The 1,153,433-nt window shown below is 34.7% G+C and overlaps 2 protein-coding genes, 3 non-coding genes and 1 pseudogene across 7 annotated transcripts; 1 reads left to right on the top strand and 5 right to left on the bottom strand.

Annotated features, from left to right (window-relative positions):
- Positions 1 to 57,814: 57,814 nt before the first annotated feature.
- On the bottom strand, positions 57,815 to 749,422 carry FSTL5 (follistatin like 5). 3 transcript variants are annotated; one of them, XM_045879363.2, is made up of 15 exons: positions 749,297 to 749,422; positions 673,461 to 673,491; positions 547,597 to 547,845; positions 421,161 to 421,357; positions 410,797 to 410,917; positions 316,862 to 317,028; positions 255,081 to 255,201; positions 201,990 to 202,151; positions 197,419 to 197,553; positions 164,434 to 164,460; positions 154,573 to 154,691; positions 134,792 to 134,941; positions 117,706 to 117,813; positions 111,742 to 111,866; positions 57,815 to 58,663 (listed from the first exon to the last, which is right to left on the bottom strand). In XM_045879363.2, the coding sequence occupies exons 1-15, from the start codon at positions 749,420 to 749,422 to the stop codon at positions 57,961 to 57,963; spliced, it is 2,541 nt and encodes an 846-aa protein (XP_045735319.1). In that variant the 3' UTR covers positions 57,815 to 57,960. The 3 variants fall into 3 exon arrangements, with proteins under 3 accessions (XP_045735319.1, XP_045735318.1, XP_045735320.1); XM_045879362.2 differs by having other exon boundaries at positions 673,461 to 673,494; XM_045879364.2 differs by lacking the exon at positions 164,434 to 164,460.
- LOC123849048 (U4 spliceosomal RNA) lies at positions 135,981 to 136,090 on the bottom strand (annotated as a pseudogene).
- Positions 283,556 to 283,665, bottom strand: LOC123849110 (U6 spliceosomal RNA). Its single transcript, XR_006791949.1, has one exon. It is a non-coding gene; the product is annotated as a U6 spliceosomal RNA (small nuclear RNA).
- Positions 292,367 to 292,469, bottom strand: LOC123849121 (U6 spliceosomal RNA). The gene has a single exon (XR_006791959.1). It is a non-coding gene; the product is annotated as a U6 spliceosomal RNA (small nuclear RNA).
- Positions 749,423 to 1,021,104: 271,682 nt separating the features above from the next.
- On the bottom strand, positions 1,021,105 to 1,021,295 carry LOC123849186 (U2 spliceosomal RNA). Its single transcript, XR_006792012.1, has one exon. It is a non-coding gene; the product is annotated as a U2 spliceosomal RNA (small nuclear RNA).
- A 118,173-nt stretch (positions 1,021,296 to 1,139,468) lies between these two features.
- Positions 1,139,469 to 1,139,651, top strand: LOC123848823 (thymosin beta-10-like). The gene has a single exon (XM_045881720.2). The coding sequence runs from the start codon at positions 1,139,469 to 1,139,471 to the stop codon at positions 1,139,649 to 1,139,651; it is 183 nt and encodes a 60-aa protein (XP_045737676.1).
- Positions 1,139,652 to 1,153,433: the final 13,782 nt, after the last annotated feature.

The following is a 1,153,433-nucleotide window of genomic DNA, read 5'->3' on the forward strand; positions in this document are numbered from 1 at the left end:
CTACTTAAGGAAGCCACTACGCATTGTTCACAGTTGTATTTTCTAAAGAAGAAAGCGGACACTTAGTTTTGAGGTAAATAAATAAATTATAGCAAAGCAATAATAGCTTAAATCATAATTAACTGATAGAATAAAGTCAGTGAAAAGAAAATAGTTTTTTTTTTTTTTTTTTAAGATTTTTTTTATTTATTTGACAGAGAGAGGCACAACGAGAGAGGGAACACAAGCAGGGGGAGTGGCAGAGGGAGAAGCAGGCTCCCCACAGAGCAGGGAGCCCGATGCGGGGCTTAATCCCAGGACCCTGGGATCACGACCCGAGCCGAAGGCAGACGCTCAACGACTGAGCCACCCAGGCGCCCCGAAAAGAAAATAGTTTTTAAAGTACTCTTAAGCTAAACAAATTATTTGATTTGGAAAAACATGACTTAATGGGGAAGAGTTTTGAGGGACTCAAGGGACAGGATATTAAGTTGGAGCCTTAACATCTGGTGATCATCAATACTTATCTACCCTAGCCAATGAGAATCTGAAAGTATTAGAGGAATTAGAGGTTTCGTTTTGTTTTGTTTCACTTCCTAACACAAAGTCCAAACGAAAAAATGATAACAGGGAAGACAAGCAAAACTATGTCATTAATGTGTAAAATGTGTATAAGTCCTAGTCCTATGCATGTAAGAACACATGCACATGTAAGCATGCACATGTGCACAAACAATAGGAAGTTTAATGAATTAAATTTCAACTGACTCAAAGGCAGTTGGTTTTAGCGAAAATAAATACGGTTGGAGTCAGAACTTAATTTAAATTCTGGCTATACCATTTTTTCAGCTTTATTTAGGTAGACATACCAAAAAATGCACATATTTAATGTATATGTTTTGTTGATAATTCTACTGTGGCCTTAGTAAGATATTTAATTATCTTGAGCCCCCGTTTTCTCTTCTGTAAAATGGAAATGATAGTATCCCCTGGGCTATTTATGAGGATAAACTATAATAATATAAAAAAGTTCTAACACAGTGACTGAGTTAAAGAAGGAACTTCCTAAATATTAATTCTAGTGTCTGTTATCAAATTGATATTTCTTATGAGTTTCTGTAGATTCAATAATTCATTGCACCGAATTTGAAAGCAACAAAACTGAAAAGCTGGTGACAAATATGTGTGGAAAAATGTACACTGATGGACTTCTTGGATTAGGCAGAATGTGTAGATATTTGTGCCACATATAAATGATCATCAAAGTACATCCCCTGTGGAGGAGAGTCCCAGTAATCACAGACAAGATGACTTATATGACTTTGGTGCAGGGATGAGGCTTTCTCTGGGATTAATAACAAATTCTTCCCCTCACTGAGACTGTTTTGTCTGCCAGAGCTTTTGAATGAATGCATAATCTTCCAAGAGCAAATCCCAACACTGAGCTCTTAATATGGTGCCAGAGGGTTACCTGGTATCTGGTTCATTATAGTGAACCCCTCATCACCAAGGAGCGTCACTGTGCTCTCAGAGAGATAGACAAATATCCCAGATAAGAATATGCCTCTCCTTTCCACAGAGCTTCTGTCAGCACCGTGATCCCTTAACCTTTATTTTTTAAAATTATCTGACACAGTATTCTTTGGGTTCAGGAAGCACGTTGTGCAGCAAAAGAATATGGCAATTACACTGAACTCATGAACTGCATTGATTATAATACATGTTCCACCACCCAGAAGCAGCAACCTTGTTCTTATCAATCAAGTCTCCAATTTAATGTCATGTTACCTAATAGACCTTGATGAATATATATATATATAATTCTTGCTTCAAGAACTTCATAACTACTAAATATCAAATTATAAGCCCAAGTGAAGGATTCTAATTACGTATCTTAAGTCCTACTGTTTCCTAAAACTGCAGGGTGACATTTATAATACCTAGTAGACATTTAAGTAAATATACCTGAATGTTTTACCAGCAGCAGCCTACATTCAGTGTTTTCAAACCTGAAAGCCCAAGATATCAGAAACCATCAAGCCAAGAGAGAATCATCAGCACAAGTGTGGACTCTCCTACTCTTCTTATACCTGAATGTCCTATCCCATCTACCTCTCCTTTCCCTCCACTTGCAGCCTGAATTGAGTAAACCAATAGAATATGAATTGAATAGATACATCCCAGTCTTGTATTACAGGATATTTTGACTCAAAGGGTCTCTTCCATCTAAAGATGCTTTCCCATTTCTTCTAGTCAATTCAGCTGTTATTTTGGGAAACAACACTCCATGAATATTTCATATCTCCACATGGTTTGGTTCTCTGAGCAAAAGGCACTGAAAATCTTCCCTGAGGGGCGCCTGGGTGGCTCAGTCGGTTAAGCGGCTGCCTTCGGCTCAGGTCATGATCCCGGGGTCCTGGGATCGAGCCCCACGTCCAGCTCCCTGCTCAGCGGAGAGCCTGCTTCTCCCTCTCCCTCTGCCTACTTGTGCTCTCTCTCTCTGTCAAATAAATAAATAAAATCTTTAAAAGAAAAAAGAAAATCTTCCCTGGAAGCTAGAGATAGTGTCTCCATCTGGGTCAAAGGGTATTTGTTTCCTGACCAATATAATAAACATAGAGAACTTTATTATATACTTTTTTTCCAGGAATCATTCCAGGCAAGTAAAGTATCCTTTTCCTCTCCAGAAATTTATCTTCCAGAGTAAAGATAAGGCTTTTTTTTTTTTTTTCCCTCATTTAAGGGGAGAGTGGGTAGGTCACTAGCAGCCCTAGGTAAGATCATCATTTCTTAATTTCTGAGTTCCTCTCCTGTAATGTACCCCACTACATGTGCAGATAGAATCTGTCCACTGTGTCACCATATGGGGATTTAAGCTTAGGAAACTAATACAAGATATTGCTCTGGGTGCTGCTTTCATCATCCGTCGTAGCTAGTCTTTGTCTCTGACAGTAGGTTCTCATGTTTACTAGGTGTATGTATATAATACTGAGGCAGGCTCACTTGTTAACTTGCAAGTAAGGCAAAATCTCAGCCCCTTCACAATTTCTAACTTAATACCCACCTCTGAGAGGCCTTGCAGATCCTTCTAAATGTAATCTTTAAGCCCTCTAGGATTTTCTTATTTTTAAATCCCCTAATCTCTTTTTTTGTTACTATCCTTAGTATAGTCACAATGAACTTCTTTACCAGTAGTATGTTACCGGGAGGCAGAATTATACTGATGGTAGGTAATAACTCCTTTCTTTTGCTTTGCACACATTGTCTGGCCCTTAGGAAACATTCAATAAATATTGAGTTTTATTAATATAAACCGAACTAGACTTCAGAATATTCTTTAAAAGTCTGACATTTTCTCCTACGTGGAAATTTGCCTTATTTTCACTTTTCTTTGAGTTTTGAGCATTCCAGTGTCATATTTCTTCATGTGCAGTACTTTTCCCCATACATTAAAAATTGCAAGAGCAAGAAGTTTTGTATTTAGTAACACTTGTTCTAGTAGCATCACATCTGCCACAGCTGTTCTTGTTTTAAATCAGACTTAATGGTTTTTCATTCTAATCAATATTTTCTGATGTAGCTATAATATGAAGCTATTTTATCATGTTCCATTTATTATCTAAACAGGTTATATATTTTTTCTAATTTTTGTATTTTATGCACTGTTTATGTAGTTTTTAAGTATGCTAAAAATCAGAAATTCTCTTATAAACAAATATTTTTCTATGAAAGGGATTGAATGAGGTATCTGGAGGGATTAATACAATATCTATTGACTTTAAAGTTTTAGTGGTAACATTTCACCGGTACAATTTGCTTTAAATAAAAGATTATATCATCAAGCACATCATCATGCCCCTGTTCAGATACACATTATGTTGAAGAGCCTCTGAAAATATTAATATGTGTACTTAAAAGTATTATAATTCTCTCTCAAGATACTTTTTCTTCTGTTTCATTTTTTTTAAAGATTTTATTTATTTATTAGACAGAGAGAGACACAGCGAGAGAGGGAACACAAGCAGCGGGAGTGGGAGAGGGAGAAGCAGGCTTCCTGCGGAGCAGGGAGCCGGATGCGGGGCTCGATCCCAGGACTCCAGGATCATGACCTGAGCTGAAGGCAGACGCTCAACCGACTGAGCCACCCACACGCCCCTTCTGTTTCATTTTTAAAGGAACCATTCTTTGTGTGTTTGACCTCCTGCTGTTTTAAATAGGCTGCTTAATCAAAAATGTAAACCACTGTACACATATTGAAAACAAATCTATAATAAATCTTTGAACTTCATTCCATCTATGAAACTCCATTCATGCTGTAGCTTTTTCATACAAAAAGAATGTCAATATTCTATAAATAGATTTTCAGTAGTGATCCAGTTTTCCGTAAGTAACCTTGCAGTTTTGCTTTTCAGCAAACACACAACAAATACGCATGCGTAACCACAAATGCCTGTGCCTTTTCTTTGGGGTAAGACAAGATACTCAATGAAAAGGCACAAGCATTTGTGTTTATACTTGCATATTTGACTCTTAGTTATGTGTTTATGAGTATGAGTATGTTAGAGTGTATATGTGGATGTGAGTGTGGTGTGTGTGTGTGTGAATGTGTTCTATCTCTTTAACTAGCAAGGACTGAATTTCACCTAGAGTTTATTGTTGTTATCACAGACCTGTACCCCTGAAACAAATAATACCTTATATGTTATTTGGTTTATTTTTGAGAAATATATTTCACTTTAAGAACAAGTCAAACAAAATCTTCACATAATTTAAAAAGTACTTTTTATTGCTGGTTCAAGAAAAACGTCACATTGCCTAATGAAATTATAATAATAATGTTAACCCTTTATCTGGATGGTTGTGCCCCATGTCTTAATAAAAACATCTTCTTTTTTCTCAGAATTTTATGCTGCTGCTGTCCCAAGGGCCCTCTGTGTCTTCTAGCACAAGTACTTTCTTTACTGATTAAGTTCACCCAAGCTCAAATGTCTACTACTTCATTCCTAGAAAGAGAAATAACTTACTCTTAAAGTTCAAACTACAAGCATATCATTAACATGTCAGGAGTTTTAACTGATATAAAATAACAATCTGATATGAATTATTAAATTTGGGTAAGAACATAGTCATACTCTATTTAATGTGATTTAAATTACTTAATTACAATAATAATTTACTAAAGCGCTTTTGAAATGAAAAGTTATTATCTTATCTATCTGCTATCATTTATACTACTCTTCTTTGTTTTAATTTGATGATAGCATACAGATTTTAATCTTTTCTGAATTTATTGTTGCACTGGGCCTCCATGGTGTTGGATTCTTTTGTTCTGTCCCACTAGGGCATTAACCCCACCCCAGCATGCATTCTTTTTGCTCGGCAGACATTGTTGCACCTGACAGGCTCCCATGCCCTTAACCCAAGCCCATTCTGTCCCTGCTTAACCTTCTGGTTTCTATCAGTGACTATTCTCTCAATAATGTTCAAACATTTTCTAGGTTTGAAAGCTTAGGTCCTTAGATTGCATTTTCTGCAATCCTTAGGTACATTTTCCTTATTGAAACTTGTCTTTTACTAAGGGCAGTCCTTACTTTGCCTTCCTTTTGAGTGGACCTCTTTATTTGGTCACCAATTATTAAGAGCTGAAGCTTATAAGGGAAGCTGCTAGCATTCTGTTAGTCTTCTGGTCCCTGACCAGAGTGTAAGGGAAAACGCTTCTGTTTCTCCTTTACTCTCAATATGTCTCTTCTGAAACCAGACCTGTGAATTTTCCCATACAACAATTCTCTGACACCAGCTAGGGGTCCTGCAATTCAACTCAATTCTGACACCATCTAACTGGATTTATCATCAGATCCCACAGGTTAAGGGCTCAGTCCCTCAGCTGCCCCCACTTCAGATATTAATCTCACGTCCCAGTTGTCACCTGTGTTTATGACTGGCCAACTCTAATGGGAGTTCCCCCTGACTCCCTATTCTGGTTCATTAATTTGCTAGAGGAGCTCACAGAACTCAGGAAAACTGTTTACTTCCTAGCTTATCAGTTTATTATGTAAGGATATAATTCAAGAACAGTGAAATGGAAGAGATGCACAGAACAAAATATGTGGGAAAGGGCGTGAAGCTTCCATGCCTTCCCCGGGTGTGCCACCATCCCAGCTCCTCCACAGGTTTGTTTACCGATCGGATGTTCTTTAAACCCATCCTTTTAGGGTTTTACAGTGGCTTCGTTATATAGGCAAAATGGATGAAATCATCGGCCATTGGTCATTCCATAATGCACTGACAAGAATCTCAAATACATTGATAAATAGAAATGGTGAATGCAAACATCCTTTCTTTTTCCTGGTCTTAAGACAAAGTATATGGTCTTTCATTATTTAGCAGCATGATAGCTGTAGATTTTTACTGATGCCCTTTATCAGGTGGAGAGAGTTCACTTACATTGTAAATTGATTTTCCTTCAGCTTTTGACATGACCATAGAGTTTAACTATTCAAGCTTTTTCATTAACATGGTGAATTGTACTGATTGATTTTCAGATGTTAAACCAACTTTGTATTCTTTATTTTTTTTATTTTTTTTATTTTTTTATGTTATGTTAATCATGATACATTACTACATTAGTTTTTGATGTAGTGTTCCATGATTCATTGTTTGCGTGTAACACCCAGTGCTCCATTCAGTACGTGCCCTCTTTTTTTTTTTCTTTAGATTTTATTTATTTATTTGACAGAGAGAGAGACAGTGAGAGAGGGAACACAAGCAGGAGGAGTGGGAGAGGGAGAAGCAGGCTCTCCGCCAAGCAGGGAGCCCGATGCGGGGCTCTATTCCAGGACCCTGGGATCATGACCTGAGCCGAAGGCAGACGCTTAACAACTGAGCCACTCAGGCGCCCTGTACATGCCCTCTTTAATACCCATCACCAGGCTAACCTAACCCCCCAACCCCCTCCCCTCTAGAACCCTCAGTTTGTTTCTCAGAGTCCATAGTCTCTCATCGTTTGTCTCCCCCTCTGTTTTCTCCCTCTTCGTTTTTCCCTTCCTACTATCTTCTTTTTTTTTTTTAAACATATAATGCATTATTTGTTTCAGAGGTACACATCTGTGATTCAACAGTCTTACACAATTCACAGCGCTCACCATAGCTTATCAGTTTGGATAAGCTATCCTATTGGGGAAAAATGTGTATCACCCTCCCCAATGTGTATCACCCAGCCACCCCATCCCTCCCACCCCCACCACTCCAGCAACCCTCAGTTTGTTTCCTGAGATTAAGAATTCTTCATATCAGTGAGATTATATGATACGTATCTTTACAGACACATAGATCCATGGAACAGAATAAAGAGCCCAGAAATGGACCCTCAACTCTATGGTCAACTAATCTTCGACAAAGCAGGAAAGAATGTCCAATGGAAAGAAGACAGTCTCTTCAACAAATGGTGTTGGGAAAATTGGACAGCCACATGCAGAAGAATGAAACTGGACCATTTCCTTACACCACACACAAAAATAGACTCCAAATGGTTGAAAGACCTCAATGTGAGACAGGAGTCCATCAAAATCCTAAAGGAGAACACAGACAGCAACCTCTTTGACCTCAGCCAAAGCAACTTCTTCCTAGAAACATCGCCAAAGGCAAGGGAAGCAAGGACAAAAATGAACTATTGGGACTTCATCAAGATAAAAAGCTTTTTCACAGCAAAAGAAACAGTCAACAAAACCAAAAGGCAACCAACAGAATGGGAGAAGATATTTGCAAATGACATATCAGATAAAGGGCTAGTTTCCAAAATCTATAAAGAACTTATCAAACTCAACACCCAAAGAACAAATGATCTAATCAAGAAATGGGCAACTTTGTATTCTTTAGATAAGCTCCATTTGTACACTGATCTGTACTTTTGTTTCTGATATGTGTTTACTTAATTTTGAAATCAATGCAGTAAACTGAAATAATGAATTTAGAATTATTCATTCCTTTTCAGTTTTCTGCAAGGGTGTATATAGAATTTTATTTTATTTTTTCTTCCTATGTTTGCTAGAATTTATCAATGAAGCCATCAGGATGTAGCATTTCCTTTGTGGGTAGTTTTTAGTTATAATTTTACTTTCTTTAATGGATGCAAACTCTCATTTCTTCTGTGAACTTTGGTAGTTTATGTTTTTCAAAGAGTATGTCCATTAAGTTTTTAATATGTTGGTATAAATTTGTTCATAATAATTTCTTATTATCCTTTCAGTCTCTACACAATTTGCAAATTGATGTCTCCTCTCTAATTGTTTATATTGGTCATTTGTGTCTTCCCTCTTCTTTCTCCAATTAGTCAGACTTGAAGTTAATCAATTTAATTTTTCCCCCAATGGGATAGTTTTTGGCTTAATTGTATTTCTTCCATTTTTTTGTTGTCTAATTATTCCATTTACCTCTTATATTTATTAATTAATTTCTTTTGCTTTATTAGTTGCTCATCACTTCCTAGTTTCTTAGTTTGGAAACTGAGGCAACTGATCTGAGACTTCTTTTCTAATGTTTTTATTTCTAATGCAGTATTTTAGTAAATTTACTATATAATTATCCCTCTAAGTCCCACTTTAGCTGAATACTACACATTTAGATATACTATGTTTTTATTCAGTTTAAAATACTTTCTAATTATAGCATCGATGCCCTTTTTGACCCATAGATTACGTAGAAGCATGATATTTAGTTACCACCTACTTGAGGATTTTCTAGAGACTTTTTTGTTATAGATTGCTAATTTAAGTATGTTGTAGTCAGGGAGCATACTCTGCATAACTTTAACTCTTGTAAATACATGGATTTTTTTTAATGGCTTATAATGTAGTCTATTTTTAAATGTTTCCTGTGCAATTGAGAAGAATGTGTATGTTGTTTAGTGGAGTGTTCTATAAATGTCAAGTAGGTCTACTTGATTGATAGTGTTGTTCACATCTTCTATATCTTTATTATATCCCAATAATTACTATCAATTATTGAGAGCGGGATGCTAAATCTCTGACTATAACTGAGAATTTTACTATTTCTACCTTCAGTTTTATCAATTTTTGCTTAGTAGTGTATCTTAAAGCTCTCTTATTAAACATGTAGACATTTAGGATTGTTATGTCTTTTTAGTGAATTTTCACTTTTATTATGAAATTACTTTCCTCATACCTGATAATATTCTTTGTTCTAAACTCTAATTTTTCAGTTATTATTTTAATAGCCACCTTAGCTTTCTTTTGATTAATGTTATCATAATATAACTTCTTCCAGCCTTTTACTTTTAAACTATTTTTCTTTATATTTAAGTTGACTTCTTGTAGGGAACATATAGTTGCATCTTGTTTTATTATCAGACAGTGCTCATTTAATTTGGGTTTTAATATCACTTACAGTCTTATGATTATTGATATCACTAGGTATAAATTTATCATCTTTTTCTTTCTTTAATTTTCTATTTGTCACATCTGTTTTTGGTTCATTTCCCCCCTTTTATTCTGCCTTGCTTTGAATTATTTTTAGTGATTAGTGATTTTATCTCCTTTGTTGCCCTATTAGCTTAACTCTTATTGTGTTCATGTTTACTGTTCACTTTAGAATTTATGGAATTCATTTTAATCAGTCACTTGCTACCTTCAAGCTTTGTTCTGCCACAGTATAAGGATCTCATAACCACATGTTTCCATTTCTCCTCCCCTGTCCTTTTTGTTATGGTTGTCAATATGTTATCTTCCACATATGTTATAATCTCCACAAATATCTTTTTTTTGCCCTAAGTAGTCAATATTCACTTAATAAGATTTAAGTTTTAATAGAAATATATATATATATATATATATACTGTTTCAATCATTTGTATTTGAAATCTAGTTTTCATCTGATGTGATTTTTCTTTTGCCTTCAGGATTTCCTTTAACTTTTCCTGTAGTGCAGTCTGCTGTTGATGAATCAATTTAGTATGTCTAAAACATGTTATCTATATTAAAAGATATTTTTGCTGGATATAGAATACAAGATTAACAGTCTTGTTCTTTTTGTACAAAAGAACAAAGCAAAAAACAAAAGATGTTGCAGATGTTTCTCTGCAACTACTGTCTTTTTTTTTTTTTCTTGTGCTGCCTGTAAGGTTTTCTCTTTATGATTTTCCTTAAGCAATTAATGAGGATGTGCCTTGGTGCAGTTTTGTTCATGTCTCTTGTATTTGGGATTCTTTGATCTTCCTGGAACTTCTTGGAACTATGGTTTTGATCTTCTTGAAAGTATGGTTTTATTTTATCAAATTTGAAATGTTTCTATTATTTAGTCAAATGTTTTTGTGCCTTATGAAATTTTTGGTTTTCTACTATGGCTGATGAGGCTAGTATCTACCTCTAGTCCTATTTGAGGACAGGGGATACTACCCTCTGATCTGGGTGATTCCTTCTCCAGCCTTGACTTGATCTTATACACATGCACTGATCAGTACTCAGCTGAAGACTTCAGGAAGATCTTCTGCAGATCTCTGTCTGGATCTCTTTGTGCAGTTCTCCCTTCTCTGATCATCTCTCCTGTGAAAACTATCTACTTTTTCTTCTCAGATCTCTCAGTTTCATCTTCTCAATTGAGCGAGACCCTCAGGCTCCCTCTGGGGCCCTGAGCCCTGTGATGTGGACTGGAACTCTGCTCATAAACTGAGGATGTCAAGTCTTCCCTCAATTGTTTCCTATTTTTCATGGATTCATTGCCTGATGTCCATGTCTTGAAAAGTGTTTTATATACTTCATCTGTTTTGAGTTTTCAGTGGGGTTGTAATCTGGTCCCTACTACTAAACAATATTTTCAGTGTTTTTCTCTTTATTTCTTTTTCATCTTCATATTTTTTAACTTAGTAGAATACTGGGAGTAGATTAGGTACAAAATCTGTTTTTCCCCTTATATATATGCTATAAAAGTATGTGCTTATATGGGAAGGTTTTTTTTTTCCTCCCCTGGCTTTATGTTTTCAAAGGGAGAATGGTTACACTAGAATAAAATCTTGTTTGTCTCTCTTCTCCCTATCTCACTCTGTCTCACATGATAAAAAGTGAATTATCTGTTTCATAAAATTGGGAGCAAAAACTAATATGTGTGTCTCAACCATATCCCCCCTCATTTCTTTCAGGAAATAGCTATTTGAAGGTGTTTGGAGGAAACTCATATTCTACTCTGAATTACTATGTGTTAATTCCATTTTATATTGAGATTGAATTCACATATAATATTTACTAAGTTAAGGTGTACAATTTAGTGGTTTTATTATATTTACAAAGCTCTGCAACTAGTACCACTATCAAATTACAGAACATGTTCATTACTTCAAAGAAAAACCCCATATTTGTTAGCAGTCTTTCTTCTTTCTCCATCATTCCCACTGCCAGGCCCTAGCAACCACTAAAATACTTTTTTTTTTTTTTTTTCCAGAATTTGTGTGTTCTGGACATTTCATATATATGGAATCATGCAATTTGTGGTGTTTTGTGTCTGGCTCTTTTCTCTTCTCACAATGCTTTCAAGGTTCATTTATGTTGAAATACTAACCAGTACTTCATTCCTTTTTATGCTGAAGAATATTCCATTGTATGGATAGATCACATTTTGTTTCTCCATTAATTAGTAAATAGACATTTAAGTTATTCTCACTTTTTGACAATTATGGAGAGCACAGCTATGAACCTTCATGTAAAAGTTTTTGTGTAGACATGTTTTCAATTTTCTTGGGCATATACATAGTAGTGGATTGCTGGATCATATGTTAATTCTATGTTTACACCTTAAGGAACTGCCAAACTCTTTTCCAAAGTGGCTGTAACATTTTAAATTCTCACCACCAATATATGAGGGTTCCAATTTCTCCACATTCTCATCAACTCTTGATATCGACTATCTTTTACATTATAGCCATTCCATTGAGTGTGGAGTGGTATTTTAGTGTGGTTTTAACTTTTATTTCCCTAATTATTAATAATGTTGAACACTTTTTCATATACTTATTGGCTCTTTGGATATCTTATTTATAGGAATGTTTATTCAGTTGTTTTGCCCATTTGTAAATTGTACAATTTATCTTTGTTATTATTGAGTTGTAATAGTTCTTTATATATTGTAGATACTAGTCCCTTATCAAATATATGAATTGCAAATATTTTCTTCCAATCTATAGATAAACTTTCACTTTCTTGATTCTTTGAAGTGAAGTCTTTATTTATTTATTTATTTATTTATTTTTAAAAGATTTTATTTATTTATTTGACAGACAAAGACACAGCGAGAGAGGGAACACAAGCAGGGGGAGTGGAAGAGGGAGAAGCAGGCTTCCCGCTGAGCAGGGAGCCCCATGCAGGGCTCGATCCCAGGACCCCGGGATTATGACCTGAGCCGAAGGCAGACGCTTAACGACTGAGCCACCCAGGCGCCCCTGAAGTCTTTATTTTTGATGAGGTCTAATTTACCTATGTTGTTTTTGTTGTTGTTTGTTGTGCATTTGCTGTTATATATAAAAAGATTTTCTCTAAATCAAGCTCACAAAGACTTATTCTTATAATTTCTTCTAAGAGTTTAATAGCTTTAGTTATTATATTTATATTTCTGATCTATTTTGAGTTAATTTTTGTATATGGTATGACTTAGAGATCCAACTTCATTCTTTTGCATGTGGATATCTAGTTTCCCCAGAACTATTTGTTGACTTTTCTTTCCACATTGAATTGCTTTGACACCCTTATAAAAAATTAATTGGCTGCAAATGTGTGGTTTAATTTCTGGATTCCAAAGTATAGTTCATTGATCTGTATGTCTCTCCTTATGTCTTGGTTACATTGGCTTTGCAGTTTGTTTTGCAACTAGAAAGTGTGGATCTTCTAAACTTGTTCTTCTTTTTCAAGATTGCTTTGAATTTTCTGGATCAACTGTACTTCCACATAAATTTTAGAATCAGCTTGTCAAACTCTGTAGAAAGACAGCTGGAATTTTATAGGGATTAAGATAAATCTGTAGACCAATTTTTGTGTATTGTTGATATCTTAACAATATTATGTTTTCTATATCATGAGCATGAATGTTTGTCCATTTATTAGGTTTTTAATTTCCTTCAGCAAGATATTCTACCCTCAGTGTACAAGTTTTACATGTCTTTAGATAAATTTATTCATGAGTGTTTGATGCAATTGCAGATTGAATTATCTAAGTTTTGTTTTTATATTGTTCACTGTTACAGTTCAGAAATACAATTAATTTTTGTATGTGGATCTTGTATACAACTTTGCTGATTCATTAAGTAAAAGTTATTACTCAGATAGTTGTGTGTGTGTGTGTGTTCCTAAGTATTTTCTATGTATAAAAACACATCTTTGAAAAAAGATTGTTTTATTTCTTCCTTTCTAATTTTAAAGACTTTTATTTAATTCTCCTTACCTAATTGCCCAGGCTAAATCCTCTAGTACAAAGTTGAATAGAAGTGGACATCCTTGTCTTGTCCTTGCTCTTTTGAGGAAAGCTTTCAGTCTTTTAGCCTAAAATATGATGTTAGCTGTGGGCTTTTCATAGATGGCCTTTATCAGGTTGAGGAGGTTCTCTTCTATTCCTAGTTTGTCAACTGTTTTAAAATGTAAGGGTATTGTATTTGGTTAAATATTTCCTGTATCTTTTGAGATGATCTTTTTTTGTCCTTTATTATTAATATGGTGCATTACATTTATTGATTTTCATATTGCCATGGACTGAATGCTTGTTGCCACACACCCCCACCCCCAAATTCATATGTTGAAACCCTAATCTCAGTGTGATTATATTTGGAAGCAGGACCTCTGAGAAGCATTAGGTCATTGAGATTGAAACTAGAGCCCTCAGGAATGAGACTAGTACCCTTATAAAAAGAGACCAGAGAGCTGGCTAGTGTTTTTCTGTCATGGGTGGGCACAGCAAGAAGACAGATGTCTTCAATCCGAGAAGACTCTTATCAGAAATCAATCATAATGGCATCCGAATCTTGGACTAGCAGCCTCCAAAACTGGGAAACATAAATTTCTATTGTTTAAGCTACCTAGATTATGGTATTTTGTTATAGCAGCCAGAGCTAAAACAGATGTTGAACTAACCTTGCATTACCTGGATTAATCCCACTTGATCCCTGTGTATAATTGTTTTACATGTTGCTAAATTCTAGTATTTGCTAGTAATTTCTTGTGTCTTGTATTTTTGTGTCTATGTTCAGAAGGGATATTGGCCTGTAGTTTCTTGTGATATTTTTGTCTGGTTTTGGGTTCAGTGTAATAATGGCCTCATAAAATGATTAAGAAGTGTTCTCACCTCTTCTGTTTAAAAAAAAAATATATGAAAAAATTAGTGTTAATTCTTCAAACATTTGGTTGAATTTGTCAGTGAAATCATCTAACCTGGACTTTTCTTTGTGGGAATATTTTTGATTACTAAATTAATGTCCTCATTTGTATGTCTTTTCAGATTTTCTATTTCTTCTTGTACATGACAAATCACTTCTCTTTTCCTATTCTCTATTTGAGAATAGGAAATTGGTCTATCTTTGGTTTTCTGCAATTTGATTATGATATGCCTAGATGTGAATCTTTTTTTTTTTTTCTTTTTTTGCCAGTATTCTTACTGCTTTATGGAGAAGAAAATTTTTGAATGTCCTTACTTTGCTATTTTTGTTGACATTATTTTATAGCCTTAACTTTTACAGGGGCAGTCTCTACCCTTCCTGGTGGTCAGCAAGTATGTAACTAAGTGAATAAATATGTCTACTCTGGAGATTAGTACTATGAAGTCATTTTTTTTAACATTTCTATTGGTAATTAAACTGATATTGCTATGTCTTAACCTCTACCTCTCAATTGGTTCAGAACTTAAGCAAGGAACGTGGCTGTAATTTACTAGCCCTCTCATGTCTCAACAGTTTGTATGACAAACACTGTGAAATTATGTAGGACTAAAGGCAAGGATCCCTGATCATACCTCAACAGATTTCATTGTAGACAAATTAGCAAGAACTCAAGGAGAACTTTTCTCCTTAGTGTATGCCAAAATGCTATTCAGATTTTAAGTCAAATTTTTCTTCATACTCAGAATTCTTACTAAAATATTTTAGTAACAACTAATATCTAAGATAGTCTGACAATACAATATATCTTATCTACACTAATTAAGCTTTTTTTATGAAAAATTTTTTAAAGATTTTATTCATTTATTTGACAGAGACAGAGACTGCGAGAGAGGGAACACAAGCAGGGGGAGTGGGAGAAGGAGAAGCAGGCTTCCCGCTGAGCAGGGAGCACGATGCAGGGCTTGATCCCAGGACCCTGTGATCATGACCTGAGCCGAAGGCAGACGTTTAACGACTGAGCCACCTAGGCATCACTAAAATTTTTCTTATTTCTAATTATGTCATATGTTATATCTTCCCAAAAAGAGATGTGTCTTCCAAAGAAGGAATGAAGCTTAATTTTTTTTAGTCTTTTAGTGTGTTAATTCATAGAAAATTAATAAGCATTCAGTTAATATTTATTGATTAAGGATATGTAAAGTATAGTAAAATATGAACTAACAAACAACATGGTAAACTAGTAGAATTACTGACTTCAGTTATAAATACTTTTTTTTTTTAAAGATTTTATTTATTTATTTGACAGATAGAGACACAGCGAGAGAGGGGACACAAGCAGGGGGAGTGGGAGAGGGAGAAGCAGGCTTCCCGCTGAGCAGGGAGCCCGATGCGGGCTTCGATCCCAGGATCCTGGGATCATGACCTGAGCTGAAGGCAGGCGCTTAACGACTGAGCCACCCAGGCCCCCAGTTATAAATACTTTTTACTACTTAAAAATAATTATGTTGGGAAAGTTTCTCAAATTCTTTGCTCATCTATGAAATGGAATAATACTAATTAAATACAGTAATTTATATAAAGTATAAGGCTTAATAAATGTCAGTTTGTTCCCTGCTTGTTCCAGGGACTAAATAACTACTTGAAATAAATATGGCTTAATGTGTTTAATAAAACCATTTGACTAATCTGCTCATAAATTGTGGCTTATAGCCTACATGTTCACTCCAAATATATGTGATAGTACACAGATTATCCTGTTTTGTTTTGTAGTTCTCCACAATCTAGATCAATGATAATGTTAAGAAGTTACTGGGTTTTTTTTATTATGTTATGTTAATCACCATACATTACATCATTAGTTTTTGATGTACTGTTCCATGATTCATTGTTTGCGTATAACACCCAGGGCTCCATGCAGAAAGTGCCCTCTTTAATACCCATCACCAGGCTAACCCAGAAGTTATTGTTTTTTTAAATAAGAACCTTGGAGGGCACCTGGGTGGCTCAGTTGGTTAAGCGATTGCTGTCGGCTCAAGTCATGATCCTGGAGTCCTGGGATCGAGTCCCGCATGGGGCTCCTTGCTCGGCGCGGAGTCTGCTTCTCCCTCTGACCCTACCCCCTCTTGTGTTCTCTCTCTCTCTCTCTCTCAAATAAATAAAAATAAAATCTTTAAAGAGAGAGAGAATGAGAGAGAGAGAACACCTGAGAGGGGATAGGGTCAGAGGACGAAGCAGACTCCCCGCCGAGCAGGAAGCCCGATGCGGGACTCGATCCCGGGACTCCAGGATCATGACCTGAGCCGAAGGCAGTCGCTTAGCCAACTGAGCCACTCAGGCGCCCAAAATAAAATCTTTAAAAAAATAAATAAATAAGAACCTTGGAGACATATGAGAACACTGTTGAGATTAAGTATAAGATCTTTATCTATGCTATTTTTTTCTTCATATGTCAGTTCTCACATTCAAACTTCAATAAACAAGATTTTCAGAGAGGCACAATTCAGTGAGTTGTCACTTGACTAGGAATGTTATGTAAGCGCTCTTCCTTGAGTTTAACAGAATCTTCAGAAATTAGTAATATCTTAGATATCTTAGAAATATCTACTCAACAGATTTCATACATTTGATTTGTCTTCTGGCTTTGCTTACTACTTACACGCAAGGAAGATGGCTGATTACCACACTATAGGCATTTTCAGTTCAAGGTTCTTTGTGAGTTTGCTTAGAACTTTAATACTGATCTATTCATTCTCTACATTGTTCTTTTTTTTTTTTTAAGTTTTCCTCTTTCTTGTTTACCTCCCACACACTTTCATGTATTTTAGAGAACTCTATAAATAAAACTTATTTTAATAGTTAACATTTATTGAGCACTTACTACATACCATTATATATATATATATATATGCATTTTATATATATAATATATATGCATGTATCTATATTGATATCTATCTATCTATCTATCATCTATCTATGCTTACTTAGTCTTTATAACATCACCTTAAGGTGGATACTACTATATTCAGAAGCTCAGAAATGAGAAACCTGGATCGCGGACAGGTTAAAAATCTATTAGCGTATTTTCCTGGCTATTAAGGTATAGACCTCATTGCATCATGTCCACCTTGCTAATCTCTATGTTAAGATGCTGAGTTTGAAAATCAGCAAGCTGCCTTTTTGTTACATTCTGACAATAGGGAGCAGCACAATAAAGAAATTACAAGGTAAACAAAGGGAAGAATGTCTTCCTTCTTTCCTGTGCTTGCTCTTTATGTCGCCACCACCTCAGTCACAGGACTTCGCCTCAGGAGCAGCAATTGGTTCCAGCCTCCAGATCCTTTTTGCTCTCCTAACACCAGTATTATTGAAACCCCTCCCGGTACTGCATTTGTGTCCTGCGGGACTATTCTTCCTAGTCTGTATTATGATAATCCCAACCTTTCCTCTTTATTCCCCCAGATGTAAGGGTGATAGATTCTTCTTGTAGCTATTCCTAGCTTACCTCAGTGTTTTTTTTTTTTTTTTTTTTTTAAGATTTTATTTATTTATTTGTGAGAAACAGACACAGAGACAGAGAGCACAAGCAGGGCAGAGGGAAAGTGACAAGCAGACTCCCTGCCAAGGTATCATGACCCGAGCCAAAGGCAGACGCTTAACTGACTAAGCCACCCGGGCACCCCTCTGTTTTTGTTTTTTACTCATTCAGTTTATTCAGCACCAGCATAACCAATTCTCTGTTAAATTCCTTCATTTCAAATACTTAATTTGGTTTCTATTTTGTCTGCCAAGTCCCCTGATTCATAAACTCTCTTGGCTCATTTCTTTGCATTGTTAGATCTCTTAATGTAGGTCCCTTATGGGGTGAAAATAAAATTGTTCATTTTACAGCATTTTCAAATAATTATTGATATAAACAAATACAACTATTTCTTACATCCTGGACAAGTATAATGCTCAACTTTAAAGCTATCATATGTTCATGCCTGCTCTGAGAGCTGACAGTGCTAAAGCCACACCTTCTAGAATTGGGAGGTAGCATGCCTTTATGCTCATATCTGTGAGGTTCTTGCTCTCCCAGGTTCTGAACCAACACTATGTGTGCCCAAAACCTGCCAATATTTTTCAACTGTCCATCAATCAAAATCCAAATCTCATGCCAATATTTACATTTCCCTCATCAACAACTTTCCATTTCACTGTACCCCATTTTTAGAATCTGAATTCATACCCAAGATTCAAAAGAAAATTAGGCATTACCAAATATATTAACTCATACAAATAGGGTATATATATGAGTGTGTGTGTGTATGTGTGTGTGTATGTGTGTTGGAGAGGGAATGGCGATTCCACATGCCTAGTAATCCTTCTGTTTTAACCAGTCCAGCTGAACCATCTGAATTAACCACACTGAACAGAACTGATTTTGCCATTTACTAGTTCTGGGATTTGAATAAACTACTCAGAGTCCACACACCTGTTTCCTCACCTCTAAACTGGGGATTTTAAAATATCTGAATCAAGGATTATGTGAAGTTGAGTTAATAAATATAAAATGCTTAGCATGGCATCGTCACATGGCAATTGTTAAATGAATGTCACCTACTGTTATTGCCTTTATTCCTGTAACATCTTAGAATGGCATCGCCCGAACAAACATGTACTGGCGAAAAAATAATGTATTCTAAAACATGCAAGGGAAATTTCCATAAACTAGAAATAGTTTGATCAAAAATATGGAGAGTACAAATTTATCAATTTCTCCTGTAACAGAAATATCTGAAATGAAGTCAGGAATGTCCATGGAGGCAACAGGCCACTGGGGACTTTAGTCTTATGGATGGAGCATGAACTTTTGGACTGTGCCAACCATAAACTGCCATGTCCTGTTGCAGTTCTCAGAATGAGGCTTATTTCACTAAACTCCAACCTAGCAACTAGCACAGTAACTTGTATTAGCGTATAGACCAAAGTTAGTTACTTTTGCTTACACCAATCATAATCCTTTCAAAACAATTTATATAAGCTTGCAGTGTTTGCCTTTATAAACTCTGTGTCTTTCCCCTCACCCCTCAGAGCCCATTTCAGGTTCCTCCTGAATCTGTGTCTCCTGGATTTGAATTCCTAAAGACCCCAAATAAACTTTTGGTTTGCTTAGCAGCCTCAATTCTTTCTTGTTCGACATTCCCTTATACTTGGTTTATTAATTCTATGGAACTGTTTCACACTTCTGGAGAAGAGAGACTCTCTGGTAAAAGGAAGTGTGAAAGCACTTTCTTCACCTCCCTACCCTTCATTTCTCCCTTACCATATGTTCTTAGAAGCAATGTAAAAGCAGATGCCAACAGCATGTAAAATTTTGATACTACTTGTAGAAAACAACTGCAGATTAAGTAAGGTTGCTATATTGTTTGTTTCATTTAAACAAATTTTCTTAATCCTGTAAAGAACAATTTTCTAGTTCTTTGGCAGGAAATTGAGCACTCCCCCTCAACACCAGGTCCCACCCTGTATGTATGTATGTATGTATGTATGTATGTATGTATGTATGTATGTATCTATCTATCTATCTATCTATCTATCTATCTATCTATCTATCTATCATCTATCTATATCAGTACTAGCCAGATCTTTTCTTTCCTGTTTTGGGTTTCTCCGATTTCCATATAAACTGCTATTTATTTTTTGGACGTATTTTTTGTAATTTATTCAAATTGACCTTGGTTATCATTCTTCCTTATGAGTAATAGAGTTGAATCCTAGAAGCCAAATGCCTGAATATAGTGGTTGAGTCAATTCTAAACTAGATCTAAACTGACCCTTGGCCTGGCATCTTTTTTTTTTTTTTTAAAGATTTTATTTATTTATTTGACAGAGACACGGCGAGAGAGAGAACACAAGCAGGGGGGAGTGGGAGAGGGAGAAGCAGGCTTCTGGCAGCTCAGGGAGCCTGATGTGGGGCTCGATCCCAGAACCCTGAGATCATGACCTGAGCTGAAGGCAGACGCTTAACGACTGAGCCACCCAGGCGCCCCTGGCCTGGCATCTTTTGTTAATGTGTAGGTTAGAGGTACATGTTTGTCCTTTTCTAGGGCAAGGGTGCACAGCTTCTATTAGATTCACATATGGATATATGATGAAAAACTGGTAATAACCAGAATTTTAAATATTACAGGAAGCTGATTTTGGGATAGTGAAAAGCACTGGGTTCATTACTAATAGATGTGGTGAACACATTTCAGGTCTATGGTGCTAACCCTGTTTCCCTGTGGGTGGGAGGCACCCAAGTGATTCAGACTAAAGACAGTTTTCATTTCTCCTTATCTTCTGTGCTGACCCTGCCTAGCTGAGACAAAAAGACTAAACATTTAGTTCAGAATAAACATTTTTATAATTTTTCAATATAGTGGAGACAGAGGTTGGAGAAAATATATCACAAAACTTCAACTTTGCCAATTGGGTTCCAATCATAGGATATTGCAATTTTTTTGTTGTTGTTTTAATTAAAACATATATTCTACTAAAAATATGGGAAATAGTTATCTGAATGTGCTACATTTTCCTTGGAGCATAACATGTTGCAGAGAAATATAAAACATACCGCACTAGGTCCATATATATCCAGTCCTGGAGATTTTTGGATTCTATTTCTATTTCAGAAGAGAATTCCTTGGAGCAGGCAGCCAAGACAACATGGCAGACAGGATATAAAGAGAAAACATCCCACACTGAGTAACCTGACTCCTCATCCATTCTACAAAAAAAAAAAAAAAAAAAAGTGTAAAGAGGTATGGAATCTACTTACATGAACAGTCTCACAAAGAGATGCATTCATAACTGCAATACCTGCACTTTGTATCTGGTGTGAAATGTAATCATCTCTGAGGTTAATATACCTGTCCTTTTCCATTCTGAAAATCCATTAATGTGGTCCTAGAAATCTCTCTTTTTCTTTCCCTCTCTTTCTTTCATTCCCTCTCTTTCACTTATTCCCTCTTTCCTTTCTTTCTTTTTTTTTTTTTAAGATTTTATTTATTCATTTGAGAGAGAATGAGATAGAGAGAGCATGAGAGGGGGAGGGTCAGAGGGAGAAGCAGACTCCCTGCCGAGCAGGGAGCCCGATGCAAGACTCGATCCTGGGACTCCAGGATCATGACCTGAGCCGAAGGCAGTCGCTTAACCAACTGAACCACCCAGGCGCCCCTTTCCTTTCTTTCTTTACACATCTGAAGTTTCCTCCATAATTTAATGCATTTTGTTGCATAAAATTTAATATTTTAATTGACTGAGCAGCATGCTATCTCAAGTCATAAAATTTTTATATGCTTACTTATTCCTTAAGAACAGCAACCAACACCCTCAAAAGAAATACAAATAAACAAAAAACCCAGGGGGAAGAGAAAGTTACAGGGACACCACATTTCCTAAATGATACTGATGTTCTTGTTTGTTACTAATTCCTAAATTCGCCTCAATCCATCCCTGTTGAGTCCTCATTTCTAGCAACTTTACCATGAAAACTTCTGCTCCTCTAAAAGCTTGTTTGCATTAAAACCAAGGAAACTCTAAGAGTTAGGTTTATAAGAAACAGAAGAAATTGTCCTGCTTGATTCTGTTGCATTTTCTTGTATTTTTTAAACAAAACTCAATTTATCAATTTAAGAGAGGGTAGAACATAAAAGTAAAGGATGTTGCCATAAAAGTTGGAAATATATCCTCCATAGCAGCTTCTGGGGCCGATCTGCATAGCAAGCTCTTGGTTGTTTATTCAGTGTGAAAGCTAATAAATCTATTTGTGAGAACTCCTAAAAGGCAATCATTTTCAGAAAGAGCGAATTCTGGCAAAACCTATTGTTTCAGCAAATCCAAATGACAAGTGCTTTAATATGACAACATTTGCAGTTCCGGGAGCACAGTACATTTGGAATCATAAAAGTAGCAAACATTCTGTGTGGCAAAACATACTGTGTTTAAATCTGTCCTACTGAAACGTGCTGCTAATGGTTATGCACAATACATTAAGGAGAGGAAAGATGACAAATTATAAACCTACACAGATCTCATCATGTTGCAAGAAAATCTTTATTTTCTTTCTTTCTTTTTTCTTTTCGTCCATCTGTTTTAGTTATACACCCTCTCCAAATTCAGCTAGAAATCTGTCTCTCAAGAGCTTTCTCACACTGCATTCTACCTTTCTTTACAGGGTATGCATTAGATTTTCCAATAACAATATTTTTCTACTTTATTGATAACAGCAAATAAAATATATTTTTAGATTAATGAATTAAACAATGTTTTTGCTATGTGTAAAAAGTAATGATTTGTGTTGGGGCGCCTGGGTGGCTCAGTCGTTAAGCGTCTGCCTTTGGCTCAGGTCATGGTCCCAGGGTCCTGGGATCGAGCCCCACATCGGGCTCCCTGCTCCGTGGGAAGCCTGCCTCTCCCTCTCCCACTCCCCCTGCTTGTGTTCCCTCTCTCGCTATGTCTCTATCTGTCAAATAAATAAATAAAATCTTTAAAAAAAAAAAGTAATGATTTGTGATGCTTAGTAAGGTGAAATTCAGTTCTCATTTAACTTACTTCTTCAGGTTCTATTCTCAGTTTGTCACTGGGATACAGGACACCAAACATTGTGGAAAATGAAAAGTTGATAGTCTTTGCCCTGAAGCATACAGTCTGAGAATGAAAACTTGAGACAGGCAGAGTCAAAATAGGAAAGCTGTACCAAAGTGAAATAAACATTGTTAGAGGTGCGGCAGTAAGAAAACAATATACTGTGAACTTGGAAGTAGAGACAAGAAATTGTGTTTATTTAAGAATTGTCAATCTCTCCAACTTCATTCTGCAAGATGACCCCTGTTACAGTGAGCTTAGATTTTTTTCTTAAGGTTTCATGGAGGTACCTTCTTGTTTGGACTTTCTGATTTGTACTCCAAACCACAATGCAGAGAATTGCCCGGAAAGCACAGCAAGTTTTCAAAGGCATTCCTTCACACACTGTAATCTGACTCCATCTTTTTCTGTCGCATTTAATCTAAACCCGTTACCCAGTTTTTCAAAGCTCTCTATTATGTGAATCTGCCATTCCTAATGGGTCCACCCTTCCTAGTCAATAATCAGGCCAAATTTCCCGTGACCCACTTTCCTGATCTGAAGTGTTCAGTTTTCTCTGCTCTACCTATTCAAATCTTGTCATTTAAGTCCAGATGAACATACTTCTTCCACCATCCCGACACTATTCTTTTTTTACAGATCTCAATTACTATGTTATATGAAGGTGTGCCTTGTAGATTGTCAGCTCCTGTTTCTGCTGCTCCCTCAATTAGAAAATGTGCTGCTTGAGGAAATCTGTGATGTATTATGTGCCCACATAGTTCACAGAGCCCTGAATAGAATATGTCTTTGCGATGTTCTCAAAACCACATCTGCGTGATTAAATGACAACACATTTTGTTTCTTAGACAAATTCTTCATTAATAATTATATTATTGATGCTTATTATAGTAAGTATAATAACTGTAAGTTATGGGTTAATAAAAGTGTGATTTAATTCTATTTTGAATTTTCAATTTTTATTCTTAAAATTGTTTTTGAATACATTTGGCTCTAAGATACATTTTCATTGTAATGTCTTTTCATAATTTCCCTCCACTCAGTTCCATCCTAATTAAGGTGAAGAGGGCAACAGGGTTAGTCTCATAAGTTTCAATTGAAATAATACAAGTGAGGATAGTGTATATTCTCTTGAATACACACAGACATACACAAGCATACACACATTGAATTTGGCTAAAATATTTTAATTATTTATAAGCTCTGATTGTTTTATAACTACAACATCACTTTCTCAGGCTCATCAAACCTTTTTTTCTTCATAAATAACTCTCATGTGCCGGCAAATAAGTGTTTTTATTTTCTATGAACTTTCAGTATTTCTAGTAATATTTAAATTCATTTTGGTTTTAAAAATTCAGTAATATTACTTAGTAAATAATACAATAGAGATACAATAGAGATTAAACACTTCCTGAAGTAAGTATACTACATTAGTCAGCATGGTTTCAGATATTGATACTATTTTGCAATGTTGAAGGAAATAGTCACAATATTTCTAGTTATGTCTAGAGCAGAAAAGGTTGTAGAATGGGATAAGAGTTGAACCCTGATCTTTCTGCCTCTGATTCCCAACTTTTGACCACTTTGCACTCTACCTTTCAGATTTTATTTGCCCAAAGTGGTGAAGTGATGCAAAGAATGAAGATCTCTCTCCCCATCTCCCTCTGTGTGTGTGTGTTTGTGTGTGTGTGCATAAATATGTTCCTACCTGAAATATACTTCTACAGCAAGTCTCACATTTCATTTACAATAAAATCAAACTAATTAGCTGTCTTTCATCTAACTTTTCTACTGCCATCCTCACACTGCACTGAACCCAACTCATATTTCTCACAACTTTGAAAATAGGACCTGATCTTTCTCACCAGTCCATTACCTGTATTAGTCTCTCTACCTGGCATTCTTTCCATTTTCCTCTTAATTACTAATTTCAAAGCTCTTATCAAGAATCACATTCTCCTTGATGATGTCATGATGTACTCCTTTGCTCAGCCTAGTTTCTGTCTCCTTCTCCTGAAGTCCCTGAATATTCTCTGTCACCTCTACATAAAAACTGTGCTCCTTGAGATCACCAATACTATCCACATTTACCATCCACATTATCAGTTCTCAATAAAATATCTTACATAGCATATGAGTCAAATTTGATGTATTTAATACCATTGATTACCATCACATGGTTCAGAATACTATATTACATTATTTTTCAACTAACTCACTTTTCTGCCTTGTTCTATTTCTCTCAACACTGCTTAGTGTTCATTCTTGGTCCTATTTTTTTCTCTCTATTTATAAATAATCTCTTGATGATCTCATGGTTTTAAATAGGGCAAAAGCTAGCAACTTACAAATTTATTTTCATGATACCTTCATTCTCTCAGTTGCCTAGTTAGAAAAATCCTAAAGTTACTTTTTCTCTTGCCTACCACATCCATCAGAAAATCCTGATATCATTTAGATTTTAGCCATTTCTCTCAGTTTCTTCACCTCTTAATCTCTTAACTTTGATCTGAGCTGTTGTCATGTCAAGTTTCAATTGCTATAATAACCACTAGGTCTCAACTTTTTCTAGTGCTTTCTACAATCTGTTCTTAAAATAGATGCTTCAAAAGGAACCAATCAAAAAAAAAAAAAAAAAAAAAAACTAAAAGGCAACCCACGGAATGGGAGAAGATATTTGCAAATGACCTTACAGATAAAGGGCTGGTATCCAAGAGCTATAAAGAACTTCTCAAACCCAACACCCAAAAAACAAATAATCAAGTCAAAAAATGGGCAGAAGACATGAATAGACACTTCTCTGAAGATGACATACAAATGACCAACAAACACATGAAAAAAATGTTCAATATCATTAGCCATCAGGGAAATTCAACTCAAAACCACATGGAGATACCACCTTATACCAATTAGAATGGCAAAAATTAACAAGGCAGGAAACAAATGTTGGAGAGGATGTGGAGAGAAAGGGGAACCTTCTTACAATGTTGGTGGGAATGGAAGTTGGTACAGCCACTTTGGAAAACAGTATGGAGGTTCCTCAAAAAGTTAAAAACAGAGCTACCCTATGACCCAGCAATTGCACTACTGGGTATTTACCCAAAGATACAGATGTAGTAGAAAGGGCACACGCACCCCAATGTTCATAGCAACAATATCCACGATAGCCAAACTGTGGAAGGAGCTGAGATGCCCTTCAACAGATGAATGGATAAAGAAGATGTGGTCCATATATACAGTGGAATATTACTTAGCCATCAGAAAGGATGAATACCCACCATTTGCATTGACATGGATGGAACTGGAAGGGATTATGTTAAGTGAAATAAGTCAAGCAGAGAAAGACAATTATCATATGGTTTCACTCATATATGGAACATAAGGAATAGCACGGAGGACATTAAGGGAAGAAAGGGAAAACTGAAGGGGGTGAAATTAGAGGGGGTGATGAACCATGAGAGACCATGGACTCTGGTAAACAATCTGAGGGTTTCAGAGAGGAAGGGGGTAGGGGGATGGGGTAGTCCAGTGACGGGTATTAAGGAGGGCATGTGTTATAATGAGCACTGGGTGTTATATGAAAATAATGAATCATGGAACACTACATCAAAAACTAATGCTGTACTATATGGTGACTAACATAACATAAAAGCCAACTAACCAAACAACAACAAAAACAAAAAACAGATGCTGCAGTGGTCCTGTAAAATGTGACCTAATTCTTACTTCTTCTCTGGCCAAAACCAAACAAAATTCTCCATTTCACTCAAAGTAAAAGCCAAAGACCTTACCATGACCTAGAATGCCTTGTAAGATCTGACCTGGCTGTGCGTTGAATTGTATCTTCCCACAGTTTATATGTTGAATCCCTATACTACAGCGTGATGAAATGAGGCCTTTGAAAGATTGTTAGATTTAGATGACATCATGAGGGTGGGACTCTTATAATGGCATTAGTGCCCTTATAAGAAGAGATGCCAGAGAATTCATTCTTCGTTTTGCCATGTGAAGACACAGACAGAAGGTGGCCATTTGAAAGCCAGGAAGAAATCTCTCATTAGAACTCAACAGTGCTAGCACCCTGATATTGGACTTTCACCCTATGGAACTGTGAGAAAATAAATTTCTGTTGTTTAAGCCACCGAGTCAATGGTATTTTGTTATGACTGCCCAAACTAATACAGACCTCTGCTAGCTTTCTGAATTTTTATTCTATTATCTCCTTTATTCCAGTCAGAGCCTCCTTATTCTTTCTAAATCCACTAGGTGTAATCCTGTGTTAGAAACTAGTTCTACCTATACTGTTTGCTTGAGATAAACTTTTGGAAGACATTCATTTGTCAAAAGATTTCATCTCTTTCAAGTCGTTGCTCAAATCCCACTTTTTCTGCAAAGTCAGTCCTGCCTACCCAATAAGCGACCACTTCCACCCAACCCCTGAATTCACCACCGTCCTTACTCTGCTCTACTTTTTTTTTAAGTTTCCATTTAAATTCTAGTTAGTTAACATATAGTGTAATATTAATTTCAAGTGTACAATATAGTAATTCAGCATTTCCATACAACACCCGATGCTCATTACAAGTGCACTCCTTCATCCCCATCACCTATTTCACCCATCTGCCTACCCACCTCCCTTCTGGTGAACATCAGCTTGTTTTCTATAGTTAAGGGTCTGTTTCTTGGTTTGCCTCTCTTTCTTTTCATTCTTTTTTTTTTTTTTTTTTTTTTTTTGTAGCTGAGTAATATTCCATTGTATGTTTTGTGTGTGTGTGTACATATATACATATGTATCTTTATCTTTATCCATTCATCAGTTGATGGACATGGGCTGTTTTCATAATTTGGCTATTGTACGTAATAGATAATGCTGTTATAAACATCAGGGTGTTTGTATCCCCTCAAACCAGTATTTTTGTATTCTTTGGGTAAATTACCTAGTAGTGGAATTGCTGGATCATAGGGTGGCTCTATTTTAAACTTTTTGAGGAAACTCCATACTGTTTTCAAGAGTGGCTGCACCAGGTTGCATTCCCACCAACAGTGCAAGAAAGTTCTCCTTTCTCCACATCCGCACCAATCACGTGTTTTTTCTTGTGTTACTGATTTGAGCCATTCTGACAGGTGTGAGATGATGTCTCATTGTAGCTTTGATTTGCATATCCCTGATGATCCAGTGATGTTGAGCATCTTTCCATGTGTCTGTTGGCCACCTGAATGTCTTCTTTGGAGAAATGTCTGTTTATGTCTTCTGTTCATTTTTTAATTGGATTATTCATTTTTTGGGTGTTGAGTTTTCGGCTCTATTGAAATGATCATATATTTCTTATCTTTTCTTTGATTAACATGATGTATCACACTGATTGATTTGCAAATATTGAACCACCCTTCTAACCTAGGAATAAATCCCACTTGATTGTGGTAAAAGATTTTTTTTTAATTTTTTTTTTTTTAGATTTTATTTATTTGAGAGACAGAGACAGAGATAGTGAGAGAGAGAGCACAAGTGGGGAGGAGAGGGAGAAGCAGGCTCCCCACAGAGCAGGGAGCCTGATGCGGGACTCGATCCCAGGACCCTGGGATCATGACCTGAGCCGAAGGCAGACGCTTACCCGACTGAGCCAGCCAGGCGCCCCGTGGTAAAAGATTTTTTTAATGTATTATTGAATTCAGTTTGCTAGTATTGTATTGAGAATTTTTATATCTATGTTCATCAGGGATATTGGCCTGTAGTTCTCTTTTTTAGTGGTGTCTTTATCTGCTCCATTTTTCTTTAATAGAACATATCATTTTCTAACCATAAGATACCATTTAGTGATTATGTTTATTATTAAATGTCATTCTCTGCCTGTTAAACTGAGAGCCTCATAAGGACAGGGATTTTTTTCTTTGTTTTTTTCCTGATGAATCCCAAATATATAGAGAAAATATATGTTATTTTTCCTTAAAGATTAAACTTTAATGTATTTTGTACTATTAATGGTATTTCTTTCCTGAGAGCTCAGAACATTCATATAATAATTATTTATTATTATGCAAATTTCATAATTTCCCTTTCTCCAAAAACATTTGTAATAAACAATTTATATATTTTTAATTTTCACTATTAACATTAAAACCTTTGTATATAAATAGCTTCTTTTTATTTATTTATTTATTTTTAAAGATTTTATTTATTTATTTGACAGAGAGAGAGATAGCAAGAGCAGGAACACAAGCAGGGGGAGTAAGAGAGGGAGAAGCAGGCTTCCCGCCGATCAGGGAGCCTGATGTGGGACTCGATCCCAGGACCCTGGGATCATGACCTGAGCCGAAGGCAGATGCTTAACGACTGAGCCACCCAGGCGCCCAATTAGCTTCTTTTTATTGAAGTATAATTGACATACAATATATTAATTTCAGTGTACAACAAATGATTTTACATTTGTACGCATTGTGACATGATCATCTCCCTAAATCTAGGTACCATATGTCACCATACAAAGTTAATACAATGTTATTAATTATAGTCCTCCTACTGTACATAGCATCCCCAGGACTTATTTATTTCATAATTAGAAATTTGTACTTTTTGATCCCCTTCACCTATTTTGTACCCCAACCCCCATCCCACTAGCAACTACCAATCTGTTTTCTGTAGTTATGAGCCTGGGATTTGTTTTGTTTTGTTTTTTTTAGATTTCACATATAACTGAAATCATTCCATATTTGTCTTTCTTTTTTGACTTATCTCATATAACATAATACCCTGAAAGTCCATCCACATTGTTGTAAATGGCAACATTACATTCTTTTTTATGGCCGAGCAGTATTCCATTGTGTGTGTATATATAACACATCTTTTCTTTATCTGTCTATCCGTCATGAACATTTAGGCAGTTTCCATATCTTGGCTATTGTAAATGATGCTTCAATGAATATAGAAGTGCACATATCTTTTCAAATTAGTGTTTTCATTTTCTTTGGATAGATACCCAAAGGTAAAATTGTTGGATCTTATGGTAGTTCTATTTTTTTTTTTCATTTTTTGAGGAATTATAATACTGTTTTCCACAGTGGCTGCACCTATTTACATTCCCAAGAACAGTGTACTAGGGTTTCTTTTTCTCAACATTCTTGTCAAAAGTTGCTTTTTTTTTTTCTTATCTTTTGCATAATTGTTATTCTGACAGGGGTAAGGTGACATCTCATTGTAGTTTTGATTTGCATTTTCCTGACAATTAAGGATGTTGAACATCTTTTCATGTGCCTTTTGACCATCAATATGTCTTCTTTGGGAAAATGCCTAATCAGATCCTCTGCCCATTTTTTAATCAGTTTTTTTATTTTTATTCTTTTTTATTTTTGTTGTGATTGAGTTGTAAGAATTCTTTATATATTTTGAATATTTACCCCTTAGTGAATATATCATTTGAAAATATCTTCTCCCATTCAGTAGATTCCTTTTTTTTTTTTTTTTTTCCCTGTGTAGAAGCTTTTAATTTGATGTAGTCCCATTTGCTTACTTTGCTTTTGTTGCCCTTGCCTTTGGAGTCAAATCCAAAACATCAGTAAGGTTAATGGGAAGTTTACTGCATACCTTTTCTTTTAGAACTGTTATGATTTTAGGTCCTGGCTTTAATTTATTATAAGTTAATGTTTTTGTGTGTGATGTAAGACAGTGGTCCAGTTTCAGTCTTTTACAGGTGACTGTCCAGTTTTCCCAACACCATTTACTGAAGAGGCTGTACTTTCCTCATTATATATTCTTGCCTCTTTAGTCATAAATTAATTGAAACTATATGTGCAGGTTTATTTCTGGGCTCTGCATTCTGTTCCCTTGATCTATGTGTCTGGTTTTATGCCGATACCATACTCTTTTGATTGCTAGAGTTTGGGAGTATAGCTTGAAATCTGGGAATATCTTGGACTTTGTTCTTATTTTTCAAGATTGCTTTGGCTATTCAGGGTTTTTTGTGGTTCCATACAAATTTTAGGATACTTTGTTCTAGTTCTGAGAAAAACTGCCATTAAAATTTTGATAGGGATTGCACTGAATCTGTAGATTGCTTTGGATAGTATAGACATTTTAACAATATTAATTATTCCAATCCATGAGCACAGAATATCTTTCCATTGATTAGGATTATCTTCAATTTCTTTCTTCAATGTCTTATAGTTTTCAGTGTATAGGTCTTTTTCCTCATTGGTTAAATTTATTCCTAAGTATTTTATTCTTTTTGATGCAATTGTAATTGGGATTGTTTTCTCAGTTTTTCTTTTTGATAGCTCATTATTAGTGTATAGAAACAAAATAGATTTTTGTATATTAATTTTGTATCCTGCAGCTTTATTGAATTCATTTACTAGTTCTAGCTAGCAATTTTTTGGTAGAGTCTTTAGGGTTTTCTGTGTATTATTATGTCATCTGCAAACGGTGACAGTTTCGCCTTTTTCTTTATAATTTGCATGCCTTTTTATTGATTTTTCTTACCTGATTGCTGTGGCTAGCATTTTCAATACTATGTTGAATAAAAGTGGCAAGAATGGGCATCCTTGTCTTGTTCCTGATCTTAAAGAAAAAGCTTTCAGCTTTTTACCATTGAGCATGATATTAGCTGTAGGTTTGTCATATATGGCCTTTATTATGTTGAAGTACCTTCCCTCTACACCCTCTTTGTTGAGAGTTTTTATAAGTAGATATTGATTTTTGTCAAATGCTTTTTCTGCATCTTTTGAAATGATCATGTAATTTTAATCTTTCATTTTGTTAACATAGTGCATCACACTGATTGATTTGCAGATATTGAGCCATCCTTGCACCCATGAAATAAGTCCCGCTTGATCATGGTGTATGATTCTTTTACTCTTGCTGAATTTGATTTGCTAATATTTTGTTGAGGATTTTTGCATCTGTGTTCATCAAGGATATTGACCTGTGATTTTTTGCTTTTGTTTTTATACTGTTCTTGTCTTGTTTTGGTATTAGAGGAATGCTGTTCTCATAAAATGAGTTTGAAAGTGTTCCCATCTCTCCAATTTTTTGAAAGAGTTTGAGAAGGATAGATATTAAATCTTTTTTCAATGTTTGGAAGAATTCACCAGTGAAGCTGTTGGGTCCAGGACATTTGTTTGTTAGGAGGTTTGTGATTACTGATTCAACCTCCTTACTAGTATTCAATCTACTCAGACTTTATATTTTTTTCTTGTTTCAGTCTTGTGTCTTTTGATTAGAGAATTTAGTCCATTTACATTTAAAGTAATTATTGATAGGTATGTACTTATTGCCATTTTGTTCATTGTTTTCTGGCTGTTTTTGTAGTTACTCTGTTTCTTTTTTCTCTTTCTCTGTTTCTTTGTGGTATAATGTTTTTCTTTACTGTTATGTTTAGATCCCTTTTTGTATTTGCTAAAAGTCTTTGTTTTGTGGTTACTATGAGGTTCATGTATAACATCCTATATACATAGCAGTCTATTTTAGGTTGATAGCTACTTAAATTTAAATACATTGTAAAACCTTACATTTTTACTCATCCTCCCATTTTATTTTTAATGTAAAAACATTTTTTTTTTTTTTTTTTGAGAGAGAGAGAACACGAAGGTGGGGGATAGAGGGAGAGGAAGAAAGAATCTCAAGCAGGCTCCACACCCAGCACGGAGACTGTCACAGGGCTCAGTCTCACAACCCTTAGATCATGACCTGAGCCAAAATCAAGAGTCTTAACTGACTGAGCCACCCAGGCACCCCTCATTTTACTTATTTTTATTTTATGTATTCTTTAACTAATTATTGTGGTTTTAGTTAATTTTACTACTTTTTTATTAAAGTATAATTAACATATAAATGTTATACATTTACCTTTCCATGTGAGATTTTTACATTCATATGTTTTCTTGTTTTTAAATAGTGTCATTTCTTTTCAGCTTCAACAAATCCCTTTAACATTTCTTGTAAGGCCAGGTTAGTGATGATGATTGCTTTTGCTTATCTGGAAAGCTCTTTATCTCTCCTTCGATTGTGACCAGGGAGAGTATTCTTGGTGGGCATTTTTTTTTTTTCCTCTCAGCACTTTAAATATGTTATGCCACTCCCTTCTGGCCTGCAAAGTTATTGCTGAAAAATCTGCTGAAAGCCTTATGGAATTTTTTTGAACATGACAAGTTACTTTTATCTTGCTCCTTTTAAGATTCTCTCTTTATTTTTAAATTTTCATGTTTTAATTATAATGTATATTGGTGAGACTCTCTTTGAGTTCATTTTATTAGTGACTTTCCATGCATTCTGAACTTGGACACCTGTTCTTTCCCTACCTTAGTAAAGTTGTCAGGCATTATTTCTTCAAATAAATTTTCTGTACCTTTCTCTCTCTCTTCTCCTGGAACCCCTATAAATACGAAAGTTATTCTGCTTGATATTTTCTCAGGTCTCTTAAATTATCTTTATCTTTTTCTTTTCTTTTCTTTTTGGTGCTGTGGGTGAGTTCCAAAATCCTTTGTCTTCTAGCTCATTGATCCATTCTTCTGTTTCATCTAGTCTGCTGTTGAACCCCTCCAGTGTATTTTTCTGTTCAGTTTTTGTATTCTTTAGTGGTACTTTCTTATATTTTCTGACTCACTGTTGAAGTTTTCCTTAAATTCATCCATTCTTCTCCTCAGTTTGGTGAGCATATTTATGACCATGACTTTAAATTTTTTATCAGGTAGATTGCTTACCTCCATATTATTAAGGTCTTTTTCTGAGATTTTGTCTTATTCTCTCATTTGGGACATATTTTTCTCTTTCCTCATTTTGCTTGACTTTTTGTGTTTGTTTATATGTATTATGCAAAACAGCTACCTCCTTGAGTCTTGAAGGAGTGGCCTTATTTTGGTGATGAAACTTCTCGTTCACCCATGTCCTAGTTCACTGTTTTCTCTCAAACCTTTGTGTTTGTTTAAACAGCCTGATTTATTCTTGGTATGTCTTCATTGTTGAGGGTGTGCCAAGACTTGTCCCTGTTCCAAGGCAAAGAATCTCATTTTGTATCAAGTTTTAGGCTAATTGGAAGTCAGACCCTCAGGCAGTAACTTTTAAAGCATTCAAATATATACAATCCTATGAGGCCACAATAGTAAACCCTACTAGCCTCCAGATCTCTCAACCTGGAGATATGTCCTAGGCAAAAATCAGGTCTCCAGATAAGCCCTTTTCTGGGAGTTCTCATCGCGTTTTAGCAAGGCCAAGGGGGTGCACAAGAACGGTGTCTCCCTTACATTCCCTGGGAACGCTTCAATAGCCTATAGATGTGTGAGAAACTTGGAGCCTGTTTCTCAAGCTGAAGCTCCAGGATAAGTAAATAGGCCTTTTTCAGAGGAAAACTGGAGATAAGTTTCAGTCTCTGTGCAGGGCCCTGAAGGGTTCGATCTGCCAAAAACCGTCCTTCTGATTGTTACAGTACTTTGAAGCTCAGGAACACCAGCCCCTTTGGCTACCAAGACCAGGCAAACGTGGGGTGTCTGCTGTTGTTTTTGTATACCCACAGGCTTTAATAGGGCAGCTGGGAAGTGTGGTAGGTAGAACACAGCAGCTTCAGAAAGACGGCAAGAAAATGTCTTGACTGGGTGCACTCGTGGGCTTCAGTGACACTATGTGTAATTATCTTCTTTTTTTCTTGACACTTCTTTTGTGAATGAATAGAACATCATCGCATTAGGTTGTTCCATTTGGAACACTGAATTTGCCATTTCCTAATGCATCTTGCTTACAACACAGTATTGCTCGTAAAGATCTAGAGTTCTTATCACAACCCCCTTTGTAATATGCCTGAGGTGGTTGACATATTTCTGTGATCAAGATAAAAACATCCTTATCCTCCATCTTATAGTCTAAAGATCATACTTCATATATCCTACGGGTTCAAATCCAGCTGTTTGAGTTTCAAACATTATCATACTCTTTTGACCCTCTTTCACTTTAAAAGTTTCATTTCACAAGACTTGTAATACAACTTTTTCTCTAAGTCTCTGTTTAAACCATTCCAAAGCTCCCATAATATTTCCTCAAATTTATGAATTTTAATCTTTAATATCTATCCTTATGTTAAGATGTTTCTCTGAAAGTTCCATGTAATTTATTTAAAGCTTTTTCTTTTGATGGATTATAAATTCTTTTCTCTCAAATGAGTTGATATATGTAAAATAACTTTAAAAGTAAATGCAAGTTTTTAATATCCATTCCCTCTTTTTCACTTCAAAAATCATTTACCTTTACTGTTTCATCACCACTTTTAAAAACTCTAGACTACAATACAAATTGTAAATTGTTTGTTAATATAATTTACTCCTTTCTTTTCCATCATTATATTGTACATATTTCTTTTAGTTTGTTTTGGTTTTTTGTTTTTGTTTTTTTTGATTTTTTTTTTTTTTTTGGCTTTTACATATTGTCCCTCCATTAGTGAGAATGAATCTAAAAGGTTTTAGCCACCTGAGTAAGTTTGTTCTTCTGTGCACTCAAGTACCTGCCTGAGAGTGAATTAGGCATGTAGAGAGAACCATTAGCACCTGCAGTGCATGTATAATGCTCAAAACAGCACCCAAGTGGCTCAAAGAATTTATGTACCTGATACATAAAGATTCTTACAGAGCTTGACTTAGGTACTAGAAAGAAAGGAATAACAGGATCCTGGGAGATTATCTGATCTAGCTCCTTGCCTTCAGGCAGGCACGTGTTGAAGCTATTCAGAAAAGATTTTTTCTAACTATCATTCTGGATATCTCCTGTTCATTTTTTTTCTTCTCAAAACTACACAAAGCAGTTATCACAATGCCATGCACGCGGTGCTTTCTGACACTTCCTGGATTGAATGGTTGCCTCGCATCATTTTTGTTGTTATTTGTAGGTATCCTCCTAGCAAAGCTTACTATATTTTACTATTCATATTTTAAACTGAAATAAGACTAGTATTCTGTGGGTTTAAATTTAGATATCGAAGGTAAACTTAAATAGGTAATATAAAAGTAGAAACAAATCCTTTATCATGAGATTCCAGCTGGTTCCATTGGAGTCTCGATACTTTGGACACTTAATGTTGTCTTCCCTTGTTAAGTATTAAAAATAATATCTGCATTAACTACCTCATTGAGTTGTAAGGATTAAATAAATAAACTAGTGCATGTGACAGTGCCTTTAATCACTAGCCCTTCTCTATCCCTGGCAGAATTTGTTTACATAGCTATTATAGCACTCAGGGTATTTTTTCTTAGTATTAAGTGTGTCTCTTCTGTTTCTCAACACCAAGGTTGTCAATTACTAGAAAGCAGAGGCTCTAATTTATTGCTATGCTCCCTGAATGGAAACAAGTGCAGTGCTATGGATGTAAGAACCAATAAATAAATGTGGCATAAATGAGTAAATAAAACATGTAGGTTTCATTACTGATTATTTGCAAAACTAGTATTTTACTGTACTAAGCTGGAAACAGAAAACAAAGGCATAATGAAAATAGCTCAAGCTATGTATTGCTAGATTTCAATGGCAAAAAAAACATGTGATGTAATCTGTACAAGAAATATTGCCAACACAGATTTAAAAAAGAACGTCCATGCTTTAAAACTATTAGAAAGGGATAACTCATTCCAAAAACAAACAAAAAGTTTGTATTACCATTTGTTATTATGTCTACTTATCATACCAAAGTCCAGTGTACTTTACTCAAGAGTGATGGGCACCAGAGGTCAAATACTAGGTCAGTCATATTCTCGCTATGTGATCTTGGCAAACTGGGAATTTCATGATTCATCCAAGATAGGGATGCCTATTACTTAAACTTAAAGTATTACGAAGTTTTGCCCTGCTTTATGACCATCTCAATCCATTCTTTCGAAGTTTTACTCAAGCCTGCTCTAAACATTATTCGGAAAACTGGAAGTCTTTAATCTGATAGGTCCACATTCTTTCTGGGAGCTCTAAGGAACAACCTATTTCTTGTCTCTTCTGTCTTCTGGTGCTGCCCTAGCATTCCTGGGCTTATGGCCATATCCCTTCAATCTCTGTCTTTATCCTCACATCACCTCTTTTGTATCCTCTGTGTGAAACCTTCTTCTGCTACTATTTTATAAGAACATTATGATGATATTTAGGACCTACCCAGACAATCCAGAGCAATTTCCTCATCTCAATATTCTTAATTTAATTGCATCTTCAAGGACACTTTTCCAAGTCAGCTAACATTTATAAATTTTAAGGATTAGGATTTGAGATGTTTAGGTGACCAAATTCAACTTATTACATAAGGGCTTTAAAATGTTACTATTTTTAGAATTTGGGGGCTTTTGTATGCCCTTGTTTTATGACTAAGTTTAGCAGAGTCATTTGTCAAAATAGCAGGTCATTAAGCACTAGACTGAAGGAGAGGGAAAGATCTTGAGCAAAGTAGGGCAAGCTCAGGGCTACCAACAATTCTTGATGATGAAGGAAGAAAGGAAAACCATATTAAAAAAAAAGAAGAAGAAAGTAAAACTATAAAAAAATCTGTGCCAACAAACAATAAAACAAAAACACTAAATAGATTTATTGGAATCATGCTTCTCCTATCAACATATCAATGATTTAGTATATGTAGCTAAATTGTGAATCACAGTGAGATACATAGGATTTCTTTTCGTGAACATTTTACTGTATTTGGTAATGTGAGTAAAAACACTTGCTGATAATAAAATCAAATAGTTTTATGCAGTCGTCCAGTACCATTAAAGAATCGTATTGGTCTCACTGAAATGTGAAACCAAACTAAAATCTCATCTTGAGTTTCTACTTTCCTTAAGCCTTTTCTAATTCCCTTCCCATATAAGTCAGGGCCCTGACAGAAACATATAGTCTTGTTATAATTAGAGGAAAGTTTGCACATTAAAAAGTGTGGGAAGGGATTAGAAATAGCAAGAAAGGATGGTGCCCTACTCTAAATATAGTGCCATCAGGGAGACCCCACTGGAAATGAAGTAGCAAGGTGGGGGAGCAGTGACTGGAAACTGAAAGAGCTGAATGGAGCAGCCTTTCTGACTCAAGCCATGTCCTTTAACAATAATGCAACCATACCATGGTGATGTGGTAGCTAGGGAGCCAGGGAAATAAGTATCCTGGGTTTTTTTGTTTGTTTGTTTGTTGTTTATTTGTTTTGGCCTTGAATTCCTTATTCTTTTTTTATTATTTAAATTCAAGTTAGTTAACCTATACTGTATTATTTGTTTCATTTTTACATTTCCGGTCTTCTATATGGTATTCTGGTTCCCATGGTGAATACCAGAGGACTAGGGAGTCCAGTGATTGAGTCCATCTAAGTCATCCTCCCAGAAAACAGACATGAGGGAAGATAAAGGACGATGGCGGCCGAGAAGGTATCCCCCACACTTACTTGGAAACTTTGGATTCCTCCTGTGCTCTTTTATATTTTATTGCATGCACTTTTTCTATGTAAAAATCACCTTTTTGAGCGAGAGCCTTCTTGTTTACACAATTCTGATATCCCCCAGTACAGTATTGGGACCAATTTCCAGAGTTTGATATTCTTTAGTGATGGAACTAGTCTCAACCAGGGTCAAGCATCAACTAATAACTGTCTTTCAAAAAAAGGGAGTCAAGGATACCTTCTATAGGAAGCTACAGAGTAACTTCTGATATGTTTTTCCAGAAGCTCCAGTCTCTATGAGTCTTAGTAGCTGATACTTTGAATATCGCAGAGTGATTAGGAAGTTTTATTAACTTCTTCAGAGACATCCTTTATATGGTCTCACCAAAGTTCAAATAATTTCACGCCTTTGCACCTCAGGACAGACTTAGAAATAACTGTTTTTTAAGCTTTTTTTTTTTCTTTCTTTTGAGCTGCTCATCTTAATATGTCATCCAACTTCTCAGATTGAGAAATCATTTCTTTACTGATTTGTACATTATATCATCAGTGCAATTTATAAGGGTACAGGTGGTGGTTACCAAGATATGTTGTGACAGATTATATTTCTTCATGCAGCATTAATATCATTAAAGTAGAATTCACCTGTTGCTAGGATAACACATTAAGGGTGTGTTGAATTTTTTCCCAAGTAAATGTAAACTCTTCCTGTGTTTTATTTATTTATTTTTATTTATTTTATTTATTTTTTTTTTTAAGATTTTATTCATTTATTTGAGAGAGAGAGAATGAGAGACAGAGAGCATGAGAGGGAAGAGGGCAGAGGGAGAAGCAGACCCCCTGCTGAGCAGGGAGCCCGATGTGGGACTCGATCCCCGGACTCCAGGATCATGACCTGAGCTGAAGGCAGTCGCTTAACCAACTGAGCCACCCAGGCGCCCTCTTCCTGTGTTTTATAATAGAATGGGAAAAGCCAGCATGAACAAGATCAATAACAGCATACCATTGTCTTGCATCTAGCCAAACTCCCACTACTCCAGTAAGTAAAAGCATGGACTCTGGAGCCAAACATCCTGGATTCATAGTCTAGCTCCACCTCTTATTATCTGCATGACTTTGCCCAAGTGACTTCATCTTTCTGTGCTTTGTTTTCCTCAGGAAAGTGAGTTTTAATAGTGCCTACTTCATAGAGTTTTCATGAGCATTAAAACGGTTAAAATATTTAACGCATGTAATAGAGTGCCTATAAAGAGTTATGTAAGAGTTTGCTATTGGTCTTACACCCAAATATTTTACACATACCATTTCTTTAATTAGAAATCATATTCCCTAAGGTCTTTCTTAGAGCCAATATTGTTTCAAATTTCCCATTACTTTCAGCTTTAGTGAGATCAGAGGTTTCTACTAAGCATGTCCTCTTCAACCTGAGAGAAAAGCAGCACTCCATCCATCAGCAAGGTTTTATTTATTTATTTATTTATTTATTTATTTATTTATTAAAGATTTTATTTATTTATTTGACAGAGAAAGACACAGCGAGAGAGGGAACACAAGCAGGGGGAGTGGGGGAAGGAGAAGCAGGTCTCCCACGGAGCAGAGAGCCCAATGTGGGGCTCGATCCCAGGACCCTGGAATCATGACCTGAGCCGAAGGCAGACGCTCAATGACTGAGCCACCCAGACGCCCCATCAGCAAGGTTTTAGCATTTGGTTATGATTCCCACCCCACTGTGCTACGCTGTGTCCCTCAGAACAGTGACTGTACTAGACATTTTTAACCTCCTCTTTCATTTTGCCTTGTTCATCATTACAGCCCCACACCTGTCCCAGGTTACAGGCAGCCTCTAGTGTCCGTGTTTAAAACTAATGGCATAATCCAGCAGGGCCCAGGAGTCTCCTCCCTGGTATTTGTGCAAACTTCATTGCCTCAATCTTCTGTGGAGCAGTTAATGATAACTAGGGAAAAGCAATAATTTTTTTTCTTTTAAAAATTCTAATGTAATGTAATGAGGCAGACCTCTAAGAGATAAGTCTTCATACTCCACTGAGAATTCTCCCTGCCATCATATATCTTAATGTCTGAGTCACAGGAGATACATTCAATCAATCAAACATTATATGTTCTCCCTGAACTCCACTCCCTTTATCATCTTGGTACCTTTCCACAGAGACTTACCCTAATGGTCTATGGTTTCCATGACAAATCATCTAAACCATACTTAAGTAAGTCAGTGCATACCTAAGTAAGTCAGTGACAGAGAGAAGCACCATTTTTCATAAGTGATAGTGGTACAAAGTTCTTAAAACTTAAAAATCCTCCTCTGTTCCGGGAAATAATAATATGAGGGAGAGGCACATCCTATGAAAACTCAGCCTTCTACGTACAAGAGTAGAGAGTTACTGTAGTATATAGCAAGACCTGAAGCCCATTACATAGCTCATGAGTACCAGGGAGGTGCTCTATCCCATTTGGCTACAGAGTGAGGGAAGGCTTGAATGCACTCCTCATTTGTCATCTGTAGCTTCTGAAGCGAACAAAACCCTATCCAAGTGCGTTCTTGAACTCAGAGAGTTACAAGAGTCACATTGCACTCAAACGTCTCTGAGAGTCTGGCTAACAATCCATCAGGCAATCGCATGGCTTATGTGATTGCACTCAACATGTTTAAAAAAATTTGTTAAACATAAAAGTTTTGAATCTGTCATATCTGATCACATTATTTATAGTGACTCATTTGTGCTGTGATTTGTTAAAATTGAGTGTAGCGTGGAAAGTCATACTATTGTTTAATGATTTTCTTGAACCAGGGCAAGATATTTGCACTTGGAAGATTCCCAATGACTCTAAGTTGCATTGAGGGCAGCATGCCAGACTTGATAAAAAGGACGTTGGTAGCTATGGATTAAAGTTCCCAGGTTAGTTTTATGAAACTTCATGCTTCTTCTATGTTTTAACTGAGTCAGTATGTTTGTGTATAGGTGTGTTTCTGATTTATAGCTTTTCCCCAGGGACTCCTGTACGCTGATTGAGAGCTACAGTGATTAAAATGGAGAAATGATAGAATCATCTGGAAAGGGATAAATAATAATGCATAGAAAATAGAAATGGGATTTGAAGGCACCATGAATAGCAGAAGACATGGGGAAAGAACTCGAAGAGTTAGAAGAATTTTGTCCTCCTAGTTCCCGGCTTCACCCCCACTAGACAAGCCCCCTTCAGGAAGAGTCTTTGCCTTTTGGGGGTCACCTGGGTGTCTCAGTCAGTTAAGCCTCCAACTCTTGATTTTGGCTCTGCTCATGATCTTAAGGTTGTGGGATAGAGCCCCGTGTCAGGCTTCATGCTGGGCGTGGAGCCTGCTTAAGATTCTTTCTCTCCCTCTGCCCTTCTTCCCCAGCGATGCACGGGTGTGTGCTTTCTCTCTCTTTCTGAAAAGAAAGAAAGAAAGAAAAGAAAGAAAGAAGGAAAGAAAGAAAGAAAGAAAGAGAGAAAGAAAGAAAGAAAGGAGAAAGAAAGAAAAGAAAGAAAGAAAAAGAAGAAAGAAAGAAGAAAGAAAGAAAGAAAGAAAGAAAGAGAAAGAAAGAAAGAAGAAAGAAGAAAGAAAGAAAGAAAAGAAAGAAAGAAAGAAAGAAAGAAAGAAAGAAAGAAAAAGAAGAAAGAAAGAAGAAAGAAAGAAAGAAGAAAGAAAGAAAGAAAGAAAGAAAGAAAGAGAAAGAAAGAAGAGAAAGAAAGAAAAAGAAAGAAAAAAAGAAAGAAAGAAAGAAAGGAAAGAAAGAAAGAAAAAGAAAGAAAGAAAGAAAGAAAAAGAAAAAGAAGAAGAAAGAAAGAAGAAAGAAAGAAAGAAAGAGAAAGAAAGAAAGAAGAAAGAAAGAAAGAAAGAAAGAAAGAAAGGGAAAGAAAGAAGAGAAAGAAAGAAAAAGAAAGAAAAAAAGAAAGAAAGAAAGAAAGGAAAGAAAGAAAGAAAGAAAGAAAAAGAAGAAAGAAAGAAAGAAAGAGAAAGAAAGAAAGAAAGAAGAAAGAAAGAAAGAAAGAAAGAGAAAGAAAGAAGAGAAAGAAAGAAAAAGAAAAAAAGAAAGAAAGAAAGGAAAGAAAGAAAGAAAGAAAGAAAGAAAGAAAGAAAGAAAGAAAGAAGGAAGAAAAGAAAGAAAGAAAAAGAAAGAAAGAAAGAAAGAAAGAAAGAAAGAAAGAAAGAAAGAAAGGAAGGAAGAAAGAAAGAAAGAAAGAAGAAAGAAAGAGAGAAAGAAAGGGAGAAAGAAAGAAAGAAAGAAGGAGAAAGAAAGGAAGGAAGAAAAGTCTTTCCCTTTTTCGTTCCTGTATAACCAGCACGTAGAGCAGAGACTAGCAATAATTGGTGAGGGAAGGCAGCAGCACAGAAAAAGCAGCATTTGAAGATTAGAAGATTGATGTAGCTAAGGACACGGTGCACTCTTCTGCTAAAAGCCAGGCTGCTAATATAGACAACGTCCATTTGTTCCTAGAGTAAATATTTACCGTTTGGGGGAAGCTATGTTATTATATAGAACATAACCTCTTGCTCATAGAGCACCTTGTTCGCAAGTGTCCAAACTAGCAGTGCTGCAAAACGCAAATGCAAATGATCGCATTTTGATAAAGTTAAAAAGCTGCCAAATAACAGTCTCAAAATATTTGTTTTATTTCGTTGTTTATTCCTCTCTGCATTGAAAACTTCTATGGATGGTGATAGTATCTCATTTATCTTTGTTCCCTGGTAGTACACAGTATCTGATTCAGAGTCCGCATGCATTTATTAATTTAATTGAACTGAATCCCAAGGAACTTTCTCGGTAAGCAGACGTCCTGCCACATCAAATAAAGCCTGTCCTAATCTCTGCAAGCCAAGATTCCCAGTACTGCTACTTTGTTAAGTCTCCTGTAAAACAGCTAACTTTAGGCAATTCCTCCTCTAGCTTGAAAGAACCACAGCCTTGACACTAATTTGATTTTTTTAGTGTTTTCTTTTCTATAATCGTATCACTTGAGGTATGCACTGCAAATCTGTCTTGTCAGACAGCTTGTTGCCACCCACCGCCTGTCAGCCTCTCAGGAGATGGTGGCTCAGTGAGAGAAAGCACATTTACACCTCTGTGATTCAGCTGGTTTAGAAAAGCACCGCTTCTAACAGAGCTCGGCTTCCACACGATGAGAGAGCCTTGTTCTCTAGTCCCTTGGGCTATGATCTGATTTGTATTGAAAAGTGTTATTTATATGAGCCAACCGAGACTGGGGGAAGTGGTGTGCCGGGCAGTATTGCAGACATCAATACTTTACATAAAACAGAGACAGGGGGACGTGAGATGGATGTGGAGACAAGGGAACTTAAAGTGGTCTAATTCTTTCATTTCAAAGATAAATAAGCAACTCCAAAGAGATTATGGCCCAATAAGGATTACACAGATAAGTGGTAGGAAAAAACACTGTAAATTAGAAGTGATATATACTATGTGCTACATTAAAAGGATCGTTTCTACTACATTTTTCAAACTAGAGCTTTGAAGGCCTGGTTCTATCAAATACGGTAGGCACTTGCCACATGCAGTTGAAACTGAACTTTAAAATAATTAAATTAAATTGAATTAAATTAAATTGATTCAAACAAACAAATCTCAAACAAAATTAAAAATGTTGTTCCTCAGTTATACTATCCACCATAGATGGCTAGTGGTTACATATTGGACAGTGAATATATAGAATTTTTCCCTTAGTGCAGAATGTTCTTTAGGACGTCATAGTTCTAAAGATTGTTTGCTGATGGCTACAACTCATATCAAATTAAATATTTCTGCAAGTTCCTTCTACTTAACCTATTTGGCTTCCTACACAGAATTTCATTTAAAAATACGGTTTAAGGGCGCCTGGGTGGCTCAGTTGGTTAAACGACTGCCTTCGGCTCAGGTCATGATCCTGGAGTCCTGGGATCGAGTCCCACATCGGGCTCCCGGCTCAGCAGGAAGCCTGCTTCTCCCTCTCCCACTCCCCCTGCTTGTGTTCCTGCTCTCGCTGTCTCTGTCTCTGTCAAATAAATAAATAAAATCTTAAAAAAAAAAATAAAAATAAAAAAATAAAAAATAAATAAAAATACGGTTTAAAACATACAAATATCACAGCAACTTCCTGCCTTTGTTTCTGTTTCTTCAGGAACATAGTGATACTTCATAGTGAGACTTACTCCCAGGGATACATCACAAAATAAGAATCTGTAGGACTGGATTATAAACCAAAGTTTTTATAACCAGCAAATACATAGTTTATTTACTACACCCTTAAAGATTGACATTCATATAAACTTAGTACTGTATTTCAATAAAAATTCAACTGTTTTTTTTTTAAGATTTTATTTATTTATTTGACAGAGAGAGAGAAAGAGCACACAAGCAGGGGATGCAGCAGAGGGAGAGGGAGAAGCAGGCTCTCCGCTAAGCAAGGAGCTTGATACGGGGCTCGATCCCAGGACCCTGGGATCATGATCTGAGCCGAAGGCAGATGCTTAACCCACTGAGCCATCCAGGAGTCCCTAAAATCTCAACTTTTAAAAAAATACTTAACTTTGGAGTGCCTGGGTGCCTCAGTGGGTTAAGCATCTGCCTTCAGCTCAGGTCATGATCCCAGGGTCCTGGGATCGAGCCCCACATCGGGCTCCCTGCTCGGCGGGAAGCCTGCTTCTTCCTCTCCCACTCCCCCTGCTTGTGTTCCTGCTCTCGCTGTGTCTCTCTGTCAAATAAATAAATAAAATCTTAAAAAAAATACTTAACTTTGAAATAATTACAGATTCACGGGAAGTTTCAAAAACATATACACAGTAAGGTCCTGTGTACTCTCCACCCAGCCTCTACCAATTTTAACATCTTGCATACTATAGTAAAATATAAAAGCCAGGAAATTACCTTGATTCAAACTGCAGTTTGTTCAGATTTCAACAGTTACATATGCAATAGTGTGTATGTGTATGTGCATATGTGTGTAGCTCTATGTAATTTTATCCATGTGTAGCTTATGTAACCACCATCCATGAGGATACTTAACTATACCATCACATGACTCCCTTATGTTATAGCCAAGTCCATTTTATCTCACTCCCCACCATGACAATCAATATCCATCCCTATCCCTATAATTATGTCATTTAACAAATGTTTATATACAAATGAAATTATATTATATATGTTCTTTTATGATTGCCTTTTGCTACTCAGCATTATTTTCCTGAAGGTCATTCAAGTTCTAGTGTATATCAGTTGTTTGATTCTTTTTATTGCTAAGGAATACACCATGATATGGAAGTTCCACAGTTTGTTAAACTGTTCACCCACTGAAGAACATTAAAGAAGTTTCCTGTTTTGGGCGATTATCAATAAAGCTGCTGAGACCATTTATGTACAAGTTTCTGCATGTATCTCTGAAATAAAGACTCAACACTGCAATTCTTAGGTAATTTATTAAGATCATTTTTAGTTTTAAAAGAAACTGTCGAACTCTTGTCTCAGATTACTCTTCCATTTTACATTCAAACCAGCAGTGTATGAGTTTACCCATCATCGACACTTCCTCACCAGCATTGGGGGTTATTGCTGTTTTTTAATTTAGCCATTCCGATAGCTATGTAGTGATGTTGTGATTTTCATCTGTATTTTTGTAAAGGCTAATGATGTAGAAGATCTATCCATTTGCTTATTTATCATTTGTTTCTCCTCTTCTGTGAAATATCTGTTCACATCTTTTCCTCATTTTCTAATGGTATTGTTTGTTTTACTAACATTGAGTTTTAAGAATTCTTTACACATTATGCATATGAGACCTTTGTCAGATTTAGGATTTGCAAATATTTTTTCCTAGTGAGTAATTTATTTTTTCATCTTAGAGTTTTTAACAGAACAAAGTTGTAAATTTCAATGGTTTCAGTTTATCAATTTTTCCTTTTATGGATCATGATTTTGGTGTTAAGTGTAAGATGTTTTGCCTAGTCTTAGGCCCCAAACACTTGCTCCTATTTTTTTAAAGTTTTATAGTATTATATTTCATATGTAATCCATTATCCATTTTGAGTTAATTTTATATAAAGTGTCAGAGATTCATTTTTTTTACCAATAGTTGTCCAGATGCTCTAGCACCACTTGTTGAAAAGATTATCCTCCTAAATTAATTTTTTTTCCCTTTGTCAAAAATTAATTCTAGTTTCTGTATTCTGTTACATTTATCTCTGTCATTCCCTCCAACAGGACCACATTGTCTTGATTATTCTAAATATAGAATAAGCCTCCATACTAGAAAAAATGGTTCCTCTTACTTTATTTTTATTTTTTAAATTTTTTGTATGTCTTAAGGAATTTTTATAAAAAATTTAGGTTTGTCTATATCTACAAAAAATTACTGAGAGTTTGGTAACTTCATTAAATCTGTATATCAATTAAGGAGAATTGACGTCTTTACTATGTTGAATCTTCCAATCAATAAAAATAATGTGCCTCTTGTAGTATTTATAACTTCTTTGACTCTTTTCTTCAATATTTTATTTTCGTCATATAGATCCTATACATGTGTTGTTAGATTTATACCTAATATTTCATTTTCTCTGGAGCAGTACATGGTATTGCATCTTTAATTTCAGTCTCCAGTTGTTCACTGTAAATACATAAAATTGCAATTGATTTACGTGTATTGATCTTATATTCCATGACCATACTGATTTCATTTATCAATTCTAGAAAACTTTTTGTAGATTTCTTGGAATTTTCTCCTAAGAAATCTTGTTATATGAATATTTCTCCTTTTATCTCCATCATATTTTGATTTTTTTATGTAACAGCTTTAGTGAGATATAATTCAAATGCCATAAATTCAGTCATTTAAGTGTATAAATCAATAGTTTTAGTATATCATGGAGTTGTGCAATTACCATTATAACCGCAGAATGTTTTTATCACCCTAAAAGGAAGTCGATGCCCATTAGCAGTCACTCCTTCTAAGTCCCTCCCACTGTGCACCCCTGCCAACCACTAATGTGCTTTTCTATCTCCATAGATTTGCATTTTGGGGATTTCATATGAATGAAATCATTCAAGATATGGTCTTTTATGACCAACATCACTTAATTTGCATAATGTTTTCAAGATTCATCCATGTTGGAGCATGTAGCAATATTCATTCTTTTATGAATGATATTTAATTACTTGGGATATACCCTATGAAAATTTTCCATTCACTAGGTACTAGACATTTGAGTGTTTCCACTTTTTGGTTAGAATAATAATGCAATGGACAGTCATGTATATGATTTCGTGTGGACCTATGTTTTAGGTTATTTGGATATAAATCTAGAAGTGGGATCCTTGAGTCATTTGGTAATTCTGTGATCAATACTTCAATAAAATACTTTATTTTCAGCCTGTTTTCCAAACTGTAACATTTTCTATTTCCACCAGCAGTGTAAGTCAGTTTTAATTTCTTCACATCCACCCTGACAGATGTCCTTTTCTCTTTTTTAATATTCTAGTTGGTGTGAACTGGAATCTCACTGTGGTTTTTAATGACATTTCTCTGGTAGCTGATGAAGGTCAGTAGCTTTTCATAGGCTTACTGACCATATTTGTATCTTGTTTGTTTGTTTTTGCAACTTTATTGAGATATAATTGACATATTACATTGTGTAAGTTTAAGGTGTACAATGTAATGAGTTCATATACCTATACTTATAAAATATTTATCACAGTAAGATTAGGTAACACATCCCACACTTCATGTAATTACCATTTTTTGTTGTTGCTGTTATGGTAAGAACATTTAAGATTTACTCTCATAGAATGTTCAGGTATGCAGTACAGGATTTTTAACTATAGTCACCATGCTGTAATTAGATCCTTGGAATTTATTCCTTTCATAACTGGACGTTTGTACCCTTTGATCAACATCTCCTCATTTCCCCCATTCCCCCACCTCAAGGACCTGGCAATAACTATATCCTCTCTGCTTCTGTGAATTCAGCTTTGTTTGGATTCTACATATATGTGAAATCATATAGTGTTTTTCTCTGACTTATTTCACTTAGCATAATGATCCAGTCCATCCCTGTTGTGACAAATAACAGTATTTCCTCCTTTTTATGATCCAGTAATACCCCTATTATTCCATTGTGTGTGTGTGCGCATGCGTGTATCAGAGTTTCTTCATCCATTCATCCACTAATGGACACTTAAGATTTTTCCATACCTTGCTGGCTGTAAATAATGCTGCAGTGTACTATCTCTTTGAGATGGTGATTTCATTTTCTTTGATAAATACCCAGAAGTGGAATTGCTGGATCATATTGTAGTTTTGTTTTAATATTTTGAGGAAACTCTAATTTTTTCTCATAAATTAGTTGGCATACAATGTACCTTGTAAATTTTAAGTGGAGCTACCAACCTCCACTTAGTTATTTATAATCCAAATCTTTATTGTTTGTAAGAGAGGTCTTCAAGCTCAATTTCTTCACATTCTGTTTCAAATAACATCAGTTCTTTTGTGGACAATTTTGGAGCTATCTATTCTTATGGTCTGCTTCTCCTCCTGTGCAAAATATCTGGTTACTGCTCTGGAATTGGGAGTGAGAACAGTGACTCAATTTTCCCTGGGTGACACTAGGCTGGTATTGTAGTCTTTGGTCTTTTTGAATTCCCTCTTTTCCTGAAACTTCAAATTGCAAGTAAGTTCAGGCAAAGTCAAGCAAAGCCAGTGTTTTCAATTTGCCTAGACTGCGGTAGATTTTCTGCCCTATGAGTGGGGTGCTATGAACATCCAGTTTTTGGTTCAACATGTTAGGTAATATCCATTTCATAATGCATAATTTAAGTCATATAGTAACTTTGTCCAACGTGGTCAAGTATTTAGTCTCAGCCAGTGGTAAACAAGAAAATATTTTAATTTAAATATTTTTTTCTGGCAAAATATAACATGAATATACTCCAAAACCCAGCAGAATTTATTAGAGGTTCTACCAATACCACTGGGATTACAGGCTTAATACAAACAATGTGGCAGGACTCCTTATACTGTAACCTGGACCTTTTATGAGTAAAATTAATACCTTACACTATTACTAATAATGTTATTTTAAAAACTTTTGTAATATAGTATTATTAACTTCTGAACTTAGATTTGCTTACCTTAGGTCTATAGCTGAGTTTCCCTCATACCTTACTGAATATATGAATTCTATGCGCCTTTCATAATCCTCTGAATTATATGAATTTCTCCTAGACTTAGACTATTAAGCATATCTTGACTTGGTTTTACAAGTTAAAACAATATATAATAATAATGGGTCTTATAGAAAAAAAGTCTAAGATTTAAAAATGGTAAATATTTTAGATAAATATAATATTGGGATTACTGATTTAATTCCCTTATCCAAAATTCTCTTTAGTTTTGTCTGGAAATATTCTGAGAGAATTCAAAAATACAATTTATAAATAACATACTTTAGCATTTCAAATATAATATGTACATTTACTTATTTTTTAACTATAATTTTCTTTAATTAGTATGATCTCTCTGGATGGTAATACTCAGTTCAGATCATCATAACTAATAATATTAGCAAAAATAAACACTGAGCTAACAATGGAAGGAGGTATTCATTTTATGCACATGAGTAAGAGCAAATAGAGGCATGTTATATCAGGTTGGATGTTGCAGAAAGTATAAATTCATCAAACAATAAAGTTTAAATAAAATTATAGTTGCTTCCAACAAGGAGTGGTATACTTTTGATTTCATAAGTTAATCTTTTTTTAAGACTTTATTTATTTATTTGTGAGAGACAGAGAGAGGGAAAGCACAGAGGGAGAGGGAGAGAGAGAAGCAGACTCCCTTTTGAGCAGAGAGCCCGATGGGGGGCTCTATCCCAGGACCCTGAGATCATGACCTGAGCCGAAGGCAGACACTTAACCGACTGAGCCATCCAGGCACCCCATAAGTTAATCTTGAAACAGAAATATAATCATCATCTCCCAATATACTGATATTTCTTTAAGATACCATAGATGCAGAATCCTTTATTTATTTTGTGTAAGCATGCTTCTTGTGGCAAGGCTAATATATAAAGCACAATCTGCTTCTATAAATAACTAAAAGATGATATATATTAATTTAGAGTTTAATAATACATGAAAAGGATTAATCTTTAACATAAAAAACATCATGTTTACATAAGCAATTACATTTGAGATGGCAAATGTTTAAAAGACATCATCTATCCAAATGTTCATTATATGTCTATTAGCTCTAATACTTTAGAGAATTAAAGAATATTAAATAGAAAACACTTGCCTGAATGTTGCTACAAGTTAATTATCACAGTTTAATAACATTCAAGGCAAACATTTTTACCATAATGATTTGAGATTCTCAAAAAGTTAAACACATGTTCTATAGAGACCAAAATTATTTTGAGTCCAATTAAAATAACAATTCAATTGTCTCACATATGTTTATTGACTGCCTAATACAGACCTACCACATTCCAAGCCCTTTTCTGGATATGATATAAACAAGACAGACAAAAGTCCCTGCTTTCATTTGGTTGCATCATGTGTATGTGTTGCACGGGGTTATACAGATAATAAATAAATATGCAATAAATTATATGGCATGTTAGGTGCTGATACAATTATGGAAATGCATATCAGGAAGGGAGATGAGCATATTTTGGAACATGATTTCAAATTTTAAATAGAATAGTCAGGAAATCTCACTAGTAAACAATCATCTGAAGAAGGTAAAGAAACAATTCTCGAGAATATCTGGAGAATGTGTATCATAGATGGAAGAAACAACATGTGTAAAATGCCAAGTCAGGAGTAGTCTCTCTACGGACTCTGAGAAACAAACTGAGGGTTCTAGAGGTGAGGGGGTTGGGGGGATAGGTTAGCCTGGTGATGGGTATTAAAGAGGGCACGTACTGCATGGAGCACTGGGTGTTACACGCAAACAATGAATCATGGAACACTACATCAAAAACTAATGATGTAATGTATGGTAATTAACATAACATAATAAAATAAAATAATAATAATAAAAAAAGAAAGCTTTATGACTGCAGATGAATGACTGTAGGAGAAAGTTCTAGGGGGGTGATCAGGTGATCAGAGAGCTAATGGGATGTTACATCTTGATGTTCCATGTAGACAATTTTAAGAAAGTTCCAGGATCAGAGAAGTTTAGAGGAACAGAGGTTACCATCTCCCATCCATTGCCTTACTCATAAAGCTGGAGTGTCTCTCCAAGAATAGGGAGCAACTTTCTACTTTTATGGAGGCCACCTCTTTTTCCTGTGCCATGCCAAGAGCTAGGTAGTTCTTTGTTCTTCATTAGAAATTAGTTTACTTGGTGACCTTGAAACTCTAGATCTATGATATGTTTAGGTGAAATTATAATTTTGTTGATTTTTCCAGCTTTTTCTTTTTACTAGAGTGGCAGTGACTTTCTTTCCAGATTTCTACTTTCTAAGTAATGTCAGAATCTTCACATTCTTTTTGAACTATATTGTTTTCATTTTTATTATTATATAGAGAATCCAGATTGTGCATATCTCAATTTGATTTTTTAAGGTGTTTTTTTGTGAATACTTGTATGATGTTTATGCTTATTTATTTTTATACTTATAACCTCTTAAGTGATGGCAAAATGGTTATTTCTCTTTTTTTTTTTCAAATGGATTGAGGATGTTTTCTGTACTATTTTATTTTTTTAAAAGTTTTTATTTAAATTCCAGTTAGTTAACATACAGTGTTGTATTAGTTTCAGGTGTACAATGTAGTGACTCAACACTTCCATACAACACCGAGTGCTCATTACAAGTGCACTCCTTAATCCCCATCCATGATTTAACCCATCCCCCGACCTACTTCCCCTTTGGTAACCACATTTGTTCTCTATCATTAGGAGTCTGTTTCTTGGTTTCTCTCTCTCTCTTTCTCTCTTTTCTTTTTCCCTTTACTTATTTGTTTTGTTTCTTAAATTCAACCCATGAGTGAAATCATATGGTATTTGTCTCTGACTGACTTATTTCACTTAGTATAATAATCTCTAGCTTATCCAATTAAATAATTGGCAGAAGATATGAAGAGACATTTTCCAAAGAAAACATACAGATGGCTAACAGACACGTAAAAAGATGCTAAACATCACTGATTATCAGGGAAATGCAAATCAAAGCTACAATGAGATTATCACCTCATATCTTTTAGAATGGCTCAAATCAACAACACAAGAAATAACAGGTGTTGATGAGGATGTGAAGAAAGAGGAATCCTCTTGCACTGTTGGTGGGAATGCAAACTGGTGCAGCCATTCTGGAAAAGAGTATGGAGGTTCCTCAGAAAGTTAAAAATAGAACTACCCTATGATCCAGCACTATTATGTATTCACCCAAAGAATACAAAAATACTAATTCAAAAGGATACATGCACCCTGATGTTTGTAGCAGCATTATCTACAATAGCCAAATTATGGAAACAGCCCAAGTGTGCATCAGCTGATGAATGGATAAAGAAGAAGCGGTGTATACACACACACACACACACACACACACACACACACACACAGAGTGGAATATTACTCAGCCATAAAAAAGAATGAAATATATTATTTTCTTTATTAAATTTGTGTTTTTAATTGATTTTAAAACATACTAGTTTTGAAAAAAATATCAAGGAAGTGATGTGAATATGTGTATATAAATGTATATATATATGTGTGTGTGTGTATACACACACAGATATTCATATGTTAAATATTAATATTACATTAGTCAGATCCTATACATATATATTCTTAATTTACTTGATCTAATAGAGTCTCCAGAATCAAGTCCCGTTACTATTTTGTTTCTTTGATATTCCTTACTTCTATGTAGTTTATATGTTTAAATACTTTGACAATCAATCTTATCATTCTATATCTAACAGACATTCTGAAATGGGATATGTCTGGATATTAAAATTTAATTCTCCAATATTTCCAGATATGCTTCTATTTTTGCATATGCGCAATGAACACACACACGCAGACACACACAGTGAGGTGTCTAGTTGTTGCAATTTGTAAAACTGCACAGCACATGGCACAGATGCACCAAAATAGACAAAATGAAATCACATAATATTTCTGTCAACAATCAGATTTTTTAAGAGTCTCATGCTCTACCGACTGAGCTAGCCGGGCATCCCCAACAATCAGATTTTTTTAATTATGCAAAATTAATATGCTGTATGTTAATATTGTATCTTTAATCTGTACGTTTACTTTTGCTCAATTTATATTATTTCCCTCAAGAACACTTGATGTATCAAAAGGATGTTTATTGATCTAGAGAAAGTCATGAATTAGATTTTATTCACAAGCTCAAATGTTGAATGCTTTGCTATTCTTTGCTAATTATTCTGACCATAGTACAGCACTTGAATTAGGAGCAAAACTTGTTTGAAAGTAGGTGGGTAAGCTGAGGCACAGTAAAGTAATTCAGGGATGATTTATTTTTAATAGCTATATATTTTCATGTTTGTTGAGTCCCTATCTTGATTATCATGAGATTTTCACTTGGACTTTGTAACACTGGACAAGTATTTAGGTCCAGGTTTAAAAGAACATTGTAATTTTCTTTGGAAGTGCAAAAATAATTTATACACATGAATAACAGTCATTTTTAATTGAAGTAATAGTATATTCTTTTGACACTAAAACAATTTTGATTCTTTTAAAAGTGGTGAAATGTGGGTGCCTGGGTAGTTCAGTGGGTTAAGCATCTGCCTTTGGCTCAGGTCATGATCCCAGGGTCCTAGGATTGAGCCCCGTGTCAGGCTCCCTGCTCAGCGGGAAGCCTGCTTCTCCCTCTCCCACTCCCCCTGCTTGTCTTCCCTCTCTCGCTGTCTCTCTCTCTGTTGAAAAATAAAAAAAAAATCTTAAAAAAAAAAAAAAGTGGTGAAATGTGTATTTGCAGACAGTCTTTAAAACATTTATCAAGTACTAAAACAGAATATGTTTGGTAGTTTAGTATGTTCTTTCTCAAGTTCAGCCAAATTATACTACCTACAAAATTTAATCATGTATCTAAACACGAATCTCCAAACTTTGAGAATTTTATCACTACTAAACTCTAGTATAAAAGAACAATTAAAACTTTTCTAATTCACCAAGTGTACCTGTAAATCACTGTAAAATAGCTGTGGTGTACTCATTAAATACCACAGAGACAGGTACATTTTGCTGAAAAATTACTGAAAAGCAAAATGCTTTTCTAGTTACTAATAGGACTAGATAATTTATTAAATGCAAACAAACAGACAAACAAAAATATGCTCAGATGGTCTGGTTAAGACTTAGTCTTCTGGGAAGATGGGAAAAATTACCATGTCTTAAGACTGCAAACAAGAACTTCTATAGCATGACTTTCAGAATACATTTCTGTGTGTGAAATTTTCCAGGAGAGGTAAATGATATTAGAGGGTTTTTGGAAAGAAAGTGAATATGGGCTTTTGATAAGGTGCTGCTTTTGTTCTTTTTCCATTCATACAGGAACACATAAATGGTAGATATATGAACAAGTGACATTAGAAGTAGCCCTGATGGCTTTTTAAGGTTGTAACTTTGGGTTGTCCATTTTCATCTTGTATTTCCATGATAGCAGTATTCTTAAAATTTTTCTCACCTTAAAATTTACATAATATGATAAATGTCAGATATGATCAAACATATTGTTTCATCCTGTAACATCTTCACTAGTGAATGTAAAATCCAGTCAAATTAACTTATTTCTCAAAAGAAAACCCTGTGAAGAATTTTTGAGTGGGTGTCTGAAAGGTGATAAGTCTAAATTGTATTTTTTAAAAAGTATTTCAACTTTACGTAGATATAATTAAACAGAAGGTTGTTGGTTTGCCACACATGATGACACTTCTCTGGGAATGTATTCCATTGCCCAATATTTTCACTTAATTTGTCTTATATCTAAATTCTTATTATCTGACCCAAATTTGTTTCTCCTTCATGGTTTTCCTATGTCTATCAATGATGTCTTATATGAGACTGCTCATGTTTGTCTCTTTTTATTATGTCTCATATTTATTCAGTTGCATTTCATGTCTGGTTCCTTAATATGCCCTGTTTCATAATATATGCTTTTGATTTAATTGTCTTGTATTAAGACCTTTTCTCATTCCAACGCCCTGCCTCACTATTGCTTCACTTTTGTCCCTGCTTATAACAAATCTACTATTTGATGTTAGAGTTTTTGTGTTTGTTTGTTTTTGTTTTTGTGCAGTTACCTCATAATTTCATCCTGGTGTTTCTTTTCTTCTTCTCTCTCTTTTTTTTTTTTAAGATTTTATTTAAGACACAGAGAGAGAAAGAGTACAAGTGGGGGGAGGCAGAGGAAAGGGCAGAGGGAGAGAGAGAAGCAGAATCCCTGCTGAATATGGAGCCCTAGGCAGAGCTTGATCCCAGGACCCTGATATCATGACCTGAGCCAATCAGACCCTTACCAACTGAGCCACCCAGGTGCCCCATCCTGGTTTTTCTAAACTTTCAGTTTTTGCACATACCCACATTATTGATGAGATCATTATTTGCAATACAATTTATAGTTTATATAAAAAGACAAACAAAATGCCTTTCCTTGATTGATCTCACTTTACTTGTCCTCTACCCTGTCAGATCAACTTTCAAAATAATGCAGAACACCAGACTATGTTGGAAGCACTGGGAGGAAAGACAAAACAAAACATCAGTATGCACATTAAAACATTGACTGGACTCTCAAGGGTTAAAATTTAAGAGGTTTATTCTCCTTTTATCAAGCAGTGTCTACAGACAGAGCATCCACATGGTGTAAGCTACCAAAGAAGGATGTATGAGACGGACTTACATTAAATCATTAGACATTTTATATGGTTCATGTTCACAAGGGAGAAAATTGCTAAAAAGGAAAGCAGGTAAGTAGAAACAGAAGCTGATTTTTGTTGTTTATTAAATCTACCTCCCATAATGTTTCCTTAAGCTAAGAAGAAATCTACTGTATCACACGGCTCAGGATGCTATATATACATAAGATATTACACACTATAAAATTTCAGGTTTCTAAGCGGTTTTATACAATTTAAACTTGAGTAAAATTTATATTTAAAAAAGACCTTATTGGATCACCTTCAGTAAACGGAGGTCATTTCAACAGCCCATTAGCATTTTTAGCAACAATTAAAAAAAATAAGTAAAAAGATTCTCCAAACATGTAAGCTATTAGTTTAAGCTTAGATAATTATCTGCTTATTTCAATAAACCAACTCTCTGGTTTTAATCCAATTCTACTAGCCTTTTATTTGCCCTTTAAAAAAAAAGCAGCAGTAATTTTTACTTCTATACAGTGTCTCAAATAAGAGAATTAGTTAGGTTTCAAACCACAGCACAGTTAATGAGAGGGTCATTTAAAGATTATGCAGGAGTTAAGCAGAAGTCATTTAGGAAAGTTCTTAAGAAATGAAGTTCTTTGATGTGTTATATTTAAATTGCCACGGCAAGAATAAAGTATGTCTTTACTCACCACTGTGGAGTTATCCCTTATTCCCAGTTTCTGCTACTAATTCTCCTAAACCACTAATACTCATCAGTTCTCTAGCCAGTATTTTCTCTCTGGTGTCAATTTCCCTATATGCAGTTTACACTAAGTAGACACAAATGATATTTCTTTTTTAAAACTGAAAGTTCCTGCTGATTCAACACTGGACTACATGAAAAGAAAGAAATCCGTTCTGCTAGTAAACATTTGTAAGCAGTTGACATCCGAGACAAACTTGCATTAAAAATACAATGCACTCCAAAGACTAAAAGCAAAATGAGTAGAAAATACATTGCAAACATTTTTCCATAATTATTTTCCTCCCTTCCTCCCCATTTTCCATAGCATGCTGCAGACCATACAGTTAAGTATCAAATAGAGTTTGTCACCTGTATACAACCTAAGGCCAACTTATGCCTTCAAATGACATTTCGTTGAGGTTTAAACCAATGCTAAAGACAGGATTTGGTGCAAGACATGTTAAACTTTTCTAATGACAAAAGATTTAGAGTTATGAGGGTGCTCAATATGCAGCGTTTAGCATACCTTTTCCTCTTGTGACATTCCCTTCAAGGCACAAAAGATTATAAACAGTGGATGGGACAGAATATTTTGAAGTAAGAATTTTAAAGTTCCACCATACTTTTTTATTTCTAGTTTAAGCATACCAAAAGACAGAGGAAAATATAAGAGATAAGCCAACCCCAAAATGAAATGGTGCTTAAAGTCATCTGAAATTCCCTGCAGTTATTTTTTCTGTATTTAAATTTCTATTTTATTGGCTTAAAATGTAATTATAGATTAGATTCCTGTGATTGATGTAGTTTCTTAATTAATGTTGTGTTAAATATTTCTAATCAACCAATATTACTAATTGTGTACATCTTTGCAAAAAAAAAAAAATCTATTTTATTTGGGCCAACCAAATAACTTACGCTTGACTAGGGTATAATCTTGAAAAGTTAAGCTGTAAATTTAAACAATGGATTAAGTGCAATGTACTGGAAAACTCTTCATTCAATAATTATCTAATAGGGCTCCTAGGCGTCCCCAACCCAAATGACTGTATTTCCTTTCTCAACTTCAGTGATCTCACAGTTTAACTTATTAAGTCGTCCATCTAGTATAAAGAGAGAATCCTTGGAAGGTGTCATCAGGTATTGACCAAACAAGCCACTGTCCTGGATTTGCCTGTTCTTCTGGTTCCAAGGCCATTCTTCTGCCTTGAGTGGTTCCTTAAGACTCTTTATCATCTTAACCTTCCCAGAGGAGAGCTCCACAAAGAGCACATCAGTCTGTGTGCTTGAGCTACCATAGATGTTGTATTGGTGGGCTTCAGTAAAGGATGGCTGAAATGCCAGATCAGATATGTGCAGATTTGTGTGAATATCAAAAGCCTCCTGGATTTCTCCTCGGATGGTAATGTACTGGACCCTTACTAGGCCTTTCACATCATTAATGCTGACAAGATAGTGCCCATCTGGAGAGACATATGGAGTGCCTGTCACATCACTATTGAATCCAATGACCGAGTCGGTTACACCATCCACCATGAGCTGTGGTGGAATTGCCCCAGTGCCATCAGGTTTGCAGCCAATAAAGTAGTATCCTCCCAAGTGTGTATATGCCAATGACTGAGGAATGCACTTATAGTCCATCAAGTTAATCGTCTTGATGTATGACATGGTTTCAAGATCAATTTTTTGTAGCGCAGCTTCATCTTTATGAAGAATAAATCCAAACCTGAAAAGATGAAAACCAAAGTTAGACAGGAAACTACAGAGTGGTTCCCATACGAAAATGTATTGTGGGCAGGTGGGAAGGGCCGTCACTGATCTAGGCCCTAATTGTCAGGCTATGCTGTGATTTGTGTCACCATCATTTTGGATTAAACTTTAAATTGTGCTCCTCTCTCCTCCTTTCTCCTCCTTTCTCTAGGTCATTCTTACATTACAGCCAAACAATTGTAACTCATGGTATAGAAAACAAAATAATTAAAAGCAATACATCTAGTTAATTGGAACAACAGATTTTACTTTTACCATACATAAAAATGTAAACATTATTTTGTGTGTCTCGAATCCTTCTGATATTGAATAAGCTTGGTTTACTGCTCCTAAGGTCAACAACAACAACAAAAAAAGACTTGAAATATATATCTATTTTACTTGCTTCATTTACTTCTTATTTTGTCTTATGACCATCAGAAAAGTCTGACACTCATTGCTACTTAGACAATTAACCACATCTTTCTCATTTTGATCTGCCTTATAGGACTACCTTAATAAATGCAGTTGTTTCTTTCTTTTTGTTTGTTTGTTTGTTTTGGGTTTTTTTGGTATGGACTATTAAACTTCTATTTATTAGATTTTACGATTACCTTGATTAACTACTTTGTGACTTTAACACTTATTTTATTACAAGTTTGAAATACAGGTTACATTTTTCAACCTTGCTATGCTTATATCATCATTTTTAGTGCATTATATTGGTTATCTTCTATTGAACAATGATGAACCTTAAAGATTTATGATTTTTTCTGTTAAAGTTATTTTAAAAGTAAATATTTCTTATTTGTTTTGGTCGTCTCTTTAATTACTTCTGTGCTTTTCAAAGCATTTGTCCTGAATACTAGCTGCAAATTATTGTTAAGTCCCTGTGACAAGTATAAATATATTTAGAAACTATGACTTATAACACCAGTGGGCTCTTAGCAAATACAAGTAAGTTAGATAAGATAAAATGAAATGGAAACTAGTATACAAAATTATATCCAAAATGGATACTGGCCAATAAAATTTTGAAGGACTCTTACTTTTGTTTTTGTTAATAATATCGATTAAAACACATCCTAGTGTTTTCAAAGGCTCCATAAATATATATTAAAAAAACAGGGGTCTATTGTTATATTGAATGTGCTCATAAATGAAAAAAATAAAAATAAGATGACTTGTGGCACAGTAAAACAAACAAAAACTCTAAAGATAGCCAATTATGTTATTGTCACATTCACTTTCAATGTTAATTCTTACACAAAATTTTATTTATGTAAAAAATGACCATTTCCACACATAATATATAAATATAGTGCATTCAGGGTAACAGCTCCTTAAAAATAATATATGCTATAAGCATATAGGAAGCCCAAAAAATAAACTCATCTTTAATATTATAGAAAAGATAAGATGAATGTTCTCAAAAAATCAGCCTTTGTGTTGTAATTGTGGAAGGCAGCAGGTGCATCAGTACAAATATTTTACTGAAATAGATGTAAAGTTGTAACTTCTTCTGTGTTATTACATTACATATAGTTGGGAAACCGTGTTATAATTTTAGCTATCTTTGAACATTTGTGAAGAGACTATTTGTTGTATTTAGAGAGATTACATCTATACAAAAGAAAAACTACAATGTATACCTACTCTTTTTTTTTTTTTTTAAGATTTTATTTATTTATTCATGAGAGACAGAGAGAGAGAGAGAGGCAGAGGGAGAAGCAGGCTCCCAAGGAGCAGGGAGCCCGATGTGGGACTCGATCCCAGGACCCTGGGATCATGACCTGAGCCGAAGGCAGACGCTTAACCATCTGAGCCACCCAGGCGCCCTGTACACCTACTCTTTTAAAAAAAATTAAATATTGGGCACCTGGGTGGCTCAGTTGGTTAAGCGACTGCCTTCGGCTCAGGTCATGATCCTGGAGTCCCAGGATCGAGTCCCGCATCGGGCTTCCTGCTCGGCAGGGAGTCTGCTTCTCCCTCTGACCCTCCCCCTCCCATGCTCTCTCTCTCTCTCTCTCTCTCAAATAAATAAATAACATCTTTAAAAAATAAATAAATAAATAAATAAAATAAATAAATAAATTAAATATTTATTGAATAACTAATGAATACGAGGCACTGGGAATATATTGTAGATCAACATAACTCTCCCTACTTTCAATGAGTCTAGGCATTTTAGTAATAAAAATGGAAAACTTAGTGATTAATGCTTAATTATAGCATCCTGTTATACTATTACTTAATTTAGTAATTGTTGCTTTTTCTATTTACATGAGATGGAATAAAGTAATCATTTTGAAAATAATATTTCTGGTGTATTTCAGAATGACATTCTCCATTTCTGGCTTATTTCCTTGTTTTTTCTCTTTTCCTGGGTCCTTAATACCTGTGTTTGTGTCATTTCAGTAAACACAGCCCCCATCATACCTATTTAGGATAAAATTTTCATTTTGATTATAATAGTATGAAGAAGCATTCATACTATTACAAATCACTTCTAAGTGTTTCTATTAAAATATTAATGCCTAGCATAGGTTGTAAATACTATCTGAATATTAAATAATACAAAAAAAAAAAGCCCTCAAACCAAAAACTGAGTCCCATTATTTTTTGTCAACTTCAAAAATATCGTAAAATCCTACATATCACACTCCACTCTCATACTTGTCTTAATAAATAATTAACTCTAATTACTATAAAGGATATTTTTCCATTAATGGACAATCATTAAAGATATGTAAGTGTGTGTATGATTGTATCTGGTATTATTTATGAAATTTTGAATAATGATGGAAGATACTCTCTTTTTTATGTTATGCATTGTACATGTTCCCAGAGACAAAAGCAGAAATATGCACATTTAATAAAAGCAATAAGCCAATCAAGTTTTGGCATTTTGGCTCCTCTCTTAACCTTGAGTCTTCCAGTCCCTTTGGGCAATGTTTTTTGAATGCTAATGAAGAAGAATGTGACAAGCTCTAAATACTCATGAACTATTTTAACTCTAATATTAAAGAATGCACTCAAGTTTTCTGTGATACAATCCAGCCTCTTTTGAAGGTAATTAAAATTTTAAGAAAGGGTCTGGTTAAAAATGCAAAAGCTCCATGTGGGGTGATAAAATCACATCTATTTTGGCATCCATGCTACGTGCTTCTTTAGGACTAGAGATCTAGCTACATAAGCAGATGCACGAGAATGCCTTCAATATTTCACTACTGATTTATTGGGTAGGAAGTAGTGTCTCTAATTCAAAATTTCCCCCAGTACAGATTGATATTCAAAAATCTCCCACTGTTCATTAGTCTATGATTAAGATTTACGAGGCTCTCAACTTTCATGCCTGCTTAGTATAATAAAATCCTGCCCTGGACTAGGCCTAACATAGTTTGTCTAATATTTGTCAGAATATGTATAGGAAGTTGCAGACTATAAGAGATGAGAGTTAAAACTTACTCTTGGAATCACTTCTTTTACTAGGAAATTAATAAGCTAGGAAAGTGTGACCTCTCTGTATGGTATTGTGTGGATTTGTTGTTGGATTTGGTGAGGAGAATCAGAGCAATGTTTTTCATTCACAAATTATTTTATTTTTCTGAAGTGTAATCGATCTAGTTCATTATGGAAGTTTTTAAGACGTTCAACTTTAATTACTGCTTTTGTACTTTAAGCAGTACAAAATCAGGTCCTGAAGTGATTCACACAAGAGAACTTGTTTATGAAGTAAAGGTTTTCAACCCAGGCTGATTTAGTTTCAAGATCCCGTTTTTCGATATAATAGGTGACCTTATGCAAAGTCCTTGACTTCCATGAGTTTCAATTCCTTTGTTAGAAGGAAGAGGACAAAAGTACTACCTTGCTTGGAGGATAGAAGTTAAATGTGTGTTTGTTACCAGACAAACAGTAAATTCTCAATAAACAAAACTTGCTTATGCTTTATACCTGAAGGAACATCATTTTCCCATTATGAATCCAATATGATATTTCCTACGGGACAGCAGATTATTACAATTCGTAAATGGGAAGAACAAAAACAAATTATCAATTTTTCTGTGTAGCCACTATTCCCAGTTTTTTAAATAAGCACATCATGTTACTCAAATGTGGCAGGACTTTTCTCCTTGTGAATGCAGCAGATATCACACTTGTAATAGAAATTCACATTTTTATTTTGCTTTCACTTTTGCCATCGGGATCTATGGGGGGTACACCCCTTACCCAATCACCAAATCTCTCACATTGTTAGGAATGAAGGCAGTCTAGCTCACTCCATCTTCTTTAGAGGTGCTGCTTCAGTTCTCACTGAGGGCATGGGGCAGTGAGCCATGGTGTGCTGGGTGATTTGGACCTCTGCACAGATGATGGGATTTGAAATAGATACCTGTCTTACTCAAGAATTTTCACTAAAAGTAACAGAAAAATTTGAGGCAGACTTTAGGACATGGATATCTAAAGACATGGAGAATTGCAGTCAGAGTTATATCATGATGATTCAAGAGACTTGCAAAGGAAGTTATTTGGCAGAGAGGGGGAAAGAACAGGTATTTAGAGAGAAACGTGGTTGAAATACCATGAAGTCTAAAAAAGAGCTGTGCAAAGACCTCCATAACCCACAAGACAAGGCTACATTTCTTGCATCTGACTAATGATTGATTTCCCCATATCTCTTGCTCAGTTCCCAAATAGGTCTGGTCACAGAGATTCTTACAGAGCAATTCCCCAGTTATTTTCACCCCATAGCATCTGCCATGCTATTCCACCCAGATTCTGCTTTCTGAGATGCTACTGAAGGATTCCATAATGGCAATTAATAACCTGTATTAATTTGCCATGGTCAGTGCCAAGAGTGTTAATACTCCAAAGCTGGGAATGAAAGAACCTCATAACATTTGCAGAATAACAATTATTTTATTTCCTGAGTCTTAATATAGTACCACCCTTCCCCAGAGTCCTCATAGATTCTCACCTGAACAGCTCTCTTTACTGATGACTTTCAGTATTTAACCACTGAGATCAACCCCCAAACTACCAGCTGGGAAGTGTCCCTGATGCTCCTTCTCCATCCCTACATGATCTCTTTGCTCATACCCTATCTTCTACACCTCCCCAAATTTTAAAACAGGCATTTCGTGCATATCAGTGGATGCAAGTGGGAAGTAGTAAGTGCAGACTGGGTGTATTTGCCATCAGATGCTCTACCACTGAGCTACTCGCCCGCAGATTGGGTGTGTTTGAACATGGGATTAGTCAGACACTCTATCCTGTAATAAACACAACATTGCTGCAATTGGAGGGGGAGACGAACCATGAGAGACTATGGACTCTGAGAAACAAACTGAGTTCTAGAGGGGAGGGGGTGGGGGGATAGGTTAGCCTGGTGATGGGTATTAAGGAGGGCATGTACTGAATGGAGCACTGGGTGTTATGCGCAAACAATGAATCATGGAACACTACATCAAAAACTAATGATGTAATGTATGGTGATTAACATAACATAATAATAAATAAATAAATAAATAAATAAATAAATAAATAAATAAATGAATAAATAAAACGAAAGCATTTTCCAAAACTTTCGTGATGTCTCAATAATAGAAACTATATTTTTTGAAATAAAATTCCAGAACAGAATAACTTCAACAGCCCTAGGGATTAGTTGTATTGGGATTTTACTTGTGAATATCAACATCCAAAACTTATGATCAAGTACTTTGTGCTTCATAATAATAGTGGGCAAGATTATTAAGACCTTGTTTTTCTAACTGGATTATAAGTATTTTGTTTTTCCAATTGGAAGGTAAGAGATGCCTAACAGAAAAGAAACTTAAATTATAACCTCCTCGCCATATAATTAATATATAAACTCACACATAGAATGTGCTGTTGAAATGACATCTTGCATTGTGTTACGGCTGACAGAGGGTTTTCATGGACGCAAAGCATAAATCTGACACAAGCCATCATTTATTAGTTTATGAATTCCTTTATAGTTAGTTGTTCTCTATTATCCCAGACTGACCCTTGTAATAAAAGATTGAATGCTGTTCCTACACAAGTATCAGAGGATTTAGTTTTTATCTGAACTTCACATAAATAGCTCAGTAAAACATACCTGTTCATAAACAGTGGTCACATTCATATTCGGGGGATGGGAGGCACAGAGAAATAAAATTGACACATTTAGTAAAGATTTACAACCAGAGCAAGGACAGTTTCTGAATAGACCTAATGCTTAGATGTGTTTGAGAGATGATACTACTTTGAAGTTTTCTGTTTTCAAAACGTAGGTTGGAAAAGCTAAAATGAGCCACAGGATGCCTCCTACCTGTCTTTTATAAATATATTACAGAAATTCTATATTAAAGATTTTAACATTACTTCCCCTACTTTCAGTTTTAGAAATTTTTTCTTTAAAAGGTAGAATGTGTTTCTGAATACTAAATTTTCTGTTTTCCTCCTTCTCTGGTATCCTATTGTTCGGATCTGTAGGCTGTTTGATTCTTCTAGGCGAAATTGAAACATAAATGCATAATTTCATTATAGGATATTCGAGATATCTAATTGCTTGACAGAATTAATACAGTATTAAAGGTATACCACTTCTAGTGGCCAGGACATACAGAAAAAAAAAGTATTTATTAAGAATTCTGTGCACACCATATATACTGCAGACCATATTTCAAAAACCAAAGTCCTCCACCTCTTTTTGAAGAGCTTAAGAGCTTAGGAGAAAAAAACAAAAACAAAAACAAAAACCTGACAACTATGCTTTCAGATGGCATTTTAAAAGATTGGTTGCTCTTCTTAACTTGGTTTTGGAAAAACACATGAAAATCTGAAAATAGGGACCTCTTATATCTTACCCATTTTTTCTGATTTGGTTGTGTTTTATGCAGGAGTTGACAATGGAGCAGGGATGACATCGTGGAAATGGAGATAGTAATTAGAAGAATGGGAAATAATTTGTGAGCGCAGAGGTACAAAAGGAAGGTAAAACAAGGCAAGAACAAAATCTGTGAATCAAAAAATACACTACCAAAATGTCCATCGCATACCTGCAAGACAGAAATGATGGGTGAAAAAAAAAAAAAAATTCAATAAGGAACTAGGTCTGTCATGAGTTGGGTTCTAGACACCATGTGACCAGATTCAGTATTATTCACAAGCTGCTATGTTCAGTACACTTTGTACAACCTTATGAAGGAAATAGAGAGGAAATGCATGGCTCCTATCCTTAATGTAATTATAGTCAAGCAGTGGGGCGCTTATAATTGGATACCCTGACTTTCAAAAAGTGTTTAGGGAGCCTCCTCAAAGATGAGAGAGGGATGGGTGTAGCTAAGTCCCTGTTTCAGCTACTAATTTACATTTCAGTTATGCTAGGCTTTCATGTGAAGAGAGAGTTTATATTAGTCTGGATCCCAGAAGGAAAGGAATAAATTCCAATTAGAGTAAGTCAAGGAGGGTGCAATAAAGACTGTTTACAGTGAAACAGAAACTGGTCACAAGAGATAGTGCAGTAATATGGGGAGAGTATCAACAAGGCTGTTGTCACTGCTCTATCTGGGTAGGAGGGATTTATGTGGAGGGTGTGTCTTGTGATGTTCTGTCACCTATGATCTAAAGAAACATCTGGTCACCTACAAAACAGCAGACATAGGGGAGAGGGGGGAATTGAGGGTGGGAAGGTGGGGGGGATTATACACTCTGGTCTCATGCTCCTTCTTTGTGCAATCTCCCGTCAGGCTTTTCACCGGCCTAACCAACCAGAAGCCATATTAGCCAGCCTTCTGGGATAGAAAGCAGGGAGAGAAGGGTGGAGTGTATACCTGGGGCTAGAAATGCCAGACAGCATCCACAGATTTCCTTGGCCAAAGAGTCCTGAAAAACTGAATTCTAGTGAATATACAGAGCTACATGGAGTGAGGGTTGTGACATTTTTGTTAGTTCCTAATTGGGATCATTTGACAATTGATAAAGAAAAATTGTGTAACTTTCCAAGCTGGGAGAAGGCATTCTTGATTTTTTTCCCCCTGAAATAAATGCCTCTTTTGATAGCATTTTCTTACTTCTGGTAAAGTTTTAGAAACTGTCTCTTACCTTTACTTACTGATAAAATATTTTTAATAATTGCTATGTACTAAATGTTTGTACCCCCCCCCCCCACCAAATTCATGTGTTGAAGTTCTAATCCCCATTATGATGGTGTTTGGAGGTGGGGCCTTTGGGAAGAAATTAGGTTATGAAGGCGAGCCTTCATGGATTAGATTAGTGCCCTTAAAAGAAGAGACATAAGAGATATGATCTCTCTCTCTCTCTCTCTCTCTCTCTGCCATGTGAGGACAGAGCAAGATGATGTTAGTCGGCAAAATAGAAAGAGGGCTCTCTCTAGAACCTAAACATGTTGACCTCCTGATCTCTGACTTCCTAGCTTCCAGAAGTATAATAAATACATTTCTGTTGTTTAAGCCATCCTGTCTGTGATATTTTGTTAAAGCACCCCGAACTGACTAAAACATCATTGGTACTAGAGGTGAGGTGCTGCTACAACAAATTTCTAAAAGTGTGGATGAGGCTTTGGAACTGGGTAAGGCACAGAGGCTTGAGGCGTTTTGAGGTGCATGCTAGAAAAACCCATTATTGCTGGGTTAGGACCAATAAAGGCCATCCTGGTGAGAGCTCAGAAATGAAAGAGGAGAGCTGGAGAGGAAGCCTTTCTCTTCTTAGAGAATACATAAATAATCATGAACAGAATGTAGAAATATGGCTGGTAAAGGCCATTCTGATGAGGTCTCAGATAGCAATGGGGGATGTATTATTAGAAACTGGAGGAAAGTCATTTCCTTACTATAAAGCAACAGAGAATTTAGTTAAACTGTGTTAGTGTTCTAGTGTTTTGTGGAAAGTAGAACTTGAGAATGATGAAATTGGATATTCAGCTGAGAAGATTTATAAGGAAAGTGTTAAAGAAATGATTTGGTTCTTCCTGATCATTTATGGTAAAATGGAAGCAGAAAGAAATAGATTGAAGGAGGAATTGTTAAACAAAAGGACCCAGAACATAAAGATTTGGAAAAATCTTGGCCTGTCTATAATACAAAAGGAAAAAAAAAAAAAATGGGAACGCATGTTCAGAAAAGAGCATTAACGGTGTGGAAGACCAGCCGTGTGATAAGGATATTAGCATGTTGTGAACCACAGAACTAATCAGCTACCCAGGAGGGAGATTGCCAGTTTGAACTGAAGGAGATGGAGACAGGCTGAAATGAAGGAAGGTTGTTGGACTTCTTGAATTTTATAGGATAAGACTACCCAGCTCTTTATCTGTGAACGGCATTATTCTTCAAGATAAAGGAAAAATGACTCCAAAGGTGATTCAGGATCATTAGGGTGACTGTCTCAGTTTGAAAAGGGCTGGGACATCACCCAGAACCTTGGAAATGAAACCCTCACTGTGCACCACTTCAGTGGGGCCAGAAGTCAGAACTCTAAGTCAATGAGGATTATTCTCAAGCCTTAACGTCTCATGGAGTTTGCTTTGCTAGATCTTAGACTTGTTTGGGACTCATCACCACTTCCTCCTCTCTTATTTCTCCCTTTTGAAATAGAATGTGTATCCTCTGCCTGACCCACCATTTTATTTTGGAAGCACATAACATATTTGATTTCATAAGTTCACAGCTAGAGAGGAATTTTGCCTCAGTGTGAATCAAACCTGAGTCTTTCCCATATCTAATTTAGATGACATTTAGGTAAGACTTTGGACTTTAAACTTTAGAATTGATGCTGGAACAAGTTAAGACCTTTGGGACTACTGGGATAAAATGAATGCTTTTTTCATGTAAGAAAGATATGAATTTTGAGGGACCAGTGGTGGAATCCTATGACTGAATTGTGTCTCCCCCACACCTCAAATTCTTATGTTGAAGGCCTAATTCCCAATGTGATGTTATTTGGAGGTGGAAATTTGGGAAGGAAATTAGGTCATGAGGGTAGAGCCCTTCTGAATGGGAATGGTGCCCTTGAAAGAAGAGATGCGAAGATACGAACTCTCTCTCTCTTTCTCTCTCTCTCTGCCATGGGAGGACACAGCTTAAGGCAGCTATCAGGCGTAAACCAGGAAAAGGGCTCTCACCAGAACCCAAACATGTTGGTACCCTGTTCTCTGACTTCTCAACCTCTAGAATTGTGAGAAACCTCTGTTGTTTAAACCACCCAGTCCATGGTCTTTTGTTAATAAGACTGTTGAATCACAGACCTGTACCTCTGAAACAAATAATACATTATATGTTAAAAAAAAAGAAGAAGAAGAAGAAGAAGAAGAAGAAGAAGACAGTAGGAAGAGAGAAATGAAGGGGGGGAAATCAGAGGGGGAGACCAACCATGAGAGACTATGTACTCTGAGAAACAAACTGAGGGTTCTAGAGGGCAGGGGGGTAGGGGGATGGGTTAGCCTGGTGATGGGTATTAAAGAGGGCACGTACTGAATGGAGCACTGGGTGTTACACGCAAACAATGAATCATGAAACACTACATCAAAAACTAATGATGTAATGTATGGTGATTAACATAACATAATAAAAAAATTAGCAAAACTAAGTTAGAAATCATGTGGTAAAAGTTATGCACATGATTAATACCAGTGGTTATTTTATTATTTCCCCATTACTTTTACATTTTCTTCAGGTAAGAGCAAAGCTGCGTAATTGTTACTTAACAGACTAGGGGTTTGCAATATACCTTTAGAAATTTATCTGGATTTGGTAATTTTCTTTTACTTTTATTAATCTGTGTGTGTTCTCAGGTATGCAAGAGTAAGGGAAAGGGAAGGATTTTATTTTGTTTGCATTTTTCACTCATACAAATGACAATATGGTATATATCTCATATTGTGTCTTTTTTTCTTTCAACACTACATTTTAAAGATATTATTCATGTTGCTCTGTGCATATTTACTATACTGCTTTATAGCCATTCATTGGAAATCTATAGTATGATCTGCCATATTTTACTTAATCACCTCCTTAATATGTGTACTCATGTGGCTTCATTAAGCTGGTGGGTTTGCTGGTGGCTGAGTTCAGCAAGGAAGCCTGGGATGGGTGAGCCTTTCTCTCTCCATGTGGTTTTCTCTCCTCAAGGACGCTCACAAGACTTCCTTCAAAGGTGACTTCAATGTTCTAATAGGGAATGCTCTTGTCAAGTCTCTGCTTGACTCATGTTTGCTTATGTTCCATGGACATAAAGAAATCACATGCCTTTTACATCAAAACATTCAAAACTTCATAAACAATTAGGTGAATTAAGTTAAAACCAAAAAGAACATGATATCTGTTTTTACCACTCTCTTGGTAACAACAATAAAGTGTGTTTAAATCCAACACTGGTAAAGATGTGATCAAATTTGTTCTCTCACATACTATTGGTGGAAGCATAGTTATTTTAGGCTTTTTGGAGAGTAATTTGATATTACCTCTTAAAATATGACTCTACTTTAATAAAGCAATGACACCTCTCAGCATCTCCTCTTAATAAATGCTCATAAATGACCACAAAGTAGCATGCTCAAGGATATTCACTGCAGCACTAGTTGCAATAAGGAAATTCAGAAATAATTTAAATGTCAAACAGTAGAGGAATGCTTAAATACACTATGAAGTATCCACCAAATGAAATCTCATACTGCAGCTATAAAAATGATAGGTTATTAGTAATGACATAGTGGTATCTCCAAAACAGTTAATTTTTAAAGAAGTACATACCAGATTTAAAAGAATACTATATATTTTAATGCATTTATATGCAATTGCTAGAAGAAATGGACTGGAAGGTTATTCAACAATATGTCTAGTCTTCTAAAAAGAAAAGTGCTGGGTGCTTATAAAAGGAGACTTGTACTTACTACTATATTAAATTTCTTTATGGTTTCAATACAGCATATATGCATCAAAATATATACAGAAAACATGCAGCCCCATTATTTTTCAACTAAATAAAATTAGAGCAGTGAGACATCATGTTCATTTCACAAATTAGGAATATATAATGTTAAAGTGTTCAATGAAATTGCCACTAATATTGTTATTAACAGTGTAACTTGCATGTAGAAAATAATTAATAATTAGAATCAAGGATCTTTCACATATTTTTACAATTTTTAGCAATAATTCACTTTCCAATTGACTATCCTGAGAGAACAATAATAATGAATATATCTTTATGTATAAATATATTCACAATGTTATTATGCATAATAGGAAAGATATGTAAACAACCCAAAAGCCCGTACATAAGTGAATATGTAAATGGTGATGCAGACACTTAATGAAATAGAATACACATGTTCAAGATATAAAACACTAATTTAGGATTAATATCTATTCAGTAAAAGTTATATGAAAAGAGCACAATATTATATGAATGCTACTATTAAACCACTAAAATAAAATAAACAAAGCCCATGAATGCACTGACGATAACATGCCCAAGTTTAGAAACTGAATTAAACTCATTTTTTTTAAGTTTGCAATCTTTGTTCAATGAGCATAGTCTATTTTTGTAATAAGAAATATATTATATATTTCTATATATATATATTTTTTTTAAGATTTTATTTATTTATTTGAGAGAGAGAATGAGATAGAAAGAGAGAGCATGAGAGGGGGAAGATCAGAGAGAGAAACAGACTCCCTGCCGAGCAGGGAGCCCGATGTGGGACTCGATCCCGGGACTCCAGAATCATGACCTGAGCCGAAGGCAGTCGCTTAACCAACTGAGTCACCCATGCGCCCTATATTGCTATATATTAATAGAAATAAAACAATATGTATGAAGTCTGGATAAAAAGCTCAGGTAGTCCTCATGATAATTCTCATTATTTCATTCTTAAATATGCATTTACTAAGTTTCTAAACAAAGTACAGACCACAAACTCACCATTATATATAGTTAATTAATCCTCAACAAAAGAGGCAAGAATATCCAATGGGAAAAAGAGAGTTTCTTCAACAAATGGTGTTGGGAAGACTGGACAGCTACATGCAAAAGAATGAAACGGACCACTTTCTTACACCATACACAGAAATAAACACAAAATGCACTAAGGACCTAAATGTGAGCCCTGAAACTATAGAAATCCTAGAAGAGAGCACAGGCAGTAATTTCTCTGACATAGGCCATAGCAATATCTTTCTAGATATGTCTCTTGAGGCAAGAGAAACAAAAGCAAAAATAAACTTTTGTGACTGCATCAAATAGAAAGCTTCTGTACAGGAAAAGCAACAACCAACAAAACTAAAAGACAACCTACTGAATGGGACAAGATGTTTGCAAATGACATATCTGGTAAAAGATTAGTATCCAAAACATATAAAGAACTTATACAACTCAAGAGCAAAAAACCAAATAATCCAATTAAAAATGGGCAGAAGACATGAACAGACATCTCTCCAAAGAAGACATCCAGATAGCCAACAGACACATGAAAAGATGCTCAACATCACTTGTCATCATCAAGGAAATGCAAATCAAAACTACAATGAGATATCAACTCACACCTGTCAGAATGGCTAAAATCTCAAGAAACAACAAGTGTTGGTGAGGATATGGAGAAAAAGGAACCCTCTTACACTGTTGATAGGAATGCAAACTGGGGCAGTCACTGTGGAAGATAGTATGGAGGTTCCACACAAAGTTAAAAATAGAACTACACTACAGTTCAGTAATTGCCCTACCAGGAATTTACCCAAAGAATACATAAAACATGAATTTGAAGGGGATATATGCACTCCTGTGTTTATTGAAGTATTATGTACAATAACCAAACTATGGAAGCAACAAAAGTGTCCATCAATAGATGAGTGGATAAAGAAGATGTGGTATATATACAATGGAATATGATTCAGACATAAAAAAGAATGAAATCTTGCCATTTGCAACAACATGAATAGATCTAGAGAGTATAAGGCTATACAAAGTCAGTCAGAGAAAGACAAATACAGTTTCACTTATATGTGGAATTTAAGAAACAAAACAAATGAACAAAGAAAAAAAAGAGAGAGACAAACCAAAAAATGGACTCTTAACTACAGAGAACAAACAGATGGTTACCAGAGGGGATGTGGGTGGGGGATGGGTGAAATAGGTGATGAGGATTAAGAGTACACTAATCTTGGTGAGTGCTGAGTAATACATGGAACTGTTGGATTACTCTATTGTACACTTGAAACTGATATAACACTGTATGTCAACTACACTAGAATTAAAATAATAATAGACTGTGCTTCATGCTTCACTAAAAATTCATCTATGTCAAGACTTATCTGCAAAGAAATACAGACATACTGAAACAAATTCTGAAAATACCAGAGTATGTTTTGATGTTAAATTAAATGAAAAACATGTTCAAATGCAAAGAATACCTGTACTGAATCACACAAGGAGATAATGGAACAATAAATTCATAGTATAAATAATGACATAGTAGCTGAATATCAGAAGATCAATGGGAGATGTTATGATCTATAATAATAACAAAGAATTTGCATGGTAGAATGAAACTAAAAGTTTGTTTGAAGAAAATGCTTGTGGCTGTGATCTTAACAGAAGATAAAGCAGAAAACAACTGAATGGAAAAATTGGAAACAGGAAAGCATTCTTCTCTCAAGACATCATTCCACAATGTTAATCAGGGGTTATTTTTTATATTTCTCTAAACTATTCTGTCTTTGAAAATCTACTTTGAAATTCAACCTGGCATAGCTATATGTTTTTTACAACTTCTATATTCAAAATAGTACCTTTGATAATCATCTTTACTTACATTTCAATAATACCAAAAGGTTTTTCATTTTTAAATCTATTATATGTAATTTGGTGACCGAACATCAGAATTTTAAAACTGAATGTGATTTTATTGCAAATCTCTGAAAAGACATATTTATTTCAGAGATTGAACCAAGCATACATACTAGAGGAGTGAGGACAAACAGGTCTGAAGTAGTTGAATTTGTATAACTCCTTCATCAATTCTGCTTGAAAATTCAATCTTACTAACTTTAGCAGCCTTTCTCTGATGACTTCTTTTAATTGGCACAATGATGCTACAGAGAAACATGTAGTGAAGTTTTATGAGGAAGAAAGTAGAAATAGAAAAACCTCAGTGTGCCTGATACTTATGTTGTAAGTCTGCCCCAAAACTATAATTTTGTTGGTTTTATTTCCATGTGTACAATGGTGATTATGCTAGTTACTTCCCAGAATACTAAAAGAATAAATTAGTTGTAAGAATATCAGTGTTTTAAGTCATGAAATTCCTACGCAGGAGGCAATGTACATATAACTAGAATGTTGCTGCCTTTTAGAAAAATTAACTAATGCCAATTAATTTAGAGTTCAATAATGATGTATATTTTTTCTGATTTTACTACATTGTATTTCAATTTATTATAATTTTGATTTTCTCTTACTTTTCAATCAGTCATAGGATTTTCAAAAGTAACTTTTTCATATCTCTATATAACCATCAGTCAATTAAAAGTAGGTTAAAAGCACAAAGGAGCTATTCCTGAAAGGAGCTGGGTATAGCTAACATTTCTGATGACAGCCTGACAGAAAGGGAAGTGAAACACACACAACACAATATTTCAACAAAAACAAAAAATTTAGGACATTTTGGGCAAAATGATCAATGTATTTTAGAAGCATTTCAAATGAAAATTATTGTTTTAAACAATAGCCTGAATTATCACTAATAATCTGTATTACTGATAATATGATTATTTGGCTCTTAGACTGACTCCTCCCTTGAAGAATCTACATAACTGAGATTTACCTTATAGCACTTAAAATATCAGGAATTGAGCAATACATTTGGAGACAGTGTCACATTGTGTTTATTGTTTTCTGAATGTATTCCTAGTATCTATGGATTATTTAATTTCTTTTGTTTTGAGCGGTAGATTTAGTAAGATTTGTTTCTGTGAAGAAAAGATTGGGAGCTCTGTTTGGCTCTATTCCTATAATCTTTTTCTCCTTGTGTTGGGTTTGTGTATACTGCACACTCCCCCTTTTATGTTAGATTCTTGGACTGAGCCTAATGTGATATTTTCTTCTTAACAGTCAATATCTCCTTTAGAGACTTCTGATGATGTAGAATCAAATCCCCCTTATGCCATCCAATACACCATTTAGGTACAAAATCAAAATCATAATTTGTACTTCCCAGGAGTATTAATAATTAACAAATGTAAATGACAATCAAAATATTGAATCAATGTGACAACAGCTCTAAACGCTTCAACATCATAAAAAGTACTATTGTCAATTCTTTCTTTAGAATTTCCTGGTTTTTGAGCTTGATGAGAAGTAGGTTTTCTTGCTGTTTTCACAAAACTAACACAATTTATTTTTGTATGAAAAACAAGAAGAAATCTTGAGAAGTCAACAAATTTGAGGAAGTTTTTAAAAATTTAAAGACCTACTAATTATTGCAGAATATATGATCTAGTTTACTGACTCTGAAATGTATCAGAAGTGGATTATTTTCTTGCATTTTTTTACAGTATCTTATCTGAAATTTTTTATTTCAAAGAAAAATCTCAAAATGATAACCAAACATTGCACTTTAAGAACTAAAAAAGAAAGAGCAAACTAAATCTAAAACCAACAGAAGGAAATAGTAACAATGAGAGGTGGAGATATAGAGAATATGAAAACAACATTCTATTGTTCAATAAAATAATATTTAACAATAAAAAAGTTGATTCTTTGAAAAGTATAAAAAGTGACAAATATTTTAGTAAACTAACAAAAAGAAAAGAATCAGAATCTAAATCAGTAATGAAAGTGGGATGTTACTACTGACATTACAGGACTAAAAATGATTAAAAGAGAATACTATGAACAATTATAGGTCAACAAATTAGATAACATAGATAAAGTAGATAACATGGATAAATTCCCAAAAAAACACAAGCCTCCAAAACTCACCCGGGTACCCTGGTCAAATATGAAAGGAAGAAAGAGAAAAGAAAAAAGAAAGAAAGAAAGAAAGGAAGAAAGGAAGGAAGGAAGGAAGGAAGGAAGGAAGGAAGGAAGGAAGGAAGGAAGGAAGGGAGGAAGGAAGGAAGGAAGAAGAAAGAAAGGAAGGAAGCAAGGAAGGAAGGAAGGAAGGAAGGAAGGGAGAAAGAAAGAAAGGAAGAAAGAAAGAAAGAGAAAGAAAGGAAGAAAGAAAGAGGGAGGAAGGGAGGAAAGATGGAAGGGAGAAAGGGAAATGGAGGGAGGGAGGGGAGGGAGAAGAAGGGAAGGAGGGAGGGAGGGGAGGAAGAAAATTACAAACCAATATCTCTTTAAGTATAGATGGAAAAATCCTCGATGAAATACTACCACACCAAATCCAGAAGCATAGTAAAAGGACTATACCCCATGAGCAGGTGAGATTAATCTCAAGAATGAAAGTGTAGTTCATTATGAAAAACTCATTCAATATAATTATCTACATTAATGGAATAAAGGAGGTCATGGTCATCAAAATTGATACAGAAAAAAAAATTTCATAAAATCCAACACTCTTTCATGATAAAAACACTTAGAAAATTAGGAAGAGAAAGGAATCTTTTTAATTTGATAAAGGACATTTATGAAAAACCAGCAGCTAACATCATACTCATTGTCAACAAAAACCTTCTCTCTAAGATCAGGGACAAAACAAGGATGCCTACTATTTTTTTTAATTTTTTTTTTTAAGATTTTATTTATTTATTTGACAGAGAGAGACACAGTGAGAGAGGGAACACAAGCAGGGGGAAAGGGAGAGGGAGAAGCAGGCTTCCCACCTAGCAGGGAGCCCGATGTGGAGCTCGATCCCAGGACCCTGGGATCACGACCAGAGCCAAAGGCAGACGCTTAATGACTGAGCCACCCAGGTGCCCCGGATGTCTACTTTTTTTAAGATTTATTTTATTAGAAAGAGAGAGAGGGCTGGGAGGGGTAGAGGGAGAGAATCTTCAAGCAGACTCCCCACTGAACATAGAGCCCAATATGGGGTTCAATCTCACTACCCATGAGATCATGACCTGAGCCAAATCCAAGAGCCAGAGGCTTAACTAAAGAGCCACCCAGGGCCCCAAGGATGCCTACTTTTATCACTTCTATTCAACATTATACAGGAATTTCTAGCCAGAACAATTAGGCATCCTTTAAAAAAAATGAAAGGCATTCAGATTGAAAAAGAAGTAAAACTATCTTAATTCAAAGATGACTTGATATTATACATAAAAAAATCCTAAAGAATACACACATGTACACACACACACTATTAATACTAATAAAAAAAATTCAGCAAAGTTGCAGGATACAAGATCAAAATTCAAACCTCTGTTGTATTCTATATGCTAGCAATAAACAATCTGAAAATGGAATTATTTTTTTCATTTACAATTGTATAAAAATAATAAAATGCCTAAGAATAAGAGTTTCAACATTGAAAGATTTTCACATTGAAAACCACAAAGCATTACTCAAAGATATTAAAGAACGTTAAATAAATGGAAAGTCATTTTTTGTACAGAGCATGAAATACATCATATTGCTAAAATGGCAGTACTCCTCAAAGTGATCCAGAGATTCAATACAATCCCTAGCAAAATCCCAATAGCCTTTTTTTTTTTTTTTTTTTTTTTTTTTGCAGGAATGGAAGAGGCAAACCTAATATTCATGTGAGATTGCAAGGTTTCCAAAATAGGCGATCAACCTTGTAAAAGAACTAGTATGTCAGACTCACATTCCCTGATTTCAAAACTTACTAAAAATCTACTTTATATACTACTATGTGGTTTCATCATAAGGATAAAGTTATAAACCAATAGAAGGGTATTGTGAGTCAAGAACTAAGGCAATACATCTATGGCTAATTTATTTTTGTCAAGGATACTAAGATTATTCAATTGGTAGGATAGTCTCTTCAACAAATGGTGCTGTGACAAATTAATATCCACATGCAAAAGAATGAAGTTGGTTCCCTTTTTCATGTCATATATAAGAGGCAACTAAAAATGGAATAAAGATATAAGTAAGATATATAACCATAAAACTCTTAGAAGGGAACTTAGGTATAAATCTTCATGATCTCAGATTTGGTGATGGATTCTTGGATATGACCCCAAAAGTACAAATAACAAGGGGAAAAAAGATAATTTGGGCTTTATCAATATTAAAAATTTTGTGGGGACACCTGGGTGGCTCAGATGGTTAAGCATCTGCCTTTGGCTCAGGTCATGATCCCAGGGTCCTGGGATCGAGCCCTGCATCGGGCTCCCTGTTCAGCGGGGGGCCTGCTTCTCCCCTTCCCTCTGCTTCTCCCCCTCCTCATATTCTCTCTCTCTCTGTATCTCTGTATCTCGATTAATAAATAACAAAAAAAAACTTAAAAAAATAAAATAAATAAAAATTTTGTGTATCACACACCACCAAGATACCATTAAAAAGTGAAAAGACCTCCCACAGTATGAGAGAAAATTTTTGCAAATCATATATCTGATGTTGTCTAGTATCCAGAATAAATAAAATACTCTGAGAATTTAAGAGCAAGAAAGACAAACAACCCAATTAAAAAATGGACAAAAGATTTAAACAGAAATTTCTCCAACGAAGATATACAAATGACCAACAAGCACTGAAAAGATGTTCAACGCCATTAGTCATTAGGAATTGCAAATCAACCCACAATGAAATACCATTTAATACCCACTAGGATGGCTATCATCAAAGAGATGAATAATAGCAAATGTTAATGAGGATGTGGAAAAATTGGAACTCAGCCATTCCTGGTGGGAATGTAAGATGGTGCAACACTAAAGAAAACAGTTTGGCTGTTTCTCAAAAAGTTAAGCATGGAATTATCATAGGATCCAGGAGTTCTAGTTCTAGATATATATCCCTCCAAAACTGTAGACAGGTATTCCAACAAAAACCTGTACAAAAGTATTCATAGCAGCACAATTCTCAATAACCAAAATGTAGCAATAACTCGTGTCCATGACAAATAAATGGATAAACAAAAGTGGTATATTCATGTAATGGAATATTCAGCCAAAACATGAATGAAGTACTGATACCTGCTACATGTGAATGAACCTAGAAAACATCAAGCTATGCTAAATAAACAAGATACAAAATGTTCCATAGTATATGATATAATCAATATGAAATATATTCCATTTATAGGTAATATAAACAGGTAAATCCATACAAACAGAAAGCATATTAGTGGTTTTTAAGAGTTGAGGCAAGGGAAAATGGGAAGTGATCGCTTAGTAGTTACAGGTTCTCTTTTAGAGGTGATGAAAAATTTTTGGAATATTTTTAAACTAGAGGTGATGGTGGCACAACATTCTGAATATACTAATACTATGAAATGTACATTTTGAAATGTTTAATTTTGTGTTATGTGAATTTCACCTAAAATGTTAAAAAACAAACAAACAATCTAAATCCAAATGTTAATTGATGGCTGAACTAAAACTAACAGCAAAACAGGAGTGTTTTGTAGGAAGTGTTGCCTAAGTCTAACTCAGGACAACACTGATGATATGAAACAATGCTGTCCCTCCTTTGTGGCACATTTGAATCAAATAGCAGTTTTTTACATCCTTGGTCCCATTCTTATTTTCAGTTAATGGTTGGGGAAGAAGAAGCAAACAATAAAAACATAAATATCCTGTAGAAGACCATAATAGTCATTAAATATAGAAACAAAAGAAAACAATATCTATGTGATTTAGCTTATTCACCTGAAAGAAGTAAAAAAAAAAAATACATTTTTAACATTTGCATTTAGAGATTCTCTGAGTCCACCATGTTTCTAGAACCTTTGGTATAATTTTAGTATTTAGTTCAAAGGGGTCATTTACTTATCATGGGAATTTCAGTCAGGTACCTTGAATCTTTTCATCCCTTATATTTTATATAGGAAGAAAACCTAGATATTTGTCTAAGATTTATTAGTTAAACTCCTCAAAAAAGGAGAAAAACAATATGAAAGGGAGGGAAGCAACAAAAGCAAGAAAAAATTCAGAAAACTAATAAAATAGTACAAAAATAACACCACACCAAACAATCCCAGAAGAATATTAACTGAACATTTTTTCTGCATGTGGAAAAAATATGATTGAAAAATAATATTGAAAATAATATTGAAAAATAATTCAGACCTATTATTTCCTTCCTTTGAATACTGATACTTGTTCTAATGTGGAACAATATTCCAGTTCAAGTTCCTGATGATTATATAGTGAAAAGGTGTGTTTTGGAGTCATGTGAATTTGAGTACTGTTCTTGTGTAATTTTGAATAAGTTACTTTATTTCAGCTTTGGTTCACTTTGTTATATACTTTAACAATGCAAACCAGTGAATATTAGAGAAAATACATGTACAAAATCTGATATATTGCAGACGCTTAGTAATTACAGCTATTATCATTAATGATAATTGCAAAATATCGAGAACATATATTAAAACTACAAATAATGCAAAAAATAAGTCACCAGTTTCTTTTCAAGAATTTAGATCATTGCCCTGAACAGGGAAGATAAGTACATTAAAGAGCTCTGAATTTTTTCCCCTCAGCAGGTTTCCTTGTCTGCTCTCTTTGGAGGTTCACTTAGCTACTTTGGCTTTAAAATAATTTCTCACCTTTTACCTACTCAAAAAGATATGTGTTGCATTATGAGGGTTAACTATCTAGCATTTCAGAACAACAGCCCCTAATTTGCTTTGATGTTATTCTTTAATTTACAGCTACAATGAGTGGGTACGAGTGATGGGTGGCCTGCACATTTCTTTATCCAGAGAACTTGGTGCTCTGATACTAAAAACACCATATGGAGAAATATTTCTGTTTAGCACATTGAAGCATATGAGCTTATGCTTACATTAAGCCTGATTCTATATGTATTTTTTTTATTGATGAGCTTTTAAATGCCAATCCATCAACATTAAAATATGGAATAACAAATGATTTTCCCTAAAGTACAATGATCTAGTGTAACACATAATTGTATTATTATTCTTCCAAGAGAAAATGTAAAAGGTTCATCTGAGAGATGGGTCATTGAATCCTGCTCTTTTCTTCTAATGACTATGAAAGTTTAAGGATATTTTCCAGTTGTCATGTCTAATTAGAATAAACAATTTGGTTTAGAGAATTGACAGAGCCAGTGACCTTTCATTTAACTCTTTTAATTTATTGGTGTAACTAACAATGTTTAAATTGTTATAATATATTTCACACCAGCTTTTTCTCTTTGTTCCTACTAAGGATTTTATTCCCTCATTATTTGGTCATTTTGTTTTATTTATTTATTTATTTATTTATTATGTTATGTTAATCACCATACATTACATCATTAGTTTTTGATGTAGTATTCCACGATTCATTGTTTGTGTGTAACACCCAGGGCTCCATGCAGAACGTGTATTTTTTTTTATTTTTTTTAAGATTTTATTTATTTATTTGAGAGAGAAAGAGAGAACACTAGCAGGAGAAGGAGCAGCTGGAGAAGCAGAGTCCCCGCTGAGCAAGGAGCCCGATGTGGGGCTCCATCCCAAGACCCTGGGATCATGACTTGAGCTGAAGGCAGACGCTTAATGACTGAGCCACCCAGGAGCCCATGGTAACTTTATTTTAAATATGATTGAAATCATTTCTTGCTCTCTCACCATGTCATAGCTTTAGTTACACACAAAGTGTGGATTCATCAGCACATCTACATTAATTTCTGCAAGTTTTAAAAAATATCCTGCATGAAATCATACCCAACATTGGTATCCTTTCTGGTCTGTGTAAATTGCCCATTTCTCAGAGGAATCCCATGCTAATTTTCAATACTCAGTACATTATACTAAAATCTGTGCATTGGACAGCATCTCTTTATATGTGGTCTATTTCAACAAACAGAACTATTGCCATTTTAAATTCCAACAATAGCCTAATTTTGAAGCAGTGTATCTAGTAGATTTGTCGGTTTGTTTTAACTATAGCAAATTTTGTTCAAAAATCCACAACTCTTAATGGTCATTCAAAGTGAGCGCTTTTCTCTCTCTCTTATAATCAAAACCATTCAGAAAGTAATGTGTGCCTTATTTCCTACTAATTTTTAATAATGCCATCCTATACTCCAGCTAATTTATAGTTATTAATTTGTCTAATACATTTCATCATTTTTCAACTTTTTTTTTTTTTTCTTAAGTAGGCTCCACACCGGGTTTACGCAACACAGGGCTTGAACTCACGACCCTGAGATCAAGACCTGAGCTGAGATTAAGAGTTGGATGCCCAACCAACTGAGCCACCCAGGCATCCCCCCCCAACTTTCTGATCCCCTCTTCTCATGACGTCCCATTCAGAAAGTGACCTGGGTACTAGAAATACAACACAGAATGTGGAATAGTCACTGTTCCTGAGGAGTATATAGTCTAGGATTAATAATGTGGGCCTGGACACTAGGCTTTCTAGCTTCAAATCCCACCATCTCATCATGACTATGTAGCCCTTAGTGATCTAGTTTTTTTCACCTGTAAGATGAGACTAGCAATAACATCTATTTATAAGGGTTTTGTGAGGACTGAATTAATTTATGTAACACAAACAAAATGGTACCTTGCACATACTCCCATATATGTTTGTTCAGTGAATATTTAAACAGAGACACTAATGAATACAGAAATTAATACAATATAGTAAGTGTTATAATTAGACATTAAATTCCATTAGAAAATGAGAAATTTACACAAACTGATAGAGATTATGAATGCCTTACTAGAGGAAATAAAGTAAATGTTGAAAATGGTGGTCAAATGAAGGAGGGGGAAAACGCATTTCAAATACAGGGAACAAAATAAGCAACATAGTCTAAAACAGCAAGTAGTAAGCTGCCTTGCTTCACACAATTGAAATGTGTAAAGCAGAGGTATCTATTTCATTCTGTTTCTAAGCTCCCTGAGAGGGAAATCTTGCGCTACCATATGTGTGTACTCTTAGTCTCTAACCCAGAGCTTTACACAAAAGACACTCATCATCTCATGCATTATTCCTGTGATAGCTCCCTAAACTTCTCTCAAACATGTTCTCAATCACATTTCAATCTACTTCAGGTAGTGCTTCCAGGATAACCTACAGTATACACATAAGCCCTCAAAAGAAGAGTAGGCTGAAAAGCATTAGTTGCTGCTTATTACCAATGACATTAAAGACACATTCCTGTTCTAGCACTAGACATATTTTTCACACTTTATGGCCTCTTAGCTCTTTATTCAGCCTGCTCTGTTCTTCTGTCTCAATCATATATATTTACCTATACATATGAAGAAAAATAATTTTTAACCATAACATATCTATTTTTGTATAGCATACTTTAAATCTCGGAGTTTATTTTTTTTTAATTTTTTAAAGATTTTATTTATTTATTTAAGAGAGAGAAAAAGAGAGAGCACAAGCAGGGAGAGGGACAGAGGGAGAGGGAGAAGCAAACTCTCCATTGAGCAGGGAGCCCTACATGGGGCTCAATCCCAGGACTCTGGGATCATGACCTGAGCCAAAATCAAGAGTTAGATGCTTAACTGACTGAGCCACCCAGGCACCTCCAAATCTAGAAGTTTATAAAAATGAAGTGGGGAAAAGCAGGGAAAACAGCAGAAAACAAAAAACAAAATACTCTTAATGGAAAGAGATTTCCTGAATACCAATCAATTCTTGGGACCATGTCCTTGAGGATTCACTGTCCTGAAGGTCCTGGTCTTGGATTTGGACTTCTATATTAGCTACACACCTGTCTTCTTAGAACATAATCTCCACAACCACACACTTTCCCAGTGAAAATCAGATTCCAACTAATCTTCGGTCAAAACCTGTAATCACACTCAGAGTAATATGTTGTATATGTTGGAGGCTGTTTGCCTCCAAATTCATTTCCTACCTCTGGCACTGTAGAGGTCTCTACGCTGCTTCTCAAACATGCTGTAGGATTTCTGTTCAGGAACTTTGTACTCAGTTACCTCTACCTAAAATACTTGGCTTGATTGAGAGCACTTATTTATTTATTTTTTTCAGTATATAGTCTTTCCACAAACATACCCTGCTACAATTCTTATTGTCAATAAATTTACATTTTAATCTCTTCCTTGACCTTTTATGTATGTTAGTGGGGTAGAGTCAGTTGCTGAGATTCTGGTCATCCCTGGGTAGTTCTAAAAGTCTCTAGGCCTTGAAATTAGAGTCTAAACCCTGAATTCTGTGATCTAATCCAAGAACTACTTCATAAGGTTCTGTTCAGCAGGCAGCTTTTTGGTTGGCATTATATGATTCCACATGTCATTCTCTATTAATATCTACAAAGTCCTCGTTTGAAGGGTTATTGAGAACACTGTAAATGTTCTACATAAAATACCTAATAGACTGCCTGGCACAAAATAACGAAGAGGGTCTACTATTACTGCGATTGCTGTTCTAATAAGCTCAGTGCATGAGTTTCTGAACAGGAAAACTATTTTACCCCCTGAGCTAATGAGAATTTTATTAGGAGTCCAGAACCAATTTTCTTATTTAGATTGCCTGGGCTAATCCTGAAATTAGTTAGGTTTGGAATTATCCCACAGAAAGTAAAGCGAGGAATCCAAGGGGGTGAACATAAAAGTGTATAGGTACTCAAGTGTGGAGGTAGCAGCCCAGCTGAGGGAATCTGAGCATCTAGACTGCGCCTTAGGACCGCCTATACTCCCTTCCCTTGATTTCCCCTGGCTGACCATGTAACCAAAAAACAAAAAACAAAGAAGGGAAGTGATTTGAGCATTCCTTACAGGATGTCTAAATGCTACTCTTCAAAATGCCCTAGGGAATGTATTTTATTTTTCAAAAATAAATCAAACCGTAATGCAACACACTTCTTAGAAAAGGAGAGTGTGTTGGAAAGGACCTATGGTCTGAAAACACATTTACAGCAGATGACAATCCGATCACAGCTTCGCTTATCTATTTGGAAAGGCATTTATATTGCACTTATTACCTAGTCCCTGTTAAAGCTGTTTATGGAGGCCACAAGGAAGAAATAATTTTTATGCTCCTTTTAGTTTGCTATAAATTCAGAAACAATTTTGCTTGAACAGCTGATCTGTGAATTAATAATGAGGGACTATAACTTTTTTTCACTACAGTATGTCAAGTACTTCTTTGGGTTTAAAATTTGATGAGGCTCAAAACTCCATTTCTTTACATGAAACAGATTTCAAAGGTATATGGGGCAATCACCACTTCCCTCATATGGAAAGTTCTTTCCAAGATCATGTCTTGGCTAGTAAAAAATAAATAAATAAACAGAGTTAAGGTTTGAATTCAGTATGAAATAAAATATTGTGTTAAGTACTTCCTGAAAATATTCCCCTGAAAAATGATGTAAAGAATAATTTCTAGTAAAATATATCATGATTTATCTCAGAAATGCTGTGTACCATAAGAAACAATTAACTGAGTCTTTCCATAATGTGAATAATCCCCTTCATTGCTTTCATTGGCCTTATACGTTTGGATTTTTATATCTACTGTTTTTGAAGTAGCCATATTCTTTCTACTATATTTTTCATTCGCTATTAGCTTCAATTTCTTTTGAAGATTTATTTATTTTAGGGAGAGAGAAAGAGAGCAGGGGAAGTAGCAGAGGGAGAGGGAGAGAGAGAGAGAGACTCCTCAAGCAGACTCCCCACTAAGTGTGGAGCCCAACGCAGGGGTTGATCCCAGGACCCTGAGATCATGACCTGAACTGAAATCAAGAGTTGGACACTCAACTGACTGAGCAACCCAGATGCCCCACTATTAGCTTGAATTTACCAAGACTAAGATATCACTGAAATGGACTTCCTATCATTGGGATAATTGGACAAGGATAGGCCAAGATGAAAAGACACTCGTTTCCAAATATGATGCCTTAGTCCTGAGCACGGACACATCATCAGTTGAACCAAAGTCAACTTGAAGGTGACTTGAGGCAGTGGACAGGGCTTATCTTTTCTAGTATTTTATATGATTTATCATCAGATGGAGGGTGGAGAGGAGATAATGCTTATGGTGATGTTGAAAGATTGCCCAGATTATCCATGCAGTAAGAGTAATTCTTAAAGTAGTTTTAATATAATTATTTTGTTACTGGAAATATAGTGTTAATCAAAATATTTACTGATTTTTTACTGGGATATAAGGGATGGCAGTTAATGATACAATGTCCTGAAGGCAAATAGTTTATCCTGCATAAGTTTTTAATTTTTGAGGGGCGAGGAGAAAATTTCCTAAGTAGTATCTGTAGAAGTCTAACTTGCATTTTCATTTATTTAAAGAAAAGTTTATACCTCTTTCTTCTTCCTTATCTAAATTTTAAAAAAATATTGGTTTTCCTTTGTATTGTATTGTTTTCCCATTCTATCTCTTTTTTCATATATTATATATATGAAATCTTCTTTCTTGTTTCTGTCTCTAAGACTCAGTATGGTGATAAGATTTTGTAAATATCCAGTCTCTAAGTGTAGAGATTGGAATTTAAGTCAGAAAGTAGCAGAACATGACTTTGAATCTTTGCAGATACACACTCTGCAAATGAGCTTCAATTTTAAGAAATTTAAAAAGACAAAAAGATTGTATAATGTTGGAAGATTTTTTAGAAGCAGACAGTAAAGCTAGAGAGAAACTATAGCTAGGAAGGAAAACCATTTTTATATCATAAAATGTTGTTACCTTGTTCAAGTTTTCCATAATTATGTATTAACTACATTAAAGTATGTCAAATACCAATCCAAATAATCTGGGGTGTGTGGAATGTCACAGGAATAAGTTGAGCCTAGCTAGGATTTATTTGTGGTTAAGACTGTACTTGACAATATGGTGAGCTCTGCTGTGCTATAGATATCATTGATTTTTGAATAATGATGTATTGTATTTTAATAGGTATTAATTGCCCAGGAAGTTCCTATTCCAAAGAATGTTTGCCTCCTTTGAGAGAATGATTAATACTTTGTAATTCTTATATAATATCACAAGGCATTAGAGAGAAGAAGAGCAGAGAGCCAGATGTTCTGGTCTGAGGCAATCTTAAGACCTTGGAGTTGCTTTGGAACTGGAGGGACTTTAAGGATGATTTGGTTCAATCCTTTCATTTTACAGATGAAAATCTTGAAACCCAGTGAGATTAAAGGATATACCTGAAGTCACACAGCTCAGTTACTGAAGAGCTTGGATTAGATCCTATGTTCTTAAATTCTATTTTATTCCCCTCTCAGGAGTGAGATGGTCATGAGTAGAGTTTAAAAGATAAAAAAGTCTATAGATATAGATAGAGATGATATAGATATAGATAGATATATGTGCATATATATATATACATATATATATATACATATATATTTAAATTAATGCATAGAGAATAAGAAAGATTCATTATTTAGGAGTGATTGAAAATTCTAAACCAACAAAAAGTGACAGAAAAAATACTTAAGGGAAAAATCTACCATCTTCTAGGTAGTATCTCAATCTATACTATTTGCATAATATTGTCTTGTGTAACTTATAAACATTTTTGTATCTACATATTCTTTACTATATGTGGATATTAAATTTACCAAATTCGATTAACATACATATATAGTAATTCTACCCAAATAATACTTAACAACCATTGTCAGTTAGGTACTGCAGTAAGTGAAACATTTAACAAATTCTATTAAACTCCAGAAGTTTAATCTCTAAAATGCAAAGATAAATCCTCTGATATAAAATACAATATGGTAAATGCTACAGTAGCTGTAATCATAATGAGCTTTGAGAACACAGGAAATGGACAGAGTAATATAGACATAGCTACAGAATGGTACTGAAAACATCTGGGAAAAAAAATCCTTAAAACTAATAGACAGAATTTGATGTGAGTTTTAAACAAAAGACAGAAACTTGTAGGCAGGTATATGAAGGTAGGCATTTTTAGTACAGGAATTATTCCAAGTTTACTTCTACCACATGTCCCTTTCCCTTTCCAAGCTTGAGGGCACAAATCTTTCAATAGAAGAAGGTAATTTTTTATTTTACTTATCAAGAGGAGCAAAACAACCATACTTTCTCTGATCTCTAGCTATGAGTGACTTGAAAATAATTTTATATAAAATTTACCTAGTTACCTAATGGTCTCTAACCACACTTAAAATATTTGTCAACTGTCTCATTGAATTCTAATGGTTTTTGAAAGGATTTACATTCTCTAGCAAAGATCATGTTAAATATAAATTATGTCAAAGATTCAGACAATAGATTTAAAAGTCTACATCTATTGTTGATTAAAATACAAATAATGTATTATCTACAAGAGAAAACCAAGCATCACTAATACGAAGGCATTGTAAATACACAAAATAGAGATTAGTTGGAAATTAGGAAACTCCTCAATTGGTTACTAAATGTCCAATAGTAGAAGTTAACTTTAAAATTTTGCCCAGATTTCAATATGCTTCCTTAGAAAGATAGCCCCCTCATTTTTATTGTTACTTTTAATTTAACTTAATTCAACTAATTTTATTAAGCCCTTGCTGACTATTGATTTCTGTAGGATCCATGTCTCATGCTGTGTCAGCCATGAAAATAAGATCATCAGTTCTTCTCCTGTGGGGACCCTAACTGACTGAGGGTCTCAGCTGTTGTGCTTGGAAATCTATAGCTGTATTTGTGACCTGACCATGTTTTGTACAGGCTGCTCTGAGCCAATGCTTGAGGCCTGTACTGATAAGGAATCAGGCCCATTTCTACTAGTTGGGAGGCTTCTCTGAATGGGGATTTTGGCTGTAGGACTTCCAACAGCACTGTTCAATCTTCCGCAGACTCTGGCAGTCTAGGATGTTTCACCCAGACTCACTTCCTTTCTTTTCATCCTTCTTCCCTCAGGATCAGATAGGTACAATAAATTTCTGCTTGGTGTTTGCTTTACAATTTGCCCCAGAAGAAGACAAGCGCATGTAGATGATATGTAAAAATAATGTCTAATTACAATAAGCCATATCACGAATGTGACAAACTTTCAATAGAAGTAATAAATTATTATTAAACCAGAAGTTCAGTCCTCATAGTATACAGTCAAAACTAGACTGTTCCTTGGCAACTCTCAAAAAAGCTATTGAAACTGGTCAATGAATGCAACACTTTATGCTTCTACCATACAGAAACAATGGGACTTCCCCAGAGGAATTGAAACCGGTTTTTAAGTGTATTTTTTCTGATTATAAAAGTAAGCATGCTATTTTTAAATTTTTTTTAATTTACATGGTATTTCTTCTACCTGTAATAAATTTCCTCATGTGTTTCCCCTTGTTTAGTATGACAAGCTAGGCAACTTTTTGTAGCTGTCTCAGAGTAACAATGATTGATAGAAATTCTCCATCAGATGCAAGCAAAAAGACACTTATTTTTTAATGAAGTCAAAGATTTAAGAACATGTCTGGATTGGTCAGCACTTCATGCAGAAGATACAACAGAATGCTCTCAGTTGGAGGAATAATTTTATCAGACCACCAGTTCCCGTAAAAGGATGTAACCGTTGATAACTCTGAAGACAGAATAAAGGTCTAGACAAGTCCCTTCTGTTTATTCCTTTGATTCTCAAGTGATCTATAAACCCTCCTAGATTCTTCCAACTCTTTGGGGGGATTTTGGCTATTGCCACCCACTTGCCTGGTTTAATAACATTCCTAAAAACATTCCTAAATGTTTACGAAGGGGTGAGCTAATGTGCAAACTATGTGCTAGCATTTTCAGGTTCCAAGCTTTGCTTTCTTTATTTCCTTAAAACCAACTGTACATATCAGTACTATTGGCTCTTCTCTGACCTGTCTGAAATGATTGTGTCCTCACCTTCTATTAGAAAGGTCTTGACATTACCTCCATGACAGTACTTACCATAATGCATTAAGCTATGTTACATATTAAACTATTTTACTTGGTTATGAAGAACTTGATGAAAACATATGTGTTAATGATTTCTGTATCAAACTCCTCCATCTATGCCTAGGTTTATCTGCAAATGGTCAGAATAAACCCATCAAAAAATTGGGACATTTTCTTCACTAAGAATAGTAAGAATTATAGCTCTTTTTTTTTTTAAGATTTTTTTTTTATTATTTATTTGCGAGAGAGAGAATGAGAGACAGAGAGCATGAGAGGGAGGAGGGTCAGAGGGAGAAGCAGACTCCTGCTGAGCAGGGAGCCCGATGCGGGACTTGATCCCTGGACTCCAGGATCATGACCTGAGCCGAAGGCAGACGCTTAACCGACCGAGCCACCCGGGCGTCCTTGTCACAATCTAAGTTAACAATGGCTAACAGGTGTGCCCTAGCCTACCCTTCAGAGCTCCACTGACAAATTTTGCTCACTATATAAAACTTTGCCTTTGCTACTGCTGAGTGCCCATGGTGCTGTATTCGAGATGGTGTGATATGGTTAAAGTGGAATAAAACCTTTCTTTGTGAGAGGTAAGAGGAATTCCTTAACATCAGATCAGTATCAAAATATTATGTGTTTACTGGAATGGGCCAGAATTTTGCCTCATGAATATTTCTTTTTTTTTTTTTTAAGATTTTATTTATTTGCGAGAGAGAGAATGAGAGACAGAGCACATGAGAGGGGGGAGGGTCAGAGGGAGAAGCAGACTCCCTGCTCAGCAGGGAGCCTGATGCGGGACTCGATCCTGGGACTCCAGGATGATGACCTGAGCCGAAGGCAGTCGCTTAACCGACTGAGCCACCCAGGCGCCCAGAATTATAGCTCTTATTGAGATAGAGACAAGTAAAGTCTTTCCCCAAGGAGTTTCAAGATAGCAGAGGAAAATTTTTGAAGTCTGTACAAGTAGCTTCTACTACTTATATTCAATCCTTCCCTTACTGAGCATTCATGTGCCAGGCAATGAGCTATATGTTAGGGATAACGATACCCTCTTTATGATTCTGTTACTAGGGACCTTATTCTCATAGGGAAGACAAGTACGTAAACAAATCGTTTTTTTCAGGGGATGGAATAGTTTCCACAGACGAGATGAGGCGTAGAGACATCGCAGCATAAGAGAGCCTACCACAATAGAGGCACTGAGAGCAGTTTGTCTGAAGCCCAGTATAAATATTAGGAAGTAGCGGATGGTGAGGATGAAGAAAAATTGAAAAATCTAGGTCACAAATGTCTTTAATCCCATGGAAAATATTATGGTATTTCTTGTAAAGATAACAGGTACCATCGTCGTGTTTGAAGCAAGGACTTGCAATATGAGAATCAATAGCACTGGTTGATCTTATGAAAGCATGAAGTGAGATAGATGGGGGTGAGCAGTCCACACTGATGCAGAAGTCCCACGGCAGGACATGACAAGGAGAGGAAGTTACCCACTGAGGTATTTAATAAGAAATTGTTGCTAAGGGGTGGCTTAGGTGCTGTTGGTTAGCAACAAATAGAGGGTGAAAGTGATACAATTGAGATGAAGAATTATATATTTCTAAAGTGGACCATGTGTCTTTTTCTCATAGTGATGAAGGACTAATGATCTGTAGATGACCCTGTGGGCAAAAATGGCGGAGGCAAACAACTCAGGCTCTCAGCCCCACACACATCAAGGCTGTTTAGAGTAAGAATACTCAGGCATATGTGCAAAAATAGCCTCCAAGAAGGAGAATGGAGTTTCATTAAAGGCAAGGAGGGTGAAGAAAAATGCTTTTAACAGTCTGTGGATGTAAGGAAATTTAACTCAAATATTGTCTATAAAAATAAGATAATGTTGAGACATCTGAAGTGATTCTCTGCCTATGAGCCCCATCTGTCTGTTTGAGGTTTTTCACATTTATCTTTAAGTGGGCCAAAGTCTGTACTTAGTTGCTTTTTTTTTTTTTTTCTTTTATGTTCACAATGTACCGGGGAGAAAATAACAACTGCTACTTAGAAATAAGTGGGCAGCTTATTGTACTGGATGTATTAATGGTGAAAATAGAATATACCATTCAATAAAAGTATTTTATCTAAAATCTTTCCTATGTTGCTTTTTAATTACCCTTTTATCTCTTGCTGATGATTTAAAAAAAAAATAGGCTGCCCAATTATCATCTTATATGGCTACAAAACAGTATTTTTCCAATGTCCCATTAAAAAAAAATTATAAAAGTCTAAAGAACACCAGGAATTATTTTCCAGCTCTACAATTCATAAATCTAAATGAACAAAAGATAACTGAATTGAATTAAGGTATATCATTACTGGACAAGGGTTCAAAAGTAAATTAAACTGGGCGCCTGGGTGGCTCAGTTGGTTAAGTGACTGCCTTCGGCTCGGGTCATGATCCTGGAGTCCCTGGATCGAGTCCCGCATCGGGCTCCCTGCTCTGCAGGGAGCCTGCTTCTGCCTCTGGCCCTCCCCCCTCTCATGTGCTCTCTCTCTCTCATTCTCTGTCTCAAATAAATAAATATAATCTTTAAAAAAAAAAGTAAATTAAACTGATGACTCTAATGTTATGAACTATGATATTCCAGAAGCTTAAATATTTTTACAGAGTATTTCTCATATATGAAGCAATGTTTTGGAAGAGACAAACAATCTACCCTGATATAATAGATCAGAAATGAAAATCTATTTTATAGTAATTCCTGTCTCTCATTGAAAGTATATATTGTAGTATATATACTTGAAATTGAAGTATATATTGTATCCTTTCTAAAGCTTATCCCAGAACTATTTGGATAGTGAGTATAAAGACTATTTTTGGAGTATTTAACACACTGGCAGCTATGCAGGAAGTTCTTAGATGATGACTAAAATAAGGAATGAGCTTCCTTGTTTTCTACTGGAAGGAATTTTTAAGCATTGAAAACACCAGAACATAGCACTACCCAATTATTATAAAGCACACATTGTAATCAATATAATTTAATTGATTCAATGTCTTATAACATGGTATGCCATTGTTTGTGCATTAACCATGAACACTTCTCAAAAAGCGTCCCATAAAACAAATTTCAGAAATATATCTGACCGAACAATAGATTGTGCAAAATCTCTCCACAAAACAAACAAAAGGGGACATTTTAAATGGGGGTAAGTTGTGTGTGTATGTATGTTTGGGGAGTGGGTCAGTTGGGTGCTCTCAGGAGGAAAGTGTTTAAGAACACTCAAATGCAATGCTCTAACCTCCAGACTATGCAGGTTTGTCTCTTAGCTCCACTATGTAATAACTTACATGACATTGAGTAAGGCATTTAATTTCTCCGTGAGTCTGTTTCTTAATGCATAAAATGGGATTAGTATGGTTGTTCTGATTAATAATAGGCTAAAATATGCACAAGATAAAAAAAAACATTCACAGATTAAGCATTTGATAAACATCAGTTATTTCTGAAGTGATATTAAAAATATCTGACAACTGATAGGTCATGGGCACCAACAAATTGGAATGCATGACAACCTGGTATCCACCTGCATGTGTAAAATATATGTACATACAGAGTGATTTGGAACCAACTAACGTGTTTAAATTGGTATTAGTCAAAAATTAAGTTGTGCATGTGACAAGTTATCAAGATATTCAGTGCATCTAAAGATTATCAGAAAAGTTCTCCAAGTAATGGCCAAAATGAGCTGGCTCTGAGAGAAGCATTTATTGATGTTATGGTTTGGCATATTTTCTATAAGTGATTGAAGATGGATTATTGCCATTTTCAGAAGCTATAGGTCCTGACAGAAATAGATAATGTCAAATAATACAACATCTGCTAGTACAGTCATGGAGAAAATAAGATGACTTTGCAGTTCATCTCACAATAACAAGGCTACTTTTTATTTTATTTATTTTTCTTTTCTTATGCAGAAAAAAAGAATAGACATGATGTTCCTAAGGAGTACTGAAAATAAACATATCATCACTGAACATGTAAGGGATTCACTGACATACAGATCTTTGTTCCACTCTATCAATCATCTATCTGTCTTTCTAACTATTTATCTATCTATCTATCATCTATCTATCTATCTATCTATCTATCTATCTGTCTATCATCTATCTGTCATCTATTTATTGCAGCTAACACAGTGAGAGTATTCACATATCTGGACTTGTTGATGAAGTATTTTATATTCTTTCCTGCTGTACCTACAAAAAGTCTCTGACAACCTCATTTTCCAACAGAATGGGGTTTTATCTTGTTTTCCTCATGCTATTCTGAGTTTCCTAATCAACATCTATTATGTTGATGGTTTGTTCGTTCTGTTCATATAAACAGAACGTGGAGATAAAAAATCTCCATGATTTTTTATTTTAGAGATTCTTGTTTTTACCACATTTTCCTTTCACCTTTGTGAAAATGAAGGTCTCTATCATGGCTCTGACTTCAACCACTAATGATGTTTTACTTCAAAGGGTTTAATGAATTATACTATAAGATTGATGTTTATAGTGGCACATATTGGATACAATAGAAATAACTGTGAGTGATTCTTTATTAATTCATTTTGAGTATGTACTGATATTCCTAGTAAATGGAGTAATAAATTTGAGAGTGTTCAAACATTTATCTGCATGATACTCTTCAGGTAATAAGCATGAAGATTTATCATTTGATTACTCTGATATTGACACTTAAAAGAATTCTCCAGTATTCCATTTAACAAGTATTTATTCAGAATTCTTCCATGTCATCTTTATTACAGGATGTTTTTACTCGAAATATTTCCCACCACAGATAAGGTACTCAATACAGCTATGCACTGGAGTTATGTGAATCATTAGTCCTCATGATTGCCAAAAAAACAAAAGAAAAAAAAAAAAAAACTATCCTTGGTTTTGAACTTCTTCAATCTTGTTTGCAAAAGAGTATGAATTGCTTTCTCTATAGCACCAATATTAAAACTCCAAATTAAAAAGAACAAAAAAAAAACCAAAGCTTCCTGAGCTTTATAAGGTATTTAATAAATACACTGAACATCAACTGCAGATGATATTCTTCTTTGTAGTGTTTCAATTTGATAAATTCAATTTTAAAAAAGAATTACACTCTTTGGAGAAATAATAGCCATCAGATAGGTACGGTTCTAACTTACTTATAAACCTTACCAATTATTCAACATTGTTTAAATTAGGTTGAGACTAAATTAAAACTGAGACACCTACCGAAATATCCACTCCAATACACATTGCTTTGAACCAGAAAAAAAAACAAAAAGCACTGAGTAAACAACTCTAACATTTTCAGAATTTCATGAAAGACATCAATTTCAACAAACATTCTAGGAGATTTATAATGAAATCCATCTGGGAGAGGGGAAAAATAGATTCTCTAAACCTTAGGAAAATTGTAATATTCCCAGGGTTCAGGTTTTGTTCAATCACAAGTTTCAGTCAAATCCTAAATGAAATAACAAGCTTCCCTTTGAGGAAAGTCCTAGTGAATTTTCTCTTCTTAGCACTTAGAGAAAATGTGGATTTGTGCAAGCCATAGAGATAGATACCCAGACTGAGTAAACAAATGGTCCTGTCTATAACCTGTAATTTAAGGGACTCTGAGAAAACCTCTACAGATGAAACCCTATGGTTTCAGTGTTACTCTTGAGCTGCCTCAAGTTATCAAAATATCTTCAAACTGAGCCATCTTCTTACGGAGTTACACAAGTGGTTGATAAACGACAACTCCTTGTCTCCACAGCACTAAAGCCGTGGAGAAGTTGTCAGTAAGATACAAACTGGGACTTGTCTTGATTCATTGCCCCTTTTTCTTTTATGCAGAGTCACCATGCCAGACAGATAATCAGAGAAACATTACTAAGTGTGCTACCTTTTTTTAAAAGATTTGTTTATTTATTTTAGGGAGGAAGGGGCTGAGAAGAAGGGAGAAAGAGTCTCTAGCAGACTCTGCCCTGAGAGTGGAGCCCCACATGGGGCTCGATCCCATGACCCTCTAAGATCACAACCTGAGCTGAAGCCAAGAGTCAAATAAATGCTCAACCGACTGAGCCACCCAGGCTCCCCTAAGTGCACTACTTTTTAACAAATATTTACTGAGTGTTAATTAGTATAACTGCTATAGACAAGAAATTCATCAACCCAGGGAATGGGATAATAGCATTTATTAATCACCTATTGTGTGCCAGGAATTGCAGAAGATCCTGCAATCAACCCAAAATAGTGTGAAGTGGGTAATTTGCGTATTTTAGACATAAGGAAACCTAATCTTAGATTCTTTCATGTGTAAATAATAAGATAATGCAATCCAAACATTTTAAACCAAAAAGAATATGGGGATTCATACAGATGGAAATTCTAGAACCAGCTCAAGCATAGCTCAAATTTGGTCCACAGTAATGTAATATAGATCCTATTTTTTCTTAGTATATTAGCTCTCCAATCTTCTATCTTGATTTCAGGTCTAGGCTTCACATGGTGTGAAAGTAACTGCTGTAGCTCTAGATCTCCTAGATCAATCTACACAAAAAACAGTCTCTTTCCAGAAAGTTCCAGAATAAAAGTGTTCATTATAACATATGAGTTTGGAGTGGGTTACATACCATGTCTACATTAATTATTGTGACCAGAGAGAATTTGGAGACTTATTTGTCAATGCCTCTGTCAGGTGCTCTTCCTCTTCCGTTAGTAAGTGAAGCAACGCAGGCAAAAGACATGGACTTAATAAGAGGGCAGGGTGAACCCCTAGCAGACAATTAGAAAAAAAAATTGCCTTGATAGAGTTTATTTAAAAGATTTTTAAAAATTACATGTCATTGGAGTCTGCATAGAGAAGCAGGGAAGAAATGAAAGTGAAGGTGAGTGGGTCAGGATTTCTCCTCCCACCATCCCCACCCATCTCCGTTTAATTAACCTGGGTAGTATGGCATTTATTTCATTTACATAAAGACTTCAACAGAGGGTCCCACTGTTCTAAGGAAGAGAAAAAGAAAGAACACTAATATTTTGAAAGTAGGTGTCAATTGACCTGAGTATGGACATAAACTGTGTAAAGCTGTAGGTGAGGATTGGGGAGTTGGGGGAGGAATAAGCTAACAAAATTATTCCAGTGAATTAAAGATAAACAAATACTTGAAATAAGCAATGTTTCTGGATGAGACACATATCCCTAGCAATTTTTTTAAATGTCCTTTATAAAGTTTAATTTGCTTGAAATCACACTGTAGTAAGTGGTAACATCTGAATTTGAATCTATATTCTTACCATTCCAAAGTAAGTTCCTTTTAAAAATATATTTAGGGCATCTGGGTGTCTCAGTTGGTTAAGCGCCCAATTCTTGACTTTGATCATGATCTCAGGGTTGCAAGATCAAGCCCTGTGTCAGGCTCTGTGCTCAGCCTAGTGTCTGCTTGGGATTCTCCCTCCCTCTCCCTCTGCCTCTCCCCACACTTGTGCTCTCTCTCTCTCTCAAATAATAAATAAAATCTAATATATATATATATATATCTTTTAATTTTTATTAACTGTTGTGATGCTCATATTGCATTATAGGAAAGTAATACAGAATACAAAATCTGTATTCAAGTTCCTATTGGTATCTAGAATAGTGTCTGCCGTGTGAACAGTTCAGCTGTATTGAATGAATAAATGAAATAAACTAAAAATTGGTTGACGCCTTTAACAAGAAGTAAATTCTGAGGAGAGTGCTTTCATAAAAGACAGAGGAATTGAAAAAGTTGCATGAATCAGAGTGCATTTGAGTTTGGCCAGGAGATTGACATAAATTAAGAGGATCTAAATCAGAATCATAAAAAGCACTTTAGACGAAATGAATGGTTAAGTGGAAACAGGGGAGTATAGGAGCTACTCAAGTTCACACTGGCTGGACCCTAGTGTGTGTGCAGATCACACACTTAGGAATTGGGCTCCGTGTAGCTTGACTTCAACCTATATGCAGTAGGAAATATTTTAAAGGTGTTTTTCTTTCCAATGCAGAACTGTATCACCAGAGCTAGGAATTTAGAAGAGGAATGTAGTGGTTCTCTGTTTAGTGAGCTGAAGTATGGAGAAAACAAGAAATATGGAGAAAAAGTGAAGAGCTCATTACATTAGCAAGGTGGTCCGTATGGGAGCTCAGCTTAGGTCTGTGTCATGAGAGTGGAAAGGAGCAGATTAATAGACAGACATTATGAAGTTAGACATGAGCAGACAGCAAACAATTACTGTAGAGTCTGTAGGGACTGTAGACCCCACATCATATTTTTTCTCTATCCCTTCTGAAATCATTTACTTGTGAAAGAGGAAAATCAAACTGATCTAAGCACAATTAAATACTGTGCTAAAGGCCCCAAAGGATCTGAAGAGCTACTTTCCAACCTAGGTCTGCGTGAGTCTCAACACAAACGAGAAATAACAAAAATTCAGAATGCCAAGGGGATTCCAATTAGGGAAAATATAACAAATTTTATAAAAGGTGGCTTTGAGATAAGCCCTGAAGGGTTTGTTAGGCAGACAATGAAGAAACAGGGCATTCTGCAAATTAATGCAGATAGGTGAGAAAATATGGTGTAGGTTTGTTGGGAGGAGGCGAGTTTTGTTGTAGCAGAGGTAACAGAAAAGTGAGAGAGGGAATGTGTTAAAGGTAAGTGTGAAATAATTTGTAGAGGATATCAGTCATTAGGTTTTACCCTAAAAGTGAGAAAAGGACTTGAACACTAAAATGTATTAAGTGCTAAGAAACTGAATTTAGACAGAACTGAGTTTATAGCTGGTTCCAACGCTTATTAGTTAAGTGATTCACCATACGTAGAATAGGGATAAAAAAAAATTATGTAGCTGCTAGTTTTAAATGAGGCAGTGCATAAAAACTCTGAGCTCACTCTCTGGCATAGAGTAAGTACTCAATGTTTCCTCATTATTCTTAACATATTATATAATAACCATAGTAATAAGAACAAAAACTATAACCAAGCAATACAACTGGAGGGTATGTAAATGATACAGTAAACTCAGACTTAACTTCAGAAAATCAGGCTTTGCTTCTATATTAAAATAAAATTATAGGGAACTGCTTTAAATAAGTATTATACATAGGACCAGAGGAAAGCTGGAAATTACTCATGGAACTGTTAGACAATATGAATATGTGGTAGTCTTTTTCCTGTATTTCTAATAAATTTCTCATATATTGGTCCTCTTTTCCTTAACATTTTCCTTCCTTTATTTCCTGCTAAAATTCAAATTCGTGATTTATTCCTGTGCATGACTTTTAGGAAATTATTATGAGTTTATCATAATAAAAAAAGTGACTCTCTTTAAATTATTTACATTAACAACTTACATTTAAATGTAATATTATTGTATATATTTCACTTGTATAAATACAATAAAGAAAAATGTTTCCTTGATGAATTTGAAATTTTAATAATTACTTCATGAATTGGAAGCTTAAATATAATTTATCTGCTTTCTGTAAGCCCACATATTATGGTTGTCCAAAAGTGTTTTCATGTATTTAAAAATTTTTAAAGATGGTAAATGCATCAAGCTGAAATTAGGTGAGTGGTAAAAGTATCAAAAAGATTATTATATATCTTTGATGTTGGCAGGGCACAGATTGGATTAAGGAAAGGAAAAATGTAAGATAAGTTAATATGACCTCTCTTTTCATAAAGTCTCTAATAACGATGATAGCCATGAAGTATATCTCTTAATTCATAAAACATAAAATATTAAGTAATCAAAAAAATGTGTATCTCAGAAGACTGTTGCTAAATAATTTCTATTCCACTTTAATTCTATTTTTACAAAAGTCATCTGCTTCCAACAAAATCTCTGAATTAGATTCCATTATCTCCCAATGCGAATAATAATTTAGATGTAAGTAGGGGTTTTTGATGTCAGAAATTACCAAACATATAAGGAATTAGGAAAGCATGTTTAGTCAACATAAAGATATATGTACCTATGATCTATTAAAAGTATTTCTTAAATCATCTTTTTATATAAACTAATAATCTGTTTTCAAATTATTTTCATGTATTAATTAATTAAATGAGTTTTGTCACGCTTTTTAATAAAAATTCTTCAGATGTTCCAAATATTCTATTATTTTTCTATTTGTATAGCTAGGTTTTTAAGCAGAATTTAAACAATGTCTACTTTAATTAAAAACATAAAAAATGTTTTCTATCACTCAAAATTGATGAAGAATCTTGATTTCCATTATGAGGAGAAAATCTAGGTTATTTTAGGATTTTCTAGGCTTACATGAATCAGCCACTACTTTCACAGCACATGCAAACCCTGATTTCCTTTTGTTTCAAAGAACTAAAAACTATCTTTATGCATTCAAATTACATATGCATAAAAATAAGCTTCTACATTATGACCAAAAAATGAATTACTGTAATTTCATATTGTTTTCCTTGAAAATCATTTGTCAATATAGAAAAAAAATCTATAAATATTCATTATCCCTCCCCCCAAATAAAAGAAAAATGGGAAGGTAAAAAAGGAAAAGTTCCCATAGTATAGAAAAATTCAGCTAATCTCAGTCTAAACCAATACAGGGATTTTAACCATAACTAACCCAGCTGGCAGTTTTAAAAGTCACTTAAGGCAACTGTCATTTTTATTTCCCCTGAAGCTGTCTATTTCGATTCATTTTGTGAGGTTTATGTATCCTACAAGGCACTAGTGTATACACCAAAGGATAAAACCCTGGCAGTTTGATATGTGTCGCCTAATGTTCTTAATCTATTCATGTGGCTATGTTGAGTATTTCTACTCATGATTGATGACAGATGAGACCTAATAGGCAGTTTCTCCACATATCTACAAATTCGGTGGGTGTTTCTGTTTTAGTACATTTTAAAGGCTCTCTGACATCTTGTCATGTATTTCATTTTTGCTTGAACCAAATCTTTAAAACCAAAGAACTTTAAAACCTGAAATTTCACTGTAAGGTTTCTTTTGCACAAGGAGATGAGAGAGATAGAACACTGCTACAGAACAAGTGATTGTTAATCTAAATGAAAAAAAGGAATGCATTTGTGTAAATATATTTGTGTAAATATATTTGATTGACCAATTCCTTTTTCCTACATGGATAGCCATAGTGAGGCCACATCCACAGATTTACAACTAAATTAAAATGTTACAGGGGCACCTGGGTGGCTCAGTCAGTTACGCATCGACTCTTGATTTCGGCTCAGGTCATGATCTCAGGGTGATGAGATCGAGCCCCGGCTCAGGTTCCATGCTCAACATGGAGTCTGCTTGGGATTCTCTCCCTCTCTCTGCCCCTCTGCTCCTCCCCCCACTTGCTCGTGCAGGTGCGCGCTCTCTCTCTCTGCCTCTAAATAAATACATAAAATCTTTTAAAAAATGGTACAAAATATCAACTTGGGTGGATTCACAATGAATATTTTTTACAGTCTCAAATCATTGTAAACAGAGAGAATATCAGTGTCACCATGTTGCCCATCTAAAGATAACCCCCACTACTACCACTAATTTTACATTTAAATTGTTTTTATAATTAAACAAAAGTGAGAAGTGATGTATATATATATATAAAAGTATTTAGTCACATTCACAGAAAATTTCAAAAAATGTTCTATTAACTTACAGTTCTATTGACTTTACACAGTTCTCAAAGATAAAATTATTTATTTTCAACTGTATTGCTCTATTGAGCCACAGTAGGAGTTTTTCACTCAAAAAAGCTTTTGTTATGTTATGATATGTGTATGTAAAGTTTTAGCATTTTAATAAAACATTTCATCAAAAAAATAATGAACTCATAAAATAAGATATTACGGTAAAATATATCACCTTCTTTCAACAGAATAATAATATAGCCACTTCAGATAGAATTAGAAACCCCAATATACATTATTCTTTTGTATACACATTTTATGAGAACTAGTTAATGCCTTATATGCTTGATTCAAAATATTATAATCTATTAAATGTATGTATGAAATAGATCATGCAGTGTGCATATTAAATTCACATAAGAAATTACTTAGGTTCTCAGGATGAGCTCTACCCCTCTCTTGATGTATTGCATTGCATTTTAACTTTGGTATTTTTCTTTATTAACCTTAATTGTTACCTGAGTTTGTTTTTACTACCAAGCAAAGAAAGCGAAGTAATCTATGCAACCATACCATTTACTCATTTAAAGTAAAATAAGTTTGATTTACCATTTCCAGCAAAACTCAAAATCATCTGTGACAAAGGAAAAACAAAACAAAACATACAAATTTGCTGTGTATACCCCACAGTTGTCTCCTAAGAAGAATCCCAGGTCCTGTCAAGTGGATTGCCCTATGTTTTACTGAACACTTTGACGAGTTAGCATAAGGACCTCTGAGAGAAGCAAGAGCTGTTTTTCTTTGCATAATAAAACTCAAGAGGCAGATTTGCAATGTAGAGTGTTTCTAAATTACATGTTATTAGTGCTCCATTGATTTCATCAGTAAAAAATGCCGTAGAATGAATCTATTTAGGGGCTTTATTAAATTCTAGAGCTTGGAGTCTACTAATAACACCTGTATAAAACTTTGCCTTTTTAAACATAATGAGATCCTCATATTTTAAATACAGTTTGCTCTTTAAATCCAACCTCATTTCCCCATACAATAAAAAAAAAAAAAAAAAAAAAAAGATTACATAGCTAATACGGGCTACTGATCTGGCTAAGTGTATATTCTGCCAAAAGAGGTGCTGGCCTTCGTTCATCCACTTTGGACACTAGATTCTTTTTTTTTACAGGACTCAGATAGTGCAGAGACCTGTTAATATAAGGCAGAGACCAAGCAGGGCAGACAGTGTTCTCTAACTCAAGAAATAATGAAGATAACAAAATGATTACACATACATACAGGCGCACACACACACACACACACACACACCACACACCAGTTGGCTGCAAGCACTCAATCGTTCTCTGTCTAAGCATTTTATATTCAATGTGTTAGCTACACTAATATGCTAAAGAAGGTGGAAAGTAAAAAAGCGAATCCAGTAACCAAAATGAAAAAGAATAGCACTACAGATGCAAATTGAAGGGTATAGTGTGTTTACTTCTTTAAAAATAAGGTGAAAAAAATTATCAAGTGCTTATGTAGAAGTTGCGCACCCATATAAGAAGACTGGAAGGTTTGCCAACAATGATCTGTATATGTATACGCATACACACTCACAAACATATACACATGCACTGTGTTTAATGAGCAACTTATGAATGTCTTCTGTTTTTCAAATAGTGCACTAGGCTCTGGGAATGTAAGGATCCCAAGATATTGCGGGTCCTGACAATCTAGAGTTTGTGTTTGTGTGGAGAGGAGAGGGCAATGAAGAACCTCAGAGACACCAGGGGAAGAGAAGATCATAGTTTCAGAGTTCATAAATGTCTCAGATATTCACTATGTGTGAGAATACAGACAGAAAGAGCTCCCACTCCTGGTTTATTTAGAATCCTTATAGCTTGTTAGTTTATTTCTTTGTGGGAGGAATTAGCATTAAGGATGAATGGAGTAAAAAAAAATAAAAGAACCTCATTGAGCTGGGATTTTGTGAGATCTTTATCTATGAACCATTTTTTCGAAACAATTTTAGTTGTTGCTTATCATCCTGAGATTATATTTTTCCTAAAAAGGATTGAACAACTGATATTTTCAGTTTCTCATGTGCCAGGGCTTCAGTGTACCCAGACAATTTTACTGCCAAAATTGTATCTCCATATACCTGGCCTGTCCATGAATCAAGTCACAAGTGTAGAGTTGTCTTGATGAATGGCTAGCCATATATATACTTTTGCTTTAACGGATTTGATAAGATATGAGGAAGAATGATATACTTTAACTTTTGCTTTCGCAGAATGTTTATTTTTCCCTTGGAGAAGCTTCAAGGAAGCATAAATCAAACCCAACCCCTTCTTAATCATTTCCTTGCTGTAATTTATGACAGAAAAGGAGTGCTATAGACCTCTCTACAGACTCCCAGAATGGTGCCCGCTGCTTGTTATTTCAGTTTTCTTCATCTCTTACAGTAGAGCCACAGCCATTGGCTCTGTAGGAATTATGGCCCATCTGAAACAGGATAAGCCCTGAGCCCCTTATCCCACATTTGACTGCAACCCTCTTACATTACACTCTTCTCACTCATTCGACCTTCGAGGGTCTTAAAACAGTGCCTTTCCATCCCACCAAAACTGAAGAGTCACACGGAGGTCTACTTTCCATGGAATTCCTGAATTGCCCAATTTGAGATAATTATATGACACTGACATCATCTTGGGGTAAGTGGTAGGGAAGGGAGGAGTGTTACAAGGAAACTTTGGAATACTGTTCGTTTGTTTGTTTGTTTGTTTGTTTGTTTGTTTGTTTGTTTGTTTCGTTTAGTAGGTCAAGTCCAGAGGAGGAGAAAAATGTGGGAACTGGCATTCTCGGTTTTTATGCAAGTGCTTGTGGCTTTCAAGTTCTCTACTATATATACTCTATTCATCTTATTACTTATCATGTAATCATAGATTGAAATAAACACACACACACACACACACACACATCCTCCCAAGTTCATACGTTGATTTTTTAAGACACTACATAATCAACCAATCAACCCATAAAGAAAAATGCCAATAAGAAAGATGTCAAATTTCCCAACTGCTCTTCCATTTTCCTTTCAAGAAATAGGAGCACTTTAAAGGTAGATTTCTAGAGAAATATAACCCAAAGAAACAGGAGTCATTTGAAATTCCAGGCAATATTATCAAATGGTGGTGTTGGGGGTGATGTCAAGTGTAGACAAGCCTTTCGAAGCATCTCATATAGCATCATTGAAGGTGCTATCTTCCCTTTCTCTCATAGGACTACTCCTGAAGTAGCACATAAATCAGAAATAACTTCCTTCTCATATTTACTAAAAGTTTTCCTCTGTGCCAGGTGAACTAGATGGGATTAAACTTGTCTTTAGTTGCAGTCAACTTCAGAGGGGACAAGAGATGAGACACATGATCTGTAGATGTTACAAGGGTCAGCTATAAAACATATTTTTTCTTCATGTGGCATCTATTTTAAATTGTATCAAAGGTATTATTTTAATCAGTGAAAATTTAAAGAATTTCTTAGAGCCCTAAAGAACCTGAATATTAGCTGTGCCTTTGTAATGTAGGTGAAAATATCTAGCTGTTACCCCCTTCCTTATCTTTCAACTAATTTTATTCATGACAAGTCAAAAGCTCTCAGAAAGACTTCTGCTAATTTTTGCATTTGTCATAGCTTGTACTTTCTGGCCTGCTTGGTATCTTGCACTAAGCTTTATCAAGTTTCCTTGCTCTCAACCACATTGGCCCTTAAGTAGTTCTCCCTTTCATCACCCCACTACCAAAAATAAATCCTTTGGAAGAATTACTGAAGTATTTTCAAGGGAGGGGGAGGGTCCCATGGAAATGCTTTGTCATTCATTGCTTGAATGACTGCCATCTCATTAACTTCTCCTCTCATTTTCTCAATTCTCCTCACCCCTCTAATTTTTACAAGGAAATATTTTAAAAGTAAACACATGATAATGTGATAAATCACTGCCAAACCCGTGGTTTTCATTCTCTATGCTAATTATAGTAGCACTTGCACAGTAAGTTGTAATCTTTACTTATATCCCAACAAGAAATTGACATTTAGATTTTTTTCTCTCCAGAATAGTACGAAAAATGAAACACAATCAATTATGTATATGTCCATCCTTTATGAGATTTAGTTGCTTTGAAGATAATACAACCATTGCAATACAACAATTTTTCTGAAAAAAAAAAAAGAAATTGCTTTGAAACTACTTTTTAATCTCTAGCTAATTAAAGAAAACTGATACAAAAATCACTGAATCCCCCATGCATTAGCCATATCATAAAAAACTTAAGAGTAGTAGAACTATAATATCTTTCAAATATATGTATTTGCATGTAATGATATTATAATAACTTAGCACTTTGGATACAAGTTATGAGTACACTAATGAAACATTTTGTTTTACATTTGTAGAGCGCTTGTGCTTAAAAAAGAAAATGAATTATTTCAGTTTTTGTACATTAAATAGACATAATTGATTCTTCTGAGAATTATACATGCATTTTCATTTTTAATAGTCTCATTTTTTCCTCTCTGGATATATTTGTATATAGAAGATAGAAATCCAAATTGAAATTCCTCATATAAGAAATTTATATTTCTTATGTCATTACAAAACACATTCTTTTGCACTGCATAATCTCTTCAACTTTAGACTATGATTTATGATTAATTAATTACTGCTGGAGTTTAAGATTTTTAGAGAAAATTCTCTATTAACTGAAATTCTGAAAAATGAGTGTCTAGTTAACATATATTGCCAGTTCACCGAAATGTGCAAACAATTACTAATATGAAAAGTACATCACTTATTAAATATTCAGTGGAACTGTCTTTATGAAGATTAACGGAATATAAGGTATAATTTTTTATTCTTATTTTAAAAACAAAAAAAACCTATAATTATAGAGTGATTTAAATCAATGTATTTCAATAAGCATCAGAATATCATCTGTGTTATTAACTAACTATCAAGTAATTTAAGTTTTCCCTAAACAACTGGGGAAGTGGATATTAACCACCTCACACTCAATGTTAAAAATATATATTCTAGAATTTTAATAACCTTTTAGAAGCAAACTTTTAGTCAATAAGTATTTAGTCAATCCCTTTCAGAAGCTGAGTAAGTAGTTGGAACTTTGGGGAGACAGGGTTATAATACATCTTTTCTTATCTTCCAGGAAGTTTGGTTTCATTAAACCAAACTGAATTCACAGTTGAGGCTCAATATGCATATCTTAAAGAATGACTGCGTGCTGGTCTAGAGTTCCTTATTATCCCCTGGTAAGCACTCATATTCAAGAGAGTGTAAGGCAGGGACACAAGCTGAGTCCAGTAACCAGAACTCAACAGGTTAAAGACCATTTTGATTCAGATCAAAGGTCGTATGGCATCGGTGTATCTGGTGTATCCCCAACCTAGGGCTCAGGTACTCTTCTGATTCCTATGGAGAAGGAAGGAATACATAAAACCAAAAGGGGATTTTTTACTAACAAAGTCTCACTCCATAGGATAAAATGGGAATAACTGTACGTTGTGCTGGCTTAGGCAACACATATACTGAAAACAGGAATAACTGTACGTGGCCTGGGCTGTATCTCTGAAAGAGTGGGAAGGAATTCACTGAGGAACTGAATGAGTGCATAGAATCAGGCCTTCCTCCTCAGATATTTTTTTTTTAAAGATTTTATTTATTTATTCATAAGAGACAGAGAGAGAGAGGCAGAGGGAGAAACAGGCTCCCTGCCAAGCAGGGAGCCCGATGCGGGACTCGATCCCAGGACCCTGGGATCATGACCTGAGCCGAAGGCAGACGCTTAACCATCTGAGCCACCCAGGCGCCCTCCTCAGATATTTTTTAAATGGAAATGAGTTTTCTGAAATTAAAGTTCCTCAGGCCATTCAAAATGGATAAAGAAGATGTGAAGCACATGTACACACACACACATACACACACACACAATGGAATATTACTCAGCCATAAAAACAAATGAAGCCTTTTATGACAACTTGGATGGACCTAGAGGCTACTATGCTAAGTGAAATAAATAAGACAAGGACAAGGACAAACATCAAATGATACATGGACTCTAAAAAGCAAAAAAAAAAAAAATGAACAAACAAAAACAGAATCATAAATACAAAGAGCAAACATGGTTGTGGGGGGAGGGGATGAAGAAGGGGATGAGTGAAATAGGTGAAGGGGATTAAGAAGTCCAACAGGAAATACATCAGTAATGTTGTGGTATTTATGTATGGTGACAGATGGTAACTATACTTACCATGGCAAGCATGGCAAGTTGTATGTCAACTATAATTCAATTAAAACATAAATAAGGACCCCCAAATTTTTAAAATGCTGAGAACTTTAAGCTGTCCTATAAAGTGAACAACTTCCCAAATTTTGTGAAGATTGATTATTTATTTTATTTTATTTTTTTAAAGATTTCATTTATTTGACAGAGACAGCGAGAGAGGGAACACAAGCAGGGGGAGTGGGAGAGGGAGAAGCAGGCTTCCCGCTGAGCAGGGAGCCCCATGTGGGGCTCGATCCTAGGACCCTGGGATAGTGACCTGAGCCGAAGGCAGTTGCTTAACCAACTGAGCCACCCAGGCACCCCAAGATTGATTATTTTTTAAGCTACAAGTTTATTTTTTAATATAGATGCATAAAATAATTTTGGTTCTCTTAAATGCCTCAGTCTTGATTTACCTTACAGACTAGATTAAACAAGCCTGAGAATTAGAGGCATTGAAAAAGGAAAAAAAAATGTGGAAAAAAAAATGAGAAGAAGCCAAGCAGGGAAAAATAGGGGCTTTTAGCAAAATTGTCACTGTTCACAGGAGAGCCCCTGCAACAGTGTGGATTATGAGCAGTATGAACAACAACGATTATGGGCAACTTAATATTTATTTTTTTAAAGATTTTATTTGTTTATTTGACAGAGAAAGAGAGAGAGAGCACAAGCAGGGGAGGGGCAGAGGTACAGGGAGAAGCAGACTCCCCTCCCCGCTCAGCAGGGAGCCCGAGTTGGGTCTCGATCCCAGGACCCTGGGATCATGACCCGAGCCAAAGGCAGATGCTTAACCGACGGAGCCACCCAGGCACCCTGCAACTTAATATCTGAACATTATTTCATTCCAGTCCTTGGAAAGAAATGAAGTAAACTGGTTAAATTCACAATAACCAATGGCAAATGGTATTGCTGGGACCTTCAGGCTTAGATCAGTCTGACAGGAGATTAAGTACTTATTACTTGTATTTACTGCTTCCACATAATCCATGTGCACTTAATGCAGTACTTGTTGCATCTCTGATATCGTGTTACATGCTGAGAAATTCAGTACATAAGAAATACAGTTCCCTTAATGTTATGTAATCCCCTCAATCCTATTCCAATCCAATTCCTGGTTTAGGAAATAGTGTAACGCTTTCTTCTTTATTTCCATTCCCATAAGAAACATGAATTAAGAGACTACCAGTTTTTAGGCACTTAGGATATAAAATCCTGACACTTGTCCAGGAGCTTTGCAGACATTGGAGATATAAATTATTTGAAATGAGGCTGTAGCAATCTGAAAGAAAAGTTGATTAATGTGATAAAGGTTCAGAGGAAGGAAATTCATTAATTAAACAGTTATTATGTGTCAGACCTTCTGCCTGGCCTGGAAATATATACCAAGCACAGCAGTCAGAAAATAGTCTCAAATTCTGAAAAACACAAGTTACAAAAAGATCAATCTCTGCAACACATATTTAAACACATGCCAAATTTGGTTAGAAAAATATGTTACATGAAATTGGTAGGAGAAAAGACAATATCTATCCCTCAGATTTTCCTGATGTAGAAAAAAATTATCATTATGTTAAAAAAAGTTTACATTTAATGTTTTGATTTTGGAAATGCATGCTAATTTTTACTCTCACTCTTCCTTTAGTAATAGGAATAATTAATTTGAAGTACAGTAGAAAATATGACCATCATTCACATTCATGAAAATGGGACTCTATATGCAAACTATGCAAGTAGGATTGCTATAATTTAATTTAGGATGTTTTATAAGTATGGCAAAACAACCCTGCATTTCACTATCCATTCCTAAAAGGAAAAAGATGTTTAAAAATATCCTCAAGCATACTCTTCAGTGTTTTTCATAATATAGAGAAATAACTAAAATAAAATTTTGCCTTATATGTGTTCACATTATTTAGATATTCTTCTAATTACTAGCTCCAACTCTAGCTATGTAGTAATCATTTTGACCCTAAAGAGATATTATGTTCTGACTGTATGTATAGTAATTCTATAATCGTGCAATGTAATCTTGTATACCAATTATAAATACAAACCCAGAATTACACATAGCACTTGCTGCATTTAGACAAAGTTAAACTCTTGACCTGGTAGCTATTTTACCACAATGATATAATTTACTAGTTGCAGGGGAAAAGAAATAGCCCAAACCATACACTATTAACCCTATTAATATTATAGCCACAGGAAATTTGCCCCAAATAATCCCATCACTAGTGCATTTGAAAGAAAAAAAGCAAAGTTGATAATAGTGTATTAAATACAGTAATGCATAATAGGAGAATGGGGTAAATAAAAGCAAGTGTTACATAGTAAATTATTGATTAGTAATAATTTATCAACAACTTGAAAATAACAAAGGGATTAATTATTGTACTCATTTTCTATTAAATAAACTTGTATCCTTATTGAGTAAGTATAAAAACATACATTTTTTAGGTACCATCTCAACTGCTACCATTTTTGGTTCATAAGCTGATTTCTTTTCTGTCTGAACTATTATAGCACTTACAATCAGATGTAAAAATTATTACGTGGACACAAATACTTAAAAATATGCTGTATTTTCAGAAAGTTCTACTTATGGGGCGCCTGGGTGGCTCAGTTGGTTAAGCAACTGCCTTCGGCTCAGGTCATGATCCTGGAGTCCCGGAATCGAGTCCCGCATTGGGCTCCCTGCTCGGCGGGGAGTCTGCTTCTCCCTCTGACCCTCCTCCCTCTCATGCTCTCTGTCTCTCATTCTCTCTGTCTCAAATAAATAAATAAAATCTTTAAAAAAAAAAAAAAGAAAGTTCTACTTATTTTCCATAAAAACATGTAATAATTGTAATAGGACATAATGTTTTCCAATCACTTTATTGCTGAGCACATAAAAGACATTCTGAAAGTAACGGTCATTTGCTTGAAAAATATACTAACCTCTTTGAAAACATACTTGGCTGTGCAAATAACAGTTTCTATGAATTGTCTGACTATAAGCCACGATTCTGATTTATTAATCTCCCTTTTTTACTTTTGGAAGTTGAATTCCACTCTCTCAGAATTCTTACAACTCCAACTCTTAGATAATTTCCAATTTAACATAAGAGAAACAAATATACACAAGAATCAAATAATGACTCATATAACATAACTTCCCCCTCAACATAATTGACTTGAGAAACATAATAAAATATTAGTTTGGCTCAAATTCCCTAATGTTGCTAAGTAATACTTCCAGAGTTTTTCAGTAAATCATCAAAATATATAGTACTTGGAATTGTGGTATATTCAGTCTCCCTCTTTTAAGCATTTAAACCACTTCTTTGGAACTTCGGAGTGATGTCATTAGAAGTGATTACCTTTTCACCTCTTAAATACATCCAAGGATAGAACACATCAACGCGTTTCCTCAAAGTGTAGGCCTCAAACATTTCATTTCAACTTACTATATGCTTCCAACACAGTTTTATATTAATTTCTATGTGGGCAAAAATGATAAAAGAATGTCATTATAATATATTGAATGGATTTCTATGAGAGTGGTTCTTTCATCATGCTGAGTTCAAATGTCAGCATTTTCCAAAAGCCTAATGAGAAGACCCCAATGACAATTTGCAAAAATATTAACTATAAAAATTGATTTAAAAATGCAACCTATCTTTTATTTTTTTTTATTTTTTATTTTTTTAAAGATTTTATTTATTTATTTGACAGAGAGAGACAGCGAGAGAGGGAACACAAGCAGGGGGAGTGGGAGAGGGAGAAGCAGGCTTCCCGCGGAGCAGGGAGCCCAATGTGGGGCTCGATCCCAGGACCCTGGGACCATGACCTGAGCTGAAGGCAGACGCTTAACGACTGAGCCACCCAGGCGCCCCTGCAACCTATCTTTTAAAACTCACTTCTTTATGAGGCATAAAAATAAATACAAGATGGGAAATTCATTACTAATGTTGATAAATAAAAGTTTCATCAAGCAGATGAAACAAGGTAAATTACATGCAATTGTGTGTGTACCCATTGTATAACAGAAATGTGTTTTACTTTTTATGACTTCCCACGGCTTCCTATCAAAATCAGAGAGAAATCTAAAAGTTGATCACTCATTTAGCACTTACCTTATGTGGGTGATGATGAGTGTTGTAGTAGGAATAAAAAAATCATCCACTCGGTCAAACTGCTTTCCCACTGGCTGGGTGTGAATAGTGTGGTGTGGCACATTCCCACTGGCCAGGGTGATTACCTAAACAGAGCGTATAACTGTTAGACCTTGGCAGTGCATTTCCTGAATAGTACCAGCATTAGTTTTATTTAGAGATGAAACAAATCAGTAGCTGTTTAGTAGATTCTTTATTGCCATCCTCAAAATTAATATATCATTAAGCAAATTGGACTTTGGTAATTGTTTGCTTATTTTCAACATAGAAATTTGTTTTTATAAAGAAAAAATAGAGAAAGATTTGTCTTGAATTTCTACTTAAATAGTAAAATAGGTAGAAACAACTTCTGTATTATAAAAGCATTAGCCTCACTATAATGAAAAAAATTAAAGCAAGTGTACATATGAGCTATGCACCTCTATACAAACTAATGTGTAAATGAGATCATTAGCTTTCTTGCTCCTCTTTTCTTTTCTTTTCTTTCCTTTTCTTTTCTTTTTTCTTTTCTTTTCTTTTTTCTTTTCTTTTTTCTTTCTTTCTTTCTTTCTTTCTTTCTTTCTTTCTTTCTTTCTTTCTTTCTTTCTTTCTTTCTTTCTTTCTTCAGCTTTGTGGAGGTGTAACTGATAAAACAAAAAACTGCTAATATAGAACAGAGCGGGAAACAAAGCTGAAAACTCCAAAACAAATCATATGAAATATTCTTTCTTAGCAACTTTAGAATTGATGAAATTATATTTATTTTTTTCCTCCTATAAATTGAAAGTAACAGATTTAAGTAAGTTATTTTTATTAATTTTTTAGAGAGGAGAGAGTGAGAAGGGGTAGGGGGAGAGGGAGAGAGAGAGAGAGATTCCTGAGCAGGTTCCCCACTGAGCATGGAGCCCAACATGGGCTCCATCTCAGAGATCCTGACCTGAGCTGAAATCAAGAGCTGGATGCTTAACCAAACTGAGTCACCCAGGTGTCCCAGATTTAAGTAAGTTTTAATCAAAGACATTTCTTCTTATTATTCATCATCAATTAATTTTTAAAATCTTTATAGTCCACTAAAGAAAAGATCACTACATTTAAATTCTTTTACTCCTTGTATCCCATTATGCACCAATTCTATCAGTTCTTTCTTCAGATATTTCACAGCTCCCCATTTCTTCCTGTGGTCAACCCGCTGGTCAACCATTGTTCTGTGTTAGCCTTCTTAAGCACTTGCTGCCTTTATTTCTCCCCTTTTAAATCCTTTCTACATATGACAACCAAATTAAACTTCCTAAATAATTGACTGACTCTCTTAAGTTAAATAAATTTCCTTCCTCAACACAGAGCCTTTTCCTTTGGTTTTATGACAGAAGTAAGTAGCACTTTGTGTTTTTGTTTGTTTGTTTGTTTGTTTTCTGAATGGCTTATTTTTCTTCACTCATATGAGTATACTTTCACTGAGTTCCCCTGGAAATTGCCTTTCCAATGAAAATAGCTTATTGTTATTATAACAGGATAGACTCAGTTACGTTGTGGTTAGAAGAAAAAAAAGAAAAAAATATATTAAAGGCTTAGAGGCTTGGGAAATTAAGATTTCATTTCACACCCATGACTTTCCCAGAAGGTTTTGGTGGGGTATCTACTGTTTCACTTAGTATCCCATGCTGAACGAGCAGCCAACTACCTTGAATGTTTCCATTTACAACAGACCACATTTGCCAGAACTAATCATATGTCTCCACCTAACCAAAAGGAGCCTATCGTGTGCCCAGAGGAAGAGAGAACCAAAGTCTTTAATAAAAGCTCTAAAGATACCATACCTATTTTATTAATGAATGTCAGTGAGGAAGTTTTCAATGGATTTTAGTCATTTATAATAATGTCTACAAGATTTTAATAAAGGTTAACAGAAGTAATGGGAAAGGAACTCCTCGAATTTTCTTCCCCTTAGTTCGTATAGAGGTGCATAGCTCTGAAATGCATGTACATGTATTTGAAATTAATAATAATAGTGAGGGGCGCCTGGGTAGCTCAGTTGTTAAGGATCTGCCTTCGGCTCAGGTCATGATCTCAGGGTCCTGGGATCGAGCCCCGCATCAGGCTCCCTGCTCTGCAGGAAGCCTGCTTCTCCCTTTCCTGCTCCCCCTGCTTGTGTTCCCTCTCTCGCTGTCTCGCTCTCTGTCAAATAAATAAATAAAATATTTTTAAAAAATAATAATAATAATAATACTGAGACTGATGGCAGCAGGAATAATATTTACTGAGAGCCTGTTTTATGCCACTATGTGTTCTCAGTAGTTTACAGGCATCACGTAATTTAATATTCAAACAACACTATAATGTATCCCAACCTTACTGATGCAAAATTGTTTTATGCCAATGAAGGTATATTAACTGAGCATCTCATTTGTGTTTGGCATAGTCCTAGGTTGTAAAAAATACAATACCACTTCCTTAGTTCTTCCCAGTCCAGATTTTGTTCCCTGATGGTTCTAGATCCTTCTCACTGCTGCAGTTAAACAGGAAGTGGTGGATTGCCAGATTCAGGACTGAGCTGACTAACTGCAAGGACACACAGATTGATCTCTGATGCACCTTAATCAATAGGCCTGATCTTGCGACAATCCTTGGTTCATTCCTAATGGCATCGTGCTGCTGGTTCCTCCATGTGTGATGCCTTCCACAAACCCACAGTTGCCACCTCCCATTGTCACCCCTTCTGGCTGGGGCCTACTTCCTGGCCCACAGCAAGATGTAAAGACTTTATTCCAAGTTGTTTCTTGGGGACATTTCATCTCTAGTTATTGTGCGTTTGAAAAGACATTACATATGGATTGTAAAACTGTGCAGATGACAGTCTCATGACTTTTACAACAGCATTTCTTAAATTTTCATAAGGCATAGATGCCTTTTAAAAAGAAAAAAAATAACTATAATAAATCTTTGAGAATTCATCAGATAACACTAATTGGAAAATCACTGTCTTATATACCTAACATGACAGTTTATGGGTTTTTATTAATTAATTATAAATATCACAGAAAATAATATATTTTGCTTCCATAATTGATAAAGATGTATAGATTGGATTATAGTCAAAATAAAAACACAGAGTAGAAGTATACATAGGATTTTCAAATCCTTGATAAAATGCTTTTGCACCTTCAAGTTTTCAGTGGACACTATTATAAGATATACTGCATTAGGGCAAAAAGTCACTACCTAGCTAACCATCACAACCTAGCATCAATATCTCTAGTTCTAGTCTGATCTTTCAACATGGCACAGGGACACCCTAGCCAAAATGGGACCTTGCCCATGTTTTTGGTTTGGTGAATTCAATTTTGCCAAAAGAAAGTCTGTTCCACTTTTCAGACAAATCTTAAGTTCCATTTCCTTTGCAGATGTTTCCTGATAATCTTGTTGGGAGACAATTATCCATGACTATTCTGACATTTCTGCTGAGTCAGGTCTTTCTGAGCAAAGGGCTCCAGCAAAGTTGGGGAAAGGATGATGGCATAGCAAAAATGCCTGGAAGCTAAAGGGTGGGGTATTGCTCCTGAGAGAGGTAGAGATTTAATTCCTTTGCGCCTTACTGACATTCCAGGGTACCGACCTGATAAAATTTGCATTCCAGAGTAATAATTTCTGTCATGGAAGAGGGTGGACTGATGTGCCAACAGTCTAAAAAAAACCTCTGAAACACATGATTCCAGGGTCCTTCCCCTGTTAGTGCAACTGTGCTATACAAAGAGGTTACATTAGTCTCTCACCACATCACCCCTAGGATGGGGGCTGGGGTATAAACACTAGCATGCTTCTGAGTAAGAAATGGTCTGTTCTCTGATCCAGAGACCCTGCGTTTCCTGTCAGCCTGTCTATATACCTATCTATGTATTATCTAATCTGTCACATATATATGTGTATGTACATGTGCATAAATGTTACTTTATGCAAATAAATCTGCCTGTATGTACTATTTTAAAAGTACTTCTCAATTCTTATGTTTTATTTTACATTTTCAGGTGTGAGAATTACCTTTCCCTCCACTCAGCAAATATTTAAAAAATTCATTAAATCTTAAAAGCATATTTTTTTACTGGACATTCAGAGAAAAAGAACCCATTTTTAAATGGCTGAATAATGTGTAGGAATTAACTTAACACTTTTTCAAAGACTATTTTACCCTTTCTGTATGATATTAAAGGAGTGTGCCTAATTGTGCTTTATGGAAGGTTTGCAACACTGAGAAAGTTATTAATCTATAAAAGTAGCAAGTACCAAAAGGGAAGGGAAAGATTCAGTTCCAAAGAACACAATATATTGAAAATTCATACAACTTTAAAAGAAAAAAATATATATTTTTTAACTTTTATAAGCTGTTTTATTTTATTTAAAAGGTAATAGAATTAAAAATAATTCATAAGAGTGATTTAAAAAAAATCATACATATTGACCTGTTCTTATCTGGTCAAGATTTAAGTACAAAATATCAACTAACTAGACAATATTACCATATTGTGCCAGGTCAGTCAAACAACTGTCCACAATGAAGACTGTACTCTTTCCAGCAAAAGATGAGCTCTGTTATTTCACCCTCTTGAATCTAGGCAGGCAGTGTGACTTGCTTTGATCAAGAAGTTGTGGTGGGAGTGATTTAGTGTGAATTCTAGTGCCTAGATCTTAATTAGCCTCGCAACTCCCACCGTCTTATACCCTGGAACCACCATGCTGAGATGCCAGTCTAAAGGATGAGCAGGCACGTGCAGGAGACACAAGCCACCCAGCTATTCACCACTAATACATAACAGACGTGGGGGTGAGGCTCTTTTGAACCATCCAGCTACTGCAATCAGAGGAGTGCAGCCTTCTGAGTGTTCCCCCATCAGGCCCATAAACTGTCCAGATTGCCAAACCACAGAACTATGGGTAGTAAGTCATTCTTTAATTCTGTTTAACACATCAAATTTTGGGGTGATTTGATTTGCCACAATAGATAACTGGAATACTATTATATGGTAATGTTTCAAATGACACGTATTTCCAATGAAATATAAAAGGAAACGTCATTCTAATAGTTCCTTCAAAAGATTTCATTTCAATAGACCTGCCTTTTGTAAGTTAAATATTGCAAAACTAAAAATCCTTTAGAAATATTTTAAGTATTGACAGTGACAACTGATTAAAATTAAAAACATGGCACTCAATCGACTTACTGGAATCTGGCCAAGATTAATGATTTGTAAGGAGAGGAATGTTCATGGCAGTGTTATTATCATGAGGTAGTTTGAGACATAGATAAAACACATTTTTAGGGCCAAATATTCCTTCTCATTCCCTCTCAGTTTTCTGTTAAACTTTTAACTCCAACAATTGAAACTGTGCCAGAGAGTTATCGTCAAATATATTTTTTCCCTCTATCTGTCAAGATCTATATAAACAACTTTAAAACATAAGCAAATTCCACAAAGACTATACCACTTATTCCCCAGTTAGAAATGAGCCTGCGCTGAGATAAGAACATACTATCTGTTTTGGAGAAAAATGGAAATCTGCCTTGACACTGTCTAACTCTCTTGGTCTCTAGCTCACATGTCCCATTTTGAAAAGAGAGATTGAAACAAGAAAATTCTCATGAAAACTGACGGGAGGCAGGTAATTGTTGAAAGGTAAATTATGACTGTTTTTCCCTAATGGCATTGGTTTTGTCATCACTGATTTTTCATTTTGCATAAAAGTCTAACCTTTGATAAGTATAACCTGCATTATTTTCCATCCAAACAAGTACTTGAGTTTTAACTTGTTCCCCCTTTTCTGTGCAGATCTAGATGTGATTAAAGTATAGTCCTCAGATGGAAAACGATCACTCTTACATAGTTATAAATATCCAATGAGATATCTAAAGGTTTAAATATCACTGTTTTCTCAAATATACCGAAATGTGCTTACCTGCAGTGTTGGAGAAGTCTTTTCCGCGGTACCCCAGCTCAACACCCAGACCTGATCATGTGATTTGTCGTAGTGTAATTTAACTGGTACAGGGTCTGTGCTTACTGCCTGTAATAAATGGGAGTTGAAAAAAAATGTTTTCAGACTGAAATATTAGTTTAAAACTATGCCAGAAATTATGAGAGAACACAAGAGTTTAGATGTCAGATTAAAAATTTATGTTGCCAACTTTCTGATTTTTTCTAAACCTTTATTTGTTTAATTTGGGAATATGATACTTTACCCAAGTATGTTCTTGTACAATTTTATATAGTCTTATGTTCCTTCATTACCTATACAATTTGGGTGTCATGGAGAAGCTATTTAGAAACTTAAGATATATAAATGATTAATACGTGTATTTTATTCAATTGTTGAACACAGGTAAGAACTATGTTTATACTATTAGGTTTTTTTCATTCTAATGTTGGGCATGGGATTTGGCTGTCTATAATGCCAAAATGCCTACATATGATAGACCATGGTAACCTTAATGACAGATTACCTAATTTAGTTTCCTTAATGAGAAATCTAAAATCACCAAAAGAAGTAAAAGCATTTTTTAACCATCCTTGATATGGTAAATGTGTTTTTCTGCCAATATTTATAATATTTAGCATTTACTTAAAACTAAACTTCCAGAAAACAAATTGCTGCCCAGAAGTTATTTCACTCACCTTAATTTCAAGCTAATACCTTTTTCAAGAAATTTCCTGTAGTAGTTCCTTATGTATATTTTTCTAATTTTATAACATAAAACAAATTGTATTCAATAAAACAATCTTTATTCAATATTGAAAGCATTTCTTTCTAAAGCTCTGTTGAATATCCTTAGAGAATTTCCCAAGTCCTAGTTCATAATGCAATCTTCACGGTGGGTTAGTTAAAGGTATACTACAGTTGTGGTTGAACTTGTGAAGATTCATATTTTAGCTTACATGTTGGCAATTTAGTCTTACTAGTATATTTATTTTCTAAAACCTTGCCCTGAATTTTATCTATTTAAAATTCTCAATATTCTTGGATTACTGAATTAATTATTTGATTTCTGAAAAGGCCTACTTAAACATTTCTATATTAGTGTCCTCATGACTTTCTTATTTAAATTATTTACTTATTTTATTATTATTATGTTATGTTAATCACCATACATTACATCATTAGTTTTTGATGTGGTGTTCCATGATTCATTGTTTGCATATAACACCCAGAGTTCCATGCAGAATGTGCCCTCCTCAATACCCATCACCCAGGTTAACCCATCCCCCCACCCCCTCCCCTCTAGAACCCTCAGTTTGTTTTTCAGAGTCCATAGTCTCTCATGGTTTGTCTCCCTCTCCGATTTCTGCCCCCCTCATGACTTTCTTCCTGGCTCACATGGCCATTATGTTGATTTGGGATCAGGTGGCCAACAATGTTCTCAGGGAAAGTAGCCCACTTGGCGAGCATCAGAGATTTAAGCCTATCCCGCTTTCACAAATGCCAAGTTTCCCAGCCTCTCTAGAGGCTCCTGTGGTCACATGACCTAGTTTCATTTATACATGGTAAGGATTAATACGCTGAATGATTTTTGAGAATGATATTGCACCACACTTTGTTCCTGCTTGGAATGCTATCATATAAGAACATTAAGCCTTGGGGCGCCTGGGTGGCTTAGTCATTAAGTGTCTGCCTTCGGATCAGGTCATGATCCCAGGGTCCTGGGATCAAGCCCTGCATGGAGCTCCCTGCTCAGCAGGAAGCCTGCTTCTCCTTCTCCCACTCCCCCTGCTTGTGTTCCTGCTCTCGCTATCTCTCTCTCTCTGTCAAATAAATAAAATCTTAAAAAAAAAAAAAAAAAGAACATTAAGCCTTAATTTCCAAAGTCATTTTGAGGCCATGAAACAATAAGCTTAAGAAGGAAAAGCCACACAACACCTTGAAGGTTTGGCAGGAGAAAAATGAAAGAAGACTGAATTCTCCATAACAACCTTGAGTTGCTGCACAAACCTAGAGTAACTGTCTCTAGATGAGGTTATTTGGGATAATTAAATAGCTTTATTGCTTAAGAAATAGTCTGGTATTTTGTTAATTGCAATCCAGTGAATGCCAGATGTTTCATTTAAATTCTTCATGTACTCAACGATAATTTCAATATGTATATAGCAAAAATGCCATCATTAATCATTACACTAATAACAAAGCAATAAAATTCCTTTGATTTTTCATATTTTCCCCTTTATATGTAAAACTTGATCTGTGTGTGATTATAACAGTTACCCTATTTTGTATGCAGCTTAAAAGGAAATAATCTTTATGTCTTTAAGATGTTAAAGATAAAATAGTTCAATCCAAAAGCAATAGTAACAAAGACCTCATTGTTATTCGATTGTTAAGAGACAGTTACACAAAGAGCAAGGATCTTTAGATAACTTTAAATATTAAAGAACAATTTAAATGAAAACTTCCAGCTTGCCAGCTCTCATAAGGTTCTTTTCTTCCACTGATCCCTTTCCTAAGGGGCATACCACAGGCCATGGGTTAATATCTACATAAAACAGACAAGAAATGGAGACTCAGTCTTACCAGTAACCATCCAGCAGGTGATCAGCAGAGTTGGGATTTGATAGTCTATTTATCCCGAATGTACAGCCCCCCTGAACATGAACCATCATCCTTCCTAGCTGATAGTTTAATTTCTGACAATGTGTGGATATGTTGCCCTCCTATTGTTGCCTCATGTATAAGAAACATTCTTTGGGCTTTTTCTCTTTTGGAGGGTGTAAGGAAATCCACGGGCCCAAATATACGCAGTATCATCTGTATAAGCAGTACAGACCTAGCCAAGCATCAGTGAGAAGCAGTATAAACCATGCTTATGAGCAGGCATTCTGAAGCCGACTGCACATTTTAGTGTCCTCACTTAAGTGAAAAGAATAATAATAATACCTTGGGAAGTTACTAAGCTTTTCTGTGGTATGCCATGGAAATACTACTATTACTGTCAGAAAAGCTAATTGAACTAGAGGTATTTTCATGACAATTAGCATCATAGTGTTTTAAAGCTAGAGATAAAGTACCCAGTACCCTTATTTAGCAAATGAAGAATCTGAGACTTAGAACAGAAAGTAAATAAACACAGTCTTTGTCCTTAAAGAATTATAGGCGAGAGGGTGAAAGAACTTAAAATAACTAGATGCCTATCACAAAGTAAAAATAAGGACCAAATGCCCTGAAAGTGCAGAGGAAGAGGTACAAAGCACGTTAAAGGATAAGGGTGAGAGGTGATGCTTTTATTGAGGCTTTAAGTATGAATATTTTTATAAATGGGAAGATAGAGACTATTTTTTAAAGTTAATTTATGAGAAAATGTTCCAGGAGATGTCAAAAAGCAGTCCATGAATAACTGCTTTCAAATAATTAAGATATACGTATTTGAAAGAGAAAAATACCAATTTTCAAAAGAGCTTCGGATTTTGAAACATATCTGCTCAGTGGTCTCCAAAATATTTGAACATTTTTTGTCTCTCAGCATTTCAAAGGCTTAATATTAAATTCAATATATTTTGGTGTTTGGTTATAATAGCTCACCAGAACTGAAAAAGATATGCAGATCAAAATGAAGAAAAAAACATCTGACATACTTTATTTGGAAAATGTTTAACTCTTAGGGAAAAAAAAAATCTGTTTACAGCTTTTCAAGTGCAGATATAACACATTTTACAGAGGGGACATTTACATGGATTTCAGCAACAAGATCATCTAAAAAGACAGAAATATTTCCAAACAACCATCTTCAGGATAATCTTGCCATACCCAATTTTTAGCCAAAAAAAACCCAGATATTTTCCTACTTACATTGTCAACTTTTGAAAGGAATAAATTGTATGTTATTGGATTTCACAAAATACCTGCTAGTATACTGTGAAAATTACTTTAAATGATGAGTAAGTTTAGACCATTAGCTTTTGAAAAAGAGAAAGACACTATATTTGATACTTAAAATATTATTTTTCTTGCCACAATTAAACCTGTAAGCCTCTGTGTTACAAAATAGTTTAAATGTTTCTCCACATTTTATGAAAGGGATTGTAAAGATTCTCTTATCCTTGACTGCCCTCTTTCTCCCATGCCTCACATTCTCAGGAAACAGGATTCTATCCGACTTCTAAATACTGCCCTCGGCAGAACCTCCCCTGATACCCACCAAGAACAGAGCCTCTATCCTCTCGAATCCATCACATGGTTTCTAACTTCTACCTTTATATATACTCACCACCTTTCTCAACAGATTTGTTAGGATGATTTTTTTTTTTTTTTTTGTAAGCATTAGACAGATCATAATACTAATCTGCTCAAAGCACTACAGTGTTTTCTCATTTCCCTCACAGTAAAGCCAGAAGTCCTTTGAATGACTACCAGGCCCTAGCTGACCTGCCCTCTCCATCTTCTTTCTCTGACCCCTTCACCTACTACTCTGGTGGAGTGCTCTGGGCCTCCTGCTGTTCATCCAGCATGCCAGCCACACACCTTTTGGAGGGCTTTCGGAGGGCTTTTCCCCTGAATGGTCTTCCCCTAGAAAGTCCAGTGTCTGCTTCCTCAACACGTTCACTGCTCAGAACTCACCTTCTCAGTGAGGCCAGTCTGATCACCCTGCTTAATACAGTAACCAGCCTTCACTTGGTGCACATCCCCTCACCCTTAGCTTTCCCAATCCCACCTGGTCTTACACCACAATTTTACCTTTTCCAAAGCACTTACTACCTGACCACATATCACATAATTTGCATCTTTAGTATTCCTATTTTTCATTGTCCATCTTCATCCAATGGATTCTAGGTTCCAAGAAAGCAGCTTTTTTTCTGTTTGTTTAAGTCAATAATATAACCTATGCACTTAGAACAATCCCTTGTAAATAGCAACATTCAACATACAATTAATGGGACTCTAAATCTACATCATTAGGAAAAACAAATTGCAAAATTAAACAGTGTTCCAAAACTTATTATTATTAAAATCATCATTATTATTTTATTTAAGAAAGACAATTACACTCTGTATCATACTTATTATGAACAGAGGAGTTTTTTTAATGTTTTCCAAATACAAATTATTTTAATTTAATCTTCACAGCAACTTTTGTGTTGAGGTGTGCAGTATTGTTATCTCCTTTGTAAAGATAAAAGTGAACTAAAGTACCAATATTGATCCCTTCTTATTGTAAAACTGCCACTTTCGTCTAGGTGCCCTCCTGTCCACTGTGTACATTACATCACTATTCAATATACAGGTGACTATAAGCTTCCCACATTGGCCCATATATTAAATATTTATAAAATATAATATGATTTTTTAAAGATAAAAAGACATATAAATGACATCCTAGTATTTCCTTATGACAACTCAGCATCTTTCATTCCACTTTGGAGACCACCAGTGTCTATAGGTTTTTGTTTTGTTTTTTTCCTGCACCTACCAGCCATTTATCAAGAAGAAATGATATAAGTTGAATAATAACATTCAAGAATATGTGATTGTAAGAAAACATTCCATATAGATTCATCTCCCACCTCAGAATTAACCTATATAGATTGCTCATTTATTACTTTGCATAAATTTGTATTTAACTACTGATATTATTTTGCTAGGAAATTGTTTTCAGACTTTGCCTTGAGAAGCCTAAGGAAATGAGATTTATTTGTAGCAGGTGATTCAAATCCCGGCCATAACAGAACAAAGGGAATCAGTTTAGATCTATTGAATGATTCCGTAAAATTTTGTTTAAATTAAAGGTTCTGATACTATAGGTCGGAAATTTTTCTCCCATATCATAAACACTATGGTTTTCTGTACACAGTGGCATTTGCTTGGCCTGGTGATATTCAGATAATTAAGCCACAATCTTACTTTCAAAAATGAATTGATCTTTTAAATATTTTCAGAAATACCTTTCAAATTACAGTGTGTTGTTATTGTAAGTAATTAATAGTAGTGATCTACTTGGGACGCCTGGGTGGCTCAGTTGGTTAAGTGACTGCCTTCGGCTCAGGTCATGATCCTGGAGTCCCTGGATCGAGTTCCGCATCGGGCTTCCTGCTCGGCAGGGAGTCTGCTTCTCCCTCTGACCCTCCCCTCTCTCATGTGCTCTCTCTCATTCTCTCTCTCTCAAATAAATAAATAAAATCTTTAAAAAAAATAGTAGTGATCTACATATTCAGGTCTGAAAATCCATTTCTTAATTTCCCATGTAAGTACCATTTTCAGAGTGTTATATTATCATGTTGAATTAACTTGTTCTAGTCCTTCATTAAAATGTTGAAAATACACTATATAATGTAATAACAAAATGGTCTTATTTGTAGCTTTATAAAGATATCAGTAAAATATTTTTTCTTTAATATTTTAAAACATTGCTTAAGCATATAATTTACTTACATTATAAGGGTTTTTTTTTTTCCTCTTTGTCGATCTACAAACCTTAACTCCTTCATAATCCCAACATACTCAGTGTTCCACAAATTTATCAGTACTTGTTGAGGAGGTGAGACAAATATAAAAAATTTAAAGTATACGCTATCCTGATCATGGACCAGTTGCCTCAGCTTCTACAAAGATGGCCTATTTTATGGGGGGAAATACTGGTAATAGCAACAAAGATACACAAAACTTGGGGTTTGGTCTTGACATGAAGGAACAGTGAAGCACAGCTTGTTTATCAGCCTGACAAGGAGAGTACCAGCTGGCTAATTAAGTGAACCTAATTTAAACTAATGATGTCGATTCTCAAGGTAATGGGTTAATGGCTAGAGGAGACTGCTGATGACACTTAAGAATACTCCTGAGGTGTCACCAGCCACTTTGGCATCCAAGCAGAACCTGATTTTGCTCCACGGAAGACAAAATGAGGTCAGTTGTTTACTAGCCAGTCTTTAATACAGCCAAATATCACCTGCCTGCCACTCTGACAAAAATTCCACAGTAAGAAAGGCAATACACATTTGATGGTTAAGCAACACCAACCTTACCAGTTCCATTAAAAAACTGTGACCTTTTACTTTTTAAGCTGCAGATAAAAATGATACTGTTGCATCCACTGAAAACAAATATACTCTAATGGTAATATTTTATCATGAATTTTATAAAAGCTTGTGTTGTCAAGGAAATATTTGTCATTTTAATAATAAAATGTAATAAAGCTGTTCCAATTTTTTTTTTAATTTTTAATCTTAAAGATACATTTACTACCAATCCACACAATCTTTTGCATGTATTCTTCCGCATGTATTTGCATGCAAAAGAAAAAGTCAGAAATATGGTTTCTTAGATAAGGTCTGTATAAAACACTAGGGATCTACTTTAATTAGATTGAAAAAGAAAGCTTGAAAGATTAAAGTTGGGCGCCTGGGTGGCTCAGTTGGTTGAGCGACTGCCTTCGGCTCAGGTCATGATCATGGAGTCCTGGGATCGAGTCCCGCATTGGGCTCCCTGCTCGGCAGGGAGTCTGCTTCTCCCTCTGCCCTCTTCCCTCTCGTGCTCTCTGTCTCTCATTCTCTCTCAAATAAATAAATAAATAAAATCTTTAAAAAAAAAAAGAAAGATTAAAGTTAAATAAGAATAGTGTTCTTTTTTTTGTCTTTTTTCTTTTTTTCAAGATTGACTTTGGACTTCAATGTTCCATTCCTGTATCCACACCAGAGAAAATTCCATGGCATTTTCTATCATGTTTGGGAGAAGATTAACTAAATTTCTTTTTTTTTTTTTTTTAAGATTTTATTTATGTCACAGAGAGAGACACAGCAAGAGAGGGACCACAAGCAGACGGGGTGGGAGAGGGAGAAGCAGGCTTCCCGCCGAGCAGGGAGCCCGATGTGGGGCTCGATCCCAGGACCCTGGGATCATGACCTGAGCTGAAGGCAGAGGCTTAATGACTGAGCCACCCAGGCGCCCCAAGATTAACTATATTTCTGTTATAGTTAATATTCTTAGCTCTTTCTGTATAATAAACTCAGGTTTGAAAGAAATAAAACAACGCGGGGCACCTGGGTGGCTCAGATGGTTAAGCGTCTGCCTTCCGCTCAGGTCATGATCCCGGGGTCCTGGGATCGAGGCCCACATCGGACTCCCTGCTCCTTGGGAGCCTGCTTCTCCCTCTCCCTCTGCCTCTCTCCCTGCTCATGCTCTCTCTCTCTCTCTCTCTCTCTGTATCTCTGTGTCTCAAATGAATAAATAAAATTAAAAAAAAAATAAGGAAACATTAAAAAAAAAAAAAAGAAATAAAACAAACGCCTACAGCACACAATCAGGAAGTATAACTTCACTTGGATGCAAAAAAAAGACTGACTCCAAACCTAGCCTCAGTTAAGAAAAGTGGTCAAGTTGAGAAAGGATGCTTAATTTTTACGTAATTAACTTCGTACTTGGCAGTTGACTTTGAGTGTGCTCTGTCCTTGGAGATAAATACAGCTTTAAATCACAAAATTGTTGTTGTTGTTTCAATGTAGTCTTTTAAGTAGCTAGAAATGTTCTTTCTTTTTTTTTTTTTTTTTTTTTAAGATTTTATTTATTTGACAGAGAGAGACAGCGAGAGCAGGATCACAAGCAGGGGGAGAGGGAGAGGGAGAAACAGGCTTCCTGCCGAGCAGAGAGCCTGATGCGGGGCTCGATCCCAGGACCCTGGGATCATGACCTGAGCCGAAGGCAGACGCTTAACAACTGAGCCACCCAGGCGCCCAAAATGTTCTTTCTTTAATTTCAAAACTTGAACTCCTTGGATTATTAATTTGTAAAACAGAGGGTTCAATATCTAAGTCTGCAAAATCTATCATGCTGTTTTTAAATTGGGAAAACCTTGAGGGAATTTATAATTTTAAGAAATGAAGTATTTTCAAGTATGAAAATAGAACCACTAGGATATTTATAATTCACCTTTAAGCATGTACTTCTGAGGACTAAAATTTACATACCCTAATGTAATGTTAAGACAAATATATGGCAGTGTTCTTTCACCCTGCAGGTAGTAGACATATGGAATTTATTATCTAATGAGCTCACAGACTGAAATTATACATGGTTTTGAAAGTGAAAACAGACAAATTTAAACCTAGAAAATTTTAGTTTTTTAAAAAGACAATCTTTTGTGGTATAGATCTAAAATTTTAGGTTGATATTTACAGTCAACAGTAGGTTTCAAGAACTAGTATTCCTATCAGAAAGAGTATGAGACTGACTGTACCCAGTATGGAAATTTTCATTTTATAAACAATGGTGATCTCTGCTTTTCTATCCAACATCTTGTTGCAGAATGGGCCAAATCGTAGGAGCTGCTCTTTCACTTCCCTTCTTTCCAGCGAGGTATTCCCTAGCCCCTATAATTCAAAACCTTTTCTTTTCATTGACAGAAGGATAATCTTCAATGCCATCACACATCTCACCAGAGCTGCGTGAGCAGTCCCATGACATTCTACTGCCTCTGCCCTTTTGCGCCAAGGTTTAAGTTCTCACATTCTTCCTACAATAGGAATGTATCTGGTACATTATTCTTGGTCCCCACTGTTCTCCAAATAGAAGGGAGCTGTAGGAAGTGAGGCAATAAGGGTGATAAATGGTGATGTGGGGCAAGATGCATGGAGAGAAGCTTAAGATTTGTCTTTGGTAATAGAAAGTCTGAAAATATACAGGCGCTTACCCAGAGCAGGTAGAGTGAGTAAAGCAGGAAATCAACCACCAAGTTGGCTTTCCCCTCTAAACCCATCTAGGACAGGGTATTTTTTTTTTGTTGTTGATTTGTTTTAGACCTCTCAAATCAAGATTCCTTTTTTATTCTTATTTGGGTTACATGATATATACATATTTTCCCTTTAATTTGTTCTTTCCCATTTTGTTGTTAAAATCCACTACCATGACTTTTATCTTAATACTTTCTTAGTTTCTTTTACTCTCTGCCAGAAGTGTGGTTATATATTCTTTTACTCAACTCTAATAGTGTTAATCATGACTTTTGTCCTTGTTTTTTGCAAAAATTCCCAATTTCCTTTTGAGGAGTCTTTTTTGAATAACTTAAGTTTTACCTTTTATACATTAATTCCTTTGTGTCTTTATATACATATCTTTATGTTTTCCTTCAGATTCTGATTTTCTTCAGCTAAATTCTAAAATCATCTGGTTAAATTAACCTATTGCTGATTTTTTTTTAATTAAGGAGAAAAATTCCCTGAAAATACAGCCTTATTTGGATTCAACATATTTAATCATGATTGTCAGTATTACTTGATACTGATATTAATATTTTACATTTACATCAGTGCTATTAATAGCTTAACATTGTATCAGAGAATCTGTATGAAATAATTTTCATTACTATTTCTTGTGACTTAATTTATAGCCTATCATGTGTTCATTTTCACTAAATGAAGCATTTAGTGAAATGTTTCAAGTGCATGAAATGCTATGGTCTGAGTGTTTGTGTTCCCCACAGAACTCATATTCTGAAATCCTAACCCTCAAAGATGATATCAGGGAGTGTGGTCTTTGAGAAGTGATTAGGTTGTGAAGATGGAACTCTCATGCATGAATTTGTGCTTTTATAAAGAAAGATCCTTCTGAGATTCCTCACCCCTTCTACTGTCTGAGGACACAGTGAGATGGCACCAGCTATGAACCAGCAAGAGGACCCTCACTAGATCACAACATGCTGACACCTTGATCTTGGACTTTCCAGACTCAGAACTGTGAGAAATAAATTTCTGTTGTTTATAAGCTACACAGTCTGCTATTTGGTTATAGTGGCCCTAATGGACTAAGATAAGATATGATAAAATGGTAGTGAAGATATATATATATATTTTTTTTATCTCTTTTTAGATATAGATATAGATGATATAGATATAGTCATTGCTGAATGCAAAGGCTAACACACACATCTGTTAATTCAAGCATAGCAACAGTGTTGTTCAATTCACATATACTCTTAATTTTGTTGATTTATCATGTGTAGAGGCATCAAGTTCTTCTCACTTTGATCCTATGTCAATCTCTAGTAGTAGTTTGGCAATAATCACCTTGTAAAATTGTAAGCAATCATATATGTTTTTAGTCTTATATTTTCTTAACAAAGTAAACATTTTATCATTATCAAGTAACTTGCTTCAACTCAATGCTTTGTGCCTTAAAGTTAATTTTAAAATCTGATGTCAATATAGCTACATCAGCTTTATTGTTTTGTTGTTATTATAATTCCTGCATTATCTGTACTGTGCTTAAATGTCACTTTTTCTTTTATCTTTTTCAGGGGGTATATCTCATAATGTGCATATGGCTCGATTTCCATTATTCAGTCCAACAGTTTTCTTTTTGTCTTTCAGTTAATTACATTAGTCCATCCTCAGTTACTGTAATTGTGAACATACTTTGTTTTTTTAATTGCTATTTATTTTATTTTTTAATATTTAAATACAGCTGATACACAACGTTACATTAGTTTCAGGTGAACAAATTAGTGATCTGACAAGTTTATACATTATGCTATGTTCACTGTAAGTACAGTTACCATCTGCCCCATTACATTGCTATTACTGTATCACTGCCTATATTCCTTATGTTCTGCTTTTTAACCCTGTCACTTACTCATTTATAACTGGAGGCTTGTATCTCCTTCTTCCCCTTCACCCATTTTGCCCAACCCCCCACTTACCTCCCCTCTGGCTACTATCAGTTTGTTCTCTGTATTTATAGTTTGATTCTGCTTTTTGTTTGTTTATTCTTTTTTTCTGTTTTTAGATTCCACTTATGACTGGAATCATGTAGTACATTTGTCTTCCTCGGTCTGACTTATTTCACTTAGCATAATACCCTCTAGGTCCATCCATATTATCTCAAATGGCACGATATTATCCTTTTTTATGGCTGTGTAATATTAAATTATGTATCACATTTTCCTTATTCATTCATCTATCAATGGACACTTCGGTTGCAATGCTGCAATAAACATATTACCTTTTTCAGTTAGTGTTTCCCTTTTCCTGGGTAGATACCCACTAGTGGAATTATTGGATCATATGGTATTTCTATTTTTAATTTTTTGAGGAATCTCGATACTGTTTTCTGAGATATCACCTTAGAATGGCTAAAATCAGAAGACAAGAAACAACAAGTGTTGAAGAGGATGTGAAGAAAAAAGAACCTTATGTACTGTAGAAAACAGTATGCAGGTTCCTCAAAAAAAAATGGATGTATTTGGTTTTATTCTATCATTTTGTTTAAATTTGTTTCTATTTGTTTTGGGTTTTCCATTCTTATTATTTGTCTTTCTTATTTCTTCTTTCCCCACTGTATTTATTTGTAAGTTGTTCATTGAATTTTATTTTATCATAGCCAGACACAGTATTTCAAGACAGATTCTTTTTAACATTAATAAGCATACCTACCATATTTTTGAATAATCAATTATTCCCATTCCAAAATAGTACAAGAAATCTTAAAGTATTTCAAATAAATCATCCCTTTCTCTGTTTACATATTGTTGTACAAAACTTAAACACTTGTGTTACTATTTTTGTCTTGTGTTTTCACTCTTTTAAAGACATCAATCTTTTTTTAATAAAGGTTTTTATTTTTTTATTTTTTTAAAGATTTTATTTATTTATTTGACAGAGAGAGAGTGAGAGAGCACAAGCAGGGGGAGCAGGAGAGGGAGAGGGAGAAGCAAGCTTCCCAATGAGCAGGAAGCCTGATGCGGGGCTCAATCCCAGGACCCTGAAATCATGACCTGAGCCAAAGGCAGATGCTTAACGACTGAGCCACCCAGGAGTCCCTAAACATTTCAATCTTAAGCTAAGAGAATATCCTAATTATTACTGAGAGTTAATATTTTAATAGATCATATATTTACCAATTTACTTACTCACTATCACATCAAACTTATTGATCAGTTAGTTTTCCTTATTCCTGAAGCAGATAGTTTTCAGTTCGGTTTCAATTTATGTTGATGATAATATCTATGTTTTTGTGTATCTGACACAATAAGCAATGCTGTGGTTTCAAAATTATTTTTACACTGATCATATTATAACATTAGAATGTATTTTACTTCTACTAACCCATTTAGCAATGTTTCACTTTCATTTGGTGTCCATTATTGCTATTGAGAAAGTTGCTGTTGTTCTCATAGTAATTCATCTGCCATTTTATGATCATTCTAAGATATTTAATTTTTTTCCATTTAGGTTTCATTGTCCTTTCTAAATATGAAGGTTTACTACATTTTATTTTATAAATTATAGAGTAAATATAATATGCAATATTCTTTATTATACTATAGTACAGTCTCACTTCTTATCACTCATTTTGACCTAAATATTAACTTCACCCCCTTTCTTTTATATTATCTCCTTTCTGGAATTTATGTTTTCTACTGTGAATGGATAAATAATGTCTGTGTATTAAAACGCATTTGATTCTCATTATTAGTAGTAGTTGTTTCCATAAAGTAACCACTAACACTGAATTTCTGAATACTGACCCATTGCTCCTACGGGAAATACATACTTAGGTTCCTATGAGACTCTGGTCACAAGATTTTCATCAACTGATCAATAGATAACTTTGTTTCATATGTGTTTCTGTTCAAAGACACTTTATTTAATATATATTGTTCATTAATTAACATAGAACTCGTGGCCAAACAGCACCAGGACTCGTGGCTGAATGAAACTTACCATTAGGCACGTCACAGCCTCTTGAACAGGCATTTCAACACTGTGCTTTGGAACCATTTTAAGCAGCAAAATTGCCAGCAAAAACACAAAAATGCAAAACACATGGTACTAAATAGACCATGAAAAGAACACTTGTTTACAGTCTAAAAACTGACACAAGAAGGCAGAGTCTCTTCTTATTCAATCTTAGCTAGAAACGTATATGTAGGGGGACAAACTTTTAACCATTCTGTTCATGTCCTTGAATGACCACAAAAGCCCCATGAGTATTGATTTTATGGCCCTAAATAAATTTAAGTGAATTTTCAAATGCAGAATCAACAAATAATGATAATTAACTATAATCGATTTCTCTCCAGCAAAAGAAGAAAGACTAACACTACGGCTACATTTAAACAAAATGATCTTATGATTATAATGTAGAGCAAAGTAGCCAGATACAAATAGTGAATGCTATATATTTCCACTGATGTAATATTCAAAATTAGTCAATGTTTATTTATGGTGGCATAAATATACATAATGATTATCTTTGAACAGTTAACGACTAGAAGAGTAATAAAACATTATTATTATTTTAATAACAATATCATAAGGAGAACTCATTTGGATTGAGGCCCAATTTCCTAGCCCTTAAAAAAGTAAATGTTAGATTCTTGTCTAAGAAAACTCCATAATCATGATTACATCATATCCTAATATGATTTTTTAAATATTTTAGCATTATATATTATCTTTTACATTCTCCTGGTATTTCATAGCAATTATAGGCACTTTGAAAAATAATATAATTTATGTGACTTTTACCATTGATGAACATTTCATTATCAATATTTTCTATTAATTTTAAATTTTACATTGTTGTCTGAAGTTGGAAATGATATGAAGATAAGTGATGTTAGATTTTCTCACTTTTGAGTATCTACTCGGCAATACATAATGAGTCAGTGTAGATTTCTAGTTTGAAAACTAAATTTAAAGGCCAATTTGATTATTTCTGAAGCATACTTCTAATATTAACATGCTGGCTATAGAGTCTAAATAATGCCAAACTGAATGCCTATAATTTGATGGCCTATGTTACAGCTGAAATCAAGATAAAATTAACCTGGTCAACGTCCAGCAGTTTCAAAGAAATAAGAGGTGAAATATATAGAAAAACATATATCCTCACGGTAGATACTGAACCATCAGATTGGATATATATGAGAACCATGTAACCCTGGAGGCCTTAGATAAGTTTTCTAGTAGAACAATTATTGATCCTTTTCCTCATGATTATACCAGCCACTCTCTTATCAGAAATTGAACCATTAGACTAATTACTCACTATAAATTTGTAAAACTGAGATAACAGAGTTTTTCAGTAGAAACGCTTTTCATTCTTTTATTTGTAATAGCAAACATATCCATAGTAGGCAATCAACAAATGTACATAGAGTAGATGGATAGATAGATGGATGATTGGATGATATCATGTGAAGCTCTGAAGGACTCTTAAACTGAAAATTCTTAACTTTGAAGTTATTGCCACTTTTTGTGGTTCTAGTCAGGAATCATTAGAGGGGCTACTTCAGTATTTGATTTCAAACCAATATTGATGCAAAAAAAGTCTTGGTAAATATAAAGAATGGTTAGCTTCCAGTGTCTCTCAGAAAATTTGATAGTAAGTAAATATAAAGCACTTCTATATGCCAAGATCTGCTATAAATGTTGTATATGCATTAATTGAGTTAATTCTAAATACAACTTTGTGAGATATATACAATTATTAATCCCATTTAGTGGATTATGCATATCTAATAAAGCTGTTTTAAGTTTGTTTCCTCTGAGCTGAGAAGCAAGAGATCCTAATAAGAGTCAAGGGCCCAGTTACTATAGCCAGACAGCCTAGAAGCAAATCCTGTACCGCCCCTTTGTTGTTGTGCAATGGAGTACAAATAGATTGCCCAAATTAAACAACTTTGGAAAGAGCAGGGAATGAAATAACTGGGGACTCAAACCAGAATGTTTTTTTATAGCCATGACCATAACAATGTTTATTAGGATTTTTTTCTCTGCCATTGACCTATGTGCATATTACTTGTTTTACTACTACCGTAAAACCTACTAAATTACTATTACCTAACAAAGTCTACTATTATCTTGGCTTTTGTTAAGAATCAAGTAAGAGGGGCGCCTGGGTGGCTCAGTTGGTTAAGCGACTGCCTTCGGCTCAGGTCATGATCCCAGGGTCCTGGGATGGAGCTCCGCATCGGGCTCCTTGCTCAGCAGGGAATCTGCTTCTCCCTCCGACCCTCCCCCCTCTCATGCTCTCTCTCTCTCTCTCTCAAATAAACAAATAAAATCTTTAAAAAATAAAATAGGGGCTCCTGGGTGGCTCAGTCGTTAAGCGTCTGCCTTCGGCTCAGGTCATGATCCCAGGGTCCTGGGATCGAGCCCCGCATCAGGCTCCCTGCTCCACAGGAGCCTGCTTCTCCCTCTCCCACTCCCCCTGCTTATGTTCCCTCTCTCACTGTGGCTCTCTCTGTCAAAGAAATAAATAAAATCTTTAAAAAATAAATAAATAAATAAGAAGTACAGGGGTGCCTGGGTGGCTCAGTCTTTAAGCATCTGCCTTCGGTTCAGGTCATGACCCCAAGGTCCTGGGATCAAGTCCCGTATGGGGCTCCCTGCTCAGCGGGGAGTCTGCTTCTCCCTCTGCCTGCCCTTCCACTTGCTTGTACTCTAACAAATAAATAAATAAAATCTTCAAAAATAAATTAATAGGGCGCCTGGGTGGCTCAGTCGGTTAAGCGGCTGCCTTCGGCTCAGGTCATGATCCCAGGGTCCTGGGATCGAGTCCCACGTTGGGCTCCCTGCCTGGCTGGAAGCCTGCTTCTCCCTCTCCCACTCCCCCTGCTTGTGTTCCTGCTCTCACTGTCTCTGTCTCTGTCAAATAAATAAATAAAATCTTTAAAAAAAAAAAAGAATCAAGTAAGAAAGAGATAATACTGTTTCTGGAATAGTTACTAGGAATACCTTAATTAGCCTCTGACTGGAACTCTCCTGGCTCTAAACAGAATAAGCAAATCTGAGGTTGATTTTTGTGGAACTAGTCATGTTAGTATTATGATGTGTTTATGGAATCTAATTTTTGAAAATAACAAAAATTAAATCATTTTTTAACTCATTAAACTCAAGGAACAGAATGAGAGGAAAGTTTGCAGAAAATGCATACACTTTCTAGTTACCCGAGTAATGAAACAAGTTATCGATGACAATCCGATGGCAATGTACAAGTGACCTGGTAAAGAATTAAATAAAAGTAATTTTTTTTTTTTTCAAATCACCTAAAAAGCAGGGATTGTTCATACCTGAACAACTTTTTGGGACTGCACATCAACGATAAGGACTCTGTCCAGAGTTGGCTGTGCAGCATAAATGAACTTGTCTTTGACGTTAACAGCTGAGGCCCACACACACCTCTGAACCTCATCTCCTTCAGCTTGGGGACAGACTTCATCCTATAATTTAGAAAACAGGGGGAAATGTGAATATCTTAAATTATAATGTGGGTATGGCATATTAGGAACAAAATTAATGTTTGATGCTTAACTACTTTCAGCATCAAACGTTAAATATATACATACACAGAGAGTGTGTGTCCTAAATCAAATAATACATATTGCACATTTAAGCTCATTAAATGTACGTACAAATCAATGTAAATAACTCTTTGATATTAATTTCAGCAAGCTCTTACTTACTTCTAATAGGATATAGCCTGTCATATGTTACTACCTGTTCATAACTCAGTAACTTCAGACATAGATGATAAATACAACGTTTTCTCTCAAATCCTCCAATCTTAAGCTTCTTTACCAGACATTAAGTGTCACACTAAAGTATATTTAGAGTTTATCACGTCAGTGGCTACCCCCAAGGCATGTCCTTCATCTTTTCAAAAGCTGCTGGATAAATCCTCTGGAAATGATTGAAAGTTTTCTAATTTGTGGAGAATCAGAAGTTTAGAAAAATTATAAAACGGTAGCCATTCAGAATGCTTATTTTATTTTTCAGTTTGGTATCAAGGTGAAATTTTACAAACTCTTTTAATCTGCCCAAGCAGATTATTATTCTTCTCCTTCACCCTCAACTGTTTTCTGGTTGAATATTATATAGTTTGTGCTAGATGGCCATAAATGAGGCAAAAAAAAAAAAAAAAATATATATATATATATATACCTACTATTTCCTCCTTTCCTGAATTTTGTCAATAAATGAAGGTTGAAGGGATATATAGGCCCTTGTGATCCATGCTGGTAGACACATCACAAATGGAATAAACGTGATTTAGTTCATTATTTTTGTTTCAGGCATTTTTTTAATTCACTGGCCTTTTTGTTTTGTAACTTTCTCAAGTGACTTATAGTTAGGAAAACACTAAGAAGAGAGATTTGTTGAGCTGTACATAAAATACGCATGCAGTGATTCTAGCATTTCATTTGTTTTATTATTTAGGTATAATCACTGATTACTGATACCTAATTTATTGATTTGTGTACTCCAGTTAGTAACTCTTAAATTAGAATGCTCTCCTTCTCTAATTCAATTAGCAATAATCGCCCCTCGGATAAACCTCATTGGCTACGATACTGCCACGGCGCAAAGCTCTCCTTCTCTAATTCAAATAAAAACATTTTTTTAGCAGACATTCCACTCACCATTTGTATTTAATAATCATGAAACATAATTAACAAGGTTTTCATAACCAACTCCACTAAGCATTTCTTTTAAAGATAAGATTGACAGCAAATAAACCACATTTGACATATAGTAATTAAAATGGATATACCACAGTAACGCCTTTTGAGGGAGCACAAACATAGTAGGTGGTTTTTCTCTCTGCATAAAATTTAGAAAATAATGTAAAAACCAGAGCACTTTGGAAGCTCAGGGTGTGGTCGGTCTGCTGTTTTTGTTCTCCAAGTCTCAGATCTGATTCAGGGACAACCTGGAGTATCCACTGATTTTTAAGATTCAGTCCAGAAGTTGCCAGGTACAGTCAAAACACCAGGAACATAAAATGAGAGTGTTTTCCTTTAAACAGTACAGGTGGTTCCCAGGCTTGCAGAACATAACCGAACAAATTGAAAACTAAGCATTTAATGTATGGTTCTGGGAGTTCTGGAGGCATGAAATTAATTGTTACATAGAATGTACCATAATCATTCTAAAATGATTCCCAGTGGCGTCATCCTGAGTCATGTCCACAGCACCCTCAAGCAGGCAGCACAAACCCAAACTCTGTCCTCAGCACATGTGCACAACCGTTTCACTCATCGATTCACTGGAACATTATTTTCTATGCCAAACATATTTCTTCAGAAGCATATTAAATACCTTTGACAAGAACCTATTTTGTGAGAATCCAGCACTATATAAAATATGCACTTGAGAGGCATGAAGATGTGGGGGGAAAAAAGCAGGATCTAAGGTTGATGAAAGGCTCTGAACACAGGGAAATTGTGTATAAATTCTTTGCTGTTGTGTAAAAGCTACCAACAAAATCTGCCAAAATAATAGGAAGTGTGAGTGACCTGTCAGCGAACCAGGAGCAATTTCCACCCCTTTGTTTGCTACAAAACTATTCAACAGTAAAATAAACTGCTCTGCTGGGAATTATTTCCTATTTGTATGCTGTCTCTATAAGATGTCCCTGACCAGCCTCACAATCATTTTTACAAAGTCATTAAAAGTTTCCTGACAGCCATCCTGAGTTTTCTTTGCTTCACTTTATGCCATTATTTCTGATTATAGCCTATTAGGTCCCATTTTACAATGGCACTCTTATTTTTTCAGATCACATAGATTAATATTTATTTCTGTGGATGGGAATTTTAGAGGAATGTTTTTCACAGGCATTAGGCATTTAATGAGATAAAAGAAGAGCTCAAAAAAACCAAAGATGCAAAATAAAATTAATACATACTGATGAGGAAAATGGCCAGGAATTATATCAAGAAGTTTAATTAAATCACTTTTTATAGAAATGTATACCACCATTTAGAGTAAAAGGAATTAATAAGATATTAGAACAAATAAAGGTGAGAATCAATAAGAAAAAGGCAATTCTAGTTTGTAGTTATAAATTGTCTATTTCCCCTTAGGTAATTTCCATATTTAATTACATATATCCTGTGTATGCATTATCCCCTTCCAAAATTTTAAAGGCAGACAAGATCTGTTTTTAGTGATGATAGAAGTTTGGATTTAACAATTAAAATGATGATACCTGATTGCTGAAAATAAGTAGGCCAAATAGATGGATATACGCATTCATCTTCTACAGGACTTTGCCATTTTTACTTATTGTATTGACTGTCTATTAAAAACACATTTCCCAGGGCGCCTGCGTGGCTCAGTCGGTTAAGCCTCCAACTCTTGGTTTCAACTCAGGTCATGATCTCAGGGTCGTGGGACTGAGCTCCAAGTCAGGCTCAAGCTTAGTGCAAAGTCTCCTTGAGAAGATTCTCTCCCTCTGCCCTTCCCCTCAACTCGATCTCTCTCTCTCTCTCTCTCAAATAAAGAAATAAATGAAATCCTAAAAAAAAAAAAAAAAAAAAGCTTTTCCCTCAAATCTCCAAATTTCCATCTCTCTTTCCTCTTCTTCCTCATAGTACCCCTTTGAGCATATCTTCCATCATTCATGGCAAGGACAAATGTTATTTGTCACAAGCACCTCCATGTTCCTTGCATCCAACTTAGTAAGTTTCTGTCATTATCCCCTCCTCTCAACCTTCTCTCTAATCATAGATTTGTCCACTGTCCTTTGCCTTCAGAAAGATATGTCCTATATTTAATTTGTCATTGTAGTTATGTATCCAGGTATTCAAAGGCAAACACTCCCTTATAATTTCAGAAGTAAAGAATAAGAAAATATTACTTGGATTTTATCTTCTTTCCCTTCCAATCATCCATCTAATTCTCTTCAGACACTAAACAAGCTGTCTAGAAAGTTTCCATTTCCTGACCTTTCAGTGTAAATTGTTCATAATTCAAACTGGCTTTCATCAACCTCTCTCTTTCGATAGAGGAAAGATCACCAGTGGCCTTGACATTTCCAATCATTTGTCTTTATTTCTTCTTGGGAAGCACTTATTAAGTACTTACTATGTAAAAGTATGCAAAACTATACTTGGAAATAAAACCATGAATACACGAGAATGCCTGCTCTCAAGTTGCTTATAATTTCTGATGCATTTGTCAATTCAGACATTGATTCTTCCTAAAATAGTCTTTCATTCTTGTAAGGCAAGGATCAGCAAACAATGGCCCCAGGCCAAATTCATAGCATTTCCTATTCTGGTATGTGGCCCAACAACTGACAATGTTTTTTTCATTTTTTAATGGTTGAAAAACAAAACAAAACAAAACAAACTACTACTTTGTGACATGTAAACATTATATGGGATTCAAATTTACATAAAAGTTTATTGGAACAAAGCCAAATCCATTCATTTAAATATTGTCTACGACTGTTTTCATGCTATAATGGTAGACAAAGATCGTGTGGACTGCAAAGCCTAAGATATTTACTATCTGAACCTTTGCAGGATAAAATGTTGTTGATCCCATTCTTAGATATATCCCTATCATTTAAATCCTATTAGTGAAATTCTGTCATAGTGGCTTCATTATATTATGTTCCTTAATTATGTTTCAGGAAAGGTAAACCTCACACTTTGGTTTTCTACTCCATTTCTTTTACATTAAATTCCTCTGAGAGTGCATTCATTTTTATTTATTGATTTATTTTAGAGAGAGACAGAGGAGGGGAAGAGGGAGAGAGAATCTTAAGCAGGCCCCATGCCCAGCACAGAGCCTGAAGCAGGCCCCGAGCTCACGACCCAGAGATCATGACCTGAGCGGAAATCAAGTATCAGACGCTTAACTAACTGAGTCACCCAGACAAGCCAAGGGTGCATTCATTCTTATTGCCTTATTGTAATCATGGTCAGATGATACAAAGATATTAATCTGTGGCCTTGTCAATCACCAGGCCTTCCTTCCTCTATCAATCACTTTACAGAAAAAAATCTGTTACATGAACAATTTGAAATAGACATAATAGTAAAAAAAAAGTATACTCTATTAAAGGTGATTCAAAACTAAAGAGAAAATAAAAAAAAGTGAAATACACATACACATACATGAACACACATAAATAAATTATAGATAGATGATAGGTAGATATATGATAGAGAGGGAAAGATACACAACGAGAATAAAAATAAGTATTAGTATTAGTATTATTTAAAAAGGCATAGTATTAGTATTAGTATTATTTAAAAAGGCATAAATAAGTATGTATTATTTAATTAGTATTAGTATTAGTATTAGTATTATTTAAAAAGGCATAAATAAGTATTAGTATTATTTAAAAAGGCATAAATAAGTATGTAATATATAAAGTGATCTAACATGTATACAGCCAATTTGGGCATTGATTTTGGCAGCATTATGGATTCATCCAAGGGTGGTATATAGACACTCCTAGGTAGGTACTGAATTACTGGAAATGTATATTGAGTCAAAGACTAAGATAAAAGACAGTTTGATGTTTTGATCAGAATGTAGCATTTAAGTTTAAAAATTCATAGATATATTGTAGATATAGTTCCCTTACTGATCTGGTCACTAGTGATTGAAAATAAATTGATTTTAGTAGTTCTGCATTGTTTAATTTTTCCTGCTTCTCTACCAGTCATGTTCCTAAGACTGGCACGATAGTTCCCTCCTTTGGCAGTAATTGAGAGTTGGCGGGAGAAGAGAGCCTTTGCAAAAAAAAAAAAAAAAGAAAGAAATTTTAAAAATCTATTCAAAATGTATAACTGCGATCTTCATTGTACTCCAACAAATAGTCTGTTTTTCTAGCTAGAATATTCTCACCAATATTTCATAAAAATCAATGATTTTCCACAGCTACTAAAGAGCACACCACACATTTTATTAATCAAATTCTTTTCAATCTCCACTTGGCCATCATATTTCCAATACCTATGTGAATCATCCCTAACTACTATGGGTCTTGGTGATTCTCTTCTTGTCTGAACTTCCATAGCACTTATATTTTGTGCCACATAACTTGGCATATAACCCTGCACTATCATTCTCAGTTAAAATGTTAGCCTTTGCTCTTCCCATATTTTTACATTTTCTAAACACAATAGTGAAGGTACAATATTTCCTCACTAAATACTTGTTTAAATGTCACTTATCATAGCAAAAAAAAAAAAAAAAAAGTCAAAAGTGTCTATTTCTCAGTCAAGCCATGTCATCCAGAATGATTGAGAAACTGAATTTCCAAAAATGTTGTGTGTGAACAACTGCCACTTGGCATATCATTTGTTACCAAGCTGAGAATAGTATAGAAGTTGAAAATAAACATTTAGAACCTTATATAGCAATTTGACGTTGCCATAATAGCTATGTGCTCCTATGATCAGTAGACTTATCTCTGTGAACAGGATTTAGACCAGTCTGGGTGATGTCAAACTTGCCTGGAAGGTTTCTTGGGAGAAAAATACTTACTGGGTAAAAAAAAAAAAAAAAAAAAAGGATTGAGCAAAAACCAAAGTGATTCATCCTCCCCACCAAATAGTTTAAGAAGCACTGATTTTAAGCTTTCTTTTCTGTCCCTCTGTCTCTCTTTTTAAAATCCAAGCTGTCATAATCTGAGTCTACTGAGATATATAGAAAAGTAAATAATGAAACACTTTAAAAAGTAGTGTTCGCGGGCGCCTGGGTGGCTCAGTTGGTTGAGCGACTGCCTTCGGCTCAGGTCATGATCCTGGAGTCCCGGGATCGAGTCCCGCATCGGGCTCCCTGCTCAGCGGGGGGTCTGCTTCTCCCTCTGGCCTTCCTCCCTCTCACGCGCTCTGTCTCTCATTCTCTCTCTCGCAAATAAATAAAATCTTAAAAAAAAAAAAAAAAAAAGTAGTGTTCGCTTTATCAGTAGAATGCAAATAATTATTCTCAATGAGGTTTTGTTCGTTTTATCATGAATCAAGACAAACGAAACAAAGGTTCTTTTGTACTGGATTGGAACGTCTAGGCTGGGATTCCTAGGATATTTTTCATAGCCATGTGGAAATATAAGTAATCAAGGTTAAGCTTTTTTGAATACACCAAATTCAGTGTACTCTGCTGATCCTGCTTTGCAGTATTAAAAAAAAAATGAGATTTTACAATTATGCACAATTAATTTAGTATCAGTGGTTATCTCCCTGTTGAACCATTTTTTTTGAAAAAGAAAGACTATGAATTTGAAATACTTTCATCAATTTTAATTGAGATTACTGCTTATAACCTGAGCAATACAACTGATTTTTTCTGCAATTACATATATTCAATTTATCTAATTCTATTTGCCATTTCATTTATTAAAGTGTATAAACAGTCTAGCTCAGATTAGTCGAAACATAGGTAGTCATGGAAATGCAGGAAGTGATTTGCCTTAATTTGGCCTATCTTAGAAAACCATCATACAGCATGATTCTGATTCTAGGATATTAAAAGTACAAAGACCACATTACAGAAATTTTCATCCTTTCTTTTAACATTAGAAGAATGTTTTTATGTATTTTAGTGTTACAATAAAAATGGAGCTGATAACATTATACTGTCATAAATTGAGAACCAGTTTCTTTAGAGACAGGGTATTAAAGACGTTATGAAAACAGGCCTTGAGATCAACCAGACCTAGAGGTCATGTCCAGCTTTACACTCATATTAGCTGTGTAAATACTCCTTTTGACCCTCATTTACCTCGTGGCATAACAATATTATCTATTACATAGGATTATTATGCACATTAAATAAAATCATGTTTGAAAAGGTCAAGGGATCAATAATGTTACTTGTTATTTCCTTTTTTTTTAAGATTTTATGTATTTATTTATTTGAGAGAGACAGAGCATGAGCAGGGCAGAGGGGCAGAGGGACAGGGAGAAACAGACTCCCCACTGGGCAGGAAGCCCAATGCAGGGCTCAATCCCAGGATCCTGAGACCATGACCTGAGCTGAAGGCAGACACTTAACCGATTGAGCCATCCAGGTGCTCCATACCTGTTATTGTCATATAGAAAATTTTCTAGGGGCTATATTTCATGAAACTATAATAGTCTACATATTTTTACTACTTTTTTCAAATTTCCATAATGTTTTAGAGAGAAGTTCACCCTGAATATTTAAGAGTTTCAGAGAGTTACTTTAAGTATGGAATGATTGTTGCGAAAGAATTATTCAAGAGAATTTTTTTTACCCCCTCTATCATTTGGTAGTTCTGTGACATTGAGCAAATCACTTGACCTCTCTCATTTCAACTGGAAGTTGAGGGGACTGAATTAGGATTTTGTCAATTGTTTTCAAAAGAGAAAAAAAAATCCAAAGCTCTCTGAATTACTTCTACTCTGCTTAAATGGAAAATGTTTTATCCAATTTATAAAAATATTATGTTAGATAAGAATAGCAATTAAAAAATAAATTTTTAGAGGGTTAAGTTTCAAATATCTACAGAATATAAGAGAAGAAAACTGTAGACCTTTTGTAAACATAGGACTAGATGGTTTATGTCTTGGTTCTCTTGATTCTTTTTTTTTTTTTTTTAAGGTTTTATTTATTTGACAGAGAGAAAGACAGCCAGAGAGGGAACACAAGCAGGGGGAGTGGGAGAGGGAGAAGCAGGCCTCCCGTGGAGCAGGGAGCCTGATGCGGGGCTCAATTCCAGGACCCTGGGATCATGACCCGAGCCGAAGGCAGACGCTTAACGACTGAGCCACCCAGGCACCCTGGTTCTCTTGATTCTTGTAAAGGAGCTGAAATCCTGTCTCAGGCTTGGTCCAAGGGCCAGTAGGCACTGAGAATCCCTGGGGCAGGAACTTAATGTCTGTTGGGAAAGGCATAAATTTGAATAATGGGGAAACCAAATTAAATATCAAAACCAAACGTGTCAAGATAGGTTGAAAAACCAGTAGAGTTTGGCAAAAAAGGTGTTGGTATTAAAAGTTAATATCAGGCACTAAAAAAAGTAGACAACTATGGTGGATATCAGATAGTGTAAATTATATGGACCCATTTTGTTCATGGTAGATAACTTAATTAAATAGTAATGGAGATAGTTGAAACTACAGAATTAGTTGTGTTTAATTTTGTTCCCTAACATAATAAAGACCTGATTTGTATAGAAGCAATAAAAGTCTTTCCTGACTTTGTTTTACAAAGCACAATTAGTAAGTTGGTTAGCTAGAGGGAAAAAAATAAGATTAACAATTTTTTTCATTATCAGATGACACATGAAGTTAACTGAGCAGAAAGAAAAGAAAAGACAGAAAAAATGAATTGGAGCAACCAAGCTGAGCTATAGTATGTAAACTTTTCTTTAAAATAATGGAAAACTCATTATAATCATGACATCATTATGAATGCTAATGAATATCATGGGAGACAGGGCTTACTTCTTTCAAATATGTTCTATACTCTAGTTTCTTTAAGTAGCAGCAGAAAATACTTATTCAAATGGTCCCTTCCAACTATTGATTAGTAGACTCATCAATAAAAAGATCAATAAAACATTTGTTTAAATGCCAAATGTACACATCCCCCTGTACAATTTTTCTGACAGCTGGATACCTAGTCTTATTATTTTTTTTTAACTTCAAGAAGAGGGAGACTTCTTTGTAAGATAGACTTCTGAATTTTGACTAAAGAGCATAAATCTCTCCTTCATAGCTTTCCATCATTTGATTTGGTTCTTCTGTTTGAAGCAATACATCCTATCCTAAATTTTACATAAAACTCCTTCAAATGTTAAAGATAGTTTGTTAATGTGGCTTTAAATCATGGCTTCCAAAACTAAACTTAAGTTTTTTACCTTCAGTCCAACTTCAGAAATTCATTTTCTTTGCCATCCTAATTATCCACTTCATAGGTATTATTTATTTCAAAATCTATAATTGCTTTAAGTAATATGATCTGAGCACAGAGAAATGAGATCTGTCAAAATACAATTGCTTGCTTTTAGAAGACATTGTAAATGATTCTCTTTGGATTAATTTACCTTGATGCTTTGAAATTCTTATGTTAAAATGGTGTAAATTAAATCATTTCTCATCATTACAAGTCCATAGGATAAAGAGGGAACAAAGTTAAACTTTTAAGGAAAAGGATTGAACAGTTGTAATGAGATGGAATATCAAAAACAATATAATGCCTCTTTCCTTCTTAAAATGATCATCTGTCTCTTTTTTTAGTAGTGATACATGAGATTTGACAATGCGCATTTTACTAATATTTCTTTTTGCAGACATTCGTTGAAGAGCGACACAGGTTTTATTGATTACCTTTTCAGGTATGCATATGTAATCTCTTCCTGTGAATAGGTTACTTTGTCTTGTAACTATTTAAGAAATGTTGACAAAGCATAAATTGAGTTAATTTTACAGTTGTTGGAGTATCTACATTTGGTTAAATACTGTGTAATATTTAGGAATTTAATTTTTTTCTGTGTCACATGATCTCACAATGCAGATGGTGACATGTCATTTTGATCGAGTTCTTCCATCTTCCCATATTGTCCAGCACAGAAGTGCCTTATGTGGAAGACAGGCTTAATAGTTTTTGCAAGACTACTATTTACTGAAACAAGTTATTCTGAAGGGTGATAGATGTATCTTCAAAAATTATAAAGCTGTTTATAGGATAACTACATGCATTTCTATTTTTAAACCTTATTGTAACACACACATAAATTTGTTCCACATCAGAATGTCTTCACTGAATAACATTACACTTTACCTTTTAGGTCAATATACTTTTTTTTTTTTTAATGTTATGTTAATCACCATACATTACATCATTAGTTTTTGATATAGTGTTCCATGATTCATTGTTTGTGCATAATACCCAGTGCTCCATTCAATACATGCCCTCTTTAATACCCATCACCAGGCTAACCCATCCACCCACCCCCCTCCCCTCTACAACCCTCAGTTTGTTTCTCAATGTCCATAGTCTCTCATGGTTCGTCTCCCCCTCCGATTTCCCCCCCTTCATTTTTCCCTTCCTGCTATCAATATACTTTTAAAAATTATTTTAACATGATTTATATTATTTACTGTTTAATTATTATTGCAAATGACATTACAGTCTATTTCTTACAAGTATGTAGTGAAAAGATACTGACCAAATAATTTATACACCTATGTGTTTTGTTATGTTTGTAGCAGTTAAATAAAAACCATGAAAACAGGCCCATTTTTAAAGCATATTTTGCAAATGTTAGAAATAAATTTTATATTAAAAAATAACAATTTAGTTCTGTACCTACCTTCTTTATCGGTAGGAAGATACAAACCAAAGGTACATTTTCTTTGTTTTTTCTCTTTAAAACTAAAACTTTACTTATTATATTGCCCACAGAATTGTATTTTGTGTTGTCTCTTTCTTACTGATGAATTAGATAGGAATTCTGCCACACTCTCCGATTTGATAAATTCTTGAATAATTAAACATGAAAACCATATTGAAAATTCACCAAAACTGCCTCTGCAATTTAGTTCAATGCAAATCCCTTAAAATGTAGTAGAAAGATTATCTAATCAGATCTGCTATTATTTTATTTCACCTTTAAGTTTTCCAAATAATTTCCAAAGTGAGCTATCAGTAAGTAAAATAAATTTTTAGGAAACTCTATTAGTAGATAACTGTATGCTGAACATTACACATTAAAGAGTTACTTCTTTTTAATTGAAGTCCAGTTGACACACAGTGTTACACTAGCATCAGGTGTACAATGCGGTGACTTGAAATGTCCCTACATTATGCTGTGCTCACCACAGGCGTAGCTCCCATCTATCACCTACAACACTCTTCCAATACCATTGATTGTATCCCCTCTGCTGCACCTTTTATCCCTGTGACTTTCTCATTAAAAGTTACTATTTTTCAACAAAGATGATGCTAGTGTATAGATTTGTAAATTCGCTAAGCTCATTTTCTTCTGCCCTTATCATAGGGAGGACATTCTTCATCTAAAAATCAAGGTGAGGTAGGAGTGACTCTTGTGGTGTTTTGGGGCATGGAAGAAAGAACACTGAAGATGGAGTCAGTAAAAGGATCCAGTTCCTGAAACAAGAAACACTTTGGTGGTTATTTCGGGCAATTTAGACTGCTAGTAGTTGTGCCACTAGATTGTGGCTCGTGTTCCATTTTCTTTAGCACGGCACAGATGAGATTTCAAAAGAGAATGGAATGATTGCCGTGTTGTTTGGCAAGTCCTAGATGAACGTTAGGTTTTGCCTTTAATTTACTGAACAACCCATAATGTGTCCTCTAAAAATGCTTAAATAAAATTTTGAATACAAATTACCAAAATACAAAAAAAAAGGAGTTTTAATGGGTAATAAATTAGTAGCTTACATAGTTAAGAGATAAACAATAATTTTGAAGTTTAAGTTTTGTTTTCTTTTTAATTCTTATTACATAGTTGTATCTCCAGTTTTCACCTGAGAAACATATAAAATCATTACATAAGAAGTATATGGACAAATGCAAAGTTGTCATTTTAAATGCTTTCAGCAATATTTTTTTAATTTTTAGCAATTCAATATTTAGTAAAGTAAAATTGAGGGCATTAATTTGCTGTGTTGTTTTCTTTCTACACCATCTCTTAAGTTGTTCAAAACTGAGACTTATGACCTAGCTGAAATATGAAAATGATATTAAAGAAATAACTAGACTTTGGTGTTAAATTATAATTTTGACCACTATGTTTGAAATATAAAATATAAACAATAAGAAATCAAGGAATACCTTGGAAAATTAAAGTTACATAGAAATTTTAGGAAATTTCCAGAAAAATAAGGACTAAGATTTAAATAATCATTGAAATTAGAAATCTAATCTCCAAAAGCATTAAAATAATTACATAATTGTCAACATATTTAGAAAGAGGAAAAGTTAGGAACTGTGTAAACAAAATTATTATCGTCCATAAAGAAACACCAAGAGAAAATATTTAATTGATAATTCAAGAGCTATCGCTACTGGGCATTCTCTTTAAAGTGAGTAAATGTAATTGATTGCATACAGTGGGACTGGGAATAAGGAGATATGAAGAAAGAAACTAGTACTTTTTTGCATTATTTTTTTATCATGCAAATTACTTTGAAAAAAGGAATAGGTACTTTTGTTGTGAATAAAACTAAATCTCAGACCAGAACTGTAGTTTAAGATCTATACAAGATAGATTTATGTGATTTTATAAATCTCGAGTAAAAATTTTCATGTGTAAAGACATTTGTATGAATAATTTTTATGTTAAACTCTTCAACTTTATATCCTTAAGAAATTTCCACTGAAAAATCTAAATTACTATAAACACATTTCTTTCTGAAGTGTATAGAATGTACTTGTATGTGTATAGTGAGTCCTTATTTCTCATGTAAAAAAGTGTTTCAAAACGACAGCAAAAGGTTGCCTAAAACACATACATCATTCTGGTCATAATTATCTAAATAACTTGGCTGGTTCTCATTAATAATTCTTGAGGAAGACTTGATCTGCTTTCTTAGATAAAATCACCTACTATTCAAATCCACTAACCCGCTATTGCACATTTTACGTGTTTCCCACTGTTGTTTTCCCAACGTTAGGCTTACACACTAATAGAAGCACAATGTGAGAATTTTCAAACAGTGTGATTTTTAATCAACAATTAGAAGGGCTCTTTAAGTCTAGGGCTTCAAAGACCAATTTCATAAATTTATTTCTCTTGACACCTACAGACTAATCTAACAGATGTAGTTTGCATTACTTTCTTCAGGAAGCTTTTTGCAGGACATCACTGCAACTCAAAGGGACAAAAGCTTAAATCTTTATCATTCTAAACTTTTTTTAAGATAAGCCATGTTTGAATAGAGGCCCATTGAGAAAAGAGTAAGTGGGGAAACGTTCCTCTCTGAAATATAACATGGCATTGAATTCAAAAGCTTGCTCAATGGCTTCATGGGGAAATGAATGGTCTGTGCCATATAAAGGGGCTGGGGTTTTAATCAATATTTTTGTGGACAGAGTTTGGAGAAGTAGTAATTGGATTAGAAACAGAATGAAATGCTGAAAAGGGAAATGTGGAGGGATAAGTAAGGGAACGGATAAATGCACAGAAAGCTGCAGTGCTTAAGGTAAGGGAGACCACCAAAAGAGAAAGAAATGTGCACTCTTGTCTTTTCCTATTTCTAATTTCAGCTTCAATTTCTTGATATCTAAGTACTCAGAACACTGTACACAATCTGTTCCTAAGGACCAATTCCACTCTACTAGAGCACTAGCAGTATTTATTTATAAAAGTAAAGTAACTTTCATATGTGGGAATTCCAAACTGAGAAAACAGACATTTTAGAGGCGATTCACATCAGACTTCCACTAGAAAGTATGTTCCCCTGCAGTTCAGCACCATTTAAATTACCATTAAAACCAGTAATAAAACTTTCATGCCTCCAAATATAAGACCCATGCATGATAAGATACGTGTGATTTTCATTTAAGCTCTTCTAGTACCCATGAAAGAATAAATAGCACCATGGTGTGTGTGAAGAACAGCAGCTAAAGCTCTAATAAGCAAACACAGAAAGAATGGAATTAAAAAGTATTAAAAATTAGAAGAATGGTAGCTAAAGATGACAAAATAGGTGAAAACCAGAGGAGTGGAAAAGTTAGCCATCTTGAAAAAAGTCCATCATCCTTGAGCCTGCAATTTAAACATTTTTTTGTCAACCCATTTCAGTTTGCATTCTGAATTCATAAGTCTGGGAGAGAATTCTATTTCTCGAAGATCACACTGTAGGGGGCAAGATGAAATTGTGGGTACAACTAGGATAAATAAAGCAAGAGTGTTATCTACTATATACCAAAAAATAAAAGAAGAAGAAGATGAAAGTATAACTAAACCATATTGCATGAATCCTCACCAACTTACTCGCAAAAGCTGAAACCCGATGTAATCTGACATTGCACCAAAATTGAATTTTTATTTAAAGCAAGCAAATAGCATCTTCCAAGAGGTTTGATGTAAAATTCTATATCTAAGTATTTCAGTTTTTATCTAAATGTTACTAACTAATGAGTTATACTGGAAAATTGTATCGCCATTCTCTTAATACCAACAATAACTTTGAAAAATATTATATTTATGTTTAATCTTTTCATGGGAAAAAATAATTCCAAAAGACTCACTTCTACTACTCTCACTCGAGATTTATCTTCTAAAATCCCAAGGAAGTAGCTTTTCTTTTTCTGTTATAGAACTCCAAACTATCTTATACAGCATATTTGCACAGTACTTTTTGACTATGTGATCCTGAATTAATAGACCCATGAGGTTATATTTACCCTTAAAAAGTTCATTGATAAATTATTCTATGAAACATTTTTCACAAGCATATTAGAAGAGCACTGTTTTGTGGGAATTGTAAAGAACAATATTAAGGTGAGGAAGAAATTAGATATATACATGTTTAAACTTCAAGAATGCATAAAAGAATGAATAGCCCAAGGCTCTAAGCAATGGAGTTTTCATTAAATTCATTTAACAAATGTTGTTTGACTATCTGCCAAGTGTAAGGCACTGTACTCAACATGTCGGGAATACAAACATGAATTAAATAGGCCCTTGACTAAAAGAGATAGTAAGATGTGATGGTTAATTTTATGTTAACTGGGCTATAACTAGGCTATGGTGCCCAGTTGTTTAGGTGAGCACCAATCTAGATGTTGCAGTAAAGTTGTTTAGAGGTGATTAACACACTTGTTCTTCAAGCAAAACAGATCACCTTCCCTAATGTGAGTGGGTCTCATCCAATCGACTGGAGGGCTTAAGATAAGAGAGTTTTCCCAAAGAAGGAATTCTTCCTCAAGAGTTCCACACAGAAATCTGCTTGAGTTTCCAGTCTGCCTACAGATTGCTGACTCAAGGCTTCAATATCAGCTTGCGTCTGAGTTTCCAGTCTACTGGCCTCATCTCTGGATTTCAGACTCCAGACTACAACAACCACTCTTACATGAATTTCCTGCTGGCTGTCCTGCCCTAGGGGTTTCGGACTTGTCCCCCCACCCACCGTCTCACCTGAGACAATTTCTTGAAATAAAAGGATAGAGATAGAGACAGAGACAGAGATAGGTGGAGATGGGGATAAAGATAGTAATAGAGTCAGAGATAGAGAGATATAGATACAGATATTAGTTCTATTGGTTCTGTTTCTCTGGAGAAAAGTTTTCTCTTTACATAATGCTCAACAATTTCCTCAGGACATTATTTTATAATTAGAAATGTAAATCTAGAAATGTAACACCAGATAGCTTACACACTCTGAAATTGGCATCTTGTGTTTAAACAGAAAACAAAATAGCTTCACATAAGAAATAATTATTTAGGAATACAAAATAACAGAGCAATATGAAATAAAAGTTTATTTGCTGTATTCATACATATTTCATTTCTATTTCTTTATATCATATATATGGACTATGTTAATTACATAGGAAATATGCCTTTCTTTTTTTGTATTCATTGAATGTCTTTATATTCTGCATTTAACAGTTATAAGCAGGACATAGTTTTAGCTAAGGCACAATTTTCAATATTATCCCCAATGCTTTAAAACATACATTGGGGGCGCCTGGGTGGCTCAGTTGGTTAAGCGACTGCCTTCGGCTCAGGTCATGATCCTGGAGTCCCGGGATCGAGTCCCGCATCGGACTCCCTGCTTCTCCCTCTCCCGCTCCCCCCTCTTGTGCTCTCTCTCTCTCTCACTCTCTCTCTCAAATAAATAAATAAAATCTTTAAAAAAAAAAAAGATAAAACATACATTGGTCAGCTGAAATGTATTTGTGCTTTAATATCAACATCCAAAGCAAAATAAAGGCCATAAGTTTAAAAAAAAAAACATACATTTGGGGCACCCAGGGGGCTCAGTCAGTTAAGCAGCCCACTCTTGATTTCGGCTCAGGTCAGATTTCAGGGTGGTGAGATCCAGCCCTGTGTCAGGCTCTGCACCCAGTGGGGAGTGTGGTTGAAGATTCTCTCCCTCTCCCTCTGACCCTCCCACCATTCATACTCTCTCACTCTCTAAAATAAATAAATAAATCTTAAAAAAAATAAAAATAAAAAGTAAAAAAACACATTGATAGCTGCTCTCAAAAGTACAAATCTGACATTTCTTACTCTTTTTTGCTTACTCTTCCATTAGAGTATTAAAATATTCGTAAATTTTTGTTTTATATAATATAGAAAGCTAACTTATCCTTATATTTTCTTTCATTTTGCATTATGAATTCTTAGCATAAACTCATATATAGGATGAATATAAGATTTCTATAGGCTGTGATTTGGAAAATCTGATGCAATAAATTAGTTCTTCATAACTATCCTTGCTTTGACACTCACTGTTGATGTATGCTTGCTGATAAGCGTTCTCAGGTTGAAGGAAATGAGTGAAGGCTGTCATCATGGGGTTTGGTTTTCACCTCTTTAATTTCTAATTTTTATAGAAAATTATATATAATATATATACATATGTATGTAATTTCTCACTATATATAGCCAGATATAGAGAGAGAGATAGATATACATAATCCTATGTAGTTTCAACTTTAGTTGTTTTAGGAGAAGTCTATGTATTCAAAAGCTTTAAAGAGAGAGAAATTCAGGTAAGTAAACTCACATCCCTATTGTCCAGACATGTCACAAAAGTGTCACATCAAGTTTTTGCTTGCTTTTTCAGCTTTAGATTCTATATAGTTAAATTAACGCATCTGAAGCCATCAAGACATGTTCTGAAAAAGCACATTCTTTAAGATTTGCATTGAACCAAATTGCATTAAACCATTAACCGGTACTCTGGAATAGCCCACTTGTAATGTAGAAAGAAAATTCTTTGTCTTTACATTTGCAAATCAAATTCATGAGGTGACAGTTTTGTGATGAAAAGTATGGATTCCACTAGATTATCTTATTAGTGTTAGTAACCGAAGTTTCAAATTCTGTGATATAACCAACACATCTGTGTCAGCTACTAAACTGCTGGTCCTGTAGGACTCAGATATATACTCTCTACAAAATTATTTTGCTTTGATTTAAATCATTTTGATGCTACATTTCCTATATCTGTGTGTTAACCCAGATTTTTCATCCATAATGTTTTTATAAAAATATGAATGTGGTATAAAATTGCATGATTTGTTTTATCACAAGCAAATATTTATATTTTCATATATGCATTTATTTACACACTCATATGTACCTTATTCAAAATGGTCTTAGCTATATGATTATAAAACAAAACAAAATAGTATATGCAATTTAAAATGTTGTCTTACTTGTTAAACTATAGCTTAGCAAAGATGATAGTAATTCCATTTAGCAATTTAGCTTATAACTGAAATATTTTTGAATTAAAAATGGTTTCATTTGTTTTATTTTATTTTAAAGATTTATTTTTTTTTTTGAGAGAGAAAGAGCGCGATTGCATGCACATGCACACCAGTGTTGGGAGGGGCAGAGGGTGAGAACCTTCAAGCAGACTTCGTGCTAAGCATGGAGCCCAACAAGGGGCTCCATCTCAAGACCCATGAGATCATGACCTGACCAGAAAACAAGAGTTGGATGCTTAACTGACTGAGCCACCCAGGCACCCTAAAATGGTTTCATTTCTTTTAAACAATCATAGACATATTGAGTTAAATTATTTCCTTTATTTAAAGTAAGAGGTCTTTTCCTATAAAATATCTGGAAGGAGGCTGGACTATCTTATCTCACCCATATATTTTTTTTTTCTTATTATTTTAGGGCATAGCTTTAAAGTGTAAATTGTTGTCTCCATATATCAATATATGACAACAACACTGGCTAGGCTGAAAATAAGAATTCAAAGTAAAAAATCTAAACAATGACATTAAATATTTATTTTGCTCACATCTCATGGCCATGCTAACCTTAAAAATGAAACACTAAAAACAGTGAGTGTCAAAGCAAGGATAGTTATGAAGAACTAATTTACTGCATCAGATTTTCCAAATCACAGCCTATGGAAATCTTATATTCATCCTATATATGAGTTTATGCTAAGAATGCATAATGCAAAATGAAAGAAAATATAAGGATAAGTTAGCTTTCCTTATTATATAGAACAAAAATTTACAAAAAATTTAATACTCTAATGGCAGAGTAAGCAAAAAGAGTAAGAAATGTCAGATTTGTACTTTTGAGAGCAACTATCAATGTGTTTTTTACTTTTTATTTTTATTTTTACTTTATATATCAAGAGAGGTTCCATGATGAGGTCTACCAATATCTTATTTTATTTTGGGTGTTTGGTGCATGTCCAAAGTTGTGTGTGAACACATAAATAACATAATTACTTTAATATTACATATTTTGGATGTATACGTGTTTATGTGGAGAGATACATATAGCTATGGCAATATAAAATAATTATAATTTATTATCTTATTAAAATATAGCCTCTAATACATATAATCAATACCCATTTTGTTAGATATTATTTTACTTTCTGAATGCTGTACCAATATTTTACAGAAAAAAATCTTTCTGGGATGGGCAAGGTACACATAAATAAAGAATTAATATTTTTCTATATAAATCTAAAGTATTCATTCCATTGAGACCTCATAAAAATGAGATGAAAAATAAAAGAGAATCAATATTTATAAAGCAACTAATAGACCCCAATTTCCCATCAGATTATTTGTATGCTATTTTCTTTCATTTTGTTAAAGTAACCATTGCCTCAGAAAATGTGAGACATTCTAAATTAAGGAGCAAAGTTATTACTCTGTGTTCATTCTATGTATTTCACTTCTATTGCCTTTATTTTAATTAGAACAAGTAATTAGGAATCCACAACATACCATCTTTCCTCCTCACATATTAAACCGGTATAGAATAACAGCCAGTATCACAGTTTTAATATTCTCCTCCCCAAACATCTCATATATGCCTGAATTTCATTGTGTTTCTGAAATATAATTCTACTTAACAAAACTGCAGCATAAAACTGCAAAGGAAGTTTTTAAATACCTGAAATCCGAGGAGCTTTTCACTAGGCTTAATGTGCCTCTGAAATTCACATTCTATGGGTTGTATCACTTTGATTCCATCTTCATAAAAAACATAGAACATGTTCCCAATTCCAAGACCTTAGGAATAAAAACACATTCAAAATTTCAAAATAAAATTATCAGAAAACTTTACAACCCAAACTCAGTGCTCCTCATAATACCAGCAAGAGATCTATTTGTAAAGTTGTGTAATGTTAATAAAGCAAACCATATGAAGCCTTTACCATACACCAAAGCAACTTTCTGATATTATGCAGACCTTCTCCTTTATTCTCCCTACACTGCAATTCAATGATTTCTTTAATATAATTCAATAAATGTTTCAGGTAAAAAATGAATTTTATAAACTCTTTGATACATAGATTATATCTGAGACCATCCCCCATTTAATTTAGGTGTTGATTACGGAATAAAAATATTTTTGAAGGGCGCCTGGGTGGCTCAGTTGGTTAAGCGACTGCCTTCAGCTCAGGTCATGATCCCAGGGTCCTGGGATCGAGTCCCGCATCGGGTTCCCTGCTCTGCGGGGAGCCTGCTTCTCCCTCTCCCACTCCCCCTGCTTGTGTTCCCTTTCTCGCTGTGTCTCTCTCTGTCAAATAAATAAATAAAATCTTTTAAAAAAAATATTTTTGAAGAATTATATTTATTGTATATTTTTATTAGAGTTCCCTAGGGAAAATAGAATTTCATTCTTTGTAGAAATTTAGTTCACATAAAGACTGTTAAAAACAAAAAGACCAAGTCCTCCAGATTTTGGAGAATATATATTTTCCTAAAATACCTTTTGTAAATGTAACCCTTCGTAGAGGTCTTAAATTTCAGTTTTATACCAGCAAAGTTTGGGATCTATTTCTACACTTTAAAACTTGCATGAATTTACAGTCTTAGAAAAATCTGAGTGAATGATTTAAATCATACTTTTAATTTTGTTCACACTACAGATTTGGGTGTATGATATCTCAGAAATTCATCTCGCTTTCTTTATCAAGCCACACGTAATGGGCGCAGGACACTACGATTTGACACCCGGAATGCGGTTGGGGTTAACTGATGCCTGCACCTGGGGAGCATCCGTATATTCCATATATGCCTGTTCTCTGTGTCTCCTCTGCTTCTGCTTTGTTCCAACATGGCCAGACCTAAGCGCATACAGTCCTTTCCTTTTCTGGTCCTCACCCGATCCCTTGCCCAGCTGTACTGGTTTGTACAATGATATTTACTCAATCTAAATATAGCATACACCATTCAATGATAGCATGTGTTCTTTAAAAGATAAGTAATGATATTCAAATCTTGGTAGTTTGAAAAGCCAAACCATTGCCGTTTAAAAGGTTTACATTCTAAAAATATTGATAAAAAGAAAGATTTTATTTAAATACAAAAAATTCCCCAAGCATCATTTTCATTTTGATCGATAATATCTGCAAGGTTTATTAAGTCAAGCCTGAGGACCATGATAAAGGTGTACTGATTCATAAAAATATTTGTTTATTCAACTTAAACCATATTTACTCTTATTAAATATGTTCCTAGTTAATAAAAAATAAGTCTCCAACTTTGTCCATTGAGCCATATATCCATCTATTCTTATGATTTAGAGGAAAATGTATTCAATCATAATTATGACTTTATTTGTGTTTATACATAGTGGTTATAATTTTCTTTTAGCACATGAAATTATTTCTGTCTAATATGCTTATGCATTTTAAGTGACTCCAGATTGTTTTGACACATCTTACTGTTTTATAAATATTTGATAGCACTCGTATTTTAAAACATGCAATCTTTATCAGTTAATTATGTATTATAATTCCAGAGAGCACTACATTATAATGGAATATTCCTGAACAATAGAAAAAGTCGCAAAAACTAAATTCAAGTCATATTTTTCATAAAATAAATTTAGTAGTTGTCAGTTCTTATTTATAATTATAGTCTTGCATAAAGGAATGTAAGTTCTATGCCCAAGGGATAAAACCTTAAAAAGTCAGTTTTTACTCAAAAACAATTGATTCTTATCAGCAAGCTTCCATGTCAACACTAACATAGGACTGACATGCATGTCAGTGACTATCAATTTAACATTATTGGTTGTTGAAACTTGAGAACACGACCAGATTGCGATGTGGTACCTAGTTTTCAGCTGTGTCAGTTACACACTACGTTTGATGATTTTTTACAAAGCTCCTAAAATTTTTAATGAACATGACTCTCCCTTCCTTCAGCTGCTGCAAAATTCTGCTCCCCAAGCAGGAATCCAAATGTGTTTGAAGCTGACAAATACTGTAGGTCCAGACTACAAAATTTCCTGAAATATTTCTGCCCTTATTCAAATGGATACTTTCATTGCATTATTTACTATAATCTGTACAAAATACAGATTATCACCTCCTGCATTTCCATTACTACCTATGTTTTGACTAATATGAGCTGTATTTTCCTCTAAAACCCAGTTAATCCATCCAAATCACTTGTCCAAATCTCAAGTCTATTTTCTTACTTTTTATATGAGTTACACATTCAGCGTTTTTACAAAGCTTGAACTACTTTCCAGGTTACAGGTTATTGAAGAAATACAGATTTCATTATGAAAGGTTTATTTTGTTTTTGAACTTCAATGTTTTCAGTGGAATTATAGCTTTTCAGTGTTGATGAATAGTAATGACAACAAAATGCCATATATAAATATATTAGCTAAAATAATAATTATAAAATAAGTAACTATTTTTTAATCACTCTGCTATGAATTAAAATTTTATGTATACCCTTAGATTCATCTATGAATTCCTCATCTTGCTAACCACAAGAGGTATGTTTACCTTTTTTTTTTTTTTTGTGGCTAGGGAAATTTTTTTTTTTAATATTTTATTTATTCATTTGAGAGAGAGAGAGAAAGCTAACACGAACAGGGGGAAGGGAAAGGGCAGAGGAAGAAGCAGACTCCCTGCTGAGCAGGGAGCCCAGTGTGGGGGCTGGATGTCAGGACCCTGGGATCACACCCTGAGCTTAACTGACTGAGCCACCCAGGTGCCCCTTGGCTAGAGAGATTTTTTATATCAAGTTTTCTGTAGGATTTAGCAGCAGAATTCATTATCTGAATATATGATACAGATGTGTTTCTTTTTAAATTTACTGCTATAATATTATACCTATATACATTTATTATGATTACACTGGGCACAGAATAATATAAATTACCTGATAATGAAGATGTTAGAAATTAAAGACACAAGCAGATTTTCATTTGGAGCATCCATTAGCTTTATTTATAAATAAAATAATAATGTATTAGTGTATATTCACCATAGCTGTTAAATTTCCATGTCCGAACTTTTTTTTTTTTTTTTTTTGGATGGGAGAATGTAACAGAGAGATAAACTCCATTCTCTGGTTTCAAACAGCTCAGAGGCCAATCATGGCTCTATACCTCAGTGTTGTACCATGGGAAAGTTATTCAGTCTATGTCATAATTTCCCCATCTCAAATTTGGAGATAATAATTATACTTATGTCATACAGCTATTGTAAGAATCAAATTTGTTGGGGAAAGTAAAACATTTAGCAGAGTGACTGGCACATAGTAAAATTTCAAAAAATGGTACTGTCGCTATTTTTATGACAGACATTATCTCTTCTTTTTAAACATTAGTAAAAAAAAATGGTATATAACCAGATTTTGATTTCTGTTTCCATTTTTTCCTCAAATCTATACTGTGAGATATACTGCTACATTTCAGTTTTCTATGATATCAAATTCTATGAGTCTATGAGCCTGCTAAAAGATCAACTTCATTTCCTAGTAGGCAATTCTCATAGTTGATCCTTTCAGGGGGTCTGCAAAGTCAAAACTATTTTCATAATAATACTAAGGTGTCATTTGCATTTTTCTCCCTCATTCTCACAAATTAGATTCTTCCAAATGTAGAGTGTACTTTTTTGACAGGCTACATGACATATGATGTAATGAGTGATATCACAGCTATTCAGTGCAGAAGCAGATATAGGCATCCAGCATCTTCTATTCAGTCAGACATTAAAAAGATTTGCAAAATGAAAAACAATATGAGTCTCTTCATTTTTTAAAATATAGCCTTAAAACTGTGTTACTTATGGATACTTATAAATGAATTTATTATGGTTATTTTCAATAAATTAATTAAAAAAATCTTTAATGTTTCTCTGTTTTATTTCTAATATGGTAAATATTGGTGGATAGGAGTAACCCAGATAAACAAAAGCTTTTGAGTTCTCAATAATTTTGAAGAATGCCAAGTGGTTCTGAGTCCCAAAAAGTTTAATAACCATGTAGGTTTCAATTACAGCTCTCTCCTCATTCGTGCATTGTATTGCAGGATATTACAAAAGTCCCTGGCTTCAGTTAAAAGCTTCACCACTCTCGTCACAGTAAAGATCGGCAATACGTGCAGGCTCTAGTTTCTTTTTTCATCCCCCAGTGAAGACAGACACATGTACTTTGTCTTTTCGGGGTCGATTATTAATCTAATGGAGTATAGCGGCTCCAGAAAGTGATCCATAATTTGTTCCTTGTGAGTTTTCTTTTTGCTTTTTCTTTCTCTACAGAGAAAGGATGCAAGCAAGAATTACTTGCAGTCTTGTAAGAGGGAAGTATTTCCCAGAGGATTTTCTAATCAATACTGCACCTTTAAATACGTGAAATGGACTGAGAAAAAATGGATGCAATGCACATGTCTGTCTCAATCCTTTAGGATTGCTGCTCATGAATAACAGTGTATCATGATAATATAATGATATTATTTCTTATATATAGCATATATATTACATCATTTGTATCAATGATAAAATGTGGTTAATTTCTAATTACTGGATGGACAACAATAACAAAAGATAGTCAATAATGAACAATATTTTGTGGTGATATTTGTCTTCCTCTGATTTAAATTGCCATTGCTTTAGGATTTAAGTTTGGTCAAGAGCAAATTATAATCATACGATGCAGTGATTTGGTAACCAATGAAAGATAATTCAATAAGTTTTAGTGTTATAAAGTCCTTCATCAGTTGATTTTATTCTTTTCACTTTTGCTTTTCTCATCTTGAATAACTGAGCGGGGAAAGATTGTTGGGTCATGAATATTCCCATGTTTTGTATCTTGGTCTTTGGAGATAAAAACTTTTTTACACACAAAGTAGCATCATTTCACTGCACCTCAAAACGATCTTTATATTATGTTCAAGTAAAATAAAACTTACTATTTCATTCTTGCTAGAAAGTGAGTGTTTGTATCAAGCTCTTTATTAGCCACTATTAATCCAGCAACTGGGTACTATATGCCTGGTCTGAGTGATGTTATCTAAAATCAGTCCATTTGAGTCAGTATACCATTTCCTGAACTTCCAAAGATCTGCTGAAAAAGCTGAATGCAAATCTGCATGATTAATTTCACATTTAATGATTAACACAGCAAAGGTTATAACATAATAGAGTATTTGTGTTATATAATTAATGTTAGTTGGAATCATATATTTAATTATATATGTACCCATGTGTATAAATGTATGTATGTATACATCTAGCATATATATACATATTTATGTGTATGTATATATACATATATCTGCAAATGTGTATATCTCATCAGATCACAATTTTGATTTGAAAACCTTTTTAATGAAAAAATATAAAACACTAAAAAGTTTAGGTTGAGGTTAGTATTTAAAGCAACGATAGTGGACTGGCTAATGAAAATACCGAGAACTTGATCACGATTTAATTGGCATCATGTACTGATCGTTAGAAGGCATGGTCTCTACGTCTCCACAATGCTATGACTTTCTAAGCTTGATGCATTCAGAAGCCTTAACGCTCTGAAAATTATTTTTCATTTTAAATAATTCATCAATATTACTGTGAAGCAGTAATCTGGTCCTGAGAATCTCAGCATTTTTTTCTCTAAAAATAAATTTATGAGAAGCTTGTGGAACTTACAAAGTTGGTATATATTAGTCTGTATTTCCCAACCTCCCTTGCAAGTATAATAGTCTGGCCAATGCAATGTGAGTAATTTCAGGCTGAAGAACTTAAAAGCTGACCTGCTTGCCATATCCCCTTTCCCCCACTTTCGTGACATTATAGGTCACAAAGCTAATCAGATTACGGTGTAACATATAACCTTTCTTGTTAAGATTTCCCTGTAATTTCTATTTGCATTTTGTATTGGTAGGTGTCAATGAGCCTGACTAATATAGTGATTTACCTCAATTATTTCTATATTTTCATGTGAATAGATTCATAAATATTTACAAGGAATCGAAGGGACATTCAATTTTTATAAACATAGAAATTATTTGTTTGGCTTTCAAATCATTAGATGTCATATCCATTCAGTTGTTCCTAAAGTAATCTTTATTCAATATTGGTTAGATATTCATCAAAATTCCATGTTATTACAAATTTAGGAAATACTATACTATATAGTGAACCACCTTACATCTCTCCTTTGAGCTTCAATTCAGCATATTTAAAAGTTAAGATAATTCAGGCGCCTGGGTGGCTCAGTTGGTTAAGCGACTGCCTTCGGCTCAGGTCATGATCCTGGAGTCCCAGGATCGAGTCCCGCATCAGGCTCCCTGCTCGGGGGGAGCCTGCTTCTCCCTCTGACCCTCCCCCCTCTCATGTGCTCTCTGTCTCTCTCATTCTCTCTGTCTCAAATAAATAAATAAAATCTTAAAAATAAATAAATAAATAAATAATAAGTAAATAATAAAAAAAATAAAAGTTAAGATAATTCGGGCGCCTGGGTGGCTCAGTTGGTTAAGCGACTGCCTTCGGCTCAGGTCATGATACTGGAGTCCCTGGATCGAGTCCCGCATTGGGCTCCCTGCTCGGCAGGGAGTCTGCTTCTCCCTCTGACCCTCCCCTCTCTCATGTACTCGCTCTCTCTCATTCTCTCTCTCTCAAATAAATAAATAAAATCTTTAAAAAAAAAAGTTAAGATAATTCATCAGTGAGTAAAATGGCTTAAAGTTCTTTAAGTTAGTGTTTATCCAAATCAAAACATGTATTATTAAGCTAGACCATATAATGTATTCCTAAACTGTTGTAAACTAAATAAACTTTAAGATTACTTTATTACATTATATTTTATCACAAGATCATAAAAAAATATTGTAGAAGGAAACCAAACAGTGGATCTTTTAATGTGTATTTTCAAATCATATAGTAAAATTACTTATCAATAAGAATGATTAAGACTTTAACTTACTAGATCAAAATTTTCTTTAGGGACCATATTCCTATCTTTATATTTCAAGTATTTTCAAAGGGCTTTGCATTTAATAGGCTCTTTAAAATATTTGTCAATAAATGAGTGACATATTTCCTCTTTTAACAATGTCTTTCTGCACTCTTGCAAACCACGATGACTAGAAAAGAACTGGAAGAAGAACCCAGAGAAGTAGAGGACTCTGTGTTTCAAGCTTAAATATCCATGAGATTCCGAAGATAATACATATTAAATTAGTAAAATCGATTTAGATTACAAAGTCCTGGCTAAGCTAGATTCTGATGCTCATGTTTAAAAAATAATTCTTCAGTTAAACAAAATTTTATGGTTTTAATACTTGCTTATAAGTACAATGACATTATGAGAAGTTTATCATTTTTAACTATCTTTCCAATATTTATCTTAGAATGCCTGAAATTGGAATTCCCCAGTTGGTTCTCTCTGGGATAAATTTCTCTTGGCCATGGTAAAGAGGCAAGCATGCAAACAGAAAACATTACTACGGTGGAAATGAAAATAGATCTTGGAATTATGTAGTTCGTATTTGTTATTATTCTATCCTTTAAAAATGAAGGTAGAAAATTTTTGGAAGTTTTAGTTAGCTATTATTTTAATTACTTTTTATGAAATAATTGTATACACTGTTAGGATTTGGTGATTCCTTAAGCTGGTCTATTATTTCTGGCCACCATTACTATGATTACATGCAATCATTTCTAATTGTAATGCCTTGCCAATAACTGTGGCATTGTAAAAAATTAATTTAGAGATGCCTATGAACCTAAATCAGGCATATTGTTTTCTCAAGTATATTATGTTAAATCTTGTTTATTCTAAGAAACAACAAAGGACCCTGATGATAATTGCACATGAAATAAAAGATTTAAAAACTTTACCCAGAGACATTTATTATATATGTCTTAAAACTATCTGCAAAATATACTAAATAACTATTATTTCTAAAGGACATATTCTCTGTCAAAGTTATGAAGAGTAAACAAATCATTGATTGATGGAGAATAATTATTGAGAGGATACATGTTAAAAAACCTAACAGAAGAAAATTTTAAATAGATAAAAATGGTTTCATATAATGAATCTCAGGGTGATTTTAATTAATCTGGATGTCTCATATTTTTAAAAGTAGCCTGAAGAATATGATATTATTATTACATATTAAAATTATAATATGATAATGTTCATGGTTGCTATCAGTCAAATTATAAGAAAACATTGTTTTACATACTTTAAGGACATTTACATATCACAATTTTATAAGGAGAGTGCCAACTGTATTTCAAGCAATATGTTAGAAAAATCTGGCTCAGAGAGGTAAAATAACACATCCAGTTTTTACCAGCAATTAACCAGCAAAGCCAGAACTGTGCTACCTGATCTCTGACTACTTAGGTTTTGTTCTTTCTATTATGATGATAACATGAAATCAATTTTTAAAATGCCCAGAGATATATTTGTTTGATCTCAAGAGGGAAGAGATATAAAGAAAATGTCGTTTAATAGATATATTAATGCTAGCTTTAGTAATGACTAAATTTGTATGTTCAAATGTGAAATATCTAAGTGGAATAAAATGAGAAGGCATAGTCACACCAGAATCTCTTTAGTAAACCAGACCTTGAAGAAGCCTATACAAAAGATTTCAGAAGCAACAAATATCAAGGGGAAAAATGGTGGTGTGGCCTCATCATTGAGAACAAAACTGAGATGCTTCAATTCTCGAATTACGTGAAACTTATGAGACAAGGCCCTCACAGGTGGCAGTGACTCCAGTTCATATGGGAAACTATAATCAGGGAAGAGAAAGTTTGTCTAGAATGGATTAGGAGGCAATATTTTGGTCATTGCTTACCAGAACTATAATGATGACTTATTACATTTTGCTCCTAAAAATTTAACTAAAGCACGTTGAGTACCTGGTCAAACACATTCTCCCCAGTCTTTACAAATAAAAAAAAAAAATAGTAATAACAATAATAAATGGAAGTGGACACTGTTTATAGAGTGTAGCCTATATTTAAGGAACTGGTAGTAGCCCTACTGATTTTAAACAACTAAACTATCCTTATTTTTCAGATAAGAAAATTGGGACATAAGGAGGCCTTTGGTCATAGATCTGTGGAGACCAGATTTGAATCTAGATCCTTCAAGTTTATAACCCACTTTCTTAAATAATTTATTACATTCCCTTGTTAAGGCAATGGTTTTTATAATTTTTTTTTCTAATCTAAATCAGGGTTTATTATGGAAGTTATGTTTAAGTTTGCTTTTATTTCTTTGACTTAATTTTAAATTCTTAAAAGCATTTCAATATATTATAATGTACTTCACTGGTTATATATCAATAATAAATCAAACTGATAAAGAGTAATAAATATTTCTAATGGTATCAGGTTTACAAAAGAATATCTATTTATAATAAAACAAAAATATTTAGTCAACATAAACACGAATAAGGTAATTATTAAAACTGATAGTCAACAAATCCACTAAAAATTAAGCAAAATAATCACAATATAAAAATAATGGAATTTAGTACCTTCTTCTCTCCATAATATGTTAGCTACTGCAGCATGTTAAAGGAAAGAGGAGAGAAAGAAAAATGAGTAGAGAGCTTCAATTGCATAATAATATAAATAATTATTAAAGAGGTCACAATCTCTAGGATAGAACATGTACATAAAAGTGGTGATGGTGAATTCAACAAACTACTTTGAATTAACAAAACAGTAAAATGCTGTACTAGCTAATAATGCTCTTTTCATTTCTCGAAATTGCCAATTCTTCTTAGGAATAAAGATTTTGTTAATAAACAAAGAATATTTTATGCATCACTGGAAAGAAGGGGATATTTAGGTTATGTTATTAAAATACATCTTTAGAACAAACATTGGTAGTTAAAACTATTTATTTAAGATAGTATAGTTAAAAGTTCCTAACTGAAAAAATTATATTTTAAAAATTCTCAGTAATCACAATATGTAATATTCCTACAAAATATGCAATATCCTGAGTGAGAAGAGTTCTTTTAATAAAGGATTTTGAACACAGACGTAGTTTATTTTTAAGTAATATATGTTTTCACTTTTTAAACCAGACAGAATGAAATATATCCAAACATATCTTGGTTAGTTCAATGCACAACAATGATTCATAGTAAATTGTTTCTGGACAATAGGTATATTAAATACTATATAGAGATTAAATCAATAGAGTTAAAATATTGAGATAGAAATAAAGAAAAAAATACCAATTAGAAATATTCTCAGAGAAATGTCTGCCTCCATTACTAATTCAAAGTTGCCCAAATTCTATATGTTTTCACAGCAAAATAATATGTCAAAAGAAAGTGTAATTGGTGTAAAATCTTACACACATCTAAATATTCCCTGAATATTTTAACCATATTAAAGCATAATCACTTTTTTTAAGCTGAACCCCCCACCCATGAATGTAGCAAAGCCAAGACTATACTCCACCACTCCTAGCTGGAGGCTGAAGGCCCAAGTCATCCAGTTTCAAAACCTGCTAAACATTTTAAAAATAAATTTTTGTAAAGTAACATTCATCCCTTCAGGACATTTTGTGGTGCTGTTCTTGCTGTCTACAGTGTTCTTGAAATGAATGTGAAAATGATAGATCTATTTGCAAGGAGAGGACACAGACCTCAGTTATCAGCAGTTAACCTCGGTCTGGAAGTAGATGATCCTGCTCCTCAAGTTTCATCAGAATGTCAATAGTAGTCACAGTGTCTATGTCATTCACTTCATTTCATCACATAGGCATTTTATCATCTCACATCGTCACAAGAAGAAAGGTGAGTACGGTACAATGAGAGACCATATTCACATAACTTTTATTACAGTATATTATTAAATTATTATTATTACTATTGTCAATCTTCTACTGTACCTAATTTATAAATTAAATTTTATCATAGGTATGTGTGTATAAGAAAAAAAAAAAACAGCATATATGGAGTGTAGTACTATAAGCCGCTTCGGGCATCCACTGGGGGTCTTGGAACATATTCCCTGCATAAGGGGGAACTACTCTATTCAGAGAAATTTAAATGATTGAGTATATTTGAAGAACAAAACTGATAGAAGATGAGGCCAGAGAATTTTTCCATGAGTAGATCAAGAAAGTCTTTTGTACACAATGCAGAGGAGATTAAATTTTCTTCTGTAGGTTCAGGAAAGGCTGAGCCATGATTAGACTTATCTTTTTTTTTTTTTTTTCCTGGTTTATATAAAAAAAAAAATGTAACTAGATCTATGTTTCGTCACATCTCCATTCATTTGCTCAGTGAGTACTGACTGAGCACCGAACATGTGTCAGACATTGCATTCAGGGATACAATACACAGATTCCCCAGGCCCAATCTCTCTGTTAATAGAGTTTATAGTCTAGTTGAGGAAAAAATAAAAATAAAAACACTATTCACGAAATGACAGAGAAAGTTTTTTAAATTACACACTTAATGGGATATGAAAGAGAGGAACAGTACTGTGAGTTCTTTTAGCAGGTGGATTAAACATAAGGAAATACTGAAAGTGAAAGATGCAAGATGAGTAAGAGTGAAGCAAGTGAGGACTGTAAGGATAAGGTTTCTAGAGAAAAGAAGAAGCCTGCACAAACCCTAGTGGCATATCAAAGCAGTGCTAGTTTAAAGGAGTTAAGGACAGAGATATTTTCAAGACAGGCAATCATTTAGGAGAAAGTACCAAGAAATACATGGTTTGTGATATTAACATCAAACAAGATAAAATTCAAAGCACTGCATATTGAACTTAATATTATATAAACTAAAAACATAATATTAAAATATGAAGCAAAAGCTGTTAGGACTGGAAACAAAATTGATAAATACACACTTGTATTCTATTTCTTTAACTTATCACTCTCAGTATTTGAAAAATTAAGAGAAAAAAGACAAAGTTTCAATAATATGGTTATTAAGACTGAATAAGTATTTTCATAGTGAATGTTGTATTATACAAACAGAATGTTGAACTCTACAAATAAAAGTGTTTTGTTCAGATTTTCTGGAAAAATTTTCAAGAGTGCTCCCAAAGTAAACTAGAAAATGAAAAGTCTATATTGTAGGTATATTTCAATCAGCATAAATAGTTTAGACATTTTCAGACAAGGATAAAACAAATATGAAAATCCATGAGAAGTATTTAAACACACAAAATTCCTCCATAAATTAAATATTTAAAAAAAAAATCAAATATGGCAGCACCTGGGTGGTAGTGTCAGCTAATGTTTGACTCTTGGTTTTGGCTCTGATCTTGGGGTTGTAAGATGGAGCCCCATATCGGGCTCTGCACTCAGCACAGAGTCTCCTTGAGATTGTCTCCCTTGCCCTCTGCTCCTCCCCACTACCTCTCTCTCTCTAAATTAAATTTTAAAAACTTTAAAAATAAATAAATAAATAAATAATAAAATATGACTACAATTCATATGAGACAACAAAAAATAAGTATTCAATATGTGGACCCAAAGAGTTTTGGCTAAGAGGTAATACATAGACTTAACTGATGCATTATTAAGCAAAATAGAAGGAAAAAGACAATGAGAGAGAAAGCAGAAATGGAAGCAGAACCAGGAGGAAGAAAAAAGGGAAAGAAATGGGGAGACAATGAAGATAGAAGGAATGATTGTAGCTATGATTTTAAATTAATGTAGATTTTTTTTGTAGTTTCAAGTTTTTATTAAAATTACAGTTAGTTAACATATTGTGTAATATTAGTTTCAGGAGTAGAATTTAGTGATCCATCACTTTAATGTAGAATTTTTGCTAATAAATTTGATAATCTGGATTTCACTCAAAAAATCCAAGGAAATATAAATATCCAAACTGAAATAAAGAAAAAAGTGAATAAAAATAACCATGGTACTGATTGAAACTTTTATTTAAATTCAGTTAATTAACATATAGTGTATTATTAGTTTCAGAGGTAGAGTTCAGTGATTCATCAGTCTTATATAATACCCAATGCTCATTATATCACGTGCTCTCCTTAATATCCATCACCAGTTATCCTATCCCCCCACTAACCTCCCCTCCAGCAACCATCAGTTTGTTTCCTATGATTAAGAGTCTCTTATGGTTTGTCTCCCTCTCTGATTGTGTCTTGTTTTATTTCTTCCTCCCTTCCCCTATAATCCTGTTTTGTCTCTTAAATTCCAAATATGAGTGAGAGCATAATGATAACTGTCTTTCTCTGATTGACTTATTTCTCTAGCATAATACCCTCTAGTTCTATTCATGTCATTGCAAGTGGCAAGATTTCTTTTGTTGATGGCTAAGTAGTATTCTGTTGTATATATATAGCACATCTTCTTTATCCATGCATCTGTTGATGGACATCTTGGCTCTTTCCATGGTTTGGCTCTTGTGGACTTTGCTGCTGTATACATTGGAGTGCAGGGGCCCCTCTGGATCAGTACATTTGTATCTTTGGGGTAAATCCCTAGTAGTGCAATTGCTGGGTCATAGTAGCTCTATTTTTAACTTTTTGAGGAACCTCCATACTGTTTTCCAAAGTGGCTGCACCAGCTTGCATTCCCACCAACAGCATAAGAGGGTTCCCCTTTCTCTGCATCCTCGCCAACACTTGTTGTTTCCTGTCTTGTTAATTTTGGCCATTCTAACTGGTGTAAGATGGTATCTCATTGTAGTTTGGGTTTGTATTTCCCTGATGCCGAGTGATATTGAGCGTTTTCTCATGTGTCTGTTGGCCATTTGTATGTGTTCTTTGGAAAAATGTCTGTTCATGCCTTCTGCTCATTTCTTGATTGGATCATTTGTTCTTTGGGTGTTGAATTTGATCAATTCTTTATAGATTTTGGACACCAGCCCTTTATCTGATATGTCATTTGCAAATATCTTCTCCCATTCTGTCAGTTGTCTTTTGGTTTTGTTGACTGTTTCCTTTGCTGTGCAAATGCTTTTTATCTTGATGAAGTCCCAATAGTTCATTTTTGCCCTTGCTTCCCTTGCCTTTGGCAATGTGTCTAGGAAGAAGTTGCTGCAGTTGAGGTCAAAGAGGTTGCTGCCTGTGTTCTCCTCTAGGATTGTGATGGATTCCTGTCTCACATTTAGGTCTTTCATCCATTTTGAGTCTATTTTTGTCTACGGTGCAAGAAAATGGTCCAATTTCATTCTTCTGCATGTGGCAATCCAATTTTCCCAATGTCATTTGTTGCAGAGACTGTCTTTTTCCAATGGATATTCTTTCCTGCTTTGTTGAAGATTAGTTGACCATAGAGTTGAGGGTCCACATTGGGTCCTCTATTCTGTTCCATTGATCTATGTGTTTGTTTTTGTGCCAGTATCATACTGTCTTCATGATTACTTTGTAATAGAGCTTGAAGTCCAGGATTGTGATGCTACCAGCTCTGGTTTTCTTTTTCAACATTCCTTTAGCTATCCAGGGTTTTTTTCTGATTCCATACAAATTTTAGGATTATTTGTTCCAGCTCTATGAAAAAAAAAGTTGATGTAATTTTGATAGGGATTGCATTGAATGTATAGATTGCTCTAGGTAGCATGGACATTTTATCAATATTTGTTCTTCTAAGCCATGAGCTTGGAACATTTTTCCATTTCTCTGTGTCTTCCTCAATTTCTTTCATGAGCATTCTATAGTTTTCTGAGTACAGATCTTTTGCCTCTTTGGTTGTTTATTCCTAGATATCTTAGGGGTTTTGGTGCAACTATAAATGGGATTGAATCCTTAATTTCTCTTTCTTCTGTCTCATTGTCAGTTTATAGAAATGCAATGGATTTCTGTGCATTGATTTTATATCCTGCAACTTTGCTGAATTATTGAAGGAGTTCTAGCAATTTTGGGGTGGTGTCTCTTGGGTTTTCCACATAGAGTATCATGTTATCTGCAAAGAGTGAGAGTTTGACTTCTTCTTCGTTGATTCGGATGCCTTTTTGTTGTTGTTGTTGTCTGATTGCTGAGGCTAAGACTTCTAGTACTATGTTGGAAAACAGTGGTTAGTGTAGACATCCCTGTCCTTAGGAGAAAAGCTCTCAGTTTTTCCCTATTGAGAATGATATTTGCTGTGGGCTTTTCATAGATGGTTTTTATGATATTGAGGTATGTTCCCTCTATCCTTACACTGTGAAGAGTTTTAATCAAGAATGGATGATGTACTTTGTCAAATGCTTTTTGTGCATCTATTGAAAAGATTACATGGTTCTTATTCTTTCGTTTATTAATGTATCACATTGTATCACATTGATTGATTTGCAGATATTGAACTACCCTTGCAGCCCAGGAATAAATCCCCTTTGATCGTGGTGAATAATCTTTTTAACGTACTGTTGGATCCTACAGGGTAGTCTCTTGGCCGAGAATTTTTGCATCCAAGTTCATCAGGGATATTGGTCTGTACCTTTCCTTTTTGGTGGGGTCTTTGGTTTTGGGATCAAGGGAATGCTGGCCTCATACAAAAAGTTTGTAAGTTTTCCTTCCATTTATTTTTTTGAGACAGCTTCAGAAGAATAGGTATTAGTTCTTCTTTAAATGTTTGGTAGAATTCCCCTGGGAAGCCATCTGGCCTTGGACTCTTGTTTGTTGGGAGATTTTTGATTACTGCTTCAGTTTCCTTATTGATTATGGGTCTGTTCAAGTTTTCTATTTCTTCCTATTTCAATTTTGGTATTTTATAAGTTTCTGGGAATGCATCCATTTCTTCCAGATTGCCTAATTTGTTGTCATGTACTTGATCATAATATGTTCTTAAAATTGTTTGTATTTCCTTGGTGTTGGTTGAGGTCTCTCCTCTTTCATTCATGATTTTATTAATTTGGGTCTTTTTTTCTTTTTGATAAATCTGGCTAGGGGTTTATCGAGCTTATTAACTCTGTCAAAGAACCATCTTCTAGTTTCATTTATCTATTCTACTGTTCTTTTGGTTTCTGTTTCATTGATTGCTACTCTATCCTTTATTATTTCTCTTTTCCTGCTTGGTTTAGGCTTTGTTTGCTGTTCTTTCTCCAGCTCCTTTAGTTGTAAGGTTAGCTTGTGTATTTGAAACCTTTCTTGTTTCTTGAGAAATGCTTATATTGCTATGTACTTCCCTCTTAGGACTGCCTTTGATGCATACCAAAGATTTTGAATAGTTGTGTTTTCATTTTCATTTGTTTCCATGAATTTTTTTAATTCTTCTTTAACTTCCTGGTTGACCCATTCATTCTTTAGTAGGATGCTCTTTAACTCTTTAACCTCTAAGTATTTGAGTTCCTTCTAAATTTCCTCTTATGATTGAGTTCAAGTTTCAAAGCATTGTGGTCTGAAAGTATACAGGGAATAATCTCAGTCTTTTGATATCAGTTGAGACCTGATTTGTGACCCAGTATGTGATCTATTCTGGAGAAAGTTCCATGAGCACTCGGGAAGAATATGTATTCTGTTGCTTTGGGATGGAATGCTCTGTATATATCTGTGAAGTCCATCTAGTCCAGTGTGTCATTCAAAGCCCTTGTTTCCTTGTTGATTTTCTGCTTAGATGATCTGTCTATTGCAGTGAGTGGGGTGTTAAAGTTCCCTACTATTATTGCATTATTATCAATGTTTTTTTTTTTATTTTGTTATTAATTGGTTTATAAAATTCACTGCTCCCATGTTAGGGGCATGAATATTTACAATTGTTATATCTTCTTGTTGGATAGACCCTTTACTTATGATATAGTGTCCTTCCTCATCTCTTATTAGTCTTTGGCTTAAAATCTAATTTGTCTGATATAAGAATTGCCACCCAGCTTTCTTTTGATGTCCATTAACGTGATAAATTGTTTCCCACCCCCTCACTTTCAATCTGGAGGTGTCTTTGGGTCTAAAATGAGTCTCTTGCAGACAGCATATCCATGGGTCTTGCTTTTTTATCCATTCTCATAGATTGTGTCTTTTGATTGGGGCACTTAGTCCATTTACATACAGAGTAACTATTGAAAGATAGGCATTTAGTGACATTGTATTACCTGTAAAGTCACTGTTTCTGAATATTGTCTCCATTCCTTTCTAGTCTCTGTTCCTTTTGGGCTCTCTCTTTGCTTAAAGGATCACCTTTAATATTTCTTGCCATGCCGGTTTAATGATCACAAATTCTTTTAGTTTCTGTTTGTCCTGTAAGCTTTTCATCTCTCCTTCTATTTTGAATGACAGCCTTGCTGGATATAGTATTCTTGGCTGCATATTTTTCTCATTTAGCACCTTGAATATATCATGCCAGTCTTTCTGGCCTGCCAGGTCTTGTGGATAGGCCTGCTGCCAGTCTAATGTTTCTACCCTTGTAGGTTATGCACCTCTTGTCCCAAGCTGCTTTCGGGATTTTCTCTTTGTCTCTGAGATTTGCAAGCGTCACTATTATGTGTTGAAGTGTTGACCTATTTTTAGTGATTTTGAGGTAGGTCTCTGTGCCTCCTGGACTTGAATGTGTGCTTTCTTCCCCAAATTAGGGAAGCTTTCTGCTATAATTTGCTCCAATATCCTTCTGCCCGTCCTTCCTTTTTGGGATCCCAATTATTCTAATATTGTTTTGCTTTATGGTATCACTTATCTCTCAAATTCTTCCCTTGTGATCCAATAGTTGTTTATCTCTCTTTTTCTCAGATTCTTCATTCTCCATCATTTTGTCTTCTATATCACTAATCCTTTCTTCTGCCTCATTTATTCTAGCAGTCAGATCCTCCATTTTGATTGTATCTCATTAATAGCCTTTTTAATTTTGACTTGATTAGATTTTAGTTCTTTTATTTCTCCAGAAAGGGGTTCTTTAGTGTCTTCTATGCTTTTTTCAACCCCAGCTAGTATCTTTATAATCATGATTCTGAACTCTAGTTCTGACATCTTACTTATATCCATACTGATTAGGTCTCTGACAGTCAGTACTTTTTTGAGGTGAGTTTTTCCACCTTGTCATGCTTGCAGAAAGTGGTCGCTTTTCTATTTGTAGAGTTGCAGCAATTCTTTTCTTAAATCTCCAGTTGAGTTCACAGGTGTTCAGAATGATTTGATAGCTATCCAGCTGAATTCCTGGGACCAAACAAAACTAAAGTCTCCAATTCCTCTGTCATCTTGGAAAGCCCCTGATTGAAACATTTTTAAAAATAGTTTCTTCCCAACATACTCTCAGGGTTTGAGGTTTTATATTGAATATTTACTCACTTAAGAAGCATACAAGTCCAGTTGTGTTAAATATTTTTAGGCTATGGAAACATTTTTATTTATTTTATAAAGTCAGCAAAAGTGATGCCAATAACTAATCACAAGGAGCAAAACAAAGGGAATTATAGAACAATTTCACTAGTGACAAAAATTAAAAAATGAATGCAAGCAAAATTCATCAGGATATTAAAGGTTGATCATATACAGGAATCTCTTTGGAATGAAGATAGGAATATATTGATGATGAATAGGTTGATAGGAATTTAGTTAAGAAATTTAATTTAATGGAATATTTTAGTATATCAAGTGAGAATAATTGATGTAATTTAATTAAACAAATGTAATCTGATAAAGTGTGTCACCTATTACTAAATATAATCTAAATGCCCTTAGTGACTGAGCAAACTATAAGTAGGGGATATTTTGCTAAGTGAAATAAGTCAGACAGAGAAAGACGAATACCACATGATTTCACTTATATGTAGAATCTGAAAAACAAATGAACAAACAAAACCAAACAGAATTGTGAATACAGAGAACAAACTGGTGGTTGCCAGAAGGGAATGAGAGGGGGATGGGTGGAATAGACAAAGATGATTAAGTGATACAAACTTATAGTTATAAAATAAATAAGTCACGGAGATGAAAACTACAGCATAGGGAATATAGTCAATAATTTTCAATAGTGTTTTATGGTGACAGATGGTGACCACACTTATCGTGGTGAGGGAGCATTGATTAATGTATAGAATTGTGAAATCAATATGTTATACACTTGAAACTAATATAACATTGTACATTAATTATACTTCAATAAAATAAAAATAAAAAGGAGAATGTAAATACAATAGAACTAACTAAACTGATATTATCTATACTTAATAAAAAACGAGTATAGAAGCATATTTTATATTAATAAAAGTTTAACAAATACTTTATACTATACAAATACTAATAAATGGAGAGCCAAAATAGTGGACTGTAATTGTCATTAGAAATTAATTTTTTAATGAATTAGACAATTTGTTAAGGCAGAAAATAAATATAAATTATATAAATAGTCTAAATTAGAGAATAATCAAAATTTGAAGATAAAATTCGTCAAAAGATTACATTAAAAGTACACATAAAATTAGTTAAATAGACACAAGATAAATACCCCCAAATCTATTCTTATGTAAGATTTAGAAAATGCAATAGATTTAATTTACAATACCCCAAAGCAAAATATGTCAATGAAATACTAAATTCTATACCCGAAACTAATACTACACTGTTTGTTAATTAACTGGAATAAATAAAAAATTAATGATTTATTAAAATATAAAAAATATAGCAAATTGAATGTAACATTCACTAAAAATATGCTAGATGGAAAGTTATATATTCTTAAATCAAAAGAATGAATGTTATAAAGAGAATTTATTCTGCAATTACTTAATTTAAAAATTGCATGTATTGTTACTATGTATTTAGAACATATGCCATTTTATCATATAAAGTTGGAATGCACATTAAATGTAAAAAATACTTTGAATTCAATTACATAGGTATAATAACCAAGTCTCTTTTCCTTAGACGTCTTTTCATTATTTTTCTGATTTTTATATAAATATACATGTATATAAATATGCAACATATAAAAATAATTTTAACCTTGTATATTCATTTATCATATGTCTACTTTGGTTTTGAAATATACATTTTAAATCATTATACACTATTCCTTCATATGGCTTTCTTCCTTTAAAAAATATTGTTGTTCATGGGGCACCTGGGTGGCTCCGTTGGTTAAGCATATGCCTTCAGCTCAGGTCATGATCCCAGGGTCCTAGGATCGAGCCCCACATTGGGCTCCCTGCTCAGCGGGAAGGCTGTTCTCCCTCTACTTGTGTTCCCTCTCTCACTGTGTCTCTCTCTGTCAGAAAAATAAATAAAATCTTTAAAAAAAATAAAAATTAAAAAAAAATGTTATTGTTCATTATTCATTGATCCAAACTTATCACCTAGACCAGAGGCTAGTATAAGTTACAAGATTCAAAAATATCATTGACTTATCAGTCACATAGATGTATGGATATATACACTGACGTGCACATGTGTGTGTATGTGTGCATGGATGCATTTTAACTGTGATGACCATCCTTCTATGTAGTTATTGCCATTACTATACATTCCTACAAGAGGTATGGGGATGGTTAAAGCCATTGACACATGTTGCCAGGTTAACTGCCAAAAAGTTGTTATCAGCACCACAAGCAGTCTGTGCACTCAGGGTAGACTAAAACATGTGCACAAGCTTATCAAATATTAATATATAAATATTATAACATATATGATATGTATATATACATACATCATATATTATAAGTTATATTATTTTTGCAAATATTTAAAGAAAATTTTGTTTTTTATGCCTTTAACCCATTATTTCTATTGAGATGTTATTTTTCTATTTATATATATATATATATATATATATATTTTAAAGATTTTATTTATTTGAAAGAGAAAGAAAGAGAGAAAAGAGCATGAGCAGGGGTGGAGAGGCAGAGGGAGAAGCAAACTCTCCACTGAGCAGGGAGCCTGACACGGGGGCTTGATCCCAGAACCCTGGGATCATGACCTGAGCCAAAGGCAGATGCTTAACCAACTAAGCTTCCCAGGTCTATTTTTTATATTTTAAGAGCTACTTACATATTGGAATGGCTTTGTTTTACCATACTGATTTATCTTTCTTATAATAAAAACAGCTACCTATAGTAAATGCAGGCATAATCATGCCACTTATTTGCTTAAAAACACAATGCATATTGGGGCGCCTGGGTGGCTCAGACGTTAAGCGTCTGCCTTCGGCTCAGGTCATGATCCTAGGGTCCTGAGATCGAGCCCCACATTGGGCTCCCTGCTCCGTGGGAAGCCTGCTTCTCCCTCTCCCACTCCCCCTGCTTGTGTTCCCTCTCGCTGTGTCTCTCTCTGTCAAATAAATAAATAAAATCTTAAAAAAAAAATAATGAATATTTGTGTGTGTATATATACTCTCAAAAGTTCTTAGCATAGCACATACAGTCTTTTATGACATGCTTGTGTCATATTAAACTCATATTCCAAACATCAAGACATTTTCAATTTCTTCATCTTTATCCATATGTTAAATCTGACCTTACCAGAATTCTTCACTTAATTTCCCCCTAATTCTCCTTTAAACCAGCTTAATTTTTTTCTTTAATCCTGTAGAATCAAGAGTCTGGGCTAAATAAGTTGTTGTTTTTTGTTTTTATTTTTATTTTTTTTAAGATTTTATTTATTTGACAGAGAGAGACACAGCGAGAGAGGGAACACAAGCAGGCGGGAATAGGAGAAGGAGAAGCAGGCTTCCAGCCGAGCAGGGAGCCTGATGTGGGACTCGATCCCAGGACCCTGGGATCATGACCTGAGCTGAAGGCAGACGCTTAACGACTGAGCCACCCAGGCGCCCTTGTTTTTCTGTTTTTCTGTACCTATAGAATCCTATGAAACACAATGCAGCCCTTAATATAGCATAAATGAAATTTCTGTTCTGAAATCTTTTATTTATAATTGGACAACAAACCCCTCAAAATTATAGACACCAGTAATTTAATACTTTTTCATAACTTAATTGAAATGCAAAATTCTTTCTGAAGATAATGTATGCCTTATAATGAAAATGTAGACATTTCATTCATAAAGACACCATTAACAGAATCTTCTATGAATGCCTTTTTTAATAAAGTGCCTTATTTTATATATTAGGGTTTTGCAATTACACTCAAAGTGATGGATCTCACATTAAATATGCTATCTGTATGTGGAAATATATGTGGAGAGCTGAATGTTATATAAGTAACAGCAATAAGATGATTAACTACATAGCAGCATGCTATAGGACTGCACAGCTATTTTATTTGGTCACTAAACAGGTTGGCTTTGTAATTAAATAAGTTTCTGCTTGTCCTTGTCTTTGAAAGTGTAAGATTTTCACTAGTGGAAACCATTTTTTTATAAACTGCATTTATGTAAGGATAACATTTTAGTTAGATGTCTTATTGACTGCTTTTCCTTTTGGATTTAAGAAATTGACAGCTTCAGAAAGCAAATGGAAAAGGGCAATGTTAAAAGAAAATGTAGATAAAAATTTAATGTATCTAAAAAATGTATGGTTAGTATTATGGTAGCTGAAATTTCTTTGAATGTGCATATGGAGAATTAAATGAGACATTTAAAATACACTATTTTTAGGATGGAAAGCTATGTAAGATATGTCAAGTACATTGCCTGCCATGTGCCAAATTCAAAGCCACTTTCAAGTAAAACTGTCATTTGTTGGGAACTGATTGAAGATGATTCTCTTCTCTGATTCCCAACCTAGTGTCTAACATTAGCTGATTAGGCTAGGGTGCCCAGCTTACATTAGGGAATACGACTCAGAAATTGGCCAGGAATGTGTGGTCTTAATTTCTATAAACTGATGAAACGGGATAATCAGATTCTTTTCACAGGTAATTTGAGTCAAGAGGTCATGTTAAAAAATGGAGAGCACAGAGAACCAGAATTGTAAGAATGAGTAGCAAATGGCACCATGAAGTAGAGTCAGGGCCCCTGATGATTTGTGACAATGAAGAGAACTCAAAGTGTGAAAGGGACTCTTCCATGGAAAGGGAGAGGGTCAGAAGTTGTCTATGGAAGGTCAGTTTCTGGGTTCTGAATGTGGATACATCCCTGACTGCTTCACATTGCCAGTTTAACAATCACATCAACTTAAAAACAACCTATACTCAACCAAATAGAGAGAACCTACTTCTGGCAAACAAGTCTGAGTGAAGCCAAGGCAATGTAAGAACGTTCCCATGTCAAAAGATTAAAACCGCAATACAAAACAAATAAAAACCATATCCATCCTTCCAGGGCACCTGGCTGGCTCAGTCAGAAGAGCAAGTGACTCTTGATCTCAGGGTCATGAGTTCGAACCCGACACTGGGTGTAGTGATTACTTAAACAAATAAACTTAAAAAAAATAACATCCATCTTTCCTCCCAATGCCAAATCAAGTAAGCCTATATTTGCAGTAGTTATCGCCTGATGCATAAAATATTATCTCAGACTTAGCAGCTTAAAACAACAAAAAACATTTATGGTAATTGTGGTGGTGGCTTGGCAGGAGGGTTCTGATTTGGGGTATCTCATGAGTTTCTAGTCATCTGAGGGCTTAACATGGGCTGGAGGATTCACTTCCGAGGTGGTTCACTTAAATGACTGGCAATTTGGTGCTGGCCATTGGCAGAAAGCCCCAGTTCTTTATGTCTGGGACTCTCCCCAAGGCTGCTTACATGTTCTCACATACTGACAGTTGGCTTCCCCCAGAATGAGTGACCCATGACAGCAAGGCAGAAGTCATAATGCCCTTTTGACCTGGCTTCAGAAGTCATATACCTTCACCTCCACCCTACTCTATGTGTGAAAGAGAACTATTTCAATCTGGGAAAATAATACAAGGGTGTGTATCACAGAAAGAGGAGGATTATTAGGACCATCATGGACACCACAGAATGTTAATGTAACAGACTGCTTACTAAGCAAACATAACTTCAAGAAAAATTTTCTGGCTAACATCCTCCCAGTCAGACTGCCAACACCTGAGCTTTTCTTAATAGAAATTCTAAGCCCACCCACAGTCAGGAAGTGACTTGATTTTGAAAATTCTTCACACAAATGATTGATTGTCATTTTTACGTGATAAACAATCAACAATGACATTTTTAAACAATTGTAGTGATTAGCTGCAGATACACGGGAAAATCTTTGCCTTCTAACTCACTCATATACCCTACCATTTTAAGTAGATGGCAAACAGTTACTTCCTCTTTTGCTTTACCCTCCTCAGCTAGAAAATATACCAAATGGTTGATTAGAGAATTACAAAATAAAATGATTATTAAATATTTTAAATAGTATGTGGCACATACCTAATTGCTCAATGGATCTTGGCTATGTAGTTATATATACATATATGCTAAGTAAAACTCAAGATAATCATAGTTATAGAAATTAAATTAATGGAAATGTTGCCAAAACAAAACATTGCATAAAAGTATACCCTAACCTATCATTAGGGCTATCAGAGGATTCTCCTTATTATCATTTGAGAGAACAAAGTAATTAGAGAAATAGAAGACTACTTGGATATTAATTAGCATTATGTATAAAGAAACAATGAAAAATGGCAGACTTTAAAGCTGTTGCAGTGCCGCCTAATTTTTATAAAAGGGTATTATTTCTAATACTTTTAAAAGATTTGTTTGTTTTATAGAGAGGAAGAAAGAGGGAGAGAGAGCAAGGGCTAGAGTGGGGGGGGCAGAGGGAGAGAATCTTCAAGCAGAATCCCCACTGAGCACCCAGCTGGATCTCAAAACCAATGAGATTCTGACCTGAGTCAAAACCAAGAGTCGGATGCTTAGCCGACTGAGCCCCCCACACACCCATCTAATAATTTTTATACTTCTCGATAATTTTATATATACTTCTTTATAATTTTATTACTTCTCTCATTCTGAATTTCTCACTACTTAATATTTAAATACTTTAAATATTTAATATTTAAATATCTACTTAATATATTCATGTTACATATAATGTTACATATAATGTTATCATTATATATAATTATATAATTCTATCACAAATAGAATCATATTTAAATATAGAGTAAAATAAGAGATATGAAATCTTTGAAGGAAATTGACTACTTTAAAGCATCATTTAGTAAAAATAAATAAAGCATCATTCACTATGAAGATAAAGGTTGTTAGTTAAATATTTCATGAGGGAAATTACAAATTATAATTACAAACCCTAAGTACATTAACTATCTTGATAGTTAAGAATTCCAGATAAATGCATAGTTTATAATTCAGTGAAAATTGCTCATCTTTAAAGATATTATAAAAGAGATTAGTAGCAGTGTAATAAAAGGCATCAGACACCCAAACGAATAACCACTGCAGTCAGCTATAAACTTAGCAACTGAAATTTCTAGCGGTCTCAAAATAAAAAGAAAAAAAAAATTGGACTTTACACTGTCTGAGAAAGTGTTCATGTAGAAAATGACATAATGTCTCATAAAAGCTGATTATAAGTTAACAGAGGTTAACTTCTTCTTAGAACAGATTTCTAAAGAAATTGCATGAAATATACAGACAAATTAGATAGTATAAGGCTTTTATTAGAATTCCATGAGCTAAAAATTTTAAACTGCTTAGAATAGTGACTGGTGCATACTCAGACACACTCATGTATGCACACACACAACACATATGTTTGTGTGCATATGGACACACATATATTTTTGGAAAACAAAAACACATTTTTTCTTAAACATATCTTCAAAAGTAAGAACTTGATATTGTGACTCAAACATGAAGCAACTTGCAGCAATAATTAGCCAATATATCTTGTTTTTTAATTAAGAGAAATAAAAATGTTTGTGTGTACACAGTTTGGAGGAACACGTATTTAACATAGTCCTTGAAACAGTCTTTGTCAACTATAAAGTATTAAAAGCCTTAGCAGGCCAATGACAAGTTCTGAAATAAATTCAGATTTGTCTCTTATAATTGCTTAAACTATTTAGATCATGTTGATTAAAGTGAATTTCCTATTGCTTTTGATTTGCTTTTAGACACAATAAGCACCAGACTTGGCACTCTGTTACAAAAATGTAAAATGTGATATTCTCAATCTGCTACGTTCCCATTCTATAACAATAAGGTCACATGTAGGGGCTCCTGGGTGGCTCATTCGGCTAAGCATCTGCCTTTGGCTCCGTTCGTGATCCTGGGGTCATGGGATCAAGTCCCTCCTAGGGCTTCCTGCTCAGTGGGGTGCCTGCTTCTCCCTCTCTCTCTGCCCCTCCCCCCCTGCTCATGCTCTCTCTCTCTCTCCTCCCTCTCGCTCTTTCAAAAATAAATAAATAAAATCTTAAAAAAAAAATTCACATGTAGTGAGATTAAAGGGATGACTAATTCTACAACTGAATTCATTTTCCCCAAAGTATTTTAAATATATCTTAGTTCTTGTACAATTTCATGATAAAGAACCCAGATATCTGTGTTATGCACATAGTAAGAGTTTTGATGTAAAAATATTAATTGGAAAATTAGAAACTAATAATAAGTTTTATAAAAGAATTTCAGTTTAATCATGGAAGCCTTGTGATCTTAAGTTAGAAAGTATCCTGACGGTTCCAAGATGAGTTCACTGGACACTGCATATCCACTTTGTTGACTGAGTCATCCTGTCGAATAGGACTGGTTTGCACTGGCCAATTCAACTTTAGCCTGAGGTTTCTCTAAGTGTTTTTTTCTCCTGGAATATTTTTTTCTTCTCTTTGACTTAATTGTGAATGTAGTACCTGCTCAAAAAATTAACCTCTTTATTTTGCTTGCATTAATGGAAAAGGAATGGCAGTTTCTGCCTAAAATGACATCCTAAACTTTAGATTTTGTTCTTACTATTGTAAGGTATTGTCACTTACTAGTCTATGTTTTCCTAAAATTCTCAATAGATACGCTTCTAATTGTTGGAATTTACTTACGTGTTTTTAAAATCTAATTCACATGAACTAAGTGAAACATAGTGCTTTTAATATGATAAACTAAGAATCAGTTCAATAGTTTATTTAAAGAGGAAAATATATGGAAACCAGAAAAATGTCTCCAGCCATCCAGTTTTTGTTTTTTTTTCCCCTAAGTTAACTAACATGCTTCTTACGTTGTTCCATTAAAACATCTGCTTGTAATCTCACTTGATTTTAAATCTCTAATCTTCCAGAAGCCTAGTATCTTCTCCATGGAGATATTGTCATTACTGTTTTAAATGCCCGTAAAGAAGCTTGAGAACCAAAATTCTTTCTCATCATGCGAGAAGGGGAAATGAAAGCATGAAGACTGAGTAAATGAAGCAAAAATGTGCCCCACCACTACAAATAAGGATTAGGAATTTATAATCATCGCTCATATTATTCTAACACGTACTGTCTTCTCTATTTGAAACATCACTCCTACCTGGGGGAGCAGGATCACTGCTTAACAACTGTTACAATAGGGAAACAAATGCTGGAGAATCTTAGAAAGGAATCAAGTGGTCTGTTCTCCTCTAGTCCTGTCTTTCCTCCCTCTTCTTCTTTCCCCCCTCCACCCCTGTGCTATAAAGTCTGTACTAAAAAGAGAGAACAACTGCCCGTCTCCCTTCCATTGTCAACTCTGAAGACGGGCAGAACTAACAACAGACAGCAGTGATACTCCAGCAGCTGCAATTACTGGCACGGAGAAAAGGGAATGGGGTCAAAGATGCTCAGCAGAGAAGTGACAGGGAGAGAGAAAAAAAAACAAAAAACAAAAAACTAGGCCAAGTAGCAGCAGTGTAGCCATCCGTGGCTGTGGCTAAGAATGAACGCTGGCACTGAAACGTGAAAGCATTTTCAGCGGAAGCCTCCTGATCTCACAGTGACTCCACACGCGTGTAACCTTTAATTATTGCTCACTCTTGAAAATAAAATGTGGTGAGGCATGACTTGGAGAACACTATGTAAGAACACTTTCATATAGAGTTTTTAAATTATTTTTTTCCTAACATTCCCTATGAAACTTCTCTTTCTTCCCATACTCTCCAAGAAGAAGCAGCCAGGATAATTATCAGATTTGAATGAAACTCTGAGATCTTATGTTCTAGGGGCATTTTTTTCAAACTCGGGGATAAAAGGTTTGGATGGGAATCAAAAACGGAATTTAGCTGCACAGAAAAGTGGTAGAATATATAAGATACAAGAGCAAACAAATAGTTGCCACATCTGTTAATAAAAATGTAAGCAATTTCTAAATACATCTGAACTTCAAAATATCTTGCTACTAAATAGAAATCTAAGGTATCTAGCTTGAAACTCTTTCTTGAATGGGCCCAAATCTCGCTTATGGCACTATCATCTTTACCCATTTTTTTACCCATTTTCATAATTTTTATCCATTGTTCAGTGTATTTAAGAAAAATTTAAAGCTAATAATCGTTGACCCAAAATAATTACAATAATGATAATCAGAACAAATATTTATTGAGCCCTCGTTCTGTGCTGGACACTATGCAAAGTATTTTACATCATTGGATCCATTAAAATGTTATTTCTTTGAATGTCTCAATTGATTGAGTTAACTTCTTAATAGCTTAATCTAAAAAAGCAAAATAAAGCAAGCATGTGTTAAAAATATAAGAGGCTTTCATGGACTATGAACTCTGAGAAACAAACTGAGGGTTTTAAGGGGGGGGACTCGTTAACCTGGTGATGGGTATTAAGGAGGGCACGTATTGAATGGAGCACTGGGTGTTATACACAAACAATGAATCATGGAACACTACATCAAAAACTAATGATGTAATGCATGGTGATTAACATAACATAATAAAATAAAATATAAGAGGCTAATCACATAGTCTGGGTAAAATAATACTGTTCCAAAGATACATCGAGGAGCAGAACAACCACTCTTTTAAGTATCACATAAAATATTTTCATATTAGGCTCTGTAGCCAGAGTTGCTTATCTGGCCAACATCCTACGAACCTTATTTGTATCAGTATGAAGTACAGATTGTTCAGGGGGCCAGAAAAGCATTAAGTTGACTGTGGATTATCTTCTATCTATTACCATAATAGAATCTTTCCAGTGTCGGTTTTGCCGTAATTTAACGGTTACAAATTAGTAGGCATAAGCAGCCTAAGGTGTAATTTTAGTCCTTGACTATTTTAATATGATTATTTATTATGAAAAATAATACTTTATGAATGCACTGGGTTTCTTCTTAGAAGTTCAAATAGGCTGATGAACCATGTAACACTACTTTTGGGAAATGCTATTATGCCAAATATTCTTCAAAAGATGGATAAAGGGAGATAATTCAACCTCACATGGAATGCTCACGTTAATTGTGTTCCACCAGCATGCTGTAGTGAGTTTTCACAATACACGTTCTGTCTCGAGATTAAATACAAGCCTGTTTGTCTTATAAACTATGCTGGGAATTAGAATTTTGGTTAATTCTACCCAGCCAATAAAAAACATGGTCAAATGTCCACTATATGTTAACAATAAAACCTAGCAAAAAAATGCTTATTGTGATCTCTCTAAATAATGAATATGTAGAGAATTTTTATCTTTGCAGAAACATGGCATGTAAATCACTCTTAAGTTGACTTCTTCCATTCATGCCGTTCCAGGCCATCTTTAGTCTGGTTCTACCCAACAGTTTGTTCTCACTATGTATTGTATATTCCCAGCAGGCATTTTTATGATGATATATTACACAAAGTTCATGAAACCTACCATGTACTCGATGATGATTCCCTGAGTTTGACATACTTTTAAGTGTCTGGCTATGGAAGTATCGTGATAGCCACCAAATATCAACTCAAATGTCATGACCTCAATAAAGAAAGGCTACGCTATGCAGCTCAGTTGGAATTTATTTTTTCTGTGTCTGAGATCCTATTACACCTGGCTTATAATGTCTAGTGCAGCAATTATTTTATTTCCCCATGCTTCTTCTACTTGCACTAAACTATAGCCTTTCTGAAAGTAGAGAACTGTTGGGGCGCCTGGGTGGCTCGTTTGGTTAAGCGACTGCCTTCGGCTCAGGTCATGATCCTGGAGTCCTGGGATCGAGTCCCACATCGGGCTCCCTGCTCAGCAGGGAGTCTGCTCCTCCCTCTGACCCTCCCCCCCCCATGCTCTCTCTATCTCAGTCTCTCTCTCAAATAAATAAATAAAATCTTAAAAAAAAAAAAGTAGAGAACTGTTAAGTGCATGTTAGCAACACGTTTGCTTTTGTGTTTGTTTTTACTTCAGTAAATGTTTAATAAGTGAAAGCATGAATGAAAAAACCTATGGTTCCCTATAGATTTTTTGTTTTCCTTAAAATGAAACCTCTTATTCACTGTAAATTTTGTAAATGTCCGTTTTCTAATAGACAATTAAGAACGGAGTAGCTAAGTTTGAAGTAATGCTGACATTCGTGCACATGGGAAGGTAACCAGCTTCACACATATTTAAGTTATAGCTATTGTAAAAAGTATTTAAATTAAATTTAGTTCAGTTGCCATGGAAATATGGATGGAGTTAAAAGGCAGATAAAAAGGAAATTACAAATTGAAGCAAAATACTAAGTACATGGCAGGTTCTTCCTAAATAACTTCTGAACGGATGGCAGTTCAATGTTTCTTTAATACATGCAATTGCTGGCTCCCAAGCTATATACAAAATTAACTCTAATAGATAATGATGCCAAAGTGCTTTCCACAGGGTGGTAAAGCTGACGCTGGTACTAACAATGTCTAATGATGCCTATTTTTCCAAATCTCACCAAGTCCTGTTATTATGAAGCTTTTTAACTTTTGGTATTCTAGTGCATGCAAAATGACATTTCTCTCTGCTTATATGTTTCCTTGACACCTAATGAGGATTGGCATCTTTTCATAATATATACTGCTGCTTTGTTTTTTCTCATCTCTGAAAGTTCTTTTTAAAACCATACTATAGTTTTCTTTTGGGTTGTTTCATTAACATCTGTCTGTCTATCTGCCTATCTGCCTATCTGTCTACGATATTAAATTCTTATCAGTTATTTGTATTGACAATATCTTGAGGTAAATTTTTATGATTAGAACTTCTTAATTTTAACATAATCATACTGTTTCCTCCAATGTTTACTGTGCTTTTGAAATACACCCCTAAAATTACACTTTAATATTAACATTAGTATAATTGTAATTTGTACAATATTGGTTGTAATATATATAGATAGTATGTATGTATATGCATACATATATACATATATATACAGTCTTTAGTTAAATTTCATTACAGTAATTAAATTAAAAAAGAGATCATTTTTTGTTCATTCTATAGTACTCTTAGTCATCTGAGTCCAAACTGTCTCTAGAAACATATTTTGACGTCCTATTAAAAAACGTTTGAAGAAAATTAAGAAAAAATATGTTTGAGATAAAAACAGAAATATTTTATTCACTAATAATTTATTTTCTATTAAAATTTCATTATTGATAGTATGTTTCTAAAATTTTTATTATTGTTTACACCAGAGTTTAGTTTAAAGATATATATTAGATAGATAGACCAATTTAGGGCAAAGATATTTGTATTGATGCACAAGTTTACTGCATGAAATAGAAAATCGCTTTTTAAGAAATTTCATATTTAATAACATTTCATATGCAACACAAGTAAGGAAATGTGCACTAAGTTGAAAAGCAAAGCAAATAAAGAGGCAGAACAATAATAAAACAGACCCACTTTTTCTGGCATATTTATCTCATAATCAGAATTCAGATATCTGAACAAACAGAGGACAACAGGACACACAAATGTGTAATCTGGGCTCTGCAGACAGTTGATAAAAATGTGTGACATAAATTAGATTTTATAAAACTTTAAGAAGGTAACTCACTGCAGTCCCTCACCCCAGAGCCTGTGCATTTGATGGGCACATTTGTTTTAGTAATGCCTCACACATTTACACTGTTTTCCAACTGAATTCCTATATAAGAGAATTCTTTGTTTTTTTTTTTTTAAAGATTTTATTTATATATTTGAGAGAGAGAGAATGAGAGAGAGCACATGAGAGGGGTTAGGGTCAGAGGGAGAAGCAGACTCCCCGCTGAGCAGGGAGCCCAACGCGGGACTCGATCCAGGGACTCCAGGATCATGACCTGAGTTGAAGGCAGTCGCTCAACCAACTGAGCCACCCAGGCGCCCCTATAAGAGAATTCTAAGAAAATCACAAAGTGATGATAATTCTAACTTCTTTTTGAAACTAAGTGCACAATTATTTTTCAAAGGGTTCACCAAGTTTAAGGCCTCTGGAATTATAGATTTTTAAAGTAATTTCTAACATTCTTACCCGAGCACCACCAACAAAATATTAATATGTAGATTTTCTAAGAGTGTCATCGAGATTTTATACTCAGCACTGTCACTGTATAGAAGCTTACTTAGTCTGCATGCCTGAAGTAATATGAATAAGGTGTCATCATTGTGTGCCTAATTTATCATCAAATAAATTAGGCAAATTGGCATTGTGTAATATGAGATGAGAATATTCCAGTAAAGGTATATAATGCCTTGCAGACAAAATGCGTGCAATAAATCAAACTAAGAAAGCTTTGAGTCTTGTTTTGTAGGCAAAAGAGATGCCTGATTGCTTAGAATTGTTGTAAACCTGTCAATCTGATGACATTCAGATCACATAGCATCTTGTTAGATAACAAGTCTCTACTATTGTGCAAAAATGGCAATGTGTTAGACAGATCTATTTAATGACATTGAAAATGGTGTTATTTTAAAAATACAGCCTTCAGATATGGAAATCACGAGGCAGATAATTTCAGTGTATTCTGGGTCAACAGATGAAAAGATTTATGGAACAGTTACTCTACAGGATGTGACAATGTCATTGGCCAAATTGAGACCATGAATATTAGAATTTATGATAAATAATAAAAGCTCATAAAATAATAAATGCTTATCAAGCACAGTTAACCTTGACATGAGTCCGATTATCCTAAGTGCATTTTATTTCACACTAAGCTTACTGATATATAAAGGTCTGTGGCAATATATTTTTTTTTTAAGATTTTATTTATTTATTTGACAGAGAGAGAGACAGCGAGAGAGGGAACACAAGCAGGGGGAGTGGGAGAGGGAGAAGCAGGCTTCCTGCCAAGCAGGGAGCCCAATGTGGGGCTCGATCCCAGGACCCTGGGACCATGACCTGAGCCGAAGGCAGATGCTTAACGACTGAGCCACCCAGGCGCCCGGTCTGTGACAATATTAAATAAATAGGTTGGGAGACTTTTCAAAAGAAATATGAATTGCTCACTCTGCTTTAAATGTATTCAGTGTAGCTTCTGTATTGAATAATATTCAGTGAATGTTAAATTAAAAAATGACATTTTTTTCATTTATTGATTTATTTCATTTTCCTGAAATATTTGTTTTTATTTGATTCTTTTTAATTCAAGCACTTAGCTTATAACAATCAGGATTAAATTTCACCCTGGTTATCATATGCACACCTTATCTTTAACTATGGACTTTTCTTACTCCTAATTATTCTACCTATCTCATATTGGTTGAGTGTAGAAATTATAATTAATTGATGACCACTGCATTTGCCTTCACCTGTACCTTTTACAGACTAGGCTCATCTATTTATATTATCTTTCTAACCTCTATAAACATTAATAAGATTCTGCTTAAATGATCTCATTAAATCTATACAACTGCCCTGGGGTGCCTGGGTGGCTCAGTCAGTTAAGCCAACTCTTGATTTCGGTTTAGGTCATGATCTCAGGTTCCTGGGCACTAGTCCACATCGGCTCTGTGCTCAGCTGGGAGTCCGCTTGAGGATTCTCTCTCTCCCTCTCCTTTTGCCCCTCCCCCACTCACATGCACACTCTTTTTCTCAAATAAATAACTATTGTTTTGTTTTAAATAAACAAAACAAAACAAAATCTATACAACTGCCCTTTTGAAATAGGTATTTTCCGTTCTTTAAAAATAGGAAGTAAAGGGGCTCCCGGCTGGCTCAGTCAGTAGAGCATGGACTCTCAATCTCAGGGTCTTGAATTCAAGTCCTATGTTGGGTATGGAGTCCACTTAAAATTAAAAAATAATAATAATAATAAAGTAATAAAAATAGGAAGTAAATGAAGACTAGAGAGTTAATTAATTTTTCTATATTATCAGAATATGCTCTATTTTCAAAGTGTGCAATACCATACTCAAACTGTTTATATGTAAAAAGACCATGTTTTAATCTATTTTAAGATCCTTTCCTCTACTTGTTTTCAGTTTATCTTTTTTTTTAACAAGTTTTTATTTAAATTCTACATAATTAACGTACAGTGTACTCTTAGTTTCAGGTGTAGGCAATCTGTCTGTGACATCTGTTGTCCCATTGATCACCGGGGTTGATTCAGCTGATCTGACTGGCTAGGCACCTGGCCCTTTCCTCCCTCTCTGCTACATGCATGTCCTGCCTAAGCTGCACACTCAGTGGAAAAGGATGGCCTTATTAATAGAGGAGGACTATTCTTCAGTCAAGGGTATAGGAGTAGCTGCCCTCCCCTGCTAGAACCTCCGAACAAGTTCTCAAAGTCCCTTTCCTCTACTTCCAAAATAGGCAAGAGCTTCTTAAGCATTTACAGATCTTTTGAAATATTTGGGTACAAATGGCTACATTTTATCATATTTCTAACGTCCGTGTACTGTTAATTACAGTCATTGTATTTGTGTAATATTATTAACTTACATTAGCATTATATATTTATATAACTTGTTCATTCAAATAATCTTGTTATAGGCTTAACAATTTAAAATATTGTTTTAGAGAATCTTATAATTAGTTTCATAATTGTCAACCAATATTAATTTATTGAAGTTAATTCTAAAATAAGGATGGTTGTAATGGCCCAATATTCCCAAATATAATGCTGACAGTGACAATGATAAAAAATAAAGTTGTATATTCTATTATAATATATTCAGACATTCTATTCCAATATTTACAAGAAGCTAGATTAATCATATTCTTTACTAAAATCCCAGCAAGGTGTGCTATAATCTGTGCTCAGTGCTTAATGCAGCCAGTAGCTTAAAAGCTTTCAATAACAGCCTACATTCACACTGCTTTCCATTTACCTTAATCCTGAAGATGAATTATTATCATCTGGGAATTGAACTCCCCTTGGGAATGGAAATGTATTAAGTGCTTATGCACTTGCAAGCCGTTTTCAAATGAATAACATTTGCCTCTGCCTAAAACCCTCTCATATATTTCATATCATCTCCTACTCCCTGTTACAATCCCCAGTGGCCCATTTCCACTCTTCTTTACATTTAAATCCTCCCTGTATATCACCCCATTAAACCTTAGTTATCGGGGCGCCTGGGTGGCTCAGTCGTTAAGCGTCTGCCTTCAGCTCAGGTCATGATCCCAGGGTCCTGGGATCGAGCCCCGCATCGGGCTCCCTGCTCAGTGGGAAGCCTGCTTCTCCCTCTCCCACTTCCCTGCTTGTGTTCCCTCTCTCGCTGTGTCTCTCTCTGTCAAATAAATAAAAAAAATCTTAAAAAAAAAAACCTTAGTTATCAAACCCTATTCCTAATGTCCCTGTAGGTGAGATTACGTTGAAGCACTTTTTTGTAGTTCAATTTGTCACATGAGAAAACTTCCAGTGAGGTTTGTTGACAAAGTTGGGCACTGTAACTCAAGGTTTTCCAATTCAAAGATTAGGTTACAAGCAAAACATAAACTCCTTAGCCATATGAGGCTTTGCATGAATTGTTCACTCAACGGTATCATCCTGCTGGGAAATGTAGTATAAGGAAAAAAATGTGATTGATACTACTATGACTGCTCTATTATGTAGAAAATAACGGATGATTGCTCTGAAGCTGTAGCTAAACAAAGTAAGACTGTGTTGTGTCATTTAGTCCAAAAGTTGTCTTTCCCCATGTTTATTGTTGTCTATATGGAATTCAATACCTCTCTTCTCTGCACCTTTCAAAAAAGAAAACAGAAGAAGAGCACATTACAGAAGAATTTTAAAAAATGTAATAGGAATATAAATTGACTAATGTAAAGGGAAATAAAGTGTAGCTTTTGCTTTCATTCTGTGACAAAAGTGGACTCCGGTGACAAGATATTATTTAAAATATCTTGAGAGCTTGTTTGGAGGTTCTAGCAGGGGAGCGCAGCTACTCGTATACCCTTGACCGAAGAACGGTCCTCCTCTATCGGGGAAGGTCGTCCTCTTCGACCGAGCGCGCAGCTTTGGGAGGGACGCACATGGAGTGGTGAGGGAGGAAGGGACACCCGCCTAGCCAGCCAGATCAGCCCAATCAACCCTGGCGATCAATGGGGTGACAGATGTCGCAGCCAGATCGCCCTCACATCCTTATTTAAAATATCTTAATAGCTACATTAAAGGAAAAAAAATGTATCTCTAATCTCTTGGGTCAAGTTGTTTTAATGTAAAATGAAATAGTGATTTTTATATTTGTATATGTAATTATATAGATGCCCATTTATACTCATCTCTCTCTCTCTCCCTCTTATCTCTACATTTATCTCAATATCTGTATCGATCTCTGTTTGTCTCTATCATTCATTTTAGAAACTCTAATTTCTAACAATTACTAGATTCTCCAGAGTTTTAAAAAATAACTTTTGTCAATGTTTCTAGCAAGGAATAAATAATTATTTTCAGAAAATAAGCATAAATTAGAGGAAGAGCTACTTTACGTCTAGAACTATGGAGAGTGCTTTATAATATCTACACAGAAATCCCTTAGTGAGTTAATATTTATTCCAGATCATTACAGGTAAAGAAATTAAAGCTCAGAGAGGTTATGTAATAGCTCCAAATCATAGAACTATTATGTGGTAGAACAATGACTCTAACTCATGTCTAATGGCAAAGTTCATACTCTTCTACTACAGCAATCTGCTTTTTTGGATACATGTTGTATCCCATCACTACTGAAAGGAAAAATGACCTGTGAATTTATTTTTGGTGAATGCAGACAAGTCAGTAATTTTTTAATAGGTGCAAATAAGAAGAGTAAAGTCATTACTGATGGCTCCGTGACTGTTTCCTTTGACTATTTTTAAAAATATCTATCTATCCAAATGCACATTGTATAACCAATATTGGTCTTTGTCCATGGAATTACTAGAAGAGAACCCAGAGCAATCCTTAAGAGGTAGGCTACATAAGGCCATAGCTTTCTTTAATGTGATCTTGACTTGATTTTGATTTTGTTTCTGTTGTACAGGATTCTGACAGTTTATTAAGTACTAGGAAACCCACCAAGGAAAACTGTCTGCTACCGCATAGACATTCTTACATTTCAATTTCTTCTTTTCTGTAGCTCTTAATACTCTGCTAAGTTTACTCATTTAGTATTATTCAGATTTTAATTATGAGCATACAATTCTAAGAATGGATGTGTTCATATCAACAACTATATATATATATATATATATATATATATATATATACACACACATATACATATATACGATATGTTCTCAATAACCAGTGTAGCAAGTTTATGAAAACAGACTTAACAAAAATTAAAGGTGTTTATTGAAATGAGAGGTAAATTTGTTATGCCAAAGAATCTGGATTTGCATGCCTATAAAAGAGTAGAATATAAACATGAATTAGTAATGCTTGAGACTTTGGGGTTACAGCTAAAATCCATTAATTTCATTGCCAAGATCAATGTCATGAAACATTGCTGTTTGTTTTCATATAAGAGTTTTAGGGGCACCTGGGTGGCTCAGATGGTTAAGCGTCTGCCTTCGGCTCAGGTCATGATCCTGGAGTCCCGGGATGGAGTCCCGCATCGAGCTCCCTGCTCAGCGGGGAGCCTGCTTCTCCCTCTGCCTCTCTCTCTCTCTCTCTGTCTCTCATGAATAAATGGATAAAATAAAATCTTTAAAAAAAAAAGAGTTTTATATTTTCAGGCCTTATGTTTAAGTCTTTAATCCATATTGAGTTGATTTTTATGTATGGTGTAAGATCAGGGTCCAGTTTCATCCTTTTACATGTGGATATTCAGTTTCCCAGAACCATTTTTTGAAAAGACTGTCCTTTCTTCAATGTATATTCTGATGCTCTTGTTGAAGATCAGTTAACTGTACATTCATAGACTTATATCTGGGCTCTCTGTTCTATTCAATTTGTCTATCTATCTGTCTTTATACAAGTACCATATTGTTTTATTTACTATAGCTTTATATATATTATTTGAAATCAGGAAGTATGATGCTTTAAGATTTGTTCTTTCTCAAGACCACTTTGACTATTCTGGATATTTTATTGTTCTATATTAACTCTAGGTCTTTTTTACTATTTCCATAGAAATAGAAATTTCCAAAAAAATCCAAAAAAATTCTATTTCACTGTGTTTTTGATGGAAATAACATTGAATCATAGATTGCTTTGGATAGTATGAGCATTTTTAACAATATTTGTTCTTCTAAACCATGAGCATGAAATGTCTTTCCATTTATTTGTATCTTTAATTTCTTTCATTAATGTATAAGAGTTTTCAGTGTACAAGTCTTTCACCTCCTTGGTGAAGTTTATTCCCAAGTACTTTATTCTGTTTGATGCTATTCTAAGTGGGATTGCTTTCTTAATTGCCTTTCAGATATCTCATTCCAATTTATAGAAACACAACAGATTTTTGTATGTTGATTTTGTACACTGAAACTTTACTGAATATGTTTATTAGCTCTAACAGTTTGTTTGTGGAGACTTTGTAGGTCTTTTTATTTATACATTCATGTCATCTGCAAACAGACTATTTTACTTCTTCCTTTTCTGATTTGAATGCTTTTTTTTTTATTTTTACTTTTTCTTGCCTAATTGTTATGGCTAGGGCTTTCAGGGATATGTTGAATTGAAATGGTGAAACTGGGCATCTGTGTCTTGTTCCTGATCTGGGAAGAAAAGATTTCCATTTTTTACCATTGAGTATGATGGGCTTCTTATATATGACCTTTATTATGTTGAGGTACATTCTTTCCATGTGTAGTTTGTGGAGCATTTTTATCATGAAAGAGTGTGTCAAATATTTTTCTTCATCTATTGGATGATCAAGAGGTTTTTACTCTCATTCTTTTTTTTAATGTGCAAATCATATTTATTGATCTGCACAGTTTGAACCATTCTTGTATTCCAGGGATGAATCCCACATGATCATGGTGTATGATCTCGTTAGTGTGCTATGACAGTCAGTTTGTTAATATTTTGTTGAGGAGTTCTGTATCCATGTTCACCGGGGATATTGGCCTATAATTTTATCAAAAGCACAGGGAACAAAAGCAAAAATAGACAAGTTGGACTATATCAAACTAAAAAGTTTCTGCACAGGAAAAGGCACAATCAAGAGAGTGTAAAATCAACCTATGGAATGTGAGAAAATATTTTCAACTCATATGTCTGATAAGTGTTTAATTTCAAATATATACAAGGAACTTCAATAACTAAATTAAAAAAAGAACAACCTAATTAAAAAAAAAAAATGGGCAAAGGACTTGAATAGACATTTCCCCAAAAGAAGATATACAAATGGCCAGTAGGTATATGAAAAGTGTTCCTCATCACTAAGCATCAGAAATGCAAATCAAAGCTGCAAAGAGATATTATCTCACACCTGTCGGGATGGTTATTATTATAACAAAAGATAAAAGCATTGGCAGGATGTGGAATAATTGGAACTTTGTGCCCTGTTGGCATTGATGAAAAATGGTGCAGTCACTATGAAAAACATAGAGGCTCCTCAGAAAATAAAAATGGAACCATCATATGATCCAGTAACCCAATTTCTGGGAATATATCCAAAGAACTGAAATCATGATCACAGATATCTGCACTCAGACATTCACTGCAGCATCATTCACAATAGCCAACATATGGACATAATTCAAATATCTATTGACAAATGAATGGGTAAAGAAAACATTGTGTATACATACAGTGGAATATTATTTCACCTTAAAAGGAAGGAAATCCTACCATTTGTGACAACATAAACGGACCTGAAAGACATTATGCTAATTGAAGCAAGCCAGTCACAGAAACACAAAGACTATAAAGTTGCATTTATATGAGTTATCTAAAAGAGTCAAAATCATAGAAACAAAATACAAGGGTGGTTGTGAGGTTATGTGGAGGAGGGAAAAATGAAGAGTTGTTCAAAGGGTATAAAGTTACAGTTATACAAATGAATAAGTTCTGGAGATCTATTATACAACCTAGTGCCTATAGTTAACAATAAAATGTCATGCACTTAAAAGCTTAAGAGGGTAGGGGTGCCTGGGTGGCTCAGTCGTTAAGTGTCTGCCTTCGGCTCAGGTCATGATCCCAGGGTCCTGGGATCGAGCCCCGCATCGGGCTCCCTGCTCTGCGGGGAGCTGCTTCTCCCTCTCCCCCTCTCCCTGCTTGTGTTCCCTCTCTCGCTGTCTCTCTCTCTGTCAAATAAATAAATAAAATCTTTAAAAAAAAAAAAAAAAAAACTTAAGAGGGTAGAATTTATGCTGTGCTCTTACCAAAATAAATGAGTTAATTAAGTTAAAAAATGAAATCTGTTAGTTTCCTCTCTTTTTTTTTAAAGATTTTATTTATTTGAGAGAGAGAGAGAATGAGAAGGGGGAAAGAAGAGGGAGAAGGAGAAACAGACTCCCGCTGAGCAGGGAGCCCCAATGTGGGGCTCGATCCCAGGACCCTGGGATCATGACCTGAGCTGAAGGCAGATCCTTAATTGACTGAGCCACCCAGGCACCCCCTAGTTTTCTCCTTTTATCCTTGAAAATGTTACATAATTTAAATACATAAGGAACATCTATAAATAATTTATACCCAGACTTAGGAACAAAACACTCCAAATCTTTCACTTGTATTATTTCTTATAAGATGACTTTGAAAGTTCTATAAATATAGATGTAGGAAGGCCTGCTTTGCTAAAACTTATAAAAAAAATGTTATTTCTGATTTTAATAGCATGTTAACATAAATCTCAAAAATTATTAAAAATGTATTATTTTGACCTAAGTGCTTAAAGTAATAAGTAAAATAAAATAAAAACATGATCTCAGAAACTGTTTATAATTAAACAAACACGTTCAATGACTAAATTTATGAATAAAATTATATTAAATCTTCCTCTAAAATTGTCCTTAAATTTACATGCTGGTAAATAGTAAGTGATTCACTCATTAAAGGAACTCTGGCTAGATGTTTTAATGCTGTAACTGGGGAAATGAAAAGTACTTTACCAACATGAAAAGAAAATCAGAATAGAGAGTTGAAATTAAAATCTGTGCCACAAATGTCATCATAAAGGACAAAGAAAACCAAAGTATCCAATTACTTGTCACCTAAAATTATTTTTTAACAGAAAGTGAATTGCATATTGGTATTTAGCAGAAATATATAAAAGGAGTAGACAAATTATGGTGGACCTTATCCAGGTCATTAAATCCATCTTTCTTTTCTGTTTTTCTACCTTAAGAATTTTCTTTTTAAATATTTGCTTGTAATGATCATTGTCCTAGCCAGACCAAATATAGACAAAGATACACTGGTAGTCAGGACTTAGATAAGTCCTTCTTTCCCATTGGCTCCACTAATATCCACATGTACTCACTGATTTAAAGAGAAATAAGATTCCAAGACAATGCTTTAACGTTGTTCAAAAACTTGGTTCAGAGAAATAAGCATGCCAAACTAGAGAGCCCTCCAAATATCAGGGCCCTTCAACAAATTAGATTAATAAGACTTGTAAATGGATATAACAAATCAGACTGAAGAACAAGGACAATAGTCATTCCAAGTACATCCAGACCCAATCCTAAAACAACCATACTCTGGCATATACACACTGGGAGAAGAAAGTGACAGTGGGATTTCCCATAGAGAGCTCATTTGACACAGGCTATAAGAAGACTTTGAGTTCCAAGCAATTCAGCTGTAACTAAAAATCCATCTGTAGCATCCTTACCCTATCCATATCTCTTTCACTAAGTAATATTTTTTTAAAAAAAGAATGGTATATATTTTTTCTTATTACTTCATGATACAACCAGGTAACATGCACGTACAGCAATAGCAAAGGATTTCTAGCCCTGAATGGAGAAAACTGACCAGGGATTGATGTTGGAGCCAGGGCAGTGAGGGTCTTACAGTGGCAGTAACCAGTGCCTACTGCAGAGAAGCCCTGTGGTATGGCTCGTGGGCCACCGACTGCAAGGCAACTGACAGAAAAAGAAAGATACTAATTTATTACACCTATAGGATGCCTCTTTGCTGTATCTTGGGATCTTGAAATCCCCATGTCGTTTGGAAAAGGGATTTTGCAGGGAATTTAAATTCCTGTACGGGTGAATGGGAAGACAGGACCTGAAACATAGTAGGCACACTTGCAAAGGAAACAAAATCATTCTAGTGTTGTATTAAAAATTTCACAAGGTTGTTTAATTCTTAAATCTGATTTTAATACTTTAAGATTCTTAGCTTTCCTGTGCATGAAACTGTTTTGTTTTTTTTTTTTTAAACACATTGTTCATTTTGCAGAGTTTTCTGGTGCTTTTGCTTTTTGAAAAAAAGCCTAATTGTAAAGTCGAGTACAACGCGTGCACGTGTGTGCACTGTGCATGTAAATGTTCAATACATACGGGTCTTTCTAGCAGAATCTTCCACAAAAAGAGAAGAGATGTCTTCATCCACTCCTGCTTCATTCTTCGCCATACAAGTGTATGCCCCTGTATCTTCATAGCGCACATTGCTTATATGAACCTCACTGCCATTTGCTGAAAACAGAAGGCAAATGCAACTTGTAAACTACGATTTCAGTTTTGGTACAGTGCTTTCCGATTACACAGTCAAGCAGTTCTCTTAGCTTGTCCTAATTAAACTATTTTCCTTTCTACTTCCATGCTTTGGAGGCATGCCAGATTATTCCAAAAGCATTCAAGTGTTTCATAAACTGTGTTGTCATTCTATTACAGAGAGCCCAAAACTCTATCTCAAATGCACACGCTTCGTATTTTATCTTTATTTCCTATTTCCCACATTTCATTAAGTATTTCATATTGATAACTCTAATTCCATTTGTATATTTATTTTTCGTATTCAGAATCCACTTTGCCCTAAGCTTTACAGAATTTGAAAATAATAGCAATATGGTTTATATATAGGAGAATATGCTAAAAAGACTTTTCATAAAGAAATTCAGTGAGCTACATCACGCGAGTGTAGTATGATTGCCACTTATCAGGTACATTATTGAACCAGTATTATATCTGGAATTAGAAGGTAAGGAAATTATTAGGTAAGGAAAACAGAAAGATAATAACACATGATTTGTCTGCAAGATTTGTCTTTTGCCAGAAATTTACATAAATAATATTATAATATGGAAATTGATAAGTTAATGTATAATAACCAAAGGATTGAGGGAATAATTAGCTCAACTTTTAAATCTTGGTAAAATAATTTCTTAAGCTAAACCCTGAATAACTAGTTGCTTTCCCCAGTGTGGATACCAGGGTATAATTAACCACCAACTATATGTTGGCAATATACAGTGTGCTTTTATATGTATTATTTCTTAATTGTCCTAAATAATACATAATTATCAGAAGCAGAATCAGAGACTCATAAAATGATCTTATGGAAATCATCAATTCAAAAGATAAGGGCTGGACACCTGTCAGACTCTAAAATTCAGTGTTTGTTGCGCTCATTTGTTTAGGTTTCCTTTTTTTTCTCTTTTACTTCATTTTCATTCTTTCTTTAAGCGATTCTGTGTGTGTTTGTTCCATATTATCCAATCACAAGAACACTATGCGCCATGTGTGACAGAAAGTAATATGACTATTTAAGACAGATAAGGGACAAAATAATCCATACCCCTGTTTGGGGAAAGAAGATAGAAAACTAATGGGAAGAAGAGCGTGGGAATGCCAGTGGCTCTCCAGGGATGTGAATGGGATCTGGAAAAGCGGTGAGTGTTTGGGGAGGAATAACCAATTAGATAACCTGAACCTTTTTCTCACTTTACAGATGGTAATGCATATCTCCATTCCCCCCATCCATTGTTGAAAATCACTACTCCAAAACGGAGGTTGGCCATTTTCGGGGGGGGGGGGGGTTGTTTCGTTTTCCTGTTAAATGCTGGGTAAACATTTTATGCTTTGTGGGCCATACAGTATCTGTGACAGCTACTCACCTCTGTCATAGCAGCATGAAAGCAGCACGAGCAATATTCTAAAACGTGAGTGTGGCTGTGTTCTAAAAACAAAAACAAAGCCCCCCACATGGCTTTATTTATCAAATAGGCAGCTTCCCAGGTTTGGCCTGTGGGCCTTAGTTTGCAGACCCCTGCTCTAAAAGATAAGGAGTGAACGATGTATTTAAGCCGGCATCAGCTTCTTGTTTTGCATGAAACATGGCTCTCTCCAAAGAACATTCTTTCTCTCAAGACCCACACACTTAACAACCTAAATTCTCAGATTTTTTTGAAATATCAAAGTCAATTTATTCCTTCTTCAAATGTTCTCTTCTCAATATTGTTATATGTTCTCCTAACCTTTATGCTCTGCCTCCTTCTCTACATAATCTACCATTTCTAGATGTGTTCAACTCCATTGCCAGAACTAGCAATTCCCTCGTTCATTTATCATTCTGACACAAATGGCTTACTAACTGCCAAAACTAGAATAAGCTGACATATCTCTGCACTTAGTGTCTCTGCATCTAGTTTTTTGAGTACATTAAGAGATGACCGCATAAGCAAATTTACGAATTTTCAAATTCAGAGTTTTCAGTTTGCAGGATGTTCAGTGCTACTTGGTATTCACTTCACTTGATCTTTAAGATACATGCCTTTCATTTCCTGCTCCATTTTTAGTTCAAATCTTTACTCTGTTTGATGTTTCCCATCCTAACTTCTCACCCCAAGCAAGCGACCTTGTTTTTAAGTCATGAAGTGCATACATATAATTAGCAAATAAACCCAAATCATTTTGCAGTATATATGCTTATTAAATCATCACATTTTATACCTTAAACTTACACAATACTCTGTCAATTATATTTCAATCAAAGCTGGGAAAACAAGGAAAGCCAACTTCCTATATCCATCTACATCTTCACATTTATTTACTTCTCAAAGGAAACTCTCTGTTTCTTTCCAAGGAAAATCCCTTTTCTTTCTGATTTCTACAATTATTTGGTCATCCTTCTCCACCTCCATTATCTGCACATCTTTTTCTTTTCTAGTATTTCTTCAAATTGATGTATTGTCTAAGAAGAAAAAAATATCTTCATTAGTCCTAATCCTTTCCATCAACAGCAACTACCTTTTCTTTTGTCCTCCTTTCAAATCTGGAGAGATTTTTATACTTTCTTACCTCCTTCTCATTTCTAAAACCACTGAAGACTGATGGCTATAAATACTGTTTTTTCTAAATGTCAAAAGGCCAAACTAATCACCTGACCCATGAATACATTTCAGTGACTTTCCTTGACCTTTCTATGCATTTGGCATTGTTGAACTCTTTCCCATACTTCGTTTTCTTTTCTTCTGTAGGATCACCTTGTTCTCTTGTTTGTTGCTGATTTTTAGTCTCCTTGTGTTATTTACCTTGACTTGCCTTCCAATTAAACATTTTTGCTCTTCTAGGATTTTACTACCTCTCATTAACATATCATCCCATCCATTGATGTATTCAGTCTGTGCCTAGACTTGGACTGCACATGTAAATGCTAACTAAGCATTTGTTGAGTAAATGGATAATGAAACAACTATAGTATTTGGTAATATGTCATCACATGGAACTTAACACGCCTATGCACCCAGATTTATCTCTTAGGTCCTGCTTCCTACTCACTTTTCATTTGTCACATTCTCTCAAAACTGCAGCTTTTTTCTCACTTTTAAAAAATGATAATAGCTACCTTACAAAGGCCCCCACTCTTTCACTATTGAATCTGGAGTGTAACCAACCCCCCAAATGTGCCTTTCTGTATATTCCTATAAGCAAAGATATAATATGCTCATCTAATATGGTTTACTGCTATTAAATGGGTAAGAGATGGCAACATCAGAAACATCAGAATTAGAACTTTCTTCACTTTAATTTCTGTTAATCAGATCAATCCTTTTCTATGATTATAGGCACTAAAGATGTAATCAGTATATGTAAACATGTAAATTTGGGGGGTTTACTTCTATTAATACAGAGATTTGTAGGATCTAGATTGTAAATGTCACAATTACTTTCATATGACATTTTTTTACTTGCAAAAATAAGTTAGTAAATATGTCAAAAGATTTATTTAAAAACACATATTAGAACATTCACTGTTAAAGTGGAACAAGAAGTGAAGTCTATGCTTATACAAATAATGCAAAAATGGAAATGCATTCGCTTCTAGCATGAATTGAAGGAATTTAAAGCATACAATAAAGAATATAATGTCATGCAACAGATACTCCAGTAGAACAACTTGTCATGTTCTACTCTTGACAGTGGAAATAAGATTTATACATTTTTAAAATTACTAGTATAATCAACATATATGTAACTGCTTTTGCATTATTTAGATTATTTGACATTACAATTTTTTTTGTTTTCTACTTACCACATATTCATTATTATTATAATCTGTATAATAATTAATTATATTTACATATTAGACTGTTAAAACTTAGAATATTTTATATATTAAAATTCAATAATAACATTCATACCTTTTAAACAATGTAAGTGTGAAACATATTTAGTAACATCTTTTCTTCTCCCTTCATTTGCAAGCTATGCTACAAAATATTCACTAAGGAATTTCTATCCTATTGACACTCTCTATGAAGTATGATTTAAACATTTAAATGACCCCTTCAGAATGTATTCTATGAAGAAATCCACCTATTCTGTTCAGCAGATCTGTTATAATTCATAGGACAAGCATTTAAAAGATACATAATATAATATTTTACTTATTGCCAAAATAATGATATAATTAATTATGATAAGACTGTTATTTAAAAAACTAAAAATACTAATGGACTCTATTTCAAATATAATGTCTTAAGAACAATTATATTTTTTTCATATGCATGACATTTTGTTGCCATCAGCTAGTTTGTTTTTTTTTTTTTAATCATGTAAACTTTGTTACAAATATTAGTATAAAGTTTCTACATGGTCATTTAAGAGGAAAAAATGCAAATAAAATGCACCTTGAAGTGTGAGTTGTTTGGACAGCTTTGGTGTAATATCAATTCCATTCTTGAGCCAGCCAAGCTGAGGGTTTGGTATCCCCTCTGCATGGCACCTGAGACTTGCGGTTACCCCAGGTTCTCGAGCCTGACTCTCTGGATACACCCGGATTACTGGAGGGACTACAAGAAGAAATGGGGAAAAAATTGAATTAGTAAGCCATATTCTTTGATTTTCCAAAAATTGCAATATGAGAAAATTGCCAATTATATATTTTAATGATACATATTTCTATAGATCTTAGTTTCCAAATATCATCGTCTGCAAAAATGTGCCAGTTTTCCTTACATAAAAGTTATTCTGAGACTATGCCAGGAAAGATACAAGCTGAGTCTGGGATATCCCGTTTTGGTAATAAAAGAAGTTTTCTCTCTTTTTTTTTTTTAAAAGATTTTATTTATTTATTTGAGAGAGAGAATGAGAGACAGAGCACGAGAGGGAAGAGGGTCAGAGGGAGAAGCAGACCCCCCGCTGAGCAGGGAGCCCCATGCAGGACTCGATCCTGGGACTCCGGGATCATGACCTGAGCCGAAGGCAGTCGCTTAACCAACTGAGCCACCCAGGCGCCCTAAAAAAAGTTTTCAAAGGATGATAGAAACATCAAAAAAAAAAAAAAAAAAGCTAACTTAAAGGGACTCTTATTTGCCAAATATGAGAAAATTTGAGCATTAAAATAATTAGCAATTATAAAGAAAATAAGGAATTAAATAAGACTTAAAGAATTCAGTTATATAAATGAGTAAATGAATATAAAAATGAGAAAGAATGAAAATCTTTTCCTTACCACAGCATGTTTAAAAAATCAGGATAACAATTACATTTACAGAAGCATCCAAAAAATAAAATATTTAGAAATAAATTTCACCAAGGAGGTGCAAGATTTTTACACTGAACACTGCAAAATGACTTGAAAGAATTTAAAGAAAAACTAACTACATGAAAAGTCATGTGTTTATGAATTGAAATAATTAATTAGTAGGATAGTAAGAATTGGTAAGAATTATCAGTAAGATGACCATACTCCAAAAAAATTGATCTATAGATACAATGTAATCCCTATCAAAATTCCAACTGCATTTTTTTTTTCTTTTTGCAGAAATGGAAGAGCTAATCCTCGGATTTATCTAGAATCACAAGGGACCCCCAAATAGTTAAAACAAATTGAAAAAGAATAACACTGGAGGTCTCATACCTCTCAATTTTCAAATATACTACAAAGTATGTGTATGGTATATATACAAATATATATACATATATATACATATAGTATACACACACACACACATATATAGTAACCAAAACAATGTGATACTGGCATAAGAAAAAAATTTAAGCCTATGAAATAAAGTTGGCAATGCAGAAATAAAACTATTAATCTTTGGTTAATTGATTTTCAACATAGATGCCAAGAAATAGTCTTTTCAAGAACTGATGCTGAAACAACTGGATATCCATATGCAAACAAATGAACTTGAACCCCTACCTCACAAAATATATATAAAAATTAGCTCAAAATTAATAAAAGACCTAAATGTAGGAGCTAAAATAATAAAGCACTTAGAAGAAAACAGGGGTAAATCTTCTTGACCTTGTATTTTACCATGGTTTCTTAAATGTGACCCCAAAACACAAGCAACAAAAGAAAAATCAATAAATTGAACCTCATTAAAATTAAAATTTGAGGTGCATCAAAGGACACTACCAACAAAGTGTAAATACAACTCACAGAATAAAACAATATTTGCAAATTATATCTGATAACATACTAGTATCCAGAATATATAATGAGCTATTATAATCCAGCAACAAAAGGCAAACCACTCCTTTTGCATAGCAAAGGAAACTGTCAACATAATGAAAAGGAAACCTACAGAATGGGAGAAACTCTTTGTAAACCAAATTATCTGATAAATGGTTAATATCTAAAATATACAATGAACTCATACACTTTAATAGAAAAAAGCAATTAAAACATGGGCAAAGTACCTAAATATACATTTTCCAAGGAAACTGCAACCTCAGAAAATATCTAATACTGGGACCACCTGGCTAAGCTGTTCTCCAATTCTTTAGTTGTCTCATTTCTCTACTTACTATCTCATATCTCTATTGTCCTATTATTGTCTCATAAGGTAATAAATGTTTGTTGTTTTAAGCCACTAAGTTTTAGGATAATTTATTGTTTGCTAGTATATATAGTTAAGTTTCTTGGTAGAAGAGGTTTCGTCTTATTTGATCATTATATCCCTTTGCATGGTTGAGTGATAAAAGTATTGTAGAGCATGAAGCGTTCCTCAAAATGCGTATTACAGCCGTACTACGTATCTTTTATTCACGCTCACACTTTAGCATTTGTTATTTAGAATGACCATGAGAACATATGTACCCTGCATTTGCCTTAGTAAGGATATGACTTGGTAAATAAGGAGAAACACCCTGGCTCTCAGGGCAAGAATTTTCTGCTGGAGCTCTCTTAGCAAAAGACAATGGACAGAAATGTTCACCTGGACCATCTTGCTCTTTGGTTAACTAATATACTTTGAACTGCGTGATTTCTTTTATTTTCACCCAATGGAATGCCTGTCAAAGATGCAAGGTCAACAACCAGACTGAGACTCTCTTTAGGCTCTCAACTCTAGCCCAAAGTTCATTTCACCACTGTTCTTTCTAGCGACTAGAGTGGCCATTGTATATACAAATTAAATTGACTAACAAATAAACATCAGCCTTCTAGATTTACTGAAGTTATAAAAGTAATTCAAACCAAGAAGGCACAATCAGGACTACAGATACGCTTATCATCCTACTGGCCCTTTCATTTTGGCTATACAGTAGAGATCTTAAACTAGATTCATATCAGCTCTAACATGGAGACAAAGGGAAGGAAGGGGTACTCAGAAATGCCCAGCAATCCTTTCAAATCGAAGCTGGGTCTTGACTTTGTGAATTGCCTTTAATAGTTTCTGGAGGAGAAAAATAATAAACTTCCAAAGTTCTGGGCACCAGATTTTTGCTGCATCCTTTCATCCTCTCCTAAATATAATTCAAAACAAATGCGCTATACACAAACATCCACAACAATAATGGGAGTGGAACCACGCTCTGATTTCTTTTAGCCTTGATGACTATTTAAATGGTGCCTTTTGAAATGTCAAATATGTTTTCAAAAATAGTCCTCATAAAATTTCTGCGCATACTTTCTTGGTAACATAGAGCACATATTTAGGCTTTTGGTATATATCTAAAAGCACACAGTATTTTTTGTACCTTTTTATTATATTGGAGGTTCAAGTAAATAACTTTTTAAAGAGATACGATAATATACTTCCAGCAAAACCACATTACCATAAGATCTGGAGTAAAGACACTTTTTTCAAATACTCAGACCTAATCTCTAATCTCTTAACAACTCAGGAGTTAGGAGATGAGCTTCTTAAAAAGACTTACATAGAGTGCCAAAATGGAAAACTACTCTCTCAATAAACATTTAAGAAAAGAAAATGTATCTTGACACAAAACTTGTAGCCAAAGCAAGGACCAATGTTTCATGCAACATTCTTTGGAATAGCAAAAAATTGAGATGACCTAAATATATTGAAGATTAGTTTGAAATGAAGCACATCAATTAACTCAATGATAACAATAGATTCTACATCATTCATATTTAAAAATGTAGATATTATATAGGTCATCTATATTGTCGCTGATACTCCCCAAAGGACAACTTTTCAAATAAGATGTTCAATTTCTCCCTGTGTTCCTACTTGTTTCTACTTTATTGACACATTTGCATGTGAACTGAAAGGAAAACAATGAATAATAATGTTTGCCATATTGAACTTTTATACCCAACTAGATATATCGTAGTTTGAAAAAATAGCAATGCTTATATAATATGCTTAGTATATTGCTATCAAGTGATGGTCTGAAAAATATCTCTTAACTTACACATAATTGAAGGATAAGTGATTGGCTTAACAACTATTTAACCTCAGTGACAAGCTACACATTTAAAAGTAGGTTATTTTTCCCGAGATACATATTATGAAATATAAATGAGGATTGATGGCAGCTTGAATTAAAAAGTCAATAATCCTCCAGAGAACATTTCAAGCCATTTGTTACAGTCATTTTTAGTTAGAAAGTGCACTCTATGAACTTGTCTTTCCTTGCTGTTAGTGTTGCATGAATAAAGAAACTGATGAAGACCACCAAAGAGTTTTCACATTGGATTTAGAATCCAGTCTGTGTGTGCTATCATGAAAATCTTTAAATAAGGCTCCCAATATTTTAAGCCAAAGGTAATATTTAAAAGTAAGTGTATATACACTGAAAATTTCCTAATGATATTCAATGTCTCACCAAAATTACTCAGGAAGCAGTTTATTTGATATAATATTATCTAATAATGTCAAATGATATCTATATTAAATAGTATAATATTATGTGCTTATATGTATATAAACACATTAATAACGTAGTTGAGATTATTACATATTGTTCAATATCATTCTATAAAATATAATCAAATAAGTTTCTGTCACTTAAAAAAAGAGATATAAGAGGATGTAAATATGTGAAATTTATTCATGAATAAAATTTAAGAAACACATAAAACATGATCTGTTTATTTTAAATTTTAGGATAATATACAAATATTTATTGAGCAACTTCTGAGTGTAGCAAATTGTGGTAGATGACTTTCTCTCTCCATCTCTTATATGCTATGTTTTATACATTAACATGCTGAGTGAGTATTGAGTTCAGGTTTTGAAATTAGCCAAATGAACACTGGAAAAAATGCATTTTGTCTTATCTGGTAACAATTATAAAATAAATGTTCCCATACACATAACTACTGGAATTTGACTACTTGGAATCTAAATATAAAATCTGATTAGGTGTTTAGCAGTTATATATAAGGTATATTTGAGGTCCTTGAAAAATTATATTTTAAAATGTAAAGATCAAGTAATTATCAGTGCATTTATAGTAATTTGGAGAGGTATTAATAATTCACCTCAAATGGATGCAACTTCTCAAGGAAACTGAACTACTTCTTTCCGTAAGCCAGTTAAGATAACTATCATCTTGTGACTATATTGAACTAATACAATAAAATTGTATTTAATTTATCTAATGGTTCTTAGAGCATAAAGTATAAGTAATCGGATACTGTATATGGAGGACTAGTTGCTCTAAGAATACATACTTAAGGCTAATACTTTTTAACTAGTTATAGAAATTAAAATGGGAATGGGGTTCTGATACTAAACATTAAATTTAGAATCAAAAAGGTAGATAAGCTAAAGAAAATACAGTATAACTAGTATAAGTATATTTTACTGGATCTTTCTTCCTGGAAACTTTGGGGTCTGTATGGAATCAGTTGTGAAGATTTATCAGCTCAAAACCACAAAGTATTGAATAATATTAATACATATAAAACTAAGTAAAGATTGATGGATATATTTCTTAAAGGTCTATAATAACTTCCTTGTATTAAAATAAATCAGTGTTTTTCTCAATATTAGGAAGTATCTAATAGAATCTAATCATCTTTCTAATCTAGTATTAGAAACGATCTAATAAAAAAATAGATATCTATAAATACTAAGCCCTGCTTTTCTCATCCTTTAACTTTTATTCTGTGATCTTTCTTTAGAAATCGCTGCATTGTTACAGAAAGTATAAAAACAGTATAACCTGCGTACTTTGGAAGCCTGATTTTCAAGTCAGGAAGCAGAGATCACTGACCCAATACAGTGACTGCAATCCTACTGAAAACAGAAATGAATTTAAGGTGAGTTGTCAGGTCACTGGTATGTAAACAACTAAACATTGGATATTTTTTTTTTTCTTGATGCCATTTTCTTGTGTTCTTTTGAAGGAGTCTATCACTGCTCTTCCACAAATTATTCACACAGCTGCAACTGTTAGAAAAGTTCTAAGAAAGCTTGAGGGTAAGAATATAAATGGCTCTGAAGTAGTGCTGACTCACAGTGGCATCTGGATTGTTCTGTTTGTATTATGACTTCCCTTGTCATTAAAGCAACTTTCCTATGAAAAATTACAGACAGAGTTTAATAAATATTTTAAATGCTACTGAGATTGTTCAATGTCTTTTGTCTCTGACATTATTAAAGCCATCAATTTCTCTTTAACTTTGTCCCAAAGCAGTCTTTTTATATTCATGACTTTCACACTGCCTCTTGTCAATATTACAAAACTCTCTGATCACATTATTGCAGCCTTCATAAAAATGTAGAGAATGCAACGAATGTTGGAGGCGAAACATAAATTAACAAAAACAGACTTATGGTCATAAACTTTTGTGATTTTTCTATTGGGTCTTCCTATTTATCCTACAGTATTTTAACAAATCACAACTTTTTAAGATATTTTGAAAGGGACAGCAGTCTATCCTAGTTTATGAACTTACATCTATTCTACTGATCCTTAAAGTTAGTGGCCCTTTTAATCCCCAATTTAAAAAAAAAATGTCAAAAGCCATCATTTACAGAAATGCTCTCTGAAACAAAACCTAGCCAAAGCATTCAAGGTAATAATATAGAATGTTGTTTTTCTAAATCAATGAAGAAAGAATTAATGAAAAAGATAATTTAATGTCTGGCACATGATGGATACTGTTTTTTGTTGTTGTTGTTTTGTTTTCTTAGACATTATTTACCTTTGTTTAATATATATTTAATTTAAAGTTTCAGGAGATCTCAAATTATTTGAGGCATGGAGTGTGCAGTAGATACATTACAACAACCCCTCCACATACACACCTGAAAATCTGAATGTATTTTTAACACTCTATGCTCTAAGGGATAAAATATGTAATTTCTCTAAGTCTCAGTTTCCCCATTTATAAAGTTTGAAACCCTTCCTAGGATTAAATTGATTAAAAGAAACAATATATGGCAAGTTGAAATATTAGGTGTCTTAACTCGCACACTTTTTCCAGAAATCATATTTTTGCTATTACATGCAGAATGAGTGAAACTTAATAGGAGAAATGACAAATGTATGTAATTTCACTAGTCAATACCAATTGATTAGTAGAAATGGACTTTTTAGAGATCCAAACTGGAAGTGGCCTATACCCACGCATGGGTTCAATGGGATAGAAAAGTTATAATTGATCAGCCATATCTGCCAGGACTAGAGAATGGGAAATGGAAGCAAGACACATTTTGCAAACTTCTTTAATGTTTAAGATGTAAATATAAACCCTATGTAAATATAATATATAACTAGATTTATTCAAAGCTGCCTCTAAAATAATTCTAAACAGGTCGAGTGAATCTTCTAAGCTCTTCCACAGTCACATTTGTACCCCATTGGCCATATAACTAGTAAGTGCACACATGCCCTATAAAAAGGGTTTTTGTGACTGAAGAGTAAGAAAAACAATTGCATTAGTTAGAGCTTAAAAAGATAGAGAAAACATATGTCTTTCAATGTAATATTAAAATGTATGGCGGGGATGGAGCAAGATGGCGGAGGAGTAGGAGACCTTGATTTTGTCTGGTCTCAGGAATTCAGCTGGATAGGGATTGAACCATTCTGAACACCTACAAACTCAACAGGAGATCGAAGAAAAGAATAGCAACAACTCTCGGAACAGAAAAGCGACCACTTTCTGGAAGGTAGGACGTGCGAAGAAGGGAATCCAAGGCGATATTCGGGAGGATAGATGGTGGGGGAGGGGGCCTCTGTCAGCCACTTCTGGCAAGTGATAGAGCCTCGGAGCACAAAATCGGAACTTTTAGAAGTCGGTTCTGCTGAGGAACGTTGCTCCAGTGGCTAAGTGGGGGATGGAACCCTGTGGGACAGTGTGGTCTCAGGACCCTCAGGGTCACAAAAAGACTGGGGGTACCTGAGTGAGGCAGAGCTCCCAGGTATTGGAGCAGGGAAGCCGGCTGCAGAGACGGAGCCGAGGAGCGGGCTCTCAGCTCGGGGTTGCCATAAACCGTGATCCGCGGCACAGTTGGGCCACTGCTCCTCCAGCTGGGACCCAACAAGCAGCAGATCTGGGGAGACTCACCTTCCTTCCCCGGGAGGAGCGGCGCGGGAGTGCACCACAGGGATCTGCTGGGTTTGGAGGCTCCACACCGAATTGGGTGCCATAGATAGAAACGCTCGGTCACAGGCCTGGTGAGCACGGAGTGTGGCCGGAGATCGGGGAGATGGAGTGACTGACTGCTTTTCTCTGGGGGCGCACTGAGGAGTGGGGCCCCAAGTTCTCAGCTCCTCTGGGGCAGAGATTGGGAGGCCGCCATTTTCACTCTCGGCCCCAGAAAGCTTGCAGGGAACAAAAGCTCCCCAGAGCAAACCCGAGCAGATTACTTAGCCCGGACCAAGCAAGGGTGGGGCAATTCCACCTCCGGCAAAGACATTTGGGAACCACGGCAAAAGGCCCCTGCCCCAGAAGATCAGTGAGAACAGCCAGCCAAGACCAAGTTTACTGATCACTGAGAACAGCAGAACTCCAGCACTAGGGGAATAAGGCACATAGAATCTATGGCTTTTTTACCATGATTCTTTAATCTTTCAAAGTTAATTTTTTTTAACTGTCTTTTTTTTTTTTTTACTTTTTCTTTTTCCCTTTTTCAACCAACATCTTATCAATCCCTTTTTTAAAAAACATTTTTATTTTTCATTTTTAGAGTCATATTCTATCCCTTCATAGTAGTTACCCTTATTTTTGGCATATATATATAAATTGTTTTCTCTTTAAAATTTTGAGATAGTTTCTTCCAACAGATCAAAATATATGCTAAATCTCTAGTGTATGGTTTGTTCTACTCTCCTGCCTGATCACATTCTCTCCGTTTTTTTTTTTTCTTTTTTTTTAATCCTCTTTTATTTTTTCAAACAACTTCTTATCAATTCCTTTTATAAATTTTTTTATAATTTTCATCTTTACAGTCATATTCCATCCCTTCATCATATCAACCCTTATTTTTGTACATATATAAGTTTTTCTTTCTTTAAAATTTTGGGAGGCACTTTCTTCTAACAGACCAAAATACACCCAAAATCTTGTGTGTGGCACTGATCTATGCACCAGCCTGATCATATTTGATCATATTCTGTTTTTCTTTTTTGTTCTGTTTTTGTTAGTTTTTATCTTTTTCTTTTTCTTTTTTTTTTTTTTTTCCTTTTCCTTTTTTCTTTCTTTCCCTTTCTTTTCCCCCAGCTTCAGGTCTTTTCTGATTTGTTTAGAGTATATTTTCTGGGGACATTGTTACCTTGTTAGCATTTTTTTCTCTCATTAATCTGTTCTCTTCTGGACAAGATGACAAGATGGAAAAAATCACCTCAACAAAAAGAACAAAAGGTAGTACCGACTGCCAGGGACCTACTCAATATGGACATTAGTATGATGTCGGATCTAGAGTTCAGAAGCATCACTTTAAAGATACTAGCTGGGCTTGAAAAAAGCATGGAAGTTATTAGAGAAAAACTTTCTGGAGAAATAAAAGAACTAAAATCTAACCAAGTCATAATCAAAAAGACTATTAATGAGGTGCAATAAAAAATGGGGGCATTAACTGCTAGGATAAATGAGGCAGAAGAGAGAATCAGTGATATAGAAGACAAAATGATGGAAAATAAAGAAGCTGAGAAAAAGAGAGATAAACAACTACTGGATCACGAGGGCAGAATTCAAGAGATAAGTGATACCATAAGACAAAACAACATTAGAATAATTGGGATCCCAGAAGAAGAAGAAAGAGAGAGAGGGGCAGAAGGTATATTAGAGCAAATTATAGCAGAGAACTTCCCTAATTTGGGGAAGGAAACAGGCATCAAAATCCAGGAAGCACAGAGAACCCCTCTCAAAATCAATAAAAATAGGTCAACACCCTGACATCTAATAGTAAAACTTATGAGTCTCAGAGACAAAGAGAAAATCCTGAAAGCAGCTTGGGAGAAGAGATGTGTAACCTACAATGGTAGAAACATTAGATTGGCAACAGACCCATCCACAGAGACCTGGCAGGCCAGAAAGGACTGGCAGGATATATTCAGAGCACTAAATGAGAAAATTATGCAGCCAAGAATACTATATCCAGCTAGGCTGTCACTGAAAATAGAAGGAGAGATAAAAAGGGTCCAGGACAAACAAAAACTAAAGGAATTTGCAAACACAAAACCAGCCCTACAAGAAATACTGAAAGGGGTCCTCTAAGCAAAGAGAGAGCCTAAAAGGAACATAGACCAGAAAGGAACACAGACAATATACAGTAACAGTCACCTTATAGGCAGTACAATGGCACTAAATTCATATCTTTCAATAGTTACCCTGAATGTAAATGGGCTAAATGACCCAATCAAAAGACACAGGCTATCAAATTGGATTAAAAAACAAGACCCATTGATATGCTGTCTGCAAGAGACTCATTTTAGAACCAAAGACACACCCAGATTGAAAGTGAGGGGGTGGAAAACTATTTACCATGCTAATGGACACCAAAAGAAAGCTGGGGTGGCAATCCTTATATCAGACAAATTAGATTTTAAACCAAAGACTTTAATAAGAGATGAGGAAGGACACTATATCCTACTTAAAGGGTCTATCCAACAAGAAGATCTAACCATTATAAATATCTATGCCCCTAACATGGGAGCAGCCAATTATATAAGGCAATTAATAACAAAAGCAAAGAAGCACATCAACAACAACACAATAATAGTGGGGGACTTTAACACCCCCCTCAATGAAATGGACAGATCATCTAAGCAAAAGATCAACAAGGAAACAAAGACTTTAAATGACACACTGGACCAAATAGACTTCACAGACATATTCAGAGCATTCCATCCCAAAGCAATGGAATACACATTCTTCTCTAGTGCCCATGGAACATTCTCCAGAATCAATCACATCCTAGGTCACAAATCAGGTCTCAACTGGAACCAAAAGATTGGGATCATTCCCTGCCTATTTTCATACCATAATGCTTTGAAACTAGAACTCAATCACAAGAGGAAAGTTGGAAAGAACTCAAATACATGGAGGCTAAAGAGCATCCTACTAAAGAATGAATGGGTCAACCAGGAAATTAAAGAAGAATTAAAAAAATTCATGGAAACCATTGAAAATGAAAACACAACTGTTCAAAATCTTTGGGATGCAGCAAAGGCAGTCCTAAGAGGAAAGTATACAGCAATACAAGCCTTTCTCAAAAAACAAGAAAGGTCTCAAGTACACACCCTAACCCTACACCTAAAGGAGCTGGAGAAAGAACAGCAAATAAAGCCTAAACCCAGCAGGAGAAGAGAAATCATAAAGATCAGAGCAGAAATCAATGAAATAGAAACCAAAAGAACAGTAGAACAGGTCAACGAAACTAGGAGCTGGTTCTTTGAAAGAATTAACAAGATTGATAAACCCCTGGCCACACTTGCCAAAAAGAAAAGAGAAATGAACCAAATCAGCAAAATCATGAATGAAAGAGGAGAGATCACAACCAACACCAAAGAAATACAAACAATTATAAGAACATACTATGAGCAACTCTATGCCAGCAAATTAGATAACCTGGAAGAAATGAATGCATTCCTAGAGATGCACCAACTCCCAAAACTGAACCAGGAAGAAATAGAAAACCTGAACAGACCTATAACCACTAAGGAAATTGAAGCAGTCATCAAAAATCTCCCCCCCCCCCCAAAAAAAAGCCCAGGGCCAGATGGCTTCCCAGGGGAATTCTACCAAACATTTCAAGAAGAATTAATACCTATTCTTCTGAAACTGTTCCAAAAAATAGAAATGGAAGGAAAACTTCCGAACTCATTTTATGAGGCTAGCATTACCTTGATCCCAAAACCAGACAAAGACCCCATCAAAAAGGAGAATTACAGACCAAGATCCTTGATGAACATGGATGCAAAAATTCTCACCAAAATACTAGCCAATAGGATCCAAAAGTACATTAAAAGGATTATCCACCACGACCAAGTGGGATTTATCCCTGGGCTACAAGGTTGGTTCAACATCCGCAAATCAATCAACATTATACAATACATTAACAAAAGAAAGAACAAGAATCATATGATCCTCTCAATAGATGCAGAAAAAGCATTTGACAAAGTACAGCATCCTTTCTTGATCAAAACTCTTCAGAGTATAGGGATAGAGGGTACATACCTCAATATCATAAAAGCCATCTAGGAAAAACCCACAGTGAATATCATTCTCAATGGGGAAAAACTGAGAGCTTTCCCCCTAAGGTCAGGAACGTGGCAGGGATGTCCACTATCACCACTGCTATTCAACATAGTATTAGAAGTCCTAGCCACAGCAATCAGACAACAAAAAGAAATCAAAGGCATCCCAATCAGCAAAGAAGAAGTCAAACTCTCACTCTTTGCAGATGATATGATACTTTATGTGGATAACCCAAAAGACTCCACCCCCAAACTGGTAGGACGCATACAGGAATTCAGTAAAGTGGCAGGATAGAAAATCAATGCACAAAAATCAGTGGCATTCCTATACACCAACAAGACAGAAGAAAGAGAAATTAAGGAGTCGATCCCATTTACACTTGCACCCAAAACCATAAGATACCTAGGAATCAATCTAACCAAAGAGACAAAGAATCTGTACTCAGAAAACTATAAAATACTCATGAAAGAAATTGAGGAAGACACAAAGAAATGGAAAAACGTTCCATGCTCATGGATTGGAAGAACAAACATTGTGAAGATGTCAATGCTACCTAGAGCAATCTACACATTCAATGCAATTGTCATCAATATACCATCCACTTTTTTCAAAGAAATGGGACAAATAATCCTAAAATTTGTATGGAACCAGAAAAGACCCTGAATGGTCAGAGGAATGTTGAAAAAGAAAAGCAAAGCTGGTAGCATCACAATTCCGGACTTCCAGCTCTATTACAAAGCTGTAATCATCAAGACAGTATGGTATTGGCACAAAAACAGACACATAGATCAATGGAACAGAATAGAGAGCCCAGAAATGGACCCTCCACTTTATGGTCAACTAATCTTTGACAAAGCAGGGAAGAATGTCCAATGGAAAAAAGACAGTCTCTTCAACAAATGGTGTTGGGAAAATTGGACAGCCACATGCAGAAGAATGAAACTGGGCCATTTCCTTACACCACACACAAAAATAGACTCAAAATGGTTGAAAAATCTCAATGTGAGACAGGAGTCCATCAAAATCCTAGAGGAGTACACAGGCAGCAGCCTCTTCGACCTCAGCCGCAGCAACGTCTTCCTAGAAACATCGCCAAAGGCAAGGGAAGCAAGGGCAAAAATGAACTATTGGGACTTCATCAAGATAAAAAGCTTTTGCACAGCAAAGGGAACAGTCAACAAAACCAAAAGACAACCAACAGAATGGGATATTTACAATGACATATCAGATAAAGGGCTAGTATCCAAAATCTATAAAGAACTGATCAAACTCAACACCCAAAGAACAAATGATCCAATCAAGAAATGGGCAGAAGACATAAACAGCCATTTTTCCAAAGAAGACATCCAAATGGCCCACAGACACATGAAAAAGTGTTCAACATCGCTTGGCATCAGGGAAATACAAATCAAAACCTCAATGAGATACCACCTCACACCAGTCAGAATGACTAAAATTAACAAGTCAGGAAACGACAGATGTTGGCGGGGATGTGGAGAAAGGGAAAACTTCCTACACTGTTGGTGGGAATGCAAGCTGGTGCAACCACTCTGGAAAACAATATGGAGATTCCTCAAAAAGTTGGAAATAGAGCTACCATACGACCCAGCAATTGCACTACTGGGTATTTACCCCAAAGATACAAATGTAGTGATTCGAAGGCGTACGTGCACCCCGATGTTTATAGCAGCAATGTCCACAATAGCCAATCTGTGGAAAGAGCCAAGACGTCCATCTACAGATGAATTGATAAAGATGTGCTATATATGTACAATGGAATATTATGCAGCCATCAAAAGGAATGAAATCTTGCCATTTGCAACGACATGGATGGAACTGGAGTGTGTATGCTGAGCAAAATAAGTCAATCAGAGAAAGACATGTATCATATGACCTCACTGATATGAGGAATTCTTAATCTCAGGAAACAAATGGAGGGTAGCTGGAGTCGGGGGTTGGTGGGAGGGATGGAGGGGCTGGGTGAAAGACACTGGGGAGGGTATGTGCTATGGTGAGCGCTGTGAATTGTGCAAGACTGTTGAATCTCAGATCTGTACCTCTGAAACAAATAATGCAATATATGTTAAGAAAAAAAACAAGAAGATAGCAGGAGGGGAAGAATGAAGGGGGGGAATTGGAGGGGGAGACGAACCATGAGAGACGATGGACTCTGAGAAACAAACCGAGGGTTCTAGAAGGGAGGGGGGTGGGAGGATGGGTTGGCCTGGTGATGGGTATTGAGGAGGGCAAGTTCTGCATGGAGCACTGGGTGTTATGCACAAACAATGAATCATGGAACACTACATCAAAAACTAATGATGTAATGTATGGTGATTAACATAACAATAAAAAGGTAAAAAAAATGTGTGGCAAAAAATTATAACTTTCCTTTAAACTATTATTCTAGCTAGACTTATCTATTTTTCCACCATTTGTATAAGAAATGGAAGAACTTTCAAAACATGTAAGGCCATAACATATAAAACACTTTGTATCAGACAGGATTACTCAAGAGTCAGACCTTAGATCACAACTAGGAACTGAGTGATTTGGGCAGACTTACTCCAACTCTTTCAGCGCCTGTTTCTTCATTTGAAAAATAAATGTTATGATGAAACAGTGTGATGGGACTGTAAAATATAAGATGCCTAGCAGATAGAAATGAATTTTTGATAATATTGTTGATGCAAATTTGGTGAAAATCTTTTCAATAGGGTAGATGATGATAATTATAAATATTAAATAATTTTCCTCAAAGATTTTTTCTACTGCAAACTACTTTATATAAAAAGCAAAAAAAAAAGGGGGCGCCTGGGTGGCTCAGTCATTAAGTGTCTGCCTTCGGTTCAGGTCATAATCCCAGGGACCTGGGATTGAGCCCTGCATCGAACCCCGCATCGAGCTCCCTGTTCCACAGGAAGCCTGCTACTCCCTCTCACACTCCCCCTGCTTGTGTTCCCTTTCTCACTGTCTCTCTCTCTGTCAAATAAATAAAAAAAACTTTTTAAAAAGAAAAAAAAATCTGTAGGTTTAGAGGGTTAAATTCATCTACAGTTATACCACTGCTAACACACTGAGGATTATAAGTATAATTTCCTAATTTCAGAATGAGCTTTTTGGTAGGAATTATAAATGCAATCTACCTGTAATTAGAGATAGTCATGTAATTCTAAGCCATAATATTAATTTACTGAAAATGTACAGATAGTTCATCTGAAAAGGCACTCTTGAATAAAGCAGCAGTAAGCTTTGATTTTTTGTTGTTATTGTTTTTGTTTGTTAGTTTTTATTTAAATTCAAGATAGCATATAGAGTATTATTAATTTTGGGGTAGAATTTAGTGATTCATCAGTTGCATATAACACCCAGTGCTCATTCCAACAAGTGCCCTCCTTAATGCCCATCACCCAATTAACTCATCCCCCTCATCCTCCTCCCCTCCAGCAACCCTCAGTTTGTTTCCTATAGTTAAGAGTCTCTTATGGTTTGTCTCCTTCTCTGTTTCATGACATACATATAAACTTGCTAACTCTCAACAGAGGAGAACTATGCTATTTTAGACTTAATGCATATGATAATTTTTAGAATATTCCCTTACTTAATGGACAGTGACATGGGTTTTTTCTCTCTGGTCAAAACCTAGTAATTTCATCTTATACAGGATCTATTATCAGAATCTATCCCTGCTTCATCTGCTAAATCCATCAACTACATGAAGCCAGACTGATCAGTTTGAGGCCCATGGTCAGCATATAGAGCACCTGTAGTTAGAAACTTCTTAAGCTTTCTGAGTCTTATTTTTCTTTTCAGTCATAAAATTTTACCATATTAGTAATAATTACCTCAAGGATTTTTGAAAGAAAAAGAGATAATGTAGGTAGAAAAACCATTTAAATGTTGCAAAATAGAAATTACTCATTCATGTTGGCTCTAATTTGTTTCTCTTTAATTTCTTCTGTTATTGATATCTTAATATACTGTATATTTATTATTAAAAACACATTATACAGAGGAGGCAGCATATAAAATATGAATTGCTTTTCTCACCAGATTTTTGAAATGACCAGTTTTGATCTTTCAATGTACTTTAAGTTTCACCTCTATCCTTACACAGCTTATATGCACACATTTGCTTCTCAAGTATGAATTTATTCTCTATATATTACTTGGGATTTTTTTTCCATTTTAGATATCTTAGACATATTTGAGGACAATATATGTAAATGAGTTTATTGTTTTTAATAGAGTAATGATTTTTGCAGTAAGGGTATATGACAATTTATTCATCAATTTTAATGATGACTCAGATCACAGTTTCACACTATTATACACAATCGTGCATAAAAATCATTCTTGTACCTACACACTACTGTTGCTTTCAATTTTTCACATTAGCTGAATCAAAGAAGAATTGCTACATTGAAAAGGACATGCATTTAAAATTGAATGTTAGATTACTATGCTAGCATTTTGTAGAAATCCCTTCTCCCAAAACTAACCACTGTATGAGAGGGTCCATTCTCCACAAATTCACCCGAAATGGATGCTATTAATTGTTTAAATTTGGCAAATGGTTCCTCATATTAAATACATCAAATTTCAATGTTTGCTACTTGAATGTTTTCCTATACGCATTAGCCACATTGATTCCTTCCATGAATGGCCTGTTCATAGCTTTTACCCATTTTTTTCCTGTTAATATATAAGAATACTTATTCAACTAGAGAAATGTACAATAATCCTTTATCCCTTATTTTCGTTGTAAATGTTTTATCTAGTGTATTTTGAATAATTACATTACAGAATATTTTTATTTACAGTAGCCCATGAAACATCTCTTTTATTATTACTGGATTTCTTGTCTTGCTAAACAAAAATATATACACACTGCCATCCTCAGTTAAATATTTTCCTTAATAATGAACACCCTAAATTTATTAGCCTTTTTAACACAATTATATTTCTAATCAGATTACAACCTAGTTTATGATCCAATTTCTAGGTAAATTTTTAAAATTTTTTACATAATGTGTGAAGAAACATAATTTTCTTTCAGTGGTATTATTTTTTATACATCATTCAAGAATGAAACAATATATTCTCAGTAATTGGATATCCTTTCTTCATCACATTGTGTATAATAATTTTTCAATCAAAATACGTGTTTTCATCATACATTTTATGTGTTTATTTTTATTTTACATATCATATATGCACACATATATTTTCATAATTGAAATGATTTTACATATTTATTGACTGCATCTTTTTTTTTTGGTATTTTATCCATCTCATGAATCTGTACTATATTCTTTGGTTAGTGTAAATTTAAGTTTTACTATCCCTTACAACAAATTCATTCACACTAGTGTCCATTTTACCAGTTTTTTTCCCCCCACATTTATTCTTGTATTAGAAGTGTGGGGGGGGGGAGAAGTGGGGGGGAGCAGAAAGAAAAAAAAAGAGATGTAGGGAGGAAGGAAAGAAGAAAGAAAAGAAACAGAAAAGAAAGGAAAACAGATTCTTGGAATTCTGACTGAAATTGAATTGAACTTATAATTAAAGAAGCTGTGTAATTATTTTAATATAGGATATCTCCCAATATAAGAATATGGTATATTGTTCCATTTGTTTACATTATTTTTGAAGTCCTTTAGTTGGAATCTGAATATTTTTCTACTAACTTTTTTTAACATTTTCTGTTTATTGTTGTTAATGGAAAATGTCTTTATATATATTCATATATTCAGTGGTTAGTTTTGGGAGAAGGGATTTCTACAAAATGCTAGCATAGTAATCTAACATTCAATTTTAAATGCATGTAGTTAAGTGCCTATGAGCCCTAATTTTCTTTTAGTAAAAAAAGCTTTTAGATTTTGATCTCTTGGGTTTCGGAGGTAAGCCATCAGATCATTGGCAAATGTATACAAAATATTGTCTATCTGTAATATTTATATGTTTAAATTCCAAAACAATTTGAATGATAGTGGAGATGGATAATAGACGGTAGTCTTGAAAAAAAAGATGATAGCCCTGGCTTGATTAGATGTTAAAAGAAACATCCATTTTATTAGTGGGCATTTTAAAAATAAGCATTGTAAGGTATAGGCTGATTCTTTTGATATCTAATTTAGTATATTATGGTATATTAATTTTATCAGTTACATTTCAGCTCCTTTTCAGCATTATATATATATATGATATGAATATATATGAGAAAAAAATACATATATATATATGACAGCACGAATGCTACAGCCATCCAGCCAGCCATCTTTCTATCTATAATCTAAATACAACATATATATCTCAGACATACTCATTGAGTTACTATAATCTTCTTTACTTTTGCTTATATTTTATTCAGTTAATCTGTCAAATTCCTTTTTAACTATACATTAAAATCCTCACTATCATTTTACCTTTATCAAAGAATCCTTTGATTTTTGTATTTTGCCTGATGCAATTTTAATGTATATATTTGGCACAAAAGTTTTTAACTCCTATCTTCCTTTGTATTTTTATATGGGAAAATATTTTTCTTTATTCTAGCCAATGGGTTTAGCATAAATAAAACTTTAGCACATATAGGTACATTACCATTGATGTCATTTAATTTATTTTCTACACATGTATTGACCAATCACTTTATCTTCAATATGGTTTCATCATTTCTTTTTAGGTGTTTCTCGCAACTATCACATAGCTGATTTTTTTTACCCAAACATTCCGTTTGAAGCAGAAGTTCAAACCACATATATCAATTGTAATACACATATTTGTTTTAACTTTTCATTTAATTTTATTTGTATTATACATTGTTGCTGTTTCCTCTTTTTTCCTGACGTTTTCTTACCTATACTGCACGGATAAATTTCCTTCATAGTCCTTCTTCTTCAATTCTCTTGTGAAATTCCCATCTTTAACTGTCATATGAAAATCTCATTTGTCAAGTTAGATTTAAGAATTAAATAACAGCTACTCCTAACTCAGAATGTAATATCACCTCTATCTAAAATAGAGTTTTAGAATTTTTTTTAAACTTCTTTTTTTTTAAATTTTTTTTTTTTTAAGATTTTATTTATTTGTGAGAGAGACAATGAGAGACAGAGAGCATGAGAGGGAGGAGGGTCAGAGGGAGAAGCAGACCCCTTGCTGAGCAGAGAGCCCGATGCGGGACTCGATCCAGGGACTCCAGGATCATGACCTGAGCCGAAAGCAGTCGCCTAACCAACTGAGCCACCCAGGCACCCGAGTTTTAGAATTTTTTTTCTTTGCCCCTTTTTGCTCCTCACATCCACTCTCAAACCTGGAAAAAGTAAAACAGGACCAGCAAAAACCTTAACTCAAACACATGATGGAAAGAGGAATCCTTTTATTTTTCTGGCCTTTTTAAGGATTAGAATTTAGAGATCTACGAGTTGTCTGAGAAAGAAGCAGATATGTGACTGTAGCAGAGACGGTCCAACTTGTAATTACACAGACGGTGTAATCCCTCCCATTGCCTGCTACTTCTAACGCCATAGCCGTAGTTGAAGGTTTCTATTTTTTCTTTTGCTAATGTTAATGTATTATCCTTCTGTCATGGCGTTATCATTGACTCACATCTCACACCTTATACAAAAATTAACTAAAAATGTATTTTAAACTTCAGAATATAAAACTATAAAACTTTTAAGAAAATGCATAGGAAAAACTCTTCACCACCTAGGAATCAGCAAAGAATTCTTAGATTTGACACTAAAAGCACTATTCATTAAAAAAAAAAAAAAGATGAATAGACCTCACCAAAATTTAAAACTTTTGCTCTAGAAAAAAAAAAAAAAAAAAAAAAAAAAACATGAAATGGATTAAAAGACAAGCTACAGCTTGGGACAAAATATTTATAAACCAGAAATACAACAAAAAAATATCTAAAGAATTATCAAAACTCAACAGTAAAAAAACAAGTAATTCAATTAGAAAATGGTTAAAGGACATAAGAGGACATTTTATTGGAGATGATATACAGATGGCAAGTAATCACATGAAAAGGTGTTTGGTTTCATTAGCCATTGCATAAATGCAAATTAATATGACAATAAGATTTCACTACACATATCAGAATGACTAAATAAAAACAGTGATAATGTCAAATGTTGGCCAGGATGCAATGAACCTGAATCACTCATACATTGCTAGTGATAATGTACTCCGACAGTTTCTAAAAAAAAAAAAAAAAAAAATCTAAACATGAAACTACCATATGACTTAGTAATTAAATTCCTGAGCATTTATCCCAGAGGAATGAAAATTTGTGTTCATATAAAAACCTCTACATGAATATTTTTTGCCGAGTTATTTGTAATAGAAAACAACTGGAATCAGCCTAAATATCCTTCAATGGGTAAATTAATAAACAAATTCTAGTATATCCATACCATGGATTACTATTCCCAAAAAAAGGAACGAACTACTGATACACACAACAACATAGATGAATTTCCAGAAAATTGTGCTCAATGGGAAAAAAAAAAAAAGCCAATCCCAAAAGGACATATGCTGTATTATTCCATTTATATAACATTCTCAAAATAACTCATTATAGAAAGGGAGAACAGATTAGTGATTGCCAGTGGTTAATGAGGGGATGTGGACAGAAGAGAAGTGAGTGTGGTTAAAAAATGGCAACATTAGGGATCCTTGTGGTGATAGAATTGTGCTGTATCTTGACTATATCAATTTCAGTATCCTGGTTCTTATGCTCTACTATAGTTTTGCAAGATGTTACCAATGGGAGAACATGAAGAGAGGGATTAAAGGATGTTTTGCATCATTTCCTTAAAACTGCATAAAAATCTACAGTTATCTCAAAATAAAAAGTTTAATGAAAATGTTATTGACCTATTTTCAATAAAACATGATTTATTTCAGTAGTGAAGAAAAGTCCACCCTGAGTAGCTCAAAGAAAATTAGTCATCCCATTGCAACCATTATAATGCCATTCTAACTTTCCCAGGCAATCCTTTGTTCCTGGTTTCTCCATACTCTCTGCATCCTCCAAGCTCCTCACAGCTTTGGTTCCCTATTACTGAACTTTGAAATATCTCATTACTGATGTGTGCCTGACAGGTAGGAGTGTGTGTGTGTGTGTGTGTGTGTGTGTGTGTGTTTCCATTCTCTTAGTGGTGGCTCCTGCCATCAACAACTAATGGTGGTTATGTCTCAAGCTAATGTCATGTTCAACTCAGAAATGGCATGTTTCTTACAAATTTATTTGCAAATAATGTTGCCACCACATATCTAGCCAAATTAAAAATAATGGGAGTCATCTGTTACTTGTCCCTCTAATTTATTAGTAACCTTCCCAACCAATCCACTAATTATTTCCACAGCATATTTACTCCTAATTTTCTCTCAATTTCATTCCCTTTTCCTACCCTAAGTCTACTTAGCAGCTTCACTATTTCTAGCCTTTGTTAATGTAAAATCTATTAAGTGGTCTTATTTCCTACATTCCTCCACAGATTCATTCTCCACATCACAGCCAAAATTATGTTTAAATTGAAAGTAGGATGTTGCATCTAATCTACTCAAAATCCTTTATTACATCACCCCCTTTTTTTCAGAATAATATCCAAACTACATAACATAAAATGTCCTTCATTATCTGGTCTGCACTTGTCTTTCAAAATTTATATCTTGCCAATCTTTTCTGAAACACCTGTATTCATGTTTCCAAATTATCACATGCTCCGTTCTTTCTCTTCCCGCTCCTATTTTATTCCTCTTTCTATTTCTCTTCTTGTATCTGCTTTCTGCTTTCTCCTGCTTTCTCCTTCACCACTTTCTCCTCCTTTTCTCTCTTTCTCTTCTCTTTTAGATTCCACCTCCTTTTCCTTACTTTCCTTTTTCTTTTTTCAGTCTCCTCCCATTTTTTCTATTCATGCTTTAGTTGTAAACTTTTCATTCTTATTTTTTGAGAGGTTCGCCAAATGTTTGTTTATTCTTTTTAAGATTTTATTTATTTATTTGACAGAGAGAGACACAGCGGGAGAGGGAGCACAAACAGGGAGAGTGGGAGAGGGCGAAACAGGCTTCCCGCAGAGCAGGGATCCCAGGACCCTGGGATCATGACCTGAGTCCAAGACAGATGCTTAGCTTAACGAATGAGCCACCCAGGCGCCCCTCACCAAATGTTTATTGAATAGACACCACAGAAAAGACAGTCATGGGGCACTCTCCAAATGTGAGAAGCAGCCCTTGTGGGAAATAAAGAACATTCTCAGCTATATCTGTTTGAGTCAGTTAAAAGGCATGCCTGAGGCACACGTCTGGTGGCCACCTTTGTGTCAGAAGATGAGGGTGGGTGTGTTGCTCAGTGGAACCCTCCTTCCTCATTTTTATTAGGCTTCCGGGCCAGCATGCAGGCGAGGGCCCTGGGTGGGTCTCCCTGCCACTTCTTCCGGGGCCAGACTTCCACCTCATTATGTTTTTTTTTTTATTTAATTTTATTATGTTATGTTAATCACCATACATCATTATGTTTCAAATAGACAATACATTCACATGATTGAAAATTCAAAAGATACAAAGAATATACTGTGAAAAGTCCCCCTCCCATCTCTACCTTCCAATTATCTAGTTTTCCTCTCTCTGGAAGCAACTAACAGAAGCTACCAGTTTCTCATGCATTTTGATGAGATATTGCATTTATGTAATAATATGATAATATTATCGTATATAATAATATATATATTATATTGTATATAATAATATATATAATTTTATCGTATATACTGTCATATATACGATAGAAAATATATCATCCAACTATATTATCCAACTATACATACATAGCTACCTACATACATATAATTATATACATCTCTCTCTATCTGGATTTGTTCTGTTACAGGAGTTTGACCTTAGACAATTCAATTGTATGAGCTGAGTAAACAGTCTTTCTTAGGCTGTTGTCTTCCTGTCTGATTCTGGAGTCTGAATTCCACAAGGCAGACAGCGAAGGAGGGAAAATAGTTTTAAAGTACCATAATAGGCAAATCTATAGAAACAGAAAGTAGATTAGTGGTTGCCGGGGGCTAGGGCTGAGGGTGAATGCCATGGCCGTTAATTGGCAGGGTTACTTTTTGCGATGGTGAAAATGTTCTGGAATTAAGGGTGATGGTTGAATAACTCTGGGAATATACCAAAAAAACACTAAATTGTGCACTTTAAAAGGGTGAATTTTATGATATAAGAATTATAGCTTAGGGGGGCCTGGGTGGCTCAGTGGTTTAAGCATCTGCCTTCAGCTCAGGTTGTGATCCTGGGGTCCTGGGATTGAGCCCTGGGTTGAGCTCCCTGCTCAGCCAGAAGCCTTCTTCTCCCTCTCCCACTCCCCTTGTTTGTGCTCTCTCTCTGTGTCTCTCACTCTCTCAAATAAATAAATAAAATCTTTTTTAAAAAGTATAGCTTAAACAAAAGAAAAAATGAAAAGGAGAACAGGACGTACAGTACGTTATCATCTGTGTGAAGAAAAAAGAAAATAAAGAAAAGAATGAAATAAGTAAAATAAAATATTAGTAGCTTAAGTGTTTCAATGTAGCTAGGCTGAACTACTTATCCAAGAATTCCCTTTCTTGTATTTTTCTAGTTAGAGTAGGTGATAAGAGTTTGTTTTTTGGTTTTTGTTTTTGTTTGTTTGTTTGTTTAAGAGTGAGTTTAATTTTGCCTAAGGTTTGGTGGGCAGAAGTAAACCAAATGCCCTTCTGCATGTTGAGAAAGGGTCATTATATGATCTTGCAGCTCCCACACATGCTTGCTTCTCTGCGGCTCAGATGTTGGTGATGAAGGGCAGCCAGGCCTGCAACTGCTCCCCTTCCCTACAGCTTGGTAATTCTGGGCGTGCTGTGCATTTGGTTCTGTTCAAAAGTGATCAGAATCTCATACCAACCTCACTGAGGTTGGAAGCACTGGGAATTGACATGGATTGCAGGCCAATTTTGTGAATTCCAGTTCACGCTCAGAGTTTCGTATTTTTCCTTGCTCTCCCCCAATTTACATCCATTTTCCTTCCTTCAATTCCCCCCGTTCTGCTTCATTGACCTATATGTCTATCCTATATCAGTGTCACACCATCTTGGTTATTGTAGATTTGTGGTCCCATTCATATTTTGCTGATCATATATTTCCCTATTTATTATAATATGTCACCAATGGCAGTGAAGTTCTTAAGGTGAAGGCAGCTTGTATTCAATATATGAAGGGTTGAAATAGCATCGAGAATGACAGAAAGCTCCTCAAAGAATATTAACTATCACTAATTCACTATTGGGTCCTCAGCACCCAGCACAGTATATAATAGATCTAATCTACAGTTATAAAAATAGATAAATTACCTATGTGTGAGTAAATGAATGAACAAGAGCTCGATATCAGCTTTATGTTCTAATAGTCACCATAATAGCATGCTGAAGTTGGCCCTTGTTTCACCTCAGCCGCTATTTTAGTTCCCCCTATTAAGGCTGTGTTTGTTTTTATTGTTTTGGCTCTTGTCAATCCATTGCTTCCTCTGCTGCACCTGTCAGTGTTCTGGCACGAGTCACCTGCAGCATATAATCCGATCAAACCCTAGAGGTAGGGCGCCTGGGTGGCTCAGTTGGTTAAGCGACTGCCTTCGGCTCAGGTCATGATCCCAGGGTCCTGGGATCAAGCCCCACATCAGGCTCCCTGCTCTGCGGGAAGCATGCTTCTCCCTCTCCCACTCCCCCTGCTTGTGTTCCCTCTCTCACTGTGTCTCTCTCTGTCAAATAAATAAATAAAATCTTTAAAAAAAAAAAAACAAAAACCTAGAGGTCAATGGATATTACCACTGCTTTCTCCTCCATTCCTCTCCATAGTATTGTCCCATTATTAGTATATACTTTTAAAAATCTAACTCTCCTAAACTATTCCATATCACCCTCGATAATTTGGCCAGAAAGGACATAGATTGTTCTAGCCAGGTGTACGGTAGCAAACTGGAAAAACTGAAAGTATAATTGAGAATTATTGAGAATAGCTAATCTAAGAGTTTTTAAAATAGTAGTCTGTTATTATATATAATCAAACAAAAATTAAAAAGAAAAATATTAAAATAGTCATAGTAGGATGCTGAATGGTAAATATTCAAATTTTTTATGTGTTAAAGTATTTTTCTGCATATTAAAGTAGAATAAATAAAAAAGAAACAATGATTCATCACTCACCATATAGGTATTTATTGCTTAATTTTCAGCAGAAAAAAGTATATAATATTACAGTTAATTTTATTCAGTAATTATATTTATTATTATTCAATCGGATAACAGCCTAACTAAACTTAAATCAATAAACAATATTTATTATGGGAAGTATAACATTATTAATCATATATACATATAAACATATACATAAATACATACATATACACACATACGTATACACACACACTCACACAAATATTATTTTTAACACAAGTCTAGTACTTGATGTGATACAATAGTAATATAAAATAATCACAACAATAAGGAATCATTTTTTGGAAATACATTCCTGTAAATTAAGTCTTAGTTTTCCTTAAAAATAAACTGCAGTTTTCAGTTTTATCGATAGATGGCACTACGATTTACCACTTTTTTTTTTTTTTTTGCTACACTATACCTTAAAATATTTGCTAAATTATATCAGTTGGTTAAATAATACATTTTCTTTCTTCTAAAAGTGTACTTTCTGTAAACAATTATTATTTCCTTGACACAGTTGATGTGTTACTTTAAATATTCACTTTAAAAAGTAATACAGTTTTTAGGGGCACCTGGGTGGCTCAGTTGGTTAAGCGACTGCCTTTGGCTCAGGTCATGATCCTGGAGTCCCGGGATCGAGTCCTGCATCGGGCTCCCTGCTCAGCAGGGAGTCTGCTTCTCCCTCTGACCCTCCTCCCTCTCATGCTCTCTGTCTCTCATTCTGTCTGTCTCAAATAAATAAATAAAATCTTTAAAAAATAAAAAGTAATACAGTTTTTAAAACCATGATAATTACTTGTTACCATGCACAAAATTTCCCAGATACTTTCTAAGAAATCTTTTTTTTTTAATTTTTATTTTTAAGACATTCTGACTTAAGTTAGCATTTGTGAGAAAAGGGACTGCTGTAGTTGTTGGGAGTAGTACTATCATTGGATGTTTTGCTTGCTTATTACTTGCTTTTATTTTAAAATAATCAGTGGTCTTAAAAAGTGATTTCGAGGAAACTTAAAATTTGATGGTGTATATTATCTATTAATAGTGATAGAGCACTGCTGATAGTCACAAATGATCTATTTTCTATTGTTAATTGTTAATCCCTTATGCAACTATATGACAGACAAAATTATCTGTATTTTGTCATGAAACCTACTCCCAAGTCTCTATTCTAGATGCCATTGTATAGCAATCGGTCTTCTTAACCTCTGGCAAAGCTTCCTTCAACTAATTTGTGTTAGCTGGAAATGTGGAGCCAGAAGCAAAGGAGAACTTCTCAGGCTGCCGTATGAACCTATAATAATCAGAGCCTTCCAATTCGTACTGCCTTCTAATTTTCTTTTGGCTTATTTTGTCTTATTTTGTCATCATTATCATATTCAATCATAACTAGCAGTAACAACAACATCTTTTAGCACTTGATCAATATGGAGGCTTTATTAATGGCATTAAACTTCTAGAAGTATGCTTGCTTCACCATCTCAGCTAAATTGAAACCTCCTTGTGTTTAATATAATATCTATAAATACATTGCAATAAATACATATGTAGATTTCTGAGGGAAAAATTCTATCACATGACCATACCTTTCTCTTTGGCTCTCATCTAAAATTATTAATCTACATGAGTGGCAATCCTGCTATTAAGAAAAAATGTTCTCAAGCTAGGATGCATCCATGGTCCATTTTGGAAAAGTTCTTCTTTGCACCCTACACAAACTTGTTGGATTTGTCTGATGCCCAAATTTCAAAAAGGCTATATGGGTAGGAGCTATGTCCTAGCTTATACCAACACATAAATTAATGACCTTATCTACTGTGAGTTTAATCCAAGCATGGTTTCATCACTGTGAAACTACTGTGCAGCTAATCCTTGAACATCACAGGTTTGAATTGCATGGATCCCCTTATACGCAAAATTTTTCAGGTAAATACAGTACAGTACTGTAAATGTATTTTCTCTTATGGTTTTCTTTTTTTTTTTTTTTTATTATGTTATGTTAGTCACCATACAATACATCATTAGTTTTTGATGTAGTGCTCCACAGTTCATTGTTTTCTTATAACACCCAGTGCTCCATGCAGTACGTGCTCTCCTTAATACCCATCACCGAGCTAACCCATCCCCCCACCCCCTTCCCCTCTAAAACCCTCAGTTTGTTTCTCAGAGTCCATAGTCTCTCATGGCTCATCTCTCCCTCCGATTCCCCCCCCTTCATTTTTCCCGTCCTTCTCCTATTGTCCTCCATGCTATTCCTTATGTTCCACAAATAAATGAAACCATATGATAATTGATTTTCTCTGCTTGACTTATTTCACTTAGCATAATCTCCTCCAGTCCCATCCATGTTGATGTAAAAGTTGGGTGTTCATCCTTTCTGATGGCTGAGTAATATTCCATTGTATATATGGACCACATCTTCTTTATCCATTCATCTGTTGAAGGGCATCTCGGCTCTTTCCACAGTTTTGCTGTTGTGGACATTGCTGCTATGAACATTGGGGTGCATATGGCCCTTCTTTTCACTACATCTGTGTCTTCGGGGTAAATACCCAGGAGTGCAATTGCTGGGTCATAGAGTAGCTCTATTTTTAATTTTCTGAAGCACCTCCACACTGTTTTCCAAAGTGGCTGTACCAACTTGCATTCCCACCAACAGTGTAAGAGGGTTCCCCTTTCTCCACAACCTCTCCAACATTTGTTGTTTCTTTCCCTGTCCATTTTGCCATTCTAACTGGTGTACGGTGGTATCTCAGTGTGGTTTTGATTTGAATTTCCCTGATGGCTAATGATGATGAACATTTTTTCATGTGTCTGTTAGCTTTTTATATGTCTTCTCTGGAGAGTGTCTGTTCATGTCTTCTGCCCATTTTTTGACTTGATTATTTGTTTTTTGGGTGTTGAGTTTGAGAAGTTCTTTATAGATCTTGGATACCAGCCCTTTATCTGTAGTGTCATTTGCAAATATCTTTTCCCATTCTGTGGATTGCCTCTTTGTTTTGTTGACTGTTTCCTTTGCTGTACAGAAGCTTTTTATCTTGATGAAGTCCCAAAAGTTCATTTTTGTTTTTGTTTCACTAGGCTTTGGAGATGTATCTTAAAAGAAGTTGCTGTGGCCGATGTCAAAGAGGTTACTGCCTATGATCTCCTCTAGGATTTTGATGGATTCCTGTCTCACATTGAGGTCTTTCATCCACTTTGAGTTTATCTTTGTGAATGGTGTTAGAGAATGGTCGAGTTTCATTCTTCTGCATGTGGCTGTCCAATTTTCCCAGCACCATTTTTTGAAGAGACTGTCTTTTTTCCATTGCATATTTTTTCCTGCTTTGTCGAAGATTATTTAACCATGGAGTTGAGGGTCCATATCTGGGCTCTCTATTCTGTTCCATTGGTCTATATGTCTGTTTTTGTGCCAGTACCATGCTGTCTTGGTGATCACGGCTTTGTAATATAGCTTGAAATCAGGCAACGTGATGCCCCCAGCTTTGTTTTTCTTTTTCAACATTTCCTTGGTGATTCAGGGTCTTTTCTGATTCCATACAAATTTTAAGATTGTTTGTTCCAGCACTTTGAAAAATGTCATTGGAATTTTGATTGTGATGGCATGGAAGGTATAGATTGCTCTGGGTAGCACAGACATTTTAACAATGTTTATTCTTCTGATCCATGAGCATGGAATGTTTTTCCATCTTTTTGAGTCTTCTTCAATTTCTTTCATGAGTGTTCTATAGTTCCTAGAGTATAGATCCTTTACCTCTTTGGTTAGGTTTATTCCGAGGTATCTTATGGTTTTTGGTGCTATTTAAATGGAATAATTTCTCTAATTTCTTTTTCTACAGTAGCATTGTTAGTGTATAAGAAAGCAACTGATTTCTGTGCATTGATTTTGTATCCTGCCACATTACTGAATTGTTGTATGAGTTCTAGTAATTTGGGGGTGGAGTCTTTTGGGTTTTCCACATAAAGCATCATGTCATCTGCGAAAAGAGAGAGTTTGACTTCTTTGCCAATTTGAACACTTATTTTTGTTGTTGCTGTTGTTGCCTGATTGCTGTTGCTAGGGCTTCTAGTACTATGTTGAACAATAGTGGAGAGAGTGGCATCCTTGATGTGCTCCTAATCTTAAGGGAAGGCTCTCAGCTTTTCCCCATTGAGGATGATATTCGCTGTGGGTTTTTCATAGATGGATTTTATGAACTTGAGGAATGTTCCCTCTATCCCTATACTCTGGAGAGTTTTAATCAGGAAAGGATGTTGTATTTTGTCAAATGCTTTTTCTGCATCAATTGTGAGGACCATATGGTTCTTCTCCCTCCTCTCATTAATGTGTTCTATCACACTGATTGATTTGCGAATGTTGAACCACCGTTACATCCCCGGGATAAATCCCACTTGGTCGTGGTGGATGATTCTTTTAATGTATTGTTGGATCCTATTAGCTAGGATTTTGTTGAGGATTTTGGAATCCATATTCATCAGGGGTATCAGTCTGAAATTCTCCTTTTTGATGGGGTCTTTGCCTGGTTTGGGGATTAAGGTAATGCTGGCCTCATAGAATGAATCTGGAAGCTTTCCTTCTGTTTCTATTTTTTGAAACAGTTTCAGGAGAATAGGTATTATATCTTTTTTGAATGTTTGGTAGAATTACCCAGAGAATCCAGCAGGCCCTGGACTTTTGTTTTTTGGGAGTTTTTTAAACACTGCTTCAATCTCGTTTCTGGTTATTGGCCTATTCTGGTTGTCAATTTCTTCCTGTTTCAGTCTTGGGAGTTTATAGGTTTCCAGGAAGGCATCCATTTCATCCAGGTTGTTCAGTTTATTGGTATATAGTTGTTGATAATAATTTCTAATAATTGTTTATATTTCCTCAGTGTTAGTCATGATCTCTCCCCTTTCATTCATAATTTTATTAATTTGGGTCCTTTCTCTTTTCTTTTGGATAAGTCTGGCCAGTGGTTTATCGATCTTATTAATCCTTTCAAAGAACCAGCTTCTAGTTTCATTGATCTGATCTACTGTGTTTCTGGTTTCTAATTCACTGATCTCTGCTCTAATCTTAATTTCTCTTCTAATGCATGGCTTAGGCATTATTTGTTGCTTTTCCTCTAGTTCTTTAAGGTGTAGAGTTAGTTGGTGAATTTGGGATTTCTCTATTTTTTTGAGTGAGGCTTGGATGGCTATGTATTTCCCCCTTAGGACTGCCTTTGCAGTATCCCATAGGTTTTGGACCACTGTGTTTTCATTCTCATTGGTTTCCATGAATTGTTTAAGTTCTTCTTTGATTTCCTGATTGACCCAAACATTCTTGAGCAGAGTGGTCTTTAGCTTCCAAGTGTTTGAATTTCTTCCAAAATTTTTCTTGTGATTGAGTTCCAGTTTTAAAGCATTATGGTCTGAGAAAATGCAGGGAATAATCTCAGTCTTTTGGTATCAGTTGAGACCTGATTTGTGACCCAGTATGTGGTCTAGTCTAGAGAAAGTTCCACGTGTGCTCTAGAAGAATGAGTATTTTGTTGTTTTAGGGTAGAATATTTTGTATATATTTATATGGTCCATCTGGTCCAGTGTGTCATTCAAAGCTCTTGTTTCCTTGTTGATTTTCTGCTTCAATGATCTGTCTATTGCTGAGAGTGGAGTATTAGGTCTCCTACAGTTAATGTATTGTTATCAATATGACTCTTTATTTTGGTTAACAGTTGTCTTATGTAGATGGCTGCTCCCATGTTGGGGGCATGGCTATTTACAATGGTTAGATCTTCTTGTTGGATAGACCCTTTAAGAATAATATAGTGTCCTTCTGTGTCTCTAACTACAGTCTTTAGTTTAAAGTCTAATTTGTCTGATATAAGAATTGCTAACCCAGCTTTCTTTTGAGGTCCGCTGGCATGGAAGATGGATCTCCATCCCTTCACTTTCAGTCTGGATGTATCTTTAGGTTCAAAATGAGTCTCTTGTAGACAGCAAATGGATGGGTCCTGTCTTTTTATCCAATCGGCAACCCTATGCCTTTTTATGGGAGCATTTAGGCCATTCACGTTGAGAGTGATTATTAAAAGATATGAATTAATTGTCATCATGTTGCCTGTGAAGACCTTGTTTTTATAGATTGTCCCTGTAAATTTCTGTTGTTTATCACTCTTGGGGTCTTTCTCCTTTTATAGACCCCTTTAATATTTCTTGCAGAGCCGGCTTAGTGGTCACATATTCTTTCAGTTTCTGCGTGTCTTGGAAGCTCTGCTTCTCTCCATCCATTCTAAATGACAACCTTGCCAGATAAAGTATTCTTGGTTGCATGTTCTTCTCGTTTAGTACCCTATGTCTTCCCAGGCCTTTCTGGCTTGTAAGGTCTCTGTGGATAGGCCTGATGTTATTCTGATGTTCCTCCCTCTGTATGTAAGGAATCTCTTCCCCCTAACCTCCCTTAAGATGGTTTCCTTGGTTCTAAGATTTGCAAGTTTTACTATTACATGCCGGGGTGTTGGCCTGTTTTCCTTGATCTTGGGAGGGGTCCTCTCTGCCTCTAGGACACGAATGTTTGTTTCATTCCCCAGATTAGGGAAGTTCTCAGCTATGATTTGCTCAAATACATCTTCTAGTCCTCTCTCTCTCTCCAACCCTACAGGGATTCCAATAATTCTGACAATAGAACATTTCATGGTGTCACTTATTTCTCTGATTCTATTTTCACGGATTCTGAGTTGCTTTTCCCTGGCCTCCTCTTTTCCCTTTTTATCTATTAAATGATCTTCAAGGTCACTAATTCCTTCTTCTGCCTTGCTTACCCTAGCTGTTAGATTATCTAGATTAAATTGGATCTCATTGACAGTATTTTTAAGTTCTGCCAATTCAGCTTTCATTTCTGCCCTTAGAGACTCTATGTTGCCATTAATTGATTTCTACATTCTAGCTATCGTCTTCACAATTGCTAGCCTGACTTCCATCTCCAACATCTTGGTTATATCTGAATCCAATTGTGAATCTGTGGCATAAGTCATAGTCTCTGAGTCTTTCCAATTTTGGAGGTTCCTCTTCCTAGTCATTCTGTTGAGGGGTGGTTGATGGAATATATAGAGCCCAAATTATTGACCACAACCCAAGCAAGATGCACCTGTTTTATAGGGACCTTAGGGTTGCTGGCCTCTTGTTCTCTCAGCCTGTCTTCTGGGGGAGGGGCCTGCTGCACTGTTACTCAGGCAACCCTGTTTGGGCAGAGTTGCTGTGCCCCCTGTGGTGGGGGTGGTCTCAGTGGAAACTGGTTTTAGGGGCTTTTGTTCTCTGGCAGCTTTCCACATCTCTTCCAAGAGTCAGAGCAGAAAAGACCATTTCCAACCCTCTGCCTCAGAGCAGAGAGAGCACAGTCTGTTCTTCAGTGAGCTCTCCAGGCCACACTATCTCTGTTTCTGTCTGTGCTGCTAAACACTGCAGCATCCTGGGTTATGCACCCCTCCGCAGCGCTCCCAGTCCTTGCCTCCAGGTCGAGGCACGTCTCTGCCCTTTGTGATTCTAAAACTGCCAGCCTCCCCCAGTTCACAGGCGCGGCCCTGCTGCTCTGGGTTTCCATCTAGGGGGCTGCCCTAAAGTCCTTTCCCTGCTGGTACTGGTCTGCAAGTCTGTACCCTGTCCCCAGTGCACGAGGCTGTTGCTCACCAGCGGTGTAGGATCCCTATGGGCAGGCTCCCTCCTGCTGCCATTTATCCTCTGATATCTGCCCACAGATTCATGGCTCCCCACTTCAAACCTTGAAACCAACCGCCTGCGATATTCTGTTTGTAGATGTCCAGATCTATCTGCTTACATCTCAGGCTGATTTTGTGGGTGTTCAGAGTGGTCTGGTGGATACCCAGCTCAATTCCAGGGACCAGTTAGAATAGGGTCTCCTACTCCTCCACCATCTTTTTGGACATCTGGTTTCCGCTTATGGTTTTCCTCTTATGGTTTTCTTAATGAAATTTTCTTTTTTGTAGCCCACTTTATTGTAAGAATGAAGTATATAAACATATAACATTCAAAATATGTGTTAATTAATAGTTTATGTTATCAGTAAGGCTTCCAGTCAATGGTAGTCTATTGGTAGTTAAGTTTTAGGGGAGTCAAAAGTTATACATAGATTTTCAACTATGAGGGTGTTGGTGCCCCTAACCTCCATATTGTTCAAGGGTCAACTGTATATGGAGATACAAATACCATGGTTACATGTAGAGTGGCCAATTTTCATCAGCCCACAACCATTTAACTGATTATTTTTTAGTATATTAAAAATAGGTTTCCAGTTCAACAAACAAAATAGATCAGTATAGATCTGCTTACTGTGTGCTATCTGCAAAGTACAAAATTCAGCCTATAGAGAAAGCAAAGAATTTGTGAAATGTGACCCTCGTTCTTTAGGTATCTAATTGCAAAGCTCCATATACATCAAGACTCTAAAGAAAGATGCTATGAAAATAAACTTAATTACTTCTAATGAAAAACAAAACAAAACAAAACAAATAAACAAACAAAGAAAAACAATATGTAACAATGCAGAATGTCTAAGGTGGAAGAGATTGCTGTGAGCTGCAATGCTCTCGACTACCTGCACATAAACAAGGAATTGAGCCTTAGCAAACGGATCTGACTGAGGTCAGAGAAAAATGGGAGACTCACCCATGCCCACACTCAGGCCCTGATGACTTCAAGAAGTAATGTGCTATAAGAGTAAATTGCATTGTAAAAGAAATATGGACTGGGTAGCAAAAGTCATGTAAACAAATTACAACCATCACTCATAAGAAAAGCATGAAGAGGTATTAATCTGGAAAACTCATCAAAGCCTAAATACGGAATGTGAAAATGTAGTTCTATACTTTTCCAAGGCACCAGAAAACAGTCTACAATTAACTGGATCACCACTACAAATGATGTCCTGTTTCATTGTTAAATTAATATTTAAAATGTTCTTTGTATTTGGTTAAGTTTAAAAATGACACAGGTATCAAATAATGAAATCACGTTTACTGATATATTGTACAGTGTTCTAAATGACATACAAAGGAGTTAAATGGGTCCAGTCATGACTGGTCCTAACTACCTGTATTATACTAAGCTATTGTTTCATAATTTAAAACGTCTTACTATTTTGAATTGCACTGCAATGTAAGCATAACATGGAAGAAAAAATTATAACTAATACATATATCAAATGAAATATTCAGGGATACACCATCACCAATAACAGTAAAACAGCACAAGGGCAGAGATTAGACAAATTCATTAATTTAAATGAAGTAAAATTTATTTTTAGAACATATGGATTAACAAGTACACATGCGAATTGCAAAAGGTGCTTAAAATCTAATTAAGCTATCTTGAGAGTTCCTTCATGCTAAATCTTTAAGATCAAATAAGCCTCATTATCACATTAACCTTCTTTCGACTCTCTTGTTATACAAGTGTCATTACATTAATTAGTCATTATACTGTTCTTTAAGTGCTGGCCACCTCATGAGTATTTTGTAACATTACCTAGTACTCGTATACACAGAAATAATCTATGAAATATCACTTCTATGGACAGGTGTAAACCAGCTCAGTAAACTAGGTCATGCTAATCTAAATGTGCCTGTCGATATAATCATATTATAATTTTATGAGGAAAGATAATTTTGTAACATTTAAAAATAAGATTTAGTACATTCACTTACCCATAAAAGTCCATAAATACATTCATTTATACCCTAAAAGAATTCTGGCCGAATAAATGTAGGTCTGAGTCAATCGTGGGTGAATAAAAAACAATCGTATCTGAGAATGAGTCATCTACCTGAGAGATTTGCTCCTATTACAGCTCTGATTCATGTAGATGATTGTATCTCTCCCCAGACCTTCAGAAGTCCACGAGTGGGAGGAGGGATGCAGTGTCTGCCTGGTATACTTTAAGAAAGACTGAGCTTATTCAGTTCTTCCTTCTCATACTTTGGGACAGTCTGTAAAAAGGATGTGTGTTGTTCTGCTCTGGGGAAAATCAGGTGTCAGCTTCATTTCCAGGTGCTGAGGTCTATAGCAATGCTCATGAGTTACTGGGCACATTAAATTATGGAAATTAAAGAATTGTCATAGATCTCAAACACATTCTCTAAGCAGCTTTTCCACAATGATATTCTGTCCTTTATGTAACTCACTATCTTTCTCTCAATTGCTTCTGAAGATCAGATCAGGAGGGGAAGAAACTGGGATTATTTACCATCTCTTAAATGCTCAACATCTGATGCTTTAGGAAACTCTGACAAGTTTACAGAGTAAAGTTTGGTTGACATAATAACCCTAGGAGGAATCACAGCTTTTGAAATGGCTCTGGTGGGTAACTTAACTCAGATAGTACTTGCTTTGAGGGTGATTTTATATCTATATTTAGAGAGAGAGAGTAGGAAAGTAGGTTTCTATATGCTGCAGCCTTAGCAAGTGGCTTTAGGCCTTAAGCTTTAATAAATACGGGATAATTAGATTTGATCCCATTGGGTGGCTTTGTTCCCCATAAATGAATAGCTGTGTTTATGCAGGCAGAACTGTGTCTAACAAATACAGACCTTAAGAAGCAGGTCACCCTGTGTGTATAGGCTGTCATAATTCAGTTTTGAATTACACAGGTGCACTTTGGTCTGGTATTTTAATCAAGGTTAAAGTAAAGGTAAGTCCTTTTTTATGTATCATTAAGTGGCTTTTGCTGTGTTTCTCAACCATGTTTGTAGGAAGTGTTTCTGTGGGGTTTTTTTTCCCCCTAATGCACAGGCAGCTAATTTCCGTTAGTGTTACAAAGCACTAAGTACAGCTTACTCCTTTATATTATTAGTGGCATACCTAGGTAGGCAATACTAAACTGACTACCCAAATTCTATTAACTACCTTTTTGTTACAAAGGAGGAATCTTGCAGGGATAACTTCTGTAAAAGGAGCTTTTTCAAAGACTTAAGCACCAGCCCACTGCTAGTGGTAACAAGTACTCCGGTTTCCTTAATTATATAAACTCTGGTCATGGCTTTAGAGAGATCTACAATGCATCTTGACCCAAAGAAAGATTATATATATATATTTTAATAGACAAATGCAAAATCAAAAAGTATCTTATCTTTATTCTAGAGAAATAAATCTCAAGGGCTAGATAGAGAAACGACTGCCAGTGAAATTACTGCCAACTAAAAACCTGACCTGGCAATTAAACTTCCATACCCCCACTGTCTCTAGGAATTAGGTTTGCTCGGGATGTCAAGGAGGAACTGAAGTAATTTAAAAATATACTCTCATTTTCTATCAAGACATGAGTAGCAGAAAATGAAAACAAAAGTAAGGAAGAAAGACTGATTAAACTGGAAAAGAGAGATTTACTCAGAAGGACATCTTAGAGGACAGAGCAGCTTGATACAAAAGGAAAATTAGATCTTGAAGTCCAGTGCATTCCCGCACGCACACACGCACGCATGCATGCATATGTCATGAACAGGCAGCTCTTAAAAAGGGTATCGTTAAAAACCGAGGAAATGTTTTAGTTGTCTATTTAATAAAACTGTAGGTAGTCCCCCCACGATCTTACAGCTGAGGAGAATGGAAAAATCTCAGAGAGTGGACTAGAATGATTCCTCAAAAAGATCCAGAACCAGGAACCAAAGGGAAACGTTTATTTATCTGTTGATATGTATTTATCCAGCAAAATGCACCATTCGGGGTACCAAGAAGCAGAGAGACAGACAGACAGACAGAGAGCAGGAATCTCCTTGAGTGAAAGAAGACCAAAAATAAACTATGAACATATTAAATAAGTAATTTACCTTATTTAATTAAGTCTAAGATGCTATTACTTATATATCAATCACAAACAAAAAAATTGCTTCCAGTTTAGTAGATACATTGCTTCTTATAACCCTAGATTGTAGAATGTATTCCTATTTCAAGGATGTTAAAATATAAGGGAAAAAAAACAGCATAAATTCTATGTTAGGATGTATGAAGTTATTAGAAGATAATAGCATTATCGATAAATAAAGTTGAGAGTGACTTCAAGTGGGAGGGTGGGGACTAGTTATAATTTTAAATTGTGTAGTCTGCATAGGTTTCATTAAAAAAGGAACATTTAACCAAAGAGTTGAAGGAGGTTGGAACTGAGCCCGGTGGGGATCTGGAAAGCATCTTCAGGCAGAGGGAATAGCCAACTGCAAATGCTTGTTATATTTAAAGACAAAAAGAGCATTAAATGCAGCTAGAGTGGAGTTTGCAAGGGGAAGAGTAGCAGGATAGGAAGACGCCACAAAAATCAGAACATTTAGTGTTTCGAAGGGCATTCAAAAGATTGGCTTTAAATCTGAGTGGCATTAAGCACAGTAGGGACATGAGCTGACCTCACAAGGGTGAAGTTAGGGATACACAAAAATAGGAATGATCATATTAAGTTGGAAATACGCAAAAATGATGATAATATTTCACAGATGTCTATCAAGGGTTTACACCAATTTGGAGAAAATATTAAAAAGAAGGGCAGCATAAGATTCTCATAGCATCCCTGGATGTATTTCAAACTGACAGTTATTGCAGGAGACCATGGAGCTATCCTCAGCAACTAAGGGCACATGACCAGGAAATCTATAGAATGAAGACAATGAGAGAAGACAGAGCGAAGAGAAAACATGCTAAAAGAAATCTAGGCAAGATAATGATGGATCATGTCTGGACACAGGTTAGATATTGTTCTAATGGAAGAAGAACCTCTGGGTGGGATTACTCCAATCATGAAGGAGAAAGTGGAAAATATTTGTTTGGACTGTGCACGTTTTTGGCAGATCCAGATGCAATATTCTCAAATCTCTCACTGTGACAGATCCCACAGGACAACATAGAGAGAAATACATGAGAACAAAAATGTTTGGGCCCGAAAACAGAGAGCAATAAAAAAAGAAGGAAGACACTTATTTCTAGTATACTGCCCTGGCAAAAGAAAAAGGAAAGAGTCCAAATTAAGACGATAATGAAGTTGGTGAACCCTTCTGAAATAAATAATGGAACAACTAAGAGAAAGAGAGCAGTAGAGCAGGGAAAAATGTAATAGAAATAAATACTGCACAAGGTCTGCAATCCTTCTAAACTGAGGAAATGACACAGTACAGAGCTCATGGCAAAGTTAAGGTAAGCAGCCGTCCCCTGCAGGCATAGTTTTCAGAAACATTAATCTCAATTTTAGTTTCAGAATCAGCAAAAGGCTGTATCAGCTGAAGCGACGTGGGGCTTTGGTGAAATCTTGTGGACCTGGTTTCACAAATGCAAGTAATTCCATGTAGCACTGGTTCCAAAAATGCCTATTCCACAGACAATATGATTGTCATAAATGTTTTCTTCAAGAGGTGGCGCTCTACACCATCTGCTCTTTCTCCCAGAAAGCTTACGAGCATTGTGTTCTCATGGCAAAATCCGCCTAGATGCACACTAAAAGTATTCCTGTTTCTTTCTGAGCCCAGAGGCAGCTTCTCTTTCTCAAACTCCCTTACAACAGAACGTACTAATTGTGAATCCTAGTAAGTAGGCAAAAGTGCTATCTTCTACAAGGCCTACCCTATAAGGCCCCTATGCAATCCTTCAACTGTTGTCTCTTCTGTTATATGCTAAAAAAACAAACAAACAAACAAACACACAGGATCTAGTAGGGGACTCTGAGGCTTTAGGGAAGTGATTCTCAGACTATCTGTGATTGGGAGATCTTTTTTTTCCTTCAGCCTCTATAGTTATCAGATAATAGGATTCCTTTACATAGATGGTGTAGAAATATGCAATTACTGTAAAAAAAATTTTTGAGCTTACTAATAATTTCTACATTGTATTTCATGGATGGATAACAGTTCACAGTTCAGAAAAATAGTTCACAGACTGAAACAAGGCCATGGGAGTAGCATCCTCTTATATAATACTGTGGCCTCTAGATAGGAGGATCCCAGATCACTGAATGCATCAAATAGAGCCCCTCTACCAATCTGCAGTTGGACTGTAGGAGAAATGACCTGATAAGTAAAGATAAGATGCTGGTTGAACTGATGTAATAGAGCAATAATACAGTCGTGGCTTAAATAAGATATAACTTATGATACGTAGTCATGGTATGGTGGCTTGACAGTGTGGATGTGGTTAAGTTGTTACAACAAAGAGACCCAAATACAGTGACTTAAACCAAACGTAAGTCCATGTAGATGGTGAAAGTTTAGTTTGGTAACTTGATCTTGTTACAGAACCCAGTGTTGCGGAAACAATTACCACAGATTTAGTGGCTTAAAGTAACAAAAATTTACTCTCTTACATTTCTGGAGGCCAAAAGTCCAAAAACAATTTTAATGAACTAAAGTCAAGGTGTGGGCATGGTTGGTTCATTTTGGAGTCTTAGGGGGAAATCTGTCCCCTTGTTATTTCTGGCTTCTTTTTTTTTTTTTTTTTTTTTTTTTTTTTTTTAATACTGTGGTTTTGGTGGTTTATTATTTTTTTAAAAGATTTATTTATTTGAACGAGCAAGTGAGCATGTGCATGAGGGAGGGCCCGAGGGAGAAGGAGAGAATCCTTTAAGCAGACTCCCTGCTGAGTGTGGAGCCAAGGACTTGGGGCTCGATCCCAGGACCCCAAGATCATGACCTGAGCCGGAACCAAGAGTCGGATGCTTAACCAGCTTAGCCACCCAGGCACCCCACTGGTGCTTAATTTTTTTAAATTTATTTTTTATTATGTTATGTTAATCACCATACATTACATCATTAGTTTTTTTTTTTTTTTAAGATTTTATTTATTTATTTGAGAGAGAGAAAGAGAGCATATGAGAGGGGGGAGGGTCAGAGGGAGAAGCAGACTCCCTGCCGAGCAGGGAGCCTGATGTGGGACTCGATCCCGGGACTCCAGGATCATGACCTGAGCCGAAGGCAGTCGCTCAACCAACTGAGCCACCCAAGCGCCCTACATCATTAGTTTTTGATGTAGTGTTCCATTATTCATTGTTTGCGTATAACACCCAGGGCTCCATGCAGTACGTGCCCTCTTTAATACCCATCACCAGGCTAACCCATCCCCCCACCCCCCTCCCCTTTAGAACCCTCAGTTTGTTTGAGTCCATCGTCTCTCACGGTTCTTCTCCCTCTCCGATTTCCCCCCCTTCATTTTTCCCTTCCTCCTATCTTCTTCTTCTTTTTTTGAACACATAATGTATTACTTGTTTCAGAGGTACAGGTCTGTGACGCATCAGTCTTGCACAATTCCCTTATTTCTGGCTTCTTCAAACCACCTGCATTCTTTGGACTATGACCCCTTTATCAAATCACTCCAACCTCTTCTTTCTGTTATCATATGTTCTATTTCCTTCTTTGACTTCCTTGCCTCATTTGTGCGCAGACGGACACTTATATTTAGAACCCACCTGGATAATAATCTCCAACTCAAGCTCCTTAAATTAATCACACCTTAATCACATCTGTAAATCTCCTCAAAAGCCATATAAGGTAACATTCACAATCCAGGGATTAGGATGCGAATATCTTTTGTGAAGACATTATTAAGCCTTCCACACCCAGGAACATTCTATCTTTTTCTTATGTTAACTTTACTTTTTTTTAAAGCCTTTATTTATTTATTTGACAGAAAGAGACAGCCAGAGAGAGAACACAAGCAGGGGGAGTGGGAGAGAGAGAAGCAGGCTCCCCGCTGAGCAGGGAGCCCGATGCGGGGCTCCATCCCAGGACCCTGGGATCATGACCTGAGCCGAAGGCAGACGCTTAATGACTGAGCCACCCAGCCGCCCCACTTCTGCTAACTTTAAAACATAACTTCCTTTCTCTAAATTGAACATATCTCCTCAGCTACCACTATCAGATTCATATTCCAATAAGCAGAAACAGAGCAAAAGAGAAGGGAAAGTACATATCTTCCCTTTTATGTTAAAATCCAGACATTAGGGGCGCCTGAGTGGCTCAGTCGGTTAAGCGTCTGCCTTCGGTTTAGGTCATGATCCCAGGGTCTTGGGATCGAGTCCCACATCGGGCTCCTTGCTCAGCAGAGAGCCTGCTTCTCCCTCTGCCTGCCGCTCCCCCTGCTTGTGCTCTCTCTTTCTCAAATAAATAAAATCATAAATAAATAAATAGATAGATAAATAAATAAATAAATTCCAGACATTAAATACATTAGTTATTATCACACTCCATTGGCAAAAACCTTGTCATGGGACAATACTTAGCTTCAAAGAGATCTGGGAAGGGTAGTTTTAGGTGGGTAGCTGTGAAACTGGCATAAACTGAGCCTCTATCACTGAAGAAAACTGTAGAAAATTATTTGGTAGATAACAAATAGTCTCTTCTTCACACATAATCACAGAATTAACCTATTTTGGGGTAGTTATGGTCAATTAAGCATAATTTCTTTAGCCTTGAGAAATTTATATAGAAAGACTCATATTTCACCACAGCCAACACAAAACCTTTTGTTGTCGTTATCGTTGTTCATTCTCCTCCCTTCATATACTACTGAGTACCTGTTCTACTTTTGGCAGAATTAAGTATTGGACACTGAGAACAAAATAAGCATTACTCGAAATTTCTAAATTTATTTCATACAGTATTGATGATGTCAACATCAGCCATGTCTACTAACTTTCAGAAGCTTTACAAATAAGGGTCCTGAGAAAACTTGCCTTTAACTAATAAAACCTCTCAGTCTTTTGAAGAATGGTTCCTGTGAACCCTCTTACCCTGTTGTTAGGAATGCAAACTGCTGCAGCCACTCTGGAAAACAGTATGGAGGTTCCTCAAAAAGTTAAAAATAGAAATACCCTATGACCCAGCAATTGTACTACTAAGTATTTACCCAAAGGATACAAAAATACAGATTTGAAGGGGCACATGCACCCCAATGTTTATAGCAACATTATCAACAAGAACCATATTATGGAAAGAGCCCAAATGTCCATCGACTGATGATGGATGAAGAAGTGGTGTGTGTGTGTGTGTAGATATATATATGGAATATTACTCAGCCATCAAAAAGAATGAAATCTTGCCATTTGCAACGACATGGATGGAACTAGAGTATATTATGCTAAGCGAAATAAGTCAGTCAGAGAAAGACAAACACCATATGATTTCACTCATATGTGGAGTTTAAGAAACAAAACAAATGAACATAGGAGGAAAAAAGAGAGAGGCAAAGCATAAAATAGACTCTTAACAATAGAGAACAAACTGATGGTCACCAGAGGGGAGGTGGGGGGGATGGGTTAAATAGGTGATGGGGATTAAGGAGGGTACTTGTTGTGAGGAGCACCGGCTGTTGTATGTCAGTGAGGAATCACTGAATTCTATACCTGAAGCTAATATTACACTGTATGTTAACTAACTGCAATTTAAATAAAAATTTGGAGAAAGAAAAAAAAAGTGGTTCCTATGAGATATAAGGTCATGATAGAAAATGATAGCAGATAAGCCTCTGCCATAAATAAATAGAACCAATATGAAACAACCGTTATCAAATGTTGCAAAACCATTAGCAAAAGATCATGATCCCGAAAGAAAAGAAAAAAAAAAAAAAAAATGGATTGCGCTTATAATTGCCTCAGCTTTCTGCCTAGAGACATTTAGTTTACATTGATGCGAAGCAGAGGAATTGAAGGGTCTTGCTGAAATAAAAGAGATTAGAATTCAGGAAATCTTGAGACCCAGAAATTGTAGGGAGAGCACCAGAAAGGACAGAAATATGTAGAGATAGAGAGCTACAGGAATCTGAATAAGGTGTCTGTTGAGGCTTTGGCTCAAACTACAGGATGAAACTCCACAAAGTCAGGCAAAGTTCAATGACTATAGAAAAAACTACTACTAGGGAGCTATAAATTTAAAAGCTCCAAGAGCTCACTCAAGGATAGGTGACATATGAGTTAGATTAATCAGACTCCCAACTAGAGAGACCTAATAGAAAAAAAACAGACTGATGGAACGTCATTAAACACCTCATAGAGACCCTAGAAACACTTAGGAAAATAGTGAAGCAAACCCCAGTTTAAAGGTTACTCTAGAAATACTCAAATCAAGTTAAAAAGAAAGCCTCAAAAAAGGTTTAACAGATATGCAGGTAAGTTAATGCCAAAGCAACACTTCTAAAAGGAATCCCGCAAATCTCTCTCACCAATTTCCATCATCTAAAACAAAAACAAACAAGCAAACAACAACAACAACAGAAAACAGATGTGAGAAGAAGGAACACATGACTCATATGCAAGAAAAATATCGATCAATAGAGAAAGATATAAAATTTCAGAGACCATGAAATGAATCTTCAAAATACCTGGTATAGATAGGTTCAAATATTTAAGGGGAAACATGAACACAATTAAGAAGAAAATGGAGATTATAAAAAACAATTGAAACTTCTAAAATTGAAAAACAATATTTGAAATATATCTTTTAAAAATATTTTGGTTGAGCTTAATGGCAAATTACACATACAGAAAAACAGATTTGTGACTTTGAAGTCAGAGCAAAAGAAACTATCTAAATTGAAGTATAGTGAGAGCAAAGCATGAAGAAGAAAACAAATAAAACAGATTTTGGTGGCCTATGGAAAAATGTCAAGCAGTCATGTATATCTGTAATTGAATTCCTAATGGAGATAGAAAGCAGAAATCTACTTAAAAACAATGGCCTTTTTTTTTTTCCAAATTTGTTGAAAAACATATATCCCAAAGTCCAACAAGTTGAATAATCCCTACAAGATAAATACAAGTAAAGAAAACAGAACCAAAGCATATTAATAATTAAATTGCTGAAACCCAGTGAAAAATGAAAACCTTTTAAAAGCATCCAGAGGAAAATTAAAAAAAAAAAAAGAGAAGAAATATAACTGACTTCTCTTTTATAAACCATACAAGCCTACAAGCCAGAAGATAATACAACAACATCTGTAAAATGTTGAAAGAAAAACAGAAAACAGAGACTGCCTACCTAAATTTCAAGAAATTTAGAAATTTCTCAGCAGAAATATCCTTAAATATCCTTAAAGGGGAAAAAATACCGTTACACAAACAAAGGCTGAGAAAATTGTTAAAAGATGTTTATTAGGCTAAAGGAAAATTGCGAAATTTGGATATACATAAATGAATGAGGAGGATCAGAAATGATAAAAGTTTTGTCTGTTTTTTAAAAATAATATCTTTGAAGGATTTTTACTTATTTTTTTAAAGATTTATTTATTATTTTAGAGAGAGAAAGAGAGTGTGGGCACGTGAGTGGGGGGAGGGGAAGAAGAGAGGGAGAATCTCAAGCAGACTCCCGCGGAGCGCGGAGCCCCACCCAGGACTTGAACCTACAACCCTGAGATCATGACCTGAGCTGTAATCAAGAGTCAGACACTTAACCAACTGAGCCACCCAGGGGCCCAAGGATATTTACTTATTAAAAGTGGAAATAAAACAATGTATTGTAGAGTTTGTAACATACATAGAAATAAAATATTTGACAGTATTATCACAAAGGATGGAAAGGGAGAGATCTAAGATTTCTGTTTTAAGGTTCTTCTTTTAAATGTGAAGTGATAAAATATTATTTGAAGATGCATGGTAATAAGTTAAAGTTGCATATTGTAAATATAGCTTATAGCTACATTTAAAAAAAAATTAAACAAAGAGATATAGCTAACAAGCCAATCCTGAAAATAAAATAGAATTCTGAAAGTTATGCAATCCAACAGAAGGCAAAATAGAAGGAAATAATAAAGAATAGGTGTGACCATTTGAAAACAAATAGCAAGATGGTACACTTAAGTCTAATGAGAATTAGCCCAAGATAAAGATGTTGAAGTTATTATACCAAAGCCATAAACTTTTCAAGGACCTCTCTCACCAAAAGGGAACAAAATAAGAACTCGGGGAAGATTCTGATTCTTGAACTTTACTTGTAATTAAAACTTGGACTTTCTTTAGATTTTATGTTGCAAGGGCAGAATACTTTAATTTTGTATATTAATTACTTTGGACTAATTTCTTTGAAACTTTAATCTTTGAAGTTTTATTTCTCTGTGGGTATTTAATAATTAGATTATATATTAAAGTTTGAGCATCTATATGCTCTTGCTATTATTATGTAATTGTAGTGTCTTGATGTCAAGATTTAATATAATTGCAGAAGCTCTGAAGAGCTCTACTGAGCAATGTAACTGGACATAATTTAGCATGGGCAATAATAGAGACAAAATTTTCAGACTCTGGAGTTCATGAATTAATATAATGTTCAGTAATATTTCAGAGCCTTCTGGAAGCAAACATATGGTGCTTACCAGTAGCTTGCAGGGGGAGCTACCAAAGGGTAACAATTATTATTAAGGTAAGAACATTCCTAAATGTGAGTGTCCCCAAAAGCAGCTCTGAGAAAAGAACTTAAGTTCATGTTGCTGATTTGGGACGTGATCCCAGGAAGCACAAGTTAGAGACCAGGAAAGTAAGATGGAGGAAAGAAAAATAGGAACAAATGAAAGAAGAAAGAAAGAAAAAAGGAAGAAAGAAAGAAAGAAAGAAAGAAAGAAAGAAAGAAAGAAAGAAAGAAAGAAAGAAAGAAAGAAAGAAAGAAAGGGAAAGAAAAAGAAAGGGAGAGAGAGGAAGGAAGGAAGGAAGGAAGGAAGGAAGGAAGGAAGGAAGGAAGGAAGGAAGGAAGGAAGGAAGGAAGAAAAAGAAGAAAGAAAAGAAAGAAAGAAAGAAAGAAAGAAAGAAAGAAAGAAAGAAAGAAAGAAAAAAGAAAAGAAAGAAAGAAAAAAGAAAAGAAAAGAAAAGAAAGAAAAGAGTCATATAGAATGCACCTCAGAATCTTCCCTCTGAGTGAGTGGGAAACAGTGATTCTTACCTTTTGACTTGCATCCCTCACTGGTTAAGGACTGTCCCTGTGAGACATTAAATCCCTGGCACATCTAGGCTGCCTTGAGTCCAGCTGATAAACCTTCCTGTGTCAAATAAAATTCTTAGAAGGGTGGTTTGGGACAGGTTCCTGTAGCCTCAAGCCGTCAGGGGACATCCACCACAGTTGAGGAGGCCCAGGTGGGCTTTTGGGCAAGACATCAACACCAACACCATCTGCTGCCAGGCCTCATGAGAGGGATGACTGATTTGATGCATGGCTGATCCCATCCCCTAAGAGACAGCCACTTCCCAAAATCACTGTGAGCTTAGGTTCAAGTCAAAATTAAGAGAATAAAGTTGAAGTGTATGAGGAAGGACCACATACTCCCACTTCTCAGGTCTCTAGGGAATAACATTTCTAGAGCAGTGATTCCGAAACTTGGTCAGAATCATGAGGAGAGTTTGTTAAAACACGGATCACTCTACCTCATGCACAGAGCTTCTGATTCGGTAGTTGTGGGTGCACCCTGAGAATCTGCCTTAAAAACAAGTTGCTGATGCTGCTTGCCCAAGAACCACAGAGAATCTCTGAGCCAGAGTAACCTTCAAGGCTTTTATTTCTCTCATCTTTTCCCTACTCATCAGGAAAGGAGGAGTGAGAAGGGGGAGGTAGGCCTCCCACCACCTGCTTTCTGGATCTTACTGCTAGCGGCAAGGTTTTATTCCCATCTGCACTTTGGCTATACAGATAAAGCTTGGCAGGGAAGGCTGCCTGTGACTGGAGAAGGAAGTTCAAGTCTATGATGCAAGACAAAGCAGGCCATTGTTGCCCAGACTTAAGCCACTTTCTCTAAACAGCTTTGTCAGTAAAGAAGGTGATGCTTCCATACCTTTACATCTGGCTCTAGTGTCTTTTTTTCGATGTTTTCAAACTTTGAAGGAGAAAAAATGGAGGTGTTCTATATAGACATCCTATAAAACCAGCAATTTTGTGAACACATTTCTGACATGAGCAGGAAAAAAAAAAAATCCACTTGATATTATGTGTGAGGTCTTAAAACAATATGAACGAGAGGGTGCCTGGGTGGCTCAGTTGGTTAAGCGACTGCTTTCGGCTCAGGTCATGATCCTGGAGTCCCTGGATCGAGTCCCGCATCGGGCTCCCTGCTCGGCAGGGGGTCTGCTTCTCCCTCTGGCCCTCCCCCCTCTCATGGGCTCTCTCTCATTCTCTCTCTCTCAAATAAATAAATAAAATCTTTAAAAAAAAAAAAACAATATGAACGAGAGAGAAATTACAGCATATATTATGGGTCTGTTGTGAATATAGACAAGCTTTCTGCCCAGAGGGTAGTGTAAACACTGAATGACTTTTAAAATTTCAAACATTCTATATCATAAGCTGAAGATCTAAAGACGATTTGCTTTATGTAAAAAGAAAAGGAAAAGCAGGAAATGAATTCCACTGGCAGAGTCAAGCTCCTTTGATTTATACATGTTTCTTCTGACAAGGACACAGAAGCACTCTCATATTTCAATAATTTAATTTTGCATTGTTTGAAAGGAAACAGGGCTATTGATAGACTTATTTGGCTTGCACCCTAGGATATTTAAATAGACTTTGCACTTCAAAAACACTTTCACAAATTCCAATAACTTGTGGTATTTTCAGATATTTTTATGGTAATTGATGATATATTTTATTTTTATTACTAATTGAAAAATTGTTCAGATAAATATGTTAAGTTTTCTACAAAAACTTAATTTTCTAGAGCCCTTTTTAACCTTTTATGAAAAGTGGATCAAGAGTAGAAAATGAGTCAAACCAGTTTAGAGATTTATTCGGTCTATAAATGTGCCATTTGGCTAATCTGATTTGCATTTTCTTGTATTTTCATTGTATTTTTCCAGTGTCACAGCTCATTCCCAACTATTCTTCTGTTATTGGCCTATAACAATATTCTGAGTGATCTCAAGTTTATTCTACTTATTTATACACAAAATTACATTTAAAGTTATTATCCCAAATATAAAACACCATAAAGCCAAAGGAAAGGAAAACACCAAAAAAAGGAGAAATCACTTGTTTAGCAAATCACTTGTTCAGCTGCTGCTTTACAGCTAATCCTACCATTTCTAAGTATAAAGTGTCATTGTTCTACTACTGTTTTGCAAAATGTTTTGATACACCAGACATTTTTGTGACAAAGATGACCACTTACCTACCCAATATTTATTCCTCCTTGTAAATAAATGAACCCTTAATTGTTGTGGATGGCAAAATAACAAGGCCAAAGAAATATACTTTAATCTCTGCATTTAGAGAGGGTTAATGGACGTTACTGTCGGTACTTCCATTAAAGTTATTTCAAGAGGGCTCTCTCAGGTGACAGACATTATTTTTCCTTCCTCTTTCTTCTTTTTGTCGAAATAGGAACATGATGATTGGAATTTTCACTGCCATTTGGAAAACATGGGATGACACGGAGAATGGAAACCATGTTCTAACCACAGCAAGGGAAGCAAAGTATAATGATGACGTGATGGAGTTGCCTTCTGAAGCATCTCATCTGGGCTTCTTTTATGCATAAGAAAAACACAGCAGTATCTTCTTTAAGCCCCTGTTGTTTGGGGTCTCTGTTATAGTGCCCAAAGCTAATCTCTGACTGATACACATATAATACATTTTCTACTTAGCCTTCTGGATTTTTCAAATAGGTTTAAATATTAAAGATGATCCTGAAAATGCACTTATTATCTTCGCTCCTTGATAAAAATGCAGTAGAAAAAGGTTTTGATCTCCTGTGGTTGATGTTGATGAATTAATGTTATTCTTCACTTCATTTCTCCTTTTTAGCTAAGACTAGAACTGGAAAGTTAGATTTAGAACAGCAGTTTCCTGAACACCTATCAAACCTTAGTGGTTCATACATTCCTTTGTATAACTTGACCTAACTAAAAGTGTTTCTGATAAAGAGAAATTGTCAGACACCTTAAGAAAATGCTTTGAGTGAAGGTACTGCATTTCGCTCTCTCTAGTACCCCATTCTAGTAGTACTTGTTCAACTTGGAAACACCAGTCAGTATTTTACTTCATTTCATATTTCTCATGGTGTCACTGCTTTCCTTACCTACCCCTTTCCTTACCTTACCACTTCTTCTATGGTCCATCATTATAATCATTCTCTTATAAACTTGTTTATTTTCCTCATGCTTTATTTTCCTCATGCTTGTCTCTCTCCCACTTACTCACCTGACAAAATAAAATGCTGATTAAACCCAAATCTCTTCTTTCTATGATTGCAAATGCACAGCCAACCACAACTGAAGGAAAACATACTAATATATATCACCTCAAGGACACCCAGAGATCTGCCTGACATACCAACTACCGGCTGCTATTTCTATCACCCTCCTTCTCTGCAAGGTAATTATTTTATATCTCTTCCTCTGCTCAAACAAGCTCTTACAAACTCCTCACTTTCAATAGTTGGTATTCCTGACTACACTGAAGAAATCCAAGCAATGCAAAGAGGAGTATTTCCTCATGCTCCCACCCTGAGCATCTGTTCCCAAATAATCTGTCTTGCTCCCTGTTTCAACAGATTAACTATTCATCTTCCAAAGACCAATCCTCCCATGTGTGCACTAATTACATCAATTTTTAAAAAACTTGACTACTGCAATTTTCCCTTTTTTCTCTTAAATGATCTGCATTTCCTCTTTACCAGATTATTCACATCAGCATAAAAAAGTATCATATCTGCAATTTTTATAAATTCCCCCCCTTTAACTAAACATCACTCTCAAGCTACTACAGTTCCTCTCTATTCAATCTCAACCAATGTTCAGCAATAATATTATCATTTTCCCTCTTTGCAAACCCCATGCCTTCATAAGAACATTTAATGAAGGATTTTGAAGCAGATTAAACATAGTAGGAGGTGATAGAAAGAGAAGGGTTTTACTCCCAGGTTCAGGGATCTTTGTTTCTAGAAGAGGGAAAGCATTCGATCTCAGCAGTAGTCAGTGCTAATATTGGAGTCCTCTAAATTAATTCATAATGTTAAGACCGATGGTCATGGCTCTGTTGCTGACACCTCATGGTCCCTTTATTCCCACATTCCATCTTCAGAAAAACCTTGAGATCAGAGAGGAAGCAGTTCATTCACAAGGAGGGGATAAAACAGGGAAGCCACATTTCTCCAGTGCTGTTCAAGGCACATCTTGCAACACAAAAGCCTGTAGTTTGGTTCAAAGCCTTCTTACTGGGCTTCCCAGCCGAAGCATGCAAATGAGTAAGTTATGTAAGAAGACTGCTTCAGACATGAGTGGGGAGCAGAGACTCCTAAAGAACAGTTATTTGGAATGGTTCTCATGCTTTACCAAGCATCACAATTACCTAGGAAGTTTGCCAAAATGCAGATTTCAAATTAATTTCCAGAAAGTGCTGGTGGAGTCCAGAGTTCTACATTTTTTATAATTTTTTCATGTGATTCTGATTCTGCTAGAACATGAATCATGCACTGCTCTACAAACTACTAAGAACTCAAGTAGCTGGTCCTTAGACTGAGAGAAGTAGAACTGGGAGTGAATATAAAAGATAGAACTAATTGTAAGCCAAAACAAAAGTGGAGAATCTCTCAAAAAACAAACAAATAGCTCAGAGCATTAGTTTTGTCAAAGAGGCTATTAGTCTGTAAACAATCACAACAAAGAGGGAGGTGAGAACCAGATTTGCAACAACAACCATTTTCCAGGATGCCGCATCTAGGTAGAGAACATCCCTCCACACAGACTTGTTCTGTCCTCTCAAGATTGTGTATCCTCAGGTAAAATTGCTGTATCCAAAGTCCAAATCCAAACATCTGAGAACACTGGGAATAGCGTGCATCACCTCCTTTGTACCTTGTCTGCTCTCTTCACTGGCTTCCTTGAAAGTTCGCTTCCAAACCTTGACTCATGTCTAGTTACAACTGGTTACAATTCCCATGTGTGCACTAATTAGGCATTAGAAACCAAGGCCTAGATCTGCTTCTGTTGAGTGCCTCTAACAGTCAGACCATAAACTCTCCAATCTTTTCAAACTTTTTTCAACATTTTTTAATTGATTTTTCAAGACACACTTTCCATCACAAGGTGCTCATTCTAAGTCTTCTTTTCTCCACTTATTAACCTCAGCTCCAAGGCTCAATCCTCAATATGAATATTTATACTCATTCTTAAGGTGACCTCGTCAAGCTCAAACATATGACTTTAAAATAGTTTATGCACATTGATATTACCTAAATATACAACTTTAGACTGTTATTCTCCTTTGATCTCCAGACTTATACTAAATTGCATACTTGATTTCCATCTAGAACTTATATTGAAGTCAACTTGTCCAAAAAAATATATATATATATTAATCTCACTCAGTCTCCAAATACGCTTCTTCTATATTCAGTTAATGTCACAAGGATATATCTAAATGCTTCAAATTTGGGGGGTTTATTGTTAAAAAAATCTCTCTTATATTTGAATGCCATTCCTCAGCAATATCATCAGATCTACTTTCAATAAATATTCTAAATTTAACCACTCTTTACCTCTTCATCATTAACACTATATTTTAAGCCACGATTATCTCTTCCCTAGACTATTAAAATATTTTTTTAACAGATCTCAATGCTTCCAGTCATTTTAAAACAAATCAGAATATGCCATTTCATACACTAAATACTTTGATGGCTTCCCACATTACACTTAGAATGGGAATCCAAATATTTAATTAGGTCCCCAGGGATCCACGTGATCTGACCCTGGGCTACCTCACCAAGCTCATATCTGTCACTCCCCTCTTAATTCATACAAACTACGCTAGCCATCTTGCTGTTCCTATGGCAAGCCAAGTAAGTTTCTGCTTCTTTTTAGTAAATCATAAAGTAATATATATATATATATATATATATATATACATATATATATATCAATATGGAAGTGAATCAGTGTGAATTAATGTATCATACATACGATCCTGTATCATCAATTGAACTAAATAGCTAAAATTTGAATTAAATCAGAAAAAGGAAAAAGCCCTCTGATTAAAAGAGTAATATCAGGGATGCCTGGGTGGCTCAGTTGGTTATGCCTCTGCTTTTAGCTCAGGTCCCAGGTCCTGGGATTGAGCCCAAGTCCAGCTCCCTTCTCACCCAAGAGTCAGTTTCTCCCTCCCCCTCTGCCTCTCCCCCCCAACCACATGCTCTCTCTCTCTCTCAAATGAATAAATAAATAAAAATCTTAGGAAAAAAGAATATCAGCCTACATGGCCAATGTTCACAGCCATTAAATTAACGATTTAGAGCATAACATTTGCTGTAGATAAATAGCAGTTTTTTATATCATTAATAAGATCAACCAGATAATCTGATTAAAATTTCATGCTTAATTTTTTCAGTTTCTAAAATTTATATGGTTGTCTACTTGTTGATATTTAAATTTCAAAAAGTAATTTAAATTTCTTATGCTTTAAATTTCCAATTAGAATGAGTTACGTTGTACTATTTCACGATGAAAAAAGTGGTAAAATTTATAGCATTTATTCACTCAACCACCTGTTTTTTTAAATTGAAAAAGGTTTTACATTAACAATAAGTCTCAAAACAAAACAAAACAAAAACTGAGGCCTTGCCAAACTAAAAAAATTGAAGCCTTGCCTTCCTAATCGAGTGTGATATTCTTTGAATATATAGTGAAGCATAAAGCAATGATATCAACACATGTTTCTTACCATTTACTTGAAAGATGTGAGTCTGAAAGACTTGTTCATAGCCATATGCATAACAGGTGTAATTGCCCATGTGGGTTGTGGTAACCTTAGTAATGTACAAGGACCCATCATCTCCAAAGTCCTATAGAAATAAAATAAAATGAAATAAAATGAGATCTTTGTATTTAAAATGTATTTTAACAATTCACTTTTTTAAAAAAGTGTATTCAGGAGCAAAGTAAATAGACTAAAAAATTGTTTTTAAATTATCAGAATGATCATTGTTAGTCTTATCGAGTTGGAAGACCTATAATTACCGTAGTCTCAAGACATGTTTTATTTTAAGAAGTATAATTTCACTCATACATACAGCTTTTTTAGTATTTATTTGAATTATATGAGTTTATGTATAAAGTAACTCAATTCCCACATATTTGTTTTCTAATTTAGGTTATAGCAGTTTCCCCTTATCCATGGTTCTGTTTTCCCCAGTTTCAGTTAGCCATAGTCACCCGCAGTCTGGAAGTAGATGATTATCCTTCTGATGTATCATAAGGAGGTCAGTGGTAGCGTCACACTAAATCACGATGTCTACATCATTCACCTTGTTTCATCTCATCATGGAGGTATTTTATCATCTCACATCATTACAAGAAGTAGCATGATTACAGTACAATAAGATATCTTGAGAGAGACCACATTCACATAGCTTTTATTACAGTATATTGTTATAATTTTTCTATTTTATTATTATTGTTGTTAACCTCTTACTCTGCCTGATTTATAAATTAAACTCTATCATAGGTATGTATGTAGAGGAAAAAACATAGAATATATATAGGGTTTGATACTATACACAGTTTTAGGCATCCCCTGGGGGTCCTGGAACATAACTCCTCAGGATAAGAGGGGATGGCTATACCTCTTTAATTAATAAAGCTGTAAAATGACTTTTTTTCTTATTTGTAGCTAAAATAAATAGCTCTTAATTATATTCTTTACACTAATAATTGTCTATTAATTTTTATATCCTTTAATTATATATTTACCCAGAAAAAAATGATAAAAGCAGTATGGTGTCAGAGATAAAATTTATAGACAAACTGATAGAATATGATTTTTTAAACCCCAGAAACAATCAATATATTAAAACAAAACAACCATACTATGGAAATAAATGTGTGACCATTTTGGAAAAAAGAAAGAAAAAAATCTCACACTGTTTGTCAAAGTTAAACCAAGAAGCACCTCTGGAATAGCAAAGACTAGACAGAAAATCTTCTCTTCCATAAAGGCCATGAATACACTGCAGCAATTGTCAAAATCAACTTTTCAGAACAATGGAAATAGATAAAAAGCGCTTGCACCAATCTACAGAGCATTTACTCCAAAAAATAGTTGCATCTCAATATGAACAAAGAGATTTATGGCATCCCTCTCTCCACAGCTGCATGGACGCCTTGCGCCATCAGCTTTGTAATTCTGCCCGCTGTGAAAACCATCATCTTAGTACACACTAGACGGGGAAGAAAAGGCTTGGAGCTCCTCCAAGGTCCCATCCCCGGAGAACTGTCACCATTTGACTTATCTAGCAGCCCACTGAAAACTTCCATTTTTGTGATTTCTTTTTATTTGAGCAAGACTTTGAGCTCAGTCTGTGTAAACAGTCCTATCCCTAAGGCCTTTATTGAAAAGAAACAACAGTGATTGTTTAACATTACAGCTTCTTATGATGGAGATACTGACTGGAGATAACAATAGGGGCACCAAACCAAACCAATTTGTTTTTTGTTTTTTTTTTACATTTTAGAATTAGGAAAAGAATCCCCAATCTCTCATCTCTGATTGGCTTTGAGGCCCTGCACAGACAGAAAGTGAAGACTAAGGCAGACTTGTAACTGCCTATGGGAGCATTGAGTGCATAACACAAAACAGAAATAGAGCACCCTGGCCAAGTCTAAAAGACTTATTGATTCAACACATTTAATTAAGTATCTGTTCAATCATTAGCTCATCACTAAACCGAGCAAAGATTTCAGTAACTAAATATAGGAAACTAAAGAAAAATAGATAAATTCCACTTCAACAAAATTAAAAACCTGTGCTTCCCAAAGAATATTATCAAGAAAGTGAAAAGATTTCCAACAGAATGGGAGAAAATATTTACAAATCATTTACCTTATAAGGGCTTGTATCCAGATATATATATATATACGTACATACACACACATATATATAACTATTACATTTGAACAATAAAAGAACAAATAATCCAATTAAAACAATGAGCAAAGAACTTGAATAGATATCCATCAAAAAAGAATTACATATGGACAATAGGCACATATAAGGATAATCAGAATCATTAGTCATTAGGAAAAGGCAAATAAAAACCTACGAAATACCACTTCACACCTACTAGGATGGCTAAAATAAAAAAGACAGTAACAATTGTTGAAGAGGATGTGGGAAAATTGGAACCTTCAAACACTGCTGATGAGAATATTAAATGGAATACCTACTTGGAATAATAGTTTTGGCAGCTCCTCAAAAACTTAAACAGAGTTAAAAGTTCAACTTAAACTTCCTTAAACAGATTCCTAGGAACGTACTCAAAAGAAAAAAAAAAAAAAAATCCATACACAAACTGTACATAAATGTTCATAGTAGCTTTACCCATATTAACCAAAAAGTGAAAACAACTCAAATACCTATAAATTGATGAATGGATAAACACGAAGTGATATGTTTATATATAATAGAATATTATTCGGCAATACAAAGGAATAAAGTACTGATATATACTACAGAATGAATGGATGTTGAAAACATTATGCTAAATCAAAGAAACCAAATTCAAAAAGGCACAAATTGTATGAGTTTATTTATATGAAATGTCCAGAATGGCCAAATCCATAGAAATAGAAAGTAGATTAATGGTTACCAGGAGCTGAGGGGATGGGGTGATAGGAAATGAGTGCTAGTAAGTATGGAGCCTTTTTTGGAGTGAGGAAAATATTCTAAACTTTGATAGCTATTATGGCGGCACAATTTTCAGAAAATACTAAAAACCACTGAACTAGACATTTTTATTTTTTTATTTTTATTTTTATTTTTTTTAAAGGTTTTATTTATTTGACAGAGAGAGAGACAGCGAGAGAGGGAACACAAGCAGGGGGAGTGGGAGAGGGAGAAGCAGGCTTCCCACGGAGCAGGAAGCCCGATGCGGGGCTCGATCCCAGGACCCTGGGATCATGACCTGAGCCCAAGGCAGACGCTTAACGACTGAGCCACCCAGGCGCCCCTGAACTAGACATTTTTAAAGGGGTTAATTTTATGAAGATTACATTTCAATAAAGCTGTTACTAAAAATAAGTTATATACAGAATATTTATATATATATATATGTTAAAATAAAACTATATATCAGTTTGGTCAATAGAATCTTTATTTATTAGAAAAATTTAGAAATCAAGAAAGAAAGAATGACCAAAATATGCTTATGTAAACACTTACATAATAAACACTTCTGCATTACAAAACATTGTAAGCATTAAAAGAAAGAAAATTAACCACAGGTTATCTATGCAAAATATTAAAAAAATGCATTTTAATACTTATTTAAGTAGTAGTTATTATATGTCAGATACTGCTCCAAGTAATTCATAAATATTGACATATTTGATCCATATAACAAACCTACGAATCTACTAAAGAGAACCTACTAAATTCCTCTCAAGTTACAGCAGTGGATACTAAGATGTTAAGTAAACTCCTTAGTTTCTCTTGGCCCCTAATTAGTAGAACTAGGATTTGGAACCAGGTAGGCTTACCCCGGAGGCTGTGCTTTAAACCCCTACATTATGCTGACTTACTTGTCAATCACAGATTCAAGTAGGAATCTGTGGAAAAGAGAAACAAAGAAGAAAGTCAAGATAAGATGCCCAAAACAAAGGAAGTCGATTACACCGGTTAGTCTGAAGGAAAGAGGCTAGAAATATAGTGAAAGCACATATTGAAAAGAAAGAAGGAAAGCTGATAGATCTGAGGCTTAAGTCAAAAGACAACAGCATTTAAAATAAGTCAACAGCCGTGTCTCTTCCCTTTCTCAGCAGCAGAAAATGATGATGACTGGTAAGGGTGCTGTTGTACTCACTCTTCTCAAGACGAAATTGGCAAATTTTCAACACCCTTTACTACTAAATACTACTATAAGGTTTTTTTATATATATGGTAACTATTAGGATTTACCCTTTAAGAATTGTTTGGTGGGGCAGCTGGGTGGCTCAGTCAGTTAAGAGACCAACTCTTGATTTTGGCTCATGATCTCAGGGTCTTGAGATCAAACCCCACCTGATCAGCAGGGAGTCTGCTTGAGATTCTCTCTCTCCCTCACCCTCTGTCCCTCTTCCTGCTTGTGTGCTCTTTCTCTCTCTCTCTAAAATAAATAAATAATCTTAAAAAAAAACAATTCCTTGTTTATTGTTTCTTCCAACTTTTAACTTTGGAGTTTGCTATTTTTCATGTTCATTCCCCAAATTTTTAATGCATTCTTTAACTTTTGTGTAAAATAATTTGATTTGAAGATTGTTTCATTCCTTATATCAACTTTATGATTAGAAAGGCTTTTTTCATGCTGAGTTAATAGAAATATTCCCCAACATTTCTTTCTCATTTCCTTATGTTTATAAAATTACATTTTAATCCTTTAACATTTTTTTTAATATTTTAAAGAAGTGAACATTCATCTTTACTTTTTTCCTAAACTATAACTAATTGTATCGGCAGCATTTGGTCAGGAAACCCCCTTCCCCATTTGTAACTGTGATGTGCACTGGGTGTTATACACAACTAATGAATTGTTGAACACTACATAAAAAACTAATGATGTACTGTATGTTGGCTAACTGAACATAATATAAATAAATAAATAAATAAATAAATAAATAAATAAAACCAAAAAAAAGAAAAAAATTTATCTTTGTATCTTTAAAATATCATCGTACCTAGTGACTTACCAATATTCACATAGCAGTGCTCAAAAAATACACCGTGTATGTTTCTGACTTTACCTATATTCATACTACGTGCATTTCTTCTTTGTGTGTGTGCGCATTTCTTTTAAAAATAGCTTCCCTCTAACTGATACTCATACAGATTGATTGTAATCAAGAAAATTACTATGAAGCTATTGAACCAGGGTCCCAAAATAAGGAAAATGCTTTCTCAGTCAAGAGAGAAAGAGACAGAAGGAAGGAAACAGAGAGAGGGAGTGAGAGGAGGAGAGAAGAATAAGAATGAGAATAAGGAGGAGGGGGCAGGAAGGAGGAGAAAGGGGGAGGGTGAAGTGAAGGAGTGGCAGAAAAGAAGGAAGAAGCATACTGTATGTTGTGGCCATCAAATCATTTAGCTGAAGAACAATATTTCCTTAATAGCTGTCAAATAAAATAAAATTCCTTGACAGCATATAAGATTAATCATACCACATTTCTACAGCTGCCAGGGGGAGCTTTCACAAAGCTACAGGGAAAGCCTCGTGACCTGCACAATAGGAGAGGATTTAGAACTTGAACCCCCACAGGAGAGTCGCTATGTGATACGTATGTGTGGTAAAACTCCCTACATCACCGCAGGCCGCCATTAAAAACACTCCTTGCTCTTAGGGCAGCGCACTTTGGCTAGAGAATGGAAATGCCAAATACAAAGACTGAAGCTGTGATTCTGGTTAACACTGAAGCAGACAGTGGACATGCAACAGGATAAAATGTGGAAAAGCCAAACTTCTGTAGAAATCAACTAATAACGAGTAGAAATCAACTAATAATGATTAGAGTTACAAAATATTTTGCAAAAGATTATGACCCAAAAGTAATGACTGATAACCTAAGATATGGTATTAAGATAGCCCGTGTGCATAAGGTAGACAAGCAGGCAGGGGGGCAAGCGCATATAAGAAAGATTCATCGCAAGCAGAGCAAATCTTGGAGACCAAATCAGAACAAAAATGAATCCTTTCACTGGACAAGAATAACTGGAAGTAACTGTAAAAACCCAAAGAATATTTGCCATTTGCAATTATTTTTATATTCATGTATGCAAAACTATAAATAGGCCTTGTAAAGTATATTTTCAAAAAATACTTTTTAAATCTCCATCAAATCTGAAATAAACAGCTCTTCCATACGTTGTTCTACATAGCTACCTAGAAAGCATGACTCTTCCCTGTCTACTATAATCAAGATTCATGATGATATGAAAATTACCAGAGAATATAATCTTGAGAATGTTTATTTAAAGTATTTTATTGCTATGTGTTATTCTGCAACATGAAATTGCTTTAACTTAGAATATTTTCTAAATTAGCATATGTGTGACCCCCTTCTAGTTTTTATATCTTTGTTTATGTTTTTTTCCTCTTTCTTCTAAATGGATGCAAAATCTTTCAATTTCTTTCAATATACAACTTTATAATCACCTTTTCAGACAGCTTTTCTGTATAAACAAGACTTTAATATTCTCTCATCTCTTTGAGTAAGGCATGGATCTTCTCACTACACTAATATTAAACCCAATAAATACTTATTGACCACTTAAATATGTAAAGTGCTAAGCTAAATAATTTATAAAATTACCAAATTTCATCCTTTATACAATCTTTTTCGAATGCATTTCTGTTAGTCCCATTTTATATATAAGAAAAGTGAAATATGCTGATGTTAAGTTCGGGGTTACCAACTCCTATGGTCTGAATGTTTGTGTCCCCTTCTCAATTCATGTATTGAAATTCTAATATGCCCAATATGGTATAAGGAGATTGGGCCTTTGGGAGATGATTTAATCACAAGAGTGGAACCTTTGTGAATGGGATTAGTGCTCTTTTATTTATTTATTTATTAAGATTTTATTTATTTATTTGACAGAGACACAGCGAGAGAGGGAACACAAGCAGGGGGAATGGGAGAGGGGGAAGCAGGCTTCCCGCTAAGCAGGGAGCCCGATGTGGGGCTCAATCCCAGGACCCTGGGACAATGACCTGAGCTGAAGGCAGGCGCTTAACAACTGAGCCACCCAGGCACCCTGGGATTAGTGCTCTTTTAAAAGAGACCCAACATATATCCCTCACCCTTTCTACCATTTCAAGCCACAGGGAGAAGCCAGTGGATATGAACCAGAAAGATGGCTCTCACCAGTACATTAATATGGTAGTGCTTTGATCTTTGATTTCTCAGCTCCAGAACTGTGGGAAATAAGTTCCTGTCATTTATGCTATCCAGTCTGTACAATTTTGTTATGGCAGCCCAATGGACGAAGACACCACCGAAGTGAGGGGTCTAGTGCAGAATGGAACTGCTGCAGAATTGAACTACCTCCCTTTATGATGTAATTCTTAACATATCTTCCTTTTTCCAGATTCTCCATTATTTTAGCCAAACCTCAAAATTACCTTTGAGTTCTTTTTAATATAAATTTTGAGAATATATATAAGTATATATACTATATATAAAATACATATACAGATACATCAATCTTACTCTTTACCTCCATCCTGATTCAGCACTTCTAATCTTTAAATCTTTCATTTTCTTGGCATTTTTCTAATCATAAATAGATTAAATCAAACGTGCAATTTTGATACTCAGCCATGGTTAAGAATTATGGCCTTTAAAATAGACCGTCTTTGAATTCAGGGACAAAATCTTGCACTTATTCTGGGCCCCCATTACACCTTTATAATTGTGCTGCCAATAGACACTCCATAAATATTTCTTCAGTGATTAAATCTTTATGAGCCTTGGGCGCCTGGGTGGCTCAGTTGGTTAAGCGACTGCCTTCGGCTCAGGTCATGATCCTGGAGTCCTGGGATCGAGTCCCACATCGGGCTCCCTGCTCAGCAGGGAGTCTGCTTCTCCCCCTGACCCTCCCCACTCTCATGCTCTCTCTATCTCATTCTCTCTCTCAAATAAATAAATAAAATCTTTAAAAAAAAAATCTTTATGAGCCTCTACACAATTAAAAAGTTGCCTCAAGGCATTGATGTCTGCAAGGTCAATAGAAAAAAATGAAATCATTTATTTTGTTGAGTTGATTGTTTACATTCTTTTCAAAGCAGTAAAGAAGAGAACTGTGGTTAAAAAAAATCTGTAGCACATTTCTAAAATTTCAAAAAATTTTATGGCTACAATTGTCTATAATCAATTATGTAATAATAAAAATTAAAGGATTTAACAACCTATAAATGACAAGCATTGATCACTCTGAATATGCAGGGCAGCACACATCACGAATGATTATACCAGAACATAACAACTGAAATTCAGGCCTGTATTTAACCACGAGCATCTGTTCCAATCTGAAAGAAAATCCCATCCATTAAAAAATGGTAAATTTGAAATTTAAAACTTACTTTCCTATTTCATATAATGTTCTTCATAGCTCTAAATTGCATGGTACCAGTGTTACTATACTTTAAATGAGATTTTCTATGTAATATCCATTGCTTTGATATATACTCACATTACAGTAATTTGTAATGTTGATTACGCTAGTGTGCTTTTACTTTGTAATCTCGTGTAAGCTATTTTCCTCGCTTTTTATGTGTACAAAATATATTTTCATAAAATAGCAATAAAAGTAATTTAAGCAAACATCTACATATTGAAATTGACTAAGTACTATTATCTCATGATTTATGTGATTTTTCTAAAAAAAAGAAGTTTCTCACTAGCCTATTAGACATTAATCTATCATAAATAAATACAACAGTGAAATATAAAATTCAATAATATAAATTTAATTTGTTAAATACATTATTTTCAAGTCCTTTTTTTCCCTAAAGTAGGCCATTTCATGTGTTAATTTAAAAAAGATACACTAGAAAATAAGTAACCTAATGTGGACTGAAATTATTATTTCAAGTTGATAAGCAAACAAAAAGTCAAGCAACTGCATTCTTTGGTGAGAAAACCAAAACCAAAATTATGAAAACCATGTGTAACAGTATTATTTGATGTGTATGTGAATAATTAGATTAATCGTATTTTATTTCACTGAAGAAAATAATCCTGCCCTAATTTGAAAAGATATATCTACCCCTATGTTTATTGCAACATATTTACGATCGCTAAGATATGGAAGCAGCCTAAAAGTCCATTAATAGAGAAATGGATAAAGAAGATGCGGTATGCATATACAATGGAATATTACTGAGACATTAAAAAAGAATGAAATCTTGCCATTTGTAAAAACATGAATGAACCTAGCGGGCATTATGCTAAGTGAAATGAGTCAGAGTGAAATAGACAAACATCATATGACTTTACTTATATGTGGAATCTAAAAAAACAAATGAACAAATAAAGCAAAACAGAAACAGACTCAGATACTGAAAGCAAACTGATGGTTGCCAGAGGGAGGGAGATGGGAGACAAGTGAAAAAAGTGAAGAGGATTAAGTGGCACAAACTTCAGTTATAAAATAAATAAAGCAAGAGGACATAATTCACAACATAGGATATATGTCAATAATATTGTAACAACTTCATATGGCGCTAGCTGGTAGCTAGCCCTGTTGTGGTCATGCTTTTGTAATGTATATAAATATTGAATCACTATGTTGTACACCTGAAACTAATACAATATTGCATCTCAATCATTCTTCAATAAAAAAAGGAAAGAGACCTACAAAAATTTTCCATTAATGTAATATAATAGTAAGTAATAAGATAAATTAAAAACATCTATCATTTTTATAGAACTATTATTCAAAGGATTTTACGTATACATGGAGTCAGATTTGCCATGAAGCTGAGAAAGATTGTTTCAGAGCCCCTCATTCATTCAAGCCCTTACCAAGGATCTGAAAGCAGCCATACTATGTGTTTATATTGTTATGTGTTTCTGTAAAATTTACAAATATATTGAATTTTCTGTGATTTCTTATGGTAATAAACATCTAAGTTTGTATCTAATTGCTACTTATAATTTGTATTCAATTTCTTAAATACAACATCTTCAAAATGTAGGTGCTTTAAAACTTCAAGGCCATATAACATTGAACCACCCCTGATTATATTAATTCTTTATATTTTGGCAATACTATGTTTTACACACAAAGAAGCAGAAGTCAAAAAGATGAAGTAACATATCTATGAAGACTATTTAGTTAATGATTCAATATTCAAAACTAGGCCATCTGACTCTAGAGTCCAAGTTCTGAAAGTCCATGCTTTAAAGGGGCACCTACATGGCTCAGTAGGTTAAGCCTCTGCCAACTTGATTTTGGCGTAGGTCATGATCTCAGGATCTTGAGATCTAACCCCGCATTGAACACATGGTGCTCCAGCACAGAGTCTGCTTGTCCCTCTCTGTTCCCCCGCTTGCACTCTCTCTCAAATAAAAAAGGGGGGTGCCTGGGTGGCTCAGATGGTTAAGCGTCTGCCTTCAGCTCAGGTCATGATCCCAGGGTGCTGGGATCGAGTCCCGCATCGGGCTCCCTGCTCCTTGGGAGCCTGCTTCTCCCTCTGCTTCTCTCTCTCTCTCTGTCTCTCATGAATAAATAAATAAAATCTTAAAAAAAAAAAAATCTTAAAAAAAAAAAGGGGGAAAGTCCATGCTTTATGGGTACAGGCATAAATATGGATGAATCCCCAGACACAATGGCAAATATATATGTAAAATACAACATGACTCAATTTATATAAAATTCAAACATGCAAAAATAAATTATATTTTAGGCATATATATATTATATACATTTATGATAAAAAATTTAAAAAAACAGCAAAGAACGACTTAACATGTAACTCATGGTAAGAGTTATATCTACAGAAAAAGAAGGGGACTATAAGAGGGAGGAGCCTATTATAGGGAGGAGCCTATAATAGGGAGGGGCTTCAAATTTACTGTTAATGCTCTCTTTTCTAAATGGTTATTGAGTCTATAATTACCAGTGCATTATTTTACTTTAAGTTGTATACACCCTTGGGTATGTGTAATATTGAAATATAAAACAACCAGTTCTATAAAAAATTCTACTAAACCTTAGATCATGTACCTCAAAATATATAGCTTCCCCTAAATATATGTAGAAAGTTCCAAGTTTCTTATTTACTCTAAATAGACAGAATTTTACTTCTTAAAATTTTAATGAAAAAAATAAACATTTAGATGTTAAACTATATTCTGGCATGTTCTGAAAGAGAACTAATCTTTATTTTGGTTTCATCAAAAATATTAATAACATAATACCAAAGGTACCTGGAATCCTGGTGACTTTGATATAATTAGTGAATTAATAACGTGTATTATAAAGGTCTGGCTCCATCTTAGAGAAATGGAGAGTGTCACATCTATGCAAACAATAAGAAGCTGCGCAATCTATAAAATCATCCTGTGTTCTTGAACCCATCAGAGTGCTGACTTCAAACACAACTGACTAGGGTAAAATCTGATTAAGCTGGAGTGAGCCTCCAGAAAGAGACAAGGCACAGGCAATCACCCACCTAGACCCCAGCGCTGGAAGAAAACAAGGTTGCCATACAAATGAGTGTTAAAAAAAAAAAAAAAAAATCAACGAAGTGATTTTTAATGGGTTGTTAAAAGCTGAACATACACAGTTGTGAGTATAGACCCCTGGGAGCACAAACACTTTTTTTTTTTTTTTAAGATTTTATTTATTTATTCACAAGAGACAGAGACAGAGAGAGAGAAGCAGAGGGAGAAACAGGCTCCCAAGGAGCAGGGAGCCCGATGTAGGACTCGATCCCAGGACCCCGGGATCATGACCTGAGCCGAAGGCAGACGCTTAACCATCTGAGCCACCCAGGCGCCCAAGGGAGCACAAACACTTGCAGCCTCTTCTCTGTGGCCCTCACTATTTGCTCATGAAAAAGACTGGGAGGCAGTAGAGATCAGGGAAAGCATCCCTCAAAGTGTAGTTCTGATGTTGTGTGACATAATGTAGTTCTGCTGCTAAGGAAAAAAATCAACAATTCTTGCCTGGAGTCTTTTCCCCAGTGGGATAAAGTTTTAAACTGCTGAAGAACGCAGCAAATCCTGTCACTTCCAGTGTGTGAAAACTTACTGAGTTTGGGAAAGGGAGAAAGGCAAGAAATCCTCTTACTTCTAGAAAATTAAAGATCGTTTACTACTGGGGGCAGGGAGGATCACCAAGAAAACTCAGCTCAAAAGACTCAGAGACACATGAACAGCCTAAAGCTAAGGTTGAATGAGAAAAAAATACAGAATTCTTTCTTGGTCCTCACCACCTAGGCTACCAAGAATCAGGAAATAAGCAATAATGCAATAACTGAATACTACTAATGGAGGGACAAGAGCATGGAGAGACAGCTTCTCTGAGGCACAAGCTCACAGGAAAAATCCAGAACTGAGGGTGGACTGAACACAATCAAGAATTTTCTCAGAGGGGCGCCTGGGTGGCTCAGTTCGTTAAGCGACTGCCTTCAGCTCAGGTCATGATCCTGGAGTCCCGGGATCGAGTCCCGCATCGGGCTCCCTGCTCGGCGGGGAGCCTGCTTCTCCCTCTGACCCTCCCCCCTCTCCTGCTCTCTCTCTCTCATTCTCTCTGTCTCAAATAAATAAATAAAATCTTTAAAAAAAAAAAAAAGAATTTTCTCAGATAATCACTCTAGCTCCCACCCTAACCAAAAGGTACCCCTAGAGGGACTTGAAGTTGGTAGTGCATTGAGGGTAATCATAGCAACCAACAAAACTGAAACATGGCTCCTCGATGAAAGTCTAGCAGAGAAAGAGTCATGCCTATTTCCAGGCATAAATACTATTTACCCTGGTCTCTACTACCCCACACAGAACTATGTGGATTTCAACTAAAAATTATGAGGCAAACAAAATTGAAAGGAAAAATAATCTGCTGTTGAGGGACAAAACAATCAATAGAGCTAATCTCAAATATAAATCTATGTTAGGAAAATCAGATAGGGGATAAAATAACTATGATTAGTATTTCACAGGCTCTAGGGGAAAAACTTGAAGACATTTGTGACTAGATGGGTAATATCAGCAGAGAAATAGAAGCAATAAGAAAGTGTCAAAGGACATGCTGGAAGTAAATTTAAACACACACATAGTAACAGAGATGAAGAGTGCTTTTGACAGGCTCATCGGTATTCATGACACATCCAAAGACTCAGCGAACTTGAATATAGGTCAATAGACATCACTCAAATGGAAACACACACAGGAAATTAGTGAAATAAAAGGGAGGGAGAGAGAGAGAACTGAGCATCCAAGAGATCTAGGCCAATATCAGTTTAAAATATGTGTAATGGGAATCCTAGAAGGAAAAAAAAAAGAGAGAGAGAGGAAGAATGGAGAGAAAAATGCTTGCAAATGAAAAATAAGGAATTTTCCAAAAATAACAAATTTAAAAAATAACCTAGAAATATATGATACTGCTAAAGACCAGAGATAAAGAGAAATGTTAAAGGCTGTCAGGAAAAAAAAAAAAAAATGGATATAATCATCATTAAGAAATGGCAACTCTCCGAGATTTTTGAGAATCTCAAAAGTATCAACTATCTGGTGAAAAAAAAATATGTATAATGTAGAAGAATGAATGATCTACCAGAGAAGTTAAGAAAAATCAGAGAAGTGAGGTAGCAATATGGATTCTCCAACATAAAATGAGAGTTCTCTTTGCCTGACCAAGGAAAGTTGGACCACTCAGTCATCTATTGCAAATATCAATCAATTAATTGTATGAGCATATATAAATAAAAAACACATACAATCTTAACAGAAAATGATACTATTTAAATTATAAAACTAACCATCTCTTGGTATTTGTACCTAAATAATATTCATTTCCAATCATTTTCTTTTCAATAGTATTCACATCTTATTTTCAATGTAATTTTGATAATTATCTTCCCAATAACTCTTGGGTTGATTTTAATATTCAGTTAAATTCTGTTTAATATTCATTGATAGATATTTTAAATTTCTTGGATTAAATCAGAAAATAATGTTATGTGAAAATCCACTTAACATTATTTCCATGAATCATCAGTCTTGAGTCAGAAGAACTCTGGGAACCAGAAGAAAGCAAGCTTGTGATTCAAAAACCAAACAAGAAGCAGAAACCACACAATAATTTGAGCATGGAAATTTCAATTAGAAATTCCTAACTGTAACAGTGAATTAGAGTAATGGGTGATTATCTACTAAGAGTAAAGCATATTCTAAACAATATGGGAATAACAGATTAGGAGCAACTATTGCTCTAAGAGATGAGAGAGTAAGCCTAAGGAAGAGACTCCTCTCCTGCATTATTGACACCCAGACCTCTTTGTAGAGGGTGGGAATGTCTATGGACATTCATCTAATGTCATTAGAGAGTAGAAAAATTCACTGAGGCTGTAAAGCTTCTAGAGGAGAAAATGTTCACAGGAGGTACCCTGCTGGAACCCCCTACTGAAAAGCCACTTAACGGTGTTGCTGGAGAAATCTGCCCATGGGAACTACCATGAGCTGCTATAAATCACAAGTTTTCGAGCCAAGGGACTAAGGTAGGAGTTGCATGAAGCCTAGGCACTAAGAAATTTGCACATAGTGCAGGAGTCGCCAAGAAATACACACCAGAACTTGGAAGAGGAACCTTCCTACTCTAGTGTTCTTCTAGGCTTCTCTACTAACAAAGCATGCCATCTGCCACAGGAGAAATGTTTACACATATATTATTGCAGAATTGTCATTTAAGGGTGATTAGAGAGGAGAAATAATGCATCAATAACTAGTACATTAATTTTCTCAAGAAAAATGCCAAATTAGGAAAACAAATGGTCAGCTGTCTGGTCTACTGCAAGCCACCTGTTTTGCACTACACACACTCTCTATCCTAATCAGTCACCAATAAGGGGAAGAGAAGGAGATAAAATACAGAGAATAAATTCAAAAGTATCCCAGAGCTAGTGACATTGTTATTTTCAATTTGTGAAAATTCATCAAGCTCTAAATTTGTGGTTTATGAACTTGTCTGTAACGTTTTTTTATATCTTAACAAAAATATTTAAAATACAATATCCATGTTGCAAAGTTTACTTTCTGATTATTAGTGCCTGTACATAACACTCCATAGAATCCATGTATTTAGCCCTATTGACACATATTTCTCTCTTTTGTAAATGCCTATTTAATTGCTATGCTCTGAATAGAAAATAATTTTATTTCCAGACCCTAAATAAAGGTTTTTTGAAAAAAAAATTGACGAATGAGTTTATTTTGGAATTAAAGACTTGTCAGTCATTCAAAACAGGTTTTTCTATTACTTCTTGGATGTTACCCATTTTTCTTTTAAATGAAGATAACCCATTATATATCAAGAAGCTGCTCCCAACAATATTCATTATTTTATGGTAAAAACCAAATGACCCCCTTTTCATTCACTAAGTTCTTGCCCTTCAGTTACATTTACTAGTTGGAGACCCAACGCTTATTCAAAACTGAAAATTAAATTGTCTTTTTTCTTCAATGGAAAATCATTCCACGTCTTAGAAGGTAGGTCATTTTAACAGTGTTGTTAACATAAGAATCCCCTTCTGTGGTAGACTGATTTCATCGGCGGTCTCAATTGCTTTTAATGTCCTTTGCTCTATAACTTTCTCCTTTCTTTTTTTATTATGTTAATCACCCTACAGTCCATCATTAGTGTTTGATGTAGTGTTCCATGATTCATTGTTTGTGTATAACACCCAGTGCTCCATTCAGTATATGCCCTCTTAATACCCATCACCAGGCTAACCCATCCCCCCATCCCCCACCCCTCTAGAACTCTCTAGTCTCTTCTTTGCCTGAGTTTTTCTGTGTCAGTTCCTCTGGTTAAGTGATGCTAGCAAATGTGATGCAAGCAGAGGCAGTGAAGAAAGGAAAGTGCATTTCTGCTTGCCCTGTTCCATGCCCTGTCCTGCTCTCCCTTGGATCCTTGCCATCAACAAGAACAGAAACCGAGATTAGCCTGCTAGAAAGTGAGAGATCACATGGAGTAGAGCTAAATCATCCCAACTGAGGCCGTTCAAGACGAAGCAGTTCTTAGCTTACACACAAGTTTAAGTACATAGGAGTGAGAAAATTTAGCAAGGCTGGTGTAGTTCAATCCAGATCAGCAGGACCTCCAAGCCGACCCAAAACCTTGCAACGGATAATGAATGGTCAGGACTTTAAGTCATTAAATTTTGGAATTATGTAGCAATGTCTATTTAGTGTAACTTTTTACCTCTGGCTGAAGTTTTCTCTTGGTTCTTTTTTTAATTATTAGAATTTTGTTTTGTTCTCTTAAGAAATAATCTTCATAAAACTTCACTAGAGTTACTGCATAGGCAAACTGAATAATAACCAAGAGGCCACACTGATATTCTTATATGAAGTGGTCACTTGGATTTCTCAATAGCTAAAGAGCATTTTTCTTCATATCCACAATGAGATATTATGAATCTAAATCGCATTACAACGAAAATGTAGAATATTATATGCCATGAACTTTAAAATTACTTAGGATGAGTTCAGAGCTTAAATTTAAAATCTACAAATGTTAAGTCTGCTAAATAATATAATCGATGACAAATTAAATTAATTAAATATATAATAGTAATATTCTGATTTCATTAAGAAAGTTTGCAAGTTTTAAATTAAAAAAAAAAATGTTTTTTTAAAATCACTTGGAGCCTGGGTGGCTCAGTCCGTTAAGCATCTGCCTTCGAGTCAAGTCATGATCTCAGGGTTCTGGGATCGGGCCCCATATGGGACTCCCTGCTCAGTGGGGAGTCTGCTTCTTCCTCTGCTCCTCCCCCTGCTTGTGCTCTTTCTCCCTCTCTCTCTCTCAAATAAATACATTTTTTAAAAAAAGAGAAATTTAAAATCATTTGGAAATATTTTACAATATAAAGGTGATAATTCAATAAATGTAGACTTTCTGTTTCACTATGTGTAAACTAACCCCCAGGTTGTTATTAAGTAACATACTAAGTGTGATGACTATCAATGAAGAAGTAGTGATGAATAGCTGCACAAAACTGAGCAGTCCCATGTTCTGAATCATCCTGAAAACTTGGGGAAAGGACCTCGTGATTTTATAATTACTTCAGAAATATTGTGTATATGAGACATTTATTACTGAATCTTTCTTCTGTGTGCACTTAGATGATACCACCCTTATTGGTTCAGCTGCCTTTTGATAAGTTAGGAGAGAACGGGGAAGTATTGTTCGGCTAATTGCACACCCCACTGCTAAAATATAGATCTTATTCGAAAACAATGACTCCTTTTTATATTAATGCTGTCTGTCTGTTTCCGAGATAAGAATAAATAAGACTTTAAAAAATGAAGAGAATTAAATACCTTCTTTAAGACTATTTATTTTTTCCAGAAATGTTTATTGGGTAGCTCCTCTTTACATGCCACTTTGAATCTCAGGCAAAGACTGCCTAGCTGTCTTTTCAGATGTCCTATGGGAAGGGATAATTTCCTTTTATCACAAAGAAAAATATAGAATCGGTATTGAGGACCTGAATAAAGATGGTCCTTTATTCTACTCCTAATCTTAAAAAAAGTTTTCAACTCTCCAATTCAATGTATGCTTATGTAGAACAAAAATGTTTACAGAATTTATAGGATTTGATTATTTATCATCTTGAAATGTTTATTTTTCTTTCTACTTACTCCTTCTGCTTTCTTTAGCTGTGTTGGATGATATTATATATCCACACATGTATACTTTTCCCACCAAAACTGAGATTCTTAGAGAAGCCTTGTTGTTGCTTTTGTTAACAACACTTCAATTTGGGCACCTGGGTGGCTCAGTCGTTAAGCGTCTGCCTTCGGCTCAAGTCATGATCCTGGAGTCCCGGGATCGAGTCCCGCATCGGGCTCCCTGCTCGGCAGGGAGCCTGCTTCTGCCTCTGACCCTCCCCCCTCTCATGTGCTCTCTCTCTCATTCTCTCTGTCTCAAATAAATAAATAAAATCTTAAAAAAAAAAAAAAACACTTCAATTCTAATTATTTATTTAAGTCACCAACTTTTTGAAAAATCGAAACTCGGATTTGAAATCCAGCTTTGTCACAGGCTGGTTTTAAGAAAGTGGAGAAAGTTGTTTCTTCTCTCCAATCGTCTTTGTCCAAATATGCAGAATGGGAATGAAAACATTGGCTCACTTTATCTCACAAGCAGATATAAGGAGAAAATGAAAATGAAATGATGTTTTGGAAAGCACTTTGTAAATTACAATAAAATGTGAGACCATAATCCTCTTAATGATAAGGAATTAATAGTTTGTATATTGACACATCTAACTTTGCATGCATTGCAGGTTTCCAAATGGGAGGTAAACTTGTTAAAGTAACAAGGAATAAAACTTTATAATTATTTCTAACAGTTCATTCCAACATCAGCCATCAGTATATTTTTCACACAGTAGGTAAAATTAAGATGTTCTGAAGTTCTTTTATAAGTTAAGCTGTATATTTTTGCTTCTGTTCAGAGGGACTGCTTCTCTAATGGTTTCTTTTCTTTGGGCTACACAGGCTCAGATAGCTTCATTGCTCAGATGATAGTTTCACCTTTAGAGAAAAATAGGAAAGAAAAGTGTAACTGGAAATAAAGCTGTCTTTCCTCATTTGGAAACTTTCTACACATTTCTAAAATTATCAAAAACGAAAAAGGAAAAAGTCATTTGAGACTACGAATCTCAAATAATTAGTACATCTCTGCTAAAAACATTTTACATCTAGGAGCACCTGGGTGGCTCAGCTGGTTGAGTGTCAGACTCTTGGTTTGGGCTCAGCTCTTGGTCTCCTGGTGGTGGGATTGAGCCCCTTCTTGGGCTCCGTGCTCAGAGAGGAGTTGGCTTCAGAGTCTCTCTCCCTCTCCCGCCCTCCGCTTGTGTGCATGCGCACTCTCTCAAATAAATAATTTTTAAAAAATAAAATTAAATTAAAAAATAAAAACATTTCACACCTGTTAACATTTATGAGAGAAAAAAGACATGTGGTGCACTAATAGAAAATGTCATGTGAGAGTTTTAAATTTTATATCAAAAAAGAATATCTGATTGTTTCCCCAGTCTTGTCTCCTGCCATCAGGCTCTATCCACAGAGGCCTCTTTTGGTTTCTTTCCAGCAGTCCAGGATCCTTCCCACCCTGCAGTCCTCATATCTATTGATTGGCATACACCTTCCAGAATATCTCCTATATTTCCTTGAGATATTACATTAAATCTCTTGTTGGATAACATAAATTAGGTCCGTTTGTATAATCTGTCATATCACTCTATGCTTTTTATTCTTAATTTTTAGTATAATTGCTATTAGCTTTTAAATTTTGTGTGACTACTTATAATGATTGATCTCCATAGTCTTATCCGTGAAGGCAGAGAGTGCGTAGTTCACCACATGTCTCCAGCATGTAGCATAGTGCCTGGCATATAGGAAGTGTGCAATGGGCATTTTAATGTGTTAATAAAAAAAAAAAATAGTAATTTCTCTTTTTTTTAATTTCTCAGGCTTTTTTTTTTTAAGATTTTATTTATTTATTTGAGAGAGAGAGAATGAGAGACAGAGAGCATGAAAGGGAAGAGGGTCAGAGGGAGAAGCAGACCCCCAGCTGAGCAGGGAGCCCGATGTGGGACTCGATCCCGGGACTCCAGGATCATGGCCTGAGCCGAAGGCAGTTGCTTAACCAACTGAGCCACCCAGGTGCCCCAATTTCTCAGGCTTTTATTTGGAAAATCACTTATTATAAATAACATTTAAAAATATACCATGCTGAAAACAAGTTTATTTTACCTTTGACTAGATTTTTTATTAAGTGATAGATCATGAAGTGTTGCTATTTAGATTTATCAGATCGTGTTATGCTGTAGCATTCCAGTTTTACAACCAACAAATATTCTTAAACCTTAAATTATTGATTTCATTGGATTCCATGGCAAATATTTTATTTAAAGATGGTTATCAAAATTAAATTCAATCCTGATATATCATGTGGTTAGTTTGCTGGATTATATCAGTTCAAGCTGTCAAGAAAGAGCTTGAATGGCCCAATATTTTTTTTCCAAGCTAACACATAAGACTGCTCTAGTTTTGTGAATGCTGGCAGAAGATATGAGATTCAAATGAGAGACAAAGGTCCTTCTTATGGGTGGTGCAGCAAGCTGCATGAGCTTCACTCTTGCATCAGTTTCCCTTGCCCTCTCAGCCTTACGGGAGCAAGGCAGAACAGCTTAGGTCAATGCTGCAGACAGAAAGCAAACCCAAACTCTGGAGGGAGACTGTTTCTGTTTTCAAAGACTATATACTACATAAATACCCTTACAAATATAGCCCAGAACGAAAACCGTCAGTGCCTCTGTTCACAAGACATGCAAAAATATTAGAGACTCATGGAAAACTGTTTTCTAATGTACTCTTCTCATATTAATGTATATCTTGCAGTTTATACTTTGAAATAATCATTTTTGTTGATCTTATCAGAGCAGTACATGTATGTGTCAGAAAATTTTTATTTCATAGGTAAACTTGGGCTCACTAAGTATTACACCAATTAAAAAGTGTACTGGCTTGTTGAAACTCTTCTTGCTAATAACAAATAGATAACAATATGCAATCTTAAGAATGTTGAATGTCGGCTTTCCTTCTTTTGGATTATATTTCTAGAGTCAATCATGTTGCACATTTGTCAAGTGCTCTGTTGGATGCATAAGACTTACATATGCTCTAATCATAGAACTGCAATTTTATTATAGAATGCTTAAGCTGGTAGCAGTGATAAAGATGATTTAGAGGTGTACATCATGTATAACATCAAAAATCAGTTATATCTCTTTTCCTTTCCCAACATGTGCTATCGGCCTCAGAAGGAAGCTGATCCTATCCCTGTTTCAGCCCAACTTTGCTCTAAATTTGAGAAACTTGAGGTGATTGCATGATTGAAGTCAGTGAATGCAAGCCAGCTTTCCCAAATCTAGTACAGGACTGCTTTAAACAAGAGTGAGGAGGATCATTTCAGTGGGGACAGAACATTGCTCGTGCCGTAGAAACCTAAATTGGAAATCAAATGATAAGGGGTCGAAATTGAAGATGAAGACTCTGCCACAAATTTCATTCTTGAAATGATAAGGCAGCTTGCTTTCATATTTATATGGAATTACTAACTTAAATCAATTTCTTCTGTAATTTATTTCATTTATATTTTGGTTGTGGATGAACTTTTCTCTGTGGAGATTTTTATGTGCTGTAGTTTCTACACGGTAATTTCAGGTGCAGATACAATAAAAAATTGACTAGGCCTGTCTTCTATTTTCTATAGCCTCTTTTCTCTTCATAAGACCAAATAGCCATCATAATTAAATTTTAAGGTTATGAGAGAAATATGTAAAATTACTTGTAAGATAATTCAATTCAGCATATTTGTTCTATTAAGGAATAAATGGCCACAAAAGATCTGAATAATTTCCCCAAGGTGATAGAGTAGGTGAGATCAAGCAATAAAAAATATATAAATATAACTTCCTATATCAGTCAATTATTTAATTCATCACCTAAGGTTTTCTTTGTAATTTAATCTTTAATACTCTATCAAGAAAATTGAGAAGACTTTTTTTTTTTTAAGCTCTTGCCTAGTACAGAACATATGATAGCCATTATAACCAATCTTCTAAGTGAGGACCATGTGTTGGACTAGAAGGAAAATATAGGTCAATTGCATCATGTGTGGCATCAATGGCATAGTGAGAGCTGGGGGTTACTCAAAGTGTTGACTGAGAACAATGCTTTGGACCAGAGATGCCATGATGGTCAGGTATGGTAGACTTTTAGCCATTGATGAATAAACAGCAGAAACACCTCCAGGTCAAATTATGAGAGCAGAGGCTATAGAGGGGACAGAGAGAATGGAGGAGGGGTATCCAGAACCCTGGGGGATACCATGCTCATTCTAAGATGCCTGGAAAGCCAGGGTAGGGGAAGTGGCTTTTATTTTTTTAATTATTTATTTATTTATTTTTAAAGATTTTATTTATTTATTTGAGAGAGAGAGAATGAGAGACAGAGAGCATGAGAGGGAAGAGGGCAGAGGGAGAAGCAAACCCCCTGCCGAGCAGGGAGCCCGATGTGGGACTCAATCCCTGGACTCCAGGATCATGACCTGAGCCGAAGGCAGTCGCTTAACCAACTGAGCCACCCAGGCACCCGGGGAAGTGGCTTTTAAACACTAGAAGGTAAATGCCTTTTCCTAGATGTCTTTAAAATTCATGAGATGGGATGCCTGATGAAAATGGGACATAGGCACATAACCCAGGTGCAGGCAAGGCAGGTTTGAGTATAAATGGAGGGGACTACATGCCAGACAGTGGTGGGTGCCTGATGTGGATCACCTTTCACATCCTCACAAAATTTCTGGGTGGTGGCAAGATGATCCACATTTAAAAGATGAGAAAACTGAGGCTCAGAGAGGTGACTTCCCACTGCTAGGAAGCAGCAGGGCCCAGAGCTTGAGCCAACCTTGCCTGGTAGGCTTGATTCTTTTTCAGAAGGTATTACCTATAGGCAGGTGCCTGTCGTAGGAAGCCCCAGTGAATACAATAAATGATACAATAAAAGAAGCAAAATACAGAAGTGATATTGTGAGGGGGTTTGCCACGGCCCTGGCCTGATAGAGAATGAGGGAGTGGTTTCCTGAAGCAGCTGGACAAATGGGCACAGATATAAGATGTGGTGGGATGCTCCAGCTACTCAGCTGCAGTTGGGAGGAGCATCCGAGGGATTCTTAGATTCTCAGCTTGAGTGTGGATTTCCCAGCCATCAAGGAAGAAGGAAGGGAAGTGATCTTCCATTTCTTCTCCGCACTGATGAAGCATTCCTGGTTTAGTAGGTGGGGAGAGGGAGGAGTGGGGAGTGAGAAGAAGGCACTTTTTCTTCAGTGGCCAGAGAGGCAGGCAGCCACGCTCAGCACCACACCTCAGCGCTGAGGTGGCCTGATCCCCCACCTCCCTGAAAGCAACACAGCGTGTAGAGGACTGGCGAAGGCACTGACCAGTCCCTCACAGGCAACAACTCGCACGTGAGTCTGAGGACATTCGGACATGTCTCAATAGTTAATGTGTGGTATGGAGTGCCTTTCCATCAAGGTGTGGACTCTATGAGGGTAGCGAGTGTATCTTTTTTTTTTAAGGATTTATTTATTTTTTTGAGAGAGAGAGTATGCAAGTAGGGGGAGGGGCAGAGGGAGAGAATCTTCAAGCAGACTTCCTGCTGAGCACAGAGCCCAATGCAGAGCTCGATCTCACAACCCAGGAGATCATGACCTGAGCTGAAACCAAGAGTCAGATGCTCAACCAACTGAGTGTGGATTTCTCAGGCACCATCCAGGTGCCTCCAGGGATCGTATCTTCTTTAAAAGCGATGGTCTTAGATCAGATTTCCCCACGAGTACAATCTGAGGCTCCTTTGGGAATGTTCTCAGGAGCAATACCTGTGAGAATGTGAGGGAAACAGCACATGGGAGACGGAACAGATGAATGGTGACGTGATTAGAACAGAGGCCTCAGCTGACACAGGGGGAGCTTGGAGGGGGGTAGATACAGGCTCCCCACCAGGAGCAGGAGGTGTCGATTTCTATTTCTTTAAATTTCTTCTTTAATCTTGTATGTGTTTACCTAACAAATAGTTATTTATAACTTACTACATACACTGTTATAGTAACTCTAGCCTCTATTGCAAATTAGCTAAGAATTAGCAATATATTATATGTTTTTATTTATAAATGAATTTTTCTATCCATTTAAATATTTATGAAACACCCATTAGGGAATATACAGTATTCAAGGTCCTGTGTATATAAAAGTGAACCAAATAACCAAAAAATCGTCTGCTATCAGGAAGCATAATTACAGTTAGGAGAATCAAACAGTAAACACATGAAAGAGCTCATTTCTGAGTGTAAAATTATAGGGAAAAATTAGGCTGGAAAAGTTACTTTGGATGGAATGGTCATGCAAGGCCTCTCCAAGAGGGCATACCTTACTAACGTAACTATAAACTTGAAAAAGAACCAGCCATGGGAAGGGCCAAAAAATAAAAATAAAAAAGAGAACAGAGAGAGATGCTGAAACTCAAAGCCTCAAAGGCCAGAGACCCTGGAGTTAATTTTGTGAATGGCACAGCACTTACTTTAGGCTGGATAAGTTCATCTAGAGACAAGAGAAGGGGATTAAAGCTGGCACTGCCAAAATCTAGAGGTTGTTAGAGGAGGACGGGTTGGCAAACAGGAAGACTGAGGATCAGCCAGAAGTGCACATATAAAACCAACAAAGTGTGGGAAGCCAAGAGAGTAAAGAGATTCCTCACACTATGTGCCTTCAAATAACTAACAACTTCTAACGCAGAAATTTCACTTAGTTGGGAAACTTGAGAAGAAAATAAATACAAAATCAAAAAACAAAGTACAACTTTAATGTTACTTTAGAATAAAGGAAAAACAATAAAACGATATACATAAAAGTAATTTTAAGTTAATAAATTGAAATATTGTATCCATATTTTTAAAAGAAAAATTTTTATACCTACTGCTTTCAGGATAATAAATGATACGTAGTTCAGTGGCAAAGTAATAAAAGAATAAGGATTTATTTTATTTTATTTATTTATTTTTTTAAAGATTTTATTTATTTGAGAGAGAGAATGAGAGAGAGAGCACATGAGAGGGGGGAGGGTCAGAGGGAGAAGCAGACTCCCCGCTGAGCAGGGAGCCTGATGCGGGACTCGATCCCAGGACTCCAGGATCATGACCTGAGCCGAAGGCAGTCGCTTAACCAACTGAGCCACCCAGGCACCCCAGAATAAGGATTTATTTTAAAGTAAAATAAAATCAGTGGCATTTTATAGGGCTAAAAAAGTCAGATTTCTCTATCTTGCCCTTCACCAGAACTAAGCATATGGTCAGGGTGAATGAATTTGGTGCTTGAAATCCACCCTACTGAGTTCTACCATTGTGATATTCATTAGCGCGCCCACTGGCATATTAACATAAACTTGTGATATGGTTTTCTAAGTTCTTTTAACAAAGATAAAAGGTCATGTAGTTCACTTGCAGATTGGAAGTAGGGAAGACACAATATCTTTTTAGGGCATTACTTCAATGAGGGCATATAAGGCTATAAATCTTCAGAGGGAATTCCTGCTTCTGAACTGAGAAGGTGGTTGACAGTATTAAAGGATTGGGGGCCAAAAGGAAAAGTGTTGAAGCAGAATCTAAAATAAAAGCAAGAATTATGTGATGAAGGCAAATCACACACCTCTCCTTGTCTCAGAATTATCATCTACAAAATGGGAATATTAGTATAACTACCGTGTTACAAGACTGAATGATTCCATTTGTAAAATATACTTACAAGTATGTCTGCAACACTGCAACTGTAACATAAGTATTTATTATTGGTGTTTTGTTATTTTAATTTTAATGGCTTAACAATTGTACCTTAAGATTGAGTACTGAATTTCAAGCCAGCTTGGAGCTAATTAAGGTACTAACAAATCTTTTAACCAAGCCTGAGGGAAACTATATCTATTGAACTCAAAATATAATCACAGAATTTCTTGGAAACCAAAACTAATGCAGCATCTAATATAATGCGTCCAACACTTAACGTGGTGGCCTAATCATATAAGAAGTGTTCACTAGATGATGATGCTGATGATAAAAAAAGAAGACCCAGGGGTAGGGTGGGAAAATGGGGAGACCAGAAGACAAATTCCCCGACAACTTCTTTAAATAGTATCCAGTTTAAGAAAACATACAGGCAAATCCACATGCAAAAAGTTGTGGGTGTTGTGTTTTGTTGGGTTTTTTTTAAAGATTTTATTTATTTATTTGACAGAGAGAGAGAGCGAGCACAAGGCAGAGGGAGAAGCAGGCTCCCCGCTGAGCAGGGAGCCCAACTGGACTGGGACCTAGATCCCAGGCCCCTGGGATCATGACCTGAGCTGAAAGAAGATGCTTAACCCACAGAGCCACGCAGATGCCCCCATACGCAAAAAGTTTTATTTACATTTCAAAAATATTAATCTGAGCTCTCCTTTAAAGAACACATTCCCTCAGCATCTTTTAAATTATAAATTGCAAATTTTGTTTCACACGTAACTTTTCTGGGACATATCTGGTCAGTGAACTAACAATATAAGTATAGAGAATGCAGAAAATACAATTAAGTCTGAAGGTCATTTTAAAGTATTAATTTTCAGGGCGCCTGGGTGGCTCAGTTGGTTAAGCGACTGCCTTCGGCTCAGGTCATGATCCTGGAGTCCTGGCATCGAGTCCCACATCGGGCTCCCTGCTCAGCGGGGAGTCTGCTTCTCCCTCTGACCCTCCTCCCTCTCATGCTCTCTGTCTCTCATTGTCTCTCTCACAAATAAATAAAATCTTAAAAAAAAAAAAAAAATTTAAAGTATTAATTTTCTGTGAAGACTTTGAATAGAAACAAACAAAATATACAAAATATGAACTCAGTGTAGCTCAATTATATTTCATATATCATTGACTAATTAATTGAATCATTTTTATGTTGATTTTATTATTTAATCCTTATATATTACACTCCCAAATTCTTCTTATGTTTAAAGAAAGAAAATAGCTGAGTGCGTAAATTTAAAAAATGGTATGGGCTTATACTCATTAATTGCTATTTAAAATACTCTTGCTTGCAACTTATTAAACGCCTTAAAGTGGGAACTTCACAGTGTGGTTTTTATATTAGGTAAGCCTAATCTTTCCTGTGATATTTTGACATTCTTATTTAGCAATTATCTTGTCTTCGAATTATAAAAAAATCAGATTAATAAAATTACTATAAATATTAAAGCTTAATTATTCTGTATGGATTCTGATAAACTTCCCAGTCTTGTTTTAGTATGAACCAAATGATCTGATGTTTAATAATCACATGATCCTGAGAAAGTTGGGCTCCTTGAATCTCAGTTTCCTCACTTTTAAACTAGGGTTAGTAAAACTGAACTTATTTGATTAAATAAATTTTGGTCAGTACATCTTCTAGTATAGTATCCATCACAAAATAGGCATTCGTTACAGTAGAAGCAAAGAAGGAATTTGGCAGAGTGACAAGGGCAAGGAGTTTGAAATCAGAACCCTGGAAAAGACTTGGATTCCATTCTGTACCCTTGGGTTCCATTTCACAAGTTAACTGGCTTCACTGATTAGTAAGAATAAAAATGTTATGTGGTTGGGGCGCCTGGGTGGCTCAGTTGGTTAAGCGACTGCCTTCGGCTCAGGTCATGATCCTGGAGTCCCGGGATCGAGCCCCGCATCCGGCTCCCTGCTCAGCGGGGAATCTGCTTCTCCCTCTGACCCTCCCCCCTCTCATGTGCTCTCTGTCTCTCTCATTCTCTCTGTCTCAAATAAATAAATAAAATCTTAAAAAATAAATAAATAAATAAAAAATAAATAAAAAATAAAAGTTAAGATAATTCGGGCGCCTGGGTGGCTCAGTTGGTTAAGCGACTGCCTTCGGCTCAGGTCATGATCCTGGAGTCCCGGGATCGAGCCCCGCATCCGGCTCCCTGCTTGGCAGGGAGCCTGCTTCTCCCTCTCCCGCTCCCCCGTCTTGTTCTCTCTCTCTCTCTCAAATAAATAAATAAAATCTTTTTAAAAAAAAGAACAAAATGTTACTGGGGCACACGAGTGACTCAGTCAATTAGGCAACAGACTCTTGATTTCGGCTCAGGTCTTGATCTCATGATCATGAGATTGAGCTCCATGTCAGGCTCTGCGCTCGGCATGGAGTCTGCTTAAGATTTTCTCCTTCTCACTCTGCCCCTCCCTCGTTCTCTCTCTCTAAATAAATAAATAAATAAATAAAATCTTTAAAGTAAAGTAAAAACAACAACAAAAAATGCTACTGTACCAAAGCAATTTTTTCCTTTTTCACTTATTATTTTATAAATATTATAATTGTGGACTGATATTTCTGAATATTTCTATAATTTGCTTCTTTCTATTTTTTTTAAAAGATTTATTTATTTATTTGAGAGAGAGAGAATGAGAGACAGAGAGCACGAGAGGGAAGAGGGTCAGAGGGAGAAGCAGATCCCCTTCTGAGCAGGGAGCCCGATGCGGGACTCGATCCCGGGACTCCAGGATCATGACCTGAGCCGAAGGCAGTCGCTTAACCAACTGAGCCACCCAGGCGCCCCGAGAGTATTTTTTTTTTTAAGATTTTATTTATTTATTTATTTGAGAGAGAGAGACTGAGAGAGAGAACACATGAGAGGGGATAGGGTCAGAGGACGAAGCAGACTCCCCGCCGAGCTGGGAGCCCGATGCGGGACTCGATCCAGGGACTCCAGGATCATGACCTGAGCCGAAGGCAGTCGCCTAACCAACTGAGCCACCCAGGCGCCCTGCTTCTTTCTATTTTTTAATCTAATCTTCAGGGGATAAACCCCAAGGTTGTATTTGTGAAGTTCATGTTGAGATCTCTACATATTCATTACGTGATCCTTACGCAGGAGCCATGCTAATCTTCTCTGTATCTTTCCAATTTTAGTAAATGTGCTGCTGAAGGGAGCACTGTACATATTCATTACTGTTTAAAATTTATGTAGTTTGCAGGGCAAAGTATACATTAGGAATGCACGTAAACAAGTTTAAGTTTAAAAGTTAGAACCATCTTATTTATTTTTTATTTCTTTAAGATAGGTCACCTAATATTTAAGAATTCAAGTTTGCATTATTACAGTCCGACAATACTCTTAGACTAAATTATTTTGATTTTTGTTGTTGTGGACACTAGACTGTAGCATGTGGCCAGATAAACAGGGACCAGAATGATTTGAGTCACTACCTATGTAACCAAAGTTATATTCGTCTTGTGAATTTCCTAACACAGTGTACACAGCTTTTTTTTTTTTTTTTCTAATTTTTCTCAAGCTTCAAGCCTCACTCATGAAACTATCATAATAGGCATAGAAACTTTTTATCCACTTTACATAGAAAATGTATGTGCTCTTGTATCTTTTCTCCTCTCACTTAAAAAATACTCCTGTTTTGTTTGGGTTTTTTTTTTTAAGATTTTATTTATTTATTTGTCAGAAAGAGAGAGAGAGCACAAGCAGGGGGAGTGGCAGGCAGAGAGAGAAGGAGGCTTTCCGCTGAGCAAGGATCCCAATGCCTGACTCGAACCCAGGACCCTGAGATCATGACCTGAGCCCAAGGCAGCCATTTAATCAACTGAGCCACCCAGGCATCCCATACTCCTCTGTTTTGTTTTGTTTTGTTTTTTTAATGTAATCTGCATATCACTTATATCAGAATCTCAATGAGTGCTTCTTTAAAAATATAGATTACTTTTTCCAACCCAGCTATTCATTAGATCTTGAAAGGGGTAAAGCACTTCACAATTAAACTCTTCCAGAGATGATTTTTAACATATAATAAGTTTTAAGACCCACTCCATATACGTTTGCCTTTTTGCCTTTCTTAGTGGAAAACAAACAAAGACTCCCCTTCATTTCCACGAAGGAAATAGTTTTCTTATCCATACTATCTCATATTTCTTTTGTCATTCCTTTTATAAAATGTCCTCCTTTGGGGTGCCTGGATGGCTCAGTCAGTTACGTGTCTGCCCTCCGTTCAGGTCATGATCCCAGGTTCCTGGGATGGAGCCGCATATCCGCCTCCTTGCTCAGCGGGGAGCCTGCTTCTCCCTCTCCCTCTGCCCCCCCCCCCCACTCATGCTTGCTCTCTCTCTCTGGTGTTTTCTCTCTCTCAAATAAATAAATAAAATCTTTAAAAAAATAAAAATTACAAATTACAAAAATTAAAATGTCTCCTTTATCTCCAGCATGCTTAAAAGCCCTAATTTATTGGCTTATGCAATGTTCATGTCAAGCCCTTTTTTATCACGGCTTTACCCAATCTAGAAGCAAAAGTTAAAAATTAGCCAAAAGATTCAGTTATCCAAGTGAGATATTAGGAAGTTTGTTAGCACTTCCTCCTCCACTTTCTCTGTTTATCCGCCTAAAATGCCTACATGATATCAAAAGTGCAACAACCCTCACAAAGGAAGGCACAGAATGAGAAATGAAGACTGGTTCCTGAAGCCATAGTTGATCAATCGTTCCAACTCCCAGTCTGCTCAATCTTGCCTTCTGTTATGAAAGACAAACATCCTTATTTATTTAAGACATTGGTTTTTGAATTTTCCGCTATTTGTAGTCATATTCAACCCCTAGCTAAGACAATGTGTGGATCTAATCAGGGACAATTTCTGCTTTATTTTTTAACTCTTTTGACCAAAATGTTTTTCAGGCATTTTCATTGCATTATCCTTCCTCCATTTTCTCAGATATTCTGTTAATATCAAAGTTAACACCTGGGAATTCTAGCTTTGGATACAAATGGATCCTGGATATCAATGGATGTCATCAAGATCTGGCAGTTTGTTGTTTCTATACCCCTGTTCTGATTTTTAACATTATATTTTTATTTTCAGGCTGACTCTCTCCACATGATAGCTCCTATAAGAGAATTTCTGAAGATGTGACCCAGCAGTATATCTTTATAAATCTAAACAGAACGGAAAGAGCTCAACAGATTGATCAGTTCATCTAAAACCTGGGATTGATGTTGACTGCATGTTTTGATGAATAGACTGAGTTATGTGTGCTCCATCTGGAACTAAGAATGAGGTCAACTTCATCCAAATGCATGGACACAGAGTCATGGAGAGATGGCTATCTAAGAAGATAAAGAAATGCTGAGCAGGCAAAACTAAAAAACACAGCATAACACTTTCCACTTTACTATGACCTTAGTTTTGACTTTTTATATTTACTTGGAATGCTACAATATCTATTTTTTTTAAATGCCCTGTTTCCTATACTTAAGTTGCATTCTCAAGCCAATTGTTTCTTCCTGTGTCTAAGTCCCTTCAATAACTTCCGTTTTGAACTATGCTTATGTAGGGGAAACTGAGCAGAACTTTCCACTAGTGCCTAAGGCAACAGAGTTTGGAATTTGAGACTACTCATGTAATCTGCCTTTTAGAAAAAAAAAAAAAAAAAAACCTCTTCAGAGGAAGAAAAAAGAATCCAGAGTGTCCATAACATATTTTTCTTATTGTCCACTATCCAACGAAAAATTAACCAGATAGGCAAATAGAAAAAGATGACCAAACTCAGGAGAAAAAAAAATCTGTCAATAAAAACTGATATTTAGATGACCTAAATATTGCAGTAAGTAAATAAGGACTTTACATAGGCTATTATAAATAGGATCAAAGGCTCAAAGGAAAATAAGGAATGGCAAGAAAAATAATTTCAGCTGAAATCATATATATATATACATATACATACATACACATATATATACATATATGTAATAAAAACTCCAAATAAAAAAATTAAGAGCTGAAAGTCAACAAATAAAATTAAATAATTAACTATCACTGAATAGAATTAGCATCAGATTGGTAATGCCTAAGGAAGTATCAGTAACTTGAATGTATTTAAATAGAAATTATGCTTTCTGAAAAATAAAGAGAAAAAAGCATTAAAGAAAATTTAACAGGGTGCTGGAGACCTGTGGAAAAAATATCCATGTTAAAATATATGCAATTTTAATACCAACAGAGAGAAGAGAGGAAATATAAATTAGAAAAAAAATATTTATTGACCCCAAATTTGGAGGACAATATCAATTTATGAATCCAAGAAACTAAACAAAATGGAAACTTGATAAATGCAAAGCAAACAATAATGATACCCAGGCACATTATAGTCAAATTGTGAAATTAAAAGATAAAGAGGAAATGTTTAAAGCAGGCAGGAGGGGCAGGGGGAGTGACACACTACATACAGTAAACGATAATGGGATTGACCACTTCATTCTCTTTAGATAAAGCATGAAATAAGAAAAAGAGGCCAGAAAACAATAGAATGGCATCTTTATATTATGAAAGGAAATGCAAATAAAATTGTGAGCACAGAATTATATATCTGGTAAAAATAACCTTTATAGATGAAGAAGTAGAGACATATTCAGATAAACAAAATAGAGAATTAATTGCTAGCTTATTTACTATATAAAAAATGCTAAAAGAGGTTCCTCAGGATGAAAATAAACACATAAGTAATATATATCATATATAAGTTTATACAGTATATAAAATATTATATATAATATATAAATATAAATTTATATAATATAAATCATATATATTATATATAATGAGTATATTATATATTAGACCACAGAAAACACAAGGTAGAAAATATTTCAAGCTAAGTGATAATTAAAATATAAGATTTCAAAATGTTAGAGTTACAGCTAATATATGTGCATGTAGATTTAAATGGTGTATAATAGGAAAGTAAGAAAAATTTAACCTAAATTAGCTAAGATCTCACCTTAAGGAGATAGAATATATAAGCAAATTAAACCCATATTAAATAGATGGGAAAAATAAATAAAGAGCAGAAACCAATACAATAGAATAAAAACAGAAAAAATAACAAAGCAAAACAGTATTTGAAAAGATTAATAAAATTGATCAAAGACAATACCTATTATATCCAAATTAAATAGATGCTATTATTACAGATGCTAAAGACAAAGTTATAATAAAGTCATGTTTAAAAGATTTTATTGCTTTATTTGAGAGAGAGAGAGAAAGAAAGAGAGAGAGAGAGAGAGCAAGCATGAGGGGGAGGGGCAATGGAAGAGGGAGAGGCAGGCTCCCCACTGAGCCGGGAGCCTGCCTCCGGGCTTGATCCCAGCACCCCGGGATCATGACCTGAGCTGAAGACAGACGCTTAACCAACTGAGCCACCCAGGTGCCCCTATTATAAAGTCATGTTTTCCATAACACTCTTATGTCCATAAATTTAAAAGTAGGAATTTAGAATAACAGACAAATTGCTTAAAAATCGCTCAAGTTAAGTTAATCAACAGGAAGCGAAATAGAAAATCTGAATAGCTCTATATTTCTCAAAAATTGTATTTATTATCAAAATCTTCCCCCACAAAGAAAGTTCAGAATTTAGATGTTCTCACTAGTGAAACGAATGAACTAATATACCAATCTTACACAAACTCTTCCATAAGTAGAGGAAGAAAGCACACCTCAGCATATTTTACGAGCTCAGAAAAACCTTGGTATCACAACATGACAAAAACATTACTAGAATAGAAAATTATAGCCTTTCATAAATATAGACATAAAAATCTTTACTAAAATATTAGTACTTGAAAGCAGCAACATATGTAAATGATAAAACATAAAGGATAATACAGTATGACCAAGTAGAGTTATTCCAGGAATGAAAAGTTAGTTTAAACCTTAATGAACAACATAATCTATAAATTATCAGAATAACATTATCACCTTAATAAATGAAGCAAAAAGATGCTGGACAATTTTCAACTCTCATTAATGATAAAATTCTCTGAATAGTAGGAGCAGGAGATAACTACCTCAATCTGATAAAGGATATCTTGGTCATGACAATAAATCATGACAAATTTGCCTTATCCAGGAACCTAAGGTTGGTGGATATTATAAAAATCAACTTACATTGAAAGATTAAGAGAAAAAATTCATAAGACCATCCCAAAAACTGCTGAAAAAATAACACATTTGATAGAAAAGAATCACCAATGGTAACATTTTCGGAACATTCAGAATAAAATAAACATCCTTTATCTGCCAAAAGATATTCAAAATGCCTAGAGTAAACATCATGTTTAAGGGTCAAACACTTAAAGCTTCCTTTGAGACTTGTAAGAAGAGAAAAATTCCCATTATCATCACTTTCATTCAACACTGTACTGGAGTTTCTAAAAGGTGCAGTAAGTCAAGGAAAAGAAATAAAAGCAGAGATAGGAAAGAAAGAACCATGCCAGTATTCACTGATGTTAGGAACAAATTATGAAGTTTCAATAAAGTATCAAGTGAAAATACATGTAACTCAGACATTTATGTCTTCAGCATGAGAAATATTGTTTAGATCAACACTTAAAGATTTCTTTTTTAAACTTATGAATAGATTTTTGAGGCAGTAAGCCTCAGTTCCATTCCTAGCTTTATTTCTAGAGTTTCCTGATATGCTCACAGAAATATCAAGCATCACAAGGGGTGTTGGCAGTTAAAATTATATGTAAATACACACAAACACACACACACACACAGTTGTACCTTAGGTTACATCTGGAATATAACCTAGACCATAGGAATTTTCTCAACTTCTTGGCCCACGTTTTATTGTATAAGATATTGGATCCAATTAGAAATTATATTAATGAAGACCATTGTCCTCATTCTCAAGTGCACTAACAAAAATGACAAAAGCATGACTAGAAGGTGAATTTTAATTTTGTTTTTTTAATTTTTAAATTCTCACTATTTACAAACATACATTCATTCCAATTACTCCATTTTTTATTTTGACATTCTTATAGAATTAAGTTAAATAAATGACCACCAAATGATCATGTATTTAAAAAATTTAAATCTGAGATATTGCACCTGGACTCTCTATAAAATATGATGATTGTTCAAGATTATTTACAGTTTTTATATTGGTTAAGTGGAGTCCCTGTTTGTCAGAATATTATAGTAAAGTGTCATGTTATCAATAAAACCATTTCCTGTGTAATTTTTTTTTAAAGATTACTTATTTATTTTGAGAGAGTGAGAGAGAGAGGCATGAGCTGGGAGAGGGACAGAAGGAGAGAATCTGTCAAGCCAAATTCCCACTGAGGGAGGAGCCCCACAAGGACTCAATCCCACAACCCATGAGATCATGACCTGAACTGAAACCAAGAGTTGGACACTTAACCAACTAAGCCACCCAGGCACCCCGTGTAATTTTTGATAATAGTTTACTTTAAATTAGTTTTAGATTCAGTTTTTAGTAGTACATTTATTTGTGTGTGGTTGACATGGTTTACAAAAGAAGAAATAATCAAATAAAAAAAATGATAAAATCATGGTATTGTATTTCATATCCCAAAGGATTGATTTCTGGCATGATATGATATTTTAAGCCAATTATAAATATCTCTTTATTTCTGTTAAAGAAGGCTATTGCTTTTCTTCATTAAGTGGAACCTCTAAGAGCAGACTTGTGCAGAATATCTTGCACCCTTTGTTCGGAGAGCTTTAATTTAATGTATTTGAGATACTGGACATGGTAAAACTCCCAAGGACTTACTTATACGTCACAAATTTATTATTTCTCTTTAATTAAATTCACATATGCTCTTAGGCAATTAAATATGCAAGAGAAAATCTTTAAGTGATGAGAAAGATTACAGGGATGGATGTACAAAAGTGAAATTTTCCAATACTGGTTACATACTGTTTTACATAAGACAAAGACAGTGGAGCAGATAAATGCTTCCTCCTAAGAGATAAGATAGTTATTACTAATTAAGAAAATGCATTTGAAGCAATTACCAAAAGATAACAGCTGTAACTCTATTCATATTTTGAGTTTCCCCCTATCTGCCAAATTGAAGTGTGGACCTCTACTCCATAACTGACTGCACTAAATTTGATCCTCACCACTTTTTTGTATTAATAGAACTACATGCTAAGTTTTGAAAGCCTAAATGACTTCCAATCCTGAAATCCAGAGATAAGCACTTTTATTTTGATATTTTATTTTTTCTCTTCATGTATATATCCATAGCTATAATAATGTAATTCATTTTAAAGATTGAAATTCAGGGTATCTTCTGATATAATAATTTAGAGAATAATTAGAGAGCGTACAAAATTATGTGGCCCTCCAATTTGATGATTTTATAATGTATTTTTCATTCTCATATATAGATACTTATTAAAAGTTGCTTTACATTATGAATAGAGCTACAGATTTATAGTAATAAGTATCTATTGTTTTTTGTTGTTTTTTTCCCTTTTTCTTTACTTCTTTTTTTAAATACTTTTTATTTTTTATTTTTTCCACATTTTAATTTAAATTCCAGTTAGTTAACACAGTGTACTATTAGTTTCAGGTGCACAATATAGTGATTCAACACTTCCATACAACCCCCGGTGCTCATCACAAGTATGCTCCTTAAATCGTGTCACCTGTTTCACCCATCCCCTCTGGCAACCATGAGTTTGTTCTCTACAGTTAAGGTGTCTGTTGTTTTTTAACCACAGCACATTAGAAACTTTCATCCTTCAATGCAAGTTAATTACTTTCTGTGTGCTCATTATATTAAAGTGCTTATAGCAGAACTCCATTTCAGAATAGAAAACTTTGCACTGCTTGCGAAACAAAATGTCATCTGCTATTCTGCAATGAGTTAAGCATCTAGAACAAGAAAGACTGATGCTATTGTGAGATTAAAATAAATATTCTCACTTCTAATCTGTATCTGTTTCTGTCCTGTAGAGATTGTTGAGTTTGGACATATACAAAATTTAGTTGCAAACCTGGGCAGAAGCCTGATGCAGTCTAGATTGGAAACAACAGAGAAGCAGGTGGTGTGGAGAATAACATGTAAGTTGTGAGGGGTTTCTTTGGCCCATATCACAGCACCTGCAGTTGGAGCCGAGTGAGGAAACACCAGTCCCAACTCTACTATGACTGTCAGTAGCATGCAGTATTTTTCATTAATGGAATAGCAGAATAAGATATCCATCATATGGAAATGATAGCCTTAAAAAAGTTCTCTTTAATCATATGCAGATTATAGTCATAATAAGTTGACCATTTTTCCACATTTATCAGTTTTCAATAGCAGTATTTCACAATCATTTTAGGAAATGTGTTTTTATCAGGTATCTTTGTGCAAATATTGACCCTCAGAAACCTTAATGCTTAATTATACTAAATTAATTTTTCATAATTCACCATAATTTTATATTTATTACTACAGCACATAAGGAATAAATAGTGTATAATCAGATAATTTTCCACATGATAACTGGACATTATCAAATTTTTTTCTGGAGTATTAAAATGAGATTGACTAAAATACTAGCATTTCTATTCTAGAGATAATGAAACATATAATTTCACATATGAAATACGAATTATTATTATAAAAATTCTGAATTTATACTGAAACTATTATACAGATAATAGACTTTGGAATAGTTTTATGATGGCAACATATAACAAAATTACTCATTTTTGATTCAAATATAATACACAAGGAAGATTAGACATGGATAGAAACATTCGTATACAGACAAAATGATATGACTTTGGAGCCAATAAATCCGGCTTTTTTTCTTTTCTTTTCTTTTCTTTTTTTTAATGGAAACTTTCATGTATTTGTGTGTCATCCTTGCACTGGGGCCATGCTAATCTCTGTATCATTTCAATTTAGTTTTATGTACTGCCAAGCAAGCACCAAATCTGGCTTTTAATTCTGGCTTTACTTCTAGCGCCCTTTGCATGATTTTGGTTAAATCAGTGTTTTAGCCTTGGTTTCTAAGACATTAATTAGGGGGAGGGCAAGCACCTTTCCTTATTGAATTTGACTATCATGACTGAATATCATGATTGAATGAATCAATATAATATAACTCTTTAGCACTGTGTCTATCATGTGGTAGGCACTCAAAAAATGTTAATTCCCCTAACATGTTTTTATTTTAGTGATTAGATTTGAAAATCTATAATCTCTATGTTTTGAGTTATGGAGAATATTTTAGTTGTGGGAAATTGTTGCACAAAAACAACAAATTGAACTTAAAATATCAATGATCCCTGATGAGTCTAAAGGCTTTCTTAAGGTGGAAATGTTATACTCTAATTAGAAATATGACCACAATGATAAAAACTGTTTAAAGGAAACACACGAATGGCAGCTCCAGTTTTTAAATTATATCTAAAGAAAAATTACTATATAAAACATAATTTCAAAGTATAATCATTTTACTTCCTCAGATTAACCAAAGATGAATGACAGCCATATTACTTTTAATGTGCAAAGGGATGCCAAAAAGGACATTGAAAATCACTTTAGTCCATTAAGGGTAACATTAAATCCCAATGAAATTTAAGTCTTAATTTTATAATGCATCTCAATCTGAAACCTTCATTTCTAATTAGTAATTTATTCCTTTGAACTTCCTATCAGGTTGGCTGTGCCAATCTTAAGCCCTCGATTACAATTTGTCACTTACTCATTTCTGATGTCAAGATTCAGACTACTGATGGACAACCATGTTATTCCGCTATCTGGATGTACCCCCCCCAAAAAAATCACTGATCTCAAGGACCAATAAAGCTCTATATCTTATTGACTGCTTGGCATATTCAACTCAATAGTATTTATTGGGAACTTCCAATGAAGATATCACTTTGGTTATTATATGGTTTCAAAATGTGAATTAAGAAGCACTACCAATGAGCAAAGACCTTGGACTATAGTGAGGGAGCTAAGGGAACATATATATAGATATGTGTTAGACAAGTAGAAAGACATGATCTCAATGTGTCATTAGTAAAATCTAGGTTTGTTTTGTTTCTGGAGATCAGTAACATTTAGGGTACATGCAAGCAGCAGAACCTTATGGCTGTCTAACATATTTCTCACACAAGGAATTTCCTCCTCCTTCCATCATTTTTTCAAGTGGTTTATGGGACTACCATCTACATCTCTACTCCAGCTCTATTTTCCATCCCAAATTGCAACAAACGTTTCCAACATATATGTTATTAGTAAGGAATAGTAAAATTGCAAGAGATTATAGGAACATCAATATATAGGTAACTTACTGAAAATGTTTTTAATGAGGAGAGCAATCTTGAGTAGAAAAAAGTGGGACTTTTTTTTTTTTTTTCAAACCAAGGTATACATTTTGGTTTGAATCAGTTTATGCCAAAATTATTGAGGGGCCTGGTCAAAAATCTATGTGTGATCTTTCAGGTCTGACCACAGGCAGTAGCAAAGGTTTTGCCTGGCAGACCTTGCAAAAGAAAGCTGCACTTCCTACACCGGACTTAGAGCACAACCCGTGCACTGCCATCTCTATAGAAAGTTACAGTCAAGAACTCAGGATCCCTTGGCCAGCCATGCTCTTATCTATATTACTAACCCCAAGCACCTCCATTAGGTACCTCCATCAGGAAGCTGTGTCAGAAGCACCTCTGACAGGCACCTCTGCTGAGACCTCTTTATGGGGAGAAGGGCAGGGGGAGGGACTCGAACACACTTTTTTCTACTCTGGACTCAGTATTTAGTACTTTGCCACTCCTAGCCCTTACCCATCCCTCCCCTCCTCCACCTGAGTCCATAAAACTGCAGGATCCTTTTGTTCAGCTTCTCTTGGGAGTGAGGCAATTCCTTTATCCTGGCTAGCGATTCCCCATGTCTGTGCTGATCCATCTGACCCTTGACTTGTGCCATTTCACGGAGAAAAATGGAACAGTGGGAGAGTTGGTACTTTCTCTAATTTAGCTTCTTGCTTATATTTTTACACTAAGTGACTAAAGGCTTGTATGTTACTTTCATTTTGGCTTGTTCCATCAATCAGTCACTATGACACCCAGCAGCTGACCAAGCTCCAGCTCAAATCAACCCTTGAAGATGTGTACCTTCTTTGAGCCTTTCTTGTCTGTAGAACTGGGATATTGATACCTTTTCATCATAAGTACAAGAGATGATATAATTAGATTTCTTAAGATAAAACTGAAACTTAATTACAGCAGTCTCAAAACCATGATTATAACTGGAAATGTGAAGGATCTCCAAAACAGTAAATAACAGTGATTGAGCATATGAATCATTTTACATTTGGTTACATTTTTATAAATATGAACAATAAATCTCACATCTTCAAAATACACATATTTTCTACAGGATGTCCTGTAGAACATCCTCTACAGGATGACTTCAAAGTCAACATATTTATATATAAACCATATTTTAATTCCAACAAAGAAGTCAACTTCACAAGATTCTTCCATTTTTACCAATAGTACTAGGTACTATATAGTATTAATAGTACTACACACCAGTCACTAGGACCCAAGCTTTTTTTTTTTTTTTTTAAGATTTTTATTTATTTATTTATTAGAGAGCGAGTGAGAGAGAAACAGCATGAGAGGGGAGAGGGTCAGAGGGAGAAGCAGGCTCCCTGCTGAGCCAGGAGCCCGATGCAGGACTCGATTCCAGGACTCTGGGGTCATGACCCGAGCCGAAGGCAGTCGCTTAACCAACTGAGCCACCCAGGCACCCAGGACCCAAGCTTTTGAGCCCTATTTTGTTTCTGCTTTTTCCCTGATTTGTTGACAGAACATTGCTTCATGTGCATTTGTGAAAGAGACAGACACTCACTTGCTATCTACACTGTTATATTAATAGGAATCTGACACAAAATGTCATCTTGTCTTTCCCCAACATTTCTGTAACATATTTGCAAAATAAAAGAGCAAATAAGCAAAACTTAAGCAGATGAATTCCTTACAGGCCAAATTAATATTATCAGAGGCACGTAGGCATTTTTCGGTATTGATTTAGAGACAAGAAAATTTCATTCCCCACTGTTGTCTTATACTAAGAGCCACTATGGCAATGGGGTTGATTGATTCTATGCTTCCTGAATATTATTTGTCCATTTCTGCCTTGCAGAATTGAAATTTCTGCGTATTGTTTAGAATTATTCTGTCCCTCCTAATTCTTCAAGGCCAAAGTGTGAAGTTCTCCATCAATATTTTGGTCCACTAATTCATGACCTTTTCTTCTATCAATAATTCATGTGACCCTCAACACTAATTTGGTAGTTGATGCTTTGTTATTTCATTTATTTAACAATATAAGTATTATTCAAAGTGTCTCACAGCCTTCTTAGGAATACACAATTACCACAGTGTTTTGACTAGACAACTTCAATAATAAAAAAAATATATTAATTATTTAAGTAGTATAGTTTCAAATTTGAACTGCTACCTGAATAAACTTGGTAATTAAAGCAAATTGTACAAGAAATTTCAGCATACTATTTAAGTGGGAAATTAGGCATTTCCTTTAAGTCCTGATTTATTCTTGATTTATTGTATCCTAATTTCTTTCATTTAAAGTTGCCTCCAATTTAGAAATATACTGAAGTTTTAGTTGGCTCATATAAGATTTATTTTAGTGCGTGACAAGGTCAACTCCAACTGCAACGAAAACAACACTTTTTAACTGCTATTCCACTCACTGCACAAGGGTAACTTCTCTTTTTTTGTTGTTTTTTCAGAGGAAAGTAGATTCAAGGAAACATGGTTGCAATGGTATATTTAGATATCTGTGTGTACTGTTTCAAAGTCTTGAAAATTGATATCATTTAAAGGCTAATAAGACTTTTTTTTCTAAGTACATTACATGAACAAATATATCTTTCTGTTAATGTAATCGTATTCTTTTGGGTATTCTTCATCAGATTGTAATTTGTATATTCTATTCTATTAATTTGTGTCATGGAAAACATATTTCATGTAATATTAAGAGTCTGAAATAAAAAGAACATTTTCTTGACAATTAATTTTGTGGTTTTTATTTAGAAGGTGAATATTACATTTTCTTATGAAATATTCATTGGCGTTATATATACTTCTAATTTATTTAAAAGTTGATTTTTCAGTTCTTTGTTTAATATTCAGATATAATAGGGCAAAATCTTATTAGCAAATGAAAAAAGGAATTTTAGTGAGGACAGAAGGAATGGAGTAAATGTTCCTGTGAGGGAAGGAGAACTAAATCTTACTAAATTTTTACTATTTATCTTGTGTTAGTTTAAAGATGTATGCTTCATTTTTTTTAAAGATTTTATTTACTTATTTGACAGAGAGAGACATGAGAGAGGGAACACAAGCAGTGGGAGTGGGAGAGGGAGAAGCAGGTTTCCCGTGGAGCAGGGAGCCCGATGCGGGGTTCGATCCCAGGACCCTAGGATCATGACCTGAGCCGAAGGCAGCCGCTTAACAACTGAGCCACCCAGGCGCCCGATGTATGCTTCATTTAATATAATTTTTCACAAATCTGTAAGGTAAGTTGCTGGAAGGTCTTTTATTTTCTTTACAAATAAAAAGGTTGTGACTTAGAGAGATTTCATGCCTTGCCAACATTCTATTACCAAGGAACTGACAGAGCAGTAACCTCAGTGTTTCATGGGTGCATCTCTCTCTTGGGCCAGGGATTATGAAGTCTCTAAGTGTCTTAATACAGCAGAGGCAATTAAATTCCTTCCACTCACCCCACAAAAAAAGCTGTTTCTAACGCAGAATTTTATCACTAAATAGTATAAATAATAGCTCCCTCTTTTATTCAGGTAAATTGCTGGAAATGAATAGCACATTTTACCAAAATATCCTGCTGGAATGTATAGGAAGTGTAGATGTATGGAGCTTAAAACACTGTTGAAGTGTAATTTTAAAAGAGTTAAAACACAATTCCAATAAAAATATAAAATTAACAGGGACAAAGATTTATTTATCTCATTCATGGGGGAATCAGCAAGATGGTAAAGCTAGCTTAAATTCCATTTGAAGAGCAGATATTTATATAATTTGGGAAAGGCATGCTGATGTAAGTTTGTGAAGTTTAACACAAAAGTAGTTGATAATTATCTTGAAGTTATCTTTTCCACAGAACAGAAATCATTTGCCTTCACATGCATATTCACAGAGTTTGTGCCCTAATAAGTAGTTAATGGACAAATTACATCACAGAGAATTGAATAATCTTTAGGTGGGAGTCTTAGTCCATACTTCAATCTGATCTTGAAAAATATGCCATTATTACATATCCTTGTAACATACATTGTCCCAAGCAATTGACTCTAGACCATCAAGCAGAAGATGGCCCCCTAGTTGGTTACCCTAACTCAAAATATGAAACAACATCATAACATATTGTAACCATGGTTTGCCCAGTTTGTTTCTCTCTAAAAATTATATTGTCCTTGTTCACCTCATACATTGAAGATTGTCTTTATTTTTGATGCCAATTTTTCTTGCCAAAAATTAAAGTAACTCTTATACCTATAAACTCTAGAATCATAGACCATATAATATGTATGAGTGAATATGCTACTAACTCATACATATTTGTTGACTCTGTAAACATTCATTGATAAGTTGTCAAAGGATCACATTCAAGCTAAATCATTAGACTTGCATATGCCATAGAGGAATAGAAATGAATAAAATAAGGGAGGAATTAATATCTGCCTTTGGGACAATAGCTAGTTAATTATTTTTAGACAAAAATTATAAAATCACAATGCATTTCACCCATTGAAAGAAGGTTTTATAAATCACAATAATGTCAGCATAAATATATTTGAACATTGGTTATATAAATTTAAGAATGTTTGCTAGAGTTATCTATCATAAATATAATTCATTTTCAGTAGGAAAAACGGTAATTTATAAGCAATTACCAATTAACATGCTTCATTAATATAACTGATTTCACATACCTCTGCATCAAGTTCCTTGAGTGAACAAAATTTTTTTTTAAAAAAGTGTTCTTTATTAGTAGTGTTTTTGTCTTATTTTAATAGTGTATACTGTTAGGAAGAAAATATATGATAAATTCCCAGTCTCTGCCAAAATCCTGCTAATTGAACAGAAATGAAATAACAAATCCTTGAAGGAACAAGAAAATTTGATTTTACAACTTCTTTTCTTTTTGGTTATCACTTCTAATATGCTTCTTAAATTTCCCTCTCTAAAACATTGAGTACTCAGAAGGATAACGTTAATAGCATATTTGAATACTGTTACAAAACAGAGATATCTATGACACTATTTCTTTATTTTAGATTAAACTGTAACTTTTGCTTCTTGCACAAAAGGAGAAAGATAAAGTAAGAATCAACAACTACTGTTAAAGTGAATGGGCTGTCTTTCTATATTAAACGATCTTGACCTATTATGCCTTAAATTATATAACAAGATTTTGATTTTGAACCCTATGATTGTTGATGGCTGTGAAGCAATTATACCAAGAATTGCCCCTCAGTTTTTTAAAAATAAATTGTGTAGTCATATATAGCTCTTACAAGATGGGCATTATTTAAAAGGTTAGGAATAAGTTAACTATAATTAGAGGGCAATGAAAAGTCTACTGTGAAATGAATGGTATGGACTTTAGGAGGTCTGTAAGATCAATTGGTATTAGTTAGACATCCTTTAAATGGTGCTTGCTATTCTCCTTTGATATGAAACAGAAAAGTTGCTTAAAATTTTATAGATGTATTATTTGTTTAAATTATAGTTCTATCTGCAAATATGGACCAAGGTGACTAGAGAAAGATAAACTGTAAAGAGAACCAAAATTATTATTGAAATTTTGCAGTTAAAAATCAACTTAAACATCATCTTGTGTATAAGTATAAATATGTTGGTTTCTCTTGTGTTGCAAAGTAAGTAAATATATTTTTTAAATGATACATTTCAATGTTTGGCAAATATTAAGTATCCATCCATCATCATCATTGTGTTATATGTTATAAATGTAAATGTACACCTCTATAATCAAATAAAAGAACCTGGTTTTATTTAATGTATTCAAGCCCTTGATCAATATATTAATAATTTGAAGCCCTTTATTAACCTATTATCTTTGCTAACTCTTATACATAACTCCATTAAATATACCATGCTACCTCAAGCCTGATATACTCTTTCCTAGCAATACCTGTCTGCCACTCCTTCATCTAGCTCTAGTCTCCACCATAAGACTAGTGTATTTTTAGAAGTCTTCTGTGACTCTGCAACTTAAATTTGACTTCCCTTTTCTATTATTTATATATTTGCATATATGTAAACAAATATGTATAGATGGCCTCCAACTTACGATTTTTCAACTTTATCATGGTGTGAAAGCAATACACATTTTGTAGACACCATACTTCAAATTTTAATTTTGATATATTCCTGGGTTGGCCCAGCGTGGTACTAATACTCTCTGGTGATGCTGAGCAGCAGTGAGCCATAGCTCCAAGTCAGGAAGATCTGTATTTATGAAACTTTCATACTGCATTATTAAATATAATGTAGTTGTATTCTTTTTTGATTCCTTTAATCTGTGAGATTTTTCAAGACTGGAATGGTGTCTCTTATAGGTATATCCTCAGCATTTAACTGAGTGCCTGGAAAAGCGTACCAGTTAAATCAATATTTGTTGAATACATGAAGATTAAATAATGACCAAATATGTGTTGCCCCTCATCTTTTTCTCCCCCCCTTATTGCATATGATAGGAGATTAAATTGAAACTATAGTAAAAAATCAATATGCTTAATGAGAAATGTTATTAAAGAAATGGAATCCAGAAATTGTTGAGGCATGTTAGGCTTAAATGATTGACTGCCAATAAACATCAGTTGATTGATAACCCTGCATGTAGCTACAGGAAGTAAATAAAGTCTCTAGCAATATATTGAATATAAAAAGTATACAAATAAACTCAATAATGCATAATTATGAATATTAGGAATATCACTATGTCATTTGTTATTTGCACATTTGAATTTTATTATCTCCTAGGTGTCAGTACAAGGCTAACATCATAATCCAAAGTTGAATATGTAAAGGTCCTTGAGCTCAGAGTTTCTAGTCTAGAGAAGAAAGGCAAGAATGTTAATAGTTCTATTATATGCAACAAGTATGGTAATTGCTAGACAAAGAACTTGAAAAAAAAAAGTCAAATTTAGGCATAAGAAGCATTTATCTATTTGTAAAGAATTCATTGGATTTAGGTAAATTAAAAAGACAAGGGAAGGTTTTCCAGTAGAGAGAAGAATGTGTTTGAGAATGGTAATAACAACACAACCTAATAGTCAGAAAGCAGCTAGTGTTTTGGAGGGGTTGTAGGAAAGAATGAATATGTATGAATAGTATGAAGAATTAATAAAGAAATAGACTTTCCAGAATAAGCTAAATAATTTGAATCTTTTTCTTTTTTTCATGAAAGCTACAAACAGCCATTAAAGGGTTTTAAAGAGGAATGCAAAATGGCCAAATGTAAATTTTATGAGGAGCTGTCTGCCTGTAATATGAAGTGCAGGTTTAAATGGAGGGGCAGTCTCAGTAGGAAAGGATCAAGTTTGAAGGTGAGAAATTATAAACTTAAACTAAGGCAGCCATAGTGGAAATGAGATGACAGAAGAGATTTAAGATAAATTTAAAAAGTTAAATTCACAAGGTTTTGTAACAGATCAGATTTGAGGGACAAATTGAGAGAGAACTTGAGCAGGACTCAGTTTTCTGGCTACATTGACATGGAATAGGAAACACTGCAAATGTTGCAGGTTTGAGGATAAAGATAATTGGTCTGGATTTTGATGTGGGAAACAGAGGCAAAAGAAGAATTAAATTTCCTTACTATTTAGAGCCCACTGACAAGTCCTTGAAACAGGCAGAGTGACATTCCTCTTAGAGCTCAGCTGCTGTTAATACTTCATTAAGGGCAGAGGCAATCCTAGCACAACCCACAGAATCCTGTAAGTCTAACATATAAAAATTCCTTTGGAGACTTCCTTTATCTCTACCCCTCAAAATACATGATGGCAATCAGCCCCCAAGCATATGGCCCACCGATATACATCTGAAGGGTCTCATGACTATGGTTTTACTAGACAGTAATAAATGACCTTTTCCCAACAATAGCTAGCCCCTTCAAGGTCCTGGAAACCTTGCTTCCAAAATTCCTTAGAGACTTACGCTATCCCTAACCCCCTCCCAACTTGAAAGTATTTACTCAGCCACTCCTCCATGACCCCAGTGCAGTCTTTCTGCCCACGGGTCCTGTCCCTGTCCTTTAATAAAACCACCTTTTTGCTCCAAAGATGTTTCAAGAATCCTTTCTTGGACATCAGCTCTGAACCCCAACATCTTTCTTTCATCAGATTTCACACATTCAAACAAAAAACAAAAAACAAAAAACAAAAAAAAAGAAAGAGAGAAAGAGGAGAGAAATTTTCAATAGAATTATAACTTAGAATGTAGCTTAAATATAGTAGTTGAAACCATGGGTTCAGACATATGATGAAAAAAAATAGCTTCATCAATTTAAGAATGAATCTATATCGATATTTAGCAAAAGTTTTTATTGAGAAAAAAAGAATGTCATAGTAGTCATGTTTCTGTGTTAATATTATTCATAAACTTATTAAAATAACATGATGTCACAACTTTGAAAACTGAACCTGAAATTTTAAAAATAAAAAAAATACATAACCTACCACATACAAACTAGTATGTGAATATTTCATTCACCAATCCACACATGAGCATTTCATTTTTATATATTGCTATTTGCAAGAGTAAGTTCCAAAAAAATATGGCCAAAGATATTTTAAAATATTTTTTAAATTACTGATTTTAATACTTTCTTAAGAAGTGAATTGTAATATTCAGTGTTCCATTATATAATCAGAACAAAGTAATTTAGGAATAATATTCATTTTAAAGCAGCATGCTCTTAGGCAATGTTTATGATCACATGTAATTTCACCCATTTAACAATTATATAGGTGGAAAATGAATGCATGCTGCATATTTGGTATTTGTGGAAGAAATCCAACATCTTTAGCTTTGCCAATGCTCCTTGCTTTCTTTGGCTTAGAAGATTTCGAATTGTAAATATTCTCCAATTCCCCTGGATTTTAAGAGCCACAGTGGCCTCAGGCTTATATTAAAAATAAATTAGTGATAAAAATTACATGGTGAATGATGTATTATATTACAAACATTAAATGTCTACATTTTTCGTTAAGGGGATAAAAGAAATGGATTGTTTATAGTCTAGCAAAGAGAAAAGTCAATAACTTCCTTTTTAATAACTAGTTTTGATGTTATACTCCAATAGGTTCCAGATTAAAATAGAACACTATAGGTTTCTAAAAAGTTAAAATGAAATCTTGCTAACAAAATTGTTCTTATTGGTGAACATAATTTGGGTTATCAAAGAATAGCCTAAAGGTTAAAAATGTCCCTTTTGTATATATGAGAACTTTAAAATTCATAGATTTAAGGGAAAAAGCTGTATCTTTACACTGCCGTAAGTATTAAAACTGAGTAATGGAGTCAGAATTCTCTACTGCTAAAATCACTTCTTTCAGTCTTTGGGAACTAAGCATGACTTGGGGATTTGACTTCTAAATTTGAAGTTCAGTACATATTCTGAATCATTTTTTTTTAATCAGAATAAGGTATAGTATTCTATATTAAGCATTCAATGGCTTTAAAAATGCAGACATGTTAAAATAAAAATACAATAAAATAAAACTATTTTATTAAAGTTTTTAATTTTGATTAATTTTTTATTATGCTGTGATATGTTATCTCCCAGTGTTCATCTTGCCAGCTACATACTTATGAGGAGATCTAGCATTAAAAACAAACAAAAACTGGGGGGGCGGAGCAAGATGGCGGAGGAGTAGGAGACCTGGATTTCGTCTCCTCTCAGGAATTCAGCTGGATAGGGATCAAACCATTCTGAACACCTACAAACCCAACAGGAGATCAAAGAAAAGAAGAGCAACAACTTTCTGAACAGAAAAGCGACCACTTTCTGGAAGGTAGGACGTGCGGAGAAGTGAATCCGAGGCGATATTCGGGAGGATAGACGGCGGGGGAGGGGCCTCCGTCGGCCGCTTCTGGCAAGTGATAGAGCCGCGGAGCACAAAATCGGAACTTTTAGAAGTCGGCTCCGCCCAGGGACGTCACTCTGGTGGCTAAGCGGGGGGTGGAACCCTCCGGGACAGTGTGGTCTCAGGACCCTCGGGGTCACAGAAGGACCGGGGGTGCCTGAGGGCGGCAGAGCTCCCAGGTATCGGAGCAGGGAAGCCGGCTGCAGAGGCGGAGCCCAGGTGCGGGCTCTCAGCTCGGGGTGGCCATAACCCGTGATCCGTGGCACAGCCGGGCCACTGCTCCTCCAGCAGGGACCCAACAAGCGGCAGATCCGGGGAGACTCACCTTCCTCCCCCGGGAGGAGCCGCGCGGGAGCGCACCGCAGGGATCTGCTGGGTTTGGAGACTCCACCCGGGGTCGGGTGCCAGAGATAGAAACGCGCGGTCACAGGCCGGTTGAGCATGGAGTGCAGCCGGAGACCGGGGAGACGGGAGTGACTGACGGCTTTTCTCTGGGGGCTCAATGAGGAGCGGGGCCCCGAGTTCTCGGCTCCTCCGAGGCGGAGATTGGGAGGCCGCCATTTTCACGCTCCGCCTCCAAAGCTGTACGGAAAGCTCGCAGGGAACAAAAGCCCCGGAGAGCAAACCCGAGCAGATGACTTAGCCGGGAGGGGGCAAGGGCGGGGCAATTCCGCCTCCGGCAGAGACATTTGGAAACCACGGCAACAGGCCCCTCCCCAGAAGATCAGCGAGAACAGCCAGCCAAGACCAAGTTTACCGATCAATGAGAACGGCAGAACTCCAGCGCTAGGGGAATAATGCACATAGAATTCACGGCTTTTTTACCATGATTCCTTAGTCTTTTAAAGTTAATTTTTTTTTTAACTGTCTTTTTGTCTTTTTATTTCTTTTTGAATTTTTCTTTTTCCCTTTTTCAAACAACATCTTATCAATCCCTTTTTTTAAAAAAAAAAATTTTTATTTTTCATTTTTAGAGTCATATTCTATCCCTTCATAGTAGTTACCCATATTTTTGGCTTATATATATAAGTTGTTCTCTCTTTAAAATTTTGAGATAGTTTCTTCTAACAGATTAAAATATACCCTAAATCTCTAGTATATGGTGTTTTCTATTCCCCTGCCTGATCACATCCTCTCCCTTTTTTTTTCTTTTTCTTTTTTCTTTTTTTAAATCTTCTTCTTTCTTTTTCAAACAACTTCTTATCAATTCCTTTTATAAAATTTTTTATAATTTCCATTTTTACAGTCATTTTCTATCCCTTCATCATATCAACCCTTATTTTTGTACATATATCTTTTTCTTTCTTTAAAATTTTGGGAGACACTTTCTTCTAAAAGACCAAAACACACCCCAAATCTAGTGTGTGGCACTGATCTATATACCATATAGATCATATTTGATCACATTCTGGTTTTTCTTTTGTTGTTGTTGTTTTGTTTTGTTTGTTTTTGTTTTTATCTTTATCTTTTTCTTTTTTTTTTCTTTTTCTTTTTTCTCTCTTTCCCCTTCTTATCCCACTGCTTCAGGTCTTTTCTGATTTGTTTAGAGTATATTTTCTGGGGACGTGGTTACTCTGCTAGCATTTTGTTCTCTCATTAATCTATTCTCCTCTGCACAAAATGACGAGACGGAAAAAATCACCTCAACAAAAAGAACAAGAGGCAGTACCGACTGCCAGGGACCTACTCAATACGGACATTAGTACGATGTCAGATCTAGAGTTCAGAATCATCACTTTAAAGATACTAGCTGGGCTTGAAAAAAATATGGAAGTTATTAGAGAAACTCTTTCTGGAGAAGTAAAAGAGCTAAAATCCAACCAAGTAGAAATCAAAAAGGCTATTAATGAGGTGCAATCAAAATTGGGGGCGCTAACTGCTAGAATAAATGAGGCAGAAGAGAGAATCAGTAATATAGAAGATGAAATGCTGGAAAATAAAGAAGCTGAGAAAAAGAGAGATAAACAACTACTGGATCATGAGGGCAGAATTCGAGAGATAAGCGATACCATAAGACGAAACAACATTAGAATAATTGGGATCCCAGAAGAAGAAGAAAGAGAGAGAGGGGCAGAAGGTATAATGGAGCAAATTATAGCAGAGAACTTCCTTAATTTGGGGAAAGAAACAGGCATGAAAATCCAGGAAGCACAGAGAACCCCTCTCAAAATCAATAAAAATAGGTCAACTCCCCGACATCTAATAGTAAAACTTACGAGTCTCAGAGACAAAGAGAAAATCCTGAAAGCAGCTCGGGAGAAGAGATATGTAACCTACAATGGTAGAAACATTAGATTGGCAACAGACCTATCCACAGAGACCTGGCAGGCCAGAAAGGACTGGCAGGATATATTCAGAGCACTAAATGAGAAAAATATGCAGCCAAGAACACTCTATCCAGCTAGGCTGTCATTGAAAATTGAAGGAGAGATAAAAAGCTTCCAGGACAAACAAAAACTAAAGGAATTTGCAAACACAAAACCAGCCCTACAGGAAATCTTGAAAGGGGTCCTCTAAGCAAAGAGAGACCCTAAAAGCAACATAGACCAGAAAGGAACACAGACAATATACGGTAACAGTCACCTTACAGGCAATACAATGGCACTAAATTCCTATCTTTCAATAGTTACCTTGAATGTAAATGGGCTAAATGCCCCAATCAAAAGACACAGGCTAACAGACTGGATTAAAAAACAAGATCCATCGATATGCTGTCTGCAAGAGACTCATTTTAGACCCAAAGACACCCCCAGATTGAAAGTGAGGGGGTGGAAAACCATTTACCATGCTAATGGACACCAAAAGAAAGCTGGGGTGGCAATCCTTATATCAGACAAATTAGATTTTAAACCAAAGACTGTAATAAGAGATGAGGAAGGACACTATATCATACTTAAAGGATCTATCCAACAAGAAGATCTAACAATTGTAAATATCTATGCCCCTAACATGGGAGCAGCCAATTATATAAGGCAATTAATAACAAAAGCAAAGAAACACATCAACAACAATACAATAATAGTGGGGGACTTTAACATCCCCCTCACTGAAATGGACAGATCATCTAAGCAAAAGATCAACAAGGAAATAAAGACTTTAAATGACACACTGGACCAAATGGACTTCACAGACATATTCAGAACATTCCACCCCAAAGCAACGGAATACACATTCTTCTCTAGTGCCCATGGAACATTCTCCAGAATCGATCACATCCTAGGTCATAAATCAGGTCTCAACCGGTACCAAAAGATTGGGATCATTCCCTGCCTATTTTCAGACCACAATGCTTTGAAACTAGAACTCAATCCCAAGAGGAAAGTCGGAAAGAACTCAAATACATGGAGGCTAAAGAGCATCCTACTGAAGAATGAATGGGTCAACCAGGAAATTAAAGAAGAATTAAAAAAATACATGGAAACCAATGAAAATGAAAACACAACTGTTCAAAATCTTTGGGATGCAGCAAAGGCAGTCCTAAGAGGAAAGTATATAGCAATACAAGCCTTTCTCAAGAAACAAGAAAGGTCTCAAGTACACAACCTAACCCTACACCTAAAGGAGCTGGAGAAAGAACAGCAAATAAAGCCTAAACCCAGCAGGAGAAGAGAAATCATAAAGATCAGAGCAGAAATCAATGAAATAGAAACTAAAAGAACAGTAGAACAGATCAACGAAACTAGGAGCTGGTTCTTTGAAAGAATTAACAAGATTGATAAACCCCTGGCCAGACTTATCAAAAAGAGAAGAGAAATGACCCAAATCAACAAAATCATGAATGAAAGAGGAGAGATCACAACCAACACCAAAGAAATACAAACAATTATAAGAACATATTATGAGCAACTCTATGCCAGCAAATTAGATAACCTGGAAGAGATGGATGCATTCCTAGAGATGTATCAACTACCAAAACTGAACCAGGATGAAATAGAAAACCTGAACAGACCTATAACCACTAAGGAAATTGAAGCAGTCATCAAAAATCTCCCAAAAAACAAAAGCCCAGGGCCAGATGGCTTCCCTGGGGAATTCTACCAAACATTTCAAGAAGAATTAATACCTATTCTTCTGAAACTGTTCCAAAAAATAGAAATGGAAGGAAAACTTCCAAACTCGTTTTATGAAGCCAGCATTACCTTGATCCCAAAACCAGACAAAGACCCCATCAAAAAGGAGAATTACAGACCAATATCCCTGATGAACATGGATGCAAAAATTCTCACCAAAATACTAGCCAATAGGATCCAACAGTACATTAAAAGGATTATTCACCATGACCAAGTGGGATTTATCCCTGGGCTGCAAGGTTGGTTCAACATCCGCAAATCAATCAATGTGATACAGTACATTAACAAAGGAAAGAACAAGAATCATATGATCCTCTCAATAGATGCAGAAAAAGCTTTTGACAAAGTACAGCATCCTTTCTTGATCAAAACTCTTCAGAGTATAGGGATAGAGGGTACATACCTCAATATCATAAAAGCCATCTATGAAAAACCTACAGCAAATATTATTCTCAATGGGGAAAAACTGAGAGCTTTCCCCCTAAGGTCAGGAACGCGGCAGGGATGTCCACTATCACCACTGCTATTCAACATAGTATTGGAAGTCCTAGCCACAGCAATCAGACAACAAAAAGAAATCAAAGGCATCCAAATTGGCAAAGAAGAAGTCAAACTCTCACTCTTTGCAGATGATATGATACTTTATGTGGAAAACCCAAAAGACTCCACCCCAAAACTGCTAGAACTCATACAGGAATTCAGTAACGTGGCAGGATATAAAATCAATGCACAGAAGTCAGTGGCATTCCTATACACCAACAACAAGACAGAAGAAAGAGAAATTAAGGAGTCGATCCCATTTACAATTGCACCCAAAACCATAAGATACCTAGGAATAAATCTAACCAAAGAGACAAAGGATCTTTACTCAGAAAACTATAAAATACTCATGAAAGAAATTGAGGAAGACACAAAGAAATGGAAAAACGTTCCATGCTCATGGATTGGAAGAACAAATATTGTGAAGATGTCAATGCTACCTAGAGCAATCTACACATTCAATGCAATCCCCATCAAAATACCATCCATTTTTTTCAAAGAAATGGAACAAAGAATCCTAAAATTTGTATGGAACCAGAAAAGACCCTGCATAGCCAGAGGAATATTGAAAAAGAAAAGCAAAGCCGGTGGCATCACAATTCCGGACTTCAAGCTCTATTACAAAGCTGTCATCATCAAGACAGCATGGTACTGGCACAAAAACAGACACATAGATCAATGGAACAGAATAGAGAGCCCAGAAATGGACCCTCAACTCTATGGTCAACTAATCTTCGACAAAGCAGGAAAGAATGTCCAATGGAACAAAGACAGTCTCTTCAACAAATGGTGTTGGGAAAATTGGATAGACACATGCAGAAGAATGAAACTGGACCACTTCCTTACACCACACACAAAAATAGACTCCAAATGGCTGAAAGACCTCAATGTGAGACAGGAGTCCATCAAAATCCTAAAGGAGAACACAGGCAACAACCTCTTTGACCTCAGCCGAAGCAACTTCTTCCTAGAAACATCGCCAAAGGCAAGGGAAGCAAGGGCAAAAATGAACTATTGGGACTTCATCAAGATAAAAAGCTTTTGCAAAGCAAAGGAAACAGTTAAGAAAACCAAAAGACAACCGACAGAATGGGAGAAGATATTTGCAAATGACATATCAGATAAAGGGCTAGTATCCAAAATCTATAAAGAACTCATCAAACTCAACACCCAAAGAACAAAGAATCCAATTAAGAAATGGGCAGAAGACATGAACAGACATTTTTCCAAAGAAGACATCCAAATGGCCAACAGACACATGAAAAAGTGCTCAATATCGCTCGGCATCAGGGAAATCCAAATCAAAACCTCAATGAGGTATCACCTCACACCAGTCAGAATGGCTAAAATTAACAAGTCAGGAAACGACAGATGTTGGCGGGGATGCGGAGAAAGGGGAACCCTCCTACACTGTTGGTGGGAATGCAAACTGGTGCAGCCACTCTGGAAAACTGTATGGAGGTTCCTCAAAAAGTTGAAAATAGAGCTACCATATGATCCAGCAATTGCACTACTGGGTATTTACCCCAAAGATACAAAAGTAGGGATCCGAAGGGGTACGTGCACCCCGATGTTTATAGCAGCAATGTCCACAATAGCCAAACTGTGGAAAGAGCCAAGATGTCCATCGACAGATGAATGGATAAAGAAGATGTGGTATATATATACAATGGAATATTATGCAGCCATCAAAAGGAATGAGATATTGCCATTTGCAACAACGTGGATGGAACTGGAGGGTATTATGTTGAGTGAAATAAGTCAAACAGAGAAAGACATGTATCATATGATCTCACTGATATGAGGAATTCTTAATCGCAGGAAACAAACTGAGTGTTGTTGGAGTGGGGGGTGGGGTGGGAGGGATGGGGTGACTGGGTGATAGACACTGGGGAGTGTATGTGCTCTGGTAAGCGCTGTGAATTGTGCAAGACTGTTGAATCTCAGATCTGTACCTCTGAAACAAATAATGCAATATATGTTAAGAAAAAAAAAAAAGAAGAAGAAGAAGAAGAAGGTAGCAGGAGGGGAAGAATGAAGCGGGGGAAATCGGAGGGGTAGACGAACCATGAGAGACGATGGACTCTGAAAAACAGACAGGGTTCTAGAGGGGAGGGGGGTGGGAGGATGGGTTAGCCTGGTGGTGGGTATTTAGGAGGGCACATTCTGCATGGAGCACTGGGTGTTGTGCACAAACAATGAATCATGGAACACTTCATCTAAAACTAATGTTGTAATGTAAGGGGATTAACATAAGAATAAAAAAATTAAAAAAAAAAAAAAAAAAAAAAAAACTAATATGCACACTGCCACACCTGCAATTGGATTTTGATTTGAATTAAAGTGATTATTTCAACTGGTTTATTGTCTATGTTTATTTATCATTTTTTAAGAGAATGCTTTGCTTTAAGTGGATATTAACTGTACATGGTGAGAATTGCTTCAGATAAGCCAGAGGGATAGAACTATCTTTTTTCTTTTTTCTTTTTTCTTTTTTTTATGATTTTATTTATTTATTTGTCAGAGAGAGAGAGAAAGCACAAGCAGGGAGCCCGTGAGGGGCTTGATCTTAGGACACTGGGATCATGACCTGAGATGAAGGCAGACACCTAACCAGCTGAGCCACCCAGGCATCCCAGGATAGAACTATCTTAAGAATGATCAGAGAAACTGCTGAATCACTGAACTCTTATCTCTGAAACTAATAATACACTATATATTAATTAATTGAATTTAAATAAATTAAAAAAAAGAATGATCAGAAAAAAATCATTAGATTGAATGAAAAATAAGTAAATAAATAAAACCTAGTAGAATATTTAATGAGAGGCCTATAAATGCAAAATTCACAATCAAAGAAATAAGATGAGGACTGATAAAACTACCAAAGGAATAGAGGTGGTGTGCAGAGGTGCTCAGATTTGAATTCAGATGGATAATCATATTTAATCAATGCTGAAAAACAAAACAAAATAAAAGTATAAAGAAAAAAGTAGAACGTCTTCTATCCTCTTAGATGGCCATGGATAGAGAAGTAGAGATTGCTCTCCTGCTCCTCCTTTGTAACAGAAGGCTGAGCAGTATGCCTAGCTAAACAGTGGTATTTAGTCTCCCTAGTACAGTTATTGCAGTTATTGCTCATCGGTGACCCATAAAAGGTTGCGGGACTTCCAGGAATAAGTTCCTTTATCTTTTACCTGCTTTGTACTGCTGTGGCTCTGGACTGTAGAATGATGGAATATAGATTGGTGGCTGGAGCTCCAACAGCCCTCTTGATCCCTGAGATGACCTTAACGATAAAAGCCAAGCTCTTGGAATGCCAGAAAAGAAGATAGAAGATTGAGGTCCAGATGCTTCATGGAGCAATCATGCCAGCTATGGAAGGTATATTTTATGAAAGAATAAACTCCTGTGAATTTAATCCATGTTTTTCCTAGTCTCTTCTAAATGCAAGGCACAATTACTAACAGGTTAGACAGATGTAAAAGAAACAAAAATCACAGAATGAATGTTAAGATGGGAAAAAAATAAGGAATCTACAAAGCCAATGTATTAAATTCACATGAACTTTTAACAGTTCCAACTTTTAATCTCAGTGATGTAAGCCACAGTATCATTTGTAAGAAAACGGTTTCATGCAGTATTTAAGCCAACTTGACTTTCATGTTAGGAGAATGCCAGACACAGTAAATAAAATGCAGCACCTAACTAAAGTTAAATTTCAGACAGACAAGAATGATTCTTATATGAAGTATATCCCATGCAATATTTGGTACATACCTATAGTGAAAAAAATATTTATTGTATATCTGAAATCCAAATGTATCTGTGAGTTCTGCATTTTATCTAGCAAGTCTACCTTTAAAGTTGTTGAAAGTCATAATAATATAAATTACATCAGGTTATTTCAAAATAATATTTTCATAGGGCTTTACATTTGTTATTAAGCATGATCAACATGCCATATTGAATCAAACTACTGATAGTCATAAAATAAATAACTTATATTTTATGTTCAATCTGGTATGCACCATTGAATCTTATGACAATCCCTCCTTTTACAGATGAAGAGACTGTAACTTAAATTGCTTCAATCAATTCATTGTGATTGCATAGCTAATAAGTGGCAAAACTAGGATTGGAATCTAAGAACCAGCTCGAGAGAAGCAAGGTCAACAGGAGAGTCATGTTCTAAACCTCAAAGCTCCTCATCTGCATTCCCTGGTCATAGCTCATCGGACCAGGATTAGGACTCAGGCTCAATCATAATAATGCCAGAATTGTAGTTTGTGTGCCAAGTTGCACCCAAAGCAGAAAGATCAAAGTAAAGCAATTATCTATTGCAGGAACTTAGGCAGAAAAAGGACTGAAGACACATATACGATGGAAAATATATGAATGTATAGTAGCCAAGTGGATTTAATGGCATATTTTCAGAGCAGAGATTAATACAAGATTGCTAATAGGAAGTTAAGTCAGTATAATTCCTAAAGCTGCATTGAATAGAAAAAAAAAAAAAAAAAAACCTTCCAGTTTCAGTGACTACAACTGGAACAAATTTGGTGGGGGCATTTCCTGTTAGTTCCCAAACTCTCTTACTACCATATGTGTCCTAACATTGAATTCCTGTTGTTTTAGGCAGGTTGAGTATTTCTGGGCTGTTGAAACCTATATTAGGAAGAAGAGAAGAAAAAGGAAGAGGAGGAGGACAAGAGAGAAGAAAAAGCAAAGAACATTTACCCTGTGACATAGAGTATTACCAGTTTAAAAATACTTTATCTCATTAGTTCTCATGCAAAAATGAGTTCATTCTACTGTTATCTTCAATTTACAGATAAGGAAGCTGGGCATAGGGCAGTTAAATACCTTGAGGACATATCACTCCCAAGAGACTGAATATTAATTGGAATCCAGACAGTCTGAATCCCCAGCCCATTTTGCAAACCACTGTGTCACTGCTTCCAGTAGTTCAGTGGTGTTCTTTTATTCATTGGGTCCAAAACAGAAGATAGGCCAAATGAAAGGCTTCTAACATCAAGTGAATATCAATCAGCCCTACACATAATAGCACAGACTATAAAACCTATTAGTAATGGATAGGGGCCAGAATTATTTGGGATACATTTTGCAAAGGGTAGCAGAAAATGACAGACCATCTCACTTCCATGCAGCGGTGAAGCTCAAGAACTGAAGTCAGTCATGCCATATAAACATTCCAGCACTACCACGTATTCCTTCAACAACCTTGGATGAACAATGCTCTTAGCATAAATCCCCACATATGCAAATGAGGGTAAGATTCATTGCTTAAAAAAAGCTTCCCTGCTTCATGGAGTTGTCTTTAGGGCTAATAAGGTAATGAAGTAGTGACATAATGAGAATTAATATGAATCTATCCTACTAAATAAATAAAATTGTATTTGCAATGCATGGAGGGAGATTAAAAACGTACTCACAGGATTTCTTCTGCACTTAAGAATGGGAATAAGTGGATATAAAAAAAGGAGGGGTAATTATGCTTTTAAAAAATGTTTATATTATTTTAATCTTTTGCAATCAGAAAGCATTTATGTGTTGCCTAGGTAAATATATGTTAAATCCTACCTAATATATATTAAAGAATCAGAAAGAATATTGAAAATTGTCATCAATTTCTTTGACATGAAAAACACTTATAATTTTAACCTTACATAATTTAATGGGAATTAAACCCACTCTTGTGGGAACAAATATATACTTTGGTATAATTTACACCCAATATACTTGGGTATAAAACTGACTCATATCTGGAAGTTTTGAAAGTCCTCTTTGCTTATAAACAAAGAATGTATTTTACAATATAGTAAGGTCATCTTGATCTTTCAACACATCCAAAATCTATATCTAATGATAAACATACATTTTAAGAAGATATAACTACGGATGTTTCTCAACTTATTAAACCCATAAAATTATTTAGACGACATTCTTAGAGGCAAACAATAGAACCCATTCTAGCTAGTTTTGAGCAAGAATGCCATTTAATGAAGATATTAGGGAGGTCATAGGATATCCAGCACTGAGTGTCATCCTTAGGGAATGAGAAGCCAGGAAAAAAGCACAAGCCCCATATTGAGATTGACCCATGAAGATCCAATTGAAGCTGAATACTGACCAATTCCAGAACTTTCATCACTGTTGTCCTTGCAAGTAAGATCTGCTGCCACAGCACTCACCAGGAAGGACAGATGGGGAGAGTGAATTCCGTAAAGCACCTGCGATTCCCTGCTCTTGCTTACACAATGAAGTCTTGGGTCAGCAGTGTCTTTGCCTTATTCATATATCTGCTCCCTAACTGCAAAGAAGGCTAATTAAGTCAGACTGTGGTTTCTAGTTTGGGAAAGCAAAGAACCAAAGCACTGCCAAAATATTTGAAGGGTTGTTCAAAAGATGTTGAATAATCAGATGACATATCAGATGTCCACTAGAGACAGTACTGACTTTCTCTTTCTCTCTCTCTCTCTCTCTCTCTCTCTCTATATATATATATTCACACATACATGTAATAAACTATATAATATAATATATATGTATTATAATACTATATGGCTGACTATACAATAGCTTATTATATTTAATGCAGTTATACATATATATAAAAACTATATAGTTAGCTTATTAACTATAATAAAGTCTACATACAGATGGATAAATAGATATAGATAAATAATTTATTTCCATGGTGAAGTCCTTATTTTATAGCAGACTTTAAACAGGTTAAGTATAAAACAAAACACAAGTAATATTTTATAACTTTTACTTCACACCTTAGTTATTGGTAAATGCATGTAAATGAAAACACCAGTGGTATACTGGAAAATTAAATAAATATCCCTTTCAAAGATATCCCTGCAGTTTCATTTGGAATGTTGAAAGTTATACGTATACTATAGGTTATGAATGCTTGTCCAATTTATTTAAATATGACTTGTAATGAAATCAAAACTTTTTAAATCTTAAAAATGTTTTTGAAATTCTCAAAATTTCAAAATGAAATTTATGAAATGTAACCAAAATAACTTTATCCAATAAAAATCAATTTATTGATGTCAGAATTTATCTCATGCTTACATATATTTTGGACACCTAACTTATCTATAATCATTTTCTTAGAAATTTCAAGTTTCTAGAAGAGAGTCAGAAGTTAGGAAGTAAACAAAATAACACAAGATCCAGGCAAAAGAATGTGCCCATTTTTACAATTTTTCCACAGATTACTCATAGCATACCCTTCCTTACTGAAACAATTCAAATGAGCTTATTTTGAGGTATTCAAACCACAGCACCATAGAATACATGGGCCATGTATTCAAACCACAGCACCATAGAATACATGGGCCTCTGGACATAACATGGAAAACTTGATAGTAGGAATGAAGGTAGAAAATAAAAGATAAAATGTAGACATAACAACATATAAGCAAACCCATGTCTCTCAAAGACTGTTGAATACTGCTAAAATTATAGCTATTCTAATGCACAGTGTTCTTGATATCTTAAGAATTAAGTATTATTCTCCATATACTCTCTGAAGAACTTTCACATATATAAACAAATTTAGGAAAAAAATTATTAAATAAAAAAATTAAAATTGGAAAGCTTCTGTTTTGAATCATTTGAGGACATTAAACAAGAATATTAGTAAGATGTAATACATAAGAGTGACTCTCTTGGACCTGTGTTTTAGAGTTCTTTATGCTGCTTTCTTTGGAGATTTCTTTATGAAACAACAAAGAATGAATGAACAGGTGATGGCTTTCTTGAGCAATAATAAAAAAGTAACTGAAATTTATGTGCATGGAGATCATAAAATCCCAAAATCACTAAGACAAAGGATTGCCCTACGTCATTTCCAGGGCATCCCATAACACACAATTTTTACGTCTTTTCATCATCTAGGATGATGTATACTTTTTAACCCTCACTTGGAACACATAACATGAAAGGTACAGATGAATACCCTGTTTCTGTTTCATTTTCAAAGCTGTACCCTTTCAAATTAAGTTTAAGATTCTGGGTCTCTAGGAGTGAACCTGATTGGAGAAATTTATTCCAATTTCATTCTAGAAAAATAAACCATTTATTGCTTGATTAATGTTTATTATTTCTAATACACTATGAAGTATTTGAAGCAAAAACTGTCTTTACCCAATCTAACACCTCACAAGCTTTAGGCTGTTGCTCAACCATAATAGCAAATACATAAAGATTAATTGTTGATAATTGTAGAAATCCTGACAATCAGACAGAATTGGTTTAAGTTCATATGATCCCACCAATACAGGGCTACATAACCTGATTACTACATCTACACAAGTGATTTGGATAATTTCAAACGATCTATAGTGCATCTACCAGTCACTAGTGTGGATATGACAATGTTCCAATAATCTTCTTCTACTCTACATCCGATATTCATTAAGCTGCTCAGACTTCACAAAGTCTAGAGTATATCACATGAAACACACAAATTATAAAGCAACATCTATTTATGTACTCACATTGATGTCTTCCAAATCTAAATTATTTAGAATAATATTGTTCCTTTGCCAGATGATGGGGGGTCTCGGTGCCCCCCGAATGGCACAGCTCAGAACAGCACTTTGCCCCACAGTTGCCGTTGTAATGCTTAGTTTCTGATCCTCAGGCAGACTCAACTGGATAACCTCTGGAAAGATAAAGGGTCAGTAATGTTGATGAGCATGTAGTTTTATAAGGTTAATTAGTATAAAGTCTCTGAATAGTAGTAATTAAGGCTTTTAGTTTGAATAAAATGGAAAAAAGCTTGTGATGAAATGGAAAAAAAGAATAAATTGTTTCCAATAAAAGGTCAGAATGACATTTCAATTTGACTGATTGACAAGCATCCTCGTGAGGAAAAGAACTATGAAACATGAAATGAATATCAGAAGTAGAGTTATAATAAGCCTGGCAGATTGCACCCAAAAGAGAGATAAATTATTTAACTGCCAAATCGACATGTAGTGTGTCATCGGCATTGAAATAAAAATGATGTTGTTTATTCACTGATAGATTTATATTGTAGGTGAGGTGAGATCATTGCTGGCTGGCTTCAGAGAACGCTAGCGTAGCTGAATGGGTAAAATGCATCATTCTGCTGGGAAACATAAATTGACTCTAAAGGGATAAGATTTATTTGGGAAGTTGACAGAGGGAAAACTGAAGTTCACCAACCAAACAGCAATTAAGTGAAATGCTGTCAGCTGCCTTTATCAGCCAGACAATGTTGGGACAGTACAGTTGCTTCCTGATCCTTAAATTTTAAAGTTAAATATAATATTTTAACTATTTAACATATTTCTCCTAATAATTATGCCAAACCAGAAAATATAATTTGTAATCTGGATCTGGCTTTCCTTTTGTGTTTTCAGGCAATCTTTACCAGTTATGGGAATTAATAAGTCTGTCATTGTGGATTGTCATGAGAGATGACTAGATAATCCTACTGGTTTTCATCCATGCGAAAGTTTCCCGTTAGTCTTCATCAGTTCACATTCACAGACACTAACTTTTCTACACTGACTACATTTTGACTTTGCTCAGTCTTAGCCAGGTTAGAATATCACAAATCAATATTCTGAAATGAAATTTCCATGGGTGGGGGGGGGCAATGATGGTCTTTTGTTTCTTCGTTGTGATTGATGATATTTTTCATGGGGGCATTGAGTATAGAAAAGCTGTGGCTTTTAATTTGCAATAAATATGTATCAGGTGCAATCTTTGCTGTCTCCTCTGCAAACCCCTCTCCTTTCCTTTCACCATTCTACCTTCTTTTTCTCTCTTTCTGAATCCCATGTCATCTTGAGAAGAAAGAGAAATGCCAATCAAATATATTTTATAGAATGCAACTATTCGGTAAACAGTTACTTTATTTTTTGGTAGCATCACAAATTGTCATGCCAAAAATGGCATAAATTTTTGTATTGAAAGACCAGGATTGAACATACAATCTCCCACATGCAATGTTAAATGATCTCTGTTGTCAGGAACCCTGCCTGCCGCACCATTAGCTGATGAATATAAATGAAATAAACTGACTCTTACTTGTTGTATAAGATCTGGTGTTTAAATCTAAAAACCTTAATGACTGAAGGCAGCAGTGTTTTGCATTGTCAAAGAAGGAGGTAGGCATGCCTTTGAAATTGAAAAACCCTATGAGAGAGACTGGGCCCAATTTATTATTTTTGTCATAACATCACTTATAGAAATGATACAAATTGTTAACAAGGACCTTGCTCAGTCGTTAGTATTGACAGCCTAATGTTCCTTAATGACATTTATCCCTATTCACATTTTATTTCAATGATTCTTGAGCAATAGAACATGGGTAATATGCTTAATCTTTTCTTTAATACTCATACTTTTTCTTTCTTTCTTTCTTTCTTCTTTCTTTCTTTCTTCTTTCTTTCTTTATTTCTATAAAATCACTAAAATATATTTGGCCAATTAGGCATAGAAAACATTTGAAATTTGCAGACACAGTGTTTCTTTAGGTCTTTTTTTAAAAAGATTTTATTTATTCATTTGAGAGAGAGAGAGAGAGCGAGGGGGGTAGGGGCAGAGAGGAAGAGAGAGAATCTCAAGCAGACTCCTCACTGAGGACAGAGCCTAATGTGGAGCTCAATCTCACAACCCTAGATCATGACCTGAGCTGAAGTCAAGAGTTGGACACTTAACCAACTGAGCCACCCAGGCGTCCCTAGGTCTTTTTTTTAAATATTACAAACTTATAGAAAAAGGGAGAATTATAAAAGTAATAACATCATGTAGAGTATTATAAGGATTATTAATAAGTTTTCATTAACATTTCTGAATTCCAGCTTCTGGTTTCTCATAAAATCATGTAAGAAATAATGGGACATCTGGTTCTAAAATCAGCATGTTAGCATTGGCTACTCTGACATTTAGAAATATAATTGCTACTAAGTCACCTTGGAATCTTTTCACTAACCTCCTACATCTGGTATTAGGTCTCAGGCCATTCAAATTAGATGTGCTTTTAGTAGTTATACATTAACAATGCTAATTAGATAATATGAACATGTTAGAGTAAATGCTGAGATTTGGCATAACAATGTGGGATATCTTTCTAAAATGTAACTTTTTTGAGAGGATGCATAATGAGAAATAAGAACTACTATTCACCCAGGGCATATTAACTTGCACAGTAAAAAAGTTTTTCTCTAATTTGGAGATTACATTTTAAAATTATTTTTAAAACTATCTCAGTAATATGTATTATTAAATAATGATATGTATTTTGAAAACTCTTTATAATTTTTTCCTGCATATTTCATGCTACATATACATTTCTCCTCTTCCCTAATATATCATATATATCTACATACACAAAGCCAATTATGTTCACTTACTACTTCTCAAAATCAAGTGCTTTTTTTCCTTAAATAAATATAACAGCAAAATGTCTTTTTTTTTAAGATTTTATTTATTTATTTGAGAGAGAGAATGACATAGAGAGAGCACATGAGAGGGGGAGGGTCAGAGGGAGAAGTAGACTCCCCGCCGAGCAGGGAGCCTGATGTGGGACTCGATCCTGGGACTCCAGGATCATGACCTGAGCCGAAGGCAGTCGCTTAACCGACTGAGCCACCTAGGCGCCCCCCAGCAAAATGTCTTTTATCTACAAAATTGTCATCCTTATCTTTACTAGTCTTTCTGATAGCTATTAACAAAGATTTAATCTCACACTTTTATTCTTATATTCTAAATTTCACGAAACATGTTTTAATGGTGAAGAAAGTACACATAAAGCATACCGGATTTATGTTTTATAAAGAAACGGTGATTATTTCTAGAAATGCATTAACAACCTAAAACAATAACTATAGATCAATTTGTAAGCCAATTTAAGATTTATTTTAAGAGCTATTAGTACAGGTTTGTCGTCTCTGAGTGCTTGTGTATATTTAGTGTTCATAGTTGTCTCTTTAGAACGGAGTTCCCAGGGAAAATATTGAAAATTTAATTTCTTATTAATTAGTGTTAATCTACATTTTCATAGATATACATTAATGATAGCATAGTTCATTCTTTGGCATTCTATCCACATCTTATGCTAGTGATGTAGAGACAATTGCTTTGCAGAAAGTAAGATCTATCATTTTCGTACCCTCCTCTATCCAATGATAATGCACATACGAAAAGTCTTCTTTAAGTAAGGTCATGTATCACATGATATCAAGAGTCAGTTGAGGTCTTGAACAAAGATAAAAACATAAAAACACATAGGCTAGGTATAGCAGATGGTATTAAGTTTCTTTAAAACTTCAGTACTTCTTTTGACCTCCTTCTTTGCCTCCTACCGCAGGACTTTTCAGTATCCAAGGAAAGAAATCAGAGCTCTAGCTGTGGTGTTTCTTCTAATCTCATGTTATGAAGACTACTAATGCCATTTCTAGATCAGTTTTTTCTTTTGATTACTTGGGAAAGGGAAGAGGCAAGTAAAATAATATCTCCCTGTGGAACCCTTTCTGCACTTTCTCATTTTCACAACTTGCCTTAGAGGAATATTAAGAGCTTGTTTTCAACGTAATGAAAAATTGTTAAGTCTCTTCTAGCAGAATTCAAAGCCAGAGAGACAAGTACAGTTGAGCACAACTTCAACCACAGCAGGTAAGTATTTATGAAGCATTTATTCCAACAGCAACTAGGTGATAGAAATAGTAATAGGAACATGGGAAAAAATAGTATGTGTTCTAAAAATAGTACAAAAAAGGAATAAAATTATATGAATATTTGTGAAACACCAATTAAAAAGAAGATGACTTTAGTAACTATGATTAAACATCAATTCTCTTAAAATCATCAGAAAAATGTAATTTATCATAAATAGGATTCTGTTCTTTTGAAGTTCCTAAGTACAGACTTATGTTGAATATTTGAATACTCATTTAATAATCTTATTGCCCTAATTATTCTTATAAATACTATTATAGGAATAAAACATAGAAGAAATTTTATCATAACATTTTCAAATTACATGTGTTTTTCCTTTCTCTACTCCATTAAAAGTATTACTAATTAAAAACAGATAAAATAAAATACTTAAGTCAGAAATGCATCACAAAAAGGACACTTAGAAATCCTAAATGGAATAATTAACTATTCTCATAATAAAACCACACTTATTCAATGACATACTCCTTAACTAACTAGAAAATTCTGATGGTATCTTTTGTCAAAAAATAGGTGATTTCTCAAAATAAATATTAATTCTTACCTAATTTAGACATGTTAAGATATACACTAATTTACTATGATAAAATGCCTAGAATTTTTATACTAATTGCTTATCTGTACACTATTGTATGATTGATTATTTCAGAATGTGCATTGCAAATAAAAAAATAAATTTAAAAAGAGATCTAGAAACATTTCTTTGGTAGCAATGGATTGGATAATTTGGACCAACTCTTCCACTGAAGAAGTAGCATAGCAACAAACAAACAACAAACAAACCTGGAATAAGTACAAATAATATTTTTAAAAGATTATATGAAAGACGTTTTCTTTTCCATTCTTACCTCATGAAATAGGTAACAAGACAGTGAAGAACTGCCCAATCTATATCTTGAAGAGAACTGTAACTTAGAGACATAAGATTGCACCTTGACTCACACAGTGCTTTGGGAATTTTTCCAATTTGAAAAGATGACTGAGGCTTAAATGCCCTTTGGTGGCTTTTTGTTCCTCCAGGCATACGGGGATAGGTGCAATAATGGACTACCACCCTCTCTGTGCTAAGACTTTAAGATGCCTCACTCTGCAAGTGAATAGTATGGACTGCAGCTCATTTTATCTAGTGTCTCTTAAAATATAAAATCTTCCCTTCTATAGTAAGATAATATCATCCTAGTCATCTAATCATTATTATAAACAAGTCTTAAAATAAAATGCCCAGCAAACAGTCAAGGATAACATGATATACACAGATAGAAGACAGCGTGATGAGAATAAACAGAAAGAGCATACAATAATAATAAACCCACTAGGATTATAAAATTTACTGTTTATGAAAATAAAATCAGTTTAGAAAATTTGACAAAGACCTTAAATTAAACATTATAAATTCATGAAAGAGCCAATAGAAATTACATAAGTAGAAAATGTAATAACTGAAATTAAGAATTAAACTGATATGCTGAAGAACAGATGAGACACAACAGAAAAGATAATTACTAAAACTAAGGAAGAGATTAAAAGAAACAATACAGAATGAAATGTAGAAAGATGAAGATTTGAAAATACAGGTGAGGGTAATAAAAATAGGTTTATGTGGAACCCCCAGAAGGAGAAAACAAAGAAACTGAAACAGAAGTAATATTTGAAGAAATAGTAGCTGAGAATTTTCCGTAAATGTTGAAAGACGCCAATCAATAGATTAAAGATCATCAAATGTCTAGCAAAGCAAAAGAAAAACTATAGTAATCTACACCTAGACGCTTAGTAGTGAAATTCAAAAAAAAAATTAAAAAGAAAGAAAATTCTTAAAATTTTGCAAATAAGAAAATATAGATTGCCTTCACAGCAAGTGGACCCAGAAAAGTAACTGATTTCACTAGCAAAAATAGGAACAAGAAGCTAGTGGGATGATATCTTCTAAGTGATGAAATAAAATAAAATCAATCTTAGAATTTTATAAATACAAATAAAAATGAAAATAAATATATTTTTAAAAAGAGTAAGAAAGTTTATCTCTAGTAAACTTGTCTTAAGGTAAACTCTGAGGGATATTCTTCTGGCAGAAGGAAAAAGCTTCTAGATGAGAGCTCAAAGACGCATGAAGGAAAGGAGAGCAAAGAAGGTGTTTAAATGTAAGTGTTAAAGTTTAACATTAAATTTCGTTACTTCAAGAATGCCTGATAATATAGAAGAGTATATTCATAGTCCTGGGGCAGAGAAAGATTTTTTAAAGCACAAAACAAACAACAACAAACTTATCACAATGGAAATGATTTATAAGTTTAACCACATCATAATTTATATCACCTATTCCTCAAAATGTACTTTTAAGAGACCAAAAATGCAACCCACCAAGCAGGAAAAGATACTTGCCATCCACAAAACTAACAAAGATCTCATATAGACAATTAATAAATATCTCCTAAAAATTAATAAGTAAAAGACAATTCCAAAGAACCACCAACCGAAGACTTGAACAAATATTCTATGAATTAGTTAATCCATATGGCTAAGGAAAATCTGAAAAGGTATTTAACAATATGTGTAATCAGGGAGATAGATGCAAATTTAAGCAAAACTTTCAGACTGGCATAAATTATAAATTCTAGTGATGTGTCGGAAGAATATGAAGCAACAGAAATTCTTATATTCCTTTAAAAAGAATGTAAATTCACATATATACTTTCATTCTCCATTAGTAAATAAAGCCTCATCTACACAAACTTGCCCTGCCAATTCATGCTTCCAAATCAGCCATGTGCCTTGCAAAAGCCTAGAGTATAAGAGTGTTTAGGTGTTATTAAAAAAAAAAAAAAAAAAACAGAGGTAGCATTGCATGTATTATCAAGATACCTTTAATACACTGGACAGAGGTGAGGAAGAAAAAAAAAAAGGAGAGTTCTAAATTGGGAGAGAAGAATCTGATAAGAAATAGAATAGAATAGAATAAAAAATTCCTAAGTTTATCCTGAAGAAAAAGAGCTGCTAGACAGGAAAATTCTAAGAATACAAGTGAGAATAGAATTATTTCTGCCATAAGTTCTGAAAGAAACCAGAAGGACTTAAAATCAAAAGCATAAATAAAGTATTTAGCAGTTAGTTAAAACAAAAACATCATATCTTCCTATGCCATTGGAGGGATTTAAAAGTTATGGGAAGATATTTTAAAAAAAGACTTCAATAAGATTTTCTGGGGACGCCTGGGTGGCTCAGTCGTTAAGCATCTGCCTTCAGCTTAGGTCATGGTCCTAGGGTCCTGGGATCAAGCCCCGCATCGGGTCCCTGCTCAGCAGAAAGCCTGCCTCTCCCTCTCCCAGTCCCCCTGCTTGTGTTCCCTCTCTCGCTGTGTCTCTCTGTCAAATAAATAAATAAAATCTTAAAAAAAAAAAAAAGATTTTCTGTACAACAATGAAGCAAAAGTTCTTGTGCAAAATTGGAATTTCATTTCTTAATCTCTTTATAGCTCTGTAATAAAGACAACACAGCATTATAGACAGGACTGTATTTTGATAATACTTCAAGACATTTTACATGTTAACAATTGTAAGTCACATTTTTTTTAATTCATGATTTTGATTTTCCTTCTGTGATCTTATAAATGTAGTGCAATTACCATTCAACTTTTTTGTTTAATTTTCTTTAATTTCTTTCTTTCAAATAAATTATATACAGTTGAATTTTAAACTGAAATATGTGAAGAATAAGCCTATTCACTCAGTGATATGTATAACACTAGCAACTTGGAAAATAATTCTTTCTAATGAATAACAGTTTCCCTTTGAAATTTGACCTAACAAAAATTGTATCCAGCAGAGAGAACTGGGTGGTCACCCAAAGTAATCAAGTTAATTTTAACATAATTTGGAAAACTTCAAGGGTAGAGACAATATCATCAAGACTCACATTTGAGACACCACTGGGATGCTTACCTCAGTTTGATTTCTAAATGCAAACTCTTTAGAAGACATTTGACAAGTTATTTAAACTCTGTGAGTCTCAATTTTTCCATCTTTACAATAAAGATGGTATATAACTCTTAAGAATACTGTGAAGATAAGATACGATATTTCAAAATACTTATCACTGTGCCTGGTCTTTAGTAAATTCTGGATATGCCGCACCTGTTACTACTAGTGGAAAGCTATTGAAGTATTTGTAGCTTAAGATAAGTCCCATTTTACCATGTTTAGGAATTATGATCACTTTGAAAAAGGCACTGCTTATATAAATTGTATTGGTTTAATTTTCATAGATATTACTTAGGCATGAGAAGAAAAACTCAGGCTCATGACCTACAAGGCAACTTAGGCTCTATATTAGTTCTACTCTTACATACAAACTAAGCGTCCTTTATGTTGTACTTAATATGCATGCTTAAGAAAAAGGCTATTGAACATAATGATAATCACTCTCCTACCTTTAAAAATCATGAAAAGTATAATTAAATATTGAGGTAATCAAATATATTTTCCTGTACAATTTGTGATATAAACACCATGTGTGATTTGAGAAAATTTGATATTATTCTCTAAATGCCTAAATTACTGAATACATGAAATACTGAATAAATTTACTATCTCCAATAAGCTTTAAAACTTTCAGTGTGATCACTTACAAATGGAATTCAATGCAGTAAATTTGGAGGAGAAATTGCCTAGACATACGAAGGAAAGAATCTAACATGAAGAGTTTGCTATGAATCCTCACTTGTCAGTCAGGGCAAAGCAATCAGCTAATCACTGCCTATTTCCTGTATGTTAACAGTGTGTTCAGTGGTGTGTTAAAAAGCTATTATGGATATAAGGAAAGAATGTTAACCCGTGTTCATTCCTTCAACTTATCTCAAGGAAACCCCAGGATGTTAATGTTAGAGTCAATCAAATGGCACATTATTTGCTCTGTCTTTAATAAATTGAATTTTTTTCACTATTTTTCAGATTACACTCAGTCAGACAGAGCTAAATGAATTAACTATTCCCTCCATGCAGTATAAGATAGATTTTTGAGTATTTCAGACTGAAAAAGATTTTAGTATTTTTTGCCCAATTAAAACAATTCAGGTAAAGGAGATTGCTGTTTGCCATAACACAGTGCTATTAACTGATAAATCTGAAACTGGGATCCAGAGCATTAGCCTACACTATGAAGTTTTATAGAGTTAGAGTCTCCCTATTATGTTGCAGAAAATAGATGTGAAAGATGGGGAATTGAACGTTGGCTGTTCATTTTGGCAGCTCTTCATAGCTTCAGAAGACTGGGTCTCAGCTATGCAAATTCAGAAACAAATTTAACAATTCATCCAGAATTAATTAAGCTATTGGGGATTAACTGAGCTACTCAAAATCACAGGATACCTTTGTTTATACTGGAATACCAATTTATTCATTTACAATTGGAAAAGCATCAGGTTTAGTAAGTGGTGTCAGCCGTGAGCCTGGGAATCTCCCTTCTAATGCACAGGTCAAAAGCTTCTCAAGATTGATGAACAGAAAATCACAAAAAAGGGAGTCGGCTATTCTCAAGCCAGTCAAGCTCTAATCAGCTAATGAATTGCCCTTTTCAACTCTAAAGACATTTCTGTCTAGAGAGCCTTTCTTTTTCTTGTCACTTTCAAGTTTACCGACAAATTCTTAGCCCTTAGCCTCCTGTTTTTTTACACCATGCAAATCACCATATGTTTGCAACTAGAGCATTAACTCAGGTAGGTTATAAAAGAGTTGAGTATATAAGAGCCTTCTTCACTTCAGTAAATGCTCCCATAGTCCTGGGCTTGGCAAATGATGCCCATGCACCAAATCAGACCCACCAGTTGTTTTTGTAAGTAAAGTTGTACTGAAACACAGCTATGTTCATTTATTACCAAATTATCTTTGGCTGATTTCAGTTATATAGGCAGATGAGTAGTTGTTACAGAAATCTTATGGTATCATAAGCCTAAAATATTTATTCTCTGGCCCTTTATAAAAAGTTGCCTAGTCATTGAAATACTACTTTGAAGGTTTTATATCCCTTTAACACGCTTTAGTTATTTAAATGTGATCTATTGGATTCTGCTCATTTTTCAGGTTCAGAACACTAAACAAAATAATTAATATAGAAGACATGTATCATATAATCTCACTGATACAAGGAATTCTTAGGAAACAAACTGAGGGTTGCTGGAGTGATGGGGGATGGGAGGGATGGGGTGGCTGGGGGATAGACACTGGGGAGGGTATGTGCTATGGTGAGTGCTGTGAAGTGTGCAAGAATGTTGAATCACAGACCTGTACCTCTGAAACAAATAATACATTATATGTTTAAAAAAAGAAGAAGATAGTAGGAAGGGAAAAATGAAGAGACAGGGATCGGAGGGGGAGAGGAACCATGAGAGACTATGGACTCTGAGAAACAAACTGCGGGTTCTAGAGGGGAGGAGGGTGGGAGGATGGGTTAGCCTGGTGATGGGTATTAAAGAGGGCATGTTCTGCATGGAGCACTGGGTGTTACATGCAAACAATGAATCATGGAACACTACATCAAAAACTAATGATGTGGGCGCCTGGGTGGCTCAGTTGGTTAAGTGACTGCCTTCGGCTCAGGTCATGGTCCTGGAGTCCCGGGATCGAGTCCCGCATCGGGCTCCCTGCTCAGCGGGGAGCCTGCTTCTCCCTCTGACCTTCCCCCCTCTCATGTGCTCTCTCTCTCTCATTCTCTCTCTCAAATAAATAAATAAATCTTTAAAAAAAAAAAACAAACAAGTAATGATGTAATGTATGGTGATTCACATAACATGATAAAATAAAATTTAAAAAAGAAAAAAAATAAAATACATGAAAATTGTTCCCATTTACATATGGGTGAATTTGTAAGCTACCACTGTATTTTTAAACTTGATTGAAGCTTTCGTAAATAACAAAAGGATGGATTTCTCTAATAACTATGACAATTGCTACTCTTAAAGTATAAAACAAAATGTAAAAGTGAGTCAAGTTTGTCCTGCCCAAATGTAAATTCCTAGATCCGGATAGTAGCATCCTACTGGGTCTATCTTGTCCAAGTTTATCATGTAGAACAATGATCATTTCTTTCTCTCTTTTTAACATCCAATCAAAATACTAATTTTCAGGACACATCTCTCAGCCAGAAGGAAAGCAATCTGATTATCCCATGTAAGTCATTCACAGTACTAATCTGTGAACAAGCCTGATTTCCAAGAGAGAATTTACATTTTAATAGGGAACATTTTAATTCAAATGTGTCTTTAACCACCAAAATGCTTAGCAGAAATGCTTACAAGAAGGGAAACCTTCTAAGGAACCCTTGTCAACTCTGCTACCACTTTCTTGCTAAGAAATCAGAGGGACCTACATCAGACAGAGACAGCCTGAGTTTAACTAAACTTGAGACAAAACCTGCCGGGATTATAGGGCTCTGACCTTTCTCTTCTTAGAGCATTTCCTTTGAAGATTTGCTATTGTAAATTCCTTCTCTGGCCCCTTTGAGATGTAAATCTCCTCCAGGCCTCTAGTCGGTTATACCACCCAGGAACGCCTTTCTCAAGGCCATCCCCTTGAAATGTAATCATCGAGGAATATAGTGTTCTTATCACAGTCTCTTTGAGAGGGTGTGAGTCTAAATCCAGTTAGCACCGCGGAGCTGACACACTTGGCCTCCTCAAGTTGACCACCATCTTCTTCACCCTATTGCCCTTCAGTGCCTTTCAGTTTGCTCATTGTGGTGCTTCGTAACTCGTAACTCTGCCTTTCGGTTCAGCAGGGAGGAGTTCAGTCTTTCCCCCTATTGCAATAGTCTTCCTTGCCTTTTTAACTTGTGGGGTGCAGTGTTTCATTGAAAAACAGAAATCTCTTTTCCTTTTCTGAAAAAAACCCACAGTATTTGCTTGCCTTTACTTCCTACTTCCCAATCATGCTTAAGAGAAAGGGAGTTTACAAAGTATTAACTGAGAGGATGAATGACATTTACTTACAGTCTATCATTCTGGAGAGGTCTAGAATTTAAGAAAAACAGATTGTCCTCATTTATTTTCACCTATCCCCCCAAAAGCCATAAATTTAAGGATTTTTACAGGCTTATGATAGTTGCCATACAATGATGGTTTTGTATCACTTACAAAGCTAGGAATCCATCTTCTCTGCATATGAATGTAGTTTAAACTACTTTAAATATGTCTCTTTAAAGTCTCTTAGGGACTTTTGGCATAATTTTAAACAATATCACTACCTGGAAACTACAGGTCCTTACAAATCCTATGTAAATACAGTACAATTAGAAGCTCTCCAGCAAATCAAACACTGTCTTAATGCCTAAGAACTCAGATTTAGGGTCATTTATCTTTATCATCAAAACAAAGAAGAGAAGTGAACAATGATGCACTTTACCCAGTAAGTTTGAATAGATACTCTATACATTGACTGCTAAAATTGATGTACTAGACTTAAATTACACAAACTGAAATGTGTTTATGTAAATTAGAACTTGCATGGCTTTAATTGAAATTCTATATGTATAAATCTCATAATTGCTAAGGCACATTATTTGAGAAAAGGGATTCAGGATAATGTCAAAATCTACATTTTGTGGCTTTTTTCATGCAAAAATCTCAGTCTTTTATGTCAATTTGATATTTTCAGTAAGTTTCTCAATTTTTTTGGAGATTTTACTAAGGTACTATATTTTCATCCTGCTCATTTGAGCAAATTTTGTAAACAGTACTGACTAAAAAAGTTAAATATATTTCTTTTTGAAAGAAGCTACTCAAGTAAATCCAAAAAGATTTTTAGTGATTCTTAAATAGTAAAACTACTTATTATAGCATCACATGACAAGCAAGTAAAACATGTATTTTTTTGGTTAAGTAGATAAAAGAGTGGGTCAAACTCACAATACTGATGAATTCCAGTCTCTGACACTATTTATTTCTTTGTAACAAGCAAATGTTAATTGTCAAATGTCACTATTTTTATATTTAAGTCTGAGTTTTCTATTACAAATTTGTGATAGAAAATACATAATTTATCTTATCAGATAACATCTCTTTATATTTTAAGTAATTATTTTTGAGACTATATTTCTCTATTAAAAGTAAAATATAAATATAATATATAAATATAAATATATAAAATATAAAATATAACTGACCCAGCCACCCAAGTGCCCCTTTAATCTTTATAATCTAATTTATTTAGAATTGAAGCTATATTTCAATGTTATATTTCATATAGCATTGTCAACAAGAATGATTTTGTTTTGGCTGCATAATATTTAGCAAACAATTAAAAGAAACTAAAGGAATAATGCAAAAAAACTCTATAGGTTTTTACTATTAATAGAAATTTTTTAATGCAAATATATATTTGTCAAGATACTAAACTAACATTTTACAGCATTAATGCTGCAACTGAAGGAATTTCTTTGGGAAGAAAGCATGGATGGAAAGAATAGCAATGAGGAAAGAAAATAATGCAAAGATCTGGTACAGCTGACTCATCATATTACTTACTGGCTTCTTTTCTTCATTGCTACCCTAGCTTTTGATGTAAATAATACAAATGATCTCTTTTATATTTGCATATGCCTCAGAAAAAATAAATTGCTCCAACACACAACAACCAGAGCTGCCTGGTGCAGCAGCATATTTGGATTTTCTCAAGCCACACTTGAGGGCCTGGCACTGCTGTCATATAGTATGTCACCATACCAAGGGGCTCCCTGATAGGCTTGTTTGATTGAGGGGTCATATATTAAAGAGATAACTAGGGGCGCCTGGGTGGCTCAGTCGTTAAGCATCTGCCTTGGACTCAGGTCATGATCCCAGGGTCCTGGGATCGAGCCCCGCATCTGGCTCCCCGCATCCGGCTCCCCGCTCGGCGGGAAACCTGCTTCTCCCTCTCCCACTCCCCCTGCTTGCATTCCCTCTCTTACTGTCTCTCTCTCTCTCTGTCAAATAAATAAAATAAATAAAATCCTAAAAAAAAATAAAGAGATAACTAGTGACCAAGTTAGAAGCACAAGTCGGTGACTTAAAAGTTTATAAGGAAAAATGTAACAAAGGTGAAACCATGCCCCATAGATTTAATGAGGTTGAAACTACCAGAAAGTTTAAAACTTCTTTTTCAGAGAACCGTTTTCCCCTAATTAGCCATTGTGTCTTTTCAGACCCCACTAATAAACTTACCAGCTGTATCTACAGAAGCCTGAACTCAAGGTCAACTAATATGGTTCCAGCCTATGAATAAGCAAGGCTCTGCATTCTTTACCCAAGATGATAAGTCCAAGACCCAGACAGTTTATACCAGTTCTCAGAGCCTGCCCATAGCTCCTTCTCCTTGTCCTGAGATAACCGCCTGATGTCAGGGGCTGAATCTTGCCTCGTTTGGTGTTGTTGCCACCCCAAATGAACGTGGGATGTATCTTGCATATATGTTTGCTCAGTGTGCTTGCTCCATTTTTCCTCATGAAGAGTCTTAAATTTCATCACTATGTATCTCAACCCTATGATTATAAAAAACCTTGTTCTCTCCCCACTCGGGGAGGCAGATTTTGAGCTTTGTGTTCCCTCTCCTGGCTGCCTCTCAGATAAACTCTTTCCTTGCTGCATCCCTGATGTCTCAGTGATTGGCTGTGCTCTCCATCAGGCAGACAGACTTGGATTAGGTTACAAGGGCAATCAGTACACAGAAGGCACAAAGGGGGACGATTAACTTGGATAAAGAAACATTTCAGTCAAGACATGTACCGGTCCATTTAACAGAGGGATGCATATAAATCTTATCCTTGGGAGAACTCTTCTGGACTTGAGCACCCAGGGCAGTTGCTGTCCTTCTGGGACTCCACAAGAGACAGAGCCCTTCCTTCCCATACAGAAGTTTTGTGTCACAGAATCTGAGATCAGCTTTGTAACCTCTAGTTTACTCAGCTGAGATATCTGTTACAAAACTAATATACAAATAGAAATAAAGGCATAAACACAAGACTGTAGATAGAGCAGGATACTTCATAAACATTTCACTTCACCATATAGATATAACTCTAAATAGATATGCTTCTAATCACTTCAATAAAAAAGTTAAAAATATAACAATTGATAAACAATTACTTAATTGCTCAATATTAATAAAATAATAAAATAATATCATTTAAAATTATGTGGAAAAATTTCATTAGTGTTATTCCCTCCATGAAAATTTGATAAACCGATATAGGTATTATTTAGTTTTGAACTTGGTCTATAAAAAGTGTCACATCATAGTAGCTAAATACATATTTACTAGAATTTCATTTATTCTGGAAATTGGAATACAAATGAACAACAGAGCACATTATCTCCCCAGTACTGCTTACTTATCAATTTATGTTCGATAATCCAGATGTTTAGCTCACCATTTTGTTAAAATAGCAACACCCAGGAACACACTGAGATTCTTAGCTAATTCCTCTTATTCTCATAAAGACAAAGCTCTGTAATTAGCACAGTTAAAGGAAGTGTTTTTATATAATCCATTTTTTTATTTATCAAAATTCTAATTCGGTGGTTTTAAGAAACAAGGATTTACTGTGTTATCATGAAAACATAAACTTGCATGTAGTAATTTTCTTAAGAGTACAATATTATAATTCTAATGAGATAAGAAAAAAATATATTCTTTTCCCTGAAGGCATGTTGTATAATCATATTTTAATACATTGCTACAAAATACTTATATACATGTGCTTTTAAAGAAAAATTTAAAAACAAAACAAAACCTAGAATCGTGATGTAATTTATGCTAATATGATGCTGTCTGATAGAAAATCTTTAGAAGTTGTTGATATATATTTTATATGAATGATAAAATTCATATTTTCTCAGTGGAGGAAGTATTGCAAAAATATTAGACTTAACAGCATGTGGTATATTATTACATATGAAATATTACTTTGCTATGTGGCATATAGCCAATATAAACTAATTTGTATGATATGATTGTAAGGAACAAATAACATTGGGAAAGTGTAAACTCGCTCCCGGTGTGATTCCAAATTTGAATTCTGACTCTAGAATTTTCTTGTTACAGGACCTTGGATAGAAATCACAAACTACCCTCATAGAAATCAATAAAATTAATTAAAGGTCAGCATATTGGCAGGGGGGTGAAGGGAATAATTATAAATATGCTGTCTTGGTTTTCCCTCATCAAGAAAGATAGAATATTCACAACAATCTTTGGTACCAATTTTTAGACATTCGGGCTTAGAGAAATGTAACAAAGGAACGGTAAACCAATCTTTGTAGTTTCAAGGGCCCACTTTCTTTCAGGTCCTGTTTTCATCATTATTGCTACTACTACTGATAATATAAATTACACAAATAAATCATTGAGAATATAGAAAGAGAATGTAATAATTAAACGAGTCAAGTTGAATTCAGAGAGGACTCTATCATTGCATTTGATCAACAAAAGAAGAGTATGCATTTATCAAAGCTACAGATATATTTTCAAAATAAACTGTAAACCCAGTGGAAGGTGGAGAAAAGTTTCAGAGTGATGAAAAGTGAGAAATGGGAAAACAGCAATACAGGATGAGATTTAATTTAGATAAATGTAAGGTAATACTCAGAAGGGATGCCAAGAGAAAGAAACAAATTGAAGAGTATTGGTTAGAGAACACCGTTTGGAGATTAAGTATGGATTATTATGGGAGGGAATTTTTGCTACATGATAGTGAAGTAAAAACTAAATGAAATATATCTTGTAGTAGATGAAGAGGATTATTAACTTTTTATCCATAAACCCTGAGTTTATTTTTAGCAAACAATAATTTTTTTTTTAAAGATTTTATTTATTTATATGACAGAGAGACACAGCGAGAGAGGGAACGCAAACAGGGGGAGCGGGAGAGGGAGAAGCAGGCTTCCCATGGAGCAGGGAGCCCGATGCGGGGCTCGATCCCAGGACCCTGGGACCATGACCTGAGCCGAAGGCAGACGTGTAACGACTGAGCCACCCAGGCGCCCCAGCAAACAATAATTTTTAAAACAACGATAATTTTAATAGCCAGAAGTTATTGAACACACACTAGATATTGTATTAAGTTATCTAGTATTGAACCCTCAAGTAAATTTGAAGTACCATTACTATCTTCATTTTACTGATGGGGTATTAAATTTAGAGATGTTAAGTAATTTTTCAGGGATACACGGTTATAAAAGTAGTGGAGCAAAGATGATATAAAATTTGAAAACTTACAGCATAAAACTTAAATAAGAGAAAATAAAAAGAAGCATACAAAAGCATTGGATATTAATATGTAGGAATAAAAGGTTTTAGTAAATTATGATTATCACAAGTGATATTTTAACATACATTGAGCATTAACTATGTGCTACATACTGTTTTCCATACTTTACTAGATTTTATTTATTTAATCCTCAAAAATCATGTGTTAGAATTATTATTCCATTTTGAAAGTTAGGGACATTGAAGCAGGGAACAATTGTGTAACTAGTCTTGGTCATAAGCTCATAAGTGGTAGAGCTGAGATTTGAACCTAGCAATCCCACTCCTTGCTCCAGGTACAGTGCTAGTTACCACTGTGTTAAATTGATTCTAGTATTGGGAAAAGGGGGCAAAGATAGAGTAGAATACAATTAAGTGCAAGAAAATAGGAGTTATTGAAAAAGAACTGTGCCTGGTACATAGTGTAATTATTAATAAATATTTATTAAGTACATAGAAAATAACCTAAATGAGTTAGGTAAAGTTTGGAATCAACATGCACTCATTGAGAAAATAAAAATAATAAACCAGTATGTTATCTTTCTTCCTTTACTGGCAATAGTTATCGGGCACATACTATATGCTGGATACTCTTCTGGTGTGAGAGCTACATTTTTAAAACAAACAGAAATGATCCTTTTGTCACAGACCTTATATCCTAGAAAATATGAAATAATATTTCACCAAGGCTCAGATATTTACATCTTTATTCCTGATTATATTCTTCTGGTTAGTTTTGAATCAAAACATAATTACATGATATAAAGTTAAATCCCCTATATGTCAAGAATAATTAAAAGATGAATTTTAACTTAAAAACTTTTCTTTTATAAATATTGGTTTATGGAAAAAATAATAATATCTTAAAAAATGAATATAATCCATACTTCATTTTAGGTACCCAGAGCTTTGAGATGCAAATTAAACAGATCTGAACATGATATTGGATGCAATGCCATACATTTTGCTGGTCACATCATGTTCTGAGCTTTGAGTCTACTTAATTGGACCAATGTTTGGACCACGCAGCCATCTGTGTGCATATTGTCCCAATTCCAAGCTATTCTTTGTTGCTTCCAGAACACATTTACTCACTTCTTCAACCCTTCCATGCCCTATTCAGCTTTAGGGCCACCAAGGTTTACACTAAGATTCATTATTGAATCTGCTTAATGAAAAGCTACCCTAAATCAGTTGAGGTGAAGCAGTGGTAGCTTTAACTTTTCTGCTTTTGTTTCTTTGTTTCGTTTTCATCTTTCTCTCTCTGCCATCTTCATTTGTGAGGACAAGGATTTGGTATAGACATACATTACCCAGGAGATATAAATTACAACACTTTTTTTTGAAATTAGAGTTTGTTTTTTTAAATGTTTTATATTTCTATTAAGTGAGAAAAAAAATGGGAGGAAGAATTATAATAAAATGCATAATTTCATACATATTTCTAAATTTTGAAATATCCCTGGGAGAAGACCTCCAGAAAAGCAAGTATTTTGCCAGAAAAGAAATTTGCAAATGAGAAAGTAAAAAATTTAGAGCACACACTAACAGTGGCCTGATGGAGGCTTGAAAAATATGAGGCCCTGAAAGACTGAAAATAGCAAGATTCAAAGGAATTCCTTGTTTTCTACTCTCCCCTGTTTGTAAGTCCCTCTCTGCCACTAAAGAAAAACACATTAAATCATTCAGTTCAGTGAAGTGTAACACTGCAAATGGTAATAACGTGTAGATGCAGTCCAAAAATCAAACTGAATTATAGTCAAAGCAAAAGTTTCATTACATGAAAAAGTAACTATGGAAATCAATTAATGGAGCAGCTAAATCCAGCCCTGGGTCATGTGAATCAAATAAAATAACCTCTGGGTGTGTGGAGGTGTGTGAGTGCGCCCGTGTGCATGTGCTCATAAATTAAAAATGATCTCCAGGGGTACCCGGTGGCTCAGTCATTAAGCGTCTGCCTTCAGCTCAGGTCATGGTCCCAGGGTCCTGGGATCGAGCCCCACATCGGGCTCCCTGCTCCGCGGGAAGCCTGCTTCTCCCTCTCCCACTCCCCCTGCTTGTGTTCCCTCTCTCACTGTGTCTCTCTCTGTCATACAAATAAATAAAATCTTAAAAAAAAAAAAAAAAAATAGCGGGATTGCAAACAAATACTTTAGGACACTATTTTGCTGTTTTATAAAAGGAAAAGTCACAAGAACAAAAAACTATATCACAGATTTTGAGAAATATAAAATCTAATTAGGAAACAGACTAGTACACATCAGAAGCATTTTGATACATTTCTTTTGAGCTATTTTGCAATGAATGGATGAATGTTTGTGGGTTTCAAAAATCTTTGTTTATTTTTCATGCTTTAATCAGGAGTATACTAAACAAATTTCATCACCAGTATTATATTGGTACTGATCAACTAATCATGCCAGTTGAATATTCTGGTAACAATCAGAATTTCCACAAATGCTGAAATTGTATTCATAATCAGCATTTTATTTTTTGAAGATTTATTTATTTATTTGAGAGAGTGTGTGTGTGTGTGTGTGTGTGTGCGGGCAGTGGGAGGGGCAGAAGGAGAGGGGATGGAGAATCCTCAAGCCGACTCCCCACAGCCTGGAGCCAGATACAGGGCTCTATCCCAGGACCCTGAGATCATGACCTGAGCCAAAACCGAGCTGGATGCTCAACCTACTGAGCCACCCAGGTTACCCCATAGTGAGCATTTTATTTTATTTTATTTTATTTTATTTTATTTTATTTTATTTTATTTGTTTTAAAGATTTTATTTATTTATTTGACAGAGAGAGACACAGCGAGAGAGGGAACACAAGCAGGGGGAGTGAGAATGCGGGGCTTGATCCAAGGATCCCAGGATCATGACCTGAGCTGAAGGCAGATGCTTAACGACTGAGCCACCCAGGCGCCCCGATAGACAGCATTTTAAAATGACTAGATCATACTGTGTAGAGTACATATAACTTATTTTATTACTCTTTTTAGTGTAATAAATATCATATAGTAATGTGCAAATTCATCACTACAGATTTTCACTTATTTTATATTTCCTTACCCCTCCAAAAAGAAATTAAAAGTTCAAAATTAATAATAATGTTTAACACTCCTGATTCATATGGTCAAATTACTTTTATAAAAGAAAACTAAATTATACAAAGATCATGTATCTATCTATCTATCTATCTATCATCTATCTATCCTGTTACTATTTCACATTTTAATACTTTTATAATTTTATATATGAAACATATTCAGTCCATAATTTTTATAATACTTGGGGAAAAAACAGAAAAAAACTGTATATAAGAAAAATTACCCATTATTTACCTGGAGAAACAAAAACACTAATTTGAAAAGAGACGATATAGTCAATAATATTATAATAAGTTTTTATAGTGACAGGAGCTACATTTATCTTGGTGAGAAATCTGTAATGTATATAATTTTCAAATTACTGTGTTGGGTGCTTGAAACTAATATAAAATTGAATGTCAAATACATTTCAATTAAAAATTTTTTAAAATTAAGTTTACCCATAATCCCATACTGAAATATTTTATACACATATCAAATAATTGTATTATGAGATCTAAATTATGCTAAATATGTGAGTATGAATCTCTACGTGTGTATGTATATATAGACATATTTAAGCATATGCATATTTAGTAGCATAAAACATACAAGGAAAATGTTTATCTGCAGGCTTCTAAACTTCTCAACAATAAGGTATTAGTCATAACTTTATGTCATTATCCATATTTCTTTTTTTTTTAAAGATTTTATTTATTTATTTGAGAGAGAGAATGAGATAGAGAGAGCATGAGACGGGGGAGGGTCAGAGGGAGAAGCAGACTCCCCGCTGAGCAGGGAGCCCGATGCGGGACTCGATCCCGGGACTCCAGGATCATGACCTGAGCCGAAGGCAGTCGCCTAACCAACTGAGCCACCCAGGCGCCCCCATTATCCATATTTCTTTATGCTCTTTTTAATAATTGTACTGTGTTATATTCTGTAGATATAAAATACTTATAATTTATACAATCAACCTCACAGTTTTGGTATCTTTGTCATTTTCATCTGTATTATAATTTATTCTAAATAAATCATAAGTTGTGTACAAGAGACAAGTTGATATGTAACAAATTGATTATTTTTAGAAAAAATACCTAGAAGTAGAATATGTCAATGTTTGTAACAGATTAAAAGTTTTTATTCATATTTGAAATTTGACCCGTCAAAATGAATACCGATTTTCAATTTAATAAATTGGACCAAAAAATGTGTGTTGCCCTGGCCCTGTTGACAGTATGTATTATCATTAAACACACATACACACCTTGACAATTAAAGAAGTGAAAAAGTGTCCCTCATGGTTTAGTTTGCATTTCATCATTATTTACATTACAGTATAATATTATAATTATGTGCATTTTCTTAATTATTTATAATAATTGAATATTTGAAGCAAACAAGATGTGTATATATATATTATATATAATATATCATATTTGGATTGGTATTGTAAGACATTAAATTAATTAATTAGACCCTTCCTTATAATAACTGTTTCAACTAATTGTTTTTACATAAGGAATTACCTTAAAACTTAGTGGCTTAAAGAGATAAACATTGTATTAAATCATCATTCTGTAGGTCAGTATTGCCGGCTCAACTCAACGATGAAATTACTCTTTTCCATGACATTCACTTTTTACCATTCTGCTAGTAAATTCACTAGACTGAAAGGTGCAAGAAATGTTCATTTACATGTCAATGTACACATGTGCAACACCTCAGTACTTTTCTACAAGTCATTCTCTCTCCACATTGGCCTTGGACTTCTCACAGCATAGTGATCTCTGAGTATTTTCACTTCTTACACATTACTTTGCTTGCCATTTTAATTTCACCGCATCTTTCAAAAATGTTATGGTTTCTCTCTCACAAAAATATTTTAATAATACTTGCAATTCTACAGGATTTTTCCTCTTATAGTTACTATAATTTTATGGATAAGTGAATAGGAAATATTTAATTATACTGTTGATACAGTGAATGGTAGCTTTCTTTCATTGTATTTTCTAAATGTTTATTGCATTACAATCAAGAATAGTACTGTTTGTGTATTCTTTTTGAACTCAAAAGCCTTCTCAATTAAACACTTTTTAGTTGAGATCTTTAGGTTTTCTAGATATACAATTACATCATTTGCAAATAATAATTGACTTTTTCTATCATTGTTTCTTACTGATTTTATTAGCCTTATTATGGTTAATTAATTTCCAAATAAATTACAGAAATCATGAACTACTTCATTTCATATAGCACTAGGTTTTGTTGGGAAGCATTTATGTCACTAGACATAACTATACATATTCTGTTCAGACTGCATCCTTTTTAATATATAATAAGTTAAGTGTATGGAAACAGGGGGCAACTAATATGAGTAGAAAAAAAGGTAGTTTGCTTGAGAATGTTTCCTTCACTTTCCTGGAATAGAAGGACAGATTTTGCTTTTTCCATGTATTATAAAGTCTATTATGGAATAAATTCTATAGGAATAAACTATTTTTTTTCTTCCTAAGGTGAGTTTTTTTTCATTCCATGGAAAGGTGTGTAGAAAAAGCATCTGAGCAAATTCAATATACTTTCATGATAAAAACACTCACCAAACCAGGAATGGGTGGGGACTTCCTTTACATGACAAAAGGCATTTATTAGGTATGTTGTGTTTTAGTTTTTACCCATATCAAAGTATTTTCAAATTTTATTAGTGGTTTCTTCTAACCTATTGGTTGTTTAAGAGTGTATTGTTTAATTTCCATGTGTTTGTGAATTTACAGTTTTCCTTCTTTTATTGATTTTAACTTCATCCCATTGAGGTATGACGTCTTCAACTAATATATAGCCTCCAATTGTATTACTGTATCATCTCCAACAGTACTACAGACATATATTTTAAAACTGCTTCTTTCTTCAATTCTGTCAATGTTTGTTTCATGTATGTTGGGATTCTATTGTTTGTTGTATAGATGTTTATAATTGTTATATCATTTTGATTATAATTGTTATATCATTTTGATGAATTGACACTTTCATCAGTATATAACACCATTCCTTATCTCCTATAACACATTTTGACATAAAGTCTATATTGTCTAACGTTGGTAGAGCCATCCCAGCTCTCTCTTGGTTACTATTTACATGGAACATTTTTTCCATCCTTTCACTTTCAACCTATTTGTGTTTTTTAATCTACAGTGAGTCTCTTATAAGCAATATAGAGCTGACCATGGTTTTTAAATTCATTTTACCAATCTTTGCCTTTGACTTGAAAGTTTAGTCTGTTTTCTTTTAAAATAATTACAGATAAGGAAGGACTTCTGCTATTTTGCTGTTTGGTTTCTGTATAAATTATACCCTTTTTGTCTTTCATTTCCTCCACTACTGTTTTCTTTTGTGTTCAGTGCATTTTTTGTGCACTTGTGAATTTGTGCATTGTGAATTATATTGATTCCCTTCTCATTCCCATATGTTGATTATAATGGTGATTACAGTTAATGTTCTAAATTTCTACAATAAAGTTTGAATCAATACCAAAGTAGTTTCAATATCATATATTAACTGTACCTCTATCGGCTCTTTCCTCCACTGCTTTATGCTGTTATTGTCACAAATACATACTTATACATTGTATAGCTGTTAACATAGATTTATATTTATTGTTTCATAAATTTGTCCTTTAAAGAATTTAAGAAACAAAAAAAAGAGTTACAAACCAAAAATATAATAATTGTACCTTTTATATTTATCTTCATAGTTATCTTTACCAGTGATTTTCGTTTCTTTGCATGGCTACAAGTTACTATCTAGGGTCCCTTTGTTCAGCCTGAAGGACTCCCTTTATCATTTATATAGGGCAGGTGTACTATTACCAATGTACTACAGCTTTTGTTTAATCTGTGTCTTAGTTTCCTCTTCATTTTTGAATAGTTTTGCCTCATAGAATTCTTATTTTATTTTTAAAGATTTATTTATTTATTTTAGAGAGACACAGACAGAGCAGGCACATGTGTGGGAGGGGCAGAGGGAGAGACTCTTCAAGCAGACTTCCCATGGAGCACAAAGTCCGTCCTGGGGCTTGATCCCGTGACCCACGACCTGAGCTGAAACCAAGAGTCAGATGCTTAACGGACTGAACCACCCAGGTGCCCCATATGGAATTCTTATTTTACAGGCATTTTAATGTATATCACCTGAGCACTTTAAATATGCCACCCCACTACCTCCACACTCTGATGAGAAATCAGCTGATGAAAATCCCTATACATAATGAGTCACTTCTTTCTTGCTTTTTCCAAGATTTTTTCTCTTTGTCTTTTGACAATTGGATTACAATGCATCTTGGTGTAGATCTCTCTTAGAATAACTTGCTTGCAGGTCATTCAGATTCTTGGATATGTACATTCATGATTTCAACAAATGTGGGAAGTTTTTGACCATTAATTCTCTACACATATTTTCTGCCCCTTTGTCCCTCTCTCTTCTCTTTCGGCAATGCTCATAATGCCTATTTTGGTGTGTCTGGTGGTGGCTTAAACCGTGACCATTTTTCTTCATTCTTTCTTATTTTTTCTTCCAAGTCTAGGAGATTTCAATTGCCCTATCTTCAAATTTGCTATTCCTTTTTTATTCCTGTGAAAATCGTCTATTGAACTTCTCTGGTGATTCAAGACAAGATTGTGGAAATTTTTCCTTTCAGCTATTTTACTTTTCGACTACAGAAGTTCTATTTGTTTTCTTTCTACAAATTCTATCTCTTACTGATATTCCTTACTTTTTCATACATCATTCTCCTGATTTCCTTCTGTTTCTTTCTTCATGGTTTCCTTCAGCTCTTTGAGCATATTTCAAGTAGTTACTTTAAAGTCTTCATCTAGTAAATCTAATGTCTGGACTTCTTCAGAGATTTCTGACATTTTGTTCTTCCTATGAATGGGATATATTTTCACGTTTCTTTTGCTATTTTTTTAATTTTCTGTTTAGAACAGGATATTTTTTATATTGTAATATGGTAAGTCTGTAAATCACATTTTCCTCTCTTCCCTGAGATTACTGTTACTTATTGAGGGCTGCAGGGGTCCATTTGTTTAGCAACTTTTTCAAGCTTCCCCCCCCCCAAGACTGTATTTTTTATCATGTGTGATCACTGAAATCTTTGTTCTCTTATCCATACAGTCAGAAAAAAGCAAGATGTTTTCTATTTCTTTAAATTATTTTTATAAATGCTATCTAGGAAGCCACTTGAGCCAACTATGCACCAATCCCCCAGCGAACCAACAGGCAAATTAACATGCTACTTCTGCTGTCTATAGAATAACGTGCATATTGTCAATACTCAGCAGCAAGCCACACCAGGAATGTGTGGTGCCATTCACGCAGTAGCTACCCACCCTGGACCTTGGTGATAGGAATGGCAGCTACTATGTGAAATGACAAAATTCCTTACACTTTATCAGCCTTTTTATTCATCAAGCATTCTCTTGGACACTACAATTGTTTGATTGGAATCCAGAGGACTGAAATAGTTGATTTTGACAATTTCTTGTCAAAATCTTCAATAGTTGTTTTAGTGGCAGGACCATTTCTGGGAGCTTCCTGTTCCACCATCTTCTGTGATACTCCAGAGGGTAATTTTGAAATGAATAATGAAAAACAATCAAGTCTAAAAACCTGAAATTCATAACAGTAATGAAAGTTTAGAGGAAATTGGGGAATGAACTGAAGAGAAGAAGTAATTTGATGAAACAGTCTAAAACTCCAAAGAGCAGTAAAAGAACTGTGAAAAGAATGAAGAATAGAAAATGATCAGGAAACAGCTTCAAGTTTGGGGACTGTCCTTAAGTAGCTGAGTGATTCTGACATGCCAATTTATATTTGAAGACTTTGTTTCTTTATTTTTAGAATAAAGGCATTATGATTTCTGTAATTCTTTTCACCTCTAAAATTTTGAAATTTAAATACATAAAAATAAAAAGTATTAAATTTTTCAAAGTTTTCATTTTGAATCATGCCTTACTGCAACCTATAATGCATACATAAAAAGATGATATTCTATGTAAATAAGTTATGGAAATATTTTTACTATTAATCAGACACTATTCAACATTTGTTGAACATTTAATATGTACTACTTAGTGCTAGTCCCATGAAATGATTAATCTTTTCAGCTCAAAGACAAAAGTGGTCTGCATTTTCCTCTCCCAATTTTCACCCCTTGTTTTTTATGGAAAGAGAGCACTGTTTTTCCCAAGCAACAGCCTGTGTTGTGATAACTTGGAATCTGCTGTATAAGTTGCAGGATATTCTCAGGCAGAGATTTTCATTATTTAACAAGGATGATCTGCAAGAAACACATTAATAAATTCACAATTAAGGTATGCAAGGGGCGCCTAGGTGGCTCAGTCCTTAAGTGTCTGCCTTCATCTCAGGTCACGATACCGGGGTCCTGGGATTGAGCTCTGCATTGGGCTCCCTGCTCAGTGGAAAAGCCTGCTTCTCCCTCTCCCACTCCCCCTGCTTGTGTTCTTGCTCTCGCTCTCTCTCTCTCTGTCAAATAAATAAATAAAATCTTAAAAAAATATATGCAAAATGAATGTAATTTTGGCCAATCCTTTTGTAGTGCATAAAATACTGAATTTCTATAGAATACAATTATAAAAATTTATGTTAATTTATACATTTGTAAGCCTGTATTTTTATAATGCATATAACATGTTACTAATTACAAAATAAGAGATTTCTACTTAAAATGCATGTTTTAATTACATATTCAATTATATATTCTATTAACAATGATGTGATTTGGAACTTATTTCTTTTTCAAGTTTTACTTCATTGTTTCCTCAAAAATAATGCTAAAATTCTAAACCAATAAACTGTAATGAGGCATATTCTTTATATCTGATATTAAGACTGAATTAAGCTTGCATTCATTTGGTTTGCCTCTTTAGAATGTAATTTAAAAGCAACCACCTCTTTTTCTTTTTTTTAAGATTTTATTTATTTATTTGAGAGAAAGAGAGCACAGGCAGGGGCAGAGAAAAAGGGAGAAGCAGATTCCCCACTGAGCAGGGAGCCTGATGTGAGGCTCGATCCCAGAACCCTGGGATCATGATCTGAGCTGAAGGCAGACACTTAACCGACTGATCTACCCAGGCACCCCCCAAAAAAGCAACCACCTTTTAAAACTACAAAAAGTACTTTTATTCTACAGGCTTTGTTTCAAGTTTAAGGAATATTTGATCATATGCCTATGTATGATTTGATGCATTTTGATGCTTCAAAGCATCAATAAAGGAAAAAAAATATGTACTTCAATGGGTTATTTGTTATTAATAGTTTTAATTTCTCTTCATATGGACGACAAAGATACTTGGAATTCACTGGAATTAGCATTTTGCATTTTCTTAAATGTGATTAGCACTCAGAAAAAATCTTAACTATATATCAAAACATCTTCCTGACAAATCTTCACAAGTAAAACTAAAGCAATTGCTTTCTTTAAAAGAAAAGAAAATTATTTTAATATCTGATTATAAGAATTGAGAAGAAACTTGTAAATTATAGTTTTATCATCTAGTATAAAATCAGAACAAGTTTTAAGTAAAACAAGGTGTGACTTTACAAACAATACAGGTTTCCCTATTATCCAAAAAGTACAGCACACCTGTAAAACCTTTCATGAACCAAAGTGGCAAAAAGCCAGAGCATCCCCCACTTTCTGAAGTGTTAGGTCACTTCACTTTCACAAAAGACCTACCTTAGTACAGTAATGGCTCTTTTCATAAAAGTGAAAATCTTTTTTGGGTTTCTTTCAATCAGCAAAAGCAAGTACTAAAGCAGGTCTTTTGTAAAAGTGAAGCGGCCCAACGCAAACTTTCGGAAAGGAGGAAATACCTATCACTCTATATTTGCATAGTGACCATTTATTCTTACAAATGGCAATGCTCTAAGCAAATTCTCCATATTGTCTTTCTTATTCAAGTTACAGATTTTATCATATGAGCAGGTGGTTAGAGGACTATGATTTGACTTAGATAGTTGTGAAGTGATTCATTTTGATACGATATTCACACTATGTTTGAATACTCTGGGTATGGAATAACCAACTGTTATGCCACAGTTCAAAAATGGTTTTATGTGTCAATGCTTGGTATAAGAAATAGTTGTAATGGTGATTGGATTGAGATATACACGCATTACCTACATACAAATATGTTAATATGCTTACTTACAATGATGTATTTTATAAGATATTGTGTGAGTTATTCATACCATAGTATATTATATACTTCCTTAGTACATATTTTTTTTTTAAAGATTTTATTTATTTGACAGAGAGAGATACAGTGAGAGAGGGAACACAAGCAGGGGGAGTGGGAGAGGGAGAAGCAGGCTTCCCGCTGAGCCGGGAGCCCGATGTGGGACTCGATCCCAGGACCCTGGGATCATGACCTGAGCCGAAGGCAGTCGCTTAACCGACTGAGCCACCCAGGCACCCCCCTTAGTACATATTTAAATATGTTTCAAAGTAGGCAGAAATATATTCTGAAATTGGAGGCACTAGGAGTACTGGGAGTCTTGAAAAGTTGACCATACATGCTCCTACTTAAAACTATTAATGGTTTCCCTTGATTTACAAAATAAAATATAAGCTGCTTTATACCATTGGAATTAATTGGTGCATGACACTCAGGATGCAAATAAAATCACTTTGAAATTTAAAAATCTCTTTGAGTCAAATGAAAGTTTAAGTCGGCCTGCAGTTGATGAGGCCAATAGGAACGTTAATTACATAGTGATAATCACTTATATTTTATTATTAGGTCAATCTAGCTCATTTGAAGTCTATTTAAAGTTGCCTCTTCCAGCATTTCGAATTCCTCAGCCCCGTGCTTAGTCGTGGAGTCTTTTAGGGGGCTCCCAAGGACGTAACAATTTATTAGTGGCCATTTATCTATGGGCAGCCACACAGTCATCCCCCAAAAAGGAATGCCACCCCGGAGTGTCATTATAGAGTAAACTCAGGATCTTCTACACTCTGCATTTTATTTTTGGTGACATCCTAGAATGAGAGAATGAAATCAGTCCTGCTGATTACCGGACTGTGTTAACGACCATAGATATGACTGGCTCCATAGGTAACCGACATCTTTTCCCCAGGCCCTCCCCACTGTAGAGAGCTGAACAGCCACCTTCTATGGAGTGGTTTCCTCTATCATACCACTGATGTCTTCAGATCCACCTTGCTGTTCTGACTTCCATTAAAAAGATACAAAGCTGAACTCCACTTCCTCCAGTCCTTCCTCAGAAAAACAACCGATACATAGTTGCTATGGATTGAATTGTGTCCTCAATTTATATGTTGAAGTCCTAACCTCTAGTCCTTCGGAATGTAAGTATATTTGGAGATAGGCATCTGAAAAGGATAAATACATTGAAATGAGGCCATTAGGAAGAGGCCCTAATCCAGTATGACCTGTGTCCTTACCAACAGAGAGATGCCAGGGATGTGCATACACAGTGTTGACGACTATGTGAGGCCACAGGGAGAGGGGGCCATCTAGAAACAGGGAGAAAGAACTCAAGAGGAACCAAACCTGCTGACACCTTGTCTTGGAATTCTAGCCTCTAGAACTGTGAGAAAATACATTCCCGTCGTTTAAGCCACGCAGGCTGTGCTCTTTTGTTATGGTAGCCTTAACTGACGATGTTCTTCCTTGTTGCAGCAGGTTGATAAACCGAGATTTGTTTGACTACAGGTTTGTTCCTGGTGGAGTTTACCTGTTGGACTTTATCATCCTGTTCCTGAGGTTCAAAAGCATCATTAAGGCCAGGTAACACCTCTTGAAACAAAAACCCCATATCTCTCTCTCTCTCCCTTCAGTTGAAACAGTTTTTTTACCTCCACATGTGTGGACCTTTATAACAATAACCTTTTTTTTTTTTTTTAAAGATTTTATTTATTTGACAGAGAGAGACAGCAAGAGAGGGAACACAAGCAGGGGAAGTGGGGGAGGAAGAAGCAGGCTTCCAGCTGAGCAAGGAGCCTGATGTGGGGCTCCATCCCAGGACCCTGGGATCATGACCTGAGCCGAAGGCAGACGCTTAACGACTGAGCCACCCAGGCGCCCCAATAACCTTTTTTTTTGATGAGTTGCCTTGAGGGACACTGACTCTCATTGGCATTACTCTACTTTCCGGGCAGAAAATAGGTTCTGAAAATCTCAGGCTCCATGTTGCTGAACCACTTATAGAGGTTACATACACTTTTTAACATGTAACATTAAATGTATTAAATGAATGATGAATCCATAGGACAGACCTTCATAAAATGTAAGTTAATTTTTCAATTACCTGCCATAATATTAAGATTTATAATATAGACAACAATCCAGCTCTACCTTCATTTCAGTCATAGATCTTCCTCTTCTTTGAACTTGAAAATGTATTTTTCCCTTTATATATTAAAAGCACAAATAAATAAATAAATAAAAGCACAAAAAGGTTTTCCTAGCAAATAACTCCCTATATTTTTATCCAACCCACAATTTTCTAAGCACATTCAACCATAAAAAACAATCTGAATATAGTGTTAAAACCCTATGAAAATGCACTATGGGAATTTAAAAATCAATCTTGGAAGAACTGATTGCTAGTTCTTGTCAAAGTTTTGTTTTGGGGGGGCGGTTTTAAAAGATTTTATTTATTTATTTATCAGAGAGAGAGAGAGGGAGAGCACGTGGAAGGCAGAGGGAGAAGCAGATTCCCTGCTGAGCAAGGAGCCCAATGCGGGGCTCAATCTCAGAACCCTGGGATCATGACCTGGGCCGAAGGCAGCCGCTTAACCGACTGAGCCACCCAGGTGTCCCTTGTCAAAGTTTTATTACAACCTTGAGACAAGGGACCAATATCTGAGGAAGACAATTCAAGATTTATTTTCTGATAAATAATTTTTATAGGAAGACCAGTTGATTAAAAACAGTAGTAAACTAGGTACCAAGAAAAAAAAGAAGAGAATCTTGGCTCATTACAGACTGATGTTTACTTGGTCAGTTTAAAGACAAATTCTGTCAGAATCAATTGTTTAACTCGAAGTTCAGTAATGTTACCTAGTGTTAATCATATGACACAACAAACTCCCCACAAGCACACGCACATTATCTCTCTCAGGTTTGAGACCATCTTCTTTCTCACCGTGACCCAACAGAGGTTTGTTTTTCTGTGCTTTTGCTCGTGCTGTTGTGTCTGGCACTTCTTTATCTAACTTTTTTTTTTTTCAGACATTACTTATTCTTCAAACAGTGATCTATCCCTTGTACGAGACTTTCTTGAACTTCAGATATATTTAAATATTGTATTATATTTCAAAATTATATTATTTGCAATAATCTTTCCCAATAAGTGACACATTCCTCATATGCTGGTATAACATCTTATGTATATTTGCAACTCTATATTCCTATTTATAAATGAACTTATATATTTATATTTCTAACTCTACATCAAGCATAAAGTAGACAGATAGTAAATGAATGTTGAACTAAACCTATTTGTGACAAACAATTAGAGAAGATGAAAATATTTTTATGAAGTATGGGAAATTATTTTCCTACAAAAATATATTTATATGTATTATTAGCAAAACAAAAAAAAACTAACAGAAGATGTATTAATTTTGAAAGAAAAGAGTGGTCTTGAAATAAGAAAGCTGAAAGGACTCCATTTTAGAAAGGCTCTATCTCTGTTGTTTCTGCTAGGCCCCATTTACTCACATTCCACATTTTGCATGTGAATAAGCCAAAGAAGCTATGTTCCCACTTCAAGGGGGAAGCAAGAAAGTTAGTTATTCTCTGAGATTTGCTCTAGGCCCCAAACACCTGATAATACCTAAGAAGAGCCAGATCCCAAACATGTTCCAGAACATTAGCATCAGACAAACCTGGGCTCTACCCCTACCTTCCATAATTTATGGAAAAATACTTACTGTTCACCTGATATTCACCTTTGATTGGACCCTATCATGGATTCCTGAAGAAACACATACACTAGATCCTTTTCCAGTATAAACCTCTAGCCCCAAGCAACAACAAGACTTATTCTCCTTTCCTTTCCAAGTCTCCCAGGCCCTCCATCTGCTATTCTCCATCTGTCACCCACCCTAGTCAATAAGCTCTGTTTCACTTTTTCTGGCTTGCATTTGATTTCCAACCTGCATGAAGCCAAGGACCCTCCTGGCAGGTCCTGTGGGACCCTCCTCTGGGTCCTCGGGTCCAGCCTGCCTGCATCAGCCTCATTAGGAAATCATAGGGAAAAAATGTACAATATTAACAGAAATATCTATGCTTTAAATTGACCTAAGCCTCAGTTGGAAAGGACAATAAGCACAATATTAGGAAATCATGAAGGTAATTCATTTTTTGACCTAAAGTCAAAAGGCCTTGATCTGAATTCCAAGTCTATGCCTGGACTGCTTTGTGCTCTGTGATTTGGTCAAATCCCATCTTTTGAATTTCACTTTACTCACTTACAAAATAACGAAAGAACACCTGCCTTGCCAACCTTCTTTACAGGGTTACTGTGAACCCCAAAAGTTAAAAGGTCTGTAAAATACTTAATCATTACAAAATATTTTTGTAAATTTTGGTTTAACGATGATTATAATAGTAATTATATTTTAATAGAGGTGAAAGGGTTCCACTTTTTACTCTCCTTTTTTTTTTTTTTTTGATAATAGGTTTATGGAGCTATTCATCCTGACTCATTGACTTTATATCAATGAGCAGGGTTTAATTTAGAATCAAACAAGGATGGACCAAAAAAATAATTATTTCACTGGCACCTGTTGAGGCTTAACCAACATCTATAAAAGCACTAGGTAATAACAGTAGTTTAAGAATGAACATGTATAAGGAGGTGCCTAGGTGGCGCAGTAGGTTAAGCATCCCACTCTTGGTTTTGGCTCAGGTGGTGATCTCAGGGTGCTAAGATGGGGCCCTACATTGGGCTCCCTGTTCAGTATGGAGTCTATTTGAGAGAGTCTCCCTCTCCCTCTACCCCTCTGTTCTCTTTCTCTTTCTAAAATAAATAAATAGAGGATGCCTGGGTGGCTCAGATGGTTAAGCATCTGCCTTAGGCTCGGGTCATGATATCCAGGTCCTGGGATCAAGCCCCATGTCGGGCTCCCTGCTCAGCAGGGAGTCTGCTTCTCCCCCTTTCTCTACCTCTCCCCACTGCTCCTGCTCTTTCTCTCTATCTCTCTGTCTCAAATGAATAAATAAAAAAATTTCTAAAAAAAATAAATAAATAAATCTTAAAGAAAAACAAAAGAAGTATAAGGAACTCAAAATAAGTAGCTGTCTGGAAGGCAATAATTATTTCATTTTATAGGTAGAAAAGATTTTATCTTTAGTATTTATTATTTAATAAAATTATTTAATTTTAAAAGCAGAAATAATTTATCATTATTTAAAAAATATATTGAGAAAGTTATCTTAAAATGTTACTGACTTATCTAAGCTTGAAGAAATAATTAGTGCTAGAAAAAATTTGTAAACTAAATATCTGATTGCCAAACTAATGCTTTTTTCATTAGAATAACTCTTGTTATGAATGAGAGGGGAAAATTAGTAGGAGATATTACTGGATATTTGCTAAAATTGAGGTGTTTCTTCTGCTTTCATTCTTTTTCTAAATGTATGTATCATTTAAAATAATATTTTTGTAGATTAAATATGTTATACAAATATTTTTACATTTTTAATAAAAGTGATTTTTAAAGTTAAAACCAGAAAATGTGCATTTAATGAATTCTTTGGAAATCTTAGTTATCACTACCTAAAAAAGAAAAATCTGAATTAATTAGCTTGTTTAAATTAATAAACTAATATCATCATCCAGGATAATCCAAATCCTGGATTCTGAACAAGGTCCTCAAAATTAGTCTTTGCAGACTGAAATCATTTCATTAGCAATATCAAACAGCTAGTAGAGCCATATTTCACTAAAAGGAGACATGAAATAATAGTAAAACATCTACACACACAATTACTGGTCCTTCAATTTTTAATTTAATACTTTTATAGATTGTAGTTCATTCTATAATATTACTTATTTTACTATATACCTATTCTAATGTATTTATTAACCAAAAAATCATCTCCACAAAAAATTAATTTGTTTCTTTCTATAAATTAATTTGTTCAGAGAGAAATACCTTTCTAGAAATACAAATTGAGTATAATTACCAATAGTTACATGATACTTTTCACTTCTCAAGCAAGAAATTTAATTTTCACACATCAAAAGAACATAGTATTGAAATGAATTTTAAACCTAATTTCTTGGCCAAATTCCTATTACAGAAGCAAGACATCTATTATTGAAAAAAAACTGTTTATGCAGTTAATGACTTGGTTATTTTACTAACAAATTTGTAAATTATGACAATACATTTATTAGAAGATACATGACTTGAAAAGGAGAAAATACTATAAAACTCTGAAAATATATTTCATTCAGGGCGCCTGGGGGGCTCAGTCCATCAAGCATCTGACTCTCAGTTTCCCCTCAGGTCATGATCTCAGGGTAGTGAGATCAAGCCCTGCATTGGGCTCTGCGCTCATTGCGAAGTCGGCTTGGGATTTTTTCTCTCCCTTTTCCCCTCCCAAGGCCCTTGCACGTGCTCTCTCTCTCTCTCTCTCTCTCAAAAATAAATAAATAAATATTAAAAAAAAGAAAATGTATTTCCCTCATTATAAATGCCTCAATGGCATAAATTTTTAAAGTGTAAAAGTTGAAGTATGTACTACATACAATACTTCTATATATATTAACCTAGCTTATTAATGAAAATGAAACAATTTAATGTTTATTCCAAGATCTTACTTCAATGTTTCCTCATAAAACCTCACTATTTTAATGTCGTTATACCAAATTTAGTGATTTATGAAAATATTTAATTTGCTAACATATTGTGTTCTTCAGATTTTGTAAATTTAATTTTATCACAATGGAGGACAAGCATAACTAATGTTTTAATGATGATTAAAATAAGAATATATTCCATTGTACAAATGGAAAAGATAAAAACATTTCTGACAATATTTGGCCTTTAGATAGTGCCTTTGTTTCATTGATACTTGGGGTTTAAACTTGATAACAGTGAAATAGACAAAAAAGACAAAAAAGAGAAAGAAAACAGTAGAAAGTAATAGATACTCATTTCCCCCACAAAACCACATTTAGAGTTTTGTAAAGGTATACTTAATCAATTACAGAACTTCAATGCCAGCCTGCAAAATTCCAGATTGTAGAAAGCTGAAGTGAGCACATATTATTACAATGTGGAATTTTATAGCTGGAAGAGAAGTTAGACATTCCCTATCTTCTTTAACTCTTCAACACAGAAGGCAGGGTCCGTGTCCCAAATTCAGAGGCAAAGAAAAGATTGTAATTTCTGTTTCCCTTACAATATGTCTAGATCTCTTCTCTATTACATCTTTTTACCCTTGTCTACTTGAGAAATCTATAAGGCCTCTCAAAATTTAAGCTCATATAAAATAATTAATCCTTTGCATTGTATCATTTCTTTACTTAGAATTCACTTAAAATAAGAGGTATTTGTTTTACAGTTTATATTTGCATTCAATCTCTCCTAAATAACACTCCTCTTTAAGAATATTTCCATACTTAACACATCGTTAGTTGTACTCCAATACATTAAAGATATTAACAACAAAAAAAATAAATAAAAAAAAAGAAATCCACAAAAAACTTGAACAAGTGTAAGCCCCGAGTTAGAGGGAAGTGATTCTACTGTTGAATGTCCCCTTTAAAGCTGTTTCATGCTTTATGCATCATTTATTGACTGTATTTCTTACTTACACCTTATAAGGTCATTTACAAACATTTTTTAAGTTTTCAAAAAAACCCTCATCATTTTATGTTTGCTTTCTTTGTGTGGCTACGACTTTGTTTCTAACATTTTCCCCATTTCTAATGATTATGTTTTTTTTTTTTTTTTTTGGTAACTGGGGAAAGGGAGATGAATTGTATTATAGAATGAAAGAAATAGCTTTATGTTATTATTTGCCTACCAGGCACAAACATGATGCCAATTCTAGATCTATGGAAATATATATTAGGAGTATTTCTTCTAAATAGATTTTTTCATATGTTAAATTTACACAAAACTATGTACAATATTACACAGAATATTTGTGAAATGTCAAATGCAAAATAATGCTAATAACTTGCTAATTCGCTTTTTCTTAGTGCATTTATGACAACTGCTATAATATCATTTAAATATATGAAAAATCCGGTATGCATTTAACATTTATAATCTATAGTGGCACAAAAATTTGCCACTGTTTTACCTCTAACACATCTGTTGCTATTTTTCATAACATAGTTTAAACAATTTCAGTTGGCATGAGGTAACTTTTATTTTATAAATACAAATTTATTCTACTTTTATTATTTTACATGTGCTAATTTAATTTTTAACGTATTTCATAGGAATTTTTTTAAAATCCATTTTGATACACAAAGACCTAGATCAATGAAATATAAATTTGGAGAAATTAATCCTACTTTTAATAATAATCTAAGTGTGTCATCAAAAGAATTATTTATTTATTTATGAAATTAATTATTTAAATTATATTAGCTTCCTTGTTTTTAAAGGGCTTTTATTTTTTTTAAAGATTTTATTTATTTATTTGTTTGTCAGAGAGAAAGAGAGAGCACACAAGCAGGGGGATCAGCAGGCAGAGGGAGAAGCGGGGTCCCCGCTGAGCAAGGAGCCTGAGGCGGGACTTGACCCCAGGACCCTGGGATCATGACCTGAGCTGAAGGCAGACATTTAACCAACTGAGCCACCCAGGTGCCCTTGTTTAAATGGCTTTTCATGGAATACATGCTAAGAAAAAATAAGAAATCGACAAGAGATATAATAAATTCTCAGACACATATGACATAAACGTGATATTGAATTAGAAAAGTAAAAATTTGATTATATTTCATTGATTTATTTTTGAACCTCTAGAGTAGAACAGGAAGCAGAAAACAATATTACCATTTTAGTGAGAATGGTAGTGGCAGTAGCAGTGAAGACTATTTCAATATTGTCTGTTTCAAAACCTTTCAACATTCGAGTCATACACTTTTTAGGATATAATGAATACGTGATAATTATTTGCTTACCAGCATATCAGTTATGGTTAACTAGCAAACCTAGCTCAAAATAGCTTGAACAAAAGGTGGGAATAAGTGTTGTATTTTATTTTATTCATTTGTCAGTTAACAGATATGTTTATTCTCATGCTAAGCAATACAAGGGCCTTATTCTTCTTATTCTTCCCAAGCAAATGTGTTATTGTCCTCCAATATTTAAGTTGTATCTTGAATGGTTTTTATATTTTAACCTCAAATTAAATGTTATTATTGTTTTTCAGAGAGTGTTTGGATATGCCCAAATGTTTGCTGCTTCCTTGCATCATAGATCTTATTACTGCAATTATTTTTTTTCCATAAGTACATCCTCTATGAATTTATTTTATGAGAATATATTCATAATCTATTCATTGTTTATGAATATAAATATGTCTTAATTTCAGCTTGGAATAAGTGCTTTATACAAGGCAGTTCAGGGCTAGATCTGGTCTAGCTCTGGATGTTACTTGTTCAAAGGTCCCAAACTATTATATCAAACTAGGTTTATTTCATCTTATGGCTCTCCCTTTTGCTATATTATCTGCAATATCAGGCAGTGTCAGCAGCTCCAGACTAATATTAGTGTTAAAGGATCCAACAGAAAAAGAACACTTGTTTTACCAAGAAAACGAAAGCACTAATTCAAAAAGATATATGCACCCTTGTATTCACTGTAACATTACTTACAATAGCCAAGATATGGAAACAACCTAAGTGTCCATCAACAGATGAATAGATAAAGAAGTTATACACAATGGAATATTATTCAGCCATAAAAAAGAGATCTTGTCTTTGTGACAACATGGATGGATCTGGAGGGTATTATGCTACATGAAATAAGTCAGACAGAGAACGACAAATACCATATGATTTCACTTACATGTGGAATCTAAAAAAATTAAAACAAATGAACAAACACAAAGCAGAAACAGATCCATAAAAATGGAGAACAAAATAGTGGTTGCCAAAGGGGAGTGGGTCAGCTGGGGGAAGGCAAAATAAATGAAGGGGATTAAGAGATACAAACCAAAATAAATAAATCATGGGATTGAAAAGCATAGGAATATAGTTAATAATATTCTAATAATGTTGTATGGTGACACGGTGACTACACTTATGGTGGTGAGCACTGTGTGATGCATAGAATTATCAAACAACTGTTGTGTACCTATAATTAAAACAAATAAGGTATTGTATATCAGCCATACTTAAATAATAATACATACATAAATAAATAAAACTGTAGACACTTAAAAAAAAAAAAACAACTTGCCTTTCTCCAAATGATGCAAGAAAAAATATCTTGTGTCAATGGTCCTTATTGAGTCATGCTCCCATCACTGTGGAGGAAAAATGTGATCCTCACACGGGCCACACCTGGGTTACTATCTGCCTCAGAAACTAAGAGTGAGAGAAAAGGCAGTTCCATGGAAGAGTCCTTCTCAAAGCTTGTCTTAGAAATGAAAAATCCCAGCCATACCTCACACCTATTCAATCAGGAACTCTTGTAGTGAGACTCAGCAATTTGGTTTTTAATGCATTATCCAGGTGGTTCTAATAGCTGCTGGAGTTTGAGAACCAATGTGCTAATGTAAAATATGGGTCTTAGAACTAGAAAAATACAGAGATTATGGATGATAAAAATAACAGGCAGCCATAATAATTTCTTCAATAAACTATTTGTGATGTGTAAATATGCGTGTGAGTGTGTGTGGCTTTATTATTAAACAAATAGTTTGTTGAGTTATCTGACAGATAATTGAATTCTGTATTCATTTATATCAGTTTTTTGCATAGAATATTGAACCTTATTTCTATATTATTATAACTTTATTTCTTTAAGATAAATTAAACTCATACATATTACAGATATGTAAAAATTATGAGACAATACTTACCTTCCTCCTTTCTGTGTTTTCCTAATTATTATTTTTTTAAATGCTGCAAGGAAAACACCTCAGGAATGGCAGTATGAGAGACCCATGGATTCCTACCCCACAAGATAACCATAACTGGTTAAAAAAAAAAAATCATTTAAAAAAAAATGAATGTTTTCGAATGGTCGTAAAAGCATACAGCAAATGGAGATACACTTATTCTAGGAGATCTACATATCAGGAAAAACAGAGACAGTCTGTGGCATTTGAGCCAAGACCTCTTCCCTCTTTCCTGAACTCATCAAGATGGAAGCTCTACACTGGATATATGCAGCAAAGAAATGGCCCTGCCCCCCTCCCCAACTAGAAGTCTAGAGCTAGTTTCTTCTGGGGAGAGGAAGGTTGCCATCATTTCTCCTTTAGTGGAGAGGCTCTTTTCCAGACAAGCATGGGTGGGAAATCTGAGTTCCCTTCTTTTCCCAGTCCCCACTTGTAGGATGCAAGAATGCTGGGTTCAATTGCATTCATCCCTACTCACTCATCAGGTGAAAACCCCACCTTAGAAGACACAAGGCGAGATGATCAAGGCAACAACCCCCAACCAATAAACCTCTTATAGAACAGGAGTGGTCACTCAGAGAGAAATAGGCTGCTATTCTCACCACCAGGACCAGTGCAGAAGCATAGAAATTCTGCTCAAGGGGAGAAGCAAGCCACAAGGAAAAAAGATCTCCACAGCAGTCTCTAAGGTGACTAACATTCTTTAAAACAGAGTATGAGTAGGTTCAAGCCTAAGGGGGCTGCTGAAACAGTGAAAATTTTAGTGGTGAACAATTGAGATGGGCTGGTAACTTGATGATAACAACACATGAAATTATAAGCAAGCAAGACACTTAACAGAAAATAGGGAAAGAAAGAGCGAAATGGAGCCCTCCTAGGATTGAAGCAAACCTCAAAGAATGCATCAAAATTACTCTTGCAAAATGACCCAAATTTAATTGTACCTAACTATGGAACACTGATTGCTCTAGGATGTTATCAAACAATAGAACAATTAGCTAACAATTAGTGGAAAATAACACATGGAAGTGGTATCAAAAAAGCAGTTCGACTGAGCTGAACAGAAATTAGGGAGAGAGGCAAAGAGAGCCCTATTTCAACCACTGATATGCTTGGGATGGGAGTGCCGGGGGAATGCGTGCATGCCCAAGAATAAGTCCTTTGAGTTGCAATAACAAAGGCTGAGCTTTCTTCTGCAGAGAAAAGGGACTTACTGAAATATTATGGCCAAATTACTGAACACATTAAGCAAAAAACAAAGAACAAGAAACTCTAGAGTGGGGGATCAGTATTTAGAGTTGCTACTATATATCATCCAAAATGACCAGTTTTCTTTCCAACTCATTCTACAGAGTCAATATTATCCTAATACCATAATTAGACAATGCGAGAAAATGATATAACAGTACCTCTTATGATTATGGGTGCAAAAAATTGTAAACAACAAAAAAAGAACACCTAATCCAGCAATATATAAAGTGAACTATACAATATGACCAAGTGGGATTTATCCTATGCATCTTAGATCTGTTCAATATCTGAAAATCAATTAATGTAATATACCATAGCAATAGAATAAAAAACTAAAATGCATGCTAATTTGAATACTTTTTTGATTCCACTTCCATGTGTTATTTTCCACTAATTGTTAGCTAATTGTTCTATTGTTTGATAACATCCTAGAGCAATGCAGAAAAAGTACTTGACATAATCCAAAAACTTTTGTGATAGAAACACTCAACAACTAGAAGTAAAGGGGAACTTCCTAAATCTGATTGATAAAGGATATCTATGAAAAACCCACAGCTAATATCATGCTTAATTTGAAAGACTGAATGGTTTCCTCCTGAGATCGGGAACAAGAAACAATGTTTTTTTAATACTTCTTTTCAATAGTATACAGAGAGTTGGGGTGGATGTGGGTTGATTAACAATAGGTAAGGGATTTCTTTTTGGAATTGTAGAAATGTTCTAAAATTGATCGTGGTGATGGTTGCATGCCTCTGTGAATATACTTAAAAACACACTGAATTGTACACTTGAAATGGGTGAACTGGATTGTATTACGGTCTATGAATTATATCTCAATAAAGGTGCTTTTAAAAAGTAATACATATAGAGCCAAGATCTGCTATAATGTGGAAAAAATAAATGCTGGTAAGCATTCTTCAATTCAGCTAGTTAAATCATTTGACCATTAGGTTAACCCTCCTAGTAGGAGGGTTATAGATTCCACACAGACAATGAAGGTCCTCTCACAGAATTAATTCAAGATTGATAGTGTTTGAAAACCAAAATCAGAGAATCGATGCCAGTGGTTGCCTGATACAAAAATAGAACATGTGTTTGTTTTCAAATCCTAGACGATGCCCATGTCCAAATGCAGTAAGTGTTTAGTAGTATAATGTAGAGTTAATTAATCTAGAGAATAAGTCTGAACACCCCCTAAGCAAACTTGTGATTTAAAGGAGTACCTCATTTTTGGTTAACATTCTCTAAATAAGAAATAATTATATAGTAAATTATGGATAATAATAGTTAATAATGTGAGGGAAGACCCAAACACCAAAACACATTTTACTCATATGCATGTTATTATAGTTCTGCCTGGGGATGTGCGAGGTGACCCTGAATAAATGGTTGGGGTGTAGAAGTTTCAAAGGGCATTTCTCAGATCATCTTCAATGGAAGGAGTTATGTCAAAGGGCATTTCCTGGTTAAGTAGCTAAAGAAATGTTGAGTAATTCAAGGTCACATGGGTTTCTCTGTTTTGTGATATTACTTTGAAAAGGTAATATTCACTAAAATGCTCAAAAATTTTTTTTCACAGAACACCTTTACATTATTTGAGTGAAAAAATATCACATGCTTCAAGAAAGGAGGAAAACGTGAATAGAACCTGAACTCTCACAAAAACAATGAGAAAAACCTTGATTATCCATTTAAAATAATGCATACATACACACACACACACACACACATCCTTCCTTAAATACATTTCCACAGATGTTTAAAGTTTTCCATTAATTATTCTCTATATGGTGTTTCATAATTTACTTTTTCTGCTAACATTACAAAATAGGCATATTTTCATGTTTTTTTTTTTTCATTTGGGTAGCTTTTGTTTTTTTTCCTGTAACATATTTTATTTCATTGGTCTACTCTCAATGGGGTTTGGAATGTTTTATATTTTCTCTACTTGGAATTGTTAATTAAAGAATATGGATAATAACTTTTTGACTTTTAATGGTAGATTGCTCCTCAGAAATATACTCTTTTCCACTCCTGGGGAATGAATACCTTTCACCCATAACTTTGTGGAAATTGTGCTGCCACTTATTTTAACCTATCATATTTATAAATATTTAAAACAATCTCATCATTTTTTATCTTCTTTATTTACTGGTGAGCTAAAGAGCATTTCCTATTTGTTGGTCACTTGCATTCCTACTTTAAAAACATTTCCTCCTTTCCCAAAGCATTCTTTGGGAAAAGCTTTTTCAGGAACTTCTCATCCAAAAGGAAGACTCAGAGGACATGCAGACACTCATTAAAGTGTGCAAAATGGACTGAGGTCACTTCATGCCACACTTTCTCATACAAAAAGAATGTAAATCAAAGCCCCAAATTCTCCTTCAATTTACTCAGAACCAGAATGCACGTAAGAACATTGTATTCTGAGTCCTGTGTTGTGATTGTTGTTGTTGTTTTCAGTGTACTCCATCTTCCTTAATTCTACATTCATGTTCTACTTAATGTTCAGAAATAAAACATTTCATAATCAACTTACACAATGAAGGCTATTGTGAGGAATAAAAAAGGAAAAGAAAAAAAAAATGGCATTCAAATCTCCTAATCCTTTAACAAATCTTCTAATCCACTAGGCTCTTTCCTGTAATGAATGCTCACAGTGCGAGCAGGATTTGCTATGCTGCTGACTGGATCCTTGCTCCTTGCTTTCAATCTAACACTGTCAGCTGCTGAGTTTTGTGGTTATCCCAATGTCACCTTTACATACTAACCAGTCTCTTCTAGAAAGAAGAAAAACAGGAAAAAAAAAAAAAAATACCAGCTCTAATTAAAAATGTTTGTTTTTAGACACAAGCCATAATTTCTGCACTGGGAGAAATAAAGTTTGCTTTGTGCTTTGTTAATTATAGAGGCAAACAGGTGCAGCTTGATTTTAGTAGATAAATTGGGATTTTTTTTTTTTTTCAAAAAAAGCCTGAAGGTTATTTCCTCTATCCAACATGCACTAGGTATTAAGACTAGCAATTTTAATGTCAATCTAAATATACCTTTTTCTTTCCAAGTTTGATTCCTATTTAATAGAGAGCAAATTTTAAGATTTTACTAATTTTAAAGCAACACTATTTTTTAGAAATAAGAGGAGATAGAACGTTAGAACAACCAACCAATGATTTTTCATTATTTAAAATAAATAATATAGCTATACTATAAACACAATCAGGATTGCTACAACAAGAAACAGGTGTTTTAAGGAGGAGGGTGGGATGAGAAAAGGGAGAAAAATGCCCTGAGAACTTACTTGTTAGGCTTGTAACATAAATGTAGGTTTTTCCTCCCATTTGAAAATGGAAGCCAAAGTGCGGAAAGGGCATTGGGATGACCCATGAAAATCTGATTATGTACAACCATTATTTCACTTACAAAAAAGGGCAATTTCAAGTAGTTCAGAAAGCAAAACAATTCTAACGTCCAAGTATTTGATAACAATTGAGTCGTCTCTGTTTAGTGAAATACTCTCTTCATTTGGCTTCCTACAGACATATTCTGCAATTTTGTTTGTTTCCAATTTCACTGGCTATTGTTCTCATATTTTTACTGGATGTTTTTCATCTTCTTGACTTTTACGCAGTAGAGTACAAAAACACTCACAACTCAGAATATTCATGTAAGCTTCTCACTCTCTGCTAAATTCTGCTCCATGACTTAAAATACCACCCAAAAATTTCATTGTTTCATTTTATACTTCCAATGTCAACCTCTCTTCTAAATGCCAACTCAACATCTCCACTTGGATGTTTATAGGTACCTAAATATAATATGTACCAAATATTATCCTTCTCCAGTCTTTACCCATTTAGGGGAACAACAGCTCCATTTGTCCAAACATTCAGAGCAAAGTTCTAAAAGTTATCCTTGATTTTCCTTTCTCACCTATTCTATATCCAATCAAAAGATGTGTTCTAACTGTGATATAGGTATCTGAATAAGCTCTAGCCTGGACTAATACCAAAGCTACCTTTCCAATCTCTCACTTCCGTTTCCTGCTCTACCCTTATTCCACAGACTATTCTCTACAGAGCTGGCAGAGAAACTCCATTAAAAAGTAAATAATTAGTTTCTTATCACTCTCAGAATCAAATCCAAAATTCTTAACAAGGTTCTGCACAACAGAATGACTGTTAATGCTTGACTACCTCTCTACCTTGGGTACTTTCTCTACCCATCTTCTCAGTGCACTGATCTCCATGCTGATCCTTGACCGCAGGGAGCAAGCTCCTGCCTTAGGGATTTTCTACTTCCTGTATTCCCTTTATCTGGTAACACTGTTTCCTGCCCACCACATCACAGATGTGCACACGACTTGTCCTTTACTGCATTCAGATCTCTCTTATTTGTCACCACACCCAACAGGTCTTCCTCAACTATCCTATAAACAATGGCATTTTATCAGTCTCTTACTTTCCTTTCCTTCATATAATCCCCACATGATATCTTTTCCTATTTTCTCCTCCTGGTCCCCTCTCTCTCACCTAATCCAATAGAATGGAAGCTCTTTAAGACTTTAGGTATTTCATTCACTCCTTTACCTCAGCAGCAAGCACAAACCTGGGAAGTGATTGGTATATGGTACTTGTTAAATAAATTAATAAATGACATTTATTACTAAAGTCTAAAAAAGAGATTATTCTGATTTTATTCAACTCAAGGCACTGAGGATAGAGAAGTGATTAAATAAAAACATCTAAGTAGTAATTTCAATATAGACTTCAAAAAGTTTTGAACATTTTTTTTTCTTTATGGATAGAATGGAGAAGAACTACTAGGCTAAAACTCCAAATATTTTTATTTTTCTCTGAGATTAAATTCACTTTTTTGAAAGACATTCAAATGTCTTTGTTTGAACAAGTTTCTTCAGTGACCCTTTGATTCTTGGTTAAGACATGATGGTAGTGACATGACCTAAATGCCCATAATTCAAACTAAGAAGTTAAATGATCTTTTTATTAATGGAAATTGGCAGATCTATGTGTATGAGATTATATTTTCTTTAGAGATTTCATTTCCTAAGCAAATATTTAGACTGTGCCGAGTACTTAGACTGTGGGGCTCCTACAGCTGAGTATATCAATAGGAAAGGCAACTTCTTCCTCTCCACTATTAGAAATTATTACTGGTTTCATGCCTGTGTTAATGAAAACCTTAAAGTCTTAGCAGCCCTTCCACACTCTGGCTTATGTCCCCGGAGATAGAACCTCGAGGTAGATGGACATAGTATCAAAAATTGTACCTTCTGTTGGGGCACCTGGGTGGCTCAGTTGTTAAGCGTCTGCTTTCAGCTCAGGTCATGATCCCAGGGTCCTGGGATCGAGCCCTCCATCGGGCTCCCTGCTCCTCGGGCTCCCTGCTCCTCCCTCTCCCACTCCCCCCTTCTTGTGTTCCCTCTCTCACTGTGTCTCTCTCTGTCAAATAAATAAATAAAATCTTTAAAAAGAAAAAATTGTACCTTCTGTGTAAATGATTAAATGAATACATTCTCTCATCTCTATCCCAAAACTGCAGTAGGGTCAAGTAAACAGGGTTAACTTCTTCAGAGACTTGGGTCCTTTAGAATTGTGCAAAGGGAAAGTATGCAATTTTTGTGATCAGCTATATGTGGTTGAACATAATTTTTATGTTAAAAATGTCCTTTTTTGATCTCAATTTAATATGAAGTTTAAAATGCTTTTATTATATACCAACATATATTTATTCTATTTAGCATTTTATTAATCATTTAATTTTTTGACAGTATAAGGAAAATAAGTTTATTACATCTCTAATCAGGTAACTGAAGTTTTTTTTTACCAATTATATAATTACATATATAAAGACATACCTGTTTTCCCATTTAATAGGTTATATAGTTACTTAAATCATTTTAGTTTAGTTTACTTAAATCATTTTAAACTAACATATTTGACTAATGTAATACATCAATTTGTATTGTATCAATTTGACCTGGAAAATATTCATTCTAAAATGTTATAGACGTTTATTATGTGTTATAGCATCTAACAGAAAAAAAAACCGGCATTTATTGCCTGATATTTGAAATGACTGCATTTTTTGCCTTTAAAAATCAACTGGCATACTTTTATAGCAGTTGTTGTATCTTGTTTATAACAATATGAATTTTTGGAAATTCTGGCTGTTATTTTAAAAGACTTTAAATACAGTGGATTTGACTGATCTTTAATTCTATAACTGAAAAGAGAAATTGGAAATGATCTTTACCATATTTTTAGCTTATTATCAATGATACTTGAAGTCTTAGAGATAACTTTATGTACAATGTAAGGAATTCATTCAGCTTAATGTCTCTTACTGATCTATGAATAGCATCTTGGGGCAATTTGACAGAATTATTATCATTTTTATGTTCCCCATTAAACTGTTTTATCTCAAAATTAGTATTTACTATATTCTGATCTCTAAATTATGGTACACTAAGGTATAAGTTATACAATATGTATCTACAAATACAAACATGTTAAAGCATTAACACCATAGCAGCTACACTCTATCAAGTACATATTTGAAGTGGAGGTCTGTATCACTATACATGCTTATTTTATTTCCACTAACACAAACACTTACTTAATATTTAAATTAGGTACTAATTTTTTCCTTTAAAAAGAAAGAATAATTTAGTGAAGACTGAAATTCCTATGGAAGCCACTAGAAATCCAATGTTTGTATTTTGAAAATATTGATATACCAACAATCCTTCTCCAAACTTTCATTAATACTGGCATCAAAAACAAACAAACAAACAAAACTCTGAAACTTTAAATGGGTAAATGCTGAGCTGCTTATGTTGCGTCAGGAAGAAGCGGTCCAAGTCCCACCTGAGAGGTGTTTTCTCACTCCCAATGGACAACTTCTGAGCTTTTCCTTGCAATGCAAGGTCTCCTGGAACTATATTTTGAGGAGCATGACCTCATGGACTAGGGTGTAAGACATACTGTACCAGAAAAAAAAAAAAGTGAAAAACATAAAAACCACCATGCCATGTAGACAAGCTTTTCTTTGGAATAAAGCTACTTAACTTGGCAGAAAATTTTCACTCTTCTTTTAGCATAGATTATAAAAAGATAAAAAAAATAGTGAGGGGATTTTAAAATAGTTTGCAAAGGGATAGTCTAAAAGAACTTAATCAGGTATCATTATACTGGTGAGCCAGGGGTCAAAGTAATTGAATTTGTAAAAAGACACAAAGGATATCTGGTGAATTAAATTATAATTAGAGAGTGATATCATCTTATACATGATATGGATGCAAATATAAATGAAAAAAAAAAGACTTTTAAGATGTCTTTTTCTTTCATTTCTCTCTGGAATAACTTGTCTAGCTTCTACTTCCTTGCCTTAAGGATTATGTGGGTGTCTGGGATTAGTTCCCAGAAATGTTAATATTGCTTTATTTTCATCCTCTCACTGATGTGAAAACACAGCTGGGAAATTACATGCAAATGCAAACATTTTCCTTAGCAAATTTCTTTCTACTCCTATAAAAATTTCTTGTCTCTATTTGTTTTAATGATTAATCCTATTCAACATTTGTCATTAAGTTTTAATTAATTCACAACATGAAATTGATTCAAAATGATTAGTTGGGTCATCTAAGTCTTTTTTAGAATATAGCTTTCCAGACGATTCTTGCCTATAAAATTACTGAATTTCAAATAATTTTCTCTCCTACACTACAGATGAATCTCATTTGATGTTCAGCTCACATTTTATGTATCTCCTTTTAGTTCACTTTAGGTGATTTTCCCTACCAGTGTTTCCAGTACCTTTAAACATTCTGATGTATGTAAATTGCAATGATGTATTTCCTTATAATGGTACTGCTGATCTATCCATATGCAGAACTAACCCTGTGTCACTTGACTAGCTCCTTCCTCAATCTAGACAATTTCCATTTTAATCATTTTCACAGTTTTTATTCACTTAAATATATTGAATTATATTCTTAACCAAACTATTTTTTAAATGGCATATCTCATAAGCCATGATTGATTAGCTTTTCAAGCTAAATATACCAAATGTCACTAGGAGAAAATCATGGAGGCATGTTAATCCTGTTGGGTCACTAGAATGCCACTAAGGTTTCTGGGCCCTGAACAGCTATTGTTAAAAGTGTCTTTATTAAAAATACTTAGTAGGAGCTATAGGTGACTTTTTATAAGTGTCAGCCTTACATGTATAGGAAGTCAGCTACATTGCTTTCTAGAGAATACATAATTTTATAAGAATAGAAATCTGTAAGGCCAAGTCATCCAAGGGGCCAGCCAGAGAGTACATTTCTGAAATAAGAAGGTATCTTTATAATTTATTTGCACATATAAGATGTATTTTTCTTGATGAAATGTTATTTGTAAAGAAATTTGGAAATGTATAAAGTTTTTTAGCTAAAAATCAGGTTTATAAATGCATGATTAGCAGCTCCTTCCATGAACTAAAATATGTGATGATAAAACTAAACCAAACCAAAGCTTAGATTGATAAGAGATCTATTGGCAGAGTATTGAGAGATTATCCACTAACTACAAAACTGATTGAGATGGATGGGAAAAACTGTCAGTGGACAACTTATGCTTTTTATAAAATAGGCAATTGGCCCTTCTCCCTCTCTCTGTCTTTTAAGTAGGTGACCAAGGATTTGTATCAGACAAAATATTAGGCAGGCTATAACATCCTTAAGGGTGTTCAAATCAAAACACAATGAAGACCATCTTTGAAAATTTCCTGAGCAGACAAAACCAGTTTAGCCACACAAACAAAGCTTAATTTATCTTATTTTGCAAGACTAACTTGACCTGGGTCATTTATTGCTTATACTTCTGGAAATCATGAGCAACCCTTTAGACTGTTTCCCAAGTTTGATATGAAGTAACCACAGACCAATTCCCTATAATTTAAGAAAATTCTAATATTATACCCAATTACTGTGAAGAATAAACAGTCACTGCTCTTTCACTATAATAAGCTTCTTTATACTTCTGAGCCTCATTCCACATTTTGGGTTGAGTGTTCCCAGTTTGCAAACTGTCTTTTTGGTGTGTGCACAATAAACTGTTACTAATTACTACTTTGATGATTTATTGGTTTTATTTATGTTATTTCTGAACCTTTGACAAAGGCATCCTAAATATTTTTTGAAGACTTATTTATTTTAGAGAGGGCGGGGAGGGGTAGAGAGGGAGAGTCTTAAACAGACTTTGCACTGAGTGCAGAGCCTGAGGCGGGGCTCAATCTCCTGACCTTGAGATCATGATCTGAACCAAAACTAAGAGTCGGAGACTTAGCCCACTGAGGCACCCAGGCGCCCCTGTACATTTTATGATGTCTTTTGAGATTTTATATTCCAGAGAAAGTCTTTAAAATAATCATGTTTTTATTCCTTCATATACACTTATTATGTATTCACACACATATGTATATGTGTGAATGTTTTGTCTATTATGGATGTCTTTTCATTAACTTATCCCATTTATTTTGTCTGGAATATAATAAATTTTCTTGATCTATACACATTGGTATTTCTTCAGTTCCAAAAAGAAAGTATTTTTTTCCTATTAAAAATTGCATTATTGGGCGCCTGGGTGGCTCAGTTGGTTAAGCGACTGCCTTCGGCTCAGGTCATGATCCTGGAATCCCAGGATCGAGTCTCGCATCAGGCTCCCTGCTCGGCGGGGAGTCTGCTTCTCCCTGTGACCTTCCCCCCTCTCATGTGCTCTCTCTCTCTCACTCTCTCAAATAAATGAATAAATAAAATCTTAAAAAAAAATTGCATTATTTATTGACAACACTTCATTGTTCTGGCATCTACTCAGGAACATGAATAATATTTAGGTGTGGCCTGCTGGCTGTCCTCCTTATCTGTTATCTCTTTTCATTTGCATTTTATTTTATTTTTTCTAAGTACTTAGGAAAACTTTCTCAAGTTTTTTCTTAACATCGTTTAATTTTTTCATTATCTGCTCTTACTGCCTTGAATAGTTTTTAATTCTGCTAATGCTATTTTGCTTTCTTTGTGGTTTTTTTTCTAAGAGCTTATCACTGGATCTCATTAAGTTTTACTCTTATTTCACCTTTCTATCCTTTCAAAAAGACTATTCTTCTTATGGCCTTCAGTTCTCTTTCATGAATTTAATATAATTTTGAATTTCCACTGAGCATCCAAAGAGTAACCTATTTTTTTCTGTAAAATTATTTTCAAATTATATTCTTCTTTCAGAATATTTTCAGATTATTTTCTTCTTGGTCATCTTTTCCCTCTAATTAAGTATCATTTTCAAAATCCTGAGCTGGTTTGTTTTGTTGTTGATTTTCCTTTCAATATACCCTTCATAACCCAGGCATCTGTCTAGATATTAGTCCTGTGCAGTGGGCACTGGGTTATGGTTAAATTTCTACTTTAAGAGAAGTAGTTGTGTATATTGATGTTCACATATCTAAACCTAAAGCTCAGTTTGCCAGGGATTGTTCTAGCTTTTTAAAGCTGTTCCATCTTTGAGGATTCGATGCACATTTAATATCTGCCTTCTGAAATTCCTAGTTGTTTCTTTTAAATGATCATTTCATGAATGAGTATAGAAAGATGAGTAGAGAGCAAAGGGAAGACAAGTCTTACTATTTAGGATGTCCAAAGCACCTCAGTGGTGCAGTCAGTGAAGTGTCCAACTCTTGGTTTTGGCTCAGGTTCTGATCTCAGGGTTGTGAGATGGAGCCCAGCATCAGGCTTCACGTTGGGCATGGAGTCTGCTTAAGATTCTCTCTCTTCTTCTCCCTCTCCCTCTGCTCCCCTCCTCCACAAAAAAGACACTGTATGATGTATAGATGCCTGTGATGCAAGCTTTCATATCTATTTGCGTGTTTTACTTCTAATATGAAAGCAATAAAGAGATAATTGCACATATACAGTTACTCAGAAAAGATACTAACCAAAGTTCTATCTGTAAAACTTTCTTGAAGTTATACCCAGGTAAATGAAATGAATCAAAATTAAATGCTCAGGCATTTGGGAAACGGATATTAAGCATTAAAAAAATGAGGCAGAAACATTTAATGTGAAACCTCTCCACAATACAGTTAATAGAAAAAACAAGATCAAGACCCAAGAACATTTTATGCTAACAACTCATAATCTCTTGTGCATGTTAATAATGACACTGGAAATTCACTTAAGTGACTTGTGAAATTGATGCCTCCAGGGAGGTGAATTATTTGGGATAAAAAAGGAAAAAGCAAAACTCTTGTGTGCCATTGAGCCTATAAATTCTTCAATATTATTTATTTTGTACCATGTGCATATAGTTACTCATATAGCTGTTACTTTTTAAAAATTTTTTAAAGATTTTATTTATTTATTTGACAGAGAGAGAGGGAACACAAGCAAGGGGAGTCAGGGAGGGAGAAGCAGGCTTCCCACGGAGCAGAGAGCCTGATGCGGGGCTCGATCCCAGGAACCTGGGATCATGACCTGAGCCGAAGGCAGACGCTTAACGACTGAGCCACCCAGGGACCCCATATAATTATTACTTTTTAAAAAATCATTAAAAAGAAGGAAAATTCAAATTTGCAGGTATCGTAAGAGCTTGACTATATTTGAACACTATAAAAATTAAACAAATAGCTAAATCTAAATCTAGAATTGAAAATAGTTATTATATAAAAAAGTTACTTGAAAAGTTAAATGGAATATATAAGCAACATATATGAAAATATCACATAATACATAATATATAAACATATTTTTACAAAAATATGCCATTTTTATAAGATTTATTGACAGCAAGTGTTTTTTGGTAATGTATTAGTGCATTTGTGAAAAGACAAACTTAATAACATTAAAAAGTCAATACTTCAATCCTTGGAGTCCTCTGGATATTCAAGGAGAAAGAGGAATAATTGATAGGAGTTACTGCATATACTGGGGAATGTTCTAAGCACTTTATATATATGTAAATATATATAATCTCATTTAATTCCCATTACATGCCTGTGAGATAAATAGTATTATAATCCCTGTTTCACAGCTAGGAATGAGGGGCACGAATTGGTTAAGTAATCTGCCCGAGGTGAAAAAGCTAGCTGGTGAACAGCAGAGTCAGGATGTAGACACAGGCTATCTGGCTCCACATACACTCAGCTATTCTGCTTCTCGAATGGATTCAAACTAAAAAGACTATTTAATGACATGGAAAATGTTGATGTGATAATAATTGAAAAAAAAATGAATTCAACTTTGCTAAACAATCTGAACCTAATCCTGGAAAAAAATAACTAAATAAATACGATACACATGAAAATAAGCTGGAAGAAAATATTAATAGCAATTTTAACTCTATAGGCATTACCTACAATTACTATTTTTAATACCATATTTAATAAAGACTAAAAGGTTTGGTCATTTCTTTCATTATCATAAATGTTAAAAGTACATTATTTGAACATAAATAGGTAATTAACTTGCTATAGATAAACAGTTCATCTGGGAGCTGATATCCTCAAAGGAAGTTATTATCAATCAAGAAATCCTACACTACCAAGAGTTAATCAATGCTCTGGCAAGAAATCAACACACCGGAAAAAAAAACATTTTCATGTAATTATTGTGTCTGTGTCTGGATGAAGAAAAGCATTAAAGGACAATGAAAGTATGATTGTTTTTGCATTGTATATACAAGTTTTAGCTTAAAAATTCAGGAAAAGTGAGCTATTTTGAGGAGATAATCTGATCATCAGAGGTATTGCCTGCCGTTCATGATGTTGCTGTAGGAGGTAAATATAATACTTCGGTACTTAATCAAAGGTGAAGGTTGCAGTGGCTGAAGATTTACCCAGGTGAGGGATCCTGCTGTTGCCTGACCTTATAAAGAGTTTTTGACAACAGATCTTCTTTATTTACATCGTAAGACTCTATATTTTGAAATAACAGCTGCATTTAGTTATTCCTTGTATCAATATAGTTTGAAATGATTTGAATTGCTATTAGTCCTTCCCAAGTAGGGCACCAAAATTAGAGAAAGAGAGATTATGTGTCAACACACCTACTCCTAATTTAGATTCAACCAGGATCAGAAACAGTTCTAGCTGCAGGTAGCCCACATGTGATTCTGCTTCAGTAGTTTCAGAAGGGAGGTAAATTATTGAATACAGCAAGCCTGACCAATTTGCTGAATACCTCAGTCATTTTACTGAATGACTAACCTGCCAGATTGCCGAAGAGTTTTCGCAGTTTTCATTTGTTCCCTGACGGCTTTTTTCTCTGCCCCGACCCCGGGTCTTTACATGAAAATAGATACAAGTTTTTTCTAATTTGATATATTGTCCACTGTGGGTTGAAAACATACACCTTTAGTACGTATGCCGTTTCCACTGCCCACCTCAGCATTAGCCTCTGCTTGTTGTTAAAATAGCAGCACAGAAGTAGCACAAATAAAAATTTTAAATATAAGAGAAGGCTTTCTGAAAAAGGTAACTTCTTAGTTTTGCAAAACTTGAATGAGACACAGGAGAGGAAAATGTGTTCAAGGAAGAGAGTAGCTTTTTGAAAACCATGGTTGAAAACAAAGCGTGGCAAGTTCCAAATGTGTTGAGTCAAAATCTGTGAGGATGAAAAGTGTTACAAGTAGGAAAAAAGAGCAAAGCAAATAAAACGATGCTCAAAAGTTTACAGAGAAGAGAGCATAAGCCTCAGCTTGATACCCAAAGTCACTGAGAGCCATTGAGGGATTTATAGCAAGATAGTAACAGCTTTGAAATTTAGAAATATCACCCTGTTGGCAGCTTAAAGATCAGAGCTTGAAAATAATTAGGATACTTTGCAATAATCCAGGCAATAAATGCCAAATGATTAACCAATTAGTAAAAATGTAGATAGAAAGGGGGCATTTTTGAGAGAGATTTTAGTGAAGTAAAATTTTGCTGTTGGTAACTGATTGTGGAGGCCAGGAAAACAATACTTTCAGGGCTGTGCAAAGATCTGGGCCTGGAAAACTCTGCTTACTGCATAGAAGAAATAAGGGAGGAACAGTGGCTTGGAAGTGATGATGAGAATGTTGGTTTATTTTGGATTTAAGATGCCATTCAAGGGAACACGTATAGCAATTTATCAAAATCTGTGTGTGTGTGCATATATGGATTTGAATTTAGAAGGGAGGGATGGATAAAGATGGGGGTATAATTGAAGTCATATATCACACAGGACAAATGAATCAGTCACAGAAAAAGTAATAGGCATTGGAAGAAAAAGGAAGAGAAAGGAAGGTACTTGATGGAGCCAGGGAAGAGGTCACATAAGTCTTTGTTCTTGTTTCCCTTCTGTTTCAAAGACTTGAATGGGAATGTTGTAACTGCCCAATATGGCCCACATGGCACTTGTAACTGTCCAACTGTCCAATAATATATGTACATACATACACACACACATGATATTCTCTCTCTCTCCCTCTCTTTCTCCCCTCCCAAGTTAATAATTATGTAGAGAGAAGATTTGGCCAGAACTCCCAGGTATTGAAAACTTGCCCCCACTAGAAAAGTCATTTCATTTGCTCTCTTATTGCAGGTATCTTTGCTGGCATTCTATGATTTAGCTGCACTACTGCTTAGATTTCCACCACTACCTAGCTCATATCAATCTCTATAGCGTGCCACCCAGGAATGAGAAAGGGCACACAGTTGTAACAATGCCTAGGGAGGTATTAAAAACAAACAAACAAACAAAAACAAACAACAGCAAAAACTAGTAGACTAGTAAGTCAGAGTTACCAGATGCTGCTCTGCCTACATGAACATATAGATAACTGATTACGGAGGAGAATGGGTAAATTGGCATAGGAAGTAAGAAGAGAGCTAAGAAAGCAAGCAGCATGTTAGACACTCTCATTTGAAGGTCAAGGTTATTATAACCTCTAAAGGACTTGAATGCCACTACGGTATGCTGTCACCAAAGGGTCCAAGAGAGAAAGTCACCACAAGTGGATGTGTGTTCTGCCCTGATGACATACATTCAACAAAGCCAGGAGATTTAAGGGAAAAAAAAAGGGGGGCGCCTGGGTGGCTCAGTCAGTTAAGCATCTGCCTTCGGCTCAGGTCATGATCCCAGGGTCCTGGGATCGAGCCCCACATTGGCTCCCTGCTCTGCGGCAAGCCTGCTTCTCCCTCTCCCACTCTGCCTGCTTGTGTTCCCTGTCTTGCTGTGTCTCTCTCTCTCTGTCAAAAAATAAATAAAAATCTTAAAAAAAAAAAATCTGCTTCTGCTACCATGGTTATCTAACTGGAAGCTCCTCTGGATATTGGCACACTACCTTCGGGGGGAAAATCTAGATGAACTAATAAGCTTTATCCAGCACTAACTTTGGAGTCTTAAGCACAAAACATCACTGCAGCAGATGGGCCAGGCATGATTAGCTACAACGAAGACACCTGTCTGTATCTATAGCTCAAGCTGGTGAAGGGGGACCTACTGCTCACAGAGTAGGTGTGCAGAATACATCTCGGGATTTGGATTAAAATGCTATGCCATGCTGGAGTAGGCAGAATAATTACCCTCCAAAGATGCTATGCCCTTATCCCCAGAACCTGGTGAATATATTATGTGGCAAAGGGGACTTTGCAGTGGTAATTAATGTGCTGCCTGTAAAACAAGGAACTTATCCTGGATCCAGGAGGGCCCAACGTATTCACATAATTCCTTAAAAGCAGAGAACATCCTTCATCTGGAGTCAGAGATATGCAGCAGAAAGGGATGTCAGAGAGGGATTCAACTGCCCGTGGCTGGTGGCGAGGCTACATGGAAAACATGAAAATGAATGTGGGTAGATCTAGGAGCAAAAACTGACACCAGACTGACAGTCAGGAAGGAAATGGAGACCTCAATCCTACAACTGCAAAAAACGAATAAAGCCAACAATCTGAATGAGCTAGGAAGGAGATAATCCCCACGGCCTCCAGAAAGGACCACAGCCTTACCTACACCTTGATTTCAACCTTGTGACTGACACAGAGGACCCAACCGAACAGCACTGTACCAAGACTTCTGACCTACAGAACTGTGGGATAATAAATGGGTTGTTTTCAGCTGCTAAATTTAATGCGTTATGGCAGCAGTAGAAAACTAGTATGTATGTACTAACTTGGGATATTCCTAAGAATTTAGATAACACTAATAAAATTATGATGTCAAGATAATAGGAAATTCTTAAGCACTCAAGAAAGATAATCTAAGATATATTCTTTTTCACCTTGAGTATTCCACTGACTTGACCAAAACAATGAATACTGAATACAATTTCAGATGACAAAGACAACCTTAAACCACCTTATAGACACGATTCCATAATATACACCAGGTAAGCTATTTCCTATGAAAACTGTACAATAAAACACAAATTTTAAGCGTAATTAAGATGTGAAAAATGATAAAGGCTTGGAGAACTACTACAGAAGTGGGAAGTATATGGAAAAAAAGTGGGTAGCATATGATTCTACTGATAGCAGCAGACGTCCTTTCAGATTCCCTAATAACACTTTTTTTTTTTTAAGATTTTATTTATTTATTTGAGACAGAGAGCATGAGAGACAGAGAGCATGAGAGGGGTGAAGGTCAGAGGGAGAAGCAGGCTCCCTGCCGAGCAGGGAGCCCGATGTGGGACTCGATCCCGGGACTCCAGGATCATGACCTGAGCCGAAGGCAGTCGCTTAACCAACTGAGCCACCCAGGCGCCCCAACACTTTAAACTAATAGAGATTATTTTAGAAGTCTTCCCTGACATGATGAGATTATGCTGCTACTTTCAGTTAACATGACTGCAGCTTCACCCCATTCATAGTGGCCTTGGGCCCCTGCCTCACCACCAATCTGAGAATGGCCTCTAAAGTCCCAGCAGTTTGCCACAAAAGCACATCGAACCTACCATCACGACACAATTCAACTTATTAGACGCCTGGCTCTACATCTCCCTTCTCAGTGCCACGAACTGCATATAGTTTCCAAAGGTGCCATCTTGTTGTTTACTTTAAATAAGATGGAGCCCCTGCTGCCTCCCTCCAAGTTGAGATATCCTCTCAGGGAGTGTGGCCAGAATACCGAAGCGTTCTCATAAAATTCAGGTTTAAGAAAGTTTTAGTGCCTACTCGAGCACCTCCTCCGCTTTTACAACCCCCAAATAACTCCCGTAAAATGAATGTTTTACTGTCCTCTACCCATCAGTTTCCTGTAAGTGAAAGTTTAGAGGTGTGCAGGGCCAAAAGGTGTATAGGCAGTTGAGAATATTTTATGATGCTGAGCATGTCAGATTTGAAGCTTCATGGGTTTTAAGCACACACTTCTGAATAACTCTGCCCTCATACCTGATCTTTCTAGCCCAGCGGTCTTAAAAAGGATGGCAATTACCACTTCATCATGTTCAGTGATATATGATTTGTCTCCTTTTTTTCGTGATTTAAAGATTTGAAAGGAAGAACAAAAATAGATATTTTAAGCAAAGGCAATTCTGAATTATGAAAATCAGTTACAAAACCTATGGAAGAAACAAATTCCTTCACATCTGAAATGAAAGCAAACCAAAACTTACTCTTCTGTGTACAACTATTCATTTTTTTCTACAGGCGTTTCTGATGAAGTTGGGTGGTGGCAGGTGGTCCATGATTAAAACTGAATTCCAAGTAATTTCAGGCCTACAAAGATGACAGTGTTGGAGGGGCATCATACGTTCTGCTGCACTACACAGAAGATTCAGAGATAAATGGGGGATGAACTTCTAGAGTAAGACAGGAAACATCATCTTTACCTCTATCTATGTGTAGATGTAAAGCTATACTATTTCTTTTCTGTATATGTTTATTTTTCGTGAAAATTTAGGAGTAATTTCAGCCTAGAATATTCTAAATCAGCATTCGTTGGGATTGCATGTCTGTGGTGTATGTTTGTGTGTTCAAGATGAATGCTTTTACTATTTTATGTCAGTCTTACTCATGTCTGTGAATAAGATTTGTGGCCATCTTATTCAGTTTCTGTGTTTTCTGGCTTCATTTATTTTTTTGTGTTGCCCTTACTGAGTCATGTGACAGAAGAGCTTTGTAGAAACTCATATTCCTTAGAGAATTATAAAGGATCCATATTATATTGGAAAATTTGGTGATAGAATACAGTTTCCAAGGAATTATAAATATGAAATGTTTTGAAATTCTTTTTAGGTATGTAGTACTCTTCTGAACTCATTTGCAACAAATGTGAAACACATAGTATTGTTAAGTATCTTAATCTAAATTAAGTTCTTCTGGGAGGAAATATTTTCCATTTTATTTTTATTTTGTCTATTTTATTTATTTAAAATGAATTTTAATTTCATTTAAAGTGTATTTAAAATAACTTGCCATAAAGAATGGATTGTGCAAATCAATACCTAAGGATTCTAAGATGGTTTCCTTAATAAATGGCCTCTCCCTTTCTATGAAAAGTGAGTAGTGAAAGTTAGTGGCTGTCAGAATCCATCTTCAGCTGTCGACCTCTGACTTCTCCATCAGCGGGATTTTCACAGATCTAACCCTTTCTGTGAAAGGATGCATTACCTCATTAGCCAGAATATGGGTCTACTCTTCACAAATTTTGACTCATCATTAATTTACATTTTCTTGCTTTCACCTGAACTTGGAAGGATTTCAGATTTGCTGGGAATCTTATGTTAGATAAATGAAAATTGTTAATGGAAACTCTAACATTTTCATATCAAAATAGAAGAAACTGAGAATTTTGGGGGGGATGTGTCTCTCCCAAACAAATTTTAGCTATTCTAGTGGGAGTGTAGCTGTATCTCATTGTGCTTTTAATTTTTATCTCCTTAATAATTAAGGGTGTTGAAAATTTTTCACATTAGGGCATCTGGGTGGCTCAGATGGTTAAGCATTTGACTTTGTCTCAGTCATGATCGCGCGGTCCCAGGATTGAGCCCAAGGATGGGCTTCTAGCTCAGTGGGGAGTCTTCTTGTTCCTCTGCCCCTCACCCCACTTATGTGTGCACACATTCTCTCTCTCTCTCAAAAAATAAAATATTTTTTAAAAAAAGAAAAATTTTCACGTTAATTTGTCATTTATATATCTTCTTTAGTGAAAGGTTTGTTATTTCTTTTTATTTACCCATTTTTAAAATTAAGTTTTTGTCTTCCTATTACTAGATTGGAAGAATTCTTCATAGTTTCTAGATAATGACCTTGTTAGATATATGGTTTGCAAAATGTGTTTCATTCTGTAGTTGCCTTTTCATATTTTAATGTTATTTTTTGATAAATGAAAGTTTTGATTTTGAAGAACACGAATTTAATTTTTTTTTTTATTTTGTGATTGGTGTTTTTATGTATATTAAAGAAGACTTCACCAGCCCAAGGTAAGTAAAACTTTATTCTATGTTTTCTCTTAGAATTTGTATAATTTCAGCTCTTAAATTTAGGTCAAGGATTGGTTTCAAGTTAATTTTAGCCTGTGGTGTGTCATAAGTCTGGAAATTTAATTATTTATTTTGCTTATGTATATCTATTTGTTCCAATACCATTTGTTGAAAAGACTGTTCTTTTTTCATGGTACAGCTTTAACATCTTTGTCAAAAATCAATTGATTTTATAATATGCTATTCCTTAACTGTTTTTTTCCATTCCATTTTTCTGTATATCTATTTTTATACACATACCACACTGTTGCTGTTATTACTATAGCTTTATAAAACATTTTAAAATTAGATGTAAATTCCCCAGCTTTGTTCTTCTTTTTAAAAAAAAATAGTTTGGGCTACTCTAAATACTCTTTATTTTCATATAAATTGATAAACAGACTCTTGATTTTTGCTAATATGCCTCCTAGGATTTTGCTTTAGTTTGTATTTATCCATAGACCAATTTGATAACATTAACATCTTTTATTTCCTGAACATGATCAACTTCTCTATTCATTTGTCTTCAAGACAGGTCTCTCACTAAAAGTATCATTTTCAGTGTACAGATTTTGTGCATCTCTTATCAGATTTATCTCTAACATATTTCACATTTTTTGTTGTTATTCTAAATATTTTTGTTGCTATTGTGGACATATTTTTAAAAATTTTAACTTCCAATTGTTTGTAGCCAGTTTATTGAAATCAAGTGAGTTTTGTATAATTGGTATAATATCTTGTGTCCTTATAAAACTAACTTAGTAGATTTAGTAGCTTTTTTTTTCTTCTTTTGGGTAGATTTGTTAGGATGATAAGGCTGTTTTCAAATAAAGAGTGTTTTACTTCATTTCTAATCTATATGTCTTACAAGTCTCTTTCTTGCCTTACTGTACTTGATGGATTGCTAAAGGGATTTTAGCAAGTGCTGATGTCCTCTCCTATATCCAAGTTGCTGAGATTTTATCACCACTGTATATGAGAATACCATAATTATTTTTAAATTTCTTATTTTAGTAAAATTACCGTATTTCGCTAATGCTTTTACTTCATTTTGTAATTAAAATTTATTTAAACATCTGATTATATTTTCTTGTATATATAGAAAGTTGGTACTTCTTTTAGAAATGTAAGAAACGCTAGGAATTATCTAGTCTAAACTGTACATTTAAAGATTAGTATTATTATTTCCAGTTTGTTTAAATGACTGTCTCAAGGTCACTCAGCAATGAAAAGTAAATACATAGATTCCCTTCTCTTTTCATTTTCTCTTTTCTTTAAAGTAAATGAATAATATTTTTGAATTTCATTTTCAATCTACATTTCAATCTACGAATCTACATTATACATTCAATGGGAAAATATGAACAGGTCTTTGAGAATTAAAGAATGCTAATATAAATTCATTTTAATGGGTAAAAAGTAATTTTTCTTTTAAACATTATACTGCATATGAGCACTTTCATAATATGTATTTTATAAATATTAATGTGATTTTCAGTCAACAAAAGAAGAAGTAAAATTTAGTTGCCAGTAATATAACCAAAATTATTTAAAGCTCCTTTTGCAATGGCAATACAACATTTTTAAAGCAGTTCCATTTCGTGTAATTTACAGTAGATACGTAAAAGAAGTGCTACCTTGAAAAAACATTTTAGTATCCAAGGGAAGCATTAACTTAGCATCCAGACAGCTGCAACCAAGTTTCAGTGGGTGATACCAATGACCTCTGAAAAATTGGACAACTTATCTCTATGTCAGGGCCTCATTTTCTTTACTGTTTAAAAATATAGGTGTTAAATGATTTATGGTTCAAATTTTTGTGATCTCTGATTAGGTTGACAGTTTAAGAATATATATTAATGAATTTTTTGAAATGTGCCTTACTGAAAATTAAAATGGTTAACTATGTGTATCTCAAATCAATGTGATTGTCTTAAGATCCATTAGCTAAATTCCCTTCGATTTTATGTGAAAATGAAATATTTTTTTGCTTACCAACTAGTCAGTCTTTCAAATTAAATCTAGATGAATTAAGTTAAATACATAATTTTAAAAACTAGGTGATTTTCCTGTTGGTTATTATCATCTTCTAAGAAGATCATTTAGCTAAAGTCTCATTGAATCAGTTAATGCCATATACTTTTTGTTTAAGAAAATGTTATATTTTATTCAGAATTTATAGTTTGTATAGTATAAATAATACTTTTACTTGTTAATGTAAGAATGATCTCAGCAACAATGATCAGGAAGACAATTATTATTTTTTTTAAGATTTTATTTATTCATTTGACAGAGACATGGCGAGAGAGGGAACACAAGCAGGGGGAGTGGGAGAGGGAGCCCGAGGAGCAGGGAGCCCGATGTGGGGCTCCATCCCAGGACCCTGGGACCATGACCTGAGCTGAAGGCAGACGCTTAATGACTGAGCCACCCAGGAGCCCAGGAAGACAATTTAAAACTACTGGTCCCTGAGAATTTTTGTATGCATGTAACTAAATGTACAAATCCCCCAGTGTAAAAACAAAAACAAAAGCAAAAAAAAAAAAAAAAAAAAACCTCATGTCACAATTTCCTCATAGTACTTTTGATTACAACATGTTATTTGCTTACAATTACCAAAATAAACATGTTTGATGCTGTGGGAATCTTTACAAAATAGTTGTGTCATCTAGCTCATTCTTTACTACCATTTTGTATTGGTAAAATCTCACATTATTACAAATGTTCTTGCTTAAGAAAAAGCAGTATTATTACATAAATTTACTATGTAGATGAAATGAAGCTCCACTAAAAGTTTCCTATTTAATTGATGAATCTACCACTTAACAACCAGCTTTGGCTTTATTAATACTCCCTAATATTTTTTTGTAGTACATAAAATATATCTATTTTATCCCCTCCCTAGATCTTATAGATAACAATTTGCTATGGGACAATCAAACGTAATTGAAAAAGTAGACCCCATATAGCCCTCTTAGGAGACAAGTAAAGAAAATAATACTGATTATGTAAAATAATTTTCAGTTTTCCCTAGTGTGCAGCTAAGGAACAGTCATTATGAGAGTTCTTTTCTTATTTCTACAGAGCCAGTGGAAGGGGTACATAATCTGAATTATGAGAGAATCTGTCCTGCAAATTAGAGGTAGTTAGGAATATATTCCTCTGTATGGGTTTATAGTGGGCTTGGCAGGAATGTCTGTGGCTATCGGAGCTTACTAGTACCTGGGGTGTGTGTGTGTGTGTGTTAGATTAAGTTGCTGGTTTGGGAAAATCTAATTTATAAAAAGTCACATCTGCACCTCAAGTTAATGGTGAACAGTAATCTAAGAAACCTAGATTTACAGTGTCCATTACTGCTGTGGATGATCCAGTGGAATTTAGATTGCCAAAAGGTGAGTATGGATAACAAAATGGTTGTCAGAAAAAAGGGAAAATTTCCTAGAGAAGCACTAATTAGGGAATAGGAAGAGCAAAGAGGGTTAGTGACCAGACAAATCCATTAAGGAATCCTTGTTAACTCTGTGTAGACTTCACCTTTGGTTTATGGAAAATGTCGGATTTAAAATTCAGGTTTTAACTTTTTTCTATTTCAATTTATAATTATCTTTAGTGAACCTAACCCTTTATGAATACCTAGCATGTCCACAAAGCACTGTGTGTTAGCTTTGTGGAAAATCTAGGAAAGGGTAAGGAAAGGGAAACAAAGTGATCATCAGTCAATCTTCGTGGTTTCATACTTCGAGGTAGATACATGCAATCATAATGATGACTTGAAAAAGAATTTGATCCTAAAGTAGGGCAGGAATAGCAGGAAAGATCACAGAATGTAGGACAACTGTTCTTATAAAACAACTGCTCTACCTTATAAATTCACTCCACAATAATAATATGAAAAGAACATTCATATTCTATCTTTCAGGGTCTTCTTATCACCAGTTAGGCACAAGCAGGAAGTAGCTCTCAAACATTATTTTTGGCATATTTTATGTTATATTAAAAGAATCAAAGGAAGATCAGGAGTCAAAGACAGCCAAACTTCCAATTAAACAAAATTTATATATTTGTTTGTAAACTAGAAAACATTGTTAAATTTATTTTTTTATATTTGATAACACCAATGCAGACCTCTATCCACTGAATAGTTTTGAAAATTATAGAAAAAATAAGGGCAATTTCCATACTTAATAATATGCTTTATAACTTTAAGTATAAAAATAGCCAAATATGATGCATTTAAATATAATCATTATGAGTAATCTTAAAGATCAAAAATTTAAGACCGACACTTTTTAGACTTTCTTATTTATTTATTTATTTATTTATTTATTTATTTATTTATTTGAGACAGAGAGAATGAGAGAGAGAGAGAGCGCATGAGAGGGGGAAAGGTCAGAGGGAGAAGCAGGCTCCTTGCTGAGCAGGGAGCCCGATGCGGGACTCAATCCAGGGACTCCAGGATCATGACCTGAGCCGAAGGCAGTCGCTTAACCAACTGAGCCACCCAGGCACCCTACTTTTTAGACTTTCAGTGATACTCTTTTTTTGAGCATATGATGAGCAGGTGAACATATAGATTCAGACTGTGAATAGAAAATAAGAAAACTAGTTTTTTGTTGGTTTTCTGAATAATCATGAATATAATATTTTAAAGAGGAAGGCCATTATTTATCTGATAAAAATTATGTTACAGATTTTTTCTTGTTGTACCAAATACATGACTTATAAACTATGCTTTCTGGACACTTAGTTTTCTCCTGAATATCAATTTTATTCAAGAAAATAAGAGAGAGACGGTCCATTAAACAAAGTTCTTGTGTTCAGAAGTAGCCATTAACCTCTAAATAATTCCAACAATGCATCAACTTAGGTTGCTGGCTTTTGAAAACCTAAAAGTTTTTATAATGCATGTGATTTGGATCAATAATTGTGAAATAATAGCTCATAATATACTTAGTATTAACTTCTTTCAATGACAAAATAAGAAGGGTCAAAAATGGGCATGGGGAGAGGATGTTCATTCACTATTCCAGATATCACATTGGAAAAAAATATTATATGAATAAGGGTAAAATAAAAATTTAAAAAGCTGACATTGGAACTGATCCAGGGACAAAGATAATTAATATAATAATATGTGATCAAAGTATAACTTGTATTATGCCAAAATATATCAAAATGAATAAAAATAAAATGGGAACACTTAACTGCAAGATAACCAAATTAATTGGTACTGATCAAATTCAAATAATAATGCTTTAACTATTTGGAAAATTATATGTAAAATCAAAACTGTTTGGCTTAACAAAATATTAAACTACAAAATAAGCCTTTGATTATTTGCATGTTTTTGATAATATTTAAAACACTTCACTTGTTTTTTTCTGACTATTCTTGTTTATTTGCATATTTTGGTTAAATCATTTGCATAATTTCCTTAAAGGTATAAGTTGCAATCAGGTTCTTTTATAAGTGCTCTATTATTTTTTAAATTTACAGAGAATAGTATTCCTCTCCAAATTTCATTCAAAGCACTATTGTATAAGAAAATTCCAACAACTATATTCATCTTATTTATGTATGCATAATTTATGCTTCAGTTATTTAAAATGTGCTTGATATGACTACTTGTATTATGGATTGAAATGTATCCCCGTCAAATTCATATGTTGAAACCAACCCCCAGTACCTGAAAATGTTACCTTATTTGAAAACAGGATTATTGCAGATTCAGTTAGTTGCTAAGAGGTCATTAGAGTGGGCCCTAATCCCTTATTACTGATGTCCTTATAAAAGGGAGGCATTTGGACACAGACACATGTATATAGGGAAAATCCCATTTAAATATGAAGATGGCCGTCTGTAAGCCAAGGAGAGAGACCTGCAAGAGATCCTCCATTCAGCCCTCAGAAGGGACCAACCTTACTAAAACTTGTATTATAGACTTCCAGTATCCAGAACTGTGTGACAATAAGTTTCTGTTGTTGAAGTCATCAAGTTTGTGGTATTGTTATGGTAACTCTGGCAAACCAATACAACTTGTTTATATCACCTGATGCTTAAAATGTTCACTACTGATTTAACTGCCAAATTTTCTACACACTGAGTCCAACCATTTTTACAAAGCTGACTTAAATGGGGAATGATTATAAATAGAGAAGGTCAAGAACAGGAATCACCTCAGAGCTCAGGGCAACTAATGGCACATACTAAGACAAGGACCCAGAGTCAAAGACTGATGTCCTAGATCTGGGCAAAAATAAGGTGTTCAAGTGTACAGCGAAGGGAGGATAGCATGCGGATAGTTTTATTTTATTTATTTTTAAGGATTTTATTTATTTATTTGAGAAAACGGGGAGAGGAGATGGGTAGAGGGAGAGGGAGAAACAGACTCCCTGCCGAGCAGGAAGCACAAAGCAGGGCTCGATGCCAGGACCCTGAGATCATGACCTGAGCTGAAGGCAGCTTAGCCAACTGAGCCACACAGGCACCCCAGAATAGGGGTAGTTTTAAACAAGTGAAAAATATCTCTGTCCCCTGTGTAATCTTTAAGCATTTATTTAAAAAATATTATCCAAACTAGTATACTTACAAAAAAAAAAAAAAAAAAGGAAAGAAAGAAACTAGATATATTTGGGCTCCATAGAAGCAAGAAAATTGTTTTCTTGTGTTTTTTTGTAGACTTCCCTAAAACTTAAAGAATTCCAAAATTTAAGTTCCAAAGATGAATCAAAGGCAAATAATCCCAGATAGAAATTAAGATATCTAAAATAAGATAACATCCCTTTTAGACTTTGATTGACATTATTCTAAATGTGTATAAAGATTTAAGAAGAGTTTTAAACTGTACTAATTTGATTTTGTACTTTTATTGGATAAGTATGTCAAGCCCTATTTCAATCTCCATGTTTCAAGTAGAAAACAAAGCAAAACAACACACACACACACGTAAACCCGATTCTTAGAAAGATAAATTAACTTTTCTCAAATCAAGAATAATAAGAAGCAGGGCTGACAGATAATTCCAGTCTTTTGTTTTTAATTTCCATGTTATTTACACTATACCACTGACCCACACAGTAGTGCTATGTCTGTGCAGTGATTTTCATAAATACTGCATTAACATTAATTTTATACCCAAATTATCATATTGAATTTGATACCTTTTGAAACTCATTCACTGACTGGTTGATTCATAAAATACGTATTCAGAACATATTACCTACTTAGATTGTGTGGTGTCAGATTTTCGACCTATCATACTCAAAGATAATCACGTTGGGTTGTTTCAAGCCTGTACATTTATGGTAATTTATTATGGAAGAAATAGAAAGCAAATACAGATAATATTCCTGACCAAATGGATCTTACAACCAAACAGAATTCAGAAAAATAAATAGAATTATGAAAGACTGTGATAAGCATAGGGATTAGTATGAGTTAATACAGGAATATTTATGCAAATCCACTAAACACAGCCTAGGGACTGGGATTGAAGCGGGACATGAAGGCAGAATGAGTTTTAATTAAAATAAGTGTGGGTCAGTGTTATGACTTAAGTTGACTAAACATTAGGTTTAAAAAAAAAAAGAAAGAATGTGGCATATCTGGATAGTAATTTGGTAAGTTTATAGGTTGTGAGAAAAAAAAAAGAAACAACAACAACAAACAAGCAAACTAAAAACTCTGACTACTATTAGACGAATGAGGACTAGTTATTTTAGAGATAAACTTGTTAAGGAGGGTATACTTAATAACTTGAGAGGATTGGGAGGCCATTAGAAATGATTTCAGGATGAGCTTTGCATTTTAGGAAGCATATTCTGATAAAGGGAATAGATTAGGAGGGGGCAACAATGGGTACAGGAAGATCATATAGAAAAGTGCTGTATTATCCATTTAGAAATGATGGCGGCCTGAACTCAGAGACTTGTAGAGAGGATAGAGAGAAGGGACTAGATTTTAAATTTTTTAGGGGTGAGATTCAACATGGATTTTTTTATTCTTTGAGGAACAAGGGCTAGGGGGAGAATATATTTTTAACACTTCAGCAACTTGGTATATAGCCATGTCATGCTCTGAGAGAGATACACAGAGAGGAGTGGCCTTTCAAAGGACACAAACAGTGAATTTAGGTTTGGACAAATGGTATTGAAGTGCAAGAAGAGAATCCAAGTGACAGTGTCCAGTGGGCCAAGGATGGCTGTAATTCTGATAATTCTAGTCTGGAGGTATGTATTACACCATGACAACATATAGATCATAATCCCTAATGGAGGGTGGGTTATATGAGAAGAAAAAAGTCATAGGGAAGAACTATGAGGAACCTCCACTTTCATACGATGACTAAAGGAACTCAATAAATGGAAGTGAGGAATGACCAGAAATTGGTAGATTTCCAGGAAATATGGTGACTGAAAAAACAAGGAGAGCAAGAATTTAAGTTGGAGGGAATAGTAAGGCAATCTCACATACCGAGGAGACATCAGGTAAAATAGGGCTAACAACATTTCATTAGGTCTAGCAACAAGCAAGTTAATGTTCCCATTGGCAAGAGCAGCTTCCCTGAAGGGGTGACATAGGAAGAAGGTTTTGAGGTAAGCAAAGGAACCATGAGTATAAGCAACTGTAAAAGTCTGGATAAGAACATACAAATAGGATGGCAGTTGGAAGAAAACATGCTGTGTAATGGAGAAGAAACTTAAAGTCCTTAAAATTATTAATGCAAGGTAGCCTTCATACTGTGAGAAATCAGAGGTACACTACAGAGAAGGAATCATTTTTAGACTCAGGTCTTACAGGATGTAAGAAAAAAAATGGGCACAGAGAACAGGTGTAAGAAACATTACAAGGGATTAAAGGTGGATGTGTTTCGTTATAACGAGATAATGAAGAAAAGATGAGTGCGAATGCAAGTAAAAAGATGGACTTGTCTAGAATGTATAACCTGTCACTATTCCATGGGGAGTTCTAGCAATGCATTAATTGATGTCAATCAACTAAAATAAACAAAATTGACTCATACTGGATAGCTAATTGCTTCTTGGGCACCTAGGGTAATAGTAGCAAACTCTCCAGTCTACTCAGTAAATAAAAGTATTGATAATAAAAATCAGTGTATCCTTTGATTAGCTGCATACACTTTACAAAGTATTCGCAGATATATTGATTTTTATTATCTTTTGAAATTGTTACTAAATATACATAATGTAAAATTTACCATTTTAATCATTATTAAATCTACACTTCTGTGGTAGTGAATACATTCACACTGTTGTGAGACTTTCATCATTATCCATCCCATCATTACACACCAACTACCAATTTTCCCCTGTCCTTGTGTCTGAAAACTGCCATTCTTTGTCTCTATGAATTTGACTGGGTATTTCATGTAAGTATAATCAAACAATATTTGTTCCTTGGTGACTGGCTTAGTTCACTTAATATTTAATACCTTCAAGGTTCACCCACTTGAAGGATGTGTCAGTGTGTCCTTGCTTTTTGAGGTTGAATAATATCCCATTGTACATATATACCAAATTTTGTTCATCCAGTCATCCATCGATGGACACTTGGGTTGCTTCCACCTCTCCTATTTTGAATAATGCTATTATTATGAACATGGATATACAAATATCTCTGTAATCTCAGCTTTCAACTTTTTTGAATATAAGCCCAGAAGTGGGATTGCTGGATTATATGGTAATTTTATGTTTATTTTCTGAGGAACTACCTACCATTTTCCATAGCAGCTGTACCATTTAGATTCCCACCAGCAAATTTCTCATTTTCCCACATACTTGTTGACATCTATTTCTTGTTTTGTTTTGTTTTGTTTAATATAATAATCATCCTAATGGGTGTGAAAGAGTACTTCATTGTGGATTTGATTGGCATTTCCTGAAAGATTAGTCATAATGAGCATCTTTTTATATGCCTACTTGCCATATGTATATCTTCTTTAGAGAAATATCTATTCGAGTACTTTACCCATTTTTTTAGTTAACTGGGTCATTGTTTTTTTGTTGTTGTTGAATAGTAGGAGTTCCTTATATATTCTGGATATTAACTTCTTACCAGAGAAATGATTTACAATTATTTTCTACCATTCCCTGGATTGCCTTTTTCACTTTATTCAGTGTTCTTTGATGAAGTCAAATTTACTATTTTTTTTTCCTTTGCTCTATTATATCCAAGAAATCATTGCCCGATCCAATGTCATATGCTTTCCCCTGTTTTCTTCAAATGTTTTTATAGTTTTAATTCTTACTTTTAAGTCATTGATCCATTTTCGTTAATTTTATTTTTTTTAGTATGCTCTAAGTTAAAGATTTTTTTTTTTTTCTGTATGTGGATACTCAGTTTTCTGAACACAATTTGTTCAAAAGACTATCCTTTACCCATTGAATGGCTTTGGTGTACTTGTTGAAAATCATTTCACCATGTATGTGAGAGCTTGTTTCTGGGCTCTCTATTCTATTCCACATGTCTTTCCTTATGTCAGTGTCATGCTGTTTTGACTATGAGACTTTATATTAAGCTTTAAAATCAGGAAGCATGAGAATGCCAATTTTCTCCTTTATCAAGAGTATTTTGGCTATTCCGGGTCCCTTCTATATGAATTTTTGCATGGATTTTTCTATTTCTGCAAAAAGCAAACAAAACAAAACAAAACAAAACAACAACAAAAACAAAAGCAACAACCCACTATCAGGATGTTAATAGGAACTGCTTTGCATCTGTAGATCACTTTGGATGGTATTGACATCTTAATTGTATTAAGTCTTCTAATCCATGAATATGGAATGTCTTGCAGATATATTTTAAATCTACCACATTTGCAACTTCTTTCTCTATAATCTCAGAAATGTTTATAGATAAAAATTAATATAAATATGATTTGCTTTTTAAAACTGTAAATTCACAGGTTGCTTTTTAAACGGATAGATGAGTATAATAAGATTCACAAGTTTTTCAAGATGAAGAATTATGCTGTTGCATCTGAGATAATGTTTTAACTGGAACCTAGTTTTCAAAAAGGTAGCATACTTTTTGGAGTCAAACATGCTTCTTTTCTCTCTTCTAGTAGAATCCAATGTGTAAATTTACTTGCTAGCTTGCTGACAAATTCAGAACCAGTTAATCTGTTATGCTCAACCAGGTGCAAATTCTATCACTATTACAAAAATATGACAATAACAAGGTTTTTTTAAAAAAAATATTCTGTTCGTTCCCTAATAGATGTTTTGTTTACATTGCAGTCTAGAGAAGTAAAAGCATATGGTCGGGAGTCCATAAGGAATGAGCACATCATTGTGTAGACTCTCTTGGACTGTAACACTCTCTAAGAATCCTATCTAACTAATTTAAGAAATGAAAATTTGCCCCACAAATTTATAACTGTGATTTAACTATACATTCAACTCCTATAGATATATTTCTTGGTCCAATGAATTGATACAGTCAAAGCTGACACACTGTGTACCTTTCTTTAATTATTATATTTTGGGTTAAGTTTTCTATAACATTAGAACATGGAGGGTGCCTGGGTGGCTCAGTCAGTTAAGCGTCTGCCTTCAGCTCAGGTCATGATCCTGGGGTCCTGGGATCGAGCCCCACATCCGGCTCCCTGCTCAGTAGGGAGCCCTCAGCCTTCCACTCCCCCTGCTTGTGCTCTCTTTCTCTGTCAAATAAATAAATAAAATCTTTAAAAAAATTGTAGCATGGATTAGTAACAATAATGATCTAACACCATTCCTAATTATATCTTTTTCTACTTAGGAAAGTGTGATAAAAGATGAAAGGAAATCTCACACCAAATTCCACCATACATACCAACATTCATATAATACCACCTGGCAGCAAAGGAAGCACTTTCAATCTGTGAGATGATATTAGACATTCATCCATCTCTAACTATCTGAGGTCTCTGATAGTCTCTACAAGAAACCTAATAGTTCTTCATGATCAGATTGGCACAGGTCAGTTCTCAACACTGATATAACGTCTCACAGCTAAAATTAAAAGAAAATCCTAATAAAATTGTTCATAAAACTCTTTCAGTTTAAATATACTAACACTCTTACAGCTATATTTCTTCTAAATGTAAGTGTACTCTTTGGACTGATAAACTGTGTCTGTGGTGATAGTTACATACTATTAGAAAGAAAGTCTCATAATTTTTGGTATCAGTATTTTTCGAATAGCTGTCCATGCATCAAAAAAATACTAAAAGGCCAAGTAACACAAATTATAAAATGAGTTATAAAATTCGAGATGGGAAATATCAGATGCAAATATTCTGCCTTATTGGATCTAGCAGCTGTAAGACCGAGTAGTTTCTGGATAAAAAAATGTAATTCTCTGCTAAAATGGCACAAAAAGTGACCAGCAAGGCTGGATTTTGAGGAAGAATTTAGATTAAAATTGATAAATCCTACTATTCCCATGAGCTACAATAATGTCTCAAATATACTAATATTTCATTAAGTAATAACTTGATGAGTCAAGTTTGAAATCAAAATATGAAAAAGTTCATAAGTCCCAAAAGACAGAAAAAACACAAGACTAAAGAAGCAGTGTAATCCCACATGAAAATCTTTTACTGTCACTGTTTATTTTGTACATCTATAGCTATATGAAAATGTGTTACTTTTTAAGTTATAAAGTCTAGGAATTCAGTGCTAATATAAAATCTTTTTCAAACATGGTATTAATATGAAGCTGTACAGTTACAATATGAGGTGATAATAACAAATGGATATATAGAGGAATGGTGTATATAGCACTTTCATTTGTTGTTTAAACATAGTTAAAAGGTGTTAAATATTTAATTATAGATTTTTAGTTGAGTGTCAAAATATCTACAAAGGGCAGGAAAATAATCTGCACTTTTAATGAGACTTCACAAAAATAATATCCTTTATATAAGAAATGTGTCAACTCAAGTAAAAAAATCTCACTCAATGCAGCAGTAAGATAAACTCCTGATATCAAAAGAAAATGTTACTACTTCATATAGCAAAGATGCAATCATTAAAATAAATGTTAAGCTTTGACTTATGTAGTTTTCGGGATGTTCTTATAAAAGAACATCTTATTTGTTCTTATAAAATATGGAAAGGAAATTCTTATAAAAGATGATTCTAATAAAATGAATTGTGTCAATGTAATGAATTATATATACCATTAAACACAATCACTGGTTCAGATCTTTAGTTTGCTAAACTAATTTAGTTTGGTATCATTTCAATGTCCATTTTTCATCAGTAAGAAAAAAGTTAATATATTTTTTTACTTGAGTAGTTCAAAAATTTTGTAACAAATTGCTCACGACTTCTTTCCATTATCAAAAATCTATTACATCACTATATAAATTATTTCTACTCTAATAAATTGTCATGTTAAGATTTCTAGAGATAATGAGAATATTTTTGAATGTGAAGTTGAACAAAACAAGAATTGTCACCAATTTATTTATTTAGATGTCTTTTGTAAATCATGGCAACCTTGTTGATACGATTATTACTAATACCAATTTTGGATTGCAAAATGTATATATTCTAAGATTCTTTTCTAGAAATTGTCAGCCTTATCCTTTACCAAGTGTTTTGGGTCTGTTCTTTTAAGTATTTTTTTTTTTAATCTACACCCTTAATTACCCAATTACCCTTGTGCAATCCCTCAAATTTATCACTAGAAGATTGCAGCCTTTAGTTAGCAGTGTTCTGGCAAATATTTAAGAAAAACAGATCTCTGAGTGGGAGTGAGGTGGGATCAGAGCATAGGACTGTGATTATGGTGTAAAGGTTCCCACCATGGGCCAATTTCCAGTTTCAATGTGATATCAACATGATAGCAAAATTTCTGAAAATTTAATCACTGACTTCCACACACCACTGATTGCACTAATCTACCAATCTTGTTTCTTAACCACATTTTGCTTTCAGCTTTATAAGTGATCCTTCCAAATTTAGACCTGATGATTCCATCTTGCTGCCAGTGTCTTGCCTGTCATATATAGACTATCTCGGTTTCTCAATAGTATTCATGGGATTTCAAACTCTAGCCCCTACCTCCATCCTAAGCCTCATTTTTCACTAATTCCTCCTTTGCACTTTCAACTCCCTCAACTCCCACATTGCTTGCAATTTCCTACACCTCAATCTTTGCTGATATGTTCTGCCCAGCAGAAAAGCACCTGATTTTTCCAACTTTCTCTTCCACAACTCCTATACAGAGGGTATGCTTAATTCAGACGTTATCTCTGCCTAGAATCCATTCCTGAGAGTGGTCTCTTTTTCTTTGTATTTTATACAAGTCACTTTTACTCCATGCCATAATATTTTGTAATTGCTCTTTTTCCGTTTAATTTCTTAAAGTTGAGAAGAGAAACTTTCTTATCTATCTTTATATTTGTAGCGACTAGCCTTGATAATGTCACATGAGCATAACAAATGTTGGTTGTTGTGTATAAAGTTAATAATTGTAACTTGAAATATTAATCTTAATATGTAAATAAGTGTCAGTGGATTATTGCACAGCTAAGCTTTAAACTACAAAATACGTATATAAAATAAACCACACTTAACTCTTCTTTGCCTGGCTTTCTTCTTTCTCTCTTCAGTCTCTCTTCTTTGTCTTCTTTCTTTTGTCTCTGTCTCTCTGTCTGCCTCTCTGTCTCACTTTCGCCTCCTTCCACCCTACCTTGTCTTTTTAATTTTTATTTTTAGGTGAAATTGTTTACCCTTTGGGAATAGACCAAGTACAATATATCATCCACTAAAATGTTTAATTCCCTTATTTATTTAATAATATATTACTATCATTAATGACCCATTAAACCAACACTCAGAAGAAAGAGTAGTCCATCGATGTCCTCCAGGCAGTTGCAACAAATGTACATTATCTCTCAAGATGATTTGCAATATGTAACTTCTGTAATGCTTGAAACATCATTTTTTTTTTTTCATCCCATCTGGTCACCACCAACGAGGGTCTTTTTACGTTACTTAAATGATCAGTAACAAGTTTAAGGAAATTTCCTTCCTTTTTATAGGAACAATTTCCATTGGGATGAACACATTTCCCAGTGAGTACATTGCAGATGATATACAGTATTCCATGCCTCACAAAATCCTCAATCAGGCAGCTAAACAGCACTTAGTGTAAAGTCTCCTTTCTCTTCTTGTTAAGAAATTTTTTTTAATTTCAATCTATTTTAAAATTTTCACCTAAATATAAAACAAATGCTCATTAAAATTTCAAGATAAATATACTTTTTATAAGGAATTGTCATTCCAAAATTTACTAATGATGATAGTAGTAGATTATGCTAAATATTCATTCATCGAATAGCACTGCAGAGGGAGAGGTCTATTATAAAGTAAGGGAGAGAGCCCTAATAGAATTTCTTCAAGAAATGAAAGTCTGTTATCAATTAAAATAGAGTACAACATTCAAAAGATTGAGCATTACTAAACAGAGTGTCAGATATATATAATTTATATAGATAATATTCATCAAATTAATTACTTGTATAAAAGTGTAAAGATGGATGTGTATTAATTTATTCTGTCAATTCTTAAAATGTTTGTTAAAAACTAATTGCTACTCCTTTGGAATATCTATAAAAGGAACTGCCATACAAAGCATCAGCACTGAATTACTATAAGGCATGTTAATAAGATATTTTGAACATATCTCATTAACATAAATACTTACATATGTACATGCATTTATTTATTGTGATGACCCTGCATTACAAAATATTTCAGTAACTCCTAAGCATTAAAGGATATTAGGTTATATTCAGTGTAACACATTAAATCCCCTAGGGTTCTCAAAGGTAAAAATACTCTGGAGCTGTTTTTAATACTTAAAAAAAATGAATATAAACATAAATCCTTGTGGTGTATAAGTTTTTACAGGCTTCCTGAAAGTGTTTCACTGTTTAGTGTTGGACTAAAATGACTCAGACTAGTAATACCTTTAATTCTCAGACTGAACAGCTTCTCACTGGAAGACATACATGATTGGTGCACTTATTTTAAATCGGGGGAGGGGAATAGTCCTTAAGAATGAGATTATTACAGGGCGCCTGGGTGGCTCAGTTGGTTAAATGACTGCCTTCGGCTCAGGTCATGATCCTGGAGTCCCTGGATCGAGTCCCGCATCAGGCTCCCTGCTTGGCGGGGAGTCTGCTTCTCCCACTGACCCTCCCCCCTCTCATGTGCTCTCTCTCATTCTCTCTCTCTCAAATAAATAAATAAAATCTTTTAAAAAAATTTAAAAAAATAAAAGAATGAGATTATTACAAATTCAGAAACTATAAAGGTGCTATCTGTGGGCAGGGGATATATGATTTAAATGATCCATTGATAACACAACATTTGGGAGGCACTGGTTTAAGATGGGTGGCATTAAATATATTTTATTGAATCCTGTTTTTATTTTCTTTTATTTTTTAAAGATTTTATTTATTTATTGAGAAAGAGAAAGAGACAGTGTGAGCATTAGCAGGGAAAGGGGCAATGGGAGAGGGATAGAGAAAATCCCAAGCAGACTCCACCCTGAGGGTGGAGCCTGAGGCAGGGCTTGATCCCACAATCCTGAGATCTTGACCTGAGCTAAAATCAAGAGTTGGTCGCTCAACCAACCAAACCACCCAGGCGCCCCTTGAATTCTATTTTTCTCTTTTTTTCTTTTAAGATTTGATTTATTTATTTGAGAAAGAGAGAGAAGGCACAAGTGGGGTGAAGGGGAGAGGGAGATGCAGACTCCCCACTGAGCAGGGAGCCTGATGAGGGACTCGATCCCAGAACTCTGGGATAATGACCCAAGCCGAAGGCTTAACCAACTGAGCCACCCAGGTGCCTGTTGAATTCTGTTTTTAAAATAAACATCTTACTTATTTTGAGGATATAATTTTATTGCTTAGAAGACTACATTTATCCTACGAGTGTGCATTTTTCTGGTTTCCTGAAAAAAACATATGAAATTCACACTATGTTGTTTATTTACAACTGGAATATGTGCTTAACCTCATATTTAAAATAATAAATTGTCAAATCAATATGTTGTACACTTAAAATTAATATAACATTGTATGGCAATTGTACCTCCATAATAAAAAATAAATAAATAGAATGTGTAGATTTCCTACATAGATGACAGTGTTGTCCCTGAATAAATACAATTTTATTTATAAAAAAACTGGAATAGAATTTTAGATGGATTTTTTTAACACTCTAATATTTTACTGTCCAAGATGGTAGTCAATGACTACCAAATATTTGGAATACAGCTAGTCCAAAATGAGAAATGAGATATGCTGTAATGCTAGATTTTGAAAGTTGATAGGAAGAAAATGTAAAGTAATTCCTTTATTTTCATATTGACCATATGTTGTGATTATAATATTTTTGGATATATTGGGATATACAAAACGTTAATAAAATCAATTTCACTCGTATTTTTTTTAATGTGACTGTTAGAAAATTAAAAGTTATTAGAATGACTAACATTTTTTGCTTGTATTATATGTTAAATGAACAGTGTTGATCTTTAAAGACAAATAATAGCTGGGAATAGTAATAAATGGAGTGTTATGATTATAATTCTTATAATTATGGTAACTTCATACAATGTTAGCCATTAAAAATATGTTAAGCTCCATGTGTTAATACTGAGATATGTTCCCCTATTAATTAAGGTATAATTAAAATAAATCAGGAAGATATAATATTAATGTAGTCACATTTTCATAAAATACGTGCATGTGTGTATATCAAAGTGATTATAAATGAATGATGGAATTAAAATTAATTCCTATTTTCTCTTTTGTGCCTTTCTGTTTTCTTTAACTATTACAAAAACAAAAGTAGTAACTGTTAAAAAGGATATGGAATTAGGGTAGTTAATGAAAGCAAAGTCTGTTGGCCAACGTTTTAATATGTGATTTGGCTTAAAATTTATTAAAACTAGGAGGAGCAAGATGGCAGAGGAGTAGGAGACCTAAATTTCATCTGGTCCCAGGAATTCAGGTAGATAGGGATCCAACCATTCTGAACACCTAAAGACTCAACAGGAGATCAAAGAAGAGAATAGCAGCAACTCTCTGAACAGAAAAGTGACCACTTTCTGGAAGGTAGGATGTGCGGAGAAGTGACTCTGAGGCGATATTTGGGAGGATAGATGGCGGGGGAGGGGGCCTCCGGCAGCCACTACCGGCAAATGATAGAGCCACGGAGCACAAAATGAGAACTTTTAGAAGTCCTCTCTGCTGAGGGACGTTCCAGTGGCTAAGCGGGGGGTGGGACCCTCGCTGGGACAGTGTGGTCTCAGGACCCTCAGGGTCACAGAAAGACCAGGGGTGCCTGAGTATGGCAGAGCTCCCAGGTATTGGAGTGGGGAAGCCAGCTGCAGAGACAGAGCCGAGGAGTGGGTTCTCAGCTCAGGGTTGCCATAAACTGATCCACAGCACAGTCGGGCCATTGCTCTTCCAGCAGGGACCCAAAAAGGGGCAGATCCAGGGAGACTCCCCTTCCTTCCCTGGGAGGAGGAGCACAGGAGCTCACCACAGGAATCTGCTGGGTTTGGAGACTCCACACCGAGTCAAGTGCCAGAGATAGAAACGCTTGGTCACAGGCTGGGTGAGCACAGGGTGCAGCCAGAGACCAGGGAGACGGGAGTGATTGACAGCTTTTCTCCGGGGGCTCACTGAGGAGTGGGGCCTCGAGTTCTCAGCTCCTCTGGGGAGGACATTGGGAGGCTGCCATTTTCACTTGCAGGGAACAAAACCTCCCCAGACCAAACCTGAGCTGATTATTTAGCCTGGCCTCGGCAAGGGTGGGACAATTCTGCCACTGGCAAAGACATTTAAGAACCACTGCGATGGGCCCCTCCCCCAGAAGATCAGCAAGAACAGCCAGCCAAAACCAAGTTTACCAATCAATGAGAATGGCAGAACTCCAGCACTAGGGGAATACAGTACATAGAATTCATGGCTTTTTTTCCCATGATTCTTTAGTCTTTCAAAGTTAATTTTTTTTTTAATTTTTCTTTTCTTTTTTTATTTGAATTTTTCTTTTCCCCTTTTTCCCTTTTTCAACCAACATCTTATCAATCCCTTTTTTAAAAAATCTTTTTTATTTTTCATTTTTAGAGTCATATTCTATCCCTTCACAGTAGTTAGCCTTATTTTTGTTATATATATATAAGTTGTTCTCTCTTTAAAATTTTGGGATACAGTTTCTTCTAACAGACCAAAATATACCCTAAATCTCTAGTGTATGGTTTTGTTCTACTCTACTGCCTGATCACATTCTCTACTTTTTTTTTTTTAAATCTTCTTCTTTCTTTTTTCAACCTTCTTATCTTATCAATTCCTTTCATAAAATCTTTTATAGTTTTCATCTTTACAGTCATATTCCAACCCTTCATCGTATTAACCCTTATTTTTGTACATATATAAGTTTTTCTTTCTTTAAAATTTTGAGAGACACTTTTTACTAAAGGACCAAAATAGGCCCAAAATCTAGTGTGTGGCACTGGATATACACCAGCCTGATCATATGTGGTCATATTCTGTGTTTTTTTTGTTGTTGTTGATTGTTTGTTTTTATCTCTTCCTTTTCTTTTTTTTTTTTCTTTTTTCTTTCTTTCCCTTTATTTTCCCCCAGTTTCAGGTCTTTTCTGATTTGTTTAGTGTATATATTTCTGGAGTTGTTGTTACCCTGTTAACATTTTGTTCTCTCATTCATCTATTCTCCTCTGGACAAAATGACAAGACAGAAAAAATCACCTAAAAAAAAGAACAAGAGGCACTACTGACTGCCAGGGACCTAATCAATATGGATATTAGTAAGAGTTGGAACTAGAGTTCATAATGACGATTTTAAAGAAAGGATGGAAGAGAATAGAGAAACCCTCTCCAGAGAAATAAAAGAACTAAAATCTAACCAAGTTGAAATCAAAAACGCTATTAATGAGGTGAAATCAAAAATGGAGGTTCTAACTGCTAGGATAAATGAGGCAAAAGAGAGAATTAGTGATATAGAAGACCAAATGATGGAGAATAAAGAAGCTGAGAAAAAGAGAGATAAACAACTACTGGAACACGAGGGCAGAATTCGAGAGATGAGTGATACCGTAAGATGAAACAACATTAGAATAATTGGGATCCCAGAAGAAGAAGGGGGGGGCAGAAGGTATATTGGAGCAAATGATAGCAGAGAACTTCCCTAATTTGAGGAAGGAAATAGGCATCAAAACCCAGGAGGCACAGAGAACCCCCCTCAAAATCAATAAAAATAGGTCAACACCCCAACACCTAATAGTAAAACTTATGAGAAAATCCTGAAAGCAGCTCGGGAGAAGAGATATGTAATCTAAAATGGTAGAAACATTTGACTGGCAACAGATCTATCCACAAGATCTGGCAGGCCAGAAAGGACTGGCATGATATATACAGAGCACTAAACGAGAAAAATATGCAGCCAAGAATACTATAGCCAGCTAGGCTATCATTGAAAATAGAAGGAGAGATAAAAAGCTTCCAGGACAAACAAAAACTAAAGGAATTTGCAAAAATGAAACCAGCCCTACAAGAAATATTGAAAGGGGTCCTCTAAACAAAGAGAGAGCCTAAAAGTAACACAGACCAGAAAGGAACACAGACAATATACAGTAACAGTCACCTGACAGGCAATACAATGGCACTAAATTCATATCTTTCAATAGTTACCCTGAATGTAAATGGGCTAAATGACCCAATCAAAAGCCACAGGCTATCAGATTGGATAAAAAACAAAACCCATCGATATGCTGTCTGCAAGTGACTCATTTTAGACCCAAAGACACCCCCAGATTGAAAGTGAGGGGGTGGAAAACCATTTACCATGCTAATGGACATCAAAAGAAAGTTAGGGTGGCTATCCTTATATCAGACAAATTAGATTTTAAACCAAAGACTATAATAAGAGATGAGGAAGGGCACTATATCCTACTTAAAGGGTCTATCCAACATGAAGAACTAACAATTGTAAATATCTATGCCCCTAACATGGGATCAGCCACTTATATAAGGCAATTAATAACAAAAGCAAAGAAACACATTGACAATACAATAGTGCGGGACTTTAACAACCCCCTCACTGAAATGGACAGATCATCCAAGCAAAAGATCAATAAGGAAATAAACACTTTAAATGACACACTGGACCAAGTGGACTTCACAGACATACTCAGAACACTCCATCCCAAAGCAACAGAATACACATTCTCCTCTAGTGCCCATGGAACATTCTCCAGGATAGATCACATCCTAGGTCATAAATCAGGTCTCAACCAGTACCAAAAGATTGGGATCATTCCCTGCATATTTTCAGACCACAATGCTTTGAAACTAGAACTCAATCACAAGAGGAAAGTCAGAAAGAACTCAAACACATGGAGGCTAAAGAGCATCCTACTAAAGAATGAATGGGTCAACCAAGAAATTAAGAAGAATTAAAAAAAACATGGAAACCATTGAAAATGAAAACACAACTATTCAAAATCTTTGGGATACAGCAAAGGCAGTCCTAAGAGGAAAGTATATAGCAATACAAGCCTTTCTCAAGAAACAAGAAAGGTCTCAAACACACAATCTAACCCTCCACCTAAAGGACTAGAGAAAAAACAGCAAATAAAGCCTAAATCCAGCAGGAGAAGAGAAATAATAAAGATCAGAGCAGAAATCAATGAAATAGAAACCAAAAGAACAGTAGAACAGATCAACGAAACTAGGAGCTGGTTCTTTGAAAGAATTAACAAGATTGATAAACCCCTGGCCAGACTTATCAAAAAGAAAAGAGAAAGGACCCAAATAAATAAAATCATGGATGAAAGAGGAGAGATCACAACCAACACCAAAGAAATACAAACAATTATAAGAACATATTATGAGCAACTACATGCCAGCAAATTAGATAATCTGGAAGAAATGGATGCATTCCTAGAGATGTATCAACTACCAAAACTGAACCAGGAAGAAATAGAAAACCTGAACAGACCTATAACCACTAGGAAATTGAAGCAGTCATCAAAAATCTCCCACAAACAAGAACCCAGGGCCAGATGACTTCCCAGGGGAATTCTACCAAACATTTCAAGAAGAATTAATACCTATTCTTCTGAAACTGTTCCAAAAAATAGAAATGGAAGGAAAACTTCCAAACTCGTTTTATGAAGCCAGCATTACCTTGATCCCAAAACCAGACAAAGACCCCATCAAAAAGGAGAATTACAGACCAAGATCCTTGATGAACATGGATGCAAAAATTCTCACCAAAATACTAGCCAATAGGATCCAACAGTACATTAAAAGGATTATCCACCACGACCAAGTGGGATTTATCCCTGGACACAAGTTTGATTCAACATCCACAAATCAATCAATGTGATACAATACATTAATAAAAGAAAGAATAAGAACCATATGGTCCTCTCAATAGATGCAGAACAAGCATTTGACAAAGTACAGCATCCTTTCTTGATCAAAACTCTTCAGAGTATAGGCATAGAGGGTACATACCTCAATATCATAAAAGCCATTTTTGAAAAACCCACAGTGAATATCATTCTCAATGGGAAAAAACTGAGAGCTTTCCCCTTAAGGTCAGGAACACGGCAGGGATGTCCACTATCACCACTGCTATTCAACATAGTATTAGAAGTCCTAGCCACAGCACTCGAACAACAAAAAGAAATAAAAAGAAATAAAAAGCATCCAAATCAGCAAAGAAGAAGTCAAATTCTCACTGTTTGCAGATGATATGATACTTTATGTGGAAAACCCAAAAGACCCCACCCCAAAACTGCTAGAACTCATACTGGAATTCAGTAAAGTGGCAGGATATAAAATCAATGCACAGAAATCAGTGGCATTCCTATACACCAACAACAAGACAGAAGAAAGAGAAATTAAGGAGTCAATCCCATTTACAACTGCACCCAAAACCATAAGATACCTAGGAATAAATCTAACCAAACAGGCAAAGAATCTGTACTCAGAAAACTATAAAATACTCAGAAAGAAATTGAGGAAGACACAAAGAAATGGAAAAAGGTTCCATGCTCATGGATTGGAAGAACAAATATTGTGAACATGTCAATGCTACCTAGAGCAATCTACACATTCAAAGCAATCCCTATCAAAATACCATCCACTTTTTTCAAAGAAATGGAAAAATAATCCTAATATTTGTATGGAACCAGAAAAGACCCTGAAGAGCCAGAGGAATGTTCAAAAAGAAAAGCAAAGCTGGCAGCATCATAATTCCAGACTTCAAGCTCTATACAAAGCTGTAATCATCAAGACAGTATGGTACTGGCACAAAAACAGGCATAGATCAATGGAACAGAATAGAGAGCCCAGAAATGGACCCGCAACTCTACAGTGAACTAATCTTTGACAAAGCAGGAAAGAATGTCCAATGGAAAAAAAACAGTCTCTTCAATAAATGGTGTTGGGAAAATTGGACAGCCACATGCAGAAGAATGAAACTGGGCCATTTCCTTACACAACACACAAAAATAGACTCCAAATGGTTGAAAGACCTCAATGTGAGACAGGAATCCATCAGAATCCTAGAGAAGAACACAGGCAGCAACCTCTTCGACCTCAGCCACAGCAACTTCTTCCTAGAACATCGCCAAAGGCAAGGGAAGCAAGGGCAAAAATGAACTATTGGGACTTCATCAAGATAAAATGCTTTTGCACAGCAGAAGAAACAGTCAACAAAACCAAAAGACAACCGACAGAATGGGAGAAGATTTTTGCAAATGACATATCAGATAAAGGGATAGTATCCAAAATCTATAAAGAACTTCTTAAACTCAACACCCAAAGAACAAATGATCCAATCAAGAAATGGGCAGAAGACATGAACAGACATTTTTCCAAAGAAGACATCCAAATGGCCAACAGACACATGAAAAAGTGCTCAACATGACTCGGCATCAGGGAAATCCAAATCAAAACCTCAATGAGATACCACCTCACACCTGTCAGAATGGCTAAAATTAAGAAGTCAGGAAACGACAGATGTTGGTGGTGGTGCGGAGAAAGGGGAACCCTCCTACAGTGCTGGTGGGAATGCAAGCTGGTGCAGCCACTCCTGAAAACAGTATGGAGGTTCCTCAAAGAGTTGAAAATAGAGCTACCATACGACCCAACAATTGCACTACTGGGTATTTACCCCAAAGATACAAATGTAGGGATCCGAAGGGGTACGTGCACCCCAATGTTTATAACAGCAATGTCCACAATAGCCGAACTGTGGAAAGAGCCAAGATGTCCATCAACAGATGAATGGATAAAGAAGAAGTGGCATTTATATACAATGGGATATTATGCAGCCATTGAAAGGAATGAAATCTTGTCATTTGCAAGGATATGGATGGAACTGTAGCATATTATGCTGAGAGAAATAAGTCAATCAGAAAAACACATGTATCATATGACCTCATTGATGTGAGGAATTCTTAATCTCAGGAAACAAACTGAGGTTTGCTGGAGTGTTGGGGGGTGGGAGGGATGGGGTGGCTGGGTGATAGACACTGGGGAGGGTATGTGCTATGGTGAGTGCCGTGAATTGTGTAAGACCATTGAATCACAGATCTGTGCCTCTGAAACAAATAATACATTATATGTTAAAAAAAAAAAAAAGGAAGAAGAAGAAGAAGAAAAGAAGGGAAGAATGAAGGGGAGCAAATCAGAGGGAGAGATGAACCATGAAAGACTATGGACTCTGAGAAACAAACTGAGGGTTCTAGAGGGGAGGGGGTGGGGGGATGAGTTAGCCTGGTGATGGGTATTAAGGAGAGCACATACTGAATGGAGTACTGGGTGTTACACGCAAACAGTGAATCATGGAACACTACATCAAAACTAATGATGTAATGTATGGTGATTAACATAACATTAAATAAAATAAATAAGGGGCGCCTGGGTGGCTCAGTCATTAAGCGTCTGCCTTCAGCTCAGGTCATGGTCCCAGGGTCCTGGGATCGAGCCCCACATCGGGCTCCCTGCACAGTGGGAAGCCTGCTTCTCCCTCTCCCACTCCCCTTGCTTGTGTTCCCTCTCTCGCTGTGTCTCTCTCTGTCAAATAAATAAAATCTTAAAAAATAAAATAAAATAATAAAATAAATAAATAAAAATTATCAAAACTAAAAAATCCATTTATCTTGTTTTGATTCATTTCTTCTTTTTTTTTTTTTTTAACAAGACAGGTTAGATTCAAACTATTATTAGAGAGTGGACTTAAATCTTATAATTTCTATATATTAGTGATAAGGCCTACTAAAACTTCTTTGTTTATCTGGTTACACCCATGTAACTACTCCATGAAAGTGGCAGAACTCTCTTAAATAAGAGGGTAGGCCTCTGGCTGGTTTAAAAAAATGTGAGGGTAATAATAATTATATATTAAAATACACTTGGCAAAAATGTATTTTCTAAGTACTAGCTTCCAATTCTTGAATTAAAAAAAAAATAGTTTTAAAAGTTTAATTGCCTAAACATGCATGAGTATCTTATATATTTAAAAAACATTTGATTTTATATATCATGGCCTTCACTTTGTAGGTAAATGCCTCCATAATGGATCATTTGACAGGGAAGAATCCCATAAAGAAACTTTCAAGTACACCTGGGTGGCTCAGTCATTGAGCATCTGCCTTCGGCTTGGGTCCTGGTCCTGGGGTCCTGGGATCAAGCCCCACATCGGGCTCCTTGCTCAGCGGAGAGCCTGCTTCTCCCTCTCCCTCTGCCTGCCTCTCTGCCTACTTATACTCTCTCTCTCTCTCTGTCAAATAAATAAATGAAATCTTTAAAAAAAAAAAAAAAAGAAACTTTTAACTGGGGCGCCTATGTGGCTCAGTCGGTTAAGCGTCTGCCTTCGGCTCAGGTCATGATCCCAGGGTCCTGGGCAGATCCCCAAATCAGGGAGCCTGTTTCTCCCTCTGCTTGTGCTTTCTCTCTCAAATAAATAAAATCTTAAAAAAAAAGAAACTCTCAACTGAAAAATGTAAATGAAATGCATTTTCTCAGACTAACCTTGAGTAGGGATTTCAGAAAACAGCTAGTAATTAAAACATGATACATTACATTCACATTGTTTTAAACTGTTGAACAATAGTTAGCCAGTTAAAAATTAAATCCCATTAGTAGAAACTCAGTTTGGAAATCTGAGATACTTTGTTTGTTTGTTTGTTTATTTAAATAGGTTCCACACCCAACATGGGGCTTGACCTCTTGGCCCTGAGATGAAGAGTCACATGTTCTACTGCCTGACCCTGCCAGGTGCCCCTGAGATACTCTTACGTTGAAGCTAAGGCTTTGGTGCCAAGCTGCTGCAACTCTGTAATGCCCAAATAGATCAGATCTGGGGCAGTAATGTAGCTGGTGATCTCCAAAGGAAAGCCATTATGAAGAAGATGCCATGCAGATAGGGTTTCAGAACCACACAAGCACAATGCAAGGCTCAATTCCAAGGAGTTTCTGAGAAATTGGTGTAAAGAACAGGGTTAACAAAGCCAAAGCACCAATGACTTACAGAAATGATTTTGAAAGTCCAAAACAGCCTTGGGCTAGCTCTGTTGCTGAATACCGTGCTGAAGTCAGGGGAAAGTAATTTAAGTCAGGCCCGCTAAGTTATGTTTGACGAGATATGGTGCAGTGTGGAAAAATAAGAATGAATAATCAATTTCCATTTTATTGTTTATTTCAATTTTATTTTGCACCAGAAAAGGCCTTGCTCTCAATATCTATGTGACAAAAAGAGTCAATACTTTAAGAAATAAATACAACTGTTTCACTTGAAATAAAAGAGAAGCTAAAATATCTAATTGTCTGCTTTTAGGAGTTCCAAATAGGTCAGCAAGCAAAATTACTAGTGAGAAATCGTGAAAGAGGCTATAGGTAAAAGAAGAAACATAAAGGTGCACCAGCTACCAAAGATTAAGGTAATGTTAACAATTGGGAGGACAGGGTCATAAAATGGAAAAAAAAAAATAATACTTTCTTTTTAAAATTATAGTCTAAATTGGTATTGCCTTACCTGTTGTCTTTATCTTCACAGTTTATATGTAAAAATAATTTATTTTGTTTAGGACCAAAATTTGTCCTTTTGGAATACATGTCTATAGATTGGGTCTCAACAATGTTGTTAGACAGTCCTTTCCCTATAAGGTCTAAAGAACTTGATAGAGTAACAGTAATATAAAGTGGAAATTACCTGTAGGTGAATGGTGCTGAGTTTTATTTATCAAAACTGTCAAGGCATATCTATAAACTTCAACATAGAAAATTATAATTATACAAACAAGTAAATTATTTTTTTAATCAAAGTATGTTGTAGAGGAGTTATTTTTCCAATGTACCAGGCAATTAAAGTTGCTACAAGGTTTCATACTACAATGATCCGTGTGTGAGGCTATTCTACAGTAGCTATATCAATGTCTAAATTTGCCTTTCCCAAACCAGTGTGGGATTTTTTTGTAAGGCTAAAAGTAGAATGCTATGAGCATTCTAAAAGTCCCCTTCTCACCTTATGTTCCCACCCCATCACCTACCAATTCCTCCAAAGGCAACCATCATGTGAACTACTAAAACCATAGATGAGTTTTACCTATTTTGGATTTTATCTAAATATATACTCAATGTATGCTTGCATGCTCTGCTTCTTTGCTCGGCACTTTTTTTATTTTTCTTTATTTCACTTTTCTTTCTTTTTTTTTTTTTTTACATTTAACCTCTCAACCACCAGCACTTTTGCTTCTATCTCTACATCTCTGCCGAAAATGCTGTGCCCAAAGTCACCAACGACCTCCTTACTGACAAATCCAGTGGCCATTTATTTACCTGTCATATACTCTCTTGTTTTGAACTCAGGCAAGGAAATTTCTTATTAAAATTTTATGATGGTGTAGTCCTTTGGTTTCCTTCCTACCTCTCTATTTTTTTGTTCACTTGTTTTGTTTTTAAATTAATTAATTAATTTTAAGTTTTAGTTCCCTATTGCTCTTTTGCTCATCTCTCTGTCTTTACATACTCACCTTGGATACTCCATTCCTTGCCATATTATCAAATTTTAACTATATGCCCCATATCTCTATTTGTTGTCCTGAACTCCCACGTGAGCTCTAGACCACAATATTCTCCAACCAAGGGTTTCTATGTGAATATGCCAATATGTTGAAAATTTAACTCAGTATATGTCCCCAAACGTGCTTCTCTTCCTGTGTGCCCTACTTTAATGAATAGCATCATTGTTCACTTTGGTATGCAAGCTAGAGACCTAGACATTATCCTTGACCCTATCCTTTCCATCCCATGCATATGTAATCATTCATCAAGTTGAGAGGATTCTGCTTGTGAGTTATTGTCCAAATATGACCAGTTCTCTGTATTATTACTATTGTTCCTTTAGTCCTGGCACTATCACCTTTAACCCATATTACTGTTAAGAGTCTTAATTCTCACTAAACTCTGCTATTTTTCTCAAAAAATGTCTTTCATATACTAATGATCTAATATCTATGAATATTAACATAATATTCATATTTCATTGCTCTGATTATTAGATGGTTCCAATAAGTAATATTTTTATTATAGCAATTGTGATTTCCTAGAAAATGATTTTTCCTTATAATGTCATTATTAAAACTATATCCTATTAAGAAGGGTTTCATATAAAAAGAGATGACATTTTGAGTATAATCATGAATAGTTAGGCAATTTAAAATAAGTGTTCCATGTTTTTTTTTAATATTTTAAAATTTTAGACTCCTAATTACCTACTCTTTTTAAGAAAGGAGAGAGAACTATTATACAATTAGTTTCAATATAAATGCTCACAGTTGATGCATTATACTTGTAAAAAACTAATTATTTCATGCCTAGTAGAAACACATCTTTTTTTGGATCCTTCCACACATAAAGATCATTTTGAATTCATAGAGATTTATTTAAGTGTGACATTAGAACTTGAACTACTAGAATACATATATATCTTGAAATACATGTATATAGTTTTGGGAACTGCAACTCATAAGGGTTTAATGGAATTTGAAGAATCTATCAGAATTGCAAACTCCTCATTTCATACAATTTTAGACTTGGAACTAGAGTCAAAACAATTTATAATTTAACTCTCAATTTATAATTTAACTTATAATTTAAGAAAATAAAGTACATAGCATTCTCCAAACAAATATTATTTTCTGGATAGCCAATTGCACCATTTTTGCTAGCTAGAAATAAAAACAATTAATTCCTAAAATCAATAATCCTATCATGGCACTTTATCATCTTAATTGAGTTTGACTACAAAAATAAGTAAACATAAACATTTATCTGAATATCACTTTTGAAACTGAATGCCTTAATTTAGTGTATGGTCATGTTTGATGGCAAATCATTTAGATTTACCTACAGATTTAAAATGAAAATGTAGTGTTCCATGTAAATCAAACAATCAAACATTTTAACTTAATTTTGAATGGGAAGAAAATAAAGTGCTGGTTCCTTGTATGTTAATTCAAGTCCTTGTGATTAATGATGGCATTGTTGACTCATTTTTAATTGTGTAAGAAACCTTTGCACTGAAAAATCTACATGCTTTACGGAAAATATTCAAGACAACAAAATGCCTGGGTGAAAGGTGTTCACCATCTGACCAGAGGATTTAGTATTTCCTCTAAGTATTCAAAACCATGTCACTGACTTCACTTAAAATTTATTTGATCCCATTAAATAGATTTCCAAATTTGTTAATCAAACGAGGCATAATTTAGAATATTTGATACTAACACTGAGGATTTATTTTAAATACCTTTTTAATAATGCCAAAAATTCTGGAGAAAAAAATTAATACCATCCAATGCCTATTGTAAAATATTAAAATAATTCATCTTTTCCAAAAAGGAGGGGGGGAAAGGCTATTTTACAGAAAGCCTTATACAGTTGATGATGTGCTATTTTTTACCTTTAACCTTTTCTTGTTTGCACATTACCTTTTACTTTACTTTCTTCCATTTTATTACCCATGGCAGAAAGAATGATAAACTGGAACTCCAAAACTCTGTATCTATCAGGAAATAATTAATGGATCAAGAGAAGGTTGGTTGTTTTTTGTTTTTTGTTTTTTTTTTTTTACTTCTCTAGACAGTTTATTCCTCTGTACATTCATTTAGGGACTTTTTTCATTTTCTGGGTTTTGTTTAGGAACTACCTGGAGGAATCATTCTGGATGTAAAAAAAAAATTATTTTTATCCATACTAGATCTGTCATTTTTGTCATTGTCTGTCTGAGATTACATATTCCTAAGGGAAAGAAAAACAATCTTTTTAAGTTGTTTTAACTATCACAGCATTCTATACACATGGGTATTTAATACATGATTTTTGAATAGATTGCTTTTCTCACTATTGTTACACATTTTTATTCATGAAACTACCGTAGTATTTTATAATACAGTGACTTTTTGAAATCATGCCATTATAAAAAACCTGTCACTAAACTTCACAAGACCAAAGTGGGTTTAGTTGTAAAGTATTATAATAGATGGGAAGAAAGAAATAGATATATATTTCCTATTGAAGACGTATAAATACCTCTTGTTAATGCAGACACAATCCATACAAATTAATTCTGCTATCTCTGAGGGATCGTTGTATAGTTTGATGACCTGTTTGAATAAGTGCAACACTGAAAATGTAATACTTTCCAGAAAATTGCTTGGTGAGACCAGAAAGAATATTAAAATATTCCATATAATTCCAGCATTACTTAGAAAAACATTATCTCCTCTAAATGATTATGTGAACATCATTTTACCATTGTTAAGGGTTAGTTTTGCAATTATACAAAAAGAAAAAAAAAGATCATAATATGATTGCTGATTGCCAAGTGCTTTCGTTACCTACTATCTCTTTATGACTTAGAATATTAAAAATGTAGGCCTTTTGTGTTATACATAATTTTGACCTAATGGCAGATATATTACAATATTCATTAAGTTCATTGCATTTGCCAAAAATAATTTCCATAAAATTGTTACCATATTACCTTCTAATAGTTAACCCAAATCATATAGATTTTTTCCCTTTCAGCTTCAACAGTTCCTAGTATAATGTAGCTCCTTCATAGATAAAACTTTACTGTTTTCTCTACTGAATGTTTTTATTGATGATACAGATTCCTGAATTGCAGAATTTTCTTTATCAGAACAATAAACTGATCCACCTTGCCTTCCTTAGCAACATCAAATCATATCTCAAAACGCAGTATCATTTTTTCCCTGGAATAGGTACAAGCAGCAATATTCTGGACAAGATTCTTATTTACTGATATTGCCAGGAATCATTATTCAGTTTTTGCTGTGCTGTCATAAAAATAACATATTATTTATACACTACTTTTATTGTTTTAGTTTCTAGCTCCACCATTTCATTACCAACAATAACCTTATTTTGAATAAAAATTCTACACAGACATCCACTTAATTATCTTATTGATGCTTGATCAATTGCATACCATTAAAAATATTTTCTGCTCTTGCTACAAGTTTCAATTACTTTTATTTAGTCAAATCCATGTATCTGCATAGTGTAAGGGTGAGGGATTGGAGTTGGTAGATTAGACTGCTTGTTTAATAAAACAAGTTAGTAAAATAGCAATAATAATTGAATATTTTCATAGAATTTCAGACCTGGAACAGATCTTGCAGTTGAATTAGTTTCTGTAAATACCTGAAATGCCACACACTTGAGTTTTTATGTATGCTATTCTTTTTGTCCAATTTCCCATCTCCTGTTCCCCAAAGCCCATATCCATTCATCCTGGAGACTAATTCAATAGCTACCATCTTCAAAAATTCTGTTTGATTTCTCAAACTGGAGAGTATTTTCTCAATTCACTTAATATTTCATGTAGGTCTTTTTATGATGTTGATCCCTTCTATCTGGCACATAGCATTTATATAATAATGTATTAGGATGGTATGAATATAATATAAATATAAAACAATATAAACAAAATTTCTTCCTGATAAACCATAATATCTTCTCCTTGCCACCGTGAGCATACAAACTAATGCCTATTACGGAGTAGAGTTTAGTGGAAAACACATAGACATCATAGTCTGACAGAGGTTTAATTATAAACTCAGCCACTTAGTTCTTAACTTCTCTGTGCTTCAGTTTCTTCAAACAAACACAGAATAATAATAATACTGCTTTCTTGTTGTTATCTTTGAAATATAGTTTCACCTTGTGACATACTTTTAAGGGATTAACTGTTTATAGAGTCATCCTGCCTTGTTATCCTGCCTTTTAATTTAAAATGGAAATGCAATTTAATTAAATCTGAAGAGCATACTGATATCTTGCCTTAAAGCTTTGTAACCTGCAACTATTTCACATATATTATTTTGCTTGTACCAAATATTACATAACATATAATTCAATGTTTAATATAAAATTATCATATAACAAGAAAATTTCTATCCTTGTTTATATGAATTTTCAGAAATTTAAGTAATTTCCCTAATATCAGACCACTAATAGAGGGCAGAGGCATAATACAAAAGAGATCTTTTCACACTAAGTACATATACTATTTCCTGCCTTTCTGGAAAGCAATATATACATATATATATATATATATACATATAACATATTAAAGATATATGATAGATAGATAGATGATAGAAGATAGAATAAAAATACTGGTTTCAGTGCTAAATTAAATCCTGTTGAACTTTGATTCTTTGGTGATTTTCAAAACACCAACCAGTTAATTTAATTTTTGTGCACATCTCCTAAATCTTTCCTTTCTGGTTTTTGTCCCCTAGTCTTTCCTCTTTGAATTATTTTTAAAAAAATAACCTGGTAGACAACTTTTTTAAGCCAGAGAGATCATCTTTATAATTCTCTTTTATAAAGCCCATATAGTCAATTGTAAGAAGTCTTTAAGCAACTGAGACATATATAAATTATTCCAAAGTACCTTAACATAAATACAATTATCCTTTCCTATGCTTGTTAACATAATACAAACTCTATCTAGTAATCTACTTTAGTTTCCCAATAGTGTAGAAAAAAAAAAAGTCACTGCATAAATAATTAAATTGTTTTTGATATATGGTGAAAACCAGTCAAGCGCTGCTCCTACTCCAAACCTTAGAAAAAACATTGTGGAATTAATGTTTTCAAATAAAATCAGGAAGAACTGATTTCTAGGGTTATCAAGTATTCCCAGTTTTTCATTTTGGAATTATTAAACCCCTTAGCTTTTACATATGTTTCAACACAGTTAAGTACTTCAATTATAGTACTTATATCACTTCTCTTAAAAAAAACAGCTTGTACTTTGAGATCAAGCAAACACACAGTATTGTGTAAAGAAACAGGAAAAAGAGCAAAGAAGAATTAGAGAATGCATATTATACTCACGGAATGTTCTATAAAGTTCTTCAAGAGCCAGGTGCTTGTCAGAGTCAAAATCATCGTATTTCAGTAGGTCATACAAAGTACAATCAGAAAGATCCTTGCCAAGTTCTTCCTGTTTTATCACCTGACAAGAAAATTAAGCCATATGATTATAATCATCTAAACATTTCTATAGCACAATTAATTATACATAATAATCATTTAATAAATCATTTTGAGTCTGCAGTAGGGCAAAGAACAGAACCTATGAAAAATACAGATTTTCGGTCACTGGACAATTATTTTTAACTGTTCCAAAGATATAAAGTTAAAAAGTTCAGATAGGTACTTAGAATTTAGTCCAAACTTTCTAACACAAAATTTTCACAGTAGGACCCAGAAAAATCTGAAATTTACAAGGACATTTTGTATTTCACTCATTTTCTTTGCTCCATTTATACTGACTCAAGGAAATATCTCCACATGAAAATTGCCTCCTACGTCTCAGTGACCTCTGTCAAAATAAAACAGGGCTCTTTCTCAACAAAAATAGTGAGATCGTTTGTTCTAAGTTTCATCTTCAAAATATTTGTGAAAAATGAAGTTAGATTTTTTTTTCCTTCTCTGCCTAAACTCCTCCTCAGCTGGAAGTTAAGCCGTTTGGGATTGTGCATTAACTCTCCCCGTCACAAAAGAGCTATTAAGCAAATGACTGTTTCCAGGAGCCAGAGAGGATTAATGCACCGATTGATGGTGAAAATCTATCCAAGTGTGGGTGAGAAAAATCATCAAACTGCTTTTCTACTCTGTGCTCTGTCCTATGGACTGAGGCTGTAGCTTTTTTATACTCTACTGCTTTGACTATTGCCTCTTAAATAAAAGAGCTCCCCAAGATTTTTCAAACATTTCTATCCATCCGGGGGGCTGCAGAGCTGCGTCCATAGCTTTTCCTATTCTCCCGCATATAAAGGCAGTCCAGCTGCGCATCAGAGTATGTGTTTTTTTAAAAGGCGGTGCCATGTAATGAGAAAATGCAGGCTCTTGAAGTCAGCCAGCTCTGGGTTCCGTTTCTGCCAATGCCACTTACCAGTTCTATAATTTCTGGCAAATCATTTAACCTTTCCTCAATTAGAAATTGAAGATAGTAACATTTATCTCAAATGGCTGTCGTGAAGATTATACACACGCACACACGCAGGCGCATATACACACATAAACAGGCACACATATACTCACATAGAGTTAGATGCAAGGCAACATATAATGTGCACTCAAAAGTAATCATTTAAAGTCAAAAATAACGATTTTTTAAAAAATGTGATGTGCTTCTTATTCAAACAATTCACTGCTGATTTCCACACCAGCTTGCACAAGCACTGCTGTGTATTCACGGTGTATCACTATTTTTGATAAAGCAGTATGCTTCAGACTTTCTTTGTTAGATCAACGGCGGATTAGTGATACTAACTTCTAAATATTCTCAGATGCTATCAAACTAGTTTTTTTTAGAATCCTTTGGGGAACACTTCCATATTAAAAGTTCAGTTACACCTGAGTGTGGATGAGCTGTAGAGGCAGCTCTGAGGATGGAGTTTAGCACAAAGGTCACTAGAGCCCCAGCCTGCTCCAGCCTCCAGCCACCTGAGCACTGCCAAGCAGAACTGCCACACGATATTGGGTTATCTACTCTTGCGTAATGTATTCGCATTTCATTGTTTAAGCTGATATTCGCTGCCTTAGGGGGGGAAACGAGGCAAAACATTTATCTGCTTTAATTGATCCATATAAATAGATATTGTTGAGAGGGAGTATTAAGCCCTACGCTCTTGCACAGTCCAGCTGGAAGGATTAACGAAACTACCTAATGGCTGAAGCCATCTCTCCTATAAGCCTAATGAGAAAACTAATACTGCTTTTCTATTTAGAAAGCAACAGAGCTCTCAGTCATTCTCCATCTGTTATTTGTTAGACATGGAAAATTACTTTTTCCCGGGGGTTAGGGGGACAGTGTATTTCATCTTACCTCACTATGCTCTTCTTAAAGATCTACAATGCAAGCATTGTAGTAATTTTAAGGATGCAGTGACACCAGGGTTTGGTCAAGTATTTTAATAATATTTTTTAGTGGTGTTTATTCTCATACATGTTCATAAAGAAAAGGAGATGGAAAAACCTGGAGAAAATCTTCATCATTTTCTGTCTCATATTTTCTATTTTAATAGTTTACTCAAATTAAGTCATGTATTAGACAAAGAGAATGAACTTCTACTTTTTTTTTTCTGAATGTTGGCATAAGACCAGCTTGATCTTGATTTGATCTTGATCTTGATTTGATCATGATTATACAACTTAAGCTGGACGTGCTGTTTTAATGAGTATGCATGAGAGAAGCAAATGGTCCTGGCTAAATGCTTTCTAAAACAAAAAACAAAAAACAAAAAAAAACAACTCTGTTCACCTATATTGGATCATGTCCATGTACGGGAGAGAGGTAACTTTTCTCATATCATCAATATTTCAAATACATGTTTTCTCCATTTTTTGGTCAAAAGCAGCCTACTTAAAACATATTTCCTAGTAACTTCTCTCTTTTAGGTTTCCTGATGGATCTGTGTATAGTCCAGGGTATTCCAAATGAGGGCGATACTTTCCTATGACCTTTCAACCAGCATGGAGAAATTGCTTTAGATATCTACGGTTTTGATAACCTTAAAGTAATGAGTGTCTGATTGTCTGCAAGAAAGTATGATAGAAAATAAGCAGATTTCCTTCCCAAGTGCACAGTAATACATTAAGCATTCTCTGACACAGAGGATGCAAACTTGTAGGGCTTTCATAGTTGCCAGCATGTCTTTTATTTATGTCTGGCACTGGTTCCAAAAACTTCCCAGTCTAGGCTCCTCAAAACACATGTTATTTCTGGACTAGTGGTCATGACAGAGCCAGACTCAGTGAATATATTGTTATCTAAGTATCCTACAATGAAGCTTTAGTCAAGGAGACCACTCATAATTTTTTTTTTTGTTATCTACTGTAAAATATTGAGTATGTTTCCCAAATTTATCAGTGTTTGGTGAACTCTCTAAGGCTAAAAGACAATTAAAGAGTCTCACTTTCTTTAATGATCAAAAATCAGGTTACATGAATCTTGGGCTCCACAGAGATTAGTGTCAGTGTGACAAAATAGAAGTATTAGTAGAATGTCTGTCATCCAGGGAGCTCAGGTATATACAGCATCCCAGAGGGGATACATATTTAATTTCAAAGTAATAGAACTGTCAAGGTTGTACGAGGAATTGTAATAACTCAGGGATGATTCAGTGTTTTGATATTATATTCTTTTTTGTCCCGAAACAAAAAAACAAAAATAAAACCAAAAAAAAAAAAAAACCCTGTCCCTCCCAAAGTAAACTATTCTCCATTATTCTCCTTCATTTGTTTATTTAGATATCTATTCAACAAATCATTTTTGACTATCTACTATGTGTCAGACTCCTAGACTCTGAAAACAAGACAGACAAAAATCCCTCCCATGTGTAACTTATATGCTAGTAAAGGGGGGAAAATAAATATATAATATATAGCATGTCAGACAATAAGTTATTTGAGGATAAATAAAACTGGAAAGAAAAAAAGAAAATGCCAGAGGTGGGTGAAGAGGATTGTCTCCCTGCTGTGGAGATGTGTGAATATTAGTTTTCTGGTCATATATCATGACTTAGAAATCAAAGACTATTATACTGACTCTCATAAAAGAGGTATAATACATAGGATCAATTTTGATTGTCTCAAGTCAGGTCATGGTGATGAGGGTGAGCGAGGACAATGGAGTAGAATCTTCCAGTTCTGTGTCTTTTTCTTTATTCTCCTTGGTGGAGACAGAAAAACAGCAACTGTAAACTCCTAGAAAACACACCAATCATTTGTTCAAGAGCACATCAGAGGATGAGCTCTTCCTCACCCTTTGCCAGCTATTCTTCCTCAAACTAATCATGACCATGTCACAATAACAGTGATCTCAGTAGATCAGAGCTCAGTGGTCCTCTGTTTTAAAGAAAGTACATCACATTTGTGAAGTTGAGGAGAAGAAGATATATTCACTCTTTACTTGACAAATGTGTAGACTGTATCAAAGCTTAAGGGGTCAGGAAATAAATATACTTTGTTAGAAATACATATTCTTCCGGCGTTATCTTTAAGCCTCTCCTACATACTTGATACAGATGGGTTGGCTTCTCTACTAGTTGGTTCTCTGAACATCTCCTTGTACACTAGCTTTCTGCTTCTCCCCTCTCCCTTCCTCCCTCCTTTTGTCTTTCCCTTTTTAACAACCAACATGTGCCAAGAACTGTGCTAGGGGTTGGAGATACGGTAGTAAATAAGAATGACATAATCTTTGTCCTCATGGAGTTAATTTTCTAAAGAGGACAAGTGAGAACAGGTAATCAAATAATTAAATAAACAAGATAATTACAGATTGTCAACAGTGTTCTAAAAAATAAACAAGGTGAAAGGGCAGAGAGTAAATAATTAACATTACAAATTATAATTGTTAATCATATATAACCGATGTTATCCTGAAATAGCTGTATTAGAAGAAAAGGATTACATAAAAATTAATTACATCTTTTAATCTTTTAAGTTCTTTTTTAGTTTTATAACATTTAAAAAATCAATAGGGCCAACATTAATTCTCTTGAAAGACCTGTTGAAGAGATAACATTAATAAGAAGAAAAATGTTTTATTTTTAAAGCATTCTATATGGCTCACACGGATTTTCTGAATACGAATGCCCAAGTTTTAAATGTACTTTAACATTCCAAAGGAAAGATGCTATAAATGATATGTTTAAATGTTTTAAAAACAAAATTTTAATTTTCCAATTGTCTTGTGCATATTATGAATAGCATAAAAAAAAGAATATTTGAAACTCATTACTAATATTTCCAGATAGAATTGAAAGTACTGTTTCTTAATTGTAGCCTCAAGCTGCAACTAAACCTTACAGACCTTACCCTTCTCTGGTAAGTGCTCACTGTTGCTGTTATTACCCCCCTGAAATCTTTAGCACTTGAAAGGTAATTGCCAGCGCTGGGAAGATCTACCTACTGGCATTGCCACTGCCCTTCTAAGTCAAACACATGGTTTTCTGCTGCCATATTTCATCTACCAGAAGGTTTATGGGGCTTTAAAATGTTAAATAGGATTAATTACCATGGAATTTCCTGGAAGTTCTCACTTATCTCCCTTCTCTATCCAGACAAGTGCTTGTTTATTTGTATTTAGTTTGTTCTCACTAAAATACTTTGTATCTATTAGACAAAACAATTCTTACCAATCTTATAGTAAATAAATATGTTGACTAGACACCAGAACCTTTTAAAAAAATCTTTAAAATTGTAATAGGCTTTATCAACTCAAAATAAAGATTAATTGTCCATTCCTTATGTAACAGCTGTAATCATTTTTAAAGGTTGCAAAAACATCATTGTCATGCCCATCCTGATAGCTTAAAAATATCTGGTCTTATTTATTCTTGCTTTTTATTTAATTTTGTAAATGTATTCACATATGGTAGTCATTGAGCAAATAGCTTTTTAAGTCAAATATGTATAACATAATCTAAATCCTGTGAACAAGTAGCTCTTTTTATTATTTTAATAAAGAGTTGGCATGTGTGCACATTAGGGAAATATTTCATTCTAATATGCATGCCTAATGTGAATCAGCTTATTAAGATGACAGAATCTAAATGAAGAAAGAGCTAAATCAATATACTCAATACAGCTGCTTATTTAAACTGCGAATCACAAGGGAATGATTTTGCTTACTTAAATTCTACGGGTGGTTATTTTATGAAATAGGGAGAGGCCGAAGGAGTAGATTTTCTAAGCTGTTAGCACTATTTCACTTTAAGAACCCTATGTTTACTGCTATTAAGTTAAACAAGGAAGCCATTAGACTCAGTTGGTTCTAATGCCCTCGTGCCTATGTAAACAACCCAGAGTCTAAGCCTGTAAATGCCTCAACTTTTCAAAACTGACAACCAATCACAAATAGCCAAGTATGCTTTAAGCTATAGCCAATCAACCATTTCCTTACTTTGCTTTCTCCTTTTCTCTATAAAAGTTTTCCCCTAGCTCCCCTCAGTGGAATGCTTCTTAACCACTTCTGGTTTGGCACAGCCCAATTCAAATTGATTTTTGCTCAAATAAATTCTTAAAATTTTAATATGCTTCAGCTTATCTTTTAACACTGCTAACAAATTCAAGGGTGCCATTCCACCAGGTGAAGTCTGCCTATGTGTCCCCTCATCTTACCCTAAAGATCCAACATTTCAGACCACAGTGCAAGACACAGTTGTCCATTCCCTTCTAAGGGACAATCTGGACAAATTCCTTTGTGTTTCATATCCTGGTTTACCTCTGTGACCCTAAGAAATCCAAGTTTCCCCATATTGCTGTGTACATTTCCTTCTCTGACTCAATCTCCATTCCTTTCCAACTCAAACCCAACATAGTGACCTGCTCTCTGATCAGAAAACTCTCCTTTACCTTCCACTTCTTATAAAAACATGTTCTTTACCACATTAACTTTAAGAAATTCTGGCTGCCTCTTAGGAAAACCATTTGTCTAATAATTTTAACAACTGGAGGCCAATTTTTCTCTCATATCCATTCTACCTCAGCAAGGGAGATGGTCAATAACTAAAGGGCTCCCTACTGGCACTTCTGTACTATTTCTGTTTCCCAAACCAGTCTTCATTAGATAGATAAAAAGATAACAGATGGATGGATGAATGGATGGATGGAAAGAGAGACAGAGACAGAGACAGAGACAGAGACAGATAGAAAAGACCTACTTCTTTGAATCTCAGGCCATTCAGCTACATAATTCTCTCCCATTCACTCCCCATAATTCACAAATAAATTTAGCTGGTGATTCACAATCTTTCTGCTTACCTTAACTCTTAATATTCCCAGCGACTTCAAAATACATATGAATAAACCACCCAGAGCATTTCTGAGCTCCTTTTTTTTTTTTTTTTTTTTTACAACAAATGATCATTAATGGTCACACTTCTAGTGACCTTTTCCTACCTCCCAGACTGGCCAGGAAGAACATACTCATACCTTAGGTCACTTCATCCTGAAATCTTTCCTTCAGGCATCACACATTCAGGTCTGTTTTAGGAAAAATATATGTTCTTAAAACCACAAATGTGTTACTATGTAGCTGAGTGCCTGACTACACTAGTCATATATGTAACACTTGGGGGAGACATCCGGTTTGTGATCATGCTATGAAAAAGTATTTTTTTTATGTTTGTTGAGGCTTTTGCAGTGAGCTATTATTTTATGAATTATACATTGGAATATGATAACCCAGTTTGGAGCATATTGCTATTAGCTTTGAAAATATAATCACAGCTAACACTGTACTTACTATGTGCTAATCATGTTCCTAGGAAGCATACATATTGTAAATAATATAAATATTATATCAAATTTATGTAATAAGTACTATTATTATTGCCAATATATAGGAAGGAAAACTGAGTCACGGAAAATTTCAGTAACTTGCCAAAGGTTCACAAGTAGTTAGTAAGGATATGATTTGAACCCAGGTTCTATAATCAAAGTTCTTATCCACTACACTTGGATCATCGAAAAGATTATTTTGAAAAAAATATTATAGGACTTCATCAATTTAGAACCACTCACTCCTTTCCATCTGAAACAGTCTCTTTTGATCATGCATATGCCATCTTAATCTTTGTTGATTTCCTTTCTTCTGTTATAACCTGTTTTAACTCTTCCAGATCCTCCATTGCCAATGGCAAATCTACCAGTGTGCTACCATCAATTTTATCAACTTCATAAAACATAATTCTTTTGAAAGTCCAAAATTTCACTTTGCTATAAATTTATATCTTATAATTGGGTATTTTTAACATACAAAAACGAGCCTCAGACTGAAAGACTAAATGTGCAGTTACAGATGTTTATGGTAAGCTAGAGTGGTGAAGAGATGGATTGAACAAGATTTATTTCTATAACTGGTCAGTTCATTTTAGCAAATATTTTCTTGCTGTGACAAATTGTTAGCTGTGAAACTAAAGATCCTACTCATTTTATCTATTACATTTTTTATGCATTTTCACTCTCAACTAGAAAGGCCTTTAGGTTCTAATTTACTTGAAAATCTGCAAGAAAAACTCTAGAATATATATTCATTATGTGGAATAAAAATAGAATATGTGCAGCCAGCTTTCATGCTGCAATTGTAGAAACTTAAAGCCAAATTATATTCTTTAATTTTTACTTGTCACTGGCAGTATCTTGGAGTTACATCACATTTCTGCTAATAATAGCTTGTAAATTATTAAGAGACACCACTAAGATCCTTTCCCCTTTTACCCTCCTAAGTTATTTTAAAATTCCATATTAAATTATGATATTATATGTTTCTAAGTTTTTTAATAAAATCATATGTATTATTGGTTATAATATTTGGCAAAAAGTTCTTGAAGAGTACCTGTAACCTAAAAATACACAAGGCAAAAACAATATTTGTGCTATACATATCTAGGTATTTATTCTATCTTTTAGAGTGTTTGTTATAACCTCCTGTTGTTATTTTCCTTCTTTTTTTTTTTTTCATAGTTGATTACTGACAGATGTGGTACTGACATTTTCACCACACACTGCTGAAGGTGGAAATGACTTATGTGGTATGGGATGTATTCAGAAGGAAGTCAGTAAACGTCCCAGAACTTTCCTTGCATGTACCTCATGGATAGCCAAGATATAAATGGGTTTCTGAAGATAACTTTCAAATGAATTGGAAGGGTACTTTTCAGACATACGCAAGTCCAAATCAAGGGAAACAGAGAAAACAACACTAAATTTTGTAGCAGATGAACTTTATTATGGGTTGAGTTGTATCTTCTTAAAAGATATTTTGAAGTCTTAATCCCGAGTGCCTCAGAATGTTACTTTTTTTTTTGAAACAGGGATGTTGAAGATGTAATTAGATAACTTAAAATGAGGTCATACTGGAGTAGCGTGGCTCCTTAATCCAATATGACTGGTGTCCTTTTAAGAAAAGGCAAGGTGTTGCAAAGACAGGCACCCAGAGGATGCTATGTCACTACAAAGGCAGAATGATGTTATCTACAAGCCAAGGAATGCCAAGGATGTCTAGCACTACCAGAAACTGAAAGAGACAAGCAGAGATCCTCCTCCAGATATTTCAGAGAGAGCATGGCTTAGCCAACTCCTTAATTTTAGACGTTGAGCCTCCGGAAGGGAGAGTGAGGTTGATTTAGAAACCCACCTTGCGTTATTTTGTTATGGCTGTCCTAGGAAATGGATACAAACTTGACGTGGCAGAAACTTCAAACAGGTATAGTTAAAGTGCTGTCACTGCCATTTTCTAATGAGGAACAGTTTTTCCATTTGGATTTAGATGGAGCTACTATGATAATAACTGGATTCGGTCAGATCTTGTTTTGTACCCAACCAATGGTTACAATGGTGTAGATATGTTAATAAAAACTAATATATGTAGAAAATCAAACATTACAAAAGCACCACAGTATATCTGAAGATACCTTATAAATTTTGTAAGATAAAGAACTGGTGTTTCCTTTGGGTATTTAAGGTATAGAAACCTATCAAAAGTAGTTATTGCTTTTTAAACTACAAAATATCATATCAATGTTACTTGAAATTAATATTGCTGATAGAATAGTGTTAAAAGAAAAACAACACCAAAAACCGAAAACCAAAAACCAAACAAAAAAAAATAGTCCTAAAATGGCATCACTTAGGCCACATCCCCAAACTGGGGCTTAATACATAATCTAATTGTAGTTCAACCTCCCCCAGAAATGTAGTCTTGATAGGTCAGTCAGGAATTTTTCACTCACCACCAATGAGTCTGCCACTTGAGCCCTTTAGATCCCCCAAAAGAAGATGAGGTAATCTACATGATAATAGCCCATGCCTTTCCACTTAAGGGAAAGTGGCCTTGCCTGGAAGAATCTTTCTCTTTTGCTATTAATTTTCTTGCCCCACTCTCCCTCTACAAAAACTTTCCATTTTGTACAACTGTCCAAGCACCCCTCTATTTGCCAGATGGGATGCTGCCCAATTCAAGTATTGTTGAATAAAGTCAATTAAATCTTTAAAATTTACTCAGCTGAATCTTTGTTATTTAACAGTAATCAAATTTTACCCCTAAAAATATGTTTTGTCCACATTCTCAAATAATAATACAGATTAGATATATATTTTATTAATACAGAATAAATTCACACAGATGTAAAGATATTGTACATGCTATATTTAAACAAACTTGTTAATTTAATCATGAATCATACCTGAGTTAGTTCATTAATATCTACAAGTCCGTTACTGTCGGCATCAAAATATTTAAACATTTGATCCACCAACAACTTCTTCCAAGATATGTCATCACCGTTAGGGTTTTCATTTTCTTGTGTAATATATTTTTGATTTTGTAAGTCTAAAAGCATACTTTTCATCTTGCTGTATTCAGTGGCCTTGCAGTTATTTCCTGTAACAAAAGAACTAAGTTATTTTCAAAGCAATATTATTGAAAAGGAATCACCTATTGTATTAATGTTAAGAAGCTGATACCTCTTATAGATAACATATTTGGTACATAATTTTTATGTTCCTACTTGCATACTTTACAATTCATACAAAGTTAAAATAATGGGCTATTTTCATGATAGGATAGAAAATTTTCATTTGTATCAAATCTAACAACAAGATATTTAATGTGTGTTTTCTCTATGCCAAAGTAATTGATTCTATGAAGAGCATAGAAAAACATGACCGCTCCAATTGTTTAAATACATTATCTTAGGTCGCCTGGGTGGCTCAGTCGGTTAAGCGACTGCCTTCGGCTCAGGTCATGATCCTGGAGTCCCGGGATCGAGTCCTGCATCAGGCTCCCTGCTCCGCGGGGAGTCTGCTTCTCCCTCTGGCCCTCCTCCCTCTTGTGCTCTCTCTCTCTCATTCTCTCTCTTGCAAATAAAAATCTTAATTAATAAATAAATAAATAAATAAATAAATAAATAAATAAATAAATACATTATCTTAGTTTTAATCCTCACTATACATTCCTATATAGAGAGTTCACAGGTTTTGAGGCACAGGGAGATGAAATGACTTGCCCAAGGCAAAGGGTTAGATTATGTTGGATTTTGCATTTGAACTCATATATCTGGTTTCAAAATAGGATAGCATATTTTTAACTGGAAGTATGCTTTTTACATTTGAATTTGTTTTGAAGACGTTTCTATTTGTGTGTGTGTGTGTTTGCATTTTAAAAAATTCTATTCTTAATAATACTAAGTTCATATTTGTATTCTTACAAAAGTCTTTATTTTTCTGATATTCATTTATCTCTCCTTTTAGAGCACTCAGTGTATAACACGATATATGTTTGCATTTTGTATCTTGAAGTTTTAACTTTGCAAATTTTATCTCCAAAATGAAGTATAAGCTCATTGAACTAACAATGCATCACAGATTTTTCAGTATTCCCATAAAATAACCAGGAAAATACTGACAACATCAGAGTTAGTGAAAATAATTGCTTAGCTTAATGTCTTCAAAAATAACTACAATTGCTCTAAAATCTTCACATAATTATCTTACAAAGGATTTTTCTTATACTGGCCCCCATGATAATGTCTTTAAATGGTACATTGAAAAGTAGTACATACCACTGATAGCAAATGTGATATAAAATACAGTATAGAAAATACAGTGCCTAATGTAATCTGTAAATGAAAAAGTATTATATTAGCCAAGAATTTTTAGAACATATTTTTAGAGAAAATACTAACTTTATAATTGTCAATTTTGACAATTAGATTTTAACAGAATCTACAATTTAAAAAGAATTCTAAAGATTATTAAATATATGTCTGAGAAGCATGGAGTTGAAAAACAGTATTTGAAGTCTCATGCTTTTTCAAGACAAGATGGAAAACAGTCTCTTCTAGAGAGATGAGAGACTGTCTTATTTTTCAAAGACCGTGAAATAACTACTGTTGTTCAGCAATTTTAGTGTTTAGCAATTCTGTCAAGAAATTCTTTTTTTACAACAAAACGTAAACTTTGTGATGCAGATTAAGTCAATTTTGCATTATTCCGTTCTCAGTAAAAAAAATAATACTGAGAACGTTTTCATAATAGCAAGGAAATCACTGACAAAAGAGAGAAGTAATCAAATCTATAGGAAGAGGTAGCAATTTGGGTGTCCATGAAAATGGCACAAAAAGAAACCTTCAAGCGTGTGTGTGCCTGTGATTGTGGGTGTATTTGTATGCGCACATGTGTATGCATCAGAAAGCGAGAGGAATGTGCGATAAAAGAATGGGAAAAAGCGTCACAGACTATTCCAATAGCCCCACCTGGGGATTTCTGTATTTGACTTTGGGTCTTTATCTCCTCTCATCTGACTAGTAGTGGGTAGGGTGGAGTTTGGCGATGCTGACCTGGGGCCACAAGCAAAGTGGAGATCAGAATGCTTGTGAGAGGCAATGGGAACTGAGGTTTAAATGCTGAGAACTTGTTTACTAATACTTAAAATTTGAGGGAAGATGATATAGTTTGAGTTGTTACACTCTAATTTTGATCTAATTGAGTAATGTGATCATCATAATGATCTCTATTAATACTTTCATTTCCCAACTTGTAAATTTCCTTGAAAGTTCAAGTGGTTGCCGGCAATCCAAAGAAAATAAAAATAAAAGCTTTGCAGTTAAGGCATTTACAGTCTATGGAAATGTACAAGAAGTAGTTATACAATTACGTAAAACCTTGTGGAATTTAAAGATTTAATAAAATTTCTGTCACGGATTTTTAGTAATAAATAGGAACATCTGCTATTAACAATAAATCACATGTAATGCAGGTATCCTATGTGTCAGGAACTTTATACGTATTAAATCAGTTAACCCTCACAACATTCCCAAAAGAAAAACAATGCAATTATCACCATTTTATAGATGAGGAATTAAGGCACTGAGAAATTAAATAACTTGTTCAAAGTTACAGAGCTAGAAAGGAGCAGAATGATTTTTATATACAAACAATATCCGTTTTGTCCTTTATTCTCTACTTCTCTCATCTTCAGAACTGAGTTTTAAATCAACTTATATATGGGATTCAGTAAATTTGTTGAGGATTATTTGTAAAAATGAAAGATAAACATAACAATAAACTCTAGGCAAATAGAGAAAAAAGAACTCATAAAGGAAAAAGAGAAAGGACTATCTGAGAAGTTGCAGGAGAATAAGAAAGTACTGAAGAGGAAGCTAAAGGGAGAAGAACTTTTCAAGGAAGAGGGTATGATGAAATGTCAAATGTTTCAGAATGAAAGTAAGATAAACAATAAAACATGTGCACTGAATTCCTTAAACTGTAGGTAATCGGTGACCTTAAAGAAAAATTTTAGCAAATAAATGGAGTAAAATTCTTTTTTTAAATCTAAAATCTCCTTTTCTTAAGATTTATTTATTTATTTTAGAGAGAGAGAAGGGGGGGCAGAGGTAGAGAGAGAGAATCCCAAGCACACTCCCCACTGAGCCACCCAGGCACCCCTAGAATCTCCTTTTTAATATATCTTTCCCTTTAGAATTGATATTTTTTTATATTTTGTTTTATTTTATTTTAATTACATTATAGGTAACATACAATATTAATTTCAAGTTTACAATACAGTGATTCAATACTTCCATCCAGTGCCCATCAGGAAAAGTGCACTCCTTAATCTCCATCACCTATCCCTCCATCCCCCCACCCACTTCCCCTCTGGTAACCATCAGTTTGTTCTCTATAGTTAAGAGTCTGTTTCTCAGTTTCTCTCTTTTTCCTTTGCTCACTTGTTTTGTTTCTTAAATTCCACATATGAATGAAATCACATGGTATTTGTCTTTCTCTGACTTATTTCTCTTAGCATTATACTCTCTAGCTATATCCATGCTCAAACTCACAACCCTGAGATCAAGACCTGATCCTAAATCTAGAGTCGGTCGCCCAACTAACTGAACCACTGAGGCACCCAAACAACTTAGTACATTTTAAGGGCCATGATTTTCTCCTAGAGGCAGGGAATTTTATTTTTAAGTTTCTATTTAAATTCCAGTTAGTTAACATACAGTGTAATATTAATTTCAGGTGTACAACATAGTGATTCAATACTTCCATGCAATGCCCGGTGCTCATCCCAAGTGCCCTCCTGAACACCCATCACCTATTTTACCAAGAATTAAAGAATTTGACCAAATCATTTAAAATTAACCAGACTACAAAAAAGTAAATCTATCCCTGCACCAAATATAATCAAAACTAAGACTCATGTAACTCCATTGAGAATAGGTCTCTTAGTACTTTTGAAATCTAAATAATCTTTCCCCACAGTTTTATCACATCACTCAAATATGTGGTTGTCAACGAAAATTTTATTGTTTGTATTGATGTTATAAAAGATATGCTATTCATATCTGTGAAGCCATAGTCATATAATGATTTCAAATCCAATATTTACACAGCAATTGTGTGCTGGCACTGTTCTAAGAATTTAAAGATAACTCATTTAATCTTATAATGACCCTATGAAGTAAGAACAATTACTATACCATATCATTGAAAGCATAATAAGCCCAATAATAGGCTTGACATTTGACATTACATGAAAGGTTGAGGATTTCTAACCCTAGGATTGTAAACCCATCACTCAGAAATTAACTCAGAAGTTTCCTGTGAGGTATACAGAACTCACAAGTTTGTATATATTTGTCTATTGAGAAGATAGAGAAGCTTTTTCTTTTTTTTTTTTTTTTATTTGACACAGAGAGAGAGAGCACAAGCAGGGGGAACAGCAGAGGGAGAGGGAGAAGCAGGCTTCCAACTGAGCAGGGACCCCGATGTGAGACTTAATCCCAGGACCCTGGGATTAACTAACTGAGCCACCCAGGAGCTCCGAGAAGATAGAGAAGCTTTAATTGTTTTTCTTCTGTTATTGTACAAATGTGTGTGAAATTCTGTCAAGAACTTAATCTTCTGAGGGCTGCCTGCATGCATGAAATCTGATATGCATACACAATAATAAATCATTTTTTTGTCTTCTATATTGGGACAGAGAGGTCTTTTGGTTGGTAGGATTTTTATTTTCCACAACAATCATTAGGGGCACCACCTAATAATGACATGAATGACTTACCAAGCCTATCTAAACATCATGATTTTGTATGCTCACAACTTCAAAAAATGTAAATCAAATTGTGATACAATTACCAGGCAAGCTTGATAAACCACAGAGAAAAACTGTAATATTTCCACATGGGAAATGTAGATCAAACGGACATTGAGCATAGTACTTTGGTCTGGAACAAATCCAGAAAAGTACTCTTATAGGACTATAGTACTTTTTCTTAAGCATTAAGTTTAATGCTAAATTTATCTATAGTAGAAGTTTGAGGTTGAGTTAATTTCTTCCTGAGGTTTATCCATGAGCCCTGGGTCCTTTGGACAGTTTGGTTATCTGGAAGATTATAAATTTTAACTGCTCAATTCCTCCATGTTATATATTATCATAGAAATATGACAGTATTTGACATTTTCTTTTAATTCACATATACTTAGTCGCACAAGATAAGAAACAAGTATCTATTTAGTCGTGCATTTTCTTATGGATATAGATCATGTTTTTTTTAAGATTTATTTATTTATTTGCGAGAGAGAGAGAGAGATAGGATGGGGGAGGGGCAGAGGGAGAGAAAGTCTTAAGCAGACTCCGCACTGAGTGTAGAGCCCAACGCTTCATGCATGACCTTGAGATCATGACCTGAGATGAAACCAAGAGTTGGATGTTTAATCGACGGCACCACCCAGGTGCCCCATGGATATACCTCATGTTTTAACAATAGCTAATCATGACCTTGACCAAAGATACTTAGGTAATAGAAAAGACAGAGGGCAAACTATATAAGCATTGTAAATTGGAGGACTGGAAGGTTTCTACATTAAGTGTAGACTGTGTATGCCATCCGTAGAAATTGGGCCTATGAGACAATGAGCAAATAAATATAGAGGAAATGATAAATTAATTTTTTTAATTATTTATTTATTTGACAGAGAGAGAGCGAGAGCAGGAACACAAGCAGGGGGAGTGGGAGAGGGAGAAACAGGCTTCCCACGGAGCAGGGACCCGATGCGGGGCTCGATCCCAGGACCCCGGGATCATGACCTGAGCCAAAGGCAGATGCTTAACAACTGAGCCACTCAGGTGCCCTGATAAATTAATTTTTAAATCAGATGAGTTTGAGGTAATTTTGGGATATCCTGGTAGAGGTCTCAATGAGCGAAAAGGAAACATAGTTATAGTTCAGAAGCTTTATATTTCAGAAGGAAAAAAACGGTTTGATAAATTGGACTAATGAGTCACTGACAAATGCATGGCGGTTGAAGTATGGCTGATAAAGGAGGGCACTTGTGATGAGCACAGGTGTTATATGTAAGTGATGAATCACTAAATTCTCCTCTTGAAACCAGTTTTATACTATATGTTAACTAACTAGAATTTAAGTAAAAACTTGAAACAAACAAAAAATAAAGAAGGGCACTTGTAAAGTGTGAAGTGAAGGTGACAATGGTCAAACCATGATCACATGTATTTTCAAGGAGTATTAAGACACAGACTTCTTCGGGGGAAATCGGAGGGGTGGACGAACCATGAGAGACGATGGACTCTGAAAAACAAACTGAGGGTTCTGGAGGGGAGGAGGGTGGGAGGATGGGTTAGCCTGGTGATGGGTATTAAAGAGGGCACATTCTGCATGGAGCACTGGGTGTTATGCACAAACAATGAATCATGGAACACGTCATCTAAAACTAATGATGTAATGTATGGGGATTAACATAAGAATAAAAAAATTTAAAAAAAAAGATTAAAAAAAAGACACAGACTTCTTAAAAAGAGACTGCTAAAGCACTCAGTAGTTTGGTGGAGAAGAAATGAAGACAATTTTATCATACAACTTTATGCACTATAGTCTATTTCTTGAAAACGGAGAAACTGACTGCTGCAAATTACATGGAAGAATATAAGGAAAAGAGATGTTGCCTTTCTCTGAACTGCAAAGTTTACTGTGAAATTCAGCTAACATTTTTATTTTCACCATATGCAAGCATATGTGTATGTAAATGCATAAAACAAAATCTGCGGTTATATTAATATGAGTAATAACAATGCTTGTAGAGATACATTCCTTTGATAGTGTATTGGCTGCTGTTTAGAAAAAGCCTATGGGCTACTTTATCAAAGGTAAGTTCAAGATAACTTTATACAGTAAAAAGTTGCTTTTTCATTAAATTGAATCTTCTCATGTTAATTTTGCTACAACAAAAAACATATGAGCTATGAATAAGTTACATATGAAAAAAATTTTTAAATATGTGAAATTTCTAAAGTCAATAGAGATGTAAAATTCCTAATTTTCACATTATGAATAAATAGTAAAAGAGGATTACTTAAGTGGTTGTCCTCATGTATGTTTTCAGATGCAAATGAATTACAAACTCCTTATTTTTAAAGACAATCATTTTACAAATGAGTTGCAGAATTATTTAATAAATACATTTTAAAACAATGCCTGGCTTTCTAGTTTCTAAGGAAAAAGAAAAACCATAATGTTCGCTTTTACATTAACTCTAAAATTCTTATTTAATTTCTTGATTTAGTTACCTATTATAAGCAGTGAAAACAGAAACACCTTTCTTTGAAGATAACATGCATTAATATTCATACACCTATATTTATATATGTCCATGTAGATACTAATGCAAAAATATATAATGGTTTAGTAATATTTTCTTTTCTTCAATTAATTTGGTTTCTTCTTGGCTCCATAATTAAAATAATAACAGTAGCTTATATAGTTTATGTCTAAAGATTTTCCTTTTGTATGACTTCAATGTTGTTCAGGCCACATACTGATTTCTAGTACTACAATTCAGTAAATAAGTTTGGAATGAGCAAAGAAATCATTAGGTGTCTCTAATGGAAAATTACTCATTATTTATAACATGACTTTCAGGGTTATCTAACTTCAGCCTTTCACTGCCTTTGAAATATTTTACTGCTCTGTAAATTGTAGATAACTGATACCAATGAGAAGTAATTCTTGTCTATGGACTTGCAAATGAATTCTGACTGGAAGAGATGCAACTGATTTCTCTCCCCTCTTTTGTGGAAAAAGCCAGATTCATGTATACCTGTAAGTACATCTCTACAATTGTTTACTCCATATAAGTATGTGGCTCTTTGGCTTCCTTGAACTGATTGTAACATCTGCCTAGGTCCCTCCTAAATAATGAGTTAGTTAAATATTTAACATGTTAAAATATGCCAGCATTTTGACTGGTACCAAATACTTGATTCAGGACCAGGTCCCTTGGACAGACCCATCTTTTTGGAATTCTGCCAGGTTTAAAGACTAAATAGGAAGCTATGTGAGGCATGATCTGAAGTTTAATTTTATTTTAATGACTCTTTAAATCATCCTTAAATGATCTTTTCCAGACTTGGTAAAAGATCTCAAGGGAAGCAAAGAAAATTCAGCACTTGATTTCTGGAAAGATGGCAGTCATTTTAAAAGTCCAAGGAAGTATAGCTTTTTAAATAGTCCAAGAAAGATAGGAAATTGTATCATAGAAGGGGGTAAAAAGCAAAAAACACAACACAATAAAACAAACAGGAAAAGGGAAAAGAGGATGGGTGATGGAGAGAAAAAAAGAAAGTGAAATATCATTTCACACTGAGGAATGGACTTGTTTCACAAATAACCCATTTTCCTTCTTTTGTTTATTATGAGGATTGTCAAAGACCAGTCTGAGGGAATTAGTTATCTCAGGTTATCTTAAGTAGTAGATTTTTAAAAAAATCTATAGCAGGTTTGGACAAACTTCTGTAAAGGGCTAGAGAGTAAATATTTTAGGCTTTCTGGCCCATACCATTTCTGTTACCACCACTCTGCTTTGTTATTGTAGGGCAAAAGCAGATGTAGACAGTATGTGAACAAATGGTTATGGGTGTGTTCCAATAAAACTTTATGTACAAAAGCAGGAGGTGGGCCATAGTTTGCTAACCCTTGGTGTATAGAATAATAGCATAGCATAGCATAGATAGATATCAATATGTTTTTTGGCTCTTTTCTTGAAATCTAAATGTAGAGTTTTTGGGAAACAGAAAAAAAAACACATAGATACAGATATATTCAATGCTAATTCAAAAGCAGCATTTTTTAATCTTAATTTTAAAATCTCCTTAATATTTTATTTAAATTTAAGGGATAGTGTCAGAATGAAGGAGGGCTACTATAACACATATATCCCAGGAAAGTCATCGATTTTTCTCTATTATCCTAAAAAAGTAGACTAGACCTTTTACTTTTATTGAAGTAACCCCTTGGTCAACAGGGGTTGTTTTAGGCGAAAGCATTTTGTTAAATGTAGTCAGGGTAAATTCGGTATTATATTAACTTGTGAACATAAGAAAGACCTGCCATTTGCCTAGTGGGGGTGGTCAGGAAAGCTAGACTAACAGGTAATTCAGACCCCAAAGAGTATTTTTGACATGGCTGGAAGTGGCTTTTAAGGTGTACTAAATGAGAAAAGAGGACTCTCCGAAGCAGCAGTTTTTATGTATATAGCCACCTGAGGAGCATTAAAACAAGTGATACCTGGACCTCTTTCTCAGAGTCTGATTTAACTGATCTGTGGTGGGGCTGGGGCATCAATATTTTTAAAAAGCGCTTCAGGTGATTCATACATACATCCAGTGTGGTGAACCACTGTTTCAGAGTTTAAATAAAGTAGCTTATAACCATATACCTATAAGAGGAAAAGCAGACTTGACATTTGTTCAGGTGCTAAATCTAGGCCACGATCTCCTAGTTGCTTCTTCACGCACATGGGCCTACTAGCTTATGCAACAGAAAAGTGCCTTGAGCATTCAGGGCTTTTTATGATTTCTGTGTATTGCAATAATGGTAAATCTGAGTTAAATTTGTAAAGCTGAAAAAAAATGTGCTTTTGTCAATGAATTGCATTCTAAGACTCATCCAGCTTAGGGGCAACCTACGCAATGTCCCCAGTCCCTAGGGCTCAGAAACATAGAGGCCCTACCTGGGACCTAAGTTTGTTTCTCCCTTTAAACTTCTATAGTCTTTTGTATGAATCACATTTATTCTAATTCTCTCTCTCTCTTGCTGACTCTCCCTCTCATTTTACCTTTTATTTTTTAATTTTTTAAAGATTTTATTTATTTGAGAAAGAGAGAGCGAGAGCACGAGCAGAAGGAGGGGCACAGGGACAAGCAGGCTCCCCCGCTGAGCATGGAGCCCACTGTGGGGCTTGATCCTAGGACCCAGAAATCATGACTTGAGCCAAAGTCAGATGCTTAAATGACTGAGCCACCCAGGCGCCCTTACCTTTTATTTTTGGAAACATGACATGTTTCCCCCGCTTTTGAACTATGATATGCTGATGGTAAGGATCATTTATGATTCATTTTGTATCATTCACAAGTTCTTGAACTAGGCGTTATACAAAATAACATTTCAATACATTGTCATAAATTAAATGCCAATATGTTGTTACACTTTTTCCCCCATTCTTCCACTGTATACATTGTCTATATTTTATTAGTTTATCAGGTAAACTTAGACCAGCTTATTGAAGAAACTATAGCTACAACTATATCTATCTTTCTACACACACACACACACACAAATACAGAATTTGTATTTTGTATACAAATATATATTTGTATTTTCACTGCCTTCCTCAGTGCTAACACCTGTTTGCTTACTAAATATTTGTTGAATATCTTGCCATATACTTTGAAAAGAGGAAGAATAGAAATGACTAAAAGTGTGCACTAGATGAGGGGTGCCTGGATGGCTCAGTAGGCTGAGCATCCAACCCTTGATTTTGGCTCAGGTCATGATCCCAAGGTTGTGAGACTGAGCCCTACATTTGGCTCTATGCTTAGCACAGAGTTTGCGGTTGTCTCTCTTCCTCTTCCTCTGCCCCTTCCCCAGCTCAAGCACATGCTCTCTCTAAATAAATAAATAAATAAAATCTTTAAAAAAAAAAAAGAGTACAGTAAATGAGCATTTCAGCTATTACTAGAGTTGCCAGATTTAGGACATAAAAATCTAGAACAGCCAGTTAATTCAGAATTTCAGATAAATAATGAACAATTTTTTTGGCATGCATATTCCCAAATACTGCATTATATTTTACCTGACAGCCTTAGTTACTAACTCTGTCCTAAATTACCCAATTACCTTTAAGGCAGTATTATATTCATCCTAATCTCATATCAATGGATTTTAAAAATATGACATTCTCTTTCTTTTAATTGGTAAGTTTAGACCATTTATATTTATTATTGTTATGGTCTGAATGTTTGCATCCCCTCTAAATTCCTATGTTGAAATTCTACTTCTTAATGTAATGGTATTAGGAGATAGGACCTTTGGGAGATGCTTAGGTCATGAGAGTGGAACCCTCATGAATGGAATTAGTGCCATTATAAAAGAGACCTCACAGAGCTCCCTAACCTTTTCTGTCCTATGAGGACATAGTGAAAAAACAACTGTGAACCAGGAAGCCCTCACCAAACACTGAATCTGTTGGTGCCATGATCTTGAACTTTCCAGCCTCCAGAACTGTGAGGAAAAAAACCAAAAAATTGTTGTTTATAAACCACTCAGTCTGTGGTATTTTGTTATAGCAGTCTGAATGGACTAAGACAATTATGATGATCAGTGTCTTTAAATTTGTTTTTGTAACTCTTATTGTGCTCACTACTGTTTTGCTTTTGTATGTTTTCTTTTTGAATAAATTTTGTTTGTTTTGTTTTTATTTTACCATTTTCTTGTTACTGATTTGGAATTTATATACTCTTTTTCTTTTTCTTTTAGTGCTTGTCCTCAGTATTTTATCATATATGTTTATTGTAGAAATATCTTGTATTCTTTTCTGTGTTTTTGAGAAATTAATTTAAGATTTCTTTCATTAATGGTCCAACTTTTTTATGGGATTATTATTTTACTCTCATTTTACTGGAGTCTTAAGGAGGTGAGGAGATAAATGTTTAATCTCATTAGCTTTTTTTTACCCTTACTTCTTAATTTCTATTATATTTCTCCAACCATACTAGTAGGTAAGTTAACTCAGGACTCTATCATTCATCTGATTCTAGCATTAATTTCTTTTCTTTTTAAAGACTTATTTATTTGGGATGCCTGGGTGGCTCAGTCGGTTAAGCGGCTGCCTTCGGCCCGGGTCATGATCCCAGGCTCCTGGGATCAAGTCCCACATTGGGCTCCTTGCTCAGCAGGGAGCCTGCTTCTCCCTCTCTCTCCCTCTGCTTGTGCTCTCTCTGTCAAATAAATAAAATCTTTTAAAAAAAATTTTAAAAATAAAGATTTATTTATTTGAGAGAGAGAGAGAGATAACACAAGCAAGGAGGAGGGGCAGAGAAAGAAGGAGAAGCAGACTCCCCGCCGAGCAGGGAGCCAAATGCAGGGCTCAATCCCAGCATACTGGGATCATGACTTGAGCTGAAGGCAGACCGACTGAGTCACCCAGGCGCCCCTGATTCTAGCATTAATTTATTTACTGCCTAACTTGCAACCCTCCATACTTTCCATCTCTCCAACTTCTACCTAATTACTGTTAGTCTACAAATTAACATTTTTCAGGTGTCTTTTCTGCTTAAAACTTGTAAATGCCATACCTTTCTATATTAAGTCCAAACAGAAAAATGTGATGCAGCCCTGACTTTCATCAACTCACAGACTTCACTTCTAGTGTAGTTCAGATACTTTGAAATTTCTGAGAGCTATCTGCTTATTGGCTACTCTATTTCTTTTAGCAAAGATTTCATATTGTCTATTCAGCAGGGTCATGGTACAAAAAGGCATATTGAAGATGCAGAGTAAGCATTATGTTTCACTCAAATTGTTTAAATGTCCATACACATAATAAAATTATTATAAATGGGGCACTATAACATTCTGGGAATTGCCTAATGATATTCAGCATAACATTTAACTTTCCTAGAATAGTTTGTTTATGTTAATTTGGTTTTAATCAGGTAAAACGCTACTCTTTACCACACTAGCACTATTAGCTATTCTTGCATAAAAATGATAAGTCTTCTACAAAATTAGAAATAAATATTTGGCCAAACAATCGATCCATTCTGATGATTATATTTTAATTATAAAGTACATAGAACACTATTAGAAAAAAAAATGGGTTTAAAACAAAAGGTGGATTCTATATGCTGTTTTTTTTTTTGTTTTTTTTTTTTTTTAGATGAAGTGTTCCATGATTCATTGTTTGTGCATAACACCCAGTGCTCCATGCAGAATGTGCCCTCCTCAATACCCACCACCAGGCTAACCCATCCTCCCACCCCCCTCCCCTCCAGAACCCTGTTTGTTTTTCAGAGTCCATCGTCTCTCATGGTTTGTCTACCCCTCCGATTTCCCCCGCTTCATTCTTCCCCTCCCGCTACCTTCTTCTTCTTTTTTTTTTTTTCTTAACATATATTGCATTATTTGTTTCAGAGGTACAGATCTGAGATTCAACAGTCTTGCACAATTCACAGCGCTTACCAGAGCACATACCCTCCCCAGTGTCTATCACCCAGTCACCCCACCCCTCCCACCCCACCCCCCACTCCAGCAACCCTCAGTTTGTTTCCTACAATTAAGAATTCCTCATATCAGTGAGATCATATGATACATATCTTTCTCTGTTTGACTTATTTCACTCAACATAATACCCTCCAGTTCCATCCACGTCGTTGCAAATGGCAAGATCTATAAGTACTGTGTTTATTAAAGAATTTGAAATGTTTTTTTAATGAATGCAATACTCTCAAGAATAAGAAATTAATTTTCTCATAAGTAGCAAAGCCTATTTGTTGCTTTATTAATATGGTATTTTTGAAGGCTTTTGTATTGGAAATATTTCAATCATAACATTTCCAGGAATATTATGGTTGAATTAAAAATATAGAAGTAATGCAAAACATGTTAAGCTGAGATTTGAATTCCATTTGATCCTTGATGGTTATGTCTATCATACCTTATCAGTTAATAAACTCTCCAAGCAAAATATTTGACATTATGTAAAGCATAATACCACCATTAAAGAAAAGTTAAAACCCCTATATCCCTCACTGTAAATATTTCTAAATTCCTTTCATATATTAATCTATATGATACTAAAACTACCAAATAGGATAGATGCTACTATTTTTTCCCTTTTTTAGATTAGGAAACTGTAGCACACAGAGGTTAAATAATTTAATCAGGGTGACAGATTTCAGAAATGGTAGACCTGGAATTTGACTTCTAGGTAGTTTGGCTAAGAGTCTGTGCTACTTTAGAGCCTGCCAAACAGTAGTGATTGATGTTAGACATTTGTAACTAACAAACTCGACTATAGCTTCCTGTTCCACTAATGCTTCCTTTAGTCTGTAAAATATAGAAACACCCCCAAAAATGGAGAAGGGAAAAAACAATAGTCATAGAATCAAAATTTTATCAATCCCTAACTAATATAGATAGTTAGAATTTTGTCAAAGGTTAAAAATAATGTTCATAATAATTTTTAAAAAGTACTCAACATTCATGGGAACAAAGCGACGGAAAGCATTTTCAAAATATACTATATTAGTCTTTACCAGTGGTCACTTACACTGTAGCCCAGATGCAAATTCTCAGCACCAGTTAATACATACCAGATCAGAACTCTTGGTGTATGGCCAAACAGTCTGTGTTTTAACAAGTTCTTCAGGTGATTCAGATTAACACTCAAGTTTGAGGAACACCCGATTTTACTCACAACAATATGGTCCAGTTAAGAGGCCCATTTGGAAATATAAAAAACATGAAGTTTAAGTACATTAGAGAAGAGCCCAAGCCTAATCTTTTTTTTTTTTAAGATTTTATTTATTTATTTATTTGACAGAGAGAGACAGTGAGAGAGGGAACACAAGCAGGCAGAGTAGGAGAGGGAGAAGCAGGCTCCCAAGGAGCAGAGAGCCCGATGCGGGGCTCGATCTCAGGACTCTGGGATCATGACCTGAGCCGAAGGCAGACGCTTAACGACTGAGCCACCCAGGCGCCCCGCCCAAGCCTAATCTTTAGTGTAGCCTAGCATGCCAAATGCAAAAGTGTTTTGTTGTAATAATCTGAGTTAATAAAGAAAACACACTGAAGAAATTTGAAATTCTAAACAGTGTGAAAAGGAAAGAAAAATGGAAATTGCACAGCTGGGGGTGGGGTGGGATTTAGACCAGACACCTGAGGGAAATTATGATGGTCTATAAAGTCATTACAGTAAAACTCAAATGAAAGCTCAAAAGGTGAACCCTAGATTCAGTTGGATATTGAGGCCATATATTTTTAAATGAGTGTTCTCAATTACTAAGAGACAAGGTGCCTGGGTTATGAACCGAACTCCAATATATGCTAGCTGTGGACATGTGAGTTAGTCATTGGCTCTTTCTGTATCTTAGTGTTCTTTAGTTTATACAGTAATATCAAAACCTAACGCATGCGTTTTTGAAATGATTAAATTATATGTAAAGAGCTCACCACAGTTTATGACATATAACAGACTCCCTCCCCCACAAAGTTAGATTTTGATTCTCCTTTTAATGTAAACAGAGTATATCACCATAGTGATGAGTGAGCTATGAGAGATTAAGAAAATAATTGATACTCTATTTACAAATATTTTGGATAGAGACTAATGATATTAATTCAGTTCGAAGATATTATTTTATGATGTTCTGATGTTTGCAAAGGTTAAACCATGGAATAAAAAAGAAATTTTTTACCTGAGCTATTTTGATAGTAGAATCAAAGAGATGCTTGACTCAAATGGCTTTACTTTCTATCCCTATACTCTACTTTTCATCTGCTCACATAATCGATATTTTAGTGCAATGTACTTTGCCTGACTCCAAAAAGGAAATGTGGAAGGAAGATCTAATGTATACATGAATAACAACAAACAATTATAATTGAATGTTCATCATGTTACAGGATCTCAAACTGAATATTAACACATTTAATCCCTGCAAATATATTATGAGATGAATATTACTTCTCTTTCATGGATGGGCAAACCGTCGCGATAGGGTGTCGAGCAAGTCTCCAGAAGAGATACAGTCAGTGAATACTGGAGTTGGGTTATAAAATCAGGCAATTAAACTCCAGAGGCTGTGTATTTAACCACTGTGCCATGATTCAAGCCTCTTAAAATAAGGATGTTTACAAAGTAATATTGATTCATAGCCATAATAGCAATTCAAATATTGACATAACATTCAGGACATCTGTTCAAATTTAGATTACCATATCACACAGATGTAGTACAGAATGCCATAGACAGGCTAAGATTAGACTTGGCTAACTGATTATTGAATAGTGATGTCTCATCTTAGAGCACTAATTATACATTTTATTTTTAGCCCTGAGATAAAAATCCCTTTCCTATCTTCATCTTGTTTGTTCCTAAGCTTAACTTCTAGATGTAATCTCTGAGGATCTGAAAAAAAATTTACCTGTTATTTTTAAGCAAATGGTTCAGGAGAAAAAGCTTATGTCATAAATCTTGCCTCTAATTATTAATCTCATTTAATGGGATAAATATAGTAAATAATACACAAAACCAGCCTCAGCCAGAGAGAAGCACCTCTTCAAGATGAGACTAAGAGGAACATTTCCAAATGCCACCTGTTTCTTCCTTTACAGTGGAGGAACTAGAACGTCACTGTCAGCAGCTGTCCCCACGTGGCCTGGCCAATTTTCACCTTTCAGTGCTTAAAATGTCAAAGGACATTTTAAAGCCTTTATGGAAACTACATTTAAGTTTTAAAAGAATCTTTTAAAAAAGAAAATCTTCAAGCTGGCAGATGGAAATGAATATACAAAGACCATCTTTTTTCCTCAGTTGAGACAAAATTGCCCTGATTTCTTTACCTCTTAAGTAATGTTAACCTTTAATTTAGATACATGTTGGGATAAAACTTTGGTAAATTAGCACTTCTAAGTGACTCAAATAGTAATTAGAAATTTAAGAAGTTCACTTCTCTTAAGCTTCAGTTGTATTTAATTCAGAAAATGCCACAGAAAATAATTTTTAAAACGTAAGCATAAATTGCATAAGCACGACTATCATCATTGGTTGTTCTTCAGGTAGTATAAACATCTTTAATATAAACAAATATTTCATTTAATTTTCAGAAGAGCCCAACAATCCCTGATAAAATAACAGAATCAGTGACTACGGTGAACTATATTTTGGTCATATTTTTAAGTAGTTGATAAAGGTTATCATAGTCTATGTGAATATATTAATTTTAGTTTCGTTGGATAGGAATTTGGAAATACCGAGAACTGTTAGAAAATAATGATAAATGGCAGTGGATATGTTTCATTAAGCAGCTGCAGGGATTGGTATTAGGTGATGAAAAGCACTACACTTGTCACATTATGGAGATGAAAAATAAATAGAGCAGCATTTCTGCAGTCCCAGTTAAAAACAGAAAAACTTTTGTAAATGTCTTAGTGTTTAGATTTTTGTTACTCATGCATTTCTTGCAGGGGGGCGGAGTGTTTCTGGGAGGACAAGATTGATGAACAAACTATACATTTCCTATATGAACTATATTATCTCTTTTAGTCTTTTCACAGCTGGTATTCAGCATAATTGGCAAACAGTAGGGATACCATTTGGGTTTATGTAGTCACTCAATGCACAATTATTTTGTGGAGAAATGAATGGAGCCTGACAGTCTTTCTCAGATTTATGCTTTCCTGGGGTCTGGAATTTTCTTTAAAGGAAAACCTCCTCAGAGAAATATGAGAAAGAATCATTTCTGCAGTATCAAGAGATCCTCCTTCTGTTTTATCACTCTGTGTTCCTAATGGAAAAGCAAAATCCTCTCCTCTTTGTAGACATTCGAGGTCTCAGATTTAAAATCTCTTATCCAGCACAGCATTCAGTTTTAAACATACTATAATCAGAATTTTCAGTATGAATGACACATTTTTGTGAAACTGTAGTTGAATATATCATTTATTACTATGTTATACATAAATATTTATAAGTATCTTACCTAGGCTAATATGGTATGTATACTGCTAATAAAAAAAAAGCCTTTGGAGAAAAATGTCTCTATATGGCAGGCATTCCATCAAGTTTCTTGAACACCTGATGAGCTGTGATTGAAATGTATGAAAGACAGACTAAAAAGAGATTCCTGTTGTGCCTCTTCCCTCTCCCCAGCAAACAAACTGCAAGATATGGCATCCTTTAAAGATGTCTTTCTCCTGGTTTGCACCGTATTCAAGGATTGAATGTTACTTTATGATGGTACTCAGTCTATGACAGCAGAATACAATCATACAGTCATCAGAAAGTTTCATGTCTGTGCATACTTTTGAAATTATTTAGGTGGTGTGCTATTCTTTACATTGAAAGAAGGCTGTCTTGGTTAACCTTTAGTATTTTCTTTATTAGGAAAATAATCGATTCTTTGGATTCTCCCTTCACATGAGCTTAAAGATGCAGTCACATCATATCTATGTTACTTCTGTTATGTGATTGAACGAGTCATCTGTAGGTCATGAAATGAAGAAAGCTAACTGCCCTCCACAACGGTTAGCTCTAGGACATTGATTATAGCCACTGTAGTATAAGCATTTCTAAAACCAGTCAGTTTAATGGTACTCGTGTGTGTGTGTGTGTGTGTGTGTTGATAATATTTTTCTGAATCTAACATAGTGAGCCCATTTACAATTTTCCAAACCAGAGGACCCTAACAAATGATAAGATAGGCAATGCACTCAGGGGAAATGATATGGAACTATCACTTTGCTCTACTCTGATAACCATTCGTTGAGTTAGGTAAAAAGAGATAATAAACTTTACTAGATGAGCAGCTTTGCTAAGCCTGTATGTTCCATCCTTCCAAATCTCATGGTATTAATTATCTTTATTATCAGATCAATACCTAAGATGCTGTGCTCTATTGTAAGTAAAAAATTAAAGTCTCACGAGCGTTATGTGTCAGAGAGTGTCTTTAATTCATGTATTGCTGCTGCTAGAACATAGGAGACAAAGAATACAAATGCTGTTATTGAAGAATAACTCCATTCATATGTGAATGGGAAGATTAAAAAAAAAATCATTCTGTTCCATCACTAATGATGTCCATGGCATTATTCAGTAGAAGGATGCTTTGTGAGATTCACACTTGAAGATAGCAGCATTGAATATATTTTGTAGCAATAGCTTGAAAATAATTTTTGAAACTTAATAATTCACTATCTGAGCAAAGTTATTTTTCTTCTATTATTATGGTAAGAATCTACAGAGAATTAAGGCAGAAGACATGTATATTGATCTCTGAGCCTTCCTGGTATCCTAGTACCTGGTATGCTTTATACTTGTTGGTTTACAAATTCAGAACTGAATTAATTTGCTGCTGTGTTGAAAAGAATACCTGATTTCTGCATAAGGCATCCTGAAAATGCCTTAAACCTTTATTCTATTTCTGTGAATGGTAGTGCTCAGTGTTTATCACTGACTTTGTGATTGATTAACTGGGTAAAATTAATCTTCTAGCATAATAAGCTTCAGAGTTATGCTTCAAATCCATTTAAAAGGACCCATATAAATAAAACATTGGAATTTAATAGGTTGTAACTTCTTGAAGAGAGATAATATACAATCTGCACAGTCTTTTAGTATCTGTGAGTCTGTAAAACACTGATGATCAAATATTCTGTTACTGACTTCATAATAGCCAAATTTCAGTTTCAAAATTTGAAAATATTCAAAAATATTTATGATGGTGAAGGTCATTTTTATCATACAAGTAACTTTGTATGAACGGATACTTTCCTATATGCAAAAATACTGATTAATAAGTTATATAACAATTACAGTAATAAGATGTTTGTTAATTTCCAATTGCTGTCCTAACAAATTATTACTAACAACAGTTTAAAACAACTCAAATTTTATTATTTCACAGTTTCTCTAGGTCAAACATCTGGGTACGCTATAATTCAGCTAGGTCCTCTGCTTTGAGTTTTCAAGGCTTAAAATCAAGGTGTCAGTTGCATTTCTTTCTAGAGGCTCTATGATAGATCCATTTCAAAGCTCATACAGACGTTGGCCAAATTTAGTCCTTGAAATTGTAGGACTGAAGTTTTCTTGATGTCACCCTTAGCTCCAAAGGCCCCCTCTATGGTATGTGCATGGGGTCCCCTACATCTTAGAACCATCAATAGTATGTCCAATCTTTATTATCCTTCAAATCTCTCTGATGTTCCTTTCTGTGGCTTCTTCTTGGCTTCACCAAACTAAGCTCTCTGCTTTTAAGGGCTCTTGTGATTAGCTAACTCCATCAAGATAATGTAGGAGACTCTATCTTTAGGTCCCTAACCATAACTATATCAGTAATGTTCATTTTCCCATATAACATATTAACACATTCTGAGAATTGGGATGTGGATATCTTTTTTTTAAGATTTATTTATTTATTTTAGAGAGCTGGGGGGAGGCCAGAAGGAGAAAGAAAGAGAGAGAATCCCAAGCAGACTCCCTGCTGAGCACAGAGCCCAACACAGGGCTCAATCCCATGACCCCGAGATCATGAACTGAGCTGAAATCAAGAGTAAGACACTCAACCGACTGAGCCACCCAGGCGTCCCTGGGATGTGAGTATCTTTAAAAGTGGAGGAGAGTTTTCATCCATCACAGATATGTTATTAGTTATTTTACATATCCTATTTTCACTATTAAATTGTTTCAATTACACTTTATTTTCAAACTCTAATTACTCATTGCTGTTCATTAAAAATATCACGTACCAAAATATATATTGAACAGTTCCTAATATGACTAAATACTTTCTGTACAATTATCATTTTTCTTCAAATTGAAAAACAACAATCATACTTTTCCTATTTATGAGATAATTATTACATTTATGGGTTGATTTTTATCACCTTTTACATAAAAGTTAACAAATATTTAATAAGGTTTGTTGATTGGAGCAGATGGCTAGAGGGTTTCAAAGAATTAAATTCAGTTTCTTAATAGAAAAAAAATGAGGCTAATTGTTTAGTTGGTTAAGTACCAGGTGAGACTGGACAGGAAAGTATAGTCAACTATGAAAACTATGAAGGGACTTTTAAGACATTTAAGTTTTTTTGACATTATCCAAATATGAAAATCTTTTTTTTTAAGATTTCATTTATTTATTTGAGAGAGAGAGAGGGAGCAAGAGAGAGAGAGAGCATAAGCAGGGTCAGAGGAAGAAGGAGAAACAGGGACTCGATCTCAGGACCCTGATATCATGACCTGAGCCAAAGGCAGATGCTTAACCAACTGAGCCACCCAGGTGTCCCCCCAAATATGAAAATCTTAAGATCCATTGACCCTGGGGCGCCTGGGTGGCTCAGTCGTTAAGCGTCTGCCTTCGGCTCAGGTCATGATCCCAGGGTCCTGGGATCGAGCCCCGCATCAGGCTGCCTGCTCAGCAGGGAGTCTGCTTCTCCCTCTCCCATTCCCCCTGCTTGTATTTCCTCTCTCGCTGTGTCTCTCTCTGTCAAATAAATAAATAAAATCTTAAAAAAAAAAAAAAAAGATCCATTGACCCTGAGGTGTTAAATGAAGGCTTTGGAGGTCATTCCTAACCCTTACAGTACATAGATATAACTATGTGTACAGCACTACTGAAGTACTTACACATATTAACTTATTTAATCCTTAAAAAAATTGGTACAATTATTAAAATACACTTTATAGATGAGAAACAAAGCCAATAGAAGAGATTTTCTCAAGTTATACAATAAGTAATGGTAGCATTTGGATGAACACTCTTTTTTTTTTTTTAAGATTTTATTTATTTGACAGAGAGAGGCACAGCGAGAGAGGGAACACAAGCAGGGGGAGCGGGAGAGGGAGAAGCAGGCTTCCCGCAGAGCAGGGAGCCCGATGTGGGGCTCGATCCCAGGACTCTGGGATCATGACCTGAGCCGAAGGCAGACGCTTAATGACTGAGCCACCCAGGCGCCCCTGGATGAACACTCTTAACATTAAGTTATATAAAATTTTTCTGTGGAGTATTTTCTTGTTTGTGCCCATTTCTCCCATAGCCGTACCACCATAAGTAATATAGTCTATCAGGGACTCAGAGAAGTATCAAAAGTAGTTGGAGGAAAATGGAATGCGTCAATTCAAGTGAGGAGTGCTTGAAAAAATATTCAACAGTGAAGGGTGGATATTGAATATCAGGAGGAAAAAGATGGAAAATGGCTGTTGGACATAGCAAGAAGCAAATGGCAGATGACATAAAAATGCCTTGGAAGAGTGGGAGTAACCCCATATTATAGTTAGCACCTGAGTTGATTAGAGGCAGTAGAAATAGTCAAGAGTGACTATTAAAGGGATAAAGAGAGTTTGGTAGTCAAGGGAGAGGTGGGTTCAAAGGCGGTCTCATACATATCTTATATACTGTACTAGATAGATAGATAGATGATAGATGATGATAGATAGAAATATAGATAAAAGATAATCATATCTATGTTTTTTTTTAAGATTTTTATTTATTTATTTGACAGAGAGAAACACAGCGAGAGAGGGAACACAAGCAGGGGGAGTGGGAGAGGGGGAAGCCTGCAGGGAGCCTGATGCGGGGCTGGATCCCAGGACCCTGGGATCATGACCCGAGCCAAAGGCAGATGCTTAATGACTAAGCCACCCAGGCGCCCCAATCATATCTATGTTTCATTATTAATGGGAAGAAGAGTTGAAGAAATTAAGGTTAAGAAGGAACAGATTAATGAGTAAAGTAAATGAAAAACCAGAAGGGAGTATGAGCTTGACATAGGTTGAGAAACCTTGCTTGGGTTAGAGGAGTAGTTCCTATTATAAAAGGAAGTAATAAGAAGCAATGAGTCTGGATATAGGTTGATCAGTTGGTTTAAAGGCATAAAATTAATGGCAATAATTTTCACTTTGAATGATGAATCAAGTTCATTTACTAAGAATGTCTGAAGAAAAAGGGGGACCATTTGAAATAGTTATTGTGGACTATGCAGATAGAGATAACTCAAAAAACATGCAGAAACATTGCTGGGCAAAATTGGTATTCAAGTCGTGGCTGAATTTGCGATGGTATTATTTTGAGAAATTTGTGATATCGTACAGGCAGTGATCAGCAAACATGTTCTATAAAGGTCTGATAGTAAATATTTCAGGATTTGTGAGTCATAGGTCTTTGTAGCAACTACTCAGTTTTTGTTTTAACATGAAAGCAGCCATAGAAAATACATAAATAAATGGGCATGGCTGTGTTCCAATAAAACCCTCTTTGCAAAAATAATCTGTAAGCTAAATTTAGCCCACAGGCCATGGGTTAAAGACCCTTGTTCTGCAGGAATGTAGATCCATTTGGCTGTAGACAAGGAAGAAGAAACTCTTATTGGCCTTCAGTAAAGTTTGCCAATCAGTGAACAAGATGGGCAATAAAGAATGGGTGTCAAGAATGTAGGCAAAAGAGTATTTACATGTGGTGATGAGCACTGGGTGTTATACGCAACTAATGAATTGTTGAACACTACATTAAAAACTAAAAAACATGTTGGCTAATTGAACATAATAAAAATAAATAAATAAAATGATGACCATGATGGATGGACCAGACTAGAAATGATAACTAGTTAAATCAGGAAGCAAATAGACAGTGAGTAATTGAAAGGATCAAAAGGCAAAGAGGACAGATAACATGTACATTGGGGTTACTGGATAGAAGAAAGGGAAACAAAAGGACTAGATAAAATAAAATATAGTAAAATCAGGCTATAGCAATTTTCTATGTGTGTAAATAATGAAATGAATTATGTTTTTTGGCAGTGTAAACAAGAAAATAATCTAAGTGATATAACCTTCAGAGAAAGGATAAAAATTTAAAATAATGTGGGCCTAAAAATATAGTGATAGATGGTAGATAGATGATAGAAAAATAGAAGTGTATGATAACAAAGTAAAAGAATTGTATAGAAATCCTCCAAAAATTAAATATAGAATTACCATATGATCCAGCAATTCCACTTCTGGGCATATTCTCAAAAGAAATGAAAGCAGGGACTCCTTCATGTTCATAGCAGCGTTATTTACAATAGCCAAAAAAAGGAAACAACTGAAGTGCCCACTAACAGATAAATGGATAAACAAAAAGTTGTACTTTTATACCATATAAAAATTAACTCTAAATGGATCAAAGGCATAAATATAAGACCTAAAACTAAAAAACTCAGAAGAAGCATGGGGAAAAGCTTCATGATACTGGATTTGGCAATGATTTCTTGCATATGACAACAAAAGCACAAAAAGTAAAAATAGATAAAATGGACTGTATCAAAATTAAGCTTGTGCATTGAAAGAAAAAATCAACAGAAGGAAAAGAAAACCTGCAGAATGAGAGAAAAAATTGCAAATAATATATCTGATAAGGCATTAATATCCAGGATTTCCAAAGAACTCCTATAACTTAACAACAACAAAAATAACCTCACTTTAAAAAAAAAAAAAAAGGTTAAAGGACTTCAATAGACATTTCCTCAGGGAAACAGAAATGGCTAACAAGAAATGAAAAGATGCTCAAAAAAATTATATTTAGGGAACTGAAAATCAAAATCACAATATTACCTTATATGCATTAGGATGGCTGCAATAAAAACACACATACACATACAATAACAGAAGTTGTGGCTAGGATGTGGTGAACTTAGATCTCTTGTGCACTGTTGGTGGGGATGCAAAATGATTCAGCCCTCTATGGAAGACAGTATGGATGTTCTTCACATAATTACTAATAGAACTACCATTTGATCTAACAATTCATATCTGAAAGAACTGAAAACAGAATCTCAGATCAAAAGGAAATCTGCAGCATTATTTAGAATAGCCAAGAGGTGGAAGCAGCTCAAGTGTCCTAATCCATCAGTGAATAACCAAAATGTGGTATAGACATACAATGGAATATCATTCAGCTTTAAAAAGGCAAAAAAAAAAAAAAATCTGATACATGCTACAGCATGGAAGAACTTTGAAGACGTCATTATAGTAAGTGAAATAAGCCAGTTACAAAAGGACAAATATTACATGATTCAGCTTACATGCAGTGCTTAGAGTAATCACATTAATAGGAATAAAAAGTAGAAGGTGGTTGCCAGGGCTGAGGGAAGAGGGAGATGGGGGATTAATGTTTAATGGGCATAGAGTTGCAGTTGGGAAATATGAGAAAACTCTGAATATGGATGGTAATGGTGGTCGCACAATAATGCGGATGTACTTACATCATTCTCTTAAAAACAAATTCTATAGAGTCAAATATTTTGATCATTAATTGATTGGCTCTGGAATTAGGGTGTGTAAGTTTGACTCAAAATCTCATTGCTTACAAATTGATGAATCTGGACAAGTCAATTAACCTTTCTAAGACTCAGTTAAACATCTGTAAATGAGCATGATATGAAAACTTAAACCATGATGGTGTTGCAGGATAGAATGAGATAATACTTATGAAGTACCTAACACAACACGTGGCACATAGAAAAAATCAACACAAATTATTTAATTATTATTACCTCAAGCTTCTAAAACTAAAATGTGTACAATGATAATGAAACTAATAAAATAGAGAATGCAAGAGGAGAAAAATGAATGTTATACAAGAAGATAGCCCCAGTGTTGAGTGCATTTGCTTGAGCAGCCAAGAAAGAAAGCTATAGAAATGTCAACAGGAAATTGAAAATTCAGGACCAGGGTATGAGAGAATGATTTTGACCAGAGACATTAAACTGGTGGTTGTGTTATGGTAAAATGTTTTAATTTCCGGGGCGCCTGGGTGGCTCAGTCATTAAGTGTCTGCCTTTGGCTTAGGTCATGGTCCCAGGGTCCTGGGATCAAGGCCCGCATTGGGCTCTGTGCTCCACGGGAAGCCTGCTTCTCCTTCTCCCACTCCCCCTGTTTGTGTTTCTGCTCTCGCTGTCTCTTGCTCTGTCAAATAAATAAAATCTTAAAAAAATGTTTTAATTTCCTACACAATTAAAATGTATAGCTAGACATAAATAGATTATGATTTCAAATTCTACTACCAGTGTAACCACTGGTATATTGCTTAGGTCTCAGTGAGAAAGACCATATTTACTTCCTATCTTTGTTCTAAACTTACTCACTTAATTATAAGAGGATTAATCGATATAATTTATATAATGTAATAATAACAGTAATTTATATAAACTCCTTAGTATAGAGAAGGTGGTTAGAACTACCCATAACAAAAACAATTATAACTTTTGAGATTAAGTGACTTAAGCACTTGATAAGTGTCCAATAATAATAATAAAGTAACAACAGCAACAAAACAATGCACCACAACAAGAGTAGCTACCATCTGAAGGCATGAACACTCACTATGTAACTATGTCAACCCTGTTCTAGACATTTCACTTGAATTTGCTCCTCTAATCGTCAAAAACCTTTGCGACCTATTTTTACTCTCCTCCACCATTTTTATGAATCGGTAATACAAAGTGACTATATAGAGAGGGGATGAGACATATGGGCAGTATCTTGAAGAATACTTTTTAGTTGCTAAAAAGGAGCAATAAGAGAAGCGGGAGGACCCAAAGACAGAACAGCACAGTGCCAAAAATGATTGAACAATATAATTTCACTGAAGTCAAAACAAGAGAGAGTTAAAAATTATAAACCATATGACTTTTCTTGCAGGATAATCAAATCATAACATTATTTTATAATGAGATTTTTAAAATGCTTTCCTTTCACATAGATGCCAAGCACTTGAATTATTGAGTGACTTGTACATTGTGACAGCATTTTAATGGACTGTCTACATACACTACAATTGAATCTAAATTTCCTTCACTCAGCTTTTGCTGAAACAAGCTACGGAGTTAATCTTAAAATGACTCTACTGAGAAGAGAGTGAATTTTGCATAGAGTACAATAAGTCTGAAAACATGGAGATGAAATCACAAATGAAACATTGACCCCAAATCCTACTTGATGTTAAAATCAAGACAGGCATTAATATGTCATTAATCATGGTTAATATATGAAACCACTGCAAACAAATACTATACTGAGATGCCATTATTCTGTTGTAAAGCAGCAAATTTCACACACAATTCACCTGAAATTTAATGTTATATACAATACTCCTTCCAATCAAATATTTAAGAATTAAATATAAACATATAATTTATCTAAAATAAATAAATATCATTAATTGGCTCATGGGTCTGCCTCACTGATTATAAGTTAAATGTTTTGAGGATCACTATTCCTAAAACCACTTCTACTACCACCCTATAGGTATTTCTAACTAGTGGGTTTTATGTTGAAGTAACACTTGACAATGATCCCTGGGGATGTTTGGATATAATATAAATATTAATAAGAAATATTTATCTTTCAGAATCCTAGAACCTCTGTTTTTATGTTAAACTACATAAATCACAATGTAGCTGAAAATTCAATAGATATTATAGAGATTTGTTCCCAAATTGTATTTTAGGAAACATTAGTTCTATAAAATATTAATATATGCTTCATTAAAAAAGTTTGTGGGACAAATATATTTGGGGAATACTGAAGTAAATATCTGACTTTTGGGGCCTTTTAAAAGGGCACTGTGAATTTTCAAGGGAGGATCACATAGACATATCTTTTTCCATTTTCTTTCTCTGATCATAGAGCCAGGTATAATACTTGTACAGTACTATGAAGGGGTGGCTAAGAGCTGAGCTCTGGGACCACACTGGGGACAAAACCCAGCTCCGCCATTTTTCAGTGTGTGACTTTGTGTGAATTGCTTAACTGCTTTGTGTCTCAATTTTCCCATCTAAAGGTAAGAAAAAAATACATAAAAAGAAAACAAAATGATCTCCTGTGGTTCTCATGAAGACTAGAAATTAATATTTTGAGGATTTTAAGTACTATTTGGCTCACCGCAGGCTCTCATTAATAGTTGGCTATTGTTACAATGTGTTATGAATTGGATGTTTGTAATCTTCCTCCCCTAAAATCATATGTGGAAACCCTAATCCAATGTCATTGGTTTATGGAGGTGAGGCCTTTGAGAGGTAATTAGGTCATGAGAGTGGAGCCCTCATGAATGAGATTAGTCCCCTTATAAAAAGATCCCACTCACCTCCCCTCCCCTCCTATATAAGGCTACAGCAAGAAGGTGGTTATCTGTAAAGGAAGAGGGGCCCTCACCAGATATTGAATCTGCTGACATTTTGATCTTTAACTTCCCACCCTCAAAACTGTGAGAAATATACGTTTGTTATTTAAGCCACCCAGTCTTGTTATTTTTGTTATAGCAGCCCAAACTAAGACACTGTGAGTCCTCAGAACATCACTGAGGAGCAGTGTACCAAAGAGAAATTCTGTTTTAGCATATTTCACTACTATCTTATTCTACTTTTTCAATAAGATGAGCCCAACCTTTGTTATTCCTCATGCTGCTCATGATGCATACTCGAGTAGGTATTTTATTGAGTAAGCATAGATGTGAATGTTTAGGTATAAGGGAATAATTTCATCTAAACAGGATACCGAATCTCACCAAAAATGATTCTGTTTAAGAAGTAGTAAGAATCAGTAGAAAAGTTTTTCTCAGGTCAGTGATGCTGTTTAGATGAGTCATGGACTCTATCAAGTCTTTTGACAAGATTAAGGGAATGGGGATATAGGATTATGGAAGATTCTTGACAATCACATAAGATCACTCTAAGGCCATATTTAGTAAATATGCTAAAGTGTGAACAATTAAGAGATTTGTACTTAATAAAATGTTACTTGAGGTGGCATGTTCTAGTGGAGAGAGAATATGGACCTCAGAATCAGCAACTTATGCAGTGATCATGAGAAAGTTGTTTAATTTCTTTGAATCGTAACTTTCATTTTGAGGTTGTTATGAGAATGGCTAGTTGGTGTTTATCTCCAATAGACCCTCAATATTTTGTGGGGTATATACTGGTACATTGTAGACCACCATCTTACTTTTCAAAAATAGAGCACCTCTAGAACTGGAATTTTTAGCTTTTGTATTTCATAAATATGACCTCCTTAAAAATCACTGCTGGCAGAGTATAGAGGAGATAATGTATTCTAATTATACCTAATAAGATCATGATTATTTTATTCTTCTATATCAGGAATTGGGAATTAAAGAAAAAGTTTTTGGCAAGATCTCTGACCCTTACAATACTAAAAAGGAAAGAAAGTTCAAGTTCAAGGTATTTCTTATTTTAGTTTTTCCTCTCTTTTTATATGTTAGTTAAATAGAAAACACAAGTTTTGATTAAAGAACCTAGTCAATAAAGAAATTTCTCTGTGTAATGAAGAGTTAATGAAGGAGTGCAAAGAAAAAAGCAGATCAGCAAGTGATTGAGTAAAGAAGAAAGAGGAATAGAGAAAGAGCAAATGGCAGTGAAAGACAAAAGGAAGAGAAGGAAAGAAAGTAAAAGTTTGGGTAAGTGAAAGATGGTTGAATACATAAATACGCACAAAGATGAGTAGAAGGAAGAAAGGGAAGAGAGAGGAGGTAGAGAAGGATAACAATCATGAAATTAGAGAGAAAATTAGCATATACAACAGAATTTCCCTTTGGTACACCACTCCTATGTGATGCTCTGAGGAATCATAGTATCTTAGTTTGGACTGTTGACAATATCATGTGAGAAATACAAATAATTTCAGCTGATACTTATTTGCATATGCCTGGAAAATAGTATGTTGCCTCTTTTCATTGATGGTATATCAACCTGGAGATAAAGATAATATTCAATTATATAAATATTTATACCCTAGGCATAAAAATAGTCATCTCATTATGTATCATTCTCTACATAGCAAAATATTTGTCTAGAATTTTAACTCCATAAATACAAACAACCATTTATTGTACTATTTTATTTTGTTACTCTGGTAATTTAATTGTCCTAAAACAAAATCTACTTGTCACTTATATTCATCTTAATACAAATGCCTATTTATTCTGATGCCCAAAAAATTAAGTCAATTTGTTTATCCAATTAGGATTATTAAAAATGCTTTTCTAAATAAGAGTTATTTTATACTACATTAATACCTCAAATATGAATGGTTTCAACATTGTTGAAAGATTAATACATGTAGCACCTAATTTAGTATATTTCTTAGTAACCCATTTTCTATATATAGTTTTAGAAGATTGCTGAATTTCATTGTTATTGGTTTTGCTATAATTGCTTCACATACTTATTGAATAGTAGTTTTGTTAAATGTATTTTTAAAACACCATTTCCAAGTTTTATAGAAATTTAAATGGTGCTGACCACAGAACATACCTGAAAATTAAATGTGAAGGACTTGTGTGTGTGTGTGTATGTATGTGTGTGTTTACTTTCAGATGAAAGGGTCTTGGATCAGAATTATTTTTAAATTCTCAAATATTCTGATCTAAGTTTGCATTACGAATCTTAGAATAATGCATTATTTACTAGTCAAGGAATTATCCCTCTTTCTTTGAAGACCTTCTAAAATTTCATTGTATTTTGAGCTAATGAGAACTACTCCAAAACTGAAGAACCTCTGCCCAGTAATTACAACAAAAACCTTTGTTATATGATTTTTATATCTACTGATAGGTGTCTTTTTATCTACCTATTATTTTTGCTGGATATATTTGGTTTTCCAAGAAAACTATAACTTCCATATGTGCTAGATTTTTTTTTTTTGAGGAGGGACCACCTTGAGTAATTACTGTATTCCTCAACACTTGAGGCTTCATAAAAGTTTTATTTAATGATAAAAGGCAAAAAAATGCATATACTGAAGTAAAGAAAAATGTATAGTATAATTTAACCATTCTAAATAGCAATGCCTATGGTACATATGAATTCATTTGCCTATTGCAATAAAATATATTATTAACCTTACTTCTCTATATTTTAAAATATGAAGCAATGTGTTTATCTAATAATAATTACCAACTTGATAATGTTTTGGGTAAAAAACATTTCTTTGTGTTTCATTATAAGAACTGAAAGGCTAGATTTTTTCAGTATTCATGGAGAGTTAAAATGTTTCCTGGAAATAAGCAATAGCTTTCTTTGTCAAATAACTTACTCAGCAAACAACAGGTAATTCATTCTCTGAGTTGATTCCTTTTATTTCATGCAATGATAGTCAAGATACTTCCCTGAAATTTTATTTTGTATAACTAACATAAAGAGGGCTTAAAGTTTCTTGAAATAATCTTTAGCTTCCAATTTTTATCATCTATCTGTCTCTCTGTGAATTTCAAGCATTCCAAAATGAATGTGACCTTTTTAGCAAAAGTACATCAATCAGATACACTAATTTACTTTCAAGTCATTGCACCAGATGGAAGGAAATTTTGGACTAGAAAAGGAAATAAAAAATCAGTTTTGATCATTTTAAAATACATTTTAACTGTGGCAATCTCTTTTCAAATTTAAGTATAAATATCATATTCTAATAAAGTCGACATGAGAAATCCATGATTTAATAATAGTTTTTGATAATAGTAACTTAGAGGAAAATTTAGTTCACATCTTCTGAGTCAATTATTTTTTCAAAATGTTACATCTATATCAAAAACTGATAGTATTTGGGGGGTTTTTTTTGGTCATAATGCAAAAAAGTAGAGTCAATTGAGTACTTTTTAAAACTTATAGAGCATTTTCCTCTAAAGGGCACTGAAGTAAAGTGCTGGAGTCTTTAATTTTTTATTCTATTATGGGGCGTTTCTAAAGTGGAAAATATTTATCTCCTGATGCTTGCCAAAAGTTGTTCTCATTAACACAGAGGAGCAAACTATCTACAAAAATTTACCAGAATTTTCCTCTTACATTGCCTACTGTTTTGAGTAGTATCAACTGATATATTTTACAACTTAGAAATAAGATTACAGAGTTGGAAGATAAAGATTACAGGAAATGATTTATTACATATCCCTCCCCGCCATGTTTAAAGAAGAAGAAGAATAAAAACAATCAAAGGAAGGGAAAAAAAAGGAAATTCAGAATCACCATTAAGAACTTCTTGTGATTCTCGGGGCGCCTGGGTGGCTCAGATGGTTAAGCGTCTGCCTTCAGCTCAGGTCATGATCCCAGGGTCCTGGGATCGAGTCCCGCATCGGGCTCCCTGCTCCTTGGGAGCCTGCTTCTCCCTCTGCCTCTCTCTCTCTCTGTCTCTCATGAATAAATAAATAAAATATTTTTTTTAAAAAAAGAACTTCTTGTGATTCTCACTATTCAAATAGGTATATTTTAAGAATTAATTCCAATATTTATGCAGTTTAATACTATTTACACACATACACACACACACACATTTCAGTTGAAAAATAGGTCTTTGAGAAACAACAAATAGCTGTTTATTTGTTTAAATTTATTCATTTAAATTTATTTGTTTAAAATCTTTTAAGTTTTTATTTAAACTCAAGTTAACATACAGTGTAGTATTAGTTTCATATGTATGATATAGTGATTCATCATACAACATCCAGTACTCATCACAAGTGCCTTCTTTGATCCCCATTACCTATTCCTCCATCCCCCCACCCACCTCCCCTCTGATAACCATCAATTTGTTCTCTGTACTTAAGAGTCTGTTTCTTGGTTTGCCTCTCTTTCTTTTTTTGTTCCTTTGCTCATTTGTTTTGTTTCTTAAATGCCACATCTGAGTGAAATCATATGGTATTTGTATTTCTTTGACTGATTTATTCACTTAGCTTTAAAGTGTCTAGAACCATCCATGTTGTTGCAAATGGCAAGACTTCATTCTTTTTTATGGCTGAGTAATATCCCTGTGTGTGTGGAGGGGGAGGGCTTCTTCTTTATCCATTCATCACTGATGGACACTAGGGCTGTTCCCATAATTTGGCTATTATAGATAATGCTGCTATAAACATTGTGTACATGTATCCCTTTGAATCAGTATTTGTGTATTCTTTGGGTAAATACCTAGTAGTGTAATTGGAGGATCTATTTTTAACTTTCTGAGGAACCTCCCTACTATTTTCCACACTGGTTGTACCAGTTTGCATTCCCACCAACAGTACAAGAGGGTTCCTCTTTCTTCACATTCTTGCCAACTCCTGTTGTTTCTTGTGTTGTTGATTTTAGCTATTTTGATAGGTGTGGGTTATATCTCATTGTAGTTTCAATTTGTATTTCCCTGATTATCAGTGACATTGAACATCTTTTCATGTGTCTGTTGTTCATCTAGATGTCTTCTTTGGAGAAATGTCTATTCATGTCTTCTATTTTTTTTTTTTTTAAGAATTTTCTTTTTTTTTTTTAAGATTTTATTTATTTATTTGACAGAGAGAGACACAGCGAGAGAGGGAACACAAGCAGGGGGAGTGGGAGAGGGAGAAGCAGGCCCCCCGCCAAGCAGGGAGCCTGATGTAGGGCTCGATCCCAGGACCCTGGGATCATGACCTGAGCCGAAGGCAGATGCTTATTGACTGAGGCACCCAGGTGCCCCCTTTGTCTTCTATTTTTTAATTGGATTTTTTTGGGGTGTTGAGTTTTATAAGTTCTTTATATATTTTGGATACTAACCCTTTATTAGATATGTCATTTGTAAATATCTTCTCCCATTTCATAGGTTGCCTTTTGATTTTGTCGATTGAAACTTTTTATTTTGATAAAGTCCCAATAGTTTATTTTTGCTTTTGTTTCCCTTGCTTCAAGAGGCATATCTAGAAAGAAGTCCCTATGGCCAATATCAAAGAGGTTACTGCCTGTGTTCATTACCATACCCATTTCTTTTTCTTCCTGGATTCATGGGGGTGTGCATTTTTCAGTGTTTCTGTAGTGCAGTGTGGTTGAATGACAGAGATCTAGACAATGGAAAATGAGCAGAAGTGATATGTGGTGATTCTAGGGCCCTGGACCTGTAAGTGATCCCTGTTGTTCATTTCCTTTGAAGACATATGTTGAAGATGTAGCCATAAGATAGAAGAATCCCAAGTCTCTGAATTACCCCTTGGAGAACTAGTTGTCCTTTAGAAACATGTTTTGGTTTTTATATCATATTTGAGCCATCACAATATTTTTATTTTTTATAGCACCCTAGCATTCAGTAATTAATATCATGATATTTCAAAGATTCTTAATTATTAGAATTCAAAGGTTGATTTACAAAAAAAAAAACTTTACAAATAGAAAATGTATATATTTGTAAACTTTTTTGAGTAATGGTATTTGATTAAAACAGGTTTAATTAAAAAGCAATGAAGATTTGATAGGTTCTCTTGTGTCATATTAAGATTCTTATTTTTTTTTAATGTTTTATTTGGGAGGAGTTTTTTTGGGGGGGGGAGGAGTTTTTTTTTTTAACTACAAAAAAGGCATTTAGAAAAGTTATCTGACAATTTTAGAATCTGTGATTTCTTCCATTAGACTAAATATTTTCTGAGTGTGGGGTCATATATCATTAATTTTTCTAGGCCAGAGTTTACTTATATTTAGCAAATGATAGATGTTCAATACATTTTTATTGAATGATTAAATAAATCTATGCATTTTTGTATCTAATTTTATGTTAGCCATTTTATTTATCATATATCATTACTATAACACATGTTTGTTAGTTTTTACAACCTCTTACAAATGCGATACACATGCAGACAGGCAGGGAAAATCAACAGAGAGTAGAGAATAATATTTTGATTTGGCCTGACTATGGATAAGCCCAATTCCAGTACAAAGTTACGTCAAAGACTCTGATTGTAAAAGCAAAATATGAAGCCCTGTCCTTCAACAAGCCTCAGGTGAAGAGTGAAGTACTGAGAGGAATGAACTTTTAGAACATGCACTTTGTAGGTGTCAATGGTGGTAAATTTAGACTACTTGAGAAATAAATTAGCTAATTAAGAAAATAGAACAAAAAGTTAAAAGAGCTTTAGTTACATGAGACGAGAAGGAAGGCAAGTGGACGATACCTCTAGGAGCAGAGTCTTTCTGTATTTTAGAATAATTATTTCTTTGATGATAAGACTTCTGGGTAGTACATTAATGAAAAAAAATCCTTGTAACATATGTATGTATTATATATATAATGTTTTAATATATTATACAAATATTACTTAGGACTATATATTTATATGTATTCTGTTATTTAAGAGCAGAAGCTCCTTAAAATATTAATTTTAATTAGATAGTAAACACAGGGAAATATTAAAATATTCCATTTAGTAGGTGAGAGCTGAAGGAAAAAAGAATCAAGTAATCATTTTCAGGATTGTCAGTGATTAGAAAGAATTCTGCCTAAACAATAGCAAATCAAAAGACAAACCAAGAGAGAATGAGATTTTTAAGCTGAAAATCAACACAAATCACATTATGATGAATGTATACAATTAACTATGATAGTATGCAATTCAAATTTACACCAATTTTTCTTCAAAATTATCTTGTTTTAAGCATTTCTTATGAATGAAAAATGATTTCCAGTTTTCTTTTGAGCCATCAAATAACAAACACCTTGTAAATGAGAAGGAAACAAGAATCCATTTGGCTACTGTGCCAGGAGGGACCCTAACAGCAGGTGATTACAATAAAAACCACCTTGTTGTTATATAGTTAACATCTGTGCTTTCTAAATGGTAAAGTAAATGAACATAATGGATATAGTTTTGGATTCACATTTTGCCACCTGCCTTTACATAAGCGTATGCAGATTGTCTTCAAACCACAGAGCCAAAATCTCAGATAAATCCTGCCAATTTTCCTTAAATGATTGTATGCAACAATGACAAGGAACAAACACATTTTGCAATTTTGTTCACAAGAAAAGAGCAATAATTAAGTTTATAACAGTGAAAGTCTAGAATCAGAAGCATTTTTTGAGATGAATAAAGACTACAAAGCAAAGATCCAGTAGAATTCCAGAATTATCCTCTTGCTTTGAATGGTTTTAAAAATATATATGATATAGGGCGCCTGGGTGGCTCAGTTGGTTAAGCGACTGCCTTCGGCTCAGGTCATGATCCCGGAGTCCCAGGATCGGGTCCCACATCTGGCTCCCGGCTCAGCAGGGAGCCTGCTTCTCCCTCTGACCCTATACACTTTTTTTTTTTTTGCCCTTTTGGAACACCTAGCAAACTCAAAGATGTGCACTTTGAAAATAAATGAACATGCTGTCAATTAATTCCAGATGTTTTGCTGTCTGTTATGATATACTTTCCTAGTTCTTAAGAGGATAGTAAGAATTAAAAGTAAAGATATCTATAATTGAATTTTTTAAAAACTGAATGTCTATTGTTTTTGTTGAAAACATTTAACTTGACCATACTTGCTTTACCTTGTTTAAACTAAAAATTTTGATAAACATGAAATTGTGTTTGCAGGCATAGTTTTGTAGTGGGTAAAACATTTGATTATGAGTGAAGAGAATCCTAGCCTCTCTGTTTCCATGTTTTGTAGTCTAGAGAAGGTCTTAAAGTCTTTGGTCTGGAGATTCTTTGTCTATAAGGTGAAAGCATTAGTATCAGTAGTGTTAAACTGAAGATGCTCCTGTATGTTTCAAAAACATAAAATTAAATGAAAAGTGTCTCTTTGACAATGTTTGGGAAACAGTCATTTTATAGTCTCTCAACAGAGACACAATGATGCCAGAATATTAAAGACTTCAAAAAATCTTGAAGAGAAACTTAAATGAATAAACGAATGAGTGAATGAATGAATCAATAAACAAATCAATCTTCATTTCCTTAAATTATTTAGCCAGAGTTATGTCCAAAATTTGGAACGGGGGTAATAAGGTTAGAAAACATATTAAAATATCTCTGGCCCCTAGGATGTGGCATTGTTATTTTGAGGGGGAAAGTGGTATCAGATAACAAATGGGTCCCTTTTGGTAATAAATTACTATGATGCTAAGCATATTTGAAAATAACAATTTTTACATGTTGCCCAAAAGTTGAAATGTGACTTGCATGACTTAGTATTAAGAAACATTTTGGCTTTTAGTCATTCTCAAATACCTAATCAGTGGACATACTGCAAATTCTTATTTGGACATTTAAATGCGATTTTCGCCTTTGGAACTTACCTCATATTTTGCATCTGATAAGACAAGCAAGCACCATCTGCTTGGTTTTTAAATTGACATTTTCATCACCTGAGTGTATTCTTTTATGTCATTTTCAGGAGGAAATAATACAAAATTTGAAAATAAAATTGAAAGGCTTAAATTTCTAGGATTATTCTCTCTACTATTAAGAAGTACATAGGAATCATAGAAAAACATTAAAATATGTTATGATTCCAAAAAGTTATACTATCCTTGAGATCAAAAGATAGAGTTCAATTTCTTATATATTCAAATTCAATATAGTATTTTATCTAACGTGCATTTTCACATGATTTTCATTTTGAAAAACAACAGCTGTTTAGGAATATCTCTTTAAGTAATGTCATTCATTAAGTAACTTCTATCGTGTTTGTAACACATATATTTATGAATAGCATATTAATAGATATATAATGCCATTCTAAAAAATCAAAAAAATATTCTTAGGGTTTTAGAGACAATTTGTTAAAAAATGTATTTTAAAAAACTAGTAATGACTTGTGACTTTACTGACCTATTAAGTGATTGGATAATAGTAAGACACATTGCCATATTAAGATTCATTCAACAGATTCTTAATGCCTCCTTCTTAGTATGTGCTGAGAACAGGTAATATAGAGAGGAAAGATGCCTGATAGTAAGGCTAGTGGAAATTCCCACATATAAACAAACCAATACAAACACCAACATAGTATTATAACAATTTAAGCATGGTATACATTTGTAAGGCTTGATGACTCTTCAGGTGAGGGGATGACTAACCATCTCAGGGCAAAGACAAGGGAAGAATTTATAGATGATATGAAAACTGAACTAAAAGAACGAACTATAACATAGGACAGTCTGGTGGTGCATTTTGTGAGGAAAGATTGTCATATCAGAGAGCCAGAATATAAGTAGAAATGCGTGAAGTTGACAATGAGTAAGATGTATTCCTATACCTGTATATAGTGCATTATCCTTCAGGCAGAAGCTGCTGATGGAGTCTGGTGGATAATGAGAGTTCATGGAGAGTCTTAATATGCTCTTCTAAGAAGTTTTGAGGCAATTTTAAAATGGCATTGCATTGCAGATGGCATTGTAAGGCTCTTATATAAGCAAATTTGGACATTAAAAAGTACTCCAGAAGCAGTGTTGAAAATATTCAGGAGAATATTTGAGATATTGTAAAATTTTGTTTTTTTAGAAACATTTTCAGGTACTAAAATAAAAGGTGAGACTGGACATGTCAAAAAAGAATATATAATGATGATATGTTTAAGGATCATACACATTTGGAATATTTTCTTATTTCCTGATTTGAATAATTGAATAGATATTGATTCCAGTTTTTGAAATACAAAAAAAAAAAAGAGTAGGGATAGTTTTTGAGAAATGGTATTGAGTCAGTTCTGGATTTACTAAGTTTGAGACACATCTGTGTGACGTCCAACTGCAGGTGCTAAATATGTAGCTGGACCTATGAACCTGGAAGCTCAGGATAAATTTTCAATAAGAGTTAATTACAATGTAAATATTCGTTGAAGTCACAGAGAAAATTATTTATTTGAAGATAAGGCATAAAATGAATAGAAAATTCTTTGGAACTCAGAAAAAATTGTGGAAAGGAAGAGCACTAAGTAAGGTTTCTGAGAAAGACCCTTTCTTTCTTTTTTTTTTTTTAAGATTTATTTATTTGACAGAGAGAGTCATAGTGAGAGAGGGAACACAAGCAGGGGGAGTGGGAGAGGGAGAAGCAGGGTCCCCGCTGAGCAGGGAGCCCAATGCGGGGCTTGATCCCAGGACCCTGGGATCATGACCTGAGCCGAAGGCAAACGCTTGACTGAGCCATCCAGGCGCCCCAAGACCCTTTCTTAAGACCAAAGGAAAAGAAATTGGAGCCCATGAATAAGATGTTGTGAAAGAAACATCGAAGGAAATATGAAAAATAATACCATTGAGAATTTCTAGAAATATAGAGTGCTTAAGAATTTCAAATGCTATGAAAAGTTATATCAATCCAGTTCTGAAAAATGCCTGGTTTATATCGTAACTAAGTAGGATGACTTTGAAATTAGGGAAAGATGTTTCAGTGGATGTTGGGAGCAGATGGCATTGCAATAGTTTTAGGTGAAGAGACAGCCAGGAACTGAAATAATGAAATTAGACAAGATATTTTAAACTAGACAAAGCCTTTTCATATCATTAGTCAAAAAGATGACACTATTTAATCCATGAAGTCCTATCTTTGTACATCTATGATTCATGAGGAGTCCAATTATACAAGAAACCCTAATATTTGAAATACCATAAAGAAAAACAAAAATATTTTATAAAAGTTAACTTTTACTGTAAGCTATGAATATGATTAAAAAGGCATTCTATGGCCAATGAAATGGATGCATTTTCTCCGTTATGCATTTAATACCCTTTTATCTACACATAGAAACAATACTGGCCCACCTGAAATTATTAATGCTTCTTCATCTAAAAATGCGAATATTATTAACTTCAGGATCAATAAAATAAATACTGGGCGCCTGGGTGGCTCAGTTGGTTAAGCGACTGCCTTCGGCTCAGGTCATAATCCTGGAGTCCCAAGATCGAGTCCCACATTGGGCTCCCTGCTCAGCAGGGAGTCTGCTTCTCCCTCTGACCCTCCACCCTCTCATGTGCTCTCTCTCATTCTCTCTCTCAAATAAATAAGTAAAATCTTTAAAATAAATAAATAAATAAATAAATAAATAAATAAATAAACAAATAAATACTAATATATCATTATGGAAGTCACAAAATGTTAACTATTTTACTTGACGACTTGATCTGCTTAAAAGAGTTCCTCCCCTTTATTATGTGATTTTAATATTGTATGTGTTATTTTTTTTATTTTAGAAAGCAGGGGTGGATTGAATAAAATATATCCAGGATTCACACATATACACACACACGTAACAATAATAAATAACTCAGGAAAAAATACAAACTAAAAGTTAAGCAAAATAAGCAAGTAAACAAACAAAAAGCCAAAATAATACTACCTTCTGGGTATTACCAAATAATGACAAACTGCATATATTTATGTGTCTATAAATCCATGTATAAAAAGTGTAATTTTTATTGAATATTTTTTTATTTCTAAATTTCATCCATCTGAGAGAATATTATTAAGAGATGAAATTGGTGAATGTTATCATCTTTCCTCAGACCTGGTTACTTATATCAAATAATGGTATAACTAAGTGCCTAGAAATGAATGTAAATATGAAATATAAAGTATAATATTCTTTCTAAAATAAATTGCAGACTACTTAGAGTAATTAAACATCTGTCCATGAAAATTTAACTAGAAATACAGATAACAAATTTAAAATGTCAGAAAAGTAGAATAGAGTTTGAGTGATGCAGAGATGCCACGTAAATACTGTAAAAACTGGGAAGCATTATGGACTTAATAAGAGTTGTAATTTAGATCTGGATTGGAATGAATGTGAACAATGTAATAAAGACAGCATTGTCTCAGAATACAATACAACTAATCATTACTGGTCACTCAGAAAATGATGTTATTTCTTCGGGGATGTCATCATGTGGTCCTGTGTTACATGTGATTGTAATCCATATGCTTTTCTAATAACTACTACCCTGTGTGGTCAGGGGTTCAGTGGAGACCCTAGATACCAAAAGACTTGGTCCTGGCACACTTGAAGAAGTGGAGGAAAACATGTGACTTTCCACCTCTCTCTCCCTCTCTATGTATACATTATAGAGTCACAATGGCCTTCAACTGGTTTTATTTGCTCATTCTTTTACAATTGTGCACATTTCAAACTCCCAAAGAAAAATTAAAGAAATTAAATAAAATAAATGCTCATGTTAGGAAATGTACTACTCTACATAAAAGTTACACCTCGAAGCATAGTGTCATGTTATTACTGATTACATCAATAAAATACATATATCATATATTTTATGATTTTACTTTATTACATTGCTTGTAATTTAAAATATATTTATATAGTCATTTTAGTTAATATTTTATTAAACATAGTTATTAAATATTCTGTCAAACAATTAGGTATTTACTATACATATTTATTATTAAATTATTATTAATAATGTTTGTAAATATGTTAAACATATTTGTTATTAAATATTAGAATATTAATATTTGTTATTTTTATATTTTACTTTATAATTACAATTTACTCATCTTTTTTTTTTTTAAAGATTTTATTTATTTGACAGAGAAAGACACAGCGAGAGAGGGAACACAAGCAGGGGGAGTGGGAGAGGGAGAAGCAGGCTTCCTGCAGAGCAGGGAGCCCGATGCGGGGCTCGATCCCAGGACCCTGGGATCATGACTGAGCCAAAGGCAGACGCTTAACGACTGAGCCACCCAGGCGCCCCTACAATTTACTCATCTTAAAGTATATACTTTATTAGTAATGCAATTATCTACCTCGAGGTTTCAATTTTGGATTACCTCATATTTTTAGAGAAAGCCTAATTTATTTTATAATAAAACACTTTCTCACAATATATTAAGTTGTTTCGCATTTTGTGCTATTAAAATATTCAAGAGCCTTAACAAAATTATGTACAAATTTATAACTGGTTATTTTCATTCTTCTGTTAACACAAACAGTAAAGATGGTAAGACTGGTGCTAGCTCTTTGGGGAGTCTGGGAGAAGGCGGGATATTATACACATTGATCAACTCTTTCCTCCCCAGAGGGAAGATGAGAGCTGGGATTTATTTATTTATTTATTTATTTATTTATTTATTTATTTATTTATTTATTTATTTATTTATTTTTTGTCTGTTCACTCTGTGCTCAGGGCAGGGATGGGGGTGGGTGGCTGGGCTCTTGTTGGGGGAGGTGAGGATGAATCTATAGTCTCTCCCAGCCCATGCTACTGTTAGGGCTAGATTGTGCTGGGACTTTCAGAGCTCCAAGATTGGCAAGATAAGTGACAGGGTCAATTCTTTCCCTCCCCAGGGAGAAACTGAGAACTAGGATTTTTCATCTGCTTGCTCTGTGCTGAACAGAACAGAGTATGCATGGCTTCTACTACCCCAAGACACTGTCTTCATTCTCTCCCAAGGGACTAGACTATGTGGGTTCCATCAGAACTACAAGAGGGTAAGATAGAAGGCAGTCCTCTGAGGAGCCCATAAAGAAAGTTTGTGGTGCCAAGCAAGTGAATCGATCTCCTTCCTCCCCTGGGAGGATCTGGGAGCTAGGGGTTCTCTTCCTGATTATATGTTGTTGCACAAGGACAAGGACCCTGGAAAGAGAATGTTCTGAATCTCCCTACCTTTTTTGGTTAGTCTAATTTCACATTTACCCAGGGTGCTGTAGCCATTCAATTTCAATTCTGGATTTCTCACAAAGAAAATTTATCTATGAATTGTTGTTGAATCAGTGTTTTAATGGGGGAAAGGGACCCCAGAGCTTTTCTACTCTGTGTTGAATAACTTTATTTTCATTGATAATTATAGTTGACTTGAGTTGAATAAATACAAAAAATGTTTAGAATAATAGGTTAGCATTTATGTTGGAAGATATAAGGCTTATGTGGAAGACAAATGCATTTTTTTTTACTTAGTTTTTTTTTTTTTTTTCGCTTGTACCTTTGCAACAAACACTTTTTTCAGTAGCAATGAAGGCAGAGGAAGAAAATAAAAAGAGATCTGGAGTAAATAAAGGGAGAAGAAAAGAGAGAGAGAAAAATTGAGCAAAGGAGTAAAACTTCTCCCAGAGAATAGGAGTGAAAGTTAATATTAAAAGAGCAGATAGAAAGAGAAAATAAAAATGAATTATAGCACTTCATCATTTTCAGAAAATAAAATGAAGTCAGAAGAATAAAAATATAACTAATAGGAAGAAATTTGTATTTCCTAAAAATATAGAGAGAGATATTACTATTCTTATGTTTAAAAGAAGGGTGCTTCTTGGCGCTTCAGCTTCTACTGTGCAAAAATCTTGATTTTTATCCATAACTTTTTTTGTTTGTTTTTTTTCTTACACCAGGTTATATATAAAGCTATAGATATAAGGAAAAATCAGTCATTCTCAACTGGCTCTAAAAGAAGGCAGTATTCCTTTACCAAAGTGACCTTGGGGGGCGCCTGGGTGGCTCAGTCGTTAAGCATCTGCCTTCGGTTCAAGTCTTGGTCCCAGGGTCCTGGGATTAAGTCCCACATCGGGCTCCCTGCTTAGTGAGAAGCCTGCTTCTCCCTCTCCTATTCCCCCTGCTTGTGTTCCCTCTCTCGCTGTGTCTCTCTCTGTCAAATAAATAAAATCTTAAAAAGAAAAAAGTGAACTTGGAAGTTTTTCTGAGTAATGGTAAAGAATCTTCCTACACCCATTTAAAAATACGTAACCATCATAAAAAAGGGGTCATATGGGAAGGATTCATCTTCTTTCAGACTCAAGTTCAATAAAAAGGAAATTGTAACCAAAAGTTTCTTTGCTTTGCAAACACATGGGGACATCATTGAACCAGATCCTCAGTTTTGTACAACCTCTTCACCATACTGCTGAAAGTACCTTGTTTCTACTTCTACTACTCATTCTTTCTTGCTTGAGCCAGCTCCTACCAGATCAGAAGAGTCAACTATTCACATTTCTTCCCACAAGTTCAGTAACAACAACCCACTGGTAGCTTAAAATTGGCCATGGTGGGAATATTTACACAACTGAAATCAGCAAAGGTTACAAATCAAGGTTTTCTCAGCAAAGGTTACACATCAGGACTTTCTTTTTCTCTTTTGCTTTCTGTCAAGCGAAGGATGTTTGGCGTTTACTCACACGGCATCACTTGCCCTTCACCAGTCATAGCACTCTGAAATTTAAACCTCCTTCCAAATTATATTCCACCTTGGACCAGCATGTAGTCCGTGGCTTGGATCACCACTGCCATTATTGCAGCAACCAACATGAAAATTACCCTGAATAATAGAAAGGGAAAGAGAAATCCTCTAACTCAAATCATTCAGAAATTAAATTTCTCAAAACTCTCTTCCTTACTTTGAATTTTTTTCCATATCCAACACCTTCCACCTCTACCACCCTCATACTGATGATAGATGTGTAATAACCAGTTCTCTACATTTATAAATTGTTGATGAAGAGCAACTTTATGGGACAATTAGTGATCACAGAGCCATGCAATCTTTATTTTTAATTGAAATTGATTTTTGAGATAATTGTAATTCACATGCACTTGTAATAAAAAAAAAATAAAGAGATCCCTGGTATACTTTGTCCGATTTCCCCTACTGATGACATTTTGTAAAATTATGGTATAACGCCACAACTAGTATATTGACATTGTTACAGTCCACCAATCTTATTCAGATTTTACTTGTTTTTACCAGTTTTACTTGCACTTACATATAATTATGTGGTTGTGTGTGTGTGTAAGTACTATGCAATATTATCACTTGCGCAGGTTATGGATGCACTACCACAGTCCAGACAAGGAACAGATCCAATATTACAAGGATCCCATGTGATGCAGTTTTATCACCACGCCCAACACCCTTCACCTGCCCCCCTGCACAAACCTATCCTCTGGCAAACAAAAACTGTCTTCATTTCTAAAATTGCATCATTTAAACCTGTTATATAAATAAAAATATTGCAGTATGTAAGGTTTAAGTTCTTTGTGTTGTTGTGTTGTTGTTGCTGCTGTTGGTTATCCTGGAGATGTATCCAAGTTTCTGTCTTCATTTTTATTGCTGAATAGTATTCCATGGTATATACGGACCACGGTTTATTCCACCATTCACCAATTGAAGGATATCTGGGTTGATGCCAGGCATTGGTTATTACAAATAAAGCTGAAATATTTGTGTACAGATTTTGTGTGAGCATAAGCTTCATTTCTCTACACTAAATGACCAACAGTGTAATTGCTGGGTTATATGGTATATTGGTTGGCTAAGGCTATGGGAACAAATACCACAGACCAGGTGGCTTAAACAACAGAAATTTATTTTCTCACATTTCTCGAGACTGAAAGGCCACGATCAAGGTGCTCGCAGGATTGTTGTCTGATGAGAGCTCTGCGCTTCTGTTGCACATGGCTATCTTCTCATTGTGTGCTCCTATGTATATGTGTACAAGGAGAGAGATGGCATGCTCTCTGATGTCTCTTCATCCAAAAACACTAATCTTATTGGGTCAGAGTTCCATTCTTATGACCTCATTTAACATTATTCAAGTCTTTAGAGAACTCATCTCCAAATGTAGTCATACTGGAGGTTAGGGTTTCTACATAAGAATGTGGGAAGGATAGGCCCCTGGGTGGCTCAGTCAGTTAAGCGTCTGCCTGTGGCTCAGGTCATGATCCCGGGACCCTAGGATCGAGCCCCGCATCGGGCTCCCTGCTCGGCGGGAAGCCTGCTTCTCCCTCTCCCACTCCCCCTGCTTGTGTTCCTTCTCTTGCTTTGTCTCTCTCTGTCAAATAAATAAATAAAATCTTTAAAAAAAAAGAATTTGGGAAGGATAAAAACATTCAGTCCATAATATATGGTTATTAGGCATTTTGTTTTATAAGAAAATGTCAAACTATTTTTTAGAGTGGCTGGGCCATTTTACATTCCATCCAACAATGTGTAAGTGATCCAAGTTTCTTGCATCTTCACCAGAATTGGTGGTGTCACTATTTTTTTTTTATTTTAGCCATTCTGATATGTCTGTTGTGATATCTCTTTGCAGTTTTAATTTTCATATCCCTGATGACTAATGGTGCTGAACATCTTTTCATGTGTTTATTTGTATATATATATATATATATATATATATATATATATATATATATTGTGAAATGTCTGTTCATGTCTTTTGCTATCTTAAAATTTCATCAGATTGTTTATTTTTATTGTTGAATTTTGAGCATTCTTTGTGTTTCTAAATGCTAGTCCTTTGTTGGATATGTAATTTGGAAATATATTCTGCCACTCTGTAACTTGTATTTTTTTATCCTGGTCTCATGAACTTCCTTAGAGTAGACATTTTTTTTTTAAATCTTTATAAAGTTACATTTATCACTTTTTTCTTTCATGAGTCATGATTTTGGTTTGAGTATAAGAAATTTTTATCAAATTCTAAGTCCTGAAGATTTTCACCTATTTTTTTCCTAAAACTTTTGTAGTTTTACATCTTAAATTTAGTTGTGAGGTTTAAGTTGAACTTGGGGGGGGGGGCGTTCTCTATTCTGTATTAGTGTATGTGTCTGTCACTTTGCCATTGCCACCTAGTCTTAATATAAGGTAAGATCATTTCCCCAACTTATTTGTTTTATAAAGATTGTTTTTGCTATTATAAGTTCTGTTGCTTAGGAATCTTAGTGTTCCTGGTTATAGGAAAAAAGTAGATATTTAAATGTTTATATAAGGAAAAAGAAGAAGTTTAAATTCAATGATATAATTCCATCTTAAGAAGCTAGAAAAAAAGAAAAAATAACCTAAAGGATATAGAAAAAATAAATAATAATAAAACTAAACATCAAAAAAAAATAGAAATCATGTAATAGAATTTAAAAGCCAAAAGTTATTTATTTTGAAACATTATTGGAATGATTAAATCTCTGACAGAAATGACCAAAGAGAGAGAGCAGAGACAGAGAGAGAAAAAGAGGGAGGGAAGGAGAGAGGAAAAGAGAGAAAAAGGGAGTTAGTGTGTGCGTGTGAGAGAGAGAGAGAGAGAACTAATAACCAATATTTAAGAATGAACAAGATCACTGGCTGAGAAAGGAGGCTTAACTAGAAAGAAGAATGAAAGAGTTTTCTGGAGTAATGAGCATATTCTCTATCTTGACTGGACTGCTGATTACATAATATACACATTTGTCAAGGAACTAACCACTTAGGTTAGTATATGTCATTGCATTTAAATTTTACGTCAATAATACAATTTTAAAAAGAAAACCTAAGGGCCAATGACATACAGACTTACTTCAGGAGAGAACGCAGAGAGAAAAGCATTGAATAAAGGCTGGAATTTTGAATAACACATAGAATACTAGGAACTTTTGAGTTTGGAATGTAATTCGAACAAAACTATGGTATTACAAACCTAAAGTTTAATAGGGTTTTAATATTTCTGATGATGTTGATATTTTTTATTGTTCAATCATGTTATTGATAGAATTCCCTTTTGTTAATGACTTAAAAGCATCCATTGTATTTAGCAGGTATTGGCTGAACTAAGGGATAGTGAGTCCCCCACAAGGCAAACAACATTGAGATGTGACAAGGAAATGAAGAATAAGGATAATAAGCAAGTATTCATATTTTCAATATGCTTGATTAACTTGGAGAGAAAAGTGAAAAACAAAAAACAAAACTCAGGCTTTAAAAAAATACAGAAAAGACTGTGTTGGATTTATATCTACATATCCAGTGTAACTGCTATATTTCTCCTCAGAATTTGTGTGTCAATTGCTCAATGTGTAATAAAGTTTTCTTTTATTTGGATAAAAAAATAGAACACCATAAATAGCAAGATCTCCATTCTCAAGAGTAAGCCTCAGTCGTCTAAAAAACTTTGTTAGAGAAGACAAAGATATTTTTTAAAGATTGTTTTGGACATAGTGCATTGTTAAGGGAATATACAACTGTTTAGTGACATTAATTAGGTGTAAGGTTGAAGTTAGACTTAAAACATGATAGACTTCAAATAAATATATGGTAATTATTAAGTATAATAATTATTAAGCAATAATTATTGTATATAATTATTAATATAATAACTATTAAGTAAGAATTATTAAGTAGTACATAATTCTTATGTAGCCCATTCATCAAATATAAAGAGAGATACATATTTTATTTTATTTTAGATGAGGATATTTGGGTTTTATTTTGTTTTATAAGGACAATTATACTAGTGTTCATTTGTAGAAGATCACTTTTGAACACATAGTTGGTTCTCCATGACTGTATAAATGAATGTATAAAAGAACAGATGTTTGAAATTATATAAGCAAGTATGGAAGCTGACTTGGTGAAGTCACAGATATGGTTTGGAATGAGCCTACAGTGTTTATAATGCAAATAGCCATCCTGATTACACACAGGAAGATTCACAGACTGTACCTTCAAAATACAATAATCACCATCACATTTCAGTTCACATTTAGCCACCTGTTTTTGATTACTTGGTACCAGCTGTCAATTTGCAGCTATTTATATTGATGTCACAAGGTGTCCTCTTTCTGCTGGAGTCCTACAGTTGACACCATGCAAAAGCCCCTTCGTGTTTTCCCTGAAGCTCACTGTGAAGACAGCCTCACTCCCTTCAGTACCAACATACACTCAAATTTGAATAGACATGCAGCCCAGCTGGGAGAGATCCTCAGGCCCATTGAGTGAATGCCAATGCCGTATCAGCATCAAAAACAGCTATTGAAGAGCCAAGTGGAAGAATAAACACTAAAATATTAAATGCGCTCTTATCCACTCTGCTCCTACTGCACTGGTCACTTTTCTATTCTTAAAACAACTCTTTTAAAGAATTAGGAAGAGCAGTTAACATTACCTATGATTGACTGACTGATTGATTGATTGATTGCCTATATCGTTTCATCTAAATAGAAGCTCTGTGAGAATGGTAATCTCACCTCTTCTGTTTAACAATACTTCCATCTCCTAAGCTATTCTTTATAAATCTCAATTTTTTTTAAGATTTTATTTATTTATTTGAGAGGGAGAGTGAGAGAGAGCAAGAGCAAAAGCAAGAGCAAGGAGGGGAAGAGGGAGAGGGAGAAGCAGACTCCTCGCTGAGCAGGGAGCCACATTGTGGGGCTCAATCCCAGGACCCTGGGATTACCACCTAAGCCAAAGGCAGATGCTTCACCAGCTAAGTCACCCAGGCGTCCCTATAAACAACTATTGACTAAAAAAAAAAAAAATCATTTCATCTGTTCATCTATGGGATTTTGGTCTCAAATATTGTACATGAATGCTTTAGAACATATTTTATACATACAAAATGGAACTGATCTTAAAGAATAATTTTAACATCAGGTGAAGATATATACATTCTACTTTATTTCTGTTTTAATTAGGTGATTATCTGCTAAATGAGACTTAAAAGATTTTCATTCACAAAAGACTGGAAGACATAATTTTTCCTGCCTTCACAATTTGCTTATGGCTAGTCTTGGATCTGTTTGTGCCCACTTCAAATACGTGGGCTACTTTGGCCCCCTAAATATATTAATATATCAATACAAAAAATGTCAATACATTTTGTACAATACTTTTTTTTTAGGAAGGAATGACTAAGAAACTGTAACAATAGTGCTGTCATTTTTCTTTTTCCTTTCATATATATTTTTATCAATAAAAGAGATGAAACAATTAAAATCCTAGTAGGGATCAAATGGTACTTGCACTTAAGGCAATTTGAAGATAGTTTAATTGAGAGACTATTTATAGGAATATGGAAGAACTTAGTAATAGCAAATTCCTTTTCCCAATTTTAGGTTTAAGCAGGAAAAAAAAAAAAAAAAAAAAGACAGCTGTTAACCAGAAAGGAGGTGTGTGAAGGCTGCCCTCTGACAAGAGCTGTGATGTTAGGTCAAAGGATGCAACTGACCTAGTGCCCCTACAAGTGGTGGTGAGGAGGTATATCTATATCTGTAAATCTATCTACATCTATCTAATCTTCTCTATCCATCTATCTACCTTCCTACCTACCTACAGCATTATCTATCATCTATCATCATCATCTATCAAACTGTCTAATTTATTTATCTCCAGTCTCACCCTCCCTCCTCCTTCCCCATGCTCTTCATTTTCTAAACCCTAACAGACACCAAAAATCAAGACACCTTGAAGTTATCTATACAACCCAACAGAAGATCTGGAGAGGGAAAGAGAGAACAAGCACAGGAAAGATGATCCAATTTGGGGGCTAAGGCATCCATTGCCCAGTTTATTCTGCACAATCATTTTAGCAATGTTTTTGGGGTAATTTACAAAATTTGGTTTGCCATATAATACAGATTAGGTTGGAGTGAGATTAGTTTAACAGAAATATCTGGGAGGAGAAAGAATGAAATTAAATTTAACAGTTTACCCAAAGATTTCTCATTCTTACTCTGTTGACTTCTGCTGATATCATTTCTTTTTCACTAAGCAATTGCAAGTAGTCACTTTATTAATCTTCTAATAATTTCTCCTCTTCTGAAGTTGAAATATAACTGTCATAAGACATAGATACAAGTCATAAAACATAATCTTTTGAGATCTTTGTCACTTCAATGCACCATGAATTCTTCAACAGAATGGCTAGTGCTCTCATAATTCTTTATCTAGTGCCCTAAGGAAATCAGAATGATTTGAGTACTGATTTGCCAACTTAATTGTGTTTGCTATCCTATATTTTTAAACATTTTTCATTATTTCATGTAATTTAATACTTCTTTCTTAAATTATTATGGTATTGCAATAAAACTGATTTCTTTTTTCCAGCTTTGAGATACTATTTCCAGATATGTAACTTTAAAGTGTACAGTGTGATGATTTATATATGTATATATTAAGAAATGATTACCACAATAAAGTTAGTTAACGCCTCCATCCCCTCACTTAAGTACCATTTTTGTGGTGATAACATTTGATTTCCACTCTCTTAACAAATGTAAGGTATATAATACAATATTGTTAATCATAGTCACCATGATGCATATTAGGTCCTCAGAACTTATTCACCTTAAAGCTGGAAGTTTGTACATTTTGACCAACATCTTTCCATTTCCTCCATATCCCAGACTCTGGCAACCATCATTTTCCTCTCTATTTCTACGATTTTTTTTTTTGGTTATACATATAAGTAAGAACATAAATTATTTGTTTTTCTCTGTATGACTTATTTCACTTAGCAAAATGCCCTTGAGTTCCAGCCATGCTGTCCAAAAGGAATGTTTTCCTTCTTTGCTATGGCTGAATAACAGTCCATTGAATTGTCAGGTATAACACATTTTCTTTATCCATTCATCCATCAACTGAGGCTTAGGTTATTCCCAGGTCTTGGCCAATGTGAATAATGATGCAATGAATATGGGGGTGACAGATATACCTTCAAAACAATGATTTCATTTCCTTCAGATACATACTCAGATATAGGTTTGCTAGATCACATGGTAGTTCTAGTTTTCATTTTTTTGAGAAACCTCCATAGTGGTTCCCATTGTGACTGCACCACTTTACATTCCCACCAACAGTGCACAAGGGTTCCCATTTCATCATATCCTCGCCAGCATTTGTCGTCTCCTATCTTTTTAATAATAACATTCTAACAGGTATAAGGTCATATTTCATTGTGGCTTTGATTTGTATTTCCCTGATGATTTGTGATGTTGAGTGTCTTTTCATGTACCTGTAGGCCATTTGTAAAGTTTCTTTTTTTTTTTAAGATTTTATTTATTTATTTGACAGAGAGATTGACAGTGAGAGAGGGAACACAAGCAGGAGGGAGTGGGAGAGGGAGAAGCAGGCTTCCCGCTCAGCGGGGAGCCCGATGCGGGGCTCGATCCCAGGACCCTGGGACCATGACCTGAGCCGAAGGCAGATGCTTAATGACTGAGCCACCCAGGCGCCCTGGCCATTTGTAAAGTTTCTTTGGAGAAATGTCTGTTCCGGTCCTTTGCCCATTTTTTAAAAAGCAGATTGCTTGTTTGTTAGCTGCTGTTGAGTTGTATGAATTCTTTATAAATTTTGGATATTACCCCTATATTAAATAGGTGGTTTGCAAATATTTCCTGCATTCCATAGATTGCCTTTTCATTTTGATTACTTTCTTTGTTTTATTGCAAAAGGTTTTTGTGCGTGTGTGTTTGTGTTTGTTTGTTGTAGTCTCACTTGTTTATTTTTGTTTTTGTTGCTTGTGCTTTGGGTTTCATGGTCAAAAAATTGTGCCAAGATCAATGTCACAGAGTTCCTCCTCTGTTTTCTTCCAGTAGCTTTACACTTTTTGGTTTTATATTTAGTCTTTAATCTGTTTGAGTTAATTTTTGTAGACAGAGGTCAGATTCTACTCTTTGGCTTGTGTATATCCAGTTTTCCTAACACCATTTATTAAGGAGACTGTCCTTTCACTGATGAGTATTCTTGGCTTTCTTGTCAAATTGACTGTGTATGGTTGGATTTATTTCTGGGCTCTCAATTCTGTTTCATTGATCTATGTGTCTGTTTTTACCATAGTACCATATGGTTTTGATTAGTATAGCTTTGTAATAAAGTCTGAAATCAAGAAGTGTAATGCCTCCTGCTTTGTTCTTCTTTCTCAGGATTGATAAGCCCAACTATTATTATTATTATTATTTATTACTTATTTTTCCAGAAACGTCCTTTACACACTTTGTGGTTATCCACTTAAAGGGTTAAATAACTATCTTATTATTTAGTTAAACTCTGTTGTGCAACTTATTCTCCTTGTCTTAGGTTATTAAAAATTAGGTAGTAATAATTTACCTAGAAAGCTGTTCCTTGATTTTGTATTAAAAGTATAATAAAACACACACACATACACACACACACAGAAACAGAACATAAAACAAGAAACACTGTTCTAAGGAATTTAACCATGCTTTTCTTTCCTGAGTTTAATGCCCAGATCTTCAAATTCCATGCTTGAGAAACTAATGTACTTTACTACCTCTAGCTATGAGATTAATGTAATCTTTTTAATTATAATAATTGATTCTTAAATATCTTTAAAGCCCAGTGAAAGCGTTTTTTTTTTTTCCTTTTGAGTTTTATTTTAACTAAGGACTTTGCTTCTTTCTATTCCTGCTGTCTTTTCCTGCTGTGAGGAGGTAATGTGCTCTTAAAACAAGCATGAATAGTGTGTGTCTTTTCAGGCTTCAGAGTACTTAGAAGATGTCTTCCGGACCAGCTTACCAGCCACACTGGAAAATCAATCTCATTCTTTGATAGAGTCTTGCATTTGTGACTGTAAATGATATTATCAAGGTTGACCACTCATCTTATTCACATGAAATAAGGCATGAAAGTTCTACTTTAAAGAAAACATATTTGCCACCATTGAATATATTGGAAACTTTTACTTTAGGATTCAAGTGCAATTACAAAAGATAGATTCAGACATGCTTTCAGAAACGTCAACATCTTCAGATTTTCATTTGATATTTGAGGTATATTAGTTTATAATATGGTCCACTGTTTAATTACTTCCCGGATTTATAATGTTATTCTTTACAAACATCTTTAAGTATTTTATGTGATGTTAAGAACAGTGAATGTGTAAGTGTGTGTGTGAGTGTGCACCGAGACAAAGGACATGTAATTTCTAGTTTACAGTGTTATTATTATTGGAATAATCTTTAAGTTATTTTCTGTAATTAAACAAAATAAAAATAAATGTATTTTAAATCAGTCTGTATTTCAAGTGCCCTCTTTGTTCAAAATTGTGTCATTTTACATTCTTTTCAAGTGCACATGGAACATTCTCCAGAATAGATCACATACCAGGTCACAAATCAGCCCTCAATAAGTACAAAAAGATTGAGATCATACCATGTATATTTTCAGACCACAACACTATGAAACTTGAAGTCAACCACAAGAAAAAAATTGGAAAGAACACAAATACATGGGGGTTAAAGAACGTCCTACTAAAGAATGAATGGGTTAACCAGCAAATTAAATAAGAGATAAGAAAATACATGGAAGCAAATGGACATGAAAACACAACAGTCCAAAACCTTTGGGATGCAGCAAAGGCGGTCATAAGAGGAAAGTATATAGCAATACAGGCTACCTGAAGAAGCAAGAAAAGTCTCAAATACATGACCTAAACTTGCACCTAAAGGAGCTAGAAAAGGAACAACAAATAAAACCTAAAGCCAGCAAAATAATGGAAATAATAAAGATTAGAGCAGAAATAAATGATATAGAAACAAACAAAAAAAATCCAGCAGAATGGACAAATATGGAGAGAGCCCAAATGTTCATTGACTGAAGAATGGATACAGAAAATGTGAATATTATTCAGCCTTCAAAAAGAATGAAATCTTGACATTTGCAAGAGCTAGAGTGTATTATGCTAAGTGAAATAAGTCAGTCAGAGAAAGACAAATACCATATGATCTCACTCATGTGAAATTTAAGAAAGAAAAGAGATGAACAAATGGAAAGGAGCAAAAGAAAACAAGGAGAGAGGGAAACAAGCCATAAATGACTCTTAATGATAGAACAAACCTAGGGTTGATGGAGGGAGGTGGGTGGGGGATGGGCTAGATGGGTGATGGTTATTAAAGAGGGTACTTGTGATGAGCACTGGGTGTTTTATATAAGTGATGAATCACTGAATTCTACTCCAGAAACCAATATTTTCTTAAAAGATCTTATTTATTTATTTGAAAGAGAGAAAGAGCATAAGCAGGGGCAGAGGCAGAGGGAAAGGGAGAAGCAGACTCTCCATTGAGCAGGGAGCCTGATGTAGGGCTCTATCCCAGGACCCCAGGATCATGATCTGAGCTGAAGGCAGACACTTAACCAACTGAGCCACCCAGGTGATCCTCCAGAAACCAATATTGCACTGTATGTTAACTAACAAAATTTATTAAATACAACGGAAAAGAAAAACAAACAAACCCCAAAAGTGTGCATTTTACTATATACATATATATAATTTGCCACATATTAAAATCTATAAACATGTAAGTAGCAATTCAGTATTTAAGTTTGTGGTACAAATTTTGTCATTGCATCATAAACAAGGTACACATAAATTCATAACTCTTGAATATAAAGTTAGGTTACTAATTAAGGTATAAGGCATTTGTAAGTTTTCATTAGTACTAAAACACTAATAATAATGACTTCAAGTGCTATATATTTACGCTAGAAAACACTATACAGATACTAACTTTTACTCCACAAATATCTATGAAGAGGATTTACAATAGTTAACAAACCATGATTCATTCTGCAAAGACTTTCATTTTCATTGTTTCATTTTGTTCTTAAAAATGTTGAATCACAGATCTGTACCTCCGAAGCAAATATTACATTATATGTTAAAAAAAAGAAGAAGAAGAAGATAGCAGGAGAGGAAGAATGAAGGGGGGGAAATCGGAGGGGGAGATGAACCATGAGAGATGATGGACTCTGAAAAACAAACTGAGGGTTCTAGAGGGGACGGGGGGTTGGGGGGATGGGTTAGCCTGGTGATGGGTATTAAAGAGGGCACGTTCTGCATGGAGCACTGGGTGTTATACGAAAACAATGAATCATGGAATGCTACATCAAAAACTAATGATGTCATGTATGGTGATTAACATAACATAATAATTTTTTTAAAAGTGCTTGGATTCCTTACCAAAAAAAAAAAAAAAAAATACTATACCAAGGGGGCACCTGGGTGGTTCAGTTGGTTAAGTGTCTGCCTTCAGCTCAGGTCATGATCCCGGGGTCCTGGGATCGAGTCCCACATCGGGGTCCTTGCTTGGCGGGGAGCCTGCTTCTCCCTCTGCCTGCAGCTCCCCCTGCTTGTGCTCTCTCTCTCTCTCTGACAAATAAATAAATAAAATCTTAAAAGAAATACTATATACTAAATCAAGTAGATTTTATATTCTTGACATGATAAGATGATGAAACTGAAGCATTGATAGTTTGAGTATTTATCTAGGTCAACAGGCTTGCCAAAGTTGAATGGAGGATTAGAACCTAAGCATTTTCTTTTCTGCTACCAATACCACTTCTCTGCTTAATCATGAAGCCAAGTGGGTGCCTGGGTGGCTCAGATGGTTAACCGTCTGCCTTCAGCTCAGGTCATGATCCCATAATCATTAAAAAAATAAAGGTAATCACTTGTCTTTTGCTTTTTCTTGGGTATATGCCAACATTTGTTAGTTTTTTTTACACTTTGAATAGTTTGATATTATTGACATGATCAAGGGGGCAAAGCTAGTTCATGGGTGAGTATTTACTCCTCTTCACCCTGGTCAGAAAACAATACAGTAAAACCAATTTCAAATTATCTTATGCATTTGAATATAGTTGATTCAGGTTCTGACAGAAAACAGACAGGGGTACATTAGGATTCCAGGGTTAGATAAGATTATCTAGGTTCTACAACTCACTGTCTCTGTAACATTAACTTACAGTGTTGAGACTTTCCTCACCAATACAATGAAAATGATAATCTTTATTTTATAGGCTTAGGATGAGGTGTGAATAAAATAATCCACATTAGGGGCACCCGTGTGGCTCATTCAGTTAAGTGTCTACCTTCAGCTCAGGTCATGATCCCAGGGTCCTGGGATCAAGCCAGTGTGGGGCTCCCCACTCAGAGGGGAGTCTGCTTGCCCCCCTCCCTCTCCCCTCTCCCCCTCCTCATGTTCTCTCTCAAATAAATAAATAAAATATATTTTTTAAAAAATCCACATTACAAGACAGTAAATAAGAAAACTACCCTCAGAAAACATATTTATATTATCAGCACTGGGTGTTATATGCAACTAATGAATAGCTGAACACTACATCAAAAACTAATGATGTACTATATGTTGGCTAACTGAACATAATAAAAAATAAAAAATAAAGTAATTCCTACATATTGAAAAAAAAGATTTAAAGAAAAAGAAAAAAAAAGAGAAGACATATTTATAAATGTAGATCAGAACCTGTATACATTTCTTTGTAGTGACAACTTTAGAGTTAAACACAAACTTACTCTGGAACTCAGAGTTGGGTGAGGGTCGGCTGTCTGGGAGGTAAGGACAAAAACTCTTACTGGAATCCTAGGAAGGGCTGCTATTGATGAGAGTAACTCAGGATGACTTGGACAGTTATATTTTCATTAAGGAGATGGAAAAGATGACTAACATTCACTTCTGAATTGAGAAGAACCATTGCTCAAATGAGTACATTCAGTCCTACCTAGGCAGAAACTTTTGGTGTGGAATGAGTCTTCCAGTAGACAGTCTCAGCACCCAGCATAGAGGCTGCGTGCACAGCAAAGAGCAGTATTAGTTCTCTGGATGAGTGCCATGGACTGCTGGGGAGTCCCTACACAATAATTCCTCTTGACAGGGGTTTTGATTATAAGCATTCACATTCACTGGGAATGATTACATGCCTCTTCAGTGGCCTAAGAGAACAAAAGATATTTGATTTCATATCAAATCAAATGGCGTGACAGGAGGTTTTAATTCTCCATGGGGATTACAAATGTTACTCTAACAAAAACAGCAATTTTATAGACAAGCATGGACTACTTGAGTCAGAGAGTGTGACTCAAATGAGAAATACTAAGAATGAATGAGTTAGGAAAAGCTACTGTGTAAAATAGTAGCTGGTTTTCATGAGAATATAGGGGTTATGAGAAATAATTTACAAAATTGTAAGACATAATGAACCATATAAACTATAATATATAAAATCCAGTATGTGTTATATATGTCTATTTAAAGAAATAGGCATATAGTTACCATATAGATGTAATCTCAAACATATTACTAAAACTCAGAAGGTGATTTTGAAAATATTCAAACCAAACTAACAGAAAAGCCAAATCATCTTTCTAAATCTAAACCTGATTATAATTAATAATCAACATGGAAAAAAAATAGTATAGCTAAACCAATCTTTACCTTTTTTTTCCCTCCCCTGAGGAATACAGTTGTGGTTTTGTTTTGTCTTTTTCCTTCTAGTCTTGTTACAACTAAATTCTACAGCTTGCAGGAAAAGATTGAGAATGTTCTAAGAAATCTGACTCAAGGCGATAATATTAAAGAGACGAGAGTCTGATTAAGCCTTAATTGTGCTATTTGGGGTAAATTAATTATATTGCAATAAATATAAAGATTAAGATTAGCAAAGTTTTATGCCCTGGGCTATGTAAACACAGGGTAACATTGCTATAAGGTATCTTTGGAGAGCTTTCTAACAGGGTTATTCAGAGTTACTCTGTATTCCCTTGAAATTTCACAATAGAAGAAAATTATATGTTCAGGCCCATAAGGAATACATGGAAACAAAACAAACCTCTCCTTTGAGTATAAGAAGACTCATTTATTTCAATATAATGTCAGCGCGCTTGTTTGCAATAGGAGTGCTGAGTCACATTTGTTATAGAATTTATATTTTGGAAATTCATAGAAACGCATAGAAATCTGCTCCTAATTATTCATTACATCAATGCCAAAAAAAACCAGGAAGTCCAGGAAAAGATAAAGAGGCACAGTACTTGGTTCCAGGACTATATTTGAAATTTATGGAGGGGCACCTAGGGGGCTCAGTCGTTAAGAGTCTGCCTTCGGCTCAGGTCATGGTCCCAGGGTCCTGGGATTGAGCCCCACATCGGGCTCCCTTCTCTGTGGGAAGCCTGCTTCTCCCTCTCCAACTCCCCCTGCTTGTGTTCCCTCCCTCGCTGCGTCTCTCTCTATCAAATAAATAAAATCTTTTAAAAAAATGTTTAAAAAAAATAAAAAAGAAATTTATGGAAAAGGTAAAACATCTACTAACTCCATATACTGTCCAATACTTTGTTTACTGTTCATACAGCAACTGCATCATTGTGTTATTAGAGACACTAATCATATTACACTGAAATTAATTTAATAACATATTTAATTTTTTCACTTCAATTAGCAAAATAGACACTTCAAAATTGAATGAAATCTCAGGTCAATGGATTTTTTTGGTACATATTTATACATATAAAACCATGTATAATTTTGGCTGTATTAGGAAGGGTTGATTCAACAGAGGGCAGACAAAGGCACTAAAGAACCAACATCTAGGTTTGAACAAGAAACTAAGGCTCAACAGGAAGATAAAAAGTAAGATACTTAAAATCTTGGTGTTTTTTATTCGTTTGCTTGTTTTGTTTTTAAATGTTTATCTGCATCATGCCTTCAAGAGGCTTACAGTCTTATAGGAACACAATATAAGCCACAGTAAGTAATCTATCTATAGTAAAGAACACCAATTATTAGTGAAAGCATAGGCAAAATATTTTAATGCTAAAGGAATAGTGAGTTACTTTCATTTGGAGGATGAGAAAATTCTCATGCATCACAAGGAAGAAGAATTTTCCTTATGAGATAATTGAGGCCTAATGTTTTGGTATGGAAAGTAGGGGGAACAGCATAGAGAAAGGTATGGTGGTGGGCAAATGTATGTGCTTAAGAGAATGGAGAATATCACAACCAAAAAACACATAGTTTTCAAAGATATATTTTAAATATATTGATATTTGGAAATAATAATATACTTAATTATAAAATTAAGAAAATAATGACTTTAAGAAGGTCTACATCAAAGTAGTCATTTTTAAAAAGCCATTTTGAAATACCCTTTGGTTTAAACTTATGCATTCATCAACCATTTATTAAGCACATACTGGACTAGATACAGTTCTTGACCTGGAGATACAAGTGTGAATAAAGCAGCCAAATACTTGTGTCTCTTAATAGAGTGTATATTCTAATGTGGAAGAAAGACTGTTTTTCTTTCTATCTGTGCATCTATTATTTATTTGCATGCTCCTGTATCTACAAATGTGTGTATGCATATCCACAGGTAAATAAGTAATGTAAATTCAAATATTAACAAGTATCATAGAGAATAAAACCCAGAAGGAGGATTGAAACTTTGGTTGGGAAGTAAAGACAGAAGGCATAAAACAGTCCAGAAACCTGACTGACACGAAAAAGGAGGCTCGCAAAGAACTGAGGAAAGAGGGTAGAGGCAGAGTACTCAAGGCCCTGAGGCCCGAATGAGTTTCGCATGTTAAAGAATGGAAACAATCCGAGGGACTAAACCTGGTAAAGTTGGGGAGGGAATGATGAGATGAAGACCGACTGAGGTAGAAGCCAGATATCTCATCTTTGTAGATCATCACCTGGAATTTAGAATTTACTCTCAGAGCAGTTGGGAAGTTATTGATTGGGATGCTCAGAAGTGGCAGCGGTATGGTCTGACTTGCCTTTGTACAAGATCCCCTGATTGCAAAGCTGGAAGCAGACGAGCAGTATTTGAAAACCTACTGTTATAGTAAGGGGAGAGATGAAAGTGATTTGGACTAGGTGGCAGTGGAAGACATGGTATGAATTGATCAGATTCTCAAATTGGATATGTATTTGGAAGATGTTTCCATTAGGAACCGATGATGGATTGAAGGTGAGATAGGAGGGGAAGAATGGAGTAACGATATTTTCTGTATTTTGGTCTGAGCATCTCAGTGAAAATATATTTCAATCCATCAAGAATTTTTTCCTTGAATATCTCCAAAAGACAATTTGAGGGGAGTAATTATTTGTAACATTCTTAACTGCTGCATTATACTTATCTGCCTGGAATGGTACTCCTCCCAGGCCATCTCCATCCCTCTCATAAATCTAACTGCTACTTGATCTTCATTACTCAGTATAAATATATCTTTGTACGGATTATTTCTCTGCAAGCCTACATAAGTATCTTTTAACACATCTGTCTCTGTCTTAATTACTTAAGTTTTAATTTAATAAGTTAATGTAATAATGTAAGGTTTGCATCCCCACTACAAATGCTCCAGAAGGGCAGGAACTATGTCTGTTATATTTACAAATTATTCTTAATACAAGGACCTTGCAGATAGTGGAAAGTTAATAAATATTTATTGAGTAAGTAAGTAAGTCTCTCCTTCTTGTATCTTCTATTTTTTCCCACTATTTTATATGGGAGTTCCTGCCATCTGTTTCTATCAGCTATTCTATTGCCTCTTCCTATTTATGTCAACTACCAATCAGTTAAGTGCTTGTGACAAAGGGGCTTTTAATCTAACTTTTAGGCAACTACCAAATTTAAAGTCTTCTGGGCAGCTATTCATACACTAAAGTCCTTGACTTATTTGCATCATTCACTTTCACAAAAGGCTTATTTAGGGAGACTTTGCTATTTCAAAGCACTCTGAGAGGCTTCGAGGATAGCATAGCAGCACAAGCAGACATGATCTTTGTCATTATGCAAATCAGGTTCCATCATAGTAAACAGATACTAAGCAAAAAATCCCATAAAATACTCTGACCTCCATTCCAGTCCACTTCGGCTACCTTCTTCCATAGACACTGCCTTGAACTACTTCACCTCTCTAACTGCAATACTAATTCTCATTCCCAGATGACAAAATTGACCCCTTCACCATTTTCATCCTACTGGTTCTGCTCTGTGAATACATGGAGATGCCTAGTTCATGGCTATGTCTTCCACTCTTAGAGGAGTGCTTTGCTCCTGACTTTTCTCTCTATTGTCTTTTTCCTTGAGATCCCTTGGGGCTTCCTTCTCTCTTGCTTAGAGTTTTATTTTCTTCAATTCTGCTTTGAGCCACAAATTCTTGTTAAACCCCAATCTATAATAGTTACGTATCTTTCATTCTTCATGTCTATGGGAACAGTTGAACACTGAGGGATAAAATTTTATAAAATTTTTAATTAGTGGCTTTGCAAATTTGTAGTTTCCCATCTCCATTTAGACAAATGTCGTTAGTAGACTTTTAATGCCTTCCTTGTCAGATCCTCCTCTCATTTCTACTCCCTCCAGGAAGCTTTCTTAATACCGTTTCCTAGTCTCTTAGAAGATGATATTGCCTTCATTATTTGGAACATTTGGCCTATCAAAGTGAAACACTTAACTTATTACTCTGGTACTTACATACAATCCTATAGTCACAATGTTCCCCACTGCCATCATTTCTATCCTAGAGGAGTGGATGGGTACTTCTTCCCTCTCTCACATTCCATCGCCATTCTTAAGGCTTACACAAATGTTAATTTACAAACCTCATACGTGCTCTCTCAGCTCTTGAACTTATCTTTTTTATTAACCATACATTTCACCACCAGACAAACCTTAGTAAAAGGTATTTCATTGGGTTACATCCATGTACAAAAACTTCCAACATTTTCTTTAAACCCTTAGTACATTTCCCAATCTCCTCATCTGGTTACCTAAACCTCTAGGTAACCTTACTTAGTGATAACTACCTAAAGCTGTTTTCTACAATCTTACTCTAACATATGAACTCCCAATTCATAGATCCTTTGTTTTTTCCTTAACATTTTGTATTTTTTGTTATTTTAACAGCTACACTTGTTCAATTTCAAAACTTTAGGAAATGAATTCAAATCAAGATGTCCAAATGAAAAGAGCCCAAATGTCTATTGGCTGCTGAATAGATAAAGAGATATATGTATTTGTACACACACACACACACACACACACACACACACACACACACACCACTGGAATGTTACTCAACCATCAAAAATAATGGAATCTTGGCATTTATGACATGGATAGAGCTAGAGGGTATTATGCTAAGTGAAATAAGTCAGGTAAAGACAAATACCATATGATTTCACTCATATGTGGAATTTAAGAAACAAAACAAATGAACATAAGGTGGAAAAAGAGAGGAAAACCAAGAAACAGACTCAACTATGGAGAACAATCTGTTGGTTACCAGAGGAGAGGTGGGTGGAGGGATGAGTTAAATAGGTGATGGGGATTAAGGAAGGCACTCGTGATGAGCACCAGGTATTGTATGTAAATGATGAATCACTGAATTCTATACCTGAAACTAATATTACAAAGTATGTTAACTAACTGGAATTTAAATAAAAACTTGCGAGGGGGGAAGTCAGCTATGTAAAAGGCATAATACTAACTGCTAAGGATAAAATAATGAATGAGGCAGGCCTGTTACTTACCGTTGCTAGGCTTACAGAAGCAGATGGTTACATTCCAACAATTAAATACTACGATATGCAGGTGCAGAGGGCTATGGAACATGCTGGCAGGAAATGGAACCCAGAATGAAAGGTTAAGGTGGGGTGTCAAGGAAGGCTTTGAAAATTAAATGCCAATTAAATTAAGGGCTACATTATGAGAAGAATGTGTTAAATGAAAGAGAGATGGCAGTGAGGAAACACGAGTGCTTTCCAAGATGTTTAAGAGAGCATGGGAATTAAAACCAAGTTTGGCGGGCGCCTGGGTGGCTCAGTTGGTTAAGCGACTGCTTTCGGCTCAGGTCATGATCCTGGAGTCCCTGGATCAAGTCCTGCATCGGGCTCCCTGCTCGGCCGGGAGCCTGCTTCTCCCTCTGACCCTCCCCCCTCTCATGTGCTCTCTCTCTCTTATTCTCTCTGTCTCAAATAAATAAATAAAAAATCTAAAAAAAAAAAAAAAACAAGTTTGGCTGAAATGCAAAGCTAAAGGTGAGAGATGAAGTTGAACAAATAATAATGTTATTGCATGCCATGTTAAGGAGTTTGGATGTTAAAACAAAAGCATAGAGAGGCTTTGAAGAGTTAAGAAATAATAGGGTCAGATTTGCCTTTTTATATTAGTCAATTTTGGTTCAAGGTAGAGAAAGTTTCCAGGGGTTTAGAAATGGGGGCAAGAAGCTGAATTAAGAGGAATTCATATTAAAGATAATAGTAGCATAAATCAGGGTAGTGACAATGGGGCTCTAAAATACTCTACTTTGGGGATATATAAAATTCAATTTAACCATTCCTCTTGTTTGTGCATTTATATTCTGTCTAGTGGATCTCTAAGAAGGGTATAAAGTATATAACATTTCTTAAATGCCTTTGCCTTCTTTGTTTTTCACAGAACACCTCATAATACTCTATATTTACAGGGCCCACACTACAGGAAATGCTGACAGAGTGTTGTTTAGCAATGGGTAAATACTCAGGTATATACCTGCAACAGCTCAAGTATTTGCTTTATAGCCCAAGAAATCTTGGATGGATATTATGCATTTATTACTATCCTCCCCTCCACAAACACAGCATAATATATTTCTCAAAAATACAACATTGAAGGCAATATTACAACCAAGTATTCTTAAATATCATTTCTTTGTTCAGTGATTTGTGTGTTACATTTGTAAATATTTGTGCTGATATCATTTCTTTACTAGTTCCACTGGAGAGTAATTTGCTTTTCTTGTCAGAAATTCTAAATGATAGTTTGATAACATCATTCAAATTAAAAAAATAATCATTCTGATATTAATATTTATATTATATTAATAATATTATTAATATTAATGATTAATATTAATCATTCAAATATGATACCAAAACTTCAGCAGGCCAGTTTTTGGGGAAAAAATCAGATAGTATCATATAATATCGTATTTTTCATGCATAGAGGTTGACTCTTCCTTCTGGATTCTTGTTAGAGAAGCAGCTGGAGGATTTAGTGGACAAACTTCAACTCATTTCAAAGCAGTCTTTGGGAGTGGCTTTCTCCCTTTAATTCTCTGATGATAAATGTGGTATAATAATAGTTGACAGAAAGAGGAAGGAAAATATATAAATACATAGAATAAACTACTCACAATCTGATCAATGCATGTGTCTATGGCTAAGAAATCATTTCTCCCTTGATGCAAATTTAGTTCATTCTGTCCCACTGAAAAGTAATCTGACATCATTAGTCTTTCTTTACCTGGTAAAACTGATATAGCATACGCAGGAGAATTCAATTTCCTACTTTAGAAGGAACTGTAAAACAGAGATCAAACTAACTGTCAATGGGAATGAATTCTTTATGTAAATACTTCCCATTTGATAAATATTATAGAAACAAATTAAATAATTCATCTAATTATATATAGATAAAATATACTTTTGAAACCTTATGAAATATATTCCTTTTTTAACAAGTAGTGGTATTTCATTTTTGCTTTTAATAGAATACAACAAAGAAAAAAAATAATTATTACACTTAGACGTGAATCTATAATTGTTGGGCAATTAATAGCTTGGGTACAGTAAAAGAAGTTCAGCACTTTGTTAGAAATGTCAATTTTAAAGAAGTAATAACATCATTACCAAAATCAAGCATGTAATATCAATATTTAATGTATGTAGATACCATGTTCAATGTGTGCAGGAATGATCTACAAGAAGTCAGTATAAGAGGATTTGAAATTGCAAAGAACTTGGAAAATCTAAGTTGTTGTCTCTTCTCTTTTTTTCTGAAAGTAAGTAGAGAACTGACAAAAGCACTTTTATTGTAATTCAAACTCTGAAAAATAAAAGTGATAAAGCTACGAATGAGTGAAGAAAGTGTGTGTCATAAATTCTCCATTCACTACAAAATACTCTCTGTACCAAATGTGATAATGCCACAATTTGACTTGATTAAATTGGCTCTCATATGTAATAATCCCTAAATACACATAAAGCTCATTTTACAGAAATCCCTACTCCTCATCTATATGCAACAAAGCAGCCTGCCATTTTTCTATCAGTTATGACATTTAAGTATTCATATTTCAGGGGTGCCTGGATGGCTCAGTCGTTAAGCATCTGCCTTCCGCTCGGGTTGTGATCCCAGGGTCCTGGGATCCAGCCCCACATCGGGTTTCCTGCTCCGCGGGGGGTCTGCTCCTCCCTCCCCCAGTCCTCCTGCTTGTGTTCCCTCTCTTGCTGTGTCTTTCTCCGTCAAATAAATAAAATCTTTAAAAAAAGTATTCATATTTCAATATAAATATAAATTCTCTATGTTGTTGTATTGTTACAGGTATATAGGAAAAACAATCAAAGGGCACAGTCTTAGGAAATGAATGGCTGTGCTTAGGGATAAAGAAATGATCTTGTTCAAGCTAAACACTGAATAATGATAATAGAATAGGTAGGTTGATGTCAGAGGATAGAAAACCTTGGATTGCAGACTGATTTTTGTTACATATGATGACAGATCAGGTTTGTTTGTTTGTTTGATCAAGGGGTTTCAGCATCAACACTGTATAGGAGGATGAATATTTGTATTCAGCTCATGGAGAAAGCCAACACAGAATAAGAAAGGGGAAAAGCAGAAGAATCAGTTAGAAGTTGTTGCAATAGTTACAACAACAGAAATAGAGTACACTGAGAGGCTGAATGAGATGTGCGAGGCATGCTGGCAGTGGAATTGACAGATTGGATATGATGCGAGCAAACAAAAAGAATGGTGTGGGAGAAATTCAGCCTGGGGAAGAGGGATAAGAGTGTTTGCTTTTTCTAGTTCTTGATTTCCACGAGAAGCGATTTACCTCACACTCTCATTCCTACCTGCTCTGCTCTTGAGAAGTAGAGTTCTTTATCTTGTTTGTAAATTTACGAAGCATAATTTGGCAAACTTGTCGCAGCGCCACTCAATTTTCCCCTGGGACCTGCGCATCTGCCAGCAGCAAGCCTACTCGGCTCCTCCAGCAGGAGCTTGCATTCTGCAGGAGAAAGATGTCGGTACCCCGGGGATGCGGCTGGCCAATTCTGTGGTCAAGATTTTCAGGACCATTAGGCTCACACATTGCAAGCTTTGTCTCTCTTTCTTTTTTTTTTCTTTTTTTTTTTTTAATATTTTATTTATTTATTTGACAGAGAGAGAGGCAGCGAGAGAGGGAACACAAGCAGGGGAAGTGGGAGAGGGAGAAGCAGGCTTCCCGCGGCGCAGGGAGCCTGATGTGGGACTCGATCCCGGGACCCTGGGACCATGACCTGAGTCCAAGGTAGACGCTTAAGGACCAAGCCACCCAGGCGCCCCTGCAAGCCTTGTCTTTCAACCATAATTTTACCAGTGGAAAAAAGAAAAGCCGGGGCGCCTGGGTGGCTCAGTTGGTTAAGCGACTGCCTTCGGCTCAGGTCATGATCCTGGAGTCCCGGGATCGAGTCCCGCATCGGGCTCCCGGCTCAGCAGGAAGCCTGCTTCTCCCTCTCCCACTCCCCCTGCTTGTGTTCCTGCTTTCGCTGTCTCTGTCAAATAAATAAATAAAATCTTAAAAAAAAAAAAAAAGAAAAGCCTTGTTTATTGTTTTTTGTTTGTTTTTTTGTTTTGTTTTGTTAAAATTTGTTATAACTCCAATGAAGAATAGAAATCCTATTTAGATGGACCTCCTCTACCTCCTGAAGAGTCCAAGAACAGTGTCAACTTTTATTTTCCTGTAGGCTAGTTCGCTATTGAACAAAGTATTTCCTACTTATCTTTTAGAAACAGACTACTTCAAGCTAGATCCTGAAATGCCTTTTCATCCAATGAATGGCATAGAATTCTGAGGGCACTATGGGAGTCATGGAAGGATGTTATGAAGGGAAATAACATATTTATTTCAGCTTCATTCTGACAGTAATATCTAGTTGGCAGCCAAGGTTCAGTTATTCACTAGCTTTGGAGTCATGTGGACCAGACCTCAAATCCCATCCCTGACTCTGACTGGCTGTGTGGCTCTAGAAAGGCCATCTAAGACATATGACGCTCAGTTTATCCATCCATATAATGGAGGTATCATGACATCTCACAAATTGTGAGGATTAAATGACATAAGTGTAGCACTTAGTCCGGAGCTAGGTATATAGATTAAATTAAAGACAGTTATTAATAATGAATGGAACAAGCCATGCTGAATGTAGAGGGAAAGGTAGGAAGCTAGTGCAATAAATCAGAGTGAAATTGTTTTAAAAATATTAGCAAGGGTGAATAATGAGTTCAATTTTGGTTCTACTATGTTTGTAATACTGGTGAAATATCTCAGACTAGATGTTGGGCAATAAAACATAGGATAAAGGGTAGTAGAATGTTACAGGAACCATAGATACATACAGATGCATAGTAATAAGGGTAAAACCTTTGGATTTATGGGAGAGGACCAAGGAAATGAGAATAACATGAGATGAGAATCAAAATATTTCCCTAGAAAAAACTGGAAAGTAAGAAAGAGAAACCAACAAAAAAACGGGTCTCCATATTTTGGCACTTAGCATATATTACCTAAACAGTGAATGCATTTTTCAATGTAGCCTTAACATTGGTTGCAATGTAATGAAATTATATTTTATGCTGACAAAATGTAGTGATCAAATTAAAATATAAAACATATTTAGTTACATATACATTTTCCTTCCTAAATGTTAAATTTCTTTCAACAACTTTCTAATATCAAGTTGTTAATTTCCACTGTATAGGACTAATACAAGATCAACCCATTTTGCAATATATTGCAGTTGGGCAAATAAAGGAAGATAAAAAGACTAGAAAAATGGTGATTTTCACTTTTATTAATTTGTGTTATGCAATTAAATGGCAATTTTTTTTCACTCTGTCTTAAGCTCTAAAGAAAGAAGAAAGGAGAAGACCGTGAAAGCAACCATCGAGTATGATTTATACTTAGTTAATAAAATGTCTTTTTTCCCTCTTTTATTTGCCTCTGGGAATACTGAAGTTTATTGTTAATTCAGGAGGAGAGAGACAGAAATAGTATGAAGTATTCGAGGCTTTAGTTAAAATCTCAACCCCTTGCTTTATTATTTGAGGGCACTTATTAAGTGTTCTCAGTTTCATACATACACGTTTTATATTTATATAGTGAATTTTACAATATTATTTTATTTTCCTGCTTAACTGTTATCTTGAAATTATCTTTTATTTATTATCTATTTCTCTAAATAGATAATATACTCTTTTAAAATTAATGCCCTAAGTAACACATGGTATTAATATATTTAATTCACCAGTGTCTCAAATCATTAATTACTAATTAACTTAATGAACACTTTCTATGTGACAGACACATGGATATTTGAACAAAAACATGGGCAGGCAATTTAAAAATAAAGAAATACAGATATTTTGAATATATGTGGAAATTATGTTTTACTTTAGAACTAATCAAATATGTTAAAAATTTTATATATATATTTTTTGCATGTAAATATTTGGCTATTATTTAAACAATGAAAAATAATTGTGTTAATGTTTGACATGGAGAAAAGTATATGGGATACTTAAATATTATTTGTGTGAAAATAATTTAATGAAGTCCTTTATGAAAGAAAGGAAGGGATACAGAGTAGGAACAATATGTATCCATAAACTTTGGTTCTATAAACCAACTAAGACCTTATCTTTAGGAAAGAGTTCTAATACAGAAAAAAAATCATACTCTAAGATATTTACTTCAGGATTTTATAGTGCAAAACTTAGAGAAAATGAAATATTGACTATAGGGATTTGCATATAATATAATGCAAAGTGAGAGAGGCACAATATAAATTTCTGCCAATAGTATGCTGTCAACTACATTCATAAACAAAAACTGCATCAAAAAAGGATAAAGGAGGGCGCCTGGGTGGCTCAGTCATTAAGCGTCTGCCTTCGGCTCAGGTCATGATCCCAGGGTCCTGGGATCGAGTCCCACATCAGGCTCCCTGCTCAGCGGGAAGCCTGCTTCTCCCTCTCCCACTCCCCCTGCTTGTATTCCTGCTCTCGCTGTCTCTCTCTGTCAAATAAATAAATAAAATCTTAAAAAAAAAAAAGGATAAAGGTAATCAACCCAAACTCTAATCAAATATATATATGTGATTATATGTATAATATATATGTATATATATATATATATATATATATATATATATATATATACACATTTCTACATATATATGCAGAAATAGCATAATTTTAACTGTAATGCCCTTTTTTAAATTAGGGAGATAGTTAAATGAACATAGTGTTTGAAACGAGACAAGAATACATTGTGAGGTAATTCTCCATTCCTCCTTCTATTCATCGTCTACAACCATGTGCCTTCTAAACCCCCTCTCCTTCCCTGCCACTATCTTTTTTCCCCCCTGATATCCCATTATCAGTGTATTGTACCAACTAGATGGCCAAGCCAAAAATCTAGGTGTTACCTTTTCTTTCTTTTACTATTTAAAATTATTTAACATCTATTATAGATCTTCTTTTCTCAGTCTGCATAGCACTTGGCTTTTTCTTCAAATCCACTAATGTCATTTTAGTTTAGGTGCTTATCATCTTTCACCCAATCCTGTCTGAACCTCCTTATTCTTCTCTCTGTCAAATAATCCCCACCTCCTTCACAAATCTAATTTCCACAATATTGTCAAAGTGATTTACTAACAACTTGATACTATTATTATTTTTTTTATCATATTCTTTCAATGACTCTTTATCACCAACTGGATAGTATCCAAACCATGATGTAAGTGGTTGTACATTCTGCCTCTTCCAAGCACCTTATCCTCTGTACTACCTATCTGAAATAAATCTTTGTAATTCCTTAATGCAACTCCCTCTCACAACTGTGTCTATTTGTAAATGCTAGACCTAGACCCTCTTCTTTGTGTGGTCTCTTTGGATATGTCCCAGGCCATACTTAGTCCTCTAGTTTCACAAACTAACCTCTCCTTTAGCAACGTTCTTTGGTCTCCTGGGCAGATTTTGATAGTGCTACCCTTGTGTTCTCAGTCTTCTGATGCAGTAATAATCTGACTCTGAAAAGATAATGAATGATGCTTATTTCACTGGGCAGCTGTGAGGAAGAATGTAGTAATTATGTGAAAATGTTTTAGAACATAAAAGATACTCAGAGAGTGATAACTATTAAGGAGGGAAAATATATTAAAGTTATTAGAACATTGGCTTCATATTTAGGCAGATCTCAGATTACTAGTTGTGCAACCATAACAAGCTTCTTATTTAAGTCTCAGTTTCTTTATCAGCAAAAAAGAAATAATACCGCTGTTGTTGACATGCTGACTTTCACCACCCATCCTATCTGTCCAGCTCTAAGCCCTGATTATTCTAACAGCAGTGATTCACAACCAAGCGTGAGTTTGCTCTCTAGAGAATTTTTAGCCATGTCTGAAGACCTTTCTGGTAGTCACAAACTTGGGAGTGTTACTGACATCTAATAAGTAGAGATCAAGGATGCTAATAAACATCCTACAATACAGAGGAGAGCCCTCCATAAAAAAGAATGTTCTAACTCAAAATATCATTAGTGCAAAGATTGAGAAACCATAGTCTAATAATCAATCATGGATAGCCCAGGACTGTGTCAGTTTTAAAATATCAGCATTTGGAATTCTCCTAGGTAGGTATTTGTCCAGATTATATGTAGCTTAAGTTGATATAACTGGACTTACATGCAGAAATTATATTTGAGAGTAAAGTCTCCGTCTCATCCTCTCCACCTCCTCCATTCACCTCCAATCTTTTTCTCCCTCCCTCCTCCTCCCATCTCCCTTTTTCCACTTTCTACCCTCTTACTGAAGGTGAACAAGAGGTCTTGTAGCTCTGATAAATATCAACACTCACTTTAAGGCTGCAAGGCAAATCTCTTATAGCAGAAACAACAGAGAAAAGTGATCAGGAGAGTGTAGGGTTTCTGATGATCTCACTGACTTCATGAGCTACCTCCCTTTCTAGACTAAATGCTGTAAGAGAGGTCATGTATTTGTTCACCACTCAGTGCATAGTACAATATCTGGCACATATTAGGTGATATATAAATAGTAATTGTTTGTCTTTATGTCTTCTTTTCACAAAAGAGTAAGTTACTTAGGAGTTTTCCTTTTTCCATCACAAAGATAAAATATCATTTGTTCAATCATATATATATATATTGTATATATCAACACTTTATATGTATCTCCTTGCACAATACAAATTTCATTAAAAAATCACAGAAACCATGTGTGTGTGTGTGTGTGCGCATATATATCGGAATACTTGACTTCTAGGGGCGCCTGGGTGGCTCAGTCCTTTAAGCATCTGACTTCGGCTCAGGTCATATTCTCGGGGTTCTGGGATTGAGTCCCTCATTGGGTTCCCTGCTCAGCAAGGAGTCTGCTTGTCCCTCCCCTCTGCCCCTCCCCCTGCCCATGCTGTCTGTCTGTCTCTCTCTCAAGTAAATACATAAATCTTAAAAAAAAAAAAATTTACCTAGCTTCTAATCTTGACCTTGACTATTTTCTATCACATCATAGTGTTCATGCATGCAGGACATTTTTCTGCTTTTTCTGTTAGGCAATGTATTCCAAATGTCTGGAAGAAGATATGTCTGGCATATACTTGGCCCTCAATAAATTCTTAATGGATTAATAAATATCACTTAACCTTTCCGAGCCACGATTGTTTCTGTAAAGTAAGGCTAACAATACTTACCTACAGGTTTTATTAGGATTCCTTCGATTAATTAAAGTAAGCTAAGCGTTAGACACATTATAGGTGCTCAATACATATTAATTCCTTCTCTGTCTTTATTTTTGCAAACTTTCTACTTGATAAACATCTCAGACAGCTGGATGCTAATCAAGTGTACTAAATGGGTCAAATTTTTCACATAATGAAAACAAGCCCAAAAGGAATGGCAGATTCAAGAGAGAGTAAAACTTGTTGATGCATAAATATGTTTTAATAATATGTAGATATGTTTTAAATCAAAAGTTTTATTTAAAAATAAATTATAATTAATTTATATTAGAAATATATGTCTAGGGTGCCTGGGTGGCTCAGTTGGTTAAGCAACTGCCTTCAGCTCACGTCATGATCCTGGAGTGTCTGGATGGAGTCCCACATCAGGTTCCCTGCTCGGCAGGGAGTCTGCTTCTCCCTATGACCCTCCCCCCTCTCATGTGCTCTCTCTCTCATTCTCTCTCTCTCAAATAAATAAATAAAATCTTAAAAAAATAAAAATATATGTCTAGACTTAGAAGAGAAACATTATCTTCACATTACTTTTTCCAAGTCAGAACAATCAACTACTATACAAATATCTATTCACTCTTTCAAACAAGTTATGTACAACTATCCAATTCATAAAAGCAAATACCTTTATGAATGAATTATAGTTGTTTGGTATTATAAAGAATTTTTATAATGAGATTGATTAGCACATCCTGTATATATTAATATAGTTTTACCCCACATAATGAATGTAGAGCATAACAGATGCTAGCTAAAGTCTGTACATCTTTGCATTCTCAGTAATGAAAATTCTCCACAGACTTATTTAACTACTTTCAAATTTCAAAATCAAGAATAATTTCTGAGTTTGTTTTATAGACAAATGAATTCTTAATTTGTGGAAAATTTAGTATTGTGACTTTAAAAAAATTATTAGAAGAATCACTGCAATCAAGATGGCAAATTTGCCTAAACATTTCCAAAACAGCACAGTAACGACAATGGACAGTTACCTAACATCATATTATGTGTAACATAATCCTACATATATTTCCACACATGATAATCATGACATTGCCCAATATATTATGTGGTACCCAGGAATTAATAATCTCTATTTTCAGGGAAAAGACTCAGCTATGGAGTGTTTAACAAATGTTTGTTAAAGGTTTATTTGACCACCTGCAGGCAGATGATCCATTTTCCAAATTGATTTATTTTTTAATATAATGAATATGTAAGTTGCATTTATGACTAAGAAACAGGTTTGAATCATGGTTCTTGCTTCTATTATCTATGTGATTTGGGGCAGGTTACAAATACACCTTACTTCTCTCATTTGTGAAACAGATTAATATTGTGTCTGTCTTATAAAGTATTTCCATGAAACCAGTCATTTCATTCTTTTTTTTTTTTTAAGATTTTATTTATTTATTTGAGACAGAGAGAATGAGAGACAGAGAGCATGAGAGGGAGGAGGGTCAGAGGGAGAAGCAGACTCCCTGCTGAGCAGGGAGCCCGATGCGGGACTCGATCCCGGGACTCCAGGATCATGACCTGAGCCGAAGGCAGTCGCTTAACCAACTGAGCCACTCAGGCGCCCACCAGTCATTTCATTCTTGGAAAGCACACAGAAAAGTGTCTGGCAGTCATAAATGCATAGTCTGAAAGCTAGTATTACAATTATTATTTCAATAATGTAATAAAATTAACTTTTAACCACAAAACTATTACTGTTTGTCCATTTGACTACACTTTTTTTTTTAAAGATTTTATTCATTTACTTTAGAATGAGAACATAATAAAAAAGAGCAACACTTAAAAAAACAAAGAACTAGAGAAAAAGAGAGTGCAAGTGGGGAGAGGAGCAGAGGGAGAAGAACAAGCAGACTCTGCACTGAGTGCAGAGCCCAACACAGGGCTTGGGTCTCACGACCCTGAGATCATGACCTGAGTGGAAACCAAGAGTCAGATGCTTAACCAACTGAGCCACCCAGGTGCCCCTTGACAACTGCACATTTTTTTTCACACCAAAATATGTTGCTTTGTAGAAAAACAAAATTTATTGAATCCAGAAGGAAGTTTCATAAGTCTAATGTGGTGGCTTTAAGAATGCTTAAGAATCCACCCAAGACCTTTATAAAATTTCATGTTCTGCTCGCTTTTCTGAAAGGATTTTATTGAGAAAGTACTGTGCAAGGCTTTATCTATACTATTCAACTTCCTGGTTGGATAGGATACATACCATTCAACCGGGGGGAGGGGGAATATATATATATATATATATATACACATACATATATATATGTATAGATTCTATAATTTCTACTTAATTTTAAAAAACTGCTTGTTCATTTTATAGGCTCTAGTTCTTCTTTTATTATGTTTAATAATTTTTTCTTTATATATATATATTAAAAGTAGTTATTTGATTTTGTGTATCTGCAGATGATTACCCCATCTCTTATTCTCTTGGTTCTCACTCAAGTTCTCTTATTACATTATGTGAACAATAGTTTTTTTCAAATTGGAGTTATATTTGATATTTTTTTTCTCTGTGGAACTGCATAGAGGCTAAGGTAAATGTTTGTAAAGAAAAACATTGTACTGTTTGCCTTTTCCTGAGACTACCATCCCAAATCCCGTTTAAAATGACATCACTGATGTTTTTCATAGTGTGGCTATTGTGTGAATTAAAACCAGAGTCTCAATGGAGAGATAGTTTGTAATGATTATTTTTAAGAGTATTTTCTTCTTCCCTACCTATTTCCAAGATTAATATAGAGAGATTACTTATGGCTTCCTCTGAAAACTAGATATGTTTTTATTTCATTTTGTGACGGCTTTTGAAAGTCAACATTAGGTAAGGGTGTTCTATCAGACTCTCCTTTTTTGCATGGACTTTTGGCCTAAAGTAACTGAAAATATGAAAGTTCAATATCACCAGATGTAGCCAATGCTTATTGATCAACTGGTGACCTCAGAGATTGTTCACAATTTTGGATTCCCACTATTAATTTGCTTTTGACATATGAAAATTGCCTTTTTTTTTTTATTTAACTAATTGATTTACAAAAGTGTTTGGGTTTTATGTGACATTTGTGGCATTATGTTCGGTTTGGATGGTTGTTCATGTTATTTATTGCATCACACGGCCACAACTGGAAGTCATTCATTCATATCTTCTCATTTCTGGTATAACACTACTCATAAAACTATAAACATATGAAAATATGAAAATTGTTATAAATTTGTTGCACATTAAATCTTTTAATTAAAACCACAAAATTTTAGACATAAATCCAAGCAAAAATAACTCTGCTATTCTATATAAAAGGTGAAAAGCAAGAATTAAGAATTATTAAATAAATCATCAGAAATATTCTTAAAGATATTTCTGTAGGCAAACCTATGGCTCTATTTGAATGTTTTACAGAATGTGTATACAGCATTCAAATAATTTTTGAAGCCATTTTCTAAATTATCATCAGGAGGAAATATTAAAGTACACTTGACCAATGAAAAAACATTAAATAAAGAAAAAAGTTTCAAGAGATGATTAGGGTAGCACTGTAAGGCTTTGTATAACTCTTATGTCAGTTGCACCAATAATTATCTCTATTTGAATTGCATTCTAAGGCAGCTAAAATATTCATGTCTTAAAATAAATCTTACACTAAAAACAACAACAACAAAATGTCTGTGCTACAGTGCAATGTTTAAATGTGCTGTTGTTTAAAATGGTTAGTAATCAAAACATTCATTTTTTAGTAATTTCAATATTTTTGAAAATTACAGTACTTAGGTTATTTAAATTTCTTATATAAAACCATCATCACTTTCTCCTATATATTGCTGCACAAAATACATAACACTATTATAAATAAGAAACACATGGAACAAAGTGTGTCTATTTCTATTTACATATAATTACATTATTAATGTAAATTGATATGTAATATAAAATTATATAATATAAAATATAATATAAAATTAATATATAATATAAAAATATATTTTTACCCAGTAAGTGGAAAAATAATTCTACCTTAAATAAACATTTAAATTTTCCATACTTCACTTAAAAAATTGTTTAATAATAATCTTGTCTTGAATAACTTACTAAAAATTTAATACAATGCTCAGTTTTGTTAAGTGCATTTCTATTTGTATTTAAACATCTCTCTATATTTATACAGATTTATGAATATATTTATAATTCTATCATGAAGAGTAATATGATCTTTTTCCCCATTCCCTTTCCTAGTTTGGTTATTAATTATGAAAATAATGTGTATCCACATGCACTATACTTTGATGAACTGAGAAGCTCAAATACAAGAAGCAATCATGATTTTGTAAATATTATTGGGTATTATTTTTATTCTAGCCATCTATGTAATTTCCTCAATTCTTCATATGAAGAACTGTTCATGCAAAGATTACCACAGAGGAGGTGATTGTATGATCTCTTGATTTTTGATCAACTGGTATAACCTAAACTGTGTAAAGGGAATCATCTTTTTGATTTATTTACATTTTGCATCCTCCTAAAGCAAACTAGGAAAACTAACAATAACAACAACAAAACACATATGTTTTAAAACCAAAAAGAAAAAAAGAAAGATAAAACATGATTTGTGAAATTTAAGATTAAAAAAAAAGAAAGGTAATAGAGTTCTGGTTATAAAATGTAAAATAAAATATCTTAATAGCATCAAAGGTGGAACATCAAGCTTATTGATGTAGTATTCCTAAAAAGATCACATTTTACTCAATTTATTATTTTTTTAAAGATTTTATTTATTTGAGAGAGAGAGAGCACAGTGGGGGTGAGCAAAGGGAGAGGGAGCAGCAGACTCCCTGCTGAGCAGGGAGCCCCATATGGGGCTCAATCCCAGGACCCTGAGATCATGACCTGAGTCTGAGCTGAAACCATAAGTCCAATGCTTAACACTTAACCAATTGAGCCACCCAGGTGCCCCTACATTTTCTTCAATGTAAATGTCCATTCCTATGGATATAAATTTAAATGAAATTAATAAGAATGATAGCAAATTCTAAAAACTTCCTCTCTCTATAATATCTCAAATAATTTTTCCATTGATTATTTAACATGGATATTATCCACCCTAAGCTTACAGATGATGCCACTGGGCTCAGAAATTTATATTTTCTGGAGATTTTCAATTTTTTCTGCAATGATTCCCTAATATTCCCTAAATATTAGATTTGCATTTTGAATTGCCCATTCAAAACATCCATTTGAATATGTAATATTAACTCTAAAAGGCAAACTGTGGCTTTCTCTCTCTCCTGAACTTGTTCTTTTACTGTCTTTCCTCGGTCAAGAAATAGCTAGCTGATTTCTGACATCTGAAACACTGATGTTATCTTTGTTTCATCCCACACTCACCTCATATTAGACTAGCAGCAGCAAATCTCATTGGATTTACTTGCAAATTACATTCAGAATCCAAGAAATTCTTCTCACCCCACTGCTATCACAGTGCTTTAAGTCAGCATCATTTCTCACCTAGTGAATAGACTTTTAATAGCCTCCAACCTGGACCGCTTCCTTTCACTCTCCTCAACCTGCAAATTAACTATCATAATAACACAGATTTGAACTGCGCAGGTCCACTTCTATGTGGATTTTTTACAGTACAGCACTGTAAATGTATCTTCTCTTCCTCATGATTTTCTTAAACATTTTCTTTTCTCCAACTGACTTTATTGTAAAATATAAGATATAATACATATAACAACAAAATAAGTGTTCATTGACTATGTTACTGGTAAGGTTTCTGGGTCAATAGTAAACTATTCAGTAAAGTTTAGGGAGAGTCAAAAGTTACACAAGGATTTTCCTATTTGCTGTGGGTTGGAGACCCTAACTTCCGGGTTGTTCAAGAGTCAACTGTGTAAATCTGTTCATTGTACTTCCCCAGGCAACACATTCCAGTGACTTTCTCTCACATAAAGGGATAAATCCATACTGTTAGCAAAGTGAGAGCTCATCTCAGGCAGACCTCTAACATCATCTCTGTTCAGCCTCCTCTTCACTCTTCTCCAGTCATACAGACCGTGGAGTAATGTCCTGACACGTACCGTATGCTTTTGCCTCAGAACATTTTCAATACCTTTACATTTTGTGGTAAACTTACTTTTCTTGTATTGTCACATGACTAGCACACCTCACTTCATTCAATTCTCTGCTCATATGTCATTTTATGTGACGGACCATCCAAAAACTTCTAACCTAGGACACTTCCCTATCAGTTATTCTTGCTTACACTTAGCACAATTATATTTAATATTTATTTATTTATTTCTAGACTACTCTCTCTCACTAAAATGTTAGTTCTACAGAAAGAATAGAATGTTTCTCCTGCCTGATTCTAAAGATAGTAATTTCCTAAATGTTAATTTTCATTAACACTTAATGGTTATTCGTTTACCATGTCCACAGGCATCCTTCTCAAGATCCTTAATCACATTGGCAAAGACCTTTTCCATATATGGTGATATTTATTCTTTCCATAGATTAGGTCCTGAATATCTTTTGGAGGGCCATTATTCTGTCTACTACATTGATCAAACACAAGACATAACTATTAAATATAATAGAACCTTGACTCATCTATCTAATATTAGTCTTTTTAAAAAATATATTAAGCTAACACTCATATATTGCTAAATTGTAAAATCATACAGACACTCTGGAAAACAATTAGGCCTTTTTTTAGTAAGTTAAACCTACACTTACCATCTGACCTAGCAAATCCATTACTAGATATTTACTTTGGAGAAATAAAAACTTATGTCCACGCAAAAGCCTGTACACAAATGTTTATAGCTGCGTTATTCTTATTCACCAAAAACTCAAAACAGCCTAACTGTCCTTTGGCAGGTAAATGGATAAATAGACTGCAATACCCATATGATGGAATACTACTCAACAATAAAAAGAAACAAACCATTGAGATACAAAACAGCATAAATGAATCTCAAAGGCATTATGCTGGTAAAAGATGCCATTTTCAAATTGTCCCATACCTTACAATTCCATTCATATGACATTCTGAGAAAGGCAAAACTATAGGGAAAGAGATGAGATCAGTGGTTGCCCTCAGGTAGGGGTATGGAGAGTGTGTCACTACAAAGAGCAAAGGGAATTTGGGGTGGATAAAGGAACTCCACTGTATCCTCATAATGAAGGTGGTTACACAAATCTATAAATGTGTTAAAACCATAGGACTATGCAGCAAAAAAATAAAAAGTAAATTTGACTCTGTAAAATTTAAAAATATTAACTTTACAATGTTCCATGATATAGTAATCTGTGATATTGCTGAGGAATGGAACTTAATTTTAACAACTCTATTGGTAAAAGCCAAATAATTTAGCTATTTAGTATATCCAGCCAATAGTATGATAATTCTATTTCAACTCAACATTCTGTTGTTTACTCACTATGCACACGCACCACACATACACACACACAGGGTAAGAGTAATTACGAATTGAGTTGCATCAGTAAACTTCAGGACTTGGGGATTCAAGAGTATTTGGTAAATACTTTTTATATTTTTAAGAACACACTATACTAATTACCTGGAACACCATATAAGACAGTAACACAAAAAACAAAAGGTATACAAACACCTATCTTTCTCATTCCTTCTCATTCACTTTTTTTTTATTCTTATGTTAATCCCCATACATTACATCATTAGTTGTAGATGAAGTGTTCCATGATTCATTGTTTGTGCATAACACCCAGTGCTCCATGCAGAATGTGCCCTCCTCCATACCCACCACCAGGCTAACCCATCCTCCCACCCCCCTCCCCTCCCGAACCCTGTTTGATTTTCAGAGTCCATCGTCTCTCATGGTTCGTCTACCCCTCCGATTTCCCCCCCTTCATTCTTCCCCTCCCGCTACCTTCTTCTTCTTTTTTTCACTTTTAACTTTTAGAAATCACTGTTTAAATTAGTGCTGATTTTTCCGATCTTGACATTTGAACCCCATTTCTTGCTATTTTTTTTTCTTCTGACAGCACACTGTCTTGTTCTAAATACCTCCAGTGAAGAAATACACAAGTCCTGACATTCTGCTAATAGCAGGAAAAGACTCAGGTCACTGTCCTTTTTGTTTTGTTTTGTTTCCTTTTATGAAAGAAAACTCCTTTCTCTTTCACATGCTTATCTCAGGCCATCTGGCTTGATTACAGTCACAATAGGGGTTACATATGCAACATAGTATTCTGTGTTATAGTCAGGGTCAGAAAATACTTTTTTCTGTATTTGGTTTCTCGTGCATGATTCCTTGATTCTGAATAGAGCAATTTCTTAAATGTTAATTTGCGTTAACCCTCAAAGTTTACTTATTAACAGTGTCTGCAGGCATCCAGAGGATTTTATAAAATGGCCTCAAACTAATATTTGATGTTAGTTCTTAAGTGGGTCAGACCCTTTTCTTTTTGATCACTTAAAATTCCTATTTGATCAGGAAGTTTTGTTTTTTTTTAAGATTTTATTTATTTATTTATTTGAGAGAGAGCATAAGAGGGGGGAGGGTCAGAGGGAGAAGCAGGCTCCCCGCTAAGCAGGGAGCCCGACGCGGGACTCGATCCCGGGACTCCAGGATCATGACCTGAGCCGAAGGCAGTCGCTTAACCAACTGAGCCACCCAGGCGCCCCGATCAGGCAGTTTTAAGACAGAAACATACAGCTGCTTTACAAACAGAATACTGTTTTAGTATTTATTATATTTGATTACATAGCATTCAATCACTATAAAAGTCCTTTTCCAGGGGCGCCTGGGGGCTTGGTCGTTAAGCGTCTGCCTTCGGCTCAGGTCATGATCCCAGGGTCCTGGGATGGAGCCCCACATCAGGCTCCTTGCTCAGCTGGAAGCCTGCTTCTTCCTGCTCCACTTCCCCTGCTTGTGTTCCCTCTCTTGCTGTCTCTGTCAAATAAATAAATAAAATCTTAAAAAAAAAAAAAAAGTCCTTTTCCAGCTACCCTTTACCCTTATCCTCTGGTCAACTTTATCCAGACTCTGAGAACACCAGTAAAAAGTGTATATATTTTCATCTTGTAAGACCTAAGCCAACAGTAATGGACTTTAAGCTGATAACTTGTCTTATCTTAAATTGTTCCTCTCTAATTCAAGATTTTCTCAAATCACTAGTGACCTGCTACTTGCAAACCATAAATCCTCAACTAATTCTTGACATTAGATTATTTGGAAACTTCATCTGTTGTACCAAAGCAAAACTGTAATACTTGGAAAACTGAAAACATTCATACAGCTTTTGGCATCTCTCTTAACTAAGAATTTTCTTATCTTTTTGCTATTTTATACTTGTTTATCCCAACAGTATTATGTTAAAAATCCAGAATAAATATTTCAACTCAACAATATTACCTATAAATCCAAAGTAACCATGGCAAGTTCTTTATTAAGGAAACATAAAAACTTTAAATAATGATGAACAATATTACCATATCTAGGATATTTCCTATTCAAATAGATCAAAAAAAACTAATTAAAAATAAAAATGATTTTAAACATGTTTTATCTTTATTTCTTCTACACATTTCTATTTCCATTTATACTGGAATCATCATTTTACAGAACTCGACTTATATTTCCAGTTGAGGAAAAAGCCACACTCTACATAATGGAGTGTGGCATTATTATCAGTAGAATTCTCTGATTAACCATGTATGAGGGTTATTGCTTAATGGTTCACTGAAATGTATAAACAGTTTGGTTTCATTTTGGCTCCAAAATATACCACTCCAACATGCCCCATGGATTATCCCATTTAGGTCAATAGTGAATTATGGATTTTCAGTGACAACATGGCTGACTGATCTATTTGTGGGTAAAGTCTATTAAAAATAAGTTTTGGATGTTTGGAAAGCACACAGTATTAAGGAGAGTGTGATTATTTTCTTCCTGCTTAGAATACAATATTGCAATTGAAAACAAGAGGTGAAAGATAAATTTTAAACCAGAATATATGGACTTCTAGTTTCTAGTTCCTCTTGTAAGGAGCTTGAAAATCATCACTGTGTCCTAACAACAAGTCAAAAGTTGAACAGATCGAAAAATCCACAACTCTTCTTGGATCTGTTAGAGAAGGCAGGATACCCAACGAATTGCTGCCTCCAGATTGGGAAGACAAACAGGCAAGTATAGGGAGTCACAGTTTTCCAGAGCAGAGACCAGCAGAAGCTACCAAAGGAGTGCCAGGAAAAAAAAAAAAAAAAAAAATTAAACTGTAACAAATAAGTTGCTGAGGCTGAGTGTGGATAAGTCAGACAGTTAAGAAACTTCAGGGGTACCCACAAATAAGGGACCCAAACCTTTTTTATGAGTTTTACCTGTAGGAGCTTAACCAGAATCTCACAGTAAATACTGAAAAAAAAAAAAATCCTCTCATGTTTGGGGGGGTGTTGGGGGGAAGCAACCACTTTGAAATATGAAAAAGCACTCTGTTCTTCTTAATAAGGTTTGCTCTCACAGTGAACAGTTTAGGGATAGCCTAATCTGCTAGGGTTTTATCAGACCCCAAATAACCTGTAGAAGAGAAATACTCAACTTCAGCTCACTCTAACCATCCTCTCCAACCTAAGGGGAAAAACTGAGAGGCATATGTGAAGTGGATAATCCAGAGGCAAAAGCTCTCTAGAAGACTGAGACCTTCTCATAGGAGTATAGAAGGTTTTCTTCCTTCTAGATCATACCACCACATTACTAAAGGCGTAATTACAGTAGTTCTTTTTACCCCATACATTATACATCGCATTTATCAAGAAAAAGTTACATGACAAAAAAGCACTAAATAAAAATAAAATAAAAACTTTTATTTTTTTTATTCTTAAGTTATCTAACAGATAATAAGTTATCTGAAATAATACCAAAAAAGTATTTGATTAGGTATGTATGCTTATACCTAAGGAAATGAATGACAGCAATGATACAGAGGATGAAAGGGAGGAAATAGGTTTATTTTGTTTTTGTAACTTATTCACACTACTTGAGAAGTGGTATATAAAAGTGCACTTGGGTTGGCTGTAAATGTATATTGTTAACTCTAGGGTAAATGCTAAAAAAAAAAAAAGAGAGAGAGAGAGAAAGAAGTATAACCTATATGCTAAGAAAAGAGAAAAAGTAGAATTATATAAAATGCTCAACTAAAATCAAGGCAGCAAAAGAGTGGGAGAAAAAATAGAAACAGAGAACAAAGGCAATATATAGATGACAGTAACAAATATGGTAAATGTGAAATCTAAATATATCAAAATCACTTTGAATGTCAGGAGTCTAAATCTACCAATTGAAAGATAGTAATTTTCAGAGAAGACCAAAAAACAAGACCCAATTATATGTTGTGTACAAGAAAACCATTTTAAAATATAAAAACATACATAGATTAAAAGTAAATGGATCAAAATTAAAAGCTTCTGCACAGCAAAGAAACAATCAACAAAACTAAAAGACAACCTACTAAATGGGAGAAAATATTTGCGAATGACATTTCTGATAAAGGGTTAGTATTCAAAATATATAAAGACCTTATACAACTGAACACCCAAAAGACAAAAATAATCCAATTTAAAAATGGACAGAAGACATGAATGGACATTTCTCCAAAGAAGACATCCAGATGGCCAACAGACACATGAAAGGATGCTCAACATCATTAATTATCAGGGAAATGCAAATCAAAACCACAATGAGATACCACCTCACACCTGTCAGAATGGCTAAAATGAAAAACACAAGGACAACAAGTGTTGGTGAGGATGTGGAGGAAAAGGAACCCTTATGCACTATTGGTGAGAATGCAAACTGGTGTGGCCACTGTGGAAAACAGTATGGAGGTTCCTCAAAAAATTAAAAATAGAAATACCACATGTCCAATAATTGCAATATTGGATATTTACCCAAAGAATAAAAAAACACCAATTCAAAAAGGTATCTCAAAACTACAATGAGCTATCACCTAACACCTGTCAGAGTGGTTAAAATGAACAATACAGGAAACAATAGATGTTGGAGGGGATGTGGAGAAAGGGGAACCTTCTCAAACTGTTGGGAATGCAAACTGGTGCAACCGCTCTGGAAAACAGTATGAAGATTCCTCAAAAAATTATAAATAGAGCTACCCTACAACCCAGCAATTGCACTACTGGGTATTTACCCAAAGGATATAAAAATACTAATTCAAAGGGATACATGTACCCCAATAGCATTATAGCAGCATTATCAACAACGGCCAAATGATGGAAAGAGCCCAAATGTCCATCAACTTATGATAAAGAAGAAGTGGTATACATACAAAATGAAATACTACTCAGCTATAAAAAAGATGGAATCTTGTCATTTACAACAACGTGGATGGAGTTAGAGAGTATTATGCTGAATGAAAAGATGAAATCTTGCCATTTGCAATAACATGGATGGAGCTAGAGAGTATTATGCTAAATGAAATAACTCAGTCAGAGAAAGAGAAATACCATAAGATTTCACTCATATATGGAATTTAAGAAACAAGACAGATAAACATGGTGGGGGGAAAAGAGAGGGACAAACCATAAAATGGACTTTAGAGAACAGACTGAGGGTTGCTGGGCGGTGGGCAGGGTGATGAGTTAAAAGGGTGATGGGTATTAAAGAGGGCACTTGTGATGAGCACTGGGTATTGTATGTAAGTGAGGAATCACTAAATTCTACACCTGAAACTAATATTATATGTTAACTAACTGGAATTTAAATAAAAACTTGAAACTAGGGGCTCCTAGTTAAGCGTCTGCCTTCAGCTCAGGTCATGATCCCAGGGTCCTGGGATCGAGCCCCGCATCAGGCTCTCTGCTCAGCGAGAAGCCTGCTTCTCCCTCTCCCACTCCCCCTGCTTGTGTTCCCTCTCTTGCTGTGTCTCTCTCTGTCAAATAAATAAATAAAATCTTAAAAAAAAAAACACTTGAAACTATAAAGAAAAGATATATGCACCCCTATGTTTATTGTGACATTATTTACAATAGCCAAATTATGAAAGCAACCCAAGTGTCCATCAATAGGTGAATGGATAAAGAAGATATGGTATACACACACGCACGCACACACACACACACACAATGGAATACTATTCAGCATTAAAAAAGAATGAAATCTTGCCATTTGCAACAACATGACTGGATCTAGAGGGTATACTGCTAAGTCATTAAGAGAAGGACAAATACTATATGATTTCACTTATATGTGGAATTTAAGAAACAAATGAAAGAAGAAATAAAGAGACAAACCAAAACAAACAAACAAACAAACAAACAAACAAAAACCAGACTCTTAACTATAGAGAACAAACTGGTGGTTATCTCAGGGGAGGTGAGTGAGTAGGGAGATGAGTAAAATCGATGAAGGTGATTAAGAGTATATTTATTGTGATGAGCACTGAATAATGTATAGAATTGTTGAATCACTGTATTGCAAACCTGAAATTAATACAATGCTATATGTTAACTATACTGGAATTAAAATTAAAAAAATAAAAATTAGCACCAAAAAAAATTTTTTTATCAATGTAATATTTAAATAGCACCCAATAGCATCTCATGAAAAATAGCAATTTCCTGTCCAACCCATCCTCTCAACTACCTGAGGCAATATCAATGATATTAAGTAATATTATTATTGCTTTTCCTCGATTTATTACATTCAGACAAGTTTCATTTAATAAAAGTAAATAGATGGGGAAAAATATACAATGTTAACAGTAATCAAAAGAAAGTAGGGATAACTATATTAATTTTAAACAGGAGAGACTTCAAATCAAGGAAAGTTATCAGGAATAAAGAAGGCCATGACATGATGAAGGAATCAGTTCTCCAAGAAGACATAATAATCCTTAACATGAATGCACCTAACAACAGAGCGTAGTATTTTTACTTTATAATAAATCTGCTATATTTTATAGCAAATATTTTTTGACTATATATGCATAGGTGCATTTTGGGGCTTTCGGGTTTTTTTTTCTGATTTTTATTCTCCATTCTATGAATATGGTATATCAAGTTTATTGATATGCATATGTTGACCCATCCTCGGATCTCAGGGATAAATCCTACTTGATCATGTTGTATGATCTTTTAATGTGCTGCTGATTTTGGTTTGCTAGTATTTTGTTTGGAATTTTTGCATATATATATATGTATATATATATATTCATTAGAGATATTAGCCTATAGTTTTCTTATTTTGCATTTATTTGTCTTTGGTTTCTGGGTAATATTCCCCATAAAATGAGATGGAGAGTATTCTAGGGGGATAGTCATACCATTGGATGCATATATTAGTGAAGAAGAAATATCTAAAATCAATAACCTAAGTTTCTACCTCAGGAAACTAGTTCCTCAGAACTTACTCATCATATAAATGGAAGTTTGCACCATTTGACAAAAAGAACAAATTAAATCTAAATTAAGCAGAAGAAAATAATAAAAAATCAAGCAGCAATCAAAGAAACTGAAAACAGGAGGGGCATCTGGGTGGCTCAGTTGGTTAAGCATCCTACTCTTGATTTTGGCTCGGGCCATGATCTCAAGGTCATGAGATTGAGCCTCATGTTGGCTCTGTGCTGACTGCTGAGTGTGGAGCCTGGTTAGGGTTCTCTCTCTCTCCTTCTTTCTCTGCACTTTCTCTCAAATAAATAAATAAATAAATCTTTAAAAAAATGAAAAGAGGAAACCAATAGGGAAAATCAATGAAACTAAAAGCTGGTTCTTTGAAAAGATGAATAAAATCAATAAGCCCCCACCCAGGCTTAGGGAAAAGAGAAAGAGAGAAACAAAGAGAGAGAAATTGAGAGAAAGAGAGAAAAGAAGAAAGGACACAAATTAAAACCATTAGAAATGAAAGAGAAGAGATGTCTGCAAATCCCATGGATATTAAAATGGTAATAAAATAATACTATGAACAACAATTGGTCCACCAATTTGAAAGTTACAATCTGCCAAGATTCACTCAAGAACAAATAGGCAATATGAATAGGTATAGATCTAAAAAATTGAATCAATAATTTTAAATGTTTCAAAACAGAAAGCACAAGGCCCAGATAGGTTCACTGCTGAATTATACCAAACTTTTAAGGGAGGAACTATACCAATTTTATACAGTCTTTCAGAGCTTATAAGCAGAACTCTTTAACTGTGAGGCCAGCATTACCCTAATACCAAAATCAGACAAAGACATTATAAGAAAAGGAAGCAACAAATCAGCATCTTTCATGAATAGATGTAAAAATCTTCAACAAAATCTTTGCAAATCAAATCCAACAATGTATAAACAGAGTTATACATGATAAACAAGTAGGGTTTATTCCAGGTATGCAAGACTGGTACAATAATTGAAAATCAGTTAATGTTATCTATCACACCAATGGGCTGAAGAAGAAAAATCACATGATCATATCAATAAATGAGGAAAAAGTTCTTGACAAAATCCAACTCCCATTCATAATTAAAAAAAAAAAAACCCTCAGCAAACTAGTAAAAGAGAAGAACTTCCTCAACTTAGAATTATCTACAAAAAAATCTACTGCTAATGTCATACTTAATGGTGGGAAACTTGAAGCTTTCCCACTAAGGTCAGGAACAAGGCAAGATGACCTTACCACTACTTTTAAATGTCATACTGGAATTCCTAATAATGCAATAACACAGGAAAGGAAATAAAAGATACGGATTGTGTAGAAAAAAAAATAAACTGACTTTGTCAAAAATGACATGATCATCTATATAGAAAATCTGAAAGAATCTACAGAAAATGTGGAACTAATAAACCATTTTATCAAAGTTGCAGGATATGTGGATTATAAAAACCAATCACTTTTCTACATAACAGCAATGAACAAACGGAGTTTGAAGTTAAACCGCAATATAATTTACATAAGCACCCCAAAAATGAAATACTTAGGAAAGCTATAAAACTCCAATAAACATATCAAAGAAGAACTAAAAAAAGTGAAGAGATATTCTGTTCATGGATAGGAGGACTTAATATTATTAATATGTCTGTTCTTCCCAATGTGATCCATTGTTTCAATGTAATACCAATTAAAATTCCAGCAAGTTATTTTGTAAATATTGACAAAATGATTCAAAGTTTATATGAAGAGGCAAAAGACCCAGAGTAGACAACACAATATTGAAGAAGATCAGGACTGACAACATGATGCCAAGACTTATTATAAAGCTTAAGTAATTAAGATAGTGTGGTATTGGTAAAGGAAAGACAAGTAGATCAATGGAAGAGACTAGAATGCTCAGGAAGAGACCCACCTAAATATACTCAGATGATCTTTGATAAAGGATCAAAGAAAATACAATGGAAAAAAAGATGTTTTTTTCAACAAACGGTGCTGGAATAACTGAACACCCACATGAAAAAAAATATGAATCTCGACACAGGCCTTCCACCCTTCACAAAAATTACTAAAAAAATGGATTATGGATTATAAATGTAAATGTAAGATGTAAAACTATGAAACTCTTGAAGATAACATAGGAGAAAACCCAGATGACCTTGGGTATGGCAATGGACTTTTGTTACAACCCCAAAGCCATGATCCATGAAAGAAATAAAGAAGCTGGATTTCACTAAAATTAAAAGCTTCAGTTCTGCAAAAAGACAATATCAAGGGAATGAGAAGGCAAGTCATAGACTGGGATAAAAATATTTGCAAGAAACATATCTCAAAAAGAACTGTTATCTAAAATATACAAAGAACCCTTAAAACTTAGCAATAAGAGAATAAACAACCTGATTAAAAAATGGGCCAAATATTTTAACAGCCACCTAACCAAAGAAGATATACCTATGGCAAATAAGCATATGAAAAAATCATAAATATCATATGTCATCAGAGAAATGCAAAATAAAACAACAACAGGATACCACTACACTCCTATTTGGGAGGCCAAAATCCAGAACCCTGACAACAACAAATGTTTACAGGGATGTGGAGCAACAGAAACTCTCATTCACTATTGGAAGGAATGCTAAATGGTGCAGCCACTTTGGAAATCAGTTTGGCATTTTCTTACAGATTTAAACATACTCTTACCCTCTAGTCCAGCAACTGTGCTCACTGGCATCTACCCAAATGAGCTGAAAACTTATGTCCACAAAAACCCTGTGCACAAATGTTTATAACACCTTTATTTACAATTGTCAAAACTTGAAAGCAGCAAAGAACTTTCTGTAGGTGAATGGATAAATTACCCTGTGGTACATCCAGACAACAGAACATTATTTGGTACTCTAAAGAAATGAGCTATCGAGTCATAAAAAAGAAAAGAAGAAATCTTAAATGCATAATATTAAGTAAAAGAAGCAAATCTGAAAAAAAATTGCATACTGTATGAATCCACCTACCTGACATTCTGGAAAAACTATGGAGACAGAAAAAAAGATTAGTGGTTGCCAGGGATTGGGAGGGGAAAGAATAGGCAGAGCACAGAGGATTTTTACAACAATAAAACTATTATATATGACACTACAGTGGTGGACACAGGTTATTATGCATTTGTCAAAATCTATGAAGTGTAGAACACCAAGGGTGAATTCTAAGGTAAATCATGGATTCTGGATGATAATGATATGTCAGTGTAGGTCCATGGATTGTAACAAATGTGCTACTCTGGTGCAGGATATTGATAGTAGGGGAGGCTGCCCAGCTGCGGTGCCAGGAGGAACATGGGCACTCTGTACTATCAGCTCAATTTTACTGTGAACCTAAAATTGCTCTAAAAATAGTCTTAAGAAAATAACAACATAAGTGTATAAACCTATTGTACTTTAATCTCTAATCCATAAATTCTTCAACCCCCCCCATTGATACTGTCAATAAGGATTTATTTTGAACTGACTAGGTTAAACAAGACACAATCACTTAACAAGAATCAGTGACAAAGCATTCTTTAAGTTCCTAAATTATCAGTAATTTATTTTGTTGTATTAAGTGTATATAAATTATGTCCTTTATCGATTTCATTTCTCAATGTCACACTAAGTCTCTCATCATTATGAGTCCTATATTGGTCTCATGCAGCTGTTGGCTAACTAATTTAAAATCTAAATAAAAATAAAAATTTCCCTTGATATTTACTGTAATGAGTAGAGGAAATAAAGATACCTCTGGGATAATGAAATGTTTCAGTATGACTAATATCAGATTTAATAATCATGGACTGTGTTAACATATAATTGAAATTAAATTTTAGCAAGAACCTATTACTAAAAATTGAAGTAAACTGAGATAAAAGTTCATTTATGGGTCAAAAACAGGTGCTGGTAAACTAAGGGAGATATTAAGCTCCCTGAGGTCAGAGATGAGAACTTTGTATGTCCAAGATTGTCCCTGATGTTAACTAATGGTGTTGCCAGCAGAGCAGGAGATTCCTGAAGGTGGACAAGAGTTTTTTCACATTGGAGGATGCATCATTCTCTGTTCTGTATCATAAATGTTTCCTCACTTCTTTGAACATTTTCTCTGAGATTTGTCTGGTATTTATAAGAGAAAATTTTACATATTTCAGAATGTCCTCAATATTTTTTTTCTGCGAAATTATGCTTAGGGCTCAGAATTTTTGAAATTCTTTTGAATTTCTGATTGTTTACATATATTTAAGTAGTTTTCGTCAGGAATAATTCTGTCTCCATTAGAAATAGTATGGTATAGGGGCGCCTGGGTGGCTCAGTCGGTTAAGCGGCTGCCTTCGGCTCAGGTCATGATCCCAGGGTCCTGGGATCGAGCCCGGCATTGGCCTCCCTGCTCAGCAGGAAGCCTGCTTCTCCCTCTCCCACTCCCCCTGCTTGTGTTCCCTCTCTATCTCTCTCTCTCTGTCAGATAAATAAATAAAATCTTTAAAAAAAAAAAAAGAAATAGTATGGTATAAACTACAATGAAAAGATGGGAGAGAATGCTGAATTCCAGTCTTACAGGCAAGAATTGTAGTTCAAACTCGATTCTTTTTTTTTATTTTTTATTATTATGTTAATCACCATACATTACACCATTAGTTTTTGATGCAGTGTTCCATGATTCATTGTCAAACTTGATTCTTATTAGATGAGGAACTTAAGACAAGCTTTGACCTCCATGATTCTCAGTCTGCATCTATCCCATCTGCACTGGTAGAAATATTTTGGGGATTAGATGAAGTAGCAGATGTGAAAGACTGAGACAACAGATCCATACTATGCGTCCACTCTCAGTTTTGGAAGCAAGTCTCCCTTCCTTCTCTTCCTCCATTCTATGTTTCTTAAGAAATGTCTATGCACGATGGAGTAAAATGCAATAAAAAAGGGAGTTCCCCTTCTATGGAAGGTAAAAAAGCTTAGAAATAATTTTAAACAATAGAATTCATGTATTTGTTTTACTTAAACATATAAAATGCTATTTTAATTGGGCTTTCTTTAATAGGAGACATCTTTTATGTAAAATGTAATGTTTCAGGAATGAGATATATCTATAAATAAAATTCATTTTAAATAAAAGTATAATTTTTAAGGTATTTAGATAACACTGCATTTCCCAAACCTATTTTTTTCCACTTAAATTAAAAATCTCTAGAGAGTTCATTACGCCACCACTGCCTTAGGTCCTTATCATCTTCACCTCCTGTACTAAACAAATGTAGGAAATTGTTTATATTGTTTATATCAATGTTTTATATATATGTGTGTGCATTATATCTATGACAAGAACATTCTGAAAGTATTAAAATGTTAATAAAAGTCTTCCTATCTCTCTTCAGCTTTCACTTTTTTTAATTGAAAGAGAAATAAGTATATTCTGAAAACTACATAGCAAATAACCACTCTGCAAAACAATAGTGAGAAGATACATACTCTGACTTTCTTTCTTTTCTTTTTAAGATTTTATTTATTTATTTGAGAGAGAGAGAGAGCACAAATAGGCAGAATGGTAGGCAGAGGGAGAGGGAGAGGGAGAGGGAGAAGCAGTCTCCCTGCTGAGCAAGGAGCCCCATGCAGGACTCCATCCCAGGACCCTGGGATCACAACCTGAGCCGAAGGCAGACACTTAACCGTCTGATCCACCCAGGCACCCCCACACTCTGACTTTCTGTATCTAGTTAGTTAAAAGTTGCAGGTAGAAATTGAAACCGAAACTTGGATTATATTCCCTTTTGATTTTAAGTTACCTTTATCCTTAAGAGATGCTATGATAAATGGAAACTATGGAATTTTAATTTACAACTAATAGTTGAATTTAAGATTGTGGATAGTCATAGTTTTCAGACACAGTAATAAGACAGAAATGGCTTTATCTCAGTTAAATGAGTGTTCCCATCACCTATTTTTTAAAATCTTCAACTGATCTTTGTCATATTTTGAGATCTTAACAATGTAGCCCAAATTCAAATTCTGCAATTGAAAACTAAGAAAATTCAGGAGAAAGTTTTAGGTGAATTATTCTGGTGATAGTCTTTGCAGCTCATCTCAATTTTAAATATTTGAATAATTTCTATGACTGAAGTAGAGTGATCAGTGCAAATGATATAAATAACCATTAGGGGGACAAATTTGATTGACAGCTATTCCCCAAAATGTTCAAAGTAAAAGGCAGTTATTATCAACAAAATTATTGAATATAATAACTTGAAGGGTGTAGTGTAGTCTAAAATCAATGCATTTCGACACACACAAGAATGATTTTTATAAAACTTGTCATTTAAATTGTCATAAACTGGATATAAAAAATAAATGGGGTTAAAATCATATTTGATTTATATTTATATAAATTGGATGATGAGTAAAAGTAAACAAGGGAAGACACTTGAGCTGTTTTTTTTCCTCAATACATTTTTTATGGTATAACTGAGTTTTGGGAATCTAACTGTTTTGTACTCTGCAAACAAATTAAACCTCAAAGAAGAGTATATACAAAGAAAAAACAAAGAAAGAATGTAACAAATAAAAAATCACTGCATTTCTAATATTTTTGTTTCTTTCCTTGTTTTGCTCTGTGCGTGTGTACGTGTGTACGTGTGTGAGTGTGCATGTGTGTGTGTTTTCCTTTTGGCAAGAATTTAGTTTAGTTAGTTAACCACAACTACGTCACAGGATTCTACTGTTACAACAACATGAAAGGTATCAGAGGAATGATACCGAGAGTTATTGAAGGACCTTAGAATAACATAAATGATTAGCCAGAAGACCTAACCAGTTCCTCTTTTATTTCCATTAACAAATAGTTATTTCTAAAACACATATTACATACCGGCTCTTGGACTGGACACTGTTTAAGCAACTGAGGATACTATAAAAATCCGGCTTTGAGGAAATGACTATGTAGTTTTAGGAAAGAAACAATTAAATACAATTTTATAATTCATATTGGTGGATAGCTGATCAAACTAACTTTACATTAGAAGAATTTTTGTTTTAATAAACAAGAGGCATTAAGATAAATATCCTCCATATTCTTTAATCATATTTAGATAAAACAAGGCCAGTACTTTAAAAGATATGAATAGACTGTAAAGTAGACAACAAATGACTACATCTCTATACACCTTTATCTGAATCTGAAGGTCATCACTAATAATAATTAATTTATCATAAAGCTCAGTATATTCTGAAAGGCCCACCACCTTTGTAGTATATTCTAGTGTTACATGCTTCATACAGAAGAAAAAGAACATGCTGTTTTAGGATATAAACACACTAAACCTCATAAGAACACGCATCACGAACATTTGTATAGTAATTCAAGAATCCCTGGGTTGTCAATACAACAATCCTAATGTAAGTTATCCTCTACAAAATGACTGTAGCAGTGATTGGAACTTCAGTGTTTAGATATATTTTCAAGCACGGTCAACTTAACCTTTAAAATAGGTAAATTCATGACGGTTAACATTTTATTGGTTTGGTAATTTACAAATAATGCAATATTTACTAGTTCTGAAGAAAGTCTGTAGCAAATTTTCAAATCCCAAATCCCATAACAGCATTAGCAGATAAGGCTGCGAGTCATTTAGCCTAAATTAATGTTGCTTGTTTTTAAGGGTATCAGACAGTTATTAAAGTGCAGTTAAATTACATTAAACGTTTAGACCTCTGACCAAGAAAGAAAAAAATAAATGCAGCAGAAAGAAAAACAACAAAAAACCAACGCTACTTTACCCATAATTGACAGCCTTGTCTTACCAAAATGTAGGAACATTTTTTGATCAATTATTATTTGTTCCATGAATCGGTATTCTATTTCTGAGCCTCTCTGTTATATCTATCTATCTATCTATCTATCTATCTATCTATCTATCTATCTATCTATCTATCATCTATCTATCATCTATCTATCAATCCATCCTATTTATACTATTAGGTCTCCTTACGTTCTACTTTTAAATGCTTCTCAGGCTTTTCCATTTTTTGCTATAATATTCTTAATAATACCTATAGCATCTTTGAAAAGTTTTTTTTTTATATTCATCTCTCCTAATATTTTCTAGGGTTTACTCCAGTATTTTTTTACTTTAATACATACATGAGTAAAACTGATGAGCAATCTCACTTACTAACCAATATATACTCATATTCAACTGTCAATCTCCGATTTAATTCACTTTCTCCTTAAGACTAGTTTTCATAAGACTGATTAACTACAGTTAGTCTTCCACAGAAAAATGTTTAGTAGGGACCAAGCATAGTATAGTTAATTCATTTTACAGGTGAGGACATCTAAGTCCAGAAAGGATAATGCCTTGTCAAAGTATCAAGACTCACTCAGTCCCCGGGTACCAATATCTGTTTAAGTTTATTTTTTCTTTGCCTTTCCTCCCCCATAATCCACTGATTTCACCGAAGTCCAACTGGAGGTTGTCCCACTTCTACTCTAGTAGAACAAATAAGGTCATGAGGTTGTTAAAGATTAATTAATGTTCCTCAAACCCGTTTTTCTTCCTTCTATGCATATACCAAGCTTTATTTCCCAGCCTCCCTTTAAGTGAGGTACAGCCAAGTGATTGAGTCTGGTCAATGTGATGTGGTAGAGTATGGTGTGCCACTTTCAGTTTGGCTCCTTAGAATCTCCCAGCAGTGATCCTCATTCTTTCTCCATTCACTGACTGAATGGAGAGAACTTATAGCAGCTGATATAGATCAGGGGTATAAGATGGAAGAAGCCTGGGTCTCTGAAATACAACATGAAGCAGAGCCCATCTAAACTTGGAAAACCCATACTGGACTATAATAGGTACAAGAAATAACATTTTATTGTGTTACATCACAACTGATTTGGGAATTTTTTGTTATAGAAAGTAGCATACTTGAGCAATAAATCTGTATTGATAACACACATTGGGTACCTTGGATTTTTGCCCTGGGTGATTTTTAGGAGAGTGTTTTGACAGAACTTTCACTGAAGTATACATTAATGAAAATGCTGTCTTTATTCAAAAATAGTGAATATTCTAACGGATAATGGGTGACATGAATGTGAAATTGTATTTAACACATACTCGAATTTTTGTAATTAATTTTTATGCTTTAGGCAGAGAAATTAGTGACAAATTCTGTCACTGCTTTATTGTATGACTACAGCCAAACAATAACGCACAGATATTTAGTATATGTGCTGCCGAAGCAAGCACATTAACGCACAGATATTTAGTTAGTACCATTAAATCCTTTTGGCTTGACATGTTCAGTAGCTTTGTTATCTCTTTGTTTTGTCTATACAAAAAGAATGATTCAAATAGAGTACTAAATATATACATATTTTTCTATAGATCTTATGTTTAGTTTTCTGTATACTTCAACTACTATTTCCTTTATTGGAAAAAAACACAATAGGAAGAAAGAATTTTGTAAGATATAAATACTGGGAAATGATTATTAACTTTATAATTTCAAATGAATTCATTGATGATTCAAATTTCCCTTATAAAATAATTAACTCAGGATTTCTTTATGAGTCATCTATGTATACAGCATATTCTTTTTTAATCTTTTCGCAAAACACATCATGAAGAGAATTGTTCCTGTGCCACAACGGATATTGTTATTTGAATTTCTGATATTGGTTGTAGTAGCAATTAAGAATTTATTTATAGGGGCGCCTGGGTGGCTCAGTCATTAAGCGTCTGCCTTCGGCTCAGGTCATGATCCCAGGGTCCTGGGATTGAGCCCCGCATCGGGCTCCCTGCTCAGCAGGAAGCCTGCTTCTCCCTCTCCCACTCCCCCTGCCTGTGTTCCCTCTCTCGCTGGGTCTTCCTCTGTCAAATAAATAAATAAAATCTTTAAAAAAAGAATTTATTTAGGGCACCTGGGTGGCTCAGTTGGTTAAGCGACTGCCTTCGGCTCAGGTCATGATCCTGGAGTCCCGGGATCGAGTCCCGCATCAGGCTCCCTGCTCAGCAGGGAGTCTGCTTCTCCCTCTGACCCTCCCCCCTCTCATGCTCTCTCTATCTCATTCTCTCTCTCAAATAAATAAATAAAATCTTTAAAAAAAAAGAATTTATTTATAGATGTTAAAAGGAATTTATTTATGGATGTGATTACAAAATATATGTGACTTTTTTGTTTATAAATAAGAAGGAAAAATATTTAATTTGTTTTTCATTCACAATTAGATAGCAGTCAAACTATCTTAGATTTAGCAAAGCTTTGAAAAGCAATTTATGATCATTCATCACAAGGACGAGGTCTGAATGCTCTTCTTTAAATAATATTTGGTTTTGTTGAAAGACAAAATGTTCTATCTTATAGTAATACAATGGAATCATTTGGATATCATTTGGTTGAAGAAATCCAGGGTAATGATAATTCATGTTTGTCCTTGAACATCCTGGGGAAGCATGAAATAAATATGTTTTAAGAGGATGATAACCTTATTGGAAATGTAAGTAAATTCACTTACATGTAAGTAAGTTGTTTCTGCTCCTGTTTCTGATGTACATGGTTGTAGTCCAGCTAGTTGAAAAATATGATAGAGACTTGGAAGTTAAATGGCCTAAGAGTACTTGCCATCTTGAATCACTAAATTCTACACCTGAAACTAGTATTATACTATATGTAAGCTAACTGGAATTTAAACAAAAATTTGAAAATAAAAAAAAATACCTACCATCTTTGCCTACCTTCGAATAGAGGTTTTCTCTACTAGACTTTCCATGAATAATATTGCCTCTCTCCTATAACCATGAGATTTTTTTTATAAAAGGAAATAAAAAACTTTAGTTGTTTATTTTTATTATAACAAAAATCTGTGGTTTTATAACCTGATCTCATAATTTTAAAATATATCAGAAGGTAAGAAAGTTAGTGTCAGTAACACACACATTGAAGGGGAGATTCTAGTCGATATGGCTCTGAATTATGTAAGATTTACAAAGTAAAACATCTCCATTTTTATCCCTCTTTGCTCTCTATCAGCAAATGGAAATGAATCCATCTATATAACAGATCAATGTTCACAATCAGTTCCAATGAACTCTGTTAAGGTATAAAACAAAGGAAGCTCAGGGGCGTCTGCGTGGCCCCGTCGATTAGGTATCTGACATTTGATTTTGGCTCAGGTCATGATTACAGGGTCCTGAGATCAAGCCCTGCACTGGGCTCTGCACTGAGCATGGAGCCTGCTTAGGACTCTCTCTCTCCCTTTCCCTCTGCCCCTCCCCTCGCACACACACTCTCTTGTTCTCTCTCTAAAAAATAAAAGAATAAATAAACCAAGGAAGTTCACATGCCACTATTTGCCTGATTGGCACTTAATGGCACTTATTTCCAGTCCACATTAGCTATCCATGTTCATGAATGCATCTTGGATTTTGTTTTTCTGATGTATGCTTGTTCTCCAATATCTTACACTCCAGTATCCTGTGATTATAAATTGTTGTGCTTTTATTTCAATCACATTATTATTTGAACAACTACCAGCTTAGACTTTAATATGACCACCAATAACCTTCTCATTTTCTACTAACTTTTCACCTTAAATCTACTCTCAATAGCAATGACAGCTCTACTGAAGCTGGATGTTCATTCTGTTATGTGGGAATAAAAATCACTGGTCACATTATTTTAGTTATTAAAATAATTCAAGATGCATTAATTTTGCCATTACATTTTATTTCTATTAGCCCAGTTAAAAAATAGGGGGGGCGACAAAAGCTTGTAAGTTTATTTAACATTTTGTAATTCTTCTTTAGTTCATACTTATTACTATAGAACACCACCCAGTCAAAATCCTAGAGGTGAACACAGGCAACAATCTCTGTGACCTTGGCCACAGCAACTACTTGCTAGACACATTTCAAAAGGCAAGGGAAACAAAGGCAAAAATGAACTATTGGGACTTCATCAAGATAAAATCTTCTGCACAGCAAAGGAAACAGTTGACAAAACTAAAAGACAATGGACAGAATGGGAGAAGATATTTGTAAACATTTTATCAAGTAAGGGATTAATATCAAAAAATCTATACAGAAATTATGAAATTCAATACCCAAAGAACAAATAATCCAATCAATAAATGGGCAGAAGATATGAACAGACATTTCTCCAAAGAAGATATACAAATGGCCAACAGACATGAAAAAATGGTCCACATCACTCAGCATCAGGGAAATACAAATCAAAACCACAATGAGATACCACCTCACACCAGTCAGAATGGCTAAAATTAACAAGCCAGGAAACGACAGATGGGGGTGAGGATGCGGAGAAAGGGGAACCCTCCTACACTGTTGGTGGGAATGCAAGCTGGTGCAACCACTCAGGAAAACAGTATGGAGGTTTCTCAAAAAGTTGAAAGTAGAGCTTCCCCACAACCCAGCAATTGCACTACTGGGTATTTACCCCAAAGATAAAAATGTGTTGATCTGAAGGGGCATCTGCACCCCAATGTTTATAGCATCAATGTCTACAATAGCTAAACTATGGAATGAGCCCAGATGTCCATCAAAGATGAATGGATAAAGAAGATGGGATACTACACAGCCATCAAAAAAAAAAAAAAAAATGAAATCTTGGGGCGCCTGGGTGGCTCAGTCGTTAAGTGTCTGCCTGCTTCTCCCTTTCCCACTCCCCCTGCTTGTGTTCCCTCTCTCGCTGTGTCTCTCTCTGTCAAATAAATAAATAAAATCTTTAAAAAAAATGAAATCTTGCCATTTGTAACAACGTGGATGGAACTAGAGGGTATTATGCTAATCAATATAAGTCAATCAGAAAAAGACAATTACATGATCTCACTGATATGTGGAACTTAAGGAACAAAACAGAGGATCATAGGGGAAGAGAGGAAAAAATAAAACAAGATGAAATCAGAGAGGGAGACAAACCATAAGAGACTCAATCATAGGAAACAAACTGAGAGTTGCTGGAGGGGGTATGGGGGGATGCGGTAACTGGGTGATGGACATTAAGGAGGGCACGTGATATAATGAGCACTGGATATTATATAAGACTGATGAATCACTGACCTCTACCTCTGAAACCAATAATACATAACTGAATTTAAATTTAAAAAAATGATTTAAAAAAAGAACACCACCAAAGTTGCTTCTTTGCCACAGAGATTTCAATCCTAGCTGTCTCTAAATATATAAACCATGTAGAAGTCTATAGGTTTAAATACATATTGAATATATCTATGCACATATTCTCCATAGCTTTTCAAATTTGAATAATTAACCCCAAATCAACTGTAAGTATTTAATATAAACTCTTAATAATTCTCATATCACACTATAAGTTTATTTGCTTTTACAAACGTGAAATGTCATTATTTATAGGTAGAAAATTAAAATGCTTTGGATATCATGATTTCTAGGTCCATCATTCTCATAATTTAAATTAACAGTTAAAGAAGAATATAGCAAGTAGAAATGCTTCAGGTTTCCTTTTGAAAATAACATGCCAGGCATTGCATAATATTTTATACCAATATTTTATGGTTTACTTATATTCTAACTAAAAGTATTATTCATATATTAAAGTATGTATTATAAAAACATTTGCCACAATGTTGTACTCTTATGCTGTAAATATTTATATCTGCTTCTTGCAGTAAATAAAGAAAAACTATTTTTTTTGTATGATACAAGTCTGTATTTCCCCACCATAGCTAAAATTTCTGTTTTAACACTTAGTCATACAGTAAAAAAGATGGATGGAATCCCTGTACAGCCATTTACCATCTGGTTAAACAAATACACTTAAAGATACTTTTGCAATTGTGATCAAGTGACAGCAGATCTAAGAGCAGACAGAGCTTGGACTCCAAAACGATGATTGTACAGCTGTAGTTGGCATCATTAGAGACCAATAAAATCTTTATGTTCCGTTTGGATGGCAAGGACCTTTATCAAAGAGAAGCGCAAATGGCTAAATAACAAAGAAATGATCCATTTAGCAGTTGTTTTAAATTTAAGACAGATAATGAAACTTCTAAGTCACAATTAGCTTTTAACACTGGAAAGATTGTTTTCAAGTTCTATATTCCATTCTGATATTTTAAACTTGCCATCTTACCATAATTCTTTGATTATGGTTTTGCTTCATTTTTCTAATGTCGTCAATGTAAGCTAAAGCCATCACATCATCGTTAACAACCAAACCACTGAAATTATCAGAATGCTTTCATACTATTTCCAATTAAATAGCACAATAGAGAAAGAAAACACCAAATGTCTTTTGCCTAGTAAAAAATAAGCAGATATACACTTTTGTTTTCTTATCAGGTAATTCAAAAATATTTCTGAACATTGGATATTTATTGGGTTCTCTGTTAACAGGATAATTCCTGAGAAGCTATATAAGGTCCATTAAAACAGAACAAATGAGCACATCATACTGCTGACTGATTTACAATATGAGCAGCAATCCCTTAGAAATCACACTTAAGAATTTCCAGTGCTCTAAATTGACATCAGCAATTTTTATTAATTGGTAGCTTTTTCTTTCTCTAAAGATTCAATAATCCTGGTGCCTAAATATTTTAATGATGTTCCAGACTGGAGGGTAAAACCAACTTTTTACTCCTGCTAACTTAATAGTAGTCAGACTTTCCTAGGGAATGCCTGCAGAGCCTAAATTCTATCCACTGTAGAAAAACAGGTGTGTTTTCTGTATAGGCTGTACTATAAACTTAATGAAGTCAGAGGCTAGTATATAGTTCTTGGTTTTAGAATTTTACATGAAGAAGATAGTACCATTCATCTAAGCCAACGTTATGTCCACGGATGTGGAAATTTATGTCTGAGGTGAGTGTTTGGATAAAATTACACTGTAAGAGGTAGAGCATAGATTAATGTCAGGCCTCCCCGACTCCAGAGTTCCAGTTCCTCTCCATTACACTATAAAAGCATTAGTTCTGACTTTAGAAAAGTCAGAATTCTTCTTAGTTCATGCTCACCTCATTACTGGACCACTACAAGTGTCCATTTTGGTGTAGTATTTGGGCAATTCACACACACACACGCACACAAAACATCCTTTCTTGGTCATTTCTATGTGTCTGCCTGTGGGCAAAGATACATATGCTTTTTCAAAATATACTTATGAGACACACAGGCACACACACATTAATTTATGTGGTGCATATTTATACTATATCCCATGTTGTACAGGAAGCTTCTCTAAGACAGGAAATTATTTTCTTCAAGAATGTGCACACTATTTAGTCAAGCTCTCTTGGCTATATCAGTACTTGCCAATCTGTACTTGTGATCTGTAAGCTCCACTCTTATAGGGTGTTCAGCCAGCACAACTACTGTGTGGGGTAGCGATTGTTATTATGTCCATTTTGCAGACAAGCAAATTCAGGCTTGAATGTTGGCAGACTTGCCCAAGATCTCGCAACAAAGAAGTAGCAGGAGCATGACAACCAGGTATGATCTGATTCCAGTGTCCTTCCTTCGATCCACTTAGCTACAATGAATTCCATTAGAACATTCCAATATTGTATATTAGAAACATTCTTTCTGGGGTGCCTGGGTGGCGCAGTCAGGTGAGTGTCCAACTCTTGTTTTTTGTCTCAGGTCATGATCTCAGGGTGGTGAGATCGAGCTCCCCATGGAGCTCTGTGCTCAGCATGCAGCTGGCTTGAGATTCTCTCACTCCCTCTCTCTGTCCCTCCTCCTGCTCTCTCTTTCTCTCTCAAACAAACAAATCTAAAATAAATAAATAAATAAATGCCCTTTTTCTGCATGAATATGGAAAAAAATCTATTGTTCAGTTCTTTCTACCTTTCAAAGAAGCATTAATTAAAAAAAAACTATTATGTGTCATGTTCTCTTATTTGGAAACAGCTTTTAAGTGAGATGTATGATTCACATTTAATTGAGGAGCTCAATTAAGTTGCAAGACTTTCCACACTGTTAGTAAGTAGCAAGGAGAGAAACTGAACCCAATCTTTTGAGTTTAAGTCCAGAGCTATCTTAAATAGAGAAATATGAAGTTGAATTCATACAGAGTTTTTGGAGTTGCCTGAGACTCCATCCAAAGCAGTTGTAACTGTGATGCTATCTATGATATATCAGAGCAGAAATACGGCAAAGAGCAAAAAAGAAAATAATAAAGTTAATTTTAACTTACTTTAGAGTGTGCTTAACTTTGTGCCAACTACCATAATAAAGGTGTTTACACATTATTATGTTTAATCTTCACTTACAGACCATTAGAATTATTTTTACATGGCACAATATTTTTTTGCTTGTCTTCATTATTGACCAGAGGACCACTGGCTTCAAAATGGCAGTGATGGGATTCAGAATGAGTATTCTGGAATCCAGAGCTTGCATTTTTCTGGTGAGCAACAAGCAAAAATACAGAGGAGCGTATCTGCTGCTTTCCTTCCTATATGCCTTTCCTTCGGATATCTGACAATATTGTGCTTTATCACAAACACAGAACAGCCACCTGAATCACAAAAGAGTCCTGTTTTCCTCCTCCACCTGTATGGTCATGGAAATATACAGTTGATTCATAGGATCAATACATGTCTAGATAATTAATCATTAAGTATCAGTTTAGACTTAATATTTTTGATATTTTGTCATGGCCTCTGAATTCCATAATAATGTTAAACTCTCAGAAATACTGCTAAGAATAATATAGGCATCTTTTGACATCTTCTTCATTGGTTTGTTACTTGAACTATTTCATTCTTTAACCAATGGTAAAAATGATACAAGTTAGACTGAAACATACCAAATTGTTTTGTAGGTGAAAATGGTAAATATTAGCAATTGCTTAGGCTTTGAACTGAAAACATTATTTCCTAAAACGTTCATGCTAACCTTGATTATCAGGTAGTACTTTCCTAATTCACCTCCACTAATGTATTAATGCTTTATGAAAATTTTAATTTAAATACTGGAGAGATGTTTCCCACCCAACTGCATATGCACCCAAATTGGTATTAAAGCAGCTTAATGCAACTGAGAAAAGTTCAATCTTTGATTTTATTTTATATCATATTAAGAATTTGTTTTTATTTCTCAATAAATATTAGTAATTATAATATATACAATGGAGTTTGCATCTAATAATGCTGCAGCTGCACAAGGTGATAAAACATGAAAATTTTAATATCTTAAACCTGAAAAATATTACGTTTTTTTTTCTATTTAGATAATCAGGCATCTACGTAATTCCATAAGAAGAATGTTTATGAAAATATTTTAAAAGATCCTGCTTTTATTCCCTGAACCTTTTGATTTATAGAGATTTTATTGTGTTATATTTACATTCCACATTTTTAATTCCAGTGTGAAAACATCAATCAATTATATACCCTGAATGTATTAATTGTTTTTCCTTAGGTGTTAAGGATTCCATCAGCATATAGAATCTGATATACATATGATATACAAATATTTTCAAAATAATAAATATATGTTAATATTATATATCTTTAAAATAAGGAAAACATCAAACATTAGAATTCAACTAGATCATACTGTTTGTGAAATAATATTATTGGAGGAATAATATATGAAATTATATATTTCATTCATTTTATTTATAATAGGTAACTGGGGGAATACTAAATAATATATGTTCTAATGGCCTATATATTTTTTAAAGTAATTCATTCTTTTTTTTTTTTTTGTATGTATCCACTGTGTAACTAAAGTTCCTAAGTTCGGGCGCCTGGGTGGCTCAGTTGGTTAAGCGACTGCCTTCGGCTCAGGTCATGATCCTGGGGTCCCAGGATTGAGTCCTGCATTGGGCTCCCTGCTCAGCAGGAAGTCTGCTTCTCCCTCTGACCCTCCTCCCTCTCATGCTCTCTCTCTATCATTCTCTCTCTCTCTCAATAAATAAATAAAAATCTTAAAAAATAATAAAAATAAAGTTCCTAAGTTCTTTGTGGCAAGATTCCTATAACTTACAGTGAAAAGCTGTTGTTGTTTTTGTTGTTGTTTTAATTAATAGGCTGATATTTAGAAAAGTTGATGTCTACAGAGAAATTGCGTAGTACAGAGAGGTCCTTCTACCCACCAACTCCTACATTTTCCTCTATTATTAACATCTCGCCTTACTTTGGTGTATCTGTTACAATTAATGAACTGATAATGATACTTTATTATTAACTAAAGTCTATAGTTTACATTAAGCTTCACTCTTTGTGTTGTACAGTTTTATGGGTTTTGGTAAAAGCATAACGTAATCATCATTACAGTATCGTACAGAATAGTTTCAAGGGCTCTAAAAATCACCTAGGTTTCACCCATTCATTCCTCCTTTCATTTCTAAGTACTTGACAAACACTAATCTTTTTACTGTCTCAATAGTTTTGCCTTTTCCAGCATGTCATATAGTTGGAATCATGTCATGTGTAGCCTTTTTTTTTTTTAAGATTTTATTTATTTGACAGAGAGCAACACAGTGAGAGAGGGAACAAAAGCAGGGGGTAGTGGGAAAGGGAGAAGCAGGGAGCCTGATGCGGGGCTCGAACCAGGACCTGGGATCATGACCTGAGCCAAAGGCAGACGCTTAATGACTGAGCCACCCAGGCGACCCCCGTGTGTATCCTTTTAACTTAACAGTATGCATTTAACGTTCTGTTAAGTCCTTTTGTGGCTTGATACCTCATTTCTTTTTATTTTTATGGATATATAAATATACATATTTATATGCTTATATAGTTATATGTTTATTGTATTTTATCAATATTATGAAATTCACATTAAAAATAAATATAACATGTAAATATATTTTATTTATGTTAGACATACATTTGTATATTTGAAATATATGAAATAAATATAAATGTATTTTAAAATTTTAATCTATATCTTATATTCCTATTTATATTATATATGCATATATGTATTTATCATATGGATATGGTACTCTATCCATTCATCCATTAAAATACATCTTGATTACTTCCAGTTTGAGGCAACTATGAATAAAGCTTCTATAAATATTAGTGTACAGAGTTTGTTGTTTTTTGTGGATGTAAGTTTTCAACTCAAGTGGACAAATACCTAGGTCATATGGTAAGAGCATGTTTGGTTTTGTAAGAAACTGTCAAACTTTCAAATATTTGGGGTCAGAGAGTTTGAAATTTTGAAGCATTGGATATTATAACAGTAGGGTACACTTCTGACTAGTCTACATTTATGTTTTAAAACCTGCATCTATCAACCCAACATATGCTTTCTTATTTTTTTTTAAGATATTATTTATTTATTTGACAGAGAGACACACAGCGAGAGAGGGAACACAAGCAGCGGGAGTGGGAGAGGGAGAAGCAGGCTTCCTGCTGAGCAGGGAGCCCGATGCGGGACTCAACCCCAGGACCCTGGGATCATGACCTGAGCCAAAGGCAGATGCTTAATGACTGAGCCACACAGGTGCCCCTCTTATTTTTTAAATCAGATATTAGTTATCAGGAGACTTTCAACAATTATTAAGATGTGTTTACATTTTGAATATTCGGAGTGCTAATCTACGATTGAATACAATTAGCAGCAATAAATCAGGTCTATGGTACCTGCACAGATAACACAAAGTAAATAATTCAATCTTCTTATATTCAGATTGCAAGAAAGTGTAATTCAGTCTTGAGATTTTAATTAGTACAAGCTCTCAAGTGTAAAGTGTAATTCTTATATTTTTTAAACAACCAGAATGCAAAAGTCAATAAGTGGCAGCAAATTGAAGGGTTCCATTTTATGTCAAATTTAAGTTTGTGTCAAGTCCTTTAGAAACAAACTACCATTCGTTATTGTCAGTTTAGGGGTGTATTTACTTATTTATTTAGCCATTCTAATAGGCATGTATTAGTATCCAATTGTTATATATATTTGCAATTTCTAAATGAAAAATGATGTGGAGCATCTTACACTATTTGCTACCTGTTTATCTCCTTTACTGAGGTGTGCATCCCTGCTCAATCTCCAACCACTTTCTTCAGCTACCTATACTTCCGTTTTCTTTTAGGAAGATACTTTCCTCCATTCTATATCCTCTTGGAAGGAGTAATTCCATATTTAATATTTGAAGCATGCCTGGCATAGGGAGTGAGGCAGTAGGCAAAGAATCAGGGATATATAACCCAACTGTGTCAACTAACATTCTCATTGGAATTTGTGTGAAAGAGAAGCTATCTTTCCATTGGACAGGAAACTAGGAAAAACGAAGTCACAGGGTTCTGCAGACACTTGAGAAAATGTCTGCTGAGATGTCTATTCCTGCTTCTCAGGTAGAGCTGATGCAGAGAACAGAGGAAGGACATGGATAGAGGACACACTAGGATGTTATTAGAACCTCTGTATCCAGCTGTATTCTACTCTTGCAATTTTAATTGTATATACCACTAAATTTTCTACTATTTGCTCAAACCAATTCATTGGCTTTTTCTGTCAAGTCCGAAAGCTGTTGTTAACAGATACATTCAAACATAGGTGTCATTAAAAGGTCTAAAATTCTTCTACCAGTCACAGTAGAACTTCCAGGAAGCTTCTCTCTTCCTATTCATCTAGTTGTTTTAGCTAATGCTCATTTATTGAACATCTGCCATGTGTCAGATACTGTTCTAGGGTTTGAGGATATACTGATGAAAAATCAAAAAAAAAAAAGTCTCTGACTTCATGGAATGTCATTTTAGTGAGGAAAAATAAAAACAGAAAAACAGACAATATATGTCAACAAGTAAATAAACCAGAGACAAGTAAACCCTTTCTTCAGTGTAGCCAGACTTTTGTGAAAACAAAAACACAAAACAAAACAAACAAAAAAACACCAAAGCAACTTGCCCATGAGATTCCACATTTTAAAAAACATGTTAACAGCATTATCACCGAAGTTCTCAATCTAGGAACGCAAAAGTGAGGCTGTAGATTGAGTTTAGAAAACCTCCGCTTTAAACAGTAGTTGAACAAGCATGTCATGTTGTCCACAGAAGACACATTTGGAGAGTCACAGAACAAAACCACATAATAAATGAAGCCCGGGGAGTGGCAGGAACAACCAAAAGAGCGATTAATAATGAATTCTCAGAAAGAACAGAAAACCCTTAATAAGGATAGCAATGGGTAGACACTGAACCTTGCCGAAGCTGTCTGTGTATACCTTGAAACATAAGAAGCTGCAAATACACTCATAACAGTAGAACTGTGGTATTTGGCTAGTTCTATGTGGTTAGTTAGCACAATTCTCAATTGTAAAGAGATTATGGGAATTATTAAATATGTTCGATATTATCTGTGCTATTTAACTCTTTAGAAGTCAGTTAATTTATTCATAGTCTGTCACTGTTTTCTTACACCACTTTTATTGTTATTATTAAAGGCATCTGAAGGGATATTTTTTAATATGTGTTCATTCATTCCTTCCTTCATTCATTCGTCACATATTAACTGAGGGACTCCCTCAGTTCTAGACTTGGCACAGATGATCTACAAGAAAAATGTCCCAGCCCTCACTGAGATTATATTTTAGTAGTAAAGCCTGCCAAAAAAAAAAAAAAAAAAAAAGACATAAATTGATAGTCACATTTCTGGCAATGTTTCAAATGTATACTTAAAATGTTTTGTATTTTGAAAATTAAGTAGAGAATACTTAATGTATTTTGAAGATAATATCAAAAGGTATTTTATAAAGGGTATCCTGTGAGGAGGTGGTATATGAGAGCTGAATGAAGTAAGGGAAGGAGCCATGCACAGATCCGAGGAATAACATTACCAGTAGCTCAAAAACAGGAAATGTAAAGGTCCTGAGGTAGGAACAAGCTTGCTGTGTTTTAGTGTCAATGAAAATAGATCTGAAGGCTGAAATGAGTAAGCAGTTAGAGAGACTTATAAAAGAGGATGGACATTGATACGGATATTGATCAGATCGCATGAAACCTTCTACATTGTGGCTAAAACAATGCGTTTTGTTTGGGGGATCAAAATGCGTTTGGGGTGTTTTGGGAGACAGAGTAACATAATTTTGTATTTTATAAATTTCATTCTGATCTTTGAAATGGATATGTGGTTAGGAAAAAAAAAACCTAGGGTAAGACTAGGTTTACATAAATTAAACCCCACTAAAGATGAGTATATATGTGGAATATTTCCAATCTTTAGTTTCTTTATCTATATATACTCTGTTACATGTATTCTGGTAAACTTAATTGTTCTCAGTCCTTTAAAATACCTACCAACTTAATATTATTACCAATTATAAATTATACAAACAGTATTTTGCCTAGATTTTATTAAGTTTAATGACTATTGTACCTACCTAAAAGACACTCTGTAAAATCATATGACATCTAATCTGATAAATAATTATTCAAGTCCACTAAGAGAAGATGGAGAATCCCACAGACATGTTTCATGTGTTAATAAGCCTTAGCCAAAATATTTTTCTGTTTCCTATAGTAGTCGAGTTTTTTTTTTTAAATACATAATATTTAAACGGTCAGATAAGGGAACATATGCATATTTAAATAATAAAGGCAATAAGGTTAAATTTGAATGTAACAGTGATTCTCTTTTTCTTCATCTTCAATGAATTTGTCTTATTAAATTGAGGATAAAAGGATTAATGTATAAAGCTTTTCTTTTTTAAATAATTTCCAAAAGAATACATTTTGTGAATATATTTAATCCTTGCTACTCTCATATCTGCTTTCTTACATTTTGCTAGCTTGTCCACCAATATTAAGATTTTGATAACTGTTTTGAGATGTGGGAATGGTGAGGTCTAATTAATCAGCAAAGTCAGGCTACTCACGCTAGTGAGAGTTGACAGTACACTATTTTAAACACCTTTTCAGGATTTTTATTGTGATGGTTTTAATAGGTGTTATTCCTCCGGGATATCAAATCCCAGCTCTAACATTTTTTTTTTCCATGTAGTTCATTCATTTTTTTCTTTTGATGAGGTTATTAAGTCTTCTATAACTTTCCCTCCTCATTTTATGTGCCAGCACTTTTAACACATTTTAAAAGACACTATTGATGTGACTGGTCCCAAGTGTTCTATTCAACCATAATTTTCATTTCCTTCTGGCATAAAGAGAATTTTTAAAAACCTTCTTTTTCTAGACCCCTCAAAAGCCATTACACCTTTGTCCCATAAAAATAAGAAAAATGAGAAACCCTTTTTTTATTCATATCCTCAAGTATTATTACATGAAACCACCCTTTCATTTATTTTTTCTTTACTCCTACTCCATTTTAGGTATAATGGATTAAAACACCCTTGTTGTAACTATAATAAACCTTTAGTAGAATATGTTTTTTTTTTTTTTAACAACTACAGTCACACATCATGAATCTTAGGTATAATACCTCAATATTTTTTTTTAAATTCTTATCAAAAGCCGGAAAGCTCAATTATTGATGTCACACTGGATTTCCCCCCAAATTAGACATCAGTGTTTTACTGAGGGCATGAGGCGTGTGTGTGTGTGTGTGCATGTATATCTATAGGCAATAAGTCTCTCTTGGGGAAATAGTATGCACATTTTCTCAAAGTATACTTAGCTTTTTTTCTCCAAAAGCATAAGGTGCATAGATCAATCACTAATTAGCTGAAATTCAGACACTGCATATCCTTGGCCACCCAAACCCTTAAAGTGTTACTCTGGGGGGTGCCTGGGTGGCTCAGTTGGTTAAGCGACTGCCTTCGGCTCAGGTCATGATCCTGGAATCCGGGATCGAGTCCTGCATCGGGCTCCCTGCTCGGCGGGGGGTCTGCTTCTCCCTCTGACCCTCCCCCCTCTCATGTGCTCTCTCTCTCCTCTCATCCTCTCTCTCAAATAAATAAATAAAATCTTAAAAAAAAAAAAAGTGTTACTCTGGTCCCTTCATATATCTTCCAAGTCTTCAGTCCTTGCTTCAATCATGTAAAGATAGCAGGAGGTAAAAGGCAACTTTATGACAGTGATAGAAACAGTATTGCTAGACAAACTCAAGAGCCAAATTTTGGAGGAAAGAAGTCAAGAAAAAGAAACATCTCCTTGAATATCCTAACATGCATTAGAAAAGTCCCATATGAAAAAAAAGAGTGCTCACTTTTGTCAATAGTCTCAAATTCTAAAACTTCAAGAAATAAGTTTTCTCAACTTTCATTACAATTTCCAGACCTGTTAATTTAGATTCACAAGCAGACAAAATTCTGATGAATTCTGTCACTTTTATTTTTCAGAGATTTTATTTATTTTTTCATTCATTCATTGGTGTGAGTACGTGAATGGGGGGAGGTGCGGAGAGAGAAGGAGAGAGAGAATCTCAAGCAGTCTCTGCGAGTGTGGGGCCTGATGTCTCATGACCCTGAATCATGACGCGAGCCAAAATCAAAAATCAGACGCTCAACCGACTGAGCCACCCAGGGGCCCCAATTCTGTCACTTTTAAACTCACAGGCCTTGGCAGTTAAGTATCAATCTTAGCATGAAATTACAGGTGTACAACATGAATGTGACGATTTTTCCTTAACACAGTGAAGGATTCAAGAGGTTCATTCTTAAATTGGTTCACAATTTAATTTATTCAAGTGCCTTAGGATTTGATAATTAAAAATAGGAAGTTTGTTTTCTCAAAATTCAACCCATTATTGATTAGTGCTGAGAGTTAATTACTTAAAATATCTCAGTCTTCTTTTCTCAGAATAAGAAAATTTATTGTTGAAACTTTATTTTAAATAATTTATGCAAAGCAATACTAGTAGTGTTCAATGTATATAAAATTATTTTTAATTATTTATTTTTTAATCTTTTTTTAAGATGTCCTTTTTTAAGATTTTTATTTACTTATTTATTTGTCAGAGAGAGAGAGAGAGAACACAAGAGGGGGAGCGTCAGAGGCAGAGGGAGAAGAGGGCTCCCTGCTGGACAGGGAGCCTGATGTGGGGCTCGATCCCAGGACCCCAAGATCATGACCTGAGCCGAAAAGGCAAACGCTTAACCGGCTGAGCCACCCAGGCACCCCTGAAGTTCTTTTTATTTTAAAGGGGTGGGGCCAGGTTTGGCATTCAGCAGAAACTCAGACCAACAAAGGATGCCTATATGTTATTCTTAGAAAACCAAAGACCACAAAAAAACCCCATGAAATACACACACATTTTCACTTCATAAAAAAAATAAATAAAATAAAAATAAATATACCTGCTCATTTAATTTGATATTGCATGCTAAAAATCACTGGATCCTCAACAGGTCAAGTACTGAGGCATATATGTATACACGAATGGCAGTCTTTGAAAAAGTGATTGTTCTATTGTTATAATATGTGGGACAATAAAGATTAACAATATTACTGTACATTTTATAGTTTCATATAAATGTGTATATATGTACTTATATCTTTTATTTTTCAATTTATACTCAAATTACTTAATTCTTGTCTCCTATTATGAATTTATTATATGTCTATCACAATAATAGGCAGTTGGGTGATATTGTACTTTAAAAAACATGATATATAAAAAATTCACTTTATAATAAATAAGAAAAAATGATCATTTTGCCAAGTAATTTTCATTTTATAGGAGATGTTATTTCACATGTAGCTCCTTTAAAGTTAAAAAAATTGTTAACCTTATATGTAATTATCATAGACAATTTTGGTGGACTATAAAATCTATCTGCTATGAAACTTCATGTGTAATAGGTACTTGGTCAGAAATAACTGAAATTTGTGTGTTTACCTAGAGATGCTGCTACCACATCACAGAGGTTCTGTGATCAGGAAAGAGACCCTTGAATGGCCTTTTTAAAATGTGAATATAAAGCACACAAACCACATTTATTTTGAAAGAAGATTATCATCAAAATTAGTGAATACGTGAAGCAAAAAAAGAAGAACAAAACCCCCACAAAACACTGTTTTCTCTGTTGATATGGAGACACTGGGGATGCACAGGTAGGTAAGAATGAAAGGTATATCCTTTGCCACTGATATTCAAAACGAGTAAAACCTGAAGGAGTGGACTAGTAGAGTCCTGGTTGAGATTTATTGACTGTAGAGGACACGGAACATTCAAAACACAGCCAAGCAGAAGAGAAGGAGGAATGGATAGGTTTGTGAGAGAGGCTTTTTTTTTTAGACCTAGAGTGTGGCTGAGACTGAAAGCTTCCAGGAACCTGCCTTTGGACAATGTTTTAACCTATGATGTTGACATACGAACTCTGAAATTAGAGCCCAACACGTGCAAACCTGAGATAAGTTCAAAGAGTCAAAATTCCAAGCTCCTGAGAGAGTATAAAAGATTTACAGATTCTGTGATAGAAAAGTGGGAAAAAAGACTTGAGTGTCCTAAGGAAAACACATACTTAAGTGCCCCAAGAAAATGACAAGAAACCAGCCAAGTCACATCTTATGAATGCTCATTGATACCATTAATGATGACCATCTTTTCCTTCTTCATTCTTAGTTGTCATTGATAAGATGTAGTAATGAGACTGTGCCGATATCCAGGAGTAGGAAAAATGACAGCAGTAGAATGACAAAAACAAAGGAATTCAGGTTAAGCACTTTGGTGAAAAGAAGATACATTTTTGAAATAGCTAAAGGCTCTAGCTCAAATTGATTCATTCACTTTAATTTGATTGGAAATAAGGTTGGAATAGAGGCTGCTTTTTATGAATTTAACAGTTCGGTCCTTCTGAGCTTTTCTTAAGAAGAGGGTCAGGAGATTGAGTTATAAATGGGGTTGATGCCTTGGCCTCTTCCAAAAGTCACAGTGTAATAACTTTTATTTTTTTTCCTTGTTAGGGCCACTGGTTTCAAGTCTCAGAGAACAGTGAATCCTTTGGTCCCGGAGGCGAGGAGGCCTGGGGAGGGGTAGGGTGTCAAGAGGCTTTGAGTAACAAACCACTTTCTACACCTGCAATAAATTTTCTAAATATTGGGTGCCTGGGTGGCTCAGTCGTTAAGCATCTGTCTTCGGCTCAGGTCATGGTCCCAGGGTCCTGGGATCGAGCCCCACATCCAGCTTCTTGCTCAGCGGGAGTCTCCTTCTCCCTCTCCCACCCCTCTCTCGAGGGAATTTGACTTTCTGTCAAATAAATAAAATCTTAATTTTTTTTTTCTAAATATTTAGGATAACCTGGGGTCAAATATACTAACCTTCTGCTCCCTATTGCTTGCTGTATAATGTCTGGATGTCTAAATAAGATATTTATTTATTTATTTATTTATTTATTTATTTATTTATTTATTATTTATTTATCGTGGTATTCTGATGTTGAAATAATTAGAATTACATAGAAAGGGCATGGCATAATCTTTCTTTCACATATTTATTGATATGTGGAGCGGAAACTCACTTCCATGCCTGCTACTTCCTGTGGATGTAGACGCAGCACTGACAAATTTATACCGGAGTCGGTGTGCATGTTTACTATGGAATTAATGAACAAAGCTGTCGCTATGTTGTATACTAGCTGTTTCTGAGCTATGGAGTTGTGCCAATGTGTCATGTAAATGTTTCCACTTGTTAAAATTTTTAAAGGCCAAACATGTGCTGTATTTTTCAAGCATATTTTTCCCCAGGATTTGAAAGTAATTTTGACATAAATTTAATTAAACCCCCAAATCCTACTCTTATGTGTTAGAGAGTGTCATCACAGCTAAATGCCATAGTTACTATTCTGAACACTGGAAAACACATCCCATACCAACCTACAGGTTCCTTTACATTTCACTAAAAGTGCAGTTGATGTGAGCCTATTAGCATTTTTCAAGTGAAAATTAAACAATAATCATTTTGTCTTATATAATTAATTTACATACATTTGTCTGTTTTGAAAATAAGTAAAAGTGGGAATACACAAAAGAAATGGGTTTTGATAAGGCATAAAATCTCCACCTGAAAGCTAGAGTTCTAATGTTAATATTCTATGCTTGTTTGGGGCAGATAAAGGTCTAATGACCTGATAGATATAATGTCAACAAGTAGTCCCAAATGTCTTTCTCCTCCTTGGAATATTTACGGAGTCAAAATATGCCATGCACTACATATGTGGCATTAGGTTCTCTGGGTTCTTTTTTTTTCTTTTTTAAGATTTTATTTATTTATTTGACAGAGACAGACACAGCGAGAGAGGGGACACAAGCAGGGGGAGTGGGAGAGGGAGAAGCAGGCTTCCCGTGGAGCAGGGAGCCCGATGCAGGGCTCGATCCCAGGACCCCGGGATCATGACCTGAGCCGAAGGCAGACGCTTAACGACTGAGCCACTCAGGCGCCCCACAGGGATCCCTCTTTTAATTTGGACCTCATACTCAATAAACCTCCAAGAAAAAAACCTAAATGTCCGTAGACAACAACTGGATGTAATGTGGCACATACACCCTATGAGGAAAAAAACAATGTTTCACTTAAACAAAGGGCAAATATGTTTGTTTTGACACAGAACAATTTCACGTACTTGAATATTAGGTGCAGATGCTAACCTAACCTCAGATCATGAGTCCAGAAATGGTGGAAATCATCATTGGTCATTAATTGATTTGTCTAGCCACTCATTTCCACCCAGTTAGCAAAAATAAGAACTGTTGTCATTTCCATTTTTGGACACAGCATTAAGAGTGGGTCTGTCTGCCACAGAATTAGGTGTCAATAAATAATCACTGTGAATAGTTAGTTTGCCCATACATACCTATCCATAGTGTACATATGGATATATTTTATTTCTACAGGTATTTTACAATAATTATTACCTGAAGTCTTTTGACAAGCATGTAACATTTTGAGCATTTATAAAATTAATCAAGCATATGTAATATTGTTAATTACACTAATGATCAATTAAATGCATGAAATGCTCATGCATCTTTCTGAATCTTTAATAGCACTTTCTTCTTTTGGGGAAAAAAAAATGTTTCAAAAATGAATTAAATGCCAACAACCCCAGAAATATCCACATTAAATTAGTCTATATTCCAACGTTATTGGCAGCCAGATCGATTAAAGCATATAGAAAAACAGAATATGGGGCGCCTGGGTGGCTCAGTCGGTTGAGCGACTGCCTTCGGCTCAGGTCATGATCCTGGAGTCCCGGGATCGAGTCCCGCATCAGGCTCCCTGCTCGGTGGGGAGCCTGCTTCTCCCTCTGACCCTCCCCCCTCTCATGTGCTCTCTCTCTCTCATTCTCTCTGTCTCAAATAAATAAATAAAATCTTAAAAAAAAAAAAGAAAAACAGAATATGTTCAAATGTAGAAACATTAGAAAATTTTGAGCTGCTTCACATTTTCAAATAATTTGCTTAGCTAAACAAAGCAATTTCTACTGTCAAGAACATTGACTTATAGAATTAATAATAAAGTGATATTATGTTAGATATGTTTTAAGGTCATTTCTCATCCACACTCTGTTTTGGAGAATTATTTGCCAATTGTCCCTCTTTTTTTTCCAAAATATCTATCTATATAGATAGAGTTAGAGATAGAGATAGAGACAGAGATAGAAAGATAGATGATATATATGATATAGATATGCATATAGATCTTGTCCCCATGCTCATCACAGTCACTGCTAATTGATCAGAGAGGTAGAGAGCCATTGAAATAAAACAGCTATTATAGACCTATATGCTTTCCAAAGATCTTGGAAAGGTATGACCTGGCTAACTAGTATAAACAGATTTAATTACTGGAAATTTTAACTAAGAGGCACAGATGTAAACTGAATGTTAGCATAAAGAAGTTAAGCCAAAATATGTGATACAATTTCCAGAATGTAGAGATGTTTGAGGAATTCATTCTTGCCTATATGCAAGCTGAGGCAAAAGATCTCTGGATAGCAGAGGAGGTATACACAAAAAAGCAGAGATAAGATAATCATACTGCCCCTGAAAGATATGGAAAATACAGCTTTGGACTCTTTTCTCATCTATTTCTTGGTGGGGGGAAGTCCTGGTTAAACCTAATTTTTCATCTTTATGATGCCTTAATTTAAGCAGCTGACTAAAATATACAAACACAAAAGACTACTCTCACTTTAATTTTTTTTATTTTTTTAAAGATTTTATTTATTTATTTATTTATTTATTTATTTGAGAGAGAGAATGAGATAGAGAGAGCATGAGAGGGGGGAGGGTCAGAGGGAGAAGCAGACTCCCTGCTGAGCAGGGAGCCCGATGCGGGACTTGATCCAGGGACTCCAGGATCATGACCTGAGCCGAAGGCAGTCGCTCAACCAACTGAGCCACCCAGGAGCCCTCTCACTTTAAATTTATGAGCAGAGATATATAGTTCTTCAAAACTGCTGGAAATCCTACCATATTTCCTTAGTCTTTTCTCCCTTTGTTTTTATTTTTTCACAAACTCTTTTTTTTTAATTTTTTAAATTTTTTTTTATTTTTTAAAGATTTTATTTATTTATTTGACAGAGAGAGACACAGCGAGAGAGGGAACACAAGCAGGGGAAGTGGGAGAGGGAGAAGCAGGCTCCCCGCAGAGCAGGGAGCCTGACGTGGGACTTGATCCCAGGACCCTGGGATCATGACCTGAGCCGAAGGCAGTCGCTCAACCAACTGAGCCACCCAGGTGCCCTTCACAAACTCTTTTGTTTGTTTTTCTCAAATCTCCAAAACCTTTTCCTCTGTCACTTTCAACTGATGCTTCATTTCTTACTTCTTATAAGAAACATATGAAATATATAAGAAGTAATGTGTTCTTATCTGGTTGCATCTCTACATTTGAATGTATATGCATATATACATATGTAACCAGATAAGAACAACACACTTTTACATCATAAAATAGGTCCATATACCTGCACCCCAAAGTGCTTAGTTTTCTAATCCTTTTCTATTTAATGGATGAAGAATCCATGCCCTCATCTAAAGTCAAATCTAACTCTTGTCCATGGGATCCCATTCCCTCTGACTTATCCAATGGTTCTGCTCTGACAACTATCTCCACTTTCTTTTGTCCTATAAATTTTCCTCTCTCTGTTCTCTTATTCCCATCCACATGTCTCTCTCTCCTGATCACTATGTATATCTGCACTACATATCCACACATATATCTGCTTCTCTTTACAGAAACACTTTTCCAATGAGCTTTCTGGAAAGTGCTTGCTATCTTACTTCCTCAGCTCCTATTTTCTCTCACAAACTCTCTTACCCAAGTTAACCAAATCAAAGGTCACTTCCTAACCTCCTTCATACTTGGTTTCAGCAACATTTAGTTCAGCTCATTACTCTGTCCTCCATGAAAACTTCCTTAATTAGCTTCTACATAGCTATACTCTCTTGGTTTTCCTCCCCTATCACTGAAGACTACGTATATGTCTGCTTTACTTGTCCTTCTCCATCTCCTGATCTCTGAAGGTTGAAGTGCAATAGACTTCTATCCCCAGCACTCTTTGCTTCCCAACATGCACTCCTTCTCTTGCTCATCTCAACTATGGAGTCCTTTGCCTTGTCTCTCTATTAATATACTTATAAATCCTATATGTACATACTTTCCTCCAAATTTTTCTTTGATTTCCTGACACATATCCAACTGAATAAATGGCATTTTCCCTTGCTTGTCTAAAAGAGATTTAAATTTAACTAATCTTAAATGCGTATGGATATGTATATATTTTCTCCTCACATCCACTTTCAAAAGTGTGAGTCCCCAGTGTTTCACATTTCCGTAAATGACTCCTCAAGGTTTTTTTTAGGTTAGCTTATATTTTTTTAATTCCCACAAACTCCATGTCCCCGCCACAGGGAAGTGTGTCAGATAGTCAGACAACTTTGTACTGCCAGTGGCACTTCTGTCACCTTGATTCAAACCACCATCATCTCTCTTTTCGGCAACTACAATTAGATACAAATTGACCTCTTGACTTACACCTTGCTTTTCTGTACTAATGAATTCTTATTCAACATCTCTTTAGATGTCATCAAGAGGAAAAAAATACTGACAAAATGTAATCACAACTCATGCCTAGATTTTGGGGGGAGACTTTTAGAGAGACATTATACAAATCACTGGAAATTCACATATTGATGAAAGAAACATGTAGAAACAAATCTTTAAAGTGATTATCACATAGGGGAACACATGAAATGCTTCACATTTGTCTGAGTACACACCACCTTCTATCGTAACTATGAGTTTGGTAAGTAATTTATAGCTAGATGATGTGGTGTCTTGAACTAAAAACAAACTGCATATTATTGTATCAAATTAATTTGAATTTTTATTAATTGAAGTTCCTTATATTTTGCTTAACCAAAAGAGCAGCACTGTTAATTACCTTAGCCTTATATTGTGCTGGAAAATGCCAAATCTCCTTTCTTCAATTGATTACCTACAAATATTTTTTCCACATAATTATCTGGATGATAACCACAAAGTTTCCCACTTTTCCCATTTGGTTCTAAATTTTTATTATTAATAGGTTTTCAAATGTCTTCTAAAGTATCTATTGACACACTTCAGAAAGGATTTCTTTTATTTATTTATTTATTTATTTATTTATTTATTTATTTATTTATTTATTATTTATTTATTTATTTGAGAGAGAAAGAGAGCAAGAGATCAGGGGAGGGACAGAGGGAGAGGGAGAGAGAGAATCTTAACCAGACTCCACACCCAGCGTGAAGCCCAACACAGGGCTCGATTTTATGACCCTGAGATCATGACCTGAGTGGAAATCAGGAGTTAGACACTTAACCGACTGAGCCACACAGGCACAACCCCCTCCCAAAGGATTTTTTTTTTTTAAGATTTATTTATTTATTCATTTGAGAGAGAGACAGATAGTGACTGACATAGCAAGAGAGAGCACAAGCGGAGAGGAGAGGGAGAAGCAGGCTCCTGCTGAGCAGGGAGCCTTGTGTGGGGCTTGATCCCAGGACCCGGGATCATGACCTGAGCCAAAGGCAGATGCTTAACCGACTGAGCCACCCAGGCACCCCCAGAAAGGATTTTAAAAGTGAAATATAAATCAGACTAATAGAGAAAAATTTTCAATTGCATTTTCTAGAACATTTTAGTCCCAATTATATATGCTGAGTATAATCAATGGAAAGATTTTCATTATCCTATTTTTGCAAAGAAATATTAAAGAAATTTTAACTACATTAAAAAACAATGGTTCCATAAAATGTTCTTCACTTTGTAAGTTACAGAATGTCACATTTTGCATTTGAAAATAGCATACTGAGAAAATAAACATGATAAGTGAAGGTGTCCGTGAGAGGTAATGACTGATATAATATTTAAAGTCTCAAGAGAGAAGAAAAATTATTTGAAGTAATAAAATGTATAAAGTGTTCTCATTTTTCTGTCACTATTGAATATAGTGCTTATAACTGTTAATGGAATATTCATACACCCATAGAAAACATGAAATAAAATGTTAAACTAAAATATTTATTCTATAACTTGAAACTGAAGAAAAATGATATCACATGAAAATATATAAAAACAAAGTAAGACTATCCATGTATTTGAATGTTAAATTTAGTTCTTATAAGAGGGGAAAGAAATGGGAACATTTGACAAAAGTTAAATGCTTCAAGAAATGCACTTATTCTCTAAAGTTTTAGGGGTTTTGCAGGGGTGTAGGGAAGTAAAGTAATATTGTCATATATCTAATAGATATTCTATTTACAGCCTAAGATAAGAAAAATCAGCTTAAAATAAATCTGTGAGGAAGGTGACTATAAGATAGCTTCTCAAATGTCAACCAAGAAACTAATAATAAATATATTTCTAAACTCAAGTTAGTTATTTTTTAAGTAGTCTTATCGACAATCAGAAAATTTACTACCATAAATTAGCCTATTATAACCTGGAAAATTCAGTTATATAATAATTTAACCAGAGTCTTTTGACTAAAAAGAAAATATGTGTGGCTTTACAGATTCAAATTTGAGAATTTATTGCAAATCAAATGTTCACAGTTATTATATAAAAGTTACAGTCTTTTTTTTTTTTAAGATTTTATTTATTTATTTGACAGAGAGAGACACAGCGAGAGAGGGAACACAAGCAGGGGGAGTGGGAGAGGGAGAAGCAGGTTTCCCGCCGAGCAGGGGGCCAGATGCGGGCCTCGATCCCAGGACCCTGGGATCATGACCCAAGCCGAAGGCAGACGCTTAACGACTGAGCCACCCAGGCGCCCAAAAAGTTACAGTCTTAAATAATTATTATCTGTTACTATGTTCTTCAGTTGGCTAAGAACTGTATCAAATGCATGATTTAAAATACCGCAGTGAGCAAGAATGTTTCTAAATAATGTCACATATTCGTGGAAATCACTATTGAAAGTAAAGTTTTAAAAATCATAAGCAAGCAAGATATCATGGTATTACATATTTCAGCAGAATATTTGGAACATACGTGCACTATAGGAGAAGACAGAATCTCTTGGTTCTTATCCCAGTAGCATTAACTTGCTATGCAAGTGTTGGCAGGCCATTTTTAAAATCTTAGTCTTGTTGCCTTCTCTATAGTACATTGGCTTGTTATTATAATGAAACAATAATATAATACTTATGAAAGTGTTTTGAAATAAATAATATTCAATGTATTATTATTATAACCAGTACTTTCCGGTAATATCTTTTAATGCATTTGTTAAGTAGTCAGTATCTAAATCTCTTTCTTTTGGATCATTTTTCATATTCTATGTAAAATCTATCATTTATCTACTATCTATCTATAAGTGGAAAGTAAGTCCATGTAATATGTAATGTTTACAGAATCCGTTACAGAGTTTTCAAAAATCAGAGGAGAAATAAACATTTGGTATGATTTTAATAACAAATGGTAACTTTCTGAGTGCACACATTACAATGATTTCTATAGATGTAATGAGCAATACATAGAATTCTATATTTCATATTTTGATTAGAGTGGCAACAAAACTATATTGTTAACTTTGATTAAACGTTAAATGTGAGATAAACCTTAAAAGTGAAACACAATCAATTTTATATCACCAAATTCAGGAAGTTTTACTGTAAATCCACCCAAACTTTGGGGATTAATCAAATTGGTTTTAATGTTGGGTGTACTGAGGGCATTCAAGAGACCTAGAGTTTCTGTGTCTGCATTATGGTCTTAAATAGTTAATGCATATTTGTAGTTGACCAATTTATTAATTTCACTACCATCCTGCACTTGGCTAATACTGACCAAAAACCAAACCAAAACAAATAGCTGTTCGTTATTTTCCAAAGTTTAAATATTTATCAAGATTACTATTTTTCATGAAATGGCATAAAAGACTAGACATAAAACAGAGGCTTTACAAAGCCTCCCTTCAAAAATAAATAAAAAGGTAATCTAAAATCCCACATGTATTAACACAGAAATTACTATTATATTTTAAAATATCATTGTGTCATTGGCAGCTTAGTTTTCTAGCCCAAGTTCTATGAGTCCCATCTTTAAAAAGAAATCAGGTAAAAGAACCAATTAAAAAATGGAATATGAAAGTCTCTCCAGATTATACCAAAGAAAAAGAACACAATGTCAGATCTCATTCAAATAGTGCACACATAGCCATAAAAACCATATTTCCCAAGTTGTTATTGTTTGTGATGAACAATTAAGTGCACAGAACATTTGCTTTTATGGCAGTTTTATTCTCAGCACAATAAATGGCAAAAGGTTTCTGTTCAATTGACTTTCTCATAAAAGGTTTAATTCCTTATTCATTTTGGCATAGGTTGTATCTTGAGTTTCTTACTCTAGCTTCTATTTATTCTCTGAGTGAATTCTGCTGTGTAAGATAGACTGACCTGGAGTCAGGGTGAGAGAAAATTATACTTGTTATTAGTGATGTGAATTGCAGAAGTTAGAAGTCCTTTGGGGGTGGAGTGAGGATGGGAGATGACTTTAAGCCAAAACTGCCATCACAAGAAATAGCTAGACACTACACAAAAATAGAATGTCTTATGCTATGTGATGGGGTTCAGTACAGTTCACCTCAGAATGTGCTGCTTTGGCATGAGGATTATTTCCAGACAATTTTATTTGAAGACATTAAAGGCCCTACAGACTCAAGAAGAGCTTTTTGGTACCCCCACCCCATAGTTGTCTAAAAGAATTTAGATAGGGGGCCTATACCTAGAAGAGAGTTATTACTTAAGATAACTTTTTTTTTTTTTAACATAAGGAAAACTTCTCAGCAAGACATGGCAAACATTTGCTTACCAAACCTTAGTTCTTCCATCTCCCTGTGAATTTTCTTCTCCAGTTTGAAGTCCCAGACCCTTACCCTCTTCTTACTTCAGGACGCATATAGACCTCAATTCCCTGTCAATGAGTTTCATATACTTATGGGGCCCTATTTGTATGTAATTAAATTTATTTTTCCCTTCTTACCTGTCTTATGTCAATTTGAGTATGAGGCCAGCCATAAGAATTTAGAAAAGTAGAGAAAACTTCTTTCCTCCCCAACGTATATCAAGTATCATCTTAAAGTATTTGATGCCAATAAACAAATACTACAATATTCTATATCCTATTTTAGCCAGTTTCTTTGTAATCACATAAATGTGAATAGAAATAAATTTAAAGATGCTATACTCCTAGATCTATTATATGTTTCATTTATAGTTCCACAAATCATAAATCATTAAAGAAAATTCTTAGTGAATCCATGTCTCTATTTAAGAGTTAGTAATAGTAAATGCTAAGCATACTATAGAGGCATTTAAATATTTAACACATATAATAGAAGGGAGCTATATAGATATGGTTATAAGCATAAATATATGCATAGATATAAAGATGTAAATGTAAATATAGATATAAATCTCTTTAACTTGTACTCTAATCTTAATTTTAATACAATCAATAAACATGATTGTACAGATATAATTCATTTTATTAAGTTTAAATATAAATGGCAAACATAAACCTGATAAATTTGATATATGAAATAAGACTTAGCTTAAAGTTGAAATAATTAATGAATAATGCAAACCATACTTTCTTTAAAATTATCTTAAGTATTTGCTAATATTTTTCCAGTAGTTATTCTGCATTACTCTTTTTATTTTGAGATAACTGTAGAGTCATATGGGGTTAAAAGAAATAATAGAGATTCCATGTACCCTTCACCCAGTTTCTACCAATAGTAAGATTTTGAAAAACTATAGTACAATATCATAACCAGGATATCATTTTTAACACTATCCACTGATCTTACTCAGATTTCCTGTTTTACATGTATCAATTTGTTTATGGGTATGTGTTTATTTTTATTCAAATGGAACACATGAGTAGGTCCCTATATTTACCACCATAGCCAAGAAGATATAGAAAAGATCTTTCAATATTTTTAAAAATTAATTTTAAGGCACTGGTAATCTTTTAAAGCAGAGGTTAACAAACTTTTTATGGGAAGACTAGACGAAATGTTTTCTATGCTTTGCAGGCCACACTATCTCTGTTATAAATACTCAACTCTCCTTTTGTTTTGCAAAACGCCCAAAGGAAATTCCTAAATAAATGGATGTGGCTCTGTTCCAATAACACATTGCTTAAAAAAAAAAGTGGACTGCAACCTGGGTTTGGTCTCTAGGTTCTTGTTTGTTGACTTTTATTCTAAGGTTTGCATAATTACCTTTTTTTAAAAGATTTTTATGTATTTGAGAGAGAAAGACAGAGGCAGCGAGAGAGAGCACACGAGTGGGGAGGAGAGGGAGAGGCGGGCTCCCCAGTGAGCAAGGAGCCTGACCTGGGGCTCAATCCAGGACTCTGGGATCATGACCTGAGCAGAAGGCAGAGGTTTAACCGACTGAGCCACCCAGGCACCCCGCATAATTACCTTTTATTAGATCTAAAACACGAAATGTTTTTTTGTGGAGGAAAACTCATTCCTATTATCTAGTTTGATTTTTTTCTATTAAAAAATCTAATTAAACATAGGTTTTTAGCAGTTCTTGAACTTAATATTTTGATTTGCTTTTTCCATTGGACCATTATTGGAAACAATATAATTGCAGACATTCTACGGAAAATAAAGTTCACAATCACAAGGATTAATTTTGGCCATCACAACCATGTCAGTCCTTTAGCTATAATGAATCTTGTTGTACACCTAAAACTTGGCCAAGTGCACACCCATAAGACAAGCCACTTATTGTTTTGTTGTATATCACTTAGTTCCTTTCTGCTGAAGTGAAGTTCTTTTGTGAGGTAGATATGTGTTAGGCAAAATCCCAAAATAAATAAGCAGAAGACACAAATTCTGAGACCTGAGAAATGTGTAAACTCTTGGTAACTAACCCAGATAATATAAATGAAATTTTAATGCTACGTATAATGAGATAAGAAAGTATTTTGACTTATATATGATGAGAAAGTATTTTGAAACAATCATAGATTTGATAAATATACTCAGTATAAGTCTGAAACACAAAAGTTTTTCAAACCATTGTTTTATGAACTCACAGGAAGACAAAATTCCTAGCTATATCCAGTTCATCTATGTCCATACTGACATACATATTGAGTGGCATTATGCCTAAGCATCCAGCAATAAAGTTGAACATTAAAATACACCAAGTGTTTTTTTCTCACATGCTATTTAATATCATATGTTTCCACATAATCGATTGCTGGGTGTCAGTTGGACAAAACTTCATTTTGAGAATGTTTCTAAATTACCTTAATAGAATATTATTTATATAGCGGTATTGCCAATATAGCATCTCATGTCAAAATGACAGAATAAATACTCACACACACACACATACACACACAATACACTTTCATGAGTTTTAAAGCACATGCTAATAGAATTAATTTTAGTTATTTGTAAAATAGATTTGATAGAAGGGAATAAATTGAACTGAAACAAAAGCAACTGCTATTCTTTCTGTACAAGAAGAGAACCTGATATAAAATACTCTGTGCATGAATTCAAGTTGCACATAGTTCACTGTGGTAAAGAAACTATTATCATTTTACTTCAATTATATCAATGGGCTTCTAGTAGCCACACTGACTACAGAGTATTGCACCTTATAACATTTGAAAAACTCTGTGTATCATTTTATTATCACCTTGGAAATAATATTTTATTTATTCTACCATGTTTGAAAAAGGAAAGTTTTTAGTCATTTTACTGGAATATCAGATAAGTCTTAAATGTAAATAAGCTTGAGGAAAATTATGAAAACATGGGATAGGAATCAATTGAAGACTAGAAATCAGGTTGATCACTAACCTATTTGAATGAGGGAAGTTCTGTATTTCAGTCTGGGTTATGACTATGAATAAGCAAATATTTTCTCCAGTAGAAACAAATAAAGACAAAATAAGTTTATGAATAAATGACATTAGAAATGTTCAATGATTTATTTACTTATATAGCATGTTAAAATAATTTCTCAAATTACTAATTCAGCAGTACTTTTTCATAAACAGTAACCAATTGTTTTGAGTACCATGAAAGTGAATACCAATATTTTTTAGGTTTTTAAATTACTGTAATCCCAGATTTACTAATTAAATTTAGCAGAGTTTTTCAGAGTTATTTCAGTGGGCATTTACAGGTTCCATATAATCTGAATTATGTGGTGCAAACTGAAACCCATCGTTTTTAATCAGGAAGAAATGCAATGTTATCACAGCATGGCTTGGCATTCACTATTCACTCAATTCCATTCCAGGTGCTTTTTACTGGGTGGATTTGGCCTGTTGACTGAATTGGTCTCCCTGTGTCCTAAGATAACTGCCATGATTGGGAAGCCATATGGTGCAATGCTGTAAGCTATATTAAATTTGAGTCATATTTTGGCCAACTTTGTACTCATAATTGAGATTCAGAATTGTATCTGTGTACATTTCTATACACTTACTGTTTATTGATGTAATTAAACTCAGATTTTTCCTGTCCCTTTTTAAATACTTGCTGATATAAAATCATGCTAGAATTTAAACTTAAAGGCAGTAGTTGAGAAAAGGAAAGAAATAGAGGGTGACACTTTAGGTTCACCCTGTATTTACCTTTAAAGAAGCAGTCTTCATTGTGAACAATGGTAATCTTTTGCTTTTTCAGGCAAGCAGCTCTATGTACTTCACAGTGGTTTTCATAAAATTCTCCATCCGATCCACACACAGGTTTGTAGTGTCGCTTGCAAAGGTCCATACAGGCACATTCTGCTTGCCCTGTCTCTCTGCTGATGACACAGTGCCTTCCCAAACCACAGTATTTATTTTCACAAGACCCCAAAGGGCCATCCTGAATTAGGAGTCCTGAAGATAAAGAAGAGGAAAATCATTTGTAGTCATATGTCTAAATAATATGTGCATGTCAAAGTATAAAATAAAAAGAAGTCTAAGAGAAATATAGTATAATCAAGGTTCAGTTGTTCTCCGTGCAAAAGAGACTTGTATCAGACAAGTAGATGACCTTTTGAAAACACTCTCAACATTCTCCCCCTCCTAATCCCCTGTGATGTAGCTCTCTCCTCCCTCTCCAATGAGTAGTGTGGTCCTTAAGAAAATGATCCACAAAATTAAACTGCCTGAGTTCAAATCCTGGTTCTACCATTTATTAGCTCTATGTCTTTGGAGAAATTACTTCTTTGTGCCAAGTTGTCTCATCTGTTAAATGATGGTAATACTACAGACCACCTCCTAAAGTTGTACAAAGTACTACCTGTAATAATCTGCAGGAATCACTTCCTTGTCATATAGTAAGTGTTAAATAAATGTCAACTTTTACATTAAGAGAATTCTGGATAGGAGAAATGACATGTATGTATATACAGCAGGAAATAGGAATGGAAAATAATTGTGTCTTGAAAACTTCTTGGTGGGTTCTGACAGCTGATCTTTTCTTATTTTGACCTTTGCCACTGGACAATCACTAATACATTTCTCAACTAAATGAATAAATCATGAATAATTCAATTTTCTTGCTACTTATTCAGTTTAACAATCTCCATTGGCATCAGAAAAGAGTAGGTGTGTCCAGCAGTCTTGTACTAAAACCAAACTAATCAACTTGAATCCCTACACTTTTATAGACAGATTTGGCTTTTCTCCTTTGAGAATTTAACTGGAAAGTAAAAAAATGTCAATAAACTAACACACATATGAGACACACACACAGATATATATATATATATATATATATATATATATATATACACACACACATAAGCATGTGTGTATATATGTGTGTGTGTGTGTGTGTGTATAACCATCAGTGACACCTATATTTTGTAAAAAAGAAAGAAAACATTTATGAGGTAATAAATGACAGTAATTTTATTAGGTATTTAGTGTATATTTTGGGCTTGTTGATTTAAAACCATCTCTCCACATGATGACATCGTATCATTAAGAACATAGATTCTGATCCAGAGTTTAAACCATAACCCAACCAGTTACAATCTTCAGGACCTTGGGCAAGTACCTAAACATCTGTAACTCAGTTTCCTCATCTGTAAAATGGGGATAATACCATATTCTCATAGGGTTATCAAAATTAAAGGGCTTGGAAATCAAAACCTCAATGAGATACCACCTCACACCCGTCAGAATGGCTAAAATTAACAAATCAGGAAACGACAGATGTTGGCGGGGATGCCGAGAAAGGGGGACCCTTCTACACTGTTGGTGGAAATGCAAGCTGGTGCAGCCACTCTGGAAAACAGTACGGAGGTTCCTCAAATGTTGAAAATAGAGCTACCATACGATCCAGCAATTGCACTACTGGGTATTTACCCCAAAGATACAAATGTAGGGATCCGAAGGGGTACGTGCACCCCCATGTTTATAGCAGCAATGTTCACAATAGCCAAACTCTGGAAAGAGCCAAGATGTCCATCGACAGATGAATGGATAAAGAAGAAGTGGTATATATATACAAAATGGAATATTATGCAGCCATCAAAAGGAATGAGATCTTGCCATTTGCAACGACATGGATGGAACTGGAGGGTGTTATGCTGAGCGAAATAAGTCAATCAGAGAAAGACATGTATCATATGACCTCACTGATATGAGGAATTCTTAATCTTAGGAAACAAACTGAGGGTTGCTGGAGTGGGGGGTGGGGTGGGAGGGATGGGGTGGCTGGGTGATAGACATTGGGGAGGGTATGTGTTATGGTGAGTGCTGTGAATTGTGCAAGACTGTTGAATCACAGATCTGTACCTCTGAAACAAATAATGCAATACATGTTAAGAAAAAAAAAAAAGAAGATAGCAGGAGGGGAAGAATGAAGAGGGGGAAATCGGAGGGGGAGATGAATCATGAGAGACGATGGACTCTGAAAAACAAACTGAGGGTTCTTGAGGGGAGGGGGTGGGGGGATGGGTTAGCCTGGTGATGGGTATTAAAGAGGGCACATTCTGCATAGAGCACTGGGTATTATGCACAATGAATCATGGAACACTACATCAAAAACTAATGATGTAATGTATGGTAATTAACATAAGAATAAAAATTTTTAAAAAATTAAAGGGCTTGGCACATATAAAACTTCTTTTAATTGTTAGTTGTTGTTATTATTATTATAACTACCTTTTTAGAGACTAATTTTCATAAGGACAGATATATACAAATGACAAGTATTTAAAAAATAAACTTTATTTGTTTTTAAATGAAACCTACACAGTACTTTTACTTTAATACATACATGTATTTCCAAATGGAGTGTAGCAAATTTAATATTACAAAAAGAAAAGACCAATACTATCAACTGTGTTTTTTTTAAAGTACATCTTTTGATAGCAGTATGAATTAGAATAAATCTTCTTGAAAACAATTTTTAAATACTTGTTTTTTTTAAGTTATTATTTATTTATTTAACAGAGAGAGAGACAAAGTGAGAGAAGGAACACAAGCAGGGGGAGTGGGAGAGGGAGAAGCAGGCTTCCCGCCAAGCAGGGAGCCTGATGCAGGGCTTGATCCCAGGACCCTGGGACCACGACCTGAGCCAAAGGTAGACGCTTAATGACTGAGCCACCCAGGCGCCCCAATTTTTAAATATTTGAACTCTTTGATACCACATTCCAATTGTTGAGAACACAATCTATAAAATTAAAAAAAGAAGAAAAAGAAATAAAAAGATACATAATTTACTGAACAAATCTTCCCCATGCAGTGTTATTTTATATGATAACTCACTGAAATATTTTAGTAAATTTTATAAAATATATTTAGTGTGGTAGTTCTGAAGTTTGGCATGCATGAAAATGACCTAGAGAAGTTGTTAGAACATTGATTCTGCCTTCAATCCACCTCAGAGTTTTTGATTCAGTAGATCTGGACTATATGTAGCCCAAAATTTATATTTCCAAGTTCTCATGTGATGATGGGATCATACTTTAGGGTCTTTGATTTATTGAAATTCTATTTTATATTTAAAATAAATATAACACAAAGAAAAAGCCTAGGTAAACCATTAGGCAATGTTCTTAAGTGGAAAAGATGAGAAGTTTATGCTATGATTAAAAACATAAAATAATGCAAGTATTTAGAAGCAACTAAGAAAAGATAAAGAAAAACAATTAGCTAGGTGAATATAATACTGGGTAAATTTTTCTGTTGGCATTATTGCTTTTTAATGTTCAATGCAATACATTAAAAAAAGTCCAAAGTTACGTCAATTGTGACCATAAAATAATGACTGATTTCAATTTGGAAAATCTTTTTCCTCAACCTTATGCCAGTATTTATGCCAATTGTTGATCTAATGTTTATAGAGTCCAAGATGTGACTCTCAGGAATCTGACTCACATACTTGTATTTTGTATAATTTCATACGTTATATTTTCTTTGTGTTCTTACTATCTAATTCTAAATTGTGTGTGTGTTGTTTTTTTTTTTGCTATCAAATAGTTTAAGATTTATCAAGAGAATAATTTTTTACTATCAAAGAATGAGTTTAATGTTTATTGAGAGTCTGATCATTTTACATTTTAGTCACAAGTGAGTTGACTAACTGAATCAGTAGTTATCTTTTTGGGGAGGAATGTTGTGCTAAAAATGAAGTCATTTCTCATATATCTAGGTTGGTGAATTACTTTCTTAGAATCTCTCCTCTTAATTTTTTCCTCTCAAAGCCTGTAGTCCAGTTCAGAGATTTGTATTAGGATATTGGTCATTTTCTAGAAGTTAATGAACTAGCTAGAAGCTGCATATTGAATGTAGTTGCTACAATTAAAGGAAATTTAATTAATTCATATGCAATCCAAAAGAAAGCTCATATTATGTAAATGAATAGCTAGAACATACCCTTTCTGACAGTAATTATCCATGACTAACGCTGAACTTAAGTTTCAGCTGAGATTAAATCAATTTTATACTGATCAACATGTCAAAGATTTTTTTTAAGTACATTCAGTCAGATGACAGACTAAATGAATTTTAATCAACAACTTATATCATACTCTCTCATAACTTGATAAAATAGCATTTGTTCCCAAAAAAAGTGCTGTATATTTAACACACACATCATTTTATAATTTCTATGCCTTCAGAGCATTATAAAAACTCTTCAAACAGATTTAAAACAAAGATGAAACCTTAAAAGATGAAAGACACCAATTCATAAAGCAAAATAATTCTATAGATGGTCTTTTCAGATTCCCAATCATGATGCATTCCTCTTCAAGTCATTTATATATATAATACGCAATTTATCAAATAATACTTAATATAGAATTGATGTAAATTGAAATAAACTTTAATAAACTATACTTATTTTTATTTGCAAGGTTCTATGTTACTTGCTATAGGACAGATGAAAACAATAGTCATTGACACTTTTTTTTAGTGGCTTACAAAGGGCATAGGGCAGGATTTGAGTGTGCCCAAATAGTGGGGCAAAGATTTATGGGCATATTTAGGGGCACAAAGAAGAGTGAGATGGATAACAACAGGTAAAACTCACAAGCAATGTATCATGTCCTGTTGAGGTTATGTCTTACAAATGGGTTAGGAGTTCAGAAGGCTGCTCTAGGGATAGACAGGGTATGAAATAGATTGATACTGAATTGAAAATAGGAACAGCAGAGGAAGGAAAAAACCAGATTTTGATGAGCTAACTACCTCTAATGATTCCAATGGAATATAAACATAATTAATTTAGAGTGCCGAGTTATTTGAGGTGTTAATTGTCTCATAAAAATGTATAATGCTAAAGTACAAAATATAAGTATTATGTTAACTTTGATTTGTTAAAGAAAACAAAAGATTTTTGGTCAGAGAACAGGGTTACAGTCTTTGCTTTTCCATTACCTATTTGTCTGACCTCATCCAGGCTGTAATGTCTTTAGGCCTGATATTCAAATGGTAAGCTAAGAGGGAACTAATAAATTATCTTTAGTTACTCTCGTCCAATCCCTTCATTTAAGAATGCTTGGGAAGGGGCGCTTGGGTGGCTCAGTCGTTAAGCGTTTGCCTTTGGCTCAGGTCATGATCCCAGGGTCGTGGGATCGAGCCCCGCATCGAGCCCCGCATCGAGCCCCGCATCGGGCTCCCTGTTCTGCAGGAAGCCTGCTTCTCCCTCTCCCACTCCCCCTGCTTGTGTTCCCTCTCTTCGCTGGGTCTCTCTCTGTCAAAGAAATAAAATCCTTAAAAAAAAATGAAAATAAAAAAAAAATAAAATCAAAATCATGTTTTGCCAAGCATGCTTTTTTTTTTTTTAAAGATTTTATTTCTTTTTTGAGAGAGAGACACAGCCAGAGAGGGAACACAAGCAAGGAGAGTGGGAGAGGGAGAAGCAGGCTTCCCGCCGAGCAGGGAGCCCAATGCGGGGCTCGATCCCAGGACCCTGGGACCGTGACCTGAGCTGAAGGCAGACGCCACCCAGGCGCCCCACATGATTTTGATTTTAATAAAAGCTATTATCTGAGAAATATGTTAATAAGCTTTCTCCAGAATGCTTCATATTGAAACTCAACTACATTAAACAATCATATACTTATAATTCTCTAGTTTAAATATTCTCATATTCTAAAAACAGCCTCAGCCATATAAAATGTAAAATTATTATTCACATACATTTTGTATTTCTCTTTCCTAAGATTTTGTCATTATATATTCACTTTTGTATCATGTTAATAATTACAACAATGGATCATAAAATCAGAGTCCTTTAATTTGTATTCCAACTGTCACTACAAATGTAATTTTTAGGCAATTAGTTAAAATTGGTGAGCCTCAGTTTCCCTAACTATAACATAAAAGAACCTCGGTAAGTATTATTTAATGAATAAATAAAATGAGGATAATAATAATGGCCATAGTATTATATGATTGATCCTACAAGAGGACTCTGTAAGATAATGCACTGCACGTGCTTGGCTTAGAGTATGTGTTTAATAAATGTAGTTATAATTATTAAGAATTATCTTTACTATAGACTTGACATGTACAATATATTGACTTAAAATTACTGGAATGAATAAAGAACAACTTTTGACAACTCTAGCTTTTAATATGTCCATTAGAAATGTATTTATGGGAGTGTGGAAATATGTTTTTCCCAAATAACATATCTAAAATTTTCAAGAGTATCCACTACATATGAATTTCCCTCATCTGCAAAAACAATACAAAACAAAACAAAAAAACTCTCAAATTTATATGATTACATATTTATATGATTTACATATTTTATAAATAAGTATAATACTTCGGGGACATTTTGTTACCCACATATAGAAAAATTTCAAAACTTTCTAGTAAATACAATTTACTTTCAGTAAATACAATTTCTTGTTGCACACTGCAAACTCTAACAAAACACATTTAGTCCTCACAAACTTCATGGCAAGTAACAGTTCAAGTAAATATCCCAAAGCCTGAAGAAGACTGAGCATAGTATGACCTTTCATGGCCTTTAATGATTGAGATATATATGTCCTCCTGCTACTTTGTGAAGTTGGTCAAAATAAGCCTGCCTGAATGATAGTTTGCCCAGTGTACCACTATTGAAATACAGTTTGAAGGGTCACATGTCTGTACTTCAGTGAATTTGGAAACTTCTTCCCCATCTTATTTTAGACAGCCCATTGGACTTCAGTAAACATCTTCATGTAATTCTGCAATCAGATGTATTTTAAAAGAAGTACATACAAAAAAAGATAAGAAAAAATAAATAAACAGGAATTCAGATAAGTTCTAACCATCCAAATTATAGTTTCTGTTTAAATCAAAGAAATTTTTGCCAGCACAGATGATTTTTGATGTGTCATTTTAAGAAGTTATCACTAGCTAATATGCTAACAGTTATTACTTCTTATTTGATGTTCTCAACTGCAGTATAATTCCAACAGCAGAACACTGAAAGAGCTTAAGATGCACTCTCAAAACTCTTTCCAACCCCAACTAGTGACCTTGATAACAAAACACACAGAAGTGTTTCCCCATCATTAATTTTATCCTTTCCAAATCCCATCTAGGAGCCAGGATTTCTCTATTTACTTAATATTTCTATCCTGTTGAGAGCTTAGAGTAGTACTTGTGGTTATACACTTTACCAGATAAAAATATTCACATCATCTGTGTGATTTATTTAGATCAAGGAAATGGGTTGGAAGCTAAAGAAATCTCACTTGAAAATACTTTCCTTTAGTAGCTAGAAATGCATTGGCATTATGAATAGGTCAGTAGATGGATAACTTAAGAAACAGATGGATAGATCAGAGGTGAATATATGGCATTTAAGACCTTTTTTTTTTTTTAGATAAGAGTGATTATTAAAAACAAAATATTTACTTTTACATATTTTAGTTCTGTAAAGATTTTGAGTGATATTAAAAGAAAGAAGTATTTCTTTTGCTTAATAGCCGCTACTGTCCTCTATAAATGATATTGATTGATACAACAAATAAGAAAATAAATCAATTAGCAGACATAAAATAAAAGCTTTATTTTATAGAAGTATATGCAATGAGAGTAAAAACATATGCTAAATCATCTGTGATACTTAAAATACTTCAAGCTTTGGAATAAACCCAGAACTTTAAAAAAATACCTTATTTCTTATTTATTTAAAAATTTAAAACAGTAGTTGGATTATTTGCAAATATGTAGATATTTTCACACTTGATAAAGAATATTAAACAACAATGGGACTCCTGGGTGGCTCCATTGGTTAAGCATCTGCCTTCTGGCTCAGGTCATGTCCCAGGGTCCTGGGATCCAGCCCCACATCAGGCTCCTTGCTTTGCAGGGAGCCTGCTTCTCCCTCTCCCTCTGCCTCTCCCCTTTGCTTGTGCTTTCTCTCTCTCTCTCAAATAAATAAATCTAAAAAAAAAGGAATATTAAATAACAAAATAAAATATTTAAGTGAAGATCAAACATTGTAATAGAAGGGTAGATTTGAGTAGGTAATCTTCGGATTCATTATAATGCTGATTGTTGGAGTCAGATCAACCACATGGCTGATAGGGAATTGAGGGAGAAAAGACAACAATTTCTGTTAGAACTGTAAGAATGACTGCTAGAAGAATATTGCTTTTAGAACTTAAAGTTTCAATTTTAAAATCCACTTCAAAAAATATTTTTAATATGCTTCATTTCCTTTGAAAAATTATTTTTCTTGGGGCATCTGAGTAGTTCAGCCGGTTGGGTTGGGATTCTGCTTCTCACTCTCCCTCTGCTCCTCCTACCCATTTGTGCTGTCTGTCTCTATCTCTCTCTCAAATAAATAAAATCTTTAAAAAAAAGAAAAATTATTTTTCTTTATAAAAAGTGTTTTTAATACCTTGATTTTATGTTTTTAATTAATAGACTTTAACTTTTTTGAGCATTTTTAGGTTCATAGCAAAGTTGTGTGGGAAGTACAGAGAGTTCCATAATCCAATCACAAAAAGGCAAATATGATATGATTCCAATTATGAGCTCCCTAGGGAGTGAAAATCATACAGACATAAAGTAGGATGGTAGTTTGACAAGGTCTGGGAGAGGGGAATGGGGAGTTATTGCTTAATGGGTACAGAGTTTCAGTTTTACAAGATGAAAAGAGATCTGGAGAACTCTGAAGAGTGGTGTTGATGGTTGCACAATATCACTGTACTTAGTACCACTGAGTTGTACACTTAACAATGGTTAAAAAATGTAGTTTTATATGTGTTTTACCACAATAAAAATTTGGAAAAAAAATTAAAGTACAAAGAGTTCCTATCCCCCTGTATGCCCTCCCTCCAAAGCACACAACCTTCTCCACCATCAACAAAACTTGATCATCTGCTATTTGCAAAAAAAAGACCCTTTGGTTCCTAAGAATCAACTTATTACCACATCCAGGACACTATACTTCCATGATTAAGTTATAAAACTTCAATCTCTGTCAGTTTTGAGGTTCTTTTTTTCCTCTTTGATGGTATAAGTCAGTGTAAGGGAGGGCTTTCTGAAACAGCAAGGCATGAGAAATCAAATACATCTGATGTCAGTTTCAGAATACACAGTTCATTACTTTACAACTCTAGCTCCTATTCCCATGGTCTCTCAAATTCTTTGCACATTAAAACAAACAAACAATCGAAACATAAAGCACTGTCTCTCATCAACTCATTTCTTTCAACCAACCACCTACCTCTCCCCTCCACCAACTGTGGCTTAAATCTACTTCATATACAATTTCTCCATAAATTTATCTTCTAAATTCTGTCAATTCCCCTGGCTTAAGTGTTTGGAATAAAATCAGATGTTTTTGGATTTTCATGCACTTAACTTCTTAGGGGTAACAGACATAGGTTCAATCTACAGCTTGAATTGGACAAAGTTCAAGGAGGAAATAAAAGAACACTGCCTCAAAAATATTGTGTCACCACCTTATAATATAAGGACACATAACCCAGCCCAGTAGGGTTCTAGAAGGGATTCTAGAGGAGAAAAGGTCCACACTATATGGGAATTAGTCATGTAAAGAAGATAATCTAAAAAGGAGATTTTGAACAAAGGTATGAATATATGCACACGATGATTCCATGTTACCAGAATACAGAGATTATGGTTGAGATTGTTAGCAGATGTGGTTAGCAAATTAGGGAAAGAATTATAATGAACAGCCCTGAAGACTATGTTGAGGATGTGCTACTATGGCAGTGGAAGCTGGTATTTGATAGTTTTAAGAAGGATTCTATGTGGTGGATAGAAAAGAAAGACCAGTCAGGAAGCTACCAGCCTGGCCTTCGTGGAAATAATGTGAGTCAGAACAAGGATAGCTATAAGAAAATCTATTTATGGAGCAGTATAGTTTCAGTCATAAAGAGAGGAAGCAAAAAGAGTAGCTTTGAACATAAGGAAAGAGTTGAAGAGTAGTTATAAATAAAGATAACTTTGTGAATAGCATTGTAAGCAGCTGAAGAAATTCTTAACAGTCTCAATAGTCTTGAATAATAATAACAGTAAGCACAATAAATAATTGGCTGTGGATTAAAATGATACAGTTGAGGGTGGAATTCAAATGCCTTTAGTTGCATCAATTTACATCATTGTGTTATTTTTCATTAACACTCAGGCATCTCATATACAAGAGTGGGGAAATAAGACTATGGCATTATTCAGAGTAATAGTTCTACTTGTCAAGTGTGGTGGAAGGATTTGACAGGCAGGGATACTCACCATGATACTGATGAGGAGGACGTGGTGGAAGGATTTGAATGAGTGTAAAGCAGAAGCAACTCAAAAGAAAGTACTGCAAACAGGGTACAGATAGGGGAAAAAGCAGTTTTCTGAGTTCTTGCCTGGTAAATTGTTTTAGTAATTTAATATCACTTATAATCAAGGAATTAAGTCCAACATATTCTTTTCAGCTGAAATGACAATCTATTATGATGTTTCTTTAATACATATGGAAAATAAAAAATTCTCCTTCCATCCACCCAAATAACAGGAGACTTTTTTATATGTAAAATTGCCAGAGTCTTGAGTCTTCTATTTAAGTTATTGTTTATTATCTCCTTTATATTAAGAAGCTCTAATACATATGTGCCTTTTTCATGTGTCTGAAAATTAAGCTGTATCTAGCAGAAATATAATTTACATAGCTTAAAATTAATTATTCTAACAATAAAATTTGTCATATTAGAATTTTTAGTATATTTGTTTTTAAAATCTTACTTAAAATTTTTTAAGTTCTTATTTAAATTCCAATTAAGGAACATACAGTGTAATATTAGTTTCAGGTATAAAATATAGTGATTCAGTACTTCCATACAACACCCAGTGCTCATCCTAACAAGTTCACTCCTTAATCCCTAACACCTATTTAACCCATTCCCCCACCCACCTACCCCTCTGGTAACCATCAGTGTGTTCTCTATAGTTAAGAGTCTGTTTCTTGGTTTGCCTCCCTCTCTGTTTTTTTGTTTTGTTTTGTTTTTTCCATTGCCTGTTTGTTTTGTTTCTTAATTCCACATATTGTCTCTTTCTCTGACTGACTTATTTCACTTAGCATAGTACTCTCTAGCTCTATCTGTATCATTGCAAATGACAAGATTTCATTCTTTTTCATGGCTGAGAAATATTCCAGTTTGTGTGTGTGTGTGTATGTATGTGTGTGTGTGTGTGTATATATACACATACATATAAACTACCAAAACTGAAGTTATATATATAATATATGTATCACTTCTTTATCCACTTATCAGTAGATGGACACTTGGGCTGTTTCCATAATTTGGCTATTATAAATAATGTTGCTATAAACACCGGGGTATATAGATCACTTGAATTAATATTTTTGTATCCTTTTGGTAGATATCTAGTATTGCTGAATTGTAGGGTAGTTCTATTTTTAACCTTTTTTTTTTTAAAGATTTTATTTATTTGACAGAGAGACACAGCGAGAGAGGGAACACAAGCAGGGGGAGTGGGAGAGGAAGAAGCAGGCTTCCCATGGAGCAGGGAGCCCAGTGCAGGGATCGATCCCAGGATCCTGGGATCATGACTTGAGCCGAAGGCAGAGGCTTAAGGACTGAGCCACCCAGGCGCCCCTATTTTTAACTTTTTGAGGAACCTCCATACTGTTTTCCAGATTGGCTGCACCAGGTTGCATTCCCATGGATAGTGCAACAAGGTTCCTTCCCCTAATTCCACATCCTTACCCAACACCTGTTGTTTCTTGTGTTGTTGTTTATTTTAGCCATTCTGACAGGTGTGAGGGGATATTTCCTTGTATATAGCAATTTAGGCCCACCTCAAGAAGTAAGAAAAAATTCAATAAGCAACCTAACCTTACACCTAAAGGAACTAGAAAAAGAACAATAAGCAGAGTCTAAAGCCAGCAGAAAAGAAGAAATAATAAAAATTAGAGCAGAAATAAATGATACAGAAACAAAAAAAAGAAAAGAAAAAAAAATCAATAGAACAGATTGATGAAACCAGGAGCTAGTTCTTGAAAAAAAAAAAAAAACTGATAAACTTCTAGCCAGACTTATCAAAAAGAAAAGAGAAAGGACCCAAATAAATTCAATCACAAATGAGAGAGGAGAAATAACAACCACCACCATAGAAATATCAACAATTATTATAGAATATTCTGAAAAACTATGCTAGTGAATTGGATAACCTGGAAGAAATGAGTAAGTTCCTAGAAACATATAAACTACCAAAACTGAAACAAGAAGAAATAGAAAACTTGAACCTACCAATAACCAGCAAAGAAATTGAATCAGTAATCAAAAAAACAAAAGTTCAAGGCCAGATGGTTTCACAGGGGCATGCTACCAAACATTTAAAGAAGAGTTAATACCTATTCTCAAACTATTCCAAAAAATAGAAAAGGAAGGAAAACTTCCAAATTCATTCTATGAGGTTAACATTACCTTAAAATATTTCTATTTAAAATCTTACTTAGTTTATATTTCATTATGATTTCTAGGTCTTTGGTCTTACTGATTTACCTCTATTCTCTATTCTCTAGCTTTACATATTTTGTTTTTTGTTTTTTGTTTATTATTGTTGTTTTGCTTCATATCACCGTTTATTATTTCCCACTTTCTAAAAAAACAATTTGGCTTTTCAACTTATTCCATGTTTATCGCATCTGCATATTTGCAATCTCATTTTTCCACAAAATAAAATAAATATTTTTAATTCATTGTGTAACCAATACAAAAGCTTTTTCAGTTATTTTTAAAGATTATTAATTTTATTAAATAATTGCGCTGTTTTCTTAGCATTCCAAATATTTTGATTGTGGTGTTCTCCCAATCACTGGATGTTGGTTACTTTCAAACCACTGATAAACTGTAAGTTATATAACAAAACACAATATTATGCTACAATATATAAAGAAATATTTTATCTTTTTATAAATGATTCAATTTCTATATGCACATGATAATCTCTACACACACCTTCATATCATGTACAATTTGCTTAGATAATTTTCCATTTTACAGTACTGGCAGACAGATATGGCAGATTTGGTGTAAATTTAGAAGTTATTTCATGATCTGGCACCTCACTTTCCCTACCCTGCCAACATATCTGGCACTGCTACTCTTTTCCAGGGGTTTCTCTCTCATTATGCCTTTTAGGCTCCCAGGCCACATGATCCCACTGGACTGATATTATATGGTGTTTATAACTTGGTGACTATCCTTGTTTCTTTCCTCTACCCATCTTCTCTTTCTTGGATGTAGAGGTTGTGTTATAGAACTCTCTACAAGAAGGTGACCAGCCAAGTCCTAGAAAGTATACTAACATACGTGTCATTTGTACTTAGGTTCCAAAGGACCTTACGTTTTAGTAGGGATATAGGATAATTAAAACATAAATGTTTTATAAGGTAAAAAAAAAAAACTTGTCACATGGGAGATACAAAGCAATACGAAATGTTAGTGTAGGAGATTCATTTCGAGGGAAAGTAATAACAAAAGCTTCTTAATAGAAATTATATTGGATCAGAGATTTTAAAAAATTGGCTAGGATTTTGAAAGGTGGAAATTGGTTGGAAAGGAGCATGGAACACAGAAAAGCAGTATTTTGTGTCCCATAAAACTTGGCTCTTTATTCATTTTTATATGAACCCTACAAGTAGTTTCAGAATGATAATTTCCAAGGTTGGTAAGCCAATCTTTATCATTGTCCCAATGAAGGAAAGCTAACAGAACTTAGCATATCTTTTCTTAAATGATTTATTTTTAGGTAATTACTTAACATATATTTAAAACATTACATAAAAAGTAGCAATATAGTTTTTTCTATGTTGTTCTTTGAGTGATAGCTCTGAAATAGAGAAACACCTCCAAACCAAATTTCCTTTCTAATAACAACTATCATTTATGAATACGAACTAAAGCATTTTCCTAAGTATTTTCCCTTTCTTAATCTTTGCAACCTATGAACTAATTTGATTTGTTTTCTGTTTTACAAAAAAAAAAGAAAGAAAGAAAGAAAGAAAGAAAGTAGCTCTAAATGGTTACTTATCATGTCCTAGGTCATGCAATTGGTAAGCGATTGCACCAGGCTTCAAAGTCATATCATTTGAAATATTGACCATTACATTATTTTGCCTGGATTTTGTTCCTATTGATTTTTATAATTCTGTTGTTATATATAGGAAATATGATTATAGGCAACTGGAAAGGTAAAAGTTGAGCTTAGTAGAAAGTCTAAGAATCTGAATTTGACAGCCATCTATATAAAATGATAGGTGATAACCTAAATGAATGCTTTGTAAAAAAAAAAAAGAAGTATATATGGAAGAATGAGTTGGAAGTATAGCAACTTGGACTTTGGAAAGTTTTTCACAAGACTGAGAATACCTTCACCTTTAGTCATAAAAAAACTTATAATTAGAAAAAAGAAAGGAGGGGGGTATTTGTTCACTAGTGGTTAGGAGATTGGACCAGGAGTTCCACTGCCTGGGTTTAAAACCAGGCTCCATCAGTAACTGTATAATCTTGAAAATTTTCTTGGTTTCTTTTTACTTTAGTTTTCTCATCTGCAAAATGGAGATGGTAATAAAACTGATTTCATAGACTTATTATAAATTAGTGCACATAAAGCCCTTAAAATACTATCTATTAATAAGTACAATATTACTGTTAGTTATTATTAACATCAATATTATTGCTGCTGTTGTTATTGTTGTTATTTTATTTCATTTTAATGGATAACCAAAAAAGGAGGCGACTTTCAAAAGAGTAACGATCCAAAGCTTATGTGCTATTTAATACTCATTGGAACAATATTTAACAAGATAAGCTCTCAGGTTATCCTACAAACTCTACTTAAGCCTTGATGATTCACTACTATGGTACCATATTGATGATATTACAGAAAATGTTCTCCAGCAAAACTGTGGCCAGCAGTTTAACTTTGCATCTTATGACCATATTTCTTCTTTTGTAGAAGATTTCCTGCCCACACTGTCAGCTTATCATGTAACGGAAGTAAGAACACCTCCAGTTTCTACTTAATGATTTTATTGATACAAGAGCTCTAGTTTGGCAGGGCATTTGTAAGGGGTTGGTAAAAAGAAAAATGAGAACATCAAGATAGTAGGGACAGAAAACTTTGGAGATGAGTCATTACTGTTAATTTTGATTCCCAGAGAACCTTTATTTCCAATTTATTCTCTGTTCTAGGGTACATAGCATCAATGGTGCGAAACTCCCTGCCTTTCCTCAATAAGGGGTGCCCAAACATCCCATGATGTCTTTCTGAAAAAGGCAATCTTTTGGTGCTTTCTATCCATCTGCTGACCAATGTCTGCCTCATTGACATAAGGAAGTTGGTGGTCACTGAATGCATCTCTTGATGAAACTTCTGATTGATATCTAGGGTTACTTGGTCAGAGTTATCTCTTTAATTACCAGTAAGAAGTAATTAAAAGTTGGGCATCTTTACAGGACTGTTCACTGAACTCTTCTAGAGAATACAAGGACTGTTTCCTAATTGTTGGATGTCACATTCTGCCTCCTCCTTTGCACATGTCTCTGTAGCTTCTGATTCTCAGTCATTTTTGCTCTGTATCAGTTTCCTTATATTCAATTTTTATCCATTCAGGCCCAAAAAGCAGACTTTTTTCTTAGGTTGCTCAATGGTCCTTATGGCAACCAACAGGATAAACCCATATATCCTTCACAAATAATCTTATGAGAAATACATAGACTTAAAGACCCTCCTCTGAACATTTTATTAAACAAACAACAGGAACTATGTTCACCTAGTACAGATCTTCCCTTAATGAAATACAGATTAAAGTTTCTTAATAGTTGTTGCCTTGGCGAATTGCAGAAATTAAGAAAACAACAAAGTTTTTTTTACATATATTTCACACATACGTACTGCATACATAATCTAAGTATGTTCATGTGTATGTACATATACACTACCACACATATATTTTCCTCTTTAGTGCACTTCTCATTTACTATGACATATTGAACATATGAACATCATTTTGTTCTCAGCTTAAGCCCTTCAAAAGCACTAAGAGGAAATTATATTAAAAGATAGGGTGCCTGGGTGGCTCAGTTGGTTAAGCATCTGCCTTCAGCCCAGTCATGATCCCAGGGTCCTGGAATCGAGTCCCGCGTCAGGCTCCCTGCTCAGCAGGGAGGATCCTTCTCCCTCTCCCTCTGCCCCTCCCCCCTGCTTGTGCTCTCTCTTTCTCTCACTCGTGCTCTCTCTCTCTCTCTCTCTCAAATAAATAAATAAAATTTAAAAAAAAGGATATGTACAAGGATGAGGAGAACTGGAAAAAAAGCAACAAAATATTAGAAGTTTGAAAGCATATAAATAAGTGGGAGCTGACTTAGTGGCTCTAAGGAAACTGAATCTGAACCCTATGCTGGTAAAGTTGAAAACCTTATTTACTGCACAAATTCCTCAGAAAACTATATAAACTAACAAGACCAAGTATATCTCAAAAAATATAGAAGCCTGCTGAAAATTATTGGAGAATAGACTAATTTGAATTTAAGTAAAATCTAAAAAAAAAAAAAAAAAAAGAAGAAAGTTATTGGATAAGTTGTTCAATTACTAGATTCTCTCCACTGAACAACCCTGGTAGAAGTCTCAAGGTTAATTCACTCAAGACACATACTATATGGAATCTGAAGAATACTGGATGTTGAATGCAGTGAAGAGAAGTTCTCTCCCCACAGTGCATTCAATCCTAGCATCATGCAAGAATATCGGCAGTCATAAGCATTAGCCCTCAAGCAGGTGATTCAAAAACTATTCTCTGAGGGATTTAGAACCTAGTATTGGGAGTTCCTTAAAATTTATCTACCCAGGTCACTCACAGAGAAGTTTACAGTTGAAAATCCTTACCCGGTACTCAGAAATTCCAAGTCAGCTTTTTGTTATCTCTCTCATGATCCAAAGCAGAAAGCCAACATTAACTGGACATCTGAGTAAACTGTCTAACATGGAAAATAAGGCCAAAATAAACACATAGACAAATCCAGTGTGAAATGAGAATGTGCAGGGAGAAAAATACTACATAAATCAAACCAACCAAACCTGTAATTTATATTCTGATAGAAATAAAAGATAATATTTAATCCTTGAAATAAGAGCAATAAGAAATTTTTTAAAAACCAAAACAGTTATTGGGATTAAAACCCTGATAGTTAAATAAAAATTTCAAAAGGAAGTCTGGATAACAAAGTCAAGACACACTTACAGAAAATAAATAGAAAAAATGATAACACATAGGAATAAAAAAATAAAACTTTAAAGCAAAATGGATATCACTTCTAGAATTCCAAAGTCCAAATAATAGAAGGTTCAGATGGAGAGGGAAGAAAAACAGATGGTAGGAAATAATAAAATTATTAAAATATTTCCCAGAACTAAAAGGCATTAATCGCCAAATTGACAGTGTTCATCCAGTACCCAGTAAAATGAATTAGAATAGACTCATACAATGACATTGTGAAATTTAAACATATTGAAAATAAAGAGAATTTTCTACAAGCTTCCAAAAGGAAAATAAATAAATGTTCAGTCACACAAAATGGATTAGGAAACAGAGTAGCTTCTGATTTCCCAGCAGTAGCAGCCCTGCCAACTGCCTTACTGCAAACTTCCAGGTCTTTAAGACATTCTATTACGGTGATCCCTTTGAAATCACCTCACCTCCTTACCAACACACCAACATTCTTTGTCTAACTCCCACTCATCACACAGGTCTCACATTACATGGCTTCTCATCAGAGACCTTCATTCACAGCCTTCCTTTATATCTGTCTTTACGCTACTTAACTACTAAAGTAACTACACCACTGGTCATCAGTGTCAATGTACTTTTGTAGAACTCCATATCTTTTCTCCCTACCACCTAAAACAAAACTGTGATTATAAGGCTACTTGCTTGAATATTTGTTTAATGTCCGCGTCTTAGTAAATCTGGGTTCCAACAGAGCAAAGATGCTGCCTATTTGTTCAACAACTGTATCCTCATCCCCTAGCAGAGTCCCTGTTGAATCTTAATAAAGTGAATAAATGAATGCTTGATACACTAGTTGATACTGTATCCAAAAAGATCAAAATGAATCAACAAATTGAATTACATAGTGAAATATTTATATATACATATCTATTTTATTTTATGTATACACGCACATTATCTTTTAAAGTGACAGATACATAGATATTCAGTTAAAATTATTATTTTAAAACCCCATAAATTTGGCACAAATTTTATCTATGAGAAACATTACATGAGAAGATTTGTGATATGAAACACTGGTGCACATCATTTTCTGTATATCATGGTTGGTTAAAATGGTAATACCAGTGTTAAGTCAGAGTAGTAAAATGTGCGATGTTAAAAAATAATAAATTGAATAAATAAAATAGTTTACAAAAATGTGACATAACTAAAGAAATACTGCAATGTGCATACATATGAAAATAATTGTCCCCAATCCCCATTTTCTCTGAGCACTTTGGTTATAAGATGCTTTTAATAATTTAATAGAAGCATTCTTATGAATAAGTATTATACTTATTTAAAGCTCTTTGCTATAGGGAATAAATTATTCTTAAACTTAAATTTTCTTTTATTGGTGATATAAGCCATAGAAAAGGTTTTCCAGTGGTTAATTTTCACTAACTTATTAATCAGTAATTTAAAAATGTACATTTGTTGCTTCAGTCCTCAGCAGAGAGCAGTTAGTAATATGGAAATATATTTAAAGGATGTAGTGATAAAAAAAGAGAATGACACTGAGCATAATACATAACTTTCCTAGTTATAATGGATATTATTAATTATATCATCTAAAGATGAAAAAATTGACACAAGTTAACTATTGTAGTGCTATCACTTTCTATAATGGCACAGAAAATTGTTGAAATATTTAATAATAAAAGAGGATGAATTTGGAAGTTATAATTTTCTTAGAATAGATGTAAGGAAATTATGTTTTTGTGTATTAAAATTATAACAGAGCAAAAATTACAGTGAATTCCTAAAATACATATTCCTTATTGTTGGAGCACCTATAACTTGAAACTATATTGAAAATATTTGTAATATGAGAAGCTTTCTTTTCACTGTATATATATATGTTTAGGATATTTTCTCTTTATTTAAATCCCAAATAATCAAGATAAGACTTAATTCTATTTTAGGTTTATTCAGCCAATGGTTTCAGTAAGTTTTCTTCTTTATAATCTTTGGCTGATTCTAGATAGTTAGTACTCAGGCTCATTAAGCTGGCTAACACACTTAGGCATAAAAATGACCATGTAATGAAAAGGACTATACAGGAGGACTTGATTTTTGTTATTTATGTGTAGCAATTCTTACTGCCAGTTTGGAGTTTGGCTAGATTTGACAGGAAATAAGGTATCATTCTGAATTACTGAACAAGTGGTAACATGAATAAAATAGTGAATCCGAAAAGTTACTTTTAAAGTTATGTGCAAGATGATGTCAGTGATAGTGAGCTAGGTAGCTCCAAGGGCCTGTTCCTTCAGAAAAAAAATAAAAAAAATATTTGAGCATAAACTCTCAGAATAAGCTTTATCTGAACTCCAGGAAATAGTCAAGAATTTATAGAAACCGGGGCGCCTGGGTGGCTCAGTTGGTTAAGCGACTGCTTTCTGCTCAGGTCATGATCCTGGAGTCCCTGGATCGAGTCCCACATTGGGCTCCCTGCTCAGCGGGGAGCCTGCTTCTCCCTCTGGCCCTCCCCCCTCTCATATGCTCTCTCTCATTCTCTCTCTCTCAAATAAATAAATAAAATCTTTAAAAAAAAAAAAAAAAAGGGCACCTGGGTGGCTCAGTTGGTGAAGTGACTGCCTTCGGCTCAGGTCATGATCCTGGAGTCCCTGGATCAAGTCCCTCATCGGGCTCCCTGCTCGGCAGGGGGTCTGCTTCTCCCTCTGACCCTCCCCCCTCTCATGCTCTCTCTCTCTCATTCTCTCTGTCTCAAATAAATAAATAAAATCTTTTAAAAAAAAAAGAATTTATAGAAACCAAAAGAGTGCTGAATCCATGAAACGTCACCTTAAAAATAGTAGAAAGTCGTTGTGACATTTTCATTCACTCTTGCCTATCTCTCTTTCCCAGCTCAGTGGTAATGTTAAAGATACCAGCCCATTTTTTCCAACCATTCTGGCTCTAATCATTATAACTAAAATGAAAAATTCACTAGGGGCTTTCAATAGCAGATTTTAGTAAGCAGAGGAAAGAACCAGAAAACTCAAAGATAAGTCAATTGAAATTATCCAGTTTAAAGAATAAAAATAAAAAGGAATAAAAATTAAAAAATGAATAAAGCTTAAGAGACCCATAGGACACCATCAAACATACAAAATGAGTAGTATAAAAAGTAGGGATCCGAAGGGGTACATGCACCCCGATGTTTATAGCAGCAATGTCCACAATAGCCAAACTGTGGAAAGAGCCAAGATGTCCATCGACAGATGAATGGATAAAGAAGAGGTGGTATATATATATACAATGGAATATTATGCAGCCATCAAAAGGAATGAGATCTTGCCATTTGCAACGACGTGGATGGAACTGGAGGGTATTATGTTGAGTGAAATAAGTCAAAAAGAGAAAGACATGTATCATATGATCTCACTGATATGAGGAATTCTTAATCGCAGGAAACAAACTGAGTGTTGTTGGAGTGGGGGGTGGGGTGGGAGGGATGGGGGAACTGGGTGATAGACACTGGGGAGGGTATGTGCTCTGGTAAGCGCTGTGAATTGTGCAAGACTGTTGAATCTCAGATCTGTACCTCTGAAACAAATAATGCAATATATGTTAAGAAAAAAAAAAAGAAGAAGAAGAAGGTAGCGGGAGGGGAAGAATGAAGCGGGGGAAATCGGAGGGGTAGATGAACCATGAGAGACCATGGACTCTGAAAAACAAACAGGGTTCTAGAGGGGAGGGGGGTGGGAGGATGGGTTAGCCTGGTGGTGGGTATTGAGGAGGGCACATTCTGCATGGAGCACTGGGTGTTGTGCACAAACAATGAATCATGGAACACTTCATCTAAAACTAATGTTGTAATGTATGGGGATTAACATAAGAATAAAAAAAAAAAAAAAAGAAAATGAGTAGTATAATGGTAGTCCAAGAAGGAGATGACAGGGAAAAATATTTGCAGAAATGATAACCAAATTCTTCCCAGATTTAATTTAAAAAAAAACAAACATAAATTTTCACATCCAATTGAGTCCAAGAAAGAGAAATGCACAAATATTCACACTGAGATACACATTAATTGAACTTTTGAAAGACAAAGAATCTTGAAAGCAGCAAGATATAAGGGACTTCTATAAACTAAATCATCAGTAAAAATAACAGCTGATTTCTAAGCAGAAACCATGGAGGACAAAAAGTCGTGGGAGGATAACTATAATCTGTTGAAATAGAAATACTGACAAACAAGAATTCCATATTAGGTAAAACTATCCTTCAAAAAAAAAAAAGAAGAAGAAGAAGATAGCAGGAAGGGAAGAATGAAGGGTGGGGAAATCGGAGGGGGAGACGAACCATGAGAGATGATGGACTCTGAGAAACAAACTGAGGGTTCTCGAGGGGAGGGGGGTGGGGGGATGGGTTAGCCTGGTGATGAGTATTAAAGAGGGCACGTTCTGCATGGAGCACTGGGTGTTATACACAAACAATGAATCATGGAACACTACATCAAAAACTAATGATGTAATGTATGGTGATTAATATAACAATAAAATAAAATTTTTAAAAAACGGGGAAATTAAGACATTCTCAGATAACATAAGCCTATGAGAAGCTGGTAGTTGTACACTTGACTTCCAAGAAGTAGCAAAGGGACTCTTTTGATGGAAAAAGAGGATACTAGATAATAACTAAATGCTATATAAAGAAACTGAAGGCATTGATAAAGGTAACTACATAGGGAAATGCAAAAGTCAGTATTACTGCATTTTGGAGTGGTAACTCCTCTTTTCTTTAACTGTATGATTTAAGAAAAAGCAAAAAACCAATCATTTTAAATCTATATTAGTGTACGTATAATGGATAGAGATTAATTTGTGAAAACAACAATAAAAGGGTGAGGAATGGAGCTGTATGGAATAGTGGTTTTATGTACTGTTAAGGCTAAGGTGATATTTATTCAAAATAAATACTATAAGTTTAAGAGGTTAATTACAATTCCCAGGGATCAACCAAGAATATATCTAAAAGTATATATAAAAAAGAAATGAGAAAAGAATCAAAATGGGACACTACAAAAAAAAAAAAAAAACAGCTGGACACAAAATGAGGCAATAATAGAAGAAACTGGGGAACAGAAAAGATAATAAGACATATGGAAAAAGTAGGAAAACAGAGAAGTCCTTCCTTATCATTAATTCCTTTAAATTTAAATGGATTAAATTCTTCAATCAAAAAGCAGAGGCTGGATGAATGGGTAAAAAAAGGTGATTCAACTATATACTGTCTATCAGAAATGCACTTTCATGATACAAATTGAAAGTCAAAGGATGGAAAATAACATTCCGTGCAAATAGTAATCAAAAGAGAGATGGGTACCTCTGACACAAATAATACATTATATGTTAAAAAAAAAAAAAAAAGAAGATAGTAGGAAGGGAAAAATGAAGCGGGGGAAATCGGAGGGGGAGACAAACCATGAAAGACTATGGACTCTGAGAAACAAACTGAGGGTTCTAGAGGGGAGGGGGGTGGGGGGATGGGTTAGCCTGGTTATGGGTATTAAAGAGGGCACGTTCTGCATGGAGCACTGGGTGTCATAGGAAAACAATGAATCATGGAACACTATATCAAAAACTAATGATGTAATATATGGTGATTAACATAACATAATAATTTTTTTTAAAAAAGAGAGGTGGGATGATTATAACATTATCAGACAAAATAAAAAGTAAGTCTAAAATTGTTAGAAGAGACAAAGAATGACATTACACATTGGTAAAAGGATCATTTCATCAAGAAGATATAATAATGACAAAAATACATGCAATAAACATCAGACCTCCAAAATACATGAAGCAAATCCTAATAGAATTGAAAAGAAAAATTTACAGTTGATAATGATAATTGCAGACTTCAACACCCACTTTTAATAATGGGAAAATAAAAAAAAAAAAAACCTAGAGAGAAGATCAATAATGAAATTAAAAAAACATATAACACTGTAAACCAACTACACATAATAGACATATTCAGAAAACTTCACCCCATATAGCAGAATACACACTTTTTCTTTCAAGTGCATGTAAAATAGTCCCCAGGAAAACTATATGTTAAACCACATGAGAAGTCTCAATACATTAAAAAAAAATGAAGTGCTCCAAAGTATCTTCTCCAACTACAAGGGAATAAAACTAGAAATCAATAACACAATGAACTATTCACAAATATGTAGAAATTAAACAATATATATTTAAATAGCCAAAGGGTCAAGGAGATATCAAAATAGAAATTAAAAAAATACTTTCAGATTAATGAAAGTGAAAACATAATAAACCAAATTTATAGGATTCAAAGAGAGAATAGCTAAGAGGAAAGTCATAGTTACAAATGTCTACATTAAAAAAATCTTAGGGCGCCTGGGTGGCTCAGTTGGTTAAGCGACTGCCTTCGGCTCAGGTCATGATCCTGGGGTCCCTGGATCGAGTCCCGCATCGGGCTCCCTGCTCGGCAGGGAGCCTGCTTCTGCCTCTGACCCTCCCCCCTCTCATGTGCTCTCTCTCTCTCATTCTCTCTGTCTCAAATAAATAAATAAAAAAAAAAAATCTTTAAAAAAAATCTTAAATCAGTAAGCTAACTGTACACTTCAAAGAACTGGAATAAGAAGAGAAAAATAAACTCAAAGCCAGCAGATAAAGATGATTGCAGAGATAAATTAGAGAATAGAAAACCAATGGAGATTAATTAAACCAAAGTTTATTCTTTGAAAAAATCAACACAATTTACAAACATTTATCTTGATTCACTGATAAAAAATAAGGTGTGGGGAGAGAAGAGTCAAATTCTTAAATTAAAGCGGGGTCATGACTACCACCTCACTGAAATATAAAGGATAACTAAAAAAATAAGTAAAGAGATTGATTCAGTGATCAAAAACCTACCAACAAAAAAGCCCAGGACTAGGAGACTTTACTGATTTCATCTATCAATCATTTAAGGAAAATTACCCAGTCATTCTTTTCCATTCATTTCCAAAAATAGAAGAAGAGAGAATACAATATAATTCACCATATTAATAGAATAAAAGAGGGGAACAGATGATTATATAAGTTAGTGCAAAAAAAAAGCATTTGATAAAATCCAACTTGTTTTTTTAATTATAAAAACACTTAATAAACTCGGGATGGAAGGGAATTTCCTCAACTTGATAAAGGTCATTTAGGAGACAACTCACTGCTAACTAATGCAGAATGACTGAAAGTCTCCCCACTACGATCAAGAACAAGACATAAACTACCAGTTTCACCAGTCTATTCAACATTTTACTGGAAGTTCTAGAAAGAGCAATTTGGGCTGGGGTTGGGGGGGGGGGATGAATAAAAGACACAAATTAGAAAGAAAGAAATAAAAGTATCTTAATTTACATATGGCATCATCTTATAAAGAGAAATGCTAAAGAAGCCTTGGAAAACAGAGTTAATAAACAAATTCAACACAGTTGCAGGACACAATATAAACACAGAAAATCAGTTTTTATAAACTATCAATGAACAATCCAAAATGGTAACAGATATTAAGAAAACCATTCCTTTACAATATGGCATGTAAAATAATAAAATATCTAGGGATAAAATTAACCAGTGAAAATCTTACACATTAGAAACTAAACACAATGGGGCGCCTGGGTGGCTCAGTTGGTTAAGCGACTGCCTTCGGCTCAGGTCATGATCCTGGAGTCCCGGGATCGAGTCCCGCATCAGGCTCCCTGCTCAGCAGGGGGTCTGCTTCTCCCTCTGACCCTCTTCCCTCTCGTGCTCTCTGTCTCTCATTCTCTCTCTCTCAAATAAATAAATAAAATCTTAAAAAAAAAAAAGAAACTAAACACATTGCTAAAATTTAAAATGACCTATTTGAAGGTCGATTACAAAGATATTCTATGTTGATGGATTTGAAGACTAACTATTGTTAAGATCGCAATACTACTCAAAGTTTCCATTGTGGCTACCTATTATTATTATTTTACTTTATTTTGACCTTAAAAAATATATTATTTATTTATTTATTTGAAAGAGAGAAAGAGGGAGCAAAGGGAAGGGACAGAAGGAGAGGGAGAGAATCAGAAGCAGATTCCCAGCCGAGTGCAGAGTCCAGCCAGGGCTCAATATCAAAACTCTGAGATCATATCCTGAGCTGAAATCAAGAGTCGGATGCTTAATCCACTGAGCCACCCTGGTGCCCCTATTTTAACCTTTGTTTTTTTTTTTTTTAATGCTGATGAGAAACATGCTTATAGTATAGATGTCATTATTTCTAAGGTGTTCTGGTTATTTTTGTAGTTTTAATGTGATATGGTTGAATAGGAATTTGTTTTCATTTATTTTGCTCAGTGTTTTCTTTTACGATCATTTAGATGATTGGCACATTTTAAAAAAATCTGGAAAATTACTGACTAACATCTCTTGGGGCTATTACTTCAATCACATTCCCAGAAGTCCTAAAGTTTTCTGTTGGTTATTTCCCACCATAACCTCTATATCTTTAACCACTCTATACTAATCTTTTTAAAAATTTTCCTTTCCATCAACTTCTCATAAAAAGAACTGATTTTCTTTTTCCACTGTCTTAAGTTGAGGATTGGAGTTTCAGAGTTTTTCTGGGTCTCTTTACCAGGCAGAGGATCAATTTAAGGCTTCAGTCTTTCTTCAGGGTTACAACCTCTAAGTTTCCAGTCTTCTGAGGTATAAATTAACTGTTCCTTTCTCTGAAATGCCAATCTCAGCTTCTAAGTTCTGTCTTGATATGAAACTCTTGAGTTCACTACATGCGCTTGTATTTCATTCTGAAATTTAATGTATTTATAGCTAAAATGTGCTTCTGGATAACAACATAGTCTACCATTTTGCAAAAAGATTCCAGGATGTAATCATGGTTATCATTACACATGTACATCCTAATATCAACTGCCAGTAATCATCTGTGTTAGCCTCAGAATTCACGCTGAAATATTTTTGCCAGTTTAAAAATGTCTATTTTACATGTATAATTAAAAATTGAATGGAAATTTCAAAAATGAACCCTCTGTCTTATATTGTTTCATAAAGTGAGATATATTTGACATCATGAAATAATACAATGGGGAAGTAATTGATTAGTTGTTCTTGGCTAATTAGAAATGTATGGAAGCAGACATAAAGAATTCAGTATGTATTTTAGTCAGACAAGCCCACATGGTGTCACAGCCTGCTATAGTAGTAAGCATCATATAGTTGTATAAATAGAGAAACTGAGTAGAAAAATTGCTTTATAAAAAGTGAACATACATATTTTATACTCAGAGCTATCATCATGGTATCATGTATCATATATACATTGAAAATAATGATTTTATTTTAGCAAAATAATGTCTGTTAAATTAAAATAATGATATAAATTTGATATTACTGATTTTATAGTTTGGTTAGTAGATACAAGGCTAGAAGTAGGGAATTTTTTTAGAAAATTCCCAAACCTTCAATGAGCAGGGATGGGGAAACTAGCACAATTCTGCTTACCTCAGGTGACACTTTTATTTGTATCTAAGAGAAATTTATTCTCTAATAATACACACACAAAAAAATTGTTGTTGCTATTAATAATCCAGCGAAGGCTGAAGGCTTCTGATTAGTCAAAGAATGGGCAACTATTATATTGTTTTCCAAAGCCAAATGCTATATTATATGTAGATCTGGAATCTTTTCCTCCCAGAATTTACCCATGGTCAAACAACAAAATTGCTAATTTTTAGATTTCCTTTATATGAGGGAGAATCCCATCTACATCTCTTTTCCCCTTCCCAATTCCACAAACTACAGATAAGGAATGAAGAAAAGAATGTTACAACATTCTTTGAGTCAAGTCAGAGAAACCTAAGAACAAACAACAACAACAAAAAAAGTAGAATTCTGAGAGAGGACCTCAAAGTGGAAAGGGAGAGAGAGAGAGGAAAGGAGCTAACGACATTTTTTAGAATATTTCTGAACATCGTCATATTATAATTATATATATATATAATTATAATTTTACTTTACAATTGCTAATTGTAAATCTTGCTTTATCTTTTTCTGTTCTAATCAATACTACTAATATTAAAATTTGTATGGATAAAATAATTTTTGGTATACACTTACACAAAAAGGATGCAACCCAAGCTTGTCAAAGGTTTCTTTAAAAACTCATCATATATTTCTCCCTGTATACTATAATCCATATTTCAAATTCCTTCGTCAAACTGGTTATAGTCCAGTCTGATGTGTTCATTCATTAACTTATTTTTCAAATGACATATCTAAATTTTATGGTCTCCAGTTCTATCTGGTAACTTTTGAACTTTGAGTCATAAATGATTAATTTTGTATTCACTAATTGCTATCCTTCTCTCACCTCCTTCTCTTGATATGGCTTCAGAAGATACAAAGGTTTTACAGAGTTTTTAAATAATGTAGAACTCTCGTGAGCAAATTTACATCATAGATGTTAAATAAATTAAGCATGGAGGCCATTAGACCGAGGTAGCTCTAATGCTGTGGCAGCTGACATAAGCAAAGCAAAAGTCTAAGCCTGTAAATGCCTCAAAGTTCCAAAATCAAAACACAGGATAACCAATCATAATCACAGACAGCCAACTAGGCTTTGAACTACAGATAATCAAACAATGTCCTTTCTTTGTTTCCATATTTTCCCTGTATAAGTCTTTCTTGGCACCCAGTGGTGGAATGTTGCTAAACACTTCCAGTTTGGTACTGCCTAATTCAAACTGAATTCTGCCCCAACAAACTTAAAATTTTTAATATTCCTCAGTTTACCTTTTCTCAATGTTTTCCATTTGTTTCTGCAGAAACCTACTGTGAGTCCCAGAGTTGGTGTGAAGATTATTTTATTTTATTTTATTTTTTTAGCTAGCCCAACAAAACATTTTCTTTTTGACGTAGTGTTCCAGGATTCATTGTTTGCATATAACACCCAGTGCCCCATTCAGTACGTGCCATCTTTAATACCCATCACCAGGCTAACTCATCCCCCCAACCCCCTCCCCTCTAGAACCCTCAGTTTATTTCTCAGAGTCCATAGTCTCTCATGGTTCGTCTCCCCCACCGATTCCCCCCCCTTCATTTCTCCCTTCTTTCTATCTTCTTTTTCATTTTTAAACTGAAGACATTTGAAATTCAACACATGCAGAAGGAAGCCTACTCTGAGCTTCCCTGATTTGACTAAAATCAGCAACTTCCTGGAAATGAGGCTGTAATAAATTCCCTCTTCAAGGTGGGTCTACTCCAGGAGGAGGAATAAAAATAAGCCTACATAAAGCACTGAAGGAGAGACTGCTCATATCTGTATAGACAAATATATACTTTATCTCCCCTTTGTTCTCCTAAAAACCCACTTATCTTTCTTAAATAAACCTTTTTTATTCTTCCTATAAAAACCTTTTATCCCCCTTCCTTTTCCCTACTACATTAGGTCTATAAGCTTGTAACTTTAATCATTTAAGGAAACAGTTACTTCTTTTGTTGGCTCCATGCATAGAATACATACATATAAACCTTTTTCTCCTGTTAGTCCTTTTTGTCAGCTTAATTCTTAGGCACCCAGGTACCTGGGGAAATAAGAGGAAAGAGGAAAAGCTGCTTTCCTCTCATACTCTTAAAAGCACTACTATGATGTTATGTTACTCTCTTAAAAGTTGCTGTGCTTTTTAAAACTGAGTTACCTAATGCAAAATATTTATTGAATTTCTGATACTTTGATGAAATCAGATTGTGAGTTTAAATTAGTTTGTCTTTTTGAAGTATTGTAATTGTAACTTGTAATAATTTCAAAACTTTGAAGACCACCCAAGAGGATTGCGGATCCATTCTTTAAGATCTAAATCAGTTTTCATTCTACATTTAAAATACTATGGATTGCAAGTCTACAAAGAGTAAAAATGTCTCGCAGCTATTAATCATGTTAGCATACCTTCTGTGGAATCTCTAAGTATAACATAATGAGTCATTCCATTTGCTTGCTTTAGTAAGCACGTCTGGAAAGGGGAGGTGTTTGGACTCTACTGTTCTATATAGAGTTGTAACTTAGCTTCAAATTTTGAACTCTACATTTGATAGAATGCTTAGAGAGGAACCAACATTCAGAACCTAGCAAAAAGAGGAAATAGGTTTATTTGGGTGTTGTGGATTTGTTTTTAATACAACATGATCTGGTTTACAGAATGTAATTTAAGAACAGTGGGTATGAGATGTCTTACAAAGGGCTCAAATAAGAATGTGCACACCTGGACTATAGCTAATTTAATGAAGGGAGAGGACTAATCCCAAATCTGTTCGTTAGATTTTGCTTTCTCTCAAATTTGGAGTTGGAACTGAGAGACTACTAGATGGTGTCTGCATCTGGTTGAGGAAGTCTAACGTGCAAATTGGAGGATGTGGGCTCGTCGGTGCTTCTATACAGAGCATGGACAGCTTTCTGCTGAGGGAATTGACAATGGCAAAAAAAAAAAAAAATACTATCTGGATATCTAATGACTCCATGTATCCTTGTTCAAGTCCCTACTTGTGGATCAAGTACAGTTCTACATCGTGCTTTTGGCTGGTTTCATAAGACAAGCTTAATTCAAAATTCTCTTGTTCTTGCTATCACTTAAAGCAACTTGAGTTAATTTCTGTTCTTGCAAATACAATTATAAATTTTTAAAAATTATATTAATGTAACTATCGAGAAAATAATTCTCAATGTTATACTTTAGTTATGTGTAACATTCCTTGAGTTCAGCACACCTACAGGAATATGGAATATAAAAGAACTGTCCCATGCCCTACTCCTTAATATACATAATGGATGCAGAATTACAGAGCACACACAAAAATGTTCAGAGACTAATAGATTACCTTTTAGCCTTCCTTGTCTAAGAAATGTTGCTCCAAAAACATCACAAAGCCACACATGTTAATTTCTGTTAATACATCTATATGGCTGCTTAGCTCTGCGTTATATTGTTTTAAAAATTTACCTGCAAAAGTTTATAAAAAGTAATTTAGGATCTACTGAAAAAGTAAAATGCAAGTGTACTTAGCTGAGAAAAGCTAACTTTATCTTTAAATAATATATAGATGACAAATATGTTAATATATCTTAGCCATGGATGCCATTTATTTATACCCATATGAATGTGCATAATTATATAAATAAACATAAATGATTGTTCATACGGTATTTTTGCATTTATTTTATTTAAAATTAAAATTTAATATACAATGTGTGTTTTATTTCAACACTGAATTTATTATAAATAGCTAATGATAATTATGGCTGTAAACAAGATTATATTTCTAACAATTCTTGCAGGAAAAGAGAAAGAAAAATTATTAGTGTAGAAATGTTTATAGCCTTCCTTTCATTCTATATGAAAGAGAATCTCTGGCCCTTGTAACTCAAAGCCCAGGGTTGTTTCTAATATTAGACATGCTCTTTTCAGATAGTCTTCAATGTCATCTTGAATCTTTTTTTTTTTTCTCTGAAACTATTTTCCTTACTGTTGGCCTCATTTTCTGCAGTACTCCTTCCAAGCAGCAGCAATGATGATTACAAGTTAACTCCAGACTTAACATGGTCTTACCACCATTTATCTAAGTAGAAGAGATAACCATCATTTGGGATATCAACCTCTTCAAAATGTTTCTAATCTTCTAATCCGATTTGGATCAGATGTCCATGCCTGATTAATCAATTTGTCTAGAAAAAAGGGGTAATCTGATAGGTTAGGTCGAGTGACATACACTCCTCTTCTTTATAATAAAGCATGGGCAGGTTGCTACATAGGCTTATCAGATGGACAGGGCAATTTCTAAAAATAAATATTATAGGGCAAAAAAAAAAGAGTATCACATTTTCTGTCTTGAGAAAGAGAAGTAAGGAAAATTCCTTTTAAATTACTAATTATTGTTTAGCTCTGCTAACTTACAGAGATTAAGCCATTGGTTTCTCACTCTGAAATGATTATGTCATATACATAAAGACAACATTAAGCTGGACCAAAAGCATGGACTTTGCGAGGCTTTAACATTTCTTGGGATATCTGGGATAAGAAGCACAGAGCCATGAGAATAAAGGGATAAAATGGTCTTTCAGGAAGGCAAGAATTAATTTCTAATCTCACCCGTTATTTTAATTTTCTTTAGACATATTTGGGCATATGATAAATTTGAATTTGGGTATTTTGATTTATATATTTAGCTTGTATTGAGATAGAATTTATATATTAGCAAATGCATAGATCTCAAGTAATGCAGTGTTGACAATCTTACACACTATCAACACTACCTTTATATATAATATTTCCATCCACATCAAGCTCACTTCTGATCTTTCCTGTCAATTCCAAGCTCAACTCCCAACCTCAGAGAGAAGCACCATTCAAAACATACTACCTGGTGCTCTCAGTACTCTTTGGTGCCCATGGAAATGTTTTATTTTAAATCAGGAAAGAAAAAATAAGTTTTAGGTCAAAGGAAATGTTATATAATATTACTATTTTTGTCATTACACTAGAAGAGTCATAAAGTACATATACTATTTATTTATTTATTTATTTATTTATTTAATTTTTATTTTTTTGCAAGTGAGGGAAAGAACCCATCAAGGTAAATGTGCTTAGGACCCCAAAAGTCATAATGCAGCCCTTGATTTCTTTCACCATAGAAAATTTTTGTCTGCTTTGGACTTCATGAAATTAATCATGCCGTATGTTCTCTTTTGTGTTTGACATCTTTCATTCAACACTTTTTTTTTGCTGAGAATTATCCATGTTACCATATCTGTTCTTCCATTTGTAATGATGACTGGTATTCCATTATATGAATATGTTAATATCTACTTATCTACTCTCCTGTGGATAATTACTTGAATTGTTTTCCTGTTTGGGGCTGTTATGAACAAGGCTGTGAGGGACATTTATGGACAAATATTTTTGGAAATATGTTTTCATTTATTAAGTAAATATTTAGTGGTGGAATTTCTTTGTCATAAGGTAGATGTATATTTAATTTTATAAAATATTACCAAGCTATTATTCAAGGTAGCTTCTTATTTTACACTCACACATGTGATACATCTTCGTTAAATCATGTTCTTATCACCCTTCTGAATTTTAGCTTTTCTAGTAGGTATGCAATGGTATCTCATATTTACATTTATTTTAATTTTCCTGATGAATGATGATGATGAACATCTTTTAATGTAGCTATTGGACATTCATATGTTCATTTTTCAAAGTTTCTATTCAATAGCCTTTGTCCATATTTATTAGGTCTTATATAATTTTATAGTGATTTTTATAAGTTCTGCATATACTCTTTTGGCAGATATATGTGTATGTGTGTATCTTATTCTGGGGCTTGTTTATGCCTATGAATTTCTTTAATGGAGTCTTTTAATGAACATAAATTTATTTTCTATGAAATTCTGTTAATTTTTTTGTCTTTTTTTTTATTTTCCCTACAACAAAATTGTGAAGTAGAGTGAAGGCTATGGCATTTTCTTTTCTTTATTTCATATTTTCTCTCAAAATAGTTTTCTCCATTTCAAATTTGTTGTATTTCCATATATATTTTTTAGAATCATACTGAAATGAAAGAAAAAAACAAACCAACAAACATCTTCTAGGATTTCAAGCTTTATTTAAATCTATAGATTGATTTGGAAGAATAAACATCATAATAATATTGTTTCCCAATCCATGAATGTGGTATGCTTCTCCATTATTTAAGTTTTCTATAGAGAGGTTTTTCACTGCTTTGTTAAATTTATGTTTATTTACTTGATATTAAAGCAATTTTAAATGCTGTTTTATTTTATTTTCTAAATAAGAAAGAAAAAGAGAGATTGATTCATTCTTTCTGATATTCTTCATTATTTTGTTTCTGAAAATTTAAGTTTTGATGTAATACAATTACCCTTCAACCTGTAAAACTTCTGTTGCTATAGTTTGTTATTTTAATAATTCTTAGTGTAATAATAGTGTAGGTCTGTAGGAAAGAAAGTTGTTGGTTTTTTTATTTCTTTTTCATTTTTTATCCTTCTGAAAGTGTCTTGTTTTGTTTTTCACCTTCAATTTTTAGTAATATTTTTACTAAAAATTGAATTCTGGATAGACTGTTTAATTAGTTTTTGAATTTTAATTTATTATTTTTTTTAATTTAGCCTTTTAAAGATGTTCTTCCATCATATTCTTAATTGCATTCTTTATGATGAAAATTTTGCCATTTTTCTTTTCTTATCGTTTTTCAGTATGATCTGTGGGTTTCTCCTTTGGTAGCTTATATTACTATCTTATTGATGCTGTGACAAATTACCACAAATTAGATAGCTTAAATAACCCAAATTAACTCTCTTAAGATTCTGGAAATGAAAAGTTCAAAACTATTGAGTTAAAATTTAGCCATTGGCAGTATTGTGTTTCTTCTGGAGGGTGTAGGGGAGTATCTGCCTTTTGCAGCCTCCAGGGGCTGCCTGTATTTCCTTGGTTGTGGTCCCTTCCTTTGTGTTTAAAACCATCAACACAGCAATATCTCTTTTATCTGTCCTCAGCTTTCATCGTCTTCTCAGACCCTCAGTCTTTTGTCCCACATTTTCCCTTGTAAGGAGGATCTTTGTAATTATATTGAGCCCACCAAATAATCCATGATAATCTCCCCATATCCATATCCTTCTCTTAATGTCATCTTCAAAGTTCCTTAGCCACATAAAATAAGGTATTCACAGGTTTTGGAGATTGGCATATGGAGGTCTTTGGGGAGCTACTATTGTGTCTACACATAGTTTTGTTTCTTTGTTTTGGTTTGTTTTTGTTGTTGTTTTCCTGTTTTTTGCTTTTTACAAATGTTCTCTTTATACTTGATTTGCTTCAATTTGACTTCGATATAACTGTATGGTTTCATTTTTTTCCTCCTCCATAATGTCTGCTGAGATTCTTGATTCTACAAGTACTTTTCCAAATTTTGAAAATCTTAGCAATTGTATCTTCAATTTTTTTTCTATTCCAATCTTTTTTTCTTCTTGAATTTCAGTTTACATATATAGAATATATCTTATTGTACAAAAGATTTCAAATGTTCTGTCTATAGTTATATTTTGTATTATCTGTGTGCTTCAGTTTAGATCATCTTTTTTTTTTTTTTTTAAGATTTTATTTATTTGACAGAGAGAGACACAGCAAGAAAGGGAACACAGCAGGGGGAGTGGGAGAGGGAGAAGCAGGCTTCCCACGGAGCAGGGAGCCCGATGCGGGGCTCGATCCCAGAACCCTGGGATCATGACCAGAGCAGAAGGCAGACGCCTAACGACTGAGCCATGCAGGCGCCCCTGTTTAGATCATCTTTACATTCACTATTCAAATTCACTGGTTCTTTCCTTTCCTGCATCCATTTTTCTGATATCCAAACTGAAATGTGTCTTTCCTAACATCTCTATTTGGATTTTTAAAAATAGTTGGCATTCTCTGCTTCAATTCTTCCTCTGTTCACTCAAGTTCTTTTCTTTTCTGCTATATATTTAAACATATTTAGTACAGATTTTTAAAATCCTCTGTTTGATCATTCTAATATTTAGGCCATCTCTACATTGGCTTCAATTAATGGTTTCATCCCTTGATGATGTTATATTTTATGGCTCCTTTTCATAAGTTTAAAAAAAAAAAACAGGAAGAGAATGAAATAAATAATATTACCTTCAGAAAAGGGTTCATCCTTTCTCTTTCTGAACAATAATGTGAGTCTCTTAGACAATAAATGTATTGTTGAGAAATTCTAGGCTAGGTGAATGCTTAGATTGAGTTCAGTACTGCTGAGGTTCATTTACTTCAGTAGGGCATGGGATCTTACTACCAAAGACACTGTAAAAATCTCTTTGTTGATTTACACACAGAACCAACACTCTAAACCACAGGAGATTTGGTTCTCAGCTATTTGGGTTATGAAAAATTCTATTTGCTATCTACTCCTACTTCTGTCCTTAAGATATTCAGGTGTTCTCTCTTGCTTGCTCTCCTCTACCCTGCTGCCGTGAGCCTATCCTTTGAAGGGCTATGGTCTCGCATTCAGTGAAAGCCTTGGAAAATTTTTTTCTCAACTTTCCTATCTTGTCACATTCTTAGGATACAGTGCTTCAGCCTCTGAGAAGACACAATGTGCCTCAGAGGCATTGTTTCAGTTCATGGGCTACGCAGTCTGTAGCAGCCCTGCCTGATATTTCCCAGAATGTTTACTTCCATGGAATTTATCTTAATTGTTTCTCCCTCCCCACAATGTTCAACAGCCACAGTCTCTTAGTTACTGAAGGCCCAGAAAGCCTCATTTTGGTTTCTCTCAGTTGTCCTGACCTGCCCTTCATCTTCAGTGGATTCCAAATCCTTCAGGAAATTTCTCCCTATCAACTCTTCTGCTGTCTTTGGCCTTTTGGCTCCAACTCCAGCTCTCACTGAAGAATTTGGAGAGTTGGCAGGTAGATGAAGACTTGCTTGGAGGGTGGAGCACCTCAGGATTTTAAACCATCATACCAGACACCACTTGGCCACCATTACTGCTGCTGCTGGTGCTGCTACTACTACGATTACTACTGCTACTAGTTTATTTTACATTTTGGCTTGTTTCTCCTTACCCCATTCTCTGGTGAATTCCTCCTCCACCATCTACTCCATGAGGCATGAAAGCAGACTTGGGTCTCTTTTTCCCCTGGGAGGGTCTTGTTGCTTCAAAGGTTTTAGTTCATTAAGGTTTCATTGCATCCTCATTTCTCTTATGGGTTGTTTAAACTACGATTTTCTTGGTTATCTGTTTTGTTTTGTTTGTTTTTTCATTATTAAAGTAAAAGTGATATTCTCTTGAAACATTCTCTGTCTTAGAAGCAGAAGTCTGCAATGTTCGATATTAAGTGTGTACTAATTCTGACCTAAAGGCCTATCTTCAAAATTAACTTAGCTATTAATATTTAAATTATTTTCTCTATTAAATTAAAAACAATAGTGTAAATAAAGTTTAAAAGTCAAATAACATAATGTATTAAGATCTAGAGCTTTTGACTAAAGAATTTCATAACATATTTTCCTGAAAAATTATTGAAATGTATTTTGAGATTTTAAATTTATCTATTTTGTACATGGGAATTTTCATAGAGCATTGTCTTTACATGGGAATGCAGTTTTATTTTTAAAAGAGAATTACATTTTTTTTTAGAATAATAGCACTGAGAAAATAATGACTTTTCATAGAAATGTCTTTATTAACATAATTCTCAACTCAGTTATATCGATAGATAGGCTTCCCATTTTATAAGAAAGATTTAGATGTATGTAGGGCCAAATTGACAGATTCCTTATTTGGTTGTAATATAGCCTTCAAGGTATTATATGTTTACTCATGGAAGGTAATGAAAATATAAGCTCCTTGATAGACTGTTAAATTAAAAATAATCTCTGAAAAAAGAAAGCTTTACAGAAATATAACAACAAATAACTAAGAGCTTAAGAGTTATACATGGGGAAATAATGGATCTTCCTTTCTAAAATTTAACACCATCCATCTCACTAGCTTTGATTAGACTTTCAGGTATTGTTCTCTTCTCTTTCTTTTTAACAGAAAATACTTTTGACACTTGTCAGACACAATCAATAGTTCTATTTTTGACCGTACTGAAAAATATGTCTCAGGAGAACTAGAGATGGAAAGTGAGAGAGAAAATAAAAATCTGGACAAGGGAAAGAAGGGAGGATATGATGTAGTATTTTTCAAGTGATCATTACAGACTGATCTGAGGTCATTGGAAAATAGTTTAACTCATCATATAATAATTAGAAAAAAATATATATATACTGTCTAGTGCTTTTAGCCAAAGCCTTGAAAAATATCTGAAGCTTCTAGTTAAGCTTTATTTCATGTATCAGATAGTAACTTATAAAGTTTAAGAAATTATATCATTTTTTTAATGTAAAAATTCCTATGCAGTGAAAAATGCTACATGACTTTGTAAATAAATATGGTTAAGGTCTTAGGTTAATTTTAAAAAATCAATGCATTAATTGAATTCATTCATTCATTTAACAAATATGTAAGGAATGACTAGACACAGTAAAGGAATAAAATGATCACAGTGTTAAATGATACCGTTTAATTTTGATCAGGTCAGGTAAATGGAATATCCCTATTAACTGCTTCTGAAAAGATCTTTATGTAAATCAAACTTAGACATTACAGTCATAACTTCAAGAACTATCATTTTATTAAAAAAATAACCATGTACAAAAATACAATGGGTTTATAGAGAGCTAAGCATACATTAAATTATATGACCATTTACTGTTGGCTCAAGGCAAGGTTCCTTATCTTCATGAATACAAGACACAGCTCTTAGGAAGGATGTAGACATTTATCTGCCTGAAGGCCCTGAAGATAGATGGCTTATCACAGGTTTATTTTACTTCCTTTTATCCCCTTAAGAATGTATTATCACAGGCAATCTAAGTAGGTCCTTTACACCATACCTTAAAAATATGGCTGTTTGGGCGCCTGGGTGGCTCAGCCAGTTAAGTGTCTGCCTTCGGCTCAGGTCATGATCCCAGGGTGCTGGGATCGAGTCCCATGTCCGGCTCCCTGCTCCGCGGGGAGTCTGCTTCTCCCTCTCCCTCTCCTTCTGTGTGTGCTCTCTCTCTCTAGCTCTCACTCCTCTCAAATAAATAAATAAAATCTTTGAAAAAAATTGTTTAAAAAATATGGTTATTTGCTTTCTAGATTTAGAAGATTTGCACTCTAATCTGTAATATGTGTGAGTCTGTGGATTCGATTCAAGTACACAACTCTAATAATAATGCCACAAGTCTTTCTGTTAACTTTAAAATGAACTCATGTAAATTTTAGTAAGATTAGATAACTAAAAAATACAAATATTATGCAGCTTTTTTATTTATAACTTTAAAATTTAATTCTATATTCCATTAATTTGTGACAAGTTATGCTTATGTTATTTGAAATATTATGAAATATAGGAAAGTTTACTTTTAGGACATTTATTTTATGTATATAGACAGTGTATAATGGACACTGCTAGCTTATAAGCTGTATGGGTCCATGTGAATTCAATTCACAAATTAGTCACATACTTAACAGAACTGACATACTTCTTTAAGTAGGTAATTTTGCCTTGATAGAGTCAAATAACAATCATTTTATGTTATTTTAATAAAATTGCACAATTTTAGCTCACTTCAGAATTACCAAACACATCTTTTCAAAAACTGGGTAAAAATAATTTAAATTCAGAGGCAACAAAAACAAAATTGTTTCATTTTGTGTATTTCAAACCCCATAATTATCCCACATTTTTTTTTTCCTAATGATTTTCAACTGTTTTCTATATAAGGTATAAAACTTGGTGTATCTGGGAACACTTTTAAAAAGTGCATTTAAATTTGAGCTTTATTTTGCCAAAGAGAAAGTAATTTATATTCATTATTTAAAACACTAACAACTGGGCGCCTGGGTGGCTCAGTTGGTTAAGCAACTGCCTTCGGCTCAGGTCATGATCCTGGAGTCCCTGGATCGAGTCCCGCATCGGGCTCCCTGCTTAGCAGGGAGTCTGCTTCTCCCTCTGGCCCTCCCCCCTCTCATGTGCTCTCTCTCATTCTCTCTCTCAAATAAATAAATAAAATCTTAAAAAAAAAAAAACACTAACAACTAAAATAGTTCTGTAATCAACTGTGCAATATAAGCTACTGAAATATTATATACTAGATGGTCCACTGAATATTAATGTTCATTATTCAGTTAAGTGCTATGTATCAGAGAATAATGTAAAATGACCATATTACAAGATTCAGCTATATTACAGAAAAATAGAATTATAATAATAATAATAGAATATTTATTTAAAACATAAAAAATGAGCATATACCAAATGAAAATATATTGTGGAATGACTACCACAACAAAGTTAGTTAACACATTTATCACCTCACATAGTTACTGTTTATATGCATGTGGCAGGGGCGGGGAGATAACATTTGAGATTTATACTCTCAGCAAATTTCAAGTATACAACACAATATTGTTAATGGCAGTCACCATGCTGCACATTATATTCCCCAGAACATACCATCTTATAAATGAAAATCTGTGCCCTCTGACAAACATCTTCCCATTTTTCCCACCCCTCAGGTTCTGGCAACCACCATGCTACCCTCTGTTTCTGTGAATTTGACTTTTCTAGATTACCCATATAAGTGAAATCATACAGTACAGTCTTGTTTGTCTTTGTCTGGCTTATTTCACTTAGCATAATTCCCTCAAGGTCCATTCATCTCACAAATTGCAAGACTTCCTTCCTTTTCTATGGCCAAAGAGTATTCCTTTGCATATATACATATATATTACACCATGTATACCTATCACATTTTCATTATTCATTCGGCTGTCAACGGATACTCAGGTTGTTCCCTACATCTTGGCTATTGTGAATAATGCTGCAATGAACATGGGAGTGGATTGCAGATAATTTTTGAGAATAATTTCCTTTCTTCACATACATAACCAGAAATGGGATTGCTGGATCATAGAGTAGTTTTATTTTTAATTTTTGAGGAGCCTCCATACTGTTTTCCATAATGGCTGCTGCACCAATTAACATCCTCACCAACACTGCACAAGGGTTCCCTTTTCTCCACATCCTTGCCAGCACTTATCTCATCTTTTGGTAATAGTCATTCTAACAGTGTGAGGTGGTATCTCATTGTGGCTTTGATTTGCATTTCCCTGATAATTAGTGATGCTGAACATCTTCTCAATTTCCTGGTGGCCATTTGTAGGTTTTCTATTTGTGTATTTTCTTTAGAAAAATGTCTATCCAGATCACTTGCTCATTTGTAAGTGGATTATTTGCTTATTTTTATTATTGTATTATAGGAGTTCCTTATATAGTTTGCATATTAGTCTCTTATCAAATATATCGCTTACAAATATTTTCTCCCATTCTGTAAATTACCTTTTCATTGTGTTGGTTATTTCTTTTTCTTTTCTTTTTTTTTTTTTTTTTTTTTTGCTCTGCAGAAGCTTTTTAATTTGATATAGTCCCCACTTGTAGATTTTTGCTTTGTTCTTGTGTTTTGTTGTCATATCCAAAAAAATCTTTGCCAATACTTTGAGCTTTTTCCTTATGTTTTCTTCCAGAAATTTTATGGTGTCAGGTCTTATATTAATGTTTTAAACCATTTCAAGTTAATTTTTGTGAGTACTGTAAGATAGGGGTTCAATTTAATTCTTTTGCATATGAATATCCAATTTTCCCCATATCTTTTATTGAAGAGACTACCTTTTCCCCACTGAGTATTTTTGATTCCCTTATCAAATACTAGTTTACCATATACTTGTGGGTTTATTTCTGGGCTATTGATTCTGTTCTATTGGTATATGTGTCTGTTTTTATCCTAGTACCATGTTGTTTTGATTGCTATAACTTTGTAGGTTGAAATCAAGACACAAATAAAAATATAACCCATGTTCATGGATTAGAATAATTAACACTGCTAAAATTTCTATACTACTCAAAGTAATCTATAAATTCAATATTCTCCTTATCAAAATTCCAATGATATTTTTCACAGAAATGAATTATTCCTAATGTAATTTTAGTAAATGGATCTTTTCAATAAGATGAAGTCAGTTGTATATTAAGAACTAGAATACATATAAATTATTAAAGTATTTTAAGAGGTTATTTCAAAATCCCAAAATAGTCATAAACCAAATGCTTCCAGTTTCTTGCCATGTATAATTAGCACAGATACTTTTATAAACTACTTGGAAATTAGTGCCTATAAATTCAGCTATCATTCTATTGATCTCTTCAAGCCATATATTATATATTGGATTCTACATGTAAAGTGTCCATGTTTGTGTGTGTCTTTGTGTGTGTGAAATGTATCTGTGCATCCATCTCTATCTATCATCTACCTATCTATCTATCTATCTATCATCTATCTATCTATCTATCTATCTATCTATCATCTATCATCATGCTAAGCCTGGGTTTTATATTCCTGTGAGGTAACTCTATCCTTCCTTTCTTAATTCTTTTTTCACTGTTTTTATTCATCTATGCCAAACACATCACATATTCTCCTGGAAATGAAATCAATAAATTATCATTTAAATATGTCTACCATTTAAAATATGTCTAGGGCACCTGACTGGCTCAGTTGGTAGATCATGTGACTCTTGATCTCAAGGTTGTGAGTTCAAGCCTCACGTTGTGTGTGGAGTCTGCTTAAAAAAAAAAAAAAAAAAATATATATATATATATATATACACACACACATATATACATATATATACACACATATAAGATATATACATATACACACATATATAATGTACATATATATATGCATATATATATGTCTATTATTCCACCACTTAAAATATGTCCCAATAAATGTCATAGGCAAATTAAAAATTAAAAAGTGTATAAAAAATAAGACATGAAAGGACTAAAGTTAGATAATGTGGAATTTAGGGCCAGATAGCAAATGGAAAAAGAGGAAATATTTCATGATGATAAAAGTTTTAATTATGCAATGAAAACATAATACATATTAAAACACTGAAAAAATAATAAAATACATGAGGAAAATTTACTGAGAACTGCAAACATTCAAGAACAAAAGACATAAAATAAAAAAAGGCATACTCCCACATTTTAACCTTCTCTTCTGGAAATTTTATGCCACATTGATATTAAAGTATTTTGAGTAATATAGTTTTAATTTATGAGTCAAATTATAAAATATTGGATGTCGGGCTGACTCAGTTGGTAAAGTATGTGACTCTTAGTCTCGGGGTTGAGTTTGAGCCCCATGTTGGGTGTATAGATTACTTAAAAAATATTTTAAAAAATTATAAATGTATAATTTTCTACAGGCAATATTTATTTCTGGGAGAGAGAAACAGAGAGAAAGAGAGAAAGATACTATGTTCCATACAGAAAAGGGAAGTTCTCTTATGTGTAAGGAACAGTTAAAAACATTATGTACCTAAACATACACACACACACACACACACACACCCCGTAATTAATTACAGAAGGCTGAATTCCTTCATATCACATTATTGGACCTCAAGACAAGTAAGGTAAATAAATAATAATAATAAAAAGCATGTTCAAGTAAATAATTTAAATAAAACCAAAAAATCCATTCTAAATAAATCTTGCATTAAATAAAAACTAAAATTAGAACTTTTGAGAAATCAATGCAAAGCAGTAACATTGTATAGCAATACTCAGAGGATGTAGAAACCCCACACAAAGGGAAATGTTCACCCTTATGTCCTTTAATATTCAGTGAAAATCTTGAAATAAATTAACCTAAGTAAATCATTTATATGATTATAATTTCATATATAAATATGAAAGTATTTATTGCATACTTACATGCAAATAAATATTGAATAACAAAATACATTAAAAGAGAATCCCCAGAAAATATACAACTAGCAAAGGACACATGACTAGCAGCCTAGCTAAGAAGGATTGACCTGTTCTTCTGCAAACAGAACCAGCATTTGGAGTGTGTGAGTCCAGCTTAGGATATTCAGCATCTGGAACCCTTGCAGCTGGGGTGGTCATGTGACATGGTTTTGATTAATAATAAGAGAGAGAGAAGAGGATTAAATAAATAAATAAAATATATGCTTGTTCTTTACCCTTCTTCATTATTGGAACACAGAAAGATGCCAAGAAGGGCAGAAGCCTTGAAACTGGAAGAATGAGAATAACATTAACAGAAAGAGAAAGGGCATGGGACACTGATGTCATAGTGAAGCTGTTGTCCCAGCTACCTACTGTGTTATTACCAGGAAACACAAATGAAACCTCTTATTCATTTAAGTCTGTATAAAGATTTAAGTTACAAATGGCCAACTGAACAAAGTCGAACTGAGGAAGGAATGGATAGTAAAATAGAAATAAATGAATTTCTAAAGTAAATAGAACTCATACCAAAAAGTCTAGCTCTTTAAAAATGTAAATACATAGGTTACTTATTAAAAAATAAGAATAAAATTAAAATAGAGACAAAATATGTGAAAATTGATAAATGACACACGAAATGACTTTATATCTACTATAATACAAAAAATACTATTTAGGAATGCATGAAAGCCCTATACAAATCTCCAAGATTAAAAAGGGGGACATTGACAGATTTTATCAAATAAAATTTGGATATTTCTAAATTTCAAAAAATACAAGAAGAGAAAAATATTTACAACACATAAAATATAAAGGATTAGTATCTACAATATGTAAATCATTGTTACAAACAAGTGGTAACACATAATTTAGTGAAAAGTTATGAAAATGATACTGCCAAATAATGCATAGAAGAGGAAACATTAAGTCAATGTGAAAAAAGCTGAAACTTTCTAATAAAGGTATGCAAAATAATGCAAACTGATGTTTTACCCATCAGACTAGTTAAAATTATAAAAGGTTTTAACACTAAATTTTGAAGAAAATGTATTTAAACTGGCATTTCTCAAATAATGACACATTTAAGTTGGTACTATTTATTAGAGTTTATTAGAGTACTACTTAGCAAAATTTTAAATACATAAAGTCTATAAGCAATTTTTTCTTTTAATCTATTGACAGAAAAAAAATAGTTCAGCTTTATCAGTATAAGGCTTAGGGAATTTGTCACAATATTGTTTTTAATAGTGAAAAATATCCATGGGAAAAGGGCTGGTTATATAAAGTATCAAAATTAACAAAATTAAATTAGATTTTTATGGACTGCTTTGACAAAGATAGAAAGACATTCCTGGCCTATTAAAACAACAAGAGTTATTAAAAAAAAAAAACTCTGAAAATATATAGTGGGATTGAATGGGTTGATGGAGTGGTTTTTTGGGTTTTTTTTTTTCAGTTTTTAATTCTGTGAATGAACATAATTTATAAACTGTGTATATAAAATACATAAAATATATAAAATATATAAACTGTGTACATATCATATAGCACTAAACTTTTGAATTAATGTAAATTAAATAGCAGGCATTTGCATAAACATATCATTCTTCCATTTTATATTGTGGTTGTAGTACTTAAACTCTCATATCAGTCCTCAAAACAAGTGGGTGATATGGGTTTTGTTCCTCTTATTCATGTGACTTTCTTTAGCTAATAGAATTTTTAGAATAGCAACTGAAGGGATGAGAGAGACATGTGGGGAGAGTAAAAGTCATCCTACAGCAGCCCAAATATAGTAAGTCCTACTACATGAAATAACATTTTTTTTATTTTTTTATTCTTATGTTAATCCCCATACATTACGTCATTAGTTTTAGATGAAGTGTTCCATGATTCATTGTTTGTGCATAACACCCAGTGCTCCATGCAGAATGTGCCCTCCTCAATACCCACCACCAGGCTAACCCATCCTCCCACCCCCCTCCCCTCTAGAACCCTGTTTGTTTTTCAGAGTCCATGGTCTCTCATGGTTCATCTACCCCTCCGATTTCCCCCGCTTCATTCTTCCCCTCCCGCTACCTTCTTCTTCTTCTTTTTTTTTTTTCTTAATATATATTGCATTATTTGTTTCAGAGGTACAGATCTGAGATTCAACAGTCTTGAAATAACATATTTAAGATAACCATTATATGGAATCCTCCTAAGTTTGTTTGTTTGTTTGTTTTTAACAGCTTTGAGGTATAACTGATATATATTTAACTACATACGTTTAAAATATACACTTTTAATTTTTCTGTAAAATTTTATGAATTGAAAAATTACAGCTTAATGTATAAGCTTTAAAAATTAAACTGTAACTTAACTGACACTTATTTTTATTTTTCCAGGCTTTAGGAATTGTTGAGCTTCATGGGTATGTTAGTTTACAATTTTTTCAAATTTGAAAAATAATTTTCTGGGCTCCAATTACACATAGCGTTTCCAGGACTCCCATTTATACATATATTAGGCTGCTTGAAGTTGCCTCACAGCACAGTGGTGTTCTTAATATTTTTTTAAATCCAATTTGTCTCTTTGTTATATTTTGGATAATTTTTATTAATATATATTCACTGTTAGCCATCTTTTCCTCTGCAGTCTGATTTGCTGTCAATCCCTCCATTGGATTTTTCATATCAGGCATTGGGGTTCTCAACTTTAGAAGTTCAATTTCGGTCCTAGTTAAATCTTCCATATTTCTAGTTAACCCATTAAATCTTTTCTCTAGTTTCTTGAACTTTCACTGGGCCATGATCTGGAAACTTCCCAGCCCAAGACCTGGGGCAAGCATAGTTCTCACACTGTTGATTACTGGTAGCTCAGGGATCATTGTCCTTAGTGATCTGATGACCAAGTTCTTTAAAAAAAAAAAATCACATATTTTGTCCTGATTTTCTAGTCATTACAGGTAGGAAGCTGAACCCTTTTTATCATCTTGGCCGGAAGCACAAGTTTTGTCATAGAGTTTAAACTTTTACTCTTATATAACCATTATTTTACTTAAGGTGACAATTTTTATTATGCTGTGGTCAAGAAAGGCTTACATAACTCTCAAAGACGTACACCCATTTACTTGATTCTAAGGTGCACATTTTCCCACATTTTAATATAGACATAATGATTTAATTTACAGATTTTATTTTTTGTTTTTGTTGTACCCAAATAAAGTCTTACAACCAATAGTATTCTACATTCTGGTATATTACTTCAGATAGTTATAAAATGCTTTAGGTAAATAGGTTTTAACTATTTAGTGCATGATAACTACATTTTCATGTTAAAAATACATAGACCTGTGTACAATAGAAGTTCTAATAATGATTGAAAAAGGGTAACAATGGCAAGGAGTTCAGTCAAACTTTTAAATTAATCTATTTTAATAATTTCAACAATTTCCAATTACATTAACAAAAAGTAGCATATATGTGTGAGAAATATCATCTATTTAGATTAGAGGTGTTTCTTGGTGTATAAATGGTTTTGGATATTTTTTTCAATCATGTTTCACCCTTCAGAGTTCTGTGCCTCACAATTTATTGGGTGAGAATTGGCTGTCTGAGAAAGCTAATTCAGAAGTGTGTTATTGAATTGGTTTTTAACACAAACAGTAATTCACTAAGTGGTGTCTTGGTTTCCTAGAAGAATGAACCATGTTTTAAATTTACATCCAGGGAGCAGTTTACACAGAAGACCAATTCTGGCTTCTTGTATCCTCAGCATGACAAACCTAGCATTTCAAAGTATTCCCAAGCCCCAAACTAAGATCACATTGAAATACCAAATCAAGCAAAAGAGAGCAGATATACATTTATTATCTACAATGTAGTTAAATAAAAATAAGTTTGGGCACTGGAATGCTCAGTTAGTTTATTTGCTTTTCTAATACTTAGTTCTATGCTAAAACAGAAATAGATGGTGATATACAGAATTTTATTTTATTTTTTAAAAGATTTTATTTATTTATTTGAGATAGAGAGCAAGAGAGAGAGCATGAGCGGGGGACAGAGGAGAGGTAGAAGCAGGCTCAGCAGAAAACCCGCCGTAGGCCTTGATCCCAGAACCCTGAGATCATGACCTGAGCCGAAGGCAGACGCTTAACTAAGCAACTGAGCCACCCAGGCGCCCTTAGAATTTTAATATACTTTAACTAATGAAATTTCTCTATATAAAGTGTATATATTTATATATATTAAATTATTTATACCTATTATTATTATTAAATCATTTTTATTAAACTATTATCAAATAATTTTATTTAATAATACTATTTATTATTGAATAATTTGTTTTAAAATAATATTTTATTAAATAATATTAAATAATTAAATATTTATCATTAAATAATTAAATATTTATTACTAAATAATAATTTATACTTTAAGTATACTATTATATATATATATATATATATATATATATATATATACACTAAATATAAACATATATGTATTTCAGGGCAGAAATGAACTGCTGCTGAAGTATCTATTTTCCAACAAATACAAGCCTGATATAGCACTAAATGAGTAAGAAACTTTGAGAAGAAAGTTTAAAGCAAAAATCATTTTAGTACGTTCAGATATGAATGGGAAAACTAAGCTAACAACTCAAAATTGTGAAGATTTGTCAACCATGATGAAAACAGATCAGGAAATGCTGTGAATTCATTTGTAAATGAATATAAAACTTTTTTTTTTTTAAGATTTTATTTTTAAGTAATCTCTACACCCAATGTGGGGCTCCAACTCACAATGATGAGATCAGGAGTCTCATGCTCCACTAAGTCAGCCAGGAACCCTGAATAAGAAAACTTCTAAATTTTAATTATTACCCTACATGTATATCTAATTTAAATATAACTACTTTGTGTTTTTTTTTTTTTTTAAGATTTTATTTATTTATTTGGCAGAGAAAGACACAACGAGAGAGGGAACACAAATGGGGAGTGGGAGAGGGAGAAGCAGACCCCCCGCTGAGCAGGGAGCCCGATGTGGGACTTGATCCAGGGACTCCAGGATCATGACCTGAGCCGAAGGCAGTCGCTTAACCAACTGAGCCACCCAGGCGCCCTAAATATAACTACTTTGTGAAGCTTTCTTATATATAATCTTTTGATTATATGCCTTATATGTTTTTAATTTGTTCTATTTTGCTCTTTGTTTTCAAAGGGAAAGCAAAGTTGAAGAGATAACTTTGGTTATAATAGATCTTAAAATTTTAAATGATATCATTGCATAGTTACTACCTTACTGGGTATATTTGGCCCAAAAGAGATAATAAGCAAATAAATAATGGTATAGTCATCATTTTACCCTGGAAAGAAATACATGTGAATATTTTATATATATAAAGATTGAATTCTGAAGCATCTCTTCTCTTTTTTGAATAGCCATAATTTTTTACTAAATTAAAATTATCTTAACTTTGCAAACTTTCAATCCCCAAAACTGTTAGCAAAGATTTCTCCAAAGAACAGAACATCAGTGTCTCCAAAGTTGATAATTTGGTGATATTAACTTTATTTATATATTGTAAAACTCAATTAGTACTTAAATAACTAATAAAAAAAATTCTTCCTACCAACTTCAGTTAACAATTGTATCATGGTCCTTATTTTTATTACATGGCCTAATTCCACCAAAATAATTTTTAAAATTCATAAAACATACACTGTAATTTAAAATTTATTTAATTACCCTAATTGGGTGAGTTTATGGAATTTTAAATAAATTAATTCTCTACCAACTAGTCTGACATTTATTTTACTTATGCTATATATAGCAATATATGTTGATATACATTAATACACACAATATTGATATTTATTGCAAAAGAATCCTTTTGTTTTATGAAAATTGAGCCCCAAACATTCACAGAAAAAGTCAAATATGAGTAAAATCTAATAAATTATTTAAGTATTTGTGTACTCTCAAATTAAAAAAAAATTACCATATTAAAATATTAAGAAAGTTACACAATAAAATTTGACTATTTCTATAAACATTCCTAAATAGATTGTAAGCTCCCTAAGAATGGAGTCCCACTTGCTCTTTTAAATATTTTGTCTAAGAACCTAACATTGTTCTCAGCGTGTAATTATTTTGATATGAATTAGAAAATCTTTTCTGCTTGCTACTCTAGCCAAGACTGTTCCTTTTTTGAGAGCTAATAAATCTCTTTCCCTCTTTGTAACCCTCCAACACTCTAATTTGTACCTTTCTATGAACTCAGAGGAATAATTGTCCATACTGCTCATTTGAAAATGGATTAAAGGCATTGTATGATAGCATCTTTTATTATTACCTTTACTGTTGATTATCCGTCTTTTAGTTTTCATAAGTTGATGCCCTGTCTTTTAAGTTCCTTTAGGGCAGGGCCTATGAATTAAATTTAATTTTGTCACTGAGACAGCTTATTAGCTGAGCCCTTAATACTCTTTAAACCGCTATTTAGATAATCACTAACTGCAATTTCAGCCATGTCCACAGAACTAAAGAACTTTCATTTCTCAAGGCACTTGAAGGACTATCATTTAAACACATTCATTTTCCAATTGAGGGAAATTGACGTAAAAATTTTATATTCTAGGCATGAGATTTGGAGATCAGAATCCATTTTTCCGTTCTCTCAACTAGCCCCCTACTATTATAATTATAGATAAAGGTGGCCATTCTTCTAAAAGCTGAATCTTACAACAAGAGTGATATGTATTTTCATAGGTATATGTATGTAATTAACAAGCATTGTTTGGTTATTATATATAATTATTTGAAATGCTGTTTATATATATGTAAATTTTGCTATAAAAAAAGTTTAGAACCCAATTAAGGAATATTTTAATTTACAAAGATATTTCAGGAGAGGAAATAAAGGTGTGTATGTGTGTGTTGTATACTGTACTTTGAGAGGTAGGTCTTATTATGAAAGAGGAAGCATAAGTTTTGGGATTTAACTAAGTTTGAATTCCAGCTATGCCACTTGCTAGCTGCATTCTGTTTAGCCCAATTTACTACTAATAGAGAGAAAATACAGTAACTCACTTAAATTAAAATTAAATTAAATTGAAATGTTTATGGTAAATTAAAATGAAATGTTTAAGTAAATTGTTATGCAGAGCATCTAAATATAGTAGATGATAGTTACTGTTTTTTTTCTTGCACTTGCTTATAAATGAATTCAAAATAACTGTGAAATAGGAAGTCTCCCTTTGTTCTTCAAGACACCAAAAATGTTCTTTGATAAAATGATATTGTTTTTCTGAAATCTTGCGTATATTGTATATACTTACAAGAGGGGTATTTTTAAAAAGTTGATTTTGAATTTTTAAAAATATAAATCAAAACAGAGCATTCACAACTAGTTTCCTCATTTGCAGGGTTATTTATTACACATAATGCTTGCTGCAACTAAAATACTACAGTAACCTTGGCTCTTCCTTAGAAAATTTAATTATCCTCTAAGACGTTTCCAAATTTAAAAGAAAAACATTATATCGCAGAAACTTGAATTAGGGTTTATAGTTGGACACTCATATAAAGAAAATCATAACATAAAATATGGGATTCTTTAAACTATATGCTTCTACGAACTCTCCATTTCTAATGTCTGACTTCTGCAAGAAATTGATGCAATTCAATAGAAAGAGTTCCTAAAATATATTTTTTTTCACAAAAGTTTGCCTATTGTTTTCAACACAAAGTGCAAACTTATTATTACCAATTAATGGCCTTGCCTAAGTATTATTATAATACTATGCTATGTTGAACAAATTTAAGGCATTTTTCCCCACTTATGCTTGACACATGGCTAACTGTAAAATATACTGATAAGTGATTTAAATAATTTCTGAACTTACTAAGACACTTTGGAAATTGGTTGCAATAGTGATCTTATGAGAGCACTTTCATATATATATATATATATATATATACATATATATATATAAACTGTATCTCCATGAATTCTCAATTACATACAGTTTTTTTTATTATTGGGAGAAAAGATTTCAGGAAAGATAACTTTTAGGTAGTATCCTTTTTTTCTCTAGCCTTATTTAAATTTTATGAATGTTCAATACTATTTACACTTGCAATGATTTTAGTCCCTATTGAATTCTAATGTGACCCTGAAATATGATGGATATCAAATAAATACACTGCACTGTAGGTGGCTTTTATTATAATTTGAAGAATATCTCTGAGAGTATATTCTGGATCGGCAATCATTCGACTGAGGTGGAAAATTTCAAGTCAGATTTCACCTCTAGCAGAAAATGACATCTTCACACTTCAGCTCACTGATATTGGTTGTTAATTATTTAATTAACAATCAATTTATCAAATTCTTTATTAGACTCTACAGAGCTTTGCAGCAGCTCCTTACAAATGGTTTACAAGTTACATGTAGATTTTGAGAGGAAAACCACATAGCACAATGAAGTTACATTATGTTGAATTAAAGAATACAAAGTTTTAGCTGAAATTCTAGGGATTAGCTATTTATTATTTACCTCAAGAAATCTCAGGCTCTTGTATGTAGTAAAAGTGAGAGATTTAATAATATGGAAGGTTAAATGTCTTTTTAAAGACCCCCTGTGGTTTTTGCTTTTCTGTTACCATAGGAAATCGTCTGCCAGACTTTTGGTCAGGTTACTGTGCTCTTCTATGAAAACAGATAATATTTAATTTATAATATTTCCTTCATTCTTAGTCTATAAATATTAATACCTTCCTTTGTTTGCCTTCTAGGACACAACAGGATAATAATAGAAATTTGTGAAACATGAATTTTCGCTTCTAGTTATAACAATTACATTTGGAATAAAACATTTCCTAATTTTATAACACATGTGGTCACTATTTCTCAGAATTTTTTTTCCTGAGCTCCTAGAAAAGCATAATAATTTCTCTGTAATAAGTAAGATCATCCTTAATTGTTTGTTCATCATTACATTGCTGTATTTTATTCTAGAGTAGCATAATGCTTATCTAATTACAAGAAAACATCCAAAGTCAATGTAAAACTATTAAGATATCCCCTAAAGCATTATTACATCTAAAGGAGAACTGATTATTAGCAAGCATACATTAATTGTTTTGAATATTTTTTAAAACACATGTTTATTCATGGGAATGTTGAATTTTTTATTATACCTTAATCCTTCAGATCTCTAATGGGCCCATTATCTTTGTTCCTTGACCTTAACTTCCATTCAATATTCATGGTTCTTTTAAAATTATATTCAGAATCTCAAGCATATGGCCACCCTCTAAACAATTTTTCAAGTGTCCTAAATTTATAGGACTGGAGAATAGGTCTACCCTTATATATTTTAAGGAGTTACATCTTCTAGCAATCTCATTTGAGCCCAAGAGAAACTCAAAGACTTTTGGTAACTTCACCTTGGAATGGCAAATGGAATTTTTGTCCCAACTAGAGAGAGAATTAATATTCGTCGGTATATTTCACTTTTTACTTTTTAAGTAATTAATTGTTCATTTAATTTGTGGGGAGGGTGGGGAGAGGGAGAGAGAGAAAGAGAGAGAGAGAGCAAACTAAGTGGTAACTCAGAGTCTATGTAAGACCAGATAGGATTTGTCTTGAGATATGCATTTGCTATGCCCAGTAGAAATAAATTTGGAAAAAAATAGGACCTATATATCTACTGAGGAGGCCATAATTTTTTATTCCTTTTTTGAAAAATCAACATGACTAGAGTCATTTTAAAATAGAGCATGAGTGGCCACTGCAGAGAAAATGCATTTTATTTGTTTTGTTTTGAACTGGGCCCAAACCTTTGGACGGGGCAAAACTGCAATTGTTACAAGCAATTGCTTGAAAAGTCAATGGGAGAGGGGTGTCTGGGTGGCTCAGTTGGTTAGGTGACTGCCTTCGGCTCGGGTCATGATCCCGGAGACCTGGGATTGAGTCCCACATCAGGCTCCCGGCTCAGCAGGGAGCCTGCTTCTCCCTCTGACCCTCTCCCCTCTCATGCTGTTTCTCTCTCTCTCTTTCCTCTCTCTCTCTCTCTCAAATAAATAAATAAATAAAATCTTAAAAAAAAAAGTCAATAGGAGAATGGACATTCTGATCACAATACCGATGGTTGGGGACTTTCTGAAGTTGGAATCAGTGGTCAATTTATAACCCACAGTAGTTCAGCCAGTTAACACCCATAGCAAACTTTGTTTTGTTTTCTTTGACTTACTTAATTATATTCTCCCTTCCTTTTCCTCATAAAAACCCCCTTGCTTTCATCCTGCAAGTGGGACACTATTTGGGTTTCTACTAGAATCTCAGCTTCCTAAACTGCAATTCTTTGATCCCTAATGAATGTTTGTTTGCCTATCATAGTGGCTCTTTATTTTTATGTTAACACTTTGTTTCCTAATCCCCTTAGAAAAGATATTTAAACAAATCAGGGAGCAATCATTCACACTTTGCTTAATACTGAATATAGCATTCTCTAAGTACTTGTTTTGCAGCACTGGATGGAGGCATTTAAGGCATGAAAAATTATGAGGACTGGCATTTTCTAAGTTAGACAGATATCTAACTTTTCACCAATTATCAGTAGACTATGGGTAGTCTGTCATTGTTTATAAAGTTCCCACATATTTAGTTTATTAATTTAAGAACTATTGAATAGCTGGATTATGTAGATGTTATGCAAAATTCCTGGGACTTAGTAAATTTTAGTGCACGGATGTGTACATGAAAATTTATTATTTTGTGTGTGAGTACTTGTGTGTGAGTGTCCGTTTTGTGTGTGTGTGTGTGTGTGTGTGTGTGATTTTCTTATCATCACAAAGATAGCCCATTCGCAATAAAATCTGTGGTAGGAAATATTGAGGCTATCACAAGAAAACAATGTATTTTATTTGACTGATACTAAGCAGATAAATGAGATTATGGAAACAAGTTTTAGTTCACACTAAAATTTGGCACACAGCCCTACAATTTGAGATCATCCATCTTGATTTTGTTGATCCCTAGCATCCCATTCTAGGTTTCACTAAATCCTTTACTTTGCACTGCTATATATAAAACACTAAATAAATTACTCAGGAAATCTTTAAGGACACTTTTATAAGCACTTAAGGAAATATCTAAAGGGCCACTAATGAAGTGAATTGTGTCCCTCACTAAAATTAGTATGTCCTAATTTTGTCCTAACCCCCTAATGTGGCTTATTTGAAGGTAGGGTCCTTCCAAAGTTGATTAAGTCAAAATGAGTTTATTAGGTGGACCCTAATCCAATATGACTAAAGCTCTTATAAGAAAAAAAAAAAAAAAAAGTTGGACACAATGGTAGACAAAGCGGAAACAATGTGAAGATACAAGGAGATGGCCATTTATAAGTCAAAGAAAAATCCCTAAATGGATCCTTCCCTCATAGTACTCAGAAGGAACCAACTCTGCCAAAACCTTGATCTCAAATTTCTGGCCTCCAGAACTGTGAAAAAATAAATTTCTGTTGTTCAAGCCACCCTGTTTGGGGTACTTTGTTATGGCAGCCTGAGGAAACTAATATAGAACATCTTCCTTGCCATCATGATTTTACTTGGGTACATCCATTCCATCCTTATAAAATAATAGTTAATTCAATTTAATGGCCTACTCATTGCTTGACATGCAAGAAAATCTAGATTTTTCAGTGGAAATATTTTACACGGATGGACTTAGTCACAACTAACTTAGCCATAACAAACCTGTTAACCCTCTCCACATAAAACAATATAAGGTTAACTGACTTGTTTTCTATTTCCCCTCAAGCCTTTTATTCTGTACATAGAATCAGTTACCAGCCTAGCCTCATGAGTTCAAAATGTCATTGATAAAAAACTAGAAAATGCTCTCTGAAATCAAGAATTACATCACTAAAATACAACAAAACAGAGTACATTCTAGTACTCCCTCTTTTGATTTATATTTGAATGATCTGATAACAATTTTTGAATAATTAACTCATTATAAGAATAATAATATATTTTATGTATAAACATTTTCATATTTCATTTCAAGTTTCTAAACAGATTATTGACTGTGCTAAAGGGGACTGTTGCTTTAGGCAATCCTCTCTATTTAATTTTTACAAATAAGAGATTCATACAAAGTAGACTAATTTAATAATTTGAGATTTATATCTCAAACACAAAAAAAATGTCTCATACCACATTATAGCATCAACTAAAAATAGGAATTTGAAGAAAACTTCTGGTTTTAGTTTAGTTTAGCTGAGATAGTCATCTAGTTACATCCGTCTTATATGCCTTCATATAAAGTCAACAAAATCAATACTTTCCTCAACAAAAAAACAAACAACAAAAAATACCTTCCCCCCCAAAAAAAGAGAGAGAGGAAGGAAGGAAGGAGGAAGGGAGGGAGGGAGGAAGGAAGGAAGGGAGGAAGGAAGGAAGGAAGGAAGGAAGGAAGGAAGGAAGGAAGGAAGGAAGGAAGGAAGGGGAAGGAAGGAAGGAAGGGAGGAAGGAAGGGAAAGAAAAGGGGGAGAGAGGGAAGGAAAGGAAAGAAATAAAAGAAGAAAAGAGGGAAAAACTCTTAAGAAAAAGAAAGTATTTTTTTTTTTAAGATTTTACTTATTTATTTGCCAGAGAGAGAGAGTGTGTTTACAAGCACGAGGAGCAGCAGGCAGAGGGAGAAGCAGGCTCAGGGAGCCTGATGCAGGACTCTATTCTGCGACCCTGGGATCATGACCTGAGTAGAAGGCAGACACTTAACCAACTGAGCCACCGAGGCATCCCAAGAAGAAAGTTAAAAACAGGATGGTCCTAGATCTAAGGAATGGAGAAAAAATATTCAATTATATAAAATAAATTTGTAAGTTGTTGATTTGTTAAATGATATAAAGGAACTAAAGATAAGATAATATAACCTTTTGTATTAAATTGAAAAGTGTTTTAAATTAAAAGCAGACAAAAAACATCCTCAAACTATTATTTTGGAGTCATAGTTTATGTAGAATAAATTAACTTTTCTTTTTTAAAATCGTTAATCACTGGAAGCAGTTGGTTTAAAGAGGCTCCAGATTTAAATTTTTCTTCTGAAAATAAAAAGTTTTTTCCTATATTTTAAAGCTAATAGAAATTATTGAAAATGATAATTAGGGAATCTCAAGCCTTCGTATTTAAAGAAATATCTTCTTCTAGACAATCTTAGTAAAGAGAATATTTTGTGTTGAAAATAAACTAGAGAATTTTTCCAAGAAAGAGTTTGCCTTTAACAACTTTTGTGCTTGTGGATGTCTCAAAAAGAAAATAAATGCTTCTTCGTTGTTGTTATTTGTTTGTTTAAAACATAATGTAATTGTTGGGTGCCTGTGTGGCTCAGTTGGTTAAGCATCTGCCTTCGGCTCAGGTCATGATCCCAGGGTCCTGGGATCCGGTCCCACGTCGGGCTCCCTGCTCAGTGGGGAGTATGCTTCTCTGCTCCTCCCCTGGGTCCTTTCCTCTCTCTGTCTCTCTCTCTCTCACTCACACACACACACACAATCTCTCTCTCAAATAAGTAATAAAATCTTTAAGAAATAAAAAATAAAACATAATGTAATTGTTAAGAACAAGGGTTTGGTGTACTTCTGATTTTTAAAAAAATACCCTCTCCTATTAATTGAGGGACTATGAGTATTTAGTTTATTAATATGTACATGTCTCTTTATCTGTAAAATGTGTTCTTAAACCCACATGATATGACATGATATGATATTATATGATACAAGGGAAGTTCAGTGTCTGGCAAAAATGTTGGAAAAACTTGGTTAAGGAAGAAATATACCTTCATTATTAAGTACATGGGTAATATTAAATGCAAGAGTAAAATATAAATGCAGTCTTCTTGAAAAAATGTCATTCTTACCATTGAAATAAATGATAAAAAGAGGTAAAAACAAGTGTACTTGAAAAACAGTGCATTCATAAATCAAATAAATACATTATTTCATACATGTAGTATTATATATTACCCACAGAAATATAAACTATCTGATTTTTCTCATAGCAGAAATTTAGGGAAGAAATTTCCTACTTAATATTTAAACTGGCCATTTGGGAAGAGAATATTTTTTTTAAATAGGTAATCTGAGGTTTAGAAGGGACCTCAAAGACATTCTAAAACAAGCCATTCATTTGATATTTTAATCTTCCCCAAAACTTTCAGCCAAGCAATTATTCCATATATGTTTGAACACCTGTTCTAACAAGCAATAACACATCACCTGCAAAGTTTGTCTCTAGCATCCCGATTATTTAAAGCTAATATTTATATAGAGCCGAATATATTCACTTTAGCCTCTGCTTATTAATCCTGTTGGGTATTCCTCTCTCTCTCTCTCATAAAAATAAATAAAATCTTTTAAAAAAATAATCCTGTTGGATATTAAAAGAGAGGAGCAATCTGTCTTGTCATAACAGACTTTAAATAAGCAAAGACAACAATTATGTTTCCCCTAACACCCATAACACACACACACACACACACACACACACACACACACACTACTTTGTCTTCAAAAGAAATGTCTAAGGACCAGGAATTTGTGTGTTGGCTGTAAAACTTTTATCCACGTTGACTGGCATTATCTATACAAGTTCCAGGGGCGGGGAAGGGAGGCTCTGTGTTTTGGGGACTGTAGGTTCAGAAGGACCTACATATGAAAAAAGTACTTTATATTTAGTGTTGGTAGAAAGTGGAGTTTTCAGTTCACCTATTCTGTCATATGACCTATTAAGTATGTACAAATAAGTCTAATTCATACTTTCTTCTGCTACTTCACTGTTTCCTTTCTCTACATTTCTCAAGTTGTTCTGTCCACCAAGTGTTGGAAGTAACATATTTTATCTGGTTATACTAAAACTACTTTGCTAAGATGTTGACATGCTTAAAGCTACAAAATATTTACCTAGTTTATTTTCTAACAGAATTTCAAGATGTACACAAATTTGACAAGCATTCTGTAATCTAAAAATGCGAAATAACACCAAGTCACACATGTCCAAATATACTTCATTTTGAAAGAAATGCATTTAAAAGAAAGGAAATATTTAAAGTATTTGGGCCTTATGCATCATTGGGAGAGATTAGCTAAAATCACAGATACAGAGATATTTAATTTAATATCACCATTAGTTCTTTAAGAACCTCATCCTGTAATAGATGAAAGAATAACATATGCACAGAGGACATATTCAATATAGCATCAACAGAATGGTTGAAGACATAAAGAGGAACAAGATGGCATATGGGCTCTGTTGTTACAGATGTTGGTAAAGTGAAACAAGCAGTCACAATTTGAGAAAATGATCAATACATCATATGAATATCCTGTCTCTCATAACAAAAGCCTACCTTAAAGCATTAGTGAGTCAATCATTTGGAATAAAGAATAAAATGATAATAATTAAGGTTATGTTTATAGCCTGTAGGGTAGTGTGTTCAAAAGGGCAGAGGATAGGACCAAAGCAATAGATTCCTGTCCCCAAAGAAAGAAACACACACACAATAAAAATAACAACCGACACTATTTGATTGTGATTTTCAGCATTTGTTGGGGGGGGATAAAAATGAAAGTTGAATGTTAAGACTATATTAATGAGGGCAGCAACATGTCTACGGGATCATGTAAAAGATTTAGTTTATAGAAGGACTAACAGGGGCGCTTGGGTGGCTCAGTCAGTTAAGTGTTCGACTTGATTTCGGCTCAGGTCAAGCCCTGTGTTGTGCTCTGCACTCAGCGGGGAGTCTGCTTGAGGACAAACAGCAGACTTTGTTAGGGAGCACATAAAGATCAAAATATTAATTTAGGTATTTTGCTTTGGAAGACATCAAGTTGCTATACTTTCGATCAAGTACACAGTTAGGCTTGACAGAAGGAAAATACAATGACCAAATATTTCTCAAAATAATACTATGTCTTCCCCTATTTCACTGAATCTAAAATACAACCAATTCTATGATACACCTTTATTTCCAGCAGAATGGAGAAAGATAACACCTGCTAATATAGATGTATTATAGGATGCTGTAGGGAGAGAGAAGAGGAAGAACTTGGTCTCCGCAGAAGTAAAGACTTTCTTTGGAGGGATTGATTCATTAGCCCAATCAAAGGAGGAAGAAGAGGAGGAGAGGAAAAAATGAATAAGGGAGGTGGTGATGATGACTAGTAATATATACAGAGGAAATGAGGGAGGACTAGAGGAAAAAAGGGTATGGTTTGAAAAAATGTAATTAGTTTATTATTCCTATAGTGTAAGTATCAGTGCAAAGAAGGAGAGTCCATGAGCTGAAGAGGCTGGTGAGGACCAGACTCTTATGTGTGGGGCCAAGAAATTTGGACTGCTGTTGATGGAAATTCAGGAAGATTATGTTATTTTAAAAAAAAATTAGGAATATTTGTAAAATGTAGAAAATGTTTTTGAGGGGGAAAGAGTGAAATATGACTGGTTTATTAAAATAGTCCAGATGGAGATAATGAGGACCTGAAGCGAGATCATGGTAGTAGGAACAAAAAGGTTTAAGAACAGATTTTAAAATACTAAAAATTTAAAATCCCAGAACATATTCTATATTTAGCAAGTTTATGTTGACTATATCAATAATAATATTTTTCAAGATTGTAATGGAAACTTTGCAGCATAGAAGCACCTTAATTGATTCTGAATATCAGTAAGTTGAGTTTGGATTTAGGAAGAAAAGAGCAATAAGAAGAATACAGACTTATGAACTAAATGTTTTGAAATGCAATATTGTGGTGACAACTAAAGTTTCATTAGGGCACATTATATTTCCTTCAAGACATAATTTTTTTTAAAAAGGTTTAATTCACCTAAGATTATATTATTTAAATTTTTAGGAATCTGGTGTCCAGATTGAACTAAGAGAAAAAAAGCAAAACGTTGCCTTATGAAGAAGGCATCTGTGCAATGATAAACAGATTTTCCATCCTGTACAAAAACTCTCTCAGGCTGGAATACTGAGGAGAAAGTTTTCTAAAAGGCACAAATTTAATCCTGGTTTAAGGAAAAGACCATTAAAGACAGAATCTTAGAAACAAAATCCCTATGGTAATGCATTCATATATTCATAATACAACCTCTGAAATGCAAAAAGAATAATATTTCAATAAATGGTTGAAAATTAATTTATATTCTAAGCAACTCTGAGTGTATCAGTTATATTTGAACAATGAAATTCAAGCAAATCATGTAGAAATTAGAGTTAATACCTGGTATGGATTCTATTTCATTTGTGTACTTTCTGTAAGCGACGTAATTACATAAAAAGAGAGCTGGTTCATCATTAAGAAATGACTTTTCCACTTGGGCCTATGAATTATTTTACTAGGAAACAATAATAGCTTCCTACTAATGCATATATCAATTACTGCCATAATATAATAATAGCAATGGTAAATATGAAATACTTATATATATATTTTTTTTGCTCATATAAAATGACTCAGAATGGAGTTTCATGAGATAGAGTGGAGTTCTCAAATCAGATAACAAATTGTCAATGATGCTTGCAGTGTAATGTCATATTGAACTATATAAAAATACTCTTTTTAATAGGTCACAAGTGGAAATACCAGAAATATCATATAGTTCTAGTTTAATATACCAGAAATTAATTTTACAAATCCTATATTAAAGTATTTCTAAGCTATTTTTAAGGATTCTAGCATATTTTATTTAATCTTGGATGATTTAAGATAGCTATTAATTATATTCACAAATCTCCCTAAGGAGCCCAGAGAACCACCTTCATACATGAATACAATATTATGAGGTGATTAGGATAATGCAATAAGAATTTTGATAGCTTCGGGCGCCTGGGTGGCTCAGTTGGTTAAGCGACTGCCTTCGGCTCAGGTCATGATCCTGGAATCCCGGGATCGAGTCCCACATCGGGCTCTCTGCTCAGCAGGGGGTCTGCTTCTCCCTCTGCCCTCTTCCCTCTCGTGCTCTCTGTCTCTCATTCTCTCCCTCTCAAATAGATAAATAAAATCTTAAAAAAAAAAAAAAAGAATTTTGATAGCTTCAACATATCCTGACTTGGATAGCCACTGGTCCAGGAGAATGAGAAACACATGAGGGAGAAATAAATGTTCTTTGTATATGTTACAACATAAGACTGCATTAAACTGCGATGTAGCAAATGCTGATGATCTTTACTTCATTTAGTAATTACTTTGGGGCTTGAAAAATGATTCTCTAAATTTGCTTTCCCTCTCTATATTAACTTGCCGAATAGTTACCTTTACGGTTACCTCTTAGTTACCTCTACCCCCCCTTGTTGTTTTTTTTGTTTTGTTTTTTGTTTTTTTACCAGTCATTATGAACCAAGATTTTCTATTCAATATGTTATTATATTCATTTCCATCATTATTCTTTTTGAAATTTAAATTACGTCAAATTGAACAAGTGGATACCCTTAACATATAAATTACTAGGTTTTGTTTTTTTTTTTGACATGGCCCTCTTGTCTCTGAGCAATTCTTTGCTTTCTGTACTAATAGCATATTCACTGCTGCCCAGACCTGGAATCACACATTTCTCAAGGATCTCTGATCCATGATAGTGGGAAATGGTACTTAAAAATCAAGATATGGGCTCTATGTATTTTCAGTCTTACTGCAATTGATTGTTCCATTCCTATTGGAAGACAGAGGTAAGGAATGTATATTTTTTAAAAAATGCATGATTTCATATAAATGCCTCCAGTGCAAATCCAACATTATGCATTTTTTAAATCTAAAGCCAAAACATTTTCTAGAGAAATATAGTTGAATCATTTTCCATCAAAAAAGAAAGAAGAAAGAAGAAAGTTTAAGGAACTGAATAAATCACCCAGAGACAAGTGGATTTAAAAAGAAACATTGGGAAAGAAGCAGCTGCTTCAGACCAAAAAACAAATGACAAGTTGTGTCCATGGCACCTCTGCTTTTGTTTCTCTTATTCCTAAACATGGCTGTTTTTCTTCCCCTCTCCCACTTGTTTCTTTCTTTGCTCATTGTAATTCCTTCCCTACATTTTCATCTTCTCTTTCTTCTTTTCATTCACTTATAATTTTCTGTTTAATCTCTTGTTTCTCATTCATCATCTGTATCATATGGAAATTACAGGGAAAGTGGGTGGTATTTTTATACTCTAGCTTGTTCCATAAATTCATTTATTCAAGACACCTAAACCTTCTATAAATATTAATTATTACTATAATTATTATATAATTTATAATAGTAATTATTATTTAAGGAAAGAAACTAACACCAAATCATTTAATAAGTGTAATATGATTGTACTTGATTCAAGTAATTTTTGCAAAACGTAGCATGTATAGAATTCTTGCTCTTTTTTTTCTACCAAAAGCAAAAGGACACTTTATAGTTCTAAGGTACATATTTTCTAAAATGTCAGTATAGGAAAAGATCTGATGAGACAACTAACTAAAACACGTACATTACCTCCTTACTAAAATACAAATATAAAATTCTAGCTTCCTCAATTGAAACTCACTATCATGAACAGAGCACATTCTAAACCAGAAGTTAGATCCATTAAAAGACAATAAAAATGTTTTACTGTTATAATGATGATCTTGCACTTTATAGTAACTTTCCAATAAGAAATCAGAGTAGTGAAAAGACTTCCATAGATTATCTAGCAAAACTCTGCCTTTTGATATGCTACACCAAAAATGTGAAACTTTCATATTCTCAGGACATTGTTTAATTCAGGATTATTTATGTAATTCCGAGGTGTAGGTAACTGTTATAAAATATCACTTATACTTTTAAACTTTTATATATATGTATATATATATGCCATATGTATATATATATTAAATACATATATATTAAATATGTAAATATAAATATATATGCCAGATTTCTCCCATATTTTCTTCTTTTACCCTAGTTATATGCCATTACTTCCTTTTCTTTCCATAATGATACATAATTATAGTCTCACCTCAGAGCACATGACTAGTTCATCCTGATGATATTTTGTAACAAATGTTTGGATCTTGTCTCTGAGGTCCTTGGAATTGGTCTTCAACTTTATATTTTAGTGTTTCTATATAATGAGCTCTTAAAAATTAATATATCCTTTATACATTTATATTACACATTTATATAATAATGGCAAACAAAATTGATTTATATAAAATTCTATCGGTACCTTTAAGTTGGTCCTGATCTTCTTCAGTTAGAAATAGATACATTTTGAAATAAGTTATATTTAACTTTATAAAATCTTCAACAAATCAAGTTCATTAATTCTGATTTATTTCTCCCTGATTATTGGAATTTTAGAGCCTGCCTTATGATGCTTACGCCTCTAGTGGGTACTCAAAATCAAACTTGAGCTACAGCAATTTTGTTGAAGTTTAGGCTGTGATTTTCAAATATTACACATGACTTCATAAATAACAACAAAGCCACAACAGATTGAGACTTGGTCTGGGTAAAGAAAAGAAGCTGGGTGAGGAGGTCACCTTGTGAGAATGAATTACACAAAAGGGATCTGCCCAATTGTTTGTTTATTTGGAATTAAGGCTCGTTTTTGAGAACAGTTGCAGGCCCTCCCCTACCAACAGTCGCCACAGGAAGTTGAGATCACTATCATAAAAGTGTCTGTTGCAGGATAAAAAGGCACTTCACGTTAGAAAACAGCATGGTTCTGTATGTATAATTGTCGTTTTTCTGCAACACAGATACTGACAAGGGAAACAAAGTTGCACTTAGGAAAATAAATGCTTGGGATGCCTGGGTGGTTCAGTGAGTTGAGCTTCGGGCTCTTGATTTCAACTCAGGTCATGATCTTGGGGTCCTGGGTTCGAGGTCCGCGTTGGCCTCTGCACTTAGAAGGCAGTCTGCTTAAGGATTCTCTCTCCCTCTCCCTCTCCCTCTGCCCGTCCTCCGGCTCATGCATGTTCACTCTCGCTCACCCTTTCTCTCCCTCCTTGAAATAAATAAATAAATCTTCAGAAAGAAAAATGAATGGTCTCCTACTCCTGCCTTTTTGCTGAATTCTACTAACTTTTGTACATCCATGTCTATATTTTATTATATATTCTTTTGCTCAGGAAAAACTATTATATACTTGTAAAAGACTATCTTAATATTAATAATATTTGAATAATACTTGAGTTGTGTTCCATATGTAACATGAAAAAATATATTACTCATTTATACGCACAATAATTATGGCCTTTTATATCCTATTACTGTCCACTTCGATAATAAATTAAGAAAAGTTACAAAATAAACTGCCAGTTTCTTCAGTCTTTAATTCATTAAAAAATAATTATGGGCTACTTGTTAGGTCTGTGTAGTATTTTTTTTAACTTCTTGGAAATTTTATATTGCTAACAACACATTATATTATAGCACTGTTTAAGATACTATATTACAAAAAAAAAATACTATATTTGTACTCAATACCATCAAAATATACAGTGCATTCCCTAGGTTTTGGAAGCTTCTACAAGTTACGTTATTCAAACCTAACTCAAATACTAAGTTTTTGTATTTTAATCTTTTTTTAAAGGAGGATATTATTAGAGCAAGTAATAAGTTAACAAAAGGATTCAGAAACATATCAGTTTTTGCATGAATTGCACTGAAAAATTAAGATAAAACAGGAGAAAAACAATTTCAAGTAGGTTTTTACAGTATGGGAAAGAATGGGCTCTTATGGAAACCATGCATCATTCATATCAATTATAAGTGCATTTTTTAATACTTATGTCTGTGGTTTGAGATTCATACTCACTATTTTAGCACTAATGTAAATTATGTGTCTTCTCTTAGAGAGTTTTAAATATCTATACATTTCATGGAAAGGGCAGAAGGATGATTAAAATTAGGACCAACGACACTCATTTATACAACAAGAAAATGTGAGATATATCTTATTAATTTATTTGTTTTCCAGTATTATGCCTTTCACCAAGACAACCCTGGGGCATACAAAGCAAACTTCTTAAAACCTCAGGACAAAAAATTATATTGTTTGGATTAAAGTATACTCTCATTGTTTACTTCTTGTATTTGACAAGTATCTACAGAAAATCTTCTCACAAAATGAGTCCATAGTCAACCCTCATATAACACCATTCTCTTTTATTAACTTTTACACTTCAATACAATATCCAAGGCCTAAATCTTTTTACTTCTTATCTGATAAATACATTTCTTTAAAGCTTCCATAATGAAACACAAATTTGTGTTTCTCCATATATTTTTTTTTATTTTTAGAGTCAAAATTACCAAGACGTTTTTTCTAATCAAGTAATATGTAAAGTGAAATCAATTAGCAATTAATCAGTATTAATTTGTATATAATACAAATTATGTAATGAAAGTATATAATACTTTCAAACTTATCTACTATATATCTTTCTTTTTCTTTTGCTGTAAGTTTTTCTGCTACAGGTTTCCCTTCACTTTTTTTTGACATATACTTAATTTTATTTATATTACAGATACTATGCCAATAATCAGTACCTACAATATGAATGTTATACATTTACTATTTATTCTGCCAATTATTTTCAGATAAAACTTGATAAGGAGGAATAAAAAGAGAACACTAGAAATAATCTCATTCAGTTTAGAATCAAGTTTCTATAATGCTATTCACTATTTTTAATTGACTTTAATATCCACATCCTCAGTCATTTCCAAATGATTAAAATAATATGAACACTAGTCACCATGTACTTCTTTTAATATACCAGAATAAGGTGAAGATATTTGTAGTGTGTTTATTATTTATAGCAGTGGTTCTGCAAATTTCACTATACATCAAAAAGATCAGGACAGTTTTTAAAAATTCAGATTCCCTGGCTTCATTCAGAACTACAAAATCAAAATCTTTAGTAACAGAGCTAAAGAGTTTTCTTCTCTCTCTCTCAAACATGTTTTCTGAGTGATTTTTATGTTGCTGACATAAGTGAATGTATGTTTTTGAATAAAATAACTTTCTTAAAAATATAATTGACTCAAAGCCTCACTGAAATAAAGACTAGCTAAACATCTTGGTTATATAGGTAAATTTAATTTTGAATATCACTATACTTTTAAATATCTATATACCATTCTGTAAGCACTTAATAATAGGTTTTGATGGCATATTATGCTTTCTGAGGTTGAATGGCATTAAAATTATTGAGGAAAGGGTAATTTAATAACATTTACATGTAAAATATTATTATTCACATATCTGCATTCCATGTATATTTAATAATTTGAACATGTATTTTTTAAATAAAACAAACATTATTTTAATATTCATTCCCTTGAGACATGTCTCCCATGAAACTACTTTCCTCCACCACCTAGTCTTACCATGTGTATCTATCATAATTTGTCACCTCTTTATAAAGCTTTTAATTTTTTTGTCTGTTTGTTTGTTTGTTTTTAGATTGGGGAGGGGCAGAGAGAGAGACTGGGAGAAAGAATCCTAAGCAGGCTCCACGCTCGGCACAGAGCCCATGACCCTGAGATCATGACCATAGCCAAAATCAAGAGTAGGACACTTAACTGACTTAGCCTCCCAGGTGCCCCAAGCTTTTCATGTTTTTAACTGACAAATGTGACTATGCTCCTCCAAGCTCCTAGATTTTTGTACCTAAAGTAATTACATCACACTGCTATTTTTATACACCTTTGCTGTTAAATATAAAGTCTTTGGAGGTAGGGAATGGGATCCATGATAATTGTAATCTTAGTGTTTACCAAAGATCATGGTATGTAGTAAATATCAAATAAATATTTATTTAAAGAATGAATGATTAAAGAAATTAGAAGAATGAATTTACAGATTAAATGAGTTCCGAAAATTAATAATTGGGAAATTTCACAACTGCTTCAAATATAGGGACATTTTTGTTGAAACTTAGTTTGAACTAAGATGACTGAATGGAGAGTGGAGGTAAAAGTTTTCACCTCAAAAGGTTTCTGAAAAGTAGAAGGCATGACATGATGTGACCAAGACTCTAGACGGCTGGGTACAAAGCACCACAGTTGACATTTATGGCTCTGGGCTGTATTTAGCTCTTCTTGCTCAAATAACTGCTGGAGACAAGCATGAGATTTATGAAAAAATAAACCACAGGCCCCAAACAGTCACCTGTGATAAGACCATGTCACCAAACCAGGGTTTAATACTTATCCTAGTTGCAGTTTCAACCTTCCCCAGGAATGGTGAGATAATCCACGTAATAAGATCCATTGTCCCCCCAAAGGAAGAGACCTTGGCCAAAATAATCCTTTTGTTGTTGTTGTTTATGACTTCCTTGTTCTGCCTTTAAACACCTTTCCCTTTCTGTAGCCCTTTGATGATCCTTTCTATTTGCTAGATGATATGCTGCCTGGTTCATGACTTGTTCATTAAAGCCAATTAGATCTTTAAAACTTACTCAGTTGAATTTTTGTTATTTGACAGATCTAATTAACACTTGAAGTCTGGGGAAACTTGCCACAGACTGAGCATAAGCCTTGGAATTTCAATCCTAAAAATATGATATTTGAAAATTGAAAGTTGTGAAACTGACATTGATGGAAGGAGCCTAGAAGCAGTAATACCAGGGAAGTGCACACTCCCTGAATCTCCTACTCATGTCCCAATTTATCTCCTGCCCTACACCTAGTTTGATGTATCAAAGCTAATCCATTAAACTTCATGTACAGAAAACCTGTTTTAAAAAAAATAAGCCAGTTTCTTTTTTTATTACTTTTATCTTTCTGTGCAATAGCTCACAGATGATGATGGTGGTGGTGATGATTGTTTTTATTTGCTCATCTTCACTAAAGCACTTCTGTAAGCCCAATAAACATAGCTCCTCTAGTGGGTTTTCAGAAACAGTTAAGGAAGCTGTGAGGAAGATATTTTGGAACAGTAAGGGCAGGAGAAGAAACTTCCTAAATATAAGAGTAAGTTTATAATTCTTTTTTTATTTTTTTTATTTTTTTATTTTATTTTTTTATTTTATTATGTTATGTTAATCACCATACATTACATCATTCGTTTTTGATGTAGTGTTCCATGATTCATTGTTTGAGTATAACACCCAGTGCTCCATGCAGTACGTGCCCTCTTTAATACACATCACCAGGCTAACCCATCCCCCCATCCTTAAGTAACAACTTAAATACTACATAAAAAGAGAATCCAGGCCACTTAGGAAGGCTAACAGAGGAAGTCAGAATCTGGAGAAATATTCCTACTCAATGGCTTCAACAAATTCTAATTTGCAAAGCTTTGAATTCTCAGTGAAAAACTCCATACCTGAGCATGCCTTCAATGAAAATGTCCTCTAAGCAAGAGATTTGCCACCTTTAACTTGACTCTGAGAGATAATAAAACCCAGACTACCATGCCATAATAAAAATTAGTATTTACCAAGTCCAACTTCATCATTTTACAAACTTAGAAAGTGAGTCTCAGAGAACTAAAGAACCTATTTCTCAGTTATTTAATGTTTGAAATTTCAAACTGAAGATACAAAGGGCTCTACAAATTTTATAGTGAGCAAATAAGTGACTACTAAAAGAAACTACTAAAAGAAAAACAGATAACTTAGGAGAGTTGAAATATGCTTCCCATTTCAGATAAAGGTTAGTATTTTCTTTGATTTCACAAAATTGGAAAGGCAAATAGGATCTAGAGGAAGTAGAAAATTTTGGTGTTATGAGGTAATTACAAGATTTCTTTGTTTTTATAGATTACAAACCACAAAATATGAAGCTTAGAATGGGGAAGTCAAAGATAGCCAAGCAAGCAAACCTATTCCCACTGTTTAAACTAACAGAATCACTGACAACAGAAAATGAATTATTTGTCCCGATATAGGATAAAACAACAATGACAACAAAAATCCAGAATATATGTAAATGAATTAGAGTGAGAGTTAATAATTCTCAAAGAGACGCTAAAATCTCTAAAAAGAAGAAAATTCTATAGAAAATAAAGCATGGAAAATTGTTTATCAATAAAAAACTGCCATGTTATAATTTTAGTAGAAGTTAATTGGATTTATTAAAATATGAAACCCCGCCCCAGGGAAAATGAACTTCAATGCATAAATTTGAGATTTAAAAAATCAGAAATATGAAAAATTTGAAAAGTTCTTTCCATATATACATCCAACATTTTATGAATAAAGAAGTTATTTTTTAGTTATTTAAATTTTTCCCTTTCCTCATGATTTATTTTAAATTAAGCAATATAAAATGCTAAGTCGGTTTCACTTAAAGTTGCAGCAGAACTAATTCTAATAATGAAATAACCCCTTACAGCAAGTCTTTGAATGATTAGAGGATTTTCAGATAATTTCTTGTGAATGCAAACAAGATAATCATAGAAGTGCATATATCAAGTAGCCCTTTCTTCAAACACTAGTGGTTATGCATATTCAACAGAATGCAAATATTGACTTTTCTGATAGCGAGTGGATCAGATTGAAAAGTGTCTGATGGGAAACTATAATCATTTTGTGGAATGCAGCAATGACCTTCATACCCCCTATGCCAAGTGTATCCCACTGGAATCTGTGATTCTGCTAACCTTTAAACAATTTCCACAACTTGAGAAATAAAACAGACATCTGGAAAAGGGCAGTCTCTCCCAGTACAACAAAGGCTTGGAAGAAATAAACAGGCCTCATGTCTCATAATGTTTCTCAGGAGATCCAAAGCAAGAAAGCCTAAGGTTGCAATTGACTTCTCAAATAGACAAACCAGCACATGAAAAGCTTCCTCCCTCTGAGTAAATTGGGAAGAGAATAGAAAATGTCAGCCAATTGTAAACCAAGGAATCAATATGCTCTGGAAATACAATACTCAAGTAGATTTAAGTATTTAATGTTTCAATGAGAAAAATATCCTAGTACATTTCAATCAAGATATTGTTAAAAATATTATAGCGTGTTTTGCACTTCATGAACATAGACTTACCATGCTTCAAATAGCAGCCAAAGCATAGCTATGGAACCAAAGCTTAAAGAAATATGGCTGACTGTAAACAGACATAGATATGTACTCTGAAAAATAAAAAACAAATGCTATTTTATTGAAATATTAAATGCATTAGATAGTAAAGATGTCAGTACAATCTCAAAAGGTTATATATTGCACGATTCCTTCCATATGTTACCCTGGAAAAGATAAGAGATTGTGGGGATGATCTGACTATGAAGGATAGGCATTAAAGATTATTACTGGGTAATGGATCTGTTCAGTATCTTGATTTTGGTGGTGATTAGAGGGTGTTAAACAGCTCTGTGAATGAAAATAAGTAACAATAATAAATTTCAGGGGCGCCTGGTTGGCTCAGTCGGTTAAGTGTCTGCCTTCGGCTCAGGCCATGATCCCAGGGCTCTGGGATCAAGCCCCACGTCAGGCTCCCTGCTTAGCGGGGAGCCTGTTTCTCCCTCTCCTCCCCATTCATGTTCTCTGTCACTATTTCTGTCTCTCTCAAATAAATAATTAAACTTTAATTTCTTACATATATGTAAGGGTAGATAGAAATATAGAGATAGATATAGAAAGAAGAGAGGGGTGAATAGGCAAAACACAAAGAAATTTAGGGCAGTGAAATTACTCTGTATGAGATAATAATGCTGTATACATGTCATTAAAAAAGAATATATATATATTATATATATATAACACCCATAACTTAATTATACCTCAAAGTTGTTGCTAAATCATACTGAATAGACTTAGATATATAGAAAATACTTTAGGGAATCTATCCCCATCATTTTAAATTAAAGTAAAATTTAAATACTCAAAACAAAACAAGATGAAATTTACATGTTACACAGTCTAATGGCTTCTATTCAAACTAGTAATGCTGAGTGCTTATTTAGTCAACTCCGTTTCAGAAAATTAGACTATTTAAACAATCTTAAAGCAGTTTCCATGTGACCCTCATATTGTAATAAAACTATAAAATAAGTAACATTTTTGGCAAAAGAGATATATTAGACTATATATAAAATACCTTCTTTATCTAAACACTCTTACAACAAAGCAACTCAGCTTCATTTATTTTTTAGGTTCTTTTGATGCACCTTCAAAAAATGGTGTTATAAAATCATGATCAATAAAGTTAATTAAATTTTGAACACTTTTAAGTGTGAATGAATTATTAAATAATACTACCTTTTAAAAAACATATATATAAAATAAAAAATGCAAAAAATAAATACAAGTCAAGCCTCCATATTATTAACTATTTAAAAAATATTCATCAAAGATCCAATATATTATTAATATTCTAAAGACAAGGTGTACAACAGTGACCCAAGTGGATGGAATCCCTACCCTCAGGTAGCTCACATTTTAGTGAGGAGGCAAACAAGAAACAGGCTAAACAAACAAAATAGATAGTTTTTTAGAAGGTGATAAGACCATGAAGGAAGAGAAAAGCAGGGGTAGAAGACAGGAAGTGTGGGCAGAATAGGAAGTTTCAGTTTTTTCAACCCCCCCAACCAAGGGGGTTGGTGTGGCAGGAGCAACATGAATGTAAAGAGTACGGTTGAGGTCAGAGAGAAGAGGCAGGGGCACGTCCTGCAGGACCTTGGGAGTAGATCTGGCCTTCTTGCAGGGCGAAGTGGAGAGCCATGGGAGTGGGCTGAGCTTTAAGATAAAGCCACTCCACTGCTGGATTGAGAAGAGTTTGAAGGGAGGAAAGGTCAGGCATAAGAAGAGTAATTGGGGTAAGCTTAGGAGAGAGAATTGTGGCTTGGACAAAAGCAGCTGCGACAAATTGGTGAGACAACTCAGAGCTTTGAATATGTCTTTGTTGTTGTTGTTGTTTTTAAGATTTTATTAATTCAACTGAGATAGAGACAGAGAGAGAGAGTGCGCATGCACACACAAAGGGGGGAAGGGCAGAGGGAGAGGGAGAAGCAGACCCCCCGCTGAGCAGTGAGCCCAATGCAGGGCTCAATCCCAGGACCCTGAAATCATGAGCTGAAGGCAGACACTTAATGGATTGAGCCACCCAGGTGCCCCGACAATCTGTTTTGAATATAAGACTAAAATTCCCAAGAAAGTGACTGAGTAAAAGAGAAGAATCTAAGTTGATTGCAAGATTTGACTGAGCACATGAAAGGAAGGAGTAGCCATTAATTGAGAAGGGAAAGACAGACAGCAAGAGAAGATGTATTCTACTTTGGATAGGATAAATTTGAGAAGCCTTTAGATATTCATGTACAGATATTTTTCAGTATGTCTTGCAAATGGTGTTTGTGTTGTGTATGTTTTGTTTTCTACCTTTGATATCAAGTGGTCATCCATGGCTTGGATGTCAGATGTAAATGAATATTTTTTAAAATTTGTCATAATTATTTTTTTCAATAGTTTAGTGATATGGTCCGTGCACAAATTAAAAAAAAATCATAATACCATTATATAACTGAACTCATTTCCACAGGCCCTTAGTAGATTATGCTTCAAAAAAAAGAAAGAAAGACTTATGACTTAACTTTATTACTAAATAACAAGTCAACTTAAAAAAAAGGAAAAAATACTTGAAAGTACATAATCTTTGAAAAAATAGAATATGATTTAAAACTGGAAATCCATGTCTTTCTCAATAGTACACAATAAATTTTACCTTTGCATGAGTTTTAATCTTAATATAAACTACTCAAAATTAAATGAAACAATAACCCATTCGCTTTCAGTGTGTATGGTAATTAAAAACTTCAAAGCTGTATGATTATAGGACTTTGTCACACTTTATTACAGGCTCACCAGAGAAAGACTTTTTAAATAAACTTGGCTTTTGAAATGAAGAATATCTTTAGTGGAATGTTTTTTTGTGTAGATTGAGGTAAGGCTGGAGTGGTGGTGAATAAAATTAACACTAAATTTACTTTGACCTGATTTTCAGCTTTTGTGAATGTGTGTGTGTGTGTGCACTTGTGGGGGGGTAAGATAGTTGTTTTATTTGGAATTTATAATTGACTCAAAATGTTAGCGATTTGTGCATTAAGATTACAGGTTATTAAAAGAGGGCTACTCTGATGGGATGCAAGTTTAGGGAGGGAAATCAAATTCTCACTCTAGTTAAAAAGTGATGATGACAAAATAATAATGATACTTTATACATCACACACCAAGGAAACTGCATAAGATTGCACACACTTTTACATGCACAGCATGGGTTACTGATAACCAATCTATAGATAAATTTGGAATTATGTGGTTTTACCAATAAAAAAAGTGAGAAAGAAAGTGACTTGCCCAATTTCACATAGTGGTGAAGCAATGGAATCAGGATTCCAAACCGGACCGCCTAACACTAAATCCTGTACTTGACTTGCTATTAACGTGTCATGACTTTATGTATCACCTCTCTCCTTTTGGTGACCGACCTTCTCTGAACAAACGCTCCCTTAGTACATAAAGGGAAGATTAGTCTTATCAGCCTTGAACAGATGGACCAGAGTTACTAATTTGTCAGCACTTAAGAATACAATAATGAGCAATCAGTTCTTTTGTGGAGAAAATACTGTATCACATCAAAAATATAAGTTAAGATACCTACCACTAAGTTGTCAATGAATTATTAATTTGCATTCTTTAAATATTTCCCTCAATATATTGACAGTTCCCTAAGTATCTGTTAACATGTAGTGAGCTTTTTGGCATTTGGATTTATGTTCCCTTTGATGTCTAATGAAAACACACTACTTCTCTCAGTTGGCCAAAAGAACTCTCTGGAGACCCACACCACACTTCAGATCACCTATCAGAATCTTAAGATCTGTTATTCTCCTAAAAAGACCACCTGGTACTCTTAAACATCAGTCACCTTACATGGATATAAAACCCCTTTATATTAGCGAGATAGAAGTACACAACAGTTAATCCAGTAACAATTATTTGCTAACCAAGGCTCCAAAATTCCAAAGAGGTAAAGGCTGGTGCCTAGGAAAAGGTAACTTTCGCTAACAAATTCAATCCTGAGAACAACTGTATGAATTAGTGATTACAATCTCCATTATACAGGAAGGGAACTAAGACTCAAATATATTACATAAGTTGCCCAAGGTAATACTTCCTGCATATGGCCAAGCCATATTTTAGCCATGAATTATCTGACGTCTGTGGGTGGCCTATAGGCTCCTTAAACTAAGGTTGATCATCAGTGAAATAATTTTTCTCTCCAGAACGTGCTCTTCTTCTAAGATTCACCTTCACAATGTACAGTGAATATCCAGGCACTTTTGTCATCTGCAGCATCTCTTCCTGTCCTCTCCCATCCAAATGTTCACCCTTGACTGTAACTCCCACTCTGGTCAAACTTCACTGCTATTGTCATAACTTAGGAATTCCTATTTCTCACAAGCCTCACCTGCCTTGTCTGTTTCCTTTGTTTCATCCATGTTCCACATAGCTGCTGATGTATTCCTTTGGATATATAAAAATGATTATATTTAAAACCATTCAATAGCCTTTGCCTTACAGGATCTTCTTTTTTTTTTTTTTTTTTTCTGGCATGGAAATTCATCCTTTCGTGTACCACCTGGTGTGCACTCTCCCCCACTGTGGAAACACTGGCTCAAATTATTGTTTGATAAATCTGCCAACTTTATTTGCTTTCTACAATTATTGCACTAAATGGCTAAACTTTTGCATGTCTTGAACATTTGATTATAAATAAGGAATCCAACTGTACTTCAAGAAGAATATCTATTGCTAATTAGAAAATATTTTTAACCTTGCAAAAATCATTCTCTTGGAATAGATGTTATGACAGGGGAATCTTATTTTTATAGTTAAAAATATGTACCACATTTTAGTAGGCAATTATATTTAAAGTGTGAAATCACCACTCCAATAAAATTTATATATATATATATATGCCTATATTTTATATATATATACATCTATATATATGTATATATGTTCTTTGCAATGGATATTTCAATTGAAAGCAAGTCAGATATACCCTACTGCAAATGATAAAGTTTTTTAAGTCTCTACATTTAACACATGTGTGCATTTGTATGTGTGTGCACATACATGTATGTGTGTGAAATGTTAGTATTTTTGTATTCTTTGGGTAAATACCTAGTAGTATAATTGCTGGATAATAGTGTAGTTCTATTTTTAACTTTTTGAGGAAACTCCATACTGTTTTCTAGAGTGTTGCACCAGTTTGCATTCCCACCAACAGTTTAAGAGGGTTCCCCTTTCTCTGTCTCCTCCCCAACACCTGTTGTTTCTTGTGTTTTTTATTTTAGTCATTCTGACAGGTTTGAGTTGACATATCATTGCAGTTTTGATTTGTATTTCCCTGATGATGAGTGATGTTGAGCATCTTTTCATGTGTCTGTTGGCCATCTGTATGTCCTCTTTAGAAAAACATCAAGTCATGTCTTCTGTCCGTTTTTAAATTGGATTATTTGTTTTTTGGGTGTTGAGTTTTATAAGTTCTTCATATATTTTAGATACTAACCCTTTATCAGATATGTCATTTGCAAATATCTCCTCCCATTCAGTAGGTTGCCTTTTAGTTTTGTTGATTGTTTCCTTTGCTGTGCAGAAGTTTTTATTTTGATAAAGTCCCAATAGTTTATTTTTGCTTTTGTTTCCCGTGCCTCAGGAGACATATCCAGTACAATGTCAAAGAGGTTAATGCTTATGTTCTCTAGGATTTTAATAGTTTCCTGTCTCACATTTAGGTCTTTAATCCATTTTGAATTTATTTTTGTGTATTGTAAGAAAGTGGTCCAGAAATGTCTTTCTTAAGGACCTGGGAGCTCTTTGAAATGTAATTATCAAGAACGTTAGTGCCCTTAGCTCCTACTCTTTGGGGGAAGGTAGGAGCCTAACTTTGATAAGCAGCAATTAACAAAGGCAGATGACCTAATCCCATCGACCAACTTCCCTATGAAGGGAGATCCTCAGGTACTTCTCCATTACCTCACTCCACCCTTTACAACCCTCCTACCTTTTGCTTTAGGGGCGTTGAGTTCAATGTCTCTCCCCTATTGCAAAGGTCTTAACCCCTATTGCAATGTCTTAAATAAGTTTTGCCATTTTTAACAAGTATCTGCTGCAATTTACTTTACAGTAACTGTTTAATATAAGTAGCTAAAAGAGTATTTGATTGAATTGTTTTTGGATGAATAACCAGTCAATTCAGTCAATTGATTCGTTCATGCAAACAGGGCCTTAATAGTTAGGTCGTGGTTTCTCCTACTATACAACATGAATTGCATAAAGAAATATGTACTGTTGTATTTCCTTATTAAACAGAAAATATTTTTTCAGAGGAATATAAAGATGTAAAAAATGATTTGTCAATTGTTCAAGTGATTAACCCTGAACCAATGTGCTATTGAATAATATTATTCCAAAAAAGTGGCATGTTAGAAAATAAGTTTGCAAATTCAAATTTTACCAGTACAAGTGAAATAAACAATTTTTAGTATGTTATTAAATAAATTATAAGTCTAATTTATTAAGATGAAATATCTATAATAAAATATTAAATTCTAAATTTATTCTTATATTGCTTCTGCTTTGTAGTTCCATTTCAATATAAATGTTATGTTACTTTATTTTGTAGAAAATTTACTTTTTAGCATACAACTCTAAAAATATTCCCAATTATTTGGATAAGGTAGTGGGTAATCTATGGCTTTTTGAATTCTAATTCTGGCTTTACTCATAATTGTGGGTTTTTTTCCCTAGGTAAATTATCTCCAATTCTTTGTGAATTATACTGTTTTTTAAGTACAATGTTCTGTGAGTCACAGGATTTTGTGACCTCTACTCTGGTGTATAAGTTTATTACCACAATGTCATACAACTAGATGAAACTTCCAAAAGGTTATATAATCCAAAATAGGCATTAAAAAAAATCACCTACATGTAAAAGCTATTTTAAAATATTCTACTCCTTTGGGCTATCTTAATTTTAGGGAAAAAATTAAAAACATTGAAAACATAGGAATGAGAATAAAATATCACCTGACAGCTTAGATGCAAAGCCAAATGTGAAATGCTTGAGAAAAAGCTTTACAGAGCAACACAAGAAAATAAATGAGGCTATAATTAGATCGAAAATATTGGCAAGAACTCATGACTTTGAAATTTTCCTGCTCAGTCTCTGAAATAACCTAAGTTACCTGGGGTACAGCCCTGCCAGTAACCAGTAACCAATTGGGATGATACACCTGTGATGATTATGTTACCATATACTACCTTCATTAAAAGAATCAGGCCTCCTCTCAAGACTAAATTATTCAAGATCTGGAAGGAAACAAACAACATGGGCTGAAAATGTTGCTTAAATTAAAACAATGATGTTTTCAGAAATGTCTGGGATAATGTCAGAGATGGCAGAGGCTAGATCTTTGGATTCATTATGGTGCTAAAAAAATAAGAATATGAAATATCCTAATAAGAAAGAGTATATGTGATTTTTCTATAGTCTACAAAAATAATATTGACCAAAATAACAATGAGAGTTCTATTAAAAGCATGTCCAATACCTAAAATATCAATAACAAATTATTGTTACATTTCAAGTCCTTAGATATGTTCACATTTTAATAAAGGTTATTTATAAAGACATTAATTCATTTTATTTCCACTCTGAAAGTAACATGAAGTTAGCTATTTAATATAAAAAATATGCTTTAATAAAAAATATATTATCTAGGGCGCCTGGGTGGCTCAGTCGTTAAGCGTCTGCCTTCGGCTCAGGTCATGATCCCAGGGTCCTGGGATCGAGTCCCACATCGGGCTCCCTGCTCTGCAGGAAGCCTGCTTCTCACTCTCCCACTCCCCCTACTTGTGTTCCTGCTCTCGCTCTCTCTCTCTCTGTCAAATAAATAAATAAAATCTTTAAATATATATATATATATTATCTATATAGATAAATGTGCCACAAAGACCAAAAGTTACAAAATACCTGGATATTTAAAATACCAATAAAAAAATAAACAACAAGCAATCCCCTGAAAGTAAAGTTAAACATTGAAAATAGAATATTAACTTTAGTCTGGTCATATAAATTGATATTGATGAGAAAACAAATTCACTTTGAAATTATCTCCTTTTGTGTATAGTAAATCTCTTTCTAATTAACTATGTATAGTAAACACTTCATGGTGCCACTAAGATATTTGCACTCATCAGCAAATAGATTGTCTAAAAAAGTCTAATAAGAAGAGAATTACACTCCTCTGGGAAAATTACGATGCATTATGTATGCACAAATGATCATTTGGATAAAACACTTTAATGTGGCTGAATTAATACCATGATAGCCAACAAATTTCATTTATGCCTCAATTACATGTTAATTTTAGAAATGAAAAATTCAAGTATAATCCATAAATTTTATATATTTAATAGCCTACATGAAATAATGATGTAAAAAGCACATTTCTCATCATTCTTGCCTAAACAATTCATGTGAAAACCATTATAGTCACCTCTAGTTTAGTCAAAATTAGCAAAGGTTTCAGAAGTCAAATTCAGCTCTGATTTCCCAGATAAAATGGGTTGGATTTTTCAATGCAAGTAACAGTTTTTGCTGGATATCTCAGGCATCATAAAGGTCAGCCTACACTAAATGATTGAAGACTGAAATTGATTCTGATAAGCTGATCTGATATATTGGATCTGAAGTTCTTTTGCTTAGGGGCTATCAGGAGAACAGATGTCAAGAGGTTTGACTTCTGGCAGCATCAGCCAAAATCTATGTGCTTACGCTGATGCCCACCGGGCACACAGATACAAGTATCCTTAGGTTCAGTAGTTCATGCTTTAAAATTGAAGACTGAATATTTTCCTTTTTTTTTTTTATTGTACCACTTACAATCTTAAAAACACTAAAAATGCCATATTAACTACATTTTTTAAATGTAAACTTCTGCAAAATAAAATATGAAAGCTAGGGTAGTGTTCTTGGATTATTGTGCAAAAACACCTTTGTAAAATGACCTTTCTAGTCCTATCAGGATTGAGAAGTTGTTACTAAAATACATGCTATTATTTTCTATAAGAAGGTCATAATTATAAACTGTCTTACAGGGGTTGTGGAAGTAGATGTATAATAGAAATTACAGCCCTTTGTACAAAATAGGGGAACACTTAATAGAGACACAGAAAAAAAGAGAGGTGGGGGGGGAGAATGCCTGGAAATGCTTCCCAAGGTATCAAAATTGTAAGTGTTGGAAAGAGGTTAGTACAAGTAGCATACAATTGCATATAGACAATTTAATTTGATATCCCACTGATTCAGATCTATTAGAAACTATGTATCTTAAACTAAGTGTATCAACATAGAAACTATGTATCTTAAACTAAGTGGATCAACAATTTGATTCCAAAAAAATGTCAAACAATAATGATAACAGACCTGAGATTTTATAATTTTGATTTAGTTTCACAATAACAAACAAATAAGAATTAGCAGCTACTAGTTACTATCTACCTACTAGGCCAGGAACTGAATACTGTATATTATATCTTTATCACACTCATTTTTTAAAGAGGGAAACTCCTCAGCAAGTTTGCTCTCTCTTTCTATGTGTGTGTGTTTGTTAAACATTTTTTCTTTTTTTATTTTATTATGTTATATTAGCCACCACACAGTACATCATTAGTTTTAGATTTTATTTATTTATTTGACAGAGAGAGACACAGCGAGAGAGGGAACACAAGCAGGGGGAGTGGGAGGAGAAGCAGGCTTCCCGCTGAGCAGGAAGCCCAATGTGGGGCTTGATCCCAGGACCCTGGGATCATGACCTGAGCTGAAGGCAGACGCTTAATGACTGAGCCACCCAGGCGCCTTCCTCAGCAAGTTCTTAAGTGTATTGGATACAATGCAAGATTGCAATCCAGTTAAAATATTATAGATGTTGTATTCTTTTTAGGGAGAAAAATCCCCAGTATTTCATAAGTGTGTGTCAGCTTATCACCTTTATTTTTAGCAACATGCTTGGAAAGGCAATTGGTGTTATTCCCTCTTGTATAGATGAAGAACATCATAGATACAGACTAGAACTGAGAACACAGTAAGTACTAAGGACTGTGAAAATGAGGCATTGCTGAATAGCAGTTAAGAGCCACATACTCATGAATTTGAATCACAACTCAGTCATTCGGTGGCCATTAGATCTTAGACACACTGCATAGTTTCTATGATTTTTCATTTTCCTCATTGTACGTGAAGTGTATGATAGTGAGAATATTTATCTGTGTGAGCTGTCAACTGCATAATACACTGAAGTCTCCTTCAGTCTCTTAAGAAATGGGAAACTAAGGCATATTGACCAAAGCCATTCAGAATTTGCACTCAGATGATTGGGTTTGAAATTTAGATTCTCAATAATTATGTTATGTTGTCTTAGCAAATTTGGTACTAAGTAAATGAAGGCTAAATAAATAATAGAAGAGAAGACAGGAAGAAAAAGGAAGGGAAAAGATAGTAAGAAAGGATGGGAAGAAAGAAAGAAGACAGCAAGGCAGTCAAGCAGACAGGAAAGTAGGGAGGAAAGAATAGTATTTAACTTACAATGAATTAAATTATGAAGGCAGAATAAATAATATGATTATTATTCCTAGGAATGATATACTTAATATCATTATCTACATATAGCATATATTATAAATGTAAAATCTTTACAAAAATAATAAAAGTGTTATTTAATTACATGATATATATGCAAATTATATATTTTATTTTTAACACTTTATATAAGGTGCTTTTTTACATATTGCTCCATTTTTTTACTGCACTCCCCCCATAAATCCTATTGATATAGGTAGTACATGTATTATTGTGACCATTTGGCAAATGACAATATTCTTGAATAGATGAAGATGAAGTAAGTCTTCTGAAAACACCTAGGCAGCAAAATCAAGAAGAGTAGCATTAGACCTAATTGTTTTTTATCCTTTCTCTGCCACTTAATAGATGCATCATTTGGCAAATTAAGTAACTACTCCACATTTTGTGTTCTTCATCTTATAGGATGAATCTTACTATTTTTCCCATAAGCTCTAGACCAATGTATCAAATTTCCCTACTCTATATGTTTATTCACCTGGATAGCATATAACAGAACTTCACAAAAACCGAAATTGAGCTTATGTTCTTCTCTTTGAACCTGCATCTCTTTCTATGTTGCCCACCATAGAAATGACTACTTAAATTCTCTAGTCAGAAATCTAAAAATTATTCATCATTTATTTTCTCCCGTCCATCACAATAGTTCATTACTAAGTCCTACTGACTCTGCTTCCACAATTCTCTCAAATCAGGCCACTGAAAACTACGGTACTAACTCAAGCTTAATCTTCTTGGACCTCATACCAACCTCCACTTCATTCACAATGATCTAATTACATGTGTCTTATTTTGTTTTTGAACATGCTAAATGTATTCCTACATCAGAGTTTTTACTTTCACCTTTCCATATAGCATGAACTTCTTCTAAGTATTTATCAATTAAGTCTACCCAAATATTATCATGTCAGGTAGGCATTGCCAGAACGCTTTTCTTAACACATCACACATCTCCTTTTTCTTTCCCTTTTTTAATTAAATCACATTATGTTAATTATTTTTATGGGCTATATCACTATTTGAAATAAACTTCTTGTGATGGTTAATTTTATGTGTCAATGTGACTAGTCATGGGGTGCCAGATTACATATTATTTTTCAGAATGTCTGTGAAGGTGTTTCCAGACCAGAGGTTAGCATTTGAATTTGTGGACTTAGTAAAGTAGACTGCCCTTTTCGATGGGAGTGGGCAGCAAAATATCTACACATTTTACAGGATACTCCTAATCAACTACTTATAAAAAAAAGGGTGGGGCTAGGATATTCAGTGTATGATACTTTCTAACTTTTTTTTTTTTTTTTTTTTTGGAAAACTGATGAATATAGTGACATTGGTTGGTTGCTCCTAATGTCACTGGACAAAGTGGTGAAAGAAAAGGATGAGTTCTGGGATTTGAATTTCCAACTCAAGCACTACATAAATGACCTAAGAATTTTATTGGTCATTCAAGCTATGAATGGGGAAGGGATTAACCCTACATTTATAAGAGCCTCCTATAAGACAATCCTAATACTTCCCAGTATTCACGCCCACCACCCCTTTTTTGCTTCTAGACCTTAACTATACTCATGTCCCAGCAAGCCCCTAAACGTGAGGCACAAAGTGTGACCCACAAGGAGGTGTGTTACACTCCAAAAGAACAACTTGAGTTTTCTAGTGTATACAGACAGGTATCTGCAACACATGTGTGGACATGGACAGTAAGGGTGTGAGATAATGGTGATAGAACATAAAGTTGAATCAGGCTGAATTTATTGACTTGGGATCACTAAGAAGAGATTAGGCATTTAATGTTGCCATTTTAACTGTTAGAGTTAGACAGGGCTCTAAAAGTTTGTTTAGTTGGTTGACTGAAACATGGACCAAAAAGTGGCCCCCCCCATGAATGAATCAGAAATGCCAGACATGCCTTGGTTTAATGCAGAAGAAGGGATTCAAATGGAGATTGAAATGTTACAGTGGAAAGGGTCTAGAAGACATATCTTTTACTGATGTTGGGAGGAATAGATTTGTGAGGGAAGTCCTGATATCCTTGAAGAGCTCTGTGATAACACCTCTATAAAACAGACCTCATACCATAGTTTCTGAATTGGGAAACCTAAATATGATAGGAGTAATTGAATCCTGGGGTGGCAGGGGCCTCTTGGCAGCACTCAACTGCCAAAGGCAAGGTGAATATGGTTACCATAATGGACAGCAGAGTCAAAGCTGCAATCAGAATAACCCAATGTATGCAGACTGTGACATTAGTGAATTGGTCATGGTGTTCCTACAAGTGAGATAGGAAGCTTACTAAATCCTTACTTGATCTATATAAGCAAAAAAAGTTCTAGTTCAAGTGAACAAAAGTCCAACCTGAATCATAAAAACAGAGAGTCATGGGACCTCAATTAATTCCTAGATTTGAGACAATTTACAGTGCCATAAGTCCTTGAATGATGGAGAAGCCAGGTCACCTTGAGGAAGGACACTATTGAAAATTTTTACTGTTAATCTTTCCCCTACCCTTTCCCAAAGAGACCTACAGCTCAGATAACTTTACATTAGGGAAAAGGAAATAATCGGACTTTTCAGGGAGGACTGGACACTAGGTCTGCACAGACAATAATTTCATAAGGCTCAAAAGGTCACTATGGCCCACAGTCAGAGTAGAAGCTTTTGGAGGTCAGGTAATCTATGGAGCTGATCCACCACTTGGACTATATAATCCAGTAGATTCAATGGCACTTGAAGTGTTAGTGGCAGATAGCAATGCTGTTTGGAGCTTTTGGAAGGCCCCTTATAAGTGACTCACAGTGCAGGCCTTTAGGACTTTGAAGCAAGGCCCTGCCATCATCCACAAAGGACTACTCTCCTTTTAAGAAACAACTCTTGACTGCTACTTGGCTTTACTAAAGACTAACACTTAACCATGGGTCACCAAGATACCCTGTGACCTGAGATACCCATCATAAACTGTGTGTTATCTGACCCACCACATCATAAAGTTAGGCATACACAGAAACATTACATCATTAAATGGAAGTGGTATATACTTGAATGGGCCCAAGTAAGCCCTGAAGGTACAGGTTATATGGGGAAGTGGCTCAAGTACCCATGGTTCTCAGTCCTACTACATTATCTTCTCTTTCCCAGCCTGCACCTATAGCCTCATGGGGAGTTTCCTATCATAAGTTGACATGGGAAGAGAAGATTAGGGCTGGTTTATAGATGGTTCAGTAGAATATGCAGGCACCACCCAAAAATAGACAGCTATAGTAATACAGCCCCTTTCTGGGACATTCCTGAGGGAAAGTGCTTAGGTGAAATTTTCCCAGTGGAAAAAAACTTTGAGAAATGCACTTGGCTGTATACTTTTTTTGGAACAAGAAATGATCAGATGTGATTATAGACTGATTTGTAGACTATGGCTAATGGTTTAACTAAACGATCAGAGACTTGGGAGGATCATTATTAAAAAATTGGTGACAAAAAAGATTAGGTCAGAGTTACATAGATGGACTTCTGCAAATAGGCAAAAAATATGAAGATATTTGTATCTCATTTGAACACTCATTAAAGGGTGACCTCCGTAGAAGAGGATTTTAATAATCAGGAAGGTAAAATGACTGTAGATACTCTGGATTTAGATTAAACTTAGTTAACCTCTTTCCCAGCCACCTCTATCATTGCCCAATTAGCTCATGAACAAAATGACCACAGTGGTAGGGATGGAGATGTTCGTGGGCTCAGCAACATGGACTCCCACTCACCAAGTTGGGAGGCTATGGCCACAGCTGAATGTCCAATCTGCCATCAATAGAAACCAACACTGAGCCTCACTCTCAACTGGCACTATTTTCTGTGGTGATCAGTCAGCTATCTGGTGGCAGACTGATTACATCGGACTGCCTCCAACATGGAAGGGGCCACATTTTGTTTTTACCAGAATAGCTACTTACTCTAGATAAGGGTTTGCCTTCTCTACATGTAATGCTTCTTCCAAAACTATCATCAGTGGACTTACAGAATGCCTTATCCACCGTCATGCCTTCCACATATTATTGCTTCTGATCCAACCCTTTTCACAGCAAAAGAAGTGTGACAGTGGGTCCATGTTCATGGAATTCACTGGTCTTACCATGTTCCCCATCATCATGAAGCAGTTGGCTTGAAAGAATGGTGGGAGGGCCTTTTGAGTACTCAGATACAATATCTAGGTGTTAATATCTTGCAGGACTGAGGCAAGGTTCTCCAGAAGACTGCATATGCTCTGAAACATCATCCGATATACAGTGCTATTTCTTCTAAAGCCATAATTTATAGGTCTAGGAATTAAGAGGTGAAAACGGGTGTGGCACCACTCACTATTACCCCTAATGATGCACTAGCAAAATCTTTGCTTCCAGTTGCCATTACCTTGTGCTCTTCAGGTCCAAAGGTCTTAGTCCAGAGGGAGAAATGCTTCCACTAGGAGACACAATAATGATTCCATTGAACTGGAAGTTAAAAACACCAAATGGCCCTTTGGGCTTCTCATGCCACTGAATCAACAGGGCAAGAAGGAAGGTACAATATGGGCTGGGGTGATTGATCTTGACAATGAAGGAGAAATTGGACTACTATTCCACAACTGAAGGAAGAGTATGTCTGGAATACAAGAGATGCCTTAATTCATCACTTAATATCATCATGCCCTGTCAATGGAAAAAACAAACAAACAAACAAACAAACAAAAATACAGCCCAATCCAGGCAGTACTATCAATGGCCCAGATACTTTGGGAATGAAAGTCTGGGCCACCCCACTGAGGGAGGAAAAGGGAACACAGAATGAATAATGGAAGAAGGTAGTTACAAATACTAGCTGTGATCATCTGACCAATTACAGAAACAAGTATTGTAATTATCATGAGTATTTCCTGCCCATTTTGCTATGAATATGTTTATGTGTCTATCTAACTATCATCTATCTATCTATCTATCTATCTATCTATCTATCTATCTATCTATCATCTATCTATCTTTGCTTTCTTTATTCTCTTATCCCCTTACCAAATAACATAAAATGTATTAATTTTATTTCATAGAATGTAACAGGATATCAAAGAGAAGAGCAAACACCACTCAATGATTTTTAACTTCTCTCCTGCGGAAGGAATTAGTGCTTTTCAGTTGTATGCAGGATAGTTGTCCTGGTGGGTGGAATTACAACTTTGTTACTGTCTTTATTTAGAAATTAAGTATGGGTTAAAATGCATACGGGCATAAGCAAGTTGGCAAAGGGCAAACCGGACATGATAACTTTACGTGCCAATTTGACAGGCCATGAGATGCCCAGATTAAATATTATTTCTGGGTGTTTTTGTCAGGGTGTTTCCAGAAGAGATTAACATCGAATGAGATGCTTTTGTAAAGAGGATTGTTACTTTAATTTCTCTTTCTGATAGTTTGTTGTTAGTATATAAAAATGTAACTGATGTCTGTGTATGGTTTTAGTATCCAGCAGTTTTACTGGACTCATTTATTAGTTCTAATAGCTTTTTGGTGGGGTCTTTAGGGCTTTCTATATATAATATCATGTTATCTGTGAACAAGGACAGTTTTACTTCTTCCTTTCTGATTTCAATGTCTTTTATTTCTTTTCTTTGCCTAATCGTTCTGGCTAGGACTTCCCGTACTATATTAAATAGAAATGGCAAGAGTGGGTATCCTTGTCTTGTCCCTGATCTTAGAAGAAAAGCTTTCCAATTTTTACTGTTAAGTATGATGTTATTTGTGGGCTTGTCATATATGGCTTTTATTACATTAAAGTACATTCCGGCTATATCCTTTATACAACTTTAAATATAAATTCCACACAGAAGCATTCCATTCTCTGATTAGGTTACATCCTTATGTTTATGTTAAATGTTTCTATAAAACCCTCTGCTTATGTGTTTATTTTCTGTCTTTATTACTAAACCATAACTTAAGACTTTCTGTCTTTATTACTAAACCATAACTTAAATGAGTCATGTCCTATGTATTACTGTATTCTTGGTAGTTGCCTGTCTGTATTACTGCATTATTTAGTGCATTATAGAATAGATGAGTGGTAGATAAAATCATGTGATTGAATAAGATTTCCTGAGTGAGAGTTAAATGAGGAGAGTACTGAGATGGATGTGGGAGCCCAAGAAACTTCAGTTTGAGAGGTCTGTAACACCAGTGAAAGAGATGGGGGAGAAATACAGAAAACAAAGGATTTGGGGGTGAGAATACTAAAAACATTAGTTCTTTCCTCTTGCAATTCCTTCACCTCACCTGTTTTGGTAAGTTAAGAAACATTGATATTGGTAATAAGTGTCAGGTACAATTCTAAATCCTTGTAATGCATTTTATCACATTTAACCCTCCATATGACACTGTGGGATAGGTACTATTTATACCTCCACAAGGCAGAGAGAGTCTCCTAAAGAAAGACTTTTAGTAAGTGGCTAAGGTAGGATTTAAACCCAGAAACCCAATCTCTTATTTCCTTGTATACTGCTTCTTCTGCTACTATTTACAAAATTTTAATTCTACAAGTTGTGCTGTTTTCATGTTTTAGTCTCACATTGTGTGTATGCACACACACATTCCTCCTCCCAAGCACACACATTCAATTAACTGGTAGCAGCTAAATATAAACATTAAGCATTACCAGTTTTCATTGTATATATCAAATTTAACATAAGCTTTTATTCTTGAATAATACAAAAAAAAAAACTGTGATAGTGATTTGCTATAGTGTCCTAATATAAAGCTATAATTATAATTGCATATGATTTATATTTTGGGGGGTAGATTCCTGTAGTTATTATGACACATTTAATTTTACCATTGGTAACATTTATATCCTGAATAAATATTTTAAAAAGTTTTCTTCTAGGGCGCCTGGGTGGCTCAGTCGTTAAGCATCTGCCTTCGGCTCAGGTCATGATCCCAGGGTCCTGGGATCGAGTCCCACATCGGGCTCCCGGCTCAGCAGGAAGCCTGCTTCTCCCTCTCCCACTCCCCCTGCTTGTGTTCCTGTTATCGCTGTCTCTCTCTGTCATATAAATAAATAAAATCTTTAAAAAAAAAAAGTTTTCTTCTAATCATAATTAATGTTTATTCTAAACATAATTTGTAACCTAGAATTCCCATAAATTCAGGGGAAAATGGAAGAAATTAGAATAATAGCATAATTTTAAAAATAATTTTCTGACCTTCATTTGGAAAGTTAAGCTGGTAAATACCCAGGCATTGTGGTGCTTAAAAAATGAGAACCAGATAAATGAATAACTTATATCAAATATCCAATCATATCAAATATATTAGATTATACACGTCTTCTGGGTTTCTTATAAAGAAATGTTATATGTTATCATTTTACAAGTAAAAAAATATGATTAAAGTCAATTTTCTTATGGTTCTACAGCAGAATGACTACTTAAGAATTAGAAGTCATATTCTTTTGGTAACAAGAAAGAAATCATATTTCCTAAGTCCCAGTGTTATTCACTGCCCTGAGTGGCTTAATAATAAGCCAACACAATTTCTTTTATTTTGCCATGCTCGTGTTGTTTTTCAAGTAGGATTTCCTACTCTGAAAATTATTCCATTCCTATGGAGCCTATTTGCAATATTGCAATTTCATATTTTTGTTGTAGATTTTTTTTCAAATAATGCACAGTGGCAAAAACAATAAAATAGTCTCATAGTTCTGGAAGGGGATTGCCAAAATCTTTAAATTATTGGATCAGTATTTTTTTTTAATTAACAATACAGATGCATATATTATCTGCTAGTTACCATGTCAGTCCTTGGAATATTTTGACTTTCTCATAGCTAATCAGAATCTTATTTTCAGATGGTTAGGTACCAAGAGATTTAAGGAGATATCCCCATTTATCTGTAACTTGTTGTCAGACCCACAAGGAATCAACGAATCTCATCAGTGGTTGATAACATATTAGTTATTACAAAGAAGAAAATGAAAGAGATAATTCTTCCACTCAACATTCTGAAGTTCTTAACATGCAGGGGTTATAAAGAGTCATAGTATATATAAGCATTATACATACCAAGATATTTTAAAGTCAAGAAAGTGTGTTTTTCAAATAAAATTACAATATGGGGGCTTTTGGGTGGCTCAGTCAGTTAAGCATCTGCCTTTGCCTCAGGTCGTGATCCCAGGGTCCTGGGATCTAGCCCCACCTTGGGCTCCCTGCTCCTCCCTCTCCGCCACCCCCCGTTAGTGCTCCTGCTCTCTCTCTCTCTCTCTCTCTCTCTCTCTCTCATAAATAAATAAAATCTTTTTAAAAATTACAATATAGAAAAGTGTACAATAAACATCTATAAGAACACTAGTTTTTGGAATGTTTAGGTTTGGGGGAAAAATATTAGCACTAAAACATTTTATGTGGTTTGGTACGTTTTGTAGTACAGCTATGTATCTCTCCTTATGTTAACTCTGCAATGCCCATAACACAATATTTTAAAATATTCAACATATTTTTAAAAATAAAAGTGTAGAAGAAATAGTGCAGGTTCAAAAGGCAGACAAAATTGGGTTTGAATCCCTGCTCTGTATTAGCCAAATACTGGTCATCAGCACAGTGGGTTAAGTACATCGTGGTACGTTCATACAGTGTAATACTAGGTAGCAACAAAAATGAACAAAACACAGCTTTGGGCAACAAGTGTTATTAATGTGTTAGAATGTGGAGCACAAAATAATTAGATTATTTCACTTAGATACGGTTAAAACAGGTATAATTCAACTCAATTTTAGAACTTATAGTCATGATTAACTTTTAAACTTGCTAGTGACTGGACAGAGGAGGGCACAGGAGGAACTTAGGGGGCTTTGGTAATATTCTATTTAGTGATGTGGTATACATCAAATTGTAAACTTGAAATTTATTTACTTATATAAAATATCCTATAATAAAGTATTCATTTAAAATATATTTTGAAAATGATATATAATTAGAAATTTGTTTTAAGTGTATTGTTGAACATCCTGAAGTTTAAACTCAGAGTGTCTTGATTAACATAATGACCATGAATGGGATAACAACTCTTGCCAACTGTCTTCATCTTGATTTTTACAAAATTAAAAAGAAATTGGTATAACATAAAGCAAATACAAGTGTTCTACATAGTAACAGCAATGGTTAAATGATCAAAGAACCATAGCGCCATGACAAGACTTGGACACAGTGAAAGAAGTTAAAAATCTGACTTTAAGATCCATTGCTCGTTTTCCAACAGTATCTTTTCATGTTTCGAATATTTAGGTTCAACTCGTTTTGGTAAGAAAGAGTGCTATTTGGTAAAAGATGGTTATATGATTAAAGACGATTCGATAGGAAAGTCATCTTTAATTTTGTTTTAATATAGAGATGGCTTATAACTCATGCACTCTTCTCCTGACAGGAACATAAAAATCTTATCTGAATTTCCTGTTCTGTAGAAACAATGACAAAATCACTATGATGCTTGCACATATTATATAGGAATAAATAATGAGGTTTTGTTTTGTTTTGTTTTTGACAGAGAGAGACACAGTGAGAGAGGGAACACAAGCAGGGGGAGTGGGAGAGGGAGAAGCTTCCTGCTCCGCAGACGCTTAACGACTGAGCCACCCAGGCACCCCAAATAATGAGTTTTTAAATACAATTTCCATCAATGTTCCAACAGGTAGATATCTTTACCCAAAAGACAATGAACTAGGTAAAAACAAAGTGTTGGGGTGCCTGGGTGGCTCAGTCCATTAAGCGTCTGCTTTTGGCTCAGGTCATGATCCCAGCGTCCTGGGATGGAGCCGGCATTGGGCTCCATGCTCAGCAGGGAGCCTGCTTCTCCCTCTCCCTCTGCCTGCCTGTCTGCCTACTTGTAATCTCTCTCTCTCTCTGTCAAATAAATAAATAAAATCTTAAAAAAAAAAAAAGTGTTGGGTTCTAATTTCTTGCAGCTTGAATGACTTTAGGTCATTCTTTTTTCTTTTCTTTTCTTTTCTTTTTTTTTTTTTAACATTTAATATGGAGGATAAATTGCCTAAACTTGGGCTTGATTTACACAATCCTCCTCTAGGATACTAATTTGCATTGTAGTATTTTAAATTAAATGGGCTCAGTTATTCAGGAAGCTATTGAAATAAAAGACTTTTTCTCTTCCATTTATTTAGCTTACATAAAGGGATTTAATTGTGTAGAGAAATTAGATGGAAAAGAAAAAACTAAATAAAAGGAGGAAAATAAAAATGACCTTTGATTGACAGAACCTTCTAACATTCTACAAAAACTGTCCAATAATTATATACATTTAAACTACTAGTTAGCAATAGATGTGTTCTCTTTTAGCAAAGCCTTCTTAGAATGCCATTCCTGTGACAATAATCAGAACCGACAACCTGGTCCACCTTTTATGATAATGTGGCATGCAGCCTTGTTAATGTGACCCATTGAAATAAATGAAAAATGTGCTGGTGCCCCAATATAATTGTTGGCAGCAGTATTTTAGCAGGCTTTAATTTGCACTTCACTGTAATATCTCCTCTCAAGTCGGATGTAAACGCTAACCCGAGCGGGCACTATTAATAGCATGCTAGGATCTGGAGTAGGGGCAAAAGAATATAGTTGGAATGAACCAGAATATGACTTTAACTGTTAATGAAATGCAGCAGTTGTATGAAAAGGCAAGAGCACAAAATGACTACAATAATTGTTTCAGTAGGAACTTGCATAATGCAGAAGGCTACAGTTATAAAATATACCACCCCAAAAAGCACTCCTTAGATTCATATTTCAAAGTTATATGTGAGCTCTGATTGCCCTTTAAATTGCCAGTAGATGATATAAGAGAAAATAATTCATCTTAATATATAATTAATAATATTTAAAAGCATTAACTCATATACTTGAAGCTAATAGGGGGCATAAAAATAATAAAACTGCTATGCACAGAAAACAAGAATTATTTTTTTATTCCTACATTATTCTGTGGCTATATAAAGATTTCAATATCGTTTAGTATTTTGTTTCTTCCTATGGACACCATAGAAATAATCATTCAACTTAATGCATTTCTTGACCAGTTTTCTACAAATTCGGTGTGTAAAGATGAAAAGTAGCATGCTTTGTTGGATTTGTTGGATTTGGGTTTTTGACGTGCAATTTTAAGCAAATTTTCTTGGTATTTGTTTTGTTTTGTTTTGTTTTGTTTTAAGAAATAGAACCTGTTACACGTTTTGACAACTTTCCTATATCTTTACTAGTACAGAATATAAACATAAGTGGTGATTCTGAACAATTTCTTGATGCTTTGTTCCTACTTGTAGGTTAATTCACTTTTTATAAAGTTCAACACACCAAACTTAGGAGTTTAGCAGACAACACTATTTCAAAATAACAAAGTTGTATCTTGCAGTGTATCTCACACCTGTTTCCCCATTTTCTAAGGCATTTATATGCCTATAAAATTATAAATATGTCAAAGCACCCTAAGATGGTGATGCATTAATGCTAAAGATCATAGAGAAGTTAAATAAGAAGTATAGTCCTGTATAATAATGATTATCATGCTAAAGAGAAAAAATGATGGAGGAGCATATGAGAAATAATTCACACAGAATACAGCTCACCCATCTGAAGTACACAATTCAATGTCTTTTAATATATTCACAGGGTTGTACAGCCATCCCTACAATCTAGAACATTTTCATCACCTTGAAAAGAAACCCCAAACCCATCAGCAGTCAATCTACATCTTTTCCCTTCCTTCTCCCTAGTCAACTGTTAATACCCTTTTGTCTTTATACATTTTCCAACTCTGGACATTCCATATACATGCAATCAGACGAAGTATGGCCTTTTATGTCTGGCTTTTTTCATATCATACACCGTTTTCAAGGTTCATGCATCCATGTTGTAGCATATATCAGTACTTCTTTCCTTTTTTATTACAGAATAATATTCCATTGCATGATACCAATTTGTTTATCTGTTTATCAGTTGGTGAGCAACTGGATTGTTTCAAATTTTTTGCTATTAATAATAAAGCTGCTAGGAACATTTGTGTACAAGTTTTGTCTGGATGTGTGTTTTTATTTCTCTTGGATATATACCTAGGAGTTGTATTGCTGGGCCATATGGTATAGTTCCATTTAAATTTATCAGATTTGGGGCACCTGGGTGGCTCAGTTGGTTAAGCGACTGCCTTTGGCTCAGGTCATGATCCTGGAGTCCCGGGATGGAGTCCCGCATCGTGCTCCCTGCTCAGCGGGGAGTCTGCTTCTCCCTCTGACCCTCCCCCCTCTCATGTGCTCGCTCTTTCTCATTCTCTCTCTCTCAAATAAATAAATAAAATCTTTAAAAAAATAAAAAATAAATAAATTTATCAGATTTTGAGGAATGTAATATAGAACAATAAAAGCCAAAACACCAGACCAGATTATAGTTGCTCCCAAGAAGGAAGAAAACATCTGTTTCACTGCCTTTTTACCAGGCTATAGTGTTACAGGAAGTATGCATGGCCGTGAAAAGTAGGATACAATGATGCCTGGAATTTCGGGGTTCAGAGTTAGGGGAACTCTCAAAGCAGATATTCAGTGCCACTTTTGTGCTGAGCTGTTGTTCTTTTTATCATCAAATCATTAAGATTTTCATCCCCAGGGTTACATTAGGTTATATACTGAAAGATCTGACTTGAATTTGTGGAATAAGCTCCCCACAAGCTTCTAAAGGACAGGTAAAATATTTCATGAGTTTGTGACTTTGGCATGCTTCAGTGAGTACTTTGCACTTAGGTTGATGTTCAATAAGTATATAGATTCTAAATCCCTATGTGACGCACTGTGTTCAAAGGGTAATAGCCAGAAAAGCACTATCCAACACACATCAAATATTGATATACAACGTACATCAACCCTCCATGGGGCTATCTCTGGAAGGCAGCAGACTGAAGTGAGACATAAACTTCAATATCACCTTTCAGTTTAGGGCAAAGGAAAAATGTGATTTATCCTGAGGAACATGCTACCCACAGAAATCTTGATGATATTCCAGAAGTATAAGTACTGAATTTTAATAGCATTAGTTCAACTCTTCAAATTATCAACCCTTGATTCCCTTACTTTAATGTGATCTCAGATATCCTTCTCAGGATATAAAAATTCTTCAAGTGAACATAGATTATTAGTGAAAACAGAAAATCAGAGTTAAAATGAAATACTGTGACCCAAATTCCATTTAAATCATAGTTCAAAACATTCCAATTATTTCTTCAATTAAGAAAATTTGTAGCATAATATTTCCTAAAAGGAAACAATCCTAAGCATATGAATTTTAATTCAACTTTTCTGAGTTTTGATAGGAAAACCCCGATTTAACAAAGCTTGAAAATCTCATAGAAAGGTTTATCTTATCTTTTAGTTAAATTATATGGGAAGAAACTTAGATAGACCAAATGCATTTCAAGTGAATATCAAATATCTGAGCACTTAATAATATTAAATTGGAAGCTTATAGACCTTTTCCCAGAATGGGAGGGGAATCATGTTTTTCACCACCTTCCTCCATATGGTATTATATGTTATTAGAGTTTTTGAATATTATAGTATTACGAATTTTATTCAGTAAAACATAACCTCTCAGAATAGCTTCACAAGTGTCTATCATATGTCAAACATTCAGTGACCATTTCAATAGTGAATTTGTTCCCCTGAGATTTGGAGAATGACAGTGTTGTGACAGTGAGATTTGGACAGTGACCAGGGAGTGGAGAAGAAGTGGAAGAATCTTCTTCCTCTCCTGAAGTTTCCCTTCCATATAGAGCAACTCCATTACTATAACACACACGGCTCCTGGTTTCTTTCTGTTCTCTTACATTCATCCTTAAGAGAAGGCAGGAATGATGTGAGAGTTGAATTTAGGAAGAAAAAACTGGGCTTGTTCTGTTTACTTCTTTTTTGTGTTTGTTTTTATTTGTTGTTTTTTCTGTTGTTGTTTTATTATTATTATTATTATTATTATTATTATTATTATTATTATTATTCTCCACTCTCCATGGTTTTGGTTTTACAACTTGGGATCATCGCACATGGTTTTACCTCACACATGGTTTTACTTCACACATTAGTAAACAAGAGGTATTTTTGTTTTTGTAGAGGCTTAGGTTAGGTTATGTAAATGAATTTTAGGTTGCCAATGGCCTTAAATCAAGCACTTGTGATTATTTTTCTACCTTGGCTGGACATTGCAGCTTATGAAGGACTTGTCCACAGGCAATTTCTAAAAGAGATATAAAGACATGCCTGCAAACACCAGGTCTTAAGCAAAGGTGCACTGACCTTGACAAGGTACTGGGCATCCTGGAATTAATCAAAATAGAAGCCACATGCATCTCTGAAACCAAAATGCATTCTATGCAGGCAGAAAATTCCAGAGCACACTCAAAAGCCTCATAGGCTCAGTAAAGGGGCAGTCTTGATGAATCCTGGCCCTGAGTGCAGTTTGTGACTTGCAGCCCCTCAGTGCATGTGTGAAGACAGGGGTGTCTGAGTAGATGCCACCAGGGGGCTGCAAAGGTCTGAGTCATCAGACTTAACTCAAGGAAAAGTTTAGTTGTATGGAAAAGGGTATCTTGCCATATACCTACCTTTAGACTTTAAAGAGCAGAACAAGTTATTTGTCATTTGTATTGTGCTTTTCAGCCTTGTGTACAGGGAATGACTTAGACTGGAAGGCAGCTGTATTCCAAGCATGCTGCATAATACTAAAGAGGTTCTGATTTTAAATTATTATTGTCAGACTTAGGTTTGATGCTTGAAATTTCATTTTGCATTCAAGGCTAAAGAGGAAATGGTAGAAGAACCAAGCCTGAATTCATGAAATTAATTTTAGGTAATAAAATAATTTTAGGTAATGAGGTTACATTTAGTTGGCTATCCAGGAATTTCCTCTGCCTTGCAAGGAGAACATGTATGATCAACCTGTAGACTTGAGATCCTAAAAGAAAGCATAACAAAAATGAAGCATATGACAGGAAGGCAAATGAGCTGATGATAGAGTCAGTCCATGCTATGGTTAGATGACAATATTTCCTGGGCAGGACTATCCAACCCAAGGAAGTGAAAGTACACAAGATTTGCTTGAACAATGGATGCATTTGGCAGACTCAGAATATACTGAGTTTAAAATCTTAAAACAAAATCTGGAATAGAAGCATGATGGTAAAGGAGCAAGGCATTTAGAGCCAGGAAACAGCTATTTTTTTTTTTTTTTACATGGTAGAAAAGGAAAAAGATCAACTTTATAAACAGGTTACCAATGGCTTTTCTAAAAGGAGAAGAGAAAGAGTAGGAAAAGAAAACAATAGAAGTTATCTTTCATCATTGAATTAAAAAATCAGCTAGAAATGACACTCAAGATCTAAAACACTCAAAATATGAGGGATGAGAGAGACCTGAAGAACTCATGGCTGATCTATGGTCCGCGCTGTGTACTTAGTGCAAACTCTGAAGCGTTAGCAGTAGGTTAAAGTTGGGAATCTTCTGAGAGTGATGTTGGAACATAAATAGGAGTAAAACGTTCCCTCGGGAGTAGTTTCATGGGTCTGAACAATTTTACAGTAACTAGGCGGTATAACGAGCCTCCTGTGGCCAGGTTCTGTAAATGTTAGTCCACAAGAAACGCCGGAGGCTTTGTCACTAAAAATACTACACATTCATCGCAACACTGGTGGGCTGGACACAGAAGGCTCCAAGGAAACGGAAAGGTACCGGATTCGGTTCTATTCCTTACTCCAGATATGCCTACTTGATTTGGTTTCTGACTGGATGACTCAAACAGCAACCTAGCTGTTTCCTGGTCGTGGGCCAAGTTGCCGCTGCCGTGGGCACAGCCACCGGTTAGTGCTCTTTTTCTCTGATGTTCATGCACCTGCATCAATAATATGTCACGCTACACGATACACTACACACCGAGGCACCAGATTCAGCTCCGCATACACACCGAGACAGCCTGGAAGAGTGGGGCAGTTAGTGTCTCTTGATGAGTTCTGACTAATGGAGGTCGATGGATAAGTTCAGATAACTTCTCCCTTCTTTCCCATGGATGGATGATTTGCAGATAGAGTACCTTCATACGGTTTCCCTAAAGATGTCCTGTGAGACCAGATAACTAGCTTGTTATGAAGTGTGATGACCGGCTTGCTAGAACACTGCATCTATGGCTCTCCAGCGTTCTCCTTCTCTCCACCTTATTCTTTACTTCTCAGTCCCTGGGGATGTCCTCACCACTAAATGTTAGCACACAAGCCTTTCCATTGGCTCTGATTTTAAGGGAACTTCGGTTAACAGAAAATTAAAAGATGTTTCATATGCTGGATGAGAAAGAAAACTATGCAGATTAATACTTGCTCAAGCCATTTTACTGTATATTTCCAAACTTCAAGAGAAGGTGATCATGTCTCCCCAGTCCTTAACCGAGAAAGGAGGGAGTGTTCATCAGAGTTTACTTTTCTCCCAGATATGGTAAGTACTGTGCCATACATACTTAACCTCTTGATCACAGTCTTCTTCTGGTTAAAATTATTTTCGAAGGTCAAAGGTATGGGCAACTGGCATTAATTAACTGGCATCTTAGGGCAGATGAAACAAGGCTTATTTTTATGCTCTGTCTTCATTTCTTCAGATAACATTGAGTTTCTGTTTTGGTCTTTGCCAAACCTGAGTCCTAGGATCTACAAATATGATTCTGAGTGGAATAATAACTTTGTCTGCATTCTAGAAATAAGCTTCTTTACAAAATGTATTAGCTAGGAATACAGACCACGATAATCTTCGGACTCTCTAAAAGAGAGGCACATCAGACCTGGTATTGATCTAATTGAGATTCTGAAATCGTGAGAGAACCACACCAGCCCTGGGGAAAACAGATGCCCAGACTGTGCTGAAAGCATTACAGCCAGGCTCTGGCATTCCCTGTGGCTCATGCTGAGCAGGATGAAAAATAGGGAACATTCTATTTTCTTTGGATTTAAAGGGGTTCAATAATTGATTTTTTTGAGTTCTAATTCCTTTGGACTTTAGTGTCTTTGGATTTTAACTTACACGGGAATTTAGTTTTCCAATTAAATTTCTCTAATGGCTTCCCCAGGCTTCAAATAAGAATGAGATTTATAATTGTATTTGAGTATCTCTATGGTGTTCGCATTCTTTGGAGTATCTCTATAATGTTACATAATCTTAATATAGAATTTTGGATGAAACATAGCTCACAACATGGCTGGGCATAGTTTGGGAAGTGTGAGAGAACTGGAATGAATTTTCAGTTTGGAGGGAATAGTCTTAAAGTTATTTTTTTTTTTTCTGACTCATTTCAGCATCTTCTGGGGACAGAATCTACACTCACCACCAATACATCAGTAGCCCTGGTTGATCGTGGGGTTTGTGATTTCATGAAGTCCTGTAACTGTCCTGATAAATTTCAAGGAGGATGCTCACACTGCATATTGAACATAGGTTTAATAATTTAGTTAAATGGTTTAAAAGTAATGCTAAAAGCAATCTAGATGGAGAGTGTGGACGTTTTCTCTCTTCTTCTATTCTCTAGTAAATTTCCCTTCGAGTCAGTCTTTGCAGGTGCCCATGTAGTTACCCTGTGTAGGATGCTCCTGCTGTGACTGAGATCATAGGGCCTGTGGTGTGCAGACCACACGCCAGATGGGCTCTATGCTGGGCTCTATGCTGTTATCCTGTAGATTATCTGCCTGCCTGTTCTTTCCAGAATGACCAGACAGTAGCCAAACTCTTTGCAACATCTACCTGACCTTGTTTTGTTTTGTTTTGTTTTGTTTTCAGATAAATTCACTGAAGACTCAGAGCCCTACAGCAAAAGTGAAAGCATTTTTCTCTGATGAAGTGTCCCCTAACATTTTTGAATTCTGTCACATCACACTAAAATTGCTATAAAAGATATGTTACCTGAGAGATGACCGTGTAAAGAGGAAGCTGTGTCAGATACGCAATGAAGGCACTGTGACCCTACGTATAGTTTCCACGGCCCTTTTCAAGAGCGTTTTAAAGCGGGCTCATCTTAGAACACCAATGCCATCAGGCACATGATTTTGTGCACTTTTTTTTTTAAAGATTTTATTTATTTATTTAACACAGAGAAAGAGAGCACAAATAAGGAAAGTGGCAGAGGGCGAGGGAGAAGCAGGCTTCCTGCTGAGGAGGAAGTCCGATGCAGGACTCGAACCCGGGACCTGAGCCAAAGGCACATCCTTAACTGACTGAGCCACCCAGGCACCCCAATTTTGTGCACTTTTTAATTAATTTACTGATTCTCATACTTCCAGCAGACCACTTACTAAGTCAGCATAAAAATCAACACAGAGGGGCGGAGCAAGATGGCGGAGGAGTAGGAGACCTGGATTTCGTCTCCTCTCAGGAATTCAGCTGGATAGGGATCAAACCATTCTGAACACCTACAAACTCAACAGGAGATCGAAGAAAGGAATAGCAACAACTCTCTGAACAGAAAAGCGACCACTTTCTGGAGGGTAGGACGTGCAGAGAAGTGAATCCGAGGCGATATTCAGGAGGGTAGACGGTGGGGGAGGGGGCCTCCGTGGGCCGCTTCTGGCAAGTGATAGAACCACGGAGCACAAAATCGGAACTTTTAAAAGTCTGCTCCGCCGAGGGACGTCACTCTGGTGGCTAAGCGGGGGGTGGAACCCTCCGGGACAGTGTGGTCTCAGGACCCTCGGGGTCACAGCACACAGCACACCCACACAGACGGGGGTGCCTGAGGGTGGCAGAGCTCCCAGGTAATGGAGCGGGGAAGCCGGCTGCAGAGGCGGAGGCCAGGCGCCGGCTCTCAGCTCGGGGTTGCCATTGACCGTGATCCGCGGCACAGTCGGGCCCCTGCTCCTCCAGCAGGGACCCAACAAGCGGCAGATCCGGGGAGACTCACCTTCCTCCCCCGGGAGGAGCCGCGCGGGAGTGCACTGCAGGGATCTGCTGGGTTTGCAGACTCCACCCGGGGTCGGGTGCCAGAGAGAGAAACGCGCGGTCGCAGGCCGGGGGAGCACGGAGTGCGGCCGGAGACCGGGGAGACGGGAGTGACTGGCGGCTTTTCTCTGGGGGCTCACTGAGGAGCGGGGCCCCGAGTCCTCGGCTCCTCCGGGGCGGAGATTGGGAGGCCGCCATTTTCACTCTCCGCCTCCAAAGCTGTACGGAAAGCTCGCAGGGAACAACAGCCCCGGAGAGCAAACCCGAGCAGATTACTCAGCCGGGAGGGGGCAAGGGCGGGGCAATTCCGCCTCCGGCAGAGACATTTGGAAACCACGGCAACAGGCCCCTCCCCAGAAGGTCAGCGAGAACAGCCGGCCAAGACCAAGTTTACCAATCAATGAGAACGGCAGAACTCCAGCGCCAGGGGACTACTGCACATAGAATTCACGGCTTTTTTACCATGATTCTTTAGTCTTTCAAAGCTAATTTTTTTTTAACTGTCTTTTTTTCTTTTTTTTTCTTTTTGAATTTTTCTTTTTCCCTTTTTCAACCAACATCTTATCAATCCCCTTTTTTAAAAAAAAACATTTTTTATTTTTCATTTTAGAGTCATATTCTATCCCTTCATAGTAGTTACCCGTATTTTTGGCTTATATATATAAGTTGTTCTCTCTTTAAAATTTTGAGATAGTTTCTTCTAACAGATTAAAATATACCCTAAATCTCTAGTATAGAGTGTTTTCTATTCCCCTGCCTGATCACATCCTCTCCCTTTTTTTTTTCTTTTTTCTTTTTTTAAATCCTCTTCTTTCTTTTTTCAAACAACTTCTTATCAATTCCTTTTATAAAATTTTTTATAATTTCCATCTTTACAGTCATATTCCATCCCTTCATCATATCAACCCTTATTTTTGTACATATATAAGTTTTTCTTTCTTTAAAATTTTGGGAGGCACTTTCTTCTACAAGACCAAAATACACCCCAAAACTAGTGTGTGGCACTGATCTATATACCAGCCTGATCATATTTGATCACATTCTGTTTTTTTGTTGTTGTTGTTGTTTTGTTTTGTTTGTTTTTGTTTTTATCTTTTTCTTTTCCTTTTTTTTTTCTTTCTCTTTTTTCTCTCTTTCCCTTTCTTTTCCCACTGCTTCAGGTCTTTTCTGATTTGTTTAGAGTATATTTTCTGGGGACGTTGTTACTCTGCTAGCATTTTGTTCTCTCATTAATCTATTCTCCTCTGCACAAAATGACAAGACGGAAAAAATCACCTCAACAAAAAGAACAAGAGGTAGTACCGACTGCCAGGGACCTACTCAATACGAACATTAGTAGGATATCAGATCTAGAGTTCAGAATCATCACTTTAAAGATATTAGCTGGACTTGAAAAAAGCATGGAAGTTATTAGAGAAAACCTTTCTGGAGAAGTAAAAGAACTAAAATCCAACCAAGTAGAAATCAAAAAGGCCATTAATGAGGTGCAATCAAAAATGGGGGCGCTAACTGCTAGAATAAATGAGGCAGAACAGAGAATCAGTAACATAGAAGATGAAATGATGGAAAATAAAGAAGCTGAGAAAAAGAGAGATAAACAACTACTGGATCACGAGGGCAGAATTTGAGAGATAAGCGATACCATAAGATGAAACAACATTAGAATAATTGGGATCCCAGAAGAAGAAGAAAGAGAGAGAGGGGCAGAAGGTATAATGGAGCAAATTATAGCAGAGAACTTCCCTAATTTGGGGAAGGAAACAGGCATGAAAATCCAGGAAGCACAGAGAACCCCTCTCAAAATCAATAAAAATAGGTCAACACCCCGACATCTAATAGTAAAACTTACGAGTCTCATAGACAAAGAGAAAATCCTGAAAGCAGCTCGGGAGAAGAGATATGTAACCTACAAGGGTAGAAACATTAGATTGGCAACAGACCTATCCACAGAGACCTGGCAGGCCAGAAAGGACTGGCAGGATATATTCAGAGCACTAAATGAGAAAAATATGCAGTCAAGAATACTATATCCAGCTAGGCTGTCATTGAAAATTGAAGGAGAGATAAAAAGCTTCCAGGACAAACAAAAACTAAAGGAATTTGCAAACACAAAACCAGCCCTACAGGAAATCTTGAAAGGGGTCCTCTAAGCAAAGAGAGACCCTAAAAGCAACATAGACCAGAAGGAACACAGACAATATACGGTAACAGTCACCTTACAGGCAATACAATGGCACTAAATTCCTATCTTTCAATAGTTACCCTGAATGCAAATGGGCTAAATGCCCCAATCAAAAGACACAGGCTATCAGACTGGATTAAAAAACAAGACCCATCGATATGCTGTCTGCAAGAGATTCATTTTAGAACTAAAGACACCCCCAGATTGAAAGTGAGGGGGTGGAAAACCATTTACTATGCTAATGGACACCAAAAGAAAGCTGGGGTGGCAATCCTTATATCAGACAAATTAGATTTTAAACCAAAGACTGTAATAAGAAATGAGGAAGGACATTATATCCTACTTAAAGGATCTATCCAACAAGAAGATCTAACCATTGTAAATATCTATGCTCCTAACATGGGAGCAGCCAATTATGTAAGGCAATTAATAACAAAAGCAAAGAAACACATCGACAACAATACAATAATAGTGGGGGACTTTAACACCCCCCTCTCTGAAATGGACAGATCGTCTAAGCAAAAGATCAACAAGGAAATAAAGACTTTAAATGACACACTGGACCAAATGGACTTCACAGACATATTCAGAACATTCCACCCAAAAGAAACGGAATACACATTCTTCTCTAGTGCCCATGGAACATTCTCCAGAATAGATCACATCCTAGGTCATAAATCAGGTCTCAACTGGTACCAAAAGATTGGGATCATTCCCTGCCTATTTTCAGACCAATATGCTTTGAAACTAGAACTCAATCACAAGAGGAAAGTTGGAAAGAACTCAAATACATGGACGCTAAAGAGCATCCTACTAAAAAATGAATGGGTCAACCAGGAAATTAAAGAAGAATTAAAAAAATACATGGAAACCAATGAAAATGAAAACACAACTATTCAAAATCTTTGGGATGCAGCAAAGGCAGTCCTAAGAGGAAAGTATATAGCAATACAAGGCTTTCTCAAGAAACAAGAAAGGTCTCAAGTACACAACCTAACCCTACACCTAAAGGAGCTGGAGAAAGAACAGCAAATAAAGCCTAAACCCAGCAGGAGAAGAGAAATCATAAAGATCAGAGCAGAAATCAATGAAATAGAAACTAAAAGAATAGTAGAACAGATCAACGAAACTAGGAGCTGGTTCTTTGAAAGAATTAACAAGATTGATAAACCCCTGGCCAGACTTATCAAAAAGAGAAGAGAAATGACCCAAATCAACAAAATCATGAATGAAAGAGGAGAGATCACAACCAACACCAAAGAAAAACAAACAATTATAAGAACATATTATGAGCAACTCTATGCCAGCAAATTAGATAACCTGGAAGAGATGGATGCATTCCTAGAGATGTATCAACTCCCAAAACTGAACCAGGATGAAATAGAAAACCTGAACAGACCTATAACCACTAAGGAAATTGAAGCAGTCATCAAAAATCTCCCAACAAACAAAAGCCCAGGGCCAGATGGCTTCCCAGGGGAATTCTACCAAACATTTAAAGAAGAATTAATACCTATTCTTCTGAAACTGTTCCAAAAAATAGAAATGGAAGGAAAACTTCCAAACTCATTTTATGAGGCCAGCATTACCTTGATCCCAAAACCAGACAAAGAACCCATCAAAAAGGAGAATTACAGACCAATATCCCTGATGAACATGGATGCAAAAATTCTCACCAAAATACTAGCCAATAGGATCCAACAGTACATTAAAAGGATTATTCACCATGACCAAGTGGGATTTATCCCTGGGCTGCAAGGTTGGTTCAACATCCGCAAATCAATCAATGTGATAGAATACATTAACAAAAGAAAGAACAAGAATCATATGATCCTCTCAATAGATGCAGAAAAAGCATTTGACAAAGTACAGCATCCTTTCTTGATCAAAACTCTTCAGAGTATAGGGATCGAAGGTACATACCTCAATATCATAAAAGCCATCTATGAAAAACCTACCGCAAATATCATTCTCAATGGGGAAAAACTGAGAGCTTTCCCCCTAAGGTCAGGAACGCGGCAGGGATGTCCACTATCACCACTGCTATTCAACATAGTATTGGAAGTCCTAGCCACAGCAATCAGACAACAAAAAGAAATCAAAGGCATCCAAATCGGCAAAGAAGAAGTCAAACTCTCACTCTTTGCAGATGATATGATACTTTATGTGGAAAACCCCAAAGACTCCACCCCAAAACTGCTAGAACTCATACAGGAATTCAGTAAAGTGGCAGGATACAAAATCAATGCGCAGAAGTCAGTGGCATTCCTGTACACCAACAAGACAGGAGAAAGAGAAATTAAGGAGTCGATCCCATTTACAATTGCACCCAAAACCATAAGATACCTAGGAATAAATCTAACCAAAGAGACAAAGGATCTGTACTCAGAAAACTATAAAATACTCATGAAAGAAATTGAGGAAGACACAAAGAAATGGAAAAACGTTCCATGCTCATGGATTGGAAGAACAAATATTGTGAAGATGTCAATGCTACCTAGAGCAATCCCCATCAAAATACCATCCACTTTTTTCAAAGAAATGGAACAAATAATCCTAAAATTTGTATGGAACCAGAAAAGACCCCGCATAGCCAGAGGAATGTTGAAAAAGAAAAGCAAAGCTGGCGGCATCACAATTCCGGACTTCAAGCTCTATTACAAAGCTGTCATCATCAAGACAGCATGGTACTGGCACAAAAACAGACACATAGATCAATGGAACAGAATAGAGAGCCCAGAAATGGACCCTCAACTCTATGGTCAACTCATCTTTGACAAAGCAGGAAAGAATGTCCAATGGAACAAAGACAGTCTCTTCAACAAATGGTGTTGGGAAAATTGGATAGCCACATGCAGAAGAATGAAACTGGACCATTTCCTTACACCACACACAAAAATAGACTCCAAATGGTTGAAAGACCTTAATGTGAGACAGGAGTCCATCAACATCCTAAAGGAGAACACAGGCAGCAACCTCTTTGACCTCAGCCGAAGCAACGTCTTCCTAGAAACATCGCCAAAGGCAAGGGAAGCAAGGGCAAAAATGAACTATTGGGACTTCATCAAGATAAAAAGCTTTTGCAAAGCAAAGGAAACAGTCAACAAAACCAAAAGACAACCGACAGAATGGGAGAAGATATTTGCAAATGACATATCAGATAAAGGGCTAGAATCCAAAATCTATAAAGAACTCATCAAACTCAACACCCAAAGAACAAAGAATCCAATCAAGAAATGGGCAGAAGACATGAACAGACATTTTTCCAAAGAAGACATCCAAATGGCCAACAGACACATGAAAAAGTGCTCAACATTGGTCGGCATCAGGGAAATCCAAATCAAAACCTCAATGAGATACCACCTCACACCAGTCAGAATGGCTAAAATTAACAAGTCAGGAAACGACAGATGTTGGCGGGGATGTGGAGAAAGGGGAACCCTCCTACACTGTTGGTGGGAATGCAAGCTGGTGCAGCCACTCTGGAAAACTGTATGGAGGTTCCTCAAAAAGTTGAAAATAGAGCTACCCTATGACCCAGCAATTGCACTACTGGGTATTTATCCCAAAGATACAAAAGTAGGGATCCGAAGGGGTATGTGCACCCCGATGTTTATAGCAGCAATGTCCACAATAGCCAAACTGTGGAAAGAGCCAAGATGTCCATCGACAGATGAATGGATAAAGAAGAAGTGGTATATATATACAATGGAATATTATGCAGCCATCAAAAGGAATGAGATCTTGCCATTTGCAACGACGTGGATGGAACTGGAGGGTATCATGTTGAGTGAAATAAGTCAAACAGAGAAAGATATGTATCATATGATCTCACTGATATGAGGAATTCTTAATTGCAGGAAACAAACTGAGGGTTGCTGGAGTGGGGGGTGGGGTGGGAGGGATGGGGTGACTGGGTGATAGACACTGGGGAGGGTATGTGCTCTGGTAAGCGCTGTGAATTGTGCAAGACTGTTGAATCTCAGATCTGTACCTCTGAAACAAATAATGCAATATATGTTAAGAAAAAAAAAAAAGAAGAAGAAGAAGAAGGTAGCGGGAGGGGAAGAATGAAGCGGGGGAAATCGGAGGGGTAGACGAACCATGAGAGACGATGGACTCTGAAAAACAAACAGGGTTCTAGAGGGGAGGGGGTGGGAGAATGGGTTAGCCTGGTGGTGGGTATTGAGGAGGGCACATTCTGCATGGAGCACTGGGTGTTATGCACAAACAATGAATCATGGAACACTTCCTCTAAAACTAATGATGTAATGTATGGGGATTAACATAAGAAAAAAAAAATCAACACAGAATGGGGTCAGCAAGAACTGTAAAATATTTTAGAGAATGAGACAATTGTGGATAGCACTTTCTCCTAACATAGAAACATTTAATAACTAGGTCATCAAACTCCCAAGTTTTTTAAAATATGGTTTTATCCCATGTAAACCATTGTTCTTTTAAATGTAGTCCCCTTTCCTAAGCTTCCCCTAATGCACATTTCCCTACTCACTGTACCCTTTCTAAGTGGCATTTTCCAGTTCATTACACCTTCTAAAGCAGTACTGACTGGGAGTAGGCAGTGGGTTCCTGTCTTGAGCCCCTTGCTTTAGAGAACCCCTCTGGCCCTGCTTAGGCAAGCAGTTCTTGGGACTATGTCCAAGTCTGTACCTTGTTCTCTTCCAGTCCTTACTTGGGGTGATTGGTCCCCAGAATTCCCTAACAATTTCTCTGAGCCTACTTCCTGGACCTGCACAGATCACTTTTCAGGGCATATATATATATATATATTTTTTTTTTTTTTCTCTCTCTCTCTCTCTCTCTTTTCTTTCTTCTTCTTTTTTTTTTTTTTACTATGTTCAGTTAGCAGCATATAGTACATCATTAGCTTTTGATGTAGTGTTCAGCGATTCATTAGTTGTGTCTAACACCCAGTGCTCATCCCAACACGTGCCCTCCTTAATACCCATCACCAGGTTTCCCCATCCTCCCGCCCCCATCCCTTCCACAACCCTCAGTTTGGTTCCCGGAGTCCAGAGGCTCTCATGGTTTATCTCCCTCTATGATTTCTTCCCATTCAGTTTTCCCTCCCTTCCACTGTGGTGTTCCCTGCTATTCCTTATGTTCCCATGTAAGTGAAACCAAATGACAATTGTCTTTCTCTGCTTGACTTCTCAGGGCATATTTTTGTTTTTAAAATTTCTCCAAGAAGTGGAAGGATAAAAAAAAAAGGGCATGCGATTACGTATAAGAGAAGAAGAGAGCAAACCAAGTTGTCGGGGTAGGTGGCTGGAATGCTTTATTTGTACTCTTGGTACAAGCCCCACTAATTTTAGAGCGGGGCCTGTTTAAAACATGTTTTAAGCAAGACTATGCAAATGAGTACAGGTTGAGCCAAACTTTGTAGGTTTTCATTGTTAGAATATTGTTTTCCATTAATTTCCAAAAATCCTATTGGTACCTAACATTGTATTAATTGGTGACAGTAATTTGATAATCGTTTTATTTGTGGATAATTATTTTCTTATTTTGCAGCATACAGGGTAAAAATAATTCTTAAATAATTGTAAAATGTTCTTGCTGATATATTTTAGTACATACTAGAAAACATAAATGCAATCTAGATCATTCCTCACTTCACTATTGTTGATACTAAAGTCAGATTACCATATTTTTTGTTGCCCATCTGCCTAATACTTCTGTTTTGTGTCCAGTAGTTTTACATTTCCTTAAATAAAAAAAAAAATATATATATATACATATATATATATATATATCAATGCCATCTGCTAACTCAGTGTTCCTTCTTACGTTCCAGAAAACTTGAGAAAACATTCTAAATAAGTTCAGACCCAGTTCCTGTTCTTCAGGGTCTCCAGTGTTAATATTTCATGTTGAGGGAGGAACATATTTTCCTTTTTTTCATTTCAGTGTAGAGAGAGCTGCCATGTTCACTATCTCCATCAATTCCATACTGAATAATATCTTCAATAATGAAACATGAAAATAAGTAAATAATCTATTAAAAGTCTAAATTGTTTACATGTTATTTTTGCATCGTCACAGTAATTAATCCACTGATATGTAAAAAACTTTATCCTAATCAAACACTTAAACAACTTCCTATTGTTGGTTCTATAGCCCTTTAATGTTATCGCAAATTGGTTTTGGCCTGCAAATTGGACTTTGTGAGTCAGCCACAAAGAAAGCTCTTTCTCTCTGCATCTGAAATTTGGAATCTTTTAATGATAAGGCACATATTTTCTTTCAACTGGGGAAAATTAAATTTTGGTAATGCACATATCATCCTTAAATCTTCTTATGAAATAAAAAGTTTCCACAGGTCACAGTTTGTATGTTACTCATTAAAAATTTAGCTAAACATATGACATGCATACCCATTCATTTTTTTAATTCATGATGAAAATGTGTGCTTCCACATTTGCAAACCTCAACTCTTGAAATTAAATGAAAACTATATATGACAATAAATATAAAAAGCTAATAATAAACTATGCCATGTTGCTTGTCTAGATTATACACTGAAAAAATAACTGAGAAGGTAATATATTTGCTGCTGTTTAACAAAGAACACTGGTGAAAGTAATTAATTTTAAGAAAAAATAATGTATCATATTCCTAATTAAAAATACTCTAAATAATTCATCATGGGTTGCATGAAGTGCTCTCATATAAAATTATACTGACATTTTGTAACTGAATATGGCTTCTAGTTCATTCATCATTCATTCACAAATATTTTCTGAATAACCTTTATGAAGGATGCACCTCTAGTATTTTAACAGAGATACAAAAACCATCTAAGTCCTGATTTTAACCATAAAGAAACTGGTTGTGTTTGTGTGTGAGTGTGTGTGTTATAATATATGGTAGCTTCTCCAAAGGTAGAAAGTAATTTAATTTTATACCTCTTCATATATAAGTATATATGTATAAAAATACACAAATTTATTTTAAATATATTTCATCTTATATGAGCTTATTGAAATATTGTGAATTATATATATTTAATACTATATAATATGAAATCTATATTTTTACATATACAGATATCTATATATATTCATAAACTGCAATTTGATTTAGACTTAACATTAATTGAATACCTATGAGATTCCAAGTAATGTGCTAAGTACTTTTCATATACTATTACATTCATTATCCTGTTTGATCCTCAAAGAAAAACTTGTAAAAAAATCCCCAAATTATAAATGAGAAAACTTATAGAGAAATTGAAAAAATAAATGATTTATACTTTTTTTTTCAATTTGAATAAATAATACTGAACATTCATCTCCTGATTAATAAGGGCCATGGAACACAAATCTTACGGATAAACTCACAGTATAGATAATACTAATGACTTATGTTGTTGAAAAAAATGTTTCATCAAAATTAAATCCAATAGTTAGAAAAACAGATGATTAAGTTTACTGCTGTGAATGATATGAATGTTGAAAGGAATCGTTTTCCTTATTACAGATATTTCTACTCCTATCCAAGGTAATTCATAATATAGGTATTGAACAATTCCCCAAATCTTACTTCATAAGTCAAATCACTCAGTAATGTATAATAGTATTTAAGCTAACAGTTATAAGGTATTAACTATGTACTGAAACTCTTCCAAATACTTCCATATGTAATCATAGTTATGCCTCACCTCAGTGCAATTAGATGAGTGCTCTTGATTGTCCCTCATTTAAGGAAGAGAAAAATAAGGTTCAAACTAATGAGCAAATTTGCCTGCAGTTACATGGCTAGTGAATGTCAAAGTCAGGTTTCCACCTGGGTAGTGTGATTTAATCACCGGCATTATGATTTGACTCTATTTTAACTGGGCAGAAGAGAAGAGAATGAAGGTACTTTCCATTCAACAACAATAACAACAACAAACTACACAAAGAAAAAACAAACAAAAAAACATTTCAAGTAAAAATTATGCTTTTTCAGCACACATTTATCATGCGCCATTTGCTGATTGAACCAAGTGATTATTGCCTTATCAGGCTCCCCATAAGAAGTAATTTATTTTTATTTTATTTTATTTTTTTATTTTTTTATTTAAAGATTTTTATTTATTTGACAGAGAGAAAGAGATGGCTAGAGAAGGAACACAAGCATGGGTAGTGGGAGAGGGAGAAGCAGACTTCCCGCCAAACAGGGAGCTTGAAGTGGGGCTCAATCCCAGGACCCCGGGATCATGACCTGAGCCAAAGGCAGACGTTTAACAACTGAGCCACCCAGGCGCCCCATAAAAAGTAATTTAATGTTTTGTTTTATTTTATAATTAATATTGAAGTAAATAAAATTAATCTTCCATTTGTTTAAATCATAGAACAATTAAATTTTTATTTTGGGGCAAAGGTTTAAGTTTGTCTCCCATTTAACTTGTTCAACCCGTGCACTTTTTTTATTGGCTATAAAACATGATTTTTTCATTTGGACTCTGACATTTAAATAATTAACCTATTTATTCAGTTTTTGAGGGGACAGGACTTACCATCTTGCAACAATGTAGTTTATATTGTTTACAATGCATTTGCAAACAGTGACCATATTCTCATATATAGATTTATCCAACATGCAACAGGATGCATAGGGATAATGTGAGAATGACAATCCCAAGTAAAAGCAGTAAGTTTCTTTTAAATTAAGCATTTATTAGCTGTATAATATTCAGTGAGTTACTTAACCTTCAAGATTCATTTTCCATACATATAAAATGATGCCTACTTCTCAGAGCATTCTTATAGAGACAATGAGCTAAAGAAATAAAATAAATAGATGTGTGATACATGGTAAGAGATTGATATAGATCAGCTCTCCTTTCAAGCCTGTACACAAATACAACAACAACAAAAAATACACAAACATAAATAAATCACATCTATGATCACCTAATATTATGATTGCATTAATACTATTATTTACACAATACATTATGCATCATGATATATCATATAAATCATATTATTTATAATGTATATTATTTATTAGCATTTTATATTAACATTATATATTATTTATATATTATATATTTATATGATTATATATATAGTATCCCCCATAATCAAGATTTTTCAAGGAGAAATTTAAAACACTATTTATTAAAAATTATAGTGGGGTAATGATGTTCAACCATGCCTGTGAGAGGCTAATAAAGCAGAAGGATTACCACATAGAAACCAAGACAAGTAATGATGCCTCTGTAGGTAAACCATAAGCCCAACAGTTGTGTGCTCTAAGCCATCCTATGAAAGCATTGCTACTTTATTTCCCTGAGAGAAAAAAAAGGTTGATGAAGACCAAATAGAGCCAAAAAATAACATGCCGTTCTTTCCCCTTAAGGATTCATGAGAATTACATAACAAAAATTACCACTTAATCCACATGATTTTGAATTACTGGGATGAGATTTGGGGGCAAGATTTAAAAACACACATTTTTGCTGAATCAGGAATTATTTCCTCCTAAGGTCTGAAGGTCTGGGGGGTATGTCAGATGTAGCAGCAGTTAAACTTCTCAGAGAGGGAGTTTATCCTTCACCAAGTTGATTCTAATTTATCAGTTTCTGTTTACCCTCCTGCCTCCATCCCCTGTGGTACTGGTATCTGATTCTAAATCTTAGAGAGGTGCTGAGGTAAAGAGAAAGGAGATGGCAAGAAGACAAGCAGAGAAGAAAAGCTGTCTGTGCTTTTCATGAGATTTGAGCTGTTCTTTGAAAATAGCGACCATCCTGTGATAAGGGCAGATTGCCTAGGAACTGCAATCTAAGATCCAGGAAGGCAGAATATTTCTCCTGTTTTGCCCACTACTGTATCTCCAGTTCCCAGAACTGTGTCTGACACACAGTTGATGCTCAACACAAAAGTTTGAATAGTTTAAATAAGCAACCATTTGAACCATAATGACATCTGACTTAAGAATTCCCTACTGTTATGCTTGCAAGCTAGATAGGACCACCTGGTTTTAACACATGTCTGAACAATGCGTGTTTGCTCTGCAATTTGAGCATAACAATGTACACCTCCTGGCTGTCATTGCCGGCCTCAGCCTTGCAGATAGGTTTGCTTCCTTGGTTACTTACTTCGTTCATACCAGGTCCCTAGTTGTTGGAGTCCTAGAACAGACCAATGCATTGATCAAGACTTTTTGTTATGGACAAAAGACTCTGCCCTATTTAAGTAAAAGAGATAGATTAAAGGATATAGAAAATAGCTCACAGGATTGAAGGAAAGGGCTGTGTGTTGAGTTCTTAGAAACAACTTCTAGGGGCGCCTGGGTGGCTCAGTTGGTTAAGCGACTGCCTTCGGCTCAGGTCATGATCCTGGAGTCCCGGGATCGAGTCCCGCATCAGGCTCCCTGCTAGGCGGGGAGTCTGCTTCTCCCTCTGACCCTCCCCACTCTCATGTGCTATCTCTCATTCTCTCTCTGTCGAATAAATAAATAAAATCTTTAAAAAAAAAAAAAAAGAAACAACTTCTAAAACCCCACCACAGACCTATAATATCAGAAGGCTCACTACCTCTGCGATTATCAGGACTAATACATAAGTAAGCTACCACCCTAGTTGCTGAGTTCAGAACTACACTGTTTTCGCCATTGTCTGTGAAAGGAAAAGTTCTTTCCCCAAAACTGTGCTTGTTTTATAATAAGAATTTCATAAAAGGCCATGCTTGTATGAATCAGATGGTAAAAACCTAAAACACATCCAGAAGGCGAACTGCAAGGAAATCTGGAAAATGTAGCTTTTAATTTACTAGATTCTGTAAAAAGTCTATAAAAAGAAATCATGCTAATTGGTGTTTGAAATGGTTGTTGAGTGAACCAATTCATAGTATCCATCACAAAGCATTTGCAAACTTTTCAGAAACAAGGTTATCCATTAACACTTCCAAACGAATACTAAGTTGTTTGTGGGGTTTTTTTTTTGGTTGTTTATTTTTTTAATGAAATATATGCATATGTAAAAAATGTTTGAATTCACATATACCAAAATGGTAATGATGGTCGTTTTTAGATAGATGGATTGACAGCAAAATTTATTCTCTTGTAAGTATATAAAATTCTTCTGAGGGTTATATAAAATAATATGTGGAAAGCATTTAGCAGAAGACCTGACAATAAAGAAGTACTCATAAATGTTAAATATATAAAGTCAAGATAAGGCAAGTGAAGCGCCTTACATGGGGCCTGGCACTTATCATTATTATTATTTTAAATTTAAATTTAATTAATTAACCTATAGTGTATTATCCTTCAAAAAAACCTGATATCTTACCATTTGCAATGATATGGCTGGCACTTATGTTTACACAATTGTGAATTACTGTAATTATTTTTAACTCTCGGAATGTGTTTGACTTTTAAAATGACCATGCATTAACATTGTAAAGAGAAAAAATACTGGTTTTCCTCTGTGCATCTATCTGCTACACACTTATGCAGGTCTTTTACCCCAGAAGCAAGTTCAGAAACATGTACCCTTCCATGAAACATCAGTTGAGAGGCTGTAAACAAGAGAACCCTGCACTTGCTATGTTTTACATTCACTTGTGCCCCAGAGGAGAACCAAGGGGCAAAAAAAAAAAAAAAAAAACACTCTCTGGATGATGATGATGGTGGTGGCAGTGGTGGTGGCAATTATAAATGTTTATTGAGTAGGTTTTAAGAGCCCCTACTATTCTAACTGCTCCAAGAGACAATTTTCCCTGTATCTCTTGCATTTCTGCATGTCTTGAAAAAAGAGACACTGGGTTTTGTTTTGTTTTGTTTTGTTTTGTTTTGTTGTTGTTGTTGTTGTTGTTATTCCAGAGTTTCTTTTCAGGGATTTTGTAAATAACTGATCCTAACTATGCTGAGTCTAAACCCTGTGATAGATCTTTAAAGAAAAAAAAAAAAGTGTTACACAAATTAGTGGTTTTCAGAATGTGGTTCTTGTAATTTTAGTGCTCAGAATCAAAATAACTGTTTCTTGAAAAGTCTGTGATGGGGAAAAAGAGATCCTTGATCAAATACAATGAAAATGCTTAATGATGCAAAGATAAGCATCACTAAAGGATTATGTAAAAATTTTGCAGCATATTTGACCAAAGCTTTCCCTCATTTTCCAGTGTTTAATGGATAAGGAGTCCATGCACCAAGAATTTAAGAAACATGATATTACTTTTAGTAGGATAGCATCCATTTTCCAATAAAAACAGTTATATCTAAAAAAAACAAAAACAAAAACAAAAACATATCTAATTAAGTAATCAAAAAAGAATGTTACCGATATAACAAATTAAAACTACAAAATGCATCTTATAATTATTTAAAAGGGAAATTATTCGGCCTTTAACATAATAGGTAAAACTCCAAATTAATCTATTATAGTTAGACAAAGAAATGTATGTCTATTTCAGGTCATAGAAGTCACTGAGTATAACATCACAAAGTAACAACTCATTTTATACAGAATTTCTAACTTTATAATTAAAAAATCAAATAATTACAAGATACTTAAATATTATTACATTAAATTGGAAGAAAGAAGAAATATATATTTTAAAAACCCAAGTAAATATAGTCTTCTTTAATAAAGTCAAATTTCATGTTTAAAGAACTTGAGGAGACAAAGTAAAAAAGGAAAACTGAGAGTTTTTCATTGGTAGATAAAACAGGGACTTTGGCCAAAAAACATGTAATCTTCATAACAATTTCAACAACTACTCTTTCACTAAGGCTAACCATTGCAACTAAGTGAAGTGATTTCATTAAGCTAAATAAATGAAGCCATCAACACATTTTGGTTAATGTTACATCATTTTTCTTGAAACATGGCATTCAACCGTTTCAGACTGTGAAATTTTTTTTAAAAACTTCAGAAATATTTAGCTCTGCGAAGTCTAGATAATAAAGATTTTTTGTGTTGGTGATTGAAAAAATCAATGTTGAGATATTAGTGTACAGGTATGTAAAATATTGAGTTACGTAAATAAAAGCCTGAACAATATTAATTGATATTACATGCAGCATTGAATTATCATTTTCTAATTATTATTTTATTAAAAAGAATTAGATCCAAGTGTTCTGGGTTGTTTTCACAGTATCAACCAAGGGATTATGCCTCCATTTCTTTTAGTTAGTACTGCCTCCTGGTGGGCAAAGTGAGTGGCAAAATTAATCACCCTGAAACCAAAATAAATGATCTATTGGACAAGATGATTTATTAGTATCCTTTGGAAAACTAGGGAATGTATGCAAAATGGGGCGGGGAGAATTGATGTGTTTGGCACAATACAAAATGAGCTCTTCATTGCATAAATGAGAAATAGAATCAGATACTTTATGAAACCTCTTCTGGTTGATGATAATAGCATCGTTAGGTAGTGAAGGTGGTTTGTCTTCCTGTTTGCTGTGGCAGGAGGACATACACCAAGATCATTTAAAATTGTACCAAGCTGGTTACATGGCGTTTAAGGAATAGATAATGAATATTATCTTAATTCCCTGAGAAAAGTTATTACTTATATTGAAATCTATACTACTTGGAAGTTATTTAGTAAGGTATTGGGAGCATCATTTAGATTATTTATAGTGAATTTATATCTATTAATTTTTTTTCCTATGGAGTTATGCATTAGAACTGAAATTGTTATGTTTTTGAAAGTTTGTCAAAGTAAGGAATACTATCATGATGATAGTAATTTGGCTTCTAGAATTTGCATCTATGTATTACTATTTTTATTTCAAAACTCACATTATCACAAAAGCACTACTCAGATAAAGAATTATGACCAGTTTTTGTATAAGAAAAAATCATACATGTAACACACATCACCTAATGAAAACATTAAAGTATGGCAATGTGTTCATGGTAACTTAATTTATCTGTTTTCAACAATCGTTTCATACTCCTATTGTTAAGTTAGGTATAAAGTGAAATGGACTGAAATATGTGATATGCTCATATTAGTAATTAAAGAGTTGCTAGTCAATCATACACTATGAAGTGGTACATATGACATTGATATTTTGCAACAAGGTAACCGATAATCATTCATGAGAATATATTACCCCCAATTAATTTTAAAAGTGCATTTTTAATAAAATAAATAGAGTGAAAATATAACTTTTTTATGTAATTCAATTGCCGTGTTATAACATGGCAGGCATACCTCAGAGATATTGTGGGTTAGGTTCTAAACAACCCACAATAAAGCAAATAAAAACTACAATAAAGTGAGTCAAATTAATTTTTTAATTCCCCAGTGCATACAATATTTAGGTTTGCACTATATTGTAGTCTATTAACTGTGCAATAGCGTGCCTGAAAAAGCAATGTACATATCTTAATTAAAAAATAGTTTGTTGCTAAAAAAATACTAAATCATCTGAGCTTTCGGTGAGTTGTGATCACTGATTGCAGATCACCATAACAAATATGATAATCATGAAAAAATTTGACATATTGCAAGAATTACCAAAATGTGACACAAAGTGAACAAATGCTGTTGGAAAAATGGTGCCAATAGACTTGCTCAACACAAGGTTGCTATAAACCTTTAATTTGTAAGGAAAAAAAAGCACAAAAAACCAAAATATCTGTGAAGCACAAAATGAAGTGTAATAAAACAAGGTATGTCTTATTATAAAAAAAAAAATTATCACTCCCTCACATGCTTTTACAACATTTAATTATTTCTCAATAATTATTATCACAAGACTGCGGTAAGTCCACTTGCCTGGGGTTTATCCAGCATTACAGTTTGCCAAAAACAAACAAATAAATAAACAAAACAATCTTTGGGTTGACATTTTCTAGACATGAGTTTTCTTGTCTTTTAGATACTTAAACTTCCTAAGGATTATAGCCATTGAATATGATAGACAAAAACCACAGTTTTTGTAAATCCTACAATTATTTGCCTCAGAAATAGCTTTCTAAACTGAATACCAAAAAACCTAACATTCATTAGTATTCATTAAAAATATAGTGACTCTGAGTTTCATATAATGGTAACAGTCTCCATTTCAGGCATTATTATTGTACTGGCATATTTTATTTCCTAAACAGAAAGATACCCAACAATTAGACAAAGAGTCTCATAAAAGTCTCAGATATATGAATTACCATCTTTCAGTTTTATACGACAGTTTCATTTATTAATGTAATGTGTCCAGTGGCTTTCAGGAATACAAATTTGAAGGTCCATTCCTATCCAATAAGTATTCCTGACTAGTTACCTAACCTGGAAGAAGTGAGCTAACATCAGGAACTCTATAAGATTATTCTAGTGAAGAGACTCTGAATACTCAAACAACCCAGGTTAGGAGTTTATTAGCATTCCAATTCCAATTTAATATCATATTTATATACGGTTATGTTATATAGAGACATATTATATATTTTATATAATATATATATAGCATGGATATATAGAGATAATATATATAATGGGTGTGTGTGTATATATATATATATAGTCTCTATGTATATCTATATATATAGAGAGAGAGAGATAGATAGATATAGATATAGATATATCCCTGTATGTATCAGATCATTTTCAGTGTTCTCAATTGGCAATTTTGTGATGTAAGAAATAAAAGAGAATCTGAATTAAAAAAATACATGGAAACCAATGAAAATGAAAACACAACTGTTCAAAATCTTTGGGATGCAGCAAAGGCAGTCCTAAGAGGAAAGTATATAGCAATACAAGGCTTTCTCAAGAAACAAGAAAGGTCTCAAGTACACAACCTAACCCTACACCTAAAGGAGCTGGAGAAAGAACAGCAAATAAAGCCTAAACCCAGCAGGAGAAGAGAAATCATAAAGATCAGAGCAGAAATCAATGAAATAGAAACTAAAAGAACAGTAGAACAGATCAACGAAACTAGGAGCTGGTTCTTTGAAAGAATTAACAAGATTGATAAACCCCTGGCCAGACTTATCAAAAAGAGAAGAGAAATGACCCAAATCAACAAAATCATGAATGAAAGAGGAGAGATCACAACCAACACCAAAGAAATACAAACAATTATAAGAACATATTATGAGCAACTCTATGCCAGCAAATTAGATAACCTGGAAGAGATGGATGCATTCCTAGAGATGTATCAACTCCCAAAACTGAACCAGGATGAAATAGAAAACCTGAACAGACCTATAACCACTAAGGAAATTGAAGCAGTCATCAAAAATCTCCCAAAAAACAAAAGCCCAGGGCCAGATGGCTTCCCAGGGGAATTCTACCAAACATTTCAAGAAGAATTAATACCTATTCTTCTGAAACTGTTCCAAAAAATCGAAATGGAAGGAAAACTTCCAAACTCATTTTATGAGGCCAGCATTACCTTGATCCCCAAACCAGACAAAGACCCCATCAAAAAGGAGAATTACAGACCAATATCCCTGATGAACATGGATGCAAAAATTCTCACCAAAATACTAGCCAATAGGATCCAACAGTACATTAAAAGGATTATTCACCATGACCAAGTGGGATTTATCCCTGGGCTGCAAGGTTGGTTCAACATCCGCAAATCAATCAATGTGATACAGTACATTAACAAAGGAAAGAACAAGAATCATATGATCCTCTCAATAGATGCAGAAAAAGCTTTTGACAAAGTACAGCATCCTTTCTTGATCAAAACTCTTCAGAGTATAGGGATAGAGGGTACATACCTCAATATCATAAAAGCCATCTATGAAAAACCTACAGCAAATATTATTCTCAATGGGGAAAAACTGAGAGCTTTCCCCCTAAGGTCAGGAACGTGGCAGGGATGTCCACTATCACCACTGCTATTCAACATAGTATTGGAAGTCCTAGCCACAGCAATCAGACAACAAAAAGAAATCAAAGGCATCCAAATTGGCAAAGAAGAAGTCAAACTCTCACTCTTTGCAGATGATATGATACTTTATGTGGAAAACCCAAAAGACTCCACCCCAAAACTGCTAGAACTCATACAGGAATTCAGTAAAGTGGCAGGATATAAAATCAATGCACAGAAGTCAGTGGCATTCCTATACACCAACAACAAGACAGAAGAAAGAGAAATTAAGGAGTCGATCCCATTTACAATTGCACCCAAAACCATAAGATACCTAGGAATAAATCTAACCAAAGAGACAAAGGATCTGTACTCAGAAAACTATAAAATACTCATGAAAGAAATTGAGGAAGACACAAAGAAATGGAAAAACGTTCCATGCTCATGGATTGGAAGAACAAATATTGTGAAGATGTCAATGCTACCTAGAGCAATCTACACATTCAATGCAATCCCCATCAAAATACCATCCACTTTTTTCAAAGAAATGGAACAAATAATCCTAAAATTTGTATGGAACCAGAAAAGACCCCGCATAGCCAGAGGAATATTGAAAAAGAAAAGCAAAGCCGGTGGCATCACAATTCCGGACTTCAAGCTCTATTACAAAGCTGTCATCATCAAGACAGCATGGTACTGGCACAAAAACAGACACATAGATCAATGGAACAGAATAGAGAGCCCAGAAATGGACCCTCAACTCTATGGTCAACTCATCTTCGACAAAGCAGGAAAGAATGTCCAATGGAACAAAGACAGTCTCTTCAACAAATGGTGTTGGGAAAATTGGATAGACACATGCAGAAGAATGAAACTGGACCACTTCCTTACACCACACACAAAAATAGACTCCAAATGGTTGAAAGACCTCAATGTGAGACAGGAGTCCATCAAAATCCTAAAGGAGAACACAGGCAACAACCTCTTTGACCTCAGCCGAAGCAACGTCTTCCTAGAAACATCGCCAAAGGCAAGGGAAGCAAGGGCAAAAATGAACTATTGGGACTTCATCAAGATAAAAAGCTTTTGCAAAGCAAAGGAAACAGTCAACAAAACCAAAAGACAACCGACAGAATGGGAGAAGATATTTGCAAATGACATATCAGATAAAGGGCTAGTATCCAAAATCTATAAAGAACTCATCAAACTCAACACCCAAAGAACAAAGAATCCAATTAAGAAATGGGCAGAAGACATGAACAGACATTTTTCCAAAGAAGACATCCAAATGGCCAACAGACACATGAAAAAGTGCTCAATATCGCTCGGCATCAGGGAAATCCAAATCAAAACCTCAATGAGATATCACCTCACACCAGTCAGAATGGCTAAAATTAACAAGTCAGGAAACGACAGATGTTGGCGGGGATGCGGAGAAAGGGGAACCCTCCTACACTGTTGGTGGGAATGCAAACTGGTGCAGCCACTCTGGAAAACTGTATGGAGGTTCCTCAAAAAGTTGAAAATAGAGCTACCATATGATCCAGCAATTGCACTACTGGGTATTTACCCCAAAGATACAAAAGTAGGGATCCGAAGGGGTACGTGCACCCCGATGTTTATAGCAGCAATGTCCACAATAGCCAAACTGTGGAAAGAGCCAAGATGTCCATCGACAGATGAATGGATAAAGAAGAAGTGGTATATATATACAATGGAATATTATGCAGCCATCAAAAGGAATGAGATCTTGCCATTTGCAACGACGTGGATGGAACTGGAGGGTATTATGTTGAGTGAAATAAGTCAAACAGAGAAAGACATGTATCATATGATCTCACTGATATGAGGAATTCTTAATCGCAGGAAACAAACTGAGTGTTGTTGGAGTGGGGGGTGGGATGGGAGGGATGGGGGGACTGGGTGATAGACAATGGGGAGTGTATGTGCTCTGGTAAGCGCTGTGAATTGTGCAAGACTGTTGAATCTCAGATCTGTACCTCTGAAACAAATAATGCAATATATGTTAAGAAAAAAAAAAAAGAAGAAGAAGAAGAAGGTAGCGGGAGGGGAAGAATGAAGTGGGGGAAATCGGAGGGGTAGACGAACCATGAGAGATGATGGACTCTGAAAAACAAACAGGGTTCTAGAGGGGAGGGGGGTGGGAGGATGGGTTAGCCTGGTGGTGGGTATTTAGGAGGGCACATTCTGCATGGAGCACTGGGTGTTGTGCACAAACAATGAATCATGGAACACTTCATCTAAAACTAATGTTGTAATGTAAGGGGATTAACATAAGAATAAAAAAAATTAAAAAAAAAAAAAGAGAATCTGAATGTATGGTTGTATAAAAGTAAATAGCATCTATGTGTATTTGTGTGTCTGTGTGTGTGTTTACATGTAAAGACTACAGGCTCCATAGTACTTTAATATCATTTATTGTTCCAAACACACACCTTTAATTTGATCTTAACATAATATTGTCCTTCATTGTTCACTATATACAAGAATGTATGTATGTACCACAGGGAGAACAATTGTGCAGCTTACCTTTCCCTTAACATAAATGTATAAGACATAATATTTGCCATGTAGAACCTATTGAGAATTAAGAGTTTTGAAGGATAAGTGTTTGTAATAATAGCATTGTCCAATGCCTTTATAGAAGTATAAGCTTTAGAATTTCATATATGTAAAAGGACTTTTGATATCATGGGGTATGTTATGTTAATATAAACTATAAAAGAGAAATTACTTCTGAAGGATTAAGTCACTTGTCAAAGATCACAAGCATTTATTGAACAAGCTGGCACAATTTTCACACCTGTCCCCTAGAACATTCCTGTATCACATCTATTATTATCAAAATTTTCTTAAAGTTACAAAGCCCTGAGCAGTATTTATATAAACTGGCAGTAGGGGAAATATTTGTAACGCCATACTATTAAAGAAAAATAATGCATAAATAATAAAATTCATATATATCAAATCCATGAAAATGTCAAAAGCATTGCTAATAACAGCATGTTAAATGTACCTAATGTATAATTGGTAAGTTGGTTAAATAAAATATGACCCATTTAAAAATAGAACAAGATGAGGGCGCCTGGGTGGCTCAGATGGTTAAGCGTCTGCCTTCGGCTCAGGTCATGATCCCAGGGTCCTGGGATCGAGTCCCGCATCGGGCTCTCTGCTCCTTGGGAGCCTGCTTCTCCCTCTGCCTCTCTCTCTCTGTCTCTCATGAATAAATAAATAAAAATCTTTATAAAAAAATAAATTAAATAAATAAAAATAGAACAAGATAATAATATTGGTCTGAATTATTTATTTTAGATGTGATTTCTCAATATACTGGCATGTTTGAATGCTAAATCTTACCTTATAATGTGTGTTTGAGGATTAAAACGAGGTAATATATGTAGAAAAACTCAGCCCAGTGTCTGACATCTAGTAGATATTTAACAAAAGATAGATGTTAATAATATACCATATAAGTGACTATTAGGGAACCAACTTTAGTCCTCTGTGTCTCCCAACACATAAACAGCTATGAAAGGGGAATATATTTTATTTTTATCACTTCTGAATGAGAAGAGCCAAAAGTTTCCACTTGAAAATAGAGGAAGGGAAAATTGCATTATAAAAGAACTGAATCCTTTTGGTGAAGGAACAAACATTCTTTTAATGACAGAGCTAGAGTAAAGCAGATACTCAGGAGCACGCTAGAGCATAATCATACACAAACTTTCCACAGTGATATTATCCTTCTGATTGTCGTATTTTAAATTATTTTTGGAAAATTAAAAACTTGAATAAGCTGACAGAATTTTTAAGCTCTTTGTAAAACAAGAATCATTTAAGTTTTGTCAAAAACTGTTACTGTTTTATCACTCAGAACTCTAGAGAAATGTCCTTAAATATAAATGAATAAACAAATCACAAATTAAAATACTCCCCTGAGATATATTGGTAAAGGGTAACTGACTTTTGCTCCTTATATTAGAACCATTCTTCAAAGGAAATTATTTCCTAATAATATTTATCAAATTCTTAATGGATTTTAAACACATAATATACTCTATCTTAACATATTTGTAATGTCACTGAAAAGCAGTGTGAAATACGGCTTTCTGAATAGTTGATCATTCTTTTAAACTTGTCAGGACCGTCTTTATTTTCCTGCTAAAATCGTCAATGTAATTTTAATAAAGGATATCTTAAATAACTGTAAACCTCAAAATTGTGTACTAATTACAGGTTGGGCTCTAATTCATATAACAATAGGCAATCTAAATGTGAAAATCAATTGAGAAGTCGATGGTATACCAACTATTGAACCAAAATTCATTTTGTCAGTTGAATTTCATATATATATAATTTTAGAATATATAAGAATTGGATTCTATGGCATTTCAAAATAAGATTAGAATAAGAGCATGTGGGGCGCCTGGGTGGCTCAGTCATTAAGTGTCTGCCTTCGGCTCAGGTCATGGTCCCAGAGTCCTGGGATCGAGCCCCACATCAGGCTCCCTGCTCCACAGGAAGCCTGCTTCTCCCTCTCCCACTCCCCCTGCTTATGTTCCTTCTCTCGCTTTGTCTCTCTCTGTCAATTAAATAAATAAAATCTTTAAAAAAAATTTAAAAAAAAAAGAATAAGAGCATGTGTGCATGTCAAATAATTAATCAGAGATAGAATTGCAAATTTCCAAACATTTCAATATATATCTCCTGTATACAGAGGAAAGACTGGTCGATTGTCATTGGACTGCTTTGTGCATTAATGTGATTTCAGGTCACTGGTATAATGTGGGTGGGATTATTGTCATAAGCAGGAATGAGTACAGAATGCAGAAAATCATATGTTTAAAGACTTCCTCCGCATACATTCCTGACTATGTAATAAACATGTTCTGACAAATAAGATTACCAGTTCTTCAGGAAGTCCAGGGAATTATTAGCTGAGAATTGATTACTAACATCAAGTGAGGACATAACTCACATTTCAATAATTAGTTACCAAAATATGTACAATATTTGATTTTTAGAATATTTCTCATCTACCAATGGGTAAGCTATTGCTTTTATTCAATTCTTTTTTTCTTAATATTGACATTTAAGACTTTTTTAAAGATTTTATTTATTTATTTGAGAGAGACAGCACGAGAGAAAGAGCATAAGCAGGAGGTAAGGCAGAGGGAGAAGCAGACTCCCCACTAAGCAGGGAGCCCAATATGGGGCTCGATTCCAGGACCCTGAGACCATGACCTGAGCTGAAGGAAGACACTTACTGCCTGGGCCACTCAAGTGCCCCTAGAGACATTTTTAGTGGCCATTTATAATTTCCAGTAAAACGACATTTCAAGATGATTCCCATAAACAGTCAAGAAAAATACTCAGTTCTAAACAGAGTTAGGGAACAGATCCTGACAAAACAGTATGTCTCTGATTTACTTACAACTCAGTAGCCTAGAAGCCATAATGTGAGAGTTCTGAAACATGTGTCAGCCAATAACGGTGAAAGAAGTGGCAAGCATCATCTCAAAATTTTATTACATTATAAAAGAAAACATGTTCCTAGGCAGTAGTTGAAAAAACATAATTTCCACTACTTCAGATGATAGGATTTATATATCCCAAGATAATAAAACATCAAGAAGAAAGCTATACTAAACTTATTTCAAGTATAACAGAATTATAAATATGATTTAAGATTAACCTGAAACACCGGGACCCTTCTTGAGAAGGAAGATGCATACTCAGTATGCTTAAAATGTATATATCATTTAAATGCACATCATACAGGACACCTTGGAATAGAAATTCCCTTTTGCAACACAAAGGTATGAAACTTTGAGTTGATATGAGTGCTTTGAGGATAAATAAGTGTAATAATTTCACATATAAAATAACAAGACATACTTCATTTTGCTGAGAAAGAACACAAACAGTTTGGGAATCCCTGGAAGGGCAGTCTTACATAATTCATTTGAATAAAATATACCTAGCAAAATAAAAAAGTATGTCTTTTCATATTCTTCAGTAATACAGACACACACAGATAACCAAACATGGAAAACAAATTGTGTAATTTAGTTGGTTGCAGAGAAATGTGCAGAGATTATATTCGGATTTGTTATTAGTAAGCAAGACTGATGTCGTCAATTTAGAGACCCTCAGAAGAATAACTGCCCTTTCATCTTTTCAGAAGTGTAAGTGTAAACTTGGTAACTTCTCCACATTTTTTTTAAATTTTGGTTTGTTTTGGTTTTGTAGAACTCTAAAAAAAGTACAGTAAAAATAAACCTATCTTTCTATGCGAAACAGGATGGAAGGACATAGAGAAATTGTCCTTCATTCCATAGTCGGGCTCATGACTAAATACTACCGGAAAGGGATAGGTGGGTGAGGATGTCCAACTTGTACAATAAGAAGGGCCAGCACCTGAAGGGAGAGGCCAGAAGGATTAACCCAGGAAAAACTTGTTAAATTTCATGATTATGATCAGCAGGAGCACAAATTAATGGAAACCTTTTGCTGTAGGATTATAATCTACCTAGAGCAATTTATTATTTCAACAATAAACATCAAAACATAAGAATGTCATTGTGGGGAAAAGAGTTTCCTTATGTCTGACTAGAGTGTACTATGCCATTAAGCTACCACCAAATTTTAACATATAAATATTGTCTTGCTTTTTCATAGAAAGTAAAATGAGATAGCAGTGCTTGGTTTTCCATGAGACATATTTTTTAAAGTTCATCTGCTAAATCATAGATATAACAGAACACCAACTCTTATGGACAATGACCGATGGAGGAATTCCATGAGAACAATTCAGAGAGTCAACAGAAAATTATGTGGAAGTTTCCAACAGCACTCTATGAAGAAAGGAAATCTCAGTAGAGGATCCCCAGTGACCTTGAAGAATTCCCAAAGGGCTCACAATGGCTTTAAAACCACATTGAAGATTTTAAGTTCTTAATGTTTTCTCATTTTTAGTTATATTTTCAAAGCTCAGTCAATTTTTTTCTTCTTCTATACTTACATGAATTGATGAAACTATGATCTTAAAACAGTCATCTCTTACCTTTGATTCTTGAACTGTCTTGACTCTTTTCCTGCTGGAATTAAAACAGAAATAAGTCAAAATCTATGAGTATGTGATCAACAGCCTGATATAACAGATCATGGTAACTAAAGACTTGTCAAGATATTTTGTTGTACATGTACCCTGGAGTCACCGTAACACAAATCTCACCTTAAAAAACAGTTAGGTCCAATCTTTTATCAAAGTAGTAATCATTCTTCCAAGACACATATTTCTTTGAGAAACTAATACATTATATTAATATGGATTCCTAAATAAATAAATGGTAATGAATAGGAAATAATCATGCCTCTCAAATGCCTTAGGCCATTTCATTTAATTTCAACAGATATTGAATCATGTCTTCATGATTTTTCTTTCAATGTCTCTGCATTAATCACAAATTGTTGGTGAGGAAAAAAGTTTAAGGGCAAATAGTGGACAATTCACTAAAAAACTATAAAACGTTTCAACTGTCTTTCCTTCAATTTAATTTAGAATTGGTCCCTGCCTCACTACTCGAAGGCTAAAGTTGACAACAGTTCTATTATTTATTCAAAGGCTGCTTTAGTCAGACCTGTCTTTCAATTTGACATACTCCTTATTAGTTACCAGGCAACCCCAAAAGAATTAGCTTGCTTTCAAGTTCTTAAGTAGAAATTGTGCCCTCTATACCTTCTCAATTAATATTCAAGCATAGTTTACTCTGTGTAAGTTTCAGGGCCTCACACTAAAAATAAGTTTGAAATGTATTTCTAATAAAAAATGACATATATAAATAGAACTTCAGAAATGTATAAATGCCGAAAAATTTTGATAAAATTTATGAAAACCGTGAAAAATAAGAAGAACGTACTTTGCTGCAGGCATTAATCCATTAAGAGTCAGATTTGAGAATAAAAATGCATATTGACAAATGTATATTTATGGAACATGTTTATCCATGTATGATTCTATTAAACTTTAATACTTTGTGTGCTACTTCTCTTGTCCTAATTTGTCCAGCCTTTGTTTTTGTTTTTGTTTTTGTTTTGTTTTTTTAAAAGATTTTATTTATTTATTTGACAGAGAGAGACATAGCGAGAGAGGGAACACAAGCAGGGGGAGTGGGAGAGGGAGAAGCAGGCTTCCCGCTGAGCAGGGAGCCTGATGTGAGGCTCGATCCCAGGATCCTGGGATCATGACCTGAGCGGAAGGCAGAGGCTTAGCGACTGAGCCACCCAGGTGCCCTTAGCCTTTGTTTTTGGATCCTGTACTGTCCTTTGTTAATTAATTTATTTTTTCCAGTCCTGATTTATTTTTAATTTAGAGTATCTGTTGTTCATTAAAACTAAAATTTAAATATAAATTACTTGATTTAAAAATATATTATCCTTTCATCATATAAGATAAGCAAGCTTGAGCTTTCCAAAGAGATATTTGCTAATGAAAAACAAAAATCTGTCTCTCTGTCCTCTCTCCTTTTCTTTTGCCATTCATTCATTCATTCATTTGGTCATTTATTCTTTGAGTAAATATGTATAGATTGCTTTTATGTGCCAGAAACTGCTCCAGATGTTAAGGCTACAAAGGATGAATAAAACAGAAATGAAATAAAACAAAACAAACAAAACAAAAAAAAAATGTGTCCTTAAAGTAACATACTGCATAAATGTTAGTAAATTCTATTTAGAAAAAAGATATACCATAAAAGGTAGTTTTAGAGTAAGTGACTGCAATTTTTACATGGGTCTACAATGACAAAATGACTTTTTATTGTTTCAAGTTTTTATTCAAATTTTAGTTAGTTAACATATAGTGTAATATTAGGTTCAGGAGTTGAATTTAGTGATTCATCACTTACATATAACACCCAGTGCCCATCACAAGTGCCCTCCTTAATACCCTTCACCCATTTAGCCTATTCCCCTGCCCACCTCCCCTCCAGCCACCCTCAGTTTGTTCTCTACAGATGAGAGTCTCTACCTGTCTCTTGCCTACCTGTCTCTTTTTTTTCTTTCTTTCCCCTATTTCATCTGTTATTTCTATTTCTTGAATTCCTACACAATTGAAATCAAATGGTATTTGTCTTTCTCTGATTTATTTCGCTGAGCATTATACACTCTAGCTCCAGCCATTTCATTGTAAATGGCAAGAGCCACTCTGGAAATAGTATGGAGTTTCCTCAAAAAGTTAAAAATAGAACTACCTTATAACCCAGCATTGCACTACTATGTATTTACTCAAAGGGTACAAAAATACAGATTCAAAGGAGTACATGCACCCCACTTTTTATAGCAGCATTATCAACAATAGCCAAATTATGGAAAGACCCCAAATGTCTAACAACTGATAAAATGAATTTTGAATAAAATTTTAAATGAGATGAGAGGATATTCCGAGGATTGATCTGGGGGAAATATATTCTAGGAGAGAAAAACAATCACACGCTTCCTTAGGTACAAAAGTTCTTGGCATTGTCAAAACTACCAAGGAGGCCAGTGTGACTAGACTAGACTAAGTAAGGGGAGTTTGGTAGGAAATGCAATATGGGAGCCAATAAGTGTTAGATAGACCAGCGCCTGGGGCATTTGTTAGATCTTTGGCTCTTACACTGAGACAGCTGAGAAAACATTGTAAGTTTCTTCTCAGAGGAGTAACATTATCTGAACTGCATTTAGATAGAATCATTCTGGCTATTAAGACTAGCAGTAATTCAGGTGGGAGGTGATAATGGCACAGAACAGTGTGATAGCAGTGCAGTTGGAATATCAGAACTGCCAATAGAATAAATTTGGGGTATGAGATACAGGATAGATGAGGGTGATTTCAAGGATCTGAGTCACTAGAAGGATGAAGTTGCCTCTAAGATGAGAAAGGTATCCAAAAAAAAAAAACACTTTTATACTTCATCACTTGATTTCTAATACTGTCTCACTCTGTGAATTTTTCTCTTGTTGTCTGACCACCCTTTCCCCAACTGCTTTACTGATTGCTCCTCATCTCAATTTCTAAACACTGGTTTCCTAAACATTGAGCCCTTCCCTTTCTTCCATATATACTTCATTCCTTTGGTGATCTTATTTAGTCTTCTGGCCTTAACCACCATCCTTTTCCTAAGGACTCTCAAATTTATATCTCTGGCCAATTCTCACCATTGAACTTCAGCCTCGTGTATTTAACTGTATTTTTGACATCTCTACTTGGATATCTAGTAACAGCTTACTTATCACATCCAGAATTGAACTTCTGATCTTCCCTTACTTCTTTCACCACCTTTCTCATCTTCTTCATCTTCCTCATCTCTCCCTCAGTTACTCAGACACTTAAAGTAATCCTTATCTACTCTGTCTTTTAAGAGTAAAGAGCCTGAATTTTTCATGGGTTTTATGTTTGAATATTCTGACTTTGATTTTACTTTAAATATCACTCTGAGGATGCAAAGTAGGCAGATGGTTAAAATGTTTGGAACTCATGGGAGATATTTCAGCAAGACATATAAATTTAGAAATCACCACCATGTGTATAAATCATCAGCACTGCATCTGGAGAACATATAGTAGAGTTGAATGATCTAGAACTAAGGATTGGAAACAATATAAGAAAAATATAAAGTGAATTAGTCAACAGAAGAGAATAGAAGGATAGACAAATTATAGGAGGAAAAAAAAGGGGGCATGGAATCATGGAATCCCAGGGAATATATTATGTAGGGGGAGATTTTCAATAGCATAGAATTCTTCTGACAGATCAAGTACGATTATATCCAAGGCAATGCCCATTAGAAAAAGTGGTAGAGGGTCTCCTGGGTTAAGGGCCCACAGCCGGTTAAGCGTTTGACTCTTGATTCCAGCTCAGGTCATGATCTCAGGGTCCTGAGCTGGAGCCTCACCTCAGGCCTGCTTAAGATTCTTTCTATCCTTCTCCCTTTGTCCCTCCTCCCCCACCCCCACTCACTCGCGTGCTCTCTCTCTCTCTTAAAAAAAAAAAAAGTGGCATAGATGGAATCATTGACTTCAAAAAAACACGTTTTTGTGGTGTTATGTGTTTGGAAGTAAAACTGAAGTTACTCAAGGAAGGAGAGGGAAATTGAGAAATGTATGACATAGTAAAAATGTAATGGGAGAAAAATGCATAGGAAGGAAAGGCCTGGGGTGGTGTGTGACTGGTGATTAAGTGAAATTCATATAGGTATCGTGTTTGGTTTTTGTTCATCTCTTTGTTTCATCTTTAGTTTTATATTATTTAAATCAGTGAGAATTGAGAATGTATAAATGATGGGAGATACATAGTAGAAATGGAGAGGATTATGATAACAGGGAGAGATGATATGATGGATTTCATAAAGTTATTGAATGTGACATTGAATATAAGTGGAGACATTTAGATAGGAGGAGAACCAGTTCCTCCAATATAACAGGTAGGCACAGAAAGTGGGGTCATAGATGCAAGAAATTGATAGGTTTGATCTGATTAATTTTAAATATTTAGTCTGTGAGGATTTGTTTTCTTTATCTATTAGAAGGAGTCAGATGAGTGGTGAAGTAGGATGATTTCTCAGAAATTTGAGGAGATAGAGATGATTTTAAATGTACTGCTTTTTATGAGAGTAGGTGAATAGGACAGCTTGTTATTGTCAAAATCCTAATTGGGATTTGCCATAATAAGTTTGTATGACACTGATATTAGCTTTATTTTAATTATAGGCAAATAGGCTTAATACTCACTGATATTATATCTTATTATATTTTTTGTTAAAACCTAATTCTCTATTTATACAATTGTATATAATCATAAATTACCAATGAAAATAGCCTTAAATATTCTATAAACTGGAAATGTTCAAGAAGCATGTATTTAAAGAAAAAAACAAATTAATTTAATGGACTGAGAAGAATAACAAACCTGCAAAGTAAGAAAAAAAATAAACTTCTTCATTCACTGCAAAACTTGTATTAGAACATGTCAGTAGATATTTAATAAGCATTATTTAGGATTTTCAAAGTAATAACTATTCCAACTTGCTTCTATGACTAAAATGTTGCATTATTCACCTGGCAATATACTTTCCACAATTTTATTTTATAAACTATTACTTCATGTTTTAAATGTTAATTTTTTAATGGGGAAATGTTAAGGAGAAAATTGTGATTATATAATTATGTGAGAACTCCTAAGAGGTCAGAAAGATTTGTTACCCTGCCCTCATGATACATTTGAAAAACATTCTTACATTAAGAAAATGTAGACCTTGTCTGCAAAGGTAGAATGCCAATCCCTTGGTATAACTCAATTTTAATATTCTTTCAAAAGATTTTCTGATCAGTTGATCCTGTCTTAAAGTAAAAAATGTATCTTGGCTACATATCAAAATTAAATAATAGCAAACCACTTGTGTTCTACTTTGTACTACACGATTTCTTGGAAGAATCCCAAAGTGCTATAGTAATTACACAAATAGACTCCATGAAATCCAGCTCAATGATAGAAATGAGTAAATAGATCATTGCAGACAGTATGATAGAGATTGGCAAAGACAATCTGGGCAGTAGTGTGGATTCAGAAGGAACGCATGATTGTATAACATAATGTCTTAAATATTAAAAAAAATACAACATAATAAATGGAATTTAGCTAAGCCAGTATAAAATTAAGTCATGTTGGGGTACACAGTAATTTCTAAAATGAGATGCAGTGGTCCTAAAGCATCTAGGCAAACAAGACTATAGCAAATAACACTAATGCATAGGTTGTTAGTACCATTTAAGGGCAGAATGCTATCACTCTAGAAGATATTATTAAGAATGTTTCTTATCTAGTGTTTGCATTTTAGCATGGCATTTACTAACATCTCATGATGCCTCTAACATAAAAATTGATCTCTCTTTATCAAGCACTAAAATTAAATGTCTGGCCACAGTATCTTCAAACACAGTTTACTTGGTTCCTTCCTTCTTACTAAGAAGTACAAGGTCTCTAGAAAGAGAAGAAACCATCTAAATACTAAGTGAATCATTTCCATCATAACAGCATTGAGTTATAAACATTAGACAGTGAACTGTCCTCTTATTCCATACTATAAAGCTTAAATCACTTGAAAAAAAAGACATAAACCTCATACAAGTAATACCCATGGATACTGTTATTTTAAATTTGCCTATGCATGTCCCCAGATTAATGAGGCTAATTATGTGCCTTTTGGTCATCCCATAGGCTTCCCTTCACATAGAAGGATATAAGAATGAAGCAAGTGCAAGTACAGTGGAATTAGTCCCTTAGAGGTAAAACAATTCTCCCTCTACTTTGGGAGAATGTACTTAGTCTTTCTTTAAATGTACATAAAAATAACGTCTATACTACATGAAGGACGTGGGGAACATCTGTAAAATGCAGCATCTTTCCCCCTCCAATATGGGAGTGATAAGAAAAGATTTCTAGGTTATTGTTTTCCCTCAGCCCCATGTGACTTGGTTTGCATTTGGCCATTAATTAAAAGGCATATGGTAAGGCCATGCTACCTACATAAGTAACATAATATTAAAAAGTTATTTTCTACTTAAGGACTCACCCTTAAACATATCAATGCCTTAGTTGAATGGGTGGCACATTCTGAGGGACTATAGATTTTCTTTAAAGTCATGGGGGGAGAAAAGTACTTTTATTTATTTATTTTTCATTGCCTAAAATGTATAAAAAAGCACACTCAAACTGTGTTTAGGTTGATCATGTGCTGAGAAAACAAAACAAACCGTCAGTCTGGGGATTTAAGAAAAGTCAAATGAACAGAATAGTTTTACTGGCATATTTAATCAAGTCCATAATGAATCTTAAAATTTAAATGTTAACAAAAGAGACAAATAAGTCTGTAGTATCCAAAAGTGATGTGTCCTGGCTAAAGTAATCTTGCTCACAATCCATATGATCCATACTTGTTGCTGAAGTAGATGTCATCATTCACCAAAGCTGAATCATTATATATATTAATAGTCTAACACGCAGCACACATAAAATGTGATTAGAAATATTTTCTGCAAGTTCTTTTGTATTTGTATTTATTTGTATTGTATTTACATATATATTTTTATATAATGCATATATATACAGTAATGCTATAGAAGTTAAGGTAAATGTATATAATTTTAAAGTCAAGAATAAAGACAAATAGATCCTAACAGTGAAAATAATCAATGAATGGAAAGAAAGGATATACAAAAATAAATTTTGGTGGTAAACAAACATGAAGGTGAAGATTATTAATTTAGAAGACTGCCTAGTTTAAATTTCTTCTCAGGATTCTTCCCTTCTCTCTGATGCAATTATTGTTTACCAGACAAATACCACCAAACAAAAGTTGTGAAATGTTGATTTGCAGCACCATGCTCATGTTCAATGTATATACCTATATATCTATAGATATATATATCTTTGTTTATTTCCATGTGCTAGGTGGTTAAAATGTAAAATATTAAAGTTTTTTTTTCAAATTTCCAAACATCCCAGAAAAGTCATATTTTTTTTATAGTTTAAAGTATCCAAATCAGACCAACACTTGCAATTGATATGTCCTTGATGTCCCTTTTAATCCATAGGATCCCCTTTCATCTTGTTTTCCTCTCAATTTATTTTTGAGAAATCACGTCACTTGTCTCCAGAGTTTCCTACAATCTGGATTTTCCCGATTTCATCCTGATGGTGTCCTCTGTCTTCTGTATCTTGTGAACTAATAGTTGGATCTACGGGTTTAATTAGACTCAGGCTTATTTTTTTTATTTTTTATTTTTTATTTTTTTTGTTACTGTAGCTTTTGTTTTTTTGCTTGTTTGCATGTTTGCTTGCTTGTTTATTTGTCTGTTTGTTTGTTTTGGCAAGACCACTTTGTAGGAGGTGGTGTGTTCTCCTCTCTGGAGTCACCTAATGTCTGATTATCTCTCTTTTTGTGATATTAGCAGCTTTTGATGATTAATGTCTAAACCTACTATAAAATGTTGATATTTTAATTCTATCATTCTTTCTTCATGTATTGGTTGGAATACTTTTATAAAGAGAAACTTCTTCTATTATTACGTTCCACAATGGATACAGATAATAAAGGAAAAGTAAATACTTGATTCTTCTCTTTAGTTTGCTAGTGTTCAAAATAATGAATTGATTCACTAACATCCTCCAGTGGTGGCCACTAAGGGATCTTTTATATTAGGGCTATTAAGTAATATTTATACTTAATATTAAGTAATAGTAAATTCATGGAAGCTGAGAATAGGAGAGTTTCAGCAGAACTACTCCACCAAATCTTGTAGCAAATCTCTTCTATTCTGAAGCATGCATACCCATGAACACATGAGCTCCCTCCCTGAGGCCCTCAATGCACACATGTGTGCACATACACACACACACATATGCACACACTTTCTCAAAAACATATTTCACTGGTGGCAATTTAATTATAAAAAGCCTGGAAAATAAGAAATAGTTGCAATTAAAATGCAGTATATCAAGCCTCCTAAATCTTGGAGATACAGACATGTTTTTGGTAAACTCTAATGGTGAATTTTCCATCTTACTTAGTTTAATCAATCTTCTGATCTTTTATTTAAAATACTTCCCTTAGAATTTAATCATGTTCTTGATACAATATCACCTTCTCAATAAGCCTCAACCTTCACCATTCTACTTTTTTTTATTTAAATTCAATTAGCCAACTTACAGTACATCTTTAGTTTCGGATGTAGTGTTCAATAATTTATCAGTTGTGTATAACACCCAGTAACCTTCACCCTTCTAAAACAGCACGCCCATTATTAGTTGCTTTTCTTATCTTTTTATTCATTTCACATGGAGGTTGCTACTTCCTGGAATAATATGTACTTATTTGTTCATTTTATGTTCCCTTTACTGGAATGTGTATGGAATTATGTATAAAATCTAGAGAGCAGTTAAAGGAACAACGCAGTCTTTCTTAGGTGGAAGAAAGCTTTGAGAATGTAGAAAACTGGGAAATATACGGGAGAGCAGATTAGATAGTAAGAATCAGTAGTTGATCTCTACAGCAAAAGGAAGGAGAGGATCCTATCAAAAGACATAGCTTGAACAAAGTTAGGCATCTATGAGTGTATGGAAGACAAGAAATAGTGTGTCATGCTAAGTGCACAATGGGATGATAAAATTACTATATTTGGTCAACTAGTAGGTTTCATCCTTTCATGAAGAAGTAAGAAATTTTCTTACATTTTAAAGAAATATTACATATATTAGTTATATATGGCATATGTACAATTTGCTCTAAGTTATGTATTATACAGATTGATATGGATAGATATGGATATAGATATATAGATATTCAAACCATGACCTGTAAAAGTTATAGATTGTCAATCTAGAGCTACTTCTCATTTGGCTTAATATGTTGGTGTGAGGTCATTAATTCCAATGTCAAAATCATAGTTGCTTCTTATTATAGATTTATATTACATTTGATATATTTATGTGATTTTAAGGAAGAAAAGATGAAAAGAAATTGTTATTGGATTGATGGATATCCTCAGTATTACTTTGAATTCTAAAGTCCATAAGGAAGGTAACAAGACACATGCACTAGACTTAAAAAAAAAAGCAAACCAGAACTGAATTTACTTATAAATCATATCCATATTTAATTATATTTGTATTATGTTTTTGTTACAAATATTATAATTTTAATATTAAATTTAGAAGTTTTATGATGGAAGTTTATTTGTATTTACATTTAAAATAAAATCAATTATTATGGAAAATATAGAATTACATTCATGGTTTAAATCTAATGTAAACATCAGAAATATTTTTTGTCTGATTTTTTAAATATGTATTTAAGTTAAATGAGTGAGACGTATGCATAAACTATCACCAGATATTATGTCAAATACAATCAATAAGAATTTTCACAATGTGTCACAAAAGACATCTTTGGTTCATATATTCATGAAAGACACAAACAAACTGGATCTTAAAAGATGAGCAGGATTTAACTACGTGAAGGAATTATGGGCATTTAGGGCAGAAAAATCAGCCTGCAGAAATTGAGGAATTAGGTAGTGAAACATGTTAGATAGAAAATAATGCAGACTCATAAGATAAATAATCAAAGGAGAAAGCACTCACTAAAATCTCCATACATGATGCACACATATATGAGTACCCCTTTCCATATAAAGTATAAAATTACTTATTTATTTTACAATGTGTAAGATTTGAGTATTTAAAAATCACTAGGAAAAAAATGTTCTTTTATCTAACCTACAATCTTAAAATAAAAGTGATAATTCTGTAGTCCCTTCTTACAACATCATTGTTTTACACTATTAGACTTTGAGTTGAAATATGGGGAAAATCTAAAATTAACATATGTTGATGGGCCACTTTTTTCGAAGCTATAATTTTGAAATGGAAAGAACATATATTAAAAAAAAGTTTTTGACAATTTTAATTATGTATTATAGACAATATTTCATTGTGAAGGATATCCAGCATAAATATGGAAACATCTAAAAGATACACCTATTTAATTTTTGAAATATTGATTTTTTTCTAAAAAAATGAAGTTAATTACATTTTTTAAATTGATAATATACATTCTAACTGGCTTTATCCATTTATCTCATTAATATGTGAAGAAATTCAAAGTATAATTAGAACATATTAATCTTATGATCACATTAAGGTATCAACATATATCAACATATATTCACTCCCTGAATATAGGTTTGTTTGGAATATACATGGCCAGCACTATGGTATAAGATAGGAATGAAGTATAGATAACGTAAATTCCTTTTTTTTAATGATTTTATTTATTTATTTGAGAGAGAGACAGAGAGAGAGAAAACAAGTGGGGGTAGGAGCAGAGGGACAAGCAGACTCCCTGCTGAGCAGGGAGCCTGTTGCGGGACTCCATCCCAGGACCCTGAGATCATGACCTGAGCAGAAGGCAGACGCTTAACCTACTAATTCACCCAGGCACCCCTAGATAACATAAATTTCTGATCTCAGAAGTTCATGTTCTATCTGGAGAGACTAATAGCTATTAATTATAAAACAATGATAAAAAAACTTATAGGATGACCTGGAAACAAGAATGGGAGGAGCAATTGTCTATGCTGAGGCATAGGGAGCAAAGGGAGAACTCACCGTGAAAATTGTTGCTTGAGCTAAGAAAGAGTACTAAACTAATTTGCTGTGGAAAAGAGTATTAAGCTGTGCAAAAGCACAGAATTGTAAAATATTTAATCCTTTGGGAGAAATAGTGAATAGGTAAGCATAGCTCAACTACATACTTCTTTAAACATGAGGATTATATAAAAACATATTCAAGAAACTTCTCTCCCATTTCCAGAAGAAAATTTATGCCTACTCAAGTGTTATAGCTAAAGCTATCTGGTAAAGAGCCATATAAATTAAATAAACATGCCAATTATTATAACAGTTTTCACAGTGTGTTTTTGGAGTGTGAAAAATAATGATGGTTTTCCTAACACAAATCACTAATTAAAGGATTTGGAATAAATAGAAATACAAATCACTAATTAATTAATGATGCTGACATGGAAATTAGTTAAGTTGTATTATTTAAAATGCACACATTTGCATTAGAATTCTTTCCACTTTATGTTTATCCCTCAATATATTTAAATTTATAACTTATTAAGTCTCTAAATGGATCCTAACTTATTTTTGTTATAAGAATCTAATGATTTGATTTTTAAATTTCCAATGGGGTATAGTATGCTTTTTCTAGTAATATAAATTTTACTGAGACTACCAATAGCTAACATTTTTATTGAAAATATACTTTGTACAAAAAAAAAGTTACATCCTGCAATGTAGAAAATATGAAGACTTATAGCCAAATATCCCAAAGTATAAGATACTCTGGGCACAGGCAACCAAGGGAGGGACTTGATAGGGAAGATAAGCACAACGGAGGTCAATAGATGGTCTCTAAGCATAAATGCAACCATTGCTTGGATAAGCATGGGTGGAGAGATTCGTTGCAAGTGTCTATGAAAAGAAGACTAAGGCTTAAGAATAAAAATAGAGAAAGGGGGAGGGGATGCTAGAGGGAAGAGTGGAGCCTGAGGGGAAGGGGGAGAGGGGAAGATTAAAACACATATTAGTCTTACTACATGGCAAGAAATGTTTAAGTGCTTTACATATATTATCTCATTGAGGTGACCAAAAGTCATGGTCTAGCTTCCCCTACTTACATCCTCTACCTACAGTTTTATGGAGGTCTCTAGGGGATGATAACCATAGTATACACAGCAACATTCTCAATCAAATGTGATTACATGAGATCAGAGCCAAAACCATGGGTTAAATTGCCATTTTAAAAAGATGAACTCCCCAAGTGAGATATCCCTAAAATAAGGAGAAGTATATTTGATAGGATTTTCATTCCTGCTTGGGCACGTGGGTGATAGCAACTATTATAGTATCAGCCTAATTTTAACTGAAAGGTGAGTGAGGCCTAGGGCATTATGTTTACAATTGTTTACTTTTTTCAACGTTATTGAAGAATAGTTGACAAATATAATTGTATATATTTAATATGTATAATGTGATGATACATATATATAATATATATAAGATATATATATAATATATATATAGACATACATATATATAAACAAATACACGCACACACACACAAATACATATATCATGGAATGATTACCAAGATCAAAATCTGTATAAATCTGTATAGTTATTTTTTATGATTTTTTATTGAACTTATCATTTTGTTTATGCATTATTTTCCTGACATCACCAGATTGTGTATCTGTGGTCCACTGAATCTCACTGAGCTTCCTTAAAATAATTATTTTGTATTCCTTTTCAAGTATTTCATAAATCTCCATTTCCTTGGGATTAATTACTGGAAAATCATTGTGTGCCTTGGGTAGTGTCATTTTTTAAATCTGTTTTGTTTGTTTGTTTGTTTGCCTTTTAATGTTTCTTTTGACTTGGCATTGGTTTCTGCATATTTGAGGGAACAGTCAAACTCGTCCTGCCTGTTCAGATTGGCTTTGGTGAGGAAAGACCCTCACCTGAAGGTGGTTATGAGGCTGCTGGCTGAGTGAAGTGCACCATCTTTGGTTCCTGGGAGGGCGAAGCAGTGTAGCCTCCATGAAACTCCATCAGCTTAAGACAGTGTTGATGACAACTGTGGAAGGTCTTCTTTGACCAAGACTTTGGATGTGCTGTGGGTGACAGTGGCAAGTAGGGTATGGTAGTTCTCAGGGGTGATGGCATCAGGAGTCTTCCTGTTCTCCTGTCTTGCCTATAGGAGGATGTTCTAGCCAAGGACATTCCTCTTGGAACCGGGTCTGGCACACTGAACAGCAGTAGAGTCAGGGTCCTGGGACCAGGCACATGCAGAGCTACCTCAGTGTCCGGAACCTACAGCACAGCTGCACTTGCTGCAGTGGGGGCGCTAGTGTCTGAAGTACAGGAGTGTGCAGGAGTCTTGGTCTCTGGTACTCATGGTGGTGACACAGATCACAGGGTGTTGAAAGGGGACGCAGCAGTGGCACAGACCCTGGGTTAACAGAGTGCAGTGGCAGCTTGGGTCTGGGGAGCGGGGGGTAGGGTACAGCAGCAGCATGCTCTGAGGATGCTGGGTCAACATTCTGACCTAGCCCGAGCAGGGCAGTTGCCGAACAGCAGCAGCTTGCCCCAGTGGTGACAAGTCAAAGTTAGAACTCCAGAGACAGAGCACAGAGCTGCATCAACACAGCCTGGCGATGGTGAGTAGTCACAGTCACAACACAGGGCCCGGGATGGTCAAAGAACAGTAGCATCTCCAGCCACAGTTATGGTGGGACAAAGTTATAGTTTAGAGCTGTGGTGGTGAGTCACAGAGCGGCAGCAGTGCAGTCAGGGTGATGGGGGGTCAAAGACCCAGCTTGGGATCCAGAAGGTAGAATGCAGAGGAGGAGGAGTACAGCCCCAGTCATAGTGAATCAAAGCCTTGACTGAGAATCTAGGGTGGGGTTCAGAGCAGAGCAGTTCTGCTCCCCTAGATAGTAAGGCACTGTGTTATTCTAGTCCCGAAGAGCAGGGCACAACAATGAGTGGGGCCCCTGGGAAGAGGTCTCACTGCAGAGACAGTTCCAGCACCAGAGAGGAAATGCAAAGTCAGGGACTCTGGGCAGCTCCGTCAGTTGGGTTCAGTTTTCATAAAGACTGTGGGGGTCTTCTGTAGCAAAGGCTGTAAACAACCATGTCATGGAGATTTTCTGGGGTTGTCCAGCTCTGCTTTTCCACATGGGGTAAATCCTTCGAAAGGGTCTCTCAATGTTGAGCTGCTCTGGACTTGAGAATGCAGTGATGGAAGTAAAATGCTTCCTATACTTTTCTTTGTGGCCATTCTCAGTGTTTGATCTCCAGAAGGTTTCTGCTGTTTCTTCATGACAGTCCAGAGCTTTTCCAGAGCTATTTTCATCAGTTTGTGGTTGTTTATTTACTATTTTTATTGCACTGGGACCTCCTAGCCCTCCATCTTGCCGACATCACCTTCTATTTACAGTTGTTGATGTCAAAATCTCTTTCCTCAAAAAACTTACAATCTACTCTAAGGACCAAAACATATCTAACATACAGAAAAAATAAAATCTCAGAATAGTTTATATGGGTAGCATATAGCATGTTGTAGACAAAGATACATTTTGGGTGGTGCATAATTCATCTGATTCCCCCACTGTTGTCAGTATTATTTTCTCCCCTTTTAGGAAAATGCATACTTCATAAGTACATTTTTAATTACACACATACAAACACATGCATGCGCGCGCGCACACACACACACGCACACACATTCCAATCTAACAATTAAAACTTTTTTGAATTGATAAGCATATAATTTTCTTCCCACAGCTTTTATGGATTTCAAGTCACCAAAGGGTTAAAGTCACCAAGAAAATGAAAACAATGTAAATAAGGAAAAAATAATAATGAGTAATGAAAAAGTATTGGGGCTACTGAGTTATGCTAATATTATAAATTAAACGTTCTGAAAAAGCCAGCCTCTGAGTTACAGGGTCCAAAAATGTGATAAACTATCAGGAAGATCAGACATTGTCATCACTGGCGTAGATGGCTTATAAGAAGTGGCCGGAGATCAAATTAAGAGAAACTTTTGGAGATCTGCTCTCACCTCTACATCCACCCAACCCCAAATGACTATAAATTCCCTTTTCAAAACCAAATGTAATAGTAATAATAATAATTATAAATGGTCTAAATTTGCTTTTTAAAACTCTGATGGATCAAAAATAAGGCCTAGCAATATGTCATCTTCAAGAAGTACTTAAAAGGACAAAAACATGCATGTATAAATATATTTATATACATGTAATTCCAAATATACATATTTGTATATAAATATGCACATATATAAATAAACCAAAAGGTATTAAGTCATAAAGGAAGCTTCATAAAAACCAATGGGACAGAAGGAAGGGTTCAAGACGGCAGCCTAGAAAGATCCCGAACTCACCTCCTTCCACTGACACAAAAAACTTATTGTTACATATGGAGTAATTTTCCTCTGAAAACAGCCTGAGAACTAGAGTAATAGCACTTCCACAACAAAAGACAAAAGAGACAAATCAAGAAGGGTAGGAGAAGCAAAGACATAGCCTCTTCCAGTACCCCATCCCAGATGTGGTGACCCCACAATCAAGAGGGATCCAAAAAAATATGGACCCCTTCCTTGAGAAGGAAAGAAATTATGCCCCACATCAGACACCCTGATCCTGAGGGACAGTGCCAGAAAGACAAACCCCAAAAATGTCTGGCTTTCAAAATCAACAGAGATTAAGACCAGGAGAATCATAGAACTATAGAGAATAAGGATTCCACTCTTCAAGGGCTTATATGCAAGTCCACTCACCCTGATATCCAGCACAAGAGAAACAGATTGACAGGTGCCTAGACTATAAGCAAAGGGACCAGCTTATTAATTTTAAGGTGGCTGCTGGAGAGGCAGGAAACTTTTCTGGGAATGGAAACATTGGTAGACACCACTTTTGCAATTTCATGCTAACTGGCTATTGTTGGAATCACACATATCATTTTTGGTGACCTCCCTCCAGCCTGCTAGTATATGGAAGGTATGCACTGTCCACCCCATTTCACACCCATCCTGTGCAGCACATAAACCATAACAGAGCTGGGTGAGTGCCTGAATACTGCTCAACCTGCACAGAAACTGAGACACAACTAGGATGAATGAGTGTCCTGAGCCCTGTCTTCTTGGCTCAGCAGTTGAGACCTAAACAGGTGAGGCAAGCACCCTGAGTCCCACCCTAACTGATAAAGAGTTCGAAGTAATGGTCATAAAGATGTTCACTGATCTCAGGAAAAAAAATGAAAGGACACAGAGAATATTTCAAAAAAGAGACAGAAAATAGTAAGTACCAAATAAATTATGAGTGAACTGAAAAATGCACTTAAGTAGTTCAACAATAGAATGGATGAAATAGAAGACAGAGCAATGGAAAATACCCAGACAGAGCAGCAAAATTAAAAAAAAAAAAAAAAGAATTGAAAGAAATGAGGAAATCTTTAGGGACCCCTGGGACAATATCAGGCAGAGTAACATTTATATTATAGGGTCCCAGAAGAGAAAGACAAAAAGTAAAAAAAAAAAAAAAAAAAAAAAGAAGAAGAAGAAGAAGTAATGGCTGAAAACTCCTCTAATTTAGGGAAGGAAATTGCCAAACCCAGGAAGACAAGAGAGTTCTAAATAAGATGAAAATAAAGAGAAACAAATCAAGAGACATTATATTTTAAATGGTAAAATTTAAGAATAAAAATAAAGAATCTTAAAAGCAGTAAGAAAAAAGCAATATATTATGTACAAAAGACCCCCATAAGGCTATCAGCAGATTTTTGAGCAGAAATTTTGTAAGTCAAAAGGGAGTGGCATGATGTATTCAAAGTGCTGAAATGGGAAAAATAAATGCCACCAAAAAGTCTCTACTCAGCAAGGTTATCATTCAGAATTGAAAGAGAGGTTAAGAATGCTCCAGATAAGCAAAATATAAAGGAATTCATCACCACTAAACTGGCTTTACAAGAAATATTAAAAGGACTTCTCTAAGCTAAGAAGAAAAAACACTAGTTAATTAAGAAAACATATGAAAGTAAAAAGTTCTCATCAGAAAAGGTAAATAAATAAGAAAGGCAGTAGGTCAACCACTTATAGAGCAAGTATAAAGAGTAAAAGACAAAAGTTGTAAAATTAATTAAAAATGCAGTAATTAGTTAAGGGAGGGGTGCCTGGGTCACTCAGTTAAGAGTCTGCCTTTGGCTCAGGTCATGATCTCAGGGTCCTGAGATTGAGCCCCAAGTTGGGCTCTCTACTCAGCGAGAATTCTGCTTCTCCCTCTCCCTCTGCCCTTCATACCCACTCATACTCTCTCTCACTCTCTCCTTCTCTCAAATAAATAAATAAAACCTTTTAAAAATGCAGTAATTAGTTAAGGGATATATAAAATAAAAAGATGTAACACATATCATCAAAAATATAAAATGGGGGGGCGCCTGGGTAGCTCAGTCTTTAAGTGTCTGCCTTCAGCTCAGGTCATGATCTCAGGGTCCCGGGATCGAGCCCCACATTGGGCTCCCTGCTCCGTGGGAAGTCTGCGTCTCCCTGTCCCACTCCCCCTGCTTGTGTTCCCTCTCTCCCTGTGTCTCTCTCTGTCAAAGAAATAAATAAAATATTTTAAAATATATATATATATATATATATATGTAAAATTGGGGTCAAAAATATGAAGCTTTGAAATGGGTTCAAAATTAACTCACTATCAACTTAAAAGAGACTGTTATAAACATATAGATGTTATATATGTACCTCACATTAACCACACACACACAGACACACACAAACTTTCATAAATACACAAAAGTAAAAGAGAAAGGATTCTAAACATTTTACTAAAGAAAACAATCAAACTACAAGAGAAGAGAGAAAGAAAAGAGAAGAACTACAAAAATAGCCAGGAAACAATGACCAAAATGGCAATAAGCACATACCTATAATAATTACTTTAAATGGAAATGGACTAAATTCTCCAATCAAAAGACATATAGAGTAGCAAACAAAAAACAAAAAACCAAGACTCATCTATATACTCCCTACAAGAGACTCACTTCAAAAGTTAAGACACACACAGACTGAAAGTGATGGGATAGAAAACTTATTCCACACACATGGAAACAAAAAGAAAGCTGGTGTAGTTTTACTCATATAAAACAAAATAGATTTTAAAACAAAGCTGTAATAAAAGAAAAAGAAGGGAATTACCTAATGATGAAGGGGTTAACCCAGCAAGAAGGGGTAAATTTACAGCAATACAATAATAATGGGGGACTTTAACCTCCAATTTACATCAATGGATAGATTGACAGAAAATCAGTAAGGAAACATTAGCCTAAAATGACACATTAGACCAGATGGACTTAACAGATATACACAGAACATTCCAACCAAAATAGAAGAATATATATCTTCTTCAAAAGCACAAGGAACAGTCTCTAGGAGAAATCACATGCTAGGCCATAAAACAAATCTCAATAAACTTAAAAAGACTGAAATCATATCAAACACCTTTTCCAACCACAATAGTATGAAACTAGAAATCAATTAAAGAAGAAAACTGAAAAAAAAAACAAACCACAAATATGTGGAGACTAAACAGCATGCTATTAAACAATGGGTCAATAAATGAATCAAAGAGAAAATTAAAAGATACATTAAATAAATCCAATTGGAAATAAAAATATTTATTTATTTATTTATTTATTTATTTATTTATCAGCAGGGATCCCAATGGGGACTCGATCCCAGGACCCTGAGATCATGACCTGAGCCAAAGGCAGGTGCTTAACTAACTGAGCCACCCAGGTACCCCAAGGAAATAGAACATTCTAAAATCTTTGGGACACAGCAAAAGCAGTTCTAAGAGGGAGTTCATTGCAATACAAGCCTACCTCAAGAAACAAGAAAATCTCAAATAAACACACTAACTTTACACTTAAAGGAATTACTAAAAGGAGAAAAAATGAAGCCCAAGGTAGGAGAAAAAGGAAAACAATATAGATCAGGGTGGATAAAGATGAAATAGAGACTAAAAATACAATAGAAAAGATCAATGAAACTAAAAACTGGTTCTTTGAAAAGAGAAACAAAATCAACAGACTTATAGACAGATTCATCAAGGAAAAAAAAAAAAAGAAATCCCAAATGAATAAAGTCAGAAATGAAAGAAAAGAAATTACAACCAATACCAGAGAAATACAAAGAATTAGAAAAGAATAGTATAACAATTATATGCCAACAAATAGACAATCTAGAATAACTGGATAAATTCTTAGAAACATATAATCTTCCAAGACTGAATCATGAAGTAGAAAATCTGAATATACTAATTCTTTGTAATGAAGAATCAGAAAAAAAAAAAAAGAAAAAACAAACTTTCAACAAACATCCAGGTACAGATTACTTCACAGGTGAGTTCTGCCAAACACTTAATAGTTAATACCTATCCTCTTTAAATTATTCCAGAAAAATAAAAATTGAAGAAGGAACACTTCCAACTCACTTTATGAAGCCAGAATTATCCTGATATGAAAACAAAAGATACTATAAAAAAAAAAAGAAGATTATGGGGTCAACATCTCTGATGAAGATACATGCAAAAATCCTCAACAAAAATAAAAATAATCCATCAACCATATGAAAAGGCAACCTAAGAGGGGGTTGATATCCAAAGTATATAAAGAACTCATACAACTCAATAAAAACAACAACAAAAACAACAACAACAAAACAACCTGATTAAAAAATGGACCATGGTTCTAAATAGTCATTTTTCCAAAGAATACATACAGATGTCCAACAGACACATGAAGAAATACTCAACACCACTAATCATCAGAGATATGAAAATCAAACTATAATGAGATAGCACATCACACTCATCAGAAACGCTGTTAAATGTTTGTTTGTTTGTTTGTTTTGTTTCTTATCAAAAAGATAAGAAATAACAAGCATTGGTGAGGATGTGGAGAAAAGGGAACCCTGTTGTTCTGTTGATGGGAATATTAAATTGTTGCAGCCACTACAAAAAACAGTATGGAAATTCCTCAAAAAATTAAAAATAGAACTACCATATAATTCAGTAATTCCACTTCTGGGTATTTATCCAAAGAAAGCAAAGACATTAATTCAAAAAGATATGTGCACCCAAATGTTCATTGCAGCATTATTTATAATAGCCAAGATATGGAAGCAACCTAAGCATCTGTCAAAAGATGAGTGGATAAAGATGTGATATATGCATACACAATGGAATATTACTCAGCCATAAAAAAGAATGAAATCTTGCCATTTGCAGCAACATGGACCTAGAGGATCTTATGCTAAGTGAAATAAGTTAGACAGAGAAATAGACAAATAACATATGATTTCATGTAAGTGAATCTTATGTGGAATCTAAAAACAAAAAAAAAATTCTGCTGATCTAAAAAGAAAACAACAAACAAAACAAAAAGAAAGAGATTCATAGACAGAGAACACACTGGTTGCCAGAGGGGAGGGGAGGATGGGCAAAATAGGTAAAGTGATTAAAAGGTAGAAACTTCCAGTTATAAAAGAAATGTCATAAGAGAGCATTTTACAGCATAAGAATTCACTCAATAATGTTATTATAACTTTGTATAGTGACAGAGAGTAACCAGAACTATCAAGTTGATCATTTCAGAATATATAAAAATATTAAATCTCTATGTTGTACACCTGAAACTAATATAATATTGTATGTTAATAATAATTCAATAACAAAGATAATAAAAATACTATAAAATACTAAAATTATACATACAATATATCAGATAATATTAGAATAATATCACAAGGATGCTGAAATTAGTACCTTATAGATAGAATATAAATATTAGATTACTAAGTAATCTTTTGATTAACAAGAAAATCATACAGTAATTCTGAAATATTTAGATGGAAGCAAAAGAAAGCACTGCATGAAAAAAGTCATGGAACTCTGGAAACACAATATTTGCGGGAAATTTATAGCTTTAATTATCAGGAAACAGGAAAGGTTATAAAACATAAACTAAGAATTCAACTTCAGAGGTTAAAAGATAGTAACAGCATAAACAGAAAGAAACAAAAAGAATAGACATCAAGGAAATAGGGAGCAAAAATATATGAAGAATAGAAATACAATTTCAATTAAGATTTTCTTTTTGTTAAGATTAATAAGATCTCCTAGACAAACGTTTCTCAAGACTGAATTAAAAAATAAAATGTAGAATATTAGAGTAAGCAAAATGTGATATGTAAAAAATTGGAAATACAGACAACAGTAATTTAATGTAAAAAGCAAATGTTATATTCTAATAAATCTCATCTAATAATCTTAGATGTAAATGACACAATTCTGAAAAAAAAAAACAAAAATGCCAAAATGGCACAAGAAGAATAAGAAAACTTGCACAGCTAAGTAAGATGTAAAAACAATAACACAAAAACAAAAGAAAAAATGCGTGAAATGGCCATGAAAAATCTCTTTCCAAATTCCTAGACCCCAAAACCTTTGTAAATAAATTCTACTAGACATTCAGGAAGTAAATGTTTTGTATATCAGGAAATTTTTCAAAAAAATTATAAAAGATTCACTGCTGTTGGTATAAGACTAGAACAATCAAATAGCAATAATCCACTGCAAACCATATATTATAAAAGCATAGAAATTCTCTTAAGTTCCATAAGGAGTAAGGGGGGAGGATGACCATTATAGCATTGTTTGTGGTAAAAGGTACTTGTGGCAATTGAAGTGGTCATCACTAGAAAAATTGGTTTGTAAATATCAGGGACTCAACAATTAGAAGCAATAATCAAATAACAAGGAAAAATCTTAAAAACAAAATATTGAGTAAAATTAATGGCATGAGCATGAAAGCAATGGTATTTATGTGAATTCAAAATACAAAAGCACAAGAAAATACATTTTTATAGGAATATAGATACAAAAAAGATCAGTCATCAAACAAATAAAATGGTTGACAATAAGGGCAAGAGTTAAGTAGAGAATGAGGATGAAGAAGAACAGAGAGACAGATGGAATGTTAGATGATGATACATACATACATCTATATGTAGATATAAATAAAAATAAAATAGATAATTCATTTCACCAGAAGATGATATCAGGCACTTAAAGGATATGCCTTAACTGTCTTGTCTGGAGTTCAAACAGGAATGTTACGTACATATAAATTTTTGTTTAAGTAGCTTCCTTGGCATACAAGAAGAAGGGCAACTTCCAAATTCATTCTATGAGACAAGTATCACCCTGATATCAAAACTAGATAAAACACCACCAAAAAAGAGAACTGCAGTCCAATATCTCTCATGAATATAGACACAAAAATCCTCAACAAAATACCAGCAAACCAAATGCAACAATGTATTTTTAAAAATCATATACCATGATCAAGTGGGATTTATTCCTGGGATGCAAGGGTGGTTCAATACTCTCAAAACAATCATTGTGATACATCGCATCAATAAGAGAAAGGATAAAAGCCATATGATCATTTCAATAGATGCGGAAAAAGCACTTGACAAAGTACAATATCTATTCATGATAAAAACCCTTTGCAAAGTAAGTTTAGAGGGAATATACTTCAACATAATAAAGGCCTTATATGAAAAACCCACAGCCAACATGGTACTCAATGGTGAAAAACCGAGAGTTTTTCCCCTAAGGTCAGGAACAAGACAAGGATGTCCACTCCCACCACTTTTATTCAACATAGTACTGGAGGTCCCAGCCACAGCACTTAGAAAACATAAAGAAATAAAATGCATCCAAACTGGCAAGTAAGAAGTAAAGCTGTCATTAGTGGCAGATAACATGATACTATATATAGAAAACCCTACAGAGTCCACTTAGGAACTTCTAGAACTGAAAAACGAATTCAGTAAAGTCATAGTATACAAAATCGAAGTACAGAGATCTGTTGCATACACTTTTAATAATGAAGCAGCAGAATGTGAAATTAAGAAAACAGTCCCACTTACAGTCGCATCAAAACAACAAAATATCTAGGAATAAACTTAATGAAAAGGTGGAAGACCCATATTCTGAAAACTATAAAACACTGGTGAAAGAAATTCAAGATGATGCAAAGAAATAGAAAGATATTCCACACTCATGGGTTGGAAGAACAAATATTCTTAAAATGTCTATACTACCCAAAGCAATCTATACATTTAATGCAATCCCTATCAAAATACTAACAGCATTTTTCACAGAGCTAGAACAAACAATCCTAAAATTTGTATGGAACCACAAAAGATCCCAAATAACCAAAGCAACCTTGAAAAAAGGAAAACAAAACTGGATGTATCACAATTCCAGATTTCAAGTTACACTGCAAAGTGGGAGTAATTAAAACAGTATGGTACTGGCATAAAAATAAACATATAGATCAATGGAATAGAATATAAAACTCAGAAATAAACCCACAGTTATATGGTCAATTAATCTTCCACAAAGGAGGAATGAATATACAATGGGAAGAAGACAGTCTCTTTAGCAAATGGTGTTGGGAAAACTGAACAGCAACATGCAAAGGAAGGAAACTGGATCACTTTCTTTACCTACACAAAAATAAACTCAAAATGGATAAAGACCTAAATATGAGACCTGAAACCATAAAAATCCTTGAAGAGAGCACAGGCATGTGACATGGGCCATAGCAAGTTTTTCGAGGCATGTCTCCTGAGGCAAGGGAAATAAAAGCAAAAATAAACTATTGGGACTACATCAAAATAAAAAGCTTCAGCATAGTGAAGGAAACAATCAACAAAATTAAAAGGCAACCTACTGAATGGAGAAGATATTTGCTAATGACATATCTGATAAAGGCTTAGTATCCAAAATATATAAAGAGCTGATACAACTCAATACCCAAAGAACAAATAATCCAATTTAAAAAATGAGCAGAAGACATTTCTCTAAAAAAGACATACAGATGACCAACAGACACATAACAGATGGTCAACACCACTGATCATCAGGAAAATGCAAATCAAAACTACAATGAGCTATCACCTCATACTTGTCAGAATGGCTAAAATCAAAAACAAAAGAAATAACAACTGTTGGTGAGGATGTGGATAAAAAGGAACCCTTATACGCTGCTGGTGGAAATGCAAACTGGGGCAGCCATTATGGAAAACAGTATGGAGGTTCCTCAAAAAGTTAAAAATAGAACTATGATCTAGTAATGGCACTACTGGGTATTTACCCTAAGAATATAAAAACAATAATTCAAAGGGTTGCATGCACCCCTATGGTTTGTAGTGGCATTATTTACAATAGCCAAATTATGGAAGCAGCCCAAGTGTCCATCCATAGATGAAGAGATAAAGAAGATATATATACATACACAGGATGGAATATTATTCAGCCACAAAAAAGAATGAAATCTTGCCATTTGCAACAACGTGGGTGGAACTAAAAAGTATAATGCTAATTGAAAGAAGTCAGTCGGAGAAACACAAATACCGTATCTCACTCATATGTGGAATTTAATAAAGAAAACAAGCATAGGAAAAAGAAGAAAGAGAGAGACAAACCAAGAAACAGACTCTTAACAATGGAGAACAAACTCATGGTTAGTGGGGGGGGGGGGTAGGGGATGGGAAGTACACTTACTTTGCTGAAAAAAATAAAATGATATAACCAAACATATAAATAAAATAACTTTTGGGGCAAAAGGAGGCAATACAAGAATGTTTGGTTTCTAGCCTGAACTCTAGTGGGGGAAATATATTTTCCTTAATATTTGTAACCATTGGCATGCCCTCAAAAGGATTTGGAGTGCAAATTTATATTACTTTTATAACCAAAAAAACCCAAGAAACAAAATGTTTCTACTTTGGTAGTGCCTTAACATCTTTTACAGGAGAGAAGTTTTCATCTCTGGAAATTTGTGCCTTTGGCTGATGCTTCATGAGGTTCCCGAAGACAGAAATAAACAGAACAAAATAACAGAACCAAACTTATAAAATACACGTGGGGGTACCTGGGTAGCTCAGTCAGTTGGGCAACTGACTCTTGGTTTTGGCTCAGGGGGGGCAAGTAAATCATTGAGATTCTCTCCCTCTCTCTACTCTGCCCCTTCCCCCACTCATGCACACACTCTCTCTCTCTCAAGTAAATAAATAAATCTTTAAAAATAAATACATGTGAGCTGTGAATTGTGTAAGACTGATGAATCACAGACCTGTACGTCTGAAACAAATAATATATTATATGTTAAAAAAAAGAAGAAGATAGTAGGAAGGGAAAAATGAAGTGGGGGAACAGGAGGGGGAGATGAACCATGAGAGACTACAGACTCTGAGAAACAAACTGAGGGTTCTAGAGGGGAGGGGGGGTGGAGGGATGGGTTAGCCTGGTGGTGGGTATTGAGGAGGGTACGTACTGAATGGGGCACTGGGTGTTATACACAAACAATGAATCATGGAACACTACATCAAAAACTAATGATGTAATATATGGTGATTAATGTAACATAATAAAATAAAATTTAAAAAAATAATAAATAAATAAATAAATACATGTGAATGTCAGTGGAAGGAGCAATAGAATAACTATGCTGCCCCAAATTTCAAACACTGGGATCACTGGATATAGAATGTAAATTGAGGGGATTAAAAATATTTAGGGAGTTGTAGAGGATTATGAATACATAAGAAAGGCAAGGGACCTTTTTAAATACTTTTTTAAATGAGTAGGTTAGTTCAGTGTAACCTAACCAGTTAACAAGTTGAATAGCACCAAGCTGAAAAGAATCGGAGAATGAGGAGACAAATCAAAAGAGGTCCATCAAAAACACTGGAACCAATGCAGATGATTTCAACTAGATGATCAGAAATATTGTCATTTCAGAATATTGGTGACACATTTCTAGAGTCATTTGTGAATATCAGCTACACTTGAATATGCAGATATCCTATGAAATAATAAACCCACTTTTGATAATGTATCCTAGAATAATTTCTGCATATTTGCACTTGTAAAAATGTCTAAAGATGCTCCTAGCAGCACTGTTTGAATAACAAAAATGTGAAACAAACTATCCTTCATATGGTGAATATGACATATTGATAAGTGAAGCATTAATTATAGAGGAAATAAATAAATTGAAGCTATAGGAATAATCACTATGAATAAATAAAATGTTAGAATTACATAAAGTTTTATAGCATGCAAACTCACTATTATTTATTATCAAAATATCCATATATATTTAACCTAAGAAGCATACTATAGGAGTGCATAACACAAAATCAAGAAAACATTTTCTTTTGAAGAGGTAGTCAGGTAAAGAATATGATTGGGGAGAGGTATGGAGGAGCTAAACGATATTTTTAATATCTTATTTCTTATTTTGGTGTTGGATTCATAGGGTTGTATTAAATTTTTTTATACATTATTGTACATCAGAAATATTTTCTACTAAATTAAAGGGAAAGAAAATTTGTCTAAATGACAAATTCCAATAAACTAATAGAAATATGATTTACTTAAACATCTGTTGTTCTCTATGAATTTCATTATCATAGAGAAAAATATGTTGATACGTGCAGACACCTGATATTGCATGACTGCACAGGCACATGATTTAAACTGATGCTTTAAAAAGACCTGTGTACAGCAGGTTGCAAATAGGTCCTGAGGGGATGGAACAACCCAGCTGGAGTGTGTGGCCCACCTGCCTGATTAGCACTGTGGCTGAAAGGAGCTGACAAGCAGCTTCTATTTTTATCTAATCTTTAAATTCCAGGAAACTCATTTCACTAAATCATAGCTTTCGAGTAGGATTGTAAAAGCTTTTCCTCTGCTTATTCCTTTCTAATCTAGATTTCTCTGAAGAGCTTTACTCATAGACAGCCGCCATCCTGATAAACTCCTCATATCCTCTGCCACTAGGTCACTGGGAAAAAGAAACAAAAAACAAACACAAGAAAACAAAACAAAAACCTGAGCTAAAATTAAAGCAAAAGAGTAAGAATAATTTGACAATAACTCATACTGGTAAAAACTAATTTTAAGATTTAAAAATTTATAATTTTCTATTATTGTTAATGTTTTTGCATTACACATAATGTAGACCACTATGCAAAATTAAATATATTTATGATTACTTGGACTATTTTGCTTAAAGAGACAATAAAAATGCACACACGAGTTTATCAAATCATCCTACAATTGGTCTTTTAGAGTTAGCTTTAATTTCACTTTATATTTAATATTTTTTACTTAAAAGATAGAATGCTGGTGTATTGACAATAACAAGGTAGTATACCACAAACACACTCTTTTTAAAAAAAAAAATAAAGATTTTATTTATTTACTTATTTATTTGACACAGAGAGAGAGGGAGAAAGCAAGCACAAGCAGGGGGAGTGGCAGGTAGGGGAGAAGCAGGCTCCCCACTGAGCAAGGGGCCCTATGTGGGACCCTATGTGGGGCTCGATGTGGGGCTCGATCCCAGGACCTTGTGATCATGACCTGAGCCAAAGCAGCCCCTTAACCGACTGAGCTGCCCCACAAACACATTCTTAAACAGTATGATGTGTTATAAGAAAATTTTAGTATTTTACCAACTGCACATGTGTGTGCATTTCTAATTGATTTCATTCACGGTTATAGATTAGATTAGGTGTATATACACAATGATTGTGAATATGGGTGTATGTAGTGAAATATATGACAGTGAAGGTATTGATAGATGAAGAACCCATATGATTTGCTCTTTGATTTGACATCAGTGATGGGGAACCAAACTCTTTTCCAAGAGTTAAGGACCAAGCTGGATTGGGAATATGGAAATTTCATATGAATTATTGGCTTTAAAAGTAAGCAAGGACATCAAATGACAGGAAAGAAAATCAGATCTTTATTCCAGTTTTCCAAAAGTGAGAACAAATCTGATCAACTTTAGATTTTCAACTCATTATCTATTCAATCAGAATTTTTTTATGTTGACATACAATTTAGAGTTGACATCCCACATTTAGAGTTAGATTTCTAAACTGATACAAGGAGGATATGCTACTTGTTTTGTGTCAAAGAGTAAAGTCAAAAGAATGTGTGGAATATTCACACTATGCACTCAGTTAAGAGGGGAAAAAAAACAAATCAGTGAGCCTACAGGCTTTCAGTGATATAATTTATTATTATATCCAAGAGCAATGGCATAATTGTATTGGAAAGCAAGTTCACTAATTATTAGTACTTTGAAAAGGTGTGATTCAATCCATTTTAATTTTAAGGAAATAAATAACATTTCAAAATAATTGAAATCCTTTTAAAATAACATAGAAATCTCATAACATTTAAACTTATAAAATAGAGGGTTACATGTATATCTTTTAAGTAATAGCCAAATTTTTAAAAGTCTGAGAAAGTATCAGAAGTTTGAGACAATCTAAAACTATTTGATATTTAAATCCCAACAAATTTTGAGTGGCTAATATTGTGATACAACAGGAGTGAACGAGAAAAAGGAAAAACCCAGGAGTCACAGGTTTTTTTTAAATTTTATACTTATTAATAGTCAAAAATTTTCTGATTGTGAAACTGAAATATTTGTTATAGAACATCATGTACAGAAGTCATACATTCCTACATGTTAGTGCTGTGGTTGTGTTAAAACATTCAAATTTTCGATTTATTAGATTTATCAATTAAGTTGCAATAAACTAAATCATATTAGGTTCAAAGTTCTAAATTATAGCCTCATATTGGAAATTGAGAAGAAAATTGAAATAAAATAATATTAATTATTATTTATCAGGTCTATTAAATATCATCAGCATTTTCACGTACCATGTGAAAACCACATTCTGTTTCAAGTCACTGTATATCATATTAATCTGCCATGTCAGTGTACAAACAATCACAAAGCTCAAGAAAAGTCAAGAGTCACAGTGGAATGAGAATGCTAATAATAGTCTATAAATAGCATAATCTGTAACTTAGACAAATAAACAATTATGTCTATAAACATGAGGAAGAGAAAGCAGGATCAAGCTCAAAATTTACGTGGACTGTGGGGAAAGATGGGCTGCAAAAAAGATCAAGGTTAAGAGATCAGAAACACACACAGATGCCTGACACCTGGGTAAAGGTCACAGTTCTAGAAAAAGTTTCAAATTTCTCAAATTTTAGTGTGCATAAGAATCACTGGGGAACTTGTTAAACCGCAGACTTCCTTGGATTCCACTTTAAGAAAAATGAATTGATTTAGTATACTTTGTCTAAAATATCTTTAAAATAAATTCCTCATAGGAGCCATTTCTTATAGTTTCTTTCAAAATTATATTGGAAATATAGAGTAAAAACACCACAGTTGAAGGTTGCAATCAGTTGGCTTGTTTATTTGGGATCAAGTTAATTCCTTATTTACAGTTCTGCTACTTTTTTTTGTCCCGTAATGTCTTTCATCCCATCACTTTCTTAAAAATTTAGCTGAAATTTTTGGTTGTAAATTTTTAGAAATAATAGTGGACTCATGATAGATTTATACTCAAATCTGTAGATAAATTGGTAAAACTATACATGTCACAGTATAGGAGAGGGTCTATAATTTCACAGTATCGTCTTTGAGTTTTGGAATAATGATTGGATTTCCCAAATATAATTAAGGAGTATTCTGATTAGTTTCTGATAAGATTAAAGCTAACTTTGACAGCAAAGGAAACAGTCAACAAAACCAAAAGACAACCAACAGAATGGGAGAAGGTATTTGCAAATGACATACCAGATAAAGGGCTAGTATCCAAAATCTATAAAGAACTTATCAAACTCAACACCCAAAGAACAAATGATCCAATCAAGAAATGGGCAGAAGACATGAACAGACATTTTTCCAAAGAAGACATCCAAATGGCCAACAGACACATGAAAAAGTGCTCAACATCACTCAGCATCAGGGAAATCCAAATCAAAACCTCAATGAGATACCACCTCACACCAGTCAGAATGGCTAAAATTAACAAGTCAGGAAATGACAGATGTTGGCGGGGATGTGGAGAAAGGGGAACCCTCCTACACTGTTGGTGGGAATGCAAGCTGGTGCAGCCACTCTGGAAAACTGTATGGAAGTTCCTCAAAAAGTTGAAAATAGAGCTACCCTATGACCCAGCAATTGCACTACTGGGTATTTATCCCAAAGATACAAATGTAGTGATCCGAAGGGGTACATGCACCCCAGTGTTTATAGCAGCAATGTCCATAATAGCCAAACTATGGAAAGAGCCTAGATGTCCATCAACAGATGAATGGGTAAAGAAGAGGTGGTGTATATATATACAATGGAATATCATGCAGCCATCAAAAGGAATGAAATCTTGCCATTTGCAATGACATGGATGGAACTAGAGGGTGTTATGCTGAGCGAAATAAGTCAATCAGAGAAAGACATGTATCATATGATCTCACTGATATGAGGAATTCTTAATCTCAGGAAACAAACTGAGGGTTGCTGGAGTGGGGGGTGGGGTGGGAGGGATGGGGTGGCTGGGTGATAGACATTGGGGAGGGTGTGTGCTCTGGTGAGTGCTGTAAATTGTGTAAGACTGATGAATCACAGACCTGTACGTCTGAAACAAATAATACATTATATGTTAAAAAAAAAAAGAAGAAGAAGAAGAAGATAGTAGGAAGGAAAAACTGAAGTGGGGGAATCGGAGGGGGAGATGAACCATGAAAGACTATGAACTCTGAGAAACAAACTGAGGGTTCTAGAGGGGAGGGGGGTGGGGGGATAAGTTAGCGTGGTGATGGGTATTAAAGAGGGCATATACTGAATGGAGCACTGGGTGTTACACGCAAACAATGAATCATGGAACACTACATCAAAAAAATAAATAAATAGAAAATAAACGAATAAAGCTAACTTTGTTATGTACAAATCTATACAAACTTCTAAATACATTTTTAAAATTTTACTTATGCAGTTACTTATTTATCAGATAACACCCATTTACTTCTGTTTTCTGATACTGGTCATTTTTAGAACTTAGTTATATCTGAAATTATGTCATGTTTCAATAAGCATTGTTCTTATCAGCTATCCTCCCATCTATAAAGACAGAATAGTACAGGCTATTTAGACTATTATGGCATCCTAAGTCAGCAAATGACTATAAAGCAAAACATTCCATGGCTATAATGTGGAGTCTTCAACCATAAAACAGTTTCCAACTGTCTGAGATCCCATGTTTAGCCACATCAAAACACTCTAAAAATCCCCACAATGCAATGAAAATATCCCCTCTGGCCACTTTTTCTAAAATATGTAGGACTGAAATTCTCCGTTTACAGTATCAATCTTGAAAAATGTGATAGTTACCATTTTTCTTCCTGTTTGATGTGAAATTACTTCATTTTTAACTCATAGCTACAAAGGAATTATTTTAAGCCATTGACTTTCAATGTGCCTAAAATAAAATAAAATAAAGTTTGTGGCCATAGACCATATAAATTTGCAACTCTACGCTATTCCATCTTGACTGATTTTGCTTTTGAAAAGAATTTCTCCCTAATCTTGGGAGTTTTTCAGTTGGCTCTGATTGCAATAGCCTTCTTTTATTTCTTAAATCAGTTTCTGCCCTAGACTCTCTTCTCAGAATATAAGAACTCTAGGTACTGCTTTTGTTCTTGTTTGGTTTATAAGCCTTCTCCATATTACATTTTTTAATTTCTCTGGATTGATATTTGATTTTTATTAATTTTGGTTTTTTGCTTATTTGTTTTGCCATATTTCTTGGGGTGCCTGGGTGGCTGTCAGTTAAGCATCTGACTCTGGGTTTCAGCTTAGGTCATGATCTCATGGGTCGTGGGATCAAGCCCCCGTGTCAGGCTCTGTGCTTGGCAGGTCTGCTTGAATATTCTCTCCTTCTGCCCCTCTCACCCACCTGCATGCTCACACTCTATTTCTCTAAAATAAATAAATAAATCTTTTTTAAAAAAAGATATTTCTTCAAGAGATATATTATGTATCTTATTTAAAATCTTTACATATTTTTGAAAAAAAATTAAGGGCATTTTCCAACATATCTGACCATGCTTTAACATCATAAAAGTGTTCTTTTATTGATAAGATGATCTAAATGTAGTAAAATTTCTTTTTTTTTTTTTAAGATTTTATTTTATTTATTTATTTGACAGAGAGAGACACAGCGAGAGAGGGAACACAAGCAGGGGGAGTGGAAGAGGGAGAAGCAGGCTTCCTGTGGAGCAGGGAGCCAGATGCGGGACTCGATCCCAGGACCCTGGGATCATGACCTGAGCCGAAGGCAGTCGCTTAACCAACTGAGCCACCCAGGCGCCCTAAATGTGGTAAAATTGCTGAAAGAGATATTTTTGCCTCAATATAGTCATATCCAATTTCTCAGAATCCAAATTATGAATTGGATACTAGAAATGATAAAATGTTTCACTTCATATTTGTGAACCTATGGTTTTTCTATTAGTGATTTCTTTTAAAATAGGGGTAGTCCACATCATAATAAGGTATTAAAGTCTTTTCCATTATATCCCTTGTGTTCCTTTCCGTCTTTTCTATTTATGTTGACATGTATTATAGATTGAATTGTATCCCTCAAAAAGGGAGATGTTGAAGTTCTAAACCCTAGTACCTCACGATGTGACTTAATTGGAGATAGAGTCTTTACAGAGATAATGAAGTTAAAATGGAGTCATTGGGGTAGGCCTAATCCAATATTACCGGTGTCCTGGAAAATTTGGAGAGGGAGAGATATGTACAGAAGGAATATGATTTGAAGATACAGAAAGAAGACCATTTACAAGGAATGCCAAAGATTGCCAGCAAACCTCCAGAAAAAGGACTGAACAGATTTGCCTTCAAGGTCTCAGACCCTTAGCCTCCAGAATGGCTGGACAATACATTCTGTTGTTCTCAGCCACCCAGTTTGTGATATTTTGTTATAGGAGTCCTAGCAAATGAATACAGCATATGATCCTTTTTATTAAGTGGAACATGGGTTTACTTGATGACCTCTGTTGCTTGGTACCAATAAATTGTCATATAAAAAACTAACACTGTTTCTGAAATATTACGGAGAATTAACATACTCCCCTTTTAAGTACTCTTTAACTATTGGTTTATGTTTATCCAAGAAACACTTAAAATTCCATGTATGCTTCTGTAACAAAGTTAACTTTTCCGTGACTACATTGGGTCTTGAGTATTTTTGAAGATTGGAGCAATGTCCTTCCACTTCTAAACCTCTATTACACATGAGTTTCGATGCTCTGATGGTTCTGAGTTGTTATTTTTCTCCCTTGTTTTTTTTGTTTTGTTTTGTTTTGTTTTTTTCCCGGAAGTAAAATGAAGGGTTCTGGTTCAAGATAAAAGGCAAGAAGATGCCACGATAAAAAAGGAGGAAATAAAAAATAAAAGTAACACACAAAAGGGACAAAGAAAAGATAAGGAAGAGGAGTATGAGAACTAATGAAAGGCAAAAGAGCAGCCACCAAGGTAAGGGAGGAATTAGGACCGAGGCCACATCACTGCCCAGCCTCCCCGAGAGCAACAGAGGGAATGATAAATCCAAAGGCACTGCTTTGCTGAGCGATTTTCTGACACTCTGCTTTGGTTTACAGGTGGCATATGCAAGGAGTCATTCTCTCCCCTCCAGGTCAAAAGTCAAGAAGCCTCAGGCACCCCAGAGGGTGGAAAACTGATGTCGGGAACAGCAAGCAACAACATCCTTCCTACCGCCATCTGTGCTCGCATAGAAAGGCGAAAGCCACAGAGACAGCGCCCAGGAGGCACTGTCTCCCTAGGACTCCCTCAAATAAAGGGACGAAGTATCTGTGGCCTGGAGACAGGATCAGCTGTGGTAATCTGCAGGGCTCAGTGTAACATGAAAACGCAAGGCCCCTTGCTCAGAAATTATTAAGAATTTCAAAATAGTGACAGCACAGTATAAACCCAAACATGTGGCCCAGCCTAGCATGGGGTTTCAAGCAATTGTATCGGTCACATGCCCGTAAAGCTGGCCCTACCTGGACATGATTCACACACAAGGAGATAAGGGCTAGGAACTGATGTGATGTAGTAGTATAACAAAATGAAGTTATCATTAAATATGCAGTCAATTCCCTAGAATTCCTCTATTTAGTAAGTATGAGAGCTATTTGAAAGCATAAAGTTTTAAAACTATTTTGCTTTTTAACTGCCTTAAAAAATTAAAATGGTGAATCTACTTAGAGTATCCCTCTCAATAATATGTTATAAAGCATTAAACAAATGACTCACTATTTTGAGATTTTATCTTCTAGTTTTTTATTAAAATGACTACTTAATCAAGAAGTGCTTTCTAAACTCTACCGGAATTATATGCATGAAGTCAAAACATCTTCTTAATTGATATATAGCACATATTATTTCCAATTAGCAACATTTATACAAAGTTGGCGTTTCCATAATAGATGAAGCAAACAGAAACCAATTGTTTATCTTATCATGAATTTACTGCTGTCTCTGGTACGAATTCTAAGTAGTAGTTGAGTCATCTTATTTCAAGTGTGGAGATACAGTAGGTAGACAAGCCATATAGGCAGAAATAGGAATTTTTAACACTTCCTTGAGATTCAGGATACTTGTTTTTTGCTTAGTTCAATTTCTATTAGAATTTCCCAAAAGAAACAAAATCTTCTTTCCTATCCAACATTGCTTGCTTCATCTGCCTTAGTAAATGCCTGCAATAAAAACTTTACATTTTTTCCTCTTTTACATTTCTTCTAACAATTTACATTCACACAATCTGACATTTCCATCCTTGCTTCATATTCATTGTCATATATCTTCTAAATAAGAAATCAACTTAGAATTATTATTATAATTAAATATTAAATAATATTTGTGTTGTCTTCCTCATAACCGCCCTTTGTAATTAAAGAGTAGGATAAAATAAAGCTTATTTGAAGAAGGTTTACAAAATGTATTTTCATTCATACTATTTAGTTGGATGACTGAGGTTTTATGCCCATACTAAGCAATGTTTTCAAATTCCTTCATGTTTTCTAATAAAAGTAATGACAACTCATGTGATTCTCTTTTCATAAGTGTTGCAAATGGTCCTCGAATCAAGTTTCTCTATAAAACAAAATGTTGTCATATCTGAATTCTATCCAGTTTCTTATTAATGATACTGATATGATAGTGTCTTGACTTAACTTCATAAAATTCACCTTTTTATTACTTGTATTATATGCTACTATTGTGTGTGTGAGAGAGAGAAAGAGAGCAGGAGTGGCTGGGGTGAGGGGTGGGTGGGAGCAGAGGGGGAGGGAGAGAAAGAATCTCAGGCAGTCTCCATGTCCAGTGTAGGGCCCAACTCAGGGCTCTACCTCACGATCCTGAGATCGTGACCTGAGCCAAAATCAAGAGTCCAATGCTTAACCGACTGGAGCCATCAGGTGCCCCTATATGCTACTATTTTAAATTGGGCCTTTTCCCTTTGCTCATCGAGATATATTCTGAATACTCTCTTATTATCCTACTGATTTCTCCAATTCCATTGTTACATCTTAACATCATTTAATCACCCGTGTCCTTAACTTTTCTGGGATTACTCTTTTAACTACTGCATGGTTATTACTGTTTGTGTTTATTGTCTTGTTCCATTATTTTCTCTCTGTTCTCTCATTTATCTCATCTGTAAAATTATGAACAAGTTTTGGAAATACTTGTTTTCCATCTATTTTCAAACTTAAAAGCACATAGTTTTGAATAGCAAAACCTCTTTCAATGAAGTTTTTATAAGCTTCTTTTATATAAGAGAATTTTCTCATTCTTGTTTTCCACATATAAACCAATGATTGCATTTTAATTTCCAAAGCCCTACTTTAATGGCTTTCTGAGTTTTACTGATAGCCTGTATTGATCAATGTGTCTGTCGTATCATCTAAAATTCTTTGTACTGAAATGAAAAAAACACAGTAAAACCATCCTTTCAAATCTTATGACACATAGTAAAAGTTCGAAATTTAGTGCTAATTTCCAAGATAAACAACTTATATCATCATAATAGGATACTTAGTTATCTTAAATTTGGCATAGACAGTTAAATCATTGAATTTCTTTTTTTTCTAAAATCTTGCTGATTTGTTATCTGATCAAAAGTAATTGTGGTCTCTTTAAAAAATGAATTTTTCTACTCCTCTAAAACAGTGAATGCTTTACTTTGAGAGATTTATATTTGGACAGATATGTTCCTTTAATTTATCTCTGGAATTAAACAAGGTTCCTATTTCATGAGACTTTTCTAGGAAGCAATTCTCATTACTTATGAAGTGAATTCTTAAAATTGAACTCTCCTTGAAGGTGGTTTTTGTTTTGATTTGTTTTGTTTCTATCCTGTGTTCTTCCTCTCAGAGACTTGTGTAAGCTTTCCAAATCTATGTTTCATCATGCAGATTAATAAAAAAAATAGACCAGGAAATTGAAAAATACACATTCTTTCCTTCCCCCTGCCCAGTATTTACCTTAATTACATTTTTCTATATTTTTTTTCTTTCTTCATTATTCAGCTATTTTCCCATTGGTATTTTCATTTTCCTTCTCTTGGCCACCCTGTCTAAATTTCTTTAACAGCTTTTACTATGCTCATATGCCTTTCTGCTCATCCTCAGACCAGTTGTTCTTAAAATAGGAATGTTATTTACTGATGAAAAATTCTTGATTAAAAGTAACCTTTGTGGGGCGCCTGGGTGGTTCAGTCAGTTAAGCACCGAACTCTTGATTGCAGCTCAGGTCATGATCTCAGGGTTGTGGGATAGTGGTCAGCCTACTTAAGATTCTCTCTCTTCTCCTCTTGTTCTGCCCCTCCCCCCCATATAAAGTAACCTTTGAGTACCTGTAAGGTATTTTACTGACTGCATCTGGGGCTTGTTAGTAGAAGGAGTGAACATTTATCGGCCGATGGCACACGTGATGGTTAATGTTATGTGTTAACTTGACTGGGCCACAGGGTGCCCAGACATTTGTTCAAACATTATTCCGGGTGAAGGTGTTTCTAGATGAGATTAACATTTGAATCAGTAAACAGAATAAAGCAGACTCTTCTCCCTAATATGGCTGACCTCATGCAATCAGTTGAAGAACAAAATAGAACAAAAAGGCTGGAGTAAGAGGGAAATCCTCCTGTCTGACCACTTGACCCAGGATGGGTCTTTACCAGCCTTTAGACTGGAACTGAAACACTGGCTCTTCTTGAGTCTCAAGTGTCCCCTGGTTATCCAGCTTGCCAACTTCAGATCTTAGGACTTAGCTTTCATAATGTTGTGAGCCAATTCCTAATAATAAGTATCTTCCTTTCTCTCCTCCTCTCTTTTTGCTTTATATACTTGGAAGCTTCATTTGTAGACACTTGAATGTTTGGGATTGTTCTTACTTCTTGATGGATTGACCCCTTTATCATTATGAAATGACTTTCTCTATCCACAGTCATATGCTTCACCCTGAAATCAGCTCTGTCTCATTGTAACTGAACTAGCTTGAATTTGCTCCTTGGTGAGTTACAGGTAGACACACTACACCAGGTAGAGTAGTCACACAAAGGAAACTATTTGCAGCAAATGAGGAGCTCATGGGAACCAACTACCGAAGCCAACCCGTGACTCCCTGAGGGATGAGTGGGTTCCTTTTATTTAGGGTTAGAATGAATATTCAGAAAGGAAGTTTTGTCATTGTACGTAAAGGCAAGCTTAACGTTGCCCAGCCATACTTAGAAAACATGCTTATTCAGGTTTCCTGTTATATTAATGAAGCTTGTGCTCCTTCTTGAGCAGAGATTTTAACATTATCATAAAGCAGAGGAAACTGTCAGACAAGGGGAAGGGGCTATGGGCACGTTCTGAGAGCTGGTATAAATTGGATGGGGTCTGGGTTCACCATTGTCTTGCTTAGCTTTGAAACAGCACTAGGTGTTTCACCACTGATTTATTGTCTCTGATATAGTTAGGCTATTTCCTGTCCTGGTAGGGACTGTTAGCTTTTTCATTCCCTCTGTCCCTTTCAAATCCTTAACAACTGGGGTTTTGCATTTCTTTGTAATTCTGACACCTTCTTGGAAGTTCTGCAAGGAGTGTACTTAGGCAAGTACAGCCCTGTAGGGCATAGAAGGGTGGAGGCGGGAAATAGCTGGGGGCCTAAAATGACTTTTCATATGTCAAAGTTTTATCTCTCTTTGTCCGGAGATCTCTAACTCTGCTTACAATATTGTTAGTCTAGCTTTTTTCTTTAATTAATGTTACCATGGGATATATTTTTCTATCATTTAACTTTTAATCTATTTGGGTATTTATATTTAAATTGCATTTTATAGGAAGCATATAATTATTCGTTACTTTTTAATCCAATGATGACAATGTCTACCTTGAACTGTAATATTTTGACAATTTATATTTAATGTGGTCACTAATGTATTTAGATTTGAATCTATTATCTCACTATTTTTTTGCATTTATCCTTTCTGTTGTTTGATTACTTTTTTATCTTTTTTCCTCCTTTTGGATTAATTGAACATCTTTTCATATGCTGATTGGTCATCTGTTTATCTTCTTTGGTGTGGTGTCTTTTCAGATATTTTGTCCATTTTTAATTGGGTTGTTTTCTAATTGTTGACTTTCAAGAGTTCTTTGAATATTTGGATATAAGTACTTTATCAGATAAGTCTTTTGCAAGTATCTCTCCCAGTCTGTGGCTCGTTTTCTCATTCTCTTGACAGAGTCTTTTGAAGAGCACAGATTTTAATTTTAATGAAGTCCAGTTTATCAATTATTTATTTCATGGAATGCGCCTTTGGTGTTGTAACTAAAAAGTCATCACCATATCCAAGGTCTTCTAGGTATTCTCCTATGTTTTCTCCTATGAGTTTTATAGTTTTATGTTTCTCATTTAGGTCTATATTCCATTTTGAGTTAAATCCATTCTTAGCTTATTAGCTACAACTCTTTCGCCTTTTAAAATTTTTATTGGTTATTTAGGGGATTATGCACAGCTTGAACATATCCACCATCAAATCATATTACCTATGTCTTCTATAATAAGAGAACCTTAAAATAATATACACCTATTTTCCCCATTTTAGCCTTTATGCTGAAATGACTCATTCACTAAAAGAAATGTTAAGTGAGTCTTCTAAGCAGGAGGAAAACAATACCAGTTGGAAATATGGATCTACATAAAAGAACAAAAAGCAATGGGAATGATGTGCACATCGGTACATATATATCCGTTTTAAATATAGTGTTTTCATTTCTTAAAAATGAAACTTCTTTTTTCCCCCAGAGTTGCACTGTATAATGGGAATGCAAGGGAAATAGAGGGGTAGAATGTACGGAAGGCTCACTCTTTCTCTATTCTTCCCCCATAACTATATCTGCCCCTATATTTATCCCATAAGAGTCCTCTTGGTCTCATTCTTTCTGAGACTGGCTTATTACAGATTTTCTTGACATACTTAAGAAACACATGTTTGAGAGTTCTCAACACAATCATAATTCATTCCAAGTAAGTGTACACTTAATTTATTAAAATGATTTATGTCCTGCGACCTCTCACTTTTTGGTTTCTAAAATCTATAATTTGTGAGTATACCAGCTATTTGGTTTGGTGTAACCCTGGGAACAGAAGTACCAGTAAATAAAAGATTAGACACTGAGAGGAAGCACAATTTTCTCAGTTCGAACTTGGTTAAATGCAAAGTGAAACTGGAAATGCATATTCCACGTATGAAAATAAGGTTGAATGATACATGACTTGGTACATATGACATTGGTTTATAAGAAACCAGAAGCTTAGAAAGACATAGGGCTCATATGTGACTTCTCTGCTCCTGGTTTCACTTTTCCTTTTATTTATAATATGCATATAGCATACCTAAACTGAACCAGAACAATGAAATAATCATCTTTTGATATTATATTTTAACAGAAAAATTAGGTGAGGATTGCCATCAGTTATGATGAAATGGATGGTTGCTTAGATACTATATATGCCACTGGGATATCATAACATAAATATTTACAGCAAGTGACCATGGAGAGATACCAAGGAGTCTTACTAGATGGAAGATATAGTCAGGAGTCTTAAATCAAATAGCCTGTCTTTGTAATTATTTTTTTTCACTAATGGAGGTCAGTTTAATTGACATTGGTTCAACAGACTAAATAATGCATAGTTAATACAGGACATCTAATCAAAGCTCACAATATTACTTCACATCTAAGCAGCCACAGTTTAAGTGCTTATTTATTAAAGTATATCTTTCTTTTTCCACCACTAACACACATAGGACAAAATCAAGATGAAACCTTACCATGGGAATTTCAGCTACGGTTATTCTTCTAAAACGAAGAGATAAAATTTTTAAAATCAAATTTTCCTGTCTAATTTTTCTGTGTAATTTCTGAAACTGAATCCAGCATTTGCATAGATGTGATTAAGTTTCTAAGGTAGTATAGGCAAATACTTTGGCCCTTAACTGTTGAAATACTTAAAAACTTGGCTTAATATTAAACTAATGAAATAAATGAATTACTCTTTTTTTTTAAAGATTTTATTTTTATTTATTTGACAGAGACAGAGAGGGAGAGGGAACACAAGTAGGAGGAGTGGGAGAGGGAGAAGCAGGCTCCCCGCCAAGCAGGGAGCCCGATGCGGGGCTAGATCCCAGGACCCTGGGATCATGACCTGAGCCGAAGACAGACGCTTAATGACTGAGCCACCCAGGCACCCCTGAATTACTCTTTAAACATAAAAAGGTAATATATAATAAATTATAGACAAATAAAAATAATGTTGCTCTGAAATCTATTAGGAATACTGTAAGAGAAAAACTCGTAAGTTAACAAATGATTCATTTATTCACTACTAATTATTCATTTATTTACTACTAATTTAAGGAATAAATATATGCAACATGATTTTGTTTCTAAGTATGGAATCAGTTCTTTGAACAGAGACAAGTTTTATAGTTATATGACAAATACAGACACCCTTCAATGAAGACAATTTTAACAATATAATTTCATTCTGCTACAACAGCAAATACTTGCTGTGTATAATATAATAGTGTTGAAACCCAAGATACAATCAATTAAAACCTAGTTGACATACTTGGTCAAACATTATCCTGGGGTGTTTCTGTAAAAGTGTTTTTGATTGGATAAACATTTAGATAGGTGGAATGAATAAACAGACTGCCCTCCTTAAGGTGCGTGGGCCTTATACAATCAGTTGAAGGCCTACATAGAACAAAAGGGCCCACCCTCCCCAAAGAAAAGAGAATTTCTCCTGCATGATTCCCTTACATCTGGGACATTGGCTTTCTTGCCTTCAGACTGGAACTGAAACATTGGTTCTTCCTGGTTCTCGAGGCTGCTAACTAACATTTGCACTGGAATTATACTCTCAGTTCTTTGGGTTCTTGAGCCTTCAGACTCTAAACTACACCACCAGCTCTGCTAAGTCTCTAACTCACTGACTCATCCTGCAGATCTTAAGACTTATCAGCCTCCAAATCATGTGAGCCAATCCCTTGTAATAAATCTCTTTCAAAATATACAGCCTAGTGATTCTATTTCCCTGGAGAACCCTCATACTAAATGTAAAAATGCATGTTATTAATAAATTGTTGTTCATTATTATACTATCGTGTGTGTGTGTTTTATGGTATAAATTAAATATAATAATGTTACACTGATTTAAAAAAGAATAACTTCTTTAACATTGACCAGTTTAGGAAACTCATTTTTCTTGTTTCTTTGTTTCTTTTCGTAAACTGATTGATTAAGTTGCAAACATCACAGTAAAGCTATTTATATAAAGGCAAACTGTGATATATTTGTGATATATCTTTACTCTTTGCAAAAATAGAAAAATTTTACATCAAGAAATATCCCAAGAAGCAGCAAAGCATAGGACCTAAGTGGCTGTACTTCGAAAATATGTTTATGATTAAAAAGTATATAGAAAATATTTGACATAATAGCAAGTACAAAAAATAAATATTTGTTGTATTATAGTTTACTTTGGTGAATTAATATTTGTCATGGTAATATGCAAGGGGGTAAATTTGTAGGGAAATTAACGGTTCTACATAAAATACTCTACTTATTCTGGTATCCCTTATGTAAAATTGAATATTCTTGCTGTACTCCTCCCCTTCAGAAATAAGATAGGATAGATCAGGCAATGTTTGTAGTGTTTTCCAGTTTTGGCAAAGCAATACAGCTATCTCTAGGGAATTCTGAGATTCTTGAGCCAATACATTTAAAAAATAAACATGATGCATTTTATAAATTTCAGCTTGTCAGTGAGAAGTCTTATCTGCTGAAATCTACCTTTTTTACTTGTATTTCTAAGTCTTTCAGTTGCCCCTTGCTTATGAAAACTCTTATTCTATTATAAAAGGAAATTAAATTAGTTCGGCACAATTAGCCGTTCACAAAGTCAGCTGGGTTACACACAGCTACTTTCCAATTTTAGGTGATTCTAAATTATGCCTTTAGTGACTTCAAGTAATTCCCCAAACACAAGTATTTTGCTCACCATTTAGTAATTTATAGATTTATCGTTCTTCCTTTCCTAAGGAGATTTTAAAATCACTTTTCTGTCAGTTATATTTATTATTTTTCATAATCATGGTTGTGCAGTTTCCTTTGACTATTTATCATTTAAATGATGGCATTCTTAGCAAAGCTTACTATGTTTTATTTATTTTTAATTTGAATTTTTTGTTCCTTTCTAATTTTATCCATATGGATTTTATAACTATAACAAAAGGATTTTTTCAGTAAAGAGTATAAATTTCATATGAAATACCAGTGGTACCATGTACCAAGGGTTAATGAATATCTTTTGAATTAACATTAATATATAGATATTACCTTAATTATTAATATATTAAATTCCATAAAATATGACTGAATTGTTCCTCCTACTGTGCACCAACTATATAATTATTGGAGTCAGAATCTTACCATTATATAAACTTTCTATAAGCAAATCCCCTATATTTTCTTCCTTCATCTTTTTAATTATGGCAAAATAACCAGCATCAGAGATCAACAAAAACTATTAATAATAAAAGGAAGCCATTATTTTCATCTTTAGGTAGATGGGAAATTATTTCAGCAGAACATTTCCAAGGAATTCATGTTCCAAGTAAGATGTTTTAGAGCTTGCATCACTGCCTTCCCTAGATTTGCCCCATATGTATGAGAAAAATGGTCCAAAGCTGATCAAGAAAGTTGTTTGTTACTGGAAATTGATATCAAGTAATCTAGTAATAAAATTAAAAAAAACATTTTTCTTAATTTCCCATCAGACAAAAATGGAATCTCTCTCTCTCTCTCTCTCTCTCTCTATATATATATATATATACACACACATATAATGAAAGAAATTTACCAGGCAATGCTAAGTGGGATAAAATGATTACAATAAAGGTAATTTGGCTCCTAGCTTCAGTCATCTGTTACAAACACACGCATACACACATACTCCCTCCGAGAACACCTAGACGTTCTGGAAAAAAACACAACAAATCTTATTTAAATGCCTATCTGAGCTTTCAAGAAAGAAGGAGAAACAAAATGTACTAGAAACAAATAGGAAAATGAAAATCAATTTGCAGAAGTCAAAATGAATATTGCACATTCCATAAGCTGCTGGTAGAGCAATTTTGGGGCTTGAAATATATTGCCCATATGAAGCAGGAGATAAAGTTTTGGGCTTCCAAATACTGGTTCATATTTGTGATGATTGCGAAAATCTACACCTTCAGTGGGCTCTATCATTAATGAAAATCTGAACTAGGAAAAAAAAAAAATATATATATATACATCTCCATTGGATTATGAAGAAACCAAGGCAACTGTCTCTGATTTCTAGGGGATTGAGGAAATCTCTGAAAACACATAATAACAACTATAAACCCACCAGGGTAGGTTTTAAATATGCAATATCTGTGCCAGAGAAACACCCAGGGTAAGATATTAACATAAAATTTGGCCCTGGCTGGATATTGCTAAGGTGCCAGGTGGAATAAAAAGCAAAAGATTTCCAGAGGGATATTTCCCACAGGTTGTATCACAGCCTCTTGATCTTTCAACCTCCTATCCATACTGTTGGTTAGATAGATGGGAAATGTCATATTTATAGTTCCCAAACTTGCTTTCCCATGAAGGTTCCAATGTGAATTGGGTTCTTCCAATCAGATGCACTTGCATGAGGTCTGGAACACAACCGCTGTGGTAGAGGCCACCTTCCTGATGCTCCGGCAGCCAGAAAGCAATGGGGTGACACTGAGCGATAAGTACAGTCGAGGTGACCAGAATTAGCATTTCACCATCCAGCTGTCATTGCCATGAGGATCTAAGGCATGCCTCTTATACAAGAGTTAAATGTGACGATTGGGTGGAAGTAGGTCTCTGAAATTTAGAATGGACCCAAATGGATAGTTTCAGATATACACTATAGTACGTCCATTGCCAGCAAAATCAACTCTAGCTATATGTCAAATCAAACTACTCCAGAGACGCTTAAAGTCATTATAGTAACCTCACTTGTAATAGTTATCTCACAATGACAAACCAATACTTTTCTACCACCTTCCTCTCTCTGAGGGTCAGATCCATATGCCCCAGAGGGAAAAATAACAAAATCTGACTAAGGAGGAAGTAACTAACACATAAAAATAATTGTAAGGTGTGGATAACATACCAGCAAAAACCTGGATGGCACATGTGGAGATGAATTCTAAGAATGATGGCCTACATAGGAAAGAAAATAACTAGGTTAGGCCATATTTATCAATGTGGATATAATTATGAATGTTTCGGATTTATTAGACTAGTTTCAGACTGTGACCGTTGATTCTCTTGCTTGATTTATTGACCAAAACTAGAATACTCAACAGTGCCCTATATTAAATAATGTTGAAAGTCCTAAGTTTTTTTGATATAGTCCAAAACACTAAATAAAACACTCAAAGTGTAGTAAAGTTAGAATAGACTTAAAGTACATAATCAGGCTCTGTAATGATGTCCCCTTAAGACCAGAGTGTGAAATCTTTATAAAGGCACTGAGCTGATCACTAGCGCCCTTGAAATGTACTGTTGTTATGCCAAAGCAGAAATTGACTTTTAAGTCTCTAATATGTCATCTGTATCTAGATGAACCAGCTAATTACCTGGGGTAGGTTGATTACATTGGTCAGATTTCATCATGAAGTTTGTAGATATTTTCCACACTGGAATAGACAGTAATCTGGATATAGATTTAACTTTCCTGTCAGCAATAGTTCTGAAGTTGTCACCTTCTTTAGATTCACCAAATGCCTTATTTACTGCTCTATATCCTACATAATATTACTTTTGGACCAAATAACTAATTTTCATGTAAGAGAAGTGATTACCGTAACTACGAAATTCACTGACCTTACCATGAATCCTAATATGCAGAAGCACCTGGCTTTATAGATTAGTTCAATGGTTTATTTTATTCAGTACTTAGTTATGTTACCAGCCAGGAGGAAACAATTGATTGTGAATTAATAGTTCAAGATGAAATGGATATTATCAACTGATAACCAATATATGATGCTGTTCTCTCATATACCAGAATACCAGGGAACAAAGGAATAAAAATGGGAGAAGCATTTCTTACTATTATACTTAATAATGTATTCTCAAATTTTTGTTCACTCCTTTTCTAACTTTGAGTTGTGTTATTTTAGTATTCAAAGGAGAAATGTTCTCACTAAGGCACAAAAAATTCTTCCATTGAATTGGATGTTTAAATTGCTACTTGACAACTGTATATCTTCATGCAACTGAAACAAGAAGAAAATAGGGAGATTGATTATGATTATCAAGGGAACAGGGTTGCAGGCACAAAACACCTGTCTGAAACTCAAAAGGGCCTTTGGACTAACTCATAATATTTTCACATGCATTGCCAAATATTGAAAGAAGGCTATACCAACCTAATATAGAAAAAAATCACTTAAGACTCGGGATCTTCAGAAAAGAAGCTAGAGCCTAGCTTACTGGAGAAAACAATAACAACATGACTCTAATGGCTGAAGTATCATCGAGGGATCCAGAAAACATGAAATAGTTAACAAAGGAAGGTTATTATAAACACCAACCATGATTGTGATCAGCTGAAAATTATAGACTGTAGAAACTACCTGTATTTTCTGCCTTACTCTATTCTGTGCCTCTTGTAAATATCAACCAACTTTTTTCATATTAATCTACCTTTCTTCTATGATTTTACATAAGGCATGTAGGTGGTGGTTAACTTTTTTTTTATTGTTATGTTAATCAGCATACATTACATCATTAGTTTTTGATGTAGCGTTCCATGATTCATTGTTTGCGTACAACACCCAGTGCTCCATGCAGAACGTGCCCTCTTTAATACCCGTCACCAGGCTAACCCATCACCCCCGCCACCCTCCCCTCTAGAACCCTCAGTTTGTTTTTCAGAGTCCATCGTCTCTCATGGTTCGTCTCCCCCTCCGATTTACCCCCTTCCTTCTTCCCCTCCTGCTATCTTCTTCTTCTTCTTTTTTTTTAACATATATTGTAGACATTGGGGAGGGTATGAGCTATGGTGAGCGCTGTGAATTGTGCATAACTTTTTAATTCAGATTTAAGGCGAGAGCATACCAAGTTGAGAGAATGACTGAATTAGTGCAATGAATATCATCTCAAGATGCCTTCCATGACTAAAATACTCAGTGTGTCTCCTTCTGGGTATATGGATTTGTGTTGTAACAATTAGTTACATTACACTATAAGGAAAAGAACTTCTGGAGAAGAAGAAGAGAGGGAAGGGGAATGGAGAGAGGGTATATATGGTATATATGGGGTTTTTTTTTCCTAGTTTTTTATAAACAGAAATATGAAAGCAACCTGGAAAAACGTTAATGTCTTTTTATATGGTTATGAGCATGTGAGTTTCTATTACATATTTCTCTGTACTTGCACTATGTGTGCAAGTTTTTTTAAAAAAAATTCAATGAAAATATAATAAGGATGTATTCATGTTTATTTGCCCCTAAACTTGCATGTATAAATATTTGGATATGGTGAAATTACCTTTAAAAAAATATTTATTTATTTATTTGAGAGAAAGAGAGAGAGTAAGCAGAGAGGGGTAGAAGGAAATGGAGAAAGAATCTGAAGCAGACTCCGCACAGAGTGCTAAGCCTGACTTGGGGCTCGATTCCATGACCCGGAGGTCATGACCTGAGGGAAACCAAGGGTCCAATGCTTAACTGATGGAGCCACCCAGGTGCCCCACCCTTTAATCAGTGAATTCTTCAGGACAAGAGCAGGGCAACTTCAAAGCACTTAAATTTCCAGAGAGAAAAATTATATAAATGAAAATTGGAGCAGGATTTAGGTGGTTTAAATCCATTTAAGAAAAATGAAAGAATAGAAGAAAAAAATTACCTAATAAGAATATGAAGTACAATAAAATTGGGAAGAAATTTTAAGATAATGAAGTGTATTTTGGATTTGATGTAATGCTACTATGTGGTTAGAGGAACAAGAAATTGTCAGCTTTAGGAATACATTACACTAGTTGAAGAGATAAGTGTATCAGGAAAACAACAATTAAGGGATTATAGCAGACAAGAGATGATATTCGTTGATGGAAAAGGCAATGTGTATATTCTTAAAGGTGTCAGAACTTATTCCAAACGTAAAATGATACAAATTGCAGTCAGGAAAAAAATGTACCCTTCTTCCTGGAATCCTAGAATCTTTTTTTTTTTTTTTGCTTCTCCACATGGACCTCCATAATCTGTTTTATTTCTCACTAACTGAGCAACAATCTCTTCAAACAACATAGTATTGAGATTATCTATGTGTGTCAGGTTCCCCGTGCCCCTTCAAATATGATTTATTTCAATCCCTTTTAAGGATAATTTTACTTATATTTTTCATTATACTTTTCTATGGCAAATTGTATAAGGATTTATTCTGATTTAATATATTTAATGTGTGTCCTAAAACCGACAAGAATAATTAAATCTCATGCTGCAGGGCATAAGGGGATTGCTGGAGGGTTTTATTTTTTTATTTTTATTTTTTCCCGGGATTGCTAGAGGGTTTTAAAGAGATATTTTCCCTCTGTGCACAAAACTGTGTATTGACAAATTAAAAGAGGGGTATCTGAGGGAGAATCTGCTGTTCATTACTCTGTAGGTGCTGAAGTATAAGCACCAATCTGGAAAATTCTACAGGAGAGGTTCATTCTAGACATTTTATGAAGTGTTATAAAGCTACTCTTTATAAATGTATCATAGATTGGCATTTTCCTTTAACTTAATTATAAAACAATCAATTTCTCAAAGTTTTACTACTTTCTTGTGTTATATGGTTCATTTTATTATCTTGTTTCTATATTATTACTTTTTGGTTTAATTTGAGTATCAATAATTTGAAATTGAATCTGAACAAAATCCCCTATGCTTTCAAATTCGCTAACGTGTTCTGTTATTTAAGTTTTTAATGTGAATTTAACAAACTTTGTGCAGTGGATTAAATATAGGGACGTCTAGAGCACAGTTTTTTTACCTGGCGATTCCTAAAAAAATTGACTGAAAGAACCCTAGGGTGTTTACATTGCCAAAATTTAAAAGCATCGTTATCAACTAAGCATATATAATCCTTGTTGCTTTAGACAATATTAGTCTGTACAAATTATGTCCACGGGACTTATTTTTTTTCCAAAATAAGAACTGAAATTCCAAGATTGAAATATAACATTAGATTAAGCTGGAAAGTTAATTTAGTGAGTATCTTTATGCCTGCCCTCTAAGTAATCTTCACTGTAGGAAGCATTCTAATTTCTTAAAGATGAATATTTAATCACTTCTCATGCAAGCCAGCATCTCAAGGACTAACAATGTTGGAGTATATACCAAACCAGTTTTCCTGGGTCAGTGGCACCCAAATGTTCTTGACAAGTAAAATGTCCACTAGGGTAGATCACAACTCACATAATATAATGGATCACAGTGACTAGGAGTTCAAAGGGCCACTGGGGAGGGCTCTCTGCTATTGAAGCAGATCAGAGGCAGGTATCCAGTCAGAACGATTCAGTTTTCATTTATTTCCGGCCTGGCATTTGGTTAGTAAAAGGCCAATTTGTAAAGTGATTCTCTTTATCAGTGAACACAGCCCAGGTAAATCAAATGACATATAGAAAGTGAAAGCAGTCAATCTTTTCTCTTTGCTCTCCCAAAAGCAAAATACATGTAGGTGGCAAACAAAGCTCACACTTTTCTCAGGGGGTCAGGCTATAGAGAAGTTGTTAGACTCTTCTTTATTTCTAAGGAGACCACTTCCATATATTATTTAACAACACTGTAGAGTCAACATAATAATTTGGAACTAGGGCCCATTTATAGCATGTCATCTTGTTGCCCATAGATACCGTAAACTAAAAAAAAAGTCTATAATATGAAAATAGAACCAGGAAAAAAAAATCACTTAAGCCTCCCTCTCCTTTCTCCCTCCATTCCTCTCCCTGTCTCTCTCTCTCTACACACACACCCACAAACACACACACGTACACACTTTTCGTAGGCAAATTGACAAGAATATATACTTCAAAGATTCATAAACAGAGTTTCAGTAACCAATAAACAGCCCTAAGCCCCAATGACATAACATTTCAAGTAAGTAATCAATAAATTCAACAAAATTACTTTGAGCCCAGAATATTTTATAAAACTTGAATTAATTTCAACATTTAAACGATGGAGGTATTTTACACCAGGGTGAAAAACTGAATTATTTTAATACCACTGGCATTACCTGGTTTTTAAAACTTAGTAGTTAATGAAGTTAGATAGATAGATGGTTCAGCTGTGGAGCCATCTGATTCTGGTCCCTTTATCAATGTTGATCTCTAATTTTCTTTCCAATCTCCTTTATAGCAGTTGGAGAATAAGTTTTCCACCTTTGTTTGAGTTGATTTTGAAAATTTGCCTTTTTCTAAGAAAGCACCAATTTTTTCCTAATTTTCAAATTTCTGCAACTGAATTGCTGTAAGAATTGCTTACGACCTCTGAATCAAATAATACATTATATGTTAAAAAAAAAAGAAGAAGAAAATAGCAGGAAGGAAAATATGAAGGGGGGGAAATCGGAGGGGGAGACGAACCATGAGAGACTATGGACTCTGAGAAACAAACTGAGGGTTCTAGAGGGGAGGGGAGTGGGGGGATAGGTTAGCCTGGTGATGGGTATTAAAGAGGACACGTACTGAATGGAGCCCTGGGTGTTATACGCAAACAATGAATCATGAAACAGTACATCAAAAGCTAATGATGTAATGAATGGTGATTAACATAACATAATAAAATAAATTTAAAAAAAGAATTGCTTATGATTCTTTCCATCTCTCCTGATATTTCCTACTATTGCTCACTTATTCACTGGTCAGGTTTAAAAGGGGATTACATATATTATTAGTAAGTTAAAGAAAGAGCTTTGGATATGTTTACCTATTCCATTGACTTTTATTGTCTTGCATATCAATTTCTGCTTTTACTTTATAAATTCCTTATTCCTAATTTTATTTGATTTATTCTTTGTCCAATTTTAGGATAAACAAGATCACTATTTTTTTTCAAAATCTGCCATAAAGAAGGTATTTAAGACTATATTTTTCTTTAAGTATTCTAGTTTCTTACAATACTCACCAAGCCCAATTTGTTCATTTATGTCACTTACTTAGTTTCCAGAATCATTTGAATTTGCAAGTCCTGAACACTGACACATCAATTTATGGGAACTCATGGCTCTCAGCATATTAAATATATAAGTCTTTTGATGTTACTATCATATTAAATTTAATCCATACCTACCCAGGCCTAGGACACATAAAATATACATATTTTTTTCTTTTATTTGAGACAAAGCAAAATATTCTTTCAACCTCATGTGGCATCCAAACACACTCAGAAACTAACCACTGAGAAAATGCTTCAGTACATACTACAAAGTAAGTCAGTATCAAATAGAATGCCGAATGAAAATTCTGAAGGCACCACATAGTGAGATTTGTATAAGCCTGCTAAATGGGTGATATCAGGAAAAGCTGGTGCCAGTATTTACTGTTTACTCAATGGCAAGTGTTTTGTGATACATTTGTTTGGAAAAGAGCTTATAATAAAGATATTCATGTCAGAGATAATATACTATTTTATTCCTTTTTACATTTTGAACAAAATAGGTGGACACTATCTTTTACAATATTGAATTAAGGTAGTTCTATTGGAAATATGCAGAAAACATATGCGTACTAACATTTATTTGATGATTGTCTTGTATTTCATGGCTAAATAAGTGTAATGAAAGTCTTCAAAATGGAGAATTCATAAAAACCAATGAACAATAATTACCACATGACATGCTCTAATGCTCTAAGGAATGATGTTATGTAAATCACTTCATTCAAAGCAGGAAGAAACTGAGATAATTTAGCTTTAGGATATAAAATATTGCCATTCTTTAGGAGCAGTGTTTGGAATCAGATAAACATGTTTTCATTCAAATAGCTGTTCAAGACAACAGAACTTCGTTGAAAGGAATTAATGAGTTAATGCAGAAAAATCCCATCTGATAGGAAGAGATTTTCTCCCTAGAAAGATTTTCAACGAAAAATGTACGGAACCAGTAGGAGAACCCAAGAACAAAATTAACTGCAAAAATATAGATCCTTGTACACTTGCAAGGAATAATTTAAAGAAATATAATTTTAATGTTCAAAATATTACCAAAACAGACCAATTTCCAATAGAAGAAAATATAAAACTCTTAGGAATCAACAAAATATGCAGCACCAATATCAGGAGAACTGTGAAACATTGCTAAGAGATATAAAAGGAGGTTAATTGAGAGATATTTCATTTCTTCTTGGAAAAACTTAAATTAATTATAAGATGATAATTCTTCTCAAAGTAAAACTGACTGACATGGCTGTCAACAAATGTTTGATGTAAGAACAAGCTAATTAATTTTAATACAATATATCAATAAATCATTCTGTAACTTAAGTCAATTATTCCAAAGTGTTCATAGAAGGAAGTGTCGATAGGTAGAGAGAATTCTGAAAATGAATTATAAAGGGGGATGTGTGTCCTTTGGGGTATTAAAGTATATCATAAAGCTATACTAAATAAAGCTATTGTACCCATGCCAGAGTAAACAAACACATTGATGGTATAAATTATAAATTTTAGACACAGCTTTCCAAGGTTGACTCTTAGCAGATAAATCCATACAACAGTCCCACTGATTGGTAAATGCTCATACCATGCTTATTTTTGAACATTTAGAATATTATCTCCTGCAATCATGTTTATCTGGCAATACAATTTATAACTTAAATAGCATTCAAAGAGGTTGGAAAATATGAATCACTTATAAATAAAATTTGAAAAGGTGGTTAATAATTTGGATAAAAGAGGGACGCCTGGGTGGCTCAGTAGTTTGGTGTCTGCCTTCTGCTTGGGTCATGATCCCAGGGTCCTGGGATCGAGCCCCGCACAGGCTCCCTGCTCGGCGGGAGGCCTGCTTCTCCCTCTGCCACTCCCCCTGCTTGTGTTCCCTCTCTCGCTGTGTCTCTCTCTGTCAAACAAATAAATTAAAAAAATCTTTAAAAAAAATAAAAATAAACTGCATCAAAACTTTAAAAAAACATAATTTGGATAAAAGAAATAGATTTCTGACCCAAAAATCAACATAAAAATAACAAAACCTATTCCAAACTTTTCAGAATGTATATTTACACTTTCAAATGTAAGTGCAAATTATAAAATCATATTAATTCTAGGATAAATATTCTCGAATAATGTTTGACTCTAGCACAGTGCCAGCATAGGAAAAAAAAAAAAAAACCTCTTAACAAATAACAGTTGTCATAAGGACTAAAATATTGGGAATCATTCCTATGTAAATAGGACAGAATATATTTAAAACATAAAGGAATTTAGTGTGAACAATAAATATTTTGAACTTTCATCACTAAAAATACTATTCACTAAAAGCCTTTGAAGCTATTTAACAGATTGGAAAAATTTCTGTAAGAAATAGGGCCAGGGGTGCCTGGGTGGCTCAGTCGTTAAGTGTCTGCCTTCGGCTCAGGTCATGATCCCAGAGTCCTGGGATCGAGCCCCGCATCCGGCTCTCTGCTCAGCGGGAGGCCTGCTTCTCCCTCTTCCACTCCCCCTGCTTGTGTTCCCTCTCTCGCTGTGTCTCTCTCTGTCAAATAAATAAATAAAATCTTTAAAAAAAAAAAATAGGGCCAAAGGATTAATGTCTTTAATATAGCAATAATTCCTATACACTAATAAAAGTTAAAATGCCTATAGTGAAAAGTAGCGAAGAAAATTCAAATATCCAATTAATATTTAAAAATTGCTGTCACTTAAAATAAATAAAAATAGATTATTTTCAAGTTAAATATAAGGAAATTTTAGAAAAATATACTGGTCTTAATAATTTCTGAACAAAAATCAACCACATTTTTCTTATTTTCTTATAATTATATTAGCCAGAGTAATATATAATCCGCATATGTGTGTGTATATATATATATATATATATATATATATATACGGATTATATATATATATATATATACACATACATACATATTCAATGTAAGCATTTATTATCATTAGCCAGAATTCCTGCCTGCTCCTGGTGGCCCTGCCACTGAATGATCACTGGGTGATGGTTTATTCTACTTCTAAGGATTCAGTCTCCTGGACACTAAAATACAAGACTTTGGATGGGATACCTTTGAGATATCCAATTCATATGCAATATGATCTTGTTCTACAAAATTTCACAATTTATTTTACATCACAAACTATCATATTTCCACTAAATAGGAGCTCCTGAAGCAAAGTAACAAAAAGTGTAAATGTAATCCGTGTTTTGAAAAAAAATTTACAGCATGTTAAGCAGGTTGTCTCTGAAATTGAATCTGTTATTAGCTTCAGGACAATGTCAATGTAAGCATGCAATATTTAATATCTTTTCCCTCTTTCCCTTAATATTTAATAAATTTAATATGTTCTTTACTCAATCAATATCAAAATATGTGTTTCATGTATCTAATTCTCAAGGCACCAGGCTAACTCTAAAACTACCATAACATAGATTAGGGGAAACATACTCCAAATTTTTTTCTCCTTTACATCATTCCACCTCCTATATCGTTGCCTTTGCTTTTATAGTCTCTCTCTCTCCTTCTCCGCTCTCCTTCTTAAATATCCCCAAATTTATTTTGCTATTCTTTCTCCAGCTTCAATTTTGATAATGGATGTTGTTTATTCAATTATGTCCTGACCTAATATTCCACTGGCAACACTAACAATATATAGAATATTTGTAAAACTTTCAGTTCTGACAAACTGACTATGTGGGATGCTATTATATATTTATTTTTTAAGCATTAGAGCTTATATCTCTGTGGGATGCTTTTGAAAATTGACACTATCTAAAATGTAATTCCTTTTTTATTACTTTTTAAATGCTAAATTTGTGGCAATTTTTGTGGTTTATTCCAAATGTCTTTTGTCTGGGGGATTTATTTTTCCCCTTTTGGTTTCTCTATGTCTTTCAAAATGTTTATTGATCTGAGAGCTATAGATTTTTATCTTTTCTCAAAGACCTCAAACTTCATTCCTATGTATTCAACAAACACTTCCATTTAAGAAAATAATAACATAATTTAAGATTCTAAAAGATTAAGTTAATATTTCAGCAATGTTTTATAATTTAAGAAAATGGAATAAAGTATATCTGAATATTTGGTTAAATATAAATATGTAAATAATACTTTAGCATTACAGATTATTCTGTGAATTATTAAGATAACTATTCTTTGGATATTTTAACATAACTTGTTTCTGATAGAAAATTTCTTTCATTTGTATCTATAAAGACTTAATTTACTAATGCTCTAAATCTGAGTAAATCTGTGAAGAAATGTACTAGTGTGAGTATATAAAATTCAGCATTCTGGGATGCCAAGGTGGCTCAGCTGGTTGAGCATCTGCCTTCAATTCGGGTCATCATCCCAGAGTCCTGGGATTGAGTCCCACATCGAGCTCCCTGCTCAGCGGGAAGTCTGCTTCTCCCTCTCCCACTCCCCCTGCTTGTGTTCCCTCTCTCGTTTTCTCTCTCTGTCTGTCAAATAAATAAAAAAATCTTAAAAAAATAAAGTGCAGCATTCAGAGGTTTTAGAACGTTCTACAGATTCTCATATTCTTCACCATCATGACTACCTTACTTGCGGTCGGAGGAAATAAACCAAAACTTTATTCTCTTTGAATAAGAGTATTTTAAAAGCAATTCAAATTCTGCCCAATTGAAACACTTAAGTGATAATTTCTTATAGTGGCTTATTTAAGATTACTCCAATTAATCAAAGTTAAGTTGAGAAAGTCCATTTGCTATTTATTGGCTTATAATTTGACTTGTATTTGGGGAAAACCAAGCAAATAACAGGTCTGTTGTTTTGTCATGATCACCAAGCGGAAAGAAAGCACCTTCAATTTGCTTTTGCTTCATTTTGTGTTCAATCAAGAGAATGAAGTCTTAGAAAAATATTCATAAAAGATAAAAGCCCAGGAATAGTAAAGGGATTATAAAAACTAAACATTCCTATTTCAGACACGTTCAAACTTCATGGTCTAAATGAATCCCATCCTTTCCATTCCCTACCCTCTAAAAACAAAACAAAACAAAACAAAACACAGATTTATCAAATCACAGAAAGAAAAGTTTAAATTTAGTTTCAAACAATTTTTTAAAAGCAATTATTGAATGACACTTTGGACACCTAGAAGCTGAGAGTCTATAGAAAGCAAAATGAGTTAAGTAAAGTCACCATATACTAATTTTTTTTTGGTTTCCCTTTATTTCCCCTTCTCACAAGAGGATATAGAATAGACCTTCATTTCGGTAAAATAATGAACACATTTTATAATTTCATTATGGAATGCTGAATTACATAGGTTGATTCTAGAACAGCTCAGTACCTTGCATTTACTTGAATAATTATTCACATTTTCAACATCAACAGCTGAATCAACATTTTCTAAATTGTAGTAATTGTCTTAGGTACATACAAAATGCTATACTGATTTGAGAATAAAATGAATGAAAATAGGAAAATGTATAAAATAAGATTTTTGGTCTTTAACAAAAATAAAGGCAAGGTACTGGTTTAATTCTCAATATAAAGAGTCTACCAAATTCATAATAAAACAGGCTGACTTAAAATCGTAGAAAAAACATCTCCCCCTTAAACAAAAACTACAGAAAAACAAAAACACAAATTAGATGTTGGATTGTTGATTCTGGAGTACCTAATTTGGATGGCCTTTAATAAGATAAAAAAAAAAAAAGGAAAAGAAACAACTAATTCATTATTAATAGCTCTGTACTTTGATACAGATGTCATATCCAGAACTAAGTTTGAGTTTAGTTGGCAGAACATAACACCTAGAGAACTGAGTTTTATTCCAGGCTCCACATTTCCCGGGGAAGGGATAAAATGAACTCCAATCAGCAGAGTTAAGAACACAGAGGAACTTGAAGCCAAAGTCATACGAAAAATGGTTAACGGAACAAGAGATTTTTAGCTTGCGGAATAGAGCATTTCAGGGGATATGACAGCCATGTTCAAATATCTCAAGGGCTTCTCTGTGGAGAGGATATTAGAGACTTTATGAAAAATCTGCAGAGCTGAATTAGCACCACTGAATTGAAAGCTACAAAGAGATATTTTAGTTCAAAATAGCGTATTTTCAAAGTTGCAATGAGGAGTTTCACCCACATATAGGTGGTTGCAAGTTACTGAAAGTAGCAGTACAAGCAGAACGACTATTTAACTGGCATGTTCGAGAGTATTCAGTCTAGAAAAGGATAATCATCTGGTAAACTGGATGATTTTTAACATATCGAACTATAGAAATGATCCCTGAAAGTATAGTCTTGATTTTTAACATATCCAAAAGACATAATATAATGTAAGTCAACTACCTTATGTTAAGAGAAAGAACAATTATGATTTAATTTCTTACTTATTAGAAATTGTTATTTATTATGTTGGGGAAAGGGAATTACCTTGTTATGTTAAAATCCTCATGTGAAGAAAACGGCAACATTTTGACTTGTGCTTTTCCCTTTAGGCAATAGTTCTCAAATTTTATGAGTCAGAATTGCCAGGAAGGCTGATTTAGCAGATCTGGGTGGGATCTGAGAATTCATATTTCTAACAAGTTCCCAAGGGATGTTGACTGGATTGATTCTGAACTTTTTTAACGAAGCGGATTTGTAACATTACTGCCAAGTGTCAAGCAGGTTAAACTTCTATCTACACAACTGCTGTTTGGGTCCCAGATTATTGTGCAGAATGGCTAGCCTTTCCAAAGTATGATTCACTGAAGCATGATAAAAAATTAGGTTCTCCGGTCGCCTGGGTGGCTCAGTTGGTTAAGCGAATGCCTTCGGCTCAGGTCATGATCCTGGAGTCCCGGGATCGAGTCCCGCATCGGGCTCCCGGCTCAGCGGGGAGTCTGCTTCTCCCTCTGTTCCTCCCCCTCTCATGCTCTCTCTCTCTCTCTCTCATTCTCTCAAAATAAATAAATAAAATCTAAAAAAAAAAAAAGGTTCTTTATAAAATTATGTTACCCTAAAAATTAGCAAAATATTTTTAACCTGTAAGGTATATAAAATTACTAACTTTATGTCATTCTTTCTTAAAGCTTTTCCATTGGCTCCTTGTCAATCCTATAATAAAATTAAAAAGTTTTACTACTGCTTATATAGTATCGTCCTCCACCTCTCTGCTCCTCACCTTTTTTAACTGAGTCATTTCCCTATGTCAAATACCTTAATTTTTGAAAACACTGAACTCACTCTCAGAGTTTTTGAATAGATATACCTTTCCTCTTGCTTAGAACACTTTCATCCCTTCTTTTTATAAAGTAACACCAACACTTTTTCTTTCAAGTGTGAGCTACGTTGTTTCTTCACTTATGCCACCCTTCAAAACCAGGTTGAATGACCAACCCATGAACTTCCATTGCACCCTGAAGTTACCTCAAGATCTTGGGGTGATACATTATCTGCTTGAAGGTGTAAATACTATATACTGTTCAGATCTCTGCACTAATACATACTTAAATAACAGTATATTAATATTGGAAGATTTTAAATATCTAAGCCTTAGATAGGCATGTGTTTCATAATATTCGAGTGCTATCAGTTGTGGATTAAACCAGATCTATTTTCGTAATTACAAACAGAACCAACCTATCCTAAACAAGGGGGTTAGCTCCTTCTGGGATTTCTTTCACCATAAGTTGCCATTAAAAGTCTCTAAGCATTTTTCCCCAGCCAGCCTTGCAATTAAATGGATGTTAATTAAAGGGATGATCCAAACATTCCCTCTGGAAGTTCTGTTATTATTTGTTTAGGGTTCATTCTCCCAGGCCTTGTTTATGACTTGACAGATTATAGATTTGGTTTTCCTCTGCTAATATCATAGACATATTATAGTCAACTTCCCACTTCACGCACCACACATGAATATTCTATCTGCTTAATGTTGTTCCATTATTTTCTTTGGTCCTCCAACAACTGCAGCACTAAGAAAATTCACAAGCAGTACAAAATTTTCGCCAAAGTGGGTTTCCTTTTATATAAAAGCATTTTTCTTTAGTGGTTATATTCAAATATGCATATTTAGTATAGATACGCATTATTTATGTGAATATAATGTATATTTTTTAAATTTAGAAATACTGAAAATTCGGGGCGCCTGGGTGGCTCAGTCATTGAGCGTCTGCCTTCAGCTCAGGTCGTGATCCCGGAATCCTGGGATCGAGTCCCACATTGGGCTACCTGCTCGGCGGGAAGCCTGCTTCTCCCTCTCCTGCTCCCCCTGCTTGTGTTCCCTCTCTCGCTGTGTCTCTCTCTGTCAAATAAATAAATAAAATCTTTAAAAAAAAATACTGAAAATTCTATATGTACTATACAATTCTATATCCTTTTTCCATATATTCTTTTCTTCTCATATATTCTTATTGTATAAGAATTCTATATTCTCTCTTCATATATTCTTATAAGACATATATCTTTTTTTTTAAGATTTTATTTATTTATTTGACAGAGAGAGACACAGCGAGAGCAGGAACATAAGCAGGGAGAGCAGGAGAGGGAGAAGCAGGCTTCCCGCCGAGCAGGGAGCCCGATGTGGGGCTCGATCCCAGGACCCTGGGATCACGACCTGAGCCGAAGGCAGACGCTCAACGACTGAGCCACCCAGGCGCCCAAGACATATATCTTATACATGTCATGTAATCTATATTTTATATGATATATAATAAGAATATATGGAGAAAGAACATAAAATCTTATAATACATATAGAATTTTCAATATTTCTAAGATTTAAAAATACTTAATATTACTTTTTAAACACAAATTAATATTCTTATGGCTTTTTGACATTTAACACTTTGATACAAAATTCTAGCCATTAGCAGTGATTGTCTACCCTGACTGCACTTTAGAATCATCCAGGAAACTTTATAAACATCCATGTCTGGGACCTAATCCCAGAAGCTCTGATTTAATTTCCTAAGGGAATGGACCAGACATCTGCATGTTTATATGCTCCTAGGTGATTCTAATATGCAGTCGAGATTGATAACCACTGTTTTAAAGACCCTTAGAATCAGTCTATACTTATAATTGCTTTCTTGAAATATTCTTAGATTGTTAAAAAGAAACAAATTTGACAGAAATACGCAATCTTATTCTCAGGTTTGTGTAATGTTTCATCCTAAGAATACTAAATACAAGTTTTTTGTTAAGAGTCAGTAGAATCTATTATCATTTTAAACTGGTAACAGGTAAAATTCACAACAGATGATCTTCTGTTGCCAGATTTTCATTTCACATGGTTTACGCTCCTGATAACAGCAAGAACACAACAATGGCACTAATTTTCAGATCATTGCTAGGGACTGATATCTGTGTCCCTCCCCCCAAATCCATATGTTGATGCCTAATTCCCGATTTAATGGTATTTGGAGGTGCAGGATATGGGTGGTAATTAGGTCATGAAGATGGAGCCCTCAAAATGGGATTGGCTCTCTTATTAGAAGAAATATGAGAGACTTTGCTTCCTCGATCTCTCTCTTGGCCATGGGGTGATATAATAAGAAGACTGTTGTCGATGAACAAGTAAGACACCAGACACCAGATCTACTGGCACTTTGATGTTTGACTTTCCAGCCTTCAGAATTGTGATAAATAAATGTCACTGAAGCAACTCAGTCTATGGTATTTTCATTGTATCAGCCTGAATTGAAAATCATTTTCCTAAATTTTGACAAGTTAAAAAGAAATAAGCTACATTGTCTTCATTTAGAAACTAACTAGTTCTACCGGCTGGCACATAATTCAAAAGATAACTGAGCCTATGTCTCCCAGCAGTATAGGGCTTATATGTTATAAGCTTAGGTAATTTCAATAAACTAGGTCCAGTGAGTCTCATAATTAATAGCAATAAGATTATGAGAAAATAAGATGTCAGGAAATAAATATCAAGGGGCATTCAATGTTGAATCAAACTAAAAGTGCAGGTGGGAAACCCTGCCAGGAACAAGCCTTTGGTGCTCCAGTCACACAAATGGAAACCTCCAAAGTATGGCAGTGTTTTGTTTTGTTTTGTTTTGTTTTTCCCACTTTTTTATTTGTTGATTTTGTAATGCTTTACTATTCTCAGATTCTTAGCTAATTCTCATTTCAGGAAAATTTAGACTAGCCAAAGGACTAGTAGGTAACAGGTCAAATGGATGTTGAAAAATTCCAAACTTTTCACATATAAAGTATTATGCTTTCCAGTGGTAAATATTCTTTTCAGAGATATAAAGTTTTCTATAAGAAAATCCTGTTTTAACTCTGAAAAACAAACAGGGTTCTAGAGGGGAGGGGGGTGGGAGGATGGGTTAGCCTGGTGGTGGGTATTGAGGAGGGCACATTCTGCATGGAGCACTGGGTGTTATGCACAAACAATGAATCATGGAACACTTCATCTAAAACTGATGATGTAATGTATGGGGATTAACATAAGAATAAAAAAAAGAGTAAAAAAAAAAGAAAATCCTGTTTTACTAATTATCAGCAAGCACTACAAAAATAAAATGTTGAAGTCAGTCCTACTAGGGATTGAGGAGAGATGGAAACTGCTTGAAGTGCCTTATTTTAAAGAGTAAAAATATAAAATGCCATGCCTGAGAGATTATTTTATATTAAATAAATAGATAATAGGAACTTTGGTGTTTATATTATGTACAAAAGCTGTAAGAAACTTAAATTGACAATCATTAAGTTTCCTCACATTTCAAGAAGGGGAAATAACTTTAAGAAGAATTTAAACTTATAGTTCTGTGATTTGTTTATAATTAGGGTAAATTCGCAATGGAAGAATGAGTCTTTTTCTGAGTCAGACATTGCATACTAATTCACATTGTATTAAACTTTCAAAAAGGGACTTAATAAGAAATTTTGGAGCCTCAATTTTAGTATTTTTTTCTTGAAAGCTGAATATTCAGTCACTTAATCATACTGTAATTGTTTTTGCTCAACCATTAGTCAGCAGCAACAATGATATAACATCTGCTCACATCTCATTTTTTCCATCTAGGTAGACAAAAGAAAGATCTAGGATTAAAATAATTACTATGTCATTCTGAAATGTTTTACAAAACAAATATGTTGGCACAAACACTTTGGAAAACTCTTTGGCATTATTTATTAAAGCTAAATATATGCCAACCCCATGATCTTACAATTCCAGTTCAAGAGGAATAAATGCATATGTCTAACAAAAGGTATATGTAAGAATGTCATATTAGTCCCAAGCTAGGACAGCTCAAATATCCATCAATAATAGAATGCATAACAAATTGTGAATTTTGTGTAACAGGGCACTATGGAGTACTAAAAACAATAGGCTTCTGTTACATTCATCAACATGGATAAATATCACATGGTGTTTAGCAAAATAAACAAACAAAAAGTCATACGTGAAAGAATACCTGAGGCAGGATCCCATTTATATGTAGAGTTCAAAAGCAAAACTAATTTATGGCAAAAGTCTGGAATAGTGGTTAACTTCGGGAGATGGCTTTGATTAGACTTGACAAAGGAACCTCCTGGATTGCAAGAAATATATTGTATCATAATCTCAGTGGAGGCACTGCAAATGTCTACATATGTAAAAATGTATTTAAATGTACAGTGATGATCTACTTGCTTCACTGTACCTCAGTTACCTCAATTAAAATTATAAAAATTGGTGTATTTCAATATTTTATTTGAGAATACAACCTAATTACTGATAGCAAGATTTTGAAGAATAGTGATTAATACATAGAATGTGAATTAAAGAAAACAAAAACACTAATTTGAGAAGATATATGTATCATAATTCTTAAACTATGATGTCAATATTCTCTTTCTAGAAAAATATACCCTGAAATAGAGACTGATAAAAAAGAGCAAAAATGGATTTATTTTATTGTTATAGCCATAAAATGATAGTAAGTCAGATCCTTAATATTGTTAGTTTCAAGAGAAGCCAAAATTGGCTGCTATGTATAGTAGCAGTTAATTCTAAAGCCACTGGAGTATATTTCCCCAAATTGTGTTTCGTAGAATACCAGAAGGTGCTCAAAATTTTCTATAGTCCATTTAGTTGGGAAATTCTAGGTTAAGTAAAGTTTAGAGTATTTCTCAGACTTTAATATGCTCTTGTGCATTGTGGATTTCCACAGAAGCATACTATGCAGTTTTCTCCAAATGACTTGGTCATTAGAATCCATTTTCAGCAGAACATTTCACAGAAATAATGTTGTCAGGGGCAATGAATAGAGACTTCTGAGAAGTGAATAAGGGACTTTATTATATGAATCAAAAGTAAAAATGATAAGATCTTAAGGAACAGTTTTCCAAAAAGAGGGACACTAGACACAACAGGGTTTGAACTATAGCACAAAACCAATTCTACTTATGTTTTAAGGAGGCTGCTTTTTATTATAATGATGGACTTAAACAATGGCTGAGATTCCACAGGGAGAACTAAAAGGTATTGTCGGTTTTTTTGTTTGTTTGTTTTTTGGGGGTTTTGTTTGTTTGTTTGTTTTGTTTTTTGAGAACACATGGTTATTTGGCACATCAAGCTTTGAAGAGAAAGTTTTAGGAGCTGAAGATATAGTAGAATTGGTAAAAAATATGCTTGTCCTAAATATATTTGGACATATAATACACATAGGTGCTGCATGTGCATAATTATGATGATAGTGTTTAAAACAAATACATCAGAAAAGATGTCCCTAATAAGTGGAGTTCCTATTGTTAGGAGATGAGAGTGTTATTCCCAAATCTATCACTACTAGATTTTAGCAATTTGGGCACAATAACGGTTAAGACCTAAATTATTCACTAGCCAAATGAAGATATTAGACTTGTAGACAAATAAGATAACATTTCAACTTTCAGTTTCAGTGATGCCTTTGTAATGGGTATATAGATAAATGCAAATATGTTTTACAAAATATTTAATTTTCTCTCCTGAAAAAAAACTTTTAAAGTTGCCTTCAATTTTTATTTTTATTTTTTTAAAGATTTTATTTATTTATTTGACAGAGAGAGAGAACAAGCAGAGGGGAGTGGCAGGGAGAGGTAGAAGCAGGCTCCCCTCCGAGGAGAGAGTCCAACACAGGGCTCGATCCCAGGGTTGGGATCATGACCTGAGCCAAAGGCAGACTCTTAATTGACTGAGTGACCCAGGTGCCCCAGTTGTCTTCAATTTAAAAATATATATTTTGGTTTCAGGGGCACCTGGGTGGTTCAGTTGCTTAAGCATCCAACTCCTGATTTCAGCTCAGGTCTTGATCTCAGGATCGGGAGATTGAACTCTGCCTCAGGCTCTGTGCTCAGTGCAGAGACTGGTTAAATTTCTCTCTCTCTCTCTCTCTCTCTTAATCGGGGCACCTGGGTGGCTCAAGTCTGCCTTTGGCTTAGGTCATGATCTCAGGGTCCTGGGATCGAGCCCCCCCATCTGGCTCCCTGCTAAGCGGGGAGTCTTCTTCTCCCTCTCCCTTTGCCCCTCCCTGCTGCTCATGCTCTCTCTCTCTTGCTCTTGCACTCTCTCTCAAATAAATAAAAAAAATCTTAAGGAAAAAAAAAAGATTTTCTCTCTCCCTCTCCCTGCCCCCGCTTGCACATTCTCTCTCTCACTAAAAGTAATTAGTTAATTAATTAAGATATATTTGGTTTTAGCTCATCTTCATCCTTTGGGGATAAATTTGAGTTCTGGGAGGCACCTGGGAGGCTCAATCAGTTAAGCATCTGACTCTTGATTTCAGCTCAGGTCATGATCTCAGGGTCGTGGGATCGAGCCCCGCATCAGGCTCTGTGCTCAGCAGGGAGTCTGCTTGAGATTCTCTCTCTCTCCCCCCCCCGCCCCTCCTCTCTGCTCTCACTCTCTCTCTCTCAAATAAATAAATAAATCTTTAAAAATAATTGAGTTCTGGAACTAGCTAAACCCCTTAAAACAATAATTCACAAAATCACTAGATAATTAAGACCATCCATTTCAATATTTAATTTTTATTATGCAACAAGCATATTTTATCCAAATGAAACTTTTTGTGACTCAAAATATATAAAAATAAATCAGAAATGTCCTAGGTGAAGAGGGAGTAGAATAAGGAGGGCTTTCTGCTCAACCTTCTGCTTGCCTTCCATTTTCATGTATTATTTCTTGGTCACAACCATGTAACCGTAAGCTAAGCATAAAATGGAATGGAAACTGGTACCGTCACTCATAGATGTCTACACACTCTTTTCCTTAGTATCTCTAATACCTGATTAATACATGTTCTCCATTCAAAGTTCTGTGGACAAGCTATATAGTCTTAAATATTTTTCAATATAATATTGCTTAAATAGAAACATATACTTATGTACACACACACACACACACAAACACACAGTGGAATATTACTCAGCCATGAAAAAGAATGAAATCTTGCCATTTGCAAAGATGTGGATGGAGCTAGAGTATTATGCTAAGCAAAGTAAGTCAGTTATAGAAAGACAAATACCATATGATTTCACTCATATGTGGAATATAAGAAACAAAAGAAATGAATGGGGGAGGGAAAGAGTAGAATACCAAGAAACAGACTCTTAATTATAGAGAATAAACTGAGGGTTGCTGGAGGGGAGGTTTGGGGGGGATGGGTTAAACAGGTGATGCGAATTAAGGAGGGCACTTGTGATGAGCACCAGGTGTTATATAGAATTGTTGAATCACTACATTGTACACTGTATGTTAACTAACTGGAATTTAAATAAAAAGTTAAAAAATAAGAGTTATAAAATTTATTCATACATGTTTCTTAAATATCTATAAACCCAAAATAAACTTAAAGAATAAACACAAAAATTTAAAAAGTCAACAATATTCACTTGATGAAACAGAATTGATACAATTAGTGATACATTATTGAAGCTATATTAACACTTGCTACCTATGGTACTGACAGGAATGTAGAACCCAGTAGGATTAAATATCTTTTGCTTTCTTATTCTTCAAAGATGAAATAGCATTTCATTTTTAAGACTTGTTAAAACTCTAATATAATGTGATAAAGCAAGAGACATTTTCTCATTACAGTAGTTACATGTCCTTTTATTCTTTCTTTTCCTAACTGGAGTTTTAATTCCTTCTTGTCAATGTTAATTCTACCATTTCTGGTTTGCATATTGTTAATCTCACAGAAGTGAGTTCTAGACATAATATACTAGGGAAATATTGTTTTAGATTTTAAACTGGGTGTGACAGATTAACTTAAGTGGCTCATAAACTAACTGCAGTCGATGAATTCCTAAATTTGTTAACAATGAAACATGAGTGAAATAAATGTGATATTTTAAATTATATATATTAATATATAATTATATAATACATATAATCCTAAATATGCATACACATATAAATATACATAGATATAAAAACATATCTGTGTATATCTTTAGGTGCATTGTATTAAAATATAGCATTATTTTAGCCACATCTAATTTGTGTTGACTTATAACTTTTGATTATTATTATTATTATTATTATTATTATTATTATTATTTGTTTAGTTAAACATTTATAACTCTGTCCAAAGGTAGACTCCTTTTATTGTCTTCATATTGTTTTCAATGAAACCACACTAAAGACTCCAACAGTAGTGGGTGCCTGGGTGGCTCAGATGGTTAAGTGTCTGCCTTCGGCTCAGGTCATGATCCCAGGATCCTGGGATCGAGTCCCGCATCAGGCTTCCTGCTCAATGCAGAGCCTGCTTCTCCCTCTCCCTCTGCCATTCCCTCTGCTTGTGCTCCTCTGTCTATCTCTCTGTCAAATAAATAAATAAAATCTTAAAAAAAAAAAACTCCAACAGTAGCTATATGTATTTAAAATTCTACAGTGATAAATATTTCCATAAAATAATTATATATTCTTTCAATCACTGAGGAAATGTAAAGCACTTCAATGATGGTAAAATGAAAAGAAAAACAATGTTACAAAAAATAGGCAAAAAATTTTGGACACTTCACAAACAAAATTTATGAATAGTCAGTACTATGAATAGTCAGAATGAAAAAATTCTCAATGTGACCACCAGTCATCAAAAAAATTCATGTTAAAACTACAATAAATACCACTCTTCAGAATGGCTAAAACAGAGAACAGCAAAAGTTGCATAAATGTAAAGTAGCTGGAAATTTTGTAAAATTGTACATCTTCTTTAGAAGAAGTTCTGGTGGTTTCCTTTTTTTTTTTTCCTTTTTTTAAGATTTATTTATTTATTTGAGAGAGAGAGAGAGAACGTGCAGAGGGAGGTGCAGAGGGAGAAAGAATCCTGAAGCAGACTCCCTGTTGAGTGCAGAGCCCAAGGTGGGCCAATCCCTGAGATCATGACCTGAGCCAAAATCAAGAGCTGGACCCACTAAGCCACCCAGGTGCCCCATGGTGGTTTCTTTTTAAAGTAAAAATACCTAACTTACAAACCAGGAATCCACTAATAACTATTAACTATTAACCCGAGGAAAATGAGAATATATAACCAAAAATATTTGTACAAGAATGTTCATAGACACTTCATAGATTCTGTGATACATTCATATGATAAAATGTTACTCAGCAATAAAAGAGAATGCACTACTGAGAAACAATAACATAAATGAATATCAATGACATTATTTTGAGTGAAACAAATGTTACATAAATCTGCATATATGGTATGATCCATTTACATGAAATTTTAGAACAGATAAAACTATACTGTGGTGAATAATATCAGAATTGTTGGCTCAGAGTGAATGAGGGGGTCAGAGATTGACAGCGAAGAGGCATGAGGCAACTTTCAGGGGGGGTGGTGATGACTTTCAATATCTCGATACAATTGTATTTTGATGTTTATTGAAGAAGTGTACACATTTTTCAAAATTCAAAGAATAAAAGTGTAAGATTGGGCCTTTCCATTGTGTATAAAATGTATCTCAAAAGAAAAAAAACTCTAAATAAATATTTAACTCTAATGATATGTACCAAAGTATTCAAGAAAGAAGAGCTTAATGTCTATAATATAATTTGAAATCAATAAAAAATAGGATAGATAAATAAATGAAAAGAGGGATGGTGATACACACAAACAAACACATATATATGTGAGAACCAAGCATAATAAAATATTTATCTAGGTCTTGGTTACATGGGTATTCACTGTAAAGTTGATTCAAATTTGCTGTACACTTAAAATTTCATTCCAAAATTTGGGAAAAAAGAAACATAAGGGATACATAATTCCCTTCAAAAATTTTCTAAACCTTTACACAATAAAGAGAAATGTCTAAATTATTTCAAATAATAGATTTTAAAACTTTATGTTGTTGTATTTATTTAATAATTTGTTTCAGTATTGTCAGAACACTGGTTTTTGTGCGGTCTTTATAAAAGATTATAAAGCTAATTGGCAAAATATCCTGCAGAATGATGATAGTGTGGTGCCAGTCCAGGTGTGGTGCCAAGAGGAATATGGGCCCTCGGAACTCTCTCTTGTTAACCTAAAACTGCTCTAAAAATAGTGGTGAGGGGCGCCTGGGTGGCTCAGTTGGTTAAGCGACTGCCTTCAGCTCAGGTCATGATTCTGGAGTCCCGGGATCGAGTCCCGCATCGGGCTCCCTGCTCGGCGGGGAGTCTACTTCTCCTTCTGACCCTCCTCCCTCTCATGCTCTCTCTCTCATTCTCTCTCATTCTCTCTCTCAAATAAATAAATGAAATCTTAAAGAAAAAATAGTGGTGAGCATAGCATAACATACAAAGTTGTTGAATCACTATGCTGTACACCTGAAACTAATATAATATCATGTGTCAACCACAGCCGAATACAAAATACAAAATTAAATAAAAAAGGAATTATTTTGGGGAAAAAAGCCTATTAAAAAAAATTGAAAAGGCGTAAAAGAGGCCCCTACCTCAGGAGAAAACCACATAGCCAGCATTTCTTATAGCATATATAAGCAAACTTCTGACCGAATGTTCAAAATAGACATATTTTTTGTTCGTTATTTCTACCAATTGTTAGTATAATGATTGACAGCCCCATCTCTGAATGGGCTGTTTGTTTAACCCACGCAACTGATAAATTCGCACTTTCAGACAGCCTGGTGACTAGTTCAACATCTTAACCGAGCATGTTTTTTCTAGTGCCTCGTTCAGCGAATACTCATAGTTACCCCATTTATTTCCCTGTAGACTAGTCTCTATGAAGCAAATTCTCTGGCTGTCCCTGAAGGCTGGTCCTCTTACTGGGTATTAAATAAGGTTTTTTATTGTATTTTCAATCAGTTCATTTGAGATGTTTACTTCATCAATAATCACAGGCAAACCAACATGTGTATTTAAGAACTTAATTTGAATCATTTTGTTCAGTCTCTTGTGTGTAGCAGCTACTTAAGAAATACTTGTTGTAATAATGAGTAAATGCATTTTTGGCTGATTAAAAACTGGACTCGAAGAAACATGTTAATTTGGGGGGGGGCAGTGTGTTAAAGGAAAACAGAACTGTTCTGGAAGATGAGAAACCCAGATTCTAATCTTAGCTGAGCAACACCCACCTGTGTGATCTTCAATGAAGAACTTTGCCTCCCCGGCCCTCAGCTTTCCTATCTGTATTTTTATATATACATATATATACAACACATTTAATATATATTAAATATATAAATAAATATATGAAATATATATAAAATGAATATATGATATATATAAATAAATATATATATATTTTAAATAGATTGAATATTTCCTCCTATCATATGGCTCTAAAAACCTAACTCTCAGCTCATATACAGGGAACTGATGCCCGAAATAAGCAGCAAGTAATATTAGTTAAAAATACTACCACACTTTTCAATTGTGGTTCATATACCATAGGGTGTTTATCGTTTAAACATGCTGAGTGTCAAGCTTATATCAGGATGTTATCTTTCATTTATAATGCAGAGCTTTGCTAATTGAATTCACAGTAGAGTTTTAATAATGAAAGATGTACAAAACAACTTATAATTAATTTACACATTGAGGTAATGAATGCAAATGCTAGGCCTCATGAACAGAGACACTGACTGCCATTTGCTCTGGACTATCTGTTCAAGGATGTTTGTTTAAAAAACTGCCTTCAAACATAGAGATAATGTCTCTCTCTAGAGCAAAGAGCAAGTGTGTTTCCAGCCTTAGAAGACAGAGACTGATTCTCCATTCACAGCGAGGAGCAGGAAAGCTTACTGTCCAGTATAATGAAGATAATGTCTGCCTTGGGTGCAAAGAACAGGCAGGCTTATGGCCCATACAGTAAAGCTGGTGTCCTTTAACTCACAGATCTTCTCATGTAACATTCCTGTGGTATGTGCTGGTTGAACCTGGTCCTATTTATACTGCCCTATGGAAATTGGGTCCCAGGAACTAGCTCAGTTAATACTGGAATCTCATTTCTCAGAAATAAAATTTCAAAAATGTTCTGATTTTTCAAACATAAGTTCTTTGATTAGAAGAAAAAATCTGAGATTCATTAATAATATTCAGCCATTATGATGTATATGGAATAAATCTATCAACATGTATATTAATTAGCATGGTCTTAATATTTAATTATTTGACCAGTAGTCCTTCACTCCCTTCATCGCCACCATTTTTGCTCTTAGATAATGTGCCAAATTGCTTCCTTACCTCCACAAAATATATTAACATTTTAAGGGCCTTCCCGTGAACATGCTGCAAGCAGTCAGAGATTTCAGATAGAAGGGCACAATTTTTCCTCAGTCAGGAAATAATGCTCCTGGGTTTGCCTGAAGGTTTCCAGACTCTAAGCGGTCATGGTTTTGATGTGTTGTTTAATGTTTGTCTCCTTCCCTAGAGTTCTCTTCTGCCACTCTTCACCAACCCACAGCTATCACTTTTTTATACCAAAAGTCAAAAATAATCTCCCACAAATGATGTCTTTGAATTATACTGTACTACAGGGCATAGCAACACTCTCTGGATTTATTAAATTATGCCAACTCTTTGCTCATTTGCACAGTAACTACTCACATAGACAAACATTTTGATTTAGAAAGTAAAGGCATCATAAATGCACTTTAGGTTTGCAGGTGTAGCTTTGTACCATAAAGCTGGACATAGCATTCTCTGGTCACATAAAGACCTAAGAATTTTAAGGTCTCTAAGTGGTCCCACTAGGTATACTCAAAGAACTTTCCTATTGTCCTCCTAAGATCTTCCTTCAGGCCTGACTTTGATTATCAGCAGCAGCAAACAATGCAGCAGTGTGATGAGTGCTGTAGGTAAGAAAAGGGAGGTAAGATATAATATTGTTCCTAACAGGATTCATAGCCAACCAATGAGAGTATAGGACAATATGCTAGAATATTAGGACATGTATATTATAGGGCTATAAATACAACAGGAAGTTCTATCGTGATGGAAATTATGACCCAGCAAGTAGTAGAGACAAGAAAGAAGTAGAGTAACTCTGAGAGTAAGAAAAATCCAAAGAGTGGAGATGAAACAAGAAGCCAAGATGGCACAGAAAAGGAGCCCAGGATTTCTGATGAGGTGATATGAGTGCAAGTACTAGTTCTGTCTTCATTGGTGAGGATAGGCTACGGTCATGCAGAGGTAACAAATAACTCCCAAATCTCAGTGGTTTAAAACAGAAGTGTTTTGTTTTGATTTTTTCTCTCTCTCATTTCACATTTCAAGACAATCACTAATTGCCTGGGTGTTATACCCATCCTGGCTATTTAGAAACTTGGGATGATTAAGCAACCACTACCTTGAACAGATGTTGTTTGTAATGCTAGAGGAAAAAGAGAATTCAGGAACATTTTATAATTGTAATCAAATATTCAGCCCAGATGCATTCTGTGGCACTTCTCTTAACTCATTGGCCAGAACTAGACACTTAGTCCCATCCAACCACAAAGGGACATAAAATCCTACCTTTCTACCATGTGATCAGAATGTGGGGAGAATAGGAAATATATGGCACACAGGTCAAATTACTACGAAAATTTCTCGTTGTGTATTCTGCATTAAGTTATTTAGTCTCTTGTATTAAGTCCCAAATCCTTTCTCTTAATTTTCTAGGTATGTGACATTAAAAATTACTATACATTTGTGAACTCCAGTTTCCTCATCTATGGAATAACAATAAAACCACTTACTACATAGGAATATTCAATAGTTAAATGACCTAATATATAGAATAAGCGACTAAATTACTACATTTGATGTTCCATAAATGCCTGTTGGATAAACACACAGTTGAAACACATGATCAGCTCCTTCAGACATACTGTGGACTATAATTACAATTTCTAAAATTGGCATGATGGATTTATATGCTATTCACATTTACGACACAAACAAATGTGTTTTCAATCACATTTATGTGTACATATAGTTGTAAATGATATAAATATGTACATATATATTTATATTTATATCTACAACATTTCTATCTAATCTGACAAATAAATCATTTTCACTTTTTGCTCCCCAGAGACGATTCATTTTACAGTTGACACGCAGATATTCGGTAAACATGAGTTCTAAACATATATTTGTTCAAACTCAAAGTACTGACACTTCTCTGGGAAAATGTGGAAAATAGCTAATATATATCAAGATCTATCATATGTATGATTTATTTTATTGCTTACTAGTCAATAAATATATTCAATACAGTGGAGCCTAATCCAAATAAAAAATCTTCTTATCCATTCCCTAAGTCTTACAGAAATATAGATATTTATATTCTTTGCAATTTAAATGAAACTTAAGTTTAAAAAATAACAAATAATAGGAAATTAATCTATGTAATAATATTAAAATAATTTATTTTAAACATTTTATTAAGGATTGCTCTGCTGATTTTACTCTCACAAACAGAACAAATTATACCTAATTAATTATTAATTACAATAAACTATATAATATATTATGTATCAGATATATATATGATTTCAGCCTTATTCTAGTCAGCAGATGGAATCATTCATTCCATATACATTTATTAAGTGTTGACTATGTGCCAAACACAATTCTAGGTGCTATGGTACAGCAAGATGAATAGTAGTTCACATCATAATGGAAGGGAACATCCAATAAACTAATAAATAGGACATGGTGAACTATGACCATGACAAATGGTGAAAATATATTTTAAAAGGGGAGAAAAGAAATGCCTGTGACTGTTCCATTTTTAATTATGGTCTGGGGAGGCTTCACCAATAAGGTTGCATATGAGCCTAACTGGAATGGGAATCAGTGGAAAAAGGATGACAGGGCATTTCTGGGATCCAAATAATGATCGATTCAAATAGAAATAAAGGCCATAATGAGATGAATCTTCGAGGTCTTGGGGAAATAAAGGTACTTCCCTGCGGTTGGGTGGGGATGTTTTAGTGAGCAGAAAGTACTTGGTGAGGTTTTGGCAGGGACTTGTACAACTCAGGGTACTTCTTTACATGCTTCCATGCACACACTCACGAATGACTTTTATAGCTTAATCTTACCTCTGTCCTAAGTCGTTTGAAAGTTAGGCATTACATTTTGCCTCTCTGCTTTTAAATACCAGTAATCATATATTACCTCTAACTATTTAGAGGTAAGAGCCACAGAGATAGAAAAGATTGGGAGGTAACTTTGATCATTTTGGGTGATTATTAGTGTTTCTCAAATAGGCTTAACTCATAGTGTTGTTTCTTTTCTTTAAAGGTTTACTAAATCTCACAGAAATGCATAATTTATCTTCAACGTCCAAATTTAATTCAAAATAGTGTGCTTATAAATGTACACTGACCCATAAAAACCTGTGGTATTATATTTAGCAGGAGAACAATGAAAACAGCATAGCCATGCATTCTGCTGGTCATTTTTCTGCCACGGAGTCAATTAAACCATATCTATTATGATCACGGCACCAGGAAAGAAAGGATTAGAAAGGCATAGTCTCTGACCTCAAGACACATGACTCAGGGTAGACAAACAGCACAGAGTACATATTCACTGCTATGTAACAAAATGAGCCAATATCTTGTATTAATAATATCTTTTGAGAGTGTTCATAAGGGGGTTATTATTTCTATGCTTTGGACTAGGATAAAACTGATTGTTCGTCTATGAGGTAGAGGACACAAATGATAACTGAAAGATAGTGGAACAAGGTCAATTCTCCAGCTGCATTTATCCAGAAACTTACTTTTACATGTGACTAAATTTCAACAATGATTTTTGACACTGAAGTATATTTTCATATTTTACTTATTTTATATTTTCTGGCTATTAAACCTATATTGCATGTTACCCTAGTCAATTAATACATTTAATAAATGTAGGCATTCATAAAATCCCTTAACATTTCTAAAAATCTTTATTTTTCATATATCAAATGAAAAAGGTATATCTTTATAAGATTGTTTTGGAGATTAAATAAAATATTACATTTAAGAGATTACCCTATGGTCTGGCACATAAAACTTCCAGTCAAGTTTAGCAATTTGATGAAAACATTATAAAAGTATGGAAGAATTTCAACAAAAACATGTACGCAATGCATATGGATGCAATGTAAATATATGCATATATATATGCATGTATGTATACAACACAGGTCTGAACTGAATAGGTCCAGTTATACACAATTTTTTAAATTAATACAGTACTGTACTGTCAATGTATTTTTTCTTCCTTATAATTTTTAATAACTTTTTAATACTTTATTGTGAGAACATAGTATATAACACATATACAAAATATGTGTTCATTGACTGTTTATATTATCAGTAAAGCTTCAGTCAACAGTAGGCTATTAATATTTAAGATTTAAGGGTCAAAAGTTATGTGTGGGGCACCTGGGTGGCTCAGTCAGTTAAGCATCTGCCTTCGGATCAGGTCATGATCCCAGGGTTCTGGGACTGAGCCCCACCTTGGCTCTCTGCTCAGCGGGAAGCCTGCTTCTCCCTCTGCCTGATACTCCCCCTGCTTGTGTTTCTCTCTCTCTCTCTCTGTCAAATAAATAAATAAAATCCTTTAAAAAAAAGTTATGTGTGGATTTTCAACTATGCAGGGGCCAGCATCCCTAACACCAATGCTGTTCACGGGTCAACTGTACTTATATTTATTTCAAGGTGGTTTTTTTTGTTTTTTTAAGACAAGTAACATAAGAAATTTTAAAATATATATTTTCCCCATAATTAGCATGTCAGCTTTTGTCTTATTTTCTACTATGAAAATCAAAATGTATTATAAACTTTTAATTTGATTGAATAAAAAGTTACTTTAGTATTAAAAAGTTGCTCTATTATTAAAATAAAGCTTCATTAATGTAAGTACATAATCTATAGTATGCCTAAATGTCAATTTATTTTATACTTGAAAATATTTATCATAAGGAAGTATTTCCCCAATATTAAAGAACTTAAAATTATGATTTTTTATGAAATTAAAATGTCTAATGATTTCTATAAATACTAATTCTTTGCCAACCTATATATCTCCAGATGGAATAGACATCTTTCTTTGTTTGCTTTATTGCAAATTAAAGAAACATAACACTTAATGTTTTAGTCTAAAAAGTTCTGAACTTAATACAGGAATAAAGAAACTATCTAGTCTACCTAGTTGATTAGGTCTTAACATATTTACTTATTTTTGTGTCTATCTATGACTTAATGTAAATTATAATGATTTTTTTCAATGAGCCACCTCTATACTTTGTCAAGAAATATTTAACTCCCCAAATTATAAATTTCCAAATTACTACCATTTCATATTTTAAAATGTGCACTTTTATATGAAAATTATATTCTGGAGGCATATACTGAAATAAGTGCCCCTAAGTGAATAATAAAGCAGACACCTAGTAGTTCAGTTCATAATTGCTAGGCACTGTGAGCAAATTCAGAATGCTGACTGTACCTTGTGTCGCAATCTTCTCAGAGGTTGGTAGGACTGAAGGCCATATCCTTCTTCTTTGGTTGGCCTTCCTTCTGACTCCAGAAAAATGAATCCGAGAACCAAAACAGCTGACCAGTACTTAAACATTCTTATTGCTTTTCACCTGTGAAAATTAGCATTGCAAGTAATCAGAAAATCCATTATATATTGAAAAAAAATCATCAAGAAATATTCATTAGTGCATGGAAATCTCCACAGATCTAATCAAAACTTGTGGGCAATTGCCAACTGAATCCATAATAGGTACACATCTCCAAAAAAAGATTATGATCCCTTTGATTATAACAAACACTGTTTTTTTCACTCATACAGCCTTACACATTAAATACACAGAGATATAAATGCCAATCAAAATGTACTGAGGAGAATTAATTAAAATAAAGTTGAAAGAAAATGAAAAAAAAAAACCAAACTTTAAACCATGGCTAATTTTCTAAGCACACATAGAGAGTACAATTATCAACATACTTATAAATCTTGAACTCCTCTTTGAGTACATTTGATGAATAACACCTAATAAAACTATAGCTATTATAATTCACTGGTGAGAGTTTGATAAGGTAGTCTTCTATGGTAGGCACTTAATAAACTGAGGTACCAAAAAATTATGCAGAGGGTTATACCGAGTTATGAATGCATTTTCCCAATACTATCTAAAAGAATATTTTCTAGAAAATTTCTAAACAAGTGCTTTAAACTAAAAGCCATATGAGTCTGTCCACTGCTCTGTGTCTTTGAATATGCCAGAGAAGTTGTAAAATGGCATAAATTTATTATCATATAAAATCTCAACCCTCTTGCAAAAAAAGAAATCTATGCTTGGATTAAACTATATCTCACTTTATCATTTTCACCAGCATATCTTTGCCCCTATTGTAACAATAGAGGAGATCTTTCTCCCCCCGTCTACTCTGTTCTATACATCTGACTTCTTGAGAAACTTAACCAATTAATTAACCCTGCTAGTTATTGTTGTCTGAACTTCCCCACTCAGTTATTAACTTCCATCTTTAAAGATGCTCAAATCACCCAGGTTTAAGATAATTTCTCTCCTCCACTTCCTGAATTTTCTGAAAGAGTTGTGTATCTCATTCTAGCTAATTTCTGAGCCTAGTTCACAAAACCATGTTTCTACTTCTACCACTCTATCAAAGTAACATTTCTTTGTTTCAAGAAGTTTAGTTGGTGTTTAAGACACCCCTCTCTTCCATTTCTCTAGAATTTATGAAAACGTCTCAGTCCTTTTGTGGGTTCATCCCACTCCTTTGCTTTACCATTAAATATTATAGTTTATAAAATCTCATTCTTAGCCACTTACCTACTCTCTCCATCCAGCCAGACATTCAACGTCATCTATGGTTTTAATTACAGCTACCTCCTGATTTTCCCCAAAAGTTCACATTAAACCACTTTGCTTTTACGGAACACCTACACTAGTACCTCTTTTCACCATCCCAAAGAAATCTGAAAAGGATTTTTGGTTTCACAAAAAGGTGAGAAGAGAAAACAGAGTTCTGCATTTGTTTTGCCATCAGCCCAGAAGCAGCATGCCTCAGAGGCATGGAGTAGAGAGTGTGGCCCTGCCAAGCTCCTTCCCAGGGAACTACACTCAGCATCTCAGCACCAAGGCACCAGGGCTTTGAACTGTGTCTGTAAGCATCTGTGCTTTATCTCGATTTATTTTTGTGCAACTGTTAGCAAGACGTGTCCTAAGGTATCAGAAAAGCCTAAGAGGAGTTATTTTGGGGGTCTGAGGACACTCAACAATTTTTCCGTATAAATTAATGGTAATCGCTTCTTCGTTTTATGCTCTTCTTGGCTTATGAAAGGTTTCATAGGAATGCTGTATTTTTGGATAGCAGGGGGAACCTTTATATCATTGCTTCGCATCTGATCTCCAGATTAGCTTAGTTAACAGCTCCACATGTATATTTCAAAAACAACTCATGGTATACAAACCCCACATAAAGTCACACTTTCCCAAATTTTCATTCACCCATTTAGTCAAGCCAGAAATGGAGACATCTTTGTCTCCCTTACCTTTCATATTAAACCTATCCCTGAGTTCTGTTAGTTCTACTTTCAAAATGTGTATCTCCTAAAATCGGTTTCTTTCCAGTCTCCAGTCACAACCCTAGTTCAAGCTATCAGCATCACATCTCCCCTAAACTGCCCCAAGCATATCCTTACTGGCCATCCCCATTCATGCACATGCCCCTTGAATCATTCCCTGTGCAATAGCCTGTGTGATCATGTGAAATGCAAAAATCATGATGTCATTGCCCTTGTTAATAACTTTAGGATATACTCATTTACCCTTAAGATAAAAGCCAAAATCCCTGACCTATCCTGCAAGTGCCCACAGAGTCTGGGCTCTGCATGTTTTTTCTCTTCCTCTAAAGAACTGCTCTCCAGCCACACTGACCTTCATTTGGTTTTCTGAACTTGGTCCATTCCCACTATGAGACTTTTGTACACTATTTCCTCCACTTGAAATGTACCTTTCCCCATCGCCATTTATTGCCCAAAGACCTTCACGCATCAAACATATCCCTTAAGAATCTTTCCCCATAACACCAAGCCTGAGTTACATTTCTTAGTTACTCATGCTCCTAGATCTGTTTTCCTTAAATTCAGAGCAACCATTTGTAATTCTACATCATTAATATGATTATTTGAATAATGTTGACCTTCCTCACTACATTATATATCTCTCTTCTCTTTCAAACTTCATGAATACAAGGATCTGGTTTTGTGGGGGTATTTTTTCAGCATTGTATCATCTGAGCCTAGAAAATTGTCTGGTACCTTTTAGACATTCAATAAATGAATGCATACATGAATGTCATCCTGCATTCAAGAGTAAAAAAAAAAAAAAGATTGTGTTTTCTTGCATTCTGATAATATTGAATGCAATTCCTATTTCACTACCACTATAAAACATCTGAAAACTAAACCAGAAAACTAAATAATTTCATTTGCAATCCATCCCTTTGCTGTCATTTTGATGTATAGTCTAATACTTCTCTCAGAGGTAAATATTTGTTTATAAGACAACTGGATGGAATATTTTAAATTTGAGAGAGCCCAAGAATAAAGCAAACAGGACCAACCCAGCTGAAGGGATATTTTCTAAGGGTTCTGAATACTATGTTCCTTCAGTTGTCAAACAGGAGAAAAAAGAAAGAGGCATGGCAAAAACCTTGTCTCATTATGACAGGGTAAATGTTGGGTCATAAATTTCTTAAACTACCCATTTAAGGGTTTTTCTTTTTCTCCCTCTCCCTCTCTCTTTTTCTCTCACACACACACTCACACTCACACACACATATATTCCACACAGCTACAGATATTTCATACAGATTAAATGAACAATTAATTTTAATAGGTGACCAAAATCTCACAAATCTTGGGTGAGAAAACTTCCACACATCGATAATTATTTTTTTTAATTTTTTAAAGGTTTTATTTATTTATTTGACAGAGAGAGACACAGCGAGAGAGAGAACACAAGCAGAGGAATGGGAGAGGGAGAAGTAGGCTTCCCGTGGAGCAGGGAGCCGGATGCGGGACTCCATCCCAGGACCCCGGGATTATGACCTGACCCGAAGGCAGACGCTTAATGACTGAGCCACCAAGGTGCCTCCACACATTGATAATTAGATCAATAATCTCCTGAAATATTTTCTCTGTCAAAGGCAACAGGCTACTGTTGAATCTCAGATCTGTACCTCTGAAACAAATAATGCAATATATGTTAAGAAAAAAAAAAAGAAGAAGATAGCAGGAGGGGAAGAATGAAGGGGGGGAATCAGAGGGGTAGACGAACCATGAGAGACGATGGACTCTGAAAAACAAACTGAGGGTTCTAGAGGGGAGGGTGGTGGAGGGGATGGATTAGCCTGGTGATGGGTATTGAGGAGGGCATGTTCTGCATGGAGCACTGGGTGTTATGCACAAACAATGAATCATGGAACACTACATCAGAAACTAATGATGTAATGTATGGGGATTAACATAACAATAAAAAAATTTTTAAAAAAGGCAATAGGCTAGGAATGTCTGCTTTAAGAAATTTCACTAAGAGTTGGTAACAACAAATGTTGGTAACAAGAAACAAACAACAAACATCAACATGCAAAGCTTCAATGCATTATATACAACTTATTTATACAATTTTAATCTACTTCTCATATTATTAACCATGTTTTTTATTGATAGTTCTATAATTTTCAAGTCTAAAATTTCTTATTAATACAAAGTTATACAAAAATTTAAAATATAAAAATAAAAATATAAACGTCTTATCTCAGCAAAAGCTATCAGACAACTGGAGTGATTTATTTGGTGTCACAGATAAAATGAAACAACTGATATTAAACGTCGGAAGGGCGCTGGGTGGCTCAGTCGTTAAGCGTCTGCCTTCTGCTCAGGTCATGATCCCAGGGTCCTGGGATCGAGCCCCGCATCGGGCTTTCTGCTCTGCGGGGAGCCTGCTTCTCCCTCTCCCACTCTCCCTGCTTATGTTCCCTCTCTCGCTGTCTCTCTCTGTCAAATAAATAAACAAAATCTTTAAAAAAAATAAAATAAAAGTCGGATATCGGGGCACCTGAGTGGCTTGGTTGGTTGAGCGTCCAATTCTTGGTTTCAGCTCAGGTCATGATCTCAGGGTGATGAGACTGAGCCCTGAGTCAGGCTCTGCGCTAGGTGCAGACTCTGCTTGAGATTCTCTGTTTCTCCCTCTCCCTCTGCCCCTCCCCCTACTCTCCCTCTCAAATAAATAAATAAATAAAATACTTTTTTAAAAAGGTCAGATACTTTTTTTTTCCCCCTTTGGGGAACTCTGATTTCTTTCTTTCTTTTTTTTTTTTTTTAAGATTTTTTATTTATTTGAGAGAGAGGGAATGAGAGACAGAGAACATGAGAGCGAGGAGGGTCAGAGTGAGAAGCAGACTCCCCACTGAGCAATAGGGGAGGGAGCCCGATGCGGGACTCGATGCGGGACTCGATCCCAGGACTCCAGGATCATGACCTGAGCCGAAGGCAGTCGCTTAACCAACTGAGCCACCCAGGTGCCCCGGAACTCTGATTTCTATTGCAGATAGGCATTGAGCTCAGCAGTAAGTGTTAGGACAAAAGACAAAGACCAGTTTCTGCATTTATCTTCTGTGAATGGCTACTTTGCAAGATTTTCTCCATTAAGATATTACTAAGAAAAATAATTGAATCCAATTATACAGCTATCAATTAGCAACCTAAATAAAAAGATACACTTCTTGATGGATGCTCAGAAAATAATTATCATTCTTATTTCTCTTCACCTACAGGATCCAAAGATGTCATTATGTCATTATTATGTCTTTAGAAGTTCACTCATCTACAAAAGGTGCTCTGGAAATTGTAAATCAGTAGTAATTGATCCCATGATATACTGACTCATGATCTCACTTTCTCAGTACTGTAACCTCTGACAACCTGTTAGGTTTTCATAATTAATTGGCAGTTGGTTGATAGCTCAGTAAGAACACTGAAAAGCATGTGACTAAAACAAACCAGCTGGAACAGATGGTGCAATAATGATCCTATGACTTTTCCTTGCAACCTCAACACTTACATGGAAGCAACAGAAAACAACCTCATTATTAACTTAGAGAAAACAAAATGTTTACAAATCTAAAAAGTATCTGCTTAACATTAGATTTAACAAAGTTAAACTTGAAAGTGGTAAGGGGGATGGAGAGCGGTTTCTCTTGTTCAAAAAATAATATTTTTCTTTGAATCAAGCTATTTTATTCACCATATGGCGTAACATGCTGTGCTGCTCATGGTGGTAGGATTTAGAGTAGTTACATGATTTAGTAGATTCAAATTTCAGGGATTTTGATTTGTTTACACATTCTCTAGAATCTCACCTCACCTGGGAAAACAAACTAAGAGTGCTAAAGTATTGCCTTAGGAACAAAATATAGCATTTGAGATGGGGAAGGAAACTGTGGTATCGTGCTTATGAATGAAAAGAATGTCAAGGTGAGGCAAATCCCCAACATCATCAAATGTTGCAGAGAAGTCGAATATCTGAGGGTTTCACCTGGAGTACCCTCACTGCCTCTCGCTCTAGCCTAGAAAACTACTCTAGGTCTTCCGAGATAGCTCCAGTCCCTTCCTTTGTGAAATCTTCCCTGTCAATTTCACATGGACTTGGCTGCTCTCTGCTGCAATTTTTACATATCTCCCTTAAATGTCTTTTCACCTTGCACTGTTGATTACTGATTTAAGAAGGGTAACATCCTTATGTACATATAGAAGAAGGTACATTAATAGATAGGACCAGTTCTATCACAATCTCAGAGTTTCTTAACTTCCACAGACCTTTGTTCTCTTCTGTAATAGGGAAGTGGCCTAAATGATTACTAGTGCCTTTTTCCTTTTTGGTATTCTATAATTCTATGAGACAGAGAAACTGATGTCTAACCTACCCTATGTCATACTGTATAACCTAAGCAAAATCAATTGCATTACTTGGGCCTCATCTGTAAGAAGGGATTTATGACCCTATATAGTCTAGCATCTGTACCAGATTATTCGTTCTGAGTAGATTTATTGATCTGGATAAGGATATGGGGAAGAACAGGTTTGAGGGAGAAAACTATTGTGTTTTTTTTGTTTGTTTGTTTGTTTTTGAGAAACCTTTTGGTAGTCCTACTGGAGATGTTAAATAGGCATTGGATATAAGAACCTGAAGTTCAACAAAGAGGTATGGGCTAGATAGCATTTATAGGTCATCTAATTTAGGTATGAGATGGGAAGAGGTTTGGGAGGAGAAGAGGTCCAAAAACTAAGCCCTCAGGCAGGGTTAGTCAGAGGTTTGGGACACCTGGGTGGTTCAGTGGGTTAAGTGTCTGCCTTCAGCCCAGGTCATGATCCCAGGGTCCTGAATCAAGCCTGCTTTTCCCTCCCCCTCTGCCTGTAGCTCTCCCTGCTTGAGCTCTCTCTGTCAAATAAATAAATAATTAAAAAAAAAAAAAAAGAGGATTAAATGCTGCTAGGAGGTAGAGAAAATGAAAATAGTGAGGTTTTAATTTTGGTGAAAAAGATGCATGGAAATTTTCAATGAAATGGAATGACTGGAAACCAATAGCTCTTATCATCTGGCATGCTATATTTTTACTGGTTTGTTTATTCTCCATTTCCAACCAGAATGTTAGCTCTATAAAGAGAGTACTTTGTTAATTACCTGTGTGAATTAGAGCAGTACCTGGCATACAGCATGAGCTCAATAAATATTTTTAGATAGATAAATGAATGAATAAATTAATGGTGATAAGTAATTAATTTAAAATAGTAGGTATACATTAAGGGATTCTTAATATTCTTCATGTAATTAAAAATATTCATTAAAACTGACTATGAAATCAACCTAGAATTCAAGTTGCTGTTATTACAAAAAGCTTTTCTTTTACACCTGATCAAAACCAAGTTTCCAGTGGGAAGTTCCTGTGGAAAAACCTCCCTTGTCAAGGACTTACAGTCTTTTCATTCCCTTAGCTCAACCGAAATTGGAAAGACCTGAGAGACTAAAAGAAGTAAAAGAACTTCAGGCAAATCTGTCACAGTAACTGTTTTTATCTTTTGACCCGCTTTAGCTTCATACCTACTACTTTGAACTCTGTGCTTGAGTTCTAATTTAATATTTCTCTTAGGAAAAATTTTTCCAAAGAATCTACTTTCATTATGGGCAATGGATTCTCCCTATCACAGAAGTAGATTCTTTCCATCTATCAGTTGATTATCCTTATTAGAGCAATGGATTCTCCTAGTCATTATCCCATCTTCCAATGTTCTCATAAGCATAATTAAAAACAATACGAAAACAGCTAAGAGTCACTGCCTTCATGTTGTAGGACTATTACTGGAGAGCGGCAAAGGAAAAACAGATCATGCATATCCTACTAAACATATTAGGACGGTATCTTATAGTACTTAATTATCCAAAAATATTTTTCTGATAGGTATTATTGCTTATATTGAACTAAATATAAAGAAAGAGAAACTTATCAGGATAAAGTGTCCAAGTTCAGAAAGCTGGTCGTTGTCAAAACTCATGTCTGAATCCAAGGCTGACTCCACTCAAATCTGACCCTTGGTTCTGTCATATAATTCTACTTTTAATACACACATAATGACGCAGATATAGAAAAAAAGCCTGCACAAGTAGTAGCCATTCACAGCAAACAACTACTTACTCAGACTGAATACTACTGGAAGAGAGAATCTTTCGCTTACGTTCACTTGGGATCCATGTAAATGCAGATACAGCAGACAAAGGCAGTGATCATGAGAGAGCAATAGCTATGTGACTTTTATGTCCATATTGCGTGGGTGAGTGTCTTTCAATTCTATATGGACACACACATAAACATGGAAACTTCTTTAGTTCTTAATCCTGTCTTATCGGTTCATATTGTGAAAGAGGCCAAAACTCTTAAATGTAATACTTTGTTGAAAAGATTATAGCATGTGCAGTTTTTTTTTGTTAACATTTGAGATAAGAATAGAATTATAATTGTTAAATAATAAGGATTATGGCCATTAAATTAATTTAACTTTCAAAGGAGGAGGAACTTTTATGTCAATGACATCTGAGTCATTAATTTGGATGAACAAAACTGTCCAGATTCTAACCAATTATACCTTTCAATAGCCAGCTTAATTTGAAAAAGAAAGAAGCTAAATATAGGTAAAATATATTCATTGGCATTTTGGAAGGACTGCAGTGTAAAATGTATAATAATTTAAGCTTGCATTAGGAGAAAGTATTCATGCTGAATTCCACTTAATTAAAAAAAAAAAAAAGATGTGTGTACTCTGCTTTAAACAAATGAAAATCCCCCATCATGAAAAGCATGTTGGGTGGTAAATATTTGTTTTCCAAAACCATCTTTGCTTTACAAAACTATTTATGCTACAGTTCTATTAACTCCTCTGGTGTACTAAAAACATTTTTAAAGTAAAAATTTTAACTACCACATAGAATACAAGATAATAGAACTGAAAATCATATTAGAGACCTAGTGTAACCCCTTCTTTTTATATGGGAAGAATATGATAAGCAGCAATAAGAACAGGTGTGTCCATGATGAAGGTAGTCATGGGCCTGGAATGTCACTGTCATGATTCCAAATATAGTATTTTTCTTTTAAATGCTACATCTGATTAGAATCCATTCACTATAGAAAGGACACACGTGTAGAAATACTTTCAGCATCTAAGGCACTGTTTAGAAGCCACATCTCTTTGAACCCCAACAACTTTGTATTTACTACTCCCTAGAGTTTCCAAAAGCCAACAGAAAGGACATCAGCATCACCATCTCTATTGAATCATACTGCTTAAATAGAATTTTCAGAATTGTTTTTGTTTTGTACATTTGTTTTTTCACAACGATCTTCGCTGGGAAGATAGTAATATATAACTATGGTTAAAGTTATATATAGATGGTTACAGCAGTGCTTACATAATTATAGTTATACAGTAGTTTTATATATATTTATTATATATAAATATGTACTTTTATATAAATAAATAATTTTATGAGTATATATAAAATTTGTGAGACATATAGTTATATAACTTTATAGATGTTTATAGTTTTATATGAATGATTATATACCATACAGGATATGTACTTATTTATTTATTTTTATTTATTTATTTTTTTAAGATTTTATTTGACAGAGAGACACAGTGAGAGAGGGAACACAAGCAGGGGGAGTGGGAGAGGGAGAAGCAGGCTCTCCGCTGAGCAGAAAGCCCGATGCAGGGCTCAATCCCAGGACCCCAGCCACCCAGGCGCCCCAGGATATGTATTTTTTAAAGCGTGTTTGACAACTGTGGAACAGAATGAAACTTTGGGTCTAGCTGACTTAACCAAGGAATTTTATTAAATTATAGAACCTTACAAGAGCCTGGACTTCAAATTGTAAGTACTGGCGCCTCAAACGGAGGCAGAAAAACAAGACGACATACAGTGACCCATGACTCATATTCAATCTCCCAAAAAAAGGTCCCCAGACTTGACTTTATAATACTTTCATGATTTGATAGTAAAAAAGTATATTATGTATAGGCTGAAATTAAATTAATTCCATATGTCTGTTTTTCTGATCACCTTCAATAGACACTTTTAAAAAATAAATTCTGCAATTATTTGTATAGTTTATCAGATCATCTGCTGTCAGTTTCTTCTTCAAAATGAATAGATTGAAGTTATCTTAAAATGAATTTGATACTAATATTCTGGATTATATATGTTGGTATGTACTTGTAAAAGGGCAGCAATCCCCCACCTTGCTGAAAGCTGCAGTCTGTAACTTAGTGCAGGATGATTGGTTAAAAGCATGTAGTAATATGACCAACATAGTGTGATATATCTTAGTATGCTGCACTTAGCTTTTCTGGACCGTAAGCCCACCTGGTTTATGTGTGAAAAGGTCAAAAAAGAAGCAACTGCAACATTGTTCCTATATCTTTGTATGCAATTTATTTGACATGTTGAATTTCTGAGTTTTAGCCCATTTTCACAGAAATCTGACATCAAACAGGCACTTTGCTTCTGGTGGTTGGTAACCTGAAAACATTCATTTCTAAAAACTGTACCAAAAGTATTTTTAATGCTAAGCGGCAGCATGCTATAGCAGAAAGAACAATAGCTAAAGTCAAAAGAAATGGAATCTACCTGTGGCTGTGTTCCTAAGCTGATTTTCTTAACACTTGCACTCCAAGTCTCAACCCACTGTAATTCAGCTTCTACCAAACGGATCCACTGAAACTGCTCTCACCAAAGTGACCACGTTACTTGACCTCTCCTCCCTCTAGCTTCACTCACACAAAATTCTCATGATTGCCCTTCACTTGCCTAGCCATCCTCCTGAAGTCTCTTTCCCCACTCTCCTCCACTCATCTGCTCTCTCTTACCTGATATCCCACAGGTTTCGTATGTTAAATTTAAAAAAGAAAAAAAAAAACATTAATCACAATGATAAAGCTCATTTTTTCTTTGTCCTTTAATTTGTATTCTCAAGAAAAATTTAAGGAACAACATCTGCATGTTGTGGCAATATAAACAGAGAGTTATAAATAATTCCCTCATTCTTTTCAAAGTAGGTACCAACTGGAAGTAATCATGGAAACTAAAACTAACCAATCACATTGATCATTCTTCGTTTTGTTTTGTTTTTTCTCCTAAACACTCTGGATGTATGTAACTTTATTGCACATTGCAAAATGTGATCTGACAATTAGCAATTTCATGTTACATTTAGTGTGAAAGTCCTATTATCTTAGTTTGTATCTAAGTTGTAGTAAGTTTGCCTGACATAATATGAAAAACAATGTTTTAAAGTTTAAAAATAATAATATCTTATATGACCTTGAGGATATTGCCCTAGTTCAAGAGAAGAGAAAATCATTATAGGCTCTGTCTTCTGAATTCATTGCCTTCCACCTTGATGAGCACTTAAAATGTAAATTAAGGAAGAATGCAGCTCTTAGGATTGACTCTGTCTAAAATCCCAAAGGTACTATGTTACAGATTTTATTTGCTATTTAAAAAAATCATTGCAATTTTGTCAATGTCAGATTTTAAATTCAACCTATTCCATACGAAGGTTTCTGGCAGCCTGTGTTCTTTAAATCGGGGACTACATTTATTGTATAGGAAAAAAAATCTGTCACAGTTTAACAATGAAGTACTGCACAGGGAACAACTTAATTTCTTCTGTATTTAAAACTGAAATGCCATGGGGAAACTTGCCCATTCATTCAGGTCAGCTGAGTCTCAGAGGTATTCTACTTCATATTCAGAAAAGTATGGGAAAAGTCCAAGGATGGAGTCCACAGTTAGCAGAAGTCATGGGGACCCAGAATATTTTCCAGAACAACCTAATGCCTCCCCAGAAGGAGAGATCTGGGCCACCATGGTGTGGAAGGGAAAGAGGGAAAATAGGTTAATGTGACCTAGTTCTGCCATGAGGATTTTCACAAAGTTTCTCAAAATCAAAACCTATATACTTTCATGAAAAATAGAGAAAGCAGTGAGTAAACCAAGCATAAAGGTTAATTTCAGCTAAGTCAACTGAAGATGAGCACATCACCAGTGATTGGAACTGAAGCAGAGAAGAGTAGTTGAAACTTTCCAAGAAATTCCTAACAGGAATTAACAGAAGCTGTACTAGCTAGTTATGTGGCCAATGGTGGCTGGGGATTAAAACCCAAGTCATGAGCAAACACGCAGCAAAAGTTAAGTTAGTTCTAAGTGACATAAGAGGACCTGCATTTTATTTTATACCACTGTTTCAAATTTGAAAAATAAACTACAGGTAAATGGTTAGATTTAAGAAAAAAACTTAATAGGTTTGGAAATAAAACTGAAGAAAGATGAAAAACAAAGAGCAGTAACATAATGTTTTATGATTAATAGTAAAAAGTGCTTATTGGATATTTATGGTGCTCCAGGCCAAGTATACTATGTGCTTTTACGTTCTTGGTAACAATCTATCAAGACAAAATCCATTAATTTAGGTAGACTGGACATGTGAATCCAGGCAATATATCCTTATCAACATTTTGAAGCAAATGTTTTGAGAAGAAAATAAAGGCAAGGCACAGGTACAAGTTTGATTTCTGAGAATTTCACATATGAGATTTTTGGGGATGTCTCCTTCTAATTAGATTTAGGGGCAAATACATGGAATTTACCTATATAGAATTGGAGCTAACTTGCAACGCCATCTGGACACTATCTCTAGTCTAAAAGCAGGTAACAACATTTAGTAGCAACGTCCAAACCTCAGAAGGCCTGCTTCAGGACACTTGTAATTCCGCAAAAATCCTGTAACCCTGACAACCATTTTTTTTTTTTTTTTTTTTTTTTTTTAGCAACTTTGGTTCTCCCAATTTTTCTTTTCTGGGCAATGAATATAAAACTCCCAACAGAACTGGCTGGGCTCAAGATTGCCAGTAAAATTTATCTCCTTTCCTCTGTTCTCATGGAATTAGAACCAGAAATGACCATAATGATGCCTTGCTGCTGGAGGCTGAGAAAAAATGCCTCTCAAGCTTCTTTAATATTGCAAAATGGCTCCTTGAACACCCGGGGAGCAGCCAAGAAAATACTGAGTGGTAGCTGGAAAATCTATCAAAACTTCCCTCAAGCACACTTAAATGCTTCTTTTATTTCATTACTTTTCTTGAAAGAGCAAGCTACAAGCTTGACTCAGCCCACTTACTGTCCTATAGTAAACACAAAAATAGCTGAGGCCAACCCCTAGGGGGCGTAATTGCCTATAAAACTGAACGGGAAACTAACGGGACATCGCTCCCCCTCAACTTTGACTTCTGAACAATTTCTTATTGTTTTAAATAAATTTTCAATTATATTTTCTATTTTTACTTTTACTTTTAATTATTAAATATATAATTTCTAATTTTAATGTATGATTTATTGTTTAATGGTTTATAATAAAACTAATATTTAAGAAGAAAACCTCCCTTTCATAAAAATATTCTCATACATATATTTTCATGTGAAGTTTTTCACTCAGTTTTTTCATTGATCTGGAATTAATTTGGGGCCTATGGGGACTAGATTTTATTTTATTTTTCTTGTATTTTCTTGTACTTTATTTTTTTTAATTTTTTTGTATTTTAATTTTATTTTTATCTTTACTTGTATTCTACTCAACTAAAGTTTTTTTGTTTTGTTTTGTTTTTAAGATTTTATTTATTTATTTGACAGAGCACAAGCAGGGGAAGTGGCAGGCTCACCGCAGAGCAGGGGGAGCCTGATGTGGGCCTCGATCCCAGGACCCCGGGATCATGACCTGAGCCAAAGGCAGTCGCTTAACCAACTGAGCCACCCAGGTGCCCTCAACTAAAGTTTTTTTAAGAAGTTTATCTGGTTTATAACTCTGTCTTGGTTAAAGGTTGGGTTTCCCTGTATTGTGGTTATGTTTTTAAATTCTCCATTTGATTCCATTAACCGATCTATTCCTATGCAGATAGCACAGACTTTAATTACTAGAGTCTGATAACAGTTCTTGATATACAGTAAGGAAAACCCTTGGTTCTTTTCCATATCCATTTTTAAATGAGCATATACATTTCTTCATCAGAGCTCGTTGTGATTCATATTTAAATGTGCATTTACCTCTAGCCTGTCCGTGCGATTCACTTTAGGTATTTACTTTCTAAGCAGCACATGACCTTTTTGTTAACCATTATGAAAATCTGTCCTTAGTAGGTGAATATAATAGTTTTATATTTATTAAGATTGTTGATAAATTTTAACATTTCTACAATTAGGTTTTTATTTCATTATGTGTGTGTTGTTATTTTTTAACCATTGTATATCTTTGATTACTTTTTTTTTCATACTTTCTATTGGACTGAGTGTATTTTCAATACACCCCCTTCTTTCTCACTTTATTTAGAAGCTGAAGATGGATTTTTCCTGTCTAAAATATTCAATATAACTTTTATCGGAACAGCAAAAAATCTTAAGCTTTCAACATGTTTCCAAAATACAAGACGTTATATGAAATTAGTGATAATAATAGCTTCACCTTTAAGACAATCAGATACTAGATTATGCTTAACGTCAACAGTTAAGCTTCTGCATTTGCCATTTTTTCCTTGCACACCATACATTTCTACGGGTTTACTTGTATGTTGAGGTAAGCCTTTCTAACATATTTCAGTGTGTGTCAATAAGAGGCAAACTGTCTTGTTCTTTGTGTCTTAAAATATTGTCTTGCTCTTAATATTAAATCATATTTGAGATATTTTAGATTTCAGGCTTATATTAATTTAATGTGAAGGCTTCTGTTAATCTAATTGCCATTCCTTTGTAGGGAATGTGTTCTTTTTTTCCTTGGTAGCTTTTAACACCTTCCTTTCCTTGGTAGCTTTTAACACCAATAAATTAAAATTTATTGTTAAATTTATTTATTTTTAGCACTTTATTCTTGATAAATTTCTCAGTAGTATTCTACAATTCATCATTTTTTGTTCTTCTGTATAACCTTGTGTGTAACCTCTCCATTTAACTTTTATTTCAATACCTATAGGTATGTTTGCCAAGATTTCAAATTATTTTGTCTTACGTGTTGGGATTAGCACTGGTTGTTATACACAACTAATGAATCGTTGAACACTACAACAAAAACTTATTATGTACTATATGCTGGCTAAATGAACATAATATAAATAAATAAATAAATAATATATATATATATAAATAAATTGTTATTTTGATTTAATTAACTCTGATTTCATTTTATAATGTCTTATTATTTTGGGATATTATGCTTTCTTTTATCTATTTGATGTTCCTAAATATATGTATTTAAAATTTTTTCCATCCTTTTTCTTAAATCGCTATCTTCTGGAACATAATCACCTTCGTTATGTATTTACTTATTTATTTGTCATGTTGTTGGATGTGTGTGCATGTGTGTGCCTAAGATGAAGTGGATGTTTGGCTGTGTCTCATCCTACCTCCCCAGTCTAGTATTGGCTGCTTTGGGCTTCTTCCATATTACTATGCTGAGAGCAGTGCAGTCAGTCATCAAGCTTGTGGTTAGCTTGCCTGATCAAGAGGGTTTCTTTTTTTTAAAAGCAGCCACCTCCCTCAATGCAAAACTTTAATTTGCAGCACTGACCAGCCTTTTTTCCTCCATCTCAAATCAAAACTAACTCAATCCCTGAATTCAAACAATTTGGTCCCAGCACCTCCCAAGAATGTGCATGGAAAGTTTTTTCCCATTAACCCAAAGAACTAATTCCCCAGGGGACTTTACCAGTTCCCCTATATATCTCTGGCTTTGCCACCAACTCCTTCTGCTCACCCCCAAAGTTATGCCTCTTCAATATCCCCCTTTTTGTTTGAACTACTATTATTATATGCTTTATGCTGAGGAATACCCTCACAAGATAAATAAGGAAATGGGTTTTTGTTTGTTTGTTTGTTTGTTTTTGAGTGTGCCTGAGGCATGCTAAAATGTAATCTATCTGTGGCTACTGGACTTGCAAGGATGGAACCAATATTAACTAATTATTCAGTAAATTAAAAAAAAAATTGAGTTGTTAAGAATTCAAAAAAACAAATGGATCTCACAGAAATACCATTTGCAAGTCATTTAATGAGTACATATATCTTGAAACCATTTGTTTTCTAACTTACTTAGATAAATTTAGTAGCATTTTCATTAACTTTTTCATGATAAAATTTAAGTGGAATTTTTTTGCACTATTAAGCTTTTAAAAATACAAATGTAAATCAAAATGCTGATGTATACATACTATAAGGCTACATAACCAGGCCTTCACTGTGAAAATTTGAGAGAGAAAAGAAATGCCAATCTCAATGGAGTCTTATAAATATTAGACAAGAATTGATAGATTATTATTCAATTCATACACTAACAAAAATGCTTGGGTGGAAAAAACTGATGAGAACATTTGAAAATCATGACTCTATTTGATCTACAACCCTGGAAATAATTCAAATGATGCAATAAGGAGATTCTTACAAATTTCTTTTTTCAACATAACCCTCTATTTGTATTAATTTTCAAAAACTACAGAGCAAGTAATTAATATGCTAAATTTAATCTAATACCAACATAAATCTAGTCTCATGAAACATGAAATACTAGAATTTTATATTTGAAAGATACATTAGAATTATGTAGTCCAAAGTCATTTCTCACAGATGAGGGAAAAGAGTCAGTATAATGAGCTGGATTCCGATGGTAATTAACTAATTACTTAGTAATATGTCCAGAATATTTCTAGATACACTTATAGGAATATATCTAGACGTAAAATTTCCTACTACCTAGAGTTCTTTATAAGATTTATTGAAGATTCTAATCAAATAACTCCATATGATTGCCCTATATTTTAGAATATGCAAAAAAGAAAGATATCTAGATTAAGAAAACAGAATAATGTTACTGGAATTTACTTTGTTCTGATCTAACAAAGTATTTGGTTATTTATATGCATACTTCTGTAATGGTGTTTGTAAGTTACATATTTTTCTCATTGTAAAAATGATTTTATATACAAGAGATTGGTCACATTTTGGCAGTATGTTACCTCCAAGTTAAATTTAACTGTAATACCTCATTGCTCAAGACTTTATCTATTTTTATGTTTAATTAAATCATTTATTTTGTTCAAATCCACATCTCACATGAAATATAATCCTTTGAATATTATAGTGGTAACTTATTATCATTTGTATTGAAGTTTTAAGAAAATGTCTCCCAGAGAATTCTGTTGGAATTTAATATTTCCAAGTAAATCTCTGCAAGTTTTCATATTCTTTGCAAAAATAATAAAAAAAAATTTTTGATGATACCCTTGATGTTGCATAGCAAATTCTTAATTAAAGCATAGTGATCAACAAACACATAATAATCAAAAATATAAAAAGAATATTATTTACAGTCTGTCACCGAGAAGAGTCTTAAACCAATGCTGTGTGATTGTGAAATTTTTCAAAATTGGCCTCAAACTGTATCACGGCAGGGTTAATAAGAAAGGGCATTTCTCAGCTCCGTGTAAAAAAAACAAAATAAAATGAATACAAAAAGGAAAAAAAAAAAAAACAGTTACCTTGAATTAAATAATTTAATGTAACTTAAATAATACATTTTTGTATAAATATCTCATGCAAGTGCTAAATTTAATTAAATAATAATTTTCCAAATTTTATAGCCTCAGAGATAGTGCTCAATAACATGTCTGTTATGAAGGGCAGAGCTGAAGAGCTTAATCAACCAAAACTATCAATTCCTTTTAGATCTACTCATCACAAGATTTAAAATGTGCTTTTTTTAAGAGGCAACATGCTAGCACTGTAAATATATTTTATGAAGACAATACAGTGAGATTACAAACATGAAGCAATAGAATCCTAAGAACCTAGAGGGACAAGGTCCACACAGGTATTGAACATTTTTTATTTTCTAAAATCACCTTACCATTTGAAACAACAAACTGAAGGTGTTGTAAAATGATTGTATTCTGCTATCCCTGAGCCATTTGACAAAGAGTTTAGGAAAAATCATCAGTGTCCGGTCTTTGAGAAACTTTAACTGTGTATTCGGTTTTCAGGGTCTGTATGGGTTCATTCTTCAAAAGGAAGAATATACCATATCTGTAAGTGTAGCTTTACCTGTACAAAATGTTTCATCATAACTATAAATTCACCCTTCATCAAGTGGATAATAAATAGGTTTGTGGGTATGAAAATTACAGTCTTTTAAAACAAGCTCAATCAAGCCTGAACATTGTAAGCATTTCCTATGCAACTGATTAGGAAAATGCATAAACTAAATTTCCATGATATATGTAAACCAAAGCTAATTATCTTTACAATTGGATTTTTTCAAATGACTGATAGTCTACATTAAATAAGAAAAGCTCCAAGGGAATCTGTTTTTGTTTCCTTCCTAGTTTTCTGTGTTTAAATAAGCTGTGTCAGCTCAAGAAGAACTATAGAAAAAGCCCTCCCAGATACGTCAAGGCCTACATAGTTAAAAAAATATTTTAATAACAATAGCAAACATTTGTTAATTACTTATTGCAGGCTTTATGTTAAGTAGGTTATATATGAACAATTCAATTTTATGTTATAGGAAAACAAAACAAAACAACTTAGAATGATGTGTAGTGATTTGTCCAAGATGACTACACTAATGAAAGATCTATATCCTTGTTACTCATGATAACCAAAAATCAAGCGATTCTAATTATCAATTCACTATGGAACAGGCACTGGCCATATACTTTTAAATCCACCTTACCAATATTTCCATAATATAAATATGGCATGAAGCATTAAATATAGGTAAATAATTGTTCATTGAACATATTTCCCTGCTTATTTATATGTTTTATTCCCTTAGACATACATATTACTCTGTGTTAATATATGCATGTCAATCCTACCATTGTGGTAACTTTAAGCCATGTTTCTCATTACATATATGAATCACATTAAATGGAAAAGGAAACTACTTTTTTTTTTTTTAAAGATTTTATTTATTTATTTGACAGAGAGAGAGATAACGAGAGCAGGAACACAAGCAGGGGGAGTGGGAGAGGGAGAAGCAGGCTTCCCGCCAAGCAGCGAGCCCAATGCAGGGCTCGATCCCAGGACCCTGGGATCATGAACTGAGCCGAAGGCAGACGCTTAATGACTGAGCCACCCAGGCGCCCAGGAAACTACTTTTAAATATCATTATTATATCACAGAGCCACATTTTCTAGTGCAAAGACTTATCTCCTATGTAAATATATCATTTGAATTAGAATACAACTTGGCATTATGCTCACTGCAAATGTGGTGATCCAATGGGTTTACATACCATTGTCTGCCATGTTAACCATAATATAATCCCACTAGAAGATTTAAGAATGTACCTAAACAAGCAGGAACACATTACTGCACAGTCACTCCTTAAATAGAATTAGAATCTCAGATATCATCTGGGTAATTTAAGTAATCATGGGACATGATTTCTCACTGGAGAGATAGAGTAGGATGTTCTGTTATTTGTGGGCTAGTAGAGCTCTATGAATATTTTATAGCAAATGAATGAATCCACTACAATACTTGTTTGCACTCAGTGAAAAAAATATAGATTCTGGTTATAACAAGGTCACATTGTTTAATGTCAAAAACAACTAAATTTTAGAATGTGGGACTCTTTGGCCACTGAAGGACAGTTCATTTGATCTTCTCTAAAGCTGGCCATCTGGTGGCATCATTTCAAATTGAAGTCATGTTCCAAAAGATGGACTGTGATTCTCTGAGGATGTGGCTAAGTCATTCAACTCTACTTACAGAGATTATAGTAATCAAAAGTCCCAATGATATAAAATTATTCCATGGAATTGGAGAGTACCTACTACAGCAGGAGCCTCTCACTGAGAGAAGATTCCTTGGGCTGGAAGGATGCAAGCAGCATGAGAATGAAAGTCTAAAATGGCAGGCATAATGAGAAGGCCCAGGGATGTCAGTACTGAGATTGTTCTGTGCCAGTTTCCAGCTCACTGACTTTCCTAGCTTTGGCTTCCCTTTCTCTGCACTCCTAAAATAGCAGACCTTACACTATGCCTACAGCTATCAGATTTTGGTGAGCAAGAGAATTTTAGGCCCAACCAGAGAGGTTCTGATTCCAAAGGTCTTAGAGTAAATCCAAGAATCTGCATTCTAAACAGGCATCACAGGGGATCCCAAAACTGGCATAGCAAACCCCATACCTGTGAAACACTGCTTTATACTCTCTGCTATACCTGAGTAGGAAACAGATTAACCTCAAAGCACATCAATTATATTTGCATTCCAAGGTTTAGCAGAGTATTTATTTATGTACTTTTGTTTCATTGATGAAAATGAGTGTGGTATTTCAGTGCCTGAATATTGGTTTTGTTCTTGATCTAAGCAGGGGTAGGCAGAATTGTATTTATGTCGGTACTCTCATTTACAGGGCTAGGGGCCGGGGGGGAAATGTTGAGACTACAGAGGCAAAATATTGCACACATTAGAATTTTTAAAATCGGGCGCCTGGGTGGCTCAGATGGTTAAGCATCTGCCTTCAGCTCAGGTCATGATCCCAGGGTCCTGGGATCGAGTCCCGCATCGGGCTCCCTGCTCCTTGGGAGCCTGCTTCTCCCTCTGCCTCTCTCTCTCTCTCTCTCTCTCTGTCTCTCATGAATAAATAAATAAAATCTTTAAAAAAAAAAGAATTTTTAAAATCAAATCTTTCATTTGCCAGAGGGGTGGAAGGTAGAGGGATGGGCAAAATGGGTGAATGGGAGTGGGAGAAACAGGCTTCCAGTTACAGAATGAAGAAAGAAACCATGGGACAAATGCTATGGCCTAGGGAATAGAGTCAATGGTATTAGGATAGTGTGGTATGAGGACACACAGTAGCTATGCTTGTGACAAACATAGTATAACATATATTCTTGTGGAATCACTATGTTGTACATGTGCGACTAATGTAACATTGTGTGTTAACTATACTTCAATAATAATTTTAAACAATCTAATTTTTCTAACCTGAGATGAAATCGTTAGTAGCATTAAAAATACCTGCCCCGAAAACTGTTCTTGAGCTTAGCGATAGGGCATCTTTGCTATAGGTGAGATAAGAAATCACCTTCAGAAGCATGAAGGAGAAGTTGCAATCAAGAAAATTGCAGGTATTTATATTTCTCTTTGGGGTTTTGCCATCTGCTCTGCAGGAGGAGCTAATTCCCTCTTATCTTCTAGAGGAGAAAGTCGTTTGGTCCCCCAAGATTCTGTCAACCTGTGAACTCTTAGATGCTATTAAGAGAATGTAACCATTTTTTTTAATCTGACTTTTGCTTCATTATTAGAAATTAATCAAAATCATTTCAAGATGTAGCAGAGATGTGGTGGTAAACATAATTCTAATAGTTGTTCAAAAGCTTAGGGTTGAACTCAATATATTTTTACATGCATTTGAGCTTTTAACAGTATTTGTGGTTCTCAAAAACACTGCAAGTAAGGGAGTAATGGAAATCTGGTTTGCAGAGTTTCCGACTGAGCAACTGAGGACAAGCAGATAAGTACCATCACAGAGAGTATAAAAGGTCACCCTGAATCTCAGCTCTGTGGTTCCTTACTCATCTCTTCTACAGCATATGAAGAAGAGATTGACATGTACCCTTGTTTATGGATAGCTTTTTTTTCCTCCAACTCCCTGTGCTTCCTCTCCCCCTTCCTTCTTCTCACTCTTTTCTTTTTGAAGGCATGTAACATCTTATTTTCATATAAATACTGATAACATTCACTTTAAAATGTAGCCCTTTCTCAGACTAGGTCAGTGTTTCAGCTGGTGCAAGGCATCTGGTAGACTTGATAAATATATGAAAAGTGAAAAAAATAAAGCTTTGTCAAAGTAGTTCCCTTGGAATTATGAATCTTCCTATATTTGTGATAACTGATGCCATAAAGAGATGCTTCATTTCTTGTTTCTGCTTGTAAGGAACCTTAAGTAAGCGGCTCTAAAAGGCAAAGGGCAGAGATCACAATGCACGTTGACCCCCTTCTCCTGTGGCAGGACTGACTCTCACCAGGGGCCAGGGGCCCCTGGCAGGCCTCCCAGGCTCTCTGACTTCTCTGCCTCTCTCTAAAGGAGCGGAATCACTGTGCTTACGTTGGAATTGCAAAGAATCCCGGCAGCTGGAAGAACTGAGTGATGTTGCCCCAGCTTTGTGTCATGTTGGGGAAATCAGGGAAATTGTTTTGATGTGTTTTGGTCAGTCGTGGGGTGTGCAATCAATGATCTTCGGGGTTTCTTTAAGCTCAAAATTCTGATTTCTAATCCATAGTTTCCACTCTCTTCCCTCTTCCCTATGTACAGTTGATTTTCTTGCAAGTCTACCTCTGGGCCACTGAATTGTAATATTGAGAAATAAGAATAATCCTGGGAATTTTAAGCACAGTGGTATCTCAGGCCACGGAAGCCTGGTGGAAGTGTGTTGGGGGAGAATAAATTAAAGTCAGGGGACTTAGAGGTGTAGTCAGTAATGCCAAATAATCAATTTGAAAATATGTGATTATACTGCCTCTGAAGTTTCACATCTCGCAAGGTATATTTTAATCCGTAAGTGGTTGATGGGCTTCAGGCTAGCAATTACACGTTCTTTTCTATTAAATGACATGGGAAACCAGCTGAGAATATTTCAAAAATGCTTTCATTTGTTTGTGAAAGGTGTCTGAAAGAAAACAAAAAAGAACTTAATAGTTCATTGGTTTCCAAGGCGTATTTTTTTCTAACAATACAATGACATTGGAAGAAATTAACAAGTTAACCCCTTCTCATTTAGTTCCTGGAAATTTTAATTCCATAGTCCCTTTCCCATGCTGAAGGAAAGGGAGAATAACAAAGGTATTATCCTACACAGGCCTCAGAGGAGTTTTAACAGAATGGAATCATGGCTGCTGATCTCATTTTCCCATAAATGTTCACAGCTCAATCTCATGGAATGGCTGTGTTTACCACCATTGATGTTTATAATCAGTGTTAACACAGGAAACTTAGACAGCCAGCCAGGCAGTCCTTTTCTTCTCTTGTTAACTGGGCTTGTTATTACTGTTTCTTCAATTTCCTAGAGGATTCATGTACATAATCATGTCAGCTGCTAAACTGGTGGGAATTGAAGCTATTCTACATTTTGAAAGCATTAGCATGTGCCAACTTAGTAGCTACATAAATTAATGCTTTGCTTTCCACTTTTTAAAAACTTCTAGCAGCTCAAGCAGATCTAGGTTTTGGTGGATATGTGTTGTCAGCATAGAACAACTCGAGTTTTGGCAATTACCAACTTAATTAGATCATTATGGAGCCAATCAGAATAATGAAGTCCTCAAAGTAAGTTTACTAAGGTTTTGTTACTGTCAGTATTTGAATCATTTTATTTAATTTTTTTTATATTTATCATATTATTATTCAGGTAAATGGTATACCTCCATTTCATTTATATTTAAAATTTAATTAACAATAATCATTAGAACACAGTTCATTTTTTAAATATTTTTTCTTGTTATAAAACAGACGTATCTTGATTGTAGACATTTATAAAATGCATGAGGAAAAAACAAAATAAAAATTACATGTAATTCCACAGTCCAGAGTCAAGATGTTAAATATTTTGGTGTATTTCAATCTTTTCCTGATTCATATAATCTAAAATAAATGCCCTACAGTTCAACCCATTTAAATATGACTTATTCCCCTACTACTCCACAAAAACTTATCTCACTGAGTTTCTTACATCCTCATTGTTGGTAATTTTCATGAAAACCTCTACATACTTTCTTATCTACCTTCACTTTCCCTAAATAATTGGGTGTCATTATATATTTCAAGTTCTGTGAGGTCAGGGATCATCTGGTTTTATTTACCTTTGTAATCTAGTGCTAGTAGAGTGCCTGGCACATAAGTATGGCTCCCTGGATTGTTTGTTGAATAAGCAATCATATCCCTCATCTTCAAACCATTTCATTTTACGTCAATAACCCTTGTGGATTTTCCACCACTTATCTAAAAAGGTGTTCAAAATCTCTTTCATTTTTCTCTTGTTCCTCTCTACTTTCAAAGCTAGTGACTTTCTGTTCAACATCTTCATCTTTCCACTCTCCCTGGCTCTCCATGCACTCTTGTGATTTCAATTGTCATCTAGATGGTTATCTTTCCTAAATCAATGCCCATCATAGATAGTCCCTTCTCAGATTCACAAATGTGACTGCCTATTGTAGTTTTAAACTTTGATACATACGCATCTCAGAAACATGTTCTAAGCCAAAAAAATTACCCTCTCACCTCCCCAAAATTAACTACGTCTCTCTGTGAGGTCTTCAAGAAATAGTCATAACTGAAATGGGGTTGGCTTTGAGGGACGCCAAGATCCCAGTCAAAAGTGAAAAAAAAAAAAAAAGAGGAATTGAAGACAGTCAGGAGGACATGTCCATGATAATTACTTTTGAGGTAAATACAGCAGCAAACCAAATTATTCACTAAGAGTCTGTCAAGTTTAGGTTTTACATCTCTAGAGTTGGGGAAGTTGGGGATAGAAAAATTCCTGTGAAATGGGTTAGCACTGAAAGAGGGACTTGGTTAGATTATTAACCCAAAAAACTAAACAGAACTCTACAGCAGTAGACTGGATTAATAAGCCAAACAACCTACAAAAAGCTGTAACTCTACATCAGAAAATCTAGCCTGTGAATATAGCCATTTATATACCAAAAAGAAGTAATCTAACTTAAAGTATTAGTGAAAAATTATACATTTCTTACCTAAAACAATGTTTTCCAAAATGCATTCTGCAAAATACTAGGGATATATTAGCTGGATTTATCTAAGAAGGAAAGACTTAGAAGGTCAAATAAAATTTAGGGAAGCTGGTATAAAAACTAATTTTATAGAAGATTTCTCAGGGACTTCAGTATGCTAATGTGTATTGGAAACTCCAAGAGGAAGCTGTCGTATGCAGGGTGTCTTAAATATACTTAACAATTCTTACTTTTTTAAAAGAAGAATATATTAAGGGATAAATAGACTTGTGATTAAACTTCGAAATAGAGTGCTATAAATAAATGCATGCAACGTAGTTGCATATACTGAGTACTAAGCAAAATAAGATCTTAAAAAATGCAGTACACCAAACAATAAAGAAAACATGTTTAAAATATAATTTAACCTTTTCTCAGCTATTTTTCTATGCTGGCTATAAGTCAATAGCTATCACCATAATTCTCCCATCAAAAAATAAATAAAAGCTGGTGGGCATTTTCCACATAATGAATAATTATAAAATGTGCCCCCAATTTTAACACACATTACAAAAAATCCATGTATATGGGCGCCTGGGTGGCTTGGTTGGTTAAGTGACCAATTCTTGATTTCATCTGAGGTCATAACTTTAGGGTGGTGAGATCAAGCCCCATGTCCAGCTCTGTGCTCAGGGCAGAGTCTGCTTGAGACTGTCTCTCTCTCTCTCTCTCTCTCCCTTCTTATCTCTCTCTCTCTATAAATAATAATAAAAAAATTAAAAAATCCAAGTATAAGTGGAGCCATTCAAATCAAACTCGTATTGTTCAAGGGTCAATTCTACACACATACACATAGTAGATATAAATATAAATAAATATAACATAAGCCTTCTTTCTCTTAAATGTACTAAGTAATATATGCAGTTCAACAATCTAGCTCTAATCTAAATATGAAGCAGTTTTTTGATAAATCGTGGTGTGATGTAAAGAACACTCCAGAGTTACAGAAACTTCAATTAAGTAATTAACTGAATTAATTAATTTGATTAATATGTATTATAACAGCACATTTACAGATTAAAGACCATTGATATTAATACTGAAGCTTATCTTAGTACACGCAGATATAATTCTCTTGATTAAATTTAAGATAATGCATGATAAAAACTCTTAGCAAACTAAGAATAGATGGAAACTACTTAACCTAAAAAAGGACATCCAATTTTAAAAAAATATTAAGAATATCACACTTATTGAAATAATCCTTAATAAGATCAGCAACAAAAAAGATGCTTGCTATTATCAATTATATTAAGGATTGTAGTGGAGTCCTAGTCAATGCAGTTAAAAAGTAAAAATAAAATAAAATCTATAATCAGAAAGTTAAGACAAAACTCTACTTTTAATTATGTGACTGTCTCTATAGAAATTGCCAAATGCATTTTTGTTCTTAGGATAAATAAAAGCATTGCTGAACCAAAAGAAAAAGTCCACATGCAACATACAATTGCAACTATTTAGGCCACAACATTCAGTTAGAAAATGTATTTTTTTTAATTAACTTTTAGAGTATCAATAAAAAATACAGAGAAGTCCATTATAGAATAAATTTAAATATTTTACTGAAAACATTAAACAAAGTAAATAGATAGCAACATTGACTATATTTTGGAAAGGAGAACTCTGTATCATTAATATACCAATATTCCTCAAACTGAGCTATAGAATCAGTGCAACTCCAGTGAAAATCCACATGGGGTTTTTTATAGAACTTGATAAGCTGATTTTAAATTTCATATGGAAATAAAAAGAGGCAAGACATCTACAAATCCCTGAAAGGGGACTAGGTGTGGATATTAGCAAGTGAAGAAAAAGTTTGAAGGGTGAAATGACAGACAATAACAAACCATGTAATAGTTCAAGCATACTGAAGACTAAAAACTGAGCAAAGTATTTAGTAATATGCAGGATTTTGCTCACCTTAACTAGAATGATTTCAGAGACCAGTAAAGTAGATTCAAGAGAGGACATATTTAAAGAGAGAAATTTGATAGAGTGGTAGAAATTTACAAGGAATTTTGCCACAAAACGAAGGAGAGAAATGGAATGAAGGATAATCATGGTCAAAGGTGTTTTTGCTTGTTTGTTGATTTTAAAGTTGGGAAAAATTACATCATTCTTTTATGCTGATAAAAAATAATCCAGTAAAGCAGAACTAACTGATGAGGCTGAAAGAGTGAGGAAAATCCTTGGAACAATGTCTTTGAGTAGCTCAGAGAAGATGTGATACAGTAATTGATATGTTCCAAGGTTTTTTTTAAGTAGAAAATGAAAGAATAAGTATTATCATTCATAGGCATTCAGACCTGCATGAACTTTATTTTGACTTGTGTCAATTATTAATAATGTAACTAGTCAAATTATTTAAACCTCTCTCTACTTTAGCCTTCGGCTGTGCAATCATACCATCTTATGGGGCTGTTGTATGAATTAAATAAGATAATGTGTGCATAACACCTAACAATTTGTTTTGACACACATTACGCTCTCAAATAATGACAACTTTAGTAATCTGGTTTTTAATGAGAAAATCAAATATTTCATCCTTGAACTATTTCTGTGATTGTTACAATCAGTTAAAGTCTCAAATGCAATGTCTATACCTGTTCAGCAGTTTCTTAAAACAGGCTATGTTCTGCTAAAACAAAACAAAACAAAATACACACACTGATATCCAGTGATAGATAACATTAGATATATTAACTCAAGCAACACCTACACTTTTCATAAGTAACCATCGCAATTTATATTTAATTGGGCCATTTTGTTGCTAGTATAAGATATTAAGTTACAATGATCCAAAAAAATCCACTTTTAAAAGTTATTGACTACAGCTTGATTTGTAGTAAGGAATTTGTACCTGCTTTACAAATGTAAATCAAATTAAATTTTATTTAATTCAATTTTTTATTTTAAAATTTTAATTATGAGCTCACATTATTATCTGCCGTGCTCCTTATAGAATTTAAATCTGAGAGCAGATGATTCTTCTTCAAGATCAGAATTTGTACCAAAGACAATCTTATATATGTTTAGTGGTCAAAAAGCCATTAATGTTCCTTCTTAATTGCATATAATTGGCATTACTGATTTAAATTCCCAAAGCATATTATTTTCTTTCCATTTTTCTTTTCTTACTCCAAGTGTTCTTTCATGGTTATTTTAAGTTGTATATTTTTTGAGTACTTGAATCTTTAAACCATCATACACACTTTAAAAGACTAAGATGTAGAATCTGAAATCCCAACAGCTAAGATGACATTATACCTGACTTCTAAAACACACACACACACACACGGAGGAGCTTGCTTTTACAATTTCTAAGCAGAATTTTTCTAAAGCGTCTTGTTTTCTCTCATGATTACACAGTTGGTGTGTGAACATTACTGTTCTCACAATATCTGCATATTTTAAAGTCAAATTTATTTACTGAGAAAATTCAAGACATTGAAACTACCAGGGTGATGACCCAGTTTTGGAGGTTCCATAATTATGTCTAAAACAGAACCTGCTGACAGAGTTCAAAGATTTAGTTATTGGATTTTGAATGCAATGGAATGCAGCGAAGGCCTCAGTGGGGGGAAAGGACTTGCCTAGTGACTGGTCTGCAGGAGATAAACAAAACATATTCTAACGTGATCCAAAGTTAATGAACTTTCAAGCATGCACGAAAGGAACAAAATTCAGATGCACACATCAGTGATTTATATAGCTATAACTTAATTATTTGGGAGGAATTTCCATTTGTGTTATATGTTCTATTATCGATGTAACTCAATTGGATTGCCTTCTTATATTTGCATTTTAATGCACTAAGAGGATTTAATTTGAACTTTTCTCCCACAAGACTATTCCAAATGGAAATTTATTTCTACATTACTATTTGAGCTGTATTCCATTCATTACAATCAAACACGTCAGAGTATACTATGTTGCATACAATCACTCAGACTGTGTGATTAGTATGGAATCCAACTCAACTTAATTCTTTAATAACTTTGTCAGCTCTGGAAAATGATACCAATTCAAAGTTGTGCTTCATCATGATGAGGTTCTAAACATCAAGAACATCATGGTTATTTTGAAAATTTGATTAGACAAATATAATGATCAATAGGAAAAAAGTGAATACATATTTCATCAAAGAGCCAATACAGAAAAGCAAAAAGAACTAAGTAAAATCTGATATACTGTACACGTATTATTGTAATCTTGTTTGCTAACTTGTTATTTTTATAAATCTATTTTTTTTTGTTTTGGAGTTTTCTTATAACAATGCTTATAAAAGTATATGTTTTAGAATGTGAAGTTAATTCTAAAGAGCAGATGTCTACTCAGAATTATTGTTACAGCTTGTAAATTAAGAAGTGAGAATCCTCAAAAATTCCTTAAAAAACATAAATTTCTATATAATACAGTAACATTTTGAATAAACACTCATCTAGTACCAGTACACACACACTCACACAAACACACAAGTACAAATCCATACAAACATGCATATTTACATTTATAGATAATTATACACACAAAATATTGGAATTTATTTTTTAACAAATAATGAAATGGAAGTATTGTAATTACCTCAACTTCTTCATGGGTTTTAAGAAGTGCAAATCAAAATACATATTTAGAAACATTTAGGGCAAAATGCTTATAGAATTTTGCTAGTAAGGATGACAGAAATAAAACTTTATTTTCAAAATCTCTCTAAAAATTCAAGTTTATAGAGGTTTTTATATAGTATTTAGAGTCTAGATTGCCTACGTTGCACAACAAACAATTCCAAATCCCAGAAGCCTATTTGTTTTTCAAAGTGAATGTTTGCCTGCACCATATATCCATTGACAGCTGTCAGAAAAAGTCTTTTTGTGGAATTACTAAAAAAGAAATGACCTGATGAAAAGCACCCCATCTTATGACACCCTCGTCTCAACCTGAGCATCGGGATATGCCCTTGCAAGGGAAGAATCAGGCACCAGCTCTTACACTCTGCCAGATAGGAGTCTCCCTGCTAGGTCTACTCCCTTTTCACTGGCCAAACAAGTCACATGACCACACCTAACTTCAAGAGGATAAGACAGTGTAATCTGTCTATATGCTCAAATAGTAAAGAGAATTAAAAAAACTGGTGAGAAATAATAATTTCTACCATACTTCAAGATCTTTTTCTTTTTTAACAAAACTGAACCCCTAATGTGGAACTTGAACTCATGACCCCACGATCAAGTGTTGCATGCTCTACCAGTTGAGCCAGGCTGGTGCCCCTTAGGCCTGTTTACATTGTAAAGTTTATAACATCCTAATGGGTATTATGATTCTTAAAGGCTGGTAATGAGACTATATTGAATTTCCTAAACTTTCTGAAAAAGTGATTTTTTAAAAGATTCATTTATTTATTTGAGAGAGAGACAAGAGAGCAAGCATGGAGGGGAGGAGGAGAGGGAAAGGGAAACTCAAGCAGAGAGCCAGAAGTGGGGCTCGATCTCAGGATCCTGAGATCATGATCTGATCCAAAACCAAGATCTGGCTTAACTGACTGTGTCACCCAGGCACTCTTGAAAAAGTGATTTTTTTTTATGTGGGATATTTTTGCACTAAATTTCTATGAACATACACCGAAATAGTAGTTTATGCTGTATTTTAACTTAGAGATAAATAAACTAAAAATAGGGGCACCTGGGTGGCTCAGTCGTTAAGCGTCTGCCGTCAGCTCAGGTCATGATCCCAGGGTCCTGGAATGGAGCCCCTCATCGGGCTCCCTGCTCAGCGGTGAGTCTGCTTCTCTCTCTCTCTCCCTCTGCCTGCCTCTCTGCCTATTTGTGCTCTCTATCAAAAAAATAAATAAAATCTTTAGAAAAAAATAAACTAAAAATATGTCACAATTGCACTACAGTAATTAAAATTTTGATTCTTTTGTTACTGAAATACATCAAATTATAATAATTCCTTATTCACATAGCATGATAGTGAAGGAAATAATAATGATTTTCTGGAACTCAGACCTTAACCCATTAAGCACCCAATGTTATTTTCTTTTTTATACTCAAATGGGGATATCTATATATCTGTATCATCCCTATCTTTCTCTCTCTGTCTCTGTATCTCTATCTATCTATCATCTATTATCTAACATCTACCTATCTATCATCAATGTATCTAAAGAATAGTTCCTCTTTAATGTAAGTAACTGTAAAGTTTTGGGGTGAATCTACTTTATTGGAAAAATCAAATATAGAATTTCCTTTCTAGAGTAAATTCCTTAATAATGATAATCTGTCATAATTTCTATGCTCCTTACAAAGAGGAGTAAAAAAATATGTTCGAATCAGTGATTTTCTATACACCATAAAATTACTAACTACCCATAAAATAAATCACTATATCTATAGATAAAATAGCCTTCTTTTCACATTATCTTAATGTCTAGCTCTTTTATAAGTTTTAGGTTTACAGAAGGTTGCAAAGATAGTACATATCCCATGCTAGATAGTAAACCATGTACCCAGCCAACACTTGATCCCCTATTGTAAACATCTTATGTTAGTATGATACATTTGTCACAATTAATAAACCAATACAAATACATTACTGTTAACTAAAGTTAATAAAGTCTATACTTTATTCTGACTTCTTTACTTTCACCTAATGTCTTTTTCCTTTTCTAAGATCTCATTGAGTACATCACATTACATTTAGTTATTATGTTTCTGTAGACCCTTCTTAACTGTGATCTCACTAATTTTCTAATTTTCACTTTTTCAAAACTTTGGAAATATTCTTACCTGGCAATTAGTTTCTCAACTTATCTTTTTAGGTCACTCCCCTCTCACTAACTTGAAATGTTGTTTTTCAAATATTACCAATCAAGTTCAACATCAAGAAGCATTTCACATGAAGCTGTTTTCACAACAAGCAAAAACTGGATTTTAAAACTATGGTAGTTCTTTGATGCTTAGTTTTTCCAAGTGTGTCCTATAATAAAAGCTGTAAGATTTCTTTGTAGTACAGAATTATAAATTCACTCTACTGTTGTGAGAAAATACAAAATAGAGTGATAAATACAAATTGGATTCACATTTTTATGCATCATTTAAGTTAAAATTCTACTTGATATCAATTCATTATCCTTTCTCTGAAAAGGTTTTCTAGAAGAATTTTTTATTGTTTGTATTGTTTCCTTAGTTTGTCTATTTCTTATTCATTTGTATTCACAAATTTAATCTTCTAACTATATAGACCACTTAGGTTAAGTGACAGGTATTGGTACCTGTATGACTGACCCTCCCTCATTACCTAAATCACAATCTGACTTACCTAGAATATGGCAGATTACTGGTCAATACTTAGCTAAATTTGATATCTAAAACTGATACATATATACCTAAAAATTGAGACTATCAGAACTTTACCATATTAGATGAGTTTGTGAAAGATTATTCCATGCTAGTTAACCAATCCTTCCCTCTAATAAACACAAGTCTCCCATTAAAAAATTCTCAGACACAATTCAAAATAAAGTGAGATAAAATGCACTATTAATATTTTTTAGTGTGACAGTTATGTGTCATACTAAATTTCTCTTATTTTATGTCTCAAATTTGGAACTCTAGTGCATTTTCAACTATATTTAGTTGATATCATTTTCAATTATATTTAGTATATGCATGATTCTAGTGGCTCATCAACTTTTAATACATCAACATAACACTCCATTGAAAATGTACTTATTGACATATTAGTAAGTATAAAAATTCCAAAGTATTTGAGGGTTTTAGAGGATATATTACATATAAATATATATGTAATATAATATAAAAATAGAATATTACTTATTTCAAGGTAAACATGATTAGAGTATTCACTATCCATAATAAATCATTATGTATATAGTTCACACTCCAAATCCCCATAGAGATAATCATTTTTATCTTTTTTTTTAAAGATTTTATTTATTTATTTATTGGAGAGCGAGCGAGAGAGAAACAGCATGAGAGAGGAGAGGGTCAGAGGGAGAAGCAGGCTCCCCGCCGAGCCGGGAACCCGATGTGGGACTCGATCCCAGGACCCTGGGATCATGACCTGAGCCGAAGGCAGTCGCTTAACCAACTGAGCTACCCAGGCGCCCCTCATTTTTATCTTAAACATGTAAAAATATTCCACAAGGTAACAAAAAAAGTGATATGAAATTTCTTGAAATCCATGTGATTTAGTACCACACTTTGGCTTTCTGAGTCAGGCATTATTAACTTGCATGTCTAAAGGAATGACTACAAACCACTGTGCAAATGAATACAACTTATATAATTTGAAATTCTAAGTGCTATAAGGATTACAAGGGGTAAATTCTTAAGAAGTACCACATGTATTACCAGGCCTGAAAAGTATATACATTAAAAAAAATGTTTGACAATACCAAAGTTTGTGTCAGGAAAAATACTGCAAATTCAAAACCAAAACCTTCTGTTTGTACCATTCACCATGTAACTACAGGTATGAGGCTCATAAATAGAGTTCTAGCATTTACAAGTTATTACAATAACAACTCTCCCCCAAAAATGAAATGTCTGAAAGTATCTTGTTCAGGATTATACACCAAAATCTGGAAGTGTGCAGTGACTGGAATGAAACCCATACACAGTTGAGTCTTAATCTCAATTAAAGTGAAATGGCTTAATCTTTGTTTTCTCATTATTAAATTAGATGAAAATAAAGATTCTTCCCACTGAAAAGTCAATGTAGATTCAGTTAATTTTTCTATATGTTTTGTATACATTGGTATAGATACACATATATTTAATATCTATTAGAAAAATAAGAATTTTAAAAAATATTTTTGTTCCTATAAAAACACCACTTTATGATTTTACTTAATTTGTAAGTCAGTTTCAGTATTATGTTTAGTCTGACATATTTCTAAGATAAAATATTTGAAATTTACCAGGAAGAGAAGTTCTGATATTCCATCATTTAGTGATAAGACTTGAATGAAAAACACAGATAAAAATGCATTAATAAAATTAGTTTTATTTTCCTCTAAATTAGGGAAAGTTTTAATTCACAGTGCTTTTGTTTTTGCAAAACTGTATAATTTCTTAATTAAAAAATAATGAATAATCGGGATTACATTGAATACTATGTCTTGGTTTGGAATCTTAAATATTCATGACATGAGTCACTTTGAAGAAATCTTATGTACTTGAGAAACCCAAGTGCTTTCGAAAAATATGGTGGGCCCAATGTGTTTTTATTTATGACTTTAAATATTGAAAAAAATCAGCTTGCATGAAAAATATGACACTAAAATTATAGAATTCTTAATATATAGTCATAGAGCACATAACATTTTCACTGTTAAATTAACAAAATCATAAGATGTAACACTATGACCAAATATCTCAAACATTACTAGCCTAAATCTATAGTAATCATTATAGAAAATAATGTAGCAATAGCCATTTCTAAACTTAAGTCTGATCAGGTGATTTTACCAAGTAACTCAACTTCTGGGGAAATTTTAAAATAACAATAAAAACTTTGAATGGATTTCAAATATACCTTTCAAAAGTTTGTAGATCACTCAACATTCATATAAAAATTGCATGCCAAACAATAATAACATATATATATTACTAAAATGCAAATTTAATATGATCTAAATAAATCACATATGTTACTATTAAATTTAAATGTCCTACGGAAAATGGCAATTAATTAAAAAAAATGTCATTATGAAAGGAAAGAATCTATTAACTTACCATTAGTCAGGACTGAATAATATTATCACACTGAAATTATGTTAAGAAGTTACTAGTAATAAAATTTGCCTTCCTTTTCAAGAATGCTGCTATGTAATAGCTCATTCTTACAGCATAGTAGGTTTTCAGTTGAGCCTTTGGGATATATTTCATACTTTCTGATGTAGAGAAAAAAATTAAAATTTTATCTTGAAAAAGTATTTTAAAATAGCAAGTTTTATATTTTCAGCAAATCTCTGGAAAATCATGGAGCAAGTCCCAATCAAAAACAACCTGAGAGTTGCTACTTTTAAATTGATGAAATATATAGGGGCCCCTGGGTGGCTCAGTCGGTTAAGCGTCTGCCTTCGGCTCAGGTCATGATCCCAGGGTCCTGGGATCGAGTCCCACATCGGGCTCCCTGCTCGGCTGGAAGCCTGCTTCTCCCTCTCCCACTCCCCCTGCTTGTGTTCCCTCTCTCGCTGTCTCTCTCTGTCAGATAAATAAAAATTTAAAAATCTTAAAAAAAAAAGAAAAAAAATTGATGAAATATATAAATATGGGACCTGGTTTTCAGTATGAAGTTGCTAAATGAAAATATCAGGTCGCCTTAGGAGTTTCTGAGGATGGATGTCCTCTAAATTTGTGCCAGTTTTTGAAAGTTTAGAAGGATGCTACCACAGGTTCTGGAGAGAACACAAACCTATGTTTAAGTCCAGTGTATTTAAGCTAACCAGTAACAGTTTAGTCTTATTCTTAAGACTATCACAGATTTAATTTAAGCCAACTAATGCTTTATAGAAGTCCCTTGAATACCAGGCATCTAGTTTTCATGTTCTCTTTTCTGGATCAAGAACCCTGTGCTAAGATCCAAAAACTGGGGCAGGAAAGCCTTGCTATCACAGAGTGGGGTCTTCATAGTGTTCCAACAACTTATAAATCAAATCTGTTTACCTTCTGTAACAAATAGGACCAAAAAACAAAACAAAAAAACCCCCACAAAAAACAAATAGGGAGAAATGGTGAAGCTTCTTTAAATATTTAAATAGGGCGCCTGGGTGGCTCAGTTGGTTAAGCGACTGCCTTCGGCTCAGGTCATGATCCTGGAGTCCCGGAATCAAGTCCCACATCGGGCTCCCTGCTCGGCGGGGAGCCTGCTTCTGCCTCTGACCCTCCCCCCTCTCATGTGCTCTCTGTCTCAAATAAATAAATAAATAAATCTTTAAAAAAAATAAAAAAATAAATGTTTAAATAACCACAAATCTCATAATTTCAAAAAGACTATGTTGCAAGTAAAAATATCTTTATTTCCTATATATGAAAAAGACAATTTTTGAGGGAAAGCATAGTGACATAAGAAAGCTAGTATCAAAATACCCTTAATGCCTTCTTGAGTTCCCTCTACTGATTTTTAGATAGTTGTTAACCTGATCGAGATGTTTAGCAAAACATACATAATTATCAAGATGTCCAGTCCAGTACTAGCATCAAGAGCTGTTTTCACAGCTGGGCACAGAATTCTACTCCAGACATTATCAGCTAAATCACACTACTTGTGCACAGACAGGAAAACAGACTCCATCAAAGACTTTCCCCATCCTCAGGCCTCAGGAAATGAGAACTAGGACACTTGCCCAAAGAAAATAAACAGTCATAGAGAGCATTTATTTGAAATATTTGTTGTCATTAATTGCAAATATGTAGACTGAAAAGGCGTAACATTTCTAGAAATTTTTCTCTTCATTTTTTAAAATTTTTTAGCTTAATTAATTATGACATCATAAGAAATCATGCCAAAGGAAGTAATTCAGGCAAAGCGTTGCCACAATTTGTGCAAGTTCTTTCAAGTTTTACTTTTTTTGTAAATGCACTAACTTTTGAGATTCTGCCAAAGGATTGAGATGTTGTGCATCTAATTGTTGCATTTATTTCATAAAGTTGTGGATGTACTTATTTATTTATTTATTTATTTATTTATTTATTTATTTATTTATTAAAAAGATTTTATTTATTTATTTGACAGAGAGATAGCGAGAGCAGGAACACAAGCAAGGGGGAGTGGGAGAAGGAGAAGCCGGCTTCCCGCCGAGCAGGGACCCCGATGTGGGGCTCAATCCCAGGACCCTGGGATCATGACCTGAGCCGAAGGCAGACGCTTAACGACTGAGCCACCCAGGTGCCCCATAGATGTATTTTATCACATTTATTTTCTTTTGCTTTTTCCTTACATGGTCCCATGATGTCACACTTTTTAATAAACGCTGTGGTTTCTCAAGCATATGCACAAATCCAAAAGACATGCTAAGCATTTCTCTTTCCCTAATAATGCCATAGTGTCTAGGATAATGAATCACTTGACATAAATACCAGCTCACTGGATCATTGCCTCAAAGGAACATAGATTTTAGAGCACTTAAGTTTTCTATGAAAGAATGTGAAGTTCTGAACAAATAAACTGTACAATGCACAAAGAGTACAAATTAGTTTTCAGAAATTAGCTTTATGTTCCAGAATTTAGTTGCAATATCTGCTCTGTATAGTGTATTTAAAAGTGGGAAAGAAATTAATCTAAATAACACATTTCAAATATATTGCAGTACCAAGCAAAGAAGGCTGCTAATTTTCACTAACAAGAAAAATCACAAATAAAACTAATCATTTTCATCATTATGGGAGCCTTTTGGATTTTGTCAATAATTTGACATTCAAGAATGAAAGAGATACGCGAAAGAACACATATAAATGGCCAACAGGTACATGAAAAGTTGCTCAACATCACTAATCATCATGGAAATGCAGATTGAAACCACTATGAGCTATCACCTCACACCTGTTAGGAGGTCTATAATCAAAAAAAAAAAAAAAGAAAGAAAGAAAGAAAGAAAAAAGAGAAAAACAAAGAACCAAAAACCCTGTGCATTGTTGGCAGATACGTAAAATGGTACAGGCGCTGTGGAAAACAGTATGGATATTCCTTAAAAGTTAAAAATAGAATTATCGGGGCACCTGGGTGGCTCAGTCGTTAAGCGTCTGCCTTCCGCTCAGGTCATGATCCTGGAGTCCTGGGATCGAGTCCCGCATCGGGCTCCCTGCTCAGCGGGGGATCTGCTTCTCCCTCTGACCCTCCCCCTCTCATGCTCTCTGTCTCCCATTCTCTCTCTCAGATAAATAAATAAAATCTTAAAAAAAAAGTTAAAAATAGAATTATCTTATGATCCACTGATCCAACTCTTTGTGGCTATTTATCCAAAAAACTGAAAGCAGGATCTTAAAGAGATATCTGCATCTGCACATTCATTGCAGCATTATTCCCAATATCTATAAGTAATGTCAATTTATCAGAAACTACTTAATGGGTACCACAGAATGCCAGAGTTAGCACCCAATATAACCCCTACCTTAGATAACACTTTTATTCCTTAGTAATCCTTTACCTGTTTTACTTTTGATCATGACACTTATCAATAACAGACATGATCTTCTGTCTATATTAGTTTGCTTATTGTCTGCCTTTCCACAGAAAGAGTAGGATGGGAACTTTCTCTCCATCATTCTCCTCAATCCCCAGCACCCAAAAGGGCACCTGAAACACAGTAGGCACTTAATCAATATTTACTGAAATAATTATTTTATATTAAATATGATCTTAGTGTTTTTAAGAAAATTATTGTTTATTAAAATTAAAATTTTAATTTGTATACTAGTTAATTTTCTTTGGCTTTTGTCAAGATAAAGTTACCATAATTGTATGTAAACTATAAAAGATGTAAGTGCAAAAATTTTTTTTTGTATAATAAATGTAAGTAAAAGTAATTACCTAAGTATTTACCAATCTTTAGACCAAATAAACAAGAACAAAATTATTAGTATGATAAATGTGATATTCTTTGGAAGATGACATTCTTTTAAAATGTAAAGTTTTTCTTTCAAAGTAAATATAAATAAATTTGTTACATTTTTCTTAAATAACAAATGTAAATATCATTTTCACTTTCTATATAATTTCTATATCATCTGTAAAACATAATATTAAATATAAATTTCTGATTTGCATGGAAAGACTCTATGTTGCATGAAATAAGATAATAATAATAAACCCTTTGGGTGGTTTTCAATTCGTCGAAGACCAAAGACAAAAAAATAAATAAAAACAGAATAGATTAACAAAATCTAAAATCTAAAAACATTAACCAATCCATGAGCATAAATTACATGTACAAAACACTACATAATAGAAGCAAACATGAAGAAGAATAAACTTCAATGAGGATTATATAATAAAATAAGTATATGAAGTAATTTTAAACCACAAAATTTTGCACACATGGAAGGAATTCCTAGGGTTCTTCCTTTAAAAAGAGCTTAAGATTCCTTAGGAAGAACAACCTAAGACACATTAAAAAATCCAAAAGCTACATCAGACTGTTCACTGCATAGTTCTGGTCATAAAAGCTGGAGATGAGTGGCACAACAGAAATGCAGAAAGATTCTAAGGTTCAAGCAGAACTTGAGTCAGGTATGGTAGGCAGAATTCTTACATGAATCTCAATGACCTATACTCTTGTATAATCCCCTCACCTTGTGTGTAGGCAGAACCTTCAACTTGCTTTTGAGCAATAGAATACGACAAAGGTGATATAGTGTTCTTGTGGTTATGTTACATTATATGGACAGGAGGAGGGCTTTTTTAAGACATAATTAAGGTTCCAAGTCAGTTGACCTTATGTTATCAAAAAGGAGAATATTCTGGCTGGACCTGACCTAATGAGGTGGGCCCTTTAAAAGCAGATTTACAGATCAGAAACTGAAGGAATCAGTGAAATTCTTATCTGGCCTTGAAGAAACAAGCTTTCATGAGTTCTGAGCTGAAAAAAAAAGAAGAAGAAGAAGAAAGAAAGAAAGAAGAAAGAAAGAAAGAAAGAAAGAAAGAAAGAAAGAAAGAAAGAAAGAAAGAAAGAAAGAAAGGAAGGAAGAAAAAGAAAGAAAGAAGAAAAAGAAAGAAGAAGAAAAAGAAAGAAGAATGAAAGAACAAAAGATAAAGAAAGAAAGAAAGAAAGAAAGAAAGAAAGAAAGAAAGAAAGAAAGAAAGAAAGAAAGAAAAAGAAAGAAAAAGAAAAAAGTCTTGCCAACAGCAAGAGATCTTGCAGGAGGAAGCTGGGTCTCAAATAAGAGCCCAGTCCTGGCTGAAACCTTGATGTGAGATTCTGAGCAGAGGACCCAGCTAGTCTGTACCCAGACTTGTGACTCATGGAAACTATGAGATAATAAATGTTCAAATCACTGAGGTTTTCTATTTTATACAACAATAGAAAACAAATACATACATGTGAAAAAAAATACATATCTTGATGATATCCAGGGTGACAGTGACATGACATTAATTGCAACAAAAACTGGAGCCTCTGAAAAGCACATATGATCACAATGTGCTCTTCTGAAAAAACTTGGCTGGAAATAGAGGAGTGAGATGTAGGTGGAGATTCTTGAACATGCAACAGTCCAGACAGGACATTGGTTTCATATAGAGGGAAGAAATCATACTTTATATTTTGATCCATCTCTGTTCTACGTATGTGCATCACACACATGAGAAAATTGAAAATCAGATTGATTACTTGCAAGCTATAGAACCAATAACAACAACAAGTAGAGAATTTCAACTTAATATAGTAAAAATTAGAGATCCACTGATGATTTCTAAAGAACACAGTGACATTTAAAAGCTTACTTTAACTGAGAGGAATCTAGAAGAGGTATGATGTCTGTATCATCAGAGCATAATGATGATGATCATGTAGCTGGTTGCAGACAGAGCTTGGTCTGAGTCCCAATTCTGTAGGCAATGTAACTCTTTAAGCTTTGGTCTTTCATTATCTACCTCTAAGGTGTTGTGCATATAGAATGTAATGATGCTTGAAAATACTTAACATATTGTATGACATACTATGAATTACCAAAAAAATTTACTTGCTATTAATGTCATTAGTTATTATCACTGCAGGAAGAAACAAGAATCAGGGAGATCAATGCAAAGAGTGTCAAAATAATCCCGACTGAAATGGGATAGTGTGGGTCAAGGCAAAAGTGATAAGATGAGGCAATAGAAAATAGGAATTAGATAAAGCTGTATTACAAAGGGAAGAATGTCAAAACTTGGGGAGTCACTGCATAGAGTATAGTAGAAATGATGTAAGTTTAAAACATCTATGAATTTTTCAGACCTAGGTGAATAGAAAAGTGTGTCATTAACCAACAGGCAAAAAAAAATTAAGATGGGGGTCCCTGTTAGGGATGAGATGATGAGCCCATGGAGTTTGAGCTGTCACCATGAAATCAGAGTTAAAATGTCCAGCAAACCTTTGTAAATACATTAATGGAGTTAAATCTGGGCCACAGTTATATATTTGGAATATATCTGTGAAGAGAGAATAATTGTAGCTGTTGGAGTGAACAGACTTCCTGCAGGGCTCCACAGAGAATGAGGAACAGTGAGTCAAATGAATAGTATACAAAATGGTGCAGAAATGTCAAGATTAAAAATTTTTATACCAGGCTTCATTTCAAAAGTAAAACACTGATATTGCTAACCAATATGCAAAATATTTAATAATAAAAGCCCTATCATCTTTCACGTTTAAGTTAACTTCCTCTATAAACCAAACTTTTCTATCTCCTTTGAGATCCATTTAATAAGGACAGCCCAAAACTTGGATAATGAGGATTCACTAGGGAATCTGATGCAACTCTGTGGCTCACCTGGGAAGTGTGTTATAATTACTGCCAGCAGTACTCACCTCTTCTACTCAGTGAGCTTAATTCTATATGAAAACAAAGAGCATCAACTAGTGGTCAGTATTTCCCTCTGTACCTCAAATAGAATAAAAAACAATAAATGAAGTATTTAATGTTTCCCAAGTGTTCAAGAGCCCACTTTAGACTACCTCTTTTTGTATTGTGCTTCAAAACTACTAATTTTATTTTGATTACTTTATTTCATCTCACAGACCATTTGAAATATTAGTAGCTAACTAGTCTGAAGGTTTAAATAGGACTAGCAGTTGATAACACAAGTGGTAATTCCTTGAACTGGGCTGAAGTTCAAGATGTATTTGTATTTGATACTCAGTAGGACTTTTTTGTGGGGAGGGGAACCTGGAACTCTTAGGACACATTAACTACTTTATTCTACTGTTCTTATTCTATTTAACATAGAAAGGGAAATATTGTGTGTTCCTACTGTTATTAATGGTCTATGAGATCAAATAATGTAGCTTCTTTCTAATATTAAATACAAAGGAAAAACCTCTTAAAACCTTTGGTATTGTGCATTCTAAAGTGTGAATGCTAAAGAATAAATGCCATAAAATCATTTCCATATAACTTAATAATTAAGGGAAAGACTTGGGGAAAGAGGGTAAAGGAGGATTTGAATTTAGTAAAGAAAATCTCACAGAAAATGCATAGTTTTAAATAAGACACACCCAGTCAAATATTTGACCTAAACAGAGGTGCTGGAAGTGCACAATGTAGCTGCAAGAGGGGTGAGTTGGGTATGACTGTCTAATCCACCTATTCCTAGTTGTGTGATCACAGGCTGGAGAGGTATACAACTTTGATCTGAGTGTCTACTTTCTCATATCTCAAATGAGGACAACATGAATTTTTCACAGTTATACAAAGGTTAGACTTCATGTAAATAAAATGGCCTAATATGAGTAAAATATGTATGTACATATATATGAATAAAATATATGTACATGTATTAACACTTTGAATGGTATCTCTTTCTGTCTTCTTCTTGTATAAGCAAGGCTCCAGGCTCAAAAATTTTATGCTCAAGTATCAATAGGTAATTTACTGTGAGACAGCAAATGTGTTTACTAGCAGCAAATCATTCTTTTTCCTTCTTTGGAAAGATGAATGGGACCCCCTCCTTAATCTTAATGAGGCAGGTCAGTCTGGTTGATGTCAGGATCACAGCAATTACTGTAGTTTTGAGAAAAGGGGGAACATATCTACAGAGTACATGGGGGCATTTGCCACTTCACATTAGTAAAAAATCTTTACTTTGAGGGTTTTAGAAATTATAATAAATAAAGCCTTGATGGTCATTAGAACACTACCTAATGTGTTTTGTGGAAGTGGTCTGATCACGAAAGGCAAATTATTTCCATTTCATCATCATCTTTGGGGAACATGGTTCAGGCTTACATGTTTTAATTGCTACTGTATGTATGTATGTATGTCTTAATTGCTACCTTAGTGCTACTTACACAGAAAAAATACATCACTAAAGTAAGTTTCTCTTAACTGTCAATTACAATGGATATATTTAAATAAAACTGAACTAGAAAAGTATTTTCAAATTTTTGCATTGTGTTTTAGAATTGCTAGCAGTGCTATGAACCAGTTGTGAGTTGGAATAATATTCTCTGTATTGACATGCAAATGAACTCACTAAGCAACTACTTTGCTTTAGAGATTTACATAATTTGATACCAAAAGCCACGTTAAATTAATATTAATCACTTGGTTTTAAAGCAAGAAAGTTCAGAGTTAAGCTGCTCTTCTTCCCACATTTTACCACATCTATGCATGAAAACACTGATCTACAAAGAATCAAAATAGCTTAGGTATAGGGATATCCAGGCTATATCCCTTAGAAGTGCATGGCTTATAAACCAAAAATGTATATGAAGTAAAACTGACGTATCTCTTTTAGAGATAGAAACTTTTAAATCCTTTTAAATCCTTTATCAGCACTCATTTTTTCAGAATCAACATGGTACTATAAACTCTTAATTATGTACAAATCCATTCTGCTGCTTATTCCCGGCAAATTTTCATTTCCAATTGTCCCTTCCCTTGCCAATCACAGCATGAGAGCTTATGAATGACATTTTCATGGCAAAAAGTTGGTGTGTGCTTAAGCATAACAGCCTAAATAAAAATAACAATAACAAAAAGACACATTTGCCACTAAAATTTATACTGTATTATAGCTTGTTATGTAAATTATTTTTGTATTAAGTAGCATTTCTTGAACTTGCATGTTCAAGATCATTCCCACTGCATGTTTATGGTAGAGTATAATATACCAAGAAATATATATGTATACAGACACACACACACACACGATGTACACACACATCATTATATCATGTACTTTACTATTGTTTAATTCTTTCTCTTTAAAAAAACCCATATTAAAAAAAAACTTAAAAAAAAAATATTAAGACTCATTGGAATTCTGAGTTTGTCAAAAATACTATCTCATCTATTTTAATAATATTAACTTCCTCAGTACTAAGGTGATTAAAGCACAAAGGGACCGATTGTTTTGTTGTGTGGTGTGGTGACCAATTTAATGGGAAAATTAGGATTTTCCACAAGGGACCCTACAGTTCACCTTAACTAGACTATACCCAAAGGACACTGGAGGTGTTGAAGCAGAAGGTGATTATGTCTGTTTGGTAAGATAATTGGTCACATGGCTGTTACAATAACGCTAACAACAGGAAATACTTTTTCTGGCCTATTCACAAGAGTCTTTAGAACTTTATCATACATTAAGTAATATGTGAGTTAATATGGGGATTTGGGGCAGAACTAATAGAAACATATTATTGAAGGTGTTTTGGTCTCATTGATAAATGAGAATCAAGCATGAAAAATGGCTATTATTCAAAGAAAATTCTCAATAAACTATAACTTGCATAATCTCTTAAGTATAATTTTAAAAGTTGCTTTTAAAAAGTCAATTCACTAAAAATTTTTAGCATATTTCCAGTTTATTATTACTTTCTTTAATTCTCTATTGTACATGTTAGTAAGTAGATTTTTTTAAAAAGCAATGTATAGCCTTGATAATAGAAAGCCCAATTGTTTCATCTTTATCTTAAATATCACCTAGCATGCATAGTTATTCATCTATCTATAAGAAAAAAAGACATCTATCCAGGAATATCATTTTTAAAGTTTTGACTAGATCAATGTGCTTTAAGAAACTGAGACACAATTAAGAAAAACAACTTGAGCATGTCATGTGACATATAATTACATTATTTCAATAATTTTTCTATACACTTGGTATAACATCATCTTGAAGTAAAAAGTGCTGCATATATATCCTGTAGTACCTATGCAGTGAAATGAATTCATGCTTTAGCAGACTATCTATTGTTGTGGTATTGAATATTCCTTTGAATTTCACATGGACAAGTTGTAACTCCAAAATATGGTCATTTTTTTGTGCAGCAAAAAAATTTGAAGGGTCACCACATTTGAATATCTTTAATAGGTGTCTTCAAAGTTGGCAATTTTATTTGTTTACAGTACAAATCATATTCTGTATCCAAATAGTATCCCCTATGTGCTAATTTCAGGCTTATCATGGTCATCTAATTATCTAATTTTACCTTACCTCAGAACTAAGATATAAAAGCTAATATGTAAAAAAAATCAGGAAAAATGTTTCTAATATTTTAAATTTGCAATCTCATTGAATCTACCTTACTAGTTTCACGATTGCCAATAACATACTTTGATTTTAGTGTTTAACCATCTCACTGTGACAACACTAAACTTAATCTGAAAGAATTTCAGATACTGGTAGTTCAGGGGAACTGTTTATACTCAAACGAAGATATACATCTTGGAAAACTTTATGAAAACAGAAGTCAGTGAGATACTGAAATACATTTAGATGAGCATAGTGTTTACTTCTGTTCTTGCCTTTCCAGTAAGTTATAAAATTAAAATATATATTGATGTTGCAATAAAGAAAAGAAAACTAAAATTAAAAGAAGCCATAATTCTGTTTGAAATTCCATAGTCTGAGTGCTTATACCCATATAATTAGTTTTATTTTATTTTATTTTTTTTAAAGATTTTGTTTATTTGACAGAGAGAGACACAGCGAGAGAGGGAACACAAGCAGGGGGAGTAGGAGCGGGAAAAGCAGGCTTCCTGCGGAGCAGAGAGCCCGATGCAGGGCTCGAACCCAGGACCCTGGGATCATGACCTGACCTGAAGGCAGACCTTTAATGACTGAGCCACCCAGGTGCCCCACCCATATAATTAGTTTTACAAAAAGAAAATTTCAAAATGTATAGAAGAAAATAATTATTCTAAATTAATTTATAGGAGGCTATTTGTAAGAGTTTCATGGCCCAGTGTTTCATATATCCTCCTTTGCTTCTCTACCCATTCAGTCTTTAAAAATTTTGTATCAATATTTAGGGCGCCTGGGTGGCTCAGTTGGTTAAAAATTTTGTATCAATATTTAATGTAAGATCACATGACTGACAGGAATCCTACAAAGAACAATCTGCTTAGGGTAAAACATGGGAACAACTTAAGGGGATTTACATTTAGCCTCTAGTGTTTGCAATAATATTCATTTCTTGTAACAATCACTGTCATGTAGGACTGTGCTGTAAGTAAAATGAAAAATCTCTATGCAGAGGAATTATTTTAAATCATAAACTTTAAAGCTAAAGTTCATACTTGTTAAGTGTAATGCAACTAGAGCAGAAATTTTTATAATTTAAAATATACAAATACATAAACTTAACTTAGTGTACTCGAGTTGCTGAAAAACATAGCCCTAGTCAGTTGAATGATACTTATTAAGTCTGAAACAGCTTATATTTTACATGTTCCTATAAAGATAGGATGTCTAGTTGCAACCTAAACTCTCCCCCTGGAATGTAAACCCTCCCCTCAATATTTTTCCAGCCATCATTTATCCTTAATCTAATGTCACTAAATGACATAAATGAAAATTAATAATTCTATTTATCAGACAAACATCATGCCTGTCAAAAAAAGTCATGAATAGGAATAAGAAATACACAGAGCACCAGTTAACTTTTATCATTTAATAATTGTTCACTATGAGAAGTACTGTTCAGTGGGGTTTTTTGTACTTAATTCTTTCTTCATACACACTCAAAACACAGTGCCAATTGACAAAAGGAACATAGATCCAAAAGAAAATCTCCTAAGTAGAGAAAAGCTCTGTTAAACATGCAAGAGGTTAAACATTGCTGAAATAGCGAGACATTTTCTCAGCCCACGCTTCCCAGTTCCATTCAATTACCAACAGCAGTAGCGACTATAATACAAGCTAATACTGTATTATTAAATCAGAGCTTCCCATTCACATCCACCTCTAACCTGAGGGGGTGGGGAGGGGATGACATTTGCTAGTCAATAACAGAACAAACAGCCCCCAACTTGGAAATACACATGACCTTGGGGTGTAGAATTCTCAGAGACTGAGTTTCACAAGTTTTATTTGGATCTACTGCATAACAACACATCTAAATGAACCCAACATGGTATAAATGCTCTTATCCCTACCACCTCCCCTCCAAAAATGTTGAGAGAGCTCTGCACTTTGCAGTCTATGTTATAGATATCAGAGGTAATATTGATTAATCAGAGATTAGTCCACTCAAATATTTTTTTAGGATTGCATTTGTTTTAAACAACTTGTTGGTTGATTTATTTAATGTAATTTACTAACATATTTGGGGGCTTGCATTGAATGGTTCTTGTTTCTTGAGCTATGCTGGAAGTGTTGCTCTACAAATATTTATATTTATAAAGCTGGATATAACCTGATGACATTAACTTCACACATAACACACACACACAAAACCCTCAACTTCCCCTCTAGAATTCAGTGCGTAATCACCAATTGGTGTTCTTGTAATAATAACAATAGTAGTAATTATTAAAATAATCATTGCAATCATTGCCAAAAGTCCTGTTTCAAATTATAAAAATCACAACTAGCTTTTAAATTTTTGTATGGCACTCTGCATTCCTCCCCCATTTGTAATAATTTATAATATTATTTTTCTTACCTTATTTTAAGAGTCAAAAAAGTCTCCCAGAAAGATTCCTAAACGGTGTGGATATATAAATCACAATAATAGTAATAGTTAAAAACCTAAAAGATCGTTTCAGCTGGGAAAAGAGGAAAATAGTTTGGTTTAAAACTATAGAAATCTCCAAAGTCACGCTTGAATGGGCGCCCAGGTGGCAAACAGAGGACTCTCTCCCACGTCCGATACCACACTCCTTTGTCAAGTTGATATGGTCCTGCTGGTGAAGCGGGTCCCGCAGGGCACAGAGAGTGCAAGAGGGCGTTGCCTCGAGGTGCTAGAGCAACCCGTCCGCTCGCGTCCCAGGTTCAGCACCGACAGCACAGTGGACAGTACCAGCTCCTCTCACCTCCAGTTTGTCTCAGTCACTGAACCAGGCTGATTCTCGCGCCTCCTCCCACAGCAAAAGCTGCTGCCACTCAACCCGAGCGTGCCCCGCCCATCATCTGACGTAACTATTTTGCATATCAACTCCCTGAGAGGTGCGGGGCCGCCCCTTTGACTGGGCTTCTGCTAGGGTCAGCTGAGGCAATCGAGGCGACCAAATCCAGGCTATTGACCAACGTGGGCTTCCCCGGACTTCACAATCCGTGCGCAGCCGGTCCTGAAGAAACTAAATGCTTTTGACGTGGCCTGAGCCTTTTCCTTCGCTGGGACTGCCGTTTCTGTGCGCTCTAAAGATCGCTGCTGGCACAGCTCTGGCAGAAAGAAGGGGCGGAGGGTGGGGGCAGTGGAGCACTGAGAGGCTGGGGAGGCGGGTGGAGAAGGGACTGGGGAATAGAATGTGTTCATCCAACCACTCCAAAAAAAATCCCCGCTCCTTTTGATCTTCCTGGCCAAACTTTCCTCCGGCTCCCTACCATTTGTTTACTGGAAAGGATGGGTGGTGTTCCGTTCCCTTTTCTCGGTTCGTGGAGCTGCTAGAGGGAGTCGCTGCAGCAGAAACTTGTCCTGGAGGAAAAAAAAAAAAAATTGCTCTGAGCGCTGGGAGAAGATGTGAAAGCTGGCAATGCTTATCGTCATTCGTAAACAGATTTTTTTTATTTTTTATGTGAATGCTGTATAGTATATATCAAGAATTCAGGTGTTCTTATAAAATCTACGGAATCTTCCCTCTTCATTCTTATGATTTAAATACACCGTCAAGCTCTGTGAAGTTGGAGATTCCAGGGTTAAAAAAAAATCATTTAATAATGAAAAAAAGTGAAAGTTCTCAGCTTCAACTTCCACTGCCAAAATTCTGAAGGTTATGTAATATTTATTATGTCTAATATATCAATTGTTCTATGAAAGATGGGGTATGCTGGAAGCATTTCATAGCCTTTAGCAATCCCCTCAGTATATGTGATGTTTCTTGTACTAGTGAGGCTCTGAGGGCCTTGACAGCAAGAAAAAAGGGGGGCTGCCATGCCAGATTCCTGACTGCTTCAACTTGTAAACAAACACTTTTAGTGAACTGAAGCAATCAATCATCTAGAAAGGTCATTATTCACATCCTGTCCACATGTCCCACCTACAGCCATCAGGACTTACTTGTACAAAGAAATGGGCAAATAAAATTAAGCCCAAATTTTCTTAAGTTGATTAAAAATATTTTCATAAAGTTATTTATTCAAGAAATGTCATAGCAATCAATACATTGTTTTCCATCAAAATACATACATCCTGATAGTCCCAGAGTCAAATATAGTTCTGTATTGTATCTGCTCATGAGTGTTTTAAGGGACTTTGATGAAATTAGTACACTTGTTTATTTTCCTATCAAGAAACATAATTAATAAATTTGATTTTCTGCAGTATTTAAGAAATTATTTGAAGAAGCACATTTATTTTGTAGGCATACCAAATACTTTCTTGAAAGTTAGTTAGCAAAATTGAGAAAAAACATGGTAATTTTGCTTCTGGGGGAAGTTTTTTCTCCTTTGCATCCACATAAACTTTCCTTTCCAGCTTTATTAAAGAATTTGTCAATTCCTTTCCTAAATATTCAGTTCCCTGGGAATATCCCCCAACATATCTAGATCATAATGCCTGCATTCCAGGTAATCTGCAATATTTATTTTCTGACAGCTATTGATTCTATATAAATATATAAATGATTAGTGCAATGCCTTTTTGCACTGCTCATTACATATACACACACACATTCCCAAACTGCTTCAGTTCCCAAAGTGATTTTATAATGGTTTCAGACACCATGGTAGGGCATAAAAGATGACATTTAGGGGCAGATGGGCATTCTACAATTACAATTACAGTGAAGCCAACTGAATATCCTGTACTTAGGCTGATCAAAGCACACATGTCATGCTTCTTTTAGAAATGTCACATGGCATATTTTGGTCTGCTTCATGCCAATATGCCAAAATGGCAGGGAAGATTTAAAAGTTCACTGTGAAAATATATAGAGTGCATTATAAAAATTCTTATAAAATTCCACTAAAGCCTGTGTCGTATGCTGTTTAATAGACACTATTTTTCAGTTCACTTCAGTGATTATATTGTTTGGGGCTATGAATTAAATTAAGGCAGGCATAATATTATTCAAAAGCCTAGGGGGATAAAACTGGAAAGCAAATATGTTTCAAATGTTTCAAATTAAAAAAGAAAGAAAGAAAGAAACCATTTTCTCACTGTGTCCAGAGGGGTTGGGGGGAGAGAGAGGGGAGGAAAAAAAAAAAAAGAAAGAAAGAAATAGAACTGGGAGGACTGAACACTCCTAAGAGATTCTAGGTTTTGTTCTGTCCTAAATTAGCTGTGTGACCAAGATCAAGTTATTTAAACTGCTACATCACACTCATCATTTGTAAAATTTGAGGACTTTATTGTACTAAATTATCTCTAAATTTCCTTATATATCTGTCATCCTGTGATTCTACAGTAGAATTTTAAAACTTCATAAATTTCTATATTATAGTGATATTGTGATAGGATTCAAGATCTTAAGAACCTTCCCCTTAGGTGGGATAAATTGGCATCTGGTTACTAAGACTGTGAAAATGGTACCTTAGGGTAATTAGTTTGGGAGGTGTACAAAGAAGATGAGTGACTAAGACAAAGGATGAAGTTAAGATAAGTCAAAAAAATAAATTTTACCTACCCAGAATGAAATTAAGAGAGTACTGAATGGGTCTGTTAAAGTAGTCATTTATTTTTATATAAGCAATATTACAATATCCTCACATACACTCATACATATAATTACTGTTCAGGATACTTAAAGTAATTGTAAAGCAACAATAAAATGTAACGCATGCAAAAAGTCATTAGATGGATTTTTAGTTGTAAATTGTCATGGGAAAGATGACTAAAATATTAAGTAAATATGAACAAGGAAAATATCTTTAAAGCTGAATGACCAACATGTACTTAGGGATTTTAATTTAGGTAATTTACATGAACATATTAAAATGTAATACACAGAAATTATGAAGCTCATTGTGTTGTTGCCCTGTGAGTGTGTATTCATACTTGTATGAAAGATTTACCTTTTAATCATATTGCTTTTTCGTTCTCTATTTTTAGACTCCTGTGGTGTCATCAAATTTTACAAGCTCCTTTTCAAATTATAATTATTCTAATGTATTTGTAGTACATTAGAAATATAAATACTCTAAAGATAATAACAGTGTATGCCTTGTTAATTTCTCTTTTTGCATCAATTTTAAGAAGGTTTGCTGTGAATTAGGAATGTGCTTATTTTGAAAAGCCACTATTCACTACTTTATGCTAAATAATTTTCACTCTTAATTTTGGGGGATCAAAATAAAGCAAGGCCAGGGAAAAAAATCAGAACCACAAATGACCAAGCCTTCCTTAATTAAAAAGAGTCATAAAATTATAATATAAGCACAAAATGTATCTATCTTAGAGATTTCAACTCTCTTGCAATGTGAGCTTCCAATATGATTGTGCTTTCTCCTGATACATTATATGCACATAGTGTTTTTAAAGCATGAAACCTGCACTTAACAATTAGTTCTTAGGAAAAAATAATTCCTGAAAATTAACATATGCTCTTGGTTTTTACTTTTTAATATCAATTCCAAATGCCAGATATGCAGTGTTTTGCAACATTACTTGAATATTTGACACTTGAAAATATATTTTTCTTCCCTGACTTCTACTATTGTTTTTCTTCCTTCCCCTTACTTCTAAGCTTTACTGTCTTATGACCTTTTCTCTCTACCTATCTTTTATTTTAACATTCTATTAATAAAATGTTTCTTAGTGATCTGTCTGTTGTATTATAGGATATTTAAGTAAAGAATTGTATTACTGAATGGAGTGTTGATACAATGTGTTTATATCTACGCATCTTAGCTAATGCAGAATTTTCATCTTTTTTTTTTAAAGATTTTATTTATTTATTTGAGACAGAGAGAATGAGAGAGAGAGAGCACATGAGAGGGGGGAGGGTTAGAGGCAGAAGCAGGCTCCCTGCCGAGCAGGGAGCCCGATGCAGGACTTGATCCAGGGACTCCAGGATCATGACCTAAGCCGAAGGCAGTCGCTTAACCAACTGAGCCACCCAGGCGCCCCAGAATTTTCATCTTAAATGCCCTTTATGTGAATGTGGGGGGACATGCACTGAAGAGGATTTTCAAATATATTTTCTTTAAAATATGTACATAAGCTTTAAGATATAAGAATCAAAACCTCAATTCCAATATATAAAGTTACAGACTGAAGAACACTATTGGGTTAAACACACACACACACACACACACACACACACATTTTTGACCTAAGTGGTATTTGCAATCAACTACATGCTTTCATGAGATTATGTTAGCCTAATTTTTAAGAATTTCAGTATATGTTGCAAATTCAGATATTTATTTTTTGTCTCCATTGTCTATTATAGTGCAGGCACTGTGTTGGTTTCACATAAGAGATTGTTACATTTATGATGAGTAGTATGAAAGTTGGTTCTTTTCTTATTAGTATTTAACACACAGGAAAACACACTAAGACTATTTTTATAATTTTTAATCATGAGCTTACCATCAAAATGGTACATTTCATAAAGGGTTGAGGTCATTTTTCAGAAATACCATGCTAAAACTTGGATATAACTCTATTCTATAACTCAAATTCTCACATCAACGCACATATGAACTCTTTAATTCCCACTATGTAAATGAGATTTTCCAATTCCACAAGAATCTTGGCAAATATATAATATGAACAAAATTTATAGGTTCAAAAAATTGGTCGATGTTAATCTGTATTGAGGTACTATTAAAGAGAGGAAGAATAGAACGTTTTTCAAGAAATGCTGCTTAACTCGAAAGCTAAAATCTACAACATTTAATAGAACAATCTAGGTTGGATTTTAAGGACTAGATTTGTTCATTATCATCAATAATCTGGGGCTTACTATCACCAATAATTATCATTAATAACTTAGGTCAAATCAAATTCTGAATTTGAATTCAGAATTAAGTACTTATGGGCCATTCGAAGGACCACTGTAGACTACAATTAATGGTATGTACTATGTCTGTTAAGTGTAGAAAGACCTGTAAACCTAATATTTTTCTTATGATAAACATGGATCTTTAACTTGATAAGCTTTATGTTCTATAATGAAGGGGAAAAAATAAAGCTGCATTTTTACATAAGCATATCAAGGTAAATGAAAAATAATAGATTTACTAGATTCATGTTTATGTTATCTAGTTTTCCAGTTTTCATGTACTTTTATATTCCTCATCTAATAGCTCTTTGTAGACATACTCTCTCCGACTTCCAAGTGATACCACTATGAATTTCCCCCAGAGCTATATTTTGCCTTTCTTGTTTTGGCTTGGTAAGGAATATTTGTTCTGTCCTAGTCTGAAAACAATGGGAATAACTTTTGTATAAGAACTGTCATCTACCAATATGTCCATGCACAGAATTCTCAGGCTCATAAGGATGGGGCCAAAATATGTTGCTCCATAAAAGGGAGGACCAGTGGGGCGCCTGGGTGGCTCAGTTGGTTAAGCGACTGCCTTCGGCTCAGGTCATGATCGGGGAGTCCCTGGATCGAGTCCCGCATCGGGCTCCCTGCTCGGCAGGGAGTCTGCTTCTCCCTCTGACCCTCCTCCCTCTCATGCTCTCTGTATCTCATTCTCTCTGTCTCAAATAAATAAATAAAATCTTTAAAAAAAATCTAGATGTAGAGAACTATAATTAAAATACTTTCCATTAATCGACTCGATGCACACTTGGCTAATAGCTATGTCATAGAAAATAATAGAAATTGTAGTAAAATCTGAAAAATCCAAATGTATCAGCTAATTCATCTGAGCAAATGCTTTACAACTCAACCTAATCTTCTTTGATTAAATTAACCTGAGACTTATAGTTGCACACTATAATGCCGGCTGTATTTATTGAAATGAGAAGTCATTAATCTAAATGGATCAGATGTATCACTGCCTTCACTGTAGTTTTAAAAGCAATTCTGGAATAGTTTCCTTTTCTTTCCTCTATTATTTTAATAATCAGTGTTTGGGGCAGGTAATTTGGAATTTGGTCATCTTAAAACTCTAGGATCTAAAAATATTGTGCCATTTTACAAGTGTAATGAAAACCGAACTATGAAAACAAAGCATAAGGAGCACTGATTCTCAAATACATGATTTTAATTCTTTGAGTTTCTGTGTTTAAGAGATCTCTTAGGGCATCTATTGGCCAATGTTAGTATTACATATGAGAAAGAGAGTAAAGCAGTGTGAACCCTAGAGTTCTGTGTTGCGAAACAATGAATCAAATGCATGCTGATAAAGAATTTATGATGGAAATGTTTAATGTTTATTGTTGGATTTAAAGTGTCATGCAAATACATGAAAACTAATATGGCATGGGAGTTAGACTTATAAAACTTTTACAACAAACTATTTGCATTTCACCATTTTCAAAATTTATAATTGTCTCAGAATCTGTATGTTACTGGATTAGCTTCCTTCAGTACTTTATTTAAACTTCTGAATATTTTAGGAGTGTCCAAATAATTATCTTTTCAAATTTCAAAAGGAGAACACACAGCAACATACGTTCTATTGTTCTTTGAGAGCGGGTTGTACAAAGATAGTGAGAATATGGCTATAAGTCTCCAGTTCAGAAAGATTATAATTTACTGTTAGGAAATATACTGTTAGGAGTGTAGATAATGTATATATTTGGCCAGATGGAGAAGTAATTTTACCCAAACAGCTACTTCCTAGACATTAGGCACAACAATGAGAAATAATGGAAAAGGATCTAGATCTTAAGGTCTAGCATCTGTGTGTATGTGTGTGTAGTATATAACTATATTATGTATTAAATAGCATGTAAATTAATAATGCCATAACTAAAATTATAAGATATAATTAAGATAGAAATCAAAAATATTAGAATCATATATAAAATATCACAGGTAAAAATCAGTAAAATGCCACATGTAAAAAGTGATGAATCTGAAAGAGAAGTAAAGAGTTTGGTGAAATGAACAATTACTCCTGATTTTACTTGTTCTTTTTAGACTTCCCGATATATAAGATCCTTCCAGAGCATATGAGCCAAAGCAGCTGTCTTAGTTCGTTCCCAAGAATGCTACTAGCATTGTCTGGGAGGAAATATGCTAGGGACCAAACGGAGAGGTATATATACGTTACTTTTCTTGAAGTCTCATTCTATTAATGTCTATTTCTGTTGTTTATTAATATTATATGGAAATTATTTGAATTTAAACAAACAACACTGTCAAAAAAGAAACTTGAAAACAGTCTATGTAACAGATTAGGATTTTATAATATACTTCTTTTGTATTCATTAATGCTGCTCACTGCATAATCCCAACTTCCTTCCTGTGAATGTGTCTGAATCACATTTTGTGGTCTCCAATGGTTGAATGGAGCCATGTGCCCACTTCTGTACAAAGGATTATGAGTAGAAATGACACGTATCACTTCTGGGCCGAGAATTTAGCAAGATCCAGCATAGCTCCCTTTTCTCTGTCAAAGAAATTGGCAATATCTGAGATAAGTGACTGCTCAGTTAGCCTGGATTCCTAAGGGACAACTATGAACTGAGAAGCGTTTGCTGACTGAAATGGTTGATTTTATGTGTTGGCTTAACCGGGGTAAGGGATGCCCCGATAGTTGGTAAAACATTATTTTTCTCTGTGTGTGTGTGTGTGTGTGTGTAGATGTTTCCAGAAGAGATTAGCATTTGAATTGGTAGAATTAGCAAAGATCTCCCTTACCTACATGCAAGGGCATCACCCAATTTAGTGACGGCATCAATAGAACAAAAAGAAGGAGGAAGGGCAAATTCACTCTCTGCTTGAGCTGGGATATCCATCTTCTGCCCATCCTGCTTTCGAACTCAGACCAGGACTTAACACCATTGCCCTCCCCACAACATTCCAATTCTCAGACTTCTGCACTCAACCTAAATTATACCAGGAGCTTTCCTGGCTCTTTACCTTGCAGATAGCAGATCATGAGACTTCTTAATCTCCATAATTGTGTGATCCAATTCCTATAATAAGTTATCTATCGCTCTATCTATTGATTTATTGATTTATTTGTCTATCTAAATCTTATTGGTTCTGTTTCTTGGAGAACCCTGATTAATATACACGGATCCATGATGGGCATGAAACATGAGGAAGAAATAAACCTTGGTTATTTTAGGCCACAAAAATTTGAAATGTGTTTTAGGTCTCTGAGATTTGAGGTTTCTTAGTCTGTTACCGCACATAACTAGCTTAAACTAATTAATAAATAACAGCAGTTGAGTGGATTTTGAAATAGTTATATATACATCAATCCCTCCCCCAACACCTTAGTTACACATTAGCTGACATCTCTAGCTTCCTACATGAATAATGTCACTGATCTTCTCAGTGACATTTATTCCCTAAGTTTCATATTTATCTGGAATTAAATAGAATAAATCTCATCCTCTTTCTGTCTATCCTAAAATAAGTTTAGATTAAGTGAGCAAAATAAAGTAACCCTATATTGACCTGAACCAAGTTTCTATCATTCTGACCTAGATACATTATTCTAGAGCTAATTATTTGGCCTCTATTCTAGACATTGGAATGGCTCACAATCTTTCAGTTAAGGATTTCATTTCCACCTACCAACTTTTATCCAAAATAAGAAACAAGCCTCTTCTTTAGTGGTAATTTCCAAGTATCCTTTCAATTATCAATTCAACAAACAGAGATCAGTTTTCTACTCTGAAATAAAAATGCTGGGAGTTAGAGATACAAAAAATAACATATAGTACCATAAACAAGATCCATCCAAGTCATTACACTACAATGTGACAAGTATTAAAATCGGGTAATGTGCCTAGAATCATCCCAGTCCAGTGTGAGTCTTACGGATATTTCTATGAGGGACTAAAGTTCTTCCTTTAAAACTCATTCAGAAGGATTGGTTGGTATTGTATGTGGATATTGCTCCCAGATATATAGATTTCAAAGTATTGCCTGCCTATGTTCTCTATTTCCATATTCTACCCATCTGACTCAGCAATAGCTAATTAAATGCATATTATCCTATACTATCTACCTAAAATTGATGGTGAATGACTTGACCAAATGACTCAATCACAGCATTTGAGTATCCTTGCTTTTTGCAGCTATTGAGCTGATCTAGTTTTGTCAAGTACCCCTGTTTCCCTCCCAGACTCAAACTAGTACTAATCTTAAATGGTTATGATGAAAACTAACTACTTCATAATGTACAAGGAATTTCATCTAGAGTGCTAAGAAAATTTATGGGGAAGAAAACTTAGCATTAAATCAGAAAATACTTTGTATCAAACATTGCTAAGACCTTTAAATTTGTTATTTCTTTTATAACTCTCTATGGCACTCTGAGTTTGTTATGATAATCACCAATTTACAATTGGCTGCAGAGGAGTAAATTAATTTGTCCATTATTGAAGATCAAGTTAGTGAAACACACCAGAATTAATCCAAGTATAATTCAGAAAATCTTTCCACTTTACCACCATAGTTTATCTCCAAAACCCTCAGTGTTTCAAAATTGTTTTGCTGAGGTATGATAAAAAGAGTTAGGGGACAGCACTTACATTTGGAGAAACAAGGGATTGCTTCACAGGTGAGAAAAAGGTGTTCCAGGAAGAGGGGGAAAGTGCAAAAGAAGAGAGGGAGCGTGAAAAAAATGGGGCTGGTTGTTTTATGGTTTATAAGATAATCTAGTCTAGAAAAGCCTGGGGTACATAAGGGTCATGGAAGAGAATCAAATGAAACAAGAAGAGCTTGTTTTTAAAAGTTGTATCCAATTATTATTTCTCTTTCTCCTCTTCCACTTAATTCTCCAAGTACTGCCATCTTTAAAGTGTCTGCTCCATATAGTCCTTGGAAATTGCTCTGGTCAGGACCAAAACAATCCTGTTTTCAATCTCAAGGATACTTTTTCCTGCCTTGAGCTCTCAGAACCATTCAACTCTGTTGACCACTCCTGCGTTGAACCAGTCTTTATTTGGCTTCTGTGACACTGCACGCTCTTGTTTTAAACTAGCTGGCTGATTATTTTCAGTTTTGCCTTTTTTTTTTTTTTCTTTCCTTCTCATGTCCTATCCTTTATTTTTCCTTCTCTGTAACTCCCTCCCTCCTTCTCCCCTTGGTTTGTCCTTATGACTCCTCCTCTTCTGCCATTCTGAAATGTCATTTCTCAGGGATCAAATCCTACTCTTTTTAATTATTCTACATATCCTCTGGGAATTCTCCACTCCTTCCATAATCCTCTACATTCTGTTGACCTGATTCAGGGCTCAGAGTCATATGCCTTACTAAGCATCTGCAATTAAATACCCAGGTAACTAAAACACAACCTGTCCCAAATCCAATTCATTTATCTCACTGAAAATCTTCTCTTTTTATGATCCTTTTCTTATTGAACGGTACCTTCGTTCATCAGCTTCAAAACCTCAAAACTTCAAAACCTTTTGAGTTCTTTGTATCCCAACTTAGATGTCACTTTCTTCAGGAAGAATTCCCAATTCCACTCTTGACAGTCTTTATTTTATTTTTTTCTTTTCTGCAGTCTTCAACAGGCATCCCAACATGATGGTCAACTGCATCTTTAATTTCCTCAAAATTACAGTTTTTATTACATTACATGTAATTACATATTTAAGCATGTATCCTGTTTTGTATGCAAACTCCATGAAAGATTTCATTACGGGATTTCTAATTTTAGCCCATACCTTGCTCATAGTATAGAATCAATACTTAATATGCTTAATTCTGTAAGTCCAGGAATTTGAGAGTTTCCAAATTCCTAAATGGTGACCTTTAATAGGGGAGTAACAATGTGCACATTGAGAGTGGGCTAGAAGGGGAAGGATAAAATAACAGCCTGATTAAGACTGCATAGAGGGGGAAAAAAAAAAAAAGACTGCAAAGAGTGGAATTAGGAATTCTTCATGAAGAAAGTGACATCTAAGTTAGGATACAAGGAGCTCAAAAGTTAAGCAACCAGGTTTTGAGCTTTAACTCTGATGAATGGGGTGCCATTCAGTAAGAAAACGATCATAAAAAGAGAAGATTTCAGTGAGGTAGATGAATTCGGTTTGGGACGGGTTGTGTTTTAGATACCTGTGAATTACTTAATTGCAGATGTTTAGTAAGGCATAAGACTCTGAGCCCTGAATCATGTAGCTCAAGTAAAAAGATAATAGTTATCATAAAGATAATAAGAGAGATGACCAAAAAAAAAAAAGATAATCATGTGTAAACTAAGAACAAGTCAGGGAAAATAGCAATCACCCAGTGAAGTTTCTAAAGAACTGTACAGACTTTATGCAATTTAATTTCAACAAGGTATTAATAAAGCCTCACATGATAATTTTCTGTGAAAAATCAAGAGTTAATGTATTGAAGAAGAAGAAAAAATAAAATAGAACCACCAGACCAATAACAACAACAAAAAAATCTTCAGAGTTACTATTGTCTACTAAATTAAGTAAAAACTCCTGGTTTTGCCTTAATACCTCAATTAAAATCATATTAAAGTCGGACAGCACAAGTTTCACTGAACTTTGTAAGTTTATTTCGTCACTGGTACACACTTTAGTCCCACCTACCTTCATCTATATTAGATATCATCTATCATCACCCCATTGTCTGGTTGCCTAACTGATCTTACTCTGTTATCTCCTTTAAAATATATTTTACACATATTAAATATAACAATGTATTTTCTACAGTTATTTTTTAAAATATATATGTCACAATATGTCACTTCTTTGCTTAAACTAAATTACTAAGCATTGTTCATAGGTCCTTCCACCATTGGCACTCATATCTTTGATGTCAGACTTTACCCCTGCCCTTATCTTCATCGAGTTCCAATCACTGTAGCAATCTTGGTCTTTGAACATGTGAAGCTTATATCCATTTTAGTATCTCCATACTTGATGCTTCCACTTCCCAAATTCTGTTCTCCCAGATTTCCCTAAGGCTGAGACCTTAACATTTAACTTCATGGAGTGGCCTTTTTCTGCCTACCAATACTCTACACTACCAACTTTTAACAATTTTACTGCTACTTGTTCTTCATAGGATATATTAATGTTTGAAAATAGATCATTCATTCATTCATTTACTTATTCCTCAACATTATGTTTTCTTCTGCTTGAATGTTAGCTAATTGAGTGTAAAACCCAACTTGTTCATACCTCTATTCTGTGCACAGAGAGCTGCCTTTAGTATAAGTGCTCAATATATATTTATTGACTAAATGCATTAATATATTTGACAACACATTCACTTACTACACCTTTTAAATTTTTCAAAACCTACCTATTCTTCAAGAGTATATTGAATGCTATTTCTTTCACAGAACTTTATCTTATTTGCAAACTGTTTGTGACACTTTCTTCTTTTAGACCATTCTGACTTTATTCAGTTTTTTTGTTTGTTTGTTTTTGTTTCTTTTTAAATTCCTCTCTCCAATCACTAGATAGTGATTACCCTAGGGGGGAAAACTAGGATTTATAAATTTTGATATCCATAAAAAACTAGGATTTATAAATTTGATATCAACAATGTGATGTGAATTTCTGGCTCACAATAAACACACCATCTGTAAACACGTGTATTTACTTTTTCTGTGTTTGTTGTCTATCCTTAAACGAGAGTTTGGCCTTCTTTATTGCTCACATCTATATTTTCATGTCCTAGACACAAATTGGCAGGTGGGAAAAGTCCAATAAATAGTTGCTCAAAGAATAAAAGTCTGAACATTTTCCCACTGAATTAAACATTTCCTAAAATATTATTTTGCCTTTTCAATAAAAGTATTAGCATCATCATTTGGTAATTTATTGCAAGGATGTTATATTTTGTTATAGTAACTTATAATGTTTATCAATCAACATCTTAAGATCACTGGAATTTTAATTATGCTTAATTATTATCTAACAAATGCTTATTTAACATTCTTTGGGTAGTTTAGGAATTTAAAAAATGGTATGTTAGTTTCTAGGAACAGTGGATAGAAAATTTATCATCTGAAAGTAAGCAATATGCAGTTTGATTCTTAAGTTTCAAGTTCCTGACATTGTCTTAGCTGTCTTACCTTATTCTGCGAAGTATTTTATTGATTCTTAGTCTATACTTATCCTTGGTAAATGTAGGAAAGAAGGATATAAACCAGAATAATTCAAGTATATATGCTTCAAAATTAGACTGAAGTACGGAACTTTTAAACTAAACTCACATGGAAACCACTGACAAAAAAATACTTGTTAGTCTTACATGGATATATACTCAGTTACCCCTTACCACTATTTTGTTAATGACACAACTTAGAAGATTCCAAAAAATTAAGAAAATATGTGCCCTCGGGTGCCTGGGTGGCTCAGTTGGTTAAGCGACTGCCTTCGGCTCAGGTCATGATCCTGGAGTCCCGGGATCGAGTCCCGCATCGGGCTCCCTGCTCAGCAGGGAGTCTGTTTCTCCCGCTGACCCTCCCCCCTCTCATGCTCTCTCTATCTCATTCTCTCTCAAATAAATGAATAAAATCTTTAAAAAAAAAAAAAAGAAAATATATGCCCAAGTTTTCAGACTGATATACAAAACATCACTATTACATACAGGCTGTTTATATGCCCATTTCAAATAATTAAATAGTAATGCTTAGGTTGAGTGATATGCCAACCACGTAATCACTAGAGATTTATTTTTTGAATTTATTGTATTTGTTGAATGGTTTTGCTTAAAAGCAGTAGGGAAATTGGAAAACTTTAATTTCTTTCTATGTAGTATTCCTTCTTGTCACTTAAAAAAATGATAAGAACTGTATCTTGCTTAATGAAAGCAATAATCAATAGACAGCATTTGAGATATTTAAAAAATGTATAATCTAGTAATAGAAGAAAATGTGTGGCTAATAGAATAAATATTGTATTATAGGATTTAAATACTATATATAGATTACAGTTATTTTATCTAAAAATAAAGATCAAGCTAATGTAATTTTTATAAAAATAGAAATTTAGAACAAATACAATATAGGTGTTATACATGAAAACAACTGTACTTAAATTATCCTCAATGTGCATATCAATTAGGAATAGCAATATAATGTTACTAAATTGTTTCATAAAACCTTAGCCAAAAGAGTTCTTTATTATTATTTATTTTACAGAATGTGGCTTAAATTATTGAAAATAGTTCTATAGGGACATTTTATACTGAATAAATAAAAGAGTTCCATTAGCCAGTGAAATATAAGAAAAATTAAAAGCTATGAAGAAAAAGAAATAACACATTTTAAAATGAGTCTTGGAGATTAATATGTTCTATTTGCTATGTTTACTATTGAACATAAAATACCAAGACAAACTAGTAAAGGAAATTTATGAAAGAGCATTAAAATAATCAGATGCCTTAGACTTAAGCACGAACTCAGTGCACGCGTAATTCAATGTTTTGTTTGGTTATTTATTTATTTTTACTTCAAATCAGGCCCTATTACTGGTACACTGTTTTATACACTTACTAGGCAGGTGATAAGGTTCACTTAGCTATACAATGCATGTCCTAGAATAATCTTAGGTGACTTCACAGAGCTGCTTCCTCAGTTTAAGTTCACAGACAACCTGCCTTATTACCTATCTTTGTGTTCAATTAATAGTTCCAGCTCCCTTGTTTCATTATCATTTTCACATTGAATCAATCCTAATTAAGCCTGAGCTGGGGATTCTCAACATGTCCCACCTCATCTATTACAGAAGTTCATATTTTTTCCTATAAATGTTAGTTATATTTGCTCCAACCTTAACATTTTTATAAAATACTTTGACAAAGACAGATGACTGGATAGCAATTCAACTTTAACCATGTTTCAAGTCTATTTCCAAATATGAAAGAGAATATTTTAGTTTGCTTCTAAGTTACATTTACAGTTATAGCAAGCTGAAATACACACATGAATTAGATTGACTCATTGTCCTACAAGTGAAGCTAAAATAAGGAAACTGTGGATTTTAGAGGAATAGTTTGATATGAAATGTAAAGGAGGGATTTTCTTATTTGATTTATTAGTCTAAGTTTTACTGAAATATATATATATATTTTTTGAGATTTTATTTATTTATTTGACAGAGAGAGAGAGCACAAGCAGGGGTAGTGGCAGGCAGAGGCAGAGGGAGAAGCAGGCTCCCCACAGAGCAGGGGGAGCCCTATGTGGGACTCGATCCCAGGACCCCGGGATCATGACCTGAGCTAAGGCAGTCGCTTAACCAACTGAGCCACCCAGGCGCCCCTACTGAAATATATTTTGAGCATCTCTTTGGGTCAGGTGCTATAATAGCCACTAGAGATGAAGTAATGACAAAAGAAAAAAAAGATAGTACTCATCTTAGGAAGCTTATTTTATAGTAGGAGAGAAACTTAATCTAAAAATCCATATTGTTATAATATATTATGCTATAGTTGTAAGAATTATGAAAAATAGTTGACATAAGCATAAAGAGAAGTGGATGATACATTTCAGATAGAATGTCCAAAGTAGCCTTCCTAATAAAATAAATATTTCAATCTTAGTATAGAGGAACAAAAGAGCCCTATACATATTTGGAGGAAGTTTTCCATGTAGAAGGGATAGCAAGGACAAAAGATGCTAAGGAAAGCTAGTATGGCAGTATTGGATTAAGCTCAGAGAGGTAGGTGGGCCAGCCATGTAGAGCCTTGTGACCCATTATAATTATATTTAGTACTGATTTTTTAAAGATTTTATTTATTTATTTATTTGAGAGAGAGTGAGAGGGCACAAGTCAGGGGGAGGGGCAGAAAGAGAAGCAGACTCTCCACTGAGCAGGGACCCCGATGTGGGGCTCGACCCCAGGATCCCAGGATCATGACCTGAGCTGATGGCAGACACTTAACTGACTGAGCCACCCAGGTTCCCACTTGGTATTGATTTTGGTGGGAAGTCATTGAAAGGTTTTGGGAAGGGAAATTTGGTTAACATCTTAAAACAATTCTCTGATGGTTAAGTGAAGACTTGTCTTTAAGAGAACATAACTGCATACAGGGAAAACTATTAGAAGGCTGTTGCCATATTTCAGGTGAGAAGTGGCTATATGAAAAATACATCAATAGTACATTAAAAGGGACTGAGTGGGATTTATTCCTGGAATACAAGGATGAGTCAACATATAAAAATCAACTAATGTAGTATACCTTATTAACAGAATGAAGGACAAAAATCATCCGATCATCCTAATTGATGTAAGAAATATATCTGACAAAATTCAACACCCTTTCGTAATAAAAACTCTCCTGAAACTAGAAATAGAAGAAAACTGCAGCAGTGTAATAAAGGCCATATGTGAAAAGTTCATAGGCAACATCACACTCAATGGTTAAAGACTAAAAATTTTTCCTCAGAGATCAAGAACAAGGCAAAGATGCTCATTCTTGCCACTTTCATTTAACATAGTACTGGGAGTTCTAGCCAGAAAATTAGTCAAGAAAAGAAATAAAAAGCACCCAAATTGAAAAGTAAAAGTAAAAATATCTCCATTCACAAATGATATAATCTTATATGCAGAAAATCCTATATTCCATACACACAAACTCTTAGAACTAATAGATAAGCACAGCAAAGTTGCAGGATATAAAAATCAATATGCAAAAACAAGCTGTGTTTCTACATACTAATAATAAATAATCTGAGAAGAAATTATGAAGAAAATTCATTTGCAATACCACCAAAAACAATAAAATACTTAGGAATAAATGTAACTAAGGAGGCAAAAGAATTGTGTAGTCAAAGCTACAAAAAACTGGGGCGCCTGGGTGGCTCAGTTGGTTAAGCAACTGCCTTCGGCTCAGATCATGATCCTGGAGTCCCGGGATCGAGTCCCGCATCGGGCTCCCTGCTCAGCGGGGGGCCTGCTTCTCCCTCTGACCCTCTTCCCTCTTGTGCTGTCTCTCATTCTCTCTCTCAAATAAATAAAATCTTTAAAAAAAAAAAGCTACAAAAAACTGATAAAAGAAGTTAAAAGATATAAAAATAAATAAAATATATCCTATGTAAATTGGAGACTTAATTTTGTTAAGATGCCTCTACTACCCAAGAAGATCTATAGATTCAGTACAATCCCTATCAAAATCCCAATGGATTTTTGGAAGAAATAGAAAAAAGTCCTAAAATTTATACAGAATTTCAAAGGACCCTGAATAACTAAATCAATCCTGAAAAAGAAGAACAAAGTTGGAGGCCTCACATATCCTTATTTCAAAACATATTACAAAGCTATAATAATCAAAACAAGGTGGTACGGGCATAAAGACAGACCATATAGACCAATGGAATGCCACAGAAAGCCCAGAAATAAACTCTCACACAAATCGTCAAATGATTATCAACAAGGGTTCTAAGATCACACATTGGAAAAGGACAGTCTCTTAAACAAACAGTGTTGAGAAAACAAGAAAACTGGATATCCACAAGCAAAACAAACAAACAAATAAACAAACAAAAAAGAAAAGTTGGACCCTTATCTTATACCATATATAAAAATTAAATGGAAATGGATTAAAAACCTCAATGTGAGACCACAAAATCTCCTAGAAGAAAACATAAGGGAAAAACTTTATGACACTGGATTTGGCAATGATTGATTGGATATGATATCAAAAACACAGACAACAAAAGTAAAAAGCAAATGAAAGTACATCAAACTTAAAAACTTCTACACATGAAAGAAAATAATCAACTGAATGAAAATATTTATAAAATGAGAGACAATATCTGAAAATCATGTATCTGAGGTATAAAAAACTCCTACTGTTCAACAACAAAAAAACAAAACAACTCTATTAAAAATGGGCAAAGGATTTGAACAGATATTTCTCCAAGAAGATGTTCAAATGGCCAACAAGCACATGAAAAGATGCTCAACATCATGAACCATCACAGAAATGAAAATACATACTATAATGAGATATCACATCATACCCGTTAGGACAGCCACTATCAAAAAAACAAATAAAAACAAAAACAAACCCAGAAAACAAGTGTTTGCAAGGATGTAAAAAAGTTGGGTCCCTTGTTCAGCCCTCGTGCACTGTCAGTAAGAATGTAAAATGGAACAGCTGCTCTGGAAAACAACTGAAGTCCCTCAACAAATTAAAAATGGAATCACCATATTATTTATCAATTCCACTTTCTGGTATATACCCAAAAGAACCGAAAGCAAGATATCTATGAGGTACTTAACATCCATGTTCACTGCAGTATTATTCACAATAATCAAGAAATAGAAGCAACTCAAATATCAATGAATTGATGGATTAAAAAAATGTGGTACAGACATAAAATGGGAATGTTTTCAGCCTTAAAGAGAAGGAAATCCTGTCATATGTTACATTTGTGGATGAACCTTGAGGACATTATGCTAAGTGAACCAAGCTAGTCACACAAAACAAACACAAGATGATTCCACTTCTGTGAGATATCCAAAGTAGTCAAACTTTAGAAACACAATGTAGGATGGTGGTTGCCAGTGTCCTGGATGATGTGGAAATGGGGACTTATTGTTCAATGGGTTTAGAGTTCCAGCTTTCCAATGAAAATGTTTTAGAGATCTGTCATACAACAATATGAAAATAGTTAACACTGCTAAACTGTACTAAGATGGTAATTTTTTGTTATATCTTTTACCCATAATTAAAAAAAATTCATTCTCAAATTTATCCCTATCTTAGGAGAGAAAACTATTATGTTAAAAAAAAAAGGAACCTTCCTATACTGTGGGTGGGAATGTTACTTGGTACAACCACTATGGAAAAAAGTTTAGGGTTTCTCAGAAAATTAAAAAATAGTATTATCGGGGGAGGAGCAAGATGGTGGAGGAGTAGGAGACCTAAATTTCGTCTAGTCCCAGGAATTCAGCTAGATAGGGATCAAACCATTCTGAACACCTACGAACTCAACAGGAGATTGAAGAAAAGAATAGCAGCAACTCTCTGAACAGAAAAGCGACCACTTTCTGGAAGGTAGGACTTGTGGAGAAGTGAATCCGAGGTGATATTTGGGAGGATAGACGGTGGGGGAGGAGGCCTCTGTCAGCTGCTTCTGGCAAGTGATAGAGACACGGAGCACAAAATTGGAACTTTTAGAAGTCAGCTCCGCTGAGGGACGTCACTCTAGTGGCTAAGGGGGGGGTGGAAACTTCACTGGGACAGTGTGGTTTCAGGACCCTCGGGGTCACAGAAAGACTGGGGGTGCCTGAGTGCGTCAGAGCTCCCAGGGATTGGAGCGGGGAAGCCGGCTGCAGAGATGGAGCTGAGGCGTGGGCTCTCAGCTCGGGGTTGCCATAAACCATGATCTGTGGCACAGTCGGGCCCTGCTCCTCCAGCAGGGACCCAATAAGCAGCAGATCTGGGGAGACTCCCCTTCCTCCCCTGGGAGGAGTGGCGCAGGAGTGCACCACAGGGATCTGCTGCATTTGGAGGCTCCGCATGGGGTCGGGTGCCAGAGAGAGAAGCGCTCAATCACAGGCCGTGTGAGCACGGAGGGCGGCTGGAGACTGGGGAGACGGGAGTGACTGACTGCTTTCTCTGGGGACTCACGGAGGAGTAGGGCCCCGAGTTCTCAGCTCCTCTGGGGTGGAGATTGGGAGGCTGCCATTTTCACTCTCAGCCTCCAAAGCTGCACGGAAAGCTTGCAGGGAACAAAAGCTCCCGGGAGCAAATCCAAGCAGATTACTTAGCCCGGACCGGCAAGGGTGGGGCAATTCCACCTCCAGCAAAGACATTTGGGAACCACGGCAACAGGCCCCTCTCCCAGAAGAGCAGCAAGAACAGCCAGCCAAGACCAAGTTTACCCATAAATGAGAACAGCAGAACTCCAGCACTAGGGGAATACAGCACATAGAATTCATGGCATTTTCCCCCCTATTCTTTAGTCTTTCAAAGTTAATTTAAAAAATAGAAACCAAAAGAACAGAAAGTAGGAGCTGGTTCTTTGAAAGAATTAACAAGATTGATAAACCCCTGGCCAGACTTATCAAAAAGAAAAGAGAAATGATCCAAATCAACAAATCATGAATGAAAGAGGAGAGATCACAACTACACCAAAGAAATGCAAACAATTATAAGAACATATTATGAGCAACTCTATGCCAGCAAATTAGATAACCTGGAAGAAATGGATGCATTCCTAGAGATGTATCAACTCCCAAAACTGAACCAGGAAGAAATAGAAAACCTGAACAGACCTATAACCACTAAGGAAATTGAAGCAGTCATCAAAAATCTCGAACAAACAAAAGCTCAGAGTCAGATGGCTTCCCAGGGAATTCTACCAAACATTTCAAGAAGAATTAATACCTACTCTTCTGAAACTGTTCCAAAAAATAGCGATGGAAGGAAAACTTCCAAACTCATTTTATGAGGCCACCATTACCTTGATCCCTAAACCAGACAAAGACCCCATCAAAAAGGAGAATTACAGACCAATATCCTTGATGAACACAGATGCAAAAATTCTCACCAAAATACTAGCCAATAGGTTCCAACAGTACATTAAAAGGATTATTCACCACGACCAAGTGGGATTTATCCCTGGGCTGCAAGGTTGGTTCAACATCCGCAAATCAATCAATGTGATACAATACATTATTAAAAGAAGGAACAAGAATCATATGATCCTCTCAATAGATGCAGGAAAAGCATTTGACACAGTACAACATCCTTTCTTGATCAAAACTCTTCAGAGTTTAGGGATAGAGGGTACATACCTCAAGATCATAAAAGCCATCTAGGAAAAACCCACAGCAAATATCATTCTCAATGGGGAAAAACAGAGATTTCCCCCTAAGGTCAGGAACATGGCAGGAATGTCCATTATCACCACTGCTACTCAACATAGTATTAGAAGTCCCAGCCACAGCAATCAGACAACAAAAAGAAATAAAAGGCATCCGAATTGGCAAAGAAGAAGTCAAACTTCTCACTGTTTGCAGATGATATGATACTTTATGTGGAAAACCCAAAAGACTCCACTCCAAAACTGCTAGGACTCATACAGGAATTCAGTCAAGTGGCAGGATAGAAAATCAATGCACAGAAATCAGGGGCATTCCTATACACCAACAAGACAGAAGAAAGAGAAACTAAGGAGTTGATCCCATTTACAATTGCACCCAAAACCATAAGATACCTAGGCATAAATCTAACCAAAGAGGCAAAGAATCTGTACTCAGAAAACTATAAAATACTCATGAAAGAATTTGAGGAAGACACAAAGAAATGGAAAAACGTTCCCTTCTCATGGATTGGAAGAACAAATATTGTGAAGATGTCAATGCTACCTAGAGCAATCTACAAATTCAATGCAATCCCTATCAAAATACCATCCACTTTTTTCAAAGAAATGGAACAAATAATCCTAAAATCTGTATGGAACCAGAAAAGACCTGGAATAGCCAGAGGAACGTTGAAAAAGAAAAGCAAAGCTGATGGCATCACCATTCTGGACTTCAAGCTCTATTACAAAGCTGTCATCATCAAGACAGTATGGTACTGGCACAAAAACAGAACAGAATAGAGAGCCCAGAAATGGACCCTCAACTCTAGGGTCAACTAATCTTTGACAAAGCAGGAAAGAGTGTCCAATGGAAAAAAGACAGTCTCTTCAACAAATGGTGTTGGGAAAATTGGACAGCCCCATGCAGAAGAATGAAACTGGACCATTTCCTTACACCAAAAACAAAAATAGACTCAAAATTGTTGAAAGACCTCAATGTGAGACAGGAGTCCATCAAAATCCTAGAGGAGAACACAGGCAGCAACCTCTTCAACCTCAGCCGCAGCAACTTCTTCCTAGAAACATTGCCAAAGGCAAGGGAAGCAAGGGCAAAAATGAACTATTGGGACTTCATCAAGATAAAAAGCTTTTGCACAGCAGAAGAAACAGTCAGCAAAACCAAAAGACAACCGACAGAATGGGAGAAGATATTTGCAAATGACATATCAGATAAAGGGCTAGTATCCAAAATCTATAAAGAACTTCTTAAACTCAACACCCAAAGAACAAATGATCCAATCAAGAAATGGGCAGAAGACATGAACAGACATTTTTCCAAAGAAGACATCCAAATGGCCAACAGACACATGAAAAAGTGCTCCACATCGCTTGGCATCAGGGAAATCCAAATCAAAACCTCAATGAGATACCACCTCACACCAGTCAGAATGGCTAAAATTAACAAGTCAGGAAATGACAGATGTTGGCGGGGATGCGGAGAAAGGGGAACCCTCCTACGCTGTTGGTGGGAATGCAAGCTGGTGCAGCCACTCTGGAAAACAGTATGGAAGTTCCTCAAAAAGTTGAAAATAGAGCTACCCTATGACCCAGCAATTGCACTACTGGGTATTTATCCCAAAGTTACAAATGTAGGGATCAGAAGGGGTATGGGCAACCTGATGTTTATAGCAGCAATGTCCACAATAGCCAAACTGTGGAAAGAGCCAAGATGTCCATCGACAGATGAATGGATAAAGAAGATATGGTATATATATACAATGGAATATTTTGCAGCCATAAAAAGGAATGAAATCTTGCCATTTGCAACAATGTGGATGGAACTGGAGAGTATTATGCTGAGCGAAATAAGTCAATCAGAGAAAGATATGTATCATATGACCTCACTGATATGAGGAATTCTTAATCTCAGGAAATAAACTGAGGGTTGCTGGAGTGGTGGGGGGTGGGAGGTATGGGGTGGCTGGGTGATAGACACTGGGGAGGGTATGTGCTATGGTGAGCGCTGTGAATTGTGTAAGACTGATGAATCACAGACCTGTACCTCTGAAACAAATAATACATTATATGTTAAAAAATAAGAAGATAGTAGGAAGGGAAAAATGAAGAGGGGGAAATCAGAGGGTGAGACGAACCATGAGGGACTATGGACTCTGAGAAACAAACTGAGGGTTTTAGAGGGGAGGTGGTTGGGGGGATGGGTTAGCCTGGTGATGGGTATTAAAGAGGGCATGTTCTGCATGGAGCACTGGGTGTTACATGCAAACAATGAATCATGGAACACTACATCAAAAACTAATGATGTAATGTATGGTGATTAACATAACAAAATTTTAAAAATGTAAAATAAAAAAAAATTAAAAAATTAAAATAAAAAATAGCATTATCACATGATCCAACAGTTCCACTCTTGGGTATTTACCCAAAGAAAATCACTAACTTGAAATGACATAGGTACCCTTATGCTTATTGCAGCATTATTTACAATTGCCAAGATATGGAAGCAACCTGTGTCCATCAATAGATGAATGGATAAGAAAGATGTGGCATGGGGACACCGGGGTGGCTCAGTTGGTTAAGAGTCTGCCTTTGGCTCAGGTCATGATCCCAGTCCTGGGATGAGTCCCGAGTCAGACTCCTTGTTCAGTGGGGAGCCTGCTTCTCCCTCCCCCCTCTGCCTGCAGCCTCCCCTGCTTGTGCTCTCTTTTGCTCTGACAAATCAATAAATAAAATCTTAAAATAAAAGATGTGGCATGTACACACACACCCCCACCCCACATACAGGAATATTATGCAGCTATAAAATAGGATGAGATTGTACCATTTGAGATAAATGTGGATGGGTCTAGAGGGTATTATGCTAAGTGAAATAAGTCAGACTGAGAAAGACAAATACCATATGATTTCACTCATAAGTGTAATCTAAAACCACCACCACAACATACGAATAAACAAGCAAAAAGCAGACTCAGAACTATAAATTCCTGAGAGCAAACTGATGGCTGCTAGAGGGGAAGTGATTGGACAAAATAGGTGAGGAGGAGTGAAAGATACAGTTTCCAGTTATGGAATAAAAAGATCACAGGAATAAAAGACACAAAATATGGAATATGATTAATGATATTTTAATAGTGATATAAGGAGGTAGATGGTAGCTACACTGTGGTGAGCATAGCACAATGTATAAACTTATGAATCACTGTGTTGTATACCTGAAACTAATGTAACAGTGTGTGTCAACTATACTCAAAATAATAATAATAATAATAATAATAATAATAATAATAATGAAAGTATTGTATCTAGAAAGGATTAAAATTGGGAGTCACATCTAAGTCTGTCTTGATCCAAAAAGTTATTTTTCCACCCTCCATATTGATAGTTACAAGTTGTCTCTCTGAGGCAGAAGTCCAGACTTACGGGCTGGATCAATGAAATATTTTTTTTAAAGATTTTATTTATTTATTCATGAGAGACACAGAGAGAGAGAGGCAGAGGGAGAAGCAGGCTCCCAAGGAGCAGGGAGCCCGATGCGGGACTCGATCCCAGGACGCTGGGATCATGACCTGAGCCGAAGGCAGAGGCTTAACCATCTGAGCCACCCAGGCGCCCAGTGAAATATTTTTTGTTACTTTGTTTTGTTCTGTTTTGTTTCCATGGGTGAGAAAATGGGCAGGGTAGCTTAAGACTGATTTGATTCCAGAGGTTTATAGGTACTTCTATTGTATCAGAGATTTCCCAGAGCCTATTTCTAGATAGTGTGTGTGTGTGTGTGTGTGTATTTATTAATAATGAATCACCAGCATATACATCTGAGGATCAAATTAAATTTTTTAAAGATTTTATTTATTTATTTGATGGAGAGAAAGAGAGAGTGTGAACACAAGCAGGGGGAGTGGCAGGCAGAGGGAGAAGCAGGCTCCCTGCTGAGCAGGGAGCCCAATGTGGGGCTTGATCCCAGGACACTGGGATCATGACCTGAGCCTAAGGCAGATGCTTAACCCACTGAGCCACCCAGGTGCCCCAAGATCATAGTAATTTTTAACCTCATAAATAAATGGAGGAAGCTGATTTCATTGGTTTATTCTCTACCTTTGAAAAAACTCATTCCTAATTAGAGGCCAGTAGATATAATACCAATGATTCTGTATATGAGGAATTAAAGACAACAGAGACAATGAAGGAAAGGACATGGCTGGCTGTCTACAGAGAAAGTCCACTAAGATCCAGATTCATTGACTAGTTTATAGTAATCTCTATCATTTTTGATTGATCATTGGCTAAATGAGTAAATGTTTCTCTCATCAATTATGCTCCTCCCTTCCATGGCATAAATGCAGCCAACCTCAATTATAAGATCAGGGCAACTCCTGATTTGAGTTACTAGACAATAAAATGTCATGCTTCCCAGGTTTAGCATCATTATCCTCACCTTACATCCAGTTCATTCACTGAAATTCATTCTTCCCATTGAATTTTTCTCAAACTAATGTAAAAATTCTCTTCTTTCCTTTTTTCCTATTTTAAGTTCTTCTCTCTTTTTATTCATAATGTTAAAGTTATATTTCCCTTTTTCTGTAAAGGTGCAGTTTTCTCTGTCTCTCCTGATTCAACCATGACTTCCATGAACTCCTGACCCTCATTGCTTCCTCCCTCTATCTCTTATGCAGCCTTGTTATCTGGAGCATTTCTCCTTTGCTTTCACACATGCTCTTTTTCCTGTTTCCCAGAGCATGACATTTAAACAAGTGTGCAGAGGAAATGACAGAATAATGCCTGGCATCTTCTAGGAATTAGGACATTCCTACAATCACTATAAATATTTAGGATGCATACAACTCTCCTTTTGTCAGGATTCCAGATACAGATGAGTTGCATTAAGGATCTTGGCAAAACAAAACTTAAAGCTAACTGCTCTTTCCCTCTTTCTTCTTTTTTATTTTCCCAAATATACACTAAAAATCAATTTAGCATTTATTTTATTTTTTTAAATATTTTATTTACTTATTTGAGAGGGAGAGAGAGAGAGAAAAAAAGCATAAGAGGAGGGAAGGGCAAAGAGAGAGGGAGAAGCAGGCTCCCCACTGAGCAGGGAGCCCAACACTGGGCTGGATCCCAGGACCCTGAGATCATGACCTGAGTGGAAGGCAGACGCTTAACTGACTGGGCCACCCAGATGGCCCCAATTTAGCAGAGATTTTAAAGATATGGAATGTCTTGGAAGAATAATTGTATATTATTCATATATATAAACTCCAAGTCACCTTATTACTAAAAAAATGGAAAAGAGTATCTAATCATTTAGCAGACTGATTTTGTTTTGCCTTCTTTTTTTTTTTACATTAGAATGATACCATTACCCTTTCTATTCCATACACATTTCCGTCAATATCATCACCACTCTGACTCTGAAAAAGTGATCCTGTTTTTCCTTCAACTGGAACAATTTTTCATCATGTAGGAAATATCATGTTCCATTCTAACTCTTGGCATCGCCACCCCCTCCCATTTGTTTGACCACAAATAGTGCTAATAGTACTTAGTACTATACAAAAGGCAGCAGTTGCTTAATGTCTGCTAATTGATCGGTTTTCCGTTTTCATGTTTTGTAGTAAATGTCTCAATAATATTTGATGAAAAAGGTATGAGAATTGTTAAGACTGATATCATACAGATGTCTCAAATTAGTCAGAGTATATGATTAGGCAAAAAGAACTGAGAAATGGAAGTCATTTACTGTATCTTTAACTTATAAAAATATATAGAAGCATGGTTTAAAAAACATTTTTTGCCTGCTTCAAAAATTCCATGAATTTTGTTATGGCAATTTGTAAAATTTGCTAAAGCAATTTTATTTTAAACCAAGGGGAATAAATCTTGATTTTTTATACTTGGGTACCTGTAACTGAAATTACTGTGCTCTAAACATGCATTTGCACATAGGAAATAAGTAATATACTCTTTTGACATTCCTGATCTGAAAATAGGTAGTCATTATACTTCAATACATGATATATTATACACTGGAGAGCAGCTGTTAATGTTCTTCTGGTATGAACTCTGTCAGTCAGGAAACCAGGTAGAGCTCTCAAATTGGGTAGTTTGAAGAGAGTTTAATATGGGGATTGTTTACAATGCTGAGCCAACGGTGTTTTGTATTGAAATGTATCCTCCAAAAAAAGATATGTTGGAATCTTAACTCCTAATACCTCAGAACGTGACCTTATTTGGAGGTAGGGTCTTCACAGAGGTAACAAGTTAAAAGAAGGTCATTATGCCATCCTTAATCCAATATGACGGCTGTCCTTTTAAAAAGAGGAAACTTGGATACAGAGAAAGACAAATACAGGAAATCACCAATTAAACATGAAGGCAGAGAGAGGGGTGATGTGTCTACAAGCAAGGTAATGCCAGCAATTCTAACAAACCATTAGAAGCATGGAACAGACAAACCCTCACAGCATCAGAAGGAACGGATCCTGTGGATACCTTTGTAACAACCCTGCCACTGGTCTTAAGGGTTAACTTGTCTCAAGCTATGCACTCCTTGCTTGCTGACTTAAGCCCTATAGTTTGTAGCAGAACTAACCTACTTTCCTTGAGATTTTGCAAGGCACTGGCCTTGAGGAAAAAAGGAACAGATCTGACCATGTTCGAAAATAGTCATCACCAATGTTAGCCTGTCGGCTCAGATCATGCTGACAGATGATTAACTGCTGAGCACCAGCTCTTCCTACCATTCCCCCTCACCATTTTCTCACCTTCCTCTTTAGAAGCTTCCTGCTTCACCTAGACTGATGGAGATGGTGTTTGGGACGTTGTTCCACCATGTTCCCAGATTGCTGGCTTCCTGAATAAAGCAACTTCTTTCCCACCATCACTTGTCTCTCAAGTATTGATTTTCTAGTGGGAAGCAGCCAAATCCAGGTTCAGAACAGAGTCCTCTGTCCGGTAACATCTTGATCTCAGACTTCTAGCCTTGGGACTATGAGACAACACACGTTTCTTGATTAAATCATCTTGTATGTGGTACTTTGTTATAGCAGACTCAATAATTAATTAGCAGCAAACTAATAGAAATGGTACAGGAGAAGCCTAAGGCATGGCGTCACCTGTGTCACGGTCCACACAGACTCACTTACGGGCTTGAAGGGCCAGGTGAGATGGGAAACAGTTTCTGGATCTATGAAAAAGAGAGATGATAGGGAGATGCCTGCATTGCCTAAGGTGAGACTTTATTTGGAGGGATGCAGCTAGTCAGGGAAGCCCCTCAAACTGGAAATAGAACCTTAAATTTGTTTGGACTTCTCCATTTCAAGATGTCCTTTTGATATCATCCATTCATTGACCTCAACTGGAGAGCCCATTGATATAATCTGCCAAAGTCTCAGGTTCAAGAGGTACAGAGTAGGGCAGAGAGAGGTAGTGATGCATCTGAAGAGACAAAGGAAAGGTATTCGCCACATACTGAATAGCTTTCAAAGTACGCTTCATTTATTCACTTCTTAGTAAATGTCTACTGAAGTATTATTTAAAATGCTTTTTTTAAGATTCATTTATTTATTTGTGGGGGGAGGGACAGAGGGAGAGGGAGAGAGAGTCTTAAGCAAATCCGCACTGAGTGTAGAGCCCCACACAGGCTCGATCTCATGACCCTGAGATCACCTGAGCCCAAACCAAGAGTCAGACACTTAAACAACTGTGCCACCCAGGCACCCCTAAAATGCTTTTCAGTAAAAGGTCCTATTTTAAAAAACTTTTTAGGTCTAGGTAATACCACTTCATCATTAAAGATGCCCACACCAAAAATACTGATCAGAAGACATAGTAATAATCATAGAAGATAGAGAGGACAAAAATGGCTAGTTACATTCATTGTTAAGAAATTTAAAAAAAAAAAAGAACCTGTCTATAATTTAAGCATTTTTACACAAATACAGTGAGAAAATATCTATCTTATTTGAAAGTTAAAATTAAATTAAAAGAGTATTATTTTGTTATAATCAATAGACACGTTTTCTTTACTATATACATTTACTACATATATATGTATTTATAATAAATATTATAAACATATATTTAGGGGCGCCTGGGTGGCTCAGTTGGTTAAGCGACTGCCTTTGGCTCAGGTCATGATCCTGGAGTCCCGGAATCGAGTCCCACATCGGGCTCCCTGCTCAGCGGGGAGTCTGCTTCTCCCTCTGACTCTCCCCCTCTCATGCTCTCTCTCTATCACTATCTCTCTCAATAAATAAATAAAAAAAAATCTAAAAAAATAAATAAATAAACATATTTATCCACATATACAAATACAAATATTTACAACATACATATATATATTTACAATACAATGTTTATACAGCCCTGATAGAAGGCTGGGAAATAATTAATTTTAATAATCCAGTGATGGCACGGAGATAAAAAACTACATATTGGTTTATCAACACAGGCCTTTTGAAGTATAAAAAAGCTGTATGTCTCTGAAACAAATAATGCAATATATGTTAAGAAAAAAAAGAAGAAGAAGGTAGCGGGAGGGGAAGAATGAAGCGGGGGAAATCGGAGGGGTAAACGAACCATGAGAGACAATGGACTCTGGAAAACAAACTGAGGGTTCTAGAGGGGAGGGGGGTGGGAGGATGGGTTAGCCTGGTGGTGGGTATTGAGGAGGGCATGTTCTGCATGGAGCACTGGGTGTTGTGCACAAACAATGAATCATGGAACACTTCATCTACAACTAATGATGTAATGTATGGGGATTAACATAAGAATAAAAAAAAAGCTGTATGTGATCACATACTTACTTATGAAATATTCAACTGTTAATATTTTAGAAAATCTCTGCTAAATTGGGGCCATCTGGGTGGCCCAGTCAGTTAAGCGTCTGCCTTCCACTCAGGTCATGATCTCAGGGTCCTGGGATCCAGCCCAATGTTGGGCTCCCTGCTCAGTGGGGAGCCTGCTTCTCCCTCTCTCTTTGCCCTTTCAAGGTCTAAACTATTGAATTGGTTTAGAGATTCTGTGGGTTCTGAGTATAGTGCACATTAGGGGTACAATCTTAATTGTCTGCAGCCACACAATAGTTTCCAAACTTCCATGAGCAGAGGGGACTTCAGCAAGGTGCATAATCTTTCTACACCTCAGTTTCCTCGTCTATAAAATGGACAAATTGATGCTGTCTCTTAATGTTACTGTAATACAGTAACATTGCACAGCTTGTGTAAATCGCCTAGCACATAACCTGGTACATGATAGTAATAGTAACAATAGTTATAATAGTGGTGGTAGTATAACTAGTTTTACCCACTGCATGGGCGAGACATATAAACACTAGCTTATAAGCGTTGTACTTATACCTTTTCTTTGGATACTATGTCCACTCATTTCATCTAATTGCAGGCTATTTCTTTAATAGCTATGTTGTTCTAAAATAATGGCACCACTTAACATCTTGAATGAGCTGTTTCTTCATATAATTTGTCTTTTTTCTTGTACACAGGATTCCCTCATAATTATTTACAGGATTTTTTTGCTCACATCTCACCGTAACCTGCTATAGATATTTGCTTTCTAGGTGATACTCTCTTTAAAATCCTCCATCTCCCAGGGTGCCTGGGCGGCTCAGTCTAAGTGTCTGCCTTAGGCTCAGGTCATGGTCCCAGGGTCCTGGGATTGAGTCCCATATCGGGAAGCCTGCTTCTCCCTCTCCCACTTACCCCTGCTGGTGTTCCCTCTCTCACTGTCTCTCTCCCTCTGTCAAATAAATAAATAAAACCCTTTAAAAAAAAGAAAAAGAAAAAGAAAATAAAATCCTCTTTCTCCCTTTAACTTCTGCTCAAATAACTCAAGAAAATATCCACTATACTTCTGCTCTCTGTCACTTTTTATCCCATTTATAAGTTAAAATTCAAAGCCTTAGAGTACAAAGTTTCATTTATTCAAGATAAATAAGTCCTAGAGATTTACTGTACAGTGTAGAGCCTATAGTTAATAATACTGAATTGTATACTTTCAGTTTGCTAAGAGGGTAGAAGATCCTATATTAAGCATTTTTATTAAGCATTTTTTATCAATAAGTAAATAGAGAAGGAGGAAACTTTTGGAGGTGACGAATATGTTTATGACATAGATTGTGGTGGCCATTTCACTGGTGTATACTATCTCTAAGCTCATTGACTTGTATACATTAATATGTAAAGCTTTTGGTATGCCAATTTATGTTCAATAAAGTGGTAAAATAAACTACGGAATCAGATCTGCAAAGAGGGCAGATATTGGATTTACAATTGTAAAATACAAAATGCAAAATCATTGCATTTAAAGTAATAAAAGAGCAAATTTAAAACATGAAAAAAAAGCCCTAATTGCAATTGATAAATGTAAGTAGGGCTAGTGATAGGTCTATACAAACCCAAAGGAAACACATATATTGAGAATTCCAAAAAAATAAAAATAAATAATGTCAATCACTTGATTCCATTAAAAAGTCTCAATCCCCTTCATAACCCCCTCTAGGTTTTCACTGACTTCATCAGTACTCTCTAAGAGACATGGTTTTCTTCAGGTATCAACTTTCCAGATAAACTATTTATCTATTTAAAGGAACATAAAGGAACATAAGGAAAATAAAAAAAAGTTTTATTCTCAGAACCACTTTAAAACTTTATTAATAAACCTGGCACATCACTAATATTTACCTGTTAGTATGATTTCCCCATTTTTTAAATGCAATATAAAGTATATCAGCATTGTTTACATCAAGTACTTGATCATAGTAACCTAGGGCTTCTAACTTCATTATATATAATGCAAATTGTGTGGAAAAATATGAGAGACATCATAACAACTTATAAAAAATTACTGTTTGTGCTAGGGGAGCAGGGCTTGCTATACAAGATAATACAGACAAAGGGAAGAAAAATCAATTGTGAAAATATTAGAGAATATGAGTTTCTATGTTAATATGGTTTTTAAAATCAACTGTACACATAAAAGTGACCTATATAGCTAGAAATTCTGCAAATATAAACTGTCATCTTAGTATCTGAAGTGGAATAATTTACAGGAAAACATTAAATCAGAGAATCATAATAATTGAAGCAGTCTTCTTAAAAAAAAAAAAAAAAGATAAATAAAACTGCCCTTAGGCCAAGAACGCAATCACAATGCCTTCCACATATTAGTGGCATCATATTCCCAGTGATTCAGGATCCCAACCTTGTAATCACTGTTAATGCCTCACTCTCCCTCATAATTAGCATTTAGCATCTGTCTCCTATTTATTTTATATCTGCAACATTGCTCCATTCAGTTTGTAATATCAATTATTTTCTTTCCATTTTCCCTGTCCTAATTCAGATTTTCAGTACATTTCCTGAGATGATGGAAGTAGACACCTAATCAGTTTCTCTGCTTCAGGTCTTTCTTCTCTTCATTCCCACGTATACATTTCTTTCAGATTAATGTTTCTGGAGCATAGCCCTCATCATGTCATTATCACACTAAAAAGCCTGTCACAGTTCCTCATTGCTCCATATAATTTGTCATTCAAGCTGGAAGACATTTGAGAGTGAGACAGGCATGATTAATAATCACCCTCAGGCAACAGGTGGAAACCAGGATTGTCCTGGCTGGATGGAGAAGTGTGGTCACTCTACCCACTGCCACAAACCACCCATCATTCCCCACAACCTATTTTTCTATTTAACATTTCTATATCCACATCCTTTTCAGGCTAGCTGAATTATTTTATATCTCTACTACTCCCCTCAGTTTTCACATCTGCGAACTGTGGATTGTTAACTCTAGGTTTTCGTGAGAATAAAATGAAAGAGTATATAAATACATGAAACACATCAGGCACTCTATATTATTGTCCATCTTATTCAGTAAATGTCATTAAAAAATACAGAATATTCTCAATACAGAATACTGTTAATCAGTGCCATGTAGGAAGTTTTACTCCTGTTGACACTATTAAATGATAATTAACTAGTGTGTTGTTTAAAAGAAGTTGAGGGGTGCCTGGGTGGCTGAGTCACAAGCGTCTGCCTTAGGCTCAGGTCATGATGTCCGGGTTGTGGGCTTTCTGCTCAGCAGGGAGTCTGCTTCTCCCTCTCCGTCTCCCTCTCCCTCTCCTCTGTGCTCTCTCACCCTCTCTCTCTCAATCTCTCTTATAAATAAAAAAATCTTAAAAAAATAAAATAAAATAGGTTGAATAAGTTTCTGTAGACATTTTTATTATTTAATTTTACCCTTTAACTATAGTAAATTCAAAATTGCATCAATAACACTAATTTTTGGATGCATGCACACATAACCCCATTCTAACTCATTGGGGTTTTTTTGTTGTTATAACATTGGAATATGCACACACACAATACTACTTTTGACAGTGTTGTATGAATAAAGTAAAAATGTAAATTTTCATTTAAATTAAGGTATATCATCATGTTTTCCTTAAGAATTTAGAATTTGTGTTTCTAAAAGACTTATCTCTTAATTAGGTATGGTACCTGATGTCCCCTTCATCAAACAGTTATAGACATGTTAAATTATATCTTGATTAGGAAGTTAAAAATAAACGCTAGCATACAGGAATATCTCTGACATATGTCAAAAGGATAATCTGCTATTAATCCTATAATCAATTCATTATTTCATAAGTAGATTTATTGAAAATAGTCTCCAATGAAATAAATTTGATCTAATTTGAATTATACTTTCAGTGAATTATGAATCTGGCCTATATTCAGACATCATTTTCTACAGTTAAAGATCAAATTAGTAAGAGTCTGTTTCCTATATTTTAATTTATCAAATTAAAATTGGGTAGTAGTAATGGCATTTTTTCATCTCTTCTTGTTTCCTTAGTCTTTTGATATAATAGAATAAAAATTACTTCTAGTGTTTTATTTTTCTATTTTCGATTTTTATGTCACTATGTACATATTAGTGGATCATTAATTCACAGTGATATAGTTCTATATTTTTGTAGTAAAGAGATTTTTGTGTATCTTATTTTTATTTAATTATTTAAATTATCATTTATATTTATGGTTAATAAACTGTATGATCATAGTTTAAATTTAGTAAGATTTATCACTATTCATCTGATGATGGACATTCTCCCTCAAATACTCATAACAAATTAGAAATAAGGTATATTTTCTATGTATTATTTAATCTGTGCCAACCTTTAGAACCCACTCAAACAACTGTTTTGCTTCACTAAAGAAAAGCATAATCTTTTATAAGGCCTTGTCAAATCTACTCTAATGTATATGTAGAGCATTTTTTTATATTACTGTTTCTGTGATTAATATTTAAAAATATTGGAATGTTCTTAACAGTGTACAGTTGAGCCATCTGAATACCTTATATAGTTGGTTTTAAATGCTATTTGTTGAGAAACTTCTCCTAGTTGCAAAGCAGCTTTAATCCATTCTTCTCTTCACTATCACAAGTTCCAAATCAATGACACCTGAAATATTGATCAGTTCCTTATAATCTTGTAAAAAAATCCAAAATCTTTTGGGGAACCTGGGTGGCTCAGTCAGTTAAGCCTCCTACTCTTGATCTCAGCTCAGGTCTTGATCTTGGGGTCATGAGTTCAAGCCCTGCAGTGGGCTCCATGCTAAGTGCAAAGCCTACTTAAAAAAAAAAAAAAAAATCCAAAATCCCTTGGGTCAAACTGTATTCTTGAAATTTCCTTCATTAAGTAAGAGTCAAATTTAGCACAAAAACTGGAAATAGTACAATAAAAAACTCATTACCAACTAATTGTATTAGTTGAAATTCTCTACAAGAATTCTCCACTTGCATATTTTTAAGCTAAGAATTCTTGAAGTTTATATTTTCTGAATCAAAGTTTATAATTATTATGGTAAGTATATACAGAATAACACACTCAAAATATAATTCTGAGACTTTATCCTAATACTTTTTTTTAAAGATTTTATTTACTTATTTGAGACAGAATGAGAGAGACAGAGAGCACATGAGAGGGGGGAGGGTCAGAGGGAGAAGCAGACTCCCTGCCGAGCAGGGAGCCTGATGCGGGACTCGATCCAGGGACTCCAGGATCATGACCTGAGCCGAAGGCAGTCGCTCAACCAACTGAGCCACCCAGGCGCCCTATCCTAATACTTTGAACATTTCAGCTTCAGTAGGTAACTTAGAGATCCTATATAAAAGAAAACTAGCCCCCTACCATACCTTCCAAGTATGGTCATTACCTTTTGCCTAAACAGCTAAGGACAGTTTCATTTGGGAAAATTTTATTTTTTTGCTGGTAAATCTGGCATCTTAATAACTGTTTTTTTTAATATTGATTGATTGATTGATTGATTTAAGAGAGAGACAGCACAAGCAGGGGGAGGCGCAAAGGGAAAGGGAGAGAAATCCTCAAGCAGACTCCCTGCTGAGTATATATTCCCACTCAGGGTTTCATCCCAGGACCCTGAGATCATCACCTGAGCTGAAACCAAGAATCAGACTCTCAAATGACTGAGCTACTCAGGTGCTCCTTTTTTAATAACTTTATAAAAAGCTTTTTTTAAATCCTACTTAATGAACATACAGTGTAATATTAGTTTCAGGTGTACAAATAGTGATTCAACACTTCCATACAGTATTTGGTGCTCATCACAAGTACACTTCTTTTTTTTTTTTTAATTTCTTTCTTTCTTTCTTTTTTTAAGATTTTATTTATTTATTTGAGAGAGAGAGAATGAGAGACAGAGAGCACGAGAGGGAAGAGGGCAGAGGGAGAAGCAGACCCCCTGCTGAGCAGGGAGCCCGATGCGGGACTCGATCCCGGGACTCCAGGATCATGACCTGAGCTGAAGGCAGTCGCTTAACCAACTGAGCCACCCAGGTGCCCCACAAGTACACTTCTTAATCTCCATCACCTATTTAACGCCGCCCCCCCCCCAACCTCCCCTCTGGTAACCATCAGTTTGCTTTCTATAGTAAGGAGTCTGTTTCTTGGCTTGCCTCTCTCTCTTTTTTTTTTCTTGTTTCTTAAATTCCACATATGAGTACATATGGGAAAATTTTAAATCTGATTGTTGAAGTAACTATAAGAAGTAATTAAACCTACTTGGAGATCAAAAGTCACCTGGAATGATTTGCTTGGAATTTCAAATATGGCCAAACTTCCTTAGTAAGCGAGTATGTGCTATATATTCTGGCCTTTGTTGTCTTATTCTGGTTACTTGAACAGACCAAATCCTCATCCCTACCCCAATCAAGCATTTCACAGGAATTTATAGTAACAGTTGCAGGATGTCCTTACTGATAAGTTCAGTGTGTAGAAACCAAGTCTCATTCAGATTGTTCCTCTTTTATTTAAGCCTTTAGTCTAATTTTGGGTCTGTGGCCTGTCTTTGCTGCCTTCATTACAGATCTGAGGACACTCTGGATATACCATGATGCTCAACAGCAAAAATGTCTTTATAAGTAATTTTGGTATTTGATTCCTTTCTCCACAGAGCCTAGAATTTAATAAGAACAATCCAACATTGTGAAGAAAACTGGGCAGCTAGCCAGGACCACCTCACCTGGCCTTCTCAAGTAAAGGGCATCAAGAAGGCCCTCTTGGAATTCTGTAAAATAATATTTTATATGTTAGTAACTTTCTAAAGTATAGTTATACTTTCTAGGAAAGTATTTTCTAGAAATCCTTTATATAGAAATAAAAGTAATGTTACCAGTTTTCACTACTTCATGTTCAGAAAGTAAGTGTGGTGGTACTTTATATAGAGAATGGAATAAAGAAAACCAATATTCTATAGGCAATAATCTGCGCAGACACAGGTGGGTCTTGCTACCTTATTAGATATGATTACTTTAATATTACTACTACTTTATGAAAAAAGTATTTTTACTTTTGATATGAACATTTCCAATTATAATAATAAGACATTTTTGTTATTAGTAGGTAAAGAGAAAGGTATTCATGAAGGATATTTTGTTGGTGATGACGTTTTCCTAAATTGGCATATGATTCGCAACCATTCAACAACAAGTAATAGCTCAAAAGCTTCCATTTTGAAAAGAATAGAAGTAACATAAAATCTATTGTTGGCGTTATATTCAAAATTAGCATGAACTGATTTCACTTACTATAGTACTTAGTAAGTCACATTTAACTTTTCGTTTCTTCCATTCTCAATTAAACATTAAACAGTATCCATTATACATATATATAATAGATTACTATAGATAGATAGATTACTGAATCATAGTTCAGGATATTGAGGATTTTATGATACGTGTTGATTACCTGAAAAGAAAATAAGGCCTTTAAGTGGGCTAATACAAGTTGAGGGCAATTAGGGAATTTTTGCTGTCTGAATATCCAGTCTATTATTGAATTCATTATTACACCTTGCCTTTTTTGCTGAAATGTTAAAAAAATGATATTTCAATTCATTCCTATGTCTACTATATGTACATTTGTTCACTTTGGAGATCTCTTCGATGATTTATTGAAATGTTTACAAATCTTTGTGATCTATCCATCAAGGTGATTAAACTTTTGAATTGTGAACAAAAATTACTTTTGTCTACATTTTGCTGATGCTAGGATATTCCTATTTTGACTTAATGTTTACTTAGAGAGCAATTGTGTCAGTGTAGATATGCATTTGTGTGTGCGTGGAATCACACCCATGAGGTTGATGCTTTGGAGTTGTACTGAGTAGGAAGGTCATATATTGTATTCAAACATTACCTTTATATTAATTCAAACTTTCCTGAGGGCTGGTGTGATCATTTTAATATCTAATATTCAGAAGCCAACTCTTAACATTTTCTGTGTGATGAGAACAAATACACCCAGAAGAATTGATAAATCATTTATTAAACAAACATTGAACAAAAGCATTCCCTTTTCTAAGCATTATGCTAAGCTAAGAAGATAACATTTTCTTTCAGTCAGATAAAAAAAGAACAATAATAATGCAATATTTTAATGAAATAATAGGAGTGTGCATTTAAACCTTAAAAATAACTGACATTTATTTTGTGTTTTTTTTTTTTCCTGTGGGTGCTGATCTATCCCTCTGTACAGACGAGGAAGCTGAGGTCAGAGAATACGTTTAATTTGCCCAAGTTCACATAGTGTGGAGCTGAGATTTGGGCCCAAACTCCACACACTAGACTATTTTAACAAATGGCAAAGAGAAACCTAGGTTAATACTACACATTATTATGACCGATAAGAAATAAGTCCATAAATAAAGAATCTCAATTGTGTATGGAGGTAAATTTAATTTAAATGAATTTAAACACACACACACAAATTAACTACATAATGTCTTTTTGACCTATAAAGTTAGTGGGGAAATGTATTTTTTAATTTTTTTTCAAATCTGAGTGTGTCTATCTATTTATCGAAGGTCTATCATGTGATGACTAGATTTAACATGGGTAGCCCCCAAAACAGACTAACTCAATTGAAGTGAAGACAATGTTAACAGCTCTGGCCAAGATGTTGTATGCATAAGCATTCGCAATTGTATTGTGACCGCTGTTTGGTTTGACTGTGATTATAAAATTGTAGTATACAACCTGATTTTTATCTACTTTTTCACAATGTACAAATCTGAAAATTTTTTTGTCTTACAGTATTAGCTAAGATCTACCCCTCAATAGTACTGAAAGTACTAGTAAGAACTGCTATCAGTATCTTATTCTTGAATTCAATGGGAATGTGTTACAGATTATTATATTTAATATATTTCCTGTTCTTTAGTGTAATCAGACTTCATTGTGTGCAATTGGTTTCCTGAATTGATATCTTATTTTAGTTTTTATTTTTATCAAAGTGTCTAGGTATGACCTGTATTTACTTTGAAGTGTTAAATAATTCAGTAAGGTTTGTTAAAAATATGTCCACTGCTCCCCTTCCATTGGTAATTTCCCAAAAGCATTTCATTTCTATTCTTTCATCTGATGCTTTGGAACTAATTTCTACATCTCTAAATTGTTATTGAATGAACTCTACACACACACACACACACACACACAATTTCCAACTCCTTAATGTATTTTAAGTACAATATTTATTAGATCAAATTTAAACTTCACTGATTAAAATAACTGTAGGTACATCAAGATTTCAGAGAAGAAGCCCCTTAGATCTGGGGTTCAGGCAGCTAAGAAACGAGCACCAACTACTTGAGGTTGGCACTTTTGAAAGGTTATGGGAGCCTTGTTCTCAGCCAAATGAAGCTAGAAGGTGGGGTGAGCTGGTGGCTCTGGAGTGATACAGACAAGAACAGAAAAAGATGAAAAGAAAGGAAGTTGCTTCTGCATTTCTCCTGCCTCCTAATCTCCTTTGTGCCTTCATTTACATAAAAACAGCTGGAACCACCCTGTCTCAGCCATCTTCTGCCAGAGTAAGCTTCAGCCACCTCATCCCATAGGAACAGTAAATAGTTTGTGCTCACAGGCTACAGAGGCTGTCACTTCCCCTAAGTGCCAGGTATCTGAGTTTTCAAGAAAAACTATCCAAAGAGGTAGCAGCTAAATCCTGACTGCCTGGGCCCAGTAGTAGTCCACACATAAATTGCTGAAAAGGCTAAAACTAGAAGATAGGGCAACATGGCTAAATCCTTGCAACTGCAAATCCGAGTGTCCCACTATAGTTCCTAACTGCGGCACACCCTTCTGTGGGATGATAGAAGCAAGGAGGAGCTTCCCATTCTCTTTCTGACCTTCAGCTTGTTTATTTTTCCAGCAAATATTATCTGTGGTCATATATCATGCTGAATTTAAACCAAAGGCATGAAATGTCTTTCACATGCCTGATCCCACTACATTTCAAAATCAAACTGTTTTTACTAAACAATGTTTCTGTATATTGTTTTATAACTCACACATAAAAGGCTTTTTAATACTAGAGATGTGTTATTTTACGAAGAGTTATCAATTACATGAATGCTTTTTATGACTAAGTAGATTTTTGAGAGGAGAAAACAAAAAATTTAATTAGGAATACATACCAGCTGTTAGACACTTAGAGAAACCTATATGGCCAATGCCTTAAATAATTTTTTGAGTATGAACAATATGATTTACTTAATACTGTATACACTATTGAAAGATCAATTAAGATTTTAGTGTCAATGCACTCTCACTTATGGAACTAGACTGTAAGAAAACTGCCATTAATGTTATCAATATTTTCCAGTTAATTAATCCATAATAGGCAGTTAGAGTCTTAGCCTTAACTCTTTTATTTTTTTTATTTTTTTTTTAAATTGTGGCTTTTTTTTTTTTTTTAAGATTTTATTTATTTATTTGAGACAGAGAGAATGAGAGAGACAGAGAGCACATGAGAGGGGATAGGGTCAGAAGACGAAGCAGACTCCCTGCCGAGCAGGGAGCCCGATGCGGGACTCGATCCAGGGACTCCCCGATCATGACCTGAGCCGAAGGCAGTCGCTTAACCAACTGAGCCACCCAGGCGCCCTACCTTAACTCTTTTAAAAACACAGATCGTTTTAATTTTTATGAGCTGAATAATACTATTTTTAGTAACATTTAACTCATACTAAGTAATCTTATTACATCAAAAGTGAAGTAATCAAAGAACATATACTAATTATATTTAACTTTTGAAATCACTGTTCTGCTGTCTAAAGGTACACAAGAGCACATATAACATAGTAATCTCATCAAGATTCTATAAATATCCTGTTTATTAATCCCAATTGGAAACTGTTTATGAAAAGTTACATTTTTACTGTATCTCATATTCCTTTCTGTTGTAGAAATTATAGCCAACAATTGGCTTTAAGTGACTCTGAGAAGAATGAATTTTAGTTACTATGATGTAGTTAAATAATGCAAATCTTCTAACAACATGGTCCAATTTTTAGTTACCATTGACCATTACATGTGAGAAACTGTGAAGTACAACATTCACTGCCACCTCTTTAGTCCACAAGTTAGTAAGTAAATACTAGGTACACAAAATGATCTGCGATGACTTCTGTCACTGTTCTTTTGAAGTCTAAAAGGAACTGGTCTCTGTGCATGTTATTCAGTTCACACACTGTCAGCAGGGCATGAAGCTGTGTTGTCTCCTTCCCTCCCAGTGACAAACACATGTGACTTTTCCCATTGTGGATGATAAAAAGGGAAACTGGCCCACAAATACGAAAGTGCAGCAAAAAAATGAAAAGTGGTAAATTGACCAGAAATAAAATTCACATCAAACACAAATGGAATTATAGAGGAAAGAAGGGGGGTGGGAATGTTGACAATGGCACTCTTCAGGAGACTCCAGATAATGCTGCCAGATTGACTAAACAAACTTAGTCAAGTGAACATAAGGACATAAATGAGGAATATGATTGTGTTGAAAAGGATGAAGATATCCCAAAGGGAGTGACACTGGCAAAACTTCATATTAAAGACACTCTAGAAGGTATTGCATGGCTTTGAAAGCATGTAGGATAAAATGTTTGGAAGCTGATCCAAATATAGAAAGGCATATGAAAGATAATTCCTTCATAATGTGTTATATAATGAAAAGAAGGCAAAGATGGTTGATGCTACCCTTAGTAAGTTTTTTAAAAATAAATATAATACTTTAGTTCTCAATGTTTCTAATGTTTTAAATTAAGATGAACTAAAGAAATAATACTTTACTATTTTTTTTAATTTTTCATTCTTATTTTATCCCTAGTATCTAGGTGGCCAATGCCTGACCTCTAGTTATCTAGCTATACAAAACACGTTGGGTAATGGGGTGCCTGGCTGGCTCAGTTGGTGGAGCATGTGACTCTTGACCTAAGGTTTGTAGTTCGAGCCCCATTTTGGGTGTAGCGATCACTTAAAAATAAAATCTTAAAAAAAATATGTTGGGTATTGACTTAAGTTTTTAAAATATGGGAAAAGGATGAATCTGAACTGGTTGACTTAGCAGATAAAGAACCAGTAATTGAAAGCTAAAAAGGATGGGTGCCTGGGTGGCTCAGTTGGTTAAGTGACTGCCTTCGGCTCAGGTCATGATCCTGGAGTCCCGGGATCGAGTCCCACATTGGGCTCCCTGCTCGGCGGGGAGTCTGCTTCTCCCTCTGACCCTCCTCTCTCTCTCGCAAAAAAAAAAAAAAAAAAAAGAAAGAAAGAAAGCTAAAAAGGAATGTATTGGGTAAAGTCCATCCAACCTTAGAAAGAATAATAAGTTCATGGATTGCATATGAATTCACTGTGGAATGTGTGAGTGTGACAGGCCCTGGACAAGACAAAAGTTAGTTTGGGAACTGATTATGAGTGGTAACAGTGAAGGTGCTATATATTACTTCACTAACAAAGAGCGACCATTTGGATTTTTTTTTTAATAAGGGAGTATTCTAAAATATGTTATTCAGAAAACAATAAGATTTTCTCTATTTTTCCATCTTAAATTTGAAATTAAATTAAAGGGAAGTTAAATTATGCTTGATGTTTCAATTCCATCAGAATACAATGGGAACAAGCATGAAATATAGACTTGTTTTCCAAGTAATGTATAAATGTATAGTAACTTGATATGTGAATTGGTAGAACAGCTGGAGGGGCAACATCATGTAGTGAAAGGAATATAGTTTTATGCTAGTTGAAGATTTTATTTTTTTTTAATTCTAGGTTTGACACTTTCTATGTGTATTGTCCTAGGATAGTTATGTAAGTTCCGTAAACCAGATTTTGTTGATGGTATTTTTTGTTGATGGCATTACATTCCATGCTGGCAAGTGATATACAACATTTACTAAATAAATACTTGATAGATTTAGGAAAACTGATCTTTATTTTATCCTTGATTTATAAATAGGACTTTGTTCATCTCACAGATGAAGAATGGAAATTTATTTTCTTTCTTTTTTTAAAAAAAAAGATTTTATTTATTTATTTGAGAGAGAGAATGAGAGAGAGAACACATGAGAGGGGGGAGGGGCAAAGGGAGAAGCAAACTCCCTGCCGAGCAGGGAGCCTGATGCGGGACTCGATCCAGGGACTCCAGGATCATGACCTGAGCCGAAGGCAGTCGCTTAACCAACTGAGCCACCCAGGCGCCCTGGAAATTTATTTTCAAGCCATATTCCAAACAATGCTAACCAGAGAACTTTGGGCAGTTAAGTTTGTTAGTGCCATTCATTGGTATATATGTATTTTAAAGGTGGAATTGCTTATACTTCCTTTGTTGGAATGAGTGATTTTCCTATTTCTTGTGAATTACATATGCATCCTGGAAATGCTGCAGAGACTGAGTTAAATGGCATTGTATCTGCATTTTAACAACATAATCATTAAAATCATTAAAATTAGGCCAGCCACATCCCTAAATGGCAGTTAAACATCCTCTAATATGCTTTAGTATAGTTTTGTGGGGTTTTTTTTAGTTTTTCTGGTTTCATTCATACAGACTAATAATCAAAAGAAAGTGCTGCAAAACCCTATTAATAAACTCAAATATTAATGTATTTTTCAAAATGACTTCCACATTCTTCCATCCATAGCATTTCCACTGTTACGACACTGACATATTCCCTTCATTAGCTCACACTGGCATCATTATAGTGGACCATAGAAAGAGGACTCCCTTGAGTATTGTTCTCCAACTGAACCGCACACCATAGCTACACTAGAATTTCTTAAATGTAATTTTCCACATATCATGTAAAATTTGGGGTGGCTTTGCCTGTAATCTTTATTTTTCTGATGTCCATAAACTGTATCACCATTCTTCCTGTGTAGTTTCTTAGGCTCTTTTACTTCACAGTTCTCTTTGTCAAACCTACTGGGTTACTCATTTCAAGAATTTATTTTCAGATCTATTAGAGTTTATTAGAGTTCTATTTGGTTATCTTTCAAAATTGTCATCCTTTTGATACCTATTTCTTCTTTCATGTACTTTCAAGACTATCAGGTCTCTGAACACATCAAATATTTTTAAGAGAGACTTTATTTTTATAAAGTAATTTTAGGTGCATAGCAAAATTGAAAGGAAATTAAAGAGATTTCCTATATGCCCTTTGCCCCTACATTTCCATAGCCTCTCCCAATATCAAAATCCCCAGCTAGCATGGCAATTTGTAACAAATGGTGACCCTAAAATGACATATCATTAGCACCAGGAGTCTATGGTTTACATTACATGAGTGTTGTATATTCTATAGGTATGAACAGATTTACAATGACATATCTCCACCTTTGTATTATCATAGAGAGTAGTTTCATTGCCCTAAGAATGCTCTGTGCTCTATCTATTCATCCCTCACCCCAAATCCCTGGCAACCATTGATCTTTTAACTGTCTCCACAGTTTAACTTTTCAAAAATCTCATATAGCTGGAATCATAAAGTATGTAGCCTTTTCAAATTGGCTTCCTTCACTTAGTAATATGCATTTAAAGTTTCTCTGTGTCTTTTGATAGCTCATTTCCTTTTTGCATGGATAATATTCCATCGTCTGGATATATCAAGTGTGTGTGTGTGTTTTATAATTTATATTTTTATATATTTTATATATTTATAAAATATATTTTGTATTTAAAATATACCTTATGTATCTGCTGGTTCTCATTCCAAGTGCTTTGTTTCTAAGGTTATTTGCAACTTTTGTATTGTTTTACTTTTTTTTTTTTTTTTTTTTTTGGTGTTGTCTTTGTATATCTATCTCTGCCAATTCTTTCAGGCCTATATTTTAAAAGTGTCTGGTTGTGTCATGAGCTTTGGATACTTGAGGCCACTTTAAATTTCTTCTTCTTTGATATTTCTCAGTGTGAGGACTGCCATGAGGTAAGATGCTTTTTTTATCACTTTTTTTGTGTTTGAGTCTTCATTCTGTCTATTTGCTTTTGTTTTCCACCCACTCACAAACAAAGCAGAAGCAGGAAAATATCACCACTCTCTCCTTATGCACTGTGCAAAGTTATCTAGTACCGCCATTTAAGTTATAAACCTTTATGATACAGGCGTATCTCAGAGATATTGAGGGTTTCAGACTACCACAATACACCAAATATTGCAACATAGTGAGTCAAATTAATTTTTTGGTTTCCCAGTGCATATAAAATTTATGTTTACACTAGATAAGAGTCTACTGAGTATGTAGTAGCACTGTATCTTAAAAACGTGCCAATGTACATACCTTAAAAGATATTTTATTGTTTAAAAATGCTAACTATCATCTGAGCTTTCAGTGAATCATAACCTTTTTGCTGGTGGAGGATCTTGCCTCAAAGCAGATGGCTACTGACTGCTGACTAATCAAGGTGGGGGTTGCTAGAAAGTCAGGATAGCTGTGGCAATTTCTTAAAATATGACAATAATGAAGTTTGCCACGTCGGTTGACTCTTTCTTTCATACACAATTTCTCTGTAGTGTGCAATGGTGTTTGATAGCACTTTACCCACAGTAGAACTTCTTTCAAAATTAGAGTCAATCCTCTCAAACCCTACTGCTGTTTTATCAACTAAGTTGGTGCATTATTCTAAATTCTTTGTTGTCATTTCAACAGTCCTCACAAGACCTTCACCAGGGGTAGATTCCATCTCAAAAACAAACAAACAAACAAACAAACAAAAACAAAACAAAGCAAAAACCACTTTCTTTGCTCAGCCGTAAGAAACAACATCTCATCTGTCCAAGTTTGATCATGAGATCGCAATAATTCAGTCACATGTTCCGTCTACACACCTAATTCTAGTTCTCTTGCCATTCCCACCACATCTGCAGTTACTTCCTCCACTGAAGTCTTGAACCCCTCAAAGTCATCTGTGGGGGTTAAATTCAACTTCTTCAAAACTCATCTTAAATTGATATTTTGACATCTTCCCATGAATCACAAATGTTCTTAATGGCATCTAGAATGGTGAATCCCTTCCAGAATGTTTTCAATCTACTTTGCCCAGAGGAATCACTATCTATGGCAGCTATAGTCTTATGAAATGTAGGTCTTAAATAATAAGATTTAAAAGTCAAAATTACTCCTAAATCTATAGGCTACACAATGCATGTCATGGTAGCAGGCATGAAAACAACATTAATCTCATTGTCCATCTACATCAGAGCTCTTGGGTGACGAGGTGCATTGTCAATAAGCAGTCATATTTTGAAAGGAATCTTTTTTCTGAGCAGTAGGTCTCAACAGTGGGATTAAACTATTCAGTAAATCATGTTGTAAACAGATGTGCTGTCACCCAGGCCTTGTAGTTCCACTGACAGAGCACAGGCAGAGTAAATTTAGCATGTCTGAAGATCCTAGGATTTTCATAGTATTAGATGAGCTGGCTCCAACTTAAAGTAACCAGCTGCTGGGTGCCTGGGTGGCTCAGCTGGTTGAACATCTTGATTTCAGCTCAGGTCATGATCTTACGGGTCTTGAAATCAAGCCCCACATGGAGCCCTGGGTTGAGTCCCACATGGGGCTCCAGGCACGGCACAGAGTCTCCTTGTCCCTCTCCCTCTGTCCCTTTCCCACATGCACTCTTTCTCTGTCTCTCAAATACATTAAATAAATAAATAAATAAATAAATAAATAAATAAATAAATAAATAAATAAATAATAAAATCTTTAAAGTAACCAGCTGCCTTAGTCCCTAACAAGAGAATTAGCCAGTCCTTTGAAGCTTTGAAGCCAGGAAGTGACTTCTCTCTAGCTATGAAGTCCTAAATTTCATCTTCTTCCAATATAAGACTGTTCTATGTACCTTGAAAATCTGTTGTTCAGTGTATCCACTTTCATCAATTCTCTGAGCTAGATCTTATGAATAACTTGCTATGGCTTCCACAGCAGCACTTGCTGCTTCACCTTGCACCTTTCTGTTATGGAGATGACTTCTCTCCTTAAATCTTCTGAACCAACTTCGCTAGCTTCAGTTTTTTTCTTCAGCAGCTTCCTCACCTCTCTCAGCCTTCATATAATTGAAGAAAGTTAGGGCCTTGCTCTGGATGAGGCTTTGACTAAAGGGAATGCTATGGATGATTTGATCTTCTATCCAGACCACTCAGAACTTTCTCCATATCAGCAATATGGCTGTTTTGATTTTTATCATCCATAAGTTTACTAAAGTAGCACTTTTAATTTTCTTTAAGAACTTTTCCTTTGGGGGTGCCTGGGTGGCTCAGTTGTTAAGCGTCTGCCTTCGGCTCAGGAATCAAGCCCGGTGTTGGGCTACCTGCTCAGCGGGAAGTCTGCTTCTCTCTCTCCCACTCCCCCTACTGGTGTTCCCTCTCTCACTGTCTCTCTCTGTCAAATAAATAAATAAAATCTTAAAAAAAAAAAAAAGAACTTTTCCTTTGAATTCACAACTTGACTAACTGGCACAAGAAGTGCAAGAGACTTGGTGCAACATGCCTAGCTTTCAGCTCATCTTTGCTTTTGACATTCCTTCCTCACTAAGCTTAATTGTGTCTAGCTTTTGATTTAAAGTAAGAGATGTGTGACTCTGAATACTTAGAGGTCATTATAGAGGCATTAACTGCCCTAATTTCAATATTGTTTTTTTTTTAAGATTTTATTTATTCATTTGAGAGAGAATGAGATAGAGAGAGCATGAGAGGGGGGAGGGTCAGAGGAAGAAGCAGACTCCCTGCCGAGCAGGGAGCCCGATGCGGGACTTGGTCCTGGGACTCCAGGATCATGACCTGAGCCGAAGGCAGTCGCTTAACCAACTGAGCCACCTAGGCGCCCTCAATATTGTTTTATCTCTGGGAATAGGGTGGCCCCAGGAGAAGGAGAGAGGGAGAATAGCCAATTGGTGGAGCAGTCAGAACACACACATTGATCCATTAAATTTGCCTTCTTGTAGGGCACAGTACCAGGAACATCAAGGATCACTCTTCACAGATCACCATAACAAATGGAATAATGAAATGTTTGAAATATTGTGAGAATTACCAAATGTGACACAGACATGAAATGAGCAAATACTGTTGTAAAAACGGTGCTGCTAATAGACTTGCTCTACACAGGGTTGCCACAAATTTTCATTGTAAAAAGCACAGAATCTGTAAAGCGAAGCATAATAAAATGAAGCACAATAAAATGAGGTATGCCTGTATAATGTCTGATTCTTTCCCTGCTTTGGGTGTTTATCCAGGATATCTTTTTTCTCTTAAGTAAAAACTCAATAAACACATGGCTCTCAGCCCCTTAGAGAAAGCAAATAAGACCAAATAAATGTCTGGTTTTTGCCTAGATTTACACCTCTTCTTTTTCTCCTCTTTTTGATATTATTTTTTAAGTTTATATTTTGGATTAACTTTAGACTTACAGAAGAGCAGCAAAAATAGTACAGTTTTCATAAATTCTTCACCAAGCCTCCTCTAGTTATTTAACATCTTAGATAACTGTAAGTATAATTATCCAAAACAGGAAATTTACATTAATATAATGCTACTATTTAACCTCAAAATATCATTTGGCTTCAACAGTTTTCCCACTAATATCCTTTTTAAGTTCTAGGATCCTAGCAGGATATCATGTTCCTTTCTTTCTGTTTATAACTTTTCCTCTGTCCTTCCTTGTTTTTCACGTTTTCACATGTTTTTTAAAGATTTATTTATTTATTTTAGAGAGAGCACACACAAGCAGGGGGAAGGGCAGAGGGAGAGGGAGAGATTCTCAGGCAGACTCCCCAGTGAGTACAGAGGTCCATGCAGGGCTCTATTTCATCACTCTGAGATCATGATCAGAGCCCAAATCAAGAATTGGCCATTTAACCTGAGCCACCCAGGTGCCCCACATTTTCACAGTTTTGAAGACTATCTTCAGTCATTTTTTTTAAAGATTTACTTATTTATTTGTGAGAGAGAGACACAGAGAGAGAGAGAGAGCATTAGTGGGGGGAGGGACAGAGGGAGAGAATCTTCAAGCAGACTCCCTGCTGAGCATGGCCAAGCAGGGTTTGATCCTAGGACCCATGAGATCATGACCTGAGCCAAAACCAAGAGTTAGCTACTCAACCAACTGAGCCACTGAGGCTCCCCTGTTCACTTATTTTAATGAATGGCCTTTGATCTGTGTTTGTCTAATTTTTTTATGATTAGATGAAGTTTACACATTTTTTAAAAGAATAACACAAAAGGAGGTTGTACCTTTTCTCTGCATCAAATTTTGAGATATAGGATGTCATATATCTTATTAATGATGATGTTAACCTTCATCACTCTGTTAAGGTGGTTTTTGGTATAGTTCTGTATTCTAAAGTTACTAGCTTTCCCTGCTTATTTAACATATATTTTGAGGGAGATTCTTTGCTTGTTGTTTTTCTTCAAATTTATGCTGTCTAATATTAGTATTCATAACTGGATCTTGTGTGCGTATGATTGCTAAGGTTTTTGCCTAATGGTGTTTTTTTTATTTATCTTTTCTTTTACATTTGTTAACTAGAATTCTATAAGTGAGAGCTGTCTTTCTTTCCATGTATTTATTTAATTGATTATTCATTTATATCAGTATGGGTTGATAAACTTTTACTTGACTCTATGGGTTATAATTTAAAGACATCAACATTTACTTAGTTATTTTTGATAACTAAGTGTTATCCTGTGTTCTTTTACCAAGTTCCCTCTCTTTTCCATTTTTCCCTTATTCCCTCCTTCCCTCTTCTTCTATTTCCTTCCCCCTTCCCCTTTTCCCTCCATTCCTTCCTTCCTTCTTTCTTTCTTTCTTTCTTTCTTTCTTTCTTTCTTTCTTTCTTTCTTTCTTTCTTTCTTTCTTTCTTTCTTTCTTCCTTCCTTCCTTCCTTCCTTCCTTCCTTCCTTCCTTCCTTTCCTTCCTTCCTTCCTTGCTTCCTTCCTTCCTAATACTTCATTTCACAGTGATCCCACAAGATGTTCTATGTTCATCTTCTATTTCTTCTTGTATTTTTTTTTCCATTCCAGTCTTGTAATCAAACACTTCTGCAAGATGTCCAGGTTTCTTTCTTTTTTTAATGATAGTGTTTAGAAATCAAGCAAGGGCCTTAAACAAGAATTTTACTATGAGAAGTCATTACTTCCGGGCCATCTCAGTGTTCAAGCTAGGAAACACACACACAAACACACACACACACATACACACAAAGGCACAATATACACACTCCTGTATTTCTGTCCTTGTGTATCTATTCCATATACTCATATTTATATCCACACCTACATCTATTATGTCCATATCCATATCTATCTACTTATCTATCTATAATCTGTCCATCATCTATCTAAAAACATATATTTATACTGAGACCAGTATTAGTATTTATACTAATCCAATACACAGGATTAATATGGGCCCTTCCCATTTTCCTTATTTTTAACTTTCCCAATATTGTCAAGCCCAATTCTTAGTATCTACAATGTATTTACTTATTACTTCAATTCTAGTGTACACATATAATTGTTTCCAAATTGTGAGAAATATATTTACTGATGAGACTGCAGTGTTTATGATTATTTTTGTCTTAGTCCTACAACATCCATACAAGATATTGTTTTCCAAAGTTGCTTAGGTTAGTTCTTTCTTTTCCCAACTCCTTCAATATGGATATTTTACTTGCTTATTATAAAGTTACCTCCATTTCTTTGGGATTATATTCCATTTTGAATTTCCTTCACATCCCATTTATTTTGAATTATTTAATTTTTAGAGTATGTGAAATGCATATAAAATATTCCTATGGTTCTAAGAGACAGAATTAAACAAAAAGGATATTCAGAAAAGTGTCACTTCCTTCTCATCCTTGCTGTAATGTTCCCATTCTACCTTCTTTCCATCCTTTTCCCACCAACCCCCATGTAAGTAAAAATTCTCTTTAGTCTCTGGTTTATATTTATCACATTTTTTTTTTTCATTTATCACAAAGAAGGAGTCACATGTATTTTTTACATCCAATTTAAGTTTTGTTACAGAGAGAATAACACATTATAAATACTCATTTGTGGCTTGATTTTTTACTTAGCAGCATAGCCTGGAAATTACTTGATATTAGTTCACAGAAATTGTCCCCATTCTTTTTCATAGATGCATAGTATTCCATTGTATGAATGTAGCATAGGTAACTCAACCATTTTTCCTTTAAACAGCAGTTATATTGTTTCCAATATTTTGTGATTCCAAACAATGCAAAGAATAACTCTGCATCTGAATTTTTTGTAATCATAGAAGTGCCTCTTTAGGGGGTGCCTAGGTGGCTCAGTCAGTTAAGTGTCCCACTCTTGATTTGGGCTCAAGTCATGATCTCAGGGTCATGGGATTGAGCCCTGAGTTGGGCTCTGCAATCAGCACAGAACCTGCTTGTCCCTCTCCCTCTGCTCCTCCCCCTGGCCTGTGCTCTCTCTCTCTCAAATAAATAAAGTCTTAAAAAAAATAAAGAAGTGCACCTTTAACATATATTGCTAGAAGTGACCTAAGTTGAACGTTACATGAATGTAATTTCATCCAAATTTTAAAAGGTAGTAGTCTATAAAAGAAGGTTTTTTGTATATCAAGTGTGCCATATTGAGAAAAATTAAAGAGCTACTATAATTCTTTTAAAAGCAGTGCTATTTCTATTTGAAAAAGTGTGCTAAATATTTTCGGGAAAAGTTTCTTAAGAATGATAATGATTCCAATTTCTAGATATAAAAATTGGTATTTCAATATCATCAGCCAAACAGTGATGTGGCTATATTTAGAGATGCATCAGAACTCCTAAAACAGGTTTGCTGTTTTAACTGTGCAACATGCATTTTCTGCTTACCAAGAAAAAAAAAATATGACAATGAATGATTTTGGTTATTTTAAATCTAAGTGTTATTCTTCCATGCTTATGCCTTATTAAGACTAGAACATGCTAAAAATGTGATGACCTCAAAGTTTTGCAAGTTATTTTTTATGAGCTTGACTCTTAGTAGAAGAGTGAAGCTATTCATTTTTCATCTATTCATCTTTCTCATTGAAAATATTTTCACCAAGTTGACAAGGAGGAAAAGTGTAAGGAAAGAGAGATTTTTAATTTTCTCACTATTCATCTAATCTAGTACTTCTCCTCAATTCCAATCAGAAAGCTATATTCTCAGTCAAAAAGAATGACACGAAAACTCTGAGGTGCAGAATTAATACATATTAGTAGGAATTAAAGTCTACAGTTGTAAAGAGGTTTTAAGAGAAAACCAATTCTTCTAAATTAGTTCAAGTCTAGTTTCACAAAATTACATCACACTATCCTTAAAAAGAAGGTGCAAGTGATATCTATGACTAAATCTGTGCTCATTATTTTTTAGACAAAAAGTAAAAAAAAATTATGAGAGGAAAAAATATCAATTCTTTAAAAATACATGAGGAGAATTGGTATTGAGGTAAATAATAAGGGTTTCAAAATAGAGTAAAAAGTTTAGAATTACTTCTGTAGAAATCAAGAACACTACTTCATTGAAAAAGTAAAAGGACTGTTGAGTAATGAATAAGGTCTAGAAAATGTTAGGAATAGGTATTTTAATTGGGTAATAACATAATTAAAAGCATTTGTTAGGTAGTTTGTTTGCTTTTACAATAGTCCAATTGAGAAAAATAGATATGTGTTTTATATAACTTAAGGTTTATGTCACAATAGCTAAAGATTTAGATGTTTAGACAAATAGGTGAACATATAATTTAAAAACAGACAGATGCTGTTTAAAAGATTATTTTTTTTACATTTTTTCACTCCCTGTTTATTCATTTATTTTAAAAAATTGACATATAATTGACATATAACATTGTATTAGTTTCAGGTGTACAATGTAGAGGATAGATATATGTATATATTGTGAAATAATCACCACATTAAGTCTAGAATTACTTTTTTAAGATGAATGTAAAAAGGTCTTTTAGAAAGCATTACCTGATGAAAACAGTATGGTACTGACACAAAAAATACACATAGACAATGGAACAGAATAGAGAGTCCAGAAATAGTTCCATGCTTTTATGGTCAATTAATCTACAACAAAAGAGTCAAGAATATACAAAGGGAAAAATATAGTCTCTTCAACAAATGCTGGGAACACTGGACAGCTACATGCAAAAGGATGAAAGTGGACCACTTTTTTACACCATACACAAAAATAAACTCAAAATGGATGAAAGACCTAATGTGAGACCTAAAACCATAAAATTCCTAGAAAAAAACACAGGCAGTGATCTCTTTGACACCAGCCATAGAAACATATTTCTAAATATGTCTCCTTTGGCAAGGGAAACAAAAGCAAAATAAACTATTGGGACTACATCAAAATAAAAAGCTTTTGCACAGCATAAGAAAAATTCAGTAAAACAAAAGGACAATCTACTGAATGAGAGAAGGTATCAGATAAAGGGCTAATATCCAAAATATATAAAAACTTATACAACTCAAGACCAAAATAGCAAATAAGCCAATTAAAACAGAGCAGAGAACATGAATAGATATTTTTTCTGAAAAGATATACAGATGGCCAACAGACACATGAAAAGATGCTCAACATCACTCATCATCAGGGAAATGCATATCAAAATAACAGTGAGATATCACCTCATACCTGTTAGAATGGCTAAAATAAAAAGCACAAGAAACAACAGGTATTGGTGAGAATGTGAAGAAAAAGGAACCCTTATACTTTGTTGGTGAGAATGCAAACTGGTGCAGCCACTGTCGAAAATAGTATGGAGCTTCCTCAAAAGTGAAAAATAGAACTACCCTATAATCTGGTAATTGCATTACTGGGTATTTACCCAAAGAATTAAACACACGCACACACACACACACTAATTCAAAGGGATATATGCACCCCTGTGTTTATTGTAGCATTATTTACAATATCCAAATTATGGAAGCAGACCAAGTGTCCATCCATAGATGAATGGATAAAAAAGAAGTGGTGTATATATAATGGAATATTAGTCAGCCATAAAAAAGAACGGAATCTTGTCATTTGCAATGACTTGGATAGATCTAGAGGGTATAATGTTAAGTGAAATAAGCCAGAGAAAGACAAATACCATATGATTTCACTTATATGTGGAATTTGGTAAACAAATGAATAAAGAAAAAAGAGACAAACAAAAAAACAGATTCTTAAATACAGAGAACAAACTGGTGGTTACCAGAGGGGAGGTGGGTGGGAGGATGGGTAAAACAGGTATAGGGAATTAAAAGTATATTTATCATGAGGAGCACTGAGTAATGTACAGAATTGTTGAATCATTACATTGTAAACCCAATACTAATATAGTGTTGTATATTAATTATATTTGAATAAAACAAACAAATGAATAAACAAACAAAAAGCATTACCTGATCCTTCAAAGAAATACAGCAATACCCTGGTGCCAATGATTGCTTATTCTTCTGATCCATTATAAAGTATTAACTTATTTTAGCTTTGACATTTTGAAAGGGGAACTATACAATTTAATAATAATAATTAGATAATTAAATACCCCACTTTCAATAATAGCTATGCAAATTAGACAGAAAATCATCAAAGAAAAAGAAGACTTGAGTAGCACTTTAAGCTAGACTTAAATATATAGAACATTCAACTTAGAAACAGCAGAAAACAAATTCTTCCCAAGTGCACATGTAATATTCTCAAAAATAGGCTAGATTTTTAAGCCTTTAAAAGATCACATGAAATTGAAATTATGTAAATCATAAAAAGTATGTTTTCTGAGAAGAATAGAATTAAATTAGAAACAAAAACATAAAAAAATTTTGGAGGTTCAAAATGCATGGTCCTAGTTAATCAATGGGTCAAAAAGAAATCACAAAAGAAATTAGAAAATATTTTCATATTAATGTAAAGGACAACATGACATAGCAAAATATAGGATGTAACTAAAGCAGGGTTAGAGGGAGATTTGTAGCTGTAAGCACCTATATTAAAAAAAGATAGAAAGATCTAAAATCAATAATCTAAGATTCCACCTTAAGGAACTAGAAAAAGAGAAGCAAATTAAAGCAAGGGAAGGAAGGGGATAATAAATATTAGAGTGGAAATAAAAGAAAACTAGAAGAGAAAAACAAAAACAAAAAAAATGATCAACACAACTAAAGACTGTTCTTTGAAAAGAAAAAAAATTGACGAAGTTTTAACTGGACTCACTGAGAAGAAAACAGAGAAGACTCAAATTACAAAAGCCAAGGATGAGAGAGAGGGCATTACTATTGAGTTTAGTGAAATAAAAAGGATTATAAGAGAAGGCTATGAACAATTAATTGTATGTTAGCATACTAAACAATCTACATGAAATGGACAAATTCCTAGACTATGAAATCTGACTCAAGAAGATGTTAAAAAATCTGAGATAGAATTAATAATAAAAAAACTTCTCACAAATAAAATCCAGGCCCAGATGGCTTCACTGGTGATTTCTATCAAATATTTAAAGAGGGACAAGCAAGATAATAAGAAAACGAGTGGAAGGAGGAGCAGAGGGAGAAGGACAAGCAGAATCTAATGCCGGGCTCCATCTCATGACCTTGAGATCATGACCTGAGCCAAAATCAAGAGTCAGACACTTAACCAAGTGAACCACCCAAACAATCTTTTAAAGAACAAAATAAGTGGACCCATAGTTCTTTATATCAAAATTTACTATAAAGCTATGGTAATAAAGACAGAGTAGTTCTGGATTAAGAACAGAAATTATCAGAAATATAGGAAACAAAACAAAGGAACAGAGAAAAAAAGAGACAAACCAAAAAACAGACTCTTAACTATAGAGAACAAACTGATGGTTACTAGAGGGGAAGCAGGTAGGAGGATGGGTGAAATGGGTGATGGGAATTAATAAGCACTGTGTAATGTGCAGAATTGTTGAATCACTATATCGTACACCTGAAACCAATATAATACTGTATGTGCATATATATTTATAAAATAAAATACGGATTATGGCTTTAAAATATAAATAAATAAATTAGATTCTTTAAACGTTGAAGGGGATAAAAAGGAGTAGAAATATAGATCAATGGAACAGTACTGAGAGCCAAGAGGGAAATGCTTAAAATTATTGTCAGTTGATTTTTGACTATCAGGGTATCCGGTATCAGGGCAATTTCAGTGTGGAAAAATAGTCTGTTCAATGAATGGTATTGGACAACTGCATATCAACACACATACCCCCCCCACAAAAAAAGCCAGACCCACACCCACATTTTAGGCCAAATGTAAAAATTAACTCAAAATACATAATGTACCTACTTGTAGAAGCTAAACTACCAACTCTTAGAAGAAAACAGAAATAAGTCATCATGACCTCAGATTGCATAATAGTATCTTAGATATGACACCAAAGTGCAAGCAACAAATAAATAGGTCAATTCAACTCCTTCAAAATTAAAACTTTTATACTTCACAGGACAAATGGAAGTGAAAATAAAGCAAATTAAATGAGAGAAAGTACTCACAAATCATATCTCTGAGAAGGCGCCACTGTCTAAAATATGTAATGAACACTTAAAACTCAATAATAAAAAGCTAAGTCAAACATAGGCAAAGCTTTAAATGGACACTTCTTCAAAGAAGACAGACAAATAACTCATACAAACATGAAAGGATGCTTGACGTAATTAGTCACTAGGGAAATGTAAAGCAAAATGTCAATGAGATACCACTTACCGCCCATGAAGATAAAAAAAAAAGGGCAAGGCAACAAGTGTTGTTGAGGATGTGGAGAAACTAGAACCCTCATACAGTTGAAAAATAAGCTAAATACAGTGTTACCATATGACCCATTCCTAAATATATAACCAAGAGACTTGAAATTATGTACTTAGGCAAAAATTTGTACACAAAATTCAAATCAGCATTATTTTAATAACCTAAAAATAGAATCAAAATATTCACAACTGATGAATAAATTAAATAATTAGTATAGCCCTATGAAAGAATATTCTTTGACAATAAAAAGGAATTAAGGATGGACATATTCTACAACAAGAACGAACCTTGAAAATACTGTGCTAAGTTAAAGGAACCAGTCATGAAAAATCAAATATTGTGCAATTACATTTACAGGATATATCTAGTATAAGAAACCCATAGACCAGAAAATAATAGTTATGAGGAGCTAGGAGAGGGGGTAATGGGGACAGGCTACTCTTAGGTACAAGGTTTCTTTGTGGAGGGATGAGGTGTTCTGATTTTAGATAGTGAATATACTCAAAACCATAAATTGTACACTTTACAAAGACAAATTTTATAATATGCAATTGTATCACAATAAAGCTCTTAGAAAAAAGAGAAGCTATCGTCCAAGAACTTCTGATGCTAGACAGTGAGGTCAATTTGGAAAATGAAGCAAGTTTTAACTGCTTATGTGAATAAAATTTTCAAAATGTAGAAAAAATAAAGTTAACACCAATTTCCTCATTTTGAGCAGGAGAAAATTTGAATCATAGTGATCTATGTAAGACAATGATCGAACTTCTCTTTCCTTGTTTTCTAATGCCCTTTACTGTTTTATTTAAAGCTGTTTACATGAGGATTTTGTTACTGCTAATGAGTGTTTTGCTCATATTGATCTTTCTGAGATGGTATTTTATTTGACATATTAAAGGCCTTATTCAGGTCTTCACACTCCCAGGGTTGTTGTAATGCAAGCTTGAGAGCCCAAGCATCTTTTATGAATCTCTTTTTGTTTCCTTCTCTTTGTCTGATATAATGTGAGTTATGTTTATTAGTGAATTGATGTATACATGAATTCTTATTAGGCTACAAATTTTGGCATTAGTTATAATTTATTAAAGATTTTTTTCAAGGTTGTTCAGTTTAAAAGCATAGACATTTATTTAACCATTCTGAAGGAATAAAATAAATCTATGGTACAAATGTATACAAACATGAAAGGATGCTTGACGTAATTAGTCACTAGGGAAATGTAAAGCAAAATGTCAATGAGATACCACTTACCGCCCATGAAGATAAAAAAAAAAAGGGCAAGGCAACAAGTGTTGTTGAGGATGTGGAGAAACTAGAACCCTCATAGAGTTGAAAAATAAGCTAAATACAGTGTTACCATATGACCCATTCCTAAATATGAACAAATCACTTAAGTTTCCGTGATTAAAAGTTTTTTATCTTTAGATATTTTTAAAATGTAATACACTTATTGTCATGTGTTGATGCAATGATTGAATGCAGATATTTTCCTCAATTCAAAACAGAAAACTTAATTTTTGGATATAATAAATATCCATAAAATAAGTATCCTACAGGAAGTAAAAAATTTCTGTGTGCATCCCTGTCAAATTTTAGTCTTCATTAGGCACTTCATGTCATTAACACCACTATTTACCTTTGGCTAATAGACATGTCCCCAAGATATTGAGCTATACTCATTGTTCATATTACAGCCAACTTATATTTTATTTTTTTATTTTTTTTAAGATTTTATTTATATATTTGACAGAGAGAGACACAGCGAGAGAGGGAACACAAACAGGGGGAGTGGGAGAGGGAGACGCAAGCTTCCTGCGGAGCAGGGAGCCCAATGCAGGGCTTGATCCTGAGCCACCCAGGTGCCCCATCAACAAAGTTTCTAAAACAACAGTCAAGAGCTGATCACAGTTATAAAACAGTTAAGTTTGTCTTACATGTGATTGCTTTCTTACCAGCCTCAAATAATTTCAACAAATGAGTTGTTGCATTTGTCTTGTATTCATATTTTCCAAACTGAGTTGCTACATTTTTATCACTTTGGTCAGATTTATCTTTGTATGCTATAGATGCTATGGTCTCTGTAAGGGATCTTGAGTTTTCAGAATAATATTTGGTGATGTCAGGAAATGACTTTTTAAATATGCAGAGTATTAGTTTAGAATTTTCAAAAAGACAAAACACAAAACCCAATTTCAGACTATTCATGTCACCTACTTTTGTTTTAATATTTAACTGTGTATTTTATTCTGAGACTAACTGTTCAACCAAGTATCACTAAAGCTACCACTGAAAATGTCCATGATGGGAGAAAAATTAATTCAGTTTCAAATTCTGATATTTTGATGTACTATTTCAGTTAACAAAATAGTCAACTGCTCTCTCCAGTTGGTCATTTTATGACATGATAATAAGCATTTTAATCACTCCAAATTTCAGGTAATCTCTCAGAATATATTGATATTGACCATGACAGAAATAAGATTTTTATCTTATAATCATTTTTAGTAGTCAATCATCTACTTTTTAATAGAATCAGGTTCCATTTTCACCCATATCTGGCACATAAATTTGATAAAAGTTAATTGGAATATAATAGAAAGTTGAATGCAAATAATATACCCTGGATAACAGTAGTGATTATCTTTATTGTCTGCTGGATAGTCTAATATAACCATCACATCTGTTGGCTGTTAGCTTTGTCCAGTCATTTAGTAGTTTTATTCAAATTTAAGACCGAATGAAACTTCCTTAAAATGGCATTCCTAAAAAAACAAAACAAAACAAAAAGGCATTCCTCTAACTTACAAAATTATTGATACATCCACTTTTTTCTTTCCAAGTTTTTATTTAAATTCCAGTTAATTAACATACAGTGTAATATTAGTCTCAGGTGTAGAATTTAGTGATTCATCACTTACATATAACACCCTGTGCTCATCACAACAAGTGTCCTCCTTAATCCCCATCACCTATTTAACCACCCCCTCTAACCATCTACCTCTCACTACTCCCTCTGGTAACCACCAGTTTGTTCTCTATTTTGAGGGTCTGTTTCTTGGTTTGCCTCTTTTTTTTTTTTTCTCTCATGTTTGTTTCTTTTGTTCTTAAATTTCACATATGAGTGAAAGTATATGGTATTTGTCTTTCTCTAACTTATTTTACTTACCATAATACTCTCTAGCTCCATCCACATCATTGCAAATGGCAAGATTTCATTCTATTTTATGGCTGAGTAATATTCCATTATATGTATATATACATACCGCAACTTCTTTATCCATTCACCAGTTGATGAACATTTGGGCTCTTTCCATAATTTGGCTATTGTAAGTAATGCTGCTATAAACGGTGTGCATGTGTTCCATCAAATTAGTATCTTTGTATTCTTTGAGTAAATAACTAGTAGTGCAATAGCTGGAAGATAGGATAGTTTTATTTTTGAGGAACCTCCATACTGTTTTCTAGAGTGGCTTCACCAGTTTGCATTCCCACCAACACTGTGTGAGGGTTCCCCTTTCTCTGCATCCTTGCCAACATCTGTTCTTTCCTGGGTTGTTAATTAGCCATTCTGACAGGTGTGAGGTGGTATCTCATTGTAGTTTTGATTTGTATTTGATTCGTATTTGTATTTTGATGTTGAGCATCTTTTCATGTGTCTGTTGGCCATCTGTATGTCTTCTTTGGAAAAATGTCTATTTATGCCTTCTGACCATTTTTTAATTGGATTATTTGGTTTTTTGGGTGTTGAGTTTGATAAATTCTTTACAGATTTTTGATAATAACCTTTTACCAGATAGGTCATTTGCAAATATCATCTTCTATTCTGTAGGTTCCTTTTAAGTTTGTTGATTATTTCATTCTCTGTGCAGAGACTTTTTTTATTTTGATGAAGTCCCAATAGCTTAATTTTCTTTTTGTTTCCCTTGCTTCAGGAGACATATCTAGTAAGAAGTTGCTATGGCCAATGTCAAAGAGGTTGTTTCCTGTGTTCTCCTCCAGGATGTTAATGGTTTCCTGTCTCAGATTTAGGTCTTTAATCCATAAATGATCCAGTTTCATTCTTTTGCATGTTGCTGTACAGTTTTCCCAACACCATTTGTTAAAGAGACTGTCTTTTTTTCCATTGGATATTCTTTCCTGCTTTGTCAAAGATTAATTGACCATATAGTTGTGGTGATGTATCCACTTTTAGGATAAAATAAAACAAATTAACATCTAAAAACTTGATTGCATATAGTTTTGCATGATATACAACTTATGTACAAATCTCATATGTTATTTAAATATTTTAGAATGTAATCTAAGCTTTAAATTGAGCATATGAAGAACAGAATTAGTATTCACTCTCTGCCTCACATATAGCGGGGGTTGTTATTTTTTATTCCATTCAAACCTCTAACAACATGGATATAATTATTTCCATTTAATTATTTAAAAATAAGGAATCTGAGTCTCATAAAATGTAAGCTCTTTGTTCAAGGTCAACCTACTAATAAGAGCCAAAACCAAGATTTAAATCAAAATCAGCCCAATCAAAAGTTAATTCCCTTCACCTTTCATGAAGAGGTCTGCTTCAACTTGTAAAGCTTAAGGGTATCGTGAATGGCTGATTTATAAACCTAGGATTTGGGGCAGAGGTGGGCGAGGGTGGTCCACATCTTTTAAGAAACTGGTTTAAGAACTGATTCAGTTAGGAGGCATTTATTGTGTGACTACCCAATTTGGTTAAGTGTGGGTAATATCAAATAAAATAAAACATTGTCCCTGGTCTTAAAGAAAGAATAATCTAGAGGGGAGAGACCTCATAACTCAACAATAGATAATGCAGGACATAGAAGTATAAGTAAAATTTTACTCTGGAATCAGAAACAAATAATTAAGTTAATCTCCAAAGCAGTGGTGAGATTCAGAGAATACATGATTTCATTATATGTTTACAAATCATCCAGATAAGGAAATGGAAACAGAGTCATTACATTCAGAAGGAATAGCATGTGTAAAGACATGTATGGAAGCATTTGATGGAAGGTCCCATCTGGGCAGCTGTGAGTAGTTTGAAAAGGCTGTAGCATACATAACTATGAGGAAGAATGGGCCATGAGGCTTGAGATACAGACGGGCTGGATGATTAACTGCTAGGGTACTAAGCAAGAGGCTATAAATATGCACTTACATTTTCTATGTAATTGAGCTTTGAAGAATGAGAATACGGTATATTTAGAACTACAGGGTTGTAAAAAGCTGACTCTAAAGCAAATCCTGCATCAAGAGCAGAGTCTTCAATGATTTATTGAGATGTCACTCACTAAATTGTTCTGCAACTTCTGCTTGTTATTTCCAAAACACCTTTATGGAGCAGTACTTGTACTGAGAACAGCAAAGTTATTCTAGTAAAATATATTTGGGTTATTGGATTACTGTGTGTGTGGATAAGATTTGGTTAACGATCAGATCCATATTTATAATTAAAATTATTATTTCAGTTTCAGTTAATTCCTACATGGATTTTTATAAAGTTTTAGGGACAGTGATTTTTAAAGGAAAGGAATTGTTACGTTTTTTTTTTTTTTTTTCAGCTGCTTTCCATATTATTTTGTTCTGAGGAGGCATTTCACATTTTGTATGTGTTTTTAGGTATGATTAGAAGAAAGAGCATCATATGTGATTTTTTATAGAAAATCACATCATACTAATATTAGAGCGTTCATTAGGTCACCTCTACACCAAACAATTTTTAAATGAAGAAGTGGAGACAAAGAGTTATGGGAAGGGCTCAAGTCACAAGAAGTTTAGTGAAAAATCCAGGTCTGGAACACAGATCTTCACAACTCTGCGGTAATGGTTTTTCCCACTATACCTCAGTTTGATTCCTGGGTTTCCTATTCCAGGTATTGTTTTTCAGGGAATGAGTAAGATTTCAAGAGTCGTAAGTCAAAGATGGTACTGATAAGGAAAAATTCTATGCTACTGAAAACAACTAAGTTCAAACGTTTAGAATTTTATTGTACTCAGTTTCAAAGTATTCTTGTTAAAAAGAGGGAAAAATAAGATGAAATCAGAGAGGGAGACAAACCATATGAGACTCTTAACTATAGGAAACAAACTGAGAGTTGCTGGAGGGGAGGTGGCTGAGGGGATGGGGTAACTGGGTGATGGGCATTAAGGAGGGCATGTGATGTAATGAACACTGGGTGTTATATGCAACTGATGAATTACTGAAATCTACATCTGAAACTAATAATATGCTATATGTTAACTAAGTGAATTTAAACAAAGTAAGTTTATTAAAAAGAGTACTTGAAAGCTATTATGAAGCTATAATGAAATGATAAAATAAGTATACTTATCTTCTTTCCACATAGAGGACTAATTTAACAGTTCCCTAGGACAGATCTTTATACACAGAGGGCTGTTATTTGGTTAATTTTGGTAGTGCAATCTCAGAAGATCAGCTTACTTATTAGCTTGTCCAAAATGTTGACTGATAATCTAAACAAATGAGATACATCAAATTTGCCTGGAGACACCATAAATTGGTTTGCTTTTCTCAAGACAGTATTTTATTTTTAGTTGCAGAAAACCTTAGAAATGTAGTTGTATGGAAATTTTAATATAAAAACTAAGTCCCTATTACCATCTTGAAATTGTCTTTCCTTCTTTAAATTTTTGAAAAATAATTTGGATAAATCATATTTAAGTAAAATAATCACAAAATTATTTTTACCCTGCGAAAGACAATTTCAAAATAATACTAAATGAATATCTTTTAAGGCTAGTTTAAAAGAAGTATCTTTTTTTTGCCTTTGAAAAGAGCATCATTTTATAATTGCAGTTATTCAAACTTATTAATAATGTTTTTTCTTTTCTTCACAAAAATATGAATCATTTGCACATGTATTTAAGAATTATTTTTAAATCATTTTGTTAAAATATTAAAGTCTATACAAATATATAAAATGACCTCACCGAAGAGGATGTGGGTAAAAGTGCTAATCTAAGTAACTTTTAGTATGATTGAAAATTCTTAAGACTAAAACAAACACTATACTTTAGTTGATATAGTGGTTTTCCACCAGGATTCGGGTTCACAATTCTGCTACTATATACTGGAATTAAACAACCATGTAAATGGATGCTGGATAGTGGGAGCCAGATTTCTCATTGTTGGATTGGGAGGTTTCAGGGAAAAAAAAGGAGAGGAGGCTAGAATAATTTAGTTGGTAACAGATTTGAGTCAGAGATATCAATATGAATTTATATTTAGCTTAATTTAGATACAAATGATTACACATAGAAATATTTATAGATAAGTATATTTTTGTTCTGTTTTTTGAGAAAGTGTAAAAGCAATGATACTTCTAAAGGAATAAGCACACATAGCACTCAGAATTGGTTTCTAATACCATTCTCCAGTAAAAGGAACCAGGGATCCTTGAGGAATGGCTGATTTTAGGACTGAGGAAAAAATGTACAAGATGATCCAGAAGCCCCTTGTAGCACCAGCAAGCAAAGATATGCTAAAAAAAAAAACAAACAAACCCATATTTGAGTCCATACTGATATAATTAGATAAATAAGTAAATATGGCAAATATCTCATGAAGAATTCCACCAGATTTATGTAGATACTCTGCTCTCAAGAAAGAAAAGTATAACTCGCCACTCCCTAAGGGTGGACTTTGCATAGTGACTTTCTTCTAAAGTTTCCATAGGGGAAAAAAGAGAGAGTAACTTACAATGAAGAAGCTTTGTAAACACTATACAACTATATGATCAAAGTCAACATCAACAGTAAAAATCAGGTTGAATGTATGTATCCTTGATATGATGCAATGAAAATGGCACTTTATCTGTGGTCTTCCTCCTCCAGCTCCATAACTTCAATCTATTTTTTTAAAGATTTTATTTATTTATTTGAGAGAGAGAGAGTGCACAAGCAGGGGGAGGGGCTTAGGGGAAGGGAGAAGTAGGCTCCCCGCTAAGCAGGGAGCCAGACATGAGGCTTGATCCCAGGACCCCGGGATCATGACCTGAGCCTAAGGCAGACGCTCAACTGAGTGAGCCACCCAGGCACTGCCATGACTTCAATCTAAGCATTAAAAATACAGCAGTCATTCCACAAAATATCTGACCAGCATACCTCAAAAAGGTCCAGGTCATCAGAAATAGGAAAAGTGTTAGAAACTGTCACAGTTAAGAGAAGCCCAGGGAAACATAACTAAAGTGAAAGGATATTAGAGAAAATCAAGGAAAAATATTTTAAATTATAAATTATAATTAATAATAATGCAACAATATTTTTTAAAATTTTATTTTATTATGTTAGTCACCATACATTACATCATTAGTTTTTTTTTGTTCTTATGTTAATCCCCATACATTACACATCATTAGTTTTTGATGTAGTGTTCCATGATTCATTGTTTGCGTATAATACCCAGTGCTCCATGCAGTACGTGCCCTCCTTAATACCCATCACTAGGCTAACCCATCCCCCACTCCCCCTCCCCTTTAAAACCCTCAGTTTGTTTCTCAGAGTCCATAGTAACAATATTAATTCACACTGAGAGAGATGTAACACTGTGATGTAAGATTTAATAATAGGGGAGACTGAGCATGAAATATACGGAAATGCTTTGTACCACCTTCACATTTTTCTGTAAACCTAAAATAACCCTAACCCAAAAGTTTTATTAAAAAATATGATGGTCTAGCAACCTAAAATATTGTCAGACTTATAGATAATAAGCATAGTTTATTTAAACAATAATGATGATGATCATATTGACAGTGATGTTATGTGCCAGCCACAGTTGTAATTTAAATGTTATGTTTCATTTTGTTTAATTCTGTAAAATAGTTTAAGTAGTTTTATGTAGACACTTACGATGATGTTTTACTTGATATAGTGTTAAGTTTTTCCCAAGACTTTTGTCTTTACTTCTCTCTACTACCACCCCAGGAAAACTGAGCAATACCACTGAATCCCCAGGGATTCAATCATCATTTACATCTGATGATGTTATTTCAGCATCTAACCCTTTCCTGAACTCCAGGTTGGTATTTCCAACTGCCCATGGAACTTTTTTTCATTACCCCAAACCTCAAGGTTTCCTGCTAAAAAACTAAAATCAGACTAATTTCCTCCTTCCATAGCCCCTGACCCAACTCTTCCTAGATTATCCTAAGATGTATGCACATTGCCTTCCACATAATCATGCAAACTACAAACTTTTGCATCAAGTTTACTTCCTCCATCTTCTCCCTCCACATAACCCACACTCATTTTATCACCATTGAGAGTTTAGCTAAGCTACTTCATAATGCTGCCTCAGCAGCCATTTTGTTTGGCCAAGTGGCCTACAAGGACCTTTAACGGATACTAGCCCTTCATGCAAGCATATCCCCTGGATAACACCCCACAGAATCACAAGCAAGTGCAAGCTCCTGATAGGACTTCCTCAATAGCCCCTGTGATCAACAGTCTCCCCTGCCTTCCAAGGCCTTCTGCTTATGTTCCCCTTGGATAAGACCCCATGGAGCTTATGAAAACCACACTTTTTTTGGTTTGAATTGACTAATCTGGCTTTAGCCTGGGAACCTCAAAATACTCCAAACATGGATCTTCATAAAATCACATGCACCAGGTCCTGCCTCTCTCTCTCTCTCTGCCTGTATTCGGCCTTGACCACACACCTGGCCCCTTGAAGCATGCAGGGTACTTCTTCCAGGACCTGTGAGTAATAAACTCTATTTTAATTCCTCTTGTGGTCTTTTGTTAAATATCTAGCACCATGTTCTCCACTTAGTGAGTGTTAGTTTGACAAATTCATAACAGTAATCAAAGCCTGTCTTTTCAATTTTATTTTCTCCTTTTGCCAGTCTTTGGTAGTCCTTTCTTAGCTCAAGTCTATACATTCTCACCCTCCAATTTATCTTCTATAAGCCCAATATGTACGTTTCTGAAACAAAAATTAGCACCTTAGTAGATACCTTGATTAAAACTGTTTGTATTTCCCCAATGGCTCAAATCCAAACTCCTTAGCATGTCTTATTAGCTGCTTTCAATTTTTTTCCAAAGAATCCTTGGTAGGACTCTGTTATAGGTTGAATTGTGTCTCCCCCCCAGAACATATGTTCAAGTCCTAACCCCAGTCCCTATGAATGTGACAAATGTGACATTCTTTGCAAATGTAATCAAATTAAGACGAAGTCATACTAGATTAGGGTGGGCCCTAAATCCAATGACTGATGTCCTTAAAAGGAAAAAGAAATTTGAACATAGAAACAGAATGTTGTAAGCCATTTAGTTAGTGTCACTTTGTTAAGACAGCCCTAGGAAGCTAAAAGAAATTTTTTGCTATTCCCAAGGCATACTATGTGTTTTGATGTCATTGATTCTGGTCCCCTGATAAATGTCACTCTACATTCCCCATAGCATAACTCAGTTATTAACCCTGGGCAAGTTTCCATGATTCTGTTAGATGGAATTATTTGCTTATATCTGTGTACTTTGAAAATATTTACAATCAGGGGCACCTGGGTGGCTCAGTTGGTTAAGCACCTGATTTCGGCTCAGGTCATGATTTCGGCTCAGGTCCTGGGATCGAGCCCCACATCAGTCTCTCCGCTCAGCAGGGAGTCTGCTTCTCTCTCTCCTCCTGCTTGTCCTCCTACTGCTTGTGCTCTCTCTCTCTCTCTAATAAATGAAATCTTAAAAAAAAAGAAAATATCGGGGCACCTGGGTGGCTCAGTTGTTTAAGCGACTGCCTTCGGCTCAGGTCATGATCCTGAAGTCCCGGGATCGAGTCCCGCATCGGGCTCCCTGCTCAGCGGGGAGTCTGCTTCTCCCTCTGCCTCTCCCCCTCTCATGCTCTCTATCACTATCTCTCTCAATAAATAAATAAAAATCTTAAAAAAAAAAGAAAATATCTATAATCATTTACTATAATAACAAAAAAAGGGGCGCCTGGGTGGCTCAGTCAGTTAAGCATCTGCCTTCAGCTCAGGTCATGATTCTGGACTCCCAGAATCGAGTGCCATATCAGTCTCCCTGCTAGGCAGGGAGTCTGCTTCTCCCTCTCCCTCTGCCCCTCCCCCCCAACTCATGTTCTCTCAATCACTCTCTCTCAAATAAATAAATAAAATCTTAAAAAAATAATAAAATAATGGAGCACTGGGTGTTATACACAAACAATCATGGAACACTACATCAAAAACTAATAATGTAATATATGGTGATTAACATAACATAATAAAATTTTAAAAAATACCCTACAAAAAATAAATAAAATGAAATAAAATAATCAAAAATGTTTACTTGTTTACATATTTCACTGTTAAACTGTCACCTTCTCAAGGGAATATTTCATTCCTACAATTTAGATAAATATCTGGCACAATATAACTACCCAATAAATTGTATTAAATGACTCCATGAATGGCATTCTCCATGTGTTTTCCTTTGCATTATTTGAACTGATCATATATAGATAGATAGATACTTAGCATTTTGAAATACTCTTGTATAATTAAAGAATATGTTCTAAAAGATTAAATGTAATTTTATGAAATAGTATAATCTTCTATAATTTAATATTTGTTAAGTATTATTTAATATTTAAGATTCAAGTTAATATTTAGAATATTAACTTCATTCATCTCATTAAAATTAAAGGATTTTTATAGTAAATTCCTAAATATTTTTATCAGTTTAAATGTGAAGTGACATGTTTGTTTGCATGAATAATATTGTACTTGGAATTACCAAGGGAAGTAAAAAAGCTTTCCAATCTAAATAAGATACATTAACATATAACTATAAGCAGATTTTAAAGGAAGCCATAGAAAGATAATTGCACTGTGTTACGGATTTAACAATCTTTCCTGCTCTAACTGAAGGAGGAAATAAACGATCCCATGAGGGAGTTACCCAAAGTATTAGTAGCTTAAGTGCTTACTTTAAATTATCTAGATATATGCTTTCTTCCATATCACATTAAACAATCATCACAAGTTTAGACTGAATCCAAATATGTTAAGAAAATCACACACAAAGGGAAACATAGTTTACCATTGATATAAAGAGGGAAAAAACTATATAAAAAATTTAGCTTATGTCATGTTCCTCATCTAAATAATAACGAGAAAGAAGAGTGAAAGAAATAGAACAGGGACACAATTTGTCAAATATTTCATCAACAAGAAAAGAAAGTGATACAAGGACATTCTGTAAGATAATCAACCAAATGTCAGATATGGGAGGAGCATTGCTAGTCTCACTGCTGAGATATACAATTGATTGTTCAGGACTCTGCAGGGAACTGCTCAGCACAAGAGGAATACAAATAAGATCTCCCCATAGTTCAGACATGCACAAGTTCCTCTCTCGCATGAAAGAAGAAGCCGTGAATTGAAACACGTCTTTAAGTTTGTGATTTCATTCTCTGCCCAATAAAGCAAAATGGGGAAACATCCTTAGCACCTGGACGAGGTAAACGAAATGGTAACAGTGGGTGGCAGTTAAAGAATAAATTAGAATGACAAGAGAGACGTCAGTAAACAGTGCATAATAGGGATATGAATCACCAGAATTTTAGGAAAATAAACAGTAACTGGAAGAAAATACAGAACTCTAATGTGAGTTTGATGTTTACAAAGCCAGTTGTTTTTCCCCTAGTCAAAAAGTAGGAAGTGTAAGAAGAGACCAATACAGAAATAATTGGCAGTACTCTGCAAAGCTGTTCTTTCACTTGTGTAAAGCATGGGAAGTAGGGAGAGTATGCATGGTGATTCTCTTGGTGCATTTAAGACAGCAGTGTCCTATCAATGCTGGGGCAAAACTTATAATGGAAGGTGATTTGGACTGTTGGAAAAGACCTGCTGATGCAGTGAGGCAGCCTGAGCTCATGAATGTCACCAATGACATTCTGCACACACTTGGGGAGTTTTGTTTCTCTCAACAATGTTAAATAATATTAGAGCCTTTGAGAGAAAGTTTCTTTATTTTCACCTACAAAGGTTTTTGACTCCCATATGCACATTCCTTTTATGTATAAGATTATAGTAGAAAAAATACTTGGATTAGTCCAGAATTTAAACATTAATTCTATTATTAACTGGCTGTGGCCCTAGTCAAGTCTCCTAATTTTGTAAAACTCAATGCCTTCATTTATAAAAAGATGCTAAAACCCTGCCTCATACCTACATTACCAGACAGTATCATGTTGTTAGCACTCAAAAAATATGAGGTCCCTTTACGGGGCTACCTAATTCATAAGGGTGTATAGCTCCATCCTGTGGGCAACAGATCCTTCCAATGTTCAGAATTTATTCAGTATATTTGGTCATATCCAAAGATCATTACATAATCCAGTAGATAAAAAAGAATAAAAAATAAATAAATATATATATATATATGTGTGTGTGTGCATTTAATTTATATGTGTGTGTGTGTGTGTGTGTATGAAGAGAAAGAAAAAAAGAGAGACAGAAAGAAAAGAAGGATATTAATACCAAGAGACCAGACCAGAATCATTGAGGCTAGTTGTAAGGTCACTATGTGGGGAAAAAGCAAGTTTCACTTAAGTATGGTCCTCCTCAGATACTAGAAAATCATGGGTTTTGATCTGGAATGGCTTCATATATATGTAGTTCATCTTATCAATTTATCTTTTTCTCTCAAGTTCTGTCAATTGATTTGGATAAAGAGTTTGCTTGAATTTTTTCTATTTAGAAATAAGCTGCTATTTAGCACAGCATCATACATACTTGCCATGAAAACTGAGGAAAGCAATAAAAAGCCGGTGGGCAAACCAACATGCTATGGTGGTTAAGATCACAGGACTCGAAGGCAGACAAATCTGGTTTTGAGCAATATCTCTGGTGCTTAAGAACATTATAATCTTGGGTGTGTGTTAACTATCTTCTTTGGGACAGTTTTCTTCTTTGTAAAATGTGGAAATTAATAGTAACAATTTCAGAGTTCAGAGTTAAATATTAAAAATGATAATAATAATAATATCTACTCCATACAACTTTAGTACTGCTGACATATTGTGAGTGTCCCATAATTATAATTAATATTGCCATTAATATCCTAGTAATCATGATTTTAATACAGAGAAGGCATTATACTTACTAATGACAAGAGACGATAAGCAACTTTTCTGAACGAAGCAGTTATGTATGGACAGTGCACAATGTTTAGATATGCACTGATTCTGAATAGGTAGGTGAGTTACTTAAAACTTAATTTTTTATTGACGAAACATGAGAGACTATGGACTCTGAGAAACAAACTGAGGGTTCTAGAGGGGAGGGGGGTGGGGAGATGGGTTAGCCTGGTGATGGGTTTTAAAGAGGGCATGTTCTGAATGGAGCAGTGGGTGTTATATGCAAACAATGAATCATGGAACACTACATCAAAAACTAATGATGTAATGTATGGTGATTAACATAATAAAAAAACCCAAAAAACATATAATGCATTATTTGTTTCAGGGGTACAGGCCTGTGATTCAACAGTCTTAGACAATTCACAGTGCTCACCATAGCACATACCCTCCCCAGTGCCCATCACCCAGCCACCCCAGGGCTTCCACCCCCCTCCACTCCAGCAACCCTCAGTTTGTTTCCTGAGATTAAGAGTCTCTTATGATTTGTCTCCCTCTCTGGTTTCATCCTGTTTCACTTTTCCCCTCCCTTCCCCTATGATCCTCTGTCTTGTTTCTCAAATTCCTCATATCAGTGAGATCATATGATTATTGTCTTTCTCTGACTGACTTATTTCGCTTAGCATAATACCCTCTAGTTCCATCCATGTCGTTGCAAATGGCAAGATTTCATTTTTTGATGGCCACATAATATTCCATTATATATATATATATGTATATATATATATACCACATCTAAAACTTATTTTTGAAAATCAATTAAATTTAAAAATGTAAAAAAACTTAATTATTTTTAAATATTTTATTGATTTTCAAAAGGAACATAACATTAACCAAAGTTTACTGTAAAATTATAAGAATTAGTATCTAATTTGCACATTCCTGTTTTTTTATCTTTAATGGCTAAATAATTATTCTGGAGTGCTATTATTGGAAATTTAGGGCACTATCAATTTTAATTATAAAACAAATTATATTTTATATAGGAAAGAATATATTACATTGACACTATCAACTTTATCAAGTGTAGACTACCCAGACTTCATCATTATATTTCCCTAATTCTATTTTATTAAAATATTGTTGTTTGTGCTTCTTGTCATTCTCTAGAATAAAGTCACAAAGTCTTTATATATTTTGATGATTTTCATAAAAACAAGAATTTAGATGTTTCATTATAATTTACCTTACTGTATGTGTATATTTCTAATTTTATCTTCATCACATTCATATTTTTCTTTGGGTTATTTTCAATCCTACTTGCAAAATTAGAATAGCCCACTATATTTATTTAATGCTTCTTTTTAAAAATCATTTGTAAGTGAATTTGTTCATGAATTCTCTTTTTGAGTCTCATACATTGCCATGTCACATTTGCATTTACATTATTTTCTTCTAAATTTTCTGATTTTTGTGTTTGTAATTCCTCCTTTGAGTAAGATGTTACATAATATAGTACTCTTTATTTTTTATTAATTTCTTATTTTGCCATTGAGATTAAATACTGTATCTTGAAAAAATTAAAATTTTTGATTTCTTGACATTTTCTTTTTGAAGATTTTATATTTTTTCTAGATAAATCATAAAATCTTGAATGTATTATTCCTTAAATTGTGGTATCAATTATATACATTGAATGTACCCTACTCATTTCAATTTTTAATTTATTCAATTTTACCTATGAAATATGGTTAATGAATAATAAAGAGTAAAAACCTTTCCATAAAATTTGAATTTTAAATAGTTTTTAAATATTTTTATACTGTTGTTATTTATAATTTTATTGTTACCCCTTATATTCTACAAGCTCTTTGATGTTGAGGAACATACTAATTTCTTTTTTTTTTTAAGATTATTTATTTATTTATTTGAGAGACAGAAAGAGGGCACAAGTGGCGAGGAGGGGCAGAGGGAGAAGGAGAAACAGACTACCTGCCAAGTAGGGAGCCCGATGCGGGGCTCGATCCCAGGACCCCAGGATCATGACCTGAGCCAAAGCAGATGCTTAACCGAGTGAGCCACCCAGGCACCCCAAGGACTATGTTAATTTCTTATTTTGACTTAGCACAATACTAGATATAAACTCTCATTAAGTATATATTGAATAATTGGATATTCATTTTAAACTTAAATAACATGATTACTTTTTTTGAATTTTCAAAACTAAATTAAAAGGAAAATAAGAACAAATAATGTCAGTGCAAACACTACGTAACAACTTCTAAAACTCACGTATCTCAATATTAAGATATTCCTAAATGCAATTTATGTTGTTTAGGGAAAAAGCACTAAATAAATAAGGCCATCAATCTAAAATCATGGAAAGGAAATAGAAACTAAAGAAGGAGGAGAAGGAGAAGAAAAATATAATATAGAGTTGGCCATTTATAATCCTTTTATTTTCCTTTTCTATAAATTTGATTAAAATAAAACTTTTACTTTTAATCTTTCTGTATATTTACCTATAAGTGGCTCATTTTCTAATAAGATATTAAGATGATTTCTTGTTTTATATCTTTATTAAATTTCAAGTTTTATATAACCCAAATCTCCTCACAGTTCCAAAGATGCAGTTTATTAGGTCCTTGAAAGGAATATTTATTGGAAATTTTAAGTGAGCCACCCTATGTGCATTCAGTAATATAATTTTCTTACTTCTCCCCACTAATGTACACATAAATATAATAGCCAGCTTATATCTGCACCTAGACTAGGATGCTGTTCTCTATTTAGTCTGACAGCATCTTTACGTGAATTAGAACTTTCTCCTAAAATAAGGTGGGAGGTGATTGGGACTTGGAGTGCTTTTCCTCAGCTCCCTTTATCCCAAACAATATTATGACACCAAGTTGCATTCACCATGTCATTTGAGCTTTGAGTTTCCTTTTTAGAAATTATGAATTTCAGGTGTGTGCTTTGTGAGAGGTGTGTGTGTGTGTGTGTGTGTGTGTATTCAGTCTTTCTTTCTTTTTGTGCCAGTTTTAGTTATACTTGTTTATCTAGGAATGTGTTCATTACATTTATATTGCTCAAGTTTATCCCATATTGTTTTTATAGAATTACTTTATTACTATTATAATAACTATAGGTTCTATTGTAACTTTTTAAATACTAGTCTCATTTATGCATTAGTTTGTATATACCTTCTCTATACATTTCTTGATGTGTTCCTATGGATATATCAATTTTATTAGTCTCAAAAACCAACTTTGGTTTAATAACTCTCTGTAGTATGTTTCTATATGTCATTCTTTTCCTCATTTTTCCCATTTTGCTATAATTTCATTCCTTCCACACTTTTCCCAGTTTGCTATTTATTTTCAGACCATAAAAACCAAACTTATCGTTCCAGGGGCAGAGGTGTAGACACTTAGGCAAAGTGGGTGAACGGTAGAGAGAGATACAGGCTGCCAGTTATAGAATGAATAAGCCATGGGAATAAAAGGCACAGCATAAGGAACACAGTCTATGATAGTTTAACGCGATGTAAAGGGACAGATGACAGCTGTACTTGGGGTGAACACAGCATAATGTATAAATATGTCAAATCACTAAGTCGTACACCTGAAATTAATGTAACATTGTAAGCCAACTATACTCAAATAAAAAATTTGTAAAAACAAAAAAGGGGTGCCTGGGTGTTCAGTCAGTTATGTGTCGGACTCTTGATTTTGGTTCAGGTCGTATTTTCAGGGTCGTAAGATCCAATCCCACGTCGGGCTCCATGCTGGGCATGGAGGCTGCTTAAGATTCTCTCTCTCCCTCTCCCTCTGGCCCTCCCTCTGCACATGTGCTCTCTCTGCCTCTCTAAAAAAAAATAAAATAAAAAATAAAAAAAACACAGAAAGAAACATATTTTTCTAAATTTGTAAGAAGAATGCTTAGCTCATTGATTTTGTCATATTTTCTATTATATGCTTTAAAGAGATTGTCTTTCCATAAGCTTTATTTAGCTACATCAGTCAAGTTTTTTTGTTTTTTTTTTTTAAGATTTTATTTATGTGACAGAGAGAGACACAGCAAGAGAAGGAACACAAGCAGGGGGAGTAGGAGAGGGAGAAGCAGGCTTCCCGCTGAGCAGAGAGCCCGATGTGGGGCTCGATCCCAGGACCCTGGGATCATGACCTGAGCCGAAGGCAGACGCTTAACGACTGAGCCACCCAGGCGCCCCAAGTCAAGTTTTAACATAAAATATTTTCATCAACATTCACTTCTAAGTATTATTTAATATCCATCATTTGTTCTTTGACCCATGAATTATGTAGAAGTATATTGCTTAATTTCCAAGTATTATATCTTCTCTATATTCTTTTTGCTACTCATTTCTAGCTTAATTCTACTTCAAAGACCCATTCTGTATACTTTATGTCCTTTGAAATTGTTTGAGAAAATAAACTTGGGGAAATAAAATTCAAAGGAAACAATATGATTGAATTTGACTTCTTAACAGAAGAAAACACAGTATGATATTTTAAAAATGCAAAAGAAAATAAGCTATCATCTCAGAATTCTAGTTCCAGTGAAACTACCCTTCAGACAAACAAAAACAGAAAATTCATCAGTAATAGACCCATACTAAAGTAAATTCTAGAGAAAGTACAACAGGTAGAAGAAAACCCTCAGTGCCTTGTAGAGTGCCTGATGCATTTATAAGTTGCATGTTTTCCAACTCTTAGTGATTGTGCCTTAGTCTGGCATTTGGAAGAATAGTATCTAGGGCCTCCTTGTCTCTTAGGAAGTCCCTGATCTGCTTCTGGCCAAGGATTGTAAGCAGAAAGTATGTATGTCATTTGCTGGACAGAACACTTATTTGATAAGGTAATAACACCTTATATAGCATGCATGCATTTATTTATGTATGTATGTACATATGTACATATGTATGTATGTATGTATTTTCAAACTACTAAAAAATATTGAGATGGTATCTTGTCAATCAGCTTATGTCTGACTGATTTTGCTGAGTAGACTTTCCATAATGTTGTTTAATAGCTTTGATTTTCATATCATTCTCCAAAAATTGCTGATTTTTTTCTTAAGTTAATCCAGAAGATTCACATAAGGAATGTATTCAGTGGTTTCTGGTTTCACGTTTCCTTTAACAACCATAATCAGTGATTTAATGTTTTCTCTGTTTTCTAGATGTAGAATTTTTCAGTGATACAAACAACTCTCTGCACTTTCCTATGGTCCCTTTCTTTTAAAAAAAAATGTTGCATTTTTCAGTGGTACCTGCTTAATACTCTTTTCTCTACAATTTTTAAGGGCCTGTTTCTTTTATTTTGCTGATCCTAAAAGAATGGATCTTATGAGAGGTTAATTTGAAGGCATGTTCAAATTGTTCACTTAATGACTGAGTGAAAAAATTTCAGATTTAATGGTTACATAGTGGCTGCATAGAGCTTGAGTTGTACCTTTCAAAATAATGAGAACAGGATATTGAAAAAGACTTTGCCGGTGTGTTTACATGCCTGGTACCTCTGTCAGTTCCACAAGTAAACCTAGTTTGTTCTGCAGAATAATTATGATTGTTTTGGAATAAGAAACAAACTAATCTATATTTTCCATTTCCTTTTTTTTTCCATTGCCTATATCAGTTAGGCTTTATTCCAAGAAACAAAACTATTCTAGACAGTTTAAACAGAAAGACATTTAATCCAGGAATTTAACAAAATCATTGGAAAGGCTAGTGAGAATCATGTGGCCATTGCTGAAGCTATTGATCTAGGGAGAAGAAAACCAGGATCTGCCACAAAATCTGCAGTTGTGTTACATATCCATAGAGGTGTGGACTAAAATAGGGAGACACCTGTGTCCTCATAGGCTTTTCTTGCTAGACAAAAGAGCAAAACACCAGTAAGATGTCATCAGCTTTCCTTCTTCCTCATCAATCTGTTGAGTTCATAAAATTAGTAAAAACTAGTTTGCATCTAGAACGTCCAGCAAGGGATTCTGGAAAATTCTAGTTTTTAGCATCACCTTTTCTGTAGAGCAAGGCACATAGGAGATACTGATAACTAAGCAAGATATATAACATGATCAAAATGTTTCAGTTTTAATGGGAAATACTTTCATTTTCAAGAGTGTTGTTTTGTTTTGTTTTGTTTTCCATTTTGAAGGAAACCCATACTTGAGGATGATGATTTCTCTATATTCTTAATTGTTAGTAAGAACATTGACCAATATCTTGCCTGGAATACACACTGGACTTTGGTCTAATTGCTTTGTACATTCTTATTATATCCTGGTTGCAATATCATTGACTATGTGCCCCTCTCAAGTCAGAGGTTTATTATTAATTTTATGTTTGATTTCTACATAGTACAGTTAACAATCTCCTTGCAAATGGCCAATTACTCTGAATTCAAATACAGTTATGACAATGCAATCTTATTCCTAATTTGGCTAAATACTCCTCTTTTTCATGGTATAAATTGATATTTCTCTGAAAATCCAATGGGTATTTTTATGAACCCTAAAGAGAGGATCTATGTGATTCATTGTCTTACTTTACTCTTTTCCTTAAAATTAGTTTTGCTGGTTTTGCCGCAATTATTAGAATAACTCCATGGATTTGATAGGTAAAGATATGGAAAGACAGTAGTCCATTTGGGGAACAAATTGGCCCATCATGCTTGATAATGATACAGACCACTTCCAAGAGCCTGTAATGCTAAACTTAGCCCTATGACTTTTCCAGATATTTAGAAAATTTGTCTCTATCCCAGCCTTCTAAGGATTAGTTTTGATCTAGGTAGAAAGCTTAATGGACTAAAGGTGATAGCTCTCAGGATAATGGGCCTCACTAATGGAAAGTGGCACAGGATTAGGCTTCAAATCCCCATAGAATAACCTCACTTCAGCCTGTAGTTCTAGGGTTTTTTTGCAATTTCCATGAATTCTGAGAGGAGCACTGGGATAAGAGGCTAAATTTTAATCTACTTTACTAATTTATAATTGCTGCATGATCATACATTGTTTCATAATATCTCATTAGCATATTTCCCATATGGGCTGTGTTATAATAATATTAGAAAGGGAGAAAATGAAAGAAATAATACTCTTCCTCAATTTATAGCAGAATATGCAATGAATATTATTGGGAACACTTCATTTTACTTGTTATATTTCTTTTATATATTCCTTATCACGTTAGTTTTTTTTTGTTTTTTTTGCTTTCTATCCTACACTAATGATAAATGACAGGGGAAGTTAGTAATGGAAGTCTGGCAATGATTATGAATGCACATATCAACCTGAGCAAAAAATAATGTGAAGTGACTGATTTAGGATTGTAATGAGGATGGTATAATTTAATACTATTTTCTCGCCTTGTTAAAAGAGATGGATTTTGTACTACACTTAGCCTATTATAATTTTTGTCATAAAAATGATGCATTGAATAGGAGTGCTAAAAACATACCTTGTTTTTGAATTATTTTTCTATTGCATGCTGTCCCATCTCCAAATTTAAAATAAATTGCCTGGTTGATCTGCAAATAATTCTATGTCATTCTGATAATTGAGAATAAATTTCCTAGGTACATAATTTCAACTTAAATATTTGCTTTAAGAAATTTTCATGCTTTTTAAAAATTATATTTGATTTAAATGACCTGAAGTATAGTTTTCTACCTAATTTTCTAAAGCTATTTTAAATTACATACTGCTAGATAACTATAATTTATCAGAAGTTGTATATATGTTGTATTATTATATTATTTATATTTTGCTATTTTTATGTTTGACAGAGGATTTCTTGTCATTTTTGATATTTTGAAAGTTGGCAGATTTCATTCATTTACTCATGCAAGATATTACAGTAGAGAGTTGCTAAATACAAGGCTTTGAAGAATATGCTAGCAAGGCTATGGAGACAATCTTGACATACATCCTGTCGTAAAGGAGTTTATAGCTCAGAAAAGAACTTGCAGCTGAATAGAATAGTTTAAATAAGCTTTATGTATATGAAATGATAAAATACCTTTGCAAGTGGTATAGATGACCAAACTATTGTTTAAAAAATTTCCACAGCTTTCCTAATTTTTAATATTTGACTACACTCCTCAAGTATATTTCAAAATTATTATAAATTTAATTCAAATGTGTAACAAGCATAAACTTGAAAATATAAAAATTATAAATTCATAAAAGTCATGATTTTCTCCCTTAATACATCATTTCTTTTCTTAAGCAAATCAATTTGCATTCTAGTCATTTTCACACAGTCTCACACCCGACATAACTTTCTCTTTAGCTTTCAAACAAATGAATTTCAATTTTTTATAATGATGCTTTTTGTTCTGACTTTGAAAATGACAAATAGTTTGCCAAGTATAAGGAATTATGAAGAGCAGTATGTTCTCTTAAAATACATGACATTTTCCTCAAATTTATTCTTTATATCCTTTAGTGTAAGGATGTTCTCCTTCTTTTTTTTTTTTAATATATATTTTTTAAATTTTATTCTTATGTTAATCCCCATACATTACATCATTAGTTTTAGATGAAGTGTTCCATGATTCATTGTTTGTGCACAACACCCAGTGCTCCATGCAGAATGTGCCCTCCTCAATACCCACCACCAGGCTAACCCATCCTCCCACCCCCCTCCCCTCTAGAACCCTCAGTTTGTTTTTCAGAGTCTATCGTCTCTCATGGTAAGGATGTTCTCCTTCTTGCACCCACACCCACCACAACCACCAATATACAAATTCAAATAATAGAAATTAACACTTCAGTGGCATAAAAAGGTTTATCACTACTAGCCAGGAAAAAGAAATCAAGGAACTAAAATAGCTAAATGTATCCTTGATGGCTACCAGAGTAGGTTGAAACTGTACTCTAGACCTCTGATCACAGCAGAAATGCTGTGCTTGATACTAAGAGTGAGAATAAAATATTTCTTCAGAAAGAAATCACGTTGGTCTATTAAATGAGTAATGCTAGTCTTTACCATTTTGATCATAAAAAAGCGAGAGTGAAGGGGACTAATCTCATGGGTACTGACAGTCTAGCCTCATTAAAAGCTTTAAGATTCAAACACTTAGTCCACTGTAATGTCCTTCAAACTGATCATTTCATAGTAACCCCTCTTCTTTGTGGATGGAGAAATGATATGGCAAGAGGCATAAAAGATCTCTTTTGTCTGGGTATAATTATTCAGCCCTCATATTTGTTAGCTTAACAGAGCAGCACTATACCAAGTTTTCTAAATCTGTTGAGAAAAAGACAGATATCACATTATATAAGAAGGTACATTATTATGAATGCTGTAGTAGAAATGATATGGAAATAGTGCTGGTTTTTCCATTCCAGTTTAATACTGCTATGCTCCATGTAATGTAGATGCATACTAATCCTTCAAGAGTTGTGTCAACTGAAGGTAATAATAACAAGCTTAAGATAAAAATTATGTTTTCAGTTGATGATATTCTTCCAGCAGCTTAACACCCTAAGAAGTTTATTTGAACTGTGCTCACTTGGCAGAAATCTGAGGTACTTTATTTTCCCCTGTCAAAATCTGATTGTCCACTCCAGCATTCATCTCCAAAGACCATTTATTTAGTAACCTTGACCAATTTTAAGCTTGTTGATTACATCACACATTGAAGGTGGAAATCAAGAAGATGAATAGTAGGCAAGAACTCACTGAAGCTGATAGAAATCATTTATCTAACAGCATGATAGTATAATCACATCCTGATAGGGCATATGAGATTCTAGTAGATGGACTTTAAGGCAAAGTTCAGGAAAACTGACAATTGCCAAGCCCAAGGGCCTTCTCAAACTTGTACGTATTTTCTCCAAATAGTTGATGTTTGTTCTTTGGAAATATATAAATAATCCATTGTGCCCAGTAATGTCAGGGTATGGAGTATTACACAGAGTTAACTAACAATAACATGAGGTATTAAAGGTGGTATATGATAATGTTCTTCTAAGGTAAGCAATGTGGGATATGAGGTCCGTACATATATCCATGTTTACAGTAGTATTTTATGCCCATATGATGCTTCTTCTCTTTTCATGTTTTTTATTGCTACTCTGTCTAGAGAGCATTATAATTTATGTTACAAAATGTGCATTGTAATAAACATAAGAATAAGCATATCAGAAAATTTTATATATAATTTACTATGTTATTTCCAATGTAAATTTATTTTGTAACATTCTCAGAGTCAAATTATTTAGTCCCATATATTTAATGATACAGAAGCACATGGCTGTCCCATTTAAAATAGCAAATTTTGTTTTTATGATCTGAAGAGAAAATGAATATAAAATAGGTAAACATTTATAATTGGGATATAGTTAAGTCAACAAAAATGAACATTTAAAAGATTTAAATATTTGACTATTTTACACAATTCCTCATAAATTAGCTTGATGTGGGGGAGGGTTTACAAATGCAATCTTTTTTTTCCATTTTTCAATTTTTTGATTTTCCAATGCCTTTCTTGTTTTTTATTGGTATATAAGAGTTATTTTGTACAGTTGTAAATCATATAACACAGTAACATGGATCCTTATTATTTTTAAACATTCTCATTTAAATTTGTATTTTTTGAGCACGATTCATACTTTGTAATCAGAAAATTTTTTGCTCTCTCTCTTTCCTCCTACCCTAGTTTTAAAATGCATAAAGTGGAACAAGTTCTTCCTCTTACCTTGGGTGAAGACTCACGCCCCTTCTCTGACCACTCATGATTAATACAAAGTGGTTTATAATATCTTGAAGACATAAATATGGATCTGATTCAGTATTCAGGTCCAGTCACACTATTTAAGATTGCAACTTTATATAAGACTGTAGCTACTCTTGCTCATGAAACTAGAGTTTGCTTCAAGCGAGAAAATTCTAGATGGCTTCTTTAGTCTATTTAGTTTGTTCACTGAATCACTCCTCTCATTAGCTTCTCATAGTCTCTCTGACATTTCTGCAAGGCAGTACGGGAAAATGGAAAGATAAGGGGAACAAAGATGTTCTTAATTGGTTCTTTCATTAACCTACTGCATATTCTTTGGATCTGACAGAAAAATAAAGCTGACACTTTCTTTCAAAAGGCTTGTTTCTACATCAAGTCAGCAATCTCTTTTTGTTTGGCTTCCTGCACCACTTCAGTCATTGTTTCTTTGGTAACTACTTCACCCAGAAACTGTGTTAAGACTCCAAGGTCATTCAAAGTGATCCTCTTTGGTACAATTTTAAACAATTCCAGCTGGAGTTTCAAAGGAAATCATGTTGTTTCTAGAATATATCCATTTCTCTAACATTCTTTCTATGGATAAACTCTAAGAGTGCCGGCTGTCCAACACATATAAATCTCATCTAAAACTACTGAAATAATAGTCACAGGACTTTGATTTTAAGATTTGTTTGGTTGGAGTCTGTGATGCTTAATTTTGCATGTCATTTTAGTTAGTCCATGGTGCCCAGATTTCTTGTCAAACACCAGGCTAGATCATTAAAAGGAGAGGATTCTGGGAAAATGATGGAGTAAGAAGCACTGGGAATGAATCTGCATCTCCACCTATACAGCAACTGCAAGAAAGAATCTACCTGTAGTAACTATATTGGAGGTCTGGAGTATATTCAAGGCTTGCAACTTCCAAGAGAAGGTATGGAATGAAAATTATAGGTAATTTCAGTTCTAGCACAGTAAAATCCACCCATCCGCTACCCTTCAGCTCTACAGCAGGCAGACCCATGTGTGTTTTTAGAGCAAAGTAGGGGACATGTGGGACACCATCAAACCAGTCAATATATGTATGCATTGTAGGAGTACTAGAAGAAGAAGAGAGGAAGGGACAGAGAAAATATTTGACAAATCAATGGCTGAAAACTTTCCCAGTTTGATTAAAGACATGAATATAAACATTTAACAAACTCAATGAATTGAAAGTAAGATGAATTCAAAGAGACCCACACCAAGACACGTTATAATTAAAATTTTGTAAGCCAAAGAAAAAGAGACTCTTCAAAGCAGCAAAAGAGAATGGACACATGACATATAGGAGCCTCAAAAAGATAATTAGCAGCTTGCTCATCAGAAACTTTGGAAGCCAGAGGCAGTTACCTGACATATGCAGAATGCTAAAGGAATAAAACTGTCAACCAAGAACCTATATCTGGAAAACTGTCCTTCTAAATTGAGGGAGAAAATACATTATCAGATTAAAAAAAAAAAGACATTCTCAGATAAACATAAGCTAAGGGAGTCTGCTACCATTAGACTTCCTGTAAGAAATGCTAAAGGGAGTCCTACTGGTTGAAAAGAAAGGTAATTAGACAGTAACCTGAAGCCTAATGAAGAAATAAAGATCTCAGTAAAGGTATATGCTAGGACAATTATAAAAGCTAGCATTATTTATTATTTATTTACTTATTTATTTTATTTTTTTTTAAGATTTTTTTATTTATTTATTCATGAGAGATAGAGAGAGAGAGAGGCAGAGGCAGAGGGAGAAGCAGGCTCCCCGCGGAGCAGGGAGCCCGATGCGGGACTCGATCCCAGGACCCTGGGATCATGACCTGAGCTGAAGGCAGACACTTAACCGACTGAGCCACCCAGGCATCCCTATTTATTTATTTTTAAAATTTAAATTCAATTAATTAACATACAGTGTATTATTAATGTATAATTTAAATGGGTCTTTTGTTTAGGGAGTCTCCTTACAAAACTATAGAAGCAAATTTTTCCCATAAAGTTTTGGGGTTTATGTTTTTCATATAAATAAAAAACTGGAGTGATTTTCTTTTGGTATAAAAAACCTACTTATTTGTATATAGACAATGAAAATAAAGATACAGAAAATGGAATAAAGAATATTTTTTTTCTTAATAGCTTCCAAAATATGTTACCACCTTGGTAAAGAAGGCACTGTATAAATTATATATACAATAATGCTGAGAAAAGAAGAAAAGAGGTGGAGTCTATTGAATTAGATGTTATAGTGTGCCCTGTATGCACTGTTGTGTCTCTTTAACAACATTTTCAGGATCATCATAAAACTCACTTCCTTCGTTATATAGACATATTGACTAAGCTTGAAGTTTCAGGGTTATATTTGTTAATCTTCTAATAGTTTGGTTCTTCTTAGTTTTGGGAAGCTAGCACCCCCTTCTCCATTTTGCTCTCTATTCATTTAGCATAGCAAATGCAATCAGTATTCATAACATTAAACAGTACAGAGAAATATTAGTTGAAATGTACATACTGTGACTCTATTTAAAATAAAAGTTAAAGGTTACTTCCCCCAAATTCTCTAAAGATAATTTCTGAATGTCTGAATCTGACAGATACATATTCATATAAAATAAACAACACACAGGTGACAATTACTTAGATCATAACTACTTTTTATGACTAAATATGCACATATTCATCAGGTCTCAAATGTACTTTAGGACTTATTAATCCACTTTTTTTTTCCAAATCATAAGTAACTATGCTCAAAGTAATAAATTAAAAGTGCATATATTCTTTTACTAATACCCACATACATTGTTTAATATATGATTTAAGAAAATATTCATGATCAGTACTTAAAAGAAATATACATTTATACAACCTGTGTTTTCATGGGTAGCAATGCATTTACAAATTTTGAAATATATCAGTGATTTAGAGAACTATCTTACTCCAGAATTTACAATGCCTTCTGAACATTTCTTAGAGAAAGGAGGAACACAAGAGAAGAAAGAAAACTACTGGTAAAATGTTCCCACATAATATTAGTAAGTCTTTGAGATAGAAAACTTCATAAAAAAATTTGGGAAGTTGCTACTTTATTCTGGGTGACTTCACAGCAATAGGCTTCACTTGATTTTATAATGTTTCCCCAGAAATGTCTTTACTTAGATTGAGTGCTATGGATTTCTTTTGCAGATACGCATTTAATGTTCCATTTAAGACATAAACAGAATAAAGTATGCCTTGGGATAGAGTATTTGGGATTTGTGAGCATTTTGTTTGATGCTATTTTTGAAATGTAGTAACTCCAACTTGTGTATACTCGGTTGTCATTTTAGGGCAGTTGTTTTGTGGGAGATTTTGATATTATATACCTGTAAGATTTTTGTTGCTAAAGAATAAAGAATAGGAAACTTTTGCTTTTATACTCCATTTTTAGCTTATTAATAGCATCTTAAAAAGTAATGGAAGAGTCTTATCATGGTCAGAATCAAGAAAAATTATCTCTAAATAGCAATTGGTTAAAATATATCTTGTAATCATTCTAGTGGAAAGTAATGCTGAGAGATGTAGGATATACTGGTTTTGTTCTTTGAGTAGGAAGAAATAATTCAAATAGAAAACAAATGTGAAAAAATTTATTATATGCTATTTTGGATGATTCATTAATTTTCCTTTAAATAATAATGCTGCTCTTTGTTGAGCTATAATCTGACATTTTACTATTTTATGCACAGAAATGTGTTCCTATTCATGTCATTAAATAGGAATTTAAATTGCAGCAATATTATTAAGGGGAATATATCCATTATCCATTTTGCTATGTTTTATGATATACATCAAGACACTGGAGTATATTACTCATTGAGATAATGACTAGATATTTTGCTGTGTAGAATTTTAATGAATAAAATGGCATTTACATTGGTTATTTATCTACTCTTTTATTTAAGGATAGTATGCCTGTAGTAGTGACCAAGGGCTAACATTTTAATCACTTTATACAGACATAGTGAAGGCATTGGCAGGTTAACAGGATACATCAGAGCTCTTACATCAGTCTCTATCTTACTTCCGAAGATTTAGAGGGTTAAAGAGATTGCTGCTATGTTTGTGACAAATCAAAGATGGATCCTACACATGCATATTTGCTTCAGAGCTTAAACCACTTCGGTTCAAAACCTGACTCTGATTTTTAATAGCTCTGAGTTCTTGGGCATATTACTTGGGCAACTAACTTTACCTAATTGATAGTTATAAAACATGACATGAAATAATCACAGAATACACATTTTTTCAAGTGCGCATTGACCATTCTTTAAGATAGAAACCATATGCTAGACAACTAAATAAACCTGAATAAATTTTACAAGATTGAGATGTTACAGAGCATATTTTCTGAGCACAACATAATTAAATGAAAAATCACAATAAAGGGGCACCTGGGTGGCTCAGTGACTTAAGTGCCCAATTCTTGATTTCAGTTCAGGTCATGATCTCAGGGTTGTGAGACCAAGCCCTGTGTCGGGCTCCACACTGGTTACAGAGCCTGCCTAAGATTCTCCTTCTTCGTCTCTTTCTGTCTCTCCCCTCCCCACCTCACTAAAAAAATTAATTAATTAAATTTAAAAAATAATAATAAATAAATCACAATAAGGTATCCTAAAAATCCACAAATATTTGGAAATTAACCACATACTTTTATATAAATCAAAAGTCAAAGAAGAAACCCACAAGGGAAAATAGAAATCACTTCAAACTGAACAGAAATTTACGCACAAAAATAAAAATTTATAGAATGTAGTGAAGCAGTGTTCAAAGGAAAATTTTTAGCTATAAATGAAATTCTTATATTAGGAAAAAATGATTAAAAATAAAGATATAATCCTCTACCTTAAGGAAGTAAGAAAAAGCAGCAAATTAAGTCTAGAGAAGTTAGAAGAAAGAAAATAAAGATAAAAGCTGAAATCAGTGAAATATAAAAGGGAACAATGATGGGAAAATTAATAAAGCAACAAGATAGTTCTTTAAAAGAGATGAATACAACTCATAACTTTTAAAAAGACTACTCAAGAAATAAAGAAAAACCATTCCCAATATCAGGAATGAAAGAAGAAATTTTACTAGAGATACTATATGCAAGACAAGGATAAGAAGAGAACCTAAGAACAATTTTATGCCAATATAAACCGCTTAGATGAAATAGGCAATTTCCTTAAAGACAAACTTATCAAAACTAACAAAGGAAGAAATTGAACTAGCCCTATTTCTAGCAAAGAAATTCAATTTTTAAATGAAAAGCAAACAAACAAAAACCAAATCAAAGAGAAAGGAAGACTTCTTAAAGAAAATTCGAAGCCCAGACAGCTTCACTGGTTGTCTTTTATGTATTTATGGAAAAATGAATACTGATTTACCACAAAATCTTTGAATAATAGAGGAGAAAAAAACACTTTCCAGCTTATTTGAAAAGGCTAAACCTGAAAGCAGCATGAACTTGACCAGGACACCAAAAGGAACAAATTACATGTCAATATCCCTTATAAAGAAAGAGGTCAAAATCCCTAATAACATATTAGCAAACAAAATCTGGCAATATATAAAGAGTTCTATGTCATGACCAAGTGGGGTTTATCTCTGGATTGAAAGCTTATTTTAGCATTGAAAAACAGTGTAATTTACCACATTAACAAAACAAAAATCATGTGATCTTACCAACCAACCAATATGAAACTATCAGCAAACCAGGAACAAATATTTATACTCAATCTGATAAAAAAAATCTATTAAAAAATTAAACTGAAATAAACTAAAGCTAACATTAAGATGTTAAAAAATAGAATGCTGTCTCCCTAAAAGGCAAAGATATATTATCACCACTTCTATTCCACATTGTACTGGAATCCAGCCAATAAAATATGACAAAATAAACAACAAAAAGAAACATATTTAAAATGTACTTTTTTGGGTGTCTGGGTAGCTCGGTCGGTTGAGCAGAGCCCTGCTCAGCGGGGAGTCTGCTTGTCCCTCTGCTCCTCCCCCCTCTCAAATAAATAAAATCTTAAAGAATAAAATGCATTTTTTTTCGTAGAGACTATTAACTATAGAGAACAAACTGAGAGTTGCTGGAGGGGAGGTGGATGGGGGGAGGGGCTAAATGGGTGATGGGTATTAAGGAGGACATTTGTTGTGATGAGCCCTGCATGTTATATGTAAGTGATGCATCACTAAATTCTAGTCCCGAAACCAATATTACAGTATATTTTAATCTGAGGCACAATTATTGCTAATAAAATTTATTTTTTATTTATTTATTTTTATTTTTATTTTTTTAAAGATTTTATTTATTTATTTGAGAGAGAGAATGAGATAGAGCATGAGAGGGGGGAGGGTCAGAGAGAGAGGCAGACTCCCTGCCGAGCAGGGAGCCCGATGCGGGACTCGATCCGGGACTCCAGGATCATGACCTGAGCCGAAGGCAGTCGCTTAACCAACTGAGCCACCCAGGCGCCCACTAATAGAATTTAAATAAAAACTTGAAATAAAAATTAAAAAACGAAAATTCCAAAAATTAAAGAAAATTTACCCAAATTAAAAAGTTAATTTAACTTGGCAGCAGCACATAAGATCAATACATAAATATCAACAACAATAATTACAATAATATGAATTTTATATCTACAAACAAAAATTTTTTTTTTTTAAGATTTTATTTATTTATTTGACAGAGAGACACAGTGAGAGAGGGAACACAAGCAGGGGGAGTGGGAGAGGGAGAAGCAGGCTTCCCGCTGAGCAGGGAGCCCGATGCGGGGCTCGATCCCAGGACCCTGGGATCATGACCTGAGCCGAAGGCAGACGCTTAACGACTGAGCCACCCAGGTGCCCCAAGGCTCCAGTCTTTACAGCAGTTCTAACATCCATCCTCCTCATAGCAGCCAGAGTGAACTCTCTAAAATGTAAATCAGATTACTTGGTAAGTAAACTCCAAACTGCTTACCATGGCCTAGACAGCCCTAAACAACCTGGTCTCTTTCTATTCCTCTGATGTCACCTTTCTTTACACTCTATTTTGTTCATATTTTTCCAGCCATACTGGCCTCATTTCTGTCTCAGGGCCTTTGCACATGCTGTCCCTTCTGTACAAACAAAAATTTTTAAATTAAATTTAAAATAATGTTCTTTATTATAGCAATCAAAAACATAATATAGGGGCATCTGGGTGGTTCAGTCGATTAAGCATCTGCCTTTGGTCAGGTCGTGATCCCAGAGTCCCAGGATTGAGTCCTAGGATCAAGTCTCAGGATCAAGTCCCAGCCTGGAGTCCGGCATCGGGTTCCCCACTCAGCAGTGAATCTGCTTCTCCCTCTGATCCTCCCCCATTCTAGTCCCCTCTCTCACTCTCTCACTCTCTCTCAAATAAATAAATAAAATCTTAAAAAATATAGAATTATTAGGATATTGGAACTTTAAGGGGCGCCTGGGTGGCTTAGTCGGTTAAGTGTACAACTCTTGATTTTGGCTCAGGTCATGATCTCAGGGACCTGGGATCAAGCCCTGCATCTGGCTCCCCACTCAGCAGGGAGTCTGTTTGAGATTCTCCCTCTTCCCCTGTCCCTCCCCCTGCTCTCTCTCTAAAGTAAATACATAAATAAATCTTTAAAAAAAAAAAAAGAAAGAATATTGGCACTTTCAGTCCCACCTCCAACCTCCTGGGAGTGGAAAGGGGCTGGAATTGAGTTCAATTACCAATGGCCAGTGATTTAATCAATCATGCCTATGCAATGAAGCTTCCATCAAAACCCAAGAGGATGATGTCTGGAAGGATTCTAGGTTAGTGAACACATTCAGGGTAAGTGGCACAGGCTCAGAGAGCATCGGAGCTCTGCACCCTTTCCTGATGACTTACCCTATGCATCTCTTCCATCTGGCTATTCCTAAGTTATATCCTTTTGTGATAGACCAGTAATCTGGTAGGTAAAATGTTTTTCTGCGTTCTGTGAGCCACTGTAACAAATTAATGGAACTCAAGAAGGGGGTCACTGGAACCTCTAATCTATAGTCATTTGGTCAGAAGCCCAGGTGCCAACCTGGACATGCAATTGGAATCTGAAGTTGGGAGGTGGGTCAGTCTTGTAGGATTGAGCACTTAACCTGTGGATCTGAAACTATATATTCAGGTAGATAATACCAGAATTGTGTTGAATTGTAGGACACCTATCTGGTGTCAGAAGTGTTATGAGTATGGTAGTATTATGAGAGAGTAAAGGAAACATACACAGGAGGAGGACCATTTTTTCTAAATAATATATAACCAAAATATACAAAACCTTTAGATATTATTTTATATTATAAAAATAGAAGACAACATTTTAAAATGGAAAAAAAGTATTTAAACAGATAATTTTTGAAAGACTTGATAAAGACCTATATACATATTGAAGGTGATAAATATCATTGATCATTGGGCAAATGACTACTAAAATTGTAAGTACAAAATCACCCTGACTAGTGTGGCTAAAATTAGAAATACTGACCTCATCAGATGCTGGTAAGCATGTAGAGAAACTGAACTCTGATACACTATATATAGAAATGTCAAATGGTCCAATCACTTTGGAAAACTGTTAGGTACATTCTCATACAATAAAACTTGAACCTACCTTATATTCTAGCAATTCCACTCCTAGGTTTTTACTCTAGAGAAATGAAAATACATGTCCACAAAAGACTCATAGAAAAATGTTTACAGCAGTTTAATTCCTAAGAGCCCCAACCTGGAAACAACTCTAATGCTTTTCAACAAGAGAATGGATAAGCAAATTTTAGTATATTCATATAATGAAATTCTACACAGCCATCAAAAGGAATGAACCATTAATAAATAAAACACAGGGGTAAATCTCAAAAATATTATACTGAATGAAAGAGACTAGACCCAAAGTATACATATTATATTATTTCTACTTATAAAGAACAATAACAGGTAAAATTATCTGCAGTAATAGAAATCAGACTGGTGGGGCGCCTGGGTGGCTCAGATGGTTAAGCTTCTGCCCTTGGCTCAGGTCATGATCCCAGGGTCCTGGGATCGAGTCCCGCACCGGGCTCCCTGCTCCTTGGGAGCCTGCTTCTCCCTCTGCCTCTCTCTCTCACTGTCTCTCATGAATAAATAAATAAAATCTTAAAAAAAAAAAAAAAGAAATCAGACTGATGATTTCCATGGAAAATGGGGTTTGGCTAGAAGAGGGTGCAAGGGAGTGATGTAAGTTGATAGACATGTTATACATATCGACTGGAGTATTGATTATACATAGATTCAAACTTATTGAATTGTTCACTTAATATCTGTGCCTTTCATTGTATGTAAATTATAACCTCAAAAAATTAGGAAGGGGGGGCCAATACTTGGTTAAAAAGATAGGAATTCATTCAGAATAGATCCCCCTGGCTACACATGCTATACCATTGTGCAAATGTAATAATTTTACCCTACCACATTGACAAATTGCAACTGGTACCCCTTCCCAAGTTATTAGATAAAGGTATTCCCTTTGCATAGACTAATTAGAGAAGATTCTTCCTTTCAGGTGACATAACTAACTCTAAAGTGCACTTTTATCCTGCTAGTACCTCTTCAAACAGATGATTTTATGCAGAAAATAATCTATACAATTTTATGCTGTATCCCTGGACCAAGAAAAAGGGTTAATGAGTTTAGGGGCAAGACAGACAGATGAGTTTAGGACCAAGACAGATTACTGAGCAAAGGTGTAGCCTAACAATACTGTAGAAGAGATTAGAGCCTAGGGCAGATTGGAATAAGGGAGATAATTTTGGGACAAAGTAGGGTGTTAGCAGTGGGAGTAGAAAATGAGATACAGGGCGCCTGGGTGGCTCAGATGGTTAAGCGTCTGCCTTCGGCTCAGGTCATGATCCCAGCATCCTGGGATCGAGTCCCGCATCGGGCTCCCTGCTCCTTGGGAGCCTGCTTCTCCCTCTGCCTCTCTCTCTCTCTCTCTCTCTCATGAATAAATAAAATCTTAAAAAAAAAAAAAGAAAGAAAATGAGATACAAATGCGTTATGAAAATTACTAGAACTTACAGACTGGTGCTACATGGTCGGGGTGGGAATGGGGGGAACCCTGGGTCAGCATGAACAAACACAACAGGTTACGGCTTACTCCAAGGTTGTGAAGGACAGTAGCACTTCAAGCATCACAGGGAATCTGTTCTCTCTCATGATGAGTATCTTTTATCAATTGGATGTTCTCTGAAAGTTGGGAAATAAAAATGAATATAGCTGGTACCTGTCTTGAAGTATTAATAGTCTCGTGAAGTTATAATTAGATTACTCTTCAAATAAATGTTGTTATATAATAAAACTTTATAGAAAATTATCTCAGAAGCACAGATAAAGAACTGGTTAACATGGCTACTAGGAGACAATCATTGACTTCAATCTTAATACATTAAAGGGAATTCTGCCGGGAGGAATACATTATAGACAAAAAGATCAACACATATAAAAGCACGTATACACAAATAAGTATGAGCATAGGAAAGGATTCAGTTTAACTATAGTGTTGAATATATATGTTAGGGAATGTTGATCCAAGTTGTGAGAATAATGCCTCCTTTTTCTGCATGTTGGATTTTGATAACTGGTTACTCTTGGGCTGAATTTTAACTGCAGATATTTTAATGCCTTACAAAATGTTTTTTAACAATTTCTGATTTAGTTATAAACAGACTTTGAAGAATTTCTCACAAAAATCAAAACACCGATCTTATCTTGAAAAATCAAAAGATCTAGCAACACTATTTTTTTCAGTTTTGCAGCAGGAGCTGAATAATGCTTACTCTTTTAAGGTAAAGTGTGCATTCCTTGCTCTCTATTACATTTATGTTACTAGCTGGGCATTTATCTGTATTTGTGTCAGTTTTCCTCTCCATACCTGCTAGGTAGTTAAGCAAGTTAGATAGATTTTTTTGGTAAACAGATGCATTAAAGTAGATTAGTGACAATATCATGAGTGCAATAACCTAGTTAAGATCTAATGCAGTCTTGTGATAAGGCAATGACAAATGGAATGGATGGAGCAAGTGGACCCCAGAGATATATGTGATACAGAATAAATAGAATATGGTATCTGATGAGTAAAGAGAGATTGCTTAGGAAGGGCTCTTTCACAGGTATCTGGAGTAGAAAGGATAAAAAGAAAGGATGAGTATGTTTAGGTTGATGCTACAAACAAATATGTCCTTACATGTAAATTAGACATTCTGCCATTAAATATATGCTATAAGTCTTAACAATCCTGGAAAAAAGGAATAGATAACATTCGAAAATAAAGAGGAAATAAAGGTGTCACAAGAATGAAAGATATCAGGTTTTTCACCACCAACAGCCTACCTCTTGGATTCTCCTTTAGGGTCCACACTTGGAAATGGTGATTTTAGAAATGGAGAAAAAATATTTTGGGACTACAGGTCTGCTTTCTCCCACATAGCTAGAAGGGATTACAAAGCCTCTGGAGGAGTACTAGTGTTGGGTGTGCTAAAAATCCTATGTTAGATAAACATAAGTATAATATTGATTAAGGTTTTCCAGGCTTGTGTATGATGTGCAGGGGATCTTTCTGTGAGGATGTGAAGATAGTGTGAAAATCTGTGGCTTTGTAAATGTCTGGGACAGAAGGAAGAAGCTTCAATGAAAGAGGCCGCTATGACTAAGGAAGACATAATGGTCTTCTACCATGGGTGTAGCACAGAACCCCAAAGCTAGATGGAACCAGTTATATCTTAGCAGCTATCAGCTCCAAGGTGATCACAGACAACACACCTCTTAAAAGATGACAGCACAAAATTCTGCACAATCAGCACAGATGTCTCCTTCTCTCCCTTGCCACCAGAATAAATACCTCATACACTCATTTGACATTTTGGGAATAGGAGAGATGGAAGGGGGGTGGTAAGCAAAGTGATATTTAAAAGACCCTGAGCTACTTAAGTCTATTTATTTATTTTTAAATTAAAAAAAAAATTAAGATTTTATTTATTTATTTGAGAGAGGGTGAGACAGCCTGGGGGGGGGGAGGGGAAGCAGAGAGAGAGGGAGAAGTAGACTCCCCACTGAGCAGGGAGCCCATTGTGGGGCTCAATCCCAGGACCCCAGGATCATGACCTGAGCCAAAGGCAGGCATTTAACCAACTGAGCCACCCAGGTGCCCCTAAGTAAGTCTATTTAAAATAAGAAATGCCAAAAGAAAGAATTAACACTTAAAATTAATTTAAAAAGCAACAAATATTTATATGTTATTTTTGTTTTTTCTACTATTACCTAGGTGGGAGATTGGAAGGGTGACATGTAAGAAAGATAACACTAGTTGCAGAAAATAAACAAAGCTGTAATTTCTTTGTACATCTGTAAGATAGGATGTACACCTTTAATCCACAGGACAAATAGTTTGATAATAATGCTGTATATTTACTGGATGCTTACTATATTCCAGAAACAGCCTAAGTACATTATATTAATTATTTCCTCCTTTATAGGAGGAGAAAACATTTGAAATACATCTTGTCATTAACACTGTTTATGAATAGAACAACAAAGAAAGAGGAAAGTAACTTGTTAACAGACAGCTATTAAATAGCAGAGCTAAGTTTTAACTATTAACAGCTGAAATTGAATGCTTTCCTTATTATTCACTAGTATTTTACTTCTCTAAGACAGTGAACATAATAGGAGTACCAATTTGTAAGGTACAAGAAATGGGTCTGGTTTTTACTGATTATACAAAAGGAAATGTATATCAAGCCCTAAAGAGAAGACCATAGAATATGGATTGAAAAATATTTTCTTCATTAGAATATAAATGTGTCTGAGCAATAAAGATATAAATATAGGAGAGCAGAAGGATTTGCCTTCCTTGCTCTGCATTGGATGATAATCCCCTATTAGGAGTATCAGATCCCATAGAATAATATTCATGAATAGCTAACAACAACATACATGTAAAGCAGTAATATGTTTGTATGTTTGTTCTATAAGAACTTACATAAATAAATAATATCCCCTCAAAAAATTAATGAGCAACATCATTTTATAGAAAAACACTGATTTAGACATTGGGAAAATATGGTATCCTTTACAGTCATATGTATTGTTTTGTTACCCAATAAATAAAGTAATATAAAAACTTAGAATCATAAAATGTTAGTACTAGAATAGACATTAGAGACCACGGAGTCCAATTTTATCATTCATTCTAAGACAAGATAAGTTTAGGCCTTAAAAATGAACAAAGTAAACCTTACTCAGAATACTCAGAGGGAATTTGGCCAAGTAATTAAAAACTAAACAAGGAACTGCAGAGACATCCAAATGTAGTAAGAAAAATGCATTCTCACTCAGATTTACAGTGTATGGAGGAGGGTAGGTTTTGTTTTGGTTTATTTGTTTGTTTGTTTTAGGAATGCAATATGAGATCTGCTGCCTTATCCTTTAAGGCAGAATAATGGCCTGAAACACTCCCCAATTAGCCAGGATTCTCAACTCAGGTAACCCAGCTTAACCTCAGACATCCAAGACACAAATCTGAGTGAGTTTAAACCTGAAACTGTGTTCCTGGTTATGTATGGGTGTGTTCCTAAAAAACTGAAAAGTTTTAAATAGCTTTCCAAGACACACAGCACTAAACTGGGAAACCCTTAAGGACCACGATAAAAATATTTCAAAGAGAACTTCAGGACAAAGTACTAAGTATTGTACTCTCCTTATTTTTACTCTGACTTTCATAAGAATTGGGGATTATTCTGCTTTCTGTCTTTCTTTTTTTTTTAAGATTTTATTTATTAATTTGACCGAGAGAGAGAGAGAGAGAGCAGCAGAGGGAGAGGGAGAAGCAGGCTCTCTGGTTGAGCAGGGAGCCCAATGCGGGACTCTCAACCCCAGGACTCCGGGATCATGACCCAAGCCGAAGGCTGATGCTCAACTGACTGAGCCTCCCAGCCGTTCCTCATTCTGCTTTCTTAACTCAGTCTCTTGTCAGTTAAGCTTCATATTTGTGTTTGCAAATGTGTTTGGTTGGGGAAAAAGCAGAAAGTGTGAGTAGATGACAGAGTTTTGTATCCTTACTGCCGCCCCTCCCTGAAATCACAGCAGTCCCAAGTTTATGTAATGTTATGCTTATGCTTTTCTATAATATTTAATTTAAAAAAGATTTCATAGACTTAAAAATTTCAGAAAAAAAATCTAATTGAGATAGTCAGTGGCCACTCAATCAGCAATGTGAATTTTCATCACTATTTACCCAATGCTTTACATCTGCCTATTTTGTTTTTATAGAACCAAATCTGTCTTACATCTCAAGTAAATGTCTTGAAAAAAAAAGACACACATACTCTCTCTCTCTCTCTCTCTCTCTCTCTCTCTCTCACACACACACACACACACACACACACACACAAACACCCCACACATTTTACCACTCAGGGATGTTCTTCTACTTTTGTGAAATATAAAGGAAATGTTTTCCTTTCATTATTCTACTTTGTAGTTTTTTTCCTACTTTGTACTTTAAATTTAATATTACCTTTCAGCTTGGAAAGTCTTTTAAAAATTAGTGATGGGGCACTGGCTGGCTCAGGCATTACAGCATGCAACTCTTGATCTTGGAGTCGTGAGTTCGAGCCCCACACTGGGTATAGAGATTACTTTAAAAAAAATACGGTGATTTTTTTTTTTTTTTTGCTAGCACTTTGAAGTTAGGTAAATAGTTTTTAGGATAATTATCTACAAAAATATGTGGGAAACAAGCTCATGCGTGAGCTCCAGTGAATTCAAAGCCACAGAAAATGTCAGTCCAAGTAGTTGCCTGGAAAATTACTGATACACTGTGAAATAAGCAAAGCTTTTTCCTAGCTGACACAATCACTCCAGAGTTGCAACAAGTGTTATTATATGCCAAGACATTGTGTTGTCTTTTACAAACATTACATAATTAAAGAAAAACAGAAAAATCTTAGAAGGTAGATACAACTATATCATACCCATTCTACATCTGAGAAAACTGAAGCCCCAGGAAGTTACATAAATAGTCCAAGGTCATACAGTTAGGGAAAGGCAGGGCCAGATCCAAATGGATCTAATTCCAGTATCCAGATATTCTTAATATAGTTTATGTCCTCCCTGCCATCCAACCAGTTTTCAAAAGAAATGCAAACTAGTTCCAAAAACCAAAAGAAGTTAGTAAGAAAGAAAATCTTTCTGTTCATGATGTTATAATTCTTCATTATAGGTTCTTTTCAACCAGCTATTGCATGCTCTGCTTTTACGGTAAATAGCATTTCTTTAAACAGAAGCGATATCTCACTCTGTTTATATCTTTAAAATTAATTAAGAATAATTAGGAAGCATTCAGGAAAAAATCTGAGCAAATGACTTTGAAGGCATTCTATAAAGCATATGAAACACACACTGACAGATTTTTGTCACTATTTGCAAAGAAATGCACAAAAGTGGCCTAATCGTTATCATGCATAATCATTTTATTAATAAATTTGTAACGCTATGGTTAAGCATAAACAGTCCATGAATTATGAAAGATTTCCTAGGCATATTGGTCAGAGGGGAAAATAAATTTAGAAGATTCTGGAAATAATATTGATTAGAAGAAAGTGTTATGGCGGAGGAAGAGAATGTAGAAAGAAGATAGTGACCCCAAAGAAAATGAATTAGTGTTACCCTTCTTCCTTGAGACCTTGGAGAAAGGTGTGAGGGCATGAGTGTTTATCAAGAACAGACATAAGACATAGTCTATGTTGACAAAACTTGAGCTACAAGAAACAAAGCCAGTGAGGGTGATTTTGATAAAACTAACATTTATTGAGCATTTAGTATATGCCAAGGTCTATGTGAGGCTCTTTATTTGGCTCTTTGTAGACTTAGCAGGACTAGAGTTCAAAATAAATGAAAGACACTGTTTTGGGGATCAAAAATGCTATCATTTGAATTTGAGAGAAAAAACAATTGTTAAAAAAGATTATATTTATATTATGCTAATATCTAAAAATATAATATTTAATTTATATTTAATGTCTAATATTATGTCATGTGAGAAATATATTTATCCATCAGATGTAACATTATATAAATATAATATATAAAATAGCCTAATAATAACAGCCTACCTGTGCATACATTTTGTGTGCTTATTCCATGCCAGGCATTGTCCCTCAGAGCTTTAAATACATTATTTAACACTTAACAATAACTTTACAAAGTTGGGTTATACTTATTTCTCTGTTGCCTATGAGTCAAATAAAGCCTATTAGAAAATTTAAGTAATTCACCCAGCTCATTGCCATGTCTCCAACTAACCTATAAACGTAGTTAAGAGAATGACCATCTCTTTTACGTTAGGGCCATTTCTGCAAGGTACTTTTTTCTTCAAAGAATCTCATGTCCTGGGAGCCTGGGTGGCTCAGTCGTTAAGCGTCTGCCTTTGGCTCAGGTCATGATCCCAGGGTCCTGGGATTAAGTCCTTCATTGGGCTCCCTGCTCAGTGGGAAGCCTGCTTCTCCCTCTCCCACTCCCCCTGCTTGTGTTCCCTCTCTCGCTGTGTCTCTCTCTGTCTCTGTCAAATAAATAAATGAAAATCTTAAAAAAAAAAAAAAAGAATCTCATGTCCCTCAGTTCTCAGTCACCTGAACAGATTTTTAAAGAACCTAGCAGTTTTAAAGCAACAGTAATTAAGGTTCAATTTTTAATTAGAAAATAGCCAATGCCCATTACACAGAGTAATATTTATTTAACAATCACTATCACATTACAACAAAGTAGTACCGCTGTATTCAAGTTATAGGTTTCCCATGACAGAAATGGAGATTACTCTGATAGCTTTTGAACAAGAAATGTTTGGAAATTGGGAGGGAGGGGGATTATCAATGGCAGTGAAAAATGGGGTATAGATTTGATTTAATGTTCATTTCTCACATGAGATTCTGATTTTAAGCTAAGGAGCTAATTAATTGTGCAGCACAGTAAAATTAAACAATTTTTCCTTTAACAATTTTTTAAAACCAATAGCACAAAGTAGTAATTAGAAATTTTTAATTTTTTTTTAATTTATTCACTTTAGAGATAGAGAGAGAGCAAGAGGGCATGTGAGAGAGCACAAAGAGCATGAGGAGGAGCAGAGGGAGAGGGACAAGCAGATTCTGCACTGAGCCCAGAGCCTGACCCAGGGCTCAATCCCATGACCCTGAGACCATGACTGAGTTGAAACCGAAGAGTCAGATGTTTAACTGACTGAGCCGCCCAGGCATCCCAGTAATTAGAATCTTGATAAATAAAAGGATCATTTACAAAGACCCATTTTTTATGCCACCTGGGTATTCAATTCAGTGGATGATAATGTGACATTTACAACATTAGCTAATTAATTATATTTTATATATAACTAATATATAATTTGTAGAAAAATATTCTAAGCAATGGTATATGTTATAGAATGCTGTATATATCTTCTAGGGTTTTATATTTATCATTTAAAGGGTTAGGTTATAGCTTTTCAATTTTCTAAAAGAAAAGTTTTAATCATTACTAGGAGAACTGTAAAGCAAAACATGCTCACAAGACATGAAGGAAAATTGAATTTCAGTCATTATTGCATAAAGTGAAAACCCCTATAGTATACTGGACTGGAAAAATAAAGCTGAATGAATTCTCCCTACAGTACATCTCCTCTAAAATATAATGTATCAAGGTAATACCAGCAAAAATCTTTTGTCCTTCTCTGGCATCTTAGTCTGAAGTTGATGTTGTATTATTCTTAAAGTTGCCAAATACTATAAAGTAAATGAGGCTTAAGGGAAATTAATTTTTCTTCTCCCATCCTATCTCCAATTTCTCAGACCTTTCCTTTTTTCTTATTGACATCACTCATTACAGAAACAACTAAAATGCAAACAGAATGAAACCCAGATTAGCCTACATTTTCAGGTAATGAAAATGAAAAATGGTCTATTTTAGGGATTTTCCAGAGAACAAAGATAAGATAGATTGAAGAAGATGATGATGATATATAGATAGATTTATTGGTAGATAACTGGGTATGGCAACCAATAAATAAATGACAGGTGTAGTCAACTCTACCCCTGCGACATAGCCCATTCATTGTGAACATGATGACTGAAGTGGACAGATCTATCTGGAAAGAAAAAGAAGAAACAACACAGATCACTGCCATATTTTTCAGGGCATTTTCTTTCATTTTTCCTAAATCTACTCTCTGGGAAATTTTTTCTTATATACGATACTTCATGACCAGATAGAAGCTAGAAATAGATAACTCTTGGAGAATCTTTATTTTGTAGTCTACTTTCTATACATATGGTTAGGGATGCCTGGACTTATCTTAGGATTTGCAAACTTATGGAGCATTACTGACAGGCTATTTTTTTTTTCAGTAAAAATTTACACACACACACACACAAACACTCACACACATACACACACAGAATCTTAATGAAATGTACAATAAGTAGCCAATAGAATATATCTAGATTTCATCTTTAAGTCTGCTATGGCTGTGATCTTGGTAGACACACTGTTTGACTTCCAAGTTATATTAAAGTTTAACCAGCCATTTGTATCTTAGAATAAGGATTTCCAACTCTCAGAACTGTTTTCCACCATATCTCACACTCAACCAATGCCTGAGATGGGGGGATGGTGTGGTGGTTGGGGGATACTCTCACTTGCAACACCCTACATCATGGTAGCGATTTGTTTCAGTTAGAACGGTTAAGATTGCAAGACTCAAAAAAGCCAAACCACAAAGCCTGCATCATGCTTTAGGTGAAACAACAGAAATATTTCCATTAAACAGAAATATTTCTATTAATTTTCCATTAAATATTTCCAATATTTCCAATAACTCCTGTTTTGGGGCAAATTGCCCCAGAAGTAGTCCCTGAGACTGGGATTTAAAAGTAAGTAGTTTATTTGGCAGGTAATCCTGGTAAGTATCAGTAGTGCAGAGTGGAAATATAACTGCAATGGGAAGGGAGCCAATGGAGGGTAAGCAAATGACAAGTTTACACAATGACACCAATGGGATATAATCTGCAAGCCTCAGAGTTGTTCTGCAAAAAAGGGAGAGTATATCCGTTCCTATTGCTGCCATAATTTATTGCTACAAACGTAGCAACTTTTTTTTTTAAATATTTTATTTATTGACAGAGAGAGTCACAGTGAGAGAGGGAACACAAGCAGAGGGGGTGGGAGAGGGAGAAGCAGACTCTGCTGAGGAGGGAGCCCGATGAGGGGCTCGATCCCAGGACCCTGGGATCATGACCTGAGCTGAAGGCAGACGCTTAACGACTGAGCCACCCAGGCGCCCCAGCAAACGTAGCAACTTTAAACAACACAAAATTATTATCTTACAGTCCTGAACAACAGTTGTCTAAAATGGATCTCACTGGACTATAATCAAGGTATTGGCTGCGTTCCCAATTCTGGTAGCTGAGGGGAGATTCTCTTCCTTGCCCTTTCCAACTTCTGAAGCTCTCTCCATTCCTTGGCTGTGTCCTCCCATCCTCAAAGGCAGCAATGGTTGGTCTTTCTCTTATCATATCACTTTGACACTCTTCTGCCTCTCTCTTCCACGTTTAAAGGATTCTTGTCATTACAATGGGCCTATCTGGATAATCCAGGATCATCTCTTTGAGGTCAGCTGATTAGCAACCTTCATTTCATTGGCAACCTTAATTTCTCCCTGCCATGTACCAATATATTCATAGTTTCCAGAAACTAGGATATGTATATCTTGGGGTGGGAGCGAGGGATTAATCTACCTACTACAGTAAGGAAGTTGGGGTATTTATATATCAATTCTTACCTGCCATTAGTTGGGGGTTTCTTCTAAACACAGTAAGTCTTTGGTGATTTTATCCTGGCCCATCTGTGGCTGAGCATGCTCCTATATCAAGGTAAATATATAAAGTCCATATAAAATCTTAGATGATTACATTAAGAAGCATGTATGTGACTATTTGGTTCTGCTATTGCTTTTACATTCCTTTCTTTGCATGTCTGAGATCCACTCATGCCCCTATAATACATTCATTCTATTCTATCATTGATTTATCAAGGTAGTAGCCATTCAGAATTTCTTAATTTAAAAAAAAAAAACTTACAAAGGAATTAGAGATAAAAGCTATACCTATAGATATCATTGCTCTAGTTGGTTCCAAATTTGGAATATATAAACATCATCTCCCTCTTCTACTACACACTCTAGATTTCCCCTCACACCCAGCCAGTGTTTAGTCTAGTTGTTTTTCTCATATAGTAACCTTGACTTTTATTCCTGAGGAGTTTAGCCTCTGGCTATGGTGTCCCTGTCAGGACAAGGTTTCTGCATTTGTCTGTTAATGATTAACTCTGGACATGAAAAAATAGGAGGCATCTATTCAGGGAGCACCTTGATTTTTAGACATAATTCCTCCTGCTCCCCACTATGAAGAATCAAACCCTATCTCCTTATGAAACCCACAGTGAACTATTAACTGCCTGGACAGAAACTTGCTTTTTTGCTTGCTGGTCCAGAGGCATGAGGACTGCAAAATGATCAAGTGGCAAACTCAGCTTCAGGTTTACTGGAAACTTTACTGTGGACCAATGGTATACCAAGGAGAAAGGTTATGGAAGGTCCTTTCTTAGGTTCAAACAGTAAGAGGGTGCACTGTATAGAATTCAAAAACAATAATAAACTAGTTAAAATTTTTGTTACTTTTTATTATCAACAAACACCAGCAATTCTAAACAATTTCAGTGATAAAAAATATTCCTGTTGGGAATGAACCATTCACATGTTTCCCTCACCTTCTACCCTTGCCATTCCGCTGCTACTGCCTGGTTGCAGCGTCTATCCTCCAAGAACCAGAACCTCGAATTCTAGAAACCTGATTCCGATGTGTATTTTCCAAATGGGTATCACTGGGCTCAATGGTTAGAGGAGGCAGACAGAACAGTTTCTTTTAAAATTTTTTTATGGACCAGTATAGTTCAGTTGTTGAAATCATAGCAACATATAATGACCATTGGCTCAGATATATATAAGACCTGCTCAGTTATGCAAAGTGTCACCCCTTAGGTACACCTTTGAGAATAAATTAGAATATTCTTTCAGGCTATGTTCTTCCATATAAAGTTACAAAGAAAATATTCTAATGTTTAAATAGAAAAATGGATCCTGAAGACATAAGCCAACTGCTGCATCTTCTTTCTTACAAAGTAGTCTCTTTGTCCAAGGTGTTCTTATGTAACACTCTATGTCAATAAGTCAGATACTTTAAGAGTTTCACAAAACTCTGTTGTCATGTCAAATAAGAAGGCAAAGCTAAATCCAGAATGTCTATCAATCCCAGTAAAGGTAAATTACTGCTCTTTCCAAGATAGAAGAAGGATAATAAAATCAACTTGATACCAAGAGCTGGTTGGTCTCTTAAGGAATAGAACCATGTCAAAGGCTCAGCAGTAGATTCTGCTCTTGACATACATGGTGGACCTACCATGTCTCTCTAGCATAGAAGTCCATTTAGCTACTACCACAGCTGAAAGGTTCCTGGCAGATGAGCACTGACAAGAGACATTAAGATCTTCACACTGTGTCCTAAATTCTATGGGTCTATATTGCCTTTTGAGGCCACCACTACATGGAGCTGTATTGGAGTCACATTTTGTTTTCAGTTCACTTTAGTAGACAGAGAACTAGTCTCAGGCTTTTCCTCCTCTGTTTGTAGGAAACTTCCCCTGATGTCTACAGTTATTAGCTAGAATAGAGGCATTAGATAACAGGGATAGGTGTCATGATAGCCTGCTCTTCTTATTTCTGAAAATGAATTATTCTTCTGAAACTTCTTGCTCCTTATCCACTGTGTGTGTACCAATTCCATTTTATAAGAGGCTGATGCCCTTCATACTTGAACTTATGAAATGATGGAACTTACAACATGCGGCTCATGGTGCACAACTATGGACACAATCAAATCATGTGTGAAGGTCACACAGAGTGTCTATTAAGGCCAAATAGCTTATCAGGAGCTGACTTTCAAATGGTGAATGATTCTTTGCTGCAGCAGCATGACTTTGAATCACACCCCAGGGTATATTCATACCCTTGCAACTCTCCTATTTAGGCTGGCCAGAGAGTGCATGCACTGCCCTTATATTCCTTTTATACTTCGGCATCTGCTGGGTCATATTGACTAAATTGCAGTCATTTGAACATCAGCCTGAATGTGCTGCAGAACACTCTCTTGCTCAATACCCATTCAAAATTTGTAGCTTTAAGATTCACCTAATAAATGGGCTGAAGTAGTATGACTAGGTGAGTCATATATTACCTTCAAAATGCCAAGAGGCTCAGAGAGCTTTGTGTTCTTTTTAATGGACATGCAAGATGAAATAATTTCTCATTACCTTAGAGAGGATGTTCCAGCATACACTAGAAAAGAGGAAACAAACTTCCTTTGAAAAAGGCCAGACTTTGGACCATACGTTTTTGTTGCAACTATCCAACTTTAAAGCAGAGTAGGAGAGTTACCACAATCTGGGGGGGAAATTATAAATGTATATATTTTAAACTATTTTTATTGAGGTCTAATTAACATACAGTGTTATATTAGAGTCAGGTGTACAATATAATGATTCCAAAATTCTACACATTATTCAATGTTCATCACAGTAAGTGTACTCTTAATCCCCTTTATCTATTTCACCCATCCCTCACCCACCTCGCATCTGGTAATCACCAGTTGGTTCTCTATATTTAAGAGTTTATTTTTTTGTTTGTTTGTTTTTCTGTATATCTCAGGTGAAAACTCTTTTTGATCCTCTTTTCTTATGGAAATTATAAAAAGAACATTTGCTAGATTAATAGCAAATTCCAGAGTGTGAGTTGATCTTATTTTTTAATTTATTTGAAAAATGAAAAGATGTGGAGAGCCTGGGTGGCTCAATCAGTTAAGCATCCGACTCTTGATTTCAGCTCAGGTCATGATCTCAGGGTCGTGAGACTGAGCCCCACGTCGGGCTCCTGCTGGCTATGGAGCCCACTTAAGATTCTCTCTCCCTCTGTCCCTCCCTCAACCCCACCCCCACTCACTCACGCTCTCTCTCTAAAAAAAAGATAGATAAATAAATAAATAAATAAATAAATAAATAAATAAATAAATAAATAAATGCTAACTTTGTACAGCAGCTCCCATCAGAACTATCACTTAGTTAAATTTAGGTCCATGTTACCTGCATACAATTCTTTCGGTTTCCATAGATATCAAAACTTTAAATTAAATGATATGACAGTGACTACCACCCTTATACCCTTTAATTCCCTGAACATGGTACTAATCCTTGCCATTCAAACTGGAATAAAGAATTGCTTCTATTTATCATTCTGTCCCAGTCTAAAGTCAAGGAAAGGAGACAGTTTCAGGAATTTCTCATTGGCCTTTTTTTTTATTATAATGGGTTTTACTTCATGAGTCAGAGAACCTATGTGAAGATTCTGTTACTAAGTATATCTATTCCTATTATAAAATCAGATCTGGGGTAAAAAAGGATAGTATTCTTCAGTAGACACAGTGGACCTATGGTAAAATGGGTTTTAGGCCTTTATTCTGTCACCTGGGCTTTTGGGGGAAAGAGGATAGTGTTATTTTGGTTTCCCTGATATTAATGTCATTTCCCTCATCCAACAGTATATGAAGGTTCTATGTTTCCTTTTCCTAATGGATAAGTACTCTCACAAACGGGTTTAGGTCCCCTGAGAGGAGACTTAGAGCAGTGATTGTATATACTTGCTATGACCTTTTGATACTTCCTCAGTGGTACCTGGCCTCCAGTTTTCTGGAAAACTTTCAAATGATAGTGATTATTCATTGTCACATTTAACATCAGCCTTCCACTCCTTCACATTCATTCACTCTTGGTCTTTCTGGTTATTTACATCAAGCAACAATGTAATTGACTGCCCATCTATTTTGCCTCTAGTAAGCAACAATATGGCCTCCTGCCAGTGTCAGTGATGCCCGTAGTTAAAGTCCACATGGATTATCGTTCTGGTCTTTCTGCTTATTATTTTATTATGTTCATCTTGCATCTAATGGTTATATGGTGACACATACAATCAATACTTGCCCACAGAGGACAGTTACCACTAAATTTCTTAGATAATGTTAATACCTTCCTCTCTAGTACATTTCTCATCTTTTTGTGGAGGAATGCTTTCTGGCTGATCTTGGGAATCATTCTCAGCCACCAGGTTTTTGGGTCTTAAAGAGCAAATTCATTCCAACGTGCCCACATCTCAAAGCCATTTGAACTGATAATCTCTACTCTGCTGAGTTATGGCAGTTCCAACTCATTTACTGTAAACATCATCATTTCCAAGTTTCAAATAGTTGTTCCAGATGCATATTATAACTTAAGAAATCCTTGCCAATATGTTCAATTTTGAGTCATGAGAGAATCCCCCCTTATTGATAAGCTTCCCCTTACATTCTTATATTTTTTCCTTTGCTAGTCCAGCCTCATTAAGATCCACTCCCAGGCATTATCTTGCAGTTCCTGCCAATATATTAACCACATTCTCTAGTTCTTTGGTGAGTAGTCTTTCTCTCATAGCAGGGGAAGTGTGTTATGGCCAGCTGATGCTGAAGTTTTACTCTTGCTATTTATGTAGAAACAACAAAGGGAGACAGTGGAAAATCTTGAAGGGAATAAGCATAACCATACAAGGCGTTTTTCTCAGATGAGAGCTTTGCATGGTTCCCAGGCAATGAAACACTTTTCCTCTAGAAAGGGGAAAGGAGCCATTTCTGCCATCCAGAACATTTTGAAGATTTGTGAATTCAAGGTTCTCAAGCACTTCCTTCAATACCAATCCCAGGTATCCAAGTTCTCTTTTCTATAAGGTTTTAGCATAGGAGGCAGAGATTTAAATTTAGCTTCCTTCATAATTCCACTACTTTTACTTTCAAATCCTGAGTCTGTTTTCTATCATAGTGTGGCACCTAACTGTAGGAGAGGACTGTCTCTTTAAAAAGAAAATGATAGTCTTTCAGCTTTCCCACTGTGCCCTGGATTGATTGTCTGTTGATGTCAGAACTGTTAAGAACTGTTATTTTCTTCATTCAAAGTTTTTATGGCCATTAACAACTGGCAAACAACCTCACAATCCTTATAATTACCACTCCTCCGTTAACTTTCAAGTTCCCCATCTACTACATGAAAATGCATCCCCTTCCACCTTTGTATCTCATGCTCAAGTAAAAATCTTAATAATTGGTGGTGTTTATGTATATTACACATAATCATCACCCCAGTTACAATAGACAATTAATTTCCTGTTACCATCGGACCAGTGAGTAATCTTGTTCTAGAATTCCATTTTAAGAGTCTATTTCCTAAGGCCACATATGCTACTTATTGTCTTAGGTAGGCCCTTCATCCCAATAAAGGGGGAAAAAAGGATTTTAGACACAGATTTGAGAACACTGAGCAAATGAACGAGTGCAATTGAAGTTCAGTCCTACTTGTAACTTGTGAAGATAATGAAGAAGAGATCTTCAAGCTGTACTATCTAAGGGGTAAAGGAAGCTGGAATATATCTTTCTTCTAGGCAGAATAATACTCCCTCCAAGATGTCCATGTCCTAATCCTCAAATCCGAGAATATCTTAGGTGACATGGCAAAGAGAATTAAGATTGCAGATGGAATTGAAGTTGCTAATCAATCAGTCTTAAAATAAGATTACCCTCCATTTTATATCTGGGTCCAAAGTAATCACCAGAGACTTAAAATCAGTAGAGGGAGGCAGAAGAAGTCAGGTCAGAGTGATCTGATGTGAGAAGGGCATGACCAACTTTTGCTAGCTTTATAGCAAAGAGGACATGAGCTCAGGATATGAGCAGCCTCCATAAGCTGGAAAGGCAAGGAAATCCTTTATCCTCCAGAGATTCTGGAAAGGAACACAATATTGCCAATACATTGTTGTTGTTTTTTTAAATTTTATTTTATTATGTTATGTTAGTCACCATACATCATTAGTTTTTGATGTGGTGATCCACGATTCATTGTTTTCATATAACACCCAGTTCTCCATGCAATACATGTCCTCCTTAATACCCATCACTGGGCTAACCCATCCCCCCACACCCCTCCCCTCTAAAACCCTCAGTTTGTTTCTCAGAGTCCTTAGTCTCTCATCGTTCATCTCTCCCTCCGATTCCCCCCCTTCATTTTTCCCTTCCTTCTCCTAATGTCCTCCATGCTATTCCTTATGTTCCACAAGTAAGTGAAACCATATGATAATTGACTTTCTCTGCTTGACTTATTTCACTTAGCATAATCTCCTCCAGTCCCATCCATGTTGATGTAAAAATTGGGTATTCATCCTCTCTGATGGCTGAGTAATATTCTATTGTATATATGGACCACGTCTTCTTTATCATTCATCTGTTAAAGGGCATCTCGGCTCTTTCCACAGTTTGGCTATTGTGGACATTGCTGGTATGAACACTGGGGTGCACATGGCCCTTCTTTTCACTACATCTGTGTCTTTGTCATAAATACCCAGGAGTGCAATTGCCAGGTCATAGGGTAGCTCTATTTTTAATTTTTTGAGGCACCTCCAAACTGTTTTCCAAAGTGGCTGTACCAACTTGCATTCCCACCAATAATGTAAGAGGGTTCCCCTTCCTCCACAACCTCTCCAACACTTGTTGTTTCTTGCCCTGTCCATTTTGGCCATTCTAACTGGTGCAAGGTGGTATCTCAATGTGGTTTTGATTTGAATTTCCCTGATGGCTAACGATGATGAACATTTTTTCATGTGTCTGTTAGCCATTTGTATGTCTTCTTCAGAGAAGTGTCTGTTCATGTCTTCTGCCCATTTTTTGACCTGATTATTTGTTTTTTGAGTGTTGAGTTTGAGAAGTTCTTTATAGATCTTGGATACCAGTCCTTTATCTGTAGTGTCATTTGCAAATATCTTCTCCCATTCTGTGGCTTGCCTCTTTGTTTTGTTGACTGTTTCCTTTGCTGTGCAGAAGCTTTTTATCTTGATGAAGTCCCAAAAGTTCATTTTTGCTTTTGTTTCACTAGCCTTTGGAGATGTATCCTGAAAGAAGTTGCTGTGGCCGATGTCAAAGAGGTTATTGCCTATGTTCTCCTCTAGGATTTTGATGGATTCCTGTCTCATATTGAGGTCTTTCATCCATTTTGAGTTTAGCTTTGTGTATGGTGTTAGAGAATGGTCGAGTTTCATTCTTCTGCATGTGGCTGTCCAATTTTCCCAGCACCATTTTTTGAAGAGACTATCTTTTTTCAATTGCATATTTTTTCCCTGCTTTGTCGAAGATTATTTGACCACAGAGTTGAGGGTCCATATCTGGGCTCTCTATTCTGTTCCATTTGATTCCCTGGGGAATGCTAGTAAACATTCAAAGAAGAAATAATACCTATTTCTCCTGAAGCTGTTTCAAAAAATAGAAACAGAAGGAAAACTTCCAAACTCATTCTATGAGGCCCCATTACCTTAATCCCCAAACCAGGCAAAGACCCCATCAAAAAGGAGAATTTCAGACCGATATCCCTGATGAATATGGATTCCAAAATCCTCAACAAAATCCTAGCTAATAGGATCCAACAATACATTAAAAGGATCATCCACCACGACCAAGTGGGATTTATCCCCGGGATGCAAGGGTGGTTCAACATTCGCAAATCAATCAGTGTGATAGAACACATTAATAAGAGGAGAGAGAAGAACCATATGGTCCTCTCAATTGATGCAGAAAAAGCATTTGACAAAAAACAGCATCCTTTCCTGATTAAAACTCTTCAGAGTAGAGGGATAGAGGGAACATTCCTCAAGTTCATAAAATCTGTCTATGAAAAACCCACAGTGAATATCATCCTCAATGGGGAAAAGCTGAGAGCCTTTCCCTTAAGATCAGGAACACACCAAGGATGCCCACTCTCACCACTAATGTTCAACATAGTACTAGAAGTCCTAGCAACAGCAATCAGACAACAAAAAGAAATAAAAGGTATTCAAATTGGCAAAGAAGAAGTCAAACTCTCTTTTCGCAGATGACATGATACTTCATGTGGAAAACCCAAAAGACTCTACCCCCAAACTACTAGAACTCATACAGCAATTCAGTAATGTGACAGGATACAAAATCAATGCACAGAAATCAGTTGCTTTCTTATATGCTAACAATGCCACTGCAGAAAGAGAAATTAGAGAAATGATTCCATTCGTAATAGCACCAAAAACCATAAGATACCTTGGAATAAACCTAACCAAAGAGGTAAAGGATCTATACTCTAGGAACTACAGGACATTCATGAAAGAAATTGAAGAAGACTCAAAAAGATGGAAAAACATTCCATGCTCATGGATCAGAAGAATAAACATTGTTAAAATGTCTATGCTACCCAGAGCAATCTATACCTTCAATGCCATCCCGATCAAAATTCCAATGACATTTTTCAAAGTGCTGGAACAAACAATCCTAAAATTTGTATGGAATCAGAGAAGACCCCGAATCACCAAGGAAATGTTGAAAAAGAAAAACAAAGCTGGGGGCATCACGTTGCCCGACTTTAAGCTATATTACAAAGCAGTGATCACCAAGACAGCATGGTACTGGCACAAAAACAGAAATACATTGCTTTTGAGCCCAGTGTGTCTGCTTCAGATTTTGACCTAAAGAACTGTAAGATAATACATTTGTATTGGTTAAGCCACTAAGTTTGAAGTAATTTGTTATAGCAGCAATAGGAAAGTAATAATAATCCTCAGTGTTTATGCCTTGCCCTGTGCAATGACTGCAGCCTTCCTCCAGCCACTAAAAGCTCTCAGGCAGAGTTTCAGGTGTTCCCTATAAAAACCTGACATAGATCAGGTTGACAACAGCTTCTAGTATAAGAATGTCTGCAATTACTTTTATACGGTAAAATTATTTTATAGTAATAGTCAAAAATGTTGAACAAGAGAAAAACATCTTAAATGGAAAAGAAAAGGCAATTTCATTCTTATTTGCAGATGCTATGCTTGTTTGCCTGAAAAACTAAAGAACAAAAACTGATTTTTTTTTTCCCTTTGGCTAATTATGAGGTGATTAAATGAAATGATCTGGCAGAAAAATAAAGAAAATGAGTAACAAATAACAGCCTGTTAGAAGATAAAATGGATGTACATGCCTGTATTTGTTTTCTATTGAAGCATAACAAATTAACACAAATTTACTGGCTTATAAAGCACCTATTTATTAGCACATAATTCTGTTTGTCAGTCTGGCACAGCACAACTGGATTCTCTGCTTAGACTGAAATCAAGATGTCAACTTGCTGAATTCTTATCTGAAGCTCAGGATACTTGTCCAAGCTCATATTTGTTATTAGCAGAGTTCTGTTCCTTGTGGTTATCTTATTGAAGTCCCTGTTTTCTTGCTGGCTGTAGGCCAGGGACCACTCTCCGTCCCTTAAGGTGACCTGCAGGTCATTACTTGATGACCCTGTTCATCTTCAAGCCAGCAACAGAGTGTCAAATCCTTCTGGTGCTGCAAATATCTGACTTTCTCTTCTATGACCAGCTAGAGGAAGTTCTGTTTCTAAAGGGCTCAGGTCCAACACCAAGGATAATCTCCCTTCTGCCATGTAATGTAATATAACATGGTATTGATAGCTCATCATATTCACAGGTTCAATGCAAATGAAGTAGAGGTTAACTGTGGATCGTCTTAGAATTCTACCTACAACATTGCTTTTTTAAATAATAGAATAATATCCAAGAGTAAACAGATCACATATGTGACAGAGGCATAAAGAAACTTTAAAATGGGGCTGTATGGAACAGAAAGAATATTTAAACAAAAATTAGAAAAAATAAAGACCTACAATAAATATAATTACATTAATATTTAAATTAATAATTATAAGTTAAATTAGTATATACATTAAGAGATCCCAATAAAAACATACTTTATTTTGGATAACATTAAATTTTCCTATCTTCAAGTCATTTGAACTTCTTGGTTGGTAAACTAACCTTATATTCTTTGCCAGATTTTATTAGATTGTTAATCTTTATTAGTTTTTCTTATATTTTTAAGAACTGATTGTAGAAATCAGCCCTTTGTTGTAAGTTGCAAATTTTCACCAGTGTTTTGTTTGTTTCTTCACTTCCTACCTAGAGAATAGAGTAGTTGTTTTCAAAGTTTAAAAATAATATAAACTAGAAAATAAGAAAAATTATGACAATAGTAGATGATAAATAGCAGATGATGTAGGATGACACTTGCTAGATAATAAATATCATATAATACTATTCAAATAATTAAGGCATCATGGTGCTATCATAACATGAAAAAGAAATAAGCAAGAAATGGATGAGAAAATGTAGAATGTATCAAAGTGTGATTCCATAGCCATGGGGTACAAGTAGAAAATTTAAAAAATAATGCTAATTGCTCAATAGTCTTCTGGGAAAATAAGTTGATCTATACCTCATACCTTTTATCAAAATTATTATCAGGTATATCAAAAATATAAATTTTTAAAAAGGAAACAAGAGATAATCTCATATAAGTTTTTTAGTAATTTGGAATGGAAAAGACTTTCAAATATATGCTGTAAGTTGCAAACACTCACACACAAAGATAAAACAAATGAAATTTAAACTTGCCTTCAAATGAATCCAAATTTTAAAATCTTCATGGAGAAAAACTTCATATACGAAGTGAAGAAACAAACAAAACACTGGTGAAAATTTGCAACTTACAACAAAGGGCTGATTTCCACAATCAGTTCTTAAAAATATAAGAAAAGCTAATAAAGGTTAAAAATCTAATAAAATCTGGCAAAGAATATAAAGTTAGTTTACCAACCAAGAAGTTCAAATGACTTGAAGATAGGAAAATTTAATGTTATTCAAAATAAGAAAAAAATTTCGATTACTGTTTTAATCTCTCAGATGATCAAAGTTTCAAAAGGTTGATAACACACTGTGTTGGAGAGGAAAATTAGTATTTTCATACATTGTTGGTAAAAGAACAAATTAGTATAATCACTATGGAAGACAATTTTGTATGTGTGAGTGTGTATGTATATAAATGGCAGGTATGTGTAAAAATGACACAAAATGATACACATACACACATACCTATGAATATTTGTAACTGCACAAAACAATATATATATGAGGTTATTCATTGCATCATTATATATAGTAACAAAAGATTAGATCAGTTAACCAGACTTTTCTAGAGAATTATATAAATCACAAAGTCATTAAACAAATGAGACATCTTTTTTTATAATATGGATGAATTTCTTTTTTTTTTAAGATTTTATTTATTTATTTCATGAGAGACAGAGAGAGAGAGAGAGAAGCAGAGGGAGAAGCAGGCTCCCAAGGAGCAGGGAGCCCGATGTGGGACTCGATCCCAGGACTCTGGGATCATGACCTGAGCCGAAGGCAGACGCTTAACCATCTGAGCCACCCAGGCGCCCTGGATGAATTTCCAAGATACCTTTTTGGTGAAAGAATTTGGTAAAAAAGAGTATAGAACATGTTATTATTTGTGTAATAAAGAAAATATAAACAGATTTGTTTGTATATGCATAGAATATTTTTGATTGCATACACAATGTCTTAAAAATTTTTGCCCCTGGGGCGCCTGGGTGGCTCAGTCATTAAGCATCTGCCTTCAGCTCAGGTCATGATCCCAGGGTCCTGGGATCGAGCCCTACATTGGGCTCCCTGCTCCACGGGAAGTCTGCTTCTCCCTCTCCCATTCCCCCTGCTTGTGTTCCTTTTCTCGCTGTGTCTCTCTGTCAAATAAATAAAATCTTTAAAAAAAAAATTTTTTTTTTTTTTGCCCCTGCAGTAGAGAACTGAGTGGTGAAGGAACAGGGTTAGAAAACTATTTACTTTGTATTCTGATTGCATTTTTACCCTTTAAATTTTTATCCTATGTATATACTGCTTGTAAGTATTAAACTTTTAAACATAAATTAATAGAAAATACAAAAAATCTAACAAAAAAAGGGAATATACTGACTTACATAAGTTAACAGTAGTCTGTTCCATGTTTCTAGCAAATTATCAAACATAACGTTAGAACACACGATGCTTTTGTCCTACATTAGGAGGGAGTCATTTTCAAATGCCATATAGTGGTAATAAAAATTAGTGGCAATATGTCAAAAAGATACACATCTAAATTTGTTTTTAAAAGGAAAGCATATAACTCTGTCACAAAAGTCTCAGCAAGCATCACAATTTCTCATAGGCTTTGCTCAGGAAGGATGTCTCTTCCTGAATCTTTGTTTTTAGCTAAAAGTATGTGATAGTTGTCTGGTTAGGATCAATCACTGCCCTCCAGGGTATTGGCAGGATGGGAAATATCCAAATAACATGAGTGGTTTCTGAAAGGTAATTTTTGGAATTATTTAACTAAAATCAGTTCAGAAAATTAACAAATTATTGTGAATACATTTGTATACAATATATTTGGGAAATAAGAGTATTTATGAATAAATGATAGAAAGAGGGGTGCCTGGGTGGCTCAGTTGGTTAAACATCTGCCTTGGACTCAGGTCATGATCTCAGGGTCCTGGGATCCAGCTGGCATCAGGCTCTCTGCTCAGCAGGGAGTCTGCTTCTCTCTCTCACTCTCCCTCTGTCCTCTCTTTCTCTCAGGTAAATAAATTTAAAAATCTTAAAAAAAAAAAAAAAGAAAAAAGAAACGATAGAAAGATATTCAGTAAACATCCACAAAAAAATTTAACCCAGACAGCAGAGAGCTTGATTTTGCCTTATATGGCTGCTCCTTGGGGTAATGTTTTTGTTGAACATAATGGGAATCTCATTAACATTTTTTTGAGGGAAGTTAGAAGGCAAACTTTAATGTTTCTTATAATCTTGCTGTTAAAGGCATTGCTAAAAACAGTGATGTTCTTTTTACAGGTAACTTCAAGGAAAAAAATTAATTTTCACCTTAAGATGAACAATTGGTTTCTTCATATTTTGCTGTCATTGTGCATTATCAATCTGCTCAATTTCTCATTTCATCTTAATTTTCAAAACTTAGAGCCAAATTTAAGGTCCATTCTTTGTTTATATTGGATTTATATTATATGCTTTTATTGTCCTAATTGATGTCTCATTTTAGACCCCTACTCATCTTTTTATGATTACCTTAGGTTACCTATATTTTCCATATATTTTATGATCAACTTTATAGGGAAATGCAGGATGTAAAGAACACAGTTAAAGTATATTGCTGTTTAAAATCTAAAATATTTCGTTGAATTAGGAATCAGTTTTATGGTATATTTTAATACATACATTATCCTGGGTTCTTTCATCTTCTATCATAACTCAGAAGGCTGGATTATTACTCACAGTCCCTGTGACTAACCCAAGATAATGGAACTCCCATATAGTAAGAATGATGTTTTCTCACAAGTATTCTAAAAGCCCTATAGTACATTCTTTCCATAAGAATTTTACAAAACACAAAGGCTAAGAATAATGAAATAGCTAGGGCCTTCAAATTTATTTCCAAACTAACATTATTTTCTCCCCACAGATTTGTTGTTATGTGAGCTATATAAAGTATACTTTCAAACAGGGAGTAAGTACATAGATATATACATGCACACACACACACACACACACTAGAAATTTCAATTTGAATGTTTCAGTATGCATCATAAAATCAGATTTATAAGTAACTGAATTTAAAGTATTTCTGTACAAATTGTACAAATTCTATCTTATTTCCAGAAATAGTAGTAGTAAGCTGGCATATAAATACACAAATTCATGTTTAATTAGCTGTCAGAACACCTATGGCTGCATTTATCCAATCTGCAAGTGTAAAGGGAAAGCAAAGCGTATGAGAAAGAGGTTGCACAGCACACTTGTAGAATACATGCTGTGTCTGCTTTTGCCATTTCATATTCAGGTTCTTAACAATAAAGCTAAACTATACCATGCTTATTACTGGGTCATTCTGAAACGTAAATAATCTGCTGTATTGTTATTGCTAGGGACTGGGAGGAGAATAATGTTCAAGATGGAACAATAATAGATGATTGTTGCTTTTATTTTAAAGGCAGTTGCTTATGTATTCCATACAAAGACCAAAAAGGAAAAAAGAGAGAGAGAGAAACAGAGAGAGAAAATAAGGAAAATAAAATGCAGAGGATATAAGATACAGAACACAGTGAATAATGGTTAGAGCCTTAAACAGAACTAATTCAGTCTTGGAATTAATGTACTTAGGTCTTGCCTTACTGCTTCTTAACTATTTCCTAAACAGCAGCTTCCAAAAATTGAAATAAATGCAAAGGCACATATATAGTAAAGCAAATGAAAAAAGAAGTGTTCTCATATGGTAATGTGTAAACATTGTAAAATGAAGTATTTTATTTATTAAAATATAATCAACTGAATGAATGACTTTATTGTATGCATATTAAAGTTATTTTTATATTATAAGTGTATATAAGTGAATTATTACTTTGTATGAACCACAGTTTATATGATTGTTTAATTACTTATGCAGCTTTCTCAGTTCATTGTCACCTTGACAGTTTCTAATGAAGTCTCCTATTTTATTTTATTTTATTATTTTTTTTTTTTTAAAGATTTTATTTATTTATTTGAGAGAGAGAGACTGACAAAGAGAGCACATGAGAGGAGGGAGGGTCGGGAGGGTCTGAAGGAGAAGCAGACTCCCTGCCGAGCAGGGAGCCCGACGTGGGACTCGATCCCGGGACTCGAGGATCATGACCTGAGCCGAAGGCAGTCGCCCAACCGACTGAGCCACCCAGGCGCCCTTTTTATTTTGTTTTTGATATTTATTTATTTATTTATTTTAAGATTTTATTTATTTATTTGAGAGAGAGAGAATGAGAGACAGAGAGCACAAGAGGGAAGAGGGTCAGAGGGAGAAGCAGACCCCCTGCCGAGCAGGGAGCCCCATGTGGGACTCGATCCCGGGACTCCAGGATCATGACCCGAGCCGAAGGCAGTCGCTTAACCAACTGAGCCACCCAGGCGCCCCGAAGTCTCCTATTTTAAATTATTTTATTATGTTTTTATTTTTTGACTGTTTCATTACTGCAGAGAAAGTCCTCAAATATAGTGGTTATATTTTTTTCCACATTTAAGGAAAAGGGTATAATTGTGAAGAAATATTTGACAGTGAACTAGGATATTATATTTGTTGAAAACTTTCTCAAACTACTCTACTGTAATTTTTAAATTTTTATATGTATAGTGTATGTGTTTGTGTGTGTATGTGTATAACAATACAGCAAAAAGACATGAAGTTTTAGAACTTTTTGAACCAGAAGAGACTTTAGGGATCATATAATGATTTTCCAAGAGATTATTACATCTTTTTCTAGAAGAACTCTCTAAGTCATACCGTGCTGTGAAATGATGTATTTTAATGTAATAAGCCATACACTACAAGCTTAGAAACATAATGTCTCTCTTTTTTTCTCACTCATCTGTGCCTACACACACATAGTGTTTGTTTATAAAATTCTTTGGTGCCAGTAGACTAGCTGGCCATTTGCCTTCTTCTCCTTCAGGCAGGAAAAAAAAAAAGCCATTGCAGCTCTTTGACCTCCCCAGCAAAGTGACACAGCTACTGCATGCACATCAGATTAGCAATTTATAGACTATAATCATATTGCCAAGTGGTTTTATTAACTTTTCTTTCTCTATGGATATTAATAGCCTTGAATATTTCAACATTATGTAAAATATGACCTCTAATTTCTGCTTTACCTACACAATAACTCTATGAAATGGCCTCCCTATGTTTATAGCAACTTTTATATCTAATTTCTTCTAATTGTGTTGCTATCATGTGCAGAACTGTCCCCACCACCATAGTGATTGGAGTTAAATTGTATTTTAGTACGAAACTAGAAATCAATTACAAGAAAAAACTGGAAAAAACACAAATGTGAAGGCTAAACAACATGCTACTAAAAAACCAATGAATCAATGAAGAAATTGAAAAGAAAATAAAAAAATACCTCGAGACAAATGAAAACGGTAACACAGCATTTCAAACCTTGTGACTACAGCAAAAACAGTTCTAACAGAGAAGGTTATAGCAATATAGGCTTACCTCAAGAAGCAAGAAATAAGAAATAGAAAACCTGCCCAGACCTATTAAGAGTAATAAAATTGAATGTGTAATCAAATAATTCCCAAAGAACAAAAGTCCAGGACCAGATGGCTTCAAAGGTTAATTCTACCAAACATTTAAAGAGGAGTTAATATCTATTCTTCTCAAACTATTCCAAAAAACTGAAGAAAAAGGAGTTATTCCAAATTCATTCTACGAGGCTAGCATTACTGATACCAAAATCAGACAGTGTCATCACACTGCAAAGAAAGAAAATTACAGACCAATATCCCTGATGAACATAGATGCAAAAATCTTCAATAAAATATTAGCAAACCAAATTCAACAATACATTTAAAGGATTATACACCATGATTTATGGTGGGATTTATGACAAGGAACAAGGACTATTTAACCTATATGAATCAGTATAATCCACCACATAAACAAAATAAAGTATAAAAATCAATAATCATCTCAATAGATGAAAAAAAAGCATTTGACAAAGTACAATAGCTACTCATGATAAAAAAAAAAACCTCAATAAAGTAGGTATAGAGGGATCATACCTCAACAAAATAAAGGCTACATATGATAAACCAATAGCTAATATCATACTCAATGGGAAAGTGTTTCCTCTAAGATCAAAAACAAGAGAAGAATGCCCACTCTCAACCACTTTTAATCCTGGCCACAGCAATCAGACAAGAAAGAGAAATAAAAAGCATCCAAATTGGTAAGGAAAAAGTAAACGTGTCATATTTGCAGATGACATGATACTATATATAGAATACCTTAAAGATACCAAACTACTATTAGAACTAATATAAATTCAGCAAAGTTGCAGGATACAAAATTAAAATACAAAAATCTGTTGCATTTTTATACACTAATAATGAACTATGAGAAAGAAAAATTTGTTAAAAGCCCATTTACAATTGCATTAAAAAAAACCCTACAAATAAACTTACCCAAGGAGATGAAAAACCTCTACTCTGAAAACTATAAGGCACTGTGATGAAAGAAATTGAAGACAACAGGGGCACCTGGGTGGCTCAGTCAGTTGAATGTCTGACTCTTGGTTTCAGCTCAGGTCATGATCTCATGGGTTGTGAGATCGAGCCCAATGTCCAGCTCCATGCTCAGGAGGGAGTCTGCTTAAAGATTCTCTCCCTCTGCCCTTCCTCTTACTCGCATGCATGCTCTTTCTCTCTTTCTAAAATAAATAAATCTTAAAAAAAATTGAAGACAATGAAAATAAATAGAAAGATATACTGTGTTCATGGACTGGAAGAATTAATATTGTTAAAATGACCATGCCACCTAAAGCAATCTACAGATTCAGTGCAACTCCTATCAAATACCAATAACATTTATTTCACAGAGTTAGAACAAAAAATCCAAAAATTGGTATGGACCAGAGAAGACTCAGAATAGCCAATGTAATCTTGAGAAAGAAGAACAAAACTGAAGGTATCACAATCCCAGATTTCAAACTATACTACAAAGCAGTTATAATTGAAACAGTAGAGTAATGGGGGGGGAGGGGAAACAGACATAGATCAATAGAATGGAACAGAAAATCCAAGGAAAAAACTCATGTTTGTATGGCTAATTTTGTATGGCTAATTAATATATGACAAAAGAGGCAAGAATATACAAAAAGGAAAAGAGTCTCTTCAATAAATGGTGCAGGTAAAATTAGATAGTTACATGAAAAAGAATGTAACTGAAACACTTCTTATATATATATCCCATATACAAAAATAACCTAAAAAAGGATTAAAGACCTGAAATCATGAAATTTCTAAAGAAAACTTAGGCAGTACTCTCCTGGACATTGGTCTTAGCAAGATTTTTTATATATATATATATCTATGCCCTCAGGGAAGGACAAAAGCAAAAATAAAGAATTGGGAGTACCTCAAACTAAAAATTTTTTGTACAGTCAAGAAAACCATCAACGAGGGTGCCTGGGTGGCTCAGTTGGTTAAGCGACTGCCTTCGGCTCAGGTCATGATCCTGGAGTCCCTGGCTCGAGTCCCGCATTGGGCTCCCTGCTCGGCAGGGAGTCTGCTTCGTCCTCTGACCCTATCCCCTCTCATGTGTTCTCTCTCTCTCATTCTGTCTCTCTCAAATAAATAAATAAAATTAAAAAAAAAAAAAAAAAGAAAACCATCAACGAAATGAAAAGACAATCTATTACACGGGAGAAGATATTTGCAAATGATGTAACTGACATTGGGTTAATATCCAAAAAATATAAAGAACTCATACACCTCAACACCAAAAACAAATGTAAATAAGTAAGTAAACAAACAATCTGATTTTAAAATGGGCAGAAGACCTGAATGGACATTTTTCCAAAGACATAAAGATGGTCAACAGACACATGAAAAGATGCTCATCCCTAGTCATCAAGGAAATACAAATCAAAACCACAATGAAATATCACCTCATACCTGTCAAAATGTCTATTATCAAAAAGAGAAGAAGTAACAAATGTTGGCAAGGATGTGGAGAAAGGAGAACCCTCATGCACTTTTGGTGGGAATGTAAATTGGTGCAGCCATTATGAAAAATGTTATGGAGATTCTTCAAATATTTAGAATAAAAATACCATATGATTTAGCAATTTTGCTTCTAGGTATTTATCCAGAGAAAATAAAAACTCCCCTACTTATCCAAAGATAATATGTGCGCCCTTATGTTTATTGCAGCACTATTTACATTAGCCAAGATACAGAACCAACTTAAGATGTCCGTTAAGAGGTAAATGGATAAAGAAGATGTAGTGTGTATGTACACACACACACACACACACACACACACAGGAATATTACTCAGCCATATAAAAAGAATGAAAGCTTGTCATTTGCAACAACATGGATGGACTTAGAGGATATGCTGTGAAATAAGTCAGAGAGAAATACTGTACGACTTAATTTATACGTGGAATCAAAAAACAAAACAATGGACATATGAAACAAAACAGAAACAGACTCAGAAATACAGAGAACAATTTTAAAATTGGTGGTTGCCAGAGGATTGGGGTTTAGGGGGTTGGAGAAATAGGTAAGCGGATTCAGAAGTACAATTTCCAGTTATAACATAAATAAGTTATAAAAATATAAAGTACAGTATAGGGAATAACAGTCAATAATATTGCAATAACTACGTATGGTGACAGATGATAACTCAACTTACTGTGGTGATCACTTTGTAATGTATATAAATGTTGAATCAGTATGTTGTATACCTAAAACTGATAGAATATTGTATGTCAACTATACTTCAATTTAAAAAAGTAGTTTTATATGGTGTCAATATATACTTAATACTATTTGGCCAATATATATCTTTATAAAACTGAATGGAGTTTTTGCTGACCTGTCTTAATATAAGTATACTTATTGTGCATGAATATATGTAAAATAAAGAGTTGAAAAAGACATAATTAGATAGAGGACAGTTTGTATTTCAGTCCAACTTACAGATAGCATCAGAGGAAGAGGCTAGTAAAAAGTAAGAAAAAGTTTTTGTTGTTGTTGTTTCTTTTTTTTAAGATTTTATTTATTTATTTGACATAGAGAGACACAGCGAGAGAGGGAACACAAGCAGGGGGAGTGGGAGAGGGAGAAGCAGGCTTCCCACGGAGCAGGTGGCCCCTACAGGAGGCTCAATCCCAAGACTTGGGGATCATGACCAGAGCCAAAGGCAGACACTTAACGACTGAGCCACCCAGGCACCCCAAAAGTTATTGTTTTAAAGAACAAGAGTGGATCAAATAAAGAAGCATGGAAAGTAAAGGATATGAAGGATTCTATGTAAATCATGTTTCACATTTAATATTGATAAACTGGGGAAAACTCCCCTCTGTTTTAGCTGACTGGATGTGTGACTGCTTTTATGTACCACTCCAGAACAGTCTCATCCCATATGAGATTTTATTATGCTCCAGATTTTACAGCAAATTGGTACATAATAAATGAAAGGACTAGGTCCAAAATAATGAAAGATATATGTTAAGTGAATAAAATACTCTTGATTTCTTTTTGTATTGAGTGCTATAAAACTCATTTCACAATTCCTTCATGAAAATATTTAATATTGCCTAAATTACTGTCTTTTATTTACATATTATATGTAAATCCTACATAAAACTGTACATAGCAATAATTTTGTGGTACCTGAAAATAACATTTTTTACATTTTAAAGAGAAAATACTGAACCAGAAAATGCATGAACTTTGGTTTGCATTCTGCAAGTCTTCAATCAAAAAATTAAGGTAATATAAACATTGCTTAGATTGCTTATAAATCATTTTAGTTAGGCAGATTAATCAGTCTATGTTTGCATTATTATATTTGAAAAATAAATTATATGTTGTCAGTTACACTTATGTTTATAATAGTTATAAAGGGGGTGGAGCAAGATGGCGGAGGAGTAGGAGACCTGGATTTCGTCTCCTCTCAGGAATTCAGCTGGATAGGGATCAAACCATTCTGAACACCTACAAACTCAACAGGAGATTGAAGAAAAGAAGAGCAACAACTCTCTCATCAGAAAAGCGACCACTTTCTGGAAGGTAGGACGTGCGGAGAAGTGAATCCAAGGCAATATTCGGGAGGAAAGACGGCGGGGGAGGGGCCTCCGTCGGCCGCTTCTGGCAAGTGATAGAACCACGGAGCACAAAATCGGAACTTTTAGAAGTCGGCTCCGCTGAGGGACGTCACTCTGGTGGCTAAGCGGGGGGTGGAACGCTCCGGGACAGTGTGGTCTCAGGACCCTCGGGGTCGCAGAAAGACCGGGGGTGCCTGAGTGCGAAGAGCTCCCAGGTATCGGAGCAGGGAAGCCGGCTGCAGAGGCGGAGCCCAGGCGCGGGCTCTCAGCTCAGGGTCGCCATAAACCGTGATCCGCGGCACAGTCGGGCCCCTGCTCCTCCAGCAGGGACCCAACAAGCGGCCGATCCGGGGAGACTCACCTTCCTCCCCCGGGAGGAGCCGCGCGGGAGCGCACCGCAGGGATCTGCTGGGTTTGGAGACTCCACCCGGGGTCGGGTGCCAGAGATAGAAACGCACGGTCACAGGCCGGGCTAGCACGGGGAGCGGCCGGAGACCGGGGAGACGGGAGTGACTGACGGCTTTTCTCTGGGGGCTCACTGAGGAGCGGGCCCCGAGTTCTCGGCTCCTCCGGGGCGGAGATTGGGAGGCCGCCATTTTCACTCTCCGCCTCCAAAGCTGTACGGAAAGCTCGCAGGGAACAAAAGCCCGGAGAGCAAACCGGAGCCGATTACTTAGCGGGGAGGGGGCAAGGGCGGGGCAATTCCGCCTCCGGCAGAGACATTTGGAAACCACGGCAACAGGCCCCTCCCCAGAAGATCAGCGAGAACAGCCGGCCAAGACCAAGTTTACCAATCAATGAGAACGGCAGAACTCCAGCGCCAGGGGACTACTGCACATAGAATTCACGGCTTTTTTACCATGATTCTTTAGTCTTTCAAAGCTAATTTTTTTTTTAACTGTCTTTTTGTCTTTTTATTTCTTTTTGAATTTTTTTTTCCCTTTTTCAACCAACATCTTATCAATTCCTTTTTTAAAAAAAAAACATTTTTATTTTTCATTTTTAGAGTCATATTCTATCCCTTAATAGTAGTTACCCATATTTTTGGCTTATATATATAAGTTGTTCTCTCTTTAAAATTTTGAGATAGTTTCTTCTAACAGATTAAAATACACCCTAAATCTCTAGTATATGGTGTTTTCTATTCCCCTGCCTGATCACATCCTCTCCCTTTTTTTTTCCTTTTTCTTTTTTCTTTTTTTAAATCCTATTCTTTCTTTTTCAAACAACTTCTTATCAATTCCTTTTATAATTTTTTTTTATAATTTCCATTTTTACAGTCATATTCCAACCCTTCATCATATCAACCCTTATTTTTGTACATATATAATTTTTTCTGTCTTTAAAATTTTGGGAGGCACTTTCTTCTAAAAGACCAAAATACACCCCAAATCTAGTGTGTGGCACTGATCTATATACCATATAGATCATATTTGATCACATTCTGGTTTTTTGTTTGTTGTTTTGTTTTGTTTGTTTTTGTTTTTATCTTTATCTTTTTTTTTTTCTTTTTCTTTTTTCTCTCTTTCCCTTTCTTATCCCACTGCTTCAGGTCTTTTCTGATTTGTTTAGAGTATATTTTCTGGGGATGTGGTTACTCTGCTAGCATTTTGTTCTCTCATTAATCTGTTCTCCTCTGCACAAAATGACAAGACGGAAAAAATCACCTCAACAAAAAGAACAAGAGGTAGTACCGACTGCCAGGGACCTACTCAATACGGACATTAGTACGATGTCAGATCTAGAGTTCAGAATCATCACTTTAAAGATACTAGCTGGGCTTGAAAAAAATATGGAAGTTATTAGAGAAACCCTTTCTGGAGAAGTAAAAGAGCTAAAATCCAACCAAGTAGAAATCAAAAAGGCTATTAATGAGGTGCAATAAAAAATGGGGGCGCTAAGTGCTAGAATAAATGAGGCAGAAGAGAGAATCAGTAATATAGAAGATGAAATGATGGAAAATAAAGAAGCTGAGAAAAAGAGAGATAAACAACTACTGGATCACGAGGGCAGAATTCGAGAGATAAGCGATACCATAAGACGAAACAACATTAGAATAATTGGGATCCCAGAAGAAGAAGAAAGAGAGAGAGGGGCAGAAGGTATAATGGAGCAAATTATAGCAGAGAACTTCCCTAATTTGGGGAAAGAAACAGGCATGAAAATCCAGGAAGCACAGAGAACCCCTCTCAAAATCAATAAAAATAGGTCAACACCCCGACATCTAATAGTAAAACTTACGAGTCTCATAGACAAAGAGAAAATCCTGAAAGCAGCTCGGGAGAAGAGATATGTAACCTACAAGGGTAGAAACATTAGATTGGCAACAGACCTATCCACAGAGACCTGGCAGGCCAGAAAGGACTGGCAGGATATATTCAGAGCACTAAATGAGAAAAATATGCAGCCAAGAATACTCTATCCAGCTAGGCTGTCATTGAAAATTGAAGGAGAGATAAAAAGCTTCCAGGACAAACAAAAACTAAAGGGATTTGCAAACACAAAACCACCCCTACAGGAAATCTTGAAAGGGGTCCTCTAAGCAAAGAGAGAGCCTAAAAGCAACATAGACCAGAAAGGAACACAGACAATATACGGTAACAGTCACCTTACAGGCAGTACAATGGCACTAAATTCCTATCTTTCAATAGTTATCCTGAATGTAAATGGGCTCAATGCCCCAATCAAAAGACACAGGCTAACAGACTGGATTAAAAAACAAGACCCATCGATATGCTGTCTGCAAGAGACTCATTTTAGAACCAAAGACACCCCCAGATTGAAAGTGAGGGGGTGGAAAACCATTTACCATGCTAATGGACACCAAAAGAAAGCTGGGGTGGCAATCCTTATATCAGACAAATTAGATTTTAAACCAAAGACTGTAATAAGAGATGAGGAAGGACACTATATCCTACTTAAAGGGTCTATCCAACAAGAAGATCTAACAATTGTAAATATCTATGCCCCTAACATGGGAGCAGCCAATTATATAAGGCAATTAATAACAAAAGCAAAGAAACACACCGACAAACATACAATAATAGTGGGGGACTTTAACATCCCCCTCACTGAAATGGACAGATCGTCTAAGCAAAAGATCAACAAGGAAATAAAGACTTTAAATGACACACTGGACCAAATGGACTTCACAGACATATTCAGAACATTCCACCCCAAAGCAACGGAATACACATTCTTCTCTAGTGTCCATGGAACATTCTCCAGAATAGATCACATCCTAGGTCATAAATCAGGTCTCAACTGGTACCAAAAGACTGGGATCATTCCCTGCCTATTTTCAGACCACAATGCTTTGAAACTAGAACTCAATCACAAGAGGAAAGTCGGAAAGAACTCAAATACATGGAGGCTAAAGAGCATCCTACTAAAGAATGAATGGGTCAACCAGGAAATTAAAGAAGAATTAAAAAAAATACATGGAAACCAATGAAAATGAAAACACAACTGTTCAAAATCTTTGGGATGCAGCAAAGGCAGTCCTAAGAGGAAAGTATATAGCAATACAAGCCTTTCTCAAGAAACAAGAAAGGTCTCAAGTACACAACTTAACCCTTCACCTAAAGGAGCTGGAGAAAGAACAGCAAATAAAGCCTAAACCCAGCAGGAGAAGAGAAATCATAAAGATCAGAGCAGAAATCAATGAAATAGAAACTAAAAGAACAGTAGAACAGATCAACGAAACTAGGAGCTGGTTCTTTGAAAGAATTAACAAGATTGATAAACCCCTGGCCAGACTTATCAAAAAGAGAAGAGAAATGACCCAAATCAACAAAATCATGAATGAAAGAGGAGAGATCACAACCAACACCAAAGAAATACAAACAATTATAAGAACATATTATGAGCAACTCTATGCCAGCAAATTAGATAACCTGGAAGAGATGGATGCGTTCCTAGAGATGTATCAACTACCAAAACTGAACCAGGATGAAATAGAAAACCTGAACAGACCTATAACCACTAAGGAAATTGAAGCACTCATCAAAAATCTCCCCCCCAAAAAAAAGCCCAGGGCCAGAAGGCTTCCCAGGGGAATTCTACCAAACATTTCAAGAAGAATTAATACCTATTCTTCTGAAACTATTCCAAAAAATAGAAACGGAAGGAAAACTTCCAAATTCATTTTATGAGGCCAGCATTACCTTGATCCCAAAACCAGACAAAGACCCCATCAAAAAGGAGAATTACAGACCAATATCCCTGATGAACATGGATGCAAAAATTCTCACCAAAATACTAGCCAATAGGATCCAACAGTACATTAAAAGGATTATTCACCATGACCAAGTGGGATTTATCCCTGGGCTGCAAGGTTGGTTCAACATCCACAAATCAATCAATGTGATACAATACATTAACAAAAGAAAGAACAAGAATCATATGATCCTCTCAATAGATGCAGAAAAAGCTTTTGACAAAGTACAGCATCCTTTCTTGATCAAAACTCTTCAGAGTATAGGGATAGAGGGTACATACCTCAATATCATAAAAGCCATCTATGAAAAACCTACAGCAAATATTATTCTCAATGGGGAAAAACTGAGAGCTTTCCCCCTAAGGTCAGGAATGCGGCAGGGATGTCCACTATCACCACTGCTATTCAACATAGCATTGGAAGTCCTAGCCACAGCAATCAGACAACAAAAAGAAATCAAAGGCATCCAAATTGGCAAAGAAGAAGTCAAACTCTCACTCTTTTCAGATGATATGATACTTTATGTGGAAAACCCCAAAGACTCCACCCCAAAACTGCTAGAACTCATACAGGAATTCAGTCAAGTGGCAGGATATAAAATCAATGCACAGAAGTCAGTGGCATTCCTATACACAAACAACAAGACAGAAGAAAGAGAAATTAGGGAGTCGATCCCATTTACAATTGCACCCAAAACCATAAGATACCTAGGAATAAATCTAACCAAAGAGACAAAGGATCTGTACTCAGAAAACTATAAAATACTCATGAAAGAAATTGAGGAAGACACAAAGAAATGGAAAAACGTTCCATGCTCATGGATTGGAAGAACAAATATCGTGAAGATGTCAATGCTACCTAGAGCAATCTACACATTCAATGCAATCCCCATCAAAATACCATCCACTTTTTTCAAAGAAATGGAACAAATCATCCTAAAATTTGTATGGAACCAGAAAAGACCCCGCATAGCCAGAGGAATGTTGAAAAAGAAAAGCAAAGCCGGCGGCATCACAATTCCGGACTTCAAGCTCTATTACAAAGCTGTCATCATCAAGACAGCATGGTACTGGCACAAAAACAGACACATTGATCAGTGGAACAGAATAGAGAGCCCAGAAATGGACCCTCAACTCTATGGTCAACTAATCTTCGACAAAGCAGGAAAGAATGTCCAATGGAAAAAAGACAGTCTCTTCAACAAATCGTGTTGGGAAAATTGGACAGCCACATGCAGAAGAATGAAACTGGACCATTTCCTTACACCACACACAAAAATAGACTCCAAATGGTTGAAAAACCTCAATGTGAGACGGGAGTCCATCAAAATCCTAAAGGAGAACACAGGCAGCAACCTCTTTGACCTCAGCCTCAGCAACTTCTTCCTAGAAACATCGCCAAAGGCAAGGGAAGCAAGGGCAAAAATGAACTATTGGGACTTCATCAAGATAAAAAGCTTTTGCAAAGCAAAGGAAACAGTCAACAAAACTAAAAGACAACCGACAGAATGGGAGAAGATATTTGCAAATGACATATCAGATAAAGGGCTAGTATCCAAAATCTATAAAGAACTCATCAAACTCAACACCCAAAGAACAAAGAATCCAATCAAAAAATGGGCAGAAGACATGAACAGATATTTTTCCAAAGAAGACATCCAAATGGCCAACAGACACATGAAAAAGTGCTCAATATCGCTCAGCATCAGGGAAATCCAAATCAAAACCTCAATGAGATACCACCTCACACCAGTCAGAATGGCTAAAATTAACAAGTCAGGAAACGACAGATGTTGGCGGGGATGCGGAGAAAGGGGAACACTCCTACACTGTTGGTGGGAATGCAAGCTGGTGCAGCCACTCTGGAAAACTGTATGGAAGTTCCTCAAAAAGTTGAAAATAGAGCTACCATATGATCCAGCAGTTGCACTACTGGGTATTTACCCCAAAGATACAAAATTAGGGATCCAAAGGGCTACGTGCACCCCAATGTTTATAGCAGCAATGTCCACAATAGCCAAACTGTGGAAAGAGCCAAGATGTCCATCGACAGATGACTGGATAAAGAAGATGTGGTGTGTGTGTATATATATATATATATATATATATATATATATATATATATGTATATATATGTATGTATATACAATGGAATATTATGCAGCCATCAAAAGGAATGAGATCTTGCCATTTGCAACAACGTGGATGGAACTGGAGGGTATTATGTTGAGTGAAATAAGTCAAACAGAGAAAGACATGTATCATATGATCTCACTGATATGAGGAATTCTTAATCGCAGGAAACAAACTGAGTGTTGTTGGAGTGGGGGGGTGGTGGGAGGGATGGGGTGACTGGGTGATAGACACTGGGGAGGGTATGTGCTCTGGTAAGCGCTGTGAATTGTACAAGACTGTTGAATCTCAGATCTGTACCTCTGAAACAAATAATGCAATATATGTTAAGAAAAAAAAAAGAAGAAGAAGGTAGTGGGAGGGGAAGAATGAAGGGGGGGAAATCGGAGGGGTAGATGAAGCATGAGAGACGATGGACTCTGAAAAACAAACTGAGGGTTCTAGAGGGGAGGGGGGTGGGAGGATGGGTTAGCCTGGTGGTCGGTATTGAGGAGGGCACATTCTGCATGGAGCACTGGGTGTTATGCACAAACAATGAATCATGGAACACTTCATCTAAAACTAATGATGTAATGTATGGGGATTAACATAAGAAAAGAAAAAATAATAATAAATATATAATAGTTGTAAAAGATTAGTTTCCATAATATTTTGGTACAAGTATGTTGCCAACGCCCTATTTATTACTTATCAATTGTCCTCTCCTTCTGTAAATGCTTGACACACTTGACATATTAAACAATGCTGGATGTAAATTAAAATAATTGTTCTCAAATTATTTACCACCATAATTTCATTCCATTCGTCTCATAGAAGACATTAGGTACTTAAGAGTATCTTTGATTAAACAATAGCATGTGCCAAGTGGTAATTTACTAACGTTTCTATTAATCAAAACATATATCATTAGAAATTTTAACCACTAGAGAAATACTGTCACAACAGGGAGTGAATATAATTGCATCTAAAAGTACATAAACATATGAAACGTAAAAGTTAGTCTTTATAACAGAATTGTGATCTATAATACACCTATTGAAATAGCAAAAGTTGGAACCCCTGGGTGGCTCAGTTGATTAAGCATCTGCCTTTGGCTCAGGTCATGGTCTCAGGGTCCCATCAGCATTGGGTCCCCTGCTCAGCGGGGAGCCAGCCTGCTTCTCCCTCTGCCCCTCCCCCTGCTTGTGCTCTCTCTGTCTCTCTCAAATAAATTAATAACATCTTTAAAAAGAAATAGCAAAAGTTGTTTGAGATTACCTATTACTCTAAATGAATTATAGGAACCTGAGGTACAGGTTGGCGACCACTGAGATCAGAGTCATTTGCTGGTACAGACAGATTCAAATATTAAAGCTCTGTTATTAATTCCCTGTTGCTGTTATGTAATTCCCCAATTTATTCCCCAATTACAGTGTGCACATAAAAATGGAACATGTATTTTTAGTAATTAAAAAGAAAAACTGGGAAATATGTTCAGGGTAAAAAGAAATATTCTATATTTATAGATTCTTTTTTTCCCCGATGCCATCACTCTTGTTTATATTCTCAAGGGCCACCACTCTTTCACTTAATTTCTTCCTTCACTGTTCTTCACAGCATCTTTTTTTTATTTAATAGAACTTTATTGAGGTATAATATAATACCATAACACTCATGTAAATATACAATTCAATAATTATTAGTAAATTTAGAAATTATAGAAATTATAATTAGCAAATTATAGAAATTAGTAAATTTGCAGAGTTGTGCAATCATCAGAAGAATTCAATTTGAAAACATTTCCATCATCTCAAAGATATCCTTTCTGCTCATTAGCAGACAACCTGCTTCTCACTCACATCTCCAGAAAACTGCTAATCTACTTTCTGCTTTTATAGGCAGACATTTCATATAACTGAAATCATGCAATATATGATCTTTTGAGTTTGTTTTCTTTCTATTAGCAGAGTACTTTGTGTTTTTTTAAGATTTTATTTATTTATTTGACAGAGAGAGAGAGAGAGAGAGATCACAAGTAGGGAGGCAGGCAGTGGGAGGGGGAGAAGCAGGCTCCCTGCTGAGCACAGAGCCCGATGCGGGGCTCGATCCCAGGACCCTGGGATCATGACCTGAGCCGAAGGCAGACGCTTAACCAACCCAGGTGCCCATAGCATAGTATTTTGAAATTCATCCATGCTTTATTACATGTCAGTAGTGTATTCCTTTTTATGCCTGAGGTGTTTCATTGTAGCACATTCTATTAGTTTTTTAAGGCTGTAGTAACAAAGTACCACGGACTTGGTGGCTTAAAACAACAGACATTTATTCTCTCACCTTTCTGGAAGGTAGAAGCCTAAAATCAAGGTGACAGAGCCATGCTCTCTTGAAGATTCTAGAAGATCCTCTTTCTAGCTTCTGGTGGTTGCCAGCAATCACTGGTATCCAGTGGCTTGCAAGGCATCCATCCAATCTCTGCCTCCACTGTCACATGAACAACTTTCACAGGTCTGGGCAAGTTGGGACAGAGATTTATATATATATAATGAATTAGAAGAAGGAAGCAAAGACAGCTCTGACTCAAGCAAAGTGAATGTGTCATATTCTAAAAAGATCCACAGCCCGGAAGTTCATTTTCAAATGACCTCCCATGAAAAGCTAGCTGTTGATTAAGATAGACTTGAGAAGTACAAGAGGGTTCTTATATTATTTGTTATATTTCCTAATGATAAGCAGGGAAATTAATAATAATAATAAAAACTTGACTGTGTATATATAGAGAGTCTGGGACCACAGGACATAGTGCAGGTAGCTGATTCACAATACCTTTGTTCTAACACCTTATGTCTACGCTCTTACTATGCAAAATAATCAATATTATATCAGATGGTGGCCTTTTTTGTTGAAGTTCTAAGATTTCCATGTCCCACTTACCATTTCAGCATCCTGATTTCTTATCTACATATATTGCCTTCATGCTGAAAAGTATTGCTAGGAGACAAATGCAAAAAAAGAACTTAAGTCTATACATTAAAAATCACAAATTCACTGTGGTTTAGGTTTCTCTTATACTAATAAATTATTTTGTTCTCAAGGTAAATATGCTGAATAGTTTAATTAAAGTTACACTTTGCACGGTAAGAGAGATTTCTCTCCTTTTATTAAGGGAAAAAAGATAAGCAGCAAAATGTACTTTAAAAAAAGTTCAAAAATTACAGTAGTGTCCAGTAATAGCCTCTGTTCTTTTCTTTTCTTTTTTTAAATATTTTATTTATTTATTTGAGAGAAAGAATGAGTGTGTGAGTTAGGGGAGAAGCAAAGGGGGAGGGGGAGTGAGAAGCAGACTCCATGCCAAATGTGGAGCCCTACACGGGGCTCCAAGCCAGGACCCGGAGATCATGACCTGAGTCTGAGCTGAAACCAAGAGTCCAAGGCTTAACCGACTGAGCCACTCAGGTGCCCAATAACCTCTTTCCTAAGTTTCACAGCTTCCCTAGAGTCATAAAAGTAGGTAACTTTGATTAATCTGATAGAAAAAAGTTAAGTAATGTTTTGCTTTAAAATACTGATTTCGGGGCATCTGTGTGGCTCAGTTGGTTAAGCATCTGCCTTCCGCTCAGTTTTATCAGGGTCCTGGGATCGAGCCCCGCACCGGGCTCCCTGCTCAGTGGGGAGCCTGCTTCTCCCTCTCCCACTCCCCCTGCTTGTGTTCCCTCTTTCACTGTGTCTGTCTGTCAAATAAATAAATAAAATCTTTAAAAAATAAAATAAAATAAAATACTGATTTCAAGTTAATTAGTGTTAAAACAAAAAACAAAAAACAAAACAAAACAAAAATTCATGTTTGGCTGGGCTTCTTTATTTCAATACCTACAACTTATAGATCTTTTTTTTTTTCCCCCCAGGTGTGATACTCTGACCTACACCGTGATCTATATCTGACCTCTGAGCTCCAATAACCTCAGCTTTCACTCTGCCTCCTTTCTCCAACAGGACTGTATCCCAAGACCCCAGTGTTTTTTCATTTGGCACTTGTATTTGACTCAGCTTCATTTCTACTCTCAAATTATGAATTGGTTTTATATTATAAAATCCCTTTTTCATTCTCTGTACTTAGGAATAGCTTTTACATGAACACCCTTTAAATTATTCTGCAGAATTCTCCCCCCCACTCACATCTATTTCTTAAGCCAATATGATACCTGTTAACTGTCAGTGCAAGTAATACCAAAATGGAACTAAACATAGGCAGTTTCTTATAGATCGCAGTCAATTAATACTCAATCGTGGACATATATAAGGGCTAATATATGGTCTTTATCTCCTGGAAAATTATGTATAAAGAACTCCACAAATCAAAATAATCAATTTTTTCATTGCTTGTAAAAATAAGTAGAATAGTAATGGTGTTTTCCATCAGGCAGAAAATCTACTGAATGAAGACAATGACATTTGGTTCCACTTCAACACATTCTGGAAAATTACATTATAGAGCTGTCAAACACGAATTCCAACCAAAATGTCATGTTTGTACAGAAGCAACTCTGAAGGACAAAGTGAATCTTGTCTTACCCTAGAACCTCCAAGACCGAGTTTCATATTTTTTTTTTTTTTAAGATTTTACTTATTTGCAAGAGAGACAATGAGAGACAGAGAGCATGAGAGGGAGGAGGGTCAGAGGGAGAAGCAGACTCCCTCCTGAGCAGGGAGCCCGATGCGGGACTCGATCCCAGGACTCCAGGATCATGACCTGAGCCGAAGGCAGTCGCTTAACCAACTGAGTCACCCAGGCACCCCATATTATTTTTTTTTTATTTTTTTACGCGCCCCATATTATTTAACCGTAGTCTTCTTTGTATGAATTAGCTTTCATAGTAATTTTAGCCTTCTTTGACGTAAGGCAGAAATAAATGCTAATACCATATCTTTGATAACTCAACAGAAAAAAACAAAGTTGGCATATTTTATAATTTGCTATAATGATAATTAAAACAAAATCAAACGTTTATTCTCTTAAATAAGGAAGTAAACAATCCAAAACAATTAATTTTTAGAAGTTGGTTTGAAGGTAGAAAGTGTATAATTTTTTTATTCCACCTGTAAGCATGCCAAGTTGATTCTCTCCCCTTGCCATACAGCCGCCTCAGTCATGGAGGAAGCTTAGTGGTAAGCTTTGCTTCACTCTGAAATTTCATTCACTGACCAGCAATAAGACTGAAGCATAAGCCATCTACCATTTGTTATTTTCCACCAGTTCATTACTCCTTGTTTGTACAGCACTCTTTTCCCTTTTATCTTGCTCCATTATTTTTTAAATTTTATTTTATTATGTTATGTTAGTCACCATTCATTACATCATTAGTTTTTGATGTAGTGTTCCATGATTCATTGTTTGCGTATAACACCCAGTGCTCCATTCAATACATGCCCTCCTTAATACCCATCACCAGGCTAACCCATCCTCCCACCCCCTCCCCTCTAGAACCCTCAGTTTGTTTTTCAGCCTGCTCCCTAATTTTTAGACTTTGGATGCTGACCTTGTGTATTTGCCGAGTTGGACTTCTGTCTGCCCCTTCCTGAATGAAACCTTTTCCGTAAGATTGGTTTAAATCACCTACAACTTGCTGAAATTTCTATCCCCATCATCCTCATGTCCTATTACACGTAAACCTGGATTCATAAAACAACAAAAATCAAATATCCTTAGGGGCAGGAATTGTGTGTGTGTGTGTGTGTGTATGGTGTCTGTATTTCATTTTCTGCTTTTTATCACCAGCATATAGGAAAGTGCCTGACACATGGAACATTTCTCTATAAATATTTGTTTAATAAATGTATTAATTCTTTATCCAAATTTAATTATTGTCCATACTTTAATACATTCCTGCTGGGCGCCTGGGTGGCTCAGTTGGTTGCGCGACTGCCTTCGGCTCGGGTCATGATCCTGGAGTCCCGGGATCGAGTCCCGTGTCCGGCTCCCTGCTCAGCGGGGGGTCTGCTTCTCCCTCTGCCCTCTTCCCTCTCGTGCTCTCTGTCTCTCATTCTCTCTCTCAAATAAATAAATAAAATCTTTAAAAAAAATACATTCCTGCCAAACATGATTATCCAAGATGTACCCCATAATACTCAATTCTTGCTTCTGTTACACTTGTCATATTCTACCTACTAGCCTGACATCTGTTATGCACACAGTAGAAGAAAATTATTTTCTATAGGTGATATATTAGCTTAAAATGAATGAAAGAAACTAAAATTCTGGAATTTTGATCCTAAAACTTATAAATGCAGAAAATTAAATAAATTACACAAGAGCAAATATTGGCTAAAACTTAAGGTATGTACTTCTAGCAAACAGTATGAATTTCCCTATTGATTAGCATTTTAGCGGGGGTTACATTGAGCCATTAATTTGAAAATAAAAATAGTTCAATTTAATATTGTAAAAACTGAAATAAATTGTAAAGTGTTTTTTTTTAAGATACATCTTTTTTTTTTTAAGATTTTATTTATTCATTTGAGACAGAGATTCAGAGAGAGAGAGAGAAAGCATGAGCAGGGAGAGAGGCAGAGAGAGGGAGAAGCAGGCTCCTCACTGAGCCAGGAGCCCGATATGGGGCTCGATCCCAGGACCCTGGGATCATGACCTGAGCCGAAGGCAGACGCCCAACCATCTGAGCCACCCAGGCACCCCTGTAAAGTGTTTTTATCAAGAAACAAAACTATGACTTATCCGTAGATTTTAACTATCCATCCTCTTTTTATGACCTATGGTTGTGTTTCCAAAGAGAAGTGAGGGTGTTTTTCGAGGGAGACTAGCTAAAAACAATTTCTGGTAATTCACTTTATATATTTACAATAATGATGCTAAGTAACTTGAAAGTTTTAATAGAAAAGCCCTGGTTTAGCTTAAGTAACATTTTTCTTAGCTCAACTTAATATTTTTATGTATCCAGGGAATTTTTATGACTCCTCTCTTCAATGCTTACGATTTTACTTCTAATATAATTATATCATATCTGAGAAAATACACAAAACAAAACAAACTAACAAGATGCTTCTCAGGGCAATTCAAACTAAACCCCCCAAACTCTTTCAGAAACTTCAAGAATGTATTCTTAAGAGCCAAGTGGTGTTTTAATTCCTTGTATTTGTTCAGTATCTCATAATTCTGCATATGTTTTGAAATTGCCCTTACTTACCTCTCATTTACTATCTTTCTCTCTTTACCTATACTGAACATCGTTTAAAAAACTCAGGGTACTAAGAAAAACAGGTATTGCCAAAATTATTTATATTAATATTTCTGAGTGGCCCATTCCCGTACTAACTCATTTAGTTTTCATCAGATCTATACATATACTTTCTATCTTAGAAAAAAAAATCATTGACGATTAGAGTCAGAAACTGTTTTTTTTTTACAATCATTCATTTAGTAAGTGAAACTGGACTTGAAACCACCCAGTCTTTGAATTTTTTGTTATCTCTACTTATCCCCATTGTTCAGCCCAGAACCCAGTAAACAAGAAGAGATTAAATACGTTGTTGGGCAAATGTTTAAATGGGTGTATAGCTAAGTAAGTATTTCTGAAATTAGTACTTTTCCCACTAAAACATGCTGTATATCTTTGTCCTGCATATATTTCCAGAGATTCGTTATATGTGTTAGTGGCCAATTTAGTCAGTAGTATAGTGGAACAGGAAGAGCAAGTCAATAGAAACTCTAAAAAACAATTTCAGCTCAAAAAACTTTGCCATTTCAGGCGCCTGGGTGGCTCAGTTGGTTAAGCGACTGCCTTCGGCTCAGGTCATGCTCCTGGAGTCCCGGGATCGAGTCCCGCATCGGGCTCCCTGCTCGGCAGGGAGCCTGCTTCTCCCTCTGACCCTCCCCCCTCTCATGTGCTCTCTCTCATTCTCTCTGTCTCAAATAAATAAATAAAATCTTAAAAAAAAAAAAAAAACTTTGCCATTTTTACCACTATTCATCCACCTACCATACTGACTATATCTAATGCTGACATTCTCTAGATTACCCTTTAGTATATTTGGGTAAAAACTGTTCTGTGTAATGAAATATATGCTTACCATAATTCTATTTTGTTTGTTATCATGTAAGTTAGTTGTACATATAATTGTATCATATAGTTTAAATAAATAGTGCTTAAGCCAATGGAGGAAGTAAAAAACAAAAGAATATTACAACTTGCTTGAAAACCTATAACTTCTGTAAATGTTACTGGCTTTATATTTACTTTATAAAGGCAAGTTTCTAAAAATATAACTAAATTTTAACAGAAGGACAAAAATTATAAAATACTAGAGAAAAATAATAGAAATCTAGAATGAATCTAGAATGAATTTGGATTACTTTCTCTTTGTAGTTAGAATTATGCTCAGCTTAAAGAGCCCAAGAAAATATTGCAGATGATGTCCTATGGATGTTCTTTGGAAATGGCGAAGCATATTAGGCATTATCAAGATCATACTTAAAGGAAAATTGGGTCTACATAAAAGATTATTGAAAGGATGTGCTTTTTTATGTTTTAAATTTAAAAACAATGTTTATAACTTTGTGAATTATCTCCTGCTAGAGCCAATGTTTTCCCTTAACCAGTCAAATATTGATCCCAGTGAATATGAAGTGATAATATCTAATAACATACATGAATTGGAACATGAGAGGCTAGGTTAAGGTAAAAGACAGTAACAGAAATAGGAAGCCCAATTAGGAACGTGATAAAGAACTAGTGTTGTGCTTGAAAATTTTAATGGAATCGGGTATATAATATAAGGTCATGAGATTACATTAGATGATCTCTTGAGGACAGTTAGGATTCTGTAACTATAGGAAAACAAACAACTGCTCTACTTCAGTATATAAAATAATGTGTAACAGAATGTGTGTTTTTTCTCTGTGGAAAGTAATATAAAAAACTAGAAATATAAGACTGCCTATAAGAATGAAATCAGCTATAACTAAGAAAAACTAGAAAGCGTTTGTGCATAAATTTGAAAATCAGATGCTGTGCCATCAAATGTCCACCTGCTCTGTTTATGGCAATACAATAAATAAAGAATTAAGACCAGCTGTTAATCAATTAAGATGAAGTTCCCATGTAAGATGAAATTAGACTGTGTTTTGTTTATTCACAATTGGTATATGACTCCATTGTCTTTATCTGCCGTTCAAAGTAATGAAGTAAGGATATTCTTACCATCAGATTGTTATTCCACACGATCCTGTTACTATCTATCCCTCTAACTGCTCTTCCTATCTTCCTTAGACTTCTCTTCATCCAAGGAGCCAATCATTTTATTAATTAATAATAGTCCAATCCCTTGTTAATAGTTAAGTAATCTGCAATTTTTTAAAATCACTTAGTGATTTTTTTTTTCCTGAATGCACTCTGGTTGTTGCAAAAATGGACTTTTTTAAATTAAAAGTGAAATTAATATACAACCCTAGTCTCAAAATTTTAACATGCCAGATTTTATGTCACAAGAAGTTACTGGACTATTACTCCTCAAAATTTCTTTCAGATACTAGAACAGAATGAACCGCAAAGGCAGTTCTCTATATTGCATCCAGTTACATTATGAACACCTTCCTAAATTAGGTTTACTTGTTAATAATATAAATCTTTCATGTAATTTTCATTTTATGAAATTTATTAAGATATAAACCATATATAGCAAACTGTATCCATTTCAAATTAAAAATGAGAGTTTTATTTATTTTTTTAAAGATTTTATTTATTTATTTGACAGAGAGAGAGAGGGAGCACAAGCAGGGGGAGTGGCAGGCAGGAGGCGATGGAGAAGCAGGCTTCTCACTGAGCAGGGAGCCCAATGTGGGGCTCGATCCCAGGACCCTGGGATCATGACCTGAGCCGAAGGCAGTTGCTTAACCGATTGAGCCACCCAGGTGCCCAAAAATGTGGTGAGTTTTAAAAATTGTATACTACTATATAACCAACACCAGACTCAAGATACAAACCATTCCCATTACCCTTAAAAGATCCCTTACGCCTCATCACTGTCTGCTCTTTCCTTCATCTCCAGTCATAAGGAACTACTAACTGTCTTTTGTTCACTGTAAATTCGATTGAATTTTCTAAAATTTTATATATATCTGACTTCTTTTAAGCAGCATAGTGATTTTTAAAATTTTACTTAATTTATTTTTTTTTCAAGTTTTTATTTAAATTCTAGTTAGTTAACATAGAGTGTAATATTGGTCTCAGGAGTAGAATTTAGTGATTCACCACTCACATAACACCTAGTGGGGAGCATAGTGATTTTGACATTTCATCCCTGCCTTTGCTTGTTTCAGAGACTGGTTATTTTTTATTGCTATTATTCCATTGTATGGATATGCCATAGTCATTTCATCCATTCATCAGTTCATGCACACAGGATTTTTTCAGGTTTGGATATTATGGATAAATCTATAAATATTCATTTACAAGTCTTTGTGTGGACATATCTTTTTATGTCTCTTTTGTAAATAACTAGGGGTCAAATTGCTGGCTTATTTGGTAGGTATTTTCTTAGCATTTTAAGAAATTACTAAACCACTTTAAGAAATTACCAAACCATTTTCCGAACTGCTGTATAATTTACATTTTCATCAATATATAAGAGTTCCAGTTGTTCCACATCTTCATCAAGTCTTTGTACTGCCAGTCTTTTTAAATTTTCACCAAAAAAAAAAAAACAGATTTTAACAAATACTTCAGGAGTGGCTGGATGGCTCTGTAGGTTAAGCGTCTGCCTTCAGCTCGGGTCATAATCCCAGGGTTCTGGGATCAAACCCCACATCCGGCTCCCTGCTCAGTGGGGAGCCTGTTTCTCCCTCCCCCTCTGCCTGCCGTCCCCCCTGCTTGTACTCTCTCTCTCTCAATCTCTCTCTCTGTCAAATAAATAAATAAAATCTTCAAACAAACAAACAAAAAACCCCAAATACCTCAATAAAGTTTTCACAGACAAATGATTTTTGACACCATTACTTGGGAAATGCAAATTATAACTACATAAACTACTATCAAATATTCACCAATGAATTTATTTACCATCTTTGTTGAAAACTGACCAAAAATAAGTGTGTCTATTCTTGGCACTCTACTATGTTCCATTGAGCTATAGGTCTATCTTTTTGCCAATTCCATAGTTTTGATCAGAAGTTAGCAAATTATGACCTACAGGAAGTTGGGCATCCTGCCAATTTTTGTAAATAAAAGTTCTACAAGAATATAACAAGCTCATTTGTTTATGTGCTGCTCATGTAGTTTCCAGAATATAATGGCAGGGTTCAGTAATTGTGAAGAGACCATATATATGGCTTGCAAATGCTGAGGTATTTACGATATGTTCTTTCAGAAAAATCTATGAACCCAAAGTCTTGATTATTGTAACTTTATATCTTGAAGCCAGGTAGTGTTTTTCCTCCAACTTTGTTCTTCTATTTTAAATTTACTTTGTAAGTTGTTTATACTTCCATATCAACCTTAAAACTGATACATAAAATAAACACACACGAACATACACCAAATCTTCTTTATCCATTCATCTATGGGTGGACACTTGGGCTGCTTCCATAATTTAGCTATTGTAAATAATAGTGTAATAAACATAGGGGTGCATATATCTTTTCAAATTAGTGTTTTTGTATTACTCAGCCATAAAAAAGAATGAAATCTTGTCATTTGCAACAACATGGATGGATCTAGAGAATATAATGCTAAGTGAAACAAGTCAGAGAAGACAAATGCCATATAATTGCACTCATATGTGGAATTTGATAAACAAAGCAAATGAACAAAGAAAAAAGAGACAAACCAAAAATAGACTCTTACTATAGAGAACAGACTGATAGTTACCAGAGGGGAGGTGGCTGGGGGAAGGAGTGAAATAGATAAAGGGGATTAAGAGTACACTTATCATGATAAGTACTGAATCACTACATGGTACATCTGAAACAATGCAACACGGTATGTTTACTATACTGGAATTAAATATTTTTTTAAAAATTGATCTGTTACTATTTTTTAAAATGTGCTTTTATTTTCATTGGTATAGTTTCATATATACATTTGTTTCATATATATTTGTTTATATTTATATTCACATAGATATTTAACATTTATTATTTTCTTTTTTTTTTATTTATTTATTTGAGAGAGAGAATGAGAGACAGAGAGCACGAGAGGGGAGAGGGTCAGAGGGAGAAGCAGACTCCCTGCTGAGCAGGGAGCCCGATGCGGGACTTGATCCCGGGACTCCAGGATCATGACCTGAGCCGAAGGCAGTCGCTTAACCAACTGAGCCACCCAGGTGCCCAACATTTATTATTTTCATTATTCATTCCTGAGGATTAGAATTTGCCTCTGGAATAATTAATTCAGCCTTAAGAAGTGTATTTAACATTTCTCTTTTGTAGTGTGGATCTGGCATCAACAGTTTCTCTTAGATTTACTCTGTTTTCACCTTTATTTTTTTCTTTTAGCATTACAAATTTTTTTGGCCTTCGTGGTTTCTGTACAGAAGTCAGAGATCATTAGAATCGTTGTTCTTACACACACACACACACACACACACACACACGCAAGGAATTATTGTGCCTCCATATTTAATGTGTAATTCTTCTTCTAATTGATTTCAAGAAATTTTCTTTTATTTTTTTTAAGATTTTATTTATTTATTTGTCAGAGAGAGAGTGTGTACAAGCAGGGGGAGCTGCAGGCAGAGGGAGAAGCAGCCTCCCTACTGAGCAGGGAGCGCGATGAGGGGCTCGATCCCAGGACCCTGGGATCCTGACCTGAGCCGAAGGCAGATGTCTAACCATCTGAGCCACCCAGGTATCCCTGATTTCAAGAAGTTTTCTTAATGTCGGTTTTTAGTAGTTTAACTCTGATGAACTTGGTGTGTGTGTGTGTGTGTCTGTGTGTGTAATTCATCCTGCTTGGATTTTGCAGTTTCTTGAATATATAAATCTATGTTTTCTCCAAATTTAGGGATATTCAGCAATTATTCAACATTTTACATACAAACATTTTATCTGCTCAATTCTCTGTTTTTTCTTTTGACACTTCAATTACCCATATGCAGATAAATAAATGAATAAAATGGCCAAAGCCTATGGGGAAAAAGTACCCCACCTGTGCCAGGGGCTCTGACCATCTTAATCATTAATTTTCTCTTTTTCAGATTGGATGATATTATCACTATTAATCCACCTTCAAACATACTGACCCTTTCCTCTGACATCTCCTTTCTGTTATTAAGCTCTGCCTCTAAACACTTTGAGACTTCATTTTTCCTTTGTAAATTTTCCATTTAAAAGAATATTTTCTATGTCTTTGATGAAATGCTCTAAATTTAGTTTACTTGCCTCAGTAACAAATATTAAGAGCTGTTTTAAAGTTTTCTCTAATAATGAGAATATCTGGGTCATTTTCGATGTATGCTGCTTTTCTTTTCCCTGAGAAAATGATGCCACTAACCTGGCTTTTATATGCCAAGTAATTTGGGATTGTATACTGAACACCGTGAACATTGTATTGTGGGTATTTGCAATTATTTTATTTTGTTGTGAAGAGAGTTAATGTTTCTGTCTAGCAAAATCTAAGTTGGATCAAAAATCTGGGGGGGGCGCCTGGGTGGCTCAGTCATTAAGCGTCTGCCTTCGGCTCAGGTCATGATCCCAGGGTCCTGGGATCGAGTCCCACATCAGGCTCCCTGCTCAGCGGGAAGCCTGCTTCTCCCTCTCCCACTCCCCCTGCTTGTATTCCTGCTCTCGCTGTCTCTCTCTGTCAAATAAATAAATAAAATCTTTAAAAAAAAAAAATCTGTGGAATCTTTGGTATAGAGGAGCTCAGATATCAAACCAGACCACTTTCATTTTTCTCTGCAAATATATATAATATTAGGCAAACATATACAGAATTTACAGTTTCTTTCCTTCCCAGAGTCTCCTGGTCGCTCTTCGGCAACCCTAATTCCCAGACTCCTTTGTGTGCGGGGAGAGGGGGAGAGAGGGATAGCGGTTCTTGCATCGAAAAATGCAGCTATACTTTCTATTGGTATTTTAGCTACCTGCGCCCTAAAACAGGAAACATAGTCATTTGGTCACTTCCTTTAAAACTGAACTCCTTTCCAAATTCTCCCTATATTTATTTACTCAGCAGAGTCTTCAGGTAGTTTTATTTTATGTTTTGTCCAGAGTTTAAAATTGTTCTTTTATTGTCCAAAAGGACTGTAACATTTTAAATGTCAGAATAATACATGATCATTTTTGACAGCAATACAGTTAAAGTTTAAAATAAGTACCAAACAATCACTGATTTTTAAAATAAATACCAATAAGGAATATTTACTTCTAAATTAGTAGCCTTGTTTAATATAGTAACCTAAGAAGTGTTCACAATGACAAAATATTAGATATAGAACGTCCATTTGGCAAAATCTGTGTGAACTTAATGTAAGTCTGAATCTTGAATGTTTAATATTTATTCAAAATTTCCAGATTTTTAGGTCTAAATTTTATTTTTCTTGCGATGACAAAAGATATTTATTAGTAGTCTTTTTTTTTAAGATTTTATTTATTTATTGAGAGAGAGAATGAGATAGAGCATGAGAGGGAGGAGGGTCAGAGCGAGAAGCAGGCTCCCTGCTCGGTGGGACTCGATCCCGGGTCTCCAGGATCATGACCTGAGCCGAAGGCAGTCGCTTAACCAACTGAGCCACCCAGGCGCCCCTATTAGTAGTCTTTATAATTTAATACAGTTGACCCTTGAACAACACAGGTTTGAATTAGGTGAGTTCGCTTTTATGTGGATTTTTGTTGATGCTGTAAAGCATTGTAAAATGTATTTTCTCTTCCTTATCATTATCTTAATATTTTCTTATCTCTAGCTTCCTTTATTATAAAAATACAGTATATAATACATATAGAGAATATGTGCTAATTGACTGCTTATGTTATCAGTAAGGCTGCCAGTAGGCTATTAGAAGTTAAGTTTTTAGGGAGTCAAGTTATATGTGGATTTCAACTGCACAGGAGGTCGGTGCCCCTAACCCCCATGTTGTTCAAGGGTCAACTGTACATAATTCACATTAGATTATACAAATAAATTTTACTGAAAGTAATTCAGGACAAATTAAATGTGCATCTACCTTTATTTTGAGAATTCCAAATTGGTATTGCCATAATACAATATGTATAGGATGGTATAAAGAACATACATTTTCACTTCAAGACTTTATTCTGAAAGAACATAATAATAGGAAACTGCCTCATTTATTGTATATTACATTTTTTTTTGAGAAAGACCTTTAAGACTTCTTCTTGATACTGCTTCTAAATAGTACACTCATTTCCATAATCTTTGATATTTTATTGTAGCTCTCAAACTATAACCTTTGCCAAATACCAAGCTCAGTTCAACATCTCTCAGTGGTTAATACTAAACTCTCTTCCTAATTCTTTAAACTGTCACCTAATATCCTTATTGTCTTGCTTCCTTGCACCTGTTGGTAATTCCCAAACATTCAAATGTCAGGTAATTGGGTTTGCTAGCTGTGAGGGCTCTCATCTTACTGTGGGTAGTGTTTTACCCATTACTAGGTATGCTTCTTTTTATGAGCAGGATAATGATATTCATGGGAAACTGCCTGCTAGAGAACTAGGCTGAACACTGCAGCAAATCTGCATCACAAGGCACTGCCCTCTTTTTACTACTATGAGATAGGAATAGAACTTTAAGGACATTTCCAACGACCTTCACTGTGTAGTTCATGTAGAAAATTGGTTTGGGATCTGATTATTTAGGAGAATATCTCACAAGAATATTAATCAAGTAATGACATGCACAATTTGTAACTTGCTTTTTTATTCCTTCTGAACTCCTAAGCTTCTTTTTCTTCTTTTTTTTTAAACAAAATATTTCCACTTTGAAAATTAATGGAAGAAACAGATCAGGTGCAGAATGATAACTTTTACAGCACGTATGGTTCTATGCTGACATAAAAAGGATAAAGCAGTGACTTCAGGAAAAGGCAATACGAAAGAAAAGAGAAAAACACTTCATTATATTCTGAACTGGTACAATCACAGGTGAGTAATCTAATAATGATAATTCTATAAGTTGCTGGGGGATCCACACACCCAATTTCAGAACCACAGTCTTTAATATTTTGGATATCATGGTGTCTGGGTAGCTGTGAATGGGTACCAAACCAATAAAAGTTCAAGATTATTGTTCTGGCAAAATATTTATCACTCAACATATATTTGTTGATTTCAGGCAATCAACTGTGGCCAAAAATTCAATGATGGAAACAATAGATATGACTCTAGGTCATATAAAACTTAGTAGTGTAGTAAACAGAGAGTATTTACATAATGACAAACTGTAAACTATGGTAAGTGCTATGAAAGAAAAGCAGAGGGAACTAAATGGCCATATAACCAGGGGATAAAGTTTAGTCCTAGGCTTAATGAAGGCTCTTTTGAGAAAGTAACATTGAGCTGTAAACTAAAGGCCAAGTAGGAATTAACCAAGAGGAAAGGGCAAGAGTAGCTATCTAGGGGGAGAAGATAGCACTTTTACAAGGACTTGAAGTGGAACTGGTCACAACACTTTGAGAAACTGCTAAGAGGTTGTTGTAATTAAAATTAAAAGATCACATGGAAAATAAACTCAAATTGGCTAAATGACACAGAATTTTGAAACCATATTAAAGTTTGAATTTTTATTCTCTGAGCTATGAGAAAGCTTTGGGGTAGGAAGAAGAGCAGTGACATGTTCAGATTTGCATTTTTGATGCAATCTCTGTGGTATGAGTGCAGTGACCATATTGGATGAGACATGTTGATATGAGAAAACTAATTTGGAGACTATTATCTTTAGGAGGAGATCTGCTTTGATGAAACATTGAACTAGTGTAAGGGTACCATAAGTGGTAAGAAGCTGATTACTTGAGAGATATTTGGTAAATTAAATAGAGTGGACTTGGTAACAAACTACTTGTTCTATAAGCAGACCATCATCAAGATTATAAGGCTTCTGACTTGAACAACAGTTGGTTAAGGATTCTTTCACTGAGATGAAAAATACTTTCTCAGTGTCTCTTATTCATGGGGAAAGTTTTCTCTGTAGTGAATATGAGGTACTGCTGAGATATTCTAGATATAAGTTGAAAGAGTCCATTGGCTATATAGGTATGGAACTCAAAAGAGAAATCTGGAATGGAGATATACATTTTTCAATCATGTTTAGGTGGTAAATGAAGTAATGACCATGAATGTAATCTGCTTCAATATCTGGTCTCAAATGAAAAAATAAACCAGACCTGAAAAGGAATTTAAAGAAAGAAATCAGCAAAGAAAAATGAGGCCCATAATATACTATAAGTACCTTTATTTTCTAGCAACTATATGTAGGACCCTGAAGGAGCTATTACTAGGGATATAAAACACAATAATAATTCTTCCTCTCAAAACATTGTAGTCTAGTGTAAATGTAAATTTTTCATCAAGTATTTTCTTCTGTTTTATTAAAAATCATTTGCTTTCAAAATGTTGACTACATTTAAAAACTTCTGCGTTTACACATATTTAATTCTGAGAGCTTTTTCAAAGGACAAGTATATATAACAGCAAAAACTCTGAATCTTCTTAGACCTATCTAAGTTTAATACATTGCTTACAAATAACCTTTTAAAAAAATTAGGTATAAACTGTGTTGTTTAACCAAATTTTGCATGCAACCACAAATTTCCCAAGGAAATATAGCTATGATCTTGTCCAAAGAAGCCCAAGAAACTGTTCAGAGTCTAAGTAGCAGTATCTTTCTGTGAGAGGTAGGGTTCACAAGTAGAGAAGTTGAGACTGATTTAAAAATGTTGCATCACACATTGCATTTTGTATATTACCCATCATCACCATATTTACAGAAAGTGCAGGTCGGTTTCTGTGCTGTCAGAAATATCCCTAGGCCACTCTACAGGTTCAATCAACTGTGTCACAAATGTAAGGCAAAAACAGCAATATCTAATTATAGATATGGGTCTCTGCCTGATCACATACCTGATTAAGCTGATTATCACTTTATTAGAATATCAGAAAACCAATTTAAGCCTAAAATTGTTCTAACTTTGATGGAAGTAAAGTGCACAGAAATATATGACTCAATCTTAACAGTTTTATATGTCTCTTATTCAAATGCAGTTTCCTCCTTTGCCATAAGATATACACTTCTCTGGAATTTGGATTTAATATATTAATTAACAATGAAAAGGAAAAAATATTAAGATCCTACTTTCATTGTTATTACCAACATCAGCAATAATGGGATATCATTAGCTGACGAATTTTAAGTTACAAGAACAAATTGGAAATTAAACTGTAGAATATAAACCATTTAAAAAAGCTACACTTCATAAAAATAAAAACAATTGCCACGTTTTTTGTTTGTTTGTTTTTAGGTATGTGTATAGCACCGTAAGAAGAGCAAACAAAAAGTGACATTCCTGAAAATTCAGTAGACCAGATTTTAATTAGGTTAGCTTCTTCCTCAGGAAGGAGTAAAATATGCAGCTCAGACAGTCTTTTTATCTCACATCACAAATAAAACCACCTAGAAAGTAAGAGACCAAATCTCCCTGCAGGCATTAATTAATTAATTAATTAATTAATTAATTAATTAATTAAAAAATGGATAGATAGATAAAATGCTGACGTTAGTAGCACCTCCAGAGTAATTTTAGGAATATTTGAATTGAGGGGTTGGATTCCTGTTATGACTTGACACATTCGAGCCTGTTAAACTGAAGGATGAGAATTTGTAGATTAAATGCTTATGCTGACAATTGGTAAAAATAGTTTCCCCATTTTGTTCAAACTCTCCAACAGCCCATTACTTCATATTCTTTTTCTGCTTGGAAATGGGTAATTGCCATTACAAAATGAGAATAAAATTTTATGATAAATGAATAAATCAATGATCAGGCATTCAGTTCTCCTGGTATTCCTGGTATTCACCAAAATGCCCTTTATTCCCACTGCATGTAAATTAATAGGCATCAAATCTAATCCATATTATTAAAATTCAGTATAAACTGGTATATTATCTATGGCAAAGTTTTAAACAGATCTATTGTATGCCACATAAAATCAAGTAAAAAGCACAATTTGATTGTTTTTCTTAATTGTACTTAATTAACTGCAGGAATTAAGTTACACAAGTACTTCTAGATTACAAATATAGGAATTTTAAACTATTTTTAAATATTAAGATATATTTGCTATAAATATTTGACTTTATTACAAGAAAAGAACAACTTTCATGCCAAGCAAATATTTCACACTTCTCAAATTATTAAATGTTTGTTAGGAAAAAAACGTGATCACCCTCTATGATAATTTATGGAAAACCAGATACAAGGTCATTTCCTTTACTAATCTAAAATTGTTTTATAATTTTGGCATTTTTCCAAATACACATGGACCCGTTGATGTCAATAATGTGCTCCTGACAACTAGATGCACAGCCCAGAACACCAACCACAGCTATTTGTCATCATTTTCAGGAGGGGAAGATTATAAAATATGCCATGCCCAAACCTTCAAATAATTTACTAAAACTTGAGTGAAATATAGTAAGTACCTGTATATAATATCTGTCATGCTAGGACGCAAACCATTCTTGAAAACATAAGCATCTTCTGTTCATTAACCATTTGGTGTGATTGTTAACAATTGCTTTTTATGCTGTGACACTGATGGTTTTCTGCCTAAAATGTCAGACAACAAGCAAGTAAATTATATAAGCTAGATAATTAAAGAGATAGTAAGTGCTGTAAGAAACCAGAATTGGCCAATGAATGAAGAAAAGATTAAGACATAGCTCAAGGGCCATGAGAGTAGTTACCATTTGATAAGGAGTACATTTTAGGCTTTTAATCAGAATCATTCTCTAGGATTTATGGTACAGCTTTACACATACTATCTTATTTAGGTCATAAATACTTGGGGAAAGAGCATTACTTTACAGATGAGGAAACTGAGGTAGAGATAGGTTATGAAAACACTTCATGTAGAGATCTCTCTCATATGATAGATTTGTTGTGAATAAAATATTAAAAGAGCAGACACAATAACAGAACATGTTTAGAGTTTAAGATTCTAGAGGAGGGAACTGCAAAAAAAATTAAAATTAATAATAATATGCACAGTGGAAACTTTGACGTAAGTAGTTGAAGTAAAATGGAAGTAAAAATTATTGATACTGAAAAAAAATCAATGGACACTTTCTTAGTATTTTAGATAGGTTGTCCCAAATATTTTGAAATTTTGTAATTATGGAGGAGTTGGTTTTAAGAGGAAGCTGGTGAACCAGATAGCTAAATATTAATTAATCTTGGGGGAAAAAAAACATAGACTGTAGGGGAATAAAACCAATAGAACAATTATTATGAACAGGGGCTCTGAAAACAGATTTCCTAGATTCAAATCTTAACTTCATCATTAATTCTCTTGACATTATTTACTCACTCCATACTTTAGATTCTTTGTGAAATGGAACAGTAATATTAATTATTTCCTATATTAAGTGAATCACTGTGGGCAAAGTGCTTAGAATTTTACCTAGATTAATATTAGGTACACTATTATTACTATATTAGTATTATTATTACTGTTACTAATACAATTAATACTAATACCATCACTATGTTGACATAGTCAGATGGGTTCCAAGGAGGGAGCTTTGATAGGTGGTTGTAAGATTAGTGGCTGGGGAGCAGGTTAGAAGAACAGATGAATTACCTTTTTTTATGATTTTATTTATTTATTTACTTGTTTATTTATTTAGAGAGCTGGGGGAGGGGCAGAGGGAGAGGGACAGAGAGAACCTCAAGCAGACTCTGTGCTGAGCGGAGAGCCCGACACAGGGCTCAGTCTCACGACCTTGAGATCATGACCTGAGCCAAAATCAAGAATTGGACACTTAACCGACTGAACCACCCAGACACTCCAAGAATAGATGAATGAAAATTCTCCTCCCGGCTCTATGTTGGGACACATAAGAATGAGTAAAAATTCCCACTGGAGTGAGCTTAAAGGGAAGGAGACTCCTTAAGAGAAACTCAGGAATCAGCTACGGATATACACATTTTAAAAATTATTGAAAACATTTAGCAAACATTTTCTTAAATAGTAGGAGAATTTATAAAGAAATTAAATTCCCGGGAGCCAAAAATAGTGTGCTAAAGTTACAGAGCTAAGCCCTTGATGATATTTTAGCTGCCTTGTGGGGATTTTGCTGATAGTTTAACAGCCATGCAGGTATGGAAGACAATGCTTTGGGGCCACCTGAGCCAAAGTGGGATACAGCAGCTACAGGATAAAGGGGGATTAAAAAATAAACCTGCCTATAGGAAAAGGGAAGTGAAATTAAAGCAGGTCTATCTTGCCCTGAGATTTTGATGAGGAAAAAAAAAAAAAATTCTCCTCTAAGAATTCAATATCACAGGGTTATCTTCAAACAGATTCAGAGTTCCTAATTACCACCTATGTGATCACTCAAATAAGAATTTAAGGTATTAGTGGCAATCATATTAGCAACAAAATGTACTATTGTACTATCTAATTCCTAAATCACCGGCTAGAAGCAAGCAAACATATCAATTGCCAGGATATACTCTTTTTTTTTTTTTTAGATTTTATTTATTTATTTATTTATTTATTTATTTATTTATTTATTTATTCATTTATATTTTAGAGAAAGAAAGAGCAAGCGTGAGTGAAGGGAGAAGCAGAAGGGGAGGGAGATGGAGATGGAGAGAATCTCAAGCAGACTCTGTGCTGAGGATGGAGCCCGACCTGGGGCTTGATCTCACGACCCTGAAATCATGACTCAAGCCAAAACTAAGAGTTGGACGCTAAACTGACTGAGCTACCCAGGGTCTCCCAGGATATACTTTCAAACTGGATTTTACAGGATTTCCGCAGATGAAAGCAACAAAATACAAAGTCACAATTCTAAATCACAAAATGCACAGTAAGACAAACCCTCATGAAAAAGGGTCAGGGGAAACAACAAATAGCTGAACTATAACTTTGTCAAACTCTAGAAAATAAAAACACTGGCTATAGATGAAAAATGCAAATTATACATTTTACAATATTAGAGGAAACTGAAAATATGATAAAGTAATATACCATTAAGTGTTAGATTTTAAAGAGAAATGCAATTTCTAGATATTCAATGTATAATAATCAAATTCAAAAAATAAATGAAGCATCTGTTTAGATATAACTGATGCAATAATTAATACATTAGGAAATAGATCTGTACACCTCTTCACAATAGATTGCAGAGACATAGGTGTAGGAAAAAATAGGGGAACTTTTAAAAGTAATGAAATGGAAGAAATTAAAAAGAGATTCAGAAGAAAGACTACCAAAACAAAACAAAACAAAAACAAGGAGTAGGGGAGGAAATATTCAAGGGGAAAATGGCATATATCACCAGATTCAGGAAACTTCACCAATTCCAAGCATAATAAAGAAGCAAATCACTCCTACACACATCAAAATGAAACTGGTAAACACCCAAAAGAAAGAAAAAAATTAAAATAAAATTAAAGGGGGGGACCACAAATAATTGCAATTATAGAGAGAAAACTTTAAAAGAGGAAAAATTGAGTCTATAGTTGAGTAAGGCTCTTCAAAGTTCTGAGCAAATTTGCCAACTAGAATTTTGAGATTATCATTCAAGAACAAGAAATTAGATGAACATTCTTGGACAAATAAAACTTAAAGAATTTGTCACCAATATTTTCACTCAAATAACTTCTAAAGAATGCTCTCCTGGAAGGAAAAAAATTGAACACAGATAAAATGAAATAATAATAATGACTAAATCAGAAAAAAACTTTAACGTGGAATTAAGACTGGAAAATAAAGCATTAAAGAGCACCACAGTGATCTCATTTAATTGATTCTAAGATCCATATGTTACTCAGGTGGAAGAAAAAAGTAGTGATTAACTTTCATTTTAAGTGATCCATCTTTAAGTGATCCATCAAATAAACCAAAAGGCAAATATAAAAAAGTTTAAAAAACAAACTTGGTCTCCCAAAAGTTAAACATAGAAAATTACACCTTCAAATTTGACAATGCACAGTAACTTTAACAAGTACTTGATGATTTTTAGACTAAGATTGTTGTAGAATTATGCAGTTAAACTAGAATTTACCAAAAGATGACAAATAGTCAATACAAAAGCAAGTAGATTCCATACTGGAAAATGTAGGATTGGGGAGGAATAATAACAAGCAGGCAATAAAACATCAGAAAGCCAGAAAGGGAAGCACCCGATGTCTGCCTTTAGGATGTAAAGAAGATAATGGAGTGAGACATAGAGCTGGAACTGTCTAGTCTCAAATATCCCAGTTCAGCACGAGGTATTTGGTATCAGAAGTGACTGTTGGATCTGGACAATTTCTAGGATTATCTATTGGGAGGTGGTTTACTTGTGTAATATAGTGATGGGTGACAGTCTCAGGAGTATGGGTACTCATCTGAAATGTGCATTTCAAAGTGTGAATTGTCAATGTGTGAATGAATGAGCCCAGAAAAAAAAAAGGAAGCTATATTTTAGGGTGCATAGATTGTGAGTATTGTGGCCTCAACAGAGTCTCGCTTCTAGCTGAAAAAAAGAATCATAAGGTCAGTTTTCTATTCATTATCAAAGGATGAGGAGTTCTGAGTTTTCAGAAGAGTTGGGATTTTTTTTCCCAAGTATATGATTCTGCACTAAAAATATGATAAGCTTCATATATCTCCAGAGTGCATAAATAAATTCAGAATCGATTTTATACTTTCTTTGACCACCGTTTATTTGTTTTTAGTCTTATGTCTTCTTGTTATGTTTTAAGACTATACTTTTACCATATCTGATTTTGATGCACCATATAAAAAGAAAGCATACAGGATATACTATTAAACCTCCCTACTACCCTGACAAGCACAAACTAGCACTGAAAGCATTTTTTGTAGCAGACCAGATTCATCACGAGACTTTACATTTGTTAGAAATAAGGCAGATATGTAATAAACAGAGCTTCAAATAAAACAGACCTCTTTTACCGCAGAGAATAGTATATATATTAATGCACTCTCCTACATTATTTTCTGTCATATAGCATTCCCTAAAAAACAATAAAACAAAAATATAAGTCCTGAACACATATAATACATATAATTTTAAAATTATGGTGGAATATCTAAACCTAAATATATAGCGCAGCAGCTGTACATGTTCAAATACAAAATACACAATATCCAAGGCTCAAACTTACAGTCTAGTCCTTGAAAAACATTTAATTTTATATTTTCTTTAGAACGGGAATTGGTTTAGATATGCTGTTTCCAATAGATGGCAATGATACATTTGAAATGATGTATTTTAACCACCTTATATTAAATTATAAATAATGTATTTATAAGTAAAAGTAAAATGACTTCTATTAATTAGCTTATTTGAGAATGTGAAGCTTCATTTAATTGCCCAGTTTATAATTATTTTCATGAATTTTGGATTTTTAGGAAATGGTTGGGCTTTTACTGAACAAGTCCAAATCTGTGTTTTATAAGTTGATTTTCAAGTTTAAAATATCATTAATAAAAACTTTAAAACTTGATAAAGCCATTAATCATTTATATTAACATTTCTGCAAATAACTGTTTGCTTAAAAGTATATTTTTAAAAGTTGGCATGTGATTTGTGATTGGGGGTGCAAGGGTCCAAAATAAGGAAATATCTTGCCAATAATAATACAAAAAATATTTTTAATTTAAAATTAATAAAACATCCGGGGCGCCTGGGTGGCTCAGATGGTTAAGCGTCTGCCTTCGGCTCAGGTCGTGATCCCGGGGTCCTGGGATCGAGCCCCACATCGGGCTCCTGGCTCGGCCGGGAGTCTGCTTCTCCCTCTCCCTCTGCCTCTCCCACTGCTCATGCTCTCTCTCTCTCTCTGTATCTCTGTGTCTCAAATGAATAAATAAAAAAAAAAAATCTTTAAAAAAAATTAATAAAACATCCATTAAAGTTTAAAGATGAATAAATAGCAAAAATGACTTTTTTCCTTAAAAAATGTATTCATTATTTGAAGAAGCAGCAAAGCCTTCAAAGGATCAGAAACTAGGACCTCACATACTCTGACAATTTTTTTTTAAAAGATTTACCCATCCATTTGAGAGAGAGACAGAGAGAGCACACATGCACAAGCTGTGGGAGGGGCAGAGGGAGAGGGAGAGAATCTTAAGCAGACTGCCCCCTTACCCTGAGATCACACCCTGAGATCACAACTGGAGCCTAAATCAAGAGACGGCTACTTAACAGACTGAGCCACCCAGCTGCCCCACTCTGACAATTTATATTGCAATCTTCTGTGCAATCTTTCACATCTACTGTGAAGTAGATAATAATAGTATCTATTTCATGGGGTTCTTATGCAGATTAAGAGTTAATGCTTGAAGTGTGTGGGTGGTTCAATCTGTTGCGGGGGACTCTTGATTCCGCTCAGGTTATGATCTCAGGGTCCTGATGGAGGCCCCACTTCCGGCTCTGCTCCACACTGTGCGTGGAATCTGCTTGGGATTCTCTCTCTCCCTCTCCCTCTTCCCCTTCCCCCACTCGCACACTCTCTCTCTCTTTCTAAAATAAACAAATCTTTAAAATAAAATTAAACTGAAAACAAGTATTTATCCAGGAGACAAAGACATACAGTGCAGAACACCTCCATTGTGCTATAAAACTTACATGATGTTTTTACAAATATCTTTGTTAGCAGCATTAGGGCAGTTGGGTCCATTTTACCGCCAAGGACTATACTGAAAGACAAAGAGCATGGTAGTTGCAGTCCCTTTGAAAATTTTGAATACCTTACACAGGAATAGATTTAGATAACAAATATTTGATATCTTTAAAAAGTAAGACTGCAATCAAGCCTCCTCTACATGTAGTTTTCTTTGGGCTTTCTCCTCACCTTGCTTATTCCTCCATCTTGAAATAGACTGACCTCAGAGGGCTCTGGTCTTATACTCACTCCTGTTGTACTCACTAAGGGCTCTTCAACAGCTTGTTCAGTTATCTGACCTAACACCCAACATCAGCTGTTTAAAATGATAAATATTTAAAATACTTTACTAGATTGGTATAGCCAGGTCAGAATTTCCCTAATTCTGAGACATACATGCAAACCAAGAATATAATTGAAAATATTTACAAGTATCATTACTAGCAAAAGCATACTGTGAATAATGCAAAAATTAGTAACTCCCACACAAACCTTTTTTTTTTTTTTTTTTTTTTGGCCTTAGCAGCAATGAATTTCAAGTCCACTCCGGAAGTACCCTTTATAAAGATATGAACTTCACACCACCACACAGGACTTAATGAAATGTCGGAAGGCATATAAATGAATGTACAATTACTTAGCTAATTTACAATGTTCAATTCACTGTGAAATTTACTATAAGGCTAAATCACATTGAACATCATCTAAGAGATATTTAGTTCCAGAAGCATCAGAAAGACCTTGTGTTTATGCTATCCAAAGATAACTTATTAACAGGTTGAAGTACATAAAATTTCACATCTATAAGTGCTCATTTAGTAAATATATAAGGCATTTAGGAGATACCAATCAACATTTTAAAATTATCCATCTTTGTCTAATTTCCTTAAAATGGGCCTAAATTATAAATAATGTTCATTAAATTATATAAATGGCTTGTTAATTTCATGTTTAATATTTCCTTTTAAAATGACCTCCTAAAACCACTCATCTATTTACATTAATTTAAACACTTATAGAAAAATTTTGTCAACCACCTTACACTGTAAAAAAAATGACAGAAAATTTGTTTATATTTTTGTAAATGTGTTGTGTGTGTGCGTGTGTGTGTGTACTAATTGGGCTTTTCAGAAAGTGGCATTTATAGCAATGGCATTTAGTGGGAAACAAGTGGATCTGAATCTGGTCCATTTAAATGTACGGTCAACAAATTACATAAAAAATAACTAGTCATACTGCAAGTATATATTGTATACATTTTTGCTTGTTAATGAACATATAAATTTATTTTCATCATTTTGACTGATACAGCTTTCCTTTTAAATACACCATGATTAATTTAACCAGCCTCCTATTGAAAATCACTTTTAAGTTCCAATTTTTCACTCGTATAAGCTGCCCCAATACATCTTCATAACCACACCTTTTCACACTTGCCCATTATTAGCTGAAGATAAACTGCTAGAAGTGGATTGCTGGAAAAAAAGGCCATGAACTTTGAAGGCTTTTGATGATAAATGGGAGTAAAGAAAGTTTATGCTTTGGCACTGCAATCTTTGATAGTGTTCCACAGCATTTATAATAGAAATTTTGCAGGTAAAAATTATATCTCATATTTTTCTTTGATTTGCTTTTGTTTGGTTCAAGTGTGGTCAAACACATTACATGTGTTTATTTGCCTTTATATACTTTCTTTTCTAATTAATCTATTTCATATCTATGTCATTTTTCCTTTATCACACGTAAACTTTTCATATTTATTTATAAAGTCCCCTTACTTGTTAAGTACACTGAACTCATCATTCCCTTGTGATACTTACTGGCTGTGATGCACTTGCTTTCTTTAGTTTTTCTTATCTTACCTTTGACTTTCTCTCTTGAATTTTGATGATAGTAGCTTTTGCTGTCAAATCTACCACTTTTATTCTTTACGTATTTTTTATTTTTGGTGTTTTGCTAAGAAAGTAATTCTACAGCATTGTAATAATAACAAAAATACATCAAGAACTTTTTCTAATAATTGTGGTGTTTTATTTTACATTTTACAAATACTGTTGTTTTTTGGAATTTTTTTTTTTTTAATAGACTCCATGTTGTAGAGCCCAACTCCATGCTGTGGAGACCGACATGGGGCTTGAACTCCCAACCCTGAGATCAAGACCTGAGCTGAGGATCAAGAGCCACCCAGGTACCCTAAAGACTGCTATCTTAACTTTGATTCATATTGAACTTATTTTGATAAAGTTGAAGAAAGAGGGTATAAATTTGGTTTAGATCCAAGTATCTAAAAATTGCCCTAGTTTCATTTTTGAATATTTAATTATTTTACTATTAATGTCAGACTTGTGGTTTGTAGATTCTTATCTCTGTTTCTTTGATCTCAGTTTTTATTCAGGGGCCGACATCACACTGGTTTAATATTATTTGGGCAAGCTCCCTCTCATTTCTCTACTCATACAAAATAAGTTGGACTAGTCCTGTTGGCAGGAAGAGCCTCTTCTTGTTTAGCATATCTTCTGAGAGGTGAAAATATCACATTTTAAGAGACTCTTTTTATCAGAGCAATTTTAAAATTCCAATCATGTGGGACTCAATATTATAATAACACAAACTCTTCCCAAATTCATTTCTAATTTAAACACATCCTGAACAATATGAAATAGACCATTTAGATAAAAATGTAATTGTAATACTCATATGAAAAATAAGTTAATGTATTTACTGTATATTTTACAAAAATGTGTTGAGTTTAGTGCAGAGATAAAAAAGTTAATTGCAGAAAAACAATATTTAGAAAAATGCTCTGAATTCTAACCATGGATGACAATAAATTATATCAAGAACTCAGACTCAGATTCTAATTATTAAAAAAACTCAGTAGTAAGGGGCACCTGGGTGGCTCAGTCGGTTAAGTGTCTGACTCTTGATTTCGGCTCAGGTCATGATCTCAGGATTGTAAGATCAAGCCCTGTTTCAGGCTCAGTGCTCAGCATGGAGTCTGCTTAAGATTCTCTCTCTCCTTCTCCCTCTGCCCCTCCCCCTGCTCACTCTCTCTCTCCCTCTCTCTCAAATAAATAAATAAATAAAATCGTAAAAAGAAAACAAAACCTCAGTAGTAAACATATCTAAGTACATAGAATTAATTCATATAAATTTTACCTGGTTTCAGATAGATCACTTGGAAACAAGATTACATCAATTGAGGCATTTATTCCCTTTAAAGATAAACTAAAATTTTCAGAGCCAAAAATTACTATTTAACATAAATTATCAGATGAGGCGTCAGAGGTCTAGAGAATTTAAGTGACTTCCCCCAGGGCATAAAACTACTTAAGTACTCAACAAGGAGTAGGAACCAATCCCCTAAATTCAGGTGCAATTTCTATTGCTCTTTCCAGGTCCTTTCTACTTGATTTTTTAAATTACTTTTTTTCACTAGTTTTATTGCAGTCATGCTGAGAATAAGTATCTTTTTCCTCACCAAGATAATTCAGATATAGTGGGGAAAGAGGGTAGAATCATGTGTGATTAAATGCCTCGGGTACTATGATAGTGCTATTATAATTGCTTGCTAGATATTAAGACATTTCCCAGTAAAAAATAGAACCTTGGGGAACTAGAAGTCCAATCATAAAGAAGGCTGATGAATTCCCTTGAGGAATATATTAAGAAGATATCCCACTGTGCTCATATATCAACACCCTGAATTTCCTTAAAGTATATTCCAGTGTCTTAAATTGTCAGGTTTCATCAATTATAATTTCAACAACAGGAAAATAAGTAAATTAAGTATAGCATGTATGTTTTCAAGAATGCAGTGCAGTTTCTAAAATTATGTTTTGAAAAAATATTTAATGGTACAGGGAAATATTTTTGATAAAAACCTTAAAGGATATAAAATTATATAGTATGATTTTATTTTTCAAAAAATGTGTATATATATTTGTACATATATGTATATATTTGTACATATTTATGGATACAAGCAGAAACATACAGGAGATTGTTAATCTTGGAAATTTCTAAGTATTTCCTTGTTGAGTCCCTTTTTTATGTTCTTTCATTTCTATAATTAGCATGTATCTTCCAATCGTAAGAAAAATAATGGCAAAAGTATTTCCTCAGATGTGTTATAGCAGGGCTGGAATAATACAGTGACAGTGCTTTTACATTTGAATAAATGTAAAGTTAATAAATGTTTCCATTTATGCTATATGGCCTAGAATTGAAAAAAGATTAATCTTTTTACAAATGGCACTGTTATTGCTCAAGGTAAATCAGCTACGTCTTTAGGCAATGAATTGAAAACAATAAATAAATAAATATAGTCTAAGTAGGAGAAACTCGATCTGAATTAAGAGAGATGGTTTACCAGTACATGGTTCAAACACCAGAAAAATAAATTTCTTCTTCTCATTGTGTAAAAATTTTGCCTAATTGTTTTATTTTTAACTGTCTAAAATGATGGTAATCAGGGTTTTTTTTTTAAAAAAGCAGATTCAGTGAACGCAAAAACTATATAATTCTTAATAATCATCATCATAATTACTAGACCTTAAATCAATTAAAATATTAATAAGTAAATAGAAAATAAATCAGAAAACACAGTGCTAACACAAACTTCAGGGGAGTTGGATTCTTATCAATGTATATTAACATAGTCCAGAAAGTAATTCTCCTAAGGAAAATAATTGTTTCCTTGTTGTATCAATCTCATGTGATTTGGGGGATAATTAAATGAGGCAATGCATATAAATTGCTTATCAGAGTACCTAGCACATAAGTATTCAGCTCAATACGTTAGGCTATCTCTAGAGTTATCATCAGTATTATTATCCCTGTGCATGGGTAGTCACTGTACTATTTTTGCTCAAGTCATAATAATCTTAGCTGTTTTACTGTTCATATGAAACTTTTGGGGAGAAATGAAGCATGTAAGATAGACTGTATCAAAATACACATTATTTATCCTAACAGATTTTGGTTCTTAAGTATCATTTTCTGTGTGTTTTAGCTTTATTCTTTTTTCTCTATGTGTTTATTTTCTATTCAATGATGCATTTGAGCTCAAGAGAAATCTAAGATAGAAAAGAGAAAACTTGTGTTCCTCTCCACCATGAGCTGAATATTCCCTAAAGCAAGCAAACTGAAATAATCTCAGGAATTTGCAATCCTTCTAAGGATTTGAACTAAAATAAATAACGTTTATTATTATTTAATGCCCATTTTAATTGACCAGCAGAAAAAACTCTATTATCTAGCTTCTAAGTCCCCAAATATCAATATGGCACCTCCCAATCTAGGTAAACTCCTGCTGTATGGTCCTATCACTATATCCAGATGTACCCCTGACATTCCTGCCATAGATAGCAGGAATATGTCCACAAATTTTTTGACTCTCTTTCCGTCAATAGGTAGAGCTTAACTTTGACTCTCTCCATCAATAGGTGAAGCTTAACTCCCATCCCTTCAGTGTGTACAGTGACTTAGGGATTGGCTTCTAATGAATAAAATATGGTGGAAATAATAGTGCATCACTTTGGAGACTGAGTCATGAAAGACACTGTGGGATTCTCCTTTCCCTCTCTTGGATCACTCACTCTGTGGAAAAACAGCTGTCATGTTATAAGGTCAACCAATCAGCCATACGAGGGGACTGATTGGAGATGGCCAGCAAGGAACTCATGTTTCTGGGCAAATGCCATATGAGTGAGCTTGGAAGAGGATCATCTAGTCCCAGTCAGTCCTTGAGATGACTGCAGGCCTGATTAACATCTTAACTGGAACCAGATGTAAGACTCTGAGTCAGAATCACCCAGTTAAACTTCTGAATATTTGACCTACAGAAATCTTAGCTAACCCAGGTTTTCTGTTTTAAGTCACTATGTTTTCAGGCAACTGCTTTAACAGCTATATACAATGAATACCTAGTTTGGTGCTGGGAGTGGGTTTTACAGCAGCACAACAAAATCCTAAACTATTGGAGTGGATTGGGAAGCTAAAAAGAGTTTGAGGAAAGTGTTTGTGAAAGCATCAAGACCCTTGAAGAAACTGTATAATTTTATCAACTTTGAGAAGGCTGCAAGTGAGGGCTTATAAGGACGTGTGAAAACTCTTACTGGAAACCTGAGGGAGGAGGATCTCTGTTATGTAGTAACAGGATATTTAGCAACAGTATCAGCTGCAGTAATATAGAAAAGAGAAAATATACTTACTGAACTGAGTGAGCTACCTAAAGGGGTTTCTAGGCACAGTGTTAAGGTGCCACCTGGTTTGTCTCAATGTGTATAATAAAATATGAGAGAATTGAGATCATCTAAAGAAGGAAAGGGATTGAACAGAGATGAACTCCAAAAATAGACCCACATGTATTCGGCTAACTGATTTTTGATACACATACCTAAGTAATTAAATGGATAAAAGAATGACTTTCTTTAAATAGTGCTGAAACATGAAGGTATAGATATGGAAAATAATGAAAATGTACCCATACCTTACATAATCTTCAAAAATTAATATTGTCATTGGCCTAAACATAAGACATACACCTATTTTTAAAAATAATATTTTTGTGGAGGAAAGAGCAAGATGGCAGAGGAGTAGGAGACCTAAATTTCGTCTGGTCCTAGGAATTCAGCTAGATAGGGATCAAAGCATTCTAAATACCTACAAACTCAACAGGAGATTGAAAAAAGAATAGCAGCAACTCTCTGAACAGAAAAGCGACAACTTTCTGGGAGGTAGGATGTCTGGAGAATCTGGAAGAAATGGATGCATTCCTAGAGATGTATCAACTACCAGAACTGAACCAGGAAGAAATAGAACACTTGAACAGACCTATAACTACTAAGGAAATTGAAGCAGTCATCAAAAATCTCCCAACAAGCAAGAGTCCAGGGCCAGATGGCTTCCCAGAGGTATTCTACCAAACATTTCAAGAAGAATTAATACCTATTCTTCTGAAACTGTTCCAAAAAATAGAAATGGAAGGGAAACTTCCAAACTCGTTTTATGAGGCCACCATTACCTTGATCCCAAAACCAGACAAAGACCCCATCAAAAAGGAGAATTACAGACCAAGATCCTTGATGAACATGGATGCAAAAATTCTCACCAAAATACTAGCCAATAGGATCCAACAGTACATTAAAAGGATTATTCATCATGACCAAGTGGGATTTATCCCTGGGCTGCAAGGTTGGTTCAACATCTGCAAATCAATCAATGTGATACAATACATTAACAAAAGAAAGAACAAGAATCATATGATCCTCTCAGTAGATGAAGAAAATGCATTTGACAAAGTACAGCATCCTTTCTTGATCAAAACTCTTCAGAGTATAGGCATAGAGGGTACATACCTCAAGATCATAAAAGCCATCTAGGAAAAACCCACAGCGAATATCATTCTCAATGGGGAAAAACTGAGAGCTTTCCCCCTAAGGTCAGGAATGCGGCAGGGATGCCCACTATCACCACTGCTATTCAACATAGCATTGGAAGTCCTAGCCACAGCAATCAGACAACAAAAAGAAATCAAAGGCATCCAAATTGGCAAAGAAGTAGTCAAACTCTCACTCTTTGCAGATGATATGATACTTTATGTGGATAACCCAAAAGACTCCACCCCAAAACTGCTAGAACTCATAGGAATTCAGTCAAGTGGCAGGATATAAAATCAATGCACAGAAATCAGTGGCATTCCTATACACCAACAACAAGACAGAAGAAAGAGTAATTGAGGAGTTGATCCCATTTACAATTGCACCCAAAACGATAAGATATCTAGGAATATATCTAACCAAAGAGGCAAAGAATCTGTACTCAGAAAACTATAAAATACTCATGAAAGAAATTGAGGAAGACACAAAGAAATGGAAAAACGTTCCATGCTCATGGATTGGAAGAACAAATATTGTGAAGATGTCAATGCTACCTAGAGCAATCTACACATTTAATGCAATCCCTATCAAAATACCATCCACTTTTTTCAAAGAAATGGAACAAATAATCCTAAAATTTGTATGGAACCAGAAAAGACCCCCCATAGCCAGAGGAATGTTGAAAAAGAAAAGCAAAGCTGGCGGCATCACAATTCCGGACTTCAAGCTCTATTACAAAGCTGTCATCATCAAGACAGTATGGTACTGGCACAAAAACAGACACATAGATCAATGGAACAGAATAGAGAGCCCAGAAATGGACCCTCAACTCTAGGGTCAACTAATCTTCGACAAAGCAGGAAAGAATGTCCAATGGAAAAAAGACAGTCTCTTCAACAAATGGTGTTGAGAAAATTGGACAGCCACATGCAGAAGAATGAAACTGGACCATTTCCTTACACCACACACAAAAATAGACTCCAAATGGTTGAAAGACCTCAATGTGAGACAGGAGTCCATCAAAATCCTAAAGGAGAACACAGGCAGCAACCTCTTTAACCTCAGCCTCAGCAACTTCTTCCTAGAAACATCGCCAAAGGCAAGGGAAGCAAGGGCAAAAATGAACTATTGGGACTTCATCAAGATAAAAAGCGTTGCACAGCAAAAGAAACAGTCAACAAAACCAAAAGACAACCGACAGAATGGGAGAAGGGACTTGCAAATGACGTATTAGATAAAGGGCTAGTATCCAAAATCTATGAAGAACTTCTCAAACTCAACACTCAAAGAACAAATGATCCAATCAAGAAATGGGCAGAAGACATGAACAGACATTTTTCCAAAGAAGACATCCAAAGGGCCAACAGACACATGAAAAAGTGCTCAACATCGCTAGGCATCAGGGAAATCCAAATCAAAACCTCAATGAGATACCACCTCACACCAATCAGAATGGCTAAAATTAACAAGTCAGGAAATGACAGATGTTGGCGGGGATGCGGAGAAAGGGGAACCCTCCTACACTGTTGGTCGGAATGCAAGCTAGTGAAGCCACTCTGGAAAACAGTATGGAAGTTCCTCAAAAAGTTGAAAATAGAGCTACCCTACAACCCAGCAATTGCATTATTGGGTATTTATTTATTTACCCCAAAGATACAAATGTAGGGATCCAAAGGGGTATGTGCACCCCGATGTTTATAGCAGCAATGTCCACAATAGCAAACTCTGGAAAGAGCCAAGATGTCCATCGACAGATGAATGTATAAAGAAGATGTGGTATATATATACAATGGAATATTATGCAGCCATCAAAAGGAATGAAATCTTGCCATTTGCAACGACCGTGGATGGAACTGGAGGGTATTATGCTGAGTGAAATAAGTCAATCAGAGAAACACATGTATCATATGATCTCACTGATATGAGGAATTCCTATTCTCAGTAAACAAACTGAGGGTTGCTGGAATGGTTGGGGGTGGGAGGGATGGGGTGGCTGGATGATAGACATTGGGAAGGGTATGTGCTATGGTGAGCACTGTAAATTGTGTAAGACTGTTGAATCACAGACCTGTACCTCTGAAACGAATAACACATTATATATTAAAAAAAAAAAAGAAGAAGAAGAAGAAGATAGCAGGATGGGAAAAATGAAGGGGGGTGGAATAGGAGGGGGAGATGAACCATGAGAGACGATGGACTCTGAAACACAAACTGAGGGTTCTGGGGGGGGTGGGGGGATGGGTTAGCCTGGTGATGGGTATTAAAGAGGGCACACACTGAATGGAGCACTGCGTGTTATATGCAAACAATGAATCATGGAACACTACATCAAAAACTAATGATGTAATGTATGGTGATTAACATAACATAATAATAAAATAATATTTCTGCAACTTTTGGTTTGGCAAAAGATCTTAGGATGCAAAACATGAATCATAAAAGAAAATGTGATAAATTGGATTTTACCAAAATTAAAATTCAGGGAAATGTATACCTAAAGAAGTGAATTTTACTATATATAATTATACCATATATCTTAGTCTATTTGGGCTGCTATAACAAAATCATAGACTAGGTAGCTTATAAACCATAAATACTTATTTCTCAAAATTCTGGAGGCTGGAAAATCCAAGCTCATGGTTTGGCAGATTCAGTAGATGGCAAGGACCTACTTCCTGGTTCTGAGATGGCACATTTTTGTTGTGTCTTTAGGTGGCAGGAGGGTCAGGGGGCCTCCGTAGGACTTCTTTTATAAAGGAACTAATCCCACTTATGAGGGTCTGCTCTCATGATCTAATCACCTCTCAATAGATCCACCCCCTACAACCATCACCTTGGGGGTTAGGGTTTCTACATATAAATTTTAGGGGGGAGGAGCCCCTTTAGACCATAGATCCATGATAAACCTAACCTAACAAAAAATATATAAATTCCAGGTTAAGGATCTTTTCAATTTTGTTACTGATCTCTGTCTTATTAAATACTGATTGAAAAGTGTAGTTTATAATAATTTTATTATGTTAAACTTATCTTCCTTCTGTTTTCAATATTATGATACATTTAATAGATGTTCCATTTGCCCTTGACATAAAGAGTTATTATTAGGGTGTAACATTTGATATTTCTCCATATTATCCATCCTTTTGATATTGGTTAGGCCTCCTATATGCTTACTTGTCTCCTTGAGGTTTTTTAACACAAACTTGAAATAACTGTGGAACTTCCCTAATGTTTTTCTCTATTTCTCCCTGAATATGTTTTAGAAAAAAATAGTAACTCTGTTACTTGGTACATACATAATGCCTGTTATACCTTTGTTGTTTTTCTACTTTGTTAATTGCATCATTTTGTATCATAAAGAAGATTCTTTGTCTATTTTAATGTGTTAAGGCCTGATCCTACCTAGTTTGATAAGACTGAAAATCTGCTCAGTATTTCTATTTCTCTTCTATCTCTTTGCCTCCCTCTCTCTCTCTCTCTCAATATCTTTCTGTCTCTCATCTATTTCTATCTATATATCTCTCTCCTCTCTCTGTCATTTCTGAATCATATTTTTAAAATAGGTGTTTCCCATGTTTTACAACTGAGTTGCATTTTGTTCTGGAAACAAATCTTTCACTAATCTTTTATTAACTTTTCCTAGCTTTTTCTTTTAGCAGGTTTTTAAATCCATCTGTAGTTACTGATATGTCTGATGTGACCATACTCAATACTGCCATATTGTCTTATTTTATACTTACTATTTCCATTATTTTATAATTAATATGGGGGGTGGAAATAGTGTCAGGGGGAGAGGGTGAGGGATATATGTGCTTCTTTCTCTAGGTGGTATATTTCTTCACTCATTTTTTTGTATTTATTTTGAAACATGAAAACTTTTATTATTGCTCTAGGAGTTACTTTTTTATCAACATAGTTCATTATATACTTAATTCTTTTTTTTTTTACCTTTAGTTAAGCTTCTACTAGCTTTTTTCTGCTTTAAAATATATGCGTTGACTCTCACCTATTAAATGCCTTTTTGTTCTCCTTAAGCTACTACTAGTTGAGTTGACTTTCACCTATTCAACAATCAATGAGTTTTTCTACTTTTGTATTTTCTCTTTTCCTTCTGTTCCCACTTTTTGGCATAGATGACATTTATCTTTTGTTTTTGTTTTTTTTTTTGGTCACAACCTTGTTTTTGTCTTTGATTATAATTAAATATGTCCACTTCTCATTGACAGTTCTTTAGCTAATGTTTACCTAATCACTTCTAGGTTAGATGATACCCATCCTTTAGTATATTGTGCAAGGAAGTTTCATGCTTACATTATTGCAAGAGTTTTTACAGGTATTAAACTGTATTTTTTATAGCCTTTATAGCCAAGCTATAAAATTACTGACTCGTACTTCCTGTCCTTGAATTTATGGAACCACACTCCACTATTGTCTTAATCTTTCCATTATTTTCTAAATGCCTGATTTCAACATGTATTTTTTTTTCCTTAGTAAGCAACTTGCTTGTTTTTGCATGGAGGTCCCATAAATATTTTTCTTCATTTATTTAATGTCTAAAAATTTACTAGAATGTCACAGAGTTGATTGTTCAATGTCAGTTTCTCCAGGTATACTTTAGGTCTGTTCAATTAGTAGTTTCAGGACTTTTATTTTCAGAAATTTTCTTGAATCATAGTTTAAAATACAATTTCTTTCATGTTCTGTTTTTGTTTGAGATTCCAATTATGTATATGTCAGAATTTGCTTATCTTTCATATCTATATCTTCTGATCCTTTTACTCTCTTTTATTTTTGTTTTCTTGATGTTTTCATTTCTTAATGTCTCTTGCTATACATTCATTAAACTTTATTTTCCTTTGGGCATACTAATTTAATTACCCATTTATACAATGGCATTGTATTTTAGTTGTCATTCTTTACTGAGTTCTGCCTATAATTTGTATTCAAAATTTTCTGGTTTTGTCCATTTTATACATATTTTTTGACTTAAGGAGTTATTTCTACAAAGGATGTTCAATATTATTTAATTTATATTGAATACACTAAATTATAGTGTATAGTATATTTTTCTTTGCTTTTTGCTTGATTTATCATAAGCACTTTAATCAGATATAATATTTTGATTCTGCCTATTCTATTCTCATAATAGTTGTTCTGGGGGGATTCCTGGTATTTGTATTCATTATACAAAGCTTTGAAGTTTTCTAAACTGACCATAATAGATATGTCTCCATTGGGAGGAGGCTTGAAGGTTCTGAGTTCCTTTCTAGCATCTTCATTCAAAAAGACCTTCTTTTAAAATGAAAAAAAAAAAAAGGAAAAAATAAACTCTTTTGGTGGTATAGTGAAATGAGGTTTCATTGAGAGAAAATATCATTAAAAAAAAAAAAGAGGGTTGATTTCTGATTCTGTAACTTTCTCTTGTTTCTGCAGGACTCACAATTTTCTCTACTTATCATCTCCCATTCCAAATGGTTTCTTATAGTAATGCCTTCCTGAGACTATTACCTCTGGTCATGGGCAATTTCAAACCTGTTTCAAAGTAGTGCCCAGAAACCAGCATGCTGATGTGCCATCTTTCCTTTCCATTTTAAGTATTACTGCCTTCACAGTGGAACTGCCTTCTCTGGTGAATTAATTTTGTTCTTTCCCAGCTAGGCCCCTGATACCCTTGATTTTTTTTTTTTTTTCTTGATAGTCACTGCCTGACTCTACATACTAATGTGAACTCCAGACAGACTCTGCTTATCTTAGAGGTTAACATCCCTACTTACATGTATGTTAACATTTGTATCATTCTTTTTGTCCTGGTTATGTTTCAGGCATGAGTTATTGTAGTTTAAATCCCCTCTCCCAAAAGTTCATTTTTGTTTTTGTTTCTCTTGCCTTTAGAGACGTGTCTTGAAAGAAGTTGCTGTGGCCGATGTCAAAGAGGTTACTGCCTATGTTCTCTAGCATTTTGATGGATTCCCGTCTCACATTGAGGTCTTTCATCCATTTAGAGTACATCTTTGTGTATGGTGTAAGAGAATGGTCCAGTTTCATTCTTCTGCATGTGGCTGTCCAATTTTCCCAGCACCATTTATTGAAGAGACTGTCTTTTTTCCATTGGATATTCTTTCCTGCTTTGTGGAAGATTAGTTGACCATAGAGTTGGGGGTCCATTTCTGGGTCCTTTATTCTGTTCCATTGATCTATGTGTCTGTTTTTGTGCCAGTACCATACTGTCTTGATGATGATAGATTTGTAATATAGCTTGAAGTCAGGCATCGTGATGCCCCTAGCTTTGGTTTTCTTTTTCAACATTCCTCTGGCAATTCAGGGTCTTTTCTGGTTCCATACAGATTTTAGGATTGTTTGTTCCAGCTCTGTGAAAAATGTCAGTGATATTTTGATAGGGATTGTATTTAAAGTGTATATTGCTCTGGGCAGCATAGACATTTTAACAATGTTAATTCTTCCAATCCATGGGCATGGAGTGTTTTTCCATCTCTTTGTGTCTTCCTCAATTTCTTTCATAAGTGTTCTGTAGTGGAACATAAGGAATAGCATGGGGGACCAACAGGGGAAGGGAAGGAAAACTGAATGGGAAGAAATCAGACAGGGAGACAAACCATGAGAGACTCTGTACTCTGGGAAACAAACTGAGGGTTACAGAAGGGAGGGGGGTTGGAGGATGGGGTAACTGGGTGATGGGTATTAAGGAGGGCACATGATGTGATGAACACTGGGTGTTATACACAACTAATGAATCATTGAACACTACATCAAAAACTAATGGTGTACTATATGTTGGCTAACTGAACATAATAAAAATAAATAAATAAATAAATAAATAAATAAATAAATCTACTCTCCCTTTATTTATGTGATTTTAGAAATGTGCAGTCATATTTGGATTTAGTGTGTCTTTTTTAAATTTATTTTTATTTTCCTTACATTTATAATTACTTTAATATGCATTTATTTTACTTTCAGTCTTTTATATAAAATACTGGTATCAATAACATTTTCCCTGAGCACATTTTTTTTTCTGAACAATATATGCTGGGATATGACTGGGTTTTTTCTGCATTATTTTCTGTGTAACTATTAATTTTCATGCCATAAGGGGCAGATTTTAAAATATTTGAGTAGCTTTTCTACTTGTCCTCAGTTGAAGAGGTGGCTTGACTTACTGAGTAACTAGCTATGGAAATAGAAATTTTAAGGTGAAAGTTTATCAACTCTTTTTTGTTGTAAAAATTTTAATAACAACCAAAACAGTCTTATAATTGTATTATGTCTAATTCGCTATTTTTATTCATTCTATTTATTCATTTACTTCAAAAAGTTCTGATTTCATTAAACAATTCTGTGAAAGCCACAGTACCAATCTCAACCAAACTGAAAGGGATAATTTCAATATCTCTATTACTATGAAATAAATTGAATTCATAATTTAAAAACTCCAAAAAATAAATCTATAGGCCTAGATAATTTCACTGGAAAGTTCTACCAAATACATGTAAAAGAATTAGCAACAACTACATAAAATGTTCCAGTGTGAAAGAAAAAAATTCCTTAACAATTCATTATATGGGATCAGATACTACAACCAGACAAAGGTATCACAAGAAAAGAAAGCTGCAGACCGATATCTCTTTTGAATACAGATATAAAAATCATCAGCAAAACACTAGCAAACCAAATCCAGCAACATATACAATGACCAAGTGAGATTTATTCCAAACATGGAAGGCTGGTCCAGTATTCTAAAATCAAAAAATGAAATAAACCATATAAACAATTTGAAAAAGAAAAACCATATGACCCTGTCAATTTACATAGTAAAGCATTTGACAAAATCCAATACCCATTCCCAATTAAAAAAAAAAAATCATCAAGTTAGGAACAGAAATGAATGACAGCAAACTGATAAATTACATCTACAAAAAACCCTGTAGATAGTATCATTTTTAATGGTGAAAGGCTGAATAGTTTCCCCCTAAGATCAGGAACAGGCAAAGATGACTGCTCTCTCTACTCTTACTCAACATAGTTCTGGAAGGTTTAGCCACTGAAATAAGGCAACGAAAATAAGTAAAAAAAAAAAAAATACAGATTGGAAAGGGATAAATAAAACTATATATGCAGATGATATGAATATTTATGTAGAGCAAACCAAAAAATCTACCAGAGTAAAAGGAAAAAGGGAGACTGGAAAAAAAGTAAGCAGTTTTCAGCAGGTTTCAGGATACAAGATCAACATAAAATCAGTCATATTTCTTTCTATTAAGAATGAACATGCAGAACTTAAATTAAAAATGTAATTAACAAATACATCAAAGGAATGAAATGCTTAGTTGTATACTTAACAACAGATATACTTAAATCTACATTCTATGATTACATACTAATTGTAAACTAGTAATTATAAAAAGCTGATGAAGGAAATCAAAGATCTAAATAAATGGAGAGGCATACAGTATTCAAAAATGTCAAACTGATTTGTAAAGTTAATACAATTCCTATCAATATCCTAACATGGATTGTTATGAACATAAATAAGCTTATCCATAGCAGTCTTAATCATAACAACAACAATAACAAAGAGAAATCACTGTATTTCAAAGAAACCTGATAATAAGACTTACTACCTCGCTGTAGTAAAAAAGACTGTGTGGTATGGTTAAAGGGATAGAAACATAGATTCATGGAACATAACAGACAACCCAGAAATACACCTAACAGATATACTCAACTGATGTTTGACAAAAATGCAGAATTGCAAAAGATGTTCAATGGAGGAAGGATAGCCATTTCAAAAAGTGTTGGAGCAACAAGGTGAAAAAATGAACAAATACCTCAATCTAAATATCACAACTTGTACAAAAAGTAACCCAAAAGAGATCTTGGACTCAAATGGAGGATATAAAAGTATAAAACTTTTAGAAAAAAAAAAAACACAAAAGAAAATTTTTGAGATCTAGCCCTATGCAAAGCATTCTCACACAATACCAGAAGCATGATCCACAAAATGAAAAGTTGATTGAGTCTCATCAAAATTAAAATGTTTCATGAAAGTTTATGAGAAAAGGATGAAAAGACAAGCCTCAGATTGAGAGAAAATATGAGCAAACCGCACACTCAACAAAGCACTAGTATCTAGACTATATTAAAAACTCTCAAAACTCAACAGTTAAAAAAAAAACAACAACTAGAAAATGGGCAAAAAAAACCATGAAGGGACATTTCACTGAAAAGAATTTACAAATGGCAAATAAGCACATGAAAAGGTTTTCAACATCAGTGGCCATCGGGTAAATGCATACTAAACCCACAATAAGATAATTATGATGCACCAATCAGAATGGTTAAAAAAGAAATAGTGAAAAACTCCAAAGGCCAGAAAGAATGTGGAAAAAATGGATCACTCATACATTATTCTTGGGAATGTAAAATGGTACAGCCAGTGTGGGAACAGTTTGAAAGTTTCTGCAATTACTATATGATCAAGAATCTGTACTCTCGGGCATTTATCCCAAAGAAATGAAAATTATGTTCTTACAAACACCCGTACATCAATGTACATGGTAGTAGCCTTATTTGTAATTGCAAAATGTGAACACATAAGGTGTCTTTCAACAGGTGAATAAACTGATCTTTAAGCAAACTGTGCTGTATGTGTGCCAAAAATTTAATTCAAAAATAAAAAAAAAAAAGGAAAGGAATTGATAACACACAACACCTGGATGAATCATGAGATGGGGATGGGAACCAACACAAAAGGTTACACACTCTATAACTGCACTTATATAACATTTTGCAATGACACAATCTGAGACATAAAGAACAGATTTGTGGATTTCAGTAGTTAGAGACAGAAAGAGGGTGTCGGGGTAGGTGTGGTCATTAAAGGACAAAATGAGGGATCCTTTTGATGATGAAATTTTCAGTGTCCTGACTGTGGATATATGGACCTAGACATATGGTAAAATTGTATAGGTCTTACACACACACACACACACACACACAAATAATTACAAGTAAAAAGGGGGAAACTTGAATAAGTTCAGTAGAATATATCATGTCAATAACTTGTTTGTGATGCTATATTACAGGTTTGCAAATTTATTGGTGGAAACTAGGTGAAGCATACTCAGGATCTCTTCATTTAACCTCTAACAATAAACTCTTAAAACTGCATGCAGATCTACAATTGTCTCAATAAAGATTTTGATTAAATGTATATTATATCGACTTAATTATATGAAAACATTTAATAAATTGCTGATTCCTTGACCAAAAAACTATTCATTAGAGCTCAGAAATGATAAATTCTTTTACAAAGTTTCCCAAGGAAGCAACCTTTAATAAACAACAACAAAAAGATAAAAGCACATGTTATTTTAATAAAAATATGTATATATACTCACATTGCTCAATTTACAGAAATTCTTTTTTTTAATTCCACAACTGCATAAATCTTGACTACTATAGACTATAGAAAAGTAAACGGAGGGGTGCCTGGGTGGCTCAGTCATTAAGCATCTGCCTTCCACTCAGGTCATCGTCCCAGGGTCCTGGAATCGAGCCCCACATCAGGCTCCCTGCTCAGCGGGAAGCCTGCTTCTCCCTCTCCCACTCCCCCTGCTTGTGTTCCCTCTCTCGCTGTGTCTCTCTCTGTCAAATAAATAAATAAAATCTTAAAAAAAAAAAAGTAAATGGAAGAGCGGTCTTGCTACCATCTTTTTTGTTAACAGTAAAATGTCTTAAGAAATAAGCAATTGTCTCCATTAAGTAACTTTCTTGTCGATGCAGTAGTTTAGAAAAGCTTCTTTAAAAGAAAGGACTTATTCTAGATTGAAAGGTAAGGAAAAAGATTCTAGTTTTTCATCCAAGTTAAGTTATACAATCATACCAGTTTTTCCATGTGCTTTTGGACACTATCCAACCCTCCAGTTGTTTCTGTGAGTAAGTTACCTAATAGCTATTATAAATTCTTCCTGGGCTTTATACAAGGACTATGTGGTGGCCTGATTGTTCTAAATTGCATTTGAGAGCATAAAGAAAATGACAACCTCAAAGTGCACATTGTCCGAAACAGAGTGCTTTTAACATCTCTTATTTTCAAAATTTTTTTTTCTCATAAAGGCTCAGGGACTGAAAGTTTGTGTCACACCAAAATTTCATATGTTGGAGCCCTAATCCCCTATGTGATGGTATTTGGAGGTGAAGAATTTGGGAGGTAGTTAGGGTTAGATTAGGTCATGAGGGTAGAGCCCTCATGATGGGACTGATGCCCTTATACAAAGAGGGAGAGATAAAAGAGCTCTTTCTCTCTCCTCCCCCTACACACAGCAAGGAAAGGCCATGGGAAGAACGTAAAGAGAAGACGGCCATCTACAGACCAGAAAGGGGGCCCTCCTGAGACACTACATCACCAGGCATCTTGATCTTGGACTTCTTAACCTCCAGAACTGTGAGAATGAATGTTTGCTGTTTAAGCTAGCCAGTCTATGGTCTTTTGTAATAATAGCAGTATATCGGACTGTATTTATGGCTAATGTAATGAATAAAAGAAACCTTGAATTCTTAAATGGTCTGGTATTCACTTGTCTGGCTGAGTAGCACTTGGACTTCACATTGACCTATATGGTAAAATTGAGTTTGGGGGCTAAAAGTTAATTTTTATTATGTAATGGAAATAATCAAAGGAGCTAAAAATGTTAAAGGAGTTGCATCATGGGAATCCCATTTAATCACACCTACCATGTCCCCCAAGAATCCTCTAAGGCTACCTCTTTGAAAACTGTATTAGTGAGGTGAATAGCAATATGACAAAACATACTTTTAGTAGTTGTTATGTGTAGTCTGAGGATGTTGGTGGAAGATTATACCACTAAACAGGGTTTCCAAATCACTGAAAATAATAAGATTCTCATATGGCAGAGGCAGTTCTTTATCAGAGGCAATGAAGAACAGAAAAATAGCAACAAAGTGATCTAATCATAGGAAACTTTTAAGAGTGTATGGATGGCATTTGTAGGACAGTTACTGCTAGATTTATAAACCAAGAAAACTGTAAGTCTGGGGATTATAGTTTTGACTAAGGTCAATCCAGTATATAGCTAGAACCCTTCTCTTTTCCCAAATGTGAACCTCCAACACTGTGTGCTCTCTGAGGGAAGTGGAGTCTATATACTCTTGAGGAAGGTCCTTCTATCAAGTATCATGTATACATCATGGTATGTTAATAAAAGAATTTGGGGCTTGAGTCTGCCTCTTAGTGTAGCAGAACCCCAAATTAATCCCCCATACAATGGTGAAACTTCAACTTGTGAGCATGTAGTTGGGATAGATATTTGGAGCAAATGTAGAATTCATTTATTGGTCCATGATCCTGGGTATAAAGAATTGTTTTTTGTTTTGTTTTAAGGAGCCAAGGAGATGTGTTCAGAAATTATCTTCCCTATCAAACAGAGCAAGAAAATTCAGTGCCATATCCTAGGGTCATCATAGTGTTAGAACCACATCAATGATTTACAATTTTCAAAGGTGATTATGCCTATAATACCACCATATAACCTACCTGAAGTACTCTGAAAAAAGACAGATGGGTCTTTAAAGTAAAAGTGGATCACTATAATCTTAAGGTAGGTTTCAAATTTCAATTTTTTTCAGACATGGTATCTTTATTGGAGCAGAGAGCAAGCATATGCCCCAACACCTGATAAACAGCTATCTATGGGAAATAACTAAGCAGCAACAAAAGAAACCCTTTGCTTTCTCCTGGAAAGAACAGTGATGCACATTTTCTATCATGCCTCAATAGCCTCAGAGATATGTGTAACATAATCCAGTCTAAATACATACTTATTCTTATTAATCCACAAGATTCATAGTGTGTCATCACATAGAGTATATACTAAAATGTAACTGGGGATGTATAGTAATAATACTTGATCATTAAGAAAGAAGTGGTAGAGACAAGGATTATTTTCACATAGGTCTTAAAGGAACACATAAATTGCATATATTCCCAGGGTGCATATTCTTACCTCACAACTGTATTTCCCTCATTTCCCTTCTAAGGTCTGTCAGATCCAGATCTGTTGACCGACGAATAAAAATGATGATAGTTCCAAGTGGCTCTGCACAATATGTTGGCAACAGCCAGAAGGGACTGCTAGAGAATCTCAGTCCCTTTCAGTGATGACTTGAAGGGAAGTGGAGAAGATAAATTATTTTGGGCATCAGATGCATTTCATGGTCTACTTCATTTGAAAATTTGAGCACCTATTTTAGATATTAAGCTCAACTCCTATTGGGAATTTTCCTAAATATATTGATGTGGACATCTCATCTTCAAAAAATGTAGATGAAAACAATCCTAAATATATTTAATTTATGTATTGAGTTAACACTATAAAGTGTTATATTGGAGGCAATGCATGATGAAGACTTGGCTTTACTTACTTTTTATTAGTCCAACAGCTATTTTAATCTTGGTATTTACTAAAAAACTCAAATTATGTTTAATTTTAGCAATTTTATTTAGGATATGTGTGAATAAAATGCCATTTAAAATTCTTACCTTTACCTACATAATTAAAGGGACATAGAAAAAATATTAAACATTATTTATATCTCAACTATTTAGTAGTATTTGATGTTACTTATAGTATAAAGGACAGTATAAAAAAAATAAAACCCAGATAATGAGAGTTGACAAAGGCATAATTTTACCTGATAAAAATACTGTAGGTTTAAAGGATTACCAGAGAATATTTGTTTTAAAAAGATGATCCAACATAGGTAAAGAAATACATTAATTCATTACTCAGCTTTAATATCATTCATTCTTGTTCAATATTGAAAACAATTTTTAGAATTTTATACCAAAGAACATCGTTTCAATTCTCAATGTGAAAAAGAGAGTTATTTATTCTTATTAAACTCTGGTTGTTAAGACAGAATTATTCATAGTACATTATTATAAAGGCACCTTGGGGGCATCTCTGACATACACGCAACAGGATAAGCTCATTTTGCTTGCTTCTGGCTTCTCTGTTATGTTCCCAGAGAAGCAAATAAAAAGCTTTCAAATCACTTGTTTTTCTGAATTCATTCAGCCTATTTTCATAAATCACATGTAAGAGGCCAGATACTTTTAAACTTATGAAGGAAAATCCTTTCATAGGTTTACATAGGGCCCAGAAAGGAGGCAGTCTATTTGTGCCCAAAGTGAACAACTGTTTATTCCTTTCACATAACTCTACCCTTACACTTATGTTATGCAATAAGCTACAAGACTAAATGAAGGCTTTAATCACTGGCATGCAAACTCATAGTTTCATATTCAAGTTCTATGTTAGGTCAAGGCATAACCTCAATTTAAACAAAGAATATAGGAAATCTCTTAGAAAAGGCAGTAGAGCATAGTTGTGAAGTGAGCAAGCTCTGAAGACAACATTTGTGATGCCCATCTGTCCCCATCACCAACTAGCTTCATTGGTTAAGGCAAGTCACTTATCCTCTCAACCTTAATCTTCTCTTCTGTAAAGTAGGAGAAATAATAGCCCCTACCTCAAAGAGTTGTGAGGGTTGTATGAGATAATATATAGTAACAACTTGAGACAGAGTTGAATAAGTATTAGAATCTGTTTGGTCTTCCATTACACTTTATAGAATGGGATAAAAAGAAGAAACCACATTGTTGTCCTTTTTTAAAAAAGATTTTATTTATTTGACAGAGAGAGAGAGTGTGCACAAACAGGGAGAAGCAGGCTACCCGTGGAGCAGGGAGCCTGATGCGGGACTCGAACCAAGGGTCCTGGAATCATGACCTGAACCGAAGGCAAACACTTAACTGACTAAGCCACCCACGCACCCCCACATTATCTTCTTAAAATTAGTATATTTATCTGCATGCTACCTGAGAATCCTGATACAGATATAGTAAATTGCCATTCTCTTAATTACGAGATTTTCTGCAAAAACTAACAATTAAAGTCCTTTTACTGTTTATGAGCATGCTTAGTTAAAAACATGCTGAATTATTCATGATAATTTAAATGTTGAAGCTTTGTTAAAATCTGAATATATCATAGTTTTACAGTAAGAAATAAAGTGTTGTTATTTATTAATAAAACTTTGTAAAATGACAAAGTTTTGGCCTGACTGGGCAAAAGAAACAAAATTTAAAAAAATTAAATAACAGATTCAATACACATTTCATGATCCTCACGATTGTGCCACAATTACCAAAATCTCATTATGTAGATGATAATAATTTTACATAGGCCTACATTTATCTTCTGAATATACTTCTCGCTGTTACCTTTATTGTTTGTAGATCTCTGATTATATATAGATATACATATGTAGAGAGAAAAATATATAGAGAGATCTATATATAATCAGACATCTACAGAACGATAAAGATCTAAAAATTATATTTGTCTTATCAAGATTTCTTTACTAAGTTTGTTTTTGTGGGTAGGGAAATGGCAGTGTAGTTTCAGTGGGAGGAAAGGGGGGGGAAAGAACTCATGTTCACCAATAATCATTGATAGACAGTATCCTAGAGTGGATAACCTCAAGGATATTCTTATCTTCTCAACCACCATCTGTGTGATAGTTTAGCAGAGCTCACAAAGTCAATTCTTTGCAAGATTTGGGTGTAAACTTTGGGAGTGTTAGCATTCTATAAATGTCTACCTTTTAAGAAAAATGATCAAAGTAGGTTGGGTGTTACTGTAGAGATTATATAAAGACCACACTAGTAGGGAGGCAAAATGTTCTTGAGTCGTAGAGTCTGATGTATTCAGCAAGCGGGGAAATAACTGGAGGATGGATGGGTATGAGGACTAACTGGGCTCACTGTGAATTGTGACTAGGCAAGTTCCATTTGTCTTCTATAAACTCCCAGTAGGATTTGTGAGATTAGCTTTTATTAGTCCCTTGATATAAAAATTAGCTTAGAACCATAATCTAATTACTTTTTTCTACTTTGCCTATTTCATTGGCTAAGAGCAACATTTTGGTATGTGAAACATACTATACAGCGGACATTATCTTGTTTTTGCCTTTAAGGAGAAAAAAACTCCAGTACTTTACCAGTAAGAATGATAGTTCTGAAAGGTTTATAGTAGATATCGTTTGTATGGGAAGGATGTTTCTGTCTATACTAAAAGTGCTACATTGCTAGGTAATTTTATGGACTTTTTTCACTTAGTTGTTGCAGTAATTAGTACCCTCATCCCTAAGTTCCAGATGAACAAAATAAGATTCAAAGATTCAATGGGCATCAAGGTCACGGAACTACTTATGGCGGTCAGAATTAAACAGAAGGGTATGTAGTCTGTTAGCTTTTATTATATTATAAAGCACTTCTCTACTCCATTTTTCTGTTTCTAGTTTACCACTTTTATAACACATCCCACAACTCACAGCCATATTGATCTTTCAAAAATTGCATTTTCATCATTTCATTCTTATTTTCAGGAATTCCCAGTGACTCTTGTTACCTTTCTACACTACAACATTTTATAATTATATCAACAAATCCACCAAGATCTAGTCCCTTTTATTTTCTATAGGAAATTATCAGCCCATTACATCTATATAGAATACGTATACAAGTTCTTATTGGGCACACATTTATAATGACATTTACTATAATTTTCTTCTATTCTTTAGAATTAAAAGTTTAAACATCTGATTTTCCAGGTGTCTTTGCAACTACAGGTGGCCATGTGATGTAATTTTGGCCAATGAGATGTAATCAAAAGTTTTTGAGTGGAACTTCTGGGAAAGCAGTTTAATAGAGAAAGATCCAATTGGTATCTCTTTCTTGTGTTTGGTCTCCAGGTCCTACCCTTCTTCCCAATTTGTATGTATATACCAGACCTGGAGGTGAGGCAGACGTATTGCAGCCATGATGAACACAGTTACCTGTTTCAGATAGAAAGAGTTTGATTGATAATATCATGAGCTGCTACTATAACTTACCTCTGCCTAATTCTGAACTCACTTTACATTAGGAAAAAAAGAAAATATTTAAGAGTGTAACCACTATCATGGAGTTTTCTGATATAAACAATTCCTGTTCTTATTTTCCCTTTTCTTACTAATACCTATTTCTATCCCTCTCTTTCGTAGGCAACAAACTAATGTGTTCCATACGTGTTCTTAGTCTGCAAATGTTACTATAACATATGCTTTTGTTTCATGAATATTTTATTTTCATTTACTCAAGTGGCCTTAGGGTTTAAGACTTATTTACTATTTTTCTCATTCATCTCCAGATTTTGGAGATCTATCCATGTGCTGTATGTACTGTGGTCTCTTTCTTTTTACGACTTTTGCTTTACTATTTATTTTTTATATGCCTAGAGACAGACACCCTGTGATGGCAAACAGTTTTCATGAACACCTTGTTATAGGTTTTCTCAGGTCCTCTGAGAAATTTGTTTTCCCCTTTGGGAACACATCCATTCAGGATTAGGATCACCAAATCTTAAAGTTTATGCATGCTTAATTTCCCTAGATACTGTCAAGAATTCCCTTTCTTCACAGCCTTGTCACCAGTAGATTTTATCCACATCTAAACATTTCAATTTGTTTTAATTTGCTTTTTTCCCCTGACTACTTAGGAAGTTTGCACAGCCACTGGGCTACAACTTCTGTAAACTTACTGTTCATTTCTATGTCAGTTTTACTATTGAAATACTTTCTTTTCTTTTTATTGTCCTATAATTAGAGCTCTTTCTTATTTATATTATTAGCAGTTTATTTTAGTTTTATATATTTAGAAGATATTTAGAAATATCTTTCATCCGTTGTTTATATATCTGTACCTTTGGTTATAGAGAATGTCAGTGAAGATAATTTAAAACATTTGTGTGTGTATTATCAAATCTGTTTTCTCATGATCTTGTCTGCTGTGTTTTTTGGGCCTCATTTAAGAAGTTCTTCTCACCCCCCTTGGTAACATTAAAAGCTCTTCCCAGTTATTTTCTATTGTCTTTACACTTTTTTCCCTTGTACTTGAGGACATCAATACACTTCAAGTGCAACATCATTTGGAATAAAATAGTGATACAGCTGCACTTTTCTCCATAGAGTGAGTTGCTAGTTTTCTCAACACTACCTCCTAAATAACTCATCCTTACCTCATCTGTAATAAACCATTTTTCACATAAATATACATGTTTCTCATATACACATATATGTTTCTGTGTTTTCCATTTTGTTCTCTTAGTCAAATTCCTTGTTTTTGTACCAATTTAGTACTATGGTTTCTCAATACACATCAATATCTGTCAGCAAGAGTATCCTTCCTTATCTTGTTTATCAATGTTGACCTGCAACTGAATACTTAGATATCCATTTTAGAATAAGATTGTCAAATGTCTGAGGATACTCAGTTGCTCAGCCTGAAATCTTACTTTGATTGTATCGATAATGTGTGTTATTATGGAAGGAATTGACATGTTAGGTATATAAATGTAGCTATTCATCCCTGTACATGATATACTTTCTATTTATTTAAATCTATTGTTACTACTTTTTGTATTTTACTACTTTATTATAGTTGCAATTTACTCTATAAAAGTGTTAGCTCTTTATGTTGGCTGCTAGGCATTTAATACTTTTGTTGTTATGAGTTATATTTGTCTAAATAATGCTTATTAGTTGATTCTGCTGCTACAAAGAAGTGGTATTAATGGCCATAAGTTGATGTTTTATCCAGCCACTTTGATGAATTTTCTCATATGTTGATTCACTTGAGTTTATATCACATTTTCTAAAAATTCTCTTTTCCAGGGGCGCCTGGGTGGCTCAGTTGGTTAAGCGACTGCCTTCAGCTCAGGTCATGGTCCTGGAGTCCCGGGATCGAGTCCCGCATCGGGCTTCCTGCTCAGAAGGGGATCTGCTTCTCCCTCTGACCCTCTTCCCTCTCGTGCTCTCTGTCTCTCATTCTCTCTCTCTCAAATAAATAAATAAAATCTTTAAAAAAAATTCTCTTTTCCAATCCTCATGTTTCTCATTCATTTTCCTTATAGCTTTACCCTTCTCTCCCAGTAATGTTAAACATTAGAAGTGAGAGTATCACTGATAATGTACTAGCTTAAATGCATTAATAAGAATGTGCCTAAAGTCTCTCTGTTAAGTATATTTGCTGTTTCTGTCAGTGATACACCTTTTACAGAATGAGATAAGATACAATATATTCCTAATATTCATAAATTAAATGGTCTTTTTTTTCTTTCATCATACCTAACTGGTTAATAAAATCAGCTGAATAGTTTTTCTACTTGCTCTTTTTTCCTATAATTATTTAAACTCCTTTTACAAGATACTGATTCTCTGTTCATTATAAATCTGATAGATTTCACCTCTAAAGCCAAGGATAATGAATGATATAGCCCTCCAAATATTAAAGCAGTAATAAAATATTAAATTGTACTTTTCATTTCTCTTAGAAGTTGATATGTAAATGAGACAATAAACCAAAATAAATAAAATTTCAATAATCTTATGTATAAACATTTAACAAATATCTATACATAGAACTACATACACCTAAGCAGAAAATGCACACTTATATTAAGCTATAAAGAAAGTTTTAAAATATTTAGCATAAAATAATCTACAAAAAAGTCTTATTTTCCCGAAAGAATCAACAGCATACAAAATATGGTCTTCATTCGCAATGCAATAAAATAGAAATTAGTAATTTTTAAAATATGGAAGAAGAAATACCAAATTTTTGCATACTAAATAAAATACAACTTACTAACTCTGTCTAGAAAAAGGAATTACTTAAAAAATTAAAAATACTTAGAGCTAAATACCAATGAAAACATTAGGTACTAAATTTTGTGGGGTACTGAAAAAGGCACATAGAGAGAAATCTGTAGTTTAGAATACATTTATGAAAAGACAAATCAGAGAAATAAAAATAATGAGCAAGCAACCACTTCAAGAAGTTGGAAAAATAAAACAGAAAAAAATAAATAAAAATAAGTATAAAAAGTAACAACATAGGAAAAAAGAATATATAACTAAGGCTTACAAAACCAAAAGCAAGTTTCTGGAAAAGATGGCTGAGGTGGGCAAACTTCCAGTGATGCTGACCAAGAAAAAAAAGGGGGGAATATATAAATGAAAGTGTTAAGTATATACTACCATAATAAAGATTTAAAGTAATAATTATAGAATAAAATGCATATCTACATGCTAATTAGTTCCATAACATAAACAAAATTGAGGAACATTTAGAAAAAATATATAATATGCTAGAATTGGGCAAAGAGAAATTAGGAAAGATGAATAAACAGATGTACACTAAAGAATCTGAAATGACAACCCCCCCCCTTATTTTCTTTAAACAAAGGTGACACATGTGTCTCATGGAAGTCAGAGTAATGGACCCCTAAAGATGTCCAAGACATAATCCCAGGAACCTGAAAATATGTTACTTTACATCTCAAAAAGGTATTATAAAGTTACTAATCAGCTGACCTTTTGCAGAAGAGTTATCCTGGATTATCCAGGTGGAATCAATGAAATTGAATGGACTTGCAAAAGTGGAAAAGAAAGCAGAAGCGGCTATCAGAGACACCAACAGTGGAAGAAGGGACAGAAGAGACTCAAGGTATGATGAGGACTTAGCCCACCATTGGCAGCTTTGAAGCTGGAGAAAGGAGGTCTTGAGCCAAGGGGATGTGGGCAACCTCTAGAGCTGACAGCCACCCAGGAAACAAGGACCACAGCTCTACAGCTACAAGAAACTGCTACATGTCAACAATTCAAGTGAGTAAGGGAATGGATTCATCCCTAGGGACCCCACAAAGAAAAGTAGCCCTGCAGAAACCTTAAAGGGAGCTTCAGTATCAGACTTCTGAACTACAGAATTCTAAGATAATAAGTCTATGTTATTTCATTGTGATAATATTTTACAGCAGCAATAACAAACTAATATACGCTCTGAACTTATTTCAGCCTTTATTTCCTGCCTCTCTTCAAAACTCCTATGTTCCAACCATCTTAAATTACTTGCAGTTTCACAGGTACTTCAGAGATAATGAATTTTAAGCTTGGACCCTTTTAGAAAAGTAGTTTTCTCTAGAATTCTCTTACTAAGGAGCACTACTCAACTATCAAAGAAAACAAAAAGAACTCTTCTATGTTAAAATTTCTCTGACTCCCTTCTCTGCAAATCTACTGCCTTTCTTCTCTACTCTTCAGTAAAAATAGTAAGACTCTGAGTTTGATGGGGCAAGGGCTGTATCTTTTAATTTTAAATTTCTGGCTTAGAAACTCACAAATAAGAAGAAGTAACAAACACTTGTTTTATGAATGAATGGCACACTGGCAGGAAGTTCCCTGGCTTCATAAATCCAGGAAATCAATCAGCATACAAAGCAGGAAATAAATTTCAGGCATAGAGACTGAGAGAAACATAGAAAGAAGGTTTTGGAAACATTTTATAACTATCTGACACCAAAAAAAAAAAAAAGTAAGAAAGGATAATGCTTGGATGTGCATTTTCCCCCCTGGAAATTGTCTTTCTGATGATCCATGCTTCAGTCAATTCACTTTGACTAATAGCTTACTACATCAATAGTGACATATCACTAAACTCTGGTGCACATTTTGGGCCAGAGGAAACATCTTTAAAATTATTTCCAGGATTGCCTGACTGCCTAACATGTCCTCATCTTTTAAATATTTTATTTTTGGTGTCTGCACAAATGTTATCTAACTCTAAAGAAAAATTCTCAAGGGTAAGCACCAGGTCTGTATTTGATTTACCTCTCAATACTTTTTTTTTTTTTTAATAGCATGTAGCAGAGTATTCTACACCTTGTATGCATTCAAATGATCTAAATCTATTTTTTAATTTAGAAAATGAAATAAACATGATTTTACTCCACTAGATTTTTCCTTTTAGCCAAATGAGTCAATCTGCCTCTTCTGTGCCGTGCACCTATGTGCATGAACCAACAATCATTGTTCAATACTCAGAGCACTCCAGATGGCTTTCCAATTGTAAAACCTGCAACCAGAAGTCTGGTTGAGCTTATCTCTTAATTGCACTTGATTCTGGGCTGCTGAGATATTCAAATGACTGAACTGCACAAGTACACCGTGATACATATCATGTGTTCTATTTTTAATTTTTATAGCATTTGTTGAAAATAGTATCTTAGTTGGAATAGGAAAGAATTAATATTAAGTTGAAAATTATCTTACTTTCTTTCTCCAAATAATTTTCCCTGATCATTCATAAAAAAAAATTTAAATGACTATTTATATGAGTTTAATAAATCACTATAGAATGAATCGACAAATAAAAAAATCTATTTTTAATGTCAAATGTCTAAAAATGAATTGAAAACAAAGTACTATTGATTTAAATGAAACTGCCCATCTTAAGTAATTTATCACATTACAAAAAATATTATTTAAAACTTCCAAAATGATAGCTAATACAAACTCAGAATTTGGTACAATGCTGCTCTTTGACTTTTTCCAAAGTGTTTCAAAGTCTAGAACCTGAAAAAGACACTCATTTACATAAAGCACAAATATTTATTTTCATCTTTATGACAATATTATGAAAAATCAATACTATAAAAATCATGTAACATACTTACCCCACCGCTATTATTATTCATCTTTTGGAATTGAGAAAACTGAGACTTATAGAAGTTAATTATTTTAAAATAACCTACTTTATTTCAGAGTCAAAATTCAAATCCTTTTCTGTTTACTTCAAAGCCAAATATCACAGCTACTACTCTATGTTTCTCAAATTAATTTTTAAAAATGTGACTGCCTTATATTTAGCATATATATGTATTGGAGTATAAGCAATCTTTTGTATATAAAATATTCTTCACTCTTCCCAACCTTGTACATGATTATTCCATACAGAAAGCACTGAATACAGGACCTGCTACAAGCAGCACTCATTGTTAGCTTCTCACACTATGAGTATTACTGTCATTCTTATTAGCATCTCTATTGTAGAGATTTAAAAATATAGAACTCAAGAGCCAAGTAATTTCACTCGGGTGATAGAAACAGTAAGTGGCTGAGTAACAGTTTGAAATCAAATTTGTTTCTAGTCCTATTTAGTAGAATTTACCAAACCATATCTGCCAACTATCAAATGTTCCAGTCCAAGAGATTAGCATCCGGAAACTTTCTTGTTTCTCAGATCTTCAGCATCCTGATAACAGCATATATGTAGTCACCCTGATGATCCTTGCCCCTTAATGAAATCTGCTTAATGTGATTTAAAACAAATTCCTCCCTCACCTAACTATATTGTACAATTGATCTACTAAACGCAATAGCTTTGTTCCTAAGCATATTATTTACTTTTGTGTATTTGACAGGTCTCCAGAAATACATGAGATTAAAATTATATTAATTTCCATTTGTGCAAAACACCATGTGGCTTTCAAAATATGTTGGTATTTCCATATAAATTATCATTGAACAATTATAGCAACCATCTGGAAAACCCTGTGAGATAAGATAAAAAAAAGTACTTTACTGCATTTATCAACTAAATAAGTTTAGAGAAGATGGGCAATACAGAAAATTACACAGCTGAGGTGGCAGAGTAGCAACTGGATTGAGTTTTCTATGTGTGATCCCCCCTTTTTTCCATCTCCCCACATTCTCCTTATCTTTGCACTAATCCCACTTCACTCCTGTGCCTTAGCTTGCAGCTTTCAGATTTTAAAAATTCACCCAAGTTGCTCAGAACTCTAATGGCTATTCGACACTATCCTCCTCTTAAATTGTTTGCAACACATATGGGAGAAAAATTAATAAATATTCGAAGATCTCTTTTTGTTGTTAGTCGTTTCATGCTCCTTACGGAACACAATTTGGTCACACTTGTTTTCCATTTTGAAGAGAAAAATCTCTTCAATGAAGTAATACTGGCAACTGTGGACACTGCTGGTAGTTTCCTTTCAATGTATATCCTTTTCCACCTATAATGTTAAATATGGAAACACAGTATTTTGTCCATTTCCGTATTAAAAGTGAAACTGCTAAGTAAAATGACATCTAGTCGTCATTTCTAACTTGTGGTCTGTTAGACTTCTTGATTCACTACCATTTAAACACCAGTCTTATCTTCAGAATTACTGACATTTTTCGCTTTGTATTTAAGTAGATTGAAAGTTTTGTCTTCAAACAAAAAGCATATGATTTAAACTTAGCATAATGTCATTTGACTTTTATATTGAAACTCATATTAAACCACATTTGTATGGAGCAGGAAAGAAATACTGTGCATGTCAACTGGCTACTGTATTATTAATTTCCATTCATTTAAAATATCAAAAGTAAAGGAAGCAGTAAATCTAAAGCACAAGTTAAGTTCAAGAACTTAATGAGGTGTGATGTGATATTATTTAGAAAAAAAAGTTTTATTACATAAATCTATAAAAGTTTCTGCTATGATTTTAGAACCTTTATTCTAAAACTTATAATGCTTTAATTTCCTTAATTCATGAGTGGTAAATTTAAAGAACTAAAATCTTTTTCTAACTAAAACAGCATTTTCTATTTTACTTAATAGTTTTATTTTGCTCAGCCTCTAAAATTTAGTATCCAAGAATGTATGTGTGCCCATGTAGATTGATTACATGTCCTTTACCATTCTTCTATTCCACGCTATGGCCTCCAGGGCCTGAGCACATATTTGATTCCTGAATTTCTTACTCCCTATGATTTAAGACTGAGAGTTAAAATGTCTAGATTCTGATTCAGCTGTACCATGCTTTATTTTGTTGGTGGTGATTTATTTCTTATATAATTTTTTAAAGAAATAATTCATCCATACATAAAAGGAGATAGTATAATAGAGCCCCATGTGCCTATATCCAGGTTTACTGAACATTAATATTTGTCATATATGATCGGAACTTCCTTTTTTGAGAACAAAAATATTACAGATACAGATGAAGTCCTGTGTAATGCTCCACATCACATTTATTCTCACCAACTGTCATTCCCAATAACAAACTCAACCACGAAGGTAGTGTGTTTACTTCATATTCATGCATTTTAGAATTATATTACATACGTATGGGCCTCCAACAGAGTATGCCAATTATAGTATGTTTTTAAAGTTGACATATATTGTACCTGTGATATTATGCTGCCACTGGCTCTTTCTTTTAAAGTATTGTTTCAGATGTATCCATTTCATGTGCATGTATAGCATGAGTTCATTCTCTGTAATTTTTCTACATATTTAATCATGCAAATATATATGCCTGGATATAGTTATTCCCATATTATACTTGCTTCCAATTTTTCAGGTACAAACAATTCCACAATAAAGATTAGAATAATCTTCCAAATGAAAGTATGCAAGGATTTTACAAATGTAGTTGCTGAGGTAGAAAATATGCTTTTTACCAGATTTTTATAAATGTTCTCAGAGGTGGTTACACCAATTTATACCATCACCAACAGTGAGTATTTCTTGAGCTACTTCTCACCAGTGCTTGATGCGGGCAGATTTTACATATTCCCCACATCTGCCGTATGCTGAATTATATCTTACTGTTGTTTAATGTTCACTTCAGTGACTATTCATAAGCTTACCATTGTTTCCTATGTTCTTTAGTCACTTCTGTGAATTGTTAATAACCTTTACCCATTTTCTACTGAGTTGTTCTTTCTTATTGATTGGTTGGGGATTTTAAAAAAATAAATTCTGCTCATTCATCCACTGTTAGTTAACATGTCACAAGTATATTTCCCTAGTCTGTGATTTTACTTTTTCCTTGGGGATGATGCATTAGTTTGGACAGTTTTTATTTTTAATCTAGCCAATGTCATTTAGCTATTCCTTACTGGTTTATCAACTTACCAGGCTATGTGAAAAACTGACTTCTTCCTTTTATTCTAAACTATGAAAATTATGTTTTGTGTTTTATATCTAAGTTTTAAATATACCTCAATGGTTGTTATTATATAGGTAAAGAAATAATCCAATTCTATAATATTTTTTACATAAGAATAAGCAATTTTCCGAGCATTTTCTCTTCTTTCTCTATGAAGAGCAACTCCAATGATCTCACTCCAAATTATAGATTCATAAGTAGTTTTAGGTTTCTTTTTCCAGTTGATCATCTCCTAACAACAGCCACTGTTCTTATTTCTATTGCCATAGATTAATTTCTACATTCTTGAAAATCATACAAAAGTAATTTTATATGTGTATACACATATACATATAAATGTTTATATTTATATACATGCACACACATATATATATATACATACACATATATGTATATACATAAAGTTAGGAGATACAGTCATGTGGTCAAATACATTAGTAGGGAAGGTAGATTTGATTGTCTGGCATACCTCTCTTACCTATTTAATCCTATTTGTGTCATTTAATCATGCAACTTACTTGTTACTTCAGGACATACCTGATGCCATTCTCACGGATCTACCACCATTTAAACGGAGGTGGTGGCCCTGATTCTCTCTGAATCTCCTTCAGGGTAATTTTTCCCTCTTCTTGAAGAATGGCACATGTTCACAGTTGAGCTAGATCTATTATCACACACTGTGAGATCCAAGAAATCCAACAACTTTTCTTCAGTTTGTCCCATCTCTGTCTCCTTCAGTTCAGAATGGCAGTGCTTCTACTTGTATGATCCCGTAAGCTCTTTATTGAGTGACAGTGTAGACACACCCATGGTGTTTTCTGCATTATATGATTTATCAGTTTTTGCAATATAGGTAGCTTGAAAATGTTTCCAATCATCAAGTTCTGTTTTGTTTTTTAAGCAATGCTTTCTTCAATTAATCTCTGTCCTTTCACATTTTACTATAAGCAGTCAGGAGGAACCAAAGCACTCCTTTAATACTTTTCTTAGAAATCTCTTCAGCTAAATACCCAATTTCATTGATCACAAGTCCTAACTTCCACAAAACACTAGAACACAATTCAGGCAAGCTCTTTGCCACTTTATTACAAATAACACCTTTCCTTCAGTTTCCAATAACACGTTCCTCATTTCCATTTGCGACGTTATTAGAATTGCCCTTAACCTCCATATATGTAGCATGCACCTGAAAAATTTCTGGCCTGACCCATTACCCAGTTTTAAAGCCATTTGCACATTCTTAAGTATTGGTTACAATAGCACTGTCCATACCAAGATCTGCCTCAGTCAGCTTGGGCTATCCTGACAAAATACCATCGACTGAGTGGCTTAAACAATACAAACTTATTTTCTCACAATTCTAGAGACTGAAAGTTAAAGATCAAGGTGCTAGTATGGTCTGTTTCAGGGGAAGACTCTCTTATTGGGTTATAGATGGCTAACTTCAGGTTGTGTACTAACAAAACAGAGAGAACAGGCAAGCTATCTGGTGTCTCTTCTTATAAGGGCACTAATCCCATCGTGGTGGGGATTAGTGCCCTTGTGAACTCAGATAAATCACCCTTGTGACCTCAGATAAATCTAATTATCTCTCAAAGGCCCCATTTCCAAATACCATCATATTGGGGTTAAGGCTTCAACATATGAATTTTGGGGTATGCCAAACTCCCAAAATAATGGGAAAGTTAGACATTTTTGGATTATTGTACACTGTCTCTAATTTATTCAGATTTTTGGACATTAAAACACTACTGTATACCACCAGTCACAATAGAGACAGATGACGTTCAGGTAATCAATCTAAGCTTTGTCTAAGGTCTGTCTCACAGTGAGTTTAATGCATCTCATCCTATCCTGTGATTATCCCAATTCTGAAATGCTTAATAGGAATAGACAAACTGTCAAAATTCTTATATTAGTTCCTTGATGTATGTCATGAGGATAATCTTGTAGCAAAAGCTCAATAGAAGCCACAGGACTTTCTCAGTCTGCCAAAATAGTAAATCAAAGCAGACCTGCATTTCTGCAAAAATTACAGACATTACTGCCATCACCACTGTCTTAAAAGAAGCAAAAGGTAGTGATTCCTATCACCTTCATATTTAACATGCCTATTTGAATTCTGCAGAAGAGAGATGTATTTTGTATAATGATAGTGAATTCCTATAAACTTGAATAGGTGATGACTTCAATTGCACCTGCTCCTCCAGATATAGTTCTAATGCTTGAAAAAAATGAACATATCCTTTGGCACATGTATGCAGCTACTAAATGTAAAAACATTTTTCTCTATTCCTGTGAGTATCACCAGAGACAGTTTGTTTTCAGTTTGTATGGTCAGCAACACCCCTTCACCATTGTGTCTCAGGACTATATCAACAGACCAAGCCTATAGTATAATCTAGTCATAAGAAATCATATCATATCGTAACATTCCACAGGATAATATGTATAAATGTTGAATCATATATAAATGTTAAATCACTTCATAATGTATATAAATGTTGAATCACTGTTGTATATATTTTATACATACAATATAATATTGTATGTCAACTACATTTCAGTAAAAAAATAGATAAATAATAAATAAATAAAGCAGGTTTTTCTTACTCAAAAGTCTCCATTATTAACCACTGTACCAAAATTACCTCTGTGAATATAAACTAAGGTTTAGAGATTATTACAACATTCTCATAATTTATATTTCAGGTTTTTGCTTCTGACTATTTTGATAGTCATATACAGTTGTAAAAACAAATTGAGTATTAATTGAATTATATTGCTTAACAGTAATCATTTTTTGCAATGCCTCATTCTTTTTTTTTTTAAAGATTTTTATTTATTTATTTGAGAGAGAGAGAATGAGAGAGAGCACATGAGAGGGGGGAGGGTCAGAGGGAGAAGCAGACTCCCTGCCGAGCAGGGAGCCCGATGCGGGACTCGATCCCGGGACTCCAGGATCATGATGACCTGAGCTGAAGGCAGTCGCTTAACCAACTGAGCCACCCAGGCGCCCTGCAATGCCCCAATTCTTAAAAGTGTAAATTTTGATCCATCTCTCAGCCAGCTCATGTGTGTGTTTGTTGCATGCTTACATATAACTGTTAGCTTGTTTATAAAAAATTTAAAACATGTATGATAAAATTTCTGAGTCACTAATTATCTGAAATGCATTTATATGTTTTAAAAACTGTTTTCTTTCATACAAAATTCTGTTTCAAATTTCTTTTCCCTAAAAGTATATAATAATTTTGATCACTTATAGAAAGACCTCTATTTTTAAAAAATATTTTATTGATTTATTTGAGCAAGAAAGAGCACAAGCAGGAGGGGCAGAGGGAGAGGGAGAGAGAGAATCTCAAGCAGAATCCATGCTGAGCATAGACCCCAATGCGGGGCTCAATCTCAGGACCCTGAGATCATGACCTGAACCAAAACCAAGAGTCAGACACATTCGACTCAGCCACCCAGGAGCCCCAAAAGACCTCTAATTTTGTTATTGTGTTTGGGGTTTTTTTGAGAGCTCAGTGATTGTAGAATTTTTGTATTATTATGATAATAATTATAAAACTTTTCTTATAGGACAGTTCTTGGTATGTCTACTTTTCCATTTATTTTTGCTATAATGTGGCAACACTCTTTTTGTAATATAGTTTTCTCACTTTTTTTTAGCACTATCAGTATACATTACAGTTTTATTGTTCATGAAATTCTTCCTCTTGTAACTATTAATCCTTTTACCTCAAGATAGCATTTTGAGCTTTCATTTTTCTTATGACTTCCTGCTTTTTTTTAAATTATAAAACCATTTTTTATTCTTTTTTGTTTTGTTTTCTATTGTACATCATTTCCAGAGTTATGTTTTTCAACTGACACAACACCATTTTGTCTTCAGGATGACATGCTCATCCTACTTCTGCAGTATTTTTCCATAAATCACATACTTGGAAACATATCAGTGTTTCAACAGAAAATTGAAAGCAGAATCAGTGTTTCAACAGAAAGGATATGCAGAAAATCACACATCCTTAGTCTCATTTCCTATCTGCTTGAGCGATGCTTTAATTCACTTCTTAAATCTACAGCTTGATGTATATAATTCCCATTAACCAAACACTGTCTAATTTTACTGAGATAGGATCTTTGCATCTTCACAGTATCTAGATCTCTTTTAGAGAGAAATGTTAGATTTTTTTTTTTTTTTTTTGTGGAAGAAGACAACCTAAAATTTTATGGCTACTGATGCATTTTCTGTTTATAGCTTGCTTATAGCGTTGTACTTAGGTGGAGGAAATGTGGAGAATCAAATGCAGAGCATTGTGCCCTTGACAGTCTCCTCACTCTTTTTTTTTTTTTTAAGATTTTATTTATTTGCGAGAGAGAGAATGAGAGACGGAGAGCATGAGAGGGGGAGAGTCAGAGGGAGAAGCAGACTCCCTGCCGAGCAGGGAGCCCGATGTGGGACTCGATCCTGGGACTCCAGGATCATGACCTGAGCCGAAGGCAGTCACTTAACCAACTGAGCCACCCAGGCGCCCGACAGTCTCCTCACTCTTGTTCATTGCATGATTCCTTCATAGTTTGATCTTCAAAAGACTTTTAATATAGGACAGAAGTCATTATTGTACTTGTCTTAGAAATAACATTTATAAATTAAGACATTTTGTATGTTTTCTGTGTGAACATACAAAGTTTGAGAGCCTAGAAAAAGACAATGTGCATAGGGTGCAGGTAGAGAAATGGACAGGAAATATCTTTATGTTCTTTCAGGTGTACAGTGTTTCATACATCTTATCAAAATAGAATCTATCATTTAATCATATTATTAAATCATCTTATAGAGATTTATGGACACTGAAATTAGTCTCGGATCCTGATAACAGAATGCATGACAAATCTAATTGCCAAGTCTCAAGTCGTCTCATCTAACCTTTCAACTGCATTTGTCACAGGGGATTGACAACTTATTTTTGAAACCATTTTTTTTTTAAGTAAGTTCCTACAATACCTCCTTCTCAGTTCTTATACTCATTTGTTGTTCCTTCTCAGTCTGTTTTTCTGGTTCACCTTTATCTTCTCGACTTCTTAATTTTCGACTTCATCAGGGTTAATCTTCACACCATTTCTCTTCTCTCTGTACCTTAACTTTTAATGTGATCTAATCTTGTCTCATGGCTTTCATATTATCCATAATATATATTAAATGTATGTATATGTATATATATGTGTGTGTGGAGATTATAGATATAGATATATATGTAAATATATATATACATCTACAGTCCTATTTTATACTCTATGCTCTTGAGTCCTGTAATTTTTATAAGTTCTACACATCTACACCTAATTGTCATCTAATAGTCATTAGTAAAATGTTCAAAGCCTGTTTGCATTTTGTTACAAATATTCCATTTGGATAAATGGCAACTATATATTTTGGCGCAGATCAAGGATCTTTGGACCATCCTTTTCCCTTTTTAGTAATTTACAACCCTATTCACTATACAACCAAATACTGATACTTCTACCTTCATGATATATCCAGAATCTACCATTTATCATTGTCTTTAACACAACTACTCTGTGCCAAGCTGTCTCTCCCTTAGTTAATGTAGTAACCTCCTAACTTGTCTCTTTTATATCATGGAATTAATTCTCCACACAGCAACGTGACTGTTTGGTTTTGTTTTAATGTAAACCACAATATATCACTTCTCTGATAAAACTCATCAATTATTTTCCATCTTACTCAGCATATTATGATATACATATGTGGCTTATAACTGCTTACTGGTAACATTTCATCACTTCAAGTCAAGTGAGAAAATTTCATTTCCATTTGGGTTCTTTTACTTCCTCCAATTTTAAATATTGTCTCAAAGATCACATGGAATTGCAATTTTATTTCAATAATCAAATATGATTTATAAATCATATATTTAGGGGCACCTGGGTGGCTCAGTCATTAAGCGTCTGCCTTCGGCTCAGATCATGATCCCAGGGTGCTGGGATCAAGCCCTGCATCTGGCTCCCTGCCCCGGGGGAAGCCTACTTCTCCCTCTCCCACTCCCCCTGCTTGTGTTCCCTCTCTCGCTGTGTCTCTCTCTGTCAAATAAATAAATAAAATCTTTTTAAAAAATCATATATTTACATGTTCATATATAAACTTATGAGGAATATTTTATTTTTTTATTATGTTATGTTAATCACCATACATTACACCATTAGTTTTTGATGTTCCATGATTCATTGTTTGCATATAACACCCAATGCTCCATGCAGTACGTGCCCTCTTTAATAAAAACTAAAGGGAGAGGCTATTGTATGTACCCATATTTCTGGTCTTTCCATTGTTCATTCTTCCTTCCTCATGTGCCAAGACTTCTTTTATCATTTCCTGTTTGAAAAACTTCCTTTAACCAGTTTCTAAAGATAGGTCTGCTATTCACAAGTTCTTTCAACTTCCTTTGTTTGAATTTTTTTTTTTTTATCTTTCACTCCTGAAAGATAATTTCACCAAATATAGAGTCCATGGTTGACAATTATTTTATTCAGCATGTAAAAAAAAATCATGATACTTTCTTCTGGCTTCCATGGTTTCATTTGCAAAATCAAATTTCATTTGAATTGTTTTTCCCCTACAAATAATTTATCATTTCTCTCTGATTACTTTTAAATTTTTATCATTAGTTTTCAAAAGCATAATTATGATATGTTCTGGTGTAGTCTTCCCTGGGTTTGTTTGTTGTATAAATGGTGAAGATGTCATCTGCTAGGGAACTACTAGTATAAAATAGTACAATCAGTTTGATAGGAATAAGATAATAAAAATGGTAATGGAGATATCAAAAAGGAAGACCTGAAGCAGTTTAATATAAAAATTTAATAAATTCCACATGAATAAAGCAATTTACTAAAGAGGCACTTTGAAGTTACTGGCTAAAACATTTGAAAAAGATTAAACAAAATAAACAGACAGCATGAACAGATTTTCTATTGTATAATAAAGAATTTGGCTGGCCTTTGTCACTGGTTCCTGGAAGGGAACATCTACATTTTTTATTTTTCAAATGATAGAAGTGTCTCTGTTAATCATGGTGTGCTCTCATAGTTTATATAATGAGGTGACCCATGGTAGAGGCCTAGACGGTTTATGCTAATAAGATAACTCAGGATGGCGGCCAGCCATGCCAGAAAGACCAACCATATGATTAGAAGGTTGGGGTTTTGTACCACTTAGTATCAGCTCAACCTCCAGGGAACAAAAGGGGATATAGGTTAAGTTCAGTCACATGGCCAAAGATTTGATCAATCATCTCTACATAATGCAACACCAATAATATCTCTGGACACCAAAGCTCAAGTGACCTTTGCTGGTGAACAAGATCCTTTGTGTATTGCTACACATTAATATGCAAGGAAGGGAACAGGTTCTTGAGGACATGGAAGCTTCATGTTTGGGACCCTCCCCAGAACTCGCCCCATGCATCTCTTGGTTGGTTCTGATTTGCATCCTTTTTGCTACATTGAAACTGAATTTATAAGTATAATAGTGAATTTTTTAACTCATTCTAGTGAATTATTGAACCTGAGGTAGTAACAGGAACTCTCAAATTTGTAACCAGCTGGTTAAAAGTGTTGGTGCCTAGGAATCCCCAAGCTTGCAGCTGTTGTCCTAAAATGAGAACAATCTTGTGGAAGAATGTGTCCTTAACTTGTGAAGTTTGGCCTAACTCCACGTAGTGACCTAACTTATTATGACCTAGTGGTTGATGCTACTTTTTGTCCATGTTATTAGGATAAATCCTGAGGTTAGATTTTTCCATATTCCTATCTGCAGATCAAAAAATATTTTTTAGTAATTAATATTTTTTAGTTTATTTTGCATTATAGCACGATACTTTTAATTTTTTATTTTAAGGGAATTTACATGCTTTAAAAATGCTGATTATGAGTGCAGAAATAAAAGAACAAATTGTATTTGTTACAATCATTATGCTATATTTCATAATTTATATAACATGTTATTTTTTTATTTTCAATTAAGCTAAGGTTTTCAATGGTGGTAAACGAACAAGAGGCACAAAGCAGCCTGCATTTAATTTTCAGGATCTGTTTATATGAAATAAATTGCATTATAAGATACACAGGGTTTTGATTTTATTTAATTAATTAACTTATTTATTTATCTATTTATTTTTGTGTGGCATGTTCCATATTGTATTACCTCATATATTATTTTTTATCTTCGTAATCAATATTGTCTTTTTTGGAATAGAACATTTCAAGCCAGTACCCTTATCAGAAGAATTTGGAAGTAAGAGAACTTTCTAAAATGTTATTATTTCTGCAAATGGGTTGCCGTTGTGGTAGGGGGTGGTGGCATGCACTGATGGATTCAAAGTAGAATCTGAAGATGTGTTATGATCCGCTGTGACCACAAGCCTTTTGTATTAAGAGCATGTTCAGAGGGAGAATGCCGAAGTTTGTCTCACGGTAGAATTCCCAATGGATTCGTGCTTGAGAACTATGGAAAATAGATGATAAAGTAAAATAAAACAAAATAAACACAGGAAAGAATGTCTGCCTAAACCTACGTAAGACACAGTACAATGAGTATTCCTTGTGAATGTCTCTAAGCCTAAGAGAATGTATTACGAGAAAGAAAGATGCATTCTCGTGCCCTTCGCCAGCAGGAGAGGGCACAGCTTTGGCACCACTACTACCGCATGGCATTCCTGGGGTTGTGCAAGGGGAACAGCTGCAGCAGCTGAGACTCCAGCATACTCAGGAGAGCAGTGGCAGCACCTGCCAAAGCCTGCACTTCCTAATATAGTATCAGTGGTGCCTAATGACCCAGTGGAGATAGGGACAAAAACACTCAGGATGGCCTCAGTTCTGCCAGGTAGAAGACCACAGTGTCTGCTGAAGAATGGTGAAAACACTAGGGAGCTGGCAGGATATCACTGACAAGATAAATGTACTTGTAAAAGACAAAGAGGACACCCCCTGGCGTCTTTAAAAAATCTTTAAACACAAATAATATGGTCATATCTGAGGGAAAATACAAAGGATCTTAAGGACCCCCATGATAAGGTACAAGTAAATGCTCATGGAGTTCATGTTAACATTGCGAATGTATATCACAGACAGTTGGGATCTGGAGAAATTGAGATTTTATGCTGGTAGCACATTTTAAGAGTTGTATTTTTGCTACTAGATAATAAACTTGTAATTGTAAAGGAATGGATGGTTTATTAAACAAAATATAGTTCAGTAATTTTTTTACTCTGAGTAGCTGTTATTCCTGACTCATAAATGCTGAAATAAATTTTAAAAAGCATAACTGGAAATATTTTAAAAATTACATTATGGAGATGAAGCAAAACTTGGCCATTACTTTAAAATCTTAGCATTGTCCAGGAAAAAATATGATGAATAATTTATGTGGACCAAATCCAACAATTTTCTATATAATGTATATATAGCACTGTTTTATAAAAATATCTTCTCCTTCAAAGAGAATACATTTTCTTTGCTTTATCATGAGACATAAATGGTTTTGAGACACAATAATGAAAAATATTGGGAAAGAACTTGTCTTTGATATATGCAGTCCACAGGTTGTGAATGAGCTGTATATCAAGAGTTCTTGTTTATTCAATTTATTCAGTTTGCTTGAGCTCAGAAATGCATGCTCCCATTGAATCAATGTTGTAAAAAGTACTGTGTCTTCACAGTGCAGAATAACTCTTGTACCCAATTTTCACAGTCTCTGAAAGGAGTCAACAACTAATTGGTGATAATAAAACAGTGGTGATATTAGGGGAAGAAAACATGAGTAAAAGGACCACAATATTCCTTTCCTTCATTAATTTCATGGACCACCATATTGGTTACCTCTTATACTCCATCATATTCCTTTATTCACCAACTTTAACATCATTATTCCAGCTTCTCACACCCTCCCAGACCCAGGCCCACTTAAACCGGGTTTCAGTTTCCAAGAACCCATGGCTTGATACTCTGGAAACCTACCCTCCTACTTTCTTTTAAGTGTCCTTGGAAAAAGGACAAAAAGAAATTCTTCAGACTTGTTTTCAGAGTGAGAATAAAGTATGGAGATGGGAGTATGAATATCTGCCATTGTAAGGTAGAACTTGGTAAACGATTTATTTATTCAACAAAAGTGTATTAAGAACTACTATATGAAAAATGCTGGGAATACAGTGGTGAATTCAACATGAAACTGACAGTGTAATGAGGGAGATACACAATCATCCAAAGATAAATAAAATCATAAGAGCTAATTTAAGTGCATGGTACTCTGGGATTATGTGGAGCCGACAGAGAAAACTGATTGTATGTGTGACAACTGAGCTGAGACCGACAGAATGAATAGGAATTAATTACAGGTGCAAGTGTGGAGGAAAGCGTTAAAACTGGAGGGACAGCCAAAAGCAAAGTCCTTGGAGAGCAAGAGGACTAGAGGGATTAAGAACTAAGAACTATGCAAAGCCCTTGGAATGATTTGAATGTGAATAAGTGCTGTAGGAGGGAACAAGAACTAACATACTTGCATTTATATTTCAAAAATAGCATCTGGCTACCAACGAGTGGGTGCAAATAAGAGTTAGGACAGGAAGATTGGTTATTTAGGAGCCTATTGCAAGAAATGATGGTAGCCTGGATTAGTAGGATAGTGTGTGAGATAAAGGTGATTGAATTCTAGAGGTTTTCGATTTATGACTCAGTCTTGTGATGGATCAAATACAGGTAATGGGAAGGAAAGTTGTAAAAAAATCATTATTAGATTTAAAACCTCCAAAGCTGACTCACAGTTTGCACAGAAACACTGATATACATGGAAAAGAGCAGAGAGAGAGCCTTCTTGAAATATGGCTCACACGTGACATGGTTCTTATCAAAATGATGCCCAAAAGTAAAGCAGAAATTTTCTGTAAAAGTGAGAACCAGAGTGACAGCCATTTGGTTACAAACCGTAGGGTGCAGAATGCACAGCCAAAGTCTGAGACAATAAAAGGACATAGCTGAAATATCAGGAGAGCCCATATACCAAAGAGCAAGATGGGGTCAAAAATGTAGAAAGAGACTATAAAAGTAGCCCATTATCAAGTATGGTTAATATCTCCAATTGCGACTCAGATATAATTAACCTAAGGACATGTAGCACTCAGATTCTGTGTCCTGGGGGACAATCTTTAATCTTTAGAGTTACTCAACTCTACTATGTTTCTAAATTTTCAAAAGAGAAGCCTAAATTTGCCTGAGATGTTTTAGAAAACAGATTTAATTATCCCTGGAAATGTTTGTAATTAAACATAGAGGTGGTGAAGTAATGATAACATTAATCAGATAATTAGAATTAATACTGTGATTGTTAAACTTTTAAGAATGCTTCACTAGTAAGAATAAGTCCTCAAGCAGGAAGACACAGAAGTTAGAGGTGGGAAGCAAACAGTGTGTACAAGAACCCACTGAAGCTTCAGTTGAATAAAAATAAAATGAGATGATATAGGCCAGGCACCATTAATATCTACTACAGCTTATGCCCTGCAGAACTCAGATCTACTCCGGTTATACATGAGGTTCAATCTGTCATTTCTTTTTTTTTTTTTTTAAGATTTTATTTATTTATTCATGAGAGAGAGAGAGAGAGAGAGGGAGAAGCAGGCTCTTTGCAGTGAGCCTGATGCGGGACTCAATCCCAAAACTTTGGGATCATGACCTGAACCAAAGGCAGACGCTTAACTGACTGAGCCACCCAAGTGCCCCAATATGTCATTTCTTGAGAAGGCCAAAACGAGCTCATAGTGGTAACTTTAGGATCTATGAAAATCCTGCCATGTCAACTGGCAGAATTCGGATCAGAACATCTAATTCAACACAGCCAAGAGCTGTGACTGGAAGCATAAGTTTCTTCAAATTGTGCTTAGAAATAATGGTGAAAAGAACCAATCCTACTTTCTCTCTTTGGTTTCTAGATTCATATTCTAGGGTTTAGGGACATAATATCTTATAATGTTTATCTGTTCAATGTGTAGACCACATCTAGAAATACACACCAACCTCCTACTGGGCGACATTCCAGAGTTGATGCCTTATTTATATGTTTTAAGAGGCCACTCCAATATTCTCTCCAGCCTTTATCTTTAGGGTAATAGGGTATAAAATACGACAAATAGATCCATACCATGGGCTTAGCACTGTACCCTGCTGATGATGGGTGAGATATTCAGTAGCCAAGTTAATATAGGACACAAAGGTCTGCTCCTCTTGAACCCACTACCAGATCCATTTTTAAGCCTATTCTCCAGGACTTTCTGTATATGATTTTCTACTCTTGCACCTTCCAAGACTACACTTATTCTCCATGCCATTTATCACTGTCCAGAAATCTATAGATACCATTGCTTTTACAACTTTTTCTTCCACTCAAAGTGGAGGGATGAGCCATGAGTATGGCTCAAGACTGGTTGATGGAAGGTTTTTGATTCACTATTGTCTTAAGGGCCACGTTTAATTTGGATTGTAATGGAGCAGAGGTCCATTTTATGGCCAAACTTATATAGCTGACCCATTCTTGATCCAGGCCCAAGATTATTCTTCTACATCAGCAACTCATAAGGAATCATTAGTCTTCCACCCCCCACCATACCACAGGAGTGAGCTTAAGGAGCTGTGTCAGCACAACAAAGATGACATAGACACACATAATTATTTCTACCACTTACTCGTATACTCTACATTTGGTTAGATTCCATCGCAAATATACTGTCCTCATAATAAAATAGGTCACTGTTGCACTGCCCAAATTTGGGATTTGTCATGTCTGATACAACAAGTTCACAAGGATCAGCTCTGTCCTATAGTCACTTACTGGGCTGTGGTCTGGTATTCAATCTCTTCTGGAACCTAGAAGCATGTCAGAAACTGCTGGGTTTTGCTGGTTTTCTGCTAAATAAATCATAACCTTTCTCCAGAAATGTACAAGTATTCACTGCTAGCCCCCTATTGTTATTTTTCAGAAACTCCATAAATCATCCTCATTTACCTCTAGCACCTTTGGGTCTATCAGATAAAATGACTGAGCTGAAAAGCAGCTTGTACCAGAGCGTGGACCTGTTGCAGAGCACTATCTTGTCCTGGGTCCACTAAAAATTGACAGCTTCTGAATTATCTAATAAATAGCTTGAAGCAGTATTCCAAAAAGAGCTATATTCTGTTCCAAAAATCCAAAATCCTATAAAGTTCTGTTCTTTTTACTAGAAATAGGAAAGGTAAAATGTAATAATTCATCCTTCCATTGGAGGGATGCCCTGGCAACTGTCTCCAGACAATTGGAGCCCTTAAAAATTCACTGACGTGACAGGTCCCTGAATGATTGCAGGAATTTATTTTCTACTCTTTGTTAACATGAATCTTATCAGGGAAGTGAAAGTACTTGCTTATTCCTACTCATCAGGTAATGTGATTCATCAATAGAGTTAACTGATCTAAGGAATATCAAAGTGAGCAAATTTCTGTTAGATCTATCTTAAAACATATAGGAAAGTTATAGCCATGGGGCAAGACAATGAATGTGTACTGGTTTGGATCTCCTTTTCTTACGGAGATTGAAAACAGCATGCCACAAGATCATTAGCTATATACCAATTTCCAGAGCTGATTAAATATTTTCTAATAAGGATATCATATCCACCACAGCAGCCACCTTTGGGACTTCCACTTCATTATATTTAGGCAGTCCATTGTCTTCTGTCAACATCCATCTCCCCCCGCCCTCAGTGGTTGTATTGGTAAGTTAAATAAAATGTGATAGGACTAGTAATATTGCATCCTTTAAGAAACTATTTTCTGCCATCCCACATGGGAATGGCACTGAATCTGATTTACTATCTTCTCTAGTTAGAGGGAGACATTTCAGAGACCTCCATCTTGCATTTTTTTACCATAATGGCTCTCATTCCCTGAGTCAGGAAGCCACTGTGATAGTTCTTCCAGCTACTAATTATATTCATCTCGATAGTACATTTATGGACTAGGGAAATAACCACAAGTTTGGTCTACAGAATCATAAGACACCCAGTAGATGGACTTGTAATGGCATGCCATTTATCATCTGGCCTTTTTATATCTCCATACTAAGTAGAGACAGGCTATGATGGGTGTTATGGCAGCTAATCCCCTCAGCTTTCTTTTTTTTTTTTTTAAGATTTTATTTATTTTTTAGAGAGCGAGTGAGAGAGAAACAGCATGAGATGGGAGAGGGTCAGAGGGAGAAGCAGGCCCCCCGCTGAGCCAGGAGCCCGATGTGGGACTCGATCCCAGGACCCTGGGATCATGACCTGAGCCGAAGGCAGACGCTTAACCATCTGAGCCACCCAGGCGCCCCCCCTCAGCTTTCTAAAGATCTTGGTTTCCTTCTTCCAAAGTATCGTAACTTTAATATAAATTTTAGGTCTTTGGGGGGAAAAGTGGGGCAGATATTTACTTTAAACATTTGTTATGTCACTGACAGACTCTTCCTCAAGGAAACCTGGCCTCTTTTTCAATCAGTCTAGTTAGATCTGGAAACTGTCCGAGAGAGTACAAGTTTCTATTAGCAGCTAGCATCAGTATTTTGCTCATTAACTCTTTTTTTTTTTTTTTTTGGTTTTATAAACTAAGTAATATCCTCATGAACTTCTGGATTACTATGTCCTAGGAACACCATGGTCTGTGAATCATCATCTCAGATCCCTGTAAATAAACCTATCTTGCTTCTGACGGTCTAGTGCCACCACTTATTCTCTGCTCTTCCAGAATAATATCCTCCCCACAAACACTATCAATCCTAGCTCTAGAACAGCAACTCAGATCATCATTCGTGGCCTCAGAGGATGGTTGTACAAGTGGCCCACAGGTACACTAAAAATCATCAAACTAAATAATTTTCACATGACAATTCCTTCCCATGCTTCCTTCCTCAACACACACAAACCTTTGGAAGACAGTAATGTAGATGTAATTGCCATCTAGCCATGGCATATAACCTCACCTGAGAATCATCTTTTGATTTTCATAACAAGTCACTATATAGCTACAAATTTCAGTGGAAAGGTAGTATTCAATTTTAGTTTCTGGGCAAAATGTGATCTAAGTATATGCTGAAAGGCATATGATACCCTATTGGAATTTTCTAAAACTTCTCATTATATTGTTTAGAAATTGGATTAGAAGCCAAAAGATTTTAAAGAAGTCTTTAGGGGTGCCTGGATGGCACAGTTGGTTAAGCGTCCAACTGTTGATTTTGGCCCAGGTTGTGATCTCAGGGTCGTGAGATCAAGCCCCGCGTCAGGCTCTGTGCTCAGCATGGAGTCTCCTTGAGATTCTCTCTCCCGCTCCCTCTGCCCCTCCCACTCATGCTTTCTAAAATAAATAAATCAATCTTAAAAAAAAAGGTTTTGGGGCACCTGGGTGGCTCAGTCAGTTAAGTGTCTGCCTTAAGCATCTGCCTTCAGCTCAGGTCATGATCCCAGAGTCCTGGAATCAAGACCCATGTTGGGAGCTCCCTGCTCAGCAGGGAGCCTGCTTCTCCCTCTCCCTGTGTGCTCTCCCTCTCTCTCTCTCAAGTAAAATAAAACCTTTAAAAAAAAAAAAAAGAGGTTTTTAAAGTCCCACATTTTAAAACATGACTGCAATTTGTATTGAGTTCTAGTGAGTTTAGAAATTCACCATTAGGGGGCGCCTGGGTGGCTCAGTTGGTTAAGCGACTGCCTTCAGCTCAGGTCATGATCCTAGGGTCCTGGGATCGAGTCCCACATCCGGCTCCCTGCTCTGCGGGAAGCCTGCTTCTCCCTCTCCCACTCCCCCTGCTTGTGTTCCCTCTCTCGCTGTGTCTCTCTCTGTCAAATAAATAAATAAAATCTAAAAAAAAAAAAAAAAAGAAATTCAACATTAGGATTGGATTATATTTTTACCAATACATTCAATTATGAATTGAATATTTCATGGTCTCTATCCCATCAGTTAGGCATTTATACTTAATTATTCCATAATTAAATTGAAGTAATATGTCTATAACAGGTTAAAGGAGTTCTAAGAAGGAAACAAGATCCTAAAACAGGTAGTCTCCTCCTGCCTAATAAGGAGGTTCCAGTTGTTATTTTTGAATCATACAGCACATACATTGGAAAACTAGTCATAGTGCTAAATGTTTTATTTTTTATTTTTTAAAGATTTTATTTATTTATTTGACAGAGAGAGGCACAGCGAGAGAGGGAACACAAGCAGGGGGAGTGGGAGAGGGAGAAGCAGACTCCCCACAGAGCAGGGAGCCCGATGTGGGACTCGATCCCAGGACCCTGAGATCATGACCTGAGCCGAAGGCAGACGCTTAACGACTGAGCCACCCAGGCGCCCCGTGCCAAATGTTTTAAACACTAGGAAGATGCATGATTCACGGTGTAGTCCACCCACTATATGATTGAAAATCACTGGAAAGTAAAGATACCTCACCTGCTGTCACAAATGTCACCTCAACAGAAGAAATTATAAGATACATGCTACTACATTGGGAGTGGAGGAAAAAACAAGCAAACAAAAAAAGTCGACTGAATGGAAAGCAATAATTTTCTATATGCTAAGATGTGGAATATGGAATGTGGAATATCGAAATAATGATATAGACCTAGAGAATATGGAAATACCTTGACTAGTAAATTGGGGACTTTGATATTTCCTCTAATAGGAGTTAGCTATAAGTAAGGTCTAAGAAAAACAAGTATAGTGGCCTATAACAATAAAAGTTCATTTCTCACTTATATCACATGCCCATTTTTAGTTAATAAGTATTGTAAACATGGAAGGGACTCTAATTATCCTCACCCCAGGACTCAGACCATTATTATCACTCTATTTGGAGTACTGCATTCAACAGAACATAGAGAGAGAACATCTGGTGACACACAAAGTGCTCATACAGCATCTTCCCAGAATTGATATTTACATTTCACTGGCCAAAGGCGTTAACATGGCCAACCTGACTTCAGTAGGGGAAGGAATGAACATCTCTTCCAGAATAGGAAAACAGATATTTAAGAACGGTAATACAATCTACCACAGTGGACACGGGAACTACGTTTCATTGCTGCCACTAGAACCAAGGTCACAGGCTCTCCTAAGTATGAGGGCTGTGTCGGTTGCTGTGGCAAATTACTCTAAGTATCAGTTGGCCAAATCACACTTTTAGAAATGTTCTTCCTGCAAGTCAAAGAAAGATGTGGAAAGATGTGGATACCAGTAAATGAACAGTATAGAATCTCTCAGCTCAGGTTTCTTCATCCTAAGAGGAATGGGTAAACATTATGAATTTGGATCCGTTTTTTGGCCAAAATAAGTCATAAGTGAAGCAACAGTGGTCCCCTGTATGTATCCCATAATAAACCAAGATGTTATTTCTCATCTACAACTTCAAATAAAACAAACATATGTTATTGCAGCAACAGTGAAGGAAAAGTAGAAAACAAACAAAAAATACTAAATAATTTGTTCAAAATAAAATATTATTGAATATGTAAGAGGGGAATCATGATAGTTTATAAACAAATTGCCCTTATAGACAATATAATGGACTTGGAATTCTGAGCTGAAAAAAATTCAGAGGACCATCTAACTAGATATTTATGTAAATAAGTTAGAATACACTTTTTATCCATAGAGTTTAGAACATGCTAAGTCCTATTCCTAGTAAAAGTAATTGTTTAAGAGTTGATCTCCTCTCTTAAACCCTACCACTGGAGGGCACGGTTCTCAGGATATTCAAGAATTGCTAACCATGCAACCAAGTGCTAGCTAAGCCTGACATCAGATCAGTCAAAAACTTAGTAAGGGAATTAAGCTTTACTTAAACAAACACCAAGGAGTTTGAGCTATTATGAAGCAGGTCCCTGGGAATGCCATATCTTTTTATATAAGGCCAAGAATGAGAGGAGTGTGCTTGAGATACTAATACAACAATTCCTCTGTGGTGATGACCCCAAACACCTGTGATTAGTACTGAAGACAGAAAATTACAAATTATTGTACATCTGAAGTTAGCAGATTCTGATACAAAGCTACCAATGTGGGAATAACTGACAAAATGACAAGGGTAGTCAATCTGGTATGACTGATTAGTAGAAAATTACCTTGAAGTGAACAGAGAAATGAGGTTCTGCCTCACAACTGAGGTTAAAACAGTTTCTCCTGAGATAAGAATGCTACTGTTTATAAACTCATTAGCATATGACCTGTTTGGGTCTCTGGGTAAAAGATCTAAGTCAGGTTGAGACTTTGCAAACCTCAGCCAATTAGCTATTCAATGACACCTTCAAGTAAAAGGGGACTGAGAAGTAAGTTACATGGGTTATAGTGTAAAAATATGTTGGAAAATATGAGGTTCTCCTTAGGCTTGTTGTTTCTATACCATATTGCATACAGAGAGTCCTTGCACAATACAAAGTCCAGCTCTTTCATAGACTAATAAATATTTGGATTTAAGCCACAAAAATAGGCAGGTCATACCCTGGACAACAAATAAATATTTCTAATGCAGATAAGTATTTATTAGGAAATAGTTATTATATGGAAATGTGAACTAAGTTCTACCCATTTGCCCTCACTTCCAGTCCCTCAGACTAAGGAAATATACAGTCACAGCCATGTACTTCATCAACACCATGGCAGTATTAATCGCAAAGGTCATTCCTCCAGTGGTATGAAAAAGAATTATACCCTGACCCTAAGTTTAGTACACACTATAAATCCTCAAGGGCATGGAGTATTTTAGCTTGAAACAAATTTAAATGTTATATAAAAATATCATTAAAGTGGGCACCTGGGTGCCTCAGTTGGTTAAGCGACTGCCTTCGGCTCAGGTCATGATCCTGGAGTCCCAGGATCAAGTCCCACATCGGGCTCCCTGCTCAGCGGGGGGTCTGCTTCCCCCTCTGCCCTCTTCCCTCTCGTGCTCTCTGTCTCTCATTCTCTCTCTCTCAAATAAGTAAATAAAATCTTAAAAAATATATCATTAAAGCAATCTTACATAATATACACTATTTTCCAGTATATACTATATTATGTTCTTCTATACAAAATTATTCTTCCAAACCCCTAAATCATGAGTTAAGCACAATACTATAGCAAAATCCAATACTATGTCCATTTTCTTTTTCCTGAAAAGAGGGTAGATGGAGAGGAAGTGATATATTAGGAAAAATCACTCAACTATTTGTGGAGAACCAAATATGTTCCAGATATGGTTCCTGGTACTTAAAATCATTAGTAAAACAAGCAAACATCTCCTCTTTTGTGGTGCTGGAGGAGCATTTGTGCCAGAGTCTGTTGTACTATAGGCAAAGGTGAAATACATTTATTTAATCATATATATAGTATATGTAAATATAGCCAATATACACCTATCAATAAAATGTATCCATCAAGTATATATTTTAGTTAGTATTAATTTAGTACTGAAAAAATGGAAAACATTTCATTTTGATGAAAGAATATTGAAATAAATAAAAGTCCCTTTTCACATTATAATTAAAACTTATGCATCAGTCATATATTGCTCTTCATGGGGAGATATAAAATATCCTCTAGCAGATGCAATTCTAATTGGTAGTCATTCTTCTCTTTATTTGAATTAAAGAGTATCCTGCTGTTTTACATTTTCAGTGTTATTTATAAAATATTGGCAAAGAAGTGGAATTCATGAAGAAAATTTCTTTTAAATTTAGTTAAAAATAGTGATTAGATTGGAAATAATAAAATAATAACAATAAAACAGTATAACAACCAGAAATTTCTTAACCTAGACCATAATATCTTTTCACTCTTCCTTGAAGGGGATGACAAACGCACTATCTTTAAGAGATAGAAGATATTGAGAGATAAAAAAAAAATCCATTGAGAAAATAGCTATTACTTCACCACTGACTTATACCTTCAATGGTTAGATAACTTAAAAATAACTGGGATATCAGATATATCTAACATACAATGCTCTCTCCATCCCCTTAGAAAAAGTTTAGTGAAATCTGCATGTGTGGATTTAATTATTTCCTTTTCCCTTTTTTTGGAGGTGGGGGGGTTACTGGGGGAGGACAGGAAGAAGGTGGGTATGTACAGAGAACAGATCAGTATAATTTGAACCAAGTTAAGAACCTACCCATATACTAGATTAAAGCAATAAACACTAGGGAGCACTCGAACAGATGGTTTCAAACTACTGACTTTGGAGATGAGTTGAGAAAAAGCTAAGTCCTATTCCTAGTAAAATTAATTGTTTAAGAGTTGATCTCCTCTTTTAAACCCTACCATTGGAGGGCTCAAATTTCACAGAAACAAAATGACTTAGGTAGACACTGACATAAAGATTCACAGTAAACAGTAGATAAAAATTAGCATTTAGTACCAAAACTAAATGAGGGTTTTAAAACAGAAGAACTATTATGTAGAGAATATATGCTCTGAGGATGTAGATATATGACTACTTTAAAATGCAGTGAAATGAGGAGTACATATGAAAAACCACATAATTTTTGTTTTGAATCATAATGGTTGTAGTAGTATTGGTATTATTAAATGAAAACAGTCTACATGAAATGTACAATTAAGCCAGTGAATAATTATGTAATTATTTTTTTGTTTGTTTGTTTGTTTTTCCCTTTCAATTCATTTAATTTCAACAATCTGTCAAAAAAGAGCCAATAAACAAATACTGAATTACATTTTGTTGGGTTTTTCAAAACCTCCAACTGCAGACTATAAAAACATCTTGTGTGTCTCTCACCCTGACCACCCTGCTACGTTTCCATATACCACAGGCCACCCGTAGATACAAAGCCAGGGGGCAAAGCCGGCATGGTCTACTTGGAGCCAGTAGACAGGAGGGCGATGAGGCCTGATGAAGCACTTATGGATAAAATATAGTTCACTGTAGGGTTGAAGTTCTTCAATATAAAGAAGGAAGCAACAATGACCAAGACCAGGAATAGGGTGTTGTTATAGAAGATGGAAAATGTTGTAGCTTCATAATCAGCAACTTCGTTCTTCTTCCACAAGATTCTTTCATCTTTTTCCTTTTGAGACATCTCTCTCATCAGCTTCAGAAAGTTTTCAAGTTACTTCTTTGGAAACAGCATCCTCCCTCTTCTGTGCTACTTTGTGTTTGAGAACAAATTTCACATTTTTGTATGCAAAGGCTACCAAGTAAGTAATTCTAATTCTTTTATCCTTTCTGTACTTGAAAGCTAGACTATTCAGTGTGAATAAAGAGAGATAGATGCATCTGGGGCAGAAAATACAAGATAAGCCTAGCACATCTTGTTAGACTACATAGCAAGGAAATTATCAAAGACTAGTGTTGTATCAAAGGGTATCTAAAGTCACTGTGAAGAGGCAATGTTGAACGTATTAGAAGAGATAACATATCTCTTTATTTCACAGATCTTCAGCTTGAACTTAAGCAATCAAGTAAAATGGAAAATTAAGGTAGGGTAGCCAACCTATAGTGTTCGTCACTGTTGCTCAGGAAGGAGATAAAATACAAACATGAATGGTCACACTTTACAAAAGTGTTTTTCATGTTTTACAATACAATTTAAACAAAAGATTTTGTTTAGAGAGATTTAGAGAGAGTATGTGAGTGGGGAGAGGGGCAGAGGGAAGGGGAGAGAGAGAATCTCAAACAGACTCCATGCTGAGCATGGAGCCCGATGAAGGGCTTGATCCTAGGACCCTGAGATCATGACCTGAGCTGAAATCAAGAGTCAGACACTTAACCAACTGAGTCCCCCAGGCATCCCAATGTAATAGATTTTTAATCAGTATTCCCCTATTCTTGTATATATAAAAATATATAATCATCTATATAACAGAGACACCAAAGCATCAAGGACAGGAACTATAATTATCAAGTGGTGGCACACAAAGGCAGATTGACTCATAATCCACCTTATATATGTTTAAGAGCCACACTGAGCTGGGAGCCTGGGTGGCTCAGTTGGTTAAGCATCCGGCTTTTGATTTTGACTCAAGTCATGATCTCAGGGTCATGAGATCCTGCCTCATGTCAGGCTCCATGCTCAGCATGGAGTCTGCTTGGGATTCTTTCTCTCCCTCTGCCCCTCCCCCTGCTCATACTCTCTCTCTCTCTTTCAAAATAAATGAATAAAATCTTAAAAAAAAAAAAAAAAGAACCACACTGAGCTAAAACCCGTATCAACAGAGAACAATTTGAGAAAATAATTCATTAAAATCCAGTAATATATCATGTAATATAATTGTGTGGATATCAATTATGCTCTAGACACTATGATAAGCATTTATAATATATTACCTCTAATCCAACAATCATATAATATAAATAGTACCTCCCTTAATCTCCATCTGAGGGAGTCAAGAGTCAGAAAGCTAAATGACTTACCCAAGGCCACATGGTGAAAAGTACAAAAGCCAGATATCGATTCATTTCACAGGCTCAGAGGTTCATCTATTTTTTTCCACTACAAAATATGATAAAATATTTCCACTTAAATAAAACATTATTTATTAAGACCTGATTAAGATAATCCAATCTATTTCCTGAAATTTTATTAATATAACTTGTGGATCTTCTTTCATTCTGAGTATTAAAATGACAATATTTTGTCAATACTATGTTAAATGGATTTTAATGTGGTTAATATTACCATATAGCTATTAATTCTAGTTTGATTCAGTTATAAATCTAAATTAGGTGCTATATAAACCCTTCTCTCTGATAACAGAAGAATCAGATTTGGTTGGGGAGCCTGGGTGGCTCAGTCAGTTAAGTGTCTGCCTTCAACTCAGGTCATGATCTCAGGGTCCTGGGGATCTCAGACTCCCTGCTCAGTGGGGAGTCTCCTTCTCCCTCTGCCCCTCCCCCAGCTTGTGCACATTCTCGCTCTCTCTCTCTCTCTCAAATAAACAAATGAAATCTTAAAAAATAAAATAAAATCAGATTTGGTTAGTTCACATAGGTGCTAGGGCAACTAGAAATGTAAGTTTGAGGATACACAGACAGGAAGAACACACCCAAATGTGCACTGTACTGACCCATCTGAGGACATATGTGCCACAGCTGAAAAGATGCTAAATATTGTAACTGACATGGCAGATTCTACATTTCTGAACATCAGTGCTGCCACTGACAGCTAGGAAACTTTCTAGTGAGAGCCTCTTAGGTCACACATATTTGCACACTAGATTCCATTTTGTGGGGTGAACGAATTTCCTTGGAAAAGCTGGGGTCACATATATGTCTTTGCTGCAAAGGGTGGTGGGAAAGTGAGTTTCTATTATTTTCAACTTCTCTAGTAGTTGGCATACTTTGGCTTCTGGCTTAACTCACACAGTGGGGAATGCCCAAAATGTCAAGAAAGGCTTAGATGCTGTACCACCAAAAGAATGACAAATAACTGTCCCAGCCATGTTTTCCATATTTTAGGTAATACTGACCTTCTTAATGCTTGTTTATGTTTTTATTTAATCAGTTTATTGTGGTCAACCATAACAAAATGGGTTTAAGATAATTTGTAAGTTAGTTCATTGTTCTTTTCATGTATTTGTAGAAAGGCTTATTTTCTTCATTTAAAAATTTTATTTATTTATTTTAGAGGGAGAGACAGAGCAAGGAGGAACAGAGAGAGAGGGACAAGCTCTTTGTTTCCCACTGAGCAAAGAGCTCCATGCAGGGCTCAATCTCACGACCCTGAGATCATGACCTGAGCCAAAATCAAGAGTCAGAAGCTTAACCAACTGAGCCACCCAGGTGCCCCAGAAAGATATATTTTTTAACTAGATAAAGGACAAATACATTCCTTTGTCTTAATTAATAAAGTATTTTCTCTCATTTCATTTTTATGCTATAGGACCAGATTATTTAACTGTAATCGCACAAATACACTAGGAATAGCAAAGAGCAGAAGGCTATCTCCCCTCTAAAATTCCAGGAGCTTAATCTTCTCTATGTTGAGGGGTGCCTTTGTCTTTTCATATCTCACAAAGCAAAAGTAGAAGGGCTACTGAGTTAATTAGATTATTTTGTATTTATAAGGAGTGGTAAGTGATGATTTAGATATAATGTACACCCTATTCAACTTAATTTAAAAATATAAAACTACTTCATATTTATGAAGTACCTTTGATCTAAAGAGATCAAAATGTTTTAAGGCTTTCATCTCATGTACTTTTATAATACTCTTTAAGTTAGGCAGGTAGTAATTATGACTTTATTCATTTTACAGTCGAAAAATATGAAACAGAAAAGGTAAGTATAAAAGCTTGCCCTACCACAATAAATATCAATTCAAGGGTGGGGGGAGAAAAAAAGTCAAGGTCTTCTCACTGCCACCAAATTTTCTCTAACCAAAATGATTCGGAGAATGAGTTTCCTCACATTAACTAATAAAATAAAATCTCAAGACATATGTTGGACTCAGATAAGCTAATTTTTCAGAGTGATACTGATGCATAGCTGTTATATAATCATTCTTGGCCGGGTGTATAGTTTAATGAACAGGTACATATTAAGGAGAAAACAATTTCTTAGCATTAGGGAAGACTTAAACCGTGAGAAATGTAACTGCTGGGATTTCAAAACCCCTTCTTCTTCCCAAATACAGGAGCTAAAACCAAGCATATTTGTTCATTCCCTCCTGGCATTCCAATTTAACAACAGTTGACGCTGAGGTACCAAACTCAAATGACTAAAGGGAGTGGGAACTTAATCAAGATTAATCAACTAACGCACAGCAGCCACAACCTGGAATATGTAATATGAAAAAGCATTACAAAAACCTAGTTATTGTGGGGTTTTTTTTAATGTTAGGCAAATAAATGGAGATACAAAACATTTTCAGGACTTAAAAGGGTATCATTTTTTATCTTCAGGTTTGAATCTATTGCCATCCAGATAGTGAGCTGCCACCAAATGGTTTAGATGATTATTCAAGATAATTGTGTTTTCATTTCCTTCTTCTGTGTTACAGAAAAAAAATACTAATTCTTTCTTTGTGCTAAAGCAAGAATATATTTTCCCTTATAAATAAAATAAATTCTAAAATTCTTTAAAAATTTCAACACATGGATAAGGGAATATGTGTAGTGTAATCATTTTCTCACACATAGAATTGTTATGTATAATTTTAAATGACTAAATAGCTTGTTTTATAGTGCTTAAATAAATTCTTAATCTCAGGAAACAAACTGAGGGTTGCTGGAGTGGTGGTGGGTGGGAGGGATGGGGTAGCTGGGTGATAGACATTAGGGAGGGTATGTGCTATGGTGAGGGCTGTGAATTGTGCAAGACTGTTGAATCACAGATCTGTACCTCTGAAACAAATAATGCAATATATATTAAGAAAAAAAAAAAGAAGAAGAAGATAGCAGGAGGGGAAGAATGGGGGGGGGGGAATTGGAGGGGGAGACGAACCGTGAGAGATGATGGACTCTGAGAAACAAACTGAGGATTCTAGAGGGGAGGGGGGGTGGGAGGATGGGTCAGCCTGGTGATGGGTATTAAAGAGGGCACGTATTGAATGGAGCACTGGGTGTTATACGCAAACAATGAATCATGGAACACTATATCAAAAACTAATGATGTAATGTATGGTGATTAACATAACAATAAAAATTTTTAAAATAATATATCAAAGTGCATCTTCATTCTTGAAAACAAATTCAATTTATTTATTGTCATTATTAGTAATAAAAATTCTTCTCAGAGAGCATTTTTTTATTAAAGATTTTATTTATTTATTTGAGAGAGAGAGAATGAGAGAGAGCACATGAGAGGGGGGAGGGTCGGAGGGAGAAGCAGACTCCCCGCAGAGCAGGGAGCCCGATGCGGGACTCGATCCAGGGACTCCAGGATCATGACCTGAGCCGAAGGCAGTCGCTTAACCAACTGAGCCACCCAGGCGCCCTCAGAGAGCATTGTTGACAGAAATGCACTTCGGTATGACATTTAACAAGTGACTACAGGCTAATTCAGATCCAAGTTAAAAAAAATCAATTCTAGTACTATTCAACCTTTTCATATAGGCACTTTACACTTAATAGAAGCATACTGCATTTCATCTAACACTAGTTCCTTTTATATGCCATGGTTCAGGTGCCATCAAATAAGATGGTCAACAGGCAGACAGAAGGAGGAGGGACATATGGACAAATCATAAAACGGATAATTAACCCTTGAATTAATCCAAAGTTGACAACTGTGAATAAACAATAGTACCTTGTTATAGTCAGAAACACTAAACACTTGAAGAGTTCAATAAATAATTTAGGTTCTTTTTTGCATAATATTTCAGAAATACCTATTCAAGCATACTGCAGGCAGTGTTTGATGTAAGTAAAATATTCATATCTATTCCATTGTGATTTAATAATTGTACACACTTTAATATTGTGATTAAGAAAGAAGCAATTCAACTTCTACACTTAAAAGACTTTAATTCTGCTACCAGACACAGCATGTATTTCTGATTTTCCCACTTTGAGGGAAGTTTTTTATTTATTTAAACTGTAGTATTGGCATTCTGCCCACTAGAAAGTCAAGGGAAAATTCAGAAAGAAATGTAATTTACTTTGATCAAAATTGCACAAAGATAGAACATGAAAAAGAAAAAAAGAATGAATGAAAATGTACCATGGTGTTTGTACATTTTAAATACTAACAGTATAAAATCGTACAACTGCAATCATTGTATATTCTATTATGTATTTTTGGATGCACAATACAGTGGTTTATAAAGAATTTTCAAGTTGGGAAACTATTCTTATTTATTTCTTTACACAATTCAGTTGAGGAAGCTAATGTACAATAAACTCTGACCTCCTTATATTTACCTTCCATGTGACTCAACTGTAGCACATTAGCAACATGAAAGAAAATTGGCTCTCAAAACTGAATATGATGGAATGAAATCTAATGGAGTCACTCTACAGTATAGATTATAGAAAGTTAACAGACATGGTAGAAAAAATAATTTAAGAACACTCATAAATTCTGTTCTTTCTCAAGTCTCTTCTATTCAAATTGTTAGAGGTGTATTCTACAAGAAGTTGTCAAAAATTATTCAGACAAGTCAAATGCCAAGTACTTGCTTCTAAGTTAAAAAAATTAAACAATATTTTATATATAATTAAAAAGTGATGCAAACTGCAGAATGTCTTTTTATCACCTCCTCCCAAACTTCCAACCACCCACTGCAGCTGAACGAAACAAGATAAAAAAACAAAAACACTGGCAAATCCCCATAAGTTGGAAGATATGATGAACACCTTAATGTGAAGAAAAATCTAGAAGCAAGTATCTGTGCATTACTGGGTTAAGAGAGGTAATATATGCTCACAGATTGCCCTGATTCTCATGTGTAAATCAGGAGCAGGCAAGAGAATAGCTGATACATGATGAAAACGATATAATAATGAATGTCATTTTATATCATTTTATCTTATTGTATTCTTTCACTTTTCTCAGCTTCTCTTACATATTTAATCTAGGCCTGGACAGTTCAGAACAAAGGACACTATTGTCAGTCATAGGTAACTAGAACACAGAGTATAAGAGAGATGCCTATTCAAAAAAATAAAATAAAAAAAGAACAGAAAAGGTTTAAAACATAAGTATTCTTCCACTATTGACAAATAGATCAAGGAATAGTATTATTAGGAGGTGAGATGCTAGGAAGCTGATTCCAGTGGCAGGTTCAAAGTCTTAATAGGCTTGGGGAAAACCTGAGAAAGGACAACTCTTCTAATTTCTTATTTGCAGCTCCAGGTAGAAACTGCTACCCAAGGTCCACACATCCCAACATGGGGCATCAGCAGCCACAAAGAAATGGCAGAGTAATGTGTGTTAGGTAAGGCTTCCATGGTTCCAATGGTGCTGATGCAGGAGAACAGAGAACAGATATGATTTTACTTGCTTTGACTTCAGCAGCATTTGGATGCGCAGGCTGGGCAAGTGATGGCACCACATAGGCCCAGAGAATACAGCACAATAGAATGGACACTAATTACATAAGACTTGTCCACCAGCTGTCTTACATTCAATTGTTCTATGGAATAAGAATAAAAAGAAAATTTTTCTAAGATTGAGCATTTACACTAAGTTGATCTGAAATAGGCCTAATCATAGTAAAAAAGGAATTTCCTTGTCAAGTTTAACCTCTGTTCTCCTCAGTCCTTGCTCTACCCTCCTCTACTGCTCCCCAGAATAAGTAGCACTGTAAAGCAGTGTATCATAGTGAATAAGTAATAGGCTCTGGGATTTCCAACTGAACATGGAAGATTAACCATATGCATTTATCTTTTCCTTCCCAAGTCCTCCATAAAAAGACAATCTAGAATTTAAAAGATACAAAACTACAAGTTCAAATAAAATGGGAGAAGTGACTTCAGTGGAAAGGAGCTGATAACTACATTTTTAAAAGATAGAAAAGAGACAGAGGGTGGTAAAAAGATAGGCAGAGCAGAAAAGGGATAAACTATAATTTGTTTGTTTTAAGAAAACACCAAAGGAGACTCAGGAGTTGCAAATACTTGGCATATCGGAGTCTGGCCTAAAGTATGCCACCTAGGCATAAGACTAGTAATCTATTCTCTACAGAAATTGAACAACCTATGCCCCCCTTTTCAGGCACCTCAGCCATGGCAGATGGAAGGAGTGAGTTATGGGATGAGAAACAGGAGATTTATTAAATTTGGCACATTTCACAACAAGGACCCCAGGCTTCCCCTTTCTAACTCACAGAAAATTTCTAGCCAGTATTAGCCCCTGGGGGAGAAGAGACAATTATTCTCCAACAAAACTAAGTGCCAAGAAAGTTCTCTGGATAATGGCAATTAAGGATCCTTTAAAAGACAGCTCTGTAACTGAGCAACTTTTATCAAAATCCATTTATTCACCAGCCCCATCAATGCAACTTCCATTGAGCTTTTGCACTTTTAAATGGTAATCCAAGGATCAAATATTTGTGGAATGCCTCCCATACTACAGACACTAACTTAAAAAAGGGGGGGGGGGGGGACTAAGGAAGGGTATAAAGACACATACAGGGAACAGAAGGTAAACACCAAAAAAATTGTAACAATTAAATATCCTGAAAATGATATAGCATTTATAAAAGATTGGAAGCTATGGAGACCAATCTGAGATCAGAAAATAACTATTCAAAATGAAAAATATGACAGTAGGTGGCGTGTGGGTGGCTCATTCGGTTAAGTGTCTGACTCTTGATTTTGGCTCAGGCCATGATCTCAGGGTCCTGAGATCCTTCCCCAAGTTGGACTCTACTCTGGGCATGGAGCCTGCTTAAGATTCTTTCTCTCTCTCTCCCTCTGCCGCTCCCCCTCCACTGGCACAGTCTAAGAAAAAAAAGAAAAAGATGAGAGCTAAAATAAAGAAAAGCACTAAAATGATGAAAGAACACAATAAAAAAATATTTCCTAAGTGTACAACCAAAAGATAAAGAAATGAAAAAGTAGAAAATAAATAAAGTGCATCAATATAAGAATTCCATTAATGGAAAAGCAGAAATTCTAAAAAGTGTAGGCAGCGACAATCAAAAGAAAGTGATTATCAAGGAAACAGCAAAAGAAGGTGTCTTAGCCAAACTTATTCAAGAAAAAACAAGCTATTTTTGATATTCCAAGTAGTAAATTTTTCAATACAGAAAATTAGAGATGTGCACAGCCCTTAAAAGGGGGCACAGTGGTACAGGAAAAATGTGGCTAAGAGGAGATGAGATACCCAAAAGCTCTCCATGCACCTACTGTGAGTCTCAGAACTCTCATGAGCCCCAACCACTTTTGCTATCCGCTGCTACTCTGGAAGTACAGAGGCTGGAGATTTTCAGGCAATATCTGGCATCTGAAAGCCTCAACTCCCTGCTCACAAGACTCAGCTGCCGAAGTGGGTGATCCTCAGAAGCTTCGCCTGGTAGTTACTATAAATCAAGAATCTTACAGAAGGTGGATCACTGCTATTGATTTTAGTGTTGGCCATCCTGATTCAAGAGTTTGGGGCACCTGGGTGTCTCAGTTGGTTAAACATCTGCCTTCGGCTCAGGTCACGATCCCGGGGTCCTGGGATGGAGCCCTGCATCGGGCTCTCCGCTCAGCGGGGACCCTGCTTCTCCCTCTCCCTCTGCCCCTCCCCCTCTTCTGCGCGCTCTCTCTCTCTCTCTCTCTCTCTCTCTCAAAATAAATAAATAAAATCTTAAAAAAAGAAAAAGTTTACCATTTGCCCAATGTGCATGCAACTCTCCCTGGAGTGGCTCTCATTGACAGATTGGAATCTGTCACAGCTGTCTCAGGAAGGGATTTTGATCATTCTCCTCTACCATGCACAGGAGAGAGTAGAAAGTGGTTGTGATGCTATTGCTTTGGCCATAGAGAATCCAGCACAGAACTATGCAGAATTAAAGAGCATCCTCCTCCAAATCGAAGTGGCCAAATACTCCCCCAGCACCACAAATAAAAAATGCCAACACCAACACATACTGATATAAGATATCAGATCTTTAGAATAAAAAGAAGCTACAAAAGCTTCTAAAGATAATGAATAAAGAAATATCAAAACCCCCCAAAAAAATTCAAAGGGAAGAATTAGAATTATATTAGAGTTGGTTTTTTTTTTTTAAGATTTTATTTATTTACTAACAAAGAGAGAGTATAAGCAGGGGGAGTGGCTTGGAGAGGGAGAAGAAGGCTCCCACTGAACAGAGATCGCAACATGGGGCTTGATCGCCTGTGCTGAAGGCAGAGGCTTAACCGACTGAGCCATCCAGGCGCCCCTATATTAGAGTTTTTAAAAGCAGCAATAGATGATGGAGGACAAGAGAAGACTTTAAAATTCTGGAAGGAAATGAGTTTTAACTTAGAATGTTATATTCAACCAACATGTCAATCAAATAAAAGTTAAATTAAAAACATTCTCAATAAGCAAGTAGTCAGAAAAATTGTAAGTTTTTCATTCCATGAATGCCCTACTAATTCCTTTGAGGCTACTCCTTAAAAAGGAAAGAAAGAAGCAAAAAAGAGAAACATATGACATCCAGGAAGCAATAAATACATTATCAGAGAGGGGCGCCTGGATGGTTCAGTCCGTTAAGCGTCTGCCTTGGGCTCAGGTCATGATCCCAGTGTCCTCGGATAGAGCCCCACATCCAGTTCCCCATTGGAGCTCCATATGGAGCCCCCACATCAGGCTCTCTGCTTCTCCCTCTGCCTCTGCTCCTCCCCCTTGCTCATGCTCACTCCCTCTCCTGTGTGCATACTCTCTCTCTCTCAAAATAAATAAATAAAAATCTTAGAAAAAAAGAAAAATTAAATACATTATCGGAGAGTCTGAGGATAACAGATATGTAACAGTGCTTAAGACTAAACAGTCCAAATTGGAGCAGGATAGAAAGACGGAGTACTCTGGGAAAGATACTTCTGGGGGAATGGGGAGCTATGAATTATCAGGGAAAATTAAGTTCAGGCACACAGACCACAAAACAAGTGAAATATTAAAAAGTTGAACAAGTTTTAAAGAAAGGAAAGATAATGAGTATATCATTTGATCTATAATTAACAATATTTATATTTAACATTTGATAGAATTACCTAGAGGTTAATTCTTGGGGGAGGAGAAATGGCAGGGTGAGTTAACAGAACAGAATCCTTATATACCATAATGTATTACTATGTAATGTATTAAACATATAACATATGTAATCCTAACATATAATAGCAGCAAGTAAATATAGATAAGGTCTAAAATTTATAAATCAAAAAAGAGCAATAAGAAAATATTTTTTACAGGGAAGTAAAAACAAAACAAAACAAAACAGCTAAGAGAAAATTTGTTGCCTTAATAGAAGTGTGACAGAGTGAACTATAAATATGCCATGTTACCATGGGAAGAGAGAGGGAAGAGAAAAGTTTTGTAAAAAGTGTTTATATTCTATCTCTGAAAAAAACCTATGTATTCTAATTTGAGGAATTTGACTTTATTATATAACCATTCCAACTGAGTTTCCTGAGGATGTCAGCTATACAGCAAAGCAGAAATAAAAGAAATCAAATAACTCTGATTAGGAACTGAGAAAGCAGAATCATTTACTTAGCAAAAAGTAAATATGTTCAAATTAAATATGTATATTTTATACTATAGAGTTATTGCTTTTTATCAGTTTTAAACACAGGTACAAATTCAGAAAGATGCCAAATACTACTTTTTGTTCAAGCTGTGTTGGGAAAAGTGATTGATTAGATAAGGGATTGTTGAGCATCCATATAAAATAATAATAACAATAATAATAGCTATAGACAATGAATTCATTTAATACTGAAAACAATTATGGGGCTCCTGGGTGGCTTAGTCAGTTAAGTGTCCAACTCTTGATTTCGGCTCAGGTCATGATCTCAGGGTCCTGAGATTGAGCCCCGAGTTCGGCTCCATGCTGGGCATGGATGGAGCCTGCTTGGGGTTCTCTCTCTCCCTCTCCCTCTGTCCCTTCTGCCACTCGCACTCATGCTCTCTCTCCATATATATATAAGAAAATACTGAAAACAACTTCAAAATGTAGACACTATCATTACTCTCACTTTAGATGAGGAGACTATGGCACAGAATTTCAGAGACTTGCCCATGGCATCACAGAGAGTAAGTGGTGGAGCCATAATTCAAACCCTGGTATAGGGATGAGGAAGTGACAAGCCAATACACTGTGCACTATGTCTTGAACTCAATCAGTATAAACCTGAACATTTTTCCTCTGAAACCTGTCTCTTCTGTATTATTTACCTACACAATCCTGTAAGGCAAGGCTCCTGAATAATTTCAGACTCATTGCTCTCTTTCCTTCTTGTTCCTCCCCACACTGACAATCTTCAACTTGGCCTCATCCCACTGCCATTGCATCATCCCTCAGCTGTACTTTCTGCCTTATACTCCCTCCTCAATATCATTTCTAACCTACCCTTTCTGTTGACACAGGAATTATCTCCTTCACACAACTCCTTTTATTCATTGCTTTCTTGACATGTATTAACTCTTTTTTTAATTAACATAAAATGTATTATTTGTTTCAGGGGTACAGGCCTGTGATTCATGAGTCTTACACAATTCACAGTGCTCACCTTAGCACATAACCTCCCCAGTGTCCATTCCCCAGGCACCCTATCCCTCCCACCCCCCTCCAGTCCTGCAACCCTTAGTTTGTTTCCTGAGAAGGAATCTCTTATTGCTTGTCTCCTTCTCTGGTTTCATCTTGTTCATTTTTCCCTCCCTTCCCCTATGATCTTCTGTCTTATTTCTCAATTTCCTCATATCAGTGAGATCATATGATACTTGTCTTTCTATGATTGACTTATTTTGCTCAGCATAATACCCTCTAGTTCCATCTACCTCATTGCAAATGTCAAGATTTCATCTTTTTGATGGCTGCATAGTTTTCCATTACACACACACACACACACACCACATCTTTATCCATTCATCTGTTGATGGATATCTAGGCTCTTTCCACAGTTTGGCTATTGTGGACATTGGTGCTATAAACATTAGGGTGCACATGCCCCATCAGATCACTGCATTTGTATCTTTGGGGTACATATCCAGTAGTGCAATTCCTGGGTCATAATGTAGCTCTATTTTCATCTTTTTGAGAAACTGCCATACTGTTTTCCAGAGTGGCTGCACCAGCTTGCATTCCCACCAACAGTGTAGGAGGGTTCCCCTTTCTCCACATCCTCCCCAACATCTGTCGTTTCCTGACTTGTTAATTTTAGCCACTCTGATTAGTGTGAGGTGGTATCTCATTGAAGTTTTGATTTGTATTTCCCTGATGCCGAGTATGTTGAACACTTTTTCATGTGTCTGTTGGCCATTTGGATGTCTCCTTTGCAGAAATGTCTGCTCATGTCTTCTGCCCATTTCTTGACTGGATTATTTGTTCTCTCAGTGTTGAGTTTAAGAAGTTCTTTATAGATTTTGGATACTAGCCCTTTATCTGATATGTCATTTGCAAATATCTTCTCCCATTCTGGCGGTTGTCTCTTGGTTTTGTTGACTGTTTCTTTTGTTGTGCAAAAGCTTTTTATCTTGATGAGGTCCCAATAGTTCATTTTTGCCCTTGCTTCCCTTCCCTTTGGTGATGTTTCTAGGAAGAAGTTGCTGCGGCTGAGGTCGAAGAGGTTGCTGCCTGTGTTCTCCTCTAGGATTTTGATGGATTCCTGTCTCACATTGAGGTCTTTCAACCATTTTGAGTCTATTTTCATGTGTGGTGTAAGCAAATGGTCGAGTTTCATTCTTCTGCGTGTGGCTGTCCAATTTTCCCAACATGATTTGTTGAAGAGACTGTCTTTTTTCTATTGGATATTCTTTCCTGCTTTGTGGAAGATGAGTTGACCATAGAGTTGAGGGTGCATTTCTGGGCTCTCTATTCTGTTCCATTGATCGATGTGTCTGTTTTTGTGCCAGTACCATACTGTCTTGGTGATTACAGCTTTGTAATAGAGCTTGAAGTCCGGAATTGTGATGCCACCATGTTTGCTTTTCTTTTTCAATCTTCCTCTGGCTATTCAGGGTCTTTTCTGGTTCCATATAAATTTTAGGATTATTTGTTCCATTTCTTTGAAAAAAGTGGATGATATTTTGATAGGGATTGCATTAAATATGTCAATTGCTCTAGGAAGCATAGATATTTTCACAATATTTGTTCTTCCAAGCCATGAGCATGGAATGTTTTTCCATTTCTTTGTGCCTTCCTCAATTTCTTTCATGAGTATTCTATACTTTTCTGAGTACAGATTCTTAGCCTCTTTGGTTAGATTTATTCCTAGGTATCTTATCGTTTGGGGAGCAATTGTAAATGTGATCAACTCCTTAGTTTCTCTTTCATCTATCTTGTCGTTGGTGTATAGAAATGCCACTGATTTCTGTGCATTGATTTTATAACCTGCCACTTTAGTGAATTCCTATATGAGTTCAAGCAGTTTTGGGGTAGAGTCTTTTTGGCTTTCCACATAAAGTATCATATCATCTGCAAAGAGTGAGAGTTTGACTTCTTGGTTGCTGATTCAGATGCCATTTTTTTGTTTTGTTTTCTGCTTGCTGTGGTTAGGACTTCTAGTACTATGTTGAATAGCAGTGGTGATAGTGGACATCCCTGACATGTTCCTGACCTTTAGGGAAAAGCTCTCAGTTTTTCCCCCATTGAGAATGATATTTGCTGTGGGTTTTTCATAGATGGCTTTTATGATATTGAGGATGTACCTTCTATCCCTACACTCTGAAGAGTTTTGATCAAGAAAGGATGCTGTACTTTGTCAAATGCTTTTTCATCTACTGAGAGGATCATATGATTCTTGTTTTTTCTTTTGTTAATGTATTGTATCACATTGATTGATTTGCAGATGTTGAACCAACCTTGCAGCCCAGGAATAAATCCCACTTGGTCGTGGTGAATAATTCTTTAATGTACTGTTGGATCCCATTGGCTAGTATTTTGTTGAGAATTTTTGCATCCATGTTCATCAAGGATATTGATCTGTAATTCTCCTTTTTGATGGTGTCTTTGGTTTTGGGATCAAGGTGATGCTGGCCTCATAAAATGAGTTTGGAAGTTTTCCTTCCATTTCTATTTTTTGGAACAGTTTCAGAAGAATAGGTATTAATTCTTCTTGAAATGTTTGGTAGAATTCCCCTGGGAGGCCATCTGGCCCTGGGCTCTTGTTTGTTGGGAGATTTTTGATTACTGCTTCAATTTCCTTACTGGTTATTGGGTCTGTTCAGGTTTTCTATTTCTTCCTAGTTCAGTTTTGGTATCTAGGAATGCACCCATTTCTTACAGATTGTCTCATTTTTATTTTTATTTTTTTTTTATTTTAGAAACCGGTTTATTTCCCCCAAGGGGGTGTACCGTTCCTGGAAGTACTGCAATACCAGGTCAATGCGTGGAGTGGACGCAGCAAGCTCCTATTCCATCTCCCTGCTCCAAAAATCCATTTAATATATTGTCCTCGGATAGAGGACGTATCAGATATTAAACTGATAAGAACAGATACTACACTTGATCTTAGCCAAAAGGCCGAGAAGTGATGATTGTCTAATTTTTTGACACACACTTGCTCATAATATGTTCTTATAATTGTTTGTATTTATTTGGTATTGGTTGTGATCTCTCCTCTTTCATTCATGATTTTATTTATTTGGGTCCTTTCTCTTTTCTTTTTGATAAGTCTGGCCAGGGGTTTATCAATCGTTAATTCTTTCAAAGAACCAGCTCCTACTTTTGCTGATCTGTTCTTTGGTTTATTTCATCGATTTCTGCTCTGATCTTTGGTTTCTATTGTTCTGTTCTTTGGTTTCTATTTCATTGATTTCTGCTCTGATCTTTATGATTTCTCTTCTCCTGCTGGGATTAGGCTTTATTTGATGTTCTTTCTCCAGCTCCTTTAGGTGTAGGGTTAGGTTATATTTGAGACCTTTCTTGTTTCTTGAGAAAGGCTTGTATTGCTATTTACTTTCCTCTTAGGACTGCCTTTGCTGCATCCCAAAGATTTTGAACACTTGTGTTTTCATGTTCATTTGTTTCTATGAATTTTTTAAATTCTTCTTTAATTTCCCAGTTGACCCATTCATTCTTTAGTAGGATGCTCTTTAGCCTTCATGTATTTGAGTTCTTTCCAACCTTCCTCTTGTGATTGTGTTCTAGTTTCAAAGCACTGTGGTCTGAAAATATTATTTTCCCAGGGAATTATCCCAATCTTTTGGTGTGGTTGAGACCTGATTTTTGACCCAGGATGTGATCTATTCTGGAGAATGTTCCATAGGCACTAGAGAAGAATGTGTATTCTGTTGCTCTGGGATGGAATGTTCTGAATATATCTGTGAAGTCCATCTGGTCCAGTGTGTCATTTAAAGCCTTTATTTCCTTGTTGATCTTTTGCTTAGATGATCAGTCCATTTCAGTGAGGGGAGTGTTAAAGTCCCCTACTACTATTGTATTATTGTCGATGTGTTTCTTTGATTTTGGTATTAATTGGCTTATATAATTGTCTGCTCCCATGTTAGGGGCATAGATATTTACAATTGTTAGATGTTCTTGTTGGACAGACCCTTTAAGTAGGATATAGAATCCTTCCTCATCTCTTATTATAGTCTTTGGTTTAAAATCTAATTTGTCTGATATAAGGATTGCCACCCCAGCTTTCTTTTGATGTCCATTAGCATGGTAAATGGTTTTCCACCCCCTCACTTTCAATCTGGGGTTGTCTTTGGGTCTAAAATGAGTCTCTTGCAGACCGCATATCGATGGGTCTTGTTTTTTTATCCAATCTGATACCCTGTGTCTTTTGATTGGGGCATTTAGCCCATTTACATTCAGGGTAACTGTTGAAAGATATGAATTTAGTGCCATTGTATTGCCTGTCAGGTGACTGTTACTGTATATTGTCTGTGTTCCTTTTCGGTCTATGTTACTTTTAGGCTCTCTCTTTGCTTAGAGGACCCCTTTCAATATTTCTTGTAGGGCTGGTTTTGTGTTTGCAAATCCCTTTAGTTTTTGTTTGTCCTGGACCCTTTTTATCTCTCCTTCTATTTTCAATGACAGCCTAGCTGGATATAGTATTCTTGGCTGCCTATTTTTGTCATGTAGTGCTCTGAATTTATCATGTCAGTCCTTTCTGGCCTGCCAGGTCTCTGTGGATAGGTCTGCTGCCAATCTAATGTTTCTACCATTGTAAGTTGCCGACCTCTTCTCCCGAGCTGCTTTCAGGATTTTCTCTGTCTCTTAGACTTGTAAGTTTTACTATTAGATGTGGGGGTGTTGACCTATTTTTATTGATTTTGAGAGGGGTTCTCTGTGCTTCCTGGATTTTGATGCCTGTTTCCTTCCCCAAATTAGGGAAGTTCTCACTATAATTAGCTCCAATATACTTTCTACCCCTCTCTTTCTTCTTCTTCTGGGATCCCAATTATTCTAATATTGTTTCATCTTATGGTATCACTTATCTCTAGAATTCTCCCCTCGTGATCCAGTAGTTGTTTATCTCTGTCTCAGCTTCTTTGTTCTCCATCATTTGGTCTTCTATATCATCAATTCTCTCTTCGCCTCATTTATCCTAGCAGTGAGAGCCTCCATTTTTTATTGCACCTCATTAATAGCTTTTTTGAGTTCAACTTGGTTAGACTTTAATTCTTTTATTTCTCCAGAAAGGGATTCTCTAGTATATGCTATGCTTTTTTCAAGCCCAGCTAGTATCTTTATAATCATCATCTGAACTCTAGTTCTGACATCTTACTAATGTCTGTATTGATTAGGTCCCTGGCAGTTGGTACTGCCTCTTGTTCTTTTTTTTGAGGTGAGGTTTTCCATCTTGTCATTTTGTACAGAGAAGAACAGATGAATGAGAGAACAAAATGCTAAAAGGATAATGAGGATCCTAGAAAAATACACACTAAACAAATCAGAAGAGACCCAAAACCAGGGGGAAAAGAAAGAAGAAAAAAAAAAAAAGATTATGATCAGGCTGGTGAATAGAACAGAGCCACACACTAGATTTTGGGCTTTTTTTTTTTTTTTGGTCTGTTAGAAGAAAGTGCCTCCGAAAATTTTAAAGAAAGAACAACTTGTAATATATACAAAAATAAGGGTAAATACAATGAAGGGATGGGATATAAGTGTAAAGATGAAAATTTAAAAAAAAAGATTTTAAAAAAGGAATTGATAAGATGAGAATTTGGTTGAAAAAAGAAAGAAGAAAAATTAAAAAAAAAAAAAAAAAGGAGAGAATGTGATCAAGTGGGAAACTAGAACAAAGCCATACACTAGATTTAGGGTATATTTTGGTCTGTTGGAAGAAACTGTATCCCAAAATTTTAAAGTAAGAAAAACTTATACATATATACAAGAAATAAGGCTTAATACAATGAAGGGATAGAATATGACTGTAAAAATGAAAATTAAAAAATATTTTTAAAAAGGAATTGATAGATGTTGGTTGAAAAAAGGAAAGAAGAAAAATTCAAAAAAAATAAAGAAAGAAAGAAAGAAAGAAAGAAAGAAAGAAAGAAAGAAAGAAAGAAAGAAAGAAATAGAAAAAGAAAAAAATACAGGCACCTGGGTGGCTCAGATATTACGTGTCTGCCTTTGGCTCAGGTCATGGTCCCACGGTCCTGGGATCGAGCCCCACATCAGGCTCCCTGCTCAGTGGGAAGCCTGCTTCTCCCTCTCCCACTCCCCCTGCTTGTGTTCCCTCTCTCACTGTGTCTCTCTCTGTCAAATAAATAAATAAAATCTTAAAAAAAATTTTTTTTTTAATTAACTTTGAAAGACTAAGGAATCATGGGGAAAAAAGCAACAAATTTTCCCCTAGTGCTGGAGTTTTGCCATTCTCATTGATTGGTAAACTTGTTCTTGGCTGGATGTTCTTACTGATTTTCTGGGGGAGGGGCCTGTCACAGTGGTTCTCAGATGTCTTTGCTGGAGGTGGAATTGCCCTGCCCTTGCAGGGTCTGGGCTAAGGAATCTGCTCGGGTTTGCTCTCGGGAGCTTTTGTTACCTGCAAGCTTTCCCTACAGCTTTGGAGGATGAGAGTCAAAATGGCGGCCTCTCAATCTCCACCGTGGAGGGGCAGAGAACTTGGGGCCCCACTCCTCAGTGAGCCCCCAGAGAAAAGCAGTCAATCACTCCCATCTTCCGGGTCTCCCGCCGCACTCCATGTTCACCTGGCCTGTGACCAAGCATTTCTATCTCTGGCACATGGCCCACTGTGGAGTCTCCAAACCCAGCAGATTCCTGTGGTGTGCTCTTGAATCACTCCTCCTGGGGAAGGAAGGGGAGTCTCCCCAAATCTGCTGCTTGTTGGGTCCTTGCTGGAGAAGCAGTGGCCCGACTGTGCCATGGATCAGGGTTTATGGCAACCCTGAGCTGAGAGCCCACTCCTAAGCTCCATCTCTGCAGCCGGCTTCCTTGCCCCAATACCTGGGAGCTCTGCCAAACTCAGGCACCCCAGGTCCTTCTGTGACCCCGAGGGTCCTGAGACCACACTGTCCCAGCAAGGTTCCCCTCCCCGCTTGGCCACTGGAGTGATGTCCCTCAGTGCTGCAGACTTCTAAAAGTTCTGATTTTGTGCTCTGCTGCTCTATCTTTGCTGGTAGCTGGCTGACGGAGGCACCCACCCACCGACCCCCATCTATCTTCCCAAATATCACCTCGGATTCACTTCTCTGCATGTCCTACCTCCCAGAAAGTCGTCGCCTTTCTGTTCAGAGAGTTGCTGCTATTCTTTTTTCAATCTCCTGTTGAGTTTGTAGGTATTCTGAATGGTTTGATAACTATCTAGCTGAATTCCTGGGACCAGACAAAATTTAGGTCTCCTACCTCTCCACCATCTTGCTCCTCTCTCCAATATTTATAAACTCTTAACATTTTCATGATATTCTTCTCAATCTGTTCTTATCTAATTCCTACATAACTCTATATTGGGATCATCAAAACGCTGGATGGCCCTCCACAACCCTGTATTTCAGTGTCTTCAGGCTTTTGTTTATCTATTCTCTTGCTTGGAAAGCCATTCTTCTGTTCTTCTGCTATGGAAATCCTGTTCATCTTTCAAGCCTAGGTGAAATATTTGATTTTTTTCTTCAAAGCTTTCCTTTAGCTCTTAATAAATTAATCTTCCTTTTAATTTAATTTGTTTTCTTTGCATGTGTTGTATTTCCATACCATGGTTTTATAATTTTATTAATATGCTTTTCTCTTCTAGCTCATTATCATATTTGGTTTTCTGTGCAGCTACACAAATGTGCTTATCAAAATCTCATGCTGCAGGGAGCATGTTTGAGGGACAGCTACTGCTAGGAGCCCTCTAGATCCACCTGTGAGTTCTTGTCAAAGCCAAGCTTCACTCAGGCTACTCATAGCCTGTGATGAGTAAGCACTCAGGTTCACTCCTCTGAGATGCAGCACTCATTAAATAAACACCTGTGGGCTCGCCAGAGTCTCTAACTCTTCCTACTCCATCCTTTTTCCTTCTCTCTCAACTTCACAGGGATCAGACCCACTCTTTCCTCCTTGTCTGGCTCCCTTTCCCCCTTCCTTCACAGGTATAATTCTCTAGTAGGATCCGTCTGCCTCTTGAAGATTCCAAGTAATTCTCTGCCTTCTTGAGAAGATTTGTTTCTTATTTAAATTTTAATTCCCTGGGACCTAATATGGTAGTTTGTATGTAATGAGCACTTGCCAAATACTGTCAGTCATGGTCTCCTATAGAAATTGACTACAGAGTCACTGTTATTGGAATTTAAATGTTTTTAAATGGATATGGACCCAAGTATTTTGACCTCTTAAGTGTTTGTTTTGTGAGTGTGTGAAAAGACAGTCAGTACAGAGCGTAAGTCATCCAATGTTTTTCAGTCATTTCAGTGAATAATATTCTTCCAGTATAAAAGAAAGAAAACCCAATTTAAAATGGCTCTTGAATATGTATAAAACAAATATATTAGCCCATAGTTTTGAAAAATCTGGAGGTGTTTGTTATCAGATACCGTTGGATGCAGAAGCTGAAATAAACTCAAATCTAGTCTCATACTTCCCATATATAGATTATACTTTCTTGTTGATTTTGGTATTTTCTCTGACTCATGTCATATTTTTGCACACATCATGGACCTAAGCCACCAGCAGATTCAAGCTTCATCCTTTCTTCTTAACAACAATCAGTGATAGGAAATGATGGAGAATGAGATGGGTTACAGAGATAGAGAGGAAGAGAGACGAGATGAGTATTATATCATCTGCTTAACTGGTTTCAGCTCAGGTTGTGGTCTCAGGGTGGTAAGATCAAGCCCCTGTGCTCAGCACAGAGTCTGCTTTGGATTCTCTCTCCCTCTCCCTCTGCCCATCCCACTTGATCTCTCTTTCTCCCTTCCTCTTTCTCTCTCTAAAATAAAAAAATAAATCTTTAAAAAAATAAAATTAAAATCACATTCTAAATGCATTTCTCACTTATGCATTTTAAATTAGAATGCTAAAATTAATCTATCTTTAAGTAAATTATTTTAAATATTGCACATATGTTAAAAATGAACACATTCTCTGTAACAGAAAATTATTACTACTAATGATTTACTTTTAATTTTGGTATTTAAGTTTCATTTTTCCATTCTAAAATATTTACACAGCAAAGGAAAAACTATGTTATAATAAGACTAATTTTAAGTGAATAGCCAAGTGATATGTTTGTGGTTATCAATCAAAGCAATTTTCCTTCACTTTTATTGATGTATATCATACATAGAGACAGTGCTCACTGTAGCAGCACATATACTAAAATCACACATAAAGACAACTTAACAAAGCCTAAATGCATAGTTCAATGAATTCTCACAAAATCTATGTGACCAAATAACCAATATGCAGAACTAGAAATAGTATTATCAAAAATGTGGAAGGTGCTTTATACACATTCCTGTCAATATCCCACAAAGGAAACCATTATCTGACATCTGTCACCATAGATTATCTTTTCTGGTTTTGAACTTAAAATCAATGGAAATACACTGCATGAAAATACCTTTTCAGTTATCTTAGGTTTCATATTGACTAGAGAATTTGCCTAAGATTCAGAATTAGAGATTCTTGCCTCCAACACAGACTGAACCCACTGAGCCTTGTTTACAAATGTGATAACACAAATACCTTAACTTTAAAGTCTTGGTTAACTTTGCTTTCAAAGCTCACAAGCCTAACTTTTAAGTTATATCCAGTTACCAAATGCTTTTATGAGAAGTATGCAATCCTAAAGATTAGATTATAAATGAATTTCTGTGTGGCATCAGCTGTATTTGCATTTTTTTTCTTTTAATATATCTAAATATCTTCTTTTTTTAAAGACTTATTTATTTATTTGAGAGAGAGAGAGCACAAGCAGGAGGGAAGAGGGAGAAGGAGAGAGACTCTCAAGCAGACTTTGCACTGACCAGAAAGTCCAACGTGGGGCTCAATTTCACAACCCTGAGATCACAACCTAAGCCAAAACCAAGAGTTGGTAGCTCAACTGTTTGGCTACTGAGGACATTACTGCTATGAACACTGGGGTGCATATGGCCCTTCTTTTCACTACATCTGTGTCTTTGTGGTAAATATCCAGGAGTGCAATTGTTGGGTCATAGGGTAGCTCTATTTTTAATTTTTTGAGGCACCTCCACACTGTTTTCCAAAGTGGCTGTACCAACTTGCATTCCCACCAGCAGTGTAAGATGGCAGAGTGGGGCACCAATCAAGTTCAGAATGAAATCAGGTTATGTACCCTTTTTAAGGTAGTCATCTCCCTGAATTTTCTGGGGCTCACAGACTCATCACATTCCCCTAAACTATAGGAGGAGCCTGGATGAGAAGCAATAAAGGGCATTTTGGCAGCAGTTTTAGTTCATATGAACAGGATACCCTTGCTTGTACTATTCTTACATGTCTTAAGGAAGAGAGAGGCTTCTGATTCTGAAGGATTTATGGTGGTCTGAATGTATCATTTTAACATTTTCTGCCTGCCTAAATAATTAGAAAGACAGTCATCATACATGATGGAAAATCAATAATTATATATTATGTGTATATGTGCTTGTATGATTTGGAAACACATTTTAATGATTTTTTTTAATTAATTGGAATACAAATTTAAGAATTGCTAACATTTGAAAATATACAAACTTTGACCAATAATAATAACAAATAATAACAAAGTTAAAACAGGAAAATTTGAACTAGGAAAATACCTAAATTTGAGACCTGTCTCTGCCACTAATTTGCTGTATGAACGTGAACAAGTTATGAATTCACTGTACCTGAGATCTTTCTTCCATTAAAATTGAGTCAAACTCAATTCATATATTATTTGACAAAAACTTATTGAATATTAATCACAATCCTAAGAGGTAAGAAGTGAAAGACCAATGAGGAAAGAAACAAATAATTGTCACATGATGCTTTTTAGAGTTGATGTGTATGTCACTTACCAGAGAACATGAAAAATGACTAACTGACCCCTAGAAATCCTAAAACTGGCCAAGAAGAATGTTCACCTCACTCACATGTAAAAAGCAAAGGGAAAGGAGAAGGGAGGGGGGAGGGGGAAGAAAAAAGGGAGGGGGAAAGGGGCAGAGAAGGGAGGGAAGAGGAGGGAGGAAAGAAGAAAGGGAGGAAGAAAGGAAAGAATTACCTGGCAACATTTAAAACTCAGAAGATTTCATACAAAAAATTAGGAATTCTAGACTTTTCTTGAGGAATCAAAACATCTAACTGAATTGAACTCCTATTATTGCAAGGCCACGTTCTGCTAGAGATAACTGATGGGTGTTCATTTAAGAAGGGAGTAAAGGAAATCCAAACAGAGGAAACCGAGAAGACATGAAACAGCATGGTTCATTCAGGTCAATCAAGTGTATCAGGATCAGTGGATAAAACCATGGGGAGAGATGACACTGGAGAAATGAGCACATAAGAAGGTTATGATTAGCCTTATAACTGATACTTAAGAAGTTAAATTTTATTCTACAGGAAATGAGGAATTAATAACAATTTTAAAGAGTTATTTCTAATATTTTACAGCCTATGTCAAGTAAGCAAAAGGTGACAGTAGCTGTGTTCTTCAAAACAAATGAAAATAAGAATTAATTAAAAATTGTTTATACTTATTTTTGACATTTCTATGATGGGAATAACTAGTTGAATTTAAGATTCACGTTTATTAGCTTTAACAATAAAATACTGTAACGCACTTAGCATTTCAAGAGTTTCCTTTATAATTCTAAAAAGTTGAATAATTTAAAATAGACATGTAAGTTTTTAAAATCTGATGTAAGTCCTCTTTTGGATATTATTTCCCTGTTTAGAAGAACATGGGCAAGATAAACATATCCTTGTGTACCAATACGACAGTTACTCTCCATCAAGGATCACTTCTAATCCCATGGTTCTTTAACCTATCTATAAATCATGTACTTATTAGTTCTCTATCTTATAGAAATACTCAAAACATTCCTGAGATGTCCTCTCTGAAGAGTATTAGATTCCTTATTAACTAATGAAAGATACTCAAGAAGTCTCAAAATAGAGGTATGAGCCTAGGTTCTCCAGGAAAAAAAAAAAAAAAAGAAGAACAAATAGGATCTATATGTATTTATTATATATATAAAGAGATTTATTATAAGAAATTGGTTCACATGGTTATGGAGGTGAAAAAGTCCCAAGATCTGCACTTGGCAAGCAAGAAACACAGAAAAGCCAATGGTATAGTTTCAATCTGAGTCCAAAGGCCTGAGAATCAGGAAAGCTGATGGTATCATTTCAAGTATGAGTCAGAATCTGAAAGCAGGAGAACCCAATGTCCCAGCTTGAAAACATCTGCAGAAAGTGAATTCTTCCTTACCCTGACTTTCCTTCTATTCAGACTTTCAATGAATTAGAGGAGGCCCATCCACACTAGGGATGGCAATCAGCTTTATTCAGCCTATCAATTCAAAGAAAAAACAAAATCAACACCTTAATAGACACATCCAGAATAATGTTCAATCAGATATCTCCACATCATGTGGCCCAGTCAACTTGTCATATAAAATTAATCATCACAAATCCAACCCTTGTCAACTTGGCACTTTATACATCTCCTTAAACCATACTGAATTTCTGAATGAGGATGAAAATAACAAGGTCCTAATTCTGCCTAACATGATACAATTACCCGGTTTACAACTGAAAACACAATTAGCCTATTCTCCAGGAGAAGAGGTGAAGTCTTTAAGTGAAGTTTACTTTTCTCCTTGATATCTATAACTTAAATTCATGATGTAAATTTAATAATATTAATGTACTAGGATATAACTGATACATCTTATGTTACATGATAAGGGAAAAAGAGAAGGAAGAAAGCAGAAATTTGCTTAATACACACACACAAACATAGTCATAACAAAATAAGGAGGAAATACTCATGACAATTACGTTCCTCCTTTCTACAACTGATCATAATGACTGTAACTGGTATTTACAACTACCTTCATCCACTACATATTCTGTATTCCCTTTACCTTCAGCAAGTGTCTCAGTTGATTGTGGGTCTTTACATGGTAAAGTGACCTAAAACTTCATTCCTGAAGGCACTGGGGCATTAGTAATTCTGCCTAGATTGGGTTGTAGTTTTTCATGAATATTTATCATAGGGCATAGTAATAATAAGGGATGACCTATAGGAGTAGAGGATGGGCTAGATGGGGAATTGATATTAGGGACGGCACTTGTTGTGAAATCAGTATTGTACTATATGTTAACTACCTAAAATTTAAATAAAAAATAAATAAAATTTTAAAAATTAAAAAAAAAAAAGAGGTATTGAGATACCTACTGATATGCCCTACAATACTGGACTCCTAGAAATTTCACTGAGTTAGGTAGGTGGCCCCTGACTTTTTGCCAGATTTACTTCTTACCCTCTGACACAGAAATGTCTTACCAATAAGTCTGGAGTAGTTGCTACTTCTTGCTTATTAGGTCTGATCAGAATAACGTCAGCACTCCTAAGTATCATTGTGATATCCTGTGAAAGGGAGTGGATAGGGATATGAATATGTGTGTGTGTGTGTGTGTGTGTGGTGTGTATATGTTTATATACATAAACAAACCCAGGAGAGTACATGGTATACTTCCAGTCCAAGTCTGAAGGCCTGAGAAACAAACCAATGTTAGAAGTTCCAGTCTGAGTCCAAGTCCAAGAACAAGAGAGACCTATGTCCTTGGTCAAAGACAGTCACATATAGTGTGAATTCTCCCTTACTTCACTTTTTCTTTATTCAGATCTTGAACGGATTGGATGAAGTCCACCCACACTGGGGAAGACAATCTTTACTCAGTCTATGGATTCAAATGTTTTTCTCATCCCAAAATATCCTCATAGACACATTCAGAGTAATGTTTAATGAAATATCTGGGCACTCTGTGGCCCAGTCAAGACTCAAGAAATGAAGCATAACAGAAGGTTCTTATTTCCTCTAAAAATCCTATGACTAAAATTTATTTTTTGCATACATAATATACAACCTAAAATACATGTGGCACATTTTAACAAGCAGTTTAAGCTAAACAAAAGTCAATATGCTTTCTGAAAAAGTAATATTTTTTTAGTATTTTTAGACCTAAGAGATTAAGTAGGTTTAAATTTAACATTAAAAAAATTGTTAGTATAAAATTCTCTGGCCTAGTTGCAAATCATAGTACCTCCTGTAAGGTAAGAAAAATTTCTCTCTTGGGGTGCCTGGGTGGCTCAGTTGATTAAGCAACTGCCTTTGGCTCAGGTCATGATCCTGGAGTCCCAGGATAGAGTCCCATATCTGGCTCCCTGCTCGGTGGGGAGTCTGCTTCTCCCTCTGACCCTCCCCCTCTCATGCTCTCTCTCTATCTCATTCTCTCTCTCAAATAAATAAAAAAAATCTTAAAAAAAAAAAAGAAAGCAAAATTTCTCTCTCAAGGGTAGTGTGGATGTCCTACTATAATTCTGCCTCTTTCCTAAATGATTAATACTGTAATAGACCAAATGAAATCTTCCTGTACCTATTTTTTGTTTCAGCATTTTAGCAACTGATGATGTGCACTCAGTATAATGAAGCTTGATATTGCTGATCCTAATTTCTCAGGTAATTTAAAATGTAATAGAAAGATAAATTTCAGTAACAAAGATGAGTTATCTTTATAAGGAAATATATAATAAATCCTTCTTTAATAAAATCTTTAATAAATTATTTCCTTTTAAACAAACACAGATGTTTTATTTCAAAAATCCTTTAGCCATATTGCCGTTTAATCAAAATTTACTAAAAATGGCTTCACTTTGGTAAATCTTTACATTACTATCTAAGCCACCCTTCCTATTATGCTTCAAAATAAGAGAGACTTCAGGCTGTAATCTAAAGATTTATATCAAAGTGAGGTGAAACATGATGATAAATTTGAATTTAAAAAAGGAAACTTGTACTGTGTCATAAAGGATTTATTTGTTCACTAAATAATTTTTTGAATATCTTTTGGAATTTTATTTTTCCCAATTAGTGTTCAGATACATATTCATTTTTATTTGTGCTTTCTTTGACAACTGAAGTAAGAACCACTTTCTAATTAGGCATAAATCAGACTTCATTGGCTCAAGTCCACAGGCTACAAACCAAAATCATAACTTGGTCATGATTCTCAGCCAAATGTGTTGGTTTCATGTGGATTTATATTGAGGTCTTCAAGAGAACTACTAAATTTTCCAGAACATATAATGTCCCAGTAGTGCGAGAGTCAGGGAAGATTAGAAATACGGCATCGGGGTTTTCACAGATGGTGTGCCCTTTACAGAAAGGTGCATCCATGATATGCTCAAAGCTTTTTAAGCCTCAAATCATATCCTGGGCTTTAGTTATCATGAAGACTGCAGAATCTATTATGTAAATTTAAGTGAAATACTTGAATTGAAAGTAAAATTGGCTTCTCTAACTTTTAAATGGGAGACGCTCTTCTCTTTATTATAATCTAAGTCAGTTTTAAAAGTAAGTTTCAGTTACTAATGGGCTCTATAAAAATTCTGTTGGGTTTAATAGTTTACAATAGTTTTACTCACATTTCTATTCTACTCCCCTCCCTGTTCCTTCTCCCCATTATTTCCCCAAACCACTTCAGGTAGGACAACTGCAATTAGAAGTGATGGAATGAAAATAGATTAATTTCCTTTTACCTCTGACACTGGCAGCTCTCAGCCAAGAAAAAATTGGTAGAAAGTAAGACTTTTACATCACTTCTTTTTTTTTCTTTTTTTTCTTTTTTGAGCCTTCAGTTAAATTCAAGGTGAAAGAGATCACTGGTAATATAAAAAGGTACAGTATACTTAATTTCTGACAAGATACAACCCCTGCATGTGTTAGTCACTGATGAATGCATTTTATAGATTTATAAACCATTTGTTTATGAAGAAAGAGAAAGAGGGGAGTGTCTAAGATGGTTACAAAACTGGATAAACATGATGAAAAGATAATATTTCTTTGAGGGAAAAATTGAATAAAAATAATTCTATGATGATGAATAGGATAAAGCTTGTTTCAGGAGGCAGTAGAATCATTAAAAATCATTCAGGAATCTATGACGAAATGATAAAGATTGGGATGTAAATTATATTCTCAAAAACATAGTAAAGAGTTAATTGATTCTTTTTCAAGAATATTTTATGATATACTAGATTTTCTCAATTTTATTCTAAGGTCTAAAATATAGATCAGAGTGTTTAGCAGCCCATGGTGATGCTGTTTTTTCCTCTCTTTTGATGTTTTTGATGTCTTTTCATGTGGTACCATAAGAGGGTGAAGGCAAAGGATAATATGAATTTAAAATTGTTTTAAACATTATTGATCTCTGAGTGAATTGCTTTATATCAAATTATAAGTCTTATTTCCAAAAATCTTTTTTTTCTTCTCTGTAAAATATTAGCCTGATTTTCCCCTTTCCTGTAACCTACTTTGAATTTAATTTGAATGCAAATCAGTGGTTTGGTTTTAATGGAAATTTAAGTCCTGGGGCTCCACTGCCCTTCTTCCTTGTCTTCTTTTGTCTCCTCTTCCTCAGTTTGAATCCTTCTGTACTGGACTTCTAACTCCACATGTCTGACACCTAATCCTGCTCCTTCCATCTTCTACCCTTCCAAATATTTTCGAGATATCTGCACGAGGATGTCTCATATCATTCAAAATCATAATAAGCTAAGTCAGACTTCTCATGCGGAAGGTAGAACCTAAGTTAGGACACTAGGGCTGCCTGCCAAAACTGTTTCACTGTCTATTTTTGCATGGTTGTGAGCTAACGAAGTTTCTTTACATTTTTAAATTGTTGAGAAAAAAAGAGAAAGAGTAGTATTTCATGGCACTTTCAAGAAAATTATATAAAGTCCAAATGTTAGTGTTCAAAAATAAAAGTCTTATTTGAAAAATACACATGCTGATATATTTATTTTTTAAAGATTTTATTTATTTATTTTAGAGAGAGAGAGCACATGTACACGTGCACGCAGGGGGGAGGGGGGATACAAAGGGATAGGGACCAAGGGGGAGGGAGAGGGAAGAGCAGCAGACTCAGCATGGTGGGCTCCACCTCAGGACCCTGAGATCATGACCTGAGCCAAAATCAAGAGTCAGAGGCTTAATCAACTAAGCCACCCAGGCGCCCCACATGCTGATATATTTAAATATTGTCTTTGGCTAATTTAGTGCTACAAAGATAGAGACTTTATACCTAACAAAGTCTATATATTTGGTATCTGGTCTTTTACATATGTTTGGTAACCCTTGATGTAGAACACAAGGTACATAAGGGCAAGGATTTCCCTGCCTTATTCATTGTTGCATCCCCAGTACAATGGACAGAGGACAACATAGTACACTGGATAAAGGACACTATACTGGTCTTTTTTCAAAAATATTTGTTCAAAGAAAAAAAACAGGTACACAAATCTTGTTATCTAATTTCTCCATTTTATATTATTAAACAATAATCTAATAGTACAAAATCTGTCTCTTTTTTAAACTTCAATTCTTGAGCAAGTCTTTTTAGTTCTATCTGCATTCTGTCTTCTAGTTTTCCTTTCAGCTTTCAATTTCCATCGCCCTTGCTTTAAGTGAGGCCTTTATTACATCAGACCTACAACATAATCACTAAACACCACAGCATTCATTGGCTATGCCATCAAACTACTCTTCATACTGCTACTCTCTGATATTATTTTGCCAACTACTATGCAATTCTCTGCATTCAAAAAGCATAAGATATAAAAGGGGAAGTGGTAGATATAGGGGACTAAAAGGGGAGAGATAGAGATGCACTATTCTCTGAGCCCCTACTGTGTGCTGGTCATTTCCTCTGTTCCTCACAAAGATGCTACATGTCAAATATTCTGAACCATATTTTCCATGTGGAAAAAAATACTGATCAGAAAAATTGCCATTTGCCAAATACTGCATATCATGTAAACAGATGTGTTCACAATTCATAACTCATCCTTGCTCATTATAAAGCCTTTATTTTTAGTTCCTAAACAGACAGAAACTAATAGAAACACACCCCTTATATGTGAAATACACCAATTACTGGAAGAATCACTGACAGAAAGATGCAGGGCAATGTCTGACAGGTGCTACAGTCAGCAGCAAATATCCAGAGGAACATTGCACATGACCTCCAGGAGGAGTGGATTAGAATGTGCTTTGCTCAACCTGAAGACATTCACAGCAAAGGTTACAGCCACTGCCAGCAAAGGGCATCACTGTATATTCAAGGACAAGTTAGAGAAAGGAAAACATGATTAAATCACAGCCCCAGAAAAGCCTGAGAGAAGGCAAAGGCTATGACAAATGTATAAAACACTCTATATAATTGCCAACAAACAAGAATGCCAAAAAAATGGAAACAGGAAGCAGATACATAACAATTCGCTCCCTGAATTTTTATATGTTCCAACTTATATTACATGTTCAAGTTCCAACAAATATGAGTAGTGGCTATTAAATTATAGTCTATTTGCTAATTTGGCCAGCTTCCTTAATAACCCTGTACACCTTTCAACATCTATAAAATGCTGGAGTTTAATTAACTGTTCTATAAGATAGCCCATAGTTTTTCAGTCAATGGGGTTTTGAAACTCTGATGTTAAAAACTGTTTTGTATGGTAAAGAAAGTAATTGTTATGACTATGGTAACCTTAGAATTCTGTGTGTGTGAAAACAGCAATTAGATTGTCATACATCTCTGTGTGTATATGTGTACTTAATACATAATTCATTTTATCAGCTATGTACAGAATAATATTACATAATCTGTAACTTAACTATTCTATCAAACTCCTTCACACTCAATTTTTCTCCTCAAATAGATGATCGAATGCTATAAGCAGTATTATAAGTTAACTTGGTCTAGATTGCAGTTTGGTAGGTTGTAGTTTTACACCAGTAAATTTAATAAATGCATACCTTAAAATTATTTTATTTCTGTAACATGAGCATCATTGTTTTTCCTACATATTCTTACTTGAGCCTCAAATCAAAATAGTAATAGATGGGACCACGAATATATTTCTTCAATATCCTGAAGGTAAGTATTTGGCTAAAATATAAGATGTTTCATCTGGTCTTTTGCAGTTAGGGGAGAATCATTTGCCTGAATTCATGTCCAGTTTGATTCTGGTGAGATTGGAAAAGTGGTAAGTTATGTCTTTTGTGAGATAGTTTTGGGGATAAATCCTACAATTGATATAACTATTCCTGTAGTTAGAGGGGCGCAAGCATTTTTAAAGTCAATTCCATCTGTGTATTAAGAGACTTGACTAGAAAAGGTACAGAAAAATTTTAAAAATCACCAATTAAAAAATATTAGCATATAACATTCTATATAGTGTTTTAATTAATGAGCAAAAATAATGCTTTATAAATACTTTATGATCTCTCTTATATGGTGAATCTAGAAAAGTTGAACTCCTAGAACTAGGGAACAGAATGATGGTTGCCAAGGGGCTAGGAGCCGGGGTGGGGGGGATGGGAAGATGTTGGTCAAAGGGTACACACTTTCAGTTATAAGACAAGTAAGTTCTAGGGATCGAATGTATAACATGATAATTATACTTAATAATACTGTATTGTATTCTTAAAATTAGCTAAGGGAGCAGATCTTAAGTGTTCTCACCACACACACACAGAGGTAACTATGTGAGGTGATGGATGTGTTAATTAACATGATTATAGTAATCATTTCACCAGGTACACACATATTCATTCATCATATCGTATACCTTTAAAAAGTCACATTGTACGACCTAATTATATGCAATTTTTATTTCTCAATTGTACCTCAATACAGCTGGAAAAAAAAATAAAACAGATTCACGCTCCCTCCAAAATAACTTTAAACTTTACTATAATGACTGAAAATCATATCAAGAATGGTAAATGCACTAACGAACTATCTTTCCTCCTAACATATAAATTTTCCTCCTCACCTCCTAACTTATAAGAGGTTAAGTGTTTTCACATTTAGCTATAGATGATCTTAGTCAACTTTTCACCCCTCAGAAATGAGTGCTTTCAAACAAAGGATTTCATAAAATGTATCACCAGGACTGTTCATAATTTATTAATGTAGTGTGTGTGTGTGTGTGTGTGTGTGTACGCATGCTGGGAAGTTGCAGTCTCGTCTAAGGGACAGATTTATAATAAAAAAATATAAAATCAGTGTTTTAGGTATTATAATAAATCTGGTGCTATAAGGGGACAACAAGGCACACACCAAAGTCAGTCGACAGAAACATTGTTTGTATTTGTTTGTTTGTTTATTTTCAGATTCTAGGCTATTTTAAGCTAGCTGGCCAGAGCAACATTCTCACCTGGGAGGCTGCTTATGAGCAGGAGGTGGGTGTCAAAATAACTAGTGATTTTTTCATTCTGCAAACAATTGACTTCTTCACAAATTCTAATTCTTTTCAACCTCACTTACTCCAGGGATATGCAATTTGCCAAAATCATCCTATGTGTTTTTTAATAGGATGGCCCCTGGCTGAACACCATTACCTTATACTTGAAATAAAGAAAGAAAACATCCTGGGCTTGAAAGATAGAAATTATTTGCTGTTTATGCTCTAAGGCATAAAACTAATAGTATCCATTCATTTGTCCTTTCATTTAATATACTATGTGCTTGAAACTCTGCCCTGGCCTCATATTGTGCTTTTTTAGATTACATTTACCTAGAAGGGAAAAGCTAATTATTTGCCCACCTCTTTACTCAGGTAACTTTGTTGGATTCACTTGACATTTCTCCAACATTTGCATCCTCTCTTCAAGTTTTGCTTATTTAAATACCCAGTATACTATCAGGTTTAAGCAAAGATAAAGGAATACTCAAAGGTGAGGTTAAACTGATGGTTGTTAAGTACTCACTTGAGCTCTCTTAGGCTGTGGGTGGAGCAGTATTACAAGACAAAGGCGTTTGCTCACAAAAACAAAGGTATGGATGTCACATAGGAATCTGCAGACTGGCCACAGTCCCCAAGCACAGCACACACCGGCAGCTCAGAATGCCAACAGACTAATCCCACAGATGCGCTGGTTCTCTGGGGGAGCATCAGCGACAGCTCGCAGGGCTAGGGAGAGCCCATGTGCCATGTAGGTACCCACCTTCAATGATTTAGTAAGATTACTTTTGCCATCAAAGAAAAAAACCCTCTTTTTCCACCCACAGCCAAGAACTTCAGGTCTTACTAACAAACTCACTGTTCCTGCTCAAAGGAGAAAATTTAAGACTCCTGTTTAGTGTACATAGAACATCTGTAAGGAGGGAATTGAAATTTGCATTAGAACCTGGTTTTACCAGTTAGACCCTAATAACATCACACAGAGTTTAAAGCAAACTTTTCTTCCTAAGCCCTCATTTATCCTCAGTTAGATGGGACCTAAAAGATGATATCCCTTAGAACCTGTAGGAAAGAAAAGCAGGTTCTCAATTGTTGGGACCATATTAAATATTCTGCTAATTATGGTAGTTCCATAAGACATTCATTAGATTACAAGTAACACGACCATGTAATGTGGTTACTACAAAGATCTCTGCCTTAAGAACAAGAGAAATATATTAGATCATATTGCTCAGCAATTTTTCCTGCTGACAAGGGCAATTTTTCAGCAACAGCACTATATACAGAATAGCAACATAATGTGAGGATAGAGCAGATGCTAAAATTTAGTCAGACATAAATCTTTTTCATTTTATCTCCTTTACAATACAGGGAAGGCAAGAAGAAAAAAATTGCTCAGACTGCAAACATAAATGATAGGTGTTTCAAGGAAATTTAATATCCCAATATTGAGATCATATACATGTTACAGGATTGACATCTGGAAAAATAAATGGTGTTAATATGGTAACAATAATTAAATGGCATTTTTTTCCCAAATATCAACAGATAAAAGGCAAAGGAATGAAATGATACTTACCAATTTTGATAATCTCTTCAGACATGCAATTATTCAAGTTCCTCTCTACATATTCACTCATATAATTTGTAGAATCAAAAATATTTCCATTCATTTATCAAATAAAATGTATCATTTACTTAAAACTTCACCCCAAATTAAATCTTTCACAAATCTTAATAGCATCTCTCTGAGATCACTCTAATTCTTAGCCTTTTAATCTATGTGTATGTTCACATTGGAGCACGAGACCCAGAGTCCCAAGATAAAACTTCACTTTCTGCATGAACACTTTTTCTAATACTCTGGTCCACATTGATTTTTCTCTTCTCTAAACTCTGACTAAATTTATAATCATTAATCATACAAGTGAACACAAGTTATTTTCAATTTTATTTGGATGTAGCTTTCAATTTCCAATAATATTTAACTCCCCATTCTGTTGTAGACAGCAGCCATTTCAAACATTTTTTCCCATTATTTAATATTCTCCCAATATCTAAAACAATGGAGAATTCATGACAAGATTATTTTTCTCTTAGAAATAAGTTTATTCTAGTTGTAAAAATCATACCTGCTTAATCTGAAATTAAATCTCAATAGAGAAGTTTACAAGAAAGTAAAAATCACCTTGAATCCACTACCAAAACCAATGTTAATATTTCAAGTAAATACACTTCTTGTTACTCTCTCCTTGCTCTCTCTCCTGATCTGCGTATCTCTGTTCATATTTTTCATGAACAGCATGAAATAATTATACAATAAGATCCTTGAATGAATTGTTCATATTTACTTAATTGGTCCAGTATGGTAAATCTATATTTTTACTTATGCATATACATGCATACGTATATACATATGTAATATAATATTTCATATATATGATATATATCACTTTTTATGCCACCAGTCAATGTGATTAAAAAATAATTTCTCTAGCTGGCAGCTGGTGGTGGGGATGAGCGGGGGGGAATGGAAAGTTACTGTTTAATCCATACAAAGTATCAGTTCTAAAAGATGAAAACAGTTCTGGAGATGGGTCGTAGTGATAGTTGTACAACAATGTACATATACTTAATGCCACTGAACTGTACACTTAAAAATGGTTAAGATGGTACATTTTATGTTATGTATATTTTATCACAATTAAGAACAGACAAACTAAAGAATGAATTTTGACATTTCAACCCAGGAGTATCCAATAGCCTGGCTTCTTTCACACAGTACTATAGTACCTGGCTCTAACTAAAAAGAGATTGTACCAGGCTTCAAATGAATCTGAGTTATGTATGAATATCTCAATATCTCCTATATACTAAGAATTTTATATAATTTTTTCTTCCAGAGACAGAAAATAATTATGGATGTTACTAAAACATGTCTATAGTTATTGGAGAAAGCAAATGAAATTGGTTTGAATTAAACTTTTCATTTCTTTCCCTCACTGAAAACAAAACAAACAAACAAAAAAATCATTTTACTTGTAAAGGTAAATATAGATGTTACTTAGGTCTTGGCTTTAAAACAGGGTGAAACAGGACAATATATTTTAATAGGACTTTTTTTGATAGCAGCATAAAAACAACAATAACAACAACCTGATATTGGCTTAAGCATTCAGGGAAACTCATTTCCTCAAGGAACTAAAGTTCAAGTTCAGTTTAATCAGGGCACTGGCTCATTTCTCCAGTTTTTTTCATGTGCTAATTTCATCATTTGGTTGTACTTCCTGGTCTTGTACTAAAAGGCAGCAGTAGTTCCAGACTTCATAAACACCAACCATACTACCCAGAAGGAGAGTGTGTGTGTGCCAGAGTTTTCCAGCCAGTATTCTGAACTTCATTCTAAAATAATCATCACTGCCATGTAAATGCCATGGGCTGATTGACAGTCCTGCAATAACTGAAGCAATGACTGTGGCAGTATAAATAAACTTACAATGGTTATTTTAAATCAATCCAGGCCTAATCCTATAGCTGGGTATAAAGTCATTGGCTGTTAAACAATGGAAGGGTGGTAGCATCTTGTTAGTAAACAACCATAAAGGCTATTACACATAATGGGTATGCTCCAAGTCACATTATTTGTGGAGTAGTGTAGAGTCTCAGAGCAGAGAAATGAGGTAAAGAATGAGTCCAAAATGGAAACAGGATTACAATTAAAAGATGTAGCCAAAAATAAGATATTACATCAGAACCAATTTAATAAGGAACAACACGGGACCAGCCAAAAGGGTCTAAATCTAAGAAGATTGCTCAAAATTTCACCCAAGGCCCACTGTTTGACATAATAGGTCAGAAGAACATTATGCTTGGGAGCAACTGGCTTCATTCTTCATTCATTCAAGCAGCAAAAATTTTTCGAATTATACAATGTACCCAGTCCCTAGTGATAGCACAGTGAAAACAAACAAAAGACTCTCTGCCTTTGGCACATACATTCGAGTGGAAATAAAGCACAAAATAAGTCAGAGAAAAAAGAAGTGCCTGTCAGGAAGCCTTTTTGTCATATTTTACATGAGATTATTGAATATTGCCTTAATAAGAAAAAGATATTTGAGCACAAAACATGAAGAAAGCACCCAAGGCAGAAAGAACATCAGGCAAAAAAGCACAATAGTGGGAGCTTACTGAACATGTTCGAGAATCAACAAGGTCACACTATGGTTGGGAGGAGATTGGGTAAGCAAGAGACTAGTAGGACAAAATGCAAAGAGGCAAGGATAGCCAGAACTCTTAGTGCCATTGGAAAGGCTTTTTTGGGTGAGATGAGGAACATCTGAAGGGTTCTGAACAAAAGCCATGTGATCTAATTTATATTTTAAAGATTGACTTTTATAGGTGGGTTGGAAATACAGGGCAAGGAAAGAAGCAAGGAAATCAGGTAGGAAACAAGTTAAGTAATCCAGGTGAAAGATGAAGATAGTTTGGACAAGGATGGTAACCACAAGAGCAATGAAGAAAATGTTGGATTGTGTATATTGATGATCGAATAGACAGAATTTGCTATTAGGCTTGGACATGGGATGTGAAAGAAAAAGAAGAATCAAGGATAACTCCACGTGTGGCCTGAGCAACTAAAAGATCAAATTCCATTTGGAATATGTTAAGTTTGTGATGACTATGAGACATCTGTATGGAGATGTTAAATAGGCAGCTGGTAAACAAATTTGTGTTCACACAGGTAATCATATAGATTGAGATTTTGAAGACACAGACATGTGGTTGACATACAGTTTTTAGATTAAATGATAGTACTAAGGGTGTGACTGTAGAAAACAAAGTAATTCAAGTCCTGTGCCCTGGGACTCTCCAACATGTACAGCTCAGACAGATAAGAAGCAATTAGCAGAAGGGAAGTAGAAAGAGGCAGAATTGGAACAACAGAGGGGGAAAAATGTTTCAATAGAGGGAGATCATCCATTTCAAACACTACTGATGGTTCAACTTCTTGCTCAATAGGTATAGCCATGTAAAGACCACTGAAGACCTTGATAAGAGGCATTTCAGTGGAGTGGTTATGGCATAAACCTGGTTGGGATGGGTGTCAAGAGAGAACTCTAAGGAAAGTTGGAAATAGCAAGTATCGATAATACCTATGTGGATTTTTGCATTAAAAAATCAATGAAAGTGGATGTGAAACAAATATAGTGTTTGTTTTCCAGTGACATATAACAGGGTGCTTGTACACTGATACAATAGTGAAGGGAGACTATATTGGGGGTGGGGAATAGAAGGAAGGAGGGAGAGTGCAAACAGTTGCCTAAGCAATGTCCTTATACACTTAAATGACAAGAGGAAATGTGTTGTAGGGAGAAGCAATGCGAATGCACTTGGCTGGGAGCTGGTTGGATTTATTCATCAGTATGCTTCTAATTCAGGGAATATGCAGTCATGCATATTAACTGTTAGAGTAAAAGATGACTTCCTTTATAAAAGAGCTTACAAATCATAATTTAATATATTCAGTAAAAATGAATATTTTTGAGGGGATAAATTTAAATATATAAGTGACAGAGCCTCATTTGATACTGAAAGAGTAAAACATAAAAACATTAATTAATAAAAACAAATCAACAGGATTCGAACATAGCTAAACAGACTATTAAATGTTAAATCAAAAAATGAAAATTAAATTATTTTATTCATGTGGGAGAATCCTTGTGAATAAAGGGAAGGATATATTAGGTTAAAAAAATGATACATAGAAACACCACTGAACTCAAGCTATTTCCCATTTGGCCCTTTGATCTTCTTGAAAGAAAACATAACCATTACCTTTGCCACATGTTCTCAATACCAGGGAACAACAAAATGAAACACTAACCAGCCCTTCAATTACCCATGGCTATTGTCATCTTACTTATTTGGCTGCAGCTACTATCCATGCCTACAAAGTAGAATAAAATACACAATGAAATATAGTTTGTTTATAATACAAATCCGGTAGACAAAAACTGGAGTGGACTGAGAATAAGATAATCATGGTTTAGTATACTGCACAATAGTTAATAGCGCAAGTTTAACTTAAAAAGTTTAATCCAAATTCTACCCTTTGGTAATTTTGTGGTCTTACATCACAAGCTTCTAGAAATTTGTGTTAACTATAACATGGGGATAAAATGAGGTATCACGGTGTGGTGGCAAAAATGAAATAAGATGAAATGATAGACTAAGTACCAAGCTCAGCATACACTAAGCAGTACATCAATGCTAGCCATGTGATAGATGGGCCTCGGCTTCCGGGGAGCTATAACTCTGAGTACTTAGCAATACATCCCTTACGACCTTCCATACATATTAGAAAAGTTGGAGCACAGGGTTTAAGTTTTGTTCCAACTCTACAAGTACAACATGCTATTAATGTTAACAAGTACCAGATAAATAAACATATCTGCTAAATTTTCCTGTGACCATTATCCTTCTATTAAACATGAAATCCCACAAGTCCAATGTACTATTTTGGTCACCATAAAAATTTATTTTAGAGGTGCTCTTTAATTATTCAAGATATAAAATTATTTACTAGATAACATTGCAATCAAAGAATCTGAATTCATAAATTCATGCAAATTATAAATTTATAAACAATGAATATATAAATTAACTTATAACAACAAGTTCACAAAGAGAAAAATACAAAAGAGTTCTTGTTCCAGAAATGGATTCTGTGTATAAATATGACCTACCTTCTTCAGACATTAAGAAAAAATTTTATAGACTTAAATAAATAACAATTTAAGTTTAAACATAATTTTTTTTAAGATTTTATTTATTTATTTGAGAGAGAGAGACTGAGAGAGAGAGCACATGAGAGGGGGGAGGGTTGGGAGGGTCAGAGGGAGAAGCAGACTCCCTGCCGAGCAGGGAGCCCGATGCAGGACTCCCAGGGACTCCAGGATCATGACCTGAGCCGAAGGCAGTCGCTCAACCAACTGAGCCACCCAGGCGCCCAAGTTTAAACATAATTCTAACAGAAGTCCCATAATTTAAAGTTCTCTGGTTAATTGCTGAATCATACAAGATACTGTCCTTAATTCAGAAAAACAACTAATATAGAAAATTTTCTCTTCTTCTAAATTGTTACTATTACAAACCTCTCAGAATGCTTATCAAAGTAAATACCAGGGGAGAAATAAAGGAGCTGATATTGAGTTCCTACTCTGTAATTCCCAAAGGGGAAAAAAAATCTTGACTTATTGTCAAAGCACTAAGCAGTGTTCTGGTAAATCATATGTTTAATTTTAATTCTACTTCAGAAGACTGAAGTTTTATTGCTGACTTTCTAAACAATCTAGAGCAGTGTAATTAGTTGGGATAGGATAGGCTGAGGCAACAAAAAGACGCCGAAGTACATAATTTCTCAAATCTAACAGAGTCTACTCTTCACATACAGTCTGAGAAGGATACTCTGAACAGCAAGCAGCATTTCCCTTTGTGGTGATTTAAGGTCCCAACTCTTTCCATCTTGGGTCTCTGCCATTCTCCATGGCCTCACAGTAGCCTGCACCCAGACAACAGAAGGGGGGAAAGCAAGTCAAGGGGGAACATGCTTGTTAAAGCCGTGGCCTGCGGAAGACACACATCACTTCTGCCAACATTCCACTGGCCAAAATTGGGTCACAGAGCCATACTTACACCAGAAGAGTTTGGGAAATGAAGCATGTCTGTGTGGTGAAGGCAAAAGAAAAGGATAAAAAGGGTGCTGGGGAACAGGGTACAATCTTTGCCATAGGCAAGTCAACTAATCCTGTGCCTCTGGGCTCCTTCACTTACAGATGGGTAACAATTATTTACGTCCACATACCAATCTGGAGAGTTTGTGAGTATGTATACCTATGAAACACTTGGTGTTCCACGGATAAGCACGGTGTATCAATTGTGAATACACTGCTGTTGTTTATACTGCTGCTATGCTATTATTAATTTGAAATGTTACATTGGGTTAAATGGTACACTGGGTTAAGTAACAGTAAAGGATGTAGAACTTTCTACCAAAGATCATTATCAAGAATGCTATGTTAAATGCAATAAACAGATGAACTAAAAAAAATAAAAATTAAAAATTAAATTTTAAGAACGAAGAAACTTGGACCAGAGTGGCTAACCCATTCCTATTGAATACACATGTGACCTGTCCACATTCATCTCCAGGTGTGTTTGGCTCCAAAGTTTGTGCTCCTTCTGCTGCACCAGCTTTTCTCAAGAGTGACAGTAATGGTAAGTGATGACAACATCTAACACTGCTTTGAGTAGTTAATATTTGGTGGTGGGTGATCGAGGACTAATTTGACAATTTAATGAATCCTCTGTACAGGAAAAAGCACAAAAACTCATAATTTTGCATAAAATATTATGAAAAATATAAAGCCTCCAAATGCATGATAAGTGAGGAATTCCAGTTTTAAAGATTGCTTTATAAGTCAATGGTTTCTTTTATCCTTTTCAAGAACCCTGTGAGGAAGGAGTATGGTATTGCCTTCATTCTACCGGTGAGGAAATGGAGGCAAATAAGTGACTGGCTGAACTTCCCACACCAAAAGTGGTAGAACCAGGACTTGCACACAAGTATCAAGACCATGCATCCTTTGCTCTTTCATGAATACCAGTTTATCTGGCATTCCTGAAAATATTTTTGTAGTTATCTTTTATTTAAAATTACTTTTATAGGGGCGCCTGGGTGGCTCAGTTGGTTAAGCGACTGCCTTCGGCTCAGGTCATGATCCTGGAGTCCCTGGATCGAGTCCCGCATCGGGCTCCCTGCTTGGCAGGGAGTCTGCTTCTCCCTCTGACCCTCCCCACTCTCATGTGCTCTCTCTCATTCTCTCTCAAATAAATAAATAAATAAATCTTTAAAATAAAATAAAATAAAATAAAATTACTTTTATATAATATAAATATTTTACTTAAAATTGACTTAAAATTATCTGGATCTTCTTTTTACAAGATTTCCTAGAAAGGTCTTAGTAGTTTTAAAAACAACTCTCCAAAGGCCTTCTAGTTCCTTTGTAACCCATATCTGCCTGGGTGGTAAAATGCTTTCTAGATGAGCCAACTGACGCGGTGCCTGGGTGGCTCAGTCTTAAGGTTAAGCATCTGCCTTCGGCTCAGGTCATGATCCCAGGGTCCTGGAATCAAGCCCCGCATTGGGCCCCCTGCTTGGTGGGAAGCCTGCTTCTCCCTCTCCCACTCCCCCCTGCTTGTGTTCCCTCTCTCCCTGTCTCTCTCTGTGTCAGATAAATAAATAAAATCTTTAAAAAAAAAATAAATGAGCCAACTGTCTGCCGCTCACTAAATGGGCAGTAGGCATTCCAATGCAGACAGAGCAATGCGCACACTCGGTCTTCATCCTACAAGAGCAAAACTGCATGGGCTATGAAGTGGTAAATGTTGCAGTAAAATAAAAAAGAAAGTGATGACAAGAAAAGGAATGACGAGATTTTTCAGCAAAATGTTACTTTCAGCACAGTTTCAGGGGTATAGGAGTATTTCTCCAACGAAACTGAATATATTTAGTTTCTAATGTGAAATAGCTACTGTGCCAATCATACCCAAGTGAGTGTCATTTGGATAAATAGTGGGAAATTTTGAATGTGTATAAAGATGGGACAAGAGAAGTTAATAACCAAGAAATATTTGTGAAACAAATAAAACTGACATTGTCCTAAGTAGTATAATCTTAATTTGATTCAATGAAAAGACAACTACAATTAAATCTTAGTATTGTGATTGATAGAGATGTTATCTAAATAAGGGTGAAAAAATGAGCTTATGTGAAAAGTTCAGATTACTAATATTTCAAAATATCAATGTGCTATTGAAACCATTTGGAAAAGTTTTAATAGAATTCAGAATGTCAGTTCTTATTGACATATCTCAAATTATCCAATTATCTCCATCACTTCTGCCAACTCAGAGGTCCAAGTTACTATCATCTTTGGCCTGGGCTAGTGTAACAGCCTTCTAATTAGTCTCCCAGCATCCAGCTTTGCTCTCCTTCAGTCTCTACTGCAGTCAGAGTTATCTTTTCAAAATGCAAATGTAACCATGTCATTTCTTCCTAAAATCCTGTACTGGTTTCCAATTGCTCTTGGGGAAAGAGACCAAAATGCTCAACATGGCATATCAGGCTCTGCAGCCTACCTCTTTCTATCTCCCCATTCTCATCTCAAAAATACTCTATCCATGCCCTAGCTAGAATCCCATTCCCTATCTTTCTATTATTCCCAAGTGGCTTTGCATGTTCCTGAGCAGTGTATCACCCTTTATTCCGCCCCCCCAGCTCTGCCCTCCACAGCCATTTCTCACCACCTGCTGCCAAGTTTATTATGTCAGGGAATTTCTCCTCTACTTCTATTCATTAACTGAAGACTAGCTCTGTTTTAAAAAGAATGTCTTTTTTTTCCAGGCCTCTCAAATATATTTCAGGATTTCCCACTGATGCTTATTTAAGCAGTATCTATAATGACTATGCACACAGGTTCTCTTTCAGTCTACTGTGGTATAAATCCAAATACTCACACTTCGTAATTTGTTGACCTTAAGAATCTAAATGAGGTAATCTATGTGCAGTTCATAACACAGTTCCTAAAACATAATATTAGCATTCAAACCATGTAGAATAATATTATCATTCCAGACCACGACTACCTCACTCTTATTATTATTAATAAAAAATAAAATAATAAGACCTGATCCATGAGGCTAATATAATTTGGGTGCTATGTCTTGCTCTTTGCTTTCAGTTACAGATGTTGAAGTCATTCTTTCATTCATTAAACCACTGATATCTGTCTCAGTTGGCCTTCTACCTTTAATCCTACCATCTTCTTGAGTGACATAAGTATCACATTAGTTGATACATACAATAATTGAGCTTGTCACTTCCTTGATGTATTCATCTCTAGTGATTTATTCTTCCAAAAACTATACTTGATTAGTGTTCTCATGCAAGAATTCATTTCTCAGAGAATTAATATTTTACGAAATCCCTCAGTTAATAAATTAGAAAAATGGGAAAACATAATTCTCTTGAAAGAACTAAAATTTAATGAACAACCTAGGGATATTTTTCTTTGAAGATATCTATTGATATAAAGTCAAAAGCAAAAGTGGGCAGGAAACACTGACACATGGAGTCAAATCTTAACATTTCTAGGAACCAGGGTAAGAGCAGGTCACAATCAAATCATTCAGACTAGTTTGCAGATGTTGCCATGTTATAAGTGTGTTTCATGACAGTGTCTAATGCTAACAGTGAGTCACCCCTGCAAATAAAATACATATTAATAGCCTTCTCAGATCTGCTTATGATGTAGAAGGATGAAAACATAGGCTACCCATCCTAACAACAACAAAAATTTAAAGAACCTACAAAATCATACCTTTTCTTGAACTCATCTGAGATCTGAATTTGGAGGGTCCCTAAAATTCTACTATAAAAGTTTTTTATATATTCATTAATGATTTGTCATACTACTCAAGTCAATGGATATCTTTTTGAATTTCTTTAAAATCCTTTCTTGAAACATTGTCCTCTTCATTTAATTAAAATAAACTCGCCTTTTAGTACTTTTATCTCTTCTGGCATTAAATATTTGATTTCTCTATGTTTACTTGGGGATCTCTTCCCTTTTCATTGTATACAATCTTTTCAAGTGGGGAGGAACTTGCAACAACCAGCACATGGATCTTGGCAGACCAAGTTCATACTTGCAACACCCAAGTAGTAATTCTTACCAGAGTTTTTACTCATCTGTAGAACCAAGTCAGGGGCACACTCTGACCAGGGAACATGGGGGGATACAAAGCTGCCTGATTCAGGTCCTCGAACAAGGAGTTTTGCCAGCCCTAAAACTAGGTTTGCCCATGCCCAGGCAAGGAGTCAAATCACAGCCCCATCCACTGTGGAAAAGTTTTCTAGTCCCATCTGACCAGAAACATTGGCAACAGCTCCTAGAAGCAGTGCAATCCAGTGACACTTGAGCTGAGAGGCAGGTGGGCAGAGCTGATCACCTCCAAAGCAAAGCCCATACTGGGCATGGGCCATTCCTGTGCTATACATAGGCAGGAGGATTAATTTATATCCAAAGCTAAGGGTAATTCCAGACCCATCCGAACTAGAAATCCTGTTTAGAAAATTGAGAGTAGCCTGGAATGGCCCCTCCTGCTCCTGCCCAAGACAAGGAGACAAATGGCAGCCCCACCCACTGTGGAGAGTGTCCTCCAGCACCATCTTAACAGAAGGGCTGGCAACAACTGTTGTAAGATAATGAGGTCCTGACAGCACTTGAGCTGAGAGGCAGCCAGGCAGAGCTGATAGTTTGGTGAGCAAAGCCAGTGGCCCTGTTTGGTCAGGGAACTTGGGGTATGGGTTAGCTACAGTCTTCACTCTGTCTGACCAGGGAACCTAACCAGAGCACACAGGAAGCTGCATAACCTATTCACAACCTAAGTACAGTGGCACTTAAACAGAGAGCACAGGCCATGGCTTCCCTCATATGCAAAGGAAAACTGGTGGCCTCACTTGACCAGGGGAATTCAGTATACACTCTGGCCTAATTTGGGTCCACAACAGTGAGCTGTGCAGGCCCTGGGTCTCATTCTTCTGCCCTGAAGAGCAGGGAAGCTAATTCATAGTCCAAGCTATTACTGCATATGTACCTAGTCCTGAACAAGTAGTAAGCCTGACCAGAGAATCCAGGCAAATGTGGAGCACAATTTACAGCCTTACCTGGATAAGAAACCAAGCCAGAAATCCTTTTTAACTGCTCTCATCAGAGGGACACTTTTCCACTCCCTTCCTCAGAGCTTGAATAGTTGCCTTGACCCAAAATAGACCATAGCAGCAGGCCCCACCTGCCCAAGAACACTGCTAGCAGACACACCTAGAAGCCCAAACTGAGCTGACTGGTGAAGAACTGTCTCTACAAAAGCAAACCTGAAGAGGAGCCCAATTATTCAAATGTGCAGATACCAATATAAGACATCAAGGATCATGAAAAAATCAGGTAAATATGACACCACCAAAGAAAACAAATAAAGTCCCAATAATTGTCCCTAAAGAAACACAGATCTATGAACTTACAAATAATTCAGAATTTTCTTAGGGAACTATAGTGCACTACAAAAAAATGAAGAAAAACAACTAAATGAAAATAGGAAAGCAATGCAATAACAAAATAAGAAGTTCAACAAGGAAATAGCAGCCATTAAAAAAAAAAAAAAGAACATAAATCCTGGAGTTGAAAAATACAACCGAACTGAAGATTTCAATGGAGAGTTTCCTCAGCCATGCAAAAGAAAGAACTGGCAACCTAGAGAACAGGTCATTGGAAATTACCCAGAGGAACAAAAAGAAAACAGAATGAAAACCTTGGGAATTATGGAATGCCATGGAAAACAACAACAACAACAGCAACAACAATAAACCAATATTTTCATTATGGAAATTCCAGGAGAAGAGAAAGAGAAATTTAAAGCAATAATGGCTAAAAACTTCCTAAACCTAAGAAATGAAATAGACACCCAGATTCCTGAAACCCAAAAAGCTCATAAGTAGGTCAAACACAAAACTACATTAACACACATTATAATTAAATTATCAAAAGTCAAAGACAAAGGCAGTATTTTAAGAGCAGCAAGAGAACAGATGTTCTTTATGGAACCCCATAAGACTATGAGTGGATTTCTGACCATAAACTTTTCAGGCCAACAGAGAATGGGATGGTATACTCAAAAATATCAAAAGAAAATAGCTGGCAACTAAGAATTCTATAACTTTCAGAAACGAAAGAGGGATAAGGACTTCCCTGAACAACAACAACTGAGGGAGTTCATTACTACCAGACCTCCCTTACAAAAAAATGTTAAAGGAAGCTCTTTGAGTGGAAGTAAAAGAACATTAATTAACATCATAAAAACATAAAAAGGTAGCCTATATTGGTGGGAATGCAAACTAGTGCAGTCACTCTGAAAAACAGTATGGAGGTTCCTCAAAAAGTTAAAAATAGAACCAGTCTACAATCTAACAATCCCACTACTGGGTATTTACCCAAAGAATACAAAAACACTTATTTGAAAGGATACATGTGCCCCTATGCTTTCTGCAGCATTATTTACAATAGCCAAGATAATGGAAGCAGCCCAAGTGCCCATCGACTGATGAATGGTAAAGACATGGTGGGTATACATACACATATATACACATACACACATACATACATACATACACACACAATGGAATATTATTAAGCTATAAAAATGAATAAAATCTTGCCATTTGCAATGACATAGATGGAACTAGAGAGTATAATGCTTAGCAAAATAAGTCAGTCAAAGACAAATACCATAGGATTTCACTCATATGTGGAATTTAAGAAACAAAACAAATGAGCAAAGGGAAAGACAGAAAGAGTAATCAAGAAACAGATTCTTGATTATAGAGAACAAACTGATGGTTACCTGAGGGGAGGTGAGTAGGAGGATAGGTGAAATAGGTGATTGGGATTAAGGAGTACACTAGTACTAATGAGCACCAGGTAGTTAAAGTAAAAACTTAAGAAAAAAAATGGTAGTGTAAATCTCACTGGTAATGGTAAATATATAGTCATAGTTACATTCCTCAATATGGTAATAGTGGTTCATAATTCACTTACAACTCTAGTTTAAAACTTTAAAAATGCAGAAAAAATAACCATAGCTACAATAATCTATTATTAGTTATACAGTATAAAAAATAATGTAAATTATAATAGCAATAACCTAAAATGTGAGGGGGAGGAGAAGTAACAGTGTAAATTTATAAATTCCACTGAAGTTGTTATCAGTTTAAAATAGGGTGTTGTAAGTTTGAGATATTTTATATATGCCTTATGGTAACCATAAGGAAAAACCCTGTAGTAATTACACGAAAGGATATGACAAAGAAGTCAAAGTATAGTGATACCAAAAGACAACAAAACACACAAAAAAGACAGCAGGATAAGAAACAAGGAACAATATATCTACGAAACAAACAGAAAACAATTCACAAAATGACAGGAGTAAGTCCTTACCTATCAATAGTTACTTTAAATGTAAATGAATTAAATTCTCCACTTAAAAGACTTAGAAAAACTTAGTAGGTTAAAAAACAAGATCGAACAACATGTTTTCTACAAGATATTCACTTTAAAGACACACATAGACTGAAATTTAAGGGATAGAAAAAGACATTTCAAGCAAATGGTAACCAAAAAAAGCAGGAGTAGCTATATTTATGTCAGGCAAAATAGACTTTAAAAATGGTAAAAAGAGACAAAGAAGGTCATTATATAATTATAAAGAGGTCAAAACATCAAGAAGATATAATGGTTGTAAATATTTATGCAACCTTGGACCATCTAAATATATAAAACAATAATTTAACACAGCTAAAAAGGAGAAATAAACAATAATACAATAATAGTTGGACACTTTAAAATCCCACTCTCAACACTGGAAATATCATCTAGGCAGAGAATCAATAATGAAACCATGGACCTGAACAACACTATAGACATATAGTGTCTATAGTGACATATGCAAAACATTCTATCAAACAACAGCAAAATAAAGGGATTAAAGTACATAGGTTCTCAAGTGTACTCAAAATAAAGGTTCTCAAGTACATAGGGAACATTTTCTTTTTTTTTTTTTTTTTTTAAAGATTTTATTTATTTATTTGAGACAGAGAGAATGAGATACAGAGAGCATGAGAGGGAGGAGGGTCAGAGGGAGAAGCAGACTCCCTGCCGAGCAGGGAGCCCGATGCGGGACTCGATCCCAGGACTCCGGGATCATGACCTGAGCCGAAGGCAGTCGCTTAACCAACTGAGCCACCCAGGCACCCCATAGGGAACATTTTCTAGAACAGACCACATGTTAGACCATGAAACAAAGTCTTAGCAAATTCAAGAGACTGAAATCATACCAAGTATCTTTGACCACAATGGCATAAAACAAGAAATCAATAACAAGAGGAAATATGGAAAATTCACAAACATATAGAAATTAGACAACAATCCCCTGAACAGCAAATGGATCAAAAAAGAAATTAAAGGGGAAGTTTAAAAGTTTCTTGAAACAAACAGAAATGGAAATACAATATACTAGAACTTGTAGGATACAGTGAAAGCAATTCTAAGAGGAAAGCTCATAGCAATAAACACCTACATTAAGGAGCAAGAAAGATCCGAAATAAATAACCTTAGTTTATCCATTAAGGAACTAGAAAAAGAGCAAACAAAGACCAAAGTTGGCAGAAGAAAGAAAATAACAAAAATTAGAGCAGAAATAAATAAAATATAGAACAGAAATACAATAGACAAGAATAACAAAACAAAGAGTTAGTTCTTTGAAAAGACAAACAAAATTAATAAGCCCTTCATTACACTAATCAAAGAAAAAAGAGAAAAGACCTAAATCAGCAAAATTATAAGTAAAAAGTTAATATTATAATGATACCATGGAAAGTTGAAGAATCCTAGGAGGATACTACAAACAACTGAATGCCAACAAATTGGACCACCTAAAAGAAATGGAAAAAAATTCTTAGAAACACACAACTTAGCAAGACTATATCTAGAAAAAATAGAAAATCTGAATAGACCAATTACTAGTAAGATTGCATCAGGAATCAAAAATCACCCAACAAAGAAAAGCGTAGGACCAGATGGCTTTGCTGGTGAATTCTTCCAAACATTTAAAGAAGAATTAACACCAGTCCTTCTCAAACTCTTGCAAAAATTGAACAGGAGAGAACAGTCCCAAACTCATTTTCTGAAGACAGCATGATCCTAATACCAAAGCCAGAGAAGAAACTACCAGAGAAGGAAGTAACAGGCCAATATCACAGATGGATATAGATGCAAAAATTCTCAATTAAATACCAGAAACTGAATTAAGCAGCACATCAAAAGGATCATTTGTCATGATCAAGCAGGATTATCCCTGGGATGCAAGAATGTTTCAACACACATAAACCAATGTGACACATCATATTAATAGAATGAAAGTAAAAATCATAGGATCATCATAATAGATACCACAAAAGCATTTTGACAAAATTCAACATCCATTCATTAAAAAAAAAACTTAATAAATTAGCCATAGAGAGAAAAGTATCAAAATAATAAAGACAACATATGACAAGCCCACAGCTAACATCATACTAAATTCTGAAAGGTTGAAAGATTTTCCTTTAAGATCAGAAACAAGACAAGGGTGCCCACTCTCCTCATTCTATTCAACATAGTACTAAAAGTCCTAGCTAGAGCAATCAGAGAAGACAAATAAATAAAAGGTATCAGAATTGGAAAGCAAAAAGTAAAATTGTCTACACTTGCAAATGACAACATATAATATTAGAAAATCCTGAAGACTTAACTAAAATACAGTTAGATCTAATCAATAAATTTAGTACAGTTGCAGGATACAAAATTAACAAAAATCAGTATCATTTCCATACACTAACAACACATTTTCTAAAAAAGAAACAACAAAGAGATCTCATTTATAATAGAATGAAAAGCAATAAAATACTTAGGAATAAATTTAGTTAAGGAGGTAAAAATATCTACCCTAAAACATTGACATGTACATGACATCTACCCTAAGACAATGATGAAAGGAATAAAAAAAGAAACAAATAAATGAAAAGATATCCTGTATCCAATGGCTGGAAGAATTAATATTGTTAAAATGTCAATACTACCTTAAGCCATCTATAGATTCAATGCAATGCCTATCAAGATTCTAATGGCACTCATTAAAGAAGTAGAAAAAACACTCCTAAAATTATATAAAACCACGAAAGACCCCAAAAAGCCAATGAATTCCTGAGAAAGAAGAACAAATCATGAGGCATTACACTCCCTGATTTCAAGCTGGTCATCAAAGGAAGTAATCAGTAGTAATATGATAATAGTAAAAGACTTTAGCACACCACTTACATCAATGGATAGATCATCTAATTAGAAAATCAACAAGGAAATAGTGGCTGTGATGTCACATTGGACTAGATGGATCTAACAGATATATTCAGAACATTCCATCCTAAAACAACAGAATACACATTCTTTCCAAGTACACATGGAATATTCTCCAGAGTAGATCATATGTTAGGCCACAAAACAAATATCAACAAATTCAGAAAGACTGAAGTCATACCATGCATCTTTTCTGATCACAACTCTAGAAACTAGAAATCAAATGCAAAAAAAAAAAAAATCTGTAAAGAACATAAATACAGGAGCACCTGGGTGGCTCAGTCATTAAGCATCTACCTTCGGCTCAGGTCATGATCCCAGGTCCTGGGATCAAGCCCCGCATCGGGCTCCCCTCTCCGCAGGAGGCCTGCTTCTCCCTCTCCCATTCCCCCTGCTTGTGTTCCCTCTCTATCTGTGTCACTTTCTGTCAAATAAATAAAAATCTTAAAAAAAAAAAAGAACATAAATACAAGAAGGTTAAATAACACATTACTAAACAATGAATGGACAATGAGGAAATGAAAGGAGAAATCAAAAACTACATGGAGACAAATGAAAATGAAAACACAATGGTCCCAAATCTTTGGGATGCAGCCAAAGCTGTTTTAAGAGGGAAGTTTATAGCAATACAGGCCTACCTCAAGAGGCAATAAAAATCTCAAATAAGCAACCTAACCTTACACCTGAAGAAACTAGAAAAAGAAGAACAAACAAAACCCAAATCCAGTAGAAGGAAGAAAATAAAGATTAGAGCAGAAACAAACACAACAGAAGCTAAGAAAAAAAAAAAAAGATCAATGAAACCAGGAGCTGGTTCTTTGAAAAGATCAATGAAATTGATAAACCTTTAGCCAGAATCATAAAGAGAGAGAGAGAGAGATTTTGTTTTGTCAAAAAACAAAATCATAATTGAAAGAAGAAAAATAACAACTGGCACCACAGAAATACAAAAGATTATAAGAGAATATTATAAAAAATAATATGCCAACAAATCGGACAACCCAGAAGAAGTGGATGAATTCCTATAAACATATAAACTACCAAAACTGAATCAGAAAGAAACAGAAAATTTGTACAGACCAATTACCAGCAATGAAATTGAATCAGTAATAATCAAAAAATTACCAACAAACAAAAAAAGCACAGGACCAGAAGGCTTCACAGATGAATTCCACCAAATGCTTAAAGAAGAGTTAATACCTATTCTTCTCAAACTCTTTCAAAAACTAGAATAGGAAAAAACACTTCCAAATTAATTCTATGAAGTGATCATTACCCTGATACCAAAACCAGACAAAAACACTACAAAATTTATTTATGGCTCATAAATCTGATGAATGCAGATGAAAAAATCCTCAACAAAATACTAGCAAACTGAATCCAACAATACATTTAAAAAATTATTCATCACAATCAAGTGGAATTTATGCCGGGGATACAAGGGTGGTTCATTATTCGCAAATCAATCAACATGGTACATCACATCAACAAGAGAAAGGGTTAAAGACATATGATCATTTCAATAGATGAAGAAAAAGCATTTGGCAAAGTATAACATCTTTCACAATAGAAGCCCTCAACAAAATAGGTTTAGAGGGAATATGCCACCACATAATAAAGGGCATATATGAAAACCTCACAGCTGACATCATATTCAATGATGAAAAACTAAAAAGTTACCCTTAAGATGAGGAACAAGACAAGGATGTCCATCCTCACCATTTTATTCAACATAGTACTGGAAGTCTTAGCCACTACAAACAGACAACAAAAAGAAATAAAAGGCATCCAAATTGTTAAGGTAGAAGTAAAGCTTTCACTATTTGCAGATTATATGATACTATATATAGGAAACCCTGAAGACTCAACCAAAAAACTATTAGAACTGATAAATGAATTCAGTAAGGTCACAGGATACAACATTAATATACAGAAATCCATTGCATTTCTATACTAATAATGAAGTAACAGAAAAAGAAATTAAGAAAATAGCCAAAGCAATCTTGAAAAAGAACAAAACTGGAGGTATCACAATCCCAGATATCAACAAATACTACAAAACTATAGTAATCAAAACAGTATGGTATTGGCACAAAAATAGACACATCGATTACTGGAATAGAATAGAAAGCCCAGAAACAAACCCATGATTATATGGTCAATTAATCTTCTACAAAAGAGGCAAGGATATGTAATGGGTAAAAGACAGTCTCTTCAACAAATGGTGCTGGGAAAACCGGACATCTAGATGCAGAATAATGAAACCAGAACACTTTCTCACACCATACACAAAAATAAACTCAAAATGAATTAAAGACCTAAATGTGCAACCTGAAACCATAAAAATACTTGAAGAGAGCACAGGCAGTAATGCCTCTGACATTGGCTGTAGCAGCATTTTTCTAGATGTGTCTCCTAAGGCAAGGAAAACAAAAGCAAAAATAAACTATTGAGACTAAATTAAAATTAAAAGCTACTGCACAGCAAAGGAAATCATCAACAAAACTAAAGATAACCTACTGATTGGAGACTCATATATCCAATAAAGTGTTAGTATCCAAAATATATAAAGAACTTATACAACTCAATACCAAAAAGAAAAAAAAATTCTAATTTAAAAATGGGCAGAAGACAGGAACAGACATTTTTCCAAAGACATACAGATAGCCAACAGGCACATGAAAAGATGCTCAACATCGCTAATCATCAGGAAAATGCAAATCAAAACCACACCAGGTATCACCTCACACCTGTCAGAATGGCTAAAATCAAAAACTCAAGAGACAACCAGTGTTGGCAAGGATGTGGAGAAAGAGGAACCCTTATGTACTCTTGGTAAGAATGCAATGTGGTACAGCCACTGTGGTTCCTCAAAAATTTAAGAATAGAATTACCATATGATATAATAATTCTGCTCCTGGGTATTTCCCCAAGGAAAACAAAAACACTAACTTGAAAAGATATATGCACTCCTATGTTTATTGCAGCATCAATTACAATAGTCAAATTATGAAAGTAGCTCATGTATCCATTGATAGATGAATGGATAAAGAAGATATGGCATATATACATATACATATTAGTCAGGCATAAAAAAGAATTAAATCTTGTCATTTGCAACAACATGTATGGATCTAGAGAGTATAATGCTAAGTGAAGTCAGTCAAAGACAAATACCATATGATTTCACTCATATGTATTATTTAAGAAACAAGACAAATGAACAAAGGAAAAAAAATAGACAAACCCCAAAACCAAAACAAAACAAAAGACTTTTACCTATAGAGAACAAACTGGGGGTTACAAGAGGGGAGGTCAGTGGGGTAATGGGTGAAATAGGTGAAATGGATTAAGAGTACACTTACCATGATGAGCACTGAGTAATGTAATAATAGCAAAAAACCCCAAATAACCCAATTAAAAAGGACAAAAGACCTGAATAGGCATTTCTCCAAAGAAGATATAGGAAAGGCCAACAGGTACATTAAAAGATGCTCAACTTCACTAGCCATTAGGATACTGCAAATTAAAACCACAATAGAGTATCATCAAAACAGAAGAGATGACAAATACTGATGTGAATGTGGAGAAAATGGAACCCTCATGCATTGTTAGTAGGACTGTAAACTAGTATGGCCACTATAGAAGATAGTAGGGAGGACTCTCAAAAAACTAAAAATAAAACTACCATATGATCCAGCAATTTGACTTCTGGGAGTATATCCAAAGGAAATAAAAACACTAACTTGAAAAGATACCTGCACCCAGAAGTTCTAAGCAGTATTATTATATATAATAACCAAGACATGAAAGCAATCTAAATGTCCACTGAGAGATGAATGGATAAAGTTGTGAAATACACACACACACACACACACACACGAGAATAAACCATAAGGAAAATAAGGAAATTCTACCATTTGCAAGATCCATGGATGAACCTTGAAAGCATTATACTAAGTTAAATAAGTCACAAGAAAGAAAGAAAAAATACTGTATGATCTCTGATCTAAAAACAAAATGAAGCAGGGGCACCTGGGTGGCTCAGTCAGTTGAGTGGCCAACTTTTGATCTCAGCTCAGGTTTTGATCTCAGGGTCCTGAGTTTGAGCCTCACATTGGGCTCCCTGTCCAGCATGGATCCCACTTAAAATAACAAATGAACAAACAAAGACTCATAGCAAGAGATCAAACTTATAGTTACCAAAAGTAGAGGGCAGGAGGAGGGGCAATTGGAGGAAGTCTAAAGGTACAAACTTTGAGTTTTAAGTAAGTACCAGGGATGTAACATACAACATGATGACTATAGCTAACATTGTCGTGTGATATAGGAAAGTTAAGATAGTAAATCCTAAGAGTTCTCACCATAAGGAGTTTTGTTTTTCTTTTTTAATTGTATCTATATGAGAAGATGAATATTAGCTGAACCTATTGTGGTAATCATTTCACTGAGTATGTAAATCAAGGCATCTTGCTATATGTCTTAAACTTACAGTGATGTATGGCAATTATTTCTCAGTGAAACTGAAAAAAGTAAATTGTAACATATTTACCAAAGTACAACACTTAATATTTTCAGTATATTTCTACTTATGTCACCATATCCTATTTCCCTCCTCTTTTTATGTAAGTTGACTTATAATTCATACACAATAAATCAATTTCAATTGTACAGTTCAATGATTTTGCCTCCTCTTGAATGTATACAAATGGAATCACACAATATGTATTTGACTTCTTTGCTGATCATAATAGCTATTGTGCAATAATATATATATAAATTTATGAATATACTACATTATGGTTATTTATTCACCTGAGAAAAGACATTCTTTTGCTTCAGATCTTTTCGTTATTAGGAATAAAACTTCCGTATTTATTGTCATAGAAGTCTCCTATTTAGGGTGCATGTTTTCATTTCTCATTTCATTCCTGAATCAAAGAATACATTATTTTTAACTTAAAAAAAAAAAAACCTGCTAAAATATTTTTCAAAGTAGTTTTCCCATTTTACAGTCTCATGAACATTATGTGGAAGTGTTCCAATTGCTTCATATTTTGGCAATCCTGCATCCTTACTATTGTCTCTTTTTCTTTTTAAATTTTAACCATTGTTGTGGGTATGTAGTAATAATGCCTATCATTTTTGGTGATGTCTCTGTTGAAATTCTTTGATATTTTAAAATTCAAGCTGCCTTATTATTGAATTTAAAGTATCCTTTATACATTTTATATATGTTTTTTATTTAAAAATGTTGCAAATATTATCTCCCAACATGTGCTTGATTTTTTTAAATGCCATCTGAAATTCCAGATTTTTTAAGAAGTTCACTTTAATCATTTTTTTATGATCACTATACTCTTTGTGTTGTATGAAATTTTGTCTAACCCAAGTTATCATAGATCATATAGTATCATAGATCATGTATCACAGATCACATTTTTTTCAACACTTTTTAAAGTTTTGGCTTTTATGTTTGGGTCTATGATCTATTTCAAGTTAATCTTTTTAATTAATTAATTTTGGTCTGAGGTAGGGATTGAGTGTTGTTTTTTTTTAAGATTTTATTTATTTATTTGACAGAGAGATAGAGAGCACAAGTAGGCAGAGTGGCAGGCAGAGGGAGAGGGAGAAGCAGGCTCTCCGCTGAGCAGGGAGCCGGACGTGGGGCTCAATCCCAGGACCCCAGGATCATGACCTGAGCCGAAGGCAGCTGCTTAACCGACTGAGCCACCCAGGCACCCCATATGTGTTCTTTTTTTTAAACTCCTATTGGAATATCTAGTTGTTGCAACCCATATGTTGGAAGATTTTCATTTCTCTCATTTTATTAAATTGGTAGTTTGGTTGAAATAAATTGAGAATATATGTATATATATATGTATGTATGTATTTCTGGACACTGTTCTGTTATGTTGAAATATTTTTTTAGCTGTAAGCCAATGCAAGTATTTTGATTAATGTAACTTTTGATTAATGTAACTTTATTTTGAAATATTACCGTGAATATTCTCTAACATTGTTTTACTATTTCAAGATTATTTTTTTATTTTAAATATTTTATACACCTATAAATTTTAGATTCAGCTTGTCAAATTCTACTAAAACAAAAAGATAGTAGAAATTTTAATTAGGATTGCATTAAATCCATAGATCAATTTTAGAGGGATTGACAGCAATACTGAATTTTCTGCTATGTGAACATACTTTATATCATCATGTCCTCTCTCACACAATTGATGGGTCAGGAAATTATGAAAGTCCCTGTGGGAAAAATAACTTTACAACATCTAATAAGTGAAAAATATACACACTCCATAACCGGGCAGACAGGTTCCTTGGAATATACCTATAATATGTATGTACTATGTTCCCCAAAAGTTATGTCTTAGAAATTTTTTGTCACATTAGACATAATACTTACAAAAGAGAACAGTTTAATTTATATTAACAATATAATGTACATTTAACTTGTAGTCTATTCTTAAAATAGACTACTACATAACAATAAAAATGAATGAATTACTGTTCTGTCCAAGAGCACCGTTAAATCTCCCAAACATACCATTGAGTGAAAGAGGTCAATTACTAAGGGATACATACTTAAAAGTATGAAATTGTGTAAGCTCAAAAACAGTCAGGGCGCCTGGGTGGCTCAGTTGGTTAAGCGACTGCCTTCGGCTCAGGTCATGATCCTGGAGTCCCGGAATCGAGTCCCGCATGGGGCTCCCTGCTCGGCAGGGAGCCTGCTTCTCCCTCTGACCCTCCCCCTCTCATGTGCTCTCTGTCTCTCTCATTCTGTCTGTCTCAAATAAATAAATAAAATCTTAAAAAAAAAAAAAAAGTCAAAAAAGTGACCTTTGGTTTTCAAAGTCAAAATAATGTTACCCGTTGTCCTATGCATAGAGCTTTCTCAGTCACAAATTTATTTCCCTCTCTGCTTCCACATTCCCCTCCTTCAGGATTATCTTTCTTTGCAATTACTGTACTGTTCTTTTTGTCTTTCATATAGAAAGATCCCATAGCTTCCTAAATCTAATACTGAAATCAAAATTTATAATTTACTTCCTCTACTTCTCTCATTTTTAAAATTCACTTTCTTTTTACTGGGTCCTGATATGTCTGCTAATTAATCTTCCATTATGCAGAATCTTATCTAGCAATCCTAATTTCCTTATGCTTACTTAGTAAACTCTGGTACGTGGAAAAGAAACTGTTTTCCGAGGACTTCCAAATATGCATGAAAATCTCCTGTCACACACACACTTGCATCAAGCTGTGCTGGTAATATAGCTTTTTTCACTTCACTTCTAGGGAATATCTGAATACTCCATCCTGAGTTACTAGAACCTACAAGCCTACCAATTACCATTTTCTTTCTCATGAATTCCAAATAATAAATTTTCACACTCCAAAATATGATATCATCCTAGGCATCTTAAGTTATTTTTATAGGTTTAATAACATATATACCTGCTTTTTGTTTTACTTGTCACTGAATTATATTTCTTGATGAAGTATATGGTGTTTATTTTCATGCCTTAATAGAAATTCTTATTTACTCAAACATCAGTTATCATACACACACATGCACATACACACAATGGAAACTGTATTCTTATTTTTCTTTATTAATTGCCTTTCATGTTCAGATTGTTGTATTTTCATACACACAACTTAATCACTGTTTTTATTGTATGTTAAATATCACCTACATTTTTGAACTTGTATGATTATACAGGAAATCATTCACCTCTGACGTATTTGTTATATGGCTCACTCAATTCTGATTTTTGCTTATGACTGATAGTTTTTGTTGTTCTCTGCAAGTTTATGACTTTAATAAATGCATCTCCAGTTACTTTCTCTTTCATTTTTGTCTGATGTATTTTCACTTCTCATTTCACATCCTTCACCCCTAAAAATCTCACTGTTACTGTATTTCTCCTCTTTACTGCCACTTTCTCCTTTCTCTGAATTTTAGAACAGAATTAAAACAGCTTCTAGTTGATTTCTTGCCTGTGCTTTTTTAAAACCCAGTAGTTCTGAGGTGCCTGAGTGGCTCAGTCAGTTAAGTGTCTGCCTTCAGCTCAGGTCATGATCCCGGGGTCCTGAGACTGAGCCCCAGGTTGGGCTCCCTGCTCAGAAGGGAGCCTGCTTCTCCCTCTGCCCCTCCCCCTGCTAGTGTTCTCTCTTCTCTCTCTCACTCTCTCTCTCAAATAAATAAATAAAACCTTTTAAAAAATAAATAAAATCCAGAATTTCCAGCAATTAACTTGTTCTATTTTTATTCTTTGTTATTTTTCTCATCCCTTTGATTTCTCTCCTGCTGAGTAGGCTTCTATTACCATCTATACACAACTGTTCTTAAATAAGTTCTCTCTTTTTTTAAACACATATCTTAATATGTTGCTTCCATATTTTCAGTGTTATCTAAACATATTACTTGCATTATTTTTTTAATTTATTTTTTTTGACGTAGTGTTCCAGGATTCATTGTTTGCGTATAACACCCAGTGCTCCATTCAGTATGTGCCCTCTTTAACACCCATCACCAGGCTAACCCATCCTCCCACCCCCTCCCCTCTAGAACCCTCAGTTTGTTTCTCAGAGTCCACAGTCTCTCATGGTTCATCTTCCCCTCTGATTATTTCAGAGTCAGTGAGAGCAGAATTCAAATCCTGCCTCTTAAGTAAACTAAAACTGCTCAACCTTTAATAAAATTTTTGGCCTCTTACTTGTGTTCTCTTAAAAAGTGAGATAACATCACTTCCATAAGTTTATGACAGGATATGAGGATTAAATATTTTAACATATGTTAAGTGCTTAGCACAGTACCTAGCATTATTCAGAACTTTAAAAATACTAGTTCTCTTTATTGGTAATATTTTAACTCAATCATTTTATTTTGAAATAAAGACAGCCATAGGAGAGTAAAGAACTTAACATTATATTTTTTAAAAGATTTTATTTATTATTTATTTATTTATTTTTTAGAGAGAGAGTGCAGGTGCGTGAGCAGGGGGAGGGGCAGAGGGTGTGGGAGAGGGACAAGCAAAACTCTGTGCTAAGCATGGAGCCCCACTTGGGGCTTGATCTCACCATCCTGATATCATGCTCTGAGCAGAAACCAAAAGTGGGAGGCTTAACCAACTGAGCCACCAGGTGCCCCAAAGAACTTACTTTCCTTCCTTCCTTCCTTCCTTCCTTCCTTCCTTCCTTCCTTCCTTCCTTCTTTCCTTCCTGAGAGAGTGAGAGAGACTATGGGGGGTACAGAGGGAGGAGAAGCAGGCTCCCCACAGAGCAGGGAGCCCTATGCAGGACTGGATCCCAGGACCCTGGGTTCATGACCTGAGCCGAAGGCAGATGTTTAACTGACTGAGACACCCAGGCACCCCAGAACTTAACATTCTTGAAAGGAAGAATGGGCATAAAATTATCCACATAATTTTACTTCTTAAATGTATTTTATAATTGTTTAATTATTACTGAAATAATACATGCATGTAATACTTTAATATTAAAATACCCCAAAAAGTGGTTGATGAAAAGTAAAAATAATCCTTTCTTCTTTTTTTTTTATAAGTTTTTATTCAAATTCGAGTTCATTAACATATAATGTAATATTGGTTTCAGGAGTAGAATTTAGTGATTCATCACTTAGATGTAATACCCAATGCTCATCACAAGTGTCCTCCTTAGTGCCCATCACCCATTTAACCCATCCCCCACCCACCACCCCTCCAGCAGCCCTCAGTCTGTTCTCTATAGTTAAGAGTCTCTTCTGGTTTGCCTCCCACTCTTTTTATTTTTTTCCCTTCCCCTATGTTCATCTGTTTTGTTTCTTAAATTCCACATATGAGTGAAATCATATGGTGTTTGTGTTTCTCTGACTTATTTCACTTAGCATAATATACTCTAGTTCTATCCATGTCACTGAAAATAGCAAGATTTCATTCTTTTTGATGGCTATGTAATATTCCTGTGTGTGTATGTGTGTGTGTGTGTGTACCACATCTTCTTTATCCATTCATCAGTCTATGATGTTTGGCTCTTACCATAACTTGGCTATTATTGATACTGCTGCTATAAACATCAGGATGCATGTGCCCCTTTGAATTAATATTTCTGTACCCTTTGGGTAAATACTAGTAGTGCAATTGCTGGGTCATAGGGTAGCTCTATTTTCAACTTTTTGAGGAACCTCCATACTGTTTTCCAGAGTGGCTGCACCAGTTTGCATTCCCACCAACCGTGTAAGAGTGTTCCCCTTCCTCTACATCCTCACCAACATCTGTTTTTTCTTGTGTTGTTCATTTTTGCCATTAGTTTATTCTATCCTGGTTCCCTTCATGACAGCAGTAACTCATCAGTTTCTTTTGTATCTCATCAGAGATATTCTATGTGTACACAAATATCTATAGTATTCACTTCTATGTCTCAGGTAACTAATTATAATCACAACAGTTTATGTTATATCTTACATATTATTTATATGTGTGTGTTATCTATGTTAATATATTTGACAGCTCTGCTCTTCAGAACGTAGGTTCACATATTTCCAAATAATCCTATAGACATAACTTACTAACCTACTATTGGAAGATGGCTTGGGAGTCAAAATATAGTCTTAGGTTCTATTAACACTTTCATATGCCCGTTTTTTAGATTTTGAGAAGCAAGTTTAATTTTAACCATATTAGTAAATATTAATCAGTAAACAGTAAATATGCTAAGACAAAAAATAAGATATGCTGCACAAAGCAACATAAGGCAAAATACTAGATAACTGTAATAAAGGAACACAGAGAAGCACACCCTGAAAAAAACAAACAGCACATAAAAAACTAAAAAGTAACAGATTTCAGAGAGACATTAGTTCAATCCTACTTTCCAGTGCTTATAAATATGCAAACTGCTCATAATATCACTTTTTGTACTAGTAAATCTGGAAATTATTTGAATCTTCAGAAATAGTAAAATACATAATAAATACATAAATACATAAATAAAGCATAACATATTTGTATTACAGATACCATAGAACCATTCTAAGAATGAAATAGATCTTACATACTAAAAAAAGAAAGGGATACCAAGAAAAGAAGATACCACTGTTGAAAAAAGAAATTAGTAGATAGATATACATACGGATAAGTAATGTATATTAATAATACACATCTATCTCAGTGCATTTATAGAAAAATACTGAAAAGACTACACCTTCAAACTAGCAGCATTTGCCATCTGGATACAATGGGAAGTGGGTGTGGGAGTGTGAGATAGCATCGATTTTAATTTATGTACTACTTATGATTTTATGAGTATTATAACTTCTACAAGAAACTATATTTTGAGCTTTTTCTCATACCATTTCATATCCTCTTTTCAAGCTATTAAATGTCATTATGATGTTTATAGCTCTTTTCTGTTGTATAAAATTTCTAGAAATGACAGAATCCATTTTGAAGCTCCATTTTCCTTTCTAACTAATGAACACTTGAACTGGGCCAGAAGCAGCAATTGTTTTATAAGCAGTTACTCATAAACTTCAACAGAACAACTGGCACTCGGACCATAAAACTGTTGGTATGAACTTTATGAAGACAGAATAACTAATGCATATCACGAATAGTTTTGATTGCATCAATTAACTGTTGTAGGTTCTTTTTTTTCCTCTTCTTTATCAAAATCACATAATTATCCTTCTACCGCTTTCTCATAAAAACCCCTTGCTTTCTCCACAAGAGTGGGACAGTTTTCTGGTTGCTTTCTGAATCTGTGCTCCCCAAACTGCAATTCTTTGATCCCAAATACATATTGATCTGCCTCTCATTGTGGCTCTTAATTTTTCAGACTAACACTGCACAAGGACATTTTCACCTTTTTCCTCTTCAAACATACTTCATCCCTTATCATGTTCAATTACACAATTTGAGCTGATAATTACCTCATATTTCACCATGAAAATAGAAACTATGAGATAGAAACATTTCAATCTTCTTAAGACTATGAACGTACTAATGTCTGCTTTTTTTTATTTATTCTCTACTATTTTTTATCTTTTCAATGATCAGTCAGTCCCTCCTGGTGAGCTGAATTCTCTCACCTTATCAAGAATTTATACCTCCACTATCCTTTCTTGGTCCTTTATCAAATATCTAATCCTCTTAAAGACAACTTATTTTAGTATAGAAAAATGCAAAATTATTGCACTCCTTTAAAAATTGCAAAGAGGGGCATCTGGCTGGCTCAGTGGGTTGAGCGTCCCGCTCTTGATTTCAGCTCAGGTTGTGATCTCAGGGTCATGAGACGGAGCCCTGTTTGTTGGACTCCATGTTCAGCAGAGAGTCTACTCTTCTCTGTCTGCTCCTCCCCCTGCCCACATGTGCTCTTTCTCTCTAAAATAAATATTTTTTTAAAAATGGAAAGAAAAGTCTACTCTAAAGCCCAATAGTATTTTACTATAACATTTCTTGATGTTTTTCTCTTTAGAATCAGCTTTCTTGGATAGCTACTGCACCTTCTCAACATGACATGAATCTTCTTCATGGAAAATTTTAGCTATCTCTAAAAAATAGCTGGGAAAGAATGTAGCTATCTCTCTAGCTTCCTCATTCTCTCGCACAAACCCTTTCCCTTTTCACTCTCTAGTGTCTTCCTATAAATGTTATGCCAATTATTTCTCCTATATATATATTTGAAAGAATTGGATTTCTCTAGACCAGCTATTCACAAGTTTCCTTTTGAGGTGAGGATGGGTCAGATGAGCCTTCAAGTCAAGCTCCATTTTTTTTCCATGTCAGGGTCTGTCCCTCTGTTGAAACACTGACATATTCTTTCATTAATATCTGGCATATCTGAAAGGCCATATCACTTAGACCTCTAAGAAGTTGCCAGATTTACAAAGTGTTCTATTGCCAGCTATGAGCATCTTCAGTTCCTTCAAAAGGCAGTGCTAAGTGGCAAAGCCCTTGCATTCCAAAGTAATAAATATGTTTTCTTTTAGATGGTGTATTTTTTGCTGGTGTTTTTTTTTTTTTTCTCCTCTGGGCTCCCCTAAGTACTTTTTTACTTGCTCTCTTCAGGTTCTGCAGTTTTCATACATTATTTGATCTTAGGCCTAACCATGGCAATTTCCATTCAGAGTGGTTTCTTCTTGGAGAAAACCATTTCAAAGATCTGACATCATTAGACCGTATGTATGGTCATGCTTTTTTGCTATGTTATTGCAAGTTCTTGTGGGACTTGATAAATACTCTGATTACCTGAATTGCTATGGGGAATACTTATATATAAATTGTAATCTGAGGTCTCCTCAGACACCTAGTTTTCCTAAGAAAAAAAATATATGCTTTCTTTATTGTGTTGGGTTGTTTCCAGGAAAGGAAAGGTGACTCAGAACTCATTGTCCACTGTTTCCACTGGTAATGCATCAATATGTATTTGAACACAATCCTGCATGAGGACAGGCCAGCTCTTATCAATCTTTGCAGAAGATTGTTTTTCCACCCAGAGAATGAGCCAAAACTGTCAAATTTCTATGTAAGTTTTTGTTTATTTTTATTTATTTATTTTTTAATGATGGATTGTTTCTAGTCTTTCTTTATATTAAGTGTCCTAGTTTTTTTCTGGGATTTTAGTTCCAAGCCTTCTCTTTCAATAGATCAAAGTAATAAACCTTGTCTCTACTATTCATTAAAATCAAAATTGCTCAGATACAGTCTAGCCTCTAGGACAACTATAATTTTCACAATAGCAAATCACTCTGTGTTTCAACTTTGCTTTATTTTTGACCCCTAATGATAAATGATGTCTCTACCTTTCTTCAAGTTTATTCTTTTTTCTAATTGAGGTATAACTGAAATGTAACATTGTATTAGTTTCAGATACACAACATAATGATATGATATTTGTATATATTGTGAAATGATCACCATGGATATTTATTTTTAAATGTTGATTTTTTTCAGCTTTCCTAAGCATTTTGCAGCCATTAGTTTTAATATGTAATTCTCGATATTACCCAAATGACAGTCTCCAAATCCTTTCTAGCTATTTCAATTTGGATTCAATCTCAATCACTGGAAAAGTAACATTGTATTTTTCACAATCATTAATGGCTTCCATTTCTCAAATCAAATACATAAACTTAAAATCTCTCCCATCTTCTTTTTTTTTAAGATTTTATTTATTTATTTGAGAGAGGGAGAATGAGAGAGAGCGAGCACATGAGAGGGGGAGGGTCAGAGGGAGAAGTAGACTCCCTGCTGAGCAGGGAGCCCAATGCGGAACTCGATGCAGGACTCAATCCGAGGACTCCAGGATCATGACCTGAGCCAAAGGCAGTCGCTTAACCAACTGAGCCACCCAGGCGCCTTCCTCACATCTTCTTAATTGTAACTCTCCTCTATTATAGCTTTTGTGGGAAACAAACAAACAAAAAACCCTTAAGACTTTCCTAATACATTTGATGGTCAATCTCAGTTCTATCTGGAAGATCTCCTATTTAAAATTTTTAGGACTAGAGGGGTAAACTTCCTTATTTTCTCTCTGCATATTGTCTCTGGAGGTAATTACTTCATTCTCTTGGATCTAAACAAATATAAATACACATTTTAATGCATTTGCTATATTTTCTAATGTTGTTAGAAATGATATGCATATTGTATAGTAGGAAAATGGCATTTTAATAATAAATGTTTTAAAGATTTATTTATTTTAGAGAGGAGGAGAGAGAGAGGAGGGGCAGAGGGAGAGGCCAGACACAGGCTCTATCTCAGGACCCTGAGATCGTGACCTGCGCTGAAACCAAAAGTAAGATGCTCAACTGACTGAGTCGCCCAGGTGCCCCATTTTAATAATAAATTTTTAAAATCATTAAATACCATTTTTATATCCTACATGTAACTTTCGCACCTTTAGTATGAGAACCTATAAAATATATTATTACTTATATTAAGTCTTCAGAGTGTATTACATGTTTCTTATTGTATGAAAAGAAATAATCCAATGTGGCCATCTTCTTATCTTAGGTATCAGAAAATGTATAAGCAATTCTATTGCTTCATTGTTTTATCTGTTCAACTAGGGTCTTAACTGAAAGTATCTATACTTCTCCCTTTAGTCACTCTGTTTCATTTATATATAAGAGTAAACTTTCTCTTCCAACTCTAACACAATCTTAGATACTTTCAAATAGGAAAGGAAAACTTTGAACTAAGTAGGTAGAAACAACACTAGCTAATGTCTGTCTGTGCCCCTATTAATCTGCTTATTAAATATCTCAAAATATCTAAAACAAGTATACCTGAATATATCTGAATATGTTTGAAATATAAATCAATCTTACAAAGGCAACACTGATTTACAAGTTGTTTAAAGGTAATGTGTGAGTACAATGAAATAAAACTCAGTAATTTACTTAAGTGTAAGTGATTTGTAGTTAATAAAAGTGGCTTATATAATCTGACTTCTGTAATGTATCTCTCTGACACCTCCCCAAATTCAGCAGTCATGTAAATATTTAAGTAGAAGAAACTCAAAAGTGTCACAATTCCAAGCTCTAGAATTTACCCACACTTTACATCACTGCCAGGACCCCGGAACCACAATCGATTCTCATATGAGAAAGAAGTATAAAAGGATTTTCAGGGGTTACCTAAGCTCCAAAACAGCAAATTTAAAAGGGAGTAGTTAAAAAAACAAATTTCTCTCAACAACAACAACAAAAAGCCCAGCAGACAGGCAGAATGAGACTAATTACTAGAGTAACATGCCACCATCTTTCTTGCCCTTTTTGCATCCATCATCCTCCACTTTCTATTTAAATTTAGGCAGGTGTATTGAACATGAATCACAGTCAGCAAACTCAGGTAGACAAGATATACAGTGTTATTTTTTATAACTCAACTTGATTTCTGACTATGAGTCTACATTCTTCAAGGCTGACAAGAAAAAATAAAAAGTCAACTTTTACAAGATTCACGCTTCCTTGCTTCTGGGATTTTGTCACCCTTATGGTCTCCTCTGCAATTTCAACTCTTAAATAGTAATGATGGGAATAGGTTGCTAATCTTCATTTTTATTTTTATGCACTTATCTTTCCTGATTCAATTGTTCTCTAATGTTTTTGCCCCATACTTCAGACACAGAATCTTCATCATGTAATTTTGTATACGGTCCTATATGCCTGGGCACAACACAGTTATTTTTCAAGAGGGTCTTTCTGCCTGTATAGCAATTTGAATAATTACCAAGAGGAAAAGAAAAATAGTAACACAATAATACCTATCTATACATACTAGTATCTTGCTCATGATGATATTATACACAATCTAACTAAAATGCTCTTATTCAGCTGCCCACTTTAACCAAAATGGACTCTAATCAATGATTTCCATAATTTTCTTTACTTTTACATATTGAACTGATTTCTTAAAATATTTGAATGAAAATTACACATACATATATTTAAAGAGTCAAATAAGTACAAAAGTTGTGTATATGGTGAAAAGCAACAGAATCCCTTGTTGTTGTTGTTTTTCTCACACTGACTCCAAATCCTACTTGCCTGATGTAATCTTTCTTAATCTCTGCTTTGTCTGGTAGTTGTGCCCAGTCTCTAACACTTACATGCAGTTCTTTGATAGAGTTAGTACTCCATACCACTCTTTTTCTCCTCTCCTCCCTTCCTTTCAAATTATTTATATCATCCCTATTATTTATCTCAGTGGATAGAGCTTGCACTATTGGGTGTAGAGTCTGTCTGCCATGTGTTTACAAGCTCAGGAGGAGGAGGTACTTGGAGGTATCAAATGATACCCTCAACTAAGCAAGTGAATTTCTGTTCCATTTCTCATTTCTCCTTTTAATGCATCCAATGTTTTAAGTCCTGAGCTTCTCTATGGTTCAATAAATATTAGTACTCTTTTTATATGAGGTCCTTTCCTCATATGCTGTAGGTTATGGCTTTCTCCTCCCTGCTCCATCTAGTTTATTTTTCTAGAATCTTTACCTTCCTACACCTTGTCCTCCTCTTCTTTTTCCAGAAATCTTTATTCTCCTGATACATTCTTATTCTTTCCTTTTTCTCATTATTATGGGCATTAACAAAACAATAAATAAAAACAACTAACACAAACAAAAATAAACCATAAACAATTTTTATAATCATCATTTTAGTGAGTTATCTAGAAAAAGATAATAAAAAGAAGTTTGATTAAGGTGCCTTTTGAATAGCAGTAACTCTTTAAAGGTGTCTTTAGCCAACTCCATTACACTTTCTATGCCATCCCCTCCATCAGACTTGAAAATGTTGCTATTCTATATGGCTTAAAAGATAAGAATCCTTATTATTTTATAGTTATATCTCTATTGCTATGTTCTTCATAATGACTCAACATGGAGGCATATGGTTCAATATCAGTTAAAGCTACCATCTAGAAACAAAAAAAAAAATTACAATGAAAAGCAATTTTCATTTTGGAAAAATAAAAATAAAATAAAATTTAAAAAATCATGTACACAGTTAACAATTTCTAGTCTAGGTTATAATTCAAGTGGTATTATGCTTCATATCCTTCTAGAATACGATGTAGAGGATTGCTAATTATTGCCATCTTTTTCACAGAAGTGGGAATTTGGACTGAACATTTTTCTGTTTTTAAGCAGGGATATTTCACATCCACACTTATGGTTTCTCTTGGAAAGTAAGAAGCTCTGAAGATTCTGGACCTGCTTTTTCCCTTCAATATTGATCACAATAAATTGGAGTTCAATAGTTATGGCCTAGATAAGGTTGCCATAGTTCCCACATCTATTTTTCAACTCAACTTTCAAAGGGTTGCATTTAAATGTTATAGTTGGTTCCTATAGCCATTTTAGATCATTACACTCTGAAATACACACACATACACACACATACACACATATATACATGTACATTAATATGCCACACATGTATTAAAAGAAAGAGAAAAAATATTAATTTGGTAGTGCTGGATATATCCAAATGTTTTTATTGGCAATATTTTGGTAGCCTAACCTTTTATCCATCTTTTTTTATTAAGGATTAAGCTGCTGGTAAATGATGGATACTAAAGAGCCCCGCAAGTAAGTCATTCATGTCTGAAATCCCAACCTGATCCATAAAGCTGGCAACACTGTTTGCTGTTCTGCTGAACAATATAGATGGGTTCACCTGCATATTCTTCCTCACAGTACAGCTAATATTAACATATAGAGAAGTACAAACATGCCCTACCAACTCATTAGCCTCAGTTAACCTAGCTTCAGAGAGTTAAAAATGCAGATTACCACAAAAGACATTCTGTGCTCCCTCGCAAACTGATTGGAAATGTCCTATTGAACTGAGTGTAACATTTAGTTACCATGAAGATTTTTTTAAATAATCAACAATTAAATTCAATTCTTAAAATTACAGAAACAAAAATCTACCATGTATTTAGGATTTAGACCCGTATGTCCACTGCTTAATTTCCGTTGCATAAACTTTTTTCTTATCCTTTGTGATTATTTTTCATAAAATTCTAGAAAAGTCATTTACAAAGTCCATATCAAATAAATGTATTATGTTATAGAATTTTTAAATTAATTAAAGATAATGGAATAGAATACAATCATCAACACATCACATTCTTAGCAAGAACTGTGTACGTTGCAATAAATGGGTCATGATATAAAATGTATTTCTTACTGCACAAAAATTTTGGTTTGTAAAGTTAAAAAATGCAAGATGTTATTTTAGAAATCTATGTGTATAAAAGGTAAATACTTTGAAAAGAAAGAGCTTTTTGCTATCAGAGGTTTTCTTTTCCCCTTTGACAGCAAAAATGGCATTAGGCCTTCTAAATGAGAACACTTTTGATTTTTTTCCCTTTCTTTTCTTTTTTCTTTAGAGTATGTCACTCCAAAATTAATTTGTTAATTTTAAAATATGACTAAATGTGCTTAAATTATGCTACAATCTTCTTTTTAAAAAGATTTATTTTTAAATAAGTTAACTGACTTCCTAAAAATCTAATTTAAGCACATGCCCTATTTTAGAATTATCAGAAGGTATAATAATTAGAAATATATACAAGAATTTCTCTTTTGAATTCCTAGTTTATCTTTTTGTAGACTTAGAATCTAATTCCTTCTTTGATGGAATCTTGCCCCCTGCACTTATCTCTGTCCCATTTCAATCCTCACCATCAGATCTACTTCCAGAAATGTAAACAGATTGGTAACAACTAATATAAATCTAAGCACTCAGTCAACACTCCATAAATATTTGTTGATGACTACAACTTTGTCTTGACCAGACTGCTCAGATAATTGCTTTAAATCTCCTGTGGCAATTTAGTTACACTGTGGAATCTGGCATGTCAATTAGCAACACCCTACCCAAATCTGCATACAGGCAAATGATGTTTTCATCAAATTAATTTAGATCCTTTTATAACAGACCATGACAATATTTTGACATTGAAAATGAACCCAGTACTAAGGATAAAAATATTGAAATATGTCATAACTAATTCAAACTATGCCATAAACCCTTATTATGTTACATCTACTACATCTGGAGTATTTTAGGTTTGAGAATATTAAATCAATAGATTCATGATTCCATCTGTCAGAAGTCTATAAAGGCTAAAAATGCCACCAACTTTGTTATTAAAAGTAGACTTCCAAAGCCAATCAATATATATATATTTTTTTAAGATTTTATTTATTTATTTGAGACAGAGAGAATGAGAGACAGAGAGCATGAGAGGGAGGAGGGTCAGAGGGAGAAGCAGACTCCCTGCCAAGCAGGGAGCCCGATGTGGGACTCGATCCCGGGACTCCAGGATCATGACCTGAGCCGAAGGCAGTCGCTTAACCAACTGAGCCACCCAGGCGCCCGCCAATCAATATTAATAAGGAGATAAATGAGTACTCAATGTAAAGTCATATATAGTTCAATATTCCTTCAGTGAATTTTGTTCTTTCTTTAAACATATATACCATATGTTTCTTAACTTTAAAATTCTCTCTGTACCTTCTGGAATTTGTGTAACAATATCTACAACATTAGGGTTTCTTTTCTCTCCCACGGACATGCACTTACAATCTTTTTTTTTTTTCTTTTGGAAATCCAAAGAGGGTACTCAAATGTAGCTGTACTTTTAAAAATTAAACAAAATAACATGATAGAAGTGTAATAAAATGTACATTAAGCATGACTTTACTTAGACTTAATTTTACTTGCTCTTCTATTATTGTCAAACTTCCAAATACAGGATAATTTTTTTAATCCTTTTTTAATGCATAAAGTTCTGTAGATGCCATTAATTAAAACCTTTTTTATTTTTAAGAATCCTCCAGGTGTCCCAACTACCTTACTCAGAAAATTATAAGTAATTTCATGACTTAATTTTCCATCTCAATTGGTATTTTGTTGATAAATGACTGGCAGGAAAATCACCTCTGTGAAATATTTTTCCCGACAGAACAGACCTTCTCTAGAGGCCAAATTAATTCTGTTATCAAAGCAGCCCAGCCACTGAGCAGGAATATCTGTACGCTGAAACCTCAGAGATTCTGGGAGGGCCCTCTCCGAAGTCTGGTCACACTGAGTCATTCCTCATTCTGTCTTGAACACAAAGGAGTGCAGACCAGATCTGCATTATCCACTGGAGTGCACTCAGAGCCAGAGAGAATGCTCTGCTTCTGAATGAACTCACATTGAATGCCGTACTGCACACGCTGTATCTACCAAAATACCCTTTAGCATATGAACTACCACACCACTATAGGACTATGTATGAGTGTTGATACATTGGTTGGGTGTATTCCCCCCCTTTTTCATATATATTTCATTCTGTTTTGCCTACATGAAAAATCTGAAAATGTTTATCTGAAATGGGGAAAGTATTTTCTTCATCTGAGGTTACCTCAATTTGAAAGTACTCTTATTTAAACACATTTATTCTTCACCTTACTGGTAACTGATGGTTACCGAGGGGAAATGGGTGGGAGGATGGGGAAAATAGGGGATGGGGATTAAAGAGTACACTTATCATGATGAGCACTGAGTAATGTACAGAATTGTTGAATCACTATATAGTACACCTAAAACTAATATAACATTTAATAAAAAAATGTTTACTACAGGTCTATTGTATACAGCACAGTTGGAAGTAGTGGGTCCTTATAAAGATTACTCCAGAAACACATGAACATGCTTCCTTTGTACAATGAAATGAATTAAGTCAATATTGATGCCTCAAATGAACAAAGTCATCACCACTAACTGGATTTGTGTTTCTGGATCTCAGTCTCCTCTCATAAAATGAAAGAGTTGACTTCAGTATAGATTCTAAAATTGCTGTGTTTTGAACAAATTAATGCTTTCTATTTCTATTATCAATATTGTCAACCCACAGTCTCTTTAATCTTGAGCTATATAGAAATGATCAAACTCATCAAAATAATTATTAACTCATGAATATCAATACATGGTTATAGTAAATATGTTTTCATATTATGTATTTCTTATAGTGAAGCACTTTTACTATGATTGACAGTAAAATGCTCTGCCACCAAATGCTGTCAATTCTTCCTCAAACAGGTCTCTCAAATTCAGTCTATCCTCTCCATCCACTTGTCACTACCCAGGTCTGGGTCCTCATCATTTCTCCCTTGGACGATTACAATAATGGCCTCATAACTCTCTTAACTGACACTCTATTTCTCCCTCACTCTAGTTCATTCTCCATATAGCTGTCAGAGTTATCTTTCTAAAAGTAAAATGGTTCATGCCACCCAGCTGCTGAAGAACTTTATTATATATAATATAAAATCCAAATTCCATATTTTGGCACATTCTGTCCTCAACCTATTTGCCCATTTTCATTTTATGCCAACACCTTTCAGACCCAACCTCCAACTTTATTGCTCCTACCACAGTTAATCATCTTTGAATGTTCGTCACATTCTAGCCCTTGGTGAAACTCACTGCCTCATGGGTGCCTGGCATAAGGTAGATACTCAATAGCTATTTCTTATTGAAAATTGGTAAGTTTACATGCTGTTACTTTTACTTGGTGTATACATCCTTTTTATATCTTCTTCAATCCAAGTAATTTTTAAGTTTAAATATCACATCTGCATTCTTCCTCAACTTCCCCAGAGAAAGTTATTCCATTTTCTGTTTCCATAGCATTTCAGCAATTTGTCTTCAATAGCACTGTCTAAAATATTTTACTTATCTGTTTATTTTTAAATTGGAAATTTCTATGGCAAGTATGGTATCTAAGCACGAAGTATATATATATCTATATATACATATATAGATATTCATATATCTCTATTCAGTACTTAGCATCTTCCCAGGAGCATAGTAAAAACTCAGTATATTTTGTTGGATCAATAAAATACATAAAATGCTAAAAAAACAGAAAATACATCTTTATTAAGTTATAACTGACAGAGTAGTTTCCCATTATCTTTGAGAAAATACAATGAATGATTATTTCAAAATCTGGCATTGAAATATTTAATTTAATCATATCATTCCATAAGGACTAATCTTTTAGGATCAGTAACTATACAAGAAAAAATAAATCCATCTAATCATCTGTAAAGGGCTCATATTAAAACAGTACAAAACTGACGATTCTGATAACCATGTTGGCAAAAAGTTCCTGAATTTAAATTTTAAGATTATTTGAAGAAATTAAAAATATACTGGTGACCCCAACCCAGCAATTGCACTGCTGGGTGTTTACCCCAAAGATACAAATGTAGTGATCCGAAGGGGTACGTGCATCCCAATGTTTATAGCAGCAATGTCCACAATAGCCAAACTATGGAAAGAGCCAAGATGTCCATCAACAGAGGAATGGATAAAGACGATGTGGTATATATATACAATGGACTATTACTCAGCCATCAAAAAAAAAAAAAAAAAAAACACAAAATCTTGCCATTGCAACAACGTGGATGGAACTAGAGGGTATTATGCTAAGCAAAATAAGTTAATCAGAGAAAGACATGTATCATGTGACCTCACTGATATGAGGAATTCTTAATCTTGGGAAACAAACTGAAGGTTGCTGAAGTGGTGAGGGGTGGGAGAGTATGGTGGCTGGGTGATGGACATTGGGAGGGTATGTACTATGGTGAGCACTGTAAATTGTGTAAGACTAATGAATCACAGATCTGTACCTCTGAAACAAATAATACATTATATGTTAAAAAAAAAAAGAAGATGGTAGGAAGGGAAAAATGAAGGGCAGGAAATCGGAGGGGAAGACGAACCATGAGAGACTATGGACTCTGAGAAACAAACTGAGGGTTTTAGAGGGGAGGGGGGTGGGGGTTAGCCCGGTGATGGGTATTAAGGAGGGCACATATTGAATGGAGCACTGGGTGTTATACACAAACAATGAATCATGGAACACTACATCAAAAACAGAGGGGAAGGGGGTGGGGGGATGGGTTAGCCTGGTAATGGGTATTAAAGAGGGCACGTTCTGCATGGAGCACTGGGTGTTACAGACAAACAATGAATCATGGAACACTACATCAAAAAGTAATGATGTAATGTATAGTGATTAAAATAACAATAATAAAAAAAAACTAATGATGTAATGTATGGTGATTAACATATCATAATAAAATAAAATTTAAAAAATATATTGGTGAAAACTTTGTTATATATAATTAAGTTTAAATTATATACAATCATGACAGTGAAATATTATTTTGATTAGTAATACAATATTATAAAGTAAAATATATACCTATTTCTGGTAGATAAGATTTAAAATTAAAGTTATAGCAACATCTAGAGGTTTATTAAAGTGGAAGTATATAAAAATTATTTGAGCCCAGGGATTTTGATACCTTGTGTTTTAATAAAGGGTTTGGTAACAAAATCTCAATTTTAATATTATGACCATTTTAAAAATTTTGTGACGGTGGTTCAATACGTCACAAGTTCCTTCAAAATCTATGTTTAAATTACCTTTCAATCAGAAAAATATATGTATATCTTTTTAAGTCATGGGTTTATCCAAATGGGGGAAAAAAGGATTTTTACCAGAGCTCTGTTTATATGTTAGTATTTATAGTTGCTTAGCTTATGCTACTTGCAATCATAAAATTGTACAAGTGTCTAAAGTGATTTTTATACAGGTATGTTTCAATATAATAGAGACTTTTATTTGTTTAAAAATCAACAAATATTAATCTTTCACATTTTGATATGATTTATAAATTAATTTCATGTCAAAGATTAATATTTATTTGACTTTAATGCCAAAATATTTATACATAGAAAACTAGAAAAGTCTAAAACTAGCGGCACTCTCTTCTTTCTAATTTTGGATGTATAGTTTTTTTTTGCTTTTTGTTTCTGCCTGTGTTATAACCAAATTCAGTAAGCATTAATCAAAATCAAAAAGGAAAATTATGGTTAATCATATTTTGCTCAATAAATGAAATAAATCTTTGGTAAGGGCTATATTATATACTATGAAGGTGACCTTCAAGTTGCTTTAACTATACCTCAAATATAGAAGGTGGGTAAGTTAAGAATTGCAATTAGGAATGATCAAACCAAATTTTAATAATGATTCAAATGAGAAAGAGATTATATCTAACTGGAGAGAGAGGAAGAGATTCAGAATTAAGGGCAGGGGCGCCTGGGTGGCTTTAAGCGTCTACCTTTGGCTCAGGTCATGATCCTAAGGTCCTGGGATCAAGCCCCGGCATCAGGCTCCCTGCTCAGCAGGAAGCCTGCTTCTCTCTTTCCCACTCCCCCTGCCTGTGTTCCTTCTTTTGCTGTGTCTCTGTGTCAAATAAATAAATAAAATCTCTAAAAAAAAAAAAATGAGGACAAAAGAAAGTTCTGTAAGAACAAACAAGATTTCTTACAATAGACAAGGAAAAAGAGTTCATGCTAAGTATACATAGTAGGATTAACAAGAACATGGAATACAAATGCCTTTTTTTAAGTCTAAAATGTGATTCATCTTTGGTAGTGAGCAATGAAATGAATGTGAAAATATCAATAAGACTGGGTGTATGGAAATAATGCATCTAGCTGTCTAATCAGATACATCAAAAAGTATAGACATTATTTTGTTAAAATGGTATATTAATTGCTTGACTTTGAATGTTAAACCATTTTTGCTTTTCTGGGGTGGGAATCCAACTTTATATTGCTTAATTTGGTTTACTAAGATTTTGTATAGGATTTTTGTAACTACGTTCGTGAAAAAGATTAAGCCTATGTTTTTTCTTTCTCATAATGTCCTTGTCACATTTTTTTTTTTGTCCTTGTCACATTTTGACAGTATGGCTACACTATTCTCATAACATGATTCAGGACTCTTTCTTTTGTTATCCTCTGGAAGATTTTTCGTAAGCTCATGATTAGTTCTTCCTTAAATGTTTGGTAGAATTTACCAGTAGAGTCATCTATACCTGGAAAATTCTTTGTGGTAGTTTTTTGCTTTTAAGTAAATCAAATGCCTTTAAGCATTGAAAAAAAAAGTATATAGAATCTTCAGTTTCTTTCATTGCTCACACAACAGTGAACAACAGGTCCATTAGTACTGGTCTAGGGTGGCAATGAAGTCTTTACATCTGGAATTTCTATCAGTGCCTGGATTTCTACCACTACACATTCTCTACATAATTTGTGCTCAGCAATAATTAGGTTGGATGGAACCATATCATTTTTACCCCTCATCTCTTACCCTATCCATTTCCTTTTAAAACCAGTATTAGAGGTATTGTTAGTGATGTTGTTCACTCTAGTTTTAGGAGAGAGGAAAGAATTATTTAGTAAAGAAGATGCAGGGAGTAGTGGTAACAAAGTGGGAAGGATGGTCAAATCATCTTAGTTCCTTTCCCATGTTTGCCTTGAAAACACTGAATAAAAGAAAAATGTGATAAAGCAAGTAATAAACAATAATAATAACAAGCATCAGTATTTTGTCATATGAGATCATCACCCCCCACCTTATCTTAAAAAGATAAAGAAGAAACTCTAATAGACACAACTGCTGACTTTAGGAATGGATGGTTTTGAGAATTAGTGAGTTTCCTGTCTGGAAATGTGTAAACAGAGGCCCAATAACTATTTGGTAAGGATGATAAGAAAGGAATTCAAACTGGCTTTGTGTGTGAACTGGACAGTTATAGACAGACCCATGCTCTGAAGGGCCCTATGACTAGTTTAATGTTCTTCAGTTACTGTCTTGAAATTCTTAATTTTGGGGGTGATAAGCTCTACATTTTCATTTAGCATTGAGTTCCATAATTATATAGCCAGTGCTGAATATCAGACCAATAATATGAATAGTAGACTCCTAATTTAGACTCTTCTGATACTGAAATCCTTTCATTCTATGTGCTTACTTGGGGAAACCAGAGTGAGAAAGAATCTTTGAAAAATATTATTGAGTGAGACCTCATGGGGATATGGGGGTTAGTAGCAAAAAATCTGAAAAAAATTACATCAACCTGTGCTTATCCAGTCAATTAAGATTAACTAAACAAAAGAATATGACTTGCGCAAAATAAGGATAGTCCTAAATTCTTACATTAGAATTAAAGAAAAAATGGGACAGTTGTGGACGAAAATGGGCAGAATATTTCATTATTGCTATGACATCTGTGCAAATTGAAACAGCCAAATAGGCAATAAATGATTCTAATAGTAATGGTAATGGAAGACATGATAGCATGGGGAAAGCAAGCAATTACTTGTACAAATGCCGGAGGCTAAATAGGCTATTAGCTAGATACATGACCCACTTGAACCTGTTAATTGTAATAGATATGGTATTTTTTATCTTACTAAAATTGGGTTATTTTTCATTCCACTGCTACAATAAATCATTCAAAAGTCTGATTCACATATAGTAAGTTACCTTCAAAACTCAGTAAAATGAGTTACAATTTTCTTGTATTTTCCTCATATATCTTCAGAGCAAAACTAAAGAAATTTCTGAAAGGAAAAAAATTAACACTAATACTATAGGCCCCCCCTTATCTGTTGGGGATACATTCCAAGACCCCAGTGGATGCCTGAAACTGTGGAGCACTGAACTCTGTATATACTGTTTTTTTTTTTTCCCCTATACATACATACCTGTGAATGAGGAAAATCTACAAATTAGGCACAGTAAAAGATTAACAACAAAGCTAATAATGAAATAAAACAATTATAACAATATAATTAAAAGTTATGTGAATGTGGTTTGTCTCTTAAAATATCTTATTGTACTGCACTCACCCATCTTCTTTTGATGATGTGAGATAAAATGCCTACCTGATGAGATGAAGTAAGGTGAGTGATGAAGGCACTGTGAGGTAATGTTAGGCTATTATTGACCTTCTGACAATGGTCAGAAGGAAAATCATCTACTTCTGAACCAGGGTTCAATATGGGTAACTGAAACTGCAGAAAGTTTGAAATCATGGATAAGAGGGATCTCCTGTATTGTCTTGATCCTCCTCTTTTATGTCTCAAATACTCTCCACTGTGAGTATGAGTAGTTTATTTCCCTTGACCCTCCTAAAATCCCCATTTGTAACACAGTGAGATCTGGAAATCCCCTATGGCTCAATGCAATTTTCTCATAGAAAACTCCTGCTAATAACACTTTATCTTGAGTCCCTAGGTGAGATGCAAAGTTCCTTTGTCATCAGAGGTTCAGAAAAGTGAACCAAAAAAAGGGAGAAAAGCCATTTAAGAACTAAGGAAGATTCTACCTAAATACCTCAATTTTTAATTTCAAATCTAAACTTTCAGTTTAAATAAAGTTGCAGGTCACATTCTAACTCAAAAGCAATTTAATACTTACATGTGTGTGCAATGTTACTGACCTTATTAAATATGTGAAGATTGGAAAAGCTGGCTTTAAGGAAACTGTTAGTAATAGTAAATCCATTTTTCCAATGACTGTGAAATTTACAATACTCTCTGTTAGAGTTCCTCAGAAAAACAGAATCAACTGATTATATACATATATAAGATATGTGTATCTTATATATACTATATCATATGCAGCATATATATGATATTCATTTTTCATATTTCATTTTTAAAATATTTCTTGCTAGTAATTCCCATATCCTCATTAAGGTTTCATTCAACATTATTATTCAAAGATTGTGTGTATATATCTACTGAGAGAGAAAGAGAGAAGAGAATTTAAGGAATTGGGTCATATGATTATGGAGGCTTGAGAAATCCCAAATTTTCAGGATAGGCCAGCAGGCTAGAAACCCAGGAAAGAGTTGCAGAGACCAAAGACAGTCTGTTAACAGAATTCCTTCTTACTCTGGGGAAATCAGACTTTGTTTTATTAAGGTCTTCAACTGCTAGGATGAGGATCACCCACATATAGAGAGCTGCTTTACTCAAAAACCATCAGGCAAATGATAATCCCATCCAAAAACTTCCTGCACAGAAACATCCAGAATAATTTTTGACCAAATTTTTGGGCACCATTACTCAGACAAGTTGATACATTAAATTAACCATCACGCTTCATTGAAGAGTTTGAGGCTATTAGCATTTTTTAATGAAATAAAAAAATACTCAAAATAATTCATAAATATGAACAACATATATATAGCAATAGCAACATTTCTGTATAATAAATGGTCTTAAAAGCTGTATGAAGAAAAAAACAGTAATTTCATAACTCAAAAAAATTCATATTAAAAACAGCTCACAGCTTTGTCAATGCCTTTAGAAAAATCTAAAATTGTTCATATCCTGCTTCCTTGAGCTTAAAAATACTGTCAATATCTAATGGCAATAAATATTTGTCATGCTGTATAGTCTAGGGAAAACACCAATGATTATGACTGAATTATAAGGGTCCACTGGCTTATAGATTAAGGCCTGATTCTTAACTCTCAAAGAATAAATGCATGCAGAGTATCTCAAGAAATTTAAATCTTAAAGAGGACATAGAAATATTGTCCCCAAACATCACCACTTTACTGGTAAAGATAAAAAAAAGGATGAGTTCAATTTTGCTTCAAAAACTAATTCAGGGGCACCTGGGTGGCTCAGTTGGTTAAGCGACTGCCTTCGGCTCAGGTCATGATCCTGGAGTCCCTGGATCGAGTCCCGCATTGGGCTCCCTGCTCGGCAGGGAGTCTGCTTCTCCCTCTGACCCTCCTCCCTCTCATGCTGTCTCTCATTCTCTCTCTCTCAAATAAATAAATAAAATATTAAAAAAAAAAAACAAATACTAATTCATTTGATATATGTATGTTCAATCTGAATATATTCTTCATATGGAAGAATTACCTAATCATAACTAAAAGATAAAAATTCAGAGAATAGTATTATGTGAATGAAGTGAAGATGATTTGAATAATATTTTAGAAAGCCTGTGCTAAGTGTCCTTAAAAATACTGAAGTTTATAATTTGAAAGCTCTGTGTTTCTGGCAGTAGAGTTAGGTCTGCATAGAGAGATTAAATAAAAAAGGTTTCTTATTAGAAATGAATCTTTAAACAAATAATACAATAATAGCTTTCCTGACTCTAAGGAAATATTTCTAGATGCATCTCTATTTAAATTTCATGCAGCATAAACCATGTCCAATTGTTCCCCTCTTTCATCTGAGAAGATGTGTTCCAGGTCAGAATGTTAACTCACATAAGTGAATTAGTTCTAGATTTATGCTGAAGCTTGGATTTGCTCAGAGCATATCATATGAAAGGAAAAACGTGAAGCATAGAGAATTACACAAGAAAATGCTTAAATGTTCAGTTTTAAGATGTATGTTATTGGAATGTGCTGTTTGAACTCTATTTTACTCTTTACCTAGCTGTGAGCTGGCAGTTTACTTCACCATTCTGGAATAATGTCCACTTTCTTATAAAATTAAGGCTCTGATATCAATCACCTTTAATTTATACAGTTCTTTAATCTACAAAACTAAGAAAAAAATACTGTGAAACCAAAAACTTCTAAATGCATCTTGATTCTAGAGGAGAAGGATGTTAAGAAATTAAAACCATTTGGGCACCTGGGTGGCTCAGTCAGTTAAGCATCTGCCTTCAGCTCAGGTGATGATCCCAGGGTCCTGGGATCGAGTCCCACATCGGACTCCCTGCTCCGTGAGGAGCCTGCTTCTCCCTTTGCCTCTCTCTCTTTCTCTCATTCTGTCTCTCATGAATAAATAAATAAAACCTTTAAAAAAAAAAGAAATTAAAATCATTCATGCTTACCCTGAAGTTTTATCCCAATAGATTCATGTCAAAATAAAGTTTTATAAATACATGCATTCCAGTGTATTATTACCAAAAGTACTATAACATTATTTCATTTGTGAGACAGACGGGATGACGAAACAATTTATTATTCTTTATAGCTTTTTGCATTAAAACTAAATGATCAAAAATAGTCTACATATAGATTAGATATTTGATATGAAACTGTGAAGTACAATTAAAGAGACAAATTCAACCTAAAAAAAAGAGAGACAAATTCCATTATGTGATATACTTCTTACATTTCTCTTTAGAGATCAAACCCGGTATTTCTGTTTACAGAAGACAAATCCTAAAGTTCCTCAATCAAAGTAAAATATGTAAATCAAAAGCGTATGGTTTATCTCGAAGGGTCTCTGCTTAGATCTGAACAACCATCCTGCTACTCCTTTTATGAGGAGAGAATTGTATATTTTTTATTCTCCTTTTAAACTGCAGGATTTTAACTCTAGAGGGTTTCCACTTTGAAAATGACATATATCATGTACTGTTTATATTCCATATATGTGTCATTCTGCAATAGATTTCATTTCTGTTATTGCTGTATATGAGGTGGGGCCTGAAGAGTGAGAAATGAAGCAGAAAGCCGGAGACACTTTATTGTGAAATTGATGTTTAGTAGTTCAGTGATCCAGAATGTATTATGAGTGAGAATCACTGAATTACCACTGATCCATAATGTATTTATTGCCACGCCTTCATGCTACTTACACTCAAATCAAAGGGTGAAGATGGTGATATTGCTCTAAATTAGAAGGTAGTAATAAATTAGAAGACAAAGAAAAGAATTGTTAAATTGGGATTTAGAATTATTGAAAAACTATGTGTATATAGCATTAGGGAAAAAAGCACAAACCAAAGAAATCTTGGCTACTGTTACATGAATTATTTTTCTAATTTATGAGCAATGAATGTACAATAGTATTTTTACATATTATTTACAAGCCAGGGGAAATACTTTCATTCATTAATTTATTCATTTTAGGTATAATTTACATAAAATGAATTCACAGATTTTACCTGTAATGTCTGATAAATTTCAACAAATGAATATACCTATATTATCAACACCCAAGTTAATATAAACAACATAATCATGATCACAAATTCTCTTAGACCATTTTCTAGTTAATAATCCCCCTCAGTCAAGAAATCATTGTTCTAATTTCTATCTTTATAGATTAGTTTGCTTATTCTAGAACTTCCTGTAAGTATAAATCTAGACATTGTGGAAGATGCGTTATAAAAATGATTTCTGGGAGTGCCTGGGTGGCTCAGTCAGATAAGCGTCTGACTCTTGATATCCGTTCTGGTCTTGAACTCAGGATTGTGAGTTCAAGCCCCACATTAGGCTCCATGCTTTAAAAAAATGATTTCTGTTATATTCTTCATATGAGCGTTGAGTTTTATTCTAGCAAATAATTAAATTATTGATGGATAACCTTGAACTTGTTGACTTTATTTGGACAAGTCTATTTCATTTGTGTCATTAACCCCAGGGTGAACTCCTTAGTCTTTGATTCTCCAGGCATGGCCCTGCTGGTTGTCTGAAGACAAAGCCCAACTTCTATACCAACCCCCTCTAACTTAGTGTGGGATCCACATTCCAAACAGTGTCTCCTCCGAATAGAGCTGCAATAGCAACTCTTTCAGAATTCTACTTCTCCCACTGGGCTTCTTGAAATCTCATCTTCATATGCATGCAGTTAGTTCACTCTTCAATTAAGATTTGAGGTGAGTTTCTAGACATCTTTTGGATTACTGCCCTGTTCTCTGTCCTCTTCGGATGTCCTCAATTTCCATTTATACTATCAGTCCCAAACCTCCTCTAACCCTTCTCCAGTGTGGCTGAGGCTTTCTGCTAGAGTTCTGTTCATCACTTGTGGATTGGGATGAGCCCTGGGGGGAAGCAGGGGGGAGGAGAGTGTTGTACACCTGCCTAATTCCACATTATGGGCCCCTTTGTTAAAAGGTAAATTCATTCCAGTTTCGGAATACTTTTGTTTACTCTACAGTGTCTTCAAATAGTTCTTTTCTTAAAATTTTGTCCCTAGTTAAAATTATTTATTTCTATAATAGAAATAAAATTTATTTCTATTATAGAAATAAATTTTATTTCTATTCTGTTCTATCATATCTGAAATGCTTGTCCTGTCACAATTCAAATTACTGAATAGAAGTACTGTGGTAGCACTTGTTATAGCAAAATCCCCTTCATTTGCATTATTTGATTAAATAAATAATAATATATAAACAATAACTTTAAAATGTAAAATGTTTAAAATGAGTCTCTTGCAGACAGCATATCGATGGGTCTTGTTTTTTTTATCCAATCTGATACCCTGTGTCTTTTGATTGGGGCATTTAGCCCATTTACATTCAGGGTAACTATTGAAAGATATGAATTTAGTGCCATTGTATTGCCTGTAAGGTGACTGTTACTGTATATTGTCTGTGTTCCTTTCCAGTCTATGTTACTTTTAGGCTCTCTCTTTGCTTAGAGGACCCCTTTCAATATTTCTTGTAGGGCTGGTTTTGTGTTTGCACATTCCTTTAGTTTTGTTTGTCCTGGAAGCTTTTTATATTTCCTTCAATTTTCAATGACAGCCTAGCTGGATATAGTATTCCTGGCTGCATATTTTTCTCATTAATGCTCTGAAGATATCATGTCAGTCCCTTCTGGCCTGCCAGGTCTTTGTGGATAGGTCTGTTGCCATTCTAATGTTTCTACCATTGTAGGTTACAGATCTCTTGTCCCGAGCTGCTTTCAGGATTTTCTCGTAAGTTTTACTATTAGATGTTGGGGTGTTGACCTATTTTTATTGATTTTGAGGGGGGTTCTCTATGCCTCCTGGGTTTTGATGCGTGTTTCCTTCCCCAAGTTAGGGAAGTTCTCTGCTATAATTTGCTCCAATAAACCTTCTGCCCCTCTCTCTCTTCTTGTTCTGGGATCCCAATTATTCTGATATTGTTTCATCTTATGGTATCACTTATCTCTCAAATCCTGCCCTCGTGATCCAGTAGTTGTTTATCTCTCTTTTTCTCAGCTTCTTTATTTTCCATCATTCGGTCTTCTATATCACTAATTCTCTCTTCTGCCTCATTTATACTAGCAGTTAGGGCCTCAATTTTTGATTGCACCTCATTAATAGCCTTTTTGATTTTGACTTGGTTAGATTTCAGTTCTTTTATTTCTCCAGAGAGGATTTCTCTAATATCTTCCATGCTTTTTTCAAGCCCAGCTAGTATCTTTAAAATCATCATTCTGAACTCTAGTTCCGACATCTTACTAATGTCCATATTGATTAGGTCCCTGGCAGTCAGTACTGGCACAAAAACAGACACATAGATCAATGGAACAGAATAGAGAGCCCAGATATGGACCCTCAACTCTATGGTCAACTAATCTTTGACAAAGCAGGAAAGAATGTCCAATGGAAAAAAGACAGTCTCTTCAACAAATCGTGTTGGGAAAATTGGACAGTCACATGCAGAAGAATGAAACTGGACCATTTCCTTACACCACACACAAAAAGAGACTCAAAATGGTTGAAAGACCTCAATGTGAGACAGGAGTCCATCAAAATCCTAAAGGAGAACACAGGCAGCAACCTCTTCGACCTCAGCTGCAGCAACCTCTTCCCAGAACATCGCCAAAGGCAAAGGAAGCAAGGGCAAAAATGAACTATTGGGACCTCATCAAGATAAAAAGCTTTTGCACAGCAAAAGAAACAGTCAACAAAACCAAAAGACAACCAACAGAATGGGAGAAGATATTTGCAAATGACATATCAGATAAAGGGCTAGTATCCAAAATCTATAAAGAACTCATCAAACTCAACACCCAAAGAACAAATGATCCAATCAAGAAATGGGCAGAAGACATGAACAGACATTTTTCCAAAGAAGACATCCAAATGGCCAGAAGACACATGAAAAAGTATTCAACATTGCTCGGCTTCAGGGAAATCCAGATCAAAACCTCAATGAGATACCACCTCACATGGGTCAAAATGGCTAAAATTAACAAGTCAGGAAATGACAGATGTTGGCACGGATGCGCCGAAAGGGGAACCCTCCTACACTGTTGGTGGGAATGCAAGCTGGTGCAGCCACTCTGGAAAACAGTATGGAGGTTCCTCAAAAAGTTGAAAATAGAGCTGCCCTATAACCCAGCAATTGCATTACTGGGTATTTATCCCAAAGATACAAATGTAGTGATCCGAAGGGGTATGTGCACCCCAATGTTTATAGCAGCAATGTCCACAATAGCCAAACTATGGAAAGAGCTAAGATGTCCATCGACAGATGAATGGATAAAGAAGATGTGGTATATATGTACAATGGAATATTATGCAGCCATCAAAAGGAATGAAATCTTACCATTTGCAACAATGTGGATGGAACCGGAGGGTATTATGCTGAGCAAAATAAGTCAATCAGAGAAAGACATGTATCATATGATCTCACTGATATGAGGAATTCTTAATCGCAGGAAACAAACTGAGGGTTGCTGGAATGGTGGGGGGTGGGAAGGATGGGGTGGCTGGATGATAGACACTGGGGAGGGTATGTGCTTTGGTGAGCGCTGTGAATTGTGTAAGACTGTTGAATTACAGACCTGTACCTCTGGAACAATAATACATTATATGTTTAAAAAAAAAGAAGATAATAGGAAGGGAGAAATGAAGGGGAGGGAAATCGGTGGGGGAGACGAACCATGAGATACTATGGACTCTGAGAAACAAACTGAGGGTTCTAGATGGGAGGGGGGTGGGGGGATGGGTTAGCCTGGTGATGGGTATTAAAGAGGGCATGTACTGAATGGGGCACTGGGTGTTATACGTAAACAATGAATCATGGAACACTATTCAAAAACTAATGATGTAATGTATGGTGATTAACATAACATAAAAAAAAGATTATAATTTAGAATAAATAAATAAAAACAAATAAAATGTAAAATGTTTCCAAAGGAAAAACAAATTTGTGAGAGACAATACAAAAACAATTTAGATTGGATTTCATGAAGTACCTCTTCAGGACACTTGAAGGATAAAGATTTGTTAGCTAATAGAGATAAAGCATGGTGTCTAAGGCAGAGGGAAAGTGCATATGCCATAGATACAAGCTATTTCACATAGGAAATTGAAAGTGGGCCAGTGTGAATTGACTCTAGCGAGCAAAAGAGAAATGACAGAAGCTAGGCAGGAACATACAACTTAGGATTTTGTACAAATGCTTGTAAATATACTTGTATATCAAATACACTGGGAGGTTATTGACACTTTTTAATCAAGATAGTGACACTGACTACAGTATGGAGTTATACACACTGGCTAAGATGTGGAATATGACTGGAGTATGTCAAGTGCAACTGATAAATAAAAGATTGTGAAACCTGGTAGTACAGTTGACCCTTGAATAATATGGGTTTGAGCCATATGGGTCCATTTATACAGGGACCTTTCTTCAATAAATACAGTATAGTACTGTAGTTGTATTTTCTCTTTGCTATGATTTTTAATAACATTTTCTTTTCCCTAGCTTACTTTATTACAAAAATATAGTATATAATACATATTACATATAAAATATGTGTTAACCTCAGTTTATTGTTAAGGCTTCCAGTCAACAGTAGGCAATGAGTAGTTAGGTTTTGAGGAGTCAAAAGTTATACACAGATTTTCAACTAAGCAGGGGGGCCAGTGCCCCTAAATCTTGCATTGTTCAAAGATTGACTGTAATAGAAGAGATTAGTGGACTCAAGATGTGTTTTTTGGAAACAAGTAGAAAATTTGAAAACATTGTCTTTAATTTTTAAAATGTGATTTCATTATTTGAAATCAGTAGTTCATAACAGATTTGGGGAAATTTTCTGGCAATTATTACATTTTTCTGTCCTTCACAAACAGATTTAAATTAATTAAATAACATAGGACATATGACATACTCTTCCTTAACAATTTACAATTATAAAAATAATCTGAGGCCATCTAGTTCAATTCCTACTCTAAATTATAATCTTTGTACACATTTTTCTAATTCTCATTCAACTTTTTTTAAAAAAAAAACACAACTAATCTAGTACTTTTCTGGAATCTATTAAAATCTGGAAAATTATAGCAGCCTGAAAATTCTAACTTCAAATGAAATGAAATATTCCTCTTAACTTTTGCTTACAGCTATTTAGTTAACCAATTACGTATGAGTAATGCTTCTGTCATATTAATGAACTTTCTCAAATCTTAAATCTTGGACATATGGTTGAACAATGTTTAGTATTCTTTTCTTTTATTAACTTGACAACCTAGAATGATATTCCAAATTTATAAACATTCGGTCATTTCTATCCCTCAATTCTTTCTTCACTTTTGATACCAGTATTGATAAAAGTTAATGCAAATCAGTAACTATTTGACTCATCCACTTCTTGCATACTTAAATTTTAGACTATTTACAAGTCATAACTACTTATATCTCACCTCTGAAATAATTTAATAGTAAATAGGTAATAGTAAAATTATTAGATGACTTTGTTTCTTGTTAGTGTCTGTTATACCTAAACAGCAACATTTTTGTGTGTTCTCTCTCATTTTCTTTTCTTATTTCAATCTTAATCCAGATGTTTTCCACTAACCTTCCTTCCTTAAATTCATGTATTTTTATATACGTGTATACACTTTGGACATATCACATCATGTCAATACTTAGTTTATCAGATATGTTTATTTTGCATAGCCCTATCATTGCTAATTACAATGTGTCCTTCAGTGGTATGTTCTATTCTTTAGCCATGTTCTGCAAGTATTTTTCCCTTGGGATATAAATCTCTATTGTCGCATGTTAGGACCATTTCTTATTTTCCTTGCTAAATATAAATGAAGGAAAGATAGTTCCTTATAACTTTAAGAATATTTTTTCTGCTATTAATTTATTCAAAACCATTTCCTTTCCTGAACTAATTAAAAGCCCTTTATAAATCATTTAAATGTTTCCTCACAAGACCTAATTTCCTCCCAAACACGTATGTGTATGTGCATGTAACATGTTTCACATCTCCATATATAAAATTTAAAACCAGCTTATGGTGTCTTTCTTCCACAATTCTGCCCACTTTGGTCATAATAACCACGAATAATCCACTAGGACATTCTGAATAACACCTAGTAGGGTCCTTTAATCCCAACCTTTATGTAACAATTTGAGACTTTTCATTGAAGCTCTAAGAAATGAGAACTATGTAGATATTAGCGTATATTGAGTATACATATGTACTAAAATATAAATGATACAGAGTCATGATATAAACTTTACGATTCTTCTCACCAAGGAATTGCTGCCCCTGTTCAAATGTGATCTAGATATTTCTTTTGCTTTCACTATGGAAATATGGCTGATCTTCAACTTCATTTCCAATACCACGACACTGCTACAGTCTACCTCCAGGTGCCTATAATTCCCATGAAACTAGGGGTCTTGTTTATCTGTCTGTACCCCCAATCCAATCCAGTAGCAAATATGCACTTCTTAAAAAAAAATATTTTCAATAATATTGGTAAGCTAATGAATATAGTTTATATGGCCTCTTATTCTATCCTTGTACTAAGAACTTTATTACTTCTATTTGTACAAAAGTACTTAGTATTGGTGGATTCACAAGGTTTATTTTATACATTAAGTTTTTATTGTAGGATTATTAATGAGGCAATTGTTAACTGCTCAATGACCTCTCTCCTATAATTCTTTCATAGCACTTTTCATTTTCCAACTTTGTAATAAAGTTAGTTTATATACACTCATAAAGTTTTCTAGTTACTTTAAAAAGGCAGGCACATATGTTGGTTATTATGATAGGGCCACATCTGTTTTTGCCTATTTTGATGTTTAGTATGACTATGTGACTTACTTTACACAATAAAACATGTGCAGCAATGAAGGTTCTGATTTCTGGGTATGAGCTTTACTAACCAATGTACTTGTCAATGTGGTCTCATCCTCCAGTGACAGTGAATATTGAAAATGTATTGAGATGGAATCCCCAATGATTAACTGTTTTATTTTATTTTATTTTATTTATTTATTTTTTTTATTTATTCATTTGAGACACAGAGATACAGAGAGAGAGAGAGCATGAGCAGGGGGAGAGGCAGAGGGAGAGGGAGAAGCAGGCTCCCCGCTGAGCCAGGAGCCTGATGTGGGGCTCGATCCCAGGACCCTGGGATCATGACCTGAGCCGAAGGCAGACACTTAACCATCTGAGCCACCCAGGCACCCCTGCTTAACTGTTTTCTTTAAAAATATTTATTTCCTTTATATTAAAAAAAAATGTTCCCCTCTATCTGAAGAAAGTATGGACAAAGGGTTAACATAGTAAAATATGAACTATATACATTTTTTAAAAGGCATTTATCAGAATGAGAATTTGAAAGTAGCATTTGGGATTTTTAATAGTGTTTGATATTTTTTTAGCCCTAGCAAATAGAGTATTAGCCAATAAAACTGGATTAATAACTATGCTTTGGGGTCATCATAATACTATGAGAGTGTTACAGATAGTGCTTCCAAAAATTCATTCTCCCTTACTACTTATTATAAGAACCTTGATATTTACAGAGCAGAAACAAATCCAATTAAAATACTTAGTTTTCCAAGGTCCTAGAAAGCTAGGTATTTAACATTTTAGGATAGTCATGTCTGTTATTAATTTACTAAAAATCTTCTACTCCAAACTAAATAACATTCATTTATAAGTTCCTTAAATGTTTCTTCACTGATCATATTTTCACCATGTAACATGTAGCTGTGGCATATGGTCCTGGTGAAAGAAATATGAGCAAAAGTTTCTGGGTAGGACTTTTGGACAAGCTATTTAAAAGAGAACAGGTTCAGCTGACTTCCCTCTTTACCTCCTACGCTCTGCTCTTGATCATTTGCCCTTTTGCTGGCTACCTTCCTGGAGGACAGACGCCATGACCAGTAGGAGAGCAGCCAGATCACAACGGAGAGGGGAAACAATCGTACGCTAAGAATGGCAGAGAAGGATGGATACGCCAATCCTGTACTATTTTCCCTTGTACTTAGTATTACACTAGGAAAATAAAGCCCTTATGTCACAAATTAAGTTGTTGCCTGTTACAATGTAGCCAAAACCTATGACCAACTTACCATTCTCTGCATAGTTTGAGAGAAAATAATCAAGGTTTTAAGTCTATTACATTAGTCATAAAACTTAAAAGTAAATTGTTGAGATAAAAAATAAACAAAATCCTGTCCTTTTCACCCTCCCTCCCCTCACACCCCTTTTCATTTCTCACCCCTTGAAGCAAGGAAAGTTTAATCACAGTAGGTAGTTTCCGTTTAGACAAAGTTCTAGATTTTCATATGAAATACCAAATATAGTTAAAATGTATGGATGAATTTAAATGTATCAATATGATACAAAGTATTTAGATAGAACATGCAGTGATGATCTTTCTACACCAGAATGAAAACAGGATTGTGACAGTGACAGTTTGGTTACTATATAATCTTAGGCAAGTTTTTTGAAGTTTATAAAATTTGTGTCCTCATCTGTAAAATAAATAATATTTATTTTACACAGTTATTACAATGGTTAATGACCATAGTTTCATAATGAATACTCAGTAACTGATATACATTAATTATTTTTTTCTTATATATTTTATTAGTATTAGTATTAGTATTCTTAAGGAGAGAGTATTTGCCAGAGAGCTCGGCTGTGTCCTGGGCATGGAAAAGTCATTTGATTTTTAAGTAACCCCTTTTAGTAAGCTGACAATTCTTCAAGGAGGGAGATTATTATTTTTTCAACAGAAGATATTAAAATATATTTTTATTGAGTGTGCTACTACAAAAGAGTGGTAACAAAAACATGGAGTATGTTTTACCTAACTCTATAGCAATGCAGGGAAATTATCAAGGAGAAAGAGAGAGGCTGTAGAGAAAATATCACTTATTTAAAACAAATATTTTGCATGTTGCATATGGTCCGTTGCTATTTAACATCCCTGCTTGACACCTACGAGGTCTGGAAAAAGAACACTACATTTCTCAGATGTTCTTATAGACAGGGTTCTTAATATGTATTAGGAACTGCCATTTGCATGCATTTGTGTGAGGTGTAAGATATGCAAATAAACCAGAAATCCTCTTTCATTTATTTTTGGATATCTTCTGTGTGCTAGATTGTAATGATACGGGAACTTTCCACAGTGTCACTGAACTGTCCAATCTCTGGCTTCATAGTTGTTCAGAGGCAACTGTATTGACAGCTGCAGTAGTCCCAACTTTCATACTGATAACCGACAAATTAAGTAAAATTTTTAACTTGGAATTTTCCATGGTAGCTCTCTGACACCTTCTTAGTTGTGTCTCAGGTAGAAGCTCCTTCACTGGTCATTTTTAAAGAATGTTGAGAGTCCTTCCAGGGAGATCCAGACTAAAATTCTCCCTGACGAATCACAATGAATTTGTAATCACCAACTTTAAGTTAAAGTTTGTTCTGTTTAACAGTGATTTGGTTTCTTCAACTGAACCCTGATGGAGATAACCTGTAAACCAGAAAGCACTTTCAAATTCAATTATTATTATTATTTTTTTTAGTTAAGCACTCTCTTTCTTCGTCTCGTCTCCTTCATACACTCGTTTTTTTTACCACTATCTAGCCACTATTCTATTAACACCATAGTTTTGTTTTTAAAACATTATTAAAGTTGTTTTTATATAGAATTGATTCTTTAAAAATTTTATACCTCTGCTCCTACACTCCTTACTCCAATGTGTTCATTTTTTCTATAACAATGTTTTTTCTCTAATAAACAAACGTATTTTGACTCTAAAGAGGTTTTGGACTACATTCCTTAGCAAATGAAAGTTGTCATGGATAGATCAAAAGTAAATTAGAAATCCAGTAAGACTTTTATTCTAGATAAAGCCTTCTGAAATGAGAAGATACTATTTTATTAGGGAATAATAAACACTTTTCTCTGACATTCTATTTCCAAAAGTTTTAATAATATCCTAATGAAGAAAGCAGGTTTTTTAAAACACATTTATGCATATATGTGCATTTCACTTTTTGTTTGGTCATGACAGGTGGTCAGTAGGAAGGAGGGATGACAGGAGGTAAAAGGAAATCTGTTGAGTAGAAAGAAAAAGAGCACTGGCAATTACAGAAATAGAAATATTGAACTTGACATAAGAATAGCAAAATTGAGTATGAAGAGGCTATATATAAATATATAACCAGCCCCCAAAATGCATCTCTCCATTCCCACTGGTATTTGTACCACCCTGGTGCAGTCCTCTCCCAAATCACACCAGGGTAGGTCTACATGACTAATAGATTAAATGGAAGTGAGAGTATGCCACTCATGAAGTCAGGTTATAGAGACTCAAGGGAGCTCTCTTTTGGGCCCTCTTGCTTGCTTGTGTTCTCATTCTCGCTTTCTTCACTCACTCTGGGAAGGCCAGCATTCATGTCACATGAGCAGCATCATGGAGAAGCCCACAAAGCAAGGAACTGAAGCTTCTTGCAATCACCTCTCTGAATGAGTTTAAAGTGATTGCCAGGCCCCTTCTGGTCACTAAAGAAAGCCCTGACTGACAACTTGAAAGCAACTCATGAGAGACACTAAGCCAGAACTATCCAGTTATGCCATACTTGGATTCCCGACCCTCAGAAACTATGTGAAATAATGAATATTTGCTCCTAAGTTTTGAGTAATTTGTTACACTGAAACAGTATCTAATATAACATATAAATTAAAAAATACATATATTGATACATATGAATATGTATGTGTGTATATATATATATACAAATATATATACAAACATATATACATATATATATTTACATTTAACTTTGGTGAATGTTGCTGATTAAATATAACAATTTTAAGTCAACATTGATTTCAATGCAGTATTAGAATAGAGGGCCAAATTCCTTAAAGCAACTTAAAATATAAACTAATACTGCCATCTACCGGTAATTTAAAAAATTACAGGCTTATTTAGTAATGTTTTATTCTCTTTAGAGTAAGCTATATTTGGAACATATACAAATATATTCCAAGCTCTTAAATATGAGCTATTTATTATATGAAAATTTTTATTCATACTAGCTAGTTAGGTAAGGAACATATATATTCATTATAATGTCAAATTTTTAGGGGCACCTGGGTGGCTCAGTCGGTTAAGCGGCTGCCTTCGGCTCGGGTCATGATCCCGGGATCCTGGGATCGAGCCCCGCATCGGGCTCCCTGCTCGGTGGAGAGCCTGCTTCCCCCTCTCCCTCTGTCTGCTGCTCTGCCTACTTGTGCTCTCTCCCTCTGTTAAATAAATAAATAAAAATCTTAAAAAAAAAATAAAATATAATGTCAAATTTTTAAAAAGTCTTTTTAGCAAAAAAAATTTTAAGTTCAAAATCTCCTTAAAGCATTTAATTTGACTTGGTTTTTAATTTTATGACAACCACTTTATAAATTATTAATAAAAAAGCAAATTTACTTTCAACATAGTTTTAGTATAAAGTGCATTGCATTTTTCCTCTAAATTTTATAGAAGTTTGATAAGTCTGAGTATGAATAATATATTGTGTATTAACTAAATTGTATTATTCCAAACTACTGTTAATAAATGGATTTTTTTTCTACTGAGTAAATTAAATACATAATTTATGGCTTGCGGTATTTACAAATTACTAATAGAGACTGCTTCAACATTGAAATTTAAAGTTCACACTAACAATTGGAACCATATCAGACATCTTTTTTTTTTTTACAAAACTTTCTGCCAATAATGAAATGGAAAAACATATCATGGCTCCCCATTATATTCCCTGATTCAACTGTCTTAAATAATAGAAGGCAGTTATCAATTCTTACTGAACATTTCATGCAGAACTCTTCTCTTTTAGAACTACTCTAGTGACACCTAATAAATGTTTATATTCAAAAATATCAAATTACTGTCAGTTACTGGATTTTTCCCATGTTTCATCTCCTATATTTCTTTTATTCTATACATTGCTTATCACATTTTAAGTAGTTATTAAGTGTTAAATAATGATGAAATGTGCGTCTCAGAAAGAACAAAGAAAGATATAATTGCACAATAGAAAAGTAACAGCTAGATGGATGGATGGATGGATGGATAGGTAGAGAGATAGATATCCCACTTGCAAAAATTAGAATAAAGACAGTAAAAGCAGTACTAAGTCCAACTCAGGCAGATCAAATTTATTCTTTTGTTATACTGGCTTCTATCTATAAATCTTTCTGTCCCAGTGGGCTAGTCATTATAGACAATTGGTTAGTGCGTTATTTCCATGCTAAGCAGAATAGTTATGTTACTAAAAGCATTTTTTATAGGCAGTATATTGACACTTGCATAATTTAAGAAAAAAATCAATCTCATAAAACACCTGGTATTCATTAGTACTTTTTATCCATGTATTTCCTGCTCAATATTTTGATCACTTACCCCCTTTTTGTGCAGATGACATAAAAAGCCTCTCTCATAAGTGAGAATTTATTTTTATAAGCCAAGCATGCAGTGAAACACAACACATTTATTTTCCTACTGTTCCTCTTTAATGCTGAAGATGAGATAGAGCTAGTGAAGTATGTAAGAAAGTGTTAATTGAGAAGAAATTTATGAGAACCCAACTGGCATTATCTCGTTGTTGACTTATGTTTTCTGTCATCTTACGGGAATTGTGGCTAAATCTGTCAGAAAGAAATTAGCAAAGGCTCTGGGATAATTTCCTAATGTACAATTAATGAGCAATTTTCTTTGATGGCTCTTTTATAAGTGTTGGATAATACAGGAAATTATCCACAAAGGAACCTCCAATCTCCTGTTTATAATTTATTTTGACTTTGTTAGCAAATATTTTCTTGCAACTATACTGGCCTTATAAACTTGTATTTGAAAACTATGAAGAAAAATTTTAACAAGAGTTTATTTTGCATTCATCAAGAGCCAAATGACACAAATATAGTCATTTTTGACATCATAGACACGTTTTATTAATTTCTTATCTTATAATGAGATGTGAAGATAATTCACTATAATACATATTTTTTACAAATTATAAAAATAAGTTCAAACTTATATAAACAGAAGTCAATAGTAATCATATCTGTATATTGTATGAGTCATTATATTTAGTGACTGATTCACCAACTACCTTAGTACCTGTAATGCATATTGGTAAATGTTTCCAACTAGTCTTTCAACTTATTTTAATTGTTGTTATTGTGTTCTTTCAATTAATGTATATTTAGAATGAAAATAACAAAGGAAACTGATGTTGATAATGAAAGCCACAGCTCCAATTTAATTTGTATTAATTACAAATATATCAGACATTGTGCCAGAGACAAAAACCTACACTCTGAATTCATTAATACATTGAACATATAGCCCAATAATTGTTTAGTACTTGGTGATCCTGCTGAACTTAATGTATTCCTCCAAAAAAATGGAAACACATATTTTATAGAAATAAACTAAATTACAAAGATGGAATTAAGAGAAACTATGGGGCTATATTAACACACAGGGGTGCAAAAGACTTCCTCTGACCCTAAAATGGCAACAAAACAAAACAAAAAGCTATATGAGATAGAAGAAAAAAGAGGACTATGGCAAAATATTCACATTTAGAAAGTAGAAATGAAGGAAAAATATTCCCAAGACATATTGATATATCCTATCTCACTCTGAATCATATAAAGTAAAGATTTGTTTGGTGAGTGAAAAGACTTAAAGAACATCATGGAATCCATTTATGGACTGAGTTCTTTGGAGATGGACTATAGTTTCTTGGCATCCACCTATCCAATCAACTCTTCAACTCTTTAATTAATTAATTGAATAATTATGATATACTAACACTTTCCATATACTAACACTGTTCTAGGTATTGAGTATTCCATAGTAAACAAAAGAGACAAACATCTCCCCTCACTGAGTTTGAATTTTGGTCTGGTATTACTTCATGCTGCAAGAGTTTCACTTGTCAGGTGTGATCAGGCTTACTTTAAAAGGTAATGAAGATTCCGCCATGAGGGTGGGCTTAGGTACAGTATCATTACAACTATCCACTCCTGACTGATAGCCTCCAAACTCAGTTAGTTAAGTTAGTTGCAGTACTCTTTTTCTACTTTGAGATTTCTGATAATACAGCACCTTAGTGGACTGCTTATCAATTTAGTCGGGTACTCTTTTTGTCATAAGTCATCTTCAGGCAGACTGCTCCTAAATCAGTAAGTCTCACATTTTTCCTTAATGAAGAGCTCTGGTTATTGTTATTTGTCCCCATTTTTGTCCAGGTAATGGCCTTGATCTCAGAACAGATGAACAATGGTACTCAGTAAAGAAGAATGATTTTCTTCTATAATCTTGGAAAATTGCCCTGATAGCCCATGTTACATAAAAACCTCATCTTTGAAGTAGAAGAATCTTCACATTGAGAAAATGGAGAGAGATAGAAATCCTATGTAAAAAAAAATTTTTTAAAGACCCAGGGGTATAGATTCCTAGTTATACAAACAACTCTCCCATATATCTATTTCCCTGACCTAGTGACGTGATAGATACTCCTACAAGTCTAAAGGTATAACTTGTGGAATCATCTGGATGAATGGCTCTTGGCCCTATTTCATAGCCCTAAGTTTAGAAATACTGACAATATTGAACTTTAACACAGCTCTTTGATCCCCCCAAAATAGGGACAGTTAAAGAAATACACCCAGCTTTTTGTATTTCAACCCTCTCTACCAGCACAATTTTGTGTTCTGGGAAACGGCTTACTGCAAAACCCAACCACTTTCACCATATGACTTAGATAAGACTCACAGTCCACTCTTTCTCATTGCTTCCATAAGACTCACAATGACTCCCTTGTTTGCCTGTGACAAGGCAAACACAGACCTTTTCCTTTCTGCCTGAACCTGCTGACAAGGTCAGACACAGATCATCAAACTCCCTGTTCCTTATTTGATGAATGATTAGCTGAGATTAGAACTATTTGGCCCCTGAAACTAACTGGACACAGCGATAAACATTTCCCACACAGCTAACTAGAACTTCCTATTTTTACAAAGCAATCCCAACTCTAAATCTGTACCTTCTCTACTCCTCCCCAAAAAGCCTAGGGTATATCCACCCTGCTGAGACACTGTGATATCTAAATCTGGGGTGCTATTCCTATAGTAATGGTCTGACTGAAAAAATCAATTTCTTTACTTATCTGATTTTTACTTTTGATGATATATTTGGACCAAGCTCTATTAGCCTGGATAAGCTGTGAATGTTAAAATAATTTTTTAGGGCGCCTGGGTGGCTCAGTTGGTTAAGCGACTGCCTTCGGCTCAGGTCATGATCCTGGAGTCCCGGGATAGAGTCCTGCATCAGGCTCCCTGCTCGGCAGGGAGTCTGCTTTGCCCTCTGACCCTATCCCCTCTCATGTGTTCTCATCTCATTCTCTCTCTCTCAAATAAATAAATAATCTTAAAAAAATAATAATAATTTTTTAGTGCTAAGTGCATTATACACCAGTAATCATATTTTTCCCTGTGCAACTCCAAGTATGATGAGGTATACCTGGTCTAATGAGGTGATCTGTAGCTTGCATCGAGACAATACTATATGCTTATGGCAAGCCCTAACGACTACAGAAGGACAAATATACTTCTTGTATTTAAACATTATCACCCACACCTGTGCCCCCTACTCATCTCTCTACTGGGTATCCTAATGGTGCTGATTACCTCCGACATCTCTCAAATAAACTTTCTTAAAGAACTCTTATCTGTGTCTGAATTTTACTTCAACCTACGGCTAACACTGGCATTTGTTAATGTAGCTGAATCCCATTCTTAGGCAGTATCTAGTGGGAAAGCTGACAGTCAAAAACTCTCTCCATTTCTGCATATTCCATGAATTGTTTACCTGATCTTCAGCAACCTAAGACTAATGCAAAAAATGATTCAAGCAACAGAGATACAAAATTGCATATTTTTTCCTAATAGCATTGAGGCTGGTGATCTGAAACCAGAATTTCTCTGCCTTATGTTGTATTATGACCAAGGTAAAAAGAGTGAGCAACAATCTCTAACATGTTTACATTCAGTCGTCATCAAGTTTCCACAAACACCCTAACTGTCTTTGTGTCAATTTATTCTAGGTTCTGAGAAATAATAGGAAAGGCTTTAGGTGCCCTATACCCACAAACTAAAGGTTTCCTGTCCCCCACACTGCCTCCACAACTAAGTCTACATTTTCTTTAAGGATCTGCTTCTTATAACTACATTTCCTCAAGTGGTGGCTGTGAAAATGACATGATAAAATACAAGTACATTCTATATAGGAATAGTGCCTGGCACACAGAACCTTCAAAGCTAATGTTAGTTCCATACATACATACATATATATATACATACATACAAGCATACACATACTCCTCCTCCTCCTCCTCCTACACACACACACACACACATTTTGGGCCCTGACCTCACGTTTGAAAGGAAAATAATATCTTTGCTGTTATTAGCTTTACTTTATCTATGCTCTTAAATGTTCCATGTAGCATCTGTTTTCCTCCACTTTAATGTTCCCAAAACATAAGGTCATTTAATATTAACAAACTATATCCATAGGGCAAAGGGAAAGACATTTACTTTGAGTTATTAGCTCATATTTATCCAAGTCACATTCAGATGCAGTCTCTTCTAAAAGTCATTGACATTTCTAGATAAATGAGATAACACATTTCAATGAATACAGGGAAAGTCAATTCACCAGAGGCTAGAGTAAAGGATTATGGGGAATTCATTTTCCTTGCCTGTTGCCCTTCATTAACAAAAATGAGGAACTGAGATCATTATAGAGCTGGATGAGAATTAAAGAGGAATATAATAGTGTTACCAATAAAGCAAGTCTTGAAGAATAATAATAGGATAAATAATGTAATACTCAGTAGGCCTATTTCTGCTAATCCCCATTAAAGCACAAATCTTAGCACTGAGAATTCTAGCAAGATATTTGGCAGGACAATTACTGATTGATATTTTAGTTAACATGCCTTTTGTATTCAAACTTATACCTGCCTTATATTTTTAAAAACATGCTGGGAAAGCATGGCAAAATATATATTTCTTCTCAGACAGTAAACTCAAGTTTTAGTATACTATAGTATAGTTAGTATACTTTAGTATACTATAGTATAGTGAAGTATTCTGATAAGCCCTATCTTAAATACTACAGTACCGTAATGTCAACACGTAGGGATATGGGACTAGTGAATAAAGTATACTTTGTTTCTTCAAATCACAAGAGAATAACCTGCCTTGTGTCACTTGGTTGAGATCTCTCTTAGTAAATTGCAAATCCCTCACTCTGAAATATTTCCTCAAAGTCTACAAAAAAAGGATAAAAGAACTGAAAGCTTCAGTATTGTTCTGAACCATAAAGCCTAATGAATTCCTCCTAGTAGCTCAGGTCACAATAATGGGATTTGAGTGACAGGTTTTAGAGAGTTCTATAAATTAAATTAATGGACATATTTTAGCATCCTTTTAATGCATGATAATTAATGACAAGACTTTATAAGATTAAGTGTTAATTAGTAAATATGATGTTATTATTCAAATTCCCCAGTATTAATAAATGTGTCTTCAAAGTTTGGAAGTTAAGGTAATCCTCAAAAAAGAAACGAGAAGCAGCACATAATTGACGAAATTAAATATTTTGGTAAATCACTCTAAGAATGCTTATAAATGCATTATTGAGTAGTTTAACAAAAATTTTAATTACAATGAATGAATAGAATTAGAATGAATAAAAAATGAATTGAAGTTAGAATAAATAGAACTGAATGAGAAGTTCTACTGAAAAAAAAGTTACAAAAAAGAACATGCTACCTTTACATAGTATACAAAAAACCTGACGTGCATGCACTTAACATTTTCTATCACTGCCTAGGGAACAGAAAGAGAAATGGGTAATTCAGTATTTAGAAGTTAAGTACTTAAAAATGCACTAGAAAGTTTGAAAACTTGACAGAATTACTATTTTTTCATCTGCTACATTCTTTTAGTTGATTCCTATCTTCTCAAGTCATCTTCTTTTTTTTTTTTTTTTAAGATTTTAATTATTTATTTGAGAGAGAGAGTGAAAGAGCACAAGCCGAGGATTAGGGAGAAGTAGGCTCCCCACCAAGCGGGGAGTCTGTTGTGGGACTCGATCCGAGGATCCTGGGATCATGACCTGAGCTGAAGGCAGACACTTAACCATCTGAGCTACCCAGGCACATTCAAGTCATCTTCTTATCAATACTTGAAATTCCCAAGTAACAGGATGCTAACTAGAATGGATGGTCCCTAATTCAATTTATTCAAAGGCTATTCTCCTAAACACTTAGCTTACCACATATCAGGCAGTGATTAAACAAAAAAATAATCAAAATCTGAATTAATCCTTGTGATTTTAGGGCTTATAAGAATTTTATATATATAATATCTATCTGTGTTTGTGTATTAATACTAAATAACTAAAGGATGTACCAAGAATTTTCCAGGGTGGTGTATTTGCCCAAAGATTCTCCACCTCCCACAATGGTAGATGAACCAGTATCTTTACTTTTTCTTTTTTTTTTCTTATTTGGAAGTCTTTTGAAATTCCAATTATGGAAAACACAAACATGTAATTTTAGAAATCAGAACTGAATTTTTGCATAATAGATGTAGATACTGAGATTAGAGAAGTTCCTCTCAATTTCTAAAAGATCTCCAAAGTATTGGTTGTTATATTGTGCCTCATAACTTGCTGAGCCTTATGGATTGAATCCTGAGAAGAAAAAATGGCTCCTCATATTGGCTATGCAAGCTAAGGAAATGCCTCTCCTCTCTTATTCATTAAATAAGGAAAGATCAGCAGAGCTATTGAGCTCAACTAATCATTATAAAGAAAAAATATACATACAAATATATATATATATATATATGGAGACATCTTGAAATTTCATCCCTGTGTTGACTCTGTGATGCGTTAATTTAGCTAGATTGAACTACATTTCCCAGAATTCCCTTCCCTGTTTCCTTCTGATTAGGGTGGACCACATGCCTGTAGAAGATTTGAATTTTGTAATTCAGGGTGTCCTGTGAGATACAGAAGTCTGAACACAGGGCCTGGTATGATATGAAAATGCCCCATGCTCCTGCTAGTTGTTGTGTGCTGCCTGATACTTATGCTTTAGAGATAAGTAAATAAACATTTTTGGGGGAACTACTGTTTCTGGTGAGTCTTTTCTTAATTCCACAATTAGACACAACTGCATCAGTGGTATCATAAAACACAAATGGCGGGGGGGGGGGGGTAATGGTGGATTGAGGAAATGCAAAATGATGCTATTATAAATCATGTTTTCTTCATTAGTCTGAATACTTCTGTGAAGAGAAACTTACCCATATCAACTATTTGGTTACCCAGTCTTATAGATTTTAGGAAAGACAGCATAAGGCCAATTCCTTTTGTTTTCAAAAAAGACTGGATTCCTTATAGTCCAGTAGGAAAAGATGAGTGTTTTGGTTAAGTAGAATAATATAAATTCATTAAAATATTTGATGTATTTCAGTCCACTGCAACTGCTATCCTTATTTATATATAAATTGTTGAAACTACCTTCAGTGGAAGGTTTCATGTTGATTTCTGAACCCTTTGAACCATGAATACTTTTTTTCTTGTTTTATTGAGGTATAATTGCCAAATAAAAATTGCATATATTTAAGGTATATAACTTGACCTTTTTTAATATAATCACCACAAACTAACAAACATATCCATCACCTCACAGTTACCATTTTTTTCTGTGATGAGATCACTTAAGATCTATCCTCTCAGCAAATTTCAGATATACAATACAGTATATTAACTATAGTCACATTGCTATAAGCTGTATCTCCAGAATTTATCCATATTGCATCGCTTCTTGGCCTTTTGGCTAAGATCAAGTGCAGAATTTATCCATATTGCATAGCTGAAGCTTTATATCCCTTAATCAATATCTCCCTATTTCCAATCCCCCCTCAGCCTCTGACAATTACCAATCTACTCTCTGCTATTGGCTATTATAGATTCCCAATATAAGTGAGATCATGAGTATTTGTCTTTCTGTGACTGGTTTATTTCACTTGGCATAATGTTCTCCAGGTTCACCCAAGTTGTTGCAAATAGAAGGATTTCCTTTTTTTTTTTAAGGCTGAATAATATTCCTCTGTGTGTGTGTGTGTGTGTATTTTCTTTATGCATTCCCCTGTCAATGGACATTTAGGTTGTTTCCATATGTTGGCCGCCATTGTGAATAGTGCTTCAATGAACATGGGAGGGCAGATAACTCTTGGAGAAAATGATTTTATTTACTTTGGGTACCCAAAAGTGGGATTGCTGGATCATATGATAATTCTATTTTTATTTTTTGAGGAATATCCATACTACTTTCCAAAATGACTTTCCATAAAGACAGTTTACATTCCTAACAATGGTGTACAAGGAGTAAATGTAAATTATATATACATATGTGTAATTATGTATATTATTATCAGTGTATATATTACATATATAATATAATAGTATCTATTATATATATATAAATATATATATATATATAAAATTATCAGTGTAAATTATATTTGGAGATCCCAGCCTTAGTAAAAGAGCTGTTTGCTGAAACTGAATTGGCCTTTTCAGGTGACATAGCTAGTAATGCATTTGAAGACAAAATATACCATGCGTTCATAATTACAATTAAATTCAGGACTCAAGGGGTTTTACTATCATTTTCTATAATAATCTGAATCTCATTTCTCCCATACCTAAACCTGATTCAAGGAGCAACTAAGGATGAGAGACAGAATATCACTCAATTATTAATTTGCTTTATTCTGTATTATACATACAACAGTCTAAGAATGAAAATATTAATATTATAACACTATGATTAGCGTCAACTTTTTTCTCTGCATGTCTTTTCTTTCTTACTGGAGTACATTCAATTAGGGATATGAAATCAAATGTTTAAAATTACTTACACATAACGTAATAAAAAAATTTAAAAAAGAAAATAAAATTACTTACAATTTTTACTATGTGACTGTATCAACACATTTTTTGCTTCATTTTTTATTTTTATGAATTGTCTATAAATTTATTTTTCTCTATATTTCTGTGAAATACTTACATGGCTCCATAGTCAAATTTACAAAGCAAAGTATGTTCTAAGAATTCTAGCTTCTATCCCTGGATCCTCTCTCATATCTTCTTCTATTCCTAATAGGTTAGGCAGTCACTTATATCTATTTTATGATTTATGTAGCTAGTGTTTTTTTTAATTTTTTTAAATATAAACCCATGCACAGGTAAATATATATGTGTGTGTGTATATAAATTCTTAACTTAAAATATGTACCTGGAGTTCTGTATCTGGTAAGAGCAAAGAAGTTCATGGAGGACAGACTCCCACACACAGAAACCATAAATGTTGACAAAATTAAAAAAAAAAAAAAACCTGAAAGAAATAAAAAGTGAACAAATGAAGGCATAACGTAGAGGGGAAATGACATTTGATAAACAGAAATGACATGAGGGAGTTTCTGTATGTTTTGCCTTTAGTCTAAGAATGGGCACAGTTGGCACCTTGAAATACAGATAGAACCAGATTATTTCTGGCTTGAAGAACAGAGAACAGATTTAGGGGTAACCTCAGCAACTGGAAAATGAGAAAGGAATTCTATAAAGGAGTGAGCTAGGATGGATTCCCCAAATTCTGATCATAAATTCTGTCAAAATTTCCCTTTGACCTAAGAATCACACTTAGCCCAGATAATAATTTAAAAAAAAATGGTATTTGGCTATTGTGGACATTGCTGCTATGAACATTGGGGTGCAGGTGTCCCTTCTTTTCATTACATCTGTATCTTTGGGATAAATACCTAGTAGTGCAATTGCTGGGTCATAGGGTAGCTCTATTTTTAACTTCTTGAGGAACCTCCATACTGTTTTCCAGAGTGGCTGCACCAGCTTGCATTCCCACCAACAGTGTAAGAGGATTCCCCTTCCTCCACATCCTCACCAACATTTGTTGTTGCCTGTCTTGCTAATTTTTGCCATTCTAACTGGTGTAAGGTGGTATCTCATTGTGCTTTTTTTTTTTTCCAAAATTCAAGCTATTTATTATGTTTTAAAATTCATCATTTAAAAATAATAAATGCATTTGTGTTAATATAAATTTTGTTTGATGAAAACTAACTACATTTTTCAAAAACAAAACAAGTTAGTAAGAAGAGTGACACTATTTTACATTTTTGCAAGTATCTTTAACATCTGGCTTAGAAGACAACTGCATTCTCCTATCTGCTTCTGCATTTAACCTATTTGATAATCCTTTTGGTTAAAGTATATGAAGAAAACCTAGTCTCTCCAAGATATGTAACTGGAAAAGGGAAGAGTATTTTAATTAACCTTTTAATATCATTGTAGATATTCTTTTTTTTTAATTGTGGTTTTGATTTGTATTTCTCTGATGGCTAGATGTACTATATGTTGGCTAACTGAACATAAAAAAAAAAAAAACCTGAAAAGAAAATGAAATAATTAAAAAATGGTATTTGGGTGCCATCCTCAAAATGTCACCAATATTCGCAATATTCAGAATGCAAACTGACATTGTTTGACAAAGATGCAGAACAATATGACATATTTTTAAAAGAAGATAATCAAGAAAAAACACATCAGAGATGATGCAGATAGCAAACAAAGATTAAGGCAGCTATTACAGTAGTACTTAATGAAGTAAAGAAAAAATTGCTAGTAATAAAATGAAAATACAGAAAATCTTAGCAGAGAAGCATAAACTATGGAAGGAACCAATGGAAATTCTACTATGGTAGAAAAATATATATTAAGAATAATGGGATTATTTGACAGCACAATTGCAATAGAAGAAAATCAATAAACTTGGAGAGATATATCAGTAGATATTATACAATATGAAGAACAGTGAAAAATGCTTTAAAAGAAATTAACAGAACTTAGGGACCTGTGGGACAAATCTTAAAAGGTCTAACACATGAGTGTTAGAAGAAAAGATGTATAAAATGGTCAGAAAAAAATATTTGAACAAATAATGGCTGATCATTTTCCAAATTTATTGATGGGTATAAATGTACTGATTTAAGAAGCTGAATGGACACCAATAAGGATAAAATGAAGAAAACCAAGCACATTAGTGTCAAACTGTTGAAAACCAAGGTATAAAGAGGATCTTGTAAGAAACCACAGAAGCAGCATACTTCACACACATAGACAAGAAGTATTCAAATGATCACTGAATTTTTATCAGGAATTGTGAAATCCAAAAGACAGTGGAACAACATCTTTAAACTGTGGGGAAAAAAGGTAAAACTAAAAAAAAAGCCAATCCAGAATTCTAAAGTCAATAAAAACATCCTTCAAAATTGAAGGAAAACTAAAGACATTTTCAGATAATGAAATTTAAGATAATCTAGTACCAGAAATGCTAAAGGAAGTTTTGAGTTATACCTCTAACTGGATTGCTACGTTTTCATTTTATACAGTTTTTGTCTTTATGAAAAAGTTTTTATTTATCTTTCATTATTTCAAGATTTTTTTCCTGAGTAACAAATTCTCCCACTAGTGAAATTCTTAGCAATTTCTCAGCAATATCACTGCTACAGCATGCAAGGGGTTTTATATACTACATCTAACACCAGTGGTGAGGTCTTCCGTACCCTTCAGCCAGTGAGCGATAACTTAATAATCCTCTCCTCAGAGTTTGCTTCTGTGATCCACTCTTGGTAACAAAATACGGTTGGATTTCCTAGAAGCAGTACATTTATTTTGTGAGAGCTCTCACTAGAATAAGGTTAGGGGAACAAAGCTAGGCAAAAATGGGGTCTCAGCAGGAGACTTTCTTCGGTCTGATCACACTGCAAGACTCTGGAGCACAAAATATACCACTGCATTAGTCTCACCTTGAGGCTCAATACCCCATGCCAGTTTTTCATTGACTGAGGGGATGTGATGGCATGGGTGGGGTGGGGAGTAGCTGCCAGGGAAGAGTTGCTCCTGTTTTGCTAAAAGAAAGTCTCCAGAGAAAGGGTCAACTATGTGTGAGGAATCTGATTCCTGTATAAAAACACATGTGTGATTTTTCAGGCCTGACCATTGACAATTACAAAGGCTTTACGTGATAAGCCACATGGGGGACATTTGCCCCCCAAACACCAGACTGAGCGACATCTAGTACATCACACTCTCTGAAGAGAGTTGCAGTAAAGGACTCAGGCCCCCTTGGCCTGCCTGGCCAGGCACACTCTTACGCATACTTGTGTTCTTGGAGCAGAACTCATCATTCCCACATTGCCAACGTTTTTAGGGCCCTCTGCCAAGGCCAGAGAAGAGGATTCCTCATTCTGACTTGATACTTAATACATTCTATTCCTAGATTTTCCCCCCCTCACATTCCCCTCAGGCCCAGGATCCATAAAAAGTGCAGGAGTCTTTTGTTCCAGCTCCCTCACATGAGATGAGAGCAGTGCACATCTGCTGACCCACCTGCCCCTCCACAGGGAAGCCGTCCCATGGGGCAAAACAAAATGAAGCGAGTCTGCTCTTTCTCCAGTTTAGACCCTCGCTTATACCACCACAGTAGGTGATTTAAAGGCTTGACTATTGCTTCCATTTGCTTCCGTTATCAGTTTAATTGCCTATTTTGATAGCTGGCAGCCCAAATGAGCTCCTATCAGTGGATAGGTTCCTCCGCAGCTAAAGGAATGAGAGGGACTCCTAGAGCATCTACTCATTTTGGTTATGCTTATTTACCCTAGTTTACTCTTTATTTTTCAGGACTGTTTCTTCTCTTTCTAATTCCTGAGTTCTAGCACCTCCAATTTTACTTTTTATAATAATTCCAATTTATATTGTTCTCTTATATCTTCAGATATTTTCATTATTTCAATTCGTTCATTTAAAAATATGAGGTTCTGGGTTATCAGTTTTGGAGCATGAATTTGTGATGTATTATTCCTTTCTTTTGAGGATTTTTTTTTCCTTCTTTGTTCAGTTTCTTATAATAATCTTACTTAGAATTCAAGAGCAATTCTTTTTTATTATACACTTTTACTGAAATTAGTTTATCTTATTTTAAAAGGCAAGGCTTCAGGAATAACATTTGGAGCTTCAGAGCTATAAAGATTCCTTTTTTGTTATTTACAGGTCTGTTAAAAAAAATATAGGCACTGTTGTCTGAAATCCCTGCCCACAACTTCTACATGAATATTCTCTTTTCTGAACAATTATCCTTGTACTGCTCAGCGTGAATTCTATTTTCTACTGTTTCTAATCAGTAGCAGCTCTACCCAGGAAGGGAGTGTTGTTGATTTGTTATAAGAGGTCATGTGATGAAGGTTTCTCAAGACTCTTCACAATATAGTCAAAATCTCATACTTACCTGTGAATTTACATCTGAAAAGTCCTCCAGGCTTCAGCTGCTACTAATAAGTTGCCTTGCCACAAATTCCAGTAAGTGTTTGCTGACTGTTTTTTAGTTTTCTTCCTTTTAGATTCTCTGTTCCTTACCTCAGCCTTCTTCCAAGTAGATTCTCATATTATGAAGATCTTGTAGCTCTCAGTGGTTTGTCCTCACTTTTTAAGGTTTGGGGGAAATCTTATCACTTATCTTTATTGTAGATGTCCATGGAGTTTTAGTTTCACTACCCTAATGACTCTGTCAGCTTTTATGGGGAGTTTGGGGAGATTTAAAAACACTGCATTTTCAAAAAAAAAAAAAAACAAAACACTGCATCTCCCCCTGAATTTCTTTTCTTTTTTAACCTCTGAGATTAAAAAAAAAAAAAAATTGATGGAGTTAGAGTCAATGTCAATAATTTAAGTATCCTAAATTAAAAGCCAAAATTTACCACTGGTGCAGTCCTAGAACTATATGGATACAATAAGTGCCTATTCTCCTACACAAAATACACATGTGGGTCTGAGGCATCTGCACCTTGCTGAGTTTACTATATTCTGTGAGAAAAATATAGGTATTCTCTAGCTCTAATCCCAATCCTCATCCCTGTCCATACAACCGATGTTTGAGAACCAATAAATTACATATTGTTCGCCAAGTGTGCCCCAATCTCCCCTACCTTCAGGCCTTAGTTTATACTGCTCCCTCTGTCTGAAGCAGGCTGTCCTAATCCTCTCTTTTCTAAGGTTTCCAAATAAAACTCAGAACACTCAGTTAAATTTAAATTTTATGCAAATAAATATATTTTAGTATAAGAATGTCCCATACAATGGTTTGGATAGGTGTATTCTAAAACATTATTTTCATTTGTCCAAATTCTATTGTTATAGGATTGTTCTCTATGTTCTCTATATGCTAGCCTTTCCCTTTTGTCTACCACTAAAAATTGCTTTAAAGACTCAATTTATAAGTCACCCATTCTAAAAGAAAAAATGTTCTGTGAATTTCAAGGTTAAGTTACATAACTTATGTATAACTTAAACTCTGAAAAATATACACGGGGGGTAGTCACTAAATCAGTCTGAGTACGCTGATATAGGTGTAATTTAAAAAACAAGATTTTAAATATTTAGCCATAAATTTAATAAAAGGATAATGTGGTGTGGCCACATATAATGTTTTATAAACATGGACTTTAATTTTAAACAGAGTTTATAAAATAACCATATTTTACACTTGTATTAAGTTAGAAGCACATTTCTTTTTTGTACCAGAGCTGAACATAGTCAAATCTAAAGGCAATTTTCCTCAGTAAGAAAACTATCATTTTTCAGCAACTGACATGTTTTAATATATGTATTCCTGACATCTTACATGTTGTGTTTTCACAAGTATACATTCTCATTAATAAGCAGAAAATGGGGCGCCTGGGTGGCTCAGTTGGTTAAGTGACTGCCTTCAGCTCAGGTCATGATCCCAGAGTCCTGGGATCGAGTCCCACACTGGGCTCCCGGCTCAGCAGGGAGCCTGCTTCTCCCTCTGACCCTCTCCGCTCTCATGCCGTTTCTCTCTCTCTCTCTCTCTCTCTCTCTCTCTCAAGTAAATAAATAAATAAAATCTTTAAAAAAAAATAAGCGGAAAATGGCCATGAATTCTATAATAATGCATGATCTAAAAGCTAATGCAGTGAGAACAGAGCAGTACCACAAGTAATACAGGCAATGAATTCCTATTCTGTATTTCTTTTAGAGTCATCACTGATATTTAAGTTTGCTTTCATTTTAATTTAATAATATTTTTCTTTTACAGGAGAAAATTTTCAATGTTCAACTATTTCTTGAAAAGCAAGACCTAGACAATTTTTCCTAAAGCTTGACTTTTCCATGAGCATATTTTCCTTCATGCATATTATACTGTCAATACATCTATACACATATGAAGACAAATGTAATCATTTACATTTTATGTTTAAAAAATTGAGAAAAATCAAACTCCTTTAAATGTTGAGAAGAAAAATAATGGTTACTATCAAGCCACTTTTTAATTCTGCTCTCCAAATATTATTTTCTGAGCGAAAAAAAGCCATGACCTGAGTAGCGTTATGAAAAGTTGTTAAATTATATTGTCTGTGGAATAAAGCATCTTGTTTGTATCCAAGAGGCAATGATAAGTTTAGGGAAGAAACAACAGCAAAACAAATTCTACTAAAATGTTTTTGAGTTTTTCACCTAATCTTGAATTGAGATTTTTAAACAACTTCTTGGTTTGGGAGGGGGAAGATTGCTCTAGCGTTGAAAAGGAATCCCATAATAAGGCATATAACTACCCATTCTGCCATGGGAAAAATTACACTGTCAAAGGATGATAAAAGCACCAAAAGGACTATGCTTGTCAGGTACAGTCTCTCTCAGAAGAGCAAACTGTTAGATTTATGTAGGAATTTTTGTAAGTGTGGAGGTCATACATTGGTGGACTTTCAAAGGCTTCAGTAGGTTGACATTAGCTGTCAAAATACAGTCACTCTGATAAAACTGTTGTCAACTGGTTGGCACTCAGAGGTGTGTTTATGGAAGTAAGTCCATTTCTACTTATTTGACTTGCTGAAGTAAAAAGCTGTTACTGATTGGTTAACTTGTAAAAAACTGTCATCAATCAACTGAGTGGATTAAAATCCAATTTGGGTTACTATTTGATAAATAGATATAGAATAATTTGTCTTTTCTTAGGACTGTGGTAATATTTTATTCTCAGTTTCTCATTTCAGTTTTCATACAGCCAAAGCTGCAGGAAAGACTATTGAGGATTGTCCACATCATCACTACTAATGTTGAAGTGAGGTTTCATTTGCCAATAATTATTTTTTGGTTTACGCATCAATAAGCATGATTTCATCCTGGTTTTGTCTGTGAATCACTTTTTGAGTCACCTGTTGAAAGAATCCTATCCAGAAGTATTTAAGACTTTTTTATGACAAACATCAAAGAACTCTAAGGCAAATAAGCATAATTAGAGTTATAAGAAGAGAATAAAAGAGATTCTGGAACAATGACCCAAGACTTTCTTTGCCTGACAGAGAAAGAAAGTCCCCAAACCAGGTTTTCATTTCTCTAAGCTATATATAGATTATTTCACATTTCCAGTTCACACCAATTGTTAGCAATGGTACAGACTCTCCTTGGGTGACAGAAAGAAAATCCAAGACTAATCTATTGTTTGTAACTACTTATCTTAAAGCAGTTTAAGTTGGTTGCCCTAGAACTTGGGCTGTACTATTCACCATGTCAGTCAAAGTGATGGATAAGTTCTAAATGACTACTTTGAACCCTACAACTCTTACTAATGGGATTAATATCCTTAGATGTTTGTTCCTCTCAATATTAGTCATATCCTTAGGGTGATATTCATTCAGGTACCTTTAATGAGACATCATCTACTTAGGGTACTGGAAAGTCATTCACTTGGAATAGTCTATTAGCCACACAAAATAATTGACCACGGTTCTGGATTGTCACTGAAAAGCCTGATTTCTCTGTAAGGAAAAGCAATCACAGCAGGTGTAAAGGAGATATGACTACCTTTAGTGCAGCTGCAGGTATTTTATTTCTGGGTATTGACATAACAATCATTGGTGTCTCTTTTTTATTTATCTACCACAAATATCATTGTTGGTAATGTTAGTGTAACTTTCTGTCAATTTATAGGAACATATTAGGATTTAAAAATCCTAATGCTAATACTTGTTGGCAGATTGATAATTTGAAGTTGGTAGGTTTTACATTACTGAGTAAAATTTTGAAAACCTCTTCTGTAAAAGAAAAATAGGAGTTATCAGCTTGAATTCAAACAGTATTTAGAGCCACACAGTAATTTAAACAGGGGAAGATTAATATAATCAATTATGATTTGGTAGAATAGGGGAGTAACTGTAAGGATAGGCAGAAACACCTATAAAATACCCTAGGGCTGAAGCAGAGCACAAGAGGAAGGACAAATGTAGAAGAGTAGATTTTCACCAGGTTGGAGTTCAGACCTTGCTGGAGAAGATGTAGTTGCAGCCCACAAGATGGGTGATAGCTTTCTGGGTTTCTGGGGCTAGTGCTGGTTCACAATCACCACGCTACAAGGAAACAACACTCTGGGGTAAAGGTGAGCCAAGTCTGGTGGGCAGGCAGACAGTATCAGAGCACTGTAGTAAGAAACCTGGGATGCAAGATGTCTGCGTTGGAAGTGGTCACTGTAATTGTCAAGCGATTGTAACTGGCAAGATGGTCACTGTAACCAGGAAGTGATGTAACATCACCAAGAGACTGTTCACAGAACCCACTAGAAGTCCCACCCATGCACCATTAATGGACTCTGCAGTAGGACCAAGAAAAACCAAAATAAAGGAATTAAAACTAGGGGGGTGTATCAAAGGGGGAGATGAACCATGAGAGACGATGAACTCTGAGAAACAAACTGAGGGTTCTAGAGAGGAGGGGAGTGGGGGGATGGGTTAGCCTAGTGATGGGTATTAAGGAGGGCACGTTCTGCATGGAGCACTGGGTGTTATACGCAAACAATGAATCATGGAACACTACATCAAAAACTAATGATGTAATGTATGGTGATTAACATAACACAATAAAATAAAAAAATAAATTAAAAAAAAAACTAGCAGTCTTCTTTCACGTGTAATGACTCTTCAGCACCCTCTACTGCCAAAGCATAACATTAGGCTCACTGTAAAGAGGAAATCCTTGAGAGTCAAGTCCATTATCACAGAGCACATAATGAAAGGAAAATTTGGAACTGAGAGACAATGAATTAATACCTAGCATGAGTGGAAAAGATAAAATGTATTAATGTAAACTAGAATTAAAGAGGTTTTAAGTTAATATAAAGCAAATTATATTAGAAATCATTTTATTATGAAATATATGCAACAACTGGTTAATCATAAAAAGTTAAAGAAACAAGTTACAAAAATTAAAAAATTAATTATATTGATTATAGGCATGGAAAATTCAGGCAAATTATTACAATCAAGAAGGAAGTACAGCAAGTTTTCTAGACTTAAGATCAATGTACACAAATCTATTGTGCTTCTATATATCGGCAAAAAAGAGCATGTGGAATTTTTATAAAAATAGAATTTTTAAAAGCAACCAGAATTGTGACATCTAAACATCCCTCTGACAGAGCTGTGATACATTCTGTAGAAAAGAAATCACAAAACTTTAATGAATGTTATGAAAGAAATACAATTAAATGGAAACCTATATCATAGTTAAGAATCAAAAACTCAGTATAACTGAAATATAAATACTATCTCCAAAATATTTCATAATTTAAATTCATTTCCAATAAACAATGCCAAGTTATTCATAGACCTAGATTATAAAACTAACTTCCTAGAATAGCCAAGACAACTGTAAAGAAGAACAAGGTAGGAAGCTGCTGAATCAAATATCAAGACATGAAAATTATAACTTACACACTATGGTGAATTCACAAGGCATTATTTGGATAAGGATAAAAAAACAGATCAATGGAACACAGCCAATAACCCAGATCAGATCCCACACATATACCTGCAACTTGATATATGGCACATGTAGTATTATTTATCAATGGGAAAAGTAAATGTTATTTTTTGCTTGAATGGATAGGGGAGGGAGGATGAAATTGAATTCAAACTTCCCTAGTAAAGAAAAAAACTACAGATAGATAACTGCATGTGAAAATCCAAACTACAAAAATCTTGAAAGAAAATACTGCAGAATACTTCTATTATAAGGTAGAAACATTTTTCTTAAACAAGACACAAAACACAAGCATACAGAAAACATTTGATACATTTTTTGCATTATAAATAAAAATATCTCATCAAAAATATTAATAAAAAGGGAAACCACAAACAGATATATTTGCAATAACTAAAACTGTCATCAGATTAGAATACAAGTTACAAAGAGCTCATACAGCTTGGTAAACATATAATAGGAAAATAAATAAAAGACACACGTAAAGGCAAATTTCAGAATAGAATGTCTCCAGAGACAAAATATGAAAACATTCTCAACCTCACCAGGAATCAGGGAAATGCAAATGAGTTTCACCTCATAGTGGCATTAAGTCAATGATTAGAACATCTAGCAATACAATGTTTGGTGAAGATACTCTTATCACCAAAGAAAAGACACTGATGAGTATAATCACAATGGAAAGCAATTTCTCCACTATCTTGTGAAGATGAGGATGCACCTTTCCTATGATTTAGCATCTCTACTTCTATATGCATGCCTGTAAGAACTGTTCACACATCATTGTACAAGGACATATATGAAATAGTGTTCACAGCATAATACTCATAACAAAACAAAATTAGAAACAACCTAAATATTTTTAAGTAGAATGAATTAAGAATATTGAGTATTTTAATTTAATGCAATTAAGTTAATTTGCAGAGAAAATTACTAGATTAGAAATACCTAAAAAAATATGACTACAGCTGCATTCACAAATATAATGTGGTGAAAATAGCAAGTTGAAGATTATAAAGTATAAGCCCACTTGTATGATACTTAAAAACAAAAGCAATAAAGATACATACATATATAGATATGCAAAAGACTTTAAGATACATATTTATAAATTTTGAGAAAATGAGGGACAAAGAAATCACTCAAGCTTTCTTAGGTAAAGGGAAGGAAAAAACCCTCATATCAAGGATTATCCAATCAAAATTGAACTGAATTTCTTTAAGTAATACTAGAATCTGGTAAAATAATAGAACAATGTTCTAAAATGTGAGAAAAAATTATCTCTGAACTAAAATTCTAGCACATTACCAAATTCAAATATAATTAAAATCATGCTCAGACACACAGTGTCTCAGAAAGATTACATTCAATGCCCTTTCTCAGAAGGAAAATACCCTTCTGAGAAAGGATGTGCTCAAGGAAAATGGAGGATGTACTCCACCAAAATGAGAGAGTATGAAGAAAAGAGATTGACATGGGCATAAAATCCTTTATTTTAGAATGTTAATAGATTATATCTAAAATTTTAAAAGTTTAAAAGTCATATTATGGTCATATTATTTCAAAACACCAGAAACTAGTTTAATTCAACTGAAATATATAAGCTTTCATTATAAACTAGAATAACTAGTCACAGATATCAAGCAGTATTTAGCATAATTACTCGAGTGAAATTTTAATACAACTTTAATTTTTTTTTTTTAAGATTTTATTTATTTGACAGAGAGCATGAGCACAAGCAGGGGGAGGGGCAGAGAGAGAGGGAGAAGTAGACTCTCCGCTGAGTAGGGAGCCTGATGCAGGGCTCAATCCCAGGACCCTGGGATCATGACCTGACCCGAAGACAGACGCTTAACCGCTTAACCGACTGAGCCACCCAGGCTCCCCTACAACTTTATATTTTTAATTGGCTTACCTTTCTTCTTGTCAGTGTATATTTTCATGAAGAAAACACACTTTTAATCTTAGTACTTACTGCATAAATCACCTTTTTAACTTTATAACCCTCCCGAACCCTCTGTTTTCAACTTTACATCCTCGCTGTGTTCTCTGATCGACAGTGCATCTATTTATAGTAAGATTGATTTTTCATTGCACCCTTGGGTAAGTTCCAATATTTTACATATCCTATATTCTCCTCTCTATTACATAATCATTCAATTTTTGTTACAGTTCTTCTTTAAAGATTTCCTTATTCAAAAGCAGATATATGAATCGATTTTTCTGACTTTCCTCATCTAAGTAAAAAGAAAATCATTTTGTTCTTTCAATCACTTGACAATTTAACTAAAGAATTCTAATTTCCAAATAACTTCCTTAGAAGTATGAAAACACACCTTTATTGTTTTCTACCATATTATACTGTTGATGAAAAATGTGAAAGTTTTTCAGAGAGTTGTTTTCTTCTCTCAATGTTTGTTTTTCCTTGCCCCCTCTAAAAACTTTCCAAAGCTTATATTAGTGACTTGAAACCTCACAAGCATATCTGTAGTTGAGATTTGGGGGAGGGAGGAGGTTGTTAATCTGGTTTGTCACTTGTTGACCCTTCAATGGCAAATGACAATTTATATTTTTCCTTAGCTCTGACAAATTTGACATGATTGCTTTTCCCCCCAATCTGTTGCTACTTTGGGGGACTTTTAGTAGGAGATCTTTAAACTTTCTGGATTAATCTTCCTTATTCTTTTTGTTTTATGTTTTGTAGATTTCCTACAATGTCTTATACATCCTTTCTACTGATGGTCTCATCATCCATGCTTTTTAAAAACTGTCACAATCTCTTCCTTGTTCTCTAACTGCTCCTTTCTTAATCTTTTTGGAGTTATTCAAATCTCTGATAAAACATACAATTTAATTTTCTTATTCTGCTGTCTTCATTTATTCATTAAGCAAATACTTCTTTAGTGACCATATATTTGCCACTCTTCTAGGACCACAGGATAATAAAATTTGACATGGTTCCTCTTTTCTTGAAAGTTACCATCTAAATCCCTGAATGATATCTGCTACTTCCAGGTTCAATTTCTCAACTTCTTCATCTTTGTCCTACTTTCTTATGCTATTTACAACTAAATTTTCAACGAAACATTGGATTATCGTTCATATTTAAGATGAGATATAAACTAATTTCCTAGGTGTCAAGCAAATCCATTCCCCCCAGTATTTCTCCCTCCTAAAAAGGAATACAGAAAAAGATCACCACAAACATGGGCAGTGAATGTCAATTGGTGGGCCTAACTGTAAGGTATACAGACAGGAAATCTGAAGTTAGGCTACACACATTCTATAATGCCAAATATGGAGAGCTTTAGTCTTGGTCACCAAAACCCACACGAAGATCTGTAATTTCCCTTCAAATAAATGTGCCAGGTTTTAGATGGAACATATGGATAATATGACTACATATTACACTGCATTTTTAAAGCAGAGGAGAAGCTGCAGTTTGGTTTTTCTATGAATGACTCCTTAACTAACCATCTTCTTCCTGGTCCCACTATTCAATTGTATCTATATCCCACCACTTTCTGATGGTGGTCACCACTCAGACTCCAGCCCTTCTCCAGCACACTCAGCATTCTTCCTTCCCTCCATAAACTCAGAACAACTGTCCATTACCAAAATTCATTTACAATGCCCTTACATTGGTGAGCAACTGTCTTGATCTTCTCACTGTTATAAGTTTATAACCTTTGGCTATTTTTTACTAGCAATGGGATGAGATTTCGAAAGAGGAGAGGAATAAATGGGTGTGTTTATTGCTTATACCGACAAGTAAGAAATGACATAGTTCTCTCTGTATATAGAGATATTGATAACATATAGATCAATATTTATATATTTTTTAGTTAGATATCTATTATATATAAATACATAGATATATAGATAAGTACTATATATGAACATTATATATGATATATAGATACAGACATAGGTAGTATATTTATTCCATGTACATTTACATATTTTAGAGAGCACTACATTTTTATACATATGTATGTTATATATATGTATATATTTATGTATATGTGCATATTTTAACAAAAAAGTTATCTGTGACTCAATTATTTTATTGTGCTAAAATTATTTTTTTTAGAATTGTGGCCTAATATTTAATTTTTCTAAATTCCCCTTGATGATTAACCTAAAAAATAAGGGAAGTAGACTATTTATAGTACTATTTCTTTATATAACCACACGGTGGCAGCAAAAGATAAGAGCACATGCATAGAGACACGGAGCTATAAAGGGAAAAAAACAGAACCTTCTATATACACTGTGCTATAAAACAGGTACACAACTACAAAACAGTCCTATAGTATGAAACTAATTTATATTATGGGTTTTATAAAACTATCGAAATTTAAATTTTTTGTTACTTTTAATTCTAATTAAAATAATGTAGCCATTAGTGATTACCATGTTGACTATAACTCAGCTTCTTAGTCATACATTTGGACTTGTACTTTAAAGGTACTTCCCACATTCTTAGTCATACATCCCACAATATTCCACTTTTCTCTACATATAAGTTTATTTTCTTCCACTTGTTATTATAGTCATGAATAGTAGTAGTGAGAGACTGAATATACAAACCAAGGCCAGACATTATACAATAACAGAACTGTGACCCACAGCCTGCAGCAATATGCCCAGGAACCCAACCCCGTAACTACAATAAACAGCCAAAGAAGTCAGCCTACTATAAGTCAGATTTGTAAGAAGTCAGACTGCCATCTCTAGTTGTTCTATATGGATCGATGTTTCCATGATTTGTCCCGCATAACCGACCACCTGGACCGGCACATACACAGGCAGGCTAAAGCCTATTGTTTGTGAGACTCATGCTGTGTGAATAACATTGGGAGCCTGGTTGTTTGAAATATATTATCTGGCCTCCAGGTCAGAACTGGCCCTTCTGTTCTGGACACCAAGAGCTGCAAATCTTATCTCACATCCCCTCCTGCCCCAGGCTGGGCTGCCCTCCACCCACATTCCTCTCCCACCCCCAAATGGAAGGAGGCAGACACACATAGCCCAGACTCCTTGAAAATATAAAAACATGATAACATAGGAATGCAGCTCGCTCCAAACTGCACATCAGCTAACAAACGTTTAATTTCAAACACTATTATTTGTCCTATAAATATGGCCCTTACGGGGATGGTCAGTTGGAAGTCTCACCTGAGGGGAGGATGCTCCTCCCAGGCCTCTCAATTAGACTCAAGCCTGGCTGTTTCCCCAGGAAAGAGCTTCCCCAGCTGATGAGGTTGGATGTTTTAAGTATGCTACTTGACGTCAACTTTGCCTTATTCTCATTTATTGCCTACTATTACCTTCATCTATGTGTAGATTCCTTTCCTCTTCTGTTTCTATTAGGTTTCTATAATAATAATAAAGTTTTCTTTCCTTTTTGAAACCAAAATACGGCCATTGTGAATCTTTCGTTCAGAACACTAGTGACAATCCAGGAAGCTAAGCAATAACTTCTGTAACAATAGGCCCGAATGGCCAGGACTTGATTAATAACTGACAGCTTCCCTAATTTTTGTCCCCATTCCTGAGTTATGACCAAGCAGAGAAAGTCAGTTATGCACCTCTAACCAATCACACAAGATGCATTCCTTCTTGTGACCCTGCCTCCACTCTCACTGTGTGAAGAGCCTCCAATTAGGTTTAGCTGAAGCCTTCCCTTTTCTCCACTATGAAGTTACCCTATTTATTGGCTGCCCTGGAGTGTCAGTCAACATGCAAGTCATGGTGACCGACTCCCTTGATACAGCCAGTTCAGAGTAAATAGCCTTGGCTTTCTCATTTGGTTAGTCTTCATTTATTTCCACAGAATTTAAATCCATCCAGACCATAATGGCAAGGGAAGCATGGATAAGTAATTTTAGCATTCTAGTCCCTACAAAAAGAAGGCAAGGGCACACAGAACTCAGTACAAATTGATACCTGTTTTAAGTCGACTACTATATTCCCTTTTGTTTTCTCAATATCTGTACATAATTTTCCACTAATTATTGCAACTTATAACTCTCTCACCATAAACAGCATTGACAACAAAACATGCTCTCACTTCATATAATGCAGCAATCCTTTTCTCTGAAGGAAACATTCTTATTTTCTGCCTAAAAACTTGAGACCTAATCCATTAGCCATTGTATCAATCTCCAGTTGATATCCATTCGACATGGAAACCTTATTGATAACCACCAGCAACACACCTTGCAAAAATAATATGGCAAAGATCAAGGGAAATATAAAGGATAGTAGCTAATATATACATATATGCAACTAGTCATGAAGCCCTGATTAGTAATAATAACTTCCTTTTCCAGGACTCATCATATGCTCTCTTTGTCCTTAGCCTGATTCCCTGATGGCTGAGGTTCTTGAACCAGGGGCAGGTGATGAGAATCTAAACTTTCAATCTTGAAGGTATTAGTGGTCTTCTTGTATATCATAATCTTCCATTAAATCTGACCACTAGATACAGAAGTAGTAGGAGGCACTCCAGATAATCAATCCCCTGGGCTTCAGACATAATTTTATTTTACTGTGGAATAGTACTAATAACTCTTGATAATCAGGATTAGTTATCTCAACCAATATTGTAATCCCTTCTATGCTTGAGACGACTGGCAAGAGTCTCAATGCTCATTTTTTGAGACACCACTGTTGTACTGTTGTATACCCTTGTATATACATTTTCTTCTTTGGAATCAAAACCTCTGATCCAGCAGCTTCCTCAGTAATGGGACTGATAAGCAATTATTTTGTGAGTGGATTATCAAGGGTAATAGTGAGAAAAGACATTTCTAATCCCAATCCTTGCTTTCCAGACCCACCACTGATACTAACTATAAATAAACATTGACTGCCAATAGATAATATCAAGTATACATGCTGGTCAGCTAAAACACTTTACTGTGTTTGAAGCTGGGCGCTATATACAAGGAATGAACGGAAATTTCCCTGTCCTCTAGGTGTATACATTATAAATGTTGATCATAATTTCCAAAAGCTGATGTAAGAGTGTCATAAACATATATTGTCAGAAATTGCCTAATGATTACCAAAACATGTTTTTTTTTAACTCTATGGTATGATTCCAAATTGCTCTGTACAAACTGAGACAAACTGTCATAGTCTCAAAAGGTAACATTTCTTCTCAGTCTGGAAAAATACCTTAAACTCAAAACACCTAAAACTCAATTACTACAAATTCTACATATATTCATCAATTAACAGAATTATTAACTAATTAACTCTGCAATGCATGTATCTAATTATTGAATTTTTATTGCAATGTATATATTCCATTTTTTAAAAATATTAAGGCATAATGAAATTGGAATTCCAGTAATGTTTAAGATAAAATTGAAGATATATAAAAGTAAAAAAAATAAAAGGGAAAAATGAGAACATTTATCTAAAACTATATTTCAAAATCTACTGTAAGTGTCTTGTATGAATTAACATTTTAATGCTGCATTTTGAACTATTTCAGGTTCAGCAACATAACTAATGAGCAAGATTAATAGCATATAATTAGAAGTGCCAGGATACTCAAGTAAACATCAAATTTTGTTATTTTCTACATTATAGGAAGTTTTCCAAGTATGTTTATTTTTAATACTAAAATAGTGAAATTTTCAACATGTTATGAAAAAAAATTCTTAAAAACAATACTATATTTTATCAATTATAATAGAGTCATAGAAACACTTCTAGGATGAACTCCGAGTCTCATTCCATACCACTCGGTTGTAGAGACCAGATCAGTGGACACTGAATTAGCAGGGACAGTCAGTCAAAATCTCTGGGAATTTTCTACTGGGCTGAGTAATTCACTCACAAAAGTGCCTTTACTGAACTGTCAAGAACATTTTCACTGCACTTTTGTTCTTCACAACCTACTTTTAGGTAGTGACTTAGAGTGACCTGGTTGTGTTTTGAAAACCATGTGATTTACCTGCAAAAAAAAACTATTAAAAAATGAGTCTCTAAGACCTAGAGCAAGGTTTTCGGCAAGCTGTAGGAATATTAAGATAAAGATGATGGTGATGATAAAGTTACCACTTTCAGTTTAATGCAACACCATTCCTGACAGTTCTGGCAATAATCATGTACTTTATATCACAAAACAAATTCTGTATTATCATATAAAATAACACTGATTACTAAATTATCAGAATTTTATGAATATAATATTATTTAATTACTTTCTAAAGAAATAAGAACTACGTCATAGGTGATTACATATGCCTCTTATTTTGGGGATTCATAAATACACTGCATGCAATAATATAAATTTCATACTGGAATATTAAATTTTGCATAAAAAATACCATAATGGTAAGAAATAAAGAAAATGACGGGAATAACGATATATATTCCTATGGACACAGCCCAGAAAAAAATTGTCTTATAAAAGTGTTGAAAAGAGGACTGTAACATAAATAGGCACTTTCCAAGTTGTATAATTATTAATTTACAAGAAATTGTTTTTATATCAATTCTTGGGAAATTAAAATTTTTTATTCATAGGAACAATACTACAAATAATCATCAATTTCACTGGATAGTCCATGAAACCCCTTGAACTATTAATAAACTAACAAAGTAAAGTTTATAGTGCATATTTCCATGAGAACTGTTTGAGAAATGCCATTGTTGAGAGAACTGAAGCTTCATGAGCAGTATTATAACCATTTATAGGAGTATGTTGAGGTTAAACATATATAGAAACACTAACATCAGGCAGATGATTTAGAACCTAAGCACAGGATATTTTTGACTAATAAATGATATACTAGTCAAAAGTCTAAATGGGAAACCAGCAGATATCCCAGTACTTAGGCAGGGCTGGGCTATGAATTAGCTAGGCAACTAGTATTGAGGTGTTAACTACAGAGACACATGTTCGGGGATCAACTCCAAACTATCCCAAAAGGACAATGCTAAACCAGTAAGTGCCAATCAAATCCTGACTTATAAGTTTAATCTTAACTAAGCTGAATATAAATTCTCAGGCTGAAGTCCTCTGTGAATTTAAATTTCATAGAGTGTGTCAATTTAATATACCATTTTGGACATATTAAAGCTGCTCTAAACATCCATGTGCAGTTTTGGGGGGATGTAAGTTTTCAAATCATTTGGGTAAGTATTTAGGAGCATGGTTGTTGGATCATTGGGTAAGGCTATGTTTAGTATTATAAGAAGTGCCAAATTGGTTTCCACAGTAGCTGTTGACTTTCCATTCCCACCAGCAATTAATGAGAGTTTCTTATTCTACATTTTTGCCAACATTTGGTAATGTCAGCTTTTTAAATTTGGGTATTGTTAGTGTTTTGGATCTTAGCCATTCTAATAGGTATGTAAGCATCTTGTTTCAATTTCCAACTTCCTGATAACATGACATGAATTCATATAACAGCAGAGAAGGCAGAGTATATAGGTAAAGACACAGTACAGTAGGGATGTTGTTTATGGTCTATATGAATAAATTAAACATAAGTTCAAATGATTTTGTACCTAGTTTTAATGTCATTTTCCCCCCAAAAGTAAGAGAAAAATCTAAATTATATTTTATATTGATAATAGAATTAAAACAACAGGATCTCTGCTTGCTTGGATGTGTGAGTTTACAACCACAATATATTATTTAAACACTTAAAAATAAGCCACCAATAAGGAAAGGTATTTACTACCAGGTCATAGTTCAACATTTATGAAATCTAGATAAATTGCTCTTAAAATATCTCTAAAAGAATATATGCATATACATTTGTATCCGTATACACATGCAGAGAAAAAGAACTGGCCTTGACTAATAAAATTATGAAAAAAGCATTCACCTTTATAATAGTCAAAGAAATATAAATAACGAAAAATGAAAAAAAATGAATCAACAAGCAAAATTTAATTGGCAGTTTCAGGAGTTATTAAGATGGGCATTCAAACCACTGGCTTTTTTTTTTTTAAGAATTCAATTTAGAAATCAGCATCAAAAGTGTGAGATACAATTTTAATTAAAGTAATAGCATATAAATGTAGTATAAGGCATTATGACAAGTTCATTAATAGCTGAGATGGAATCTCATCAAATTATGAACAATGAATATAGATGGTGGATGAGTGACTATTTTTGTATTATTTCCTGAATTTTCCAGATTTTATAAAATAAATGTTATTTTAATGATTACAAGAATGATTAATAAAATATATAAAAATTTTACTCATTATATTGGTAATATAATATTACAAATGAGGATCTGAATCCCTAATGATAGGAAAATGATCTATTATGGTCTTAACATTCCATTGCCAATAATACATCATAATAGTGATTTAAAAATGGGGAAATACTCAAAGCATAATTCTAAGAAATAAAAAGATACCCTACTGTATATTACTGTAATCACATTCATGTCTGTTTGTAGTGAAGAGAGACAGAGATAGAGACAGAGACAAAAAGAAAGAGTGAGAGACTGATTAATGAAGATAGAGACCTTGTCTATCTTCCACACTCTGTAGGCTCAATACCTAGGCTTACATCAATGTCAGGCACAAAGTAGATTCCCAATAACTATAAATAGTTATTAGGAATGTATGCATACAAGATTAATACATCAAGACTCAAAGAAATATACTAAAGTGCCAAACATACTAAGGTTGATTTGGGGTAGGGGAATTATAGGTGGTAGATGATCTTTAAAAAACGTTTTCATTTACATTTTTATATTGTTTAATGTTTGTATAATAAGTATACAATATATAACTTATTTCTTATCCTAATCTGAAGTCCCTCAAAAAAAACATCATATACATGTCTATATGATCTTAGGTATGTCAAAAAAGATTAAATGAACATAACATTTTCATTCTATTAAAATATTTTAATTTTTTTGGAAATCACAGTGAAATGGCTGTTCTGATTAAAATCAAACCAAAATATCTCTAGTTCTATAGCAATTTCTTATACAATGTAACTATGAAAATCTCTGCTGATGGTTAATTACTGTCAGAATTGAAATTAGTATTCCAACTACCAACTCTTTAAAGAGGCCTTAGTGCAAGAGAAAAGAAGCACCAGATGTTCAGATGACTGTAATTTTGTCCTCAGCAAAGGTTATAATCAGGTTCATAATATAAGCCTCAATGAAGAAGCAGCGTGTTATAGAAGAAAAGTACACTGGGCAAAAACTCATAAAAAATGAGTTCAAAATTAGTCTCCATCACTTAGTAATTATGAGTTTGATTCATCCTTAACTTTTGTAAGCCTCAATTGCTTCAACTATATAATAGAGATCATAATAACTGGCTTACTTGCTCATTTCAAGTATAGTGTAGTGTATTTGTCAGATTTCAAAGAACTTCTCTTGTGCCTGTTTCTTGTTGTTTTTGACTTTTTGGCTTTTCATTTTTGCTTTTATTTGCAGGGTATCAGTTTCTTATTTTTCCTCTCCTACCCATCAAATCACATGCCTTTCAAACCATTTTATTTCAATGGAAAAAAAACCAGTATCAATTATGTTGGAACAAGTGACCAACTGTCATGGACATAACTACTACTAGAAAATTATTTTGAGAAGTGTGCTTACAGATTGTTTTACTTAAAATACAGTTTTTTAAAAAAAAAACATATACAATATCATCAAATAAAATGTAATGTTCTTCACATTGTTTAGTTAATTTTACTTTAAAGCTGGTGTGGCTAAAAATAGTGCAAGATTATAGATCCTGACATTTCCATGTGGCCAGAGTAGGAGGCTCCTGTAAGCTGTAGATTCTGAAGCTTCTGAGTCAGCCATTCCTTCAGCCAGAATTTCTCTGGATATTAGGCAACATGCCCGTTTTCTTAAAGAGACTTCCAAAGTATTTTTATAGGTCTCATCTGCCATACACTCTTATCCCTGCTTATCCTCCCTCATACCATCACCCCAATAACATCTGAACTTTCTTGAGCCCATCTACACCCTTCGTCATCTCTCCTTCTCTTGGTCATCTATAAGTGTATCTTTATAATTAACAAAGCCCTTAATATCCTCATCTTCTCTGAAGAATTACTTCCCCCTCCTTACTCTAACTGAAGCCAGACTACTCACTGAGGGTGCTAGTTTGCTGTCACTTCAATTACTGTTTGTTCTCTCTCTTGCTGGAAACATTAGAAAATATGTAAGTATAACACTTGTCCCTTCAAGCCTGATAATTCTCCACCTTCCTCCAAAAATTTGTTATAATTTTTAAAAAGAAATCCCACCTCCTATGCCCATAATCTTCCCAGATCTTAGTCCAATGTGTCTTCCCCTTTATACACAAATTCTTCAAAAATATTTCCCACATATACTCTTATCTTTCCCTGCATCCTGCTCTCTATTCAATACATTCCAACATGATCACTGTCAATACCACTCCATTAAAACACTACTTGACAAGGCTACAAAAGACTTAAAATATCTTCAAATCTAGTTGAAATTTTACATTCTACTTACTTGCTTATTCAGAGGCATTCAACACCAATAGCTACACTCAACTTCTTGAATTTTTTCCGTGTCCCTACAGTCTTCTACTATATCTTTTATCTCCCATTTCTCCTCGATAGCTAGTTTCTCTGCAATGACTACTACATGTTGAATTTATTCATGACTCAAGGCAAAGATTTCTTTTTTCATCTTTTGTACACTCTACCCTTAGGGTTGAATTTCTGCCCATGACTCTAACGCTCTAACAAGATCTCAAATGTGTATGCATTTTAACTCCTATAAAGAAGACAAAATTGAAGAAGACAAAATTGAGTAATGTGTAAAAGAACGAAAGTTAGGGACAGATCATTGAGGAATGCCTCTCTGAGAAGCTGCCATTGTAGTTGAAATTGGGATCATGAAAGGTTTTGGTCAAATGAAGATCTGTGAGAAGAGAGCTCTCAACAGAAAGAGCAACAACTGCAAAGTTAGTGTGGAGGGTGCTGAGATGAGAAGGACGAGCAGACTGCATGTTATAGCATTTTCAAAAATACAGAAAAAGTTTTGATTGTATATATGTGATGCAAAGACACTGGAGAACTTTAAGCAGGAGAAAGACAAAAATTGACTTAATCTGCTACGTGGAATAGAGGGATGGGTTCCAGAAGGAATGCATTACGGTCACTTTATAGGATCATGAGGAATCCAGGAAAAATGGTGATGGTGGCATGAACAAAAGAAGCAGCAGATGAGAAACAACCATTTTATAACACATATAACATATTATATAAAATATAAAATACTCAGTTCACAGATTTTTTTAACATTCTATTTATTTACTTGAGAGAGGAGAGAGAGAGAGATTGAGAGAACAAATGGGAGGAGGGGCAGAGGGAGAAGCAGACTCCCCACTGAGCAGGGAGCCCAATGAAGGACTCAATCCCAGGACCCTGGGATATGACCTGAGCCGAAGGCAAATGCTTAACCGACTGACCCACCCAGGCACCCATAGAGAGTTCACCAGATGTTTTGTTGAAGTACATATTGCCCTGCCCCCCAGCAGGAACCCAACAAGCAGCAGATCCGGGTAGACTCCCCTTCCTCCCCCCAGAGGAGCAGCGCAGGAGCGCACTGCAGGAATCTTCTGGGTTTGGAGACTCCCAGGTGCCAGAGATAGAAACGCTCTGTCACAGGCCCGGTGAGCACGGAGCACGGCCGGAGACCAAGGAGACGGGAGTGATCGACTGCTTTTCTCTAGGGGGCGCACTGAGGAGTGGGGCCCCGAGTTCTCGGCTCCTCTGAGGAAGAGATTGGGAGGCCACAATTTTCACTCTCCTGCTCCAAAGCTGTACCGAAAGCTTGCAGGCAACAAAAGCTCCCGAGAGCAAACCCAAGCAGATTACTTAACCTGGACTGGCAAGGGCGGGGCAATTCCGCCTCCGGCAAAGACATTTGGGAACCACGGCAACAGGCCCCTCCCCCAAAAGATCAGCGAGAACAGCCAGCCAAGACCAAGTTTACCGATCAATGAGAACGGCAGAAGTCCAGCGCTAGGGGAATAATGCACAGAGAATCCATGGCTTTTTTACCATGATTCTTTAGTTTTTCAAAGTTAATTTTTTTAACTTTTTTTTTTAATTTTTCTTTTTCCATTTTTCAAACAACATCTTATCAATGCCTTTTTTAAAAAAACATTTTTATTTTTCATTTTTAGAGTCATATTCTATTCCTTCATAGTAGTTACCCTTATTTTTGGCATATATATATAAGTTGTTCTCTCTTTAAAATTTTGAAATAGTTTCTTCTAACAGATCAAAATATACCCTAAATCTTTAGTGTATGGTTTTGTTCTACTCTCCTGCCTGATCACATTCTCTCTTTTTTTTCTTTTTTTTAAATCCTCTTCTTTCTTTTTTCAAACAACTGCTTATCAATTCCTTTTATAAAATTTTTATAATTTTCATCTTTACACTGATACTCCATTCCTTCATCATATCAACACTTATTTTTGTACATATATAAGTTTTTCTTTCTTTAAAAATTTGGGAAGCACTTTCTCTAACAGACCAAAATACACCCAAAATCTAGTGTGTGGCTCTGATCTATGCACCAGCCTGATCATATTTGATCATATTCTGTTTTTTGTTTTGTTTTGTTCTGTATTTGTTTGTGTTTATCTTTTTCTTTTTTTTTTTTTTCTCTTCCTTTTTTCTTTCTTTCCCTTTCTTTTCCCCCAGCTTCAGGTCTTTTCTGATTTCTTTAGAGTGTATTTTCTGGGGACATTGTTACCCTGTTAGCATTTTATTCTCTCATTAATCTATTCTCCTCTGGACAAAATGACAAGATGGAAAAAATCACCTCAACAAAAAGAACAAGAGGTAGTACTGACTACCAGGGACTTACTCAATATGGACATTACTACGATGTCACATCTAGAGTTCAGAATCATCACTTTAAAGATACTAGCTGGGCTTGAAAAAAGCATGGAAGTTATTAGAGAAACCTTTCTGGAGAAATAAAAGAACTAAAATCTAACTAAGTCAAAATCAAAAAAGCTATTAATGAGGTGCAACCAAAATGGGGACACTAACTGCTAGGATAAATGAGGTAGAAGAAAGAATCAGTGATATAGAAGACCAAATGATGGAAAATAAAGAAGCTGAGAAAAAGAGAGATAAACAACTACTGGATCACGAGGGCAGAATTCGAGAGATAAGCGAAACTGTAAGACGAACATTAGAATAATTGGGATCCCAGAAGAAGAAGAAAGAGAGAGAGGGGCAGAAGGTATAATGGAGCAAATTATAGCAGAGAACTTTCCTAATTTGGGGAAAGAAACAGACATCAAAATCCAGGAAGCACAGAGAACCCCTCTCAAAATCAATAAAAATAGGTCAACACACCGACATCTAATAGTAAAACTTAGGAGTCTCAGAGACAAACAGAAAATCCTGAAAGCAGCTCGGGAGAAGAGATATGTAACCTATAATAGTAGAAACATTAGATTGGCAACAGACCTATCCACAGAGACCTGGAAGGCCAGAAAGCACTGGCATGATATCTTCAGAGCACTAAATGAGAAAAATATGCAGCCAAGAATACTATATCCAGCTAGGCTGTCATTGAAAATAGAAGAAGAGATAAAAAGCTTCCAGGACAAACAAAAACTAAAGGGATTTGCAAACACGAAACCAGCCCTACAAAAAATATTGAAAGTGGTCCTCTAAGCAAAGAGAGAGCCTAAAAGCAACAGAGACCAGAAGGGAACACAGACAATATACAGTAACAGTCACCTGACAGGCAATACAATGGCACTAAATTCCTATCTTCCAGTAGTTACCCTGAATGTGAATGGGCTAAATGCCCCAATCAAAAGACACAGGCTATCAGATTGGATTAAAAAACAAGACCCATCGATATGCTGTCTGCAAGAGACTCACTTTAGACCCAAAGACACCCCCAGATTGAAAATGAGGGGGTGGAAAACCAATTACCATGCTAATGGACACCAAAAGAAAGCTGCGATGGCAATCCTTATATCAGACAAATTAGATTTTAAACCAAGGACTGTAATAAGAGATGAGGAAAGACACTATATCCTACTTAAAGGGTCTATCCAACAAGAAGATCTAACAATTGTAAATATCTATGCCCCTAACATGGGTACGGCCAATTATATAAGGCAATTAATAACAAAATCAAAGAAACACATTGACAATACAATAATAGCGGGGGACTTTAACACCCCCCTCACTGAAATGGACAGATCATCTAAGCAAAAGATCAACAAGGAATAAACACTTTAAATGACACAGTGGACCAAATGGACTTCACAGACATATTCAGAACATTCCATTCCAAAGCAACAGAATACACATTCTTCTCTAGTGCCCATGGAACATTCTCCAGAATCGATCACATCCTAGGTCATAAAGCAGGGCTCAACTGGTACCAAAAGATTGGGTTCATTCCCTGACTATTTTCAGACTACAATGCTTTTAAACTAGAACTCAATCACAAGAGGAAAGTCAGAAAGAACTCAAATATATGGAGGCTAAAGAGCATCCTACTAAAGAATGAATGGGTCAACCAGGAAATTAAAGAAGAATTAAAAAAATTCATGGAAACCAATGAAAATGAAAACACAACTATTCAAAATCTTTGGGATGCAACAAAGGCAGTCCTAAGAGGAAAGTATATAGCAATACAAGACTTTCTCAAGAAACAAGAAAGGTTTCAAGTACACAACGTAACCCTCCACCTAAAGGAGCTGGAGAAAGAACAGCAAATAAAGCCTAAACCCAGCAGGAGAAGAGAAATCATAAAGATCAGAGCAGAAATCAATGAAATAGAAACCAAAAGAACAGTAGAACAGATCAACGAAACTAGGAGCTGGTTCTTTGAAAGAATTAACAAGATTGATAAACCCCTGGCCACACTTACCAAAAAGAAAAGAGAAATGACCCAAATCAACAAAATCATGAATGAAAGAGGAGAGATCACAACCAACACCAAAGAAATACAAACAATTATAAGAACATATTATGAGCAACTCTATGCCAGCAAATTAGATAACCTGGAAGAGATGGATGCATTCCTAGAGATGTATCAACTACCAAAACTGAACCAGGAAGAAATACAAAACCTGAACAGACCTATATCCACTAAGGAAATTGAAGCAGTCATCAAAAATCTCCCAACAAACAAGAGCCCAGGACCAGATGGCTTCCCAGGGGAATTCTACCAAACATTTCAAGAAGAATTAATACCCATTCCTCTGAAACTGTTCCAAAAAATAGAAATGGAAGGAAAACTTCCAAACTCGTTTTATGAGGCCACCATTACCTTAATCCCAAAACAGACAAAGACCCCATCAAAAAGGAGAATTACAGACCAATATCCTTGATGAACACGGATGCAAAAATTCTCACCAAAATACTAGCCAATAGGATCCAACAGTATATTAAAAGGATTATTCACCACAACCAAGAGGGATTTATCCCTGGGCTGCAAGGTTGGTTCAACATCCACAAATCAACCAACGTGATACAACCCATTAACAAAAAAAGGAACAAGAATCATATGATCCTCTCAATAGATGCAGAAAAAACATCTGACAAAGTACAGCATCCTTTCTTGAGCAAAACTCTTCAGAGTATAGGGATAGTGGGTACATACCTCAATATCATAAAAGCCATCTATGAAAAACCTACATCAAATATCATTCTCAATGGGGAAAAACTGAGAGCTTTCCCCCTAAGGTCAGGAACACGGCAGGAATGTCCACTATCACCACTGCTATTCAACATAGTTTAGAAGTCCTAGCCACAGCAATCAGACAACAAAAAGAAATAAAAGGCATCCAAATCGGCAAAGAAGAAGTCAAACTCTCACTCTTTGCAGATGATATGATACTTTATGTGGAAAACCCAAAAGACTCCACCCCAAAACTGCTAGAACTCATATAGGAATTCAGTAAAGTGGCAGGATATAAAATCAATGCACAGATCAGTGGCATTCCTATACACCAACAACAAGACAGAAGAAAGAGAAATTAAGGAGTCAATCCCATCTACAATTGCACCCAAAACCATAAGATACCTAGGAAATAATCTAACCAAAGAGGTAAAGGATCTGTACTCAGAAAACTATAAAATACTCATGAAAGAAATTGAGGAAGACACAAAGAAATGGAAAAACGTTCCATGCTCATGGATGGGAAGACCAAATATTGTGAAGATGTCAATGCTACCTAGAGCAATCTACACATTCAATGCAATCCCCATCAAAATACCATCCACTTTTTTCAAAGAAATGGAACAAATAATCCTAAAATTTGTATGAAACCAGAAAAGACCCCGAATAGCCAGAGGAATGTTAAAAAAGAAAAGCAAAGCTGATGGCATTATAATTCTGGACTTCAAGCTCTATTACAAAGCTGTCATCATCAAGACAGTATGGTAATGGCACAAAAACAGACACATAGATCAATGGAACAGAATAGAGAGCCCAGAAATGGACCCTCAACTCTAGGGTCAACTCATCTTTGACAAAGCAGGAAAGAATGTCCAATGGAAAAAAGACAGTCTCTTCAACAAATGGTGTTTGGAAAATTGGATAGCCACATGCAGAAGAATGAAACTGGACCATTTCCTTACACCACACACAAAAAGAGACTCAAAATGGTTGAAAGACCTCAATGTGAGACAGGAATCCATCAAAATCCTAGAGGAGAACACAGGCAGCAACCTCTTCGACCTCAGCCGCAGGAACTTCTTCCTAGAAACATTGCCAAAGGCAAGGGAAGCAAGGGCAAAAATGAGCTATTGGGACTTCATCAAGATAAAAAGCTTTTGCACTGCAAAAGAAACAGTCAACAAAACCAAAAGACAACCAACAGAATGGGAGAAGATATTTGCAAATGACATATCAGATAAAGGGCTAGTATCCAAAATCTATAAAGAACTTATCAAACTCAATATCCAAAGAACAAAGAGTCCAATCAAGAAATGGACAGAAGACATGAACAGACATATTTCCAATGAAAACATCCAAATGGACAACAGACACATGAAAAAGTACTCAACATCGCTCGGCATCAGGAAAATCCAAATCAAAACCTCAATTAGATACCACCTCACACCAGTCAGAATGGCTAAAATTAACAAGTCAGGAAAGGACAGATGTTGGCGGGGATGCAGAGAAAGGGGAACCCTCCTACACTGTTGGTGGGAATGCAAACTGGTGCAACCACTCTGGAAAACGGTATGGAGGTTCCTCAAAAAGTTGAAAATAGAGCTACCATACAATCCAGCAATTGCACTACTGGGTATTTACCCCAAAGATTCAAATGTAGGGATCTGAAGGGGTACATGCACCCCGATGTTTATAGCAGCAATGTCCACAATAGCCAAACTGTGGAAAGAGCCAAGATGTCCATCGACAGATGAATGGATAAAGATGTGGTATATATATACAATGGAATACTTTGCAGCCATCAAAAGGAATGAAATCTTGCCATTTGCAACAACGTGGATGGAACTGGAGGGTGTTATGCTGAGCGAAATAAGTCAATCAGAGAAAGACATATATCATATGACCTCACTGATATGAGGAATTCTTAATCTCAGGAAACAAACTGAGGGTTGCTGGGGGGGGTAGGAGGGATGGGGTGGCTGGGTGATAGACACTGGGGAGGGTATGTGCTATGGTGAGCGCTGTTAATTGTGCAAGACTGTTGAATCACAGATCTGTACCTCTGAAACAAATAATGCAATATATGTTAAGAAAAAAAAAAGAAGATAGCAGGAGGGGAAGAATGAAGGGGGGGAAATCGGAGGGGGAGACGAACCATGAGAGACTATGGACTCTGAAAAACAAACTGAGGGTTCTGGGGGCGGGTGGGAGGATGGGTTGGCCTGGTGATGGGTATTAAAGAGGGCACATTCTGCATGGAGCACTGGGTGTTATGCACAAACAATGAATCATGCAACAGTACATCAAAAACTAATTATGTAATGTATGGTGATTAACATAACAATAAAATTTTTTTTTAAAAAAGCTCATGTGCCATGTTTCAAAAAATTTTAAATGTCATAAAGTCTCATTTTAGTGAGGATATGGGAAAATATGCGTTCTTACATATTGTTGATTAAAGCATATATGAGCCCCAATATGGGTTTGGTATCTCATCAAGGAAAAAAAGCATGTAAAACAGTAGTACACCATGAAGCAAATTTTGTGATAATATTAATACTAATAAAAGTGTAATTGTAATTCAGGGTCTCTTGCTGCAGCAACTTGAGTGGGAGCACCAGGCGCTGGGTTCGGAGTGGAATTCCACAGATCGCTTTAAGAAAATGGCAGACAAGCCGGACATGGGGGAAATTGCCAGCTTCGATAAGGCCAAGCTGAAGAAAATGGAGAGGCAGGAGAACACCCTGCCAACCAAAGAGACCACTGAGCAGGAGAAGCAGAGTGAAATTTCCCAAGAACCTAGAGGATTCCCCACCCCTGTCATCTTCGAGACACCCCAGTCATGATGTGGAGTAAGAAGAGCCACCTGCAAGATGGACAAGAGCAACAAGCTGCACTGTGAACCCGGGCACTCGGTGCCGACGCCACCGGCCTGCGGGTCTCTGAGGGGACCCCCCCGCCAAATCGGACTGCCAAATTCTCCGGTTTGCCCTGGGATATTATAGCAAATTATCTGTATGTTTAATGAAAATAAAACACACCTCGTGGCAAAAAAATAAAATAAATAAAAGTAATTCTGTTAAAGATTACTAGAATAAATGTATACACATACATATATATATATATACATATACATACACACACACACACACACACATATATATATATGAATAAGAACCACTATTTTAATGGTGTGTTTTAGTGGTAGCATAATGCATACTCAGAAATGCACTTTAAATATTATGCTATATTAAAGCAATTCAGTTCATCGTTAGACTGGTTTCAAAATTCACCAAAATGCTTAGAGTAAATATTTCTGTAGATGAGTTTTGAGTAAGAAACTTCAAATTAGTTTCTGGAAAATGAATTATCTGTGTTGAGTAGAATTAGATCACAGACACTCACTAAAAGCCTAGAGCTATTTTCTGGAAATTTCCGTTGACTGTAACTAATGCAGCCATTTACTCTAGTGCTATGTTTAGTTGTTCTCTGCCACCATTCAGTTGTTTTTATCTGGCATATCATGTGTGCTTACCCTCTCAGAGCTGGACTATTCCAGGAAATTGCCTGTGAGACTTCTGAACATCTACTGTTCTGGGGGCAGTCTGGCTTATGTCTATATTAGGTGAATTCGGCAAAGAGATTTTTTGCCTTAAAGAAAAACTTAATGACATTTCAAATAAAATAACAAACAGGCTTTTTTTTCCTAAAGTAAAAAAGTGATGGGTCAGATTAAGCCCTGATTATAGATATCGACATGAAGAAACATACAAAATTAGAAAACTAGAATGAATGCACATTTTCTTTCTTAATATTCACCCAGACAAAAGAATTTATGAAGATATAGTACTTTTTAAATGGGAAAAACTAAAATAAAGTGAGGAGGGAAAAATAACAGACTTGGCTTTTCTCATTGTGTTCTAGTTTGGATCCTAAGCACAAGTATTTATTTTTCTATACTTGGGTGTGCAGATGAAAGAGGAGGTATCATAATGTACAAAAGAAAGAGCTTGGGCTTTATCATTAATCACCTTAGGATCAGATACTTACCAACCATGTATTCTCAGGTAGATAACTTCCCTTCTCTAAGTCTTTGTTCCCCATAAATGTAAATGGAGATAAGTAAAACACCTGAAGTGCTTCCCAGAGTAAAATGGGTAATAGGTGGTACACCCTATGACTGGAGTAAAATGTGTTAATGAATGCTGGAATTCCTTAGAAATTGCCATGCAAATGATTATCATGTTATCATTGTGTTACTTCTGGGATTGAATGAGATTCTCCAATTCTCCGCAAATACTGATGTCATAAAAATTTATGAACAATATTAAGCTGTATCATTGCCTTATGAAAGAGGAAATGGAGAGAACATAGGACACACTTTACTACTTGATATTTCATCAGAATGGTCCCTGATGGCAATTCTGATTGTAAAGGGCTATTTCTCTACTGTGCCATGAATGAGAGAAAAGAAGCATGCACAATGTAGCCCCCACCATTGAGAAATATTCCATCTGGCTAGGGCAAGACAGAAAAAGAGTGAGATTTAAAGTGTTTGCTAAAGAGAGGACACGCAAGGTCTTTAATATTAGTCTCTGGTGGGAAGTATTATGCTTTTAGTTTGTATAAAGTACCATGTTTTCATTGAACCTCTCCATGTTAAAATATGGAGAAACCTAGTAAATAACTGTAGAAATGTAATGATTCCAGAGAAAGTATTCAAAAATACATGGATGTTGAGAATTTATACTGAAGCTCATCAAAGCAGAGTCTACTAGTCATCATCTTTACCTGTAGATTTAAGCCATAAAATAGCCATGGCTATTTGACATATCCAGTGAAGGAATTTTAAAGTATTATCTATCCCTGAGATTGAAACTTAGCAAACTTAGGGATTAGCTCAAGGAATAAAATCCTTTTGATTGATCAGAAGTATTTAAATTCAACAGCCTGAGAAAAAACATCCTGTCTTTACTTATTAGAATAACAGAAAATAATCATCAAAGATGGTTAAAGACAATGGAGAAGAGAAATAATGAGCAGTGTATACGTGTCTTACAAGAAAAGGCCAAAGTCAAATCATCCTCTGGATTTCTGTAGCCCTCTTTTTCTATCCTGTGCCCCATAGGTATGAAATAAACAGGTAGTTCCATTATAAGTGGGAGAGTACACTTGTAGGAGCTCAGTGGGTTATAAATGAGCTCCATATAGATGCAGTAAAATGCATTTTAGTCCCAAAAGATATAATTGCCTTGTACACAATAAAGTTATAATAGCATAGGAAGGAAAATTTTCAAAAATCCTTTCATTTCATGTTAACATGATGAAGATAACTATGGCAACATTTCCTGACAGCCTAAATTAAATGGTAGATTCTGAAAAAAATCCAAATTGACTTCAGAAAGGAAATGGATTAATGAATGTCTACATAAATCTAATTTAAAGAAAATGCTTTATACAATAATGGAATGTCTGTCTTAATTACAATACATTTTAATTTTGTGTTCAACCTTGGCAATGATTTATTTACTCTGAAATGTACTTATTCATGATGACGCTTAGGTAACAATCAAAAGCTTTCTATTGCTTTCCTAGTTACTAGAGTGGATGCAATGATGCTATGCCTATATGACAGAAAACTCAGTATATTAAAAATAAAAGCAATGTTCAAATTCACAACAGTTTTGAGATAAGAATTCTAAGTAAGCCAAATATCCAGCTACCAATAGAGTGCCCAATTCCCTATGTCCACAAAGAAATACACTATGGAGCCATGCATTTCCACAGAGGCCACTTTCACAAACACATATGCATTGTATCTGTGTATATATTATCTACTTTGGCACCAAACTGGTATAGTTTCCTCACCCTACTGAACTGGACTCATGAGTAGGCTCACTTAGAGATTATATTCGAGTCAGACATGAGCAAGTTCCTCCAGGTTTTCTTATTTCTCATCTCCTTGCTCCTATTTGTTCTTTCAAGGTAGAAGCATGTTCTTAGGCTTCCCAACCAAAGAAAAGAGAATTTTCCTAAGCATATTTAATTTTAATCCTTTCAGAATTCCAACCATTACCGGTGACCCCACCCGGTCAATTGATGAGCCTCTATCTATTGTGTCTTTGTAAATTATATCAGTGTTCTTTGGCAGGGGCAAGAGGAAGTGACAAGAAACATCCTTGAATTTCTCTTGACTTATATTTCACTAAAAATACTGATGACACCAATATCATACTCTATGGACTAATATTTTAAGTGATGCTTTATTTTAACTCCTTAAGTATATTAATATCTTTCGGTTAGAGACAAGATATATTAAAAAAGTATTTTGAGAAAACTGCCAATGAATATTTCCAAAGAACAGCATGAGTATTTGTTTAATGCGAGAAGGAACGAATGTATAAACTGTCTTCTGCTGGATCCAATTAAGTTCTTCAGAATCTCTCAGGCCTAAACTAGATGGCTAATCCAAGAGTGAAGGAAAAAGAAATTCTGAAATGTTTCCTTCCTTATTTCATACACATTTGCCAAAACTTCTTTATAGTGATTAAGGAAACAAACCTAAACAAGCGTTCTTGATGATGCAACTACTTTCAGAGCTTAGTAAAAATGGCCTTGCATAGAACAACTAGTCTATTTGAGTGAAGGATTCATTTCCTTTCAATGGCGTTCACTTAACTTGCTTTAATCAATCCTATAATTTAGGGACAGTTGAAAGCAGCTATCAAAAACACTGATTTCTTTCAAGTTTTCTCAAAATTTCAAAGTCTTCATTCAAATCTTCACAGCAATACTCTATAAATAAAACATCAAAAAACTTAAATATGCATATTTCACATAACTTGGCCTGTGCTATCCCAGCACTATGTTCAAAGGCTCATTAAACAATTACATGATTATACAAAATGACTTTTATTATTTCCTCTAATATGTGACTTACATATGTTTTATATTAGTGAGATTTAAATATAAATACCATCCTCTAAAACTTTTTCACTTTTTTAAGGAAATTCTCAAGAGAATTCATAGAACATTGATATTTCCATGGCAACTGGTTGGTGTTTTAGCACCAAAAGAGAGATCATTCATCCTATTCTATAAAATGTGTTCTCTATCACATATTTAATTTGGCTAAAAAAACTAACTGATCTATACTACATTTTCTCTTGTGTCAAACACAAATTCTTAGAACTTAAGTGCTTTAGTGGTATCTATTAGCTATTCAAGTGCAAGAAGTCCTTCAATTTTCTGAGAATAAAACATCCAAAATTTGAGACATTTTGCAAATTTGTACTCAAAGTATAATTACAAGCCTTCTATTTTTATCAGTGTTGTGGCACTTCTGGTGCCTATCTTGCCATGCACAGCATACATAATAAAAATTTTTTTGTTTGGGTTTTTTTTTTCCCCCCCTCTGGTTAGGTTTCCCAGTTAGCTGGTTAGGCTGTGCTAACTACAAAAGTTAAGTAAGTGTATTAGTGGAGTTTGCACTTAAATCAATTTCCAAGAATTAGGCCATTTGATGATGATGGTCTAACGCTACTCAGTTGGTCTAATACGACTTCAACTCAAGTGTATGGGATCTAAATGAAGAACACTTGCCCAAGACTCAAACTGAAGAGTAAAAGATGCTATAAGAAAACGGCTGAATTTCAGCTTAGGTGGTTCCTTTTGGCACTAGCAAAATAATCATCACTGCATAATTTTTCTGAACCTTTACCATCTACTCTAAAATTACCTACTCTAAAATTAAGAGACTCTGATGGGTCAAAATACAGAGACCAGCTAAGAAAGTATCTGTAATATTTAAGCATAAAGTCCTTGTAACTTGAGTGTCAAATGCCATAAAATGTAGGCTCTTGTCATAGGTTAACTTCTTCAAAAAGATAGGGAGTTGACTTTAACCTTTGTGGAGGCAATTTGCCAATTTCTCTTGACATATTCTAATCCCTGCACTCTGACTCAAGTTTGAAAGTCCCAATGTATAAATCTGTCTGTGGGTTTATCTGGACTACCCAGTATTTTCTTAATTGAAGTACAAGTGACACACAGTGTTATATTAGTTTCAAGTGTACAGCAGAGTGATTCAGCAACTCTATACCTTTGTGCTATACTCACAAGTGTAGCTACCATCTCTTACCACACAACACTGTTACAATCCTCCTGACTGTATGACCAAAGTCATTTTTAAACGCAAAATGGGGGAAGTGGTCATTGAGAAATCAAAATTAATGATCTCTTGAGGTCAACCAGGGCCCAACTAATCCCCATAGTGACTTAGAAAAAATGGTAAAAAGTGTCCTCTAAACTTATTTATATTGTGAAATGATTATCACAGTGTTTATTTAATATCCATCATCTCATATAGATAGAAAAAAAACACAACCCTATTTTTCCTTGTGTTAAAAACTTTTATTTTTACTCTCTTGGCAACTTTCAAATGTACTATATGGCAGTATTACTATCGCCATCGTGTTTTACCCCAAGTACTTATTTATCTTAAAACTAGAAGTTTGTACCTTTTGACAAAAGGGCTACTTTCTAATCTCCTCAGAAACTGAAGCAGATGTTTACCCTAAAGTAAAGGACAATGTACATGGATGTGTGGGGAAAGAGACAGGCCAGGTGATGATATATGGGATGGAAATGGGAATATTGAGGACAATTAAGAAAGACCAGATAAGCCTCTAAATTTGCTCCTTTCAGGAAAGTGTTAAAATCTTATTGAGATGAATTATCATTCAGGACAAAATAAAACAAAAACAAAAATGAAATCCAAGCTGGAATTTCTATGGGAAACACGGTTGACAAAATAAATGGAGAAGTAAGTGGGTTTTCATTATAGATCTCACCACCAGACACCAGAAAGGAAAGGGTGAAGCATTCCCTGTGGTGAACAGAATGGACAGCAATAGATGCACACTGATCTTTTTGGTAGCCCCAGCATGCAGATCTGTAAGGAGGTCCAGGTACCATCACCACTTTCACTTGAAGCCCAGAAGGCCACATAGAAATGTAGTAGAAAATGGACACCAAAGGCTTTCATGCAAGTTCCAATACAGCTCTTGGGCAAGAATGGAAAAAAATATATACTTTTTACTCTTTATTGCTTTTATAATCCTGTAATGTTGGGAAATAAAAGTCTGATGAATAACATTTACACTCCAGTTTCAGTTGGTGATTATTTGAAATGCAGAATATAGCTTTATTACAAATTAAGCAGTATAAAATGCATAGATTATCTCTAGTCATCCAGGATCATACTTTGTGTGTGTGTGTGTGTAAATATACATACACATACATAGAGAAAGAGAGAGACACAAATGGTATTATTCAGCTCTGCTGAAATTTGGTATACATAACTATTAGAATTCATGGATGTTCTTCATAAAGAGGCAGATGTAAAGTATATGCACACATGCTTGATAAAAATATAAAAGCTTTGTCTCTTTTCCTTATTCATAATCTCAGCATTTTTGTACATCCTCAATGAGTTATCTAATCACGCTCAAGGTCTTTAATTGCCAGAATAATTAGTGTTATTTGCTATGCATCTTATTGGAAATCCCTGAATGGACCCTATTCTTTTTTTTTTAAGATTTTATTTATTTATGTGAGAGAGAGACAGAGTGAGAATATGAGCGGGGTGGGGGGCAGAGGGAGAAGCACACTCCCTGCTGAGAACAGGGAGCCCTTTATGGGGCTTGATCCTGGGATTCCAGGAACATGACCTGAGCTGAAGGCCGAAACTCAACCGACTGAGCCACACAGGAGACCCTGAATGGAACCTATTCTTAAGTAGGAATAGTAAGAGATAATGTTTTAGGCCTGCTTACTTTTTCCTTTTTGGTATAAAAAAATTTTACCTGGGTACCAGACCTACTCTGACTTCTTTCAGACAGAATTCCTTTAAAGAAACTTCAGCTAATCATCTCCATTCTAATAGATAAAAATTGAAGCCCTCAATTTTTAAATTGTCAGTTTGGAAGTCTCTGAATTATCTCAACTTTTTAAAGGATTTTATGCTGAATTCCAGGAGTTAGTTATGCTTTAGTAAATATGACAAGTTCTAAGATGTGCACACAATCATCTGGTTTCAGGCCTGTGACATGTGTGATAATGTGGGTGAGTGGAGAGTCACTGGTGGGTATTAAAAACATCCAAGACCTGTTTCCAGATCTATTTCTGGTATACCCATCAGGATGGCTACCCATACGGCACAGAGAACTGGAAAAGGGCAGAAACTAGAGGCAATGCCAAAAAGAAAGATCTTTTAGATTCTAAGAACTCAGAACTGTTCTATCTTTTGGTTAGTTTTAATTGGGTCAGTAACTTTTATACTTGGTCTGTTCCTTGATAGATAGAAGTAATGTGAAATCTTTTTTTTTTTCCCCTCTGCCCTCAAATGCCTGCACTGAAAGTCATAACAAAATCTCCTTCAACCCTGGTGAGGGGTGGGAGGTGGTTATCCATAAAGTGTCTGGATCCACTGGCATCCCTGAAATTTACTCCTTTGGAGAAGAATCCTTCAGCAGGTGTGGATCTCTTGAAAAACCACAGCAACACCTCTATAACACCCGTCCTGAATGTGAGTTTGCTTCTCAGCAAAGAAAAACTCATCTCTCGGGTTGAGTTATGCTTATGTACCTAGGATGGTTGGAGTGTTGTTCCCTATTTAGTCTTCTTTCAGAAACTTCCACTGAGGTAGTAGTCAATCAGCCCTGCACAATGCAGCTCCTCATGCAGCTGTGACTGAGACGCTGGGTCTAAGCTGGACCCTTCCTACTTCTACAAGTGGGCAGTGATTCAAGATCAGCAGCTGCAAGACTGTGACATCACGGGTCTGGCACTGCTCCTGCTGCAAGTACTGGTGGGAAAAATCTGCCTTGGTTTTAAATACACTTTGTGTAAATACGCTTAAGAGGTTGGTCTCTGCCTAAATCTGTACGATGACTTTGTCCTGACTGATGTCCAGCTGATTTCTTCTTTAACTCTAACCTTATGATTTCTGCCCTTTGTACAGTCAGACTGTGAACTGATCTTGGCTGGTATCCTGGTTATGGATATTTTTATCTATGTGAACTGTGCAAGTCTGTGTGTCTTCCTAACCCAAGAGCTTTTTGTTCTCTGCTCAACAGTCACTTCTGACACATTCTAAGCCCTTTATGATCAGCTCTAAGATAAACTAGACATTTCAAACATCTTTCCCCTGTTTCTCTAAATTTCTCATGCATGCTCCCACTACAGCACTTGCTGTCTCTCTACCAATAATACCTTTCCTCAAAAGTATGCCTGGATCACTCTTTCACTTACTTCAGATCTTTATATAAATATTACTTTTCAATGAGGCTTTCCCAAACTACTCTATTCAAAATCACAACTTTATTTCTCAACTTTCCTTTTTTGCTCCTATTTTAATTTTTTCCATGACAATTATGTGTTTTACTTATTTATTAATCTGTCATTTAAAATGGAGGCCATCTAAAGAAATTTCATAATATAAATTCAATATATTTAAATATATAAATTCAGATACATTCAAAATAAATTAAAATTGAATAGCCAAAGCAATTCTGAAAAAGAAAAGCAAAGCTGGAGGCATCATGATTCCTGACTTCAAGCTATATTACAAAGTTGTAGTCATCAAGAGAGTATGGTACTGACACAAAAACAGTCACATACACCAGTGGAACAGAACAGAAATCCCAGAAATGGACTCACAGCTACATAGTCAATAATCATTGACAAAGAAGGAAAGTATATCCAATGGAAAAAAGACAGTCTTTTCAACAAATGGTGTTGGGAAAACTGGACAGCACCATGCAGAATAATGAAACTGGACCATTTTCTTACACTATACACAAAAATAAATTCAAAATGGATGAAAGACCTAAATGTGAGACAGAAAACCATCAAAATCCTAAGCAGAACACAGGCAGTAACCTCTCTGACCTTGGCCAGAGCAACTTCTTACTAGACAGGAAAGGAAAACAAAAGCAAAAATGAACTATTAGGACTTCATCAAGATAAAAAGCTTCTGCACAGCAAAAGAAACAACAAACAAAATTAAAAGTACCCAATGGGAGAAGATATTTGCAAATGACTTACCTGAAAAAAGGTTAGTATCCAAAATCTATAAAGAACTTCTCAAACTCAACACCCAAAGCACATATAATCCAGTTAAGAAATGGGCAGAAGACATGAATAGACATTTTCCCAAAGAGACATACAGATGGCCAACAAACACATAAAAAGATGCTCAATATTACTCATCATCAGGGAAATACAAATCAAAACTACAATGAGATACCACCTCACACCTGTCAGAATGGCTAAAATCAACAACACAAGAAACAATAGGTGTTGGCGAGGATGTGGAGAAAGGGGAACCCTCTTACACTGTTGGTAAGATTGCAAACTGGTTCAGCCACTCTGGAAAACAGTAATGAGGTTTCCTAAAAAAGTCAAAAATAGAACTAACCTATGACCTAGCAATCGCACTGATAGGTATTTACCCAAAGGATACAAAAATACAGATTTGAAGGAATACATGCACCCTGATGTTTATAGCAGCAGTATCAATAATAGCCAAACTATGGAGAGAGCCCAAATGTCCATCAACTGATGAATGGATAAAGAAGAGGTGGCGTGTGTGTGTGTGTGTGTGTGTATAATGGAACATTACTCAGCCATCAAAAAGAATGAAATCTTGCCATTTGCAATGATGTGGATGGAGTTAGAGTGTATCATGCTAAGCAAAATAAAGTCAGAGAAAGACAAATGCCATATGACTTCACTCATGTGTGGAATTTAGGAAACAAAACAGACGAACATATGAGAAGGTATAAAAAAAAGAGAGGGAAGCAAACCATAGAGACTCTTAATTATAAAGAATAAACTGAGGGTTGCTGGAGGGAGGTGGGGGGGATGGGCTAAATGGGTGGTGGGTGTTAAGGAGGACACTTGTTGTGATGAGCACTGGGTGTTAAATGTAAGTGATGAATCACTAAATTCTACTCCTGAAACCAGTATTACACTATATATTAACTTATAATTTAAATAAAAACTTGAAACAAAAAATAAATTCAAATATATTCAAAATATAAATAATTTCCCAGGGGTGCCTGGGTGGCTCAGTCAGTTAAGCATCTGCCTTCTTTGGCTTAAGCCCTGATCCAGGGTCCTGGGATTGAGCCCCAGGTTGGGCTCCCTGCTCAGTGAGGAGTCTGCTTGTTCCTTTCCCTTTGCCCCTCCTCCTGCTTGTGCTCTCTCTCTCTCCCAAATAAATAAAATCTTTTAAAAAATACAAATCATTTTCCTTAGCAGCAGAATATCACTGTTGATATTCTCCTATCCCTCTACAAAACAGCCTGTGAAGAAATTATTTCTAACTATCTTTGTGAATAGGGATGCTCATGTAATCAAGTCCTAACCAATGGAACATAGTGGCCAGATGGAACTCTCATAAAATCTCTTTAAAACAGGGTAGGATCAATTTGTCCTTTTATTTTTCACTGCATCTTGCCTACAATAAACATTCAATGCTGGAAATGGAACAACTGACTTGTAGCCATTAGGTGATAAGCATGAGGACAAAGTCACATGCTAAGAATGGTTGAACAGAAGGATAGATTGGGCCTAAATCACCAAGGACATTTGGCATTAGACTCCCTCTCATCCCTTGTTATGTAAGAATAGCAGTCCCTCATCTGATTAGGCCACTATTATTTGTGTTCTTTATTACAGGCCATCCAACATAAATTCCAACCAATACAGACCTAAAAGAAAAAAAATCTCACAAAGTTCTACCTTCTTTCTGAATTCCAAATGATGCTCTGCCTGAGAGTTGCACTCTAGAATTGTAAACTGGGCTGTAGACATTTGAGCAACAAGTTTACATATAAAATAAACATTGCAATACTATGGGTTTTATTTTCTGATCAGTATTTTTACTGTGGAGTTGTAGGAAAGTTGTATAACATACTGAAAAGAGAAAGACACGGGGGTCAGAACTTGAAAATTTTACCTAAGATTTGCTAATGACTAGTCTGGGTCCACAAGATAATCATATAATCACTCTGGATCTGTTTCCTCATCGTAAAATTATTAGACTGTGTTTAAAATCCTCTGAAGTCTCTTCTAGTTCTAATACTGTGTTTGTTTCTGGTCTGTCTGACACCTTGTGCTGCATATGATCAATATAAAAGTTTGCATTAAGAATAAAGCGGTAGAGGGCGCCTGGGTGGCTCAGGTGGTTAAGCGTCTGCTTTCGGCTCAGGTCATGATCCCAGGGTCCTGGGATCGAGTCCCACATCGGGCTCCCGGCTCAGCGGGGAGCCTGCTTCTCCCTCTGACCCTCTCCCCTCTCATGCTGTTTCTCTCTTGCTCACTCTCTAAAAAATAAATAAATAAAATCTTAAAAAAAAAAAAAAAAAGAATAAAGCGGTAGAGCCAAATTAGCCTAGATTATCCACCTTTAATTTAGGTGATTATGGCTACTCTTCCACCCCTACAAAACAGTGTGAAGCCTTTATTTAGTACATTTTATTCACAAGTTAGGAAACTATTTTAACACTTGCTAACGACACCTACTATCTTCTATCCATGATTTTCTAAACTACTGCTGGCAGATTAGATTGTATTTGCTACATCTACCTCTAGCACATGGTCAGACTGACCTGGTGTAACATCCTTGTTGGTGAGAGTGAAAAGTTGATGGGGCAGTATGTGTTAGACTGAAGAAGCACTGAGAAAATTTAATTTAAAAAATTACAAAAGCCAATACCCTAAGTCACTTCTGGAAGCTGCTTTTCAGTATACTACTCAAGAAATATTCCATTGCCTTATTAAGTGGCAATTACACCGCTGGAAAATGAACTCCAAAGGGCATCTATTTCATTTTTTTATTTTTAAAAATATTTTATTTATTTATTTATTTGACAGAGAGAGACACAGTGAGAGAGGGAACACAAGCAGGGGGAATGGGAGAGGGAGAAGCAGGCTTCCCGCTGAGCAGGGAGCCCAATGTGGGGCTCGATCCCAGGATCCTGGGATCATGACCTGAGCTGAAGGCAGACGCTTAATGACTGAGCCACTCAGGCTCCCCAAAGGGCATCTATTTCTATTTGTACATTGTTCTATCCCAAGGGCCTAGGACATTGCGTGGCACAGACTAGACATTCAAGGAATAGTTGTTCAATTGAGTTTAATAAATATGGTTCAGTTCTTACTGCCTCTTTGGAAGAAAATTGCTGAATTTAGGGCAGATAATTTCCAAATTTAAAAACCAACAACCCACTTTTATTAAAAGCAGAAAATCAATCTTCCCATAAAACATAAAAAAACATGTTTTGAGAATATATTAAATATATTTTTCTGATTTTTTTGTTCAAGTTAGAGTCACTGTGGGTGAAGCTCAACGTCATAACAAATTTCAAAATGCACAAATATTAAATGCATAAATTGTCCCTCTTTAGTCACTAAGTATACACACATGCTAGCATTAAGGACTCAGCTCAAATTCGTGGGCATAAATGGGAGAGTATGAGAAAGAGCTAGATCTAGCTTACCGGTGTTCATCAGAGAAAGGATGATCTTGCCACGAGGGTGCTGACAATTAATCTGGAGGGAGGCAAACATGATGAGGATATACCATTGAGATGCAATATAATCGAGCCACTTCCATGAGTGAAAAGGGCAGAGAAGTAAGAGTACTGACTAGGAGGATTTCCTTCAAATTAAGCATTGATTATAATGAACATCATTATAGTAAAAACAATGCTGTGCTAAGTTGCAGTTTAGTAAAATAAAGTAAACGTCAAAGGGAGCTATTATAGGCTGCATTTTCACATCATTCCAGGGGACATCACCTAGGATTGAAATACAGTTTGATATATTATTAATTCTAGAGAACGCGACTTAAGTTATTTGCTCTAGAGTGGAAGTACATTAAATTTGCTAAGCATGTGTGCTTAAAAATCTTCATCTCTAGGAATTTTAACATGTTTATGATAAAGTGCCCAGAACCTTTTTAAAAATTTTCATGTCTGACACTTAAAAATAGTAACATGCTCACAAATGTATTTAATTTACACGACCTAAGTTTTACACTTTAAACCTACTGTTAAAGGCAAAGGATGGAGATACCCTTTTTGGCGGGGGGGAGGAGTTGAGGGAGCAATGGAACTGGGCAACAGCAGAAGTGTAGGCATCTAAACTCTTTTGAGGGAATTCTCCCCTTTGTTAGTACTATTACCTTAATACTAATTAATACTCTCCTACTTACTCTACTCCCGCTTATCCCTCTAACTTTCTCTCCCTTCAATGATGCTGGGTTTCTTGTAGCTCTTGAACACACCAAGCACACTTTCACTTTATGGTGCTTCCACTCCTTGCTGTCTGGCTAGAATAGTATTCAGCCGTTTATCTTCATAGCTTACTCCCTCCCACCCCCATGTAATTCTAGTCTATCCTCAAATATCACCATATTACTGATGGCTTCACCTACATAATTTCTCAGTTAGGATTTTCTCTTTTAACTTCACTATCCTCCAAAGCATATATCAATACTGCACATTATGTATCAATTTACTTCTGATTGTTCTTGCCTCTAGAATATAAGTTCCACC

This window comes from Mirounga angustirostris, unplaced genomic scaffold, assembly GCF_029215605.1.
Source record: "Mirounga angustirostris isolate CCGP_5_RB_7025 unplaced genomic scaffold, mMirAng1.0.hap1 SCAF_2, whole genome shotgun sequence".
In the NCBI taxonomy this organism is placed as follows: domain Eukaryota; kingdom Metazoa; phylum Chordata; class Mammalia; order Carnivora; family Phocidae; genus Mirounga; species Mirounga angustirostris.

What these genes read in the sequence shown, in the direction of transcription:
- FSTL5 (XM_045879362.2), bottom strand. Translation starts at nt 749,422, where the DNA reads ATGTTTAAGTACTGGTCAGCTGTTTTGGTTCTCGGATTCATTTTTCTG. An exon ending in CATATTATGGAGAGAAGAAG is followed by an intron (nt 154,692 to 164,433) that starts GTACTAAATTCC and finishes TTTATTCCTAAG; the next exon opens with GTCTTGGAATTGGGAACATG. An exon ending in AAAAGCTCCTCGGATTTCAG is followed by an intron (nt 134,942 to 154,572) that starts GTATTTAAAAAC and finishes TCTAAATTATAG; the next exon opens with GATGAAGTCTGTCCCCAAGC.
- LOC123848823 (XM_045881720.2), top strand. Translation starts at nt 1,139,469, where the DNA reads ATGGCAGACAAGCCGGACATGGGGGAAATTGCCAGCTTCGATAAGGCC.